At 45.1% G+C, this 1,153,433-nt stretch overlaps 8 protein-coding genes and 3 long non-coding RNA genes across 34 annotated transcripts in view; 5 read left to right on the forward strand and 6 right to left on the reverse strand.

The window, feature by feature from the left end:
- Positions 1–30,728: 30,728 nt before the first annotated feature.
- Positions 30,729–33,197, reverse strand: LOC310755754. Its single transcript, XR_014544512.1, has 2 exons — positions 33,052–33,197; positions 30,729–31,199 (listed from the first exon to the last, which is right to left on the reverse strand). It is a non-coding gene; the product is annotated as an uncharacterized lncRNA (long non-coding RNA).
- Positions 33,198–33,778: 581 nt separating this feature from the next.
- Positions 33,779–397,708, forward strand: SDK2 (sidekick cell adhesion molecule 2). Of its 11 annotated transcripts, none has more exons than XM_083598508.1 (46): positions 33,779–33,897; positions 241,074–241,233; positions 303,488–303,594; positions 310,719–310,866; positions 318,762–318,895; positions 324,735–324,846; positions 325,873–326,063; positions 327,552–327,635; positions 329,901–330,095; positions 330,841–330,963; positions 332,266–332,433; positions 333,610–333,712; positions 334,587–334,763; positions 336,123–336,259; positions 337,508–337,655; positions 338,819–338,959; positions 339,911–340,092; positions 341,070–341,185; positions 347,808–348,003; positions 348,385–348,483; positions 349,621–349,812; positions 352,369–352,490; positions 353,257–353,366; positions 354,199–354,349; positions 355,110–355,347; positions 355,523–355,638; positions 356,533–356,722; positions 357,604–357,702; positions 358,424–358,618; positions 361,154–361,355; positions 361,755–361,858; positions 366,720–366,790; positions 367,734–367,869; positions 368,645–368,701; positions 369,689–369,790; positions 371,185–371,300; positions 374,684–374,870; positions 381,454–381,591; positions 382,977–383,138; positions 383,530–383,655; positions 386,380–386,544; positions 386,682–386,822; positions 388,625–388,696; positions 389,120–389,258; positions 389,381–389,528; positions 395,246–397,708. In XM_083598508.1, the coding sequence occupies exons 1-46, from the start codon at positions 33,816–33,818 to the stop codon at positions 395,597–395,599; spliced, it is 6,636 nt and encodes a 2,211-aa protein (XP_083454634.1). In that variant the 5' UTR covers positions 33,779–33,815; the 3' UTR covers positions 395,600–397,708. The 11 variants fall into 11 exon arrangements, with proteins under 11 accessions (XP_083454634.1, XP_083454638.1, XP_083454637.1 ...); XM_083598512.1 differs by having other exon boundaries at positions 389,402–389,528; XM_083598511.1 differs by having other exon boundaries at positions 330,841–330,957.
- A 2,983-nt stretch (positions 397,709–400,691) lies between these two features.
- On the forward strand, positions 400,692–445,674 carry CDC42EP4 (CDC42 effector protein 4). Of its 6 annotated transcripts, XM_083598937.1 has the most exons (3): positions 400,692–401,080; positions 412,364–412,498; positions 442,824–445,674. In XM_083598937.1, the coding sequence occupies exon 3, from the start codon at positions 442,972–442,974 to the stop codon at positions 443,995–443,997; it is 1,026 nt and encodes a 341-aa protein (XP_083455063.1). In that variant the 5' UTR covers positions 400,692–401,080; positions 412,364–412,498; positions 442,824–442,971; the 3' UTR covers positions 443,998–445,674. The 6 variants fall into 6 exon arrangements, with proteins under 6 accessions (XP_083455063.1, XP_083455059.1, XP_083455061.1 ...); XM_083598933.1 differs by lacking the exons at positions 400,692–401,080; positions 412,364–412,498 and adding an exon at positions 417,582–417,748; XM_083598935.1 differs by lacking the exons at positions 400,692–401,080; positions 412,364–412,498 and adding an exon at positions 417,582–417,702.
- A 9,604-nt stretch (positions 445,675–455,278) lies between these two features.
- On the reverse strand, positions 455,279–464,690 carry MTNAP1 (mitochondrial nucleoid associated protein 1). The gene is given in 5 exon segments (XM_083599066.1): positions 455,279–456,408; positions 456,593–456,600; positions 456,602–456,698; positions 461,334–462,773; positions 464,025–464,690. Coding segments are annotated over 4 exon segments (1,680 nt in total). The 5' UTR covers positions 462,766–462,773; positions 464,025–464,690; the 3' UTR covers positions 455,279–456,265.
- Positions 464,691–466,016: 1,326 nt separating this feature from the next.
- VCF1 (VCP nuclear cofactor family member 1) lies at positions 466,017–473,596 on the forward strand. Its single transcript, XM_083599053.1, has 3 exons — positions 466,017–466,253; positions 468,927–469,023; positions 471,341–473,596. Exons 1-3 carry the CDS (start codon positions 466,207–466,209, stop codon positions 471,581–471,583), a joined length of 387 nt encoding a protein of 128 aa, XP_083455179.1. The 5' UTR covers positions 466,017–466,206; the 3' UTR covers positions 471,584–473,596.
- COG1 (component of oligomeric golgi complex 1) lies at positions 472,342–490,168 on the reverse strand. Of its 4 annotated transcripts, none has more exons than XM_083598619.1 (15): positions 489,254–490,168; positions 487,552–487,796; positions 485,272–485,453; positions 483,016–483,186; positions 482,760–482,916; positions 480,960–481,170; positions 479,503–480,291; positions 478,438–478,584; positions 477,577–477,738; positions 475,805–475,932; positions 474,807–474,915; positions 473,886–473,995; positions 473,717–473,795; positions 473,316–473,356; positions 472,342–472,503 (listed from the first exon to the last, which is right to left on the reverse strand). In XM_083598619.1, the coding sequence occupies exons 1-15, from the start codon at positions 489,599–489,601 to the stop codon at positions 472,482–472,484; spliced, it is 2,901 nt and encodes a 966-aa protein (XP_083454745.1). In that variant the 5' UTR covers positions 489,602–490,168; the 3' UTR covers positions 472,342–472,481. The 4 variants fall into 4 exon arrangements, with proteins under 4 accessions (XP_083454745.1, XP_083454747.1, XP_083454744.1 ...); XM_083598621.1 differs by having other exon boundaries at positions 489,152–489,307; XM_083598618.1 differs by lacking the exon at positions 473,316–473,356.
- A 4,363-nt stretch (positions 490,169–494,531) lies between these two features.
- SSTR2 (somatostatin receptor 2) lies at positions 494,532–531,114 on the reverse strand. The gene is made up of 5 exons (XM_083598897.1): positions 530,817–531,114; positions 528,383–528,538; positions 520,529–520,670; positions 499,489–509,121; positions 494,532–499,120 (listed from the first exon to the last, which is right to left on the reverse strand). Exon 4 carries the CDS (start codon positions 509,025–509,027, stop codon positions 507,909–507,911), a length of 1,119 nt encoding a protein of 372 aa, XP_083455023.1. The 5' UTR covers positions 509,028–509,121; positions 520,529–520,670; positions 528,383–528,538; positions 530,817–531,114; the 3' UTR covers positions 494,532–499,120; positions 499,489–507,908.
- Positions 531,115–546,312: 15,198 nt separating this feature from the next.
- SLC39A11 (solute carrier family 39 member 11) lies at positions 546,313–807,614 on the forward strand. Of its 4 annotated transcripts, none has more exons than XM_083598917.1 (10): positions 546,313–546,420; positions 549,449–549,581; positions 550,186–550,224; positions 568,418–568,576; positions 622,405–622,549; positions 692,555–692,725; positions 754,751–754,820; positions 802,867–802,965; positions 804,776–804,934; positions 805,605–807,614. In XM_083598917.1, exons 2-10 carry the CDS (start codon positions 549,474–549,476, stop codon positions 805,681–805,683), a joined length of 1,029 nt encoding a protein of 342 aa, XP_083455043.1. In that variant the 5' UTR covers positions 546,313–546,420; positions 549,449–549,473; the 3' UTR covers positions 805,684–807,614. The 4 variants fall into 4 exon arrangements, with proteins under 4 accessions (XP_083455043.1, XP_083455044.1, XP_083455046.1 ...); XM_083598918.1 differs by having other exon boundaries at positions 622,405–622,528; XM_083598920.1 differs by lacking the exon at positions 568,418–568,576.
- A 23,316-nt stretch (positions 807,615–830,930) lies between these two features.
- Positions 830,931–941,873, forward strand: LOC310755726. The gene is made up of 2 exons (XR_014544473.1): positions 830,931–831,718; positions 940,858–941,873. It is a non-coding gene; the product is annotated as an uncharacterized lncRNA (long non-coding RNA).
- A 163,009-nt stretch (positions 941,874–1,104,882) lies between these two features.
- SOX9 (SRY-box transcription factor 9) lies at positions 1,104,883–1,112,836 on the reverse strand. Its single transcript, XM_083598820.1, has 3 exons — positions 1,111,898–1,112,836; positions 1,109,019–1,109,272; positions 1,104,883–1,108,147 (listed from the first exon to the last, which is right to left on the reverse strand). The coding sequence occupies exons 1-3, from the start codon at positions 1,112,326–1,112,328 to the stop codon at positions 1,107,336–1,107,338; spliced, it is 1,497 nt and encodes a 498-aa protein (XP_083454946.1). The 5' UTR covers positions 1,112,329–1,112,836; the 3' UTR covers positions 1,104,883–1,107,335.
- Positions 1,112,837–1,136,369: 23,533 nt separating this feature from the next.
- Positions 1,136,370–1,153,433, reverse strand: part of LOC310755746 — a 19,556-nt gene continuing 2,492 nt past the window's right edge. The window contains exons 1-4 of one of the 3 annotated variants that reach the window (XR_014544501.1): positions 1,149,001–1,149,132; positions 1,138,048–1,138,194; positions 1,136,909–1,137,028; positions 1,136,370–1,136,682 (exon numbers count right to left, since the gene is read on the reverse strand). This is a non-coding gene — a long non-coding RNA (uncharacterized lncRNA). Of the gene's footprint in view, positions 1,136,765–1,136,908; positions 1,137,029–1,138,047; positions 1,138,195–1,149,000; positions 1,149,133–1,153,433 lie in introns of those variants that run through there. The other 2 variants (XR_014544502.1, XR_014544500.1) reach the window with 2 other exon arrangements.

Here is a 1,153,433-nt window from a genome sequence, read left to right on the forward strand (position 1 = left end):
CTTTCAACATTGCAATATATCACCAACTAAACATCGTGATATACCAATATATCACAATGTCTGAAATAAGGATGGAGCTATACAGAGGCGTTGGCTGGCTTCACAGTTTTTCCCACATTGTGATTTTTGCATAGCGCACACACACCATGATTCTTGATATTTTGTCAAAATTATGAAATCCATGATATGGACTTCAAACCAGTTTTAAATAATACATCACCCAGCCCTACTTACAAACCATCTACCCCCAATAAACAGCTGCCTTTAAAAAATAAGGTAGAACCAATCAAAAAATAAAATAAAAATACATTCATGTGTTGCCTAGGCTGGTGCTAAGTTTCTATATTGGGGCAGTGGGTACAACCGTTGAATCAGCTGAAACTGGCCAAAGTACAGCATGCCGTGTCAGCTGTTGAGGACCCCAGAAGCAAAGCTGGGTCTAAGAGTGCCCCCCAACAGCAAACTGTCTCTTTCGGGGCAAATGTAATCCTAACCCAAAAGGTTGGGATTCAATCAGTTTGCTGAGTCTGCCACCATTAGCTTATCCAACTTGTCTGAATTTTGATTAAAATTATTCAGATAGTTAGTTAGTTAGTTAGTTAATAAGAGAAAAATATGCTAATGCCAGGTAGTTAATGTTTAGTGCAGTGTTTCCCAAACTTGGGTCTCCAGCTGTTTTTGGACTATATTTCCCATCATCCCTGGTCACTGGTCCTGCTAACTAGGGATGATGGGAGTTGTAGTCCCAAAAAAGCTGGAGACCCAAGTTTGGGAAACCCTGCTCTAGTAGAATCGCATAGGCTGGAATGTAGCCTACTATACGAAGGAAGGCTACATCTATTGCTCTGGCCAGGTTATTATTATGATTAAAGAACAAAGTAAACAAGTAAAAATATCACAGAACACATACATCATATAAAAATCCCTCCCAAGATACTTATACTGTCCTCAGCAGTATATATGGTTGAATGTATTCCTGCTTCCTTTTTCACAAATAAATACCAAATAAACCCCATTTTTCACTATACAGCTTATTAAGTTGCCTCGTTCTCAATATATCAGCGAACTTGACCATGCATGCCAACTTCCCGGCCCTTAAAATGAAATCCTCTGAGGTACAGAGGCTCATTCCCACACACCCCTTGAGTTGTAGCCAATATTGGCTGTTTTCCCCCCTCGGCTCTGTCCACTTCGTTATTTATTTATTTGTTTGATTTCATCTTACTATGAAGACCTATAAGAATCCACCCTTCACTATACAGCCCCAGGGTGGGGTTCATACCAAATAATAATAATAATCAGTACAGTGGTACCTCAGGTTACATACGCTTCAGGTTACATACGCTTCAGGTTACAGACTCCGCTAACACAGAAATAGTGCTTCAGGTTAAGAACTTTGCTTCAGGATAAGAATAGAAATCGTGCTCCGGCTGCGCAGCGACAGCAGGAGGCCCCATTAACTAAAGTGGTGCTTCAGGTTAAGAAAAGTTTCAGGTTAAGAACAGACCTCCGGAACAAATTAAGTACTTAACCTGAGGTACCACTGTATAATAAATTAAAGCAGCATATAGCAATAACACTTCAATTAACTGTAAAACGGTAATGTAATATCTTAACGTATTTGAAGCTCACTGGGTGACCTTGGGCCAGTCACTGCCTCTCAGCTTAACCTGCCTCACAGGGCTGTTGTGGGAATTAGAGGAGGGTGGGGAGAACCACATACACAACCTTGAACTCCTTGGAGGAAAAGGTGGGGTATAAATGCAGCAAATGAATAAGTAAATAAATAAAATAAGAAATTTTCAGGCTCACTTTATGAAATAAATGGATTTTGTTGTGTTGCATCTTGGAACAACATACTGTACTTTCAAGATGCAACACTGCCATTTGTGTGTTATTTTCTTTATCATGAAATAGTGTGCGAATTTGTTTGTTGGTTTGTTTGTTTTTAATCTAATTTGGAGAAATTGTTTTTTTCATATTTGGGCAGGGTGGGTGCCTTGTTACTGCTGGATCGTTTAGCACTCTCAGTGTTTTGTAGAAATTATCTTGTTTTTTACATTTTCTAATTGCTGTTGTATGTTGTTGTTTTTTACCCTCAGAAAGGCAGCCTATATTTAAAATTAAAATTAATTAAGTTAAATTTAACTTTAAAAAAAACAGCACTACATTACGGGAGGTGAGACAATAATTTAATCTTTAACTTTCCACCCCCATAGTTTACATTTAAAATATTATAGGGGTGCAACTAAACATGTAATGGGAGAAGTTCTGTGACCCTTAAATTGTCTGACCTGTGAGAAATCCTTCTAAATCTGATTATTCTTTGTGCCTGGGATGATTCTTCTCACTGATTGCTAGCACACAGTCCTCAGTGTGTGTGTGTGTGTGCCTGTGCATGCGCATGCAACTCTCTGTCTCTGGGGACTGAGTGCTGAATGCGGCACAGGGAGTGTTTGTTGTGCTGCTAATACCCTTATTGTCTCCTGAATCCCCAGGGAAGAGATCACCATGCGACTTAATGCGTCTTCGCTCTCTCTTTCAATCAGCCGCTGCCTGAGCAATTTGCAGCCTGTTCTCCAGGAGTCTGGAACGCCATTTGCCTGTGTGTGGTCTGATTAAAGGTATTTCGCTTCTGGTGCATGGAGAATATCACCCATGTGAGGCATGATGTATATGCAGAGAGGATTAATTCCTGTCAAAACATTGGAATACATCCTAACATGGTAGTTCCCAGCACAGAATCTCCATCTCCTTTCTCCTCTAAGGCCTTGGCAAGAGAACACAGCCAGGCTATCCTGCCAGGAAGATTCCACTCAGGCAGACAGGATACCATTTTAGGGTCAAACTAGAAAAGGCACCAGGGATGCTAATGTTTTTATTATTATTCATTAGATATATAGACCGCCCTTCATCAGAAGATCACAGGGTGGTTCACAATATAAAAATACAAAAGAAAAACACAAATAAGTACAGTGGTACCTCGGGTTACATACGCTTCAGGTTACATACTCCGCTAACCTAGAAATAGTGCTTCAGGATAAGAACAGAAATTGGGCTCCGGCGGCGCGGCAGCAGCAGGAGGCCCCATTAGCTAAAGTGGTGCTTCAGGTTAAGAACAGTTTCAGGTTAAGAATGGACCTCCGGAACAAATTAAGTACTTAACCCGAGGTACGACTTGTAGTTAAAACAACAAAACAATACCAATCTGTATCACATACAGTGGTTACATACGTTTCAGGTTACAGACTCCAGAAATAGTGCTTCAGGTTAAGAACTTTGCTTCAGGATGAGAACAGAAATCGTGCTCCAGTGGCGCAGCAACAGCGGGAGGCCCCATTAGCTAAAGTGGTGCTTCAGGTTAAGAACAGTTTCAGGTTAAGAACGGACCTCCGGAACGAATTAAGTACTTAACCTGAGGTACCACTGTATATCTATATCTATATCTATATCTATATCTATATCTATATCTATATCTATATCTATATCTATATCTATATCTATATCTATCTATATCATCTATATCTATATCTATCTTGGTTCTCCATTTTTTTCTGTGCCAAAGGCAGCTGTATTTAGGAGCAGGGGTAGATCAGGACCTCAACACAGCGGAGTGAGACTTAACTCTTTCCCCCACGCTGCTTCTCTGATACAAATCCCACCAAGCTACTGTTTCAGCAGAAGGGAAAACAGACAATCACCCATAATGTCACTGTATGTTTCCGCCTTCACAGCTGATAGCAGCCTGAGGGGGGAAAATGATTGGGGTCACAGCATGACAGAATGGTTGCACCACCCCTTCTGGAATTGTGGCCCTAATTGAAGTTGCCTCTGCCAACCGCCATTAGTATACATATAAAAAAAGTCAAGAGACCTTTAAAGAAAGGTTGAAGGAGCTGAGTAGGCTGGAGAAGAGAGGATTAAGCCTCAATACGAGAAATGTCTTTAAATATCTGAAGGGCTGTCACACAGATGACGGAGCATATTTGGGTCCTGTTGCTGAGGAGAAGGACCCAGACCTGTGTGCTGAAATGAGAAGGGATTTTAGGCTAAACTCTAGTTTCGTTTTTAATGGAACAACTTCCTGTTGGTGCAACCTGTCTAGCAAAGCTGTATGACGCGTCTGAAATATGTGTTGGCTAAGTCTGGCTGGAGAATATGCACTATACACAGGGCTTTTTTCATGCGGAACTCACCGGAATTCAGTTCCGTCACCTCTCAGGTAGACGCCATCGCCATTATAAGAGAACAAGGGAGGTGTTCATAGTGAGCTCCAGCACCTCTTTTTCTAGAAAAACAGCGCTGCTCTAAAGCATTAAATCAATTAGCATTTTGAAACTTAAGTAATACAACTATGAGGTGAGAGAACCAAGAGTTTTATCATCTACACTGGGGGCGAATATCCAAAAAGGCGGCTGTTACTCTTGCAAAGACATGCCCAGGGATTGAAAGAAGAGCAGCAGTGATCTCTGGGGTATGAGGATTGCAGGCGCAAAAGCATATTACAGTGGTACCTCGGGTTAAGTACTTAATTCGTTCTGGAGGTCCGTTCTTAACCTGAAACTGTTCTTAACCTGAAGCACCGCTTTAGCTAATGGGGCTTCCTGCTGCTGCTGCATCGCCGGAGCCCGATTTCTGTTCTTATCCTGAAGCAAAGTTCTTAACCTGAAGCACTATTTCTGGGTTAGCGGAGTGTGTAACCTGAAGCGTATGTAACCTGAAGTGTATGTAACCCGAGGTACCACTGTACATATTACACCCCGAGCGAGGCAAATGCAATCTCCTACAACAGAGGCACAATCCTGAGGGAAAACATCTATGGCAGAACACAACAAACAGGTTGCAACTGAGGGGTTGTGGCGCAGAGAAACAAATAGTCTAGAAAGGCCCTAACTTCAAGCAGGAGGTCATTTTCCCCCCTCCGCTCCCCAATTCTTTCTAAATATACCCCGCCCTGCTTTTGGCTCATCCCCTGGCTATTTTTGGAGGAGGAAGCAGCAGTGAGGTCAGTAAGACATGCATTCCTGCAAATACGCTTGTCCTCTGAGAAGCCAATCAGGTTTCAGCAACAACACAGCCATCGATTTCCATTTTCAGCTCTTATCGAGATTTATTTATCATTCCCACAGGTAAAAATAGTGACCTTGGGCTAGCTTCATTTGATATTCACAGTGCGGGTCAGTGCATCTTCATACAGACCTCGGTGTTTGTCGATAACCAGCTTATTGTTGATCTCTCAAAGTCAATACAAGATCCTTCTGTGGTGGGGGAGGGGCCGGGGATGGAGAGAGATTGGAGGACGGAGGCCTATTTAGCTACACTAGATCTCCTTCTGCTGTGGAAAGAAAAGGCAATCCTTAACTCAAACAAAGCTTTAGCCTGAAAAATCACAGTTTAAAACCGACTAAGCTCCTGGCAAACAGAGAAAGATAACTGTATAACACAGCAAATTACACATAAAATGTAGCAGTTGGTTATTAAAGGGGGGGATTGTAATGGAAGTTGTTCACACACATACCTATGCTGAGCAAGTCTTTTAGAATATTTACTCTATAGCAGGTTGGCTTAGGTGCCTTTTTCAGAACTCGCCTAGTAGGACAGACATTTTGACATTTTTGTTATATATTGTGAGAGCTGGGTGGATCTACTTCACCACAGGCCCATGCCCTCCAACACTTTTCTGATGAAAATAAGGACACCCTCTTCCATACCTTCCAACATTTCTCCAATAAAAATAGGAATGTCCTAAGGAGAAGCGGGACTTTCCAGGAGCAAATCAGAAACCAGAACAGCTTCTGTAAATCCAGGAATGTCCCTGGAAGATGGGGACACTTGGAGGGTCTGTGGGCTTTGCCTGTGCCGCTCTAAGCAGGATTGGGTGCCTAGTTAGCCAGGGTCCTAAAAAGTGTTGCCGGGCAGCAAGTGTTATGGGAAAAGGCAGAGAAAATTGGGGGTATCAACAGAGGCTAGCAGAGAAAAAATTACACCAGGAAAGGCACTATGGTATGATGTAGGAGTCCACAACCATGAAAGACTCTGAACCTGCCTGTTACCCCAACCTGAAACATGGGGGCCAGTAATATTAATTCTTAATGCAAATGTCTGCCTGTTCCTCCTCTGTTTGTCTCAGTTCAATTTGTATAGAACCAGGATTAAGTTGTAGCATAGATGGACCCCCATACTCTTCCCTTGCCCTTCTCCCGCCATCTTTCTTACTCTATTTTTACTCTATGCAGTGCTACTGGGGATTGACATCAACGTGGATGGCTGCAAAATAGGATTCGACCCATTAATGGAGGGAAGGGCTTGCAATGTCTACTAGCCACAGTGGCTATGTGCTACCTTGAGTGCCGGAGACAGTATGCATCTGAATGTCAGTTGCTGGGACCCACAAGTGGATAGAGTGTCGTTTCACTTGCGTCCTGCTTTTGGGCTTTCCATAGGCATCTTGTTGGCAACTGTGAAAGCAGCATTCTGGATGAGATGGACCATTGGCGTGAACCACCAGGGCTCAACGCTGTTATGTCCGCATCTTAAAATCATAGGCGAATGCTTTGAGATAGGAACATTTGCACTAAACCTATGGGATATTTGGCTAGAAACATGGCGGTGCTTTGTCTCACCCAAGACCCTTCCCTTGCATACGTTGTTGTTTTGCGAGAGGAATGTTTGCACCAAATCTGTGGAATATTTGGCTAGAAATGTTGGTGGCACCTTCCCTTGTATACGTTGTGGAGGCCAGAAGCTTTCCACTCCAAGCCAGCTGTTACTCCTTGTTGTGATAAATGCATAGCCAGACAAAAATTGGCCAAGCAGCAAAAATCCCCACAAAAAGATGTCTGAAATGGAGACTGGCTTGATTGCTGCTTTACACTTGCTTTTCAACCATGATCAGAATGTTTTCTGGTCAAAAGGGTGGTGGTCTTTTGAAGCAGTCTGTCTCAGCTATGGCTTTGTTTCTTTATTCCAAAGAATCCTATGACATGGTGGATTTAACAACAGTGAGAGAGGCAAAGAACCATAAAGGGAGAATTAAGAATGCCAATAACTCTCCATATAAACTGTTCAGAAGAAGTCGTTATCTATAATGGCACAGCCAACCAAATTGGAAAAGGACCCATTCACATCCACAGATGAGCAAAATGCCTAGACGTCCCTACATCCAGGAAAAAAGCGCAAAGGAGATGGAGATTACGTTGATGGCCATTTATTTATTTATTTTAAGCTTCTGTATACTGTGCTCTTCAGCTGACAGAGGCACTTACGGAAGATCAATAAAAACAATAAGAATTCATGAAAGGGGCAAAAAAGTGTGTGTGGTGTTTTGAACAGCCTGTTCAAAAGGGGTAGAGACAATGACATTTCACTCCATGGGTGGTGGCTATTTCTCTACTTCACAAGGCCTAATCATCTCTGATTCTTCTAGCTTTTAGTGGGAATGGCTCATTCATCTATTTCATATTAGAACTTACTCATGAGCCAACAGCAGTTTCACTGGGGCAAGGATTGAGGTGGGGTGCGGGGAGAGAAGATTCATCATCCATTTCCCAAGTGTAACTTTAATCACACATTGTATGGTAAAATTTTATAGTGATGATTTGCAGGTCACCAAGCTGTTACAATAAAATACCAAAAGCATACCAAAAGCTATTTTAAAAATAAATAGCAGTATGCAATGATGATAGGACTGTGTATAAACGTCCTTGCTAATGTCACCCAAATTTTGAATGACTGGATGCTGCTCCTTGTGTTAAGTTATGCAAATTGTACAAGATGGCGTGCTTTCTCTTTCTTCCCTTATTCTCTTCTGATTCTGCAACTCAAGGAAAGAGGTGAAGCTGTACAAGGAACCTTCTAATCCCCCCAAAATCTTATTTGGCAATTGCTCTCTGTCTTCCAAGGTTCCCTCAGCCGCTCTTCACAGCCGTAAAGGTAGAAACCTTGCTATTTAAAATGGGAGCTGAGATTCAGGAGGCAGCAAATTCCGTGGACAGTGCCACATCCACAAAACTGTGTCCTACACCCCGATGCAGCCTTGTTATAACAGGGTGGCAAGATGCGACAGAGGACTAGACTTCTGACCAGATGTTTTCCCCACCCCTCATGTACAAGAAACTGTTTATACAGTGGTACCTCAGGTTACATACGCTTCAGGTTACATAAGCTTCAGGTTACGTACGCTTCAGGTTACAGACTCCGCTAACCCAGAAATATTACCTCGGGTTAAGAACTTTGCTTCAGGATGAGAACAGAAATCGTGCTCCGGCAGCGCGGCAGCAGCGGGAGGCCCCATTAGCTAAAGTGGTGCTTCTGGTTAAGAACAGTTTCAGGTTAAGAACAGACCTCCAGAACGAATTAAGTTCTTAACCCAAGGTACCACTGTATGTACAAATTACACTTTCGGAAACCCAGTCTTCTTCTGCAAAATCACTGGAGGTCTAGGACCCTCCCCTGTCCTCTTTGTCAAAGGCAGAATTGATGTCCGCGGGGGGAGTCAACCGGAAAATCCTGGTTTTTACTTTTTGAAATACGGCAACCCTACGCATGCTCCAAGATCCTACACTTCTTTAAAGCGACGGCAGCCACTGTTGCTTTCATCACATTTCCCCCACACAGTTAGGTGAGACATATTAAACAGCCATCTGCCAAGTGCAGTAGGTTGCAGACTGGCCTTATTTCAGGGTTGAAGAGTAAAGCTTAATTGGCATAGAAGCTAGCAGGGATGAAGAGCTCTGATCTGGGTGGCAAAGAAAAAAGGCAGCTTCCAAGTGCTCCTGTTTATTTCACATGTCTTTTCAAACATGCTGCTGCCGCTGCCTTTTTTGCCTTCCCCAACTCTCTCCACCCAACCCCCGCCTCCACCCCCATGGTCATATATTATTTTTTAAACGCCTTCAATTATTTAGCATAAGCGTCGGTTTTTGAAACAATTAGTTCAGCGGCTTGCCTTCAGGTGGAGTAAGGCTGCAGTCAAAGGCATTTCCTCATCTGATACAGCCATTTTCCCAGCTGGTTTTTGTTCTCAATATCACACAACCGCAATTGCACTCTGTCTCATTAGTTACATTATCTCATGAGGATTCTCATATCCTGGGTATGTGTCAGGCATTGGCTGGATGCAGAGGAGTTGTGTGAGGCCCCAGGTGGGGGACCCCCAAGCGAACTCCCGGGGGAAGAAGGCTCAGAGCCAGGGGATGGGTGGTGGACGACGATGAGTGGTCATAGGAAAAAGAGGGAACAGACTGGGAGTTGTCAGAAGCTGAAGAGGCAACAGGGTTTAGTGAGCAGGAAGAGGCTGTGGCAGAGAGCAGTCCAGGCTCAGAGACAGGAGTGGAGGGAGGACAGAAGACAGAGATGAGGCAGGCTGCTGAAGAATCCTGGGAGCCTCCCCCTCTTTCTGCAACCAGCTCCCCTCTCCGCTGGTCTCCCAGAACATGCAGAGAAATGAAGAGAGTGGAGAAACGAGAGACAAGATGGAGTCTTAGGCTGCTGGGGAAGGAGCTGGGGGAGCAGTGGGAAGGTAGGTACCTTCATTCTTTGCAACTGCTTCATTGAGCCATGACCTATGGAGAAGGGTTGCTGTGACCACTAGCACCGAGCCATTTTGTTTCTTTGAATAAAGACTTAGCTTCACAGACACCAGGTGCTTTATTGTTTAATTGCTGGCATAGGCCTGACCCCAGCTCCTGACGTGGTGAGAAGCCACACAAGATACAAATGTGAAGCAAAACAATGAAAGAGGCCTCTGTGAAGTGGCCTCAATGTGTTTATAAACTCTTCCTTTTCCACAAGCTTATGAGGAGACTGACCATAGCTCAGTGGTCAGCTTTAAGCCCCAGCATTTCCAGGCGGACGTGGGAGAGTCCTCTGGAGAGCTGCTGCCAGTCAATGTCAACAATAATAGGTTAGAATCAGGGGTCAGCAAACTTTTTCAGCAGGGGGCTGGTCTACTGTCCCTCAGACCTTGTGGGGGGCTGGACTATATTTTTTTTTGGGGGGGGGATGAACGAATTCCTATGCCCCACAAATAACCCAAGATGCATTTTAAATAAAAGCACACATTCTACTCATGTAAAAACACCAGGCAGGCCCCACAAATAACCCAGAGATGCATTTTAAATAAAAGCACACATTCTACTCATGTAAAAACATGCTGATTCCCAGACCGTCTGTGGGCCGGATTTAGAAGGCAATTGGGCCAGATGCGGTCCTGGGCCTTAGTTTGCCTATCCATGGGTTAGATCAGTGTTTCTCAACCTGTGGGTCTCCAAATGTTGTTGGATTACAACTCCCATCATTCCTAGCCAGCATGACCAGTGGTCAGGGATGATGGGAGTTGTAGTCCAACAACATCTGGGGACCCACAGGTTGAGAACCGCTGGTTTAGATAAAGCAGCTTCCGGTGTTTCTATGACTTACTTCCAGTGAAGTGTTGGGGTGGAGAGCCTGTGGTCCTCCAGAAGTTGCCAGGCACCAACTCTCACCATCTCTGGCCACTGGCCAGGCTGGCTGGGGCTGTTGGGAACTAGAGTCCAAACACCTCTTGGGGGCTGCCAATTCCCTATGCCTGTGGCCATCTTCTAAGATCTCATTTGTACCACTGCACCAGGTAGAGAGGCAGTGGTTCCTTATGATCTTGAGTCTCCTTTGGGAGCCATAAGTCATGCTGCGATCCACATGGCTTTGCTCCCAGCCTTGTTCGTTGGTGTGCCTTACCCTGTGCTCCAAATACAGAGAGAGGGCTGCCAGCTAAGCCATTTGCCTTTATTGCCAGGGAGGCCCTGATTTTGTTTTGTTTGATTTTACCTGGGAGTCTGGCTGGGAAGAAGCCTAAGCACCAACGTCTCAAAGCATTTAATTTATTGGAAGAGTAACTAAAAGAAGAGAAGACTTTATAACCTCCAATAACGTGGGTAATAATGCCTAATTATAGAAACGAATTATTAACTTTGAGTTAGAAATAACTCAAAGTAATGTGAAGTGAAGTGAAATTCTTTACAAAGAGAGAGTGGTGATGAACATCAACTTTTAAAGCAATATTTGAGTGGTATATTAATGAGATTAATACTCTCAAGACTAAATGCTAGCCTCCTTCTTATGTCAGTTGTCCCAGATTGGCTTAGGTTTGAAAAGGAGTGATTGTGTATATGCGCATGCGTGCGCGCCCATGTCCAAGGTGGGTCTAGAATCCTGGAGATATTATTATGCTTTTCTGGACCACGTATTGGTCCTCTCCAGTGCTATTTTTCTAGAAAAAGAGGTGCCGGAACTCACCATGAATGCTGCCCTTGTTGTCTTATAATGGAAATGGCACTCACCTGAGAAGTTCCGGAACTGAGTTCCGGTGAGTTGCGGCTGAAAAAAAGCCCTGGTCCTCTCCAACTGCAGGGACTATCTTACCCTGAATCTGAGGAACCAAACATCTCCTACATTGCCTCACCAGTTTGTGGAGCTATCCATGGTCCTGCAACTCCAGCCTTGCCACATGGGGTCCATCATCAGACCAGAACAGGACAGGGTGTTGCTTTTCCTCTGCCTCAAGCAGCAGCTTGTCTTGGGCTTGGTGCTGCTTCCTCAGCACAGCAAGAAGATGAGGATCACTTTGTCTCTAAGGGCCAAACACCAATACCAGGGACTAAAACCAGCTTGCTGAAGTCGTGGCCAATGAAAGAAGAGGGAAGCACCAAACAGAGTAGAGCGAAAAGGGAGAGAGGTGAACCTCAAAACGATGCTCAAATACATCATGTAAGAAAAAATGTTGCCTGAAGCATTTCAGTAGGCAACTTCCTCGGGGACAGAAGAATATAATTCCTTAGAATACTCTAGCAAGGCAACATATCTCAAGACATTCTGCCCAATAAAGTCAGACACAGTCCACAGCCATGCCATGTGGCTTTTCAAGTGCTTGGCAGCCCTCTGGTTTCTTCAGCAAGGACAAAAGCTTCGCCAAGTCCCCAGTAGCTTGCATCCATTCCTATCTGGTGGCACTGTGTTTGACTGAGCGAGTTGCGCAGATCCCTGGAAGTGAGGTCACCAGAGGTCCTAGTTATCGGCTTCCTTCTGCTACAGTTATAGATGGTGCTTGCGCTAGATATCACCCAAAGTAAGACAAGGGCACTGGTGGCATATGCTTGATTTATTCCATTGCTGCTTTTATTCTGATGTTGTGTTAACAGCTTTTGATTTTCGTATTCTATTTTTATGCTTTGTGCCACAAACAAATAAATAAAATCTGAGGGTTTTTTGAGACACTGGAATGTGTTAGTTGTCACCTTCTTTATATGGCCAGGGCTGCAATCCCCACACCGCAAAAACTCTTACACACACACACTGTTATTTTCTTGAACATACAGGAAGAGTTTTGTGAGCATCAAAGCTTGCATCCAGCATTTTAAAGATCAGTTGTTCTAAATAAAAGGTGTTCTCCCACTTGCTTTGTTTTGTTTTGTTACATTTTGCTCTGTTCTGTGGGACTTTGATGAGCTGTGTGAAGGCCAGTAGAATTCTGAGAGTGTTGACTTTCATATATAAAACAAGCTTCCATCTGTCATGACTACAAAGAAAAGCTTAAGATGTGAAGACGTTGGTTGTAAATAACAGAAGCCAGTGAAGATCTGAGTGAGGTTTACAATGTCCATGATAAGCCTTTTTCATTGTCTGTCAGGTTATTTGTCCATCCCTATGAATTTTAGCCACTGCTCCAGGGTCATTTGCCCAGGAATATTCCACGAGCATCATTCTTCCTGTACTTTTCCTTATTTTCCTCTTGAGAACTTTCTTGAAATTCTGAAGAACATGCTTAAAGTTTGTAACTCGACTAAAGTATTTAGAAAATGCATTTAAAGTGTGGACTTCATGGCTGTAGAATGTGTAGATTTTGTAGGACAGAAATCTAGAGCCCTTGGGTTGATACAAGACAAATGAATGCCTATCAGCTATGTGAGTGTTGACTGTGACCATTGCCCCTTTTTGCCTGGGGGTAGGTCATTGTAGTGACCCGCTATGCAAGCACAACAGTTGCTACCACGGTTAATAACTACTGTGGTAGCTGGTCATGTAAACACACCTGGCAGAAGTTAAGACCACAACTATTCTGGAAAAATGGGTGTGTACAGGGTGGGGAATGACTTTTGGCCAGAGGACCAGATCCAAAACAGGCCAATGCCCGCACAGGCCACATTTGACAAGGTCGTCTGCCTGTCAGTCATCTGAAAATGTATAATGTCAGATATGTCATATGATATCAGGCATTTCCCATCAGACATGGAAGAAGAAGAGTTTGGATTTGATATCCTGCCTTTCACTCCCCTTCAGGAGTCTCAAAGCGGCTAACATTCTCCTTTCCCTTCCTCCCCCACAACAAACACTCTGTGAGGTGAGTGGGGCTGAGAGACTTCAAAGCAGTGTGACTGGCCCAAGGTCACCCAGCAGCTGCATGTGGAGGAGCGGGGAAGTGAACCCAGTTCCCCAGATTACGAGACTACCGCTCTTAACCACTACACCACACTGGCTCCAACTTCAAGACATGGATGCACTGCAAAGTAAGACTTGGGAGCACATTCTATGCTATAGTATAGCTGTGGGAACCCTTGGCACTCCAGATGTTGCGGAACTACAATTCCTACCATCCTTAGCAATTGGCCAGGGTTGCAGGAGCTGATGGGAGTTGAAGTTCAGCAACATCTAGAGAGTCAAAGGTTCCCCACATCTGCTGTTTCATATACAAGGTCTCACACCTTCTTGTGAATATACTGTAAATAATCAGATTTCTCTGTGTGGCCAATTTTCCCCATATCAATCCCAGTTCAGCTTAGCAACCTCTCCTACTACATGCTATACCTCTTGGAGCTAGGAAAATGTCAATCTTCTGGTTGCCAAGATTAGAAGTGTGAGGAGGTCATTGAGGGCACCTGAACTACTTCCTTTTCTCTAAGTTGGGCTGGCTGGCATCTAAAAATTTGATCCTCCTAAAAAATTGATCCCTCAGAAAAAAATAAATATTTTTTTCCTCATTCCTGGCTCCAGCCTACCTATTTCAGGCTACTTATACCAGCCCCTTTAGTGTTAAAAAAACAAAAAAACAAAAAGGAAATGTAAAATGTCTTAGAACAAAGCCCAGACTTGTTACTGCAGAACCGTAGTCCCTGCTTTTGTCCCCTCATGATGCCAATATTAAGAGAGTGAATCAAAAAGTCTCCAATGTAACACAAATTCTCTCTCCCAAAGCAGTACTAACTGCACTGTGGCATGCTTACCTCTCTCTCTCTCTCTCTCTCTCTCTCTGTGTGTGTGTGTGTGTGTGTGACAAAGCCTCATTATTCCCCCACATCTCCCCAGCCATTTAATTTCATGCTGACTGCAAGAGAAGATTGAGCTCTGGAATGTTTTCTTTAAAAACAGAAAGAAAAAGTTGCACATGAGGGGGAAAAACAAAGTGAGGGGAGATGGGAGGGTTGTTTGTGGGTTGATATACCCAAGTCCCCTGCCAAACTCATTTTCACCCTGATTTAACAAGTTGGAGATGTATCAAGTGGAGCTGTACCACTTGCTATCTGTACCACACAGCTAGACAGGCTCACCAATTTTTATTTACAATTTCCTGGTGACTAGGTGGAGCCAAGGACAGGTCAAGGGCCGGGCTGCACAAGGATATGACTGTGAGAGCAATTGTCACAGCAGCCACAGCCACTATACCATGTTGCTCAGTTGTCACTCAACCACAAAGTTCAGTAGATGACCTTGGGACAGGCACTCCCTCATCCTTAAGTAGGGATGGGGGAGAAATTTGATTCAATTCGTATTTAAAGGCAAACCAACTAATCTTCACTTTGCAAAGCAATGCCCAAACAAGAACACAGCAATGCTTCAAAATTCGCACTACTCTGAATTTTGCAGTGCAGTTCTCCAGCCGAGCAAAAAAGTGTATATACTAGGTTAAAGTGTGCGTATAAATGCATATATTAGTAAAGTACAAAATTTGCATCATATTAAGGGAAATTGCTCTGCAAAATCTGTACATTAAACAAAACTGCATATTAAAATGTTTTGTCATACGAAACTGCTGACGAATTTTCACGAGGACTTTAAAATAAATAAATTGCATGCTTATGTAGGAAGGCAGAGGACTGGATTTAAGATTGGAGCAATGAGAAACTTGGGGAAACCAAAATGGACATTGCCCCCTAACTTTAAATTATGACAACAACCAGACAGAATTCCTGGCTTCTGAACAAATAAAAAAACTGGTAATTGCAGGCCCAGGTGGGGGGTGGGGAATAGCTAGGCCACATCCCCCCACCCTCATATTTGTTGGCAACCCAGACTTTCAAAAGCCAGATTTTTATATAACCAGGATTTACAGCCAGTATTCCTAATTTTTTTTTTACCCTGAAAATAGCATTCCTTGTATGTGAGAACAGCATATCTCAGTGGGTTTTAGCCATACCCTCTCACCAAGTCCCCTCAGGTTGCAAGCTTTGAGGGTCTGCTGTGTTGCTCATGTTGTAAATAAAGGAATGACACCAAGGGCTGGATTTAAAGTGACTAAAAAAAATTGCACTTGGCAAAATGCTTCAGGTGGCTTCTTTAAAAAAAATAAAATAGTATTTTAATTTTTTATATGTTGGAAGCTGCTCATAGTGGCTAGGGCAACCCAGATGAGTGGGGTATTTTTTATTATTGTTGTTGTTGTTGTTATTGGATAGGTCATTCCTATTTTAATCGGAGAAATGTTGGGGGGGTTGCAGAATGGTATACATATGCTAAATTTGTGTAAAATCTCTTGTACCAGATGAAAATCAATCATTATTGGCTGAAAATAAAACAGGGATGAAAATGGGTTCGAACAATAGAATAATGACAGATCTGGGTAAATTCCAGCTTTATAGGGCTATACAACCAGTTCTGAAAAAGTCAGTGCTGCTTTGATGGACTGAAAGAGTGTAGCTATGCCTTCTTTTCTATCCGTATGAACAGCAACTTCTATGGATGAAATCAGCAAAATCGGGCCAGAGAACTTTGTACTACCAAGTTTGAGACTGTTTGTCATAGTTTTTCATACTACTCATGGTCTCGCTGTTTCGTCTTCTTTAAAATATCTAATTTAGGCTCCAAATTCCCACCTGTTAGATGTCCATGCATGTGTCACTTTGCATTTAAAATAATTCTCAGCAAAAATCTGTAGAGTTGAATTAGATCAGTGAGACTTCTTTCCGAGTACATGTCTAGGATTAGGAGGTTGCAATCTGTAAAGCAGAGTGTTGGTTTATCAGGCGCTAGAGATCAAGAAAGAAAAAAAGAACAGTGTGCATTTTGTCCTATTACAATGTTTAAAATATTCTCACCTACTCTCAAGACTCTAGGGATAAAATGGGTTAATAACCTAAATAAATGCCTTTATTACAAAGGTGGTAAGATTTATGGGATAAGAAATTCAGGCTCACTCTTCCATTCCTTTATTTTAAAATGTGGATTGTTGGCTAAAGTAAATTGCTTGATAATTGCTGGATCTTACTCACTTCAATCCTTCACACTTATCTACAAGTCCCATTGTATTCTAAGGGATTTGATTTCTATGCATATTTTCTTTAAATGGGCTGCAGAAGTACATTTTGTCTTTAATGCTGTGGATGGTGGCCATGACACATGTCTTGTGAGTTGTCCAGTTGCTAAAGGGTGAGGGTGTGTCAGGAGTCTAGTCCCCAGCTTGATAACACAGTGAGTGCAGTTAATTAAAAAGGATGATTTGTTGTTAAAACAAACAGATAACTCCAGACGGCTTTAACACAGCCTCCGCCATGATCAATCAAGATGATCTTTCTGAAGCCTGCTTCCGGCGAGACCAGAAGCAACTGAACTTTCGCTTCATACGTCTTTTGTTTTGCTTCCTCTCTTGCAGCCCTCCCATTCGTCGAGACCTTGGAGTGAGTGGGTCAGCTCCCTCCTCTTCCCCATTCTCTGAGAGGCTGTCTCTTAACTCTTTCCCACCAGTGGGTGCTTATGGTGAGCTTTGACTGTGTTCTCGCTTGCTCTCCGCCATTCCCTTATCAGCCGGCATTCCAAGGGGTGGGGGAGTTGGCACTAGCTGATGTTCATCCTGCATGGCAGTTAACCCTCTCTGTTCCTGACTGCTTTCTTCATTTGGCAGCAACCCTTCCCTGGGAGCTGGCTGCAAACCTTCCCTGGGCACTGGCTCATTCATGACAGGGTGCAACTACTCTGGCTCCATCTATGGTTAGCTGCCTTGCCATCTGCTCCACCAGTTCCAATGGGCAACAGTCACCCATGGCGAACGGCCTCTCCCTCCCTAGTGAACCCCATCACTAACCTTGGCAGCCCCAACTGCAGGGGGTTATGACCCCAGACCAGAAGTCCAGTGATGATGGCACCTCTGAAAACGAGGTGGATCTGCTCCCTGGTACACTCCATATGGAGCTGCAAGCACCAGAGCTTGAATCTCCTCCACTGAACCCCAAGGAGATACCTCTGTCACTCCACTCCACAGATTCCTTGGAGAATTGGAGGAGCCACGGGGAGATATCGCCACAGCTTGAAAACCCGGGGCCTACAATGTGCCAAGATCTGCAGAAGAAGCACTGGCCTTTTGACTGGCCAGATGCAGCAACCAAAAGTTGGGACCTATAACAACTAACCTGGGCTACAAAGATCTGATCCAGGACACTACTGAAACAACTTCTGTGCTCTGTCTCAGCTGCAGGATCACTAACCATGGCCATGAAATCCATACCTCGATCCCTCTGCAAGGCACTGATCTTCCCTCACCTTCCTGTCTTCCAGAAACTGGATTTCCTCCTTGCTTGGGCCATCACCTCTCTAATGAAACAATGATGCTGAACTGGACTCGAAGTTTCTCTTGGGTGTCTGTGGAGAGATGCATTTAAGGTTTCTGAGCAGACAAGAGTTAATCATCCACCTTACTATCTTTTCTGTTCCCCTTGGCTATTTCTAGTATGTGTGAAGTGCTCCCTTTGTTCAAAGTGTCCTTGAGCTAAACTCCCCACTTGCATGTTCCTAGTTCTTTAGAAATGGAAGCAAAGTGACATTGCCCCTTGCTCTGCATCTTCATATACAGTAGTTGAGCTGCGTTTCCTTTGTGCTTAGATGATGATGATAATGATAATAATAATAATAATAATAATAATAATAATAATAATAATAATTTATTTATATCCCTCCCTCCTCAGCCAAAGCCGGGCTCAGAGCAGCTAACAACAGTAAAAATAGCACAGTTTACTGGTACATAAAATCACAGTCAATTAATTGAAATACATTCTAAAATCAGTTCAAAATCAAATTAATGGCAACCATTGGGCTAGAGTTCTACGAGGTTTACAGAAGGAGGGGGTCAGACTGCGCCTTGGCCAAAGGCCTCGTGGAACAGCTTTGTCTTGCAGGCCCTGTGGAAAGATGTCAAGTCCTGCAGGGCCCTAGTCTCTTGTGACAGAGCATTCCACCAGATTGGGGCCATGGCCGAACAGATATTGCTGGTGTTATGACAGGGTTGATCCCTTAATTGATATTTTATTCTCCCATGGGGACTGAGGTGGGGTGGAAGCAGATAACCTCTCCTTTAATCCAACTGAAGTGTATTTACTTACAACTGTTTTGTTGTTGCAGATGGGCCTTCTGGCAGTTCCCTCATTGTGAGAAGCAAAGCTACAGGGAACCAGGCAGAGGGCCTTCTCGGTAGTGGCGCCCGCCCTGTGGAACGCCCTCCCATCAGATGGCAAAGAGATAAACAACTACCTGACATTTAGGAGACATATGAAGGCAGCCCTGTTCAGGGAAGTTTTTAATGTGTGACATTTTAACGTATTTTTAATCTTTGTTGGAAGCCACCCAGATGGGCGGGGTACAAATAAATTATTATTATTATTATTATTATTATTATTATTATTATTATTATTATTATTATATCTGGTGGGAGATGTACCCCAGAGGAAGGGAAGATGTGCTAGCTCCTTCCCTGTTGCTCTCTCCAGTTCCAGCTCTCCCCTTCACAACTTTGTGCTTATGACAGCACAGTACTTACGCTAGGCGTGCAAAGCCTTTGATTCTTCCGTTGCTGTTGGGTCTCTAACACCCACCAGTCCCACCAGCATGACAAGTAGTCAGGGGTGATGGGAGTTGTAGCTCAACATGTTAAGAACCTACGCTAACTAGGTTCCAATGACAACAGTGTAACTTCATTGCACTGTCATAACTTGGGAGTTATGCTGGCATAGAAGATTGAGTCACAGTCTTGTCCTTGTCCAGCCAGTGTAAATAGAGGGTAGGTTAGCTTTGCGCAACTCATAATGACAATATAGCATGTTTGGGCTTTTTAAAAGAATATTTTGTTGCTGGGTTTTATTTATTTTTTGTTTGTTTTTCAAATTTTGCTGCTCCCCACTGCTTTTCCCTTTTCTTTTGGTCAAGAACTCAAATCTGATTTCTTTTTCTAATTGCCTGGTGGTTTTTTCCCCCATTTGTGTGTGTGTGTGTTTTAAGGCCTATGGTGAGAAGGAGCAAAGAAGTAAATTGTGATCTCCTTTGGTATTTGCTGCTTTGATCCACGAATGCTTTGTTGGAGTTGATAGTGAGTTTTCACAGAAACCTGACCATCGTTGGCTTTCTGGATTCTTATAGCTCTTGATCAGTGGAATGGGGGGCGGGGGTGGGAAGCAGAGGCTTCTGTTGCTATTAGGCAGCTGAAATACACCTAGGATGTATAGAGGAATGAGGCTGGTAGTTGGCTGTGAAGATCACTAAACTGAAGGAATCTTTGCAAAATTCAGAAGCAGGTGGCAGTCTTGGATATTAGAGAAGGGTTGCATTTGGGAGGTAAGAGTCACGGCACTAGTGAACATTCAAAGCCAGTGATTGTGCTGTAAAATATCCACTCTCTTTATGTTTCTAGGAAACATTATGTTCTACTAAGTGAATTTCCAAAACCGACTTCAAACATTATAAATATAATGTTATATTATGTCTGCATTTTCACACTCACTAAACACCATTAATATTGCAGGACTTGAAACAGAAGCTATTTTTATCACAGTAAAGTTGATAATGCCTGCAGAGGTCTCCACTCTTATTTTAGACTTGAGGCTCCAAAAATAATAATAAAAGATGTCACTGTATTATCCAACTTACTGTCTTCCAGAATTGCTGGACTAGAGTTCCCATCATTGTTTCATTTTTTAACTTACAAAGTATATACCACCGATTCACACAATATAACATGGCAGTACTGAATATTGGCCATGCTGGCTGGGGCTCGTGAAAGTTCAGGTTCAATAATAACACGTGAAGGGAACCAGGCTGGGGAAGGCTGAATTGTGCATACACAAGAAATATATGATTGGGTAACCTTGTTATTAAGGGATGCAGGTGGCGCTGTGGATTAAACCACAGAGCCTAGGACTTGCCGATCAGGTCGGTGGTTCGAATCCCGCAACGGGGTGAGCTCCTGTTGCTCGGTCCCTGTTCCTGCCAACCTAGCAGTTCGAAAGCATGTCAAAGTTCAAGTAGATAAATAGGGCGGGAAGGTAAACGGCGTTTCCGTGCGCTGCTCTGGTTCGCCAGAAGTGGCTTAGTCATGCTGGCCACATGACCCAGAAGCTGTATGCCGGCTCCCTCGGCCAATAAAGCGAGATGAGCGCCGCAACCCCAGAGTCGGTCACAACTGGACCTAATGGTCAGGGGTCCCTTTACCTTTATCTTTAACCTTGTTATTGATTGCGAGTGATGGTGGTGAAGTTCTCCTGAGCCAGGCTCAGAATCAAAACGTGGAGGTTTGTGAAGCCTAATTAAAGGAAAGGTATTAGAAGCCCCCAGATTTTATTCTGTATTGGTTAAAAATCAAAACAGGTATTATAGAGTTCTCCTGCAACCTGCTGCCATTTTAGGTGGGGCACTGAAGAAAGCCCCTCTACACACCACTTTTGCTCCTGCTGCTTGCAAGGGAAGAGTTTGGGAAAATGTCTGGGCTAGTGGGGATGGAGAGTAGGGTTGTTTCTTGAACCTCTATTTTGAAGTTCTTCTTGGTGGGTGGGTTTTTTTTTTTTAAAAAAATCCCTTTTCTGAAGCTCTTCGGTCAAGTCCAAATAAAAATTGGGAGTGCTCTGCAGAACTCATCCATGCCTACTTATTGCATGGGAGGCTTCTTGCATGGCCACAGGATTAGTGCAGGAGACCTTCCTTTACCACTTGTACATACAATGGTGCTTTTGCTCATCTAGGGTTGCCATGTGTCTTCTTTTTCTAGGACGCGTCCGCTTTTCCAGGGGTAAAACTTGAGACAAATTGCATTTATCTACTTTGAATGGCCGTCATAGCATCCTCTATTTTTGCTCTTCCAAATATGGCAACCCTAGCCTGAGACTCTGTTCTCCTGTCCCCTCATCAACTTAACAACTCTCTCTCTCTGCTTCTGCATGGATTAATCTTCCGTCATAAGTTGCTTCCATGAATAGAACCTTTGGGGAACTGGCTTGGCTGTGCTCCTGACAATGACAGCTTTGCTCCTGTTTTCGATACAAAGCTACAATTACTCCTGTTGAGCCTTCCTGGTTATTTTTGCCTGTTTCTTTCCCACTGTGCTTTCTATAAAAAAAACTTTCAGTGAGTTGAAAAAGAAGGAGAGGAGTAAACACACACATATATTTATACAAAGATATAACATAACCGGACTCACATTTTGGCATTCTATCTCTAGTACCCTTGGAGGGTCCAAAATAAAAGGGCACAGCATCTACTACAACAATAGAAAGTTCTTAATAACACTGCATTACACCACACTGCACCATCCCCGGAAAAAGGCTCTATAAACACGCATATAATTCATATACTTTATTAATAATGAGGTATCAATAAAATCCGTCTACAAACATTAAATCATTCCTGTATAGCTGGATGCATTTCAACTGCGCTGTCTTCCTCAGCAGTTTCTGCTCGCAAATAAATAATATGCCTGTATAACAACATTAAGAGTTTCATGGATCCTCTAGACAGTTTGATTAATCTTCAAACTGTGACCATTAAGGTCAAAACAGAAAATTGAAGATGATGATGATGGTGATGATGATGATATATTTATTTATACCCCAGCCACTCTGGGCGGCTCCCAACAGAATATTAAAAACATGATAAAACATCAAATATTAACAATTTCCCTAAACAGGGCTGCCTTCAGATGTCTTCTGAAAGTCAGATAGTTGTTTATTTCCTTGACATCTGATGGGAGGGCGTTCCACAGGGCAGGTGCCACTACCGAGAAGGCCCGCTGTCTGGTTCTTTGTAGCTTCACTTCTCGCAGTGAGGGAACTGCCAGAAGGCCCTCGGCACTGGACCTCAGTGTCCGGGCTGAATGATGCAGTTGGAGATGCTCCTTTGGGGCTTTAAAGGTCAGCACCAACACTTTGAATTGTGCTCAGAAACATACTGGAAGCCAATGTAGGTCTTTCAGGACCGGTGTTATATGGTCTCGGCGGCCGCTCCCAGTCACCAGTCCAGCTGCCACATTCAGGATTAGTTGTAGCTTCAGGGTCACCCTCAAAGCCCCACGTAGAGGTCTGGGGACAGAGCTCCAGAATCCCCTGCCACAGAGGGAAAATGCTGTATGTCTGGGGCTGGTGGTTCCACCTACAATAAGACACTAGAGCAGAAGTTCATGGCCCCCCCGAGCAACATGGCCACCAAACACAGTGCAGCTGGCTATTCATATTTTGAAATAAGTGAAGGAATACACATACCATCTGTTGGAGTACCAGATTGTAAATTTAAGTCAAGTTTAAAATTATCTAACTGCACCACATATCCTCCAACATTTCTATAAAAAATAATAATAGGGACATCCTATTCTATTATTATTATTATTATTATTATTATTATTATTATTATTATTATTATTCCGCCCTATACCACACGGTTGTTTACAGAATAAAATCAAAATATAAAACCACAAAATCCATCATCAAAATAAAAACAAGAACCCAATAACACCCCCCCAAAAAAAAACCTCTCACTTTTTTGCTATTTATACCCCACTCATCTGACTGCACTCTGGGCAGCTTCCAACACATATAAAAACATAATAAAAATTAAACATCCCTATACAGGGCTGCCTTCAGATGGCTTGGGGGTTGGATAACCCCATACCCTCCAACATTTCTCCAATGGAAATAGGGACATCCTGAGGAAAAGCTGGACATTCTTGGATCAAATCAGAATCCAGGATGGCTTCTGCACATCCGGGACTGTCCCTGGAAAATAGGGACACTTGGAGGGTCTTGCACCATGGCCTAAGGCAGGAACGGAAGATAATCGCCTCCCTGCACAATTAGGCCCAATTCCAGTATGATGCAACGGGTTAAATTAGATGGGTTTTTTTAAGCGCACAGCACAGATTCTCATTTTAAGCAGAGCTTCCTGTACATTCAGAGCATAGGGAGTCAGATGGGAAAGAAAAATGTTTGGACTGGAAAAGTCATACAGTGGACACAGTGGATGCTAGCCAGCAATGCTAGCACTACTTAATATCCAGCACTACTTAAACAAGGGAAAGGAACCTCTAATTCCTTAAGTCCAGGAAGGGACTTGACCAGCTTCCATGGCCAAATAATGGTTATTGGAAATCTGCATTTTCACAGTTCTTGCGTTATTTCTTGCAAGGAAAATAGGCGATCTGAGGGGAAAGAGAGGGGAGGATATTTATTTATTTATTCATTTCAACTCTGACTTTCCTTATTGCTAAGAGAAACAAATTATTAACAACATCAGAAGCAAAGTACGTCTCTGTCACAAGAGGGCATTACATCGGAGGACACTGATGAGTTTCACCAATAACTATTTCTGATCAGAATGACAGAAGTCGTTTTTCATCCCCACTCTCTCTTTAGCGCTGATTCTCCCAGGGGCTTCTTGGAACCTCCCAGGGTAATTAAATCAGATTCAACATGCAATTATCACTGGGGATGTGGCAGCTCCAGCTGCAATATGGTGGATGCTGGAAGGCGATTGCTAAAGCTGTTTCCTGAGCAAGGAGCTGGGGGGTTAATAGGGCAGCAGGAGGCTAGGGCTGGGAGGAGAAATCCTTGTTTGGAAATTCTCCTGCCTTCAAATACTCTCAAACTGCCAGGAGGACGAGTGTGCGGTTTTTGAGGAGAAGTGTCGCCTTTCCAAGTTAACTCTCTGTTCCCTTTCCTGTCCCTTGTATGTGGGTTTTGGGCAGAAATAAATGCAAACCCAAACCGAGTATTTTTGGGAGTAATTTGCAACACACCCTCAGAACAAAGATGTGAAATAACAGGCGAGGACATCTGCAAATAGCTCTGAATCAGCCCGTGCACCACATGAGACAGAAGAGGGCTGTGGGTCAACGAAAAACCGAACTCTCATTATGGGTTTTCATGCTTTTCTCGTCTCATCTTTTCAAACAATTCCGCTCGTTAACAGCTGGGTGCTAAAGAGAACTCTAACGAGGATCCAACTGAGCCACATGTGTATATGTTCTGGAGCTACAGGGAGATCCCTTTTATATCCTGCTAATGTCCATGTCCGAGGATCACTTCAAACGTGAGGCAAAGATGTTCCTGGCATCACAGGGATAAAGGGATCCCTGACCATTAGGTCCAGTCGTGACCGACTCTGGGGTTGCGGCGCTCATCTCGCTTTATTGGCCGAGGGAGCCGGCGTACAGCTTCTGGGTCATGTGGCCAGCGTGACTAAGCCGTTTCTGGCGAACCAGAGCAGCACATGGAACTGCCGTTTACCTTCCCGCCTGAGCGGTACCTATTTATCTACTTGCACTTTGACGTGCTTTCAAACTGCTAGGTTGGCAGGAGCAGGGACCGAGCAATGGGAGCTCACCCCGTCGCGGAGATTCGAACCGCCAACCTTCTGATCGGCAAGCCCTAGGCTCAGTGGTTTAACCCACAGCGCCACCTGCGTCCCTCATATCACCTGAAGCTTTTCCTTCTTCTTATCAGAGGGAGAAGAAGGAGGAAAAGCTTCAGGTTGCTTGTAAAGGGAGAGAAGCAAGGCTATTGCAGGGGTGGGGGGTAGATCCTGTCTCCTGATGTTTTCAGGTGAGGATTTAAAAGTGAAACTGATTCAGTTTAATTGATATTGAATAATTACTTTGCACCTGATCACTCATTTGCTCCTGCATAATGAGTGGACATACCTCTATTCCGCTATTGAACTGGCCTTCGTTGTGACATATCTCCACCTATCATTTGGCCATGTTCTCCTTCCTTTCCAAGGACTGAACAGTGTAAACTAGCAGGAATTTGCCAAACTTGTGAGTGACAAAATAATAATAATGATCAGGACCTGGAAAATGCACAATTTCAGGCTTACCCTACACACAAAATACCTTTCGGTTTAAATCATCTTTGAAAAGATGATTATCGACCCCCCACCCACCCACCCAGCGAGAAGGTGCATTTGTAGCTGTTCGTCCCATGTATATCCTTTTCCAAGTGATTAAAGCTCAATCTCATCTGCCATTCTTCTTCCTAGTAACCCAGGAGAGATCTTTCTAAAGCTTTCTATGGTATGCTCCAGATATCGTTGCCCTGAATGCTTCAATGCAGCAACGGTCCCTTGACCTGATCTTTTCACATGACATGGGTCCTTTTTAAAAGCTAAGTGCATTTTCTTACGCTGCGGCCACCAGACGGGAAGGCTGCTTGAAAAGCTGTTTCAAATTAAAACTCATTTCCTTTTGCTCTCCTGTGCAGCTGTGCTGAAGGCATGGGATGGGGGAATAGAAATGGCTCCTAGTAGGCAAGTACTGTCGGTTGCTCAGAGACTACAGTGGTACCTCGGGTTACATATGCTTCAGGTTACATACGCTTCAGGTTACAGAATCCACTAACCCAGAAATAGAGCTTCAGGTTAAGAACTTTGCTTCAGGATAAGAACAGAAATTGTGCTCCAGCGGCGCAGCAGCAGCAGGAGGCCCCATTAGCTAAAGTGGTGCTTCAGGTTAAGAACAGTTTCAGGTTAAGAACGGACCTCCGGAACGAATTAAGTACTTAACCCGAGGTACCACTGTATTTATGTTTCCAAGTGACCAATACATTGGAATAATACCAAGAAATAATAATGCCTGTGTCGTGCACGTCACTGAGATATTCACAAAAGCAGTGGTACCTCAGTTTACAGACGCTTCAGGTTACAGACGCTTCAAGTTACAGACTCCGCTAACCCAGAAATAGTACCTCGGGTTAAGAACTTTGCTTCAGGATGAGAACAGAAATTGTGTGATGGTGGCGTGGTGGCAGCAGAAGGCCCCATTAGCTAAAGTGGTGCTTCAGGTTAAGAAGTTTCAGATTAAGAACGGATCTCCGGAACGAATTAAGTTCTTAACCCGAGGTACCACTGTACTGAATAAGCTTGATCCAAATGCACTAGGATGCAGAAGGAGCCAAGTCTGAATTCAGCCTTTGAAACCAACTTGTTCTACCAAATGCATCCGTCCTCTTCTAAGGCACCCATTGTTGTCTCATAGCTTGATTCACAGAAGTGTCATGTTCGTTAACTGATTCTCGCAGCATGAAGTGATGAGCTGCAAGCTTGAGTGGATCATCGCAAATACAGAAGTTCCATCTCTGGCGCTTTTCAATAGACAGGTTATCGATTCAGCTGCCTATTCCCATCGCAAAGGTTCTCACTGTAAGGGTTGTAGGCGGATGTGTGAACGAGCCCTTTGAATAACTGCTATGCAGGCCCAACCCGATGAATATTGATTCAGAAGCTGAGTCCCAGTATGTGCAATGGAGTGGGGACCTTCATCGCAAGCGAGCTCGTATAGGATTGCAATGTACAAAGCCAGTGCTACGCATGTTTACTTGGAAGATTGTCCCGCCAAGTTCAATGGAACTTACACCCAAGTACAGTAATTGTGTACACAGGGTGCAGCCTCATGTGTCATCCGCATGACTTGGCATTGCCACCAGAAGAAGATACAGTGGTACCTTAATTCGTTCCGGAGGTCTGTTCTTAACCTGAAACTGTTCTTAACTTGAAGCACCACTTTAGCTAATGGGGCCTCCTGCTGCCGCTGCACTGCCGGAACACGATTTCTGTTCTCATCCTGAAGCAAAGTTCTTAACCTGAGGTACTATTTCTGGGTTAGCGGAGTCTGTAACCTAAAGCGTATGTAACCTGAAGCGTATGTAACCCAAGGTACCACTGCACATTCAAAGACACACATCTACAACACCTGTTCCTACTCAGATCCCTTTTTAGATCATGCATTACAATGCTGCACTGTGAAAACTGTTCCTTTTGTTCTCCCCCTTTTGTTTCCTACATTTTATCGCATAAAAAACAACAACACCAAACTGTTCTCTTATCCTGCGATTACCAAGCTTATGTAGGGGGCTTTGGATAGTTTTGAACATCCAAAATAAGTTTTGTCCATCAGGTCATTCCTATCCATGCTCTTCTTGCCATCTTCCAGGTTGCTGAGATATGTTTTGCTTTTACTTTTTACAGAAGTCACATGTTAACTTGGGGAGGGGGCATTCTCATTCCCTTGAGACGGGGGGGTGCTAACTCCCAGGCTAAAGGACTACAGCCTTGTTGTAGCCATTCTAGCTTTGGCTGTTGCTCAGAGAAAACCCTACCTGTCATTTCTACTCGCTTGAACACCCTATTATTCTGTTTGAATTGAGAGGAGGCCACCGGATATGAGAACAGCTTCCATCAAGTACAATTCTTCCATCAAGAAGAATTGGAACTGAGGAGGAAGCGCTGTTCCTCAATACTAAAAACACATTATCTGCATGCAGAAGGTCTTGGGTTCAATCCCCGTTTTCCATGCCTGAAACCTGGAGAGTTATTGTCAGTAAATAACAAGAAATAGCCTCACCTATTTTTGTGCCTTCAGTCTTGTGTAAAAAGAAGGAGCTGAAGCTTTTCACAGCAAGGAGGGAAATGTTGTCACCGGATAATCCTTGCACATCATCACTGCTGTTCAAGAAAACCCTTAATAAAATACAAAAACAAACGAGGGCATTTTTTCAGGCAGAACTCGCTGGAACTCAGTTCCAGCATTTCTCAAGAGGGCGCCATTGCCATTATAGGAGAAAAAGGGAGTTCCGGCACCTCTTTTTCTAGGAAAACAGCACTGGTTAAAACCCACAACTACTGTGGTTGGCTTAAAAGTTAGCAACCCTACAGAGGCTGGTTATTGCTTGGTTAATACAGAGATGTAAAGTGTAATGCAAGTCTTATGTGATAGATGGATAATGCTACCACCCAAAATTTAGGAAGTGAAGTGAACTTGAATGGCATACAGACCCAGTACCGGATTTACGTATAAGCTAAACAAGCTATAGCTTAGGCCCCCAAGAGAGTGGGGCCCAAAATATTTAACGGGAAAACTAGATATACATTTCCAAAATATAAGAGAAAAACAAATGAAACAAAGCCTACATACAGAAACAGTGTTTTGTGTTGTATAGGCTCCTATGATGCAAGTAAGGGGCCCTGCCTGCTCCCTTAAACATCACTGGTTTGCTCATTTCTATATATAGGGTGCCTACATAATGGTTGCACGGCAACAAGTGCAAATGGCTTTAAGTCCCTTTAAGTCCTATTAAGTCCATAAATTACCATATAGCATATATTCAACACAAAAAACAGCAACAATTTGTTGTTGACACAGGACAGCTGGACATATAAAGGGCCCCATTACCTTCAGTTGGGACACGGGTGGTGCTGTGGTCTAAACCACTGAGCCTAGGGCTTGCCAATCGGAAGGTCGTGGTTCAAATCCCTGCAACGGGGTGAGCTCCCGTTGCTCGGTCCCAGCTCCTGCCAACCTAGCAGTTCGAAAGTATGTCAAAGTGCAAGTAGATAAATAGGTACTGCTCTGGCGGGAAGGTAAACGATGTTTCTGTGTGCTGCTCTGGTTTCAGCAGAAGCAGCTTAGTCATGCTGGCCACATGACCTTGAAAAATTGTCTGCAGACAAACGTCGGCTCCCTCGGCCAGTAAAGGAAGATGAGCGCCGCAACCCCAGAGTCGTTCGCGACTGGACTTAATTGTCAGGGGTCCTTTACCTTTTAATGCTTGAGGAATTACTGTATTTTAATATTTTGTTGGAAGCTGCCCAGAGTGGCTGGGGAAGCCCAGCCAGATGGGCAGGGTAAAAATTATTATTATTATTATTATTATTATTATTATTATTAACCTTTACCTTTTACCTTCAGTAGCTTAGCGCCTCATCAAACCTAAATCCGGCCCTGCACAGACCTCTAGATTGCATAGGTGGAATAAAGTTTTATATTGGATGCTCTTTTCATGACTTTTTTGTGTTCCTTTAAAATGAGTGGGGAACCCATGGCCAGCCATGGCCTCCCATAAACATCAGCCCCAGCCAGCATGGCCAATGGTCAAGGGTGATGGGAGCTGCAGAAGGTACCAGGCTGGCTGTCCCAGCTTTAAAACTATATCAAATATGAAACAACAAATACAATGTTGATTTAAAATATCTTAGGAGTGCAAATAACATGGGATAATAATTCCCTGTTTCATTAGTCTTCCAATGGGTTGGAATTCGCAGTTAGGTTGCATCCCAATCTAGCGTGGGGTAGCACAAACACACTGCTATCTTTTCCTGTCTCTTAGGTAAACAGGAAGAAGAAAAGGAAGAGGAAGAGGAAGAAACAACCACTTGGGGCAGAGAAAGGAAGTGTAACCAGAAGTGTAAAAGAGGCCAGAGCTCTTTTATTTTTGATTATTGCATAATGGAAGAAACTGGTGGATCCATTTCTGCATCACAAAACACACCTGTCCAAACTCTCTCTCTTAGACCCGGCCCGCCTAAAAAGAGGAAAGAGTTGGAAACAACCAAAAGCAGGTCCCATATTGCGGTTTTCGGTTAAAGTTGGAGGGTGTTTGAAAAGATTTCTGGGTGTTTAAAAAAAGGAAGAAGAAAAGTGTTCGTAGACCTTACAGTCTTGTGGTATATGAGTAGATATGATTAACTTATAATATATAACTTTGCTGTTTCCTATTTGAGTAAAGAACTTTCAGGGGAATGTGCCATCTGGCCCTGGCGATTTCTTACGATTTAGCTTGCAGATTAGTTCTAAAAATACTTTGTCATTTTTCTTTGACGCTGTTCTGATTTATTGCCTTGGGAAAAAAAATAAGTTCAGGTGTAGATATCTCACCCAACATCTTCTGCAGTAAAGACAGATGTAAAGAATTCATTGACATGCCTTAGCAATTTCCCTGTCTTCCCTGAGTGCTCCTGTTACGTCTTTGTCATCTAGGAGCTCACTGCCTGTCTGGCTGGCTTCCTGCTCCTGATGTATTTAAAGAATTTTTGTATGATGAGGTGCAATACATATATATAGCAATTTGTTCTTCAAAAGCCTCCCTGATTGTAGCCTTGCATATAATTTATCCAAGTTTGCGCTATGCTCTTTACCTAGGCAAAACTTTCAGTTTTGAAAGGGATTCACTTTGACTTTATGACTCCCCCCCCCCATGTTGGCATTTTGGGGGCTATGCTTGTTGGGTTTTTGAGCAATGATAGAGACAGGGCTATTTTCCCCAGCCAGAACTCACTGGAACTCAGTTCCAGCACCTCTCAGGTGGGCGACATTGCTATTATAAGAGAACAAGGGAGGCGTTCACGGTGAGTTCTGGCACCTCTTTTCTCCAAAAAATAGAACTGGATAGAGAGATCGTGAAAAAATAGTCTATTTATACCATTATTTCTAATAACCTCCTTGCTGCCTTTAACTGTATTTTTCACTCTCAAGTAATTAAAAAAACACACATAAGGGATGAGTAGATTTTCCATGTTCTGATTTAAGTAGGTTGACTCTGCAAATAGCTTTCCTTTGCGCCAGGGAAGGGAAGCCTGTAGCCTTGGGCTATAGCATTTGCTTGCATGCAGAAGATCCCAGATTGAATCTGCAGTCTCTTCAGATGTCCCTGAAACCTAAGAGACCTACGGTTGGGATCTTGGTCTGACTTGGCATAAGGCTGGTTCCTATGCCCTTAAGGACAGTCTCACTATCATTCAATCTGAAGGAAGGGCTGTAGCTCAGTTGTCTGACTCAATAGAAGTGCCCCATGCTCCTTTGACTACAACTCCCAGGATGGACAGTGAGCAGGGAAGCCAGTAGCTGGAGTCCAAGATAACTGGAGGACCACAGGTTCCTCTCCCTGCTGTAAAAAGATATGCAGACAATGAGGTTTGCTTTGCCGTTTCTGCTTCTTTTGAGGCCAGGCCAAGGTCAGTTCCCTCAATTTCCTTCCAAGAGCATAGAAGCCAACTTCTAGGGGCTGAGGTCCCTTTAAAAAGGTAAAGGATCCCTGATTGTTAAGTCGAGTTGCAGATGACTCTGGGGTTGCGGCGCTCATCTCGCTTCAGGCCAAGGGAGCCGGCGTACAGCTTCCGGGTCATGTGGCCAGCATGACTAAGCCGCTTCTGGCGAAGCAGAGCAGCGCACTGAAACGGCGTTTACCTTCCCGCCGGAGCGGTACCTATTTACCTATTTGCACTTTGACGTGCTTTCGAACTGCTAGGTTGGCAGGAGCAGGGACCGAGCAACGGGAGCTCACCCCGTCGCGGGGATTCGAACCGCCGACCTTCTGATCGTCAAGCCGAAGAGGCTCAGTGGTTTAGAGCGCCACTCGCGTCCTTCACCCCCCCCAATGAAATATTTGATAAGGTTGCCCCCCTCGCCAGGTGATGGGCATTGCCATTCAAATGATGTGTGTGTACCACATCTTACTTGGGACCCCCTATTTGAAGTTGTCACCCCTGTCTCCAGTTATGAGGGCTTGCGATTCCAGTACAATGGTCCCTCAGGTTGAGAACTTAATTTGTTCTGGAGGTCTGTTCTTAACCTGAAACTGTTCTTAACCTGAAGCACCACTTTAGCTAATGGGGCCTCCCGCTGCCGCCGCGCTGCCACTGTGTGATTTCTGTTCTCATCCTGAAGCAAAGTTCTTGACCCGAGGTACTATTTCTGGGTTAGCGGAGTCTGTAACCTGAAGCATCTGTAACCTGAAGCGTATATAACCCGAAGTACCACTGTACTTAACTACATGCCCAAGGTCCATGTTGTAAAAGGCGTGTAAAACATTTGCAACAGCGTGTTCCCCTGAAAGAGTTTCTGGATCCATTTTGCGAAACTGGGGGAGGAGGGGGTGGGGCAGGGAGAGACACAGACAGGGGTGTCTACAAAAGACAGTAAATCCGGAATATTTTTTTGATCCGTGTTAAAACCAAACCAAAACAACACCTTAACCTACCCACCCCCGGAGGCAGGGATGCCGGCACAGCACATCTTCTGCGCGCATCCCTCTCAGGATCGCGCCCTTCCCGCGCACAGAAGTCGCGCCCGCGCCTGGGTCTTTTCAGAGGGGGCTTCTCATATCCCCGAAGGCGGAGGAAAGGAAGGCTGTGGCCTCCGGTTCGCGCAGAGCGGAGGCTTTTCGTGCCCAGCCTTCAACGCCGCCCTGTTGAGCTACGCTCAGCCAGCCGCCAGTCCTGCCTGGCGCGCACCGGGCGCTCTGGGAGCCGGCGTCGGTCACCAGGTGGCGCTGCCGGCCTCCCTCTTTCTCCGCCTACCCCGGGCTGAGGCTGCCGCCGCCGCCGCCGCTACTGCTGGCGGCTCTACTGCTGCCAGATCTTTGGCTCACTCCGCTGCTGCCGAGCCGAGGAGCGGGAGGGCGGCAGCAGCAGCAGCAGCAGAGCCGCTGGAGGAGCCGGCGTGCCCCCCGCAAGAGAGGCGCGTCGCGGCTGCCCTTGGAGACCCGTCGCCGCCAGCTCGCCTTCCGCCTTTCAGCCGGCGCTTGGGGTGGGTGGGGGTGCTGTGGGAGGCGGACACGTTCAGGAGAGAGAGAGACGCAAGCCGCTGCCTCCGGCCATGGAGAAGAAGACCGCTCGCCTGGCGAGCTGAGCGAGGGGGAAATCGGGGAGGAGAGAACCCCGGACCCCCACCCCAGTCCGCACCCTCCCCCTCCGCGAAACTTTTCCCCCCGTTTTGAAGCCCGCCGCAGTGCCTACCGAGAGAAAACTTCGCGCCGTCTGGGATTTGCGTGTCTGAGTCTGAGTCGATCCCTCCCCCTTTCTTCTCGTGACTCCACGAGTCGATCGTTGCCTTTGCAGGGATCGATCTCCGTAGCCTTGAAGTAATGTTTTGAGAAGCCCGGAGCTCGGAGCAGTTCCTGGAAACCTCCCCCCACCCCCATCTCTTCTCCCCCGTAAAGGTTTCCTCCTCCTCCCCCCCCCCACCCTGTTGAGCTTCCACGAGATCCAGGGAGCCGAGCACCGTCCGCTCCTTCCGCGTTGCTGCTGCTGCGACCCCGGCGGAGGAGGGCAAGAATTTGCAACAGCTCCGAACTCCGACGAGGCGCGCCAGTGGGCGCCTTGCCTGCCAAACTCTCTCTGTGCTTCCTCGCCCGCCGAACCCCCTGGAGGATGGAGGTGGTGGCTGCGTTGCAGCGGACTTCACAATTCCCCGTTCCCCCCTAGACTTTTTTTTTAAGAGTTGATCCTAGGGCGGGATGTTTCAATTGGATATAATTGCTGCCTCCCTGTTTGCTTTTTCAATGCGCCCTGGAGGACGAAGTGGCTTTCTCTAAGGTCTGGCCGAGAAGATCGTTATCAAAACGGAAGAAGAGCGGAGGGAATCCCCTCTCCCCTGCGCGGTTCTTCCTGGGATCCGGCAGCAGGCATAAGGGATATTAGATACAGTACAGAACAAAAAAAAAAAAAAAAAAACCCGCTCCAGCAGAAGTTCTCTTCCTTGCAAAGCTTCTCTGGTAACCATGGCTGGGATTGGCAAACGCTGGGAGATAATGTGCTGCGTGATCGTCGTGCTTCTGGGCAGCCCTGCAGCCACAGCCCAAGGTAAATCGAGGAGGGGGTTGCTTACGAAGCCCCCTGCACGCCTTCAATGGCTTGCATGTGTGGGGTGGGGGGGGGGCGCTGGACGGTGCAACGGAGATAAAGGGGCGCGCGGCAAAATCTGGATATTTAGCTCCTAGTAGCTGCTGGATAGCAAGACCCGCACTTCGCGTTGAGGGTTGTGCACGACTTTTTTCGGCTGATGGAAGTTGAACAACTCAGCCGTAGGCTAAGGAGAGTCTGTTAAATGAGAAGGGGCGGCGGGGGGTAAGAGATTGGCAGAGAGAAAGAGGGGGGAAATCCACGGCTTTTTTCTTCTTAGTTGGGCGATGGAGCCTTTTCTTCAATTCGGTCCGATTTGTGCTTTGGGTAGTCAGGAGGAGGTTGACGGCGGCGGGGAGGGGGGTTGTTTTGTTGTGGATGCCGGGAGACACGGCTTTGGAGAAGTTTACGTCTGGTCGGTTTGCGGGACTGAAATGCCTGTTCAAAAGTAATCAAGAGATCAAAGCGGAGTGGGAAGGAGGGAGTCGGAGACGAGGAGAGGCAGGCAGGCGCTGGAGATTTGAGGGAGATAAAAAGAAAGGCTTTAAAGAGGAGGGGGGAAAGGAGGAGGGCCTCCTGTTGAAGGGCACTTTCTGTATTCTCTGCTGGGGGCGGCGGCGGCAGAATTCACAGCGCGATCCTAACTCGATCCTGCTCATTTAAGAAGTGGGGCTCGATCCCTAGCAAGTGGGAGAGAAACGAGCTTTCAGCCCCAAGACAAGTCCGGTGGGGCTTGCCTTCGAGCGCAGCCGTTTCTTTTAAAAACGCAAAGGATCGGAATGCGCGCCCGTCTGGGTTGCGCGCCCAGGAAGAAGCCTGCGGGGCGAGGTTTCCCCAAAGCACCGCCGGCCTCTCTCCAAGCGCGGGCTGGCCGCCGGTGAATCCGGCTTCTCCTTCGCGCTGCCAAAAGGCTTGAATGTTCCTTGGAGAGGGCTGCGTGTGTCTCCCTTTCTGCGTGCGTTTTGCGTGTGTGTGTCGTGCACAGCCCAGTGCAAAGCAGGCTGCCTGGGATACCCAGAGAACTTCCGGGGGAGAAGAATGCAACACGTGGGGCAGACCTAAAAGAAAAGAAAGAGGAGAGAGAGAGCTCCCTCCTTCTCTCTCTGTCACCACAAAAGAAAATACTGCCTTGGGTGTTTTTTTTTCCAGAATAAACCTTCCCTCAAGCTGAGGGGGGAAATGAATTGTGCGGCGACTCTGAGGAAATAATAACAATACGGCGACTTCTCCAGGCTCCCTCTCGCGCGCCAGCCTTTTATTTTTTAAAGGCTAGATGGAGAGGGTGACCTCTTTTCTTGCACAGCCTGTTGTCTCGCGATAAGGGCTTCTCTCTCCAAAGCTGCTTACAGGTGGGCAGGCTTTTCAAAGCGCGCAGAGGCGAAGCGGGGACCGTAGGGCAGCCGTCAAGTGTCGTCGGCGTCGTCCCGGCGCCAAAGCGCCTCATTCTCTCCTCTCAGCTCCCCCCCCCCCCCCGCCATTTCACGTCCAGCCTCGTTTGATGTGTGTGACTTCATTGGCCAGAGCAGCCCGGCGTAGCGAAATTCCCGCGCGCCTGGCATTCCAACTGAGGCGGGGAGGGGCGCGGGGGGGGGGGAGAAGCGGGCAGAGTGAGGGACTGATTGAAGACAATGGCCGCCACATGCCATTCTTTTCCCATGCCTCCGGAAAGGGTTAATCCTCCTGCAACCCAGGAAAAGCTGGGTTGTCGTAGCAGCCGTTCTTCTCGTTCTGTGTTGTTATAAAAGCACCAATTTGTCCAAAAAACTAAAAAAATCCTTTAAACGCCCTGGTTCACAGATTGGGGGGCGTTGATGAAAGAAAGCAGACGGTTTTTGGACGATTTGCAAAGAAGAAAAAAGCGAATGATGGGAGACCAACAGCAACAAGGAAAAGTTGCTGAGAGGATTAAAAACTAGGGCTGTTTGGGGAGGTGTTTTGTTGTGGTCTGGAGAATTCAATCAGTTGCCCTAGAATAGTGTTCCTACTTGATCTACCTGTTGCCTGTAGCTGTTCGTTTTCTCTCCTTTCCTTCCTCCTCTTTTTTCTTTTTCTTTTACCACAGTCTCAGGACTCTTGAAAAAGTTTCAGAAGCTTCCCAAACTCCCCTTTCCCCTCCTCCATCCGTGGGCTGATCCAATATTTGGTTAGTTATCCAAACGGCAAATGACTGGCACAGGTTTTACAGCCCGCCTGTATAATATCTCACCAGGCACCTTCCTCTCGCCTCCTTTTCTATCTCTTGACCTGTCAAGATAACAATACCAGCCAGGAGAGATTTATGGTCAAGAGGCAGGATGCAATGGCCGGCTGAACCCATGGAGGCTGGCGATAGCTCCTTGGGGCTGCTGAGGGAAATGAAGTGGGGGCGAGATGGGCGGCAGTTCCAGGGTCCAACTTGATTTATTTTCTCCCGAGGCTGGCAGTCGGGTGATGGCAAAGCCTTGCTTATAATGGAGAGCATCCGCAGCAAAAGGATGTGTTGTGGAAGCTAATGCAAAGGGCACATAACTGCTACCCTGTACTTCTGCTCCCGAGCAAAAAACCCCCACACTTGGCTGTGTGGATGGGGGGGGGGGAGTGGCAGGACTCTAAATGTGTATAATGGGCTGGTGGGATTTGCAGCTTGGATGCTGCGTAATCATCTCTGGGTGGAAGAGGCAACCCCCCCACACACTGTATTTATTCCCTCAAACAGTACACTTAGATGTTTGCCCTCTTTGGGTTGAACTAGAGTATATCCTTCAGCTAAACACATTTTTGTCAGCTTCTGGGGCTTAGTTGGTTTGCTTCAGCCACCAGTTGCTAAAATCTTAACGTTCCCTCGCACCCAGTATTCTCAATTTCCTCCCGTCCAGTTTCCCCTCTCTGCAGAGCTGTTGGAACCTGGCTGTGTTAAACCCACTTAACGTGAATCAAATGAAAAGTTTGCCATTAGAAAAAAGGTCGTTGGCGAGTACCCTTTCATGACAGGCCATGGTCTGCGAGTGCCACAAGCCAGCGCCGGACCATGCGATAAGCTAATTGCCTCCGGGATGCTTATGTGCTGTGCAGACTATTTTCAGCCACTTCTGTTATCTGAACGTGATACATAAATAGATTCCCTCTTTAGGCAGAGAGCATTGATCTGGATGCACCAGCCAATGTAGGCTCTTGGAAACTCTAAACTACCTGAAAGAGCAAGAGGAGGGATGTGTGATGATGCCAAGGAAGAGGGGAAAAGTGCTTTCTTTTTATAGTAGACTTTGGGGATGCAAAAGGGTTTCTTAATACCGCACATTAGGCTTGTGGTATTGGCATCTTCCATGATTACTGTGGGCTGAATGCAATATTTTAAAAAAATTACCCAAATTTATTAAACCGCTACTTGATACATTGTGCAAGCACAAGTACGGTGGGCAGCTTCTATATCTTCTGCATTTCTTCGCCACCCCATTCCCCAGTGACCCCTAGGGATGAGGTGCATCTGTCAAAATGCATAGTGATGCTCGTCCAATCTTGCCTTTAAAAGTCTGGGGCACTTTGTGCCAAAGCAGGAACTAAAAGAATGTCAGTCTTAACAGCTAACTTCAATAGGTGGATAACGCCACTGAGGCTCTATAGGATAATGTTATGTGACAATAGGGTTGCCAGCGTGTATACGTATATGTATGTGTATATGTATATGTATATGTATATGTATATGTGTGTGTCCTACTCCTATGAGCTGCAGTCATTGGCAGGTTGCAATGCTTATGTCATGGGAAGCTTGACTTGCTGACACAACAGTCAGTCGACTTAAAGAAAAATCACAGGAGCACAACGTAAGTTTGCCCCATGTTTTTCTGGTCAGTTGGGAACACTAAATCTCCAGTTTGTAAAGGACCAGGAAGCAGATGATGGGAGAAGACCCTTTTCTGCCTGAGACCCTTTGGGAGCTGCTATCTGAGTAGACAGCATTGGGAAGATGGGAAATATAGTCTGACCTGATGTAAGGCAGCTTCTTATGTTCCCTGTTGCAAGGCCTAAACGAAATGCACATATGGGTGTGGTCATTTGCACTACATTGCTTTCCGTGAAGTGCACACTGGCCTACTGTCAGGACTGGTTGGACGTAGAGGAATGGTAGGAGGAAGGAGTTGGGGAACCACTAAGGGAAGAAGGCTCAGAGCCTGGGGAGTGGTGGCAGGACAACGGTGGGTGGTCAAGAGGGGGGAGAAGAAGAGAAAGAAGACCGGGAAGAGGATGTGTCAAAAGCTGAAGGGTCAACAGAGCTTAGTGAGCTGGGAAAGTGCTGTCAAGTGGGAGGAGGCAGAGATGAGTCAGGCTGATGAAGAGTCTTGGGTGTCTCTCCTTCCAGCTGCGACAAGCTCCCCTCCCCTCTTTCTCCCAGAATCAAGAGAGGCATGAAGAGAGGTTGGAGATGCCCAGACACAGTCTCCGATTGCTTGGGAAAAGCCCTGGAGGGGAGGGGACTTAGATGGCTGTGGGGAGGAAGGCAGAGACTTCCAATCCCACCAACTGGTTTTTCATGGAGCAAGACCACCAGGAATGAGCTGCTGTGCTCCTTAGGCTTGACTCTCTGCCAAGTATGTGGAGATCGTGCTTTTGCTAATAAAGAGTTAACTCCAAGTTTGAACTGTGTGATGACTGACCAGCAGGCTCTGTGACACCTACAGAGATGGATCGTAGGTTAGCGGTAGAGCATACTGTTTGCTTGCAAAAGGGGCTTGGGGACCAGGGCTGGGGAACTCAGTTTCTAGGTCTGAGGATGTGGGAGCCATGTGATGATTAGCAAATGTCTAGTCGTCGGCACACGTAGCACTGGTTTGGTAGAAAGCTTAACAAAATCTTCAGGAGGCACACCAAATCTTCAAGAGGAGGAAGTGTTCTTTGCCTAGTAGCTGTGTATGCTGCCCCCTCTAGGTTGCAGAGAAAGGAATATCTGTGTTCATAATGACAAGACTTACCGCCACATTTAGTGACGCTGATGTCGAGGTCAAAACCATTTTTGTCGCACATGTTGTTTGCTGCACAGATGCACAGAGTGAAAGGCAGCCTTGCTTTGAAAGGGCTTGACAGGCTAAATGTGAGAGAGAGACTAGCTAGAGGTGAAAATAAAACTGCATCCACAGTTCAGTGGCAAATGTGGGAATCTAGTCCTGTTCCAGCGACGTAGAATCGTAGAGGATCATCTAGTCAAGAATGCAGGAACATGCAGCTTGTCCCATGTGGGGATCGAACCTGCAACCTTGGCATTATCAGCACCGTGGCCAATGAGTACCTCATTATCGGTGCCAGAAACCCTCTTAGAACACTGGGGTGCCAGTGGGTCCATTCCAGGATGGGGAGTAAACCACCACCACCCCCCGGCACGGAGTAATGGTTCACATACAGTGGTACCTCGGGTTAAGAACTTAATTCGTTCTGTTCTTAACCTGAACTTTAGCTAATGGGGCCTCCCGTTGCCGCTGCGCCGCCACTGCATGATTTCTGTTCTCATCCTGAAGCAAAGTTCTTAACCCAAGGTAATATTTCTGGGTTAGCGGAGTCTGTAACCTGAAGCGTCTGTAACATGAGGTACCACTGTATTCCTGCATTCAAGTCAGGAAGCTTTCTAGCCTGACCCTTAACATCTGTCCCTTTGCTCCAGGGGTGGCACTATGTCTTTGGAAACATTGCCCAAGCAGTGAGGCAGCATTTGTGACTGTGGAGGAGCCTGCGACTCTTTCCTTCAGGTACCTAATATCCAAGGTGCATATCACAATGTATTCTCTCTCTCTCTCCTCTGAATTTATAGCCATTGTTTCCAGCAGCTGACGAAGCCAAAGCCTTCTCAGTGCCCCTGGCTCTTAATGCTGCCTCTTCTTTGCACCTAGCCTATAATTTCTCAGTAATTAAGTCCAGAACATAACAGATAAACTCGCAGTATATTATCCAGAAGGGCCCCTGTGTCAGAAACTGTGACGGTCTCTTTGATTGATTCACTTGCGCTCGCCGAGTTCCTCTTCTCCTTGTCTCCGAGTTTCTGTCTCCTGGGCTCCCTTGCATTGTGTTTGCTCTCAGGCATCAGAAGCTATTACGGCCTGCGTTATGAACTTTCCCCAATTTATTTCGTAAACTCCTGCCTCTCTTGTCTTTGTTTAAAAAACCGTAGTGTGTGTTTCACTGAAATACTGTGTGTGTGTGTGTGTGTGTGTGTGTGTGTGTCGGCCAAGGGAAGGAGAATTAGCACAAGGTTATCCACTTGAATTTCTTGTTGACTGTTGAATGAATCGGGTTTCGTAACTGTAATGCAGTACCATTTCATGGTATGTTTCCTGCAATTAAAAAACCCCACACACTTAAAATATGCAGAAGAGATGGGCAAAAAAGGAGGCAGCAGTAAGGATAACCTAGTAAAAAAAAGCTGTGGTCTAAAATATTGTACTTTTACTATTAGATTCTTGAATTATTTGGAGACTTATGGTGCAATCTTATACACCAGCGATAGCCAACTTGGTACTACTTTGCTCATCGGATATTACTGGCTGGTGCTGAAGGAAGTTTGATGTCCAGTAATATTTGGAGAGCACCACATTGGCTCACCCTGCTAGACACACTTACCTGGGAGAAAATTTCATTGAACTCATTGTACAGGATTGCAAACTAGACATTATGAGGCACCGCTGTCAACCTGTGTCTTTCCCCATGGCCCATGCATTTAGCGAAACAGGTGACATAATATCAATTGGTTGCTGTTTGCAAGGATAAAGGAAATACCGAACGCAAAGAGGTCATGCATTTCCTTTACTGGACCAGGGTTGTAAATAGCCAGTCGCCAGGGTAGTTTCTCTGAACCAGAATAGAACTAAATTATCTGCCACTGCCTTGAACTTTAGTATGCCATCAATTGTGGTTCAGAAGGAGCAGTAAAATGCTTTTGGTTGGTAGTCTTTGTGGACTTCCATGCAAGGCTGCACTTGGCTTTCTTACCAGAAAGCAAGAGGGAGATGCGAGCGGGCAGTAGCTAGGCATTTCTCATAATGTATTGTTAGGCCCTTACATTCTCAAAGCAGATGTAAAAATTAGTGCTTTGAAAGCAATATCCACTCCTTGTGTTACTATCAATGTCCACACATCAGCCCTTCTTCTGATATAAGGACGGCCATGCATTTCTGTAGTGCCCTCACTGGGGAGCTAGGACTGTAGCATCAAAAAAGCCATTCAAATCCAGCTAGTTAAGTTCTGCGCACTTACCCATTCATGGTTGAGGAGCTATATATGCATGCAGGTGTTTTGTTTGTGATTCCTGACTGAATCCAGCTGTATGGTTAGTCGGAAAACCTGCAACAGTGCTGATCAATTATTTCAGAGAGACTCTCCCCTCCCCAAACAGCTAATTTGTGCTATGTGTGCACAGCCAGATGGGGGTGATTAAATCTAGGATCATTTTGGAGTAAGTTGCTTGCTTCCCTGTTTCGTCTTCTTCCGGTTGCCACATGGAATTCTGCTAAACATTTTTGGATGGGCTGCAGGCAGAGGTGGTGACGCTGCTAGTCGTTTTATGTTTACATTTTGATTGTAACGAAGGAAGGTCATGTACTTTGTTCCTTGGGCAGAATAATTAAAGTCGATAACTTTTCCCGAAAACTTGGTTTTGTTTTGTTTTTGTACATCCTGTTCTTCAAGAACGCATTTCTCCCTAACTATAATCTCAGGGTTTCACTGTAACAATTCCATTCATTTATGTGAGTTTAGGATCCTAGCCCACTGGTGGCCATGGAGACAGCTGCTCTTTATAATAGCCTTGTATGTAGTTGAGAAATGTTGCTATGCTCCCTATCCATCATCCCAAAGCTGAACGTGATCATTTTGTTCACATCTTGCTCAAGCCTTGCTTTGGACATTTTTATCTCTTCCTCTTCTCCATAAACTTGTTAATTCATCCACTTCACCACTGCATTCTTGGCCATGTGTCTGCTAGGTCCGTCAGTTTCCCAGGAAATATAAATTAAGTGCCATGTTACACACTTGTGGGTGGGTGGGTGGTGGTGGCCTTTGACACGTGAGATATACATTTTCAAGACCCACACAAATTTTGCATGTGAGAGAGGTACTTAATTAATTAATAATGATAATACATGTGGATGCAACAGACACGTATTTCATGCAGTGACACTTAACAGGGAGCTGCAATTGGCCACAGTTCCTTGTGGAGTGTGCACTTCGTGACAAACCCACATTTGCCTGTGTGTGGTGTAATGTGTAAAATAGCCCTCTGATGAACAGTTGGTAATGCAGACTTAAACTGGCATTGATATTTAATATTGTGTCCCCCCCCCTCTTTTTTTTTTTTAAATAACCTGAGAAATAAGGCAAATCTCCTATCTCATGCCTGTAGTTCTGGGAACCTCAAATTATACTTGATAATTTGATTTGAGGGTAGCCGGTTCTTAAAACCACTTGTTTATCTAGCTAATGAAATGCCTAAGTTCAGAAGTTTGCATTTCTGAGTCAAACTCAGGCCACCTTTTAAACTCCCTGCACTTATCTCTTTCGTGTGGTCACCTCTGCAATTGGAAGTCCACAAATACGCTGACTAAGAGCTTGAGGAAAATACAGCCAACGATGTGATCCAACCCATGTCTCTTTTTGATGGTGTGTTTGGGGTGTGGAGGTAAGACGTTGGAAAGAATAGTCCATGGGTAGTCCAGTGCTTTATATAACCACTAATGTCGACTAAATGTAAGCATGTTGTATTACAGAGTTTCCCAAACTTGGGTCTCTAGCTGTTTTTGGACTACAACTCCCATCATCCCTAGCTAGCAGGATCAGTGGTCGGGGATGATGGGAACTGTAGTCCAAAAACAGCTGGAGACCCAAGTTTGGGAAGCTCTGTTGTATAAGAATGTACAGTGGTACCTTGGGTTAAGAACTTAATTCGTTCTGGAACCTGAAAATGTTCTTAACCTGAGGTACCACTTTAGCTAATGGGGCCTTGCGCTGCTGCCACACGATTTCTGTTCTCATCCTGAAGCAAAGTTCTTAACCTGAGGTACTATTTCTGGGTTAGTGGAGTCTGTAACCTGAAGCATATGTAACCTGAAGCATCTGTAACCTGAGGTACGACTGTATAAACAGAAGAAGAGGCTGCTGGATCAGTCCTGTCTTGTCCAGCATCCTTGACAAATCAGATGCCTACGAGAAGCTTGCATGTCGGGCATGAATTCAACATCACTTCACTAATATACACTGCTACTAATATATACTACTAATGTTGTAAAAGTATAGCTTTTCCTCATGATAAGAAATAGTCGCATCAAGTCAATACACCACACTATCCTGTATAGCTAGTTCCGCTGTTTTCCCTTTGTCTGATTTGTATTGGCAGGTTCCAGTTGGGGGAGCTCTCTTCAGAAGCTTATGGTCTGAGTTTTGGAAGCTGAGCGGGGGTACAATAGCTTGGCATCTTCCTACGAAGATCTGAGCTGACATCCGTCTTTTGTTGCATGATCGATTCAGCTAAAGAAAGGCTGGTCGATAAGAGCTTGAGAAGCAAAGGGGGGAGAAGAAGAATGAAAGAGAAACCAAACCAAAAAAATACTCAAAGCCAGAGAACCACTGTCCTAATGGCTCCGCCTGTGTAGAAGTAAAAAGAAAAAAAAAAAGTTTGATTACCCGCAGTTGTTATATACATGCCAGAATGCCAATCGGGGAAGGAACACCGAAAGTTTAATTATTGTCGAGGCAAGCCGCAGCACGTAATTATTAATTACCTAGGGCAAAAATAACTTATTGATTAAAGCCGATTGCTAATTATCCACAGTGGAATGCAATGTTTATCAGGAGGATAATATGTCACGGAGCTGATGGCATTGCGGCTCAGAGGTGGGTCTCAACTGGAGTGCCCTCAGTGGCTCAACCTCCAGCTGACAGGCAAGCTGGGCGATTAAAGGGCACATTGTGATAGACTCCTCTTTTATTTCCTTCCACCAAATAAGTATTTCAAAGTATGGGATGAGCACAAACAGAATTTCCTGTTTCCTCCTCCCCTGCTTAAAAAAAGTCCTTGCATAGAAATCTGTCAGGAGTGCATGCAGGAGCCAGGCCCTGTGACCGGTAGGGCTTCGCAGGATTGGGGCTTTCCTAAGTTTGCTCTGGAGAGGCAAGGCGCAGCGGCACAGGTGAGGCCGATTGGTAACTCACAGCACCTGGTAGCAAGAGCCGGGAAGGGATATAAGGTCAGCATTTCCCTTTGGCTCTTTGACACAGCAACACGCTTCTTGCCTTGCTGCGTTTGGCTTCTTGACTCCTTGTTTCCTGACCCTCGGACCCTTGGCTTCTTGACTCCCGGCTTCCAGACTCTCGTTCCTGCTCCCACCCCGCCATCTTGCCCCCGGTCCCGACATCCTCATCCAGGACTTCGACCGCCCGTAAACTGGACCATGACAGAAATTGCTCTTACCCCCTCATCTTCCATTTTCCCAACACCAGATCCAGGGCCCCAACCAAGGAAGGCCTGACTCAAGGAAGGAGCTGCTTAATGCAGTTTTGGCCCTAGGAATGGCCCACATCTCATTGGGCGTCCTTCCCCAGCCTGGTGCCATCCAGATGTTGTTGGACTCCAATACCCATCAGCCTCAGCCACCATGACCAGTGGTCATGGGAGATGGGAGCTGTAGTTCATCTCAATGGCACCAGGTTGGAATAGACTTCCCTTAGGGATGCTAACCTACTTTGAGGACTGTGGCTTCGAGACAACCCTAACGTGGAATAAAGCTTCCTTGTTCAGCAGATGTTTCTTCTCTGGTGAAGCTTGATCGCTAATAATGCCCCACCTTAAAAATATTGTGATAGACAGAACTGGAAAAGGTGCAACGGATTAGAGCCTCTTGCCTGTGAGGGAAGCCTCAAGTGTTCTCAGTTTAGAAGGGGGGGGGGAGACAACCCGAGTGTGGATATGATAAGAGTTCTATCAATTTATTTGTGGTGTTGAGAAAGTAGCTTTCATCTTTCCACTACATTAGAACTTGGAGTCATGCGATGACATTACTTGGCAACAGGATGACCAAAAGAAACAAATTCTTCACACAATTCACAGTTAACTTAATGGAATTTACTGTCACACCCTGTGTTAGAAACTCATATATATATATATATATATATATATACATATACATATACATATATATATATACACACCATATATATATATATATATATATATATATATATATATATATACACACCATATATATATATATATATATATATATATATATATATATATATACACACCATATATATATATATATATATACACACACACACACATATATATATATATATACACACACACACACACACCATATATATATATATATATATATATATATATATATATATGTATATATATATGTATATACCGTATATAATCTAATTGCCAAATGGCGCCTTAAGCCTGGCTTACAGCCACCACAGTGGAATGTCTAGGTGCCATTTTTGTTTGTTTGTTTATGTTTTGCAGTGGACTTTATCATCATCATCATCTTTATTTATTGTTGTCCATTTCATTTCTGTAGTGGTTTATAGTTTAAAGAACAAATCTCAACGTCATTTACAACACATAAAGCATCGAATAAAACAACTAATAATAATAATAATAATAATAATAATAATAATAATAATAAAAACAAGCTTCAATGACAATATTTCAGTTCCTTCTCTAAGTGACATTTTGCTTTCCCCAGTTGCCAGCCTAGCATACAGAGATCTCCATGTGGTCACAGTTGGACCGGTGCCAGTTGCGAAACACACCTGGCGCCTGGCTAATTTTGAACGCTGCACATGACATGGTGGTGATCTCAGGCCAGATCCTGGAGGAGGACTGGTCTTATCAATGGATCGGTCTGTTGACTATGATAGCTAAATGAAACTTCCATGTTCAGGGGCAGTGTATCTCTCGAGTTCCGGTTCCAGAGGTTGGGGAGAGAGACACGAACCCAATTAATTGGCCATCATACCCTGTTAGGCATTTCATTCTGTTTGGCAGTATGTGACCTCCGCAACTCCTCTTCTCCTTCCTGCATCTGGAGGTGAGGACTGCTCTGCTTCTTACTTAAGATTAGCCAGTGCATTAGTTACCAGCCTTATGTGAGCAGCTGAGGAAGGAGAGTAGTTTGCGGGTGAGCAGGTTGCTGAGGAGGAGGAGGAGGAGGGAAGAAGGAGATTAAAATTTGATGCTTCTTAGGAAGCCATTAGTGGCCTGGTGCGGCCCTGAAATTTTGATGATACGATAATCGTAAAGGAAGGAAATATTATTTGCCGTAATGCGGGCTGTTAATGACTCTGCCGGGGAGCTGAGACCCGGCAACGCAGCTGCCTCGGGGGCCGCTCATGTGTGTGGTAATGTACAACAATTGTCTGTGTAACCTTGAGAAGTAGCTCTGGGACCGGTGGCACTCTGATCTCTTTCGGTGTATTGGTTTGTGTTCTCCCAGCAGTAGCAGACAAAAAAAAAAAAAAAGAACATTAAACCTTTCCTTGGCTTGGAGCTGCTCTGAGTGGCAGCTCAGAGATTGCACTGGGCAAATAAGCAGACTTTGTTTACCCAAACCTACTTTTTACATCCAGGTCTTGAGAGGTAGGCAGAAGTCCGCAGGAAACCACCGAGAGCACTTGGCCTGAGCACCTAGGTCAGGGATGGGGACGTCTTTCCCAGCTCGAGGGCCACATTGGCTTCCAGGCAACTTCCCAAGGGCCACATACCAGTGCTGGACAGGGCCAGAGGCAAATGGGAAGCAACAATTTTGAACTTTGGCTTTGTACAGTACAGTGGTACCTCAGGTTACATACGCTTCAGGTTACAGACTCTGCTAACCCAGAAATAGTGCTTCAGGTTAAGAACTTTGCTTCAGGATGAGAACAGAAACCGTGGTCCGGCGGCGCGGCGGCAGCAGGAGGCCCCATTAGCTAAAGTGGTGCTTCAGGTTAAGAACAGTTTCAGGTTAAGAACGGACCTCCGGAACGAATTAAGTACTTAACCTGAGGTACCACTGTAGACTAGTTTCTGCACAGGCTCTCACATCTCTCTTTACCCTCTGTCCAGGCAAGCTAGAAACATTGTTCAAGGGCGCATTCCAAAGCAAAAACACTCCTGGAGGATGCAAAGGAAGCAGAGTCTGTCAGGGGTGTGGCCCAGAGGGAGCAGGTGTGACCTGGAGACAGTCCTGAGGGGCCAGACAGAGAGGTCCGGGTCCCCACATTTGGCCCCTGGGCCTGGGTGGAACAGCAAGGGATTCAAAACAAAAACAAAAACAAAGCCAGGTGAATATATCTGTTAAATTCCATTTTCACTGCTGGCAGGGGAGGCTATTCCTAGGTTCAGTGTTTCTTGATGGGGAGGTTGCTTTTAGCTTTGATCTGCGTGGGGTTTTTCCCTCTTCTTTCTTTTTTTTAATGGAAAGATGAAGGCGGCTGACACTGGAAACCCTTTGAAGAACTGAAGTGCCAGCTGAAAAGCGGAAAAAGTGCTTCTCGCTTTGCTTTTATTACTAGGATCCAACAGGAGAATCATGTCCTTTTCCAGAAGTCGTGCCGGCAAGCCGAGGGGTCGCCCGCTTCTTGCCGCCTCGCAAAGCATCACTCATTGCAGGCTCCAACGATCCACTGATGGGTTTTGACCCACCTTGTCAAAATGGCTTTCCCCTCTTTGTTTCTTTTTTGTTTTTTTTGCTGCCATATGAAATTTCGCTCCCCATTTCCCCCCCCTCTCTTGCATAATAAAAACGGAATAGAGAAGAGTGAAGGAGGAATGCCGAAGTGGGGGGGAAGAAGCCAGAGAAATGATGTTTGAAATATTGGGCCCCCTCCTATGGTTGCAATCCTAGCAACAACCTTCTCTTATGATAGATGGACTTTCCATACACTGTTTGTTCAAATGGGGACAACGCTTTGCCTTCCAATGTTGGAAGTGTATGTGCTTCTGTCGAAATCTGCGGCAACCTCAGCAAGTGACTGGTAGCAGGGTCAAAGCCAAACACTTCAAAATCTTTCACTTTGACTCTGCCTGCACTCCATCCCTTGCAGCATGTACAGTGGTACCTCGGGTTAAGAACTTAATTTGTTCCGGAGGTCCGTTCTTAACCTGAAACTGTTCTTAACCTGAGTGGTAACTTTAGCTAATGGGGCCTCCTGCTGCCACCGCGCTGCCGCCACACAATTTCTGTTCTTATCCTGAAGCAAAGTTCTTAACCCAAGGTACTGTTTCTGGGTTAGCGGAGTCTGTAACCTGAAGCGTCTGGAACCCGAGGTACCACTGTATATTGTCAGCTGAATCAAGTGGTAAAGCTTTTTCCTGGGCTGGCTTGTTTCATGTCCTATGATATATCTATCTCTATTCACTGCTAACCACTAATGATGTTTGGGGCTGGGGACCAATGTGCTATTTCACCATCATTTCTAGCATTGCTCCGACTTTGCAGTGGACTTGTTTGTTTATTATTTAAAAGCTATAACCCACTCTTCCTCTGCAAAGGGAGCCCAGGGAAACTCATAACAATAAGATTACATTAAAAAATTTCATATAAACATGGCAGCACTTGCGTGGCGAGATCCCGCCTCCCACCAGTAGAAATAAAGACACAGGACACAGTAATTTAGGTTAATGGGCTAAAATTAGGCCACAGCTTTATTGGTTACAGGTGATGAGCGGTATTGGCTTAGGCATTGGTCCTATCGACTATCCGGCTTCAGCCTGATTGCTTGAAGACCGGGAAGGGTTAACACCAGCAGGGGGAGCCCTGCTGATACCTCAACTAGGGACTCCCCCTGGGTCACCGCTCAGGGTGCGCTTTAGGTCCTGACCTCCATAATGGGCTTCGGACGAGGCAACGCCCCCTGGAATCCTTTACCGGACTACCCTTCAATATATTTGGGGGAGGTGATGGCGCTCCTCCCCCCAATACATCTACATAACAATACCCATACCAATGCCTAACTGCCAAAGCCGAGAAAGTTGTGACGATTTGCTACGAGGTAGGCAAAAAACCAAATGGCTGGTGCCAATTTGCCAAGTGGAAAAAAATCCTACCAGGCCCCTTAACGGCGACCAACCGAGGTCCATAGCAAGGTCAAAAAGAGGAACCTTGAAGGGCGGGTGGGTGGGAAACAAACGCAGCTGAGCGGCCAAAGAGGGAGATTCCTGGCCGCGCTTGCCTTAAATGAGGCAAGCCACACCCCCTGGGCCAGCCGATTGGCTGGCCCGGGGATGACGCGGCTGAGGATTTCCCAGATTGCGCGGGGCTGGGGACTTCCGGAGGCGGCGCGAAACCGTGATGGCGGACCTCTTCGAGCTCTGAAGAGGGGCACCGCAGAAAAGGGTTGTTCGCGACGGCGCAGCGGCAACCCATCAAGATAAACCACGGGCAGAGTGAGTCCGTGGCCGTGGGACCCGGCGGGCACCTGGAGCGACCCCGAAATCACAAAAGGAACCCCGTAAGGGGCTCCGGAGTGAAGGAGGGGGAGCGGTGCTGTGGGTTCATCGCTCTTTCTGCGGAGGCGAAGCCGCGCGGCTGTCACGGATGAGCGCTGACCTTTCTTCCAAGAAACATCGGGCTGAAACATCAAACCCGTGAGTAAGGACCCAAGATCCTACAAATTAATTTGGAAAATTTGGCTAAAAACGGGAGACGAGAAAGAGGAAGTCCGTCTTCCGGCACTGCTTTCAAGATCAAAGCAGACGGTCTAAAGAGCGGAAAGCGCTGTGAACAGGGAAGCTTTAAAGCTTTAAACTGGGACTTTCGTGCACACTTGAATTTTCCTTTTAAAGAATAAATACAGCATAAATTTGACCTGGAGCGGTCCCCCAAGGGGCAAGGGAAGATTCTAACCCCAAATTCCCGGGTGGCCGGGTAAAGTTGTTTAAACTGCGGAACGGTTGCAAACTTCCAGATACTTTTGTAACTGGAGAGTGTAATTTTGAGCTTACTTAGCTGAAGTGGATACAATTGCAGGCACCTTGCTGGAACTTTGTTACATGTTTAAAAGTGCCCTGCAGGACTTTTTTCTTAGTGTGCTGGAACTAATTTGCCTTTAAAATTGTTTTTAAAGTTGGAACAAAGGGACTTTAATGGCGGAAAAGTTATCTTCTTCTTACTAAAACTTTGGTGGCACTCCCCCTAGAGGACATTGGGAATATAGAGGCCTGGGAAAAGTTTTTCTGTTTATCTTCTCTCAATAGACTGTTTTTAATTTTGGGCTTGCCTTTCCCATGGGACTACAACATTTGACCTTGAACATTGACTGATGAGTGGCACAGGAAAGACAAGAGCAGCCAAAGCTAAAGAAGCTAAGGAGAAAGAGAAAGCAAAAAAGCAAGCACAGCTTTTGCAAACAACTTTAACTCAGGGACGTAGATTATCAGTTCCAGCTGTGCTTGCGACACAAAAAGTAGAAACCGAAAAGCCTGAAAGATCTGAAGAGGAAGATATGGCAGCAGGAGGAGCTGAGGGAATACTGAAACAAGTTTTGGAACAATTGTCAGCAATAAATCAAAAAATTGATAACCAATCAATAAAAATTGATCAAGCAACATCCTCGATCCAGAAATTGACAGATCAGGTTTCCCAACATAACCTAGCAATTGAAAAATTGCAAGGAGCAACAGAAGAGAATCGTAAACTGGCAGGGGAAGCCGCTCAAATTGCAACATCAGCTAAAAAAGAAGTCGAGGAAGTTAAAGCGGAAGTCAAGCCTCTCCATAAACAGATAGGGGACCAACAAACCTATCTCTCGTTGGTGGAATTGAAAAATCGCGAGACCTACCTCAGGCTAAGGGCAGTCCCAGAAATTGAACAAGAAGATCTGATTGGACTTTTGACAACAGAGTTTACAAAGTTCTGGGACTTAAAAGAAGAAAGTGATTTCAAAATTGTATCGGCTTTTCGGTTGGGAAGATTAGTAAGAAAAGACAGGTCCAGAGACTGCTTAATAGCTTTGAGATCAAGGGAAGAGAGAGACAAAATACTAGGCCTACATTTCAAAAACTCAATTGTGATACAAGAGAAAAGGGTGGAAATTTACCGAGATATTCCTAAACAGTTATTGGACTTGAGAGCCACCTATTCAGAATTGGCTAAGTTGCTGAGACTCAACACAATTCCTTATAGGTGGGAGTTCCCACAAGGGCTATCATTTACTTACAAACAGAAGAAGGTTAAAATAAGATCACCAGAGGACCTACAAAAGTTCCTGCACGACCACGGAGAAGATCTCCAAAAAGAAGCAGCAGCTAATTGGCCTATACTCAACCCAGGTGGAGCAACACCTGCACCTTCGGAACCAGAGGAGAAAGAAGACACACCGCTCTAGGTGTGGCAGAATAGTTCAGGATGTCTCTGCGGCTACTCAGTTGGAATATAAATGGCGGAAATTCCCCGGAGAAAAGAAGGAGGTTATTTCACATATTGAAGAAAGAACAATTGGACATTATTTGCTTACAAGAAACCCATGTGACCAGGCTCCACAGGAAGGTTTTGGTTAATAAAAGACTAGGCCAAGAATTTATTTCGTCTGACAAAGTAAAGAAAAGAGGAGTGGTGATTTATGCCAAGGAGAGCCTGACACCTAAATTTTTATTTAAGGATGAACAAGGAAGAATTTTGGCAATTGAAATTCAAACCCAAGGAGAAAAAATATTGATATTAGGAATTTATGCCCCAAATGACGGGAAATTAGAATTTTTCAAGAAGCTGCATGAGACGCTGCTGGACTATCTGGATTATGCTAACATCATAATGATGGGAGATATGAATGGAGTGGTGTCTACACATATGGATAAGTCTTACAACCAGAACTTAACATCAGACGGCAGACTGCCTAAAACTTTTTTCGAATTGGCTGACAATCTGGATTTGATCGACATATGGAGGACAAAGAACCCCCTAGGTAAAGAAGGAACTTTTTTCTCTGAGGCCCACCTGTCCTGGTCAAGGATCGACCAAATCTGGACTTCCAGGGGGCTGGCACCTAAGACTAAAAAGGTGGAAATCTGCCCAAAAACATGCTCCGACCACAACGCCTTGAAAATAGAACTTAGATTAACTCAACCCGGTTCCTTCAGATGGAGAATGAATGACACACTACTAAGAGATCAAGAGATTGTGAAAAAGGCCCAAAAAACATTAAAGGATTATTTTGAGATAAATCTGAATACTACAGTTGAAAAAAGAACGATTTGGGATGCAAGCAAAGCTGTTATGAGAGGGTTTCTGATACAACAGAATATAATTAAGAAAAAACTCTGGAAAGGAAAGAAGGACAAAATACTGGAGAAAATACACCAAGGAGAGAAAAAACTGAGAACCAAACCAAAGTCCAAGGAGGTGCTGAGAGAAATTAAATTCCACCAAGCAGAATACTCAAAATTGATCAATCAGGAGATTGAATGGAAAATAAAACAGATGAAGCAAAGATCCTTTGAATCAGCAAATAAATGTGGAAAGCTGCTAGCTTGGCAGCTGAAAAAAAGACAAAAGCTAAATACGATAACAAATCTAGAGATTGATGGAAGGATAGTACAGAAACCAGAAGAAATTAGGAAGTGTTTCCACAGATACTTCAAAGAACTGTATGCACAGGGGCCCCAGAAAGAATCAGAGATAGATCAATTTTTAAAGATAAATGGACTATCAAAAATAACTCAAGATAAAAGATCAATCTTGAACTCTACAATAACCTCACAGGAAATTGAAGGTGCCATTCAGAACATGCAACTAGGCAAATCTCCAGGCCCGGATGGGCTTACCTCCAAATATTATAAGGTTCTGAAGGATTATTTGATACAACCTTTGTTGGAGGTATGCAACCAGATCATGGATGGGAAGAGGGCACCAGAAACGTGGAAAGAAGCCTTCATCACATTGATACCTAAGTCAGAATCTGAAAAGACTCAGCTTAAAAACTACCGTCCTATCTCACTCCTAAATGTGGATTACAAAATATTTGCAGACATTTTGGCAAATAGACTTAAAAAAGTTTTAAATGAAGTAATTCATAAAGACCAAGCAGGCTTTCTCCCTGGTAGACATTTATATGAGAACACTAGAAACATCATTGACATTTTAGAACTTTTGCAGACTAACAGGAACACAAGGGCGGTGTTAATTTTTATTGATGCGGAGAAAGCTTTTGACAACATATCTTGGATGTTTATGAAGAAGAACTTGGAAGGGATGGGAGTAGGACGGGGGTTTGAGAATGGATTACATGCAATCTATTCAGAACAAAAAGCTAAATTAATAGTGAACAATGTGGTGACGGAGGAATTTAAAATTGAAAAAGGGACACGACAAGGGTGCCCTCTATCCCCTCTGTTATTTATTTCAGTCCTGGAGGTGCTACTGAATATGATTAGAGAGGACCGGTTGGTACAAGGGATAGAGGTCGGAGTGAAACAATATAAACTGAAAGCTTTTGCAGATGACCTAGTTTTGACACTGCAGGAGCCAGAATCCAGTACAAAAAAAGTTCTTGAACTTATATCTGAATTTGGTCGGGTGGCGGGATTTAGGTTGAATAAACAAAAAACTAAGGTTCTGACCAAAAATTTAACAATTACAGAAATAGAGGGGTTTCAGAGAGAAACAGAGCTGAATGTGGTTAAAAAAGTGAAATACCTTGGGATCTATTTGTCCTCCAAAAATTTGAATTTATTTAAGGATAATTATGAGAAATGTTGGTTGGAAGTTAAAAAGGATTTAGAAATTTGGTCAAGATTGAAACTTTCCTTGTTGGGAAGAATCGCAGCTATAAAAATGAATGTGTTGCCGAAAATGTTATTTTTGTTTCAAACCTTACAGATCGTGGACAGAGTGGATTGCTTTGGAAAATGGCAGAAGGATATATCTAGATTTATCTGGCAGGGCAAAAAGCCCCGAATAAAGTTCAAAATATTAACAGATTCAAAAGAAAGAGGGGGGTTTGCCCTGCCGGACCTGAGGTTGTACTATGAAGCTGCAGCCTTCTGCTGGTTGAAAGATTGGTTCTTGTTGGAAAACACTGATGTCCTAGATCTGGAAGGTTTTAATAATGCTTTTGGTTGGCACGCATACTTATGGTACGACAAGGTTAAAGCACATAAATTGTTTAAAAGCCACATTGTCAGAAAAGCAATTTTTGCAGTCTGGATGAAATATAAAGACTTACTAGAGAGTAAAACTCCGAGGTGGTTATCACCAGTGGAGGCCAAGGCCCGAAAAAGACCCAATATGGAGGCCTACTGGCCGAAATATTGGGAACTAACTGAAAAAATTGGAGACAATTGGAAGTTGCAGAGCCAGGATAAACTAAAAAATAAGGTGCGAGATTGGCTACATTATGCTCAAATTCAAGAGGTTTTCAAAATGGATAAAAAAGTTGGTTTCCAGGTGGAAAAGTCGAAACTAGAGACAGAATTGTTAGAACCAAAGACAAAGCTGTTATCTAGAATGTATAACTTGCTGCTTATGTGGAATTTACAGGATGAGACAGTTAAATCTGCTATGATTAAATGGGCACAGGATGTTGGACACAACATTATGTTTGAAGACTGGGAAAGGTTATGGAACACCGGAATGAAATTCACGGCAAGTACTGCCTTGAAGGAAAACATTATGAAAATGATATACCGGTGGTACATGACCCCAGTCAAGTTAGCTAAGATACATCACCTGTCTGACAATAAATGTTGGAAGTGTAAGGAAGCAGAGGGGACTTTCTTTCACCTCTGGTGGACATGCCCAAAGGTTAAGGCTTTCTGGGAAATGATTTATAATGAGTTGAAAAAGGTATTTAGGTATACCTTTCCCAAGAAACCAGAGGCCTTCCTGTTGGGCATGGTGGACCAGAAAGTGTTAAAGAAGGACAGAGCTTTGTTTATGTATGCTAGTACAGCAGCAAGAATACTCATTGCAAAGAACTGGAAGACACAAGATTTACCCACGCTGGAGGAATGGCAGACGCAGTTGATGGACTACATGGAGATAGCTGAACTGACCGGCAGAATCCGAGATTTGGATGTAGAAACAATTGAGGCGGACTGGAAAAAGTTTAAAGACTACTTGCAAAAGTATTATAAACTGTATGAATCTTAAGATTGTGCATGATTTGGAAAGGATACGCTTTAGCAATCATGATTAAGTAAATAGTAAATCAAGTGATAAAAGAGAAAAGGAGATAATATGAATTGAACATGTTACGTTTATTTTAAAGGTATAAAAATTGTGATATAATATATTGAATTTAGATACATAACATGTAAAAGTTACAATAAGGTAGGACATAAGGTAATAAATTGCTGACAAGGTTAATATAAAGAACGCAGAATCGGAAGGGGTGGGGAAGTCCAAGTTGGGATTTATTTTTGTTTTGATTTTTATTGGTTTGTTATAAAAAAAAAAAAAAAAAAAATGGTTTCTTGTAAACTCCTCATTTGCTTGCAATGTACAAAATTTGGAAAGAAACGCAATAAAAAATACTATTAAAAAAAAAAAAAAAAAAAAACAGATTGCGCGGGGCTGGGAGCCAGCCTCCGTGCGCGTGTTGGGGTGTGATGCCCGCACCACACCTCCTCCCAAGGTCGGAAGTGGCTTTGGAACTAGCATAAAACTACCATCCGAAAGTCTGGATTAGACCCACCTCAGCTGGAGAATGTGCAGGAGGCCCAGGTACTTGCGGTTCCCTGGGCTCCTTGCTTCTTTGAAGCTGAGCTGGGGAACATGTGGTCTTCTAGAGGCTGGGCAGCAGTTCCCATCAGCCCCAACCAACATGGCAAATGATATGGGGTGAGGGGAGTTGTAGCCCAATAACATCTGGGGATCACAAGTTCTCCATCCCTGCCCTGAAGGGTTGCCATTTGGAATGTACAGCTCAGCTAGGAAACAAGGCTGGTGCATGGTGTTCGAAATTCGCCAGGCACATTTTGCACATGGCTATTGCCCACTTGCGACCAAGTGAAGATGCCCGGGCACCAGGATGGCGCTTGACGTCTCCACCACCTGGAGGTGCACGCCTGGGGATTCTTGGATCTTGACTGTTTTCACACACTGGCAACACATCCGGTAGAATTCTGTCCGCCATTATTTTATCTGCAAAATCAGAGTTAATTCCAGGAACCAAAGTCGTATTGAAAAATATGATTTTCAAGCTGTCTGGCCCAAAAAAGGACAGTTAGGTACAGTGGTACCTCAGGTTAAGTACTTAATTCATTCCATTGGTCTATCGTTAACCTGAAACTGTTCTTAACCTGAAGCACCACTTTAGCTAATGGGGCCTCCTGCTGCTGCTGCGCTGCCGGAGCACAATTTCTGTTCTCATCCTGAAGCAAAGTTCTTAACCTGAAGCACTATTTTTGGGTTAGCGGAGTATGTAACCTGAAGCGTATGTAACCTGAAGTGTATGTAACCCGAGGTACCATTGTATTTTGTTTTGGTGACTGTAACCCTGGTTTAAGAAGCCATTTGGCGCCTAGCTTAGATATTTGAGTTCCTGACACTGTTGGTAAAGTATCTGTCCTAGTGCTTTTCTCCAAGTCGCACTGACATTTGGTCTCACTCTCATGCTCCCATCCAATTGTGAAGACAGTGGTTGTGAATCTTAAGCAGCTGGAATGGATAGCTCAGGAAGAATGCAGCTGTAGTCAGAAGTGGTTCCTTTCACAGGGTGCCCCGAGACACCATTTTAAAGGGCGAAAAACACCCTAAAAATCAATGCACATTGATTTTACCAGGGATGGGGTTCAAATTAGCTGCTGGGTTGGCTTGGTGGAAAAGAGACTTGTAGAACTTCCACTTACTGCAGCCCCAGCCATCACTAGCTGCATTGATTGCATTATTAGTTGCCCATTGATCCCCTGGGAGACAAGTTTAATCAGCTGGGTTTCCTGGGCAAACAAAATGGGACTTCATCAATGCCAGCTGTAGCTCTCGTGGGCTCAGCAACCCTGTAATTGATGTCCTGGCTATGACATGTGCCTGCCTGCTAATGCCATCTGATTTCACTGCCCCAGATCACCCCTGGCAGCAAATGGCTTCTCCCATTGTACACCAAGATTCTGTCTCATCTCAGCACAGCTGGAAAGGGCCTTTTAAAAGGGTCGGATATTTCCCCTTTAATTATAGGGATCAGGATGTTCTGGCAGCCTCTGCACAGCTGGAAGCAAGATGGTGCTGTTGTAGAAACTTGGCGGATTGGATACAGCAGAGGGACTACAAAGAGAAGGGTGCCCTTGCTTAGCAGATAGGCAGGAAAAGAGAGAGGTTTTTCAGTTCCTTTTGATCCTTAGAGGTGGAGAAAACTGAAAGCACCCTGTTCAAAATCGTAGAGGGAGTTTGGGAGAGAGGTGAGAACATAGCTCTCATCTGGGTACAAGCTGCAAGGTCTGAACCCAATCTGAGTTTCGGAAGGGATATTGAGAGATCAACCACTCAGCGAAGATGGCAATTTGATCCTATCAGCTGGGCTGGAGTCCCAGTAATTTTTAGGACTCAGTGAGAACAATTGATTTCGCTCGCTGCAGATCTCTCTGACATTTCTAGCTCATGTCCCACTTCGTATATGTCTCACTATGCGTTAGAAATCAACGGTGATTTGTTTTGTAGAAGGAAGTATGAAAAATATTTGCTCATGTTAACTGCTTCTATGAGAAGATACTGAAAGGCAAAAAAGGCATCGAGACCTTTTATGCCCATCCTACCAGAATGCACATTTGTGTCCCATTTTGCATTTTTAACCATTTATTTGATGTGTGTGTATCTTTCATCTGTCTGTCTGTCTGTTTGTCCATCCATCTACCGATCATAGTGACGAAAATCATGTCCGTCCGTCCACTTCTTCTTTTGCAATGTCTTACACCAGTCTTTGGATATATGCTTCTTCAAGTTCTCTGCAGCATTCTCTGTTGTTTGCTTCCTTCATCTACATAAGACCTGCTACTAGTTTTACATTAGTGGTTGTCCCATTAGTCTTTCGAAATTGTAGGGTCTCGATTTGAACACCGTTTCAATTCCATCAGCCTAAGTCGCCTCTTGCCCTACATACGTCCATTTTCACTTTGTGGCCTTTTCCACAACATCCACAACTTTTCATCTTTGTCATATAGAATTATTAGGGCTTTCGTTTTTAAAAATCTTTTAATGATATTCCTAGCATTGCACTTTTCATGGTATGTTGTGTTGTTTTTAAGCTGGTCCGACATAACCCCCCCCCCCAATGTTAGGGCTGAAACATTAGTTACAACCCATAAATACATTGATTGCAGATTGCATGTATGCATCTATCAGGATGCTGTCAGCAGCTCCTGGTTGGTTGCCCAGGAAAGTATAAAGACGAGGAAAAGTTTCTTACAGTCTTTTTTTATTTCAGTCTTTACAGAGAGAGGCTATAGAACCCAGCCTCTTGGGTAACGGCATTGTCCCAAGTGAATCTCCACCCTCGTCTCTCCCACTTCCTCATTCGTTGTCATCATCATCTCCTCTATGGGTGCTGCTACGTGCCCTCTGTCTTTGAGCTCTTTGCTCTCCTACTTTTAAGGCTTGCCGGGTTCTAGGAGATGGAGGGTCTGGAATGCTCTCTAATGACAACGTGTCAGCCGGGTGTTGTTCTGGTTCTCCCGTGATTTCCCCACTTTCTCCCTCATCTGCCTCTGAGCTTCTACCTCCCTCAACCACCTGTTGTAAATCTACACTGCCTTCCTCTTCCCCATCCCTGGAAGGGTCAGGATGGGGAGGCGGTCTCCACCAGTCCTCCTCTTCGCAGTCCCTGACAGCACCTCTGGGACAGCTTTAGTCATAATCTGATTAAAAGGAAGCATCTTGTTAATGGTCCACAGTAGTTCGAAAGCATGTCAAAGTGCAAGTAGATAAATAGGTACTGCTCTGGCGGGAAGGTAAACGGCGTTTCCGTGCGCTGCTCTGGTTCGCCAGAAGCGGCTTAGTCATGCTGGCCACATGACCTGGAAGCTGTACGCCGGCTCCCTTGGCCAATAAAGTGAGATGAGCGCCGCAACCCCAGAGTCAGCCATGACTGGACCTAATGGTCAGGGGTCCCTTTACCTTTATTCATACTTTGGCCGTGGTCCAGAGAGCTGTGTATGCATGTGACCGCACCCCCCCCCCCCCCGCTGATGGCTGTAGCTGATGGAGCTCTACAACAGCACTCTTTGCTCTTCCACAGCTAGCAATTGAGAAGCCTTGCTTTTGCAAAGGGGGCTGCATTGCAACCATGGCATTAAGAGAGCTTTCAGACAAATAAAAAGAAGTTGTTTCCCAGTGTTTAGAGAGAAAAGGCACCATTAACTTGGTCAAAGGGTCTTTATATCAACTGGAATTAAATGTTATAGAATCTATTTCCATCTACTAATTAGTTAATTAGACTAATAGATGGCAATTCAATTAGATCAAGAGGTTACCATTGAGACAGTCACATGACTAAATGGCTTTGGACTGGCTGTATGCCTCAAGTCCTGACATTTTCAGGTATGACTGAAGGCTTATCCACAATTCCTCTTATCCCCCAGGGAAAACTGCTCTTTAGCACTCGGTTGGAGCAAATGTTCTCTGGATCTGTGTTGGCTCTGATGTAGAGCTAAAGCAGGGGTTAGCAAAATTTCAGCAGGGGGCCGGTCCACTGTCCCTCAGACCTTGTGGGGGGGCCGGACTATATATTTTTTGGGGGGGGAAATGAACGAATTCCTATGCCCCACAACGCAGAGATGCATTTTAAATAAAAGGACACATTCTACTCATGGAAAAACACGCTGATTCACGGACCATCCGTGGGCCGGATTTAGAAGGCGATTGGGCCAGATCCGGCCCTTGGGCCTTAGTTTGCCTACCCATGAGCTAAAGGGAGGGTTTTCCTTGGGAAAGGAGCAGGGCAAATGGAAAAACCAAGTGGACCCATGCCCAGGAAGTATGGCTCAAGCAAAATGCAGCTCAGAGCTGTGTTTTCTATGCACGGGAAAAGCCTAAGTGTGGACGAGCCCTGACATAGTAACTTGGAGGAGGAGATTGCATGCTTATGTGCACATTTGTTTTTCTTGTTTTTACAGTGCAAGCAGGGCAAAAAAAGAAACCTGGTCTCGTTTTTCCAAGAATGTGTCTCGAAAACCCATTCCAGTTCAAGCAGCGGGGAGTGATGGCAGCACCATCAATGCTGGCGTGACCTCCTGAGTTAACATTTAATAGGGGGTGCTGAGGGTTCTTTGGAGTGGAATTGTGTGGCTTTCAGCCATTTCCGCCGCAGGCAGGGAGCCTTTTCAAGCTAAGTAGGGTCAGGCACAATCATGGCTTTTTGGACAGGGGACTTTTAAGGAAAACTCGGGAGTGCTGGAGGGGAAACAAGCGCCACTGACAGGCTGTGCTGTGTAGCTGGAGGGCAACGTCAGGCTTCAGATAAGAACGGAATCTAAGCCTGGCACTCCTTCTCTGGCCAGTGGTATGCTGGAGGTCAAACGAAACGTACGGTGCGTGTGATGTATTTAAAACTCCTTTGTCTTCCTTTGAAATGGTGCTTGCCATTCCGGCAGCAGGTGGCGGGAGACAGTGACAGAATTCTGGTGCATTACGCAGAAGCGGGAAGAATGGCTCGCAGGGCTGATGGGTCTATGTGTTACCAGCTTTCAATTACCCAATTAAAACAAGCGTGGCATTCGGGAGCTTGTTCCTTCAGCCAGCTTTGGATGCTGTCCCTCCCGTATCCCAGCCTCTTTTGATTCTGTGTCATTCGCTGCGCGAATGTTCTCTTTCTACCCATGTTTTGTGTCATGTTCACTTTTTGTTGGGCGCCGGCAAATGGCTCTCTGGAACTCACGCTAATGGAGAGAGCAAGCTCTCTGTGCGTCTTAGTGCGTGTGAGTACTTACTCCATCGCTAAAAGAAACTCCGTGTAGTTCCGAAAGCGCAAGGCACATGAGGTCTCATCTACGCGGTTTCCGTTTGACAGTAGTTATAAGGCTGGCCATAACTTATAATCAACCTTTTTATACCTACTGTCCACTAATGCATCTTCAAAGGTAAAGGGACCCCTGATCATTAGGTCCAGTTGCGGACGACTCTGGGGTTGCGGCGCTCATCTCGCTTTATTGGCCGAGGGAGCTGGCATACAGCTTCTGGGTCATGTGGCCAGCATGACTAAGCCGCTTCTGGCGAACCAGAGCAGCGCACGGAAACGCCGTTTACCTTCCTGCCGGAGCGGTACCTATTTATCTACTTGCACTTTGATGTGCTTTCGAACTGCTAGGTTGGCAGGAGCAGGGACCGAGCAACGAGAGCTCACCCACCCACCAGTGCTCGATGGAAGTAGGATTCAGCTTGTGCTGTAGAACCCCCTACCGCCCTCCTAGAATCCTGAAACGCCCTCTAGTGGGTAGTAGGGACCAGGTTAACAACCCCTGGTGTAGCTAGACACTGCAACAATGACTAACTTCTGGAGAGCACAGGACAGAATAGACGTGGCCAATGTAGGAGAATGCCACTGATGACCCTTTATTGTGTACAATGGGCCAGGGTTACATTTCATAGTAACCTTCCATCAGCTTCAGCCGGTGGCCCAACTGGTCCCCTAATGTCTGTTGTCTAAGCTCTGGTAACCTCTAAAATGGATTACAACTATGTGTTATACGTGGGGCTGCCTCTGGGGATGGTTTGGAAACTTCAGCTGGTGCAGAATTCAGCGGCCAGGTTGCTCACCGGGGCAAGACAGTTTGAGCGTGTAACACCAATCCTGGCCTGATCCCCTGGCTGCCAGTTGTTTTGTGGCATTCGGAAATGCCACATGGTCTGAAATCTGATTAATGTCCCAGATATAAGACCATGCTGTCTGAGCAAGAGTCAGAATTCCTGGGTCTTTGACAGGACCACCTTGGCTCACCTGCAAGAAGTGCCCACTGGATCTAGAAGTATTTGCTTTATTATTTTATTTATCTACCAAAATTTATATATCACTTGATTGTAAGAGAACCTAAGTGGTTTACATAAAGGAGTAGCCAGGGAAATTAGCCTTTCCTTTAACCACTTCCTCCTTCCCAACTTGTGTTTCCCCCCAGATCTGCTGAAATACAGAGTTTGTTTCAGTTTGCAATGGATTTTGCACGGCTGAAAGGGGAAAAAAAAAGCTTTAATACAGATTGCTCACTGGGGGCCTGTTTTTATATATATCCAGTGATGGGTAGGCGGTGACTGTTTATGATAGCACGAGGCACAGCATACACACTCCACAGATTGCGGAGCCAGAAATAATTGCAGAGAGCATGCAGTCTGACCTCCTGAATGCTGGAGGCCTGCATGCCCTCCTCATTATTGCAACGACAAGACCAATAGCTCGTATATAGCTGGCATTTCGTAAAACAGTTTTTTCCAGTAGTATTCATTGGAAAGAATTCTTTAACCTTTGCAAGTCCATACCCCCCTTTAATTCACACTTCGTTTTCTAAGGCTTTAAAAAGAAATTCCCCCTATTTGATGTTCTTTCCTGCAACCAAAAGTGCAAATCCTACTGCAGCGTTATCACGTTCCGCAACAAGGCAGTGCAAAACTACATATTCCTTAGATCCCCTGATTTGGGTTGGATAAACCTTCCTTTAACGCAAATGAACCTTGACCCGTGAAGCTCCCTCTACACTATCAAACAAGAGGCTGGTGCAAAACCCTCAGTAGGCGATAGTAAAAGTTTTCCTAGCTTCAGCCCGGAGGGTGTTTTCATCCCACCTGATCCTTTCAATCCGGTGGATACTTGTGTTCTGGTGCCAGCTTCTCATTCAGATAAGTGGCTTTGGGAATGGAAGAAGTAAAACCTGCCATTAAGGTTGAGTGAGCCCAGCCAAGTTTGTTAATCGTCATGTTTGCCCAGATGGAACACGGGAGGAGGGAGGAAATAATCCTTCCTGATCGTTTGCCTCTTTCTCCTTGCATGGCTCCCCCAGCCAGGGAACTGGGGCGCAGAGGCACCGGAATGCGCCGCAAGAATAATGCTTACCAAGTTGCACAATCCTGGGTGAAAAATGGCCAGCGTTCGGCGCAGCCACGAATATGCCGCTGTCAGTCTTGATGTGATTGCGCTAATGACCAGAAACGAACCGCAAAACCCAGGCTGCTGAGCTGGTGCAAGTGTATGCGCACTCTCCTCCAGCCTGCCTTCCCCCTGCTCCCCTCAAAAGTCACGTGAAGGGTGTGCAGCAAAAGCTGTGCTGGTGGTGATGGAGCAGAGCAAGAGGGCAGGGTGACAGAAGCCTGCACTTGACCCCCTGTGCTTTGTGCAGCTGATGCAGACTGAGCTGTTGCCGGTACCCTCCCTGCTCTGTCGAGCAAGCTGCTGGAAGTGGCCCTACGGGCAAACACAGCTCAGCGGTGGTGCACTGAGCCGGGGCTGCGTGCTCTGCCTCAGGCGGTAGGATGTGCTGATCTGAGAAGAGTTGTAGGCCAGGGCAGGAGGGGTCAGCGCTTGCTTTCGGATTTCCGATTTTTAACGTGGGTGAGGTGGAGGCAGCAGAGGAAGCTGCAGTTAACTTCAGCATGGGGTACTCCCCACCTCACTTCCCCCAGCAAAGAATTCCCACAAGGATAATTTGTCAGTAAAGTTGGGCTAAGACATTCTCTGCTGACATCCTTTGCCTCTCTGCTTCTGACCTGTGTCTGAAGGTTTGCTCTGTGTCCTGAACTGACCTTTTGACCTAAGTGAGTCTTTCTTCATCATTCATTACTACTTATGAGTAGTTCAAGGAGAATATTTTTTATTTTATTTTTTGCATTTTATTGAAAATGGTAGCAGAGTAGCAACCCTGGAGGTCACAGATTTGGCTGACACAAACACACACAATCTTAATGGTTGAAGCCATTGGCTTCACTTGGCTGTCCTCTGTTGAACCCAAAGACACCTCCTGAATTATATGTCTTTCTTGCAAGAATTTACAATTAGTTCCACCCACCCCTGCATCACATACAATGTACCTCATATATAAATAGATAACTCTCTCTCTTTAACTCTCTCTCTCAAACAATATATATACAATATAATTAGATCTATCTCTTTCTTAGTGTCCTTAGGCAACATTTTGGTTGGATCTGGATGATGACTTCAGTTTTCAACCCAGAACAAGAGTTTGGCACCGGGACAGCTCAGCCAAGCAGCAGTTGATGTCAGGAGCAAGTGTCAGGAATAAATAACACAGAGTAGGCGAAGTTAACATTTTATTAGAAGAAACAAAGTCTGCTCAGGAGTGCCAGGCTTAATAAGCATAGCAACTCTTCCCTATGAGGCAATGGTGCAGGCCTTTCCACAGCTGGCTAAATATTCTCTTTCCCCAGGTGCTTCCCAAGCAATCTGAGACTATGCCATGTGTAGTCCTGCTCCTCCCTCTTCATGCCTCTTCTGATCTTGGGAGACCTACAGGGAGGGGAGCTTGTCGCAGCATGAGTGGGAGACACCCTGGTTTCTTCACCAGCCTGCCTCATCTCTGCCTCTTGGTTCCCGTCCTTTCCAGCCTCTGCTTCTGCCTCTGATTCTGGACTGCTCTCTGCCACAGCCCCTTCCTGCTCACTAAACCCTGTTACCTCTTCAGCTTCCGAGACCTTCTGCTCCCAGTCTGCTCCTTCTTCTCCCTCTGACCACTCATCATCATCCCACCACCAATCCCCTGGCTCTGAGCCTTCTTCCCTTGGGGGTTCCCCAGTTGACGCTTCCCACCCTTCCTCTGTGTCTAGCCATTCCATGACATCTGAGTATCATGCATAGAGGATGTTAGATGAGGCTTACCAGTTTAATTTATATATTCTGCAACCTTTGGGCATCTCAGCTAAAGTTCGGTGGTTAGAGCCTGCTCTGCACTTGATGGTTGCAGAACTAAGGAAATAATTCAAAACTAAGACTACCTCTGGCCTTTTCTGTAAACTGAGACTGTTGCTTCCAATGCTGACAGTCAAATCCAGGCACAGTAAGCTGAAGAGTAGGATGGAATGTACTTTTTTTATTTGCAAAACAAAAGGAAAAGGGCTTTGACTTTCTATTATCTGGGGTGTTGATAATCCTCTGTACATCGAAGGAGAGGGATACTACTCCATCTGATATGTCCGTCTTTAGATAAGCAGTTTTAATCCAAACTTTAGCCAATATTGCTTTGGAAAACCAACCAACCAACCAAGGTAACAACCTGGGAACCCCATTCATGTAAAAACCAAAACTTGCAGGTAAAATTCTGAGCTCCCAACATAACTATAGTTTGCATGTCCAAAGTTAAAGAGCATTCGACTGCATAATAGAAGGTGGCAACACAAGCAAGCAGAGAGTGTTGGATTTAGCTTTTGAAATTCACCAGGCACATTTTGGACCTGGCTATTGTCCACTTGCGACCAAGTGAAGATGCCTGGGCGCCAGGATGGTGCCTGACGTCTCCACCATCTGGAGGTGCATGCCTGCGGATCCTCTGATCTTGCCTGTCTTCACACACTAACAACACATCCTGTAGAATCCTTACCTCTCATATTTTATCTGCACAATCAGAAGGAATTTCAGGAACCCAAAAGCTGTTTCTAACCATGTTTGGATCGTCCATGGAGATTTGTCATTTCAGTCGTGGGTTTACTGCAGATTATGTAAGCAAAGCGGGACATTGAAGGAAGCTGGTGGCCCTGTCTCATGGCTGTAGACCTCATTTGGATGGAAAAGAGCCTAGTACAGTCCATCATATCGGGACTCCTGATAGCAGAAGGGAAGTGAGGTGGGGAAGAGTTTGTCAGCTGGAGCCTGCCTTTCCAGGCAGAATGACTGATGACACCAGCGCACCTGCTTAGCTCCTGCTGACAGCCTGTCTGCAAAGGCCTCTAAGCAGGGAGGCGGTTTATTACTTAGCAGGTTTCTGTGAGCTGGTAATTAAGCTGCGCCCCCATGGAGCCTGCACGCTGCCCTTTTATAGCCTTGTCTTCCATCACTGGGCGGGCATAGGGCTTTCATCAGCTGACTTGGTTGGCTAATTGGTCTCATCCTGTGGCTGCTGTTAGCCAGATAATTGTCAGCACACACACGCACACACACACACACACTGCTTCTGGGTATTCAGCCCAGCCTGAACCGTGCCTTTCATTGGCCTCATCCTACCTTGGTGTTTGAAAGGCACAGCATCTTTCAGGACTGCCGGCGATGGCATCAGCCGAGAAAAGGCTTAGCCAGGAACTCGTGTTGATCTGCTACTGGCATGGGGATAGCAGAGCGTTCTGTGCTGCTTGGCCCCGTACTCTTTGGCAGAGATGGGTGTAATATTCTTGATTCTTTTAGCACTCTAGTTTTAAAGCAAATGAGAAAATCTTTTATGACGCAGCTTTACTGAGGCTCTCAAGGGCAGTCCAAGGACACAATTCATCCTGCTTTGTCAGGAAGACTGCATTGCCTCTCAGATGCTTGGGAAATGTTTCCTGATGTGCCCCCTTTAGCTCCTGCAGCTGCCAAAGGAATGCGGTTGAGGGAACATTCCCCCTCCTACAAGTTAAGCCAAGGCCTACTGGATTTTGCCCATTCCACCCCAGTGCCGTGTTGTTCCTGTGTCAGTGGAATGAAATTTTGTGATTTGATTGGGGGAGGGCATGTGAAATGGGATACCGAGGCAACTCGTGACATATTTATCTTCTAATGCTGGCTGAGATGCCTGGGAGAATTGCTTATCTTCTCGGGAAATACTTCTGCGGCTTGATAAGAAACTACAATGTTATAGCTTTCACTTTGTCTTGATTGTGGATCTGAGAATACAATAAAAATTGGTACCCCGTTGGTATCCCATAGTCGTGGTCTGTGCTTGTTTGTGATGGAGAAATGACTCACTTGAGATTTAGAGGAGGTCACTTAGTGTGGACAGATGGACATCCAGATCTCAGAGTTGGCCCCTGGTCCCAAGTTCCAGGATAATATAAAAGTATGTGGAGGTGAGCTGTGGTGCGTCTCCCCGCTCCCATTTGTCCAGAGATCTCCCCCTGTTCTCACTGCCACTTAACATATATAATATAGGCACTGGCTCATCCATGCATACACTAAAATATGCTATCCACCAAATGCCAGCACTCTCTGCCTGGCTTTCCCGCCTACCTCCCCACCCCTGGACCAGTGCAGACACATGAGACTTCTGCACTGCCCAGACAGCCCTTGGGAGGAGGACAGAGACCCTGTGTGGCCACCTCTCTAGTTTAGCTGCAGTCCACTTCAGCAGGCACCTTGGGAAACAGAAGAATGCATTGGACCAGAGAGAGATGCACTGTAGGCTCCTTTGGCCCTGCCCTGCTGCGGAATCATAGAATTGTAGAGTTGGAGGGCCTCCAGTATACCTGAAGGGCCCAGTATACCTGAAGGAGCGCCTCCACCCCCATTGTTCTGCCCGGACACTGAGGTCCAGCGCTGAGGGCCTTCTGGCAGTTCCCTCACTGCGAGAAGCCAAGTTACAGGGAACCAGGCAGAGGGCCTTCTCGGTAGTGGCACCCACCCTGTGGAATGCCCTCCCACCAGATGTCCAGGAAATAAACAGCTATCTGATTTTTAGAAGGCATCTGAAGGCAACCCTGTTTAGGGAAGTTTTTAATGTCTGATGTTTTATTGTATTTTTAATATTTTGTTGGAAGCCGCCCAGGGTGGCTGGGGAAACCCAGCCAGATGGGTGGGGAATGAATGAATGAATGAATAACAATAATTTAGTCCACCCCCCTACAATGCATTTGTCCCATACGGGGATTGAACCTTCAACTTTGGTATAAGCGAGACCAATTGAGCTTGCATGACTGGTTGTCTCATCAGCTAGGGCGGGGTGACTGGAGCATGCAGAGCCCCAGATCTTAAGGAAGGAAGGAGCAGCAGCAGCAGCTCACAGTGTTGGGTGGGATGGAAACAGACAGGCAGGGGATATAAGTGGTATCTAGGAAAACCCAACCTACTCACCCCTGCCATACTATTTCCAGCACAATCCAATAGCTGGCTCCTTTCCACCCTGTCAAATCCTTCTCCTGCCCTGCATTCCTTCCTGGGGTCTCTGTTTTCAGCCTCTGTTGTCTGCAACATCCTGACACAGCCCACCTGTTCGTCAGGAGGCGAGCGTTCAGCCCCTTCCCTCCACCTGTTCCCCCCAGGAATGCTTTTGCCTGCAGTTCGGTTGCCTGGGAACCCAGTAACCCGATGCTGAGAAGTGGGGTTTGCCTGTCAGGGAGGGGCCCATCTATGGTCACTGGTATGTTGCTGCCCTCCACAACTCTGCCTTTTGTCTCCCACAAGCAAATAAAATCAGCCACAGGAGGCAGATAGGCTGATTTCTGCTGACTTTGGGCACAATCCACAAGCTGCGTTATTAGGGCTGCTTTTCTTTTGTTCCAATATGGAGAAGGGGTGTGTGAGTTTAGGAGGAAGAGGGAGGGACTGAAATTGCACAGTAAATGTTCCTTGATAGACTGGGTCTTCTAATGGCTGGGATTTCTGTCAAGTTTATAGTGTGCTTCGAGGGAAGGAAACAGAAATATGCACAAACAAAACTTTGTGCATTCCACAGCACAGCATCCCTTCTCTGCCTTTGCAGCCCAGTGTTATACACTAAACCAGATGGCAGCCTGTCTTTGCTATATCAGGATCAGAGAGGCCTGGATTCAAATCTTCTCCACTTGTATTTTTAATCTTTGTTGGAAGCTGCCCAGAGTGGCTGGGGAAACCCAGCCAGGTGGGCGGGGTACAAATAATAAATGATGATGATGATTATTATTATTATTATCCCCGAAGCTTCTTGGGTGACTGTGGGCAATCACTTTCTTAGCCTAACCTCCCTCGCAGGATAAAATGGGCTCCGTGGGGGCAGCAGAGAGCTCTCTGGAGGAAGAATGGGATGAAATTGTAATGACTGAATGAATGCCAAATAAATACATGCAGAGGTCACTTCCGCAAATCTCAGCAAGGCTGGACATGTCTGTGTTCAGCTGCTGAACCCCTTTTGCCCCATCATAAACAGCCTTAGATTACCCCAACGCTGCCTCTTGGCAGTATCTTAATTTCCCCCCCCCCCCAACCTCCCTTGTACTTGTTGTTCCCCATCTGGATTTCCAGTTCCATCCATTCCATTCATATCCCTACTTCTGTGATGGAAAGAGAAACAGGAGGAGGAGGACTATGCGTGGACTCCAGCAGATGCTATAGCGGGCATGCCTCTTGGTACCTAATCCTCAAAATCAAAAGCTGATCAACTTTTAATATAGCCGGAAATCCGCCCCCCTCAAAAAGAAAAAAAAGAAAAAAGAAAAAGATAAGAAAAACCTTGTGTGCTATGTAAAAATAGACACATGCATCAATTTCCCCATAACTGAATCATTGACAAGTTGTGACATTTACTATTTGGAACAACTCTCTGTCCGTGAACAAACATTTCTCTGCTTCCTCCAGAACCAGCACTGAAAATAAATATTTGATCAGCATAAAACTATTTTCTTCCCACTTTTGAATGCATCTACTTGGTGGCAATTGTTGTGGATTTGAATGAAAGGTGCCCTTTAGATCTTGCGCTTTTACAGCAGCAGCAGTGTGGGAGCTGTTATTCCGGACCTTTCATCATGGGGCCCTGGCTACTCATGCCGTTCCTTGCCATGCAATTGTTGCCTGGCCGGGCTTTTAATGTTAACAGCATCACTGTGGGGGGAGGCCGTAGAAAAGCATCTCCAAGCCCCACAGCACTTTTGCAGCACCTGAAAGGCCCCTAAGTGCAACCCTGGATGCTTAAGAGCAGTTATTTGAATATACCGCATTTCACACAATAAAAAAAGACTTGTTATTTTGGCACTGATGACTGTGAACTTTAAATTGAAAGTTTGCAAGGGGATATTTGAATATTTGTACACCTGCGGCTGGTTGTCAGAGAGCTTGCTAAGCTAACTAAATCTGAACTTATTAAGCACCTGTGCTAGGTAGGACAAACTAAATCAAATAAGGATGGTTGAAAGCTTTGAATTTGACTAGCGGATTGGATAAACCTCATTCAGGTCAGCCTAAATTAAAAGTAAATGTAGTTAAACTTTATTCTGGTATCAGTCACCATGACTTCAGCAGGATTTTGACCATGCTTTAATTCCCATTGAATCATCAACAATCTACGGCCTATCCTGCACAATGACAGGTAGGGCTGTGTGATCATCTGGTTTTCAACATTGCGATATAATCACCAGCTAAACACAGCGACCTACAGTTATAGCATGATGTTTGAAGGAAGGATGGAGCTATGTAGAGGCATTAGCTGGCTTCATGTTTTCCCCCGTTTTGTGATTTTTGTATCTCCCTCTCTCTCTCACACACACACACACCACAATTTTGCCAGGCCAAAAATTATGAAGCCAATATCACGATATGGACTTCAGACCAGTTTTGGACGATATATCGCCCAGCCCTAAAGACAGGCCCATCTCACAGCAGCAACAGGACACCCGGCAGAGAGATATGCACTCAGGGGACCAGACTCAGGTGCTAACTATGTCCCCATGTCTTCCCTGGCAACCTCATTACAGGACCTAACAATTACATCCAGGATATCAAGGGTTTATTCGCTTCCTCCTCTTCCAGTGTCCTTTCCCCCACCAGCTGCCAGCAGTGCCCTTCTGCATTCTACACAGGACAAAACAAAGGCAGAAGGGTAAATTGACATAAATCTGAAATCAGAAATGGCAGCGCAGCGTAAGCCAGCGGGGGAACGCCACAACCTTCTAGGACACTGCAACTGACTTTAATGTGGCCATCCTGGAGCAAAGGGACTTTGAAGAGAGATGAACATGAAGCCACTGAATTTTGATGCTGTTGCTCTTGGATTGACCCAAGACCAAGGATATAATTTACACATCATATGTGTAAATTGACTTATACCATTGCAGGATAGTCTATGCCAGGCACGTCCAAAGTTTGTTTCGGGGGCAGTTTAGTTCCTGGGGTAAAATCCCAAGAAAACCTCAACAACTTCAATCCTAAAACTTTGGTTGGCCCTTTGGTCGGCCCTCACGGCCCTTTCCTTCATCAAATCTGGCCCTCTTTGAAAAAAGTTTGGGCAGCACTGCTATGCCATCAAGAACCGGTCTGTGAATTATTGGGCTAAGAACATCCTTATCACAGACTCTGCTTTTATTTCCCTTTGACCTTTTTACAACCCTCCCACTGCCCCCCCCACCCGCAGTTGTGTATAGATGTGCCTATAACTCAGGATAACACTTCAGGTGCCTGATGAAGTAGACTGTAGTCCACAAAAGCTTTATGACACAATAAATTTGTTAGTCTTTAAGGTATATCGAAGCTGTTGGTCTATCACGGCTACTCCTCTGGGAATTGTTTAGGTGTGATTGCTTTAACCTCAATTTTATACTCTGGAAAGGGGTTGTTTGTGAGGACGGCACTCTTGTGTGGCAGTGTGAGTTGTAATAGCAAGTTACACAGCTTTTCCGGAGACCCAAGAATCTCCTCTTTCAGGTTTCTAGTCCTTGTGACTGCGTAAGAAGAATGAAATTGAAAATTCCGCCACACAGTTTCTGTTCAAAGGTTAAACATCTGCTATGGACTGGAACGGTTTTGCAGTCAAGGAATAGGGTTGCTGTGCTCACTCTACCTGTTTACTCCCCATTTTCAAGGCGCCTAGATGATGTTGTCTTGATGCGATACTGTCTTCCTTTTTTTGTCATCTCAGTCCCTCTGCAAACCCCTCAGAATCCTGCACTTAGAACGAAGCACTGAAATTAAAACAAATCTATGCAAATGTCTCTGTAATTGTTCATTTAAATGTGCTTTAAGATCTTTGCCTCCTTCTGTGCAAACACTGAGAGACAGGCACTTACTACTTCTGTTTGATGGATGGAGCTACTGAAGCTGAAACACATTGACTTTACCAGTTCTACTCAGTGTGCCAGCATTTGAACCCGAGGTTCCCAGCGCCTTTCTATTCACAGAGGCAGATTTTGCAGAATTGATTCCTGCTTACACAAATCTCAGGCCTTTTAAATATGTGATACTTACAGCCATCACTTCCTTGACAATTAAGCGATATATTACTGAGAACTTTTTTTTTAAAGTCTTCTGATCTAACCAACCCTTTTGAACTAAAGAAGCATTAGTTGTGTCACATTGATATTTTATAAATGGCTTTTAATGTCGCCATTAGGGTGATCACTGCAGCCTATATTTAAGCTCCTAAAAACCGAGGTGGGTGGGGGGAGATTTAATTCTCCTCACACCTTCCTCAGGCGAAAAGGCTTGGCAAGGCAGAGGCATGAGGACATTCTCATAAACTGAATTATGCCTTAATAGCATCAATAGAGCTTTTAAAGCGCTCAACGGGGCCAAAACTGTAGAGCAGCCTTTTGGCAGCAAGGCAAGAGACAGCATCAAGCATAAAGCTTCGGCTGGCTGAAGCTGCGAGGGGAGTAGCCAGAACAGAAGTGGGATGCTGGGTGGATCCTAGCCAGCCAATCTCTTTAAGTGCAGAAATACAGAGACATTTTCACAAGGCCTAAGGAGGGTTCTGAAGCCTCTGTGATGCTGAAGGTAGCCATGGGTTGCTTTCAGGTCATCCTGTGGGTTGAATTCTCTCATTCAAATAGAGAGCAGCAAATAATAATAATAATAATAATAATAATAATAATAATAATAATATGCTATTGTTTATACCCTGCCCATCTGGCTGGGTTGCCCTAGCCACTCTGGGTGTCTTCTGACACATATGAAAGCATAATAAAATATCGAACGTTTAAAAACTTCCTGATACAAGGCTGCCTTCAGATGTCTTCCAAAAGTTGTATAGTTATTTATCTCCTTGACATCTGAAGGAGGCCCTCTTTCCTGGTTCTGTGTAACTTCAGTTCTCACAGTGAGGGACCTGCCAGAAGACCCTCGGAGCTGGACCTGAGTCTCTGGGCTGAACGACGGAGGTGGAGACGCTCCTTCAGGTATACTGGGCCGAGGCCGTTTAGAACTTTAAAAGTCAGCACCAACACTTTGAAATGTGCTCAGAAATGTACCGGGAGCCAGTGTAGATCCGTTAGGACCAGTGTTATATGGTCCTAGTGGCCACTCGCAGTCACCAGTCCAGCTGCCACATTTGGGATTAGTTGTTTCAGAGTCACCTTCAGAGGTAGCCCCACATAAGAAACATTGCAGTAGTCCAAGCGGGAGATAACCAGAGCACGTACCACTCTGGCAAGACAGTGATGTTTTGGTATCACTGTTGGATGATAGTCCCTCAGTCCCAGTTTACTTTCTCCCTCCCAGTCTGTCCACTGTTCACAGTATCCTTGGCACCCCCAGAACTTCAGCATTTAACTGTTTGGAGCGGTAAAATGTTGAGTCCAAATAAAGGAAGTTGTGTATCCTGAACCAAGTAATGTGCACCAGAAAGCTGAAGCCCTCCACCATTCTTCAGCAATGGCCCCTCACTTCAGGTCTCCAAACATTGAGGGGTGTGTAGTTGTATCCCCTTTATACTTTAAATCCCATACACAAAGCTGGGTGTTAATTTTAGCCGGTGCACTAGGTAACCAATTAGCGGTCGTATCCAACTTAAGTTTCAATCAGAGTAGACCCACCAAAATCAACAGAGCCAAATTAGTCATTAGTTTCAATTGGTTTACTTGGAGTATGATTCATTTTGGACCCTACCCAAAGTCAATGGACGCTAAATTGGATAGCTTTGCCCAGCAGCTGAGGGTCTGTTTCCCTCAGAGTATTAAGTGTCATCTTCTTCTTCTGGTTTAATGGCTCAGCAAGGGCAAGGAAAGGCCCTGCCGCCATCACCTACTGGCAACAGTATGCCAGGTGGTATAAGATCCCGCCCCCCCCTTAGGATTCAGCTGTTGAATTCTTAAATTTGGCATTATCCCAAACATGGAGGAAGTCCTTCCATCTTGCCGCGGTGACCAAATGCAGACTCTATGGCTCCACCAGAACTCCCCCTTCTCCTCACCAACACCTGATGAAGAGTTCTGGATAATTCAGCCCGGACATTGAGATCCAGTTCTGAGGGCTTTCTGAGAGAAGTGAGGTTACAGGGAACCAGGCAGAGGGCCTTCTTGGTAGTGGCACCCACCCTGTTTAATGCCTTCCCATTAGATGTCAAGGAAACAAACCAACTCTCTGACTTTTAGAAGATATCGAAGGCAGCCCCGTATAGGGAAGTATTTAATGTTTAATATGTTGGAAGCCGCCCAGAGTGGCTGGGACAACCCAGTCAGATTAGCTTCTTATTCTTATTCTTGATTATGATTATGATTCACAGCAACAATAATGTGAAAGTTGCCACATTGACATTTTGGTTAGTCCAGTAAAGGTATTGTCCTAATATGTTTCTACCCCTTATGGACCAAATGGCTGCTTTAGCTTTTTGTATGAATTATGAAGCAACTCTTCCCTCAAGCCTAGGCTATCCCTACACACTGGTGTGTATGTGTGTTCATACATATTTTGTTCATCTTACACTATCCCTCGAATGGAAGAGCCTGTGCCTGCCCTCAGAGCCCTGGCGTGAGATGTCACCTTCGTGCTGTTCACAGAAGTAATGGGGGCTGAACAACACCACTCTCTTCCCTCATGCTCTCCTTTGCGCTTGCTCTCTCTCTGTTCCACAGGCTATAAACAACCTTACCTCTGCCTGACCCCTTCCTGCTTTAGTCTCTGCTGTCCTCCTTTTATTTGCTAAACCTCACACATCTCTCATAATCTCTCGCAGTAGAACTTAAAGGAGATGTGACTTTCAACAGACCACCTTAACTGTCATGGAGGTGAAGGCTCCCTTGGCATCCCTCTTGAGCTGAAAAAGAGAGCTAGCTCCATCATTTCAGCTACTCAGCAAGGACCCCTTGGAGCTTACAGGCCCAGAAAACTGCTTTCATTGCCAAGACACAGCTCTGGAACGTAGGGAGCCACCCTAATGAGGTGGCCCCTGCAGACCGCCTTTACCTCACCACAGAGTAAACACAAGTTGGAAACAACTTGCTAAGAAAGCCTAATATGCAGCCTTCAAATGCACTGGCTGTTGGATGGATGCTATGCGGGTGCTTTGAGAAAACAACAGCAATATGGATCTATTGCCCTAGATTGATTAAGCGGCAGTTCTGTGCTTATCAGGGAGCTGCCTCTGAATGGCGGTGAGGCTACAGCCACTCACGGCAGGATGCTGGCTGATTTTGTCATGTGTAAAAACACCAGTCAACAGGCTTCTGAAAACGGGGCTGCCCAAATTCCCGACTCTCTATTCTGCCAGCTTCCTATCATCAGTTTGGTGTGCAGTGTTTGCTGACGGCAGACCTACTAGCTTTGTCTGTTTGGATGGCACCGCCCCCAAAAGAGCTAAAAATTAGTATGTGTGTACTCCTTCACTTTCCCAAACAATGGAAAGAAAAACGAAAGTGTTACAAAACTTAGGACGTGAATCAAAACACAACTTCAGCTTCCCTAGAGACCAAGATAAATAAATTATATTAGATTTGCACAATGTATCCGGGTTCTGTTAACAAATTTAACAAATTGTGGGTTGTTGTTGTTTAAGTGTTGCCTTGAACATGCAGTTAACAGCAGTCATTTCTATGGTATTAGAAGGGGACAAATTATTTTAGAAACCTTCTATATCATTTCAGCAATGAGAGGCCACTATTGTTCCCATTTTGCAGTTCGTGAAACCCCATCTGAGCTGCTCATTATGCACCAGTCATCAAGGTGGGACTGTAGCTCAACGGTAGAGCATTTCTGTGTGCTCTGGTCATATGACTCAGAAAAGCTGTCTGTGGACAAACGCCAGCTCCCTTGGCCTGAAAGCAGAGATGAGTGCCACATCCCATAGTCAAATTTGACTGAACTTAACCATGCAGGGGTCCTTTGCCTTTTACCTGGAGCACATGCTATATATACAGAAGATCTTGAGTTTGACCTCTGGTGTCCCCAGTTAAAAGGATCAAGTGGCAAAAGTTGTGTGTCCAAAACCCTGGAGAGCCAGTATGAGGCAGAGTTGGTAATGCTGGGCTTAGTGGACAACTTGGTATAAGGCATCTTCCTCCATTTGTAATAATAATAATAATAACAATAATAACAATAATAATAATAATAATAATAATAATAATAATAATAATAATACCTTGCCCATCTGGCTGGGTTTCCCCAGCTACACTGGGCGGCTCCCAAAAGAGTATTAAAAACACGATAAAACATCAAACATCAAAAACTTCCCTGAACAGGGTTGCCTTCAGATGTCTTCTAAAAGTCAGATAGTTGTGTATTTCCTTGACATCTGATGGGAAGGTGTTCCACAGGGCGAGCGCCACTACCGAGAAGGCCCTCTGCCTGGTTCCCTGCAGCCTCAGTTCTCACAGTGAGGGAACCGCCATAAGGCCCTCGGAGCTGGACCTCAGTATCTGGGCTGAAGATGCGGGTGGAGACGCTTCTTCAGATATATTGGGCCGATGCCGTTTAGGGTGGAAATGGGATTTGATTCCAGTTCTCCTGCCTCCACGCCCACCATTTCATCAATTACTGCGTATCGCAGCGGGAACTAGTTGATGTAATGTTATAGGCTTGACATTCAGCATAGGTCAGAGGGAGAGCCATAAAGGTACCACTGGGATTTCTAGAGCGTTGACTGGTACGAGACAATGTTCTGCTGTAATCACAATGCAGATGTTTATGCAGGGTCTTCCGTAAGAAATGCCAGCTGGTTTTCGGTCTATGCTCCCCATAGCTTATTCTGCCTGTGCATGACACTTTTTGCCTCATAAATCATTGCCAGGCCTCGTGTGCAAGAATGCCAAGGTCCTCGCGGGGGGGGGGGGAGGCGGCAGGGAAACGAAGCTGCGATGCTTTCGACCATTAACAGCAGGAAGTCATTGATCTAATTTTAGCTGCACTTGCTAATTGCCTTTTATGCAACCAGCTACCTGTAAAAACTCCCTCTGTCCTTTAACCTTGAATTCCTGCCTGGACTCGGGGGCTCAACACCCAAAAGTGGCCCAGGCAGTGATAGATTTTCATTATCAAAAAGTTTGCCGGTTTTCCCGCTCTCCGAGCCCGGGAGGCTCACGCGGAGAAAGGAGTTGAGTTGGTGACTGGAGATGAATGACTATTTCCTTCCCGTGGAGCAAAGGTGGCTAACATTGCAAATTGGTTCTGGAAAAAGCTTGGCTCTGGGATACACGGGAGGTCTTGGGGGGTTAAAAGCAAGCTGAGACAGCTGGCTGATGGTCCTTGCTGCAATTTGTTTACTCTGGATATTTGGCTACTTTCCTGAGTGTTTCCATCCAAATGTTGGGACAAAGCAGGAGGCATCTTATGCAGGCAGCATCCCTCCTGAAATTGCCTGACATTTTAAGTACTGTATAGTCATCATCATTTCTCCATTATCACTTGTATATCAAGCCACTTCAGCAAAGCAGGGTCAGCCTAAGACATTTAACTGCCCAAATGGTGTCTCCTCCCATTCCGTATGGTGACCCGCTTTGCCCACTGTGCTGAGTCAAACCAGCAGATCCCTAGATAGGAATGTGCCGTTCCCCAGAGAGAAGCTCTGGTCCTCTTCCTGCTGCTGCTGCAAGCTAAGCCATGGCTTAGTGCGCCATCAGAAAACAGGCTGATGGTTTATCTCACTCCAGGTATACCATGGTTGTAACCAAGGTTTGTTCTTGTGTTTGCTTCGATCAGCAAAGGCAAATGCCAAGCCTGGGTTCCAACAACATGCTAAGTCGAACTATGGCTTAGCTTCCAGTAGCAGCAGGACTGGAGAAGGAGCAATACGGCCACAATCTCTCCCATGGGAACATGCATGCTCACACTTTTGTTGTTGTTAAGCCATGGGTTGGTTCAGTGTTAAATGCAAACTTAGCCCTAGAGTCTGCACTTGACTAACCCTGGTTTAGCGAGGGCATCCTCCACTACACCTGGGGAAAGCCAGCTACGTTAGAGACACAGGACAAACCAGTTTAGGAGAATCAGGAGGAAGAGTGGGAAGCTCCTTTCAGCATCTTTTGCCTGACATGACTGCCTCGCTTTGCCTAATGGTAGGGCTGGCCGTGCAGGAAAGGACAGTATGCACACACACTTCTATAGAATGTTCACTTCCAGCCATATCAGCCTTAATGTAAACTGTTGGCATCTTCTGCTGCAGCGATAACCCAACCATTCTCCATTTTCAGTATTGTGACAATTCTACCAAAAAATGTTGAATAGACAGGCATCAGACTTGTGACCTCCTCTGCCCATGAGGAAACTATCTATCTATCTATCTATCTATCTATATCTATCTATCTATCTATCTATCTATCTATCTATCTATCTATCATCTATCATCTATCTATCTTCTATACCACTTTAGATTTTTAAGAAAAATCTCAAAGCGGTTTACAGCATATTAAATCAATAAAACATAAATAAAACAATCTGAAGAAAGTCAAATATAGAGTATACAGCCAAAGCAAATACTAAAATATTATCTTAAATATTTCAAAATAAAACATTACAAAGGAGGTCAACTACAGAATACATATTTGACATAGTAGGGCTGGGTGAGTTTGGGCCCCGCCCCCTAGGCCAGGTGGAAAGGGCCTTGCAGGGAGCAGCCTTCATATATAGATGTGCAATGTAATTTATATGTGTGTAATATAATGCCATTGGGTGACTGTGATCTAAATCACAGAGCCTAGGGCTTGCTGATCAGAAGGTCGACGGTTTGAATCCCCGTGACGGGGTGAGCTCCCATTGCTTGGTCCCTGCTCCTGCCAACCTAGCAGTTCAAAAGCACATCAAAGTACAAGTAGATAAATAGGTACCGCTTCGGTGGGAAGGCAAACAGCGTTTCTGTGTGCTGCTCTGGTTCTCCAGAAGTGGCTTAGTCATGCTGGCCACATGACCTGGAAGCTGTACGCTGGTTCCCTCGGCCAGTAAAGTGAGATGAGCGCCGCAACCCCAGAGTTGTCTGCGACTGGACCTAATGGTCAGGGGTCCCTTTACCTTTAATATAATGCTGCTTCTTCAGTACAGAAGGTTGTGGGTCCCTGCAGCCTGTTCTTTGTTAAGCAGTGAGGCAAACTGGTTGAGGAGCCTAGAGGACACCCCAGCACCATTGCTGTCTCTGCTCTTTGCAGGCTGGAAGCTGGTAGAGAGAGCTAGATTGCCGATGGTGCAAAGGCCTGGTTGCAAAACGTTGGCTCCCGTGTGTGCATCTATACATCTGACAGCTGCTGGTGCCGGTGTGGAGACATCCCATTTGACTGGCCAACTCGTTTGGCAAACGGCACACAAATATTATGAAGCCGCTGCCTTGTTGCGGCATTTTTCTGCCATAATCTTTTGAACGGGCCCGTAACAGCTTCAGCTACTATTTGCTCCGGCTTCCTGGCCCCAGCGGCTGCAGGTACTAATACCTGCAACACCAAGCCATACTTGAAGCACAGTTAAGAGATGTCACTGTGTGGTTAAGAGATGCCACGTGATGTGCAAAAGGTATTTGATTTGTGAAGAGCTGGTGTTGGGGCTTTATAAATCCTAAGGATCTAGCTTCTGTGTAGTGGCAGCTGCACCAAGCTGGTGACCTGCAAATGTTTTGGACTACCACTCCCATCAGCCCAAGCCAGTGCTGGAGGGCACCAGGTGCATGAAAGTGGCTGTATTGAATAATAAAATCATAGATTTGTAGAGTTGGAAAGGACCCTGAGGATTATCTATGATGCAGGAATACGCAATGCAGGAATATTGGGAATGCCCAATGCCCCATACGGGAATCAAACCTGCAACCTGGGCATTATCAGCACCAACTGAGCTATCAGGCCAGAGGCCTGTTAGAAATATGCCAAAGGTTGAATAAGGGATGCCTTTTTTGGATTACTTAAAGAAATTGTAGTATGATGAACTCGCCAGCGAGATTTGAGCTATGAGCAACAGAAGTAAGTAGATTGGGGTATAGCGGTTATGATTTAGCAGACAGAAGATAGGGTGCAGCAGAAGGGGAGAAACAACAACTCCATGGGAAAGGAGGTGGGAAGTCGACAAAATAAGAGAAGAAAATTCAAATGTGTATTGGATTGTATACGTTAAGAATGTTGAAACTCAATACAAATATAATTAAAAGAAAAAGAAATATGCCAGAGGCCAGGGCTAAAGTATTTAGACCTGTGCGTTGCTGGTTCCCGGAAATCAATGCAGAGTCTTGAAACATGGGAATTATACAGTGGTACCTCGGGTTACAGACGCTTCAGGTTACAGATTCCGCTAACCCAGAAATAGTGCCTCGGGTTAAGAACTTTGCTCAGGATGAGAACAGAAATCATGCAGCGACAGCGGGAGGCCCATTAGCTAAAGTGGTACCTCAGGTTAAGAACAGTTTCAGGTTAAGAATGCACCTCCAGAACGAATTAAGTTCTTAACCCGAGGTACCACTGTACTAGGTTAGAGTATCAGACTAGGAGGACAAGGAAGACCCAGATTCAGATTCCCATTCTGTCAAGCTCATTGGGTGAATTTGGCCCAGTTGCCACCATAGAGATGTTACAAGGGAAAACGAAAGGAGGAACAGGGCATGGCACCCTGAACATCTTGGTGCGATGAGCGAAATATTCCCAGCTCAAAGCCTTGATCCTGGCTTTCCCCACCAGATTATGAATATCTCTTTGAAAGCTGTATGTTGTTGCCTAGCCTATGCAGTGTGTGTGGATCTGTGCTAGGCTGCCAGCAATGAGAATGTTGGCCACTTTGCTTCTCTATCATTTCACAGGTATGTGGACTCCCACTGTAGAACCCACTTGCACCTTGCTGGCAGAAGTAGGAATGCGGTTATGCATTCCTCTCTTGTCTTTGGCCTGTCAGGCGCTTTGAGAAGTGGGACAGAAGAGGCAATCTTCTCTTTGTCCATACCAGAAGCAGAAGTGGTCTTCTTCACAGTGCAGTGAGTGATGCACAACAGACCATTCTAAACAACACCCACTGTTGTAGTAAAGAATGGGAAGTTGAAGGTCGATGTGCTGGGGAAACATGGAGATCTTGCTTTTGTTTTGGAACAGAAAAGTTTGGGAGCTACTGATGAAGAGAGCTACTGTTCTTATGTAATAATTTGCACCGTGCAGCACATCCCAAGCAGTGTTAGAAACTCAGATATATCAGCTAGGCACCAAATGGCTCCTCCAGTCGCCAAAACGGAATGCCATTTTGACAACTCAAAAGTCATATTTTTCAGTACGACGTTTTGGTTCCTGAATTTCATTCTGATTGTGCAGATAAAATATCACGGATGGAATTCTTCAGGGTGTGTTGCTGGTGTGAAAACAGTCAAGATCCAAGGATCCTCAGGCATGCATCTCCAGGTGGTGGGGATGTCAGGCCCCATCCTGCAGCCCAGGCATCTTCACATGGTCACAAGTGAAGTAAAATGCACCTTGTGCCTGGGGAATTTCAAATGCTGCTCCCAAGCCCAAGTTAACTGGCTGCAAGGCTGTCATCAGCCTGTTTGGATGGTGGCAGCAGCAGTACTTGGCAAGCTACATACCTCTGTTTGGGGACCATAGTCAACTACCCTCAGGGCAGTTTTGTTTGGCTGCAGGCTTTTTATCGAAATGAATGTTATTTTATGTCTGTGTACACCACGCTCCCACCCAAATTCTGCTGGAACAGTCTCAGCAACCTGAGATTGGGATGCACATGCTGGATATAGGGGCCCTTTTGCAGGGGAGTGTTGAATCAATTGACCCCCAACATTTGTCGGAAAGCCCTGAATGTCTCTGGAATACATGGATAAAATTGGGTGCTGCAAATGAAGTCCTTCGGTTGACATACACAACTCTCCTGAGAGCTCTGTGTTTGGGAGGAACAGCATCTTGAGACCAGATACGTACGTTGCTGTTAAATGGCAATTCCATGTTCAGAGGTAGTGCAAACATTGCTGGTTATCAGATTCTGGAGGTAAGCGTTTTTGTTGCATTGGGCTTCTTTTGCTAGCGGGCGCTGGACTCGGTCAGATTTCAATCTGATCCCATAAAGTACCGTATTTTTCGCTCCATAAGGCGCACCTAGTTTTTAGAGGAGGAAAGGGTGAAAGCCCCGTTTTCGGGGGGATCAGCTCACAGTTGTGCAGCTTCTTTTGCAAAGGGGAAGAGCCCCCTTTTTTGAGGATCAGCTCAAAGTTGTTGAGCTTACTTTGCAAAGGGAAAAAAATCCAGTTTTTATGGGGTTCAACTCACAGTTCTGCAGCTTCTTTAGGAAAGGAAAGGGAGCCATTTCTACAGTTTCCAGACAGATAATCTAATCAGCCAGCCACATGTCGCTGGAGAAACAAACATTCAACAATGGAGGCCTGGGCAAGGGGGCGGGGCCAGAAAGGGAGCCAGCGATTGACCACACATTCGCTCCATAAGACACACAGACATTTCCCCTTACTTTTTGGGAGGAAAAAAGTGCATCTTATGGAGCGAAAAATACGGTAGTTCTTATGTCTTTATAGGGGATGTGGCACATGATCGGGGAGCTTGCAACCTCTGGTGGGCCACCATAAGACAAAGGTGAAGGGAGAGAATAGCGCTTTTTTAAAAAAGTAGCAAGGAACATCAAGTCATGGCAGACAAGATAAGAAAAGTACAGCAGTATCTATCTGTTCAGGTGAAACTTGCAATGCCCTCTGGGGACTTCTCTCCCTCCCTCTGCCCTCTACCACTCTGTGTGTCCCACCTGCCCATTGTTGTGCAACATTAAATGTAAAGTGAGTCTTCGGAGATACCTCATTACTGTCAATAAGGGAGGCACGGAGTCGGAACTTGGGAATTGGAGAATGCGGGTGGTGATGGAATCTGCCTCGCCTGCTTTAGTTTGCTGTGTATTGCACCGCACACAAGAACATCTCCCATGCTAGCATAAGCTTTCCCTCCCAGCCTGGCTGAGGGCTTGAGGACAGAGAGGGCAGCTTCATGTAGACGAGCTATCCAGCCGTATTAGTTTATTCATGACTCATAATGAGTTGATGAAGTGCAGGGTTATTTTTAGAGCCTTTTAATTGATCACTTTTTTGTGCGCCTGTGTGTGCAAGTTTTCCTTCTAATGAGAGGGCATTTCCATGGGACGATTAGCTCGGGGGGGGGGGAGGAGAGAAACAGTTTTTAAAAAGACCAGGCACCGTTTTCTATGCTGCTCTCCCTAAATTTAGAAGCGGCTAATTGAGGCGCTTTGCAAAGCTGTTAGTCTTGTTTCCTCTTTCTTGGCTTCACAATTAGAAGCCCTGCTGTGAGCAAGATGGGTGAGAAAGGCTTTTTCCACAGGAAGAAATAAACTGCAGTAGCCCCACAAATGCAAGACTGGGGAACCTGTGGCCCCCCAGATGTTGTAGGACCACATCTTCCATCATCACTGACTACTGGCCTCTGTGGCTGGGGATCATGGGAATTGGAGTCCAGCAGCATCTCGGAGCATCAGTCTCTCATCCCTGCCATAGTGGAAGGTGTGTGGAGGAATAGTCATGCAGATGTTTGAAGCTTATTTTTTTTGTTCCCAGCAAGCATGCAAGTTAGTTAAAAATAAATCACGTGTATTTTCTTGAAATGGTAAAACACAGGAAGAATGATCTTCCCACTTATCTACTATGTTACTATTGTTTTGGATCTCGTGCTGGAAGAGGAGGTGCTGTAGCTGATTTTCATTGTGCCATGGCGACCTGATGAGTGAAACGTGATTGGACATTTATTTTTATTTTTTGTTTATGTTTTTATTTTTCTTAAATAGGAAAACGGCCTGCAGTTCCCATTTGACCAAGGATCAGAACTTGTGCTGCATTTAGAAGTTTGATCGTTTTGCATCCATGTATAATTTATTTTCTCCTGCCCACCTAGCAGTTCGAAAGCACTCCTAAGTGCAAGTAGATAAATAGGTACCGCTTTATAGCGGGAAGGTAAACGGCGTTTCCGTGTGCGGCGCTGGTGCTGGCTCGCCAGCTGCAGCTTCATCACGCTGGCCACGTGACCCGGAAGTGTCTTCGGACGGCGCCGGCTCCCGGCCTCTTGAGCAAGATGAGCGCGCAGCCCTAGAGTCGGTCACGACTGGCCCGTACGGGCAGGGGTACCTTTACCTTTACCTTATAATTTATTTTATTTTGTATAATTTTTATTAACTTTTAATTTTTCTACATATCGAATTAAACATTTTACAAACTTTGAAATATCTAATGACTTCCCTTCTTCTCCCTCCATGGTTCATATTGCACACCATCGTTTCCTGCATATTTTACTATAACCATTCAAATCAATTTTCCACTTTTACATCAATCAAATATTATTTACTTTGTTGAATTTACTTTAATGCTGCCAGCGTTTTCAGCTGTGTACAATTATTTTCTATATATTCGATAAATATTTTCTACTCTTCTGTAAATATACTTCTTGCTCTCTTATTCTGTGCATTAAACCCACAAGTTCTGCATATTCTAGCATCTTAAGTTGCCAGTCCTCTTTACATGGAACCTCACTCACTTTCCATTTTTGGGCAGCAAAACATGGGCTGCTGTTGTTGCATACATAAATAAACTTTTCTGGCACCTAGGAATTTCTGTCTGGGTTATTCCCAACAAAAAGGACTCTGGTTTTTTGGGGGGGAAGGTAAATTTAAACATTTTTTTCAGCTCCTTATAAATCATTTTCCAATATTTCTACTAATTTCTGCTTGTTCCTGGTCCAGTGGCAGGGTTACTCAACAGCAGGATCATCTATCTACCCCAGGGGTCAGCAAAAGTTTTCAGCAGGGGGCCAGTCCACTGTCCCTCAGACCTTGCGGGGGGCCAGACTATATTTGGGGGGGGTGAATGAATTCCTATGCCCCAGAAATAACCCAGAGATGCATTTTAAATAAAAGGACACATTCTTCTCATATAAAAACACACTGATTCCCGGACTGTCCGCGGGCCGGATTTAGAAGGCGATTGGGCCAGATCCGGTGCCTTAGTTTGCCTACCCATGATCTACCCCATCAATTACCTTTCTGTTGAATCAGACACAGTTTTGTCCTCAACTAATTTCTTTGAGGAATTTCTGTTCAGTCCAAAATGGTTGGTTTGAAGGAGTTTTGTAATCCGATGAAGAGCAGTTCTTTTTGTGTTGTTTGCGAGCTTGCATTCGCCTTTGACGGAGACTCAGATCCACGTCCTTTGAAAAGTTCGGTTTTGGATATCCTTTTCATTTACCTGAAAAGCCTTGCTATCACAAATCACTGCAATCTCCTTTCATAGGATAATAACCCTACACAACTAGTGCTTTGGACGAACCCAAAGCTTTGATGATCATTGCAAAGATGTGCAGGCAGATGACAGTAGACTGTGTTGCCCTCCTGTTAGACTGGGTGGGGGATAAGGGCGGGCTGCAACAAACGCTCTAGTTCTGCAGAAGACTTTTGAGTGGCGTCAAAGGGCTGAAAGGAGAGGAAGAATGGAGTTGCTGCAGTAAGGACTTGTGTGGTGCAGTAAACTTTTTTTTAAAACTGCAGGCGGCTGGGAGTCATATGACAGATGAATGTGTTGATATATATGTTTTAATTGCGTTTTGTTGCTCTATTGCAGGGATGTCCAACTCCCAAGAGACTGTGATCTACTCCCTGTATTAAAAAAACTGGCAGTGATCCACCCATTGTCATTGGAGGGCGGAGGAACATGTGTGGGGTGGGTGGATTGCCCAGAGTTGTGGAGCTTTTTTTAGGAGGGAAGTGCCCAGAGTTGTTGAGTTTTTGGGGGGACGATTGCACAGAGTTGTTAAGCTTTCCCCCCGTAACTTTTTGTACGTGATAAGGTTCCCGCAATTTACCAGGATCAGCTGGGGATCTACCGGTAGATCGCAATCTACTGGTTGGACATCCCTGCTCTATGGTACTTTATATTGTTGTGGCCTGGGATTGCTTGTGATGAGGAGCCAGGTATACAGTTAATACAGTGGTACCTCGGGTTAAGAACTTAATTCATTCTGGAGGTCCGTTCTTACCCTGAAGTAGAAGAGTTTGGATTTGATATTCCGCTTTATCAATACCCTGAGGAGTCTCAAAGCAGTTAGCAATCTCCTTTCCCTTCCTCCCCCACAACAAACACTCTGTGAGGTGAGTGGGGCTGAGAGACTTGAGAGAAGTGTGACTAGCCCAAGGTCACCCAGCAGCTGCATGTGGAGGAGTGGAGACGCGAACCCGGTTCCCCAGATTACGAGTCTATCGCTCTTAACCACTACATCAAAGTACCACTTTAGCTAATGGGGCCTCCTGCTGCCGCCGCCGCACAATTTCTGTTCTCATCCTGAAGCAAAGTTCTTAACCCGAGGTACTATTTCTGGGTTAGCGGATTCTGTAACCTGAAGCGTCTGTAACCTGAGGTACCACTGTAAATATTTAACCAAAAGCCCATTACTTTGCTACCTTTAGTTTTCTGTTTTGTGTTGGCAGTGGCCAGGGTGGTGGGGCACGGCATGGAGGTACCCTCCCTACAGCTTACCTGGTCGTGGGGGGAGGGACGACAAAGTGGTGGCAAGGCCAGGATAGTGCAGATGCACCGGGGGGAGCACTGGATTGGCTCTGCTGGGGCACCTTGACCTTGCTGTCAGCTTTCCTCGCCCCAAAGCATCCAGGTAAACACGAGCAACATCAATGTTGAGAGAGAAGGCAGCTCTGCAGCACCGTCCCCAACACATTGGCTGCTACTGCATGGCGATGAAATAAAACTGGGCCAGAACACCTGACCCCCCAAAGATGCTGAGTCTGTGTGTTCACACCCATCTAAAGGGTGACTCAGTAAATCAGGAATGAATAAAGTGGGTGGGGTAGGGTGGGAAAGTGGAATCTCTTAACTGCAGGCCATTGTCTGGCAGTTTTATTGTTGTATTTATTCAACATCTTCCAGGAATATATGCCTCATTGATGCATAAGAATCAGCCGTTTGGGCCATATAGGGAACTAACCCTTTTCCTAGCAACTTATCCATTAATCATGAACTTTTACGGCAAGAATGGCCTAAGCAGCTATCGGAGGAGAAAAGAAAAAAAGAAAAATCCTGAGACATTGATTTACTCCTTTATTAAGTCTGCCTGTAAGTTGTGAGTGTGCTGCATGAAATTCATTTTTAACTCTGAATGTTTCGCTTGATGGAGAGAGGGGAAATTAATATATTGGAATTCAAAATTTTAAAAATTGAACTGAAGCTGTGTCTCCTGCTTAGCAGTGAGAAGCAACTGAGTTTTTCTTCTCTGGAGTTTCAAAGAGGGCTGGAGTGTGTTACCTTAGTTGGACCAAGACTCTGGACCCAGAACACTGATGTTTTATGGAAGGGATGAGATTTGGAGACGAGCGTCCTGTCATCCCTGGAGCCAAAACACTAGATTTGTTGAACACACTTATCTGACCTAAACCAGCATCAGAAATTCTGCAAAACATCTCTGCAGGTCTACAGAATAATTCATATTCAGCAAGCAAAGCACCACAGTCCCTTGGGAACATTGTGCCTCCGCTGAAATGTCACAAGGTACCCGAAGTGACTGGTTATTTTATGCACCTTTTCTACGTTTAAGCCATACCTTATTCATCTGGGGCACATAAATAGTGAAGTATTACACAGGATCCATTTTGCTTTTTTTTCCACTTGCCACACCTGGTGGTAGTCAGGGTGCTTAGTATCATTTGTAGAAGCCGGGAGATGATAGATAGATAGATAGATAGATAGATAGATAGATAGATAGATAGATGCATTTTTGCACAGGGGTTCAAAAAATTGGACTGTCCTTTGTACCCAGACTCCACCAGAAGACACACTGCCTTGCTCAGGTTTCTGGGTGCTCTTCAGCCCATTGCAAAGAGAGAGGGCAGCTCTGGCTTTCCAGATGACTGTGAGAGAGCAAGGACCAGTTACTCCTTGCCAGGCTGGGAGATGGTTGCAAATGGCAAAAAAAGAGAGGAAAGATGTTCTTACTATTTTGGAGATGTGTTCACACAGCATGGTGGGATCATCTTCTGATGCGGTGCACAGGGATCATTCGCTTCCATCAGCCTGCGGGGGGAGTCACAGAACTGGCAGGAAGAAACATTCCCACCGCTTCTGAGTCATTAATGCCTGTCACGACTGTCTACCACCTCCTATACTTCTTAAACTAGAAACAATATACCGTACTTTTCTGTGTAGGTTTTTTTCTTTAAAAATCATGCTAAAAAATGGGGGTCGTCTTATACATGAGCGGTGCATAGGGTGGACGTTTGATTGGTTGCTGCCGCGCCTGTTAGCGGTTACTGCGTGTGTTATTGGTTGCTGCTCCAACGGGTGGTGTTGATTGGCTGACAGTGCGGCAATTGGGCAGGCGATTGGAAGCTTCTGCTGTCAAGGGGACAGACAATGTGTGTGGTTGAGCAATTTTTGGCAATCCCCCCTCAAAAAAGTTCAACAACCCTGGCTAATCCCCCCCAAAAGAAGCTCAACAACTCTGTGCCATCTCCCCCCATTTTTAAAAATTTGAGTCCCCCAAAATACGGGGCGTCTTATACGCAGAAAAATACACTATGCTGGCTCTCACAAACTCTATGCTCACCCTGCTGTTACTGTTCTGCGCATGGCCATCTCTACAACTTCCTATGGTATACTGTTTAGGAGGGTTGACATGAGCTACAATGTAAGCAAAAGGCTCAGTGGATAGGATTTTCTTTGATGTTCACGCCATATTGAGTGGAGGCGGTGAGTATTTCCAGGGTCCCTCCCTTCTGAATCTAGTGATCCAGAATTTTTGCTTGGCTTCGTCATGGCATGATCTGCCTGGCCATTCTTTACTAAATGTGTTCCTTGGTTGTTGTTGTTTTTAGCAAAGTGAACCGCACTGCCATGGATCCCTTGGTTCTGTCAGGATCCGGCATGGTTTGGCATCCCCAGACGAAAGAAGAAGAGGAGGAGGAGAGACAAAGAACAGGGGGAAGCTAGAAGGTTGGCACCCAGGAAAGGAGGACAAAGTTTCTCCTGTCGCAAATCTAGATGCTAAAGAATGGGAAGCAGATCTGCTGATTCTCCTCACCACCCTGCCTGTGGAGTGTAGAGCCTCCTTGAGGAGGTGGGAGGACCAGCCAGTGGGAGGAGTTGAGCAGGAGGAGATGACAGCCAAGGTGGAGTCGGAGAACAAAGCATGGCTTTGTTGAAAAGAACCAGGCCCTGACCCCGTTGGTGGAATCGGGTGCACCAGCCCAGACAGAGCCCATGTTTGCCTGAAGAGCTGTCTTGTTAAGTGTGAGAGTCTCACCAGTAGGTTCACCCCACCTCTTGGGACATCTTTGTTCTGCATCTTTGGGCTTGTTTGTGCGCCTTAGAATCATGACTTTTGGACCCTGCACTTTCTGCTGAGCCTGTACTGCCTGAATAAATATCTCTCCCTTACTCTCAGTTAAGACCTGCTGCTGTTGATTTTTGTGATGGGAGTGTGACACCTAGCTGTTTGGCCCTCGTGCTTGTGGCAGGCTCCGATAAGAGCTGACATGGACTTCTTGTTTGGGGTGGGGCATGTGTTTGCGGACAAAAGGCTAGATGTACTTTTCAGATCTGCCCAGCCCTTCTGTGATTTATTAGTTCAGAGCCTGCTCTGTGCTCCTAGTATCTCAAGGTGTCTCCTCCAGCTGGGCTTGGCAGGATTTTGGCTTCCAGACCATGCGGGAAGAATGCCATAGGGGAGGGCAGGGGGGCATGCTGTTAGAAAGGACCATTCCCTGCTGGCATTGATGAATAGCCCACGGAATGACAGGGAGCTTCTCTGGGTGTGGGAAACAATAGATCCAATTTCACTTGGCCCTCCCCATCTCATTGCTGCCCAAATGCCTGAAAACAGCTGACAACCGTGAAAGGGGATGAAGTGAGATTAGCCCATCCCGGATGAAAGAAAGAATAGATAGCAGTGCATTACATTGTATCTGCTCCCCCAGTGGTTTCATGCTTCATGCTGCCAGGGAGTGAGTCGGATCAGGATGTGCCCTGCTAGCGAGGGGGAAGGGTGCACATTATGGTCTACCCGAGAGACTCCTTAGTACAAACAGTTCCGTAACTCCAGAACCCAGAAAGGAATTCCCATGCCTCGTTCCCCAATGACTTAACACCCAGCAGAACGACACAAACTAACATTGAAATCCTAGAGGTACAGTGGTACCTCAGGTTAAGTACTTAATTCGTTCCGGAGGTCCGTTCTTAACCTGAAACTGTTCTTAACCTGAAGCACCACTTTAGCTAATGGGGCCTCCTGCTGCCGCCGTGCCGCCGGAGCACGATTTCTGTTCTCATCCTGAAGCAAAGTTCTTAACCCGAGGTACTATTTCTGGGTTAGCGGAGTCTGTAACCTGAAGCATCTGTAACCAGAGGTACCACTGTATTTACTTGGAAGTAAGTCCTACAGTGGATTAAATTCAACATAGCGTTAATTGTGGTATGTGTACATGGAAGAAGGACTTCTCCACCCCTCTCCCTGTCCCCTGAGCACCCCTAAACTTGTTCTGGATCTGTCCCCCCAGAGCAGACTTAAGAGGACATAAGGGCAGGAAAGCTGGAAAGTCCTGTTGCACAAGTGGACCTCATTCTGTGCACACAACTTGGTTGAATCTTGCCCTGTGTGCACCATGCAGTGTTCCAAATTAGCCAGGCACATTTTTCACCTGGCTATCGGCCACTGGCGACCAAGTAACGGCCATCTGGAGGTGCATGCCTAGGAATCATTGGATCGGCACTGTTTTCACACACTAATACCACATCCTGTAGAAATCTCTCTGTTATATTTTATCTGCACAATCAGCTTGAGCTGTGCAGCTTGAGCAGGATGAAGAATGTTAGAGTTAATTGTTGTAGCTTGTCTTCATTTACCCAGTCCCACTGCCCTGCCCACCGTTGCGAAGAATATTTCAACTTATGAATGGTCTGTGTCACAATTAAGAGAAAGAGGTAGGAATAGGCCAGTATCTATGTGGACTGTCATTGGATCAAGTGACTTTTCTTCTTTAAGTTCTCAAAGTTCTTAACCTAGCTCAAGGTTGTCATCTGAAGTAGCCAGATGCTTATCTGAGAATCAATCTCAGTTGTTCCTTCATTTGAAAAATAAGACTTGGGAGCCGTCTTGCCCCAAAATGGACACCAAACATTCAGTTTAACATTGGTTTAAGCAGCCATTTGGCACCTAGCTTATATATCTTGAGTTTCTAACACTTACCTCTGTACACTAAATACCAGAGGATTCTATGTACATTGCACATTATCCCCATCTAAGCATTCAAGAGGCATTTCACAGCTGGAGGACACATTCCAACCAAACAAAAGCATTCAAGGAAGGGGTGGAGCAGGGCTGGGGAGAGGCGTTGTGGGGGTTCAGGGAGGGTATGTGGCTCAGATGACTAGATGAGAGTTCCAGAGGAATGATTGGAGCCCCATGGGTGCATAGCCAGGATTTTTGCTGGGGCAGGACAGGCCTTTTGTCAAGGGGGAGGGCAGAACCTCAGTTTGCTATGTATTTTTATTAATTTTTATTGACTTGGGGGAGGGCAGGGAGGCTGCCTTCCCCCTTGGTTATGCCCATACCTAAGGTTCCCCATCCCTCATATAAAGGGGGGAGAGGACATGTACAGGGGGAGTACAGGATCAGGTTTAAGGTGCTGCCTTTAACCTTTAAAGCCCTATACAGCCTAGGACCTTTGTACCTACGCGACCGCCTCTCCTGGTATGTCCCACGGAGGACCTTATGGTCTTCAGCCAAAAACGTCTTGGAGATCCCAGGCCACAGGGAGCTTAGGCTGGCCTCAACCAGAACCAGGGCTTTTTGGGCTGTGGCCCCGATCTGTCACAAGAGACTAGGGCCCTGTGGGACTTGACATCTTTCCACAGGGCCTGCAAGACAGAGCTGTTCCACCAGGCCTTTGGCCAAGGCACAGTCTGACCCCCTCCTTTGGTAAACCTCACAGAACCCTAGCCCAATGGTTGCCATTAATTTGATTTTGAATTGATTTTAGAATGAATTGATTTTAGAATGCTTTGTTACTTTTATTGTCTGAGCCCGGCTTCAGCTGGGGAGAGCAGGATATGAATAAAAAATTATTATTATTATTATTATTATTATTGAAGCAATAATGCTTCTGAAAACCAGCCTCTGCAAACCACAGTAGAGGAGAGTGCTGCTGTGTTCAGGTCTGGATTCCTGGTTGCCCATAAGGCCACTTTGAGAGCAGGATGCTGAACTAGATTGGGACTACTGTCCTGGTCCACCAAGACTCTTTATTATGTTCTTATCAGAAGCTAGGCTAGATATCTCAGGAAGTTTGAAGCTGCCCGTTCCACTCCCCTTGTTTCCACCCCTATTTTCTTGCCCTGGCCAATGGAGATGAACCTGGGGCCAGTCAAGCTGGGAGAGCCTTTTCTGGGGCTTGATGGTGTGTCGAAGCCAGGAGTCCCAAGCATCCTTGAGCACTTGATTAATTCAACATAGGCCTTCTCCCCTGTGAGCAGCCGTTCTCTGCTTCAGAAAGCACCGTGTCTCCAAAGAGAGGAGAGGGGCGGAGCCTACCCTGCTGCTCCTTCAGGCCTCGGTTACTTTAGCAACACATTTGGCCAGCAGCTAAAATCCTCTGCGAAGAGAGGGCCGTGTTTTTGTCTCCTGTTGCCGCGTCACGCCTGACTCACTTTGCAGCTGTGATGCTGTTGGTATATCTGTGCCTGCCAGTGTGTGTGAGGGTGGGGGGGTGGGGGTGGGAGGGATCTTCAGCGGGCTAAGTGGATTGATGTTTATTTTGATAATGAGTTCTCGATGTGTTCACAAACTAATAAAATCAACTCATTAGGAGGAAGCATGTTTAATTCAGAACTTAGCTGCTAGGAGATTCCCCAGCAGTGGCTGATGGGTAATTTAAATTAGCACCCTCGCCAAAGAATATAGTGTCAATACAGACAGGCAGGCTGAGAATAATGGGGGCAGAAAATTCAATCTGAGCCCTTTGTCCGAATGCGAGAACTTCTGTCTCCAACGCTGGTCTCCTATGGGATAGTTCATGTGTGACAGAAGATGTCAGTGCCTTGCGTTTGCAACCTTTGTCTGACTTGCTTTATTGCAGGAGAGAATTCCAGACCAATTGAAGCTGAAATTGAGTGGTGAGACATTCATCCGAGCCTGATCTGGCCTGAAAGGGGGAAAAAATCATGTGGATGTTGTCAGCATTCAGGCATAACTTCTTTAACCCACTGTCTGGGATTCAAAGAAAAAGCAGAGACATCCCCACATTGGAGACTTCTCCCATTTGGAACTTAGCATAAAACTAGACCTACAGAAAATAGACTTCTAAAGAGAGGATATTGTCCAAAAGAGACAATTTGTCAGAGGATGTGAAGCCAAGACTAGGAGCTTTTTGCTGCAAGGTTGGGGCTTGGTCCAATCAACCATTGTTCGAAATTTCCATTGTTCCAGGCGCATTTTGCAACAGGGAACTTCATTCATGCAACAGGGAATTTCAACAAGCAGTTTTTGAGTTCTGGGTGTACTACTGCGCCCAAGATTTCAGATTAAAACTGCAGAGTGGAAGGAAAGGAGGACCTTTTTTCTGCATCCCCACTTCCGACTACTCTCTGAAGACCAGAGAAGAGACCCTCTTTAGAATATTAGGGGGGTGGGCAAGGGAAGGACTAGACCATTTGAAAAATGAACATAATATATTAGCTGCAGTTCATTCATTTTCAGCTTTGTATACTTGTTATTAAAAAAGTGCACCTAGACATTCTGTTGTTGCGCCCATGACCTGGGATTAAGGTGTGCCATTTGTGTGTTCAGACCCAGAAACCTCCCCCCTAAATAAATTCACACTTGACTCAAAATTTTGGTTTGGTTTTTGGCAGAATTTAGGCCACAACTTTACTGATTACAGAAAGTGACAGGTTGCACAGGCTCTGGTTCGACTAGCTCCCTGACATGCAAGTAGCGCTGACCCAGGGTTCCAGCATAGGTCAGCCAAGGGTGAACATCTGGACAAGCGGAAAGCCGGGAAAGGGCTAACTCCGCCACCCAAATGTCCCCCTGGACATTTCTCTCAGGGGTTGACCAAACCATCGAGTCCCTGGATTCCTTTAATGGAATACCCTTCACATAGGGATGGCGAGAGCGTTCTCCCATCCCTGTCACCTGAACCAGAGCGTGTCTGCAACCTTACAAGTTGTGACGATTTGCTACGTGGCAGGCGAAACCCAAATGGCAACAGCCAATCAACCAAGTGGGGGAAATTCCTGCTATCCCCCTGTCCCAACAACAGACGACACACAACGGCATAGCAAGGTCAAGCGCAAAACCCTAAAAGTAGGGAGAGGTGGGCGGGTGTTCCGAATGCACGCACTGAAAGAGGAAGCTCTGGGTCACGTGCATGGGTATAAATAGGTCTCTTGAACCGTTTGGACTGCGTCCCATTGGCCAGATTGCACCCAGCTTCAAGGGACCTACCAATTGGGTGTTGTGGCTGACCAATCGTACCCACCCACAACACAGGGTGTCGGTTTTCCAGGTCTCACCGCAATACGTACCCTCTTTAAGGGAGGACCCGATTTAGCTCCTAGCTTTCATATCTCAATTTCTAACACTGCAATCAACTATACAGATAGATTTTATTGTCACCGTTGCAAGGGTTTGGGTGCATTAATCTGTACCCCGGAAACCTCATCCCCAGTATGGACCTGGTCTTAGCAATATTTCAACAGTACTGTTACAATAAAGTCATCAGTAGTGGCTAATAAATACAGTTTTGTTAGCGCATATGTATAACTAGTACTAAAGATACTAATCCAAAAGAGTCTGTGTGCAAGGCAAATCTGGCATAATATGGTTTCGCTTACCTGGGGCCAATAATGTCAAGGCTAATTCACCTGTTTAAAATTTGGCATTAGCACAGATGTGTCATAAAAATCAAGGCAGGCTTTGAAGAGAGTTGTAAGAAAAGCCACCAAGCTGTTATAGGCTAAGCCATCATCTTGTGTTCACTCAGAGCATGCAGCAGTCCCAGAGGTTACATAAGAGAGTTGTGATATGTGGCTTTCATTCCCCAGCAAACCGAGCTAAAAGTACTTGTTCCGTCTTCAGTAAAGTCTCATCATCCTTTTCTTCTCTTTTTTTTGGGGGGGGGGGTGATGCGGTTATAAAATTTGACTTTCACGGTATCCCATGGCAACAAGTTCCAAAGAGCAATTGAGTGCCGTGCGAAACCGCCCCCCCAAAAAAACCTGCATTTTGTTTGTGCGGAACTCGCCACTTCTTAATTTCTTCTAGGTGTCTGTTAATATTTGTATTGTAGGAAACGTTTTATCTTTAATTCACTTTCCTTTGCTCCTTTTGTGATCTGAAAGCTTAATCAGCACAACTGCTACTTGGGGACGCGGAGGATAATAGCAGAAAGGGAAAAGACAGACATCTAGCGAAACAAAGATATTTCAAGGATGCAAATACTGAATATTGAATAATTGAGAAGGAAAGGGGATGTAGCTGCCATGTGTTATGCATTTGTTCGAAAGCCAAGTGGAAATTGCTAAGTTACTCAACAGCTTAAGAGCAGTATTAACTTTGTGTATGGCAAGTAAATAAACTGCACAGTTTCTGTCACTTGCCTTACAAATTTCTGTCACTTTGCTGAGAGGGGTGGGTGGGTGCATTCATGGTTGAAGGCTGATCTCCAGCAAGCTAATGGCATTTCAAAAGCCCAAGAACAGAAATCAAAAGTAAATTCCTACTCCTTTTGTTCCGATTGCAACTAAAAGGCTGAAGCATGTGGCAGTAATGCTGACTGAAGCCACTAGTCAGCAGAGTAGGATCTTGGAGATTCAGCAGATCTCTTTGACTCCTAGTTCCTGAGTCGAGTAGCACCTCTCTAATGCACCTCCTTGCCTTTTTTGTAGCTAGAATGCCCCATTGTTTGTCCAAATGATACAGAAAATCTGTGAAACCTCAAATACTGCATTAAATTGAAACAATGCAAGTTAACTAAACACACACATCTGCGTATTTACCAAACCCGTGTAATAATATCTTTTGAGTGCAATTTTGTGCGTTAACACACCAAAACCTAAGATCTGTCATAAGAGCAAAACAGTCGGGTTAGAATATCGAACACCCATTTTGTTGTTTTGATGCCCTCAGTAGACTATTTGGAAACCACTCATTTATTCATGGGGGTGGGAAAACCCTGCTATTGTTTAAGAGGTTAGACTAGAGGCTTAGCCACACTTGTCATGCTCCTTACCCCTGGGGAAAGCCACTCTTTAGTGCTCAATCGGAGCAAATGGCAGTTCAGGTTTGGTCCCTGGGAAAGCAGGGCGGCAAGGGGAAAACTGCTCAGTGGGGATAAGTATAAGGCTGGGTGAACCCTAAGATGCTCAGTGCACTCCAAATTGCAACCACTGTTAGACACATGTGAGCAGGATCATGTTTTGCAGTGTCATTTTAATGCATGCTTGAATATTGACTGTCACACTGCATTGTGGCTTTTTGTAGTCTTAAAGCTGCATAAACATTCAGTTTCACCTGTGCTTTTCTTTGAATGCCTGCTTAACTAACCTGTTTATAGCTAGTCCTAAAGAAGACACTTGAAACAGGAGATACAGTTGTGTGTGTGTGTGTGTGTGTGTGTGTGTGTGTGTGTATTAGACCTATATCTGTTTCAGATGCTGCTATGCTCTTCTACATCTAAAGGAAAAGGGTGACTGATTTGGGGAAGTCTCCTGTCTACTAAAAGCTGGGAAATGGTTTGGAATCCCCCCCCCCCCTCCCAGCAATTCTCCTGTGGCAGAGCAATGCGTTTCTTTATCTTCATGTGGTTAAATATGTGGCAAAGAGGTACTATTTTTAGATGACGTGAAAATGGGTGAGGCTAATCCCCTTCTGAGCTGTGTGAAACATTGTCTAAGTGAAAAGAGATTGACTGCATTTCTGTGGGCAGCCTACTCTGTGGAAATTGCTGTGTAGTTCAACGCTAAACTTGTTTGCTTGGATGTAAGGTTTTACTTCCATATTGCAGTCCTACAGGTTTACTCTTCCTTTGTCATTTCTAGCAAAAAAACTATTGCAAGATGTAGGAAAACTACATCTGAAGCTACAAGATGTAGTCAGACAACCAGTGACTAGCACTTCAGTGAAAGCAAATTATTGGTAGAAGATTGACAGTCGTCATCATCATCATATTTACAGCCTGCCCATCTGGCTGGGTTTCCCCACTCTGGACGGCTCACAACACATATAAAAACATAGTAAAACATCAAATATTAAAAACTTCTTGAAACAGGGATGCTTTCGGATATCTTCTAAAAGTTGTGTAGTTCTTTATCTCCTTGACATCTGATGGGAGGGTATTCCACAAGGAGGGTGCCACTGCCGAGAAGGCCCTCTCTGCCTGGTTCCCTGTAACTTCGCTTCTCGCAGTGAGGGAACTGCCAGAAGGCCTTTGAAGGCAGACCTCAGTGTCCGGACTGAGTGATGGGGGTGGAGACACTGTTTTGGGTATTCTGGGCTGAGGCCGTTTAGGGCTTTAAAGATCAGCACTAACAATCTGAATTGTATTGCCAAACTTACAGCTTTGGCATCATTCACATAGCAGCACATTTACCAACACCTTATCATCCGGGCAATTAATTGGACCCCTTGGTATCATATCCCATAGTTTGCAATCTGTGTCAGCGGGAACAAAGGAAGCAGAGAGTGAAATAAAGCTTGAACAGGAAGCCTTTGTGTCTCTCCATTATTTTGACTTTCATTATTTTGAAAGTCTCTGTTGCAACCAAACCACAACAGAACTGCAGGGTACTGGCTCCTTGTTGCTGCAGTAGTTTATGGTCAAACAAGTATTTTATTGATTTGATGATACACTTATTAGTCCCAACTAGAGTGAAGCCTTGAGGATATGAAACCAATATCACAGAAGACTTTACAGGTTTTGGTTCCTGCTTTTTGTACTCAACTGTCTTTGGGTGCTAGGGAGCAGAAAGTAAGGCAAAAATCGGAGACAGAACTGTTAGAACCCAGTACTAAGAATTTGTCCAAAATGTACAATTTGCTGCTGAAATGGAATACACAAGATGAAACGGTTAAATCGGTCATGATTAAATGGGCTCAGGACATTGGTCATAATATTTTGTTTGCTGATTGGGAAAAGTTGTGGACCACCGGGATAAAATTTACGGCATGTAATGCCTTAAGAGAAAACATTATGAAAATGATATATAGGTGGTACATAACCCCAGTCAAGCTTGCAAAGATTTACCATGTGCCTGACAACAAATGTTGGAAATGTAAAGAAACTGAAGGTACATTTTTTCATCTTTGGTGGACCTGCCCGAAGATTAAGGCATTCTGGGAAATGATCTATAATGAACTTAAAAAGGTATTTAAATATACTTTCCCCAAGAAATCAGAGGCCTTTCTCTTGGGTATTGTCGGCCAAGGGGTGTTAAAGACGGATATAACTTTCTTTATGTATGCTACAACAGCAGCTAGAATACTCATTGCGAAGTACTGGAAGACGCAAGAACTACCCACACTGGAAGAATGGCAGATGAAGGTGATAGACTATATGGGCTTGGCAGAAATGACGAGCAGAATCCGAAACCAGGGAAGAGAAGCAGCGCAAGAAGAATGGAAAAAATTCAAGGACTATTTAAAGAAATATCACAAAGTTAATGAAAGTTAGAATGATGTTGGACTGGAAAGTAAATGGTTACTATTAGCAATGGTTAAGACAAGGAAAATAAGGAAGAATAGTCTAAATTTAAATTAAAATAAGGGAAGATTTGCTGAACAATCGATAAGAATTTGGAATACAGAAAGGGGAGGCATGAGGAAGTCGGGGAAGATAGGATATGAAATTAGGATATGAAATGATACATGTTTTTTGTCTTGTTTTTGTTTTTGTATGTTTATGTTTGTTGTATTGTGTTTATATGGAAAAATAAAAATATTTAAAAAAAAAAAGAAGAAGAAAGTAAGGCAAAAATCTACTGTTTAGAAGCAGCACTGTAGAGCTCATTCTGGAGATTAACCGCCTGGTGGAGGAAAGAGAGGAGACCACAATCAATGTGTTTGTAGAATGACTGCCCCATGTTGTAGAATTCAGCCGGTCTTGACAACTGCGGTTGAAATCTTTTATTTCTAACCTTTTACTCGGGATTCAGCATGTACACAGCATGTTAAACATTGGTTCAGTTTTAATCAGGCACCGTGTTCCCAACCCTCCCTAAAGCATGTTTCTGAGGTCAGAAGTATTCTGCAAGTTGGTGCTCTCTGTCTTCTCCTCTGGTGCTTTGATTCCCTCGTCCCTTTCCTGGTTTGCAGCAACCATAGTTTGCTATGAGTCCCCAAACTGGCCAAGCTGTGATTACTGGCTGGGAAACCAAGTGTATAGAAGTGTATAGGTTGCAGTAACCAGAGTTTGCGTGAGTACACCACCGTGCTTTGCATCGGTGCATCAGCTGGCAATAGGAACAGCCAGGTAACATACGCAGCTTGTTTAAGGTGCAGTGTGGGCTTTCTCCTCCATGGCTGAGCAGAGGACAATTTGCATTGGAAAATTATGGCCTGTGAGGAGGAGGAGGAGGAGGAGGAGGAGAAGAAGAAGAGGAGGAGGAGGAGGAGGAGGAGGAGGAGGAGGAGGAGGAGGAGGAGTTTGGATTTGATATCCCACTTTATCATTACCCTAAGGAGTCTCAAAACGGCTAACATGCTCCTTTCCCTTCCTTCCCCACAACAAACACTCTTTGAGGTGAGTGAGGCTGAGAGACTTCAGAGAAGTGTGACTGGCCCAAGGTCACCCAGCAGCTGCATATGGAGGAGCAGGGAAGCGAACCCGGTTCACCAGATTACGAGTCCACTGCTCTTAACCACTACACCACACTGGCTTAAAATACGCCCCACCCCACCCCACGACACAGCCCTTACCCAATGTCCGCAGCTTATTCTTGGAGTGACGGGAGTTTCAGACATAGAATTCCCTTGTTACATCTAGTCTAGCATTGAGTAATGGGCAGGCTGCTTATGTGGCAGTTAGACCTGCAGAGTCCTAGTCAATGCAAAGGGCAGCTGCTCTGAAGCAGATAAATAGAATTGGAGAATCTGGTAAGCACGGGAGTGGATTGCTTCCAAGTAAGCATGGAAATGAATGTACTTTTATTTAAATTTTCAATGTCAAGTAATAAGCACAGACCAACATAATGTTTACTCTAATTTCCCCTTCTTCTATTTTCCGTGCATATGATGAGCTATTCCGTTTAATGTTTCCCATCTACTGTTAAGATATGGATACCAGATCCAACCATTAACCGTCTCGTCTTACATGCAATTCAGCAGTACTCCCTTCTTTCCCTGTGAACCAGAAGTGAACCTTCATTGTTCTAAACCAGGCTGAAATTGCAATAGCTACCGTTACAAGAGAAACAAAGCCAGAAAATGCAATGGGTTGCACCTTTCCATGCGAGATGCTGCGTTGCGATTTTTGCATAGGCCATAGAGTACACTTGAGCAGCAAGGAATGATATAGCCAGGTCCCTCTAAATTCAATTTAACTGAAATATTATTCAGTCCCATATTAGCCATGTTAATATGGATTAAGGAAAGGGTTGACCATTTCCTGCTCTGGTATCCTGCCACAGCCATTACCTCTGCCAGCATTGCTTACTTTGGACCATTGTGTTGTGTGTCTAGAAATAATAAAGTTTAAAAGCTTGTTATCTTGCCCTTCCTCTGTTGCCGCTGTCAATCCCTATATTGGACGAAGAGAGCTGTACATGCAACAAATTTTAAAATGGGGAAGAGCCATGGCAGACTCTTCCAAGTGTTGCTATTTTTCAGGGACAGTCCGGATTTACAGAAACCATCCTGCTTTCTGATTTGATCCTGGAATGTCCAGGACACCCCTATTTTAATCAGAGAAATGTTGGAGGCTATGGAGTTATCTGGCCCACAAAGCTAAGGAGATAAGTAACTAGACAACCTTTAGATGACATCTGAAGGCAGCCCTGTATAGGGAAGTTTTAAAATGTTTAATGTTTTGTTATGTTTCGATATACGTATGTTGGAAGCCCCCCAGAGGGGCTGGGGCAACCCAGTCAGATGAACAAGGTACAGTGGTACCTTGGTTCTCAAACACCTTGGTATTCAAACAACTTGGAACCCAAACACTGCAAACCTGGAAGTAAGTGTTCCAATTTGCGAACTTTTTTCAGAAGCTGAACGTGCTCCATTTTGCGTGTTACGCTTCCAATTTTAGTGCCACACTTCCGTTTTGATTGCCACGCTGAGCTCTGTCTGTTTTTGCTATTTCTTTTGCATTTTTGTTTTTGCGGCTTTTTTGTTTCGTTTTTGTGACTGTGTGGAACCCAGTTTGGCTACTGATTGATTGATTGATTGTGTGACTGTAGTACATTGATTATTGCTTTCATTTTCTGGATCAATGGTCTCGTTAGATAGTAAAATTCATGTTAAATTGCTGTTTTAGGGGTTGTTTTTAAAAGTCTGGAACGGATTAATCCATTTTGCATTACTTTCTATGGGAAAGTGTGCCTTGGTTTTGGAACGCTTTGGTTTTGGAACAGACTTCCAGAATGGATTAAGTTTGAGAACCAAGATACCACTGTATAAAGTTAATATTAATAATAGTAATGAAATAGGATGTCCCTATTTTTGTCAGAGAAATGTTGGAGGTTATACCATGGCTATGGCTCAGTGGCAGAACATTTGCTTTATGTGCAGGTTCATTCCTCAGCATCTCCAGGTAGAGCTTGGAGAGACCCCTGTCTGAAACCCTAGAGGACCACTGCTACTCAGGGAAGATGATACTGAGTTAGATGGACCAGTGATGTGATTCAATATAAGGCAATCTCCTATGTTCCTATTCCACTGCACTATGTGGCTTTCCTAAGCCGTTTTCCCTGCGCCCATTCTACCTTAAAAGGCAAGGGTCCTTTAAGATAAGAGACCAAGAGGCGGATGTGCAGCTCGCATGGAGGTGTGTTGTGTTTCCAGGTCTTTCCATCTTGGTTATCTGAGGACAAGGGGTGCTCACCACTGGCAATCAGGTAACTGGCAAATGTCAAGGCTTCCCTCCGCGCATTTCAGCACTGTCTTTCGTTTGACCTTCTGTTCATCGGGACATTTTGATTCTCCCCCAGGCTATTAGGAGGCCCGACTCCTATTATTTTTAAACATAAGGGCATAAATATGGGGATATGGAGTCTGAATAAGAAGAGGAGATGGAAGCCCTTCTGTGGTTTCTTTCTGGGAGAAAAATATGCCTTTGATTTACATGTCAGAATGGATTCGCTCAGCATGAAGCAACATTTTCTTGTAATTTGGCAGCCAGGCAGAAATCATTTTTAGCTATAAAACAAGCTAATGTGAAAATGACAACTGGGCTGTTTTCAGAGCAAAATTTCAGCAAGTGTGCGGCGGAGACGAGTGGGAATCCCCTGCTTTAGGGATGGCTTGGGATGAAACGAGGAATGCAAAGACACGTACGCTCACGCTTCCCGACCATATACATCCAAACTTTTACAGAGCTGAGTAAATAAGGGTCACCACCATCTTACCCTTTTAGCTGTAGACTGAATAGTCTGCCAGATATCTCACCACCTCTCTTGAGAGCGAGCAGTTAGGTAATTTTAGACCCTGGGCTTAATTGCCTTTGCCATACTACCCCACCCCTCTCTGAAGATGAACTTTAATGTGTCCCATCACTTCTTTCAGAATATGGTAAGGAGCCAGCCCTCCTGCTCATCCTGTGGAGCAAGACCCCAGACTTCTACCCCAAAGTCCTGCCTTGCTGGCATCATTGGCAAAGCCTTCCCTGGGCTCTGCACTGACCATCAGCGCAGTATGCCTCGGTTTCTCAAATGGTACAGTGAAGTGGCATATCAACTTCAGAATCCTATGCCCATCTATCTTGTCTGTCTTACCGCTATTGTTGTTTTTATATGTACAGTAGTACCTCGGGTTAAGTACTTAATTCATTCCGGAGGTCCGTTCTTAACCTGAAACTATTCTTAACCTGAAGCACCACTTTAGTTAATGGGGCCTCCTGCTGCCGCCGCCGCGCGATTTCTATTCTCATCCTGAAGCAAAGTTCTTAACCCGAGGTACTATTTCTGGGTTAGCGGAGTCTGTAACCTGAAGCGTATGTAACCTGAAGCGTATGTAACCCGAGGTACCACTGTATTTGTTAAATTTTGGCAGTTTTGGCAACTCTAATATTTCTTGTAAACTGCTTTTATTACAGTCAATGATGATGATGATGATTATGTAGTATTCCACCTTTCAACAAAAGGTGCTCAAAGCAGTAAAGTACAAAATGGAAAATGGAAAATAAGAACAGGCAGGAAAAATATTACTGGCGTAAGACAATTGTCATAAAAAGGGTCCCTGCTCCCCAGCAGTTTGCAATCTATGCACTGGTAACGTGGGGAGATAGCAGAAGGACAAGATGCATGGCCAAGAAAACAATTGAATGGAAGAGGCAAGACTAAAAATGTGTGGATGAGATTGAATGCAGTTATACACATGTAGACTTCGTTTCAGCCAAAGAGCTGGCCTGAAGCTTCATGATGGAGGCTTTGGGATGGAGGTGGGCTTTGAGAAGGGATCTGAATGATGATGGTGTAATCTCTAGGGCAACAGTCGCTGCCATAAACACCCACATCGCTGTTGAGAAAGATAATTCTATGACCCCTATGAATCATGATTTAGAGAAGGGGACTTCAGTCTGTTTAGGACTTCTGCAAGTTATAAGAAGCAGATCAGTGTATCAGAAGTTGCATGGTTAAACCCAGCCTACATTTGGGGCATCTCATCGAAGCATGAATGTCCGTGGGACAAAAGCTCTTGGCAGGATTTGAAGTCTACAAACGACTGAAAACAACCTAAATATCTTTGTGCTATCAGGTCAGCTTTTGCCAACCTGGTTTCCTCTTGGGGTGGGGTATGCTGCTGATGGGAATTGTAGTCCAAAACATTTAGATGGCAGCAGGTTAGTGAAGGCTGTGCTAAGTGAAGGGCATCGAAAGTTGCTCATGTTCTCGGCCACTTTGGTCATTCCTGAGAAAGCTTATAGCTGTCGACATGACCTATCCTCCATCATGGCTTTTAGCTCTCCGTCGCCTGACATTCCCTATCATCTTTAACAAGCATCACGTAGACTGTCACTCTTTTCTTACCCCTCTGGGCAGGCAACAGAGAACTCAGGCCAAGATAAATGGTAGTTCTTCTACTGAGGCCAAAAGCACCTTATCTCCGTTTGCCTGGATCTTTCCCAGGTGGGGCCTTGGGTATTTACACTTGTACTTTCTCTGTGGCATGGAGATGTGAGGAAGGGCCTAACCAACATACCACTCTCGAATGGGGATGTGTGATTCCCCCACAACCTGGTAAAGTTGTGTCAGGATGCTGCCAGCAGCTCCCGGCTGGTTGCCCAGGAAAGTATAAAGACAAGGAAAAGTTTCTTACAGTCCTTTTTTATTTCAATCTTTACAGAGACAGGCTATAGAACCCAGCCTCTTGGATAATGGCGTTGTCCTGAGTGAATCTCCATCCCCCATCTCTCCCACTTCCTCATTCATCATTTTCATTATCTCCTGTACGGGTCCTGCTACGTGGCCACTGTCTTTGAGCTCTTTGCTCTCCTACTTTTAAGGCTTGCCGGGTTCTGGGAGATGGAGGGTCTGGACTGCTTTCTAATGACAACGTGTCAGCCAGGTGTTGTTCTGGCTCTCCCATGACTTCCCAACTTTTCCCCTCATCTGCTTCTGAGCTGCTACCTCCCTCAATCTCCTGTTGGAAATCTATACTGTCTTCCTCTTCCTCCAACCTGGAAGGGTCAGGATGGGGAGGCTGTCTCCATCATTCCTCCTCTGCCCATTCCCAGACAATTTGCAACCTTGTAGCAGCTGCAGCATGATGAAGGAGAACAGGTGGGCAAACCAGAAATTGAGCAACATAGGGGCAAAACCTCCACTGGATGCTTATGAGGCTGTCTGTTAAAAATTGCAAAATGGGAGCTGATCCAGGTGAGCACTTTCCTGCCCACCCGACAATTCACAGCTAATAATAATAATAATAATAATAATAATAATAATAATAATAATAATATATTTATACCCCGCCCATCTGGCTGGGCTTCCCCAGCTACAGGAAGAAGGGCTTAGCCAGTTTTGAAAAGTTGTGTTCCCAAGTGCAGTGGGGGGAAGTTCATCAGCGATCTTTGTCTGTCTATCACATTTGTATCCCAACCTTCCTCCAAGTCTTTTAGGGTTGCACGTGTTTGGAGAGGGGTGGGATATCTTCATAGCAACTCTTGAGAGGTAGGTTTAAGCTTAAAGTGGCTGATCCAAGGTCATCCATTGGGCAGTGATTCTCACCCAAATTTCTCTGATCTTTCATACTATCCCCGCTGCATTCTTACCACCACATCGCACCTGCTGTTCCCATAATTCCTCTGTGCATCAGACGCGGAACATTGGTGCGGTATATGTTTTGCGACACACAAAAAATAGACTTCGTTATGAGCACATGGAAGCTAGGAATGCACAGTCCCTGTCTCTCTGCTACACTTGTTCATAATAATGCCTGATAGGAGCTTGACCTGTGCATCACACTTTGTATTTATATGAGTAGGTACCCAGAGAAATTAACATAGCAGAGATGATTTCAGGTGACAAGACTGTTAACTCTGATTTCATGCCGAAAGGTGGCTGATCCTACAAAATGCAAGCCTGAGGGCTCGTCCACTTCCACTAGAAAAGTGCAGCTAAGTGGTTTTCTGTTTGTCCAGTGCTTTCTAATCACAGGTCCAAACAGTTTTCCCTTTGCCACGGAAAACCCACTGTGTAGTGCTAAATTGGAGCAAATGTCAATATGGAGAAAATCCGACTGATGTTTCCTCTGATCCAGTGGTAAACAACAGGTTTCCCTGGGAGAAAGCAGCAGGGCAAGTCGACCTGCAGATGAGCCCTTAATGTTCTGGAAAGGAATATATAATTTTGCCGAGAATCAGCTGATTTGAGATTGTGGGAAAGGTAGGAACACACACACACACACACACACTTTTATAAATTACATGTGAGTGGAGCTTACAAGCAAGGGTGTTACCTCTGTTGTAGATCATGGGTAGGCAAACTAAGGCCCCAGGGCTGGATTCGGCCCAATTGCCTTCTAAATCCAGCCCACAGACAGTCCGGGAACCAGCGTGTTTTTACATGAGTAGAATGTGTGCTTTTATTTAAAATGCATCTCTGGGTTATTTGTGGGGCATAGGAATTCGTTCATATTTTTTTTCCAAAATATAGTCTGGCCCCCCACAAGTTCTGAGGGACAGTGGACCAGCCCCCTGCTGAAAAAGTTTGCTGACCACTGTTGTAGATCATCTACTTTAAAGGTAAAGGTGAAGGGACCCCTGACTGTTAGGTCCAGTCACAGACGACTCTGGGGTTGCGGTGCTCATCTCGCTTTATTGGCTGAGGGATCCGGTGTACAGCTTCCGGATCATGTGGCCAGCATGACTAAGCCGCGAACCAGAGCAGTGCACGGAAATACTGTTTACCTTCCTGCCGGAGCGGTTCCTTTTTATCTACTTGCACTTTGACATGCTTTTGAACTGCTAGGTTGGCAGGAGCAGGGACCGAGCAATGGGAGCTCACCCCGTCGCGGGGATTTGAACCACCGACCTTCTGATCGGCAAGTCCTAGTCTCTGTGGTTTAACCCACAGTGCCACCCGCATCCCCTATCATCTACTTTACAGATCCTCAATTCAGTCCCCACCATCTCCAGAATGAAATGTCCCTTCTAAAACCCTGGAGACCAGACATGGTCAACAATACTGGACTGGATGAACAAATAACCTGACTCAGTATATAGCAGCTTCTTCACCACTTCTTTTCCCAGTCTAATTCCTGTTTGCTCTCATATTTGTCCCCTGTTTTACTCTACACTACAGTAAAGCAAGACATGTTAAAAAAAAAAAAAGGAGAAGGGTTAGGAAGAGTAAGGAGACTTCAAGCCTCTCCCTGTCCCATGACTTCAGAGTCAGGGCTTCAAAGATAACCACTAGATATCACGAGGCAAGATTGCAGACCCTCTAAGTGTCCTAATTAGTCAGGCACAGTCCCGGATTTACAGAAGCCATCCCGGTTTCTGATTTGATCCCAGAATGTCCCTCTTTTCCTTAGGTCGGCCCTATTTTCATCGGATAAATGTTGGAGGGTCTGGAGACATGTGACCCACCGAGCCAAGGAGATAAGTAACTGTACAACCTTCAGAAGACATCTGAAGGCAGCCCTGTATAGGGAAGTTTTTAAGTGTTTAATGTTTTATTATGTTTCTATGTCTTTTGGAAGCCGCTGAGAGTGGCTGGGGCAACCCAGTCCAATCAGTGGGGTATAAATAATAAAATTATTATTATTATTATTATTATTATTATTATTATTATTATTATTATTATGAAATAGGACGTCCCTGTTTTCATCAGAGAAATATTTGGAGTGTATGAGATTATGTGCTCTGTTTCAGGCATGGAGGACTAGTCATAAGGGCTGTTTTGAGACTCACCTCTGGAATAGGAATAATAGCTATGAGAGAGTAGTTGAGACTACAGTGGTACCTCGGGTTACATACGCTTCAGGTTACAGACTCCGCTAACCCAGAAATAGTACCTCGGGTTAAGAACTTTGCTTCAGGATGAGAACAGAAATAGGATGGCAGTGGCGTGGCAGCAGCGGGAGGCCCCATTAGCTAAAGTGGTACCTCAGGTTAAGAACAGTTTCAGGTTTAGAACGGACCTCTGGAATGAATTAAGTACTTAACCCAAGGTACCACTGCATTTAGCAGCGATGGGGAACCTGTGGCTCTCCCAGTGCTGTTGGACTACATCTCCCATCTCCCCTGACTGTGGCTGATGGGAGTTAGACTCCAGGAATATCTGGAGGACCATAGATTCTTCACCCCAGGTGCAGAAGCAGTACCTGCTTCAGTACTGGAATGCTCAGAGCCATTCACTGCAACCCGTATATTTGGGGTTGGGGGGGCATGTCAAAGCCATATGTCTTGTTGACGCATGCTGGAGCCCAGGACTTCTCTTTTTTTAGAAATCCGCTACTGACTAGGCAGCATTTGGAAATGCAGCAGCTGCCTCTTTGGCTTCTGCAGACTTCACCTGTTTGTGTGCACCTGGATCTCACCTTGGTCTCTCTTCTTACCTTGCAAGTCACCACCTAAAGTGCAATTCCTTCCCTCGGGGTCCTTCCTTGCTGTTGGAACTGCTCCTGAAAGCTGTCTCCCTTCTGTCTGTTTCTCTCTCTCTCTGCTGGAGCGTTACTGACATTGAGTCACTCATCGGAGTGAGTCACAAGAGACCTAAGAGCGGCCCAGAGACCGAGGAGCCATAAGTATCTGTGTCTGGTCTGTCTGAGGGAATTTATAATCTTTTAAGAAGTTTAAGGCAGAAGGTGTCCAGGGCTGCTAGTTAGGACAATGTTATTGATTAATTGAGTGAGGTGTCCGTGTGCGTGCGAGCGTGCATGGAAAGAGGTCAAGGATTAAACAAGGCCTGCAAGGGAGCAAAGTTTCTGAACACATTTTGACTGGCCAGGCTACTAATAGGTAGCAAAGGGCATTCATTAGAGGATGCTGGAATAAGGTTGCAAGGCAGTGTTAATTGCCTAGCTTGTGTGTCTTTTGAATAGCCACTTCCTCCCTTCCCTGTGTTGTGGATATTTTATGTGGCAGCATGATTCTGTGCTGTCTGCATTTCCTCTGAGCGTTTCCTGTGGCTGCATTTAGGTGTGCAGAGTATATTTGTGTTTTATCAACAGCGTGTGTCATAATCTTGTGTGGGAGTCGGGGAATCATATGCCTTCTATTCTCAGTGTATCTTTGGCACTCTCTCTCTATGGCTCTGCCATGCAGCAGGGGCCAGCAGCTTCTTTAAAACTGCACCATTTATGGCTATCTTCTGAGTCCAGTGACAGAGGCAGTGTGTCTCTGAATACCAGTCCCAGGGCATCATAGGTGGGGAGAGCACTGATTTCTTGAGGGCTTCTGGTTGGCCACTGTGAGAACAGGATGTTGCTCAGGGGAACCCTTGGCTTGATCCAGAGGGTCTTTTCTTATGTTCTCTTCTGGAGGGAGCCAGGTATGTCTACCCTGAAGAAGAGAAGACCGAGAGGTGATATGATTGCCACCTTCAAATTTCTGAAGGGCTGTCACGTGCAAGATGGAGCATGCTTGTTTTCTGCTGCTCCGGAGGGTACGACCCAAATCAGTGGATTCAAATTAAAAGAAAGGAGATTCCTACTAAGCATTCGGGGGAAATTTTCTAATGGTAAGAGCTGTTGTGACAGTGGAATAGACTAGTTTAAGGATTTCTACTTGCACAATGGAACTTCTCCTCCTTCTCTCCTTACATGTCCTCTAAATCTGTTCTGGGGGTTCCCCTAACCATCCGGAGAAGATTTGGGGTAAAGGTAAGGTGAAGGCCCCCTGGATGGTTAAGTCCACTAGAAGGCGACTATGGGGTGCCTCGCTCATCTCGCTTTTCAGGCTGAGGGAGCTGGCATTTGTCCACAGACAGCTTTCTGGGTTATGTGGCCAGCATGACTAAAACTGTTTCTCACACAACGGGACACTGTGATGGAAGCCAGAGCACACGAGGGCATAGGAGCACATGGAGAGAGATGAGGAAGTAGAAGTTCTATTGCACAAGCAGAAATCCCTGCATTATTGAATCTGTTCAGCTGGATACCACCCTCCGTGCTATTACAAAGGACTCCAAGATGAGTGTTTACATTGCAAGCTATCTCCTGCTTATTGCTGTTGTTGGCTTGGCTGATGGCACTTCCTGCATAGAGCTGAGGTGCTCACTTTGTCTTTACTTTGCATGGGGAATAAATACCTGCCAAGCCAAGTGTAGCCCACCAGACAGCTGGGCATCACCTCAAATTTAGTTAGCTGCCCTACTTGAAGTGAGCATGTTCTCTGGAGCCTGGTGCAACAGTGCGGGATCGCTCTGGGGCTCAATCTCACTTTGTAGAGCTTTCCTCCCTCTGACCCTTAGGAACACATGAACAATTCTGCTGGATCAAGCCAAAATCCCATCTACTCCAGCATCCCTTTCCCAGGCTAACAACCAGATGCCTGTGGAAAACTCACCAACAGTACATAAGGCAATAGTCCTCTCCTGCACATGTCCCCCACTGTGTGGTATTCAGAGGTGTCTCTGATCCTAGATGTAATATATCTCCATCATGACAAGTAGACATGGATAGCCTTATCCTTCATGAATTTGTCTCGCCACCCTTTAAAGCCATCTCAGCTGGCAGTCATCGCAATTCAAACTAGTGCAACTAACGCAGAATGTGTGCATCCTTTTGACTTTCATCTTCCACCAGTCAATTTCAGCGGGTGATCCCAGGTTCTTACATTATGAAAAAAAGGAGAAATACGCCTCCCTATTTGCTTTCTCCACTTGCTCTTTTTTCTTCCATAACCCAGTTGCTTCTTATAAATGGGGGAGAGCGAGCATCTTAACAAGGAAAAAAACAAAACCATGAAGCAGGGCAGGGAGTCCGATGAATCCTTTTGAAGGGGGCGAGTTCAGCTCGCTTGCCAGTTGTTGTCAACATTGCACCTGGTACAAGAGCTGATTTGGGGCAGAGGGCAGCTGCCTGCTATCTTCTTTCCAAATAAATCCTCCCAGGGAGAATGTAAGGAGATAGCAGAACTCGGCCCGTGAGTAAGCCAAGTAACTTGCTGCTTTATCTTAAGACGCTGTGTTTGTGACACAGGGAACGATGCCAGGCAGCTGATGATGCTACCTCTTCTCTGAGTTTGTCAAGTCCTTCCCATAATTCAGCCCACTAGACTGTAACCTCCTGGAGCTCACTTTCCCATTATCCCTCCCACCCCCTGAAACCCAGTGGCAATTATAAATCTATTATTTATTGGCAGAGTCAGGCAGTAAGATATTTCCACTCTCGTTCCATTACTTCTTTCATTTCTGCGTTCGGTGGTGGTGGGGATTCCTGACATCCTGCTTGGGAGAGGAGACATTCCACCTGGGCTCCTGGGCTCACAGCAGAGGTGCCTTACCTTCTCTTTCAATGTGATTTGGCGGGGGGGGGGGGGAGATACAGACAGGTATGGGTAGGAATGGGAAGAGAAAATGTGAAGGTGTTGTTATTTTTGCTTCTGCTGAACTGGTCAGACCTGAGTGGGTTCACAGCCCTGAGTGTAAACTCCTTGTAGCCATCTGATTGTGCCTTTTAAATATGTGGAAATAGACTTTGCCGCACCTGGGGCCATGCAGGAGAGGCCTCCCGCAAACCTCCTGTTTTAAACTTTCATGATCCATCGGTTCTTCTGCTCCATCCTCCCCTCTCTCCCAGTCACCCCCAAGGTGCCTTATTAGCTCACTGAATATCTGAGATAACAACAGGTAAAGGGTGCTATTTTTAAACCATCATCTTCTGGCAGGTGCGTTCACCACCGACCCGCTAACCTGAGCTGTGAATGCGTAACTCCTGGCTCAGCAAATGTGGAGGGGCAGCTCTAGGGCATTCAAAAACACTCCCTGAAACAGATCCGCACACACGGAGAATCAAGGTTAGGCTCCGCACGTGGGTTGCACCAATCAACTGGCCAACCCACACCTCCGCCCCCCTCGCTACCCTCTGAGCTCATTAATTCCAACAGTCTGGGTGTGAGGAGAGCTCCCAGAGCTCTCTGCCATATTCTTGCAGCAGCTGGCTTTCTCTCCTTGTATCAGCCAGGTGAATTTTAAAATCTAACTTTGCAGTTCTTCTGCTTTGGAGAGCATGGACTGTTTATGTCTCCAGGCAGCAAACTGTGATGCTCTTCCTAGGACTCTTCCCCACCCGCCCCCAGCACCACCACCTCTCCTTGTGACAGGTTTGACCGAGGGGTAGGTGAAAGGAGGTGTCCGCCGTAAAACACGTCTGCCCCACGGAGCTGCGAACACACAAACAGCAGCCTTGTTGCTTGTCTTTCCAAAAATGAGAGTAAGTCCAGCAGCTGGCAGGGGGGCTGGTTCAATACCCTTCGCACAGAGCCGGGAGCGCAAATGTTGTTGCTTATTACGCCAGGTAAGAAATGGTGAGTTCCCTTGGCCATGCTCATTTAGAGTTGCCATGCATCCCAAATGGAATCAGGCCTTCCTTGAGCAGGCATGGCAGAGGGCATCATATAACCAAATTAGCATATGGTCGATAATGCACACATACACACCTTTCCAACAAAATAAACCCTGTAATGAAATTCAAAATGTGTCTTGAAAATGAGCATAATTTGCTCGTCTTGCCTCTTTTGTTCTTAAGAGTCCCCAGCTGCATGAGACAATGGCTTGGGCATGTAACATTGAGTTCCCCACGCCTATCTCTCTGTGCAAGCCAACATCTGGGTAGTGTCCAGACCTTTTGGCTATCACCCCTGCATCTCATCACCCTAGATTGTGTGTCCTGCTGTTTTTATGACTCCAAATTCATAGTCCCGAGAGGAATAATAATAATAATAATAATAATAATAATAATAATAATAATAATAATAATTTATTTATACCCCGGCCCCTGGCCCATCTGGCTGGGCTTCCCCAGCCACTCTGGGCAGCTTCCAACAAAATTAAAATACAGTATTATTCCAATATTAAAATACAGTAATGCATCAAGCATTAAAAGCGTCAGATGTCTTCGAAAAGTCTGGTAGTTGTTGTTCTCTTTGACATCTGGTGGGAGGGCGTTCCACAGGGCGGGTGCTACCACTGAGAAGGCCCTCTGCCTGGTTCCCTGTAACTTGGCTTCTTGCAGTGAGGGAACCGCCAGAAGGCCCTTGGCGCTGGACCTCAGGGTATGATGGGGTCTTTGGCAACCTCAGTGCACAGTACCACGAGTCAATGTATTATTTGTATTAGGTACTGATTTCAGTACCCAGAGTTTGTTTTGGTATTTTGTCCTCTAATGGACCCAAAGCCTCTACGTTGCTTTTTAGTGCCAGCCTTTCAAGGATTTTTGTTCTGGTGGGGCAGATCCATGGAGTGTCTCATTCACTCCCCCACTGGGCACCAGTTCTTCAGCACGCCTTACCACCAGCAAAGGGGCCACTCCTTTTTGGCAGCCCATGCTATGTGTTTCTTATAATCTCTTTTTCATGGCTACAGGGGGTGGGAGTGGGGAATACTTGAATTCAGAAAGTCTGCACTGTGCTGAGGCTCCTCCAAGGATCATTCTCCATCATCCACTGCCCACCAGTATCCCTCGCTTCTCCCAGTTTGGCTTCCACTCTGTCCTTTCATTTGCTTCAAGAGAACTATTAACTGGAGACAAATGAGTTTGGAAAGGCATTATCCAGTGTACAGGCCTCCTACGATGATTATTTGTTTTATTATTATTACGAGAAGAGGAAAAGGGGTCATCTGGGCATTGAGATTAAGCATTCTGTCCAATAGAAAGTGAAAGGTTCAGTGAAATTATACCCTGCTAAGTTCATGTTTCCCAAGAAGGGAAGGGATGGTCAGTCTTGTAAGAACAACCTCAAATAACTCTCTCGTTCTCAAATGGACCATCCTGTTTATTAGAGTGAATTCTCTAATTCAAAAGAGGAAAAGTGGTTTTGCTCAGTGATACACCACTACTCTGCAGGGAAACTGTTCCTTTGCTCCAGTATGCTCCCATGTATTCTCTGAGAGGTGTTTAGTGTCTGCTTGGGTCTCAGCTGCCTTGATTTCCTCCATGTGCAGCTGAGCATGAGACCCCTGTAGTTCTGGTTCCTATGGCTCTCCAATCCTTGCAGGAATACCTTTAACAAGCTCTTCTGGGAATCACCACCTGAAATGTTTTGTGGTGGACTTTGGGGGGAAAGGACTTGCGTCTGAAACCCTGGAGAGCTGCTGTCAGTCAGTACAGGGAATAATACTGAGCTAGATGGTCTGACTCTGTATAAAGCAACTTTTTGTGAGGTGCTGCCTGACACGATTGTAGGGTCTGACAAGTATTTGCAAGATCGTGATTGCTTGCACTCCATCCTATTTTGAAGGACAGTCCTAATGTGATTTTCAGAGTGCTGTTTCTCTCCCCCGCCCCACAAGACCTTTCTGTTTGGTATGATACATCATAGTGAGAGGTTGTTCCAATGTCAATATTTTTCTAACTGGGTGTGCACACCTTAAATCTCCTGGGTACGGAAGGACACAGATTTAACACAAATAAAAATAGAGAATTTAGTCCATCCATCTCCCCAGTTGTCTGCCTTTGTGTTTGATTGTACCACTCCACTGTCCATCACTGCATGATGCCTGTGTGTGTTCAGAAAAGACCAGGCACACCAAACTTGAACACTGTGAGTTTTGAGAGGTGCTGCCGCCCAACCTGCTAACCCCCTGTTTTCTGCAGTGACTGTGATGACAAAGTGACTCTCCCTCTTCCTCCTCCCACCTCCCAACCCCAGTCGCCTTGTCCTCTTGTTTCGCTTCCACCTAGCTGCTGTTGGGACTGATTGATTAGGAAGGACGTCTGGTCGTGCTGAGGAACAGGCCAGTCTCCGTCATCCGTGTGCACTGATGTGGCCTGACAAGTGGGTTTGTGCTGAAAATGTGGATTTATAACATTGGCGGCATGCTGGGAGGTGGGGGGGGGGGAGAGCACGGAGCGTTGGCGGGGGTGGCTGAGAAAAGACCACACGAGCTGACAAGCGGCAAATGAAGATGAAGCATCAGGCTGTGGCCTGCTGTCCCCTTGGGAACTTCTCATGTACACCTATCTACGGGGGGAAGCTACAAGGGAGCCAGCCCTCTTCAGACTAAGAGCTGGTACGTGCTCTGTAGTTTTGTTTTCCAAGGAAAGGTGGAAGAGGCACAACTTCCTATGTCAAGCAAGAAGAAGAAGATGAGCCATGCTCATCCATCCATGCAGCTGTGTTTCTCTCTGGCAAATGACCTCTTTGCTCTTGGCTGCAAAGGCCCCAGAAAGCAGCTGTCAGCAGCTTCCCTTTACCTGATGGTAGTTCAAGGTATGACGATCCAAACCTTAGCTACAGAATCAGTCTTGCAGTGGGAGAATGGATGAATCGCTTCAAAGGAATGTTGTTGATAGGTTTGCCCCTCACCGAACGATGTTGGTGAATGAGCATGGAAGGTGCATGTTCCTAAGTTTCAGTGCTTTCTGAAATTTCAACTTGAAATGTTGTTTCTCACTTGTTCATTTTAAAAGTGTGGCTTGTGAAGCAGCTACTTTTTTTGTTTCAGACACAGCTTCATTACTTGTACGTGCATCTTCATTTGTTACCTGCTTGCTTGCTTGCTCGCTTGTGATTGGGTGATTGGCGCCGCACGACGCAGAGCATAGGGTTTCATTCGTAGGCGCTATTAAGCGCTGTTGACATTTTGAATAGTTCAGATGTCACTGCACACTAATCAGACACAAGCTACATACTTAATAAATAATTACGTGCGGGTTTTATATTTTTTTAAAAGGTGACTTCAAGTAGCATTTAATCAAGCTGAGGTTGGTATGATTTCAAACAGCTGGATCAGATGTGAAAAGATGTTATTAATGGAAATAAATCTTCAATGCAGTGTGTAAATCTCATAAACCGGGCTCATTTCAAAATTACCAGGAAGTCTTTACTGAGGAGCCTTGTCTTAATCCTTGGTTTGGAGTTCTAGCTGCCAAAAGTTAGTGAAATAACTGTTGTGGCTCAGAGAAGCTAGGTAACTCTGAAGAGAGTGGCAAAACTGGAATAATATGATCTAAGGAATCGAAACTCTTCCCGCTCTGTTGGCACATGGTTATGTATGTGCATGAAGGTTTAGCTAGATGTGTTTGTGGATGTGGGCAGCACTAGTAGGGGTTGAATGAGCTGGCGGTGAAAGGACTGAAACTAGGAACATTATCCTCCTGTTCTTTTGGTATGTTTGTATTTAAATATGTTGATGGGGGAAAGGCTGAAAGTTTGTGATTCTTTTAAAAAATGCTTGGGTTGGCTCAAGACAATTTGCTGCCTTAGCCTAAGGACAACATGGCATCCCATCCCATTTCATATGCAGACTCCAACTGGACTGGCAGTCAAAGCTTACTTCAACACTAGCGATTTAGAAGGCGACTAGGCCGCATCCGGCCCCTGGGCCTTAGGTTGCCTACCCCTGATCTAGGATCATTATCTGTACTGGCTGTGGAAACAAAGGATCTATAAACTTCCCTTCTTATCATAATTTTAGGACTGTGTAGGCCAAGTTAACCTGGCAGCAGAGCAGCAGTGGAACAATGATTGATTAGCTTTGTTGCTTCTGTTGTTCCTGTGTGTATACATGCACATTTAGAAGTTCTGGACTCTCTAGCCACACACACAAAAAAAGTCACGAAGCTGATTTAATATTTATAAAACAAAACAAAAAAGACCTCCAGAGATATTCGAAGATAATCCGCATGAAGCTTATGAGGTGGTGAAAGCACGGGTTATTGCTATCCATAAGTATATGCAGGTAAAAAAAGGTAAAGGACCCCTGGACAGTTAAGTCCAGTCAAAGGAGACCCTGGGCAGCTAACAACAACAACAACAACACATCAAGCATTCATCAAATCAGAAACCAGGATGTCTTCTGTAAATCCAGGACTATCCCTGGAAAATAGGGATACTTGGAGGGTCTGCAATCTGGGCAAAGCAGCTAGGAAAATGCCTTCACTACAAAGACTTTTAAAGGTTTCCTTCTTTCTTCTTTAAAGCTTAAGTCACAGTGGCAAATCATTGATGTCCCAGGCATTCTCCTGGCAGAAGGATGCCTTTGGCCCTTTCTCAGAGCTCAGGTGCCAGAGGTGGTGGAGAAACCACCAGCGCTGCTGCTGCTATCTCAACAGCAAAGAAGGCCAGAGAGAGAGAGGGGGGGGGTGGAGGATTGTGAGGAAGGGAGGGGGGAGATGAGAATGTAGAAAAAGGTGTGGGTCCCAGTGGCAGTGGTGGAGCATGGTGAAGTTGGACGGCACTGTGCTAACATCCACAGAAGTCTGCTGCTGGTCCATTCATTGTTAAGAATTGGCAGGATGACGGGAAGAAGATACTGGCAAGGGGTGGAGCAGGGGACGGGGAAAGGAAGTACTCATAGGATGATATAGGATGGTGAGGGGTGGGAACCAGAGCAGCAGGACCAGAGCCAGAGGGGCCCCTGTCTCCATGGATGGGCTCTGAGGCGTAGGGAGCTGCGGGAGTGACGCTCTAGGAGGCTGAGACAGGCAAGGGCCCACAGCCCAGCTCCCTAGCTGGCCATGTGGGGCTCACTAGCTCTGGGAAGATATATAGTCATACTGTACCTCATGTTACGTCCGCTTCATGTTATGTCCTTTCAAGTTACGTCCCACAGCAACCCGGAAGTACCGGAAAGGGTTACTTCTGGGTTTCGCCACATGCGCAGATGTGCAAAATGACGTCACACGCAGAAGCGGCGAATTGCAACCCGTGCAGATGCACCGCTGCGGGTTGCGCTCCTTTCATGTTGCAAATGGGTCTCTGGAACGGATCCCGTTCGCAACCAGAGGTACCACTGTATGTGATTCCTCAGCTGGAGTCGGCTCAGAACAGGTGAGGGTCACCTGCCTCATCAAGCCCAGAGACTGCAATCAGCAAGCCAAGTACAAAGGAGAAGCAGAGCTGAGGTGTTGTGTCTGTTCAGCTGCCCGGGTTGATGGGCCTTGGGCTTGGAAGTTCCTGGACCTATATGGGCCTGTGCTTCGGGTTTGATTCTGGACTGTGTCTTGACTGCTGGACTTCAGTACTTGGGCTGACCCTGGACTGTTGTTTCCTGACCTTTGGCTGCATAGATTGATTGACTCCCCCCCCCCCCGAGTTTGAACTTTGGACTTGACATGCTGACTTGCCGCCAGGCAAGATGACGCGACCATTTCAGGAGACATGATCCACAGGGGCAACAGATCTGGCCTCCAAGGGGTGCATCGCCTGCTTGTCCAGTGGCAATGATGGCTGTGTGCTTGGAGGCTGGATATGCCTCCTCCTCGGCAGCACCCGCCCCATGCCGCCTCCACAGTGGCAAATAGGAGGCAATGCAGGTCTCCTCCAACCCCTAGAGAGGAAATAGTGGAGTGCCCTTTGGAGTCTCCTGAGCTGTGCACCTGCCTGACATGATTAAACGCAGGTCTCCCCCCCCCCTTGCATCCATCTTCGATTCTCGCTTCAACAGTCAGGTAAGGTCGAATTGGATTCCCGCCTTGTTCCTGAGGTAGAACTTCACTCTCTCTCCCTTGATCCCACTGTAGATCTTTGTCCCATCCTTGTTCCTGGTGTACATCTTCTCTCACTCCTCCTTCCCTGGAGGGGAGGGACGCCATTTTGTGGTCTGCCTCAGGTGTCAAAATGTCTTGGGCCGGCCCTGCATCCAGCCCTAGATAGATGAACACCAAAGAGGCCTGAATTCACCCCCTTGCTTAACCACAAAGCTTATTCATGTGACTTTGGGCCAGACACTTTTCTTTCAACCGAACTTCTCTCACACTGTTGTTGTATTGATATAGAGGGGAAACCCTGTAGGCTACCCCTGAGCCCCTCAGAAGTAATCCGATATTTTTATTTTATTTTTTAAATCCAGTGCATCAAAAGATCCATTTTTAACATACCAAGTTGTCTGCCCTATCTGTAGTGACAGTGACTAGAAAGATTTGAAATGGTAAGGGGAATAAAAAAAAGAGTGATTTTCTGAGGTGATTTTCTGAAGAGGAAACCTTTCCTCTGCTTCCCTCAGCGGCTGGCTGAGAAGAAATGTTCTCCTCTCAGAGGGACAAGTTTGGCCGTTGGAACAGAACAAAAGTGCTGTGTGTTGGGGGGCTTCTTGAAAGGGGAAATATTGGCTTTTCCAATGTGGTGGGCTGGGCAAGGCTGGCATTTCTCTAGCAGAGCGAGGAGCTGCCTCAATAGGCGCTTCTATGCTTTCCCCAGCTCCTACAGACAGTGGCTCTTTCTCAGCTTGTGTCAACATCCCCAAGCGAGTGAATGGAACTCTGTTAGCCAGCTGGGATTAAGGCTGCTCCAGCAGCTATGGAGAAGATTGATTTGGGGCCAGGCCCAGAGATGTGAATGAACAAAATATGCCCGGGGGCCAAAGCTTTTGCCGCCACAGAGGCTCCCTTTCCCTTTGACGTAGGAGGGCGGGGGGCAGGCGGAAGGAGATGGGAAGAGGCAGCTCTCAAGCTGGTGCTTGAAAGTCATCATCTGTTCTATGACCAACGTGGCTTCTGTATTCCTGCCAGTCTCAAAAGCCATTCTGTGGTGAATCCCCTCAAAAAGGATTATTTGCCTCATCCCCTTAGTCTCCCACAGAATGCTGTTGAAGGCCGGCAGAATTGCTGTCCTTCGAATGATTTTATTTTTATTTGTTTGGGGTTTTTTTGAGAAGGGAAAAGGTGGCGGCTGGGTCATTGCAGACACTGTGTCACAGAGGCTCTAAAGGAATTGCCAATTTATTGGTTTTTAACTGGGCTTATTGCTTGGTTTTTGTCTTGGTGGTTGTTGCACTGTGTTGTTGTTGTTGTACTGCTTCAGGGCTTCCCAGAGGCATCTGGTCAGCCATGGTGGGAAACAGTACATTCGGGGGAAATACCCCCAAGCAAAGATTGGCAAATTAAGTTAATGGAATATGCAGAAATGGCTAAACTAACAGAATTTAGAATTTAGAAACAGACTCAGAAATCAGGACAATAACAAATTTAAAAATGAATAGGAATTTTTTTTATTGCATATACCGGTATATCAAAGCATTGTATACAAGTTGATACATCAGCAGGATTCTAAAAAACATTTGCAGTATTATGATTACAGAATCAGATATGTATAGATATAGATGGAAAATAAGGTATGGACATGTATGCATGAATAATAAATATAATGGAACCATGGAGAGGGTAGAGGGAAGTCAAGAGATTGGAGAAATCCCACATTGTGATATTGTATTGATGTTTATTTTATATTGTTTGTTATGAATAAAACCAATATTTATTTATTTTAAAGGAAACAGTATATTGAACAAAGATGGGTCTTTGGTCTGATCTAGCCGGGCTCTTCTTATCTTAGCCTTCTTATGACATACCAAACAAGAGAGGTAGTGTGGTGTAGTGGTTAGAGTGCTGGACTAGGACCTAGGAGACCAGGGTTCAATCTCCACTTGAACCCCATTTGAGCCAGTCACCATCTCTCAGCTGAAACCTACCTCACAGGGCTGTTGTGAGGACAAAATGGGGAGTAAATGAAGTGCATACGGTACCTTGAACTCCTTGGAGGAAATGTGGGAGATAAATGTAATAAATAAAACAAACAACAGCAACCCCCACCAACCCTCTTAAGCAGGGGTCAGCAAACTTTTTCAGCAAGGGGCCGGTCCACTGTCCCTCAGACCTTGGGGGGGGGGCTGACTATATTTTTTTGGTGGGGAGGGGAATGAACAAATTCCTATCCCCCACAAATAACCCAGAGATGCATTTTAAATAAAAGGACACATTCTACTCATGTAAAAACATGCTGATTCCCGGACCATCTGCGGGCCGGATTGAGAAGGTGATTGGGCAGGATCTGGCCCCGGGCCTTAGTTTGCCTACCCATGCTCTTAAGTATTGGAATCTAAGATAAATACATGCATATATGTGAAATTGTGTAATGGCGGGGTTTCCTTTCCCATCTTGTGCATTAATGATGACCAGATCCAGAGTACCACATCCATGTAGCTAGTGCTGGAAGTGGAGAGGGCAACACACAGTTGGGTTCATTTAGAGCTCCTTCAGACATTCCATAGTAGCAGCGAAAGGGAAAACGCAGCTGACTCAGTGCTTCCTTTTCTCACGCTTCTGGTTTCATCTTTTGTGGGGAGATCGCGTTGCAAGAGCCCGGGGGTGCTGGGGTGGGGGCACGTCCGTTTTGGACCTGAAAGGGAGAAGAGAGGATGCACAAGTCACTCATGCTTTGCTTCTCCTGCAAGCTGACTGTCTGAAGTTGCTTTCTGATGAAGCTGCATTTCCATGTCAGAAAACATGTAGAAAATGTAAGGCCTTCCTTACAAGTAGGATATGGAATAGCTGAGAAGGTGCTAGAATTAGATTTGTGCATCAGCTGGCAGTAACCATCCTACACCTTTACTAGCAATAAACACTCCTGAGCCTCAGCTGTTAAGAGAGATTTCAGGATCAGATTCTCTCTCCTTTGAAAAGGTCTTCAGCTCCTTTTTTGCTTCTCCAAACCCATCATGATCTCAACACAGTGGAGTGGGCGAGAAAAATGAGGCAAAGCTCAAGTTGAATGAATAGAAGAGGTCTTAATGAATTGAGTACTGCATTGACTTTTTAAAGGATGTTAGAGACCGGGAAATAATGCACAGACAAGTGTAGTTCATGGGTGGAGTTTTGGCATCACTCTCCCCTTGGGACTTGGAAGGGAAGGACAAGGAAGAGCATGTCATTCAGACAACCTCTTTTGCATCTTCTGTTGGGTGTCCAAAGTGGCTTACCACCAAAACCATATATCCACCTTTCATTTACTCAAAGTGAAAAATTACCGTATTTTTCGCTCTATAAGACGCACCAGACCAAAAGACGCACCTACCGTATTTTCCGCCCCATAGGACGCACCGGCCCATAGGACGCACCAAGTTTTTTGGGGGGGAAATAAAGGGAAAAAAATTTATTCCCCCCCCCAGGCGCTTGCGGGGCAGGCAGCGTGGAGAAGCGCTCTTCTCCCCACCGCCCGCCTGCAGACCAGGTCCGGGGACAGCGGGAAGATGCGCTGCGCCTCCCAGCTGTCCCCGGGGCTTGTGGGGCAGGCAGCGGGGAGAAGCGCTCTTCTCCCCACCGCCCGCCTGCAGACCAGGTCCGGGGACAGCGGGAAGACGCGCTGCGCCTCCCAGCTGCCCCCGGAGCTTGTGGGGCAGGCAGCGGGGAGAAGCGCTCTTCTCCCCGCCACCCGCCTGCAGACCAGGTCCAGGGACAGCGGGAAGACGCGCTGCGCCTCCCAGCTGTCCCCGGAGCTTGTGGGGCAGGCAGCGGGGAGAAGCGCTCTTCTCCCCGCCGCCGGCCTGCAGACCAGGTCCGGGGACAGCGGGAAGATGCGCTGCGCCTCCCCGCTGTCCCTGGAGCTTGCAGGGCTGGCGGCGGGGAGAAGCACGCGTCTCCCCGCCGTCAGCCTCCAAACCACATCGGGAGACAGCGGGATGGCGGCTTTCCGCCTCCCCGCTGTCCCCCGACCTTGTGGGGCTGGCGCTGCGGCTCTCCAGGCTTCAGCGAAAGCCTGCATTCGCCCCATAGGACGCACACACATTTCCCCTTCATTTTTGGAGGGGAAAAAGTGCGTCTTATAGGGCGAAAAATACGGTAGTTTTTGGAGGAGGAAAACAAGAAAAAAATATTCTGAATCTCAGAAGCCAGAACAGCAAGAGGGATCGCTGCACAGTGAAAGCAGCAATCCCTCTTGCTGTTCTGGCTTCTGGAATAGCTGCGCAGCCTCCATTCGCTCCATAAGACGCACACACATTTCCCCTTACTTTTTAGGAGGGAAAAAGAGAGTCTTATAGAGCAAAAAATACGGTAAATCGCCTTACCTTGAGTTGCAGGCATTCTCCCATTTTCCTTGGGTTGCAATGCTAACAGATTTGCAGAACTTTCTTCCTTAAACTGGTTAAGGTATTTCAACACTGCGTTGATCAGGTCCAGCTCTAGTCTGGTCTTAATGGAAGGTGAAATGTCTAAACCTCTGTGAGGTGCATGCGGGAATAAGTGAAAATGCATGTGATAAACAAAACAAAATAAAAAACAGCAATACCCTAATGCACTTTCACACCAACAGGGACTGTGGATGTGTAACAGGTTGTTTTTACTTTTTGGGTTTTCTATGTTTTAAGGGAAATCCAAATTAAATGCCGAAAGAGCATGGGCTGGCCTTTTGGTGTTGATGGCAGTGTTTGTCAGCTACAATAAGCCATGTGTTTATGCATGCTACCAATAAAGTCCTGTCTAGAAGCACCCCATGTTACAGGTAGTAGGCAAAATCCCTCCCCCCAAGTCTCTCAGCAGTGATAAATACTCAGGGATTGGCTGCTTGGTGCTCCCCGCAGGCTCAGTACATGAGAGAGGAAATTCCCATCTGCTAAATGACCAGGACTGGCGCTGGTGCAGAACCATCCAAGCTCCTATCTCTCCTGGATCTTAGCCAGGCTCCACTCTTGTTTGGACATAAATTTCATGCACTGCATGTTTGAAGGTATCTTGATTCCCTTCTTTCCATTGTGCCTCCTCCGAGAGGTGGGCTGTACTGCAGCAGCTTGCTACGAAGGCATCCTGCTTTTAATTAACAAATTAAAATCCTCGTTAACAATCCAGCCCCAGGGCTGTTGGGAGGCCTGCAGTAGCTGAGCATTTGTTCTGGAAACAGACATTAATTAGGGAAAATGTAATAAAATGGGCCCACAGACGTGCACACGTATATGTATATGCATGGAGGACAAGGGAACGTGCCTGGCTCATCCAGCATCCCTTTGTAGCAAGCCAGGATTGAACCAGTGAGGAGAGTGAGGGCCATATCTCGCATGCTAGTAGGTGGGGACTTGGGGATGGTCAAGGCATCTAACCTCACATTGAGAATTTCCATAAATCAGGTATGGCAAACCCACAGCCCTCTTTAGTATTGCAGGACTTCAGCTCCCATCATCCCTAAAAATTGGCTGGGCTGGTGAAGTTGTGCAACATCTGGAGGGCTGCAGCCTCCCTATCCCTGACCCAAATCTCTTATTCAGACAGGTCATTGCGGGCTTTTCCCATTGTCTTACAAAGCAGTTAAGTGTTGACTAGTGGTTCCAAGGAGATGGGCTGCAGCAGGGATAGCCAACATGGTGTTCTCCAAATACTGTTGGACTCCAGATCCCATCAGCCCCAGCCAACATGGCCAGCAGGGACAGATGGTGGGAGTGGAGTCCACCAACGTCTGGAGGGAGCACCATGTTTGCTTCCCTTGAGCAATGCATTGTAACCCAAATTCTGAGTAGTGAATGCCCAAGCTGAGTCCGTGTGAGCCTCCAAGGTTACAAGCAAGAATCTGTTCTCTTTCCCCACCCCCTCTCCTGGTGTTAAGTCCTCTGCTTCAGCCTACTCCCGTCTAGTGCTTTTGGACTACAACACCCATAATCCCTGGCCATGCTGGTTGGAACTGATGGGAGTTGTAGTCCAAACCGATCTGGAGGGACACTCGATCAGGGAAGGCTGCTCTACCTGATAGCCTGTAGGTTGTGGAAGTGGCACATTCTACCTGGGTTTTCTAATCAATATGAGGGTGTTGTAAGCTTAGGTAGATCAGAAAACCCTGTTTGACCTGTCCCTAAAGAGTCACCTTGCTATGAGTTTGGCTGGGTTGGCCTTCATCACTTGCAACTGAAATTGGGGTGGTTGTACTTGTTGCTTCCTAATGCAAGCAGGATGTGCCTCAGATCACCCATGGGAGCTCTCTAGGAAGAAGAGCAAGGCAGTCAGGCTATGTTTTCCTTATCGTTATGGGTCCCTAACTCAGATCTAGATACCTATCTCATAGGAGATAGTTTGCTGTTTATAACCTGTCATTTACACAGTGGAGGCTGGTGTATCCGGGCAAATGGGGCACTGGCCCACCCACTTCAGCCTGCCTTCAACCAGCCTCCACCTGCCTGCCTTCGTAAATCCAAATGCAGCCCATCAGCTTCCTTATCCTTAGTTGCCCTTGTACAATGCTGCATGGAGGAGAATGGGAGCAAAAGGAGAATTAGTTGGCTCTGGCTTCACCTCCTGTTGGTCTCCCCACCTTCTGTCCTGCCAGTTTCAATTAGCTGCATTTTCGGGCTTCGGAATAAGGTGAGTTATTTATGTGCAAGGCTTCTCCAGGAAGATGACCCTCCCCCCAAAAAAATCATCCTCTTTGCAGAATGCACACCAGGCTTGTAATTGGCCGGCTGAAGAGCTGGAGAGCTCCTGGTGTTGTAAATGCCGCTGAGCCCCCATGGAACCTTGGGAAGGAGCAGAGGGAGCCAGCTTCACAATGGTATGGATTTTATCGGCTCATAAACAAGACCTGGGGATAAACAATTTAAAGCAGCTGACAAAGCATTGTGGGCCCTGGAGCTGGCAGAAGGGAGGCATTCCATTACTGGGCAAGCTCTGTGCTCAGTGGCGGTCTATTTAAGGGCAGGGGGTAAGCTGGGAAGCACTGGGAAACACCGTAGGGAGCCTTGTTGCACTAAAACATGGCATAGGCTTTGCAAATTTATTTGTGAAGCTGGATTTCTATTCCTGCCTTATCCTGGAGGCTCAGAGCAGGTTACAGGAACTCCAAGATAAATTTTTGTGCACAGATGTTTTCAGTGCTGAGATGTATGTCAGAGGCTAGTTAGTTATGGAGTCTGCTTTGGTTTATTGTTTGTTTGTCACTAAAAGCACTGTGCTAAGAGCAACATGTGTTTGTGCTAATAGCACCGTGTAGGTGTATCTATCCCGTTAAGTGTGGGTTTCACTGGCAGTTGCCCAGAGCTGACAGCAGAGTGTTTATTTAAGGAACATCGGAAGCAAATTAACAGTAAACAGAAGTCTGGGGTGAATGCAACTACTGGGATGATTAGAAACTGCTAATCTCCTAACCAGGGGTAGGGAATTCGTTGGTCGCCAGACGTGGCCTTCCTACCCAGCACGGCCAGGGATGGTCAAGGATGGGTGGAAGTTGTAGTCCAACAACATCTGGAGGGCCAGAGGTTAGCCACCACTCATCCCTACTCAGCCAATTTCTTCTACCTTCCACCTTCTTCCCTCTCTCAGCTGTCAACTGCTAAAATTCCCACAACTGTCAATCCATGCCCCTTTCAACTCCCACTTACTTTAATATTCCATACACCAAGTGATCACCTTCCTGTTACCCTCTGGAAGCAAATCCCAAACATGGATCCTTACATACTGTTCCATTTATCCCCCGTTCGTTATGCTTAGCGATACTTCCCTTGCTTGGTGGCTGGTGTTCATGCAGAGCAGCCTTCTCCACTGTTAGTTTTTCTTCTTGGGATATATGTTAACCTATCTGAAAAATTAGGAACAGCATAAGAACGTTAGAAGGCCTCTGCTAGAACAGACCAAAGACCCTTCTAGTCCAGCATCCTGTTCACCAGATGTTTATGGTGAAGCCCACAAGCAGGACATGAGTACAACTGCACTCTCCCCACTTGCGATTCATAGAATTGTACCTGGAAAGGACCCTGAGGATCATCTAGTCCAACCCCCTGCAATGCAGGAATGTGCCATTGCCCCATATGGGGATTGAACCTGCAACCTTGGCATTATGGGCACCCACGCTCCAACCAGCTGAGCTATTCCCAGCAACAGATATTCAGAGGCAGTAGGCCTCTGATCACACAGGATCATTGTGAATTTTCTTGCCACCTAGAGAGGCAAGGGAGAATAGACATAAGCTGCAAGAAGCAAGACTTTCACTACTCAGACTTCGTAGGGCTGAAGGGGCAACCTTGGCAGTGGAGCCACATGAACATGTGTCAAGAGCTACCCAAAATGGAAGTTGGGGTGGGGTGGGGTAGGCTAGTCAGACCTTCTGAGCATCCGAAGAAGTAGACCATAGTCCACAAAAGCTTGTGCTATAATAAATCCGTTTGTCTTTAAGGTCCTTCTTTGCTGCTTTTGCCGCAGCAGACTAACATGGCTGCACTTCTGGAAGACACTTGCATCCTTCTGATTCTGTTCAAGGCAAGAACTTGATGTGTGTGTGTGTGTGTGTTTACACAAGCACACACACTGTCTGCTCAGTAGATTGGACACCACCTCTGTACAATTCCAGCACCATCCCTTAAAACCAGTTGAGGTCAGTAGGACGAAAGTTGCCCGGGACCTTGTCAGTCTGCAGGTTGCTGAGTGCAAGGCAGTTGTAGAACCGTGGTGGGAAGAGGCGTCGGAACTTCTTGTCCTCCCTCCCGCACCCCCACCACCCCTCATCCTCCATGACAAGGCTGTGGCGCTCTTTCCAAGCTCAGGCTGTCTCTGGACACTGTCAGGGGGCTCGTCAGTGCTGTAAAGCTGTCAGCATGTCTCGTTCCTGTCGTAAGTGCATATGCGAAGGGAGCAGGCGGGCATTGCCCCCTCCCTCCATCACCGGCAGGGTCTTCTGGTGGCGGCGTGATCTTTGCACATAGTTATGCTGTGAGGGAGAGGCTGTCACGGTGCCAAATCTAACCAGTCGTGTGACTTGCCCAAACACTGAGGAGGTGCCGAGAGCAGAGTTATGTCAGCTTCATCTCAGCTGCCCGGTCCTGAGCTGCTCTTTCACCTCACAGCCCTATAGCTTACCCTTGTGGAGCTTCTATGCCACCCCTGCGAGGCAGCCCCCCCTTTTAAATGCCCTCTCTTCTCTGCTGTCTTCCACATTGGCATATTTGCCGTCCCGTTGCTAGATGTGACTCTCATTCTGAGAGACAATAGGTCTGTGACTACTAGGGCAGATGCAGCTTAGCTCAGAGCTAGAGTTAGCAACTTCTACCACATTTTCGTCTTGCTTGTTTCTGGGCTGGAGCTAACATGTTCCTTATTTCCAGTTTGTCACATTGCGAAGCCCAGGCTAGAAGAAGAAGAGTTTGGATTTGATATCCCGCTTTATCACTACCCGAAGGAGTCTCAAAGCGGCTAACAATCTCCTTTTCCCTTCCTCCCCCACAACAAACACTGTGTGAGGTGAATGGGGCTGAGAGACTTCAGAGAAGTGTGACAGGCCCAAGGTCACCCAGCAGCTGCAAGTGGAGGAGCGGGGACGCGAACCTGGCTCACCAGATTACGAGTCCACTGCTCTTAACCACTATACCACACTGGCTACTTGAGTATAGATTTACATAGATAATTATTCTTATCCCAAGAAGGGGGTAAAGTCCCAAATCTTTTGTGCTGGATCTCCTGTCCCTCCCTCCCTCCAATTATTATTATTATTATTATTATTATTATTATTACTACTACTACTTTCAGGGTGGCTGGGCATGCTGCAAAGCACTGTGCCAGTAACACCACAGATGCCTTCCGCCTTTTGTGTCATGGGCCCAAGCCCCAGAGTCCTCTTAAGTACCTAGCCGTACCCCTGGGATCATGAGCCCTGTTGCACTTTGAAGAAATGAAATGCGCTATAAGGGCAGACCATGCAGCTCCTGCGACGGTCACGTGCAGTGGGCTTTATTGTGTGCTGCTTAGCAGCTCCTCCCAAGCCTGCGCCTCTCTCACTTTGGAAACCTTCTGCCTAATCCAGTTACTGCCTTCGTGCAATCCGATTAGCCCATGTAAGAAATCCCAAATCTGATCAGGCACAGTCATATGAGTGCAAGCGAAGGGGTTTGTGGGTGGGAGGCATTTTGTGTAACCATATGTTCCTGCCAGGAGACCTGGCCACCATGTCTCGCTGGGACAGGCTGCGCTTTTAAGCACACACCTTTGTGCTTCTTCCCTCTCCCTCTTTTGTTTTCCTAGGGAGGTGAGAGGAGGTAAATTGGTCTAAGTCTAAGAGGCATAAAGCAGGGCCACATTCCTCCAAAGGTTTCCAGGGAATGCATCAAAGTAGAGAAGCAGAAATAAGGGACGTGGGTGGCGCTGTGGGTTAAACCACAGAGCCTAGGACTTGCCTATCAGAAGGTCAGTGGTTCAAATCCCCGCAACAGGGTGAGCTCCCGTTGCTCGGTCCCAGCTCCTGCCCACCTAGCAGTTCAAAAGCACGTCAACATGCAAGTAGATAAATAGGAACCACTCTGGCGGAAAGGTAAATGGCGTGCTCCGTGCTCTGGTTCGCCAGAAGCAGCTTAGTCATGCTGGCCACATGACCCAGAAGCTGTACGCCAGCTCCCTTGGCCAATAAAGCGAGATGAGCGCCGCAACCCCAGAGTTGGCCACGACTGGACCTAATGGTCAGGGGTCCCTTTACCCTTACCTTAGAGAAGCAAACAGGTAGGGGGAGAGAGACACTTCCCGGTGTAGAGAAGTGGCTAGAACAGGGGTCAGCAAACTTTTTCAGCAGGGGGCCAGTCTACTGTCAGACCTTGTGGATGGCCGGACTATAATTTTTTGGGGGGGGAGGAATGAATGAATGCCTGTGCCCCACAAATAACCCAGAGATGCATTTTAAACAAAAGCACACATCTCATGTAAAAACACGCTGATTCCAGGACCGTCTGCAGGCTGGATTTAGAAGGCGATTGGGCCAGATCCGGCCCCCAGGCCTTAGTTTGCCTACCCATGGGCTAGAGTGTCACTACATGCCCCTTAGGACAATTGCAGTCCTTGGGACGGATCCACCTCACAGGGCTGTTGTGAAGAAAAGGAGAGGGAGATGGAGTATGTGTGCCACCTTGAGCTCCTGAGAGGAATTGCAGGATTCAAAAAAGGACAAAACATGTCCCTGCAGACCAGGATACAGTACAGTACTACAGTGGTACCTCGGGTTACATACGCTTCAGGTTACAGATGCTTCTGTAAGGAGCGAGTCCAGGGATTTGCCTGACAAGGTGCTCTCTGCAGGTCACTGGACTACAACTCCAGTCATCTGGCCATGCTGTCTTGGGTTGATTCAGCAACATCTGGAGGGCACCATGTTGACTGCACCTGAGCTAGTGCAGGGACACGAATGCTCTGTTCAGAACATTACATATTGCTACTTATGCCTGTGGCCTCCACTCAAACAGAGATGTTGTTGTTGTTTAGTCGTTTAGTCGTGTCCGACTCTTCGTGACCCCATGGACCAGAGCACGCCAGGCACTCCTGTCTTCCACTGCCTCCCGCAGTTTGGTCAAACTTTGAGAACACTGTCCAACCATCTCGTCCTCTGAGATAGGCCTTGGCTTTTAACCACAGGTGCCAGAAACCCATGTATAGGTACCATGTACCAAAACCATCCATTTTTTACATGGTAGCCATCGTTTTCCCTTATGTGCTCCCACATGAGTAGGGAGTTTGGCGAACCCATGGAGGACCTATATCAACAGTTCTGATCCAAACAAACACCTAGCAATGGGGGATGGAAGGGGAAGCGAAGCTGGGTGTCCTTGCTGCCAAATGAAGGCCTCAGCACTCGTAACCTTGACAGTGCATTGGACTTCCATACTGCGCTCTCCATTCGCTGCCTGATGGCTCTCAGCGTGAGCCTGTCAGCTTCTAGACGGATCCATTTCGGCAAGCAAGGTGAGCATGTTGTGCGCTGGGCCTAGCAGATGGCTGCGCTGTGCATGGGGTCCTAGTGCCTAATGGCAGAATTTGCAGGAAGAAAATGCCGCACAGGTTAGTTTGACGAGCGATAGCTTTCCAGCCAGGCCCATCAATCACCTACGAATAGTATTTTGTGGAGGGATGGGTGACCTTGAGAGGAGGAGGATGCAGGAATGTCAAATAGAGATGTGGAATGCCATCTTAGCCGGTGTGTAAAATGTGATGCAAAGGCTGGGGACACTTCAGCCGCATAGCTACTTTGCTGGTGGCTGGACTACAACCTAAACTTTTGCCAACTTTTTACTCCTTCAGTTGTGTCCGTATGAGGTGGGGACGGGGGTGAACAGCACAGGAGGGTCTGCAGACCCTAGGGAGCTCAGCAAATGCAAAGATCTTTTTAAATGAACACATACATCAGATGGGTTTTCCAAAAATCATGGATGCGTTTGCTCATTTCATTTTTTTTCATTTGCATTTGAGTTAAAAAGTTTTGGATTTTCTTTGAGCCAAGTTTAAAGTTATTGATGTAATCATTGTAATGTTTTAATGTAATTTTCTCATGCCAATTAATATTACGTACAAAGATGGATCTATAATTTTTATACAGTCTGAAGGTTCTTCATGTTTAATTGAATAACTTTTCATAATAATATTTCATCGCCAGTCAGGAGGAATGTGATTGGAGACTTGGGTATAGCCAAACTAAATTGGGAGGGGGCACCCAATACCCTATTTTGCACAAGGGCCCACAACAAAGAACATCCACTATTGCATTCCTTGTATCTGATGCAAACATTAGACACAAACTTCCAGTGTACAGGGTGGTGAATTCAAACAGAGCCATCCCAGGCACAGGAAAGCAAGAACCATGCCCGCGCTTCTTCATTGCCATGCATTTTGCAAATTCCATTTTTTTTAAAAAAATATTTTGAAACTTCTTACTGAATTGCCAAGGTTTCAGCCATATGCCGCATGCTTCGGAGAGATTGAGCAAGAGCTTGGTTAGCTTCAATACCAAAATAACAGCTTGCAAATGGGCAAATTGCAAATCTATGAATTGCAAACAAAGCAAACCAGCTAACTGACTTTTGCCAATGTTCTGAAAAGGTGTGAAATCAAATTAAGAGGATAAGGAGACAAGACCATTCAACTGTGATTCAGGCACTAGAAACCTGTTTGTTGTCCTGGCGGTTTGCTGTTCTGGCAATTCTTTCAGCTCTGCTGCAGTCTGTCCAGTTACATTGCATCAGACCCCTAAGTGTCCTCTAAAATCCACCACCCACACTCCCCACTGCTCCTCTGTTTTGCATTGCTATATAGGTGTAGTGCAGGATTCCACCCCCCACCCCCTTGTTCAGCCCTTGAAACAGCAATTCTTTGCAGCTAGAATTTTCTTTTTTCTTCCTAAAACTTTTTTAAAAAAAATTACAGTACTGAATAATGTCTCTAATATAATAGCGATAACTGGCACAATTTTACTTTTCCCCTTCTCTATGCTCCATTTGTGGACTTCTTAATCTTTGGGGGGGGGGGATTTTAGCTGGAGCTCGGCATCTACCACGTGGAGCATTACAGCTTTTTAAATGGTCACGAGAGAGTGCTTTGTAGGCAACCCTGCTTGATATTAATAAGATTTACTTGGGACAAAGTCACGTTCATTTGAATGAGGACATACTTTCTTCAGTATGTTTGGAATTACAGCTACAGGAAGCAAGCCAAAGCTTGGTTCAGTTCATGTGGCAGAAGGGGTTCTGTCCAGGCTGTTTTTGCACTTCCTATTACCACATATTGCCCACCTAGCAGTTCGAAAGCACGTCAAAGTAGATAAATAGGTACCGCTCTGGCGGGAAGGTAAATGGCATTTCCATGCGCTGCTCTAGTTCGCCAGAAGCGGCTTAGTCATGCTGGCCACATGACCCGGAAGCTGTACGCCGGCTCCCTCGGCCAATAAAGCCAGATAAGTACCGCAACCCCAGAGTCGGCCACGACTGGACCTAATGGTCAGGGCTCCCTTTACCTTTTTATTACCACATATGAAGTGAGGGTGTGTCTGTTCAGCACACTTTTGTAGCTGTACAGACTTGGACATGGTCAGCAATGTTTTGTCCTTCAGAATAGCATGTCTGCCATTACTTTATTTCTGCATTGAGGGGCCCCTGATACAATCTCCCAGGTGACTCCAGCAATTGAAAGCCACAGCTTTATATTTATTGCTTTTGAAGGTACTCTAATTCTCAGCGCTATATGTTACTTTATAACTGCTTACCTTGGGGAACAGGTTGATAGCAGATGATGCCCTGAGAATCTATCTGAAGTTGATTGGAACTTGATTTCATGCCCACCTTTCCTTTGTGGTGGACTCGGAATGGTGATTTAATTTCTCATTCCCTTGTTTTCTCTTCTGCATAATGAGGCTCATATATTTCTTTCCCTGACTGTGGTATTTTCAATTAAGCTCTTCAGGGATGAAATGTATCCAAGTATAGGACACATTATGACCAGGCCCATTCCCATTTAAGGCAGTGCTTATTGAAGCAGCCCTGGTTTAAGTCAATGGATTTCAGCCAATAGCCATTGATAATAATAATGTTGATGCTGAGGAGTGAGAAAAATTATAATGCTTGAAGGAGCATCATCCACTCCAGTCCTGTGCGCGAGAAAAGAGATGTCAAACGGCCTGTGAGGTGTCAAAGTGTTTTGATAAATAATAGACATAATTTCATAGGGCTGGACTGAAAGGTAGTCAGAGCTTTGGAGTCAGTGAATTCATCTGTTATGAAGGATGCAGGGTTGCAGCTGAAAGTTGACAACCTGTATTGAATTCAATGCAACTTATTCTGTGCCTCAAATGTCATGACACTGTATGGGGTGGAACCCAACATAACACTAATGAGAATGTTTCATCAGTGCAAGAATTTCTGCTTATGCAACTGAACATTCTCCCCCCTCCTCCTCTGTGCACCCACCATATATGTTATAGGGGTTCCCCCAACCCTCCAGAGCAGATTTGGGGAGGGTGCAGGATTCAATAAGGGGGGAAAGTTCCATTGCACAAATGGAAATCCTTTTGCTGATGGGACTAATGAGTGGAATGCCAAGCAATGTGTGTGCCTCATCCCCATAGCAGCAGCAAGCCATGGTTTGTGTACAAAGCATCTACCACCATTGTATATGAATATCACTACATGTACTTCCTTCGTAGGCTAGAAAAATGCCAGAGCAGCAGGAGGATGGTTGTAGGAATCTGTATGAAAGGGAGCACTCTAAAATGCCAAGGTGACATGCTGTCTTTTGACAAGACATTGCTTGCCTAGGGAGTGACCACTATTGGACAAGGCTGATGGGAAAGATGGCTATTCCAGAATAAGACTGAAACTTAAGTGTTCTAGAAGGAAACTGAGCCTACATTGGCCAGAGGCGACAGAGCTCAGAAGAAACTTTCATGGAATGAGAGAGTGACAAAGATGGCCCAAGGCCACATGTGTGGTTTGTCTGAGAGTGAGTTTGTGCGCCTGCATATGCGTATGTAACAGAGGGATGCTAGTGTGCTCTGTCAAGTGGAGAGATTGCCACCTCTCCAGACTTCTGTGTAGCTTGATTTGTGATTGCACGCTTAGTGGCTTTTGATTGCTTGTGGCAATACCAAAGGACTGGAATTTGCAGATTACACCTGTCAGCTGTGATTTTTGCCCCCATCTTGTTCTGCCTGTGTTTCTCCTTTGTTATACTTCTCTTCAGTGGCTCCCATTTCCTTACCAGGAGAAAGAGAAATTTGAATTTGGTCTATAAAAGAGGATGAACGAGCTCTGCAAGGAAATGACTTGTAGGAAGCTCTTGAGACCAGGGGTAGGGAACCTTCTGCAGCCCAAGTGCCGCACCCCCTTCCATGGCCTCGTGATCTGGATAGCTCAGTTAGTTAGAGTGTGCTGCTGATAACACCAAGGTTGCAGGTTCAATCCCTGTATGGGACAACGGCATATTCCTGCACCACAGGGGTTGGACAAGATGATCCTCTGGGTCCCTTCCAATTCTGATTCTATGCCAGTGGTGGGTGGAGCCATGGATGCAACACCTACCTTTGTACAGTAGGCTGCATTCCAGCTGTGTGGAAGTCAGAGGTGCCTCCATCCAGGCAGACAAGAGTCACTGTTGCAGTTCAAGGGCACCTTCCAGCCAAGCAGAAACACTTGAGGGTGTGGAACAAGGCTGAGGAAGAATGTGGCTTGGGGAGAGGGGTGCATCGCCTAGGGCAGAGGTTTTCAACCTTTTTGAGTACACGGCTCCCTTGACCAACGACATTCTTTCTGTGGTTCCCCTGTGGAGAAACGCACTCCAAACCTCAGAAGGCCAGTTATGTCACGCCTTCAGAGCCGGCAGCCCCTCTCCTCTTTTTGAACCTTGTTTTGAACCTTTTTGAGCCTTGTGGAGTGTGCCCTCAGCCTCCTCTCCTCTCCCCTCTCCTTGGGAGTCCTCCAGGCAGCAGCTGCCACTGCCCCTGGTCTCTGAAGCACACACACCGCCACAAAGAGAGGTGCCTGCTCATGCCACCCTACAGGGGCCTGGTGGAAACTGGCGAACATGAGAGTCACCTTGGCCTACGTGGCAGAAAGGCTCCCCTTCAGCAGACTGGCTGGCTGGGCTCCCTCACCCACTTACTTGCTTTCTCCGAGGCCGCCTCAGTTCCTGGCAGCTAGCACCCCTGACCAGCCCCAGAGGCAACATTCACCTCAGGAGCTTGCAACAAACAGGTGCACAAGCTTTGGGAGGTGGAAACACGAGAGGGCATCAGAGGAGGGAGGGAAGGAAAGAAGGATGGGGGGCCATTATTGCCTGCAGCACCCCTGACCATTCAAGGCACCCCAGGGTGCCACGGCACACTGATTGAAAACCACTGGCCTAGGGAGATTTCGGAGTGGACTGAAGCCCCTGGAGTCAAGGCTACTTACCCTTGCTCTAAGGACACATGGTTGGTTTGGAAGGAACCGATTCTGCTCTAACAACTATCCCTGTCCTTTTGGGTGGCTGCTTGCTTTCTCTTTGCCCATCTTGCAAATTCATAAATAGACAGACTCGGCACCAACACAGTAAGTCTGCAGTGATTTCTGCAACAAGGGATGAACCTTACGAAAAGGGGTGCTCCTGTAACTTTTTTATCTCTCCAGGAAGCACATACGACAGTATATAGTATGTACAAATGTACATCACAAAGAGTAGGGCGCCTGTAGTGGTTCAGGCAGCTGTATGTTCAGTGGTTATCTGCTGTGTTCTCCTGACACTCGCATTTTCAGGGTTGTGTCTGTCCTATGCTGTCACACGCAGTCGCCTCTTGTCTGCTGCTGCTGCCACTTCACACCCACAGTTGTGGCAAAGCTTCTGTTGCTTGTCCCGACAGACAGCATGCAAGATGTGCTCTCACAATTATTATTGATTAGCCACTTTCCTGTCAGCGGGCAGCAGAGAGGCAGGCAGGCACAAATATTTAGTTCAGGGTCTCCTTGCTCATTCGTTTCCAAGCAGCCATCTGTACTGGGAGGGGATTGCAGAAGGAGATGGATGGTTTGGACCAGAATGAACTTGCTCACTTCCACAGCGAAGAGAAGAGGCAGGGGTTTTTCAGATGGGATGCAAATGCACATTTCCTCATGGCCAGCTCTTTCCCCATATGGCACATGTTCCTCCCCACACATTCTTCCCCCACCCCCCATTCTGCTGTGTTTGAACTCTCTTCCGCACGGGTCTTCAGCAACTCAGATTCTTTCTCCCTCGCCTACCCATTTTACTTTCTTGGCCCCTTTCCTTCCCTGTCTTTGCTTGTGTTGTCCTGCTTCCAAAGAACACATGGTGCAGGCATTCCACCACTCTTGTTTTCTGCTGGGCAAGTCTGTTTCACTACGTTTATTAAATCGCCTTCATCTCTCATTTCTCCACCTATCTTTTCATCCATGCCCCTCTTCTCATACCGTTCTTCAATTTATTTGCGGATAATGTTGCCGCTAATCATGCATGTTTCTTTAATTCTCTTCCTTCCTTTCCTACCTTGGATCACTTTCCTGTTTGCTATTCCCTCTCCCCTTTTCAGTTTTCTTCTCCATTACTATTTATTTTGAAGGCCTTTCTTTGTATTCTCCCGCCCTTCTAAAATGGGTGGAGAACAGGTTGGCAATACTCCAACTCCCATCGTCCCTGACCATTGGCCATGATGCCCAGGGCTGATGGGAGCTGCAGTCCAAGCACATCTGGGTATGGATGTGTCTCAGGTTTCCCACCTTTGTTCTAAACAAATGACTCATGCACTTGATCCTTTTCTATCTCCTCTATTAAAATCTCTTGTGCTCACTATTCTTCCTTTACTATAGTTGTTTCATTTTTTTAACTCTCTTGTGGCATTTGCCCATCTTTCACGCTTGTAGGGGGAGCTTCTCTTGATCCTTCCTCCTCCTCTAATTATCATACTCCTTCTCTTTTGCCAATCACCTTGACAATTCTTAAGTGCTGTCTTTCTCAACTTCACCTCCTCTGTTCTCTTCTTAATTTTGCTGTCCATCTCCCCTGCCCTGTATCTCATTGTACTTGTGTTTCTGCTTTGTTACTCTCCCTTCGCTGGATCCTGTTTCCGCGTATAATCCAATATTAAGTTACTGCTTTTTATTTTGGTTTTTCGAATCTGTTCGCTCTTATCTATCAGCTCGATCTCTCATCTCTGTTTGTGTGCTTGTCACCTCTGCTCTCCTGATACTCTTCTCTTGTCTAAAGCTTGGGATACTCTTTCTGCTTATGGTTTCACCCTTTCTCTCTTGCTTCACCCCCTTCTCTGAAAATCTCTGTGCACCTCGCCTCCTGGCAGGGATTGAAAGCTGAAACAGCATCTGAAAAATGTATTTCTTTGAGCACTCAATGAATATGCTGCTTTGCTCTTAGGGACACAGGAAGGGCCATGTAGGAACATTTGCATACAAAAGGTGCAAGCTCAATTCCCAGCATCCCCAGGTAATCCTCAGAGACCCCAGGCTGAAAACCTGGAGAGCTAGTGCCAGTTTGTGTAGAAATGTAGATAGTGTTGTGCTATGGACCAATGGGCTGGTTTTGCTATAGGGTAGATTCTTGCTTTGCTTTTCTGAGCCCTCACTGGAACTAAGGGGATTCTGTTTTCAAAGGGCAGCAACAAAATAATAATAATTATAGAAATGTTCCTCTTCAACCAGACCTTTGGCTGATTAATATTCTATCGCCTTTTGAATGTGTTTTTTGTTTAACTGTTTATTTTGTGTTTTCATCCTGTATTTTTATGCTGTGAACTGCCCTGAGATCTTCGGATGAAGGGCAGTATATAAATTTAATTACTACTACTACTACTACAGTGGTACCTCGGGTCACATACGCTTCAGGTTACAGACGCTTCAGGTTACAGACTCCGCTAACCCAGAAATAGTACCTTGGGTTAAGAACATTGCTTCAGGATGAGAACAGAAATCGTGCTCCGGCAGCGCGGCGGCAGCAGGAGGCCCCTTTAGCTAAAGTGGTGCTTCAGGTTAAGAACAGTTTCAGGTTAAGTACGGACCTCCGGAACGAATTAAGTACTTAATCCGAGGTACCACTGTATTACTACTAATAATAAATAAAATAATTGCCTTACAGTGTGCAAAGCATATCACATACGTTACCTTAATAACCCTTACAACAACCGTATGAACTAGATCAATGTTATTTTACCCACATAGCAGATAGAGACTTGAGGCTCATAGAACTGTAGAATTGGAAGGGACCCAAGAGTCATCTAGTCCAACCCCGGCAATGCAGGAATCTCAGCTAAAGCATCCATGACAGGTGGCCATCCAACCTCTGCTTAAAAACCTCCAAGGAAGGGAGAGTCCACAACCTCCCGAGGGAGAGCGTTCCACTGTCGAACAGCTCTTACTGTCAGAAAGTTTTCCCTTCATGTTTAGTCGGAATCTCATTTTTTGTAACTCGAAGCCATTGGTTCAAGGCCTGCCCTCCAGAGCAGGAGAAAACAAGCTCTTCCATGTAATAGCCCTTGAGATATTTGAAGATGGCATATCATAAGATGGATTAGACAGTGGCTTACCTGAGGCCACCTAATGATTTCAAACCAGAGGTGAGATTTATACCACAAGCTTTCTGGCTCACAGCTCGTGTCGTGGGTCTCTATGCTACCTGAGAAGCCAAATATGCTGTAGCAGATGGGGACATGCACACTGAGGCTTAGAGATAGTGGCTTATTTAAGGCTAGCTATTGATTTCAGGTTTGCTTTGCACCAGGAACTTGCTGGCTCATAACTTCTGCTATCCAAGAAGTCAAATATGCAAAGCAACAGAAGCCCACGGCAAGATCACAGTCGGGGTATGGGCAAATTGCCCTGTTTCCAGAGGTGAAGCCCATGGGTTTCTTGCTAGCGAGTGCATATGAACTCAGCATGCAGCAAGCACGGGTGATGTTAACATTCCCATCTGCCCACAGAAGCTTACAGACCCGGGGGGGGGGGGAGTGAAGTTCTTGTAACTTACTGAAATCCACACGCAGGTTGGGAAATATAAACCCACTTGCTCGTTCTGTACTCTTTAAATAATGCAAAAATGTTAGGGCCGTCTGCCGAAGCTGTGTCTAAACGAGGTAAATGGCTGAGAAATGGAACACGTCTTTGGGGAGATGATTCTGGTGCTGTGTTTTGATCTTCTTTTTCTTCTTTTTTCCAAGGCTTTTGTCTGTGTCAGTTGAGTTCACATGAAACATAAACACAGTTGTCCAGATATGGGTTGGGATGTTTATTTCCTTCCTTCCTATTATCTGACCCAAATTGTGAGGAATTGGGGTAGGGGAAATTAAATTTCATGCCCTGGTGGACCAAGATACCAAACTCCCGCACCGTGCGTTCGGAGGAGATAAGATTTGATTAAGAAAGGCCGCTATTAATTTGTGGCAAGTACACTTACTATAACAGAGAGCTTGCTTTTAATTAATAGCCAGAAGGAATTTTAAACTCCTGGTCTCAGCGGGGGGACAGATAGAAGAAGGGGAAGACAAATGTGATCGGAACAAAGTGAGTTACAAAGATTAATAGACGTGCCCACAATTATCCGCTATAAACAAAAAAAAAGGGAAGAGCACAAATTGGAACAGAAGGAGCAAGGGGGATGTTTGCCTATTGCTTTTTAATTGGCCTTTTTGTCCTGTTTTGCAGCGAGGTGGGGAGGATGAGTTGCTGATGGCAACTCCATCTGGGAGTGGATGTTGAGCCCATATGTTGCTGTGTCTTGGCCCATCCCTTTCCATGGGAAACTTCTGGTTGTGGGCATGTCCTAACATCTGTGTGCAATCCTTTTAAAACTGATGTTAGGCTGCTAAGTTTTCCAGGCAGCAGAGATCACCCAGGAGGGAAATGCTTTCAGTAAAGTTCTTCATTGCCTGTGCTAAATGTTAGGCTTCGGGGGCTCCTTTAGTTACCTGGTTGTTGCTAAATATGTTGATATATAAATCTTAAGGCTGGAAGAATGCCAAACACTGAGGAGGCTCCGGCAATCTACATGCCACCCTTCTGTCAATTTCTTCTTCTCCTTCCCTGCTCTTCGCAATTCCCAATTCTCTCTTTGGTCACCTCCTAGAAATCGTCCACAGCTACCATTCCAGCAGGCACATGTCCCAAGGTACTTCCTAGTCTTTAGGGAGGCTGTACCAGTTCTTCATAGCTAATCCTTTTTTTTAATATGGGAGGTGGGCAGGGGGGCTGTTGTTCCTTACCTGCTCTCCACCCGAAGTTGTTCTTTGTTCCTTTCTGCTGCCTTGCAATTTTATTTTATTTTATTTTTAGTTTAGTTTAGTTTAGTTTAGTTTAGTTTTGTTTTGTTTTGTTTTGTTTTGTTTTGTTTTGTTTTGTTTTGTTTTGCATATGTGTGTAGGAGAGGGGGAGAGAGTGTGCAAGTAAATAAAGTCCCCATTTTTAACTCTGCCTCTAGCTTTCACCAAACAATAAAATATGGCAGATGAACTGCCATCCTTCTCACAGGCTATCTGTGTCTCCTCTCCTTTCTGTATGAGGAAAGGCTTTTTTTAAAAAAACAAACAGGAAATTCAGGAGGAGATTCCTCTGTTATGAGTGTAGGGACAAGAACTACTAGCCAGTTCTCAGCTGGTGACTAAATAGCCGCTATGTGGCAATCGGAACAGAAAGGTTAATTCACCAGCAGGCCCCTGTCTTGTAAATGCTTCTTTCTCCATTAGAGTCTCCCTGTTTTCTGATTTGTAGGCTTAATGGGATCATGTAGCTTTGGGCACCCTGACTGAACTGTAGATCTCATGGATGTAGTACTCTTTCCTCCTCGTTATAAGCAGTAGAGGGCTTAAAGCTGCAGTCGTTGATATGATATGAGTGTTCATATCATATCTGCCCAGCTGGGATTGTTGTGTTGAATTTCCCCACACACAGACACACATATAACGAGGGAGAAGTTTTTATATCTCAGCAAGCACAGAACACGTGCTTTGTGTTAACCACTGCATTTCGTGATTTATAGCTAAGGCTATGCATGTTTACTTAAGCAAATCCAGCTGTTTTCAGCAGCACTTACTCTCAAGGAATCAGGCAGCACACAACTGCTTCCTCAGTCTATATTCTTATGTTCTTTGCTACTGAATACCAGCTGATAGGGGCCCAAAGAGCAGGAAAGTGCTATTGTGCTCATGCCCTACTTGTGGGTTTACAGAGGCATCTCACAGGCTACTAGGAGCAGGATGTTTGACTAGGTGGGCCTTTGATCAGGTTCAGCATGGATCCGTTTTTGTTTTGTTTTGTTCTAATTATGTATGAAAAACCAGCTTAAAATGGGCCAGCCTGGGAATCATGCCCTTAAGCTTTCCCCTTCTAATCCCAGGTTTGTGGGCAACAGATAAAGAATGCCATTAATGAAACACGCTCTGCACATTCTAAGTATTCTGTGATTTGTGTGTGTGTGTAGAGTGATGCCAGCACTTTAGAAGGCAGTTCTGGTTCTGCCTTGCCTGCTCCCCACACCCCAAAATGCTTCTTCCCTGTATTTTGCAACCCCTCCAAGTGCCCCTATTTTCCAGGGACAGTCCTGGATTTACAGAAGCCACCCCAGTTTCTGATTTGATTGCACAATGTCCTGCTTTTCCTTAGGATGCCCCTATTTTCATTGGAGAAATCTTGGCAGGTATGAATTTATGTGACACCCCCCCCAAGACAAGGAGATAAGTAACTATACAGCCTTTAGAAGACACCTGAAGGCAGCCCTGAATAGGGAAGTTTTTTTAATGTTTAATGTTTTATTATGTTTTTATACATGTTGGAAGCTGCTCAGAGTGGCTGGGGCAATCCAGTCAGATGGGTGGGGTATAAATAATACAATTAGTAGTAGTAGTAGCATTGAATAGAATGCCCCTGTTTTTGTTGGAGAAATGTTGGTGCTAATAGGTTAAACAGAACTTGTTTCTGTAGTAAAGTAGGGGGCAGAGAGGGTTTTGTCCTTGAATGCTAATGGGCATTTGGCTATGAGATATAGGTGATGATGATGCCAGTGTCCTTCTTTTCAGAAAAATAGTAAGCAAAATAAGGCCTTGGAAGCATTTTTTCAAAGCACAGCTAGGACCTTGTCCTCAAGCTGCCTCCTGCTACTACTGTCCAAGGTCAGTCATCTGTCTTCCCCTCCCTGCTAGTTATGGAGGTTTTTGGCACCTGCCTCCTAAGTCCTCCCAAGCCCTTGGAAGAGTGAGAGCCCATGGCCCCCTCCCAAAACTGCCTGTCATAAGTAGACCCTGACCTTTCTTCTGCCTTTCCCCCCCATCACTGCTAGTAATTAGAGAGCTTTGTTCCCCTTAGTGCTTCAGGGAAAGTGTGTCACCTGATGAAAAGTCAAAATCTGCATCTCAATAGAGATTGCTTCCGAAGTGTTTCTGATAGCCACAAGTCTGTCATTGATTCCTGTGAGGAGGTCTAGTCTGAGAATGCAGCCATATCACCTTACAGGGAAAGAAAGATTCTTCATTGCTGCTCCATCCTAGCATTGGAAGGGAGGAAAGTGAGGAAATGATACCAAGATCTGCCCACACAATTCACTTGACACAGTGCTGCTTCAAGGAAAACATAATTCCAAATATGAAAGGGTGTGTATTTGTGTGTTAACGGGTGAGGAAGGGGGAGCCTTTTTATTGTTGTGCCATCACTGTACCGGGTGCTTTATGGAATGGCATAATCAAAATGGAGGTGGGTGCAGGAGGGGTAGAAAGCCCCACTGAACTACCAGAATTCATTGTGCTGACTCTCAAGGGAGTTAGTTGAATCTGGCCCAGGTAACTGAGATCACTATTAGTATACTAAATCCAAGCTTTCTTTGCTGGGCCATTGAATTCTTCCCCTTCACTGAGAAAAAGATAAAACAGAGCTGCTCACGCCTTTGAACTCTTGTCCCAAGTTTTTTGAAGTTGACTTTAGGTAGCTCTCTCAGAGACTATCAGAAGGAATTAGCTGCTCCGCTGCATGGTAATCGTCACTTGGGTAACTTTTATTGGACAAGTTCATGAAGGTAAAGTCTATCAGCGGCTCCTAGTTGTAGGGAACCAAAGCCACCAATTTTCAGAGGCATCTGGTAGGCCACCGTCTGATTAGATGGTCTTGTTCAGCAATAATTCTACAGGTTACTGTTTCTTTTGCTAATATAAGCCAAGAGAATGGGCCCTCATTCTTGTGTATATGTTACAGCAATGCATTCCTATTGTCCATGCTGGAATTTCAGAAGCAGCTGAGGGAGGAAGGGAGGTCAATGACATGAAAGTAAAGCTGAGTTGGGGTGCAGGGTCTGCAAACATAAAGCATCTCCCATGCTTGTTACACCAGGGATGGGTTTTAGTAATATTTCATAATATGGCACCCTGTGTGAGCCCAAAATTGGGCGCCCCCCCCCAATGGATCGTCTCAATTATGAATCTTCTCAATTTTTCACCCCCTCGGCTTGGTGCCCTGTGCAGGAGAAGCGCCCGCACTTCCCTGACTCCTGCACTGGTTACACTCACCTCTTTTGTCCTCTCTCCCCATACCCTATTGCTCATACAGAAGAATGGAACTGGAATAAATTCAATAGGTTTTCATCCCAACCCCCCAACCTTGACAGGTGCTTGCATACCATCTCAGCCTTCTGTACATTTGACTGCATGGATTTATTGAACATGTTCATCTCCTAGATCAGAAGAGAGCTACTACAGTGCATGTCAACCTGTTCATTTCAGGATGATTTTTTCTTGCGTTGGTGACTTTCATCTTCATCTTTAGTGTATCTTCGACTCATGGCTCCCAATATATTTCAGGATTTAACTTCTTCACCCTTTCAGGCCCTATTCTTGTCCGGCACCAACCCAGACACTCAGTGATTCCCCCTCTCCCAACCAGCAGGAAAAGGTCAGAAGGGAAAATTAGTTTGATAGCTAAAGAACTTGAACTGTAAGTACAAAACTGGGGTGGGTGTGGGGTGGAGAGTGGGTGTGTAACGGATCGGGGCTCTGGAAAACCTCATTTATTTACCTGGATAATTGATGACCTCATAATTCAGGAGTGTTGGAGTGGAGCGGTGCCCTGAGCAAGCTTTGAAAGGTCATCAATAATGTTGCAGCGATAAACGATGTCAGCCCCGTTGTGCCTTCCATTCTACGTAAGAGAGCAGGGTGATAAATGAGCTTTGCTGGGGAGGACGGGGCCAAGCCGGCCAAGATCAAAGTGAAGGGGAACGTTCTCAACATGGCAGGCCTTAGTCTCTGTCTCCGGGGAAGGTCAGGGAACAGTTATTGGCTTGTAATACATGCTGCTTTGGGCAGGAAAAGATAGGAAAATGTGAGCCGCAAAAGCAGGAGGCAGGAAGGGAACAGGAAGAACCTCCAACCAAAAGATAGCTTTGATCTGACTTGGCCAAAGGAGGAGCAACAAGGTCAAAGGCAGTACGGATTATCATTTTCTGAGAGCAATGTGAGCAACTTTCTTCTTAAAGCTGCCATGCCGCTAGCCCTAATCTGCCACTACTAGCTTGATCAGCGTACAAATGTCATGGTGGTGGGCACAAAGGAAAGCTGTGGAGAGGAAAGCATGCTAATTCCTTTTCTCAGCCATTTGTTGTAGTCCCATAAAAGTACAGTGGTACCTTGGGTTACGTACGCTTCAGGTTACAGACTCCGCTAACCCAGAAATAGTGCTTCAGGTTAAGAACTTTGCTTCAGGATGAGAGCAGAAATCGTGCTCCGGCGGCGCAGCAGCAGCAGGAGGCCCCATTAGCTAAAGTGGTGCTTCAGGTTAAGAACAGTTTCAGGTTAAGTACGGACCTCCGGAACGAATTAAGTACTTAATCCGAGGTACCACTGTAACCTGAAATCGATTGTGCCAGAATGCAAGCTGGTGGGGGGGCTCAGTGGGAAGGAAGAATGACCCTGGCACACAACACATAGCTAAGCCATAGAATCCAATTCCCCAAGGCATGAAGAAAGCCACCATCTTAAATAATTTTAAAACGAGGATTATTAGACTACTTCATAGAGGATAAGCCCACCAATGGCTACTAGTCATGATGGCTGTATATTACCTCCAGGACCAGTATGTCTCTGAATAACAGTGGCTGGGGAACAAGTCTGGGCGTAGACTGTTGGCCACCTGCCCTGCTCATGGGCTACTACAGTGGACAATAGAATGCTGGACCAAATAGGCTTGGGTTTGATCCAGCAGAGCTCTTACGTTCTCATGCAATGACATTTTCTCCCCCCCCCCCTTTAAACAATCTCCTGTGGATAAATATTTGTTCTTTGTTTTTTTAAGCTTCAAAATTTCTCTCGGCATTGCATGTTAGCACACACATCACGCACAGTTGGAGATGTGGAAGCTCTCTATCTTGTTGGGCTATATAGCCTATAGCTGCCAATGACAGTCAAAATACAAACAAATCTCTTGCAGGCAATACTGCATGTTTGGTTTGGCTTTGCTCAGGTACTGCTTTACCTCCCCTCCCCAAGCAAACTGAAAAATAGGTTTGGGCAGAGACCATGGAAAGGACAGGCAAAAAGAAAGAGAGAAGGGAAAAATAATGTGTGTAAGGATCAGGCTGTAAGTGATGGTAAATACACTGGACTATATGGACAAATAGTCAAACATGATATAAGCAGTAGCAATGTGTAGCAGGATAGGCTATAACACTCCCAACAGCAGCTGTATCTGTAGGCCTCAGGAGTGAATTTGGTAGACCTTCTGAATGTTTCAAATCTGAGGTGGCAAGCATATGGCCTGCAGGCTAAATCCAGCCCACCAAGCAACAGGAAATGGCCCCTGCAATTTCATCTCACAATCTGATTGGGAGATAAAATCTATTGTGAAATGGGTGATTTTGTTTTTATCTCTCATCACAGCCCTAAAGCACCACAGCGCTGAGATTGGAGATAAGCCCTCTGCCTGCTGCTTTAATCTTAAAGAGCAGGTAGAGGGCTTATCAGAGGTAAAATATCCCCCTATCTGCTTTTTAAAGATGGACAGTAAGAGATGGATCATTTATCTCCAGTTTTTAGCACTGTAAGATTGAAGATAAAGCTGTTTGCTGCTCTTTAAGACAAAAAGGTAGCATTTCCACCCCCAGCTCAGTGTTGCCTTTTAGCTCTTACTCTGGTTTTAGTGCTGTGGTGCTTGTGCTAAGATTGGTGATGAAATTCCTTTGCCTGTTCTGCAGGGCTCTTCTCTAAAGAGGAGGCAGAGGGTTTGGGTTTTTTTTAAATCTTCAATCTCATTGCTGAGTTCCATGGGCCCACAGCACTACAATCAGAGAAACTGCCTGCAGTGCTGCCTTTTACTTTGCACAAAATATTTCCAGTTGTACCCCACTCCAGTACATGTTGGCGTATGTCCACATTTGCATGTGTGTTTGTGTGCAACAGTGTACGGAATACTGTTGACTGCATTCAAGTGTTTGTGACAAAAAGGAGCAAATCCCATACATCTGGGGAGTGGGTATGCTATATGTATAATGAGTCTATGTGCGTATCATCTCTAGGGGAGGTATGTGTGCATGTGTGTGCATGCCTTCATGCCTGCATACATTGGCCTCACCCATTGCTACACATGGCTCTTGGAGGAATGGCTATCAAGTGCAGCCCTCGGGGAGTGGCAAACATTAGCCACCCTTGATTTAAGGAGTCAGCGTTGCCCCACAGTTGCAGCAGTTTCCTCCCCTAAAGTTTCAAGTCTCACCTGAGGGAAGCTACTTCCCTGTTCGAAATAATCAGAATCAGCTTGCTTCTTATCTCTAGCCACCAGTGAAGCACTTGCATACAATTCTATATTTAACTCTCCGGCACTATCCAAGCCATCCCTTTCAGTTTGCCACCAGAACCATTTGATAACTCCAGAGCAGATTGGGGTGGGGGTGGGGGAGAGAGAAATATCTTCTGAAAATTAGGAAGGAGACCTTTCTACCCTCTGAAACTGCATGTGAAACTTCAACAGCTTCTTGCTATTTTTGATTTGCTTCTTTGGACTCCGAGAGGCTCAGAAAACCAGCAAAACGAGGCCTGGTTGGCATCTGACCTGCGCTCTTAGAGCTGTGCATGTGCGCCATAGAATCAGCATTGTTTCTGATGTGGCACCACATTCCACTGGCTGGTCGCTTTGAAAGACTTTCCCTCCATCTGTTCCTCAGATGGGAATAGAATGCCCTAGCATATGTTGAGGGGGCTGAGGGCTTGGCTGCCTCTCCCTGTTATGGTGGAGAGGGGGTTCCCCTGACACTCAGAGAAGCTTCTAGCATTTCACCTAGCAATTCAAACAGATCTGGGGTGAGACCTTGGCATCCTTGAGCAACTGCGAGACCCCAGAACCCTCCACCGTACTCAGCGATCCCTACACCAGGTGAAACTTAGGAAGCTGTCTTACATTGATTCAGACCATTGGCCAAGTTAACTCTGTATTGTCTATACCAGCCTTCACCAACCTGGTGCCCTCCAGATGCTTTAGATTGCAACTCCCATCATCCCTGCCAGGCTACTGGAGGTTCACCGTAGTTCTGCAGCCATCTCATGTCCTCCATGCTAGATGGACCAATGGGTCTGACTGCGTTTAAGACAAGCCTATGTTTGAGAAAGGGACGCAGGTGGCGCTGTGGGTTAAACCACAGAGCCTAGGGCTTGCCGATCAGAAGGTCAGCGGTTCGAATCCCCGCAACGAGGTGAGCTCCCGTTGCTCAGTCCCTGCTCTTGCCAACCTAGCAGTTCGAAAGCATGTCAAAGTGCAAGTAGATAAATAGGTACTGCTCTGGCGGGAAGGTAAATGGTGTTTACGTGCGCTGCTCTGGTTTGCCAGAAGCAGCTTAGTCATTCTGGCCACATGACCCGGAAGCTGTACGCCGGCTCCCTCGGCCAATAAAGCGAGATGAGCGCCGCAACCCCAGAGTCGGCCACGACTGGACCTAATGGTCAGGGGCCCCTTTACCTTTATGTTTGAGAAACTGGAGAAGAGGGGAGAGGCTGAACTTCCACATTCCTCATGTCTACTATGCATCGGTTCTCTTCAGATTCTTTTAAAACCAACTCTTCCTCCGCCGCCTCCCTCCCATATTCTGCAACATAAGTACATTTCTGGTTTTCTTTCTTTTTATGCCATGTAAACTTGGTTTCCTTTAAGCAAATTCAATCTCACTCTTTTTAATTATAATCCTGTGCCTTGGGGCTATTCACACTCTGCCCACCCACGATTGCTCTTGCTATGCGCTACCCAAGTTTGACTAGACATTTCAAACTCTTTTATTTGCATTCTTAGAGGAGGGTTTGACTCAAGCATCTCTGGAGTCTAGGGCAGCCAGAGCAGAGGCAGCTCTACTGAGGTTTTATAAGTTGCGGCATCTCTGATGAACTGGGGAGACAACAACTAGAAGAGTGAGTTGTGAGTTCAGAATTAATTCTGTGCCCCCGACATCAGTGCTTCACTTTATGGTTATACAAACCAAAACTTTTATGATACTTTAGTTGCTCCTAATAGAAGGTATTACACTACAGTGGTACCTTGGTACTCAAATGGCTTGGCTCCCGAACAAATCGGCTCCCGAATGCCACAAACCCAGAAGGAACTGTAAGTTTGTGAACGTTTTTTGGAAGCCGAATGCCTGATGCTTCCGATTGAGTGCAGAAAGTTCCTGTAGCCAATCGGAGGCCGCGCCTTGGTTTTTGAGCGGTTCCGGGAGTCGAACAGACTCTCAAAACAGATTACCGCAAGTTCGACAGCCAAGTTACCACTGTACTGTCTCTCTTTGGTTTGTAACAATTGTGTGGAGCCTTTGGCTCTCTAAATGTTGCTGAAATGCAGCTCCCATCAGCAAGCATGGGCAATGGCCAGGGATCATGAGAGCTGCTGTTCAGCAACATCTGGAGGGTTCCCCACACCCAGATTATATATAATGTGATGATCACATGAATGCAAAACAAGAGGGTTTTTGATGGCAGAATGTTATGCTTTTTAGGCCTGAGGTATTGATTCCTCTATCTATGACCCCACACCAATGCTAGAATCCTTCCATGCCTCTCTAGTGCTTTCCCCTTTTCCAGTTGGCAGCAACAGTCTTAAAAAAGCCTGCTTTCCATATCTGGCAACCTTTAGCCAGCAGAAAACAAATTTGCTTGATGAATATGAGTGGGGGACAAGAGATGAAGATGTGTCCTTCCTCCTTGATCAGCCCTTGTGCTTATATCCACTGAGTCACCTGTCATAGCATTCGGAGTCCATCCCCACTGCAAGCACCAGACTAAGGAGCTGGGCAAAGGGATGGAAGATAAGATGTTTTCTTCTTGCGAAAATTGCTCTCTGCAGCAGCTAGGCTCCCTGGTTCCAATGGGATCAATCAAGACAAAGTGAACTATGCTATGCAAATGCTTCCTGCGCGGTGTGATCTGAGCTGTAGGGAGCTGTGCACTTGCTAGGAAGTGCTAATAAAGTCCCCTGGTGATGATGCTGGCAAGTGGAGGAGTTGATTATCTCCCTTGGCAAAGAGGGAAAGCAGCCCAACCCAACCGGCGGGGGTGGTATTCCACCTCCTTTGGACATCCTCCTGGAGTGGAGATCACAGCGTTGCCAGCTACAACCAGCCAGGTTGGCGTTTATCCAGGAGGCGAGACCACTTCTATTAGGAGGCCTTTTCTGAGCAGTAGCTGCAGCGGCTGCTATTAAAGGTTTTATGGGCCACTTAAAATCTCCTCCCCAAACTGAGCTACGGTTTATGGGCTCTATGGATGACTTACTGGAACCACCCTCGCTGCAGAGAGAGAGAGAGAGGCCTTCTGAGGACTTTGTTTCCTGCTGGCAGCCTGATAGGTAAAGCATCATCTGCCATTGCAGAGAGCAGCCTACCTACTCAATTCAATTTCTGAAGAAATCAGAGTGCATTCCTTGTCCAGCCGGCTGTAGGTTTTACATATATATAGTTATGAGTGGCAGCAGAAGGGTGACGAAATATTTGGGACTGTAAGAAGTTAGGAACATAGGAAGCTGCTTTGACAAACCTAGGATTTCCCAATTTTGGGTCTCCAGTTGTTTTTGGACTATTGTTCCCGCCATCCCTGACCACTGGTGCTGCTAGCTAGGGATGATGGGAGTTGTAGTCCATAAACAGCTGGTCAAATCATTGGTCCCATCTTACTCAGTACTGCCTACAATGCCTTTCCTAGACAAACCTAGAGATACCTGAGATTGATCATGGGATTGTCTGCACTGCTCTGAGACATAGCCCTTCTTAAGTCTGGCAAGACTTGCAGCAAGTGTGCTGTGGTCATTTACGGATTTCTACATTTCAGGGCTCCTGGGCTGGAGAACACACATACGCTTCATGTCTGTGTCCAAGTGCAGATTCTCATAGTGTAAAATACTCGTTTCCATATTAGAGGTGGGCAGTATATTGATATATCATCCAAAACATGTTTGAAGTCTGTATGGTGATACCAGTTTCTTAGTTTTTGACCTGGCAATATATCATGAATCATGATGTGTGTTAGGGCTGGGCGATATATCATCCAAAACCAGTTTCAAGTCCATATCATGATATTGGTTTCATAATTTTTCTCCTGGCAATATATTGCGATTCATGTGTGTGTGTGCGCTATGCAAAAATCACGATGTGGGGGAAATCGTGAAGCCAGCCAATGCCTCCACAATGTTTAGCTGGTGATATATGTATCACGAAGATGAAATCCAGATATCGTTCAGCCCTATTCCACACGAGCTGCCCTCTGTATTTAGTTAGGCACAAATTCATCACCGGAACATGTAACTCTTTTCACTGGATGTCAAAATGACAAGTCATATAAAGCACATGTGTTCCACTGCCCACCCATCACTGCTTATAAAATGGAAATTCCCTTCACAGTTCTTGCACTCCGCACATTCCTGTTCCTGCCTGCCCGTAGTCTCTTGAGCCCAGCGTCTGCTGAAAAGGCAGAGGTGTATCACAGCCCTTCTGGGTGGCCTTGACTTAGTTGCTCTGATACCACCGAGCTTGGCAGCCTGGGGTTGTTTGGATTGCTCAGGTTGCATCACTGAAAGCCACTGTTGCATACAGTGTCAGGCTAGGACTTGGGAGACCAGGGTTCAAATCCTTAGTCAGCCATACAATAAAACTTATGTATTACACTGTATTACACTGACAACGGTGGCTTATTCTAGGGTTGTTCTGACTTGAGTGGCAATGAAACACAGCTAGGGTTGTGAGCATTCCTTGCTGATCTAAAACCTCCTGTTGGTCATTTAGTATAGTATTGGTGTATGTCCACATTTGCAGGCCAGGCCAGGCTACTTTGATCTTTGCCCATCAGCCCTAAGGCCAGTGATATTTTTCTAGGAAAACAGGTGCCAGAACTCACCATGAATGCCTCCCTTGTTCTCTTACAATGGCAATAGCGTCCACCTGAGAGGTGGCAGAACTGAGTTCCAGTGAGTTCCTCCTGAACAATGCCTTCGTTTGAACAGCAGTGTGATGTGCAGACATTACCAGGCAACAGCACTTTCCTCCCTGAGTGGTGTTCCCTTATAATGACAATGGCGCCCACCTGAGAGGTGCCAGAACTGAGTTTTCGGTTCTGGCTGGGAAAAAATGCCCTGCCTAAAGCCAATAGGAATGATGGGAATTGGATTCTGACTACATCCTGAGGACCACAGGGCCAGTAGGGATGATGGAAGTTGTGGTCCCCGTACGTGCACATAAGAGGGGCAGAGGAGCCTCTGTTACTTTGACATCCCCCATGCTAACAGACACAATCCCTGTGTCTACACAAGCAACATTGACTGTCATGTTCTGTGCCACTGAACTAGCTATGAGGGAAGAGCTTTTGATTCCTTCCAAAGTACAGTAGTACCTCGTGTTACATACGCTTCAGGTTACAGACTCCGCTAACCCAGAAATAGTGCTTCAGGTTAAGAACTTTGCTTCAGGATAAGAACAGAAATCGTGCTCCGGCGGTGCGGCAGCAGCGGGAGGTCCCATTAGCTAAAGTGGTGCTTCAGGTTAAGAACAGTTTCAGGTTAAGTACGGACCTCCAGAATGAATTAAGTACTTAACCTGAGGTACCACTATAAAAAGGGGGGGAAAGTGTTGCAAAGTACTTAAAAATACAAAGTGCTATGAGGGGGCCCAGCACTGCCACTTCTTGTGACATCATGCAGATCCCAGCAGCTCAGCTGGGTTGGGTTGCAGCAGTGCAGACGATACGCCTCATTGTACCCTGGTTGCATTCAGTGTGCGCTCCACACAGGTTGCTCTGTGCACTAAAACATTGATGATAAACCGTATTATTGTAATTCATAGAATTGTTTGGCAATCATAAATATATGAGTGAGGCTTTCGGAGACAATGAAACCAAACGGCAACCTTCCATAATCCACTCCAGTCTTCCGTGTAATGAAACCATTGTTGTAATAGAAAATAATTGAAGAAGATATTAATGCCTTAAACTGGGACTAATTAATTGTTTCCCTGGGTGGTAAAAAAACCACTCAGGTAAATACAACGCTGCTGGCACTGAGCAATGTTGATCGGCTCACTGTTTTTCTAGGATTGCAGTTGGGAGTGAATGGGGTGGGGAGAGAGATCACCCACTTTGCCTTTCCTCTCCCCTTTCTTTAAAGGGGGCACAGGAACAGAAAAGTGCCTTGTGTTTTGTTGTTTGTGCGCAAGTCAGAATGGCCTGCAAGTGCCTGTGGTCCCTTTAATTGGCTCTCCTAACAGCTCTGTGTGGAGCGATATCTGTGCTAATGGCCTTGCCAGAGAGCACCCGGGAGGCATGTGCAATGCTGCTCATCAGGTTGGAGTTTAAGGTCATGTGGAGGGTTTCTTAGCTCAACACTTAAAACCCAGTTCTGGGGAATCCTTCTCTATATAAGCCATTAAAACAGGGCAGCTTGCAGAGGCAGCCCCCACTGGGCTGGGCCAGGAGACATCTCCACCCAACCCAACCCCCGGGCCCAGCATAAAGAGGTTGGGATTGTGCCCTAAATTAAGAGGGGTGCGTGGGCAGTATTTCAGGATGACAAATTTCCAATACGGCTTCAGTGTCAGAACTATTTTTTTGTTTGGGAGAGGGAAGTAAGGTACAGTGGTACCTCAGGTTAAGTACTTAATTCGTTCCGGAGGTCCGTTCTTAACCTGAAGCTGTTCTTAATGTGAAGCACCACTTTAGCTAATGGGGCATCCTGCTGCCACTGCACTGCACGATTTCTGTTCTCATCCTGAAGCAAAGTTCTTAACCTGAGGTACTATTTCTGGGTTAGCGGAGTCTGTAACCTGAAGCGTCTATAACCTGAGGTACCACTGTATTGGAGACGCATTGACTTGCTCTAACCCAAACATATTTGGCTTACTGCCCCCTTTTGAGAAAACAACAACAACAACCCATTTCTCAGTGCCCCCTGGAAATCTACCTTCTTTAAGTGGACAAACAGAAAGATGCAGGCAAATGGCCAGGCAAGCCGCGATCCACTTCCCGGACCTGGGTGAAGCCAACAAGGGTTCACCTAAGCCCAGGAAAACCCCTCACGTCCAGGGGAGGCAGGATCGCCATCCCACAATGGTGCTGGTCTGGCCTTTGTTTTGAAGTGCCTTTTGCCAACTTTGACTTAGAAAGGCAGGTTTTGATTTTACTTTAGTTGCTTCTTTTATTGCTGCAAGCTGCTTCAAATATTTTAATGAGAAAAAAATCAAGGATGGTGGAAAAAAGCTGGCCCCAGCACCCATTCTGGAGAATGCACATCTTCCCTAGAAAACAGACGTGTGTGCCTCATTCTTCTTCGATTACTTTTACAGTGGTACCTCAGGTTACATACGCTTCAGGTTACAGACTCCGCTAACCCAGAAATAGTGCTTCAGGTTAAGAACTTTGCTTCAGGATGAGAGCAGAAACCGTGCTTCAGCGGTGCAGCAGCAGCAGCAGGAGGAGACCCTATTAGCTAAAGTGGTGCTTCAGGTTAAGAACAGTTTCAGGTTAAGAACGGACCTCCAGAACGAAATAAGTACTTAACCTGAGGTACCACTGTATGTGCATCATAAGATGTGCATTGTAAGTGCCTGCCACATGGCCTTCTGTGGCATGGCCAGCGGAGGTTTCCCCGCTTTTGTCACAGAGTTATGTAAACTATGTTTGGCCTTGATTTGAAAATTTAGTATAGAGTCTAAACCCGTTTCTGAGAAAGAAATATCTTTCAGAACTGGACCTGCCTTACCCGCCCCCCCCCCCCCCCCCGTATATTCATTCATTGATATCTCACAGGCATATATATGCCTTCAAAAAGGGCACTTAACTAGAGCTGAAAAGTAGTATTCAAAGTGAATAGGAAATGAAAGGAATTTTATAAATGCCAATTGGAAAGAAAAAGAAGAGGATGTGTACACCAGCTTTTGCTGTAAGATTGGCAGGCATGTGTGGCTGTTAGGGTTAGTGCCCCTTTCATTGCTTCCATGCATGTGTTTGTGACATAGTCATTTATCATTAACACATTGGCATTTCAATAGCAGAGATTTAATTTGAATATAGACAGGCAGGCAGGCGGGCAGGCAATGTAAATCCCTATCTGCTTTCACCCAGCCTGCTACAAATAGCTGGCCAGGCAAAGGGACTATAGGCTTAACCTAACTGGTATTCAATTGCTTTTTACAGGTTGAGTTGTTTTAAACTGTTTGGGTGGCTCTGATTTATGCAAGCTAGATGCATTAATTAAACAAGGATTGATTCTGTGCGGACAGTCCTTAGCAGTAAGAATTCAGAAGCTTGTGAGTGTTTATCTGCTTTTGATTCCTAAACGTTCATCGCATCAGAGCACACTGACAAGATTGACAGCTGTAATGACTCACCCATGGGGCTTTCCTTGAAGATAACTTGGGAGCATCAGCTGGTTAAAAATTCAGGAGAAGCCAGGCTGCCAAATGTCACAGGTTATGTGGATCGCATCTCAACGGTATTGAAACAGGTGCCTTTAACCTTGTAATGACTTAGGAACACAAGAAACTGCCTTATACGAAGTCGTTCCATTAGTCCATCTGGTTCAAGCAGGAGTCTTTCCCAGCCTTTGTCAGGAGATGCTAGGAATTGAACATAGGACCTTCCATGAAGTTCTGCATGGCAATAAAATGCTCAACCACTCAGCTACTACACTGCTTGGCCAAGACCCCAGGGTATTTGAAGGGCTACCTGCTCCAAATTGAAGCTTCCTCAGATCATCTAGTGAGGCTTAGGTTCCCCTGTCTATTCAGGTCAGGCAAATGGTGCCCCTTTTGCAGAATACCCTCCTTATTTCCACACCTCTGGTACCTAACCGTGCAACTTTTCAGCAGTGGGGAAATTATATTTTTTTATTAACCCAAGCACTTTAACACAGGATCTTGAGCTTTATCTGCTGCTGTTTTCAATGTTGTTTTGTTTTAGTTCTAATTTGTGAATCGTGTTAGTTTTGCATGGTGGTTTCTTCCTACTTGATGTTTGTTTGTTTGTTTGTTTGTTTGTTTGTTTGTTTGTTTTAACCGAAGAGGGCGAACAATCTGAAATGTAATTTGCACAATGCAGGGGTGCTGGACACGGGGGAAACAGCTGATATGGATCAAGGAAGTCAGCTGTTGCTGAATAGGATTGCAGTCTCCACCACCATAAGGACTGTGTTCATATATTGAGAGGCCTTCTGGAAGTTGCCGGGAGCGCCTTTTTCAATCTTCTTTCAGTATGGTAGCTGTGATCGAATCTAGGAAGAGCAGACCTAGTCAGTTTTGTATGTAACAATTACATCAAGAATAGATGAAATGTGTGCTCCTTGGGGCTGCATTTGAAGATGACTCAGAAACTTCAGCTGGTACAGAATGATATTTTTTGAGTCTTTGTTGGGGATAGATGGTTAGATCATATCCCATTGTACTTTTTGCCATTGTGTTTCTGGGTCCAATTCAAGGTGCCTGTTTTGACCTTTCAATGTAGCCCAGGTTCTCTGAAGGACCACCTGCACCGATATGAAGCTACCTTCAGAGATAGGGCCTCCCCTATCTTGTCCATTCTGAAGGCTATACAGACTTTTCTGCTTTCCCTGGCTTTTATTTGAAGGCTTATTACTTTACCACTAGAGTTTTTAATGGCATTTTAAAATGTATTATGCTCAATTTGGTTTCCTTTCATTTTCTTATTCCATTTTCTTATTCTGGCTGTATACCACCTTGATATCTTTTTATGAAGGTCCTTACCAAAATATTTTAAATAAATTTGTTTCAGCTTGTAAGTGACCTTGAACATTTGTAGAGAGGTGGAGGTAGATATTAAGTGTGTTAGGTTTTCTCCTCCCCTCATCTTGCCCCTGAGACAGCAGGGATATTGAACACATTTGGGGCGCATGCTGCCTTTCCTTGTGTGCTTTAAGCATAGGTGAAAAGCTCAGTTTTGCTGTTACCTTGACTCTCTTTCATGCAACTGAGCTTCACCAATGGCTGGGGAGGAAAGCTAGTGGCAGCCTTCCCTATTATACTTATCCCCCTGGATAGAGAGAGGCACGTCTGATCTCAGGGGTTCTTGATGTTCCAGCCGCAGGAAATTCATTCCCAATTTCCTTTTGCAAATACAGAGAGTTAAACATGGGGGGCTTCAGCTGCTGTCTTCTCTCTTCCCAATTACTGAGCTGTCAGTCCATCTCGGTGTGCGGAGTTGCTTAGAGATCTGAGCCTGGCTGGGCTGGGATGTAGAGGCAGCATTTGATTGGCAGTGAAGACACTGTCTGTGACAAATCCTCTTTAGCATGTGCATTGGCCAGAGTAGTGACTGCTAGCCTGGGACTGAGGGAGCCCTGTTTGCTTGCTTGTCACCCTTGCGCCACAAAAGTGAGTGGCAGCCTGTGACAAAGACTGGAAAACAGCTTCTTCACTCTGTAGAGGTCAAGACTCTGACTGGCACAAAGGAAGTCAAAGAAGCAAGTGGGTTGCAGCATGCAGGGAGTTCTGAGGGAAGTGGAGACTTGGACAGTTTACTCCGTTTTGGGAGGGGAGTTGGCGCGGCAGACTCAGTACTGCTTTTGTCTCCTACAAGAAATGGATATTGGAGAGGTCAGTGGCTGCATTGAACTCCCTTCCCTAAACTACGTGCTGGGGAAACCCGGCCAGATGGGTGGGGTATAAATAAATTATTATTATTATTATTATTTTATTTTATTTTAAGGGTGCTTTATACATTCACAGAATCAAAAGATCTACTGCTGTTGTCTCACATCTAGCTCTTCTTCAACAGGGTGAGGTTTGAGAAGCAAAAGCCTCTTAGCTCTTCCCTGCTATTGTAGCAGAAGAGAACCCTTTTCTCTGCTGTTTCCTTCCAACCAAGTTCTCAGTGGAAACCATCACGGGGCAAGGACATCAGTGGCAAATCACATGCTTAAGTTCCAGGTTCAGTCCCCAACATCTCTGTGCTCCTGGCATCTTATATTCTTAATGGTAACCATATGGCGGAGCCAGTAGACTTTTTGGGTCTTCCCCACAGATGTCCCCACATCATCACACCGGCTTTGCCTTAATGCTTGCACCCTAATCTATGCATTCACTGCTGTTCTGCACCAATCTAGACAGGATTCAAGCCCAATGCCAGGTTGAATTCTGCAGCGTTGCTCCTGGAAATTAAGGTGGAAATGCATTCAGGTTGCAGAATGCATGTGGAAGATTGGAGGTTCCTTGTTTGGAATCTAAGGGACGGATGAGAAGTGTTGTCTGTGAGAGGTGGGTTTGCTGTCTGCTGGGAAGATGAATAGTGAGGGGAACTGCATGATCCTGGGATTCAGAAGAACCATGCCCAACTCCATTGCATAGTCTTCTCTAGCAGAGCCATTTTGATTCCATAACATAAAATGGGGGTCAGAGACTTGTCTCCTGGGTTTCTGCACTGCTGTAGTTGTGTAGTGCGTGACAGAGACGTTCAGCCAGCATTGGCTTCTTCCTCTGGGCTGTGGCTGTAGGCCTGTGCTTTGGAAGTGCTGTCTGGTCCCTTGCCTCCTTCCCTTGCAAAGCGTATGCTCTTGTATTTAATTACGTTAGCATGTAGTTATTGTTCCTGGGTAATTGTTTCCAGGCTGCCTTGGGACGAGAGGATGAGCTGAGCGATTAAAGCACAGGTGCCTGCAAACAGGAGGGAGAGAGCACAGATTTTGGTGCCTCTGAGGAGGAGCACGGTAGCCTAGTTCTCAACATCTCAGCCTAGACACACACTCAATGTCTCCGTCCTCAAGCCCTTTACTCTGTGTGTGTGTGTGTGTGTGTGTGTGTGTGTGTGCTCCCTCCCTCTCTCTCTCTCTCTCTCTCTCTCTTGTTCACAGCTTGAATGGCACTCAGAATCCCAAATTGCCTCATCCAATAATGCCCCTTTTTAGCCACTCACAGGTCCGGCCTCTTGGTCCCTAACCATAGCTTACCTGCTGGACTGGGCATGTCTGGCTTTGCATGTGTCAACATATGTTTTCCATCCTGGGGCTTCCATGCCCCAACCCATAAAGGAAGCTGCAATCACAGGGAGGAGTGATGTGTTCAGTTCCTTCCCCAATAAGCCTCTGATGGAGAATTGCTTGCTTGAATTGCTTGCTTTGCTCATTTGCATGTCTGTGAAAATCAACACCTTGCTCAATGGTGCTTTATTACCAAGACCCTTCTACCAGTGTTAGAAACCAGATATATAAGCTAATTGCCAAATGGCTCCTTAAACCTAGGGTAGGGAATGTCCAGGCACCTCCAGCACCAAGGGCCTTCTGGCGGTTTCCTAATTGTGAGAAGCGAAGTTACAGGGAACCAAGCAGAGGGCCTTCTTGGTAGTGGCGCCTGCCCTGTGGAATGCCCTCCCACCAGATGTCAAAGAAATAAACAATTATCTGATGAATTATTATATTTTAATATTTTGCAGGAAGTCGCCCAGAGTGGCTGGGAAAACCCAGCCAGATGGGTGGGATAATAACAACAACAACAACAACAACAACAACAACAACAACAACAACAACCAAAATTGTTGTTGTTGTTTATTTCAATGTATACAGCTTTATATTTTAAAGAAAAAATATCAAAGCGGGTTTCAACGCATTAAAACATCAAATCAAACAGTCCAGAATACTAATTCAAGCATTTGTATACAGCTTTATATTTTAAAGAAAAAATATCAAAGCGGTTTTAAACTCATTAAAACATCAAACCAAACAGTCTAGAATAATACTAATTCAAGCTTCAAGGAAAATATTTCAGATCCTTTTCTAAGCGACATTTTGCTTTCCTCATACAGTGGTACCTCGCAAGACGAAATTAATTCGTTCTGCGAGTTTTTTCGTCTTGCGAGTTTTTCGTCTTGCGAAGCACGGATTCCCTGGGTATTAATGGTTTTAAGAAAAAGGAAACAAACTTGCAAGACGTTTTCGTCTTGCGAAGCAAGCCCATAGGGAAATTCGTCTTGCGAAGCAACTCAAAAAACGAAAAACTCTTTCGTCTTGCGAGTTTTTCGTCTTACGAGGCATTCGTCTTGCGAGGTACCACTGTATTTATTTACCTACTTAATTTATATAGGTGCCCCATAACAGAAGAACTCTAGGAAACCAGTGTAGTGTGGTGGGGTGAGTGTGTTGGACCAGGACCTGGGAGATCAGGGTTCAAATCTCCACTCAGTCATGAAGCTCACTGGGTGACCTTGGGCCAGTCATAGCCTCTTAACCTACCTCACAGCGTCATCGTAGGGATTAATTGAGAAGAGGGCTGTACTCCTTGGAGAAAAAGGTGGGATATAAATGCAGTGAATTAGGTCTTCTGCTTCCCTCCTTAAGAAAGCTGGAGGGGCCAACCAGATGGAGATGTCAGTCGCTAACCTGGCATCCAGAGATCTCCACTTGGTCGCAGTTGTACCCATGCCAGTCGCAAAATGTGCCTGGCACCTGGTTAATTTCTAACACTGCCTTCTACCTATGCAAGCTGGGGTCTTTCTATGAGAGGGAGCTGGGATTACTTTGCATGAACAAGGTACTTTGGAAGGGTCATTTTTACATACCTGCCAACTTAGCCTCTTTGGGTCATTGACTTAATAATAATAATAATAATAATAATAATAATAATAATAATAATAATGTGTTATTGTTTATCTTCCTTCTGCTGGTATTCCTCCTCTCAAGGTTCACTTATCTTGTTAATCTTTACAATACAGTGGTACCCCGGGTTAAGTACTTAATTCATTCCGGAGGTCCGTTCTTAACCTGAAACTGTTCTTAACCTGAAGCACCACTTTAGCTAATGGGGCCTCCTGCTGCCGCCGCACCTCCAGAGCACGATTTCTGTTCTCATCCTGAAGCAAAGTACTTAACCTGAAGCACTATTTCTGGGTTAACGGAGTCTGTAACCTGAAACGTATGTAACCTGAAGTGTATGTAACCCGAGGTACCACTGTACCACTAAGCATGTGTTCTTGTGCATTGAGCCTTCTAGTGTTATTTAACAACTAAGCTTCTCAAGGTCTGGAATTGCTCCCATCAAGGCGGAGAGTCCCGGTCCAAGCTAAGCTTTGCAAGACACCAGCTGCAGGTCAACATTTGCAATTGTAGGAGAATTGCAAGAAGGCCCTATAAAGTAACTTTAGTGTGACATACATGATGCAGGTGGATTAGTCACTACACTGAACATACTTTACTTCCTTAAAGAGCTCAGAACAGCTTACACACAGTTCTCAGGCAGCTTATTATACAGTCAGACTGCTTAGCTTCAGCAGCAAGAATTGCACCGCATTGCTTCAGGCAATTTCCTGGTGTTATCTGAGTGAATGCAAACATCAAGATACTGAGCCCAGTTTTATTCTGATTGCTTTTGAAACGGGCCGGGGGGGGGGGTGATGAACGTGGCAAGGCATGGTCAAGGCCTTGAGCCCAGATTGGGGCTCGTGGAGATTTTTTTCCCCAGATTCTACTAGATTACTGCAACCCTAGGATCACTAGAAACAGGAACAGCTCTCTTCTTTGAACAGTTGTTAGGGATGCTTGAACAATTCCGTCTCTTCCAATTCTGATATGAGCTGACCTAATAGCTGGGATAGCTCAGATGGCAGAGCATGAGACTCTTAATTTGTCTCTTTCTTGGACTAGCATATGGGTGGGAACTTCTTCTTCTTCTTCTTCTTATTATTATTATTATTATTATTATTATTATTAAATTTTATTTATACCCCGCCCTCCCCAGCCAAGACCGGGCTCAGGGCGGCTAACACAGGTATAAAAACAATTGATTGAAATACAACTTAAAAACAAGATTAAAATACAACATTAAAATGTAGCCTCATTTCAGTAGGAACTCAAATCAACTTAAATATCCTCACTTATCCAGATGTTGTAAAACAGTTCTTAAAAGTTTTAAACCAATGAAAATCCTTTAAATAAATGTGGTGAGAGAAATTTATTCAGTAATGCATTTAAACACATAATGCTGTGTGTGTGTGTGTGTGTGTGTGTGTGTGTGTGTTTTAAAAATGCAGTTTAATGCAGAGAGGTGTTCGGAATGGGCTTGCAAAAGTGAAAATGAGCAAATTTCCCACCCTTAGTAGTCTTCCTAGAGCTGGCCTTGGCAAGTGTCCCTTTACAAGTTCATCTGGGGCTATATCATGAGGGGAACAACAGTAACTAGGTAAGAGTGGAGCTTTTTCAACAATCTCAACTTTGAGCTGCCAGGGCCAGCAAACATTCTAGATGACATATATCACCCAGCCCGCCCTGTTTTTTGTTGTGTTTTTTACGGCTCTAAAGTCACTCTTTTGGATTCATAAGCTTGGGTGACATGTCAGCCATCAAAGTATGGAAATGTGGTGTTTTTCGGTAGCTGTTCCGCTGTGGATTTACAGCAGCCGTTGGGTGTGGAGCAAAAAAGCACTTTATTTGCTGGGTGAGTTGTGGCTTGTGGGTGGCTTAGAAGCCTGGCAGCTTGTTATTCCGAGAGAAACAGGGTTGCAAGTACTTCTCACAAGCAGCTTCCCAGGCCATGACATTTAGTCTGCATTAAGTGCTTGTCACATATATATACATGGCTCTGGCTGTCCCTCCAAGGGTCAGGGAGGGGTGTTGAAGTGGTTTGAGTTGTGCATTTTTGTAAGGCCACTTTTGCATTAATTTAACTTCAAGAGGGCCATACTGCTCACATTAACGGCGGGAAAGTATTTTTGCTGCATGCTTAATCCAGTGTTTTCTTTTTAACCTATGATCTGCTCACCTCGTCCCTTTCTCTAGGCCCCTCCAGGCTGGTTGTGGGGCATATTCAGCACAATGTTCTTGACATGATAGTAGTGTATTAGTGGTGGTTTTATTCTGCCTTTTCGGCTGTTCTGTGGTGCTTCCCCTGTTCAACCGCATTATTGCTGTCTGGAGGAGCTATAGTGCAATCAGAGCAGAACACACACACACGTATGAAAATTACAGGAGTTCAGCAGGAAATCATAGGATATGTACTGTTTGGAAATGAAGCAGTATGACCACTGCAAAACTCTTGCAGGTTCAAATAGCACCAAGTGCAGGATTGCACAACTACTGCAGTAGCATGGTGAGCATAAATTGCCATGAATACACAATAGAAAGGTAATCTGGAGAGGTCCTCTCTCAAGCACATACATGTCCTTTCTTTGCTCAGCACTGCCCAGGGCTTCCTGTATCACTCTTTTCTCACTGAAACCTTTAGCAAGCCTGTCAGGTGGTGAGGTGTTTGCTCACGAGTAACCAGGCAGGATTCCAGGCAGGACTGTCTTTTGCAGGTTTTTATTTGTGCAAACTATTTACAGTGCAGAACCATAAAGTTCATGTTCGTCTTAGTCACTTGCAGATTCCGGGAGTGGCCCCTTCGGGTTTCTCCCCCAGCATAAGAACTTAGACACCCCAAATCTCCTCCTCCCCTCCTTACGTTTCACCTCCCTGCGTAAACTGGGCGACGGAAATGGCGTGTCTGTCTCCTGGCCAGCCGGGCTAGATGAGGCGCTTGGGCTCTCAGTAGCATCTTCAAGCCCTCCCTTCGCCTGGCTACCCACTTCCTCCTCTGCTCCACTGGAGGCGATGGCAGTCCTCTGACAATGCCTCCCATCTCCCCATTGCAAATCTCTCTGCATCCTCATGTATATCATGTTGTTTTGCTCTGGTTTTCCCATCCCATGGTGTTGTCCCGCCCCCCCTTCCTGTGGTCACAGCACACAAGGCTTTCACTCTCCCAGCAATTCATGCATCAAGGAAATCTCAGAAGGAGGCAGAGGAAAAGAAGCCAGAGCAATGACTTCCACTCCACCTTTGCACCTCTGAAACCAGGAGAAGGACCGACCACAGTACCCCAATCCCAGCTGTTGAAAAGCACTTGGGGCTACATAGGTGCTCACAAAGAGGAGAAAATGGGCCATGTAACAGCCGGGCGAGAGGTTGGGATTTCCCCCCGGGCCACAAGTAGTCAGGACAATGGTGCAATTGGCTTATGGGCATAATACTGCATTGGCTTGAGCAGTGGGGTATCAGAGATGTCCCAAGCGTTATGCAGAATGAGGTAGTACACTGAGGTGGCAGAGTGGTGTGTGTGTGCGCGCGCACGCTCTCTCTCCCGATGTTCCCATCATCCCTGGGCATTTGCAGATTTTGGCTGGGACTGATGGGAGTTGGAGTACAACAGCATCTGGGGAGTCGCAGGCTTCTCCATCCTTGTGTCAGAATGCTAGACTCTACTATTGTTTTTGTCCCCCCCCCCTATGTTTAGACCAGCCCTGTGCTCCGCCCAATGTAAAAATATACAGTGGTACCTCTGGTTACGTACTTAATTCGTTTTGGAGGTCCATTCTTAACCTGAAACTGTTCTTAACCTGAAGCACCACTTTAGCTAACGGGGCCTCCCGCTGCCGCTGTGTGATTTCTGTTCCCATCCTGAAGCAAAGTTCTTAATCCGAGGTACTATTTCTGGGTTAGCGGAGTCTGTAACCTGAAGCGTATGTAACCTGAGGTACCACTGTACAGGGAGGTTTGTTTGTTTTAACAACAGCAGCAGCAGCAGCAACATTCAGTATTCATTCAAAATTATCACACCCCTGTGGTCCACAATTCTGCTGCCGTTGTCTACCTCTTCATCCTGCATAATGTGTCAAACAGCTCTTGGACAGCAAGTGGGTCTGGTGGAGTGAATCATCATCATCTCTGCCCTCTCTCCCTGAGTCCTCATGAATCATGAGATGAACAGCAGGAGGGGAATTTGAACCAGTGACCTTGAAGACAAAGGTTTCCTAATTCATCGCCAGCAGAATAATTGTGAAGTTCAAATGTTGGAGGCATGCTTCCCACCTCCCGAAATCAAGGTCGCTGTGCCACCTGGCTGTGTTCTGGTGTTCGGCTTTGAATGTCAATATCCTGGCTAGTGTTTAGCCTGGGAAACGTGCATACATTTGATTTCCTGACACCTGTACTATTCATTCTCTGTGGGTTGGGGAGAGGGGGGGGAATTAAAACACTCAGCATAGTCATTTATTTATTTTTTTTTAAATCCCTGGCACCTACCAAATCAATTGCCTCTTACCACCTCTCAGGGGCAGCCCATCCCATTTCACCACCTGAGATGAAACAGGAAGGTGCTAGCCTGCCAGTGAAGCCTCCCTTATTTGGGCTGTGCAGCAGTGCCTGCAAAATAGCAGTGGCAGGTTCCCACGAAGCCACTACTTCTCCACGAGCGGCAGAGGCGGGCAAGGTACCCGCAGGGGCAACTGCCTCTTAGGGTTCTCAGGCCCCTTCGCAGGCCAGACTGATGGACCGGGTGTTCTTAGAGAGCCACAGTTTGCCCAGCTTTCTGTGCTGTAGAGCTACTATGTTGGGTGTGCAGTAGGGGGAGATTTAACAGTAGAGGGGACATTTCTGGCTGTTTACCAGCTTTGGAGAGTGCTAATTGGGCCACAAGGGCTCTGATGTCCTCCTAACATAGACACCCCCTCAGGCTGTGAAATGAACTCAGGTGGCTGTTCGTTAGCTTGAGCAAGGGCTACCAGAACGCTAGCACTGCTGGAGATGGAGGAGGAGCGGAGCTGCCCATCTGGGTGACTTATCCAGGCAGGCAGTTCTTTAACCTTTGTGTAGGGCATGGGGAGGGAATAGCCTTGCAATTCCTGTTTCAAAGGCAGCTTTACAAAATACAATCCATACATAGATGGGGGAGGGGGATAGCCTGGATGCATGTGGAAGGGAGAGTTGTGCAGTTGCCCCCTCCCCTTAAAAAAAAAGTTCCCTGTCCACTTGAGTTTCTAAAAGGCAAAGTGCACAGCCTGAGAAAATTGCATGAGAATTGAAACAATTGTTTTTCAAAGGGGAACTAGATGTGAAGTGCACTGCTATCACTTGCATAAATAAATAGCACGTGCAAGGGACATGCACGTACACACACACACGTGCACACACACACGATTCTGATCAGGGTTACAGCAAGGTCATGGGTACCTCAGTTACAGCCATGATTGGAAGAGGAGGAGGATGGAGATGAAGTGGAAGTAGGGCTTGAAGAATGGAACCCAAGGATGTAGGATGACAGTTCTTCCATTGCAACTCCAGATGTCAGAGAAGGAGAGGCAGAGCCTCATTACAGTAGGGTAGGACTTTGACCAACTAGTGGAGGGAGGGACTGAGCAAGCAGAAGGTGCTGGAGCTGGAGTGAGAGGGGCAGGATGCAGTGTTGCCGAGAACCAGGTGCCACCTTCGTAGGTGGGACCAGATGTGCCAGGCACGATGCAGCACACATATGCACGCATGGCAATTTCCTAAGGTGAGGAAGTCTTGCAACTGAGACTAGGAGGTAAAATACTCCCTCTTCTTGCTCTTTTAGAGAACTTCACAAAAGAGTGGGGGGCTGGGTCTTCTGCTGCTGATAACAGTGCTAAGCACCACAGCACTGAGATGGGATATAAAGCTCTCTGCCTGCTCCTTAAGAGTAAAAAAGATAGCATTTCTCCCCACCCATGCTTCATGTGTGGTAAATGTATGTGTTTGTGGTCTGTGTGGATATACATGTGTGTGGAAAAATGCCACTCCCATTGCTGGCATGTGGTGGCTGACAGTGAAGCTCTTGATTCGATAAAGGTTAGCCACACCTGGATTAAGTGAAGCAACATCTTGGTTGCAGGCTTGCCAGGGGCAAGATGGGATGGATGAGAAGAGAGGTCAACCTGCTGGCTCTTCACTTATTGGAGGAGCTGCCAGAGAATACAGGACATGGGGCAGAGTTCAGCTAAGTTGTTGCATGCACAGAATGAGGCCTTCTTGGGCAATGGGGCTTCCCCCACCCCTATATGCTTCCCATGGCCCCTAAAACTGCTCTGGAGAGTTGAGGAGAAACTCAGAACAGGTCTAGGGGAGCATGGGGGAGGAGAAAAGGGGAAGTCATATTTGACAGTAGGTATTATTCTGTGCACACATAACCCACTTAGTGTTATGTTGAATTCTACCCACTGTGGGTGGGCCAAGGGGGTGATGCAGATGGTATAGAGACCTGAAAGGCCTGTGGTGGTGGTGGTGGTTGTTTAGCCGTGTCCGACTCTTCGTGACCCCATGGACCAGAGCACGCCAGACATTCCTGTCTTCCACTGCCTCCCGCAGTTTGGTCAAACTCATGCTGGTAGCTTCGAGAACCATCTCGTCCTCTGTTGTCCCCTTCTCCTTGTGCCCTCAATCTTTCCCAACATCAGGGTCTTTTCAAGGGTAGTGTAGCTATTTTGTCCTGTATCTGGACATCTGATGGGAAGCAGGGCTTGGTGTGAAAAGCATATCTTGCCCACAGAGTTTGGCCCAGGGGTTTGTGCAAGGCACACCAAAAGTTGCTGCATGCGGTACAGCTGCCACACGGAAGCTGCGCTGTTACAGCACTCCATGTGACAGCTGTCACCGTGCGCTAAGCCATTCATGTGAAGTAGCTCGCCACACCATTTGCCTGCTTTTCCTCCGCAGCATCGCAGGCTTCTTCTTTGCTCCATTTTGGGTGGCATCTGTCGAAATGGGAAGCTCTTTCATACAAAGAGATCAATCCGTGGCGGCAGCTGCCAGGTAGAAGTACTTAGAGTTGCAGTGCGTAGCTGAAGTAATAGGTTCAGCCAGCTCCGAGGGCCAGGTTAGTAGGAGAGATTCAGGCAAGCGCTCATTTCTGATCTGCCCTCTTTTGCTTCCGTCTCCCATGTCCACCTTAATGTCTTCTGCCATGGCACCTAGGCCATCTACCTGCCACCTACTTGCTCTCTCATTGTCAAGACACTTCCTTCATGCCCACTTCTTTAACAAATCATTTCATGGATCCTTTTAACCCATGCCTAACCAGCTGGCATCCATGCTCTCGTACTCTCCCTCTCTCTCGCGTGCACACTCGCATACCAGTTTATTTCCTTGACCCTACTTCGCTGCTTTGTCCGCCTGCAATGTATTAATGAGCCTTCCAGCCAGGAACTCTATTGTTTGTGCATTCCGTACAGCATCTCGAGCTCTGCAAATGTTCACTCATAACAGTGGGTTGGGGGCACACTAGAGTGACTGATGGTCAGGACTGGGATGTCTTGCTAACTCATTTGGGAAAACTTGCGCTGTGCCTCTTGCTTTAAATTCAACACGCACACCCATTTTTCTCTGTGATAAAATGGGACACACACACATGCACACGCTTAAAAAAAGAACCTTAAAGAAATTTGACTCTAAATAAAACCTTTCCCTGAAGCTGATCACCGGCTCTGGCTCTGTATGAAAAGCTCTTTCCCCAACGCCAACCGCTGCATCTGTGAGCCGCCCCACGCTTCTCCCTTTAATGTTCTCACTTTTTAACAAATGCATAAAAATTAAACAACTTACTCCCCTCCGGCTTCTTTTCCTGCTTTAGCAAATATTTACTGAGGTTAGATTTTGCCTGTGGCGTTTGTGTGAGTGAGGGAGATTAGAGCGGTGGAAAAGGAGTGCTCTCTTTTTTCCCACTTTTGCAATTTTTCCACTTTCCAACAAAGGAGCTGAGGGAAGGAACCCCCTTTGAAACGCTGAACCCCTCAGAAGCCTTTGTGTCCCTGCCAAGGCGGGCCTCTCCCACCACAGATGCGTGGCTGCACTTCAGCTTGAGTGCCTGGAATACCCTTTCCGCACAGGGGCAGGCTATACATTAGGCACAAATGCAATAACAAAGCATGTACAGCATTTTTTAAATGAAAGGCAGCCTTGCCCAGAGAGAGGCAGGGAAGAGGGGAGATGTGAAGGAAAGGGACTACTTAACTCTTTCCCCATTTCCACGCAAAATCTCTCCTCTGCGTGCTGCTTTCCTCCATGCAGAGTTCCATATCTTTGTTTACAATGCTAAACAGGGGTGTGTCAAAACACCCAACCTTGTTGCACCATCCTGTTCATGGGCTGCATGGTTGGCTTCCCCTTATAATGATTTTTTGAGGGGTGGGGGAGTGGGATGTCTGGATAGGGACAAAGTACATGTCCCACTTCTGGTGGCAATTGTCCTTCTGTGTTACCATTTCAGAGGAACCTAGGAAATTGCCTCATACCACGACAGACCAACAGTCCATTTAGCTCAGTATTGCCAACACTGACTGCAGCAGCTGTCCTGGTTTTCAGACTGGGAGTCTTTTCCAGCTGTATCTGAATACACCATGGATTGAATCTGCATGCAAAGCAGATGCTCTACCACTGAGGTGTTCCTTTCCCCTTCCCCAATATTGTTACTTAGCTGATTCTGAGGGTCTCACTGATTATGTGAGTTTGTTATGAAACACCATCGGAATGTATGGAGGGGTGTTGTGGTGTGTGTATGTGTGTGTGTGTGTGTGTGTGTGTGTGTGTGTGTGTGTGTGATTTGGCTTGGTGCTGATACCATGCAGGAAGTGCAGTTGGGCTACATGTTTCTTATCATTTATTAAATTTTTATACTGTATTTATGGCTGAAGTCAAATAAGCACAACTCTTTACAATGAGTTATCCCATGCCTTGTTTTATTTCCTTTACTTAGAAGTTTGGGTGCTTGCTCTAAGTTGCTTACAATAAATCCATAAGAAAGAATCGTACAAATACATTCATCTGTCAGAGAAGGGACTAGACCTAGCAGTCAAAAAACCCCAGTGGGAAATGGGTGCCATTTGTGTAATTTCTGGTGGGGCTTAGGGGACTTCCAGTCTCATTCACTTCCCAGCAGAGAAACATGCTTTGCTGAGGGCCCTGGACCACCTATCGCCATTGTCTGCTTCCTTCCCTTAACTCGATTAAAGTAACTGAGCCTTTGAGTCAAGGGGCTTGGAGCAGCAGTAACTGGTGTCATCACCCATGACCTCAGTACCCCAAGTTATAATCAGAAGAGCTTGAAGTGCTGGCTGCTTCATCCAGGCAAGAGCTTTCAGTGCCTTCTCTCATTTGCTCCCTGTCAGAGGATGTGGCCTTACCTACATCCTTGGATGCCACCTTCCCAACCTCACAGAAAGCAATGGGTGCAAAAACAGACAAAGGCTCTTTAAAAAAATACAACTAGGTCTTCCAGACAGGCAGGGCCAACTAGAGTGCATGCCTTATCGGCCTACAGAAGGCTTCAGCTTTCTGCTGAGACAACATACTTTGGTAGCTGCAATAGGAAGGAGAGCTCCAGCCTGCTGGTGCACTGGGAGCTGTCCATGGTTCTGACTTCCCTGATTAGCCAAGTCCAGAAGAAACTCTGCCTGACTGTGTCTACTTTCACTGTGAGGCTCAGTAGCCATTGGATGGGATTCCTGCATATTTATGATATATAGAAAGGTGCCCTCTTAAATATCCCACACAATGTAAGGCTTTAAGAGTTAAAACTGGGAACATTACAAACGTGTAGCTAGTTTGTATGATTCTATGTGAAAGCTGATAGAGAATGGAGAGTAGAGCATCAGAGAAGATATAGGCTGCCATGAAATGCCATGTCTATCTAGCTCAGCATTGTCTATGTACTCTATACAGATAGAAGCTTAGGCAGAGTTCTCTCTCAGCCTTACCTGGAGATGCTCCCACCACTAAGCCATGACCCTTCAAAACTCAGTCTCTTGGCCATTACACTCTGGTGGCTGTGATGCGGTGATGGGCTATCAGACCAGCCTCTGCAGTGACTACATGACAGTGGCTCCTGTAACATGGCTCCCTGGTCCCAGAAGTATTTAAAGAAGTGTACTATCTTCAAATTGAGAGTTGGGAACCTTATCTATAAGGCAGAATGGCAAAGTGTACCCTGATGATCCATGTGGTGCACTAGGGAGCAACCGAACATAGGAGATGCCGTTTTGAATGTTATTGGGGAATCAAAATTTAAGTAAAAGTTTGGAGGTACCTTTTTGCAAATGCCCTCATTTGGATATGAGGTTCCTTCAGGAAGCACGGTAATGAGGTTCCTCTAGGAAGCACGTTAACAAGCTCCTCCACAATTCACATCAGCTGCACAGGATTCCTTCATAGTCTGGGAAAGGCAATTTGTATTTGGTTCCTCGGGGCAAGGACCTGCTTTTGGTTTTGGTTTTCTGTTGTTGCTCTTGCTGCTCTTTAAATTGGCCTTGTACATTAGCAGAGCTGTATTTAATAATAAATTTAAATATTGTAGATGGTGGTGACTTGTAATGTGTATTTGAACTTCAGGATGTGGTGTATGCAAGTGAGCTGCACATGAACTTTTTACAGGACGAAGCCAGTTTCTGAACTTGAATGGCATGTTTGGGCAACCGTGCCTCAATTCTTAGACCAGCCTACCAGAGAGACTGTAGTTGCCCCTTCTTTTAATGTTGTATTTTAATCCTGTTTTTTAAGTTGTATTTCAATCAATTGTTTTATATCTAGTGTTAGCCGCCCTAAGCCTGGTCTTGGCTGGGGAGGGCGGGGTATAAATAAAATTTATTATTTATTTATTAATTATTATTCTCAAAATGGTGGAGCCACCCCACCATTGAAGGGAGTTTTCCATGGTAACAAGGAAACCATGGCCTGCAACTCCTCTCTACAAACAAGAACGATGGGATGCAATTTTGCTATTGCTTCTACCCATTCACATAAGTGCATGCACACAATGGTATTATCTTGCACAGTGTGGAGTGTTGCACACCAACTGCATATTCACTATCAAACACACACTCACCTGCGTAGCCTCTTCTGTTTACGAATGGTCATGCAAAACCAACCCTCCTGTGCATGCTGTTTTGCATCTTTCACGCACACAATCTCTGCCATTTAATCAGCACAACTACCTTCCCAACAGCTGATGAAACATTCATGTCTCCTAACCACATGCTGACATTTTACAAGCAGAAAATGTAGCGTACACAATACAAAGCTGCTCCAGCCCCAGAGTGAAGACAAGGCACAGCACGATCCCATCCTTGGCTTTTGTGTCCCGGCTTTGTCTCCTCACCTGGCTTTTCCTCTTGCAGAGCCTGAGCATCCACTTGTTAAAGAGGAACCGCGGCCTGGTGTGCCTTTGTATTGGAGCACTGATCGGCGTGCCATGGAACAGAGGGCTAGTTAGACAGCAGAAGGGGGCGGCAGCCAACAGTGACTGTTTGGTGCTTCAGGTCTTTAACCCTGAAGCTTGTGAGATGTAGAATGAGGTCTGGAACATCTGGGGCTTTAGAAAGTCCAGGATTCACAGCTCACCTTCAATCAAAGTCCTAGTTTGCTTCCTTTTATCCTTCCTTTTCGCCTCGTTATATTTTTCTCTTTTTTTCGCAGCTGTGTTGACTTCCAAAGTCATCCATTGTTATCCACAGTATTCTTTGACAGCGTGTTCCAAAATACAAAACTCTATTATTGATCAGAAGTTGCCCATAGCCAAGAGTGGGGCCAGTTCAGACACTTGAACATGGGGAAATCGTTCCCTCTCTCACTACATGCCAGAGATGCCGCTGAAGATTTCCTGATTAGTCTGGTCTTACTTGTTTTGCCACTTTTAGTCATTTGGACCCAAACTGATTCTTTTGGTATACATGTGCACACAATACTATATTTGTGCAAAGGAGGAAGTGGGAACCCCCTTTTTTGAATGGGTATGTGCATACGGGGATAAGAAATGAGCCTTGGGGTAGAAAGTAGGACCTTGTGCTTATGTGCCTTCTTATGCATATTTGTTTTAAACATTTCTATTCTGCATGTCTGTCTGAAATGGGAAACTTGGCAGCTTACATTGTGTCCAAACTCGTGATCGCCAGCATCTGGTATTCAGTGGCATGCCACCTTCGATGCTGGAGATATGGTAACCATCACAACTAGTAGCAATTAATACCTTAATCCTTATCCTCTGCGAGTGCATTGGATAGATTTTAAAGTTGCACAACGGGGCATGTTTATGCAGCCATGTGCTATCCACACTGATCTTCACCAGTACTGTTTCGGCAGTACAATCTGCCTCCCGGCCTCACATGTAGAATCATAGAATTGTAGAGTTGGAAGAAACCCTGAGGATCATTTATTCCAACCCCCTGCAATGCAGGAATATGTAGCTGTCCCATTCAAGGATCAAGCCTGCAACCTTGGCATGATGAGCACCATGCTTTAACCAGCTGAGCTATTCAGCTTGTCCACCTCCCCTCCCTGCAGCATTCTGTGATTCCTTCTCCAATGTTCAAAAAAGGACATGGCTTGGGCCTAGTTGATGAAAGCAGTGGGGAGGGTTTTTGGCAGCTTTGTGGGGGCCAGGGGTGTGTGTATAGCTGTAAAGCTGGGAGCCTGGCCAAAGGAGGTTGTGTCTGGGAAGCCGGGCTCACACTTGCTCCAGCCAAATGAGCTATATTTAGCAGAGGGAAAATCTTGCTTCATCAGGCGAGATGAACGGCAGGCCAAGGAAGCAAATTCTGCAAGGGCTTGACAGCAAAGGCAGGGCTTTTGTGTGGCTGTTTTGAATGGCTGCGATCAACCGATCAACTTCTCAGGTTGAAAAAAAAGTCTTTCAGAGAATAGGATTGCTTCAACCATCAGTGCTGCCATTTCTGACTGTTGAAAATCTGGATTTCCCTCCATCATTGTGGCTCAGGGCCAAGAGGGCAACAGGATTGTAGGTCTCAGAGTGATACTTGGTTGGAGGGTGGGGGGAACCTGTGAAGATTTAGGCAGCAAGGAATTTAAGCGGTTGGGATTATCCTGTAAAGTGATGGAATTTATGGTACGGAACACACACAGACCTCTTCGTTCGCTTTTCCTACCCCCTTCCCTGTCACAGAGTTTTTCAAGTAATATACATAATGATTATATTAGCAACCCAATGCTTACTAGCCACCTGAAGTCACTCTGCTGATCTCCACTACTCTGACCAGGAGAGAAAGGAGGGCCAGAATAGAGAATTCACTTCATGCCACCAAATGTCCCGGGTATAAGGAGCCATTTGGCACCTATCTTATATGTCTGAGTTTCTAACACTGTTTCCAGGAGCGCTTGCAGTCCTGGCAACTCGCTGTTTCTTCACACGCACAGACCACAGCTTGAAATATTTAACAACAACGCAAACCACCCAGAATCTAGGATCTGCATCTGAGGCCGTTGTCCGCTCTCTCTTGCTATCAGAAACCAGGAAGGGGGCAAATAGGAAGTGGGATCCTGGTATACGTTACCCTGGGCTGCAGAAGCGATGATTAGGTTGTGGGAGAAACAGGGGAGGAAGAGGCAGCTTCACCCCTTTCTCCCTCCTGCCTTTTATCCATTTCAGATCATCCACCTGCAAGCAGCTTTTAGCCTTGGGAGGCAAAGACATCACCTGGGTGTGTATGGGGGCGGGGGGGGGGGGAACAGGGAAGGATAAAATGAGTACAGAGAAAGGGTTAAGAGCTCCTCTCTGCCTGCCACTGTGCTCTAAATTCCTCCCCACCCCTCCCAATGTTAGTGTGAAGTGTCCACCAGGTCTGCTAAGAGCTGCAAGCTTGAAATAGACCTGCCTGGTTGGTCCAAGAACATGTGAAGCCTCCTTCCTTCCCTCCCTCCCTCCCTTTGCTAGCCTATGCCCATGTTTCATCTAGATTAGCTGAAAGGCAGCGTCTGTTATACAAAGAGTGTGAAGTACATGCATATGTTTTTTTCCAGGACCACATGATATTTTGGCATCCATGTACTGTACTCCTCTCTGCTCTGGTCTCCTCTGATGAATTTTAAGTACAGTGGTACCTTGGTTCCCGAATGGCTTGGCTCCGAAACAAATCGGCTCCTGAATGCTGCAAACCCGGAAGGAAGTGTTCTGGTTTGCAAACGTTTTTCAGAAGCCGAATGTCTGACGCGGCTTCTGCTTGAGTACAGGAAGTTCCTGCAGCCAATGCAAAGCTGCACCTTGTTTTTTGAACGGTTTTGGGAGTTGAATGGACTTCCAGAACGGATTAAGTTCGAGAACCAAGGTACCACTGTACCTATATTGAATCTGCATTTTATCCCATTGAACTATAAAAAAGAAGAAGTAAATAATAGCTTTAGGGGGATTTATACTGGGGAATGGCTTTAAGAAGCTTTCTGTTGTTACCGCTGTTCCAATCAAAATCAGAGGCCACAGGCAAGAAACAAAACAAAGTTTGGCATCTATTTGTTCCTCCCTGGTCAGGATCTGCCATGTCCACTTTTGGTGTGGTTCTGAGTGCCAAGTCACACCCACCGATGAGATAGGGCAAGTTGCCTGCCTTGAGTGGCAGAGCCAACAGAGAAGTCACACCTTTCAGCAGCACCTGTTTCTGGTGAGATCTCGCAAGGTTTCACTGAAATCTCATGAGATCTCATGGAGCGCACAAGATCTCACCAGAAGTTGACATTGCAGGTAGTGCTTTGCCAGCACCGCTGTGCAATTCAGGTGAGAGAGGCATGGTGGGGGCACAGCAATGCGGGGGGGAGAAGGCATATTTGTTTCATCTCGAGCAGTGAAATGAGCCGTGCTGCCCCTACTGAGTGCCCTGAAAGATGTAGCACTTGAAACATAGGCAATTCATTCAGCCCTTTGAAAGAAGTGAAGACCTACAAGGTGAAGATTCCCCACCAAAACTCCCAAGCTGCAGCAGCGCCTGGCTGTTTCCCCCTCTGATTTGCTGAAGTTTTCGCTCTCAACACTCTAGTGCTGCAGGACACACCTCCCTTGCTGAAAGAATTCAGAAAGAAACTAACCTGTGATGGGATGATGAGCTGCTTGTGCGTAAAATCCTGATCCCTCAGAGTTTGGCTAAGTTCCCAAACCTCTGTCTGTGATGGAGCTCCTTAAGCGTGGCTCCATCAATCGCTCGTTGAATCGGACAGTGGGCGTTTACGGAACTTCTTCCAGCATAAAAGCTCCTTAACGGAAACGCGTCTTCTGGACTCTCGGCGTGACAGTTTCCGCCGAGGAGTGGGTGTTCCTAGGGGAGGTCCTGAAACCCCCCCACTGTTCTCGCTAGAAGTATCTCTGAGCTCTCCCTCCGACTCACTTTCCCTTGGAACTCCACTTCTCCCCCTGCTGGTCCCCTCCTCCGCTGAGTGGTCTCTCTCACCCTCCATGAGCCCTTTCACCTCCTTCGTCTCAGATGACAGTTCCCTGACATCCACCTCGCCTCCAGGGCCCCCTTCACCCCCTTCCCTCCCCTCCTCTGCGGGAGGCGAGGGAGCAAAACCCCTGAAGGAACCTCCCTCATCTTCCGAAGTTTCGAACACTTCCCTCCACCTTTTGCTGTTCCCGGTTTCCAAGTACTCCTCCTCCTCGGAGTCGGTACCTCCTTCCAACTCCGATTCCCTGAATCCCTCCAGTTCCTCCTCATCGTCGGTGGTGCCAAAGTACTCCCTTCGGAACCTCGCTACTGGCTGAGGTTTCCTGGGGAACCTTTGGTGGAACGTTTCGATCAAGACCTCGTCATGGACCTCCTCTGCCTTCACCCAGGTGTTTTCTGACTCTGGTTCCCCTTCCCACGCGACCAAATACTCCACCTGATTCCCCTTCCACCTGGAGTCGATGATTTCCGCCACATAGTTGCGGCTTTCCCTTTCTTCTATGGCTGGCCCCCGTGTGGATACCCCTTCACCTTCCCCCCGGTATGGTGACAGTAATGACCTGTGGAATACTGGGTGCAGTTTCATATGGTTCGGTAACCGGAGTCTGAAAGCCACTGGGTTGATCTGTTGGATGACCTCAAATGGTCCCAATCTTTTGGGTCTCAATTTCTTGCAACCCCCCTTGTACGGCAACCCTTGGGTTGATAGCCAGACCCGACTCCCCACCCTAATTGTTTCACCTTCCCTTCTGCTCTTGTCTGCCTGCCTCTTATATTCTTCTTTGGCCCTTTCTAAGTGGTGTTGGAGTTGACGATGGATCGCTTCCATTTCTTCTACAAAAAGTTCAGCGGCCGGAACACTCCATCTCTCTCCTCCTTCCCCTGGAAACGCCCTGGGGTGGCACCCATAATTAGCCAAAAATGGGCTCATCCCGGTGGACACATTCTCTGCATTATTGTAAGCAAATTCCGCTAGTGCCAACTTTTCGACCCAATCGTTTTCTCTGTCATTGACATAGCACCTCAGGTATTGTTGAAGGATACCGTTTGCCCTCTCCGCCTGCCCATTGGTCTCAGGGTGCCTGGCAGTCGAAAAGTTGACCTCTACGTGCAACAAGCTCATAAGCTTCCTCCAGAATCTGGACGTGAACTGTTTCCCTCTGTCGGACACCAGCCTCAAGGGGGCGCCATGCAGCCTAAAAATATGTTCTACAAACAATTTCGCTGTCTCTTCCGCCGTGACTGCATGTGAGCAAGCTACAAAGTGACCCATCTTAGTTAACTGGTCTACTACGACTAGTATGGCGGTTTTCCCCTGGGATTTGGGCAGATCAGTCATAAAATCTATCGACACCGCCTCCCACGGTCTTTCTGGTGTGGGTAACGGTTCTAATAAACCCGCTGGTGCCCGCCTTTCTCCTTTGGCTCTCTGGCATTGGTCACACCTTCTCACATACTCCCGTACATCCTCCCTCACCTTGGGCCACCAAAACTCCCTGGTCACCAACCACATGGTCTTGTGTTGCCCAAAATGCCCCGCTGTGGGATTGTCGTGCAACTGTTTGGGTACTCTCCCCCTCAATTCCCCTTCGGGTATATATAGTGCCCCTTTGTAATACAATGCCCCGTTTCTTTCTTCAAAACCTCCTGGGTCTTCTCCCTCTCTCCTTAAACCTCTGAGCTTATCCTGGGCGTACTCATCATTGACCGTCCCCTCTACCAGTTCTCTTTGCCCCACCCAGGCCGCACCACACACCCAGTGGTCCTCTGGGATAATATGTCTCTCTTCTGGCGCTCCCTCCCCCTCCAAATATTCAGGTTTGCGAGAGAGAGCGTCCGCTCTGATGTTTTCTGGACCTGGCACGTAGCAGATTTCAAAATGGAATTTGGAGAACTCCTGGGCCCATCTCACTTGTCGTTGGTTGAGCACTCGTGCTGTTCTCCAATACTCCAAATTCTTGTGGTCCGTACACACTTGCACCTTATGCTGTGCGCCAATTAGTAAGTGTCTCCATCTCCGGAACGCTTCGTGAATGGCGAGTAGTTCTCGGTCATATACCGTGTAGTTCCTCTCGGATTTGTTCAGCTTACGCGAAAAGAAGGCACACGGTCTCCATTCCGACTTATTGCTCCCTGGCTGAAGCAGCACCGCCCCCACCGCGCGGTCTGAGGCATCAGTTTCCACTCTCATGGGTTTTTGTAAATCCACATGCAGGAGCTGTTCTTCCGAAGCGAATGCCTTTTTCAATTCCTCAAAAGCGTGCTCCGCCTCTGCCGTCCAAACGAATTTCTTCTTGCTGCTTAGACAGTCCGTGATGGGAGCCGTTAAGTGGGCAAAGTTCTTGATGAATTTACGGTAAAAGTTCCCAAACCCTAAGAACCTTTGCACATCTTTTTTGGTTTTCGGTGTCTTCCATTCCAGCACCGCCTGGACCTTGCCTGGATCCATGGCTAATCCCTTGTCTGATAAGCGGTACCCCAGGAATTCCACCTCCTTGGTGTGGAACTGACACTTCTCCAATTTCACCCACAACTGGTTTGCTTGCAGCTGGCTCAGCACTTCCCTGACATCCTTCACATGCTGCTCCTCATTCTCCGAATATATCAGCACGTCATCGAGGAATGCCACGCAATTCTTGTAGAGCAAAGGTCCCAGTACATGGTTCATGAGCGATTGAAAACAGGCGGAGCCTGATTGCAATCCGAATGGCATAACGCGATATTCGAAAGCCCCTAGGGGGGTGAACATCGTTGTCTTCCATTCATCCCCCTTCTTTATTCGTATCAGGTTGTACGCTCCTCTCAAGTCCAGTTTCGTGAATATCTTTCCCTTCCTCACCCTGGTCAAAATGTCATCAATCCTGGGCATGGGGAAAGTCACTGGTTCTGACACGGCATTCAGGGCCCGGTAGTCCACGACCAATCTCGGTTTATCCGTGTTTTTTTTGTCCACAAAAAACACTGGACTGCCCCCCACCGCTCTGGACTCTCTGATGAAACCTCTCTTCAGGTTTTTGTCAATAAACTCCCTCAACTCCTGCATTTCCCTGTCTGACATGGCGTACAGCTTGCCCATGGGTAGCTGGGCCCCAGGGACCAGGTTAATCTGGCAGTCAAAGTCTCTATGCGGTGGTAGTTTATCTGCTTCCCTTTCGCTGAAGACCTTGCTCAGGTCAGCGTATTGTTTGGGCACCTTCCCTTTGTTCGCCACTTCCGTCCCTGCTATGGAGGCTTTTGCCCCTTCTGGCACCTTTCCCTCTTTGCAGTGTTCCAGGCAATGTCCTGACCCAAAGGACACCACTCTCTGATGCCAGCCCACTAGCGGGTCATGCAACGCTAGCCAGCTCATTCCCAAAATGACTGGCGCCCCTCCCAGGGTGGCTACATTGAACGCTATCCTTTCGGTGTGCCTTGCCACCCTCATAACCATTGGGACGGTCTGTAGGCTAACTTCTCCCCCCAACAGCTCCCTCCCATCGATCGTGGTGACCTGCAGGGGGTTGCTTAAAGGGAGTGTCTGTATCTGGTGTTCCGCTGCAAACTCCTTGCTCATAAAATTACAGGAGCTGCCTGAGTCTAACAGCGCCTTGGTCTTTAGTGGGTATCCGTTTGCCAGCTCTAGCAACACCTCTATTACTAGGGCTGGTCTTGGAGGTTCCGGAGTGGGCACTTTTACTGCTCCTTGGCCTGTCTGCAGTGCCCTGACAGAGGCAGACAGGCGTTGGCTTTTACTGGCTCCTGGACTTCCTCCTCCTTCCCCCCAACAGCCCCTGCCATCCCTTGCCATTCCTTTCTTTGCGGGCAGACTCTGGCAAAGTGACCTGGCTGCTGGCAGAGGTAACATTTCTTGGCGCTCTTTCCCTCCTTCTTCCTCCCTTCACTGGGATTTGAAACTGCGCGCGCGCGCGCTGTTCCAACTTCCATCGGCTCTCCGGGCGGGAAACTTGGCTCTGGAATCTCTGGAATGCGGAAATCCCTCCAACGCTCTCCTTTCCCCTCCCGCTTCTCCAAGGCTCTTGCCTCCTGGCGCGCTCCAATGGTCAGCGCTGATTTGGTCAGCTGGTCCATAGACTCCGCCCTGGGCGCCCGGGAAAGTTCGTCTTTCACCGCCGAAGAAAGCCCCTCTTCAAATAGCATTTGAATGGGTTCCGCCAATAGGTCCCACCCCAATCTATGTATCAACATTGTAAACTCAGTCCAGTACTCACGAACCGATCGGCTCCCCTGTTTGCAAGCCATCAATTGTCTGCGTACCAGTCCCTGTTCAATCTCGCTGGAAAACATCAAATCCATGGCGCGAAAAAACTTCCTCGCGTCCTTCAGCATGTCACTATTCCCTGCCATCAGGGGCCTGACCCAGTCTCTCGCCCCTCCTTCGAGATGGCCAATCACAAACCCCACTCGCGACGCCTCATCGGGAAAGTCATTAAACTGCAGTTCAAGAGCATACTGCATCTCTGTCCTAAAGGCTTGGTAGTTCCTGGGGTCCCCCCCAAACTTCTGCACCATTCCTGGCATCTTTCTTGCTAGTGTAGCGCCTTTTGCCTTTTCTGCATCCTGCGCCCTCCTTTCTTCTAGCCTCGCCGTTTGCATTGCTAGCTGGAGTTCCAACATTCTGTACCTTTCTTCCAGAGTTGGACCTCCTCCAGCTCCTGCTGCTCCTCCGGCTCCGGCTGGGTCACTCATGATGCCTCTCTGCACAAGCTGCTTTCAGGGACTGTCCGATTGCTGTGATGGGATGATGAGCTGCTTGTGCGTAAAATCCTGATCCCTCAGAGTTTGGCTAAGTTCCCAAACCTCTGTCTGTGATGGAGCTCCTTAAGCGTGGCTCCATCAATCGCTCGTTGAATCGGACAGTGGGCGTTTACGGAACTTCTTCCAGCATAAAAGCTCCTTAACGGAAACGCGTCTTCTGGACTCTCGGCGTGACAGTTTCCGCCGAGGAGTGGGTGTTCCTAGGGGAGGTCCTGAAACCCCCCCACTGTTCTCGCTAGAAGTATCTCTGAGCTCTCCCTCCGACTCACTTTCCCTTGGAACTCCACTTCTCCCCCTGCTGGTCCCCTCCTCCGCTGAGTGGTCTCTCTCACCCTCCATGAGCCCTTTCACCTCCTTCGTCTCAGATGACAGTTCCCTGACATAACCCATTGCAGCACAACTCTCCCCCACTTCCATCAAGCTGTAGGGACGCAGGTGGCGCTGTGGTCTAAACCACTGAGGCTCTTGGGCTTGCCAATCACTAGGTCAGCAGTTTGAATCCCTGGGACTGAGTGAGCTGCTGTTGCTCTGTCCCAGCTCCTGCCAACCTAGCAGTTCGAAAGCATACCAGTGCAAGTAGATAAATTGGTATCACTGTGGTAGGAAGGTAAACAGTGTTTCTGTGCACTCTGGTTTCTGTCACAGTGTTCTGTTGCGCCAGAAGCGGTTTAATCGTGCTGGCCACGTGACCTGGAAAGCTGTCTGCGGACAAATGCCGGCTCCCTTGGCCTGAAAGCAGAGATGAACACTACACCCCATAGTCGAATTCAACTGGACTTAACCATCCAGAGGTCCTTTACCTTCACCTTACCAGCAAATTGTCCCCCCTCTTTCTAACACTTGCTTAAGACAGAATATGATTGGGATATGGCTGGTGCTAGTGGTGGTAGCTTTCTGTTTCCCAAAAGGCATCTGGTTGGCCCATGGGAGAACATGAGGACTAGATGGGTCACTGGCTAGCTCTAGTAGGCTCTTCCTTTGTTCTTTATACAACAGTATTACCCCCCAAGGCTTTTTTTCAGCCAGAACTTGCCAGAACTCAGTTCTAGAAAAATAGCACTGATTAGCCCCCCTGCCCAAAGATCCATAGTTTTGGGAACCACATTTATTTTTAAGTCATGTTCATATTACACCCTCCCACTCCCATGTTTCCCGCTATTGATTCCCGTAGCATAAATGGGAAAGTTCCTCTAATATACTTCCGTAATTATGTGAATTATAATCTGCAAAGAACTCTGCAGTCGTCACTTTTTGCGGGGGTGGGGAAATTGCAGGAGGGGAGGGGTGATAAGCTGTGCACATGCACACACAAAGCGCGAGAGGCAGTCCCAGCGTTCTCTTCCCAGGTCTTCACGCTCTTAACTTCAGGCTGGTCTTACTTTCAGCCTGGCAGTACAGTCCCGTAGCTACACAGATCCCAATGTGTGCCGCACAGGTCAGAGGTCCTTTCCGAATTGGCAGGACCTCATAGCAAGCAGTCTTTGAAGCTGGGCTGTAAAATTTTAGAAGCTCCGATATGCCCAACGGGTGTGAAACTCAGAAATTTGGGGGCTCAACACTCAAACACGTACGTCTCTCCCTCTCCCTCTCCCTCTCCCTCTCTCTCTCTCTACACACACACACACAGAGAGAGAGAGAGAGAGAGAGAGAGAGAGAGAGAGAGAGAGAGAGCCTGTTTACCCAGATGTACAACCTCTTCCCTTCAGGGCTGGAGAATTATGCCTCAAATATGTTGCACAAATGAATAATAAAAACAAAAGAAAATGACCCTCTTTATGGAAACTCATTTTATGAATAAAACAATTATTCTGGTAATTGAAAAAATGTGTCGTTAAATTAAATGCAGTGGTTCCTATTAAAATTTTAGTGGGTTTCTTTTCTTTCTTCCCCACCCACCCCTACTCTCTCTCTCCCCCCCCTTCCCTCCCTTTCCCCTCCCTGCCGCTGCTGGCGGTGAAGGGTTGGCAATTAGAGCGGAGGGTTTCGTTTTTCTCTTTATTGTTTTTTAATCTCGCTTCGTGCCGTGCAGCTCCAATGATATTTTGATGTCAATGAGATTTAGAACAATATCCCTGGTGTTGGGAGGGGGAAGAGGCAAAGATGGGGAGGGAATGAGAAGAAAAACAGCTGCTCTTTTCCTGGGCCTGAGCATGCAGGGGCAATGCGTGACCATTGCCTCTTCTGCTCCTGGGCAGTAAGGCAGCCATATTCACATGGTCTGAGCAAGCTCTGAGCCAAAGAAAACCCATCTTGATTCAGTGGGTGAAACGTATCACTCTGCCCCTTAGAAACCAAAGGGGCTCTGCAAAACGTCTACACTGCTGGCTGGAGAGTGTCCTTGGTTTCCCATTTCCGTTTCAAAACAGGAAGTGCAGGAAGGGGCAGCACGAGTCTGCAAGCCCGATGGCTTTGACGTGGCAGAGCTGCCCGCTGCCATAGGGTAGCTCTCACTTTCTGATGGAAACCATATCTGAGTAGATGCAATAACGGAGGAGGATGGGAGATGGAGAGGTATGTTTATGAGGAATCGCTGAGAGAAGAAGAAAGAATAGGGCAGACCCCTGTTTTGAGGGGCTGGCCATGCCAGACATTGGGAGGTTGGAAGAGTGGGAAGAACTGAGGTTAGAGGAACATAGGAAGCTGCCTTATACATTTGCCCATCTAGTTCAGTATTATGTATGTGTCAGGGAACTGTCATCTGAGACGAAGGAGGTGAAAGGGCTCATGGAGGGTGAGAGAGACCACTCAGCGGAGGAGGGGACCAGCAGGGGGAGAAGTGGAGTTACAAGGGAAAGTGAGTCGGAGGGAGAGCTCAGAGATACTTCAAGCGGGAACAGTGGAGAGGTTTCAGGACCTCCCGTAGGCACACCCACTCCTCGGCGGAAACTGTCACGCCGAGAGTCCAGAAGACGCGTTTCCGTCAAGGAGCTTTTATGCTGGAAGAAGTTCCGTAAACGCCCACTGTCCGATTCAACGAGCGATTGATGGAGCCATGCTTAAGGAGCTCCATCACAGACAGAGGTTTGGGAACTTAGCCAAGCTCTGAGGGATCAGGATTTTACGCACAAGCAGCTCACCATCCCATCACAGCAATCGGACAGTCCCTGAAAGCAGCTTGTGCAGACAGGCATCATGAGCAACCCAGCTGGAGCCGGAGGAGCAGCAGGAGCTGGAGAAGGTCCAACTCTGGAAGAAAGGTGCAGAGTTTTGGAACTCCAGCTAGCAATGCAAACGGCGAGGCTAGAAGAAAGGAGGGCGCAGGATGCAGAAAAGGCAAAAGGCGCTACACTAGCAAGAAAGATGCCAGGAATGGTGCAGAAGTTTGGGGGGGACCCCAGGAACTACCAAGCCTTTAGGACAGAGATGCAGTATGCTCTTGAACTGCAGTTTAACGACTTTCCCGATGAGGCATCGCGAGTGGCGTTTGTGATTGGCCATCTCGAAGGGGGGGCGAGAGACTGGGTCCGGCCCCTGATGGCAGGGAATAGTGACATGCTGAAGGACGCGAGGAAGTTTTTTCGCGCCATGGATTTGATGTTTTCCAGCGAGATTGAACAGGGACTGGTGCGCAGACAATTGATGGCTTGCAAACAGGGGAGCCGATCGGTTCGTGAGTACTGGACTGAGTTTACAATGTTGATACATAAATTGGGGTGGGACCTATCGGCGGAACCCATTCAAATGCTCTTTGAAGAGGGGCTTTCTTCGGCGGTGAAAGACGAACTTTCCCGGGCGCCCAGGGCGGAGTCTATGGACCAGCTGACCAAATCAGCGTTGACCATTGGAGCGCGCCAGGAGGCAAGAGCCTTGGAGAAGCGGGAGGGGAAAGGAGAGCGTTGGAGGGATTTCCGCATTCCAGAGATTCCAGAACCCAGTTTCCCGCCCGGAGAGCCGATGGAAGTTGGAACAGCGCGTGCGCGCGCAGTTTCAAATCCCAGTGAAGGGAGGAAGAAGGAGGGAAAGAGCGCCAAGAAATGTTACCTCTGCCAGCAGCCAGGTCACTTTGCCAGAGTCTGCCCACAAAGAAAGGAATGGCAAGGGATGGCGGGAGCTGTTGGGGGGAAGGAGGAGGAAGTCCAGGAGCCAGTAAAAGCCAGCGCCTGTCTGCCGCTGTCAGGGCACTGCAGACAGGCCAAGGAGCAGTAAAAGTGCCCACTCCGGAACCTCCAAGACCAGCTCTAGTAATAGAGGTGCTGCTAGAGCTGGCAAACGGATACCCACTAAAGACCAAGGCGTTGTTGGACTCAGGCAGCTCCTGTAATTTTATGAGCAAGGAGTTTGCAGCTGAACACCAGATACAGACACTCCCTTTAAGCAACCCCCTGCAGGTCACCACGATCGATGGGAGGGAGCTGTTGGGGGGAGAAGTTAGCCTACAGACCGTCCCAATGGTTATGAGGGTGGCAAGGCACACTGAAAGGATAGCATTCAATGTAGCCACCCTGGGAGGGGCGCCAGTCATTTTGGGAATGAGCTGGCTAGCGTTGCATGACCCGCTAGTGGGCTGGCATCAGAGAGTGGTCTCCTTTGGGTCAGCACATTGCCTGGAACACTGCAAAGAGGGAAAGGTGCCAGAAGGGGCAAAAGCCTCCCTAGCAGGGATGGAAGTGGCGGACAAAGGGAAGGTGCCCAAACAATACGCTGACCTGAGCAAGGTCTTCAGCGAAAGGGAAGCAGATAAACTACCACCGCATAGAGACTTTGACTGCCAAATTAACCTGGTCCCTGGGGCCCAGCTCCCCGTGGGCAAGCTGTACGCCATGTCAGACAGGGAAATGCAGGAGTTGAGGGAGTTTATTGACAAAAACCTGAAGAGAGGTTTCATCAGAGAGTCCAGAGCGGTGGGGGGCAGCCCAGTGTTTTTTGTGGACAAAAAAAACACGGATAAACCGAGATTGATCGTGGACTACCGGCGGCTGAATGCCGTGTCAGAACCAGTGACTTTCCCCATGCCCAGAATTGATGACATTTTGACCAGGGTGAGGAAGGGAAAGATATTCACGAAACTGGACCTGAGAGGAGCGTACAACCTGATACGAATAAAGAAGGGGGATGAATGGAAGACAACGATGTTCACCCCCCTAGGGGCTTTCGAATATCTCGTTATGCCCTTTGGATTACAAGCAGGCTCCGCCTGTTTTCAATCGCTCATGAACCATGTACTGGGACCTTTGCTCTACAAGAATTGCGTGGCCTTTCTCGATGACGTGCTGATATATTCAGAGAATGAGGAGCAGCATGTAAAGGATGTCAGGGAAGTGCTGAGCCAGCTGCTAGCAAACCAGTTGTGGGTGAAATTGGAGAAGTGTCAGTTCCACGCCAAGGAGGTGGAATTCCTGGGGTACCGCCTATCAGACAAGGGATTAGCCATGGATCCAAGCAAGGTACAGGCGGTGCTGGAATGGAAGACACCAAAAACGAAAAAAGATGTGCAAAGGTTCTTAGGGTTTGGGAACTTTTACCGTAAATTCATCAAGAACTTTGCCCACTTAACGGCTCCCATCACGGACTGTCTGAGCAGCAAGAAGAAATTCGTTTGGACGGCGGAGGCGGAGCACGCTTTTGAGGAATTGAAAAAGGCATTCGCTTCGGAAGAACAGCTCCTGCATGTGGATTTACAAAAACCCATGAGAGTGGAAACTGATGCCTCAGACCGCGCGGTGGGGGCGGTGCTGCTTCAGCCAGGGAGCAATAAGTCGGAATGGAGACCGTGTGCCTTCTTTTCGCGTAAGCTGAACAAATCCGAGAGGAACTACACGGTATATGACCGAGAACTACTCGCCATTCACGAAGCGTTCCGGAGATGGAGACACTTACTAATTGGTGCACAGCATAAGGTACAAGTATGTACGGACCACAAGAATTTGGAGTATTGGAGAACGGCACGAGTGCTCAACCAACGACAAGTGAGATGGGCCCAGGAGTTCTCCAAATTCCATTTTGAAATCTGCTATGTGCCAGGTCCAGAAAACATCAGAGCGGACGCTCTCTCTCGCAAACCTGAATATTTGGAGGGGGAGGGAGCGCCAGAAGAGAGACATATTATCCCAGAGGACCACTGGGTGTGTGGTGCGGCCTGGGTGGGGCAAAGAGAACTGGTAGAGGGAACGGTAAATGATGAGTACGCCCAGGATAAGCTCAGAGGTTTAAGGGGAGAGGGAGAAGACCCCGGAGGTTTTGAAGAAAGAAACGGGGCATTGTATTACAAAGGGGCGCTATATATACCTGAAGGGGAATTGAGGGGGAGAGTACTCAAACAGCTGCACGACAATCCCACAGCGGGGCATTTTGGGCAACACAAGACCATGTGGTTGGTGACCAGGGAGTTTTGGTGGCCCAAGGTGAGGGAGGATGTACGGGAGTATGTGAGAAGGTGTGACCAATGCCAGAGAGCCAAAGGAGAAAGGCGGGCGCCAGCGGGGTATTTAGAACCGTTACCCACACCAGAACGACCGTGGGAGGCGGTGTCAATAGATTTTATGACTGATCTGCCCAAATCCCAGGGGAAAACCGCCATACTAGTCGTAGTAGACCAGTTAACTAAGATGGGTCACTTTGTAGCTTGCTCACATGCAGTCACGGCGGAAGAGACAGCAAAATTGTTTGTAGAACATATTTTTAGGCTGCATGGCGCCCCCTTGAGGCTGGTTTCCGACAGAGGGAAACAGTTCACGTCCAGATTCTGGAGGAAGCTTATGAGCTTGTTGCACGTAGAGGTCAACTTTTCGACTGCCAGGCACCCTGAGACCAATGGGCAGGCGGAGAGGGCAAACGGTATCCTTCAACAATACCTGAGGTGTTATGTCAATGACAGAGAAAACGATTGGGTCGAAAAGTTGGCACTAGCGGAATTTGCTTACAATAATGCAGAGAATGTGTCCACCGGGATGAGCCCCTTTTTGGCTAATTATGGGTGCCACCCCAGGGCGTTTCCAGGGGAAGGAGGAGAGAGATGGAGTGTTCCGGCCGCTGAACTTTTTGTAGAAGAAATGGAAGCGATCCATCGTCAACTCCAACACAACTTAGAAAGGGCCAAAGAAGAATATAAGAGGCAGGCAGACAAGAGCAGAAGGGAAGGTGAAACAATTAGGGTGGGGAGTCGGGTCTGGCTATCAACCCAAGGGTTGCCGTTCAAGGGTAGTTGCAAGAAATTGAGACCCAAAAGATTGGGACCATTTGAGGTCATCCAACAGGTCAACCCAGTGGCTTTCAGACTCCGGTTACCGAACCACATGAAACTGCACCCAGTATTCCACAGGTCATTACTGTCACCATACAGGGGGGAAGGTGAAGGGGTATCCACACGGGGCCCAGCCATAGAAGAAAGGGAAAGCCGCAACTATGTGGCAGAAATCATCGACTCCAGGTGGAAGGGTAATCAGGTGGAGTATTTGGTCGCGTGGGAAGGGGAACCGGAGTCGGAAAACACCTGGGTGAAGGCAGAGGAGGTCCATGACGAGGTCTTGATCGAAACGTTCCACCAAAGGTTCCCCAGGAAACCTCAACCAGTAGCGAGGTTCCGGAGGGAGTACTTTGGCACCACCGACGATGAGGAGGAACTGGAGGGATTCAGGGAATCGGAGTTGGAAGAGGGTACAGACTCCGAGGAGGAGGAGTACTTGGAAACCGGGAACAGCAAAAGGTGGAGGGAAGTGTTCGAAACTTCGGAAGATGAGGGAGGTTCCTTCAGGGGTTTTGCTCCCTCGCCTCCCGCAGAGGAGGGGAGGGAAGGGGGTGAAGGGGGCCCTAGAGGGGAGGTGGATGTCAGGGAACTGTCATCTGAGACGAAGGAGGTGAAAGGGCTCATGGAGGGTGAGAGAGACCACTCAGCGGAGGAGGGGACCAGCAGGGGGAGAAGTGGAGTTACAAGGGAAAGTGAGTCGGAGGGAGAGCTCAGAGATACTTCAAGCGGGAACAGTGGAGAGGTTTCAGGACCTCCCATAGGCACACCCACTCCTCGGCGGAAACTGTCACGCCGAGAGTCCAGAAGACGCGTTTCCGTCAAGGAGCTTTTATGCTGGAAGAAGTTCCGTAAACGCCCACTGTCCGATTCAACGAGCGATTGATGGAGCCATGCTTAAGGAGCTCCATCACAGACAGAGGTTTGGGAACTTAGCCAAGCTCTGAGGGATCAGGATTTTACGCACAAGCAGCTCACCATCCCATCACAGTATGTACAGACTGGCAATGGCTCTCCAGGGTGTCTGACTGGTGACATTCCCAGGCTTTACCTGGAGATGCTGAGTATCCAACCTGCGACCTTCTGCATGCAAAGCAGATGCTTCACCACTGAGCCACAGCCCTTCCCCATGATAATGTGTTGGGACATAAGAACGTAAGAAGAGCTTGCTGGATCAGGCTAGTGGCCCACCAACATTTGGCTCTCACAGTGGCCAGCCAGATGTCTACAAGCAGGACCTGAGTGCTAAAGCACTCTCCCCTTCTGTGGTTTCAAGCAGCTTCTACACAGAAGCACTGCTGTCTCCCAACAGTCGAGGTAACCATCATAGCTAGTTGCCGCCTTATCCTCCAGTCCTCTTTTGAAGCCATCCAAGTTGGCAACCACCAGTGCTTCTTGTGAGTCTGAATTCCATAGTTTAACTATGAGCTATGTGAATACATACTTTTCTTTGCGGAGTTGAAAGAGACCCTTAGGACCATCTAGTCCAACTCCCTGAAATGCAGGAATATGCCGCTGTCCCAGATCCCAGCGTCCCTGGCGTCATCAGCACCACGCTCTAACCAACTGAGCTATATTCCAACTCTCAGCTTCAGTGGATGTCCCAAAGTTTGTACTGTTAGGACTGAGCCCCTAAATTCAGCCCACCCATAAAAAAATAAAAAAATCTGAAGCAGCCACTGCATTTCATCCCATCTGTGTAGCACACAAGATTCTGATCTTACTTCCTTGCATGTCGATGACAAGGATGGGCAGTGCAGGAGAAGGGAGTGTTGAGGATGGAAGACACATCAGTTGTATCCTCTCCTGCTGCTTCAGGAATTTTAAAGCAGGGGGAGTGGGGGCCTCCAGATGCTGTTGAGCTACAACTCCCATCATCCCCATCCAGCATAGCCAGTGGTTAAATATGCTATGAGTTCAGCAACATTGGGAGGGACAGAGGTTACTTGCCTGTGGTTTTTGTGCACGTTCACTAGACTGCATGTTTGCAAAGACCAAGGTGCCTCTCCCTTAACCCTGTCCATGAGTACAATGGGCAGTAACTCAGTGTAGCTTTTGCAAAAGCTTGTGAACATCTTATTCTGCCAAGGAAGAAAAAGAATGCATGGTTCTTTGGAAGACGATTCCATGTCTACATGAGCCTCCAGATTCCATGACTACACTAGTCTCACACAAGAACCAACACAATCATTTCTTTAGGAGCATCTTTCCCCACAAGGCTTGGACACATGCTTGACACTGGATATGTGTGGCTGCCGTGTCTTACATGTCAAGTTAAATGCTGGTGTTCCAGGGGCTGGAGTTGCAAATTGCTCAGGCACCTCAAAAAGCGCCAAGGCACTTTGCCAAGCATTCAGAGCTGTGCAGGAGGCATGAGCATCAGCAAAAGTGCTCAAGGATATGTACAGAGGAGGTACCCAGGGGCTCCAAATGAATGGATTTCCCTTCCTTGGCTCCTAAAGCAAATTACGTGGCCTCCTTCCACCCCCTATCGCACCCCTCACCATGTAGAATTGCAAACAAAATGTTCTGCTTAAGTGGGAGGCATCTCAGCTTTTAGCTGGTTCCTTGTGTGTGTGTTTAATGGTGTATAAATAGCACATAGGCTTTTAGGCAAGCACCAGGCCAGCTCTTCCTTTGGGGATCAACTTTTTAATCATAGCTGTTTGAGTTAGTTTTTTTCTTAATTCTTCTCCTCTCTCTCGATGCCCCTGGAATGCTCTCAGCTGATGGGAACAGGATTGACAGTCCACCTGGTTCAGCATTGCTGGTGCATTTTTATTACAAATACTCAGGGTTTATGGCATGTGGACTCAGTCCAAAGGCAGCTTTTGTGTTTAAAACCAACTGCTCTGTCCACATACAGAAGGGCGCTCCAATAAGGAACTGTTGAGCATCTTCTTCCTATTCTGCAGTATGTCTCAAATGCTCTGCAGTGTGACTGGTTGTTGTCTTCAATGGAAAGCCCATTTGCACCTGCCATGGGAAAATTCAGTGGCCCTCCTTTTCTGCTGAAATGTATGCACAGTCTAATCATCCTTGGAGCAGGAGTAGTCTACATCTTGGAGTCCTGGGGAGGAGTAGAGATACTGGGTCTCTTTGTGGAAGGAGCAATAGGATCTTCCCCTGGAAGCAATGGCCCAGTGAGAGGGGATCAAGAAACATTTTGCTCCGCCTAAAAAAAACCCCATTCACATCAGAAAAAAACACCCTCAAAAATACAGCATAGCATTAATAGTAGCCCTTGGATTGGTATTTCTGGGTTAGAAATTGTGAAAAATAATGAATGTGGAGATCTTCTAAGTTCATCCATGGGCTGTGGGGGGAAAGAGACGAATGTGGACATTTAGTCCTTCCCAAGTCATTGCTCTAGAGGAGGGTTGGGGAGCCCTTTGAAGTCCATGGACCAGATCCATATAAGAACCTAGCTTCACAAGTTGAGTTTGACAACAGGGTGGGGCCACCCACCTGTCAATCACCTGGCATCACAATGACATCAAGTTATTGAGTGCTTTGATGTCCCAAAGTTCCGACCTTGGCCTGTCAAAGCACCACCCAGGGCTTGCAAAGACTTCACTGCCCAGCAGCTGAGGGATGGGAGAGACAAGGCCTAATAATGAAAGGTGCAGGGTTTCTTTAACTCAGTCAGTAGGGCATGAGACTAAATCTCAGGGTTGTAGGTTCAAGTCCCATGTTGGGCAAAATATTCCTGCATTGCAGGGGGTTGGATTATATTGTTTTCACGGTCCCTTCCAACTCTACAATTTTGTGATGTCACACATGACATAAAGTGAGTGCAGTCTGGAGGAAGGAGCCTCATGGACCAAATTTGAATCCTAAGTGGGCTGAGATTGGCCCACAGGCTGGAGGTTTGCCTCCGCTGTTCTAGAATGTTAAAGCCGCGCATGAGAATTGCTGTACAGGGCCAGATCAGTAGTCAAACAAGCCAGTGTTCTGTCCTTTCTGATGGGCAACTGTGTACAATACAGGAGAAACCAACATACAAAATTGTGCAGTAATTTGATCATGCAGAGAGGCCCTGGATATACCTTTAAAATATTTATTTATTTTTTGATGCTTTGGATTTCCAAATGTTGGCAGGTGCATGTTCAGGAACATGCTGAAACACGTTGGTGAGATTACACCAATCTTTCTGAGGAACGGCTGCTCCCTGGCTCCCCTACATGTCTGCAGTTGAGCTCCCAGGAGGTCTGTGAATTAGGCACCACTGCAGCCTATTAATGTGTTTTTGGCGGGGAAGAGCTGGAGACTTTCCATGGGTCTTTAGCATCATTTTCCACTGTAATGTTTCCCAGCTGTTGCGTTGCACTCCTTGGTTAAAGAGGTTTCAGGCCCGTGGCTCCAGTGCGCGGGCGGATGTTTTACAAGCTTTGCGCCACGCTCACCGAGAGCTGCTGGTCTAGTTGGCTGGCTAGGGACTCCCATCCTTTCCCCCACACCATGTGCATGACGCACCAGCCCTTCTATGCACAGCATCTACTTGGATAGAGAGCTAATAGAGAAGGGAGCGAATCCAGGGCATCCCCCAGTTGGACCATTACTGGAAAGATGTCTGTTTAAAATAACCTAGTCTTGGCTGGCTGTGGGCCGGAACATAAATGAGAAATGCTGGAGGCAGCTTTGCAGGAAACAGAGTGTGTCTTGCATGCCTGCGGCTGTGTTGGAGACACGAGCTTGGCTACGCTGAGCCAGGACCTTGGCCTTTCCCCACTCTCATGGAACGGAACAGTCCCCTGCTGCTACAAGCCGTATGCCCTTGCCTTGTTCTCCAGCAGAAAGTCTCCTGGTTTGCACTTAACTCTGATGCACACACACACAAAACTTTCTTACCAAGACTCTGTGCAGACTGTAGAGTTCTGCTCTGCCTCTGGGTTTTGCTTAGTTTTTCTTTGCTGCAACTCATTCCAAAGCCGGGATTTAAACCCCTTTCAGACAACTCTTTTGCACCTGGCGCACTGGGGAGCTCCCGTGCATTGCAGATGCTCCTGGGGCACGTTTCTATGGTGCAAAGTGAGCAAGGGGCGCTGCCAGCCAGACCTGTCGGATCTCATTATTGCTCTGCGTGAGCAGAGACAGCGCTGTTGAACATGCGCAGCCAATTCTACCCCCATGGTTGTGCATCACAGGGGACAGTCGGATCAGGTTTTCAATATTTATTTTCTATGACTTTCAAGGCTAGAAACTTGCTTTTTTAAAAAAGGAACCAAATCCCATTGGGCACGGCACAGAGCCTTATTCATCTCTCTCACACTCCTACAGCTATGACCTGCCACTGTAACTTTGTTACTCTTTTGAAAGTGGTTTTTTAAGATCTTATTTTAGGACTTAAACAAGAAAAAACCTACAAGCTCTATTGGATTAAATCAATATCTCAAATATCTTAATGCACCTCTCTGAAGCATAGAGTGTCCACTGAGTTAGACAATGAAGCAGGGGAAGTCTCGACCACATTTTGCTTCTTTTTAAAGGTGGCGTCTTACTTGTTAGAAACAGAGTAGTGGCTCTGGGAAGTGCAGCTGTGTGTATTAGAGAAAGTTCAGAAGAAGTGATGTTCTGAGCCTGCATCCAGCGTTGATTAACTTTATACCAGTCTCAAGAAAGGCCCTTGTGGATAGCTTTCTCTTTTGCCACCCAGCATATAAGCAAATATGGAAAGCTCCCAAACCGAGTAGAAACCCAGAGTACATATATTCAGAGATGGGCAGTTCGAAAGCCTTTCCTGCCAGTAAGCCGTTTTTGGAAAGGACTGTGTGTGCCAGTTCTCCCCTGGTTTACCTGGAGAATGAAGGCAGATGGCCGCTCATCTTGCCAAATTAGCACCTGACCTTTAAACTGCTTACTCGCCATTTTCATTCATCGCTTGTGCACCTGTGCCAGAGGTGGAGAAACTGGATTCCAACCCCTGATGGTCAGGAATGATGCAAGTTGTAGTCCCAACATCGTCAAGAGGGCCACAGGTTCCCCATCCTTGGCCTCATTCCACACTGTTGCTCACCTGTACGGCTCAGCTATTCTCTCCCACAACTGAGGCAGATAACATTTCCTCCTGAATGAACAGTTTGCCAGACTCACTCTTGTGGCATATAGGTGCAGACTGGCAACTTCTCTGTGTGTGCTGGATGGGGGGTGGTAAAGTATTTTATTTTATTGTATTGTATTATTTATTTATTTGCTTATTTATTTATTTATTTGTAGATTATTATTTTTTGCACTTGTACATTTTCATCACAATCTTACAGATGTTTACTAAGAATCCAGTTCCGCTGTGTTCAGCGACATTTACTCTTTAGTAAGTGTGTCTCAGATTGCAGCCTGGATAGCTCACTAGGCTAGAGCTTGGTGCTGATAACTCCAAAGTTGCAGGTTCAATCCCCGTCTGGGACAGCTGCACATTCCTGCGTTGCAGGGGTTGGTCTAGATGATCCTCAGGGTCCCTTCCAGTTCTATGATTCTATGTAATCTGACTGTGTGCGTATGCCTAAAAGGATAGTTTACAAGGTAGGCTACAGGCAGCAGGTAACGTCACTGCCCTACTAATCTGCATTATGTCTGTATTTATTCATTTGTACTTCTGTTTGAAATATGTAGACCGTAACTTTCCACCCTATTTAAAGGGCCTTCATTGTGACTACCATGTAATAAAAATCACAATTTGAAGTAATCTAGTAATGAAAACAAAGCAGAAGTCATTGATTTTGATATTCCCATTCCGCTCCGCTTCGAAATAATGCAGGAAGCCACCGCAGCTTCTAGGTAAGTATACATAAAACTCTCTTTATACTGACGAGCATGTTTGCTGCAATCTCCAAGGTTATTGCTATTATTATATCATAATATCTTATTATATATTATTATATTTCCAAAAAAAGAGAGACTCAATGTGTTGACTGGCAGCAGCTCTCCAGGGTTACCGATGAAGAGTCTCTCTACCTGGAGATGTCAGGGAGTCAACCTGGAATCTGCAGTAAATCAGACAATTGTAGACTTGGAAGGGACCTTGAGGGTCATCTAGTCCAATCCGCTGCAATGCAGGGATGCATACAAGGCAGATACTGAGCTATGGCCCTTCCGCCCATTATACATAATACCCAGTAAGGTAGCAGAATGCTGGACTGCAGCACTTTAGAAGCTAAGTTACAGGGAACCAGGCAGAGGGCCTTCTCGGTAGTGGCACCCGCCCTGTGGAACACCCTCCCACCAGATGTCAAGGAGAAAAATAATTACCAAACTTGTAGAAGACATCTGAAGGCAGCCCTGTATCAGGAAGCTTTTAATGTTTAATACGTTATGGTATTTTAGTGTTTTGTTGGAAGCCGCCCAGAGTGGCTGGGAAAACTCAGCCAGATGGGCGGGGTAATAATGTAGCCGACCTTAAACCTTTCCCCTAGGTGTACTAGTTTACTCCATGCAGGCATCTTTTTACAGGTGGGTGATATCTTCTCCCTTATGACAACTAGAGTCCTCCTGCCTCCTTCTCAAAGCCTAGTTAGTGCTTGAGAAGAAGGTGGGAGAGCTCTAGGACCCTGCCAGAGCCTTGTGCCGCCTTCCCAAAGCCTGGAGCCTCACTTACCCGCCTTTGGGAATGCAGCGCAAGGGCTGGGGAGGGACGTCAAATTCTGGCCTCGCTCCCCACCCCACCCTGTGCATGACAAGGCTGTGTGCGGCCCCGGGTTCTGTGTCAAAGTAGCCTTCTGGCTCACTTGGCGTGAAAAGTTGAACCTCCCTGCTCTAGGGAATCGGATGACAAACTCTAAAACCTGTTAGCTGAAGGCAGACCATGCAGTTTGCCACCTGGATCTTTAGGCTTGTGATGGAGTAAAAGGTAAAGGGACCCCTGACCATTAGGTCCAGTTGTGGCCAACTCTGGGGTTGCAGTGCTCATCTCGCTTTACTGGCCAAGGGAGCCGGCGTACAGCTTCCGGGTCATGTGGCCAGCATGACTAAGCTGCTTCTGGCGAACCAGAGCAGCGCACGGAAATGCCGTTTACCTTCCCGCCGAAGCAGTACCTATTTATCTACTTGCACTTTGACGTGCTTTCGAACTGCTAGGTGGGCAGGAGTTGGGACCGAACAACGGGTGCTCAACCCCGTCACGGGGATTCGAACCACCGACCTTCTGATCGGCAAGTCCTAGGCTCTGTGGTTTAACCCACAGCGCCACCAGTGTCCTGTATGATGGAGACGCCATGCAAAAAAGGAGCAAACGAGAGCTGAACCATCAGCTCCTATGCACAATGTGGCCTGGACGCCCTTGGATAATAACAACTGCCGTGTGTGGAGTGCTGGGGGCGGGGAGTCCTGATTGTAAGGTCAGCTCTGCCAGAGATTAGATCTCAACTCTTCTTGCTGCTTTTATAGGTTCTCCCCAGCCACCCATAGGACTTAATCAGAGCAGAACCTTTTTGTAGGCAACCACCAGAGGGTGCCTCGTTACCTAGTCCATGCCCAGAGAGAGTTCTGTGCAAAGCTTAGGTTCCCCCTGGGGGTTCACGAGACACCTGCAGGGGATTCATAAATGCTGAGGCCTTGGGAGTGATTCAGTGTTTCTGGAAAACAAACAGCAGCTCCACCCTCTGCCTTTCCCAATTCACTGAAGGAGGGGGGTTCACATGTTACATATTACATTGAATGGCTTCAAAAGAGGATTAGACCAATTCATGGAGGATAAAGCTATCAGGGGCTACCCACTATCAGTAATTTCCAGAAACAAATGCAGACACTTTTCTTTTGTTCTGCTGGGTATTTCCAGCTGGATTAATGGGGTCTCTGCCAGAGTGCCCTATTTATTGATTTACTTAACATCCCACCTTTCTCCCGGTGCTGAGATACAACTAAAAACATACAAATAAAAATATCAAATATTTGTTTTGTTTTGTTTTTAAATGCCTCTGCTGGTTTTTGTGTTTTTTAACTGCTTTTGTTGTTGCTGTGTTTATTGTACATTGCCTTGAGGCAGTTGTATTGGAAGCAATTCATAAAACAACAACCACCACCACCACCACCACCACCACCACAACAATTTCTCCACTGTCAGAGGCAGTACAGTTGTACATTGGATCCCAAACGCCCTGGAACTCGGACGTTTTGGCTCCCGAACTCCACAAACCTGGAAGTGGTTGTTCCGGTTTCTGGATGTTCTTTTGGAACCCAAATGTCCAACAGTGCTTCCGCGGCTTCTGATTGGCTGCAGGCCAATCAGAAGCCACAATTTGGTTTTCGAATGTTTTGGAAGTCGAACGGACTTCCGGAATGGATTCAACTTCCAAGGTACGACTGTATACCAGTTGCTGGGGATCAGAACTGTTGCCCTGCAATGTTCAACGAGTGTGCAGTCCGCGTACACAATGGTTGAGCCGAATGGTTAAACGAGTGTATGCTCTTTTATACTAACACTTGGATATGTGCAGAGACAGCGTGCCCCTGTGCTTGGTTTAATGTGCGAACAAGCGACGAGTGGAAGCTCTTCGTGCAGCAGGCAGAGGGAAGAGTTTGGATCATGCCTGGGATAACTCATTGATGGGCTATTGGGTGGGGATGGGGGTGTTGCAAGGTGAGGATAAGTGAGTGGCATTCTTACTAAAGCAATCTTCAGTATTTTAATATTCTGTTGGAAGCTGCCCAGAGTGGCTGGTGAAACCCAGCCAGATGGGCGGGGTATAAATAATAAATTGTTACTATTATTATTATCATCTTTACAGTCTACCATTTCGTACCACAGGATGATGTGTGATGTAGGATACCAGATAGGTGCGGGTGAGGGCAAGGAACCTGAAGAGAGAGTAAAAACCCTTATAGTCCCTCTAAGCACTGTGAAGGTTTGTGTGAGCTCTTCTGCACCTGAGCAAACCTGCTTCTTGCACGCACATCCACGCAGAGACTCAAGCTAATGGATTCTGAACATATGAGAGCAGCTCTCCAGTTCCCTAGCACCAGCCCTGATTTAGTGTGGAAGCATGGCTTGTGTTTGCTCGGCAGCCCTGGGGTGGTCCCTTTGGCTGCCGGAGGATCCCTCAATTATCTCAAGCATATGGCACCCTAGTCCCTCAAATCTCCTCCAGCAAACAGTGCCTTGATGGATTTGCATTTGCAGCCAATGCACTCAGAGCAGCTTTAAATTCCCCTGCTCCCCCCCCACCCGGTCTCTGTCTTACCACGTGCCAGCTTGTGTTGAGTAGAGAGATTAATATTGAATGGGATGCGTGGCGGAAGAGAGGGGAAGCAGGGTTTGCTTGCTGCGTGAGGTCGAAGGGCACAGGCAGAGCTGTGAAAGCGGGGGAGGGGATATGTGAAACCAAAGGTAAAAGCCTGAAAATGCATCACAACTCCCAAGGCTGGGCTAATGGGAGGCTAATGGTGCAGAGAACTTCAGGGGCGCCTTCATACCTTTGGACAAAGAGGCCTGAGGCAGGGGCAGTGAGACTACGAGCAGGAGGAGAGCTGCTGGAAAGCAGAGACTGCAAGAGTGTTGTGGGGTGTAAGGACAGTTGGGGGGCACCAGGGCAGAGGAAACAGGGAAGCTGCAGTTGAAGCAAAGTAAACAGAGGCCAGAGGGACGTGGGTGGCGCTGTGGGTTAAACCACAGAGCCTGGGACTGCCGATTAGAAGGTCGGTGGTTCAAATCCCCGCGAAGGGGTGAGCTTCCGTTGCTCGGTCCCTGCTCCTGCCAACCTAGCAGTTTGAAAGCACGAAGTGCAAGTAGATAAATAGGAACTGCTCCGGCGGGAAGGTAAACGGCGTTTCCGTGCGCTGCTCTGGTTCGCCAGAAGTGGCTTAGTCATGCTGGCCACATGACCCGGAAGCTGTATGCCGGCTCCCTTGGCCAATAAAGCGAGATGAGCGCCGCAACCCCAGAGTCGGCCACGACTGGACCTAATGGTCAGGGGTCCCTTTACCTTAAACAGGGGCCAGGGCAGGAGTCCAGCCCCAGCTGCGTGCATTCAGGTATGCAGGCCTCAGTGTAAGTATTAGACACATATTTTCAAATTCACATTGAAATCAACCCCAATTTAATACTCACCAGGTTTGACCGAACTGAACTTCCTTGCCACATTCTTGTTCAACCTGCTTTCCACGATTTCTCGAGGCCCATCAAGTTGCAATCTGGATAGTTGTCAAAATGGGAATAAGGCCAGTGCTTGTGGGTGGCATAATGAATAAATCTTGGGTGTGTGGTAGGGGGCACTCAGTGTGAGGTCAATGTGCAAGTATTGGTTGAGTTGTCATCGCACCTTAAATCAACTTTCCCCAGCCTGGTGCAGTCCAGATGTTTCGTACTCCTGCTCCCCTTTTTCCTGACCACGCTGGCTAGGGATGATGGGAGTTGAGAGTCCAACTGCAACCTGGGATGGCTGATGTACACAACATTTCAGTGTACTGAGTTCTCAGTTTTGCATGCTGCTTTTTGACTTTCTCTCTGTGTATGCTCGTGTGTACACACACACACACACATGCATGCATTGCTGTCACAGGGCTTTGCCACTGTCTCTCACAAATTGTCCATTTGGCTCCCCATCTTTTGCCCACATTGTCCTATCACGTCCTTCTTTGGCCTTGCATCCATTCCTGATGTTGTTGGAGGTTTGCTCTCGGCAAGTTGCGGAAACTTTTCCCTTGGGTGTCTTGTCTTGCCTCTTTTGAAAGGTAGCTGAGCTATGAGGACCCTTGCCATTGCAACAGGGTTGGACTACGTCACCCTTGAGGTCCTCCATAGTTCTTATACTCTTGGCTTTCAGCCCAGTACAGGCAGCTCGTGATGTTTCCTAGCAGCTGCTGTGAGGTGCCACCAGCTCAGTCAGCCAGCGAGGGATTGCTGCACACAGCTGTCAGCCACTGGAGCTACCCAGCTAACTTTCTCACCCAACAGCTGTGATGGGATTAAACAAACCACAGAGATATTGATACGGATTTAGCATATGTGGCAAAGGGAAGGAGTCGGAAGGGAGGGGCAAGTGCGTTTATGAAAATGTAGGGAGGGGCTGACTTGAAGAACAGAGAAGCCAAACTTCCCAAGTCTCCTAAGTTTTAACCTTTTATTTCGTTTCATTTTTAATTTCTTACAATTGCACCCCACCTTTCCATTCTGAACATGGAGCTATTGAGAGGGCTAATAGCAGTCTAAAATAATAACCAAAACAGCAAAAGCAAGAAACAGAGGTAGAGCAGTTTGAACCACCACAACAGGAAAGCAGCAGCAATTTTTAATAAAATACTCCAGAGGGGATAAAAGTCAAGACAAGGTCTTTCGGAAACATCATCTGATACTGGAAGACCAGTAAACAATTGACAAGATGGAACTCCCAGGACCCAGGAATTCCACACCCTGTCTTCCCATTCCCACCACCAGCACTTAAGGGGGGGGGGATCAGAACACATGAAACAGCCTCTCCCACTGAGTGCAGTAGATGAGCAAAATTATTTGGGATGAGATGGTTCTGCAAACTCCGGGGCTTGAAGGCTTTAAATGTAATAACCAGTTCTTTGAGTTGTGCCTGGAAACAGAGTGACAGCCAGCGAAGCTGAGAGAAAACCTTTCTTTCCCCCCAGTTTGCCTATTATTTGGCTGTTTTGTTCGATACAGTGCTTTTCAAATATGCAACATTATTCACAGTTCTCACCTTGCTAATTTAATGTATATGACACCTTGGCAAACAAACATGACTGTCTGTAATTATTATACCCCGGGGAAATAATCAGCCCAGCGGTAGCAACGGGGCATTTCCCGAAATTCAGCTGCTTGGTTTTTTCGTTTGGTTTGGTTTGCAGGAAAGGACCATCTAAGTTAGCTTTTGTCAACCTGGTTCCCTCCAGACATTTCGGACTATAGCTCCCATCCATGTCAAGCAGAATCCTAACCCCAAATGACCTTGACCACTTATTTGCCATGCACTGAGCCCAGGCTTGTATTCCACACTGCCTCCCCGTCTTCCCTCTACCTCCTCACATTCTGGTACTTTCCGATCTGTAAGCAGGCACCAGAAATGCTGAATCAATTTACACCAGAATCCATACAGTGTCCTGCATGGCTTGCACAGACAGCTTGCCTGCTAATGGATCTTTCCCTTTCTCTCCCTCCCTCCCTCTGCCTGCCGCCTTCCAACACACAGGAGGCAGCTGGAAATTATCCACCACTAACAAATCACCCCAAGGGTGTCTTTTTAAGGGTACACACAGCCAGATCGATACTCTTTGACATAAGCAAGAAGGGTAGCGTGAAACTGCATCAGGGTACATTAGTTGTGATTCACAGCAGAGAGGCCAGACCTACTTGGATCAGGGCCAGTGATGGCTGCGGGATTGAATGGCGGAGGCACCGGTGTTGAGATAACACTTTAAAATGCACACATATGGAGCTCAGCGTAGTTCCAGCGCTGCCGTGCTGAAAATCACATCCGTCTGAAGAGGAGTAAATTGCCTCGCTTCCATCTTATCCCTCCACAAACATACGTGCAGATGAAAAAGAATTCGTGTAACATCACAGCTGTCATTTGTAGGCAGAGCCTGTCATGCCCTTCTCTTCCTTTTGACTTTCCCCAGCTCAAAGATGAGATGTTAGCTGCAGGGGTGGGTACTGGTGGTGGCCGTGATTACTTGCAAGCAGGTTCGGGAGGAGATAGGAATGAGTTGGGCGAAGCGATTCTGAAAACGAATCAGAAACAAAGTGTTGCTGATGGGAGACCAAACCACAGTGCCGTCTGTATCTAGGAGAAAGCAACCCAGGAAACTCCCAACGCGTGCAGCTTTTAGTACAGAAACACAGGAAGGATTGGGTGCAAATGGTGCCGTGAGTGATGCCAGCCCCCTCCCCATTCAGTAGAAACAAGGAAGCTGAACGGTGGACAGGTCAAAGAAAGTCTTCCTTCACACAGAAAGGATGCAAGCAATGGCCACCAGCCTCCATGGCTTTAAAAGAGGATTGGACAAATTCATGGAAGCAGAGGGCTATCGATGACTACTAGCCATGATGACTGTGCTCTGCTTCTACAGTTAGAGGCAATAATGCTTCCCGGTACCAGTTGCTGGAAACCACAGGAGGGGAGAGGGGTCTTGTGCTCAAATCCTGCTTAAGGGTATCCATCTGGCTGGCCACTGGGAGAACAGGGTGCTGAACCACATGGGCCATCGGCATGGTCCAGCAGTCTCTTCTTAGGTTCTTATGTAACACAGAGTGCAGAAATATCCCATGTGTCTGGAGCCCAGGTTCCCAGCTTGATAACACAGTAAGCATAGGTAATTAAAAAGGAGGATTTATTGCAAAAACAAACAGATAGCTCCGGACGGCTCTGACAAAGCCTCCGGCATCATTACTCAAGATGACCCTTCTGAAGACTTCTTCCAGCATCTCCAGAAGATACTGAACTTTCGCCCCTTACGTCTTGCTTCCTATCTAGCAACCCTCTCATTCGTCGACTCCTTGGACTGATTGGATTAGTTCCCGTCTCTTCTTGCTGTGACGAACTGTCTCCCTTCCTGTTCATGCCTGTCTGAACTTCCTGAGAGCTTTGGCTGGGTTCCAGCCCGCTCTCAGTCGTTTCCTCGGCAGCCAGCATTCCAAGGGGCGGGGGAGTTGCTCTGTGTACTGACTGCTGTTCCGCCTGTGTCAGATCTAACTCTCTCTGTTCCGCAGCAGGCTGTTGAGTTACAATACAATACACTAGGAGCAGGCTCATTCCTGACACCATGAGAGAGTTACCCATCTATTTGGTGTCCCCTTTTCTTAAGAGTTTCCTCCTCCTTCCAATCATTTCTTCCTGGAGATTCCATATAGGGGAAGGGTGGTAGATAATCTGGCTTTGTGCACAGAAACTCTGCTGCATCTCCAGACAGGACCTCCCTGTCCAAACTCAGGAAATCCCCTGCCGTCATTGTGGACAATGCTGAGCCTGTGGTGTGATTTGGTGTAAGGCAACCTCCTGTGTTCCTCTATATCTGGTGTTCTCCTCCCACCATCTTTCTCTTACCCATTGTCTCATTCCTTCCATGTCCAAACCGCTGCAAAACCCAAAGTTTCAGCAATTCTCATTGGCATCTCCTCCGTCCCATGAAAGAGGCACTGGCACGAATAGGGCCTAGCTTTAAATGTGACATCTTTCTAACATTGAGCCAGTTTTTTTGGGGGGGGAAGGTATGTGACTGATGGGTATGTTTGGTACACGGTGGAACGTACGGATTTCTAATCCCCTTTTGATGGACTCCTGCATTATCTGTCTTGTTAGCAGCCTTGTCCATTTGGCTGCCTGGCAGGGAATCCGCGTCAATTTTGCAGGCTTAGGAAAAACCACTGCCCCTCTGTACAAAGGGATTTATTGGGAGCAGTGGAGACAGTCGCTCATGCTCGCTCCCTCCCTCCCCTGACTCATTATAGGTGGCATTAGGTTCCATTTACCCATTATCAGAGTCATCCTTGGGCTATCCCAATGCTCTCCTGCCCTATATAATGATTCACCGCCTGCCCCCTTTCCCTAATGCATGGGGCTGCACACTGAATGTCCGTTATGTAAATAAAGTGGCAAAGAGTTTGATCCCATTAGGAGGGATTAGCCCCTTCTAGTATTAAAAGGCCAGCAGGGACAAGATAGGAGGGAGGTGATTATCTCAATTCTTCCTCCCCACCCACCACATTCTGTTTCCCCCACAATGCTCACCCACATCCAGTCCAAAATCCTCTTAGTAGCTTCATGTCTCAGACAGTTTGATCTGGAGACGGCCTTCAAGCAGGGGAGTCTCATCAAGGGTGGGGTTTTGTTTTGAACAGCATCCCCAGCAATGAACAAGCTGTTGGGGGGGGGACACAAGGGCAGAGAATGTTTTTCATACACCCGTCCTTTTGCAAACATGTGGACAGAGTTGAGACCAGAGTTTTGAAATGGGTGCACTCACCTTAAGTATTTCTAGCCTGCCCTCTTCTTGAAATCAGGGTGGTTTCCTGCAATTAAACAATAAGCATTTTTATTATGTTTTTTTTAAAAAATCATAATAAATGCTTGTAAACAGCCTCTTGCCTGACCCACACGAAGACACATCTTATAAATCGGAAGGGAGCTGGTTTGCTTTGTCTTGTGAGTCATCAATGTGCAAGACGTGTTTCAAGTGGGCAGGTAGGCTATTAAATGTTTTTCTAGACTAGTGATTCCCATGGGTTTATTTGCAGGGTTGACATCATAAATAAGCATAAGACCCAATAATAAATGGAATGTCATTCAGTCTTATTGAGGACAGGCGGTGGCTACATTCATAGTTGGCCAATCCTTCAGTGTTTGCTTGTGTGTGGCCAAAAGTGATTGTGGCTCATTCTTGCATGCATGCAAATGGGCAGAAATACCCACACTCATTCTTGCACGCATGCAAATGGGCAGAAAGACAAAGCCCCCACTCTTCCATGCAGATCTGCTGAAGATGGGCATTACTGACCCCTCTCCACTCAAATTATTGATACACTGCTGCCCACCCCAGCACTGTGGCTACTTAAAAAAAAAATCCAACTAATGTATCCCATCAGTATTGGACTTTCCATTTGTGCAGTGGGACTTCTCCTCCTCCCACTGTCCTCCCCAGATCTGCTCCAGAGGGTTGGGGGAACCCTAGAACAGATTCTGGGTGGGGGGCACAGTGGAAGGAAGTCCAGTTGCTCAAGCAGAAATCCTTGTGTTAATAAGATGGATTACTCAGCACTACTTTGGATACACCCCGATAGCTTTTTCTGCTGCTGTCAAAATTGGTGTGGTCCAAAAATGGTTATTTGTGTAAATGTGTGTTTATATGTATGTGTGTGTAAGTGGTTATATCTGCTACAGTTCTGGACATACAAAGGGACTTACCATGAATCTGAATTTTGTTGGGCCTCAGTGCCTTATTATAGTGGAAAAGTCAGCTTGGCTTTTCCACCACAAGAAGGTTTGCGAGGCACTTCAGGGGTTCTAGCTTGCCAAAGAAGATTTGGGCAGATTGAAGGATTGGGTTGAAGAGCCCAAGGTGTCTTGTTGGCAAAGAGCAGTCATCTTCCTGCAGTGTGTGAAGTTCCTGTATGAATCATAAAAAATAAGGGATCTGAATGGCAGCAGAAGGGTTGGGGAGTTTGGGTTGTATTTTATTGTTGTTAGCTGCCCTGAGCCTGGCTTCGGCTGGGGAGGGCGGGATATAAATAAAAATTTATTATTATTATTAATACCAGGAGGGCTGTTGGACACGAGGCTGAAAGGTGTCAAGGAAGCAACAGGACAGGCAGGATTTAGGTGAATTAATGCGGAGTGGAATTCAAACCCAAGGCAGTGCAATCAGGGGGTTGTGTAGTAGTTGTGATCTACATCACAATTGTAGGTGAGTTGGAGTAGGAGTGGGAGAGAAATACTGGCAAATTTACCTAATTCGCACTTCCTGAAACAATACATGCACCAAAATGCATTTATCCTTTGAAACTCACACTTCTCTGAATTTTTCAGTTAGTTCTCCACCAAGTAATGTGTACAGAAATGCCTATACGAGGCAAAGTGCACATAAAGATGCATTTATTAGATTAAATAGCATACGAAATATATGGGGGAATTCCTTGCAAAAATGTGTGTATTGGGCAGCATAACAAAAAGAAAAAGAAAGAAAAGAAATTCACACCACAACACTTGATGAATTTTCATGAGGGCCTCTTTCAAAAAACACACCAAAAAAAAACAGAATTGGTGAATGGATGTTGGAGAAATGAACTTCATATCTGGAAAGAGTAGAAACCAAAATCGAGATATTTGCCCATCCCTAGTGAAGAGTGCCCTTGAATGTTCGCTGCGCCTGGCCAAAAAAACTGGACACCGGCCTATCCTGGACACATTTGCTGGACCACCCTGGCTGTAAGCTGCAGAACAGATGTTGCTGGCATTGCCGCTGGCTTCTCCCCACCACTATGTGTGTTTGGAAAGTGATGAATTTCTGCACTCACTAATTAGTCTCTAATTAGCAAGCAGAGTGTAAACAGCCACAGCAGATGGGCAAAGAAAGGATTTAGAATGAGCAACCTTTGATGGTGGGGGCCAGTCTGAGCCACCACCAATTGGAAAGCATGGCAGAGATAGCGGGCTCCTGACACAGATGCATGCAGTGGTGAGAGCTGGGCTTCAGGCTTGGGTGTAGACCCATGTGGGCTGTGCTGGTGAGGGCAGGTGTATATTCCTGCTTGTGTTTGTGTTGTGCAAGGTAGAACACTTACTGAACTATGCTTGGATGCAGAGAGAATACTACAGAGGTGTGTATATCTGATTTTTTGTTGACTCTGTGCTCACTTACAAGGCATGCCTGGTAGATCAGCAAGCATTTCAGGCAAAGGCATGAACACTCGGATGTGCGTGTCTGCACACTTGCATGCATTTCTGTCTCTGTGAGTTCCCTATGCTTTTTTTCATACACCGCAGATTTTTTCTTCATTCTGGCATCTCGGTCCAACTTGGCACTGGCCATATACTTGGCATGAGCGGGTACAATCCTTGCACAATCTGCTCCCAAGAGCAGCAGCCAAAGCATATTCAGGTCCTGGGAGAATTTGGAAAGATGAGGCTGACACATTTGGGGCACAACAAAACAAGTGTTCACATTCTGCAATAGGAAGGCACAAGTCAAATACAGTGGTATCTCAGGTTAAGAACTTAATTTGTTCTGGAGGTCCATTCCTAACCTGAAACTCTTCTTAACCTGAGGTACCACTTTAGCTAGTGGGGCCTCCCACGCCGCCACTGCACGATTTCTGTTCTCGCCCTGAAGCAAAGTTTTTAACCCAAGGTACTATTTCTGGGTTAGCGGAGTCTGTAACTTGAAGCGTCTGTAACCCAAGGTACCACTGTACCAGGAATGTACGTGGACAATGAACACACAGTGTTGTTTTCAATGATCCATATAAAAGCAAGATCAGCCTCCCACAACATAAAGCAATCATCAGACAATCCTGACATTAAATGGCTTGCAGCTACTTCCTATACTAAAGAAAACCTTACTTTTGCTTCTGAGTCTGGGGAGTTCCTTTGGCGCATATGGAAAAGGTCTATGCCGAAGAAGAATAGCCAATGTAGTGTCCTCTTCCTACAGCTCCCACAACCCCATCCAGCAGGGCAAATGGTCAGGGATGATGTTCCATCAACATCCAAAGGGCACCACAATGGCCACCCTGGTCTAAGACTTAGGGTTGAAGTCCAGCCAGCTGCATTTAACAGTAACGAAAAGGGAAGTGTATCCCACCTATTGAGCAGAGAAGCAGGTGGTCAGTGGATTGTTTACTGCTCCATCACACCCTTCCTTACTGTAAACCACACATTGATGTGCCTTCACCTTGCTTTCAGCTTTGGCCAAGCTTCTGTTGATGTTTCAGCAACCAAGGAGTCCTTTCCTTTGTGAAAGGCATGGGATAGATAGCCTTTGCTGTTCATGCCGCCCTCCATTCTACGGTTTTGTGAATGGATTTGGAATGAGAAGGAGCAGTGGTTGGTGAGGTGGTGGCGGCGACAATGAATTGCAAAGTGGGAGGCCTGTGTGGCTGCTGCCACCCACAGGAAATGGAGGGATTGAACAGGCAGGTAGGTAGAGAAAAGCAGGAGATGTTGTGAAAACCTGGTGGCTAAATGGAATGATAGGTCAGGTTGTGAAGGGACAGGAGACTGGGGGTGGGAGAAGGAAGTTTCAAAAGGGAGTGGTGCTAGTTGAAGGGTAGGATGAGAGTTGGAGAGTAAAAGAAGAGAAGGAGAAAGGTTTGAAGGTTGGGCAAAATGCCATGGGAACGCCAAGAGATTGGTGCTAATATCACAAATGCATTTATTCCACTCCACAACAAATTCAGGTTAGCGTATGTGAGTTAACAGACACACTGTATTTTGTCCTCCATAACCACCTTGTAGTGACATGTGACTTGCCAGGGGCTATTCAGTGAGTTTTTTGGCTGAGCAGGGATTTGAATGTAGGTTCGCCATGTCCAAACCCAACACTTTGACCACAGCCTTAAACTGGTGGGGGACGTGTCCTGCAGCTTGACCCAAAGATCACTTCCTGTACCTCCAGTTTGATACTGAAGTGCATGACTGGGAAAGTAGGAAGCACCTTTTCACCTGGATGCCCCATGGCCGCAATAAGTAGTCAGTCGGGAGGACCATGAAGACCCTTCTGTGCCCATGACCGATCCCCATCACTTGCCAGACCAGGCTTGAAGCACTCCTCTGGTCTGAACAGAGTGTGGGTCTTCAGGAATTCTGTCTCCCCCAGTGAAAAGCATCTGAATGAGTTTTGGCTTGGACCTCAGGGCTGCCCTTTTGTGCCTGGACTTGAAGATGGAGTGTCTGTGCCTGGCATCCTAAGAGCATTTCCCCCAAAATGTGCTCTCAGGTGACTCCAATGCTCCAAGGGCCTATGGGAGCAACAGCATTCAGATCAACATCTCTCCCCTCTCCGATGTGTGAGCCAGGAATGATTTGTAGGCGACAGTGTCTGTGTCACTTGGATATTTTCTGATGCTGGAAGGGAAGCGGCAGATTGTTGGGGAGGGGAGGGGGGGTTAGAGGGGAATGAATTACTCTTCTCCTGGGCAGCCGTTGATTGCAAGAAGTGAATTGGAAATGGCCTGTTGATACACCCAGCCCATCAATCACGGCCGAGTCACCCAAGTTCCCTCCTGACAAAATGTCAATCATCCTCCATCCCTTGCTCCAACTGAATAATGACATCGTCAGTTACCATTAAGGCTGCCAGCGAGGTGGACCCCAATCTGTACTCCACATGCAGTATCGCTGACCACTCAGATGTCTGGAGGAGTTATTGGCTGGGGTGATAAGGGAGCAGACAGGTAAACTTAGCACCAAACGTGAGCCTCTTGTGGACCTAATGTCCAGAAGGAGTCCAGAGCCAGAAGAGCTGGATGGGGACAAATGTGGCTAATAAGGAAACTGATTATTTTCCTTACCCCGACTACTCCTCACTATTGTGTCTGCTTAGCACCGAGGATGGAGGAGCGCTTTTTATGTATGTAGCACTGTCAGTGAGAGGGAAAATGCGGGCTCTGCCCTGAAGGGAATGCAATCTGTAGGTTTTTGACAGAAGGGGGCAAAAGGAGAAGAGTTGGAAAGGCGATACAAGAAACTGATGTGCAACATGAGCATCCCTCTTAGCAGTGAGCACATGCCTGGGAGTGTGTGAGTTAGGCAACCTGTGCTTCAATAATAATAATAATAATAATAATAATAATAATAATAATAATAATAATTTATTATCTATACCCCCAGCCACTCTGGGCGGCTTCCAATCGAGTGTTAAAAACAATACAGCATTAAATATTAAAAACTTCCCTAAACAGGGCTGCCTTCAGATGTCTTTTAAAGATAAGATAGCTGCTTATTTCCTTCACATCTGAAGGGAGGGCGTTCCACAGGGCGGATGCCACTACCGAGAAGGCCCTCTGTCTGGTTCCCTGTAACCTCACTTCTTGCAATGAGGGAACTGCCACAAGGCCCTCTGCGCTGGATCTCAGTGTCTGGGCTGAACGATGGGGGTGGAGGCGCTCCTTCAGGTATACAGGACCGAGGCGGTTTAGGGCTTTAAAGGTCAGCACCAACACTTTGAATTGTGCTCGGAAACGTACTGGAAAGCATTCATTGTTTCACTTGTTTATTCAGCATGTCTCAGTCTGTTTCCCCTCTCTCAGGGCCATACTGCACTTTTATTCATGCTTTTTTAAAAAGTGTACTTAAATTATGGACAAGAAGCAGCTGTTAGTTCCCAATTTGGAAGACATACACACCTGGCTTCTGATCTGGATCAAGGACCCCTGTGCCCTTTTCCTGCTGGAAAACAAATTCCCCTCTCTGGCTGCTGTCTTGTTTCTCTGTTGCAAGCAGCATCTGTGGGGGCAAAAAGGAGGTGTGGGCAAGTGGTTTTTGGTAGAAAGCTACAGTGATTTTTAGTGGGCCCCAATCTGGATTGGGAGCACAATCCATCAGGCAGAATCCTTTAAATGCATGCAGGGGATTTCTGCAAGCAGAAAAATGGGGCGAGCATGGGCGTCTCCACTCCTCCACATGCAGCTGCTGGTTGACCTTGGGCTAGTCACACTTCTCTGAAGTCTCTCAGCCCCACTCACCTCACAGAGTGTTTGTTGTGGGGGAGGAAGGGAAAGGAGACTGTTAGCCGCTTTGAGACTCCTTCGGGTAGTGATAAAGCGGGATATCAAATCCAAAACTCTTCTTCTTGCTCCGCAGTCAGCATGGAAATGACCTATTGACAAATACAGTGGTACCTCGGGTTACATACGCTTCAGGTTACAGACGCTTCAGGTTACAGATTCAGCTAACCCAGAAATAGTACCTTGGGTTAAGAACTTTGCTTCAGGATAAGAACAGAAATCGTGCTCTGGCAGCGCGGCGGCAGCAGGAGGCCCCATTAGCTAAAGTGGTGCTTCAGGTTAAGAACAGTTTCAGGTTAAGAACAGACCTCCAGAACAAATTAAGTTCTTAAGCAGAGGTATCACTGCACCACATTAATAGGGCTTCCATTTCCATCTATCACTTCAATTCGTCTTACATAACTGTCATACCTTGCATGCAAGTTTCCTTCTCTCCCCAAATGCCCCTGTTTTAAAACCCTCTATACCTTCTTCTCTAGTTGCTTTCTTCCCTGCCACTGTAGCTTTTGCCCTTTAAGACTATGCTCTCCCCCCCAGCTGTAATGCAACCTGCCCAGGTTACATCTTCTACCTAGGAAACTCCCCCCTCCCACTCTCTCCTTAGCAGATTTTCTGGTTTGGTTTTCCCAAGCATGAGCAGAGTGGCTGCCTCCGGCAGCAGCCCTTGTTGTGCAAGTGAAGGGAACAGCTGTGAAGGGATAATGAGCCTTTACCGTTTAGCCTGGGTCTGTGCACTCAGCAGCGTGGCTGAAATGCAGCCAGTTCTGGGCTGGAGAGTGGCAGCTGACCATGCGAGGCATGCTGAGGTCACAGCTTCTGGCACCAACAAAGGTCGTCTGAATGATAGCCCGGCCTGTGCGTGTAGCAAAGGCCAGAACGCAGCTGGCCTTTCAAGAGTGTTTCCCAAAGGTAGCTGCCTGTCACTACCCAGTGAGCCCTCATGTGTAAATAAAAAACTGTCACCTTGGTTGCGTTGTTGCATCGTCAAGAGACTGTGGCTGTTGGGAATTGCTGGGTCTATGTGTGGCTGCCCTGTGTGGTGAATCACTGAACTGCAGGTGGCAGCTTCTCAGTGAAGTATCTTCAGGTCCTAGACTGACTCCACCAACCCATAATGGCTGTTGGATTCCTCTGGGCAGGCAGAAGTATAAGGGGCTCTCTGTTTCAAGATAACATGGGTTATCTTGCTCCTGCTTCCCAGCTTGCCTTTCAGTTGTGACTTCTGGCTTGCTCCTTGCCTGTGCTTTGGTCCTGATTCCATACCTTAATAATGATAAGAATAATTTTATTATTTGTATGTCGCCCATCTGACTGGGCAGCTCCTAACAGAATACAGTGGTACGTCAGGCTAAGTACTTAATTCGTTCCGGAGGTCCGTACTTAACCTGAAACTGTTCTTAACCTGAAGCACCACTTTAGCTAATGGGGCCTCCTCCTGCCGCCGGGCCGCCGGAGCACAATTTCTGTTCTCATCCTGAAGCAAAGCTCTTAACCTGAGGTAATATTTCTGGGTTAGCTGAGTCTGTAACCTGAAGCGTATGTAACCTGAAGCATATGTAACCTGAAGCATATGTAACCCGAGGTACCACTGTATTAGAAACATGATAAAACGTCAAACATTAAAAACTTCCCTAAACAGGGCTGCCTCCAGATGTCTTCCAAAAGTCAGATAGATGTTTATTTCCTTGACATCTGATGGAGGGTGTTCCACAGGGTGGGTACCACTACCGAGAAGACCTTTAAAGCACTATTACGTATACTCCTTTAACAGCAATGGCTTTCTTCAAAGAACCCTGGGAACTGTAATTTGTTAGGGGTGCTGAAAGTTAGGAGACCCCTATTCCCAGAATTCCCTGGGTTGACTGTAAAACCACTCTCAGAATCGTAGCTCTATAAGGCATATCTGGGGAACTTGTGGCCTTCCAGACGTTGTTGGACTACGACTCCCATCAGCCCCAGTCATCAGGGACAATAGTTAGGGATGATGGGAGTTGTAGTCCAGCAACAGCTGGAGAACCACCAGTTCACCACTGCTGTTGTGAGAAGAAGAAAGTCCCAGTCCGCAGGAGAGGTTTTCCAAACATTACAGCTCTCTGGCCGGAGGTTTGTTTTGTGGGATATAGCAGATGGCACTGAGGAGCAGGGAGCATTGAAACAGCTAACTCCAAAGGCTCTGCCGTGGCCTAACAACTGCATGATCAATAGAGAAATTAAGGAACACTTTTCTCCTGCATCTGTGCTTCTTCTCTACCTTGAACACAGAGCAGATGGCACTGGCACTTCACAGAGACCAGAATAACCTTAGCTGTTCTGAAATCAAATTAGAAGTTGCACAAACCGCATTACAAGCCATTTGGGAAGGTTCATATCATGCAGCTCCTTCCCACCCCAGCTGGATCTCTCCCCACCAGGGATCAGAGCTCACACTGATGGAGCACAACAGCACTAAATGCATCTGATGGGTCTTTCATCCTCTCAAGACGTTGGTGTATTCATGCGTTGTTTGTTCTGAACCAGTCCTAGCCACTGCTGATTGGAAAGCATCTTCATGAACTGATGCACCATGGAATTGTACCTATTATACCTTACCATCTGTGTGGGGTTTGATGGGGCAAACCAAATGTGTTCCTAGTCATTCAACAAAGTCCGTAATCGCAGCCCCAACTAACTGAAATGCCTTTATTCCTGCCTGCTGTGTCTTTTGAAGCATAACGTTGCCAGACTAGTATATAATTTGATCACTGAAGGGGAGCTACTTACTTATCCCAGTTAGTCACTTCTAAACCAAGAAGGAGAACCGTAGGCCAGTGGTTAGAACATCTGCTTTGTATCCAGAAGGTCCCAGGTTCAATGCCCAGCGGGGCTAGGAATCCTGAAACCCTGGCGAGTCATTATTCATCAGAGTAAATACAGTCATACCTCGGGTTGCGCGTTTTCGGGTTATGGACACGCCGAAACCCGGAAGTACCAGAATGGGTTACTTCTGGGTTTCGGCGCATGCGCAGAAGCATTAAATCGCACTTTGCGCATGCGCCAAAGCGCCAAATTGCAACCCGCATGTGCGCAAATGTGTCGCTGTAGATTGTGAGTGTGCCTCCGGCACAGATCATGTTCACAACCTGAGCGTCCCCTGTATTGTGCTAGATGGACCAATGGTCTAGCCCAGTTTGAGGCAGAATGGGGAACCTCTAATACCCTCCAACATTTCTCCAATGAAAATAGGGACGTCCTGTTCTATTATTAGTATCATCATCATCCTGCCCATCTGACTGGGTCGCCCCAGCCACTCTGGTCAGCTTCCAACATATATAAAAATGAAAATAAAGCATTAAAAAACTTCCTTATACAGGGCTGCCTTCAGATATCTTCTAAAAGTTGCATAGTTACATATCTCCTTGGCTCAGGGGGCACATAAGTGCATACCCTCCGATGAAAATAGGGACATCCTACCATACCCTCCAAAATCACTCTGATGAAAATAGGAACATTCTAATGAAAAATGGGACATTCTGGAAACAAATCAGAAAACTGGGGTGACTTCTGTAAATCTGGGACTGTCCCTGGGGACACTTGGAGAGTCTGGCCCTGGCCCTGCAAGACATCTGGATGGGAGACTGCCAGGAGACCAGTCTGGCCCACTTGAGAAGATCAGAGTATAAATGTAGTAACTAAGTAAAAGGTTCAGGTGGCAACCAGCGGGAGGGTTTGACATTGCCGTTCCATGTTTGTAAATGTGATGGTTTCTTGTCGGGCTGCTTACTTTCTGTTCGGACTTGTTGCTTTTCACCAGCCCAGATTCTAACATATTCGGTGGCACAACAGTTACAGGACCACTCTGTCCTGGGGACAATTTGAGCCAAAAATTACACCTGCCTGAATAGGAAAGAAGTAACCAGCCAGTCAGACATATGCGCAAGACCTACATGAAGCTGTCTTCCTGCTTTTTCACCATTTCCCTGTGCGGCTAACCCTGGTTGCTTATGTGTTTAAACATCTCCCACAACGTACCCAAGAAGTGACTCTATTTCATCACGTAGTGACTGTCTGGTACTCAAGTCAGTATTGCTATGTATGTGTGTCGGAGAGTAGGCCGTGCCTCACTGAGAAGTGGCTCCATTACAGTGCTGGCTGCACCGCTAATTGGTGCATGTTTTATTTGCTCCCTTAATTACAGTGGGTTACTGCTGACAGAAATGACAGAAATTGCAGACTTAGCCAAAGAGAAAATATTGGGTAGGGGGAGAAAACAGAAAGAGTTATACTCTATCCCTCCCTCTTCTCTTACTGTCTTCCTGTTTCCATTTTTCAGGAACCACACACACACACACGCCCCCCAAAATTGGCTTAGATACCCCTCCATCATTTGAGCCCTTGCCTTTCGGCTCCAGATGCACCGCATGCTCTTTCTAGCGAGGCACCGCATCGAGTCAGAAGCCATTTGCCCTCTCTGCGGCCTTCATTTCATCCCTGCCCGGGGTTAATTAAAGGACCATGAAATCTGACTTCTCCTTTGCCAATTTTTCTGGGAGAAGCTAATGGAATCACTCTGGTGTGTCATTTGCAGCAGCGAGGGCAGCAGCGTATGAGGGAGGAGGGGAGTGCTGGGTGGCACTGACAAACAGAGGCTGGAGCTCCCTGACAGGCTGAAGCGTAAGCCATGCCAGGCCTCAGAAACCCAGTGTGATGGCCTGGGAATTGGATACGGATGCTGAACCTGAGGAATCCCAGCCTGCACAGGATTCCCTGCCTCCAGAACCAGCTGAGCCGGGGCTGGGGCATGAGCCTGAAGGGTCCTCACCTGTGCTGGATCCTCAGGTGCAGGCACCAGCTGAGTCTGCTCTGGCTCCTGAGGTGATGGAGGACCCGTTGCCTGCAGGTGCTCCACTCTCAGCCCCGTCAGAGGAAGCTGAGGTTGCCTCTGGGTCCGGTAACCCTCCAGCCTTTCCTTTTTTTTAAAAAAAGATATTTATTGAAATTTTACAGACAAAAGAGAATTACAGGATAAGAAAAGAAAAAGAAAAAGAAAAAAGATACAAAAATGCAAAGAAAAATATAAAATACATGAAGAAATAAAAAACAATTAAAAACAGATCAATCTTTTCGTATCTTATATTTCAATTACTTGTTTCCTGACCTCCTCACACCTCCCTTTTTTGTATTCCAATTCACATAGTTAATTCAGCAAATCCTTTCCCTCTTTGTTTTTATCTTAATTCTATATCTTAACATATTATAACTTTATATTTTCATCTAATTATCAGTCCATTTTTACATATTCTTTTTAACCTTATTGCTAAAGCCACTTCATTTCAATCCAACATCATTTTAACATTCATTAATTTTACAATGTTTCTGCAAATAGCCTTTAAACTTCTTCCAATCTTCTTCCACCAACTCTTCTCCCTGGTCTCGGATTCTGCCAGTCATTTCCGCCAGTTCCATATAGTCTATCACTTTCATCTGCCATTCTTCCAAGGTGGGTAGATCTTGTGTCTTCCAATACTTTGCGATGAGAATTCTTGCTGCTGTTGTTGCATACATAAAGAAAGTTCTGTCCTTCTTTGGCACCAATTGGCCGACCATGCCCAGGAGAAAGGCCTCTGGTTTCTTCAGGAAGGTATATTTAAATACCTTTTTAATTTCATTATAGATCATCTCCCAGAAAGCCTTAATCCTTGGGCAGGTCCACCAAAGGTGAAAGAATGTACCTTCATTTTCTTTACATTTCCAACACTTATTATCAGGCAATTGATATATTTTTGCAAGCTTGACTGGTGTCATGTACCACCTGTATATCATTTTCATAATATTCTCTTTTAAGGCATTACATGCTGTGAATTTCATACCTGTGGTCCACAACTGTTCCCAGTCAGCAAACATTATGTTATGTCCAACATCTTGTGCCCATTTTATCATAGCAGATTTAACCGTTTCATCCTGAGTGTTCCATCTCAACAGCAAGTTATACATTCTTGATAATATCTTAGTTTTGGGATCTAACAGTTCTGTTTCCAATTTTGATTTTTCCACCTGGAAACCAGTTTTTTTGTCCAAGTTGTAAACCTCCCTTATTTGATAATAATGAAGCCAATCTCGCACTTTATCTTTTAGTTTCTCAAAACTCTGCAATTTCAGTTTGTCACCCTCCTGTTCCAAAATCTCCCAATATTTTGGCCATTTAGCCTCCATATTGAGCTTTTTCTGAGCCTTCACTTCCATCGGTGATAGCCACCTTGGGGTTTTATTTTCAAGTAAATCTTTATATCTTGTCCAGACATTAAACAATGCTCTTCTGACAATATGGTTTTTAAATGCTTTGTGTGCTTTAACCTTGTCATACCACAGATATGCATGCCACCCAAAAACGTTATTGAAACCTTCTAAATCCAAAATGTCTGTGTTCTCAAGAAGCAGCCATTCTTTCAACCAGCAAAATGCTGCTGATTCATAATAAAGTTTAAGGTCTGGCAGGGCAAATCCACCTCTATCCTTTGCATCAGTTAATATTTTAAATTTCATTCTGGGCTTCTTGCCCTGCCAGACAAATCTAGAAATATCTCTCTGCCACTTCTTGAAACAGTCCATTTTGTCCAAAATTTGCAATGATTGAAATAAAAATAACATTCTTGGCAATACATTCATCTTTATAACGGCAATTCGACCAAACAAGGAAAGCTTCAAATTTGACCATATTTCAAGATCCTTTTTCACTTCTGACCAACATTTCTCGTAGTTATCTTTAAATAAATTTAAGTTTTTAACGGTCATGTTAACCCCCAGGTATTTTACTTTCTTAACCAGTGTTAAACCCGTCTCCTTCTGAAACCTCTCTTTCTCAATCGGTGTTAAATTTTTCTCAAGAACCTTAGTCTTTAACTTGTTCAACTTAAATCCTGCCACTTGACCAAATTCCTGAATCAATTCTAATACTCTTTTAGTACCAGATTCTGGCTCCTGTAATGTCAATACTAAGTCATCTGCAAATGCTTTAAGTTTGTACTGTTTAGCTCCGACCTGAATACCTTTAATCAGATGGTCCCTTCTAATCATGTTTAGCAAAACCTCCAGGACCGAAATGAAAAGCAATGGGGAAATTGGGCAGCCTTGTCGTGTCCCTTTCTCCATCTTAAATTCTTCTGTCACCACGTTGTTAACTATCACTTTCGCCTTTTGTTCTGAATAAATTGCACCTATACCGTTTTCGAAACCTTGACCAACCCCCATCCCCTGAAGATTTTTCTTCATAAAACTCCAAGAAATATTATCAAAAGCTTTCTCCGCATCAACAAATATCAAAACTGCTTTAGTATTAATGTTCACTTGCAGTTTCTCTAAAATGTTAATTATGTTTCTCGTGTTATCAGACAAGTGTCTACCCGGGAGAAAGCCAGCTTGGTCTTTGTGTATCTCCTCAACTAATACTTTTTTCAATCTTTTAGCCAAAATATCTGCAAAAATTTTGTAATCCCCGTTGAGTAGGGATATGGGGCGGTAGTTCTTAAGTTGTGTTTTTTCAGACTCAGTTTTCGGTATAAGTGTAATACAAGCTTCCTTCCACGACTCTGGCGCTTTTTTCCCCTCCAAAATTTCATTACAAACCTCCTTTAGTGGTTGAATTAGCCAATCTTTCAGAGATTTATAATATTTTGAGGTTAAACCGTCCGGCCCTGGAGATTTGCCCAAATGCATATTCTGGATGGCACCTTCCACCTCCTGTTCTGTTATTTTATGATTAAGCATTAACTTATTTTCTTGAGAGATTTTTTGTAATCCATTTGTTCTTAAAAACTGATCTATGTCGATCTCTTTCTGTGGCCCTTGTGTATATAGTTGTTTGAAATATCTCTGGAAGCACTTTCTAATCTCCACTGGATTCTGTATATTCTTTCCTTCCACTTCCAAGTTTGTAATAGTATTAAGTTTTTGTCTTTTTTTCATCTGCCAAGCTAGCAGTTTCCCACATTTATTAGCCGATTCAAATGTCTTTTGTCTCATCTGCTTGATTTTCCATTCTATTTCCTGATTTACCATTTTCATATATTGTACTTGATACAACTTTATTTCTCTCAGAATCTCTTGCGACTTTGGTTTCGCTCTTAATTTCTTCTCTCCTTCTTTTATTTTCTCCAAAATTTTATCTTTTTTCTCATTTTGAGTTCTCTTCTTTATTGCATTCTGTTGAATCAGAAACCCTCTCATAACCGCTTTACTTGCGTCCCAGATTACTCTTTTTTCAACCGTAGTATTCAAGTTTATCTCAAAGTAGTCTTTCAAAGTTTTTTGGGCCTTCTTAGTAACTTCTGCGTCTCTAAACAGGGTGTCATTCATTCTCCATCTAAAGGAACCAATTGGTGTTAATTTCATCTCCATTCTCACTGCATTATGGTCGGAGCAAGTTTTAGGGCAAATTTCCGCTTTTCGAATTTTAGGAGCCAATCCTCTAGTTATCCAAATTTGGTCAATTCTTGTCCATGTCATTTTGGCTTCAGAGAAGAAAGTTCCCTCTCTACCCAAGGGGTTCTTAGTTCTCCAAGTATCAATTAAGTCCATGTTGTCAGTCATGTCAAAAAAAGTTTTTGGTAGTCTGCCATCTTTGGTAATTACCTGTCTTTGTGACTTATCCATATTTGTGGACACCACTCCGTTCATATCTCCCATCATGATGATGTTATACTCCATGTAGTCCAACAATGTCTCATGCAACTTCTTAAAAAATTCAGATTTCCCCTCATTTGGTGCATAAACTCCTACTATCAAGAATTTCTCTCCGTGAATTTGTATTTCAATTGCCACAAATCTTCCTTGGTCATCTTTAAAAATAAATTTCGGTGATAGGCTCCCTTTTGCATAGATTACAACTCCTCTCTTTTTAACTTTGTCTGACGAAATAAACTCTTGGCCCAATCTTTTATTAATCAGTACTTTCCTATGGAGCCCTATCACATGAATTTCCTGTAGGCAAATCAAGTCCAGTTGTTCCTTTTTCAAAAAGTGAAAAACCTTTTTCCTTTTCTCCGGGGAATTAAAACCGTGAATATTCCAACTTAGTAGTTGCAGAGACATGGTGTGGTTATTTTGCTTTTCCTCCAACTGCTCCAAGTAATTGTTCTTCTTCTGTCGGTGGTGTCTCTTTCTCTGGTTTATCCAATCCCAAAGGTAGTGATACTAAGTCTAGTAATCCTGGTTTTAATGCTCTTGGCTCTTCTTCTTCTTCAGCTTCTTTTTGTAGGTCTTCTTCGTGGTCTCTCAAAAATTTTTCTTTGTCTTCCACTGATCTTATTTTGGTTTTTTTCCTTTTATAGGTAAAAGAAAGGCCTTGGGGAAACTCCCACCTAAAAACAATTCTGTTTCTTCTCAGCAGGGCCACCAGATCTCCGTAGTTAGCCCTAAGATCCAATACATGTTTCGGAATATCCTTGAAGATCTCTACTCTTGATTCTTGTATCTCCAAAGTCTGCTGGAAATGCAGATTCAGTATTTTGTCTCTCTCTTCTTTCGTTCGGAGGGTAATCAAACAGTCTCTCACCCTGTTTTTTCTCCCTCCTCTTCCGAGTCTAAAGGCACTTACTATCTTAAAATCTTGCTTAGCATCCAGGTTCCAAAAGTCTGCAAATTCCTGCGTAAGAAAGTCACTTAAACTGTCTTTTTCAAGTTCAGGTACTGCCCTGATCCTCAAATTAATCTGTTTTTCCTTAAGCTCAATCATGGACAGAAGCGTCCGGTGGTCCTCAAGTTGTTTACATATCGGTGTAATCTTTTCCTCCACAGCCGAAGCTTTTTCCTGTGCTTCCTCAGCTGCCTTTTGGTTCAGAGTAGATTTTTGCAGCAGTCTTTCAATGGATTCTGTGTTTGAGTTCACCTTTTGCCCCAAACTATTAATGCTGGTAGTGTTTTGGTCGATTTTAGTTGTTTGTTCAGTAACTTGATTACTTAATTTTTCCAAGGTTTCATAAATTTTGCTTAATACTGAAGTAAAACTCTCTTCAGATGCCATTCCTTTAGGCCCAACTTGTACAGGATCCTTTCCTTGTGTTGCAGTTTGTGCTGCAGTTTGTGCAGGGTCTTCTCCTTGTGGTACAGGGGGGCCGGATGCGGATGCTCTGCGCTGCTGCGGTATGCTGGTCTGCGTCAGTCTAACCTTACCCGATCTTGTTGTCTTTTCCTGAGGCAAGTCTGCCATAACACTTTATCTGAGGATCAAGGTCAGTCCCACGGCTCGTAGCTGGTTTTGCAGTGGAAATTTCCCTGGCCAGTTAGCAATGGAAAATTCCCCAACTAGTTGTAACAATTTCAGTGTTCCTCTAGGGGGACACAGTAACAGTCAACGGTAACAATATAATGTCTTTCCCAATTTTCCAGAGTCCCCCTTCAACAAAATAAGCAACAGTTTCAAGTCCAAAGAAGCCCTTCAGAATAAGAGTATCTCATTTGCAGAGTTAACTGTCAATAAGTAACATTGTCCATAAACAGTGCGTCTCTCAATACTGCGGTTTTATTAATCCTGGCAGTCCGTTCCCAAGGATTAAGTGGTGGTCTTTATTCCCTTTACTCTCCTCTTTTTTTTGCAGGCAAAAAATACTTTCTCCTCTTCCCTCCCCTCTCCTGCAATTCAGAGGGGGAATTCTTTTAGTCTGATGTTAGGATTTAAGTCCTTTTAAACATGACTCTCCAGGTCTTAGCTTAAAGAGTCTTTGCTTTGATCTATATACAGAAAACGGAAGGCGGACTTCCTGTTTACGCCTTCCTGCTTCAGTGCCAAATTAATCCTTTTTTCCCTTATATTCCACAATCTTTAAACTTGACCTACTCACGGGTAGTTGTTTGTTAGCCGAATTGTCACAGGAAAAAGGTCGGCGCTCTCCGACAACAGCTGTGCGGCTTCACTCCACGGAAAAAGCAGTTGGCTCTCAGCACCGCGCCAGACTCCCCGTTACGCTCTGGAGCCCCTTGCGGGGTTCCCTCGCAAATAGGGGGGACGCTAAGGGTGCCCGCCGAGTCCCACGGTCACAGGCTTCTCCCGCCTGTGATTTTCAAGGGGGTCCCCGCTTCGCCGTAGCGGCAAGACCCAATTTCCGCGGAGTTGCTCCCTCGAAGTTAGAGGGAATCCGCCATTGCCGATGGCGCCGCCTCCAGCCTTTCCTGAGCCGCAGAGGCTCAGGGCAGAGAAGTGTAGGGAGCTAAGTTCCCGCAGGAGGAGTGCTCGCCTCCAGGCCAGGAGAAGCGAGTCACCTGAGGATCGGTGCTGCCCTATGCCTCGGGGGAGATAAAAGCCAGCCCTATGCCTCGGGGGATAAAAGCGAGCCCTATGCCTCGGGGGAGATAAAAGCCAGCCAGCCCCAGTCCCAAGTTGCGGGAGCAACACCGTTGGTTGTCACTTCCCGCCTGATCCCTGACCTGCTTCCCTGCTGGAGCTCCTGACCTCACCCGACGCCCTATCCTGCACCCAGCTTCAACTTCTATGGACTGCCTTCATATTGCACCTTCGACTTCGGACTAGACTCAGACCTCACCTCTTGGTTAGCCCCCGGGGCCAGCGCACCAAGGTGGAGGGGCAGCGGACGCAAGTCATATCAACCAATGGCTAGAAGCAGGGAGGGAGCAGTGAGTTTGAGGCTGGAAACCGAGGCACAGTGTAGACAGGGGGAGGGAGGTGTGGTCCACATTTATCATCTGTACCAAGAATGTGAAACGGGATAACAGTTAGAGCAGCCAAGGGAATAGTTCAGCGGTCCCAGGACTTTATTGAGAAATAGAATTTGAACTCCACCAGACAATTGCTCTCCTTGAAAAAAGTGGGAATCTCTGCTGAATCCGGGGTTGGAGACCCTCAAGCATGGGGGCTAAATGTCTAGTTAAAAAAGCAGAGACATCACCTTGCCAACAAAGGCCCATATAGTTAAAGCTATGGTTTTCCCAGTAGTGATGTATGGAAGTGAGAGCTGGACCATAAAGAAGGCTGATCGCCGAAGAATTGATGCATTTGAATTATGGTGCTGGAGGAGACTCTTGAGAGTCCCATGGGCTGCAAGAAGATCAAACTTATCCATTCCGAAGGAAATCAGCCCTGAGTGCTCACTGGAAGGACAGATCATGAAGCTGAGGCTCCAATACTTTGGCCACCTCATGAGAAGAGAAGACTCCCTGGAAAAGACCCTGATGTTGGGAAAGATGGAGGGCACAAGGAGAAGGGGGCGACAGAGGACGAGATGGTTGGACAGTGTTCTCGAGGCTACCAGCATGAGTTTGACCAAACTGCGGGAGGCAGTGGAAGACAGGAGTGCTTGGCGTGCTCTGGTCCAAGGGGTCACAAAGAGTCGGACATGACTAAACGACTAAACAACAAGAAGGGAGAGACGTATTTTGTTGCAGCTGGGGCAGATTAAGGTGTCTGGTTGTGCTGCTGCAGATGCACCATGGTGTTTCTTCTCTCTTTGCTCCTCCCAGTGTTCCTTCCTCCCACGGTCACTGCCATGGATGCATGACCTGACTGATTGTTGCCAAGCGCTGCGGTCGTCTGCAAGCATTCCCACATGGCACGGTTAACACTGCCACCCTACATGTCACATTTGCAGATGTCTTTGCAGCTTCTCTGTATAGAAACACTCCCTCCTTCTCTCTTTTTTTGGTCAGGAATTGATGAGTTTATTTGCTATTTTTTACCATCTCTGGGATAGCAGAGATCTGGGGGCAGCACCAACCTATGTTTGATCCTGTCTAGCTGACAAGTAGTTTTCCTCCCCAGTCCTGGTCCTAGGACTACTACATTCAGATTAGCATTAATACAGATAAATTGGCAAGCCGCTCCGCTGGGATGGGTAGCTCGTGCTGTTGCCACATGGCAATTGATCATAGCGTGCTTGCAGAATCGACCTTAAATGACGACACACAATCCCCCGAAGGTGAAGGCCAAAGAGGTAAAATGCTGGAGGAGCTGATGAATCTTTACTAGCATAATGAAACAACTTGTGTGCTTGTGTCCACCTGTAACAGCTGGGAAGAGTCGCCTGCCACATTACTGTGCGCAGGAGGAGGGAAGGGAGAACCGGGGCTGACATAAACCAGGACACAAGGAGGAATTCAGACATAAATTAGCAGGTCATCCTTGTGAGCACAACATAACCAGGGAAAGAGACGGGAGGATAAGCCAGGAAGGCCCAAGGCCAGTAAAGAATAATAATAATAAAAAAGGAAGTGTAACAATTGCTTTTGGGGTTTTTTTTAGTAAAGCTGGCCTGAATCACATTGCACCCTGTAGAAACTCCAGGAGCTGGCTCCAGGATTTATTTATTTTTAAGTACAGTGGTACCTTGGGTTACAGACGCTTCAGGTTACAGACTGCACTAACCCAGAAATAGTACCTTGGGTTAAGAACTTTGCTTCAGGATGAGAACAGAAATCGCACGGCAGCAGCGTAGCAGCAGCTGGAGGCCCCATTAGCTAAAGTGGTGCTTCAGGTTAAGAACAGTTTCAGGTTAAGAACGAACTTCCAAAACGAATGAAGTTCTTAACCCGAGGTACCACTGTATGAGGTTTCCTTAGATTTGGGAGAGTTGCTTGCTGAAGGCTTTCAACAGTAGTGCAGTTAAGTAGATGATCCTCAGGATTCCTTCTGACTTTGCGATTCTATGATCTTCTGTCCTGTGGACCAGCGGGGCTCTAAACCAAGAAGCAAGGCTTTACAGTTGGGGGTATAAACAATAAAGCATGCCAGGCAGTCTGAAGCAGGTCACCATGATAACAGAGGGTGTTCTGTTGTTGAACAAAGAAGCTGTTCACCCTGCTTGCATGGATTTTAGCTCTTTTAACCTTATTGGGACTGTCAGTTGTTCCAGGAGGGCAGAGAAGCCTTTTCTGCCGCCCACTAGCCATGGAGCTGCCAAAATAACCTGAACCTAAGAACTGCATTCTACTGCATTCTCAGTATTAATCTCATTCCACTCCAAATCTCTGTCGTCCAGGATTGGGAAACCTGTGGCTCTCCAGATGCGGTTGGACTACACCTCCCCTCATCCCTGACCATTGGCTGTGCTGGCTGAGGCTGATGGGAGTTGTAGTCCAACCAAGTGCCTGCTTCCCACCCAGGTCTCTCTTTCCCAGGGAATTCCTTTGTTCCCTCCTGTGCTCTTGGACTGTGGCTTTGCATGTTGACGCTCTGTGAACCAGGCATCTGTAGTTGCCACGCTTCTTTGCTTCCTCTACCCCACTTGCTACTACCTCTTCCTTCCGCTAGCACTCTTGGTTTTAGCTTTTGCCATTGATACAGAAATGAAAGTGATGAATGACATGGGTCGTTTTCTTTCAAACCGCCCTAAAGTTTCAAATTGTTTTTCAGCCATAGTTCAGCTACTCTTGCAGTTGAAACAAACAAAATCTCTGCATGGCATGTTCTCTCTGGTTCTCACACTGCCAAACAAGCAAGAACTAGAGGGGATGATCTGCTCCCTTTTCCCCATTAGTGAGAAAAGCAATCCAAATATGCAGCATACCCTCTTTAGGGAGACACCCCGCCCCCCCAAGCTTAAGAAGAAGAATTCTGACTTATGTCTAGTTCCGAGGCTTGAGATGCACTCTTGAGTCCTGAGAGCCTCTTACTGCATTTCGCAAGCAAGCAAACAAGGCAGCGAGGTTGTTTTATCCTGGGCAGCAGAGGTATAAAAACCCAGGAGCCTTTTGCCAGTGCAACTTTCCAAGGTGGAAAATTGAAGCTGGATGTGTTCCAGTCAGAAACGTTGAAGCAGGATGTTTACAACCATGGGACCTTGTCCAGACATTATGGATATTATGCGAACAAGTGTTGAGAGTAGTACACCAGTGGAAGTCTGAGGGGGGTGGGTTGGATTTCCAGTAATGTGCATTTTTCAGATAAAGGCATGGTTAGATCTTAAGGCTGCAAACACACCATACAATTTAAAGCACATGACTTCCCCCCAAGGAATCCTGGGAACTGTCATGACCTATAATTACTAGCACCCTTAACAAACAATAGTTTCCATGATTATTTGGGAGAAGTCATGTACTTTAAATGCATAATGTGTACACAGCCAACAAGTGTGATACAGGCATATTGTATTATTATTATTATTATTATTATTATTATTATTATTATTGCTTGTTAGCCACCCTGAGCCCGGTCTTGGCTGGGGAGGGCGGGGTATAAATAAAAATTATTATTATTATTATTATTATTATTATTATTATTATTATTATTATGTCCTCATCATGTGTGCGCACACTTCTTGTGTGTCACTGTCAAGATTTTTTGAGAAAATCCAAAAACCTGCAAAACCTTTTTTCATGAGACATATTAGTGGGATGAGAGTACACACCAGAGGCAATGATGCCTCTATTATCATATCACTTTCAACTGTCTCCTGTCTGAATTTCTAAAACGCATGCTTTAGGCAAATTAAGATGAGGTCGGCTACACACAATACCTGCAAAATAGGTTAGTGGTTTACAGGTATTGTGCGTAATGGACCTCATCTTAATTAACCTGAAGCATGCATTTTAGAAATTAAACGAGAGACAGTTGAAATTGGTATGATAATAGAGGCATCCATTGCCTCCGATGTCATTTGATGTGGTTCTTGGGTTGCGGGTACAATTCTAAAACTCAGATTTCTTTTTAAACATATGACAGTTTCTGGCCTTCATTGTCCGCGATACCTATATAAAAATGCAGAAAAAAATCTAAGTGAGCAGAAAGAGAGTAGTAAGTAAAAACAACAAAAGGTCGATTTTCCATTTCCCTCCCTTTCTTTCTCTTGCTCCCAACTCTCATCTTCTCCAACTCATTATATGCTAAGAATTGTTAAGAGCTGAACTGCATCCTTCACATCAGAATATTGTACAATAAACAGAAGACTGCAGTTTAGCATATGCTCCGTTCATCTAAATGCTATGCAAATTCCAGCTAATTACATGGCAGGAAAGATGTAAATTAACTGCCGCCTTAACACTTATTACATATTTGCATACTTTAATTTATTTAAATGTATACAAATTTCAGAAGTCTCATTACCTAACACTGAGGATGAGAATCGCACACACACAGGATGGGTGGGAGAGATCGTTTTAAAGCCAAGTATATGTAGTTCATGAAAAAACTTCCTATGGCCTTCCCACTCTGGGAAGGGATGGTCCCAGTGCTGTTGAATCAACTTTCAAATAGCTCCTTGAAGTTGCTCTTCACAGCCTTCCTGTTTGTACCCCATCCTTCCTCCTCTCTGCCACTAATTTTTAGCCAATCCATTTTCGCCTTGTTTATTTCCAGAGCCCGCTCCCTTTCTTCTCCCCCCCAAATAATCTGCTAAACAGGCTTTCCCCAGCTGAAGAGCTGTTCCAATCTTCCTCCCTCTGATCTCACAATTACCCGACAGTTGTGCCCGGGAGGCTGGCAGCCATGGCTTTCTTCACTAATGGGGCCTGTGAATTGGCTTTGATTATCTGCTCAAGCTGCATGGCATAGCACAAGAAACAACATGGACATTCCACTCACTCACGCTAACTGCTTTCTAAAACAGGAGAAATCCTAATTGGGTGCTACTAAGTTTAGAAAGAAAGAAAAAATAGTAGTAGAAGAAAGAAGCCCAGAGCTCCCCTCCCTAGAAATCATGTGCTTCTCACAATCTCTCTTACCCAGGGGTTCTCTTCCAGAGTTGCAAGAGAACACACTTGCAAATTCTGTTCCTTGAACAGTAATAATGAGCCTCATAGTGCGATCTTGCACATGTATATCTCAGAAATAAATTCCACTGTGGTCAATGGGCCCTGCTCCCTAGTAAGCACTTTAGCATTGCAGCCACAGAAATGCACCCAGCCACTGCTGTAGCTAATCTGAAACTAGACAGCAATAAACAATGGATGCAAAATTCTGGACCAAATGAGAGCCAAAGGCATCTCCTATGCCTTATCCTGAACATATACCTGGGTGGTGTTGCAACTTTTCTCCCAAAAGGGGGGGGGGACAACGAAAGAGCAGTTTTCAGGAAAAAGAGTGGAAATTTTAAAGTAGCGGATTAAAGAGAAGCAGGTCAATTTGAAACTATCCAGGTAGCAACTTTGTATGCATGCTTTGCACTTGAATTCCTTATTATGTCAACAGGGTATCATTGTGTATGTTTCCTGCAGTCACAAAATGAGCCCCCCACTCGGTACGTGGAGCTGTGGTGCACGTGATGTCTTAGAGCATTTCCTATTTATTGCAATTCAGTTAATCCTGGACATCTCTTCCATATGTATACTTTCCCCCATAATTGTCCTGAGACCCTCAAGCAGCTTCATCCTGTATACAAAGAGCCAATTCAATCCAATTACTTTATCTATATCAGCTTTGACACATATCCTTTCATAGGAATCAATAAAATATAAAACACAGCCCTGCTATGAATGGCAATGAATAAAATATTATTTTTTTTAAAAAAAGAACACTACAATGTGGTAGAAATGTCTAGAACATCCTTTTTTTTTTTAATGTCTTATACCGTAATTTCTGTTGGCAGGTAACATTAACTAAATGAGCATATGTAGCAAATGAACTAATCTTGTTTAAAAATCAGTAAAAAGGAAGCTTTTATGGCATGGATAAGTGATGAAAGCTTGGCTAAGAGCTGCTGAAAGGTGGGAGGGCTTGGGTGATTCTGCTCAAATGTTCATAGCACAGGCAACTCTCTTTGGCATGTCCCTAGCGATTCCTGTAAGGCAGCTCTCTGTGGAATGGAAGGAGTTGTTCTCATCACTAATTGCACCACAAACAATATTCAACAGGGACATCCGCACAACTGTTCCACATAGCACATGCATTGCTCTTGTGATTGCTGTCTCAGGAAAGTCAATTATTTCCCCCATCACTAAATGCTTGCATTGAAGTGCTTTGGAAACATGACATAGAAGTACCACCTTCAGAATGTTGTGCACAATAAATGAGACATTTTGATTGTGTGAGATGTGCAAAACGTCCTTCACATGCCCTAAACTTTCAGAATTGACAAATTGGGGGGGGGGGGAATTGGGAGTATATATTTGAAAACTTTGCCTTGAATTGCATGTTGTTGCGTTTGGTGAAACGATGATCTTGGGAAAGCTCTTAAAAGTGTTGCTTTAAGAAACCCAGGTTCTACCACACATCTGCATTTAGAGTTCATCCACACTTCTGTTTTTTCTGTACCTAGAAAGCACAGGTCCGAGCGGGTTTTCCATTTTCCTCGCCATTTCCCCCAGGAAAACCCACTCTTTAGTGCTGAATCGGAGCAAACGTCAATCCATGGAAAACCCAATGGACGTTTGCTCCGATTCAGCGGTAAAGATTGAGTTTTCCCAGGGGAAAGTGGCAGGTCAAATGGAAGTCTGGATAAGCTCTTAATATGGAGGGTGAACTTTCTTACCACTTGGCAGGGTGATGCAGATGATTGAGCTGTGCTGGGATGAGAAAGAGCTCTTGCCATGTTAGCTTGATGGTCTACATGGGTACAGAGTAGATGAAATGGCTGCCTTTAGAGCAACCTTCCCTAAGCTTGACTCGTCCTTTGTTGTTGGACTACAGCCTCCATTGTCTCCCCAGCCAGCCATCATAGCCAATGGTCAAGGATGATTGGGACTGTAGCCTAGCAATACCTGGAGACATAAATTTGGAGATGGATGCTTGAGACTGTGTGAAGTGAAAGTCAAGCTGAAAACCTTTCTAAGCAGGAGAACTATAACTGGAAATTACTAAGGAGCCCTTGAATCTTCAAGGAGGCCTTCCTGTTCTCTTTGCATTCCTCTCCCCAACAAAAAGTAACTAAATTTGGTGTTGATAATGGTTTTGCCTAGATTCCTTTCTCTTTCTTTCACTTTCTTCTCCTCCATCCCTGATTGGTATCCTGTGCCTCTTTCCAACAAGGAAGTGCCTGCAAGTGATGTCACTTCAACTTTACTGGTTTCTGTTTTGCTCCAAGACTGCTGTCACCTCCCAGCCAATTGCTGATAATGACAGTGATAGGCAGCTTGCCCTGCCACACAAGTCACAGCCCTGTCTATCCTGAAGGCTGCCTCTTCTTGCTTGTTCTGCCACGGCCCTTCAGATCAGCTGGAGATGCCCTCCTGGAGGAATCTTCTGTGTGCCAAAGTCAGAACATCAAGGGCAGGCAAGGAGGCAATCTCAGCTTATGGAACTCCATTCTCCTTGGAGGCTAGTTGGAGCTCCAGAATGTCAGAGGCAATGCAAGACCTTTTAATACAGACTTGATTTTTTAGCAGCCTGCGATATGGTGAAGGCTGATTTTGTTGCCTCTTTTTATTAGTTTTGGGAAGTTGTATACTGATTTTATTGTGATATTTTATGGTGGTGTCTGCATAGAGTGCTTCCCACCCCCACCTCCTTGTACACTGCTAAGTCATTGAACTGGTGGTATATAAAAAACAACAACGATCTCTCTGTAGTTGGTGTGTATGTGTAGCAGAATGAGGCAGAGAGAAATAAAGAGAAAAAAGATGAATCAAATTCTTTCTCAGTGCAGTATAAAGACTACGTACAGTGGAATAATGATGCAGATTTTCAGTTTTTGAATTGTGGGAGGATGAGTACTTAGTTACATATTTCGGTCTACCAAGTCGGTCACTGGTGTTTATAGACTGCAAAACCTTACTTACACACAGCCAAATTAATGTCACTTTCTCAATAAAGGAACTGATACGATCAAGCCTTGAAGTGCCTCCTGAACTGGCACTGTCCCTTACAATCGGTGGCAGCTTAAGATTCCTCCCAACTATGCCTTCCTCCTGAACGGGAGCAAGTGCCAGGTGTAATCCCAGGCCACCGCTGTTGCCATGCACAGGCTATGCTCCCTGCATGCGCTGACAGCGATTGCTGCTGCTACTCTCCCATGAACAGGCCAGTAGGTGGACTTCCTTCCTTACCCTCACTCTTCCAGAGGTGATAGTCTCAAAACTTAGATTAAGGTCTCAGCCACACTTAGTGCTCTTTCTAGTCGCAAGTCTGCACTTAAAAGCTCAGTGTCCGAGTGTGTTTTTGGCTTTGTACCAGAGCTTTCCCCGCAAAAACCCTCTCCTTGGCGCTCAGTTGGAACAAATGTTTTCTGCAGTTTGCCATTTGGTCTGATTGAGATTTAAAGAACAGGTTTGTGGACCATGACTGGGAAAATGTGTAGAAAGGGTCAGTGTGCATAAGCCCCAAGGAGAGAGAAGTCTGTTCCTTTTTCAGTTGCGCATCAGCTGCTTTGTTCACTCAACAACCTTCTCTTCCCCCATCTTCTTGTAGCTACCATTTTGGAAAAGGAACTAGAGCCTAGAGGCAGCTTGTGTATGTCTTGAGGAAAGAGGGAGCGATCCTTTTCTTGAGGCTTGCATTCACCAAAATGCCTCTGCAGAAAAGGGGCTAATTCATGGGCCAGGCTAGACTGGTGGCTGGTGGGAAATGACCTCTTTTCAGTTTTGACAGCATTATCATCATCCCGTGCTTCTCCAGCCAACGGAGCAATATGAACGAACAATAGGTCTCTCCATTATGTTCATTTCCACTGCAGGAATGCATCAAGATGGGGGCGGCTCACACAGAAGACCTTTGTCCTGATTGGCATCACTTGTCCTTTCTTCCGGCCTTCTTAAGACTTCAGAAGTTTTCTCAGTCTAAAGTGGCCGACTTTGTTCAGGGAACAAAGAGTTAAAGGGGGCAGCAGATATCCTCTCTTTGTCCCGTCCCCCTCCCAATCCGTCCATTAAAAATGGAGAAAGAAAAGGGAGAGGAGGAAATGCAGTTCAGCGCTGCCATCATGGGGACCATTTAGAGGCTGAATCTTTGGAGTCTGAAGCGGATAAAAGATGTGTTTAGTGGGTGAATTTCCAAGCCACAAGGGACGGCAGTCGGACAGAATGTGACAGAGATCAAAAGCTTGTGCTGCTGCATGAGTGACTGGAAAGAGTAAAAAAAATGCCTTTAATTATTTTCCTTGGTTCTTCTGTGGTTTTTCTGCTGTGATAAAACTAGAAAGTTTAAGGCAGGAAAAAACCTCTACTGTAGATCTTCCCCATATAGACTTCTCCCTTGCTGGGGCTCCTTTCTTTTCTAAAAAGCAGTCTATGGTATCTTTTTCCTGCAGTCCTTGCCTTCTGGCCTCTTTTAATCACCCTCCTGCCTGCAAGCCAGGGAGGGCAAAAAGGATGCGACTCCCCTGACTGGTCATTTACATTAGATTTATTTGTATCAGTGCAGCTCCATAGGCAATGAGGCTTAATTGGAATGTCTGCGAGAGCTTTGACTTCATTTAGTTGGCGAAGATCACAAATTTCAATATTATTCACAGGTTCAGTTAGGTTAACCTGCACAAACAATTTAATTGGCTTCTGTTTCATGTGGTGGTGGCTTGCAGCACTTTCCAGTACATTTGTGCTTGCTGATAATGCGCGTTGTGCTGTTCCCATAACAGAAGCTACATCTCATGTTCCTTTCAGCTGAGCTGGGCTGTGGCAACTGGGTTTCTTTCCTCCCGGACATCACGAATTTCCCAAGATTTGAACAAGAACTCTGGCAAGCTTAGGTGGAATTAGGCTAGCAAATAACCCTAATTTTGCATACACATCAATAGGGCCTTTGAAATATACTCGGAGTCCTGTAGTGATTTCATGCTCTTTATTGCAGCTTGTAAAACAGTGATTGAATTGCCCCGCAAACCTCAGGCTTTTATATACATTATTTACACATTGAGTCCCGTCTGATTGGCTGATTCTGCTTCCCTCCTGGAGCCTGATGGGTCTTTTCCTGCAGGCCAATTGGTTGTTGCATTCTACAATCCTACCAGCCTAATAGGCTGATTAACTTCCTCCTGGAGCCTGATTGGTCTTTTCTTGCAAGCCAAACAGTTGTTGCATTCTAGGACCCTACTTGCCTATTGTTCTAGGATCCAAGCTTAGTACGTAACAGCCTTAATTAGTGGTGAATGACCAGAAACGAGGTTGATGAAAATGTTGATCCAGTGAGCAATTCCACTTTGGGGGTTCTGAGGGAAAGGGGGGTCACTTTCTGGATTGCATGGAGAAGCTGTTTTCAATGGAGCCCAGAGACGGAAGCCTGCAGCTGTATTGAGGCAGCACTAGGTGTTGAAATTTTGCACCCCTAACAATTTTGAGCCTGGGGCAACCTGTGCCCCCCCCCAACTCTACACCACTGGTTAGGTCACCTGTGGGGGCCAGCTACCGCCAACAAAGAACACCTTGCTTGCAGGAGCTGCACTGACTGCCAATCTGATACAAGGCCAAGTTCAAGATGTTGGTACTAACAAACAAGGCCCTATGGAGCTCAGGGCCAGGTCACTTGAGAGACCTTCTTATCCCTTATAAACCCAGTAGATTCCTGTGGTTTGTGGGAAAGTTTCTTCTGCAAGTTCCAAAGGCTTAGAAGCCTGCTCCACAGTAATTCAGAGCAGGGCTTTTAGCGTGGCTGACTCTGCTCTGTGGCATGCCTGTGAAGATAAAACAGGAACCCATAATATGTTAAGATATAGAGTTAAGATAAATGAAAGAGGGTAAGGATTTGCTGATTTGATTATTTAAATGGGAATACAAAAAGGGGAGGTGTGAGGAGGTCAAGGAAACAAGCTAATGAGTTTAAAGTTACTAAAAACGGATTTGTTTTTAATTCTTTTTTATCCATTTGTTTTTTGTATTTTGTAATTTTATTCTTCTTTTTTCTTTTTTATGTATTTTTCTATGTTTTCTTTTTTGTATTTTTTTCTTTCTATGTGACTTTTTTCTATTTTGTAAACTTATGTTTTTGTAAAATCTCAATAAATATCTTTAAAAAAACAAAAACAGGAACCCACTACCAGCACTTTCTGGAAACAATAGAATACATTTTTTTGTTCTGACAGACTTTCTCAGCTGGATAAACGAGTCTTTGCCACGAGTGCCTGCTTGGTTAGGGTTTTCGTTTTGTTTTAAATGGATTTGCTGTTTTTGTTTTTAACCATTTTTAATAACCTTTTGTCTAAATTGCATGGAAACAGATGTTTAGAAGGTGACTACTTTATCAGCGATGACGAAATAAGTCACACAGAATTTTGTCTTTTATGTTTGCGACACAGCGTTTAGACAGGGCCTCTGACAGGGAGAGTTCTCACATGCATATGCCAGCTTCTGTGTTTTAAAATAATTTGATGACCATCAGCTGAACCTTTCCTCCTGGCACGGTGATGAAATTGTGGGAGCTTTGAATGCTGGTTTTCTGTGGGTCACATAAAGGAACAGGAAAATGGAAGAAGAAAAGCTCTATAGCCGTTAACAAAATGGTGGGTTGTAAGAACTTCATGGTTGTTAGCCCCATAACTTGCCAACACTATTAGGTGAGTTGACAAGGTGTGCCAAGGACAATTCAGCACAAAAGTCCAGCATTTATGTAGCCTCAATTCATATTGTGGTATGAAGTTATAAGAGACTTCTCTGTAAATTCTCCTTGTACTTCCCCTTAGAATACTGCCTTCTGCAGGAGCCTAGCAACGTATCGGCAAATGAAGATTACTCTGGCTCTATTTTATTTTCAGAAGATTGTCAGATCCCTAACCCTTGCATGAAACTGCGATACCTTTGGAGTAAAGTGTGCACTTCAAGCGTTTTACTGCCTTGAAGTTGACACTCTTTAGTTTGTTCAGCTCCCAAAAAGCCCCAGAGGACAAGAGAAGCAATAAAATATAAATGCATACCTCACAGCAGATTGCCCTGCGTGGGGGCCTGAAAAGCTTAAACCCTTTTAACATTGTGCTTTCTGCATGTGTGTGTGTGCTGTTTGTTGGTTGAAGTGGCTCTCCACCCCCCCCCCTCCATTTTTGAATTGGTCCCACATGAAAAGAGGAATTTAATCATACAGGTCCTGGAATGTTATTGTTTTATAACAAATTGATACCAGGAACTAAAGCTGAGGAGGGTGTTTGGATTTTTTTTCTCCCTTCTCTTTCTCTTTTCTTTTTTTGTATGTGAAAAAAATAAATGTGATTCAAAGTACACTTGAAAGCTGTTGGGAAATATGAATGTGCTTTTGAAGTAAAAAAGAATTCCATTTGTTAAACAGAAAATGAAGCTGTGCACTTCAGCTTTCAGTTTTACACTGCAAATAAAATGGCAGACTTTTGCTTTCTTGTTTCCCCTCTTCCTCAGACTCCCCCCAACCCCGTTCCGCCCTCTATCTTAAAAGCCCAGCATGGTGTTTAAAATGCTAAGAAGCCAGCTGGGAATAAAGGAAGCTAAAGCAGCTTAGAGAAATCCTAGATGGACTTTAAGCTCTTGTTGATATGGTTACTAAATGGCTCAGGTAGGAGCAGGGACGGCGGAGCGGTCAGAACTGTGTCACTGTGGACAATATGGCGCAGAATGCCAGGTGTGGAAAGGAGCAAGGCCGGGTCAGCCTGGGAAATGTGAATTCAGCTCCCTGGTTCATGGGTGTGCACTCTGCACAGCCTCGAAATAATCTCCATTCCCTTCATACATAAGGAATCCAAAGGGAATATAGCATGAGGAACAGGTCACACAGTCGCTGGCATGTTCTTTGGTCTTGGGGGGATTGGGGACAGGGTTTCAGTTTGCTTGCGGTAAACTGTTCTTGACTAATCTGAGGCTGTGCTACAGGTTGGGCCCACCTCTGAAGGGCTGGAGTGCAACTTCTTGACTTAATCTGAGTCCGTGATTAGGTGCCCTTGTGTTCTCTCCCCTCCCCCCATGAAATGAATGAGTAACTGTGGACTCATTCAGCCTTCCTTTTTCTGCTGTACCTTCCAAGCACAGGCCTGCACTTTAAACCTCTTTGTCCTAGAGAGGTTGTGGTGTTGGTGTTTGTTTTGTCCCCACCCCCCTAGGAAAACCCGCAATTTACTGGTTGAGCAGAGCGAATAGCAATTCACAGAAAACCTGATTGCCATTTACTCCGGTTCAGCAGCAAAACTCTGGTTTTCCTGGAGAAAGTGCTGGGCCAAAAAAAACCCACGCGGACATTAGGCTTTAAAGCCCAGACTTGTACCTAGAAATATGGCGCAAAAAGGCTGAGTGAGCCCTATGTTATTGGTGGCATTTTTGAAAGAAACAAACAAAAAAGTATTAATATACTCCTTGTTATCTGCATTGGACCTGACAATATTAACCTAGTTTGCTTATCAGGTTGTTGCAATGCATGTAAATACCAGTAAGTTCCTAAAAATATGTACAAATGTGACATTTTGTTATCTGCATGTGCAGAATCTTCAGTTTTCAACATGGAACCTGGCAAAGGAATTGGATATTTAGGTTTTCTTGGTTTAGCAAAAATCTTAGGAATATACAGTATTTGAAAACATGCATTCAAATGAATCTGTTAGGGGGCAGCAGAGCAGTGAGAGAAGAAGTTTCCGGGTGTAGATAGCAACGTGTCTGGTTGCCTGTCGTGAATAGAACCAGCTCTAGGTGATCAGGCAAGGGAAATGCATTGTGTGGAAGAGGATGAAAGTGGGTTACAAAGCCAACAGGTGGAGTTTTCAAAATATTGTGCACTGGTAGCTTTCAAGGACTTATTAATCGAGATTGGGGAAATATTTGTTGTTTAGTCGTTTAGTCGTGTCCGACTCTTTGTGACCCCACGAACCAGAGTACGCCAGGCACTCCTGTCTTCCACTGCCTCCCGCAGTGTGGTCAAACTCATGCTGGTAGTTTCGAGAACACTGTCCCACCATCTCGTCCTCTGTCGTCTCCTTCTCCTTGTGCCCTCCATCTTTCCCAACATCAGGGTCTTTTCCAGGGAGTCTTCTCTTCTCATGAGGTGGCCAAAGTATTGGAGCCTCAGCTTCAGGATCTGTCCTTCCAGTGAGCACTCAGGGCTGATTTCCTTAAGAATGGAGAGGTTTGATCTTCTTGCAGTCTATGGGACTCTCAAGAGTCTCCTCCAGCACCATAATTCAAAAGCATTGATTCTTCGGCGATCAGCCTTCTTTTCCATACATCACTACATCACTACTGGAAAAACCATAGCTTTACTCCTTGCCAAAATTTGGGGTGGCACATTCGTGTTCCTCCCCCTCCTGACATGTTTCACTTTGCTGCCATTGCTCTTTGGAACTGTGCCCCTTGCACTTTTGCAAAACATTGTGAAGCGTAACAGCTTGTGCAATAGGGGAAGGGTTGTAGCTCAGTGTTGGAGCACTGGCTTTGCATGCAAGAAGGTACCTGGTTCAATCCCCAGCCTCTCCAGGTAGAGCTGGGAGAGGTCCCTGCCTGAAACCATGGAGAGCAGCTGCCAGTCAGTGCAGACAGTTCTGAGCTAGATGGACCAACGGCGTGGCTCTGAATAAGGCTGCTTCATTCTCTGTTACTAATAGTTCTGTTTCTTGGCTGTCCATCTTGTATTCAGAGCTTCTTTGTCCACAGCTGCTTACATTCACGGGAATGGTTGGCTTGAAATTCCTTCCGAAAACCATCAGGGAGAGTCAGCTGCTTGCTAACTACTGTATTTAACGCAATATGGTTTGTGCAGCCGAGCCAACTATACAAAATAATAAAAGGCACCCAGCCCATTACTGCATCGCCCAGACCACAAACCAAGGAGTCGTCAGCTCACTTTCGCATTCCCAGGCCCTAAAATGTGTGCTAAAAATAGAGGACGGCTTTTCTGGTTAGGCTGCTCCTCCGGTCTCAGCTATTTTGGTGGAGAGAAGAATACAACGTGGTTGCCAGGGGGAGAGAGGAAAGCATTTCTGTGAAGCATTTATTGAGAGGAAATGTAGGTTTGGGGCAATGCCTGGTAGATTATGGGCACAAAGCTAATAATGGCAGAGGTGAATAACAGGAAGTGAGAAGGGGGATAAGAGAGGAAAGACTGCTTCCAGACAACAAGAAGACAGATAGGAAGTTGCTTTATACAGAGTCAGACCATTGCGCCATCTCATACCACTCAACTGTCCTGGGAAAACCAGGGCATCCTGTATTTTCGTGCGAGAGCACGGTGGCCGTTTTTGGGTCCCATGAATCTCGCACCACAATCTCACCCCGAAAAAAGCGCTTTTTGGAAGGCTTCAATCTCACACAGGTCACATGACTCACGCAGGAGTGTGACCCTGGAATATGGCGTCCCAGTTTTCCCCAGTATTATCTACACCAGAAGTAGCTAACCTTGTGCCAGCTGGACTACAATTCCCATCAGCCTCAGCCCGCTAATGGATGATGGGAATTGGAGTCCAGCAACTACTGGAGGGCCACCACTTTGGCTATTCCTGGTCTACATTGACTTGCAGCCATTTTCCAGGATTTCGGACTGGTCGTCTTTTCTCAGCCTTACCTGGAGATGTCGGGTTGAACCTGATGCCTTCTGCATACAACACTCGTGGTCTACCCCTGAGCTTCAACCCTCCCTTCCAATGGTTTCTCAGATACTTTAAAACCCTCCATACATTTGAATAAATGTCCCCTCCTCTTGGGCAAAAGTAACCATCCTACTTCCCGCAACCACCTCCCCAGCTGTCTTCCTGCCCTGATTCCTGGACTGGCTTTTCATTTCCCTCCACCAATCTTTTTCCTATCTGTATCTCTTCCCTGCTGCGTAGGTAAAGGGATGCGTTTTCCCTTCCTCCTACAGCTGGAGATTTGCCACCGCGGCCAGATAGTGGTTTTGGCATTCTACCTTTTATTCGATGCTAGTAAATACGGCTTTTAAAAGTCTGCATGCACACAAATGAATTAATGTATCTGAACTTTGCATCTGAACCCCCCCCCCCAAAGTGGCAGCACTTTTCATGGCAGGTTGGGGACAAAGTTATCGGTTGTCCTTGCTCCCTCTGCTGGCAGGAAGTGAAACTTGTGACAATCCGAATGGTGCTCTTTCTGTAGGTATTGTGTTAACAGAAACCCTAGTTTCGAGCTCTTGGGAGTCTGAAATCAGGGGCAAAAGCTAGTAAGAAATACAGTAGATGTATGTAGGAACAGAGGGGGCAGCTGGACTCAAATGAGGGAGGTATTCAGCACTGTTCAGTTACCCCAACCCCTCTCACTACCCAGTTGGTGTTTGCTTTGTTTGGTGTGGGGTTTTTTTGCAAGCATCTCCCGTTGCTCATCCCCAGTGTGGGCAAGAGACCTCTGGACCAACTGGCTATGGACTTTGAGGCTAAAGTTGTTTGATTTCGGGAAAGCTAAGAGTTTTGGAATGACACAGTTAAAAATGCCGTCGCCATTTTGGGAGGCATTGTTGGAGCTCTTGGGTCTGGGAGGAGAAAGAGAGAAATAGAGTTGTTTACATATCGTGGACCAACTTCTCGGTGGGACTTAAGAGCGACAAATGCCAAATTTATGATGGAAAGAGCGATGCTATCTACGAAGGAGATATATGGAAACCATCTGGACTTAGTGGAGGAACGGGAAATCCACACAGGATTATTATTTTGCTTATCGGCTTAAGGAGACTAACAGAAGAGATCGTAAAGGAAAAATAGAAATTATATGAACAAGATATGATGTGGAAACACCAAGATAAGACTGGATAGAATTATGAATTTTGTCTGGACTGATTGGGACTGATTTGGACATTAACGCAGTAATAAGAAGATGATCTGAATCCCCCTTTGGATCTTGAAGTATGGGTTCCCCCAACAAAATTTAAAAATTTGGCTTTGTAATTTGGAATTTATGTGATGTGGTTTAATTTGATGTGATTGGCCAGTTAATAAAAATTATTTAAAAATAAATAAATAAAGTTGTTTGATTTTGGAGTGATATTTTCTTAAAAAAAACACACAAAAAACTGATTTTATTAAAGCTTGAGAGAGAGAGAGAGAGAGAGAGAGAGAAACAATTTACAGGAGTCAACATCAAATATCAAGCATTTTTTTAAAAAGCAAGAAAACCAAAAGAGAGAAAATTTTTAAAAAAGGAAAGACTTCCAATTCTCCATCTATCAGCTGTAAAAACTTATGCAAAACTCTTACTCCATAACATCCCATTCTTCTGCTTTCCATAAGCTATCCATCTATGGCCTGTGAAAGTGTGAGGAGGTAGACTGTTATGATGATGATCATTTTGCTACAGTGGTACTTTGGTTTAAGAACAGCTTAGTTTATGAGCAACTTGGATTAAGAACGCTGCAAACCCGGAAGTAGGTGTTTTGGTTTGTGAACTTTGCCTTGGAATAAGAACATGTTTCTCTTCCTGTTGAGTGTGTTCCATTTGTAAATTGAGGCCCCCGCTGCTATGGGAAAGCACACCTTGGTTTAAGAATGCTTTGGTTTAAGAACGGACTTCTGCAACGGATTAAGTTCATAAACCAAGGTATCACTATATTAGGCTTCCTTCCATTATGTTTTTATCAATGATGTTCCACGATGTGTTTTTAATGTTGTGCACTGCCCTGGGATCTTCAGATAAAGGGCAGTATATAAATTGAAATAATACCAATACAGTACTACTAATAATAAGACAACCTTTTTTTCAGTCTTCAAACCTAGATATCAAGAGCTCATTTTTCTTTTCGTGCAATGTAGGGATATCGTGGAGTGGGGAGTGGGGTCCGGAGGGAGCACACTTCCCCACCAGCAGGCAGCCACGTCTGCCTGCACGCGTGACCTTGGGGTGCAGGGAAAACCCCCCCCCCAGACAAGCCACAGCTGTCTGATACATCGTTCCACCTCTGCATGACCTTTCGCGATCTCAGCAGTTTGCGGTGTCCTGTCTGTAACCCTTTTCCATGAGACTTTTGTCTCCTACGTCATACACTGTGCAAGGGGAAAATGACGCTGTGGAACAGGTGCCAAAATACCTTTGTACCACCCCACGATTTCGGGACGGAAGATGTGTAAAGGTCACAGCCCAAAAATGTATTTGCCTAGCTTGCATGTTTGTCTCAATAAAAGGAGGCTCCACAGGAATGGTGGTAGCTCGCTCGCTCGCTTCAGACCACCTGTGCGCAGCTCACATCATGATCAACCCCTGTCTTGGGCCTTCACTTCAGTGCAAAAAGTCCATAAGGGGTGGCTTTGGAGCAATCTTGACGCTGCACTGATTTCAGCTCCTCTTGTTTTTATGGTCTGACTCCACATTCCTCCCCAGCTACTGGCCTCAGTAAATCATGTTTATGAATGTCCAATGTGTCACCTAGTGTGGACCTACCCACATTAGGATTTTTTTAATATTGCATGCCATTCTGTATTCAGTTACAGATAGGTAGCCGTGTTGGTCTGCCATAGTCAAAACAAAAAACAAAAAAAAATTTTTTTCCTTCCAGTAGCACCTTAAAGACCAACTAAGTTAGTTCTTGGTATGAGCTTTCGTGTGCATGCACACTTCTTCAGATACACTGAAACAGAAGTTGTCAGATCCTTCTATATAGTGAGAAGGTGGGGAGGGGTATTACTCAGAAAGGTGCCATTTTTCACCTTCTCACCCCTTGCTTTTTCCTGTAAGACCTATTGCAGTCGTTAAGAGTCGTCAACAGGCTCATCACAGCTATCTGCCAATCACCCATTCCCACCACCCTTCTGAGTAATACCCCTCCCCACCTTCTCACTATATAGAAGGATCTGGCAACTTCTGTTTCAGTGTATCTGAAGAAGTGTGCATGCACACGAAAGCTCATACCAAGAACTAACTTAGTTGGTCTTTAAGGTGCTACTGGAAGGATTTTTTTTTTTTTATTCTGTATTCACTACATTTTACCCTGGAAATCTTATAGTATGTCTATGACCCAAGAGGGTCAGTGCCAGCAGCTACACTTAGGACTCAGTCACACATCTGTTTGTCCCCCGAGGCATGGGCCTGGGAGGATTTCCTTTTGTCCTGACACTTCCCCCGGGAAAACCCGCGGTTTACTGCTGAATTGAAACCAATGTCCATCGGGATTCAGCACTAAACCACGGGTTCTCCCAGGGGGGAGTGGTGTGACAAAAGGGAAAACCAAAACAAAAACTCTTGGACCCATGCCTAAAATCATGGTACAAGCAGAAGACATTGCAAGACACGTGGGTGGCGCTGTGGTCTAAACCACTGAGCCTCTTGGGCTTGCCGATCAGAAGGTCGGCGGTTCGAATCCCCGCAGCTGAGTGAGCTCCCATTGCTCTGTCCCAGCTCCTGCCAACCAAGCAGTTTGAAAGCACACCAATGCAAATAGATAAATAGGTACTGCTGTGGCGGGAAGGTAAACAGCGTTTCCTTGCGCTCTGGCTTCCGCCATGGTGTTCTGTTGCAGCAGAAGCGGTTTAGTCATGCTAGCCACATGACCCAGAAAGCTGTCTGTGGACAAACGCCGGCTCCCTCGGCCTGAAAAGCGAGATGACCGCCGCAACCCCACTGGATTTAACCATCCAGGGGTCCTGTACCTTTACCTTATTGCGAAACAAAGAGAAGGGTGGGTGAGCCCTTACAGAAAATTCTGTCTAAATACAGTCGGGGGGGGGATGGTGATGAAAAACTTACAGGGGTTCCGGTTAAGAGAACTGCACTGCCATGCTTAATTTATAACCTTTTTGCTTATTGGTTTTTGCTCACCCAGTCAGAGCAATAGAAACCATTTATATAGGATGATCCAGAGGCCTGGTATCAGGTTTGATATTTCTCTAAATTTCTGCCATGAAATAAGAGACAGGGAATGGTACAATAAAGGATAGGTGCACCCAGAATTGCCCTGTAGCAGCCTGCCCCCCCCCCCGATATTTTGTACCATGGAACCCATCATCCCTGGGTGACACAGTACATCCCTGAGATTTGCAGTACAAAACAACTTCCTGGAAAGCACCATGTTCCTTAAGGCTTCTCTACTGCTTTCCATTCATTTATGTAGCTCAGAAGGACCCAATATCACAGAGAAGATACTGGACGAACAAGCCCTTTGTCTGGCTCTTGTGCCCTTTAAATTTGGCAGGATGCTTAGAAAGAGCATACAGCTTGACCCTCTCTCCTTCCCCTCTTCTGTGTCCTTTGCAGATGACGTTTCTCCCTATTTCAAGACGGAGCCGGTGCGTACACAGGTTCACCTGGAGGGAAACCGCTTGGTCCTGACCTGCATGGCAGAAGGCAGCTGGCCTCTGGAGTTCAAATGGCTGCACGACAACAGGGAGCTGACCAAATTCTCTCTAGAATACAGGTACGTCGCAGGTGGCCTTTCGCTCTTCGGGGCTCTGTGAAGTGGCAGCGAGCATTCCTCCCCCCACCTGGAGCCTTGTCCCTGCAGGCTGCTTCCTGTCATTATCCCCATGGTAGCAAAAGCCCCTGGGGGCATGTGTCATCTGCAGCTCTCAGCTGGTGCACAGGAACCATTCCAGGTCTTTAATCAATTTATTTTCTTTTATAGCAGCTAAAAAAAAAAATAGTGGCTTTGGGGAGGGGGGTGGAGAGCGTTCAGTTGTTTGACGCATGCAAAAGGTCACACACGAAACGCTAGAAGTGTGAGATTTTCTATGAAGTCTGGGAAAGCTAGAAAGGTGGAGGGGGGGTGACAGTGCCCAGAGCAAACAGGAACGCCGTGAGGCAGGGCTTGTCCACACTTCCACTAGTGCTGTGCCTATAAAGTAGCCTTTCTCAACCTGTGGGTCCCCAGATGTTGTTGAACTACAACTCCCATCACCCCTAGCTAGCAAGGCCAGAGCTCAGGGATGATGAGAGTTGTAGTCCAACAACATCTGGGGACCCACAGGTTGAGAACCGCTGCAAGGATGGGTCCTAGTGGTTTTCTGCTTGACCCAGGCCTTTGCCCTCATCCTTTCCAAGGGAAAACCCGCTCTTTGCCAACAGATAGGAACAAATGGCTATCCAGGGGAAACCTGAACTGTTTGCTTTGGTTGAGTGCTAAAGAATTGTTTTCCCTGGGGGGAAAGTAGCTAAAGTGTGGACTTAAGCAGTCAGTTAACTCTAACCAGAGTGTGATGGATCCCCCAGCTCATGAATCCTTAAAGCCAAAAACGGAAGGAACGTTTTCAGGGAAACTATATTTCGTCCTTATCTAACATCTCCTTAAAAAGACAAAACTGAACAGAATTTGTCCACCAGTTGTCAGTCAAGCACCCCTCTCCCCACAGGGCTGGCCGTTCCCAAATAATTCGAAACAAGCCCCCTCGAAGATGCAAGCAGATGTAGCAGTTGCAACATCATGTTTATTGGGCCAGGTTTGCCCCACTGAAAAAAGTAGATTCCTTCTCTCTAGTGTCTCCTTTCTTATTACTGATTTGCAAACTAGCGCCCCAAATTCTGCCTCTGCCCAAGATGGAAACTTGCTGCTTAGATCAGGAGTAGGCACAGTACATATTTGCAGAATCTACTTTTGTTTGTACTAGAACTCCCAAGATCCGCCAACCAGAGCAAGTTTTTCTTGATTTTAATGTTCTATCTTTTTTGTGGACGCGGGTGGCGCTGTGGGTTAAACAACAGAGCCTAGGGCTTGCCGATCAGAAGGTTGGCTGTTCGAATCCCCGCGATAGGGTGAGCTCCCGTTGCTTGGTCCCTGCTCCTGCCAACCTAGCAGTTCGAAAACACGTCAAAGTGCAAGTAGATAAATAGGTACGGCTCCGGCGGGAAGGTAAATGGTGTTTCCGTGCTCTGCTCTGGTTCGCCAGAAGCAGCTTAGTCATGCTGGCCGCATGACCCGGAAGCTGTACGCCGGCTCCCTTGGCCAATAAAGCGAGATGAGCGCTGCAACCCCAGAGTCGGCCATGACTGGACGTAATGGCCAGGGGTCCCTTTACCTTTACTTTTTTAAAATAATAATAATAATAATAATAATAATAATAATAATAATAATAATAGCAGCAGTGTGATTTTTTAAATGAAATAAATAAATGGAGAGAGTTCAAAAGATGGGCTCCCTCTGCCCGAAACATCTGGCCCCTTGGTGAGCCAGTTCCAAACCCCCTTGAACTGGGTCAGATGTGAAAGGGGTTCCAACATACTACCCAGTTCACCCTGCTATTGCCCTGCCCCCATTCACCAGGGAAACAAAGAACATAAGAAGACCCTTATAAGATGAGACCAGGGGCCTATCAGTTCCAGCCTTCGCAGTGGCCAACAATGCCTCTGTGTAGCCCACAAGCAGGAGTGCAGCATCCCTCTCCTGCCCAAGCCTTGCCTTGGGAAAGCGGGAGGGTGCACCTATTGGGAGATGTTTGCAAGGAGGAAACTGGCAAGGAAGGCTGGAATGTTTCTTGCATTTGGGCATTTTGAGAGTTCCTACGGAACACTCCAAAGGGGAGGGGGTTGGTGCATCGCTGCAAACTACTAAGTGCCGATCAATGTAAAATTCGCTTCCCTAGAGTATGGCCTCGTTGGCCATATAACAAATTTCCTGGCTTTCATATCCCTCAGTTTCAGGAAGACCTATAAAAAAAAAAATCCTTGCTGACATGATGTCCTGCAAGCTTCAGATATGAGACTCGCCCTAGCCGAATTAATCCACCCCTAATAGGAAGACATCCTCTCTTGATTTAAAGACTTCAAGTGATTTGGGAGCTCTTCCCAGCCTCCTCTGGTGAGCAATTCCTGTGTTTTAATTACTGTCACAGCTAGGAAATGCACTTATTTTAAGCTTGTCCAATTACTTCTCCCAGGTACGGGAACATGTTAGCCCTCTGACTGCAAGATTGAACAGCGTGCTACGAAGCTGTGGCTTACCCGTGTTCAAATATTTATATACATTGATCACATCTCCCCTTCAGCCCTTCTCATGGTTAAGCCAGACAGATAAAGTTCTCAGTGAGAGAAAAATGGGGACGGGGTGTGTGCGCACCAGGCATTATTTGGAAGTGTTAGCCTTTCCACAATATATATATATATATATATATATATATATATATATATATATATATATTCATTCCCCCCTTTTCTTGTATACAATTCATGCTTGCATAAAACCAGATAACTTGCTAAGCTGTCAGATGGCAAAGGTGGTTGCTCACGAGTAACCAGGCAGGACTCTGACCTGTCCTTTTCAGGTTTTATTTAGGTGCAAAACTATTTACAGTGCAGAACCCCAAAATTCATGTCTGCCTCAATCGCTAGCAGAATCTGGGAGTGCTTGTTTCCTGGACCTCCCCCAGCATAAAAGTCTCGTTACGCCCAGCCTTTTCCTTCCTTCCCTCTTTGCGCTTTAGACTTTTGTGCAGGGTGGGCGACAGAATGGGTGTGTGTCCCTCCTGGCCAGCTTTGCCAGGAGCGGTGTTGAGGCTCCTACTAGCATCCTCTGGTCTTTTCACCTCTTCCCCACTGGAGGTGGGGTTTTCCTCATCACCGGAAGAAGAACTGCTTCGCAAGACTTTCGGAGGCTCCCTGTAACACAACTGCCCCTCTGTTTCCCGCCCCTGTTTTGATGGCAGTTCCCTGACATAAGCTCTTCACTTTTCTGAGTTCAGAGCCATCTATAGTACCTGACACACATTTGTTGACTACTGAAGAGCCCAGTAGAACAGACCTTTGCTTCTCATTGACTTCTGAGACTGTAACAGGGCAAATCTGTAGTCGGAGGTAAGTTCCATTGTGTCCAATGGGATTTTTCTCTCATCTAAGTGTGCATAGGGTTGCAGACTAATTCATGTTGCGGGTCCATGTTATATGCAGCTGCAGTGCTGCAGCTGCTGAGGCAGGGATGAGGAGGGGCAGTGGAGAGATTGGGGGAGCTTCATGTTGGTAATGGCAGCATCCTGCAGGGATGCAGGATGTTGAGGCCACCAACCCAAAGCTCCCCTTCCCGGTGCTTCCATTTTGAGTTACTCAACCTGAGCGCACATTGAACTGTTCATAGACTGAGTTGCACCTGATTATCTAGTGGCAGAAAAGCTCATGGGAAGAGGAGGAGGAGACAGCAAAAGTGAATTGTGATAGTCATTTCTGGCAGTGGTTGGTTCCTGGGCTTTAGACTTTAGCCGTCTTACGATAACCTTGCGTAATATAAATAGAATACACCAATGAGCATTGGGTGACAGGGCACTAATTCTAGATCACATCTTTTTATATATAAAAAAAGTTGAAAAGAAAAAAATATTACAAACTGAACCTTAAGGCATAGTTCTGATGTAAAAATAATAATAATAGTAAAGTTTACACAAGGACTGAAGTGGAGAGAGACTGCAAGTTGCTAGTATAAAAGTCTTTCATGGTTTTTTCCCTAGCCACACCGAATTTTTGCAATAGTTTCTCAGAAAGTGTGATGTCCCAGCCCAAATTGCCTTACACCGTTTCCCTACATTTCCTTCTTTCCAATTTCTAGCTGTCAATATTCCTGCTGCCATCACTTCTTAACATTGCCCCTTTGAATATCTATACTTCTGAGATTCTTACTTTATTTGCATTTTCAAACGGGAGACCTAAAACTGATAATAATGGCTGAGCTTTGTGTCCGAGCTAGCCTGTCTCTCAAGCAGATAGCACCTTGTGCATTGGCAAAATATACATCAGATTTACCAGGTGCCGAAGAACAATTGTCAATCTGGCTTTCGCTGCTTATTAATTTGTGTAATACTTGTCCTTCTCTGTTAATTTGTTGCCATTTTGTCTAAGCACACGGAAGATGAAAAGCACCTCTAGTTGCTTTTGACGCTTTTGTAGAGTTGTTCCTTCTTCAAATAGCTTGTTAATTACCCTCCATTCTGATTGCTATCGTTTATCTGCTGTTTGCTGGTAACTCTGTGCCTCCTGGTTTTCAGCAGTCTCTCTCCATCCTGCCTTAGAAAACTGACAAAAATAATAATAATAATGAAAAGCTTCCTTCCATCTCTTTTGCTCACACTTGGGCCCTGCCGGTAATTTGAAAAGAAAGCGAGTGTCATGGAGTCACAGCCACTTGAGGCTTGTCTTTAAATCAAGCCTATGCTTCTCTGCATCTCCTCTGTGTATGAATGTGTGTGTCATCCTCCCCATTTTAATCAATAATTCAGCCCGAGACAAGCTATTTCCCCATTTAAAGGCATCAAACTTGAAGGCATCTTGCTGCCATGGCAACACCTCCTCACTCTAGGACCCCAGGAAGAAAGGCAGTGTCGCCAAGTGTGCAGTCCCTTCACTGACAGATGCTCAAAAAAGCTGCCTTCGATGCCAGGCCTACATCACACGCTGTGGACAGCAGCTTCAAGTCTTACCTCAGAGGAACAGAGGAAAAACTTCCTTTTTCAATGCAGCATCACACAGCTATGTCTTAACTGAGCTGAGGATCTGAGTGTTTCTGTCATGCGGAACCCCTTTGAATTAGGTTGTGGGTAGGAAAGCCAGTATTTGTTGCCAAGGTGAGCAGCTCTTAGACCAGGGACTGTGTGCATACCAGCCCTGGTCAGCCACAGCCAGCATGGTGAAATGGGATGATGGGACTTGTAGTCAGTCATCACATTGGCACCACATTGACTATCCCGGCCTCACAATCTCAATAGCGTCCTGGTTGTTCCCCGCCTCACAAATAATTTGCATGGCTAACATATCATGATCTGCTGTTAACCATACAGCAGTACCTCGGGTTAAGTACTTAATTCGTTCCGCAGGTCTGTTCTTAACCTGAAACTGTTCTTAACCTGAAGCACCACTTTAGCTAGTGGGGCCTCCCGCTGCCGCCGCACCACCGGAGCACAATTTCTGTTCTCATCCTGAAGCAAAGTTCTTAACCCGAGGTACTATTTCTGGGTTAGCGGAGTCTGTAACCTGAAGCGTATGTAACCCGAGGTACCACTGTATTCCATTTGCATCAGGTCGTACACAGGAGCTGGTCACTCCAGAGTTAACTTCAGTCACTGTTTCATACTCAGAATTGCAAGCATAAATTAAGCTAATTGAAAGGTTTGTCCAGTGGCACAACTGTAGCTGCAGAAGTCGCTCCCTTGTGGTTCCGGGAACCACAGTTGTGGGGACATATTTATTCCAGTTCCTTTCAGTTGTATAAGGAAATGTTCACATTGCCGCCGCAGGTCTGGCGTAGGCACTTCTTCTGGGATCTAGCAAAGACACGCGGGGAAGTGGATTCAAACATTTCCGCAGCCTTGCAGAGCCACACTGCTGAGCAAAGGATTTGCCTCAGGCCTGCCTGTGTCTCACCCCACTAACAGACATGCCTGAAAGAACAGGGGAAAGCCACTCTTTAGCTCACCTCTTAACAGGTTTTGAGGGTGTCAGAGTTTGCTGCAGGTTGCTCAAGTGCTGACGGGGTCAAAGCCCCAGGGCTCCAGAGGGAGAAAGCCATCACCCAGAGGCAGCCAGAGTGGTGCAAGTCAGGAACCCAAAGTGGTGGCTTGGCCAGAGGCAGGTATCATATTTCCAAATCAGGTTCTCAGGGCAGCACCAACTGCAATGGAAACTGACCACCAGGAGGTCACCCTGCCAGCGCCTTCTCTGCAAGAGACAAGTTTGCTCAAACTTTGAGGCTTTATCAGTCCAAGTGGAGCTTCATTGGTCCCCTGGGTCATCTGACGAGGTGCCAAGTCAGCTGACGGGGCTTCTGATGCTGCCTAAGTGATGCTTCTGTTCCTTGGTAACACAGGTCAGCCTGCAATTCGGCAAGCAGCCATACTGCTTCAGTGGGGCAGTAGGTGACATACTGGAGCTTGGCTACCAGGAGCGCAGGTTGAGACTACTGGTTCATTGCATTAGACTGAATTAGGTGGAATATTTGAGGCCCTCAATATGCTTTTGGACTCCTCAGACCCAGCTGGCATGACTCCCTGTCAAGGATAGTGGGAATCCAGCATTATCTGGGGAGCCACAGCTAGTGTGGTATAGCAGTGAGAGCCGTGTTCCTCAAACATGGGTCCCCAGCTGTTGTTGGACTACACCTCCACACAGCCCTAGCTAGCAAGACCAGTGGTCAAAGATGATGGGAGTTGTAGTCCAACAGTAGCAAGTTCAAGTAACCCAAGTTCAAGAAACACTGAGTGTGTTGGACTAGGACCTGGGAGACCAGGGCTCAACCTCCCACTTGGCCAGGAAGCTCACTGAGTGACCTTGGGCCAGTCACTGCCTCTTAGCCTAACCTCCTTGAAAGGCTGTGGTGGTGGTGGTTCAGTGAGGAAGGGGAGAACCTCATAGGCCACTTTGAGGCCCCTGGAGAAGAAGGTGGGATATAATAAATTCTATAAATAAATAAGCCTGGATAGCTCAGTTGGACAGAGCATGGTGCTGATCATGCCAAGGTTGCAAGTTCAATCCCCGTATGGGACAGCTGCATATTCCTGCACTGCAGGGAGCTGGACGATATGATCCTCAGGGTCCCTTCCAACTCTACAGTTCTATAATTCTATGAAATACCTCAGTTAGGGCTAAACTACCCATGACGCTCAGGTTGGTTGGCTTCCACCCAAAGCAACTACAGTGAAAGCTGCCATTTCAAAAAGAAATTTGGTGCTTATTCCATTGCCGCTAAGCTTTCATGTCCAATTCTGCATTATACCAACCCTTGAAAACTATATATGAGCACAGGGAACATTATGCATTACAAGAGCCTAGAGATATGTTCTCCCAGCCCTCACCCCATTCAGCCTTTGATCATTCATCCCAGACAGTGATAATACATCAAAGTTGATTGTTTGCTGGTAGAAGAGAGGAGAATATTCCTTTTTACTTTATTTGTTTTTCATTTGTTGTGGCACAATATAATCATGTGCCACTACAAATGAAGTGCAGTGACCTTAATGTTAAATAGCAAATGGCTGTGTAAACCAGTTTTGCTCAGCAGATGTTCCTAGAGTATTTCTAACATGCACGGAGTGCCTGAAAAACAGCAGATGCATAAGACAAAATATTCAATCACTGTTGGGAGCTTCTGTGCTTTTTTCTTTTTTGCCATTGTTAAGATTAAAACCATTTTGTGCAATTTCACTAAGTGGTGTCATCATGGTGTTATAGGAATACACACAACCCACTTGACTTGTTGAATTTGCCATGCTGAAGTTATTTTTGACACTTTCCTTGACTGCAATTATGTATTAGAAAGTGGCAGACCGAATTTGGAAGTGTCCTTGGAAATTGTGGAAACCTGTGGCATTCCAGATGTTGGACTCACATTCCTATCAGCCCTAGCTAGCATGGTCAGTTATCACAGATGATGGGAGTTGTAGTTCAGTAACATCTGGAAGGCCACACTTTCCCTGTTCCTGTAGCAAACGTACGGAGGCACCAATATACTCCTTTCACATGTACCATCCAACAGGATAGGATGTTGCAAACTTTTGCGACACCAAAATTAAACTCTACGAGAACTGTTTCCTGCTCAAATCTTCATTGATGCCCGGTACCACTAGCAACAGTGACCAGTCTGGTTAATTGCCTTTGAAAACTTGAGCGAACCCTTAGATGTAAACCCAAACTTATTTGAAATGCACATTTAATTGAATCATTTCTCCCATAGCTATTCCTTGTTAAGTAGATTCAAATGCTGAACTCAGATCTGCACATGTGGCAAACCATGCCCAGCCCACCCCCCTTGGCCATCTATGTACAGTGGTACCTTGGGTTACATACGCTTCAGGTTACATATGCTTCAGGTTACAGACTCCGCTAACCCATAAATAGTACCTCGGGTTAAGAACTTTGCTTCAGGATGAGAACAGAAATTGTGCTCTTGCGGCGCGGCAGCAGCGGGAGGCCCCATTAGCTAAAGTGGTACCTCAGGTTAAGAACAGTTTCAGGTTAAGAACAGACCTCCAGAATGAATTAAGTACTTTACCCGAGGTACCACTGTATTTGTAGACTGGATGTTGTAAAACGGAACACCGGTCAGTGGTAGAATAACGAAGAGGGCGGCGATGTATTAGCAGTCCTTGAAAACCTCACCTAGCTGTTGAGAGTTAAGAGTCCAAGCCTCCATTTCAGACAGCTCTGCCCACTGTGAAAGTTACCAGGGTTACACCTGTGTTCCTCACAGCAATCCCATAACATACATGCAACTTTTGAGCACCAGTGAGCATGGGCTGCGCTGGGAAGGTAAGATACCTCTTTGTCTCGCCAGAGTGGTGCATGCTCTAGTTATCTCCTGCTTGGGCTACTGCAATGCACTCTACGTGGGGCTACCTTTGAAGGTGACCCAGAAACTACAACTAATCCAGAATGTAGCAGCTAGACTGGTGACTGGGAGCGGCCACCGAGACCACATAACACCGGTCTTGAAAGACCTACATTGGCTCCCGGTACGTTTCTGAGCACAATTCAAAGTGTTGGTGCTGACTTTTAAAGCTCTAAACAGCCTCGGTCCAGTATACCTGAAGGAGCGTCTCTTCCCCCACCATTCAGCCCAGACACTGAGATCCAGCGCTGAGGGCCTTCTGGTGGTTACCTCACTGCAAGAAGCCACGTTACAGGGAAGCAGGCAGAGGGCCTTCTCAGTAGTGGCACCCGCCCTGTGGAACGCCCTCCCACCAGATATCAAAGAGAAGAACAACGACCAGACTTTTAGAAGACATCTGAAGGCAGCCCTCTTTAGGGAAGCTTTTAATGCTTAACAGACTACTGTATTTTAATACTTTGTTGGAAGCCATCCAGAGTGGCTGGGGAAACCAGCGAGATGGGCGGGGTATAAATAATAAATTAGTAGTAGTAGTAGTAGTAGTAGTAGTAGTAGTAGTAGTAGTAGTATTGTGTCAGGTTCCCCAGTTACTTGTATATTAGTATTTAAAGATACAAATATAGGCATGTGTTATCTGCACATGTTGATGCTCTCGCTACAGCAATATGTAGAGCTGCCCTTTACAGCAGCAAAAGTGAGAATAAGTAAAACCTCTGTAGGGGAGACTGTCTAGAAATGGACCGGTCATCTCCACGAAGCTGATGAAGCCACAAGGACTCTGTGCAAACCACTCTCAAACCACCCATTTCTTCTCCTCCCGCTCAGCAGTGTCACCTGCTGCCGTCTCCTTCATTCAGCCCTGCAGATGAGAGAGATAGAGATCCTCTCTTTGGAGATTTAATGCAGTGAGACGAGGTTTTGGACATCTTGTCTGGCAATTGAAGGCTGCCGGTGAGGAAGCTAGGGCGGCAGAATTAGTTATGATGGGCATAAATTGAATTTTAATAGAGATGTAGATGGCACTCAGCCAGCTTGCTCAGGCGGTAATTAAAAGTTAACGGGTTTAGAAACATATTAATCCTTTGGGGAAAGAGAGGGCTGTCTTTGATCGCAGGGGAGGGCCCTTTTCTGCACGGGGCAACGTGTCCTGAATTTGCCACTCAGCTGGGCTATTTCAGGAACTATCTTGGTGATTGGGAGGCTGCTGCTAGGTTACTCAAATAAGGGATAGTGGACCAAGGATAATTCACAAGCGATTGTAAGAACACTTTTACTGCCTAATTCATGGCTTCTGAAACTTGCTAATATGATACAGAATACGAAAGAAACCATTTTTTCTGTAATTGCTCTAATGTGATAATCAACTTGGCTCTATTTTCACACAGGTTACAGATGCAGGAAATTCTAATACCATTCTAAGTCTGCATTCAAACATGGGGTTTCTTGGGGTAGCTTTCTTGGTTATAATGCTGGCGCTTCTGTCCCAGTTTCTAATGTTCCTTTTATCCTGCAATTCCTGCTCCATTATGGAACCGTGGCTTTTGGGTCAATATATTGACATGTCATGCTAAACTTTAAAAAGCAAGAAAGAACTGCATGCCAGGATACCGCCACAAATTCCATCCCGTGAAATTACAATGCAAAACTCCTAGAGTTGCAACAACTGGCATGGAACGATTGCTAAAGAAAAGGATGGAGAGGAAGCTGTAGAAGTAGAAGTTAGAAAAGAGGTAATACATTCTTGAGGTCTTCTAGGTATTTGCGAAGAAAGACACGGCTGATGCTTTTGCTTTATAATTTATTGTTAGCCAACCTCGGACATCTTTGGATGGAAAAGCAAGGTAGAAAATGCTAACTTAAAGAAAATAAATGCTAGCATTAAATAGCAGGAGTCTCCCTTCCTTCAGAAATACCCCACTTGCCAGGCCATTGGCTAGACAAGCTAGGGCCATATCCAAATCCTTGAGCACCTTGCAAGTATCTCCACCACCACCACCCCGCCCCACCCACCGCTCTCTGGGTGTGCAGTGCCTAATACTGTGCTGGGTGTGTGCAGGACTTGGTGTTGTACAAATTTGTGCTGCTTTGCAGCCCCGCATTCCCCAAAGGTCTCCTTGCAAGATGCAAGAACGTGACCTGAAATCCAACATGCCAGCCTCTCCTTTTCATCCGAGCCAAGGCAGGTCTTGCTGCTGACTCTCTGTTCCTAGCGTTTTGCAATTCTTGCATTTATGAGGCACTTTGTGCAAATAAAGACAATCACTTGGGGTTTGGTTTAGGAAAAAATGAAGGGGCGGGGAGCTGTAGGATTTTTTCCCCCACTTTTTTTTTAATAGTGAAAGAGGGAATAACTGCACAAGTCAAAAATGTTTAGTGCTCCCATTCTCCTGATTGTTCTGCACTCTGCAAAATTGCTCTGTAGTTGTCCCTTAGCAAAGGCACATTGCAATTAGCAGTGAATGGTGCTGCCGACGGCGAGATTCTTTTCACCTCGCACATGCGTCAGACAGATGTAATTGCATTATAGATTTTCTTGGGCTATGGGTAGGGATGGGGAGGGGGATTGCTGGTTGTAGGTGCTGGGGGCTGGTTGCTATCTGAGCAAGGTCTTCTCATCTCTTTGTCCCCATGAGGCTGTCCACCTGTTAAGGACCCATTTGCAGCCCAGGGTGATGGCAGTATCTAAGGTGTGAGGAACAAACTGCGGTAGACAAGACAAGGATCTGGGATAAAATTGGCCACCACTTTATTGATTACAGATGTAGGTGAAATTTGGCTCAGGGTTTGGGTGTATGTCCATCTCAGACTCAGTGGCACAGAGATGACTTGATAACAGGAATAGCTTTCCAGATGTTGTCCAGCTCCCATCAATCCCAGCAAACATGGTCAGTGGTGATGGGATAGCAATTGGAGGGCCACAGGTCCCCCACCCCTGTTAGGACTGATTATCAGTTGTCTGACCGACTGATAGAAACAGATCTAAGGATGGTATTGAGGCTAAATGATGACTCAGATCAAAGACGATCCACTAGGACATTCCCAAGCTAGGAAGATGTGATTAGTGTAGCCAAGGAATCTAAAGCAGTGTTGGAATTGGAAGAAACATTAATCTCTATGGCAAAAGGGCAAGAGAGCCAAGGTTTCCCACAGGCATCTGGTTGGCTTCTGTGACAACAGGATACTGGACTAGATGGGCCATTGGCCTGATCCAGCAGGCTCTTCTTATGTTCTAAACAGGCAGGAAAACACCAAAGCCCAGCAAGCAGTAAGTCACCAGAACGAAAACTTGGAGTGGGATTTCCTAGAGGTACTAATTTATATAGTTACCCTTAGCCAGTGAGGCATATAGACTGGAAACAAATCAGGATCCAAGGACTGCATGGTGAAAGGATGGAATATGGTGAGATATTATTTCTTCCCAGGCCTTACTGAGATGACTGAGAGATTGTGTAGTCTACACATTTGGTGGGGATGGGACGGAGGGGGTGATAATATGACTCTCCTGGAACTGTATTGCCATGGAACGCCAGCAATAATTTTGTGTCTAAATCCTGGCCCATATCAAAACCTCCCTGCTTTGCTATAACTCTTCTCCCTGAAATGCTAGCTTCCGCTAGGCAGTGAGATTTTGAAATCTCCCACCTGCATTTTGAAATGGTACAATCCCAGGATAGTTGTACCACATGCTTCCCCCCCCCCCCGCCCTGAATTTGTAGATCAGTCCTGATTCCTGAGTAGCAGAATTCCCCTGAGTAATAATAATAATAATAATAAATTTTATTTATACCCCACCCTGCCCAGCCAAGAACGGGCTCAGGGCAGCTAACACCCGATATAAAACAAATTGCTTGAAATGCAACTTAAAAAGAAGATTAAAATACAACATTAAAACATTAAAATACAGCCTCGTTTCAATGGAAACTCAAATCAAAAACTTTTGGGGGGATGAAAACGTCAAGTCTTCACCAAGGCTAACTTTCCAAACTGGTCTTACATGGGCCAGAAAAATGCCAGGGAAGTCGCCAATAGGAGTTCCATCACAGGAGGGGAAAGGAAAAAAGAAGAGGGGGAAGGAATCAAATTGATTCCAAGCCGAAGGCCAGGCGGAACAACTTGGGTTGTGTTAAAAGAGGAGTAGAAAAGATGATAAAGTTATTATTGGCTACCAGCCACAATGGCTATGTTCTGCCTCCACGGTCAGAGGCAGTATGCTTCTGAATACCAGTTGCTGGAACTGCAGGTGGAGAGAGTGATGTTCTGCTTAGGTCCCGCTCATGTGCTTCCCCTGGGCCAATGGGGAATGAGAAACAGTGTGGTGTAGTGGTTAAGAGCGGTAGTCTCATAATCTGGTGAACCGGGTTCGCGTCTCCGCTCCTCCACATGCAGCTGCTGGGTGACCTTGGGCTAGTCACACTTCTCTGAAGTCTCTCAGCCCCACTCACCCCACAGAGTGTTTGTTGTGGGGGAGGAAGGGAAAGGAGAATGTTAGCCGCTTTGAGACTCCTTCGGGTAGTAATAAAGCAGGATATCAAATCCAAACTCCCCTTCTTCTTCAATGGAGGCTGATCCATTTGTGCCAATGGGACACTGGCCCACCAACCTCAGCCTGTCCTCAGTCAGCCTCTACCTGCCTGCCTTCTGGACACCTCCAATCACCTTCCTCCTCCTTAGTCCTACCGTTGCCCTTATACAACTCCTTAGGGAAAGGATGGGAACAAGCTAGAATTTAGTTGGTTCTGCCTACCACTGACTGTAGCTCTGGTTCTGCCTGCTGGGGGCTCTGGTCCCACCTACTGATGGTCTCCCTGCTTCACACCCTGCCAGTCCTAGTGGACATCACTGCCCTGGGCACCTGGTTGCCACTCTGAGAACAGGATGCTGGACTAGAAGGGTCACTGGCAAGATCCAGCGAGACTCTTCTTATGTTCTTATGTAATGCTATGCATGAATTGTCTTATCCTGGCATGCAATTCAGGGAAGCTGCTTCAAAGAGAGAGCTCTTGCATCCTCCCATAAAGTTTGGGATGCTTTGTAATGCAGGTGAAAAACATTACAGTTTTCCAATTCCGCGTGGATCTAAATTGTGAAAAATAACTGTTCACATCAAGAGTGGAAGGCTTGGCGTGTGTGATTGCAGTGGCTTGCGTAGGCGTGCTTAACAAACAATTCCATGGAGTCTTGGGTTTGTTTTCTTTGCCCCCACAGTCGTTGGCCAAAACTCATTCAGCGCACTAATTATGGGCCTCAGGCAAACTCATAAACAGCTGTAACCTATGCCATTAATTCCAGCATAGTGCTGGATTCAGCACAAGGCTTCAGAAGGTGTGATTGTTTGAGTATTATGTCAGGATAGGGCAGTACACTCCCATCAGCTGTTTTTAGCTGTGGCAACCACAAATTGTTGGTTTGGAGTCGGTGCCCACTCTGGTCCCTCAACCCACCTTTTACTGGCGACCCTGTTCCTACCTAACCCAGTACCCACACACCTTCCCAAGAATGCTGTGTGACCTCAATGCTGTGTGTGAACGAGCACGTAACCTGCAACCAATTATGTCACCATAATGGCTTTCCAAGCTGCAACTGAGCAGTTTTCTTCACTTGGAGAATGTATGAGATGTATGGAAATTTTACTGGTAACTTTTTTCAGTGTAACTCTTTTCTTCCCTCCAAATTTGTCAGACATTTTACTCAAGCAGGAGTTTGTTTGTTTGTTTGTTTGTTTGTTTGTTTGTTTGTTTGTGTTATACCACCCTTCCTCTGCAGATCCCAGGGCAGTTAACAACATAAAATTGCAATATAAAAACCACAAAATACATAGTTAAAATAAGAACAACCAATAATCTCCCTGGCCCTTCCACATAACATTTAAAAGGACATCGGATGTCAATTAGCCCAAGGTTGAAGAGGAATGTTTTCCCCTGGCACCTAAAGGTGTATAATGAAGCTGCCAGCCAAACCTGGCTGGGGAAAGCATTCCACAAAAAGGGAGCGACTGCAGAAAAGGCCCATTCTCGTGTTGCCACCCTCTGGACCTTGTGGAGGAGGCACATGATCTCAGGGTGTAGGTGATTCATATGGACAGAGGCTGTCCTTGAGGTATTGTGGTCCTGAACCATGTAAGCCTTTATGGGCCAAAACCAGCACTTTAAATTAGGCCCAGAAACTAATTGGCAGCCAGTGTAGTCAGGCCAGGACTTGTGTAATAGGTTCAAACTGTTTTGCCCCACCTGGCTGCTGAATTCTACACCAGCTGAAGTTTCCAAATCATCTTCATAACATGTTGCAGTAGTTAACCAGAGAGCATGGAGAACAGTAGACTGTCCCTGTCCAGATAGGGGCACAGCTGGGCCACCAGCTGAACCTGATGGAAGGCACTCCATGCCACTGAGGCCTCCTGAGCCTCAAGTGACAGCAATGGATCCAGAAGTATCAAGAGCAGGCAACCTCCCAGCTACCCGGTCTAGGGAACAACGCACTAACAGTGCCTCGGGTCTTATCTGGACTAAGATTCAGTTTGTTGGCTCTGATTCAGTCCGTTACCAAGGCAAGACAACAGTTCAAGACTTCCACTGCTTCACCTGCAGATGTAAAGGAGAAGTAGAGCTGTGTGTCATCAGCATATTGTTGACAACATAACTCCATAGCTCCGGATAACTCCACAAGGTGGAGACGTGTAGATGAAATTCAGTGGTGATTCTCATCCAGATTGATTTAGGAGCGCAACACCACTATCTGCTGATGGATAGATAAATGGATGATAGAACCTACTACTAAGAATTATCTTCTTGCCTCACACACACCCTACCCAGACTCACCCTTAGCTAGGTAATGTGATATATATTGACTGAGCTGAAGTTTTATAATCCAAAGATTATTACTTCACACAAGGAAAGGCTGCATATATGAATAGCAATGACTGCCAATGGTTCCCATTATTCAGTTCCATGGATGACCAGCATGAGGAAAAGAGATGCATAGGGGATAAATGATGCAGTTGTATTACACTGAGGAAGGATTCCTTGGGGGTTGGGGGTTTCCAGGTCATTCTACCCCTTTGAGTAAGGAACCCCTCTGGGCAACACTTCCAGTTTCCACATGCCTCTGGCGGGTAGGCCCAGAGCCAAAATTTTGCTTTTGTACAATAGGACGTTTTCTGTCCTCCACCCAGGCAAGCAAGAACATACCCTCCCAACATTTCTCCAATGCAAATAGGGGCATCCTAAGGAAAACTGGGACTAAGGAAAGTGGGGTGGCTTCTGTAAATCTGGGGCTGTTCATAGAAAATAGGGACACTTGGAGGGTCTGCAAGAGGCATTGTCGGATTTTGGTGTGTAGAGCTTTTGGCAGCCCTGTGTTTGTTCCTCTTTTGCTGGCACCCCAAAAGTTGCATGATAGACCAGTGTAGGCATTAAAGGGTCCTGCTGGGAAACAGGAAGCAGATTTTTGGCATGGGCTACTCATGGGTCCTTGTTCTGCGACCTCTTGGTTTGTCCTGTCATGATAAAGAATTGTCTGCCAGCACACTTGTTCTGTGTCTGAATGAAACCCAGTTTGATGTCCCTGCTTTCAGTCGAAATCCTCGAATGAGTCCAGTTCTTGTTTTGATTCTTATCCTTTCTGCAGAAAGCTGTTCAAGATGGCGGTGGCGGCAGTGGTCAAGTTGTCCTGCCAAATGCAGGAAGTTAGAGGTTGTATGTATGTATATTATTAAATTTAGATCTCACCCACCCTCCCAAAGGAGCCCAGGGCAGCAAGCACACAACTCGTAAAACAATTAAAACATCTAAAAACAATTCCCATACAGTAATAGAATAGGAATAACTCCACTTTAAAGGTTTGTCAGAAGAGAGAGGTCTATAGTAGGCACTGAAAAAGCAACAGAGTCTGATATTTAACAGGAGAAAATTCAAAAGGGAATTTCACAACACCAAAGGCCCAGTTTCTATATTGTGTGGGACAGACCTCCTGATAAGATGGTATCTGCTGAAAGCCATCTCTTGCAGAGTATGTGGGGTGAGACCATCTTTTAGGTTTCATTTCAATTACACTGACCCTTGTGGGATGGAAAGTGGGGTGTCTCAGAAAGAGAGTGGCCTGTGTTTCTACCCAGCAGCCTACTAAATCCCACAGTGCATATATATCTGCTGCTGTCTCTTCAACCCAGATGAGACATTTGGCATCCCCTGTGTCAGAGCGGTATCTTCAATAATAAGGTATTTATTTGGATGCTGGTGGCAGTGCCAACCCCTAGATTGGCTAATAAAAATAAAATAAGGTTAGAAAGGAAGCCAGCCCCATTTGGAGCATGTTGCAACATGAACCCTGTTGTCCCCCTGGATGTGGTCCCACCAGCCATCCGCAGCGTTCACCATCCTTTGATTCCATCTCTCCTTCGGCATGGTGCTTTGGTTGCTGCTTGTTATTAAACAGCTGCCTCCTTTCACTCAACAGGTGGTTGCATCTCAGCGGTGGGAGCAGCTATTCTCATCCACCGTTTAATTCCGCAAAGCACGTAGGAACCCTTTGGGACAAAAGAGACGAGGCGAGATCTTTAACCCACGCTTTGCCGCGTAAACTCAGATCTTTCGCATGCTAGATGTGTGCATAGTCCTTAAACCGGGGGGGGGGGGGGTGAATACCACAGCTTCCATTCATTGATCTAATGCCAGGGTGATGCTGGATTGCTGCCAAATATAATCTGGGAAGGTCTCCCTTAATCCCACGTGTGCTCTGTTTTTCTCCCTTGCTGCTTCCTCTTTCATATGCTACCTCTCACCCCTGCAGGGAGGAGAGACAAAGGGAGGGAGGGCCAGGCAAAAAAGTCTCAGATTGTTGCATGGGAGGGAGACACACGGACAGATGAGGCCAGTAACACCCCTGCCATTCTTGTAACCAGTCAGGACACGATGGGGTGAGCTCCTGTTGCTCTGTCCCAGCTCCTGCCAACCTAGCAGTTCGAAAACATACCAGTGCAAGTAGATAAATAGGTACCACTGCGGCGGGAAGGTAAACAGCGTTTCCATGCGCTCTGGCTTCCGTCATGGTGTTCTGTTGTAGAAGAAGTGGTTTAGTCATGCTGGCCACATGGCCTGGAAATATGTCTGTGGACAAATGCCGGCTCACTCAGCCTGAAGCAAGGTGAGTGCCACACCCAACAGTCGCCTTTGACTGGACTGGACTTAACCACCTAAGGGTCCTTTACCTTTACCCTTTTTTACATGACAGGGACAAAACTGACCTTCCTTGCCCCCTTAATGCTTCAGAAGAGGATATTTAGTTTGTCCGAGACTTAAACATTGGACTGTGTTGAATGTAGAATAAGCTCTCACAATGATTAGCTGCTATCATGATTGGGTGGTCACTCATTCATCCAGGCACTGACCGGACTTAGCTTCAGCAAGGTGGTAGCCTCAGTGCGCCTTAATGCCGTACACTAGGATCCCTTGCACATGTAGCCAGGGCCCCCCTGCTCACTCCAGAGTCCCTCCGCTGCAATAACAACAAGAAACAGAAGAAAGAGTCTTCAAGGCAGTCCCCCCAGGACTGAAGGATTCATTGTTAAGTAAGATAGATCCACTGGTGCCATCCCCTCAAAACTATCGGGAAGTAAAGCTCATTTATTATTATTGGGGAAACTAAAACACCATAGGCCATTTTGTGATGAAACTCTGCTTCTGGCAGTCGCATCTGTATTTTCAAATTTATGGTATTGCTTTTATTATATTTCTGCAATATAATAAATATATCCCCATATTGTGCAAGGTGCCTTGAGTGTAAGCAGTAGGTGAGGGAGAGATTTATATATAAATAAAATGTTTATGGGAAGATTCTCGCACAGTTATATTAATCTGTTGTTTTGCTCCAGATTAGTAACCAGGGACATTCTCCTGTCACCAAAACAGATTATGCTTGGATCCTTTAAATGCGCTTTGGAAAAAGATGGGAAATATCCACAAGCATTCCCTACAGGGAATGGGGAGGTGATTAGAATATGCTTGCTCTGCTCCATCTTTCATCAATTCAGCCAGACATGTGTAATAAATAGCAGCCCTGACTAGGCATACACATCCTCATCCACATCAAAAGATGCATCCAGCCAGTTCAATGAGGCTTGAATGAGCACTGCAGCATGTAACATCTGCATCAGCTGCGGGTGCAGAAACCCTGCATACTTGGACTGGGGTGACTCTGAACCTTCCCATTCTTAAAAAGCATCTGAGGATGTGTGGAAACAGTCCAGTTTGTCCTTCCCAGCTGTGAGGCTGCAACTGTCCATGAAACAGACAAATGTTTTTCCAAAGCTGCCTCTTTATATGTACTGGATTTGGGGGGTGGGGTGGCAGGTTCTGTTATATCTAATGGGTTTTATGGTTGCTGCCCACCTTGAGGTTCATTAGAAGAAAGGCTACATAAAATAATTTCCCTGTTTCCAAATGTAATGTGTGGAGTATACACCTATTCGCGGGGCTGACCACATGACATTGTTAACCCAACAGTAACCTCCAATAATGCCACTTAGGTCCTCCAATTTAGTTTCATTTTGCCTGGCTGGTATTTGGCTCTCAGGAAAGAAATGTTTTGTCATTTTGCAAGACACACACACACACACACAGCATTGCATGGACAATCAATGGCCAGAAGCTTACTTGTCATACCATTCTATTCATCCGTGAGATGAGCCAGCTTCTGCATTCTGCTTGACTTCTGCTCTCCTGAACTGCAACGATGCCAAGGAGAAACCTGAATGGTTTGTGCCTGGGCTGGAGTTGGAGATTATGCTCACCCAACTCCCAGGCTCACTAGCAGATGGAAAGGGATTGGAGGAAGGGATCAACTGGACCAAATCTGGGTTTGTGACTGGTTTTAGGACCAAATCAGTTTTGGTCCACTAATGAATGGCCTGTCGGAATTCAAGCCTTAGTCAGAGGAATTGGCCACTCTCCAGGTGCCCGGCTTGGATTCCTTGTTGATCTCCCCCGTCTTGACTCCCGGCAAGACAAGGCGACATCTCTTATCGGCGATCCTCCTCAAATGTGAGAAGAACACACCACTCCCCCCTCCCCTGCCATTCCCAGGGAGGGGAGAGAGACAGACAGAAATGTATTTACATGCCTTTATTTCTGTCTTTCCAGCAGTACAGAGAAAACGTGTCTGCACTCTCTTAACATCAACAGCAGAGTGAGAATAACTCCTCCCATGTACTTCCAGTACAGGGTCATGTGACACTCTGAGCTAACATCCGGTGCTCAGTGCACAGAATAGACTGTCCCTTTGTTCCCACGGTACAGTCCCAAAACATCAACATCCTGTTTGGCTTTCCAGCCATCTGGAGCACTCAGCTGCAGCATTGCTCCTTTTTCGTAACATGGCCTTTATCAGGAGCAGGAGACAGGTGTGTGTGAGACCCTGGTGTTCCTCCACCTGGATCTCTTCATGGCTTTTGGTACCATCTACCACGGCATCTTGCTGGATTGGTTCCATGGGTTAGGAATGGGAAGCACAGTGATACATGGTTCTGCGCCGAATTGCAGGGCTGTTTCCAGAAGGTGGCATTGAGAGAACCGCACCTCAGTCCCTTGCCCATTCGTGCTGTGGATTCCACAGGGATCCATTGTGTACCAATAGTACCCCTGGGCTATTCAACAGCTGCATCAAGTCCCTGAGAGCGGTCATTAGGGGATTTGAAGCAAAGTGTCACCAGTATGCAGATGATATCCAGCTCTGCAGAACTCTGCAAATCCTGGATCAGGGTTTAGGTGCAGTGATAGTCTGAACAAGATCCAATACATTGAGACTGAATCCCAACAAGTGATGGCTTGTGAGTGGGTGGTTCCTAGGTTCAGGGATTAGACTGGTTACCTGTTCTCGAAGGCGTTGCACTCCTTTTGAAGGAACAAATATGTAGGGAGGGCACTTTAACTGGAGGCACAGATGGCCTCCATGACTAGGAGTACCTTTAGCTAGCTTTGACTGGTGTGCCAGCTATAGCTATTCCTGGGCAGGGATAGCCGGGACTCTGTGAACCAAGTGTTCATAATCTCAGAGTAGGATTGCTGTTGTGTGTTCTATGTGGGGCCATCCTTATCACTGGCTTAGAAGTTGCAGCTAGTGCAAAATGCTGCAGCCAGGTTGCTAAGTGGGGTATCCTGCCATGTTTACAAAACACCCTTTGTGAAAGGATTTTGTATGTGGATGTATTGCTGGGTGGCTGGAAAAAATTAAGCACATTTGATAAACAGGTTTTTCTGGCTTAGTGCATTGTTTCCACCATTGCTCCCTGTTCTTGGACCTCAACAAGGTTCTAGAAATTTGTATTTCTAGGGGCCTAGAAGAGACTTAAGGGCCTCGGACATAAGAACACCAGATTGATGGACTGGATGTAATGGACAGAAAGGACTGACATGACCCGAAACCAGGAAGAAGGGACGTTGGATAAAAATTAGAGACATCAAGGGAAATTCTTTTGTTAATTTTGGAATTAGTGCAACATTAATGAAATATTAGGGAATATGCTGGAAAGGAACTAAATTGGCTTTAGCAGAAATGATTTAAGGAGATATGTATCAATATGATGTAAACTTTGAAATTTTAAGATTCTTAATGATAAGATAAGGTTAAAGAGATTAAGGTAAATTGAATAACAGATTATATTAAAAGATGGAAAGGTTATGTTGAATTAATAAATAAGATAGATTGTGAAGACTAATCTTTTAAACTAAAATTGAGAAACATGGGAAGAATTTGCTGGAATAACAAATTAAACTAGAATACAAAAAGGGAGGCGTGAGGAGGTTCAAGAAATAAGCAAATGAAAAGTTGTAATCTGAGATTTGTATTTTTCTTCTTTCTTTTTTGGTTTCTTTCTTTTTGTTTTATTTTTTGCTGTATTTTTCTGTTTTTCTTGTTTCTTTTTTCGTGTTTATGTATTGATGAAATTTTGAATAAATATCATTTTTTAAAAAAATAAAATAGAAATTTGTATTTCAAGAGCTTGCAAAACGAGTGCAGCCCAATACTATGCGTATTTGTCTGAAAGCAAGTCTCACTTACAAGAAAGTGTACACTGAATTCCCTCAGTCAATTTTGTTTCTTTCTGAAACGTTTATAAAATATTGACAAAAGAAAGAAAGAAAGAAGAAAAGGAGAATGTTCTTGACCTGAGAGAGTGGCATGCAGCTTTCAAAGACTTAACATCTTTTTAGAAATTTGGTGGCAGGGGGTAGAATCTTGAAATTCCCTCAGACTATTTCATTTTTCTTTCTCAAGGCTATATGATAAAATTGTGGATGCACCCACACTCAAAACAAGTGGATATACAGTGGTACCTCAGGTTACATACGCTTCAGGTTACATACGCTTCAGGTTACAGACTCCGCTAACCCAGAAATAGTACTTCAGGTTAAGAACTTTGCTTCAGGATGAGAACAGAAATCATGCTCCAACGGCACGGCGGCAGCAGGAGGCCCCATTAGGTAAAGTGGTGCTTCAGGTTAAGAACAGTTTCAAGTTAAGTACGAACCTCCGGAACAAATTAAGTACTTAACCCAAGGTACCACTGTATGAACTTGTTTAGCTGTCCTTTAACGTGCACGCTCCCCCAAATAGACAAAACTTTTGAGAACTGGTCTAGGCAGTGGGAGAAATGTGAAATGTGACGCTTGGCGCCAACGATATCAAAGGCACTGTCCAATAGATATCAACGTCAATCACAAACCCACCTATATCAGAAGTTCTGGTGACACTGCCGGCAGCTGGTTTCAGCTCCCCACCCACCCCAATATTTCATTATTATTTCATTCCATTTAGCCATAGTCTCTGCCACAAACAGCACTCAGAGGAGATGTTACTACCAATATTGCTCAAAGTGCTTTGGAAACAGGACAGGCTTTGAAATTTGTCTTCTACCCAGGGTTGCAGCATCACCAGAAGAATCGCCATGTGATTGGCGGCTTCTTGTTTTTGAGTGTCAAGCCTTCGAAGTTTGCCATGCACCTCCTGCTTGCCAACATCCAATTTCCCCATGGCCACTTGTCCATGTTGTTCCTTTACATCAGTGTTTCCTAACTTTTGGGGGGGCACGGCCCCTTATTTCCATCAACTCATCCCCAATGCTCCCTATCCTATGAACAAGCATTATTCACAGTAGTGGTTTGTACAACTCTCTAAGGAATATAAGAACACCGTAAGATTCAAAATGCATTTGTTCAAAATGTAATTGAAACTATTTAGTTTTGATCAGTTCAGCAAAACTGATGAACTGTAATCTTCAAAGTCTGGTAGTCACTTAGACCTTCAGTCCCTCCTGCCCCCCACTTGCCTTAGAGCATCCCCCTAGGTAACCCTCTCTCTTGGGTGGTGCCACCCATTTTAGATACCACTGCTTGACAGCATTTCAGTAGCACCTTCAGTGAGTTCCAGGTGTTGTATAAGGACCGGCTGTGTGGGGGTTTTTTAACGGGCAGTGAAGTAAAGAGGGTGAAAAAAGCAGAGCATCTTTGTGAGTTGATTAGCACAGCGTGAAGTCCAGCAGCCTCTGTGCAGAGCCACACTTTACTCATTATGTCATCCAAAGGCTAATAAGTTGGTTTCATTCCCTTATTATTTCTTATTCTTCTTTTCTTTCAAGAAAGGAGCCCGTCTTCCAACATTTGCGTTGTTTCCATAGCAACTGCATCTTTCCTCTTCCTTTCATAACTTGTCTCCTGGACTACAAGAGAGGGGAGAGATGTGCTGAAAGCGGGGGGGGGGGGGAACGTGCGGGCCAGCGGTGCTGTTCTGAAGTGTGTGTTGACTGTGAGAATAGATTTTCGGGCAGCTAGGCATTCAGGGAAGGCTTTGTGTCTGTAGGGTTCCCCTCCTGCGGCCCACCTTCCCTTGCAAAGCAGCGCCTTTTGCCTTGTGGGAAAAGGAGACAAAAAAGGGAGCCTGGTGAGGTTCCCTGGCGATACAATACGTGGGATGCTGCCAGGCTCTGCTCCTCGCAGGGGTTCTAATAAGCAGACTTGCTGGGATTTGTCAAGGTTAGGGTCTAACAAGGAACACTTTGATCTAATTTCGTATCCCACCTGTTGTGTTTGGCTGAGCTGTCCTCTGCAACAACACCCCTTTCCCCGGCTTATTCTCCCTACCCCCTTGCCCAGTGCAGAGAGACTCATAGATTTCTGAGGTCAGAGACTGTTGAGATGATCCAAGCTAAGCCACGATGAGACAGATCGCTTTGCTACAGAGCGGGAGTTTCCTTCCCATCAAAGCCTGTGATGTTCCTCAAGGTCAGCAGAGTTTAAGCCCCTCCTTCCCTCTCCCTTCCCCTCCCTGTAGGGAGGCACTGCACTTTGCATCCTCATTTATGCTACCCACTTCTTTTCTTTTCTTCCAACATGCGCTTCGCCATCCCTAGGCTAATATAATTTCCAAGCTTTAATCTCTCCAGTGCATGGATCTCTTGTGGGTTTGGGGGGGTTCTTCTCTCCTGTGAGGAATCATGAGATGCAAATCAGGCCGTTTTTGATGTCTTTAATGAAATCCTCCCGATCCAGAGGAGATTCTCTAGCGATTTGAACATATTTACTTCTTGCACGAGGAATTTAACATGCAGATTGGTTAGGGCTGATAATTTATCACATGAGATTGTCCTATTAGGGCCCTGGCGCTTGAAATTACTGGAGGCGTGCATTACCGCAGCTTATGTGGGCTTAGGGCCTAGAGATGAATGGGGCAGGTAAAGCAGTATTTCAATGCACATCTGTCCCTTCCAGAATGTTCCCTCCCTGCCTCCACATTTTGGCTCCACATCGCATCTGGTTCGAGAATCCAGAAGTCACCTAAAGGATTTCCCGTTTCCCCCCAAGAGCCTCTGTCAGAGGCAAACTTAATTAGGTCTTTGACTCTCATATTAGCTCCAGCAGACACGCAGCTTACCCAGGAAAATAGAAATCCTTACATGAATAATTCTTCCCAAATGCTCTAGCTTGGGTTTCTAAAGATGCTGCTGCTGCTGCCACACCAGCCCAAAAGCCTCCTGCTTTTCTTAAAAAATAAAAATAAAATAAAGGAACTCTGCTTTCCATTACGATGTAGTGTTATTTCCACCCCACCCCTCTCACTTGCACAAGGCTTGGTGTGATTTTAGTGCTTTGAAAGGATGTTTTTAAAAGGGGTGGGGAGGAACAGTGCTTTTTTGAGCAGGGAATATGGCAAACTGACTCTTGTGGTGCGCTTATTTAGCGAAACCCTCACCCCCATCAGCGGTACACTCAGAGCACGCAATGCAAGCTATGCAACACTCACATTTGTTTTTCTGTGTATACTTGGAACGCTGAAGTCACGCCCATGTGTTGCTGGTTTGAATTTTACAAAATGTGTTGTTTATTTGCCATTTATTGAATTTATACCCCGCCCTTCCTCTCCAAGGAGCCTGCACACTGTGTTTTCTTTTCACCACACTTCAGTGACACATTTCACTTCGTCTTAATCGTGCCAGTCAGAAATACAGTTCTGACGCAGCAAATTTTATGTGGCTCTCACACTTCCCAGGGAAGGGAAATTGGAAGCCTATGCAAACACATTTGTTGAAGCATCTTTTTTTATTATCAATGAGGGAAGGAATAACTTTTCGACAATATATAATACCCCTACGAGGGTATGTCTGTCCTTGTACAGTAAGCTAACGCTGCTACCTATTCCCCCAGCGGAGTCTCTTACGGTTCCATTGTTGCCCAGGGGTTCCCATGAGACAACGTTCTCATGGTCTTCCTTGATGTTGCAGGGCAACCTGTCCCCCATTGCTGTCCTGTTCCATCTGTATCCACCACAGTCACTCCCAGAACTTGATCATAGTCTCCCCTTCCTTCTTCTCTCTCTCTCTGGCCTAACTACCCTAGTGGTCACTTGCCTCACTCTCCGAGTCCCTTGGGAACAGTTGCCAAGACAGCCCAGAACTGTCTCACCTGCCTCCCAACTCGTTATGATCTTATTTACCCCTCTTTTTATCAGGCAACCAGCTTTGTGAAATATACCAAAGCAGAAACATTAAACACACATTTCATCCCCTAAGCCCTGTGAATATACATACATCATCTGCCACATTGGATCACTGCCGGGTAGAGACCATATAAAATATTTTTTAAAAAAACAAAAACATACAACAGCGATAGCATTGACTTACTGCTCATACAGAGATGCCTGTATCCTGAATGTAGTGTATATATTTCCTTTTAAAAACTATGTGCGTATACCCAACCAGGAAGGATAGAGGCTACATGCAAATTTTCTCAGCCAATGCAAAATCAAAATGGAGACACATAATGATGTATAGAACATTCAAAAATCCCTCAGGAAAGCCATATTTTACGCATTGGCAAAGCGATGGCATCCTGGAGGCTATTTGTATCCTGAAAGTAATGTGTTTATTTACAAAACCAGTGTGGCAGAATTGTGGGAGTTGGCGGCTTTAATCTGATCTCCTTCAGCTCTATCACTTCCAAGACAGTCTTGCACAGCGTGGCCCATTTCTTTGTAGAGGTGGTTCCCCATCACTCCTGGTGCCTGGCTCACAGCCATAGCAGCATAGCAAGCATATGCAGAGAAAGGAAGTGGCTTCCTTTCCACGCATTGCTGCTACAGGAGCAACAAACAAGCTGCACAAGTGAATGGGAAGGACGTTTGGAAGTGGGCTGGAAGGTCAGGAGGAGAGCATGAATTCTACGGCTTAGATTTTAAGCCTAAGCTACAGAAGAACTTATGAAGGCCACGTCACATGGCTTGTATTTGAAGTTATAGATTCATATTTACAAATCAGGAAATAAGGAATTTTGTGACACCGACAAAGTTCTCGTTCTGATCGTAGTCATGATTCTGTCTGGTCAGAGCTCCCTCTCCCTATGCTTTCATAGGTTGCATCTGCTTAAAGCACATGCCCCCCCCCCGAATCTTGGGAACTGTAGTTTGTCAATGGTGCTGGGAGTTGTTGATGGGGGAGGGGCTAAACTACAGTGGTACCACGGGTTAAGAACTTAATGCATTCCGGAGGTCTGTTCTTAAGCTGAAACTGTTCTTAACCTGAGGTACCACTTTAGCTAATGGGGCCTCCCGCTGCCACTGCGCCGCTGCCACGCGATTTCTGTTCTCATCCTGAGGTAAAGTTCTTAACCCAAGGTACTATTTCTGGGTTAGCGGAGTCTGTAACTTGAAGCATTTGTAACCTGAAGCTTCTGTAACCGGAGGTACCACTGTATAGCTCCCAGGATTCCTTGGGTGGAAGCCATATGCTATATGGTGTGGATGTGGCCCATCCCATGATCCCCTCTGGCCTTTTCTTATTACAATGCTTCATTGCCAATCTGTCTGGTCTCCTGCAGTTCCCTCCTTTGGCCAAAACTGAATGGTTGTGAGCTGGAACTCACAGAAACTCAGTTCCGGCACCTCTCAGGTAGGCACCATTGCCATTATGAGAGATCAAGGAAGGTGTTCACTGTGAGTTTCTGGCATCTCCTTTTCTAGAAGAATATCACAGGTGGTGTATCAGCAGATCCCCACCTGACATCCCTCAGGTCCCAGGATCAGCTGCTGCCACAAGCTTAAGCTCTGACAGCTGGGCTGTGCATTTCACAGGGCCGTACAATCCCAGCCTCAAGAGATCTTGGCGATCAGACGCACATAAGACACTTTTAAATGGAGATTTGGTACAACAGAGCATCTGGCTGCCAAGTCGTGTTCACGGCAATTTTTCTTAACTGAGTAAAATAATGCTCAGTCGTCTGTGTGTAGGACCCTCGGCCAGTAACTCTTCAATCTGTTATGATTCAGAAAGTTTGCGGCAGCCCTTTGTTTCTTTCTGGGCTTCCATATAATTAAATCATGCCACACTTTCTTCTGCCATTGCATCATTAGCCCAGGAGCGGTAATATCCATGCAAGAGGCTTTGTGGTGTGCACAAAGGATGGGCCCTCAGCCACTTGACCTTGGCGGTGTTGTCTTTCAGCTCTGAAATGTGCGTCGCCGCTGCCTTGCCTTTGCCTCTCTCCTCCTCTTCCTGCTACTTCCCGCTTTCTGTTAATGTGCAAGCATAAATTATTAAATGACTTGTTGTAGCGGGGCCAGTTGAGCCAGCGATTTACAAGGGCCTGGGATTCTTCCGGCCGTTGCGGGAAGGAGGGGAAGGGGAAACGGTTTGATGGCAGCTCGGAGGCAGCAGCAACAGTTCTACCCGCATGTGTCAAAAAAAAAGGGAGGGCAGCCTCCTGGAATCAGGATTCAATAATACAGTTAGCATGCACTGATTAAATACCAGGGGGATTGTTAAAAACATATTGATTGAAATTCCTGCTGTTGCATGCCAAGGACAGCTCTCTGTGTTTGAAGGTGTTGTGTATGAGGCTCAGGGAGCTGTTTAAGAACATACTTAGCAAAGGCTTAGGACTCACTTGACATTTCATTATTCCACAATAACTATTCAAATGCATGCCCCCCCACTAGAATTAATTAGTCCTTCCGCAGCATGTTAATAAGAGGGGCTGTGCCCAGCATTCTTCAGCCAAACCTGCTCCAACTCCTCATTGGCTTCCGTAAAGACAGCTTGGCAATATTTTATTTGAAGCACTCGCATGTGTGCAAGGAAAAGGCTTTTTATTTGTCTCTCCCTTCCCTTGAAAATAACGAATGAAGGTTGGGGCAAGCTAGGCTTTTTTTATGGTTTGAAGGCTGAATTTCTATTAAAGGTTCAGTGTGGTGTAGTGGTTAAGAGCGGTAGTCTCGTAATCTGGTGTACCGGGTTTGCTTCCCCGCTCCTCCACATGCAGCTACTGGGTGACCGTGGGCCAGTCACACTTCTCTGAAGTCTCTAAGCCCCACTCACCTCACAGAGTGTTTCTTGTGGGGGAAGAAGGGAAAGGAGAATGTTAGTCGCTTTGAGACTCCTTCGGGTAGTGATAAAGCGGGATATCAAATCCAAACTCCTCTTCTCTTCTTCTTCTTCTTCTTCTTCTTCCATTGAGTGAAGCTTACAGTCTCTTGTATTGGAATTGTGTAGGGCATACCCCAAACCAGTCAGGTATTCTGATATGTAAATAAATGAGGGGGAATTAATAATAATAATAATAATAATAATAATAGAATAAAGTTGGTTCACAGAATAAAGTCATGATATCAAACCACAAAGTACATAATAAAAAAACAAGAACAACAACCCAAAAGCCCCCCAACAACCCAATTATGGTGGGAACAGGAAAAGCATTTGATGAGTTTGATTACCCTCCAGTTCAAAACACAATATGAGTTATATTTGCCCAAGACCAAACTTCCTGAATCCATTAGATTTTGTTCACCCAAATAATTTTACTTTAAACTACATGTAAAAAGAACAGGCCAGCCAATACCTGGCCAACAACAGAGATTCAAGGAATGTTAAAAAAATTGAGAAACATAAAGTCCTCAGAAATCAAGGCCACTGTTGCTAAAGTGGGTGGTGGTTATATTTAGACACCTCATGATTTCTGACCCTAGAACCAAAATCTGAAGGCGTGGATCATCATTTTGAATTTTGGGGCTCAACAGAAATAGACTTTTGGTCCACCTACCTCTTCTTTCCCTTAAGATTCCTGACAGCCCAGTTCTGTCCCCCTTTTCTGAAGTTATAACTTTTTAAAAAAAAAAAAGAAAGGAAATCCACTGTAGGGGAAAGCATCCCACTTCCATTTTATTAAGTCCCAAGAGTGGAAGGTCAAAGTTTGACAACTGGAGCTGGACTATGACGCTAATATTAGCTTCTCATATTCCCACCCAGCCTGCTCGTGCCAATTGTACATGCAATAACTTTGTAAAGTTATTTAGGAATTCTCTTTAGGAATTCTTCACTCGAGTTCGCAGCAGGATATCTTCTGGTCTTCCAGTGGAAAGGAAGTTGCAGCTCAGAACTTTGCAGGGGAGGTGACAATTACTTCCCCGACTTGATGCTGCCTTAGAATGGATGCAGGGACTTGCCTGTATCTCCTGACCCTCTTTTGAAGTGGTTGGCAGCTCAAGGGAAGACCCCTTTGCTTTAGCTTTCCTCCTTGCTCGCCTGGCTTGACGTTCTTCTCTCTGGCTTCAAAGGGAAGGCCCACCAGCCTGTGTCACTCCCGATTTACTGTTCAGCAAGTGAGATTTAAAACATGTCATTGAGCCCTAGGAACTAATGTGTCGTGGCAGTGCAGGGGGCTTCTAACGGCCCTGACCTTTTGGGCCGCTTAGTTTCCTCCCATGGGCCCAGGAGGGGAGCTTAATTAAGCTGTTACTCGTCAGGATGTCAATTAGCGTAGGGTTTTGCCCAGTCATATATAAACTACAGCAGAGGGCTCACTGAAACACTGAGAGGGGAAGGTGTCTCAAAGCACCTCTGTAGCAAAGGGGTTTCACCAAGATGTCACCGTCCTGCATCGCCACAGCTTGCCCATCTCCTCTCTGCCCCCTTTTCGAGAAACCCATTTTGTGGTGTGGCGGAAAGGTGACGGAACACACAGCTACTGTACTTCACACATAGAAATACAGTTCTTAACTTGTTTGTAGCTTCCCTCAAGCACTGTGCTTTCTTCTTCTTCTTTTTAATTGTCTCAGCCGCTGTATAGCCCAAACTGGAAGCAGAAAGTGGGGAGATATCTAGACTGTTGTGTCCTTTCTTTCTCCCACTAGCGTGAGCTTTTGACCCCTTTCTGCATAGTTATTGTCCTGTCACAGTACATCAGCAGAGCCCAATGTAATTGACATTTCAAAACTGGCCATCAGGCTGTAGGCCTGCGTGCAATATTAAATCACTCTTTGTTCAATTCCCCCCCCCTCCTGATCCTCTCACACAGGCATATCCCGTCCCTCAAGCATGGCATTTCTTTGCCTACATAGCCCCTATAAACTGTTCGTCTTTATTTCTCTATAAATGCCCTCGCACCTCCCACTCCATTGCTTTGTTGTAGAGTCATAAATTCATGTAAATACAAACCTAGGGCAACTATTCTACAAGAAAACATAGCTCTGGGTGCAACACCACAACCTTTGTTCAGAGATTCAGTAACATAATATGGGCCCAGAGTTTGATCTGGTGTGAATCAGACCCCTGTCCCTGCCACACTTTCCCGTGCTCTAGGTTACCTAGACCGTTCACAGTAGCAACTAGAGCCAACAAGAACCACAAACATGGAGATTCAAGCCCTCTCTCTGCCATCTGGAAGCAGCTGGGAAACCTGGGGACTCACAGCCCTCCTGAATATAATAGTTTGGTATTGTATATTAGGAAACACAAAGGCACATGCTGATATCCCCAGTATTTCTGATCTGGTCAGTGGCAGAGCCAAAAACAGAACACTCCATTGAAATGCAATTTCTTTCATGGGTGGAAAAGCATTGTATCAGGACTGTATGATATAATTGGCTTGTCCCAATAGTATTGGCATATATATACAGTTTGACTTCCAAAATGTTCGAAAACCAAGGCGCAATGGGTGGTTGACAAAATCCATTGAGAAAAAAGAAAAACATGCAGCAGAAGCCATTCGACTTTCGAGACACGTTTGAAAATGGAAGCAACTACTTCCGGGTTTTTGGCCTTCAGCTTCCAAAACGTTAGGCTTCCGAGACACTTGAAAACTGAGGTTCCACTGTGTGTGTGTGTGTGTGTGTGTGTGTGTGTGTGCACTTCTATATTTTGTTGAGGAAGAGCAGAGACCTGAAGTGCTTTGAGTGTCTTACAGATACGTACAATAGAAATACTAAAATTGCAACGCAGCAGTAAAATAAAACGAGCAGTGCAGCAGTGCAAAACAAAATCTTAAGAGTAGCCTCCCCAACTCACCCCAAATCTCAGTGAAATATTTCAGCTGAGCTGATATTCTGAGCAAGATTCCAGATATTTATTACAGCAATAGTTAAAACGTCAAGCACTTTGATTCCAAATAAACAAGTTTGCAAAAATTAAAATGAAATAAAGTGTGATTCCATTTCTTCGATCCTACATCAGGACTATGAATTAATACAACATGGGGAGGTTTATCACACTAGTTTGGCTTTTTTAAAGGGAAGTTAGCACTCGGTACTCAGGCCTAGTCACAGACATGCCCAAAAATGGGCTTGGTTTTATGTGAAAGAACGCCACACTTTCCCTGGATGTTCTGGGCATTTTCTGAGAGATTGGCTCTTTCATTATGAGAGTGACATGCTTAACCACTCCACTGTGCTTCCCTCTCAGGATTAGAACTTAGAACACGTAGAGACAAAAGTCTCGTGGGAAGGGCCACTTTTTATGCCCCAGAGTTCTCTAGAGGCATAGCAACATTGGTGCAATCAGTGGTGAGGAACCTGTGATTCTCCAGAGGTTGCTCCCATCAGCCCCCAAGCCAGCACTACCAATGGTCAGGAGCCACCGGAGTTTGGGGGCTCCTCTATGCATCCTTTTGCTCTGCGGGCACAGGTCTATCTGTCTGTCTGTCTCCACACAAATATATTGGCATAGTAACCTTTCGGGCCATGTCTCACATATTTCCATCCCCAATTAATTTCTCCCCATGCAGAAGGAGCTCTGGTGCAGCCTTTTGTCAGGAATCATTGAAAAGCCTTTCGCTGAGGAAGATCAGAGAGAAAACAGGATTATACTTAACTTGACAAAGGCTTGCACGTACAACAAAGTCTTCTCACTCTTTATTTTGTTAATGACAGAAAAGGTGCACAATGCTGGGTAATTTCTTTTCTAAAAGCTATTTTCATGTATTGAGGTGTGCAGAGATGAGGGGGAGAAAAACACCACCCCTCTTTAATGGTCTCTTAACTTCTGGTGGTGAAGTGAAGAAGTCCATTAATTGGGCCTGCTGGGGTGGTTCACATCACAGACCTGGTGGGTTTTTTTTTTGGGGGGGAGCCTCTTAATTCTCGCATCAGAGGCCAAGGGAGATTTCACAGTATTGTCTGAAGCACTCTAGAGAGGCGAAGAATGAAAAGAAAGGCCAGCAGCCGAAGAGACCAAACAGTTTGACAGAATGCATGGAAAAATCATTAGTGAAGAGTTGGATCCCACTGAATTTTGAGCCTTGTGCTGGCAGCAGTTCCAAGGGATCTAGAAATGTCTGAATTGAGCAAGGGTGTGTAAGAGACGAAAGGTGGGCCTCGATCAAATGCAACACAAACACCTATATACATTGATGTTCTAGGAAGATATCTATATGCATGTTGTCAGGGAACTGTCATCTGAGACGAAGGAGGTGAAAGGGCTCATGGAGGGTGAGAGAGACCACTCAGCGGAGGAGGGGACCAGCAGGGGGAGAAGTGGAGTTACAAGGGAAAGTGAGTCGGAGGGAGAGCTCAGAGATACTTCAAGCGGGAACAGTGGAGAGGTTTCAGGACCTCCCGTAGGCACACCCACTCCTCGGCGGAAACTGTCACGCCGAGAGTCCAGAAGACGCGTTTCCGTCAAGGAGCTTTTATGCTGGAAGAAGTTCCGTAAACGCCCACTGTCCGATTCAACGAGCGATTGATGGAGCCATGCTTAAGGAGCTCCATCACAGACAGAGGTTTGGGAACTTAGCCAAACTCTGAGGGATCAGGATTTTACGCACAAGCAGCTCACCATCCCATCACAGCAATCGGACAGTCCCTGAAAGCAGCTTGTGCAGAGAGGCATCATGAGCAACCCAGCTGGAGCCGGAGGAGCAGCAGGAGCTGGAGAAGGTCCAACTCTGGAAGAAAGGTACAGAGTTTTGGAACTCCAGCTAGCAATGCAAACGGCGAGGCTAGAAGAAAGGAGGGCGCAGGATGCAGAAAAGGCAAAAGGCGCTACACTAGCAAGAAAGATGCCAGGAATGGTGCAGAAGTTTGGGGGGGACCCCAGGAACTACCAAGCCTTTAGGACAGAGATGCAGTATGCTCTTGAACTGCAGTTTAACGACTTTCCCGATGAGGCATCGCGAGTGGCGTTTGTGATTGGCCATCTCGAAGGGGGGGCGAGAGACTGGGTCCGGCCCCTGATGGCAGGGAATAGTGACATGCTGAAGGACGCGAGGAAGTTTTTTCGCGCCATGGATTTGATGTTTTCCAGCGAGATTGAACAGGGACTGGTGCGCAGACAATTGATGGCTTGCAAACAGGGGAGCCGATCGGTTCGTGAGTACTGGACTGAGTTTACAATGTTGATACATAAATTGGGGTGGGACCTATCGGCGGAACCCATTCAAATGCTCTTTGAAGAGGGGCTTTCTTCGGCGGTGAAAGACGAACTTTCCCGGGCGCCCAGGGCGGAGTCTATGGACCAGCTGACCAAATCAGCGCTGACCATTGGAGCGCGCCAGGAGGCAAGAGCCTTGGAGAAGCGGGAGGGGAAAGGAGAGCGTTGGAGGGATTTCCGCATTCCAGAGATTCCAGAACCCAGTTTCCCGCCCGGAGAGCTGATGGAAGTTGGAACAGCGCGCGCGCGCGCAGTTTCAAATCCCAGTGAAGGGAGGAAGAAGGAGGGAAAGAGCGCCAAGAAATGTTACCTCTGCCAGCAGCCAGGTCACTTTGCCAGAGTCTGCCCACAAAGAAAGGAATGGCAAGGGATGGCGGGAGCTGTTGGGGGGAAGGAGGAGGAAGTCCAGGAGCCAGTAAAAGCCAACGCCTGTCTGCCGCTGTCAGGGCACTGCAGACAGGCCAAGGAGCAGTAAAAGTGCCCACTCCGGAACCTCCAAGACCAGCTCTAGTAATAGAGGTGCTGCTAGAGCTGGCAAACGGATACCCACTAAAGACCAAGGCGCTGTTGGACTCAGGCAGCTCCTGTAATTTTATGAGCAAGGAGTTTGCAGCTGAACACCAGATACAGACACTCCCTTTAAGCAACCCCCTGCAGGTCACCACGATCGATGGGAGGGAGCTGTTGGGGGGAGAAGTTAGCCTACAGACCGTCCCAATGGTTATGAGGGTGGCAAGGCACACTGAAAGGATAGCGTTCAATGTAGCCACCCTGGGAGGGGCGCCAGTCATTTTGGGAATGAGCTGGCTAGCGTTGCATGACCCGCTAGTGGGCTGGCATCAGAGAGTGGTCTCCTTTGGGTCAGCACATTGCCTGGAACACTGCAAAGAGGGAAAGGTGCCAGAAGGGGCAAAAGCCTCCCTAGCAGGGATGGAAGTGGCGGACAAAGGGAAGGTGCCCAAACAATACGCTGACCTGAGCAAGGTCTTCAGCGAAAGGGAAGCAGATAAACTACCACCGCATAGAGACTTTGACTGCCAAATTAACCTGGTCCCTGGGGCCCAGCTCCCCGTGGGCAAGCTGTACGCCATGTCAGACAGGGAAGTGCTGAGCCAGCTGCAAGCAAATCAGTTGTGGGTGAAATTGGAGAAGTGTCAGTTCCACGCCAAGGAGGTGGAATTCCTGGGGTACCGCCTATCAGACAAGGGATTAGCCATGGATCCAGGCAAGGTACAGGCGGTGCTGGAATGGAAGACACCGAAAACGAAAAAAGATGTGCAAAGGTTCTTAGGGTTTGGGAACTTTTACCGTAAATTCATCAAGAACTTTGCCCACTTAACGGCTCCCATCACGGACTGTCTGAGCAGCAAGAAGAAATTCGTTTGGACGGCGGAGGCGGAGCACGCTTTTGAGGAATTGAAAAAGGCATTCGCTTCGGAAGAACAGCTCCTGCATGTGGATTTACAAAAACCCATGAGAGTGGAAACTGATGCCTCAGACCGCGCGGTGGGGGCGGTGCTGCTTCAGCCAGGGAGCAATAAGTCGGAATGGAGACCGTGTGCCTTCTTTTCGCGTAAGCTGAACAAATCCGAGAGGAACTACACGGTATATGACCGAGAACTACTCGCCATTCACGAAGCGTTCCGGAGATGGAGACACTTACTAATTGGTGCACAGCATAAGGTACAAGTATGTACGGACCACAAGAATTTGGAGTATTGGAGAACGGCACGAGTGCTCAACCAACGACAAGTGAGATGGGCCCAGGAGTTCTCCAAATTCCATTTTGAAATCTGCTATGTGCCAGGTCCAGAAAACATCAGAGCGGACGCTCTCTCTCGCAAACCTGAATATTTGGAGGGGGAGGGAGCGCCAGAAGAGAGACATATTATCCCAGAGGACCACTGGGTGTGTGGTGCGGCCTGGGTGGGGCAAAGAGAACTGGTAGAGGGAACAGTAAATGATGAGTACGCCCAGGATAAGCTCAGAGGTTTAAGGGGAGAGGGAGAAGACCCCGGAGGTTTTGAAGAAAGAAACGGGGCATTGTATTACAAAGGGGCGCTATATATACCCGAAGGGGAATTGAGGGGGAGAGTACTCAAACAGCTGCACGACAATCCCACAGCGGGGCATTTTGGGCAACACAAGACCATGTGGTTGGTGACCAGGGAGTTTTGGTGGCCCAAGGTGAGGGAGGATGTACGGGAGTATGTGAGAAGGTGTGACCAATGCCAGAGAGCCAAAGGAGAAAGGCGGGCACCAGCGGGGTATTTAGAACCGTTACCCACACCAGAACGACCGTGGGAGGCGGTGTCGATAGATTTTATGACTGATCTGCCCAAATCCCAGGGGAAAACCGCCATACTAGTCGTAGTAGACCAGTTAACTAAGATGGGTCACTTTGTAGCTTGCTCACATGCAGTCACGGCGGAAGAGACAGCAAAATTGTTTGTAGAACATATTTTTAGGCTGCATGGCGCCCCCTTGAGGCTGGTTTCCGACAGAGGGAAACAGTTCACGTCCAGATTCTGGAGGAAGCTTATGAGCTTGTTGCACGTAGAGGTCAACTTTTCGACTGCCAGGCACCCTGAGACCAATGGGCAGGCGGAGAGGGCAAACGGTATCCTTCAACAATACCTGAGGTGTTATGTCAATGACAGAGAAAACGATTGGGTCGAAAAGTTGGCACTAGCGGAATTTGCTTACAATAATGCAGAGAATGTGTCCACCGGGATGAGCCCCTTTTTGGCTAATTATGGGTGCCACCCCAGGGCGTTTCCAGGGGAAGGAGGAGAGAGATGGAGTGTTCCGGCCGCTGAACTTTTTGTAGAAGAAATGGAAGCGATCCATCGTCAACTCCAACACAACTTAGAAAGGGCCAAAGAAGAATATAAGAGGCAGGCAGACAAGAGCAGAAGGGAAGGTGAAACAATTAGGGTGGGGAGTCGGGTCTGGCTATCAACCCAAGGGTTGCCGTTCAAGGGTAGTTGCAAGAAATTGAGACCCAAAAGATTGGGACCATTTGAGGTCATCCAACAGGTCAACCCAGTGGCTTTCAGACTCCGGTTACCGAACCACATGAAACTGCACCCAGTATTCCACAGGTCATTACTGTCACCATACAGGGGGGAAGGTGAAGGGGTATCCACACGGGGGCCAGCCATAGAAGAAAGGGAAAGCCGCAACTATGTGGCGGAAATCATCGACTCCAGGTGGAAGGGTAATCAGGTGGAGTATTTGGTCGCGTGGGAAGGGGAACCGGAGTCGGAAAACACCTGGGTGAAGGCAGAGGAGGTCCATGACGAGGTCTTGATCGAAACGTTCCACCAAAGGTTCCCCAGGAAACCTCAACCAGTAGCGAGGTTCCGGAGGGAGTACTTTGGCACCACCGACGATGAGGAGGAACTGGAGGGATTCAGGGAATCGGAGTTGGAAGAGGGTACAGACTCCGAGGAGGAGGAGTACTTGGAAACCGGGAACAGCAAAAGGTGGAGGGAAGTGTTCGAAACTTCGGAAGATGAGGGAGGTTCCTTCAGGGGTTTTGCTCCCTCGCCTCCCACAGAGGAGGGGAGGGAAGGGGGTGAAGAGGGCCCTAGAGGGGAGGTGGATGTCAGGGAACTGTCATCTGAGACGAAGGAGGTGAAAGGGCTCATGGAGGGTGAGAGAGACCACTCAGCGGAGGAGGGGACCAGCAGGGGGAGAAGTGGAGTTACAAGGGAAAGTGAGTCGGAGGGAGAGCTCAGAGATACTTCAAGCGGGAACAGTGGAGAGGTTTCAGGACCTCCCGTAGGCACACCCACTCCTCGGCGGAAACTGTCACGCCGAGAGTCCAGAAGACGCGTTTCCTTTTTTTTTTTTTTTTTTTTTAAATAATATTTATTGAAGTTTCCAAAATACAGAAAGAGAAGAAAAGAAATTATGAAGATACATTCAGAACCTTATTTTCAAACATCCACTTTCTGGGACTCCCCCCTTCCCCCACCCCTACCGTATTCCCCTTTCATATTGTTGTTTCCACAAGTTCTGTTTCTGATTTAAAGCACAATTTATATACCCCATTGTTCAAATTTAAATTTATACAAACCTTATACAACACCCTTGATAAAAAAAAAGCAAAAGATCTCTCCCCATAGCCCGCCCCCTTTTCTTTCCACAATGTCCCCCTTTTTTCCCATTAAAGTAAAAGCACACAGAATAAAAGTATAAAAAAATAAGAAATATATTAGAAAAAAGAAAACCAATTCAGAAAATAGTTGCAAGCCTTTGGATTCTAATTCTCCCTCCCCTTCCCCGGTTTAATTTCCCTTATCCTCCAATCTATGTTTCCAGCCTGGAAGTCTTAAGTCCATCAATCCCATTTTTCCCCCAACTCCTTGCAGAATTATTTCCCATTTTTAGGATTACTTTTTAAAAATTAATTCCTAAATCTTTAAAAATGTCAAATTATAAAATTCCCCCCATTGTTCTTTCAAGGTTATAGTCCAGCTTCCTCTTGTTCCGCTGCTAAAACTTTCTTATTCAGAAGTTTAGTAACTCTACATGGGTTGTTGTTATTCAGGAACAAAAACTTGCGTTCAGTCCCTTCCTTCTTCAGTAAAGTATTCTGTTGTCTCCTTTTAGTCTAAACACCCTGTAGACGAGATTCAGTTTCAGTTTTGCAGCTTTCCCAGGAGATAACCAGTTCTGTGAAATTCCGAAGTGTTGTATTTTTCCCGGCTTACGCCCATCTTTGTAATGTCCCGAAACTCCTCTAGGGGGGTTGTTGTAACTTTGTTTCCAAAAATCCGATTGTTCTCCGTATTTTCGCCATTTTGTATTCAAGTCTTAACAAATTATATCAAGTTGTAACAAATTTGACCAGCAAGGTCCTTGTAATAAAATCCTCTTTAAAATTCCGACTTTGACAGCTACTTTGACAGCTGTCAAAATCACCGGCTCTTTTCACCAGGCTCACTCCTCAATCGCCCCGGTTCCCAGGGAGGGGGGTGCATTTTCCTTCTCCTTCAATTCTTCCTCCAGCACAATTCTTGTACTTTCCCATCATGGAATTCTTGATTTTAGCAAAGATACCGTTCTTTTTGGGCCTTGGCTTCCCAATCCTTGTTTTAAAATGTCTACAATAGGGAGGGGGACTGACTTCCTTTTTAGATCCCCCCCCGCTCGTCTCAAATCCAAAAAATTTTTCTTCTTTTAAACCCGATTTCCAATTTACTCACGGGTTGTTGTTAAAAGTCCAAATTCTCAATGGAAGAAGTCAGCGCTCTCCGCCGGATGGCATGCGGCTTCGCTCGGCAGGGATGGCAGAGGACTCAAAGCACCACGCTTCTCCCCGGCACCCGATCCGTAGCCTTTAAAAAGGCTCCTTCACGAGTCGGGAGGGCGCTAGCGGTGCTAGCCGAGTCTCCAAGTCCACGGCCCCCGTGGCCGTGGTTTCTGAGGGTCCCCGCATCGCCGGTGCGGTAAAACCCAGCCCCTGCCGAGCCGGCTCCCTCCGGAGCTCGGAGGGAGTCCGCCATTCGGCGATGGCGCCAACCCGGAAGTCTCCAGAAGACGCGTTTCCGTCAAGGAGCTTTTATGCTGGAAGAAGTTCCGTAAACGCCCACTGTCCGATTCAACGAGCGATTGATGGAGCCATGCTTAAGGAGCTCCATCACAGACAGAGGTTTGGGAACTTAGCCAAACTCTGAGGGATCAGGATTTTACGCACAAGCAGCTCACCATCCCATCACACATGTGTTTGTGTGTGTGTTACTTCCTACATTGTCCAAATTCCCTCTCATTGATTCCAGCAGGAGGGAATTAACTATGCCAACTTCAGGGCTGATGTAGTTTAGATCCATTTAGCAACATGGTTAACATTGGGAATGGGTTTTTCTAATCTTGTTTTTCATTGTGGCATTATAGCACTATAGGGAACAGGTGGCACTGTGGTCTAAACCACTGAGCCTCTTCGGCTTGCCAATCAGAAGGTCGGCGGTTCGAATCCGCGGGACGGGGTGAGCTCCCGTTGCTCTGTCCCAGCTCCTGCCAGTCTAGCACACCAGTGCACACCAGTGAAAGCACACCAGTGCAAGTAGATAAATAGGTACCGCTCTGACGGGAAGGTAAATGGCGTTTCCGTGTGCTCTGGCTTCTGTCATGGTGTTTCTTTGTGCCAGAAGTGGTTTAGTGTCATGCTGGCCACATGACCCAGAAAGCTGTCTGTGGACAAACGTTGAAAGTGGAGATGAGCGCCACACCCCACAGTCGCCTTTGACTGGACTTAGCCGTCCAGGGGTCCTTTATCTTTTTCTTTTACCTTTACCTATAACACTATACTTCTATTTCAGATTGATGGTAGGTAGATACAGCCAAGAAAGTGTTTTAGTGATACAGTGGTACCTCGGTTTAAGAACTTAATTCGTTCTGGAGGTCCATTCTTAACCTGAAACTGTTCTTAACCTGAAGCACCACTTTAGCTAATGGGGCCCCCCGCTGTGCCGCCACCATGCCATTTCTGTTCTCATCCTGAAGCAAAGTTCTTAACCCGAGGCACTATTTCTGGGTTAGCGGAGTCTGTAACCTGAAGTGTCTGTAACCCGAGGTACCACTATTTAAAATATCATTATTATTTTTTAAGACAGCTCATAAAATGGCACACACCATAAAGGTTATAATGAACGTGTGCTGAGCTACGATAGTTCACTTAGCCAAAAGCTATGGAGAGGAGTACTGAAGGCATCTACATCTTTTTTGGGGGGGCAAAATCAGTATTTCTGTCCTCTGACCCTCTGGTGGAAGAACCACAGGGAAAACGCAGCATGACAATAGCTGGATGACAGCGTCATGTGGCATCCCTGTAAAAAGTGAGTGAATGAAGCATGGCAATTCTGCACTAAACACTTAGTGCGGAAGCACCTCTAGATTGAGTGTCCTTTGTAACCCTCATCCCCAAACCGGTTTTCTGTCATCCTTTTTGTGTGCAGCCGCCATGCTTATAAAGTCAGCCCAAGCTGACTCCTGTCTGCAAGAGCTACGCGCTCAGCTGTGCCTGTGAATGCTTGTGCTTTCTACAGGAGTGGACATTGGGGTCTTGGTGCACCATATCAAATACTCAAAAATCAGCATTGGCATACTGAAAACTGATTTGCACTGACTTCTGCATGGACCACCGGCATCCACGCGACGACAGTGCACAGCAGCTGTGGCAGCAAAGTCGCCACAGATTGCCTGGAAATAGAGCCTGCCGTAAACTGGGAGCGCTGTAGGAATAAGCCTATTCAAATAGCACTCATATTGATCCAGACTTCCTATTATACAAATGTTTTGAATGCGTACCGCCCTCCTTGCGCTATTCAAGAGGCATTACTGTCTTTGTCTGACATGTCTCTCTAGTTATTTGTCTATTGATTGTGTGTATTACTGGCTTATGGGGGGGGACACCATAAATAGTACCCAGAAGATGAACAAGGCACTATGACTCAGCACTTCTCATAATCCCAGAGCCGCCTAATTAAATTTGCAGGCTGAATCTTTTAAAAATAAAACAACAATAGATGACAATGAGAAATGGGTCTTGCCTTATTGCCCTTTGGAACTCCATGCTCCAAGACATTTGCATGGCCACTGCTGTTATAAATACAGTGGTACCTCTGGTTAAGAACTTAATTCATTCTGGAGGTCCATTCTTAACCTGAAACTGTTCTTACCCTGAGGCACAACTTTAGCTAATGGGGCCTCCCGCTGCCACCGCACGATTTCTGTTCTCATCCTGAAGCAAAGTTCTTAACCCGAGGTACTATTTCTGGGTTAGCAGAGTCTGTAACCTGAAGCGTCTGTAACCCGAGGTACCACTGTATTGGGTTCAAAGAGATCTACACTGCAAGAGCACTGCGCTTCCAGAGATGGCCGCCAGCCCAGGGATAAGAGTACATCTCTAGCTGTACACCCTGAAGGCTAATGGAACCTAGACCTGGCAGGGTCCCTAGGAGGTCATGTGGGTAATGCCTAGGTCTCCATCCTCCTCCCTTGAAAAGGAAACAGTGGGCACTTCAGCAGTACAGTTGTAGCAAGTACTTAGCCCCAAATGTGAGTTACCTTGCTTCAGAAAGTGTCCCTGCTGTCAATTACTTTTCTGCTGGGATGGGCCGTCCTTGGCCCCAGCCTCTTCTGTTCATCTCCCTATCCCCCTCCCTTGGAGAGCCAGTGTGGTGTAGTGGTTAAGAGCGGTAGACTCATAATCTGGTGAACCAGGTTCGCGTCTCCGCTCCTCCACATGCAGCTGCTGGGTGACCTTGGGCTAGTCGCACTTCTCTGAAGTCTCTCAGCCCCACTCACCTCACAGAGTGTTTGTTGTGGGGGAGGAAGAGAAAGGAGAATGTTAGCTGCTTTGAGACTCCTTAGGGTAATGATAAAGCGGGATATCAGAATCCAAACCCTTCTTCTTCTTGTGAAGAAATGGAGGAGACCATTAAGCGGTGCAGTAGGACAACTGCTTGCCATCGGAAGCGACTGAAAAGTGCCTTAACTTAGGTTCAGAAGGGATCCTTTTACTGTATTTTTGGTTTTTATGGAAGCCGCCCAGAGTGGCTGGGGAGGCCCAGCCAGATGGGCGGGGTATAAATAATAAATTATTATTATTATTATTATTATTATTATTATTATTATTATTATTATTATCCTGCTGCCACAGCTGCTCCTCTGCTGGAGGAAACAGTGTGTGGTCCTCCCCATCTCTCCTTACAGCCACTCCTTCCCTCACTTATTTGAAGCATTGGTTCAGAATGTATACAGGCGATCATACTTGGTTATTTATTTATTTATTTATCTATCTATCATATTTATATACTGATTAAGTGGTATATGAAATAACAGATGCAGCATATATAACAACTAAACTCAGAAACCACAATATGGGCTCCTTTGGGAGGAAGGGCAGGATATAAATCAACCAAATAATAACTATGCAATAAAATATTAAACAAAACTACACTAACACCACCCCCCAAAAAAACCCCATAGCATATTTAGAAAAAGTGTGTGGCCTCCATCACCTCCTACAGCAAATCCATCCTTCCATTTCTTCAGCTGCCTTCTCATGGTGTCATCTTTTATACAGTGGTACCTCGGTTTACGAACTTAATCCGTTCTTAAACCAAAACCATTGTTAAACTGAGGTGTGCTTTCCCTAATGAGGCCTCCCGCCGCTGGTGCCCTTCCACTGTTCGGATTCCGTTCTTAGACCAAGGTAAAGTTCAGAAACCGGGACACTACTTCCGGTTTTGTGGAGTTCGTAAACCGAATCGTTCGTAAACAGGACTGTTCTTAAACTGAAGTACCACTGTATAAAGTTTACACAATGCTCTTTCTGGGTCGCAAAAATAGTTCAGTGGTCTTTATGACTGAAGTCCGGTGTTTCATTGATCATTCATTTCTTAGTTGACAGCATTGCCAGAGACTTGAGTTTCTCATCTCAAAACATGAAAGTTTAAATCCTCTTCAGAGCTGAGAACGTTCTCTCTGCCTCTGCTATTGTCATAGGCGCAGTGACGAGGAGTCTGAGCAATTTCACCATTTTGCTCTAATTGTTCTCGGAGATTCTTTCTCCAAAAGAATCCTGGGAATTGTTGTTTGTTATCCGTGCTGGCTTAGAGGCGGATAGGGACTACCAGGCTCAGGGACCAAATTCAGCCCTCTCTGTTGGGGCTCAGGCCACCCCCTCTCCAGTCCTCTGAGTGTTTTTGACTAACTGAAAAAATGTCTTTGGATGGAAAGTAAGTAAGAGAGCTCTCATCTCACCAGCCTTTCCTTACCCCACCCAAAAAAACCCCACACCTCTTTCCATGTGGCCGATCTAGCTCTCTAGCAACTTTTCACTATGCCTTACTTGCTGGAGAGTTAAGATGCTCTCTTGCAAAGCTGGGTATTTCTTGTAAAGTGCGGTATTTGAGTGGGACTCTGTGGGCTAGTGGTTTGATAGAGGTAAGGGAAAGAAGAGCTTATCTACACTTAAATTTTCTCTGCTTTTTCCAGGCAAGGTCCATGCTTTAAAGCTCTGTGTTCAAACTCTTTTTTCTTTTTTTTCTTTTTTTGCCCCAGAGCTTTTCTCGCAAAAACCCGCTCTTTAAAGCTCAACCGGAGCAAACAGCAATTTGTGGAAAACCCATATTGACATTTGCTGTGACTGAGCAATAAGGAGCAGGTTTTCATGGGGAAGGGGTGGGAGCTATTATGCACAGACCTGTTCCTGGAGAGGTTGGGTCAAAAGTTAAGTGTGGGTAAGCTCTAAGGTGTTGTGAAATGGGGAGAAATGCTGTGGTGAAGCAAGGAGGGAGTGAAATGGAGAAGGAATATTATTATTATTATTATTATTATTATTATTATTATTATTATTAGATAAGAATTGGATGAAATTTTCATGCAAACTTACCTCTTCTGAGGACATGAGTCCTGCCAAGTTTGGGAAGGTGAGATGCAGTTGTTTTCATGCTAGGGCAGCCTTTACGGTTTTGAGGTGAGTAAAAAAAGGAATCGCTTAATCTTCCTTAGTGTTTTGTTGGCAATCGGTCTGAAAATTGGAAACTTGAGAAAGGTTACTGCGCTTAAGAAACCTGCCAAATTGCAAACAAATAGACTTTTGTGCCAGGCACTTTTAAAGGTGATTTTTTTTGGGGGGGGAGACAACGGAAAGGGATTTGCTTTCCAGGTTATAGTATTCTCTCTGACTGCACACTTCACCTGTCAGCCACAACACAGCTCTCCTTCTGCCCTCTCCCAACTCTGGTGTTTGCTTCTCTTCTCCCATCACCTCACCTCGGTGATGTCTTTTATAGGATCAGGTTACAGATGCTTTTACTTTTAGCAGACACTTATCTGCAGCATTTTTTTAGATGCCTGGCTCACTGAGGTGTCATGAACTGCTTCAGGGGTCCCTCACTTCAATTAATGGTGCCTCATACAGGTCCCACTTTGCTTCTGGCAAGCGCAAGATCCCTCCAAGGTACTGTGCCTGTGCTTGGGATCTTTTCAAATTAGATGCTCTCCTGACCATATGCTGTTAGAATCACAGACCAGTAGAGTTGGAAGTGACCACAAAGGCCATCTAGTTCAACCCCCTGCAATGCAGGAATTCTTCTGCCCAAGACTGAGATTTCTGGGGTGGCAACAATTAGCCCTAACAAACCAGTCACCACTGCATCTACCTGTAAAGGAATCTAGTCAGCCTGAACGCTGACTATGGGTATATAGAAGCTTATCTTGCACTCTGAGGTAAAAGTACAAATTGCATTCGATTTGCAACCCATCTGATTTTTTCGAGCTTTGCAAATTCATTCTAAGCCAGGCAAAACCATGAATTTCTGCAAAAACGTAAGCAAAGGCCTGTTTGTTCAGTAACGGCACCTCAGTCACAAGGATGCTGCTTACATATACATATGAGTAAGTTCACCTGTTTTTTGTGATGCCTGCTAGGGTGTCACAAAGCTTGCACAGGCTACAGAGAGTGGAGTGTTTTGCAGAATTCCACATTAAGCGCACTTACTTGCCTCTTTATGTGGAAAGGTCTTTACCTTCAAGCTGTACGTATCACAGATATTAGTCATCGGCACACAGAAGGGGAGATGACTCAGTCTGGAGAACAAAGGTGATGCACATAAGTTCTGATCAACCAGTTGCATGGCTTACATCAGCACAATAGTGATTTGCAGCGCAGGGTAGGGGTGCTCAGCTGTCCTCCTGTCACCCACATTTCTGCTGCTTACCAGGAGGTAGAGAGGGAGGTGGTAGCAGTACACATTCAGTTGCCCAATGGCGTATGCATCACCCAGCCACAGAGATAAGAAAAGAAGAGCCATTCCATTGTCTGGAGAGATCACTTCCTGGTTGGCATGGAGAATCTGTTTTCAGAGGAGCCCAGCGACGAAGCGCGCGGCTGAATTGAGGCAGCACCGGGTATTGAAATTTTGCGCCCCTAATCATTTTGCGCTTGGGGCAAGCGCCCCTGTGGCCCCCACCCATCATACTACGCCACTGAGCAATGGGAAAGCAGGTGAACCCACCACCGACTGTTTACTAGATCAGTTAGTAATTCTGACTCCCAATTGTTTAACAACGTCAGCAACAAAATGACAACCTTAAAAAAAAATGCATACTGCCGAAAAGAAGGAAGTTTTTTGGGGGGGCGGGGTAAAGATGAGGAGTTTCTGTGTGACAGGACTGTGAACTGAGTTCAGTTCTGGTACCCTGCACAAATTCCTGAGATCTTTTCTTCTACATGTATAGCATTTGCACTTGGCTCTGGTTGGTGGATCTCAGGGTAAGAATAATAGTAGTAGTAGTAATTTGATGGTAAATCCTACATGCGTCAATTCTTCCCACCCTTAGTTTAACAGACCCAAGCTCTACAATCGCTACATCAGCACCCCAACCTTGAAGTGCATTCCATGCATGCAGTCTCGTGCTTGCATGATCAGGGCAGAAGAATTTCTGCATCAGCAACCCAAAGAAGTAACATCTTGGAGAGCTGTGACCTAAGCCAAATTCACACACTGTATCTCAGCGCTCAAGGGCTGGCGGAGGCAGGCTCTATCAGCCAGCCTGGAATGGTTGCTGTGCCCCAGTGATCATTGCTTTCTGGCTGACGGCGGAGGAAGTTTCTGAATGGCTGATCAATCCCATATGGACAATGTTCACTCACAAAACAGAGCTCGATGGGGAGACGAGGGTGGGAGTCTGTGCGCAGTGGAAAGCACCATGCTTTGTTAGCTGCCGCTCAGGCATGGGGTGAACAGAAGCATAGATTCTGGGGGGGAATCCTTTGCATTATTTGAAATAAGGATTGCTGGGTGGCACAAACATGCGGTCCACTGTTTACACACAATTGTGAGTGCCTAGAAAGGATGCCGGATCAGGAGGTAGCAGGTGTGGTCCTATAAAGCTGTGCTCTGCTGGCAGTACATGTGATCTGCGCTTTGCTATGAATTGTATAGATTGGGGTGGGTCTGGAACTACTAGTTGCTGTTTGGCTTATTTGCAGTAGATCTTCCAGGATTTCCAACTCCCAGAATTTGAGCAATAGTAACTTACGCACTATGATAGAATACAAGTCTCTGGGATGGCTGACCTTTGGTTAATCACTTACTTCTCTGCCTCGGTGTTCCTCACCTGTAAAACAGGGGTGTTAATTGGGACGTTTGGACCCAGACTTGGAGCAGCTCTGCTGGTGATTTTGGGTTTGTTTTTTTTAGAGTTTTATGTTAGAATTCCTGATCCGTAATAACTCAAATGTAGATATGTACTTATCCCAATGTGTGGCTTAAGAAGTGCAGGAGGTAAGTGCCCCTTCCAACAGCATCGTTTACATCAGGATCCAACCCCGTGGCAACTGTTTTGTGCCTGGCAAATAAAGTAGAACTTAAACAAGTATGTGAAGTCTGACCAGATAGACTGATGATTCATCTTCAGTTGATATTTTTAATCCGAGCAGGAGAAGAATTTTGAAGTTTGTAAACCTTGCCTTTTCTTTCGATGAAAGGCCTTTACAATCCCCCAAAGCTCATATCCGAGCCTTAGCTTGGAGAGCTTCACTGGCATCTCTAGTAATTTTCTGAATTCTGAGAAATAACTCAGATACTATAAAAACCCCTGGGTTGTAAAAATAGCAGGGCTGTAATCCAATGTTTGATTTCTGTTCATAGCGCACAAGTGAGATGCTTTAAGACCTTTTCAAAATGAGGAGTTGGAAGGGAAACCTCCAGTATATGACTGGGTGAGCAGAGAGTGGTTGTTCTTCGCTGTTGAGGGCAGGCCCCTGAAACTGGCAGAGAGCCATTACAAATAATCTTCCCTCGGGACAAACTGCAGTTGTGACCTAGAAGCAGGGAGCTGGGAGTACGTCATATTTTATTGAAACCCAGACTTTGATTCTGACCTGGATTTACACATCTACTTTGCAACCAGAGTCCCTCTGCTCTCGATGTCCTCTCCGAATCCACACTTAGTCTCACACTTAGTCTCACTGCCCCAACCTCAGTGGGATAGCTGTGGAGGGGGAAGGTTGGGCCTAGCCCACATAGGCAGAAGTGGCCCAGGCCTTGTGCTTGACTGCTTTGACAAACAGTTGTTTCACGCCAGCATTTCCTGCAGTACAGTGGACGCTTGGGTTGCAAACGTGATCTGTGTGGGATGCACGTTCGCAACCCGCAGCGTTTGCAACCCGCATCTGCGCACGCGCAGGCTGCAATTTGGCGCTCATGCGCAAAGCACAATTTAGCGCTTCTGCGCATGCGCAACCGCCGAAACCCGGAAGTAGCCTGTTCCGGTACTTCTGGGTTTCTGCGGTCCTTAACCCGAAAAAACGCAACCTGAAGCGTCTGTAACCCGAGGTATGACTGTACTAATAAGCTGTGTTTTCATCTTGCTCTTAGAAATAGAAGGGAGATAGATGGTGGCATTCCTGCTGGAATAGGCAAGGGAGAGGTTAAGTGGGTGCCTCTGTTGTCACCCTTAGCTTGCCTAGGTATGTGGGAATGGTACCCTGTTCTTCGTCCTTGTTAGAGTCTAAAATTATGTTTCTAGGTCGGTGTGCATTTCAGGATTTGTGTTACTGTTTGCATCTCTGAATGGTTGGTGTGCCTGTTTGAGGGGGTGAGAGAGAGAGAAAGATTCTATCCCTGCCTTTGTCTGCGTTCGTGTTGTGGCTGATTTATTAACTAGGACAATACAAGGAGACTCTGCCCATTATTCCCAGTGTCCGCCTCAGCTCCTGACAGCTTGGTGGAATTGAAATATCTTATTTAAAGCAAGTGAGGATCATTTTGAATATCAGCAGTGACACTCAAGGACTCACAGCTGAAAGGGTGCAAAACAACAGCTGGGAGGGGGGTGTAGATGTTCCCACCACCTTTGCCACTGCTTTCCATTGGGCTGTTTTGCTCCCTTAATGCCTTTGCCTTTAGAATCCAGGCAGTCTGCCTCATCACTGCTCACATTTCTGTCAAGCCAGCTGCCAGAAATATTTTGCCCCGGTCCTTCAAGCAGGTGGCACAAGGAGTCTGACGTTGGTTATCTGAGACAGCACACAGTGTCAGGTATATGGGGAAGTGGCACATCTCGAAACTGAGACTCTGGTAGAAGGACCGTAGCTCAGAGCATCTGCTCTGCATGCAGAAGGTCCCAGGTTTGATCCCCAGTATCTCCAGGGACACGGGCAGAGACACCTGCCTGAGACCCTGGAGAGTCATTGGCAGCCAGAGTAGACAATACTAGACAAGATGGACCAATCGTCTCTTACCCAATGGTTCCTTCAGTCTCCATACTTTTGTACTAGGAGGGAGCTATTTGCTTGAGAGTTGCTCGCCTGCTTCCTGTCGGCCAACCCATTTGAGTTCTCAGGTGGCCCATCCTTTCAAATTCAGGCTCCTGCTTCCTTGCTTGCTTCCAGAGCCAGTGTGGTGTAGTGGTTAAGAGCCGTAGATTCATAATCTGGGGAACCGGGTTCGCGTCTCCGCTCCTCCACCTGCAGCTGCTGGGTGACCTTGGGCCAGTCACACTTCTCTGAAGTCTCTCAGCCCCACTCACCTCACAGAGTGTTTGTTGTGGGGGAGGAAGGGAAAGGAGAATGTTAGCCGCTTTGAGACTCCTGAAGGGGAGTGATAAAGCGGGATATCAAATCCAAACTCCTCCTCCTCCTCCTCCAGACTGCCAATGCTGGCATGTGTGCACACTGTTAGCCAGTGGATGCTAAACATTTGGATTCAGTTCAGAGGCAAATGGCGGGATCCTTGTGAGCTTTTGGCATTTTGTATTCAGGGGAAACACAGAGCTAACAGTTGAGGACGTAGTGAGGTTTGAGGTTGGGATGGTACTCACAGGTAGGTCTTGAGTGCAGCCTAGATATTTATTTAGATAATCAACCCACCATTTCTCACAGGTCCCAAGAACTCAAAGCAGCCACTGGAATCACACACACACACACACACACACACGTAGCTATTAAATCTAAAATGGTTGCCCCCACAGAGCCACATTTTCCAGAATTCCCTGGGAATTAGAATCAAATGTTAAATCACTGAGCATTGTAGATCTGAGGAATACATAAGGTTCTCCTAACAGCATCCGTAACAAACTGCAGTCCCCGGGTTTCTTTGGGAGACTGTTCAAAGTGCTATGATGATGCTTTCAATGTATAGTGCATGTGGGGCCGTAGTTGGAGGGCTGTGAAAGAGCCACTGGGAATACCTCTCGTTCTACTCTTATAATGTACACTTGTCATATGGCTGGTATTGTGCATGTAGAGAACCATCTTGGTTGATCTTCGAGAGCAGAAGTCTGTAAGATGCACCAAGGCTTTGTTTTAAGGGAGCAAGCCGTAGGTCGTCTTAGTGTGGTGTGAGTAGGTCATCACAGCTTGAAATTTGAGAGTCACCAATATAAAGCAAATCCTATCAATTTTAGTAGCTGAGCTTCTACCCACAGCTTCTTAGACAATATTTAGTGTTGAGCCAATATTCACTGCACCCCACATTTTGCTGTCCCTTTCTCTGTGGCAATTAGGTGTGTGTGTGTGTGTTTGGTGATTGAAGAATAATTTGGGGGTGGGGGAGCCCCAACCCATTGCTGCTGCTGTCATTCTCGGTCATCATCAGCTGGCGGCCACCCTTCTGCCACCAACCTACACCCCCTGGAGCAGTTATATGATGAGATGGTGCTGCTCTGATGAAGGTAATGACAATCTCTGCTTGTGGCTGACACATTTTACATCAGAGCAACCACTATATCATAATGTAATGTCAATCCAGGCAGCTTTTGGACCCCCCCCCCAAAAAAAGAAGGCTGGTAGTCACTGGGGGGGAGCTCTGATGGTAGCAAGGCCCCCCTGCCAATTTTAATCCATCCTTTGAATTTCCTGGATCTTGCCCCTGTTCCTTCTCCAACCATCGCCAAAAATCTGAGGAAGAACTTTTTTCTGACTACTGTATCCGACCTTGCATTTCCATATTTTAAAATGCATCCTGCAAGGAAGTGGAGGTTGTTGATTTTGCCATCTGTTAAAAGTACAGGATTTTGCTTTAATGACTAAGCTAACACACTTTATTTGATTCAGTGAAAGAAAGAAAAAGGACATGATACTTTGTAAAATGGATTAATTTTATTCAATACAGCAAAAAGGGGGATTTATTGTCAAATAAAGGTTATGAATTCACTTAGTTAATAGTAACTTAGATTTTAAAAAACAAAAACAACCAAGCTGATAGTTACATCTGGACATCACACAGAGAGACAGAATGCTATTAGTTATAAATGTGACACCCATTAGAGCACTTCTATAGAATTATAAATATTTATGCCCTTGTATTTTCATTCTATGTGCTGGTGCTTTGCGTTTTTGTTGAATGAGGTATTATATTCTACGACTGGTTGTACTGACAAAGTCCTGTTAGTCCAAGCACTTCCTCCTGTGCAGCACAACTTCCTCTCCCTTTCCTCTTACGTTCAGAAGGTCCCAGGAGAAACCCTGGAGAACCACCGACTAGCAGTATAGACAATACGGTGTTGATAAGGGAGTGCGTGGTGCTGTGGTCTAAACCACTGAGCCTCTTGGGCTTGCTGATCGGATGGTCAGCAGTTCAAATCTGTGCAACGGAGTGAGCTCCCGTTGCTCTGTCCCAGCTCCTGACAACCTAGCAGTTTGAAAGCACACCAGTGTAGGTAGATAAATAGGTACCACTGCGGCAGGAAGCTTAACAGCATTTCCATGCGCTCTGCCTTCCATCACGGTGTCCTGTTGCGCCAGAAGTGGTTAAGTTATGCTGGCCACATGACCTGGAAAGTTGTCTTTGGACAAACGCTGGCTCCCTCGGCCTGAAGCGAGATGAGCGCCGCACCCCTTAGTCGCCTTTGACTGGACTTAACCATCCAGGGGTCCTTTACCTTACCTTACCTTACCTTACCTTACCTTACCTTACCTTACCTTACTGTGTTGACAAACCAGTACAGTGTAGCTGAACCAATAGTTTGACTCTTTCTCTTGACTTAGTACTTCCTAGTGTGGTCCACTTCCTTCCTTGACCATTTGCCCACTTTCCTGTGTACAAACATGACTCTGGGACTAGTTCCTGCTTGCAGTGCAACAACATAGTCCCTTGTACCCTGGACTCTTGTTCCAGAGACAGCTCTGGCTTACACCATGCCTGTGTGGCAGTAGCAAACAGCAGGGTGGGACAGCAGGATTCACCTGATCTCCAGTCACCAGCGTGTCAAGGGTGCTCCCCAGCCAAAGCAATGCACACAGTAGATAGTTAACTCAGAGCTGACACTTACAGTAGTTTCCACAGCTCCGAATACCCACACACACAAGCCTAGCATATAGGCAGCTATTCCCAGGTCTGCGCTCTATGGAGCAGCTGCAGCGACAGGGGACCACACGCCCTCCTCCATCCTATGTATCTTCCCCCAATGGGCTGCACACATGCAGTCAGAGACTATGTCTACCTGGAAGCTGCCTCTGCTCGTCTCACTTCAGTTCTCTGCTGGTTCTGGGAGACAGTGGTGCAGGAGAGGGTGGGGAAGCACCCACCCTTCACTTGCCTGACCTGCCTCTTCTTCCTCTTCTTCACACCCAACTTTTGCTCTATTCTGCAGCTCTGAAGCTTCCCCTGTTTCTGGCGCTTGCCTTCTGGCTGTTACAGGTCCCCACAAACCACGAGAGTCAGATACTAGCCCCATCTTCCCCCGATGCACCCTTGTCCGTGTCCTGCCAGTCCCTGACACTGTGCCACTTCTGAATACCAGGACAGAAAAGGGGATGGGGGAGGTTGCTGTGGTGCAAAAGCACCAGCGGAGCCTATCTGGTGCCTCTGAACCACACTCACCTGCCGCTGCCTTGCCTTCCCCCCTCTCCCTCCCAGTATGCAGCAACAACACAGGTGACTTCAGATCAAGTGTTTTAATGACTGAGCTAACACTCTTTCTTAGATTCAAGGAAGGAAGACAAAGGCACAGTACTTGACGATAAGATAGATGAATGTCATTGAACACAGCAAAGAAAAAGGGGAGAGAGAAACCAGCCACTATCTGCAAGTGCTGTGTGGTCTTCTTTGTCTAGATTGCCTGCTGGCTTGGATTCAGGAGTGTTTAATGTGTCTTTCTGAATGGCTGAGTTCCAGCAGTTGTACCCAGCATGTAAAAATGTTTTCTCTATATATATCTTGCTAAAACGACAGCTTCAATTGCTTAACCTAAAAAGGTAGACTAGGTGATTGAAGCAGTTAAGAGCAGGGCAGGCGTCAGCACTCAGCATTCGTAGGCCCCAGAACGCTGGCAAAGCCCACCATTTAAATTTCCTACAATGCCCCCGATGATGTGTCACACTTGGGTATTGTGGGTTAAAATGGCAGCCCTGGAAAAGGATGAAGGATGAAGGAGGGGACCCACCAATGGAGGAAGGATTGCACCAGAGGGACTTTTCCCAGTGCTCTCTCAGATCTAGAGCCCTCCTGTGTAAGATGTCCTTGTAGACTCCTTGGGTGCAGAAGGGGACCATGTTTAGGGAAGTTTTTAATGTTTAATGCGGTATTGTGTTTTTAATATTCGATTGGGAGCTGCCCAGAGTGGCTGGGGAAATCCAGCCAGATGGGCGGGGTATAAATAAATCATCATCATTATTATTATTATTATTATTATTATTATTATTATTATTATTACTCCCAGTTCATGTAGTTAAAGCCTACAACAGGGCTAAAACATAGGAACCACTGCAGGGCAGGCAGCAGGGAGCACACATGGGGGCATTGTATAACAGTGATTTCTCTCTTATGGAGGCTACTTTGGATGAAGACAGAAAGAACATTTTTAAGAATGGCAGAGGAAGTCTGATAGTGCCTCCATTGATGTGTAGACAAATGTACTTTCTCTCCCAAAGAGAACTTGAGGGGGATGGGGATGGACTATTGCAGGCTTTCAGATTGGTTCAAATTGAATAGGATGCCGATTGGCTAGCACCTGTGACATCATTTGTGCATTCAGATTCATCTTAAAACATCAAGAAACATTTAAAAAGTAGTAATAAATACTCCAGGATTTGGGGAGTGTCTGCTTTTAGAACATTTCATTTAAAAAAATAAAAAGGGTATTAATGTCTATATGCCATTAAGTAAAGTAAAATGTTAAAAAGGCAGGAAATTCACCTGATGCACAAGAAGAGGAGAAAGACTGGTATACATTTTCGTAATGCAGTCTGTACAGCCAGTGAGCAAAGGGTCAATTCTGCCTGCCATTGAAATCTACATTTGTCTTTATCCAATGATGCCATGGAGCCTTGTTCATTTTATTTATCTATTTAACAACTTTTTTTACTTATCAAAACGTTTATACCTCTTGACAGCAGTTTACAAAACCTTTGCCTTTTGTTGCAAGGAAGATCCCCAATATTAAAATGTCACAGCAGTACCAAAGGACCCTAATGCAATATGCGCACCTCAATTCCTTCTGTCCATGCCTTTTATGGTTCATTTCAATCCTTCCTTTTCTTCCACTTTATTTGTGCTTGAGCCAAGAGATATGAGAGACAAGAGGGAGCACGCACTGAGAGGGAGCAGTAGCAACCAAGCTTGCAGGCTGTATTTTTAATTATTTCTCTTTTCCTTTTTTTTCATAGCCTAAGGAGTTCCCTAGGACAACATTTGGAGAGAAAAAAACCACTTTTCATAGAGGTTGCATTTCCCCTCATTAAAAGCCATCAAGCTCAGTCCCATTTCTAAGCATCACTAACACCTTTTGGGGAATCTGCCTGTTGACATAGTGCCCAAAGGTGACCCAAAGTGATGGTCCCTGCCAGTTTATATCCCAGCTCATTTCTGCTAATCACAGATGAATTCCACAATGTCCCCTGTTGGTGTAAAAGGAAGGATTGCTGATAGTATATGGCATGCCTTCCTCAAGCTCATCCAGTGCCCTTTCACTCCTCCAATAAGGCACCAACATCAAGGCCTTGAGAAAAGAGGTTGGGTAATGCAAACTCCCTATGAAAACTCCTATGGACATCAACCTCATTTAACCTGATTGGTGGTTTCCAAGTAGGGCATCCTATGCTGCCACCTACAGGCTCAATCGAGATATTCACCTTTTTAGTAGTATAGCCGAACTCTTGAGTCCCAGTACAGTGTGTTGAACTGGAGCAAACGCAATTCCCATTTGACCTGTCAGGCCCTTAATGCAAGAGAGAGTAAATATGAGGCGTTTGTGATGACCACAAAAACTGCTGTCTTCATGGCCTAATGAGTCTGTCCGCATTATACGCAGGATGCTGAAAGTTGCCCGTGGTACTTGCCCTTGGATAAAATGCAGGTTGGCATTCCAGCCAGTTGGCAAAGGACTTCATAGCTATAAGAAGCAAAGAGGCAGAGAGAGAGAGAGAGAGGACAGGAGCTGGCAAACAGCCCTGTCAAGCCCAGATAACCCTCAGGTCCTTGTTTACCCTGCCAACATCCCAGAGCTTTGGCATGGAGTTTTGTCCAAACATCACATGGAGTCTTTGGACAGCTGTGCTGGAATTTGTAGCCTTCCCTTACACGGAACGTGGGTTTGGAGCACCACCGCTAGGAATTAACAACTCCCTCCAATAGGCTGGCAGAATTAAGAAGTTTGGAGCTAGCCTGTCAAAAGGAGAGAAAGGTGGATTGAAGAATGAGTTGAGGATTATGGTCAGAGCTCTTGTGTGATAAGCTAAGTCAAGTCCTGAAACAGCAGAGATAGAGGCAGTTACTGCTGAAAGGTTGGTGAGCCATTGGAGAGGGGATTAAGACTGACGGAGCAATCCGCTGCGTGCTTACTTAGAAGTAAGCCCCGCTGTATAAAATGGATTTTACTCCCGTGCAAGTGTGGGGGGGGTTGCTGCCTAAGAACTGCTATGCAGGCCAACTGAGGCCAAAAGACTCATCAGCGGATTAAACCAGGCCTGTGTTTGCACCCCCAATAGCATCCTTTGCAAATCTTCCCCCTCAGCACAGCATTTTGCAGTGTTGAACACTTTTGGTGTAGGTGCGGGTTTTTTGTTTTTTTTTCCAGGACCACATTAATATAGGAATGAAAGAGGATGTGAAAATCGAAGGGCACATCACTATTGAAAGAAATGAAAAAACCAAGAAGAAGCCAGGCAATGCTCAAGGGTTCTCAGGAGCCTGTGTCAGCATGCAGACTGGTAATTAATTCGCAGCAGCCTGCTAGGATGAGGATCTTAACGTTCATTGGGGCATTTTATTATTTACTTATTTGTCTCACCAATTTGTATAATGCTTACTTAAATTTTGTCTCTAAGGGTTGTACAGGTAACTCAATACAACAAAGCTAAAAATCAGTTAAAACAATTAAATCAGAATTCATTTAAATGCCTGGTGGAATAGGAAGGGGGGGGAGCCTGCTCCAGAATTTCAGCAGAGAGAGGGGGGCTGTTTGCCCTTAACTGGAAGGGATTCCATAAAACTGAGTCCGCAATATTGAACACACTGCTGCTGGTGGATGAGAGTTCTGCATCTGAGCCTTGGGATATAATGACTCAAGCATTGCCTGAGTTATCCTGGACCCAAGTTGCTAAATATCTTGTAAATTAATACAGTGGTACCTCGGGTTAAGTACTTAATTTGTTCCAGAGGTCCGTTCTTAACCTGAAACTGTTCTTAACCTCAAGCACCACTTTAGCTAATGGGGCCTCCTGCTGCTGCCGCACCTCCAGAGCACGATTTCTGTTCTCATCCTGAAGCAAAGTTCTTAACCCGAGGTACTATTTCTGGGTTAGTGGAGTCTGTAACCTGAAGCATATGTAACCTGAAGTGTATGTAACCCAAGGTACCACTGTACAAGAACCTTTAACCTGGCCTGGTAGCATATGGGCAGCCAATGGAAGCTTTTGAACACAAGAGTGGTAGCAATAATCTGACCGCTATCAACAGTCTAGCCGGCATGTTTTGCACCAAGGGTAGCCACACAAAGAGCTTGCTGCAATAATTGAGGCTTGGCTCAGTGCAGCAGAACAACCGTGGAGAAGGAAGCGGGGCTGCAATCTCCTCTCCAAGAGCCCTGCACTTTGCTCATTGACATGCCAATCAGGACAGTGGATGAAGAATTGTGAAGGACTCTTGTGTTTATGCATATGGTAGGCCCGCTAGAATGGGGAACTTGCATGGAAGATAAGTTGCTTTTTCTGTTAAGTAATCTCCATATATCCCTGGACTGGCCATATCACAGTAAGGGTGATAGCAATGGTGATAAGGAGCCAGAGACTTTAAATGAACCATTGTCCTCTAATTCTAATGGACTCAGAGGCTTTCCCTGACATTTCAAGTATTCTGGAAAAGCACAGCAGCTGCCTATTCCTCCCATGCCCTATTGGCCTTAGCACTTATGTCACCTTGTTGTCTTGAAACATCCTCTGTACTTCAAAGCCTTCCGCCTTGTAACTACTACATGGGCAGCCACTGCGCCAACATCAGGAGGGCAGGCACTCAGCTCTCCTGCTCTGTCCGATGGGGGTCTCTTGCCCTCTTTATCCACAGGTAAAGATGAATTTTTCTGCACGCCGCAGGCAAACAGCAGTGTGTCTGCACTGGGGGAGAAGTGTCTCCAGACTTCAAGGCAACCATTAGATGATCACCTCTCATTATTAAAGTTTAATTTAAACTGCGTATCGAAAAGAAAAATACAAACAAACTCGTATCAAAGGAGCCTCCGGCACTTTTAGTACTTGATTAAATTTTAGGATGTGGGGGCTGGAAGCAGTCTGAATTCCTTCACTTATTTCCTTTGAGTTTCCATCCTCTGGTTTCTTTCATTGCTGCAGAGAAACTACATAAATGAATGCCTGAGATTAATTCACTCTTTCCAGGTTTTCTGCAGCCTAAAGGGAAAGCTTTTCCTGCTAGCCCCATAACATGTTCCTCTTCAGTTTTTCCATGATCTTTTCCTACTTCATTTCCCAGGCTTTCACACTCCCATGTCCTCAAACTCGTTTCACCATAGCATCCCCATCCAGCTGCCATGCTTAGAAAAACCCACATATTTCAGCAAGTCCCCCTAGTTTTCACAGTCTCTCGAAGTTACCACCAGTGGTAAGGATGCTTCAAACCTGTTTGAACATAGATCCATCCCCCCCCCCAATGACATGTAATTACAGCTGCCTTGATGACACATAGCAAAGTTCCATGCGCATTTTATGGGGTGGGGTGGGGTGGAGCAATGCTATACTGCACAGTGCTGACGAAATAATCTGCGTACATAAAAAAATAAGAAGAGCTTGTTGGATGAAACCAGTGTCCCATCTGGTCCAGCATTCTGTTCTCATGGCGGCCAAACAGATGCCTGTGGTTTCCAGCAACTGAGATTCAGAAGGATTACTGTTTCCAACTGTGAAAGCAGAGCATTGCCATCATGGCTAGAAACCATTGGTAGTCTTTATCCTCCATGAATTGGTCTAATCCTCTTTAAAGCCACCCAGTTTGCTGGCCACCACTGCCTCCTATGGGAAGAAGTGTCATAGTTTACATGCCCATAGTTTATCTGTCCCAAATCTTCCAACATTCAGCTTCATAGCTTCATCAGATGACTGGGAGTGGCCACCGAGAACATATAACACCAGTCCTGAAAGACCTACATTGGCTCCCATTACATTTCCAAGCACAATTCAAAGTGCTGGTACTGACCTTTGAAGCCCTAAATGGCCTCAGCCCAGTACAATGGTACCTCTGGTTGCGAACGGGATCGTTCCAGAGGCCCGTTCGCAACATGACAAGAGCGCAACCCGCAGAGGTGCGTCTGCGCACGCGCGGGTTGCGATTTGCCACTTCTGCGCATGTGCCTTGATGTCATTTTGCGCTTCTGTGCATGCGCGAGCGGCAAAACCCGGAAGTAACCCTTTCCGGTACTTCCGGGTCGCCACGGGACATAACCTGAAAGAACGTAACATGAAGCAAATGTAACATGAAGTATGACTGTATACCCGAAGGAGTGTCTCCACCCACATCGTTCAACCCGGACACTGAGGTCCAGCTCCGAAGGCCTTCTGGCGGTTCCCTCACTGAGAGAACTGAGGTTGCAGGGAACCAGGCAGAGGGCCTTCTCGGTAGTGGTGCCCGCCCTGTGGAACGCCTTCCCATCAGATGTCAAGGAAATAAAACAACTATCTGACTTTTAGAAGACATCTGAAAGGAACCCTGTTTAAGGAAGTTTTTAATGTTTGATGTTTTATCATGTTTTTAATATTCTGTTGGGAGCTGCCCAGAGTGGCTGGGGAAACCCGGCCTATTATTATCATCATCATCATCAGATGTCCATGAATTCTCGAGTTGTGGCAGAGGGAGAAAAACTTTTCTCCAGCCACCTTTCCTATGCCATGCATGAAGTTATATACTTCTGTCATGTCACCTCTTAGTCACCTTTTCTCTAAATGAAAAAAAAAGTCCCAAATGCTGCTACCTTTCCTCGCTTGATCATTTTGGTTTTGCCCTTTTCTGAACTTCTTCCAGCTCTACAATATCCACATTGGGGATTGCTGGAAATGGAGAGAGAATGGGTAGAAAAGATGATAACAGAGGCTTTCATTTTCACAAGCTATGGGGTAGCCCACATTCCCTTTTTCATTTAAAAAAAATAAAATTCTAAGCAGGACCAAGGAATACGAATACCTCTGAACCTGAAATAGTGGAAGCTCAAGAACTCTGGCCTTTTCTCTGATTTGCTTCATTTTCACGTTTTGTGATGTTCATTTGAAGCCCAGAGTCTGAAAGAAAAAGTCAGGAGTTCAGACGCCCAACAACTTTCAGAAAAATCACATGTTGGATACTACTTACTGTTCTTTTTTATAGGTCAGCTTTGTCCTTTATATAATTTCCCAATTTTTATTTCAATCTATCTGTTGTACTAGAAATACATAATCTTGCACCAATCAACAAGCAAGTTGAATCAAGCAAGCTTATCCAAACCTGTAGAAAGTTACATGTGTTTTGTCTCTTTTTAGCTACTGTTGGTTTTAAGCATCATTTGAATGCTCTTAAATACCTGTTTTAATTGTTTCTTATTGAGAATTTTAATGTTCTGTTTTTTGTAAATGGCTTAGAGGGTTGTTGTTTTTACAATCGGTTTATAAAGGTTAAGGGAAAAATAGAAGCAAATGCTGCCTGTGACACTGGCATTTTTAATAGTGTTCATATCCACCCAACATCCCTTCTTATCACATATGAGCCAGTGTGGCAGATATGGTGGTGGCTCCTGGCTACAGCCTCAGAGATACTAGATATCATTTTAAAGTTCTATGCTCTCTAATTTGGCTAAAGTACATGCAAGGCTCATAGTACACCCCTGTGCAAATTAATTGAAACAAACAATGTAGTTTATTGTACAAAACTCACATATACATGTACAAAACTCACATATACATACCATTAGTAACATTACCTCTGCTGTTTTTAAGTAACGTTTGAACACGGTTTGGCATGGAGTCTACTAGTTTCGAACAGTCACTGTTGATTTTCGGATCCCTTGAGTGAGCTTCTCCATAGTCGTACAGTCTATAGCACAGAGGCGACTTTTGCATATAGCCCACAAATTCTCAATGGAATTTACATCTGGGGAGTTCCCTGGCCAATCAAGTACCTGTATTTGCTGCTCTGTCATGAAGTTCTTCACCACTTTCAATGTGTGACAGGGGGCTAGGTCCTGCTGCAATATCCCAGTACCGTCAGGATACCTCTTTTCCAGCTCTGGAATAACTCTATTTATTAGAACCTCAATATATTGTGGCGAGCGCATCATTCCTTCTATTGGCTGCAGGCTTCCGACACCATAATGATTAACTGATTTTTCGTGTTTGTTTTGAGTACAGGATTACGAGTAAGATAGAAAACATGCCTTGTTTCAATTAATTTGCACAGGGATGTACCATAAGGGCACAGGGTGTACCAGCACTGACATACTTGATCTTTGCAGAGCAAGAGAGTGTGACCACACAATCAACTGGCCAAGGTGGTTATATGGCTTCTCAGATTCAGAGATGCAGCAGCATGCAAATTCCATGCTCATATTTTGCCATGAAACTACTTCTCCAAGATGCACCAGTGCATGTATGCTGTAAAAAGCAGTACGGCAATACCATGCAGAGTTCAAGGCAGCAACCAAAGGAGCACCATATTCCCAACAGGAAATTTTGCGGCTCCCATACTTGGTGGTCCTGATACCAAACCTGAATTTATGGCTCTCTAGCTCTGTGACGCGGGTGGCTCTGTGGTCTAAACCACTGAGCCTAGGGCTTGCCAATAGGAAGGTTGTCGGTTTGAATCCCCGCAATGGGGTGAGCTCCGGTTGTTCGGTCCCAGCTCCTGCCAACCTAGCAGTTTAAAAGCACGTCAAAGTGCAAGTAGATAAATAGGTACCACTCCAGCGGGAAGGTAAACAGCGTTTCCGTACGCTGCTCTAGTTCGCCAGAAGCGGCTTAGTCATGCTGGCCACATGACCCGGAAGCTGTATGCCGGCTCCCTCGGCCAGTAAAGCGAGATGAGCCCCGCAACCCCAGAGTCGTCCGCGACTGGACCTAATGGTCAGGGGTCCCTTTACCTTTACCTTTAGCTCTGCTTAGCCTGCTTAGTTTAGTCAGGCAGCCATCCTTGGGAGCAATGATTCTCAGCTTCCTTCCCTCCCCACCCAAATATGAGCACTGCACGTTCATTTAATCCAAAACAATGTGGTCAGTTTCTCTCCCATATAGGTTTAAAATATTTTTTAAAAAACACAAAATTGTAGGGCTAGAACAGAAGGGACATCTTCCGGTCCAAGCAGATACCTAACCAAACTGGAGTGTGCCTGTGGGAATGAATCCCGAATAAAAAATTCTTGTTTTCCCAAAGTTCAGCATCATGTAAGACCAGTTGCTTTCTTCAACCCTTCTCTCCTAGTTTTATTCCAACAACAGATTTAATAATTTTTTTGGCTTTTATTTACTTTTACTTTTTTTCATTTTTTTGTCCACGAAAATGGAGTGTAAAGGCCACCACATAATCAATCGGCAAGTAAATAATGAAAGTTTGTGTTGATATAGGCCGTGTCGCCACAGTGTACACAACAGTAATTCACTTTAGCCTATCAGGAGATGTATGGGATTACAGTTGCCCTTACTATCTACCTCATTGATTGTGTATTGCATTGATCTGTTTAGTCATCTCCCCCTCCTCTCTCTCTCTTTTTTTCAAGGTACATGATCACATCCCTGGACCGTACGCATGCTGGCTTCTACCGCTGCATTGTGCGCAATCGCATGGGAGCCCTTCTGCAAAGGCAGACTGAAGTGCAGGTGGCATGTAAGTGGTGGCGCATGTCATGCTCGAAAAGTTTATAAATATATATATATATATATATACAGGGAAATAATCCATGAAGTGAGCTACAGAGCAAGAGGGCAAAGGATGATGGCAAGAGAGGTTGACCATTCCCACCACCTCTGGAGTGCTGGGGAGGCCCCAAGACCCCATGAGATTCCAGGGCCACCTGGAGGAACAAGAGCAACAACCTGGGGAATAATTTCCTTGCGTAGGAGCTGTTCCCCTGCTCTGCCAGGGTGCCCCAGGGCATGCCCGTGCTACCTACCCCGAATGAAGGGACTTGCCCATTGGATGATAGGGCAAGTGACTGGAGGACCAATAAACTATTTGAGATTGTGTCCTTCCTGAACAAGGATAGGTCTACACTCTAAACCAATAGCAGTTTAATACCAGTTTTACTGTCATGGCTTTGCCCCAAAGAAACCTGGTGATGGTAGGTTGGCAAGGTTGACAGTCATGTCATATTCCTTCATTCAAATATTTTCACAATAACCTTCAAATCGAACACATTGTTTCATAAGTTGACTCAGACCTTTTCTATTGCATTATATCTTTAGCTATTACAAAAAGTTTGTCTATTACAAGTATTTTGTCATTTTTCTTTCGCTGCTTTTATCTCAAATCCTGCCCTGAATTTCGTTTGACTGTAGTATTGTTTTTTAATAGTCCACAAAAGGCCTCCATTCTTCTATGAAAAGTTTGTCATTTCGATATCTTAATTTCGCTGCCAGCTTTGCCATTTCTGCATAGTCGCCATTACTTTCAAAAGCTATTCCTCCCTCGTTGGAACCTTCTCTTCTTTTCATTTCTGTGTATATAATATTCTAGCTGCTGCTGTTGACACTTACATTAATAATTCGGTCATCATCTTTGGAACATCCGTCCCTATTATACCTATAAGAAAAGCTTCTGGTCTTTTGGGAATAGCCCATTTAAACATTTTCTTCATTTCATTATATATCATTTCCCAAAAACCTAAAATACAGTCTGAAAGAATTCATGGGAAGAATGCTAGTTCATTTCTAATGCTGATGTTCCCTTCGACTCCCCTTCGCGCTCTGAGCACCTCCTGAGCACTTTTCTAAACTTGTCTGACTTACCCCTTTCCCAGTCACAATCAGGAAATGCTCTTTTCAGAGGTTTGTTAGTTGTGGCCTTATTATCACGTGTGATTCCTCTTTCACACGCACAGAGAGAGAAACGTTTCAGTTGCAGCATATCTTTATGACAAGTAGTCAAGGTCATCAGGCAGCAAGATCTGGGCTGCTCTTGGTGAGCAAAATGTTAGGTGAGAAATTATTGGATGCTAAAGGGCTCTTCAGTTGAGCAGCGCAAAGTGGATCCAAATCAACAGCTGGAAGGTGGAGGTGGAGGAATGCAAATTGAAAGAAAGACACAGTCTCTTTACAGGGTGAGTGATGAACCGCAGGGACAGAACATCATCAAACCAGGGCCTCTTTCACCTTCTTCTGATCAAGATTAGAGGACTTTGTAAAGGACACCACTCAGACGGCTGCAGAATTTTTGATACAGCAATAATGAAAGGGTATTCGGCAGCCATGTCCTGTCCATGAGAGGTCACCTTCCAATTTTATCACACTTTATTAATCCTCTGACAACAATGAAGTGACCTTTTGTAGCAGTGCCAAATGACAGAACCTCCAAAGCGATGCCCCTTTCCTCCAAGCTGACAGATCTTAAAATGTCTCTTTTTTCTTTCTTTGTTGGTCTATTTGCTTTCTTTTTTAAAAGAAGGGGGGGACCTTTCCGATTTTTTCCCCCACTGTCATCCCTCTTTGCAAATCTCCTATGGCAAGCGGAGCTGAGAACTTGTGAAAGCTTTATCTTCAGTCCCTTGTAATGGAGCTGCAGGAAGAAAACAGAGCAGGACTGAGGGACATTGGGAGATTGGGAGGCAGGTTGCGAGGGGGTCGTGCGTGCCCCCCCCCCCAATGCTAACAGAGCCATGAGGAGACAGGAGAGTAGAAGTGGCAAATAAGCATGGAGGAACATTAACGGGACTGCATGTGAATCTCACCCCAAGGAAGAGGAGGAGGCTGTTTGCCTGAAGTGTTAAATCCCTAAGATGGCTTATAACAAAAGCAAGCAGTTCTTCTCGGCAGCACCCTCTGGAAGGCAGGGAAAGCAAACAATGTTTATAACAATTACAGCACCATTGCCTGACGCAGGGACAAGCCGCCCATATAAATCAGCCCTGGTCTCTCCGACGTGCGGGGAGGTGGGGTGGAAGAGGCCGGGGTGTAGATGACAAATCTTCTGCTGGCGGCTGAAGATTGTGGCTCAGTTGGCTGCCTCCTGCAGCACTTAGCTACAGAGTTTCATGCTTCAGCACAGCTGGTGGGCGGGTGGGTCTCTGGGACGGGGCTTTTCTGTGGGGATGAATCAGACTTTTTACAGTTAGGAAAGTGATGGGGAAATGCATTTGCAGTGGAGCCCTTTGATCAACTTTAACTGCACAAACTTAAATGGAATCAATGAACTACTAATGGGGAGGTGTATAAACATCCCACAAGCAAATCAGGATGATTGCAGGGCAAATGCACATTTTCATATAGCCACGCTGCAAACAACTGCATGATAAAGACCGAGTATAATCCGACCTCCGTAGAAGCTTTGTGAAACAAAATCTGGATGAATGCTCAGCCCTCAAGTCATCTGGAGCAGCTGGAAATGGCAAGCAGGCCTTGATTCTTCTCACTGTCTAATTTGTTTCTCTTCTGAGATTTGCTAGGTTCTTCCAGGTTAGCATCAGGCTGCACGGGCAGCAGATCCCAGACACCAAAAGGCTAGGTCTGACAACGGATTCTGCATGCCAGATCAGTGCATGCTGTGAGGACTTCAAAAGCCCGGAGAAGAAGAGAAATAACTTGCTGAGCCAAGAGCTGGAGAAGAAAGCAGAGAAAAGCACCGTGACCACCAACCAGAGGAAAGGAGCAGCGGGAGCGGTGTGTGTGTGTTAATTCAGGCCTCAGGCAAGGTTGACAAGGTGCCTGCAAGGCTTCATGTGCTGTCACTACACAGACTATAGAAGCACCGCCTGGGAAAGGGAGATGCCATTTAATTAATCCTAATAAAAGAGATGCTTTGGAGGAGCGTCGTCTACAAGCGTGGAGGGGTGGGTGGGTATCAGAAGCAAGAGAGCATCTCAGCTGGTGAAAGAACAACTCAGAAAGTCCCGGCATTGGTCTCAGCACTGGACCACAATAGCTGATTGCACTCTTCCAAGCCTTAATTCCCTCTTCTCTTCCTTTGATGTTGCTCTTCCGTATGCTTTGCCCACAACTGCGGGAGCCACCATTTTTAAAAATTCACAATCTGGAGTCAGGCTTCAAATAATGCACAAGCACCTTCAAAGATACTTTGAGGTTTCTGGGTTTGTTGGGTTGTGTGTTGTTGTTTTTTAATTAAGAAAAAAGAAATACATAGGGACACCCATTAAGCGGCTCCACTATCCAGAAGCTAAAGAACTAAAACCCACCCTTTTCTAATTGTGTATTCCTTCACCGCTGCGCATTGCTGCTACAAAGTTAATGCTGCAAAGACTGTGCCAGAACCAATTTCTATATTGTGGCAGTTACTCTCCGTTGTGCACTTAGCTATCTCCCCGCACTTAAGAGAACCAGGAATCGCTTGGAGAAAAACCGAAAACGTTCACGACTCTTGCAGCTTTCGTTTTTTTAAGGGATCTTCCTCCGCGGTTACAAGATTCATGATGAAATTACAGGTGCAGGAAGCCCTGAGGCCAACATCTCCAACGATGGGGGCTTAACCTCCCTCTGACGCTCCTTGTTAGAAGCACTTTCCATCAGGAATAATCTTAAGTGGACTTGGTGCCTCATCAGCATTCTCGGGAATGAAGATCTACGAGCCGAAGCAGGGAAAGAAAATTAAAATCCAGACAGCCACTCGAACGTCTTGGCGAGGGGTGGGGAGGGAAGGAGCACCTTGTTGCTTGCAGCCTAAAGGAGTGCTGTGGGGAGGGGACACCCCCCCCCCAAGATTTAGTACGCTGACTTTCACGACTCTCTGCCAGGAAGAAAAATAACCACTGAAAATTGGGGAAAGAAAATAATCACCATCAAAAATGGGGAGAAGGAGAGATCTGTGAACGTCTCCTATCTTTGAATTTGTAAATCATATTGCATCTACAGGATGAAAACCTCCTGGTCACAGCCATGCCATATATTTAAAGCACTCTTATTCCACTTTAAACATCGTGGCTCTCACTCCTGAAAGCTGTAGTTGGTTAAGGGTTTCCTAATGACTGTCAACAAAATACAGTTCCCAGGATTCTTTGGGGTGGCGGGGAGCCATGGCGGTTAGAATGGCATACTAGTTCTTTAAATAAGGTAAAGTAAAAGTAAAGGACCACTGGACAGTTAAGTCCAGTCAAAGGTGACTATGGGGTTGCAGTGCTCATCTCGCTTTCAGGCCGAGGGAGCCGGTGTTTGTCCACAGACAGCTTTCCGGGTCATGTGGCCAGCATGACTAAACTGCTTCTGGTGCAATGGGACACAGTGATGGAAGCCAGAGCGCAAGGAAACACTGTTTACCTTCCCACCGCAGCAGTACCTATTTATCTACTTGCACTGGTGTGCTTTCGAACTGCTGGGTTGGCAGGAGCTGGGACGGGACAGACCTTCTGATCGGCAAACCCAAGAGGCTCAGAGATTTAGACCACATCACCACCCACGCCCCTTTAAATGTATAGTGTGGATGAAAGAGAACTGGAAGGGGGTGTCTGCTTTCCCCCTTAGTAAGCAGGGCTCTCAGGGGCAGCTCTTTATTATTTATTATTTATTTATTTATTATTTATAATTATTTATTATTTATTTTTATTATTTATTTATTTATTTATTTATTATTTATTTATGTCAATATTTATATTGACATAGTAGAAGGGGAGGTTGGTGTACCTGTTGAAATGTGGAAAGTTGTGTAGCCTACAGCAGGAGAATAATGAGCGGACAGTGTTTTTAAAAAGAAAAACCACACACCCCTCCTCCTGGAAGCACCCAAAGACAGAGATGGGGTGCAACAGGTACTCCTGAAAGAAGCACGAAGCAGCTGCCCCAAACTCTGAGGGGTTTCAGCCCCCTGAAGCTGTGGCACATTCCAAATGCGACAGACACCGTCCACCGTTGTCAAATGGCGCTTCCTTGACGTGTGTGAGGCGCCTGGCCAGGTGTGCAGTTTACCTCAGCATTTAACCAATAAAAGGCCTACAGATCACACCTAAGAGATCTGAACACCCCTAATTCACTCCATCATCACCTTCTCCCCCCCACCTTCCCCAAAGCAGCCCCCCCTCCAAAGGTTGGTGGCAAATCAGGCAGCTAATGGGAAATTAATCAGGCAGCTGTGCTAACGCTAATGGCCAAGTCATTAAAAAGAGATTCTTTACACGTTTTTAATTACAGCAATTAAAGCAAGTCAATAAAATGTCTCCCCACGCCCCCCCCCCCAATTTTGTCATTAGTACTATTATTATTAAAGGTTCTATAAATTTTCAAGCACACAAGCAGCTGTGCTGCACGAAGAGGCACTGACCTCCATCCCAGCAGCATCAAGGTAACTGTTGATCAAATGGAGTGAGGAGGGGAAAGGGGAAAGGCACCTCTGAATGTAGATTATATGAGTGTTGGAGGGGGGGGAGGCCTGGGAACTGTAAGTGGAGGGTTGTGAGTGTGGGCGTTTGGGAGGGGAGGTGCACAGATGAACGTTCATAGGCAGAGTGTATAAGCAGAGGAGATTGCATCGAGCGTGGGAGAACAAGACATTTGCTTTTTAGCATGGGTCATTGCCAATTTAAAGCACATGAAACATTAATTTGTGCCGTCTATGTTCTAAAGAAACCCGCACAGTCTCAATAATGCCTCGCTGAAAAGCCATACCTGTTTGCAGAAGAGCCACGCTTCTCCGCTGCAACTTGTGCCCACTTCTGGTGATTTGCTTGCGCTCGGGGAACCGATTTGCAAGTACAAAATGCGTATCGTATCATGTCAGCCGAGAAGGGTGCTCACTCACACGATATAAATTGTCACCTTTCGAAGTGCACAAGGGAGGTGACTGAGAATGGGCCAGGTACTCTCTCCCATCTATTTTTCCAAGGAAAAACCTGCCGTTTATACATAAAAGTAGCAGCATTTCATGACTGGCATGATATAAGTGTGTGTTTTGCACTTAGCAATTCATGCCCAAAACAAAACTAGCACCGCATGAGAGCTGACTTGCTGCGGAGCCAAGTAAAGGTTGAGGAAATCTATCAAATTTCCAGGTGTCAAGATGACAGCTGCAAACCAACACAGGAATCCTGTAATGAAGTTAGATTATGGCATTTTGATGACACTGGGCTGGATTGCACTGCACTGCTGGCTTGTGCAACTGGGATCCATGGATACAAATGCAGCCCATGAGCACTACATTGTGGCATGCAGCATACTTGATAGCCATTGCCTCCACCACCACCACCGTGCGTTTATAGTTATAGGCAGAGGACAAGCACAGGAGGGTTATCAGTCCCATACCATTCATATCTGGCTGGCTGTGTTCAGATTGGTGGCCCACAAGTCGCATACATTTCAAGTGCCTTGGAATAAAAGAGTCATCCTGTTTTGTCTCACGAGATCTTGGCGGCCCTTATGTGTTCCACCATCTCGCACACTCTTGCCCTGAAAAAAAAAGTGTGTTTTCAGGGTGAGAGCGAGGCGTGAGTCACGTGACTTGCTCAGGAGTATGTCCTGGAAGACATATGTCCTGGTTTTGCATCAGAAAATGTTGGAAGGTATGAAGGAGCCTAGCTGCCTTTTCTAATAAACTCTGCCTTAGCATGTGGCATCTTAAGTTTTCACTGGGACTCCCCTACCACCCTGCTCTCATAATCTTCCTGATCCACTTGCATAGGACCTCCATGTATAAATTGCAGAATAGCAAAGCTTTGGGTTCTTGGGAACGTCTTTAAACGTAGTGGTAGCCTTACAACTTACCTGCTGTACAGCCAGGCTCTAAGAATGCCAGGTATTTGGTTTCTCTGCCCTTGCACCTAACCTGTTTGCTGCTCTTTCTTCCTTTCTCCTCCCTAGATATGGGAAGCTTTGAGGAGACTGAGAAGCAGCAGAGTGTGTCTCACGGGGAAGCCGCCGTCATCCGCGCTCCCCGCATTGCCAGCTTCCCTCGCCCGCAGGTCACATGGTTCCGTGACGGACGCAAGATCCCTCCCAGCAGCCGCATGTGAGTACAACTGGCCTTTAGAAGAACCACTGGAGTTTAAAAGAATGCTGGAAGGTGTTTGGGAAAAGCAGCACCCACACACTTTGGATAATGGAACCACACACCTTCTTATTATCCTCTTCAAAGGCCTGCTATTTCACCTGCATGCTTGGCTTGATAAACATAGAGGGGAGGAGTGCAAGTTCACATCTGGATGAGCTGGATAAGCACGAGGGACAAAAAGTACAATTACCGTATTTTTCGCTGTATGAGATGCACTTTTCCCCTCCTAAAAAGTAAGGGGAAATGTGTGTGCGTCTTATGGAGCGAATACAGGCTTCATGGCTTCGTATTGCTTTCACTGAAGCCAGGAGAACAAGAGGGGTCGGTGCGCACCGACCCCTCTTGCTCTCCTGGCTTTGCTTCACTGGAGAGGCGCTGCACAGCTTTCCCTCTCTGCGCAGCGCCCCTTCAGCGAAGTGGGAGGAGAAATGGAAGGGGCTCCATTTCTCCTGCCGCTTCGCTGAAGGGGCGCTGCGCAGAGAGGGAGAGAATTGTTTTCCCCTTGTTCTCCCCCTCTAAAACTAGGTGCATCTTATGGTCGGGTGTGTCTTACAGAGCGAAAAATATGGTAGGTTGTGCTCCCTCTCCTTCCCACCGTGATGGCGGCATCCAAAGCAGCCCACTCACAGATTAACTGGGGCACTCACCCCTAGAGCAGTGGTTTTCAACCAGTGTGCCATGACCACCCTGGGGTGCCTTGAATGATGGCAACACTGGCCTCTGTCCCTTTTTCCTTCCCTCCCTCATCTAATGCTCTTTCGTGTCTCTGCCTCCCAAGGGCTTGCCCAGTTGTTGCAGCAGCCCTGGCTCCAAGCTCCCCAGGCAAGTGGTGGCTCTGGGGCTGGCCAGGGGGTTGCCAGGAGCTGAGCCAGCCTTGGAGTAAGCAGGCAAGTCTGCCAGCCCTTGCTGTTGGGAATTAACAGGGAATGGCTGCTCAGAGGGCTCCCAAGGAGAGAGGAGAGGAGGCTGAGGGAACACTCCAGAAGGGAGGGTGTTCGAAAAAGGGTGAGGGGCTGCCAGCTCTGCAGGCAAGGGATGACACAACTGGGCTCCTGAGCCCCACAGGGGTGCCACAGAAAGATTGCAGTTGGTCAAGGGAGCCGTGGACTCAGAAAGGTTGAAAACCTCTGCCCTAGAGCAAAACCCACATTAGGTTCTTTACCATTACTCTCCGCAGACATAAAAGCACTATCAAAGCAGGGAGATTGTCCATGCATCCAGACACATAAACCTTTCCTCTGTTTTAAGCAAAAAAACATGACCAATAGTGGAAATTGCTTTCATTCTCTCAGAAATCCCTGCTTTGTCTCCCTGTTCATCTCAAGGGGTGTGTGCCAGCTTTTTTCAGCGTTCATGTGACATTGGCATCAAAATGCCAGTTCTTTTGCCCAACCCCAATTTAATCCTTTCCAGGGAAAATTTGATAAGTTTTTTAAAAAGCCCGTTGCCAGTTACTTGCTTGCAATACCTCAACAATCAATTTACAGTTTTAAAGCTGCCGCCCCCCCCCCTCATATTAGAAGCACCCAGAGAAGCTTTCCCGCTCCCCTGGTGGGAGGCATGCCATTCCCCTCTAAGGTGGCCAGCATTTCATCACACTTTGCCAGCTAAGTGTCCCCTCGGGAGCCACTTACGTAACGGCCCGTGTTCCCACCCTGCCTCAGAGACACCGCAGAGTAATGCTTGCATGCCAATTGCCTTCCATTCTGGCTCCATCAACCATATCACAGCAATTACAGCTGATTAATATTCATAAGAGAGTTCAAAGAGGTCCTTCCTTGAAAAGTAGATCCAGCAGTGGCATCTCGTGAGCGAAAAATCCCCAGCCGGTGAATGCTGTTGGCTTGGCAGACGGAGCTGTGGATTCCTGCTGTCTTCGAACAAACTGGATGCTCATCAAACATTTACCTTTGCTCCCATTTCTAGACACAGGTCCGGGCTTTCCAAGTCTGCGTCCAGGAAAGCGTGGCTTATCTGTGCCTAGAAAGCATGGGGCAAAAGGTCGGTTTGGATGAGCGCTCCTTAGTTTGTACTCCCTGTTTTTTGATGGCGGTAAGCAACAGTTCCTTTCTACACGTCCCATTGAGCTGAATTGTGGCCTGGAGCCAGGACTGTGTTATTCAGTTTGTTAATGGGCTCACTCTGCTTCATCATTAGCACTTGACTTCAGGTCCCGAGTTCCTGTTGCATCCATCCCTCCCCCCCCCCCAAAGAATAAACCGAATGAATCTTTACAGAGCGGCAAATGTGAACATGCACAGTTGCGTTAGAAAGAAAGAGCAGAGGTTCATAGACACACATACACACATTCTTTTTTTAACCTTAACTCAGACATCAATCGCCATATTATCTCCAGTACCCTTGCTGTGATGATCTGGGGGTGGGGTTTCGCTGTGTCTTTCCCTTCTCTCCTTGACGGCATTGCTCTCAGCTGTTGTCTTCTTCCAAGAGTCATCATGGATACTGAAGAGGCGTAACAACTTTCCCAACACCTACAGGGATGTGGGAATTGTTGCAGTCAGCTTGCTACATGGCATGCCAGGGTAGGCGTCTGAGTAGGTTGCCTATAGATAAAAATACGGTTTGGCAACACGCACAGCATTATGAATATTGATAGGCCAGGATGCTTTCTACTCTGAGAGAGGGAGAGATGCACCCTGGAAGAGGCACAAAGCACATCCTGCAAGAAAACCCGCCACAACCTCCTCTCCTCAACCTTCTCCCCCATTGGAAAGGCACGAGGCAGACACATTAGCCTGGCTGTTTGTCAGAGAGAACCCTGCCACGTTCCCCTCTTAATGGGAGAAAGTGTGAGGGAATGCGGCAGAATGTGTCCTTGTTAAACTAACATTAAGGATGTTTAACAGATGTCTCAGGCGCATCACATTAAAATCCGGAGATAGACTTGATAAACTAATGGCTTTGTTTATCATGGAGAAAATGAATTTGGGAGAGAAGGGGGGCGGAGAGGGAGAGAGACGTAAGGAAGGGCGTTCGCTCTTTCTTAAGGGTTGTAATACTCTGTTCAGGAAAGAGGGCGAAAAATTGCCATGTCTCCTCATACAGACAGACACATTCATAGTGCGATACAGCATTTCCCCTCTGGCAAAGGGTAATTTTTCACGAGCCGAAGCTTTCCTAGCAGCCAACTCTCTGCTTGTTTGCTCCCAGGCACAGCTCACTCAAAAGGGTACAAAGTTGGGGGCTGTGGAGCCCGGCGCACAGAATTAGCATATAGAAAGTGTGCGAAGTCTGACAAATGTTGCATACGTGTGTTCATGCGGCAGTGCATGTGGGGCCCACAATCCAATGAATGGGGCAGCTAGCCCCAGAGTCCCCATAAGGACTTTGCACTTATGCTCCTTAAGCAGCATTCTTCACTCTTCATCTCCTACTGTGTGTTCCTGAGTCTGCCTGTTAACTCTTGCTTCATTCATTTCTCCAGTGTGGTGTAGTGGTTAAGAGCGGTGGACTCGTAATCTGGTGAACTGGGTTCACTTCCCCGCTCCTCCACATGCAGCTGCTGGGTGACCTTGGGCTAGTCACACTTCTCTGAAGTCTCTCAGCCTCACTCACCTCACAGAGTGTTTGGTGTGGGGGAGGAAAGGAAAGGAGATTGTTAGCCGCTTTGAGATGCCTTAAAAAGGTAAAGGGACCCCTGACCATTAGGTCCAGTCGTGACCGACTCTGGGGTTGCGGCGCTCATCTTGCTTTATTGGCCGAGGGAGCCGGCATACAGCTTCCAAGTCATGTGGTCAGCATGACAAAGCCACTTCTGGCGAACCAGAGCAGTGCACGGAAACGCCGTTTACCTTCCCGCCAGAGCGGTACCTATTTATCTACTTGCACTTTGATGTGCTTTCGAACTGCTAGGTTGGCAGGAGCAGGGACCCAACAACGGGAGCTCACCCCGTAGCGGGGATTCGAACCACCGACCTTCTGATCGGCAAGTCCTAGGCTCTGTGGTTTAACCCACAGTGTCACCCGTGTCCCTTTTGAGACTCCTTAGGGTAGTGATAAAGCAGGATATCAAATCCAAACTCCTCCTCCTCCTCCTCTTCTTCTTCTTCTTTGCTGTTTCTGGCCTTGTTTTCTACTCCCAAGTTCCCTCCTTTGTGCTTATCCGTGTGCCTCTCTTCCGACCCATCCTGCTTCCCTTAGGCACAAGGCTATTAAAATGTAGCCTCCAAGTGCCTGATATAAGTAATGCCACTCCTGTTCTGCTTTCAGTTGTGTGCCCTCTGCTAACGGCAAGGGTAATAAGAGCTACTTAGGGGTTTATCCACACTAACGTTTCCTCTGCACTTTCCAGCACAAGTCCGTGTTTTAAAGCTCCTGTGTCTGAGCACTCTCTTTTTTGCACCCCAGAACTTTCCCTGTGTAAATTTGCAGGCCCTCCAAGTGCCCCTATTTTCAAGGGACAGTCCTGAATTTACAGAAGGCGTCCTGGTTTCTTATTTGATCTCAGAATGTCCTGCTTTCCCCTTGGACGTCCCTATTTTCATTGGAGAAATATTGGAGTGTATGAAAGCTGTTCTTTACTGGCAAACCAGAGCAAATGTTTGTTCTTCAGCTTTAAAGAGTGGGTTTTTGCAAGGAAGGCTTGGGGAGGGGGAGCGCTTGGACACAGCTTCAAAGCACAAACCTGTGCCTAGAAAGCATGGGGCCAAAGGTCAATGTGGATAAGCCCTAAGTTAGGTAATATAACTCAAATACTAGCACTAAAGCAATGGTGTACCAGCCTCAGAGGTTGGCCTACCAGGCTGTTTTGGGTGAACCACACCCACCTTTCCCCAGCCTGGTATCATAAATGACATCAAGCATGGGAAAGTTGGCACCACAACTTGGGAGTCCAAGGGCACCTCTATTCTTTCCTTCGCATTTCCGGTTTAAATTCATGCGCTCTTGATTCTTTCATTTGAAGCTGGGTCACCAAATGTCATGGTGATGCCTGGTGATTGACGGGGGGTGGCTCTGCCATTGAGATGCTGTTCCGCACCCCTATACCAAGAGATGTTATAAGGCTCTTCTACACCCCCATCACATGTTTAGACAGACTCCTGGAGATGACACAGCTCAGCTCAGTCCGCCGCATTAGCTAATGTCTAACGTCAATGCATAGATAACAGTGAACCGTGGTCAAACTAGACAAGGGAAATCTGTGCCTAGATGGAGATGACATCTGTCATTTTCTGGGCTGTGTGATCCTGTAACCTTTTCTCAGTCCCCTAACTCTGATTAAGGCTGATGTCTGCAAAGGCCTGTTGAGTTGACTACACAAAGCACCTTAACAGGGAAGCCAGCCAAGTTGTCCTCACCTTCCCGAATCAAGTCCACCTCTGATTTGGAATGCAGCCGAGGAGCCCAAATTTGATTGGAAAAACAGCCCAAAGGCTAGAGGAATCACCCACTGCTCTCACTTTCAATTTGCAGCACCGCCTCCCCAAAGGTGTTTCAGTGTGTGTGTGTGTGTGTGTGTATTCCAGGGGGGCTGATCATGCATCTCCCGAGTATCTCATCCAATTTGACCCCTCGAGACACATTTACCCCTTATTACGTGACGTTTTATTACACGCGCTGTGCACCCATATAACACACTTCTGCCAAAACCTCCTTCCATTAGTAAGCACAGCAAAAAAACACACACACAGGTTCTTTAAAGAATAAAAGTACACATGGCGTCCTAGATTCAACACCGAACGGCTAGGTTTCTCTCCCATATACAGACATTGTGGTGCAATTGAATATGTAACCTCCATTATGCGGGAAGTGAACTGGTTGCCTTTCCATTTGTGAAGGCGGTTTGAGAAGATAAAGCTCCTTTATCACGAATTTGATGGTAAAATATAGTTCCCCTCCCCCAGCCATTTTATGTCTCCAGCAGATTAGATCATTCTGTAAAAAGGAAAACTATTAATCTAGGAACATCCAACTTGTTCTCCCTCCTGAGCAATTCGTCACTGGGGTAATTTAAAGGCCGGCACCAGGAGATGGGGAAGAATTTTATTTTATTTTTTGCCTTTTGTTTGAGGTGAAAGTAGCTTCAGCATGTTTGGTTGAATATTGCAGCTGGCTTGTCGTCTGGAGTCACCTGCATGTATTACATGTGTATATGCAGAATTGCACACACTCCCAAATTTTCTAGACATACCTGGAATACTGCAGCCGAAAGCTGTCCAGATTTTCACTTTTTTAAATATAGCAACCCTAGTTTATGTACATTAATGCATATATAGATCTATGTGAAAAACACCATATACACAACTACCTAAACCTAACATGCACCCCCCCCCATTGCCACCAGTCAAGGAGCACACATGCAGGTACTGGTTGTGGTTCCATTTTTAAAGGAAAGCAGGTCAAGCCTTGGCCAGAACCTGGATAGAAAACTACCTGGAAATCCCATGTTGACCGCTTTGAGCTCCTTGAAGGAAAGGCAGTATGCTTGTTTAGCTGCCAAAAGAAAAGATACTTGCACACAAGGCATCCAGGAAATGAGAGGGTGGTAGGTTTGCATTTATGTGCTTTTACATGCATTCTGTGTTTAAATATACACTTGACAATTAGATTATGCGTGCTCAGTCTGCATACCTGCCTGTGCCCAATCCCAGGCATACACCAAATGAAATCATGACCACACTGATGGTCTTTTCCCAAAAAGGCAGCACTAAAAATACCTGAGTGGAAGCATGCACTTTCAGAGATTTATGCAAGTAGGTGTAGAGTGTGTTTATTATTTGACTGTATATATCTCTCTGTCCTGGGAGCTCAGGCCAAGCAGCAGTCCTGCGTGATAGAAAAAGACTTGCTGCTGTGCAAGTGGTGTGGCTTAGTTTCAGAAGTGCCCCCTTGTCCATTTTTTCAGGCAAGAACCCAACACACTCCCCTAAACATTGCTCTAATACATCTACAGTAACTGCAGACATGACAGGGCTCCTGAAGTGGGCCTTTCAGCAACAAGCTACACCTGCTGAAATTCCCGTTTCTACACAACTATTAAAGGTGCAAGAAAACCCACCCGTGTCCTCTTTTGCAGCTGGCCACCCTAAGTCTAAGGGACACGGGTGGCGCTGTGGGTTAAACCACACAGCCTAGGGCGTGCCGATCAGAAGGTCGGCGGTTCGAATCCCCACGATGGGGTGAGCTCCCGTTGCTTGGTCCCTGCTCCTGCCAACCTAGCAGTTTGAAAGCACGTCAGAGTGCAAGTAGATAAATAGGTACCACTCCGGTGGGAAGGCAAACGGCATTTCTGTGTGCTGATCTGGTTCGCCAGAAGCGGCTTAGTCATGCTGGCCACATGACCCGGAAGCTGTATGCCGGCTCCCTCGGCCAATAAAGCGAGATGAGCGCTGCAACCCCAGAGTCGTCCGCGACTGGACCTAATGGTCAGGGGTCCCTTTACCTTTACCTTTACCTTACCCTAAGTATGTGAAAAAAGAGAGAGGTAAAAAACATTCAGGTTTTTACAGCTCTGACCCAGACAATACTCTTCCTCTGCACTGTCAACCCAAAAAAGTTTTTGGCTGCCTATACTTGATTTGTCCCAGATGCCAGAGTTAAGGAATCATTTCCTGGGGGGAAATGGTGAAAGACTGTAGACATATAGCCCACATTGTGTATGTTTGAAGTGTGGATTGCCAAAAGCCTCCTTGGGGAACACAGTGTTCCATATTGGTCCCCAGAATGCAACACAGCTCATAATCCATGCTGGATTATTTGTGGCAAAGCTTGGCTGGAGTCAGTGGGCTAGCTAGCAAAACTTGTGCACCTCTCCTAGCAACCTCTTTTAAAGTGGGCACCCTGTGCACTTGAGACGCTCTCTGCTCTAAAGCCATTTCCTCCCTTTCCTTCAGAGCCATCACGCTGGAGAACACCCTGGTCATCCTATCGACAGTGGCACCTGATGCTGGAAGGTACTATGTGCAGGCCGTGAACGACAAGAATGGAGACAATAAAACCAGCCAGCCCATCACCCTCACCGTGGAGAGTAAGTGACCCTTGGGGACGAGGTGGGAGACCTCTGAGTGAGAGTTCACAGCTTTTCTAGCAAGGCGCCTATACCTTTAGCGGGGTAGGCAGAAATCCTGCAGGAACCAGGAGAAGGATGAAGCACCTGGTTCTGCTTGCCATTTCTTGCTCGCAACAGCAACGGGGTGGAGCGCTAGGAAACTAAGCTGCTTGTCAGGAACTTTTGGAAGTAACCATTGGATGGGATGTCCACATAGTTAGCACTGTGTGTGCATATGCATGCTTTTTATGTACACATGTGTACTCCCGTGCATGCTTCTCCGTTAAGAGTTACTGCCTGGACTTTTCATTGCTATGACTGCAATTCTAAAGACACTGACTTGGGAATAGCTCCAACTGAACTCAGTGGGATTTGCTTTTGAGTAAACCTGCATGCGCTGGGGGCTGCCTGTCACATTTCTTATCCTATTTATTATTGTCTAGGGGCTGACAAACCCGGCTTACTTTACTCATCAACCCCACTACACCCACCAACCTGCTCTCCTCTTCCCCTTACTCCCTCCTTGAGCCCCCCTCCCTTACTTCCTCTTCTCAGTGAGAACCTTGTCATTTCCAAAGCCAAGGGACAGCTAAGTGGGCAAGACCTGTGCTCATTCTAAAGTAAATTGGCTAACCTGTGGCACATTGGATGTTATTGAACTACAACTCCCATCATCCCCAACAATTGCCCATGCCAGCCATGCTGTTTGGGGAGTTGCAGCCCAACAACACCTAGAGAGCCACAGATCCCCTGCCTCCGTTCTAGATGGTTTGAACCACTGCCTGCTTGTATGACTTGGGCAAATCATTTGCAGCGTGTTGACCCACACACTCCATCGAGTGAGGCTTAGCCCCAAGTAAGCATGCATAGAATTGCAGGTGGGTCTTTCACTGGCTCACTGGCCCATTCTTGAGGGCAACAGCCTCATGTAGTCTGGTCGGTGAGGACTACGTGAATAAATAAGGCACAGGCCATAAGGTTCCGAAATGCTGACGTAATAAATAATGTTAGCCCAAAGAGCCACAACCAAGTGTGAGAGGGGCTGAGTATGTAGTTTATGTCTTGCCTGGTTCCCCCCCCCCCCCTGCAGACCAACAGGTCCCTAAAGCGCAGCCTGTCGCCTGCATCTCTTTGCATCTGGCTTCTCCGTCGCTTCTGCTGGCTTGGGCCCAAATTTAATTTGCAGTAAATCTCTGGCGAAGCTCCGGCTGGTGCTGACTAAACATTTCTGCCGGTTCCAAATTTATTTAGACACTTTGGGCCTCAGCTACAAGAGCTAGGAGGCTCTAATTACATCATGGGCTTAGGCCCCCCATCCCTGCTCCCTGCACCATCCAGACAATATCTCTGCTTTACCAAGATGCCTGTAGCACAGAGAACAGAAAGCTATATGGATGTCACATCAGTGATATGCTGTTCTTCACTCCAAGGCAGCCTTAGCCAACCTGGTGCCCTCCAGATGTTATGACACTCACCTTTGAGCCACAAGCCCCTGTTGTTGTTACCTATGTAACGGCCTCGGTCCAGTATACCTGAAGGAGCGTCTCCACCTCCATCGTTCTGCCTGGACACTGAGGTCCAGCGCCGAGGGCCTTCTGGTGGTTCGCCTGCTGCGAGAAGCAAAGCTACAGGGAACCAGGCAGAGGGCCTTCTCAGTAATGGCACCCGCCCTGTGGAACACCCTCCCACCAGATGTCAAAGAGAAAAATAACTACCAAACTTTTAGAAGACATCTGAAGGCAGCTCTGTTTAGGGAAGCTTTTAATGTTTGACACACTATTGTATTTTAATATTCTGTTGGAAGCCGCCTAGAGTGGCTGGGGAAATCCAGCCAGATGGGCGGGGTATCAATAATTTTTTATTATTATTATTATTATTATTATTATTATTACTACTACTACTACTACTAATACTAATACTACTACTACTACTATGTATTCTGCCTTTCCTCCAAGTAGCTCAAGATCCTGTGCAGGGTTGTTCCCTCTCCATTTTATCCTCAAAACAACCCTGTGAGGTAGGTTGTGCTGAAATGTGGACAGTGACTGCCTCAAGGTGACCCAGTGAGCTTCATAGCTGAGTGAGGATCTAATCATAGAATTAAGGAACAAAGCTGATACTGGGGATACCATAGAATCGTAGAGTTGGAAGGGACCCCGAGGATCATCTAGTCCAGCCTTTTTCAATCTGTGTGTCCCCAGATGTTGTTGAACTACAACTCCCATCACCCCTAGCTAGCAAGGCCAGAGCGCAGGGATGATGGGAGTTGTAGTCCAACAACATCTGGGGACCCACAGGTTGAGAACTGCTGATCTAGTCCAACTCCCTGCAATGCGGGGATCGAACCTGCAACCTTAGCGTAATCAGCACCACATTCTAACCAACGGAGCTATCCAGGCGCTAAGAAGGAACCTCCCCTCCCCACTTTAGCATTATCAAAGTCTATCAAGTACAACACATTCTCCTTCCCCCGTTCTTTGCTGCCCCCATATCTGTCACTCTCCCTGAATCCTGATGGGAAGCTGCATCTTGCAATAAACTCAACTTCACTCAACTTGCATCCTTTTCCCACACCTGTAATAGGATCGCCTCTCCCGCCCCCAAAGTTTTGTCGGTTCACCCGCAGAGAGGTAGACCTGAAGCACAAAATCCAATATGCCATCCTTCCTGGCAGTAAAAGATAATACAGTCATACCTCATGTTGCGTCCGCTTCAGGTTACATGTTTTCGTGTTGCGTCAGTTTGGCTTGCGTCAGTTCCATGTTACGGATGGGCCTCCAGAACGGATCCTGTCCATAACACGAGGTTCCACTGTAATAAACTAAATAATGGTTATCCCCAAAATCTGTGGCCTGAGGCATGCATCCTCACCCTCCCGAATGGCAGGCCCAGCCCTGATTCCAACACAATCTTAATCCCACAATCTTCCTCTCTGCCCCGGTTTGAGACTGATAAAAGACTTGTCCAAATCCCTCCATCTGGGCCCTGTAGCTGTTAACCTTTCTCTTTCATTAAGCATTGCCAACTTTGCTTTCCCCCATAACTCCCAGCACTTTGGGAATGGCCTTGATTTCTGCCTCCCGACAAAGCTGTGAAATCCACGTGAATCGGCCTTACGATTCCTCCATCCCTCCAGATGATGTTTACTTCGCAGCTGTTTTATGTCTCCCGGACTTGGCTTTATGTCCCCCCCCTCCCCTTCCTTTGCCTCATTAATCTGGAGTGCTGTACCTCAGTGTGTAATAAACACTATAGCACCCGCCTTTATGGATTCCGCTATATCAGCAACCTTGCGATCCCAACCAACACGTCAGGGGAAGGGGGGTTTATCACAGCCATTATTTTGCTTTATGCGCTTATCCTGTTGCTTGCTGCTGCTCCCGCTTTTCCTTTCCTCTCTGATGAGAAGGATCAGACTTAAAGCCCACCTGGTCCAGAATCCTTTCCCCCTCCAGTGGCCAACCTAGAGCCTTTGAAAAGCCCATATATGATCTTCAGCCCATGTCCCTCACCAACTGGTATTTGGAGGCCTACTGACTTCAACACTGGAGGGAATATAAAGCCACCGTTATTAGTAGCCTTTGATATGGCCTTATCTTCTAACGAATGCTGCCTGCTGCTACCCAGCTAGGGGCCAGGAGAGCACGGGGCAGAGCTCGGCGAAATCTAATGATTGAAGTGGATCTTAAACCTTAATAATAGTGATCTCGGTTCTCCAAATGCCAGTCCTTAGGCAATCAAACTGGCATCATCGAAACGTAAGCGGGAGGTATCAGAAGGTGCAGGGAGATTCCCAAGGCAAACTTAAATATCTATCATCTATCTATATATCTATCATCTATCTATATCTATCTATCTATCATCTATCTATATCTATCTATCTATCTAGGCAGGACTCTATGGCAGGGGAAATTCCCCAAACTGTCCAGTGGGGACTGAGGGTCCCTCTAGACTGAAGGGGTTTATTGCAAGTACAGTGGTACCTCGGGTTACAGACGCTTCAGGTTACAGACTCCACTAACCCAGAAACAGTACCTCAGGTTAAGAACTTTGCTTCAGGATGAGAACAGAAATCGTGCTCCGGCGGCAGCGGGAGGCCCCATTAGCTAAAGTGGTACCTCAGGTTAAGAAGAGTTTCAGGTTAAGAACGGACCTCCAGAACGAATTAAGTTCTTAACCCGAGGTACCACTGTATATTATTCTGCAACATGCCATAATAACAGAGTAGCACGCAACCCCCAAACATTTGACATCAATGGTAGGAAGGGCCCCTCTGGACATCTTTTCTGTTGTACATTCACAATCATTTGTGCTCGTGACAGTATCAGGGCAGTTAGTCGCGGTAATGCTTTCACTATATTTTGCACCTGAAGAAGTTTCGGGGCGGGGGAGGCAGGGGTAGGAAGCAGTGGTGTAGTGTGGGTTGCTGGAGGCCCGGGGCAAGCCCACCTCCTGACAGGCCCCTTGCCCGCTGCCTCCATCAACCTGCCCACTAGAGCAACCTGCCTGCTGCCACGCCTCAGCTGCCAGGGCTCTGTAAATGTATTGGGAGCACCTGATTGCACCCCCTCAAAAATGTGGTCCCATAGCCATGGCTCCCCTGCCCCCCCCCCAGCTACAACTCTGGAAGGGAGGATCTCCCAGGGTGGGAGACTGGGAGAATAAAGGGGAGCTCCCAGGTAAGAACTGGGAGGGTTCACCTCTTTCTGTGTGGGACAAGAGTTAAGATCGACCTGTGAGAGAGGACTTTGTATTCTTCTTTTTTCTTTCTTTTTAGATTTTTGCAGTGGCGTAGCGTGGGTTGTCAGCACCCGGGGCAAGGCAAGTAATTTGCGCCCCCTAACCCATGGATTTGCGCCCCCTAACCCGTGGATTTGCGCCCCCTAACCCGTGGATTTGCCCTAACCCCAGATGTTGCGCCCGGTGCGGCCGGCACCCCCTGCACCCCCCACGCTACGCCACTGGATTTTTGTTTAGATTAGTTTGTTTTTTATTGTAATGTATTATGAAAAAATCTAAATAAAACCTTATTTTAAAGAAGAAGTTGTTTCAGGGTGGACATACTGCTTCTAATCAGTGTGTGTCCCATAGCTTTCTGCTGAACTCCTGGAACTTTTCACGCCACAAATTTTCTAGAGGTTTTGTCTTGGTTTTCATTTCGCTTTGTTACAGGATTTCTGCAGGAAGCTACGGGACAAGGGAATTCATTAGATGTACTTATAGAGTTAAAAGAAATTGTTTGATCAGGGAGTGAAAGGCGTTTTTAATTTTCTAGTATCTGGGAAAAGGACTGATAAATAATTTGGGGGTTTTTTAAGCATCCGCTTACTATTTATTTATATGTGCATCATATGAATAATTATTTCTATATTTGCTTCATCAACATACGAAACTGTACCAGTTAGTCCTAAATGGTAATTTTGTATGCTATCTTTTTCAATTTTTATTATGATATATTTATAACTTGTAGGGTATTAATTTGCATGTTTGTTTGTTTTAAAAAAAGATGTTCAGGGATTTGTAAAACTTAATAACACCCTGGCACTGATTCTAGAAGGCTGTGGGAGGAGAGGTTTGATTCTGTGTGCTGGGACTGCTCAGGATAAATATTGAGACTTGGCAAAATATGCTTATTGAGCAGTCTGCTGCTTGCTCCAGGTGCCATCCCATTGTTAAGGGCAGCCTGTGGCTTCTTGATAGTCCTTTGCTTTCATTCTGAAAGGGCCAGTGCACTGTCTTTGTGCGTTAGAGCCTGTGAGTGCTTCTGTCTGGTGCATGAACCCGTGTTTGCTGTCAACACCACTTCATCCCTCCTCAGATGTAGGCGGCCCAGCTGACCCCATTGCACCAACCATCATAATTCCGCCACGCAACACCAGCGTCGTCTCTGGCACCTCAGAAGTGACCCTGGAGTGTGTGGCCAATGCCAGGTAAGTCTCCACCGGGCTGCCAGGCTCCGCAAACGGCGTCTTGTGCCTGTGAAGCATAGTTGTCCCAGTTGCTGGGACGTTGAAGGTGATGGTGTGCTCTGTTACGAGCCCTTCTTTCCCATGGAGTGTCAGACGCATGACACGTCCGGGCCTGACCCCCCTGGGACTCCCTGCAGAACGCAGCTGAAGTTCTGGTTCATAGGTGCAAAGCTGGGAAATGGCCTTTTTTTGTGTGTGTCCACCTGATGGTCTCTGCTGACAACTTGGCCCCTTCCTTCACCCAGTGCAATCTACCTGCGAAGCGGAAGCCCACCCACGTATGTGAGAAATACTTTTCGTCAGCAGAGCTCTTCTCCAGGAGCCCCTCGTGCCTGGCAGTTTGCATCCGTAAAAGCAGCCCAATCTCCCTGAACGCATGTTTACACTCATACCTGCAAACCTGAACCAGAATGCTAGGCAGGGCCGGATTTAGGTTTGATGAGGCCCTAAGCTACTGAAGGTAATGGGGCCCTTTATATGTCCAGCTGTCCCTTGTCAACAACAATTGTCGCTGTTTTTCGTGTTGAATATCTGCTATATGGTGATTTATGGACCTAATAGGTATCTAAAGCCGTTTGCACATAACAAAATATCCAGAATGTAGGCTATATATGGAAATGATCAAACCAGTGATATTTTAGGGAGCAGGCTAGCAGGCGGGGCCCATTACTTACATCATAGCAGCCTACACAACACAAAACACTGTTGTTGTATTTAGGTTTTATATTATTTGTTTTTTATCTTATATTTTGGAAATGTACATCCAGGTTTTTTTTCCTTTAATTTTTTGGGGGCCTCCAAAGAGAGTGGGCCCCTAAGCTATGGCTTGTTTAGCTTCTACATAAATCTGGCACTGACGCTATGTGTGCGTTTCCTTGGAGTGCAGAGACACTTGGGGTCCGGGGTTTGTTTGTTGGTTTGTTTTTAATCTGGTGACACTGGCCCCATTGGAAGGGGTCCCCCCTCACAGGCTTCTCTGCTAACCAGGCCACTCATCAAGCTGCACATCATCTGGAAGAAGGGCGGGGTGCCAGTGTCCGGCGGCATCAGCGACTATAACCGGCGCCTGACCATCCTCAACCCCTCACTGAGCGACAGCGGCTACTACGAGTGTGAAGCTGTTCTGCGAAGTAGCAGTGTACCCTCAGTGGTCCGGGGAGCCTATCTCTCTGTGCTGGGTAAGGATGGGTGCAGGAAAGTGGAGAGTGGATGGAAGCAGGGCTGCCAACAAGTCTGGGAATGTTAGCTCAAGTTCTGGGGGCTATTATATCCCTAGGAGCAAAGTTAGTTTTTAAACTTGAGAAGTATCAGCCAACTCCACATGTAAATAGGGATGCGGGTGGTGCTGTGGGTTAAACCACAGAGCCTAGGACTTGCCGATCAGAAGGTCGCGGTTCGAATCCCCGCAACAGGGTGAGCTCCCGTTGCTCAGTCCCTGCTCCTGCCAACCTAGCAGTTCAAAAGCACGTCAAAGTGCAAGTAGATAAATAGGTACCGCTCCGGCGGGAAGGGAAACGGTGTTTCCGTGCGCTGCTCTGGTTCGTCAGAAGCAGCTTAGTCATGCTGGCCACGTGACCCGGAAGCTGTATGCCAGCTCCCTCGGCCAGTAAAGCGAGATGAGTGCCGCAACCCCAGAGTCGGTCACGACTGGACCTAATGGTCAGGGGTCCCTTTACCTTTACACATGTAAATGTTTGGGGTTTTCTTTCTTTCTTTCTTTCTTTCTTAATATTTATACTCAGCCCTTCATCGTAAGACCTCAGGGCGGTTCACAGAGTAAAAATTCAGGATAAAATGAGGTTGGTGAATACAGCACAAGATATTATGGGCTGTCCCGTGATGAAATAGAGGAAGAACGTTGCCTCAGGAGAGTGAGAAAAATTCTCAGGGGTGATTCACACCCTGGCCGGCACTTTCTTGATCTCCTGCCCTCAGGCAGAAGATATAGAAGCATGATTAGTCACACCAACAGAGTAAAGAACAGCTTCTATCCATGGGCTGTTAGGCTACTGAATGAAAAGGTAACAACAGGGCAACTGACTTTTGGGTTTGGTGGGTGTGCATCAGTAAACAAGGGGAATTAAGACTAAGAGAGCTGAGTGGGGGGGCGCTTGTGTAATCTCACTGTATACAAGTTGTACAAGTGACAATAAAGTATTTCAATTTCAATAAAAACATGAAAATAGGTAAAACGAAACAGCAAAACAATAACCTCCCCCTTCCCACAGACACATTTAAAAGGCTGTGGAGTATTAATCAGCCCAAGGCCTGGTTGCAGAGGAACATTTTCTCCTGGTGCCTAAAAATGTATAAGGAAGTAGCCATGCGAATCTCCCTGGGGAGAGCATTCCACAAACAGGGAGCCACCACAGAGAAGGCCTGTTCTTGTGTTGCCACCCTCCGGACCTCAGGTAGAGGAGGCACGTGAGGAAGGGCCTCGGGTGATGAACGCAGAGTCCAGGACCATTTATATGGGGATGTTTAGTGCTGTCAGTAAAAACACTGAGCTGTGGTCCATCTAGCCCAGTATTGTCTACTGTGATAGACAGCAGGGGTAATTTCACAACGCCTGGCTGGACATGCCTAGGACCGAACCTTAAACATTGATCACCTTCCCATACAAGTGAGAATTCCGGCCAGTCCCATGTCCATGTTCTGTCTTGCAGAGCCACCTCAGTTCACCAAGGAACCAGAGAGGCACATCACAGCTGAGATGGAGAAGGTGGTTCAGATTCCATGCCAGGCCAAAGGTAATTTTCTTCTGGCTCTTTGGTATTCTTCCTAATTAGTTTGGAAGCTTTGGAACTTGGTTAGAAACTTGGGTATTCAAACAAGCCATCTCCCAGAAAGAACTAAATCTGGAAGATTTCCCACACGGAGGTGGGGGTTAGAGAGAGATTATAGAGCGCCCACCATTCTTATGCTGCTTTCCCTTCTTCTACATTTTTAAAACTTGCAAATAAAGAGAAGCACATTTTCTATGCATCGCGTCAAGCTGCAGGGATAACCTTGAAAAGACGATCTGAACAAAACAAGGGTGACACAATGACATCTGCCTGAGCCTTCAGACAGCCTAAGACAGGAACCCAGTGCTAGATGGCAACTTCATTCGCAGATGATATGATGTCAGTGTCTATGCTCTCTCCATGAAAGGAGCGGAGAGTATCTCAAGACAGTTCCAAAGACGGTGAAGAGGCAGCCACAAACTTAAATTGCAAGATGCACGCCTGAGCTTAAAACCTAGCAGACGTTGCCTAAGAATAGTCTGTCCAAGTTTGTTGAGTTCCCAGAGGATATAGCGGAGGCGCTGAATTTCCGTATTTATTTATTTATTTATTTATTTATTTATTTACATATACTGACCTTCAGTGGTTGTGATTTGCAGGGTGGTTCACAATAGAAAAAGATCATAAAAGTACAGTGGAAGAAGAACGGTTAATCAAAACAGCAGGGTAAAAGAAGCAATAAAAGAGATATTAAGAGAAAGCTCCCTAAATGTTAAAAGCCTGGGAAAATGAAAAGGTACTCCCCTAGCACCAAAGTGGCATAAAAATAAATGTTGAATGAGCTGCTTTGGGGTGGGATGGGGGACAGTTCCTTAAGCAGGGGCGGTTCAACAGAGAGGGACCTTTCCCCAGTTTGCCACTTGCCTAACCTCCAATAGCAGAGTCTTCTGGAGATGGGCCTCTGAAGATGATCTTATTAATGCATGGGCAAGTTCATTCAGAAACAGATGTTCAGTAATAGCAGTGCAATCCTATACATTTCTACTCAGAAAATGAAGTCTCTTTGAGTTCAGTGGGGCTTGCTCCCAAGGGTACAGTACAGCATAAGTGAGGAACCTGTGATCATCCAGACACTCTGCTGGACTACAAGTCCCATTGACCCTGACAGTTGGCCAAGTTGGCTGAAACTTATGGGAGTTTTAATCCAGCAACACCTGAAGAGTCACAGTTTCCCCACCCCTGGCTTAAGTGATCTTAAAAAATAGGATGCTAAACAGTTCTAAGGGGGTGGCTTTGGTGCAACTGTTCCTTTTATACTGGAACATAGGTCAGGGTATTCTGGTTTTACCATTGTTTCATTACAAGATTCTCATTTCACTTGGGGTGTCAAATAAAAGTTGTTGCGTCATTTGGAAGAAATATGAAATCTTCTTATAACATTAACCAGAGACTTAGAGGAGGAGGAAGCAGAGGATAATCTTCCACGTGGTTTGATCAACCACAGATACCCGTTGCCCCTTGGCTTTTCAGATGTTAGTGCCGTACCACTGGGGTTTGCAATAAATGCCAGGATATGTGTCTTCTGAGAGTTACTCTTGGTCTAAGAAATTGGGGGTGGAGGATAATAGGCTTGGAAGGGAAGCATTATGGGTTGGGAGTTAAGGAACTAAAGCCAATGTAAAAAGAAAAATCTACTAGGAAGATACATTGAGGAAGGAGGGCAATGGATGAAAAAGTTTGTTTTCATTTCCTCATCCCCATCTAAAGTAGAAAAAAAATTTTTTTTCCTTCCAGTAGCACCTTAAAGACCAACTAAGTTAGTTCTTGGTATGAGCTTTCGTGTGCATGCACACTTCTTCAGATACACTGAAGAATACTGAGTGTATCTGATACTGAGTGTATCTGAAGAAGTGTGCATGCACACGAAAGCTCATACCAAGAACTAACTTAGTTGGTCTTTAAGGTGCTACTGGAAGGAAAAAAAAAATTTTGTTTTGACTATGGCAGACCAACACGGCTACCTATCTGTAACTGTCTAAAGTAGAGTTTCCCAAACTTGGGTCTCCAGCTGTTTATGGACCACAACTCCCATCATCCCTAGCTAGCAGGAACAGTGGTCAGGGATGATGGGAACTGTAGTCCAAAAACAGCTAGAGACCCAAGTTTGGGAAACTGGTCTAATGGCACTGTCTGTGGCCAGGTTCTTCTCTTCTCTTTGAACTATTTGAAGAAATTCAAATCAATTCACACCCTGAAAAAATACCACCGTGGGCTTGTTTTGTTTTACAGGTGTGCCTACACCCAGTATGTTCTGGTACAAGGATGCCGTGCTGCTCGGAGTGGAGAAGCTTGCTCGTTTCCAGCTCCTCGCCAACGGGAGCCTGCAGATCAGCGGGCTGATGCCAGATGACACGGGCATGTTCCAGTGCTTTGCCCGCAATGCTGCTGGCGAGGTGCAGACCTCCACGTACCTGGCCGTCACCAGTAGGTGTCAGCAAGTGCTTTTCTTGCCGGTTGCTTCAAAGGTGCTTTTTGTGGGGCAGGGCTGAGAGAAGCAGGGCTTTTAGTAGCTCTGCTGCAGGAAGCACAGACAGGTTCATGGGGAGATGGGTAGTAGTGCAGAAATACAGGACGAGCTACCGCAAGGTCCTGTAGGAAGTGGGTGTTGTTTTGATAGAGGAACTCCAGAATAGGAAGAGGACCATGTCAATCTTTCGGGAGCACAGTAGGGAAAGCTGTCCCACCCATGAAATAGGGTGAAGCAGCCACCTCCAGTGACACCCCAGCCACCCTTTGCCAGCAGCGCAGAAGTGACACCAGCATCAATTCCGGTTGCCGGCAAGAATTCGCAAAACCTTGAGAGATCTCATGAGATTTTTGCAGGCTCTCATGGGAACTTGCTGCGAACCGGCGCCAATGCCAGCATTGCTTCTCCGCCAGTGACAGAGGTGCCGGTAGAGGTGGGTGTTGTGGCAGCAGGTCGAGCGTCACAGCAGACAGTTGGGGAAGGATAATAATAATAATAATAATAATAATAATAATAATAATAATAATGTTATTATTTGTATCCCTCCCATCTGACTGAGTTGCCACAGCCACTCTGACTGGCTTCCAATGTATATAAAGCATAATAAAACATTACACATTAAAGTAACATTGTATTTGTGCTGACAGCTTGGCAATCTGTAACCCTTCCCATCTTCCTCCCCGTCCTCCATCTTCACCTCAGGCATTGCTCCCAACATAACCAAAGGGCCCCTGGACAGCACAGTAATTGATGGGATGGCTGTGGTACTCAGTTGCGAGACTTCAGGGGCTCCCAGGCCAGCCATCACGTGGCAGAAAGGTAATGGTGAGTTGAGAAACTTTTCACTTCTTTTACAAAACTGTTCATTGGATCCAGGCATGGAAGTGAAATATCTTCAAAGAGGGGGGCATAGCTCAGAGGTGGGACACATGCTTTGCTTCCAGAAGGCCCAAGGTTCTACTCCCAGCATCTCCTGGATTTTTGAGGTGGGTTTTTTTTTTTTTTTAAGAAAATGGCTCAGGTGGCAGCTGGTGGGAAAGAAAATTGCCCTGCCAGACAGAGTAGTCAGTAGTGGACTGGAAGGACCAATTTCATATGCTTCCTTGTACCTTTGAAGCTGTGGATTTGAGCCACTTACTATGGAACTCATATTAATATGCTTAATCAGGCACACTATGGACAAGCCCAGTGCTTGGAATGAACTAGTTCAGCTTAATGAATTAGTTCAAAAATATCTGAAATGAAGCTGAAAGCAGTTCCCCTAACTGCCGGGTGAGCGAATAAATTAAACAATTCATATTCCGCTATGTTTGTGTTTTGATGTTTTCAAAAGTATATTTGACACAGCAGCTTGTGACATTTTGAAGGCTAGAAGAAGAAAAAATCCAAGGATAATTTGGGTGAACTTGAATTGAACTGTGACGTGAACATGGGCTCTCTAAATCCCTAAAAATCATGGTCCACAGCTGCATTCACAAACAAGTCATCTAAAGAAAGAAGCTTTTCTTACGCCTGCAGTTCCTTTCTCTTTTTGACTGGGAAAAGCTGAGGCAAAGCCATTGGAAGCAAGTAATCAGGGGTGGAGTTTGGTACTATGGCACCCTAAGCTAGGCCAGAATTTGGCACACACACCCCAACCAGGCCTTGCAGGTCCTGGGCTGTGGGAAGGAGGCATGAAGGCTCTGGTGGGGTCCTAGAGCCTTCCCATCTCCTCCCCCAAACTGGGCAGGTGCTAAATAGGCTTTAGGAAGGAGGTGGGAGGACTCTAAGACCCTGTCAGAGCCCTAACACCTCCTACCCTGTAACTGGGCAAGTGCTTACTGTGTGCCTTGTCCTCTTGGTGCTCAGTGCCCTAAACCACCTCTGCAAGTAATTGTAAGACGTACTCAAAGTATGGTGGCCAAACCACTTTATTTAGAACAAACGCATGCATTCGGTATTAGAAAAGCCCACCAGAAATCTTATCTCTTCAGCAGCCTCAGGTTATATTATCTCTGGATTTCCTGAACTGGAACTGCTCCAGAATCCAATGAATTGGATCTCATAACACATGGACGGGATTATCTTAACATTATGGTTAACCTGCTGTTGTGGACCAGACAACAAACTCCGCTCTTTCCCATGCAGGCGAACGAATCCTGGCCAGCGGCTCCGTGCAACTTCCTCGTTTCACTCTGCTGGAGTCAGGAAGCCTCTTGATCAGTCCTACGCGGATCTCAGATGCTGGGAGCTACATTTGCCTGGCTACCAACTCCCGGGGAGTCGATGAGGCATCAGCTGAGCTCGTCGTCTGGGGTAAGGTGCCCGCTGCCTCAGTTAGCCTCCTGGCACGGGACCAGTTCATGATCTTCCACGTTGTGTGCAATTTAAATCTTGGTCGCATGTATTCGGGGTCTGTTAGTGCAATCAGATAAGTGTTTCATTTTGTTAAGAAATGAAAAGGGGGGGGCGAAGTTTCATCTCACAATCCGAGGCACATGGACATGCATGGAAAACATACAGACTTTATTTTCCAGGGCAGTCTGCAGTGCAGCCAGGCAAGAGACTGGTGCAGTCTAAAATCAGTGGCATATGTGGCCTGTGGGCGTCAAATTGGTTTTGAGCACATATCCATCCCCCTTTAAAGCAGCTCTAACTTTGTGGAATAGAGAGATAGAAATAACGTCCACCGTGCTCCAGGTTGAAGTGAATCAGCGCCCCCTGCTGGCCCTATAGTAAATAATACCCTGTCAGCGTCCGAACGCGCACGCTCTGGGAATCTTTGAGTGGGTATATTTATCTATGTGTATGTGTGAGTGTGAGTGGGTGTTTATTTTTATCCTGCCTCCTGACCTAAAAATAGACCTTTATATGAAAGACGGTTTTACCTAGGCTGGTTCTCATGGTGATTGTCACATGAATTCTGCCATATATTAGCCTCTCCCCACTTCCTCTTTGCAGGTTCCCTAAATGTACACAGATAGTGAGGTATGTAGCTTGTGTCTGATGAAAAGGCCCTCTCTGTGGTAACTGACTAGCAATGGAGGTTTCGGACTGACCCTGGACGTGGGAGGGAATATGCATGGGAACCAGCAATCTCTCCAGCGTGGGAGTGGGAGGAGGGGAACACTTGAATTTGGAGCTGCAAAACACCGCTTCTTCTAGTTTTACTCACCATAGTCTGGTCTGTACCACATGATTTATGAGGAGCAGGATGTGGGGTCTCCTGCCATACAGCAAAGGGATTGAACTAGATGGCATTTAGCCCCCTTTCAAATCAGTCATGTTTTGAGTTCATTATTAGATGATCTCACACTTATGATAATTGCAGTTGACGCGCGTGATTCTGTGGCTTCCTGCTGGTCTCATGCACAAGGAAGCTTTTATCTGTTGAAGTTAGCAGGCCCAAGTGTTGACCTCTGGCGCTGCACAGCAATGGCTGGTTCGGTTTCTGATTATGTCTGAGTGCCTCCTGTCTCTCTGCATCTACAGCCCGGACTCGCATCACCAGTCCTCCTCAGGATCAAAGTGTCATCAAAGGCACCAAGGCTTCCATGACTTGTGGAGTGACCCATGACCCCAGAGTGGTAGTCAGGTATGTGGCGGTACCTATCCAATCTAGGGTGAAACAAATGGGAGAGCTAACCGTCTTTGGAGTACAACTTGGGGAAGTAGAGCTGGAGAGGGAAAGGCAAGGCAGTCCGGTTAGAGATGGGTCGCATGGACTAAAAATGCCTTTGTTGGAGTATTTCCTGCTAGAGAGGAATAATCTCCTGGCCTCTGCGAAGCATGGATTTGCACAAGTTTCAGCCGCTTTGTATGTTTTAAACTCTTAGGAAGTGGCCAGCATCATTGTAACCTGAGAGCACCCAGGTTTTCATTCAACTAAAAAGCATGTCTGAAATGCACGCTCGAGTATGACAGTGTTGCAAAGCCAGCAGTCTTCCAGCCACTTCCGTCTATGTGTCTCAAAAACACTTACAGGGAAAGGTAATGCAAGGAGAACCTGTGCAAAATCGTGGGCCCACATTGCCACCTGGTGCCTGGCTTAGTGACGGTGCTGAGATTAAAACTGCTGTGATCCCTCTTTGGCGTGAAGGAAGACAGCCATGGCAAACATTTGTCTTGGACTCCAACTGTGTTATAATGGCAGCGGTGTCGGTGCTGAAAAGGCCAGGTGTCCGTAAGGCAGGACCTTGTGTGTGCCCTGCATCATTAAAAAGTAATAGCCATTCTGTACTGAGGAAAACTGAATTCTGCAACCAGTATCCATGATGCACATATATGCTTTAGAAGCAAGAAAGAACTGTTTCAGTTGCAGTCAGCTCTGAAACAGGAGTGGCTTATAGTCCTGCGGTGTGTGGCTTCGGTGAGCTGAAACTCATGGGTACTAATACCAGGCTTGGGTATTGGTTTTTGGTGAGAGGTAGAATAACCTGGGTCACCTTGGCCCTGCCTTTTCTCCCTAGATACATGTGGGAAAAGGATGGTGCAGCACTGAACGTGGAGAACGTAGCACGCATGAGGCTGGACAGCACGGGCACCCTCCATATTGCCCAGACCTGGTCAGGTGACATTGGCACCTACACTTGCCGTGTGGTTTCTGCTGGGGGCAACGATTCTCGGAGCGCTCACCTGCGAGTCCGGTAAGGATCAACCATTGAAGGCAGGCATTGGGAACTACTTAAGACCAGGGAGGACGGACCGTATAGCATGGTGCATGAATAAGAAGGACGGTGTGAAGTTGGGTGCAACAGGTGACAACAGGTTCTCACAAGACCACAGTGAATGATGCACTCGTAGTGATCTAAATGTTACAGGAATCCTCCATCCACAAACTGAGCACAGGTGAACTGTTCTCCCAACTTCTTGGGCTCTCCAGAAGGTCTCTTTTACTCTCTCTCTTGCTTAGGATCCACTCTATTAAACCCCAGATAAACCCAAACTCCAAGTTCCTCCCATGCCCTGCAAACCATTTGTACATTCAAGTATCCCTCACTTGAATGCCCAGCAACACAGGAGTAGCTTTAGTGTAGCGTAGTTCCTTTACCACAGGCATGCATGTGCAAATAACTTGATTGTGCAAATCTTTACAGCCACGGGGCCACCTATTCCCATGCACCCTTGAAGTGTGGGATCACACACCACATTGAAGCAGATCCCACATGACTTGGTGTGCATGTGTGTATCAAAGAGGAAGTGAATGTGTGAGTGTGACCTGGAAACTGGGATATTATTCTTACTCCCCCCCCCCCCGCAGGTGCTATTATGGAAAAAACATGGCACTATGGCTGAAATTCCCATCTTACTTCCCACAATGCCACTTTGAACCACTGGATTATTTTGTGTGTGTGTCTGCTGTCCATCCACACCATAGCAAGATGCCTGCAACCGGCTCCTAGGGAGTCCTGAGCTGCTGCCTGCAATATGCAGAAATTAGTCACAGGGCCCAGCACGGTTAATGCACAAAGCGGCTTGGTGTCCCTGGGACGACGTGGTGCACCACCATGCCATCTTCTTGGCTGCAGCAGCCCTGCTGCTTGCCAGAATGAGGTGTTGCCGTGAGGCATGCTTATGGCCATCATCAACGCAGTGCCAACTAAGGGCTCATCCACAGTATGGGTCCAAGAGCTTTTCCACATGCCCTGTGCTTTCTCGGCACGGATCCAAGTGAATTTTTGTTTCTCCCGCCGCTTTCCCCAGGAAAACTTGCTGTTTATCTGCGGAAAAGCCAACTGGCGTTTATTCCGATTCAGCTGTAAACAGCAGGCTTTCCCAGGGGAAAGCGGCAGGATGAGCCACCGCTGTTTCTCTTGCCCATCCTAGCGAGCAGCAGTTGCCACCACAACCAGGAGGGTGGCAGGGGACAGCCCACGCCATACCCTGTGACTGCCTGAGACTCTCTCCAAACAGCTTCTCTTTCTGAAGGGGTGACATTCTGTCCTTGGGTCTCTCCGGATGTGACAGCATCTAAAATAGGCTTCTTCTGTCATTATCCTCATCAGACAGCTCCCGCACGCACCAGAAAACCCCATTGCCATGCTGAGCACTGCAGAGAAGCGAGCGATCAACCTGACATGGACCAAACCCTTTGATGGGAACAGCCCGCTGCTTCGTTACATTCTCGAGGTCTCCGAGAACAGTAAGGCACTGCATATTCCTAACTATATTGAGATCTTGGGGGCAGCCAGAGAAGCCAGCCCCATGGCCTTGGGGCTGAGGCTGATGTAAATTCACAAAAAGGGATGCGGGTGGCGCTGTGGTCTAAACCAGTGTTTCCCAACCTTGGGCCTCCAGCTGTTTTTGGACTACAACTCCCATCATCCCTAGCTAGCAAGACCAGTGGTAAGGGATGATGGGAATTGTAGTTCAAAAACAGCTGGAGGCCCAAGGTTGGGAAACACTGGTCTAAACCACTAAGCCTCTTGGGCTTGCCAATCAGAAGTTCAGTGGTTCGAATCCCCACGACGGGGTGAGCTCCCATTGCTCTGTCCCAGCTCCTGCCAACCTAGCAGTTCGAAAGCACACCAGTGCAAGTAGATAAACAGGTACTTCTGCGGTGGGAAGGTAAACTGCGTTTCCGTGTGCTCTGGTTTCTGTCACGGTGTTCCGTTGCGCCAGAAGCGGTTTAGTCATGCTGGCCACGTGACCTGGAAAGTCCTCTGTGGACAAACACCGTCTCCTTCTGCCTGAAAGCGAGATGGGCGCCGCACCCCATAGTTACCTTTGTCTGGACTTAATCGGCCAGGGGTCCTTTACCTGAACCTTTTTTACATTCACAATGTGGTCTGAGGGAGACTGGGTGGAGTGGGAGGCAAATGCAGTAGGAGATGCAGAGCATCGGAGTTCTGTGGTGGCTCTTATGAAGACTTAATTCCAAGGACTTTCCCACAATGCAATTTATCACACCTCATCTATTTGTGGCTTTACGTTGTCAAGGCTTATATACCGCATTTGCTTCAGATTGCTGCTGAATTGCAAGTGAGCTTGTGTATCCTCAGCAGTAGGGGGTGATCCAGTGCCTTTCCTTCATCCTGCCCCATTGCTGCCAAACTCTGACAATGCCATTTCATTCCTCGACAAACCAAAACTGCCTAGTTTTGTAAATCATTTTGAGGTTGTTGGGTGGTGGGTTGTTGCAGCAATGTCCTTTGGGTGCAGCTGGAAGCAGAATAGGCTCCTGGCTTCCGATTTAGTGGGACATCAGGTTTGGGGTCTTCCTTATTCTGTGTTGTTCTGGGCAAAACCCAGGCCATGAGACTCCTTCCTGCACAGAGAAACTTACATAGAGACCAGGAAGTGAATAGTAAGAATAGGTGGACTCCAACCCTCATCACTTTCTCCCGTATTGCTCCTTTACCTCCCCGCTGCTTTCCTCTGTGCCTGGCAGATGCTCCCTGGACAGTGCTCATGGCCAGCGTGGACCCTGAAGTGACCTCAGTGCTGGTGAGAGGGTTGGTCCCTGCCCGCTCATACCAATTCCGGCTATGCGCTGTCAATGATGTGGGCAAAGGCCAGTTCAGCAAGGACACCGAGAGGTGAGGTGGGCACATCTTAGATGGGGGACGGACCGACCAGGGTTTGGTTTAATTGCAGGGGTTGGGTGATGGTGGGGTTGGGAATGGGAATGGAGCTGAAGATGATCTGGTGTGTCTGTGCTGTGCCTTAGTTTTTGGAGAGAACCAAACATAATTTGGGTAGGTGGGCATTGGGGGGTAGTGTCCTGTTTCCCACCACCACAAACCTGGGTCTATCATCTTGGGGTCAAGTGGTCACCACCATTCCTCCTCATTTAGCCAGTCCTTGACAGGTGGGGAGAGAGATTATTGGGTCGTAATTTTTTTTTATTAAGCATTTTGAGTTTTATTGTGCATTTTGAGTTTTATTATATTGTGATATTATGTTGTCAACCACCCTGAGATCTCCAGGTATAGGGTGGTATAATAATCATAATAATCATAATAATACGTTTCAGCTGTGGGTTAAACCACAGAACCTAGGGCTTGCCGATCAGAAGGTCGGCGGTTCGAATCCCTGCAACGGGGTGAGCTCCGGTTGCTCGGTCCCAGCTCCTGCCAACCTAGCAGTTCGAAAGCACGTCAAAGTGTAAATAGATAAATAGGTACCGCTCCGGCGGGAAGGTTAACGGCGTTTCCGTGCTCTGCTCTGGTTTGCCAGAAGCGGCTTAGTCATGCTGGCCACATGACCCGGAAGCTGTACGCCGGCTCCCTCGGCCAATAAAGCGAGATGAGCGCCGCAACCCCAGAGTCGGCCACGACTGGACCTAATGGTCAGGGGTCCCTTTACCTTTACCTTATGTAGCGAATGGGTAAATGTGGCTGGAAAAGGGACCATCTGAGTAAAGTATGGCCTCAGAGCTTGGTGGTTTGTGCACAAAGGAGTGTTCTGGCAAGATGATGTAACTTAGCTTGTAATCATCTATTCATCCAGTATACAAAGAGCTTAGCATGACCGATTATCTGCTTTCTTCAGTGTTTAAAAGAGGGTTTGATGCAAACCAATGTGCACATAGTGAGAAGTGGCTATTTGAGAAGCGGCACCAGGCATTGTCTTGGCACATGCCGTGGCATGGCTGGGTTGGGCATTGTTTGGCAAGGACAAGCTGACATAGCTTTGAGAGTATAGCCTACCTTCCAACCATCCCTGAAACATGCCTCCGTTGTTACCTTCGCTTTGCCAGGGTTTCCCTCCCAGAGGAACCGCCCACCGCTCCCCCTCAGAACGTCATTGCCAGTGGCCGAACCAACCAGTCCATCATGATCCAGTGGCAGCCGCCGCCTGAAAACCACCAAAATGGCATTCTCAAGGGCTACATCATCAGGTGGGTGAGCGCAGCATCCAGGTTTCCACCCCACATCTCTAGGTGGATAGACCTCTGTCTCGGACAATGGAATTGCTGGTGATCCTATTGGAATGTGTCAGACTTCAGGGAACTGGCTTCCTCCCCCTCTGGCAGTAGATAAACAGAACAAAGGAAAAGGAGTCTTCTTACCAGTTAGAAACTTTAATAATCACAGCGAGAGAACAAAAAACCCATCTCCTAGAAATGGCAGTGCTCCCAGTTAAGAATCCCACCCCCTTACGTCCCTATTAATCCACGTGACTTCTACCTCTTGTAATCTGAGCTTGTTCCCTCTGTGCTTTGTGTGCTTTCTGTTCTGCCACTTTCTCAGCTCTTCTTGACCTTGGGCTGAGTAGATGAATTCTTTCGAGACAGTGAATCTGTTAACCCTCTCTTTCCCAGTGTTTCTTCTCCTAGTTGTTCCCCATCCAGTATTTCCCAGCTTCTGCCTTCTGAACTATGTCCCTCTGCAAACCACTGTTCCAAATCTATACTGTCCTCCTGCTCCTGGGAAGATGCAGGAGCAGGAGGAGGGGGAGGTTTCCACCATTCCTCCTCAGGAATGGTTTTAAACACAGTGTAAGGTTTTAAACACAGTGTAAGGAGTCTCTGTGGGAGTTTATTGTATTTAAAAATGGGGTATCAGAGTTTTTAGGGGGCTAACCAGGTTGGGATAGCTGGGATAGCAGGCTTGTTGGGTTTTGAATGTTTTATGTAGATTTTTCAATTTCATTGTTCTGTATGGGACAATGACAATAAAGATTATCGTATCATATCGTCAGTTCAGCCCTCCTCAGCACAGTCCCCGACAGAATGCTTCACTGCCAGGTCTGATACTGGAAAAGCAGGAAGTTTTTGCCATATGGTTTGAAAGATCTCTGATGATGATGACGTTGTTGGTTCTGACCTGACCTCTTGTCCCTTCCTCAGATTTTGCCTGGCTGGCCTGCCCGTCGGCTATCAGTTCAGAAACATCACCAACGCTGACGTCAACAACCTGCTGCTTGAGGACCTGATCATTTGGACCAACTATGAGATTGAGGTGGCTGCATACAACAGCGCTGGGCTGGGTGTCTACAGTGCCAAAGTCACCGAGTGGACCCTCCAGGGTGGTAAGTTGCAGTACTAGGAAATGGGAGGCGGGGCAGGGAAGATGAGAACACAGATTAATGTGGCCCCAGAGTGGCTCCATAGACCCAAGATGATTAGAAAGGGAGGTATACTGGACCTAAATATATATATACTCCCATTGTAGGGGCTGAATCTTAGTATGTTTTTAAGAGTTCAGGACACCGCTGGTAGCAGGTTATTTTTATTTATTGACTCTGGGTGGGATTCACCTTATAAGCTTGTGCAATAGGGTTCCCCCCTCTCTTCTTACCCCATACCTCCCCAAATTGGCTCTGGGGGTGGCCAGGAGAACCCACAGAAGAACGTGGAGAGGGAGGGGTGAAAAATTCCATCTGGCAAGCTGATATCCTTGCACAGACGGAAAGCTTGTCGTAGAATGACATTGAATTCCACCATATATTTTATCCTGTTTTTCCCCAACTCTTGTCTCCCCAAAAGGATCACATCAGTCAGAGAGGGGGTGGGGAGACAGAGTCCTTGCCATCAAATTGGAAAGACAAGATGCAGAAAGGAAGGGGAGTAGACAAGGAAGGGTTGGGGGGGGATCAGTTCTCTTAAAGCCAGGGGAAATTTGCTGAGAAGCAACCAATTTTTTTTTTAATTATTATTATTATTATTAGTTTATACCCCACCTTTTTCCCTGATGGGACCCAAGGCAGCTTACAGATTTTTTTAAAAAATCACTAAAAACACAAAAACAATCTTTTTATTATTATTATTAAACATGGATGGGTTTAAAACCTATATAAAATCTACTGAAACCACACAAATAATTACAATAAAACTACCAGGGCACCCTTCCTTTGGCCAACGGATGGGGCCAGAGCATCCCTTCCCCTTCCTTCTCCATTAGATTAGCATCACAGGTAGAACGAGGGCAGGTGGTGTCAGCAGCAGCGCTTTCCATGCTTCCACCTGTTCATACTGAGGCACCTCCTTTAAACTTGCCCTCCCACAGTGCCCACCGTATCCCCGGGCAACGTGCAGGCCGAGGCCACCAATTCCACCACCATCCGCTTCACCTGGAACCCACCCAGTCCCCAGTTCGTCAACGGCATCAACCAAGGCTACAAGGTAAGAAGGGTTGGGAGGAGTAGGAGAAGCCGCTTCTCCTCTAAGCCTAGGGCTGTAGCAAGCTACCCAAATGCTCCTTGGGTACTTAGGAAGCAGAGGCGTGGCTGTTTTATCCGTAGGTCCTTTGATTAAGCAATGTACGGAGGTAAGTGGCGATGTGGACGAGCTGTGTGCCCTTTCCAACATCAGCAAGCAGGTAGTTCTTTTGTCTCAGCGAGGCTAAATAGGTCCAAATTGGTGTGAGACGTTACAGGCATCACCATCGCGGGCCCCATGTGGCTCTCTTCCCTCCACAAGCAGCATTTAAACAAGAAAGGAATCTGTACTCCTCATTCCCTCTTTGCCTTGAAGCTCTGTAGTTCCACGGCCTCCCATCAGGAAGGGCTGAGTGCTCCCGCTGTTTCCTGTCTGCACTTCGCTCTGCCTCTTTTCATTACCTAGTTTGGGGCCGTTAATCATTGCACGGGGTTGTTCCTGGGCCAGCCAATTACTGTGGCCATGTCCATAAATCTCCCATGCAGAGGCCTTCCGAGGCTTTCCTACCTTGCTTGTCATGGCGCAGATTAACAGGGGATACGGGACTTGGCTAACACAAAGTATGAAATCACGTAGCCCCTCCTCTCCCTAAACAACCATATCTGTATCAGGTCCAGTCCCCCGCAAGCAGCCAGGAAGCAGGCCTGCAAAAAACGTATAGTTGCTCCCACTCTGTTTTCTGTCATCGCTTAGCTGGCTGTAAAACACCAATTAAATGATGTAATTCCATAGTTAGCAGCTATAATAAACTGGTATCCTTTATATGAACCAATTATCTGTGGGGCCGCCGTTTCGGCGTTATGCATTGCAGGAAGCTACTGCACCCAAGTGCTCCGAACTGAAATGGCAACTTGATTTGCAAAGCAAGAGAGTTTATGCCACTGCTTTCCTTGATGAAGCATCGCTGTATTTGATTTGATCAGTGCAGTCAATGGTATTTAAGCCCCCAGTTCCATATTTCCATGCATTTTGGATGATCCTCTTAGCTCACTGTTATTTCATAATCAGTCCATTTAAAACAAGATTCTACTTAATTCTTTTTCTATTAGAATGGTTATTATCATTGCTTCAAGCTTGTCTATTAAAATATATTTACTAAGATATTATACTTATAAGGGAGCCTCGCCTTGTTCGCTCAGTTCCGAATTGTAATTAATTCAAATTTGCATTAATTAAATTGAATTAAAACTTGTTTCTTAATCTACTCCAAAGAAGTTCGGGAATTTAATTGCTGCCAAACGAGATAACCAACGTTAAGAAGGATACTTAACATACTTATTAAATGCCACTTAGTATTTTTGATTAGTATTTTTGGAGGCCTAATTAGTATCTAATTAACTTGCTATAGGCTATCTCGCACTGTGCCAATTAAACACCCAAACATCCTTGAATGTAACACCACGACAAAGTAGCTGATTATGCATTGTTATCAGTGTCAGTTAATCAGCCAGCTTGTGTTGAATATTGTTTTGGATGCATAAGTACATACACTTATTAAAACTCAGCTATTCCTTTCTCCTCCTCCCCACCCCCCCCCCCCATTAACTGATACTTAATCAACACCAAATAAAAGAGAGGATATGAATGGAGCAATTTAAGTACTAGCTGTTACACCTAAACGCTCTCAGATTTATTTATTTTTCACAAATTGGTCTTACCTTTAACCCTTTATAGAGTAGCCCTCTTATCAGCCCTGTGCTTGATAGTCTTTATGTCATCCATCTGAGACAAAGGCCGCTGTTTTCATTTTAAAAATTAGCAACCACTTCTGGGCTGTGTAATAAGGTTACCAGATTTTTTCCAATTTATCCGGGGACACTTCAACTTCCTACTAAACAGGGGACTTATTTGTAAATCCGGGGGCTGTCCCCAGGAAACGGGGACGTCTGGTAACCTTACTGTGTAGGGCTCCCTTTAACGTCAAAGGAGAACACTCTAATTTCTTGATGGTCAAGGAGCTATAGGACCCAAGCTGCTCTTGCTGGACAGGGCGAAAGGTAGGGATGCAAATCTCAGCCCTGCCTTCAGAATGCCCCATTTCTTGACATCCCACAAGCTGCCACATCCTTCAGGCTGCAGTTTGACTTGGCCACTGTTTTGACAGGTGAAACAGGCAGGGCTGGCTGAAGACATTTTGGCAGCTGAGGTGAACCACAAAATGGTGCCAACTCCTTTAAGGGAAGAAGGAGTGACTGAAGATCTACATCAGGAGCAGGGAGAATAAAGATCTACATTGGGATCTTTTCACCCCATGGATTGTGCCACCCTCCTGGGTGGGCTGGCCCGGGAACAGCGAGTGTTGCACTAGCAGACTGACTCCTCACAGGCAGACAGGTGCAGGGACACCTCCACCCAGTGCAACCCTCCCTCCCGCAGCAAAGTGTAAAAGGGGTTCAGATTGCAGCCTCAGCTTTACAAAGAGTGGCTGCATTTTCCTGAGAAAGGGAAGGTAAAGCACACGCCTCAGTATCGGTTTATTCTTTGAGTATTTGTTTTGTTGTCCTGAGCAATTTGGAGGAAGATGGATATATGCAATGGAAAAAAAGGGCGGCACATGGTTTTTCTCTCACAGCCTCTCACTTTTGTGAGAGAGAAAACAGGTTCTGCTTCCAAACACCAAAAGTGAAAAATGACTGCTGGCAGAACCGGACAGCGTTTAAGCTGCTTTTTTAAAAATCCTGGCTCCTTCCTCTTCTCCTTTAATTGGTTACCCACGTAGGCCAGCCTTTCAAATTCAGTCCCTTCCAGGTCTCCGAGGAAAGAAATCGCTCTCTGTGCATGGCCGACCCCCTAACCCTTCAGCACACACCTGTGCTTCAGAGAAACAATCAGCCGCCTTTAATCCCAGCAAGTTTCCCCCTTGATGTCTTTGAAGCGGCGCAGCCGAAGGGAAAAAAAAAGATCAGAGGAGCTGAAAGCCATAGAAGAGGATGGTTAAAACCCCATGTGGCTCCCATGCTGCCCTTTTGAGTAATAGCACAGTAGGGATTAAGGTCAGGATTGTTAAACATGCTTAGACAAGTCTAGGTCCAGCCAAAGCCACATGGGCACTACATGTATGTTCTTACGTCACCTGCCAGGGTGCTAATGTCTGTCAGGGATGAAGGGAGATGTCTTGGCCTCAAGAACCAAGTGCTTTCAGCCTACAAATACTCCATTTACAATATGGTGGAATGGAGCTAATCAGACCTTGGTCAGCTATAAGGCCATACATTTACAGGTGCCCATACATTTTCACCTGTCTCACTGTTTCAGCTTCAGTCAGGATCACCCCAAGATGCTACTTAGAAGAACCTACTTTTTTGGCAGCGCCTACTCTGCCCGGTGAACAACAGAGGAGTGAAGGGAGGCAGACAGGTCTGGTATGCCCTGCCTGCTGCAGCTGGGCACCCTCTCTGGTGGGTGCCATTACAGGCTGGCATTACCAAGACGTGGGAAGTCCCGGGGACTGTTTCCCAGGCAGAAAAGGAAGCCTCTGGGCGGAGCTTGCTGCCTGGGCAATTGATCCCACCCACTCGCCTCATCAGCGAATCACAAGTGGACATGGGCTCCCCACGCCTCCAGTATAGGCACTGTGGCTTGCTCTGCAAACACTTTTTGTTGGATCTTTGCCTTTTGCTTTGGAGCATGTGGCTCACCATGTAACCAAGCCCAGAATACTTGCTGTAGGGGGAAAGTCGGGAGGCAGAGCAAGGCCATCCATGCCTCGGAGGTGCAAATAGGTCCCTTAAGTTATACAGTGGCACCTCGGGTTACAGACACTTCAGGTTACAGACTCCGCTAACCCAGAAACAGTACCTCGGGTTAAGAACTTTGCTGCAGGATGAGAACAGAAATCATGCTCTGGCGGCACGGCAGCAGCGGGAGGCCCCATTAGCTAAAGTGGTACCTCAGGTTAAGAACAGTTTCAGGTTAAGAACGGACCTCCGGAACGAATTACGTTCTTAACCCGAGGTACCACTGTATTAAGAATGGTGTGTCCTCAAAATCCTTACTCTGCACTGCATCCCACAAAAAAATAAAAATGAAAAGCATGGCATAGCAGGTGACTGGAAGGACTTTAGTTGTTTAAAATATCTGTTCAGGACTAGAGACTAACATGGTTTTAGCGCTCGTTTTGCTGTTGGGCTATGCCATACTGCTGGCACTAGACAACAAAATTATTGTCGGCAAATGAAAAGCAGCAGCTATTATGTACACAATTTATTAAACGCCTCGACAATGACACTGATTGTTGAGATGAATGCACCAACACTTGTGTTTACACCTTAGGGCTGCAGCACTAAGAATAGCAACTTGGATTACTGAACACAAAACGTCTATAAGAATCAATTGCTTCCTTCTTTCTTACTTGCACCCGCACCCCCAACCTATAATTTTATTTTATTTTGGTTTTTTATCCCTGAACTTGGGTAAAAAGAATGAGTGGGTCAGTTTCCCTTGGCAATTTCTTCCAGGCATTTGCTGTAATGACTATGTTGCTGGGGACATTTCAAAAACAAAGGATATAATAGCTCATTGTCTTTCTTCCTTCAAGGGGAAAAAAGGAACCAACCAAAAGAAGGAAAAAACCACCTTGCAGAAATAATATTTCTGTTTACAGAACTTGCAATTTCATCCACATACCCTGTAGTTTTGCCTACCAGATACTAACCAGGGCAGAGCAATTCTGTACCCCGGTTGTGCAGGGGACGAGAATATGCCACTCGGGGGGAAATCCCAAAATGGTGGAAAAGAGCAAATACATCTCCCACCTAGAAGGGGTGTGTGTGTGTCAGTGATGACACCCACACACAGATGGTGCAAGTGAACACAGAGCACCCAAATGTCTCTGTATCACCACATGCACAAAACAATCCTGACCCCAGAGGCACAGGCAGCAACAATTCCACTACTCTGGGCAATCCACCACACCGTTCCTTTCTGCCCAGTTTGCAAAAGGGAAGAAGCAGAGTCTCTGCAACACAGCAGCACTATGGCTTCCCATGCAGAATATTTGCAGGCAGCACACAGAGTCCTCTGCAGTTATGGGTCCTTCCAGACTGTCACTGTTTTGGGATGGGAGTCAGTCTCATCACGGCAAATTCTAGCTACATGGTTAAAGGATGTGAGATGATGGTGAATTGGCTCTCCTCTTGGGGAGGAAGGAAAGGTGGTTTCACCAGTATAATTGAGACGGTTTTCACATAAAGCAGTGGGAGAGGGAATATGAGAGACGGCTGCAGCAGTTGCACCTTGTAGCATGGTTAGGGTTGCCACATTTTGAAGAGCAAAAAAGAGGACACATTTTCAGACTTCTACTTTTAACTGTGGATCGCTATGGCGACACTCATTTTACATACCCGTGAAAAAGAGGACCTGTTCGGGTAAAAGAGGACATATGGCAACCCTAGATTGGCCTCTTTTCTTGCTTTCCTGTTTGAGATGCTCTGTCCAGAATGGAGTGGGGTTGGGGGAGTCCTGTATGTTTATGTCTGGAGTCCTGAAGCCGGAGTACCCCTTAGGGTTCTAGAAAGAGAAGTGTTGGCAGTGTGCCCAAGTTCTGCCCTGTTTGTGCAAAGCGCCCTTTCTCCCCCTCCCCATTGACCAGAGCTCCCCTTGTTTTTGAGCACCCATCCATCCTAATTTGATTGCACAAAATTTGCACGGAAATTACTCACTTTTTATCAAGCACCCCCTTTGATTGGTTTGCGTAGATTTTACACAGCACCTCCCAATGTTGCTATTACTCCACACTTTCCAGTGCATTTTCTCGATACTTTTCTTAACTCAAAAATTCCTCCCCTCCCCCCCCCCCACTTTCTCCACCCCTCTCACCCATTTTTTGGAAGCAGGTTTGTTGTACAAGAGAGTGCCAAATTGTGGCGATCGCACAGGGTCCCCGGACGTTTAACGGTCTATTGATCCCTGTGCCACCACTGTGCTCACTTCCCTGCTGCCACTAACCCGTTACTCTTGGGTAAAACACTGAGTCCAGACAGCTGTTAAAAGTGAACCAAAAAAAAGGTTTATTTTACAAACATTAACAAGTTTATGGTTTCTCAGATAATATTCCTGTCAGTATCTTAACTTTAGTTTCTTTACCAGCCTATACCTTCCTAATACCTTCTGACTGATTATCTCAACTGTTTGACTGACTCCTCTTAACAAATTATCTCACTCTCTCATACCAGACTAGCCCAACCCACAGATTTATCTTCTCTTTCTCTTCTAACTCCAGACTGTCTTCTCAACCACCCTAACTCTAACTCTCTCAAAAAAAAAAATCTCTGTGCTTAATCCTTATACACAGTTAACTCTGCCCCTTGGGTTCCCATTGGTTAGTAATTTTACAATTAGTTAACCCTTTTCTTATGAACCCAGTATGATGTCACACACCTAGGAGGGCAAACGCCACACAAATCTACTTTTAATTGTGCAACATAAATTTGCTGTTGCCCAAGTGAATCACACCAGCAAAAGAGTGCTAATCTGGAGCTGGCCCCTGTGCACAATATGGGGCCAGAAAGATAAAGCCCCATGCCATGTGGTCTGCCTTCATTTCCTCCTTTCTGAGCAACCATGATGTCGTTCATTTATTCCTCAGCTGATTGCCTGGGAACCAGGGCAGGAAGAAGATATGACTGTAGTGACAGTGCGCCCTAACTTCCAAGACAATATCCATGTGGGATATATCCCAGGCCTCAAGAAGTTTACAGAGTATTTCACCTCGGTGCTGTGTTTCACCACACCAGGCGACGGACCCCGCAGCCCCCCGCAGCTGCTGCGCACCCATGAGGACGGTACGGCCTTTCCCTTTGGAGCTGGGCACAGGCACAGCTCTTGGGTTCCTGTATGCCCATGACTATGGGTCCACACACCCCTAACCTTCCGGTCAACATGAGTTTAGAACGTCACCTTCCACTGTGGAAGTCTTGAGTCTGACACTGCCCTCAGTTGTAGAGCCCGACACGTCGTTGCTGAGACTGCAGTGACGCCCTTGAAGGCCCCGGGCTCCATCTTGACTGTGTCCACTGCAGTTATCCTTTCACCCAAACCCCAGAGTGCCCTGGGAAGAGTCAAGTGACCAGCAGCTTCCCTTTTTTGATTTCCTTGAGGAATTCCTATATGAAGCGTTTGTCCTGTTGTAACTTTCTGGGTGGTGGGGTTGTTTGTTTGGCTAGTTCCGGGTCCAGTGGGACACCTCAGCTTCAACGAGATCCTCGACACATCCCTGAAGGTCAGCTGGCAAGAGCCCCTGGAAAAGAATGGCATTCTGACAGGTAATAAATCTCTCCAGGTGGGGAGGAGATGGCTGGGGGGGAAAGGGTGATTAACTGGACCAGGAAATCGGGAGCCCATTTCTTCCTTGGTGCCAATGGAAAGAACTCAGGGCTTATACAAAATTCCTCTTGTCCCACGGCTTTGCCCTGGGGGCAATTCAGGTTTTCTCTGGAATGACGTTTGATCCAGTTTAGAGCTATAGAGTGAGTTTTCCCTGGGAAGGAGTGGGGCAAGGGGGGAAACCACTCCATATCTCTAAACTGGAGCAAACATCAATCCGGAGAAAACCCGAATTGCCTAGAAATTGTGGATCAAGTGGAAAACCACTCAGACCCATTCTTTCTACTACCTAAGAAAGCTTCTGTAGAGGAGATATGTATCTTGATAGTCCGTGCTATCATATCCGCTAGCCCTGTGAACTAACAGCCTGGAGGCCATCTTGATTTCAGCACGAGGAATAGTTTGGGAATTGGAACCAAGCATCACATCTGTTTGCTTCAGGCCCCATGGAGCTTCCCTGGTGATAGATTTCAAAAAGATTTTGAAGGATCCAACTCCATGTTAAGCATAAGACATAGGGAGCAGGTTATCCTGATAACAGTGCATTGGGAATTTAGGTTCATCTCTTCCCTTTCCAAACATGATCGGGATGGAAATCACATCCTGATCGCTCTCCTCTTCCCACCCACCCCCCACACCCAAATGTGCCCATGAAGCTTAGGTAAACCTCATTTTAGCATTAGTGAGAACTTTTGCTTTTTACTGAGCCCTGTTGCCACATGGGCATGTATGTATGATTTCAACCTTGACTGGCTGGGGAGAGAAGGCATCGTGCTCTCTTATGCTGTGATCAGAACAACAGTTCCCTCTCCACCTGATGCCTCTAATTAAGAAAGAAGAGAAGACATAATAGCATGCTATGCGTTAGCCATAATGTGTCATTCAGCCTCAGGAAGCTTAATGAACTAGTGGAAGCACTAAAGCAATATAAATTAGACTCCCCAAAGAACTGTTGGTGAGGCCTAAGTCTCCGGCTTAAGGCCACCAGATTTATTGGACATGTTCTGTTTGTGCCTTGGGTTTTAAATGAACGTTGTGCAGTTCTACACACCTGTATATGTTTTGGGCTCCTTCAGGCTACCGGATCTCCTGGGAAGAATACAACCGCACCAACACCCGTGTAACGCACTACCTGCCCAACGTCACACTGGAATACCGCGTCACTGGCCTCACAGCCCTCACGACATACACCATTGAAGTGGCAGCCATGACCTCGAAAGGCCAGGGGCAAGTTTCCTCCTCCACCATCTCCTCAGGAGTTCCTCCAGGTAAGTTTGACTCACGGACCCTGCCTTCAGCAGAGCACAAGGGTGGCAAGGACCACCACAGCCTCGGTCCCTGCAGAATGCTTCAGTTAGTAGTGGAAGTCCCAGATACAGATGATTTTTCTTTCTTTTTTTACATCAGATGTACTGATACCCAGCTGAACCCTCTTTGAGACATTGATAAAGTGAAAATAGGTTATGTGGGCAGAGACCGCTATATAGTTGGACGTATGCATGATCATATTGCAATCCCACTAATAATAAGAGCAGACAGGAATCTCTTGAATAACCCAGTGTCTTCCCAGCTTTAGAAACACTACATCAAAGGGCAACTGGATTCACATAATAATGTTTCATATTCAGAAATGCAGTGGCACACACTTCCCTGTGATTATGTGAATATTTGTGGGGAAGAGAGGTTGATTTATTGATCTGTTGTTGTTGTTGTTGTTGTTGTTGTTTTCTCAGCATGAATGCCTCCCTTGTTCTGTTATAATGGCAATGGTGCCCACCTGAGAGGTGCCAGAATGCTTGAACTGAGTTCCGGCAAGTTCCAGCTGAAAAAATGCCCTGCAAGGTTATTCTTGTGCTTTCCATAAACTGCGGCTGGAATGTACTTCTTGTGCAGAAAGACTTGTCCTAAATCAGTACTCCTGTCTTTGCTTTGTTTACCTGTGCTGCGAACCCCGGCATCTCACAGCCACATTTCATGTTTCATTGGCTAGCAGCACCTGCTATGCGGGGGGCGGGAAGTCTCTCTGAGATTTTGGCACCTTGCAAGGCCAATTTGCCCCTTAAACATGGAATCAGACTTGAAGGATGAAGCAACAGAAGGAGCTGTTGACTTGGGATAAGTGACCATTATTCCTGTTTTCATGAAGAATTTCCATCTATACCCCATGTAAACTCTTAGCTCGGCCTTTGAGGGACTTCAGGTTGAGACACTGAGCAACAGACCTTTCTCTGCGGTGATCCTTCAAGACTGAGGATGTAACTACAGTCACCAGCCCAAACCTTATAATTCTGTCTCTGTATATTTCTGCCACTTTCCTAACCTTCAGGCAGCAAGCCATATCTAAGGTATTAGGAGCATTAATAGAGAGGGACTGCCTTTACTAAGGATGAATCTACATCTCGTTGTTTCAAGCCCTCATGAGCAGAATTTTAAAAACGCGCTTTCGTGGAGAGATAAGTTGTCCGTATTTGATTTAATTCAGTTTGTCTGTGCGAACTTTGACTTTGCCAATCCCAATTAGCTTCAATATTTGTTCTTTTGAGTAATTCAATTAATTCAAGTGTGGGCCTCCTTCATGCGGGCAGATAGCATGGCCCCCACAATCTGACAACAACCAACCACTCACAAGCTTCAGCGTTATTAAATTAACAAACATCGGAGTAATGAATATGAAATTACAGAAAGCGCTGACAGCTCCCCTTGTGACCTTCATGAGATGGGAGTTTTAAATTTGATGAATATTTGAATCACTTCAAATATTTGTTTGAGGCCTGCACTTTTGTCAGACCTAATCCAAGGATGCCACAGTCTTATAATGCATCATAATAAGGCACCATGTTGGCCACCGATAATCCTCTTGTTCTTCAGTTCCTTTTCTTTAATGTGAATTTTGGGTGGGCATGGCATTATTTATTTTATCTCGTGTAACAATGTACCTTTGTACCTTTAGAAGCACACAGTGTAACAAATCCACAATGGTTGCTTCTGCCAATGCAAAGCATTTTCAGCAAGATTCTTAGCCTTGACCTTCCCCTCTCCTCCTGGTTGGATTGCCACACTTGACGTTGTTAAGGGTAAACGCTCCTGGGGGGACGGCAGACCCCCAGTACCTCTGAGCGTCTCCCAGTAGGCACGTCTCTGGAATGGCATGTCCCTTCACTCCAGAGTGCCCCTCTGCGACACTTCTTGTATGAAAAGTGGACACAAGTCTTCTGGCATCACACAGCAAGAAGACAGAAACATCCGTAGATCTAAACTACGTTTTATTCACAATATATACAGAGAATCCATAATCACGTCTGTGCCCTCCAAACTCTGGCAGGAAAAAAAGCATACAGCAAAAGTGAAAGTACAGTCCAATAACACTCTCAGACAGAAGAGATAAGACAGTCTTCCGTTCCCACACTCTTCGCAGACATCTCATGTGACTTATACTAATAACACTAGCCAGCATTGGCTTACGTAAAATCCTAACAGACGTTGATGGATATTTGCCCTTCAACTATAGTGTTTGGCACATGTAGCTTCTTTAATCTGTATTGGCTGCCTTTTTTCCATCCTAAAGACCTTTTTGGTTCACTGCATCTCAGTCCCCATCACCACTGCCACCAGCAGCTCATAGCATACTACAGTTTCGACTTTGCATAATCAAGTGGTGCTTTCTCCTGCTCTGGCTTGTTAGATGGAGAGTTCTTCTTCAGTGCAGGATTTGGCCACTGTGTGCTGCCGTCATCCTGAGAAGGACAAAGAATGGCTGAGCCAATGCCTCTAATCCATGGGCTGTAGATATTCAAGTTCCATCTTTGCTTTCTCTTTGCCTGCAGAGCTCCCTGGAGCCCCATCGAACCTGGGCATCTCCAACATTGGTCCCCGCTCAGTCACACTTCAGTTCCGTCCTGGTTACGATGGCAAGACATCCATTTCCAGGTGGCAAGTGGAGGCTCAGGTAAGCCATTGGAAAGGGACACATCTGACGGTAGGAGAAGCCAGCAGCAGAGGAAGCTCTCTCATTCCTTTTCTTCTTCTTTTTAGCCCTTAGGATAGCAACTGTCGTATTAAAGTTAAAGAAGCATCTCTGCCATCAGGAGACACGTAAACTCAGTGGCAGGGCGCCAACATCCTCCACTGAGAATACGATTAAAATTTTAATTTTGCATGCATTGACTTTGCTTAATTTCAGGCATCTGTGGGGTGGGGGGGTGGAATTGCAGTAGCAGAAGGCAAGGGAGGAGCCTGGCAGTTTGGATACAGAGAGAACAGTGTGTCGAATAACAGGAAATATGAGCTATAAGCAGGACTGCGTATTGTGCGTAATCCACAATCTTATTTGAGAAGCACATCATTTGATACTTAAATATATTTGATATCCTGAAAATTTCTCCTATTTTCTTAAAATAGTTTCTAATCCTTGCTGCAAAAAGAGCTTTGCAGTAAGTATATGAGCAATGTCTAGTGAAATCTCACAAACTAAGAGAAGGCGGAGGTTCAGGGCTGGTCCATCCATGAGGTAGACTGTGGAGGTTATTTTTACTGATGGTGTAAACACATCAGGCAAAAAGTGTCCTGCTCTTCAGTCTCTGACAACACACACCAAACTCTACAGCTTTAGCTAATACATTTTACACTGTCAGGGAGCAGAGAAATTGGCCGTACTATATGCAACAATGATGCTTGCCCAGTCCTGCTCATTATCTTGTTTGCCCTTTCCCTAGGTGGGTCAGATTGGTGAGAGCGAGGAGTGGACCCTCATCCACCAGCTGTCTAATGAGCCAGATGCCCGCTCCATGGAGGTGCCCAACCTCAATCCCTACACATACTACAGGTGAGTGCTGCTTTTGGGGAAGATTGAAAGGATGGTGTTGGGTTGAGCATGCATAAAAACATAAGGGCCCTGCTGGATCAGAGTAAAGATCCATCTAGTTCGGCATCCTCCTTTCCATAATGTCCAACCAGGTGCTTCCAGGAAGCCCAGAAAAAGGTCTGAAGGCAACAACCTCTTACTATTTCTCTGTAGCAACTCAGATTCAGAGGCATCCTGCTGTCAGGGATTGGTTGGACACAGAGGAATGGTGGGAGGAACCAGCTGGAGAACTCGCAGAGCCTGGGGGTTGGTGGTGGGATGACAATGAGTGGTTAGAGAGAGAAGAGGCAGATGACTAGGAGGAGGTGTCGGAAGTTGAAGAGGTAAAAGGCATCATGAGAAGGAGCTCAAAAGACAGGAAAGCAAAGGGGAACCCGGCCCCAAATCTCTTGTGACACTCTCATCTGCTAGTATTAGAAAGCTACAACCAGGAGGGTTGTGGTCTGGCTAAAACTGGGGAATGAGAAGGGATGAGGCTTGTGGGTGTCATTAAGGACCTTCTACCGTTTCCCTCAAAATTAATGCATTAGCTAATAGGATAAAGGAATGGCGTGTAATGCCAGCCTAATTAAGCCATGTTTGTATGTCAACAGAGATTGTGACAACACACCCAGTAGCTCTCCTGCTGGCAGTGCACGGAAGGGAAAGGAGCCAATGCAGGCCTCTCAGGGCATGCAAGTGGGGGTGTTCAAAGTCCTATTTGTGTTTGTGTGTGTGTTTTAGGCAGGGTGGGCTATTCCTATGCCACCTTGCAGTTCCTTCCAACACTAATCCATTTCCTCTCTCCTCCCAGCTTCCGCATGCGACAAGTGAACATAGTTGGCACCAGCCCACCCAGCCTGCCTTCCCGCAGGATCCAGACATTGCAAGCCCCACCTGATGTATCTCCTGCCAATATTACACTGCGGACAGCCAGCGAAACCAGTCTCTGGCTGAGATGGATGGTGAGCAGTAGCTCAGAAAGGCACTAGGCCTCATCATTGTTTCTGGAGGTGGGGGAGAAACAGAGTTAATGAACCTGGGGCTGCTCATTGGTTACTAGGCAAGCCAAAATTCTGTAGGATAGATCTGAAATTAACAGGAAGATAGATGGGGTGAATAGCTCCAGTTGAGGCTAGATTTGATGGTGGCAGGTATAAAACAACTAGGGCAGGGATGTACCTATCCATCTTTAACGATATAGACCTACAGGTCAATTCTACCGCTAACTGCCCTACTGGAAATAGGAAGACCTATGTAACACCAATTGTCTCATGGTGGGCACCATTTTGAATCAATACAGTCTACTCAGTTCTTGTTTCCTTAACGCAAATGACAACTGTCTTTCGCCCAGCAGCAACAGGAGAATCCCTAAGTACTTGTCCCAGATAGAGATGCCACCAAATTCTGTGCTAAGCCAAACTTTAGTGGTGGAATTCTGCTCCAATCTGTGGTGCAATCACCTCAAATCAGAACTGAAGTTTGCTTTAAAAGAGTTTTCAGGAGTTCTAGCCCATGCCTTTTAGATGCATGTTATTTGTGCACAGAGGGCAAGGAGATAGGAATTGGGTGTTGGGAGGGTACCACAAGGTCCAGTATGGTCTCTGTCCCATATCCATTGAGGCAAAGAAATTCACTCAAACAGTATGGGATTTGTTTTTTTCATGCGAGGATTCTGGAAAGGACTCAGCTGCAGGCCAACAACGAGGCTCCCTTTCTTTCCAGCCTCTGCCAGAGACGGAGTACAACGGCAGCCCTGAGTCAGTGGGCTACCGGTTGCGCTACTCACGCCTAGACGGGCGTGGCCGCACATTGGCCAACACCATCCATGACCGTGTAGAGCGTGAGTTCACCATTGAAGACCTGGAAGAATGGACGGAGTACCGTGTGCAGGTGCAGGCTTTCAATGCCATCGGGCCCGGGCCGTGGAGCCAGACCGTGGTGGGGAGAACCCGAGAGTCAGGTACCTTCTCCACCAGGCCCTTGAGACAGTCTGTGCAGGCCTCCCATGGTTGGTCTGGAACTCTGAACATGGGGCTCAGGGCTCTGCTGTGGTGACCTGCTTCCCGCAGAGCCATCGCAGAGAAGCTCATTGGTGAAGCACTGACTCCCCTTGGTTCTTCTCTTTGTGCGTGCAGTGCCTTCGTCTGGACCCACCAACATATCAGCTTTGGCAACCACCTCTACCTCTATGCTGGTGCGATGGAATGACATCCCAGAGGCTGACCGAAACGGGCTGGTTCTGGGCTACAAGGTGGGTGTGGGGAATGCAGTGAAATACTGACTTTTCTTTTGCCCCACCTTCCCGCTCCCTAAAATCTGCCGGTCCCTCATCAGCCCCAGCTTGAAGCCCCCTTATCATTCCAGAGCTAGTCTCCTTTTCTTCCTCAGCGGCCTGGCCCATTGGTCTCTACCTGCAGGCCCCCACTGTCACAGGCCTCAGCTAGGCCCTTCTGTCCCAGCCCACAGCTTACTATGATCCTGTGAACCTGTTCACCAACTGCCTCTGCCATTGTAACTCATTCTCTCGACTGGTGTTGGGCTGAGGTATTTGGCCCAGATTTTCTCAACCTTTTTGAGGGCGGGGCAAGCTTCTTTGCGGAGGGAGCTACCTGCGTTAACTGCCATGCCAAGCAATATCTGGTACTTCTAATATAGGTAAAGGGACCCCTAACCATTAGGTCCAGTCACGGACGACTCTGGGGTTGCGGTGCTCATCTTGCTTTATTGGCCGAGGGAGCCGGCGTACAGCTTCCGGGTCATGTGGCCAGCATGACTAAGCCGCTTCTGGCGAACCAGAGCAGCGCACGGAAACGCCGTTTACCTTCCTGCTGGAGCAGTACTTATTTATCTATTTGCACTTTGACGTGCATTTGACGTGCTAGGTTGGCAGGAGCAGGGACCGAGCAACAGGAGCTCACCCCGTCGCGGGGATTCGAATCGCTGACCTTCTGATTGGCAAGCCCTAGACTCTGTGGCTTCTAATATACAGCAGCCCAATGCTGGTCATCCAAGCTACGTGCTCTGTGTATATATGTCTGCAACATGGCAGCACAATGCAGCTTTTTTCCGCTTGTTGAAGGCCGCAGTGTTAATTTGAGCCACTGTCTCTTCCTTCCCTCCACGGTTTGTCCCTGTTCTCTTCTAGGTCATGTATAAAGAGAAGGACTCGGACACACGGGCTCAGTTCTGGTTGGTGGAGGGCAACGCTTCACGGAGTGCCCAGCTCACAGCTTTGGGCAAGTATGTTCTGTATGAGATCCGAGTGCTGGCTTTCACCCGCATCGGCGATGGTGTGCCCAGCAATCCGCCCATCCTGGAACGGACACTCGATGACGGTAGGTGTCCCAACAGCAACCCATATGGTGGAAGGAAAGCTTAACTCTGGGAGAGAAGGGATGGGGAAAACAGGGTGGTCTGTGAGATATTGAAAGTCTTTGGAAAGCAAATGAAAAAGAAAGGCTAAGCCTTATAGCACATACTATTTGAGGACAAACTCAGTCCTGTACAACATGAAAAGCCAGTGGCACAATGGGTCAGTGCGTCTGGCTGTTAACCAGAACGTTGGTGGTTCGAGCCCACCCAGGGATGGCTGTGGGCAGAATTCCTGCATTGGTGGGGGGTTGGTCTAGTTGACCCTCAGGGTCCCTTCCAGCTGTATGATTCTATGATTGTATGGAGTTCTAATAGCATTTGCTGAAATAATAATAATACTTGGCATTTGTAGACTGCTTTCAGGTGCTTAGAGTACGTCGTGTACTTAATTTTGTTTCAGTCCTTACAACGAACTTGTACATTAGATTAGTATTACTGCCCTCATATTGCAGGGAGGGTGTTGAGGCTTCATGGAAAAGGCAAGATTTGAACCAACGACTTCCTCGATCGGTAGTGCTATGCTTTAGCCACGATGCTAGATGGGTACACCGCAGTGGTGATTGCTTTAGAGTCATGACACTGCAAGATTAACAGCTCCATGTCCCTAAACACGTCCCAGTCTTCAAATAATAGACTAGGGAGTGTCACCTTAAGCGCAGCATATGTTTATCTCTCTCTCTCTCTGTGTGTGTGTGTGTGTGTGTGTGTGTGTGTGTGTGTGTGTGCACCCTGTGGCTATGTATGTATTTGCATTAAAAGTCTGTTCTCTGGCTAGGTGCACAGAAATGTATGTGTTCCTTCTAAACTTCATCTGTGCACCCCTCCCTGTCTTCCTGTGTTCCAGTACCTGGGCCCCCAGTGGGCATTCTCTTCCCTGAAGTAAGAACAACTTCTGTACGGCTAATCTGGCAGCCACCTGCTGCTCCCAATGGCATCATTCTGGGTAAGCAGGCAACCCCTACGTACCATGGAGATTGTAGACCAGAGTGGCTCCCCACCCAACTTTTGTCTACAATTCTCAATGTCAGTTCAGTGCCACAAGAGCAAGCATGGCCAAACTTGGCCCTCCAGATGTTTTGGGACTACAACTCCCATCATCCCTAGCTAAAAGGACCAGTGGTCAGGGATGATGGAAATTGTAGTCCCAAAACATCTGGAAGGCCAAGTTTGGCCATGCCTGCACTAGAGGAATTATGGGAGGCAGAGCCGGTCCACCCATTAGGCGGGATGAAGCAGCTGCCTCAGCTGACAGAAACACAGGAGAGAGGCCCTTAAGCAGAAGCCCTTGCAAAGCCTCGCCGCTGAGTGGGAAGGGACATTTGGCAAGAGGAGAGGCCCTTGCCAAATCTCCCACAGATAACCAGCAGGGTGGTGAGGCTTTGCAAGGCTTTTCCTTGGAGGGAAGCCCTTGCAGAGCCTAACCCCCCCCCCCCATTATGGGGGCAACCGCAGGACCTTTTTGCCTCCAGTGCTTGAAACATCTTGGGCCAACCTTGAATGGAGAGGATAAAGGAAACCAGCCCACTGCGCCAGCCATGCGTAACCTCTCCTAAAACCATTTCCATGGTTCTGATCTACTTCCTCCTGGACTAAAGTCGGGATATGGGGATTGTGTCCTCTCCCCAATCATTTCCTGTTTGGGTTTGTCTTCCTCTTGCATGCAGCCTACCAGATCACTCACCGCCTCAACACCACCACCGCCAATTCTGCCAGCGTGGAAGTTCTCAACCCCAGCGCGAGGCAGTTTACTGCTACTGGTCTCAGACCCGAGTCGACCTACCTTTTCCGTATCACAGCACAGACCCGGAAGGGCTGGGGTGAGGCAGCAGAAGCGTTGGTGGTGACTACAGAGAAGAGAGGTAATTTTTTCCCAGGAAGGGACAACATGCCTGGAATTGGGAGGAAAGCTCTAAAATGCATGCAATGCATCAAGGCCAGTGTGGTTGAGCACCTACAAAATTGCAGACACCGAATGCCGATAGAGAAAGTAGAATTCTGGACTCTTCCACTTCACATGTTAGGTGGCGGTGCCATATTTTTAGTACTTATCCATATGATTTTTAAAGAAAGCTTCCTGCACACCACCTAGCACACCACGCTGATGCACTAGTTTTCTAGATGCAGAGCAGTTCTTTTATGATGGAGCATAAAAAATATGGCATGCGCACTCATAGTATGAAGTAGTTCTGTCAGAATTGTACCCCCTCAGGCCTTTACTGCTTGTGATATGCAGTCATGTGTGTCTTTCTTCTAGTTGGTTTTTTGGGGGGGAGAGGGAGGTCTTAATCTTTTGGTGCTGCCAGTTTTGAGTAGAGGAATGACAGATATCACCTCCTTTCGGCCATTTTCCACTCAAAATTGCTCTGCCCCCACCCCACAGCTCCTTTTCTTCCTGAGATAAAGCTACATTCACCCCCCCCCCCCGGCACCTAAGTGAGTGGGAAAATAAGTTGGGGAGGGAGGGAGGGATTTTGTATGAAAGAACAGCTGGACAAAAATGGTTAAGCATACAGCTCTTCATCTGCTTCGACTTGCAGACTTCCAAAACTGCTTTCAGATCAAATAAGTCCCATGCCACACCTGGTTTGGGCCTCAGGCTTCTAACTCATTCGCCAAAATATGCTGACCTTAAGCTAATGCACTTTCCTGATATAAAGAGGAGGTTGGTCTGTAATGAATCTACATGGATTTTAGATTCTCAAGCTACAGCTGGATGGGAAAGCCTTTTTGTTTTCTCCAGACCTGGATTTCACAAAACTGGAAAAGCAATGTTCTGTAGGCTCACCAGAGATCCACAATGCACATCATCTGGTGTTTGTTTGTTTGTTTTTAATTGGAAGTGTCATTTGTGTATAAATAATTGAATGGTTCATTAGGGCATTCCTGACAATTTTGTATAATATAGAGAAACTAGGGAGGCTCCTCCCAGAGGCGCCAACTTGCGCCAAAGATTGGGGTGGGGTGTATCGTGTTTCAGGAGGAGGAAGAGGGTGGAGCCAAATACAGTGGCCGGTGGCTCCTCCTCTCTTGTGCTCGGCCCCCTTCCATGGCAGCAGGAGGAGAAACAGGCCACTGAAGCAGTTCTCAGCTCTGCACTCTGCCTCCTCCGTCCCCTGATGATAAGGAACATTGGGGAGCCAAAAGAGCTTGGCCCTCTGGAGTTAGTGCCCATAACTCCCCCTTTGCACTCATCTAGTATGATTATGAGTGCTGCATAGAATGCGATGGTTCATGTGTCTAAAAGGCACCCATTGGCTAGAGTCCATAATACAACCCTCCACCAACCCCATGCTGTTTTGTGATTTTTTTAAAAAGTTTTTTTATTTTATACACCTCTGCTTTTTACTACTTGAGTCACTATATCTCTCAGGCACAAGATTTTAAGGCCTCTGTTAAAAACACCATAAAAAGGTAAAGGTACCCATGACCGTTAGGTCCAGTCATGGACAACTCTGGGGTTACGCACTCATATCGCTCTATACGCCGAGGGAGCTGGCGTTTGTCTGCAGACAGCTTCCGGGTCATGTGGCCAGCATGACTAAGCCGCTTCTGGCAAACCAGAGCAGCGCATGGAAACGCCATTTACCTTCCCGCCGGAGTGGTACCTATTTATTTGCTTGCACTTTGACGTGCTTTTGAACTGCTAGGTGGGCAGGAGCTGGGACCGAACAACGCACACTCACCCCGTCGCGGGAATTCAAACTGCCGACCTTCCAATCGGCAAGCCCTAGGCTCTGTGGTTTAGACCACAGCACCACCCACAAAAACACTGTACCAAATACCAAAAAGAGGTCTCTCATCATCAGCCCATGAATGAACTCCACACACACACACACAATCTTATGCTTCTATGGGGCTATTTGAAGCTTATGTACTTCTCCAGGAGCAAATCCCCCCCCCACTGCCTCCCAAAGAATCAGAAAACAAGCCAAAAGATAGTCAGGACTCAGGAGTGGTTATGTAGCCCTGTCGCTTTCATTGAATTGAAATATCACATTATTTTTCTGTTTAAAGAAGCCCATGAGAGCATCACATTAAAATACAGATGGTTTCTCCTTTTTGATCATGGGGGTCGGGGGGAAGCACTTTTAAAAAGGAGAAGAGAATATGATTCTTGGGAACCCAATGAACACTCTGGGTCTCATGCTGGAGCTCAGCTTCTCTGGTTTGTAAACTAACAAGTATTGTGTTCACTCGATCTAGGTTAGAGTCAGATAGGGAAGGTATTGCCTAGATCTGATGTGCAAATCAGGTTTCTTTCAAGCTGATACTAAACTCTCTTCAAGGTGATGGATGGGTTCTCATATTTGTCCTTAAACCTATACTATCACTGCCATGTCTATTTTCACCCCATGTTTCCAGCCTTCAGTGATCTGTACCCCTCTTGCCCCCAGACCGTCCCCAACCTCCCAGCAAGCCAGTTGTGTTGCAGGAAGATGTCAAGTCAAGAAGTGTACTATTGTCCTGGGAGCCGGGCAGTGATGGGCTCTCACCTGTCCGGTATTACACTGTACAAACACGGGAACTTCCTGATGGGAAATGGGTGCTGCATTCTGCCTCTGTGAACCACAACACCACATCCTTCATAGTCAACAGGTGAGAAATCAATGGGTGGAATGAAAGGAGACGTTTATTTGGAAAAGAAGGTGGCATTGACAAGGACGACTGTTATGTGAGTGGATCTGGAGCAAATCTTCCAGTCACAGAGCTGTCCTCAGATTCCCACCGGTCCAAACTGAAATTTCCTGCCTGAGTGGTATTGAGTCTGGAATCAAGGCTAGCCATTAGAATCAAGGCTAGCCATTGAGTCTGGAATCAAGGCTAGCCATTAGTATTAAGATAGCTTTTCTGGGAATGAGCTTGTTAGTCTCAAGGTAGAACGTGTTAAAAATCAGTGGCTTGGCAGGTGGCAGAATACAGCAAGACCTGTACATCTGTTTGCATCTTGTGGTTTTCTTCCAAAAACAAGCCAAGTACCATGTGCTCCCTTTGCAGGCTGAAACCCTTCACTACCTACAAATTCCGGGTCAAGGCAACCAATGATATTGGTGACAGCGAATACAGTGAAGAGTCAGAGTCACTCACCACACTACAGGCTGGTATGTGAATGCATTAAATCATGAGTTACTTTAGAACAAGACACTTTCCTCTTCCAGTTATAGGAGCAGAAGTTCTCGTGCAAGTGAAACCATTGCAGTGTACATGGTTAGAGTGGTTACCTCTTCCAGTCTACCTGGAGCAGTGCTGTTTCAGCCATTCACTCCTGCATCCAGATCACAAAAACAGAACCAGGAAAGAGTTTGAACCTAGTCAAACCTCTGCAGTCACCTGTCTTCATCCTCAACCACCTCCCTCCCTCTTCCACATCTAGCTTTGCATATCCTTTCGTTATGGGCCAATCTCTTCCATGCATTGCACGTTGCCTGAAGTGGCCCTGATGCTGTTAGAACAGAGGAGGAGAGTAGGGGCTGCAGCTGAGGCTGGCTGCTGTGGACTGCAAAACCAGTGTTGCGATGGACACCTTGGGGTTGAGGAAACTGGTAGATGGGAAAGGTTGGGGGTAATTTTGAAGAGCCGTAATAGGGACATGAAAGCATCATAGAGCGTTATCTGTAGAGAAATTGGGAGTCGGTGAAAGAGTACAGTGTTACCTTGGTAGTCGAATGGCTTGGCTCCCGAACACCGCGAACCCAGAATTGAGTGTTCCGGTTTGCAAACATTTTTCGGAAGCCGAACATCCAATGCAGCTTACGCAGCCTCCGATTGAGTGCAGGAAGCTCCTGCAGCCAATTGGAAGCTGCACCTTGGTTTTTGAATGGTTTCGGGAGTCAAACAGACTCCTGGAACAGATTAAGTTTGAGAACCAAGGTACCACTGTAATTCGAGGAAACAAATGGTTCTAAAGGGGATAGGGAAGGGGCAATGATGGGCACAGCAGATTGTACAGAGGGCAAAGGACACCCAATACCAACTGGACCCAAGATATTCCACATCATGGAAATGTTCTGTCATCAAAAACCATTGTCTCCCTGCTTCGGAATTGCAAAATCCACCAATAATCTGTAAAATGGTAACCAGTTTGGGCCTTTACCACCAATGGCAAGTTGTCAGCTGAGTGTAACAAGTAGCCTGCCATTTCTCAGGGCTCTGTGCCTCATGAAGACAAGCAAGAACAGCTTGGATCTTCTTGCATTTGATTCATATCAAATCCCCTGAGTGAGTGCTTGAGGGCCCTGCTCCTTCCTGCCACTTACCGTCTGGCCTGGGGCGGGGCCTGAAGCCTCACAAGGACTGCTTGCTGCTTGCTGCCGCTGCCCAGGAGGACTCCCCTGAGTGAGTGCCTGAGGGCCCTGCTCTTGCCACTTACCACCTGGCCTGGGGCGGGGCCTGAAGCCTCACAAGGACTGCTTGCTGCCGCTGCCCAGGAGGACTCCCCTGAGTGAGTGCCTGAGGGCCCTGCTCTTACCACTTACCACCTGGCCCAGGGCGGGGCCTGACAGGCCTCACTAGGACAGTTGTTACTGCCGGAGGGGCACAGAGTGTTTTTTAAATGTTTTTTTTAAAAAAATTCTTTTGGATTTTTTGTATGTGGGGGTGGGGGTGGGATGGATGTTTGGTTGGGTTTGGGGAATTATTTTTTATTTTGATGTTTTTGTAATTTTTACATTTTTTTGTTTGTATTGTTTATTGGTTTTATTTGTTTGTTTAAGGTGTTATTTTGTTGTTAGGGGGAGGGGTCAGGGCTGCCGGGGAGTGGGCCCCAGCCCACAAAATGGCTGGGGCATGTCCCACAGGGGGGGATGCACTGGGGCAACCGATCTCAGTGATCACGGGTAGGAGGAGGAGTTACGCTAAGACTAGACCATGTCATTACAGAGGGGGCAGGTTTAGTCGTTGTCTGAGGACTATTCCTGCCTCCGGGTCTGGTCTTGACCGGATGGATACTAGAATCAGCAAGGGATACCCACATGACCTGAAGGTGCTGCTGTGCAATGCCAGGTCAATGATTCATAAGACCACTGCCATCCATGACTTGATCATGGATGGAGGACTTGACCTGGCATGTGTAACAGAGACTTGGTTGGATGAAGCAGATGGGCCTGTCCTTGCCGCTGCCTGTCCACCAGGTTTCTCTTACGCACAGCAGCCCAGGTCATGTGGGCGGGGAGGGGGGGTTGCAGTGATTTTTAGGAAGTCATTAGTTTGCACCAGGCGTCCTATTGGGAAGACCCAGTTTTCCGAGTGCATGCTCTGGAAGTTGGGCAATAGGGGCAGTACAGGATTCCTTTTGGTGTACCGACCTCCCCGCTGCACCAAGGATTCCCTGCCCGAGCTGCTTCAGGTCGTGGCGGATGTTCTCCTGGAGACACCTAGCTTGGTCGTCCTAGGGGATTTTAACATCCATGCCGACACGACCTTACAAGGGGCCGCTCGGGACTTCGTGGAAAGCATGGCCTCCATGGGGCTGTCCCTGAATAAGTCTGGCCCAACCCATAGCCGCGGACATGCCTTGGACCTGGTGTTTACCTCTATGGATGTTGGTGATCTGACACTAAGTAAAAGCGAAACGAAAGAAGTGCCATGGTCAGATCACTTCCTGGTGCAACTGGACTTCTCTGTGACCCATCCCCTCTGCAGGGAGGTGGGACCAATTCTGATGGTCCGCCCCCGCCACTTAATGGATCCAAATGGTTTCCAGAGAGTGGTAGGGGATACTTTATCCCATGTTGATGGCCTTTCAGCTGATTCCCTGGTGGCCCGCTGGAATGTGGAGTTAACCAGGGCTATTGACTGTTTGGCTCCGAAGCGCCCTCTCTGATTGCATGGAGCCCGGACAGCCCCGTGGTTTTCCACGGATCTGAGGGCAATGAAACAATCGTTGAGACGGCTAGAGCGCCGGTGGCGGATAACTCATTCCGAATCTGACCGGACACAGGTTAGAGCTCAACGTCAAGCCTACCAAGTGGCGATAGTGACGGCGAAGAAGAATTTCTTCGCCGCCTCTATTGCATCTGCAGAAAACAGCAGCAGGAGACTTTTTCAGGTGGTTCACAATTTAGCGGAACCACCTGCAACATCGGGGCCCAGTATGGGCCACATGTTCTCCTGCAATGATTTTGCAAAGTTTTTTGCAGATAAAATCGCTCAGATTCGGGAAGAAGTAGACTCCACCGTGGGAGCAGGGCCGGGGCGGGAGAGTGCTAGAGTTCTGTCTAGTCAAGTTGAGTGGGATCAATTCCAATCTGTTACCTCCGAGGATGTGGACAGGCTGCTTGGACGAGTGAAACCAACCACCTGTCTCCTGGATCCTTGCCCATCCTGGCTTATAAAAGCTAGCCGGGAAGGACTGGGCGATGGGCTTCGTGGGGTGGTGAATGCTTCTCTCCATGAGGGAGCCTTCCCAGACCCGCTGAAAGAGGTGGTTATTAAAGCGCTTCTTAAAAAACCATCTTTAGATGCGGCCACGATGGCCAACTATCGCCCAGTATCAAATCTTCCATTCTTGGGCAAGGTGATTGAGCGAGCGGTTGCCGAACAACTCCAGGCACGCCTGGAAGAAGCGGACCATTTGGATCCCTTCCAGTCGGGATTCAGGCCTCATCATGGGACTGAAACTGCCTTGGTCGCACTGGTTGATGATCTCCGGCGGGCTAGGGACAAAGGTGAGAGCTGTTTCCTAGTTCTGCTGGATCTCTCAGCGGCGTTTGATACCATCGACCATAACATCCTTCTGGACCGTCTTCAGGGGCTGGGAGCTGGAGGCACTGTCATACAGTGGTTCCGCTCCTTCCTCCTGGGCCGTGTTCAGAAAGTGGTGGTGGGGGATGAGTGTTCAGACCCCTGGGCTCTCACTTGTGGGGTGCCTCAGGGTTCTGTCCTCTCCCCCATGCTTTTCAACATTTACATGCAGCCGCTGGGAGAGATCATCAGGAGGTTTGGGCTGGGTGTTCATCAGTATGCGGATGATACCCAGCTCTACCTCTCTTTTAAATCAGAACCAGTGAGGGCGGTGAAGGTCCTGTGTGAGTGTCTGGAAGCGGTTGGAGGATGGATGGCGGCTAACAGATTGAGGTTGAATCCTGACAAGACAGAAGTACTGCTTTTGGGGGACAGGAGGCAGGCAGGTGTGGAGGATTCCCTGGTCCTGAATGGGGTAACTGTGCCCCTGAAGGACCAGGTGCGCAGCCTGGGAGTCATTTTGGACTCACAGCTGTCCATGGAGGCACAGGTCAAATCTGTGTCCAGGGCAGCTGTTTACCAGCTCCATCTGGTACGTAGGCTGAGACCCTATCTGCCTGCAGACTGTCTCGCCAGAGTGGTGCATGCTCTGGTTATCTCCCGCTTGGACTACTGCAATGCACTCTACGTGGGGCTACCTTTGAAGGTGACTCGGAAACTACAACTAATCCAGAATGCGGCAGCTAGACTCACTGGGGGCGGCCGCCGAGACCATATAACACCGGTCTTGAAAGACCTACATTGGCTCCCAGTACGTTTCCGAGCACAATTCAAAGTGTTGGTGCTGACCTTTAAAGCCCTAAACGGCCTCGGTCCAGTGTACCTGAAGGAGCGTCTCCACCCCCATCATTCTGCCCGGACGCTGAGGTCCAGCGCCGAGGGCCTTCTGGCGGTTCCCTCCTTGCGAGAAGCAAAGCTACAGGGAACCAGGCAGAGGGCCTTCTCGGTAGTGGCGCCCACCCTGTGGAACGCCCTTCCAGCAGATGTCAAAGCGATAAACAACTACCTGACATTCAGAAGACATCTTAAGGCAGCCCTGTTCAGGGAAGTTTTTAACGTGTGATATTTTACTGTATTTTTGGTTTTTATGGAAGCCGCCCAGAGTGGCTGGGGAGGCCCAGCCAGATGGGCGGGGTATAAATAATAAATTATTATTATTATTATTATTATTATTATTATTATTATTATTATTATCATATATATTTTTTCCTCTTCCCTCAGCCCCAGAGGAAGCTCCCACTATCTTGTCAGTGACCCCACACACCACCACATCTGTACTGATCCGCTGGCAGGTAGGGAGATGTACCTTTTCTTTCTCCCCCGTTGGAACTTGATCAGTAGGAGAACTGGAATGTTCAGGAGTTCTCGCTGTCTTGGGGAAAAGCTTCCGACCAATGAAACATGACTGTGCTGCGCAGTGGTTCTGGGTGGCATTCTAAGCTTCTTTCTGATGGCCAGCAAATCTGGTAGTGTCTCTGTCTTGAGCAGGCATAGACAAACTCGGCCCTCCAGATGTTTTGGGACTAAAACTCCCATTATCCCTGACCACTGGTCCTGTTAGCTAGGGATGATGGGAGTTGTAGTCCCAAACCATCTGGAAGGGAGAGTTTGCCTATACCTGGTCTTGAGCATGGTCTTAGAAAGTTGAGTTTGAAAACGGTCATAAGATTTGCAACCATGTCTATTATGCACAGATATATACCTAGTTTCCACACTTTAACCCCAGCTCAGCATTCTTTATTCCACCCACAAAAGAAGGTTTTGCTGTCAAAATGGGGCAGGTGACTTTGGCGATGAAACTGTGGACTCTGTTGAGTTTGCTTGTGTGTTGCAGCAAGGGGGTGGTGGAAGGCTATGGAGGATCTGGAAAGTGGGAAACAGAAATGTTTAACCAAACCAGTGTGAAATATTGGCTTGAGGTAGGCATAAGTAGTTTGGCTAGTACACCCAACCCATCCATTCCTCAAGGCAAAGAGCATATAAAGATCCTGAGGCACCTTTTGCCGGTCTCCAGTGATGCTTCCCTGCTGGCAGTGACAGGGAAGGGAAACCCTGGCATTTTAGCACCACTTCCAGCTTTTGACTGGGCAATGGGAGGTGACGGTTTTAGAAAGCAGGTGTAATATGGGACAGAATCCTTTTGTTGAAAGCTGGTCTCGCAAGTGTCAGCTGTGCAAGGGGAAGCAAATATAGTTTGTGAGTCCCTCATTGATTTATCTGTTTCTCCTTCCGTAGGCTCCATCTGAGGACAGAATCAATGGCATCTTACTAGGTTTTCGCATCCGCTACCGGGAGCTGGCATACGAAGGGGCGCGAGGATTCACTGCACGCAGTATCGGCAATCCCAGTGCAAAATGGGCAGAACTCACCTGTGAGTATGCTTGTGAGCAGCAAGGGTTCTGGGAAGTGGAGAAAGTGAGAATTTAGCCAACGTCTGCCCCTGCCCACTGCCTTCAACTTACACTGCAGCAAAAAAACAAAAACAAAACACCAAGCCAACAAACACTAGCATGGGAACCATCATTCCAGAGCAAGCCACCCATAACAAACACTGGTCCTAAGTACTGCCCAAGATTTAGCACCAGTGTACTCAGTGCTTTCTCCAGTAAAAAAAGTGACTTGACAAGCATTTTCCCTTGCAGTCATAAGTCAGCGCTGCAAGCATTCAGAAGCTGCCCTAGAATAATACATTGTTGTTCCCAGTGCGTTTGAAATGGAAAACATTGATCTTAGCAAGTGGTTGGTATATTCAGCCCTATCAGCTCGACCTTTTTTAGTGCCAAGGTGTCTCTCTCTGAGAGAGACTTTTCCTTTTTGTGGAATTGCTGGATCCAGTGATAATGGGCTCTTCAGTCATTTGGGAAGATCTATCACCCAGGCTATCCTGATGCCCATAAACTCTTTCTGGTCAGGTTTGTCCATCTTTGGTAGCTACAACCCCTCTCTGGGATATTTCCCTCCTTTCCCAATACTTCGTTGGAGACTTCTCAGTGTTCTTTGATGTGGCTGTGAGTTTCTCTCCTAGCTGCTTCTCCCTCACTCCCAATTGATGTCTGTTAGTCCTGCTTGCATTGTCAAGATGTTTATTTACATGTGGCTAACCTGCATTGACTGCTTCTCCCTTCTGACCACCTGCCACCCCACAGCAACGTATGCCATGCGGAACCTGACTGAGGCCTCCCTCACACAATACGAGCTGGACAGTAAGTGGGTGCTTCTTCTCTTGTCTGTGCAATCGTTTCTGCTTGTGTTTCTGGTCTCTCTTGAATCTGGTTCCTATCTAGATTTTAGCACCGTCACCTACGGAAGGTGACTGGCAGCAGGGAGAACAGCAGCTCTTTCCCTGTTTTCGTTGTTGTTGTTAGCTCATCACTTTCTAGAACCCAGGATGTCACCTTTGCCCAAGGATAGCTTCTTTCGCTTCCAATTAAAACCCCTAATCTGGCAAAAAAGAAAGTGCAAGTTCCCCATGAGTAGATTTCCCAGTTTTAACACACAGGCAGTCCACATTTGCTTTTTATGGTGTTTCCCCTGTTAATTTGGGTACTTTCCTATCTTCTAGAGTGGAATAATAGAGAGCAAATTTGTGATAAATTTAGGGGCTTTATGTAGGGGCAGGGAAGTAAGGACCGAGATTCATGAAGAAGAATTTTGCTTACATGAAATATCTCCCTTTCAATACTGTAAGGCCTGTTAAGGCTGTGTACGCACTATATGTTTTTAAAACACATTTGAAGCACATTCTTTCCCTCAAATAATTCTGGGCACTATCACATGCCTGGGTTGCTGGGAAGCAGTAGTAGTAAATTACAGTGCCTGAAATATTTGAGGGAAAGAATGCATTTTGAACATGGTATAAACGTATAGCGTGTATGCAGCCTAAGACTCGTTTTACAACAAAGTTTACTTCAGCTTGCTTAGCTTTGGTTAGAACCACGAAGGCTCTGTCCTCTTACCTTCTGGAGAAATATCCTGGCACCATTTGCCAGCTTTGCAAAGGGCTGTGAAGGAATTAGTACTGTTGTGGGAGTGGTGTCATGTAGGAGCACACAAAAAGGAGGGAAATGTGAGACCAGATCATAGCCAGGAATATATACGCCACTACTTTTAAAGGCAACGCCAGAATTAAGAAACAAACTCTGCCTCTGCCTCCATGTATGACAATCTCCTTTCCAATCTCACCTCTGCAGACCTGAACAAGCACCGCCGCTATGAGATCCGAATGAGTGTCTACAATGCTGTGGGTGAGGGCCCCACCAGCTCACCACAGGAGGTCTTTGTGGGCGAGGCTGGTAAGCCAGGCGTCCTTTTTTTTTTTTTCCCTCTAGGAGCCGTTTTCTCTCTCAAGTCTCCCTATATCCTTGTGCTTCCTGAGAGCTTAGAGCATAAGCCTGAGGAGGGAGCAGGCCAGCAGGCTAAAACAGCAACCAATTGTATTGCCTGCAGCTCTAGTGCAAGCCTACAAGTAAGGGCCATAGTTCAGTGGTACAGCATCTGCGTTGCATGCAGAAGGTCCCAGGTGCAAATCTCATCATCTCCAGGTAGGGCTGGGAAGGACTCCCTGGACTGAAACCCCGAGGAGCTGTTGCCTGTCAGTGCAGACAGTACTGAGCTGGATGGACCCAGTGGCCTGATTCCATGTAAGGCAGCTGCCTATGTCTCATGCCCCTTAGCTTCCAATCCCACACAACAAGCCAGCAGATCCATTCCTTAATCAATACAGAGGCAGCTGCCAACAAGAGGTCATTAGGGGTGGATCCCAAGAGCATACAGGTCTGTGGCCAAGCCCGGAAGCTCATGTAGGGTAAACAAACATCCATTCCAAACCAAAAAAACCAGTCTCTGCTTCTCCGTGGACTTGTCAGAGCATCAATTAACTCAGGCACCACACCTACTCGGCCCCAGACACACTGACCCGATGCTTGGAGGCTGTGGCTGGATAGTTTCCTGGGAGCCGATTGAAACGAAATCCTTCAAAGACAGAGGTCCTCTGGCTGGGTCGGGATGGCATGGGGATGAGGGACCAACTCCCTTCTCTTGCGGGGGCCCAATTAGTGCCAGTGCCTTCCGTTAAGAGTTTGGGTGTAATCCTTGACGCCTCCGTTTCCATGGAGGCGCAGGTTACAGCAACAGCTAAGGCAACATTTTTCCATCTTCGCCTCAGTAAGCAGTTGGTCCCTTACCTTTCCCGCCCCAATCTGGCCACAGTGATCCATGCGACGGTCACCTCCAGGCTTGACTACTGTAATTCACTCTACGCAGGGCTGCCCTTGAAACTGTCCCACAAACTCCAGCGGGTGCAGAATGCTGCAGCGAGGCTCCTCATGGGGTCCCTGCCATGGGAGCATATTCACCCAGTTGCACTGGCTCCCAGTGGAGTATACGGTCAGGTTCAAGGTGCTGGTCTTGACCTTTAAAGCCCTTTGTGGCTTAGGGCCCTCGTATCTACGGGACCACCTCTCCTAATGGATTTTTGAATTTTGAATTTTATTGTTATTCATGTATTTTATGCTGCTTTTATAATTAAGTGTTTTAAAGTGTTTTGAATTTGTTGTTAGCCGCCCTGAGCCTGGTTTTTGAACCGGGAAGGGCGGGGTATAAATAAACATTTATTATTATTATTATTATTATTATTATTATTATTATTATTATTATTCTCGCTGACATCCGGTTCTGCTCTCTTCAGTCCCTGCAGCTGCACCACAGAATGTGGCCATCCAAAGTGCCACAGCCACCCAGCTCGACATCACATGGGAGCCACCACCCCCCGAGGCACAGAATGGAGACATCCAAGGCTACAAGGTACCAGGCCATAGGAGGGAAGGATCTGGGCTACAGGTGAAGAAGGCTGGTGCACTTGTCACCCTGGGGGACGTTTGTGGATAGGAGGCGAAACCTTTTGCACTGCAGAGTTTGTAAGGGGAGTTGCCGTTGTTGCTGTTGCTGCTGCCACATAAACATATCGCGGCGTCTTCTTGCATATTCCTCTACAGCCTAATATGTTAGAAACTCTTGCAGTAATGGGGAATGGCGTTCCAGTGCATGATGTCAGGCTAGATTGGGGTAGCCCATGTGATTCCCTTCTGATGTTGTAAGCCTCCCACTCATATCAGCCCCAGCCAGCATGAGTAGCAGTCAGGGATTGTGGGAGTTGTAGTCCATATCATCAGGAGGGTACCACGTTGGCCTACGAGTGCCTTGCAGCAGTTCGGAATCTACTTTAAAGCCAGCAGATATTCTGGCTGGATCCATTCATAGGGTGGGACTGTGACTGCAGCAGCCCTATGTCTGTTGGAAAATGGAAATGAAACAAGGAAGAATTTTTCTTGGGAGGGGGGATGTGTTTCTACATTTCCCCTGCAAGTGATGCTGTTGAGCTTCAAATAAAACACTGGAGTTTCACATGCTGTGCCTTCTCAGGATTGCTTTTGTCCCTAGGGAACTAAGGGCTGCTCTGCGCCTTACGTTTTTTATGGGTGCGTTCAAAATGCACGAGCGCGGCACCTTTTAAAACTGTAAAGTGTGCCTGTGTCAGGTGCAAATTTACAACAGATGCATTCCTCCAGGAGACTGAGATTTGCCATTACAATATACGCTTGAGATAATAATAATAAATTTTATTTATACCCCACCCTCCCCAGCCAAGACCAGGCTCAGGGCGGCTAACACCAAATATAAAAACGATTGAAATACAACTTAAAAAACAAGACTAAAATACAACACAAAACATTAAAATGCAGCCTCATTTCATTGGAAACTCAAATCAAAAACTTTTTTGGGGATGAAAATGTCAAGTCTTCACCAAGGCTAACTATCTAGATGGCAAATGTTTGTGGCATGTGAAATGACCTTAGTTCTGGGCTGTTCGTGTGATTTGTTCAAGCCTAGCATAGACTCTCTTTTTTTGCAAAGTGCTTAGAAGCCTGTCCCCTGGATTGTGGCAGATGACAGAGCACCCAGCCACCATATTGTAGAACTGGAACTAGTCTCTTGCCAATCCCTGCGCAGCCATTCCTCATCCTGTCTTCAAGCATCCCATCCGTGATCTAGCAGGGCATTTTACAAGCCAGTAGAACTGCGGTTTTGGAAAGTTGCTTGCTTGTTTCCTAAGAAACCTCCATGGGTGCCGGGAAGTGTTGCCATGGAGCCTGCTTGCTGCCGTCTCTCCGGCGCCTTGACTTCATGGCTTGGTGGGATGGTCCGGCTTCTCTGTGGAAGTCTGGATATCACCCAAGAGTGACTTCAGAGGTACAATGTTAACTACCCCATTCTTAATCCATCCCCATGAGCCAAGGCTGCAAAATGGATTGCCTGTGCTGTCTTGCCTAGTTCAGGGGCCAACGTGTCCTAATTGTTATGTGCCCATTTAACAGAAGAAGCTCACCTTCCCCGTTGAGAATCCTCAGGGGAAAATCTTTTGAGGTGCTTAATTCATTTCATAGCCTTTGGAAACGTGTTTTCACAGGCCAGCTTAAAAGTTTCTGGAACATAGTGGCATGAGCTAGGTATAAGAAAATTTCTCTCTGTGTGTAATAAGGAGATTTAGGTCCTGTGCTTTGAATAAATGAAAGAAACTTTTGCACACACATTTATTGGGCATTAGGACTTGTATCCTGAAAATTTTTATTTATGTATGCCATTACGGTGGCCCGTGTTTTGTTAGTCCCAAAATGGAAAACAAACGAGGTCCCAACTAAAGAAGAATGGCAACTTAAACTGATGGAGTATGCGCAGCTTGCGGATCTAACTTACAGAATAAGAGAACAAGAAGAACATTTGTTTAAAGAAGATTGGGAAATGTTTATTGAATATATGGGGAGGGAATTGTATACACTTGAAAATGTTGGCAGCATTAGGAAAAATTCAACAGTGTAAATAAGTTTTGATGAAAGTAGTAATGAAATGCTGAATGGTGTAGTTTGTATCAAATATGCAGGGATTTATGTTATGCAAAATGAACCATGGAAAGAGCAGAAGGGAAGTCATTGATATTTTAAGGTTGTTTAAATGAATATTCTAAATTGGAAAACAGATAATTTAATTTTATATATATATAAGGACTTGTATCCAACTAACTGAATCTCAAAGGAGTTCCATTGGGATTAATTTAAGTTAGCCGAGCATATTGATTTCATTGGGCCTCTTCTAAATTTGAGTTATTTGAGTAAATTTGAGTTTATGCACACTTACCTTTTTTTCCTTCTCTTTCCAGGCAGAGCTCTACACTTTAATGCCCAATAAAAATAAATAAATAAATAAATAAATAAATAAATAAATAAATAAATAAATAATTGCCCCCAAGCTTTCCCTTCTGAAACGCCACTCTTTAAAGCTGAACTGGAGCAAACATCAATGCGAGGTTTCCCACGGATTGACGTTTGCTCCAATTGAGTTGTAAAGAGCAGGTTTTCACTGGGAAAGATCCGGAGCCCAAAAAGGGCTCTTGGGCATGGAACTTTAAATTGTGGACCCTGCCTGGAAAGAGCGGAGAAAAGGTAAAGTGTGGATAAGCCCTGAGTTGGAAAGAACACAGTGTTTTTTGCTTTAGCTGCATCTGAACTTATGGCAAAGAACTGGGGTAGCAGAGAGCAACAAAGGACAGAGAGATGTTAAAATAATGGACGGTGGCCAGAGAGCCAAGAGTAAAATCTATTTTAGCATTGTACCTGGGCATCTGCTGTTACCCAGGATAATAAGGCACAGTCATAGTTATGCCATCATGCCAATGGACTCCCTCTCTCCACCTGCCCCTCCCTCCATCTCTAGATTTCCTTTTTAAATCTCCCTCCCTCTGCAGCCCTACTCGCTGTGGCAAACTTGCTATATGCCTCCATCATCCGGTTCTCACCAGGTGACCATCCCTTATCCACGCCGGCTGGGGCTGATGGCAGCTGGAATGCAGCCACATCTCCAAGGCCACAAGCTCCCTTTCCTCTGTTCTAGATGGTTGAGCTACTGCCTGACTTGTATGACTTGAGGAAATTATTATGCTGATAAAGGCGGTAGCGATTCCAAGGAACGAACAATGTTAATTAACTATATACATATATATGACACTCTACATTTCGGAGTGGAAGAGCAGCATTGTTGGAAACGCACTGGTGACCACAAAGAGAAAAATGGGTGCTACTCCTCCCCCCTCCCACAATTTTCCTCACTACGCCCCACTTCCTTCTTCCCTACAGATCTATTTCTGGGAGGCCCAGCGGCAGAACGAAACCGAACGGGTGAAAACGCTCTTCCTGCCGGAGAATGGCGTCAAACTCAAGAATCTGACCGGCTACACCGCCTACCTTGTCACCATCCTGGCCTTCAATGCTGCAGGCGATGGGCCCCGCAGCGCCCCCATCAAGGGCAGGACGCAGCAAGCAGGTGGGATAGGAGGGAGGAGAGGCAGCAGCGACTTGGCTGTGAATAGCAGTTTGCAGGTCCTGTGCTGATGCGCTGAGTTGGGCCGGGGATGGGAAGGCATGAGCACGACCATGATGGGAAGTGTTCGTTCTCATTCAGTCTCACAGATGAGGTTGTTTTTTTAATGCGTGTGGCCAAAAGACCTCTCTGTATAAGCAGCAAATCTTTTTTGGTCCAACTACAGTGGTACCTTGGTTTAAGAACACCCTAGTTTATGAACAACTTGGATTAAGAACGCTGCAAACCCGGAAGTAGGTGTTTTGGTTTGTGAACTTTGCCTTGGAATAAGAACATGTTTCTCTTCCTATTGAGTGTGTTCCATTTGTAAATTGAGTCCCCCGCTGCTATGGGAAAGCTCACCTTGGTTTAAGAACACTTTGGTTTAAGTACGGAATTCCGGAACGGATTAAGTTCGTAAACCAAGGTACCACTGTATACTAATAGGTCATCACCTTCCTTTTGCATCCTCTTAACTGCGGTCTTAAGCTCCCATCCGCATTCTCCTTTTCCTCTTATTTTTTTAAAATAATTTTTATTAAGGTTTATAGAGAAAAATGCAAAGCTTAATACCTTTCGCCCACCCCGCTTCTTCTTAACCAAACCAAGACTTTTATTTTGATACAATAAAAACACAAAAAGGGGAGGGGGGATAATAGTGAAAGAAAAAAGAAAGAAAGAATAGAAAAGACGTTAAAAGAGATAGCTAGAAAAATAAGATCCAGAGAGTGAAGAACTTCTGATTCTTCATTTGTCCACTATATAAAACATTCACTTCGTCCAGTCCTCTTAATTTTGCATGAGCATCCCACAGCATCCCAGCATGTCTCTGCCGCCACCAGCTGAATCATTGGCTTGCAGGTCCTGAGCCCCCAGCTCCCCAAGCTCCTGCTTCTCCTGAATGTTCAAGCCCCTCTCTGACTAGGAGTTTGACTCTTGAGCTGGGACGTTGCTGCTCTGTGTGCACTGCTGTGCACCAGGCTGAGATTCAGCAGAACCATTGAACTGTTGACCTTGGGCTGCATTTGATGCCCAACAAAAGACACATGCGCCTCTGTAGCCTGAACCCTTGTGCTCCATCCTCAACAGGCACCTGCTTTGTTCCTTTGCGTCACCTGCTCCCCTCCTCTTCCTTCCAGCTATGAGCTTCAAAACATCCTCAGGTTACAAGTTTGGAGATCAAAGCCAACAAGAAAGGAAAGAAGGAGAGGCTTATGGGCCATATCCACCGCCAGCAGCTTTGGCTGGTGAAACCTTCTTTAAGCCAAGGGCACTGCTGAGTGAGGATCTGGGCTTGTATCTGTATTTCCCGCTATGCAGAGAGGAAGTTGGGGCTGTCTCGGACTGCGCTTCGCTGGCTTCCCATTCCTTGGATCTTCGGGGTTGTTGTTGGCACAGCATAAAGGAGCTTGAAAAGAATTGCAGCGATGACTTTGGCCAGAGCAGTTTAGGACAGCTTCTCCCGTTTCCCCTCTTTGCAGGCCCCCTGCTCGGCTCTAAAAATGACTGCGCCAAAGGTTCAAGTCGCTGACTTTGAATGGACTCGGCTAAAATACAAAACAAAACAAAACAAAACAAAACAAAAAAACTGCATTCTGCCTAATGCCCTGAGACAATGGTCTCTCTGTTAGAAGTTCCCAGTGCCTTGGTGAGAAAAGAGGTTTAAGATACTGTGCATCTGCAAACAGTTTTTATTCCAGGAGATGCTACTTTAGGAGTTTCTGGTTTTAGGAATCCTAATCTGTCGCCAGTGCTTTGCAGAGTATGAGAGATAGCAAGTAAATAAAGCTAGATTTAGCTTTTCATTAAAGGCGGGGGGGGGTCTTCATTTTGAGAATGTTTTTGGGCTGGATGTTTGTGGTTTATTTTTACTAGCTTTTAATCATTTAATAAGTTTATTCTAAATGTCCATCTCCTTGTAGCCCTCTCTCCCTTAAAGGCAGTATAAATTTTAAAACTTTATAAAATTTAAAATGAATAAAAATAAGGGCCTAACTAGATGAGCTGCTATTTGCTCCAGGAAGGGAAATATACAGATATCTTAGAGTAGTCTTCCCCAACCAGGGGCCCTCCAGGGCTTGATCTAGACACATCAAAGAAGCATTTCAGTTAAACGCGTTATAAACTTTGTATGAGAAATCAGGTTGGCAAAAACCGAACTCCACAGCGCCATCTGGTGTCACAGTGTTGTAATGCATATACAATGCATCTAAAGTGCTTTTTCTTTGCCAATGTAGCTGAGTCCCAGAAGTTGTGGGATTACAACTCCCCTTTTCCCAGACCATTGACTATGCTACCTGGGGCTGATGTGAATTAAAGTCTAAAACTTCTGCTGAGGAAAAGGTTGAGGAAGACTGCTTTACAAGTCTAGGTAGATTTCCCCCCAGGAATAAATAATAGCTTGGGGTGTGTGATCTTAAGAAAAGGAAGAAGTTAGAATATACAGTTGGGAATCATTTTGTTTAGGTCTAATAATATATTTGAGAAGATATGGAGGATACAGACCAGGATGTCTGTTTTGCTAGAAGACCTAGTTGGCCCCAATAACAACGGGATGCTGGACAAGAAGATTCCTTTACCATCCCTAGGTCCAGCCACGCTTCCAATGAAAACCGTGGCTTGGCTTACTTGCTTAATCCACCTGGATCATTTAACCCAGCTTTATTTTTTTCACGGTTTTTATAAAACTCCTCCTTCTTCTTCTTGACAAGGTTGTTGTCAGTTCCAGCTAAAATACAGAAAACTGAAAATGAAGAGCAGTTGCTTGTTCAGTACAAAGGAGTAAACTGCTGTTAAGCAGTCTAGGGAATCCCACAAGCATAATAATAGCATTAACTATATATATATTAAACCCTTTTTAAAAATAATTTGATTTTCTGAGGATCTGGCTCATGAGCTGCTCTCTAAACTAGCATTATGAGATGTTTTCTTATTTATTTATTTCATTCATGCTTTCACACTAGTGCCACAGTGTTACTGCCAAAGTAGTAACCATTTCCCAAAATAATCCAGACATGTGAAATGCCTTGGTTGTCAAGGAAACAAGCAGCAGAGCATGGGGTCGGGAAACAATAGCCCTAGCCCAATTCCACCTGCATAGGTTTGTTATCTTTATTTCTTTCTACAAACCTTTATTAGATATAGACCATCTTAAAACATCCATATTCCACTCCCCCCAAAAATCAAAATACCGTATTTTTCGCACCATAGGACGCACTTTTTCCCCTCCAAAAATGAAGGGGAAATGTGTGTGCGTCCTATGGTGCCAATGCAGGCTTTCGCTGAAGCCTGGAGAGTGAGAGAGGTCGGTGCGCACCGACCCCTCACGCTCTCCAGGCTTCGCACACCTCTCTGCAAGCAGCGGGAGCCCAGCGCTGGGCTCCCGCTGCTTGCGGAGACTTGCCTGCATGCTGAAGCCTGCGCGCGCTGAACTCAGCGCGTCCAGGCTTCGCGGACCTCTCCGCAAACAGCGGGAGCGCTCCCGCTGCTTGCGGAGAGTTGCCAGCAAGCCGAAGCCTGCGCGCGCTGAGATCAGCGCGCCCAGGCTTCGCGGACCTCTCCACAAACAGCGGGAGCACTCCCGCTGCTTGCGGAGAGTTGCCAGCATGCCGAAGCCTGCGCGCGCTGAGATCAGCGCGCCCAGGCTTCGGGGACCTCTCCGCAAACAGCGGGAGCGCTCCCGCTGCTTGCGGAGAGTTGCCAGCATGCCGAAGCCTGCGCGCGCTGAGATCAGCGCGCCCAGGCTTCGCGGACCTCTCCGCAAACAGCGGGAGCGCTCCCGCTGCTTGCGGAGAGTTGCCAGCAAGCCGAAGCCTGCGCGCGCTGAGATCAGCGCGCCCAGGCTTCGCGGACCTCTCCGCAAACAGCGGGAGCGGTCCCGCTTCTTGCGGAGAGTTGCCAGCATGCCGAAGCCTGCGCGCGCTGAGATCAGCGCGCCCAGGCTTCGCGGACCTCTCCGCAAACAGCGGGAGCGCTCCCGCTGCTTGCGGAGAGTTGCCAGCATGCCGAAGCCTGCGCGCGCTGAGATCAGCGCGCCCAGGCTTCGCGGACCTCTCCGCAAACAGCGGGAGCGCTCCCGCTGCTTGCGGAGAGTTGCCAGCAAGCCGAAGCCTGCGCGCGCTGAGATCAGCGCGCCCAGGCTTCGCGGACCTCTCCGCAAACAGCGGGAGCGGTCCCGCTGCTTGCAGAGAGTTGCCAGCATGCCGAAGCCTGCACGCGCTGAGATCAGCGCGCCCAGGCTTCGCGGACCTCTCCGCAAACAGCGGGAGCGGTCCCGCTTCTTGCAGAGAGTTGCCAGCATGCCGAAGCCTGCGCGCGCTGAGATCAGCGCGCCCAGGCTTCGCGGACCTCTCCGCAAACAGCGGGAGCGGTCCCGCTTCTTGCAGAGAGTTGCCAGCATGCCGAAGCCTGCGCGCGCTGAGATCAGCGCGCCCAGGCTTCGCGGACCTCTCCGCAAACAGCGGGAGCGGTCCCGCTGCTTGCAGAGAGTTGCCAGCATGCCGAAGCCTGCGCGCGCTGAGATCAGCGCGCCCAGGCTTCGCGGACCTCTCCGCAAGCAGTGGGAGCGCTCCCACGGCTTGCAGAGAGCTGCCTGTTTGGGGGCTGGGGTCGGGGGAAGCTCGAGCTTCCCCCGCCCCAGCCCCGCGCCTGGGGGGGAAATAATTTTTCCCCTTTATTTCCCCCCAAAAAAACTGGGTGCGCCCTATGGTCCGGTGCGCCCTATGGTGCGAAAAATACGGTATATACAAAGAAACAGCCATCTAAGATGTATAGCAACATAAATTTTCATTGGGAGTGTCTTCCCGCAATATTATGTGATGTTGTGGAAGAAGCTTTATTATCAAACAATTTAGACGTGCTATAGAGTCGGCTTGTGGGAATTGTTCGGCCCTGGACAGATTAAAACCGTGAGCACAGTTTCAAAAGTAGTTAACAACTTCCTAGAAAATTAGAAATCTGAGGAGATCAGCTTCCTTCCCGGGATTTCTTGGTTTTCTGCCTGCTTGCTTCCTTCTGTGACTTACGGCTATGGAAAACTCTATTAATAGGCTTGCTGGGGGAGTTTTGTGGAGTCTCACTGCTGCTAGAGCTGGCCTTGAAGGCAGCCCCTTGCTGCTTTGTAAGGCAATGCACATGCAATTTCTACACATGTAGGCTTCCCCTTCTCATGTGTTCCCAACCTGTGGTGGTGAGGTGAACGCTGTGATTTCAGGAGTGGGTCCAGCAAGGTGGCGCCATGATCCCTTTAGTTTTTTGAAACTTTGGCCTAGTTAAACATTATTTCAGCCTTCTTCACTTTCCTTTGCCCACCTTTGGTTTCCCAATCCACAGTCTCCTCCGTTTTCAGTCTGCCTCAGGCTCCACTTTTCCCTTTTTTGGCCTCCACAGCTCCCTTAATCACATCGTCCATTTCCCCCTCTTACATTCCATACTTTGCCACCTCAAACCTAAATCTTAACCATTCTATGGGGTGGCCTGTCCGTAGGTTGCATTCTCATCACCACCATGAACCTGAAAGAGAGATTCTGCCCTGATGTGGTTGCCTTTTAAAGCTATGAGATATCCAGAGGTTGAGCTGCTTTTCCTCCCTAGTATTCACAAAGGGGAGACAGCATTTGGCTGGGAGTCTCCTGATTGGCCATTGTGAGGGCAGGATACTGCACTATAGATGGGCCTTTGGTCTGAGCCATCAAGAGTCTTCTTGTGTTCTTGAGGGATAGTTGGGTATACATTCCTTTTTAATCTGTTCTATAAACAGTGGGTGTGCAAAGTGTTTTGCAATCATTGGCATCATTGCTAAATTCTAGTGTGCAAAGTTCTCCCCAGTCCTTCCTCCCCAGTCCGTTTTCACAATAGTTACACACACACACGAGCGATTCTAACTTCTGCTATTGAAGCCTGGCTGGAGGAAGTTAAAATCAGCTAGTGGATAGTATTTGTAAGGGAGAATCTGTGGGTAGGAAAGGCTTAAGCACCCGAGACCTGAGAGTATAGGGTGGTATACAATTTTAAATTATTATTATTATTATTATTATTATTATTATTATTATTATTATTATTGGTTCTCCCTAGTAAATGTCCCATCCCCGGCCCATGTATTGCCATTGTGAGGGAAACACAATGTTGGGCTCTCCGTGTTTCCCTTTCAACATCTGTTTTGGCCCTGGTTTATTCCCGTTTGACAGATGTGATGAAGAGCCACCATCACTGGCCCATGACCCTCCAGTAAATTCTCAGTTGAGTGGGGGTTACCGTCTCCTCTTCTGGGTTTTTAAGTACTTAACCCATGTTGTCCCCTTCCCCAGCTGCTCTTAGACCAGATATCTCTGCTTCCCATCCTGCCATTGTTCTGTCTTGTTTTCCTTCACTGGCTGTGCAAAAGGTCACCCGTATTCAAGGACTGATAGAATTTCTTTCAATGGATTGTCCTTCCTTTTGGAGATTAGTGGTGGGTAGTTAGACCACCTCCATCCACGAGGCCATGTTGTTGACAGGAAAGCCTAACGTCGCCCATAACTTCTAACTCCTTCCTTTTCTTTCCTCGCAGCCCCCAGCTCACCAGGCTCCATCAAATTTAGTGAGCTCACCACCACCTCCGTGAATGTCTCCTGGGAGCCACCAATTTTCCCTAATGGAATCCTGGAGGGCTACCGACTCATCTATGAACCTTGCATGCCTGTGGATGGTGAGGGGCTTTGAGAACAGGGCGGTGTGTGTGTGCATGTGAAGGTTTATGAATGTGCATGAATTAGTGAGTCAGTTGTGTGTTTGAAGTAGTGAATCAATTAAAACAAGCAAGACTGATAAAAACAAGTCTGTCTCATGTTTCGAATCATGTGACAGTTTTTATCTGGGAATATGTGAGAAGTCCAGTGTCTCAAGGTATTTGAATTTAATAGCAATCTTCTTGCGAACCCTTTTCCCAATACAATGCAACTCATATGCCATTTATTCTAGGGCTTTTGTTGGCATTGCTTCAAACGGAGCAGGTAGTGGCATGTAGCCATAGAATAAATAAAAAACTGCCGTGTTTAGCCTAGACATCTATTCACAGCTCAATACCATTTTTATTTTTGGGTTGCCACAGCAGTATAGGGGGAAAGTGTTTTTTTTTTATTTTGTGAACAGACAGTACAACGAATCGTGACCATTAGAACTTAATTTCCAAAAACTAACTGTAACCCCACACCTGTTTTATCTTCAAATTCTGTTTCCTAATCTGAGACGTGTAGGTCAGCTGTGCATACTCAGTAGTAATGGAAAGGCATTCTGCACATGCTCAAATGCCTTTTTTTGATTCTTGGATTGCCAGTGCTAAAAAAACGGTTTCCGGAATGTGTGTTTATCAAGCACTGTGTATTCAATATTCCAGTGTGAAATTCAGTGATAATATTCAAGCATATGTTCTATTCCCCTCTTGCTTAAAAATGAGCTTTCTGGTATCACCATTTTTCTACTACTTCCCTTTCCTGAAAAAAAAAGTATTATTTAAAATAATAATAATTAGAAAAATAGGTCCCAGGCTCAAATGGCCATCCTGTCTTGTACTGCCCCATAAGGTCATATGCTGTTCCATATATATAATTTTCTGATCAACAAAAACAAATGAATAACTAGGCCACAAGTTTTCGCAAAGAATATCCAACTAATATAAAGGAATGGTTGGTTTCACAATCCCACACACTACTAATGTCAGAACATAATCACAGTTAATGCTGAAACATTATTAACTGACCAAATTCCACATCCAACCATGCATCTGAAGTGCCTCTAACATAAGGATCTAGTATTAATAAATGCAATGAAACCATTCCATGGTATTAGGTGCCATTCCTTATCCTGTAAAAACAGCAACATAGACCCATATAAAATACCCAGCATATTAAGGTATTTATCTGTGCTGGAAGGAATAAGCAATAATGTAAACTGTAAGAAACTAGGAACTAAGCCTAAGAGAGTTTGGATTTGATAAATTGCAGCAACTTAGCTGCAGGGAAAGTTCTGTGGCTGCAGGTGGCCATTGATGGGGTTGCGTGCCTAATCCCTAAATTCTGCCTCTCTCCCCTGCAGGTGTGAGCAAGATTGTAACAGTGGATGTGAAGGGAAACAGTCCCCTATGGTTGAAAGTCAAAGATCTAGCAGAAGGAGTCACTTACCGGTTCCGAATCCGAGCCAAGACTTTTACCTACGGACCGGAAGTAGAAGCCAACATCACCACTGGGCCAGGAGAAGGTACACTAAGAGCGGGGTGGGGGGGCCAGGAAAAACCTTCTTTATCTGCCACTTCATATACTTATATATAGATCTTGCACAGTATTGTGAATTGAACTCTTGAGTTTCTCTAGGGAGCAACTGTCCTGGTTGATGGGTGACGTACTAATGATGTACCCCCAAAAAAGTGATGTACTATTTAAAGCCACATGGAATCAACAAACTGGACCTCTGTTGAAAGCATCTACAAACCCACCCTTTGAGGAATAGACATGGTTAGATGTGATTAGCAGTTTTTCTTGCCTAGGGCTTGTATTTAGCAGGAAAAAAGGAAAGAAATGATTCCTTGGTTACTTGCTCCACAGTCTCGCAGCCCATTTTGTGTACTGAAAATGTCTTTCTTGGTTCCCAGGTGCTCCAGGTCCTCCAGGTGAGCCCTTCATCTCCAGGTACGGCTCGGCTATCACAATCCACTGGTCAAGCGGTGACCCTGGGAAAGGTCCTATCACCAGATACGTGATTGAGGCGCGTCCTTCAGGTACCAGCTCTGCGCTCAGTCCACATCCCCCTTGGCTGACTCAGCCATTAGCAGTCCTAAAGTTGCTTCTGTCCTGTGGGCCTTTTGGGATCATGATCCCAAAAGACGAGGCTTAGTTTCCAAACCAAGATGTGCCCAAAGCATCAGCCTGCCCGAAAGTCAGCGCTTCTGTTATGCAAGTTCTCTCTCCTGGTCCCAGATAACCAAGAGGTTGTGCTTACCCACTGGTAACTGCGCTCTGCAAATGTTCAGAGGCATCAGGTGGTATCCAACTAAGTCTTATTCAGTGCAGACCCATTGAAACTAATGACCATGACTAAGTTAGGTCCATTGATTTCACTGGGTCTTCTCTGAGTAAGCTTTAGTTGAATGCCACCCATTTTCTCTTTATTATTCTGGCATATATTGTAGGCTGATCCCATAGCTGTCAACTTTTCCCTTTTCTTGCAAGGAATCCTATTAGGAATAAGGGAATTTCCCTTTAAAAAAGGGAAACATTGACAGCTATGGCTGATCCAGTTGTAGCTTGGAAAGGGAAGGGAGGTGCCGTGGTGCAGAGGGGAAAGTGTTGCACTGGGGCATTGTGAGAGTAAGAACTGCCTGCCTTCAGAGACCATAACTGGTGTTTCCTGCATGAGTACAGCCAAGAAATGCAGGGCACCTGCCTGCCAGTTGATTTAGCACCCATAAGACATTCACCTGTCCTGGCCGCATCTGACGGTGCCTGGAATGGATGTCACCTAGCGAGGTAGAACTCAAAGAGCACTGCAGGGTAGGAGCACGAGTCTTTCAGCACGAGCCTTCGTGGCAATTAACAGGCCCCGTGCCACGCCATCTGCTCTTCCCTGTCCTCTCTCGCTTTTACTCACAGCAGCCTCATTAAAAAGCAAGCCAGAGTCCATTTCAAAGCACTGGAGTGATTTATCCCCTTGCATCTGCCCTGCTCTTGGGCTGCAGGTCCATCAATCATCCTCTCCATTCCCCAGAGGGAGACGGGAGCAGGCAGAATGTTTCATGAGCCACAAGCTTCCTCTTGGGGATGGAGACTCTCCCCCTTGAGTCAATCCCTAAAGGAGCTTACACGTTAGAAGCAAGCAATCTGCCTGCATTGAGCGAAGCAGGTTGTAATCCGCTCTTGGACAAGCGAGGAAATGGACACATACAGTTGGGAGACCCGACTCACCTGAGGTTTGCACACTGGGATGTGAGAGCTTGGCTATCCAGTCCCTTGTAGCTATTAGGCTACATCCAACGGTGTTAGGACCCAGAGACGTCCTAATTAAGTAATTGCCAAACTGCATGCTGAGTACAGTATGCTAATGTGGTACAAAAGAGCTGTTAAATGTGCCATGAGAAATAAATGTTCTGCGAACCCAAAGTACCCACCCACTGAGGAGGCCGCCCATTATCTCTTTGGATGAATTACCAACCTGACCTAGTCTCCTCCAAGTCACCCTCTGCCTTTAGGAAAGACCATTCTGCACCAGCGAATGTTAACAGGGTCAATCAAGCTACTCCTGGTTCAGACAGTGCAGGAGCAGAATCTCCTGCCTTGAGGAGGGAGGCAGTGACTCACAATGGCATTTCCGGGGCGGGGATGGTGGGTCAGATTGAGAGTGTCTGTAGTAATTCAGATCAACCCAAGGAGCCCACAGTCGTGTGAAGCAAGTAAGGACATTTTATTTGGCCACAGTGTGCACAGAAAAACCTCATAACCCCTCTGTTAGCCTTCCTGTGGGCTTCTCCCATTGTTCTTCTAAGAGTCATGGGGCATGTAGAGATTGCTCTGTCTTCACCTGTCCTTTGCCAGCTTGGACGCCGACAATATAGCCTTGGTCTACGTGTGATTTTGATGCTGAAAGGGGGCTGCCTATTTCTGCCAAATTACCATGGTGTGCCACAAATGCAAGGTATTTTGTGACACACCCCTAAATTAAAGGTTCCAAAAATATTTTCGCTCATTCAATGATGTTAATGCTATTACTGACAAGGCTGGTCTTTCCTTTAGGACTACACGGGCTTCAGGTCTACCCAAGAGTCCTCCACCACTGTGACCTGCTGCTGTCTTGAGCATACTGTTCAGCAATATGTCTTTGCCACTCCTCTCTGAATCAGAGAGCCTTAGGGATTATAATGTCTCAAGAGTCAATTTAGCCCACCTTCTGGGTTGGCTCCATCATCAGATATGTAGAACTAATTAAAGCCGAAGCTTCCTGGACAGTTATGTACCCGGCATACCTTTTAAAGAACAAGGACATTTTCAGAACCCCTTCTTCCGTCAGTCAGTCTCTTCAGAGCTGGAGTTTCTTCTGCGTTACTTAATAACCTTATACATGCAGTCAAATGTCTGCAAATACATTTTGTATGAGCAGCTTGAGCTTCATTTGACCATTCTTTATTCAAACGTATAAAAAATTAAGGATCACTGGCATGTACATCATGCTAACATAGCAAATAATTATGTGAACTTTGCAAATGTCTGGAAATAGGTTGTATCAATTATTGTCATTTTTAGGGAGAGGAAACAAGGGTTTTCGGTATATATTCAGCATTATAGGTCCCCTCATTCACTTCCCAGGGCAGTGGTTATGAATTATTTCCCCATGCTTGCATTGTGTGTGTGTGTGTGTGTGTGTGTGTTTGCAATGAGTTTATAGGTGCATAGACACACACATGCATTTCCTGTTGCAAATTCACTTGGTTTTTTTTCTCTCTCTCTTCTAGATGAGGGGCTCTGGGACATTCTCATCAAAGACATTCCCAAGGAAGTGACCTCATACACCTTCAGCATGGACATATTGAAGCAAGGTGTCAGCTACGACTTCAGGGTCATTGCTGTCAATGACTACGGCTATGGGACACCCAGCTCTCCCTCCCCATCGGTTTCAGGTAACAAAGGTGAAAGTCGAACACTCCCTCAGGTCAGGGTCACTAAGCCCTGAGCAGAGGCTATAGGAAACAATGTGGGTGGGTGGCCTTTCAGGGAAAGGGTGTCTGATTGCTCCGTGCTGCCTGCTGTCTTGCAGCCCAGAAAGCCAATCCTTTCTATGAGGAGTGGTGGTTCCTGGTGGTCATTGCTCTGGTGGGACTCATCTTCATCCTCCTGCTGGTCTTTGTCCTCATCATCCGAGGGCAGAGCAAGAAGTATGCCAAGAAGTCAGACTCAGGTGGGTGCTGACAACTTCGTATTGAGGCGTCCTTTCCCTCTAATTAAGGCTCCTTCCTTTGAGAGTATTGAATACAAACACGGTGGAGAGATTTCAATAGCTGTATCCCATGTGGAGCACAATAGTGAATAGGTGGCAGGAAGCGACACTGTACATTCTACTGGTCCAACATCCTTAGATTTGCTCCTTGCTGCCTTCTTAGCTCCAACCAGGAGATGATACTCCTGCCTGCAGCATCCTAGCTACAAACCTCTTCCCCAAGCCAATGGCCCACCCATGAGAATTTCCACCACCTCTTATTGGATGTTATATTCTTTTGTTCTCCTTCCATGACCTGGTCACTAACCCAGCTGGCATGACCAAAGCCCAGGGATTATGAGAACTAGAGTCCAACAACATCTGGAGGGCATCACATCACCAACTACCCCAATCTAAGCTAAGACTCCTGAATTCCCATTACCCAATTAAAATTGTACCAGCTCCCTCCATCACTTGAGCAGGGTGAGGGAATCTTAAATGCAAAACCTAGCTTTAAGGGTTCTTCAGCTGACTGGGATTTACCCTAAGAATCCCCTCTCTAGTGCCTGCATGTGGTATGTTGGGGGTGGGGTGGGGTGTGGAGTCAGTGACCTTGTTGACGCCACTCCAAGCTGACACTTAAAATAAATGGTTTCGTGTCCCAGCCACCGCCACAGGCAACTGCAGAGGTCACCAGGGCAAGGGAACGCGACTGTGTTTGCTTTGCTCTAATTGTGAGGAAAATCTGAGCTTTCCTCTTAAATAAGCGAAATGGATGGGAGAAGTGAGTTTGTGTGGGGTGGCATCTTTGGGAACAATGGCTTGCAACGATTGTTTGCAAGTCACTTTCCTTGTATGGGTGCACACAGCTGCAGGGAAAGAAGCTTCTGTGTCATCACGCGTGTAGCAGTTTTCAAACACATCTGCATGTGGCAAAAACCATTTTCATGCAATATGGTGCTCACAAGGGGTCCCCTGCTCCCCCCCCACACACAACCTTGAAGCACTATGTAGAAAAACTGATGTTTTGAATTGGCCCTTAATCTACAGCCTTAGAGATATACAAAGTCATTTTTTAACACACTGGACCATGTGTCCAAAATATCATCTACTCTTGACTGGCAGGGGCTCTCTGAGGTCTCAGGCTGGAGCTTTTGTTGTCAGGAGTTGCCAGGACTTGAATCTGGGAACTTATGCATGCAAAGCATAAGCTTTTCCACTGAGCTATGATCTCTCCCCACCTATGGTCCCACCCCAGAGGCCTTCAGAGAGGACAGGGAGGGTGTGCGGCAAAGGCATAAAATGACTTTTACTTGGGTGGGAAGAATGCATTTATTTCTTTATTTTAACCCTGCTCTTCAGCTGAAAAATTCTGTCACATCAGCTTACAGTAAGATGCTCCCTGCACTCAAGCTCAGGAAAGGAAAGGCGATTGAGGAGGGAGGAGGGGTAAAACAAACACAGGCACAAGTTCTTGGCTACAAAGTTCTTATATGTGTTCATTCTGGCAGGGAGGGATGTAGCAAGCTCTTGCTAGAGGCTCCTTCTCTGGCTGGTGGATGGAGCCATGGATTCCTGTTTCCATGATGTTCTTCCAGGGAGGCAGGAAGGGAAGCCACCCAGCAGCCCTTGGTCTCCTGGCCAAAGGCCAAGGCCCAGAGGGTGCTTCCCCTCTGCTCTGCAGCCTCTCTGCAACTAACTTCTTAGAAAGCTCTTCTCAGTGCTTGAAACCAAGAGCATATGAACTGCTTCTTCAGTTCAAGCAAATTCTTAACTCACTTTAGCTCCTGTACTGTTCCCACGGAAGATCTCAAAGAGGAAGATAGTCAAGGAACAGTATGTGGATTTTCCCAGAGGTACAGTACAAGATGTGCTTAAAGTGTGTGTGTGTGTGTGTGTGTGTGTGTGTGTGTGTGTGTACACAATGTGGGAGAGTAAGCTTTGCTCCCCTAAAATTACCCTTACAGGAACACCTAATGATCTGTCCCTTTGATGTACTTGGCATAGCCTCAAAAGGCTGTACCTAGCAGTTTATAGAGGTGGAAGCTGGGCACTCCACACCACTTATTCACCCAAAGGATTTTTGTGCCCCCTTTTTGTTTCCACGCCATCATTTTTAAATCCTCGGATGGCACCCCTTAAATAAAGTCAGGAAGGCTTGAAACAAGCCATTGAGCTTTGTTCTCATTGGGGCAAGAATTTGGCCGCTGTCTCTTAGCCGCTAAGGAATCCTAAGATGATGACGTCTTCTGTCCCCTTGGCTTCCCCCTCACCCCTAGGGAGCAACTCCAAGTCAAATGCCCTTGGCCACGGTGAGATGGTTAGCCTGGACGAGAGCAGCTTTCCTGCTCTGGAGCTGAACAACCGGCGACTGTCCGTGAAAAATTCCTTCTGCAGGAAGAACGGAATCTACACAAGGTACCAGAGGCTGTGCCCGTATAGTCGCAGAAAGGATTTGGTGCGGGGAGAGGGACCGAATTTGGGAAGGGCAGTTCTGCTCTCCTGCACTAAACACTTTCCCTTTCTGAACGGAATCTCAGAGCTTCCATGTCTCTCCCGAGGTCCCCGCCAAGACCCAGCCCCGGCTCCCTGCACTACTCGGATGAGGACGTCACCAAATACAACGACCTCATCCCAGCGGAGAGCAGCAGCCTCACGGAGAAGCCCTCGGAAATCTCTGACTCGCAGGTGAGCCAAATGGAAAGGCTGGCAGTGGAGACATTTTTGGTTGAACTAGATTGAGGAGTACTAAGTTTGTTGAGGGATTGCAGCTGCAGAGATAATAATAATAATAATAATAATAATAATAATAATAATAATAATAATTTATTTATACCCCACCCATCTGGCTGGGTTTCCCCAGCACTCTGGGCGTCTTCCAACCGAATATTAAAAACAATACAGTGTCAGACAGGTATGGAGCCCCTCCAGCATAGACCAAGACTTCTTGGAATGGTGAGAGGTTTAGAAGGGCTCCAACTTCCTGTATGCGTATGTCATACATTTAAAGCACATGGCTTACCCCAAAGAATCCTACGAAACTGTAGTTAACCCCCTCAGAGATCTACAGTTCCCCAGCCTCCTTAACAAACTACTGCTCCCAGGATTATTTGGGGAAATTGTATGCTTAGAATGCACTTTAAATATATGGTGAACACAGAGCCAGAATCACTGAGAAAACATGGGCTTTGCAAGAAGTGTGCATAGCACAAGAGATGCTGCCATGTGACAAAACGACATTGTCGGGTCACTTTGTCCATAGGAGGCCTCTGTACAAGATCTTTCACTTCACGGAGCTGTCAGAAATTACAAGATTCTGATTACGTTTGCTGCTAGAAGTACCAGGGGTTCCAGGATCAGAAACAGCTTATCAGAAAAATGGGGGTAAAGAGGCCGGGGGTGGGGGAGAAATGAGTTCTCAGAAAGCTAGGTGGCAGAAGGTGGTGGATATCTATCTAAAATGAAAGAACACAGAAAATTTGCTAGAGTGGGGCCTGTGCACACTAGGATCTACAATGGACCAACAAAAACCAGCCTTTTCTTTTTCTGGAGCCAGTCATCAGAAAAACAAGTGGCAAGGGTGGTTTTCTTCTCCTTCCTTGTTTTTGCAAACTTGATAGCTGTTGGGCTGGGATCCACCACAGTTATTTCCCAACCACAGGGCTCCACCCCAGGCCTTGTACAGATATTAGAGTTTCCCATTTCAAGAGCTGGCAGCTGCCACACTTGTGTGTGTGGTGGTGATACCAAATCCAAATTAAAAGATGCCATTTATTTCTCTATGACAGTGACGGAGGTGGGTGGGAAAGGGACATGGGGGGGCAGAGAGGGCTGTTAAAAGAATTTATGGGCCACAAACAAATGCAAGTCAGGCTCCTATCTTGAGATTTAAATGGGGGGGTTGTTGTCCTGTCAGTGGGGTGAAGTAGGAGCACCCTATTAAAAAGGTTTTGCTTGTTTTTTAAAGCCTGCTGTTTCCACATTGCCTAGGCCTTTACCAATGTGCTCTGCTTACCCTCTTCTCTTCAAGTTTGTGACTGTGAGTAATGGAGGAGTTTTGCAAAGCAGGAAGGAAAATACAGTGGTACCTCGGGTTACATACGCTTCAGGTTACATACGCTTCAGGTTACAGACTCCGCTAACCCAGAAATACAGTGGTACCTCGGGTTAAGTACTTAATTCGTTCCGGAGGTCCATACTTAACCTGAAACTGTTCTTAACCTGAAGCACCACTTTAGCTAATGGGGCCTCCTGCTGCTGCCGTGCTGCCGGAGCACAATTTCTGTTCTCATCCTGAAGCAAAGTTCTTAACCTGAGGTAATATTTCTGGGTTAGCGGAGTCTGTAACCTGAAGCGTCTGTAACCTGAAGCGTATGTAACCCGAGGTACCACTGTAGTACCTCGGGTTAAGAACTTTGCTTCAGGATGAGAACAGAAATTGTGCTCAGGCGGCGCGGCGGCAGCAGGAGGTCCCATTATCTAATGTGGTGCTTCAGTTTAAGAACAGTTTCAGGTTAAGAACGGACCTCCGGAATGAATTAAGTACTTAACCCGAGGTACCACTGTACGTCCCCCCTTGACAAATTGCAGAGTGAATTCTCTGAGCAAAGAAACTACCCATGTCCTCAGTCCTGGTTGATTCAACTTACTACACAGCCAACCCGCCTGAGGCAAATCTGGTGTCTGATCCCTCTACCTCCTTCTGGAGAATGAGGTGGTGATCAGAGGCACCAGCCGGGTGCTAGTAAGGGAGAAGCAGGCAGACATCTGCCCCCCAAAAGTCAGGACTGGGACACATTCAGCTTGTTGCAGCCAGGCCTTTCTTCCCCTTGCCCTGTTGCCAATAGCAACAGGCACTAGCAGTTCTGAGGCTGACAGGAGTTGGCAACCCTGCCAGGCTATAACAAAATGGCTCCTTTGTCCTCTCCTTAGAAACAGAAGCCTGGCCAAGTGGCCGGGGCACCCTTGGTGCAATTAGGCAGGCGGAGGAATTGCTGCCATGGCGATGTGTCCATGTCGCTAATACAGCTAGGTGCAAATTTCTCCAGGACTGATCATAGGCCCCTGACATAAGAGGGCATGAGGCATGGTTTGTACCCAGCCAGCGCCCAACAGAAGGCTGCAGAACAGCTGGGTGTTCTGTAGCTCTGTCAGCAGCCACTGCAAACGGTTGCTCCTCAGAGCTGTCATGCCGGGCACTCGGATTTCCACAATGCTGCCATGTACCATATGTCCAGCCCAGCAAAGGATTTCATTAATATCTGAGATTTGTAGCTGGACTCGCAGGCAGCTCTTCCAGCAGTCGTAACGAAAGATTCAGGGGGGCCTGGAGGAGCTGCTTTAAAATCGGGCTGTTTCCCAAAAAACAAGAGTCGCCTTTTAATCCAGAGTTGATGTGAATGAAGATCCTGGCATTCTGTGGTATTGCAAATGCTGCATGGTGTTGGAGGGGGTAGTCAATGAGGCCCTGGGATATCTGGGTTTCCCAGAGCATCCCACTGTATCACAGGTGGCAAACCTTCCAGATGTTGGTACTCTACCTCCCATCTGCCTCAGCCGGCATGCGAATAATGAGATTATGGGAGTTGTAGGCCAGGAACATCTGGAGTTCACCATCCCTGCCTGATATACAAGGTGACTGTGAATTGGAATTCACCTATTTTGTCCAAGTGTGATCCTAAAGTTAAGCATATATGAAACTTGGGTTTCCAGAACATGTAAAAGAGTAGAGAGGTGGGGCATCTGAGGCCTAGATATGCTCAGAGACCTAGTTTTCATCCTTTCTGTGTATGCATCTGGCCTTGCTGCTTTATATTGTACCCTTCCTGTCTCTGAAACAATGACCCATCATACTTCTTCTGCCGTCCCCCCACTTTGGAGATGTGTAGCACACAGCTTTCGTTTCCCTCACATGGGCCTAGTGGAGCCCCCTTCTTTCTCTCAGCAACTTCCTCCACCTCGTGGGTCCCCCCTTCCTCCACCACCACCCCTTGAACCGGTGGAATGAGTACTTCTGAGGAACGGCTAAGAGCTGAACTGAGCTGAAAGGTGCCACTTGATCTCTTCCCTGGCTTGGCTGTGGATTCTCATGAATGGTCTCTATTGTGCTTCTGCAAATGGAGAAGCTGAATTCAATTAGGGAGAGCAGAGGGAAAGTTGAAGGGAGGAAAATGAGCCAAGTCTGCCCTGTCCTGGCCAGTCCCCGCCCCACCTCCTTCCCTCTACAATTTTTTTTTAACCAGATGTTCCCATAGATGGAATACTTGGTTACTGGCCGATTACTTTTGGAAGTAGAAAAAGAACGTGTTGCTATAGTGGCTTGAGTTGCTGCACTAGGGATTTTAAAGCCCACCATAATTTCAGGAATTCCTGAAATCTTAAATTGTCAAGCAAAGGGCATGTAAACCTCTCATTTATTTATTTTTAATGATGAAACTTTCCCATTATATTGAGTGATGTGAGCTGTAAATGCTGTGTAAAGGAAGTCTTAAAAGTGGAGCATGAGGATGAAGAGAGAACCAAGAAACTAACTGCAGGTTATCCTCGTGATTTGGCTCATTTCAGCCTCTAAGACTGGCAGTAGAGTTACCGTATGTATCACAGGTGGCAAACCTTCCAGATGTTGGCATCCCCAAACTCGGCCCTCCAGCTGTTTTGGAACTACAACTCCCATCATCCCTAGTTAACAGGACCAGTGGTCAGGGATGATGGGAATTGTAGTCCCAAAGGGCTGAGTTTGGGGGTGCCTGCTGTAAAGAATACGGCTGCCATGATGCTCTCCTAAATTGATTTGCATCATTACTTATCTCCTGTTAAAAGAAATAAGCTAGAGATTGCCCTTTTTGCTGGGCCAGTTCTTCCTTACTGTTCCTGCTTCTCTCATCTCTTCCACTCCTCCCCACTTTTTCCGCTGTCCTCACATTGATCCACAGCCTGTTTATATTGCAGATAATCCCAAAACATGGAACAATGATTATATCCCCCTCATTTCTGGGAAAGAGAATGCAGAAAGCAAAAAAAGCAGTTTCCTCTTAGTACTGTAACCAAATGACAGAACGCAATGTGTTCATTTAGGATAGTCAGCTTAATCAAAACTGTTTGCAAATTAATCGCACGCAGCCCTATAATCAGTTAAAACAAGATGAATTTCATCTTTCCTAAATTTAATTGTCAATAACTTTTAGATATGTTGAGGGAAGTATACTGGCAATCTAATTTAAAAGGAGCTGCCCCTCATTAGAAGGAAAGTCTGTCTCTCATATTTCCCTTTTCATTCCCCATTAAGGTAATGTTGCGGCTAATATAACAAAAAAGGAAACAACTGTGCCTTTCATGCACAGCACCGGGTATAGGGCGGCATACTGCTACTAATGATAATAATATTAGTAATAATCATAGTGTTGATGAATCCCTGCTGTTTGAGACCAAAAAAATGCTGAGGAGAGAGAGTGGATTGCATCAGGTAACCATCTTCTCTGGCTGTGTTTGCTTATGGAACTAGAAATCTTCCATATATATCATAATCCACTAAAATACTGTGAGGCTTCCCACTGGGAAAACAAGTTGCTAGTCTATGTAGATGGGCCCTTGGGTAGGGTTACCAGATGTTCCCGGATTTGCAAATCTGTCCCCAGACAAATTCCGTCTCCAGAATGTCCCCAGATTTGCAAATCTGTCCCCTGGAAACATGGCAACGGCAGCCTCAGCAGCCCGGAGCCAGCCTGGTACTGCAGTTGGCTCTGGCTGGCTTCAGGAGCTGCTCGCTGCTGTGGCATCCGCCATTTTTCCTCACTGGAAGTCCCCATATGATGTGGTTTGTTCCACTGCCAAAGGGGAACTGGGGACGTCTGGCACTACAGATCTCCTGCCCCCTTCCCCCTTTGTTTTGACTGATTGAGCGAGGCTCGGGAGTTGAGGGCGGCCGGCCGTTGCCCAGTTTTTAAAAAACTCGGCGCATTTATGTTTCACAAGAAAGAAGGGTTTTGCACCTTGCCTGGCAGAGAAAGGGCGCGCCTTGCGTCCCTCATGGGCAACGGCCACCCACGGCTCCCAAGCCTCCCCCAGTCTGTCAAAACAAAAGGGAAAGGGGGCAGGAGATCAGGGAAGGATTGGGAGTCATGGGTGGGCGGTGCACCATTGCCCAGATTTTTTAAAACTCTGCACATTTATGTTTCACAGGGTGTGAAAGAAGGGCTTTGCACCTTTATACAATATGCATGTGTGCTTGGGCCCAGGGTCTTTTGCCTCACCATCCCCACTACTGACTCCCTGTTGCTACCCAGCTTCAAAAAATAAATAAAAAAGTGTCCCCGGTTTCATTGAAAAAAATCTGGTAACCATTCCCTTGGGTCTAATCCGGCGGATCTCTTCTAATGCTCCTCTTCTCTTTCCCTTTCCCTCCACAGGGAAGTGACAGTGAGTACGAAGTGGATCAGAACCAACAGAAAGCCCATTCTTTTGTCAACCATTATATCAGCGACCCAACTTATTACAACTCATGGAGGCGCCAGCAAAAGGGCATCTCCCGGGCTCAGGCCTACAGTTATACAGAGAGTGACTCCGGAGACCCTGACCACTGCCCAATGTCCAACAGCACCAGCACCCAACAGGGCAGCCTCTTCCGACCCAAACCCAGTAGGACTCCAACCCCACAAACCCCAGTCAACCCTCCCAGCCAGCAGAGCACCCTTTACCGACCCCCCAGTAGCCTTGCCCCAGGGTCCAGAGCCCCTATTGCTGGGTTTTCTTCTTTTGTTTGACATTTCTAAAAGAGAGAAGAAAAAAGAGAAGAAAATATGGATAAAGAAGAACAAAATAATGGATATAATAATAATAATAATAACAATAATGAAGAACATTTCGGGTCCAGAATTATTATTATTTTCAGAGGCAATGAGAAGATCATGTGGGAGACAATCAGTCATAGTTGAGTTTGGAATCATTGACTGCTGCTGCTTCTAGTATTGCACAGTGCTCTTCAAAGGAACTACCTGTTTGCAAACATACACCTGGAGCAGGACAGGAGATGTGCCTGCTTTCAGGCCTAGAGTTGAAGGAAGAAAGGCAACAGGGTAAAAGATTGGGAGCCCCAAAGCTAAGACAATGTTTGGTGTTGCAGACCACCTTCTTGCAGATCAACGTTCTAGGCAGGCAAAGAAGTAGGGAATTGATGTTTTTCAGAATAGTCTCTCTGGGTTTGATTTTGATTTTTGATTTTTGTTCACCAACCAAAGCTCGGAGGGGAACGGGTTAGGGCTCCACAAGCTGTAAATATGAGCCACTTGGACTGCTGCAGCCAGTGCTCCAAGGAGCTCAGTGGCAGCACCTAGTAGCGTGCTGTCCATAGGAACATGTTCTCAGTAACTAGCAACTGGCCAATGAGAGAGAGGCAGACTCAAGAAGACCCACCCACTGCGATGTCATGATGGTTCTTTGGGGGAGCGGCAACAAATGCCGAAGAGGAATCCCAGTTTCTGAAGCTATCTTGAATGGACTATAGAGGATTAGGCTGGGCGACCACCACCTATGTTCAGACCAGCTTTGCCTCCACTTTGCTGTTCCACTCACCTCTGGAACAGAAGTTAGCCGAGCTGAAAAGCGCTGACCAGAGACAGTGTGGTTTCTTTTTATGCATTTTGGTTTGAGGATAGGAGAGTACGTTTGAGAATCCTTGGGTGGAAGCTGTAGAATTCAAAGGAATCAATGCATTGTCACTTGGCAGGAAAGAGATGCTGTCCGTATCAGCTCGGTGGAAAGCGCTCTCCCCCTGGCTTTGTCGGAGAGCTGAGCACCTGCAGCCAAACCAAGCCACGAGGCAGAATCCATCCCACATGGTTGGATAGTCTCTCAGCGCCCTGATTTCTTCTCAGTTCCCCTTTTTCCCCATTCACTTCATTGGACAGGGAGAGGGCAAGGGGGAAGCCCCCATCCAATCTAAGTGCAATTCGAGGGGGCGTTCAGGGAAAAGGAGATAAACTTGATATAATATAAATGCTGCACAGCCCCTTGGTTCTGGCTTTAGAATGGACAACCTCAAGAGGCTGAACTGATGCCTCATTGCAGCGTTTTCTCTCCTCCTCCTGGTATCAAAACTAAACTTTCTCCTTAGTTCCATAGAAAAGGAAAGTTTGTCCCCAATTCCCCTTTTATATAGGTTTTTTTTTATTATTATTATTCACAGCACACAAACATTTAAGGTGGGGAGAGGGAATGGGAACAGAGTGGGGAGTGTTGAGGAAGTGATGCATTGAAAGTGATTGTCTATCCCTCTCCCTGTCTCTCTTTGTTTTGCTATCTTTTTGAATTCTATTTTAGCACAAGGGTTATGGGGGAGGCAGGTGGGAAATTATGTTTGTTTCTTTTTGGCCTAGCAGAATTCACACATGCACACACACACATACACACACACAGAGTGCCTACTGAGCCCCAAGATCTGCGGTGGCCATCTCCCCCAACCACCACAACCGAGTTGTGGGCTAGAGCAGGGCTGGGGGTCCTGTTGCCCTCCCAATGTTGTTGGTCTACAGCTCCCCTTCGGCCTCAGGCAGTATGGCCCAGTGATCGGGGATGATGGGAGTTCGAGTACTCCAGTAACACTGGAGTGCTACAGGTTCCCACTCGCCAGAATAGAGCAGACAGCAAGCTCAGGAACAGTGGCTGAGCAGGTGGGGGAGAGAGGAAAAAAGAAAATATGAGCATTATGCTCTAGCTGGGTTACCTTCTTTCCTGGAAGTACTAGGGATATAGCTATTTCCATTATAACCCCTTCACCCCATGCCTTTATTTGCACATTGTTTTCAAAGCCTGGTTTACAAAGAATTGAGCCTGGCACATAGGGTCCTTTTAATAAAGAATCAAAATGCAAATCATACAGTTTGTGGGGTTGTTTTGTTTGCTCGTTGTTTCTACTCTCCTTCTTACAAGAGTGATCTTGTCGTGATTTAACAGTTGATTTGTGGAGTACACTCTCTTCAACAGGAATGGTTGCAAACCGTTGGAGCTGTCAGCCCAAAGGAGCAAGCCATGAAGTTGTTTGATGATTACGGTAGAAGCATCTTTGGGCTGTCGTTTGATGCCATATGAGTCGGCAGCCTAACTTAATTCAAAAGAAGGTCAAACAAGCTCATGACAGTATACTTATACCACTAATAGTATTAATGACAGGCAGATCAGCCATTCCCTCAACTCATGTCTGTCCACCCCTGAACCTCTCTATGCTTTCTCAAAGCTTTGATTGAACAGAGCTGTACCACTTGCCATGTCCTTCCTTAGCACATCTACCAGAGACATTGGGCTAGATGAATTTAATTTTGAACTAATTTCAATACTTGCACAGTCTCTTTCAGGACTGTGGAAAAACTAATAAAAATACAGCCTTGAGTTTTAAGCAAACCAAGGCAGTTGTCTGCTGAGAATATGAAGCAATAGCTTGGAGAGTTCTGGGATATGCATGGCTTGCAACAAGCCATATATCCATATTGATCATTACTTAATTCCCCATGACAGCTAGCAGAACAGGACCTTAAATCTGTTCTGTTTTCTGCAAGCAAATGTGTGCTTTGTTTTCATGGACTGGTATATTTAGAGAAGGCACCAGAACCAACATATCTCAATTCCCTGCACAATTAAAAATCTAAAAGAGCTGAGAAATGACAACACCCACCAACTTTATTATCACTCATGCTTAGTACCTTGATGTTTTAATGAGATAATTTCCAGGTGGATTTCCAATATACCATAAAGAGTGTAAAGTTATTGCATTGAATCAAAGGTATCTTTCCTCAAGGTTACAACTTCTGTTGTGGAGAAATTTCAACAAACGCATTCACCATCTGTATTTTTTCATGGATGGTTTCCTAGTACCACTCTTCTGTTATCAGTCCTGTGAATATCCATTTCCCTCACAGTTAAAAGAGGTGGAGAGCATTTGTCAAGTACCAAAGGGAAGTAGCAATGCTGATGGGGCAAGGACCCATGCCATTCTGGTGACCCAACATGGTCACATAAGGATCAAGGCTAATGGAATTCAAAATCAAGAGAACAAGGTCAAAATATTTTAGCATGGCTCACTGCATATGTAGCTCAGCAGTGGGGAATCTTCAGTCTGTGGGCCCAATTCGGCCATGCCCACTTCCCCTACACTTGACATCATACATAATGTCAGGTGTGGGGCCGGTAAAGACTTAGCTTGACCAAAATAGCTCAGGCGGTAGAGCAGCAAACTCTTGATCTCAGTGTTGCGGGTTCAAGCCCCACATTGGGCAAAAGATTCCTGCATTGTGGGGGGGTCTAGATGACCCTTCTACGAAAAGGGGCATTACAAGTGTGATAGTACAGTGGTTCCCTGCTCCAATATGTTCCTGTGAAGACAGGAACGTATTGACCAAACAATGTACAAAACTCCTTATCAAAGTGTGTGAGAGCATCCTTCAGTCAATGCACCTTAGGCACAAAATGTGCATACCACTGAGAGTCTTCTTTTAGAGATTGGTGGTTAACTACAGGGCCGGATGAGTACATCCATTTGGTCCACTGCCAAAGAGAAGTGAGCTGGAGTTGTTGCTGAGAGTACTCTATAACTACTAAGCAACTGTAACTGTATGTCAGTATCAGCTTGTAGTGCAGAATCACTCGAGCGTGGGAAAACTTTATTTTTAATGTCTTTGTAGTTAAGTTTTTAGTGGCTGGAGATAAAGGAAAAATGATGTCAGCCAACTTCTGAAGGGTCAAATGCCTCCAGTTCAAGCCTGAGATCTTGACAGCTGTGAAATCAGAGAGTAACTACACTGACAGTCATGACTGTGGCCAAGCAGGCCATTATATTTTGGGGAAAGATGGAGGAGAAGTCAGAGAGAGCAGGGATGAGGTACCTGTGGCCCTCTGGATGCCATTGGATTTAAACTCCCATCACAATAAGAACGCAAGTAGAGACATGCTGGATGAGACTAAAGGCCTATCTTGCTAAGTATCCTGTTCTCACAGTGGCAGTAGTCAACCAGGGGCCACATTGGCTTGGGCTGATGAGAGCTGGAAACCAATGGCATCTGGAGTGTGGCAAGTCCCCCCTCCTCTGCCACAGATGCTGCACTTCTGCGTGTGAGAACAGACACAAGTGTGCATGGGTGTAACCGCTGCCCCACCGTTAAGTAAGTAAATAAAAATACTTAACTAAAAGTAGAAATATTCAGAATATTTGAAATTCAAATGCTCAATGAGGTCACTTGTACCGTGGAGCAGTCATTCAGTACCTAAGGCAATGGTGGCCAAACTCGTCCCTCTGATGTTTTTGGACTACAACTCCCATCATCCCTAGCTAACAGGACCAGTGGTCAAGGATGATGGGAATTGTAGTCCCAAAACAGCTGGAGGGCCAAGTTTGGCCACCACTGCCTAGAAACTTGCTATAACATAAGTTTGAGAACCAAAGTACCACTGTATATAAAAATGAGCAAACCAGTGATATTTTAGGGAGCAGGCTAGCAGGCGGGGCCCATGTCTTACGTCATAGGAGCCTACACAACACAAAACACTGTTGCTGTAGGTAGGTTTTATTTTATTTGTTTTTAATCTTATATTTTGGAAATGTACAGACAGGGTTTTTCCCCCTTTAAATTCTTTGGGGGGCCCCAAGAGAGTGGGGCCCTAAGCTATAGCTTGTTTAGCTTATACGTAAATCCGGCACTGCGAGTCATGGCTTGATCTCTACAGCAGAGGTTCCCCAATTCCTTGGACCACCGGTGGTCGTCCACGAGCTTTCTGCTGCTGTTGGTCCTCCAAAGAGCAGCAGCAACAGCTCCCTCCTAAGAAGCCTGGGCTTCGTTGAGGCGGGAGAGGGGAGCTCCTCGTCCGGCCTCCCTCCTCAGCTGCTACTAGTGTAACCCCCCTTGGCTCCTTCGGGGCCTTTCAGCTGCAATAGCCACAAGAGGCAGGGAGCTGGCGAGCTCGTCGAGAAGGACGCTACTTTCCGGCAGCCTTTCCCGCGCTTTCTCCTCCATGTTTGCGTCTGCGTGCTAAGGGTCTTTTCCAGTCACGGCGCGCCAGGCGAGCGCTTGCTTGGTCCAGGCTGCTTTTCCTTTCCCACCCTCCCTCAACTGCTGCCGAGCCCCTCTTAATGCCTTCCAAGTTTCCTTTGCCCCTCACCCCTCCATTTAAATACTTCCGCGCCCTCCCCGTTTGAAGCAGAAGTCTCTTGTTTTCCTTCAACAGCCATCCTGGACGGCTGGCATCGTCGAGGCCACCAGGTAAGGTCAAAGCCAGGCTGCGGATCCGCGAGGTTTGCTTGCAAGAAGCTGCCGAGCCGAGGCTGCAACTTTCTGCACTTCTACCATTGGTTTTGGCGGGGGTGGGGGGGATTGCTTGTGAGTAAATAGGCAGGGTGAGGTTTGGGGAGAAAGGGTAAAGGGGCAGAACAGGAAATGAGGGATTTGGGTCGATAAAGGAGATCGCGGCATCTGTGGAAAGCTTTGAGCCCAAGCCTTGTCAGCCTATTCCCTCCCAACCCTCCCTTAAACAGATGACTTGCCTTTTGCAACCAATCCTACCTACACACACAAATCCCTCAGTAAATTCCCTCAATTTCTTGTTCCATGCATCCAGTGCCAGATTTATGTATAAGCTAAACAAGCTATAGCTTAGGGCCCCACTCTCTTGGGCCCCCCAAAAAAATGTAAAGGGAAAAAATATATAAGATAAAAAACAAATAAAATAAAACCTACATACAGCAACAGTGTTTTGTGTTGTGTAGGCTCCTATGATGTAAGTAATGGGCCCCGCCTGCTAGCCTGCTCCCTAAAATATTCAACACAAAAAACAGCAACAATTTGTTATCGACAAAGGACAGCTGGACATATAAAGGGCCCCATTATCTTCAGTAGCTTAGGGCCTCATCAAACCTAAATCCAGCCCTGCATGTATCCATTGCATTATATATATGTGTGTGTATCTTGTTGCATCTTTTATTTTTTATCCATTGTATTACAATTTGAATTCAAAATTGTAATGTAATAAAATTCAATTGAAAAATCATACAGCATCTAGCACAGTGCACTGAAATTTTCTACAAAAGGCAGAAGAACCATTAAGTGGTCCCTCCAGAGTCCCAGCAATTTTCAAGTGATCCATTAGGTGATTGTGTGGAGTAGTTTAGGAACCCCTGTTCTAGAAGGTTAATGGATGGCTTTCATGTGTGAACAAGCCGTCAAATACTGAACAGGTAGAACATTCGTGTTTCCTTAGACACATGGGGTTTCAATGGAATCAATCCATACATTCATACACAGAAATCATGTGCATGTGTGAACCAGCCCATATATGAGTTTTCTCTGACATAGTATTGCTTGGTTATACTTTGTGAGCAGCAGAAGTTGCCCTCTTGATAACTCCACACACACATACACACACACACTTCAGATGGGAAACTCAGGAAATAAATTCCCAGAAACAGAAGTTAAAACTCATCTGCTTACTCAAGCAATGGGTGGAGAAAGCCCAATTCAGCTGGCTGTCTTGTATTTTCACTTGTGTAGCCCTCCATCTTCTTCCTACTGGTGTAAAAAAGGTCTATATTAATAAAGCTAATTCCATACATTATAGGGCACAGCCCTCTATTCTAATATCTGCCCCATCATTAAGCACCAGCATTATTAGCAAGAGGTTATTGAGAGGGGAAAGTGGCCAGCTGGCACCCTGCAGACTAGGATTTAATTAACCATTTATGTGAGGATGGGGCCTCTTGCTTGGATAATGTGGCTGCTCACTTGAAAGGGATTAACTCAGAGCCAGGGAATAGGTAATAAAGGCTTCTCTTGAGCAGCTGCCTTGGTGACTGGTAATTTAATTGGCGAGACTGAAACCCATTAAAGAGAGGAGCATTGAAAAGCAGGGCGGAAGGGTCAGGGACACCCCGTCCTTGGGAAAGGGTCAAAGCCAAGGGAAGACCTTGACCTGCTCTAAGGGAGGAAGTTCCCAGAGCTAGAAATGTAGATTTAAGAAGGGTGTGTGTGACTGTAGGTGAAGAAACAGCATGGAAGTTGTCGGCAGTGGGGTCAAGAAGATGCTTGCAGGCAGTGGTAACTGGTGCCTATTGGGACTTGTAGGGTGAAAGCTGGAGATGTCCACAGTAGGTAGAGCCAGAGCCAAAAACAGGCACAGCCAACTAATTCTATTTTTGCCCCCACCACCCTCCTTACTGAGTTCTACAGCAGCAACATTGAGACTGAGAAGCAAAAAGTGCCGGCTAGTGCCACCCCCAGACTGCTTGTAGCGCCTAGTTTAGGCAATCCTATCCAGCTGTGTTGATGTGTTTCAACCTTAGCGTTTTTTATATTTATTGTAAACTGCTTAGAAGTTTTACTACCATCGAGCAGTATGTAAATTGTGCTACGTAAGCAAGTAATTTTTGCCTTAATAGAGACCAGCCTCCCCTGCTTTTGCAGGTACTGCAGGTTTTGGTGGAAGGGCCTTAGCCTTCCTCTACTTAACCCCACCCACTTAACATCATTCCTCTCCCACCTGTGGCTCGGCTCCTGTGTTAAAGTGGCCCCTTTCTTTCCTGGTTGCCTTAGTTAAGCCCTGTTACATGGAAGCCAAAGCAGATGCAAAACACAAGTGAGCAGCTGCGGTTCTTAATAAAGGGAGAGTGCTGGTTGAGCATCTGTTGATGTTCACAGTGGGGAGCAGAGATTTCTCAAAGCCTTTTCGCCTGTGTCTTGGCCATACTGGGCATTATAGCAGAAGTGGAGAACACTCTTCCCTCCAGATTTTGTTGGATTCGACCTTCCATCAGCCCCAGCTCCAATGGTCAGGGTCAGCATGATGGAGAAATATAGTGCAAAAACTTATAGAGGGCCACAGGTTCCCCAGCCCTGTGGGTGTTGTCAATTCTCTTCCTCCCTCAAGGATTATTCTTACAATGTTTCTCCAGTGTTTCTTCTTATTGCTTTTAAACTGCTTGAAACCATTTTCCTGCCAGCTGCCATTTTATTACCTTTTTAGTATTGTGTTGTAGCATTTTAAATAGAAGTTCAGTATGCCCAAAGACTTTAGTGTATATTGGGGGGGGAGACTATGTAAAATATGTGAACATGTGCAAAACAGTAGTTCAGCTATAATTTCTGGTGTATTAATACCATATGGCGCGCACACACCCACACACATACACACGGCTTGCTTGTGAAGGAGTGGCCCTTTTGCGTTTCAAAACCCCACAGACATTTGCATGGTGGATAAACATGCACATCTACCCCAGTTTGCATTTCACAGAATCACAGAGTCGGAAGGGAAACTGAGGATCATCTAGTCCAGGGGTAGTCAACCTACTGCCCGCTAATGCCTCTTTCTTGATGGTAAAATTTCCTTACCACCCACCAGTGCTCAATGGAAGGAAGGTTCAGTTTGTGCCGTAGAACCCCCTACCGCCCACCTAGAATCCTAAAACGCCCACTAGTGGGCGGTAGGGACCAGGTTGACAGCCCCATATCTATTCCTACCCCCTGCAATGCAGGAATAGGCAGCTGTCCCAAATGGGGATTGAACCTGCAACCTTGGCATTATTAGCACCACGCTCTAACCAACTGAGCTATCCACATGTCCCACTTCATTTCTAGACCGCTATAAGGGAATTGTACTCTTAAGTGGTTTCCCCCTCCCCAATGTAGGAGGTACCTGTGAGAATGAAACGGAGACCAGCTTTTGAAACAAAAGAGTCATACATGTACCACAGACCATGCCTTACTGTGGCTGGGAAGCAGGGCTGTGGAGGAATGTTAATGCCCACAGCTCTCTGATTCATGCCATAAATAGTAAATGTGTCAGACAGAGTCATAGGTATTGATGCTTCAGTTTTTCTTGTGTTACGGAGCTTAGCAAATGGAATTAGATTGCGGGGCCTTTCTTCCTGATCCTGCTAGGAGGCACACACACACACAGAGACACACACACACAAACCCTTTCCTTCAACATACACACATCCCAGATGCTGGGTGGAAGATTTTGTTGCCTGCTGCTGCTGCTCCAACCCCAAGGATTAACCTCCATAGGAAGAGCTTGGAATGGGGGAGGGGGAAAGGATGGAGGAGGAAAGGCAATTCTGAGCCCACCAGGAGGCCATGCAAAGCCTTCCCCCCCCCCCCACAGCGGCAGTGCTAAGCATCTTCTGTCTCCATGGCAACATATCTGTGGCTAGCTGCCCATTAGGTTACTTGGCTGTGGGCTTATTTTGCAATATTTTTTTTTTTATCCCTCCTCCATTTGCTTGGAGATTTATGCTCTTTCCCAGCTTTTAGAAACAGGATTTCAGTTCTCCCCTCTCCACCCCCCTTTTTTTTAGCCCACATTTTTTGTACTGACACATATGGAGAGCACATGTTTTCCCAAAGCCACAGCTCTCTGTTTGAGATGGGAAGGCGGATAGAACAAACCTCCCAGCCTTCATGAGGAAAAGTTGCTGATGCGGTGGCAAATGTTTGAGAGTCAGCTCTCTCTCTCTCTCACACACACACACACACACACCCATGCTGTTGGGAATATGGCATTCAAAATGGAGGCCACAAGAATGTGAGGAAGAGCTCAAGGGGTAACGTGCTAAATTAGAGAGATGAAGCAACAGAGAAATTGAAAACTGGTGGAGAAAGGCAAGGCAAGCTTGAGTACATCAGCAGAGGGGGCAAGAGCACATTTCTACAAGGCATGCTAAATGACCACTGCTTTAATTGATTCACAGCCATGAACCACCAAGGTCTCCTTCAGTGTCTTTTTTCTCTCGATGACTTGTATTCATGAAAGCATTGGTTTGCTTATATGCAATGCCAATTGCAGTCCAAAACGGTCTGTGCCTGCAACTGTTTTGGGACAGACATTCTGCTATGTTTCAAAGCAGTGCATGGCCCATAAAGGTAAAGGTAAAGGACCCCTGACAGTTAAGTCCAGTCGTGAATGACTCTGGGGTTGCAGCGCTCATCTCACTTTACTGGCCGAGGGAGCCAGCGTTTGTCCGCAGACAGGTTTTCCGGGTCATGTGGCCAGCATGACTAAGCCGCTTCTGGTGAAACCAGAGCAGCGCACGGAAACACTGGGAGCCAGTGTGGTGTAGTGGTTGATTCGTAATCTGGTGAACCGGGTTCGCATCCCCACTCCTCCACATGCAGCTGCTGGGTGACCTTGGGCTAGTCACACTTCTCTGAAGTCTCTCAGCCTCACTCACCTCACAGAGTGTTTGTTGTGGGGGAGGAAGGAAAAGGAGAATGTTAGCCGCTTTGAGACTCCTTAGGGTAGTGATAAAGTGGGATATCAAATCCAAACTCTTCTTCCACCTTCCCGCCGGAGTGGTACCTATTTATCTACTTGCACTTTGACATGCTTTCAAACTGCTAGGTTGGCAGGAGGCATGGCTCATAGCTTCCTACTTAAACCCTGTAGTTTTTCATACCACAAATGTTCTGCGGGGGGTGGGGGGCTGTCCCGCTTTTGTTGCCCTATATAGCACAAGAATGTCCCTTCAGATGGCGATAATGCCGAGCGTTGCCGAACAACTAAAAAGAAGCAGAAAGATGTGCGGGCAGTCCAGTACAACTAAATAATTATCATTATTATTGTGTTAATAACTTGTTGCTGAATACACCCATAAAAAAAGTCCTAAGGGGCCCTGATAAAGTTGTGAAAATAAACAGAAGGCAATCACATTTTCAAAGCCTCTGCACTTTACAGATTACACCACTTCCCCTACACAGCAATTGAGTTCCATTTAGCAATGTTATAACGTGTCCCTTAGCTCTGCTTGGCAGAATACATTTCTCCAAGTTAAGCATAAGAGTGGAAATGGGATGGGATCCCAGAATGCAACGGACACATTTTTTGTATCGCTTTAGAGAGGACAAGCAAGGACACACTCAGAGGGGAAGCCATAGACCTATGGAATAATTAATAAGCACGTTTTGGCTCTGTGCATATGCTTGTTATTATGAGAGGTGGAATGTTTTCCAAGCATGATTGTGAGCAACTGCAGCGAAGAAGCAATTACATTACATGTTCCATGGACTCTCCAACAAAGCCCTGCACTCTAGCCTCTTCACTATGATGAAGCAGCATCAAATTCATCAGACATGTCACATACTTTCCATTGTCACCAGCTAGAGGAAACTGGTCTGCACCTAGGGCTGTTGAGAAACATCAAGCCCAAGCTTAGACAGTGAACAGGTATAGCCAGTGGGCTACATGTGAATGGGCCTCTCTTTTTCTTAGTGGGAATGTGGTGGTGAACAGGGAAATAAATCCCTTTGAGTTACAATGTGGCCTGTTTCAACAATCAATGATTACATTAGGTTATGCATTTCATAGTGCTGTAAGTAGAAACCCAAATTCCTTGGTTGTATCACACATGCCACGCAGACACGGCTCTTTGCCACCATTTTCTGTCATAACAGCATTCCTGAAGGACTTGTTCCAGAGCAAAGAGCATCCTTACTTCTCAATTCCATTCCATGTATAAGGTAAAGGTAAAGGGACCCCTGACCGTTAGGGTCCAGTCGTGGCCGACTCTGGGGTTGCGGCGCTCATCTCGCTTTATTGGCCAAGGGAGCCGGCATACAGCTTCCAGGTCATGTGGCCAGCATGACTAAGCTGCTTCTGGCGAACCAGAGCAGTGCACGGAAACGCCGTTTACCTTCCCGCTGGAGCGATACCTATTTATCTACTTGCACTTTGACGTGCTTTCAAACTGGTAGGTTGGCAGGAGCAGGGACCGAGCAATGGGAGCTCACCCCGTCGCGGGGATTCGAACTGCCAACCTTCTGATCAGCAAGTCCTAGGCTCTGTGGTTTAATTCACAGCACCACCCACGTCCCTATTCCATGTATACTTAGAAGTAATTCCCACCATGTTCAATGAGGCTTGCTCCCAGGAGTGTGTGCTTGCATTGCAGTCTTAGTGACACTCGTGGAAAAATAGCTGAAGTCATGCAGACACATTTTCTCATATGCAGAGGAAGCTGCCATTAGTCCATCTAGCTCATTCCTCTTCTCCAAGTGGCAGGGACCCTCCAAACGTTTCAGGCAGAGAGGCCTCCCCGCCTTGCTATCTGTGATCCTTTTAATTAGTGATGCAATGGACTGAATCTGGAGCCATCTGCATCTATGCCTGCCCCTATCAGCATGGCAAAGCCTTCCAAGTTATAAAGGTAGAAATTAAAGGGTATTTGAGGTGAGTCAGGGTGTTGTGAAATCAGAATATTACTGTCCTTCATACCCATGAAAAGCTAATGTCCAGTTACCAAATTAGAATTGCAAATCGAACTTCCACAGAATTTAGCGCTTGCTTTCTTAATTTATGCTGTGCTTTTTCTCTTGCTGGGGGGGAAAGTGGTATGTAAGGAGAAGAGATGGTTGGCATCTCAGCTTCACGGAGCTAACTTGTCAATGGCTTTAGCAGGCACCCAGCTGCCGATGCTTACAAGGGGAATGGGATGAGCTAGTTGTCTTTGAGGATCAGACTGCTGGGAGTCAATCAGCCTTGACAGCGCTGCTGAGTTTTGCACTGTGATGGCTTGAGCATCTCCCAAGGGCAAAAGGCAGCCACTTATCAGCACTTTGCCAAGCATGGAAGGAGGCAGCAAATAGCTCACAAATAGCAGGGGGAGAAAAAGCCCCGTGATCAAAGCTATGGGGAGTGCAAATCTGCTTCCTTAACCCCTCCCACCGTTGCCCATCACTGTTTGTTCTCATAAGTACATTTAGTTGCCGGTTTAATAATGGGAAATGATAAGTGAAGCCTAAGGAGCTAAGGATTTAGGATATTGTGCACTGGAGCAAATGTACAGGTTGGACTTACACTGGATGCATGCTAGCAATGCACAGTAATGTGTGACCCACATTCTGGAAATTCATGAGCTGTCTGCCTCCTCCTATCTCTTTCTCTAAGCAAAGCTCCTGCATCCCAAGAGAAAGTGGCAATAGCCAGAGGACCACAGGCAATTATGGTGACCACCATTCACCAATCCCCTAAATGCCCAGCACAAAGTGATAAATGTTCTCCCTTCTCTAAGTTCTCTACGCATTGCAGAGAATTCACTGCGGTGCAATCCTACACATAGGGTGGTATCCAATTTGCTCACTGTATTAGCACATGGGTTTCCCTTTGCACAATGGAACTTCTCCTTCTTCTCTTCCCATGTGTCCTTGCTGCACCCTCCCCAAATTGGCTGCAGGGGTTTGAAGGAACCACCAGAATAGATTTAGGGGCAAGCAGTGAAAGGAAGGTGAGATGAAGCTCTGTTGCGCAGCCCAAAGTTCTTCTGCTAACAGAACTGCTTTGTTGGCCACCACCCCCAGTTTCCTGGGAGTAAGCTCCAGATGAACTCATTGATGCTTACATCCAGACTGCTTAGGTTCAAAACACATTGAGATTTAGCAAAAGATCCACATCCACATGAATTCCAGCCTTCAGCTTTTAATAAGAAATGCAAACAAAGATCTTGCAAACAAGGGTTACGGTTTAAACTGTTAGTGTGAAGTAGGAACCCCATTAAAGAAAAGGAAATATGCATTAGCCTCTGCTTGATTATTTCCCTCCATCTGTTCCTCTATGCTAATCTGCCACAAACAACCCCGAAAGCCTTATTCACTTGCCAGAGCAAGTGAATTTACTGTGGCAGACGATGATGTCCTGCTTGGCGAAAAAAGTCCTGAAGTTTCACTCGCCTGCATTCTCTTTCCGCTACACAACTGACTTGAAGTATGAGGCAACTTTTGCTTCACACGGGACCTTCCCGCAGAACTTGAACTAAGTGACCCTTTTACTTTGCACCCTGTGTGGAGAGATTATTAGAAGCAGAGCTAGCGAGGGGGAATTGTGTTGCTTCTGACTAGTCCAAAGCCCAGATCAAAGTGAGAGATAAGATACAGTGCTGCCTGTTGCTCTGCAGAGTAGAAGGCACGGAGACCAAAAGGAGGTGGAACCAGAGCCAATAGGAGGCAGAGTCAACTCACTCTAATTTTGCCCCTAAATGCCACCCTGCTAAATTCTACAACACTGAGATTAAGGGAAAGGAAGCAGACAGGCAGTGCCCTCTGCCTGGACTGGTTGCAAGTAAGAAGGCAACAATGCCATACTTGAAAAATCCACCCTGAACCAAGTGGGGAGTGCAAGTAGGTGGAGTTTGGAGCACTCCCACTTTTAGAGGGGAATACAGTGGTAGCAGAGACATCACCTTGCCAACAAAGGTCCGTATAGTTAAAGCCATGGTTTTCCCAGCAGTGATGTATGGAAGTGAGAGCTGGACCATAAAGAAGGCTGATCGCCGAAGAATTGATGCTTTTGAATTATGGTGCTGGAGGAGACTCTTGAGAGTCCCATGGACTGCGAGAAGATCAAACGTATCCATTCTTAAGGAAATCAGCCCTGAGTACTCACTGGAAGGACAGATCGTGAAGCTGAGGCTCCAATACTTTGGCCACCTCATGAGAAGAGAAGACTCCCTGGAAAAGACCCTGATGTTGAGAAAGACTGAGGGCACAAGGAGAAGGGGACGACAGAGGACGAGATGGTTGGACAATGTTCTCAGAGCTACCAGCATGAGTTTGACCAAACTGCGGGAGGCAGTGGAAGACAGGAGTGCCTGGCGTGCTCTGGTCCATGGGGTCACAAAGAGTCGGACACGACTAAACGACTAAACAACAACAACACAGTAGTACCTCAGTTTACGAACTTAATCCGTTCCGGAAGTCCGTTCTTAAACCGAAACCATTCTTAAACCAAGGCACGCTTTCCCTAATGAGGTCCATTCTTAGACAGAGGTAAAGTTCGCAAACCGAAACACTACTTCCAGTTTTGCAGAGTTCGTAAGCCAAATAGTTCGTAAACTGGGCTGTTCTTAAACCAAGGTACCACTGTAACCACTTTTTTAAAATTCCACTATTTAAAAAAAATAATGCTCTAATTCTTTAAATGGGAGCTGTCACAGCTTAAATACACTTTAAAAAAATTATTAGGTGGGGCAATGCAGTTCCTAGCTGCAGTCCTTTGAAGGCGAGACTCTGCTGTTATACCGAGCCCAAACCAGATAAAGAGTGGGTACAGAGGGGGTTCATTTGTTCATCTGTTGTCGTCTTTCCTCCAGAGCAACATTCTATCTTCACAACAACAACAACCGTGGGAGGTAAAACGGGCTGAGAGATAGCAATTGACCAAAGTCGCCCGGTGAGATTCACAGCTGAATGGGGATTAGAACCTGGATTTCCAATTGAAGAAAAAGAAATAAGGTCATTCACACACACACACACACACACACACACATATATATATATAATGTTCATAAATGTACCAAGCAAACACGTACATAAATATAAACCACATGTCTGAAGCAGCACAGGAAAACAGCCATGAAACCATTTTGAGTCCCAAACTGACCAAATGTTTTCTCTGGAAAAGCCTCCCCATTGTCTTTTCCTTCACAAATCCTGTCTTAAGGGTATGTCTGTGTATGAATAGGGTGAGCCTCTGACCTGGCTCAGGAACTAAGTATTTATCATTACAAAAGACTGGCCAGGCTCCCCAGGGTATCCAATCAAGTAAGCATTAACAGGTAACCTGCCAGACAGGAGGTAAACAACGCACTCAGATTTCTGTTGTAGACCACCCCTTTCTGTGACGTAGGTATGATGTGTCTGGGGGTTGGTCTTGAGTACACCCCTTCTGTGATGTATGTACAATAGTACGTTGGGTTACATACGCTTCAGGTTACATACACTTCAGGTTACAGACTCCGCTAACCCAGAAATATTACCTCGGGTTAAGAACTTTGCTTCAGGATGAGAACAGAAATTTTGCGGCGGTGGTGCGGCAGCAGCAGGAGGCCCCATTAGCTAAAGTGGTGCTTCAGGTTAAGAACAGTTTCAGGTTAAAAACAGACCTCCAGAACGAATTAAGTTCTTAATCCGAGGTACCACTGTATGATGTTTCTGGGGGTGCTCTTGGACTCCAGGGCGGGCAATTTAAAGTGTCTATATAAGGCGCTGGCACGCCTTTGTTCGGGGTCCTCCCCCTTCTGTGAACCTACAAAGGACTCTATAAGGGCTCTTGTGTCCGCCATAAGGGAATAAGGGCAGATTTTCGTTTATTACAGAAGCATTTCAATACCAGCTTTCAAAAGGAAGATGCAACCTCCCCTCAGTTGCAGAATGAGGAAGGGATGTCTGGGCTTTGGGAGAGGGGCAGTAGGTGGGCAACTGAAGGGTCTGGGGGTGTAAACCGGTGTGGTGTAGTGGCTGGAGTATTGGATCAGGACACAAGAAACCTAGTTGCTGAATACAGATATGGATTCAATTAAAGCAACCTTGGCCAACCACTGTCTTCTTTGCCTAACCTACTTCATAGGGCTGTTGTATGCTGCAATAAGTTCCTTGGAGGAAGGGTTGGATACAAATACGATAAGCTGGGTAGGGGTCCTTCAGAACTTTGCAGTGTATGCAGATTCACGTGTGAGATAAAGGCACTCTTGCAATCCTAATTACCATTCCCAGTCCTCTCCTCCGCAGGAAAGTTGGATTTACGTGACAGGACATTCTCCAAGCAGGAGGAGGCTGACAGTGAGGCAAAGCCATCTTGTTTGTCCATTGTAAACCAGCAGAGAACCCATGAGCATGGTTGGGATTTAGACTGCTGCTAATGAGGTAGGAAAAACAGATTTTTCTAACGGTCCTCACATTTTGTTAGGGTGTGTGTGGAAACAGCCGGCAGTCCTCTCACAGCATAATCAGGGTTTTCCTTGGGCAGTAGTGACCAAGCCATGGTTGGCAACAGAAATAGCTGTTCCTTTCAGTCCCTTGAAGCATCACATCACATATCCTCAGATGGAATCTGATCTGACCAGCCAGAGAGCTCCCTTCACCTGCACCAGAGTCCTTCTCATCAAGATGCCACAACAACCTTTATACCCTGACAAGACTCTCTAGTAAACCTGGAAGATAATTAAATGAGTCTCTGGGACCGCTGCTCTTACCGGAGGCGATGGTTGGAATTTTGAGACATCATCAATTTCCAAAGAAAGAAGAGGCACTGAGGTGTGTGTGTGGTTTTTTTTTAGTGCATCTGAATAATTAAAATGCCTTGAGCCATCAAAATACAATTGGGAGCTGCCCAGAAGGCTCACCTCAAATCACCTACACAGAAGAGCAAGGTGAATGATTCAAGAACCTGACTGCCTTGGGCTTGCATATAAGCTGGAGATAAGTGAAAGCATAGTTTAATCATTAAGATAATTCCTCTGTAGGCCAGGGCTTCTCACCAATCAGTTACAAGGAGCAATCCGGTGTGGTGCATTTGCTAGAACTGTTTCTTGGTCTAAAAAAAGGTAAAGGGACCCCTGACCATTAGGTCCAGTTGTGGCCGACTCGGGGGTTGCGGCGCTCATCTCGCTTTATTGGCCGAGGGAGCCGGCGTACAGCTTCCGGGTCATGTGGCTAGCATGACTAAGCCGCTTCTGGCAAACCAGAGCAGCGTACCGAAATGCCGTTTACCTTCCCGCCAGAGCGGTACCTATTTATCTACTTGCACTTTGACGTGCTTTCGAACTGCTAGGTTGGCAGGAGCAGGGACCGAGCAACAGGAGCTCACCCCGTCGTGGGGATTCGAACTGCTGACCTTCTGATCGGCAAGTCCTAGGCTCTGTGGTTTAACCCACAGCACCACCTGCATCCCGTTTTGGTCTAGGTACCTTAAAAAACCCTCTTTTGCTGAAAATCACAGGAACTGATACATTATCACATGACAGGGGAACAGCAGCCATCCTCTCCAGTGTGGAGAAATTAAAAATGCCTGTAACTAGATAAGTGGTCATGATCTGCAGATGGTGACAGATGTCACAGGATAGGCTGTAACAGTGGGGTGATTTCTGCAATTGTGTGCAGTCACATTCTGCCAAACAAAAGTGGCTTCTGAGATGCTTAGGGCCCCGAAATGGGGTGGGGGGCACACACAAGCTTGGAAATGTTAGGAATCAGCTCCCATCACATGCAAAAGAGAGCAGGTATTTACCAAGTCCTTTATCTTTCTCTCACTAATCTAAAACTTCAGATTATTTGAATCCAACATAAATTCTTCACATGCAGAGTCTCTGTAAATAACAGCTCCTTGTTGTATTTGCTCAAACTGTTTCAAGCCTCTCTCTCTCTCGGCACTTAGTTAAATGAATAATGTTAAAATGTACCAGTTCGAAATTTAGTAACACATTCATTAGAGGAACAATAAAACAGAGGGCAACTAGCACTGCTTCTTTCACTCTTTGATACATTTTGGAAGATAATGGAGCCAGGAGAGAGAACCTACCTTTATTAGGTTGTGTCATTCCAAAAAGGGTTCCCCTGGCTACCAGTGCATTTAATTAGATAAGGCCATTGTGCAATTGTTTCACGGGTCTAATTACTGTTCAGAGGAATCCAGAGGTCTGGCTTGTTTTATCTGCTTAGAAAAAGAAGAAAATAGCATCAATCAATGGTTTCACTCCCCAGTTCTTTTCCACTGTGTCCTTTGGAGTGGCTAAAATAAAATACCTAATCTGAGCAAAAGGATGTCAAATGGGTTTTTCAAAGCTCTTCTCTTGAAGGAGCAGCTGAGAGGTTGGCAGCAGCCAAGCATCTCCCTTGGGATGGGATCCTAAAATGGGATCCTAAAATGGTTCCATGCCCTCAGGCCTCTGTGCCAACCACTGCCAAGCCCAAGTGGCTGAGTATCAAGACTGGCTGCTGCCCAATGGGCAGCTTTTCAACTCCACCACATGCTTGTTCTGCCAAGTTCCCTTTAGGTATCTAAACATCCAGCATTTCCAGACCAGCTCAGGAGATTGATTTTAATCTCTCCTGACTGCCTTGTCTCATACAGACATGCAGTACACCAGCACTGACTGGGGTACTCTCCAAACTGTGTGCACTTTTGGTTAAAATTAGCTGGAGTTACAAATCAATAAATGTTACTCTCCAGAGAGAAAGAAGAGTGGTGTGTTGGACAGCAGATTGGGAGAACTGTGCCTGTTTCCTGCTCCAGCAGAACACCTGGGGGAACTCGTGGTTCGTGCCTCAGATTTCTCATGATTAAAAATGTGGATCATAAACCACTCACCGTCACCGGTTCCACCTATGGAGGTTGTGATATTCAACAGAGTATTGGAAACTATTCAGATGGAAACACAAGGGCTTACTTAGCATGAAATATATGAACCTAGACAGCCCATCTGACAAGAAGTGGCGCTCCTACATCAGAACTATAATGGACATAAGAACAAGGTGCTTGAAAAGGACCAGGGCATGACGTGTCAGTGGAGCTATAAATACAACTCTGTTCTTTGCCATTTAATCTGGTTAAAGGGGGAAAAAATTGCCTGCTCGAAAGCTAGTCCTATTTATTTACATTTTAAAAAAATGCTTAATTGCTTTCAGGCAATGTACAAAATGAGTCCTATAAATGTCAACGGAACCAGTCTCCAAGTTACAGTATTAATGCATACAGGACTGCAATCTATATCACAGGGCTAACCTTGACCATTTTCTTCAAGCAACATGAAAAATTAATGGTATTGACTATGAAGAGATCCACTCCCTGAGACCTCTTTAGAAAGGATTAGGCCAGGGCTGGTATAATCTGTGTTTCTCCAGATGTTGTTGGACCCAAATTCCCATCAGCCCCTGTCAGCATAACCAATGCTCAGGGAAGATGGGAGTTGTAGTCCAGGAGCATATGGGGAGCAATAGCCCACTCCACTCCTGGAACAGGCAAATCCATGGTGGCTCTCTCAACAGCCATGACAGTTACCTGGAATTTCCAGGTTTATATGCTAATAACAAACAACAAGTAAAGGCCAACAGCTTCACTTCCCTTCTTCAGAGTTCCTCAGAGGCATCTGTCAATCTGCGGTTGGAAATAAAATACTGGACTAAGTGGATCTTGTTCCAATTCACTATACCATTATTTTACTTTCTTTCTGTCTCAGCTTTCGATACCCTGCCCAACTGACTCCGTGTAGTTCTGCACTGCAAACCTCAAGTCAGGTATGTTTTCTGTGGGCCAACAGAACTGTTATCTGCAAACATATCATTTGCGTGAGACATCCCTCCAGAATCAATGTTGGTGTTAAAATTGCAGGCGGCTCAATTTCTTTCTACTGGAAGTACATATGGGAGCAATAAAAGCTGTCTCCATCAGATGACACATCAGATTGGGATTCCCTTTTAACCATCACCAGTGGGCTGCTGTCCAAGTGGAGATGGAAGAACAGGGAGCAGTTTTGGCAAAATGCCACAAGGCTAGCGCTAAAGCACAGAGGAAGTGTTGGATGAGTAGTAAGCAGGAGCTCCTCCTGTCTGTATCATGCTTTGCCAGTGGCTTGTTCCATAAACCGGCAGCGTAGCAAATGTTAATCTCCACAGTGAAGAAATAATTGACCCAATCTTGTACTCAGTACATCCTGTTGTGTGGCTATAGAGTAGTAGTGAGGAACCAGTGGCCCTCCTGACATTATTGGACTACAACTTCCATTATCCCAGGGCCATTGGCCATGATAGGAGTCTGGAATTTTAAAGACCTGTCATTTACTGTACATTGCTTGCTAATAAATTGTAGTGAAAAGGAAATCCACATATCTCGCTACCATTTATATGGATAACATTTCCCATGCTCATTTGTCTATATCTATTTTGCTTATATCTATTTTTGAATTTGATATTTTCCTGGTCTCTTTTAAATTGTTAATTACCTTGGCCCTGATTCATTGAAAGGTGAGATATTTATTGTGAATACATAAAACTTAATAGTTATGAATAAATTCCCATGAGACATCCCAAAGCAATGTATAATTGTAAATTATAATTCTTAAAGGGTAAAAGAAAGAAATGGGCTTTGTCTTAGCCTTCTAATGCAGAATCTTGGATTCTGGTCACATACAGTGGTACCTCGGGTTAAGTACTTAATTCGTTCTGGAGATCTGTTCTTAACCTGAAACTGTTCTTAACCTGAAGCACCACTTTAGCTAATGGGGCTTCCTGCTGCCTCTGTGCCGTCGGAGCACGATTTCTGTTCTCATCCTGAAGCAAAGTTCTTAACCCGAGGTACTATTTCTGGGTTAGCGGAGTCTGTAACCTGAAGCGTATGTAACCCGAGGTACCACTGTACTTCTAGACCTCTTGTTTCATTTTTTAAAAAGCGGCTGGCTAGCTCTTACAGTTAAAAGAGTAGAGTAGGGGGTGGGCAGGCTATAATTACCTGACTGCCAAAAATCGAGAAAGGTAGACTGGAAATCAGTGCTTTGAAACAGCGCACAGATGAGCATCTGCCCTGCCCCCGCCTGATTTCGTTGCTGGCCTTTTTGTTCAGGGACTCCCTATGCCGGGGTTAAAAATAAAGATAATAAGTATGCCTTTCGCTGAGACAATGGCCAGCTAATTCCAACGCCGCCGTGTTTGCAGCGGGCTTCGGGTAACGTGGGCTCGCCTGCTTGACAACACAAATCCCACAAAAGCCTTGAACTTTCAGGAAACCCCATTAGCGAGGTTGAGCGATGTGTCAATCCCTTTCTGGCTCTCCCCCCACCCTTGCCCGGCCTTCCTCCTCCACCTCTACAAGGCACCGGGAAGAGCCGGAGCGAGGCATTCAGATTTTGAATGGAGGAAACCCGGACTAGCCTGATGACGTCGCCTTCGCCTATTGGCCTTTGGGTGGCGCGACGTCACAGACGGGTCGGTGACTTGGACGGCGGGGCGGGGAAGCGGGGAGGAGGGAGGGAGCTTGAGCAGTCTGAAGCCGGAGAGGAACGCGCCGGCGGGGAGCCCTGGGCAGGCGCGGGCATGGGGTGGAAATGCGGGGACGGAGCAACGAAGCAGCTGAGCCGGTAACATATAGCAAGCCCTCCCGTCGAGCCAAGGGGTCCCGAGTAGGTACGGGTGAGAAGGGGCGGGGTGCCTGGCTTGCTGGCCTCGGGGGGGGGACGGGGACGCGCCAAGGGAGGCGCCAGGTGTCCTCCGAGGGTTTGGTGGGTGTGTACGGGAAAGGGACGGCGTGGGGTAAAGGGTGCCCGTCGGAAGAAGGGGAAACCCTGCCTTGCCAGGAGGATCTTTGTCTACTTAACCTTGCTGCCGCTGCTTTCTCAACTTCCCTTTGCAGGGAAATTTTGCGGGAAGGGAGTGCCTTGCCCTTTTCTTCTCGGGAAGAAAGCGCCTCCCTTTCATCTGCCTTTCCCTGGCTAGCTCAGAGATTCTTGTTTGCTTTTGCAACCCCTTTCCGTTGTTGCTTCCTTGCTATTTTCAGGTGACGTTCTGGAGGTTTGTTTTTTTAAAGAAAGGCAATAAAAAAGGTGCGTGTGGAGAATTCTCTGTAAATTAAGAACAAGGGGGTTTCTTATCAAGAGCTCCTCCCTCGGACAAAATCCCCTCGCAGAGCGCAGCGTTGCAGAACTGGACTTTCTAAAATAAGGAGCGGCTTTTTGCAGAACTGCGAATGTTTGTAGGGCTGGGAGGCAACGAGCCGCCGTTGTTTTCTGGGCTAATGCATCTGCAACCCATTGATTGGCCGCCGCCCCCCCTTCCTCCCATCTCTCCCCTTTCCCATCAATGCCTTTTCCCAAGGGAGGAAAAAGGGAGCGAGGGCGGGGAGGGAGAGCATGGGAAAGAATCGACTGGAATCGCTATTTGGTTTTGATCATCCTAGCTGGGCAAAGAGGAGGCTAATTGGGTTGGCATTTGGAGAGTGCGTACACTCGCCGAGGTGATGCAGTTAGCTAGCATCTTGTTTTATTCTTGTCGGAGGGAGGCTTTCCCATTGTCTCGACAAAAAGCGAGCGTGTCTCTTTAAAATTCCGTGAATGAACGCTACGGCTCGGGGATGAGTACTGCAGCTCGGTGTGTGTGTGTTGTGTGTTTGTGCGCAGAGACCAAAGCGCGAGCCAGTGAGAAGGGAGAGTTGCGGGAAGCCGCACACAATCCTGGAGTTTGCTTAGGTATAAACGCGCTTGGAAGGGAGCGAGTAGCAGTTCTGGCAAGTGCTAAATCCTAAAGCAAAGGGGAAGCCCAAACAAACCAGTTCTCCTCTGGCCTCTGCGTGGGAAATTCTTCCCCAAAGGGGTAGTCGACAACTTCTGCTGGCAGGCGCGCTTGCAAGGCTTTGAAGCATTTGTTTTAGCTTGTGCGGATCCAAAGGGAGGGAGGTCACTTCGGAAAGGAGGCGTTTGAAAAGGAGAAGGTAGCCCTGTAGGGTGTCTCTGCTTTTGCAGGAAGGAGGTTTGTGAGTGTGGCTCTGAAATCTTCTGTGCTTTTCTGTCTCCACTGAAGAGAGTCGTGGGTGACTTGGAATATTAGATTTCTGCACCCGCTCAAAAAGTTAAAAGTTCCTTTGATGTATGAAGGCAGTGGCTGTGTATTTATGTACTACCCCCACAAAAAAGCCCACTTTGTAACCAGTCTGTTATCCCAAAGCGACAGCTGCAGAGTATGCTTTCTTGCCTATCGATCATTTCCAGCCTTAGAAGATTCTCTCACCTCCCCTTTTTTGAGGGGGGGTATTCCTTTTCCCTTTTACCATGGGAGGATGATGTGCTCTGCAGTCCCTTGTGACTGTTTCAAGGGTGAGAGAGAGGGTTGCTGCCTCCCACCCAATGGGACTGATTGAAATTCAGCTTCACAAAGAGCTCTGAACTAGAGTTCCAGACAAAGGAAACTGCTAGGGTTACGCTTCTCTTCCCTCTGCTTGCTTGAATTTCATGCTGCCTTGCCAAGTTCTCTATAAGCGGCTCTCTTGTGCCGCTTCTCGTTCCCCTCCTGCAATAGACAAGGATAAACTTGTCCTATTAACTGTAGTTTTAACTTCTTTTTTTTCTGGGCTGATTCCAAGGTGGCCTTCTTCACGCTTACTTGAATAAGCCTGTGTGCCTGACTTGTGAGCCTGAACAGAGATGCTCCTTTCTATGCTTGTGGCAAGATGTTAGCAAATGTTTAGGCCAGCAGTCCCCAGATGTTATGAATTATTTAGCAAACACACATGCATAGCCATCTTTTGTGTGTGCAAGTAGGGAGCAATAAACAATATAAACCTTGGTGATTTCTGTTGGTTGACCTTTTCAGTGACACAGTGATGCCTTAACTCCCTCAAGGTCTCTGTGATTTTGACCTATTTTTTTTGGGGGGGGGAGGTCGGGGTGGCTGTTGAATTCTACAATCCATAGTATACCAGATAATTTAAACTGAGGTTTGGCCCACGATGTTTTGCTGCCTGAGGCAAAGAAGTTTGCCCTCCCCATAAGGTAACTGAACTGAACAGGCAGTTTTGAATTAGCACTGATTTGACAGTTTGGGTGGGACATGCTATGCCATGTAATATTCACAACTCTCCAAGAGAGGGAATGGGGGCTTAGGAGGAATAGCATAGGAGCTGCTATAGCATCTGCTTGAGGCAAGTTGCCTTACTTTTCCTAATGATAAGGCGGTCCCTGCTTAAGTTTCCCAAAGTGATTTTGCTCTGCAACCTGGTTGTAGAAGTGTTTTAAAGTTTCATTGAGTTCAGTGGGAAAGTGTTCGATGAGCATGCCATCTTAGTGATAGCTTTGGCTATGGTTGGAGAGTCTTGAATTCTGCATTCCATCCAGCACTTTAAGGATCAGAAGAAAAGTTAAAGCATCTAGCAAGGCATCAGTTTTTTATATATAAAAAACCATAGTACTGTATAGTTATATCTTACTTGCAATCTAGAACAACCATTTACGTCATAACATTTACTGGGCTAACCCTGGCCTGACCCTCATTCCAGTAGTGGTACAGCTATGTGAAGCAGTTGGGAGTGGACACTTCCAGGATACAGACAGCAGAAGAAATGGGTCCTTCAACTTTGTAATGCATGCTTGTGAAGTCTCTTCTGCCTGGTGGTGTGTGATGCTGGAAAGTGTAAATGGTTGGAGGCAAGTTCCAAGCCTGAAAGAGCATAGCCTCTAGTGTCTAGATGTTAAATAGCAAATGGGCTTGACCTGCTTGTGGCTTGACCTTTCCATTCTTGGTAAGAAGTAGAAACACCTGGTTGACAAGAAGTTTGGAAGTTGGTTAAGAGAATAAATCAATCTTGAGTGCAACACTATGACATAATAGTGCAGAGATCCAGCTAGCCATGGTGTGCGGTGCTCCATAAGAAACCCTGTGATACATACAATACACCCCTTTATTGTAGCCTTGAAATGCCGCTTGCAAAGAGTGTGTAGTAGCTGTTGAGCAGTGCTGTTTGTGAACTTTCTCAGTGGTCCTCTTTGCATAGGTTGCTGAAGAGAGCTGCACAAGCTGGGGTGGAACAGGTGCTGACATCTTTGCTTCCACCTTTCCAAAATGCTTGTGGCCTTATCAGCAATGGGTGTGTTTCCCCTCTCTGTTAAGAAAATAGTAGTGGTTTTGAGCATAACTGCTTCTTAAATTGACCAGAGTCTCAGCTGGACTGCCAATCTGTGTTCTACCGCAGGGGTAGTCAATGTTGGATCCTCCAGATATTGTTGAATTGCAACTCCCATCAGCTCCAGCCAGCATGCTCAGCTCAAGGAGGATGGGAGTTGCGATCCAGAACATCTGGAAGGTTTCATGTTTGCCACCAAATCAACCCAGCTGCAATGTGTGAACGATACAGATATCTGTATGTCTGTTGTGTTAGTGAGTAGTCAACACTGCTGCTACACAGACCATTGTTACAAGTTTGCTCATGGTTGATGTAGACCAGAAATGTGTAGACTTCCTTTGGGATAGCTGAGTAACTGGGAGTCTCATTCTGTCTAGTACAAAGATTTGGATGCTGATAAAACTTAAGTTAGGAATATGGATGGTTTTTGCTTCAGGTCATATGATGCAGCAAGTAGGTTTCTTGAGTATCTCAAATCCATGCTTATGTTAAATACATCTTGCACCACTACTGTGCCACTGTTCAGCAATGGCTTCTCCCCCTTCTTCATCTAATTCCTTATGGAAATGTGTTCACTGCTGTTTGCATACATGCCAGTGGCTGGATCAGGCCAATATAATAACACATCCTGAAATAACTTCATTTGGTTTGGAACCAGAAAACCCCAATCTCTGCCTTCATTGGAAAAAATATCATCAAAAAAATCAAGGAGTAATGATTTGCCTTAATTGGCTGGCTGCATTGTCTGCTGATTGAGCAAGCCATTCTGCAGCTGAGCTGCCTGGAGAGTGATTGACTAATTGTTAGTTGTTGGTCAGTTCTTCAAATCAATGCATGTTTCAAACCCAAAATACCCCATGTGAGTGAACAGTGGCCAGGTTTAATCTCTAGAAGAGGTAGTAAATCCTAGGCTGTACATTGTGACCAGAGTAGAGAGTGTTGCTGCATTGATTTTCCTGCCTGTTCCGACCACAGGTTATTATGCCTTGGGGGGATGGTCACTTAAAATGGTTCCGGCTCTGCTGACACGATTGGGCTTCTGCTGAGCAGTGCATTCTGAGGATCATTGTCTGGTATGCTTGTTCAGAGCCGAAACAGTAATAAACAACGTCCTGAGCTGCTTGCTATCTTAAGCAGATTGCCTGCTATCTACAGGCAGTAGACTGTGGCTTCACCTGGATTTGAGAAGCTTGATTGTAGCTCTCGTGGGCTTAACCAGGTCAGGTGGAGCAAAGCTAGACTGGGGGCAAAAGATGCTTGGATATTTCAGAACAAACAAACACAGATGCCTTTCATAGTTGTATGTGGAGGTTGTTGTAAAATCTGCCATGTGACCAGAGAGTTTGCTAGGATTCATTAACATCTTATAGTAGTGAATTCTAAGGATGCACATTTAATAGTTTCACTGCATTTATTGCAAGAGAGTTACCGTATTTTTTGCTCTATAAGACTCACTTTTCCCCTCCTAAACAGTAAGGGGAAATGTGTGTGCGTCTTATGGAGCGAAAGCAGGCTGCGCAGCTATCCCAGAAGCCAGAACAGCAAGAGGGATTGCTGCTTTCACTGTGCAGTGATCCCCCTTGCTGTTCTGGCTTCTGAGATTCAGAATATTTTTTTTCTTGTTTTCCTCCTCCAAAAACTAGGTGCGTCTTGTGGTCTGGTGCGTCTTATAAAGCGAAAAAAACGGTAATTAAAAATTGCTCCCTGATTATTTGGCGAGGTTAACAAGATTTAGTGACTATGGACTCGACCACCTTTGTGCTGAAAGAATAATTCATTTCTGTGTTAGATTGTTTTTATAAAGTCAGTGCAACTTGCCTCTCTTTCCTTTGTCTAGTTTTTAATTGACAAATTAATTGTTTTGATCTAATCAGTGTGTGGCTTTGACCTTCAGAGCCTTGGTCTTGCAACAAGTGCCTCGCAGGCAGACTTCAGGTGAGCTACAATAGCAGTCCTGCCACCTTACAAATAAACAAGTAAATAAATTGGTCCCCAAATGAATGTAGTGCTAAAGGCAGGTTCTAAGGTCTGAAAAGGTGTAAACTCCTGGGTAGCTTGGCTCCCAGTTATTTGAAGAGAAGAAAGAAAGAAAAACAATTTGGAGAGCATCTAAGTGCAATACTTCATGGCAGTGCAGAGACCCATTTGCTCAGTATAGGGTTTCATGCTTCAGCAGTAGTGATCCTATATGAAGTATAATATAAAGTCTCCCTAATGTAAGATCGATAAGCTTTTTCCTTGTGTTTGTGTTGTGGCAGCATTTTAACAAGAACCTGCAGGCCACTGAAATGGACAGTTTGTGTTTTGAAATTGATGTTGGTACACCTTTTAAACCTGCATCTCTAGCAAAACTAGTGGGTCTTGGTTTTCGTTTTTTTAAAAAAATGCTTTGGATCTGCTATATTTTAACTGGCATATTTAAAAACTGGACAAGAGAGCAAATGAAGAACTACCTTCTTTCTTTTTTAGGAAAAGTGCAAGGTTTTCTCGTATGCCAACACATTTACTCGAAGGTGTGGTGGTTTTTTAAATAAAAAAACCAAAAACCTGGGAGTTGTAATTAAGCCTTCTGTAATCAATTCGTTAGGTTCTAGTTCATTTTAGGATCACCAGTCATTCTTTTTCTTACTGCGTGGGAAAACCTTCTGGAAAGGGCCGGTTTACTTTCACTGCTGGTCAGTTGATTCACCTCCTCTGCAGAGTGGCAGTTTCTTCTGATCAATAATCTGAAGTGTTTGTTTGCATAGCTTTTGTCTGTTTGAAATGGAAACCTCCAATGCCTCTCTCTGTAGCAATCGTTGCCCAACCCACAACAGCCTGCCAGGGCAACTTTTTTCACACCCATTCTGCCCTTTGGTCTCTTTTGCCATATGTGGATCCCTGTCTGCAGGTCAGAATTGAGGTCAGGCCGGTTAAAATCCCAGTGCAGGATTGGAAACTCAAGGTAATTGTTTCACTCTTTTTGCTAGCAAAAGGCCTTGATAAAAAGGCATTGATAATGCAGTTTAAATTTGGTGGGGTGGCAGCAGCTGGGATTATGAGTGTAGCAGAACCAGCCCCCAACCCCAAACCAAATCTTTCAAGGAGCCATTAAAACAGAACCAGTCTTCAAAAGCTGGATAGTGTTGTTATGAGTGCTGTGACTTACCTAAAAGGTAGCCTGTACCTGACTTTCCTGGTTGTAGGCATTTGTGGGAGGAGGGAGGTCTCCTGCGCTGCCAGCAAAGGTTATTTTAAAGACAACAATATAAAACCAAGTAAATAAAGAGGACTTTGTTTGCTTACCCTGCCCCCCTCCCTTCTCTCGTGTTAGATGAAACTCTTAATCTATCTGAAGGGTTGTGGGCAGTAGTGAAGGTTCTGTCTTTTGCTCTGGTGACTCTGATCAAAGCTCAGCTCCTGTGACCTTTTCCTCCCACAAAGTGCTGCCTTGTGAACCAAAATGTACTGTAGGGCCTTAATTCCAGGCCTAGCCAGGCGTTCAGTTGCTGACGAGGGAAAGTTCAGGATGTTGTTCTGAGGCAAGTGCAGAACGGGGCCTGTTTTTGACTGGGAAAGTCTGGCGTGAAAGAGAGGTAGACCCTTTCTGGGATTATGTACCTGAGCACAGTGGAACAGATGTGTGTCCTTACTTGCGACCAGGAGGGGGCAAGTACCGTATTTTTCCGTGTATAAGATGTCCCCATGTATGATGACCCCTGTTTTTTTGAACCTCAAATTAAGAAGTCAGTACAGTGGTACCTCAGGTTACATACACTTCAGGTTACAGACTCCGCTAACCCAGAAATATTACCTCGGGTTAAGAACTTTGCTTCAGGATGAGAACAGAAATCGTGCTCCGGCGGCGCAGTGGCAGCAGGAGGCCCCATTAGCTAAAGTGGTGCTTCAGGTTAAGAACAGACCTCCAGAATGAATTAAGTTCTTAACCCGAGGTACCACTGTATTTTAAAATAGTTAGGGTTGCCATATTTCAAGAGCCTGAGCCCAAACCCGACCTTGGCCGTCCTCGCCGGAGCTGTTGCTACGAACCACTTACCTTTCTTGTTGGGCCTACTCTGTATCTCCTCCCAGAAAGGTAGGAGAAGAGGTATGTTTATATATTATATGTATATATACCTTTCCTCTCACCAGCTCAAGGTAATGTGCAATGTTCCCTCTCCACCTGTTCATTTTATCATCACATTATGAGGCTGAGAGTTGGGTCACCCAGTGCGGATTTGAACCTGGACCTCCTTGGTTCTCGTCCATCCCTCTGACCACTACACTACACTGTCTCATTACAGTTGCTGCTCTTACTGCTCACTAGACAAGGGCAGGTGAACAAGCAGCACCAGTCAGGAGGATTCAGGGATTGGCAGTTGGCCCCTCGTGGGGCATGGTCCTCAGCGGATACCTGGCAGTGCCAACCCCCTGGGTGCTTGTCCTAGTGCAAGTACATTTTGTGTTTCGCTTCTAAGTAGGCCTCTCTGTAGCAAGAACAAACACAGGGCATGTTAATACAAATGGTTTAGTCTGTTGAACAAACTTTGCTCTGACGGAGGAGTTTAAAGTGAGGAAAGAATAAGCATATGGCCTTCTCATTAAAGAAGAGTTTGTGTACCCTTAACTTTGCAAATTATGTAATGGGGCCCACTTTTCCCTTTGCAGCGGATGCCTTTGTCACCCGCAGTTTGTGATTGTCACTTGTCTTCCAGAATTCTAGAACATTGTCATATGATTTTACTGAGTCTGATGGAGATTTAAATGTGTGTGTAACCAGAGCACAATGCAAGATACACCCTCCTGAATATGAAAACCACAAATGCAATACAAATATAGGAGGCAGTTTTCTGTTGAATCAGACAAGTCCATCTCACCATATTTACTTGCACTGGCAGTGTAAATCCTAGACTTGGGGAAAGACCTCTGCTTAGCTCCTGAGGTGCCTTAACCGGAGATGCATTCAAGACTGGTGCTCTGCCCTTGAGCTTCAGGTTCTTCAGGTGGGATTCACCTGTGTGCATGTAATACAGGAATGCTGGCCTTCTGGGTGTTGCCAGGCATTCCTTGGGTTAAGAGGCACCCCTGAATTCAGGGATAATAACCAGTGTGCTGCCCTTGAAGATGCTGTGGGACTAAAACCCTCATCAGCCCCATCCAGCATTGTCAATGATTAGGGTTGTTGGGAGTTGTGATCTAACAGCATGTGATAGGCACCACATTGGCTACCTCCGATTCATCTCCATGGAGCGGGCAAGTAGCTTTGGCTATAAATGGCTATAAATTTGTGGCCATCTAGACTATTAGATCTCAGAATACAGAAAAGTGCAATGTCTTCCCGAACTCCTGATTCCTTGGGATATCCCTTTTGCCTGCAGGCTCCTGCTCTTCCTTTTTTGTTGCACCTGGCTCAACATATCTGATCCTTGCAAGGAAAACACTGGGGCAGCAGCAAGCTAGCACAGGTAATCCACACAGTGGCAAGCCAGCAAGATTGGGAGTGTATGCTGTATAAACCCCCATGCAAATTGGTACCTATTTTCAGGTGCCACTTTTCAGCTCTGAAGTGCTGTTCTGGCAGCATGGGAAGATGCTTTTGTGCATCTCTTAATTGCCCCAGGGAAATCTCCCCATTAAGAACTACATTATCGTCATGAAACCCTTTCAAAAGCAATTGGTAGAGAGCAGATCTTGGGTGCAGTCCTGCTTTTGACAAGGGACATAGCAGGCCAAATGGTTCCAACCCTCTCTTTCACACACCTTTTATGATATTTGCCTTGTGTTCCTTCTGTTGATAGCACTGCTACAAATCACTCTCCCCATGGTAAACTATCTCTATCCTGCCAGTTGCATTTGCAAGTCCTAGCCATGTGGCTCTCTCTCATTCACATCTAGTTTTCCCTGTCCAGGTCCTTAGAAACTACTGTGGGGAGCATGGAGAATGGCTGTATACCGTATTGGTCCAAATATAAGCCACACCCACAAATAAGCCACACCCTAAAAATTGAGGGGGGGGGGAGAAAAAATACCAGGCCTGCTTCCAGAGGGAGCCACACCACTTTGCCAGTGGCACTGTTGCCTCACGCTTCCGGCTGCTCTCTGGGGGCCGTCCAAACAAGGGGGGGGAGCCACTAGCAAAGCGGTATGACTCCCCCCTCCCCTTTGTTCTGATGGCTCAAGGGAGGATTTGGAGCGGCGGGTGGCCACACTCCTGAGTTGCTTGGGGGGGGGGAGCCGCCCCGCTTTGCCAGCGGCGTAAGGTCCCAGATATAAGCCGCGCTTTAACTTTTCACGATCGGAATTGGGGCGGGGGGGGAGTGTGGCTTATATTTGGGCCAATGCAGTAATCGGGAGCAAACTGCACGGAGAGTCCTTGCAAATTCAGGATGGGAATCACTGGATATGGAGAGTCCATTTTCAGAGACCTCCCACATGGTGACATGCTCAGTCCTCTGACTCTAAAGCAGGTCTGCACAGTCCATCACCTGTGGCATGTGGCTTGCTTGAAAACCCTCCTCTTTCTGTTTTTGCAGTCCCAGGTAGGCACAGCAACAGCAAATACTTGATATTTACTGAATCCTCGAGAGCTTCTGTACATGGTTGGCAGGTTGCATTCAGCTTGGTACATCACAAGTTATATGTGTGCCTGCTCTAAGAGTCAGCTGAGCTGCTACACTTGCCATGGGGGCCAACATCCTTGTAGGCATGTAGCTATTTCATGTAGTGGAACACGTCATGTGACTCAAGCCATTGTCATGGATGTACGGGGGAAACCTGTACATGTAGGATGTCATGTGCAACATTCATGTGTTCAGTTCCACTAAATTCACCCTGGGAATTGGTAGTGGGGCTGTCTAGATGGGCCCAATACCAAGAATAGTAGAGCATTCCCCTAATGCCAGGCTTAAAGTATTAGTACAGTATTGCGATCTGTCATATCTTCTTAGGACAACTGAACTGCCATCTTGTGTAGAATAACTAAGATTGTTCCTTTTAGTCAATTTAACCAATTCAACTTTTTTAAAATTTTATTTATTTATTTATGTTGCACTACATATATGAAATATTTACATAGTGTTATATATACATTATATTTGTAAATTCACATTTTCACATTTCATTATGTACCAACATTTAGTAATTTCTTATTTGCTTCTTATTTCTTGCCTTATGTTTTCCTTCCACCCGTGCGCGACTTCCTTGCTTTTATTTTATAACTTTTATTGTGATTGTATTTTTGTATCTTACATACATTCTTGTATATCTGTTTCACTTAACTTTGTCACCAATCACCAATTCAGCTTTTTTTTACACCAACAAATGTTGTGTTCTGAGAGCAGTGTCCCCATGCTATCCTTTTTAAATTCAAAGCATAATCTGGTGCTTCTCCCCTCCTCTCCCTCTTTTCCTGTATCTGAGCCATGTTTGTGGCTTTCTAATGGCTGGTCCAGCCAGAAGAACGCAATGCCTGACTGGATATAGTGAAGTGCTGCTTATATGAGATGTGTTCCTAGAAAGAAAGGGAAGCAGCTGAGTTGTGAAATGATGTCTGTAGGATTCCCAGATCCTACTTCCCCTAACTCTTCAGTCAGCTCCTCTAACCTTCAGTGGACTTTGGGAGCAAAGTTTGCTCTACATACATTACACGAGCAGGTCCAGGAGTCCATTGTTAATATCTTGAGTGGGGTGGGGGCGAGCAGGCTGCTGCTCTAGTAGGGTGAAGAGACACTGAGATGGTGAAAAGGGGAAAGAGTTGTCCTGGCTCTGTGATGACTGCCTGACTACTCTTGAAGGGTCTTCAGTGAAGAAGATCCAAAACACCACGAGGAGACTTGAGGGGGGAGCAGACAGACTTAATGACAGTGCTGATAATAAGGGATGCCTCTTGCATTCTATGGGATGCTTATATTCTGCTTTAAGCAAATTTTGTCAGTCCTTTGGGGGCCACATACTTACAGTGTCTTTACTGGCCAATGTGGCTTCCATGTGTCTCCCTCCCTCCCACTGACTAGATCAAGCTTTCCAAACACAATACATTGGGTTAACACAATATTATAGACTGTCTGACCTCGAAACTGGCCACCAGCCGGGCTGCCTATTTAAATTTTTTCATAATGTCTTGGCGTTCAATGGAGCTTTTCTTGGCAGATTCTAATATTAGTGGATGGTTTGTTAAGCTTCACTTACCCTCTAGCTTTCTCCAAGTAACAGCGTGATTGTCACAGGATCCTGTCTCAGTTGTTGCTCAACTGCAGATGGAGACAAGAGGCTCCATTCTTTTCTCCGTCACCCGCCCCAAATAAAGAGGTAGAAGAGGGGAGTTGCCCTTCTCTTGCTTTACTTCTAGATCATGAGACTGGGCGGTAAAGGAAGTGTGCAACACAACAACCTCCAGGTATGTCTCGTTCTTTGGATCATTGTGGAACGTTAAACTCCAGCTAAGGAGAATAACATCTTTCACAGTTGAATTTTCTGCGAGAGAGAGGTCTCATACAAAAGGCAAAGGCTGCTGTGGTTGAGTAGGAAACTTCTTCATCCATCAGGGGAAGGAGGCTTTGGTGCAAGACTGTTGAGCTGTCCCCTAGCCATAAGTGCACAGGGCAATGAGTCCAGAATGCTTTCACATTATCCCTAATGGTATTACAGTATAATACTCTCTTAGAATAAAGTCTTTATTAGATGGCTCTGGAACGTGAGATCTGTGGTTTCATTATGGATGATTCGACTTTCCTCTTCAGATAAGTGTGAGCATATATGTTAGAATTGGACTAAATGTGGCTAGAAATGCCCACACTTCATTAGATTTATTACCTGCCCATCGCCACAAGTTTCCAGAGTTGGGCTTGCAGCAGTGCCAAAGGTTTGATTATTGTATTCATTTAAAATGATAGCTTCAAACAGCTTTGCAAACATTGTGTCTTGCAGGCTCTCGGTGCTATAAGCAAGGTAAATGTTGAAGAACCGGTGTTGAGACCTAGAACTCAAAAGAAAGTCATGATCTGCATTGTTCTGTAACCTTGCACTGTGTGTACCAGTCTTGTTGAGAAGTGCTGTGATGCATCAGAACCCTTTCGCTTTCTCTTTCCACTTTCTGCCCTTCCCTAGCACAAACAATGAGTGATAGGTGAGCAGGGAGACCCCTGGGGGAAAGAGGAGAAGGCAATGGGATGCAGCTCCGCAAAACAGGCTGAGCATAGAGGGGGAGGAACAATCAGGCAGCTGGAAGAAGACTATGGGAGAAATCCCTGTGGCTCTGCTACTGTAGAGTGGAGAATGTCAGTTCTCATTTGCCCACATCTGAAATCCTCCCCTGTCTTGATGGCAGATGAAAGGGTATGAGAGTGGACCATTACAGACAAGTAACTCTTTCTGCTTCATGGAGTTGAGCACTAATTTGATTCACTTGCTGTAACTCAGATTGCCATAAAGGTGACAGATTTGCATGGCATGCAGACCTGAGTTCAAATCCTATAGCCTTGCCTTGTGCCATTTTTCTGTGAAATGGGGCCACTAAGGCCTAGCTCAGTAGCTTTTTAAGATAAATGTAGGCAACAATTGTTAAAGTAAAAATGTATGCAAATAATAAATTTTTGCTTCTTCTACTAGACAGGTTTTTCTTGAGATATATATATAGCCAAAAAACAAATACAGAATTGTAAACAAACATGACATGCAGTGTATCCCACTCCCCATCCCTCTTATAACATATCAGTTGTTGTTGTTTAGTCGTTTAGTCATGTCCAACTCTTTGTGACCCCATGGACCAGAGCACGCCAGGCACTCCTGTCTTCCACTGTCTCCCGCAGTTTGGTCAAACTAATGTTGGTAGCTTCGAGAACACTGTCCAACCATCTCGTCCTCTGTCGTCCCCTTCTCTTTGTGCCCTCAATCTTTCCCAACATCAGGGTCTTTTCCGGGGAGTCTTCTCTTCTCATGCGGTGGCCAAAGTACTGGAGCCTCAGCTTCAGGATCTGTCCTTCCAGTGGTGCAGGTTATTAATATGTTTCTACTTCCCCTTACAATATTCCTCAAGACTTAATTTGATCTAGTCCATTTCTGCTTTTGAAGAAGGCAAAACTGTTTGGTCTCTTCATTGGAAGCTTCTGTGAAATCAACCAACTTGCTTCATATGATCTGCTGGGCAATGACTGCATTGTAGATGCATTATATTGAAAAGGAGCCTTGAAGCAAATGTCTGGCTCCAAATCCCTCTCAATGTTGACTCTTCATACTTAACCATAAACACTGACACCCCCTGAGTCACAATGCTTGCAGGGCCATTTCTAAGGTTATCACTGGGCCAGATTTTTTCTGTTTACCTAGCCTAACTGGTTCTTCCCCTCCACCTGGTAACCCATTATGTATCTGGCGATGGGTGTTCTGTTTTGTTTCTGTAGTTCTGCAGTAGACAGATGGAGTTGTGACTCTTTCCTGTTTGGGAGAGACTGCAATGCTAGACTCCCTAGTTTTCATAATTTTTTGCTCTGAGTAACTAATTATTTTGTCCGTACTTGCTTATAATGGGTTATGTCACTAGGAGAGGCTCCCCTTGAGGAGTTTTTTTCAAGGAAGTTGCATGCACTTGTTGAAACTCTAGGGGGGGATATTTAATAGTAAGTATAGGAGGTGTCTTTGAAAAGATGGGGGTTCCTTTCCCACCTGATGAACACTCCAATGGTTACAATACAAAAATAGATGTGTAGCCTACGTGGATTGCTGTGGTTATGCACTCTTTCTCCTGTTAGCTGGCTGGACTGCAAAGGAGCTGGCCTTTGCTGACGCCTCCTATGTGTGTCACCTGCAAGAGCTGAGTGTGCGCTATTGAGTGCATGGACTCCTTGAAACAGCCTAAGTCCAGGCATGCCATTGCACCAAGAGTTATTCGAACTTTCTGGCCCATGAGCACAAGCAGGATTTTGAGAGTGTTGTGGGAGCCATCGCAAAATAGCTGGGATGGGGGAGGCGTGCCCATTTATAAAATGGTGACTGCGGTGTGCATGGCCAGCCACACAATGCTTGTTTCAGGGAAAGCACATTGGCAAGGCAAAATACAGTGGTGCCTCAGGTTACATATGCTTCAGGTTACAGACGCTTCAGGTTACAGACTCCACTAACCCAGAAATAGTACCTCGGGTTAAGAACTTTGCTTCAGGATGAGAACAGAAATCATGCTTTGGCGGTGCAGTGGCAGCAGGAGGCCCCATTAGCTAAAGTGGTGCTTCAGGTTAAGAACAGACCTCCGGAACGAATTAAGTACTTAACCTGAGGTACCACTGTACAAGGAACTGAGCACAAGGTGGGGGTGTGCGGTCTTGAGCCTCAAAATGCAAAACCACTCCAGTGCTCATTTTATAAAACACTTTAAAAAAAAAAGGTCTGTCAGGCAAACCACACATTCCACAGAATGCAAACTTACTTCCTTTCTTACACACACACACACACACACACACACACAATCTGTTTTTCTCCTCTCTCTCTCTCTCTCTCTCTCACACACACACACACACACACACACACACACACCGGGACACCTTTTCTCCTAAACACCCATGGCCTACTCCATTTTTCTTCCTTCATCCATTAACACTGTGAGGGTTTGGGGAAGGGGGGCAGGGCTTGCAGTCAGGCATAGATGCTCACTTGAAATCTCAGACTGGACATGCCTCTTGGCAGCATCCCATTATAACTGTTCCCTCTGCCGGCGGTGTCCAATTAGAAATGTTCTTCTGCTGGCAGCTGGGTGACGAGAACACGGCTCTAATTGGACACCATCAACAGAGAGAACCGATGGTTCTCTACCCCCTCATTTCCATGCCTGCTGGCCAATCGAAATGGAAGGAGTATCGTAAGCAGCCGACACTGGGATGAGTGAAAAGAAACTCAGGGTTGTTGACCATTGTAGCTCATGATAGAGGAGGTTCAAGAGCCTGGTAGGTCTCTGTGGGTACCCATGGGCACCATGTTGCTGTCCAGGATAATAATAATAAGAAGAAGAAGAATAGTCACCTGCCATTCACCAGCAGATCTCTGCCAGGTTAAAATTAAAAACAGTTAAAACAAGCAGAGCAATAGGATGGGTCCTGGAAACAAACATCTTGGTAAAGAGGTTTGTGTTCAGCATTCACTGAAATGCAGGTTGTCCCTGGCTTGTGTATTAAATAGGTAATTCATTCATTAACAAATCTTTATACAGAGCCCAGATTATGCTGAACTGCCACCTTAAGGGTTAAGGTAGAGGGACCCCTGACCATTAGGTCCAGTCATGGCTGACACTGGGGTTGCAGCGCTCATCTCACTTTATTGACCGAGGGAGCTTCCGGGTACAGCTTCCGGGTCATGTGGCCAGCATGACTAAGCCGCTTCTGGCAAACCAGAGCAGCGCACAGGAACGCCATTTACCTTCCTGCCGGAGTGGTACCTATTTATCTACTTGCACTTTGATGTGCTTCCGAACTGCTAGGTTGGCAGGAGCAGGGACCGAACAACGGGAGCTCACCCCGTTGCAGGGATTCGAACCACTGACCTTCTGTTCGGCAAGTCCTGGGCTGTGTGCACCACCCATGTCCCTTGACCTTAAGCGTAGAGGATTGGAATTAGCTAGTCGCAATTGTCTGTATTTTTATTGTCTTTAAGGCGATTATTTGGGGTTTAATTCCTAGCAGAGATGTGTAGAAAGCGGAGGGGTGGGGGAGCTATGCCCCTACAGTGGTAGCCTGGGTGCCACCACCTGCACCTGCGCGGACGCATGAGGTGGCTGCTGATTAGAGAGCAGCTGCCTGTTTCAGATCTCATGCCACCCTGTTTGGAACCCTGTGCATATAACCTGGGGCTGTGGAACACAGAATTAGGCTACTATTCAGATTAAGCTACAAGGAGAACTCTGTGTGCCTTGAAGCACTTCTTGGAATCATCAGAAGCCTCTGCTATTCATTGGTAATCAAGATTATCACGGAAGGAGAAGCCTGCGTATTCTGTGATGTGGGTCTTCCAAAGCCCACTGTAGTCTCTTGAGGACAGAGTTTTCCAAATTGTGTTGCACAAATGCTCCCCGCACTCCTTCTGGGGCTGGTAAGGGGTTAGTTTAACCTCCAGTTTGCTACGAAACTGAATTACTGTGCTGCGAAACGATGCGTGTCTAAACGGTTCGCCCGCTGCCTCCCCCCCCCCCAGCTTAGGGTGGCTGAGTGGGAGGAGGCAGGTAGACTCCAGGGGCCCCGTGGTGTGCCCCTGGGTGCACTGCCCCAGGCGCCCGAGGGGCTTCCTTCACCGCTGAGCTCAGTTGGTTAGTGTGTGGTGCTGATAACATCAAGGTTGCAGGTTCTATCCCCATATGGGGCAGCTCCCTATTCCTGCATTGCTGGGGGTTGAACTACACAGGATCCTCTGCGTCCCTTCCAACTCTACAATTCTATGATTCTATGAATCATTTCCCCTGCTTTACTCTCCCCACCTCTGATCAGTGTGGTGTAGTGGTTAAGAGCTGTGGACTCGTAATCTGGGGAACCGGGTTCGCGTCTCCGCTCCTCCACCTGCAGCTGCAGGGTGACCTTGGGCTAGTCACACTTCTCTGTAGTCTCTCAGCCCCACTCACCTCACAGAGTGTTTGTTGTGGGGGAGGAAGGGAAAGGAGAATGTTAGCCGCTTTGAGACTCCTTAGGGTAGTGATAAAGCGGGATATCAAATCCAAATTCCTCCACCCAACCACTATATAATGTCCCTAGTGAACCAGCTCTTAGTGAAAAATGCATCTAGGGGAAGCATAAGCTGGTTTGTTACGCTGCTCTTTTTCTAGAGTTTTGCCCAGGGGCAACTTTGTTCCTGGAGATCACATCAGTTCAAATAGGAAAAAGGTGTTGCGTCAGCAAAAAGCCCAGTTCAGCCATGATTTTTGTTTAATTTTGCCCCTGCTGCCAGCAGTCAGCTATTTAGTCCTCTCTCGGTCTCTCGCTATAACAATATAAAAATACAAGATTAAAAATCATTGGTGACATCATATATGCCTTTTAAATCTGACACAAAAGGCACCCAAGGACCCCCCCCCCACTGCTTTAAGAGGCTTTATTTTAAAAGAAGCTTCAAGCGGGCAAGGCAGGAAGAGAATGATGCATGGAAGAAAACACAACCATTCCAGTTGATCCAGGTAGGTTGCTGACCTGCCCATGTGTAGCATAGCAGCGCTGTAGGTCAGCTGGCTCAGGTGCATAGCTGTCAACTTTTCCCTTTTTTTAAGGGAGAATCCTATTCGGAATAATGGAATTTCCCTTAAAAAAAGGGAAATGTTGACAGCTATGCTCAGGTGGTCTCTGATTGACAGAAGGGCACTTGCCACATTGGGGACATGAACCATCGCAGTGCTATTAACAAAAATATCCCACCCTCTTTTCTGCTAGACGGAAATATTTTCTTGTGTACCGATGGGAAGACATTACCTCTCTGCTTTGATGTTATGGCGGGCAGGCTGGCTGGTGTAGGACACGACTTTGTGGTACCCAAATCCTTCAAAAACAGGAGCTTAGTGGGGACATCTGCTAGGAAGAAAGCAGGGCCTCTTCGTTCTCCGGCCCTCTGGCCAGCTACTCCAATACGGTACGCAGGTTGAGTGGCAGAGTTTGAGCTGTGTTCTCAAAAGCCTGTGTTAAAAGTCTCTATTAAAAATAGATTTATTTATTTTTATTTGTAACCATAGGTAAAGGAAAAGGGACCCCTGACCATTAGGTGCAGTCATGACCGACTCTGGGGTTGCGGCGCTCATCTCGCTTTACTGGCCGAGGGAGGGTACAGCTTCCGGGTCTTGTGGCCAGCGTGACTAAGCTGCTTCTGGCGAACCAGAGCAGCGCACGGAAACGCCGTTTACCTTCCCACCAGAGCGGCACCTGTTTATCTACTTGCACTTTGACGTGCTTTCGAACTGCTAGGTTGGCAAGAGCAGGGACCAAGCAACGGGAGCTCACCCCATCGTGGGGATTCGAACCGCCAACCTTCTGTTTGGCAAGTCCTAGACTCTGTGGTTTAACCCACAACGCCACCCGCTGTAACCATAGGAAACCATGAAATGTTTGCCAAGATACCATAAGCAGAAAATTCAGTACCTCTATCCTAGTTAATCTGCAGGAAATTTTCATAAGTTTCAGGTAGGACCTGTGCCTAGCTTTCTAATCAGGCTCAGTGTAGTTCTACCCTGATTATAATACATAAGCCTCATGAAAATGATTAAGGCTGCCATCAACATTGTTTTAAACTACAGTGGTACCTTGGGTTAAGAACTTAATTTGTTCTGGAGGTCCGTTCTTAACCTGAAACTGTTCTTAACCTGAGGTACCACTTTAGCTAATGGGGCCTGCTGCTCCGCCACCGCGTGATTTCTGTTCTCATCCTGAAGCAAAGTTCTTAACCCGAGGTACTATTTCTGCGTTAGAGGAGTCTGTAACCTGAAGCGTATGTAACCCGAGGTACCACTGTATAGTGGTAAAACTAACTTTGTATATACTCTCAAGGGATTTTTGTGGGTAGGGGGCATGTAATGAGAGCTGAGATCCTCAAAAAGCTCAACTGCCAGTATCCATTTTGTATTTTTGTGTCTACTTGCACAGAATAACCCTCCCAGCCCCCCAAAAAGCTTTGCCAGTTGCCTACATGTAGCTCATGCTGCAGAGGTTTTGCAGCCTGATCTAGATTGTTGCAGTGGGACTTCTTGGCTTTCTCAGCTGGGAATGGGAGCTACAGCTGAAGCGAGCCCTTTTGAGGCTGGCAGAGTCAGCCTCCCGTATTTGTTTTCATGCATCCTCTGATCTGAACTTCTCTTCCGCCTCCTGAAAGCGTCGGTTTCAGCTGGCTTTTGTAACTTCAGTTGAAATGAAAGTGTGCTTTGATTTGCACCTACCCACTGCTGGAGTTTGCAGACCACAAATTGCTTACCCCCCGAATTGTAAAATGCAGAACTTGCGGGTTTTGAAATTGGCACATTTCACACGGGGGCTTGACAGCGTGGTTGAATGGAGAGTGGTGATCCTCAGCCACATTCTTTCCTATAAGCAGACTCTTTTACTCTCAACCATTGCCAGCATCATTGCTTTTCTGTGAGAATTTGGCAAAACTACAGCTGCATCAAATCTTCTCTCTCTCTCAGGCTTTCTTCTCCCCCGATGACATCACAAAGGACAAATTAAGCCAATAGTAATACAGTGGTACCTCGGGTTAAGTACTTAATTCGTTCCAGAGGTCCGTTCTTAACCTGAAACTGTTCTTAACCTGAAGCACCACTTTAGCTAATGGGGCCTCCCCCTGCTGCCGGAGCACGATTTCTGTTCTCATCCTGAAGCAAAGTTCTTAACCCGAGGTACTATTTCTGGGTTAGTGGAGTCTGTAACTTGAAGCGTCTGTAACCTGAAGCATCTGTAACCCGAGGTACCACTGTATGTTAAATAGTATATGAGGCAGAATTGAATCTACTGCTATCTCACAACACATCTGTCACGAGACCTAAAAGTGTCTCCTGGTGCTACTTTCTGGACTGACCCTGCAGGTAGGAGCAGAACCACTACAATACTGTACCTCCAAATCCTATCCTGCTGAACTAGTCTGTAACCTGAAGCGTATGTAACTCGAGGTACCACTGTAATAATTAATTTTATTTAAACCCTGCCTATCCGGCTGGGTTTACCCCAGCCGATGGTTTGCCCTCTGTTTAAATGGAGGGGGGAGTGAGTACTCCCACTGCTGATGTTGTGTGCTTGCTTTGACCATGAAGATGCACAGAACCACAGCTGCAAGCTCAGGGGTACAGCATTTGCCTTGGATGCAGGAGGTCTCAAGTCCCTGTCTCCTCAGCATCTCCAGGGTAGGCCCACCTGGGAAAGAAACCAGGAGAGCTGCTTTGCTGGTCCATGTAAACGAGACTGAGCAAGATAAAGGGAAGTTCTGACTCAATATAAAGCAGCTTCCCTACGCTGCTTTGGTTTCAGTGGAGTTGGCAAAACGACGATAAGTGGAGAAAGTCTGAGCGTACTCCCCCATTTTGTGAGTGGCAAGCTCTTTGTCCTCCGGTATCAACGATGCAAGCATGTGTTCTTTTAAAAGTTTGTGTGTCCGCTGTTGGCTTGTTCCGGATCTGGCTGGCTTCGCTCTCTCTCTTTTGTAGTCCCCTTTCATAGCCTGCTCTGATGTCTGTTTTCAATTCCTTCAGCATCTGTGTGTCTGCTTTCTATTCTCTTCAAAATCCCAAGAGTCTTCACTCCCCTTCCCCCATGTAGCTTAAAAAAAACCACAGACACACAAACTTGAGGATGCCTTAGCCAGCCTTGTGAACTGCGCTTTTAAAAAAAGAAAATGCAGAAATATGTGAGTCACAGCTTAAAATCTTATACCTTTTTTGGCAGTACTCTTGTGTTCTTTTTGGATGTCTCCCCCCCTTAACTTTAGTCTTCTTCAAAGCCTCTGGTGAACTGTTAGTTCAAAATGACAAGAGTATTTCTTTGTTCTGGTATTCTGGAATATGTTATAGTTCTCCTGTGCACTGTCAAACTATTCAGCTCATGGTAGGGCAGCTGTTTGTAGCGGAATGAGACTTGCTACACCACCTTTTCCCCCCCTTTTTCTTTTTTTGTTCCAGGTTGGGTACACTCACTGCAATTCTGGGTATTTGCTTCTAATCTTCATGACTTAAGGGTAACTGTGAAGGCATGTTAATAATTGATACAACTCTGTCAATAGTGCAGAAGCTTGCTTTGGATCTGCAGCAGCACAATTATGCTTTAAAAAACCAGGGGGTGGGGACTTTTCTGATATCTACTGTTGTTGTGCCTAGGACTTGCCTATCAGAAGATCGGTGTTTCGAATCCCCATGACGGCGTGAGCTTCCGTTGCTCGGTCCCTGCTCCTGCCAACCTAGCAGTTCGAAAGCACGTCAAAGTGCAAGTAGATAAATAAGTACCGCTCTGGCGGGAAGGTAAACGGCGTTTCCGTGCTCTGCTCTGGTTCGCCAGAAGCAGCTTAGTCATGCTGGCCACATGACCCGGAAGCTGTACGCCGGCTCCCTCGGCCAGTAAAGCGAGATGAGCGCCGCAACCCCAGAGTCGGCCACGACTGGACCTAATGGTCAGGGGTCCCTTTACCTTACTGTTGTTGTGTTAACTCTTAGAGAGGTCAGAAATGGTTGGACCATGTGCAGAGGCCCCATAGAATTAACTTTTAACCCAGGGAAGAGTTTTAATTTGACAGTGACTGAGAACCGTGGCTTGTGGTGCAATCCTGTACCCATTTACCTGAGAGTAAATGCCATTGAAATCAGTAGGACTTCCTCTGACTGGATATGTATAGGATTGCTATCATTGTAGCACAGTGGAAGGAAATTAGCCGTGGGCCAGTCATTGGACAAGTTGCCTAATGGAGCTGCTTCTTGGCTAATGATTATCCAGCTTATTTCATAATTTGTCTTGTATAACTAGATCAGGTCTTAGTATCTCAGCTTCAGAATGTTGCGCTAGCTTGTGAAATGAGGAAGCCGGGCTGATTTGGGTGGTGTGATCTCTTGTTCATATATCCATACAGGTTGCTGATTTACTTTTGTTTTCCTCTATGTACGTACACACTTAAAAAAAAAAGTATTCAGATTATTTTTGGGTCTAAAAACTTTGATACTAACAAGTTCAGCATTATCAGGCTATTTTTCTTTTCTTTTACGATCTGAATGTGTACCCCGCCACCTTTTGAAAACGTGGCTGTTTTAATATGCTGGCTTTTCATTGATACCTGCAGCTGCATGTAGATCACTTTTGTTGAACAAGTGGGGCGATTTCTTGCTAGTGGGGTACCAACGCTTCTCCAGTATCAGTAGCATGCTGTCAATACATTGAACTGGCGTGGGGGACACCTGCAAGGAGAAAAGCCTTTCTTAATTATAGCTGCTTTCCCTGCAAGCCAAAGGATCCATATAATCAGTGCTAGAATTTCCCTTCTAGTCTGTTTCATTGCCAAAGGAAACTTTCTACCACCTTATAAACACACACACACCTCCCCCCTCGCCCCAAGAAGGAAGAGAATATTTGAGTTTCGGGAGTGCACACGTTTCAAAGAAATTGAATTTTAAAAATTAATCAAACAATAAATCGTCCTTCAATTGGTGAAGTAACTCTATGTGGCAATAGGAGGCCAGTGTGGATTTGCTTTCCTTTGACGACTGCACACAAAAAGTGAATAGTTCTACATTCATATGGCACACTCATATAACCTTTTTTAAAAAACAACAACACCCCACAACAAACCCTTCTATTGCTCTAGGCATGGTGCACGGAGAACATTTTACTATGTACTAGGCATTGGCACTGACCAGTAGGTGCCCAGAGCAACCAGCTGATCGGCAGCGATTGCGGCAGTGTTGGTTGTGTTGCTGGCAACCATTTCAGCTCTCTCCCCTCCTCCCCGGGCACTGCTTAAAGGTAACCTGTAGAAACCAGTTTGACCACAGAGCAGGACAGAAACAAAACATGGGGAGGAATGTGTGTATTTGTAGGAAGTGTGTATTGTGGGCAACAATAGTTCTGCTTTGCTCAAGGTCCCCAAGAAGTTAGCATCTATACCATGGGTAGGCAAACTAAGGCCCAGAGGCCAGATCAGGCTCAATCGCCTCCTAAATCCGGCCCGTAGACGGTCTAGGGAATCAGCATGTTTTTACATGAGTAGAATGTGTCCTTTTATTTAAAATGCATCTCTGGGTTATTTGTGGGGCCTGCCTGGTGTTTTTACATGAGTAGAACGTGTGCTTTTATTTAAAATGCATCTCTGGGTTATTTGTGGGGCATAGGAATTTGTTCATTTCCCCCAAAATATAGTCCGGCCCCCCACAAGGTCTAAGGGACAGTGGACCGGCCCCCTGCTGAAAAAGTCTGCTGACCCCTGATCTGTACTAATGCCAAATCATATGATGTGAGGAACACTCTAAGGGGTCACTGACCTCTGTTTCAGATATATATCTGCCAGGAGGCTCTGCAGTCAAATGAGCAGGGCTTTATCTGGAGTGGGAACGGGTGAAGATGGGTGAAGAACAGCACTCCACCTTGTGTAAGCTATGCTTCTGAGAGAGGAGGGGTTGGGGGTGCCTGTCTCAAATATTCCTTACTTTATTGCAAACATGCGCCTCAGCTATGTTCTTTAGGAGCAGACAGGCATTCATTACTGCCTCATTCCTTTTCCTGCCTATGATGGCTGCTCCACTGAGCATGCAAAACTGCCTCGGAGCAGTAAATCAAAGGTGAAGGGAGAAAATTTCTGCAAGCATGGGGGGAAGGGGAGAGTCATCTTCTGATGCCCCTGTTTTGAACCATGCTTTCCTACCCCACTGAGCTATTTTCACATAACTCCCTCCCCTAGAGCTTCCAGCACAACTGCCCTTTTCTGGTTTGCACCAGCGGAGCAGCCCTCAGTGCGGCTGCTTTTTTTGTGTGAAATTAGAAGTGCTCATCTCATGGTTGTCCCCCCTGAATAAAGCGACCACGCAGGGCAGTGAATAGTCTTGTAGAAGCAATTACCCTGTGCCTCCCATACGACAGGGAGCACAGCAGCACGTAGCACTGTACTTGAACATTTAACCCCTGGTGTATGTTGAAGGGGAAGGCGGAGCTGGGGATCATTTTTCAAGGGCCACATTCCCTTGTGAGTAACCTCTCAGGGCTACATGCCAGGGGTGGTCAGGGTTATAGGCAAAGGTGGGTGGAGCAACAGAGGTGGTTCTTACCTTCAGCGTTTGAAATTAGCCAGGCGCATTATGCACCTGGCTATCAGCCACTTGCGACCGAGTGAATATTCCTGCGTGCCAGGATGGCTGGCGCAAGACATCTTCACCATCTGGAGGTGCATGCCTGGGGATCATTGGATCATGACTAATAACACACCCTGTCATTCTATCAGTTATGTCTTATCTGCACAATCAGATTTAATTTCAGGAACCAAAATGCTTTGTCTGTGTAGCCTGAGCAGGAGCAGTATACAATGTTATAGTTAATTGTTGTAGCTTGTCTTCCCACTGCCCTGCTTATAGTTGTGAAGAATATACATAATGTTATGAATGGTCCATGCCACCATTAAGAAAAAGAGGTCGGAATGGGCCAATATATATGTGGGCTGTCCCTGGATCAAATGACTTTCCTTCTTTTACGTTCTCAGAGTTCTTAATCTATCTCCAGGTTGACCTCTGAATGAGCCAGATATTCAGCTGAGAATCAAATCACAGTCAGTCCATCATTTGAAAAATAAAGACTTGAGAACCTCTTGCCCCAAAACGGCAACCAGACATTCCATTTTGGCAACTGTAACTTTGGTTTAAGGAGCCATTTGGCACCTAACACTGCTTACCTTTGTGCAGTACATTACATTCCAGCCACCCCAAAGTCAGAGGTTTCTATACAAACACACCAACTAGGTAAAAGTACTTGAGGAGGGAACAGAACAGGGTTGGAGAGGGGTTTAGGCATTACCTGAGGGAGAGTTTCGCAGGTTGGATGGAGAGCCCCACCGTAGATGGTGCCCTCTCATGCCCCCATTAAAGGAACAGAGCAAACAGCACCTCTGTTGTCTTGAGGAGACCTAACCCTCTCTTCCTTTCTTATGTCTGCGTTTTAGGCCTGGACTGTTTGAAGGCCATCAAGAGGCTTGAGGCCTACCTGTGAGACTGCTGGAGTACAACCTGCTCCACCCACAACTGAACCTGACCTCTCCAGTTCCACCACCCTGACTCCTGTGCAAAAGAGCTCTCACACTTGTTGCCAAAATGCCTATTTTGAAGCAGCTGGTGACAAATTCCGCCAACTCCAAACGCCGCTCTCGGGCCGACCTGACGGCAGAGATGATCAGCGCTCCCCTTGGTGATTTCCGCCACACCATGCACGTGGGACGGGCTGGTGATGCATTTGGGGACACCTCCTTCCTCAACAGCAAGGCTGGGGAGGGGGAACAGGAAGCCGCTGAGGAGACAAGTTCCTCATCCAAACCAGGCCTGCTGTCACGCAAGTTCCGCAGCAGCAAGCGGTCTCAGTCCGTCACCCGGGGCGACCGGCGGGATATGCTGGGCTCTCTGAGGGACTCTGCCATTTTTGTGAAGAATGCCGTCTCCCTCCCTCAGCTTACTGAGAAGGAGACGGACAGGAGTGGTGGGAAGCAACTGCCCAAGAGCCTTTCCTCCAGCCCTGTCAAGAAAGCCCCTGAGGAGAAGACCCCTGAAGAGAAGCACATGAACGGTGCGGCAGCCGCTCTTAGCTCTGGGCCCCACAGTCCTGGCTTGGAAGAGCGGGCCTTTGGTGACATAACGGACCTGCCCTTGGTAGTGCCCAAGGGCAGCTACGGCATGAAGCACGCAGAGTCCATCATGTCTTTCCATATTGACCTGGGGCCCTCCATGTTGGGGGATGTCTTGAGCATCATGGATAAGGACCCATGGGAGCAAGAGGATTCTGGTTATCATGGTGCAGAAGACCCCCAGAGGGAGGCAGGCCCTGCGGAGGCATTGACAGGCCACTGGCTTGGCCAGGAAAGCAAGCTCCCCCAGGATTCCTTGGTTCAGTCGGATGACAACAGAGCAGCAACCTACAGCCCTGGATCTGCCCGCAGCATTACCAGTCGCCTGACAATGGACAGCAGCTCCATCTCGAGTGGCACCTCTGTGGGAGAGGAACAGCGTACTTTAGTCTCCAGGGGACAGAACCAGGGCGTTCCAGAGCATACGAGGCAGGACGCTGCTAAACAGCCGGAAAAGGAATTCTCCTTCATGGATGAGGAAGACGACGAGATAAGAGTATAAGAAAGGTGACTGGAGCCTTTACACTTGGCTTGGCTCAAGAAGGAAAAATTTTCAACAGATTCTGGAATAAATTGTGGTGCGGAAAAAGTTGAATGCTCTTGACCCCCTTTCTCAATCTTCAGTTTTCAACACCATCATTCCGTTAAACAGACTGTTGAAGAAAGATGGTGTTTTCTTTTGTTTAGTTTTCCCTGTTTTTGGGGGGGTCTGAGACAAGGAGCAGGTGGGGGGGATTCACATTTAAATGGCCTCTTTAAAATATTTTGGGTGATTCCAGAGTCAAAGGAATAAAAGACAACACTTGAGCATATTTGAAGAAACATTGTTCGCAGGAGAGAACTCGGAGTGTAATGAAACAGGTTAAACAAAAACAAAAGCAGGCCAAGAGTTATTTACTGGCTGTTCAAAGCAATATAGAGCTGAATACTAGAGCAAAGCTCAAAAGAACTAGTTTCCCTATTAATATATATATTTTTCCTTTACATTTTTACTAGTACTTATTATTATTATTTTCTAATTGCCCAGGAGAATACCATTCTGGACCTATCACAACATTGAAGGATGCAATATATTTGTAGACAGCAAAAAAAGATGGAAGCTTGAAATAACCAGAGCCTCCAAATCTTACATGTTTCGGAAGCTAAGCGTTCTCTCCCTGTGGGCAGGCCTCTGGGAAGATCTACAAACATTGGAATTTACGCTAGAGATTTCATTCTTGTTTTTTTCAGATCAGAGCTAGAGGAACTCTTTGGGAATACAGATTGTGAGGGTGTGGTGATGGGAGAAGCACAGCTATTTTACCTTTTGCCTTTGCGTTGGGTCCTTCTTTTGGTCTTGTTTTGGGCACACAAGTTGATGCTAGCAATTCTTGGAAGAGCATGACTTAAACCCTCCCTGCCCCTGAATGTTGCCACCTTTGATGGTGGTTATGTGAAACTCTCCCTGTAGTGAAATGTTTTCATTTAGCTCCCAAGGACTGTTTAGAATTCCCCAGTGCGAGGTGAATTTCAAGAGTGGTGGTCAGTCTAGCTGTCCCATTGATTAAGAGAAATATTTCTCTCCCCCCCCTTCTGTTTCCAGGCTCTTCCTCCTTTTGTAACACAGACAAGATGTTTGTGTTGCTAAGGAAACTAATGGGGGAATGTGGCTTACCTGCACGCCTACAGGTGTAAACGGAAAGTCCCACAAGCAGCCTAACCTAATACAACTTCATCCTTTCTTAGTTGAGACTCTAGAATATCACCAAGGCTGACCGGAGAACAATGATCTTGGCACTCCCCATTCCAGGAACAATGGAGACTCTGCCCTGCTCAGTTCCTCCCCATTGAAATGGCTTTTAGGGCCCTCCCTCCCAGGTTATTTGGGAGCTGCTGCTGACATTCCTGCCTCCTAGAGTTTCAATTTTTCTTTTTTCTTTTTTCTTTTTTTGCCTTCATTTTGCAGGGCATTAAACACTTAACTCCTGCCTTAATTTTTATTTTTTAACTTTTTGTTCATACTGTATATTAGATTTGCCCATCCCTTTGGGAGTAGGTTTATCTCCCTTCTTCGGATTGTGAATTTGTTGCTTGTGTACAGGTGTTTCGTTGGTGCGTTGGATGGAGGACTTTTTAACATGGAAGTATGTTTTTGTTTTAAAATTCAAAGAAATTAAACTATAGTGAAAAACAAACAAAACCACAGACCTTAAATCTATTGGGAATGTTTTCTTTTACTTGTGGGAAGGCTGAATGCAAAAAAGGAAGAACTGGTTAGATAGTTGAACTCACGTTACTAAATCAGGAAGATTTACAAACCAACGAATGGCAGAGATACCACTCTAATCTTAGGCCTCATTTAAGTGTGGTGCATTTTCTGACACTGTGTCCATTAGGCCAACACAGAAACCACACTTGTAATCTTTCTCTTTCCTTGAATTACACTCCTCCCCGCCCCCCAAAAAAGTCTATGCGGTGAGCTTTAACTTTTCTTTTGAGTGTTTTTGTGTGTAGAATTGTCTCTTCCCTCCTTCACTTTTTCCCTGTTCCGATCAAATTGGCAGATTTCTCCCCCTTTAACCTGAACAATGATTTCTACTATGGCCAAGGGGGCGGGGGGCATGTGGTAAATAATTTTTATGTTGTAGTCCCAGTCAAAAGTGTTTTGTTTGTTTACTAAATTATTTGTAGGCTGTCTTTTGGGGCATAGCCCACCCAAGCCTGCTCTCAACCTCTTGAAAGCACAATAAATAACCAAAGGGAAATCACTGGGGTTTTTTTAAAAACAACAACAACAAAACAGTTAAAACTGTTACAAAGCCTAACAAAACAGCTAAACATACTTCTTTAGAAAAAAGAGGCAGTTTGGAAAATATGTTCTGTTTTAACAACCTGCAGGGTACAGGCCGTGCATAACCTTCAAAATGATGTGTAAACAGCACAAAGAGGTTGTGGGGACACATGGATTTAACCCCTCCATTCTCAACTATAAAGTGTTGTGAAGGTCTGAAGGCCAATTCAAATGTGTACAGCTGAATGCACTTAGAAACCCCCTTTCAAATCCTCCTGTTCAAAAGGGGGAAGGTTAAGAGTGGCCACTGATACTGGGCACTGGACTGCCACATATCCCCCCACTCTATATAGTTTATGACCCCATGCACTGTTGTGAATGACTGATAAGGGCTTACGGTCCATGCTAAATTGGGACTTGTCTCCTGCCTTAGTGTATATAGGCTCAGGTTTCACTTGTCACAGGAGGAGGGCGAGAAAGATCAGCAGCATCACGCAGCGTAAGGTTGCTATGTTGGCTGGAACTTTAGGGACACCTTGACCCACATACATGCTGTTAGCCCCACACCAAAGAGTAGACTCCAGGCTTGCACCATTGACCTACCAAAGCAAACACAAGTGACTTAACCTTGTAGCAAGGCTTTCCAGGAGGAGTCCCCACCTCCACCACCGTGTTCACAGTCAAAAACAGATTTATTGAGCCTGGGGAGGGGGGCACCCTATATAGGTTGTGGGTCATGTGTTATGCAGAGCTGGTGTAATCTAATGATGTCACAACAAAATGAAACTTGGGACAGCAGCATTCTTTTCAGAGATGTAGAAATACTTGTTGCCTGGAAACCCTTTTATGATGCCCAGGAGCTGAGTTTGAGCTGTACTTCCTCTTCCTTTTAAAAGAGTTTCTCAAAAGCACTGCACCTCTCCAGTCATAAGCTTGCATCTCCTTGGGGTGGGAGAATCCAGCTCCTTTCTAGCACCGCATTTAGCCGTCTCACTTGTGAGCTGCATCCATCCGTCTGAAGAGTGCTGCGTCCCAGCCACGCGCAGCTGCTTTCGCTCAAGGCGTGACCTTATCTGCCTCACCCACAAGCCCCCAGTTCCCACACAGCCTGCTTGCCTCCTTCCATAAAGAGCCTTTTCAGCAATGCCCCAGGCACTGCACTGTACAACACACAGTGTGCGGAACCTACGCATTGCTGGTTTCATAACTTTCTGTCGCCCTGGGAATATTTATCGGATCATTGTGTCCCCCTCTCAGCACTTAACGGCCTACTGTCAAACCAACAATAGTGCAAGTTTGTTTTCAGCAGATGGGTCTCGCAGGGAGTTGGCTTGCCTCAGGTTCCCCTTGTGCTATGGCATCCTGCTTACAGGTCTAGCTTCCTCAGCTCACTGCAGCCTCAAGCGTTTGTAAGAACAGGCTCTGGAGAATGCCCAAGCAAGGGGATATTTCGAATGCAAGCAGCTAGCAGCCATAGCGTTACTGTAAGAGGAAAGTGGGGCGGCGTGGAACGATTAGCACAGAGCAATGGCAATGGATATCGGTGCCCTACATCCACTTTTCCAGCATGTTACGAGAGTCAAGTCCCTGTTTTGCAGGCAAATGCAAGAGCAGACAATGCAGGATCTATCTGAAACCCAGCACTCAATACAATGGAAATGCTAGCCTGGGACACTGATCCATTGTTCTGTGAAAGAAACAACAACAGCGGCAGCTGGTTGGGGGAGGCCCTTGTGCTCAGCTGAATTGGGGCAGGTTCAGCCTTCTGTTTACTAAACAGCCAATGCAGTGGTTTGGGGGAGCATGGTCAGATAAAGGGGAAAGTCCTCTGGTCTACGTGACAGGCTTTCCAGAGAAGAGGCAATGCAGGGTTGGAAGTACGGTTTGGAGATGTGAAACAAACACGTGCACTGGAAGTTTTAGATTTGATGCCATGACGCAGGCCCCTCTAACTCCAGGGGACAACAGATTGTGCCCCCCCGTTTAGGATAAATTAATGCAGATTATGCTCTGTTCAGCTTTGACTCTGTACAGCCAGTTTGCAGGAAGTCAGTATACTCCCTCAACGGCATTAATTTTGTGGTTAGGAGAGAAGTCGAGCTTATTTCCAAGTTACAAGGGATGTGAGCAGGCAGTACCTTGCCAGCAGATGTTTTCATACGTTCTTTCAAATAATGTAGGAGCAAGATCCTTCCATCTTCTTCATGCAAATTATTTTAAAGGTTGGCACAAAGGTTACAGGTGGAAAACTGTGTGGAAAAGGCTCTCTGCATACCCACCCACGTTCATCTGTTGCCAACTTGGGAATACAATTGCAGAGTGAAGGAAAACAAATCATCGTCTTCCATTGACTTAGTGATCCGGTCCTTGATTATGGAGCTGTCACCCAGGGTAGTGGCGAAGTATACCTGTGCATACGAAGACAGCACAGAGTCCTTCAAAAATGCAAGCTCTGTGAGTTACCAAATTATATCCCCCCCCCCAAACCAACGTTCCTGCAATGAAGGTACTTGAAAACTTTGCCGAGGACCTAAATTAAACCTCTTTCCACTACTGCAATTTTTTCTCTTAGTTTGGAAGATGAGCCCTTTTCTATTTTTTGTCTCCCAGCCAGACAGCTGTGGAAACTAGGTTGTTGTTTTTTTCAGAGCCAAAATAACCAAAGGAGATGCTGAAGTTGAAACCTTGGTTGTTTTGGGTAGGGGGGTTGGCTTTGGGAGCAAAGTAGTGTCATAGTTCGAAGTGGTTTGTTTTTTCTTGCTCAGCTGTGTGTTTGGGTTAAAATATTTTTACAAATGCAGAGACTGAGGCTGCAAGACTTGAAATTTTGACCATGCCACTTTCTCCCAGAGGCTCAATTGATACCTTAGAGGCATCTTCAAGTCAGAAGGCTATGCCCATAATCCCTTGGGTGCTGTGTTGGGTGGAGCATGTACAACTAATGGCCTACTTTGGGGACTGAGAGTTCACTTGGAAGTGGAGCCTCTTGACCACATGTGAGCATCTAGCTACCTACCTTTAAGAGGCATGAGGCTAGGCCCTCAATGAGCCCTGGTTTGCGATACAGTGGTAAAGGTAAAGGGACCCCTGCCCATTAGGACCAGTCGTGGCCGACTCTGGGGTTGCGGCACTCATCTTGCTTTATTGGCCGAGGGAGCCGGCGTACAGCTTCCGGGTCATGTGGCCAGCATGACTAAGCCGCTTCTGGTGAACCAGAGCAGCGCACGGAAACACCGTTTACCTTCCCACCGGAGTGGTACCTATTTATTTACTTGCACTTTGATGTGCTTTCAAACTGCTAGGTTGGCAGGAGCAGGGACCAAACAACGGGAGCTCACCCCGTTGCGGGGATTCGAACCACGGACCTTCTGATCAGCAAGTCCTAGGCTCTGTGGTTTAACGCACAGCGCCACCCGCGTCCCTAATACAGTGGTACCTCAGGTTAAGAACTTAATTCATTCTGGAGGTCCGTTCTTAACCTGAAACTGTTCTTAACCTGAAGCACCACTTTAGCTAATGGGGCCTCCCACTGCTGCCACGCTACAGCTGTGCGATTTCTGTTCTTATCTTGAAGCAAAGTTCTTAACCCGAGGTACTATTTCTGGGTTAGCGGAGTCTGTAACCTGAAGCGTCCGTAACCCGAGGTACCACTGTAGATGAAAAGTAGAGCTCAGGACTCCCAGCTTCCCCACTTCTCTGTTCTCTGCTACATCCACAGTGTTTTGGCCTTTCCAGGGAGGGTGGACTGGAGAGCCCTACAAAGAAATGGGAGCAGGGGGGAGGGGGAGTACAAACATCGTCCATTGTCTTCAGCATTTGCTTTGCAGCAGAAGCATCAATGAATAAGACGAGCAATGCCCCATGTATTCTCCAGCATCAGAGGCAGAATGCCATTGAATACCAGGTGCAGGGGGTGGAATGCTTGCATCTTGCTTACGAGTTTCCCATAGGCACCTGTGAAAACAATGCTGGACTAGCCTGATCCCACAAGTTCGCTCTTAGGTTCTTGCGACAGCAGCATCACTGAACAAGAAACTTGGGACTCTGGGCTCAGAACTCCCCGGAGTAGCCATGTTTTATTTGAGCAGTCACGTAGACATACCTGGAAAGGTGGAGCATGGGCAATAGTAGCGAGAGCGGATTGTCAGAGAAGGGAATCACCGCCATCATCATTGAAAACCCTATCTTCTGAGACACCTGTCGTCTTTAAGACTCTCATTTGGCAGCACGAGCTTGCTGCAGGCTGACAGAGCAGAAAGCTTGCCATGGGTTGCTGAGCAGGCAGTTTACGAGAGCACTGCTGCGCTCTCATCTAAACAGGAAGGGAGGGGGTGACAGCTATACCCCAAAAGGCTACAGGCAACCACCAGCGCTGAATGCCTGGTAATTAAGTGACATCCTTTTTGGAAAACTAGGAATGCCACATCAACTTTACAGTAACACTTTCCTCTTGGGAACCCTTGTTACCTTTTGCGCAAGCCCCACAACTGCAACACATTTCTTGTCTTAAGCCCCCTAACTGTTACAGTCTCAGTCCTGCCAAAGTTAAGCATTGCTAAGTCGCACTGGTTTCAAAAGGGAGATTTTGGCCCATCTTAATATCTATCCCATTGAGATCAGTTGCACTTTGCTGCCAATAAATATAGACAGCGGACACAATTGAATAGCTTTTCTCTTTTTGTTCTCAGCCCTACTGTAACAATGTTGAATCCAGCAACGCTCATGTCCCTGATGTCTTTTGCAAGGACTGGGACTTCCAGAGCTGGAAGCAGATGCGAGCTTACTGCCTGAAGCTCTAGCCAAGCTCCGCTTTCGACACAAGACATAGATGCAATGCATATTAATATTTCCACACTTTTCAAGGGAACAGGTTGCAGTAGGAAGGTTGACCCTCCAGCTGTTACTTCCGTGACAGAGAACTGCCCTGAAAACAGCTCATCAATAACGTTTGATCTTGTGTTCCTGACATAGCCTCTACCTTTTTAGCACCCAATTAGCCAGTGACCTATATTTTCTGATGCCTATTGAGTCCAAGCGAAAATGCAAAAGCCGTGTCATTTGTTGTCTATGTCATGAGCCGCAGAGACCATTCCCTGGGTTGATGGTTTCAGAGAAGCCAATTCTGTCAAAGAAAATGACCTCATTCTGCAGGGTTATAAAATCTCTCTGCCAAATCAGTTCTTTCCTTTCTGCATCCTGTGATGGAGAACTCAATACTATGCAAAGCAGCAAAACTGGTCACTTATCTGGAAAACACTTTTTTTTTTTAATAGGCCACCATTTGCCTCTTATCAAATTCTGGACTAGTTATGAATGATCTATTACACAGTGTGCGTCCCGGAGGCGGCAGATGGAAATCCAACTGGGAATTTAATTTACTTTGTATAACTTGTTTTGGGGCAGACACAGAAGACGCTACCTTTAATCAGAGTTGGATTTTGCTGAAGAATTGGTTTGCATTTGAGCATCACTGAGCCTTTCCTGCAGTATGAAAAATGTTGTAAGGTGATTTAGGGATGCAATTTCCACTTACAGTGGGGCTTCCAAGTAAACATGTACAGGGATACATTGTCAGTTAAACTAAAATATCCCAGGCATAGTAGCCAAGAGTTGCTTGGAAATACAGCCCTCATAAATCCTCAGGCGGGGAACTGTAATAACACTGTTTTCATTATATATTTTTAAAGTACACATGGAGGCCACTTGGTTTTTCCAAAAATCTTCAGTATCAGCAATACATAGTCTCAGATATCCATTTTAAAAATCAAATTAAAACCTCCCCAGCTGTTTGTCACAGTGCAGCAGTTGTGATCCAAGAATTTACACCTGGAACAGTGATACTTTACTTATTTCATAAAAGGATCTGGAGTCCAGAGAGTACCACTTAATGGAGAAGTCAAGATCATGGGTAGGCAAACTCAGGCCTGGGGGCCGGATCCGGCCCAATCGCCTTCTAAATCGTGTTTTTACATGAGTAGAATGTGTCCTTTTATTTAAAATGCATCTCTGGGAAATTTGTGGGGCATAGGAATTCATTCATATTTTTTTTCCAAAATATAGTCCGGCCCCCCACAAGGTCTGAGGGGCAGTGGACCAGCCCCCTGCTGAAAAAGTTTGCTGACCCCTGGTCAAGATGCAGACATCATCATATGGATAATGGGAATGTCCCACCAAACCATGCAAGTTCCCACAAAGGGTCTTGTCTTCAAGTTTGTGGTGACTAGGCAACAGTGAGAATAGCAGATGAGAGACAATGTGCATGCCTTCTAGAGCTCCACTGTGGACTGAAGGAAATGAAACACACCAGGCCTGGTTTCCATGATGTAAGAACCATGTTTAGTCGCCCATTTGCACGTCCCCAGCAGCAACCTGTGACTGTGTGTGTATCTAGAAAGCTTGAGCAAGCTGCACAGGAATAAGAACGTAAAAGCAGTCAGCCCTTCTCGGCATGTTTGCAGTAGAGCAACCCGGCATGCCACAGAAGTCCCAAACCCACTTCCCTCATCCTCTGCGGCCCCTAAAAGATGGGTGGAATCACTGTACTGGGAGCCCAACAGACAGGATAGAGGGGTGTGCAGGCAGGACTTGGGAGGGCCCAAGAACATTTGCAGGATGCATACTGAGAGCAGCAGCAACCCTGTAGCTCAGGATGGTGGAAGGCGTAGACCTCTGAATAGGTTTTGATTGCATGAACAGAGTTCACAACCGCACCAAAACCTTGGGGACTGCAGTTTGTTAAGGATGCTGGGGATTGTCACTCTGCGAGGGGGTCTCCTAACATGATGAGATTGTGGGGTTTATCTGGGCCCCAGTTTCTGAAAGACAAGCTTTGCAAAAACATTTGGGAACCTCAGGCACAGTAAATCAACAGCAAGCAGCCACACGAGGATGTTACTGGGAAAGACGGAGAAACCTTCCTAGCAGCTAGGATGTTCTCCCCATAAATTCCCTTCTTGCCGTGATAGACAAGTCCAGGTGGCACATACCTGTCAAGCAAAGCATCTCATCAATACTTACATGTCATCACCATGCACACACTTGTCTTCTATCCTGGCCCTCGATCACCATCTGCAGGCTATTGTAACTTACTGCAAGAGGCACGTTCATTCCCACAAAACATTCAGGTTCTGAACTAGAATCTTTCCCCTGGCTTGTGTTATATCCCCACATGGTACAGAAACTATTTCAAAGATTAAGATGGCACCTCAACAATGGCAGTTAGGATTTACCAAGCACCTGTTCCCTTCCCTTTTCCAGCCGAGAGAGCTACAAATCATTTAAAAGCAACAGTTGGCAAAGGTGTACTGCACATCTAGCAGCAAAAAAAAAAAGGACAACCAGTTGTGTTCTTATAAAAGAAATGCAGCCCCAAGCCAAAAAGCTAGGAAAATCTTCAGGATTTATATTGCAAGCAGTCAAATTAAGTTTCACAGGAACGTGTAAAATTTGGCAATAATATACTTCCTGCTGTTCATCAAGTGCTGGAAGTGAAATGTTTGCAATAAAGACCCAGCAATTAATTGCAGGTGTGGGGTTTCCACAACTACAGAATTATAAATCCATTGTGACTTGAGTACAAAAGAGTCAGCCCTGATTTAAATCGGCGTCTCGCTTTTGTCTGGCGAGCTTCTACTCAAAAGGGCATCTTAGCTAGTTATTGGTATGGATTTCTTCCTCCAGAAATGGAACAGTACATTATTGATGTTACTCCTGCTCAGCTTTAGTACGCTCTAAAATCCATTATTACTGTAGCACTATTGGCTGCTTTGGGACACTTTGTCAACGTGGAGTAGTTGAAACCATTCCATCTTCACTGGTGCTAGAATGCTCTTAAGCCCGAGACTGTATACACATGATTCACTGAAAGCACTTTCTCCTACACAAATAATCCTGTCCTCAGGTTCTGCTTATGAGCTTCCCATGGCCATCTGGTAGACCATCGTGAGAACAGGGTCCTCCAGCAGTGCTCTTCTTATGTTCTTCCATTTGAACAGTCACCCAGAGACACAAATGGCATAGCAGGCTGGAAGTAGATCCAAGTATGTCAATGGAAAGCTGTTGCACAAGTGGAAATGGATGAGGCTTGTTAGGTGAAACCCACCCACAATCTAGGATGGTGCTAGCCTTCATCCTGCAATATAATTATGGAAGGGGCCCGTTTACTCTTACAAATAAGCCACTAGATCTTCATGGCCCGTCGAAGGAAAATGGATAAATAAGAAATAATAATGCAAGACACTCAGGGCTGATCAGCTCTGAGTGCTCACTGGAAGGACAGATCCTGAAGCTGAGGCTCCAATACTTTGGCCACCTCATGAGAAGAGAAGACTCCCTGGAAAAGACCCTGATGTTGGGAAAGATGGAGGGCACAAGGAGAAGGGGACGACAGAGGACGAGATGGTTGGACAGTGTTCTCGAAGCTACCAGCATGAGTTTGACCAAACTGCGGGAGGCAGTGGAAGACAGGAGTGCCTGGTGTGCTCTGGTCCATGGGGTCACGAAGGGTCGGACACAACTAAGTGACTAAACAACAACAATGCAAGACAGGCTATTGTTATGAAGAAGCAGCCTTGCACTGATGTTCTTTTCAAAGGTTTACGTGAGTGTTATAAAGTGGAGAAGTTTTAGCCCTTGACTAAACTAAATATATTTTTTTAAACTCCAGTGAAGACAGCTCAAGTGTGCAGGCACAGGAAATACGTTTCATCATTAGCAATGTCATGAGTCTGTGTCTAATAACAACCTAAAATAAAGAATGCATTCACCTGCCACAGTACCAAAGGCTGTGTGTATGCAAAATACATTTTAATACCCAGGATAAAAGCATATTAAAACTGGGCTTGGCTAGACCAGATCCACAGTTCTTCTCAAAAAATGGGGTATGAAAGGTCCGATCACCCCTAAAGAAAAACAGCTGCATTTTAATTCCACTCAGATTCCCACATGAGACTAATACCATCTTCTTTTATGCAACCTGAGCAGACTTCATATATTCAGAAAAGTAGAAGATAAATAGTTATTTGCTTGTTTAATAGTAGTCAACAACTGTGAGTTCATACTGCTGCTGGCTCTTGTCAACAATCACAAGACATTGCAGTTGTTGCTAGTCTGTCTAGAACAGGGATGGGGAATCTGCAGCTCTCCAGATGTTTTTGGATCACAGCTTCCTTCATGTCTGACAGGAGCTACTTAACTTCTGGAGGACACCACACTGAGGAAGGCTGCTCTAGGCCAAGACTGATGACTATCTCTCAAGGGCCTCCAGATGGAAGTCCTTATGTAGATGTTGCTCCTAAGTAACAAAGACAAAAGTACTTCTAGCGTCTTCTGCATAGATTTTCAGCTTGTCTTTTTCCTCCCGGAACAAACCTGTGGAACAGGGTCCAAACTCTGTTTGCATGCCGACTCCTTCCACCACATCCTCTCGCATCTTCGCCAGCAGTATTTCTGTCAGCGGTATTTCTGTTCTATCGTTGGGAGAGAACAAAACCCCAAAATTAAAACTATAAAAACGTGGAGGTTTATACTTCTGCTGCCATTTCATCAATATGTATAATCGAAAACAACGGGACTTATTTTCAAATAAGCTTCTATACGATTGTGCAGTGAGAGAGCCTTTCGTAAAACAGCAGCAACATATTTCTCAGCTATGCTCCACAGACGTCTTGTAAGAACTTTCCCTTTGGATTGGGTGCAAAGAGCAGAGACTAAACATCAGTTGCCAACTCAGGGATGGAAAGCACCCCTGGTCTACCACCCTCCATCCACTCCTCAAAGTAGTCTTCTTGTACAAATAGTTACTGATTAGGGGTATAGCTGCTTTCTGATTAAAGGGCATTCTTGGAACAGTTTTTGAACCTTCAGTCACTTAAGCATAGTGGGGGAAAAGTTATCAAGTCTTTAATCCAAAGGCATTGTACATGAGTTTGCATGGTTGCTTTCTTGAACAGCAGGAATCCCACATACCAAAGATCAAGAAATCAAGCAACAGTGACCTTGTCTACGATAAATGCAGATAAAAGGCCTTACTAATGTGTGGATAGCTCCAAGCATAGCTGAGGACACAGCCCAGAAGCAGGATGGAGATACCAGCCACTCCGTTCTTTTTCACGTTGATGTATCTGTTGTAGTATCCATTCCAGGCTGTTTAGGAAGAAAGACAGGAGGAGTTTGATTGTTCTTGTCAGTAGTTTTAAGGGTACAGATCAAGTCTTTCCTTTTTCATGCATAATAACAAGGGCTGTGCAGCCATCCTCAACTCCCCTGCCAGCCAACTGACTATTCCAAAGCAGCAGAGAAAGACACAGTGCATGATTTGCTCTCGCACCTCTGTGTTGCTCCAAGCATCCCCTGCAGAGACAAGTCACGGGTGGCTAGCCAAGCAGGCAAATCTTGGAATTTTACATCCATCAGACGCCTTTCTGCCAGTGGAACTAGGAAAGAAAACAGCTAGATCCTTTCCCCCGCCTCCCCGGCAATAATAAACTCCTCTCTTTCCAAGTTTCCACCAGAGTCCCATCCCCGCACACCCTGGATTAAGTATTTAGACTAGCCAGTAAAGCTCATACTGGTTGAATCACTGACCAGTGAGGTTTGTAGGTCAGTGTATTCAGAGTAACTTTGCTTCCCTGTGATGTTCTGCATGATGGCCCAAGACATTGTGAGACATGTTAGACGTGAATCTGGAAAGAGCTCTAGTTCCAAAACAGCAGGCTGAAACCTCTACTTGCCCTTTTGTACCACAGTAAATCAATTGGCTAACTCACAAGCAAGCTGCAAGCATGGGTGCTTCTTCACAAGTAGAGCTACTGGCAGTAGAAAGGGCTCCAGGATGCCTATGGAAACTGAGCCAATCCGATTGCTGGGAAAGGCTTCATTTCTAGTGATAGGGTATGGCTTGTTCAGTAAGTGATCTATTCACAATGAAGTACCCTGCCTGCCAAATGATACAGCAGGCAGAGTGCTTATCATGATGAGTTTTACTGCTGCAGGGCAAACAACATAACAAAACATTCTGAGCAGGGAAAAGAATGGCTTCTCTCTTGTTCCCTGGTAAAGGGTAAAGGGGACCCCTGACCATCAGGTCCAGTTGTGGCCGACTCTGGGGTTGCGGCGCTCATCTCGTTTTACTGGCCAAGGGAGCCGGCGTACAGCTTCCGGGTCATGTGGCCATCATGACTAAGCCGCTTCTGGCGAACCAGAGCAGTGCACGGAAACACCGTTTACCTTCCCGCCAGAGCGGTACCTATTTATCTACTTGCACTTTGACGTGCTTTCGAACTGCTAGGTTGGCAGGAGCAGGGACCGAGCAATGGGAGCTCACCCCATCGCGGGGATTTGAACCGCCAACCTTCTGATCGGCAAGTCCTAGGCTCTGTGGTTTAACCCACAGTGCCACCTGCATCCGTGTTCCCTGGAGAAGGATGGATTTATGCAAACCAGCTTCATGGTAAAATCTAAGGTGTTCTGGTTCCCAGCTTAGCCTATAGAGCCTGAACTTGAATGTGTACTCAGTCTATAGTAACATTCAGGGCTTATTTTCAGCTGGAACTTCTCACATGGGCACCATTGCCATTATAAGAGGACAAGGGAGGAGTTTGTGGTGAGTTCCGGTACCTCTTTTTCTAGAAAATAACACTGGTAACAATATCTAGAAGTGTAGCCATGTTAGTCTATATTGTTACCCTACCTATAGATTACTTGAGGAATTACTTCCCTATTATATTACACTTCTGAAACCGAAACCAAAAAACACCCATTGAAATAATAAACAGACAGAAGAAGTTGATTCCCTGGAATAAATTTTTAGCTCTTCGTTGCAGGTTTCTTGCACCAGGGAACCAAGATACATTCTCAATACTAAGGTCACGTTGTTCACACAGCTCCCCGCAGCCCATCCCAAACTACCACCACCTTTTCTAAACATCTGAAATGATTTTTAGAACCTTTGGAATAAAAAAAAGTCAGCATGACCACATACCCAAAGCAACCTGAGAATATGCTAGGACCCTCATTCATCCTGCTATAAATTAACTGGAGGACATGTGTGAGGGCAAAACTACAGCTTGCAAGACACAACCTTCTACATTATATAAAAATTGGCTTAATAGCCATTTCCTTTCTGCAGGGGGTCCCAGAAGCCATAGCTCTCTGAAAGGGTGTAGGAACATCTAACATTCTCAGAAGAACCCTCAGGAAACCACAGCTCCCAGGTATTTTTCGGGGAAGGTGTAACTGTTAAACCTGTATGAAACTGATATAGGGTACTTCTGTACAGTGATACCTCAGGTTAAGAACTTAATTTGTTCTGGAGGTCCGTTCTTAACCTGAAACTGTTCTTAACCTGAAGCACCACTTTAGCTAATGGGGCCTCCCGCTGCCGCCGCGCGATTTCTCTTCTCATCCTGAAGCAAAGTTCTTACATAAAGACCAAGCTGGCTTTCTCCCGGGCAGACACTTGTCTGACAACACGAGAAATATAATTAATATTTTGGAAAAACTGCAAGTGAATATTAATACTAAAGCAGTCTTAATATTTGTAGATGCGGAGAAAGCTTTCGACAATATCTCTTGGAGTTTCATGAAGAAAAATCTTCAGGGGATGGGGGTTGGTCAAGGTTTTGAAAACGGTATAGGTGCAATTTACTCAGAACAAAAGGCCAAACTAATTGTTAACAATGTGGTGAAAGAGGAATTTAAGATGGAGAAAGGGACACGACAAGGCTGCCCAATTTCCCCATAGCTCTTTATTTCGGTCCTGGAGGTTTTGCTAAATATGATCAGAAGGGACCGTTTGATTAAAGGTATACAGGTTGGAGCCAAACAGTACAAATTGAAAGCTTTTGCAGATGACTTAGTACTGACGTTACAGGAGCCAGAATCTAGTGCTAAAAGAGTATTAGAACTGATTCAAGAATTTGGTCATGTGGCAGGATTTAAGTTGAACAAGTTAAAAACTAAGGTTCTTGAGAAAAACTTAACACCGATTGAGAAAGAGAGGTTTCAGAAGGAGACAGGTTTAACATTGGTTAAGAAAGTAAAATACCTGGGGGTTAATATGACCGCTAAGAACTTAAATTTATTTAAAGATAATTATGAGAAATGTTGGTCAGAAGTGAAAAAGGATCTAGAAATATGGTCAAATCTGAAGCTTTCCTTGCTAGGTCGAATTGCTGTTATAAAGATGAATGTATTGCCAAGAATATTATTTTTGTTTCAGCCATTGCAAATTTTGGACAAAATGGACTGTTTTAAGAAGTGGCAGAGAGACATTTCTAGATTTGTCTGGCAGGGCAAGAAGCCCAGAATAAAATTTAAAATACTAACCGATGTAAAGGAAAGAGGTGGATTTGCCCTGCCAGACCTTAAACTCTATTATGAATCAGCAGCATTTTGCTGGCTGAAAGAATGGCTGCTTCTTGAGAACACAGAAATTTTGGATTTAGAAGGCTGTAATAATGTTTTTGGGTGGCATGCATATTTGTGGTATGACAAGGTTAAAGCACACAAAGCATTTAAAAACCATATTGTCAGGAAAGCTTTGTTTAATGTCTGGATAAGATATAAGGACCTACTTGAAAATAAAACCCCAAGGTGGTTGTCACCGATGGAAGCGAAGGCCCAGAAAAAGTTCAATATGGAGGCCAAATGGCCGAAATATTGGGAAATTCTGGAACAAGAAGGAGATAAATTGAAATTGCAGAGTTTTGAGAAAATAAAAGATAAAGTGCGAGACTGGCTTCATTATTATCAAATAAGGGAGGCTTACAATTTGGACAAAAAAATTGGCTTCCAGGTGGAAAAATCAAAATTGGAAACAGAACTATTAGACCCCAAAACTAAGATACTATCAAGAATGTATAACTTGCTGTTGAAATGGAATACCCAGAATGAAACGGTTAAATCTGCTATGATTAAATGGGCACAAGATGTTGGACATAACATTATGTTTGCTGACTGGGAACAGTTATGGACCACAGGTATGAAATTCACGGCATGTAATGCCTTAAGAGAGAATATTATGAAAATGATATACAGGTGGTACATGACACCAGGCAAGCTTGCAAAAATCTATTATTTGCCCGATAATAAATGTTGGAAATGTAAGATAGTGAAGGTACATTTTTTCACCTTTGGTGGGCCTGCCCAAGGATTAAGGCTTTCTGGGAGATGATCTATAATGAAATGAAAAAGGTATTTAAATATACCTTCTTGAAGAAACCAGAGGCCTTTCTCTTGGGCATGGTCGGCTAATTGGTGTTAAAGAAGGATAGAACTTTCTTTATGTATGCTACAACAGCAGCAAGAATACTCATTGCAAAGTACTGGAAGACATAAGATCTACCCACCCTGGAAGAATGGCAGATGAAAGTGATTGACTATATGGAATTGGCAGAAATGACTGGCAGAATCCGAGACCAGGGAGAAGAGTCGGTGGAAGAAGACTGGAAGAAATTTAAAGACTATCTACAGAAACATTGTAAAATTAATGAATGTTAAAATGATGTCGGAATGAAATGAAGCGGTTTTAGCAACAATGTTAAAAAGGAATATGTAAAAAAAGGATTGTTAATAGATGAAAATATAAAGTTATAATATGTTAAGATAAAGAATTAAGATAAAAACAAAGAGGGAAAGGATTTGCTGAATTAACCATTCGAAATGGAATACAAAAAAGGGAGGTGTGAGGAGGTCAGCGGAACAAGTAAATGAAAGGCAAGACATTGAAAGATGGATTTATTTTTAATTGTTTCTTTTTTCTTTCCTATTCTGTATTTTGTATTTTTTGTTTTTTTTCTACTTTCTTATCATCTTTGTAACTTCTTTTGAAACTTTAATAAAATATCATTTAAAAAAAAAAAGTTCTTAACCCGAGGTACTATTTCTGGGTTAGCGGAGTCTGTAACCTGAAGCGTCTGTAACCTGAAGCATCTGTAACCCGAGGTACCACTGTAGTGTATACAGCCTGAGAGTAGCCTGCAGACAGTGACTCAATCACCACTTCAACAAACCAGCCCACTCGGGTAGCAGCGTGAACTGTTCTCTCTTAGAAATAAATAGTGAAATACCTTGCTGGCCTTCCCAAGGGAGACTGAGTACGTTAGCTTCCGGGATGACTGTAGCCCACTGAGATGGCCTCTTTGAAAATAAACCTAGCCCACGATAATTAGGATACAGTTCTGGAAACCACTCCAGTCCCAAAGGACTTGGGCGTATGCTTCTATCAGGGGGTGTGGGCCAATAGGCAGTAGGCATTTCTAACGTTTGGAGTGATGATTGATTGACATACATCCCTGTGCCTTTATCTCCTATAGTCACAACAGAACGCAAAGCAATCTCTTTTCCCAGACTAGTTAAGTAGTAGTTAGAGGTTTCATTATATCTTTCTCTGAGGGCTTCTGTTAATGAGGGGTAGATCTTTGAGTTGAAACTGATGTAAACTGGAGATTCTTTCCAATAGCCCTTCCCTTTGAAACATACAGGATTTTCTTCAATCGTGCTTTTTATTCCTGCAGCCAGCTGAACAGGACTGTTGGAGACTTGTCTGCAGTTGTCCATAAAACGGCCATCGGAAGTGTGTGCTTTAATTGTAGTCACATTCTTTTTTGTCTCTCCACTCCCAATATTCCCTGAAAGTTCAAGACCTGAAGCGCTCTTTCTACCCACAGGTTCTGTAATACTTTGCTGCACATCAGCCAAGGCAATCTCTGCATCTCCAGATGGTGGTTTCGCAGGACAGCACCCTGCCTTCTGGTTGCCCACAACACCTTTATTTAAAGGGATATTCTGAACAGATGATTCACACTTGTTCCTCAATATCCTCACACGATGGTTTTCTATCACTAGTTCTACCGTATCAATAAATCTCTGAGGAATAGGTTGTAAATTATCAGTGAAAGAATCTGGCTTTGCAGATGCTTCTTTCCTTTGCCTTTGTTTCGTAGAAGGATTAGTTGTCTGGCTAGCTCCACTAGGAGATTCTGAAGTTGATTTTCCATTCTGATTCAGTGGCTTTAAAGTGAGACTGGATGCAGATTCCTCCTCGTTAGGGGTAGGCTTACTTCTGTTTTTCTGTTCTGTGGGTGACTTTTTTGCAAGCTTCGTTGCTGAAAACACCTTTTCAGCTGATTGTGTTCGGACATCTTCTGAGGCTCCTTGATTTGTGCCTTCAGTTTTGTGTGCTTTTTCAGTAGCACACTTGATTTGCTTTTGTGCATCCTCAACTGAATGCTGATGGCTGCATCTTGCTGATCCAGCTATTTCCTGTGGTTGCAAGGAATGTGTTGTTGCTTTTGCTTTGTTTTTCTTATTTTCTTTTTTGGAGGTATTTTCTGTGCTTTTGATCTGCTCTTTCTTTTTCCCAGCTTTCTTGCTGGGAGGCAAAACATTCCTTGAGTCTACATCTCCCGCCATCTTACAGTGAGGCAGGTGAGACTTGAGCCGTTTAAATGGCTTTTTGCAAAAGGGGCAAGTTTCTACTCCTGAAGTGATACCTGCCATTTTTCTGCCTGCAGAGGAAAATAAGACAGCATGGATTGGTAACCTTTCCTACATCCCTTCATGAGGAAAGCAGTGAGTGTAGGAACAATTCTAATGGAACTTATACCAGGTGCATAGTAAAGTGATGCCTGTATTTTGTGTGTCCCATCTGCTACCAGTTTCATTTCTGTATTTTTAATAGATCTTCTTATATTGTTTTAATTCAATTAGGGTTTAATTACTTTTTAATGACTATGTTTTTGGTTTTTCTATTTTATCTGTAAGTCACCTTGAGTCCTGATCTGGGAAAATTGTGAGTTGTAATTATTATTATTATTTCCATTTTACATTCCATTAAAAAATACTACAAGGAACACAATTCTTCCTATTACAGTGGTACAGTGGTTGCGGATGGGATCCAGTCCGGAGCTCCAGTCGGATCCCGAGGTTTTCGCAACCGGAGGGACCGCTTCTGCGCATGCGCGTGGCATGGTAGAGTGCTTCTGCACATGCGGAGAAACACTTATGGGTTTGCCGCTTTTGCAACCCGAAGTTTATGTTACCCGAGGGTAACATAAGCTGAGGTTCTACAGTACTAGTGAAAAGGCATGTGCACTCCAACTACAGTTTAGCAAAGCCAGTCTCCTGGGGGCGTGGGGCGTGTCCTGGGGGCGCGGCGCCCAGCACGGGCAGCGAAACACCCGCGATGGCACCCCGCCAGGACTGCGCTGCCAGGGGCGATGCGCTTCTCCCACACACCTCTTCCTCCACCAGTGAACAAAGCCAGGGTTTAATCAATCGGTACAATAGGGCTGAAACAGGGGTGTTGTTTTCATGAACAGAGAGTTGTACTTCCATTTAAATTAATGGATTGGAGTGAGTTGATTATCTAACTGTAAAACATAGAAAAATCCAGCTTTTCCTGGTAGGGAGATGTAGTGGAAGGGAAGCTTCCTTTGTTCAATACCGTCATTGTCTCCTTTCATATAAAAGTAGTATTATTCCTAGACTTAAATGATGGGAATTTTAAGCTTCTAGCAAGAAGGAGCAGTTCTTTCGACTTGCAAAGCGGAAACAAAACACCCCACGCCCCGGAATCACGAAACGAAAGTTTGCGACGCTTTCATTCATTTGCCAGTGGCGAAAAGGAAAGCAAGTTTAGCTTCTTAATTCCCAGGTTGCCTTATAGCCGAGATCAGAGACAGAACTGCTTAGTTTAAATCTGTTTAAATCAGATCTCACTACATCAGGGCTTGTGTAAACTCCACTCCCCCCCGTACCTCGATCAATGAAGGTCTAATCCTGCAGCTCCACAAACCGGTGACGAGCTGTGTCAAATGTTCTCGGCATCGCTCTTCCCAGATGCCGCTAGCAGACTTTCCGTAGAAACCATTGAAACTGAAAGTGGGGTTAAATAAAGCTGCCCTTGTTGAAACAGCTGCTCATTGGCCTGGCCATTAGTCACATGAGTCGCATCATGCCGTGATAAGAGATCGCAAGGCAGCAAAGTGCTTCTTAAAATGGCAAGGGAAATGCTTATGCAAAACCGGATTTTCTTTACCTTAGTTTGATATCAGGAGCTTTATTTTGCAGCAGACTATAAATGTGTATTTTTCTATTTCCAGCCAAACCAAAATTCAAGCTAAAAGAATAAAACCACGAAATAATAAAACGATAATAAGCTTGGAATAGAATGAGTGACGTAAAATATATTCCATAGGTGCATATTTGTACCAAACATAGCAAGTAATCATGAAAGTTGCTATATAAACTCATACTTAATGGGGATTTGCTTTTGTTTCTGCATGGGGGCGCTGTTTGTGATGTATATGATCGCACAATCTCATGATTGGCACATTCCCAGAAAGTGTGTATTTTAAAGTAAATACGGCGTTATAAAGCTACACACTGACTGTGGTTCATGACAACAATGCAATGTAGTCTGGCGTAATATTTTTTTGGAAGCCGCCCAGAGTGGCTGGTGAAGCCCAGCCAGATGGACGGGGTATAAATAATAAATTATTATTATTATTATTATTATTATTATTATTATTATTATTATCCCACATTGCAGCGGGATAGAGTGCATTTGTAAGACCCTAGGATGTAATGTAGCCTGTTGTTAACATCTCCACCTTGCAGCCTTTAGTGGAGTTTATAACCATCTCCGCTCGATCACGTTTCAAATGGAGGTTCAGGCTGAGAGTGACATACACCAACTCTAATTAAGTGTCACCAACCCAAGTCTTTATTAGCAAAACACGACGTCGAAAATCTCCGCGGCAAACCTGCCACAGCCACTATCCAAATTTCAGGAACGAAGGCTCTCCAGCTGTTTGGGGTTTTTTTGGACTACAACTCCCATCATCCCTAGCTAATAGGATGGACGATGGGGGGAGGCGATGGGAATTGTAGTCCAAAAACAGCTGGAGACCCCCCGAGTTTGGGAAGCACTGACCAGTCTGTGACATGTACCGCATTTCAAACGGACTTCGTTCGTTAACAGAACCTGTGAATGGGTGTAGCTGAAACTACAGCAAAATGAGAATCCGCACAGAAATACCACGGGAGTGAGGCGAAGTTAAATTGTTTCCTAGCCCAAAGCTCCATCAAAAGCAGACATGTTGGCCCAAGTAAAAAAGGTGTATATGTGCGTATGTGTATGTGTGTGTGTGTGTGTGTGTATATATATATATATATATGCGTGTGTGTGTGTGTGCGTGTGTAGGAAATGTTGCTGAATTATATTTTGTGGCTTTAAAACACTGCCGTGGCTCCATCCCGTGTTTCCTGCCTCCTCGGTCTTATTCCACATGAAAACGCATCTGCAGTGGAATCCCATACATGTCTACTCAGAGGTAAATCCCATTTTGCTTAGTGGGTCCTTACTCCCAGGTAAGCAGGCACTGGATCGAAGCCCCGCGGTCAAATCCTACGCCATTTCCCCTTAGAAGCAGGATCCACTGAGCTCAGGGGCATTTACACCTAAGCGGGCAAGTACAACGCTGAGCTCTATGATTATGAGGAAGGCTATTTATTACTGCGACGTATCCCTCTGACGGAACTGAAACGCTTGACCTCCGCACATGCGCAGGACGAGAGGGCGGGGGAAAGAAAAGAGTTTTGTGAAAGCGCATGCGCCCGCCGCATACTGTGCAATCACACTAGGCGCATGCGGGGACGGCCTCGGCGTCGCCAGCCAATCCGGTTACGGGGCTGAGGAGTCTCGGAGGCTGGGGAGGGTGGGGGTAAGGGAGCGCTCTCCCTGTGCTGCCAGTGCGCTTGCGCGGGAGGCGTGCACACCGGAAGCGGCGGCTTGTGGTGGAGGAGGAGAAGAAGAAGGAGGCGGAGGGCGGAGAGCCGAGGGAGGGAGCTGCTGAGGAGAGATTGTTTGGGAGCGTCACAGCGGGGCCTGCTGGCCTTTTCGGCTTTCGGCTCTGCGAGAAGCGGCTCGGCCCGGCCATGAGCTGCCGGGGGGCGCTGCCAAGCGAGCGGGGAGCTCGGCAGAGGTGAGGGAGGCCGCGGGAGAGAGAAAGAAATGGGCGGCGGTGGGGGTGGGGGGAGGCCCTCGGCTTAAGGGGGGGGGACAAGAACGTACGGTGGCCGGAGGGGGGAAAACTTCGAACGGCAGGGTGGGGGGAGGGGCGGCGGCGTCTGCAGCTGAGGGAGGGAAGGCTCCGTTGGCTGAGGCGCAGAGGCGGGGGGAGGCTTCCCGTCGGGGAATTGATGGACGGCGACTACGGGAAGGGCGACTTTGGCGGGTGGGGTGGGGGATGGGAGGACCCAAGAAACCACCTGGCAACGTTAATTGTGATCATGGCTGGTCTCGAAAGCGTCCCTCTGCGAAGGAAGGGGGTTCTGGGTCACTTGAAGGAGAGCCGCCTTCGGTCTCGACGCGAAGCAGGCCCGGCAGTGGCCATTTTAAGCGAAGCTTTTTGACAGGGCAAAAGAAAATAAACAAATGGGCATCTTTATCCTACCCCACCCCTACGCATACACGATTTCCCCTTACATGTACACGCGCCCCCTCCCCCCGCTGCCGAAATTTAGGTTGCTGACCCTGCAATCCTGATCACCTTTACTCAAAAATATGTCAGTGTGGGGAGGAGGGGGGTATTAGTCGCTTCCGAATTCTTTTTGGAAGGGTCGCAGGATAGATTCCGTGCGTTAGAATGGCTCCTACGTTTATAGCCCACCCTTCATCAGCAGGGGTGGCAAACGTGGATAAAATATTGGGGAGGAGAGGTAAGCCCCGCCCCACATAACTGATCACAAGATGTGGCATATGCACACTATTTAAATGGAAATACTGTACCCATAAAATATTTTTTTTGGGGGGGTCAAAGGGACCTCAGCCCCTAGGAATTGGCTGCTATGTTCCTCAGTCTTGCTTAGGATGGGATATGTCGTTTTCCTGCCCCAACCCTCTTTTTACATTTGCAACAACCTTGCGAGGTGGGTTAAGGCTGAGAGAAACACAACTGGCACAAAGTGGCCCAGTGAGCTGAGTGGGGGATTTTTAATCTGCATTTCCTTAAGACTAGTTGTATGCTTCTTCAACCATGTAAAGCAGATTTTGTATTAGCCCTGTATTGCAAATGAGGGGCTGAGATTAAAAGGCTAGTGTTAGCCAAAGGCCACCTAAGTAAGTTCATGGCTGAGGTGAGATTTAAACAGGGCACATGATTTACACTTGTGCAATGCAATCCTGATTGTGTTTAGCCACTTTGCTACTCAAACTTTATGTTCCAGGGTTAGTTAGGGTTTGAATTCTGTAACTGTACACCGTACACAGTTGTCAGCACAGTTCTGTTATATAGAGTGTTAGGCTTCTCATAAAAAATGCAGAAGTCTATTTCCAACTGCCATGTATTTTTGTGCCTTGCCATCCTGCATAGATGCTATTAGCAGTTAGGAAAAACAGCTGCCTGAGGTCTTGTGTCATCACTGGTGTGTGGTTAGAAAATTCAGTGGGATAAAAAGAATGAGGACTTGAGTCTAATCAATATATTAGTTTTGTGATAGTGTCAATAATAGGTAAAGGTTTGTAAATTGTTAATATGCTTTCCCTCTATTTAGCAAATTGGTACCATGTAATGCTATAACCTAATCTCATGGGATAATGCCATAAGAGCATGGATAAATAATATCCAAAACTGAATGGCTAGCCAGATGGAATGTATGCTTAATGATCCTTGGACATTTCTACCCATCAAGGTACCCACATTGACTTTTGAACCATTTGCTTTACATTTCGTCAAAGAGCGTAAAGCTACAGTTTGGGCCCAAAATGTCACTGTACTCTGGATTCCACAAAATGGACAAAACAGGGCTTTTGTTGACGATTTAGTCAAGCCCTTCAGGCAAAGTGAACATACCCATGAATGAATGAATGAATGAAGATGCTTCCTTTTAGTCTTATTACAATGTTTCCTACAACCTGACTTGATTTTAACTGCCAACATAGATATATATATATACTGATGTCTAGTTGAAGGCCATAAACCTGAAGAACATAACCGTTCTTTAACATAGCCAGATGTCATTCAGAATATTCCATGGCTAATTTTAGAAATGGCTGTTGCGTGGAAAAATCTTGAATATTGTACAGTCATACCTCGGGTTACAGATGCTTCAGATTGTCTGTTTTCAGGTTGTGCACCGCGCAGACCCTGGAAGTACCGGAATGAGTTACTTCCGGGTTTTGGCGCTTTGCACATGTGCAGAAGCGCCAAATTGCGACCCATGCGTGCACAGACACAGCACTGCGGGTTGCGAACGCTGCGGGTTCCGAACGTGCCTCCTGCACGGATCACGTTCGCAACCCGAGCGTCCACTGTACTGAGATCCTCAGTCTGGGAAGGACCAGGATGGTAATTTCAAGAGGTGATTAATTGTTAAAGGTATTTCCTTCCAAGGTTTCACAGAGTAGTAAGGTGAGTGGTGAAAAAACATTCTTCAATTAATTCAGGTTGAACTACATCCTTTGATACTGATCTCTTCTGGGTTTAATGTCTGACTTCTTACTAAAATGGGCAGCTGAGGAAAAATGTAAACACTGCAAAGCAGTTAAACTAGTTGTTGGTAATTAGTGCAGGAGCTGTAACATTGTTTTTTATTAAAGTGTGCTAGGTACAAGGAATGAAACTTAATCTCTGCTGTTCTTGCATTGTTTGTTTCAGGAAGAGGAGACGAAATGGCATAGAGGAGGATGTCCACATCCCACAAACAAAACGCAGTAGCCAAAATGCTGTTTTTCATGACTCCTGGGATACAGAGGTAAGATGTGCTCCACTTCATTGCTGAGCTGGTATTGCTTTGGGAATTTGTGTCTAATCAACTGATGGGGAGTGTTTAAGCAATAGATACATGTCCAGATGATCAGTTCTGATTTGGTTACTGTGAGGAAGACCTTGATCCTGCCTTTGAAGTTGGTTCAGAAACCATGAGTGTTTAAATAAGAGATGTGAGCTATATATTCATTAATTGATTTAGAATACTTACATCCTGCTTTCAAGCTCTAAGAAGCTCTCAAAGTGACTTATAAAAGATTCTTACAATGTGATCACATTCAAGTGTAGCATCAGGAACAGAAATAACATGATGTCTATATAGTGCCAAGATTGTTCAAAACATTTCTGATTTTGTCCTTGGTCTTCTTTGGTTTCACCCTTTAGCTATTTCCTACTAGGCAGTAGAATTCAATGAGATAATCCTGAAGTGAGGGTAGAGCAGCTTAAACATTCAACTTACGATGGAACCAGGGGTTCCCCTTGCTGGCAGTTACATATATGCAGAACTAGTACTTCATATTTTAAATATAATTAACACAATTCAGAAATCTGTAATTCGCAGTGCAGCTGGTAATGTTATCATTTTCCAAATGCTGCTCATTTTTGTACGGCACCACTAGTTTTTGTGTTCAGCTACGCTCCTGAATTCAATGTAAAAATCTTGTGGTTGATGTATTCAGGGCTTCTATTCAGAAATAACACTATGAGACAAGCTTATACCAAGTTATCATAATGACTCAGGGTTTAATATGCTGGAACTTACCTTCTGATCCCAGGCCCGTAGAGCCCAAATTAAGCAGGTTTTGTGTATTTATGTTTGGGTGTGTGTAATTCTTCAATCACTTGAAATGTGTGTGCCTTGTTTGGTAGAATTGGCCATGGAGCTATATGATGTAGAAACATTGGTCTGCTTTTAGATACAGGTGCACGTGCACATCATTTGCATTGTATTATACAGAACTGTACACTGCTATAAATGAACTTATAAGTTGCCTAGCAATTGCTTTTCTACTGTACAGTATGCCTGCAACTTATGCGGGAGTTATGTTCTGGGGGTTGCACCTAAAGCCAAAATCGTGTATAGTCAAAACCCAATGGGTTCAATGGCAGGTAGGATTGCCAAAGTCATTGTTCCCAGAACTCTGTCCACTTTTTAATTTTCTGTTGTTGTTTTTTGCCACATGTGAAAGCTGAATGTGCACAATTTAAATGCATGTAAGTTGCAGGCTTACCATTCAGTACTTGGTTCAGCTGTTCAGTACTTGTTTCAAAGGTACTGTAAAAACACTGAGATTGGCAATTAGTTGTCTAGTGTAGGAAGCATAGAAGTATGATACTGCAGAAATAAATAGGGCAATTGAATTATTGAGGAGCTGCAGTAGGCCAGAATTTGCTAAACTTGGTGCATGAAGTAGGCCGAAAAGATAATAGGTGTGTGTATACACCAGCAGTGGGGAAGCTCTGATCTACCAGGCTTCCTTATTTAGTGCATGAAGCCTCTGTATATGAGGTTGGGGGCAGCTAAAAATGCAGCTAAGCCAAAAGGAGTTCTGTGGGCACCACTGTGCACAGGGCTTTGCAGGCACTGATGGTCAACTGATTGGCCGATTTCAGACAGTGTAGCAGGAAGAACAGGTCACCTGACATCAGGTGGGTAGCTCTGCTGGGGTAGGGGGAAGAAAATGATCTGGCTAGTTGGCCAGATCCAATTTCTCACCCTGGTATGGACTCAGTGTCTGTCCATGTTATGCACGACTAACTTGTAGTGAAATGGGCATTTCCTTCCTCCAACATCAAGCCTTGCTTATACAAGAAACATAACGCAGATTGATTTGTGCATAAAGTGATGTAAAGGTCTGAACACTACTTAGGAGACTTGAGGCTACATTGTGGGTTTTTTGAATTTCCTGTAGAATGGGTTAATGCACAAATTCAAGCAAGATGGTTATTTCAGACAATTGCACATGGTTGTAACGTGTGAGCAAAATTGAAATGCCTATAAATGATCTTTGGAACAGGCAATAGGGTAATATTTGGGGTATGTGAAGATGCAGCCTTTTGTGCCCTTTTTAGTGAATAGGGGAATTCGCAAAGGAATGCTAGATTATTTAAATGTGTTTATGGCTATTAGCACAGCTGAATATGCAATTTGTCAGCTACGGAGTTCACTGAGAACAGGATGATCAGGTTACTCAGCTAACAGAAGGGAGCGCTATCCAGAAAAAATACCTATTTGAGATGTGTAAATAACAATGGCTTAAAAATAAGATGACTTTCATTCTTGTCAATCTTCTGTTCCATAGTCCTCCAGCAGCGAGAGCGGGAGCACCAGTAGTTGCAGCAGTAGCAGCATCAGCAGCCCTGACAGAGCTAGTGGGCCGGAAAGCAGCCTACACCACATAATGCCAGGATCAAGTCCTGTGACCCCTCCTCAGTCTTTCCATGAGCAGTCTGCACTATGCCAAGGTCCTTACTTCCACATCAACCAGATCCTGAAGGAGGCGCACTTCCATAGCTTACACAGCAGGGGCCGTCCTCCCACATGATGAGCCTAGCAGTTCCCTGCCTTCTGTGAAGGGGGACGGCACTGTGTGATGGGGATATTTCAACTTAAAAGTTTGTTAAAATTGCACAAAATGCCTGTTGCCTTTTCAGTCTGTATTTGGAATAACAGGTTAACAGGCAATTGTTTACTTGTGGTTTGCTGCACTATTGCAATGCAAAAGGGGCTTTGGAGCAATTTTTATAGGATTCTTTTGGGGGAGGGATGGAGGGTGGATATCTTTTGACATGTTATGATGGGTCTGAGAATCCACTTCTGTATAATAGGAGTGCATAATAAGTCCAGTCTGACTTCTTAATCTGTTCATTAGTAACTGATGCTTTATGTAAAATCCTTTCAAACATTTGCGTTCAGTTTTATAAGTCTTTTTTTAATTTCAATAAATAGTGAATATGTTTTTATGGTAAATTAATATTTCCTAAGGTTGAATGTTCATGTGCATTAAGGTTATTTGAAAATACTGCTAGTAAGGTTTCTCAGTGTAAATGTACTAAGTGGAAGACTGCTTTACTCAAGTACAAACAGGAGTGTGAACTTTTGTTTTCTTACTGTACTCAAAACCAATAGTAACCATTTCATTGCTTATGTTTCTTAATACCTAACAGCTATAAAATAGATGTTTTCTGTTAATAGCTTCAAGTTACCTAAGCAAGGGTCCAGTCTCTTTGGCAGCAAGTACCAAAACTTAAATTCCACTCCCTTACGTTATGCTGAAGTAGATGCTTTTTACAATGCCAAAAGTACAATCATTCACATTTTATTGAATCATTTGGTCATGCTAGAGAGCCAGCCAAGTTTAAATAAAGATGGTGCTGCTGTGTCCTCCTCCTCAGCTGCAAGCTGCCTGAACAGGGAGCCAGGGCGGAACGTCTCTTCTGCTCTTAGAAGGGCAGCAGCTGGGATCTGTTAAATTAGCAAAAGAAAGTCAGTAACCTCCTAGGCTTTCTTCTTTTTAAGCTGGCTTGCATTCAGAGCAGGCTCATTAGTAGCTACATAAAACCAGACCGGGGTGGGGGTGGGGGTTAATATGTGCAGTTCTCTGTGTAGCAGAGAGAACTGTAGAAACAATCATCCTTGCCTTGAAGCCTTTTGGCGTGTTCAGGAAATTTCACACTTCCCTTGTAGGCTTTTGAGACACAGAAACACAGTCTGCTGCTCAAAGTGCCTCCTACTCCCAGCTCCACTTATGGCAACCATCAATAACTTCCTAGGTAAGCGGGCAGACATGTTAAGTCCATTTTCTTACCTACAGTAGTAGCTTTCCCTTATTTTGAAAGGCTTACTCTATTACTACAGGGAAGGAGCATCATAATGGCAAGCAGAAAGGGAGGCAGTTTTGCTTATGTAGTAGTGTCTTACATTACCAGTCGGTTCATTTTAGTCTAAAATTAGGTTCATTAAAATGTATGCGCAACATATGTCCAAACATAACCCTGCCATAGCAACAGATGCTTCTGATATTTAACATGTGAATTTCTTTACATACTGAGAACTTTAGACCTCTTTGTCCACCCTTCCCTGCAGCACCTTCTAGGGTGTAGTTGCATGGCAATACAGAAGGAAACCCATGCCAGCTGCTAGTATGCATTCAATTTCTCATATGTAAACTTGGTAAGTTTGACAGCAGCTATCAAGTTCTATGGCTACATAAGCAAGCCTTAGCACAGAAGCCTACAAAGGAGAGGAAGCCACTCAATTCACACATGCATTAATACCCCAGCAAGATTTCTTCAGGGGTTACTTGGTCAGCATCATACTAGAATGAAGGGTACAAGACAGTTAGATTAATCACTCCTTTAACATACCTTATTATTATTATTAGAGATAAGCTGTCAATGTGCAAGTCTGTACTAACAATATACGCTAATGTTGCTATCGACTCCTATACACAATTTGACAAACTATTTAACTAATTCATCTTCAAACCTAGAAAAGTATATGCTACTCCTGAAGTGTCCGAAGGAAATTGTGGCATGAGTTTCTGATTTATTTATTTTTTAAAAACCCAACAACAGCACCCTGGGTTCCCTAGGAAAATATTAGCATTAACATTACCAGTGCAACTAAACAGTTGGCAAGAGTGGAGAAAACCATAAGCTAGAATAAATGAACAAACCTGAGCCTTCTGTTCAGTGTTTCTCATAGCTGATTTAGTCTTGCGTGAGCTTGACATGCTGAGTGGCAAAAGCCCAAATCTGAAAAAAAGAAAAAAGTGGTAAGATATTTTGCACCCCCACGTGCTTTGTTTCACGGACTTCCTATTGCCTATAGCGTGAGTCACTTACCTGATTTGACTAGATGCTAGAGGTAGGATGTTATGTAATTCTTGAGAAGTTAAATTACTGCTTCGGCTGGTGTACTGATTCTCTGCCCCTGTTAATAAGCCAAACAGGACCTAGAGGAGCACAGAAAAAGGTAATTGCTTGGTTGTGGCGGCAGTACAGTGGTACCTTGGGTTACAGACACTTCAGGTTACAGACTCTGCTAACCCAGAAATAGTACCTCGGGTTAAGAACTTTGCTTCAGGATGCGAACAGAAATCATGTGGCGGCGGCAGCGGGAGGCCCCATTAGCTAAAGTGGTGTCTCAGGTTAAGAACGGATCTCTGGAACAAATTAAGTTCTTAATCCGAGGTACCACTGTAGATGCAACTGCCAAGTGCTCAATGAACCAGAAATAGGATTTATTAGATTGGAAAGCAGCAAAGGAAGTACCCTTAAACAAACACAAGGCAAACTCTTAACGGTCAACCTGGCCATGTGTGTTTAAAACAAACATTTCCCTCCCCCCCCCCCCCCAGGATTTCAGGTTCACTTTTATATCACTTGGTGTTAGGTGTTTGTCTACTATGAGGCATGAACTTCCAAGGATAAAATCCATACAATCTCATGGGATGCTTTAGGTTTTGGCTATTCAGGAGACAAACGATGCTTTGATTCTGAATGCTGCAAATAATTGAGAACTATTGGACTGCATGATCAAAGTGTACCCTAAAATGTGCTTACATGCTTATACCACTATCCAACTGTATGCATACACAACCCTTTCCCCCTTGGTTTTCATTATTGTACTGGTTCTATTGTTGCTAAGGAACAAAGTGCAAAAGACCATTTCTATGTGTATAATTTTACCAAGTAAAGCACCCTATCTTTAAGTACAGTAGCCAAACAAAATTGCAACAGTTATGTTCTTTTGCCTGAACTTACAGAGGTCCGCTGCACCAGACGATTAAGGTTGCTGTTTAAGTGTGGTGTAAAGACATCCAAGTCGAAGGGATCTATATAACTTTCCAGAAAGTCTATCTCTTTCTCAATCCTGAAACAGAGGGAGTAAAGCTGATATCGGACAGAGATACATTTTTGACAGTCAACAAGAAAAGACTGATGTGAAAACAAAAAAAGCAGGCATTCAATCACTTTCCAACCATAGTAATGGAATGATTAACAGGATCCTGTGCTGAGCTATTTAAAAGTCCCTTAATTCAGTGAGAACAGAGTTTAACATTTTTAAAGCTACATTCTGGTTTCCAGTTACAGTTGAACTGATGCCTTACAAGCCAGAGGAATAACTTAAAACGTTCCAAATACATTTTATATAGCAAGATGCCCTGTTTCTAACAAGATCTGTGTGTACAGATCTGCAAGATTTCTGACAAGGATTTCTGTTAAATGGCTCCTTATTTAAGAATTGTTCTGTTACAAAACTTTATGCACAGATTACAGATTTTGGGGAGCATCTTGCTACTCATGATTGCTGTTGTGGGCCCTCTTCTAGTGCTCCTTCTTTCTGCAAATGGAAAGAGTGAGATACAGGTTTGCTTGGTTTTTCTCCAGCCAGCCTCATCTGCTTGTATCCGTGCCCTAAGCTATGGACTGATCTGCATCCAAGTGTATACTCTACCCGCTTCAGCGTAATTTATTATCAATCAATGAACAGCACTGACTTTTAGTAAGTAGTGGTTACAATCAGAGCTGGTAGGAAAATATTATATTACCTAGATTCAGCTCTGCAAAGGTGAGAGAAAATAGCTGAGATATCTAGGCAAGCAAGTCTGAGCCTACTAGCCCTGCATATCACATACACACCAATATATCAGCGCAATGTGCCTAGAGCACAAAGGGTGCAGTAACATTTTGAGGTTTGCAAAGGAAATAAAAAATAAACCCACTGTTGAAAACACTCAGCTCTCGACAGAACACTGTACCTGGGATCCTGCTTGCTTCTGCTGCCTTTCATATCTTCGCTCTTAGTTGTCAGGACTATATTCAGATACCGAAGATCATACAAGAGTTGCAACGCCCTGTTCTGAGTGATGGGTATCTTCCCTTCTTTCTAGAAACAGGTAGGGGAAGGAAAAATAAGGTTGATTCTTAAGCAAATGCCTAGGCCATCAGTCCTCACATATATTTAAAGTTTCATCAACAATCACTTTAAGCATCTAGATTATGTGGTCCTGTGCCCAAAATACTAAAAGTAGTCCCCTGATAATCACACTAGTCTATGAAAATGTTCATTAGGCCCCTGTGAACCTGGATTTTTTTTATTTAAAAAATATCATAGCAGAGATAGCCAAAGAATCGCAGCGCTTACATACAGAAGGTAGAGCACGGACAGTTGTGGAACATCTCAATTTATTCAGTGTCCTGTATTTTAGAGTTACCTGTAACTGCTTGTGTGCGAGCATGCAAAGTGATCTCACACTGTTACAAACATACAGGTTTTCCCCAAGGAATCATACCCTCCCCCATTAAGAACGTCAACTCTATAAGAAAGACCCGCGTAATCTGACCTGCTCCTGTGGTTGCATCATTCAGATGCTTCCCCGTACCATGTCTGATCATTGCATGGAGAAGGGTCTCCACTCAGGGTGCAATTCAACATGTTATTCTTCCAGTCATTCCCTCTGTGCTAGTATTTCAGCTTGCCAGACAGAACACTACCCCACCCCTCTCCCTGTTTGCTGCTTTGAAGGTTCTTCCACCCCAAGCCAATTGCAGGTGGCAGGGGAGCCCTGTTATATAGGGCTTCTGCTGACAGGACTAGTTAGGTGAGTAATAATAGTAATAATAATTTATTTATACCCCACCCATCTGGTTGAGTCTCCCCAGCCACTCTGGGCAGCTCCCAATCAAATGTTAAAAACAGTACAGCATTAAATACTAAAAACTTCCCTAAACAGGACTGTCTTCAGATGTTTTTTAAAGATAGGATAGTTGCTATAGAATGCTGCCCTATGTTAACCGAGCTGCTCTGAGATTGGCTATCTTCTAGAGAAGAGGTGAAAGCAAGATTAATGCCACAGTCAAACACATACGTACTTGTAAGTAGCACCAATTTCAATCAGATTTATTCATGGGCAAAGATACTGTCAGGCTTCTAGTATACTTTTTTAGTACTGACCTGGGCGTTCAAGTGCTGCTATGAAAATGTGCAAGGACTAATGGTTTGCTGTAAGCCAACATTACTGATTCTCAGAGTAGGTCCACTGAAATTAACGGACATGACCAATTTAGGCCCATAATTTTTTATTATTTACTTGAACTTAATAGTTTATTGCTACACAAAGAGCTCTCCAAGCAACTTAACAAAACTTTCAGTGGTCTGTTCTGAGTACAACTTGGTTAGTGACAAAACAGTGCAATTAAAGTCCCAAAAGATACACCCTTCGCTTTTCCAACTAGCGAGATGGTCTGAAGGGACAGAATGTGTCACCCTCCAAATGTTGTTGAACAACCACTGGCTACACTGACCGGGGCTGATGGGCACTGAGCTCAGCAACATCTGTGGGCACCACATTGGCTGCTCCTGCGTTAGAACTTTCCCCATGAGCGAGCCTTGCAAAGCGGGAGCTGATCAATAGTTTTGCTCTTGACAATTCACATTTTTCATTTCCTGGGTTTCCGAATACACACTTGGAGCAGGATTATCAATCTAGTCAAACACTGTGCAGTGGTCCACAGACCCCCAACAATGCACCTTTTCCTGGCTCGTTCCTGACAGTTTTTCATAGCCAGCTAATACTTCAGTCATACAAGTCTTCAGTAGTTCCTGCAAGGTGACCTTGGGAAGGGTATGGCCTCCAACTCGATTGACTTCTTGGCACAAACTGAAGAGGAGGGACTGGACGCACCATGATGGCTGTGAAGAATACCAGTGGTAAAAACATTATGTTTTCTTGAAAGGACAAGTGTTTGTTTTTTACTTTGGCAGCTCCACACTCCTTTTGACAGTGACACTTATCCTGAACTGCATAAAGTGGCATTACAAATCAAGGGTGGCAACTTGTGGCCCTCCAGATGTTGGACTTCAAATCCCATCAGCCCTTGCCAGCACGCTCAGTAGTTAGGGAAGACGGCAGCTATAGTCTAACAACTTCTGGAAGACCACAGGTTAGCCACTCTTGCTATAAATCAACCCCCCATCAGGTTAAGTCTACATACAAACCTTCTAAACTGTGTCATCAAAATCTATACATTTCTAAGACTCAGCAACACAAGCTGGTACTAAATGTGCCTTCTTAGTATGAATAAATATTACTTAGACAGGGACAAGAAACTGGAAACTTGAAACTGGAGGCAGGTGCTGGATCCTAATGACTGTCATTCCTCTTCTCTAGAGGTATGATCAGGGAACAAAGAAAATCAAACCAAGTGGCTATCACCCCACTGCACTTTTGTAACATTCCACAATCTCAGAAAAGGCACTGAGGAGATTTGGGCTTCAGTCTCAGCTCTGCTGCTGGGTTATTGGGCACATTTGAGAATCAGTTCCCCGTATGTAAACTGAGAACACTGTACAGACTAACCGTTGGTGTGTATCTTACTGCTTTTCACCCACCTGCACAGGGAGCCGTATCTTGGACTTTACACTGCTTCCAGTCTCAGTCTCTTCTTCAATTTCAATCTCTTCCCAGTTGGTGGCTGTTGCCAGAATGGATCCAGCTTGACCCTTTAACAACGACTGTGTGAACCCCTGAACCAGGACCTAGTGTAAAATACAAACAACAGCAGCAGGAGAGCATCAGAACCAATCTTTTTATGCCCAAGTGAGATTTGGAGCCCATAGGTTGTCAGCATGCAACTATCACAGCATCATTTTTCACATACGAAATTTCTGAAAACTGCCATTTGGCATTCTGGCACCATAAGTGTCCTACCAAATTCCATTCCTTCATTTCAAATCCTTTATTTTATTTTAGTACTATTTCTAACAAAAATTAATCTGTGAAGCAATTTGTTTGGCCTTAGCATGTTGAGAGGCAGACATGGATATGGAGGGAAGCATGGGAAAAACAGGCATAATCAGCCTTTATTTTAGCCAAATTCTGCTTTGCTATCTGAGCTAAATGTCATGTCACAGCTCTGGTGAGGAAACATGGAAAAGTCAAGGTTCTTCATTGCATCTAGTAGGATTCAAGACATTTCTGCACACAAGAGAATACTGCTCAGACATTTCCCTGCCTTTTTACAATCTGTTGCAGATTTCAAACATCTAGTAACAGGGTCCCCACAAACCAAGGGGTGGCAAGGTTTACCTTGCCTGGACCTGATCGGTCCCACAGAGATCCGTCTGTGGGCCGGATCGCACGCACTCCTGCGATTTCTGGCATCTGTGCATGCGCAGACATGATTTCCAGCACCGCTGAAGTGAGTCGCTGTGCCAGTTTAGTGCAGTGCGCCAGGACTCGCTGAGCAGGTGGCTCGGTTCTGCGGCAGCTCGTGGGCCAGTTAAATGGCCTCCATGGACCGCTTCCGGCCCAGGGGCCGCACGTTGCTGACCCCTGCCACAAACAAAGAAAGCATTTGTTCTTGTGCTAAGGTGGGAGGCATTCGATGCAGTAAAAAAACAAACCAAAGCACAAGAGGAAAGGAATATTCCACCACCTTCAAGACAGACACTCACTTTAGCAACAGCTGTGCTCCAAATCCGATAGGCAGACAGGCTATCCTGCAGCAACCGTTCTTTTAATTCTTGCCATTTAGCCTTTATGGGATTCACCTCTTGAGTTTTCCCTTTCCCAACCTTTTTCAAAGGCCAAGGCTCCCTCAGAACACTGTCTGTGTAACCTGATTTACCGAGAATGCACTGCTTCAAATGCGGGCATAACTCCCCCAATGATCGGCAGAGCCGTGCCATGAAGAGAACGGTGTTGATTTTGGGGTTGTGCAAAGCGTCTGCGCATCCTTGAAGTACATCCTGAGCCTGATGCAGCTCTTCCCTAACACAACCCAGCACATAATCCACACAGCCGATGCAGTGGCTGCGCAACAGTTCTTCTACTGTGCCTGCATCAGCAAACCTGTCAAAGGCAGAGTTCCTGGGTTGAACACGCAGAGCATCCTTAGGCAGAGAGGAGTCAGAGGGCAAGTAGGACAGAAGGTCCTCCAACTTGGCCTTCAGCTTGGAATCCAGAGCGCTGCAGAAGCTTTGAACTCGTGGGCTGTGGGCCTGGGCCTTCATGGATAACCCACTCTTGGTGAACTGACTGCGGTTCGCCACACTGATCCAGGCTGCATCGGGTGGCAAGTCATTTGGATTCTCTGACCATAAGAAGGAGGCCATGTTATGTTCAAATAGCATATGTTTGTTGTGGGCAGATGCATCAACCTTGGCTTCAAGTTCCTGTACAGACGCAACAAGGAGCTCCTTGGAGCTGCTGGAGATGTCATCAAATCCTTCCTTTGTCAGCGTCTGGAAAAGAAAAACTCATTACACCGAGACAAAAGCTGGTGCATCACCACAGACCCAACCAGAAGCATGGGAATGCTTTTAAGACATAGCAGGAAATAGCCGGGTGTATACATAAACTCCAACATTCAGGTTTTGAGGAATGTCCTTGAGATCTGCCCCCCCCTTTAATCCCCAAGGTTCTTCCCAAAGTTCCACTCAAAATTGATGTCAAAGGAACCAATACACAGTTAGACCAAGTTGGAAAAGTGGTAAGCATAAAAAGTATATTGCTACCAAATATGCAGTCAAATGGGTTTCCGCTCTCTAGAAAGTAAACAGAAAGATGTATCCAGGTATAAAGAATACATATACAATATTATAATTATATATAATTATTATAAGAATAATTCATCCAGCGTGGGTTAGGAGGAAACAAGAGCTTGTGAATACTTCAATATTTTGCTACAAATGATAAGAATCAGGTGATAGTTCTACTCTGAACAAAGTTCCCTTTACACATAAAGAGAACCAGAGTGGAAATTTCCTAATACATCACAAACATCTCTAAACTAGTCCTACACAGGAGTAGCTATTGTCCAAAACCAAAAAGCTCAATTTCCATGGCAAATAATATTTTGGCTTAGTTTGTTAACCTTTAAGCTACCTACCCAACTGTGACAATATATTACCTGTAATCTGTCCAAGAAAAGCTGTTGTAACAAATCTTCCCAAAAGAAGATGGGTTTGTCAAGGAGCCGGTGACATACTGTCTCCCAGTTCTGACTCATGGACTCACTGGTGAGCAGTTCCCACACAGCATCACGAATTCCAGCCAGACCTTTAAGGCTCTTCACATAAACCAGCAAGCTTGTGATCCCAGATCTGATGTCATCATTGCACCTGAAAGAAATGCTAGGAGATGAGTCGCTGCTTGAAGGACTCCCTTGGGAGTTAACTTTTCCCTGCACAATAATTGCAGAGCCACTACTTCTTCCTGCATAGTAATTAAAAGCTGCATTGAAAAATACTCATCTGCTTACGTGAATTGTGGCCTTTACTGAATCAAGTACAACAAGGGCCAAACAAGTGCAGCTAGGAGTCAATGTGATGGCAAAGGGTAAAGATAAACTCACACTCTCCCTGAACAAAGGATGATGGGTAGGTGAAGTGTCACAATCTTGTAAATACAGATGAAATTATGAAGAACTCAAAATAGGCACTTATCTTTCACTAGTGTTTTAACACAGCAGTGTTCTCAGGAAGAGAGTTCAAATATATTGAGCCTCCACTTGTGCGGTGACTGGAGCATAAGAGGAAGGGTACCATTTTAAATTGATCATGACAAAGAGAATAAATAAGCGTTCAAATGTCCACCTTGCAGTGACAGAAAAACTAAAGCACAGTATTTGGGTGGTAGGGTGGAGCAACTAAAATGACTTTCCATTGCTGCACCTTACCCAGAGTTGAAACGGGGTAGGACAAAGACAAGGTTGGGACTGTGCAGATGCCGGATTGGCTTCACCTATAAACCTGTGGAAAGGGACGCGGGTGGCGCTGTGGGTAAAACCTCAGCACCTAGGACTTGCCGATTGCATGGTCGGCGGTTCGAATCCCCGCGGCGGGGTGAGCTCCCGTCGTTCGGTCCCAGCTCCTGCCCACCTAGCAGTTCGAAAGCACTCTTAAGTGCAAGTAGATAAATAGGGACCGCTTTATAGCGGGAAGGTAAACGGCGTTTCCATGTGCTGCGCTGGTGCTGGCTCGCCAGAGCAGCTTCGTCACGCTGGCCACGTGACCCGGAAGTCTCTTCGGACGGCACCAGCTTCCGGCCTCTAGAGTGAGATGAGCGCACAACCCTAGAGTCTGTCAAGACTGGCCCGTACGGGCAGGGGTACCTTTACCTTTATAAACCTGTGGACCCCAATCCAACCAAGGTAAGGTACAATGATGCTGAGAAGGCAGCACTACCTGGTTAGTTAGGGCTGCCAGATGGACGGTAATTATCCCAGAGAACCCAGAGGCAGCAGGAAGCAAATGAGACCAACAGAAGGCCATATTCCACAATAGTTAGAGTGCTACGAAATATCTAGGTACACTTTTGAAAGCTGCATCATTTTCTTAATTTGTTCAATCTATGGAATTCAGGTAATCAGTACCAACCACCAGTACTTTTTTTCTGGGGGTACGCAGGGGTACGCATACCCCTAAACATTTTGTGAATCTAACGGGAGAAGAAAGTAAAATTTTTATTTTTTTTAGTTTCTTCTCTAGCACGGTGAATCATCAGTTCCGTTGCTACCCCCGATGGCGACCTGCCACAGTGTTTCCTGAGTCTCAGATGGAATGAGAGTACCCCTAAACATTTTTAAGGAAAAAAGCACTGCCAACCACAATGATTTTCACACAACCAGAGTTTTACCCAAGTCTACAATGGACCAGGCAATGTGCTTTTCAATTGGATCACGATGGCAAAGCTAGTTCCTCAGACTCACATATTGATCCATTTCTGAAGTGTATCTCTAAGGTAATCCTGGCTAATAGGATGTGCCAGAGTTCTGAGCGTTGGCTGGAATTCTGCGATGGAAGATGGCAAATATTTGAATGAGCTGCTCAGCTTGGTTTCTTCCTTCAAAGCTGTGATGCCCTTACCTAGGGGAGAAGAGAGGTCAGGCTACTGAGGATTAAACTAGGCCCTGACCAATGATAACGCGCTAATTTTGCATAGACCCTACCAGTTTTGCTGCTCACCTGCTGGATGCTGGCTTGTGATGGTCTCCAGGGTTGAGAAGAGCAAGCCACAGGGAAGAGATGGGTCTGAAGGCATTCCCTCTGGCAGGGAATAGAAGAGGGCATGTGCTTGATACAGGGTTGTGGCTAGCAGCTCCACCAAGGAGCAAACTTGCGCTTTAATGCCAGCATCTGGTTAAAAAAAAAAAAGCCAGTGAATAATAGCAGTCATTTTGCAGGGTAGAAGTATTGTGCTCATAGACAGACTTTCTTCTGCACTGCAACTGCTGCCCTGGGTTGCAAAGAAAAAAAATATCATTTGATGGTTAACATATTTCCATATCCTCAAAATTCAACTGGGGGGGGGGGGGAGAAACAGCCGTATTAAAATGTTATCCAAACAACAACCGCAATTTAAGAAGGATGTTGACAAGCTGGAACATGTGCAGAAGAGGGCAACCAAGATGATCAAGAGTCTGGAAACTAATCCATATGAGGAGCACTTAAAGCAGCTGGGTATGTTTAGCCTGGAAAAGAGGAGACTGAGAGGAGATATGATAGCCATTTTCAAATATCTTAAGGACTGCGACATGGAAGAGGGAGCATGCTTGTTTTCTCCTGGTGGGTAGGACTTGAGGCAATGGCTTCAAGTTACAAGAAAGTAGATTCAGACTAAACAAGTGGAAAAACCTTCTGAAAGTAAGAGCTGTTCGGCAGTGGAGCAGACTCCCACGAGAGGTAGTCAACTCTCCTTCCTTGGAGGTTTTTTTAGCAGTGATTGGATGGCTATCTGTCATGGATGCTTTAGCTGAGATTCCTGAATTGCAGTCGATTGGACTAGATGACTCTTGGGTCCCTTCCAACTCTTAATATTCTAAGATTCTAACTTTAACAATTCTTCCCCCAAAACTCAATTTATTTCTAATGTAAACTTAGGTGTTCCTGCAGGCAATAGAATTAAGCGGACACCAGTACTCAATCTAGCACTGACTCACCTTCATGCAGATGACTTAAGGACTATTCATACTGTTATTATCTCAGCTACCTCTGCTGCTGAAGCTATGAATTTATTTAAGATTTTGACTGACAAGTTGCAAGACCACTTGAGAACTGAGATCAAGAACAGTGGTTCAAGAAGATCAATGGGATCTTCCAGCTGGTTTGACAAAGAGTGCAAGCAGGCTAAAAGCCAGCTGAAGAGAGTTTACCATAAATATAGGAACTCTAATTTACCCCTCTTAATTAATGAATATGTCTCCCTCAGACAGAAGTATAAACTGCTGCTAAGATGGAAAAAATCAGGAAGCAGAAAAACACGCTTGGCATATCTTAATAAAGGCCCCTCACGATAAGGACATCTGCCTCTTCTGGCATACAATATCAGGCCTGCTGGAGAATACTTGTAATGTTCCAGTGTGTACTATCAGATGCAATATTATCACTCTATCATGGGCAGGATGATGAGGCCAACCAAAAACCAGAATCTTTGGAAAACTTACCAGACTGGCCTCCAGTATCTATAACTGAGGCCAAGAACCTTAATTTCACAGTTTAAAAATAATAAAGCACCAGGCATAGACTATTTGCCCCCAGAACTGCTGAAATCTAACATCGACTGGTGGGCCTCCCTGCTGGCAGTAATATTTTCACTTATTGATTCATCTGGGTTATTTCCTGAAGTTTGGGCCACAGTGGTAGTCATCCCTATATTCAAAAAAGGCCTTACATCCGATCCGGCTAGTTAATAGACCCTTCTAGTTATTACTTCTTCTTTAGGATTAGAAACATACATGAATATTGCTGTGAAATAATCCCAAAACTACAGTAGTCTCACGTGAGCTACTGTTAGTGACTTCTCCAAAGACAAGGCAGATATATAGCCATTACTTTATTAATGGGGTGGGGGAAACACTGACATCTCTGAAACCAATAAATTGCTACTGACATTTATTCAGTGTAGGAATAAGTCTGCTTAGTGTCCATCTGATGGAAGAAACAAAGGTTCAGACCAGGGAAGTGGCCTGAGATGGTACAGTGGTACCTCTGGACACGATTTTAATTCGTTCTGGGGGTCCGTGCGCACCCCAAAACATTCGTAACCAGAGGTGCCTGTTCTCCACAGGTGCACGTGGCAGTAGCCTGCTTCTGCACAGGCGTCAAAAGCCTTCCAGTTGCTTTGGGTTTGAGCGTGCGTATCCTGTAGGATATGCAACAAGGGCAGTACGTAACCCGAGGTTACTGTTCACTGATTTAGATGAAAATTTCGCTTGCACTCACCATGATGGGGCTGATCCAGAAGCTGCTGAATTGCAGATTTCCTGGCCAGCAGGAAGTCAGCAAGAGCCTGGCGTGGAGAACTGCCCTCAAGAAGCATGGCTGAACACAATGCCTCTGCTACGGCTTGGTCCAAAACGGTCTGGCATTTCAGTAGCAACTTGCTCTCATGCAGGATTGTTGACCTAATTGGTAGACAAAGGAGGCACCGTCAAGAGGTGTGCTGTGCAACACTCAATGAAGAAATGTAAAGTTCAAAACAAGAATCAGTGGTGGGAAACGATAGCTTAGAGCTGCATAACATCATAAAGAAAGTGGTAGCTATTTTACTTCTCTTGCCTAACTGAAGGGAGCTTTGGGTGAATAATAACTCGGATCTATGTTAATAGACTAAAAAGCAATATTAAAGCTATTATGCTGTGGATGCAAACCCCTTCCATCAGCGTGGCTAGGACCAATTCCAGTTTGCTCCTCTCTTCCTAGAATTGCCTTCAGCAGCAGCCATTCCAATTGGCCACATATTAGAAAAGGGCAAGTTAGTAAAAGCGTCATACACCATCAGCTCAGCTGGTCCCTCTTCCCAAAACTGTTTCCTGCAGTGACCATGCTGCCTGGTAATTATGTAACTCCATTATGTACAGTATGAAAGAGATGGCACTCAACTGCGCAATCCTGTTCAGAAGTAAGTCCCACTTAATTCTTGGAGCTTACTCAAAGGCAAATGGGTACAGAACTGCAGCTGGTATATGCTTATCTTCCTTTTCACTCTATTTTTTATTTTATTTTTTAAAATATGTCTGTCAGATTTTTTTAAACCATCACTATATCCAACATTTTTAGTGCATTGGCAGGAAAGTGACATATGTGGAGTACGCATTTCATAAAGCCAACAGCAACAAGGGTCAGAGATAGACCTAAATAGAATGTATAGTCCCAAAGGTTCCTGATCTTCTTCCTTCTCCCAAAAGTATTGGATAAAAAAAAAAAACCTAAACAAAGAACACCAATCTAGATGGACAACCAAATCTAACACAGCATACTAATTTTAGGCTTATCATCAATCCTCCGAGGGAACGCATTACAACCAGCAGAATGACCTGAAGCAAGTGTCTAGAGTGGATGCAATCCAAGGCTAAAAACCAGTCAGTTTCCTTTCTCTTCCAATGCCATTTACAAGATTGTGTGTGTATGTGTACATGTTTAGTGTGTGTGTGTGTGTGTGTGTGTGTGTGTGTGTGTGTATAAAGTAAGCAATCAATATTCATGTGAAATATCCAACTCAAACATCAGGGAAGTTTTAATAAATGGCTCTGGTGCAACCAAAACAACCTTATCCCAGATTCTATAGTAATTTGCATGCATAACATAATCCAAAAGCTAGGGCTAAGCAATACATAGCTCCAAATAGTCTCTGCAATGGAGTCAACCATATTTTCGCCTTAGCCATAAGGCAGGGGAGCTGTTGCAGAAACTGACTGGAGCTGCAGCTTCTAAACCGGAAATGTGTATGCACCCATTTAATCACACACCTGCTTCTGTTGCAATGTCAGAACTTTTGGCAGCCCTCAAGAGCCTATCCAATCACCAACACACACTTGGCTCAGTTTTCCACAAGGAAAGCAAGAGATAGAACTGAACACATCCAAGAGACTAATTTTTCAGGGGCAACTCGGGAAACAATTTGAATATTGTTTGTGTAATTTTTTGAACTCTCTACTTCCTTGTAGAGGTTCAACAGCCAAGCTATGCAGCTTAAGCATCACCTTAAGCATACATTCATCGCCGCTGGGTTTTAAAGTTTTAAGAGCTGCACCCATTTATTGCTTGTAATAAATCCTTCACAACAATGGGTGGCAGAAATCGGATAGCAGAGATTCTCAGAATATTATGGAAACTGACAGATTTGCAGTTAAAATACCTTATTCTGTGCTTAGTGACAAAACTGCAGGACTATAGTTCTCTAAGCTACTTAGCAGCATCTTTTGTGTCTCTGATACCATTTCTAAGTCCAAGTTCTTGGGAGAGGAAGGCCTACTGTTCAAAATAAGCCTTTTTAAATTAATATTAACATTTTTATCTCACTTTCCACAAAGGCACGCAAAGCAGCTAACAAACCCCAACAGCATTTGCGGTAACGTTTCACAGCAACTAAAACATTCTAGTTGTTTTCGAGGGCAGCCCTATAGTTAAGTGTGTTACTGTAATCCAATCATGATGCAGCTAATGCATCACAGCAACAAGATGAGCAAAGCTAGAAGAAGAAGAAATTGGCTGGCTACTTACCGGAAATGGCTAGCTGCAGCTACTTGTCGTGCAAGGATAGGAAAACGTGCCAGAATTGGGCTGTAGCTGGTGCCAGAAGAATCCAGCTGCAGGAGGCGCTGGAGGTGGCAGCATAGCAGGTACAACTGGGTGGCATATAAGTACTGAGAGGATTCCATAGCACTCCAGATTTTCTCAGGAATCTGCAGTAGTAGTTGGATCTGTGCTGCCAAACAGTAGAACTTCTCCTGTGACTGGCGTACTGCCTAGGTAGGGAAAAATACGTGCACCCTATGAAATAAATTGATGCACATACAGAAACTACTGGAGCATGGATTGAAAGCGTTTTGAAAAAGAGATGTTGCTAGCATATATTCAGAATTATAGTTCATATAACTATATGCCACAGGGTTTGTTATATTAAGTGCACAGTTTACCCATCTTTACTAACTCAAAAAGGACAAAAGATTCCCGCAGGAGCTGTACTAGTAGATAAGCAACATGGGTAGCTAGCTACTTATAAGAAAGTTTATAATACGATCATGGAGGTTAAGGTATAAGTTAACATAACACATATCAGTTCTCTTTGCTACAGGGGCAAAAGTAGGCTTTATTTCACCGGGAACAAAGACCCAGTTTGGCACACAAACGCCACATATTTGCAAATGCACAAACACAGGCTGGAAGCCTCAATGGTGCCCTTCTGGAGGCTTCACCTAGGGCAAAAAAACCAGCTAGTTCCCACCTCTGTTTTGCTTTATTGGCTCTGCTTTGCTTTATTAATCTTTTACTTTGGAACGCTTACCCAGGAGCTCACCCATCAAAACACTGATCAGACTAACTCACTTTTCAAGTTTTAAATGATGTAACAGCTTCGCATTACCCAGATCATTTTCTGAATGATTCCAGTGCTATTTTCCTAGAAAAAAGGTGCCAGAACTCACCATGAACACCTCCCTTGTTCTCTTAAGAAAGGCAATGGCGCCCACCTGAGAGGTGACAGAACTGAGTTCCGGCAGACACAAGTTTGGGAAACACTGCTTTAAACAACGTAACAGCTTCACATTGCCCCAGATAATTTCCTGAACCGCCTGCAATGCACTTACACCTTCTCCTGCTTCCTCAATAGGGTAGGAAGCTTCTAATGAACAAAGGCGATTGTTAATTAATTGGGGGAACCCCCCCCCCCAGCGGGTAGTCTAGTGCTTCTCAAACCTGAGTCCCCAGCAGTTGTTGAGACTGCAACTCCCATCCTCCCTAACCAGCAGGTCAGGAGTTGTAGTCCAAAAACAGCAGGGTGTAGCCATGTCCTCCTTGTGGGGTGTGTATGTGTGTATATATGCATATATGTGTGTGTGCGCGCGTGTATACACACACGCACACACACATACATATAAACAGACACACACACGTGTTTTATATATATATATATATAACCGTGACACCCCCATTCAACAACTTTGGTGTATCCCCTTTATAAAAACAAAAAGGCTCAGCAACTTTGCCTGCAAACCCCCACCACCACCCAGAACCAAAAAATAAATAAATCCATGAGATTGGGAAGCAGTGTAATGGCTTCCCAATCACCTCAGACCATTTCCTGAACCTGTGATGCACTCACGGGAGTTGTAGTCCACCCACAGCAGCTGGCGGGAGCCAGGTTTAAGACACACACACCCCCACACACGCCCTCCCCCCACCGCGACCCTCAGCAAGTCCCCACCTCAACCGCCGGCCTCCGCGCGGCGAGCTGGCCGTTATGAGGGGCGCCGCCCCCTCCGGCGCGTCCCTTGGCCCTCCGCTGCTGCAGCCCCCGCACGGCCTCCACGAGGTGCTCGGCGCTGAGCCGCATCTCGGCAATGGTGTCGGCCGCCTCGATGAGGTCCCGGTAGCGCTCGCCGACCATCTGCCGGAGCTCCTCCCGTTTGCCCTCGATGCCCGCGCGGACCTGCCGCTCCACGGCCCTCAGCTCCGCCACCGCGTGCGCCTCGAAGAGCGACTCGGCCGCCCCCGGGCCGCCCCGCTTCAGGGCGTCCAGCGCCGCCGCCTCGGCAGACGCCGCCGCCGCCATCGTCGTCGTCCCGCCGCCGCCTTTCCCTCAACCGGAACGGGCCGCGTCGCCTCCCGCCTCCCACCTCTGACGTGTCAACGTTCGCCATATTTGACAGGGGCAAGGGCGCTTCTCGGCCCGGAAGGGCAGGCGAGATTTCCACGAGTTCAGCCTCGCGGGCGCCATCTTTGTGTAGGGCAGAGTCGTTGCCTCTCGGCTCTTAAAGGGAACCGAGCGTCTTCCGAACTCAATATTATTTCGTCTGTAGATGAAACTGTAGACGAGGCACAGATAAAAATCTGCAAAACAAGATATATATATTTTAAACAAATAAAATTTTATTTCATAAATGTTAAAAAAAATCCTAGAATTTATGCACCACTTAAAAGGACCCAAAAGCGGTTTACAGAAAAGATAAAGCAGTGAAATCAAGAAAGAGTCACAACCATGCTTTAAAACATACAATAAGGTAAAATACTAAAACAAATCGAGTCACCTTTCTAAGCATCTAGGTAAGGCCTGTCTAAACAGGAATGTTTTAGTAGTGTTTAGCTTTGTCTTGTATCTGAAGACAATAAACACTTTGTTACTTAGAACTGTGTGGGAGAGGTTTGCCTTAACTGGAGAAGAAACTTTTTCTGCTGGGAGCAGGAAACCTCTGAAGACTTTTCCAGGGCTCTTTATACTCTGCTGATGCATCAATGCACTACCTGAGGTGACTTATGGACTCACTGTTAAGTTAGTGTTCATGGAAGACAATCTTACTCCTATACAAGCAATTGCCAAAGAAGAAGAGAAAAATGAACTTACCAACTGACTTTTACAAGCACCCAGTGGTGTCTGAGCATGCAGAGAGGCCATTAAATACTGACAAGGTGCAATGGTAGCAGGGTTGCTGGAACCCTGAACACAAGCATTCCATGCTGCAACCTTTTGTTGCAGTTTCCACTTGTAACCTAAATTGACCAGACCAGATGTCGGCATCCTAAGGCCCATGGGCCGCTTCCGGCTCATGAGCTTCCTGAAACCAGCCCACAGCCGTTCCGTGGATCGGCATAGGGATTCCGTGCTTTCCCCCCCACAGTGCCAATTTTTGCTTGCCACAGGGACCGACTTCCGGGTAGGAAGAGGGCCAATGGAGGAGCACCGTGTGTATGCGCACATGCTATTTTCTGCGCTCTTCTGACCCGGAAGAGCGCTGGAAATAGCTTGAGCGCATGCACGGGCATGTAAGCTCCGGCCCACTGAGAGGTCTGCCAGGGAGTGGACCAGACCAGCCTCAAAAAACGTTGATGACCCCTGGACCAGACTCTGCTATTAAAAGCTGCTCTCTTTATAGAGTGAAAAGTAAAGAAAGGTTATGAGTGAGCATATACCGTAGGACTTACCACGGTCATACAACCTCTAGCACAGGCCAAAGAACCATTAACACAACAGCATCCTGCTTCCCTCAGTTGCTAAGCAGATCCCATCAAGAAGCCCACAAGCAATGCTTAAAGTTCATAGCACTTTCCACAGCTGAACCCAAGCAACTCAATATTCAGAGGCAAAATGCCTCCCAATAAGCTGATAGCTATTGATAGTCCCCACCCCACCCCACCCCACCCCACCCCCAGTATGGATCTGGCTGGTCTCCTTTTACAGCTGATGGTCCACAGCACTTCTTGTGACAGTGAATTCCACAAACTACATTGTGTGCAGAAAAGCATTGCTTCCAACTGAAGCAACATGCAATACTTGGCTAAGCCATTAGATGGAGATATGTTCACAGGCGTTTAACCAGCCTGCAAAATGCATCATGTATTTTAAATTGGTTTATTTTATTTTTTTATTTTATTTTTAATTGTAATTTTACTGGTGTTAGCCGCCCTGAGCCCGGCTCTGGCCGGGGAGGGCGGGGTATAAATTAAAAAAAAATATTATTATTATTATTATTATTACTATTATTTATCATGTCCTCCAAAAAGTACTAAAAAAAAAAGAAAGAAAAATATTTAGCTCTCTCCTCCTCCTCCTCCTCCTCCTCCACCACCACCACCCAATCAATTGGCAGATAATGTAATAGCTTTGCTTTCCCCTAAGATGTTATGTTGTATACCGAAACAATGCTGTTGAATGTATAAAAGTTTCACGACAGTATCAAAAGGCAGAGGAAATTTTACAGACGGCTGAAACAAAGGCGGGTAAGGAAGAGGTTAGGAAATTTAAACGAGATTAAAAGCATATATACGAAACTGTTCAAGCAACTTTTTATTGAGTGACATGCATGAACACAGTAAAATGTAAGTAGCGTTGTATGCTCAAAACAATCTGGACCGAAAGCTGCAGGACTTAAAATGTGGAGGCATCCCCTTCAGTTTGCACAAACACATTTCTGAGTATGAACGAAAGGTCAATGCTCACCCGCCTTCAAAAGAAGGCATCTCACAGGGCTATTGTTAAGGCAACTGCTTTGCACCAATCTCTCGCTGTTAGGTTATTTAGAATCACATTGTGAAAGCAAAAAAGCATTTCTACATCCTCTCCCATGGCTTGCAAAGAACAAGCATCCATTATGCTTAATGAATCTCACCCATGAAGGGGGTATGCATTAATAGACTGAAAGCTATTCTGCTTTCTGCAAACAGCGGAGCAACTAGCAGTGTCAGGGTGTGTTTTTGGAGCCCTTGCTGTATTCTGCACAGGCAGCTGCAGAGGGGCGGTGAGGATGAGCAAGCACCCCTCTCCCAGACCAGTAGCTTGCCCTCAGTCATCTCTCCCAGTTCTTGGACCCTTATAGTTCCTCGAAGAAAATACCCTTTTACGTACTAGAAACGCTTTTCTTTATTGGGTCAAGGACCTGTAGCCCCCTAGACATTGCTGGACTCCAGATCCCAGCAGCCTCAGCCAACATGGCCTATGGTCAGTGATGATGAGAGCTGAAGTCCAACAACTGATGGAGGGCAACAGGTTCCACAACCTTGATCCATTCATGCAAACAGAGATCCTCTGGAACTTATTTCCTGGTCACATCCACACCACTAGGGGGGAAATGCACTTTGAATTGTGCTTGGAAACGTACTGGGAGCCAGTGACGATCCTTTAGGACCAGTGTTGTACGGTCCTGGCAGTTGCCCCCCGTCACCAATCTAGCAGCTGGCTTCTGGATTAATTGCAGTTTTCGAGTCACCTTCAAAGGTAGCCCCACGTAGAATGTGCTGCAGTAGTCCAAGCAGGAGAAAACCAGAGCATGTACCACCCTGGTGAGACAGTGGGCAGGAAGGCAGGGTCTCCTGGCTTCTTCTCACTCCAAGCCTGTATTCCTGGCCTCCTTTGCAAGAAGTAGTTGTGTTTTCTAAAGAAATACATCCATGCTGTGTCTGCTTAATTTGAGCCTCAAGGAGATGATTGTTTATGGGGTCTCTTTTGTCTGAAAGGCCTTTTCCTTATTGTGATTTCAATCTGGGTGGTTAATATTTAAAACATAAAAAGTATATCATCGGCCTATGTCAATTAGACTTATTTCAGGGGGAAAGGTGCATAAGATAAGAGTATTAATGTTAAATAATACCTCTTTCAGAAGTCAAACATGCGAGACACAACCCACCCACCAAGAAATGTTCTTTACTTTTCCTGGATCTCCCTTTTCTCTCTCTCTGTTGCCATCATGAGCATTATATGAAGGGTTAAAATGCATTGATTCAGCAAAGAAGTGCCTCTCCTGTCAGGTTTTATTTTCATCCATGAGATTTCCTGGAAGGAACCTCTTGAATTAGGGCACAGATGTTCTAGTTAGACACTTGTGTTAATGCAATGATTGATCCTGCCTCAGACAGCGAGAGAGAGAGAGAGCGAGAGCGAGCAATGTAACAAGTGTTCAGTGAATTTCCCCAATGTGTGGCTTAACAAGTTCCTGCTTCTGGTTATATGATGCCTGAAAGAGACTGGAAGTTTTCGTATCCCCCCCCCCCCAAACACAAAGATTCCAATACAAATGTCTCATTTTATCAGCAGAAAGAATATTATCCTTAGCTTGCTTTGGGGTCTGGTACCCTTGCAGAAGCTTTAAAGATTGCCACTGGGGAGGATTTCCACACCCCACCCCTAAAAAAAATTGTCCAGAGGGAATGTCTCAGGATTTCAGGTGTGAGGTCACATTGGAAACTCAATTTACCTAAATCACATTTACTTGGTCGTCTTACTGTGTTCAATGGGGTTTAGGTTTAGGCTGCAAAACTCTCAAGGATTGGAGGGTGGGGGGGGGAGAGCAGAGTGCTATGGCTGTTCAAAGACTGACTAGCATACTGCAATATAAGTGCACAGACTTAGGGTACATCAGGTGGATGAGACACACTACAAAATAGGCTGCTACCTACGAACATTTCTACAGCAATTACCAGTTAAACTCTAATGTACCAGTCATTTGGGGTATTACAGACTTTGCATGACGAGCAATCTTCTAAACATTTCTTCATACCAAAAGGATTAAACCATGCTAGGGGAGAATATATTTTTCTGAGAATGTCTGCAACTTACCACAATGTTTTTGGGTGCTTCCAGACAAGTATTTAGTGTGGGATATGTGCTCCTCACGGATGCAATTTTTTTCACAAGTGCGCACATGGTGGTGTTGGCATTAACAGTCCCCCCCCCCATTTAATCCAGATTGATCCTTTCCAAGGGAAACCCAGCATGTTTATGGGGGGGGGGGGAAACAACAACAACCCAACCTGCTGCTAGTTACCTATTTGCAACATCTAAATGACCTGCACTATTAAGCCCTCACCTAGGATGCACAGTGGTTGCTGTGGTCCCAAGTAACTTTCTTTTCACTGGATGTAATCAAGTCCATAGGATTTTGAAAGAAAATTCAGGCATTCTTGTTAAAGATCCTTAAAATGGAGGGAAATGACTCTGATTCACACCACTTTATTGGGGAAAAAAACCACAGGATCTTTTTGTAAAACAGACGTAGATCATTCACAATTTTATTTCCGGCCAGCTTTGATCTTCCATTGTCTACAGAAAAGTTTACATAAAGGAGGGCCCCCTTGCAGAAGCGAGGTTTCACCCCCCAGGACATCTTATAAAAGTACATATCCAAAGAGAACAAATTGAAATCAAGCAGGTGTAGGAAAGTCATTTGTAACTCTGGTGTCACAGTTTTAGAGGTTATAGCATATAATACAGCAAGCACACATACAATACACATGAGAAACATAAATATTTATACATGTCGTGTAGGTTACATGACTGGGTACAACTTCAATACTGAGTGAATCAGTGTTCAGTATGCATCAGAGGCTAGTACCTTAATCCTAAATATATAATCCCATTTCTCTCAGCGGTGCTTCATTCCAAGAAACACGTGTTTTGGGGGCCAGAGTGAAAGTGTACTCTTAGACATCATTAATCCAGTCCTTGTGTTAGCCTGAAACACTATATTACAAAAAGGTAGATTCTGCATAATGGTTAAGGGAAACTGCAAGCCGTTCAGCTATGGCAGGCGTTCCCAAACTGTGGTCTGTGGACCATCTCTGGTCTGTGAGCTTCACTCATGTGGTCCAAAGCATATCTGTGGATTTGTGGTTGAAGGCAGGAGACAGCGCATCCATCGCATTTTATGTACTGATTTTTGATTGTATTTGTATTGTTTCGTTCCTATATTGCATTTCATTCCATGGAATGCAAATTGTCATGAAATAAAAAATTGGTAAGAAATAAAGGAAGCAATAAAAATACAATTAAAAATCACACAGCATCTAGTAGAGCTCATTACAAGTGCTACAACAAGTCGAAAGATTACCAAGTGGCTCACCAAGACTCTTCGTGATTTCAAAGTGGTGCTTGGAGTGGGAAAAAATGGGGGAACCACTGAGCTATGCTATAAGGTAAGGGTAAGTCCAGTCAAAGGTGAGCATGAGAGATGTGGCACTCATCTTGTTTTGCTATGGAATAAATGCCAGCAAGGTGTGATGAAATTATGTCTGATCACATTGTGTTTGGATGCTTTAAACTGATAGCGTGGAAGGGAGAAGTTGACTCTGTGTTTTCTTTCAAGCATGTTTCTTACTTGCTTAAGGTGCATGTCAAAAACCATGACCAAGACCCATTAAGATGCATCAGAAAATTACTCCAGCTCCCTTCATAAGGCCTTCTCAGCATTAAGATTTCAAACGATGCCCATTCAGTTTGCCAAGAGGGGCTGCTGCCGCCAGCCACCGTAAGGTTCCATCACATCAGCAATTATGCATATATGAATCACAGACCTCAGAAAATTATGCTATTCAATTACATTGCTCCACCAGTGCTGTGCTTGGAAGGAAATTTATATCTGAACTGTTGATCTGTATGCCGATTTTTTGTGTGTGATCCATCTAGAGCAGAACCACTATTTCACAACCAAGAGAAATGGAGAGTTTAAAAAATAATAATGCAGCACTAAAGCAAAAAGGAGAAAGCCTGAAGGAACAAACGCCACGAATTGACAAGAAATCCATTTGTATTAATATGTATTGCTAAAGCCCCCCTGAAGGAAATTACTTGAGTTTTATTGTTGTTTTGTGACTTTGTAATGGCTTGTTGATTAAACAATCAATCATCTGATGGCAATGATAAAGAAGCTGTTTGCTGTTCTATAGTCTGGGAGTTATATATAACCTTTGGACTAACGTCTTGATTCATGTATGCAAGTCCTGATGAACCAAATAGCTGCGTGTCTCTGTGGAAGTTTGGTTCTGAATGAGGACCAAAGCCAGCACACAGTATTATGGATCTCAACATATCTCTTAAACTGTCCATTTCCAAGGCAGGGCTGGACTTGTACCCTACCTTGAGGTCAAAATAAATTATCTCCAGATTATTTGTATGTCCCCCTACATGACAACCAAAACAACAGAAAGCCTGATCTAAAGTTGCACTGCACATTTAATCACCTCTCATTTTGGGCTACTGTACAGCCAATCGCAGCATGACATGGGGAGATCATCATGTTTCTCCTTCCAGAGTGAGGAGGTGGGCTTAATGAACAGGAATGGAACAACCCCAACTATTCTGGGATTCTCAGTGGGGTGTAAGTTGTTTTCCCTGTCTCTTCATGCTTTGCAAGCTATTACTGTGCAGGTGGCATTTCATATGGCGGCATATCATAGATCCGTACAAAAAGCTTCCCCTCTGAAGTGGCCAGAACTGCTGGAAATGATCAGACAGAGGCTTAAGACTATAACCCAACAGGCCTCTTTTATGAGCAGTTCACATTATAATAGGAAGGAACTGAGACAGCCAGACCAAGTTACCCAGAGGACAGCTACGGCCTGTTGTCCATTGATTATCCAGTTCCTAAAACCAGTTTGCCCTAATGCCAAAGGCTTAAGTGGAGGAGTGCAATGTATTATGGCAGGAGCCTTGCTTACGATCACTTCTATCCAAAGTGCACTTACAGGGTCTTTCCTACTACAACTCCTGCTCTGTGGAACCAGAGTCCCACTGGGCCAGCATTCATACCAGTTCACTTGCACTGACCCTTGCTAAGACATGTGAATGTGTTGCTTAAAGTCCATTGTTGTTGACATCCATCTGTCTCAAGAAACAATGGAGTGCACCTCCAGGGGTGAAGTCAAACTGCTGCATTAGCAGCACTCAGCTGACCTCCTTGGGGTGCAAGCCTGGGGCAGTGTGTATGGAAGTCCTGGGCTGCCCAGATGACAAGACCCTCTTCTCAGCCATGCTGATGTGGTCCAAAGGAAAGCTGAGCAATATGTTTGGCACCAACGTGGCTGCAGGAGTTGCTGGAAGGAAACGTACAAGGCGCCATCCAGCTGTCTTAGGGACTCTACTCTGGATTTGTGTAGGGTTTGCTTCTTAGCCTTCTTCTACTGAGGGCCCTATATTGGGTGGGGAGGAGAGAATACAGCTATGAATAGAGATAGATGGATCTGTCAATTTTGGTTTCTCTCAGTTTCATGTATTATTTTCCTAATCTTAAGTTCAGTTCTCCATGTTTCCACATCAGTTTGTGATTATTATTTTTTAGCCTTCATAAAAACTCACCAGCATTTTAGTGTCAATTTCTCCTAATATACTCAATCAAGTTTGCTTAATGGGCACACTTTTGCAAAGCATTCTCCCTAATACAGTGCAATTTCATACGCTGTGTTCACTGATATACAATTTTTTTATTTATACAGTAGTATGTGCATTTATCTAATTTTTAAAATCAGATTAGTTGGCTGGAGAACTGCAGACAAGTGTGAATTTCAAAGGCTGGCTGGCTGTGCTTTGGTTCACACATTGCTTCAGAAAGTGTGAATTAGAAGGTTCATCCTTGAACTGAATCGAGCTTCCCTCCCATCCCTAGCTACTTCCACTACTAATTGACAATCATAGATATGCTGCCAACAGTGTGTTTGTTAGGTGTTGCACTGACATGGGACCAGCCAGAGGCTTACAGCAGGGGTCAGCAAACTTTTTCAGCAGGGGGCTGGTCCACTGTGCCTCAGACTTTGTGGGGGGCTGGACTATATTTTGAAGGGGGGAAAATGAATGAATTCCTATGCCCCACAAATAACCCAGAAATGCATTTTAATAAAAGGAGACATTCTACCAATGTAAAAACACACTGATTCCCGGACCGTCCGCAGGCTGGATTTAGAAGGCGATTGGGCCGGATCCAGCCCCCGGGCCTTAGCTTACCTACCCATGGCTTACAGTCTGAGCTATGCAGGTGAGACAGGAGAGGTCAGGGGCCGAAAAGGAAGCTGTGGGGTGGGTTACAAATCAGATAACAGCGAAGAAGAAGAAAGCAGGGTTCAGAAGCATGAAATGGCAGGTGGCAGCGTTTGAACATCCCTACAGGAGCAGAGAATAAAACTATTCACTGAGGAGCAGAAAGAGACCAGATGTTACCTATCTTGCCCCTTTGCCCTGCAATGTGCCTGGAGCCAGATGCAGATCACAAAAGCAAAGGAACTGGTTCCCCACCCCCCCAGTGAAATGTGTATGCATCTTTAGGTAATACATGGTGTTGCCATGGATACACATTCCTCTGATCAGACCATATAGTTACGCACCCCCTTTACATGCAGCATGTGACGAGAAGCACAATATAAAAAGCACAGGTCTAACAATGCTGGTTGAGACTACAGATCTGCAATCTAAAAAAATAAATAAATAAAACAAAATAATATCTGTGGTGGCATGCCGAGTCTTGAGGCTCTTTCTGCAGCACTTTGAAATAGACAGTCATTTCGTTCTGCCCAAGCACAGAACCCATACTTTAGCTACAGCAAAGTGGTAGATCATCTGCTTTTGTTTGCAGGAGGTCAAAGGTTCAACTCCTGGCATGGCATCTCCAGATAAGAGATGGGAGACAGCCCTGCCTGAAACCTTGGGAGAGCCATTGCTGGAGAAAGGATGGATAATACTGAGCCAGATGCACCATTGGTCTGACTCTGCGTAAGGCATTTCTGTACCCCAATGTATAAGCCTACGCTTTCCAGGAGACAAGTCTACAATGAAGAGAAGAAGAAGAGTTTGGATTTGATATCCCGCTTTATCGCTACCCTAAGGAGTCTCAAAGGGACGTGGGTGGCGCTGTGGGTTAAACCACAGAGACTAGGACTTGCTGATCAGAAGGTTGACAGTTCGAATCCCCATGACGGGGTGAGCTCCCATTGTTCGATCCCTGCTCCTGCCAACCTAGCTGTTCAAAAGCACGTCAAAGTGCAAGTAGATAAATAGGCACCACTCCGGCGGGAAGGTAAACGGCGTTTCCATGCGCTGCTCTGGTTCGCTAGAAGCGGCTTAGTCATGCTGGCCACATGACCCGGAAGCTGTACGCCGGCTCCCTCAGCCAATAAAGCGAGATGAGTGCCACAACCCCAGAGTCCGCCACGACTGGACCTAATGGTCAGGGGTCCCTTTACCTTTACCTTTAAGGAGTCTCAAAGTAGCTAACAATCTCCTTTCCCTTCCTCCCCCACAACAAATACTCTGTGAGGTGAGTCAGGATAAGAGACTTCAGAGAAGTGTGACCAGCCCAAGGTCACCCAGCAGCTGCATGTGGAGGAGCGGGGAAGCGAACCCGGTTCACCAGATTACGAGTCTACCGCTCTTAACCACTACACCACACTGGCTCAAGAAAAGAGGTGCACTGGCTCAAGGTGAGAAGAGGCAACCGAGAAAGCCAAGCAAAAACTCAGAACAGGTATGGTTAGTCAGCAAGAAAGAGGACTGCTGTCGTGAGATGATCAACGTTTTAGCTTGTGCAACATATTAAGGTGAAAGCTGCAGGGCAGCCTGGGCATCTTTCACTGGGAGGGGCCATATACAGTAGCTCAGTAGTAGAGAACATGCAGAATGGCCCAGGTTCAAACCTTTCCATCTCTCCTTGTGTGGGGTTTTTTAACAGATCAGGCAAACAGGTGGCATGAGAGCCCTGGCTCTGAGATCTTCTACCACTCAGAATAGACCATCCTGGACCAGATGGTCAAATAGTCCAGACTGGCACAGCTTCCTATGCTCAGCTGGCGTGCCCTGGGAAAACAGGAAGAAACCCATTCATTGCCATCTTTTCCTCCCACCTCCCTCTCCCTCCAGATCACAGAAAAGTTTGCAAAAGCTTTCCAGGGAGAAGGGAGGGGTTTTTAAACTAATGCCATGGCCAAAGATAGGCAGTGTGTTGCTGCACTAAAACTCTCATCAGCTTCCTTCAGCATGGCCAATGATGGAAATTATATTCCAATGACATCTAGAGGGGGCCACGTCGCCTACCTTTGTAACAGCCAATAAGAGCCAGTCACAGCTTCCCCCCACTAAAGCTATTCTGAAAGCCTGCTGAACTTTTGGGTTTTTGCCACAGCTTACTACAACAGAGCATAATGTGCACTTGTTTACGGTGCACCAGAGGCATTGTCAAACTGTCTCTGCTGCACTTAACTTCACCCTGATAGCTCTGCAGAAGAGGGCTTTGGCTGGCAGCTGGGAGAAATGATGCAGCTAAGGTTAATCACTCTTAAATCCTATTGGTTTTAGTTGAAGAGAGGTAAACTTGCACTTAGCACTGAAATCACTTTGTTTTAAAGCAGTCATTTGCGAATGAATAAACTGAAATTATTATCTGAGGACATCTAAGTAGCCAGGTGTCTAGCTGGACACTGGGAGGTGTCACACAAATCAGATTGTTCTTCTTTCAGTTTTGAACTTTGAAAGAGGAAAAGAGAGAAAAGTAAGCTGGAACCAAGCAAATGTTTTATTCCAATGTGTCTCTTTCAGGCTTATCTGGATGCATTGACCGCTAAGTTATCTTTCTAGTCTAGAAAACAAATTCGGTGAGAACAAGCTAAAATCAGCTAGCAGTTTTCAGATGTTTAAAAGGATCTTAGAAAAGGAGATGGAAATCAGCTGCTCACTTATCCACCAAGGATAGGACTAGAACCATTGGTTTTCAACTACAAGAAAAGAGATTCAAACCCAACAACTGAGGTTCCATTAGATCCAGGAATGCTGAACTTCTTCCAAGGTACCCTAGTAAAAGCTGCAGGATTCCTTTCTTTCAGGTTTCCAAGAAAAAGTTGGCCAAGAATCTGATAGAGACGCTTTATAAATATATTCTTAAATAGACTATAAATATATAGAATAAATATATTTCCCTTAAATACATTCTATGCAGAATATAAATATGTAAAACAAATATATCCATGTCCTGTTTGAACAACATATTGGATGAGAAGATCCATGGGGTCTGTTAACACTCTATAATCTGAAAATTATATAAAGGTTTAGTTTAAACTTTAACAGGTGGGCCAGGTGCAATTTAGAGGACTGGGTTCCTGTACCAGTGGAACTGATGGGGACATCAGGGCAGCTTCTGCAGCCTGTTGCATCTCTCTGGTCCAAAACTGAGAAAAGATGCACCTGCCAATTTCCCCCTCTTATATATGGAACGATTGGCTAAAGATGCAGGAGCCTTGCTGTTTAGGGCGCATGTCACCCTTTCAGTCCTAAATCAAAGACGTGCATACCTTTCATCATTCCCACCATATAAGAACAAGAGACCCTACATCAACAAACTTGAAACAAAACCCAGTGAGATGCAACCCGATATTGCACAATGAAGGGGAAGATGGCTTGTCCACCACTCCCTATCTTCTAGAGCAGCAAGCCCACTATTACTGATCTTCTAATTCAGCAACCTGCAGAAAATCCCAGAGTTCCCTTCAATACCATTTGGAAAACACTGCCCTAAAGGAATCATAGATAGGACTAATACATCGCTAAGGACTCTTCTTTCTCGTTTAGATCCTTTAAATTCTCAAAGGAGAATGGATGGCGGGGGGGGGGGGGAGAGGCAGGGCAGTGAATATTTCGTTAAGTGACCACCTAAATAAACACTTAAAGCTGGCCTCCTTTTCCTGATACTTCTCAAAAGATGTGAACACATATGCTTCCCTCTTTGGATGTTTCCTGACGGTTGCTATTTTGGGGTGGGGTTCAATCACATATGGGCAAATTCAGGTTGCACCATTAAAGCTGACTTGCAATGGTTGTGCAAGAAACCCACTCCCCCCCCCCCCGCCCGAAGAACAGCCTTATTTGCAATAAGGAAAGGGTAGGATATTACATATTATTCTTTTGATGCAACTGCATCTATGCCCTCCCTGCAAATAAGTCGGAAAGAATGCTCAATAAAACAGCCATCATTATCTGATCTCCTTGCAAACAAATCTCAGTTAGGGTTAGGGTTACCTGGAATGGCCCTTATATTGAAAAACAGTGGAGTGGCAAGGTGAAGATGCTATTAAAGGAAACAAGGATGCTATTCTCTCCACACAGCTAGAGGATGCTAGAGATCTAAAAGTACTGAATGTTCTTTGGACAAACTTTTCTTGGCCGTTACCGGTATATGTTTCTGAGAGGGAGGACTCTATTGGGAGCAATTCAGCTGTGAGGTCCAAGTGAAATAAGTTGTGATATATAAAAGTGATAGCCACTAAGGAATCCCTCACAGCAGGAAATGGGTGGGCTGTGAAACCACTATCTCTAATTCCCCAAGCAATTAAAAATGCCACCAGCACAAAAGAGCTTTGTGGGCATTTTGGGAATATTTGGCAGATAAACTCTATATGGGTATGCCATGAACACTGATTGTTAGTACTTGATCTCTCCAGATTGGAGATCAAAATAATATTATCGTTAAGATTGCCATAAGGAAATTGCGTGGGAGAAGCAGCTCCTGGGTTCCCACTATTTCAACTGCCAGAGATTAACAACAGATTAAAATGCTTTGAACCTGGTTGACTTGAAAACTTTCAATGGAAGTCTTCTGAGTACAGAATCACAGAAATGACCGCAGTCTAGTGAGATCCCCCCAAATCAGGTGTGGTTTACAGAACAGACAAACATCACTGGTATTACTGTGTTGCACAACAAGAACCTACAAGGATGCATGAAGTGAAATGTGCCCAGACTGGCCAACTGAACAATCCACATAGAGCTCACCGTTTTTTCAAAAGGGCTATACAGAGTTGTATAGAAGATCAGCATTTACCATGCATAAGCACCTGATTAAAATATTAGCAGGTTCTTTCGGTGAATGATTAAACTGGCATCCTTTTCTGACCTCCGAGCCTAACAACTCTTCCATCCATTCTGGCTTGCCAGAGCCTCTTTCCCCTTCTGACCGAGAAACAAGCCAGCTGTACTTGCAAGGTTCTATCACTCCCAGCTCTGCTGTGCGCCTGTCACCGAATTCCGCCTTCCCCTTGGACAGGGGTCATCTAAGCTGTTGCTTATTCATCCCTGAACCAACACCCCATCTTTCTGTTGCTGCCAGTATACTCCACATACTACAACACGAGGTCTTCCATCTTTCTCACCTTCTGGGTAGCTGAACCAGGCCATTTGATTGTTGTATGCAACATAAAACGATTATGTGCAAATTTCTGAGTAGGAGAGCATAGCTGTATTTTAGTAGTCAGGCCAATGGTGGAGTAAAACTCTTCATCTTTCTCTGCAAATACGCTCCTGTGTTACCCACTTCATACTAAAGTACTAAAGCCACTCTGACGCAATGTTGTGGCCACAACATTAAGCCATCATCTAATAAAAAGAAAGCACCTTTATCAGCACCTAGCAGCCACAAGGCGATTTTTTCATCTTAATGTAATGTGCTGAGCTCCCATTTAATCCTCACTGGCATATTCTACACAGTCGCCACAAAGCCTCAGTTAATATTTACTTCCCTTAATAAAGAAGATCTAAGAATGCACATCCTCCGAGACCAAAAGAGATAATAAAATAATTCCGCCGCATGAGGCACCAAATGTGGTAAGACATTGTGCGCTGGATGGAGGCGAAACCCCTCTGCTTTGCCTGTTTGCAAGAGGAAGCTGCAGTGATAGCATTGTAACTGTAAGGAATACTCCTGCAGCCTCGCTTAAGAATTCCAACACCAAGCTAAGCCAAGCCCCTTAGGAGTAACAAGAGACAACCTGGACATGAGGTGTGGGTGGAGAAGGAGGAGTGATGGCTGGGGCAACTGGGCTTGTTGGAAGGTTGGCTTGGGGCTGAAGGACAGAGCTCTGGTGGGGAACCTGGTGCTCTCCAGATGTGGCAGCACTACAATTCCCATCACCCTGTCTGGCTGCAGTTGATGCCCAACAGCACCAGGTTTCTTACCCCTGTGGCAGGACAACACTTTCTGCCAAAGGAGTTTAATCAAACCACATTGTTTCTTAGGCTCCAAAGTGTCATTTACATTTTCAACAAGAACAGGGAGAGTTTTACAGGTAAGGCTAAAGTCACAACCCAGCCTTTCTTAAGCTGCTTATCTATATCTTGCTATCCACCCAGAAGAGAAAATGGTGGGGAGGAATTTGTAATGCAAACAAGTGCCTGAATGAAGACATTTGTGGGGTTTTCCATTTCTGCTAGGGCACGCAGGATCTGACTTCAAAAGGTTTCTGTTTGTTTGGTTTTTTAAAATGGGATATGATTATTTATTATTTCTCATGTTATATTTAAGAAACAATACATGCCTGGGAAAGTCAAAACTTTCCCATATGTCATATTGGGGGTGAAAATAAATACCAAAACAAGGCTTACATTGGTGTCTGTGGCTGATGCAAACTTGCTGGGGTACGCATTTGATTTTAAATGTCTCTCTTCTCCTGTTTACCCCGCTTGCATTAACTACAGTCAACAGGTGCCCAAATAATAGCGCGAGAGCTTCAAGGGCATTTTCAGAGCAATTCCTCCTGTGCACATCTACTCAGGAGTAAGTACCACTGAGTTCAATGGGGTTTGCTCCCAGGGATGTGCAGCCTAAAATGCAGGCGTGAACAGGAGCAGAAGCTTCTTCGCTTGAAGGATCCATTAATCATGAGCCTACTTACATTTACTCAAAAGCAAGTACCACTGTGTTTGGTGGGAGGAGGGGCTACTTTCCAAGTAAGTATGAACAGCATCGCAGCTGAAGAGCTGGACACATCAATCTCAACCCCAGCTGCTGTTTGGGGTGTCTTCGAGGAGTGGAGCGACGGAGCCACATCAACAGCCCAAGCAAGCATGCTGGCTGAGGCTGAAAGTGGTTGAAATCTTTCCGCTGGCTGCCACCAGTAGAGTACCCATCAGTGGCAGTTCAGCAGGCAAAAGGGAGAGCTCTGCGCCAGCAGACTGGTGCTGGCATGGCTCTGCAGGCAGAGGGTGGCAGGGCTGTGTAAAAAAGCCATCTCTGCCCAATCCAAACCTCCTCATCTCAGCCGGGTGCAAGAGGCATTTGGACTGCTCTGTAAACAACTGAGAAATTGTTGCAAGAATGTATTTTAGAGTTGATGGCTTCCTTTTGGTTGCCTTTCTCCAGTGCGTCTGCCAATGCATTTTTAAAACCCTGATTTTCCAGGGGTCTCAAATGCAATGGGAACAACCGCTGCTGATGCAAAAGGTTTTCCATTGCAGAAGTTCACCTTCCACAAGTTTCAAGATGATGAGAACTGAAAACGAGACTAGGGTGGCAGAGCCAGGATGCTCCTCCTGTTGTTCTAATAGCCTGATGGTGTGGGCTCTTCCTTCTGTTTCTTTTTAATCAATCAGAGATTTGTGATAAATGAAACAATTTACTGTAAAGCAGGGAATTCTCAGCTCCTGCCAACTCCTTCATCAGTCTCCTCTACTTGCCTATGCTCAATAGTAAAAATCACAGCCCAAGACAGAAGTTGTGGGAGTCGCTTGCCACCCGGAACCCTTCCCTGGGCAGAGCTCTTTAAACCTCCCAGGTCATAAAACTTAATAGTCTACACTCAAAACTCCCCGAAACATACTGACAACAGTGCAAATAGCTCCTGCTGAGGACAGGTAGCGGGAGAACCAGAACTACTCTTCATCAAACAAGTCAGCTTCTGCAGCCAGGAAACCTTGAACTAGGAGAACAGAAACTCTATAGAAACTGGACATTTATGCACATGTGGGCTCAATTTGCATACTTTGCTCTGCATGTAAACCTTGGTGAAATTGTGTGGGGATGTGGGATTCATGGATCAAGCATTTGAATGGAGGAGCAAAAGGAGGCATCATAGAATCATAGGCCAGGGCACTGTGGAAACGGGACAATGAGAGGGAAATCAACAGGATGATGAAATTGGCTCCTGGTTGCTTACTGAAGCAATCCACCCAACTCTTCTCTTTCTCCACCCCCACCACCATCTCAAGCTTTTATTAAATGTGACCACTCTGTTTTTAAGTAGGCTTAAAGGCTCATTCTTTCTTCTCTCAGCAAGTGCAAGTTAAGCTCTCGAGCAATCTCCATGAGGTTATAGATTCTGAAATGGAAGCCATGCTCAGGCTTTTCCCACCCCCAGTGTCCTTAGTACATTAAAGTCCTCTGTCAGTGGCAAACTCAAGACACCTTCTTGGTATGTAGGGGGCAGGGAGGACTTATAAAGGCTCCTTCCTTAAGTGACCTGAAGTTGCAACCTAGCTGGTTGCTTGGTTGGTTTTGGAGAGTTGTTGTTTTGTTTTCAGTGTCCAGGCCAGTTTTTATTTTATTTTTTACTGGTTAAAGTAAAGGTGGCAAGCAGAAATTATGTTAAAGCCCTGCCTCTGTTGTTTGATCTGTGATGGCTATTTCACTTATGCAAGACCAACGAGGTATGCATTCTCACCCGTCTCTGATCATGGTTTTGACAAAAATTGTACACAGCCATGTTGATGCATTGGGGGGAGGGGAATCCAAAATCCACAACACATTAATACCTCTATTAGGACCAACCAAAATGTCACAAAACTGTGAGCAAGATCCAGTCTGATGAAGAGTTCTGGTGAACTCAAAAGCTCGTTGATGACTTCGTGACGTTTGGGTGGCAAAGTTAACACATTGTGGCTTTTGGACTCAGATGCTGGCGATCTGCTCTCAGACTCTGATAACATCATTCCTATCCACAAAAGATTGTTCATTGGGGAAACCATTATGTAGGAGGCAAAGGGATGGAGGGATGACAATATATTTGCCATCTCTTTGAAGTCATGGAAATGGGCTCTCGTTACAGTTAGAGACAAGTCTCTCTGTCATCCTATTAGCATGCTTTATACTTATTTATTCAGGCTATGAAGATTTCTGATCCCATCTCTGAAGACCTCATTTCATTAGCTGTTCCATAAACAAGAGCAATATAATGCAATTACTTATTTACCACTGCACCCTCCCTCCCTCCCAATATCTCATGACAGTTTTTGATTTTATATAAAACATATGAGCTTAATGTTTTGCCTACTTGAAAAGCACATAGAGCTAAACTTTCAAAGTACCTATCATTTACAAGGGGTGGTGATGGCTGCAAAGAGGCTAGCTTGATAAAAAATATATATAATTCAGTATGTGAACTTGTGGAATACTTATCACCTTCATCCTTATTCCAGTGTCTATGTGTGTCAGCCAAGTTCTTCTTTTAATAATTTAATTTAACTCAAATATTGGAGATGGAGCTTTTGAAATTCTAGACCCTGTGTGGAAAATCTGAACTGTGAAGGGTTGTTTTTTTTTAAAAAGTTCAAATTAACTCAGATGGATTTAGCACAGGGGTACAACCAATGCTGCATCATCCCTTGTATTCAAACATGCATGTACAAGTGTGTACACATTTATGACTATTTCTAGTCAATCACTCCCACAATATACTTCTCCTTTCAATTAATATCCTTAAAACCAGCCTGCTGTTGGCCGAGAAACAAGTCTGTCCCCTGAACCAATCCTTCGCATGCATTACCATTCCCTTGAAAGAAGGACCAACGGCCGTTATGCTGACTTGCTGTGGGCTTCTGTGAAGAAGCAGGAAGGAGATGAGTGGGCAGAGATCTTTCAGATGCTTGTCTGAAGGTCACCATTGAGCAATGTCCTCTGGGTTTCTGTGGCCTCGTTTAGCCTGGACTTGTCCTGCTTGCTGTCACTCCTGTCGGCTTCATCCATGCCACTGACTTTCATAAGGCAGAGGACATTTTGGAAGCTCTTCTTGAAGTTGTCGGACAAGAAGGCATAGAGGATGGGGTTGGCACAGCTGTTGGCATAGGTGAGGACCACTACAAAATCAAACATGCCCTTGAGGACAGGTGTTGGCTCAATCAAAACAGAGACCGATGAGACGTTGAAGATATAGAAGGGAAGCCAGCAAAAGATGAAGACGGCAACGACAATGGAGACCATCCTGGTGACCTTCTTCTCTGACTTTTTCCTCTTGGAGGAGCCCACCCTGATGCCAGAGGACTTGACCTTGATGATGATAAACAGGTAGCAAAGGCAGATGATGGTGAGGGGCACCAAGAAGCCCAAGATGAAGGTATAGATGATGAAGCCAACATACCAAGCAACAGACTCATCTGGCCAGATCATGGTACAGCTACTACTCCCATGGTTATTGCTCACTCCAGCATATATCATGATGGGTAGTATGACCAGAAGGGAGATGCCCCAGACAGCTACATTGACCATCTTTGCTGTTCTTGGCCTCCTCCACTTGGCAGATTTTATAGGATGGACCACAGCAAGGTACCTATCAATGCTCATGACTGTGAGGCAGAAGATGCTGGTGAACTGATTGATCCCGTCTACTGTCATGACAACCCGGCAGATGGCTTTCCCAAAGGGCCAGTGAACCAGAGCTACCTGCATAGCCAGGAAAGGTAACCCCAACATGAACAGTTCATCTGCTATAGCCAAGTTGAGTATGTAGATGTTGGTGATCGTCTTCATTTTGGCGTAACGGAGGATGACATAGATGACCAGAGTGTTGCCACAGAGGCCCACAATGCACACCACAAAGTAGATGAAGGTGAGGATGGCATTGCTAGTCAAGTCATAGTGGGGGCTTGTGATGTTGATGGAGGTGTTGGCGGCAGGAGTCTCTGGGGGAAAGCTGTCAAACTGAGATGGCGAGGGGAACCAGAAGGCTGTGGTGTTGGGCAAATCATTCTCAAGGCCCATGGTGCAGCTGTTGTCACGGGCAAAGAGTACTCTTCAGGCAAGAAACCCTCTCATGTCGATTGGGTCAGGGTGGTCCAAGGCAATGTGGGAGGATCTGGAACCCAAAGAAGGAAGAAACGCTGTTATACCAACTTCATATGGCTTACTGCATCAGACCAATTTTCTGTTATCAGAGACAGAGCAAACTCATCGGCTGCTACCTTTCCCAAAGGCTCTTGGGCTTTCTTTTGAACAGAACTGCCACTGTGGGTGGGGTGCAGTGTTAGAAAATTCAGATATATAAGCTAGGTGCCAAATGACACCTTAAACCACCAAAACAGAATGTCTAGTTGCCATTTGGGGACCAAAAGTCACATTTTTCAATACGACTTTTTGTTCCGATTGCACAGATAAAGTATCACGGGTAGAATTCTGCAGGATGTGTTGTTAGAGTTTAAAAACAGACAAGATCCAACAATCCCCAGACAGGCACCTCAAGATGGTGGAGATATTAGGTACCTAGGCATCTGCACTTGATCAGATATGGCCAGGTGCAAAATGCGCCTGGTGCCTGGCAAATTTCAAATGCTGGTGGGGTGTTAACGATCCATCTCTTCCAATGTACACTGACTGGGAGAGAATGAAAGTGTCAGGGGTACAGGAGATGTCACAGGGCAATACATGGGTTGCTCTTTCCCTGTGTTAATCACTCTTGTCTTAATGACTAGCCAAGAGACTAATAGCTGTGTCCTGTGACTGCTCATGCAGACTGAAAAACAATACCTAGCTTAGGTTCAAGTAGATAATGTGGCCCACTGAGTTGGCCTTAAGAGACTCCGGCCTGAAACTCTGGAGAGCTGCTTGCTGTTAGTGTGGACAACACCGAGGTAGCTGGATCAATGATCTGACACAATATCCAAGCTTCCTATGTTCCTATGACTCAGCCAAGGGGCCCCAGTCCTCTATAGTCTTTAACCACACCATCACTTAACATCTCCTATAGTGCTTTATGTGTATTCCAAACATTTCACACACAGTATCCCAGTAAATTTTGCAGCAGTCCTGTAAGGTTAGGTAAAGGTAAAGGGACCCCTGACTGTTAGGTACAGTCGCGGACGACTCTGGGGTTGCGGCGCTCATCTCGCTTTACAGGCCGAGGGAGCCGGCATACAGCTTCTGGATCATGTGGCCAGCATGACTAAGCCACTTCTAACGAACCAGAGCAGCACACAGAAATGCCGTTTACCTTCCTGCCGGAGCGGTACCTATTTATCTACTTGCGTGCTTTTGAACTGCAAGGTTGGCAACCCGAAAGCACTCAACCTGAAGCACATTCAACCCGAGGTATGACTGTATTATTATTAATCACATTTATAGCGAGCTCTTCCTGCAGGAACTGTGTGCTCGATGTGGTATATGTGGAGTTATTCTGCTTGGCTTTTCTTTTTCTAAATTGTCGTAACAATCCCTTGGGGTAGCTTAGGTTGAAAGTGACTGGCCAAAGACCACTCAGTGATATTCCTGGCTCAGTGGGTCTCCCCAATCCAAGCCTCACTCTCTCGCTAATACAACTTATCGACTCTCGGATACTTTCCATTTGGTAGATCGTGGGGCTGTTGGGAGATGCTAAGCGACTGCAGCATGTGCAAGGCCACTAAGTAAATATATAGCTTAGGTGGAATTTGAACCTAGACCTCCCCGACACACACTGCCAGCATTGCAACATTGCAACAAAGGTGTGCAAGGTTGAGAGCACCACTCTGATCAATACGGGGAGGGGAAGAGCATTCCTGTCCCCTCCTGCCCTCTTGCATGGCATGGTATAGAAATTATGCTGAGGCAGAACTGCCCAAAGAAGGGAAAGGAAGGGGAGGTGGTAATATTCAGCTACACTAACGAAACTTTACCGGAGCCACTACTTCCAACTCTACGTTCCTCAGCCGAGCCAAGGGATCTGACTATTGCCCTTTCTCCCACAAACTCTTCTCCACTGCGTTTAAAAACTAAAATAAAAATGCACATCCTCACATTTTATTCCTCAAAGTTGTGTGTGATTTTATGTGCACCTGTACTGTATATGCATGCAAGTGGCCATTCGCTGGAGCAGACCACAGATGGTGACTAAAACATGATGCAGGTTGCAACTGTGCACCCACTGAACTCAGTGTTATTTATTTCTGATTAGACATGCTTAGGATTGCACTGTCAAACGTAGTTCTTCTCCCATCCGTGTCATAGTTACACTGGACTAGCGGTTTACAGTTACAGTGGACTAAAGGGGATTAAGCTAGTCCCCTAAATGTTCCCGGTAAAATAGAGAATTGAAGTATTAAAGGCTGGCGCCTCCTTCCCAAAGCCCAGTAGATTCTGTGCAGCTTAGGGAGGGCCGATGATGGCAACTACCTCCACATCCTCATCCCCCTTCCAGAGAAGAGGAAGACAGCATAGATTTACAACAGGGGTTTGCAGAAGGTCATAACTCATGGCCCAGAGATAGAAGAGGGGCAAAGCTGGGAAATCATGGGGGAAGAGGAGGAGGGAGAAGCAGGCTGCAACATTATCACTAGAAAACATTCCAGACCCCCCTTCTCCCAGAACCCGGCGAGGAGTGAAAGTAGTAGAGCAGAGAGCGAAGAGGCAAATGGCCTTAAGCAGCCACCGTAAGGTGGGTGGTGCTGTTGGCGACTGAGAAGAGGAGAAGGGGTGGAGATTACTCAGAGCAACGGCATTACCGTACTCCAAGGGGCAGTATTTCTCTGTGAATATTGAATAAAAGACTTGGTAAGAGCTTTTCTTGTCTATCTATCCCTGGCAGCCTGCCGTGGGAGGGGGGAATCAGATTCCCTGACGCCTGACTTATGGGGTCAAAGAGCCCTTCCTCCACCTTCCCAATTCCTGCCCAGCTTTGGGAAGAAGACAGGAGGGCTCCAGCATCTTGTCAGAGGCTTGATACCTCCTTCCCAAAGCTCAGGAAGCTTTTGCCTGGCTTAGGGAGGGAAGCATGACACTCATGGGTGAGACGTCACAACATTGCCACCCCACCACCACCACCCATTGCCCTCACAAGCCGGTGCCTCTGGCCCTAACTGCTCCCCTACAAAAAAATTTCACTGAGTGCCACCACACTGGACAACATTACTGTAGTTCAAATCTTTGTGTTCTATAGTTGAGGAGCAGATATCACCTTTTGCTGCCCCTGTTTTATACAGAAAGTACTAACCCGTTTAGGATGCAATCCCACACATTAAAAAAGAAAACCACACACACCTGGGGTATAAGCCCACTGAACTCAATGGGGCTTACTTCTGAGCAGACATGTTTTCAATTGCCCAGTTTAATCCTTTTAATTAAAGGGAGCATTTTAGAAACTCTCAGCACTTCTAATTATCCTAGATGATTTTGAGGAGGGATGACCAGAGCACTCATCTGCATAAAGGAATAAATGTCAGCAGGTGTAGGAAATTCCATCTTCTACAAAACTATTGAAAGGGATGGAAGCAATTTGGGGGGAGGATCTGACTACCCTAATTTTCCAGTTATCCCACACACTCCATTGTTGTGGTTTAAAAAATATACAGCCGTTATATATAAATATTTAACTGTGCAGTCTTCAGAGATCTGGACCATCTCTTTATTGGAGCTCAGAATATAACTGGATATGCTGAAGTCAATTGTTTCCTCTTTGATTTGTTTCTTTCCACCCCCTTTCGGCTCATCAATGAACAGCCAGTCCCTTAGGGACTGAATCCAATGGACTTAAACATATTGAAGCTCACTGAAATAAACAGCCCCAAGTGTGATGAACTCAGTGTTACAGCATAACCTAAAGCTTTTAGGTCCCAGCTCAGACATACTCCTGGTGGATGATGGTCAAACAATCATATCTGAATCTGTGCCTTTTGCTTGTTGAGTACAGTTGTTTGCCCTTACACATAAACCACAAGCTATTGCGGTCTGCCCCAGATTGCAGGAAATGTCATTCCAAACCACACAGTGTTAAGTCTGGGAAGTGGGGTGTGGGTGTGTGTAAGAGAGAGAGAGAGAGAGAGAGAGAGAGAGAGAGAGAGAACCTCAACAACAAATCGGTTTCCTTTTATTTCTTTCCACCTTCATTAGACCGACATTCCCCCTCCTGCAACTTCAACAGTTCCTCTGAACTGCCATGTCTCACGCCAGATTTCCTTAAGCCTGCATACACTATTGAAACCCCAGCATCTTATTCATCCCTCTCTTTCCTTTGTGTTTACTGTGAGCTCCATGGCTGAGCTGCTGTTACTGGTTGGAGTTTGAGGTCTTAATTAGAGGAGAAGCTACCAGTCCAAACCAGCCCTCCTGGTGTGGAAGCCCCCAATTTTCCCCTCTCATTTCTTTGGTGGACCTCATCAAATTAAATGTTGAAAGAGGAAAATAAAATAATGGTGCAGGCAGGAGGATGCTGAGGTGGGGAGGGTAAGCGTGGGAGGGTCACTTGGTCTTTTGCAGGAATGAGGCTGTTCTCTGCCTCCAGTTACACACATAATTCCTCCTGTTGTTCTCAACAGAGTCAGAAGGCAGTTCCGGGTGCTGGCAGAAGAGAGACAACCAAGGAATGGATGAATAGCTCAGTTGGTTGGAGAGCGGCGCTTCTAATACCAAAGTCGCAGGTTCAATCCCTGTATGGGATGACTGCAATCACTTGGGTTATTGAAGTGAAGATTATGGATTAATATTAAGGATGGCGCTGTGGGTTAAACCACAGAGCCTAGGGCTTGCCGATCAGAAGGTTGGTAGTTCGAATCCCTGCGACGGGGGTAAGCTACTGTTGCTCGGTCCCTGCTCCTGCCAACCTAGCAGTTCGAAAGCACGTCAAAGTGCAAATAGATAAATAGGTACCGCTCCGGCGGGAAGGTAAACGGCGTTTTCGTGTGCTGCTCTGGTTCGCCAGAAGCGGCTTAGTCATGCTGGCCACATGACCCGGAAGCTGTACGCCGGCTCCCTCGGCCAGTAAAGCAAGCTGTGCGCCACAACCCCAGAGTTGTCCGCGACTGGACCTAATGGTCAGGGGTCCCTTTACCTTTACCTTACTCGTAACAGACCTATTGAAGTTAATGGACATGGCTAACTAACATCTGTTCATTTCAATGGTTCTGTTCTGAGTAGGACCAGCATTGGAGACAACTCTTAAACATTATTTTTCTTAATGGTTAAATCTATATATCAGTTTTCCTTCAAGAAGCCTATGGGGATGTACTTGCTACCCATCCCCTGCCATGCCAATTTATCATCACAACAGCCCTGTGAGGTAGGCTAGGCTGAAACCTAGTGACTGGCAGAAGGTGCAATCCTGACTCCATTTAACCTGGGAGTAAACCCTACTGAATTCAGAAGGAGCTGCTTCTGAGTAGACAGGGTCACACACTCTGTCCTAGTTTGACACTCTAACCACTATGCTAGCTGTCCCTGTGACACTCACACCCTCTTTGTGGAGCTAATACAATGCAGGGAGAGAATTATGGACCCCGGAGACATTCAGGATGTTCAGAATGCTCTACATAATATTACACCAATACAACAACCCTGCAAGATTGCTCCATATCCCCTCCACTGCACATGAGAGAGTAAGGCAGAGATCCAGCGAGCTTAACCTCTGACCACTCAGATGCAGAATTTGAACTAGGGGTTTTCTGGCTCGCTGCACAACCTCGCTGCAGGGGGTGAAACTGGGAAAGATGGAAGTGGGTTGGGAAGCAGATGGAGAAGACAACGTGCTGAAGGAGGAGGTAGTGGGTGACACAATCCTAGAAATAAAATTTAGATTTGAAAGAGGCGCTTTCATTGTTCCAGAGATCAAGTGTCAGAAATGCCGATTTAGGTACCACAGCAAAATCTCCACGGACTTTTAAGGCAGATGTTCGCAGGGAAGGGATTTCCTTCCTCTGTGGAGTCTTCAGAAAACAGACAGACAGACAGCAGGAGCCCACCCCAAGGTTGCTGCTGAGGATTCTGCACTGGATTCTCAGGCAGAGAGAAAGAAGCACGCAAGTGAATCCTGTACCTATTTACCGGGTTTGCTTGCTCCCGAGCAGAAGGCGCCTACCATCGCAAGCCTGACCCAGAAACTATGCCCACGGAGTTCGAGGAAATGGATGCCCCTCGGGGTTCGCCCACGTCTGCAGCCCAAGGTCCCCAAGCAAAGCCAGCTGCCACCTCAAATCCCACTGAGGAGGAGGAGGAGGAGGAGACGAGCAACATCAGGATCTCCAAGCGCTGTCCCCCCCCCCCAGCTGCAGCCTGCAAGTTGTCCGGGAGCTCCCTTGACAGCTTATCCGGACAGCCTTCGAGGGTTTCCCCTTCCACCCAAGTTTCCACCTGTAGCCGTTCCTCCGAAGACTTCTTCCCCCGGCCGCGCACCGGCAATCCCCACCCCCTCCACCGCTTTCCCAAAGCGAAGCACTCACAATTTCGGCGTCTTTCTGCGAATTCTTCCCTCGCCCTCGACACACGCTCCCGCTTGCTTGCATGTGTGTGCATGTATAATAGATATATATATATATATATATGCAGATCGCCGGTAAAAAACAGGAAAGCCAACGACTTCTTGCAAGCAGAGCGGAGATCGGCTCCGAGTGCAGGGGGCGCCAGACCTGCGCTTGGCGGCGGCGGCTGGCTGGCGGCTGCTTCGGGACTAGCCCCTCGTCGAGGGAAACGCGAGTGCCAAGGAAGCGCCGGCGGCGGCAGCAGCAGCAGCAGCTCGCAAGCTGGCGCGCAGATGCAGCTCACGCGGCGCAGGAAGGCTGCCGGCTGCACCTCCGACGTGCCAAGTGGCCAGCCGAGCCGGGGAGGCGCTCTCGTCGTCGCCCACCCGCGGCCACTCCCCCCAAGCCCGGGCAATCAATGGGACCCGCTCGGCGCAAAGGCGCGCCACCTCCGACGCGCAACGGTGGAGAGCCGGAGTCCACCTTTGGGGGCTTTGCCGGAGGCGAGGAGGCGTCAGGCTTTCGTTGGAGATGGGTAGTGGGCGGGGAGGTGAAGCTCCCCGTAAACGAGGGGCAGGATTTCAGCTCCTAAGACGCTTCCCAACCCCTTCCTAAAAAGATATACACTGGCAGCGACTGAGACCCCCGTTGCCATTTCCTGCAATAAAAGGAGTGCGCTTGGTTTGTAGGTGCAGCGTGTGGCTTTCAAAACGCGTTCACACGGCCCTGATCCAGGGGTCTCCCTAGGGAAGAAGAGACTCGGAGGAAGGGCGTGCTCAGGAACTAGAGGTAGCGCCACCCCACCCCCTGGGCTCGGTCAACTTCCTTCCAGTAGACCAGTGTTTCTCAACCAGGGGGCCATATGGTCCCCTGCCCCCCCCCCGGAGGGCTAAAGGTGAAATTATATCATTTATATGATTATAAAAATTATAAATGAAACATGTCCTATTTACAAACAAAATAGCTACCGGTTTGAGAAACAATGCAGTAGGATACCCATCTTCCCCAGGCGTGCCAACTTGAATAAAATACTGGGGGGGGGGGCAGGCAAGCCCCACCCGGCATAATCAATCACATGATATGGTGCGCGCACACCATTTGAATGGCAATGCCCATCAACTTTGGAGGAGCCCTCCCCCATTTTTTATTGGGGGGAAGGTCAAAGGGACCTCAGCCTGCAGGAGTTGGCTCCTATGGTCTCCACCACCGCTCCCAAAACAAGAGTGAAAGAGGAATTGGTAGTTGTCTTATATGGAGACTGCCGCTGTAACAGCAGTGGCCATCATGGAGGTGCCAGTGGTCTGGTGGGGGGGAGTTGCTTATTCTGTTTCCAATAAGGTGGTCCTCTAGCAAGACTAGCTGGCCGACTGAAAGGCAAAGGCAACAACTCAGCTTTGTAGGAGGAAGAGAGAACCACACTTTAATTGGTATCCTTAGAAGCCTGCCTTGATCTCCTTACATATCCCAGGAAGGTGGGAAATAAGACATTCCCAGCATGCACACCATACATTTCAAGCACATGGTTTCCTCCCCGAGAATCCCGGGAGCTGTAATTTACCCTCACATCAATGGAATGGTAAACTTACCCATCACAGCGCTACAGTTCCCAGCAGCCTTAACAAACTACGGTCCCCAGGATTCTTTATGCAATGTACAAAGCTATGGCTTCAAGTCGCAGACCACAACCGGTTTCCCTTTAGGGAAAACAGTTTTCTCTGAAGAGGCAGGCTGCCAAGTGGATTCCTGACCTAGAACCCATTCTAGGTTCTAGAGACTTCCTCTCTTGTATCTTGAACCCTCTGCAGTCAGCTTGGTGGATTAGCCCACACTCCCAGAATTCCCCTTAAAATGTTTTCTCCTGTCAAAGATGTTAATCACACCATTTATCAGCTGAAAAGGCAGAGGAAACAATGAGCAACCAGAGTTGCTTTATTACCTTAATCTTAGGATTATAGAGTTGGAAGGGACTATGAAGTCCAAGCCCCCTCCAATGCAGGAAATCTTGCAATGCATTAATTAATTTTTTGCCCAATGTGGGGCTCAAGTCCACGGCCCTAAGATTAAAAGTCCCGTGCTCTACCAACTGAGCTATAGAGACTACCTGTGCAGGGTAAATATTTTGCTCTAAACAAGAAGCCAAGCCAGGAAACTGGGTTGGCCATTTTGCTTTTGCACAAGAGCAATACCAGAAAAGTGGCAGGCATTATAAAGCCTCTTCACCAACAGTATGGCAGAAGTTGGCACAGAGATCAATAGATCAATGGGGGGGAATGTGGGCACAGCAAGGAGATGGTTAAGGACAACCTTTAAGGTTGGCACAGTAGTTTTTCAGCAAGACGCCTGTGAATTTCAAAATTGCAACCATTAAACAGATAGAGATGGAGAGATATTTGGCTTGCCTGTCCCGCAGCTGTGGCAAAACACCACAGAAATAAGGTGGCAGCCCTAATAATTGATTAGTGAGTTGAGCAGAGTGTGTCTCTGGTTGTGACGGGGGGGGGGGCAGAAGTGGGATGATTACCCGGTATGTATAGGCACCGAACTGTGTTCCTGTCAGCAGGATCGTGCTGAACCTTGACTTTAAAGTACATTTATCATGTTGGCAGCTGCAGCTTCCTCCAACACATGTTTAATACAAGCATGCTCATATTGCATCAGTTCCAACTGTGCCAGCCGTTTTGGAATGGGAGACAGAGGTGCAGAGTTGGGCAGAACTTCCCTTCAATACCTACGCAAGTTTGCTGCCGGAGCCCTTGGAGAATCCTTCAGGTCTAAAGGCAAAAGCCTCAGCCAGCCATTCTCTTGATTTTCAGCAACCTGTTTGCCCCCGACATCAATTGACTGGGAGCCCTATAAAACCTGCTCCAGCTCACATCTAATCTTCTCTAATTTGCAAATGCCTATGGCTACAAGCAATAAATATTTATTGGACCGGAGGAGTTGCTCTCTAGGTGGCCTGCTTGCCAAGGAGTCAGGGTCCCTTTTATGTTGGTCTGTGTTTGTCTGGCCCTGCTGATCTGGCCTTTTGCGACATATTTGCCTTCTTTCTCTCTGCCAAAGACTACAGCTTCATTGCTAAACACAGCAATTGCTAAACCTCAGAAATGGTACGCTTGGCTTTGTGACCGAGATCCCCATTTCGAACATGTTTCCAAAGTGACTGACAGGGAAAATGGAATAAAATGAAAGCACGTTGAAAATAGCAAATAAAAAACGAGAAGCGATAAAAATTAATTATATAATAAAGAGCAGCAGCATTAAACCAGCAGATTGGAAATTAATTATAAATAAAATACAAAGCACAGCAGCATTAAACCAGCGAACTCATTATCCAAGTGCAAATCCTTATGAGGCCAAAGTGGTGCCATACATATATATGAAGGAGGTATCGGCAGGCTTGGGATAAACCCCCAAAAGTAGAATAAATATTTAGCAGACACAAACCTCAGGAAGGAGGAAACTTCAAGAGAAGCCAATGAAGATTGAGCGTGCTCATGGAATGCTGTTTGTTTGGGGTGGATATCCTCCATGAATACCCTAGAAGGAGGTATGGCTGGCTGGCTGACCCTCTGCACTACACCAGGGCAGGCAGCCCCACCAATCTGTCTGCTCTCAGACAGCTCCCATCTTTCTCACAATACATCCAGTCCAGGGGGTAGGTAAAAAGGTAAAGGACCCCTGGACGGTTAAGTCCAGTCAAACCTGACTATGGGGTGCAGCGCTCATCTCGCTTTTCAGGCCAAGGGAGCCAGTGTTTGTCCACAGACAGCTTTCCGGGTCACGTGGCCACTACTGGCACATGGAAGACCAGAGCGCACGGAAACACCTTTACCTTCCTGCCGCAGCGGTACCTATTTATCTAATAATAATAATAAATTTTTATTTATATCCCGCCCTCCCCAGCCGAAGCCAGGCTCAGAGCAGCTAACAACAATAAAAGTAACACAGCATTCTAAAATCAATTCATTCTAAAACCAATTCAAAATCAAATCAATGGCAACCATTGGTTCTATGAGGATTACCAAAGGAGGGGGTTAGACTGTGCCTTGGCCAAAGGCCTGGTGGAACAGCTCTGTCTTGCAGGCCCTGTGGAAAGATGTCAGGTCCCACAGGGCCCTAGTCTCTTGTGACAGAGTGTTCCACCAGATCGGGGCCACAGCCGAAAAAGCCCTGGCTCTGGTTGAGGCCAGCCTAACCTCCCTGTGGCCCGTGACCTCCAAGATGCTTTTGTTTTAAGACCGTAAGGTCCTCCGTGGGACATACCAGGAGAGGCGGTTCCGTAGGTATGAGGGTCCTAGGCCGTCTATTTGCACTGATGTACTTTCGAACTGCTAGGTTGGCAGGAGCTGGGACAAAGCAATGGGAGCTCACCCCGTCGTGCGGATTCGAACTGCCGACCTTCTGATGGGCAAGCCCAAGAGGCTCAGCGGTTTAGACCATAGCGCTACCTATGTCCCTGAATGTCAGCTTCCGCCTCCTCCTTAGCCTCAGTGTCACCCTTGTAGAACTCAGCAAGGAGAAAGATGGAGACAAACCTAGACTTGTGCTTGGGGCAAGGATTAGCTGAGCAATGCTTCTACCAGTCCCATAACTGATGTCACAAATGGCAGCCATCAGGCAAGTGGGCATCGCTTGGGGAAAAAGTAATTGCAGGCCAAATTGGGACCCATTTTGGGCTGAAGGTTCCCCAGCCCTGCTGCCATGCAAATGGGAGAATGGATCACCAAATATAGGCACACATTGCAGGGAACCTCAGAGGGATCTCCACAGCTCCCTACCAAGTATGGGTATTTAACAGAAGTTTTAAACCGTGTTTTTAGAAAGCTCATTATATTTGTAGCATATACACTTTACGAATTTGGGGCACTTCCAAGTCCTGCTTCACCCCATCGGAATTGTGATTTGAGGGTCCGTCCTTGTGAAACAAGTCCTTGTCACCATGAAATGTACAGAAACACACCTTAATTGAGGCTAAGGCTTTAAAATTTAATGCACACTATAAAAATCCATCCACAGCCTTAACTATCGCAAAGTAGTAACCAAGACTGCAGTCCTCTGCATATTTACCTGTTGGTAGCAAGTCATCCTGACCTCAGTTTGATGGATTTCCAAGTAGACAGGCATAAAACCAGGCTGTAGATTAGGAAAGGACTTCGTATCAGTGGTTTTACAGTGCAATCAAATGCTCGTCTAATCAGAAGCAAGTCCCCTTGAGATAAATGAGACATCGCCGGGTAAGTGTATAACAGGATTGCAACCTTTGCTAATATTGGTGTCCAGAGCCAATATACAGTGGTACCTCGGGTAAAGAACTTAATTCATTCTGGAGGTCTCTTCTTAACCTGAAACTGTTCTTAACCTGAAGCACCACTTTAGCTAATGGGGCCTCCTGTTGCCGCTGCGCCGCCGCTGCATGATTTCTGTTCTCATCCTGAAGCAAAGTTCTTAACCCAAGCTAATATTTCTGGGTTAGCAGAGTCTGTAACCTGAAGCGTATGTAACCCAAGGTACCACTGTACATACAATGAACAACACAGGCATTAACTGGCAGGTAAGTCCCCAGAGCAGCAGGCTGGATAGAAAGACTCTAACACAGTGTGTCCCAAACTTAGGTCTCCAGCTGTTTTTGGACTACAATTTCTATCATCCCTGACCACTGGTTCTGCTAGCTAAGGATGATGGGAGTTGTAGTCCAAAAACGGCTGGAAACCCAAGTTTGGGAAACACTGCTCTAAAATAATTCAGCAGAAGTCAGCTTACTCAGCGAGGAAGTGCAAAGAAGGGGGAAAGAGCCTCACTTTCCTCAATAAAGCCCAGCTGAGCAATTGGCTTCTCCCAGGCTATGACTTTAAGAAGAAGCAGAAGCAACAGCTAGGAAGGGAAAATAGGAGTTTAGGGTTTTTTGTTTTGTTTTTTAATTTTTTTTTTATAAATTGTGTGTCTTTGTTTCTCAGTTTGATCTTTTTACATGGTTTTGTATGTATTGTGGTATTTTATGCATTGCGCCTTGCAGTTACTTTTATTGATCATAAAGGTAAAGGGACCCCTGACCATTAGGTCCAGTCGTGACCGACTCTGGGGTTGCGGCGCTCATCTCGCTTTACTGGCCGAGGGAGCCGGTGTACAGCTTCCGGGTCATGTGGCCAGCATGACTAAGCCGCTTCTGGCGAACCAGAGCAGTGCATGGAAATGCTGTTTACCTTCCGACCGAAGCGGTACCGATTTATCTACTTGCACTTTGACGTGCTTTCAAACTGCTAGGTTGGCAGGAGCAGGGACCGAGCAACGGGAGCTCACCCCGTCAAGGGATTCAAGCCGCCGACCTTCTGATCGGCAAGTCCTAAGCTCAGCGCCACGTGCGTCCCTTATTGATCATAGTTTGGTAATTATTCATTGTAATTGTTAAGAGTGAATTTCTGTTTAATTATTGTTTGCTGGTGTTTTGAGAATTAATTTTATTGTGTGCTATTATATTCTAGTAGATTACTGAATATTACTTTTTTGATAACACGTTTCATTTTAAAGTTACGTTTTCTTATTGGATCAGATTATTTATTATAAGGTGTGCGTTCTTTGTTGTGTATTTTGTTGCTGTAAACTGCCTTGTGTACAGAAAAATGGAAAGACAGCATACAAATTAAAAGTGAAATGAAATGAACTGTAATGTTTTTAAGTGCTCCCCCCCCCCATTTGCTCCACCTCTATCTGATATGTGTGGAATATCACAGCACAAGGAGCTGGTTCTTGGAGAAGCAGCCTTCGACTCTTGCAAGGAAGACAGAAGAAGCAGGAACCGGATGCAACGCTTTCGCTGCATGAGATAACTGTGTCAAGAGTTAACACTGCCTACACACCCTGTCTATCAAGCAAGAGTCAGTTAACAAGCAGCAGTTCAGACAGGATGGGTGGTTTAGGTTAGAAAGGTAGACTCTTCACTGGATTCCCGTGAGATTTCAGGTGGCAGTTCAGTTCTAGCTTTCCTTTTCCACCTCCCTCACCACCTATCAAAGAGGCAAAATCATGCTGGGAATTAAGGGAATTAAGATGAAAGGCTGCGTATTGATACCCAGGAGAAAAGGATAAGGTTCAATTTGCATCCTACAAATCCATACGATATTAAGAGAGCAGGATTTCAGGAGCTCAGGGGAATAATCACTAGCATAATAAATAACCCATAAGGCAGGGAAATGACCTTTCCCAAAGAAACAGATGAGAAATAAATATCCAAATAAGCTTCATTTTTTCAATAAAAAGAAAGCCCATGGTATCAGCACGACAGAAGAGCAGATGGTATCGCCACGAGTGTCCTAGTGAATGGGATACATGTACCTCACTGGATTTGCAGAGGTGGATGTTACAGATCTTAAAACGTTCTCCTTGGATGCAAACAACGCCTCTGTGGAAAAGCCAAGGCCAATCTCCAGTTAAAATGCAAAGGTTTATAATTACTCACCAACACCTTTGTCACACAGACTTCATTTGAAATGGATTCTAGCCCTAGAAGACACTGGATTAAATGTCATGAACAGGAAGAATCATGAGGCTTAGAAGCTGAGATATACGGTATATGCACATTTTAGCCCACCAAAGTAGCAGAAATATAAAGATCACAATATAATGGCAAGTAAAAAATATGGATATGTTTGTGTGTGTTTAAAACTATCCCCTTCAATGCAAATAATTTTAATGTGCATACATTAAAATTCTTTTCGTACTAATAATTTGTGGGGTTTTTCCATGAAGTAAGTTACATTTGCTGCTCAACAGTTATATTCCAAGCAGGCTGAGGGAGCCAGCATTTGTCCACAGACAGCTTTCCAGGTCATGGTTAAACCGCTTCTGGCACAATGGAACCCTATGATGGAAACCAGAGCGCACAGAAACGCCGTTTCCTTTCCCGCCACAGTGGTACCTATTTATCTACTTGCACTGGTGTGCTTTTGAACTGCTAGGTTGGCAGGAGCTGGGACATAGCAATGGGAGATCACCCATCGTGGGGATTCGAACTGCCAACCTTCTGATCAGCAAGCCCAAGAGGCTCAGTGGTTTACAGTACCACCCACATCCCTTAGGTGGCTGTCAGAGGCAGTGCCCACAGAGAAAGGAGTTGGTAAAAGGGACCTGCTCTTGCTCCTTCCACATTAAGCCCCAATATGGGTGTTAAAGGTTTATTGATTTCTTCTTCTTCTTCTTCTTCTTCTTCTTCTTCTTCTTCTTCTTCTTCTTCTTCTTCTTCTTTTACAAACACGAAGACTAGAAATTGTGCCTCTCTTTTAAAATTTGAAACTAAGCCTTGATAAATTCATCAGTTTTCTTTTTTAAGCTTGGAAGCGTGCTAATAATAAGCACAGATCTGTCAAGCGCAAGTGAATTGCAATAGCAACAGTTGTATGTATGACTGGTCATATGGTTTCTGTAAACCAATTTGAGGGTTTTTGGTTTTGGGGTTAGTTTTTTTTTACAATCACATAGTGTATAAATTTTATGAAATAAACAAATATCAACCAACTTTGGCAGAAGTCCTTCTCTGAAATGGATGGTAAAACTTAGAAGATTTGTGTTAAGCTGTGGGTGAACATATCAGATGACACAGCGATTCTTCAATCAGCTCTTGTTTATTCACAGGCCAGAACAGAACTGAAGTGAAGGGTTCAGCCAGCCTGCTTATATAGAGCTCCACTAGAATGCAACAGTAACCATTTTCTGTAACTATCCAATCACTGAATGTCACTTTCGATCCCTTATTTGCATATGTGGACCTGAACTATCTACAGTATCCCCCTGCTGGCCCAGGGGTGAGAACTTCAGTACATAACAATTTGGATGATGTGGGATGTTATATCTACAGAGTTTGTGGCAAACCTCCGTGTGCTGCCCATTGTTTTTTACGCTTGCTAGCATGGTGTGGCTCCTTTCGGTGCTGCAAACACATCAAAAAACAACACGGGAGGCAGCAGTTACAAGTTTTAAGCTCAACTTGATCGGCATAAGGTATGAGTGCTATGGGTTACCTCTGTAGCTGAATACATAACACTAACTTTTCTCAGGCTGCTGAAATGAGGAGAGCTAACCAGGTGTGGATGTTCATGTTATTTAAAAGGATGGTGAGTTCAGCTCAGTTGTGGTACCGAAAACAAATTATTAAGGCTCAGAATGTCCTCTAATTATAAATCTCTTAAGTCATTTTCACCTGATTCTGGTTGGTAGATCTTGCAGGTTCTAGTATGAAACAGAGTAGATTAGACAAACTTGAAGTCCGCCCACCTCTGGTCTGACAGATGCTAGGAATATATTGTTGTCATATGTGTGCATACAAGACATCTGATGCATGATTAAACCAAATCAATCAACAGCTTATCTGGTGATGTTGGTGTTGATTTAAACCGTGTTCGTTGGGACTCTGTGAATAAGGCCCATTGTATCGGGTTTATCGACTTGAGTTCGGAAACAACATTCAAACATGGCAGAGTTTGGCCTTGCTCCTGGTATCTCCTTTAGAGGCAGGTATGCAATCAGCCTGGAGAAGAATGGCTAGGTCAAAACTGGAAGACTAAAACACAGGTAACTATGCTGTTGTGAAGTACCCTGTAGAACTGAAGTATCCCAAAAAAGCGGGGAAGAGTAAGAGACGGGCTATGGAAAAGCAGGAGTTCAAATCCTAGTTCACCCATGGTTGAATATCTCCCAGCAATAGCGAGATCCTGTGGAAAGCTGAATACACCTTTCGGTAGCTTTTGATTGCAGATTAGTGCCTATGATCTGCCCAGTGGTGTGCAGTTAAATTTTTTTGTAGGGGAGCAGTTAGGGGCAGAGGCACCAGCTTGCGAGGGCGATTGGGGAGTCCCAGTGTTGCTCTTGTGAGACCATACCTCCCTCCTTAAGCCGGGCAGAAGTTTCCTAGGGTTTGGGAAGGAGGTGCCAGACCTTTGACAGGATGCTGGAACCCTGCTCTCTCCTTCCGAAGGCAGGCCGGGCTTTGGGAAGGTGGAAGAAGGGCTCTTGGACCCTGTTGGAGCATCAGGCCTCCCTTCCTAAGCCAGGCAGAAGCTTCCCAGGCTTTAGGAAGGAGGCACCAGGGTTTAATATAACAACAACAACAACAAATTTATTACTTATACCCCTGCCCATCTAGCTGGGCCTCCCCAGCCACTCTAGGCAGCTTCCAACAGGATATTAAAAACAATAAAATATCAAACATAAAAAACTTCCCTAAACAGGGCTGCTTTCAGATGTCTTCTAAAAGTCAGATATTTATTTATTTCCTTGACATCTGGTGGGAGAGCGTTCCACAGGCTGGGCACCACTGCCAAGAAGACCCTCTGCCTGGTTCCCTGTAACCTCACTTCTTGCAGTGAGGGACCCACCAGAAGGCCCTCAGAGCTGGACCTCAGTGTCCGGGCTGAATGATGGGGGTGGAGACGCTCCTTCAGGTATACTGGGCCGAGGCCGTTTAGGGCTTTAAAGGTCAACACCAACACTTTGAATTGTGCTCGGAAATGTACTGGGAGCCAATGCAGGTCTTTCAGGACCAGTGTTATATGGTCTAATTTACCAGGAACATTTAGGGAATGAGCCTAGTCCCCCTCGTCCATTGACCACATGCCACTGGATCTGGTTGCCTTTCTGCTAGCGCTCTGCTGTCTTTGATCCTAGAACTGGGGTGAGGAAACTTCATCAGCCTGAGGGCCAAATTGTCTTCTGGGTAGTGTTCTGAGGGCCACATGCCAGTGGTGGGCAACGCCACAGGGAAAAGTGGGTGGAGCAACAAATGTAAATTGTACCTTTGGAAAGTGCGCCATTTTCTACACACGTTCACACATCCTTCTCTATCCTCCAACCAGACAAGCGAGAGGCATTATCGGAGATCAAGGACATATTGCAGATGGGCAAAAACACTCGAGTGCGAAGCCTGGGGAGAGTACCCACTACACCAGCGTGGTATAACGGATAGTGTCTCAGAGTAGGACCTGGGAGTAAAGGTAAAGGTAAAGGGACCCCTGACCATTAGGTCCAGTTGTGACCGACTCTGGGGTTGCGGTGCTCATCTTGCTTTACTGACCAAGGGAGCCGGCATACAGCTTCCGGGTCATGTGGTCAGCATGACTAAGCCGCTTCTGGCAAACCAGAGCAGCACACGGAAATGGCATTTACCTTCCTGCCAGAGAGGTACCTATTTATCTACTTGCACTTTGACGTACTTTTGAACTGCTAGGTTGGCAGGAGCAGGGACCAAGCAACGGGAGCTCACCCCGTCGCAGGAATTCAAACCGCCGACCTTCTGATCGGCAAGCCCTAGGCTCAGTGGTTTAACCCACAGCGCCACCCGCATCCCTAGGACCTGGGAGACCTGGGTTCAAATCCCCATTCGGCCATGACCTATGGCCAGTCACCTGTTTTTGCAGCATAAAAAACTTCACAGGGTTTTGGTGGAGATTAAATGGCAGGGGTGTGGGTGGGGGAGGAGAAGCAGGTACAATACTTGAGCTCCTTAGAGAGAAGGCGGGATAGAAATACTTACATACTATGGAACTAACAGAAGCCTTAATATACATCTTACCATGTAAATTGTGTCAGTCATACATAAGTGCCCCAATCTCACTTGAGTCATACTTTTAAAAGTGTATGATTTGTTCAACCAGAATGGGGATACACAGGCTAACTGGCAAGCCACAGCTTTTTGCACATTTTACACTCACAGTTGCTGTTCCAGTGAGTGATACATCCGGAAAAGTCTGTCTAGGTGTGCAGCCGAGGTGAGCGTGGTAAGAACTGAAACAAAGCTCCCCCGCCATAAATCATTCATCTGTTGCTACTGCCTGTTTATAAGCTGTGGAATGATGAAGAAGAAGAGTTCTGGGAACATGGCAAGTCGCTTTATTTATCATGTGGCGGAAACACTTCTGTGCTTTGCCTGTTCCTTGACATCTAGAATAAGATAGATATATGAGCCCGCATTTGATGGGCTTATGTAAGAGTATTACAATTCCAAGCTGGGGATGAATGGCTCATCATCTGTTATTTCACTTTTTTCCTCCACCCCCGGTCACTGTTTATTGTTGCCTTTTCTTTTAAAAATATATCTAGAACTGTGGACCAAGCTGATGTGGAAATGTGTCTGTTACAAAGCAAAAAGAATACATTCACAGGAAAATTCTCTTAAGATTTTAACAATGGCAGCAAATTTTTTCATAGGGGGACAGTTAAGGCCAGAGGCACCAGCTCATGAGGGGAATCGGCGGGTGCTTACATTGTGACGTCCTGCATTTGAGCATTGCACTCCCGCTTCCTGAGCCGGGCGGAAGCTTTCCGGGCTTTGGGAAGGAGGCTTTAATGTTTTAATACTCTAATTTATCAGGAACAAGCCTAGTCCCCCTCATCCACTCGCCACACACCACTGAACCTTAATGTCTGTTATGCCTTCACCACCTCATGACTAAGGCAGCAGTAGCCTTGTGGCAAAACGGAAAGATCCCAGAGAGCCCTGTTTCTTTCTCCACAATTCCAAATGCAGATCAGAATCACAACTTAACCTATAAGCATCCACATTTAGTTTCTGAGAGCATGTGCAAAGAGCCAGACTTCTTGTACGTGCCTGAACTTTCCAGTATATTCTCACAGGAAAAAACTATATTCTCACAGGAAAAAACTGCTGCGTTCTGCTTCTTATATTATAACTGGATGCAACTTGGCATACACGGCCAGGTCTTCCAGACATAAGGAACGCCTGAGGTTCAGCTTTATACTAGATACCGCTTTTATTCATGTGCCTGGCCCAATAAGCATCCAGGCTCTTAAGACCGTCTGTTGCAATGTGTATTTTCAGTTTCCCTCACAGCGAGTGCCGAGCTAGGCAAGCATCCCTGATGCCTCGGGCAAAAGCAAACATTGTTCCCTGAGCAAACCGAAAAGAAATTCACTTACCAAGTGGAAGCAGAAAACGTTTCCTTTTATCAACACTATTAGTGCTTTGGATAAACTGCTGCCAAACTGTATCTTTTGCTCATTCTCTGGCACACACAGGGAGATGGAGAGGCCATTGGAACACCTTGTTTTCTGACAGAGGCATGTTGTCAACAGCTGAAAGGGTGACAAGCAAAGAGTATGTCGAAACCTACTCGTGAAAGGACTCTGGGTCGGCTGCTCCAAATCTGCCCTTGACCTAGGCTTTCTGGCCCTGTTCCCGAGCAAGTGTTTCCCCTTATCTCCGTCTGTGGTGCTCTGTAGAAGAACAGCTCAGTGGGGACAAAATCCGAAACAATTACCAGACTAGGCCTGATTCATTTAAAACCAGCTGGATGGTAGCCACTGGAAAACCACTTCCTCACAGTTTACCCTCACATCACCTCAGGACCTTGTGCAGATTTTATCCCGTGGCCACACACTGCTCATGTTGTTCCCCCGGCAATGCGTCCTTTCCATTACAGCCATTGTTGATGGTTTGGGGAAAAAGTACCATGATTTGCACAGCCTCACATCATCAACTGCTATGGAAGCAATGTGGGACCAAAGCATGGGGAAGCGGGTTATATGACTGAATATATGAATTGTGCCTTTGTTTATAGCAGTAAAAAAAAGGGGGGGGAGTGAGTTGACACTCTTTATGGGGCCAACTGGTTTGATGCAGTATAAGGCCTTGTAGGTCACACCCCCCCTTCAAGGACATTAGCCATTATGTTCAAATCCCCATATCGCAATTAACCTATTAGGGCCTTTCTGCATGATTTAACTGAAGTTGTTGCAGCACCTTCACCGGACTGAAGCAAACCCAGCAAAGCATTATTGCTGAGGGAGAAAAGCTGTTTACCACCAACTCAGATCACCGAATGAAGTTGCTGGTAGATTAGAGGGAACTGTTGGACCCAGAAAGCACCGTTTTCATGAACGTTTTTCCTTGCAATAGTGACACGGGCACTTACTGGATATTGCCCATGACAGAACTGCCAAGTATCTTTGCCTTCTTGTAACAATTGGAGCCCCTGGTTCTTGTTTTTTGTTTTTGTTTAATATAGTTTTGTCCCCTTTTGGAAGTTGAGAACCCTGATCAGTTCTCAAGTGTACATAAAAGGCGGCAGGGAGAACTATCCCACACCACAGTACAGTGGTACCTCGGGTCAAGAACTTAATTCGTTCTGGTGGCCTGTTCTTAACCTGAAACTGTTCTTAACCTGAGGTACCACTTTAGCTAATGGGGCCTCCTGCTGCCGCACGATTTCTGTTCTCATCCTGAAGCAAAGTTCTTAACCTGAGGTACTATTTCTGGGTAAGCAGAGTCTGTAACCTGAAGCGTCTGTAACCTGAAGCATCTGTAACCTGAGGTACCACTGTAATGCTAGACTTCTCCATTCCAGTTTTCTGTTGTTTGTTAGCACGGCAATTTCGCTTAATTTGGCTAGTGCAAGGAAAGTGCTAACAACCAGAACACTGTTATCTCCAGTATTCTTATTCTTATTCTTATTACTATTATTATTATTATTATTTATTATTATTATTATTTGTATACTATTCTTTACCAGCAGGTCACAGGGCAGTTCACAGCATAAAATCACAATATAAAAACTCAAAATACATAATAAGAACAAGAACAAGAACAACGCAATAATCCCTCCTTCCACAGCACATTTTAAAAGGTCACTGGATGTCAATCAGCCAAAGGCCTGGTTAAAGAGGAACATTTTTGCCAGGAGCCTAACGGTGTATAATGAAGGGTTTCATCTGAAAAGACCTTTGTCTTTTAGGATGCCACACCATTTTCTCTTGCTTTCACAAATCCACAGGTAGCCACAGCTACCCTGAGAGGATCCCAATGCAATTAACCTGTAAGGTAAAGGTACCCCTGCCCGTATGGGCCAGTCTTGCCAGACTCTAGGGTTGTGCGCTCATCTCACTCTAGAGGCCGGGAGCCAGCGCTGTCCGCAGACACTTCCGGGTCACGTGGCCAGCGTGACAAGCTGCATCTGGCGAGCCAGCGCAGCACACGGAACGCCGTTTACCTTCCCGCTGGTAAGCGGTCCCTATTTATCTACTTGCACCCGAAGGTGCTTTCGAACTGCTAGGTTGGCAGGCGCTGGGACCAAACGACGGGAGCGCACCCTGCCGCGGGGATTCGAACCGCCGACCTTTCGATCGGCAAGTCCTAGGCGCTGAGGCTTTAACCCACAGCGCCACCCGCGTCCCACAGCGCCACCCGCGTGGGACCCTGAGAGGATCCCAATGCAATTAACCTGTACTAAATGCTTAACACAAACGTGTTCCCTCTGATGTGACCACTCAGGCCACTATTGTTCTTTTAAAACATGATAAGAAAGGAGAGTAGGTGCGGAAGTGGAAATCTAAACCTAGAAAGAGAGGGGCTTACCTGGGGGGCACTTGCATCCTTAAACGACAAGATTCCAGCCCTTTTTCTGACGCCAGTGGTCTCCTGATACCCAGAGAGTGTGCCCTCTGTCCAGCTCAGTCCATTCTGTCAATCCGTACCCTTTTAGTCTTGTTAATTATTTACAGCAGAATTTCCCATGGCAGCTTGTTGATCCTGAACTGCTACGATTTTGAGGCTCTGTATAGTTTTAATGGCAGAACGTACCATGCTGAGTTAACCCATGCCCCAAACAAGGATCCATCTGCGGTGTGAGGAATGCTTTTAAGTCTTGGAGAAGGTGCTCTGAGAGCAAGTGAGATTAATAGCGTGCCACAGCGCAAGTTGCGTTTCTTGTTGAGTGATCAGGTGGTGAGGCAGTTTGCTAAAGTCCACCCCCCAAAAAAAAGGAGGGGGCAGGAAATTCTCCAACCACCAACATTGGGACCCTATTTACACCATATCGTGGAGATAACAAAAAGCGATATCTGATCGGCGCAGAAGTCCTTATACATGCAGTGCTCATTAAATGACCCACGAAGGTAATTTAATCCAAAGTAGGAATCTTTTGCCTAACATAGGGCTCAAACCTATGACCCTGAGATTGAGCGCCTCATGCTCTACAGACTGAGCTATCCCAGATAATATTTGAACAACTGACTGCCACTCTGTTAATGCTTATAATAATCTGGGCAGAAACCCATCTCCATTTGTTCGGACTCCCCAACCTGCCTGGTAGGATGCACTGTGGATTATTTTACACCGGGGCAGCCAACATAGTGTTCCCCAGATATTGTGTACTACAACTACAAAAAATGCCGTCCATTAGCCATGTTTGCTGGCACTCATGGGAGTTGTAGTCTGAAATATACTCAGAGTCGCAAAGTGATTTCATGCTCTTTATTCAGCTCATAGTGGTGAGGAGGAATGAATGAAAGTCCCCTCAAGGTATCTGCTTTATATACATTATTTACACAATGGGCTGCACATGATTGGCTAATTCCGGAATTCTACTGTAAGCCAATCAGGTTGTGGATTCACTTCTATCTGGAGCATGATTGGGTGGTTCCTGCCAACCAATCATATTGCTGCATTGTTCTAGGACCAATCAGACTGCTGCATTCTGAATCCTATTGTTCTAGGACCAATCAGACTGCTGCCTTTTGGATCCTATTGTTCTAGGACCAATCAGACTGCTGCAGTTTGGATCCTATTCAACTCAGTACATAACACCCCTCCCCTCTAAGTTCCAGTCCTGCCCGGGAGGTCGCATTCATAGTCCTCGAGGTACGCCGGTGGCCTACGTGTGCGTTGCGGCCTGGGGTGTTCCCTGGTCCGGGGTTCAGGTTCTGGCTCATGTTCCAAGGATGCTGGCTGTGATGGGCCTGTTTGGTCTGGTGCAACCGGCTCGCTCAGTCGTGGTTCTGGTTCCGGTGTCCTTTCGGCCTCGCGGGTCCTCTCTGTATTTACTGATTCTGCCTCTCCTGCTTGCCCCTGCTGCTCTATGGGCCTCACTGCCCCTCTGTTCCCTTGGGACTCCTCTGACCTGTCCTCCTCCTGGTTTTCTCCCGGGAATCGTCGCCGTATCTGGTCACAGTGGCGGCGCCAGCATTGCCCCCCATCCGTTAGCACCTCGTACGACACGGGACCAGTGACCCTGGTGACTGTGGCGGGTACCCATGCTGGGCCTGCCCCAAAATTCTTTGCGTACACTGGGTCCTGGGCCTCGAAGGTCCGGGGGTTCCTGCCTTCCCCCACCACTACCTCATCCTGAGCTCTATCGGGGTGAAGGCGGTCCAATCTGATTGCAAGGCGCCGACCCATTAGTAGTTCAGCGGGGCTCCGGCCAGTCGTTGAGCTGGGGGTGCTGTGTTGTGCTAGGAGGAATGTGGCAAGGCGGTACTCCCAATCCCCTTGCGTCATGCGGCGAAGGGTGTCCTTGGTGGTCCGCACCATGCGTTCTGCTTGGCCATTGGTGGCAGGGTGGAATGGCGCCGAACGGATGTGGCGGATGGCGTTCTGCGCTGTGAAGGTTTGGAATTCTCCTGACGTAAATGCAGTCCCGTTGTCTGAGACGAGAGTGTCAGGGAGCCCGTGGGTTGCAAACAGCCTGCGTAGTACCCGGATGGCTGCGGACGTAGAAGTGGACGGTACCAGTGCGACTTCCAGCCATTTGGTGTAGGAGTCCACCACTATGAAGAATGTTTTCCCCTGAAAGGGGCCAGCGAAGTCCACATGCAGGCGTGACCATGGTGCTTGGGCGGACTCCCAGGACTGGACTGGGGCCCTTGGGGGATCTGGGCGGGATTCTTGGCAGGCCTGGCAGTGTTTGACCCAGGCCTCTATCTCTCCGTCGATCCCCGGCCACCACACATAACTCCTGGCAAGGGCCTTCATTCTTACTACCCCTGGGTGTGTCTCGTGTAGGGCTGTGAGGACCCTTTTGCGGAGGGGCTGGGGAACAACGACCCTGCTTCCCCATAACAGGCACCCCTTGTGGGCCGACAGTTCATGTTTGCGGGTTGTGTAGCCGGCGAATTCTGGCCCGGGGCTGCTGCTGGGCCATCCCCTCCACACCCAGTCCAGGACCCGGGAGATGACCCTATCTTTCTTGGAATGGTGTGCAACTTCTTGTGCCTGAATGGGGCGGTCGGGAAGCAGCTCCAGGCTCATAACCTCTTGTGCAGGTGCTGGGTCGGGGCCTGTTTCCGGTAGTGGTAGCCTGCTGAGGGCGTCCGCATGGCCCATCGCCTTCCCAGGGCGGTGAATCAGTGCATACTGGTAGCTGGCAAGGAAAATTGACCACCTGAGTACACGAGGAGACAGCACTTGGGGGGTCTGCTTTTCGGGGGCAAACAAGCCAAGCAAGGGCTTGTGGTCAGTCACCACGGTGAAGGGCCGCCCGTACAAGAAATCATGGAATTTTTTTACTCCCTTCACGATTGCCAGACCCTCCTTGTCGATTTGCGAGTAGTTCCGCTCGGTTGCGTTGAGTGTCTGGGAAAAGTATGCCACCGGTACCTCTCTTCCATCCGGGAGTTGGTGTCCCAGGACAGCGCCAATGCCATAGGGTGAGGCGTCGCATGCTAGCACCACCGGCAGCCTCTCGTCGAAGTGTGCCAAGACCGAGTTTGAGACAAGCAAGTCCTTGACTGCCTGGAATGCGGCCTCCTGGCGCTGGCCCCACACCCAAGGGGCCCGCTTGTCCAGGAGTCTGTGTAGGGGCTCCGCTACCGCCGCCTTGTGGGGAAGGAAGGAATGGTAAAAGTTCAATAGTCCCAAGAAGGCCTGAAGTTCAGTCTTGTTCTTGGGCGCTGGGGCATCACAAATGGCCCGTACCTTGTCCCCAGTCGGGTGGACCCCTTCTGCGTCCACCATAAATCCCAGAAAGTCCACCTGAGGCACTCCTAGTAGACATTTTTCCCGCTTCACCTTGAGACCCGCCGTCTGGAAACGGTGCAGAACGGTGCGGAGGCGGTCCTCAAACTCCTCTGGTGTGGGCCCGGCAATCAACACATCATCGAAGAAGGGGGTGACGCCAGGAATCCCTTTAAGGAGAGAGTCCATTAGATTCTGGAATATGCCTGGTGCCACGCTGACACCGAATTGCAGCCGCTTTACCCTGAACGCTCCTCTGTGCGTCACAATCGTCTGTGCCTCTGCTGTGGCCTCATCTACTGGCAGTTGTTGATATGCTTGGGCCAAGTCCAGCTTGCCAAAAATTTTCGACCCAGCCAGGGTGGCAAGGACATGGCTGACCACTGGCACTGGGTATGCATGGGCCGTGAGGGCCTTGTTTATGGTACATTTGTAGTCTGCGCAGATGCGGACCGAACCATTCGGCTTGACGGGTGTGACGATTGGGGTTTCCCAGGGGGCATTAGGCACCGGCTCCAGCACTCCTTGCTCCACGAGTCGGTCTAATTCCTCGTCTATACGGGGTTTCAGGGCGAACGGGACCCGGCGGGCCTTGAGCCTGACTGGTCGTACTGCGGGGTCAAGCTGTAGAGCAATGGGGGGGCCCGTATACTGTCCCAATTTCCCATCAAAAACCCCCGGAAATTCCTTGCATATGGCGTCCACGTCCACTTGTAAGGTAGTGTGGTTCACCCCGGTGATGGCTAGCCCCAGTGGTCCAAACCATGCCAATCCCAGTAAGCTAATGTAGGGGCCCTTGACCACAAGCAAGTCCAGTTGCCGCGTCCGCCCTCGGTATTGCACCCTGAAGGTCCCCACCCCCATTGTGGGGACCTTACGTTTCTGAAAGTCCCGGAGGGTGAATGGGGCCGGCCTGAGTTTGGGACCCCCAGTAGGACACAGTTTCCTTAAGGTCCTTGCCGAGATTATGGATAGAGTTGAACCCGTGTCAAGCTCCATGCGGCATGGGGCCCCCTCTATCTGTACCTCTACATAAATTTTCTCTACGTTGGGGTGGGGCAACTGGTATACCTGGAAGTCCGTGAGCTCCGTCGAGTTGCCTTGGTGTGTTGGGCCCCGGGACCTGGGGCTCTTGGATTGGTCATCTGATGCCTGGCGTCGGGTGGGCCGAGCTCGACACACCCGGGCGATGTGTCCCAATTTTCTGCACTGCCTGCACTCTGCGTTGCGGAAACGGCAGGTCCTCCTCTCGTGACTATCTCCACAGCTTGCGCAGTTCCCTGCTTCTCGTCGAGGCAGCTGTGGTATGTGGGCTGCTTGAGTGCGCTGCTGTACTCGGTGCACCTCCTCCCTGTTGGATCCTGAGTCGTCGGTGAGGTCTTCGTGGTGGACCCTCGGTTGGGACGGCTGGCTCGGCCGTGCCTCTTGCGTCGACCTCTCGGCAGCTTCCGTTGCCAGGGCCTCCTCCAGAGCGACCTGGAACGTTAGGTCCTTCTTAGCGTAGAGGCGTCGTTGCAGCTTCTCATCCTTCAGGCCACCGACGAGGCGGTCACGAAGCATGTTCTCCAGCTCTGAGAAGTTGCAGAACCGGGCAGCTTGGCGGAGAGAGGTCACAAACCCAGTTATGGTTTCCCCAGGGGCTTGCCGCTTTGCATAGAAGGCATTTCGGCGAGCCACCACAGAGGGCTGTGGCGAAAGTGCCCCTTCAGCTGTTCCATTATTGTTTTGTATGGAACAGTAGCGACGTCTTCGTGTGCAAGGAGAGCCCGGGCGATTTCAAACGTCTCCTCTCCGCAGATGCTGAAGAATATTGCCCTCTTCTTGGCGTCTTCTTCATCGGTGACCCCTTTGGCTTCTAGGAGGAAGGTGAAACGGGAGGCGTACGCTTCCCAGTCTCCAGATGCTGGGTTGAACGGCGAGAAGCTGCTGTCGGTTGCCATTCTGAGTTCCTTGTGTCCCGGAGCTGAAGCCTGGATACACGGTGCGAGGCAGCGGTGCGGCAGGTGGCGGTGCTGCGGTGCTGTGTGTGGCAGTCAGCTCAGCGGGATCCCACCTTCGTCGCCAGTGAAATATACTCAGAGTCGCAAAGTGATTTCATGCTCTTTATTCAGCTCATAGTGGTGAGGAGGAATGAATGAAAGTCCCCTCAAGGTATCTGCTTTATATACATTATTTACACAATGGGCTGCACATGATTGGCTAATTCCGGAATTCTACTGTAAGCCAATCAGGTTGTGGATTCACTTCTATCTGGAGCATGATTGGGTGGTTCCTGCCAACCAATCATATTGCTGCATTGTTCTAGGACCAATCAGACTGCTGCATTCTGAATCCTATTGTTCTAGGACCAATCAGACTGCTGCCTTTTGGATCCTATTGTTCTAGGACCAATCAGACTGCTGCAGTTTGGATCCTATTCAACTCAGTACATAACATAGTCCAAACGGGGATGGCACCAGATTGGCTTTCCCTGTTTTGCACACAGACTATTGAGTCTTTGACAGGTTAGCTCACATCATCTAGTAGTTACTAGATTCAAGGAGACTGTAGCATGCCAGAAGCAGATATGAGGAGTCAGCAATGTGTAAGATGCAACAAAATCTTCTGGAGAACGATCCAGACTGCAAACAAACAAAATCCTTTTATGATCAAGGAAGGGCAAGGAGGACAGATAATTAAAGTATAATTTATCTGACTAGCTTCATCATCTTTGCTTGTCTTGCCCCAGGAGAATACTGAGTAGGCTTTTCCACTGAGGATTTCCCAGGAGTGTGAAAACCAACAGGCTTTCAATGGGCCAGAAGTCATTTTAGCATGTAAATTACTTAACTGGTGCCAAATGTGAGGGGGGGGGTGTTGTTTTTTGCTTTCATTAATTGCAGTGTGGAGCAATTTTTGATTTTCATCAGAACTGCAGCTGGGGAGGAGAAAATTACACTACCCCTCCTCACCCAATGCAGTCCCAAATGAAGCCCCCCCCCCCACTTTCAGCCTTAGAAGGCAACAAACTCACTGGGAAAAGAAATGCATTTTCTGGGAAACATATGCATTGTGGCTTGAGTACAGTGGTACATCAGGTTACATATGCTTCAGGTTACAGACGCTTCAGGTTACAGACTCCGCTAACCCAGAAATAGTGGTTCAGGTTAAGAACTTTGCTTCAGGATGAGAACAGAAATCGCATGGTGGCGGCAGCAGGAGGCCCCATTAGCTAAAGTGGTGCTTCAGGTTAAGAGCAGTTTCAGGTTAAGAACGGACCTCCAGAACGATTAAGTACTTAACCTGAGGTACCACTGCACTGGGCAAATGCAACAGAACTGCATATTCCTTCCTTTATAAACCTACATCCTGAAAAAGCCTGCAGTGCACAGTGCCCTGAATGCCACTTCTCTGCCGCCCTTCTATTTCCAAAAATAAGCCTGTTTTCCAAGTGCTAGGGAGCAATAGTATTTAATTACATGATTGGAAAGAGTTAGAAACTTTGCATTAACTCATTTTCTTAATGGGTTGCAGCTCTGAATCACCACCAGACCCCCCTGGACACAAACAGAGTTAATCTCTTTCCTGGAGCCTATCAAGCCAAGAATTACGTGAGCATTTAATTACTACTCAGAAGCGATTTCCTATTAGGGGCCTATAATGCACATTGCCGTGGCTTGCATAAATGTGTAGGACCCACATCAGCCACAAAGCGCTTAACTTAAGGTCGTCTCGGTGCACGCAGAGCCTCAGAATTCAACATGCTATTTTGATAACAAAATGTCAGCCAGCTCCACGAAATGCAAGGTAAAGAAAGGAAGTGCTCAAAAACTGTCGCAGAACAGAAAAGCACCTTTGGCGCCAACAACTCCTGTAGCTGCTTATCATTAAGCAAGCTGACCAGATACCAGAGTGGCCTGTCCTTTAACAGAAGCTTGAGCTGCATAAATCAGGTGCCGCTTATCACAGCACAGAGAGAAACATTATCACCTACTAATATCTGCACATCCTGCTACTATAGCTCAGGGGCAGATAAACCATGTGCTCAGCATGCAGAAGGTCTTAGGTGCAGCTGGGAATCCTACGCAGGGGATCTCTGGATAGTAGCTCTTGCCCACTGCTGCTGTTACTCCTGGGTGCCTAAAGTTTCAATATATGACTGGAGTGCAGAGGTACAGTACAAGGGACTCTCTAGGCTTCTTTGGGACCTTTCTTCATCTTGTCTGCAGTGTCTCAGGAGTAACATGTAGACTAGTCCTGATACAGGCAGCTGCTTATGCCAGACAAAAATTGGCAAGGAGTAGCACAGAAGTCAATGATTAACAGCATGGCACTTATTATAACTAAGAACCACCATACTCTTGCAGCAGATTTTTTAAAAAGGCTGTGTTGCTCTTTGTGTGCGTTTCTCACCATTTGGCACCCTGATAGTTATTGGATTTCCCTGGAGACAGAGTCATCTCACATACCCTCCAACATTTCTCCGATGAAAATAGGGATGCCATGAGTTTGACCAAACTGCGGGAGGCAGTGGAAGACAGGAGTGCCTGGCGTGCTCTGGTCCATGGGGTCACGAAGAATCGGACACGACTAAACGACTAAACAACAGCAGCTAATAATAATAATAATAATAATAATAATAATAATAAGAAGAAGAAGAAGAAGAAGAAGAAGAAGAAGTTGCTATTTATATCCCATGTATCTGATTGTGTTGCCCCAGCCACTTTGGGCAGTTTCCAACATATATAAAAACATAATAAAACATTAAGCATTTAAAAACTTGCCTATACAGGGCTGCCTTCAGATGTCTTCTAAAGGTTGTATAGTTACTTATCTCCTTGGCTCAGGGGTCGGACAACTCCATGCCCTCCAACATTTCTCCGATGAAAATACGGACGTCCTAAGGAAAACAGGCCATTCCAGGATCAAATTGGAAACCGGAACGGCTTTTGTAAATCCAGGACTGTCCCTGGAAAATAAGGACACTTGGAGAGTCTGATCTCATGCCAGGGATCAGCACCTAGAAGCTCCTGGACCAAATCCGGACCCTTAAAGGCCACTGCCTGACTCTGCAATGGCAGGCTCAGAGGCACAGGGAAGTGGCAGCTCTAGCTTCTGGTAAACAATTTGCTGGCTAGGGTCTGAAGCTCTGGGGAGCCCATGGCATTGCTGGTTCTATGGTTGTGTGAGTCCTTGGTCAAGATGCTCTCAGTAGGCCTCTTGGTTCATTCCTGTGCCTCTTTCTCTCACTCATGCCAATCAGGAGCATCCCTTGCTCTTCTACCTGCTTACTCACCTGGAAAGGGCAGATAACAGGTAGTAGTAGCAGCAGCAGCAGCTACAGCAGAGAGCAGCAGACACAGGAACTGATAGTGGAACTTGACAGTTGCCTAATGAGGCTGACCTCCAGAGATGGCCTTGCCCATGGACACAGGAGAGATGGAAAGCCCTACCACACAGAGACCCATATAGTGCGGGGTGGGGGGTGGGGAAGAATACTCAAGGGGGAGCTTTAGTTAGCATTACAACACACAAATCTGTGTTGTCAAGAAATAGCAGCTTGCATTATTTACGTTTTTGTAAGACCCTAATTTGTTTTGCTGACAATAATCTCCCCCCTCGCCTCTTATAGATTTAAGCACAATAAAATTGCAAATCAGACTGCAAGATTCAATTTCTTGTCACACATTCATCAAGGAAAGAATTTAATTTAGATTTGCAGCATGCCATTTTTCAGCCAGCTTCGAATTAGTTTAATGTGACAACGCCAAGACACTAGAGGCAAAGGGTGTGGGGGGAGAGGAGTCAGGTTTTTTAACAGCAGAAAGGGTGCATGGGTGAAGCCTGCAGGAACCTCCCCACCCCAAATTGATCTCCTCACAGAGCCAAACTTTCAACCAAGCAGGCTTCTATTGTATATGAGCTCAGTGGGGAAGAAAAGCCCCTCAGATTGCGTAAGAGGTAGACTCTGGGTGCATATCCACACCCAACACCTCTCTTTCTACATGATGGGAGCAGATCTATGAACATAAAGATCAGCCGCCACCATAACTTGCTTGACCCACAATTTCCAAGTAAATCTGTTGAGGATTCAAATGCCAGTTTACCACTGCCACGAGCCACCATTGTAATGGCCCTTAGAACTGCTGAAACGCCTACATTTCAACACCCAGCTGACTATATTTATTCAATATTCAATTGATATTACTAATCACTCAGTCCAAAGGGTTGTGAGCTATGTGCTGTTGCTGTTTTTGTCAAGCTCAGCACTCCCTTTCACCAACCGCGTGGAGCGTGTGTGCGGCGCTTGCAGGCTTTTCCCTCTGTCCCTTCCCCCACCTCGCACAAAAGCCCGCAAAAGCCGTGCTCCCTTTAAAGAGCGCACAGAGCATGTGTGCGGCTCTTGGGAGCCTTTCCCCGAGGAGGGAGAAGGTCTCCCAAAGTTGATAGGCATCACCATTCAAATGATGTGTTTGTGTTGCATCTTGCGATTGATTATGTGTGGTGAGGCTTACCTGCCCTCCCCATATTATATTCAAGTTGGCACCCCTGCCCCTTATATTGTCAAATATAAGTGGCATTAGTTTGCTGAGAGATGCTGGAAAGGTTATGCAGAGAAGAGTTCCTGTATCTACGGGTGGTGGCTGTGTTTATCCTGTCACAACATTTAGGAACACAGTATTTGCTGAGATTTCAAGAAGGAGTATTCAGGGTGGCTTGTCTTAGTGGACTCCAGGCTCACATTGTTCAACATATTTGTGGGAACTAATATCAGTTTATATATATATATATATATATATATACACACACACACACACACGCACACACACACACACACCTGATAATTTAAATGTTAGCAGCAGCAGCTCTCTTGGTGTTATCTTAAACTGTGAAAATCTGCCAGCGAACTCTTGTGACAAGATTGCACAGATCTAACTCTTCATTCTCTAAGCGGAAACTCTTCTCCATGAGAGAGAAGTGAGAAAAGCAACACACTACACAAGACAAGCTGTGGTGCTAAAAACCATAGCTCTGGGAAAGTACTGCAAAACCTCAGTTACTAGGTTCTAAGCATGCGTCTATGAAAGTGTGCAGCCTATGGACAAACCATGTCCCCATTACCACCCTTTGATTGGATATAACAACAACAACAAAACAACAACAAAACAACAACAACAACAATAACAATAATAATTTATTAGCCATACCCCTCCCATCTGGCTGGGTTTCCCCAGCCACTCTGGGTGGCTCCCAACAGAATTAAAAGCACCATAAAACACCCATCATTAAAAACTTCCTTAAACAGGGCTGCCTTCTTATGTCTTCTAAAAGTCAGACAGTTGTTTATTTCCTTGACATCTAATGGGGGGGGGGCATTCCACAAGGAGGGCACCACTACCGAAAAGGCCCTCTGCCTGGCTCCTTGTAACCTCACTTCTCATAGGGAGGGAACCACTAGAAGGCCCTCAGAGCAAAACGATGGGGGTGGAATCCGCCATTGCTGATTTCCTGGAACACAACATAAAATGGGGTAGCCAACTTGTCCTTTGCCCGAAGGACTCCGCTTGTTCACTTCAACCTCCTTACTGGTCCCATGCATGTAGAAAATTTGTATTATTTTGTTTGATTGAAATTGAAATAACACATTTTGTTGGCTTTGACTCTGGTGAATCAATTTACATACCCTCGCAACATTTCTCTGGTGAAAATAGGGACGTCCTATTCAATAATAATAATAATAGTAATAATTGTATTATTTATTCCCCGCTCATCTGACTGGGTTGCCTCAGCCATTCTGGGCAGCGTCCAACATATGTAAAAACATAATGAAACATTACAAAACTTCCCTATACAGGGCTGCCTTCAGATGTCTTCTAAAGATTGTATAGTTACTCATCTCCTTGGCTCGGGGGGGTTGCATACCTCCATACCCTCCAACATTTCTCCAATGAAAATAGGGACATCCTAAGGAAAAGCGGGACATTCTGGGATCAAATCAGAAACCGGAACAGCTCCTGAAATGCAGATAAATTGTGCAAAAAGCTTTTCCTGCTAAATTTGTGTGTGCCAGACTGTCACTGAAGGCAAAGGAGCAGAATGGTACCATGCTCACCCCTCAAGCCAGTCAAGCCAAATGTTTATGCAGCAACTCTGTTAGCACTGAATATTACAACAAACTTTTTTTTTTAGTTTGCTGTAACAAAAGGTCTACATAGTTCTCCTCTGGAAACTTCATAACAATTGCCTAAATAAACTGTTTAAAGCAATAGAATGTAGCAAAAGACCTGGTTAGGTGCTTGATGATGTCGTTCCCTTCAGTTTTGTAGCCACAGGGCCAAATTAGGAATCATGTGCCTCTTTGCATTTAATGTGCAGGCATTTCCTGGGGGACTGGAGAGGACTGATTACCAGCACCACAGCAGCTGCTTGCAACTTAACCCTTTCCTCCCTTGCTGTGGTTCTAAGGTAATTCTTTCTGAAGTTCCCCCGTGCACATCTGAGGATGTGTGGGAAGTTCATTCCAACTCAGATAGTACTTTGAGAGAAAGGATTTCAGCAGGGGGAAGGAAACAGTTAAACCCCACCTCAATTACGCACACCCTTGCCACAATTCCAAACATTATCAGCTTCAACCAGGCAGCAAAACTAGTTTTTAATCAAATGGCTGATGAGCCACCATACGTTCATGGAAGGCTTTTCTTTTCGTCTTGGTGAATTGCAAGTTGTACAAGTCCTAACAGTTGTTTATTAAAATGTTTAATAAATGTTTACTAACTGCAATTGCTGATTCCCCTTGAGTGAGGTCAAGGCCATTTGAAATATCCCTAACTGATTATTGGATCCATGTCTACTCTTAATTGCCTCCATCCTTCATCAGCTCTGTTAACATGTGAGCTGCAGAGGCAGTGTTAAAGCTACAAGGGGACTGATTGCACAAGCAAGAAGGCTTAAAATCTCACAACCCTTGCCATCTTTAATTCAGTCCAGTGGTGGCCAACAATCCTCCAGTTGTTATTAGACTCCAAATAATCTCATCCCTGACCATTAGCCTTGCTGTCTGGGGCTGATGGAGTCTAATAACATCCAGAGAGCACAATGTTGACTATCCCTTAAGTCCCTTAAAAACCTCTCAAATGAATTATTTATTATTATTATTATTATTATTATTATTATTATTATCATCATCATCATCATCATCATCACCCAGCCACTCTGGGCGGCTTCCAAAACATATAAAACATAATAAAATGTCAAACATTAAAAACTTCCTGAGACAGGGCTGCCTTCAGGTGTCTTCTAAAAGTTGTATAGTTATTTATCTCCTTGACATCTGATGGGAGGGCATTCCACAGGGCGGGCACCAATACTGAGAAGGCCCTTTGCCTGGTTCCCTGTAACTTCATTTCTCTCTGTGAGGGAACTGCCAGAAGGCCCTCGGAACTGGACCTCAATGTCTGGGCTGAACGCTGGGGGTGGAGGCGTTCCTTCAGGTATACTGGACCGAGGCTGCTACCTGCATTCTGTTCACAAACTAATCCAGCAAATAGAAATAGCTGCTTGCGATGTGAACTTAGATTTCCAACGGGCATGTGCTTCAGTTCTTGTTGCCATTTCAGCCTCTCCTTTTATGTTTGGAGCTGGAACAACATGGGTATACAAGAAATCTGTGCTTCTGTTTGCTCCTGAAGGGGCATTGAGTTTGTTTAGGTTAGAGCTGACAGCCGGATCCCATGAGTTGCAGGCAAAAGGGATGTTACGGTTACCACCACAAATATCCAATTATCAAGCTGTGCTATTGACTCTCTAGACCAATTGGCTCTCCAGGGCTAGCTATTCCACCTTCCACTTAATGGTGAACAAATGGGCAATCGATAAGTCTGCTAAGTGACAGCCCATTAATGCTGCCTGCTAACAGAACCAGGTAATGCTGTGAAACATGCACACGCCAAGACAATTATGGTAGGAAGATGAAGTACCTTTGCCACTGAGTCTTGGGAAAAACCAAAGGCGATTCTAAACCATTGCTGATTTTTTTATTTTTTATTTACCTTAACAGAATAGCACAGTTAATTCTCTGCGCCACCCTCCACCCTTCCTTGTCCGATTTGGACTGGCCTTTCTGATGAATGTTTATAAGTGAGAATCCCACAGAGTTTTGGACCTGCTTCCAGATTAAGTATGCTCAGGAATGCAGTTTTTAAAGATTGTTGCTTATTCTGGGAGGTCCATGGCTCTTTTTCAAATAAACAGCCGCAGTCCCACAGAGCTCTTTGTGTACAGCAAAAATTATAGCAAGGTGAGTCAAGTTCACGAGGGTCAGAAAACCTGCTGTTTTCTTTGTGATAGCAGCCAAAAGAGATCCAGGGAAGACTGTTACTTTTCCTCCCCTCTTGATATCTGCTTTCAAAAATCAGCGCAGCGTGAATAAATTTAACTAGTTTGGTGATGTAGTGCTGAACAAAGCCACACCTACTGAGTTTGTCCCATTTGGCGTTCCTCTTGTTGGAATTGGAATTGTTTCAATGTGCTGTTGTTGTTTCAAACTGTTTATACATTTATAGTTTTTAAAATGTAATTGCTTTTATAAATGCAATTGCTTTAGCTGTTTTTGCATATGCTACTGTTTTATGTACGTTACATTGTAAATTGTTTTGGGATGCCTCATGAAAGGCAATTCATAAATAAAATAAATAAGTAAGATAATGTCAAAAGCATGGATGTTTCATAACAATTGCCTAAATAAACTGTTTAAAGCAATAGAATGTTAAGATTCTTTGATTTTGGAGGAGACCGGCCACATGAGAAGGTCCCATTTTCAGAAGCAAAAAGGCAACTCTTATGGTACCTTAAAGCAGTCTAATGAACTGTAGTCAGTTTCATCAAACTGCATGACATGGTTTACTGAGCTGGAATGTGTCTGTAAGCATAAATATATGTACGAACACACACATTACATATGGATACATAGAGAAACCATTGTTGCAAGTATTGAGGTCAGGTGGCCATGAAACACAACTGTTTGCTAACAACAGTATGTAAAGCTTACAGCAATAATAGTGGATATTGTACTTATTCCTATAGGTTTAGTGAAGGAGAACCCCACTGCCTTGATTCAAGTGTAAAAATAACAATCAAACTTTTTGACAAGTTCTTGATTCAAATGGCTCCTGGGACTTGGGTCGTGGGCACCAAAACAATATCTAGTCGCCATTTTTGGGGGGCGTCAGCAACACTTTTTTATTATTTTGATAAGCATGAACTAATGCGCAATTCATGTAAGTGACACATTGTTAATATCACATTTTTAACAGAGATTATTAATACATGTTTCATTTGGTGTTTACATAAAAATATTGTTACCAAACTTCAATTTTCGAAACACCCTACTCTTTATTGTTAAACTCCTTAACATATGTATTATCTATCCTAAACATATACTTTGAGGCTTCAAAGCACATACATTTCAATAATCCTTGAGTGCCAGTCAGGTGCAAAATAATAATAATGAAAAAATGGCACTCAGACTTTGGGAGGCACTTGCAAATGGAGAATATTTAGGCACAAAATGCGCCTGGCGCCCTGCTAATTTCGAACCCTGTCTGTCATGGATGCTTTAGCTGAGATTCCTGCATTGCAGGGGATTGGACTAGATGAGTCAACTCTACAATTCTATTATTATTATTATATCTTTATTTATACCCTACCTTTCCCCCCATGGGACTCAAGGAGGCTTACAGATAAAAATATGAACTTCAAAAAAGAAAAGAAAAAAAATCATTTAAAACAATTAAACATGGATAGAATTAAAACTATTCTATAGATGTATCTTCTATTAAAACTATCATATACATATACGTGTGTGTGTGTATGTGCGCGCACGCCAACACACACACAACATACAAATAATTACAATAAAAACATATGCCCTTGGAAAGCAAACAAGCTCTCCCTGTGTAAGCAAGCTGGTAGTCGGCGGGAACTTCACAGCCCTATCGCGATCCTCGACCGCAGCAAAAACTCACAGAAGCTTGGCCGCCCGCTCCACTTTTTCCAAAGCTAAGAGACGTGCACCGCAGAATCCACGCTGCACCTCCGCGCCGCGTTGCTAGTGGCTGAAGGGGGGGATAGTGGGCGGAGCCACGCCTGTTTGAGAGACACGTGTACAGAGGAACTCGGAAGTGGCTGCCGGAATTGAAGCGCCTGCGATAACTTGCAACTCCTGCGCGGTCCTAGAAGTGGTTCATGTGCAGTGAGTTGATTCTCGTTACATATATTTTTCTAAATAACGGAGTGGTCTTTAAAGCAGCTTACTGGTAAAACCCAGGAAGTTAAACCAGGAAATGTTTTTTTAGTTAAATACGAATGTCGAACGGATTAAACTGTGTTATGGATCAGATCCCTTGGTGTGCATATTAGAACAATTCGTGATTGTGCAAAAAATAAAAATAAAAAATCTAATGAAAAGAGTCTCCCCCTCCCTTTTGGGGGTGGGGGTTTTGTATTTTGCAAGGTGGCAAGCAGACTCATTCATTCATTCAGGCGCAGTTCGCACTCTGGGTAGGTTATGTCAGTAGGTCTGTGCTTGCACAACTGAAAGGAGACTGTGCAGAACAGGACTTACAGCTCCAGTGTGGTTGCAAGTTTCGCAAGTCTTCCTCGTAGTTGCTAGTTTTATGACGTTAAGTTGCCCGCTGGATCAGGGAAAGAGGAACTTCATAAGTGGGTCCATGGGCGTAGCCAAGAGGGGAGGGCAGGGAGGGGAAGTCCCTCCTCCTCCCCCAAATCAATAAAAATCAATAAAAATACATAGCTAACTGAGGTTCCCCCCCAAAGGCTTGCGCCCCCCTCAACAAAAATCCTGGCTACACCCATAAAGGTAAAGGTAATGGGTCCCCTGACCATTAGGTCCAGTCGTGACCGACTCTGGGGTTGCGGCGCTCATCTCGCTTTATTGGCCGAGGGAGCCGGTGTATAGCTTCCGGGTCATGTGGCCAGCATGGCTAAGCCGCTTCTGGCAAACCAGAGCAGCACACGGAAACGCCGTTTACCTTCCCGCCGGAGCAGTACCTATTTATCTACTTGCACTTTGACGTGCTTTCGAACTGCTAGGTTGGCAGGAGCAGGGACCGAGCAACGGGAGCTCACCCCATCGCGGGGATTTGAACTGCCGACCTTCTGATCGGCAAGTCCTAGGCTCTGTGATTTAACCCACAGCGCCACCCGCGTCCCATGGCTACGCCCATACCTGTGCCCAAACTCTGAACACATGTTTTGGATGAGCACTTAGCTGCTCTCTTCCCACCCAACTGTCCCTGGTCTAGTGGTATGATATGTGTGTGTGTGTACATTAGCTACAAACTTGTTGCAGGAACACAAATGGTTGTTGGGTGCTACACCACTCAGTCTTTTTTATTTTGTTTTATCAGGAAGCTTTGTGGCATGTTCCACATCATACTTTGTTCTTAGTAAACTAGGGAGCCGAGTAATTGGGCCAGTCACTCTTAACCTACCTGACAGTGTCATTGTGGGGATTAATTGAGGAGCCTAGTGAGCTATCCTTGAAGAAAAAAGGATGAACATGCAATAAAAAAGCTCTTCTTCTTCCCTTCTTAAGAAAGCTGGAGGGACCTGCCAAATGGAGATGTTAATTGCGAATCTGACATCCAGAGATCTCCATGTGATCGCAACTGGACCCGCGCCGGTCACAAGACGTGCCGGGTCCCCGCCGGCTAATTTACAACACTGTATATGTGGTGTGTGTGTGTGTGTATGTTTATCTCCATCCAACCCTTTCCCCATGGGGTTGTTAAAGTGCATTTGAGTGAAAGACTCTGGTTCACCTCCATGAATCTGAATTACGTTCTGCAAGGCCTGGTGCTCAGCAACTGCACTGGATGGAGCGGAACGCTTTGCCAACAAATCACTCTTTGCGTGTGGGATGAGGGCCTCCCCTGTGTGAAAAAGGCTGTGTCTCGCTTTAGGCATGAGAAGGTTCGAGCAATCCTGAATTTGAGTTCTGCCGACTGAAGGGACTTTCTCAGCAATAAATAAATAAATACCTGGATACACTGGGGGGGGGGGGGATACCAGCGAAATGGCCAAAGTCAGCCTCATTCTGAGGCAGCAAAGGCAAGGGACTCGCATCAGGACACATGCTGATGATGACACAGATGGACTCCAGCCATGGGCCTGGTACAAGTCATTTCTCTCCCATTGACTTTAATGCAGTGTTGGCCAAACTTGGCCCTCCAGCTGTTTTTGGACTACAATTCTCATCATCCCTAGCTAACAGGACCAGTGGTCAGGGATGATGGGAATTGTAGTCCCAAAAATAGCTGGAGGGCCACGTTTGGCCACCACTGCTTTAATGGGAGGGGGGATTTAAAAGAGCCACATCCTCCCGAAGTCAACACCCACCCCAGGTGTGTCAATATTACAAAGCATGCCACCTCCAGTATATAAACTCCACACAGGGAGGCCATAAGTAGAGTGCAAGGGTGTGAGGCTGCATCTTTTCGCTCCTATTCCAGTTCCTCTTCCGGAGTTTTCATTTTTGTGGCATTTGATCAGAAATATTGCAGAGTCAGCATAAGGCGCAGTTTACCATTCCCTTGAGTTTCTGTGGATTATGTACAAGATATGCTGAGTACCTCTGGTTTTGGCTGTTCATAATTAATAGCTGTGTTGGATATGTATAAATTTGTCCACCTCTGGGGACAGACTCTGTAAATGGAAGAATATCACATCAGCGTAGATGCTTTGTTCATTCTGAATGAAATTAAGGCTTCATACGCGCTTGAAAGCAATGGGACTTGTTTTTGAACAGGACTGCACTAGAAATGATTTGTTCTGTAATCTTCCTTAAGTTCACAATAATCCTTTCAAGATGGTCAGTACAATCCTAAGGACTTTTGCTTCATTGTTGTTGTGTGCAGGGTTGCAAACATATTGCAGTTTTACAAGGGGGAACTGATGCTTGGAAGAAAGCTTTGCCTGAGTTCTGCCCCAAACTGGTTGTGGGAGGGAAGTGGCACTTGAAATTGCACCTCCCTTATTCAGATCCACTGGAAAATACCTTTAGAATGCAATGCAAATCTGATTAAGAAAATTATATCATCTATCTGTCCATCTATCCATCCATCCATCTGTCTCTGGTAATAAGAGCAATAGGTGTGTGTGGAACCTCTGAAAATCTGATTGGAAAGAATTTTTTTTAAATGGTGAAGCTTCAGTGTCGAAAGTATCCTGCCTTTACGTTGGCTTTACATCTGTCCTAGGTCATCAAATCCAGGAGCACTCAGTATGTTACTGGGTTACAGTCCAGTGTCACAGGCATTGCTAGGAACGTTCTTCACCTGGGGATTGACAGCTGCTGGCTCAGCACTTGTGTTTATCTTCTCCAGCGGGCAGGTGAGTCTTGTACTTCAGTTCGTTTCTCAGGGTGCAGCTTTCTGCTTGCCAGATGGAAGAATGTCCTCTCTGCTCCCCCTGCACGCTGTTCTGAGGGATCTTCTGACCCCACATCCAAACCAGTGGGGGAGCAGGAGGAAGGCCTCCTTGTGCTAACAGTACTGGCTCCTGCTAGCACAACCATTTAATTGAATTTTGCTCAATGTGAACATTAATTGGATGATGCAGTCCAATTAACACTGTTACTGTATGTTCCTGACTTAAACCTTTCTGCTATTTCTGCCATTGTTCTTTTTTTGTTTGAATATACAGGTGTATTTAGAGCATAAGGCCTGGGGCCTGGGCTAATAACCTGTTGAGTTATGGACCTGCTGAGTAAACACACAAGTTGCTGTTAGTTTAAGTTTCTCACTTGTCAGGTGGAAATATGGCGAGCTGCCTCACAGGGATGTTGCAAGTTGGGTGGAAGTTTGTGTCCATTAGCCAAAGTTCTTTGCTGAACTGTGGCTAGGTCTCCAACTCTGTATTTCGTCTTGCTCTTACACAACAAGCTGCCATACCTTGCCTCTTGTAGTGATCTAAGTTCTTTTGTTTTAATTTGCAGAGACGGATCCTGGATGGCAGCCTGGGTTTTGCTGCAGGGGTAAGTGTAGCACACCCTGGTTTCTTTTAATTTGCTCTGTATGCTGTCCTGATCTTGTCTCTTTGGCTACCGACGGTGCTTCGTTTGCCTGCCTTTTTGCATTAGTGTTTCTTGCATAACTGCTTGAGGGCTAATTATATCTGTGTGAGATATCAGAAGAATTTGAGCAGCATTTATCATGCCCTGTCTTGAGTTGGTACTTCTGAGGGGAGAGCAGGTGTAATGTTGTCTCTGATGCCAGGTAATGCATTTATCCTGTACTGAATTTTATTCCAAAGTTAAGGGGGTTATAGCCAACAAAGTTGTCCCATTAGTGCTGTAGCTTCCGTCTGTGTGATGGGACTTCCTGTGTGTCTTGCCTTCCCCTCCCCATCACCCTCATATCTGGCCCAGGGGTTCCCCTAGTCCTCTGGAGCAGATTTCAGGGGGTGAATTGGGAGAGGAGAGGTCTCGTGGCACAGGTGGAAGTCCTTGCCCCAATAGGTCTCTGTGAGTGGTTTGGGAGCTGCACGGTCAGTGAAAAAAACAATGTTGTTCAGGGTTATAAAGACTGCAGAGAGAATAATTGGGTGCACTCTCCCTACCTTGAATCAAATCTATGCTTCCAGGTACCATAAGAAAGCTGCAGAGATAGTGCAGGATAGTGCGCACCCCGGAAATTATCTCTCTCAGCTTCTGCCTTCTGGAAGAAGGTACAGGGTTATAAAGACTAGGACTAGCTGCCTGAGAAACAGTTTCTATTCAAATGCAATTTTGGTTTTAAACACAGCATAAGGTAGTCTCTATGGGAGTATTGTATGTAATTATGGGGTATCAGAGTTTTTAGGGGGCTAACCAGGCTGGGATAGCTGGGATAGCAGGCTTGTTGATTTCTGAATGTCTGATGTAGATTTTCGTTGTTCTGTATGAGACAATGACAATAAAGATTATCATATCGTATCGTATCACATCGTATCAATGACTTAATTGGGTACAACTCAAGGGAGACTGCTTTAGCTGCAGTTGTGGTTTTTATTTGGGTCTCTTGGGTCCCCCCTCTCCTTGTAGAAACATTCGTGAGGGGAAATTGAATTTTCAGTTTGTAAAAAAACAAGGTGGATGTGGTGTCAGAGCCACCACTTAACGTTCCATGGCTATGGGTGTAAAATTTATGGAAATGTTGAAACCTGATTTAAAAAATGACAAAAACCAAATACATGCGTTCCATTTTCACCTTGAAAAATAAACAAATAAAGAGTTTTGGAGACATAACAAGGAGGCAAACATAAACATTTTCTATTACTCTGAGAACATGAAATCTCTTACATATAACTTAGTTGGAATGTAAAATTGTTCGTTATGCCATAATTTTTTCCAGATGATAATTGCAAATATAGCCAGCTCTGGAGATGGAGCTGCAAGCTGCTGCATCTAAAATTTTGTTAAGTGGAAAATCTAGGAACAAAATAATTACTTTGAAAAGACAGCACAGTAAAAAATAAAATAAAATCACAGATCCAGTGCTTGCCAGCAATGCAGAAAGTTTTATCCAACTCACAGATCCTCATGGAACTTCATAAGATGACAACAAAACCACCAACAAATTATATATATATATTTAATTTTTTTAAATTCAAAATTATAACAAGACATATTATCCAAAAACATATCATCCTTGTTTCCCCCCCCCCATTTTTCCTCCCTCCCTCTCCCTCCCCCCACAGAACCCACCCACCCCCCGACTTCCCTCAGTTCCAGTCTTTGGTTTCTCTAAGAATGCTGTTTTCTGTATGTTACAAAAACCACCAACAAATTATATAATACATCTGTAGACACAGCTGACCTATGATTTGCTGGTGATTTTGAGGAGACCCCTTGTCAAAATCTAGAAGATCCAAAAGGGGCCATATCTGAGCCTTGAGAAGCCCACAGAGCTGAATCGCTTCCTTTTTCTTACCTGTGTATGCTTTTCAGGCTTAGAGCTTCTGGGTACCACTGCCAAGAAGTCTTTGTATCTAGTCAACATTCACACATATCTCAGATAGCTGGGGCATCCAAAGTAGAGCACTTCCTGCAAATGTTAATCCAGAGTAAGGGTGTGGGTGTGTGGGTGTGTAGAACAACCTTCCACAGCCTTACTGGCTTGAGCAGATGGGGATGGTAGTTCAAAACATGTGAAAGTCACCAGGTTGGGCAAAGCTGGGCTAGGAGGACCTACTTGAAGGATCTCCTCCTCCAATGTGGTCCATATGGTTTCCAGGATTGGCCATCCTCATTGTATGCAGTTCCATTGCTATTGCTGGCCTCGTTTCTGCCTTTGTGTTCCTTGATGAGACAGCAGATGCTCTTCAGTCCCATCATTCTTCCACCCTGAATCTGAGATGACATCTCAGGATGCCTCCCAGAAAGGAGCAGCAGCAAGAAATCTGTGCAGGAGGTCTCTGCTGAGCCCGATTTCCTGGCAGAATTGTGGTTTGTTGTTGGCCTCTTTATCATTTTCCTTGTAACAGATGCTGCCTCAGGGCATCTTCTCAAGCTCCCATTCAAGTCCTGGCACGCTGTTAATGGACAAGCAAGTCTTTGTCAGGTAGCAGAGAGTCCATATGAATATAAACTATGGAGCAACTTGGTGTGTGTAAATTGCTCAAGCTACACCCATTTAATCCTGAGCACAGCGTCTCTTGTTTTTCTGTGTGGGCCTGTGAAGGAATCCAAGCTAGTATCTGTTGCGCTGAAAAAATGAAGCTTTTTTTAAAAATAAAAAAATCAAAGCAAGATTGATTTCCATTAAGGGACAATTAAGTAATGGTAGGAAGGTTTGTCGAATGGATAAGGGAGAAGATTTTGCAAGGGAGATTTTGCAAGGGAGAAGATTTTGCAAGATTTTTCTTTCAAATCTGGATGACGATGCACTCAGTCATTTCTTTATTGGAACTTGTTGTTTAATGGAAGCCACTATTGTTCTGTTTCCACTGAGGAAACAACTTTGAACCGAGATACTCCCAATTTACAGGCTGTTGTGAGCATACCACAGAGTGACAAATGTATGCAGTCTTAAGCTTAGGGAAGTGTAGGGTAAAAATATAATAGACAGCTTTTAGTATCCATAGCTTTCTCTCCCCCCCCTTTAAATTCTTTTTTTAAAAAACTATCTAACAATATTTGCCTGGTGAATTGATCAAGCATATATGTCAATGTGATGGGATGATGAGCTGCTTGTGTGTGAAATCCCTAGTCCCTCAGAGTTTGGCTATGTACGCAAACCTCTGTCTGTAACGGAGCTCCTAAGCATGGCTCCGTCAGTCGCTGGTAGAATCCGACAGTGGGCGTTTACGGAATTTCTTCCAGCATAAAAGCTCCTTAACGGAAACCCGCCTTCTGGACTCTCGGCGTGACAGTTTCCGGCGAGGAGTGGGTGTCCCTATAGGAGGTCCTGAAACCTCCCCACTGTTTTCGCTGGAAGTGTCTCTGAGCCATTTCCCCGACTCACTTTCCCTAGGAGCTCCTTCCCTCCCCCTGCTGGTTCCTTCCTCAGCTGATAAGTCTCTCTCAACCTCTGGGAGTCCCTTCACCTCCTGTTCTCCCGATGGCAGTTCCCTGACAGTCAAGGAAATAGAAGAAGATGAAGAGTTTGGATTTTATATCCTGCTTTATCACTACCTGAAGGAGTCTCAAAGTGGCTAGCAATCTTCTTTCCCTTCCTCCCCCACAACAGACACCCTGTGAGATGAGTGGGGCTGAGAGACTTCAAAGAAGTGTGACTAGCCCAAGGTCACCCAGCAGCTGCATGTGGAGGTGCGGAGACGCGAACCCGGTTCACCAGATTATGAGACTACCGCTCTTAACCACTACACCTATCTGACTTTTAGAAGCCATCTGAAGGCAGCCCTGTTTAGGGAAGTTTTTAATGTTTGATGATCTATTGTGCTTTTAATTCTGTCGGGAACCGCCCAGAGTGTCTGGGGAAACCCAGCCAGATAGGCAGGCTATCAACAACAACAACAACCACCAACACAACAAATTATATAAGTTCTTGTTGTATGGCTCACTCTTAGTCTCAAGTCAAGTCCAGGATGCTTTTTAGATGGTATATATCTTGCCACAAGTTTGTGGTGGGTTGCTGGGGGTTCCTTTACTGTTTTGTTTCTCCAGCTTTGAGGTGGGTGGGGGAAGAACTTACAGTGATTTAGAACCATAATAAAAGTGCTATTTTTTTTTAGTGGCTAGTCATTCTTTCAGGAGAAATTCAGCACACTCCAGCAGTTAAGCAATCATGCATGAAATGAATTTTTATATTCCGTTCTGTTGATTATTCCATTGAGTTCTGACACTGTTTAAGAGCTTTAGGTATTTGATACATTTTCCTCCTTTGTTTTGCAAAGTTCTCTGAAACAAATATCGCTTTTCCCATTCCAGAATCGAAAACAATGATGTTTGCTGGTTTTTGACAAGCAGCCAGCGTGACAGCCCCTTTTAAGAACGCTTTTCATGTTTTAATTTTGTTTTGGCAACTTGTGGGTAACACTGAAGCTGGCGACACTGATTCCGTTGTGTGACAATCAGCCAATTGAAAAGGCGCTGAGAATTTAATTCTAAATTAGGAATTCACTCCTGTGTGCTTTGTTCTCTGGCTTCATGGTGGCATGTTTCTGGTCCTAGCATCACTGCATATAGGATTTTTCTGAGAGATTATCAGGTTAGATTCCCACCTTCCTAGTCTACCTGCGTGGAGAGATTGAGGAATTAACAGATGGTTATATTATTATGAAAGGGTGTCCCCTCACCTGCCAGCTCTGTCTACTACCAACTAATAATAATAATTAATAATAATTTATTTATACCCCGCCCATCTGGCTGGGTTTCCTCAGCCACTCTGGGCGGCTTCCAGCAGAATATTAAAATACAATAATTCATCCAGTATTAAAAGCTTCCCTAAACGGGGCTGCCTTCAGATGTCTTTTAAAAGTCTGATAGTTGTTTATTTCTTTGACATCTGATGGGAGGGCGTTCCACAGGGTGGGTGCCACTACTGAGAAGGCCCTCTGCCTGGTTCCCTGTAACTTCGCTTCTCACAGTGAGGGAACCGCCCGAAGGCCCCCGGAAATGTTCCTTTTCGTAGTGAAGTCTTCATCTTTGCAAATGAGCAGATCCAGGCTTGTTCACATATCACAGCAAACCACAGTTTACCATGAAATTCACTCTTGGCTCCTTTGATCTTCCCTGCTATCATGTGGGAGAAACAAACCATGGATCTTTGGCTTTGCAGCCCCTCTGAACAGAGGATGGTGGTTTGTTTTGTTCTAAGCAAACCATAATCTGTAACCAAAGATTCTTCTTGGTTTACAGTGGTACCTCAGGTTAAGAACTTAATTCACTCTGGAGGTCCGTTCTTAACCTAAGGTACCACTTTAGCTAATGGGGCCTCCTGCTGCCACCACGCTGCCGCCGCACGATTTCTGTTCTCATCCTGAAGCAAAGTTCTTAACCCGAGGTAATATTTCTGGGTTAGCGGAGTCTGTAACCTGAAGCGTCTGTAACCTGAGGTACCACTGTATTGATTATGATTTGTTTGGATGAAACAAACCACAATTTCTGGCTGTGACAAAACGCTTAAGTCAGAAATTCACGATTTGCTTCTCCCACATAATAGCAGGAAAGGGCAACTGGCACGTTCGTGGTATACAGGGACATGGAAATCGAGCCTTTAAAAAAGAAAAAAGAAAAGAAAAAAAGAAAGTTGACATGTGCTGGCGCTAGCTTTACTTTCTCCTTCCTTCCCCTCCTCAAGGTGTTATCTTAATTATTTAATTATTTCTCTTAATTATTTCCCATCTCACTCCTGGCCTGGGACTTCCCCTTGAAAGATAGCCCTGGAAGTTCCTTGGAGCCTGAGGGATTGTGTTAGAACTTTGCTTAGGCATCTTTGGCATGCAGTTAGCAGTTCATTACAGTAATTCTCTGTGAACTGTTTTGGGTATTATTCTATATCTGTAAAGGTGATACATTTTTGTTTCCCAAATCCAGTGCTCTCTCTCCCCCCCCCCGCCCCGGGGTACGCATACACCTAAACATTTTGTGACTCTTTGTACTTTTGTCCATTTACTGTATTTATTTCCCCCGATTTGAACTATAAAATGGTGGAGTCAAAATGAGAGTGCCCCTAAACATTTTTTAAAATAGAAAAAAGCACTGCCCAAATCACTGGAGAAAAATGATAATCTGCCTATGATTCCCCCACCCCCAATCTCTCTAGGCGTGTTTTAAGCCAATAATAAATAATTTTGTGTATGTGTGCGTGTGTTTAAAGTGGCAGTTCAGAATGCTGCAGAATGCTTAGATATATTTTGCATCAGAGCATTGCATCACATTAAAAGCAGCTTCATGTCCCCTTGCTCTGCTTTGCATGTGGTTACCGCCCCCCCATGAGAGCTCCCCAACAGGACCACCTTGATCCAGTTTTGATAAAAAGAGTTTGTTCTTGGTGCCCAGTTGCTACGTATAGGAAGTAACCTCTTGTATATTCCACATGCAGGAACTGGGTACATGTTTGCACACAGGGTTGGACAGCATAAAACAGTGACGTGTCTTGGACTCCCTTTCTTCTCCCCGCAGTTAAATCGGCCTGCCCTTCCAAGAATGGATCATTTTAGACTGCTGTAATTTCTCATTGAAATCTGGTGTAGAGAGTTTATGTAAGAAAAGAGTCTTTCGAAAATTGGCACCCAACCAATCTAGATGAAACTTTGATTTGGTATCAGCTGAATCTCCACAACTTTTTTCATTCATTTTAAGATTTTATAAGACCCTCAGTTCTGTGTGGAGTAGCAGGAGGGCCATTCAGGGGTTTGCTCTGCGAACAACATTACAAATACAATGCTGCTTGCAGCAGAAGAACGTATTACAGGGCAAGGAACCATTGTTCACAACTTCCTTCTGCACAAAATAATCTAAATCAGGCATAGGCAAACTCTGGCCCTCCAGATGTTTGGGACTACAATTCCCATCATCCCTGACCACTGGTCCTGTTAGCTAGGGATGATGGGAATTGTAGTCCTAAACATCTGGGGGCGGCGGCGGAGTTTGCCTATGCCCGATCTAAATTAAAGTTCAGGTCCCAGAAGCAATGGAGAACCAGAACTCAATAGTCATTCTTGTGGCTCCAGATCTAGCCATATTGTCTTCTGATAGGCTCTCTCTTTATCCTTTGGCTACCCAGCAAGAGATTTCATTTCTGTTGGAAAGAGAGAGCCTTGCCTCCTTATTTTCTAGCTAGCTTATGCAACGTTTTCTTAGCACAGAAGCACTCTCCAGCAAACCTGTCTTTTCAGTCTTTGCTATCGTGGTAACATTTAGAATCTTTTGATAGGAGCACCATCTTCTCTTATCATTTTCACAAATTCCTCATGGCTGTTTTCAACTCCAGTGCTGAAATGTCAAGTCACTGAAATGATCAGTCATGCTGACCAATCCATATTGGATTATCTGCAATTTTTAGGGGGCCGGGGGGGGGGGAAAGAAACATGTCTGCTAAATCATAGCTCAAAAGCTGAACCCTTAACGTCAGCGCAGCAATTTTTGCCTATAAATTAACCCCTTTATTGCCTTGGAAGAAAAGAATTTTGCCTCAGATTATAGACCCTTTTTTTTTTACGGGACGCAGGTGGCGCTGTGGGTTAAACCACTGAGCCTCTTGGGCTTGCCGATCAGAAGGTTGGCAGTTCGAATCCCCACGACGGGGTGAGCTCCCGTTGCTCGGTCCCTGCTCCTGCCAACCTAGCAGTTTGAAAGCATGTCAAAGTGCAAGTAGATAAATAGGTACTGCTCCGGTGGGAAGGTAAACGGTATTTCCGTGCGCTGCTCTGGTTCGCCAGAAGTGGCTTAGTCATGCTGGCCACATGAGCCGGAAGTTGTACGCCAGCTCCCTTGGTCAGTAAAGCGAGATGAGCGCTGCAACCCCAGAGTTGGCCACAACTAATGGTCAGGGGCCCCTTTACCTTTACTTTTATAGACCCTTTACCTGATAAGCTGAAAGAAGCTTCTGTAACTGTTCGGTTCTGTATAATACTCAAACCAAATGGGAAATGTAGACAGACCTCACTTGAAGCAACCCTCTAGCCCTCTTCTGATTATTTTTTGGTTCTATGTCAACATGTGAGGGTGACTGCAGGGTTGAGTGTTCTAGCACTACATCCCCACCATTCCCACAGGTTGGAGAGAGAATGTCTGACATGGAGAGCTCCCACATGGCTTGCAACAGGAGGCTCCTTGGAGCTTGTGGAGCGCAGCCGGAATGGCAATATGGGGTGGTGGTGAAGCTAGCAGACGTGTCTCCACAGCCCCCTTTGTGTGTTTCCTTAACATGAACAATAACACTTGAAGAGGGCTAGTCTTTGTGACTTCAGTGCCATTGACCTTCTGCTGGTTAAAGCAGTTATGCTAGCCTGGAAAATAAGATACATGCCGGACTGTGTGAAAGGTATTCGTGATCCTTATTACCATTTTACAGCATGGAGCGTTCTTCACGATTCATTTATTTGTTTTTGGCGAGAGTCTTTTGGCAGAGTTCAAGATGGCAGATGATGCCTTGAGCTGGGGCGTTCAACAGGCATTGTGACCAAGAGTCTAATGAGATTACAGAAGAGACGTAGATCTTTTGCTGCTTCCATCTTTTCTCAGTAGCATCTGGATTTGTGCCACACACAATGCGGTGCCTTTCACACTGTCTGTTCCCCCGCCTTGGATTGTTGGCTGTTGGGTTTAGGAAATGCAGAGTGCGACACTGTCACATCAGCTGAATGGCAAACTCATGAACTCCACTGTAAGGCCGCAGAATGAAGAACATGCAGCCTCATTCTGGCTGCTTTTGACCAGGGCTCAGCAAACTTTTTCAGCAGGGGGCCGGTCCGCTATTACTCAGACCTTGGGGGGGGGGCCGGGCCGGACTATATTTTGGAAAAAATAATAATGAACAAATTCCTATGCCCCACAAATAACCCAGAGATGCATTTTAAATAAAAGCACGCATTCTACTCATGTAAAAACACGCTGATTCCCAGACCGTCTGCGGGCCGGATTGAGAAGGCGATTGGGCCTGATCCGCCCCCCCGGGCCTTAGTTTGCCTACCCACGACTTAGATATTCAAAACGGACACTTGAGAGTCCTTTTTGTGCTTTGCAGAGCTGAGATAACTTTCTTGAGAGTAAGCCTGTTCTTTGAGGTATGCCTTAATGAGCGGCAACTCCTTTTAAAAAACAAAACAAAAACCCAAGGAAGGTTTCCCCCCCCTTGGTTTCTCTTTTTCTTCTGAAAATGCACTCTTTTAATTTGAAGCATTTGCTGCCAACACTCTCTCCCTGCGTTCCTCAGTGCCTTAGGAGTTTTGCTATTCCATGTATTGGAATAAAAAACTCATCTCATTTTAGTTGGTGGATGAAATGAAAGGTGACACAGAAAATGGCTTTTGGTCTGGAGAGGATATGCATGCCATTGGTGGGGTATGTAGGGTTTTAATTGGAGCAGGTATAAGAACATGGGAGCCAGAGACATTGCTAATGTATTTATAACATTGGGGCTCTTAGATGCAACTTTGCATAAATGTTGCATAAGCTGATTTATATGCATCGATGCAAGCTTAGAATTTAAATGTCACACAGAATGCAACCCATCTAATTTCCCATCCAATGTGCCCCACGTAAATTAATTTGCACCCTACCTCAGTTCCTCTTCAATACATTTAATCCCCAGTTAATTTTCCAACAGATCCTGCTCCAAATCAATTCATTCCTCCCTCAAATCCTTTCTAGACAGACACCCCAAATGAATCTTATTTCCTCCGGTTAGTATCTTACCATGCAGCCCAGATCATGCACCCGCTTTCAGTTTCTCCCCAGATTCATTACCATTCAGAAACGCTTGGGGCACTTAGAAAAATAATTCACGCCAGTGCCGTGTGGGCCCTTCGCTGGGAATGCCACTGCTGGGGCACTCTTAGATCTGCCCTAGTTTATGGAGAAGCAGCATGAGGCTATTGCTAGGTGCATTCCAGCCTCCAAGTTACTAAGCGGCAACAGTAGGAGGTTGTGGTGGCTTCCTATCCAGTTTATAGGCTTCCTGGAAGCATTTGTTTTGTGTGTGTATGTGTGTGTGTAATCATCATCCGGTTGGTCACTGTCAGAAGCAAGATGCAGGACTCCAGCCAATCCAAATTGAGATGGCAGTGGGCGGGGATCTCAAAAAAATACCGTATTTTTCCGTCTATAAGATGCCCCCATGTATAAGATGCCCCCTATATTTGCGGCAACAACCAATCGCCAGTCCACCCTTGGCACTATCCGTGTATAAGACGCCCCCTAATTTTCGACATTATTTTTTAGGGATAAAACCTAGTCTTATACACGGGAAAATACAGTACTTTCTAAACTTCAGAACCTTTTCCCAGAAGTGACTAAGAAAGCATCAGTGTCAGTCTGAACAGGCTGTAAAAACGTCCTTGCTTTGCCAGAGCTTTAAGCAAGGATTAAAATTTTAAACGGCTGCTTCATCTTATATTTGATTTCATTTTGGTTTCGTAATTATTTTAGTGTGTGGGAGAGAGAGATAAAGAAGGAAGCGATTTGAGATTTTCTGGGGAAAGAAATGTTTTCATAAATGAGCCAGCAGAGAGAAGAGTACAAGAAGTAGCGATAGATCTGATGGAAATCGGCAGCGTCCATGTTTTTCGTTTAGCCAACACAAGCCTAGCTGAAAGCATTTGGGTGGGATAGGCACACACAACAGGGAGGTGAAGGCAGGAGACACAATGATTTGGATCCAGAAAATGATGGGGTTCCTTCAGCTAACACAACAGTTCTCCCTCCCCAGCTTCTGTCATTCATCAGTAGCCAGCTGAACAGCCCCCTAATAGTAAGGCAGCCCTCCAGAGCAGGACTCCGGTGGTACAGATGGCAGGCACTGGAAGGCAAAACCAATCACCCAACCAATGTATACGGAAGCAATTTGTGTGTGTGCACAACGACTTTTCTGGGTCCTTGCCGCTGACTGGAATTTGGAGACCAAATCAGGCATGTCTAATTTTTGCTGAAATCAATGGCTCTTCTTCTCACTAATGGTAATGGAGGTTAGGCACCCTTGACTTGCACATCCTAGGTAAGTTGGATCATTCTTTTTTAAATAAAAAAGGTAAAATAGATTGCAGCATTTTTCAGCACTACAGGATTCCCTTTCATGCAGAAGAAGTGAAATGCAGAATGAGAAGATGCAGTGAACTGAAGGAACTGAAATTAATTAAACTCAACCCACCTCCTCATTCTTTCTGGGACTCGAAAACTTTTTTCTTTAAACAGTTCATTTCACCAACAGAGATTGCCTCCAGTGAACGATGTTGCTTGCCTACAGTTTTGGGCTAGATGCAAATAACTTGTTTGGCATGTTCTTAACAGTTCTGATGGAAGCTGATGCTGTGTGAATTCAGAAATATAGATATGAAATTGAAAGATTGAAACCCTGTAGCTAACTCCTAAAATTGAGAGGGTGGGAGGATGCACTCACACTTTATTCAAGAGATTCATAAGGGTTTCTGGAATATAACTGTTTCAGTGCAGAGGTGTCACTCCCTTCTAATTATGATTACAATCCACTTATGATGGCTGTTTTGAAGACCCCGTTTCCTTGCACTCCTGTGGGAAAGACAATTGTAATTAAACCAAGAACGTTGTGCTCAGTTTCTTTCCATCAGGGCTGACTGACTGGCTCGGAGACAAGGAATTTGAAGAATAATCTGGCATTGTTGCTTTTGAATGAGAGCACTACCAAATGTCATCCTTCCTAGCTCTAGTTAGAGAACTCTGTGTCCTAGAGAGAGAGAGGAGGGTGCTTTCTTGTGTATCAATATGCTGTTCAAAGGTTCCTTTTCTTTTTTATGAGAAATAATCAGATGAGAAAGATGAGTCGCTACACCTCTGCCAAAAAGAGAGAGGAAAAAGTTCCTTCTGAACAAACAGCAGCACCGTAAATAAATGGTGGGTTTTGTGGGGTCGGGGGCCTCTCAGTCCAGTTCCTGAGCAGTAGCGAAACAGAGCTGAATCAGAGCTGTGTACCATTCAGTTGGGCTGCTGCTACTTGGACTGCATTGTTGTCAAAGCAGAACAGGACTCTCTGTTCAGAATACCAAAGTTTTTCTCCTAAGGTCAGCCACTGTGTTTCCTTGTACCAGCAGTCCTGCATGCAACTGGAAACCTGCAGAGCCAGGAGTAGGGAACCTTTTCGCAGCCTGAGGGCTGCATTCATCAAGGGGGGCATTCTGGAGGCTGCGTACCAATGATCTAAAAGTGGGAGGAGCAATGGATGTGGCTCTTTACCTTAGAATCATAGAACTGCAGGAATGGAAGGGACCTCGATGGTCAACTAGTCCAGCCCCCCGCAATGCAGGACAATTTTGCCCAACCTGGGGCTTGAACCCACGGCCTTGAGATTAAGAGTCCCATGCTCTACAGACTGAGGTATCCCTTGGTATCGTAGGCTGCATTCCATCCACACAAAACCACTGGTTTTGCTAGCTAGGGATGATGGGAGTTGTAGTCCCAAAAAACAGCTGGAGAACCAAGTTTGAGAAACAATGATATAGAGAAATAGGACTGCAATGAGACCTTACTGAATTTCAGAAACCACTGTTTACTGCATTTATCTATCACCTATCTGTTTGTATTTGTCGGATGTTGTAAGAAAAAACTGCTTCTTTTCCCTTATGGGGTACTCAAGAGCCTGTTAAGATTCCTGCTCCGTGATTGCAGTCATGGGATTGTTGTCTATCACATGATGGTGTATGTTTTCATTCCACAGAGTGGGAAGTGACGGAGACAGGATATTTGTATTACTGTTCTCCATGAAGTGGGACTATTGTCCTTTGTCCTTTCTCTTTGCTGTCTGATGAGAAAGAGGAAGGAGCTAAGTCAGAATGCTCCATGTGTGTTTATATGTAAATAAAGTAGATTAGCCAAAATGCTGAGCTACTGAGTTCTGTCACGCGAACTGCGAAGGCTCTGCGGATGCCTAAGTGTGCCGATGTCTGTTGGCATTGGTCGCTGTGATGTTTAGGCAGAAGAAAGCTTTTGAAGCTACCGAATGATCGACCAGGAGGCAAAGAATATGCCAGTCGGACATGTGTCTCTACCAGGCTCCTACTCAAGACTAGGACAGGCTCCTGACAGAGCCCATATAGAGTCCTTTTGAAGGTTCTCTATCGATAGGAGAAAATAACAGAGGCCAACCAGAGACTATTGAGAAGCAAAGCAGCTAGTAAGCCTGATCTTTATTAACTGTTGTAACAGGGTGCTCACAACCACACGCAGGAGGCAGGAGGGACCCCGAACAATGGTGCGCAAGCCCTTATATAGACATTTGAAATTGCCCACCCTGGAGCACAAGACCCCCCCCCAATACATCATACATACATCACAGAAGGGGTGGTCTACAACAGAATCCTGGCCGGCAGGAAACCTGTTGATGGGTTTACCTGGCTGTTAATGGGTTTACCTGGACAGCCTGGCTATTCTTTTGTGATGATAAATACTTAATTCTTGAGTCTTGAGTCCAGGTCAGAGGCTCACCCTATTCATATCTTAAATGTGCCCTTAAGGCAGGATTTGTGAGCAAAGAGACAATGGGGAGGTTTTCCCCATTTCCTCCCTCCCTGCAGAGAAACATTTTTGGTCAATTTGGGAGAGACAAAATGGTTTCAGGACTTTTCCCTGTACTGTTTCAGACATGTGGTTTATATATTTATGTATGTGTTTGCTTGGTACATTGATTTTATATCTTAGACCTTATAATTCTCATAACAGGCACTTCGTAAAGCGAGTTCTCCAGGCACTGTACAAAATCACTTAAGAACCAAGGTCCGTATACAGCACCCTTGTTCCGTTTGCACAAGGATTTACACTTGCACAACGAAACTCCTCTCCCCACCCTTTCCAGATCTATTTTATAGGGTTGGGAAACCCCTGAGCAGACTGAGTGGGTGGAGAGGAGAGGGGAAGAAGTTCAATTGTGCAAGGGTATATATCCTTGCACGAGTGGAATTGAGAGACTTGGCATAACTTTCAACGCAAGCCATAGTAATAATGAAATCCTCAAATGCGTGACACAGGAGTGTCACCAAACGTAATTGTTATATAATGAAGACAAAAGAAGGTTCACCTGTGATTAATTACAGTTGCATAGCCTTCCTGGGGAGGGGCCGTATGTACTTCTGCATTGTGAGCGCGCAAACGATAAAATCGTTACAGTTGTTCTAATTTGTGGAAGGCAGTCTGTGACAGTGTACTAGTCGATCTTTCTCCTGCAGCTGTGTTGCTCCTTGGCAGTTGCGTAATTGCTTTCGCTGATGAGGTAAAGGAAAGGATGTGTGTGCAGACTTCAAAATGCTGAAATCTGAGGAAAATGCTGAGGAAAGCTCAGCATTTATTATTGGGCTGTGTCTTAGGGGGCCTTATTTGATGAGGTCCCTCCCCATCCGGCACCAAATACAGTGGTACCTCGGGTTAAGAACTTAATTCGTTCTGGAGGTCCGTTCTTAACCTGAAACTGTTCTTAACCTGAGGTACCACTTCAGCTAATGGGGCCTCCCGCTTGAGCTAATGGGGCCTCCTGCTGCCGCCGCGCTGTCGTCGTGCGATTTCTTTTCTCATCCTGAGGTAAAGTTCTTAACCCGAGGTACTATTTCTGGGTTAGCGGAGTCTGTAACCTGAAGCGTCTGTAACCCGAGATACCACTGTATTGTAGTAATCCAGTGGTTTTACAAGGCGTGAACTATAAGTCTCTAAATTTCCGAGTGGAAGGATTACTAGACTTATGTGTGGGAGGATCTAAAAATCTTTCCCTCAAGTAGCAATTTGGTTGCTGCCTGTTAAATACGGAACAGAAAGCTGCTGGCTTTCTAAAGCCCACAGCACCCCTTCCCATTATCCCTACTTGCATTGTACAGTGGTACCTCGGGTTACATACACTTCAGGTTACAGACGCTTCGGGATACAGACTCCGTTAACCCAGAAATAGTACCTCGGGTTAAGAACTTTGCTTCAGGATGAGAATCGTGCTCCAGCTGTGCAGCGGGAGGCCCCATTAGCTAAAGTGGTACCTCAGGTTAAGAACAGTTTCAGGTTAAGAACGGACCTCCGGAACAAATTAAGTACTTAACCTGAGGTACCACTGTAGAGTTGAAAGGTACCACTAGGGTCTTGTAGTCCAACCCCCTGCAATGCGGGTACTTTTGGTGCCGTCAAAGCCACATTGATGATCAGAAACAGAAATGAAGAAGAAGAAAAACCCCTCTCAGATTCTGGAGCAGCTTTCCGTTCCGTTCCGTTCTTGCATGGTGGAAAAAGTGAACTAGTGGCCTTCGCCATATTCAGTCCTTTAGCCTCAACCTGCAACATGGGACTTAAATTTACTTAAGTCCCCCCCCTTGTTTTGGGCCCCCCCCCCATTCTCTCTCCCCCCCCCGCTTCCTTTCATATTCCATCTTCTTCACTAGTAGACTTAAAAAATACCTCAGAGAAAGAGTTGCTGGGTGCTGCTGATGCAGCCCTGTTGTGCACCAAAGGTCCCTAGTTCCAAGACCAGTCGGCTGGACAAAGGGCCAAATAAAGAACATGTATCAGTATGGCAATACCGTGCTGTTCATGTTTTGCTGCTGGCTTCACAGTGTGGGAGTTTAAGTGGGGAAGGTGCTTTGCAGCTGTTTAAGGAGAAATTGGAGCAGTTTGAAACTAGCATATGTGGGGAGGAAAGGCCATAAACAAGCGATTATTTACTTTTTAAAAAAATAAATAAAAACAAAACAGTCTTTAAGAGAGCACAGTGGCTACTTCCCTTTGACAGCGCAGTCCATTTTTAAGAAGCAGCGGTCTTAAAATTGCCTATTTGCTTAGTCTCTAGCCTCCCGTTTGGAAAGGTTATTTTGACATCATTGCTTCTCAGTGGAATAAGCACGCTGTATTTTGTATGTGCTTATTGCTGCTTTGACTCTGCTTTGGCGGAGTCAAGATTTGTCTTTTCGTTGTTCTTAAATTGCTCTTGACAGAAACATGTAAAGGATGAAACATGTAAAGGATGAGAAATGTTATTCAGCATCATATTTCAAATCCATGTTGAAATTCTTTGAGAAAAAAGTTTGTATGCTTAGACCTCGGGAAAGTCTAGCATGGTGGCTACTGAGAACAGGAATACTGCTATTTTGCTCCTCTGTATGTGTTCAGGTTTGTATTATACTTGCATTATGCGCAAACGATACACTTAAAGGAGTTCCTTTTGTGGCAGTGACCCAAAGGACCACAATAAATGTGATAATGTGTACCCCTGTAAATCCTTGAGTGTGCTTCTAATAGAGAAGTTATGGTAGCCTGTTACTTTATGAAACTGAAGATTTTGCAATTTGCCGTCTGCATTGGGGCAGAAATACAGCTAATACGTGAATCACAAAGATACAGCTCAAAGCTAGAACATAAGTTGCTACATGGTGCAAATGGCACCATGTGTGAAACACGTGCACACGTTCCCAACATGCACACGTTCCCAACATGCACACTAACACAGTGTAACAGAACATAGTGGGAATCAGAACTTAATCAGCAGAAATTGCCAGTGTTTATTGTGCATGTGTATTAAACATGAAATGAGGTAATGATGTATATGATTGCTGAAAACTGAAATGCTTTGTTTGAAATTTTATAAATACAACTGCCTGGACCACTGGGTGGGGTTGCAGTTTTGCGGAACAATCCGACTGTACCCTATTGCTTTGCAATAAACAACTTTGGACTCCTACTCCTCACGTTTCTGAGTTTTATTGGCGTAAACTCAGGAGATAAGCTATTTTCTGGCTTGCAACACTTTGAAGGGTGGACAGAAATGTATCTTTTTTTTATTTTAAAATAATATTTATTACTTTTAAACCTTACAAAAAGGAGAAAAAGAAAAGAAAAAAGAAAAAGCAAAAGAAAGAAAAAACAATACAATACAGTATATAAACAGTACACAACATTAACACATTAAACAAACAAACAAAAAAAAGCACACATCATACCATCTCAATACCCTCTCTTTCATTCCCTTGTTTCATCGACCTCCTCTCACCTCCCTTTTTGTATTCCATTTCTATTAATTATTTCAGCAAATCCTTTCCATCTTTCTCCATTTTCTGTCATATGGTTATCTTAACATATTTTAACCTTATTTTCCATTAATACTATAGTACTTATTTATACTTAATTCATTATAACATTTCTGCTAAAGCCATATAATTCCATTCCATCATTTTTCTAACACTCATTAATATTACATTATTTCTATATATAAACTTTAAACTTTTTCCAATATTCTTCCACCATCTAGAAATGTATCATCTTCAGCTTCTTCCCACCAAATTTCAGCATATGGAGCTGGTTCATGCATAACACTAAGTGCAAACACAGAAGCCTGAGTGTTCCCAGAGAGATTATCACAGCTGCTACACTCCTCTCTCAGTCCTCTGGCTGCTGTAAGCATTAAGTCATGGTTTGACTTAATGTGTTGTCTGAACCTGATCTTGTGGTTTATCTCCCTCAGACAAACCATGAGCTGTAAACTAGGAAAGGAACATGGTTGCAGCTCATGGTTTGTCTGTAGTGAAACATTTCACAACCTGTTATGAAGCTCCTCAAATCTCCTGGATAGTTCTGTTGTTCCAAGTCATGCTAGCCACATAATAGGACAGGAATTGCTTCTCAATATCGTTGGACGTTTTACCTTGGTTTTTGTGTTTTTTTAAAGTGGGAGTTATATTAAAAAGAAAAAAATCAATTCAGCTCCTAAATTCATGGTTTACAGTCCAGGCATCTGGATTTGGAAGAAAATAAAATAAATATAAGGGAGATTTTACCCTGTAGAGTTACTGGATTCGGGTGTCTCACATTATTGAACAAAGGACAGGTAGAAATTTCATTATCTTGGTTCATTGCTATAGAAATGCAACATACTTCCTGTGAATCTTATTGTAGCAGTGAAATAAGTATTGATCGGAGGCTGGAAATCTGCATCTCCACTTCTGGTGCTGGAGCCTTTATTGAAAATGCCATGTTGTATCCAACGCTGCCATAATTCTCCAGAATGACCGAAGAATGACCGAAGAGGGCTACATTATTGCATCCTTAATTTGCATTAACTCTCCTATCGTTTTAGGTTATGCTGGCTGCTTCTTACTGGTCTCTCCTTGCACCTGCCATTGAACTGGCGGAGGACTCTGGAAAGTTTGGGGCCTTTGCCTTCTTCCCCGTAGCTGTTGGTTTCACTCTGGGTGCTGCGTTTGTGTACTTTGCTGACCTCATTCTCCCTTGGCTGGTGAGTAGCCCTTCCAATGGTCTCTATAATTTGGTGGCAGCCAGGAAAGTCAATCTTAGGTTCATCTTACATGTGCTGGAAGCTGGTCTTGTTTTATTATATTATTGGGTTTATTAAGTAATGATCCATAGACCATTTGCATCTTTACAAGTGTGGCTGTGCCCCAGTCCTCATGAATTTAAGATAAATGGGGCACCGTGGCAGGACTTTGCTGCTGCTGCTACTCTTAGTCTAGTTAGTATATGTGTTGCTAGTAACATACTGGTTTAAAACAGAGATTGAGGGGGTGGGATGTGGTCTTCCAGATATTGTCTGTCTCCAGCCCCCATCAGCTCCAGGCCAGCATGTTCAGTGGCCAGAAATGTTGTATTGCAGCCACATCTGGAAGGACACTGATTCCCCATCCCTTGTTTAAAAGTTTCCGTGCTCTGTGGGATATAGACGGAAACAAATACCTTTGCAACCTGGGACTGATGGAGATTTGGGGAATTGCTGCTATAGCAAATCCCTGCACCAAATCCTAATATTCTGTGTGCTTTGGTGGGTGAAATGAAGCTGCCGGAGAAGCTGTTTCTTCCACCGGGTTCTGCTTGAGCAGAAGCAAGATACCTTATCATTTTCTACTGGTGATCTGGTGAAGATATATATATTTCTGAGGATATATTTAACAGGGCAGCCTGCATATTTGCATTGCTCTTTCTCTTGGGGTTATGTGAATGAGAAATTATGACACGCTTTTTCATTTCTTGTTTGGTAGGTCTTGTTCTCTCTTCCCTCCCTCAACCCCTTCTGTTTTATTTTTTCGTTCAAATCCAAGAGGAGATTTTAGTTGGCTCAGGTAGCATTCTTCCCCTCCTTCAATTTGAAGATCCTGAATTGCTTTTTTGAACAACATGACTTGCTTCAGTCTCTTCTTAAGAGCCTAGACACAGTAATAGCCTCTGCTACTTGTAGGAGGAAAATACCATTGGATCTCTCCCTGAAGGGACTGCCTCATGAGGCAGCTGTGCTTGGGGGCAATTATTTCTGATGGTGGTGGTTTAGTATTTTAGCAACTACTCATTTAAAGCAGTGCTATAAAAGGGGGTTGTTGTTTCTTTGCAGCAAACAAAAAAAATCAATAAATTTCCTTAGGGTTTTTTGGCCAAGCGTCTGGGCCAAAATAGCTGTACTCTAAAGATATTAATGCATAGCTGCCAACCGTCCCTTATTTGGCAGGAAAGTTCCTTATCCCAGCGCCGTGTCCTGCTGCTGTCCCTTATTGATGATGTCCCTTAAATTTCCCGGATTTCAAAGGAAGCAGCTCCTCTCCCTCCCTCCCTGCCGGCCAGGGAGGAGGGAGGCTCCAGCTGTGTTGTTTGGCTGCGTTGCTCACCCAATAAGGAGTCTAAGAACGACTGGGGGGTGGAGCTTGCATGCCTTGTGCCTATCAAATTGGCTGCGTTGCCTGGGGACTCGCCTTTGCTCAGCGCTTCCCAGCGGAGAGGTGACTTTGGTTTTTCTTGCTGCATCCCCTTTGCCGGGTTGCTGCGCTGTGGGAACCACCACTTGAGGCTTCGTTTGGCTGCTGGCTGGGCTTTCTGCCTTTGGCTCGGAGGGGCTCAGAAGTCGAACATAAGCTGTGCTCTGAAAATCCCTTATTTTGGCTGCTGATCCCTTATTTTCAAGGCTGCTGGTCCCTTATTTTCAAATCTGTAAGTTGACAGCTATGTATTAATGAGTACCTCAGTCCCCCCCCCCCGCATAAGATGGAATGTGAAATTTCCTGATCACAGCAGGGAGCTCTTTTTGTCTGCTCTTTTTGTCTACTACCTCCCCATCATAGGGAAGATGTTTTCTCTTAAATTTAATAAAATGCAGTAAAATGGCTACATATAAATTCAATAAATCAGAGAACGCAGCGCAAAGCAATACATAGTGTAAGAACAGCAGTTCCAAAGCAGCTCAACAAAAAAACCAGCCATATTGTGTTGATTGAAACCTGAGAAAATAACATAGTTTTTTAGCCACCTGCCTGAAGCAGGTGCCATGCAAACATCATTCTACACGGTCTTAAAACATTGGCAGTCCATATTGGTTCTTCACAGGCATGTTTGTGAGGCTGGTGGGAGAGCTTTGCTTTCTTCTTCATAGGGAAGATGGTTTAATAGAAAATCTAGTGTTTCCATCTCTGTTGACCTCTCTCTCTCTCCCCTCCCCAGCTCTTTTAAAAGGGATCTGGTTATAGCAGCCAGCTAAGACAGCTGTTTCTATTATCCAGGGTTGTAACGAGGGGGAAACCCTTCTCAGATTACAAGGCAACATCAAATCAGTCATGTTTTTGTATTGTATCTGACAAAGTTTTCAGCTCTGAAGCCAAGGAGCAACTTGAGGACATCTTGTTGGATACTTATTTCACTGTTCTAGCTGCTGTTTTATGTTTTTTGTTTTGCTTTGCTCTTCTGAGCGCCCCAGTAGATTTTTGGAAAGCTATGCTGGTTTATGGTCAATTAAGTTGGAATATGAAGATGTACTTGTTTCAGAAATTCCAGCAGTAAGTTCCAACAAAGAGTGTTCAGGTTATTTACTTTGGGTAATTACGTTCTCTTTATCTGCACACAGTACTAGTTAATGACTGGTAAAGGACATTGTAAGAGCCCTGGTGAAGCTGGCCAAAGAGCCATCTTGTTTTCACAGTGGCCAACTGGCATTGAGAGGCATAAACCATCAAAATAGCATCTCCTGTCTTTGCTCTGAAATGTGTGGTTGAGGCTCCCTCAGAATAAAAGGATTCTTTAAAGATGACCCTGAGCTATTTTTATTGTTTCATCCTGGCTACACTCCGTATCTCTGCTCTGCACAGTAGCTGTGGGGGAATTTTAGCATACTTAATGTAAAGAAAAGCCTATTTCTGCACTGAATTCTGGCTAAACTCTTTAGACATGTGCATTGATCTTAAGGGTCAACTCTTAAATACAGTGGTACCTTGGGTTAAGAACTTAATTTGTTCTGGAGGTCCGTTCTTAACCTGAAACTGTTCTTAACCTGAAGCACCACTTTAGCTAATGGGGCCTCCCACTGTCGCTGCACCGCCAGAGCATGATTACTGTTCTCATTCTGAAGCAAAGTTCTTAACCCAAGGTACTATTTCTGGGTTAGCGGAGTCTGTAACCTGAAGGTACCACTGTATATTGATCTTGAGGATCACCTCTTGCACTATCTCAACTTGGTTTCCTGCTTTTCCTGTTTGCTCTAGGAGTTTGTGTGTTAGCTGCTGATGGAGAAAAATGGCAAGTGCAAGATAGTTTGGAAATGGGTATTGCTATTACACACATAAAACTCAGTGATGCCTGAACCAGTCTCTGATGGAGTGCAGGTTGCTGTGATTTGAAATGCTACTGCCCTTTGATGCCCTCCTGAACTACAACTCCCATCAGCCCTACCCAGCATGGCCAGTGGTCAAGGATGATGGGAATTTTAGTCCAACAGAGTCTGGAGGCTGTCATGTTGGCTGCCCTTGCCTTAGTGCATGTCATAAATAATAATAATGCAAACACACATGTGTTGAGACTCTTTGGATTGCAGTAGGAGACTTGGCTTTGGCACCTTCTTCCTTGGCTTAATAGGATGCTGAGACAAAGTGCTACCAAGTAGAAAGGAGTGGTGGTAGAAACATAGTTTTGAGCAAGCTGGAGGCGGGATGCTGAGCTAAGTTGACCATTTCCTGTGGATGTTGTTGGAGTTGACTCTGAAGAGAATCTTTGACAGGAGTGTTTTGCCTAGTGAAGATGTTACATAAGGGGCACGAGAGAGAATGCGTTCCTTCTCCTACTAATGATTTTAAAAACAAACCCAGCTGCATCTTTTAAACAACCATCTTGCATAACTTACTTGGTGCTGTCACTCTTATTATTTATCTCCAAGAGTATTTTCAAACTTCCAACTAAAAAAAAAGAAAAAAAAAAAGATAGTATCATGGCACTGTACAATCAAGTCATTAAAACACCATAAAACACAGAACAAATGACAAACATTGAATCAAATTAATTGTCTAAAAGTGCTTGGTGAAACAGAAACATTTTCAGCAGGAGAAGAAATATCAGAATATCTAAATTGTAGATGCCTGGCTTATTTCAATAGGAAATCTGGGACAGTCAGGAGAGCTTCTCCAGATGGTCACAGTGATTTGGCTGGTGTATAAGCGACAAGGTGGTCTTTCAGGTAACCTCATCATTGTAGTAGAATGGCTTCAACACATCAGGTGTAATAATAAGCACAGTAAGATCATCAGTAGGGACGCGGGTGGCGCTGTGGGTTAAACCACAGAGCCTAGGACTTGCCGATCAGAAGGTCGGCGGTTCAAATCCCCGCGACAGGGTGAGCTCCCGTTGTTCGGTCCCTGCTCCTGCCAACCTAGCAGTTCGAAAGCACGTCAAAAGAGCAAGTAGATAAATAGGTACCGCTTCGGTGGGAAGGTAAACGGCATTTCCGTGCTCTGCTCTGGTTCACCAGAAGCGGCTCAGTCATGCTGGTCACATGACCCGGAAGCTGTACGCCGGCTCCCTCGGCCAATAAAGCGAGATGAGCACCGCAACCCCAGAGTCAGTCACGACTGGACCTAATGGTCAGGGGTCCCTTTACCTTTACCTTTAAGATCACCAGTACAGTTGCTAAGAATTAGCACAACTCTGTGAAGAGGAAAATGTTTTGACGCACATATGTTGCACTGTAAAATGTGGCGCTGCTTCCAGAGTCAGAAGAAGTGTCTACTTCCCTGATGCAATGGAAAGAATCGTGGGGAACCCATCTAGATATAGCTCTGCATTTTTCCAAGGATATTGCCAGAGGTGGAGTGGGGTTCCTCTATTAGTATTCCAAGCACAGCAGTTTGGCAAGGAGGGAAAACACATTCTCTGTGCTAGATAAACACCCAAGCAAGCAGGAAGCTTGTCTTTTGAGGACAGTCAACTTCAACTAAGCAAACAACCCCTCTGTTTAGTGAGTAGACATCTAAGTACATTTCTTCCATGAAGCAGAACAATCAAAGCAGCTGCCTTGCATTTTTCTTCCTCCTTGTAGCATGTTCCCAGTAAATTAATTCTGCCTTGCCATGGGATTCTACTGCTGGTATTCCTTTCCTTCAAAGAAACAATGCACTCCGCTGTGAAGCAGAACAGTCAAGGCCGCTGTCCTATGTTGATCCTTCCTACGTTTTGCAACATTTTCCTACTAAATTAATTAACCAATGTCATGGGACTCCATTGTTAGATTTCTTTTTAAAGGACTGGGACATTTTACTTATCTCTTCCCCACCCCCCTGTGTGCTGCATGCAGTATTCTATCAAATAGCAAATGGACTGCATCACCGAAACGATTAAGGTTGTCCCATCCCAAGCCCATAGGAATGTCCCTCAGCGATATTCTAGGTGTCGTGCTCCAGGGAGTGCTAATGTCTCAGTGCAAAGAGTTAAAAGCCTTTCCTCCAAAACTCTAGCCCAATGGAAACAGATAAAGCATTAGCATGATAACTAGTCTCTAAATGTCGACCCCTCTGTTTGAGACCGTTCAATTGGCGTAAGGATTTTATGAGCAGTCAGGATGGGACCAGTTGCAAGGTACCCACCACCTTCACCTACCCAATGACTCAGATCTTTCTTAGGCCAGGAATAGGCTGATGATGACATTGGGTGCTCCCAGGTCCTTGAGAAGCCCCCCACCCCATGTTTTAGTCCAGATAAGGTCAAAAATTATGAAACCAGTATCACGCTATGGACTTCAAATTGGTTTTGAACAATATATCGCCCAGCCCTAACACATAACATGATTCGTGATATATTGCCAGGTCAAACGTTATGAAACAGATATCACAATATGGACTTCAAACCAGTTTTGAATGATATATCTATATATTGCCCAGCCCTAATCCGGACTCTAGTGGGAAAGTTATGTTTTCCTGTGACTCTTCTAGAGGAGACGTTCCCCAGCAAACATTAAATAAAGGAGTTGCCTAGTTTCTGAATCAGAAGTGATTTAGTTTTGTCTGACGTGGATCTGTTAGCGAAAGAAAAATATGCTTGTTTGAATATTGAGGGTGCTTAGCTACTAATACAGCAAAATACAAGATTAATAACTATTAAAGGTATCGTTTCAAGTGATAAACTGTTAATGTTTAGAAGCCGTATTATCAGGAGGCTTTCCTTGCCTCCCTGATAATGGCTGGGATTGTTCAGTCTCATTAGACATTTCGTCTTTGAGGATTTAATATAAAGTCCAGAGTTTAAAACAGCCCCCAGATTCTTAAAGGTTATGTATCATTAAAAAAACAAATGCACCAGTTATTTTCAAGCTGCCTGAAAGCAAAAAAGGATAGTAATTTTTCCCTGTTTCTAAGCACCAAGAGCAAATGAATTAACAAAGCTCACAAGCAAAACCAGTTGCAAATCCAAAAAATCATTATAAACTTTTGCTATTAACACGTTTCAAAGTCGTCGCCATGCACATCAAAGAAAATGTCCCTAATGTATGAACGTCCTTCTAAAAAGTTTGTCATTAACTTCTACGCTCATTAACAACAGCGTATCATGATATTATTCTGAATTCCCTTGCTAGCATCAAACCCATTAGCATAGCTGCTTTAGGACAGTAAAACTTTATTCTTGTATTTCCATCCCCCCTCCCTTTCCCCTCAAACTTATTCTGAGAAAAGATTTGGTGTCCTCTGAAGAACACATCAAAACATCCCTTACCTTCAACTATCTGTTGGAACAGTTAATAAAAAAGCATTTTGCGTGAGTTGGATCATTGCATAAAATGGAGCAATGTGTTATGGATTGTAGCATGAAATGGGGTGAAAGCCGCTTTAATGAAAGATGGATAATACCAAATGGCTTAGCTTAGAGTCTGGGAGGGCAAGAGTTAACATCCCCCTGCCCTTAAGGAGACAGTCCATATGCACATGTTAAACAGTTTAATAAATTGTTCTGTGCCCACTTACGTTCACAAAGATGTGAACATGAGCCCAAATACTTTCATGTGGCAAGCGAGGGAGCAATATATTATTATTATTATTATTATTATTATTATTATTATTATTATTATTATTATTATATTTATTTATTTATTTTGTTGTTGAAAGTTAAGAACATTGCTACTAGCAATATATCTCAGATTCTATAGCCTACGTATAGTAGGGGTATTTAAAATGAGAGTCGTCAAAGCGATCTATAGTTAAAAGTAAAGGTTGGCAAATGTGACCTCTTTTTTTTGCTCTTCAAAATATGGCAACCCTAAACTACTACTTTATTTTTGAGTGGCCTTCATTTTCTGCCAAACATAATAGGATGCAGGTTTGTTCAACTGGGGTACCAAAAAGGATGCTTCTGATGTGCCACTGGAGATGAGTTCTTGGCGTGAAAGATTCAAGCTGTTCTGTAACAATAGAACTGTTCTAAGGCAAGAAAGATTGCAAATAGATCTGTAGCTGGCCTATTAGGGCGAACTATTTATTTATTATAGTCTTATTTATCGTATATTCAGATAAAATGTTTTGCAATGGTTTCAGTCGAAGTAAAATACGTAAAGCAGGTGCCACAGATTCTCTCGAGGGACCGTACAGTTCTTTGTCGTACAGCCAGATGTTTGAATTAGGTGATGGTCTTATAGCTTTGCCAATGTTCAGGGAGAGAGCCCTGCCTTCAAGAGAGACTAATGGAGCCTGCTGCAGGTCGATACTGCCTTGGGCAATAATTCAATACTCTGTAATCATACACAAACTCTGATAACAGGAGTTAAAAGGGTGCTTATTACTAAAGTGCACAGCTCAACAGAAACAAATGGTTGAATAGTAATGTGGGCTGGATTCTGGCCTGATAAATGTCAGTAGCATGGAAAATGAGGTAATGTGCATTTAATTCCTGGGTTCCTAAAAGAACATTTGTCATTGGCTATGGATTAAGATTAGGAAAGCTCACGATACCGAGATCTAGGAAAAGAGCCACTCTCTTCAGTCAAAGATGGTAACGATGAAAAGGGGGGGGGGGGAATCCACTTTGGTTTTGCTCTTTGTTTTCCTCCAAGCTATTAAATTGATAATCTGACACTGTGTTTGCATATGTAGAATACAAAGCATCCTATTAAATGTCATGCTTTTTGCACAACCTGGCAGTGATACACTGTTCCTCTCCTTATCAGCAGACAGTTGAATTTAGCATGATAGCGAGATGAGACTAAATGTGCAACCTTTCTCTGCCTTGGGGATGTGCTGCAAATCTTCCTTGCCCTTGTTTAAAATGAAGCATGGCCTGAACTCTCTGAATAGCAGAGGAGCCTTTGCCAGTGTGTAATGTAAACCATTGGCTGCTGTTGTCCAACCCTCCCCCCCCCCGCAAATGTGGTTGAATTGCAACTCCCATCTACCCCATCCAGCACGGGGAGTTGTTGTTCAACAGCACCAAGGAAGGCATTTGACTTAGCCATCTCTGTTGTAATGGCTTGAATCTTACGTTACTTTAATCCATAATGGATTGTACACCTTGCTGTGTGTGTGTGTGTGTGTGTGTGTGTGTGTGTGTATTCCACTGCTGCCATTTACAAGGGAACATGTAACCAATTGGTAAGCTGGTCACCTGTATTACCCTGCCAGAAAATGAGGATAAATACCGCATTTTTTTGTGTATAACACCCCCCCCATGTATAAGACGACCCCTGTTTTTGGAGACTCCAAGTTAAGGAAATGGGGGGAGATTGCCCAGAGTTGTTGAGCCTCAACGAAGCCACCAGTCGTCTGCCCACTTGCCACCAGCAGCCACCAGTCGCCCGCCCAATTGCCGTTGACAATATCCTGCTCGTGGCTGCCACCAATCGTCCGTCCCCTCTCTGTACTACCCATGTATAAGACAACACCAAATTTTTACGATTTTTTAATAATAAAAAAAGTTTTGTCTTACACGGGGGGGGGGGGGGGAAACGGTACACTAAAATCAGGTTGAAAATTTTCTTCCCCATTGGCACCATGCTAAATATGTCTGTCTGTACATGGAGAATAACCATGGTTATTCAACCACAGTGTGGCTGTGTCTGCATGTCACAATAGGCCAGCAGCACTTTGCCCCCTCCTGTTGTGTGAGAGAGAAACCCACCAGGAATCTGCAGCTCAGCTTAGCTTGTCTATACCAGGGATTGTCATTTCTTGCTCCCTGACAAGCTAGGGTCTCTAATCCACTTCAAGCCCTAGTTTGCTGTAGGCTTACGAATCTGGTTCAGACCCCACAAGAAGCCAAGCTTGATGGCAGCTTTCTGGCTGGTTCCTTCTGCTTGTGTTGAGAAGAGAGCAAAAAGGGAGTGCTAGGCCATTGTGTATGACAAACCAGAATAAGCCAGCAGTCCTGTATTATCATGAGCCACCAAATGTGGCTCGAAAAGGATTTGGATTCCCTTTTAAAATATTGGGTGTCAAGATCTGGCATTTTTAGAGTCAATTCTTAATGTTCCATGCGGTGTAGATGGAGAACGGGTGAGTGGAGGAGCCCAAACTTTTGAAGAAAACAAATACCGTATTTTTCGCTCCGTAAGATGCACCTGACCACAAGACACGCCTAGTTTTTAGAGGGGGAATGCAAGAAAAAAATATTCTTTAAAGGGAGCGCTGAGCAGAGCCTGTATGCATCCGAGGAGCTCAGCGCTCCTTTTGATGAGCCACGTGGAGCGTGTGTGTGGTGCTTGCAGGCTTTTCTCCCTCCTCGGGGAAAAGCCCCCAAGAGCCGCACACACGCTCCGCGCGGCTCGTGAAAGGGAGCGCGGCTCTTGGGGGCTTTTCCGGGAGGTGGGGGAAGGGACTGAGGGGCTGCCCATTGTCATTGATGGGCTGCCCTTCTCCCTCCTCGGGGAAAAGCCCGCAAGAGCCGCGCTCCCTTTAAAGAGTGCGCGGAGCGTGTGTGCGGCTCTTGGGGGCTTATCCTGCCTGCATTCGCTCCATAAGACGCACACACATTCCCCTTACTTTTTAGGAGGGAAAAGTGCGTCTTATGGAGCGAAAAATACGGTAGCTGTGTTTCCTCCCCCCCCCCTGTAGTTGTAGCACATCCCTTCTTTGTTCCATCTGAAGCACTAAGAAATCTTACTAATTCAGCACCGGAGCTTCTGGAATATTTGTGTGCTCTCAGCGCTATTGTCCTCATGTTCCGGTGAGAACTGAAGCACCTGGGGAAGGCAGAGAGAAAGAGAGAGAGAGAGAGAGAGAGAGAGAGAGATTGAGAGAGAGAGAGAAGCCCAAGGTCACTCTGATAGTGGGAAATGGCTCTTCTTTACCTCCTGTTGCTATAGCAGCTTGTACATGGATGCATTTCTCTTCATAAGCTATTTGTGAAATAGAGCAAGGTTTTCGTCTTGGAGAGGGAGGCACGACACTCAGCCTACAGATACTGTCTCCTTATTCCAGACAAAAACAAGCACGAGTTATGTGGTCCACGTGGCCAGCTTTCTGTACTGAGCGGTTATATGGGATTCGGCATCAGCCAGAAATTGAAAATTCAAACAGTTAGGACCACTGGAGATCCTATAAGCATCACTTCCTGTGTTTTTCCAGACCACTGTCCAGTTTCCCCTCCCTGTGGTCGCAATGACTAGAAACATGATTTTCTTTCCCCTGAAAGAAAAATGTATGGATTCTGCATTTGAATTGGTGTTCCATCTATAAAATACAGTGGTACCTCAGGTTAAGTACTTAATTCGTTCCGGAGGTCCGTTCTTAACCTGAAACTGTTCTTAACCTGAAGCACCACTTTAGCTAATAGGGCCTCCTACTGCTGCCGCGCCGCCGGAGCACGATTTCTGTTCTCATCCTGAAGCAAAGTTCTTAACCTGAAGCGTATCTAACCCGAGGTACCACTGTACCTCGTTTGCAGAACAATGCTGGCCATAAGATTTTTAACCTGCCCATTTTATGTACCAGGAAAGGCCTAGGGAGTGCTTTTGAGGGGGGGGGGGGTTAGATACATTTTGAGTGACAATTGCAGTAGAAAATCCAAAGTGTGCATGGTTTTTTACTTTCCTACACAGGAGATTCTGCATCAGAATGAGCTGGACCTGGATTGTGATATAAGTACAGGTGTTCAGGCCAAAGTTTACAAGGCAAATGTGGAACACTTGAGCATCAAAAGTGCTACCCTGTGGACTTGGAAACAGCTGGCGTTTGTTAAGCTTCAAACACGATACACCTTTTTTTTTAAAAAAAGTTTAAATCCATTGGAAAGGAGGCAGAGGAAAGACGAAGGCATGTTCCCAAACTGGTCTCATCACCATGCATGCAAAATAGCATTTCTGTGCCCTGTAAGGTTGATCTCTGAGGGAGAACAGAGCTATTTCCAATCTGTGTCTCTCCCGCCCCCCCAGAATTGACAACTGCATTTAAAGCAGCCACTCCAACTGCTGCTTTCAGGTGAAGGCAGTTGGGGAGGGGAGAAGGAGGAGGAAGACAATGTGAGGTGAAAGGAAAAATGAACTGAAGGGATTCAATTTGCATTTTTATTTGTGTGAGTCAGCGCTCAGTTTCTCTCTGGTCTCTTATTTCCTCAGATTTGTTTCCTCCCCTGGCACAATAATAAAGTATCACTTTCAATGAATTCTTCAGAGGCTCCTTGGCATTTTGCCCAGGGTTTGGGAAGAATGAATTTTACTCCCAGTAGTAACAGAGCAAATCTTTCCAGGGTTGATCACACTTTTGTAATACAAAGTTTAGCGCTCCTGATGCTTTGAGAAGCTGTTGTTGTTGTTTTGCAGTAGGGAAAGTGATGGGAAAATACGATGGAAAGTGTGGAATAACGCTTGCTTGATGCAATTTCATCTAACACCCCTGCAAGCAAATTGGGATGAATGCTCATTCATTCTGGAAGGGACCTTAGATGTTTTTTGTACCTTGGAGAATAAAGACAGCTTTCTTTCCAACTGATTTTGTTCATGATACACAAAAATAGAAGCAGGGAAATGGTGTTCTTTGGAAATTTGCTGAAAGTGAATGCTTTGAGGTTGCTTCATAGAATCACTGAGCCTAGAAAAAAGCCTGTTTTTTAAAAAATAAAATAAAAAATGCATTGTAATCTGGTTGGTTTTCATATTTGAAAGAGAGCACTCATAAAAACCAAGTACAAATGATGCTCTATGTGTCAAAGCCACAGTTCCACTTATTAATAGTTATTGAGCTATATTAAAAATGCCTGCAAGAACATGTCTAAAGACACAACTACACACTAGGCTGTCGCAATTTGTTGACTCATCAAACCAAAGGCAGTCCACGAACTAAGTTGGGGGTGGCTCCAAGTTCAATAAATCTGTTTCTGCTTCTTCTCTGTGTGCAAAACAGGATTGTGTGTGTGCATACCTGTGTGCCTGCAGGCCACAAAAATACATGGGCTGCCCTACCATGGTGGGTCTCAAGTTGTGTGAGTCTCCTGCAAAAAATGATTGGACCCATCTATGTGAGTTGAGGGCGATTATCTTTTATAGGAGTAGGCTGGGATTTGGGTTCTAGCCTATATTGCTCATTGACAGGCAGCTTGTATCCTTGCTCTTACTTTACTTTTATAGATAGGGAAATTGTAAAGAGGTTGAACTTCATTCCAAAGTGCTCTCAGAATTGTAGAATAAATAGTGGCTCTTAGAGTAATTTGTGGGACAATGGCCTCTCCCCCCTTTCATACTGATTCCTGCTTATTAAAAAAAAATTCCTTTTCCTGACCTCATTGTGTTTCTTACCCCTCAAAGTCTTGCAACAGTGTGTGAAGCAAGAGCACACAAGGAAGGGTAGCAGCATATGTACTGACTATCAATAGGCTGCCATGTGGAAGACAAAATTGGCGTATCTTTCAGATTAGTCGTATGGGATTTTAGTTTTGGTGCCATTGTTTGCCTTGAGCCGTCTGCAGGAGGTAAGACATAAACCCAAACAAATAAGCAATCGAAGCAGAAAGATCTCAGATTCCAAGGCTGGATCTTTGGTGCTTTGTGTGTGCATGTGCTTCGTTCCATGTGGCCGAGATGATAAAACTGTCAGGTGGAATCAGAGCTAGTTGGAGAGTGATTGCCAGTGGTTCTTCCTCATACTGGAAGGAGGCTTCAAGTGGTGGGTTGCTGCATGGGTCTGCCCCAGGTGCCATAGTCTTCAACATTTTAATGGGCAACTTGGATGAAGGAGAAAGAGGGAATCCTTTCAAAGCTTTACACTGAAGGAGAGAGGAATAGAAATTGACCTGGAGAGAATGGAAAACCAGGCTTAAACGAACAAATGAAAAATCCTGCATTTAGGCAAAAAGCAAGAACCCCATTACAAAAGGATAGGATGTGAAAAATTTGGTTTGGTGGTAGGACATGTGAAAGGACATGGGGATTGCTGTAGTTCTGAATATGAGATAGCAGTGTGGTAAAAGGTAAAGGGACCCCTGACCATTAGGTCCAGTCGTGGCCGACTCTGGGGTTGCGGCGCTCATCTCGCTTTATTGGTCGAGGGAGCCGGTGTACAGCTTCCGGGTCATGTGGCCAGCATGACTAAGCCGCTTCTGGCGAACCAGAGCACCACACGGAAACGACATTTACCTTCCCACCGGAGCAGTACCATTTATCTACTTGCACTTTGACGTGCTTTCAAACTGGTAGGTTGGCAGGAGCAGGGACCGAGCAACGGGATCTCACCCCATCGCAGGGATTCGAACCGCCGACCTTCTGATCGGCAAGTCCTAGGCTCTGTGGTTTAACCCACAGCGCCACCCGTGTCCCTATAGCAGTGTGGAGTGGATGCCAAAAAGGGGGATTGGGATGGGGCGGGCAAAGCTTGTTTTTGCCTGCAGCTTGTGGTTAAGGAGAAAAGAACCCATGAACCTTGGTTTAGACAACACACTAAACCTTGGCTTAGCAGCTAAGTTGAGCTAAAGGACCAAGGAGGAGCAAAGCAGGTGCAAGATGCTGTTGGGAGCATTTGCATAGCCATAATGCAGCTCACCATGTTGTGCAAAGCAGGCCTCTGTGTAAGTCAGCTTCAGGTGTATGATTACGGTGATAATACTGAAGGCAAAATGCTGCACAGCCTTGAACTGGTGTTACGAGCTAATTGCTGGAAATGTGACTTTGTTGTTGTTTAGTCGTGTCTGACTCTTCGTGACCCCATGGACCAAAGCACACCAGGCACTCCTGTCTTCCACTTCCTGGCGCAGTTTGGTCAAACTTATGCTAGTAGCTTCGAGAACACTGTCCAACCATCTCGTCCTCTGTCGTCCCCTTCTCCTTGTGCCCTCCATCTTGCCCAACATCAGGGTATTTTCCTGGGAGTCTTCTCTTCTCATGAGGTGGCCAAAGTATTGGAGCTTCAGCTTCACTATCTGTCCTTCCAGTGAGCACCCAGGGCTGATTTCCTTCAGAATGGATAGGTTTGATCTTCTTGCCGTCCATGGGACTCTCAAGAGTCTCCTCCAGCACCATAATTCAAAAGCATCAATTCTTCGGCGATCAGCCTTCTTTATGGTCCAGTTCTTACTTCCATACATCACTACTGGGAAAACCATAGCTTTAACTATACGGACATTTGTTGGCAGGGTGATGTCTCTGCTTTTTAAGATGCTGTCTAGGTTTGTCATTGCTTTTCTCCCGAGAAGCAGGCGTCTTTTAATTTTGTGGCTGCTGTCACCATCTGCAGTGATCATGGAGCCCAAGAAAGTAAAATCTCTCACTGCCTCCATTTCTTCCCCTTCTAAGTGTGGCTTAGTGGACCTAAATTTAAATGGGGAGCTCTGAAACCATAGTGTGTAGCTCCTGGCTATCCTGCTGGATTGTAATCAATGACAGGGTGAAATGCTTGCTCATAATTTCCACTGGAAAGAGCATTTTTCTTTTAAGGCTGTAAAAAGTCCACATTTTAATACTGATTCTCTTTAAGTGTATCGTGTACGTAATGTTCCAGCAATGTCCGAGCACACTGAAGCTCTTTCTACTGGTTGACAGCAGCCTAATAACAATAAAATCGAGCTGTTTTTCAGTGGGGTGAACTTGCAAAACCAAATTGACTTGCAGCCCGTGACCACTGTTTGCAGGAGCAAAAAAAGGGACCATTAAGAATATTGAAATTGGCTAAGTGTTTTAAAATTAGAATCTTCCTTAGCTGCATATCTATCTATCTATCATCTATCCATCACCTCCACAAAATCCATTTATGAGGATTTTTTTTTTTTTAGTGTTCTAGCCCATTGCCACGGTCCTTGGTGCAGGCGTTTTAAATAAACAGTGTCAGAAATGTTATAGCAGCAGATAACACAGAGTGCAGCCTTGCATATGCTGTGCAAAATCCCCATAATATTTTAGGACTAATTTAAAGCACAGTAAATTCAGGGATGATCTTTTCCCGGTTGCTTGAGTATGCACTGGATAAGGTTTTAAACCAGAGCCATATATTCTCCGGATTTTATGGCTCTACCTCATATTTCCAAGTACAGCTTCCCCCAGTGTGGTCTCCAGGGCTAAGTATCCCATCTTACCAGACCATTGACCATGCTGGCTGGCGCAGATGGGAACTGTAGTCCAAGAACGTAGGGAGGGCACCAGGTTGGGAAAAGCTTTCCTAGTGCTTTCACATAGAGGGCTTAACCCTTTTGACTGCATCGCAAGGCTTTTCTTTTTCTGTTCCTGCACTTTGAGACGTAAAAAAAAGAGAAAAAAAATCCCCAAGACTTCATTTGATCCTGCATTCAAAGCCAAACAGTAGGCACAAATTAATCCGTATGCCTTAGATATGTAAACCTACAATTAAATTGACAGTGAGAGAAGCAAGCATGATTGCAAGCAGAAGGGCGTTGGATGTGTCAGAAACGGGAGAATTTGCTTTGATGCAGCAGATTGAAATATATGTAAGGTAGCATAGTGACAGCTTATTATTGAAAGAAACCCTGAATCACATAAAGGAAGGGGGGGTGCTCCTTTGACACACTGCCTGTTTCTGTGATGTATTATGAAGAGGTGGCATTCAGGGAAAATGCCATTTGCATTGTGAGATCTTAGCACTCTGCATAGGAGAAGACATCCCTCCAAATGTGTTTGCAGGAGAACCATGGGAGTAAAGTCCATGTGCAATTTTATTTATTTGTTTTCATTTATAACAAATAAACATTTCAAACAGTCAAAATGTCATTGTTACATGCTAAACCTCGACTCCCTTCCCCTTCTTTCTGCGGTTCCTTAAATTTACTCTCTTTTTTCCATGGCATTTCCCAGTTAAACCTATTTATACTTTCCCTCATCTATTTCATATATGTTTTAGCAACGGCACGTTTTTACAATAATCCTGCTAATGTCTTGATTTGTTTACAGCTTGTTTTTGTAAATATTCAATACAAGATTTCCGCCCATGCAAGATTTTGGCTGTTTGCGTAGCACTGGCAGAGGAAAGGGGTGTGTGGGAGCAATGGGCCATGTATTAGTTAAAATAAAGGGCATAATTATCCTTTTCCCTTTCCTCTTTTCTTTTCATATGTTATTTCTTAAGGAAATGGAGGTTAGGAAATATGTACAGTATTCAGATGGAAAAACTTTCTGCTTCAGTTCAGCAGGGCACCGGTAGAAAACTCTTGTTTATAAATATGAATGGATTATGAAGTAAACAGCCTTCATGCAGAAATTATCACCACAAGTGTTGATTGGCTGCATGTGGAGCTCTCAGAAATTTTAACATCTTCCTCATCACTCAGTGAACCAACTCAGATGCGACAGGAAATCATGGCTTCCTGCTATGTGAATGAGCTCCTCCCTCCCCTTCTGCTCTGTAGCAATGAGGAAAGAGCTCGAAAGCACCCCTGTCTGCCTTTTAAGCAAACCACAGTTCCCATTGCATTTGAACTGGGGGAACCGGTAGTTTGCTAAAACAACCCACTATCAAAATGTGCCCTCCCACCTTGCCTTGTTCTGAAACCACGCTTCAAACACACTGGAGGGATTATTAATCTTTGCACCGTGTGCTAATTGCTTCACTAATTTATTTCCAAATTCAAAGTACTTCTGCTTTGTAAATGCTAATGATCTTTCTATTTCAGACAGTTCTAGCAGCTGCGATTGTTCTCTAGATCAGCTAAAATGTGCTTTCCTTGCTCCTCTGTATGCTTGATTTTCCGGATACTTATTTCTCACCATCCCCCAGCTCCTGGAACTATCTGTCCTTAATTTTTATTGATTTATTTGTTAAATTTGTTTACCGCCCTTCATCCGCAGATCTCAGGGTGGTTCGCAACATAAAAATACAACATAAAAGCACGAAATACATGATAAAATGAAAACAAACAAACAAAAACAAACCAATAACTTCCTTTTTAACTCCTCCCACAAACACATTTAAAAGGGGCATCATGTGTCAATCAGCCAAAGGCCTGGTTGAAGAGGAATGTTTTTGCCTGGCACCTAAAGGAAGGCACCAGCCGAACCTCCCTGGGGAAGGGCATTCCACAGACAGGGAGCCACTGCAGAAAAGCCACTGTCCAGATAAGGGCCCAGCTGGGCCACCAGCTGAAGCTGACGGGAGGCACTCCGAGCCACCAAGGCCACTTGAACCTCACACGATAGCAAAGGATCCAGAAATATCCCCAAGGTACATACCAGCTCCTTCAGAGGGAGTATAACCCCACCAGCTCACAGTTTTATCATGGGATTAAGCATTACAGTACACTCTGGCAGTGACCTTCAAGAAAGCTGTAGATACCTCCTGCTGAGCGTTAAGGCAGCCTCACCAGATAAGCCTCCTGCAGTGGTCAGCCAGTGAATTCTACTCAAGAGCACTTTGGCATTCCATGAACATAGGTGCCAACTCCCTGGGGCTCTGGGTGCCTGAGCACCCACAAAATTCCCCATGAAGGGGCCGGGCACCCATAAATTTTGGTGCCAGGGACATGTACACTGCATGGCACCCACGGCGCCGGGCACCCATGGTCGCGGGGCCAAGCTGGTACTCCTGTCCATGAATATAGTCTGGCAACTTTACCTCTGTTTTCCCTGCTGCCAGTCTGCAGACAGAAAGAAACTTCTGTTCTTCCTTTCTGGGACTGTCCTACCTCCCCAGGGACTGAGGCCCAGGAGTCCACTGTATGAGGTCTGTGTCTGTGCTTACTCCTTCCAGGAGCTCAGCAGTACTTTATTCTTCAGGCAGAGGAGCCTGCAGCTCACAAGGCCCCCATGTTCCTTCAGCCTTCTTCCAGTCCATGTCCTGGCCTGGGAAGTAGCCAAGCATAGTGTGCAATCGTATACCTCTCCCTATTGCCTGCCTGCCATTCCAGACTCCCTCTTTGCTTGGTTATTTGCCCTGCCGGAACTCCAGCCAGCCACTTCCCTTCCTCCTAAGTTATAAGGAGTTCTGAAACCTCAAGGCCGACATCTGTGTCCCGTCCTGGCTGTTTCTTATCTACCTTGTCAGGCCACTCTATGGCGAAGGAAAAGCTGCCTGTGGACTGGCGCCCCGATTCTGTCTCTAAGCAGGTGAGAGGCAAGGATGCAGTGAGGCAGCCCCTCGCAGTCCTTCACAGGCTGTCCTTTTTTGTTTGCTCGATCTGTCTATATAGGTGGATTAATGGCACTGTTAAACTCTTTCCTTGTGTTGCCACGTTTTCAACTACTCGCTCTAGGTATACAACCTCTTAAGGAAATGAGATGGCCTTGCATTAGGCACATAAATATTTCCCAATAACCATTCTTTATCTGCAGCTTTCCCCTTTTTAACCATCACATGTGTCCATCAAGATACTTCTTTCCACTATAAATTCCACCCTCCTAGAAATAAGAATAGCAACACAATGATCCGTCCTGGTCGGTGCCTCTGGCACTCATGTAAATGGTTTGGCAGAACGTTGTGGTTCATGTTGACTACATTGCTAGGATCAGATAACCTGGGACATTACATTATAGAGGCTTTATAAGGGAATGAGTAATTCAGGTACAATGTGGTGGCAAGTTTTCCCGCCGTGCAGCAGTTTGGGAAATGAAACTCTTGCCATCTTTCCAGCACTGCATTATTGCATTTCTGTGACCCTGTTGCCCACTTCAATCTCCTTGTCCTAGTTGGTGTGTTTTATGGGAAGGGTGAGCAGGTCTTTGCTATTCCACCACCTTGGTTTTCCTATGGTGCCAAGCAGTGTAGATCCAAAAACACTTAACATGGTTAGAAGTCCTGTATATTCTAGGGCATCTGCTGCACACTTAACAGTTTTTAAACGTGATTTGGAAGGATTAGGCCAGATTCTGCAGAACATAATACAGTGGTACCTCGGGTTACAGACACTTCAGGTTACAGACTCCGCTAACCCAGAAATAGTACCTCGGGTTAAGAACTTTACCTCAGGATGAGAACAGAAATTGTGTGGCGGTGGCGGCAGCAGCGGGAGGCCCCATTAGCTAAAGTGGTACCTCAGGTTTCAGGTTAAGAACGGACCTCCGGAACGAATTAAGTTCTTAACCTGAGGTACCACTGTAAATCCATAAGGCACACCAATGGCTGCCTTTGTGTTTGTGAGCCTGCCGTGACAGATGTCCCATAGATTACAGTGGCATGCTGATTTAACATATATATTTTTCCTTCCTCATTTTCCTATTTTGCCTGCAATGTAACGTCCCAGAGATTACAGTGGCATGCTGATTTAACATATATAGTTTTCCTTCCACATTTTCCTATTTTGCCTGCAAAGTAATTATTTGTTGATAGTGTTTTCTTTTCTTCAGCTCTCATTTTGTAGGGTAACATCTAAAGGCTGAGCTTGGCATGGTGCCATCCTTCAGTGGAAGTATGCATGCTTTGAATGCAGAAGGTCATGGGTTCAATTCTCCCCCTGCATCTGTGCATAAAAAGGCATCAGGCAGCAGCCCATCTCTGCCTGAGACCTGATGAGATGCTGCCAGTTCTTCATAGTAGACAATACCGAGTTAGGTGGACCAGTTGCCTAACGTGGTTTCAGACAGCTTCTTGTATCCGGCATTTTAAGGAGAGCTGTAGACCTTGAAACAAAAGCATGTTTTCAGTATCTGTTATTACTGGCAAAAACCACAATTGCCAAATACCAGGCAGTTAAGAGGCCCTTTTCAGTATTAGAATGGATAATAAGAAGCTCTGAATAAAGCTGGAATGGGACAAGTTGCTGTGCTTGACATAGAGTAGAAAGGAAAGGTTATGTCAGTATTTGAATGTTTATTGTAAAAGCGCTGTCATAGGAATGGATATTTTCTCTGCTTGGTAACCGTCCGTGATTTGTGTAAGTTGGGAAAGAAGTTGTTTGCTAAGAGGTTGTTGCAGCACCTGAGAATTGCATGAGTGCTGTGGCTCCCCCCACCCCAGACTGTAGATGGCTTTAAAAGCGGATTAGAGAAATTCATGGAGGACCCAGGCTATCGGTGGCTAGAAGCCACCATGACTAAGGTCTGCCTCCACTGACAGAATGGCAGTATGCCTTGAACAGCAGCTGTTGCACTCACGTCCGGATTGCTGCTGCACTCATGTTCAGCCCAGAGGCTTCCCACTGTGAGACCAGGATGCTGAACTAGATGTGCCATTGGCCTGACCCAGCAGGGCTGTCTTGTTTTGTTTGCTCAGACGACAAGTATGGGCAGGCAGAGGAGAAATGACAAGAAGCAGAGTTTTTAAGTGATATTGTCTGGAGCGGGGGAGAAGTGTTTGGCTTAAGGTCAAACTTAGGTAAAGGTAAAGGGACCCCTGACCATTAGGTCCAGTTGCGGACGACTCTGGGGTTGTGGCACTCATCTTGCTTTAGTGGCTGAGGGAGCTGGTGTACAGCTTCCGGGTCATGTGGCCAGCATGGCTAAGTCGCTTCTGGCAAAACCAGAGCACCACACGGAAACGCCGTTTACCTTCCCGCTGGAGCGGTACCTATTTATCTACTTGTACTTTGACGTGCTTTCAAACTGCTAGGTTGGTAGGAGCTGGGACCGAACAACGGGAGCTCACCCCATTGTGGGGATTCAAACCACCAACCTTCTGATCAGCAAGCCCTAGTCTCTGTGGTTTAACCCACAGCGCCACTTACTGTTATTACTTACTATTAGCTATTGCTTTAGATAAATCCCTACCTCTGGAGGAATTCAACCAACTGGGAGACCTTGCAGGAACACCAAGGAACCTAGTTCTCTCTCAAATAAGACTGGGACAGGCAAATCTGGTTTCTTTCAGTATCTCATTTTTCCAGCCTTAAGTTCAGTTTTCCACATTTCCACATCACTTTGTGCCTTTAAAAAAAGAAAAGAAAGAAATGAAAAAAGTCTGCATGAAAACTTAGCAGCATTTTAGTGCAAATTACTTGTACAGTCATACCTTGGAAGTCAAATGGAATCCATTCCAGAAGTCCATTTGACTTCCAAAACGTTTTGAAACCAAAGCGCGGCTTCTGATTGGCTGCAGGAAGCTCCTACAGCCAATCGGAAGCTGTGGAAGCCCTGTCAGACATTCGGTTTCCAAAACAACATTCAAAAAACTGGAACTCTCACTTCCGGGTTTCGATCGTTCGGGAGCTGATTTGTTCAGGAGCCAAGGCCAAGTTTGAGGTCCAAGGTATGACTGTATGTGATTTTGCCTAATACACAGTTTTGCAAAGTGATCCTCCCTAATATAATATATTTCGTTATGTTATTTTCACTAATGCCTTTCCATGCACACTTTACGCTATCGTATGTCTTTCTGTGGCTGGAAACCTATGATGCAACCTTTGGAGAAGTGTGAATCTTGAAGGATGGCTGTGGTTCGATCCCTGTATTGCTTTGGAAAATGCGAATTAGTTAGATTCACCTTTAAATGCGAACTGAATCTAATTAATCTCCCATCCCTACCTTCCTCTCAATATTGGCAAACTGTGCACCTGTAACATGGAAATGCTTCTTCTTTTTTTGACTTGCTGCAGCAAACAGGATATATATGTGTGTGATAAACTGAGGAAGTATTCTTAAGATGATTGCCACCCTGCTTTTCATGGGGCATTACAGGACAAAAAACAATTGGGCCAGAGTTAAAAATAATGAGAGAGAGAGAGAGAGAGAGAGAGAGAGAGAGAGAGAGAGGGAGAGATTCTAACCCATTGTGAGGTTTTCCCTGTACGTGCCTCTTTCAATATTCAGGGCAGGTTTCCTTGCGAAATGGCTGTCACTGTTTATAGATACCAACTGTGCCTTCAACTTAGTGCGTCCCTTGGGCATTGTTGCTTTTTAGGTTATTGTTTCGGGGTATACACGAAGCATCTGGGAGTCTGGTAGAGGAATAAAAGGCAGCCAGGAATAACTTTGATGTTTAGCTTTGTTCCTTGAAGGCCCAGCTGCTGCCTTCAGCCTCTGACATTTCTCATTGTGGCTTCACGGAATCTGATGGGAGGAAGATGGTGATGGATGTCAAAGGAGCACAGCGGTTTTCATGGCCTTCCCATCTGTCTGCCAAAAAGGCCAGAGCAAGCACTTGCACACTCTGAAATTCTGGAGGGAGGCAGTATTTTAAGGAAACTAGATGATATGCAAGTGGCTCGAATCCCGTCATTCGTATGGTTCATCAATAGGAAATTAACAAGCCTTTGCATTTGTTGGCTGCTTTACAGAAGCATGGTTTCCTGGCTTGGAAAACTAGGAAGTTCATTGCTGAGGTGAGATTTGATAGACCATTGGCCTGAGACAGAATGGTAGTCTCCTTCTTGGCTAAATACTTTGCTATTCAGATCGTTTCAACCTTACTTAATGTGCTAGTAAATGGTAATGCCATTTGCTGCCTTTGTGCATCTTTTCCATAGCAAGTAAAACAATACAATTCAAAACTCTCCTATACTTATGTATAAAGACAACAGGGTGTTTTTTTCTGAACATTGTGGCAACTTCGTATCGCAGACATAGAATAACACAGTGAATTGTTCTGCAGAACCTATTTGTTTATACACAGATTATTAAAGCAATAAAACTTGTTACACATCAATTCATCTTGTTAATGTGCGGAACAGTATTCTAAAAACTTATGTATTGCAGCATTCATAAAAAAACAGGCTATGCAATAGCGGATTGCCTTTTTGACAATTTGATTTTTATCCGTAAATTATATTAATCTAATTACTTTCAGTATATAAAGTGTTCATACCTGCATTAATTTGAGGTTGCAATTGAAAGGCTGTTTGGTCCAGAATGCAACAGCCAGGTTCTTAATTTGGACTAGCCTAAAAGGCAATATTGATATGGTACCTTAAGTGGTTTATGGTCATTGTGCAAAGAGCTTTTTGTGAAATTTCAGTCCTGCATCACCTAGGCACTCGTTCACCAAAGTAATGCTTTTCTTTCTTTTGTCATATGCTATACTTTAAAGTTAATCCCAAGAGGCCCTGCTGAGGGTGCTGCCATAATCAGAAGTCCCATTTGGTGGCCACTTACGCACCCTTTTTCAGGAAACTGGTTAAAATTACCCTCTTTAGGACATTCATCTGAAAGCCCCCAGAGCAGGAAAATGTGCAGTGCAATTTTGTGTTTCCTAGGTAACACCAGAAACATGAAATCTCATAGCGGGAGTCCGGACTGGGACTCCTTCCCATGCCAGTGTTGTTAAGTTTCCCACGAGGAATAACTTTATGCTTTACAGAATGTAGCAATAATCTATACTTCAGTGCCTACTGCAGAGATTTCCTAACTTTTCATCTTGGTGACACATTCTTTAGACGTGCATCATTTTGTGATACAGTGGTACCTCAGGTTACAGATGCTTCAGGTTACAGATGCTTCAGGTTACAGACTCCGCTAACCCATAAATAGTACCTTGGGTTAAGAACTTTGCTTCAGGATGAGAACAGAAATCAAGCTCCGGCGGCGCGGCGGCAGTGGGAAGCCCCATTAGCTAAAGTGGTACCTCAGGTTAAGAACAGTTTCAGGTTAAGAACGGACCTCCGGAACGAATTAAGTACTTAACCTGAGGTACCATTGTATAGTAATTCAGTTTTACTAGCAAACGGGAGGTTAAACTAACCCCTGACCAGCCATGGGAGGAGTGCGGGGAGTGTTTGCATGACATACCTACACACTGCAGCCAAGACATGAATGTGTCATGACACACAGTTTGGAAAACTCTGGCTTTGAACATTAATGTGGACATGGTTCTTTCTGCTCCTACCTTTTAGAAGTTTGTAGATGAAGGTAAAATCCCACAGTGTGAGCAGATCTTGTTGCTTCCAATGAGTGAGTGTTTGATTCCACCCACGTAGAAAACTATTTCCTGAAATTCTTTGCAAAAACTCATACTCTTCCAAAAAGAGATGAACGTACAAATAAGATGAACTATGTATTGTGTAGCAGAGTGGTAGACTGCACATCAAATAAACCTTCCTACCTTTTTTAGAATTCTTATTTAGGAGAGATTACCTGGGATATCATTTTCCCCTTACCAATTTCTTCTAAAACCATTTGTCTTTGACTGGGAAGAATGGAACTTGCTGTGGCACTGTGCTGCAGATGGATGCGTTCACAAATCCAGGGCCTCAAACAGTAATTTGCAATGTTTGGAGTAATTATTCATTGGAGGCTTTGTTTGTTTAAATGTATAACTTGACACTTGCTAAAGCAGCTTTTGCTAAGATTTTAAATTATAAAGCAGAATGATCCATTCTGGAAGAGGAAAAAAATAGCAATATAATAAATGATTTCAACTGTTTCTTGTTATTCCCCTCCCACCCCACTGGATACTTCATAAAATGACATGATCCTCATGTATTTTGGTATTTCGACAAGATGATCAATGATGAAATATTTTCACTGAAACCTATCAACTCTTACAACACAGTTATTTATTACTCAAAAGTAAGCGTCACTGAGTTATATTGAACTTACTCCCTAGTAAGTGTGCTTCAGCCCTGTATACCTGAAGGAACATCTCCACCCCCATTGTTCAGCCCGGACACCAAGGTCCAGTTCCGAGGGCCTTCTGGCAGTTCCCTCACTGCGAGAAATACAGGGAACCAGGCAGAGGGCCTTCTTGGTAGTTGTGCCCGCCATGTGGAATGCTGTCCTATCAGATGTCAAGGAAATAAACAACTATCTGATTTTTAGAAGACATGTGAAGGCAACCCTGTATAGGGAAGCTTTTAATGTTTGATGTTTTACTGTGCTAATGTTTTTAATTTGTTGGAAACTGCCCAGAGTGGCTGGGAGAACCCAGTCAGATAGATGGCATGATGATGATGATGATGATGATGATGATGAAGAAGAAGAAGACAATACTTTTATTCGGAAAAGGAAGGGTTTAAGCTGATTCCTATGGAGAGAGAGAGACCACAGAGAAGGAAATTGCTAGAGTAGGGTTGGAGGACCTCGGGTGAAGAACCTCAGCTGCCATAGGCCAAATGGGGTCTTCCAAGTTTCTCTATGGGGCCCTCAGGAATTTCCACAGGATAATTATCCACTCTAGTCTTCACCCCTCAGTGGTTTCCTTCCACATTGACCTTTGGCCATACTTCGAATCTGCCACTGAGCTGTGAGAATGCCTCATGCTTGCCTGGCTTGAGGGATGTGTGTGAGAGAGAACATGTAGAAACCTCTGGCTTCTGCTTAGGTGGACTGTAGCATATGATACAAAGGCAAGGGTACGAGTATTTTAAATAAATAAATGGCCATAATACAAGTGTGGCAAGCCATTTACAGTTGCAGAAATTGTGAAGCCATTCTACTGAGCATAACTGTTGACGTTTCCCTTTTTTAAAAGGGAAATTCCCATATTCCGAATAGGATTCCTTGCAAGAAAAGGGAAAAGTTGACAGCTATGCCACTGAGTCTTAAAAAGTTGGATCTTCTGAGCTCTGGGGAAAAACAAAAACATTCAAAAGGTGACTGGGGGGGGAGGTGAGGGAAATGTTTTGTTCATGAAGTCATACCCCATAAAAGGTGAGTGAGCAAAGTGTGGCTGTTTTGCAGTAAATCTCTTGTGTAAAAGCAGCCATAATCTTTGGTATGTTGCATTCATTGCTTCTAGGCCTCGCTGAGTAGATAAGATGGGAGATGAGAGAACAGCTGGAGGCCTGGTAGTTATTGGCACATAAATGTTTTATAATGCTGCCTTGTTCCTGTTTCTTGTTTGTAGAAAACTGTAATTTCTTCCCCTTTACCTTTTAGCAATGAAGGAACAACCCCTTCCTTTCTCATCTACGTGGCTGGGGAGTAAAGCAATTTCTCACCTTGTATAAACTCTTCCTATAATGGCAATGCCACAGAGTGCTTAACAAATAAAAATCTTGGGTACTCCAGAGACACGCAAAATCCTTTCACATAAAAGAACTCCAGTGTTTAGGGGAAGCCAACATTATTAGCAGCCAGAGAAAACATAAGGCCCTTGGTGGTTGGACTAGATGACTCTCTGGGTCCCTTCCAGCAGTATAATTCCCTGATTAATGAAAAGGTAAGAGGATTTACTTAAAGGTTATCAGGGTTCACACAAAAACCCATTCAAACAGTGGGAAAGCTATAGGAAGTATGGCTCCCTACACTAACAGGAGGTATGGCTGATGTGATTCTTCCTATTTGACTATTGTATCATGGATACAATAATGGATGGGCAAGAACACACAATAAGTGTGCTGTGCTTAGAAGCAATCCCAAGAATTGTGGGTTTCAAAATAATTGCCAGACACCCTTTTGTTTGCTTTATATCTATCTGTCTGTCTGTCGATCGATCGCTCGATCTATCGATCTATATCATCTATCATCTATCATCATCTACCTTCTTGCCTCACAATTCATCTTCCAGTTATCTTGATGGCAACTAACCTTTGAGGTGGAAATCTCTTGTGGACTAGACGTCTCTATCTTACAGGAAACTGGTTTGGCACTATTTTGTACCCTCTATTAAGGTATTAAGTGAATTCTAGCTTTAAAAACTCATACGTTCACTACCCAACTGTTCCCTTCTTAATATTGACGGATCCTAAATTATATCGGCCGTTCCTGAAGTTGATGGAACCTGTGTTCCCACAAGGCTAAGTGCTTCTTTCCTTGGCATCTACTTTGACAAGGGTTGCTGAAATCTTCAGGATTGGGATGAGGGATTTGGATCTGGCCATGGTCATGAAGGGTGGTGCTTTGAATCAAAACTGGATTCCCTCTGAGCTCTTAGGTCATTTAGCACCAGACTCTTCCAAAATAGATTTTCGACCTTGGAAGCCTTTCTGAATTGACTGTGGCAGTTCGTTCAACACCAAAGCTAGCTAGGCTCTCACCACAGTAGTGTTTGTATACATTACAGCAATGGCAGTAACCATTTGTATTTGCTTCGCGGACCATTTCTTTACCTTTAATTTCTGAAATAACCTGACGTCTGAGACAAACATGTGTATGATCCCAGAATTCTGGAGTCTCTTCCCTTGCCTCTGAGAGAGAGATCATTTTCACATTAGTTTTTCATGAATCTTTAAATTGGTGTGTGAGTTGGGATTATTCCCACATTTCAGAAAACAAGGTTCTAGCTGCATTTTCTCAAGGCAGCTTATGTTAAAAAATAGAAATACACAAATTTCTGATAATCCGGTGGACAATATGCAAGCACCTTCAACTTGTTTTTTATTTGGCTTAGGATGTGAATAATTTCCCAGGGCCCTTCCTAAAACTAATTAATGGGGAAAGAAGTGATTTACTAAAGTTTCTGTTTTGCAGTTTGCAAGAATTACGACTTGGCAAAGTGGTTTGTAATTAGTAGTGAATGAAATGTTCTCAGGATAATATTGCATTAGCGATATATATAACCTGGCACCAGGCTTAAAAAAAATATCCTCTTCGGCTCCCTTGTTTCCAGTTATTGGGCGAGGACTTTGGACATTTTGCTTATGATTAAGTAATGTCTCTGGCAATAACAACTTTGGGACTTGCTTTTATGAGGTCAGATGTTGTTGATGCTGCTTCCAAAGCTGTAGTGTAGTGAGTGTAGTGCTGTGGATAGGCGGACAGTTGCTTTTACTTAGAAGATTGCAATTGAATTCCTTTCATTTAGACATTCTCAAAACTTAGGTGCAGCTTCTAGTGAATTTTTAATTTGACTATGGCTTATCTGCTATGTTAAAGAACCTCTTAATGAGGGTGAAAGAGGAGAGCGCAAAATATGGTCTGAAGCTCAACATCAAAAAAACTAAGATCATGGCCACTGGGCCCATCACCTCCTGGCAAATAGAAGCGGAAGAAATGGGGGCAGTGAGAGATTTTACTTTCTTGGGCTCCATGATCACTGCAGATGGTGACAGCAGTCATGAAATTAAAAGACGCCTGCTTCTTGGGAGAAAACCAATGACAAACCTAGACAGCATCTTAAAAAGCAGAGACATCACCTTGCCGGCAAAGGTCCATATAGTTAAAGCTATGGTTTTCGCAGTAGTGATGTATGGAAGTGAGAGCTGGACCATAAAGAAGGCTGATCACCAAAGAATTGATGCTTTTGAATTATGCTGCTGGAGGAGACTCTTGAGACTGCAAGAAGATCAAACCTATCCATTCTGAAGGAAATCAGCCCTGAGTGCTCACTGGAAGGACAGATCCTGAAGCTGAGGCTCCAATACTTTGGGCACCTCATGAGAAGAGAAGACTCCCTGGAAAAGACCCTGATGTTGGGAAAGATGGAGGGCACAAGGAGAAGGGGACGACAGAGGACGAGATGGTTGGACAGTGTTCTCAAAGCTACTAGCATGAGTTTGACCAAACTGTGGGAGGCAGTGGAAGATAGTAGTGCCTGGCATGCTCTGGTCCATGGGGTCACGAAGAGTCGGACACGACTAAACGACTAAACAACAACAGCTATGCTACAGACTAAAGTAAATAATATATTTCATTCTGTGATGAAAGAATGCCACAATCAAAATAGTTTATGTAGATTTGAGAAACTTGCATAGAATTAACTAATACAGAATCTGGGTTCATTAAAAAAATTAATACCCACCCCCGCCCATGATTGATTGAAGTTTTAAGATAGTGATTGGCATGGGAAGGATGGGAGGTGATAGGTGAATATTGTGTGGGTACAGAAAGTTTGTTTGGAAGAGGAGGGGAGCGACAATGATTGGGTTGTTTCCATTTGAGATCTCAAGAAAAAACAATGTACCATATTTTTCCGTGTATAACAAGCCCCCGTGTATTTTTGGGGACTCCAAATTGAGAAAATGGGGGGAGATTGTATCCGTGTATAAGACAACCCACAATTTTGAACACAATTTTTAAATAAAAAAACCTAGTTTTATACATGGAAAAGTATTTTTTATATAATTTAGTTTTTAGACCCTGATAACATTACATTTTCACTGAGGAAGCCCGGTCTGCATAACAGCAGCTATGTGGGGTTCTAAAAGCCTTTGATTATATAGTGTGAAGCAGAAGCAGAAGCACATTTAATGATCCAAAGAAGCTGCTGTAAGAGTCAGTTTCTCAGCTGTGGAAAATGTAGTGTTGTGTGCAGTATATGTTTTCGGTACTTGAAAAAGCTCTTAAATTTCCTCCAGGCTTTCTTTGCTTGTTATTACTGTTGGTAGTTATGCTATTTATGCTGGGTGTTTCCACATCCTTTCTGTGTAATAACTTTTCAGTTCAGGCACAGAGGTATTGGAGATCCTTTGTGTTGTGTGTGTGCACGCACACGCGTGTGCTTTTATTTTGTTGTGTTTCATCCATATGTGCGATATACTGTGTAAACTGTGTTCATAGAAAGTCTTATATAGCAGATTATGCTCAAGCACAATTGCTTTCTGTCACTTTTAATGATTTATATTTGATACCCAGGACCGAAGAATATATTTCAAGTTACACTTAAGGGACTCCAGGTGTTTGAAACTTGAATTCCGGGCAAAGTGGCTCCTTAGGATCCTTCTTCCAATAATTTCAAAGACAACCTTTGCTTGCTCGACTTCTTGCCATGAGCAAACTGAGTTTGTTGAATGGATTTCTCTTTCTTGAATAATAGCACTGTGTGTTTGTTGTGACTCATGCTTCCCCCTGCCCTTGTCACATAAAAAAGAGCCACAGTCCCCTGTTTGTTAACAAACACGAGCAGTGAAAGCACAACCGTCTCAGTTGTTTGTTAATGGGGCATGATGGGACATGAAACAATTTATAATGCTGTTTGTATTATGCACAATAGGAGTAAGCAAGAAGAAAACAAGTTTTACTTCTGATGATTGGGTTCCCTGTTTTCTTTGTGCATCCATTTCTCTTTCTCTTGACCAGGGTGATGTAACTGCGCTCTGTGAGGTAATGAAGTCAAACTTGGAAATGTCGCTTGATGAAATTGTAAGAGTAACAGTGAACTGTATTTGTGTGGATGCCAGTGCAATAGGTGGTTTTATCGTCACCCATCTGACTCTCGATTTAATTGTTATCCTTTAAAAGAATTAAATGATTGTAAAGCACTGATAGCCAGAAGATACACTTCTATATCCACGGACTACCTGACATCTTAACTTTAGTGTGAAGTTTACATCCTTTAGTCCTTTTGCAACATTGCTTTCAGATAGGAGTTTAATAGCTCACTCTTAGAGCTTCTCAAAATTAGTCTGGGACGCTCTGACCATTGGCAGCACAACTGTGTTGCCTTGCATACTGCTCTCTGAATACTTCTAAGTGAGGCGTGTACGTTGGTACATTACATTTTGAGTCCAGATTGTCCTCCTTTTTTTTTGCTTTCATGTTGGGTGCTGGACTGCTTAAAAAGGACAAATCTAATTGTGATTATGGGATACCTTCTTAAAAACACAATAGGTTGCTTATTCACCTTGCTTGTACTTTCACATTTCTTGGAATTTTACTCTCATCTGTGTGCTAGTGGTACCTTCCCAACAGGCTGATGATTCCCAGTTTCTGATCTGCCATGGTTTCCGGCCCAACAACAGCCCAGTTTGTCCTCTGACACAGAATGCCAGAGGTAAACATACCTTGATATCTGATGACTGCTTCTCATTTTCATTTTTTGTTTTAAAGGAATGTGTGGAAAACCTTTTCAAGTACATCTGACTGTAATGTGTGTCTATGGTAAACACATCTCCAGCTAAGCGGATCTTATAGGTACATGTGCTGGGGAACCAAGTTTCCTTACAGGTCTCTGTACCACATACCTGCCGTAGTAAGCTTGGGTCTGCTATTGCATAACATGCAGGGTGACTCTGGCTGCTTACAGTAACAAGGTTAGCAGAGACACGAGCAGGTTAAGAAATGGGTCTGAAATCTCCCAAGCAGGTCTGTGGTAGAAAAGGGAGCACATAGTTCTGTTGCTTATATTGCAAGCTTGCTGCTTACTTTTCTCTTTTGGAAATACTGTGTTTGGCTCTGTTCCTGTTTAACTTCTCTTGTGCCTCTGTAAAATGTGTGAGTTTATTGCAAATCCTGCAGGGAGAAGCTGAGTTTCAAAAAGGCAATCTACTTTCATACCGAAGCATAATCAAACAAATGAATGTGTGTATAAATATTTTGTGCAGCCTTTGCAAAAATTAAAGCATTTATATATTTTTTTAAAAAACTGAACTTGAACTTTAGGGCAGGTTTAACTTCTCCGGATATTGAACTGAATCAAATATAAACAAAAGCACAGGAGCAGTGGGAGGGAAGCTGAACTGAAGGTCTCGTTTTCTAATGACTCACTTATGCATTTGTAAGCTTTTGTTGGTTTGCAAGGAAGCCATGTTGTAAGAGGCATAAATAATCTGTATGCTCTGAAAAGGCCAGTAAGCGAAAGATGGGATTCTTAAATTTACAGCCCCCCCCCCAAAGCGGATAAAAGTATGGGCTAAATATTCATAAAGCTCAATGTGTTCATAGTCATTTTAAAAGGCATTTCACTTCCGTTCCGAGAGGCATATATTTCAGGGTTTCCCAGGTGATCCTAAGCTATAAAGTTACACAGAGTACGCAGAACCTAGTAACTGAAAACTGATTATTAAAATTCTTTGAGGTAGTTTCCATGCAGTGAGATCAGTGGCCCAGCACATGTGAACCCTCAACCTGGGTCTTTGCCACAGAGCAGACTGGTAATATTTCATTGACCGGGGGTGTGGTGGGGCTTGCTGTGAGTCCATTGCCATGGCTACACCATTCCCTGGTGAGGTTGGGACAAGATGTAGGTGCTCCACTATGAATCTCATAGAGTTGGTCCACCCCCAGAGGCAGATGGAGTCTGATGGATTCCTGAATACTCTGGGGGAAGACTTTTTAAGGATGGAGAGGAAGCAGCATTCCTGAAACTGGAAGAAAAGGCATCAGAGAAAGGAAGAGAATAGTAATGTATAAAATGAACAGGTGGTCACAGAAAGTCTATGACAACTTTGAAGGAACTCCATCAATGAACAAAGACCTAATAAGTTTGGAGAATAGTCAATATCTCTTGGGAGAAAAGTGAAGATTATGGTGGGACCAATGAGTTAGTTTGTATAGGATTCACTGCTGCTTCCATTCCTGTTTTAATTTGGTCTTGCATTAAACGCGGCATGCTAGGGACTGAGTTTGATGGCACCGGGGACTCAGAGAGAGAAAAGCTTTTGGCAAGTCATGGTTGACTTTCTGCTTAAAATTCCTTGTTGCAGTTGCTTAGCAAGCCCAAGCGGCTTAAGTGTTTCAAGTGACTGAGTGGCCCACATCTACAATCAATTTGACACCGTATGTGTGCCAACCTGTAGCTAAATTGTTTAGTTTGCACTACGCCACATGCCCAGTGTGAAGTCCCCAAACTACCATGCTCTTGATTGCCACAGCATTAACAGCGAAGTACATTATTATACAGCTTCTGCACTTTTAATTGAAAATTGGATTGAAGATCACTTCGTACTGCCTATTGAAGAATGAATAATGTACACCAGAAGACGTAAATTGTTGAACTGTAACTCAGTTTGGCAACCTTTTCTAGAAATTTATCTAATTGAATGTAAATCTTTTGTGGGTGCCTCAGCTATGTGGAAAACTGTATTTTCACTCTTTTCAGTCTTCAGGTTTTTCTTACTGAGCCAAAAGCTTGCTTGAGCTTTTCTGAAGCTGATTATATTCTACCAAGGGATAGTGATTTTGATTAGAAGTGAAGGGATTTGATTTTGACAATGCGGATGAAATAAAATTTGTATTTTTCCCCTCCCGATTTGCACAATGGTTTTGTTTGTTAATTTCTTTTAAATGAAATATTAGTAGATAAACACAGCGAACCATTAAAGTTCAGGGATCTGTATTCTGCAATAGAGCTGTCATACCCATAGCGGCTAGTGGTGCGAGGCACCCGGGTGCCGGGCTCTCAGGGCACCAGGGCCGAGATTTGAAGTCTGGAGATTGGGAAGAGCCGCTGCTAAGTGGAGCAGAGCCCATTGGAGTGCCGCAGCTCTTCTGCTGCGGGCGAGCGAGGCGCTGAGGCAGCTGGCCGGCTCCGCCCTCCTGCGTGCCTGGGATTGGCGGACCGTCGAGAGGCCCGCCCAGCGCATGCTGCTTACAAGAGGCGCCCGGCTTCACTCAGTTGCCGCCGCTGCCTCAGGAGCGACTGTTGTTGCGCTGGGCTCTGCTTGCCCACCTCCCCCGGCGCCGCATATGTTTAAGACGGCCCTGCTCTGCAGCCCCTCACAACATCATCACTGCACAAATATATCCAAGGTGATGTTGGTATTGGGTTCTGTGCCATTTCTTCTTGGTATTAGAGGTACCCTATTAAACACCCTTTCTAGCTGCCCTGCTGGATATATTATCAGGAGCTGGAGCTGCAGATTAGGCCCCCAGGACCCTAACAGCTAACTTTGCATTCCAGAGGGTTATTTGAGGAGCAACAAGAGCCCTTGGCAGGCATGCTGCTTGGAAAATAAAGGTTGAGCAGCAAGCTTTAATTGCTCATATTCTTTGCCAAGTTGTTCCCTCCTTGAATCAATGTGTTCTTGATCACGCCAATGCCCTACCTGAAGTGTCATTTATCACAAGTGATTACCGGTCCTTTTGCTCTCTTGATGAAATGCTTGATGGCAATCTAGACTTCAGTGTCTGGAAGACTAACCTTGGACAGAGCTAAATTTGAGCATTAGAAGCTGCTTGAAGATTTGACACCAGCTTTTCTTAGAGGCTCTGGGACTTAATGAGTTCTTTTCCTCCTGGTCATTACTGTTGTTGCTGCCTATATACAGGACTGTGTGCATTTGATTCAGCGACTGCACTAAACCATAGCATTTCTAGCTCTTGAAGTTATTAATATAGTGTTTAAAGAGTATACATAACATCTCAGGTGAGTGGTTCTTAATGATCCAGGATTTCCAATCATCTGCTGGGGCTTCAGTGCTGGGCTTGGCTCCTTGTTCTTCAGCTTGGTCTGCTGTAGCAGCATAAATGATGCAAAAAAGGGAAAATATATAAGTGCACTGTTTTTCAGCATCGTCTGAGACGAGTGAGGCTGCTCAGGTCCTAGACTGCTGCTTGGGTGCAGTGGTGGTCTGGTAAACTGCGGCTTAACCCTCTATGTGGGTAGTTTGCTCCCAGGGCCAGGAATTTTTCTCAGTCCTACCTGGAGATGCCAGGGATGAAATATAGGACCTTCTGCTTGCAATATTCTAGTTTAGCAGATAGTGCCAAACCCCAAAATATAGGCTACCGGCGAAGTGGATGCCTACAAAATCCACTTACATTTTAAAGATTAATATAATGCAACTTCAGCTGTGCAGAATCTATACAGTAAAGGCCATGCTGGTGTTGCATTTTCTGTGACCCTAGGTATGGATTGGCAGGGACAGCTGTCCCACCAGTGGAGGATGGAAGCACAAATGCTTATGTACTGCAAATAGTGTTCTTAAGTTCAAAACAGTTTGTTGAGGACCTCAGCCAGATCTCAAGGATAGTGTTAGATGTGATCCCTGTTGGCCTGAAAAGATTTGTTGATCTAGAGAAGCACTTTGATTGTCTTTTGAAAAATGTGTGAAAGGAGCCAGTATCTCCAGGTGCTTTTCTCAGCTTTGTTTTTTTTCACTTGTTGGAAGACGTGCCTCCTCCTTCTTTTCAAGGCTTAAAAATCCTTTTATGAGTATCAGGCGTTGAAATAAAATGAAAGATAGAAAAAATAAATGTTTCAGATATTGCTCGTTTGTTACCTTGCCTTGGATTTTGTGGCTTTGGTTAAATCTCAAAGTACACAGAACAGTAAAACCATGCTAGATTAAACTAAGTATCGATTGCAACCTTTGTCTCTCGTCGGCAAAACGAGTCATTGGACAACTTGGTTGGTTAATTGTGTGAGATGGAGCCTTTTTAATATTTTGGGAGCTTCATAAGAATTTGTGATTCATAGTGCTAAACTTGGGAACAAAGTGTATTTAAAAAAAACAACCATATGCCAGGGATTTGGAAATTAAGCACTGTTCCAGAGAAGAAAACTGGGCAGGTTGCAAAAATGGAAAAAAACAACTGACATATATTAATTAGATGGGTTTGGGGAAGTGAAGGAGATGTATCGTTCAGTAGAGTTTACAGAAGATTGACCAACAATTGTAACTTACTGCCATAAAAAAGAGAGAGAAAGAACTTACTGAACTTGTTGCTTGATATATGTGTAATGTTTTGCATGTCATCTTCAAGTTTTGAATCAGTACCAATATGATTCTACCTGAACCTGAATATAATCTCTGAGTTCCTACTCAGGGTTGCCCTGCCAAGAGAGGCTTGGAGGGTGGCAACAAGGAGAATTTGGGCGCTTGGCTCCCCTGCCTGTGGAATGTTCTTTATAGCCAGGCCTGCCTGGCACTGATACAGACATCTTTTCAATATTCTATTAAAATTTTTGTACATGTAAAACTTGACCATAAGTTGCCTAGAAGCTGCTGGTGTCAGGTGTATAAAAAGGAATCGGTTAATTAAAAAACCTTACACCCTGCTTTTTCACATGCGTCTCAAAGCAGCTTACAAAATGGCATGGACATATGTACAGTGGTACCTCAGGTTAAGTACTTAATTCGTTCCGGAGGTCCGTTCTTAACCTGAAACTGTTCTTAACCTGAAGCACCACTTTAGTTTATGGGGCCTCCTGCTGCCTCCGCACCACCGGAGCACGATTTCTGATCTCATCCTGAAGCAAAGTTCTTAACCCGAGGTACTATTTCTGGGTTAGCGGAGTCTGTAACCTGAAGCGTATGTAACACGAGGTACCACTGTATCCTGCTTCATCTAACATCCTCACTGGATTATTTATTTTAAAAGAACAACAGTGGTGTTTACCTTCCTTTACAAAGTGATTTGGATGGAGGGAAAACAAGAGTTACTTAAAAGTAAAGCAGTAGCCTTCATAGCTGGCTTTCTTTACCGCAATCCCTTTTCTGAGGGTGGACAGAAAGATTTATTATAATCCTTTGTCCTGTGGTAAAAAGCATTAGTTTAGCAGTGTTGGTTTGTGTAGCAAGAGGCATCTCTGGCTTGGCTCAGCTTTATCCATTGATTTCTTCCCATTGTAGGCTGTATATGATTAATTTATATCATGCCTGGAGATGTTCACTCAGAAAGTAGACCTTCTATTGCAGATCTTGTTCAATACATTGCTTTTCCCCTCAGTACACTTTCTCAATGAGTTATTCATATTATTTTCCAGTCTCTAAACGATTACTGCCTTTCTGCCTTTTAATAAGCATGAAATGAGAAAGCCTCTGGGACCTATCGAGTTATGACTTATTATTGCTTCCAAGTGTTAGCCACTTGGAAGTATTATGAACATTGCAGATTGGGGTGGGTGGGTTGGGAATCAGAGAAGCTACATTTACGGCCTGTGCTTTTTCCCATTAGTGCTTGCTCATATATTTTATAGTGTGTTATGACAATGGAGTTTATTCCCTTCTATTTTCTCCTAGGAAAAAGTAAAAAGTGATTTTGATTCTTTATGCCTCGTAATAACAAATAGCAGAGATGCAGATAGCGGAGATCTCCATGAAAGTTTTATTTTAATTACACCAGCTGGAGGTCTGTCGTCTCACTTTTGTGTTTGAGAGCATTTGTAAGTTTCTGTTTCCAAAGTTGTTTAGCGGAAGGTCTATGCAGGCAACCAACTTCTTCTGAGATTACCGTACCATGGTTCTCAGTTATAGGGGATTGCAAGGCTTATCAAAGCTCCCCTTAGAGGGCTACGCATAACTTTCCCATGTGCCTAGAACTTCTGGTCTTCAAACTCAGAACTTAGAAATAGGCCTTTGTCCAGTTGAAAAATTGGGTGGATTGTTCCTTCTTGCTGCTTTTGTCCAATTCTGCAAATTAAAGGGCAAGGAAGTCTACTGTAGATATTGCAGACTGTTCGAATTTCCTGTGTTGTCTCCTTTCCACTTTCTTCCAGAGGTTACTTGGGGAAGGGCTATAGGTCACTGATAGAACATCTGTCATGCATGCAGAAGGTCCCGACTTCAACCTCTGGCATTTATTGGTAGGGTTGTGTTGTGAATGCCAGTGTGGTTGCTCGAGAGCGAACAGGCAAGACTCCCCCTGGTCTTTTCAAGGCTTTATTATCTGTCCAAAACATTCACAATGCAGATCGTCTCAATTCCATGTCTGCTCAGTCGCTAGCAGAATCTGGGAGTGGGTGGTCCTTAAACTTTCCCCAGCAGAGCAGTCTTTTGACCCCCATCCTATGCCTCCCCTCTCTGTGTGTAAGCCTAGAGGGCGTGGGCAAAGGGGGACCTGCCTCCCCCCCGCTTTGCTCAGGTTCGGTGTTGCTGCTCTCCCTTGCATCTTCCGAGCCCTGCATCCCTTCCCCACTGGAGGCGTGGCTTCCCTCCTCCCCGGAGGACGAGCTGCTTCTCACGATCTTCGGCAGCTCCCTGTAACCCAATTGCCCTTCCACCTCCTGCCTCTGAGCTGATGGCAGTTCCCTGACAGGTTGGGAAACATTCCTGCCTGAAACTTTGGGGAACCACTGCCAATCCATGTAGATGATATTGAGCTAGATGGATCAGTGGTCTGACTCAATATAAGACAGCTTCCTATGTATGTACTATTCTTTGGTAAAGAGGGCATGATCTATATTTTGGGATTGCACATCTGATTAGGATTAGACAAGGCTGACTGCTCTACTGGGAAGGAGCTCAGAACCTCCTTCTTAGGAAGGGCTTGGAGAAATCTTTTTTCCCTTCCTGGGTTTCTCAAGGGTGAGATGGGGAGATTTTTTTTTAGCAGGCTCCCGTCCCCGAACAATCCCTTCCCTCTTGGGGTTTTTGGCTAAGGGGGAGACAGCAGAGGAGTCTTTGTCAGCAACAACTAGGCAACCAACTGTGGACTCATTCTCATAGAGACTTAAAGACTAGAAGAAAGCTCTACCAGCTGTTATGTAAGCACTGGCACAGGACAGTGTGAGGGTTTGCCAGTGTTCTACAGAACGTATAAGCAGAAGCAGGAATCCAGAGACACAAGGATATGGTGCAATTCAAAGCAAAACAGATGCCTAGGAGGCATCCCTACAATGGATCAAAGATGGCTCCTTGCGACTGAGATTACACTGTCAGCACGACCAATAATGGCAGAAAATCATGCAATCTGTTGTGCAGGGAGGAGCTAGTCAAAGCCACATCTTCAGCTGACCCAACTAAATCTAATTGTGACAAAAGTTCTCACATACTTTCTATTTTTGCTCTCCCACTTAGACTAGATTCTTTCTCCATTCCCTGTGCTTGTAAAAGTTGACTGATGACTTCATGGTAGCCCTTTAGTTATTATAATGTTTTAGCTGCTGCCTACACAATGTGATAGCTGCGTCAAAAGTCTCTGTAAGCAGCAAGATGAAAGCCATGTTCTTTTCCTGTTTTTCTAAAATACCTAACTAGCCAGCTTGAATATCCCGTTAGTCTCTTGGCCTTTCCTCTACATGCACAGCACTTCCTCTCTGGTCCCTTGCAAATTCTGCCAACTCCGCAAGGCTTTCTATAATTTAGTGCAAATTCTGACTTGTCAGCATCCGTCCCAGCAATGATTTGCATATTCTACCAGTGTCTATATTTCTGCTAATTGCAAGCATAAGCATAAACTTCACACAGATTCAGAGCAAATGAGCTTTTCTCATCTCAGGCCACCTTGACTAGGTCTGTCTCTGGATCATGTGCTGGGCCAAGAGAAACAGAAGGGGTGTGTGTGTGTGAGAGAGAGGGGGAGGAGACCATGGTCTACTGGGAAAGGTGGATAAGAAGACAAGGGAGATAAGACAGGTTTTTTTGGGGGGGTTAGGAATGTACATGTGTCAGTCAATCTTAAGCCAACTGATTCTTCTCTTTTCTCATGCCATTTTTTAAAACAATGCAGGGGAGAAATCTGTCAGGCCGCTGCTATTCTGTTGTGTTTTGCACCTGGTTATTGCAGAAGTGGGAATCAGTTGGGGATACTATTCATGTTCATATATTTAGTTCAGAATAATACTTGTTTTTGTGTGGTAGTAGCCTTGAAAAATGATCTCATCTCTTCCATTCACATTGATGGCCTTTTGTACAGTGACTTAGCGCTTCAGCCTCTCCTTCCCTCCTCCATCACATACACGGAGGAGAGCCCTTTGTCACCTTAGTAACCAAAGAAAACATCACTCACGCTGATCTTTGACATCATTATGGAGCCATGAATAAGGTAGTACTGGAGTAGAAAGTTTTAACATGAGTTCTCTTGCTGGAAGCAACAGTAAAAGTGATAGAAAAGGACCCCCCTCAATTTCTCATTGAAAACCCTCTTATTGATTTTGTTTATTTAACTTGAAAAGATTTGTTCCACCCTTCATGCATAAATACATATGGCCCTTGAACTGGAAGAATAAGATACCTCTTGGCACCTCCAGCTACATTGTTCTGTACGTTCTAGATCAGGTTTCCTCAAACTCGGCCCTCCAGATGTTTTTGGCCTTCAACTCCCATGATCCTTAGCTAGCAGGACCAGTGGTCAGGGATGATGGGAATTGTAGTCTCAAAAACATCTGGAGGGCTGAGTTTGAGAAAGCCTGTTCTAGATGATACAAGCTCAGTTTGGATAGCTCAGTCAGTTAAAGCATGGTGTTGATGACACCAAGGTTGCAGGTTTGATCCCCGTATGGGACGGCTGCATGTTCCTGCATTGCAGGGGGGTTGGACTAGATGATCCTTGGGGTCTCTTCCAGCTCTATGATTCTATGAAAATTTCCATTACCTTTTCAATTTTGCTTGATTCCTGGGGGCTCGTTGGGTGTCTTTGCTTGTTTTGGCAAAGACCTTTTAGACAGCGTTAACATTAATCAGGGCATTTTAATACTGTCTTCTGTTTCATTGAATTCAGTTAGGGAACTTGTAGAGACACGTCTGTGGGAGGAAGAAAATTGCTTGGCTAATTAAAAAAACAAGAGCGCCGCTCTGACAGATTGGTCTGAGGGATGTGGCACTTCACACAGCTTTGTAGCTTGCTCTACTTCCTTGTTCTTCGTTAAGTAAGCTTGTAAGTGCCCATTTAAAACAATAAGTCCCAAGTATATCACTGGACAGGAAGGAAGGAAGGGAGCAAGGAGGGAAGGAAGAGTTCAGGCAGATGCATCTGGGTCAGTCTAAATCAGGCAAGATCAATAACTTATAATAAGTGATTGTTTCAAATATCTTGCCTTACTCATATGTTGTGGTTTGTGGTGTTAAGGTTAAGTGCAGCTGTCACAAGTAGGGTTGACTAATGTCCTCTCTTCTAATGGAGGAACGTAATTTCAAAAGCCCATATCTCAGAACATAGGAATTGGCTTGCTGGTTTGATGATTGATTTATGGATTCATTCAGTTTTATATTCTACTCCATTGTAAGGCTCAGAGCAGCTTGTATAGATCATTCATATTTCATGCTTAGAACAGAAAATTGTGTTTTTCTAAATTGCAGTCTGATGGCAGAGACTCTGGTAGCAGCTAAGAACTGGGGATGATGATGGTGATTTACTAAATGGGAAAAGGGGAAAACAAATCAAAACCATCACCTGACATTCACAATTCAATAAGCATCAGCACACCCATCTTAATTTATACATGCAGATCAATATATGCCAACCAAATGTCCAAATACGTATCCAAACTAAGTTGGTGCTTAGAGAAAGTACATTGAAATGTAGGAAGGACATGAAGGTCTTTTAGACCATTGGATAATAGATGATGAACATTGATCCTTCCAGACTCAAAATATAAGTCTCCTAGTGACCATAAGGGCTTCTAAAGTCCATTTTTATTGTCCTGCTGTTCATCCCAACACTACAGGGATAGAAATTAAAAGTACACAAACACCTGCAAATATCAAGGATCTTGCTAATGCAAGATGAACACCACCAGCAGCTTCAGACCAGAAAGGAAAGGTCACTTGACAAGCCCACATCATATGCCTGAATGAGGCATTTCCAGCTTCGCATTATCAGCATCCGGATGAGTTAGAGAACACCTTTGTGAAAAGATACTGTGTTTTGCAAAAAGGGATGGCTTCTCTCTCCCCTCCCCCCTCCCCCCATACTCTTTGTTGTAGACACAGTGAGTACTCTGAATGAAAAACTGGGTGAGAATTATTGTGGTATCCGTATGTTCTTGACCCAAACTACTCATGCGCCACACATCTTGGCTGAGGTAATTTTTTAAAATAACTTGGCACTAAGTTTCATGAGGCATCCATACCATGCTGTTTTGGGGGAATGCAGATACTGTAAGAAAAACACTGGGGCTTAATTTGATTAGGAGTCGAATGTCTGGCATCTGGTGGGCAGGGTTTTTGTGTTGTGTTCTTGCCTCAGGAAGCTCTTTTACTTTCTCTCAGGCAGTCTGTTATTACAGCGGTACCTTGGTTCTCAAACTTAATCCGTTCCGGGAGTCCGTTCGACTCCCGAAACTGTTAGAAAACCAAGGCGCAGCTTCCAATTGGCTGCAGGAGCTTCCTGCACTCAAGCGGAAGCTGCATCGGACGCTCGGCTTCCGAAAAATGTTCGCAAACCGAAACACTTACTTCCGGGTTTGCGGCGTTCAGGAGCCAATTTGTTCGACAACTAAGCCATTTGGGAACCAAGGTACCACTGTATTGCATTACAATTTCCTTTATTTTTGAAGCTTGGTTTGGCATGTACATGAGCCGCTTACTTTGCTGAAAGAAAAGAAACTCTGCTGAAGAATGGTGAAGTATCCTAAACTTGGGTGAGTGATGGGATAGTCCCAGTCTGGCGGGAGGATTGTTGTTGTTTTTAATCGCCCCACCCCCCACAACAGATACCTGGTCCATTCTCCATGGCTATAGAAAGAAAAACAAAACTTCACGATCTTGGGATAGCTAAGGAGAAATGATGAGCCATGGAAAAGTGAAAGAATTTTTTGCCATTTGGCCTCTGCAGTTGCTTTCAAATGTGGGAGGAAAAGCAGGTGGTGGTGATCTTTGAGAAACCTGTTCCAATAAGCAATGGTAGAGGTTCCTTAATGTGGCTTTGTGGAGGCAATTGAAACTCTATTAGGGAGAGATGCCAGGTCTCCATTCCTGGCGGAGACCCAAATCTGCAAGCTGGAGTTGCATGAGATACCGAGAGCCCTATCCATGGATCACCATTAGCGCTGATATAACCTTCGATTTATTTTGGCAAGCAGTAATTTAAAGTCCCGAAATTGCAAGAGACTTCTTGAAAGCAACCTGAAATAGGTGATTTCAGCACAGAAGCCCCTGAAATAGATTGCATGGGTTAGGCGCTGGGTTATGGTGTAGAATATTAGAATGCCCTCCCTTTGAAATACAGTGCTATCGCTGTTTCCTTCCCTTTCTCGCAGCAGAGTAATTGTTCATAATGAGCTCATTATACTGATGATGAGAACTTATTTTAATCTTACTGCTAGGTTCTATTCTGCCTGAAGTGGTACCAAATGGAAAGGAATTGATTAGAATTTGCCCTCAATAAAGGTCAATTGAGACTGATTTAGTTGTGCACCTTGCATCTCCCCCCCTTGCCACTATGTCCCTGGGAATCTAAGAACCATCAACGGTCTATCTAATTCAGCGTCCTGTTTCCAATGGTGGTCAGCCACTGCCTTTGGAAAACCTAGAAAGCCAAATATAAAGACTGCAGTCTTTCCCAGTTGTTGTTTCCCAGCAACTAACATTCAGATACCATATGCTTGTCAGTCCTTGAATTTACATGGAGGAGGCTGACTGCCTCTATGCACCAATTAACAGATGAGGAGCTGCTGTGATTAGGCATAGCTTATTAATATATCGTGATCTAGTTCAGGTTCCTGCATTGCGGGGGGTTGGAATAGAGGACCCTTGAGGTATCTTTCTGCTCTACAGCTCTGATTCTATGGTGTAAAATGATATCAGAACCTTGTCAAATAAGAAGAATGCCTTTACTGAAACATTGAAAAAGAAATGAGACTATCCCAAGTTTTCCATGCTCAGTTTTTGAAACCCCTCCTTTGCAGCAGACTTGTCCCACCCCCATCCTTTGCTTCGCAACATAAATACCCATTGCCAGTCTTAAAACCTATCCTCTCCTCTGAATTTCCTCCTTAGTATTTGCGTTTGTGCTTCTCACTTGGCAGCCTCTCATGTGCTTAAACTTCTATCTCAGAGGGGCAGCATGTGAGTCTGCTGTGGTCTCTTAACAGATCTACGGGGTGAGCTCCCATTGCTCGGTCCCAACTCCTGCCAACCTAGCAGTTCGAAAGCACGTCAGAGTGCAAGTAGATAAATAGGTAACACTCTGGCGGGAAGGTAAACGGTGTTTCTGTGTGCTGCTCTGGTTCGTTAGAAGCGGCTTAGTCATGCTGGCCACATGACCCGGAAGCTGTACGCCGGCTCCCTCGGCCAATAAAGCGAGATGAGCGCTGCAACCCCAGAGTCGGTCACGACTGGACCTAATGGTCAGGGGTCCCTTTACCCTTACCTTTAAGCTTTCACAGATCATGACCCAATAAATCTGCTAGCCTTTAAGGTGCCACAGGAATGTTTCTTATTTTCATCCATCTATGTTGCCCCCAAATCTTTTTGTAAACTTCTCCATCCCATATAGGTCATTGTGTTTTCAGTCTGCTTCCGATGACTATTTCTGCCCAGCATAGTAAGTTGTGTTCTTTTGCACCTCAGGCTCTTCTGAACTTTATTTTAGGATTTATTTATTCTAGAAACGTTATGTGTTGCTTCAAAGGTGTAGCTCAAGAAGAATACTTGAGTGGCGTATCCAGTTCTCCTGTCATTTGGGTTTCTGCCTCCACACTGATCCAGGAAGGTATGGCATCTCAGAGAGTAGCAAATCAGAATGACATCTGGGAGCCCTGGAGAACAAGAATTCACTGTGAGAATCTCCTTTTATTTGCTGCACTGGCTTCCAGTCTGTTTAAGGGTTCAATTTCAGATGCTTGTTTTAACATAAAAAGCCCTAATTGGCTTGGGACCTGAGTAACTGAAATACTGCCTTCTCCCATATAAACTACCTGAATCTTGAGATGTTCCTCAGAGCCTTGCAAGTGAAGTGAGGTGGATGACTTCTACAGTGGTACCTCGGGTTATAGACGTTTCAGGTTACAGACTGCTCTAACCCAGAAATAGTACCTCAGGTTAAGAACTTTGCTTCAGGATGAGAACAGAAATCGTGCTCTGGCAGCGCGGTGGCAGCGGGAGGCCCCATTAGCTAAAGTGGTACCTCAGGTTAAGAACAGTTTCAGGTTAAGAACAGACCTCCAGAACGAATTAAGTTCTTAATCCGAGGTACCACTGTAATGAGAAGGCCTTCTGTGTGGTGGCACCCCACTATGGAATAGCCTCCCCTGACAGGCTCACCTGGTGGTGCCTTTGTGTTTTTTTCAGAACCAGGTGAGGGCCCTTTTATTCAACAAATAACTTGTGCTTGAATTGTGATTTATTGTTTGCTTTACCTACCCCCATTTGCAGGAAAGGAACATCTTTTTATGCTTCACTTTTTTTGTCTATTTTCATGTTTGTTTCTGTGAGCTGCCCAAGGAATGCATGTTGTGGGGAAGTCATACAAATCTAGTAAATAAAATACAATTAAAGTATGTGGGTTCTTAATCATTGGACTGTGCTCAATGCCATAAACAAAATAAGTTACCTTTTTTTTTTGTCTCTAAAAAAGAAAAGAAAAAAGCCTTGATTATCTGAGGTTATTCTTACAATCAGATTTTGTGCTTAGGTGTTGAAAACCTTTGGGATAAATTATTCCAGTTGCCTCTATTTTGTTGCTGGAAGCCCACATATTTGGATGCTGTCATGGCTGAGAAAACTCGGATATAACTCGGAGATCTGCAAGATTTCCACTCCAGAGATGCATCAGCGGAGATCGATGATGGCATTTTATTACCCAGAAAGTCTGGGAAGCATAATCTCTTTTGACTAGGGGACTATTTCAGCTGGTGCTTTTGCAGCCAGTAAAGAGAAGAGAAGTATGCTTGAGACAGATTGAAATAACTTTTGTCGAATATTTCCATCTATTCTGTCTCATAACTTTGACTTACTTCAGCAGTATTTGGAATAACCACCCAATCTAGCCATTTTAGACTTTTGGTTTAGTAGCACACTTGTGTTTCTCTAAAAAAAAGAGAGCCAGTATTACATGTGAAAGGGATCTAGGGGTCTTAGTAGATCACCAGCTTAACATGAGTCAACGGTGTGATGCAGCCACAATAAAAAACTAATGCTATTCTAGGCTGCATCAATGGAAGTATACTATCCAGATCAAGGGAAGTAATGATACCACGCTATTCTGCCTTGATCAGACAGCTCCTGGGATATTGTGTTCAGTTCTGGGCGCCACAATTTAAGAAGGATATTGACAAACTGGACATGTGCAAAAGAGGGCAACTAATATGACAAAGGGTCTGGAAACCAAGCCTTATGAGGAGTGGCTGAGGGAGTTGGGTATGTTTAGCCTGAAAAAGAGGAGAGGAGACATGATAGCCATCTTCAAATATCTAAAGGATTGCCACATGGAAGATGGAGCAAGCTTGTTTTCTTCTGTTCTGGAGGGTAGGACCCAAGCCAATGGCTTGAAATTGCAGGGAAGGATATTCTGATAAAACACCAGGAAGAATTTTCTCATGTAAGAACTGTTAGACAGTGGATCAGACTCTCTAGGGCGGTGGTGGACTCTCTTTACTTGGAGGTTGGATGTCCATCTGCCATGGATGCCTTAGTTGAGATTCCTGCATTGCAGGGCCCTTCCAGCTCGCCAATTCACTGATTCTATGAAAAGAAACACTGTTCAAGGGATAATTATAATTCTTTAAAGTAGATTGACGGCACAACTGAACATGCCAGTTCAAATTTCTCTTCTGGAGTCACCATCTTGTCCATGTAGCTGCTGATCTGTGGAAACAAGTGTTATTGTTTTCCACATAAAACTCACTGAGATACCATCAAAAAAATACATCAACCAAGGAAGAGAGCCGCACTCTTTTGAAGTAAAGAAATTGGGACAGCAATGATACCATTGAATAAAAGTGATCTTCCATGCATCACCACGTCTTCCAGATTTATGTATTGTCAGTGTTACATGACGTAGTAGGATCTCAACATGAGGAGGCAGCCTCTTTTCCCACCCAACCCTCACCCTTCTTGTCTTACCTAGGAAGAACGTCCTCATGCATGAGAAGTGTGGGTGGCAGTGGTCGAGAAGAGGAACACAAATAGTCACTGATTATATTGTGTAAAAGCAGTGCAAAAGTAATGGTCTTAAACTGGGCTATTCTAAAATCTCTGCAGGTCTTTATTTTGCAGGGGGAAGGGAATCAGAAAAACCAAACTTGGGAGAAGATGACTTCACCAGCCCTGGCCTTTCAAGGCTTCTTAAAGCTCCTGTAAGCCATTCCCTTCCCCTTGTAAATCTCTGATCTCTCTTTCCTTCTCTCCGACGTCTTGTCTAATGGATATTGTTACTCAACTTGGAAAGGGGGCTGTGTCGTGTCTGCATTCCAAATAATGCCTCTAGCACTCTATTGGGATGATATAAGTGCTATATATTATTGATACTAGAAACTACCAGACATGTGAAATGGGAATATGCTCCTTTCTGCTATGCTCGTCTAGAGAATTGACAACTTGCCTCTCACCTGAATTACTTTCAAACTTGTTAAGCATGATTTGGGGCTGCAAAGCGGCTGGCAAGAGGCAACAAGGGAGCTATACACTTACATTTTGTTTTAGCAGCACACCTTAGACACTGATTTTAGTATTATGGGAAGTCTTTCAAAGAACTAGAAGTCTTTTGGACGACTAGAGGGGAGTTCCTTCCCTTTTCACTTCTGTGGGGAAGATGAGAAAACATTCGGTTTAGAAACCTTTGCATCTAGATGGTCTGTGGAATATTTTTTTGCTGGCTGAAATTGTGGAGACAGAATCTCATTTAAAACATGTCTTAGAGGCTCGGACTATGATTCTCATAAGGATGATCTCTAGGGCTGAATTCAGAATCTGTGTTCATGTGAGGGAGCATAAAGATTTGTATGAAGGGTGTACACTTGGCATAGCAAGGGCCCCATTCCTACACTACAGAAGCAAAGGAGAGATAAGTGAAATGGAATTGGAAAGTTAAAAGGAAGGCAAAGTTGATTTCCCCACTCAGCTCAGCCTTTTATGTTATGATTTTTTACTTTAGTGAAACCCCCCCCCCCCAAAAACCTTGTGCTCTGGTCTGAATTTGTTACTAAGTGAGGATGATGGTGCCATCCTGCTCTTCCCAATTATTCTTTTTGACATGTGAACAGGCAACCCTGTTTTAATTGTTATGACCCTTCTGTTTTAACAAAATCTCGATGGCAGTTGGTGGGTAAATGTACCCAAGCTGAATGCATCCAACCAAGTGTACGCATATCTTTAAAATAAATTATTTACTGGGAAATATGCCCGTAATTTTGTTTCTTCGATGCTGAATAATTGTAGATTGGATTTATGATTCTATTTTGGAAAGATATATTATTGCTAATAAAAGTAAAATCTGTTGGTATGAGCATGGCTGCTTTGGGCAGGAGATGCAGCATTTTTAAATAGCACCAGCAAACACACGAGGAGCTGTTGCGGAGACCGTCATAAACCATCTCGCTGCCCACACAGAGTTGGAGTGATTGAATGCCTGCCCCCTCTGCAAACATTGTACTCCAGGCATTTCCAAAAACCCCAGTTGTTCCCATTAATTCCACATATTCAAGTAAACCATTGGCACCTGAGAAAAATCCTGGAAAGTGAAGGTTGTGTGTAATTGTCTTGTGCACATTCCTCCAGGTAAGTAAGATGGTTTATACAACCATCATGTGTGAATATTGCACCAGTACAATTTGCTGACTGCCGTTACTCATTTGGAAGCCATGTTGTGTGAACGGGACCCTCCCGATCCCTTAGTGACCACTTCAGAATGGTGACCAGTAAGTGTGCAAACCAGGGGTGGTTCTACTATGAAACGAATGAAGCTTCATCTTCAGCACCCCTGATCCTGGAGGGGCCCCAGGAGCGACTTCAGTCCACTTTGTTTAAAAGGTTTGGGCCTAGTAGACCCAATCTGAGTCACACAACTCAAGTTGATTTTGTTGTTGTTGTTTATAGTGCAACAATCTCAGAGTTTGAGAGTCAGTAGCACAGAAGTTGAAAAGGTGTGGTGATCTGCCATGGAACAACTCCACTGAAGAAGGTAACAGTGGTTACCCAGACCTCGTTGCTGATTGCGAAGGGGCCCCCATAACAATTCAGACTTCAGGGCCCCAAAAATGTAGGCCCGCCATTGGTGTACACACACTTTTCTACTCTGCCTCCCCACTCCTGCCCACCCATTTGCCATATAGTAGCAGAAGGGACCAAAAATATATTTAGAAAATGGCTTCTGGTGGTCTGTTCAAATCCTTTGAGGCATAGCTTTGCTTTTGAGGTATGGCCATGCTCTTTGGGTTCCAGCAGTATCATGGTAAAGGGTATCCATCCCTCTAATTTTGGAGCCCAGAGTGTCTAATAAGAAAACTAGATAAAAGTAAAAGGTAAAGGTAAAGGGACCCCTGACCATTAGGTCCAGACATGACCAACTCTGGGGTCGCTTTATTGGCTGAGGGAGCCGGTGTACAACTTCCGGGTCATGTGGCCAGCATGACTAACCCACTTCTGGCGAATCCGAGCAGCACACGGAAACGCCGTTTACCTTTCCGCTGGAGCGGTACCTATTTATCTACTTGCACTTTGACGTGCTTTTGAACTGCTAGGTTGGCAGGAGCTGGGACTGAGCAACGGTAGCTCATTCCGTTGCAGGGATTCGAACCGCTGACCTTCTGATTGGCAAGTCCTAGGCTCTGTGGTTTAACCCACAGCGCCACCTGTGTCCCAGATAAAAGTAGCCATACTAATTAAAGCCGACTAACACAACCATGGTAAAAGTACAGTAAGAATAGGAGCCATCAGTTCAACCGAGTAATGTTTTCCTCATGATCCGAAAAACCTGGACAAATAAAAAAACCCTTAAGCCTCCTGTTCAACATCTGTCACTTGGAAGGGAGTTCCACAGACAAGCTACTACTTTCTAGTGACTCCACCCTCCTAGCATATGTTAACGGTCTGCAGGAGAGCAGAATCTCTCCTGCGGATACTAAAGCACAGGTTGGTTGGTAACAGGGGAGGTCTTCCCTCAGGTACTTGGGGCCCAAGTCATTTAAAGCTTTATATTCTAACAGCCAGATCTATTGGACAAACCTATCCAGTTTGAGGTTTAAATTTGGAGGTGACTTTCCTAGCAGGGGTACAAGAGGTCAGCAATTGCATAGCCTGTCCAGCTATATTAGATTTTCGTCAAAAAGAAACCTGTTTGAACTTGTTCCATGCTTTTTCCCTTTTGTGATCTGTGTCAGAGTTGAAAAATATGGATCAGTGTAATCATGGCGAATGAAACTGCTTAAAATGTGACGACTGCATATTTTTTTATTGAGGAAGTATTGTTTTTATTTCTAGCCCTGTATAATGGTGTGCTCCTATTATTAGCAAGTTTTGCTGCAGTAATAACACTAAAAATGCAAGCAGCATCTGTTAGCATCAGCACAGCCATTTTATGAGGGCAGGAGGGATTGTATATGCACCCTGGTGGTGACACAACATGAAACAAGCTTGCTGGGACCATCTTGTGCCATATAAAGCATCTGCACCCAGCTGCGGAGATATTTTCTCTCAAAGACTATTGTTTTCCAAGCATTCACAAATGTACCAACTCCCCGTGGTTATTTCTGCTAACTCTAATTAGCCAGATATGCCAATTTAATGTGAGTAACTTTATTCTCCCCTTTTGTAATGCCTGTTTTAACCCTGTAATGCCTGTTTTAACGACACATCCTAATTTTAGGCTCTACATAGGGAGCGGCGTCTGAATGATTCAGAGCTATCGCAGCTGGATTAAATGGAATGCCATGCTGGAGGTCATAGAGTCTTTCAGATTTGCTGAAGTTCCTTGTGCTTCTTTCTCAGTCAGGTCAGGATTTCTCCCTGTTGCCAGTAAGCAACTGGAAATAGGTTTGTAACTCTTTATTACTTCTATTTCTGTACTAATCAGATTGGGGTTCAGCCCCAAAAGCCTGGACCTCTGTGTAGGTGACACCGGAAGCCACAGAGGGGGAAGATTTAAGTGTCACCTTACTTTGAATGTAATGTTAAAAGTGTGCATGTACTGTACTTTTCCGTGTATAAGACTAGATTTTTTTTTTACTCTAAAATAATGTTTAGAAACGGGGATTGTCTTATACATGGATAGTCATCTCCCCCCATTTTCTTAAATCTGAGTCCCCCAAAATAGGGGGCGTCTTATACATGGAAAAATATGGTATATTGTAAGTGTATTCTTCATTTTTGCAAGAGTTGGATGCAAAAATACCTGAGAAAGAGAGAGACCGAGAGATCAGAAAAGCAGCAGCAGGTCATGCCCCTTAGTCCACCTCATTGTCCACAGGCTGGGAACTACCTGCCTCTTCAGGTGTGAGTACCCCTGGAGGTAGGGGATGCCCCATCAATCAGGCTTTGCAGTGTAATCTCATCCTCCCATCTCCATCCTCAAGGGCTTCTGAGTCCTGAATCAGAGGGGACCATGAAACTGGGATGTTTTTGCAGAAAGGGGAAGGTGTCCCTTTCTGCCCTTCATGAAACTCCTCTTCCCACCTGGGAGACCTGAATTGCACTAGAAGTCTTCCATCCTCATCTGTCTGGAGCACAGGACAGGACACACTCTTAGAGGTTGGGGATGCACTGCAAGGTGGTTTTTGTTTTGTTTCAGGCCCCATGGATGTTGCCATGGACTTGGCCCCAGTTACCCCGTCTTCCTGTGGCTGCTTCTTACTAGTAAATTCGTGCATTTGGGATAGGTTCCCTGCTTTATGGGATAGGGGATTGAAATTATACAGGTGCTGCTGAAGGTCTATTTGGTGTCAGACGAGGATGTTTTTGGTGACGAAGAACGCAAGGACAGGGTATTCTTGGCTAAAAATAAAAAGAAGCCATTTGATGATAAATATCTGCTCTCTCCAGTTCGGTTTTCTAATTGCTGGCTTAATAGAAGCAGAGACAGCATCCTGATTAGACAGTGTTTAAAAAGGGCTAGCAAATATGTGATTAGCATGAATACCATCAGTCAGAGTACATTATGCAGATGAAGAGAGTAGAATGTTGCTCTTCATCGCTAACCTTTTAGGTTGTGTTTTTTTTTAAAACCCAACACAAACAAACAAACCCAAAGTGACCTTAGCAAGCATCTCTGTTTCTAATAGTTCAGCGTATATTTGCTTTGTTCTTTTTCTCTCCAGTGGACATGATGTGCACAGTTGTTTGAGGATGACCTGTCTTAAATTACTGTTTTGCCTTTAGCCTATGCTTCCATGTGAGTAATAGATAGATGTCCTACTGGTCTACCCAAAGGGGATGGGCAGGGAGACAGGTTATTTTGCCCCCGTCTGGCTCTAGGAGTGACAACCCCAAGGATGATCCATTGTCTCAGAGATGCTACATTTATATCATCCTGCCGGAAAGACTTCCTTTCCCACTAAATGCTGAGCATGAGGCACATATTTAGTGTTAAAGGGCAGCTTAGTTTGTACTTTGCTACGGCTTACTAGTTCTTTTGTTGGATTATCTCAAAGATTATGTCCTGAGGGAGCAGCAGGAGTTGACTGTATATTTATTATTGATATCAGCCAAAACTGACATAACTTAGTACTGGAAGAGTAACAAGACTTAGATGTAATCAGTATTTAAGTGTTTTGGCTGTTGCAGAAGTGGTGAAATTGGCTAATGGAAGGGTATGGGAAAGTCTCCAAGTTGGATAAATGCCAGGTCAGATGATGAACATTTATTAGATAATGGGACTCTAGAGACAGCACAGATGCCACCAGTTATATAGCTGATGTTATGATTTCTTGACCTTTTATATTTCATATTTATTTTCCCTTTACTGAATGTTTATCAGAAGTGTTTGACAAAATTCATAATGCTGTGATCATTGCAAACATTTCTTTTTAAAAAAGAGAGCAGTAAAGATATGGAGGCGAATGTCAATTTGTGGTTGAGTTCACTCCCGGTTTTTTCCAGAGAGAACAGTGACTAATCTTTTGCCCCAGTCTCATGCCATTGAGAAACTTGGTCCCCTGGTTTCTTAAACTAGTAAACAAGCCTAATCTGAAATCATTTTTTTTTTGCTTATAAAATGTTTTAAAATGTGTGTTTTGAAACATACAAACGTCACATAAATGGGCTGAATAAAATGGTGAGCTTATTTGGTTTATCAGCTTACAAACTTTTTTTTTAAAAAAAAACAACAACTATGGCTTGACATTACATGCAAACCCAGCACACTTAGCCATAGTTTGTTTTGCCGCCCCACCTCAGGTGCTAACTACAAAGGCACAAGGCACATCTGGAAAATGACCCAAACTTTGGAGATGCAGTGGAACCTCTGTTTGCGATCATAATCTGTTCTAGAGGTCTGTCCGGAGGTCGAAACGGGTTGCTGGGAGAGGTGTTGTTGTGCGCAGGCACGGGCAGCAATTGCCTGCTTCTGTACATGTGTGAACGGTGATCACCACTCCTGCGCATGCGCAAACGGTGGCAAATCTGCTGGTTACTTCCGGGTTTGCCATGGTTGTGACTTGGAATGACCGTAATAAGAGGCGATTGTAAGTAGAGGTTCGACTGTGCAACACATGGTTTGCTTGATCGTCTGTATAACAACTTGTGGTTAGCTTGTGATGTGTTAAACTGTAGTTTGCCATAATGTGTGGACCAGGCATGTGTCCATATCCAAGGGGATACTGACAGGCTCTTAAACAAAGGTATTTTTTAAAATCCACACTGCAGAGCAACCAGCTGAAACTTGTAACACAGATAAATTAATAAACATTGTATTGGGGTCTGTTCCACCCCAATAGTCAAATTACAGTGCTACCTCGGGTTACATACACTTCAGGTTACATACGCTTCAGGTTACAGACTCCGCTAACCCAGAAATAGTACCTCAGGTTAAGAACTTTGCTTCAGGATGAGAACAGAAATCAGAACAGAAGTTATGCTCCAGTGGCGCAAGTGGTGCTTCAGGTTAAGAACAGTTTCAGGTTAAGAACCGACCTCCGGAATGAATTAAGTACTTAACCTGAGGTACCACTGTATTATTCTATACAAAACCGCATAGAATTGGTCCATAATACGTTAATAATAATAATAATAATAATAATAATAATAATAATAATAATGGCAATACAGATGGATGAGAAATCATAGAATTGTAGAGTTGGAAGGGACCCTGAGGATCATGTAATCCAAAACCCTGCAGTGCAGGAATTCACGGATACCCATACGGGGATCGAACCTGCAAACTTGGCGTTATCAGCACCATGCTGAAACCAACTGAGCTATCCAGGCTGATATATGATTAAATGATTAATCGTTTGTTTTTCTGTCTTGCAGGGTATCACTGAGCCTCCTCACACAGCACTGGCTTTGAGCTACGATTCAAGAGCGGCGAAAGAGAAGTATGAGCAGCAGCCCCCACATCGTCGGCAGCATGACAACGAGCTGTCCATCCGGATAGGTAGAACGGCTCTACATTCAGGCAAGCATCCTGTCATATACCATCCACAGCTAATTCTGAGATATTTACTACAAAGGATGTAACCAATATGTAAAAATGAATACATGCATGCACACACTCACCTTCGATACGTGTGTGTATGCATGTACACAGTTAGCAAACTGGTTTCAGATACAATTTTCTTCCATTGTGAAACTAGCCGGAAGCAGGGCTCCTTCTTACTTCTTCTGTGTTTCTCCAAACTACTTCCGTGGGTCTTAATATCTGCATCTCATATTGCTGTAGTTTATCTTCCTTATACAGCGGTACCTTGGTTTACAACCAGAGGTCCGTTTGTAAACCAAAACAGGTTGCAACCCAAGGCGCGCTTTCGCCAATGGGGCCTCCCAAAATTTTTTTGTTCGTAATCCAAAAAAAGGTTGCAAACCAGAACACGCACTTCCGGGTTTGATGTATTTGTAATCTGAAATGTATGCAAACCAAGACGTATGCAAACCAAGGTACCACTGTACCAGACAGTGGCTAAGTTAAAGCTCTTCATAATAGGATGTCCTGTTTTTTTTCTTTTTATTAGCTGCGTCAGTGTGGGTATTACTTAATTTCATTTATTAATTGCTTTCTATGAAACATCTCAAAGCAATTTCATGGTACAATAAAACAAACAGGAAACAATATTAGTTGTTGTTTAGTCACGTAGTCGTGTCCAACTCTTCGTGACCTCATGGACCAGAGCACGCCAGGTGGTTGCTGTTGTTGTTATTATTATTATTATTATTAAAAATGTTTTCAGATCCAGCACAGGCACTGAATGAGATAAAAATCTCTACTTGGAAAGCTTGTTGAAAGAGGAAAGTCTTCAACAGCTGATGACAACAGGTCAGTGGAGGCAGTGCTGGTCTGATGTGTTAAATATGTCTGAGTTTTTAAAAAAGATGCATTTTAAAATCCCCTGCAATACTGTGACAAAGGTATACCTGCTACAATTCCTGTACTAACCCACCTGTCACAGGTGCTTTAGTGTGATACTCAAATAGGTCTTTTCAGATTGTTAGTAGCTCTTGGCATTTGTGGCAAGAGAGAATGGCATTTCAGGAAAAACCAAACTAATACTGTATTAGTTTTTGCAAATACTGTCGATATCCCCAGTATTCGCATTGTCTTGATCTCACCTCCGATTGGCTAAGTCAGATGGTATTGCTATTCACATATTTTATCCTGTTGCTCCTGGCAGCGGTAAACCTCTATATTTCCACCTCACATGAAACCTGTACATATAATTTAGCTTGTAATATTTTCATAACTAGCCAGATTTCCTTACTCCTAGAAGTTTTCCAACACTTTAAAGGTAAAGGTACCCCTGCCCGTACGGGTCAGTCGTGTCCGACTCTAGGGTTGTGCGCCCATCTCACTTAAGAGGAGTCACGTGGCCAGCGTGACGAAGCTGCTCTGGTGAGCCAGCACCAGCACAGCACACGGAAACGCCGTTTACCTTCCCGCTATAAAGCGGTACCTATTTATCTACTTGCACTTAAGGGTGCTTTCGAACTGCTAGGTGGGCAGGAGCTGGGACCGAAAGACGGGAGCTCACCCCGCCGTGGGGATTCGAACCGCCGACCATGCGATTGGCAAGCCCTAGGCACTGAGGTTTTACCCACAGCGCCACCCGCGTCCCTTTTCCAACACTTTAGGGTCAAGTTAAACTCAGAACAGAGCAGTTCCTCCAGAGTTGCTTACAGACAATCAAAACAAGACAGTTCCTAACCTCAAGCTCATAATCTAAAAAAACAACAACAAAACGAAACACAACACTAAAGGGTTGGGGAGGGAAGAGGAAAAGGTGGCTGATAATTGAGTGCCCTTGTTCTGCAATCTCCCATGAGTTTACTGGAACCATAGAACATTTCTTTTACAAGAATGGTAACCTTGAATCTAAACTGCATTTGAATTGGGAGAACACATTTCCTTTCTCCTCAAAAGAACTTGTTTGCATTTTTATGTGTAGTGATAACATAATAATATAATTTGAAAGCAATTATCATGGAAGTGGTTTGGAGAAAATACTTGTTGTTATGGACTCTGGTTTTTCTTCTTGGCTAGAGAAAAGGGTTTTCTTCTTCTTCTTTTCTTCCCTCTCCTTCTGCTTTTGTATTTTATTTTATTTTTAAAAAGATGCATGCCTGGGAACCAGTGCTCTTTATTTCTTCAGTGACATTTCTGTTCCTTGCTTTTTGGCCTATTGGGATGAAATCTTTCTTTCTTCTTCACAAAATGAATCGTGACTGCCAAGAAGTGCGAGGACAAATAAAATACTAACAGCGAACTTTATTAATTTGCTACTTTACATGAACTTTCCAGCTATTTCCTTGCGAAGACTTTTGGGGCCATCTAATACAGACGTCTCATATTATAATGGATACTACCTGCTAATGTGGATATTGACATTTAAGCATTGTTGGATCATTACTTCTATTTTAAAGTTTAAACACAAGAAGTTATGGCATTACTCTTGCAGTTAATTCAGAGCCAGGCAGTACAATCGGGAGGAAAATGGTCTAGGGGCAGGAAGCCTCTCTCTCTGGCCTGAATTTCATCATGCGATAAAAACGTAAATAAGCCCCAAGATGCAGAGTGATGGTTGTAGTGATAGTGGAAAGCGTAGAATGCTTGACTTTATCCCTATGTCTTAGAAAGACGATCTTCTAATAACTAGGCAGTGCCCTTGACACAACCTCTCCTAATTATTGATTGGTCATAATTCTGACAGGGTGAGTTGACAAAAATATCTGGGGAACATGGCAGAAGTATTAAAGTGAACCTGCAGGAAATGGGGTAGTAGGACTGGCACATTCCGGGCATAAAAAAGCTGACCTTCTAGGAAAAAGATTGCACATGTTTCTTTTCCCTTCTCCTATGCCATATATACATTTAACATGTTGGCGCATTGCTTGAATTGAAACTGCTTTCAAGCATGTGTTGCGTGTACATGTGAGCTATGTTCACAGTTTAGAAGAGCTGTTTTTACATAGCTTGCATAACTCTGGCAACATTTCCTTTTTGTGAAGAGCTAGCATCCAGAGAGGATGATGAAAGACTTCTGGGTTGAAATTCTATCTTGTCCCTTATAACTTGGCCCAAGTCTCTGTTGTTGGAAAAAGAAGGCAGCATCTGGTTGTGAGTGCATCTCCCAACATGCATAGTGTTGGTTTTGCAGTGTGCCACCCAGGATATTATAAGCACAAAGGAAGAAAGTGCCATATCCCTGCCCCAAGGAATTTAAAACCCTGAAGTATGAATTGGGGAGAGAAGAAAAGGAAGGGCAGCTGCTCATATTTAGACTTGGTTGTGGGTGTTCTTGATTCTTCAGTGCAGCATCAAGCCTGGCCCATTAAGAAGAGGGGGTTTGTTGGCTGTTGGGGCCAAATTTCCACCTTCTGATGCAGCGGCAGAGGAAGGGGTGTGTGGAGTGTATGGCCCGCCCTGGGTGTCGTCACTGTGTGACAAAATGAGTTTAAAATAAAAATTTGGGCTCACGAAACTTTTTCGGAGTGATGTGGTGGCTTAGGCGCCTGCAGGTTCCGTGCTGCCTGAAACGGCAGCGTGGGACTTGCGCCTGCCTACTGCCTCTCCCTCAGCCGCCCTACAGCTGAGGGGGAGGCAGTGGAGAGGCTCCAAGCAGCTTGCCCCGCCCCCACGGGTAGATCTCCCCGCCCCCAGCTGCAGGAGGTGACCCCGCAACCAGGCACCCGAGTGGCTAGCTCTGATGGGTTCCTCTTTTGTTCTTATGACAGGTTAGCAGGTGAACATTTCCTGGTGTTCGAGCATAAAAAGCAATTGGGGAAATGCATTTCACAGTTTGAAATGTAGTTCAATCCCCAACAATTTTCAGATGCAGAGTGATCGGTTTAATTCTAAATTGGATTGCAGACAGTGCAAAGGGAGTGCAAGCGTACCTTGGGGGGGGGGGAATATCCCTCTGGTGTCTTTTCTCCTCTTTTTTTAATTCTAACAATTTTTCTTAAGTGTGCCTTTTCACTATGCTAATCCCCCCTTTCCCTGGTTTCTTGACTGCCGCAGCACTGATGTGGGAAAAGTATGCTGCTTCACAATCCCCCACGTTCCTCCCATAAATGTCAAACGTAATTTCAATACCAAATGTGCAGACAGTATTTCCCAGCCTTAGAGGGAAGCCAGTGACTTGAGCCAGGCAAAATCATCAAGGTGTTAGCTGTGCATTTTGCTTCATCATAAAAAAGTACTTTAGCTGGTAATTGGTTTATAGTTGCATGAGCTGTTATAGACAGCCTTATTCTTGGATGGCGGCTAACAGATTGAGGCTGAATCCCGACAAGATAGAAGTACTGTTTTGGGGGGACAGGAGGCGGGCGGGTGTGGAGGACTCCCTGGTCCTGAAAGGGGTAACTGTGTCCCTGAAGGGCCAGGTGCGCAGCCTGGGATTCATTTCCATGGAGGCGCAGGTCAATTCTGTGTCCAGGGCAGCTGTTTACCAGCTCCATCTGGTACGCAGGCTGAGACCCTACCTGTCCGTGGACTGTCTCGCCAGAGTGGTGCATGTTCTAGTTATCTCTCGCTTGGATTACTGCAATGCGCTCTATGTGGGACTACCTTTGAAGGTGACCCGGAAACTACAACTAATCCAGAGTGCAGCAGTTAGACTGGTGACTGGGAGCGGCTGCCGAGACCACATAACACCGGTCTTGAAAGGCCTACACTGGCTCCCAGTACGTTTCCGGGCACAATTCAAAGTGTTGGTCTGACATTTAAAGCCCTAAATGGCCTCAGTCCAGTATACCTGAAGGAGCGTCTCCACCCCCATCGTTCCGCCTGGACACTGAGGTCCAGCGCCGAGGGCCTTCTGGCAGTTTCCTCGCTACGAGAAGCCAAGTTACAGGGAACCAGGCAGAGGGCCTTCTTGGTAGTGGCACCCGCCCTGTGGAATGCCCTCCCACCAGATGTCAAAGAGAAAAACAACTACCAGACTTTTGGAAAACATCTTAAGACAGCCCTTTTTAGGGAAGTTTTTAATGTTTGATGCACTATTGTATTTTAATATTTTGTTGGAAGCCGCCCAGAGTGGCTGGGGAAACTTAGCCAGGTCGGAGAGGTATAAATAATAAATTATTATTATTATTATTATTAGTTTTTATAAGATGTATGAAGAGGTGATTGGTGTGTGTGTATCCGTGCGCGCGTGCGTGCGCGCGCGCACACACACACACACAGTGTCGTTCACATACTCAATCTAATATTGTCAAAATAAAAGGATTAAGAGATTCATTTGAGTGCCGGTGCCTGAGATACAAATTAATATGGTCAGGTGGATCAACAGACAGGGCATTCTACCTTCCAGACAGACATCTAATTGTTTGATATAAGAGGCAGTACTTTATGAGAGCTGCTCCTGGTAACATCCAACATTTATCCGTCAAGCGACTACCAAAATTGTTGGAATTAGAGTTGCACTTAGCGATGAAGGTGAAGGGCTGTTCATATAGACAGGGATGACCATGTTAAACTTAACTTTCCATGTGCCTGCCATGAGGAAGCTCATGTAAGATCCCAGTTCCTCTGGATTTTTTAGGCTTTGGGTCATCCAGATAGTTGATTTCAGTTTTGACTCTTAAAAACACTGGAACAAAAAGTGCATCTTGCTCATCCTTGTAAGCATCTGCTGCTGTCCTTGAGCCGTGCATATTGCATATCCATAATTACCGAACTTAATGAAGTGTTGTATCTGCAGTTATGCTGCTGTTTCAATGCTAGATACATCTACCCAGGTAAAGTCATTTTCTTAGCTATCGTAACTCTGTTAAGTGGATGAGGTAGGCTTCCTTTTATGTCAGGCACAATACTGATGTGCTTTGAATTTTAAAAAACTTCAACACTTCTAGGGTAATATGTCGGGCACACTTATTCAGTGAATGTATTGGGAATACTGTTCTGTGGGCAGCTGTGTAATGCTTTCCTCTGCAGTAGAAGTTTTGTGATGATAAAATGTACACTTGCATATCTTTTTTTCCCATTTTGGGCTTTGGAGTGGTTAACAGCACAGATTTCACTCTGGAGCATATCTGTTGTGTGTTGGGTCTCTCTGAGTAGAAAATTAATAATCAAATAGGAGTTCAACTGAATGAATTAACTGTTGGCATTTCTTCTCTGCGGTTTCTGTTGCCAATACATCTTTGCCTCTTGGTGATGTAAGTGTGTGTACAAACTGCAGGGATGTGTAAATGAGCATCCTGAAATCTCATGCAAGTGAATTCGTTTGCTTGTGGCTAAGGCACGATGATTAGGCCATGGCTGCTATAGGGCGGCAAGTAGTTAAAAGAGGCATGTGGGAAATAACTACTGAAGGAAACTTTGGGAAGGGAATTTCATTCTCAAGGTTATTAAATGGGGCTTGAGGGCTTCCTAATGCCATCTATTACAAATTAAAACTCTGTAATTTACAAAATGCAAGATGATTAATAAAGTAAACGCCACGCTTTAACCAGAATCTTTCATCCTGGAAGCTGTAGGCCTTTGCATGTAGGATTAAATTTGCTCTCTCGGAGTTGCTCAGGTACTTGGGGATTAAATTGGAGGATTTTATAACTTGTGCTTGAATTTTTATGCACTGAAGGATGGCCTAGTGGATAACAAATTGCACTTGAATTTATTACCATTCCCAGACCCTGTCCTTCATTATTGTAGAGGCTTTGGTCTTCTTTTCACAATCCATGGATGCTGAGGCTATTATTTGGTATTAAGAGTTTTGCTTGCAGTTTGCTTTACACGTTAAGTAAAGCTGGGGTTGCAAGCTCATTAATCGCCTTGCCCTTGCTCCTGTCAGCTCTTAGTATTTGTTCCACCCATCTGAGGTTCCGACCACGTTGTTCTAGTAGCGTGAGAATGAAGGCTTCAAAGACTCCTTGCTTAATCTGTGTCTCTGTTTCACAATTGTCATTAATCTCAACCTTGAACCTGCCCTTCAACTGTATGCAACAAATCTGGGATGGAAATTTAAATAATTACTGATAATGTAAACAAAATATGTTGCTGGGACTCTGAGTTGTTAGTTCTGGGGTCTTTTGATTTGCTGGAATGCTTCTGAAATTAATGATTTAGGAACACCTTTATTCTGCCATATCTAAATGTCATCATGCAATAAATATTTTTCTGTCAGTAGATTGGGAGCGTTGGGTGAGGGGTAGTAACTTTGGTGGGGGATACGTCGTGCTCCTTGTGGGGTAGTTTGTTCACCTTTGGTCCCCACCCTGCATTCAGCTCTCATCTGTGGCTCCTAGAAATTGTCAGCATGTGACAGTGGCCACACCCTGGGAAATGGCTTCGACTGACTGGCTAAACCAGGGGAGGGTAGTCAATGAGTCTCAAAGAGCCAGCGTGGTGTAGTGGTTAAGAGTAATCTGGGGAACCAGGTTCGCGTCTCTGCTCCTCCACATGCAGCTGCTGGGTGACCTTGGGCCAGTCGCACTTCTTTGAAGTCTCTCAGCCCCACTCACCTCACAGAGTGTTTGTTGGGGGGGAGGAAGGGAAAGGAGAATGTTAGCCGCTTTGAGACTCCCTAGGGTAGTGATAAAGCGGGATATCAAATCCAAACTCTTCTTCTTCTTCTTCAAAGCCTTGTTGAGTTAGGAACTTCCCCCACATGTGAAGACAGGTTCCAACAGATTGAGCGGACAAGGCCAATAGTGGGTGCTGGAATGCTGGAGCCCTGGTGCTTCCTTCCGAAAGCTGGGAGGGCTTTAGGAAGGTGGTGGGAGGGCTGTTGGACCCCATTGAAGCATTGCACCTCCCTCCCTAAGCAAGGCAGAAGCTTCCTGGGCTTTGGGAAGTAGGTAGCAGGCTTTAATATTTTAATATTCTGACTTACTGGGAACATTTAGGGGACTAACCTAGTCCCCCTAGTCCACTGACCGCACACCACTGCTAGTCTTGATTGTTCTGGTTATGATTTCCAGTTTAATTTCTGCTTCTCCAGCCTTGGGCTCCTGCCCTAGGCATATGTCTGTGTACATTTTGTTTCGCTTGCCTCCTTTTGTCTACTGGAAACGCTTCTATGAGATAACAGACACTGGCATGCCAAGTGCCTCCCCGCCCTTTGGATGTGCAGCTTTGATGCCAGGTGGAACTTGCCAACCTGGCTGCGCTTCCAGCCTCAGGCCCACAACCAAGTGGACTTCTGGCTATCGGCCAAGCTTCTGACAAGGGCTTGTTACCAGTAGTGCTGCTTGCTTTTAACAAGAGTCATTTTCTTTCCACAATCTGCCAAATCGATTCTCCCCTCTTATTCCTTCTGGTAAGCCAAATATAGCTCCCCTCTGCCAGGCTAATGATCATCTGGAAAGCAAGAAGAGCCTTGATTCTCCTCATTTCTAAGTAACTCTTCAAGTGGAGCTGGATGGAATGTAAGGTACTTAGGAGCTGTGAAACTGACGCAGATCAGAAATAGACTGGTGCAGCCACTCTCCTGCTTCTCCTGTTTTCATATATGAGAGATGTATTCCACTGCCTTTATTTGCTTAACATTTTGCATGGAAATTAGACACCTCATACTTGGCAGAACAAGGGACGCGGGTGGCGCTGTGGGTTAAACCACAGAGCCTAGGACTTGCCGATCAGAAGGTCGGCGGTTCGAATCCCGCAACGGGGTGAGCTCCCGTTGCTCGGTCCCTGCTCCTGCCAACCTAGCAGTTCAAAAGCACATAAAAGTGCAAGTAGATAAATAGGTACCACTCCAGTGGGAAGGTAAACGGCGTTTCCGTGCGCTGCTCTGATTCACCAGAAGCAGCTTAGTCATGCTGGCCACATGACCCGGAAGCTGTACGCCGGCTCCCTCGGCCAATAAAGTGAGATGAGCGCCGCAACCCCAGAGTTGGCCGCGACTGGACCTAATGGTCAGGGGTCCCTTTACCTTTACTTGGCAGAACATGGGTTTTATTTAGTTTTTATGTTGAACCCTGTCTCCCTGATTAAATGGACAAAAGGGGAAGCCAAACTTTTGGTGTCACTTGGACCAAAGGATGGTGAGAAGCAGTGGGCAGTTTTAAAAACATAGGGCTGAATGCCTGAGGAGGTATCCCACTTTCCTCTCGGAAAGGTGGGTTTTCAGTGCAAAACCTCCTTTTAATCTCCGTATTAATTTGAATTCATTGATTTGCATTTTTTTGGAAACCGTTTTGACATTCCGCTGTATGATCTTCTCTTTTGTCTCCTGCTGTGCTGTTGTTTGTAACAAGACGGAAAGATTAAAATCAAGATAGAGGCAGACTGCTGTAGATTAGCACACAATGACTGAGTAGTGGGAGGAGTGGCTGAGCTACATTTTGCAGCCATAAAACCACATTTGATTCATTGGAATAGTTTTTGAGAAACTAGCATACATATTTGAAATTTCAATCTGGGATGGGTTATCGAATAAATGGTTTATGCAAAGTGCAACATTTGCTTTGTTTTCAGTGTTACATTTGTATGATAATGAAGTTAGTATGTTCAGTTGATATTCTACATTCTTAGGCAACATTTGCTTTGTTTTCAGTGTTACATTTGTATGATAATGAAGTTAGTATGTTCAGTTGATATTCTACATTCTTAGGCACTTGGGAAAGAAGCCAAGGGGGGGGGGGAGAGAGAGAGAGAGAGAGAGAGAGAGAGAGAGAGAGAGAACGAACCAATTTCTCTTCATGTCTTCATCTATCAAAATCACTGATGCTGCTTACTTGAAAAGTTCATAATATTCACCAAGGGTGGGCATGTAATTAATCTAGAAAAATAGCTTATTTCCAGATATGCATCTAGCTGCTTATTGCTTTATAAATCAGGTGGAATTTGACTCTGATGCCAAAGTAATTCAGTGGAGGGGGCCCTTATTTTTAAAGTATGTTGTTCAAAATTCCTACTGGTTTGTTTAGAATATTTTTAATTGCTTTTCTTTTCCCAATTCCAAAGAACGTTTTCAATGAAAGAATAAAACCAAATTATGGTGATAAATCTAATCTTAGGAACCATTTACGAAGTAAATGTGTGTTATAGACGTCAAAGCTAAAATAACAGCAGTAAGGATAACGGAGTATGGTGCTGATGATGCCAAGGTTGCAGGTTTGATCCTCTTATGTGACAGCTGCATATTTCTGCATTGCAGGGGGTGGAACTAGATGATCCTTGGGGTCCCTTCCAACTCTGCAATTCGATGATTCTATGACCATCAGTTGTTATATATTTTTAAAAAAGGAAATAGGGAAGTTTTCACCTATCACTGAAAGCAATATAGGGGAGGAAGCGGTCTTGCACATCTATCTAAGTAGAGAATTTGATAGAGGGGGGCTTCACAATGAAAAGGGTGCTGCCGTTGCAGAATAAGAATAAGATATAAAAAGAGTGCAGAATAGAACCCTTGAATAATAAAGTATTGCAAGCAGTATTTTGGGCCATACAAAGTGGAGCCATACAACTTTGCTCCCATATACAGTGGTACCTCGGGTTAAGAACTTTGCTTCAGGTTGAGAACAGAAATCGTGCTCCGGCGGCGCGGCAGCAGTGGGAGGCCCCATTAGCTAAAGTGGTGCTTCAGGTTAAGAACAATTTCAGGTTAAGAACGGACCTCTGGAACGCATTAAGTACGTAACCAGAGGTGCCACTGTAATGGTTCTCTCAAGTACAGTGGAATCTCAGGTCACGTTACCCTCGGGTAATGTAAACTTCGGGTTGCAAAAGTGGCAAACCTGAAGTGTTTCACCGCTCGTGCATGTGCAGAAGCGGTCTCTCCGTTTGCGAAAACTTCGGGATACAGCCGGACCTCCGGAATGGATCCCGTTCACAACCGGAGGTACCACTGTATGCAGATGCAAGAAACCTGCCATTAAGTTGGACTTAAGGATTTCTTAAGCACATCATGATTTATTTAATTTTAAGTGCACCCCTTTGGTACTAATGATTGTAGGCCTTTTTGTCTGTGTTGAAAAACTTCATATGTTGCAGCATTTTGCCACACGATCGGAGCATAACTTTGCTGCAGAACTTGCAAGTCTGTTTGCGCTGACGGTTGACTTTCTTCGACAGCTCCGGAGATGTAGCTCAATAAAATCACAGCAGCTGCTGAACAGTGCAGAGAAAAGTTAGGTGAGACTGATGGGGAGAAGGGCTGGCAAGGCAGCAGTAATATTTAATGCTAGGCTGAATGCTTAAGTTGAAAAGTGAGCTTTCAGAGGGAACAGTGTCTCCCCATAGCACTCTGAGTTAGTGTTCTTTTCACATTATTTTTGCATTATTTGGTCCTAGTCCAAATAGAGTGCCTGCTCTGCTCCATTATTGCTGTGTTGCTTCCCCCTAACAAGTCTGTAATGCCAGCCGTTGCCAATCAGGAATCACACTGCAAATATGAGGATGTTGTGGTGCTACAAAGCCAATCAGATAGCCAAAGGGAGATGATTTTAATGAGGGGCAAAAAGGCCTCACCTTCTTGTCTATTGGGTCAGTTAATATCCTTGTGTTCAGCTGAGTACTTGGAAAATACAGTGGTACCTCGGGTTACATACGCTTCAGGTTACATATGCTTCAGGTTACAGACTCTGCTAGCCCAGAAATATTACCTCGGGTTAAGAACTTTGCTGCAGGATGAGAACAGAAATTGTGCTCTGGCGGTGCAGCGGCAGCAGAAGGCCCCATTAGCTAAAGTGGTGCTTCAGGTTAAGAACAGTTTCAGGCTAAGAACAGACCTCCAGAACGAATTAAGTTCTTAACCCGAGGTACCACTGTATTCCAGAATGGTTGATTGATGTTTCCTCCAGCTAATGACTGAAGTTGTTTACCTGCGAGAGCAGGGTCTGAGACCAGTGCTCTATATAGGGGTGTGTGTATGTGTGTGTGGGAAAAGAAAGGAGTTGACGTTTTGAATTTGGAGACAGGTAATTGGACAGGGTTCAGTTGGACTGATATCCTGGAAAGTCCAAACAGTTGTTCTCTTTGGGAATCCGATGCAGAAGTTGGCAACTTCGTTGCCTCTTGTTGGAATTCATTGTTTGCAATATGTTCAGCTCTATCTGCATCTTTCAAACCTAATTCAGAATTTAGCGACCAGGTTGCTCACCCGAGCAACACGGTTTGAGCATATTACAGTGGTACCTCGCAAGACGAATGCCTCGCAAGACGAAAAACGTGCAAGATGAAAGAGTTTTCCGTTTTTTGAGTCGTTCCGCAAGATGAATTTCCCTATGGGCTTGCTTCGCAAGATGAAACGTCTTGCGAGTTCTTGCGAGTTTGTTTCCCTTTTCTTAAAGCCGCTAAGCCGTTAAAAGCCGCTAAGCCGCTAATAGCTGCTAAGCCGCTAAGCCGCTTAATAGCCGTGCTTCGCAAGACGAAGAGACTCGCGGAACGGATTAATTTCGTCTTGCGAGGCACCACTGTACACTGATCCTTGATTGCACTGGCTACCAGTTAGTTTCTGGGCCCAATTCAGAGTGCTGGTTTTGACCTATAGAGTCTTCAATGGCTCAGGACTGCAATACCGCAAGGACCCCCTCTTTCCACATGAACCTACCCAGACCCTGAGATCATCTCCCGAGGCCCTTCTTCGTGTGCCTCCTCCTCAAGAGGTCCAGAGGGTGGCAACATAAGACCAGGCCTTCTCTGCAGTGGCTCCCCATCTATGGAATGCTCTCCCCAGGGAAGTTCGCCAGGTGCCTTCATTATTCACCTTTAGGTGCCAGGCAAAAAAGTGTTCCTTTTAAAGCAGGTCTTTGGTTGATCTGATTGATATCTTATTCCCTTTTTAAATGTGGTGGGGTTTTTTTTTTGCCGGGAGTGGTGGTTATTGGGTTGTTGTTTTTATTTTGATTATGTATTTTGTGGTTTTATAGTTTGGTTTTATTCTGTTTATCGCTCTGAGACCTCTGGGTGCATAAATTCTAAATAATATAATAATAAAATAAAATAAACACTGCATTCAAAGGGGGGGGGAATAAATAATTGTAAGCGCTGCAAATAAGCATTTGGAAAAGAGGGAGAGAGATGTTTTAATCTGCCCTTGGGGCTATGGCACTGAGATGATGTAGTCCATTCATTCACAGCCTCAGAGGCAGAAAAGGCCTGCAAAATCAAGATTAAAACAATTCTGGGAAAATTAACTGCCCCTCTCCCAGCAATGCTTAAAGTAATGAAATATCATCAAATTCTGTTTTCCAATGCTTGAATAGCTGTATCTTTGGGGTGTGGTGCATTTTCTTTTCTCCTTTGGAAGCTTTGCATACTTGGCTTTTAAAAAAAGAAAGAATCATATTTCTTAATGGTACTAAATTGCCTCTCTTGCTCTCATGTTTATTGGTGTTCCTCTCTTTTACTTGCTTGGCATCTCCTAGTATTTGTTGATCTTTTCCTTTGACACATTTTAATTCGGCTCCTTCTAAATTGAGACAGGAAGACAGTTTTAGATCAAGGTTTTCTTTCATGTGGTATATGGCACAGGATGATGAACTCTTGCCTTTTGACTAAAAATAAAAATCAATATTTTATTATTTCACCCCCTTTGTTCCCTTTTAAAGGAAGCATTAACAAATACAGATATTGACTGTGCTGACCAGAGTCATGTTCGCACCATAATTGCTCACTGAATCATTCGCCTATGGCTGCTTTGTCATAAAAACCTAAGAAAGCTGATTGCGAGAGCTTAGCAGGAGAGCAAATCTTTGAAGGATTTAATTTGGCAAAACAGCAGCTTCCTGTCCTGCCAAAGTAATTTTTTTAAAGGAACTGTCATTTGTATAAGTATATCATATTTTTAATGCTCGGTGATCAATTAATTGCTTTTCAAGGTCTTCCTCCCGTGGCATTTATAATGGACACTCACCTGACTGCTGTATTGTGAGTGTATATTGTCCACAATTCTACTCTTTGGAACAAGCATTTTCCCACAGTTGTAGTGAATTTGGGACATTATCTTGAACTCTTCCACAAAATGGTGTCTGGTTTGTTTGTTTTTTGTCTGCCTGCGTCTTTGATTACAGGTAAGTAATATTATGTGTACAAATGTAGAGATCCTTCCCACTTTTTTGGTATATTAATTAGCATTTCCAACAGTGCTCCAGCAATCTTTGACTTTGTTTTATTGTCAAACCTTTTTACTGGCTTTCTGTGTTCTCAGCCTGGGTCACAGAATGGCTGGCTTCCTATCCAAGTCCACCTCCCCATGCTGCCTTTGATCTCTCTTCTCTGCCAGTATTTGCTGGTCTGTGTACAATAGTCACCCCATGACTTGCCAAGCTGCCATGCCTGTGTGTGCTAATGCAGTCCAGGCATCACTGCCAGCGAATGATGTACAACAGCGACAACAAAAATCTTTAAAAGCAGCTGTATCTTGGCAATCATCTAGCGCCACTGGATAACAGGTGGGGGATTTCTGTCTCCTGCCAGTTGCCAATAGAGGCCTTGCTGCTCTTGCCAACCACCCCTGGTGTGGTTTTACCTTGCAGAGAATTGCACTGTTACTTGCATCTCTCTTCTGCACAGTGATAGGTTTATACTGCTATTGCATTGGGCCGGCTTAGGTTGACAGCTGTGCAGATAGCTCAGTCCTGAACACTGATCAAGTTTCACACATAGCCTTAATGTTGTATCCACTTCCTGAAGGTGATATGTAACAGGAGCGCGAATGAACTGTCTCACAACAGCTGCTTACAAATATGTATGCTTTTAATTTTCTGTGTCGTTCCTTATCAGGAAAATGGCTAGCACTCACCTCTTGAATCTGCCCAATTGCACTCCCAGGTAAACGTAAAGGTAAAGGGACCCCTGACCATTAAGTCCAGTCGCGGACTCTATTACTCGCTTTACTGGCTGAGGGAGCCGGCATTTGTCCGCAGACAGTTTTTCCAGGTCATGTGGCCAGCATGACTAAGCTGCTTCTGGTGAACCAGAGCCGCGCAAGGAAACGCCGTTTAACTTCTCGCTGTAACGGTACCTATTTATCTACTTGCACTTGACGTGCTTTCGAATTGCTAGGTGGGCAGGAGCTGGGACTAAGCAATGGGAGCTCACCCCATCACGGGGATTCGAACCTCCGACCTTCTGATTAGCAAGCCCTAGGTTCTGTGGTTTAACCCACAGTGCCACCCGCGTCCCATGCACTCCCAGTTATGTGTAATCAGTACTCTGGTACCTCATTTTTTGAACAAGAGGGAGGATGTGGGGGAGAGATAATGAAAAGGTTTTATTGTGTGTCATCTTTGGAAAAACTGACGTGGAAATAGAAGGTTGCAGGAGGCCAGGAGAAATATGATAACTTTTACGTAGTCCCAAACACTCCAACCTTTCTTCGCAGGTGGAGCTGCTCCTTCCTTTTGATAATTATAGTTTCCCTTTTCTGAACCTTTAGCGGTCCATACATGTAATGCTTAAAAGGAAGAGTTCACACTTCTAAATGTTTGTTTCGTGGGTAAGGAAATATAGAGGAAGCAGCAAGAGGTAGGCATTTATCATTTTGAGATGGGATCTGGAATGGCACCTCTGAAATCACTCTCCAGTTGTCAATGTTACTCTGCTTTATTTTTATTTTAAAGGGTACAAAGTAATTGAATGAGGAGGGTTATCTTATATTCAAATGTTTTAAACATTGACACTGAAGATAATTCTGTTTGGAAAGTGTTTGGGCAGTGCATTGTTCTTTTAAAGCACAGAGAGGCCATAAAACAGGTGTAATTGGCCGATAAGGACCATATCAGTCAGAGTCACTCTGCCATGTCCTCCTGTCTGCTCTTGTGAAGGGCATGTTTGGCTTGCTCAAGCCAAAATGTTTACTTCTAATGGTGACCAGGACTCATCTTATAAGAAGATGCATTTTACCACTAATGCTTTCTTCATCATGAATCGTCTATTTTAGATTCCCTGGTGTCATGTAGTGTAGGTATCCGATATCTGATGTTGCTTTCTTCTGCTGTGACTTCCTTTGTGTGCTTTTTCCAGTCTAGCACTAGAACTTCAGGAGGCTCTCTGAACATTGCTATTTCTGGGAGGACGCATGTGAAAAATCCCTACCTTACATACATTCCTATGCATTTATTTTATATGTTCCTCCTCCAATTTGTTGTTGCTTGGGAGCATTTATTTTTAATCTGAAAGGGTATTTTCACTGCATGATGAAATCTCGTAGGGCCTATGTGATAAACACATTGGCCTGGTTCACATATAATGCTAAACCATGGCTCAGTGTTACATGCAAATCCAGCCCAGCAGCTTGAACCGCCCTGAGACCTATGAGTATAGGGCAGAATACAAACAACAACAACAACAACAACAATGGTTTATCAACTGTGGTTAAAGGTTGCTCATTAACTAATGTTTGCAATTGGTTTAATTAGTTAACCTTAGTTAAGTAACCTTCGTTAAGATTAACCATAGCTTGGCATTATGTACAAACCTAGACCCCCCCTCCTTAACTACAGTTAAGGAGCCATCGCCTCCCCAAAGCTGTGGAGTCACAAGTGAACAGTATAAAAAGTTCACACTGCTCCCAAGGCTTGGCTGCTCTCACCGGTGCTTTTAACTGTTCTGTGACATACTGCAATTACCTATATACAGAATGTAGGAGTGATCTGATTATTGATGATAGTAAGGAACACCCACGCCAAGTTTTGAGTAGTATTTGTGCATCTTCAGAAAAGACACTTTCATTTCATTCTTCCCTTTCCTGTCTTACATCTCTGCTCTCGTCTCTTGCTCTTTTTGTCTCCAGTCTCTGCTTATTTCTTTCTAAGCAGCTATCTTTTCCTCCGCAGAGAGGCTTGCTTCATATTTTTTAGAGCCCTGACAAACCAAATGATGGAATTTCCTTCTTGTACTGCTGTCCCCGTGTATTAGCAATGCTCAGTCAAGGGAGGCTGGAGGTGGGGGCGCTAAGAATAAAGCTCTGAGGGGTGGGATGAATCACAAGACAGCACAACAATTGAAGGTTGCCCTGGGTAGTGTGAGATAAATTTTATAATTAGACTGAATTTCATGGTGACTTGGCCTGGGTGTGCTATAGGATATTGATATGCTCATGTCTGTCTTGGACCGATTTGCTTCCTTCCATGTCATTAGAGCCAGTTGCTACATGAAGTGCTGCTTCGTTCCAGATTGCTGCTCCATTCACAATTCACCTCCTGCAAAAATGCCCCATAGCAATACTTGCTCAAAGGCATGACTAGAGGGCATATAGAAAGAGGATCAGACCTTTTACCGCCCGAAGCCTGTGCTGTAGACATTTCTGTGAGTAGCCTGTGGAAAGGAAGGAGGCCCTCAAGGAGATACATCATCACGAATTTTATCTGCCCTATCCTTCATTCTTGTATTAGGTTTTTCTCTCAAAAGGGTTCTTTTCAGTGGCGTAGCGTGGGTTGTCAGCACCCGGGGCAAGGCAAGTAATTTGCTCCCCCTAACCCGTGGATTTGCGCCCCCTAACCCGTGGATTTGCGCCCCCTAACCCTAACCCCCAGATGTTGCGCCCGGTGCGGCCGGCCCCCCCTGCACCCCCCACACTACGCCACTGGTTCTTTTCAATGTGCATCCTTGTCTAATCTCCTTTCCTCTGCTAGGAATTATTGATACAGATGTCTCTTTGCCAGATTAAAATTCCACTGTGTTCCCCTCAGTCCTTTCCAGTGCTTTCCCTTGTACTTGGGAGACCCGGAGAGTTCTGTGAGCGAATAGGCTGCAAAGGATGCTGGGATGTGAAGGTAGAGCTTGGACGCAAAATGGAGGATCAGAACATTTTCTCTGATTCTTCAGGGACTTCTGAGCATCCTCTTCAACTTTATTTAGGACATTTTACATATGTCTCAATTTGTGGCATTTCTAAGTGGGGTACATAAATATAGTCCTCAGGAAATGGGACAATAAAACAATAACATTTATCAGAAAACAGAACACTATTTTAAAATACCTGCTGGAATAAGAAAGCCCTAGTCATACTCCTGTAGCTCGCCAAGGAGGATGCCTGTCTAATCTCAGGTGGGAGGGAGTTCCATAGGCTTGGGTTCACTACCCTGAATGCATAGATTGCACTCCACTTGCTGCAGTGGTTGAGCTGCAATAATGCAGGAGATCCTGTGATTGCTGCAGGCTAGCTCCCTTGACTTGTGGAGATCTTCAGAATGTACCTCCGTTACAGAATGTACTCCGTTTTCACCTCCTCTAAGACATTTGCGGGTTAAACCACAGAGCCTAGGACTTGCCGATTGGAAGGTCGGCGGTTCAAATCCCCGCGATGGGGTGAGCTCCTGTTGCTCGGTCCCTGCTCCTGCCAACCTAGCAGTTTGAAAGCATGTCAAAGTGCAAGTAGATAAATAGGTACCACTCTGGCGGGAAGGTAAACAGCGTTTCTGTGCGCTGCTCTGGTTCGCCAGAAGCGGCTTAGTCATGCTGGCCACATGACCCGGAAGCTGTACGCCGGCTCCCTTGGCTAATAAAGCGAGATGAGTGCCGCAACCCCAGAGTCGGCCATGACTGGACCTAATGGTCAGGGGTCCCTTTACCTTTAAGACATTTGCTGTGTCACATGTCTCTCACTAGTAGGTCATCTGCACCTGCTTTTTTATGGCTAGCCCTTCCCTGAGTCCTTCGGCTGGTGCTCTCCTATGTCACAAGCCAAGGCTCATTCCTGCTCTTCCCTCCATTTTCAATTGGAGCCTGAGGCTAGGACACAATCTGGTCCAGCCCTTTATAACTTTCTTGTCCGGCCTTTGTGTCTGTCTAGAAGTGATTCATCTCCTGCAGACAGAGAGGGGAGGGGGGAAGAAAGAGAGAGCACAGCAAGTTCTGATTTTCACATTTGTTTGTTTCTACGCACCCCAAAAAGCTTTTCTGAAGTAGAGGGAGAAAGAAACACTCAGCATAGTTGACCTTAGTTCTATTTCATGTTTCAGGTAACCTGAATCAACAACAAAAAAATCTACTCAGGATGTTTTTTAAAGTCTTCATGCTTTCACATGATTCATTGTGCTTTGGTTATTTTCACCGGAATCTATAAGCTGGAAGCAAGAAGCAATTACATCCTTGAAACGGCACTCCAGCAAAAAGCATCCCAGGGGGCCGGCGGGAAATGGGATCAATAAAAACAGTTCCATGCAGTTGGGCTCAGGTCATAGAAATCAAACTAAGTATTGAGAAGCAACTTTTCTAGCTGGCTTGAAAGATACTTGAATTATTTAAATAGTTTATGCTGTACAAATTTGGTTCTGCTTCCGATGAGTGGAATCATTTTCTTCTCCAGTTTTAGATAAAGGAAAGAATAGTAGACAGATATGTATCATATAAAGCTTGACCTTTTGGTAGTTTTGTCAAGTTCAAATGAAGTACACTCTCCATTTCCTGTTGGAGTTATTCCCATTCTTAAGAGCAGTAGCTGCGAGTGATGCAAACTTTGCATCTCCTAAGATGTTTATTTGTCATTTTGGAACGGACTGTGAACTACCTGTGGAGATCACTCTCCTTTGTGCATTGTTTGCTAGGGCTGTATAGTATAAATTTGTCCTATATGCCTTTACAGTGTTACCTCTAGTTATAAACTTAATTCGTTCCGGAGGTCCGTTCTTAACCTGAAACTGTTCTTAACTAGAGGCGTGCTTTTGCTAATGGGGGTCTCTTGCTGCCACAGCGCCGACGGCACACAATTACCGTCCTCATCCTGGGGCAAAGTTCTTAGCTCGAGGTAATTCTTCCGGGTTAGCAGAGTTTGTAACCTGAAGCGTTTGTAACCTGAAGCGTTTGTAACTTGAGTATATACTATATAACCCTAGAGAACAATGCAGAAAGGGCTAATTGGTATGAAAATCAAATAGCTGAAAATATTGCAAACCAGGTTGACTTGTAGACATGGATTAAATCATCAACTCTTCTCCTATTGGTGAAGACATTTGTCCTCGTTGTTACAGTAGGCCATGAATATACTGTAATTAAAAAATTGTGCTACTCTGAAGAAGGCCACCTTTTCCTTCTTCCAGTTTCCAGACTAAACTTCTCTAGTGTATCCTCAAGGATCTGCATCCCATGCTGGAAAATATTACTGCTTCTAACAAGGTGGCACTCCATCCATTCAGAAGAATGCATCATATGGGCAATGGGGCCATAACTTCCACCATGCCTGAGGACAGCAGGCTACTTTATATGATGCAGGGCAGCTCATGTGACACACACAGCTCTGGCCTCCTCATTGCTGCTCTCTGGCACCTGGGATCTGCCACCTGGGGTGCCCACCTAGCTCTGCTAACCTTCATGTGCACACTTCTCTCCTGTGACCTGAAGTGGTACAGCGCACTTTACCACCCTAAGTTTCTAGCACCTCCTTATATAGTACCCCAGGCTGAAGTCTTAGAACCTGGATATGCCTGGCTGACTATCTCAGGATTGGAAGCAAATCCTGGCTCCTTCCAGCCTCTGCAGCTGTCATGTGTAGCCAGACTTTCAGCTACTGATTAGAGATTAATGATCCATAAATGTCACCAATCACTAATCAAGCTGGCGCTGCTGATTTTGCATGTGGATGGGAAATGACAATGGCTCATTTCCCACTATTCATTGAAATATCAGCTTATTTCAGAGATGCCCAAATGCCTTGCGTTGAGTCAGGGTTAAGAATGCTTTCCCCTCTTTCTTGTGCGCTCATGCGCATATATGTGTGCATGCATCTGAGTAAAAAGTCTGTCTGCTACAGCCCTTTTGTGAAAGCAGGTGCTATGCCACTCAATGCCTTCCCAGGGCACTGGAGGGGGGGAAAATCCCTTGTCGGTTGCCATCCCTCAAATTCATGAAACTCCCATTACACATGCCATGCTGCCACCCAAACTCATCACTCAGTTTTGTCATGCGCATGTTGCTGTACCCTGGCACATTGAATTCTTGGTGTGAACTTCTACATCCCATGTTTCTTCCTGCTAATGTGTCTTCTTTGGGTAAGACCCCCCCTTTCTAATTTTTCCACCCACACACCAGATTTTATGTTTTGATCAAAATCTCTGAACTTCTTCCCGTTTCTAAATGTGAAGGCTTCTTCTACGCTGCCTTAAAATCTATGGTTAAGGGCTCAGGCTGCAATCCTGTCTCCCTCCCTCAGAATGAGTTTTACAGAATGACAGAACTACTCCTGCACCAGCTATCCTGCTCCCATGGCAGCCAAGGTAGAAGGTAGAAAGTGGTAGTCAGTGTGAGAGAGCCAGTGTGGTGTAGTGGTTAAGAGCGGTGGACTCGTAATCTGGTGAACTGGGTTCGTGTCTCCGCTCCTCTGCATGCAGCTGCTGGGTGACCTTGGGCTAGTCGCACTTCTCTGAAGTCTCTCAGCCCCACTCACCTCACAGAGTGTTTGTTGTGGGGGAGGAAGAGAAAGGAGAATGTTAGCCGCTTTCAGACTCCTTCGGGTAGTGATAAAGCGGGATATCAAATCCAAACTCTTCTAGTGGGAAACAGATAGCTGTCTTAGCCTGGTGTCAGGGAACTGCCATCGGAACTAGAGGAGGAGGAGGCGAGGCTCCACAGCGATGCTGGAGAGGGGCCAAGCAGGGAGAGAGGCAGGTCTCCTGTTGGGGAAGAAAATCAGCGCAACACCAGGGATAGAGGGGGGCCAATGGGGGAAGCAGAGAGCAGGCTCCGGGACTCTTCACTGGACACTAGCGGGGAGAGCACAGGTCCTCCGCTACCCACGCCCTCCCTGCGCAGAAGACTTCCGCGCAGGGAGAGTAGGAGGAGACTGGGCGTCAAACAACTTTTATGTTGGAAAAGGTTTAAGAAACGCCCACTGACGGATTCTGCCTGCGACTGAACAGCCACGGAGTGGATGGCTGTCCAGCAAGAAATGGTTTAACCAGCCAACCTAGCCCAGAGCGGCGGCTATTTACGCACAAGCAACCCCTAAAGCCATTACACCTGGCTCGCACAGCAGCAGGGCCGGCTTGAGATTCCATAGAACCTGGTTCAGCTTAGCCCTATTCCTTCTTGCCCTGGCAGGCTGCTGGCAGAAATCCTGCTAGAGGCACCTTGTGCCTTCATTGTTAGGAAGGTGGAAGGAGGAGCTCCTTGGCACTGATTTGTCTCTGCAGCTGGCAGCCAGTTGGAGGCTGAAAAATCCAGTAGAATTGGTGCAAAAAGGGTTTGGTTTGCTGCGTCAAGTCCTGGCAGTTTACCCTGCCCCCAAGAAAGCCTTGTGTTGGTTTCCATTGGAAGGTTCCATTGGCCAAGGCTGACCTACAGCCAAAGCAGTGTGTGCTGATTGGTTTATATGACTGTGTCTGGCATGCAACGAGTTGTGTTTGGGTTGGCTTTTAGCTTGCCATTCACTGGGGATGCAATTGGGATTCATTTATTTATTTTTACAGTGGCATGGTGTCAGCCAATTGTTGCAGGGTGTAGGGCATGCTGGCCTCAACCACGTGGTCATCCTCTGTGCTGCTGGGCCTGGAACTTAGTACAGACAGAGTAGTTTTCAGTGGCAGCTCCATTGAGGATGTCCGACGTTGTTAATTCAGTCTTCAGAACCTGAATTGGTAGCTTTCCTCCCAAGTGTCATTGTGGCTTTGTCTTGTAGGGCAACAGCTAAAAGTGCACAACTGCATATGTCAGTGTGTGTGTGTGATGCAGTTCAGGATAGCACCTATGAGGAAGAGGTGACGGTCCCGCATTGAAACGATGATGTGATGTTGATTTTTTTCAGTTCCCCACTTTTCTCTAAAGAACTGTTTTGAATGTATGATTTCCTTTTAAGGGACTTCGTTCAGTAGTAAGTGTTAAAACTCAAATATATTCATCACCATCTGCCTCTCTGTCAAGAGTTCTTGCTGTCATACTTGAAGCTGTGATTCCCTCCCTCCTGCCGCTGCCAGAGCGAAAGAATGAATTTATTCTCTGAGTCAGGTGTTACTATGTGATAACACAATACGCATGGCCTTCTAGGCACAGTAAGAAGCTGAGCGAGGCTCAGCTCTTCCTTCAAAGACCAAACGTGTAATAGCACAAGCTGCGGATTTGTCTTTTTAAGTCGGTAAAGCATAGCCCTACATTTACAACAGTATGTAATTGGTTTGATGTTTGCCTTTGCCTTTATTTATATTTATTTTGTTTGTTTGTTTGTGTGTGCACATTTCACTGTCTTGTCATAGAGACTTTTTCTGTAGGAGTGTGGAGCTTTATAAGTGAACATCTCCCAAGTAAATTACATCTCCCAAGTAAATTAAAAACCTCAGGTTACAGACGCTTCAGGTTACAGACTCTGCCAACCCAGAAATAGTACCTCGGGTGAAGAACTTTGCTTCAGGATGAGAATCGTGCTCCAGCGGTGCAGCGGGAGGCCCCATTAGCTAAAGTGGTACCTCAGGCTAAGAACAGTTTCAGGCTAAGAACGGACCTCCAGAACGAATTAAGTTCTTAACCCGAGGTAACACTGTACTTGCAGGCAAGTAGTGCTTTGTGATTCATGTTCCTACGTGAAATCCCAACGCAGAAGTAGGAGTCCGTTTACCTTTTAATTTGTAGACCGCCTTTCAATGTTGCTGCACACGAGGCGGCCTACGGCAATGAAATATACAAGGCCATTGGAATGTTGGACACCGTTTTCCCAAAGTGAGGTGAAGAACTGGGAACTGTTTTCCAAAGCTGCTTTCTCTGCCTCTGTGCCTGCCTTAGTAGCCAGACCTCTAGCCATCTGGCAGGTGCAGGGACACGAACAAGTCCCTGCCACCCATCTCCAACTCAGGGCTGACAAGAGGTGATGAAGGCTTAGAGAGGCTTGTCTCTGGCGGTTCCCTCGCTGTGAGAAGTGAGGTTACAGGGAACCAGGCAGAAGGCCTTTTCGGTAGTGGCGCCTGCTCTGTGGAACGCCCTCCCAGCAGATGTCAAGGCAATAAACAACTATTTTACTTTTAAAAGACAACTGAAGGCGGTCCTGTTTAGCGAAGTTTCTAATGTCTGATGCTGTATTGTTTTTAATATTCGGTTGGAAGCCGCCCACAGTGGCTGGGGAAACCCAGCCAGATGGGCAGGGTATGAATAAATAAATTATTATTATTATTATTATTATTATTATTATTATTATTATTATTATTATTATCTGCTGGGTGGTTGAAATGCCAGCCATCCATAGTCAGAGGAAGCCATCACACATAACTTTTGTCTCTGACTTCAGACTTCTAAAGTGCAGCATAAGGTCAGGGATGAGACCCTGTGCCTTAGGGGTCGGGGCATGTTCTGGTGAGAGAGGAGAGGTGGCGAAGAGAGGGAGAAAAGAGGATAAGAGAGAAAAAGGCAGCACAATGCTGGAAATACAGAGCAGATTGTAACTGAGGTTATCCCATTGAGGGGCAAGCGAGGAGGATGCAACACCATTGTGCCTGAGTGCTATAAGAAAGCAATCTTTGCTTTTGAAGGCTTTTCATTTATTTAAATTACCTGCCTGAAAACCTGCCTAAAATTTTACCCATGAGTTTTAAATGATGCAAACTGATTATATTTGAGACCTGCCTGTGGAGTCTCGCTCCGCTGGCTAGCTAGCTGGGTTACGTTCTTCCCTGCTGTTTGGGGACCCCGCTGTTGTGTCTTGATAGCAGCAGATGGGAATTTGCACTCTGCTTTGCTTTCCGATTTATTTATTTTTTAAATCCAAACATGGTGCCACTCCTCATTCTCTCCCCCCCCTTTCATAATGTTAAAACATTTCAGGCAATAGAATTGGGTTTTTAAAAGCACCATGTGCAGGCATGAAAGGCACCTCTAGCTTTGTAGGCACATTACTCTACTAATATTTAAGACTATTGCTCACATATGCTAAGTTATATTGTTCCCTGGCGTGCAGTTCCTATTAAAGTTTTAAAGCCTCCTACTACATGATCATTTTGTGCAAATTTATTCCATTACTAAGACCGGGCTCTGTCAAGAGTGTAACTCTGTGTTAATGCTATTGATTTTACTAGTGTCATCTAGAGTACACAGTGGTGCCACCCAGGAAGGAATTGGCTCATCATCCTGTGTCACCTATACAGTGGTACCTTTGTTTAAAACCATAATCTGTTCTGGAGGTCCGGTTGTAAACCAAAACAGGTTATAACCCAAGGCACGCTTTCGCCAATGGGGCCTCCCCAAAAAAAGTGGTGGTGGTGGTGGGGGGGTTTGTCATAAAAAAAATGAGTTGGAAGTGAGAACTGGACCATAAAGAAGGCTGATCGCTGAAGAATCGATGCTTTTGAATTATGGTGCTGGAGGAGACTCTTGAGAGTCCCATGGACTGCAAGAAGATCAAACCTCTCCATTCTGAAGGAAATCAGCCCTGAGTGCTCACTGGAAGGACAGATCCTGAAGCTGAGGCTCCAATACTTTGGCCACCTCATGAGAAGAGAAGACTCCCTGGAAAAGACCCTGATGTTGGGAAAGATGGAGGGCACAAGGAGAAGGGGATGACAGAGGACGAGATGGTTGGACAGTGTTCTCGAAGCTACCAGCATGAGTTTGACCAAACTGCGGGAGGCAGTGGAAGACAGGAGTGCCTGGCGTGCTCTGGTCCACGAGGTCACGAAGAGTCGGACACGACTAAATGACTAAACAACAACAATAATACAAAAAAAGGGACACGCACTTCTGGGTTTGATGTGGTTGTAATCCAAAACGGTTGCAAACCAAGGTACCACTGTATTCTTCCTATTCAATAGAAGGTACAGGGCTCCGTTCACCTTTAACAAACAGTTGTTCTGGTAGGGAATATTAATAATTTGTTGCTTTGATGTTGCCCTACTCTTTCTGCTTGAAGGGTGTGTTTTTTAAAAAACAGCAACACACAAATGTAGTAGTTTTTCATTTATTTCCTTTTTAAAAAAAACAACGACCCTTTAGTGTTTCAAGGAAATCAAGTCGCTGATTTCTGATTTCTCTGCTGCCTCTCAGCTGACTTCATGTAGGGCTGCGTGGGATGGAGCTCTAATGCCATTTTGCAGGATGAGTCATCCTCCTCCGGCTGAGGGGGAGAAAAGAAATGATAGATTTTGTTTGTTTTGGTGTGTTTTTTTAAAAAATAAAATCAGATTTTTCTTCCAGCAGGTGATTCTATTCCCCCCCTCCCATTGCCCCTTTCCGTCTTGTCACTTGCAAAAAATAAAATGGTTAGAACTCCATCTCAATAGCCTGCATATTAGATCTACAAATATTATAGCTGCCTTTAATAACATTTGCCAAAGTGCTGCTTCATGTTAGGAAAGAGACTGTGTTGCATCCAGGGAATGCTCTCACTTAATGCCACCCTGTGCATCAATTTCAGACTCCTTAAAAATACTATTAAGAGGCCCATAGGCAGAATTTTCATTTGAGACCCCCGCTCCTTCCTTTTTGCTACACCATCAATTTCAGCCCCTCACCTGGCAAAGGACTGGATATGCATATATATTTTCTAAAGTAAACAAGCAAACAAATCTATATTTGACATCAGAAGCAATTTTTGATTATTTTTTAGGTCCCTAAATGCAAAGACAAAAATTATATTAGATTCATTTAAAATGTACTCATGGGTGGCCAAATTGGAACAAAGGAGCCTTGCAAACGAGGCTGCAGCATGAAACTGCTGGTTTGCAATTCATGCAAGAGGTCCATGGCCATCACTTGAGGTTGATGTAGGACAATGGATTTTTATTGTGCTACCTGTTAATTGGTTTATCAAGTGCTAGGATGTCTGTGTTACCAACAACTGTCTTGTGAATCGCCCCTGTTAATTACGTAATTATATCCATGTCTGGACTTTCTGCATTTCATTTCCCCCTGACATTATTGTTTACAATGCTTCCCTGTTGGGTTGAAATAAACGACAGACGAGTGACAAGTGTCATATGGGAGGCATCTACCGAGCATGTCTCGGGGAGTCCCTTTTATTGAATATTACAGCATTGCCACATATGTGCTTGTTGCTGATTGGTTAACACAAATACAATGCAAGGGTTGCATATAGGCATTAATCACCAATAGATTAAAGGTTGGGAAAGGGAACACAGAACTGGACAGGCATGAAAACCTCCTTGTTAAACTATTACTAGTGATTGATATAGCAAGACTTAAACTATTACTAGTGATTGATATAGCAAGGCTTAAAAGAACATAACAATCACGTTCCGTAGATGTGGTCAATCATGCATTAAGAACAGGTCAGGGTACAATGTTTTCATGAACTCAATGTGAACTGAACATTCTAGGGTGAGGAAGGAATGCTTCAGTTTAGAACGGTTTGCATGTGCAGAAGCAAAACTTCCTATCACTCCCCCCCCCGCCTGCCCCAAACGTGTTTCATTTATACCTGCATGTCAGGGTGGTTGTCAGAAGCAAGTCAGCAATAACTCACACAGCGAGAGCCAGTGTGGTGTAATGGTTAAGAGCGGTAGACTCGTAATCTAGTGAACCGGGTTCGCGTCTCTGCTCCTCCACATGCAACTGCTGGGTGACCTTGGGCTAGTCACACTTCTTTGAAGTCTCTCAGCCCCACTCACCTCACAGAGTGTTTGTTGTGGGGGAGGAAGGGAAAGGAGCATGTTAGCCGCTTTGAGACTCCTTCGGGTAGTGATAAAGCGGGATATCAAATCCAAACTATTCTTCTTCTTCAGTGTAAGTGAAGTTAACTCTCTTTATTCACAGAAACAAAACAGTTCAGGCGGCCAGGCCTAGTGAGCACAACAGTTCTTCTCGGTAGATTCTTGACCCAATGAGGCAGTTGTGAAGACTGATGGTCCCAACCTTTGTTCAGCTCGTGGGGGTTTCCTCCCCCCCCCAGGTCCTTCCCAAGCAATCTGAGACTGCTGCTTATCTGTTTTTGCTCCACCCTCTTCATACCTCTTCTGACTCTGGGAGACCAGGAGGGAGAGGAGCTGGTCACAGGAGGTGGAGACCCCCTGGCTTCGTCAGTAACCTGCCTCATCTCTGGTGCCTCCTACCACTCCTTTGCTTCTAGCCAGTCCATTACACTGCATCTCACAATACCAACACTGCATGCATCTGATGAAGTGCATCGTAGTTCATGAAATCTTATGCCATAATATATTAAGTCTTTAAGGTGCCAGAATACTGATACTGTTTTTGCTGGAGCAGACTAACATGACTTGGCCTCAATAATAAATTATAATATGTCCCTGTGCTAGTGGTGTCTAATTTTGTTCTTTCCTTTTTCCTGAATCTGCTGGCCAGTAAGAATCCAGCAATGAGGAGAAGGGCACAGAGAACTTGCAGGGCACCCTGATAAGTCTGAATATGATTGGGTTGAGCTGCTGCTCTATCTTCTTCATCAGGTTTACGAAGCTCAAGTTAGTAGGATTTGGTGAGTGGGGGGAAGTTGGCAACAATACATTCATGCCAATGCTGATGTGGCTCTCCAATGTTTGATGCCCAGGGCAATTGGCCCCAGTGTTCCCACCTTAAAAATGGCCATACAATTCTCTTTAGCTGTGAACGGTCTTTTAGCTTCTTTTTAAGCTCTGGAAGAAAGAAATATCAAGATCTTAGGATTCTGATTCTCCATTCCCATGTCAGATGTGAAGGACTCCTTCATATGAAAAGCCACTCTGCTACTGTGTCTAAACAATGGACCTGGTGAACCTGGCAGACATCAACTTATCCTTGAGCCAGCTGAGAACAGTGCTGTGCATTCATTCCACGGCAAAACTGTCTTGTGATGTACTAATGTTGATACATAGTTCATCATGCCAGCTGCCCAAAACTTCTGGTTGAGAGGTGGAGTGGCTTCCCCGTCAAGAAGGTTTCTGCCCACACGTAGGTTTCAAGTAATGCTGATGTGATTTGTCTTTGTCTTGTGGAGTTCCTTGGTGGTTGAGAAGGGCTTGGATGCAGCTGTGCGTTTTGGCAGCTAATACACTTTCCCCACATTTCACCTGGTGAATCAGAAATGAGGTTTGTGCTTGAGGGGTGCAATCACAAATTCCTTTCTGTCCAGGTAATTGTGCCATTGTTGACCATATGGTTTCGGGGAATGCAGCAAATATGTGCCAGTGTTCATGGAGGGAAATATTGTAGTGTAAAATAGCAGCAAAACATGACTAATGTGAGATGTCTCATTTACCCATTATAATTCAGTGAGAGTCTGAGCAAACCGTCTTTACCCATTGGAGCATTTGCCTGTGAGCAGTAACTGTCCACCTAGCACAGGGTTCCCCCAAACCTGGGTCTCCAGCTGTTTTTGGATGACAACTCCCACCATCCCCAGCTACCAGGATGAGTGGTCAGGGATGAGGGGAACTGTAGCCCCAAAACTGCTGGAGCCACAAGTTTGGGGAACACCAACCTAGCAGCTCTAGAGGGAGTGACCTGGCAAGCTATTCAACTGTTCTCATTCAAGCACTCTGGAATATATGTGAGTGCTAAAACCAATGTGAAGTTGAGATCCAAAGCCAATCAGGGTTGCCTAGTGTTGGCTTTTGATTTTATCTTGCATGAAGGCAACACCATCACCATTAAGGAGGCTTGTCAGTGTCATGTTTGACGTTATTCCAGAGCAGTGGTAAGCTTACTTTGCAATTACACTAGTGTTGCCCCTATCAGGGCTGTCTTAAGCATATGTGACACCGGGGTGCAAAGATCCACCCGGTGCCCCCCCCCAGTTGCACAGTCCCAGTCGCACAGGAGGGCGGAGTCTGCCGGCTGCCTCAGCATCTTACTGGCTCGGTTGGCCCCGCGGTGCAGAGCTGCCTGCAGCAGAAGAGTCCACCACTGCGCTCCGACCAATGGGCGGGCTCTTCCCCGGACTCAACTCTTGGGCCCTGGACTCTCAGCTGGTGCCCCTGAGAACCCGGCGCCCAGGTGCCCCGCACCCCTAGTGCCTATGGGTAAGAAGTCCCTGGCCCCTATAGTTTTTGCTACTGTTTGGACATCAGTGAAGTTCTCTACCAGTATTTCCAAAGTGGTTTACTGTATAGCAAGGGGAAAAGTTATAAGACTAAATGCATTTTGAGAAGGCCAAAGCAAGCCCCCAAACAGAAAGAGTGGTGAAATTGTGATGGTGTCACAGGAGAAAACCAGCTTTGCCTGGGGCATGTGCCAGAAACATATTTTAAATGTGATGTTTTAATCCCCCCTTAATGGCCCTTGTCTCCTGCCAGATTTTCTGTGCCAAATATACTTTGAAGAATCGGGTAGGTGGCATTTCATATTTTAATACCTCCATCAGTGGTGCACAATAGCAGTGAACAACACTGTTGCCTGTTTTACGGCAACTTCCGAAGATCAAAAGCCTCTGAGCAGATGCTCACGCCTTTCCCTGAGCCAGCAGCCCACCCACCCGATTACAGACTCCATCAACCCGAAGTCATCACGCTTGATAGCAAGAGTGCTTCTGCTAACTTTGTTCCAGGTTTGGGCATAATTCATCCTGGCAGAAATAAATGTTAGGTGGAGAACCGCAGTAGATGGTGTGATATCTGAGGAGTGACAAATAAATCCTCAAAAATAAGTGATAGCAGAATAATAGTAATAAAGAGGTTCCTAACAACAAATACCAGGATTACTTCGATGTTTTATTTTATATTCTAGCAGGTGATTCTGTTCTCCCCATTGCCATTTCGTTGCCATATATTTAGTGGAAATGAGATTCCAGTACAGATTTTCTTTCCCATCCTTAGTCCTAACTATAGCCCCGTTTTCCTCCCTCCCTGGGTACGGTTTTAGAGCCAAAAGTGTTTCAAGTAATAAAAGGAGAGAAAGAAATAGTAGCTATCCTTCAAAAATATGGAACCACTGATATCCATTGAAGGCATAAGTAAAATGGATGAGACTTTGGTGGCTGATAGCAGTCATCTCTGTTTTTCACACTAGACAATGATTGCCCCTGAGTGTTATGGTTATGGGCTATCTTATTGCTGCACTAATGGTTTGCAATACGACATCCCATTACCTCAGAGCAAAGGACTGATCTATATATTACCACTGCCAACAGCTTGTGAGCATCAGGGGCCAACAGAACTGGCACGAGTGTCTTGTTCCGAGTGCCTGTCTCAGCAGTTCTGACCTGAGGTAAGAGTTCAGGTTTGGGCAAACAGAACAAGCTGAGGTGAAATAGGACAAGGTCTAGTTGAGGTGAGGCCCCCTAGATAGGTCTGTCCAAGGATGAGGCCTGAGACTCCATAAGGGCAGAGATCAGGTGTTGCTTCAGCAGCAGTGAACATCAGGAGGTCTGGCTCTTTTTGTGTAAGCTAGCTTATGCATTTGTGTGAGGAGTCTCCATTTAAAGGGACCCAGCCTGCTTCAGCAGTTGTTGACATTGACAGATTAAGGAGGCAGTGAGCCTTAGAGTTTTTGTGCAGGTGTCCTCAGATTCAAGGAGGGGACCACATGACCACTTTAGGAAGAATAGGCTCCTGTTGGGCAAGTGTTATGGAGTTCGTAGAGACATCTTGGACTGACCTTGAATATAATTCCTTTTTCTAGTATGCATACCTGGTCGTTCATCCCAGACACTGAGATCCAGTTCCGAGGGCCTTCTGGCAGTTCCCTCATTGCGGGAAGTGAGGTTACAGGGAACCAGGCAGAGGGCCTTCTCAGTAGCCATGCCCACCCCATGGAATGCTCACTTGTCAGATGTCAAGGAAATAAACAACTGTCTAACTTTTAGAAGACATCTGAAGGCAGCTCCATATACAGAAGCTTTTAATGTTTGATGTTTTACAGCGCTTAATGTTTTAATTTGTTGGAAGCCGCACAGAGTGGCTGGGGCAACCCAGTCAGATGGGCAACAGATAGATCGATCGATTGATAGACAGACAGACAGACAGACAGATAGACGATAGATAGATAGATAGATGATAGATAGATAGATAATAGGCCTCACCCCTGAAGATAGATGGTGTGAACCCAGGATCTTGACAATGGAGATGTATCCAGCAAAGTATCTCTGCCTTCATTCCTTTGCTCACTTCTTCCCCCAAATGTAACTGGAACAATATAGGAACAGCTTGCTTGCACTGATTCCCATTTCACTGTTGTAATATACGCGGTACTTTAGCACAGACAACCTCCCAACATGTCGTATAATTCGGTGTTGCTACATCTTGCAAACATATGATCCACATGCCACTTAAAAGGACAGAGTCAATTATTAATGTACTGGCTGTTGCTGTCTCAAATGATCACACAGACAAAATTATGTCAAGTAATGAAGTGGCATAATAGCATCCTTGCTGTGGAATGTTGTAGCATCGCAGTCCTGCAGTTTGCTTGTTCGTTGCTGAGGTACCCACCTATTTGTTCTAGTGCACCTTCCCAAATCATGAATCTATATGTGTGCCAAGCTGATCATAGTGGTGCAAAATATTTAGTATCAGGGTGCCCATGGGTGGGTATGAGTATATTATTATACATATACAGTGGTACTTTGGGTTAAGTGGTTAATTCGTTCCGGAGGCCCGTTCTTAACCTGAAACTGTTCCTAACCTGAAGCACCACTTTAGCTAATGGGGCCTCCTGCTGCTGCCGCGCCGCCGGAGCACGATTTCTGTTCTCATCCTGAAGCAAATTTCTTAACCCGAGGTACTATTTCTGGGTTAGCGGAGTCTGTAACCTGAAGCATATGTAACCCAAGGTACCACTGTATTTGGTTGAAATGTCGAGACATTGTCTCATTGAGTATAATACTACCAAAAGGCAGAGCGGAAGATTGAATGCAGAGATGCTCCAGGCATGCTTGATTTTGCAGCTGTTATTTGTTTAGCTGGCAAGAGAGAAGGAATGTTATTTGATACAGATGCTGAAAAATCACGGGCAAGAGTTTTAATGTTAGATAAACAGCAGTTTAGGATGCCAGCAGCTTCACTTACCCTGTAGCCTTCAGTTTGCACCAAACAGGGGGGAAAAGCTGCTTATTTTCAGTTTTTGACAGATTCCCCCACCCACCATGACTGAATGAATGCCTCGGTGGAAAAATCATGATATGGTATAGCTTTATTCAGCTTCCCCTTCAACCAACAGACCTTTGTGATTATCTGAAGTGTTTTGCATGTTTGTCTTAAGGGCCAAAGTAGTTGAGATTCTGTTCACATCTGTACAAAGGTTAATAATACTAATAATTAGCGCATGCAGCCTTATTGAGTGGTATGGAGGCTTTCATCCTTCTACGCTCATCATAGTACTTAATTTGCCTTCCCCCATGGCTGCTACTGCATCTGGAGAGAATGGGCAGTAATGGTATCCACATCTCAGTTCCCTCTGTGGTCAGGAGTTATTTTAGTATCCTGTAGACCAAGGGGGATGCTTTGTGAAATCTGTACATTTAACATGTGCACTTTATTGCAGAATTGACATCCCAAACAAACTAGTTAGAAACAAGGAATGTTATACAGACCTATGGTGTATTGTGCTGGTCTTAGTGGAGCTGATGCATTTTGAATGGAGAGAAGGGAGTTTCCTGTAGCAGTCTGCTGGCACTAAATAACTGCATACTAATATATCTTCACTGGGTTGGGTTGAGTTGGAAGCAAATGTTATGCAGGATTTGGTACATAATTCGGTTTTACATGTCTGAGATTTACTGCTTTCTAGGGCTGCCTGTGCATAGTATTTCATTAGCAGTGCATAGTAGGTTCAGCCAGCATGCCCTGCTTGTCCCGGCCCTCACTGCCAGATGGAGAATTTGAACTCCCAGCTCTGTTCCTGCCAAAGCCTTTAACACACAAATCAGATCAGTACCTGTGCAAGGCACTGGTTACAAGGTATGGCAGCTGCAAGAAAGGGTGAGTTGCATGGTTTAGTGTGGGCTGAGACATAGATCCAGCAAGTGACATGAACCCTCCATCTTCTTTTTGAGAAGCAGGGCAGGCACAGCTCTTAGTGTGGCAAGCAGCTGGAGTCATGGGAATAAACAACTAAATGAGCACTCTTTGGAGTGGATTCAGCCTGGAATGTTTGTTCGTGACAGCTGTTGTGTACGTGGAGATGGAGTTCGCACTGGCTCAGCATCCTACTTACTCTCAAATCACCTCCCCAGAAGAATGAGTCTCTTTGCTAATAGGAAGGCAGCTCCACAATAGGAGCTGCCTGGCCAGAGGTTTCCAATATTACAGTGTGGAACACTTCTTTGTCAAGCCACTCTCTAGATAGCCAATCCTTGGGTTCTGAGCCTGAATTCACCTCTCTCAACTTGCTGCCACTGGCTGGGTCATCAAGCTGCATCTTCTCAAGTTCTTACCATTCTTCTCCTGAATTGGACCATTCCCTCCATGGCATCTCCATGGGACTCATGATACTGTCTAAGACCAAAATCATATCAGCAGTTATACCCTCTTTTTAGTCTTAACTGTGTAAGGGAACCGTTTACTTTTTCCAACCTTCATGAATTAGCAGAGGTCTTTAAACAGTAAGAATCTTTATATTTGTGTAGATCAGGCATAGGCAAACTCAGCCCTCCAGATATTTTGGGACTACAACTCCCATCATCCCTAGCTAACAAGACCAGTGGTCAGGGATGATGGGAGTTGTAGTCCCAAAACATCTGGAGGGCAGAGTTTGCCTATGCCTGGTGTAGATAGAGTAGGACTTGGCTTGCTGGGCTGACGTAGGTGTTTCGTTGTGGGAGGCAATAAAAGTTCCTTAGCAGGCCATGGTGTAAGTGTTCAGGGAACCCAGGAAAGTCAGTTTAGTGAATGTGACCCTGCTAGGGGGATTGTTGGTTGTGTAATATAACACCTCTATAGTGATGCCTTCTAAAATTCTTCTGCTCTCTCCTACATTGTGCTGTTGAAGGCAAGCACATTAAGGTATTTGGCTGAAAGCAATCTAATTCTGCCCAGGCAGCAGTAGACAAGGAAATAATGAAGTTGTCTCTTCAAGGGGAACTTTGATTGATTTTCACAAGTCCCAGAGCTGTATTGCCAGAGACATCGCATTTTTATTTGCTGGAATAAAACAACAACAGTGTAGCTTTGTCTTTCATGTATTTGTCTATGCATTTCTTTTTCCTTTCACTTCTGGCACAACCTGTGAGCTGTCGAAAAGTGCTCATATTGCTATATGTTGGTGGGTGCAAGACACCCTAAATGCCTGGAACCAATAGTGTTACAATTGAATTAAGGCTTGGGGTATTAAAACCGGGAAATAGACTCATGTGTATTTAGGGTAGATCTGTGTATGTATTTGAGCTATGTACTAGATGCTTCTAATACTTTAATTAGCATGTGTGAAATCCTAATTAAGTTAGGCAAACTTCCTAAACTGACATTCAACTTCTGAGGTACCACTGTATAGGTAAAAAAAAAAGGTAAAGGACCCCTGGACGGTTAAGTCCAGTCAAAGGCAACTGTGGGGTTGTGGCGCTCATCTCGCTTTCAGGTTGAAGGAGCCAGTGTTTGTCCACAGACAGCTTTCCAGGTCATGTGGCCAGCATGACTAAACCGCTTCTGGTGAACTAGAACACCATGACAGAAACCAGAGCACATGGAAACATCTTTTACCTTCCTGCCACAGCAGTACCTATTTATCTACTTGCACTGGGGTGGGTGTGTGGGCATGCGCGCGCTTGCGCTTAATGGTAAACCATTATATTATTGTAGCAATTTCCAGTTTGTATTTTTGCATTTCTTGAACCAAATTATCTGTGCAATTTTATATGGATTTGTATTTAGTCTTCAATATGAAATTAACAAAGGTGTCCCCCCCCTTATCCGGTGGATATAGTTGCATGTATTTATAAAAGATAAATGTGCCCATTGAACCAATTTCTTAGCAAGTGAAGTTTTGCCACATAATTGTGGTGGCGGTAGCTAGCAGATGCGTGAAGTGTGTCGTCAGTTGGCAGATTTATATAATTATGATGAAAGATATAATCATTGTAATTATAACCCATATAGCATCATCTGTGGCACTTTGTAAAGAGTGAGAGTACATGTCCCTGTCCCAAGGCACTTACAATCTAGAAATAGAAACAGAGGAAAGGGTGTGAAATGGAGGCAAGGGTAAATGGTAGAAGAATATCCAATTGATTCAGTTGGTTACACTTGGGTATTAGCTCAAGGTTGACCTGGCCCAATACATTTGGGTCTACCCCAAAATGGTGCCCCCTCCTTACCAATGAAGAAGGGCTGAGGGGAAATCTACATCAGGAACAAAGGGTGAAGAAAGATCTACATTGGGATCTGCTGCCCTGGTGGACCCTGCAGTCTGAGGCAGTCGTCTCACCTTGCCTCAAGCATGGGCCAGCCCTGGCTCAAGAGTTAAAAAGCCTTCACAGAAGAAGAGAGAATATGGTTTTATGCTGTGATTGGTTTTGTTCTGTAACTTCTCTTAATGTATCGTCTTGTGTTTGAATTGCCTGCTTCCTGGAGCATAGGATAAAGTTCTGCTGTAGGATAAAATGGACTATACATGTCGAAATAACACCTTTGTCTTTCAGGCTTTTTTTAAACGTACAGGTCTATGCTTGGAATTGCATCTTTGGCCATTCTGTCTTTGAACACAGCCACCCCACTCCTTTAGCACAATAACAGAAATAGAGGCAATGGACATGCAAGTCCTTCAGAGAACAATGAGATCACTTGTTCTTCCCTTTGCATTTTCCCAGAAAGAAATATAAACTCTGGGTTTCTTTTTAGTGTCATTGCACTGCCACCCTAGGTTTCTGTGACATTGAATCTATCCCTGCATGAGCAGCTGCATGCAAAGAGGATGACAAAAGCTATTAAAAATCATATTAGCGTGAATGCAAAGCTCATAATGAGATAATGGAGTATGTGGAAGTTTCTTTGAGCATAACATTAAGTCCAGGAGAGAAACTGCAGTGGGTTAGTTGCCTGCATGGTGCAGCTTGTGAGCTGGGTTTTAACTGAACAAAGAAGTCATTGTGCTATATGTGGGGAAGGGGAAGTTTGCCAGTTGGTTGTGAGTCCAGTTGCAGAAAGGCTGGATATACAGCAGGGTCTCTTGCTTTTTAGGAAAAACACACACCTTGCAATTGACTGTTCCAAGCATGTAAAGATAAGGCAAAGTGTCAGATTAAAATCAGGACTTCAGAATGCACCAGATACCCCTACAGATGCCAGAGGCTTGCCTTCCAGCTTGTGGATGGTGACAAAAACAGCTGCCCATCCTTTCAGTGTTGTAATTTTCCCATTTTGGTAATGCTTGTAGAGGACATGTGCTTGGTAAATAGGGAGAGAATTTGCAGGTGGGGTGATGGTGAATTAAACAGCCAAGGGACAGCTAGGCCAAATATATAGGAGCAGGGGCTCTTTTGTTCATATTGCTTTGTGTTGCCAAAGCTTTGGGCTGCAGGAATCGACTGCGTAATTATTAAGGTAGCAATGACAGAAGATATGGGTTAGAAACTACTGTAAGAAAAGCAAATTGCTTAGCTCTCTAGCATTGTTGAGGGACTGATGGCCTCACATGCTGTGAGCTCCTGTGAGGCCTCAGGTAACCAAATCTTATGCACAATGGAGTTAAGTTCTAGGTAGGAAGGACTCAGTAACTCATTTCCCCAGGGCTTGCCAGAAACAAAGAAGTTGAATCATGTGATGTCACCATCATAATCCCCTTTGGTAGAAAAGGCTGTTTTTAAAGCAGGTGGGATTACTACAGGGGCAAAGCCATCCAAACTCCTTGCAGCTTGCAGCAGGCACGCCACAGATCTACTACTGCATCCGAAACTCTACTACTTGTGCCACCCAAGGTGGAAGGAGGGTGGGTTTTGTACACTTTTTGCTGTACCAACTCCAGGCTGGCGGAGTTGAAGTCTCAGAAGATCAGGCCTCTTGAGAGATCCATGGGTCTTTGGATCCTGTGAATATAAACCCCTCTGGTACCCCATCCTGAGGTGCACAGTTTTTATTGGAGTTTGGGGGCTCCAGACCTGGTGGTAGAGAGTGGCCGACACCTTATTCTTACTTTCCCCAGTCAATAAGCATGGGGTGGTGATGAATAGGATTGCACCCTAATTGTGAATTGTTTCTTTCCAAGCAATTCTGTAATTGGCAAAACAACTGAATTATAATTTTAGGCATGCGAGAGAAACATTAGTGAATTTGCAAGAATCTCCGTCTCCTCGCAGCCAAAGATTGAAGTGCCTTTCCCGCTTCGAAATGGCAGCTTTTGAAAGCTATAGTTGGCATTTTAATAGCAGTATGCTGACTATTATGTTCCTCACTAAAACAGAAAAGGGACATCAGTAATGAATCTGGCTTGTTTGCAAAGCACCATGTCTATAAAACAGCAAATTGCTATAAATGCATTCTTCCTTAATCTGATGTATTGGGACTCTTTGTTGTCGTAATGGCTAAAAAGAGAAAAACTGATATTTTTTTTGCTTTGATTTTGAAGACTGTGCCTTTGTTAGGAAAGCTTCTGTCCTTGCTCCCATATCCATTATATCTGTATTTGTTCATTTCAGACGAGCAAGCATAGAAATAGCAACAATTTTAAAAGCCGTAGCTGGTACATATTCTCTGCAGATGTCACTATTTGCATTTGAATTTTAATGATAAGAATAATAAAGATCTTTTGTGTTTATAATGAAACCCAGACTTAATGACAAAATGCAGCCAAGCCAAATGGCCTGAACTGTAACATAATAAAGCGGTGCAAACTGCAGGTATCTCCAAAAACATATTTGGGGAACTAAGAGCAGGAAAATTGCCATTGGCAATGTGTGTTTGAAATGTCTTGAGGTCAAGCAGAGGAACCAAATAGGAGGTGCACATTAAGTTTATCATATGCTATTTTCTGCATCTAATCATCCGATTTCCGGTGCCCTGCAAATACCACTTCTAAGAACGTGTTTGAATCCGGAGAAAGCTATTTGAACACACTGAAACCCACATGGGGGGGGAATCTGTTTCGTTTAGTGCAGTGTGAAATGACAAGGATTAGATAACGCAACAGTGCTGCATCAATGGCTAGTAGCCACAGTGGCTATACTGTGCCTCCATGGTTGAAGGCAGCAATGCTTCTGAATGCCAGTTGCTGGAAAACCACAGGAACAGAGAGTGTTGTTGAGCTCAGATCCAGGTTCCAGGCTTCCCATGGGTATCTCGTTGGCCACTGAGAGAACAGGATGCTGTTCTAGATGGGCCACTGGCGTGATCCCTTGTTCTCATGGTACTTCTGGTTGGAGGAAAAACCCAAGAGGCCTCATTTGCACATCACATGAAGCCAAAGCATGGCTTTGTGTAACTGCAGGTTCCCAGTGAGGAGCTGAGAACTGCATTGCTCGCCCCTGGTTCTTTTCACTGCTACTCTCCTGGCAGAATAAGGCCTGTGCTTTGGAAGATGCTGCTGGAATCAGCCTTACAGCTGGATGCCCAGGTGGACACCAGGAATGTCTTTGCTCAGAAAATTACATAGTACTTGGCTCCTTGGAATATCACTGGCTCACCTTAATGTATCTTCTGGATGTGGTGATACCTTCTGAGTTCAGCACACTCTGTGTGTTATGAAGCTATTATTGTCACTGAAAAGAAGCCAAGCCATTTCTGCAGGGGTGTGTGTGCTTGCTTGCTTGCCTGTGTGAACAAAGGTTTCAGAAAGTAACTCTTGGATCTCTACATAAGGGGCAGGCTAACAGATAATGAATGTGTGATGTCTTCCACCGCCTGAGGTTGACCACAGATACAAAGTCCATCTGTGTATGGGACCTTGTTGTAGCAGCTATCCAAGACTGCAGTGGGCATCCGAGAGCAGCACAGCTCAGTACAGGCGTTTCTTAAGGAAACTGTTGAGAGTTTGGCCAGATAGCTAGCTGTAAAATGCTCTGCTGTCATGAATGGATTCCAAGGGGAAAAATTGGTGTTTCTGATTAGTTGTAGGTCCCTTGTGGATTCTACCCAGAAGAAGCAATCCCTTAGGTGGCACTTATTCAAGGTCAAAGCAGAGCTCAGTTCTGGAAAACAATAACAGTCAAAAACATATCAACAAGCTGTTTTCCGTAGTTGGTTATCACCCAATTCCATGTAGCACAGCACAGGAAAATGCTTAATAGGCATAGTATCAATTAAATAAATATATATTTACTTTAAATGAGTGCAGTCCACTCTTGCCTTAATTGTTGGCCACCTGCTGCTGCTATTCCTGATGGTAGAGAGTATAGCTTCAGTGTGTGTGTGTGTGTGTGTGTGTGTGTGTGTGTGATCTGCATAGTTTCCAAAACTTTAATGGAGTTCAAATCAGAGCTGCAGATTTCAAAACCATATAGAGCATTTGAGTAAGCACTTTCCTAGCAAATGGAACTTCATCAATGCCCCAATGGTTTCCTGTGTTTTGACTTTCACTGCCTTCGTGTGGCATTTCCAAGAGAGGGTTTCACTAAAGACTACACCCAGGTATCCAAATGAGTGGGTTTCTTCTATAGCTTGCTGATCTAAGCACTATTTATATACCTAGGACTGTGTTTGTCAAAAATCAAAACGACACGGTTGTTGTGTCTTGACCCTCTCAACACATTTACCTGTTCTTCAGTATTAAACTTCTGTTAGGTGTCATTGAATCATTCAGTCACCCACAATGCAGAACTACCTCCCCTTAGACAAAAGCTGCTTGTTCCTTCTCTGCAGTGAGTCACCTTGCTTACTTCCAATCAATCGGCTTCTGCTGCCGGCAAGTAATAAAATGCAGGTGCAGAGCAAAGCATTAATCTGATATTAAAACAAGATACAAAAGCCTTGCCTGAAGAGAGAGAGAGAGAGAGAGAGAGAGAGAGAGAGAGAGAGGTGGGTGGGAAGACAGACAGACAGAAAGAAAGTTCTTGGCAACTCCTCCAGTGTCCTGGATATGTTGTTCCAACAAACTTGTTAAATGATTCCAGACCTTCTGGGCTACCACCGAAAGACAATTTGGTGGCTGTCATTAGCCTGATAGACTGTCAAAAGGTTTTGGGGTCCCCCCCCATCCCTAAGTCTCGGGGATTATTTTTCCTGAATGCTGCTCCAGAGACTTAGTGCTGATTTCTTGGTTGCTTTGTTCTTGTGGTGCTTCTTTGTGGTGTCATTTACAGAGTATGACTTGGACAGGGGGGACTCTATAGAATTGCCACAAATAAAATGGCCGACTCCTTGGAGACTCAGTATAGCAGAAGTAGCTGCTGGCTCTTATTTCCCCAACTTTCCATTCTGTCTTTTCCATGTAGCTCCCCCAGTACTTTTTATTTTATTTTAGGGGAGGGATAGGTGAAGCTGGAGATTCATTTAATATCTAATTATCCTCCTCCCTAGGCCCTGGAGCTAACCCACCCAAGGAAATGCACAAATTAAGGTGATTTCTCCTACTATCTACACAACAACCTTTGTAGACGAAAGCTCCTCTTCCCCCCTTTCCCTCCCCTTATTCTAGAGCTGTAGCCTGGTAATGTTCAGGACTGATAGCGTTCCACTGTAGTTTTCCCCCATCCTACAGAATGACTGTGTAACTGATGGGAAAGAGTTGTAAAGCATGCAATACACTTGCCGCTTTGGTCAAGGAATCAACAATAATTCTGATGAGTGAGTGCGGTTGCCAGTGATGATAAATGAAGTGACCTTTTCAGGGAGTCCATGGTTGTGACTGGAAGAACAAAGGAAACTACATAATGATGAGGTGCGGTGCTCCACGAACTTATCTTTCCAGCTGCCACTGTCTATCCAGCCTTGACTTTATACAAATGCTGTTGGGGAGAAAGGCACAGTTTCTATGGGCCAAAGGTATGCAGGCCAGGTGAGAGAATTCCATAATTTAGGTGCCACCACAGAAATGGCCTTCTCACCAGTAGCCGCCCACCTGATCCCCAAAGGCACACAGAAGAGGGCATTTGAAAATGATCTTGGTTGACATGCAAGTTCTTTCATTTCATTCACTGAATTTATCTACTGCCCTTCTTCCCAAAGGAACCTAGGGAAGTGTCTTCTTAAGAGAGAAGGGTCGTATTAAAAAGCTGGTCTTACAGACAGCACAGGTAGTTTGTTGGCAACAGCCTCTGTGTGGAAGGTTCTGGACTTGGGAGTTGTTGCATAAAGGTGGTCTCTTTCTATCATTTCAGTCTCTCCCCTCCCCACCCCGCAAAAAAGTCCCATCTATTGCTAAAGCTTGTCAGTCTGCCAAAAAGGCTTTTTATTCCCCCCACCATTTTACTGCCTTTGGCCAATTAATAACGCTGTTTTATGCTCTTTTGAAAATATTTAACGAGTCAAGAAATGATTTGCCATCATTCTCTTCAACACTGGATACGCTTTGCACAGAGACTGTGTCTTGCTTGAACCCCAATTGAAAATACCGATTTTCACCTGCAATTAATTAATCAAACTATCACACCGATTAACTGATTATATCCTCTAAGTCTTATTGACCGCAAAATATTTCATCCACTTAATCATGTTCTGGTTGAATGAGGTAAGAATTGCACATCATTGTGCACAGAGCTCCTACCTGCTACAGTTGGAAATTAAGCAATAAAACTTCAGCAGCGTCTGTGTTATATTGGAATTAAGTGCAACCACTGCAAGACAGTTGTCACCAATATTCAGGGTTAATGAAGCATTAAAATAAAGGAAAAGAGGGGGTGACGGCAAACACAGAACAACAAGGAATTTTAATGGCATTACAATTGCAACAGAGATCACAGCATTTCCAGAGTGTTCTCTAATTGACTAATGGCCCATTGGGAATTAGATTCTTGTGAATTATATTGATTCATACCCATCATTACAAGGAAGGATTTATCAGTAGAATGATTTTAATGTTAGGGAAGGGGGCTTTTGAACTGAGGGAAACAATACTGTTTTGGGGGTTTGTTTCCCTTCCTTACTTTAGGATAATTTAGGACTGGTTATCGAAGCTGCTATCAGTGGTAGTGCTAATTTATAGAAGAATATCTTATTATGTCTCACTTAAATTTCTTCTTAAAACAACCAGCCTTCACCCCACCCCCCATTACAAATGAACTAATAGCTCATAGTCCGCCTTATCAGGAAGGTCTTATCTCCTGAGGATGAAATACATAGAGGTGACTTTAAAAACTTGCAGATGATCTATCTGGGTTATCATACATTGGTGAGAATGGTTTGGGAATCATTAAAAAAAAGTTGTTGACTTTTGTCCTGGAGTGAGCTTCCGATTACTGGGCCCAAAGTCAGAGAGGCTAATCCTTTTCATCATTTAGTTTATCCAATGGATTAAAGCTTATGGGGTCAAACGCATGGTTGACATAGCTAAATAGATGTCAGATATCAATCTAAATATTTATCTGCTTCATATATAATTTGTAGGGCCCTGGGCTTAAGCCATGTCCTGTTTGCTATTGTTGTGGCCTCTAGTTGCCCATACAAATGGCAGGTGTGTGTGTGGAGAGCTCATGAAGTGGTTTTTGTATGGACTTGACATGAAGTGGCATTCCATGGGGTAGGCTTTGAAGCCCCTAGCTCTTTTCTCGAAGTAATCTTCTAACAGCAAGAGAGCATGTGATCAAAATCTGCATGTTGGGTCCATTGAACATACTCCTTTTAAATTCACCTTTCCCTCCAAAGCTTCCTAGATGCACTAGTGCTGAATGATCTTGCATGAATAATTGGAAGATGCCATTAAGGAGAATTTACAGCAACCTTTCTCTTCACAAAAGGAATTGCCCATTTTATCATAGGTTATGGCCCATGGAGGCTAGTCCACTGGGGCGACTGAAAATATCAAGCAATTTTTTTTAAAAAAAAAATCCTTCTCAAAATTGTAAAGCTACACACTTTTTCCTGTCCCCCACACAAAAACTTGCAGAGGCATTTTTGTCAATCTTCTGTTTTCTGCCCAATCAGCTCTTTGCACCACTTGACCAATCCTAATCCAAAAGGTTAACTATGGCAAAAAAAACAAAAAACTTTGCTTAATGTATGTAGGGTTTGGTGTCAGCGTTACTTGTGCTGTTCACTTGTGTTCCTTTGGTGGGGAGAGAGGTTGTGGTTGTTTGTTTGTCATTGGCTGCGGTGATCTTTGTTTTCGTGCGTGAGTAGGGTGTGTGTGTGTTTTGGATCAGGTTTTCCAGTTAGTTTCTTTCTGCGTTTCCTCCTCAAGTGTTGGGAAGGTCAGTCAATATAAGCTTTTTAAAAAAACAAACATACAAAAAACGTATGGCAATGAGGTCGCTCCCATGTATCTCTAAGCAGAAAAACCAAGCTCCTACTCTTTCCTCTTGTTATAAAGCCTGTCCAGCATAGCCACTGTGGCAAATATGGAAGGAGTCCAGACGGCTTCAAAAACAGCCCTATCAGAATCATACACTGGTTCTGAGCATTGTCAGAGCTGTTTCCCTGAAGGCTAGAGTAGCAACAGGAAGTGTTTCCTACTTTGCTTTCTTTACGTTCACTCATTAAAAGCTGCTGCAGCAGCTGAGAATGGCAGAGCAAGCAAGGTACATCTGGGCAATGTGCAGTTCTAGAGTATTTTCAGGAAAAGTATGTGGATCTGCTTCCATCAATCCCTTCCACTAGCAGGGTATATATCTAGAATGTTCTGGAATGGACAAAAAAGCAGTTACTATTACAGTGGTACCTCTGGTTACGTACTTAATTCGTTCTGGAGGTCTGTTCTTAACCTGAAACGGTTCTTAACCTGAGGTACCACTTTAGCTAATGGGGCCTCCCGACCCCTAATGTAAACAGTACATGCATTCAAAAACTTACATATGTTATGGCTTTATTTCTAAATAAGAGGTATGGAATCAATCTTGTCTGAAAATCTTTTTAGAATGGAGCTCTTTCCCTGTCTGTAGATGTGCAGAGAAGAATTGTTTGTTTCTTTTTTAACGAGGAAACAATGGCACTCTGCATGTGTATAATGACACACTTTCCTGAATAAGTGTCGCACCATTCCCAGTCCTATTGTGACCAAACTGCAGGAGGCAGCGGAAGATAGGAGTGCCTGGCGTGCTCTGGTCCATGGGGTCACGAAGAGTCGGAAACAACAACAACAACATTGTGATTTAAACAGCGAGGTTAAAAATTTCAGCCTATACCAAGTCAAATACTTAACATTTGCCACTAGTTGTTTCTGCGGAGCTTGTTTACTGCTTTCAGATCTAATTGGGAAGAATAAGCTTTCTGGAGTCACCAGAGGATTCCATGGTATAATCATATTTGACCTATCTAACTGGTGCCTTTGACACGACAGTCAGTAACACGAATACTATTAGGGGAAAACCAGGATCTTGTTGGTCTGGAAAGAGAGGAATGTACCGTATGTGGAAGAATCTCAATCTCGTCATTAATTTCTCTGTCTCTGTCTTCAGCCCGAGAGCAGCCAGGCTTGGTTTTCCATTTCAAGTGTGATAATATGAAAGCTCATTAAGAGCATTTGTCTCTCCCACTCCCCCCCCCCCCCCCCAGTTCTCGATCTTCAGTGTGCATCTGTCTGGTAGCTGCTGGATAAGGAAATGCATTACAATGTCAATACCCTTTTGCAGGCATAATTTTGAAAGAACAAGATGGAATGGAAAGAAACCATTCTCTCTTTTTTTCTTTTCATCTTTCTTCCAAAAGCAATAAAAGAGTCATGCGGCCCATAAAGACTTGACAAATTGATTGCGGCATAACCTTACATGGACTACTAGTCCATTATCCCAAAATACCCCACAAGGTTGGACTAAAAGCCGCCAGGAATATCATACCTGATGAAGTTATAGCACACCTGGTTACAGAACTCTGCTACTTTGTAAAAAAGGTACAGGTAAAGGATCCATGGCCGGTTAAGTCCAGTCAAAGGCAACTATGGGGTTGCGGCGCTCCTCTCACTTTCAGGCTGAGGGAGCTGGCGTTTGTCCACAGACAGCATGACTAAACCGCTTCTGGCACAACAGAGCACCGTGACAGAAGCCAGAGCGCATGGAAACTCAGTTTACCCTCCTGCCACAGCGGTAGCTATTTATCTACATGCACTGGTATGCTTTTGAGCTGCTAGGTTGGCAGGAGCTGGGACCGAGCAACGGGAGCTCACTCCAACGCAGGGATTCAAACCGCCGACCTTCTGATTGGCAAGCTCAAGAGGCTCAATGCTTTAGACCACAGCGCCACCCGTGTCCCTGCTACTTTGTAGTTATACATAGTGACTTCAGCTTAGGGAGAACTTGTATCTTCAGATCAGTGGCAAAGCTGTGAGCACTCACGTGTCTCTACAGTAGGACAGCGTTTTCATAGTTGACTTGGAATGATGCTTTCTTAGCACCATTCTCCACAAAGCCTCTCCTCGGGTGGACCTGAGATACGTTGCTGATATCTTCATTATATGGATTCATTGACAGTAGGCATTAGTACAGTTCTGCTAGGATTTCAGTAACTTTCACTCCACTATCAACCTGAGCCTGGATTGGTTCATGTCCAAAAATTTACTTTCTGGACACAACTGTGTGACTACATAATGAGCACAAGCACCAGGGCTTTTCTTTCTAGAAATAGAGGTGGTGGAACTTGCTGAGCTTCTTTTATGGGAACACCCACCCAAATTTTTTTTGGGGGGGGGGGGTTAGCAGCCAAAGTTCTGCGATACTGACAACCCTCCATTGCGATGATCTTTAGCCAATTATGGAGAATGACACATGCTTCTCAAGGGCCTTCAATGGTAGGTCTGTGCTTGCTAACAGAAAGTCCTTGAACCACGGAACAGCTACTCACAAGCAACAGCAGACCACATAACCGGGATACAGAACCTGTGGCAGATGCAGGTACCACTGTCTCCAAATCTTTTTGCATCCAAACAAACCCCTGTGTTGCAAAGAGAACGTCAACAATGTCTAGCCAACACGATGACCATATACATAAGTAATAGACAATCTTTATAGACAAACTTTGTACGATGGAAGACAAGCTGTGAAGCTTTGTGTATTCAACAATGATGTCCAACACTGAACATAACAATGCAGTGACTACATTATTACATGACCACTGTTCCACAGCATTAGATATTTTCATTTATATACATTCATTTGAAATAAGATGGGTTTATGAAGCGTTCTATATCCACCCACCACGCTGATGAAGAATTCTACGAAACAATAGTCAATATCTGGAGTTACTGTTCAGTGTTGGACATCATTGTTGAATACACAAAGCTTCACAGCTTGTCTTCCATCGTGCAAAGTTTGCTACCTTGCTTTATTTAAAGATTTTTAGAGACTTTGAGACTAAAGATTTCATTTTGAACTTTTTATGATTTGAAGGAATTCTATAAAGATTGTCTATTACGTATGTATATGTCCAAATCTTTTTGGGCAGCACAATTATGGGGTGCTTTATGTCATCCATGACGTTAAGAATTCATTCACTTGCTCATCTTTGGGTGTACTGTATGCCATCAACTGCCGGCAATGTCCATTTGCATTCTGCCGGTCATTCTCTATGCGAAAGAATAAATGGACACAAACCTGACATTGGAAATGGCAATATAGAAAAACCAGTGGGGGGACCTTTTCAGTCTTCTAGACTAGAGCACTCTGTTAAGGAATTTACGGAGGCCATCCTTGAAGAGAATCTCAAAGGGCAACTGCAAAGTGAAACCACTGAAGTTAAAATGCACCCAGAAGTTAAATACCATCACTTGCACATTAAATCAGCACAATGGATTTTTATCACACCGCTTGTGTTAATTGGCTTACCAATCCCCAAATATATGTGTTATCAGCTGCAGTTTTTCTTGTGAATGGCCATTGTTAATAAGGTAAATGTCATTGGCTTTGTTTCCGCATTTCCTTTCCTTCTGATCTTTTACAGTTACTTTTTACAATACATATCTGCTACACACATCTGCCCGAGTGAACTGCAGTCAATACAACCTTATGCAATAATAAATTTTGGTTTTAGTGTGGCAATACCCTTCATTGTTTTTGCTGAGAGGGATGGTTGAGGCTACCCCTCTAGAACATCTTTCTTCCCATTTATAGTCCTACTTGTCCTACCTCCAAGAGCCAAAAAAGAGCAGCAAAGCTTTCTGTGCCAGTGTCTTCAACCAGGACACTGTGATGCTCCTTGAAAGTTTGGAGGTTGGAATATTGTTTTAAGAGGCCAGAAGTCAGATTCTGGAAATGCAACCAAACGAGGGAGAATTCAGAAAGCCAATGCCAAGCCAAGGGTCCAACCCAGCATAGCAGCCCCCCAAATTTGTGATGAACGTGGGGCAAGCAGGAACACATAGCATGAACACCTGCAGCAATTGACTTCCAGCAGTCCCTCCTATTTCCTCATGTACTGGAGACTTCAACCCAGTTTAAGAAGGTACAGGTAGGCCTGGTTGCCATGTCACCCTTCTCAACACAGACGTGTAAATAGGGATGGGAGCAATAGACTCTCTCATGGTAAAGACTTCCAAGTGTCATTCCATTACTGTTCTGTCTGGTCAGAAGCACATATTTAAGTCAGAGGGGAAGCAAAAGGTACAGACATTCCAACAGCAATCAATCTAATGGTTGATGTACATTTCAATTTTTGAGCAGGAAGGCAGCTCTGCTGCAGGAAGGCATGAGGCGGGGGCACTGTGTCTATTGATTGCTCCACGGGCAGCTTCTGAGCAAAATGATGCTGAGATCACTGCCAGTACTTGGAAATTTCATTAAGAAATGATCCAAAATAAAAAGACCATTTCATAACAGCTATTGGTTTTTTTTAGTTGCCTGCAGCTTGAGCCATTCTTCTTCTTCCAGACTTGATTGTGTGTGAAGGTTGTGAAAAATTCAGCAAGTTGCAAAGCAATGTCTAAACTTCTGTTCATATGCAAACGATAAGAACTTCACTATAAAGGTGGCCTTGTTGTTGTTACAATTATTATTATTATTACTTGTATTGTTCTTAATGGCTATGACATTTCTGAGTTTTTATTCTATTTCTGAAAAATACTGTTTTCCCCTTTCTTAGCTGAAGGAAAAAATTTATGTGTCTGCTTTTTTATCAGGATCTCCTGATTTTGATAGAAAATCAGTGAAGTCAACCCAAAGCTTCTCTTTTTTATTTGCTTCCTAAGTAATCTTACTGCAGTACTTTCTTCATTCCAACAATAACTGGCTGTCATCTCTCCCCATGCTGGATTCTTCAGCAGCCCACCTCATCTCTGTCACCTGGCCCCACTCTTCTCCTGCCTCTGAATCTGAACTGCTCTCTGCCCCAGTCTCTTCCTGCTCACTAAACCCTGTTGCCTCTTCAGTTTCTGACATCTCTTCCTCCCAGTCTGTTCCCTATTCTCTCTCTGACCATGCATTATTGTCTCACTACCAACCCCCTGGCTCTGAGCCTTCTTCCCCTATTCCCCTAGGGCTTCCCTTGGGGGTCCCCCAGCTGGTGTCTCCCACCATTCCTCGGCATTCAGCAAGTCCAGGAAAAAAGAACCCCGCTGGATCAGGCCCCATATCTAGTACAGTGGTACCTTGGGTTAAGAACTTAATTTGTTCTGGAGGTCCGTTCTTAACCTGAAACTGTTCTTAACCTGAAGCACCACTTTAGCTAATGGGGCCTCCCGCTGCTGCTGCGCCACCACAACGCAATTTCTGTTCTCATCCTGAAGCAAAGTTCTTAACCTGAGATACTATTTCTGGGTTAGCGGAGTCTGTAACCTGAAGCGTCTGTAACCTGAAGCGTCTGTAACCCGAGGTACCACTGTACAGTTGTACTTTGGAAGTCAAACGGATTCCGTTCCAGAAGTCCGTTCGACTTCTAAAACATTTAGACACCAAAGCACAGCTTCTGGTTGGCTGCAGGAAACAGCAGCAAAAAATAACAAACCGAACACCACTCCCCACCCCTCCCCCTGGGTGATGTTGGTGCTATGATTGAAGTGAGTTTAGAACACCTGTGCTCAGAGTTATAATTAAAAGTGATAAGAATTTGAAAAGTCAGTAATGTGTCTTGCATTGCATGGGGTTGGACCAGAAGACCCTCAGAGCGTCTTCCACCTCTACAGTTCTATGATTCTTTGCTCCACAACATAAGAAGATCCTGCTGGATCAGGCCAATGGCCCATCTAGTCCAGCATCTTGTTCTCAATGAGAAGCAGGCAATCAGGATTTGAGCACTCTCCCCTCCTGTGGTTTCCACCCAGAGTTCGTGCATTAAATTTGTTTAATGAATAAATATCTAAAATATATTACATAATTGTGTATTTAATTATATATATTGAATTAAACATTTTAATTGTGTGTATTAAATAATATTAACTATTTTGCAAACACTTTAATTTACGATAGGGACATTTAATCCATTGTGTGGGCTGCGGGTTCTGTGTCGTAAGTATTCTTGCAGCCCACTTGGCCTGAGAGGTTGTACCTCCCTGCTCCAGGCAATCATCAGCATTGGTTAGAGAGAGTCCAATGCCATACACTTTAAGAAATTAAGTAAATATTAGAAAGGAGTAAGGCATCAGGTTCTAAGGAAAGCTGTGATTATTTCCCTGACACGAGAGCTCTTATAGGGATTAGTTTTGCTTTGTTAATTAAGTTAATTTAAGCAATGGACTAAATAATCTGCTGATGCAGTGCTTTGATGCGGTGTATTTTGTGACTAAACTTGCTTCATATTTTTTTTTTTGGAACTATGTGAATACATATGTATGTATTGAAAAGAAGGGAATATTTGAAGCTAAACTTAGAAAGCTCCAGTTTAATTAGTTGCACTTAGAAGCTTGTTCACCAGCAGACATCAGTGTAGCACGGGTGTGGTTGTGTTTGTACCTAATGCTGGACCATGATTTATTAAACCATGGTTTGGTGTTCACGTATGAAGGCTGCCCAGCAGCTTAAGTATTATTTGTTTGACTACCCTATTCCAGAAGCTCACAAAATAGGAAAGAGTAGCAAGGGGGGGGGCAGACTTTGGAGAAAAAGGCATAGTTTGATTGTCTGTGAGATAACTCATAGCTAACTTGTGGCTTGTTGAGCAAACCACATCTTAAACAAACCATGGCTTAGCATTATGTGTGAACCAGGCCTCTGTGCATGGGGAGAGGAAGGAGACTTTTCTGTTAATACACAATGATTTGTATCCTGAGTGTCACTTCCTTTTACAGAAGGACTGAGAACCGAGTTGAATCTCCCACTGGAGGAAGTAGGTTTTTCTTTCTTTCCTGATTTCTCCTGCAGACACCTCATACTGTTCCAGAGCATTCTCCAGCCCTCTGGAGTAGTTTTCCAGGGAACTGCAATAGGAATGAGGTGTTGGCAAAACCTATTCCCCACCTTCTTCCAGCAAGAGCAAATTATTAGTGAAGAGATCTTCACTAATGGAAGCACAACATATGCCCTATAATTTAATTCATTTGAATTTTACTGAAGCTAATGATTGTCAAAACTATAGCAACAGCATGCTACCTAAACACAATAATTGTTTTGTTACATACAGGGGTACCTCAGGTTACAGACGCTTCAGGTTACAGATGCTTCAGGTTATAGACTCCACTAACCCAGAAATAGTACCTCAGGTTAAGAACTTTGCTTCAGGATGAGAACAGAAATTGTGTGGCAACACCGCAGCAGCAGCGGGAGGCCCCATTAGCTAAAGTGGTACCTCAGGTTAAGAACAGTTTCAGGTTAAGAACGGACCTCCAGAATGAATTAAGTTCTTAACCCGAGGTACCACTGTATTTTTATGAGGCAAATCGTTCTTATAGTTCGAATGTCAAAACTGGGCAAGGAAGTAGTCACTTGAAGAAGAGAACGAAAGAAATGAAAGATTCATAGCTAACATTTACACAGGCATTGGCTCTTAGGTTTTGTTGGCATGTAAGAGTTCAATTACTATTTGAAAGAGTCATGTCTCCCTTCTTTTCCATAGAAATCTATGGTGTTTAAAAAAGAGAAGGCAAGTTAGTTTAGTTTTGCCACCGATTTTAGCAGATTCCCTTGAGATAAATTTGCAGCTGATCAAATATTTATTAGACCGCTGGTGTGTCCACTTTCAGCAATATCAAACAAGCTGTTTTTACACTTCCCCTTTAATATAGCACTTTTCTTTAAACTGTACCCATGCAATTGGGCAGAGTTGCCATCTTAGCGGGTGGGATGCTAATGGGCAGCAGGTGGGCTGATCCAGGCAGCCATGTTCATTAGCAGGGTTTGTAAAACCAATTTTTGACCGAAACTGTGCATGGGCAGAGTGGTGCCAAATTGCAGTGCTAATTGTTTCCATAATGAGATCAGAGACAGCTTTTATCTAAGATGTGTGAGATGCTAGTAACGTATTAGCAAGAGTGGATCTTCAGCATGGCTCTTCACATACACGCAGTGCAAGGAATGTTCATTTTGCCCTGTTTTAAAGACGTTGCAGGGACACAACCTATTTTCTCACTTTGTTTTTGAGAAACTCATTATTTTTGTTGTATAGGTGCGTATCTGGCTAAATCCAAAGGGTGCCCCACTTTTTTTGCTCCAATTGGCTCCAGGGGGCTGCATGCCAAAGTGGGTGGGGCCAACATTTTTTTAACAAACATAATGAATTTTTAAAGTTGTGTTTTGCAAACTTTTAATAGCATTTTTAATGAACTGAATGGATTACAAACATTAATAATTACTGAAAAACCAATTGACATTTGTTCAGTTCAATTCTTAATTGATAATTAATACGATGCACAGCAGAGGAAAATGGGAGCTTTTTTCCTGATGCGAATTGCATTTTGAGGAGGGGCTGATTTTCATCATAATCACGTGACGGAATGACTTAAACATCCCCTCCCTGTGCAACTTGATCCCAATGAAAATCACCCCCTCCAATAAACCATGCACAATTTAAGCAACGTCTCGTTTGGCCATAATGATAATAATGATGATGATGATAATAATAATAGTAGATTTTATTTATACCTCGCCCTTCCCAACCAGAGCCGGGCTCAGGGAGGCTAACACCAGTAAAATTACAATAAAAACACCATATAAAAAAACCCCAATTTAAAATACATGTTAAAATGCAATTTAAAATGCAGCCTCGTTTTGAAATAGCCCATAGATCAAAACCGTAAGGGGAGGGAAACATAAGGGTCAGACAGAGTCCAAACCAAAGGCCAGACGGAACAGCTCTGTCTTGCAGGCCCTGCGGAAAGATGTCAAGTCCCGCATGGCCCTAGGCTCTTGTGGCAGAGTGTTCCACCAAGTCGGGGCCAGTACTGAAAAGGCCCTGGCCCTAGTTGAGACCAATCTAACCACCTTGTGGCTTGGGACCTCCAAAGTGTTGTTGTTTGTGGACCTTAAGGTCCTCCGCGGGGCATACCAGGAGAATGTGCATCATTGTTTTATCAAAGCCATATATGTGAAAAGACATACTTTGTGTTTAAAAAAATGAAGGTGAGAGCATCGGGTTCTTCTAACTGCAGAACTATTAGGCTGCTTAGTAATCAAATCTTAAAAACAGTCTGGACAGAACGTGTTTTTAGGATTCAGGCCTAAATTCTGAGTGCCAGCTGCACTTACCTGAAATGGTGTTGAGAGCAGTTTTAGAAATCCTTGTCAAGCATTTTTCACTGGAGGATTGTCTTCGTAAACCCTGTTCATAAGCCCTATTCATGCCTTCACTTGCGTGTAGGGCACTCATGTAGCAAGAGGAGGAGGGCTGCACTTCGTGTGAGCAATGCTTTTGCAGAGGTTGTGCATGTGAGTCGCATGCCTTGGCTGTATGGGTGTCTAGCTTGCATGGGCTCCCTCTGTGCAAGCAATTGCTTTGTGTGAAGGGCTCCTTTCTCAGACCTCTGCACCGAACCCGTGGACGTCAGGGTAGTGCAGTAGGGTGCAACGTCAAGGACCCAGCCGAATGCGTGGCCCTGCTCTAAAGGCTTGCATTTGATTAAACACTGTGCTATCCAGTTCAAAAGTGGAAGTGAGACATCTCGATTGAAGGGGAGAAGGAATTGACAGCTCTCAGATCTTTCAAAACACCATATGCATTTTAATTTTAAGAACCTGCTAGCCTAAGTATAGTTATTGCAAACATCCTTTTAATTATGAACTTCCCTTCTTTAATTTCTGGCTTGGATTTGTAATTTTTAAAAAGAAAACATCCCCACCCCTCAGAGTTGCACCTGTTGATTCCTGCACAAGTCTTTTTTTTTACGGTAAAGGCCATCAGATATGCCTGTCAGAGTGCCAGTGAATTAAGTTGTTATTTTATTGGATATTGCACAGAATTGTGAGATGAGAGGGAGCTTGGATCTTTTCTTTCTTTCAGTAACGTGGGCAGGCATTCACCCAGCCAACTGGCAGCGTTCAGCTCTTTCCAGATGGCTGCCATATTTAAGAGGACAGAATCCTTACAGATTTTTTTCCTAGTCTTTTAAACATGCAATACAAGTGCCTGTTGCCTTAGCATGAGGGGAAAGTTAATCAGAATATCACATATAGGCCTTGCCTTACCAGCTGAATTTTAGGCAGCTTGCTCGCCGTGTAGACAGCTGGCGGGTCATGGTGTCTCATGGAAAATTGGGCAGGAAGTGAGAGCATGAAAAGAGTCTTTGAAATAATCAGAGGTTAAACACTGTCACAGTTGGATGCTTGGAATACTCCTAGAGGTAATGGAACTTGCCAGTTCATTTACCCCCTCAAAGTTGGGATCAGACAAAAGAAAGTAGTCTGGTGTGGCAGCACCTTGCTATATTGTTTTAGAAACCTGCCAAAAACTCATTTATTTCAGCAAGCCTATCCAGTCTTATAATTTAGCTACCTAGATTTATTTTAACTGTTTCATTGGTTTTATGATAATTATTTTGAGTCAATATTTTTAATAGTTTTGTGAACTTCACCTGCGTTTCATCTACAATGTTATTTGTGGTTTTTTAAAATAAAAAAATCATTTTTATTTGTACACTTACCTCTTTAATTAAGCAGATTATAAATAAATAAATTTGTCTCACTAAGGCTGAACTCCTTAGGTACACTTATTTGGGAGTGAAACTGGGAGTTACTTCTGAGTAACAATGCCCAGGATTGCTCTGTGAGTGTAAGGGGAGGAATTGAGTGTTGTCCTAAGATGACGGTTCCACGAGGGCAGTAGCAGACTTTGGACTCTCAGATTTCAGCAGCACCCTGTTCCATGCTAAAATTGGGTGCCCCCCGCCTCTCATGGCCCGTTCTAAAGCATTTATTTTTTTTGCACCTCTTGCAACATAGCACCCAGCAGACTCTTGTTAAGTTCTTACAGAGCCCACTGCTAAGCACTTTGGCATTGGTACTGTGGAGTTGCTCAGGATATCTGTCGCTAATGTTCTTTAACACCTATATGAAGCTGTTCGGAGCTTGTATTGACTTCTCTTTTCATCTCCTAATTCAGTTGCCGCGAGACCTCTTTAAGTGCACATATGTATATGTGTATAAAGGTAAAGGTAAAGGGACCCCTGGCCATTAGGTTCGGTTGTGGCCGACTCTGGGGTTGCGGCGCTTATCTCGCTTTACTGGCTGAGGGAGCCAGCGTACAGCTTCCGGGTCATGTGGCCAGCATGACTAAGCCGCTTCTGGCGAACCAGAGCAGCACACAGAACCACCGTTTACCTTCCGGCCAGAGCGGTACCTATTTATCTACTTGCACTTTGACGTGCTTTCGAACTGCTAGGTTGGCAGGAGCAGGGACCAAGAAACGGGAGCTCATCCCATCGCCGGGATTCAAATCGCCGACCTTCTGATCGGCAAGCCCTAGGCTCTGTGGTTTAACCCACAGCGCCACCTGCGTCCCATATATATGTGTATAGCATGAGGGAAATGTGACAGAACTGTTAAGAAATTACCTTGCTTCAAAGCAGAACAAATAAAGCTTACGGATGCTTAGTTGAGATTCCTTCATTGCAGGAGGTTGAACTGGGTGAATCTTAGGGTCCCTTCCAACTCTACAATTCTATGATGAATGGCTGACAGCCATTGTTATTTAAGATGTGCCAGCATTTGGTTTGGATAGCTGGGTTGAGTGATGATAACTCAAGAGGAGATGGAAGGATGTGCTTTTGCTAATATTAGAAAATGGTGTATCTTTTCTCAATCTCCCAAGTGTTAACATCCAGTGCTGGCATTTCTGAAAACAATGAGGAATATGCAAGGAGGTAGGGGGTAACAATATGAGATTTCCAGCCCTCCTGTGCGGAAGAAACGACAGGTCCTTTCCAAAACAAAGGATGGGCTACAGAGCTTAAATACAGTCTGTCTGTTTGTTTTATGCTGGAAATTATGCTGGCAATTTTCAACTCTTCCCTTCCCACTCCCCCATATAACTCCCTTCCAGCTTTCACATCTCAGTGTGTGAATATTTCAAAAATACAGAATATGTTTGTTGGATGCAGTTCCACTTCCAGTGTTGCAACAATTGTTTTTAATTTTACAAAGTTGCTTTTCTAGATCGATGCTTCAGTTTCCTCGGATTCTAAATAATTAAAAACTATTTCTGTTTATTAACTTGAAAGAGGCATACAAGTCTTTCTCTGATCCTATTTCCTAAGTTCTCTCTTAGCATTATGTAGAGACAAACTATTCTTGGGTATTTTAGTCCTGGACCTTGTGTTCAGGGGTGTCTTCCGGGATGTCTTTATACCTGCTTCCTTTCTCTTCCCACCTTTAAAGCAGTGTGCTGATTAGAACTAAGTGGCAACAAGAAACTATTTCTTAGACTTTGGCACTGGAAGGAGGTTTTCAATTTCTACCTCATTTCTTAGCAGCAGGATGTTTGAGCACTTTGAGAGATGACATAACAGATTCCATCTGTATTTTATAAATCTTGGTTCCAAAAAGAAACAGGGATCCCACTCTGTAGGAAGGATATTCTATACATTTGCTCATGCTAGAGCCAGATATTGAACACGTGTGTGCATATGTCTCCTTTTTCTGTAAAGTACATAGTAGTCCTTGGAGGTGCTAAATATGTATACAAGCAGCTAATTTTAGCCTACTTGGGAAGTAACAGCTGCAATTGCCTGGTGTGATGTTATATTCAGAAATCCCATTTCTTCTCCCTACAGAGAAGAAGAGGCCCTTTGGCATGATAAGCATTTGCTGATTGAATGGGTGATTCCCCCCTCCCCATTTTTTCCCTACTGGCGTAAGCACTTAGTTATCAAGGAAGACATTAAGCAGAATCTTCTTCAAAATATTTCTCAATCTCTTTCTTGTGCTGATGGATGGAGGAGGAAGAGGCAAGATAGTATTGACACAGTGTCTAGTACTGACACTGATTAGAGTACTTACTGCAGAGAACCATACTGGTGACGTACAGATGCATTTTTTACTTGTGTGCAGTTTTAATACAACGAAACCAAAGCACCAAACTGGCTTGCAAATATAAAGGACAATTTTACTTAGTTCAGCAAATTAAAGTGCAACGTCCATATCAAAGCCTGGAGATACTTATAGACTTACAGTCAACTAGTGGCACAACTTTGCCAATAATGTATATAGTAATAGTGTCATAGTAAAGGTAAAGGTAAAGGTACCCCTGCCCGTACGGGCCAGTCGTGTCCGACTCTAGGGTTGTGCGCCCATCTCACTTAAGAGGCCGGGGGCCAGCGCTGTCCGGAGACACTTCCGGGTCACGTGGCCAGCGTGACGAAGCTGCTCTGGCGAGCCGGCACCAGCGCAGCACACGGAAACGCCGTTACCTTCCCGCTATAAAGCGGTACCTATTTATCTACTTGCACTGGCATGCTTTCGAACTGCTAGGTGGGCAGGAGCTGGGACCGAACGATGGGAGCTCACCCCGCCGCAGGGATTCGAACCGCCGACCATGCGATTGGCAACCCCTAGGCGCTGAGGTTTTACCCACAGCGCCACCCGCGTCCCAATAGTGTCATAGCACAGCTGAAACAACCAAATCGTTCTGATACTGGTAAGAAGTGACCTTTCTTGACCAAACTTTCCTGCCTGATGGGTTTGGATATGATCTGTGTTGTTTATCTTCATATATTGAATGTATATGTGTTTGTAAACTCAAAAATGCATGGGTTTTTTTGGGGGGGGGCTCTTTGCTTCCCAATAGCCCTACCCTCTTCTGCAGAAACTTTTATTTTACTGCTTTGCGAGTCTTTGACATTTTATTCCTTTAAAAAATTCAGTAGTGACTATAATTAAACTAGGTACCACCTGTACGCTTCCATTTCTTATTATGATGAAGTGCCATTGGCCATAACAAAGCTACAACATACATATCCATGAAAAAAAAGGTCATATTAAAATAAAAGTAATGGCTTCAGTAAATGCACATTCCGATCCCTGATTCAGATCGGCACCAGAACAGAGCATACAAATTCAGTGACATAGGTAACGATACCTTATAATATGAATATAAAACAAAGATCTGGTCACTGTGTTGCTAATTTCCAAATAATATCATCCACTTTTTACATCACAACATTATATAATTATTGGTTTTCTGCTGATTGGTCCAAATGTTTATTGGGGTGGAGAGATTTGTTCTGCACATTTGTTAAGATAAAACAGATGAATAAATAATGACCTAGTTTACACAACTTGTTAATTCCACATAGAGGGGTTTTTGGGTTTTTTAAGAAAACAGTTGGATATCACCCTATAAATAATAGTCAGAGTATACTCATTGTAATCAGTAAACTTAAGCCATCAATAGGTTAACTCTGATTATGAGAAATGTTGGCTATCACTCAACAGGTTATTTGCCTATTTGGTTATGTAGTAAGATACTATGTTTATATTCTTCTATCCCACTTCCTGGGTACATTTTTGTCTTCCATTTACAGTGGCCCTCCCACCCCGCCACCACAAAATATCATTTCAAAATATGGTGTGCCTTTATTAAACCCCTTTTCTAGTACCCAGAATTCTTCTTCTCTTCACACCCACCCACCACCCTGCCCTGTACTCATTTGGTGTACCTAATATTGATTTCAAAATTTTGTCCCGAAAGGTTTGCAGGCCACGTGCTATCCCAGCTGAATGAAGAGTGCTTGTTTATGTGCAGATAATTTATGGAGCGTAGTGGAGCAGGTGGCTCTTTAACTGTGATATTTCTCTTTGACTGCCAGTGATAATGTTGGCTGTGTTGTGTGAATTGAATGGGAAGGACCCAAGTGGGATGCTTGCTGGTTTTGGGTGCATTATATTTGAGTAGGTGATCTTGGTAGGCAACTGTCCATGTCTGGAGACAATGGAGGAATGCGCCTTTGGGGATGAAGTCAAACCACTGGAGAGTTACAGTGCCTGCTGTGGCCGTAGAGACTGATACAGGAGAGACATGTTTCACTGGAGCTGGGACAGGTGAAAGTGTCCAGTTGTGCTTTTGCAGATGCACCATGGCGTTTCTTCTCTCTGCGCTCGTCCCATCGGTCATTCCTCCTCTGGTCACTGCTGAGGATGGATAACCTGACTGCATGTTTCCAGGCACTGTGGTCATCTGCTAGGGATTCCCACATGATGCTGGTTGATGCTGCCAGCCTTCATGTCTCATTTGCAGACATCTTTGTCATGCAGAGTTTGTCTGACAATGGTCCTGGTGCCTGAAGCCAGCTCCCCATAGAGCATGTCCTTGGAGATGCATCACATCCTCCCATCCCCTTTTAGGGAAGTGAGCCATTGCTGTAGTTGCGTTGCCGATACGCTTGTCCAGCTGGTCAATTGAGAAGTTGCTGGTTATGGTGAAGCCCAGATAGACAAAATCGTCTACCAACTCTTGGTAGTACTAAACTATAACTGTGAGTTGTCATGCTGGAGGACAGGGTTGGCCACCAGGTACTTTTAATATAAATACAGATATAGAACATAAATTTAGATGACTTCTGTATTCTAGTAAGACACTTTGCTTCTCTAAGGGACAGTTTCATAAACTGTGGCATGGTGAGGTTCATTTCTTCAATCAAACAGTGCTTGAACCTCTCTGCAGGTCAGAGAAAGCAAAATATATAGCTTATTTGGTGGGATGAACTCTTTTCTTGAACCCAGAGAAATGCAGATCAGTAGAGCATCATATTAATCTACCTGGAGATACACCGAGGAAGCACACAGTTTTGCTTTGTTCTTACAGTACTTCTGAAGGATTATAGAATGAAGCTGTGTGTTGAATGGTGCTCATTGAGGAGATGTCAGTGCACCTCTGATGTTATTTTAGAGATAGCTTTGAATCCCTGCTGACAAATGTTCATGTTGCATCTGCTTTTTGTCATATTTTCCTTCTGTCACAAGACACGCCCTGACCCAGCTAAAATGCCCACATTCCTGCCGCTCAGATTTGCGACAGATGAATGCAGCCAAGAACACCACATAATCTGTGTCTGTATAAGACCGTAATCTTTTCAGGGAGTTCGTCACTGCTTGTCACCACTTCTTCTTTTAATAAGCAGGCTGTCAAGTGACCTGCCGACCAAACCAGGATATTGATTCTCTCTGAGAAGCCTTGAAATTTTCCCTCCCTGCCATTAGAGCAAGGTCCTCATGTTTTGCCTGTCTGTAAATTACTGCTGTGTAGTAAATGAATCAGTCAGGACTTCACAAACAAGGCAGAACTCTCAAATTTGACATTGTCTGTAAACGAAGCTTTCAAATGCTTCCTTGTTAGGCAAGAGAAATAGAGACTACAATAGATCATAAGGGTTTGCTGTGGTGCTTTCACTACTGAATACAAACTGAGTCCTTTCTGGGCAGACGCAGCAGCCAGCATGGTGTTGATGGTTGTCCAGAGGGTGACTTAGCAGTGGTCTTGATCTTACATTTGTATATCACTGAAAGTCAATACGTTATGCATGGAGCTCTATAATTCCCATAGAACAGGGATGGGGAACTTGCAGCTCTTGAGATGTTGCCACACTGAAAACAAAACAAAACCCCAAGATGCTTATCACCGATGGAAGCGAAGGCTCAGAAAAAGCTCAACATGGAGGCCAAATGGCCGAAATATTGGGAGATCTTGGAACAAGAAGGAGATAAATTGAAATTGCAGAGTTTTGAGAAACTAAAAGATAAAGTGCGAGACTGGCTTCATTACTATCAAATAAGGGAGGCTTACAATCTGGACAAAAAAATTGGCTTCCAGGGGGAAAAATCAAAATTGGAAACAGAACTGTTAGACCCCAAAACTAAGATACTATCAAGAATGTATAACTTGCTGTTGAAATGGAATACCCAGGATGAAACGGTTAAATCAGCTATGATTAAATGGGCACAAGATGTTGGACATAACATTATGTTTGCTGACTGGGAACAGTTGTGGACCACAGGTATGAAATTTACGGCATGTAATGCCTTAAGAGAGAATATTATGAAAATGATATACAGGTGGTACATGACACCAGTCAAGCTTGCAAAAATCTACCATTTGCCCGATAATAAATGTTGGAAATGTAAAGAAAATGAAGGTACATGCTTTCACCTTTGGTGGACGTGCCCAAGGATTAAGGCTTCCTGGGAGATGATATATAATGAAATGAAAAAGGTATTTAAATATACCTTCCTGAAGCAACCAGAGGCCTTTCTCCTGGGCATAGTCGGCCAATTGGTGTTAAAGAAGGATAGAACTTTCTTTATGTATGCTACAACAGCAGCAAGAATACTCATTGCAAAGTATTGGAAGACACAAGATCTACCCACCCTGGAAGAATGGCAGATGAAGGTGATAGACTATATGGAATTGGCGGAAATGACTGGCAGAATCCGAGACCAGGGAGAAGAGTCGGTGGAAGAAGATTGGAAGAAATTTAAAGATTATTTACAGAAACATTGTAAAATTAAAGAATGTTAAAATGATGTCGGAATGAAATTAAGTGGTTTTAGCAGCAATGTTAAAAAAGAGTATGTAAAAATGGATGATTAACAGGTGAAAATGTAAAGTTATAATATATTAAGATAAAGAATTAAGATAAAAACAAAGAGGGAAAGGATTTGCTGAAGTAAACATTTGAACTGGAACACAAAAAAGGGAGGTGTGAGGAGGTCAGGGAAATAAGTGAATGAAAGGCAAGATATTGAAAGATGGATTTACTTTTAACTGTTTTTATTTCTTTTTCTGTATTTTGTATCTTTTGTTTCGTTTTTCTATTTTTATCTTTTTTATTTCTGTAATCTTTTTTGAAATTCTAATAAATATCATTTAAAAAAAAAAAGGAGAGATGTTGCCACACTACAGCTCCCATAGACCCTGCCCACTGGCCATGATGGCTAGGGCTGGCAGGACTCGTTAGATGAATCCCACCAGGAATACATCTTGAGGACCTTTAGTTAGTAGACAGGGTGCTTGATGTTTTAAGTGCTGCATGCTTGTGGCACAGATCTTTTAGATTGTATGTCTGCCAAGTAAAATTCTACTGTTGCAACTTGCAAAGAGTGTTATCACAGTTCAGTCTCATAAAATGAACATCCCAGCACACAGGAAGAGGTACAAATAATCACTACTTGGACTGATGCTAATATATTTTCCCTCTTAAGAGTTTTGTCTTATCTTAATTACATATTACTGTGACTCAGACTTTTTTACTGGCCCAGGGTGATAGTTTATTTATTTGTTTTTTAAAGGTAACCCAGCTATATTAAGTACTGCTTAAAAATAACCTGGTTTCAAAGTGACACCTGAAATTATTAATTTAAAGTATTTGTTCCTTGCTACCTTCAATGTCTCCAACGAAACATGCCTGTCAGGGAACTGCCATCAGCTCAGAGGTGAGAGGTGGAAGGGCAGCTGGGTTACAGGGAGCCTCCGAAGATTGTGAGAAGCAGCTCTTCTTCCTGTCAGCATCGCCCTTGAGCCAGTGCCACCAACTGGACTCACACACTTCAGGACTGGGCCAGGCGAGCTGGGTAGCACTTCCGGAGACCACCTTCTGCACAGGAACTGGTCAAAGTGCTGTGGACTCACAGCTTAGAGTTGTGAGCACCGGATTCACTCCAACAAGAAGACAGTCGTCGCACAGCAGAGTACAGCAGAGTATAGCAGAGCATAAACGACTCGGAGAGCAGCTCTGTAGAATATCTTCTTTATTCTATCTACAACTATAATACACAACTATGTACAGAGCTAAATGAGGTCTAAACGAAAAATGCTGAACTGCACTGAGTGTCTGCAGCTGCTCTTAGCAGCAACCTTATCTATACACACGATCTCTCTCTAACACTCAGTCTCTCTCTCTCTTTGATGTGAGGCTGGAGCGAAAATAAGTAGAGAGCAGAAACCGCCCCCTCCTCTCTGCAGAATCAGCAGAGAACATCAGCAGATTCTTGGATATGGGAGGGGTGAAATCTCCTCACTTCCGGGGAGGAGGGAAGCCACGCCTCCAGCGAGGAAGGGATGCAGGGCTTGGAGGATGCAAGGGAGAACTGCAACACCGAACCTGAGCAAAGGGGGGGGAGGCAGGTCCCCCTTTGCCCACGCCCTCTCTGCGCAGTTGGTTTACACGCAGAGGAGAGGCGTAGGATGGGGGTCAAAAGACTGCTGTGCTGGGGAAAGTTTAAGGACCGCCCACTCCCAGATTCTGCTAGCGACTGAGCAGACATGGAATTGAGACGTTCTGCACTGTGAATGTTTTGCACAGATAATAAAGCCTTGAAAAGACCAGTGGGGGTCTTGCCTATTCTCTCTCGAGCAACCATGCCGGCACACATAACAATGCCTTTTTTCACTGCCAATGCTATACCAATGTATGAGCTAGGTTCATCTTGCCTATACTACATAAATTTCCAGGTCACACAAAACAACTTTATACCTCCCTGCTACTTGAAGATGAAAACCCAGACGTTACATACTCAGTTGCTAGATTTTGCGCTGCCGTGATGGATATCCTTCAAAGGATGGTGTGTGCCACAAACTAGGCCCAAAATGCAAGACCTGTGCTTCTTCACGCTTCCTCCCTTATAGTCGCTTTTAACTGTTTGTCCTTGTTTCTGTCTTTTCAAGTTATGTATGATATAATCACCTTTTAACTATTAGTTTTTAATCCCTTACCTGTTTTAAGTCTTATGTGTTCAGTTTATATGTATGTTGGTCTGTGACTGAAATAAAGCTTGATATTGATACTGATACTGATATAAAACACCAACATTTCCATACATTGTGCAACACTCCCACCCCCCAGTAACAGCAGCAGGAAGTTGGGGTAGCACACTTAACTATCAGCTCAGTTCATCAAAGACCCAGAACAGGGAGTAAGTCCTTACCGGGCTCTGAAAAAATGTCAGTGAAGGTTCTAGGTGGACTTCCCTGGAGAAAGAATTCCATAGCTATGGAGCTACAAAAGTAAAGGCCCCCAAGCCCTGAGCCTCCCTCAGTGGAAGGGATGTGGAGCAGGGCCTCAGATGAAGATCTAATGGTCATGTTTATCACCCTAGTGATATTTATAAGTGAATGAGTCATCCTAGATCATATGCATTAAAGCATGATTTTACATGTAAAAATTACCAAGGAGCAAAAAGTGATCAAGCATTAGGAATATTACCCAAATAGGTCATAAATTGTGTTCTTTATTATGCAGATTGTTGACCATATTGTGACAGAATTCTCTTGATGCTTCTGTGCTTGATTGCCATCTGTATTAATCTTGGATTTTATCTTGTTGCTTTTTAAATTCTGTTTCGCTCCTGCTTAATTCATGAACCAGCAGTGTGGTTGAACATAAAATATTTTTTGCTTGCTTATTGATTTGGTTGTGGCTGCTGGCTTTTTGCCTTTTTCTGTAATTAATTTGAACATCGTTGTGGCTTATGGATGAAACAAGTAAAGCAAACTGAAGCTATTATACAGATTATGAATATTTAGCTCGTCAACAAAACAATGTGGATCTTCCTATGTCATGGAGAAATGGTTTCCTGCCTAGCAACTACTAAACCCTTGTGACTTGAAAGTTCTGGGAACTGAGTCTGAATGTCCAAACAGAAGCCAAAGAGAAACAATTATTTTCACAATTTGTTCCCCAAGTGGGTATAAATTCTATAGCAGAAAGGGCAGATGGGTTGCATGAACAGACATTTTAGTTTATGCTGCTGCATAATAAAATGGTTCCATTTTGTGGCAAGCAGATACGCATTACAGCATTCAGTTAGTATGAATACTTTTTCAGAAAAGAAACTAATTTGAAAGCTGAATGCTTGATTTAAATCTACCTTCCTTGGTGATCTAAATGGATAATTTATGCCCATCCGTCCTGATAACAGCTCTTAGGTTGCTGTCATGAGTTGGTGGTCTGTTGGCCAGAAGTTAATGCCATTGTTGTAGAGATCAGCTAGAGACATAGTCAAAAGCTACATAAGAGAGGTAAATAAAATAATAGGTAAATTACCCCTGGACAGTTAAGTCCAGTCAACGGCGACTATGGGGTGCTGCGTTTGTCCACAGACAGCTTTCCAGGTCATGTGGCCAGCATGACTAAACCTCTTCTGGTGCAACAGAACACCATGATAGAAGCCAGAGCACACAGAAGCCAGAGCACACGTTTACCTTCTCACCACAGCAGTACCAATTTATCTACTTGCACTGATATGCTTCCGAACTGCTAGGTTGGCAGAAGCTGGGACAGAGCAACGGGAGCTCACCCCATCGTGGGGATTCAAACTGCCAACGACAAGCCTAAGAGGCTCAGTGGTTTAGATCACAGAGCCACCCACATCCAGTAATTATCCCTGGTCTAATACTGTAGCCATGAAGGCGTGATCTGTGCTTAAGAGGCAGTAAGAATTGAGCAGGTGAAGCTGACCTGACAAAAGACCCCCATTGCGCTGATGGGACTCCTTTTGCTAGCTTCCACAAGTGTGCTAGGTTAGTTGAATAAGGGCCTAAATAAAGACTACGTATTGTGGAGAGGGAGAGCGAGGGAGGGATGGAGAATCTTGGTCCATCAGAGCCTACCTGGCCAAGCTCGGAACTGTCCAATGTCCTGTTGGATTTCTGTGGTGCTGGACAGCTCCCTGTGAAGCAGAAGGCTCTTTCCATAGCCCTGGAGTCTATCTGTCTTTAGCACTTTCCATGCCAGGGATAGTCAATATGCTGCCCTCCAGATACTGTTGGACTACAACTCCCAGGAACCACAGCCAACATATCTGGGGATCATGGATGATGGGAGTTTGTAGTCCAGCAATATCTGGAGGGTACCACTTTTGGTACCCTGCTCCATGCTATTTGAGAGGATGACAGGCTGTTAGGCTGCTTCTCTACAGATACTTCTGCTTGGCTTTGTTCTTGTGCTGCCTTTCCACATTCCTTGCATCGAGCACACTTATTATTCAGTCTCCTGTCTGCAGACGTTTATTCCCACATGTCCTAATGATGCTCTGAATTATTTCCTGGCTGCTGTGAATATATTTGACAACCATGGGCTATGCTTCCTCCTGTGGAGAAAAGATTGAGATATAAAGGGTCACAGTGACAAACAGAATACTTAGACAACTGGAGGTGTGACAGCTCTATTAGGCTGCAGGGAGGCCCTCTCTTGGGATGTAGGGAGTACCTTGCTTTGCGGCAAGCGCATAGGCAGACATGCTATGCAGAACAATCTGTCAGTGAAAGGCAGATCTACTTCAACTACTCTGCTTCTGTAGGTGGATGACAAGGGTCATGCTTTGCAGATGATGTTAATACTGGATGAGAGCACTGAGTATAAGTCTTACAACTGTTCTTGGGAATGCTGTGGTGGTGGCTTCCTACAGTGTCACCAAAACATTTCCTTTCATTTAGCATTCACTCCTCTTGATTTTGTGGGACACAGGTGGCGCTGTGGGTTAAACCACAGAGCCTAGGACTTGCCGATCAGAAGGTCAGCGGTTCGAATCCCCGCGACAGGGTGAGCTCCCGTTGCTCGGTCCCTGCTCCTGCCAACCTAGCAGTTCGAAAGCACTTCAAAGTGCAAGTAGATAAATAGGTACCACTCCGGCGGGAAGGTAAACGGCGTTTCCATGCGCTGCTCTGGTTCGCCAGAAGCGGCTTAGTCATGCTGGCCACATGACACGGAAGCTGTATGCCGGCTCCCTCGGCCAATAAAGCAAGATGAGCGCCGCAACCCCAGAGTCAGCCACGACTGGACCTAATGGTCAGGGGTTCCTTTACCTTTACCTCTTGATTTTGTGGGGCTTCTCACATGCTTCATGGGATAGCCTTTGCTACAATATTGGTGTCATCACATGGTCCAGGACATTGCTGTTGAGTAGCTCGCCTCTTCCCCTCAAAAAAGAAGAAGAGAGAAATGTCTGAGACTAGATTACAATAAGTTTATCTTTCCTGGAGAGGGAAATGGATCCCACTACCACTAAAGTGGCCTGTGATCATGCTCTGGTAAACTTAATAGCACAACCATGAGCGGTTTTATTCAGAAGTAAGTCACACTGAGTTGGATGTGACTGTGTCTGGCAAACTTCAGTTGCAACTGACTGTGTGCCCTGTTTATTTGGATGTGTGGTTTATTCTGTGATCACATGAGCTTAGATTATGCTGCTTCAAATAGGACACCCCCTGCACTCTCCTCTTCAAAGTCTACTCCAGAGGGCTGGGGGACTCACTAGAACAGATTTTTTAAAAAACAATATTTTGGCAGAGGGAGTGGGAGGAAGGAGAAAGTCCTATTACATGGGAAGAACTCTGCAGATTGTTGGATGCAATACATAGTCATTAATTAATACGGTTGAAAAGTGACACGGTCACAGCTGAAAATCAAGGCGGTCACTATGTATCACCATATGCTTAATTGGCACTTTGCAGCACTGATAGTCTAAAGCAGAACTTTCCAAACTTTTCATGTTGGTGACACACTTTTTAGACGTGAATCATTCCGTGACACAGTAATTCAGTTTTGGGGGATTACACTCACCCCTTTACAGCCTGGGAGGAGAATGGGGAGCGTACTGTGTCATTCCGTGACACAGTAATTCAGTTTTTGGGGATTACACTCACCCCTTTACAGCCTGGGAGGAGAATGGGGAGCGTTTTTGCGACACACCTACACACTGCAGGCGGCCCAACAACATGTCGCGACACACAGTTTGGAAAGCTCTGGTCTAAAGCATGATGGACTAACTTGCACTGAACCCTTCACAAGGCCATATTCCCCTTCACAAGGCCATGTTCCTTTTCTTGCACCGATGAATCCTTTTAAGCTGTTCCCACTTCTCCCTCAGTGCTATCATTCTGAATGGCAGGTTTAAAAGAGACCTTGCCTTTTCTCTATTGGCGTCACGTGCTCGTTTGCAGAAGCATTTTTAATATGCTACACTTTCTTAATGGCCACCAAGTTAAGTGCAACATGACAGTTTAGCATTAAGCTGCATGGGAAGCAATTGACATTAATTCAGAACCTCCTTCAAATGCCTTTTGGCACTTGCTGGTCTGCTAGGAAATTAAGCTGGGTGGAGGGAAAAAGAGTGTAAAATGCATCTAAAATGTCAAATCTTCATTGCGGTCTGAGCACAGCTGTTGCCTATGTAAAGTTCAGGAACAGCTACCTCCATCATTTTATTTCTCGGCTTTCCCTAACATTTAGTGGGTAAATGGAAAGAATTTCTTTATCGCAATTCAGAATGCTGCATGTTTTGCCCTTTTTATTGTCCTAATTTACATTTGCGTTACTTCTGCTGGCTGGTAAATCAGAGGGACCTTTTCAACAAGCGCTGTGCCTGAGAGGAAAAAGTTGGGCAGGAAGAGTCCTAGCAAAATATCAGAAAAATGTTAGCAAACGGTCGTTCCATCCCCTTGTTGCAACAAAGGTTAACTACCTCTCAGTTGCGTTCTCCTCTGTTCCCTTTCCATTATCCCACTTTTAGATTGTAAGGTCCTTGGGGCAGGGCCTGTTTCTTATGGGCATGCTGCAAAATGCCATGCATGCTGATATTTATTCCTATAAAGCGACCCACATCATCCCAAAGTAATGCCTCATTTATCATGTCCCGGGTAGGCTTCCATGTATGGTTGGTGAATTCCTCTTGCTGGGTTACAGGCCTTCCCTTGGGTAGAATCTATAAGAAAATAAATCTGTGTTAATCTGCAGGCACACACACACACACACACACACACACACACACACACACACAGAGTGTATGGGTGAAGATCTGCTTGGGAGATGATTTAAGTTCCATGCACCTTCACCTTCTGTCTTATAATCCATAATAACCCTCCCATTTATCCTGTAGTAGCGTTATGCTGGCAGCAGTAGGTCGACCTGAAAGAAGTTGCTGTTCATTTAATAGCTTCATGGCAAAGAACTATTCAGAAGGAGCTGCGTGCTTCATTACAGTATGGTGACAGTTCAGCCCAACCTCTTTGCCTTCCAGCTTTGTTCTACAGCTCATGCTGCTCCCAGAAGCAGGTGAAAAGAATGGATCTCCAGACCCCTGCAGCACAGCGATGGAAGAAGCTGAACCTGCCCAATTTCTCCCTGCTACAAGCTGTATAAATACCGTATTTTTCACACTATAAGACACACTTTTTCCCTCCTAAAAAGTAAGGGAAAATGTGTGTGCGTCTTATGGAGCGAATGCAGGCTCCATGGCTTCAGCGAAAGCAACGCAAAGCCTCTGGAGCACAGCGGGAGCGCTCCCACTGCGCTCCGAAGGCTTCAGGCGGCTATCCCTGAAGCCAGGAGAGCAAGAGGGGTCGGTGCGCACCGACCTCTCTTGCTCTCCTGGCTTTGCTTCGCTGGAGAGGCGCTGCGCAGCGAAGCGGGAGGAGAAACAGAAGGGGCTCCGCTTCTCCTGCCGCTTCGCTGAAGGGGCGCTGCACAGAGAGGGAGAGAATATTTTTTTCCCTTGTTCTCCCCCTCTAAAACTAGGTGCGTCTTATAGAGCGAAAAATATGGTACATGATGGTTCTTATGCATCAGGAGTTTTCTACCCTAAGGTAGAAGGGACACAGTTGTTGTGTGCGTGGAATTTGATTCTGTTACATGTTGTGCCACAGACTCTTCTGTGACTTCACGCTACTCCCAGTTCCTTAGCCTTTACAATCCTGCTTTACTTCAGTTTGACTGTCTAGTTAGATTTTTGAGGGGTGCTAAGTATTCAGGCTGTGGCCTGTGAGCCCCAAGTTTTATCCTCTCAGAACCTGTAATAGAGGCATATTATTATTATTATTATTATTATTATTATTATTAGCCATTTCCCTCTATTGCTTTGTTTTTAAACTTATCTAAGACTGAACCCTAGCCTTTTTCATTTTTTAAAAAGTCACTTTGTTTCTCTTCTTCTTGCTCTAGATAAAGGTGAAAATGGGGAACCTTATCAGAGGAAGAAAGGTGCTGGAGCTCCTCAGCCAGATGTTCCTGCTCCATCCCAAAATCTCAGAGACAGCATTTCAGCGCCAGCAAGCAATAGCTGGAGGCGGATCCTGCTGCTCATCTTAGCAATAACAATACACAATATTCCAGGTGAGCACCAAACTCTTTCTTAGTGCCAGTGTCTCACTCTTGAAGACCCTAGTTGTTCAGGAGGTGGAGCTAATCTGAGTTGCTAAGTGCAATCCATAGAGTTTTCAGAGTGACATGCATTCTTTTTATTTCTATTTCACTGTTTAAACACACTGTTTTGTGTTGTCCTTCCAAGAACCGGACAGCCTGGAGAAAATGACTTCACAATTTAGGAACCTTCTTTTCTTTTCACAATTTTCCCTATGCATACCCTCAACTGAACTCACAATCCTTTGAAATAATACAGCTTTTGTTATCTGCTTCAGTGGCATCAGAGTGAAATTTTAAGTGCCTTTTTGGATTTGTTCAACAATTAGCAAATGTGTGCATCCCCACCACATCCCCACTTGGAAGCAAACAAACATATTATTGCTACTAAATCTACCTAAATCTTTAGGAAACGACAAAACTTGCAATTTATTTCAGCAGGTTTTATGTTTAATATTTCTAATTTTATTTTAAATCCTGTATCTTGAGTATTGAAGAGTTCAAAAGAAAATTACGAAGAGTACACACCCCAAGTGCAATTGTCCCATATTCTTAGTTGTTTTGGGAATTTTTGGAGGAATAAATGCTTTAAGTCTGACTTCATGCAACCCAAGATAATATGGGAATGGGCAACACATCTCTTTTAAGAATAGCCTATAACACTTTACCTTTTATATTCCATTTGAATAGATGGAGATATTTTAGATGTTAAAGTTTTCCCTCTCCAAAATGACACATGGGAAGCAGAATTTTTGGATCGGCAGAGTCTAAAGCAGTGTTTCCCAAATTTGGGTCTCCATCTGTTTTTGGACTATCATCCCATCATCCCTGACCACTTGTCCTGCTAGCTAGGGATGATGGGAGTTGTAGTCCAGCTGGAGACCCAGGATTGGGAAACATTGGTGTAAAGCATTGTGCTGCTGCTGTTCATTGGAGAGACAGACAGAGAAACAGAAGCTTGAGCTAAGGAATGAAGAGCAGGTTGTGCTGAGATGCTCTGTGAATTTTTCGTAGCTGCGTTGGAAATATAGAATGGAGCGCTGGAATGGTGAATGAAGATTTTTGGGCTCAGTCAATTTCCACCTCCTTGCTGAAGTTTTTGGCAGTGCACTGAATCCTTTGAGATCAGGTCTTTTTAACTTGTGGAAATGTCTTCAAGCAGAAGGATGTTGGTGCATGGTGGCTGAAGCTATAATTTATTTTTTAATTTTCAGATCCTGGTAACAACTAACCTACTGCTATGCTTGTTAAATTATGTCAAGCACAGCATGCCAAAAGAAATACCAGACACAGGTGTTGCATATACTTACTTTTGTGTGGATAATATATGCTAGACACGGGAAGAAGAAGTAGGGATGCAGGTGGCGCTGTGGTCTAAACCACTGAGCCTCTTGGGCTTGCCGATCAGAAGGTCAGCGGTTTGAATCCCCATGATGGGATGAGCTCCCGTTGCTCTGTCCCAGCTCCTGCCCACCTAGCAGTTCGAAAGCACGTCAAAGTGCAAGTAGATAAATAGCGGGATGGTAAATGGTGTTTCTGTGCGCTGCTCTGGTTTCGCCCGAAGCGGCTTAGTCATGCTGGCCACATGACCTGGAAGCTGTACACCGGCTCCCTCAGCCAATAAAGTGAGATGAGCGCCGCAACCCCAGAGTCGGCCACGACTGGACCTAACGGTCAGGGGTCCTTTACCTTTTTACTGGAAGAAGTGTAAAAATTTTTTTAAATTAAAATAGAACGAGTAAGGAAATTATGGGAACACTTGCTGGTAATTAAATTAAGAGCAAAGTTATAAGGACATGCTGAGTATAAAGAATTGGGCCAAATTCAGTAAGTGAAGCTAGGAATGGTTTGGATTTGCATAGATTTTATACTCTTGCAATTGGTATAAATTATATGATGTAGGTGGGATATGATAAAGTAGGAACTATATCAGTTTGGTTGCCAGTGAAAGCAATAGATTCACTAAGCATAGTAATAATATATTGCACTTAGTATTTATGAAGGATAATGACACCCCTGATTAAGTCATTTTAGGATTCTCTTTTTTTGTATCATTTTCTCTTGTACTCTTCTTTACACCTTGATAATAATAAGAATCTTTTTAAATATTCTTTCGTATTCTTGGGTAACAAAAGCCAATTAAAAGGAAAAGGAAAAAAAAATTTTTTAGCCCTGTGGAAGACAATCTGGACACAGTACTTCCCGGGGCATCATTTGCAAAGTGAAGACAGCAGGACAACCTTCTGAGAGCCCAAAGACAAGAAAGACAGAGCAGTTCTGCCACCAGACAAACACCAGGAGAGTGTCAGTAATCTGCTTGGCAAGTCCTTGGTTCTTAGATTCCAGAAAGCCCATTAATATTATTAAGCTGTTCTGTGAGCCAGCAAGCAGAAGACTGCTTTCTCCAGCTTTCTGCCTGAGGCCAGCAAAGACTTGATAGCAAAGTTCAAGCACCTGCCTGATGTTGCCAATTCCGACATATAAACCTAGGTGAGCCTAAAGAACGGAGGGCTCACATTCTCACTGGGGGGCATTTTCCACAGACTTTCCAAATCCTTTCAAATGATTATGGCCAGGTTGCAATTTCTCATCTTTTTTACTTATGTGTGCACAGGACACACTGCGTTGTAGCTACGAACCTTGATGGCTAAGGTGCAGATCAGCTGCGACAGCTCAGTTGGTAGAGCATGAGACTTTCAATCTCAGGATCATGGGTTTGAGCCCCATGTTGGGCAAAAGATTCCTGCACTGCTCCAGGGGGTTGGACTAGATGACCCTTGTGGTCCCTTCAAACTCCATGATTCTGTGAACGCCAGCTACTGGGAATCACAAATGGGGACATTGCTGTTGCGTTCAGGGTCCTGCCGGCAAGCCTCTTATGGGCATCTAGTGGACCACTGTGAGAACAGGAGGCTGTACAGTGGTACCTCAGGTTAAGTACTTAATTCGTTCCGGAGGTCCGTTCTTAGCCTGAAACTGTTCTTAACCTGAAGCACCACTTTAGCTAATGGGGCCTCCTGCTGCCGCTGTGCTGCCGGAGCACGATTTCTGTTCTCATCCTGAAGCAAAGTTCTTAACCCGAGGTAATATTTCTGAGTTAGCAGAGTCTGTACCCTGAAGTGTTTGTAACCTGACGCGTATGTAACCCGAGGTACCACTGTACTAGAAGGGCTATTGTCCTGATCCAGCAGGACTCTTCTCATGCTCCTCTTATACAGCCTACATGAGAGGTAGATTTTCACGTAATGTAGCTTTCTTAGCCTAGAACTGGGGAGAAGACGTTCTTGCTGAATTTATGCCTTGTAACACTGCGGCAACACTACTCACTGGAAGGACAGATTGTGAAGCTGACGCTCCAATACTTTGGCCACCTCATGAGAAGAGAAGACTCCCTGGGAAAGACCCTGATGTTGGGAAAGATGGAGGGCACAAGGAGAAGCGGACGACAGAGGACGAGATAGTTGGACAGTGTTCTCGAAGCTACAAACATGAGTTTGACCAAACTGCGGGAGGCAGTGGAAGACAGGAGTGCCTGGCATGCTCTGGTACATGGGGTCACGAAGAGTTGGACACGACTAAATGACTAAACAACAACAACGCTGCGGCAAAGGGCAGAAAGTGTTAATCCTTACTGATGATTAAAAGGATTGTTTGTGCAGTCTTCTATTGTGGAAGCATCATTTGCTGTGTGAAGCTCAGGAACAGCATGAGTGCTGAAATCAGGGAGCAGCTAGATCTAAAAGGTGCAGCTTGGCTTCCAACTGTGAAAGGTCAAGCGCTGGGAGCTGGATTTCACCCCTCCTTCATAACTGTCAAGAATCATGGCTTCAAATGGTGATTGAGGCAGGGAGTAGATATACCTTAGTGACTTGGTGTCCTGCTGCTCTGTCAGCTGGGCAGCAGTGAATTATTTTTATTGTCTCTCAATTCAAAGCAAAAAAAAAGGAAAGACCTTTTGTAAAAGACAGAAACAAAGTGCTTCTTCCCCACTTCTCCTGGCAGTAGGTTAATGACAATAGTCTCACTGTTGCTGGAGAGAAATCTTGAAAGAACCTGCCTAACCTTTTTATGTTCCTATACAGCACAAAGCTGCCTTCAGGCAATTATAGAGGCCCTGGAAATGATCTCCTGCTCCTTAAAGGTCATGGCATTAATGTGTTTCTTCTTCTCTGTAATGTTGCTAGCGGTGTGAGAGAGCAGCGTTGTCAGAATTTATATTTCAGGTCAGCTAGTGGACGGTGTGTTTGTCTTGCAACCCACAGTCCACAGAGTAAACGGTTTCATTCTCTGCTTCCCCTTCCAGTAAGCTAGAAGGCTTAGCACTCTTTAAGATAGGCAGGTGGCCTTTACTAATCAAGCTTGGACGTCATCAAAAAGGCCACAAAGTCCCACACCTTTGCACAAAAGAGAGAGGAGAAGCTTGAACCTTCAACACGTCGATAGAGTTGGAGCCACGGAACTAGTCTGCGGTGCAAACAGTTGCAAGAGCTCAGATGCAACCAAGCCGAACCAAAAACTGCAAGCCCCTAAAGAGTTGCTATGCAAAAATTATAGATTTAGTGATAGGGCTGTCTTGATTGTAGAACTTTGTGCCTTGTGTTGCAGGGTAAGGGCAGACAAAAATGGCATGGTTGATTGCAAGCTATGTACTGTGGGGAGTCTGGAGATGACTGCTTAAGTGGGGTGGTGGGTAGGGAACACTATCGTGTGAACAAGCCACAGTGCGCTGCACACTAGTTTTTTTCTGACTTGCTGGGAGGTAATGTAGATAAGGAAGGAGAAAGGAAACATTTTGGATATCTTATCGGAAAGCAGGCTTCTATATAACAAAGCTCTCTCCCTGTCCCCAAATATATTGTATTTATCCTAGAAGATTGGAACTTGTGATCTCCACCATGGAGGTTACACCAACATATATTCTCTGAGGTGCAACATATACCACCAAGTGCCTTGCCTATCAACCTGATCCCTCTGCCATCCCACAGCTAATTTCCTTGCAAATGTAGGCAGCCGTTCTGGGGTGCTGCAACTTCTTATTAGTGCCAGGTCTGAAAGGCTTGTAATAAATTGGAAATGGCATGCAGTTTCTGTTAGTCGAGCACCAGGTGAGTTCCAGCGACAGGCAACTGGCCAAGGCTGCTTCTTGGATAACGAACCCAAGTTCATTCAGATGCATCGAGCCTCTCTTTGCCAGGCTTCTGCTCTTGTAGGTGTGCTCTTGAGGCTTTTGACGCTTTTAATAACCCTGCGCCAATTGTTTCAGGAGCAAAAGGGAATGTTTGTGTTGGATGTTATTCTTCTAGTGCTTTCGAAAAGTCTAAAATCAGCTCCAATTGGCTTAAACTTGCAGTAAACCTGGCTCTGCTTTGACTTATCTTTGTGCTTCAGGAATATATTTGTCCCTTGATAGATACACAAAGAGGTGCTTGGCTGTTGTTGGGCACTACCACCGGATCAGTGGTTAAGAACTAGTTAGGCACCTGATCTGTGGTTTTTCAAGGGGCTAATGCTTTCAAAGGCATTGAAGCCAAATCAGTGCCATGCTTATTGTTAGACCCTCATTTGTGCCCTTCTTTCTCTCCCGTTCCACCCCTGCCGAAGCAGCCTGTTCTCCCTAGTCCCTGTACATTTTTGTAATTAAGTCAAAGTACAGTGGTACCTCGGGTTACATATGCTTCAGGTTACAAAGCTTCAGGTTACAGACTCCGCTAACCCAGAAATAGTGCTTCAGGCTAAGAACTTTGCTTCAGGATGAGAACAGAAATCGTGCTCTGGCGGTGCAGCAGCAGCAGGAGGCCCCATTAGCTAAAGTGGTGCTTCAGGTTAGGAACAGTTTCAGGTTAAGAACGGATCTCCAGAACGAATTAAGTACTTAACCTGAGGTACCACTGTATGTCCTTGAAGTGGTCACATCTTCTTCCCTTGCCTACCCATACCTCCATTTCTTCCCTTCCTCAGTTGTTTCCCTCTTTTAGATGGTGAGCCCCTTGGAGCAGGGAGCTGGCATATATATATCAGGGGTAGGAAAAGCTTTGGCCCTCCAGGTGTCGCTGAACTACAACTCCCATAAATCCTAGGAAGCATGGCCAGTAGACAGGGCTGATGGGAGCTGGAGGTCAGCAACATCCAAAGGGTCAAAGCTTCCTCACTTCTGCTATATTAAAATGCTGTTATATTAGGCAAGCAAGCAAACAAGTAAATAATACATTATCCGTCCGCTTCTCATTTCATGTTGATAAAAGAACTTCTTCTAGGCCAGTAGTATTCAACCTTTTCCGATGACCAACCTCTAATCCAAACATGCATGTGTGGACCCATTTCTTCATTTATTTTTAACCATATATTGGTAAGGTGCTGCTGCTGCTGCAACCCATCTTAGATCAGGCTGTGACCTGATAGTGGCTCATGATGTACCAGTTGAAGACCAGTGTTCTAGACCAGCATTCTTTTTGCTAAGCTAGTTATCTACTTATAAGGAATTTTTTTTTTTTAATGAAGTACCTTTAAAAAGAATAAGACCAAAGTGGCACCGTCCTTTCTTGTCACCTCACTACCTTGCAGTCCCATTTCCAACATACACTGTTACATGTGTGGACCACACCTTATGCCACAATACAAACTTGGAACCAGTGTGATGTAGTGGTTAAGAGCTGTAGATTCGTAATCTGGGGAACCAGGTTCGCTTTCCCGCTCCTTCACATGCAGCTGCTGGGTGACCTTGGGCCAGTCACACTTCTCTGAAGTCTCTCAGCCCCACTCACCTCACAGAGTGTTTGTTGTGGGGGAGGAAGGGAAAGGAGAATGTTAGCTGCTTTGAAACTCCTTCAGGTAGTGATAAAGCGGGATATCAAATCCAAACTCTTCTTCTTCATCTCTCTCTCTCTCTCTCTCTCTCTCTCTCTCTCTCTCACACACACACACACACACACACACACACACTCACAACATACAAATGGCTTTCCTGTGATGTGATCTGAAATCTCTGCACTGCACATGTAAGCAGTGAACTCTTACAGCAATTGTGGCACTTTCACATACAAATATCATAGGAATTACAAGAAATGTAGTTTCTAATACATTAATGTTTCCATGGAAATATGTTAAAACACTTATTATTTTTTTGTAAAATAGGATAAGATGGAGGGAGCTTTAGTAGACTGTAAGCTTTTGAGAACACAGGGAATCCTTATTTTTTAAACTGGTATAAGATGCAAAACAACGCTTATACAAATGGGAGCATTGGTGATTCCATCCTTCCTTCCACAGTTTAATGCCTGAGGCATAGGTACTTTCTGCTTCATGTTGTTTTGTAACTTCTGGCAAAGAATGCTCTTTTCATTTCTGATAACACCGCTTGTAGCTAGATAACATGTGGGAAAGATAATGGAGCAGGGCACAATCCACTTTACATGCCTGCTTCATGTTTACTGCCTTCAGGAGTCGGAGCAAAAGCCTGTTCGTTTGCTCTGAGCCAGGAACTAATGAAGGGAATAAATTGATATAGACAGGAGCTGCCAAATGGCGGAGTAGGACTTGCTAATTCATATTCTTAGATGCCATTTTTTTTCACGGAACATTAATTATGCATTTAATCAGAGCCTGTTTATTCTGGTCCATCTTTGCTTGTTGGGTGGTTGTGGTGGCGAGAAATTGAAATGAATTAAAATGTTACGGATCTACTGCAAACAACAATTAGCAAGGTGTAAAAGAAAAGTCTAAATACCATTCTGCTCTTCTTTTAAAAATCTGACTTAAAGATAGGAAGAGGGAATTTGCACACTCGAAGTCGTCGTCCCCCCATAGCTTTTTGGCTTCTCTTAGCAATATGCTGCCTTGTAGTGTCAGTAAATAAGATCAGCTGCACATGTATGACTGGTATGCGTGGAAGGATCAACAACTGTAGAAACTGGAAAAAGAAGGAGCAGAGTAACAAAATGAATGGTTTTTTTAAAAAAACTCTGGGCTGCATTGAGAAATAATGTGACTGGAATGCAATGCATCGATTGCTACACCTACCTAACATTAAATGTTAAATCAACTGGGATTCTGATGCTGTTGCAGTGGTGTTGCAGGCAAATGAACCTGTTAGAACAGCCTTTCTTAACCTTGGCGACACAGATGTTGGTGGATGACAATTCCCACCATCCCTGACCGCCGGTACTGCTAGCTAGGGATGATGAGAGTTGTAGTCCAACAACATCTGGGGATCCAAGGCTGAGAAAGGGTGCAATAGAACATTTAGGGTCCGGATGTTAAGGTACCGTATATACTCAAGTATAAGCCAACCTGAATATAAGCCATAATTTTAGTGCAAAAAACTGGGAAAACTTATTGACTCGAGTATAAGCCGGTTCACCACACCACAAACCTGGTGGCGGCGGCAGCAGCAGCGGAGGAAGAACAAGCAGCCAAAAAGGGCTCCTTTCGGGCCGCTCGTCCCTCCGCCGCCACTGCCTGCCTAACTCGAGTATAAGCCGAGGGGGGCTTTTTCAGCATAAAAAATGTGCTGAAAAAGTTGGCTTATACTCGAGTATATATGGTACTTAATTTGCAGCATAGCTTTTCACCAATGGAGTACATTCCAAAGCCTTGCTCAGAACACTGGCAGGGCTCTTTTATTGGCCAGTGGTGGGTCATTCGATATCACACATCTGAGTGCCTTGCATTACACTTGCACACACCTTGCGCCACCAAAGGTGCAAGCTGATTTGCCATGTTGTCGTCTTTTTCTCTTTATACCCATAACCCGCAAGACGTTAATCAGTGCCTAGTCCTAAGCAAATGGATAGTTGTGTGAATCCCTCCACTCTTTATTGTTGGCTGCTGTTCTGAGTGGCTGCAGTTATAGGCTGTAGCATCAACAAGCCACAGGTATGAGCACTTTAGGCCATGAAAACAGTATATCATAATAGACTGGAGCAATAGAACAAGATACTCATTTCTCACAAACTTGAGTTGTGCAATTGTTTTTTCTTTTTGTATTGAGTTTCCGAAGGTAAAATTCTCTTAAGTGCTAAAGTGGCTACATGTGGAATTTCTGTAACATTGAGTGCAAAATAGCAGACAGTTAACCTTGATGAAAAATTGTGTTGGTTTTCAAGTTGGATGCAAGGAACGGTCAAACAAACAAACACATTTCAGTTTGCTTGGTTTCTTAGTTTTCCAGTCTGAAATTTAGGTCTCCACATTTCTGCAGCAATTTGCAACTCTCCCCCCCCCAAAAAAAAACCCCTCATAAAAATTCCTCAGCATTTTAGTGCAAATTTCTCCCAATAAACATATTTTTGAATGCAATTGACTAATGTACACTTTTTTTGGCAAGTATATTCTCCTAATACAATGCTTTTCTAATGTTATACCAGCATACTCATTTTTATACACATTTCCCCTAGAATATTCATTTTTGTGAACATTGGTTGGTGTTGGAATTGCTAAATTTGGGTAAGTGTGAATTTTTGGAGGGTGGCTGTGTTTCGGTTCCCATTTTGCTTCAGAAAGTGTGAATTTGATAGATTTGGCTTTTAGTGCAAACTTAGTTGAATCTCTCTCCATTTGTACTTTCTAGTGAGTTCGTTTTGTTGAATCATACTGTAGCCTGATTTCTTGTTGTTAATAGTATTGACAGCAAACTTGATTGGTTGATTTTATGTTGTGAAGGAAGGAGATAATAGAATCACAGAATTGTAGAGTTGAGGTGGGGACCTTGAGGGTCATTTTGTCCAACTCCCTCAGTGCAGGAATCTCAGCTAAATCATTATCACTGGCATGGAAGAGAAATGTGTTTTTGAGAGACTTGTGATATACAGGGTTGAAATATGGCACATCTTTGGAAAGTTATTTGGATTTGAAGTTAACATTTGTTGAACAGATTTTCAGACTGAATACATTAGAATCTTCTGGTTTCATTAGGCTAATTTAGTTCAATTTATAACAAAACGGCAAGATTGTCTTCAGTTATTTTGGGCTTCTGTATCTGTTAATGACAAAGTCTCTCTCTCACCCCCCCCCCCGGCTTGCTTCTTTGCCTTTAAGCATTTACTGGTATCACATTAGTAAATGCCTGTCTGGGCTCTTCACAGCTGAGCATTAGAATGTTGAGACACTTGTCCATATTCACAACTTATTTCACATCAACACCTCAGCAGTAGAAAATTCTAGGAATGAAAACATTAGGGATGAACACTTCATTGTCTTGTCCTCCCAAAGGTCTCGCAGGGATAGGCTGCTGGTAGCTTGAGGACTCAATCTGACCTCACAAGGAGTAGCTTAAATTGGCAGATATGCCAAGAGTCAGACATAGGAGCAAAACTTGTGAGTCCAGGTGTAATTCCAGACCACAAAACAGATCCATAAAGCAGGAGTGTGGCCCCATCAAGAGGAGGCATTGACTGAGCATCTCACCATCTTCATCGCTACAAAGATTGAGCTTCAATATGTTTGCCTTTGTCAAATCCATATCTAGGCAGTCTAAGAGATCACACATCACCTGGCACTGATGAAAACAAGAATTAACACTGATAGTCAGCATACTGATTGCAACCTATTCCAACTCTCTAGATCAGTGTTTCCCAAATTTGGGTCCCTAGCTGTTTTTGGACTACAACTCCCATCATCTCTAGCTAGCAAGACTAGTGGTCAGGGATGATGAGAATTGTAGTCCAGAAACAGCTGGAGACTCAAGTTTGGGAAACACTGATGTGGATGATTTTAAACCTGTGGTTTCATGTGGGTTTTTTAAAACATGGAATATGATATTGAATCCTAAGGAAACCCAGGGAATAATTCCCACAGGGTGTAAGAAATAGTTTCTCTTAGCATCAGAGCCCAGCATCTTAAAAAGCAGAGACATCACCTTGCCAACAAAGATCCGTATAGTTAAATCTATTCTTTTCCCAGTAGTGATGTATGGAAGTGAGAGCTGGACCATAAAGAAGGCTGATCACCGAAGAATCGATGCTTTTGAATTATGGTGCTGGAGGAGACTCTTGAGAGTCCACTGGACTGTAAGAAGATCAAACCTATCCATTCTTAAGGAAATCAGCCCTGAGTGCTCACTGGAAGGACAGATCCTGAAGCTGAGACTCCAATACTTTGGCCACCAAATGAGAAGAGAAGACTCCCTGGAAAAGACCCTGATGTTGGGAAAGATTGAGGGCACAAGGGGACGACAGAGGACAAGATGGTTGGACAGTGTTCTCGAAGCTACAAACATGAGTTTGACCAAACTGCGGGAGGCAGTGGAAGACAGGAGTGCCTGGTGTCCTCTGGTCCATGGGGTCACGAAGAGTCAGACATGACTAAACGACTAAACAATAACAAAGCATCAGAGCCACTGTAAAGTGGAACTCCCAGCTCCCAACCTATGCAGTTAATATCAAAATTGCTGCTGCCTCTGTTTCCTGTTCTAGAAGCATTGGCTGTGATAGTGTAGGGAGTAACAGAACAATCTTTCTTATTTTCTACATGTGTGCCGGAGATAGAATGTATGCCATATATTCTTGAGTGGCATAGGAGATAATTCAGGGAGAACAACTTACAGATAAAGGACCCAGCTGGACAAACTCAGTCTTGAAAAATAGAGATTCCTTTCTTGACCGATGTAGCCTTAGTAATTTAAACAGCAGATACCTTCCCCATTGCTGTTTTGCCTAGTAAAGAGCAATCCTATGTAAGTATTCCCAACTAAGTGGGAATTGCAACCTGGGTGTGTGGTCTGAAAGCGAACATCATTGTAAAGCTAGAGTCAAAATGCTTGAAGTATCCCCAGTTTGAAGATACTGAGTAGTTGGTAGGGTTTGTGCAGACCAAGTGAGAGCCATTGATCTAACCTTGAAACATGACCCCCTAAGGTGTTGATTACTCTTGGAAAAGAAACAGTTCTGGGAGGCTGCTCAATAACTGTTGTGAAGCCCATTGGAAACCATTGGAAATGATGATGTCCTCAGATAGATGGTTCATGATATCAAAGGCCTGCAGAGTATTAGTATCCAAGTGTCATCAGTTTAAGAGGAGAAGGTCAGTCGCTTCCATAATTTCTTTCTCATTTGTTTAGCAGAGATGTGATTTGCTGAGGAAAGAGATTTTACAATTGACTTAATTGGGTCTGGGGGGAACTTGTGGTATTCTAGAGTCTTCTTTCTTATCAAAGGGAAGCTGAATTTAAGTGGCTATTAAATTCCGGTCAAGGTTGAGGTTTTGTTGTTTTTTTTACAAAAGCTTCTACAGGAAATAGCAAGTTGTTTGATGGGGAGGGGAAAGTATCACACTTTTTCATTATTTAAAGACTTTTCATTAAAGTAGCATGCCTGAGGATTTATAAGTGCAACCTTGTGTGCCAAGAAGATTTTCATCTCTCGTGTACTTTGTCGTCATTCAGTGCTGAGTAAAGAGAACGCTGTCATTATCTTTCTGAGCAAAAAAGACTCCTAGGTCATGTTCTGATGTATTCTGGGCAGGAGAGATTATTCCACTATGTAGGCTGAGTTCTATGTAGGAGGAAGGTGTATTTGAGAACATAAAGTGAGCTCAGATTGGCCACACCTCAAGGATCAGTAAGCCTGGGAGGGAAAGCAACCTGGTAAAGTTAATGGGGAAAATGTAGAGCTGTTTCCAACTTATTCAAATGACTCAAGCAAAACACAGAGGGAAGTTCTGAAAGTTCTCCACAGCAGCTGATGGTTTCTGTAGCCAGCTAATTGGACTAACTGAGTTTAAAGAACAGGGCTAGGCTGGCAGCCTGATTAGGCTTGCCTCTGAAGCAAATATGCAATTGGGATTTGAAACGGAATCTTTGGCAGTGGGTCTCAAGAAAATGGAAGAAAGAATCTAAGAACTGTTGGGTTTAAAAATGTAATCAGCACAGACCAAAGTATTAAGAGTGGCAAACACCTTTTCATCTTGCATGTCAGGAGCACAGACCCAACTTGAGACAGAGTGCTCCTGGGCTAAAAAATCTCACTGTAGGAAGCAGCCACCATCCAAATACATCCTTCACTTTAATTTCCAGAAAAGGTCACGGCTCCATGCACTACTCCAGGTCTATGTGCCTTGTTCTTGGGTACCTTTTTTGTTCTTGGTTAAAGCAGTGGATTCAGCCTGCCAGCAACTTGGGAGAATGCCCTGTTGCTTAGATACAGGAGGTACTTTGCAAAGAAGATAGTGTTGCCAGGGAAACCAAGGCCTGCATTTCCCTTTTTATTTTATTTATTTTATTGTTTTTTGCTTGGAGGTTTGAACACTGGGCAAGGGATCTTTTCGGTGACAGCTGTGGGAACAGAGTAGCTTTGGAGCAGAACCTGTACCAAAGCTAAGCAGCAGAGAGTGAAAACAGCCTTCACCCAGGTGTTGAGCTGCAAAGGTGCAGTCGGAGTGAGAGAACTGCCCACTGGTGATTTGAAGTGTTGCTCTAGCAGGAGATGACATGCTGTCCCAAACGTTTTGATGTTTCAGCAGCAGTCATGCAATCTGCCATAAACATTTTGATTCTTCAAACTGGTCTCTGACTGTAATAAATTTCATGTTCCTGTTCATTTTGATTCTTCTCATTGTTGCAACAGAAATTTCTCTCCCCCGCCAGCTCAGTGCCTCTCTCTCAAGCAAATCAGACATGGCAATCAGAGGTAGAAAAAGGAGATTGGATTCATTAGTTTGTTACCTGGGAGATCTGTTTTTAGTTTCTTGCTCTTTCACAGACTGCCTCTGCATTGTGAAATTTAAGAAGACAACTGTGATCTGGTTGGGTTCAGAGATTATGCATTGATTGGGTTGTTGCAGCAAGCTGGGGGCAGGATAGAGGATAAAAGGCCGAGCTGTAAAGGGACAGACCAGGGAAGTTCAACAGGGAGTGCTTGGAAGTGCTTTATGTACCTGAGAGTATCTGTCAAAAGATCAGGTGTTTAATTGGCTCTGTGTTTTAAGACATTTATAAAACCTTTAAATGAGGGAGTGAACTGAGTTGATAGTTAGCTGTGAGGACTTTTGGAGAGAGGGAAAAGTTGAGTACTTTGTGATGACTGACAAAGAAACCAATTAAGATGTGATAAAATATAAATAACAACAACAACAAAAAGCAGAGGGAGTGTGGAGATAGTGGTTTTCCAGCCATAACTCTTTGTACCGTCTCAGGCTAGTAACATCAGCACTGAGCTACCTTGTAGAGATGAAGCGTCGCACGAGTCTTGTTCATATATTTTAAATGGCTTTAACACTTCCTGGACTCGGATGTTGCTAGTTATTTGTATTTATAGTACGTAGAAGGAATGCTGTGATATGATTGGCAGGAATAGGAGCTTCTTTTTCATTGTGAATGACAAGTCTGAGGGGTCCCAAGTCCCTTCCCCTTGACCTCAGCTCACCCCTGGCTGCTATTTATTTGGGGCAGGGGGGATCCAACCATTCAAGGGTCGAACAATACAAATACAGTGGTACCTCGGGTTAAGAACTTAATTCGTTCTGGAGGTCTGTTCTTAACCTGAAACTGTTCTTAACCTAAAGCACCACTTAAGCGCCGCCGCTTAAGTGTATGTAAGTGTACAGAAGTGTACAGAAATCGTGCTCTGGCAGTGCTGTGGCAGCGGGAGGCCCCATTAGCTAAAGTGGTGCTTCAGGTTAAGAACAGTTTCAGGTTAAGAACGGACCTCCGGAACAAATTAAGTACTTAACCTGAGTACCACTGTATATACACACACACACACACACACATATACATTTGCCCCCGTCCCTAATAATTGTAGTAGTATTGTCTACTTTACTGTATTTTAAACATATTATAAGCTGCCTTGAGAGCTGCAAGTAGTACTGTACTCAAGATATAAATACTTATAAACAAGTAAACAAAAATAATGGGTGTTTGAGTTCATCTGGAGGGCTCCCCTGGACTATGTCTTCTAAAAATAATGTACTACAGAGCTGAATGCAGCAAGAGGCTGCTTATTTACTCTGTTAATCAAGGCTTTATTGCCTTTTTGCAAGGTCTAGTCACATACTGGTTATTTTGTCATTAGGAAAAACAGTCTGGATTCATTCTCCCCCTCCCCCAAATAAGGCTTCTTAAAGTGTTGATTCCAAAGATTTACGTTTCCAGTGTTGTGGATGAATCTACAGGGGAATGGGGGAGTTGGGATGAAGGGAAAGATTTTGCATTGTCTGTTTCCAAAAGAAATAAAACAGTCATTGTATCCGACTGTCAGTCCATTAGCACGGAGAATTTGCCCCTGTCGCATTTAATATGCATTGTGGGGCATTTTATTGTCTTCTGATTATGAGTGTGAAAACACGAGCCCTTTAACATTGGTGACTTTGGTGCTCTGTGTAAGTAAACAAAACCTTTCTCTTTTTTTAAAATTTATCCTAAAATTCAGTCCTCTGCAGAAATTCTCGATGTGCTTTTTAAAACATGTCCCGTTTCTGCTTCCAGAAAGCTTAGTGGGTTTTTTGTTTTGCTAATGAATATTGCAAGGAAAGCTGAATTTAAGGGGAGCTGAAATCTTTTTGAAGAGCCAAGGAGAGGAGGGATAAGTGGAATTAAGACAGCCAATCAGACCAGATATTTTATATTGGATCTTGCTATTCACTTTGTTTGCATAGCAGTTCCCTTGATCATTACACGATCTGAGATTTCCGCGGCTGAAGCGCTGTTCTTCACATGCGGTTGAAGATGAATGTTTAACAATCACAGTGATGAATTTTTCATAGGCTATTATCCTCCTCTGAGGACGATGCAGCAGACTCGAAACACTGGTCTTGGAGAGCAAAGCCTGTTATTTCCCAAATTTTAATTTCCATCAGAATGACTGGCAGGCACAGAGATACCCGCACTAGTGAAATATGTGCATGGATATGCTGCATAACTCAGGTGCCTGTTCTACATAAAAAGCCACATATACCCATCATTAATGTTCTCCTATAATGCGGTGACAGATGGCTCTCCAGATAACTGTGCTCTCTCTTCTTTGTTAATCGCCACAAGTTTCCTTGAAAATAGTATAGAAGGCCACTGGAAAAAAACAACCAGAGCTGATGAAAGCATTTTCCTTTTAAAAAAAGTAGTTTCGATCTCTTAGAATATGGAGACAGGGACTCCTTTTTTTAAATAAAAAAATCCCAACTTATGTTATACTTACGTTTTGTAAATAGGTACCTAAGCCAAACCTGAGGTCTGATGGGAATGTGCTGTGAAGCAGCTGGTTCATTTGCAACAGAAGGCATAGGGCAAACACAGAGAATGAATTGTGTGAAGAGGTCCCTAAGTATCAACCCTACCGTCCCTCTGAACCCAGTTTGAACAATAAATCTTTGCTAACACATTCCTAATGCATTCCCCCTCTTGCCAAAATCTGTAACAGCTGGAAGGAAGGATGGAGAACGCAGACCCACAATTTTAGGTGGAGTGAGGGGGCTCCGTCCAGTTACTTGCACTATGCGTTGATTGCGATTCAGAACTTTCTGTATCTTTGACCCTTTGAATCTGACTTTGTGCCCCCTGCATGTTTTTTACGCAGCGTTAATGCTCTTGCATGTCTGCGACAGGTAGAGTTACTGACAACATGACAGCGTACACGGTGTGGCTGCTTGAGAAATCAGCATGAGCTTGTCCTTCTTGTCAGCTCACCTTTGGCTAAATCGAGTTCCCTACCTGGAAAGGAGATAGCTGGAACTGTTACAGGCTCCAAAACAGACAGCTAATTAGCTGCCAGTTATCTGCTACCCTCTTCTGTAAGCCTAAAAGGAAAGTGACAATGCACCTAACATTGATGGTGCTGGAAATTGGTAGGCCAGCCAATTATCAGCTTTCTGAAAGCTCTTTCCTTTTTGTAGGATCCACCTCAATCTCTCCCCCCCCCCATACACACACACACACACACACACACACACGGTTTTCAAACAGAGGTTGGATGGCCATCTTCAATTCTATGATCCCCACCCCTTCTATACACACTCTCTCTCACACACACTCATATATGAATTTGCAGCCCAAATTTGTTTCCTTCATAAGCATGTGATAACTATAATATCCCCCAGGCACCTGGACCCTTTCCATATTGTTTATAACACACAGTTGTTTTAATGACTCCCCCCCCCCATAGCCCCAGCTACAGTGGTACCTCAGGTTACAGACACTTCAGGTTACAGACTGCGCTAACCCAGAAATAGTACCTCAGGTTAAGAACTTTGCTTCAGGATGAGAACAGAAATCGTGCAGCGGCAGCGGGAGGCCCTATTAGCTAAAGTGGTACCTCAGGTTAAGAACAGTTTCAGGTTAAGAACGGACCTCCAGAACAAATTAAGTTCTTAACCCGAGGTACCACTGTATTTGTATTTCCCAGCACTGAACCCACGGTATTTTGTTGGCAGGAAGAATAAATTCCCATCCTCTCCCCATTCCTAGGTTAAGTGTGCCTGTTCGCAGATCCAAGGGTGGTATTCAACCAAGTGTTACTCAAAAGTAGACCCACTGAAATTGATGACTATGACTGAGCTAGGTCCATTGCTTTCAGTAGGTTTACTCTTGAGTGAAACTGAGTTGAATCCCAGCCTAAATTGCCTCTTGAGGGTTTGTAGCTTAGTGGTAGAGCACAGCTTTGCACAGAAGGTCCCAAATTCAATCTTCCCCATTTGCAGCTAAACAATTCCAGGCAGCAACACTGGGGGAGATAACTGCCTGAGACAGAGCCACTGGTAGCTAGAAAATTGCAGGACTGGGCTCGATGGATTAATGGACTTGCTGTGACACTGGAACCAGCATTCTCCTCTTCAAGGGACAGGGCCAGGAATTCAGAGCAGTCTAGATGACCCTCATGGTCCTTTCCAACTCTATGACCTTATGATTTCTTCATATTGATGTCTAAACCATGACTCTGATTTTATGCAATGAAAGCAAATGTGGAAACACAGTGCAAAATATTTCTTCTATCTGAAATGTACTATAATGATTAAAAAAAACAAAAACACCTCTCTCATTTTCAAAATGGCCTTTAGGTTGTCATGCTGAAATCAAGCACTGAAACTGCAAATGGACATTTGCAGCCCTGATAAATTATTGCAAAAACTGTTCCATCAGAGGCTCCTGTTGAGTTGCTGCTACTTCTCTCGGGCTCTGCCTTTTCTGTGAATACGTTGAAGGTTTCATTTCCCGGGGCTCAGTTAATACCTTTTTATCAAGCACTAAATTAACTTTAAATGATTTTTTTTTTGAAAAAAAACTATCGATAGCTCCATTTCATGGCCTAGAGCTTCCCCATTTCCTTTTCTGCTGCATCAAGGATGGTAAAGCTGCATCTGGGTTCTTCTGATAGGGTGATGGTCTGAAGCTTTTAGCTTTAATAATCCCCAACTATCTCTTTCATCTCTGCTTATGAATGCTGAAAGAGAGTTCCTTCTCTCGTGAGCTGCTTTTGCTTGCCTCCAGCTTAACACTCAACGCTAGAAGAGAAAAGGTGATTAGAGGGCGAGGTATCTCCATTTAACCAGTAAATGTGCAGGCTCCAGTGAACCAGCAGAGTCACTGGGGAGATATTTTTTTAGGGGAAGCCATTTCTAACTGGCGTACAATCATTGGATTGGTTTATAGATGGCTTGCACTCCTAGGTTCTGTATGGTGCGACATGATACGGGAGCCAGTAATCCGTTTTAAACATGAAAGCTCCATTTCTCATTAAAAGATTATATGCAAAGCAGGGCAGTGGGGTTGGAGCCTAGTTTCCATGCCTCAGTGCATGGATAGCAATAGCCGCTCAGTGCATGAGCTAGCACTGGTCCTCAACCAGGAGGCTGAGAATTGATATTATCAGTGCCGTTGGATGCTGCCATCCAGTGCATTTCTCTCTCTCTTCTCTCTCTCTCTCTCTCTCTCTCTCTCTCTCTCTCTCTCTCTCTCTCTCTCTCCCTCCCTCCCTCCCTCCCTCCCTCCCTCTCCCTCTCCCTTCCCCTCTCTCTATATAGAAGGGACATGGGTGGCACTGTGGTCTAAACCACTGAGCCTCTTGAGCTTGCCGATTGGAAGGTTGGCGGTTCGAATCCCCACGATGGGATGAGCTCCCATTGCTCTGTCCCAGCTCCTGCCAACCTAGCAGTTTGAAAGCATACCAGCGCGAGTAGATAAGTAGGTACCGCTGTGATGGGAAGGTAAACGGCGTTTATATGCGCTCTGGTTTCTGTCACAGTGTTCCATTGCTCCAGAAGCGGTTTAGTCATACTGGCCACATGACCCGGAAAGCTATCTGGGGACTAATGCCAGCTCCCTCAGCTTGAAAGCGAGATGAGCACCACAACCCCATAGTTGCCTTTGAGTTGTCCTTTAGTGTCTCTCTCTGTGTGTGTGTGTGTGTATAAAGAACCCCTTTATATATATAGAGAGAGAGTTTTTGTTTATTTTCATGGTACAGAAGATAAATTTTGAGAAAACAGTTGTTACAACAGTAAACAACAAATAACTTCTTGTGATAAAATTGCACACTTTTATCATGCCATGTGTTTCATTTGATTACTCTAAGAGATCACCCCACATTTTCCCATGAGTGCTGGAGGGATTCCTGCCACAGAACAATTCATGTATTTAATAAACATTCACCATATATTATAAAAGGAATATGGATTGTGTTTGCCCTTTGCTGCTCTCACCTGTTAGTTTCTCAACCAAAGGTACGTATTTCCATCCAGTGCATTTCTGACTCGAGCTTTGCTCGTTTCGCCCTTCACCTTTAACCATTTCCACACAAACTCTGGATATGTTCTCTTCCTTAGCGATGAATCTCTAGGCAGGCATCAATGAGCAGTTGAGCACAGACAGAATCACTGTGCGAGAATAATGGCCCATGTGCTCATCTTTAAATGGCCATTCATGTAGTACATGGGCATGCTTTGTCAGTTTTCATATAAATTGTACCAGGCTATCATAACCGGCCATTGGGAGTGCTGCTAAGGAAACATACAGTAATGATGTATTGCGGCATGCTGAAAATTGGAATGTTAAGGAACTGGAGGGGGATTGTCTATTCCTTTTAATGATCTGTTGACAGCGGATCTTATTTCGAGAGTGCGTTCGCCAGCAAAAACGATTTGTCCGTATAATTGTCTCAGGGCTCCTATGCACTGCTCATAAGGAGAGAGACCTTCATTTTGTAAACAGCACAGCCGCTAAGGAAACAATAAATGTCAATTAAAAGGTAGCATTTTCCTTCGCTGGAATGGATGTCCATTGAAATACGGTTTCAGGGGTCCCAGGGCACATGCTCTCTCGCTGCCTTGATTGCATTAAACATCTGCGCACAATGGCGTGGGGATAATTCAGTTGCTGGCAAATGAGCCATTAAATACCTTTGACGGTTCTGGTTTGGGGAGTGAAGGAAGCCCCCTGTGTTTTCTTCTGCTACATCAGGCAGAGAGCGGTGTTCGGGCAAGCTGTGGGAATAAGCAGCTTGGCCAGCCTGGTTCTTGGGTTTTTACTCAGGGAGCTGTTTGTGTTGTGTGACCACTGCTCTGTTCCAGTTAGGGACAGTTTTCCACGGGGTGACTTCATGTGGTAAAATAGTCTTCCGAGGCATTTTGAAAATCCCACACCTTGGAGGATAAGCTGGCTTATCAGCATTAGCATTTTCCTTCCTTCCTTCCTTCCTTCCTTCCTTCCTTCCTTCCTTCCTTCCTTCCTTCCTTCCTTTCTTTCTTTCTTTCTTTCTTTCTTTCTTTCTTTCTTTCTATATTATACATTTATTTACATTTAAAATTAAAAAGAATGTCTATAAATGTTAGGGTTAGGGTTAGGGTTAATTTTAATTTTTTTTGGACAAAGTAATAATAATAAATAAACAAGAATAAAAATGTGTACCCCACCATCGAGGCCATTCCATTATAACTATCCAACCTCCCAAAATTTCAACACCTCTTGCGATGGTTTTGACCCCTTTCCATTTTAACACTACAAATTCTACAAACACCTTCCATATCTCCTCAAAATCATTTCTCCTGCATATTCCCTGTCTTACCGTAAGGTAAAGGGACCCCTGACCATTTGGTCCAGTCGTGGCCGACTCTGGGGTTGCGGCGCTCATCTTGCTTTATTGGCCGAGGGAGCCGGCGTACAGCTTCCGGGTCATGTGGCCACATGGCGAACCAGAGCAGCGCACAGAAACGCCGTTTACCTTCCCGCTGGAGCGGTACCTATTTATCTACTTGCACTTTGACGTGCTTTCGAACTGCTAGGTTGGCAGGAGCAGGGAACAAGCAACGGGATCTCACCCCGTCACGGGGATTCGAACCGCTGACCTTGTCTTACCTTAATGGCACATGTTAATTTATCATTAATAGCTATACCCCACACCTCTTTATACCATTCTTCCATTTTATATTCCGCTTGCCCCTTCCACTTCCTAGCTATAACAGTTCGTGCAGCTGTCAATAAATTTGTGAGCAAGTTCTTCATAGCCTGTGAAACTTTCACCCCATTGTAAATTGATAATAATGCTACATCTGGACTGTCAGTCAGCTTCAACCTAGTGATTTCTGTTATCTCCTTCAACTCCCTTTACCAGAAACAATTGTACATATTTACACCCCTACCACTTTAGCTAATGGGGCCTCCTGCTGCCGCCATGCTGCTGCCGCACAATTTCTGTTCTCATTCTGAAGCAAAGTTCTTAACCCGAGCTACTATTGAAGTGTCTGTAATCCGAGGTGCCACTGTACTAAGATGAGAACAGAAACTGCAGCATGTAGGAAACAATGGGAATGGGGAACCCTGTGGTTCCAAGCAGGGACAACTATTAAAGGAGCTTTTCTATAGGATGAATAGTTTACTGCCTTGTAGAATACTCTTTGGAAGCTGCCTTAAGTGGAGTCAGATCATTGGCCCATCTAGCTCCATTCTGTCTATTCTGGTTGGCTGTGGCTCCCCAGGGTCCCAGACAGGGTTGTTCCTATGGCCTGTTACCTATGTTTGAAAAGCGTAAAAAGGCAGCCACAAAAAGAGTTAGCATATCCCCCCTGCAGATCCGTAAAAATGTGCTCTTGTGATGTGCAAATCCATTTTGACCTGATGTGAGGCAGTGTAAGAAGACACGAAACGTAGCGAGCAAACAAATTCTAGGTGGTAGAACTTCATTCTGCAGCATTTAGATATGGAGCAGCAATGGGGCTGCAGGTTTTGTTAAGCAGAGAGAAGCAATTTTAATGCTGACACAAGATGCAATTTTCAAACTGTCAAATTCAGATTGCATTGTGGGGCATGTGAATTGTTTATTATTGTTTTGTTTTTCATCTTCCATAGGGAAAGCTGAAAGATCTCCCAAGATCATTACACTTTCATTAGCCAACCTGATTATAGCTTATTTCTTCGACACCGGAAAAAGCTGTCAAAAGAGCAAGACTGGGGTAGAGTTGTAGCTAGTAGCTTGCTCAGAAAATGTAAATGAGTTTCTCAGGACTGTCGGATGACTCAGTGTAGCTTACATCATTACTTCTTTTTTTCTTAAAAAAAAGAAGTAAAGCTGATCAAAAGCCTGAACAGAGTCTATAATTACCGTATGTGGCAAATGATGAATAGTGTCTTCACTGAGCTGTCACTCACACAGGGGGAGATGCTAATCTGGATTTGGTCTGATAAAGAACAAGGATGTAGTAGAGACAGTAGTCGACATAGCCTTTGCCCTTTTCGTACCCTTGTTCATTTGTATGAGATTTATTTCAATGGAAGGAACAGTCACTACAATTTCAGCGAAAGGAAGTTTGACAGCCTGTTTTGTGCAACTAAAGCTGTTAGTTAATGGAGTAAATTAAGAAGGAAAATCTTTGCTCAGCTGCAGAGAAGGGTATTTGAGCTGAAAGACCAAGCAAAGGTATGGATTGGCACTTGGAAGCTATGTTTTAAATTAGCACAATATGTGAAGACTGTGGAATATGTTTATAGCCTAGATAAGTGGTTCCCAAAATGGGTGGTACCACCCCCTGGGTGGGGCAGTGGGAATACCTAGTTGGGGTATTAAGAGGCAAGGGATAGCAGAGCTGTAAATGACTATGAGACTGTGAAAAGCTGGTATCACTGGATCAAGTACATCAATTGATTAAATAGCTTTAGTTGGATTTTGAATAAATGTGCAATTAATTCTTTAGTGGGTTGTGCAAATTGCCATTCTGAATATTTTTTTTATAGGGTAGGCCACTGGGGATGGGTTTATGGAACCAAGAGGGCAGTGGCCTGAAAAAGTTTGGGAACCAGTGGCCTGACTCAAAAATTATATATATATATATATATATATATATATATATATATATATATTTGAAAGACAGAGGGGCAGGATGTGAGCATGTGCACCATAGAAAGATGGTGAAGGGGGCTGAGAAATGGTGAGGTTTGTTGCACATTTTAACATGGTTTGAAGAAAGCCTCTTAAAACCTCCTAGAATACTCTGATTCCAGCCACTCTAATAAGAACAGCAAGAGCAACAACAGGGGAAAAAACAGTGCTTGGATTTTATTTACACTGAAAATTTAAGTAAAGAAAGTTAGACGCACATTCTACAAATGAAATTCCCTTCTTTGGGTCTGAAAGGCAGGGACAAATTGATTTGAGCTGACCCAAAGGAGATAATTCAGCTGTCAGATGTCTTTGAAGTTGGGGTAGTTTGTTCTTTTGCACGTTAAACATGTTGCAGCACTTTTGTGAGCCACCTATGTGTCTGAATCATAACTGAAATGTGAGAATTGCTGTGCGCAAGAGATGACGATGAAATCTGTAGCCATTCCCAGTGTCTTGTTATATGCATCTTGCAAAGACAGGGACATAGTAGGGGATGATTCATCCAAGGCCGAGCAGTTCCCTTTCCCTTGATTTTGCTGGAAAAGTTGAATGGCTGTTCAGCTCTGGAACTCAGCGAGTGCTTCACTTTGACTGGATCTCTGCCTATCCATTTCATCTTATGAAGTTACATGTGAAGAATGTAACGAGTGTACCAGCGGGATAAATGGCAAAGTTGCAAATGAAAACTTGGGAAACATTTAGGGAGTAGTCCATGCAGTTTTGTATAATTTGGAACAAATATAACATCCTCTCCGACGCAGGTGGCGCTGTGGGTGGCGCTTTGGGTTAAACCACAGAGCCTAGGACTTGCTGATCAGAAGGTTGGCAGTTTGAATCCCCAGGACTGGGTGAGCTCCCGTTGCTCGGTCCCAGCTCCTGCCCACCTAGCAGTTCAAAAGCACGTCAAAGTGCAAGTAGATAAATAGGTACCGTTCTGGCGGGAAGGTAAATGGCGTTTCCGTGAGCTGCTTTGGTTCGCCAGAAGCAGCTCAGTCATGCTGGCCACATGACCCGGAAGCTGTACGCCGGCTCCCTTGGCCAATAAAGCGAGATGAGTACCGCAACCCCAGAGTCGGTCACGACTGGACCTAATGGTCAGGGGTCCCTTTACCTTTACCTTTATAACATCCTCTCCACCGGGGTGGGGGGAAATCTCAGAATTCTGTTTTAAACAAGGAATCTTTGGAACACCATGTTACTTAACTCTCAGTTTTGAAACAGCCCATTTCCTGCATATATATACACACACTGAGCTGAGGCTGCATCATTGGGACTGTTGGCATTTGTTGATGTGCTGTTCTTGCAACCCATTTCTCAAGCTGATTGTTGCTTTTTTGGTGTTCACCACTTAATAAATCTGTGATCCTTTTCTGTCCCCTCTCATTTCCCCCAAGGTTAGAGTAGCATTTCCTTGCCTATTCAAGTGCTGGGAAATTCTTCACCATTACTAGACATGACTGGTCCTGGTAGCTATTTCTACTGCTCAAGACTCTCTTCATGAGTTTTCTGTTTGTCTGTTTTCTCTGTGACATTACAATAGAGGATAAGGCAAAGCCAATATTTATTTATTTTTCTGCTCATCTGTGTTTTTGGTGTGGTGCGACTAGAATTCTCATGCTACAAAACTGAGTCATAAACTACTGATTCCTTTAACCCACTCCTTTTAAATGCATCTGGGAATTGCAACATCCCCTGTGCTATCATTCCTCGTTGCCAACAAAGTGAAACCAGTGAATTCATCCTTCAGAGGTGTGTTAGTTTGTGATACCGAGGGCTGTAACACTGTGAGGTCTGTTTAAGTGGTTTCCAGTGATGCTATTGGGGGCAGTATATATTTTTGACAGCTTGACTATAGCTCAATTGTGTTTACCATCATTTGGGTGCATCCTTAATACAGTTTGTGCTGTTTAAGACATAAGAATTGCCTTGCTACATCAGAACAATTTCACACACCTGCTATCAGAAGCTCCCAAATGCCCTGACTATTTCTGCTAATCATTGGTACATCTGCAGATGCATCACCTAAGTGATCACTTAGTCCTAGCATATATACTATTGCTCAGTATAATCCTAAATTCAGTAGCTGCATACCATCTATATGTGTGTTACCATTGCTGTATCAAAATGCAGCTGAGCTGGAGGTTTTTATCACCTCGGATCAAAGCTGGTTTAGGGGGAAATGCATTATTTCACAAGAAACCACAGGGTAGTCATGGATTGTGGCTAATGTAATGTCTCTCACTACTTTCCACACCAGTGATGGGAGTGCACTGAATGCAGAGCAAATGGGTATGTGTACACAGCCTGTGCCTGGGAGACACACAAGGCAGATACCATCTTGCATTCATTATTTCCAACAGAGCTTCTCATTTTCGGACTTTCACATGCCAGCTCCTTCTCTGGATGTCTGCTGCTTTGTCCCTGATGCTATTTATGCTCTGCTCCAACACTGGTGCTTTGCAAACTACACTTGTGCATGTTGTATGTTCGCTAGGTTTCCAGTAGTCTTGTCATAGAATCATAGACTTGTTGAGTTTCCCAAACTTGAGTCTCCAGCTGTTTTTGGACTACAACTCCCATCATCCTCTACCAGTGGTCAAGCATGATGGGGATTGTAGTCCCCAAACAACTGGAGCCGCAAGTTTGGGAAACCCTGGACTAGTCCAACCCCCTGCAATGCAGGAATATGCAGCTATCCCATGTAGGGATCAAACCTGCAAACCTGGCGTTAGCAACACCACGCTTTAACCAACTCAGCTATTGTCCTATGGTAGTGTATTGCTGGAAGCTTTGCTTTGTCAGAAACCTTGAATTCCTTCTGTATCTGTTCTATACTAGCAGTGATAAATGTGCCATTCCCACGGGGAAGCTGAAAAAACTGTGCCATAACCAGATTTGCAGACCATGTTTACTCAGAGTTAAATATGGACCACGATCCATGTTTACTCAGAGTTAAGTCCTAATGTGTGTAGCATTTAACCCTTAGTTTTGTGCCTTTATAACTAATGAGGGACAAAATTAGAAATAAAAACCTTCAATAATTTCAAGAGTTCCAGTTAGCAGCACAATCCTATCAATGTTTACTCAGAAGTAAATCTGGCCATGTTCAATAGATCTTTGGCTATGTTCAGTAGCTAAGAGGTTTTTCCTGCGGTAAAGGAGAATGCTGAAAATTCCTCGCCAGATTTTGAATCTTTAATAATTAGCAGAAGTAGTACTAAAAGGTTTATTGTCTGAAACATCATCTCTTATTGGCGACTCAGCAGGAAGCACCCAAGATTGTCTGAAAAAGAATGACAGGGTCTCTAATATACAGAAAACAGCTGGTCTGAATTAATTTTTTTTACTGCATCATTTACCTGTGTTAATAGGAAGGTAAATCAATACAAAATAGTTTTGAAGATAATGTTTGCATCTGTTAAATAACATCTGTAAAAATAATCAGAAGTAATGTTGCACATGAACTTGTGATAAAGCAGATTTCCCCTCACATTTGGCAGGGCTTTTTTTTTTTTTTTAAAGCAAGCAAAGCCCAAGATATTTAGGGAAAGGTTGCTAGTGAAATTGAAAGGATAATTAAAAATAATTTCCCACCTGACTCTATACAAGTGTTGGCTAATTAAGTGGCAGAGGGTTTTTTTTAATTTTTGTTTCATTTGGCAAAAACAAATTAGTTGATTTGAAATTTACCAACTTCGGCCACAATACAAATTGCCAATTAGTGGAGCAAGGGTGGGGAAATCCTTCCTAATTTGCTCTTCCCAGTGCTGCTATGGAAACTGGAGCACAGCAGTCTTTCAAAATTTGCACTTCTCTGAATTTTGCAATGTAGTTGGTTATTTATTTTATTTACTAAATTCATATATTGCCCTTTATCTGAGGATTACAGAGCAGTTTACAGTATTAAAATACAAAACAACAACAACACCACACACACACACACACACAGTTCTCCAACAACAACAACAAATTTATGAAAAAACATATATTAGTGTACAGAAAAGTACTGATACTGATTAAGAAAATAAACAAAAATTGTGGTATTAGGGGAAATTTCTTGCAAAAGAAAAGAAACTTACAGAAAGCCTATCATAAATTTCTGTTGCTTGCTTCCACTTCTCTAAATTTGATGCCAGGTTTCTGATATACTGATAATTTTACTAAATTATGTTGCTCCAAGGTTTTACTAATCCAGTACTATTACGTAAGTCTTAGCTGTATTTCCCAATACTTTGCAAAAACTATTACAGCAATATCAGGTTCTTCTATATTTGCAATAATTATGTTTTAACACAGTTAAGAAGGCATCATATAATATAGAGGACCTGGGCTCTTTAAGCATGCACATTGTAAGACCCTCCAAATGTCCCTATTTTCCAGCCATGGATTTAGAGAAGCCATCCCAGTTTCTGATTTGATCCTAAAACGTCCCTGTTTTCCTTAGGACGTTAGTCCACTGAGCCTCTTGGGGTTGCTGATCAGAAGGTCAGCGGTTCGAATCCCTGCTACAGGGTGAGCTCCTGTTGCTCAGTCCCAGCTCCTGCCAACTTAGTAGTTCGAAAGCACACCAAAAATTGCAAGTAGATAAATAGGTACCGCTCCGGCGTGAAGGTAAACGGCGTTTCCATGCGCTGCTCTGGTTTCACCAGAAGCGGCATAGTCATGCTGGCCACATGACCTGGAAAAACTGTCTGTGGACAAATGCCGGCTCCCTCGGCCAGTAAAGTGAGATGAGCGCCACAATCCCAGAGTTGTTTGCGACTGGACTTAACTGTCAGGGGTCCTTTACCTTTACCTTTTTATGTTTTTATATTTCTTGGAAGCCTTCCAGAGTGGCTGGAGCAACCCAGTCAGATGGGTGGGGTACAAATAAGAAAATTAATATTATGGTATAGGCCGTCCCTATTCCAGCCAGGCTGCAATGTTGGCCCCCTTAGTTTTGCTCCTGCGTAACGTGTTGAAACAGCCCTCCATTCTGCTTCGATATGTGGAGTTGATCAGCAAACTTACGTGCTTTATAAACAAACCCTAAAAGTTACTCAGCCAAGGTTGTCTCTGAAAGCAGAGGAAACATCCCAGTAAGGACACTGGTGTATGTGAAGTCCTTGAAGCTTAAACTCTGGCCATTAAACAAATCTCTGCTGAACAGTCTGTCATAGCTTAATGTATCATCATAATTCATGAGTCTGTGAGCCTTGAGGACTCCTACGCATTCACTACATTCGCATTGCAATCTGTTGCCAGTCACCTAATCGCCTTGATTTACACAAAGTACAGGATCTTGTGCATAATTATGTTCCTGTATCCCTTGGAATTAAATTCTGCTAACATTGATCAGGCTGTCACACAGCATTTGCACGTTGCAGGCAGAATTCGAAATTAAACCCGTTACTTTTATTGTTGTTGTTGCTTTAATTTTTTTTACAAAGTTGGACTGTTCAAAATGCTTTGGCATGTTTAAGCTTGCTTTATTTTAATTAACAAGCAGTCCAAAGGGATCCTAACAGCAAACTCAACCTTTGATCTTGACATGGAATATGCAGGAATTTGTTTATAGTATTTACTCTGTTTGCAATTTTTTTTGGTAAGAGGGGGAGAATGTATTTTATCACCAGTTTGTTGAGATGGGATGGATGTAGCATCAAAGGAGATAAGGTTGTGTCTAAAAGTCAGGAACACCCAGGAGTCACTGCCTGCATATGACATCGGTGGCTCAATAAGGTCTAGGACAGAAAAATATGGGGTGGTACACTGAATCATTGACTTGAACAGTAATTCCAATCTGCCTGGCTGAGTATTGGCGTGTTGTCTGAAAACCCCTTTGTCTTTCCTATTTTTCTGTCCACTTGCCAACACAACTTGTGGCCAATTTGTTTCTGGATCATTGAGGCCCCATGTAAACAATTTATGTGAGTTGAAGCAAGGGAACCTGTTTTGGATCAGCTTTAGTGGAAACGTTATACAAGGTTCATCCATAGACTGTTTGGATGAACCTGGCTGCTTTGCTGATAACACTAACATGTTACGATCAGTCTGGTCCTTGCAACTGCTGTGACTTGTTCGCTGAATGTTTTATGAACTGCAGAGGGGCATGGTTTGCATCATGGAAACCTACAGCTACAGTGTGATGCCTGAGACAGGCCGTTTAATATTAAAATACTCTGCCCCATCAGTCTGTGTCAGCTATGTTTACATTTTTTAAATCTTCTTTTGGCATTATACAGGCAATTTAAAGGCTGCTGCTTAGGAGGATTATTGTGACACCATATTCCTCAGAACTTTCTCTGGGCTTTAGCTGGGCATCTTTTAAATATTGATGGACTAGTTGAAGGTTTTTTGCAAAGTAGGAGCTTGATTCTGTATCCATTTTGTTGTTCTTGTTTAATAATTTCATCACCTATTACGTCCCCGTCCCTTCCCACCAAAATACAGTTCCAGTTTTTCTGAAGTGTAGGATGGCTGAGCTGTTTTGCACTCTTTTATCCAAAGTGAAAAGATGGTAATAGATAATAATAATAATAATAATAATAATAATAATAATAATAATAATAATTTATTTATACCCTGCCCATCTGGCTGGTTTCTCCAGCCACTCTGGGCGACTTCCAACAAAATATTAAAATACAATTTAATATATATATATATTAAGATATAATGCAGTAGAAAATGTTTGATTAGACAGCCGCATGGATGTTACTAGCCCAGAGATGGAAAGAATACAATGCCCCTACAAGAGAGGAATGCCAACTAAGTTGTAGGAGTATGCCGAAATGGCAAAACTGACCGGAAAGCTCAGGAACCAAGAAGACTTTAAACGTTAACAAAGAATGGGGGGAAATTATAATTTACCTGGGAGACAACTGTAAACAGATGAAAACATTAGCAGGATTGTAATAACACTTGTAATGCAGCAAATATTATGGACAAAATGGAGAGACATAAAATTTGGATTATTGAATAAGATGCAGTTGAAAAGGTTGACAATAGGACCAATGGAGGGGAAGGTGGTAAGTCCAGAGATTCGGAGAAGTCTCTAAATATGGATACGTATTTTGTATTGTTATAATTCTATACCTGTGAAATCCAATAAAAATTATTTCAAAAAAGAAAAAGTTTGAGTAAAAACACTGTGGAGGTGGGGGTGGGAAATCAATTTATGAAACAATGCAATTATTTGGTATGAAGGTTATTGTGAAAATGCTTGAAAATAATAATAAAAAATGATACTGAAAAAAACCACACACCTCAAAGTGGGTGTTTGCTTTGCCCCAGCAAAAGGACACAAGAGAAAGCAACAGGTCTTGAACTCTCTGGCCTGTTGTTGAAATGCTGCTTTTGTATGTGCGTGTTTGTGTATAATATCAAGAATCTCATGATTTACAGATATAGCTGCTGGATGTTTCCTGCCCAGGCAACCCTGTTGCTTTGTGAGCTCTTGAAGCATTTCTACATTTTTAAAGAAGCCCATGGGTTAGATCCAGACTTGCTATTGCCCTCGTGGAAGAACTTCTTTCATTTGTGCTGGCAGCCAGGATCCCACAGAGTCTGAAGGAAGAGTGAGGGATGTTGATTTTTGTGAGTTCCCCAGTCCTTAGCCCATGACCCCTGCACCTCCCAGACTGCTCTGGGTGTGGGCGGGAGTCCCCCCAAGCAGCTTTTGTGTGGACAGGCAGAGTCCCCCAAACCCTGGGCAGCCCCCGTGTGGAATAACGACTCAAGACAACGTGCTATGGGATTAAAATTGGCCACAACTTTATTATGTTTCAGATGTGGGTAGACCTCGGCTCAGGCATTGGGCATTTATCCCTTCCAGTCCCCCGCTGGGGATCTGGGGAACATCAGGGTTATCCAGTGTGTGGGGGGGGATGGGCTGGCTGGCTCTGGAGAACATATGTGTGGGCAGGTAGTCCCTCCCCCTACCTGGCCTGTTCACCTTGGCAACGCCTCCCCAGGCGGGATTGGGCAGCTGGCTGAGGTAGGTGGAGACCTCCAGATATCCCACCTGGGGAAGGTGAAGCCAAGCCTGTGCTAATGGTGCCACATAGGGTCCAGGGGGCTGCGTGTGACCACGCAAAGGGCGCCCCCATTTAATGTGGGGAGCAGTCATTAAGAGAGCAGCACTTGTTGCATGCAGAAGAGGGACTGAGCAGAAATAATTGCCATCCTCTTTCTCCGTTGCCAGCAGACCACTGCTGAGCACAACTCAGCATCCAACACAATCTGTTTTATTTAAAAGTGAGGAGTGGCTCCAAAATTATCAGTCTGAGCAGAATGCAGTTGAGAATTTTGCAGCCATGTGACCAATTCTTTTCAAACGGTGAAATCCTTGCTTTCCTCAATAAATCATGTTTCAGAATTTGTTGTTCCCTGACACCAAATAATGCCAGTAAATAAAAGACGTTTAGCATTGTTTCTGACTCTCAACAATGAGATTTTTCTAAGAATATGGCACGCGTGATTTTTTTTTTTACATTTCAGAGTAATGACATCTGCATAAGAGTCTTATTCTAAGAACCTCTAAACATTCTTAGACATTACTCTGAGCGTCACATTGAAAATAGGTCATGAGATAGTAGGCAGCAGCCAGTTTGCTCATTTTAGTTACATGTAGCTGTGCATCATGTGATATTTCGCACAATATTCTTATGAACTTGGCAGAAGTCAAGTTTTAATTAGGGGATTTGTTCCACTGATTCTGTAATATCCTTATATGGAACTTGTTAAACCTTCACATGGGGGGGGGGGATGTTAGGCTTTTAAAATTTTTAATGGATTCTCAGAACTGGATACACACACACACACACACACACACACACACAACCAGTTAACATTAATAATTTTGGATATTAAAATCTGGCCCACATTCTGATGTTCATGGCACATTCAACAGTAGCTGCTACAGCTGCTTTAATTTTCCACTAAAAGAATCGCACCGTTTAATGTGCAAATGGCATTGCTTTGGCCAAGATCCACTCTCATGTTGACCTTGAAGCTGAATCAGTGGCGAACGCTGCACGCATTGGAACAAATGGATGCAGCTGAGAGGCATCTGGCATCACTTTAAAGGTTCCTGAAATGTCTAAAAGCTTATGTTATTGATTACCCTTCTTTTAGTTATGTCCTTTCACTGTTTAGAGATTGGCTGTGTCTGGAGAATCGTACAGTGATGAGTAGTTTGTGTTCCACAAAATTTCCCAGGAATGTAAAAAACACCAGCCTAAAAAAACAACATTTTTGTAGGTCACCAACATGGCGTCTCCAGGGGCCAGTGTGCTCACCATTACCTCCTATGGCACCCACATAAGTTCCCGGTAAACATCTTCTCAAAAGTCCACAATGCCTAAGAGACTGTTCTTCCTGCTCAGTTTCTCTTTGGGACTCTTGGTTCCTCATCAGAGGAACACAATTACTGGACAGGGGCACATGAAGCAAGCAGTCTCTCCGGTAACCCAAGTTGCACAGGGCTTTAAGTACTAAAAGCAAAAGCTTGATCTGAGCCCAGTGGCATATTGGCAGCCAGTGTAGTTATCTTAACAGGGGTCCGTATAGTTAAAGCTATGGTTTTCCCAGTAGTGATGTATGAAAGTGAGAGCTGGACCATAAAGAAGGCTGATCGCCGAAGATTTGATGCTTTTGAATTATAGTGCTGGAGGAGACTCTTGAGAGTCCCATGGACTGCAAGAAGATCAAACCTATCCATTCTTAAGGAAATCAGCCCTGAGTGCTCACTGGAAGGACAGATCGTGAAGCTGAGGCTCCAGTACTTTGGCCACCTCATGAGAAGAGACCCTGATGTTGGGAAAGATGGAGGGCACAAGGAGAAGGGGACGACAGAGGACGAGATGGTTGGATAGTGTTCTCGAAGCTACCAGCATGAATTTGACCAAACTGCGGGAGGCAGTGGAAGACAGGAGTGCCTGGCGTGCTCTGGTCCATGAGGTCACGAAGAGTCGGACACGATTAAATGACTAAACAACAACAACAACAACAACAACAAAACATGCTGTCTGGAGGATGTCTCAGTCAACAGCCTGGATGCTGTGTTCTGCACTAGCTGCAGCTTTCAGAATATGCCCAAGGGAAGGCCCACATAGTAATCCTATTTTGAGGTTACTGATTCCTGAACCACAGCGACCAGCTTGCTCTGGTCCAGGAATGGCTGCAGTTGTCTTACCTGTTGGAGTTGGTAAAAGGCACTCCTAGCCATTGAGGAGATGGATCCAAGAGTACCTGTCTACCTGTTTCTTCTGAGGGAGTGCAACCCCATCCAGATTAGGCAATTTACCTGTGTATCAGGCACACGAACTACTCGCTCACAGGGCTTCTGTCTTGGTACACTTTGTACTGTGGCTTGTGATTGTGACTGCTTTCATATTGTTTGCATAAACATTGTTTAGGAAACCTGTCTAAGCAGCCTGTCTCATTTCAGGTGTCCACTCATTCTATGATGCATAGAAAAGGGAGTTGTGATCTACATAGGCATAGAAACTCAACATTACTTCTCTTTCCTGTGATACCTATATAGCTTCCAGCTGCTACCCAGCCATTCATTCCTCATATGGCTCCTTGTTTTCATCATAGCACTCAGATATTCTGAGTGCTGCCGTGTTTGTTTGTTTGTTTAAAAATAATTTTTATTAGGTTTTACATATTTTTACCACCTTTACATCATTCACATAACAGAAAATAAAAATAATATTATCCTCATAATCCCCCCCAATCAACTTCCCCCAACTTCCTCTTCTGGTTTTTCACTAAAAGGTTTCTTCTGTATATTTTATTATTCTTAAATTGGCATCTAATATATTTATTATTGTTTACTTATTGTTTGAAATTCAATGTTGTATTTTTATTTTTGTTTTGATAATGGTAAATGTTTAATCAAAACCTGCCAATGAGGCCATCTTTCTACATTGTTTCTGTAAGTATACCGTGGTACCTTGGGTTACAGATGCTTCAGGTTACAGATGCTTCAGGTTACAGACTCCGCTAACCCAGAAATAATACCTCGGGTTAAGAACTTTGCTTCAGGATGAGAACAGAAATTGTGCTCCGGCGGCGCGGCAGCAGCAGGAGGCCCCATTAGCTAAAGTGGTGCTTCAGGTTAATAACAGTTTCGGGTTAAGAACGGACCTCCAGAACGAATTAAGTTCTTAACCCGAGGTACCACTGTACCATAAATGGTTGCCAATCTTTCTTAAAGTCTCTGTTGTCCTTAACTCGTAGTCTTCCAGTTAATTTTGCCATCAATTTTTTTTGCCATTCTTCTTTTGTTGGTATTTCTTCACTTTTCCATCTTTGGGCTTGCAGCACCCTAGCCGCCATTGTTGCATACATAAAAAAGTTTTTTCTTCTCTTTTGGCAACTCTTGACCTGAAATGCCATGTTTGAAAGGGAGGCTCACATCTAGAAGCTGGTCCTTCCCTTTATCCAAGTAGCAGGCATGACTTGGGCATGGAAGGGGAGGAGTCAGTTGAGTCCAGCTTGTACACGTCCCCTGCAGAGGAAGTAAGTTCCAATATGTGGAAGCTGAGGGCCTGGAATCAGAGATCCCTGAACTCCCATAGGCATCTCCTCCTAAGTACAATGCCTCTCTGCTCTCACCGCTGAGGAATCAAGTCCTAGCTCATCCATCTCCTGCTCCCCCATGCCTGCTTATTGGTTCAGCAGCGGTGGGTGGGGGAGGTTAGAGGCTGGGAAGGACAGCCAGATCTTGAAAGGATGAAGCTGGTTGAAGCTTCATTTGGAGCTTGAGTTCCTTTGGAAGCAAGTTCTTCATAACCAATGATCTGTCCATGGTCTTGAAAGCCTTCTATCTGACCCTCTTGCTTCTCCTGAACCCTGGACCTATCGGCTGCCTGCAAATAACATCCTGGACTTCTCCTCCTCCTTGAGCCTTGTTGTCACCATCATCTCTGGCTGCCAGCTGGACCGCATGCCTCCTGAGCCATCTGTGGCCACTGCCACTGCCATATCAGACCAGGACTGTTTTAGGCGTCTCCTGGTGGGCTGTGGCATGCCCGCTCTGTGCATTCAGATAAGCATTTTCCTTCCAGGTGTCACTGAGCTTTTTAGAATATTCTAAAAAGATCCCCCCCCCCAATTTTTTTTTGCAAAACAGCACATATGATGTGAAATTGTATAATAGAGAGCAAACAAAATTGGAATCGCTGTGCTTAAGACTGGATGACATCGCCTGACATTGTTAAGAGCCACATTGTTCAGGTAATCAAAGCTTCCCTTTAACTTTGATGTGGCTTGGTAACTAACAATGGATGCTGATGAGGAAAGCAGATTACCGTGGTCATTTTGGATGGGTCCTTCCACTGAGAATGAGGAGCTTGAAAAACTGGTTTGCCCAGTAACTGTGAGATATATAGTCAAGGAAGGCTGAAAGCAAGTGTTTTTGAGTTAGGGTCTGGATGGCAGAATTTCAGAAGAAACATTGCTGGAGAAAGCCCGTTTTGAGTCCCATAGATTTGGCTTTAAATCTAGTCTGTCTGCGTGCACTTGTTTTTGTGCCACCCTAGTACCCGCTTAACCTGTGAATTTATAGACTATTGCAAAAGCACCATGAGTCATCGGGGCTGCAAAAGGAAAATTACTCTGTGAAAGGCTGTCCTTAATGTTGCTCAGCTCAGAAAAGAGAAAGCATGAATCAATAAATATGCACATTTTGCTACCACCTAGAGAGCAATTTCCCGATATTTAGATGTTAAATTGTTATTGTCACACAACTATTCATTCCCCCCCCCCAAAAAAAAACCTGCAGTATTCAGAATTATATATATGCTAGGAAAAAATGTAAGTTACCCTATGCAAACCAAAATAAGTAATGTAATTGTAATTTAAGGAAGGGGTACAAGCTGTGTCCAAATTGGATTTAGCTTCCTGCTCTTGGAATGTGTATGCGTTAAAACTCTGAGTTAATACAGTTATAGTGTTAAAATTATTTATGAGAAGTACTGAAGCTTGGAAAAGATAGATGCTCTGTATGATTGGAACAACCCTGATCTTTGGCTGCATAGATCAATGGAGTCTTTCCCTTTTGAAGGCTAGACAGTGGCCATGAAATAATACATGCGAGTTCATGTACTTTCCTACTAAGGAGAGTGATATTTATGGGCAGATGTTCAGTGAATAATGGATTTTGCCGTGAGGCAGAGCAGATGAAATGGGCCTAGTGAAATATGACAAAAGTCACCTGCAGAATCTTTCTTTTCTGCTTGCTGGAGGGAAGTCTGTACATTTGCTATATGGGAATTGAAGTTGAACGGATGTATGATGATGGAATTAAAAAGGAACCTGAATCACTTCAAACCATAAGTCTCAGTTATATGGCTCTGCTGGCACCATCATCAGATTGGCAGCAAAAACTTTTACCTTAAAAGTTGAGAAGGCAGCTTGTTCAGTTCTTGAACTAGAGGAACTTAAGGCCAAACTAGTTGTTGGCCTCTGGTTGTCTCAGGAGACAATGGAGGGGTTCACCTTTGGGGGTGAAGCCAAACTGTTGGAAGGTTGCAACGCCTGCTGTGGTTGTAGAAACCAATATGGGTGAGACATGCTTTGTTGCAGTTGGGGCAGATGAAAGTGTCTGGTTGTGCTGCTGCAGAAGCACCATGGCATTTTCTCTCTCTGCACTCCTCCCAGTTATCATTGCTCCTCTGGTCATTGCTGTGAATACCTGATTGATTGTCTCAAGGCACTGTGGTTATCTGCAAGGCATTCCCACATGACGGTTCATGCTGCCAGCCTTCATGACACCTTTGCAGACATCTTTGTAATGCAGAGATGGTCTGCCAAAAGGGTTTGGTGCCTGGAGCCAGTAACATGTGGAGCACTTTCTTGGGGATCCTGCCATCTTTTCCTTCCTGTGGACATGGCCAAGTCGCTGTTGAGCCAGAACCTGTTGAATATAGCAGAACATATGCAGACTGTCCAGGCAGGATGAAGCAGGAACAAGATGCTGCTACCAGTAACTTGGTTACTTATAGGTTTATTATTTACAGCAGACTCACAAGTTACTATATACAGGATATAGACACGGATCTTAACTCTTTCACTGAACAAACTCCAACAAACTCTGAGACCACATACTGACCAACCAACTATCCAACAAGGAAGGTCATGAGTCATCATGCCTATGTGGAGACCTCAACCAATAGCAGACTTGTATCTAAGGTCCCATATCTCTAGGCAGAATAACTCCCTCTGCTCAGTCTTCTTGGCCTTCGGCCAACTCCTTAATTGCTTCTGTGGGAAGCTGCATCAGATAGCATGTAGTCAAAAATCCCAACAGTCGCTGAGGCAGGAGTGCAAATGTGCTGGGAATGTGGGCTTGGGAGAGCACATCTTGGTTTGAAACTCTGTCCTGCCATGTGATCATCAAAATCCTTCTGATGCAGCGCAAATGGAAGACGTTGAAGCGTTGTTCCTGGCAGCTGTAAGTTGCCCACTAGACCAAACTAGAAATTGTGGCAGATGTGTGACTTTGTTTGTTCTCATTCTCCAGTGTCAGGTGTATCTAAGGACAAATATTACCATTCTCTCAGTAGAAACTTAATTTTTTTCCCCAGTGCAAAATTACAACAAAAATTACAAACATAAAGTCCAAAAAAGAACAAAAAACAAACCTACAAAGAAAACCATACCATCTTAACAAACTTTATGTACATATACACATACACATACACATTGACTTCTTTCCTCTGTTTTGAGACCTCAAAATTTTTAATCTTTCTGAATTGTTGTGTCTAATATAAATTACCTCTATCTTTATACCTTTTGCACCATTTTTTTCAATTTCTTTAACCCTACAAAGTTTCATTCATTAAATACCAATATACTTACTCCAGAACAATGTTTTTTCATGTACTCAGTCCCATTCTTTTGCTAATTTTGGGTCCAATTGTCCCCTTAAGAATGCTGTAAATCTTGCCAAATTTATATATTCACAAAGTTTAATTTTCCATTCTTTTATTGATGGGATTCCCACCCTCTTTCCAGTTTTTTGCTATGAGCATCCTGGCAGCTGTTGTCACATAGAGGAATACTTTCCTTTGATTGCCTGGAATATTGTTTGTAATTATACCCAAAAGGAATGCCTCCAGTTTTTTACTAAGATATTTTAAACGTCTTTTTGATTTCTTCATATATTTCATTCTATAATTGTTTAATAGGTTGGCATTCCCACCACATGTGAAACATTGTTCCTATTTTTTTCTTGCATCTCCAACAGGTGTCTGGTTTTAATTTATAATTTTTTGCCAATTTTACCAGAGTTAAGTACCATTGGTACATCATTTTCATCAAATTATCTCTGATTGTATAACTTGCTGTGAATTTAATGTCGCATTTCCATAATTTTTCCCATTGGTCTAGCCGGATTGTGTAACCTATATCTCTCAGTAGAAAGTTTAGCACTTGCCAGCAATGCTTGTATAGTCATATGGTGTCATTTGGTAAATGGGAGCTCTTATACCAGGTGACTTTAGAATGGGGTTGGCCAACATGATGCCTTCATATGTTGTTGAACTTTAACTTCCATTGGCCCCAACCTGCAATGGTCATGGATGAAGGGAGTTAAAGGATAAGAACATATGAAGGACGCCACTTGGACTGCCCCTGGATTAGAAGCTAAAGGAATCTATTTGGGAGGAAAGGGTATAACTTTTCAGTTAATGAGTTGAAGTTAACAAGATTCAACCATTAGCCATAAAGGCGACATCAGATACCAATAACCTCAGGCACACCCAAACTTGGCATTGTATTGAATGTGCATAACTTCACATGTGAGGTATTTGTTGATTTTTGTAACACCCAGTCCCAATTTCTGTGACTGCCGCTTCGTCAACCCTTCCTTCTGTAATGAACAAAAACCCAGACTGACAAGGTTCAGAGACATGAATGGTGTGTAAAACACAAATGTCCATTTTTTAGTCAGATCTAGAAGAAACAGTGGAGCATAGTCAGACAACTAATGCATTGCATAATTGTCTTAACAGGCTGGTGCAATTATATATTTGTTGCAGGTCATGTGGGTGACATATCTGTCTAGGGCCAGCAGCAGAAAAGAAGGCATAGCATGATCTGAAGCCACTGAGATAATGAATCTTTAGTGTATTTTCTAATTCAGTTGGCTGGTTTTGGAAATTTGCACCTTGCTCTTTGTCCATTAGCCAACTTTAAAAGACTCCAAGCTGCCTGACCTCAGCCACTTTGTTATCACAAAAGTAAGTAAATGTGCCAAAGACCGTATATTGTGAGGTGGATTTGTCCTGGAAATACATTTCCATTTGAATTGGAGAGAGATATATATTAATGAATTGACAAAAGGTTAGACTCCGTAATAATTTCCAGAATAATGTGTGATCATTTACTCATGCAGTGCTAAACAACTTTAAGAAATCCTTCTGGGAAGGGTGATTAATGTAATTTACAGTTCTCTTAACGTTACTGCCTGCTTTTGAGTGCTAAAAAGGCAGGTAATGATTTTAAGCTTAAAAAAAAATAGAAATCAAAGTAATTGCCAAGATAACTCTTCATGGGGTGTGACAAACATTGCTTGATTCCAGTGTACATATGTGCAGTTCTATTTACAGTCTATTTAATGATTTGTGGGAGGGAGGACTGTAATTTTTTTAGTCTGATACAGTTTTCTTGACTTAAGCAAGCATTGTAATGGATGAGTTATTTATTGGTACAAGGGGTACCAACATCTTTACCCAGGGCTTCCCCCCCCCCCCAAGCTGGAACTCACTAGAACTCAATTCTAGCACCTCTCAGATGGGCACCATTGCCACTATAAGAGAACAAGGGAGGTGTTCGTGGTGCGTTCTGGCACCTCTTTTTCTAGAAAAATAGCACTGTCTTTACCCAAGATAGTGGTTCTGTTGCTGGGATATCATGTTTCCCCTATGCTGAAAACATCAGCTTATTTCCTTGAGTACTGCCCCATGGAAAAAAGTGCATTTGGGATGTGTACTAAATAATTGTCTATATAAAACCTTAAAAATAACATTTACATTCCATTTAAATTAGCTATCCTGAGATTTGGAGAATAAAAAAAGAGCAATCGTACTGAAATAAATCTCTTTGGAAAGGGCTTGTTTATCATTGTGGCTTAGAAGGTGTCAGCTTTGCACTAATGCAACACAAGGGGGGTCAGGTAGAGTGTTTGGTGTATTATTAGATTCCTGCTGCCCAAAATAAGTGCTACTACTCCTTTGCCTTCAAATGAAGGACATACGTATTGCGGAATGGAACTTTAACATTTCTCATTTAAGCCTCCAGCAAGATGCATACCCTGTGGAGTGTCCCAGGCTTACTCACAGTGGCTTGGGGTCTTCACCTCTGATTTAAATAAATTCCGTCTTTGACCTCAGTTAGTTTTTCTTGTCGTTTATCTCCTGATGGTCTCTCTCTCTCTAAGGTTCAGTGAGCTTTAGCACCACAGTGGAACCTCTACTTACGGACATAATCCATTCTGGAGGTCCGTCCGTTGGTTGAAATGGGATGCTAGAAGAGGCGTCTTGTGCGCATTCGGCGGATGGCAGAAGCTGCTTTCGCGCGAATCGCGGCAAACCCGGTGTTTACTTCTGGGTTTGCCATGGACGCAACTTGGAACGTCTGCGAGACGAGGCATATGTAAGTTGAGGTTCCACTGTATATAAATAATAGAATACAGTGGTACTTCAGGTTACAGACGCTTCAGGTTACAGACACTTCAGGTTACAGACTCCGCTAACCCAGAAATAGTACCTTGGGTTAAGAACTTTGCTTCAGGATGAGAACAGAAATCGTGGTGGCAGTGGGAGGCCCCATTAGCTAAAGTGGTACCTCAGGTTAAGAACAGATTTAGGTTAAGAACAGACCTCTAGATCAAATTAAGTTCTTAACCCAAGGTACCACTGTAAATGTTTGTTTTCTGGAATGAGTTGAAAGATCCATCTAGTACAGCAGTTTGTCTTCAGCAGCAGCCAGGCAAGTCTACCCCCCCCCCCCCCGGGGAAGTTCACACCTGAGCATAACAGAGAGAGCCCATCCCTGCTTGTTCATTCCAGCACCTGGCACTCAGAGGTCTGTTGCCTTAAATGCAAAAGTTTCCGAATCCTTCTTTGTTCCTGCCAGTTTCAATTTGAATAACTTAGTTGCTTCTTTGTGGGGCCTCCTTGGGGTGGACAGAAGCCATGGGTCAGAGGACAAGCATAACTTGCATTTTCAGCACCTGGCAGTGAGCATCTTCTCACACCGCAGGAGGCGTGAAATGAATTAGCAGTTAAGAAAGGGCGCCTAGAAATAAGGAATAAGGAAAAACAAAAAAGAAGTAACAGCAAAGGGAAATAAAAGCCACGAACTTCTAGAGGCTTTGAAGGAGGAAAATGAAGCAGATCCCTCTGTCCCCACCATAGCTGTCAATGTTTCCCTTTTTTAAAAAAGGGAATTCCCTTATTTTGAATAGGATTCCTCACAAGAAAAGGGAAGCATTGACAGCTGTAGTCCCCACCCCTCCACTATCTTGTAAGCTTGGTGATTTTCATTTGAGCCATTATATCAGGGGCTCACATGAGCCTTGCATGTTGAAACCACATGTGGGGGGTTTCTTTGACTAGCCCCACCTGCTGAAATGTACACCAGTCACATGCCATGTTGGCTGTACATTCAGCAGTGGTGTCATAGAATAATAGAAATGTAGAGCTTAGGAAGGGACCCCAAAGGACATCTTGTCCAGCCCCCTGCAATGCAGGAATCTCAATTAAAGCATCCATGTAGGGCCCTTTCCCACTCCACCGAATGTGTGGCTAGTGAAGGGCCTGGCCAGTGTCGGCAGGAACGAGGTTGGTTGGCATGATCCCCTGACCTACATGCTTTCAGTGTGTTATTTGCTTCAGGAGATCCAGACATCATGATGCAAGGCAGAAACGTTATACATAAATAAATGTCTGTTCCTCCCATTGCATCAGACTTTTGTTTTTCTCCCGTTCTTCTCTCTTCCCCTGCAGTGCCAAACCCATTCCGTATTGTGCGCTCGTTATAAATTTACAAGCGGTCTGCGGTCATGTCCTTTGTGCCAACATTTAAGCTTCCTTTATTCTTTGTGTTGCGCTCGAAGTATTGTTTTAAATTGGTTTGGTTTTGTGAATATTCACATCGTTTGGTGGTTTGTTGCTCACAAGGCAGTGTTTTTGTGTTCCCACCGGCAGGATTTGTGTGATTTACTCTTTGCAAAGGTCACATTTACATGATGCATGCCCTGCCCCTCGGGTGTATGTGAGCAGCTCATGGTGTTCCGTAAATTACATATCTCTTTTCAAAAAGTTCAAGTCAGTTTTAGCAATGAGAAAAAATGTGACAAGCCGCCGCCAAAACAGCACCTGCCTTTTTGAGCGTGTTATGTACTGAGTTGAATAGGATCCAAACTGCAGCAGTCTGATTGGTCCTAGAACAATAGGATCCAAGAGGCAGCAGTCTGATTGGTCCTAGAACAATAGGATTCAGAATGCAGCTGTCTGATTGGTCCTAGAACAAGGCAGCAGTATGATTGGTTGGCAGGAACCACCCAATCATGCTCCAGATAGAAGTGAATCCACAACCTGATTGGCTTACAGTAGAATTCCGGAATTAGCCAATCATGTGCAGCCCATTGTGTAAATAATGTATATAAAGCAGATACTTTGAGGGGACTTTCATTCATTCCTCCTCACCACTATGAGCTGAATAAAGAGCATGAAATCACTTTGCGACTCTGAGTATATTTCAGAGCACCTCTGATTGCACAGGTGCAAAGTGTGCACAACACCATCTCGTAACAGACTCAGTTTAAACTACAAGCAGAAGATCTTTTTCAAGGACAGATGAACCCACCTTAAAATACTTTGGCATATTCCAAGCTTGATACATACGCATTGCAAGTCAACCCTTGATGGTATCCTAGCTCTGGATTTGAATCTTCTTTACGTACCTACACGATTAGGTCATGATGTCAGATGTCATGATAACCATGGTTTATTGCGACGGGAAAGAGCCACACTCTCCTCTCTCCCTTTGTGGCACAGCCTCAAGGAAATAAGCTGATGCTTCTGTTTTTCATTAGCCACAGTTTAACACTGCATCTAAAATCTAAACAATGGTTATTCTTAATGATGGTTAGTGAAAACAAGACAGCTTCATAGATTGTGGCTTTAATTTGGCTTTATTTAGAATAAACCATAGTTTTCATTAACCCACCGCATGTTGTATTCAGACAGTACAGCAAGCTGTGGTTAATCTCTTCTGCACAGCCACACCAGAGGCAGAGGGTGCCCACGGCAATTTGGTCCCGTCTTGCTCCATCACGGTTTATCATGATGTCTGAACAAGCTCTTAGATGCTCTCCTGAGCTGTATGTTATGGATGAAATACATTTCATATAAAAAACTGAGCTAGCACCAAATACAGTGGTACCTCAGGTTACATACGCTTCAGGTTACATACGCTTCAGGTTACACACTCCGCTAACCCAGAAATAATGCTTCAGGTTAAGAACTTTGCTTCAGGATAAGAACAGAAATCGGGCTCCTGCAGCGCGGCAGCCGCAGGAGGCCCCATTAGCTAAAATGGTGCTTCGGGTTAAGAACAGTTTCAGGTTAATGAATTAAGTACTTAACCCGAGGTAGCACTGTAACTGGAGTGCAGGAAGAAGAAAAAAAACATGTCTCATTCGATATTGATTAAGTTGTTGTTTGAGAGTGCAAGTCTAGAGAAGAACCATACCTCAGTGGTAAGTATCTGGTTTTCATGCAGATAATCCCAGGTTCAGTCGCCAGCATCTCCAGGTAGGACTGGGAATATCCCAGTCTGAAATCCCCGGAGAGCTGCTGCCAGTCAGTCTAGACAATGCTGCACTAGATGAGCCAATGGTCTGACTCTGTATCAGGCCCCTTCCTGTGTTCCCATGAGGCTGGCAATGCCCCCTTCCTTGGCTCAGCTGCTATCTTCTCCCTTGGCTTCACTCGTACCTCCTTTTTGAATTAGCAGCCAGTTGTGCCTTTTGACCAGACAATGCAAGGATAATAGTACAAACCTGAATCAATGGTCCTGCAAATAGTATAACTTAATCAGATGCAGAATGATGAATGAGGTTGAAGAAGCCATGATAAATAAGAAATCAATACGTAATAGGACTACAGTGATCTCACAAAGCATTCGGAAATTGAATTGATCTCGACTGAGATGTACTGTACATGCGAAGGAACAGTGTTAAGGAACCAAGGCGCACATGTTTAACAAGTGTGGCATTGGCAGAATCTGTGAATATATTTAGTTTGTTCTTAGCTTTCTCTGGCAGCTCAGTTTTCAAGCCTCAACTCCTTTTCGGTCATTTACTTAGCAATATGGATCTCTGATGAGAATTCCATACATTGAACTGCTGCTCGGCCATTGAATAGCTGTTGGGCTCGTGCTGGCCGCTAGCTTTCTCCCCAACCTTCTGCTTTTAGTGTTGCAATAACAAAGCACACCGTAGGGATTTGTGTTAGTTGACGTATGGTGCTGAATCTTTTACTGCCGTGGGGCTCTCACATAAACGAAGGGGGAAAGGAATGAAAATTTGACATCCTCCCCATTCCATTCCACACGTAATAGCAATCAGTTTCCCCTGACTAGGCTTTTATAACCTTGTGGCTATTTCCATCTGTTCAGCTAAAAACTGCTGAAATTGATATTGAGGCAGTACTAAAGCAAGTCCTTTTAGAGATTTGACACGTTTCCTGCTGATGTTTGACTTCATATTGATGGACAGAGAAGAGTATAGGCGGGGGGGGGGAGTTGTGTGTGTGTGTGTGTTTTAAAGGTGAACTTTCTTCCTCTTGCTAGAAATGGCACTGTTCTATATTTCAGAATATTTTTTTTAATATAAATTTTTATTAGTTTTTTAACATACCATTTTCAACACTAATTAAACATACTTTTACATCTTATTCAATTTTTTTGACTTCCATCAGTCCTGTCTGAAAATTTTCCAATCTAATCTCATAGTATGCATTTCTTATTTTCCCTATTACATTTCAAACTCATAACCAATATCTCTATCTTTTTCTATTTTGTAACACTTCGTATATTTCTCCTTACAAAACTTCTTGTAGTCCTACTAGCGTAATTTGTTGATTACAGTTGCTCTTCAAATAATTCATATACTTCTTCCAATCTTCTGTAAATCTCTGGTCCCGCAGGTTTCGAATCTTTCCTGTCATTTTGTCCAATTCTGCATAGTCCATTAATTTTGTCTGCCATTCTTCTTTCATCAGAATTTCTTCTTGCTTCCATTTCTGGGCTAACAGTACTCTTGCCACTGTTGTTGCATATAAAAACAATTCAACATCTTGCCTATTAATGTCTTGACCTATAATACTAAGTAAAAATGCTTCTGGTTTTTTTTAAGAATGTATATTTCAATATACATTCTTATATATATCATTTATATATCATTTCCCAGAATATATATATCATCTTATATATCATTTCCCAGAAATTCTTTACTTTCTTACATTCCCACCACCTATGATAAAATGTTCCTTCTTTTCCTGTACATTTCCAACATTTATTATTTGTCTTATCATCTATATTTCGGAATTTTTGCCACCAGGTAAGGCTGATTTGATTCAGCTTCCCCTTGTTCCTGATGTATCTCTTCACTCACTCCTTCTTCTCTAGTGATGGTGGGTGGGACATCTTGTGGTTCACCTCAGGCGCCAAAATGGCTTGGGCCGCCCCTGCTGATGGGCACCATGGTGGCTACCCTTGTAGTAGAGTAAGGAACCTATCAACCTAAATTGGGCTAATAAACTAAATGACCATTCCGTAGCACGGAAAGTGGGGAAGTAACATTGTGTAGTTGTTGTGCATGGCGATGGACCTGTTGGTGCTTTCAAGCCAGAGGTGGGGAACCTAAGGCTTAGGGGCTGAATTTGACCCTCCGGGTCTATTCATCTGACTCTTAGGGATCTTCGCAACCCCTCTTTCACACCAGCTTTCTTCTAGAATATATCCTTGAACTATGATAGTGCTACTTTCTTGACAGTAAGAGCGGCTTGACAGTGCAACAGTTTTCTGCGATGGGTGGTGGACTCTCCTTCCTTGGAGGTTTTTAAGCAGAGGTTGGATGGCCATCTGCCATGTATGATTTAGCTGAGATTCCTGCATTGCAGGGGGTTGGACTAGATGACCTTCGGGGTCTCTTCCAACTCTACAATTCTATTATTCTACTTGCTTGCCTTTATGGATGATGGAGGTGCCAAAACCTTTGACATCAGTGGCAGGGAAAGAGTTTACTGTTCAAAGGTTGCACCATGTGTGTTTTTTGCCTCAAACTCCACTCCCCACTGGTGTGTGGCCCCTGGAAGGTTGTGCATGAAACAATGTGGTTGGAAAAACTTCCCTATCCTAGCTTTGCTGTTTATAGTTGCTTCTGCTGTAGGTTTCTTTTTTTCCCCACTTGCATGATAAGGAGTCAGTCTCCCTAGTGATGTTATTAATTCTCAATTCTGTTGGATTGCAAATACGATATATCATCTCTGGATGCAAATGAAAGGGAAACAGAAACATCTCCACCTCACTCTCTTCAGTGTGGAAGGAAAGGAAGACGCTTAAGTATGGGCTACTCTTTCCACCTTTCCTGTCATTTGGCTAGGTTGCTATGGCAGCAGTGTTTGCTGGAATCTATCGTATTTATTTGTAGTTCCATTCCTTTTATGTGATTTATGTAACTGTCTGGTGTAGAGGCCTGTTGTCCTGCATACAATCAGCAACATGGCCCCTCTGATTGTATGAGGGAAATTTAGCATGAACCATGTAGAACTTGAGTCGTTCAGTAGTGATTTTGCAAACTGGTCGGCGTTCTCCCCGCCCCACCCCCATGATCGTAATAATTATGCTGGCTGAAACTGTGTTCCAGACTAGTTTGCACTTACATGTTCCCATGCAATCACAGGTGGTCACAGGTGGTCTGGGTGGGATGGAGAACCGCTGTTGGTATATATGGAAAGTGATCTTTGTTCCCCTCTCAATTTGCTGCAAAGAAAATTAGCAGCTGCCAGACCCACCCCCCTTTAAGGAAAACCTCACATACAGCATATTGCAGTACTCTAAATGTAACCATGCTACCTGCATCAAGGTAAAGTTGCTACTGATATACAGTGGTACCTCGGGTTACAGATGCTTCAGGCTACAGATGCTTCAGGTTACAGACTCCGATAACCCAGAAATAGTACCTTAGGTTAAGAACTTTGCTTCAGGATACGAACACAAATTGCGCGGCAGTGGGAGGCCCCATTAGCTAAAGTGGTACCTCAGGTTAAGAACAGTTTCAGGTTAAGAACAGACCTCCAGAACGAATTAAGTACAGTGGTACCTCGGGTTAAGTACTTAATTCGTTCCAGAGGTCTGTTCTTAACCTGAAACTGTTCTTAACCTGAAGCACCACTTTAGCACCATTTCTGTTCTCATGCTGAAGCAAAGTTCTTAACCTGAGGTACTATTTCTGGGTTAGTGGAGTCTGAAGCATATGTAACCTGAGGTACCACTGTACATGACCAGAGGTATCACTGTATAAGCTGAAGACTGATAAAAGCACTTTGTTAGAATATATTTTTTGCATAATTCTGTGGCAGGATGACAATTTGCTCTTCTTCTTCACCACTTGCTGATGTTAGTATTTGCTCTGGTTAGAGTCTCCTCCCGAAAAAGTCTTTTAAAAAGAGGGAGAGGTGACCTTTCCCATTTCTTCTGAATGCCTACAGATCTCCAGTTAGAGTCTTTCAATCTACGTTGCCACCTCAATTTATTTTTTCAGACGTAATTCTTTATTGCTTTGGTAAAAATGGCTTTCTGTCGTTATCTGTTCCTGTTGCTCCTCTGACTTTTTAAAAAAGAGATATCTCTCCCATGAATCTCTCATTGATTTCCCCTCCCTCCTGTGTGCTTTGTTCTTCTGTAAGTCTTTTGTGTCCTGACAGCTAAGCCTTCTGAAGTCAAGGAAGAGTTTATCGGTAACCTCTGTGATAGCTTGCATTTCTCTGTAGGTGAAGACAGCTATAAAATTTTGTAAGTGTAGAGAAAGAAGAAGAAGAAGAAGAGTTTGGATTTGATATCCCGCCTTTCACTCCCTTTAAAGAGTCTCAAAGCGGCTAACATTCTCCTTTCCTTTCCTCCCCCACAACAAACACTCTGTGAGGTGAGTGGGGCTGAGAGACTTCAGAGAAGTGTGACTAGCCCAGAGAAGTGTGACCAGCAGCTGCATGTGGAGGAGCAGGGAATCGAACCCGGTTCCCCAGATTATGAGACTACCTCTCTTAACCACTACACCACACTGGCACTTTACAGCATTCCAGCACATTTGTTTTCAGGGCAGCAAACCACACTTAAAATGTGCTAGTGTGGACTACTCACTGGGCTTATTCTCTACCCAGGTCATATGTCTTTAATACTGATTATAGTTACTGAAACTTTTGCTTCAGTTTCAACTTCCAGTGCTTCTCTAACTGAAAAACGGTTCCAGTCACCTGATGAGATTATATCATAGAATCACAGGATCGTGGAGTTGGAAAGGGACCCTGAGGATCATCTAGTCTATGGGTAGGCAAACTGAGGATCAGGGGCGGGCTCCGGCCCAATCGCCTTCTAAATCCGGCCCACGGATGGTCCGGGAATCAGTGTGTTAGAATGTGTCCTTTTATTTAAAATGCATCTCTGGGTTATTTGTGGGGCCTGCCTGGTGTTTTTACATGAGTAGAATGTGTGCTTTTATTTAAAATGCATCTCTGGGTTATTTGTGGGGCATAGGAATTTGTTTATTATGATTTTTTTCCAAAATCTAGTCCGCCCCCCCCCCACAAGGGCCCCCTGCTGAAAAAGTTTGATGGCCCCTGATCTACCTGAAGGAGCGTCTCCACCCCCATTGTTCTGCCCGGACACTGAGGTCCAGTGCTGAGGGTCTTCTGGCGGTTCCCTTGCTGCAAGAAGCCAAGTTACAGGGAACCAGGCAGAGGGCCTTCTCGGTGGTGGCACCCACCCTGTGGAATGCCCTCCCACCAGATGTCAAAGAGGAAAACAACTACCAGACTTTTAGAAGACATCTGAAGGCGGCCCTGTTTAGGGAAGATTTTAATGTTTAATAGATTATTGTATTTTAATAGTCTGTTGGAAGCCGCCCAGAGTGGCTGGGGAAACCCAGCCAGATGGGCAGGGTATAAATAAATGGTGGCCGGGGAAAGAAAATGTCAAAATATTTTCCTTGAAGCTTGAATATGTTCTATTCTGGATTGTTTTATTTGAAGTTTTACTGTGTTGTAAACCAATTTGAGATTTGTACTTTAAAAAACAAAAAGGAAATGAATTATTATTATTATTATTATGATTATCTAGTCCAACTCCATGCAATGTAGGAATATGCAGGTGTCCCTTATGGAGATTGAACCTGCAACCTTGGCTATATCAGCACCGCACACTAACCAGCTGGGCTATCCTGCCATGTTCTTGAGGAATTCATCCTGGAGGCTGTGGTGTAGCTGAGGGGGGACGAAGCACATGCATCTGTTCTTTCCAGGGGAGTACAGCCTCTGTTTGGTCATAATTCATCCTTCATGCACTCCATAACTGGTCTAGCACAGCAATGCCTAACCAGTCCAACTACCACCAGCCCCATACTTCATGGTCAGTGGTCTGGGATGATGGGAGTTGCCCAAAACATCTGGAGGGTACCAGATTGGGAAAGGCTCACCCAGTGCCTGCACAGCTTCACCTGAGTCAGATGATATAGATTTATCAGTATGCTGATAACATCTCACCCCCTCCAATGGCTTTACCTAGCTGCTGTTAAAAAGCATGTGAGGGGCACCACGGAGACCAGCAAAATAGAGAGCAGCTCCCACTCCATCTTCTCTGTGACCTAGGAGAGATTTGGAGCACACTCTGGAATGTTACCTAGTAGTTTTGAAATGTCCAAAAATGCCATTCTCCGCCAAGATGGAGAAAATCTCCTAACAGCTACTGTAAATAAGTGGATGTTGTTGATGAAATGTGAGATGCCCTTTTGCCACAGGGTGCACACAAACAACTGCTGAGAAAATCTGTAATGCTTTATGTATTAGATCCTGGCTCCTCTCCAATGAGTAGCAATAATTCTAACTAATATGAAAGGCATTAGAGTATTGTTGTTGTTTTAACGCCAGTTGCTTTTTTTTTTTTTTTACACATTCGTGAAAGGGGGAAATGGCATTTCCCTCCCCTTGAGAAGGCAAATGTAAGAATGGATTTTATAATGCTTTTGTAACTTGCTTCACTTGCCTTGGGTGAAAGTTACGGACAAAAGAACTGAGTCGCCTTGATTACTTCGTTACTTGCAGGCTCCTGACTACTGATTCACTAGAGCAGGTCAGGAAGGGTGCAGCAACGTTAGCAACCAGCAGATGTCTTCATTTTCTTGCTCGGGTGACAGTAATTGCTAGGTAGAACACATGCTTTCAGATAAGCTCTTTCTTCCCTTCAAAACATGGTGCCTGCACAGCGTGAAGAACGGAGATGTTGAAAGTGCACCTAGAAGGTTCATTTCAGTACTTCGCGAGCTAATAATGAGTGTGTGTTGCTCTGAAGTTAATGAAATGGGAAAGATCAAGAACAGTATTTGCAGCTCTAAAGAGCCCTAGTTGGGTTGGCAATGAAACGGAAGCTCCTCTCCAGTGTGAACTCTCTGAGAGCTCGCGACAGCAACCATTACACTTAACATTCTCAAGGTCTGTGTTGCATTGTGTCAGCTGTCATTACATTGGCTGCCTTAATGCATGCGCAAGAAGCTGCGCCCCTGCTCACTCCACTCACCACCACCCTTGCCACCCCCCATTTGAAATCCAGGATTGTAATGACTACAAATCCTCCAATGGGAGCTACGTGACGACAGCCTTACATATATCTATCTATATAAAGATATATTAGAATCACAATGACAGCTGCATACTAATAGGGATACTCATGGCAGAAGGGACAACAGAATTTGTACAGGATGTGGCCATGCAGCCTTTCATGGGAAAAGAGCACGAGTAGAAGAGATAATTCACTAGAAGAATCGGTCACTAGTAGGCGCATGAGTGGTCATTTCTTGTGCAGTTTCCTTCCTGTGAAGCAGAGAACTGCATTCAGTCATCATACAGTAGGTGCTTAGGAAAGAGGAGAGAGGGGTTGCAATGTCCTCACTCTCACCCCAACCCAGGCTTTAAGAGGTGCAGCTACTCCTTAAATAGAGATGTGATAATAGGGAAAACGTCGCCTGTTTCATTAATGCTTGCTGTGAAGTTGTTACGGGAGCCCTCCTGATAGAGTGTCCAGCCTTAATGGGAGCAGAGTTGGCCAAAGGAGTGAGGCCAATAATGAAAAATAGCCGAAGACTAGAAGTTATGTGGCATCTTCATTAACCCCAAAGAAAACTGTTGTGAGCCTAAAGGGTATCTCGTTATAACCAAAGGATTCACCGATCTAGAGTAGAGAGTTGTGGTTTTTTAAAATATGTATTTATTGCATCCACATTTGCTAGCCTGCTGGGGTATTAAATGCATGGCAGCCCACTAACAGGCAGATTTCTGTATTACCCATGCAGGAGATGAATATTTCCTACATTAAAAGCCTCCAGGCTGGTTGTGAAGCAGCTCCAAGCTGTTATATTTTTACACACAGACGTGGGAGCGTGTATGTGTTTTGAGTAGTCTCTGCTTAAAGAGCATTTGTAGTCAATCGCTCTTTGTGTTCCCAGTTAAGGGAATAAAAGCAGCAGGATGTGCTACAGCTGGTGGGAAGCTGCACTCAAAGCAGTCCAGAGAAGAGAATATGTGTGAGATCACAGGGTGTTGGGTTGTGAAGGTGCGGTGGGTGTTGTTTCCCCCCTCTTTCCTTTTTTCGTGCATTTTGCTTTTTCTCCACCACCCCGAAATTATCTTAATTCAATTTCATGCTTCTGCTAATTGTGAAATAACGTAGTGTGTGGGTAGGGAAGGAAATGGTCCTCTTAATTAAGGGTTTGATCTCTGTCTCTGGTTTACTTGGAACCTTATCAGCTTCCACATTTCCCTGACCTGCTCTCACTACTTGATCGTGCTGCATTAGCCTCTTGTGTATAAATGTTAATCGTCATGTGTTATGTGGGGGGCATTATCCCCATGGCTACTTAACCACAAGGGCTGTGCTCTGCCTCCACATTTGTAGGCAAATTCATGACACTACCAAGCCCTTTGTCACGTAAATACAAAACTGATAACAACATAAGAGAAGAAGAAGAAGAAGAAGAAGAAGAAGAAGAAGAAGAAGGGGAGTTTGGATTTGATATCCCACTTTATCACTACCCGAAGGAGTCTCAAAGCGGCTAACATTCTCCTTTCCCTTCCTCCCCCACAACAAGCACTCTGTGAGGTGAGTGGGGCTGAGAGACTTCAAAGAAGTGTGACTGGCCCAAGGTCACCCAGCAGCTGCATGTGGAGGAGCGGAGACGCGAACCCGGTTCCCCAGATACGAGTCCACCACTCTTAACCACTACACCACCACACTGGCTCACAAACAACGTAACAGGCTGTATGTAACTATATAAATTCTTTTTTAATGCGATTCAACATATCATATCAAAATATATGGTTCTATAGACCAGCTTATTATATAAACGAAACATATTGTGAGAAATTAAAGTCAACATTAGCAATATCCACAGTGTGGAATTCTTATATCAATTGTGTAGTGTTCCACGTGAAGATGCTTTTAAGAATTCTAGCATTCCTTGTATGCAGGTATCAGACGAAAAACTTGGAAGAATGGCACATGCAGAAAATAAGCTCTGGAATTCCACACCTTGGATATTGCCAATATAAGAACTGAATAGATTGTATTTCCTGATCTATCTCAATTCAAATATCCTTTATTATGCATAGCAAACCACACATTATCAAACAGACACCGTATACAAATTGTGCAAAATACGAGCTCAGCATAACAAGGTTTGTCCCAGTCAGATCTTTAACTCCAGAGGAAATCAATTTGTACAAATAATACAATAGAACACTGCCACATCACCGATCCTGATCTATCTGCTGGACTTCAATTTCTCATAGTATGTTTCGTTTATATGATAAGCTGGTCTATAGAACCATATATTTTGATATGGTATGTTGAATCACATTTAAAAATAATTTATATAGTTACATACAGCCTGTTATGTTGTTTGTGTTGTTATCCACATTTGTAGGCAGATATGCTTCTGAATAGGGACGCGGGTGGCGTTGTGGGTTAAACCACAGAGCCTAGGACTTGCTGATCAGAAGGTCGGCGGTTTGAATCCCCGCAACGGGGTCAGCTCCCGTTGCTCGGTCCCTGCTCCTGCCAACCTAGCAGTTTGAAAGCGCGTCAAAGTGCAAGTAGATAAATAGGTACCGCTCCGGCGGGAAGGTAAACGGCGTTTCTGTGCACTGCTCTGGTTCGCCAGAAGTGGGTTAGTCATGCTGGCCACATGACCCGGAAGCTGTACGCCAGCTCCCTCGGCCAATAAAGCAAGATGAGCGCTGCAACACCAGAGTCGGCCACGACTGGACCTAATGGTCAGGGGGGGCTGAATACCAGTTGCTGGAAAACCGCAAGAGGGGAAGAATGTTCTTGGGTTTCAGTCATGCTTGCAGGTTTCCCACAGGCATCTGGGCAGCCTCTGTGTGAACAGGATGCTGGACTAGATATTCATTGGCCTGATCCAGCAGGCTCTTCATATGTCCCCTTTTACGTTTGGGGAATGTGACGCAAGGATATTTCTGGGGCAATGAAAATCCAGTTGTTGCTGTGCTCTGAAAACCACGACCACCACTCCCAGCTGGTTTTTCTCCCTGCAGGGGAAAAAAATATAATGGGAATCTTTATCTCCCCCCCACCCCACAGTGTGTTAAAACAGTCAGGGAGGGGAGAATTATGAGAGCCTGGAAATGGTTTAACACCATTTTCTTTTTCTTTTTTTAAAATGTATTTTTATTAAAGATTTTCTTGGTTTACAAAAGTATGTGCAATGTCTCTCTCTCTCTCTTTTTTCAAGTGACATTTTTTACAGATCCGTTTCATTTGTTGAGACATTAGGAAGAAACCTACACACTATTCCTCTTCTCCTGATTGCAGCCTTTTGTGGCTGCTTTTCAGTAATTGTGTGTGTGTTTGTGTGTTTGTGTGTGTGTGTATTCACACATCTCATGGAAGGAAAGTTACATAGAACTCCACATAACATGTCCTTTGTCCCGAATATGTCATTTTACAAAGATTTGTGTGTGCGCCCCAGGTTTTAAAACTGCTGCGTGTGAATGACTTACGTGAATTTCAGTATGAGTGGTGAGAGTCGGCCAAGATTATATATTTTCTGCCACTTAACAATCCCTCTCTCTCTGGTGGAGTAATGTTCTTTCCAAAGGATTCAATTATTTGAATACGGCCGCAGGATAAATTATGTGGGTGTATTCACCTCAACCAAATACCTTTGAAGGTGAAATGAGGAAAGATAAACTTTCTTTATGCCTTCTTTCACTACCATTTAAGTGCATGTTTCATCTGGAGATGTTGCTCAGTTTTCTCTACCTGGGGCCAGTCCCAGACCATCTGCTCACAGCCATCGAGCTTCAAAGGAACCGCATGCTACTCTTAGGAGGCTGCATACATTGGCAACACAGCACCATTGCCTCTTGTCTTGGTTGTTCTTCTCTGCAGGGAGAGGAGAGCCTGCGAAATTGATTCCTGCCAAGCTCTTTTCTCAGCTCTCTTGGCGAATTATATCCCAATTCCACTGCAGCCCCAGGTCCTATGGGATACAGGATACAGATGATGCTTGTGTACCACCCTAGTCCTGTCCTAGATATCTTAGCAGCATTGTCAAGAACTGGCCCCATTTTCTAATTAGATGAACAGTTACATCATACTTCTAATTGGGAGTGGATAACTGTTTTGAAGTCTTCTCAACTAACCCTGTTGTGAGTCCAGAGGAGGCTGGCCAGGATGGTGAGCAGGCTGTAAACCAAATCCAATGAGGACCAGGTGTGTTCAGCATGGAGAAGAGAAGATGGACTGGGGAGAATGTGAAAGTGACCTCCGTATATCTGAAAGAAGATGTAGTAGAGTCATTCTCTGTTGCTTCGGAGGGCAAGGTGAGAACCAATGGATAGATATTGCAGAGAAAAGGGATTCTGGCACCCAGTGGTAAGAGGTGTTGAACGGTACAAAGGTTTCCTCAGGAGGTGATCAGATCCCTTTCCATGGAGGCATTTAAGTGGAGTCTGAACAACCAACCCCCAGGGATGCTAGCAGTTGAGTGCCACATTGCAGACCCTGTACTCATCAGACTTTTTGGTCTACATGGTCTTCAAGGTTCTTTCCAAGCCTATGATTATGTAGACCCCTCTTTTTCTGGAGAGGCTGTTCATGCAGCATCATGCAGGCTCACCAGTCTCATTTCTTCCAATCTCTGCCTTTCTTTCCCCATGTGTCTGGGGAATCTCCCTCTGCAGCAGTAATTGGTGGAACCTGTCTTTCCAGAGCCTCACTTTGCACATTCATGAGTGAAATTAGTATGCTGTCGCAGCCCATTTCTGCTCTCAATTACCACCCTAATTTGCTCTTTGGTAGCACACCTGGTACACGTCATGGCTTCCATTTCCACTCGGCAGCTCTTGCCCAGCACACAGTTATCCCATCCTGCATCATCTGCTGAGCTCAGTTTTCCCCTTTTTACATATCTTATGTAGCTGTAGCTTGCATTTGATTTCATTAATGCTAGCTACCTGGGTTCACTGGAAATTCCAACTGGATAATCACCATTTCTCACCCTAAGCTCTCTTCTTCATTTGTCCCTATGTTCACCTTTAGGGCAACTGAAGCTGCATGCGATCATATTAGCAAATGGGCCCATTTGACATGGGATGAACTTGGCTTCCCCCCGACCGCCATTGTTCTTCAAGTGTCACTTCTTCACACAGTGCACTGGGGAAGTCGCTCCTACAGGGGAGACCGTGATGGCCACCAATTTGGATGGCTTTAAAAGAGGATTAGAATCAAAGAGTTGTGGAGTTGGAAGGGATCTTGAGGATCATCTAGTCCAACCCCCTTCATTGCAGGAATATGCAGCTGTCCCTTATGGGGATCGAACCTGCAACCTTGGCATTATTGGCACCACGCTCTAACCAACTGAGCTATCCAGGCTCTAGGTTGGAGGATAAGGCTATCGGCATGTACTAGCCTGTGATGGATACCTTGTCCCTCCACTGCTGGAGGCACTATACCTCCATCAACCAGTTGCTAGGAATTTCAAGTGGGAAGAGTGCTGTTGTGCTCACGTCCTGCTTGTGGGCTTCTCATAGACATCTTGTTGGCTACTGTGAGAACAGAATGCTATACTAGATGAGCCTTTGCCCTGAGTGAGTAGGGCTCTTCAGGTTATTGGAGGGGTGTTCAGATAGACATCTCCTACTCATTGGTGGCAGGGGGAACAGGACTGAGGCCAGAGACCCCTGCCCCTGCTGGGAATACACCGCTTCCTCTTGGCAGAGGTGGGCTGCCTGCTTCTTTTCTTTCTCCTCGCAGGCACCTTGCAGATTTATCTGATCATATGTTCGCTTGCTGTCTTTATTCAAATTTAAAACAGCGTTTTTAACACTGGCCTCAAGATTAATGTCTGTTACTTTAATCGCAAGGGGCAATAGCTATTTTACTTTGTTAACCGTGCCATGTCGCAAGATTCCTTTCTGACAGATGCTCAAGAGAGCACTTAGCCATTGGAATTGCTGCTATTGGTTGAGGCAGTTGTGTATGTTTCCCTTCAATTCCATTTTGTTCAGATTTCCAGAGTCTCAAGAAGAACCCCCTTTGGGAGTCATCTCTTAAGGACAGACGAATAAACTTAAGAACATTTAGCTGGATTGAGCCAGTGCCCCGTCTAGTCCAGATGCCTGTGGGAAACCAGCAAGCAAAATCCAAACACAAGAGCACTCTCCCCTTTGGGGGCTTCCAGCAACTGGTATTCAGAAGCATTGCTGTCTCCAGCTGTGCCTCCCATCAATTGTCACCCCATATTGGAGCACCAGACCTAGCCAGTAGCATTTTCATCATGAGAAGGGAGAAGCTGCAGTCAGCACCATTTTATTGCAAGAGAAGTCACTGCGACTGCTAGTTCTACAATTGTGTTAACTCTGCAATTAACACACTTCAAAACTTAGAGAAGGACTTGAAGGCAGGGTAGCAGCTAAGGTGTGATGGTGGGTGAAAGATAGAACTGGGCTGGAGTGAAGAGGCTGCAGAGCCCATTCTGTATTTTAGACATTAAAGTATCTGGAACTCCTGTCATGGCTAAAATGGCCACTGTTTCTTTAATGCTTAAAAAGCCGGGTCAGTGTGAGTCAGTGGCCTGCACCGGGTTGTATATATATTGAGTGAGAAATGTTAGGTTGGATTGGGTTGGTTGGTTATTGAAAGCTGGTAGTGTTGATTTGTGTACAGTTGGTCAGTCGCTTTTGCAGAAAGTCTTTTAAGAATAAAAGCAGAAAGTGCTCTGCAAGGATACTTTTCTCGTGGACTCTTTTATGCCGACAAGGGTCCAAGGACCAGGCTGAGGCGACAAAGGTTCAAATAAAATTTTATTAAACGGTCACAGACCAGATTAACTCGTACAGCTAGTCAGCAAAGCATAACACCGGAAAAAACAAAGGACAATTTCAATACAGATTAGGCCATAACAGCAATTTAAAATTAGACAGCATAAATAAAATTAAGTATTTGCCTTCGCCTGCATATTGGCATTGGAAAGCTCTTGTTTCCTGCGCCTAATAGCGGCTACACAGAATTTGGCAACATTGATCGTAATTTCAGGAACCTTATCTTCTACCAAGGCTCTCATACGTTGGAGTTCTGGTTCATTTTTAAGCTTTTGTAGAACTGGGGCAATAAAGGTCAGGCGTAGATCCTCGTAGTAACTACAGTGCAGCAATACATGCAGACTTGTTTCCACTTCCGATGAGCCACATGGGCAAACACGTGACTCATATGGTTTGCCCTCATATCTGCCTAACAGCAGGGCAGAGGGCAGAACGTTAAATCTGGCCAGGGTAAAGGAGTGTCTGTACTTAGGTATTTGTAAATCAGCCAGATAATTTGCGGGTGAGAACCCTCTCCCAAAGTCTCTAATTGTGGCATGTTTATCCATTTTGCCCATATGACATTGCAGCTCTAAGGCGACAAAGGGAGGTCAGAACCTTTTTTTATTTACAAACACTGATAACTCCTAATGCTAATTCAATGCTGTGCATATCCTTGAGTCCAGCAGTTACAAAGAGACATTTGCAAGAGTCTCTTTTCCATTTCCTGCTGACATTTACAATAGGAATAGTCCACCATTTCCAATTTAAAAGTGTAAATTAATATACACAGTTCTATATGTCCAAATAGGTATCTAAACAAGACTGACAGTGATAAGCCATGCATTCAAATGCAGAAAGGGCAGTGAGATCTTCAGACTGTAGAACAGTGGGTGGCGTGTTCGCCCTTCCAGTCTTGTAATATCTTTGCCACCAAAAGCTGAAGTCTAGAGCCTTTTTGAAAAGATGCATTGGTCTGCTGTCTTATTGGCCATTGCCTCTGTCTCAATGGAGCCTCTTTTTTCATGCCATCATCAAGAGGTTCTCAGTGCTACAGTTATCATTCATTCATTCATTCTCTCTCCTTCTCCCATGTGGTGCTGGAGGCAGAATGATAACAACACAAACACTTCTTTTTAAAAACAACAACTGATATTTGTAGAAAAGGTTGCGTCACTAGGAATTATTTCTCTGAACGGCCGCTGTTTGAAAGATGTGAAGATGCTTCAAGTAGTTTAAGGGACGGATGGTTTGAGGAGGAAACAGAAGCATCTGGAAGTGGGATGAACCAAGGAGAGAATTGAGTCAATTGCCTAGGAGTGGCTTCAAGACTCACCTCTGGGGACAAAGCCCAAAGCACATAATGAAGTCAGTTGTCAGATTTCCTGCACCTGTTTGAGGGCTAAATGCTTCCTTCTCCCCATTAGCAGCTACAGCAATTGTAATTAAGGCAGTTCTGATTTATGCCCTGCGGAGATGTAAATGCACCTGCTAGTGAAGCTTCTATTAGAACATGCTGAGCTCTGAACGCTACAATAATTAAAACATCCACAAAGCTGGCACATGGCAAAAATTAGTCTCATATGTGTTAGTTAACATGGCCTAACACTTTAGTGTGGATTCCTGTTTCCCATGTCTCTGAGGCTGGTAACCTAAGACTAGTTTTGGATGGCTGTATTAACAAAAACCAAGGAGGTTCAGGCAAACTATATCCACAGCATATAGCAGGACATGCTATTTTACTCATATTTTTTCATATAATGGGAGAGGATGGGGAGCCTTATTTATTTTCTGTTGACGTTTGGGATGTGACATAATGATCTTAAAATTGATGCTGTGGTTGGGCTTGCTAGTCCTAGACGACTAGGCAGTGTAAATTACATACATTTAGAGTGCATGACTTCCCTCAAAGAATTGTGGGAAATACAGTTTGGTAAGAGTGCTAGGGGTTGTAGGAGATGGGTAAACTATAGTTCCCAGGATTCTTTGAGAAGTAGCAATGCACTTTGAAATTTGATATAGATGTATACTGTGTACACAGCCATAGCCAGTGTAGCTAGAGACTCACACAAATATGGCTCCATAGATATGTAACCTAATAGCTCATATTCTCCTTTGCCTGCCATTGGATTCTCCTGGTGGGCAGAATGCCAATGAAGATGGCACATGAATAGTTTCCACTCTGCCCTGCCCAGACTCGACATGCTTCTTTTCCACCATATTAGTGCTACATCATTGATTTCTATGCTACTGTGATGCTTTGAATATCATGGAATTGTAGAATCAATGGAAAGTTGGAAAGGACCCCAAAGGTCATCCAGTTCCCTACAGGAATCTTTTGCCCAATGTGGGACTCAAACTCACAACCCTGAGATTAAGAGTCTCATGCTCTACCAACTGAGCTATCCAGTACCCCCCCAAAAGGAAAGTTATTTGGCCCAGTGAAAGGAATTGCCTTGCACAGTATTTCTTTCTCCGTGGGATCAGTGTCCTTGCTAAGACTATCTTGTATTGAGTGATGTTTCACTGAAAGAGCCTAAATATTTGTGCTTGTTTGCTAGTGTGGAAGCTGATAAAATTGAGTCATTAGAGTAAAGGCAGCAACTGACTGCACTCTTAGAAGGTTAATTATAGAAGTGTAACCACGCTGTTAGCGAAAACAACAAACAGTCTTGAGGCATTGTAAAAAAAGCCAACAGAATCTTCTAAGGTTCCAAAATGCTCACTGCTTTTTGTCTTGTTTTCTGCCCCCACCCCCTTTTAAGTCTTTCATTCTCAGGCCATGGTCCAGTTCAAGTTAGCTGCATTTAAGTCTCATGGAAATCGGTAGAACGAGTATAGTTGCAATCAAATTTAGAATAACTTGATTTAAATATGTCTAACTTCCTGCGGATTGTGGTGTTATTTCTTTGCAATACTTCAGGGGAAGAGCTAGTGATTTTAAGATTGCCATGCCATTTTCTTTTAAGCAAAACAAAGGGATGTTGATATATTTAGATAGTTAATCAAATGACAGCAAACTAACTAGTGGAATTCTAAGAAACCAAAACAATTCAGTGCTGTTTTGAAATAGCGGTTATCAATTTGATCCTTTTACATAGCTTTGTATGTATTGTGGTCAGTGCTTTTTTCTGGGGGGATGCAGGGGTACACATACCCCTAAACATTTTGTGAATCTAAGTTTGGCCTCATTGAGGGGCAGTATTTCAATATGAGTAGGAAAATGAGAGTACCCCTAAACATTTTTTTAAGAAAAAAAAGAGCACTGATTGTGGTATTTGATGCATTGTGATTTGCAGTTATTTTTTATAGATCATAGTTTAGTAATTATTTATTGTGATTGTTAAGAGTAAATTTCTGTTTAATTATTATTTGCTGACATTTTGAGAGTTAATTTTATTGTTTACTATTATATTCTGAAAGATTGTTGACTATTTATTTGATACAAGTCATTCCATTTTAAAGTTATCTTTTATTACAATATTTTTTTGTATTGGATCAGATTATAATAAGGTGTGTGTTCTTTGTTGTATATTTTGTTCCTGTAAACTGCCTTGTGTATAGTAATATAGAAATGCAGCATACAAATGAAAAGTGAAATGAAAATCAGTGGCGTTTTGACAGGTTCAGTCTGCCATCTTGATTCAAAATGGTGTCCAACTGTATCCATACATGGACAAAAACCTGTTCCTCATATCAGGAAGCACCTTGCAATATCAGTTTACAATATCTTAAGAGGTGTCGAAATGCATAGAAAACAGACAGAGGCCAACAACTTTCCAAAATATATAGGAGATGAGAGACAGTAAACAACAGCAAATGGATCTTGTGTTACTCAGTATCCTTCGTTTTCCTAAACCCACAAGTTCAAAATCAAGCTCAACAAGTCATATCCTCATACAGGACACATAAAGTATAAAAATGGGGTGGGGAGCCTTTTTCAGCTCAAAGACTACGTGGCCGAATCCTAAAGTGGGCGAGAATGAATTATGCAGGGTGTCCATCTATAAGCCAAGCCACCTGCTAGGTTACTACATTACCATGTTCTTTCTCTGTTTCAGAGGGCTTGGCTGTTGGCGTTGGATTTGGTGCTGTTGGAAAGTCAGCATCTGCAACCTTTGAAAGTGCCAGGTAAGTTCACTATGCATAGGTGACATCTTCTTTGTGGTGTTTTGAAGAGCTTGGAGTGATGCTTCCTCAAATTCCTTGGGGAAGAAAATGCAAGAGGCAGTAGTGTTTTTCCAGCTGCTCTCCAAGAAACACTGACCCCACCCCCAACGTCACTCTGCAAGTTGCTACGAACAGCTTTCATGTTGTGGCCCACCTCAGGTCCTCTTGGGGATCAGTAACTGCTTAAGGAACAAGAAACAGAAAATAGGAATAAATAGACAGGAGGGATGTAGAAAATGTAGGCCTCCCTCCATAAGATTTTCCATAAGTAACAAGAGTACATTCAGTGTCTCTATTTTCAAATCGTAGAGTCTTTCTTACAGCTCAACTACAGTCCATTCGAGACATTTTTGTTGTAGTCAGTGTGGGGTTGTGAGGGTAAGAAAAGTGGGGGGAAAGAGAGAGGAGAAAATAGAGAAGGGGAAGAAGAAGAAGAAGAAGAAGAAGAAGAAGAAGAAGAAGAAGAGTTTGGATTTGATATCCCGCCTTTCACTCCCTTTAAGGAGTCTCAAAGCGGCTAACATTCTCCTTTCCCCTCCTCCCCCACAACAAACACTCTGTGAGGTGAGTGGGGCTGAGAGACTTCAGAGAAGTGCGACTAGCCTAAGGTCACCCAGCAGCTGCATGTGGAGGAGCGGAGACGCGAACCCGGTTCCCCAGATTACGTGACTACCGCTCTTAACCACTACACCACACTGGCTCTCACCCACACTGGAAGGGGTTGAGGGAGACTGTAAACCAGGCATGTCCAAAGTCCGTTTTGGGGGCCTAATCCGGTTTAATCCGGCCCCTGTGGCAGTTTATTTCCTGGGGTAAAATCCTAAAAAAACCCTCAATGACCTCAACCCTAAAAAGCTCAACAACTTCAGTCCTAAAAATAGTTCAACAACTTTGGGGTAAAATCCTGAAAAAAGGTCAACAACTGTGGTCAGCCCTTTGGTTGGCCCTCACGGCCCTTCACTTCATCAAATCTGGCCCTCTTTGAAAAAAGTTTGGACACCACTGCTGTAAACTTTCCTTCTTTACAGAGTATATGGGTGGTGCTTTTTTGTCGCATGGATAGGTGTCTTATTTTTGCTGGCAGAGCAAGAGATCAAAGAGCCCAGAGCATGGTTGGTTGCAGTGTGTTTTGATTGTGTGAAAGGGAAGTGTCGCTGGGTTGTTCGCCATATTGATTTGTAGCCAGGGGATAGTTCATTGTCTTGTTGGCCTGTGTATGTGACAAAGGGGAGCCATGCAGGAGTGAAGGTGTCTTGCTGTGTTTGTTCCCATGGTTTCCCATACAGTTTCCCATACAGTGGTTTCCCATACAGTTTGGTACCAGGGGTCTATGGATCCTCCTGATAGGGACCTGTGCTTTTTGTTCATAAATGGTTTAGGTCAGTGTCTTCCAACCTTGGGTCTCCAGCTGTTTTCAAACTACAATTTCCACCATCCCTGACCACTGGTCTTGCTAGCTAGGGATGATGGGAGTTGTAGTCCAAAAACAGCTGGAGGCCCAAGGCTGGGAAACTGGTTTAGGGTTAGGATTGACCGGTGAGGTAGTCTAGTTTGCTGGTTATATACCAAATTGTTCAAGGTGATTTTTAACGTAAAGGGAATGCAAGGATACTCAAAAGAATATCTGCAAACAAGGTGAGCTGTGACAGTCAACAGGCAAATGTGATGCAGTGTAAACAAGTGCCAAGTGCAAAATAAAAATAAAAATCCTAATTTCACATAAGCGCTAATATCATAACACTGTTATGTGATGCTATGAATATATGAATATTGTGTGCAGTTCTGTTGACATCACCTCAGAAAGGATGTTGCAGAGCAGGAAAAGGTAATCCCTTGTTATCCCAAGGAAGCAGAATTCTTATGGCTGTGAGTCTCTTGTCTGTGTCTGCTGGGTATAACGGTCTTTGGGTAATAAGCATATCTTGAAATGCACTTTCTTTCTCACACAATGCTGGGCTTTAAGCAATCAATAAAAGGAAAACAACAGAGCATAGTCAAGTATGCCAGGTGTTGTCAAGGTAATATTGCTTCAGCCTTGTTTATGTCTAACTGTAATGGCTTTAGGGGTTGCTTGTGCGTAAATAGCTGCCGCTCTGGGCTAGGTTGGCTGGTTAAACCATTTCTCGCTGGACAGCCATCCACTCCGTGGCTGTTCAGTCGCTGGCAGAATCCGTCAGTGGGCGTTTCTTAAACCTTTTCCAACATAAAAGTTGTTTGACGCCCAGTCTCCTCCTACTCTCCCTGCGCGGAAGTCTTCTGCGCAGGGAGGGCGTGGGTAGCGGAGGACCTGTGCTCTCCCCGCTGGTGTCCAGTGAAGAGTCCCAGAGCCTGCTCTCTGCTTCCCCCATTGGCCCCCCTCTATCCCTGGTGTAGCGCTGATTTTCTTCCCCTACAGGAGACTTGCCTCTCTCCCTGCTTGGCCCCTCTCCAGCATCGTTGTGGGGCCTCGCCTCCTCCTCTAGTTCCGATGGCAGTTCCCTGACACTAACCTTAAAAACGATCCACACTCTAATTTGCCTATTGAAATGAGAGAATTCTCAGAAATCTGTACTGCTGGCATCTTAAGATCAATTGTCATAAATGGAGGGGCTTTCACTATACTTTTTGGACGGATTCTTTTTTTTTAATGTTTTGTGTATAAAGGAATGTTACATGAAGTACTAAAAGTGCCACTTTTTAAAAATGTTGTTTTAAAGCATCCGTTGGAGGGAAAGTGGGTGAGAAAGGATTTTCTTCGAACAAAACTGATTTTTTCCCCTCCCCAGAATTCTTTGTTGTATCAAAATAACTACAGTTGTTGAACATGGTGCATATAAATGAAGAGTTTGCCCAAACAATTCATGTTGAACGTCGTAGCTCCTGACATGGATATTTTTATTAGTTATTGGTTGACCTGTGTTCTCACTTCCAGTGTATTTTGTCCTCTGCAAAACTGACTACAGGGACAAGATGTCTTGGAACTGGGTGTGACAGATGTTAGAGCTGTGTGATGCTGGCGCAGGATGTTGTGTTGATTGATGAGATGAGCATGTGAGATGTTACAGTTTCAGATAGCAGAGGTGGGGCCTCATAGAGGGCAGTATTGGTAGAGCTAGTGCCTGATATTTGTTTGATATCTTCTCACAGATAGATAGCGGCTTTTCAGCTGCAATTTTCATCATCCTTGTTCCTTTGCATAACTTCTCACAGTTGTTAAGTTATTAACACATGTGTGCGTGTGTGTGTGCGTGTGTGTGTGTGTGTGCGCGCGTGCGCGCGTGCACAGGCACTCAAAACTTGCTCTTGCTAACCTGTTCCTTCAGCTCCAGAAATATGTTACCCCTCCCTACTGCTGTGTTTGTGACCATTGGTTCCTTGTTGGGTTGTTGTTGTTGTTTAGTCATTTAGTCGTGTCCGACTCTTCGTGACCCCATGGACCAGAGCATGCCAGGCACTCCTGTCTTCCACTGCCTCCCGCAGTTTGGTCAACCTCTTGCTGGTAGCTTCGAGAACACTGTCCAACCATCTCATCCTCTGTCACCCCCTTCTCCTTGTGCCCTCCATCTTTCCCAACATCAGGGTCTTTTCCAGGGAGTCTTCTCATAAGGTGGCCAAAGTATTGCAGCCTCAGCTTCACGCTTCACGATCTATCCTTCCACCTTGTTGGGTTATTTGATTCCAATTACCTATTGAAAGCCTTTTGGTATGCAGTGTAATGCAGCATTTGGCAAGTGAATCTTGGCTAGGGAGCAGATATTTACGCGATGCTTGTAGGTAAGAAAAATATTGCTCTGAGTTAAAAATAAAAAGGTAGCATTGCATCTCTTGGGCCATATATACATGAAAATTGAGTTGGAACTTCTAGGAGGACATCCTGGTTTCCTTGTCAGTGGCCCACAAGGGAGATTTGCTGTTACATTTTGAGAATCCAGGCTCTGTGTTACCACTTTTTTTATTATTGGTCTTCACAACTTTTTCTCTTTCTTTCTCTAACCATCTTTTGGAGCCATAGAGACAGGTTGTTTTCTCCTCAGGAGAACTTTTAAAACAGCAAACAAGGATCTCTCCAGCTTTCAATAATTACTTTAGGCAAGGTAGACTTCAAAGGAGCCATTACATCGAAAGCCGTTCCACACTTTCGTTCCTGCTTCATTGCTCATTTTGCTGCCATCAAGGCTGTGAGATTGTTCTGGTGATACTTAGAATGAAAAATTAACATGACTTTTACTATCTGTTCTTAATTGGCATCTGTTATCCCGAGGCACAAACATTTCCTTCGCTGTTCATATCTGCTGATTAGGTTAATTTGTGAATGAGCAAGAGAGCAAAATGCGGGGACGTAATTTGTTCCTTGTTGATTAATTTGTTTCAGAAATGTAAATGCAGCCTCTTCTATCATCTGAAGTAGCTCATAAAAAGTCATAGCAACAAACCCACTAAATTTCCAATCCAACTGCAAGAGTTTCACAAAACAATGCATTACGAACAGCAGACTCACATTCAGCTCCTCAGTTTTGCTCATAAAGTGTCTCTATGTATGAATGAGCCTTACACTTTTTCTGGAAACTCATCAAAAAGGGACACAATCAGACTTCCTCTGGGAAGTCATACCAAAGCCTTGAGGACACTAGTTAAAGCTCTCAAGTCAAACACTTAATCTCACATACTCAAACTTGCAAACATATTGAGAAAGAGATTTGGTCACTGGGCAATGAGAAATAGCTTTGGAATCTGCAGGTTTCTGGGGTGTTAGGTAACTTTTTGGTTGTTTTTAGGGCTCTTGTGCCCTTAACAGCTACACAATGACCAAAAAACCAGCACCTGAAGGAATTTTTTTCACACAATCTTCCCCTGCCAAGAACGGTTTTACCTGCCAAGCAGAACTCCAGGAAGCGATTTGTGAATCCAGCTTCTGTTGCCAATCAAAACTGGGTGTCCCTGAGCTCAGTCCAGGGGTAAGAGATCATGCATGTGCTAAAATTCAATATTTCAGTGTGCCTTTTTTGGTGCAATTGTCCTGCTTCAGGTGACAGGCAGGCAGAACAGGGGACAGTACCAGAATCACAGTCTGACATCCTAACACAGGGGCAGCATGAGAAGCAAGGTCTAAAGCAGGCATAGGCAAACTCCAGCCCTCCAGATGTTTGGGACTACAATTCCCATCATCCCTGACCACTGGTCCTGTTAGCTAGGGATGGTGGGAGTCGTAGTCCCAAACATCTGGAGGGCAGGAGTTTGCCTATGCCTGGTCTAAAGGCAGTCCAAACTTAGGGGGCTTCAGTGACTGGGCAGGAGTGCACAGATCAGGAATTTGCTGCCAAGAGGTTATTCCAACTCTCTGTGCCTGGAACATACTTGATCTACTTCCTTATGAGTATCATCTTAAAAAGCAGAGACATCACCTTGCCGACAAAGGTCCGTATAGTTAAAGCTATGGTTTTCCCAGTAGTGATGTATGGAAGCGAGAGCTGGACCATAAAGAAGGCTAATTGCCAGAGAATTGATGCTTTTGAATTATGGTGGTGGAGGAGGCTCTTGAGAGTCCCATGGACTGTGAGAAGATCAAACCTATCCATTCTGAAGGGAATCAGCCCTGAGTGCTCAATGGAAGGACAGATCCTGAAGCTGAGGCTCCAATACTTTGGCCACCTCATGAGAAGAGAAGACTCCCTGGAAAAGACCCTGATGTTGGGAAAGATGGAGGGCACAAGGAGAAGGGGACGACAGAGGGCGAGATGGTTGGACAGTGTTCTCGAAGCTACCAGCATGAGTTTGACCAAACTACGGGAGGCAGTGGAAGACAGTAGGCATGCTCTTGTCCATGGGGTCACGAAGAGTCAGACACGACTAAACGACTAAACGACTAAATGACAACAACAATTATATTTCTCCTGAGCAGTCATTGTTTCTCTGGTGAGCAGTTTGGTAGCCAACTGAAACTGCACCTTAAAGCAGGCATGGCCAAACTTGGCCCTCCAGCTGTTTTGGGACTACAGTTCCCATCATCCCTGACCACTGTTCCTGTTAGCTAGGGATGGTGGGAATTGTAGTCCCAAAACAACTGGAGGGTCAAGTTTGGCCATGCCTGCCTTAAAGCATCTGTGCTTCCTAAGACTTGGAAACTATTCAGCATCCACCTCCAATTCCATGAAGGGGCTACCCATGTCTTGAGGTGGAGGTTGGTTTGCCATGTCCTCTGAGGGCCACAGATCCCTCAGATCTGCCTCATGGCTCCTCAACACTGGCTGCTGGTTCGGGGAGCTCCAGGTCACCCTCCGAAGATGATTCCTTCAGCAGGTGAAGACAGTGATAGAACTCTGGGGACCAGCATTTTTATATCCATCCGTTTTTCATGGAATGACAGCCTCGAGACCAGTTTTGCAGGTGACTCAAAAGAAACTCTGGTTAATTTTGCTGGAAGCCCACTTCCACATGCTCCGCTTCTCAGTCTTCTAGTGCTCAATATTTTAGTGCCAATGATTTGCTGCGAAAGAGTCCTGTTCGGAGAGGAGGAGGGCTATCTCCTGGGACTGAAGAGGGTTCATGTACCATTTCTTTCCTAGTACAAGCTCCACAGAGCTGCCTCCCCAAGGATTGAAACCTCCAAAGCAGATGCCTCTGATGCTTAAAAAATAAATAAAAATAAACCTGCCCCTTGACTTTGAGAACTAGAGTATGTGCAACTTCCCAACCCAGTCTGAGTGCTCCACTGAGTCAGAATAGCAAGGCAAGTGATTTGCCCAGTGGTTTCCTCCCCCCCCCCCCGGGTGTGTGTGCAAGGCTATGCAGTATCAGCACAATTCCCCCCCATTCCCCCCCCCAAATGTGGCATTTGCTGCAACAACTTCATGGTGAGTACCAGAACTCTTTTTCCTTATAAAATAAAAACATTGGATTTGCCCGCGATCCTTCAATAGATGGGAGGATAAAGTAGAGCTTGGAAACAGGAGACAAGCAGCCTGCCAACTTGGAGTCAAATGTCTTTCTGGGTTAGCATATAGGGAAATGTCGTATGCCTTAAAGATGTATTGATTTATTACAATTCTCAGCATACTGCAGTGCAGGAAAGGAAGGCGAGAGGATTCACCATTTCTCCATACACCCCTATGAAAAATCACTCCAAGCTACTTAGAGTCTTGCCCACTGTGGGGCTGTTGTTATACCTTTATTGGATAAGATAGAACAAGATAGGATGGAAGCAGCCGTCCAGTTTAAAGGGCAAGTGAAGTTACTAGCCGAATATCCAATTCATTGGGGATTTTTAAGCAGAGGTTGGATAACCATCTGTCATGGATGCCTTCGTTGAGATTTCTGCATTGCAAGGAGTTGGAATAAATGACCCATTGGGGCTTCTTCCAACTCTACAATTCAACTAATCATTTGTGTGTTTGTGTCCGTGCATGCCTGCACACACAAACTGAAAGCCAGTGTTGGACCTGGAAGACAAGAGTTCAAATTCCCACTTTACCATTACACTCTCTGGGCTAGTCACTGCCTCTTAGCCTAACCTACCTTACTGGGCTATTCTGGGGATTAAATGAGGAGGAGAGCCATACTGTATATGCTCCTGGGGGGGATATCAGTGTCAGGAGCTCGTCTTACTCTCGAGTAGGACCCTGGCAGAGACACATGCCCAACTGGCATGTTCCCACCCTCCTGGTCGATCGTTCGGAAGCTTCAAAAGCTTTCTTCTGCCCGAACATCACAGCGACCGATGCCAACCGACATCGGCACACTTACGGATTCGCGGAGTCTTCACAGCTTGCATAACCGACCTCAGCAACTCAGCATTTTGGCTAATCTACTTTATTTACATATAAACACAAACGGAGCACTGCAACATGGCTCCCTCTCTCTCTAGCATCAGACAGCAAAGAGAAAGAACAAAGGACAATAGTCCCACTTCACAGAACACAGTAACACAAACCTCCTGTCTCCGTCACTTCCCACTCTGTGGAGTCAAAACATACGCCGTCATGTGATAGACAACAATCCCATGACTGCAATCATGGAGCAGGAATTCTAACAATTAATGCAATGCATCGCATGAATGTATAGCATTTATTTGCAAAATTTCTTCACGGACGTCACAGCTAAAAGCCTGCCACTATAACAATTTATTAACAGATCTTATCAGTTCCTTGCCTAACATCAGTGGAAGCATCAAGGATTAGCCTTAATTTCAGAGAGGATGCTAGTTGAGGTTTTGTCACTTGGGGGTTGGCTTAAATAGATTGGGGGGGGAGTGGGGGGATGCTGTCAGACTGTCACTAATACATGGTGTGGGCAGGGCTTTTCTGCTAAGCCCCCAATATGATAATGACCTCAACCAGCTCTGTGATTCATGGCTGGCTTCACGAGCCCAGTCAAGAGCAGGTCCAACTGATGGCAAGCATTGAAGTACATTATCTGTAGGGCTGGTATTTGTTCATTTTAAAGCCAAATTGGGTGGGTGGAATAAAATACATATCAATCTTCTTCTTTTTCTCTTCTTCAGCTGCATTTGCATTTGAATACAAGAAAAGCACTCACCCCTCCACCGCGTAAGCTGCGCTTAAACTTTTCCCCCTCCTAGTGTGATACTTTATCTTAATCTAACATTCATTGGTTCTGAAATGAGTTGAGATAGGGAGAATGGAAGAACCTGGTTTTCTAATAAAAAACAATTTAAGGGGAGCTTGGTTAATAAATATGTACCCTGGAAAGCTGACTTTTGCTTTAATAGCTCCTGGGGTCTGGTTTCTGGAAGCATTTTTCAAAAGAGGAGCCTGTAAGGTGCATTTATGGCATTGATCCGAAAAGCAGAAAAAATGGGTTTCTCTGGGACAGCAGCATATAATGCTGGAAATGGAGGGGAAGCCCTATTTGATTGTCCATGCAAAGTGCTGAACAGTCTGCAGGATATTCATACCTTGTTATCAACCTTTTTTGTATTAATATTTTTTTATTGAAAGGGGTTTCAGTTGCAAAGAAATAAAGTGGTGTAAAGAAAAAGAGAAAAAGAAAAGAGAAAGGCACAAAAAAGTGTAAGGTAAGGGTAAAGGGATCATTAGGTCCAGTCATGGCCGACTCTGGGGTTGCAGCGCTCATCTTGCTTTATTGGCCGAGGGAGCCGGCGTTTGTCCGCAGACAACTTCCGGATTGTGGCGACCATGACTAAGCCGCTTCTGGCAAACCAGAGCAGCGCACTTAAACGCCATTTACCTTCCCGCTGGAGCAGTACCTATTTATCTACTTGCACTTTGACGTGCTTTCGAACTGCTAGGTGGGCAGGAGCTGGGACCGAACAACAGGAGCTCACCCCGTCGTGGGGATTCGAACCACCGACCTTCTGATCGGCAAGTCCTAGGCTCTGTGGTTTAACCCACCCGTGTCTGAAGAAACAATATATGAATATGTACAATATACGAAAAATACCCTAAAGCAGGCATAGGCAAACTCCAGGTGTTTTGGGACTACAATTCCCATCATCAATGACCACTGGTCCTGCTAGCTAGAGATCATGGGAGTTGTAGGCCAAAAACATCTGGAGGGCCACACAGGTTCCCCATAAGTGCTTTGGGAACATCAGGGCTGGAAGACATTGCTGTTCTGGTCAGCATTCACTCGCCTTTCCTTTGCAGGTTCTGCTGTCCCTACCCTTTTCTGCTAGTGAGCTTCCTTATGCAGTGAGATCAAGGAAAGAGTAGACCCCAGCATTCATTCATTCATTCATTCATTCATTCATTGCATGGCATCAGAACAAGAGAAAAGGCTGGGGGGAAACAGCTGGGGAGAAACAGCAGCGTTCTTTAAGGTTTCCCAAATGCAAATCGGTCATTGCACAAAAGAGTGAATGGCAAGTGTTCAGCATATAGCTCTTCTCACCTCCTAGTTTCTCAGGGCAACTCCAGTTCTCTTGTGCATTTCATTTCATTATTGTTGTGTCCCTTGCTGTCGCAGTGTGAATCTTTACACATTTCCTATATGCAGACTCATGTGGATAGCACAGTTGGTTAGTGTGTGGTGTTGATAATGCCAAGGTTGCAGGTTCGATCCCTGTGTGGGACAGCTGCTTATTCCTGCATTGCATACGATTATATGATCTTAATGTTGCTTGTCTGAAGGGGCAAGGCATTGTGGATGTCGGAAACTGGGAACAGACATCTACACAACTTCGCTTCCCCAGGCCCAGAACCATTCATAGCCACAGTTCTGGGATTCAGGCTTGCTTGTGACACATGAGAGTCTATGTGCAAAGGCTTCTCCACACTAACAAAAAGAGGCGAGGGCCTAGGGGCCACTTTGCCTCTTCATGCGATCAACACACGAAGGGAGCTTAATAAAGTTATGCTGAATATGTGAAATCGTACCCATATGCACCTCAGCAGATCTGAGTATTGGCTGGAGGGGGGTGGGAATGAACTTGACATCAGAATTAACAACTGTTAGAATGAGAGAAAGGGAGAAACCATCTTGGCTGTGAGTCTTGGAAGACCTGCACCCTTTCTTGGAGGCCATTTTCCACTTGGTCTGACTGACTCCAGCTACAATAGCTGAGGCTGCTGAACAGGCTTTTGGACTGGGGTGTTGCTTGAGGTTTTTTATTTTTGTGGGTGGGTGTTATGGCTTTCTTTGTATCTTGTATTTTGTATCTTGCTGCGATTTATGTGGAAATTGTTCTGTTTGGTTGTGCATTTTTAATGTTTTATTTATTGTTTATGGCTGCCTTTGTTATGCTGCAGTTACACATTTTTTTCATGTTGAGCATGGTTTGAACTGTGGAAAGGCAGCATACAAAAAAATTATGTATGTATGTATGGCTCAGTCAGTCCTGGAAATATTTGTACCTGCATGTGGTTATAACAAAAGCCAAGCATTCACATTTAAGTGCATTTTTGACTTGCTTGTGGGAGGTGATATGGGCTGCATCATGTTACCTTCTAGTAGCAAATAGCATGCCGGACTGCCTCTATGTACTCTTGCTTTAGATGTAGAGGAGAGGTAAAACCAAGGGAGTGAAGTATTCCCGTCACCTCACCTAGGAAGTATCCTTTGAAGTCTAGAAATGATGGAGCTGCCCCCTTGTGGTTTACTTTAGGGAAACAGTAATAAGGTTTCATTCGATCTAGTTTTGTTCCTGCTCTGTTTTAGCAAGATTTCCACTTGCTGCTTGGTCGTGTGGTCAAGCAGGAGGAAGTGCAAAACTCTCCAGGCTCATTCTTCCATACAGGCATGAAGGACACCTGTCTTACTATTATTTCCTTCAAATTCTGAAAAGGCTGCTAGACAAGAAGCTGCAGCTTTGCCTAGGCAGTAGGGAAATGCCGACCAGTTTAAATTGTTAAGAGAGGAGGAGAGTGGGGCAGGAGGGAGAGAAGCACTAAATATTAGGAGTGGGGAAATTAGGAGTCAGAGAGTTATCTGGGCCCACGCTTTTGACGCATGCACTCTCTTTCGTTCTAGCTCAGAGAATTGACAGGATTCACAAGGTCAGAACTCCTAGATCTCATGTCCCAGTAGTCAGATGTGGCTTTAGAATCTTATAATTTCTCTTTCTGTTTTCAAATGCTGCATTTCCTTTATGTTATAGTCTTGGTAGATCAAGAAGTGGTATTCCACTAACTTCACCAAGGGGCATTGTGGGGCAGGGAGGTTCAGAGACTCCTTTGCCTCCAATTTAAAGTTGTTGTTTTGTTTTGTTTTGTTTTGTTTTGTTTTGTTTTGTTTTGCTTTGCTTTGCTTTGCTTTGCTTTGCTTTGCTTTGCTTTGCTTTGCTTTGCTTTGCTTTGCTTTGCTTTGCTTTGCTTACAGGGTGGCTGAGACCCCAACCACTCATCATCTTAATTTATCCAGAGGCACCCATACATGGAAATCAGTGCATACAAGTTTCTGTCATGGGCCTGTGTTCCAGATCCTTTAAGTACCTCACAGAGCCCTGGACTCTGACCTCACCAATTTATTTGTAGTGGTTGCTCGGATGTAATTCCTTTACCACCTGGGTAGCTTGCATCTGAAGGCAGTTCCTGCGCAGGAGAGGAAATCGGAAGTATTAGCTAGGGATGAACATCCCAGCAGCTGTTACTGTGGACAACTGAAAGCAGAAAACAGCACTGCAGCCTCTGATCTTTTATGCCTCCATGTGAAAGCACGGCAGCACTTTATATTTGTCACTCAAGGGTAGTTGGCAGCACAATGAGGCAAAAATATCTGAAAGCATCTTATGCATAATGGAACTTTCTGCTGCCTAGGAAACGCTATGTGAGTAATGCTGCCTGCTTGCCACCTCAGGTTTCATTGTTGCGATTTGTATATAACATTGATCCATCTGAATAAATAAACACCAATAAATAATCACTGACTTCTGGCTGGGATCATCTGGGCATCTGGGGCAGTCAAGATATTTAATTCCCAGAGGTTTAGGTGTGTTAGTCTTTTGTAGAAGAAAGAAACAGCAAAGAGCCTTGTGGCCCCTTAAATACTAACAATTTTTTTGGGGGGGGAGATACCCTTTGAAGACCTTGAAGAGCAGTTCCTTGCTCACAGTTTTGCCTTATCCAATTGTTGAAGAGCATGAATCCTTTCTGTAAACCATGAGATTGCCTTCGAATCTGGAAGACTTCAAATGTATTGCTTGAAACCCAAAGTGTACAAATAGTGTACTTGTATTCATCTTCTAATTTACAGAGATCTTGAATGAACCAGCTGCAAAACTATGCAGAGGTAAAATGCACTTCTTGAATACTAAAAGCTGATATTTTCATAGAGTAGCACTTTGGGGAGTGTCTGTACATTTCCTATCCTGCTCACACATTCTAATTTCCGGTCAGCCCTTCTCTCGTTCATTTGCTTTGAGCAAAACTCTGTTCTGTCATTCTTACCTATCCAGGGCACTGCTAGGTGTCTGAGGTTCTTTGTCCTCCTGTTCCTCACTCTGCTGCTGGGCCCCAGCAGTGGTTTCACACCTCTTGGTTTTGCCAGATGTTTCTGATGGGTACAGTGAGGGAGCTTCTTGCTAGCTCACCTGCCTTCGTCCCCCCCCCCCCCCCACTGCGGAAGAAGAAAGCTGCTTGTGGCTTGTGTTGACATTAGCATTTCTGCAGCTGGTTCCATTAGCACAGGGCAGTTCCAGGCTGCAGACTAGGCACCTTGGAGCAGCTTCGTGAGCAGTGCTGTAAAGGATTCTGGTCCACTAGCTCTTTAATTCGCAGTTCAGTGTCCACAACCAACTGGAGAAGGGCAGATGCAGATAGTGAAAGACAGCTGCTGATCCTGAGAGACTGAGCTGCCTAGGAGTAGTAGCAAAAGCAAGCTGTTAACTAATAGGAACCTAGGAAGAACCCAGCTGGATCAAACCAAAGACCTACCTAGACTAGCATTCTGTTCTAAAAGGGACCAACTCTCACAGGGAGCCCAGAGACAAGACATGAGCCTGATTACTTTCTTCTACCTATGTTTCCCAGTGACTGATGTTCAGCAGCTGGCATTCAGCCTTCCTCTGATCCTGGATGTAATATTCAGGATCCCAAAGAACACTGCTGCCAGAGTTCTCAGCTCACCTGTAGTATTTTCAGTGTGTTCTTTTAAGACTCGCTCATAAAAAGCTTACAAGGACCAACTCTGTTTGAGATTGTTGTTTTAGAACTTGTGGGATTTTGGTCCTGGTTTGAGTGTTGTTTCTCTATGAAGGTTTTGGTGTTTGACACTTTTATCCGCAGTTGGGCAACACCTTTACTGGAACAATAAAAAAGGAGTAGCAAGCTTTAGATCTTCATCTGACAAGAGGTTACACAAAGCAGCGAGTGAGAGGGGAGAAATTATAAAAATTAGTCCTACCTTGTAGCCACTAGGTCAGTTTGTAGACTCAGTTCTGAGATGGAAATTAGAGGCTGAAAAGTTACAGAAACCTCTATTTTGGCAGTTCCTTTTTAAGTGTTTTCTTGTCCTTGCTCTTTGTGTCAGATCTTGCCTGATGAAGATTGTTGAAGTAGCAAGCTTTTCACATTTTAGGGACATGGGGGTTTGTCGCAAGAAATGTATTGCTGAATTGTGGATTTTGCAGGGTCTCCCCTCCCACTCCTTTATGGACCAAAAAGGCTGCTTTTGACATCTTGTATTTCTTTGATGTTTCTTTGCTGCCACCAAGTGTTCACATTTTTCCACTGCGTTATTTCTGTGTTGAATTTCTCCTTCGCTGTCCCCAGACTAGCTTGATCATTCCTTGTCCTGCTAAGAGGATCACATGCCATTTCATTAGATAATTTTATTCAAAGCTGCTTTTCTTATGCTCGCAAATGGGGTTTTGATTTTTTCTCATACTTCTTAGTTTCCTATTATAAAGGAAGACGAACAAATAACATTAGGGATAGGAAGTGCTGTCAAAGTCTCTCTAGAAATAATCCAGAGTACAGTGGTACCTCGGGTTACAGACACTTCAGGTTACAGACTCTGCTAACCCAGAAATAGTACCTCAGGTTAAGAACTTAGCTTCAGGATGAGAACAGAAATCGTGTGATGGTGGCGTGGCGGCAGTGGGAGGTTCTGTTAGCTAAAGTGGTACCTCAGGTTAAGAACAGTTTCAGGTTAAGAACAGACCTCCAGAACGAATTAAGTTCTTAACCCGAGGTATCACTGTAATTGAACTGATCTGTTAGACCCCCGCTGTATATCAGGAAATTTGATCCGGATTCTGAGTAGCAAACCAACATTAGAAAAGAAATTCAGTCAATGACAAGCATCAGGCCAGAACGAATGAGTGATTAGCAGGCAGGGGCCGTTCTTGCCGCCACAAAATCCCCTAGTGCATTACAGTGTTGAATTGTACAAAGTTGTATGAAACTGAAAAGCAGTGCTCATGTTCTCATTGTCCTTGAGGGGCTGCTCATAGGAACTGGAAGGAATGGTTGTGCGGCGCTCGAGTAGCCCAAAAGATCTGGTCCCCTCTTCTCTTGGCTGCTCTTCAGGCTCTGGCATTCGGCTTCACGTGCGAAGTCGGGAGTGTGCAATCACAAGTGAAGGAAAGAAACGGCACTCGCGCCGAGCGGCTGCCCCTGAATGGCCCAATTGAGCACTTTTAACCTGTGGAATGCAGGCAGAGTTCTCTCTCCAGATGTGAACAGGGGAATGAGTCGGCCACTGGCTGCCTTCCAGAAAGGAAGGTAAAGAGAAGGACAAGCCATGTCTGTAAATGAGCTGATTTACCCTTCTTGAAATGCCTCTGCCTCGTGGGACTGATTAAAAGGAACCATATGATGGCGGAGCGCTTTACATCAAACCCCAGCTTGAATTCCTGAATTCTACAACAGCCCACACGGAGGAAGTGGAAGGGCTGCTTTGATAGGGAGCCCCCCTCTCCCCCCTCATACACACACCTTACCCCACAGATTGGCAGTAAAAACTCAAGAAGTACAATCAGCCCTGGATCGAGCAAGAGAGCTGTATAGTGCTCGGGTAGAGCTGTAAAACACAGGTGCAGAAGAAGCGAACTTCCCTACAGAGAAAACGCCTTTGTTGGCGGGGAAAGGGAGCCTCATGGAAAGCAAAAAAGCTCAAGGCACGCACACATTTTAACTGTTTCCCCAGGTTTCTTAAATTTCTTAAGGCGCCTTTGTTGTAAAAAGGGTGAGGGGCTCAGCAGACGAAAATGCACAAAAGTTTAAAATAAAAAGAATGCAACAGCAATAGCCGTGATATGCTAAAACCACACTACCCTCTGCCCAAGAAGGCATCTTCAGAAATTAGCATGATGCCAGCCTTCTGAAATTTGCCAATCACATCCCATGGTATGTCTGAGAGTCTAGGTACATCTTAAACTGGTGTCAAAAGGACTGTGATGTTGGCCTCACTGGGAGGAGATGTGGGGGGTGGGGGGTAGGGCATGTCATCTTAGGGAGTTAATTTTTGCAAATTTCTTCGGTGAGGGGTCTTAAGAATATGTTGTTGGGTGTGAGGAATTCAAATCTGCTGTTTTTGTGATTGGGCAACATTTAGCTTGGTAAGTATACGTTTGATGAAGAAGCTCATAAACTGCTTTCGGAAAACCAGGAAGTTTTAATTTTGCCTTCTGACAATGTCAAGTAATGCTATAACAACAACAGCAACTGCAAGTACTTGGCAATCATTTTTCATGATTTCTGTGCAATCTTACACACATTTTTACTTACTAAGCACAACTCAATGATTTTAATTTAACCAAAATATTTTTTGAATCCCCAAGTCATGTTACAGCTTTTTAGCACCCCTCATTTTTGGAATTTGAAAGTTGAAAAAATCAGTGTGCCCCAAATGGGGTGGTGGTGGTGTACAAGTGAAATGGCCTTTTCCCTTGTCCCCACCTTCTGAGCCGGGGGAAGTATTTGAAGGAGAGCCTAAGATGTTGAACTTAGGTATGTGCCAGCAGAAGCATTCTGTCAAGTGTTTTCCAGCCGTGCAAGGCTTTGTACATTTAAACTAACACTTTGAATTGGACTGGGAAATGTATGGGAAGCCTGTGCAGTCGGGCCAAAGTGGCTGCTATATGGTTAGACCTTCTGGATTTCCATCATCAGTGTGGCTGTTGCGTTATGCACTAGTTGAGACCACCTTTAAAGGCAAACTCGTGTATAGTGTCCCACTATCACAAATGGCTTCTCCAATGCTGGCTTCACCCAAGGAACAGCTGTTCAACTTGTTTATTTACATATAAAAAAGTATTTCTGTACTGCTATTTCGTGAAAAAACACACAAAGCTGATTACAATAATAATACGTAAAATCATGCAATAAAAAAAACATACAAAAAGTTACAATCAGACATCAGTTAACTGTTGTGAAAAGATGAAATCTTAATTGCCTGCATGGGCCTGGCAGAATAGAAGAGTCTTCAGCAGGTGTTCAAAAGTTGAAACAGAAGGTACCTGCAAAGATCTTTGCAAAGTAGACTGGATTGTATACCTGTGGAGCATCTCCACCTGTATCATTCAGCCCAGACACTGAGGTGCAGCTCCAAGGGCCGTCTGGTGGTTCCCTCACTGTAAGAAATGAGGTTACAGGGAACCAGGCAGAGGGCCTTCTTGGTAGTGGTGCCCGCCCTGTGGAACGCCCTCCCATCAGATGTCAAAGAGATAAACAACTATCTGACTTCTGGAAGACATCTGAAGACAGCCCTGTTCAGGAAAGTTTTTAATGTTTAATGTTTTATTCTGTTTTTAATATTGTGTTGGAAGCCGCTCAGAGTGGCTGGGGCAACCCAGTCAGATGGGCAGCATATAGATAATAAGTTCAAAAGCATGGCAGTGCAAGTAGATAAATAGGTACCACTGCAGCGGGAAGGTAAACAGTGTTTCCGTGCCCTTGGTTTCCGTCACAATGTTCTGTTGCACCAGAAGCTGTTTAGTCATGCTGGCCACATGACCTGGAAAGCTGTCTGTGGACAAACGCCGGCTCCCTCGGCCTGAAGGTGAGATGAGCACCACACCCCATAATCGCCTTTGACTGGGCTTAACCATCCAGGGGTCCCTTACCTTTGTTAATGTTGTTGTTGTTGTTGTTGTTGTTGTTGTTGTTGTTGTTGTTGTTGTTGTTGTATCTAGGTCCTCAGTACTTATGAGGGCTCATAAAGACATGGAGGCTTTTTGGACAAGTGTTCTCTCCACTTCAAGGCAGTTTTTCAGTCACCCTCTTAGATTGGAACAGGGGTCAGACATGTTACATGGAATACGTTCTTTGGTGGAACATGCATTTCTTTTGACAAGTTTTTGGAAGAGAACCAAAGCCATAGCAAAATGTTGGAGTGGAGCCACAAAGGTAGAGAAGGTTACTGGGAAGAAGTTGGATGCTAACGGTTTTGATGATGGATAGCCTGCTAAAAACCAATATCCAGCTCTTAGGTTTGGATTCTGCTTGCATACTTCCAGGGTCTCTTACACTTCATCATAAAATACCAGGTTCTGATCATTATCAGGGATCAGACAGGTGATGGACTCATCAATTAGCATACCTTCTGCAATGCTTTAAATAGAAACAGAAGACTTCACACAACTTTACTGTTGCCACGGTTTTGAAAGGTTTTATTAAAGCTGCTGTTTCCTCTTTGGGGGGGGGGTCATATGTGGGTAAGTGAAAGCAAAACTTTAATTTCCTGAAAACAAAGTATTGTGCTGTGGTTCCAGCACCACAAACGCAAACTTGTGTTATAATAATATAGGTATGTATTTCTCTCATTAACAAAGCTTAGTCACAGTGCAGCAGAAAAAAGCGCTCTGTCGTTATTTAAACGGGCCTTTCTAACTACTGTATCTAGCAAAAAACTGAGTCCATTCCTAACCCAAACCCCTATGGCAGTTGTGTGGCTATTAAACTGCATTAAGAAAGAACTCTTTGTCATAGTGCAGGACTAAATCCAGTCACAAGTGACCCCTTTTGCCAGAAAGCACGTGCGCGCGCACACACACAATTTCCATCACAGCAGCATTCTTGTGCTCATGGTAAAAGGCGGGACTTTTAAAGAATAAAATAATATGAATTCTGTGGAACAGATTGTTCTTAGTTTAATTCCAATCTGACCCAAGGGCCCTCACTTAGCCATATAGACTGGGCATTAACCCAGCCACCCTACCCTTTCCTCCCTTTCCTTGTTTTATGACTTCATGCCTTCCTATTCTCTTGGCAGTCTTGGGTTTTACTTTCCCTTTTTAACATTTCCTCACAGCTGAAGAAAGATGGTTTACCAATCCAAGTGCCATAATTTAACAAGCAGGTTGGAAAAGAACAGATACGATGGATGTGCTGAGCTTTGCCATTTTCTGTTTCCAGTCGATTTGCAAGTGAGATATTTGACAGGGAGGGTGTCTGTGGGGGAATAAGTGAGGAGGCTTATTGGGAAGAGCAGAGCTCCGATCCATGGGGTCACGAAGAGTCGGACATGACTAAACGACTAAACAACAACAACAACAACAACAACATTGGGAAGAGCTTAATATGCTTGGAACCTGCCTGATGATCACATGGGGGAAGAGGTGTGTGTGTTAGGCAGCCCCTAGATCAAATTACCTGTTCATCCTTGAGGGAACTTGCGCCTACGTCTTTAACAAGAGGATACCACAGCAAAATCCCAAAGAAAGCCTCGGTGGTATTTATGTATGTGACTACAGTGGGAAGGATTCTCTTCGCTCAGAGATGGAAGGAGGAGAGAAGACCGTTAAAGGAAGAATGTTTGGTGGAAATCTTGGAATACGCATTGATGGCAAAACTGATGGCACTGATAAAAGATACAAATTTGGAATATTTTAAAGGAGACTGCAAACCATTTCTAGTGTATATAAAATATTAAGAAACATGCTGGGATGAAATTAGATAAGGCAGAACCTTAAAATGCAAGTGTATGTAATTTGGGTTATAAACATCAACGTTGGGTGATCGGGAAGTCACTAGTTTTGTTGGATTGGGATAGAATTGTTGAGTGAGTTTCTATAAGGAAAAAGGAATAAAATAATACTATTTTTAAAAGAGAGAGGGAGAGAGGAGGAGGAGGAGGAGGAGGATATCACAACTTGCTCCCCTAAGCCTTCTGCATACACTTTTGTTAGTAAGTGTTGTAAAACAGACAGGAAGGTCCAGTTAAGGGCATAGAGAGTGAGATGGGTTTGGTAACTGGGCAGTAACTTTCATTGCTGGCAAAATACGTGAGCAATCTCAACGGTCATAAATTAGTCCCACTGGTTTCACCACAACATATTTTCACACCGTTTAGGGTGCATTAAAAGTAGTAAAACATGGAATCCATCTGGTGCAATGAAACATTGGTTCAAGGGGGCTCGCCAGTTCAAAATGGGTGCCATGACATGTGGCATAACACAGAATGGCAGCCTCATGCCAAAGATGCAGAGAAAGAGATGTGCGGGGAGGGCAGCTACATTTATTTGTTTGTTTTATTTCATAAAATTCATATACTGCAGAAGCAGCCTCAAAGTGGTTTGCATCAGCCACCACTGGACACACTGATAGAAGCCACTTGTGGCTTTCTCCTTTGCTCAGAATGGATGGGAGAGTGGATCTGGCAGACAATGAAATGCAGACATGTTTAAGAAGGTGTGTTCAACCTAGGAGAGGCCATGTCGGTGCAAATGGGACCTTGACGAAAAGATCATTCTCTCTTGCATCATGAGTTTTGAAGGGATACTTTCTGAGGCATTCCACAGGCATCATAGGAGTGGCTGGCAAGCATATTGGCACTAAATCTTCTAACCTAACACAGCACAGAATTGTGAGGGTAGAAAATTGAATCCTAGAATGCTCTATATACTGGCAAAATGTTCAGAAGCAGGGTCCTCCCCTGCTTAAGATAAAGATGTAAACACATGCATACCTATCACACAGAGGTTTCCCTTCAGATAACTGCAATGCATCCAACAGAACGGGATAATTTAACTTGATACATCGATCAGAAGTTCAGTTCATTCCAACATTGTCTCACAGTCACTTTGGAATTCTGCTATGTGCATGGCATGCATTAAGAACTTCCCCATTCTTTGCAGTAGAGAGGGGCACTTTGTGTGAATCCCAGCTATCGACATCTCTGACAATTCCTGCTTGTTTGTTACATGTGTATTCCTCCTTTTTCTCCAGGGACCTCTCCTATTTTGGTAACGGCTTCTCCCAAGAATGCCTTCCTATCCCTTGCTTTGAGACTTTCCTCTGTTCTGGCTGTGTTGCTCTCTCCCACCCCCACCCCCTTTTAAAGTAAACCAAAATCATAGCAGACCATTATCCATATTTATCTTATCAGGATAATGCTGAGCAAGGCTCTCTTTGAACAAGAGATTTATAGTCCTTTGCAGCCATTATGGCCTGTTTTCACCCCTCTCCCCTCCTCAGCAACGAGGTTTTAAAAATAAACCTTCAGAGGAGGAGAGGGAATTTGAATGAACGCATTGTTACTGTACACGATGCTATAATGGGGCCTTTTATAGCTACATCTGTTAGTAAATTGTCTAGGTCCAGGTCTTTAGAGGTTGCATAACTTTGGCCGGCCTAAGCATTTCTCCTGTTTTGCCACTGGCAGACAATCGGGCACATTCTTGGGGATGGAAGAATATATTGTTTCATTTCCCTTCCCTCTCCCTTAGCTCTGCCTTGTGTTGCTGCTTCAGTCTTCAGAATCCATAAATTTAGGAGAAAGCAAGGATTTTTAGACGTAACTAGAGGTTATAAGAGAATTTTTAATAAACCAGAGAACCTTTTGACCCCTGGCCGATGAGGGTATGTCAGCAGTGGAGCTAACCGGTCTCTTATTCCTGTAGAAGTTTGAATTACTACTCATCATTAAGGTTGCAAATCTGATGGTTACTTACCATTCTAGAGACTAGCACTCTTATCCTGCTTTAACAGTCATCATCATCATCACCATCATCATCATCATCATATATTTATACCCCGCCCATCTGGCTGGGTTTCCCCAGCCACTCTGGGCGGCTTCAAACAGATTATTAAAATACAATAATCTATTAAACATTAAAAGCTTCCCTAAATAGGGCTGCCTTCAGATGTCTTCTAAAAGTCTGGTAGTTATTTTTATCTTTGACATCTGGTGGGAGGGCATTCCACAGGGCGGGTGTCACTACCGAGAAGGCCTTCTGCCTGGTTCCCTGTAACCTCACTTCTCGCAGAGAGGGAACCGCCAGAAGGCCCTCAACGCTGGACCTCAGTGTCCGGGCAGAATGATGGAGGTGGAGACACTCCTTCAGGTATACTGGACCAAGGCCGTTTAGGGCTTTAAAGGTCAGCACCAACACTTTGAATTGTGCTCGGAAATGTACTGGGAGTCAATGTAGGTCTTTCAAGACCAGTGTTATGTGGTCTTGGCGGCTGCTCCCAGTCACCAGTCTAGCTGCCGCACGCTGGATTAGTTGGAGTTTCCGGGTCACCTTCAAAGGTAGCCCCACATACACCGCATTGCAGTAGTCCAAGCGAGAGATAACTAGAACATGCACCACTCTGGGGAGACAGTCTGCGGGCAGGTAGAGTCTCAGCCTGCGTACCAAATGGAGCTGATAAACAGCTGCCCAGGACACAGAATTGACCTCCGCCTCCATGGACAGCTGTGAGTCCAGAATGACTCCTCGGCTGTGCACCTGGTCCTTCAGGGGCACAGTTACTCCATTCAGCAGTGGAGCTAACCCGGTCTCTTATTCCTGTAAAAGTTTGAATTACTACTCATCCCAAGGGATGAGGGTAGGGAGAGCAAGGATTACACACCTCCGTCATTGGTGCTGTGCAATGCCAGGTCCATAGGCAACAAAACCGCCACCATGCGTGACTTTTTTGTCTCGCAGGGGATTGACCTGGCTTGCGTGACGGAGACCTGGGTACGGGAAGGCGAAGTAGTCTCCCTACATGAGATAACACCCCCAGGTTTCTCTGTCCTCCATCAATCGCGGACTGTGGGTCGGGTGGGAGGAGTAGCGTTGTTATTCCGGGAGGATTGCTCTTTCAGAGCTCTGCCATCACCGGCGATCTCCGGCATTGAATGTGTTGGTCTTGTGTGGGGCACCAAGGAGAGCTTGGCTGTCTGGCTGGTGTACCGACCACCCAGCACACCTGCAGCCACCCTGTCAGACCTGCTGGAGGTGGTGGCGGGCTGGGCCTTGGAGTTCCCAAACCTACTGGTTTTGGGAGACTTCAATGTCCATGCCGATGCTGCTCCCTCCTCACAGGCTCTGGACCTAGTGACTTCCATGGCAACACTAGGGCTCTCCCAGTTTGTTTTGGGCCCCACTCATCAAGCAGGCCACACGCTGGATCTGATCTTTGGGGCTGGCATAGATGTGATCATGCTCCCTGCTGTGGAAGTGCCATGGTCTGATCACTATGCTCTGAAAGCCAAGATTGACTTCCCGCTCCTCCCCGGCTCGGGTGGCGAACCTATTTGGGCTCGTCCGCGAAAACTGATGGATCCTGATAGATTCTGACAAGCCTTGCGGAACCCTGCTCCTCCTGGCGACTCATTAGATGACCTTGTTGAGGACTGGAATAACCGGCTCTTGGCAGCCATTGATGAGATCGTGCCTAAGCGCCCTCTGCGACCCCGTCGAAACCGGGCACCTTGGTTTACTGAGGAGCTCCGGAAAATGAAGCGGGATCTCAGACAGCTAGAGCGAGTATGGCGACGGACTCGTGACGGAGCCTCAAGAACATCTTATAGGACGCTTATGAAAGCCTATGAGATGGCTATGAAAGCTGCTAAGAAATCTTACTTTGCAGCTTCCATTGCATCCGCTAGCTCTCGCCCGGCACAACTTTTTAGAATAATTAGGTCAATAACGTCCTTAGGAGGACAACCAAATTTAAGCACAAATTCGACCCACACCTGTGAGGCATTCACGAGCTTTTTTGCGGAGAAAGTCCTGTTGCTCCACCGTGACCTCCCTGCCAATTTAGATACAGTGACTGAACTGGAGGCCCCTCGACTGACTTCAGGTCCAGTGTTGGACCATTTCGATCGGATACTCCCTACTGATGTGGATAGATTCCTCCAAGTTGGTAGACCCACCACCTGCCTCCTAGATCCGTGCCCGTCTTGGCTGATTAGGGAGTGTCCAGATGTTGCGCAGACCGCCCTGGTTGAAATTATCAATTTGTCCCTTGACACGGGGACATTCCCAGGGGAACTGAAGGAAGCAGTGGTGTGTCCACTCTTAAATAAAACTTCATTAGATCCCTTAGACCTATCCAATTACCGCCCAGTTTCAAATCTTCCATACCTGGGTAAGGTAATTGAGAGAGCGGTTGCTGAACAGCTTGGTAGGTTTCTGGAGGAAACATCAGCATTAGATCCATTTCAGTCCGGTTTCCGTCCTGGTTTTGGGACGGAGACGGCTCTGGTTGCCTTAACAGATGACCTCCGTAGACAACTGGATCGAGACGGGTCAGGACTGCTGATCCTTTTAGATTTGTCAGCAGCCTTTGTCATGGTTGATCATGATCTTCTGGACCACCACCTCGCAGACGTGGGGATACAGGGCATAGCCCGTAACTGACTGTGCTCTTTTATCTCTGGTCGGGGACAGAGGGTGGCATTAGGGAGGGAAATGTTGTCGCGCCACTCCTTGGTGTGTGGAGTGCCGCAGGGCACAATTCTCTCCCCGATGCTTTTTAACATCTTTATGCGCCCCCTTGCCCAGATTATCCGGAGCTTTGGGCTGGGCTGTCACCAATATGCTGATGATACTCAGCTCTATCTGCTGATGGATGGCCACACCGACCCGGCCCCGAACACACTGACCAGATGCTTGGAAGCTGTGGCTGGATGGTTTCGTGGGAGCCGATTGAAACTAAATCCTTCGAAGACAGAGGTCCTATGGCTAGGTCGGGATGGCATGGGGATGAGGGACCAACTCCCTTCTCTTGCGGGGGCCCAATTAGTGCCATTGCCTTCCGTTAAGAGTTTGGGTGTAATCCTCCCTTTCCATGGAGGCGCAAGTTACAGCAACAGCCAAGGCGACATTTTTCCACCTTTGCCGCATCAAGCAGTTGGTCCCTTACCTTTCCCGCCCCGACCTGGCCACAGTGATCCATGCGACGGTCATCTCCAGGCTTGACTACTGTAATTCGCTCTACGCGGGGCTGCCCTTGAAGCTGTCCCAGAAACTCCAGCGGGTACAGAATGCTGCAGCGAGGCTCCTCACGGGGTCTCTGCCATGGGAGCATATTCACCCAGTGCTTTTCAAGCTGCACTGGCTCCCGGTGGAGTACAGGGTCAGATTTAAGGTGCTGCTTTTGACCTTTAAAGCCCTTCACGGCCTAGGACCCTCGTACCTATGGGACCGCCTCTCCTGGTATGCCCCACGGAGAGCCTCAAGGTCCATAAATAACAACACCCTAGTGGTCCCAGGCCCTAAGGAAGTTAGATTGGCCTCAACCAGAGCCAGGGCCTTTTCAACTCTGGCTCCGGCTTGGTGGAACGCTCTGCCTCATGAGACCAGGGCCCTGCAGGATCTGATTTCTTTCTGCAGGGCCTGTAAGACAGAGTTGTTCCGCCTGGCCTTTGGCTTGGAGCCAATTTGATTCCCTCCCTCCCTCTCTTTCTTTTTTCTTTTCCTTCTCCTCCTGCGATGAGGCTACATTTTAATGTTTTAATGTTCCATTATTTTAATGTTGTATTTTATTTTTGCTTTTAAGTTGTAATCATTCATCTTGTTTTTATTATTGCTTGTAAGCCGCTCTGAGCCCAGCCTTGGCTGGGGAGGGCGAGGTATAAATAAAAAATTATTATTATTATTATTATTATTATTATTATTATTAAGGTTGCAAATCTGCTGGTTACTTACCATTCTAGAGACTAGCACTCTTACCCTGCTTTAACAGTAATGGTTCCCCCCTAAGATTTCTGAATACTGTGTGTGGACACACAGTTTAAAAGACCACAATTAGCCAAATGCCTGAGAGAAGAGAAATGTTTTCACCTGGCGCCTAAAGATATGTAATGAAGCCTCCAGGTGACCCTTCTGGGGGAGAACATTCTACGTGGAGAGCCATGACAGAAAAGGCCTGTTATTGTCCTCCGGACCTCTTGGGGAGGAGGCACACGAAAAAGGGCATCTGATTATGATTCCAGGGTCCAGGTTGGTTCATATGGAGAGAGGCGGTCCTTGTGGTATTGCAGTCTTGAGCCATTTAAGGCTTTAGAGGTAAAAGCTAGCATTTTGAATTGGGCCACGAAACAATTGGCAGCTAATGCAGTCCAGCCAGGATTGTCATTATATGTTCAAATACTCTTGTGCCACTGAGCAGCCTGGCCATGGAAATATAAACCAGCTGAAGTTTCCAAACCATCTTCAGAGGCAGCCCCACATATAAAGTGTTGCAGTAATCTGACCTAGATTGATAAATTATTTTATTTCTATACCACTTAATATATTTTTAAAATATCTCTAAGCGGTGTACAAAACACTGAAGAGCACCAACAGACAACTTAAACAAAATATTACAAAAATATTACAGTTAGATATAAAAATGTTACATTAATAGCAAGTTACTAATTTTAGTAACTTGGTACTAATGTAACATTTTTATATCTAACTGTCTTTTTGTAGCGTTTTGTTCCTTCATTACAGGGGTTGGACTAGATGACGCTTGGGGTCCCTTCCAAATCTAAAATTCTATGATTCTATGGTATTAAAAGGTAAAGGGACCCCTGACCATTAGGTCCAGTCAAGGACGACTCGGGGGCTGCGGCGCTCATCTCGCTTTATTGGCCGAGGGAGCTGGCATACAGCTTCCGGGTCATGTGGCCAGCATGACTAAGCCGCTTCTGGCGAACCAGAGCAGCGCACAGAAATGCCGTTTACCTTCCCGCCGGAGCGTTACCTATTTATCTACTTGCACTTTTGACGTGCTTTTGAACTGCTAGGTTGGCAGGAGCAGGGACCGAGCAATGGGAGCTCACTCCGTCGTGGGGATTCGAACCACCGACCTTCTGATCGGCAAGTCCTAGGCTCTGTGGTTTAACCCACAGCGCCACCCGCATCTATGGTATTAGAGTGCTTTAGATATATGGTGTGGGTGTGATCTGAATGCTAAGAACTAACCTGTTCATTGCATAAGACACCTCTTATACCAAAGGACTGGGTGGCTGTAGAAAATCGTCCTAAGTGCACTATGGCCTTGAAGGTTGTCTATCGATGGTGTTTTCCACCAGCTGTCATTCCACCCACCCCAAAGTTGCTTCGCTAGAGTTTTCTTTGCTTTGACAAGCAGAAGAGACGGCCGCTTTAAAATGAATGTTGAGCCATGCATTGATCTTCTCCAGTAACTAAGAGAGTGGGTTTTAGCAATGTTCAAATTTGCATTGTTTGGGGGAACACACTAATACAGAAACTGTAGTGGCTCTTTCCTCTGCTCCTTCCCTACTGCAATTGGTTGTTGACCTATCCTGTCCCTGTATAAACTGTCTTTTCCTGGCCCCTCTGTATGTGTGAAAAAACACAAAACACCTGCTTTGCGCAGCTCACAGGCTTCTGTCCCCTACACATTTAGTTTTTCCCCCCAGTCCTACTACCTGTTCCTCACTCTCCATGTGTGCCCAGACTGTCTTTTAAGAATATGACAATCTGATTTGCAATGTTGTGGCAACAGCAGTAGCAGAAATACCACCAGGCTGCATAAAGGCTTGGTGTCCAGTTGCTCCATAATGCACTCAACATAGCAAAATCCAATAGCTAAAGCTAGACATATTCAGGTGGAAAACTGCTGCATTAGAGATCACTGTCTTTGTCCCACAGGCATTTATGTTTCCCAGTGACCAGTGCCAAAACAAATGAGCTGGGTCAAATCTGGCAAATTTGTGTAGAAAGGAGTTGTAAATTCTTCTGTAAGGATGATTAATCACTCCTTAAAAGGGGGAGGGGATATCCTGTCTGCTACATAATTTGGACTCTTTTTTAAAAAAGGCAGAATAGCAAGTTCAAGCTTTCCGAAAGCTTCCCTCAGATGTGTTGCCCAAAGATGTGTACAGGGTGCAGTAATATTTCTGAGCTGCTGTGTTTCTTGGATTTCTTTGTGGCTTAGCTAAAGCTTCCTTGCTGTTTCTGTGATTTAGAAAAGCCACTTCTAACTTTTGCTGAGGCTCCTGCAGAATTTAAAGAAGGAAGATGCTGCTAAGAAGAAATCTAAGGAAGGGCTGGGGGCCGTTCAGAGACAAGTGCACTGAATGATTTTGTACGGTCAGACATATCAAGAACTACACAAAAAAGTGTGCACTATATCATTTCAGACCCTGCATAGGAGTGTCCACATTCAATGAGTGTATAATCTGGGCAAGGAGTTTGGCTACACACCATGCATAACACCAGTCTTGAAAGACCTACATTGGCTCCCGGTATGTTTCCGAGCACAATTCAAAGTGTTGGTGTTGACCTTTAAAGCCCTAAAAGGCCTCAGTCCAGCATACCTGAAGGAGTGTCTCTACCCCCATTGTTCAGCCCGGACACTGAGGTCCAGCACCGAGGGCCTTCTGGCAGTTCCCTAACTGTGAGAAGCCAAGTTACAGGGAACCAGACAGAGGGCCTTCTCGGTAGTGACACCTGCCCTGCGGAACGCCCTCCCACCAGATGTCAAAGAGAACCACAACTACCAGACTTTTAGACGACATCTGAAGGCAGCCTTGTTTAGGGAAGCTTTTAATGTTTGATACATTATTGTATTTTAATATTGTGTTGGAAGCCGCCCAGAGTGGCTGGGGAAACCTAGCCAGATGGGCGGGGTATAAATAATAAATTATTGTTGTTGTTGTTGTTATGCAGAACCAGCCTGTGGCAAGCAAAGAGGCGGGACATCTGCTCCTTTGCTTGGCTTCTTTTACAATGGCGGGTCCAAATTTTGCATTATGGAAGTTCCTCCTCCAGCTTCATGCTGCCTTTTGAGCAACTTGTCTTCATTGTTTGCTGTGCTTTCAAGAGCACTATACCGTGATGTTTCCTACACCTGCATGTTATACCAGCTTATACCGAGAAACATGGAGAAGGCAGGATTAATACAGTCATTGCAAATAAAAAGTTAACAGGAGCAGCAGCAGCAGCAACAACAACAACAACAACAAATTTTTTATTTATACCCCTTCCATTTGGCTGGTTTTCCCCAGCCCCTCTGGGTGGCTTACAACATAATCTAAAAACATAATAAAAGCATCAATCCTTAAAAACTTCCCTAAACAGGGCTTCCTTCAGATGTCTTCTGAAAGTCAGGTAGTTGTTTATTCCCTTGATATCTGACATAAGTTGTTTGCCCACCCACACCTATCTATCATAGTTAAAAGTAGGATATTTTTTGGTCAAGCTTTCATTCCTGATTGGCTGGAGGGAATTCTTCTTTGCCACAGGTGGCAAGGTCAGTGGCTGTTTGCAAGCCAGAATTATTCTGTCCACTGCGGTGGCAGGAGGAAGCCAATAACCAAAAAAGAAAAAAAGGCTGATTGGTTTCTGTTAGTTCAGCTGACTATACCACTGATTTGTTTTGTCTTAAAGGTATTCATTCATATGGCCAACAGCTTAACACAAATAAAAATATTATTTCAGATGGAGGACTGCATTTTGCAGATTTATTCTTTCTTCCTTTCTAAGCTATTTTAATCTACTCATTTGGAGAAGGGTAATGCTGTAGGAATTGAAGTTCAACTTGCTTTATAATGCTTTCTTTTAAAAATAGAGTATTGCTTAAGTGATGTTGGGATTGACTTTAGGCAGTAAATCAGACCCCTTTTAGTAAGTTAAACTTTTTTAAAAAAATTTGAAAAAGTGGGGAGTTTTGCTTAAAAAAATGGGTGAAAGTTCTACAAATATTTAAAATACTTACTGGAGTCCACATTAGTTTAAGAGGGTTAAGAAAGATAACTGGATTATCATCTTTAAGGCGTCTTGTTTGGTTTTGCATTTGAATTTTGAATCCCTGTGGGTATGTATTGGTGTATTTGTTTTTAAATTTTAAATCAATTAACAATCTGCATCTAAGTTGGTACATGTTTCTTCAGAGCACAGTTATGCTTCAGGGTGATGCAGTTCTGAGCTAACTAAATATTATCTTATTTATCTTTATAGTTCAAGGCATATTCCTTGCAAAAGAGATTAATGTATTGCCCTGGGTGGCATGTTAGCACTTAAAACTGGGAACTGCGATCCGGTTGTGCCATGAATTTTACTATGTCAATGTTTAAGTTACAACTGAATCCCTAGAGCATCTTTCTGTGGAAATTTATAGGTGGAATTTCAGTTCAGTATTGAAGTAATGGGTGCAACCACCATATCATTCCCCCTCTGCCTGATTCCTTTGCTGAAGATGCACAGGTGTTCTGTGTATAGCCTTGACATACAGCACAAAGTCCTAGGCTTTCCTCAGATTCTGGGTATTTCTCCCAGATCCTGAAACAAGTACAGTCGTACCTTGGCTCCCGAACGCCGCAAACCCGGAAGTGAGTGTTCCGGTTTGCGAACGTTCTTTGGAACCTGAACGTCCGATGGGGCTTCCGTGGCTTCTGATTGGCTGCAGGAGCTTACTGCAGCCAATCAGAACCACACTTTGGTTTCTGAATGTTTTGGAAGTTGTACGGACTTCCGGAACAGATTCCGTTTGCCTTCCAAGGTACGACTGTAGTAGTCAAGATGGGAGGGGGGCAGAGTTGTAAGACTGCCCTTCCTGTCACTGGTGTCACTGTGGCTTATCTGCTTGGGGCAGGGCAGTGTGACAAGGGGGGTGGGCACGCTCTGTGCAGTTGATAATGGACAAGGCTACAAACATACATTCATCAGCATTTCAGAGAATCGTTCTAGATGGGCAAGAGGCCTGAAAGTTTTCCTTTCAGACCACCCAGTTTTAATGTACATGTGTGCTTTTCCCCCCCCCTATTGAAAAAATAATAATGTTTTAATAACCTTTATAACGAGGCTTTAAAGCTCTCTCCAACTCTAGAATTTCTTGGGATCAGTGCCGCCGCATCGTTAAATTGTACTTTGTGTGCAGCCTTGCCAGTGTTAACGTGCAATTTTTTATTTCTCCTCCCCAAAATAAAGTTTTGGTCGGCATTTCTATGGAGGGCGTGCTGCTTTAACATGAAGCTGGCGGGATCTCAAAGGAAGGCCCTCTTAAATCATTTCCAAAAATAGTACAAGCTAAACATTTGACCCCATTTTGTCTGCGTGGCCTAGCTACATTAAATATCTTTAGAACAAAAAACCATACCAGGAAGGGCAGAAGGGCTTTCAACCAAAACCCAGACTATTTGTGTTTGGGGCAACAGAAGAAATAGCTTTAATAATATGTTTTCCTGTTCTCTGAAATCATGGACACTCTGGGGTGTTGCAGCTTGTGGTACTTTTTTTGTACCGAAGTCCAGTTCATGGGTGGCCAACATGTGGCAATTGATGCAGGCAATGGAGGTTTGTGGTACTGGAATGCCTGTGGGTCTGCATAGGATGCATTTCCTGGTCTGTATGCTTGGCTACTCCAACATCATTCTGCACTGTGCTACTGCCTCTTCCCTTGTTTTTTATTATTATTATTTATTAAACTTGTATACCCGCAGGTCTCAGGGCGGTTCGAAAACATAAAACCACACTGTCATACCCTCCAACATTTCTTCAACATTTCTCCTATTCAATAATAATAATAATAATAATTTTATAATTTATACCCCTCTCATCTGACTGAGTTGCCCAAGCCACTCTGAGCGGCTTCCAACGTTTATAAAAGTATGATAAAACGTTAAACATTAAAAACTTCCCTATACAGGGCTGCCTTCAGTTATCTTTTAAAAGTTGTATAGCTACTTATCTCCTGGGCTCGGAGCTGTGTGTGTGTCACATAACTCCATACCCTCCAACATTTTTCCAATGAAAACAGGGGTATCCTAACTATACCCTCCAACATTTGTCTGATGAAAATAGGGACATCCTAAGGAAAAGCGGGACATTCCAGGATCAAATCGGAAACTGAGATGGCTTCTGTAAATCCGGGACCGGTCCCTGGAAAATAGGGACATTTTGAGGGTCTGTAATGTAAAAACACCCAAGTACATAATAAAAATCAAAACAATAACAATCCACCCCAACAATCCCTCCACAACACACTGGGTGTTGACCAGCCAAAGGCCTGGTTAAAGAGGGCCTTTTTCAGTATGCCCTGAATCTTAAAAGAGAGGGAGCCCAACCACTTCTCTTCAGAAACCCTTAAAATCTCTTCTATGTGCATTTGGATACTACAAAAACGAGCTGTTGGAAAGCTCAGTGAGATTTCATATTCCTTAATAAATAATAATAATTTGTTATTTATACCCCGCCCATCTGGCTGGGTTTCCCCAGCCACTCAAAGAACAAAGAAGACAGTCTTGACTTCCACAGCATGTGAAATATTGTTCCGTGCTTCTAAAAGGGCTGCCTCCCCCCCCCCCATCCCATAAAGCTGGCCACAAAAGCATAGAAAACTAAGTAAGGCTGATAGATTTGGCAATGCGTACAACTTGACTCCTCAAAAACACATGAGCGATTACTTAGGTGTTTGAGCTCTATTTTTGGAATCGCTTTGTTCTGGTGCCAGCTGAAGACATGAGCCTATATTGGCTTGAGGCGTGTGCTGTTCCTTCCCCCCACCCCAGTATCTTTGTCTCAACAAATGCCTCAATACATCACATACCTCTCTTTTTTCCCTCTCTCTTGGTGTACTAGAAGAAGAAGAAATCTCCTATTGTTAACCCATAAAGTTGTTTCATGCCTGGACTGGGCATCTCATAATATTGCTGCTGCATATAGAGGAGACTTTTGCACAATAATTAATCAGCAACCACGGCTGCTTTCTATATTTTATTTTTTTGTTGGCACCATTTCTCTTAATTATCAAGATCTGTTACTGCCATCACAAAAAAAATTAAACATGCTAAGTTCTTTTATATACAGTGGTACCTCGGGTTAAGTACTTAATTCGTTCCGGAGGTCCGTACTTAACCTGAAACTCTTCTTAACCTGAAGCACCACTTTAGCTAATGGGGCCTCGTGCTGCCGGAGCACAATTTCTGTTCTCATCCTGAAGCAAAGTTCTTAACCTGAGGTACTATTTCTGGGTTAGTGGAGTCTGTAACCTGAAGCGTATGTAACCTGAAGCGTATGTAACCCGAGGTACCACTGTACTGCAATATTTCCTTTAAAAGGTGGGATGAGGCTTGCGTTAATCATTCTTTAGCAGCATGCAAAGCACAACTTGACATGTTATGAGATGCTTTGTTGCACAAATTGACTGAGAATTCCTGTTTTATGGGGCTAATATCATTAAATGTGGTTGATTGTGCCAGTAGTCATTAAAAGCAGTACACATGCGAGAGAGACCAAATGGGGCTAAGTAGCAAGGACTGATTTACCGTATTTTTTGCTCTATAAGACGCACCAGACCACAAGACGCACCTAGATTTTGGAGGAGGAAAACAAGAAAATAAATATTCTGAATCTCAGAAGCCAGAACAGCAAGAGGGATCGCTGTGCAGTGAAAGCAGCAATCCCTCTTGCTGTTCTGGCTTCTGGGATAGCTGCGCAAGCTACATTTGCTCCATAAGATGCACACACATTTCCCCTTACTTTTTAGGAGGGAAAAAGTGAGTCTTATAGAGCAAAAATACGGTAACTTAAAGCCAAGGAGGTTTTGTTTGTTGTGGCTACCATTGCACCAGTGTTGTTACCGGTTGGTTTGGCTTGTGCCATCCGGTGGTGAAAGATATTTAGCAGTGCCTCATTTTTTCAGTGGCACCAGATAAAAATGGGTGAATTGGCACCCCCTGATCAAGCCCATCCCCTTCTTTTTTTGTATTTTTCACTGCAGCGGGGTGGGGGGCAGGGAGAAGGAATTTCGCCCTGAGCACAGTCATAAAGATTTCTTGAGGATGTGTCTACAAAACTGAGCAAACATATTGTTCGCCAAAGAACCCACAGGCACACTCAGGGCCTTGGATTCCGCCACTAGCAGCCTGCAGGGCTAGGATACAATTTCTCTCTTTGTCTAGGGTGAAGAGTGTTTGGTAAACTTATCTTGGTGTTTTCACTGGGAAAAGCCCTGTGAGACAAGTGCTTTCCCCCTCCTTTTCTTTCCTGAATGAATACATTGTGTTGAACTCAACCACATACCCAGCCTTTTTCCTGCTGGAGACTTTCTCCCCAGATGCCTCTTTCTTCCTTCTGCTCCCAGGCACTTCTAAATATAAATGCATAATATTTTACACATGTAATCTAGGACAGTTCCTTCTTGGTTTGGGGCAATTTACTGTGCACTATCCCTTATCAAAAGATATGAGCCACCATGTGGACACTCTTGAGTGGGTGCCATCCTTGAAGCGTGTTTCAAAATGGCGGTTAATACAGAATCCAGGAGCAGGGCCATATTAAAGTAGGGTTACATATTTCAAAAAAAACCTTGATTTGTTGAGCTTTTCTTTGGGGGGTGGCAGCGAAATTGTTGATCTTTTTTTGCAGTACAGTCGTACCTCTGGTTACGAACTTCATTCGTTCCAGAGGTCCGTTTTTAACCTGAAACTGTTCTTAACCTGAGGTACCACTTTAGCCAATGGGGCCTCCTGCTGCCGCCGCGCCACCACCGCATGATTTCTGTTCCCATCCTGAGGAAAAGTTCTTAACCCGAGCTACTACTTCTGGGTTAGCGGAGTCTGTAACCCGAAGTGTTTGTAACCCCGAGGTGTTTGTAACCCAAGGTACCACTGTATTGCATCATTGCAATCGTTGCAATGCATTGGCTGGTTTTGACCTGTGAAGCTCACTCGGCGATCTTCGACCCGTCTCCTTCTCCTAGCCTTGTCCTGGGCTTCTTCTTTTTAGATGTTAACAGGAGGCCTTCTGCTTGAAAAGCAGTGTTTTAATTTCTTTGTTTATTGGTTGTTTACCCACCCTGCTCTTCTTCCAACCAGGGAACAGGGTGGCTGACAGCATAAATAAAATAATACAAAGGAATACCACAAAGTCACAGAAAAACACTTTCATAGCGATTAGCAGTGGAAGCTATCTATAGTGCCACCCACTAAAAGCCAGTGTCATCTGTAATACATATAGTCTGGACAAATGAAATGTCTTTCGCTTTCGCTTGAATGTTTCTATGGGGGACGATGATGACACAGGATTCCCCCAGGGAGAGAGTTCCATTAGTGTGGTGCTGCCACTGAAAATTCCCAAGAATACGACAAGGGATGGGTATGTGTACCCTTCTCAAGTGTGGCATATTGACTGCCTAGCATCCTCCTGCAGTCAGGGTATTAGGATTCACAGTGAGGAGCATTTCAGAAAGGGTCTGGGGTGTCAACTGCATTTGTTCTCCACTCGCTATACAGAACTGCCCTCCTGTACTATATATGCTTTCATGGCCTTATTGCATGGGTAGGCAAACTAAGGCCTGGGGGGACGGATCCGGCCCAATCGCCTTCTAAATCTGGCCCGCGGACAGTCTGGGAATCAGCATGGAGTAGAATGTGTGATTTTATTTAAAATGCATCTCTGGGTTATTTGTGGAGCATAGGAATTTGTTCATTTCCCCCCAAAAAATATAGTCCGACTCCCCACAAGGTCTGAGGGACGGTGGACTGGCCCCCCTGCTGAAAAAGTTTGCTGACCCCTGCCTTATTGTAAGAACAGTTAAAAGGTCCTTGAGTTTCCTGAAGAGATTCTCCTCAGAGAACAGATACCTGAGCTCAGACACAGATATAAATGTTTCTACGCTGCTCATAAATGGCCTTACTTCCCCTTTAACAGCACAAAACAAAAAAAAAATTCCTTCCAGTAGCACCTTAAAGACCAACTAAGTTAGTTCTTAACCAACTTAGTTGGTCTTTAAGGTGCTACTGGAAGGAATTTTTTTTTTTTTTGTTTTGACTATGGCAGACCAACACGGCTACCTATCTGTAACTTTAACAGCACAATTGGGGTGGTTTTTTCCTGCTATCACCCTGTTAATTGGCATTCTATATGCAATCTGGAGGGAAAGAATTGGCATCCATTGACTGGCAATAAGACCCAATTGATTCCTTCCCAGTATGAGGGCTGGAATTGTGAGGTGGAGCCATTTTCTTCTAGCCAATTAAGCCTCCAAAACAATATATAGCTTGTTCTTTTCGGTTTTTTGGTCCTCGCCAATGGCTGCTGGGGTTTGGGAAAGCTCAAAGACCACCAGAGATGCAGTGGAAAGTAGGCTCCTTTTTAAAAAGTAAAAATAGAAGAAAATGAAGACTACTTAACATTCACTTGTAGCTAAAAAGGCAAGAGATTGATGCAAACCAAAAAGTGTAAGTAGTAAGGAAGTAAAAGCCTCTGTTTGTTGTCACTCAGAGACACAATGTAAAAATAATCACTGCTCACCGTTGTGTTGGTATGTTAGATGTGAAATAAAAGGTTATCTAAACAGCCCTTCTAAATTCTTAGTGACTGTTCCTAATTTTTGTTTTCTCTGACAACAATAATAAATAAGGTATACAAGGCATATTAAAGAAGCAGTTGAGCATCATGCTTTGCAGCTGCTCTACTAGGTGGTAATGAGAATAACATTCAGCACTTACAAAGAACTTTAAACTGTTCTAAACACAGGATTCTGTTGCAAACCTCACAAGGGTCCTCTCTCAGGCAGGTGCATATTTCCCCAATAATTCAGATGGTGAGCTGAGGCTGTGAGAAAAGTAGAGTGAGTTCATAGTGATGGGGCAACTTAAAAGCATGTTGGGGTCCTTTATTAATTGGTGGAGTAGCATCTTACCAGCTGTGCTAGACCAGTGTATGCTCTCTTACATGAGGCTTTTCCTCTGTAGTCCCTTGCAATTTCAGAATAAATCGTGGAACAGAAACCTACCTGTATGTCACCAGGAGAGGCAAAGCAAGTAGTTGTGAAGTTCATAGGTAGGCAGAGCTCAAACACAAAATGGCAGCCTATGGGCAGAGGTATAAAGGACAAGGTATTACAGAGAGGAGGCAGATATAGACAGGCAAGAAAATGCCATAGTGTTTCCCCCAAGCAGCAGTTGTAAGCCCTGATGATTGTACAGGGGTACCTCAGGTTACAGATGCTTCAGGTTATAGGCGCTTCAGGTTACAGACTCCGCTAACCCAGAAATAGTACCTCGGGTTAAGAACTTTGCTTCAGGATGAGAACAGAAATCGCGCAGTGGCAGCAGTGGGAGGCCTCATTAGCTAAAGTGGTACCTCAGGTTAAGAACAGTTTCAGGTTAAGAACAGCCCTCCAGAACAAATTAAGTTCATAACCTGAGGTACCACTGTATAGGACAGATTAACCTTTCCTTCCCCCGCCAACTGCAGACTACATTCACCCTTGGCCAGCTCTCCAGAGTTCAAATTCCAGCAGTGTGTGTGACCATGGGCATAGCCGGGGGGGGGGAGCAGCTCCCCCCCCCCGCCGCCAATCAAGTAAATAAATAAAAATATTTAACTAAAAGTAGAAACTGTAGAAAGATTTTGACAGGTTCTTCTGAGCACTGCCTGTCTCCTGAGAGCCAGAATCTAAACTCAATAGTTTTATTTCCCGTATCTTCCATCTCCAATTCATTTTCTTTGCCTGCTCTACGTGAGCGTTCACAAGAAAAGGAAGGGAGGGGGGAGAAGAGAGCCTTTGCGTGCTAAGGCAGCTGTGTTTAACAGGTAGGGCAAGTATGGGGAAGTGCTCAAGGCTTACCGCAGGACTCCTTCCCACCTGCGAGCTCCGATCAAACACCTTGACAGGCAACCAGAGTGGGAAGCCATGATGTAATCGTAGGAACCCAAAACAATCGGCCCTTTCATGGCAAGGCGATAACAATCAAAACAGTATGTTAAGGGCCCTGCCATGCAGGAATACACATGCATATTATACACTGTGGGGAATTGAAAGCCGGAGTGAAAAGGGGCTTGTTAAGAATATGTAGCCTACTTTCATAATCGCTCTGTAAAATAATAGTCCCTTCAAAACAAGGTTTTAGGCTTATAGAAGGGTTTCTGTGTCTTGACCTTGCAAAAATGCAGAGATGCCAATTTCTTTACTTTTTTTATATTAAAAAAAAGTTAATGAGAGAGTTCCAAAGTGATGCCATGCCAGTTCACAGGCATACGGTGTATAAGGTCCGTTGCATAAGTTTCCATTTAGGGCAGGATAATTTTAATAGGACAGAGGGGAAAGAAGACTTCATAGGTTGGGAGCAAGGTCTATGAGCCTGCACCTTCCTGATAATACCTCACCACTGGGACTGCACAGCCACTTTGCTCCTTCCTGGTCATTTTTGCTCCTGCAACACACTGAGTTAACCTGAGGTTTGGCTTGTTGCCCAAAACCCAGGTTCCTGGTTAAGCTCTCTTTTCACTAACCACAAGCTATCACCAAGAACAAACATACTGTTGCAATGTAACTGACTATGTACCGTTGCACGTCAGCTGTTGAATTCTGGAAAAAAAAATTCAGTTGTCAGATATATATCATTAAGTGTTGAATGTAGATAGCCATTATTCAAAGAATATAATGGCATTCAGAAAATACTTGGAAATGACTCAGCGTCAAAATTTGCAAAGGAAAGGTTGAAGGCAATCTTGAGGGCCAAATTTATTTAAGCTCCCAGTCTGTGATGTCATAGTAGTTGCAGTTGTGATGTACCTTGTTCCTGCTCCTGGAATAACTACAAAATGGCCCCGTCTGTCTGAATGTTACTTGTTGATTCCTGGTTCTGTTTCTGTTCTGTTCTGTTTTCACAGTCTGCTTCTGTTTCTTGATATTTGTTCTGTTTGCCTCCATAATTCACAATTTAACAATTTTGCTTTTCAAGGCAATGTTCACTGCCCTGGAAGGGTGAGCAAGGCCTTTGCCCAGTTCTTCGCAGTCCCACCATACAGATTCTACTCTTAAATACTCCACTGCTGCTCACATCATAGTATTGGGCTGTATGGGGGGGGGCAACTGAAGCACTCCTGCTGAGCTCTGCCACCTGCCTCGGTAGTGTACATTTCCTAACGACACCAAGAGTTTCTTCATAAGGCATCTTTTCTTTTCCAGATCACAGTGAAGTTTTATTGGGGTTATAATCTTTCCCAGTAAACTTGGGAGAAACCACGAACAGATGGGTCTCATATAGAGGAGCAATCACGTCAAATTTCTTCTCCAGAAATTGTAACAAAAGAGATACTTTCTTTACTGTAATGCCCACCCATCACAGAAGATACCCTTTCCACCTTTGAACTGGAGGAGTCATTCTTAGGACTTGCAAGATGCCTGTTTTGCCTATTACAACATTTCCTAAAAGCATTAGCTAATTAGATCTGACCACAGTCTGGCTACTTCTACCACAGTTCCTTGCACAAAGGCTGCGCAGAATCAAATCCCAACCCGCGGCAGGAACCCACAGTCACTTGGTTGGTGTTAAGAACCGTTATGTATCAGTGTTGGAATTGTGTAAAACACTGTCATCTGGCTTCCCTGTGTGTAATGCAAAGCAAATAAGCTTCCTGAAAGTTTTGATAGTCATCAGGGTTCCACTTCCACCCCTCTCCTTGAGGGAACTTAGAGGCAATGTTGATGTAAAAATCTGTGATTCCACCTCATTAAGCTCTTCCTGCTACCCTGGATTCAAACAAAACTGTTTGTTGTGTGTATTTGCTTACTGAAGGAGACTGAGTTTATGAATAAGACAAGACATTCTGTTCTTGTTTGTGACCCTTCATCTTCTGGGGCGGGGGAGAAGTTCTGTGGAAGGCCCATGCCATGGTTGTTTGAGTGTGACCTGAGGTTGGCTAGCTTGGAAACTGAGACCCCAAAAGAGAATGTTCAAGTTTACGGAATGCTTGGCTGCAAGGGGTGGTATCCAGTTAGCATTCTTTTCTGATTGAAGGCAGTTTTTGGTGATTTCCTCTCCCCTTGGAGCAGATGGGGAGGGCACTTCCAGAGGGGAAGGGGTTGCCTTCTCTTTCTCTGACAGATGTCTTCTGTCCATAGAAAGACATCAACCAGATGCCACTCAAGGAGAAAAGTTTTTTGTATATATTGTTAAGCACAAACCATTGTTGATAGCTCAGTCGGTAGAGCACGAGACTCTTAATCTCCGGATCATGGGTTTGAGCTCCATATTGGGCAAAAGATTCCTGCATTGCATGGGGTTGGACTAGATCAGGGGTCCCCAAACTAAGGCCTACAGGCCGGATAAGGCCTGAGGGACTCGTTTATCCGGCCCACGGTAATGCCCGCTGCCACCGCCCGCTCTTACCAGCACTGCACTGCGCTGCACGGCTGCCCACTTCCAGGTCAGAGGAGCACCGGAAATAGCTTGTGCGCATGCGCAAGCGTTATTTGTGCATGTGAAAACGTTATTTACGGTGCACATCCAGGTCGGAGGAGGCCCATGCACATGTGCACAAGCTATTTCCAGTGCTCCTCCGACCTGGAAGTGCACCGGAAATAGAGTGTGCGCACACGTATGGGCACACACTCCCCTGCCCTCCGTGCAATTGGCACTGGAGACACTGGCCCGAGGTGCGGTAAGTTTGCTGACCCCTGGACTAGATGATCCTCGTGGTCCCTTCCAACTCTATGAGTCAGTGATTTATTATCTTTACAGAGGGATTCAGTTGTACCCAAATCTCTGTGTTGTAAATCTGTAAGGTTTTAATCCCATGTACACTTACTTGGGAGTAAGTCCCACTGAACTCAGTAGGATTTACTTCTGGGCTATTAATTGCACTCACAAAATCTCAAGAATGATCATGCAATTGTGCACTTTCACTTCCTGTGGCTTTGAAAGCATGCCACGGAAAATAAGAGCAGGCGTAATAGTCCAGGTTCCACACATAGTGTTAAGATTCCTAAGGGGTATCGTGTGTTCTAGATTTTCTGCAATTGCTTTTCTTTTCCTCTTTCTCCAGCCTGCACCTGACCACCCACCCTTTCCCTACAAAGCAAAGAAACAACAACAAAAACACCTCACCTAATTGCCTTTAAGGCAGGCAAAGTAGAGCAAGGTCAGAATAGGTTTTGGCTCCTTGCAGGGGGAAGGCTCAGTGGCAATTTTGTGGTTTCTTTTTGCACAGACCCCTTCATTCACACTTTCCTCTCCCACCCATTAATTTGCTGTGGTAATAGCTGCTTTGTGCTAAGGAGAGGCAAGGGGGGGGGCTGCCCGAGGGGGGGGGGAGGAAGCGTGTAGACAGCAGCTCTACTGTTTTCTAGAAGAGATGTTTTCCCCATACTCTTCCCCCCACCCCACCTCTCTCTCTCTCTCTCTCTCTCTCTCTCTCTCTCTCTCTCTCTCTCCTTCTTCCCTTTATTGAAATAAGTCTGTCCTGGGTAAGCAAATTCGCAGCGGCTCCTTCTCCATTCTCAACCGTCTTCTTGTTGTTGTTAATATATATATATATATAAGTTTAAACAACTCTGAGTGGTTTTTTCTTCTTCTTCCCTACCACCAAGACTGGTCTTATTTTGCTAAGAGGAAACAAGTGTTTAATGTATCAGGAAAAAAGATCTTTCTTGCAGCTGCTGAGGTTTCTCAGAAGCTGAGAATGAAGCCAGTCTTTGTGCGGTGATTTGAGCCTCCTTTTTAAGGAGCGAGGACCTGGGGGGACAGAATGAGGTCCTGCTTTCTCGGCTCTGTGTTTCAAGGGCAAAAGCACTCGTGTTTAGGTGGGTGCTGAGCAACCTTTGCTGGAAAAGTGGGGAAATCTTGTCCCAGCCCTACTTGGATTTGTTTGGCTTCACAGCAGTGGCTCCAAAGCTTTGCTGCAAGTGCTCCCATTTGAGCTAGGTGCTGTAAACGGTAAAGGTAAAGGGACCTCTGACCACTAAGTCCAGTCGCGGACAACTCTGGGGTCGCGGCGCTCATCTCGCTTTACTGGCCGAGGGAGCCAGCGTTTGTCCGCAGACAGTTTGTCTGGGTCATGTGGCCAGCATGACTAAGCCACTTCTGGCGAAACCAGAGCAGCACACGGAAACACCGTTTACCTTCCCGCCGGAGTGGTACCTATTTATCTACTTGCGCTGGTATGCTTTCAGACTGCTAGGTTGGCAGGAACTGGGACAGAGCAACAGGAGCTCTCCCTGTTGCGGGGATTCGAACCGCCAACCCTCCGATCGGCAAGCCCAAGAGGCTCAGTGGTTTAGACCACAGTGCCACCCGTGTCCCAACCACTACTATTCAGCCAAGAGTTGGGGTGAACCCCAACTCCTGAAACTGTCTGCCTAGATACAGATTTTAAAAGGCTACCGGGAGGAGGGCCATGATTAGGCTAAAACTGGGGGTAAGTCAAGGTGTGGTGAGGCTTCTGAACTTCAAGAACGGTCACTCTTTTCTTTCTCCCGTAATTCATGCACCACCAAGCAGAACATTTCCATTTTGCCAATACTGAGCTGCCAGTGCTCGGCTGAGAATGCAGAGCTCTTGCTTGTGTTGATTTTCTTACTCACTTTAATGTGAGGGGGCGTTTCCCTTCTAGTGTGCAAGGCTGCATTTCAGTGAAGTGAATGGGAAAAGACACATGTGCGCAGGTTGCATGTCTGTGGAGCTCCTACACACAAGGAAGCACTGGTGTGGTGATTTAGTGCTCACAGAAGCATAGAATTGTAGAGTTGGAAGAGACCCCCAAAGGTGATCTTGTCCAGCCCCTTGAGGTTCCGGGGTCCGCAGAGTCCTTGCGAGACCCCTAAAAACCCCTACGCTGCTCGGAATTCCCTGAGGGGCTATTCTGCGCTTCCTTTCCAATGGCCGCGGCAAACCGGAAGTCCCTCAATGCCAGGAATCTCAACTAAAGCATCCATGACAGATGGCCATCCCACCTCTGCTTTAAAACCTCCAAGGAAGGAGAGTCCACAACCTCCCGAGGGTGTCCACTCCACTGTCTCCACTGTAACAGCTCTTACTGTCAGAAAGTTTTTCCTGATGTTTAGTTGGAATCTCCTTTCTTGTAACTTGAAGTCATATTACGCAATGGGAGGATGAAGGGTTTTTTTTTTTTTTTTTTAAAAAGAAATAAAAAATCACGTAGCCCCATTATGCTGAACTTTGAAATCCCGCAGCATCATTGATTCAAACTGCATTCATTTTGAGAGTTGCAGCTGCCAGGGTTGTGCTATACGTTGGACGATTGCGCTGGGATTGCAGGTGAAATTTTAGATTTTATACCTCAAGTGTGTAGGTGGCAGAGGAAAGAGGGTTACTACAGGGCATGGCTGGGACTTGTTGGCAGAGCTTTGGAGGCAACATAAAGGTTTGTGCTGCTTTTGTCCGGACTGTGCCCTCTGGTGTTGTTAATCCTTCATGTTTGTGAGCAGTAAATTCTGTCATCAAACAGAGAAATGCAATAAGGGAAGCTTTTGTTTCCTTTTCAATTCCATTTTGGGAGAAGCTCACATGAGAGAATGAATCCCTCATTTTCAAGTTTGTGCAGATGTAGATCCTGCAGATAGTCTAATATACACCAGGTGAGTCCTGAGTTTTGAAACCAACACCTCAGCAGCACCCATGCCAAGAATTTTATGTAACCTTCAGTCTCTCTGCCTCACATGCCTTGTATGTTGAGATGGACTGAAACTCAGGTTTGCAAACCACAGTTCATTCATCCTTCCATTCATAAGAACAATCAAGCTGATTCATTCAACTGTTTTTGTATCCTTTTAGTATTTAGCCACCCCATGACCATTTATGGGAAACTAAGAGCCTTATCAGTCAACTGGGTGGAGCAGAAGTCCTTCCTTCCTTCCTTCCTTCCTTCCTTCCTTCCTTCCTTCTTTCCTTCCTTCCTTGCTTGTGTTTTCAAATACAGATGTTATCTTTCTATAGACTTCTGTACATACATACAACGCATGCATAGTTTGGCTCAAAATGGTTTAGAATTACTTAGAAAATCCTCAGAAAGAACTTTAGCTGCTTTGCCAGGTACCAGATAGTATTGTGCTGCAGTACTACAATATTGTAAGAAAGTGCGTGTATTGGTGGCACTCAGATGACTGGGCAGGCCACCTCAACCCCCCAGATTCCTGTCCTCTCTAGTTGTAACCCTTCATGTTCATATGCTGCTACCAGTGACCATTGGTGGACCAGTCTTGGCTGCCATTTTTCTTAGTACATAGTGTGCTTGCACACATGCATGGTATTGTAAGCAAACATGGCAGTCAAGGCAAATAATCCTAGTGAACACTAGAAGCAGCAAGAAAAGTACAGGATGGGGAAAGGACAATGCATCTTACAGTAGTCTTTGCCAGATGTTTTTGACTACAGCTCTCATCTATCCCGGCATGATGACCATGATGAAAGTTTTCATCCCAGGAATCAGGCGGGCACCAAGTTGCCGAAAGCTGCTTTACAGTGTATAAATTGCTTTGAAATTCTCTGTTCATTTATCCTCCCGATAACTCTGCTACCTACATTAAACTAAAATATTGTTGACTTGCCCAAGCCCACCCAGCGAGCTCGTGGTTTAACAGAAATTTCAATCTCGATTTCTCACTTTAAAGCTCAATATTGTACCTCCCTAACCACATTTCCCTGTGTCTGCCTCTGCAGGTAAAATCTACCCGCTGTTTAAATGCAAGACAGGAACTCTGTGACCTTTGTTTCTATTTTAAGGACAATAAAATGTCAGTGTGGTTTGACACTCCCTTAGCACGATTGTGTTCCCTCTCAACCAGCTATTGAGGGCTGAATAGATGGAGTGTTAGACATTCACATCTGTTTAACACCAAGGACCTGTATTTTTTTTCTCTTAAGAATTGAGCACCTCATCAGTATTGACAAAACTAGACAGCATATTGGCAGTGCTAAGCAGATGATTCGCTGCCCCAACCAAGCAACAGGGTTCCTTACCCGTTTGGAAATATTTGAGCCAGACAGTAAATTGGCCCTCATTTTATATGTCTGAGTAATCGGCATACTTGGCCTCTTAAAACCCTCACCAAGTAAACAAATGCTTTATCTTCAGTTGACAAAGACACTTTAATATGTTCCATTTTCAACCAACTTATAGCTGAGCCTTCAATTGTGAAACTTCCCATGCTTGTTGTGCAGTCCATGCTTTTGGGTGGCGCTGTGGGTTAAACCACAGAGCCTAGGACTTGCCAATCAGAAGGTCAGCGGTTCGGATCCCCATGACGGGGTGAGCTCCTGTTGCTAGGTCCCTGCTCCTGCCAACCTAGCAGTTTGAAAGCATGTCCAAGTGCAAGTAGATAAATAGGTACCGCTCCGGCGGTAAGGTAAACAGCGTTTCCGTGCGCTGCTCTGGTTCGCCAGAAGTGGCTTAGTCATGCTGGCCACATGACCCAGATGTTGTACGCCGGCTCCATCGGCCAATAAAGCGAGATGAGCGCCGCAACCCCAGAGTCGTCCACGACTGGACCTAATGGTCAGGGGTCCCTTTACCTTTACACCCTGCTTTAGACCACGGATAATACTGAAACATCAGTGAAGCACTCTTTTGTTTTTTGGGATTAGTGCTGTCCAGAAATGCAAACCTATATTGGACTTTAAAAAATGGCTGTTCACCATCAGGTGGAATGCACACCCCCAAACACCCAACTTGAACAGTGATGTTGTGGAAATAATACCTTTGCCACTAACACAAGATGCTGGTGGGAATGGAGGGAGCTGGAGCTTGACTCCCAGGCTCCAAATTGCCATTGCTTGAACTGTATGTAGCATGTCCTCCACCTAGTGACATGAATGATGTGAGGCATCCATGCATCACTATTCAGCACTGGCCAAAACAGGGACGTTACCGTATTTTTCGCTCTATAAGATGCACTTTTTCCCTCCTAAAAAGTAAGGGGAAATGTGTGTGCATCTTATGGAGCAAATGCAGGTTGCGCAGCTATCCCAGAAGCCAGAACAGCAAGAGGGATCGCTGTGCAGCACTCCCTCTCGCTGTTCTAGCTTCTGGCTTAGCCACGCGCAGCCTCTTCAGGGCAGCGAGGAGCCTTCATTCCGCTGCCCTGAAGAGGCTGTGCAGCTATCCCAGAAGCCCGAAGAGCAAGAGGGATCATTGTGCACCGATCCCTCTTGCTCTTCTTGCTTCAGGGATAGCCACGCAAAGCCTCTTGAGCACAGTGGGATTGCTCCTGCCTCTTTGCTCAAGAGGCTTTGCATTGCTTTCTTGTTTCTTGTTTTCCTCCTCTAAAAACTAGGTGCGTCTTATGGAGTGAAAAATACAGTATGTGTCAGGCAAGGAATGCCCAGAGTGAGGAGTTGTCAAAAGTGCATTTACAAGTTAGGAAAATGCATGTCTTATCAGCCCTGCGTCTCTCAGCTGCTCCTAGGTATGCACCCAATGAGGCAGTTGCCACAACAAATAGGCCATGCCCCCAACCTCAGCTTATGTATCTCCCACAAGCAGGCACAGACTCCATCTGTGTGTAACTTGCTTCTGCTCCTCCTCCTCCAATCCTCACTTGGTCCTGGGAGGCAATGGATCAGGAGAGGTGGGGGCAGGAGGAGGAGGCATGGAAGTTTTTGACTTTCCACCAGCCTGACCTATCGCTCCATCCTCCTGCACCTGTTCTTCGCTCTCCAATCCTGCAGTTTCTCCTGCCTCTGCCTCCCATCTCCTGGCTGTTACAGGATCCCTCAGATCACTGTTTCCTTCTTCCAAGTCAGTCTCCAGTCCTGCTAGGGTCTGGTATAATGACATTTGTTTCTGCAGCAATTAGAATTAAAACCACAGACGAGAGTGTCTCAGTGCAAGAGAGATCTATATATAACATGTTCTTTAGAAATCTTTTCTGTAACAAGCAACCTATATGGAATAACCTTTGCCTCTTCTCTGGCAAGCAGTTGGGAAGTGGGGAATGTAAGGTATGGTGCTCCCGGTTCTTTTAGGAATATAAGAAACTATAAAGGGCATGGACCTGGGTCATAGCTGGTTTATCCATTTCCCAGTGGGGGAATCAGCTGTTATATGTGTATTTTCTTCAGTTTGCCTTCACACAATCTGAAATCTCAGTAGCACCTATCAACCCCCCATTTGATGTCTGCTACCTCGTCCCACTGTCCCATCTAATGACTCACAGCAGACACAAATACAAATGTCTACAGTGCCTGCCAATTCCCCACCCCCACCCCAAATCATTTACCATCTAGCCTGATTAAGAGCTCTGGTGAACTCGAAAGCTTGCATGTTATGTTGTGACATTTTGTTGGGCCTAATAAAGATAAAAGGTAAAGGTAAAGGATAATAAAAATACTGCACTAACAACGGATTTTGGTTTGAATGAGTTGGCTTTTCTCATGGGGCAGCCATGGGTACTTTTGCTTTTTGAAGGAACTCAGTGTTCCTAGTTGCTCCTGCAGAATTCAAGACCTGGGTCTTCATGAACATGTGTTCCTCCAAGCCTCTGTTCATGTCTATTCCAGAGTTCAGAGTAGTGCTTGATTTTGTTCTTTGCATCAAGTCAGAATGCACTTTGAAGGAGGGAGAGTTGGTTGATGGGAAAGTGTCAGCATCTTAGCATCTTCTTCGATTTGGGAAATCTGTAATCAGGGTGAGAGGCTCTAGCTTAGCATACTCCCTGATGTGTAAGCTTCCCACATGAAAAGAGCTGTGTACTGCTTAACTGTGGCATCTCATGCCCAATGCCAACTCACAATCCTTTCTACGACACATTTTTGCCCTGTGCCTGCAACCCCCCTTTCAGCTCAGGATGTGTAGAAGTTACCAAAGCCTTTAAAATACTACTATTATGACTACTGGGACGCGGGTGGTGCTGTGGATTAAACCACAGAGCCTAGGGCTTGCCGATCAGAAGGTCAGCGGTTTGAATCCCCGTGACAGGGTGAGCTCCCATTGCTCGGTCCCTGCTCCTGCCAACCTAGCAGTTCGAAAGCACGTCAAAGTGCAAGTAGATAGATAGGTACTGCTCCGGCGGGAAGGTAAACGGCGTTTCCGTGTGCTGCCCTAGTTCTCCAGAAGCGGCTTAATCATGCTAGCCACATGACCCGGAAGCTGTACGCCGGCTCCCTTGGCCAGTAAAGTGAGATGAGCGCCGCAACCCCAGAGTTGCCCGCAACTGGACCTAACAGTCAGGGGTCCCTTTACCTTTACCTTTATTATGACTACTACAGACAAGCAAGCAAGCAAACAAACAAACAAACAGAAGCAGGCTGAAATAATAATGTGTAAAGCAATGCCCCTCCCCTACTTTTTTGTGTGTTTTTTTTAAAAAACCACCTTTCTGCCTCTGGTGTCTGTTTCAGCAATTTGGAGTTCCGCATAGACAGCTATTTTAAACTTGCTATCTGCCTCCTTTTGACAAGTCTTTTCCCCCACCCACCTCTGTTCCTCCCTGCCTCCCAGGGGCATTGTTAAGTTGAGTAACTTATGTAGAACACTTTGAAGATGAGAATCCTGAGTTGGATGCCAAGCATTAGCATGATTGCCTTAGGCCCCAAGGGCTGAAAATACTGACATTAAAGAGACATGTTTAATAACAAGGAATATTTCGCCAACAAAAGGACTATCTCAGCCTAATGTCTTTTATTTGCTCCACCCATGCACAGCCATCATTTCTGTTATATAATACCTATGATCTATTTCATTTTATTCGCACAGGAATTTAGCCATTGGGATTGGAATCCAGAACTTTCCAGAAGGACTAGCTGTCAGCCTTCCCTTGCGTGGAGCTGGGTTTTCGACGTGGAGAGCATTCTGGTAAGGTTCAAAACCTGTTTCTCACCTTTCTTTTGAATTTCCTGATGCAACTTTGGAACTGGAAATGTGTTCAAGTGGCCCTGAGTCACACTTTCTCTCGCACACTGGGAGAGGCTGCTGCTATTTATGTCAGTGGTTCTCAATCCTTTTCCTAACTGGGCCTACCTACTCTATGGTTGCTAAAGGTCCTCCTATCTAATCCAACTATCAGTTAGAAATGCAAATCCCTTTACTCCTTCTCATGTAGGTCTCATCTGAACTACACAGTTAAAGCAGTATTATACCACTTTAAACAAGCATAGCTTCAACCAAAGAATCCTGGGAGCTTTAGTTTGTTAAGGGTGCTGAAGGTTGTTAGGAGACCCACTTGAAATTCCCCTCACACAGCTACACTTCCCAGAGTTCACTGGGAACAGGAATTGATTAGTAAACCATTATAAGAATTGGCCAAAGCAAGGCAAAGCGACCTTGAGAGGAGGATAGACAAAGGTTGGAATTGATGTCTGAATGGGAGACCAAACAGGGGCACCATTTGGGCTCTGCTTCTGGGAGAGGTGCTGTTTGAGTTCCACCTCTGGCAGTAAAAAGGTAAATGTAAAGGATCCCTGGATGGTTAAGTCCAGTCAAAGGGGTTGCAGCACTCATCTCGCTTTCAGGCCAAGGGAGCCGGTGTTTGTCCAAAGACAGCTTTCCGGGTCATGTGGTCAGCATGACTAAACCGCTTCTGGCACAACGGAACACCATGACAGAAACCAGAGCGCACAGAAACGCCGTTTACCTTTCTGCCACCGCAGTACTTATTTATCTACTTGCACTGGTGTGCTTTCGAACTGGTGTGCTTTCGAACTTTTTGAACTCCTAGGTTGGCAGAAGCTGGGACAGAGCAACGGGAGCTCACTCAGTAGCGGGGATTCGAACCACAGACCTTCTGATTAGCAAGCCCAAGAGGATCAGTGGTTTAGACCACAGTAGAATGTCTTGGGGTAGCCCTGAAAGGAAAACTGATAGCACTACACTGAAAACATGTAGCAACTCCCCCCCAACCCCCCCAAAAGATAAAGTCATACCTCGGGTTAAATGTGCTTCAGGTTGAGCGTTTTCAGGTTATGCTCCGCGGCGACCCGGAAGTAACGGAGTGCATTACTTCCGGGTTTCACCACTTGCACATGCGCAGATGCTCAAAATGACGTCATGCGCGGAAGCGGGGAATTGCGACCCACGCATGCACAGACGCAGGTTGCGTTTGCTTCAGGATGCAAACGGGGCTCCGGAACGGATCCTGTTCGCATCCAGAGGTACCACTGTATTGCAAATTGCAATCCCAATAAGACTTTTTTAACTTCTCTGTTTTTGTCCCAAAACAAAACTTGACTATCAGACTAAAAAACAGAAGTAGATTTTTTATTTATTTTTATTTTTTGGAGGGAATTGATTGACAAAAGATCTTGACTGCAAAAGGTCCCTGTGGAGTAGAGAAAGGCATGGGGAGGAGAAATTCACTGTTATAGCCAGATGTTCTCTTTTGTCGGTAGCCATTTGCCACCTTTCAGATTAAAGGAAGGGAATTGTCTTCTGCAGTATTTGCTCCTGAATGGTTTCAGAGGAGATGATGATGATGATGATGATTGGCAATAATTATCCCTGTTGTCCTGGCCTCAAATGGGAAGTTGTCAAGGAGAAGGGGAAGAACTGATTTGTGTTGACTTCGCAAACTGTGGCAGCTTGAAAGGGACAAACAACACAATGCACAGGACAGGACAGAACAGCATTCTGCCTTATCTAGTGACATGTTGTTTGGGCTGTTTTACAGGTATGGGCAATTAAGCGGCATGGTGGAACCACTAGCTGGCATCTTTGGGGCCTTTGCCATAGTGTTAGCAGAGCCTCTTCTGCCCTACGCCTTGGCCTTTGCTGCTGGGGCAATGGTATATGTGGTGATGGACGACATCATCCCAGAGGCACAGATCAGGTGAGCAACTCCTTATTCAGCCACATCCATTCTGTTTCTTTCATGCTGTTTTTAACACCAAATGTCTCTCAGGTAGAGAAGCCTCTGCAAACCAAATCAAGGGGAGATTAAAACCAAAGCATGACTGTGAGGTCCACTGTAGCTTTGTTTCAGGTTAACTGTTCTGTAGAGAAGAAAAGATTGGAAAACCCACTTCAGGCAGCAACAGCAGCAACGCTACCTAAATTAAGCTCCTCTCAATCAGATTTTGGTTCCCAGGACATCAGACTTTCACAACCTCCTGAAACTACTCAGACCAATGTCGTAGAATCCAATCTTAAGAGTTGGTTGGAGTAGCAGACTCCTTGTCATGAAACCCTGCAAGTCAAAAGCACCTCATCTTCATCCCAATTCTCCCCTTCTAGAGGGGAATTGTTGGTGTGTTAGCTGCCACTGTTTTCAGTATCTTCTGCCTACACAAGCACTTCCCCTCATTGGTCAGTATCCCTCAAATCATGACCATCCCAACCGAACAGCATAAAACAGGGCATTAAATGCACTGTTTGCTTCTCCAAAGGGGGAAGAAGAAACATTTTTGTGTCAGATAAGGAAACAAACAAAACAACAACAGCAAATACCATTTGGAATGCAGACCTTAATTTCTCTTCCCCTACTTCCCCTCTCTTCGCAGTGGCAATGGGAAGCTGGCTTCCTGGACATCGATCTTAGGATTTGTGGTCATGATGTCCCTGGATGTTGGACTTGGATAACAGGCGATGCCAACTTTCCCCATCTTTGACCTTCAGAATATGTCATTCTGGACAAAATGCACAGCAGAAGCTGGAATGGGAACAATGCATTTTTACGTAATAATAATACTGATCTGGGTTAATGTTGATTTGACTTAAATTATACAGACTTAAAATTTGCCATAATGTTAATGTGGATGGTTCTGGAAAGCGCGGGAAAGTCATTCTTGTGGTTTTTTTCCCCTCCTGCCACTCCATTACTCCTTTTCCAGCGGGGTTGTTGGTATGAAGTCAGGTCTAATCTGTGGTGATTGTCTTTGCTGTGTCTTCACAAATCTTGTTGTGTGTTATAAACTGAGTGGTGCAAGGCAACATCAAAGAGCTGAAATGGCCTACAAGAGTGACCTACGAGAGAAGGCCATACAGTGCTTTGTTTTTAGCTGTGGAAATATTCGGCTTCACTACTTGTCGAAATGGATAGATCATTTCTTTTAATCAATAATGGGACCTTAGGGGCTGTGTTTAGAGGTGGGGAGCAAAAGCTTTCCTATCCACATATAGTGTTGGAGGTTTACCTGGAAAGCAAGGGAAGATTGCAAAGTGTTTGTGGCAAATCTTAAGTGAAGGCTGCACTTCTTCTGTCAAGTGTCTGGGCTTCTATAGTGCTGTTCCCGTAGGTGCACTCATTTCCTAATATCCCTTGTCTGGTAGGAAATAATCACCCTTCAGTTTTAGGGTTATGGAGGGTTACTACTTCTGGACTTACTGCTGTAGGATTTCTGGAGGTTGAGCCTCTGTGAATCGTTAATCTAAGCTCTTAACTCAGTTGACATGCCAATATGGCGTTTTCTACCATCTCAAGCAAGCAGAGTTCAGCACTGAAAGCGGATCTGAGCCTCCGAGTGTCAACACTAGGAGGCCTATTGCCCTAGCACCTACTTCCACCCCTCACTCCCTACCTGCGTTTTCTAATATCTTTATTTGCTATGATAGCAAGAGGGCTTTCTTGGGGAATTGTTCCCACCCGCTTCCTTGTGATGAATGCAAGAGAATAGAGTGGGACAGAGTAAACTGATGGGGCGAGTTGGCAACTTGTGTTCATCCAGCATATAAGTACCACTTCATTGGCAGATCAGCTATAAGGGTTGAGATCCCTGAGTAAAAAGACACACCCATTGTGCTCAACGGCGGAAACAGAAGTAAGAGAGCTTGCATTGGTACATCATATACTTTTGACAGCTAAGGGCTTCTTGCTTTTTGTCTGTAGCATTTGTGCTTGCAGGTTAAACCTCAAGAATTGTGTGTGTGTCACTGGAATCTGTCTTCCTATATGTCACCTCAGGGCTCTGCAAAAGAGGCCTCTGGATAACCAGTGCCACACACATCCCCACCAGGGCTTTTCTCCCAGTTCACAAAGCAGGATTTACTTTGGTTGCTTTGTGATATCTATTTTCTCCAGGGGGGACAGAGCATAAGGAGTATGTGTGTGCCGGAGGCTTCCCAGGGGTCATGTGGTTACCATCAGCCAGTTGGTGCTCTTGGACTAAATTACCGTATTTTTCGCTCTATAAGACGCACCAGACCATAAGACGCACCTAGTTTTTGGAGGAGGAAAACAAGAAAAAAAATATTCTGAATCTCAGAAGCCAGAGCAGCAAGAGGGATCGCTGCGCAGTGAAAGCAGCGATCCCTCTTGCTGTTCTGGCTTCTGGGATAGCTGCGCAGCCTGCATTCGCTCCATAAGACGCACACACATTTCCCCTTACTTTTTAGGAGGGAAAAAGTGAGTCTTATACAGCAAAAAATACGGTAATTGAAAGCCCATGGGCTTGTTTCTTCAGTGTGTGTGGTTTTGTTTGTATGCACAAAGACCAGTACATAACGATGATTAGTAATTGATCTGACTTTTTAACTGTGGTGAGTCTGAATAAAAGAGGAGATTTTAAAAATTGTGTTTGAGTCATTGGACTAATTTCTTTCTCCTGCCATCTCTCTCCCATTTATTTTTTTTAATTGTTCGTTCTAACCCGCTTGTCCGTAAGTACAACTATTCGGGCTCAAACGTAGTTGAGTTTGCTTCATCGGATCCTTGGTCCGTTCACACTGTTGCTTCTGGTAACCATTCAAAGCCCCTTGCTGTACTGCAATAATAATGAGCCAATGTCTGGTTAGACAGTGCGCCTTCCTTCCTCAATTGATGGTGAATGCGAGCCAGTCTGTATTCCTGGAAGTGACCTGGAGGAGCAAATGTCAAAAGAATTGCCCAGGACACAGCTGAACCTCTCCTTCCATATTACAAGTTAAATGCATTGGAGTACCTTGAACCACAAAGGATAATGGTTTAATTTCCATTATGGAAATGGGAATGTTTACTTATGTTAAATTACTGTGCATTTTTAACATGGGGTTTTTCCTTTGGCAGTAGTTCTCATGTAATTGGCTGACTGTGAGTCACATGAGAGAGGCATTCCATTCTATTGTGACTGTTATTCAAGTAACTGTCGTTTTTAACGTTTTCTGCTTCTTTCTCTCTCTGTGTGTGTATGTGTGTGAGAGAGAGGGGCAGAGAGAGAGAGCCGCTGAGAGAGGCTTATTTGGAGTATGTGTCAATGTGATTTGTCTGAAGTGAAACAGACAAGAGGAAGATCCCTAAACGTTAATGGGAGGAAACCTTTGCAGGAGCTCTCTATAAGGAACAAAGTGAATAAGCATGAGATTGACTATTAATGGGGAAATCAACAAATGGCTGTAATGCATTTATTTCTTGGCAGAACTGAAGGAACTAGTATTTTGTGGGCAAGCAGTTTGCTGGCTGGCACAGACAGAAATGTGCTACAAAAACCTGGGGGCAAGAGGGCTAATAGTTGGGTCACTGGTATCTGTTTTTGTTTCCTTTTAGTCACCAAAAATTATCTGAAAGATTTTCATTTGCATCTGGGTGTGATATATGGGACAGGTTTCACAGCCACTCTCCAGACGTTTTTGACTATGTTTAGTTAGAGAGGCGTTTTGTTTTTGCAGATAGAAGGGCTTGATGCTTCTTCTTAAAATGCTGAGGGCTTCAAAGGGATGGGCATTGCTTTTTTGTGCTCAAAAGGCAAATTTTCATGTTGTCCAGGGCACCCCCACTTGTTCAGGCTTCTGCACTCCTCCTCCTGCCCACAAATAAGGTTCATAATTGATCTAGAATTGCAGTCCCTAACACACCCTTGCCATCTTTCAGCTGATCTTAACAGACGGAAGGGCTCATACATGCTCCCAGAAGTATGCTGAGCCCATGCCACCAAAACCAATCCGTAATTTGGATTATGTTCTCTTCTGCTTGGCTCACATCATGGAAAAACAAGGGTGGATGCGACGCTGTGCCACCTCTTCGCACTGATAGAAAGCATAGCTGTCAACTTTTCCCTTTTCTTGCAAGGAATCCTGAAATATACTTGGAGTCGAGAGTGGATTTCATGCTCTTTATTCAGCTCATAGTGGTGAGGAGGAATGGAAGTTACCCCAGAATGTCTGCTTTATATACATTATTTACACTATGGGCCCCACATGATTGGCTAATTCCTGGATTCTCCTGTAGGCCAATCAGGTTGCGGATTCACTTCTACCTGGAGCTGGATTGGGTGGCTCCTGTGGACCAATCAGACTGCTGCATTCTGAATCCTATTGTTCTAGGACCAATCAGACTGCTGCATTTTGGATCCTATTCAACTCGGTACATAACAAATCCTGTTCGGAATAAGGGAATTTCCCTTTTAAAAAAGGGAAACATTGACAGCTATGATAGAAAGGGCCCCATTTGAGATAGAAGCCAACATTAGAGTTAAGTCCCAGCTCTGTATTCCAAGAGACTTCCAGCCCATGTTGTGCAGTGAGGAAGGAAGCAGTGAGGACAGCAAAGAGGAGAGTGCAGCAGACGAGACAGACTAAGGCCGACCAGGTGAACTGTCACCCTCGCTAGGTAGCGTGAGCGAGCTCACGTCCTCATTTGCCTCTGAGTCAGAGATGAGGAATGCTGGAGCCAGTGTTATCTCTCAGTGCCTGTGTGGCTAACCGAGGCTGACGAGGACCCTTCCTTCCTGCAGGGATTGCACTACTCAACGTTTACCTGTGAGCAAGCAGAGTCCCGGGGGGGGGGGCAGAGTTTAGCAGGGAAGGTGCAGCTCGCATGGTTGCGGTTTCAAGGGAGGAGGCCGCAACAGGAATCCCTGAGCGAGAGCTTTGCACGCAACCAAACAATCGTCTTATTATTACAAGTGATGCCATAAAGCCCGGCGCAGCACAAAAGCCCTCTCTCAACGCCGAAGCTAGAATAGACAGCAGCACCTGAGTCACTGCTCATAAAGGCATGCTGATTTCATCTGCTAACCCCCACTCTGTGTTTGGGGGAGGCAGGGAGAGAGAAGCTAAGAACAAAATGCCATCTATCTCATGCTTATATATATATATATCTTTGTTGTACTTGGCAACACGATAGCAATTAAAACGGAGACACACAGAGGCTTCTGTCTCTCCTAAGTAGAGGGCAAAGGTACTTCTTCACTGCTTGATTGCAGAGTTCTTTTGTGACTGTCTTCTCTGTGTGGTAGTAAATAATGGCACACCCCCTTGCATTTCTGTATGGGCGCTTTGGAAACCATGCTTTATTTATTGCAGTTTCATTCCACCTTTCCTAAAGGTGGCACACACAGTTCTCTTCCTTCCCATTTTATCCTCAAAACAACCCTGTGAGGTAGGTGAGGCTGGGAGGCAGTGACTGGCCCGAGATTACCCAGTGAGCTTCATGGCTGAGTGGGGATTTGAACTCGGGTCTCCCAGGTTCTAGTCCAGCACTCTAGCCATTACACCGCACTGGCTTTCATGTTGGAGGCAGACAACTGCAGCAATCCAGTTATCACACTGTTAAGCTATAGGAAAAGAAGGGGAGAGTTTCATAGCTCAGTCAGTAGAGCATGAGACTCTTAATCTCAAGGTCATGGGTTCGATTCCCATGTTGGGCAAGAGATTCCTACATCGCAGGGGGTTGGACTGGATGACCCTCGTGGTTCCTTCCAGCTCCACAACTCTGTGATTCTATAATTTGGGAGGAAGCTGGAATGAAAAAAAAAACAAAACGCATTCCTACAGCTATAACACTATTTTGGGTTTTCAGCCAGAATATACCCTGACCTGCCATTTGTCCACAGGAACAGCTTTGGGTCCTAAATTAGGCTCATGCTAACGAAGGGCAGAGGGACGTGGGTGGCGCTGTGGGTTAAACCACAGAGCCTAGGACTTGCCAATCAGAAGGTCAGCGGTTCGAATCCCCGTGACGGGGTGAGCTCCCATTTTTCGGTCCCTGCTCCTGCCAACCTAGCAGTTTGAAAGCACATCAAAGTGCAAGTAGATAAATAGGTACTGCTCCAGCGGGAAGGTAAACGGTGTTTCCGTGTGCTGCTCTGGTTCACCAGAAGCGGCTTAGTCATGCTGGCCACATGACCCGGAAGCTGTATGCCGGCTCTCTTGGCCAATAAAGCACGATGAGCGCTGCAACCCCAGAGTTGTCCGCAACTGGACCTAACGGTCAGGGGTCCCTTTACCTTTTATGAAGGGCAGAAGCTCAAGGGATTCCCCCCTTCTTCAACATCTTCTTCTTGTGCTTCTGATGCCCGCATGCCATATCACAAGCAAGCTGTGTTTGAAACGTCTCTCCCCCCCTCATTTCCAACTTCCATTGCCTTGACTTTCAAAAGCAGTTGACCACATGGCAAGGGGAACAGGTATTTGAGAAATGCAAGTCCAAATAATTTTTAGGCATGCAGAACTAGCGTCCCAGTTCTCTCTTTGGATCTGGGTTACAATATTCTCTGTCCCATGTAGTGCGCTGTAAAATGCCCAATTGTCTACAAAGTTAGGAGCAAATGTTTGCCTCATTGCCAGGGAGCAGGGGGCAGAATGGGGTAGGGAACATGGCTAGATTCTTGGCCTACCTAGATAGATTACCAGGCCCAGACCAAGGGCTTCCAGACTGTCAGTTTTTTACAGTGGAATTCAGTGTGACATACCAGTAAATTCAGTTTGTGCAGTTAAAGCGGATTTGCTGGTCTTGTGCAAGAAGTTTGCTGTCCCCACCCCCCACCCCAAATTTCTTAGCAGTAAGGAAAGTGGAGCTGAGACTCCAATATTTTGGCCACCTCATGAGAAGAGAAGACTCCCTGGAAAAGACCCTGATGTTGGGAAAGATTGAGGGCACAAGGAGAAGGGGACGACAGAGGATGAGATGGTTGGACAGTGAATTATGGTGCTGGAGGAGACTCATGAGAGTCCCATGGACTGCAAGATCAAACCTCTCCATTCCTAAGGAAATCAGCCCTGAGTGCTCACTGGAAGGACAGATCGTGAAGCTGAGGCTCCAATACCTTGGCCACCTCATGAGAAGAGAAGACTCCCTGGAAAAGACCCTGATGTTGGGAAAGATTGAGGGCACAAGGAGAAGGGGACGACAGAGGATGAGATGGTTGGACAGTGTTCTCGAAGCTACCAACATGAGTTTGACCAAACTGCGGGAGGCAGTGGAAGACAGGAGTGCCTGGCGTGCTCTGGTCCATGGGGTCACGAAGAGTCGGACACGACTAAACGACTAAACAACAACAACAAGGAAAGTGACAGGAAAGTGCATGGGATCGCATTTGTTTAACATGGCATCATATAACTTCCCTGCAAACAAGTGAAAATGAATGTTTAGCAAGCCCCTGGCACCATGTATATGACCTCATTGCAAACATTGTGCAAACAAATCAGAATGAATGTTCAATAAACCGGTTATCTGGACACAACCCAAAACAGAGCACCAAGTGCTGAGCATTCTGTGTTGGTTAGCTGCTTGTAGGAAGCCACAATTAGATTTTTTTTCTTCCCCTTTTAAGTAGGCTTCCTCTGGTACACGCTAATAAACCGCTCCAGAGGTTCATTGCTGTTGCATAATCTTACAAAACCACCAATGGTAGCTGGAATGGGCTTGTGCTTTATGCCTCAGGGTTGTGTCGGTTTTGGTACTTGTGGAATATTGTGTGCTCTTGAAACAGATTCAAAACCTGCAAAGCAGTTATGGAATATGCAGAACTGGCAAAACTAACAGAAAAATTACATGAAAAGGACAACAAAGACTTTAAAAGAGAATGGGAACTATTTACAACATATATGAAGAGGCAACATAAAGAAATGGACTCATTGGCAGGGTTTGAGTAAACTCACAACTGTATACAACAAAAAATAAGGCTATATGTATTGAGAAAATTTGTGGGAAACAATACACAGGGTGAACAATATGGAAATAAAACAAAACGGGAGTATGGGGGAAGTCCAGGGGAGGAGGGTCGAAATATGAAAAATTGTTAAAGATATATTGTTAGAAGAAGTATACATGGAAAAATCAGTAAAAAATATTTAAAAAAACAAAACCAAAACAAATCCTGCAAAGCAGTGAAACCATCTGCAGAAGTCCTTGACTGATCCACTCATTCGGGCGGTATGTAAGAAGGAGAGATTACCGTATTTTTTGCTCTATAAGACGCACCAGACCACAAGACGCACCTAGTTTTTGGAGGAGGAAAACAAGAAAAAAAATATTCTGAATCTCAGAAGCCAGAACAACAAGAGGGATCGCTATGCAGTGAAAGCAGCAATCCCTCTTGCTGTTCTGGCTTCTGTGATAGCTGTGCAGCCTGCTTTCGCTCCATAAGACGCACACACATTTCCCCTTACTTTTTAGGAGGGAAAAGGTGAGTCTTATAGAGCAAAAAATACGGTAATCCTCAAGAGGCACTGAGAGATCAGGTTGCAGAGAAGAAGCAAAGGGTTCTCTGGAGGAAAAAATGTCATTTTAAACAATTGGCAAGGTATCAGTTCTGAAGATGTGGCTTTTGGGAACATCCTCCTGAAATGTAACTTTCCATTACTACAGGTGTAATATATGTCAAGGCAGAGTATCATTGGCTCCCGGCTCCACCGACTGCTTGGCCATGGCAGTAAAATGGCGGCAGCCGTGGGTCAGCTGGCGGGTGGGTGTCTCCTGTGGGCCTGCCCGGGCCTCCTCCTTTCGCAGAGCTCAGCCTTAGGAAAATGGTCTGTACATCTTGGGAGAAGCAGATTCAGAGCTACCAAGGCAGTATCCCAAATTGCCCTAAATGTTCCTGAGACAAAGGTATCTTTTCTAGATAACTGCTTGAGGGTAGCGTCTGAAGATTCTGGGATTTCAACATGCACAGTGGGACTTTGGATTGACACTGGAAGCAGATACCAAAATGAGAAAAACAATGGAACAGCTCATTTCCTGGAGCATACAGCTTCTAAGGGGACAAAAAAAGAGAGGCCCCAGTTGGATCTAGAACTGGAAATTGAAAACATGGGAGCTCACCTTAATGCTTATACATCAAGAGAACCAACTGTATATTATGCAAAGGCTCATCCTCTGAGTGTTTTGGGAAACAAAGCGGAAATGGTTTCATAGGGCTATTCTTTCCCCCATTGCCCAGCCCCTCTCACTTTCGAATTGCCCTGCAGAAGCATCATGCAGATTGTGTGGTTTTGCATTCAGCTCCATCAATTCCGTGCCACAATTTTAAATCGCTGGGATGGATGCAGGTGAGATGCTCACCTATAAAATGCTGGGCGTTATACATGTTGCTGCATATCAGAAAGATTTGGAAATGCATAAGCCGCTCCAAGGTATATGCATATATTTTTAAATACCCGCTATTTTAAATCATGCATTGGCAAACCTGATGCATTTTGTCTAGTGAAATAGCAGGTATGTGCACCAGTCTGTTTCCTATAAAAATATGCCAAAGCATTCTTCCAGTAATAATAATAATAATAATAATAATAATAATAATAATAATAATAATTTATTTATACCCTGCTACCCTGCCCATCTGGCTGAGTTTCCCCAGCCACTCTGGGCGGCTCCCAATTGAATGTTAGAAACAATACAGCATTAAATATTAAGAACTTCCCTAAACAAGGTTGCCTTCAGATGTCTTTTAAAGATAAGATAGCTGCTTATTTCCTTGACATCTGATGGGAGGGCGTTCCATAGGGCAGGTGCCACTGGTTCCCTGTAACCTCACTTCTTGCAATGAGGGACCCGCCAGAAGGCCCTTGGTGCTGGATCTCAGTGTTCGGGCTGAACGATGGGGGTGGAGACACTCCTTCAGGTATACAGGGATGTTATCCCCACCTGCTTCTACTCCCCATTCAAGGCGACTCTATTTTGCGCAGCTTTGACTAAGCATTCCATCCTCAGGTTTCAAATACAAACACATTTGCTCACTGTTGTCTGTGCTGAGGGTTCTCCCTTCCCCCTGTTTGTCTCCCAAATTCGGCAAAATTCAGATTGCAAGCAAGCTACTCTAGCAGCAGGGACGTGTTTTGGTGTGGGTGCGTTAACCCATAAAGCAGGGTGGTCAGTATAATACCCTGAAACTTACCTTGGACTTCCAATAGCCCCAGCCAGCAAAGGATTGTGGGAAGTAACAGTTTAACACCTAGAAGACACCGTGTTGACTATAACAGCTGTTTGGTGTGTATACATAGAGGCGAGGAAGAGATTATGATTATATTATTGTGTTTTTATTTTCGCTTTCACCCTGCTGTCCTTCACATCCCACCTGCATTGTCTCGGCTCTGCACGTGTCTGTTAAAACGCTTCTGTGAAGCATGGAAACTCTAGCCAGACAATGACCTCAAGGGTTCCCCTAGGGGCCTCCTGAATCATTAAGCAAATTAAGTTGTTAGGAAAGGCGGGGGCTGCCCCTGTAATTGGGTGTGAGTGCCCCAGGGGAGTCTGCAATTGTTACAAAAAGAGAGAGTGTTAGTGAGTGGAGAAGAGAGAGTGCCATCTTCCCCTATCCTTCCACCCACCCCTTAACTCCCTCTCCCTTAAAGTTCAGGCTTGCCAAGAAAGATGATTCCAGCCAGCCCGTTTGACTTCTCACCCAATTTGCTCTCCATTGCCCGTTCAAGAAATTAATTTCCTTCCCCTCCCCTTCCTCCAGATAGAATGATCTAATTATGATTGTGCAAGCCAACTCTCCGAAAACTCCTCTTGGGTCAGAATAGCTACAAATAGCAGCAGATGCATATCAGCCTTTGCAGGCTTAGGAACATGAAAAAGCAAATGTCTCGTCTGGGTCTGTTCTTTGGTGTCCCTCGGTCACACAGTGTGTCGTTTCTGGGGTTCCAAAGGTTCCCCCCACCCATAAATAGATTTTAAGCATTCAGCACATGCATCAGTGATAAATACTGAACAGTAAAATGGACAGTGAACCACAGACTGAGTCTTTCCTAATTAGATGCAAGTAACCTTGCACCACTGTTGACACATTTCTGACACTGCTGCTCGCTATACCTCAAAGCCTGCCGTGTTCATGGAGACAGGGGCTCCTCTGATATTGGGTCCTGCTGCTCTGGTTCCTGTGCATCGACCCCCATCCCCTCACCATTCTCTCTCGTCACCCTGTGAGTACTTCCTTCCCCGTCCCCATTGTCCTGCCGGTTCATGACCCCGGGAAAGGTCAAGGAGCAAACCCTACACAAATCCAGAGTGGAGTTCCTCAGATGGTTGGATGGCGCCATGTATGCCTCCTTCCGGCAACTCCCACAGCCAAGCTGGTGCCAAAAACATATTGCTCTGCATTCTTTTGGTCCACATCTGCATATCTCTCCCCGCCCCCGTATAAAGATCATATGTTCATAAATTGTTATGAATAAAGTGCCCCTAGCATCAAGTCCATACCTGTGTCTCATCTCTTTCTTCCAGTCTCTGCACCTGAGTGTAGTTTTTGGGATCTTGATGACGCTCAGCCATCAGTCTTGTGTGATTTCTGTTTTCCAGCTTCATTGTCAGGATTACAAGGGCAAGTGTGTGTGTGTGTGTGTGTGTGTGTGTGTGTAAGATACGAGACTATGCCTTTCAATTGATTTATGTATGGAAGCCCAGTAGGGCCCTATCCAGGATACAGCCTTTCCCTTGACTCACAATTTATTACTCGTCTCCTTGCAAGGTGTGTTAATTTTAAAAGTTTCCTGCTTGGCTCTGAGACCATGTGGTTCCTTTTTCCCTTTTGAAAAAAAGAAAAAAGAATATTTGTAGTGCTTTAAAAAAACATGACTTCTAAATGCCTCCTTAAATATTGCCCCTTTTCTTCTGACTGGCTGTTAAGCTTGCCAATAATCCCTCCTTGTCATTTCTTGTTGCTCTGATAGACAACACTGTGTGTCAAAGTGCCGATCAGAAGGGCCCCGAGGTCCCGTGGTTCATATTATGCCCGTGTGAATTAACTGGGGCTGTGTATATTATAGGCTCTGACAAATGCTGATGGATTGTGCTTCCCAGTCAATAGGAACTACTGTGGGAGCTGCCAGTACAATGGCAGTCATTGTTTGGCAGGGCAAGCCTCTGCCTGTTACCTAAAAGACTTGAGACAGGTGTATCGTGCTGTGGTCACGCTATGGAGCAGAGCGGCAGCCAAGATTTCCCCTCGCTCGGTTATGTCTCTCTCTTTTAAGGTTCTTAAGTTATGTCAGTCGTAACTTCATCTGGAGCCGAGTTAACAGCAGCCACCCTGCTCAGCTCCCCCTCATTACCAGGCCGCACTTGACATTCTGCTCTGGAGAACCAGAGCTTTAGGCACTGGAATGACAAATGGCAGGCCTCCAAAACTGGGTGGATTTCCTCTCCTTTTCACAAACCTCCTGCTTTTGGCAAAGGGAGCAAAGGTGCAAGGTGCACGCTTCATTTCCAAGCTAAAGAAGTGTGTGGATGTGTCTCCTTCGAAAAGCATGCAGGCTCTTTCGCTACGCTTTTCCATATTTGCCACTGAAGCATTGCGAGGCAGGAACCTATTATCTTCATCTTGAAGACGGAGCATGGAGGGCTGCTTCCGGCGTCATTTTTCTTTACTTCAGACCTCCATGGTTTGTGGCCCACCAAGTCAGGCTTGGCTAACCCAGGCCCTCCCAAGTGTCCCTGACAGTCCCGTATTTACAGAAGCCATCCCAGTTTCTGATTTGATAACGGAATGTCCCGCTTTTCCTTAGGAAGTCCCAATTTTCACTGGATAAATGTTGGAGCGTATGGAGTGGGCCGAGCCTGTCTGCCATTGAGCTTCAACCTCTTCCCCTGTGAGTTCATCCTGCCTATGTCTGCAATGACCAGGGGTCAGCAAACCTTTTCAGCAGGGGGCTGGTCCACTGTCCCTCAGACCTTGTGGGGGGCCGGACTATATTTTTGGGGGAGGAAATGAACAAATTCCTATGCCCCAAATAACCCAGAGATGCATTTTAAATAAAAGCACACATTCTATTCATGTAAAAACATGCTGATTCCCGGACCGTCCATGGGCCAGATTTAGAAGGCGATTGGGCTGGATCCTGCCCCCAGGCCTTAGTTTGCCTACCCATGGCATTGAGCATCATTTGATAGTGAAACTGAAACAGATTGCAGTGGAGAATGTTTCCATTCTGATTTGCCAAAAGAGGAAGGGGAGTGAAATAGCAATATGGGTACCCCTTGCCTCTGGAGCTCTTCTTTGCAGCAGGCCTGTCCCTCATCCATTCTAAGGGGAAAGGTGTTTTGCATGCTATGTTCACATTACTGGCTTAAAATGCCATGAATTCGCGCCCCCCCCCCCCGCTGCATTTCAAGCCACATTTGCACAGTTTTGGTCACATCAGCAAGCGGGCAGGGATATCTTTACCTGACATGCATGCCCTTTTCGGTTTCCTCGCCCTCGCAACTCCCCTGGAACAAAGCACTCACCTGTGCATGCATGCTTACCTGTGCATGTGTCATGGCTGTCTCAATGCACACATCATTCTTAAAAATGTACCGAATGCAGCTTATGTTTTCTAGTCAGGCTGAAAGGGGAGAGAATCACTGAACAGCAGCATCTGTCAACATCAATATGGATTGTGGCTAACATTGTGTAAATGCAGCTTCCAAAACTTGCAGCGGGAGCACACCAGATGCGGCGTATAAGCAGTAATGTGAGTGTACCCCAAATTTTCTTCCCTTCCATGGTTTGGAAAGACCTTTCCCCCACTTTCAGATCCATTATTTTTTGCTTTCTGCTGTTTGGGAAGGGGAATGGGGTGGGGTGGGGGAGCTGGCCTCAACAGCTTATTTTGCGTTGCCTCCTAAAAGTCATCTGCTGAAGCTGAACTATGGAAAATATTTGTGAAAGTTCTCAGAGGTCTGAAATTTGCTATGGCAAGGGTGTTGTGTTTCTCCTTTTCATGCCATTGCTCTCCTTTAAAAAAAAACCACACACACACACACACACACCCCTCCCACTTGAAACTCTCAGCAACAAGTGCTGTTTTATTGCAGATAACTTACCAGTAGCATAAAGGCTGCTTTGTAATGCTGGGCTCCAGATGTTTAGCATTTTCAAGCAAATCTAATCATAAGGTACCTGTCTCATGAAAACACCAGCTGGGGAGGAGGAAAACCATAGATTTTCAAACTTCTTTGCAAAAGAGGGAGGGAGGGAGGGAGGGAGGGAGAAAAAGAAAGAAAGTGAATTTTTGCACTGCTCATGCAGCTGGTGTAAGTTCTGGGTTTGGGAAGCAGGAGAAAGCCTCCCTGTCACTGTGGGTGACCTGGTGATGCCCTGTTTCAATAAGGCTCAAGCCAATTGTGACTGAATGCCAATGGGGGAGTATGGCCTAGCAGTGAGAGTGCAGCTCAGAGGCATAGCAGAACCAGTTATCTCACCTGGGGAAAATAATCAATTTTGGAATGCTTTGTGTATTGCTCTGCATGCGTGTGTCTTATTCTGCTCCCCACCAAAACGTGCCATACAGCACATAACTATTCAACTTCCTTTAGAAGTGGCTCTTTTTTGGCCTTTTGACAATCACATCGGCATTGCTTCACGTAGGTCGACAGATCCTTGGGCTTTTGGATTGTTCACGCATTACACCAAATGCAGGTAAAAGCTGTCTCTGCACATAGAATCATAGAATTGTAGGAATGTGCAGCTGTCCGAGTCGGGAACTGAACCTGCAACCTTGGTGTTATCAGCATCCCGCTGTAACCATATACAAATATTTGTGTGAAAGGCTGTACGTGTGTTGAGTTGTGCAGCTCACCTGTTGTGTACGCAGACTGCCCATGCATTGAATAATAGAATCATGGGATTGTAGAGTTGTAAGGGATCCTGAGGGTCATCTAGTCCAACCCCCTGAAATATAGGAATATCAATGAAAGCATCCATGACAGATCCATCCTCTGCTTAAAAACCTCCAAGGGAGGGGAGTCCACCACCTCCCGAGGGAGAGCATTCCACTGTCAAATAGCTCTTACTGTCAGAAAGTTCTTCCAAGTGTTTAGTCAGAATCTCCTATCTTGTAACTTGAAGCCATTGGTTTGAGCAAGAGAAAACAAACTTGCTCCATCTTCCATATGACAGCCCTTTAGATGTTTGAAGATGTCTCCTCTTTACCAGGCTAAACATACCCAACTCCTTCAACCATTCCTCACAAGGCTTGGTTTCCAGACACTTGACCATCTTGGTTGCTCTCCTCTGCACAGGTTTCAGCTTGTCAACATCTTTCTTAAATTGTGGTGCCCAGAACTGGACATGGTGTTCTGTGTGTCTGCTCAAAGCAGAAAAGTGTTACATGTGAATAGCTGTATGAGTGTACAGTTCAAACATTTGTGTACACTTGTTGAATGTAGTGTGTGAATACCCCTCCTCTTTACTTGCTCTTTACTTGATTTCTGGTCGTACGGTAAGTGGAGTTAAGAGATGTGTTTACTTCTAGAATGTGTTCATGTAATTCTAGTTTTCTCAGTGTAATTATCAGGGGGACTTTAGGGCTGACAGTGCAATCCCATGCCTGTTTACTCAACATTAAGTTTTGCCGAGCTCATCTGACTCCCAGGGAAGTGTGTATGGGATTGCAGCTCAATGTGCCTTCTTTTATTTGTTTAGAGAATTGATTGGCTGCTCTTCAGCAAAAGGAGGTATACGTTTTAAAAAGAGGAACAGAAGTACAATCAAGTAGCTCGATGATAGAATGCATACCTTAGATGGCAAACATCTCAGGGTCAATCTCTGGCATATCCACTAAAAGGGATCAGGTAATGGGGGAAATCCCTGGGATCTCAGAGATATGCTGTTAATCAGAGTAGACGGTAATGGACTAGTTTGAAAATAGTTGGAACTGGTAAAAGGCAGCTTCCAATGTGCCTGGTCAGCAAAAAACAAATAAAAAAACCACAGAGACAATTTCAGGGTGGAGAAGGGATTCCAAAGGTAGGGTGCCTTACCTCACATGGTAGGGAGGCTTGGAGAAGGGCCTCAGAGGATGGTCTTAATAGCTGGGCAGGTTTGCTGAGATGTTACATCCCACCCATGTTAGTGGGGCATAATTATAGCGGAGAGATAATTGCAGAGGTTGTGTGAATGCCAGTGAAAAACTGCACTTGCTTCCTGCTCACTAGCACCTCATAACTGTCAGGAGTTCAGCCTACACTCGAGTAGGACCCTGGCAGAGACACATGCCCGACTGGTATGTAACATCCCTCAGTCCCCACACCCTGCTTTCTGGTAGCTCCTGGGACTTGGCTGCATAGTTTAAAGTTCATAAGGACTGTTGTTGTTGTTTAGTTGTGTCCGACTCTCCGTGACCCCATGGACCAGAGCACGCCAGGCACTCCTGTCTTCCACTGCCTCCCGCAGTTTGGTCAAACTCATGTTTGTATCTTCGAGAACACTGTCCAACCATCTCATCCTCTGTCGTCCCCTTCTCCTTGTGCCCTCAATCTTTCCCAACATCAGGGTCTTTTCCAGGGAGTCTTCTCTTCTCATGAGGTGGCCAAGGTATTGGAGCCTCAGCTTCACGATCTGTCCTTCCAGTGAGCACTCAGGGCTGATTTCCTTAGGAATGGAGAGGTTTGATCTTGCAGTCCATGGGACTCTCATGAGTCTCCTCCAGCACCATAATTCAAAAGCCTTGTTTTAGAAACAAGCTTTTAGGTTGTCCCTAGTCCTTATGTACCTGCATTATTTTTGCCATTGGCACGTCCTCACCACTGCCACCCCGCTTTTTACAGTGTTTGGGCACAGGACCCTGACTTAGCAAATGCTGAATTGACATGGGCTCTCCTCAGAATTGGCTCTCATTTAGTGTTGCCTTTGGAGCCTTGTGCAAACAGCCCTAATTGTGCTCATTTATCATGGACCAAAAGAGCAAGGGAGTTGTTTGAGGATACTGCCCTTTCTAGATGAATTGTCTAGTGTGTGATATTGCACAGATGCTGTCTGAGAACCATAATTATTACTTCGAATAATGCACAGAATGTAGCTTATATCAGCAATAATAAATCAGACCTTAATGCCAATGAAAACTGGGCTCCAAAAACATCCCACAGCTGCATCCCTCACAGAATTAACTCTTTCCTCCCTGTGGTTTTAACTCTTTACTCCCTGTGGTTTTCTCTTCTTGAGTGCAGAGAGGTGACTGCTTCTCCATGGGCATCAGTGCTGTCTGTCCCTTGAGTTTAAAAAGGCAAATTGCAGCCAACTAACCCAATAGAAATGTTAGTAGGTAACACAATTATTTATCAATCCACATCATAATTTTTTTTTCAGTCAAGACAACAGGGGACAATCGGATGTGAGAATCAACTTATTAGTTCTTAGTTTTAAAACTGATGCAGGGGGGATATTATTTCAGATCTTCTCTCTCCCCCACCCCTTATTTTCATAGAAAATAATATATATTTTAAATAAAGTTCAGTTTAAAGAAGAAATTTGTTTCTTTCTGGCACGACTGTGCATCAGAAAATATAGCCCAGGGAATGGCTTTAAGTCTTGTCAGGGGTTTCTATATCACAGATGCAATTCTGAACACACCTGAAGGAACTCAGACACGATATAGAAACCCCTGACAAGAAACTCTTTTGTGATTGGGGTGGAAGTCTCTTTAATAAAGAGGGGGGTGGGGAAAGTTGCACCAGTAGGAGTTAATACGAAGCAGAAAAGAGGTAAATGCTAGTTGTACGATTTGCTTAGTTTACTGTACAGTACAATTTAATGATGCTATTATTATTTGGAGGGGAAATAACTGTCAAGTGCTTACAGGTCCAACCAGTGATTATGCACTCTTCGGACATAACAATGGAAATTGGGCTTAGTTTTAAGTGAACAGCTCTCACATCTCCATAAATTAAGGCTAGACACTTTTTTTTTAAGTGTCAGATTAGAGATAGGGAAGATTAGAGATAAGGAATCCATGTTTAGCCACAAAACTCACTGAGCCGCTTTGAGCAAGTCACTGTCTCCCTGAGGGTTGTCGTGAGGATAAACTTTTCAGCAGGGGGCCGGTCCACTGTCCCTCAGACTATTTTTTTTGGGGGGGAGGAAATGAATTCCTATGCCCCACAAATAACCCAGAGATGCATTTTAAATAAAAGCACACATTCTACTCATGTAAAAACACGCTGATTCTCGGACCGTCTGTGGCCCGGATTGAGAAGGATATTGGGCCAAATCCGGCCACCAGGCCTTAGTTTGCCTACCCATGGGACAAACCATTGTGAGGATAACACGGAGAAGGGGGAAGAACCACTGACGTCACCTTGAGCTCCTGGGAGGAAAGCCAGAATATGTAACTGCAATATGTAAGCAAATATTTGGGGTGGGTAAAATATGGGGTGGGTGGAGAGAACCTGAATTTCTAGATGACCATTGGGTTCCCTGTCCAACTCTGCAATTCTGTGTTTTGTTTTTTAGGACACCCCAGCTGCTCTCTTGACTGCTGTTATTATTTATTGATATACCCCTTGATGCTAAAAAATAAAATAAAATAGCTGTTTGCAGAGTATGAACCCCCCCGAAATGGTTTGTTTATTTACTTATTAAATCCACATGCCGCCCTTCGAGAATCACACGGCAGTTTTTAAAGTATAGAACAACCCATTGCAGCATAGGAGGTCCCTTCAGCCCCCCCAATAAAATATTTGAGGGGACTGCCCCCCCAAGTTGATGCACATTGCCATTCAAACAGTGTGCATGCACCACATCTTGTAATCAATTATGTGGGGCATGGCTTAGCTGCCCCCCCTCAATATTTTATTCAATTTGGCTACTCTGCATTGGAACAACCGGTTCCCACGACTTGGTTCCTTAGTTAAACCCAGATGCTGGTTCTCCCCTCATTCTGATAAAGGGGGAGAAGAGTCTCTAATGATGAGGGGGGGGCTGCCAAATTCCAGCAGAGGAAGAGAGAGAGAGAGAGAGAGAGAGAGAGAGAGAGAGAGAGAGAGAGACGCCTTCATCCCATCCTGAGCTCATCAAGCGGGACGGAACACAAGCGGTCCTCTGTCCGGCCTTCCTCTCTTAATAATCGGATGCCTTTTGTGTCTCCCTCTCCCTGAACACTCCCAGCAATGTTATCATTCCCTCTGCCTTCTGGAGCTGCCAGGCAGGCGCCTAGGAGAAAGAGAGAGATCAGAGACACCCCTTTTTTCCTTGCACATTATTTCATTGTCCAAAGAGGCCACCTGCTCTCCACACTTTTATTTCCCAGGACACCTGATTTATTTTTTATTTTGTGTTTGTGTGGAGGGGAGGGGGAGTAGCTTATTGAGGGTAGGTTTCGACTTCTTTCTCCTCCTCTCCTTGCCCCCCCCCCTCCAGCGCCTTAGGAGACCTGGTTAATGAGTAACTATAGCGTGCTTGGAGGCAGCTGTTTCAGACAAACCAAAGAGAAGATTTTTTTTTCTTTCTTTCTCTCTCTCCCTCTGAGCTTCATAAGGGAGCGTTTGTTCTGTGGCTTCTCAATAGATCCTTGTGCAGGAGGCAAAAGAGTGGAGGGAGGCAGAGAAACGAGACACTAAATCACTGGACTCCCTGAAAAGCACCCCTCTTTTTTTTTTTGCTTAAAAATCTCCCTTTTATAATAGCCCTAGCCTTTCAAGTCCAAGCTCCTCATTTAGGGTTGAGGAGTAGGTCTTTAAAAATCCATCTCAGCTCTGAAGGTTGCTTCAAATAATATAAAGCAAAAGAAGAAGAAAGCAGAATTTATAGAGATACCAATAGCAGAGGCTGGAATCACCCATCCCTATCCCAGTACGGTAAGCCTTATGCAGGCATTATGTTTTGGGGTCGTGCCTAAAGCCAAAATTATGTATAGTCAAAACCAACTGGGTTCAATGGCGGGTGGGATTGCCAAAGTCATTTTCTCCTGGAACCCCACCCCCTTTCCGCCTATTTTATTTTATTTTAGTCATGCACGTAAAGTTGAATGTGCACAAGCTAAAAGTTTTTAAGTTGCAGGCTTACAGTATATAAAGGAAGAGACTGGGTGATAGCCAGCTAAGGAAACAATCCCCAAGGGAACTAACCACTGCCCAGTCCACCAGGGGGCACAACACTTACCTCACCCAGGCGCCAGCAACCCACACTACGCCCGACCAAAAGCGAACCGTTTAGCCTCACAGGTGCCCAAGGTAATTAGTTCTCTTTCTTCCCTATGGTCAAGCTATTTTCTCCCCCAGGCAGGGAGAGCAGCCTGGAAAAGAAAGTAAGGACACCTTTGTCAGGGCCATCTTTGGCAGATGCAGCGCCGGGGTGCAAATATCTGCCCAGCGCCCCCAAATTACCAAGGATAGTGTTGGAGTGATCCCCACAGAGGCTTGGGAGTGAAGTTTTGCCTCTCCCAAGCCTTCGCGGGAGGAGAGTGCAGCTTCCCTAATAATAATAATAATAATAATAATAATAATAATAATAATAATAATAATAATAATTTATTAGTTATACCCCGCCCATCTGGCTGGGTCTCCCCAGCCACCCTGGGCGGCTTCCAACAAAGTATTAAAATACAGTGGTCTATTAAACATTAAAAGCTTCCCTAAACAGGGCTGCCTTCAGATATCTTCTAAAAGTCTGGTTGTTGTTCTCTTTGACATCTGGTGGGAGGGTTTCCACAGGGCGGGCGCCACTACTGAGAAGGCCCTCTGCCTGGTTCCCTGTAACTTGGCTTCTCGCAGTGAGGGAACCGCCAGAAGGCCCTTGGCGCTGGACCTCAGTGTCCGGGCAGAATGATGGGGGTGGAGACACACCTTCAGGAATACTGGACAAAGGCCATTTAGGGCTTTAAAGGTCAACACCAGCACTTTGAATTGTGCTCAGAAACGTACTGGGAGCCAATGTAGATCTTTCAAGACTGGTGTTTTGTGGTCTCTGCAACCTCGCAGAGGCTTGGGAGTGAAGTTGCACCCCTCCCAAGCCTCCGTGGGAAAGCTGTGCAGCTCCCCCAATTGCTGGGGCGCCCCTGAGAGGCCAGTGCCCTGGCGCAACACACCACTAAGCCCTATGGGAAAGACGGTTCTGACCTCTGTATCCCACTATGGAGGATGCTGACAATTACTCTTGGCTTGTTGACCACTGTTGACCAGTGATGTGATCACATCCTTCCCTTTTGCTATAAGTCAGGTGTGGGGAAGTTTTTTGGCTCCACAGGCCTGGGATTGATGGGAGTTTGAGTCCAACAATCAATGAAGGGCATCATATTAGCTGTTCCTGCTCTATGACTCTAATAGTGTCGTTGGCATTGAGCACTTTGTGAATGGAACAGCTCTGATGAAAACTAGGATGAGTGTGTTAACTATACAGAGTAATGAATGCTTTCAACCCAGTGACATGTTGTCCGAAGAGAGAGAATCCTTGTTATTGTTATTGTTATATAAACATAACAACCTGTCCAATCCAGCAGAGATGTGATTGTCAGACTGGGAGGCCCCAGGTTTGAATCCTCACTTACCTGTGAAGCTCATTAAGTGAGCTTGATTCTGCCATTCTCTCTCTCAACTACTTTGCAGGGTTGTTGTGAAGAGAAAGCGGGAGCAGCATGTATGCTGTCCTGAACTCCTTGGAGGATGGGTGGGGTATTGGGAAGGGGAGGTAGCTCAGTCATAGAGCACATGATTTTCATGCAAAAGGTCACAGGTTCAAACCCTGACGTCTCCAGGTAGGGCTGGGGGGAAAGGCCAGTCTAAAAGGCCAGTCTAAAACTGTGGAGTGCTGCTTCTGGCCAATGCGGACAGAACTTAGCTAAAATGGACCACTGGTCTGGAATAAGGCAGTTTCCTATGTTCCTGTACTCATAACAAAGAAATTAATAAATGGGTGCTGATAGTTACATGCACATCAGATTTGTTTCAGTTGGAGGTGCGAATTAACTGGCTATGTCAGAGGTGAAGAACCTGTTTCTCATCAGATGTTGCTGGACTGCAGATCCCATGATCCTTCACCATTGGCCATGTTGGCAGGAGCAGATGGGATTCAGCGTCAAACAACAGGTTCCTCACCACTGGGTCAAGCCAAAAGTTTCCAATTTCAAGGAGCAATTTGAAGGAAGTGTTCTGTGAAGGAGTTCAAGGCAGATGGAGAAGCATGGGAAGAAGAAGGAGCTATGCTGATGAGATTGAGCAAGTTGGGGAAGCGAAGTTCACAGTAAGGGTATCATGAGAAATAAGGGGAGGGAATATGGGGTGAGGTCATGCCACAGAAAGCTTCACAGGTGAGGGCAAGGGCTTTGTGCTGGATGGAAAGTCAGGCTCTGATGCCACATGTTCTGGGAACAGCTTTTGCACCGGTGGTTTGGACAGAGACGAAAGGTCTGGCTGAGAAGAGACTGCCAGAAGGAAAGTTGGAAGAGCCAAAGGCAGCCAGGAGCTGACCAAAGCAAGCTGTACAAAACCCGAGAGGTTGTTGTTTTTTGCAGTGTTGTATAGGGAGAAGCTATATCTGTAGGGATTTGAATTGTGCACTAAACATTGTGTCCGTTGTGCCATTTCCAGAGAGCTGGATGCTTTCAATATGTACAGAGAGCTGAAAAAGGCTTTCAGAAGTTTGTTTATACTACACACACACACACACAGAGAGAGAGAGAGAGAGAGAGAGAGAGAGAGAGAGAGAGAGAGAGAGAGAGCGCCTTGCGTGACTACAGCTTTGGCTGGAAACATAAAGTCATTGTTTTAAAGTGATAGTCTCCTCCCTTTCTCCAACCTCCTTGTAAGAGGACAGCATTCCTCCTTCGCATTCCTTAACCACTGCTGAGATGGGGAGGGAAAGCTGGGGAGGGAGCGAAAGAGAGGGCTGGAGGAAGCAAATGTTTTAATTACTAAAATGGGCTGGAAAGGAGTGAAGGCACCCACTGAAAAAGCAAGATAAAGGATGTACGAAACAGGTAAATTAAGCATGATTGCCAAGAAAAGAAAAAAGCAAGCCCGCAGGCTGAATAATATGTCAACCAGATGTTGCTAAGATACAAAGAATTAGTGGCGTTTTCCCCACAGGCTCACATGAGCAATTCAAAGCATCCTTTATTCTATTTAACCTGGAGGTCTCCTTGGTGGGGGGGGGGGAATGAGAGCCTTGTGTAGTGCCCATCCTGTGTGAGCCACAGGTAATCGTAGGTCTCAAGAGAGCAGTAGAAAGATGTTTTTGACAGACTGGCTGATAAGCAGGCAGAGGCCTCAACTGGCAGAGGATTGTGGACTTGCAAAGAAAACTAGGGATTTACCAAGCAGGTCATGATGTGCCAAAAAACACCAGGGCATAAGGTACCGAAGGGCATTGTTCCAGAACTAGCAGAATTCTCACTCACTTTCATCCTGGTCCATAACACGTTTTATTGGACGCATAGAACATCCTTCCAAGTATGGTGCTTTGGGATCGGAGTCCTAAACACTGCAGGTGAATATCTTTCTGTAGCTGCCAGGGATAAGGAGCCTATGGCCCTCCAAGCTGCAGCTCCCGTCAGCCCTGACCATTGGGCATGCTGGCTGGAGCTGATTGGGAGCCCAACAATATCTTGAGGGCCACATCCCTGCCTTAGGCAGCGGGAAGTAGACATTGAGATAGTGATCATTCAGCTTTTAAAAGTTGTGTGCAGTTTGGCTTTCTGCCAAATCTGCCATGCTTTGGGGGGTGGGGACGACCGGGCACATGCTCACTTCTGAGACTACAGAGGCTGATATTACAGTGCAGAATGCAAATCAGTTGGTCAGGGAAAGAAAGATGCTCACAGGAAGTGTTTCAAAAGATGGAGGGACTCTGGTCCACTGCTGATGGGTATTCCAGGTGGGGTTAGGCGAGTACGGTTATCTGAGAACTGTTTGAACCCTAGCATTGCAATGGGCACCCCAAACCTGTTCTTCCTTTGTGACAAATCACCCAGCTCTTTCTGCCTGCTGCTGCTGGGTTCAAGAACCTGGAGCCTAGCAAGTAAGCTGGACCCATTTCCCCCTTTTGACCCCTCATCTCTGAAAACTATGCCATGGATGTGTGTTTTGTCTGCAGCCATCGCAGCCATTCTTTCCCTAGTTTCTGAATTCATCCAATAACCAACCATGTGTGCATAGCCGGCCTTTAAGTTCACTAAGGACTACAAACTTTCCTGGAGCGGTTTTACAGTAAGATATGGGGGGTGGGGTGGGGGAGAGATCTGGTTCCATTTTCATCTTGGAAGTGTATCTGAGAAGTCTGGAAACGATTTAAATGCTTAGCAGGTGAGTGACAGGAATTCTCATCTAAGCATTACCTAACACCTTGCAGGAGGACTATAAATATCAAATTATCATCTGTCACCTCTCTAGCTGATGCCATTATTTCTCCTTGCTAACTGGTCACTGCAAAGGTTTCTTGCCTTATTGGTAGTGTGTGTTTTAAATAGCTGTTCTTATCTACAGTGCTGCTTGCTGCCACATTTTTTGAAGCTAAACCATTTTTGGTGTAAAACATGGAGAGGCAAACTAAGGTCCGGGTGCCGGATCTGGCCCAATCGCCGTCTAAATCTGGCCCACGGACTTTCCAGGAATCAGCGTGTTTTTACATGAGTAGAATGTGCCCTTTTATTTAAAATGCATCCCCACAAGGTCTGAGGGACCCTGGGTGTAAAATGATCCCTAAAACAAAAGGCTGCAGAGTGCCAAATTGGAAACTGTATGGATGAGAGGAAATTTTGGGGAAAGCTTTGTGTCCCCCCCACTCCAAGAAAACTCAGAGAGATGCTAGTGTTTTGCTCATTCTTTAATTGTAAGAGTTTGAAGATAATAGCATCCATCCCTTTATTTCTCTGTCAGAACACGAATGGGGGGAGGGATTCTTAAATATAATGGTCAAGAAGTTAAAATAAGAGAGAGGCTAAAATATTTTTGTTTATTTTTGTTTTATTTATTTTATCTTATCTCCAAAACCCTGCCCTTCAACGTGAAATTACTCAGGGTGGATCACAGCAGACAGCACCACACAAAACAATCATTAAAAAAAAATAGTATATGAGGATTGCCTTAAAGTTCTATTCAGTTGATCCATTGAAATCAATTGACCTAAGTTAGTCATGTCCATTAATTTCAATAGGTTTACTGTGAACCCAGAAAACATTGAATAAAACAGAATCTGTAATTCAACATATTTATGTAATGTACTTTTTTTTTAAAGCCAATTTCTAACTTGTACAAATAAAGTAAGTACTCCTTGCATTCTGCACTATTTTAGATTCGTGTAGTCCCCAAAAGACTAAAGAAATTCATCCAATTCCTATGAATTCCTATTATAGGAATAAGACCAACAGGAAATGGGACCAGCAGTCCCCGCTCTAAATGACTTTGCTGTGCCCCGCACATGAATGGGGTACAAAAACGGCGCTAGTACTGCTGCGTAAAGGACATAGCGTGACGTCAGAATTGCGGTAGCTTTTTTTCGTGTGCCCGGTGCATGAATTCGCTTAGCCGCACAGCCCAGGTGCATGCTTAGCATGAATTCGCTTAGCCGCACAGCCCAGGTGCATGCTTAGCATGAATTCGCTTAGCCGCACAGCCCAGGTGCATGCTTACTCACAAGTAAGCCCCGTTGTGGTTATGAAAATTTATTATTGCATTTCATTATCTATCTATCTATCTATCTATCTATCTATCTATCTATCATCATCTATCTATCTATCATCTATCTATCTATCTATCTATCTATCTATATCTATCTATCTATCTATCTATCTATCTATCTATCTATCTATCTATCTATCTATCTATCTATCTATCATCTATCATCTATCTATCTATCATCATCACGTTTAAACTGGAAAGTGGCGAGAGAGGGAGGGACGGAGGGAGAGGAAAAACTACGACTCCCGTGATGCTCTCTGCCTCGGCTTGCCGCAGTCGAGCGAGCCTGCGGCTGCGGAGTATATAAAAGCAGGCATGGCTCGAGCCCGGGCAGTGGGAGGGAGGTGGGCAGGGCGCGCGTTTGCCTGGTTCGCGGCGAGAGCGCGTCTCCTCCGGAGCTGCTGCTTGGGCGACGCTCGGCCGGCGGTGTCCGGCAGGAGGGGCTTAGCTAAGTCGCGGTTGGTGGAGGGGACCTCTCGGCGCCTCCTCGATGCGAGGCGAGCCGCTCCGGGATCCCGCGAGCTGGCTACTTCTTCCAGTCTCTTTCTCTCCCGGGTGCCTGGATGCGCTGGGAGCTGCTCTGGCTCTTTTGGGGCTGGCCCGGAGAGAGACAGAGAGCGCGCGCCTCGCCGGGCACAAATCGCGGGGGATCGTGCGCATTTCTCGGCTGGCTGCTGCAGGTCGGCAGAACCCCTAGACCCCGAGTTTCTCCAAAGGGTGGGATACGGGTTATTATGGCTCCCACGACCTGGAAGCATCTTCCCCGTTGGACAAGGAAGGACCCCGCTGCGTTGGATTTATGCCTCCGGGATGTTCAAGCATCGCCCTTCCGGGAAGAGGGCATCTGCTGGAGAGGAGGGAAGATGCTGGCAAGAACACCTGGGAGAACCTGGCCCCTTGGTCTCCCTCGGGCCTGGATTATTGTGGTACCTCTGCCTCGCAACGATGGTTTTTGCGCACCCCGGTTAGGCTTGGACACCTTTGCCTGACGCAAAATCCGGTGCGTTTTGGAGCTGATCTGCTTGGTGCCCTCTCCGTCCCCGCCTTCATATTTGGAATATAATTCTTGCTGCGCTTTTCGCAGCAGCCTCTCTCCACATGGGGGATGCCCTCCAGGTAAGTTTCCTGCTTGCCCTCGATTGCTTTGGATTCTCTGGGAAGCGATGGCTTGAGGATCAGGGGCAGCTGGTGCTCTTCGTCTTGGCATCTCGGCTCCAACGTGGATGATGGAGCGCTTTCTGTTATTACTGGTTTTTAAACAGTTCTGCCAGTGAATGTTTTACACGAACCACCAATGTGTATGGATGTACGTGATGCTCTTAAGGGGACATCGCCAAACGGAGAATAATAAGCGGGCGAATCCCCAGCACTATGAGGGTGAGCGTAAAAATCATTCCCCTTTCTCTCCCTATCGCGTTCCGGGAAGTTTCGCCTTATTATCGCTTTGCATTCAGGGCCCGTTACTTGAAGGCTTGTATTAGCGAGGGAACAGCGCCTACCCACCGCAGGGAAGCTCCAGGCAGCCCGCAATCCGGTGAGATGGAGCCGCGAATGGATACAGACGAGCCTTGCGCGCGGCGCGCTGCCTGGTGCAATTCTGGGGTGTTTTGCTTGGGGGTGTCGAGAAAAAGCGGCGAGGCGAGCGAGTCATGTAGGATATGGCATCTGGGGAGAGGAAGTGCATTATGTGCCTGGCGGTGGGTGTGAGGATGAAACGCACCTGTCCTTTGGGGAAAAGTCCTGTGCAATGTGTGTGGCTTATCCGTGCACATAATTCAAAAGTGTTCATCTTTTTTGGGGGGGGGGAGAACCTTGCATAATATTTCCTCCTTCCCTTCTTCCTTATTTTTCAAAAATGAGATCTAATAAAAAGCATGCATGTACTGGAGTTGTTGGAACGGTCGTGTCCTGCTCTGCAGGCGAGCGAGCCCAGTGGCTTGATCACAAAGCCTTGCAGTTCTTCCGTAGATGCACACATGCAATGTTTTGTCTGCTTGTTCCCCCAACACAAATTTTGGTTGTGCCTCCTTTTCCAACACGGGTTGTTTTTTTCCAGTCTCCTGTGCCTCCTTATTTTGTCCCTGGGGGCACAGGTGCTGTTAACCTTGCTCTGTAACTTAACACCGAGTCCTTCATCTGTGTAAATGGGCTCTAATGGTTTGCTTTAGGCTGCTCTCTTCTATATAATCAGCCTTTGTTTTCATTAGGGTAGCCAATATGCTCCTTGTTTTTCTTCCTTCCTGGGTGCCTCTCTGATCTCGGGAATTTCTTCCCACTAGGACATATTTCATGCACCCTCTAGCCAGGGTGTGCAAAGCTAGAATTCCCTCCTCAGCCTTCCTCTGTGTTTCAGTGACTCACCTGCCCAAGAGGCAGAGGCAGTTTATCTTGTTCCCTGACAGCACTACTAGCTCCACGGTGAGGTTTGCCGACCCCTGCGCTTGTACTGGGATGCTACACACTGCCTCGCCACCGCAGCCTTTTTATAGAGCTCTTGTGGGAACTGGTGCAATCTTGTTGCCCATGAATCTTATTTATGGCAAGAATGCCTTAAACCACATTTCTTAGCTTGACAAGGATCTTGGATCGAATGTCTCTTTTGCACTGCTTCCCTTCCTTTCACCATCACTTGTGCCTGTTCTTGCTTCTGGGAGCACATTAGCGAAACCTGATTTGAATGATCTTATAGGAGCCATTTGCTCCCAAGGCAGCGCCAAATGTCCATTAGATATGCATAAACATGTTTTAGTCTCTTGCAGTGGCGTGAATGCATTTCCATCCTCTCAGTTTTTTTACATTTGTCATCCCCCAAGACAAGAGCATTTGTGTTTTCAGTGGTGGTGGTGAAGTCAGTAGAGCTGACTGGCAAGAAGGTCATAGGAGGTTAGATACAAGGAAGAACATCCGAATCATTCAAGGTAGATAGATTAGTGCATGGTTTTCTTTGAATGTCAGACAGCTCATCCAACTCCCAAAGCTCACATGTCTGAGATTTCAGCCTCTGCAGGAATGCACTCATTTGGGAAGTGTGTAGAACACCTTGAAGGAAAGGTGGTGTAGAAATGTAGTAAAAAATACATGATACTTTCCTTTCCATCACTCTACTAATTTTTTGAAGGACTGGAACATCATTTCTTGTATTTCAACTGCAACCTTATAGTGAAAATGAATGAGGCTCACGTTCCCACACAAGTACATGAGCAATGGAAATCAATGTTAAAGAAACTGTAGGATCATCTCTGTGTGTTTCAGCAGGAGGGAGATGAAATTTCTGGCAGAGCTATGATGGTCTTTGCCTTGGCATAGGGATTTGGGCAAGCTAACATCATTAAAAAAAACACAACAGGATCCAGTGGTGACACTGGAAGTTGCACTTTGTTGCAGTTTGTGTGATGTGACCATTAGCTTGTTGTGTTAAACACAACAACAAAATTCTATGTTTGAGCAGAAGCATACAGCAGAATGTCTAACTCCGAATATACATTCATTCAGAAACATATTCTACTAAATATGCATTCATTCAGATGTATATTGCAGTAAAGGTTTATCATCCATACATGGTTCTGTAGCAGCAATATCACACACACACACGGGTTTATAGATGCAATCTTTCTCATGGGAATTTGAGTGGTGCTATCAGTTTTATTTCCTCCTTGTCTGTGAATTGCATTCATTCTGACATTGTAGAAGCCTTTCTGCATGTGTGTGCATGCTCATAACCTCACGTCAACTCTCAGCGAAATATATTATCTCCTTTCTTATTTTGCTTCTGTAAATAAAGGCTACACCCCTCTGGTCCTGTGTTGGACAATTACAAAGGGATCGGAACAAATCCTTTTCTAAAACAGCTAGCATAAAATATGTTCTGGAAATGACGCATGAGATAACTCCGCAAGAAGCGAATCTTCTGGACTTTAGCCTGGGTGCTGTGTTTAATCTCTCCCCTTTTCAAATGGGTGTATCATACAAACTATGGTGTTATGCTTTAGCAACCATCACTTGGGTTCAGCAACATTTCTGGACAGTAATATCTTGCTATCCCACCAGCCTGGGGTAGTTTTAAGAAAGGTAATCAACAGCCCTGTAAGCACTTGGGAGAATATACCCCAAAGCAGTGCTATTTTTCTAGAAAAAGAGGTGCTGGCACTCACAATGAACATCTTCCTTGTAGGGCAATGACGCCTACCTGAGAGGTGCCCAAACTGAGTTCAGGTGAGTTCCGGCTGAAAAAAAGCCCTGCCCCCCCAAATGAATATTCAGGTAACTTGAGAAAATAAAGAAAGCCAAACAAACAAACAAACAAACAAACCCCAAAACACTTTCTCTCCGTTTATTTTTGTTGCTATTGCTCATTTTCTTCCCTAATGTAGCCCTCACAATGCAAGCTTTGTTCTAGTTCCATTCATCTCCTCGCCACCCCAATTCAGCCTACAAATGTGTGTGACTAGAAGGACACCCTTCCATAACTGCCCCATGTCTCACATCTTTGACAAACTGCCTGTTAGCCTGCAAATAGCCTATGCTATTTGCGTGCCAGCACGTTGAGGGTGTAGTGCCGAGAGGTGAGTGAGGCAAACCATCCACACCACTGCTGATGCAATATGCAGTGCTGTTGGTCATAGAATCGTAGAGTTGGTGAGGAATGTTGGAAATGTAAAGAAAAGGAAGGGAATTTTTATCACATGTGGTGGAAGTGGAGTAAGGTAAAAGCTTACTGGGACAGTGGTACCTCGGGTTACAGACGCTTCAGGTTACAGACTACGCTAACCCAGAAATCGTACCTCGGGTTAAGAACTTTGCTTCAGGATGAGAGCAGAAATTGTGTGGCGGTGACACAGCGGCAGCGGGAGGCCCCATTAGCTAAAGTGGTACCTCAGGTTAAGAACAGTTTCAGGTTAAGAACGGACCTCCAGAACGAATTAAGTTCTTAACCCGAGGTACCACTGTATAATGAGTTAAAGATAATGTACAAAAGTACATTTGTTAAAAAACCAGAAGCATTTTTATTGGGGATAATAGGTGAGGAAATCCTGAAGAAAGACCATAGGCTGTTCAGGTATGCAACAACGGCAGCAAGGACTTTATTAGCTCAAAAATGGAAGCAACAGGAGTTCCCAGCGATTCAAGAGTGGCAAATGAAGATGATTGAATATGCAGAGTTGGCAAAGTTGACCTGGAAAATCTGAAACCAGCGGGTTCAAATGTTCCAAAAAGACTGGAGTAAATTTAAATGACATTTGAAGGATAATTGTAAACGTTCAACAACACCAGCAGGACTGACTTAAGAAACTTGTAATGTTGAGGTTATGTACTTTTTGACATATTTATTTAAAATTTGATAATTGAGATGGATATAATGTAAACAGGAAAAAATAGAAATGCTGTGAAATAGAAATAATTTGGGTAACCATGAGGTGGGAGGGAGGGAAGTCGATAGCTCTTTTGAGCAAATAACAAGGTGAAAAATATAAAAGTACTGTAATAATAGATAATGAAGAATTCAATAAATATAATGGGGGGAATAGAACTGTAGAGTTGGAAGGGACCACGGGGGTCATCTAGTCCATCACCCCTGCAGTGCAGGAATCTTTTTGCCCAGTGGAGACCTTGAACCCGCAACCCTGAGATTAAGAGTGTCATGCTCTACCTATTAAGCTATCCCAGAAGAAGAAGATGAAGAAGAAGAAGAGGAGGAGGAGGAGGAGTTTGGATTTGATATCCCACTTTATCACTACCCTAAGACATCTCAAAGCAGCTAACATTCTCCTTTCCCTTCCTCCCCCACAACAAACACTCTGTGAGGTGAGTGGGGCTGAGAGACTTCAGAGAAGTGTGACTGGCCCAAGGTCACCCAGCAGCTGCATGTGGAGGAGCGGAGACGCGAACACGGTTCACCAGATTACGAGTCTACAGCTCTTTACCACTAGACCACACTGGCTCAGAAGAAGAGGGATTAATGTCCTTAACTCATGTCATGTGTACAAAGCCTCTGTCCGTTTGGGACAAGACCTGACTAACATTCTATGCTCTTCTTGAGCCAGAAATGGCTGTTCCAGAGCCTTGCCCTAACCTGCTTCTTAAAATATATCCCCTTAACAATATTTGCATAAATGGAAATGAGCAATTTCAGCATTTGGTTAAGTATATCTTGTGCAAATCGCACATGAAGCTGCAAATGGTTCATTAGCATTTCATAGATCTGTATGGTTTTCAAATCTATGTAAGCAAACCCCAAACAGATGTTGACATTGTCATGGGAAAGTTGTACAGCCTTTCTTAACTCTGTTTAGGAAAACTTGTTATGGGTGAAGCAGCTGAAGAGATAAAAAGTAAGCAAAGCAATGTTTGTTAAGCAAACTTTCATACAAAGAGGGAGCTTCTGAGTTATGTGGTGCTTTTAATCGCAAAACTCATCAGATATCCTTGGTTGATTTTGGATGTCTCTTTGATGCATAACGCAGTGTAACGTAGTAAAATTCTTAGCCCTTGTTTCCTGTTGTGAAGAAATTGACTTTTTAATGTGTCCAGTTGTGTTGAGTTAAAGGAAATACAAAAAAGCTATTGGGAGGATCTTTTTTGTATCTGTGAAAGTTTTGGGTCTTTGGAGCTACTTCAAACACTGTTTCCTATACAAAAGGCACTTTTGATAATCACATTCACACAACAAAACAGAGCTGTGTCCGGATTGTGGGAAAGCTGCAGATGTTCTCTAGATAGGAAGCTAGGCCTATCTAAAACTTGTTCCAAAGTACAAGCATTCTAGGGTGTTGCCTCTTCATCCATGGGCATCTAGAAGAAATCTCTGCAAAGGGATTCCTAACAGTGTAAGTGACACACTGCAGTACAAGGAGAAATGTTAGACCTGCAGTGTGAATTATATAGATAAACGAAGTCAAGGAGTACCATCATGTATAGCTGCTCAGTGGAGTTGTGGAAGAGTGGACAATCCTTGTGTCCTTCTCCCAATTTGCCTTTTGGGATTCTAGAACAGGGATGATCAAAGTTGTGCAATTTTATTTTATTTTACTAGATCCGTGAGATTCATAAGGCAGGTTTCTGTTCTGAATTTAAGGATCCTGAGCCCAGGGATTTGCTCTGAGCACTAGAACTTGATTTGAACTCACTGGCCTTCCACACAAAATTTTGTTGCTGTCATTGATAAACAAGTAATAATAATAATTTATTATTTATACCCCACCCATTCTTGGGCGGCTTCCAACAAAAGATTAAAAATACATTAAACGTAAGACATTAAGTGGGAGCCAAACCCTTGCCCATCTTCTTCAGATCATCCAGAGACCTTCTGCCCATCCAATCTTGAACACCACAGTATAGCTGCCGTTCTTGACTTTTATCCATAGTGCTGATGGGGGGGGGGGGAGAGGGCTTCATGAGGAGTTGGCTTCTGATTCCATATGTCTGGGATGGGGAACCTGTAGCCATCCAGATGTTGCTGGACTACAGATCCCAGCATCCTTTGTCATGGGTTTCCCATGCTGCACGCCTGTAGTGCATTGGTTAGGCTAGTGCTGTCATTGCCACTATCTGTCACAGGCACATGATGTTGGAGTGAAGCATTTTAGCCAAGCAGTGCTGAAAACGAATGCTGTGTTTTGAACAACACCCACAACTTGGCTCTGCTGATTCTTGCTCCTTTCTCTTTCTTTTAAACCCTGTTTGCACTATACATTTAAAGCAGTATCATACTTTGGGGTTTCCCCCTGATAATCCTGTGGACTGTAGTTTGTTAAGGATGCTGAGAGCTGTTTGGAGACCCCCATTCCCCTCACAGAGCTACAGTACCAGGTTTAATAGTCAACTCCTCTCCCAGGGAACTATGGAAATTGTAGCTCTGTGAGCACAAGAGGGCTCTTCTTGTTAGCATCTAGAGGTCATCCTTGGTCTAGAGTAGACCATCCTAACCAGGTGCCTTAGAAATTACTTCCCTGGCCTGGCTGTGGATCGGAAAGAAGGGAGTTGATTGGCAGGGAAAGTTGCTTTCTGGCAGGTTCCAGGCCTAATACACATGGATGCCAACATCATCTCCTTTTCTGTATGTCTCTTGTAAAGACATGAACACCTTTGCAAGGGTGTGAAGACATCTCCTTCCCATCAATGCCCCCTGTTGTGTACAGAAGCAGAAAGCAGACTGATGTGAACAGCTGGGGAGGAAGAGATATGAAATTCAGGTGGGGGAAACAACTTCATTGTGCTGTGATGTGAACACGTCCTTTTCTCTTGCCGTAAAAGGTGCTTGCTGTGGATTGCGACCTGTATTCCATACTGCCTCCCTGGTGCTCTGGCCATAATATCGTACTGGTAATCCCACACAGGGGATGAGAAGGGGAAAACGAGTCCCTGACTTTGAGTTTGTGCATCGCTGCCAGTTTGCTCCATTCTCCAAATCCACTTCTCAATCACGTAAATTAATTAATTTTAGCATAAGACATTAGACATTAAGGGAGTTGCTTGTACTGGGTTTCACTCATAGAAGACCCATTGACATTAATTTGAATCATTAACATTAAAACTTAGCTGAATGCCACCCATTTCCCCCTTGTATTTTGAAAGAAACAGCCAAAGGGGGGGGGGAGGCCTGTGCACTTTGTGTGTGGTCTAAATTTTAGAAAAGAAATGAAACTTTCAGAATAATTTGGTGAGAGTTTCATCCATGTATGGAAGCAGGTGTGTTGTGATCTACTTTAGGACCTTGCTTGAATTGTCTGGATGCTGCTGCTTATGCCTCTGGGGTTGTAGGATTCTTAGCAGCTTTTAGCCAAAGCATCAATTGACTAAAATCAGATGACTACTGTAATTCAATTTGTAAGTTAATAAAGTCATGGATCCAAAGGGGCAGGGGACAAATTGTATAACATAGTAAGAGGAATGGGCAACTAGAGGAAGTGGAGAAACAGACAATCACAGCACACTGGTTCTGTTCCAGTATCCAGCCGTCGGATTCCAAGGAAATGCATAGCTTGTTCACAGTAATTCCTCCATCACTGAATGTGTTCTGACAATAGACAGAATTAGCTGGAATACAGACTGTTTTTTCCCTTTCCCCCAGTGGTTAAATTTGCCAGCTGTGACAGCTGGTATATTTTGTGCCACAATAAAGGTTTTATCATCCAGCTTTGGCAATATCTCTTAGACCTGAACTTCACATTCCGTTGCAATGTTTTCACTGTGCTTTCAGATGTACACATAGAAGCTTTAAATATTCAGCTTTCAATATGTTTCTTTAGAAAAGCATTGTTGTCCTTGTTTGGTTTCTTTCTTAAGTCTGAGACAAGCAAAGGTACCTTTTAATTGTGAAGGAACAGTGATGTTCATGGGAAGTATTCACAATAACCCTCTTTCTCATTCTTGCTTGACTTAAATCTGGTATGAGAATTTGTACCTACATCTCCATGGTCCAAGTCGGACACTTTGTTCATTGCACTACACCAGTTATTACATTACAATAATATATATATTTATTTATTGCATTTATTATGCATGGTTTTTTCAAGCTGATCCATGGGGGTATTCATGATTCTTTTTTCCAAGGAGCCTTTGAGATAAACATTGAATCTGTAACCTATCTTAGAGTCACCCTGGTTGAGTGGAGATTTCAACCTGTTTGGTCCTAGCCCAAGGATAGGGAATCTGCAACCCTCCAGATGTGGGGTGCAGTGTCCATCATCCCTGATCTGTGGGCATGCTGGTTGAAGCTGATGGGAGTTGGACTCCAACAACATCTGGAGGGGAACCCTGCATTACACCGTCCCTCAATGTACACTCATCTTTCTGGCAGGTTAATTTTTAATTGTCAAGCTTTCATAGCACATTTATGAATGTACTATAACAGGACCTAAAATAGTTGGCCATGCATTCTGTAACTTCTAAACAAAGTTGATCAACTTCCCTAGTAGCTGGAAGCAAGGGATGACCTCTTGACTGCCTCCTGGCATGTCCTGAACTGTGCATCTTTTGAGTACACTATTCAAGATACCTGATGATGGCTTATTCCTGAAAAGTATAATCTCTCCAGTTATCTTTTGAGTTACCTTTACTCACCTGTTAGGGTTACTTCAGATCACACACCTATAAGCATTTTATTCAAGGTTTGCTTGGGTAGCCTTTGACATCGATAGTCAGTACTATCTGGTAAGAACTGTCTCTCATATTTGTGATTAAGTGCATGTAATTCACAGAATCATATAATTGTAGAGTTGGAAGGGACCCTGAGGATCATCTAGTCCAACCCCTTGCAATGCAGGAATATGCATCCTCATATGGGGATTGAACCCGCAGCCTTGGCATTATCAACACCATGCTCTAATCAACAACTGAGCTATCCAGTCGGCTATTATTATTGAATATTTCTGAACAATGTGTGTTGGCCTTCCAAAGTAAAAATATGTGGACTATGATACATCTAATATAGGAAGGCAGAAACCTGTTGCCCTCCAGATGTTGCTGGACTACAACTCCCATCATCCCTGACCATCAGGTCATGCTGGCTGAGGCTTATGGGAGTTGTAGTCCAATAGCAACTGAAGGGGCACACCGATTCACCATCCTTGCTGTAACCTAGTGTTTCCCAAACTTGGGTCTCCAGCTGTTTTTGGACTACAGTTCCCATCATCCCTGACCACTGGCCCTGCTAGCTAGGGATGATGGGAGTTGTAGTTCAAAAACAGCTGGGGACCCAAGTTTGGGAAATCGTTCTCTAACCTGTTGGACAACTAGTTTATCTAGGCTGCTACTTCATAAAAGTGAGCGCAAGTATTTAGAGGAGGTAGAGCTGGAATTTATAGTCAAATCTCAGTTTAAGTTTAGGTGCAGATCATGGTTCAAAGGGGCTTAGACAGTGTACTCCTAAATCTCAATCCTTGCCATGACCTAGTCAGTTTCCAGTGGCATTCACTGTGCCAATCACCAGTATACTGCCACAGGACAGAATGTATTCAGTAATGGTTGGGTTTTTGTTTTGTTTTTTACCAAAAAAGTACTGTACTGGCCCAAGAAATGTTGTTGCTTTAAGTGGAGTTCAAATGTCAACACTCTGAAACATCACCCTGTACCATTCAAGCAGCAGTTCTTGCCTTCATCTATTCTCCCCTCTCACATTCTACCTGGGAGTAGAACTTATTTTTTGAGCAGATCAGCACAGGATTTTGCTATATATTTGTTCACGCCCACGCTCCTGTTCCATCTCTATCCCTGAAAATTGCCAAAGTCCCTTGCCAGATGTCGGCGGGACTCTTGCTCTCATCAGCCCCCACCCAACGTGGCCAAAGGTCAGGGATGATGAGGGCTGGAGTCTAGCAACATGTGGAGGCCCGAAGGTTAGACACCCCTGATTTCAGAGGGAACTTTGCTACACAATAGACCTATTCTGGCATTACACTAATGGATGAAACCAATGGAGGAGGGGAGCTGTGCCAGCTAGCTCCACCTTGGTGCTGTGTAGACAATGCAAAAACCTGCAGGGAGTGAGAGGGAGCTTCATGCATACAGTTCTCCAGGTTTGTGTGTGTCTGAATAGCTTCAGTGTGATCTGGAACCTGAATGTACCTGAATGTGGTACTAAGTCAATGTGTGCACCATTATGGGAACAGCTCCACCTTACCTGTGTTGATATACCATTATTTATTTATTTATTTATTTATTAAAATTGATATACAGTGGTACCTCGGGTTAAGAACTTACTTCATTCTGGAGGTCCGTTCTTAATCTGAAACTGTTCTTAACCTGAAGCACCAATTTAGCTAATGGAGCCTCCCGCTGCTGCCGCTGTGCAATTTCTGTTCTCATCCTGAAGCAAAGTTCTTAACCCGAGGTACTATTTCTGGGTTAGTGGAGTCTGTAACCTGAAGTGTCTGTAACCTGAAGCATCTGTAACCCGAGGTACCACTGTACTGCCCTTCATCCAAAGATCTCAGGGCGGTTCACAACATTAAAAAACAGGGGGGAAGCACACAAAAAATTTAAACAAAAGGAAAACACATTCAAAAGGCCATATAATATTCATCAACCAAAGGCCTGGTTGAAAAGGGACATTTCTATAATAATAATTATTTTCTTGCTGCCCTTTGAAGCAGAGAATCCCCTTAGTTCCAGTGAGGGCTCAGAAAAGCAAAGCAGGAACATGCCCTATACCAAAATCAGTCCATTGGTCAGTTATTGAACTAGATGGACCAATGGACACTGGCGGAGGAATGGGGGGAGCGCACTGCCCCGGCACCATCGGGGAGGGGGTACCATCGCGGCTGCCCCCCTGACACGCGCCACGCACCCCCAAACCGTGCCGGAGCCACGCCTCCAAGGCTGGTGTGCCATGCCTCTGGGATGCGGGCCACGCCCCCAATTGTGCTCCACGCCCCCATGGGTGGCATGCCACGCCCCCTGGGATGCGCACCAGCCATGCCCCCACCTGCTCTGCCATGCCAATGGATGAACTAACTGGCATCAATCTCCAGGCTAGGAGGATAGGGCTCATATGTCCCATTTACCCTTTGTGGAAACATTTGGGTGGGATGTAGGAGAAGCTGCAACATCAGTCAGTAGAGCATGAGACTCTCAATCTCATGTTGGGCAAAAGATTGCTGCATTGCGGGAGGTTGGACTTGATGACCCCAAGTGGTCCGTTGCAGCTCTATAATTCTGTGATTCCTATCATTGTACAGTGGTACCTCGGGTTACAGACGTGTCAGGTTACAGACTCCGCTAACCTGGAAGTAGTACCTCACGTTAAGAACTTTGCTTCAGGATGAGAACAGAAATTGCACAGCAGTAGCGGGAGGACCCATTAGCTAAAGTGGTGCTTCAGGTTAAGAACAGTTTCAGGTTAAGAATGGACCTCCAGAACGAATTAAGTTCTTAACCCAAGGTACGACTGTAATGCTGTGTTTGTGTGTGAAAAAGAGAGAGAGTGATGGTAACAGATTTAGCTGTTGGGAACTAGATATGCTAGGTTAAGCTTTTTTCTCTGTGGAAGCAGGGACCATCTCAAACTGGAGAAACTTCTACCTCCAACTGGGAGTCCAAGCCATCTCCTCTTCAAATTCGTACGTAATCTAGGGAAACTAAGTGCCTTCTTCAGCTGAAAGGGTTGTGGGGTCCACCTGTCTTGTTTTAGCATTGGAGGACAATATTTGATTAGCCCACAGCTGGAAGTGGGATTATTTCTCTCTTAACATTTTCCCAGAGCCCTCTCAGCCAGCTTCTTATAGATTTCAAGTAGGCTCGGTTTTTAAAGAAAGTAGTTTTTTCTGGACACACAAACAGAGGGGCTGGGTGGGTGGGTGGGGAGGTAGAAAACCCTCTGCTTAGAGTCATGAATGAAACTCTTTCTTTTCCACCTACTCCCTCCCCCCCCCCCCGCCACTGGCCACCCGAACCTCATTTAATGCTTCCTAAAAATGTATGGTGAGGGGAGGCCCCTTTTATAACTTATTCAATTGTTCCTTAAAGAAAAGGAGGAGAAATCCTTCTAAAAGGAGGGGAATGTGTTCCCCCACTCCCAGTCAGCATTTGGTGTCTTTAAGGCCTTGCTCTATTGTAAGTCCAGGACAGAGACCCTTCTGTGAGGGCTGGTTGGGATCTCTTCACCAGATTCCCCCCTCCTGCCTCATCTCAACAAGCCCCCATTCTCTTCTGAAGAGGGTCCCTCTGTCTAACGCCAAGTAACTCTTAGGGGAGCATTTATCCTCGGGCACTTTCCTCACAAAGCTCACTGGAGTGTCAAATAAACTCGTTCAGACCTGCAAAAGAGAGGACAGAGGGTGCCGGTGGCTGGGGGTGGGGGGGCGGGGGGGGGGAGGAAGAGAGGGGAAGGGAGAGAAACACACACAAAACCCCCTTTATTTTCACCCCTGCAGGGAAACAAATACAGACATTGTGCTGGAGAGTAGCAATCTTCACAAAACAGAGTAGTGTGTGTACTAGTATCCCAATAATGGAATGGTTGGTTACGCTCCCCTGTACGATAGCAGTGGATAAATTTGTCGGACAAGCCATAAATCAAGACTTCTTTCTTTGTGTAACTTGTTGGCAAGGCTGAGCAAAGATTGCGGCTGCCACCACAGAGGTGGCTTGTGTGTTATGTGAATTGAGTGTTATCTGTTTTATTTGGGGAAGAGGGAGCTGGAAAATGACTTGTAGCTTTAGCGTGTCTTTTCTTTCCCTCCTAGCCCCCGGCAACCCCACCCAAAACCTGATGGAGAGAAGGACTTTGGAGTCAAATTTCGCCGTCTACCTTTTTACACTGAAGTATGCTATATGGTGTGGGACGCGGGTGGCGCTGTGGGTTAAACCACAGAGCCTAGGACTTGCCGATGAGAAGGTCGGCGGTTCGAATCCCCGTGACAGGGTGAGCTCCCGTTGCTCGGTCCCTGCTCCTGCCAACCTAGCAGTTCGAAAGTACATCAAAGTGCAAGTAGATAAGTAGGTACCGCTCCGGCGGGAAGGTAAACGGCGTTTCCGTGTGCTGCTCTGGTTCTCCAGAAGCGGCTTAGTCATGCTGGCTACATGACCCGGAAGCTGTACGCCGGCTCCCTCGGCCAATAAAGTGAGATGAGCGCTGCAACCCCAGAGTCGGCCACGACTGGACCAAATGGTCAGGGGTCCCTTTACCTTTATGCTATGTGGTGAGTGATAGCAATTCAGTGGTACCTCAGGTTAAGTACTTAATTTGTTCCAGAGGTCCGTACTTAACCTGAAACTGTTCTTAACCTGAAGCACCACTTTAGCTAATGGGGCCTCCTGCTGCTGCCGTGCCGCCAGAGCCCGATTTCTGTTCTCATCCTGAAGCAAAGTTCTTAACCTGAAGCACTATTTCTGGGATAGCAGAGTCTGTAACCTGAAGCATATGTAACCTGAAGCGTATGTAACCTGAGGTACCACTGTACTTCCTTGGGTTGCTTTATTTCTTCTTCCAGTATGGGTGATCTCTTAGTTTTTAGTGGGGGAAAGGTGTTTGTGCGTACCATAAACTGGGCTAATATCACCGGTGTGTGTATTTGTGCTGTGTATTTGGGCACTCTGAGAAAGGAGGAGGCTTTGTTTTTTATATTAGTTCCTCACTTCTCACAAGAAGAAGCTGCCTCGAAGTGACTTTACAAACCCGTAAAGTACAAATCCGGCAAGTCGGTAATTTGAAATCCAGATATCTGGGGAAATGCTATCTAAACGGAACAAAATTCCCATAAGTGCTCATCCGATAATAACTATAAAGAGGGCACTTCTTACCTCACCCTGCTACCCGCTACCCAGCAAGGCCTGTGTGAAATGAAAGAATCAGGTTTGCATCCACTCTATGGCCCACTGCATGTAGCAGGTAGGGTTGGATAGGAGAATAACTGATCCTCTCTGCATGCTTTGTGTTCGTTTCCTGCGTCCTCTGTTTGTGAGTCCCTTCCCTGCTTCCCTGTGACATTGGGCTGAGAGTGGGGATGATGACAGCTTTGTTGTGGGGCACTATCCCTCACCAGATGAGGGGTCAGGGTGGCAGCAACCAGTTGGTGATGGTAGGAAGTGGTTGTATTTATGAGAGAGTCCCTGGCCAGGAAGAAGGCAAAGAGGTTGCTCCAAAACTTCGCTGGGTCATGAAATAGTAAGTATTGTACAGATAGACTAGGAAGGATTGGCTTAGTGTTCTGAAGCTCGACTCCGGCTCCTTTAGCCTGCGCTTTTCTTCAAGTAGCTCTGTTGAAGCCTGATGACTGATTATTTAATTTCTGTACCAGTTAATATGTTAAAAATATATCGAAGCGGTCTGCAGAAAAGTAACAACCACAAAAAAAAAATATTACAAAAATACAGTATAAAATGTTACATTAATACCAAGTTACTAATATACAGTGGTACCTCGGTTTACAGATGCTTCAGGTTACAGACTCTGCTAACCTGGAAGTAGTACCTCGGGTTAAGAACTTTGCTTCTGGATGAGAACAGAAATCGCGTGGCAGGAGCGGGAGGCCCCATTAGCTGAAGTGGTACCTCAGGTTAAGAACAGTTTCAGGTTAAGAATGGACCTCCGGAACAAATTAAGTTCTTAACCCGAGGTACCACTGTATATCAAGCAATATCAATTCATTTTCCTTCTGGCACACTCTCAGCCTTCGGGTTCTCATCCACAGAACCATAGAATCATAGAGTTGGAAGGGACCCTGAGGATCATCTATTCCAACCCCCTGCAATGCAGGAATGTGGAGCTGTCCCAAACAGGGATTGAACCTGCAACCTGCCATTATCAGCACCATCCTCTAACCAACTGAGCTATCCAGGCATTCATCTCTTTGCACCCAGGCTCCAAAGGAACTCTCAGTTCACCTACAAAAGTCTCACAGCGACCCTAGTCTCTCACTCTAGACCGCTCAGTTGCTCCATTGCTCCCCCTCTCTTTATAAAAAAAAAAACTAGGACTCCTTAGGGTGCCTTTCAAGGCCCCAGTCCCCCTTTGGTGTCCCGCCCCGGTTTCTTAAGTTATTTGTTTGCCCCTTTCCTACTTCTTACATGTGATCCAGCGAAGTGGTGGCAGCAGCAGCAACCGTTTTGATCTGGTAGCAATACGCAGAGCAGTAGCATGCTAGATTGTGGTTGTCTGTTTGTAAGGGCATGTTTATCGCTTGATAGCAGCACTGAGTGGTAAGGTGCATGTGTGAATGAATCGTCCCGCATCCAATACCACATGCATGCATTGATTCTTCTCAGCAGAGCCGTCCATGAACACAGTGCTGCCACACACCCAGAGTTCCATTGTTAAGTGAACTGACCTACCTCAGATTGCCAGATTACCTCAGAAGACGGTGGACTCTCCTTCCTTGGATGTTTTTAAATGGAGACCGGGTGGTCACCTGCAAGGGATTCTTTAGCTGTGATTCCTGCATTGCAGGGCGTTGGTCTAGATGACCCTTGGGATCCCTCCAAGTCTGTAATTCTGTGGTACTGTGACCTAGGGTCAATCTCCTTTGGAAAGACTAGGGATGAGGAAGGAAAGGGATTCTTCATGGTAGAGAAACTTGTCCAATGAGCCCAGTAAAAAGGTAAACGTAAACTTAAAGGACCCCTGGATGGTTAAGTCCAGTCAAAGGCAACTACAGTGGTACCTTGGGTTACAGACGCTTCAGGTTACAGACTCCGCTAACCGAGAAATAGTACCTCAGTTTAAGAACTTTGCTTCAGGATGAGAACAGAAATTGCGCGGTGGCAGCGGGAGGCCCCATTAGCTAAAGTGGTACCTCAGGTTAAGAACAGACCTCCAGAACGAATTAAGTTCTTAACCTGAGGTACCACTGTATGGGGTGTAGCGCTCCTCTCGCTTTTCAGGCTGAGGGAGCCAGCGTTTGTCCACAGACAGCTTTCCGGGTCATGACTAAACCGCTTCTGGCGCAATGGAACCCAGTGACGTAAACCAGAGTGCACGGAAATGCCGTTTACCTTCCCACCGCAGCAATACCTATTTATCTACTTGCACTGGCGTGCTTTTGAACTGCTAGGTTGGCAGGAGCTGGGACGCCAACCTTCCGATTGGCAAGCCCAAGAGGCTCAGTAGTTTAGACCACAGCACCACCTACATCCAGTAACACTCATTGAAGCACACTCAAGTCAGGCCTGTCTTTAGGCCTCAAATCCTCAAGTCACCCCTCATTTCTCACGGCCCCAAGAGAGCTACCTGAGGTGGGCAGCAGGTGGATGAGCTCCAGTGTAAGCCAGATGGAAAAACTGAGTGCTGGGAGCTTTTACAAAGCCTGGCTGAGATGATCTGAGGCTGTTTCCTGCTGTGCCTGCTGTTCCCAAAGCAGAAACATCTGCCCCAGCCAATGCTGGCATGTTTTACTTGCGCAATGGGAGGAGTGGCTGCTGCCTTCTTCTTTTTTTAAGTCTGCTGGGGAAGAATGACAGAAACTCTCACTGGAGAAAAGCAAACGTCCCTTCTTCCCTTGTTTCTCCAGGGCTTTGATTTCTGAAATGTGGTACCTTTCCCAAAGGCAGTGGCTATTCCCAAGATTCTTCAAGCGAGGGCTGAATTGTGCCAGACGGTGCTGCAAATCATTTCGTTCCTTTCCATGAGAGAACCGGTGGCACGAAATGACTTGCGCTGAGCTTGCAGTGGTCTGGATGTAACACGCCATGTTCTCCAACTCTGCAACGCATGGGTCTTGTGTTGGTTAAACTGCATTGGCTGAGAGCTGCACTGCACTGCAGAAGGCAGTACCTGATACACTTGTTTGACTTCGTGCTCTGTGAAATAGCCAAGTCTAGAGGTATATTTGCCAAAACCAGGTAGGCATCCAATAATAATAATAATAATAATAATAATAATAATAATAATAATAATAATAATTTATTATTTATACCCTGCCCATCTGGCTGGGTTTCCCTAGCCACTCTGGGCGGCTCCCAGCAGAATATTAAAAACACAATACAGCATTAAACATTAAAAACTTCCCTAAACAGGGCTGCCTTCAGATGTCTTCTAAAAGTAAGAGAGTTGCTTATTGCCTTGACATCTGATGGGAGGGCGTTCCATAGGGTGGGCGCCACCACTGAGAAGGCCCTCTGCCTGGTTCCCTGTAACTTCACTTCTTGCAGTGAGGGAACTACCAGAAGGCCCTCAGTGCTGGACCTCAGTGTCTGGGCTGAACGATGGGGATTCTTTTGATTCATGATGTCATAACCTGAAGCCACCAGAAACCTTGACTAGTAAGGTACTTGCTGCTGTTGTTGCAGTACACCATTTTCACATGAATGGAGGGAGCATGTACGACTTGCCATATGGTCTTATGCTTGCCCAACATGGTTGTTCACTCCTATCATGGATAGTTGGCAGTTGAAGATTTATCTGTTTCTTCCCATGTACATGACTGGTGTCATGTGATCTCTACTCTCTTCTTTTTCTGCATCTCAATGTAGAGGGATGAACCGAACACAATGTCAGTGGGAATGACTGGGTGCTAGGGAGATGTTGCTGGAATTGCACCCCCCTCCATGGTGGGAAATAATAATAATAATAATAATAATAATAATAATAATAATAATAGATTTAATTTAAATTAATTTCCTCTTTGTATTTTAAAGTATGAATCTCAAACTGGTTTACAACACATTAAAACATCAAATAAAACAATCCAGAATAGAACATATTCAAGCTTCAAAGAAAATATTTTGACATTTTGCTTTACCCGGCCACCAGCCTGGCATGCAGAGACCTGCATGTGGTAGCAATTGGACCTGTGCCATTCACAAAATGCACCTGGCGTCTGGCTAATTTCTAACACTGCCTAGCAATAGGGAATTAGGGAGGGTTGTAGGTCAGGAACTAATGGAAGTGGTGCAGAAGCCTCACTATAGCCACACACCCATGGATGTTGTCAAAACAACTGCAGGCAGCTTGAATCTCCACCCACCCATGAGCCACAGTACTTCATACCCAGTTAATAGGGTCAGCTTGATGGTCATAGATTAGTGAGCTGACATGAGTGGCTTAGTGGTTAGCATGATGGACTATGAGTGGCAGCCTCTGGGTTCACACCTGCCTTTATTTTTAAATTTAGAAATGCAAACTGTCTTGCAACGTACTGGGCACTGTCTAAACTGCTAGGGACTTTTTTCAAAGAAAAAAATAAAGAAGTATCTCGTCACTGCTTGGCGATTTCCACAATTCCTGTGTTCTAATGCATCGCAAGCAATGGTGCAACTTGAAAGGCTCATTCACACTCCAGCCCAATTGGAAAATCCTTAAGCTGCGCTCCTTGCTGTTCCCCCTTCCATGATTCCACTGTTTACCTGCAAGCTTCTGACTTGCCTCACATCCCATCTTTTGGATTCCTGAGCCCCAACAGCTCTTCTCAGGAGTGAGAGGCAGCAGACTTGGGAGTTGTGAACATGCCAGAGGAGAGAGCCTGCTAGCCTGTGGCCAAAATGTAGCCAAAATGTATCCAGAAGCCAAAATAGTCACTATATGTGAGATAACACAGAACATCAGTTTCTATAAAGTCGCCGTACAAATGGATTTTGTTATTTGTGCAAAAAATGTTTATTTCTATTTTATTTATATACCACTGTATCATAAAATATATATCGCTCTACAGCAATATAAAGACATAAAACCAAACAATAAAACAGAAAAAAGAGTTTTCAGCAGGCATTTGAAAGTTGGCATAGAAGGTGTCCGCTGAATCTCTTTTGGCAGCTTGTTTCCAAAGGACTGGGCTGTTGTCATACAAACCTCACCAGCTCAGGGAATGACCATCGACACTTCTGCAAATGACCTCACTGTGATCGAGCTAGGATATAAGGCTCCAGACAATCCCTGAGGTACCATGAATCTGAGGTTGTTCAAAAATTCAAATATTCACAGGGAGACACAGCATATTTCAGCCCTTGTTTGTTATTGGATTTCTCCTGATAATTTAGCACAAGTTTTTGATATTGTGTGATTGCTTTTTGGTTTTGAATTTTAATAATTTTACTTCATATTATCCCACCTTTCTTCTAAGAAGTTCAGTGTGTAACTGGGCCAAGGTCTCCTAGACCTAGTCATGCACTTTAATTCAGGGGTAGCTAGCCTATCTTTGGTTGAATTCCCTGAGGGCTGAATTCCGGCAGTGGATCTGCCCAATTCAAGTACGTGCACTTACTTGCTCCTTCTTGAGCCCAACCACCCCACATGATGTTCTTCTGATGAACAGCAGAGGAGTTGGAGACACTTTCCTCCCCTTCACAGTGCTGGGCTAGGAGAAAGAAAAAAACACAGTTGCCTGCCTTAATTGTGTGTATGAGAGAAAGCAAGCAAGTGCTGTCAATAGGCTACATTTGATTCTCAGAGAGGTTCCTGATAGGGCTGGGTGATACCTGGTTTTCAACATCGTGATATATCAACAGCTAAACATCGTGATATACTGATGTATCATGATGTCTGAAATAAGGATGGAGCTATGTATAGAGGCATTGGCTGGCTTCACAGTTTTTCCCACCTTGAGATTTTTGCACAGCACACACACATCATGATTCATGATATATATTGCCAGGTCAAAGATTATGAAACCGACATCATGATATGGACTTCAAACCAGCTTCAGGCGATATATAGATATATCACTCACCTCTAGTTCCTGAGTGCCAGTGTAGCCATTGGGCAAAAATATGGTTGGCACCTCTAGTGGTGAAAGACCACTCCAGGCGTTACCCTTTAATAGCACTGCAGGTAATTTCCTAATCCAGCACTGCAAATTTTATGACCCACCAACTCAGCCCACCAGTCATGCTTTGTAGCCTTCCGTGTGCTTATCAGTAATAATCCTCCACCGCCACTTTTTTGCAGTTCTGAGCTAACAGCCATAGCAGGTTTATTGAGGCCCATCTTGCATAACTAACAGGAAACATTTAATGGCTTTGTGGCTCACAAATTGTGGAGGCGCCATCTAAGACAAGCAGGCTGCATTGATCCACTCTTGACAGAGACCCCCTCTCTGCCTGGTCGACCCGCAGTTCCAATCAACACCTTTACATGTGCGCTTTGACGGAATCACTCCTAATATTTTGTTCACGCAGAAGTCTCTTGAGAAGGTTTCTCAATGCAAGATATAAAAACCAAGGGTGTTCAAACTGTTCTTGTTAACATTACTGCCATCGTCTGGTGGAAGAAAGAGAAGCTTTTCCCGTCAGCGATAGTCAGGAGGAAAGGTCCCGTCTGGTTGGCTGTGCAAAGTGGATCTGTTCCAGCAGTGCTTTCTTAAATAGCCGAAGGCAAGCTTGGCATTGCTTAAACAAAATGCTTAAGCCATAATAGGTGAGAGCCACTGCGTCTTGGCAAAGTGGGGTTTCTGTCATCTGATACTAGTGTCCAGCTCTCTTGCAAGGAGAAGTTGTGTCACGGTTTGCGCTAACAAGTGAAAATAAGTGGTTGCTCTGCCTGTACATGTAGCACTTTAGAGACCTCTGCTGGAAAACCCCTGCCAATGCCTTGGCCACATGTTGAATGATTGGAGCTGCTTGGAAGAGGTATAGTACAAATACTGATTTTCAATTAATGGAAGAGACTAAATTTCTGAGGCAAGAGCTGATGACGTACGACCCAATTCTGGTCATTTTTAATTTTTTAAAAATAAGATTTTATTAAGACTTTTCATAATACATTACAAAAGCCAAACTTATCTGAACAAAGAATAAAAACAGTGAAGGAAAGGAAAAGAAGAATACAAAGTCCTGTTCCTAAGTGAGCCCCACTGTTATGGTTGGGGTTCTTCCCAGGTCACTGTCCACAGGGATTGCAGCCTTAGTGGTGATCTGAGAATGGATGGCATGCAAAAAAGAGCACTCTAACCAAACTGAGACCTGACTTTGTGAGAAAAAGCAAGGATCGGAAGGCAGTGATGCTGAGAAGGATAGGGATACTGAAAAGAACTGCAGATCGAGGCGTAAAATATGGCATCCCTGCTTCCCTTTTTACTACACATACAATTTCACTGCTGTGAAGGCCAGTGGCTTGGTCTGCATGACTCCTGGTGGCAATACAACTCTACAAAGCTTGTTTGGTATCTTTGTGTGTAAGGCATCAGCTACATTGGCTCCCACTACGTTTCCGAGCACAATTCAAAGTGTTGGTGCTGACCTTTAAAGCCCTAAACGGCCTCAGCCCAGTATACCTGAAGGAGCGTCTCCACCCCCACCGTTCAGCCCAGACACTGAGGTCCAGCTCCGAGGGCCTTCTGGCAGTTCCCTCACTGCGAGAAGCCAAGTTACATGGAACCAGGCAGAGGGCTTTTTCGGTAGTGGCACCCGCCCTGTGGAACGCCCTTCCACCAGATGTCAAAGAGAACAACAACTACCAGACTTAGAAGACATCTGAAGGCAGCCCTGTTTAGGGAAGCTTTTAATGTTTGATGCATTACTGTATTTTAATATTTTATTGGAAGCCGCCCAGAGTGGCTGGGGAAGCCCAGCCAGATGGGCGGGGTATAAATAATAAATTATTATTATTGTTATTGTTCTGTGGATGGTTCAGTCAGTAGAGCACGAGACTCTTGATCTTTGCTTTCGCCCAGCCAGGCAGGCTGCCTTTTTCCTCCTGGAACAACTGACTGCCCCGGGGGGGGGGGGGGGAGGGATGCAGCCCACCTGCTATGGTGAAGGTACGAGCCGGAGAGTGACCGGATCTCACTCAGCTAAGCAGTTTAATGAAGCCCCTATGCTCCTCTAGCTCATGTGAGCCAGAGAGGGATCAGGATTTGCTCATGGGGCTGTGTGGGAAGGAAGAAGCAGCTGAGATACATTCCAGACATTGTGATATATCAGACCCTCCAAGTGTCCTTATTTTCTAGGGACCGTTCCAGATTTACAGAAGCCATACCAGTTTCTGATTTGATCCCGGAATGCCTCGCTTTTCCTTAGGACGTCCATATTTTCATTGGAGAAATGTTGGAGGGTATGATGTATCAGCATATCATGGCATTAGCTGCTGATATATCATGATGTTGAAAACCAGATATTGCCCAGATCTCTGTGTAGTACATTCTAAAAACCATAAATGAATGAGTATATCAAGAAGGGTCTGTTTGTTGGACTGTGTGTATACAGTCTACCCACTTCTTCAGGTACAGTTCTTTAATGTTCATGTGTATAACCTCCATTTTATGTGGAGCAAATAATTCCTGGAAGTGGGAAGGAAGGGAATAATATGCTGCCCCTTCTGGATTGCCTTTCCCCACCTTATTCTAGCTTGCCAACTTTTACGATCGCCTTTAGAGAGTTGTCTACATTTTTTTTTTTATAGCTGCCTACAATTTGACTGGAATATTACTACGCACTTGCCCTGCAGCAGATTATGGTCTCTGCTGACACCTAGTGACTCTTGATAGACTAAATAGGAATATCATGCCCTCTAGTGCTCCCATGATTCAAAAGCAACTTCCTCCGCTCTTGAAATCTCTTGCTAAGGGATGTATAGATTGTAACAAACACCTTATAGGAAGAACAGGAGAGTCTCATCTGGAAAAAAGAGAGCCTTGCTGAAACTGCTTTAGCAAAGCATCCAGTAGGACAGAGTCGGGAACTTGAGGGTTGAATACTGTGTGTATGATCTAGTTTGTGCTAGTCCTATCCACATGGATGATCCCTGACCGATGGATACGGGCAGCCTAAATCAGGCAGAATATACACACTGGGCTGGAATGAACAGTTTCCCAGACACAGTGTACTGGCTTAGGAAGGCAGAGAGCCTGCAGTCCCTGGAGCCCAGGTCAAGTGGTTTGCTGAAGCCTTCTTCAAGAAAGGCTCTTGGCTGAAGAACTGCATGTGACGCAACAATTGTTGCCTCTTGTAAGGAATATGGATTAAGTTTGTTTTACTTCTGCTGTGCCATAGGGGTCACTTTAAGAAAGAAATTTTGTATCTGTTGATTGCCAACACCTGTTACTCGAATCAATATTGTGCTTGTCCATATAACACTACTCTGTAAAAGTTGCCGCTTACAGCAACTATAAGTTCCACTGTCCTGTGATATCATATATGGTGTGTACAGTTGTTGACGGTTTTTATATTATTTTTGCTGTAAAAATGTGTGAGATTACATTATTGTATTTATTTGCATTACCGAGAGTTTGTACTACTGATGAAGCCCAGGACGGTGAAACAAGGCTAATATTCCGGAAATCCTTGTCTTAGACTCTGTGAAAGGATTCTGTGGAACTGTAACAACCTTTCGTGTGGTTTGTTGGACTTTATGAACAGACAGGTGGAATAGACACTTTCACATATATGGACCTTATGCATAAATCGATTAGAGAATGAACTGATCCACTGGGTCTTCTACTTTTTTCGTTGAACTACTTCTGTTGAAATCTACAGTTCAATACAATGAATAGTATATCTTGTTTTTTCAAACGTACAGCCGGTTACGTCTTGTGTGTTTATTGAATATGTTTCACGTAACCAGAGGTTTGTTGTTGTTTTGTATGTAATAAGCAGCACTCCGAGCTGCAAACCCGGCTTCAAGTAGGATAAAGCGCAGACCAGTCCGTACACCATTTTTGCCATAGCCATCATTTCCTGCAGAGACCCTAAAAATTCTCCCTGAGTTGCCTGACCCTGTGTTGCCCCATTTAAACTGGACACATTTCACATAAAACACACTTTAAAAATGCAAAATGTGTGTTTTCGGTGCATTTCCCCATAAAATGTTGTGTGTATTTTGAAAACGTAATGTAGTATTTTTGTGTGTGTGTGTGTGTGTGTGTGTGTGTGTGTTACGCTTCTTGCAGAATGAAAAAGCATCACAAAGTCCAGAGCAGTCTGTAATCTGACTGGGAGTGCAAGTGCTCCGCAGGTACAGTGGTACCTCAGGTTAAGCACTTAATTCGTTCCAGAGGTCTGTTCTTAACCTGAAACTGTTCTTAACCTGAAGCACCACTTTAGCTAATGGGGCCTCCTGCTGCTGCCGCACCGCCAGAGCATGATTTCTGTTCTCATCCTGAAGCAAAGTTCTTAACCTGAGGTACTATTTCTGGTTAGCGGAGTCTGTAACCTGAAGCGTATGTAACCCGAGGTACCACTGTATGTGTATTAACTTTAGAGAGCAAGGGTTCTTTACTGCTGAGGCATGACTAACTTGTGTGAAGTGACGTGGAGTCTGCCGCAGAAAGGAAGGGCAAGGTTTTTCATTGTTCTACCCTTGAGCTCGGTGGTTTCTGCCATCACTTGCCAGTCAGGGAAGGGCCAAGCCAGACCCCTAGTGGGTGATTGCGAGAATACAGAATCACAGAATCACAGAATCGCCGAGTGAGGACCATCATTCCTGCAATGCAGGAATAGGCAGCTGTCGCATACAGGGATCAAACCTGCAACCTTGGTTTTATCAGCACCATGCTCTGACCAACAGAGCTATCCCTGAGACAAGAGAGAGGGGTGTGTGTGTCATTTTTTAAAAGTGGGGTTTAACACTTTGACTCCTGCTGTAGTCCCAGTATAGATCAGGACTCACACCCCTTTAATTTACACCACAAAAAAGAAAGAGAGAGAGAGAGAGAAGGCCCTGTTCATTTCAAGGGGACGTTTTCTTTCCAATGCAAGTTACAGGTATGGACCACCCTGAATGGGACTTGGGAGCACGGCAAGGGTTAACAGCCATTGTATGCCCATGCTAGCCTCTGGATTGGGTCCTCTGTTCTGACAATTCATGGAGGTGGGGGGAAATCCTTGCACTTAAACAACAACAACAACAACAACAACAACAACAACAACAACAACAACAACAACATATTCATACCCCGCCCATCTGGCTGGGTTTCCCCAGCCACTCTGGGCAGCTTCCAGCAAAATAGTAAAATACAATAAATTCATCAAACATTAAAAACTTCCCTAAACAGGGCAGATAGTTGTTTGTTGCCTTGACATCTGATGGGAGGGTGTTCCCAGGGTGGAATACTCCACAAGTGTCCCGAAAAAAACGGGAGATCCCAGTTTTTATCATGAGACCACGGCGGCCATTTTGATTGCTGTGATCTCACATGAGTTTGCGGCACAACTCCCCCCCAGCACATTTTCAGGGCCGTGTTCTCGTGCAGCACCCCAAAATGTGTGTTTGGGGCACTGCACCCCCAAAACCCACTTTTTGGGGGGAACGTGGTGCAAAATTGCGCAAGATCACAGCAACTGAAATGGCAGCCCTGCTCATGGCACCCATGAGTTTGACTTCAAAGTATTGGAGGGTATGACTGTAGGAATGCAAAGAATCCTTATTCTAGCATTCTTTACAGGAATTCCAGTGGGCTTTAAGGTAAAGGACCCCTGACAGTTAAGTCCAGTCGCGAACGACTCTGGAATTGCGACACTCATCTTGCTTTACTGGCAGAGGGAGCCAGCGTTTGCCCGCAGATAGCTTCTGGGTCATGTGGCCAGCATGACTAAGCCGCTTCTTTACTGGCCGAGGGAGCCGGCGTACAGCTTCCCGGTCATGTGGCCAGCATGACTAAGCCGCTTCTGGCGAACCAGAGCAGCGCACGGAAACGCTGTTTACCTTCCTGCCAGAGTGGTACCTATTTATCTACTTGCACTTTGACATTCTTTCGAACTGCTAAGTTGGCAGGAGCTGGGACCGAACAACCAGAGCTCACTCCGTTGTGGCGATTCAAACTGATGACCTTCCAATCAGCAAGCACAGGCTCAGTGGTTTAGACCACAGCAGTAGCTTGCCCAAAATTGGCTAGTGGTCTTCCAGAGCCCTCCTGGATCATGCCTTGGTCACCCCTTGAACTGGCTTTCAGAAGCACATCTCTGATACTTTAGGTAGCACTACCATGGTTCATAGCCATTGACAGCGCCTAAACCTATTTTTATCTAAAAGGGACGCAGGTGGCACTGTGGGTTAAACCACAGAGCCTAGAACTTGCCAATCAGAAGGTTGGCGGTTCGAATCCCTGCAACGGGGTGAGCTCCCATTGCTCAGTCCCTGCTCCTGGCAACCTAGCAGTTTGAAAGCACGTCAAAGTGCAAGTAGATAAATAGGTACCACTCTGGTGGGAAGGTAAACGGCGTTTCTGTGTGCTGCTCTGGTTCGCCAGAAGCGGCTTAGTCATGCTGGCCACATGACCCGGAAGCTGTACGCCGGCTCCCTCGGCCAGTAAAGCGAGATGAGCGGCGCAACCCCAGAGTCGGTCACGACTGGACCTAATGGTCAGGGGTCCCTTTACCTTACCTTTATTTTTATCTAAACACATCTATCATGGTTTCCTCCTTACTTTTTTTTCTAAACTGAAAAAAGCCCCAAATGTTGTTTCTTTTCTTCCTAGAGGAGTTATCCCACTCTTTGTTCATATTGCTTTTCCTTCTGGTTCTACTTTTCTGAACTTTTTCCAGCTTTAAAATATCCATCTTGAGGTCCGGTGATGCCGAACTGCATCTAGTTTACTAAGTATGCTCACACTTTAAATTTGTATAACGGCATTAGATATTTATTTATTATCCCTAATGTGGCATTTGCCTCTTTCCAAAGCTGCCACAATCAAGGTTGCATGATTTTTAATTTTTATGTATGTTACATCTTAATTAAGCAACATGTACCATATTGGCCTGAATATAAGCGTCACTCCCCCCCCCCCCCCCATTTCGACTGTGAAAAGTTAAAGTGACGCTTAAATTTGCAACCGTACAAAAACGGGCTTATATGACATCGCTGCTGAAACAGACATATGGTAAAATGGAACAGGTGTGAGTGCCTGCGGAATTTTAAAAGTGCAGCTTATATTCGGGCCCATACGGTACATAGCTTAAATCAGGGATCAGCAAACTTTTTCAGCAGGGGGTCTCACATCTTGTGGGGGGTCTGGACTATAATTTTTTTTTTGGTGGGGATGAACGAATTCCTATGCCCCACAAATAACCCAGAGATGCATTTTAAATGAAAGGACAAATTCTATTCATGTAAAAACACCAGGCAGGCCCCACAAATAACCCAGAGGTGCATTTTAAATAAAAGGATATATTCTACTCATGTGAAAACATGCTGATTCCTGGACTGTCTACGGGCTGGATTGAGAAGGCAATTGGACCAGATCTGGTCCCCAGGCCTTAGTTTGCCTACCCATGGCTTAAATAAACACATAATTGTTTGTTGAACTATCTGCCATAACCCAAAGATCTGTTTAACATTTAAGTAGCATTGTTAGCATTTATTTACCCCATGGAGCATCACTTTACACTGAGCCACTTTTTCCTCTCTAATGCTGATTCCCCCATTTTGGGGAAATCCTTTTGCAGCTCCTTGCAATCCATTTTTGCTACCCCCTGCAGGAAGCAGGGGAGATCTGAGGTGGCAGAGTTAACAGAGGCTGCAGGAATCGAGAGAAACACTGGCTGGCTTCATGGTTTTCCCCACATTGTGTTTTTTGCTTAGCGCACGTGCACACACACATCATGGTTTGCGATGTAATGCCAGGTCAAAAATTATAAAAACCAATATCACAATATGGACTTCAAACCGGCTTTGGATGATATATTGCCAGCTCAACTGTCCATTTCTTCCTACCCTCTTCTTCATGTTCTGGTTATTCCAAGATAAAGGAAATGAATGGAAATGGTGTAATGCTAAGCAGAGCTCGGTGTGTTTAACCTCATTTATTTCAATGGGCTTTGGTGTGTTTAATTCTGTGTATAAGTTCGTGCTGCAAGATAACTCGGTGCTGTTTTCTCGGGTGTTTTGTACAGACTCTTGAGCCAAATTGGACTCTCAGGCTAGGGTGAATCTGTAGCATTCCAGAAGACTGCATGGTGAATCAGTCATCTGATTACTCTTTGTTACACAGCCAAGATTCGCTTTCATTACATAACGGAGAAAAGCCGAAAGAGATCCTCATGCCAAAACTCAACCAGGCATTTTGAGGGATCGACTGATTCTACCATGCAGCTAGTGGTAACATGCACGAGATTTGCCACACACAAAAGACCAATTTTGGATGTGTGAATTGGTCTTAACATGGAAAGTCTCTTGTCTTCCAGGCCCTCAGCAGTCGTGGGAATTTAATACTGTCTTGTCTGGCCGATTTTTGGTACAGATTACTGAGATTGGCACATGCTTACTAGCGCTATAGGTGTAATTTGTTTTGGAGATAGCAGTCTTCAAGGCCTCTTAAAGACAAAAAATTTTTTTTATTATTGCGTAAGTTATTAGGGGGGACGCGGGTGGCGCTGTGGGTTAAACCACAGAGCCTAAGACTTGCTGATCAGAAGGTCGGCGGTTTGAATCCCTGTGACGGGGTGAGCTCCCGTTGCTCGGTCCCTGCTCCTGCCAACCTAGCAGTTCAAAAGCATGTCCAAGTGCAAGTAGATAAATAGGTACCGCTCCGGCGGGAAGGTAAACGGCGTTTCCGTGTGCTTCTCTGGTTCGCCAGAAGCGGCTTAGTCATGCTGGCCACATGACCCGGAAGCTGTACGCCGGCTTCCTTGGCCAATAAAGCAAGATGAGCGCCACAATCCCAGAGTCAGCCACGACTGGACCTAATGGTCAGGGGTCCCTTTACCTTTAAGTTATTAGGGAGTAGAGTCTGTTTCAACAGATGAAGCTCATAGACTCATAGAGTTGGAAGGGACTCTGAGAATCAGCTAGTCCTACCCCAGGAATATGCAGCCGCCCCATACAGGGATCGAACCTGCAACCTTGCCATTATCAGCACCACACCCTAACCAACTGAGCCACCGAGGCAGATGTGCTTGTTACGTGGTTACAGAGAGGGAAATGGGGTAGGAGGGTCACATGGCAAAAAGTAAAACCTCTGACGGTACATTTAAATTCAAGCTTAAATGCATGCAAAATAAGGACAGTGGCGATTTTTTTAAAAAAATATTTTATTAAGGGTTTTCTTGTTTTACAGTGTAAGTGTAATTCCTCGTATTTTTTCTTCCATGTAACATTTTTACAAATCCGTTTCATTTGATGAGGCATTAGCATGGCTGGGAATTTCGGGGTTGTCGCTCTGCAAGCAATAACTAGCCGTTGTCACTTGGTGGCAGTATTGCTCCACCGCTGGAGCAGCTGTTTTTGGACTTGACTGTGTTGCTTGGGCACTCGTCTATGCAGTCCCATGGTATCTAGGGCACTCATTCATTGTTCTTCTTGTGCAATTGGCAGAACATTCTTCGGCTGAAATAAGCAAGCTTTTGGTAAGACTGCAGCTTCTTCGTTTTCTTTTTTGAAGCGCTCAGCTGGGAACTTCCAATACTATTTTATGTAGGTTGGCCTATTCCCAGCATTCAGAACAGATTATGTGCATTGTAAAAAAAGAGAGAGAAAAAGGAGGGGTGGGAGAAGATTGTGAGTCTTTTAGGGCTAGGCACCCATTCTAGTTTTGTGCCTGGCTGAGGACATGCTGCAGGAAAATCTCCCCCATTCCCTAATTCTTTGTTTTCCAATAAAGGCAGCCGTACACACATAGACATTATGTTCCCTCTTTGGACTATGTGATTCTAACATATCCTGAATCTACTCCTTTCTAACCCCAATCTTCAACTTTACACCCATCCGCAGACTATTACAGGACTGATAAGGCAAGCAAATAAACATGGACCCCCCACAAACAAAGTTGCCAGCCACTGACTGCAAAAAGGTGCTGCCTTGTTCCACTTACCTAATGAAATAAACCCTAAACATGCTTGTCAGTGGGCCATCCTGCTATGAAATCTTGATGGTGAGAACTGAGTGGTGGGAAGCAGGGAATGAATCAGGCCTGGGGAGTCTTTTCCAAAGCAAATGCAGACTTTTAAGTCCTGCAGAATCTGATGCAGCCTGGACCATAGCTGTCAACGTTTCCCTTTTTAAAAGGGAAATTCCCTTATTCCGAATAGGATTCCTTGCAAGAAAAGGGAAAAGTTGACAGCTATGGCCTGGACTAATCGGCAGAGAATGTGGTGGCAGTATTGGAACTGGAGCTTTGCAGACTCCAGAATGCCAGAAATGTCGCCTTCCGCAAGCTCAATAAGGATCGACACAGAAAGGGGTTGAGGAGGTTGGCTGTCACCTTGATTAGAAAGGAGTGAATTGGAGGCTTTTTTTCTGGAAAAATAGGTGCAGAAAAGAGTGAATTGGAGGCTTTTTTCCTGGAAAAATAGGTGCTGGTACTCACCATGAAGTTGTTGCAGTAAGTGTCACACTTTTTAAGCAAAATAAGAGGTGCCGGTACTGCGTAGCCTTGAGTAAGCCCTAAAAAAAAAAAAAGAAAGAAAGAAAAGAAAAGAAAAGAAAAAAAGCACTGGGAAAACTTGCATTTCCCCCTCTTTCTCCAGTTTTCTTGAAAAGGGGCTTGTTGTTGAACTAAGGCTGGGAAGCCACTTTTCCTAGAGAGATCATTTGTGTTGTTTAAAGATATAAACTGCATAAATCTATGCAAGTTAAGACACAAGTCTGCCTACTGCTTTGTAAAACAGCCTAATTATTATATATGGTGCGCTCTGGCCTGTAGCATGACCATGCCATAAAAGGTAGAATTGTCATGGGGGTCTGCCCATCCTTTTGAAATAGGTAAACAGGTAAGGTAAAGGACCCCTGGACAGTTAAGTCCAGCCAAAGGTGACTATGGGGTTGCGGCGCTCATCTCGCTTTCAGGTCGAGGGAGCCGGCGTTTGTCTGCAGACAGCTTTCTGGGTCATGTGGCCAGCAGGACTAAACTGCCAGAGCACACGGAAATGCCGTTTACCATCCCGCTGCAGCAGTACCTATTTATCTACTTGCACTGGCGTGCTTTTGAACTCCTAGCTTGGCAGGAGCTGGGACAGAGCAACGGGAGCTCATTCCCTCACAGGGATTCGAACCGTTGACCTTCCGATCAGCAAGCCCAAGAGGCTCAGTGGTTTAGACCACAGCGCCACCCACGTCCAAAGTCATTTAGCCATCCATTATGTCCAAGTAGAGATATTGCATCTTTCCAGTCGAGGAAGCCAGTGAAAACTTGCCTTGTGTGCGAGTTTACCTCTAGCGACAATATGAGTTTCCATAATAAAAACGTCTGCTTTACCTGCTTTCCTATGGCATTGTTTGTTAAGTACATTGCATTCATATCTTACCTGCTTTCCATCATGGAAACCGAGGCAGCTTAAATGGGGTTTCCAGGTAGTCTCCTGCCAGGCATTGATCAGACCCAGACCTGCTTAATTTCAAGTAAGGTCCCTGCATCATGTCACCTCCGAGCCAGGCCATGCCCCGTGGCCTTTTGGGAAGCCTGACATCTTTACTTCTGTGCTTAAGCAAGCCTACCTTGACAAGATGAGAATGTATGGTGTCTGCATTTTGGAAGAATGTTTCCCTCCCAAATCTTTCAAACCATCTTCCTAGACCCTGTGGCAGTAGCTCCCAGTGCCTGGATCAGTGCTAGTACATACTAGTGCACCATGACAAAATTGCAAGTGTGCTGAAAGGAGGAAGCTTCTTCTGAGCCAAAAGTCCTCTTACCTGTCGCATCTTGGCTCTGGCCTTGCATACTTCCTAGGGGCTGAGCTGATGTTTTCTCCTAAAGCTTTGCTGTTCCATTAACAGGCAATGGGTGGCTTTGGGGCAATTGGAGAGGGTGAAATGGGAGTTTGAGTGAGCACAGCATTCCTTTTAGCAACTGGCGACCACCATCTTTCCCAGGCAATATTTACTACTGGGTTGCAATTTAAATCTATTATGGCTATCAATACTAAAACCACCATCACCACAAATACGAATAAATTCATAATAATAACAATAATAATAATAATAATAATAATAATAATAATAATAATAATAATAATTTATACCCCGGCCTCCCCAGCCAAGACTGGGCTCAGGGCGGCTAACACTAGATATAAAAACAATTGATTAAAATACAACTTAAAAACAACATTAAAATACAACATTAAAATGCAGCCTCATTTCAGTAGAAACTCAAATCAAAAACTTTTGGGGGATGAAAATGTCAAATCTTCACCAAGGCCAACTATCCAGACTGGTCCTGCGTGGGCCAGAAAAAAGCCAGGGAAGTCCCCAAATAGGAGTTCCATCACAGAAGGAGAAAGGAAAAAGGAAAGAGGGGAAGGGAATCAAGTTGATTCCAGGACAAAGGCCAGGCGGAACAACTCTGTCTTATAGGCCCTGCGGCAAGAAATCAGATCCTGCAGGGCCCTGGTCTCATGAGACAGAGCATTCCACCAGGCTGGAGCCAGTGTTGAAAAGGCCCTGGCTCTGGTTGAGGCTAATCTGACTTAGGGCCTGGGACCTCTAGGGTGTTGCTATTTATGGACCTTAAGGTCCTCCGCGGGGCATACCGGGAGAGGCAGTCCCATGTTAGCAGTGTAAGAAACTCAGATATATAAGCTAGTCACCAAATGGCTCCTTAAACCAGGTTTACAGTCGCGAAAACGGAATATCTGGTTGCCATTTTGGGGTCAGGCAGCTCGAGAGTTGTATTTCTCAATTCAGCTTTTTAGTTCCTGAAATTTGTTCTGGTTGTGCAAGTAAAATATCACAAATAGAACTCTACAATTTGTGTTGTTAGTGTGTGAAAGCAGGCAAGAGCCAAGGATCCCCAGGCATGCAGCTCCAGATGGTGGAGACGTCAGGCACCATCCTGGCCCCCGGCCATCTTCACTTGGTCGCACATGGCTGATGGACAGGTGCAAAATGCACCTGCCGAATTTTGAATGCTGATTGTTAGTGGTTCTTCCTCCACTGTCAGAGGCACTATGCCTCTGAATGCCAGTTTCTGGGAATTGCAGATGGGCCGACTTCTCCCATGCTCATGTCCTGAGCCCATAGGTAGCCTGATGGCTACGTTTTTCATCATGTAGCAACATCCCGAGGGCAATTGTAGGTGACAGAAGATGGTGGCCCCCAGCCCCCAGTCAGAGAGCCATTGTTTCTGCTGTGCTGGGAGAAGTGCGATATCAGCAAAACAAGCAGCAATAAATTAAAACTGCACTGTAAAGCAAATGCTAGTACTTTCGTAACAGAGAGTCAAAATACATGTACAGTGGTACCTTGGGTTACATACGCTTCAGGTTACAGACTCCGCTAACCTGGAAGTAGTACCTCAGGTTAAGAACTTTGCTTCAGGATGAGAACAGAAATCACGCGGCGGCAGCGGGAGGCCCCATTAGCTAAAGTGGTACCTCAGGTTAAGAACAGTTTCAGGTTAAGAACGGACCTCCGGAACGTTCTTAACCCGAGGTACCACTGTAATGTATTATCAACTCTGGCCTCACTCAAAGGTACTTTGCCTTAGACGTATACCCAGTTTTCTTCCTTTCATTATTCCTTTCAGCTATTTCCCCCCCTCCTTCTCCCTTAATTTTTTTTTTAATCAGCTGAAGTGTCCACAAACAAAAGAGGAAGCCAGGTCTGGTGCAATCTAAGGCAAAATATCCAGGGTGTTTCTAATCAAAAGAGATTTTCTTCTCCTCCTTTTAAAAAAACAACCACCCCCAGCAACTTTCTCTAGAAGAACAAACAGGAGCCGTTACCACTTCCTCTCAAGTCGTAAACAAAACCAGAAGAAACCTTGCCAAGAGACTTTCCCTTCTGATTGTTTGAGCTTTCAGGCTCTGATTGGTATTTTGCAAGCAGCCAGGGCTCAGGCTGTTGAGTTTCGGGAACAAGTTGTAATTCTTACAGCTCGCGCAAAACTTCTTCTCTGCACTTCTTTATCTTCGCTTAAAAAAATAAGAAAAGCAGAAGGCTTGAATCTTAACTCCTTGGGGATGTGTGTGCATGTGTGTGTTTAGCATCTGGATTTCCAGTAATTTACTTCATGCCTGAACGTCTTATCTTCCATCTTTGCTCTCAGAGTTTCAGTTAAAAGTCTCTGTGCTTGAATGATGATCTGTGCTGTGCTTTCGCCTCAGACTCTTTCTGCCAAAGCATCCTGACCCCGGCCTTCCCCAGCTCTGAAATCCTGTCACGCCTTCCTGCCATTCTTTGAACGGGTCTCCGTCATAATTCTAAATAAATTGATTGACACCCCAGTGCACGCTCTTCAGACTGTTTGCAGCAGCAAAGGCCCACACCAGCAGCCCACCGACTTATAAACAAGGCCTGGGACCCATTCAGGAGACAGATATAACTTTTTCTGGGGTGTTTGTGTGTGACCACTGTTTTCAGGAAAGAGCTTGTTGCTGGATTGTTCTGTGACCTATGCGTTCTGAACTTTAATAATGCAAGTTTGCTTTCTTCCCTGGCTGTTGATTTTGAACTTCACCAGCTGAAACAGTACAGGTAGAATATTTCCTGTCAAATATTTGCGCATTTAGGTTAGTGTCCAGAAACAGTTGATCCACTTTCTGCTGAATATCAGCCCCAAACATTTGCTGACTGTCTGCAGACTCCTTTTGAGGGGTATGTCTTCACGTAGTTCAAATGCTATTCTGAGAATGGGAAACACAGAGTAGGAACAGCATTTGAAATTCGCCAGGCGCATTTTGCACCTGTCCATCGGCCATTTGCGACCAAGTGAAGATGCCTGGGCGCCAGGATGGTGCCTGACGTCTCCACCATCTGGAGGTACATGCCTGGGGATCCTTGGATCTTGACTGCTTTCGCACACTAACAACACTGTAGAGTTCTATTTCCAGAACTGTAGAGTTCTATTTGTGATCTTTTACTTGCACAACCAGAACAAATCTCAGGATCCAAAAAGCTGAATTGAGAAATACAACTTCCGAGCCGTCTGACTCCAAAATGGCAACTAGATATTCCATTTTGGCGACTGTAAAACCTGGTTTAAGGAGCCATTTGGTGACTAGCTGATATATCTGAGTTTCTAAAACTGAGTAGGACATAGGGCTGTGCAATAAGTCGCCATACCACTGAATACCGGTATTGAAATAACATTGTGATAAGTGTTTCAACAAGGCAATATACCGGTGAACAAAAGGTGGACACTTAACAGCTTGGGGTAGGAGGTAGTTCAGCTAAACTGATACGTTACAGATGCTTTGCAGATAATTTGCTGGCATGGTGTCTCCATCTTTGTTTGCTCTCTTCCTCCTCCCTACTAACAGATAAGAAATGACATAAGCTGGCAAACTCTTTCATCTTCACCGGTATCTTTCCACTTAGAGCTCAGCTAATTATGCAGAGCCTTCTAGCAATCCAGGAGGAACACCCCATCAAAGACAATCAAAAGTCCAGCGGCAAAGTAAAGAAAGAAGGTAAACTAAGAACTGGAAAGCACTTCTTTCTTTTAGGAAAAAAGAGAGGGAAGAGTTTTTATTTTTTATTTTCTGGTGGTGTTCCTGTTGTTGGTTCCCCCTAAATAGCTTTCCTCCATATTTAAAAGGGGGTTTTCTTATTTAAAGGAGATTATCTTTGTTTGCTTGCCCTCCCTCCCTTTGATAAAAAGGGAGAGATTGGTGGGATGAGGGCTTTTTTGGGGGGGGTGGCTTTTGTGTGTGTGTGTGGGGGGGGGTGAATAGAGGGGAGAAGATTTAGCAGGCTGCCTTATGCAAAAATGGGAGGTTGGGTACTATGTGAGAATGATGGGGAGAGTGTTTTTTGGTAAGCAGTGCAAGCATATGCATGTCTACTCACAAGCAAGCCCTACTGAATTCAATGTGGCATACTCCCAGGAAAGTAGAAGTAAATTTAGTTGAACTAAGTGAGGCTTATGCATGCACAGATTCCACTTAGACCTTTGAGTGGGGAAGCAGATGGAACTTGACTAGTAAATCACTTAAACTACTCTTAAATTAGTTGAAAATATATTAGATGTATTATATGGAAGTTAATTTAATACAGTGGTAGGTAAAGGTAAAGGGACCCCTGACCATTAGGTCCAGTCGTGGCTGACTCTGGGGTTGCAGCGCTCATCTCGCTTCTGGAGAACCAGAGCAGCGCACGGAAACGCTGTTTAACTTCCCGCTAGAGTGGTACCTATTTATCTACTTGCACTTTGATGTGCTTTCGAACTGCTAGGTTGGCAGGAGCAGGCACCGAGTAACGGGAGCTCACCCCGTCGTGGGGATTTGAACTACCAACCTTCTGATCGGCAAGTCCTAGGCTCTGTCGTTTAACCCACAGCGCCACCCGTGTCCCATAATACAGTGGTACCTCGGGTTAAGAACTTAATTTGTTCTGGAGGTCTGTTAACCTGAAACCGTTCTTAACTTGAGGTACCACTTTAGCTAATGGGGCCTCCTGCTGCCGCAGTGCGATTTCTGTTCTCATCCTGAAGCAAAGTTCTTAACCCGAGGTACTATTTCTGGGTTAGCGGAGTCTTTAACCTGAAGCGTCTGTAACCTGAAGCATCTGTAACCTGAGGTACCACTGTATTTTTATTAAATCTACTACTTCTTTACATTTTAAGGCACTCCAGTGCCACAGGGAGCCTTGCCAAGGCCCTCAGCTGCTGTGAGGAAGTATGGCGCATCCTCCGCCGCCATGGGGAGGTATGGCGGGACTCTCTGCCGCCACGGAGGCCCTCTTTTGCTCCCCACCGTGGGGAGGAGAAAGAAGTTCAAGCCTCCACATGCTGGACATACCTATTGGTACATGTAAAGTAGGCTGCTGAGTATTGAGTAGCCAAACCCAGTTAGTTCACTGCACCTGTGTCACTCTGTGCCATCTTTGGTGATGGCTGAAGCTGATCACCTCCTTAAAGTGGAGAACTGACAGGCCATAGGCAGTAGCTCTGGCTGTTTTGGGTCCGTGTATCTTAGGCTTGTGGAACCTCTGTCCATATGGATGTTGAACTGCAACTCCCAGCATCCCCAGCAAGAGTGGCCAATGGTGAGGGAGGATGAGAATTGTGGTTCAGCACCATCTGGATGGCTATCTACACCTGCTGTAAATAGGATATAGGGATATATGTGTTTGAATGCCTCCTGGCACACACATTGAAACCCACCCCAGCATGCACTAAACTTGAACGTCAGGGAGTTGGCCTGTAGCTCAGCCTTCTCTCTGATACCTTTGCATGTTCAAGGAGGCTTTTCACATAAGTGGATTCGAATGCAAAACTCCTCACATTTTTGAAGTCCCATGTACAGTGAGTACCATGCACAGTGGTTTCGGTATATGCTTTACAGCAGCATTTAAATATGCCACACAGAGACCAAAGAACGATTGATGTCAACTACCAACACATTGGTGTCTTGTGCTTCCCCCTACAGTGGTACCTCGTGTTACAGACGCTTCAGGTTACATACGCTTCAGGTTACAGACTCCGCTAACCCAGAAACAGTACCTCGGGTTAAGAACTTTGCTTCAGGATGAGAACGGAAATCATGCTCCGGCGGTGTGGTGGCAGCGGGAGGCCCCATTAGCTAAAGTGGTGATTCAGGTTAAGAACAGTTTCAAGTTAAGAACAGGCCTCCGGAATGAATTAAGTACCACTGTACTTTTGTTCCATACAATTTCCTGCACTCATGGTTCCAACCACTTGGGAATAATTCCTTTCTACAACGAGTCTTATGGCCACTGCTAGTGGGCTGGGAGGGAAAAACTGGTGCGGGGGGGGACATTTTTTTTTTTTTGCATTGGACACTTATAATTGCAGATGCTGCTGCTATCTCCTCTTATCCCCTGATCAGATCCTGAACCGAGAAACCAAGCCAGAGAGTGTGGGCTTTAATTAACTAGTTCGTTGCTACGTCCGCGAGTCAGTTCCGATTCTTCTTGTTATTTCAGCTGAAGTTCGAGGGGCGTTTCTTGGGGGAGCAGAGCAATCCCTGCGCCACATGTGCATAGATTGTTGAGGAAGGAAAAGGAAAAAGGTGCATGTTCCCACATCACTTCTGGGCCTGGGATTTTCATTTTGTTTTTTAAATGTGCAACCTTGTTGTTTCTGTTCTTACATCATGTACCAAAGATTATGAAATCGCCCAACGATAACAAATAATCGCAGGGCAGTGAGTAGGCGGCAGCGGCTGAGAGGGAAGGGAAGGGAAGGGAAGGGAAAACTCACGTCGGCTCCAAGGAACTTGGCTTGATCTGCAAGCCCTTGCCCCTTGTCGGCTGTTGTTGTTCAACTGGGCGAAGGGGAGAGCTGGCACAATCACATGCTCAAACAAAAACCCACTCTGGAGCATTCAGGTCATAGCTACAAGCTGCTGTAGGCCTGCCATGGCTTGGATGTTAGGCTTGAGAATCTGAAAGTGTTCCTGGTTAAGGAGGCTGCAATTCGAAGGCGATGCCTAGCCAGCTTTAAATAAATCAGGCTCTCTGCCCGCCCTTGCCCCCAATACAGTGGTACCTCGGGTTACATACGCTTCAGGTTACAGACGCTTCAGGTTACAGACTCTGCTAACCCAGAAATAGTACCTTGGGTTAAGAACTTTGCTTCAGGTCAGGATGAGAACAGAAATTGCACGGTGGCAGCGGGAGGCCCCATTAGCTAAAGTGGTACCTCAGGTTAAGAACAGTTTCAGGTTAAGAACGGACCTCCGGAACAAATTAAGTTCTTAACCCGAGGTACAACTGTATCAACCTCGATGCAAGCAAATGGGCACCTTAGTGCACTGGGATGGATGTCAGTGTTGATGAACGCCTGCATAAAAGCAACTGCCCAAAGTCACGTCCCTTTAATTTTGATTGAATTAGTCCGGAATGAACTGTTTACGACTATGGAAAGCAGTGTTTTTAAACCCCCTTTTAATGAAAAGCCTCGATATCTTTCCTGCTCTTCCCAGGGCAGTTGTGACTCTGTTGCCCAGTGTCCTGTATTGATGACCCATGGGCTGAATTGCTGCCTTACATTGTGCAAGAATATATTTGTGAGTGACTCTGCTTTTGACTCTCAGAATGGGATGTGGGATGTTAGTCAAGCAGTTTGCAGTCAGTAGTTTTATATTGCTTATCTGAAGGAGTGTCTCCACCCCCATCATTTTGCCCAGACACTGAGGTCCAGTGCTGAGGGCCTTCTGGCGGTTCCCTCACTGCGAGAAGCCAAGTTACAGGGAACCAGGCAGAGGGCCGTCTCAGTAGAGGCGCCCGCCCTGTGGAACGCCCTCCCACCAGATTTCAAAGAGAACAACAACTACCAGACTTTTAAAAGACATCTGAAGACACCCCTGTTTAGGGAAGCTTTTAATGTTTGATGCATTACTGTATTTTAATATTAGGTTGGAAGCAGCCCAGAGTGGGCAGGGTATAAATAATAAATTATTATTATTATTATTATTATTATTATTATTATTATTATTATTATTAGCCAATGGTCACCTTTTCCTCTTTTGTAATACAGCTGGATTCATTGTAACAGCACCCATTCTTGGTGCAACCATCGAAAGAACACCTTGATAACAAAATGCTCTGTTTTGCATCTCCCCCCTCCCCCCCCGTTGGAAAATCCATATCTGTTCATGGGCATCATTCTGCCTAAGCCTATATCTGCAATTATGAAGCCAACATCTTTTGAATATCGGTTGTGGGAAACCACAGGAGGGGGAGATAGTGATATGTTTATACCCCAGCTGTTTTTAAACTACTCCAGGGAGCTCGAAATTCAGAGAACATAGGAAACTGCTTTATCCAAAGTAAAATATTGGTTCATCTATTGGATCAATAAATAGCTATTTATTGTCTGCACTGGCTGGCAGTGGCTCTCCAGGGTGTCAGACAGGAGCCTTTCCTAGCTGTACCTGGAAATGCCAGTGACTGAAACGGGCTTTCTGAATGCATGGCACCTGCTCTACTGGAAGATCAATAATGGCGGGCAGCTCTCCTGGCAAGACAGCTTGCCTCCCACAGCAGTCCTTCTCCTGCCATATGTAGCTGTGAGAAAGCATTTGACCTATTGACTCTTAGTTCTTATTTCATTTTATTTCAGTCCGACATGCAGAGAGCAAATAGCCCACAGGTGGGATGCATACTCAAGTTGTGTACACACGGTACCGTTCGAAACACGTTCATTCCCTCAAAGATTTCTGGGCACTGTGGTTTACCCTTCGCAGAGTTACAAGTCCCAGCGACCCTTAACAAACGACAGTGCGTCTTCTATTTGTCCCCGTGTCAGTTTCAGTTTATTGGTTAGTTTTTCTAATAAGGCTGTTTCCCATTTTCCCATACTGTTTGATACCATTAGTCCATGCTTACTCCTGACAGGTCTCTCCAGCGTCTGGCTATGATGCTTCTGGCTGCTGAGAGGAGGTGTGTTATGAGCTCTTTATGATGTCTGGCTAACCTGATTCAAAAATACACACTCACACAAAAACAATTCCCACTACAGCTAACCAGAGACAACCAACCACACCCTAAGCCACACCTCTCTCACCACCAAGAAAATACAACAAGTGAATACAGTGGTACCTTGGGTTAAGTACTTAATTCGTTCTGGAGGTCTGTTCTTAACCTGAAACTGTTCTTAACCTGAAGCACCGCTTTAGCTAATGGGGCCTCCCGCTGCCACCGTGCCGCCGGAGCACGATTTCTGTTCTTATCCTGAAGCAAAGTTCTTAACCTGAAGCACTATTTCTGGGTTAGCAGAGTCTGTAACCTGAAGCGTACCCGAGGTACCACTGTAGTAAGAGAACCCATACAAGTAACGCTGACCCACACTGTAGAATAACCCCCTCACACACACTAAGTAGAATAATAGAAATATAACCACCCCACTCCACCCCATTTCCCCCTCTCCCCCTCCCTCTTTCTTTCTCTTCTTCTTCTTCTTCTTCTTCTTCTTCTTCTTCTATTGTTTAAACCAATTCATAAACCAAGAACTCATACATTGACCACTAATAATGAAATATATGTTGTAGATATTTTCCCAAATATATTATGCTATTTTTGTGATATACAAACGGGATGAGAAAACTGTAAACAGTGGCACTTTGGGTTACATACGCTTCAGGTTACAGACTCCGCTAACCCAGAAATAGCACCTCAGGTTAAGAACTTTGCTTCAGGATGAGAACAGAAATCGTGCTCTGGCGGTGCGGCAGCAGCAGGAGGCCCCATTAGCTAAAGTGGTGCTTCAGGTTAAGAACAGTTTCAGGTTAAGAACAGACCTCCGGAACGAATTAAGTACTTAACCTGAGGTATCACTGTACTTATTTGTATAACCTTATTCTTGTTTATAAAACCCAATAACCTCCCCCCAAACGACAGTGCGCAGAATTTTATTTTTTTGGCGGGAAAGAAATGTGCCTCAAATGTGCTTTAAAGATATAGTGTGTGTACAGCCTTAAACTGCTTGCCCAGCCTTGTTGAAGGCAAAGCCTTCTCCGTAGGTGGGTGCCTGGGCATCACACTGTAGTTGAGTATTCTCAGCCTCCTTTTACAGAGAGCAATCCCTCCTTCTCAAAGATGGTTTTCTGGCAAGCCCGCCTTATCCTGAGGGGTTTAAAAAAGAATCTTTTCCTGCTGCAAAATGATTAAATCTGACAAGCTATAAATCCTGCCTTCAATTGAGAGGCTGGAGGAAGGAGGAAAATGAAGCCCAACAACTGTTTGAAAACAAAGTTTGAGGTGAATTTATGGCCAAGTTAAAAAGCAAGGCTACCTTCCACCCCTTATCTATAGTAAAACATGTCTTTTCAAAGTGAACTATGCAGAGGAGAGCTTGTAAAGCAAAAGGGTGGCTTTTGAAAGGGGAGGGAGGGTGAATGTGAGAATGTCACTCATGAGGTAAAAAGAGGTTGAGAATACTTAACTACAGTGTGATGCCCGTTGAAAATAGGGACGTCCTAAGGAAAGGGGTCCCTTTACCTCTACCTTTAAGGAAAAGCAAGGGACACGGGTTGCGCTGTGGTCTAAACCACTGAGCTTAGGGCTTGCCGATCAGAAGGTTGGTGGTTTGAATCCCCGTGACGGAGTGAACGCCCGTTGCTCGGTCCCTGCTCCTGCCAACCTAGCAGTTTGAAAGCATGTCAAAGTGCAAGTAGATAAATAGGTACTGCTCCGGCGGGAAGGTAAACGGCATTTCCGTGCGCTGCTTAGTCATGCTGGCCACATGACCCGGAAGCTGTACGCCAGCTCCCTCGGCCAGTAAAGCGAGATGAGCGCTGCAACCCCAGAGTCGTCCGTGACAGTACCTAATGGTCAGGGGTCCCTTTACCTTTACAGAAAAGCAAATGTCTGTATAGTTAATGCTATGGTTTCCCAGTAGTGATGTATGAAAGTGAGAGCTGGACCATAAAGAAGGCTGATCGCTGAGGAATTGATGCTTTTGAATTATGGTGCTGGAGGAGACTCTTGAGAGTCCCATGGACTGCAAGAATATAAAACCTATCCATTCTGAAGGAAATCAGCCCTGAGTGCTCACTGGAAGGGTAGATCCTGAATCTGAGGCTCCAATACTTTGGCTACCTCATGAGAAGAGAAGACTCCCTGGAAAAGACCCTGAGGTTGGGAAAGATGGAGGGCACAAGGAGAAGCGGATGACAGAGGACAAGATGGTTGGACAGTGTTCTCGAAGCTACTAACATGAGTTTGACCAAACTGTGGGAGGCAGTGGAAGACAGGAGTGCCTGACGTGCTCTGGTCCATGGGGTCACGAAGAGTCAGACACGACTAAACGACCAAATAACAACAACAAAAGGAAAAGCAGGACATTGTGGGATCAAATCAGAAACCGGGACAGCTTCTGTAAATCTGAGACTGTCCCTGGAAAATAGGGACACGTGGAGCGCTTGAAATATTAGTAATTTCTGTATTGTGGTTGTTTGAGAGAGGTTTAGGAAAGGAAGAGTCTCACTTTATTTTATAAAATGGTGGGGATGCTGGGGCACTTCAGATATTGTTGGGCACTAATACTCATCACCCTTGACCACTGGCCATGCTATCTGGGACCGATGAGAGTTGGAGTCAAACAACATCTGGAGAACCACCTGGTTCCCCACTGTTTGTGAACCAATAATCACAGATATGTGCCTTGAACCGCTTCATCTCAGCCGATAAAATCTCAGCTGGACCCTTCGGGTGCTCTTATCTCTTATCTTTTTCGGGAGTGCAGCAAAAGAGCAATTAAACCGGGGAGAGGCCAGAAGCACCTGCACAAATCTCTTACAGAACTCCTTTAGAATAAGGTGAATTATCCTGCACTTAACAGACAAGCAAGAGATGGGGCTTTTCAGGGCTGTTAACACACTGCATTTGTTTCTGCCGGTTTGCCTTTGTCACTGACCACCTAGTGTTAAAACTTCTGCTGAATTAGTTCTATGCAGACTTTGTGTTTACACAACACTGGGCTGTCCAGCACCGAAAGGACTATTGGCAAAGGTTGACAGCATCCTCTACTCTTCTCTACCCCCGCTCCCGGCCGTTCCGTTGGTGAGGAGGCTGCCACCCACACAGATCAGCTCCGATGGAGCATTGTGCAAAAACTTAGGGAGAAATGGCCAATCTGCAACCTCGGTTGAATGTGCAGTGAGCATCACATGCACACAATCACTTTTCTGGACCAGGCAAGTGAATCAAAGGCACTCGGGAAGGGGCAAAGCCAGACAAATCTTCACATCTTCTTGCGTCACCTCTTACGCTCAGGACCTCTTGCGCTGTAGAAATCATCATCACCATCATTTTATTTGTATGCCGCCTTCCCACAATTACAACAGTGCTCGAGGCGGCTTACTGTATGAAAATATTTACATAGTTACAGACATCATCATCATCATTTTTATTTGTATGCCACCTTTCCTGAAAGATCTTCATTGGCTCCCAGTACGTTTTCGAGCACAATTCAAAGTGTTGGTGCTGACCTTTAAAGCCCTAAACGGCCTCAGTCCTGTATACCTGAAGGAGCGTCTCCACCCCCATCGTTCTACCCGGACACTGAGGTCCAGCACCGAGGGCCTTCTGGCAGTTCCCTCACTGCGAGAAGCCCAGTTACAGGGAACCAGGCAAAGGGCCTTCTCAGTAGTGGCACCCACCCTGTGGAACGCCCTTCCACCAGATGTCAAAGAGAACAACAACTACCAGACTTTTAGAAGACATCTGAAGGCAGCCCTGTTTAGGGAAGCTTTTAATGTTTAATAGGTTATTGTATTTTAATATTCTGTTGGAAGCCGCCCAAAGTGGCTGGAGAGACCCAGCCAGATGGGCGGGGTATAACTAATATATTATTATTATTATTATTATTATTATTATTATTATTATTATTACTACAACTATTATTATTATTATTATTTCCACAGTTAAAAAACAATACTCAAGGCGGCTTACAACATAACAAGATTTACATAATTACAAAAGTCAAAAACAATAAATAAACCACATCAAAAAATACACAACCAAATAGGAAACAATTTCCACATAAATCAAAATCTTAAACTAGGAATACATAGCAAAGTAGTCATATAAAATGAATAAAACACATCAAAACTACATAACCGAACTGAACAATTATCCACATGAAAATAAAGATACAAAAAATTAATTTCAATAACAGCAAAAACTCCCAACGAAACTTTTCCCCAGTCCTTGCTGGGCAATCTGTAGCAGCAGTTCTTATGGAGCCTGTCAGGCCCTGCCCTAGGCCAGGTGGAGAGAGGCAGGATCAGGGCCCTCAGGCTCCCAGCAGGTCAGACTTCTCTGGGCAGCATCATCAGCAGTTCCTTCTGGGCTTAGCAGTAGTTCTTCTAAATAACTGGAGGGTTTTTAAAGGCTCGATTATTCAGTTATGGGCATAGCGTAGCTGGTCTTCCTCTGTATCGTTCTGCATCCCTGTGCTACTCTGGTCGCCACCGAATTTTCAGACGACATGAAGAAAGTCACATTAGCCTCGTGACTGAGCGGGAGGGAGAGGGTTAGCCTGATTCAGTGGCTGAAAATAAGAAAGAAAGAAAGAAAGAAAGAAAGAAAGAAAGAAAGAAAGAAAGAAAGAAAGAAAACTAAGTGAACTGGGCTCTTCTCCCCTGTCCCCATTGTAGCCAGGCAACTAAGTCTTTCCCCTCTACTATTCGGTTTCTGTCGGCCTTTGCCAACCTGTGCTTTCAGCTGTTTTGGAGTGCAACCCACGGCAGCCCAAGGGATGATGGGAGCTGTAGTCTAGCAACATGTGGCAGGCATCAGGCTCCTCACCCCTGGGTTAAACTCCCCTGCCTGTGCACTGTGATTCTTCCATAGGATTGCCTGGTCAGGAGCACCCAGACTCCAAGATTCTGACACCCAAATCTGAGACCTAGAGGCAACTCCTGGTGATGCCCAGGGGAAGGTGGTGGTGTCATGGTGGCAAGCCCTGGAGACGGAGGTAAATTGGAAGAGGCGAGCAGAGACGGTCAGGGCACGCTCCCGTGTCTGTGCCATAATTTGCAATGAGTTCCTGCCTGCCTGAAGCTTGTAAGCTGCGTGCACAGTCCTTTTTTCTTTCCCTTTTCTTGGATTATTTTTAATTAAATATTTTCTTTTGCTACAAAACAAACAAACAATGAAAAGTACGCACAGCGCCTCCACTTTCACTTCACGGAGTCTTTTTCACAGTTTGTTTACATTCGGTATGAGACGCTGTTGTCATAGGCATTGTGCGATTGGGGAAAATGAGAGGGGAGGGAGGGAGAGAAATAGGGGGATAACCATCTTTTGTTCTGTTACGTACTATTTGTGCAGAGTTTTTGTGTCAGCAACACCGACATGGGTAGGTTCTAAATCAGCGGTTCTCAACCTGTGGGTCCCCAGATGTTGTTGGACTACAACTCCCATCATCCCTGAGCTCTGGCCTTGCTAGCTAGGGGTGATGGGAGTTGTAGTTCAACAACATCTGGGGTCCCACAGGTTGAGAAAGGCTGTCATAGATAGATAGATAGATAGATAGATAGATAGATAGATAGGCGCTGTGAGAGATTGGAGGGTCCAGAGCTTGGTTGGTTGCAGTACGGTTGGTTTGTATCTGTGAGGTGGCTTGTTGGGTCAGATTAGCCATATTGATTCATATGGTGTTGGGAGGGGGTGGATAGGTCCTTGTCGTGGAGATGCACAGCTGCTGCTGCTGCTGCTGTTGTTAAAGCTACCTGGAGGTTCAAGCCCTCCACTTCCTACCTGGAGAGGGCCAGGCAAACATGGAGATATGGCAACCCTATTCTTCCGCCCTGCTGTTTTAAAAGTAGAAATGACCACATGATTCCAACCTACACATTTTTAATATAATTTCACATATCTCTAAACAGTGTTAAGATGACAGCTCCACTTTTTTGTCTCTTTTTTTATATATAAAAAAGCGGCATTAGTGACATTACAAATGACATGCACAGTTTGGCTGGATTTACAGAAAGGCAGCTCTTGAGTACAGAAATTCTCTTCTTGCTTGTGTACAAAATTAACCAGAATAAATCCTGCAAGGGGGACTTGCCAAAAGTAGATTTATGGTGGAGCCTGCCTGTAAGGCTCAGTGAAAGCAGTGTTTCCTTCTTATTCGCCCTGGCAGAAACTCCCCTTGAGGCAGGCCTCTCTTATCCCTTTTTTGTAACTGAGGTTGAAGGAATTTGTCCAAAGCTGAATGGTGAGTTGGGATTTTGCATCTGGGTCAATCCAAAATCTTTCCCACCGAGCGAAACTGAAGCCAAATGTCCTGATGATGACAGATAACCAAAGAAGGTCATGCTGCCATGTGCAACATTTGGCATTCAAAGCTGAGGGGTGGGTGTTGTGGGTGAGCCCCTGGCCACCATTGTGGAGCTGGAGAAGGAAGGGCGCCTGAATGAAGGTGCAAAATTCCATGGCATCTGAGCAGAGGCTTCTGGAACAAACATATTCAGTGACCATCGCCATGTGCAGACACCTGGAGGCTTCTCCTTAGCTGTATGAGTTGGCTGTACCTGCATTGCCCTGGCTTCACCTGCCGCCCGCTTTGTAGTGGTAGCAGACGGAAACACTCTCTACCTTGACAATCCCCCAATAATGGCAGCAGGGCCGTCTTTAGCAGATGCGGCGCTGGGGTGCAAATATCTGCCCAGTGCCCCCAAATTACCACGGATGGGGGAGTCATGCAAAGCTGCACACTGGCAGCCATGTGGGGGGCGCAACTCTTCCCCATGCCACTGCATGAGAGTAATCCCCGCAGAGGCTTGGGGGGGAAGCTGCGCCCAGGCCAGCCATATGGTTAGGCGGGGCGCAGCTTCCATCCTAAGCCTCTGCAGGGATCGCTCTCCTCCCGTGGAGGCTTGGGAAGGAAGCTGCATGCCTGCCAGCCATACAGTTGGTGGGGCGCAGCTGGCGGGCTTGCAGGGAAAGGGGAGGCCGCTGGCAAAGCCGTGCAGCTCCCCCACTCGCTGGGTGCCCCTGAGAGGCCGGTGCCCTGGCACAACAAACTACTAAGCCTTACGGGAAAGACGGCGCTGGATGGCAGCCAAGTATTGTAGCAGGCTTTGGGCTCTCTCAGGAACCCTCCCATTTTTCCAGTAGTGTAGCATCGTATGGGCAGGGGCGCGGTGCGGAGTGTGAATGGAGCCCGCTATGCCAGCCCAGCCCTCATCACCAGAGCCAAGTGGGGCCGCACTGCGCTGCCTGCCCACTCGTTCATGGCGGAGCCCGGCTAGTCAATGTGGACCTTGGCAGGTGAATGCTCCCAATGCCTGTGGAGAGGTGTGCCGGGCTGGGCCAACCTGGGATTGCTCCTTGCTTGCCTCCCTCCATCGTCCGTCTGTTCACCATGTGTGTTTGTGGAATTTAGTCTCAGTGGACCAGAGTGGGATTGCTGAAATTCAGGGAAGAGCCAGCCAAATGGGCAGTATGACAACCCAAAGCACATAGACCATTGCTCTAATAGTAGGAGACTTTTTGGTGTGTGTGACCTGTGTTGGGGAAAATGTTATGTGCGAGTCCAGAGTGTGAGGCTTGCTTTACATCAACAGAACGGTCAGGGGGGCTCTCAGAAGATGCTCAAGGTATCTTTCTCAGGTTCTATCTCATTCACTGCTCTGTGCTAGGATGTTGTTTGAAGGCATCATCATAGTTAGCTGCGTATCAGATCTTGACTGCTGAATAACTGTGATGCATTTTTTTTTCTGCTGGACAAATGCATGCCGGCGCATGCCCTTTCTCATGGGCATGCGCACAGTTCCTTGGCATGAAAGAGGTCTTTGAAAGGTGTGGGCATGATGAATCCAAAAGATGGGATGCCTTCCTTCACCCTGGACCCTTCCTTCCTCCTCCTCCCCCCAATTTGGGGAGCCTCAAGAGATAACAACCCCATGATTCGCTGCATTGCATTTTGCTAACAGCACTTCGTTCATACAGCTCCTGTTCCTGGCAAGATTAATGCCTTGAGTAAATGAGAGTGACAGGTTTCAAGATGCTGGGGGAGGATGGAAACAGCCCATTCCTTCAACAAACACTTCCTTGCCTCCTGTATCCCTAAGCAGCTAGGTTTTCAGGGGCTTCTGGCTGGCTGCCAAGGGGCGGGAGGGGAAGCGATGCTATCAGTTGGAAAGATCTGGTTGCCTTGTTTTGGGGTGGGGTGGGGTGGCAAGCAGCTCACCCTCCGCTTTGGGCACCATAACATGAACTCTTCCTATGCGCTTAGGTGAAAACCCTCGGCTGCCTAAGCATTAGATCCTTTTTGTCTTTCCTTCCTGTGGCTCTTGTTACCTCCTGAGCCTGCTGAAAGGGTCTCTTTCAGGGAGTCTCCATCAACACTGCGGAGGCTGGAGCAAAGGAAATGAGAGGGGTTATGCTTTGTACCCCTGAAAGTAAATGGGCACTAGTGTTGTGAAAGACTCCAGAGTCTTCTTTTTGCTGTGACCTGTGTCGTGAAAGAATACTGCATCATACAGCGGGGGAGGGGGGAGATTTTTTGTTTTGTTTTGATTTGTTTTAATCCCCAATGCTTGCTTACCTCCAGAATCCAGAGAGCCCTAATGCTACTTCCTTTTTAAGGCAGTAAAAGTCTAGAGAATTTTGCAGGGAGTTCTAAGAGCCAGTGTGGTGTTGTGGTTAAGAGCGGTAGTCTCGTAATCTGGGGAACCGGGTTCGCGTCTCTGCTCCTCCACATGCAGCTGCTGGGTGACCTTGGGCTAGTCACACTTCTTTGAAGTCTCTCAGCCCCACTCACCTCACAGAGTGTTTGTTGTGGGGGAGGAAGGGAAAGGAGAATGTTAGCCGCTTTGAGACTCCTTAAAGGGAGTGAAAGGCGGGATATCAAATCCAAACTCTTCTTCTTCTTCTTCTTCGGCAGTTCCTGTATCTGTTTGGGGGAAGAATCTTGGAACACTGAATAATTTGGAGGTAGCTCAAAATCCAGAGCCCTTGTCTCAATGTGGTCTCCCTGTAGAGTCTGATATACAATAGTCGCTGCTCTTCTTTTTCAGGGATCAAAGTTTTCCTTGCCACTATGGCGAAGCTTCCATTGCCGTCTCACGAGAGAGATGAGCAGAACCCCAGTTGCCTCGTCCAGGTTGGAGCTGGAGCGTGGAATTGAATAGAAATTGGTATGTACTGCTGAGAAGACTCAGCAGTAATCTGGAGAAGAAACTTTGGGCTTGCTGTTTTGGCCCTGTGTGGCAGAGGTCACGTGATGTCAAAGAATCCTGCTTTTAAAGTGTTGCCGATTATAAGGATCTGTCATCTTATCACATGACTGCCAAGTCATCCTTGCAGCCTTTGGCGATTCGGCTTGGGTACACACCCATACATTGAAAGCTCCTGATTTCCCCCCAATAATTGTGAGAACAGTTGTTTGTTAAGGGTGCTGGGAATTGCAGCTCTGTGAGGGATAAACTACAGTTCTCCAGGGGAAGTCATGTGCTTTAAAGCTGCTTTATATGTATGGTGTGTGTACAGCCTTTGTCATTAGTTGTAAGTTCAGATATAAAATATCTATCTCATCAACATACAGTGGTACCTCGGGTTAAGAACTTAATTCGTTCTGGAGGTCCGCTCTTAACCTGAAACTGTTCTTAACCTGAGATACCACTTTAGCTAATGGGGCCTCCTGCTGCCACCGTGCTGCTGCCGCATGATTTCTGTTCTCATCCTGAAGCAAAGTTCTTAACCTGAGGTACTATTTCTGGGTTAGCGGAGTCTGTAACCTGAAGCATCTGTAACCTGAAACGTCTGTAACCCGAGGTACCACTGTAGTTTGGAAAGCTTCAAATAATTGAAAAATGTTGATAAAATAAGATTTTTGAATAAGTCATTAGTTGTCTTTCTGCGGGAAAGCTTCTTATTTTTTAAAAAATGTTTCAAGCTTTAATCACACTGTCCAGTGGTTTCAATTTGCTTCCAGTTCACTAATACCAATAGGTGAGTCCACGTTATTTCCTCACTGGCTAATGGCATCCTGAATTAGCTTGTTCTTCAGCATTCTTTCTCTCTCCCCTCCCCCGACTGTTGGCACAGGAACTGATTAAATAAGTTTTTGTCATAATATATCCAGGGGGTTGGCATGGTTGTCTGCCATTTTGAAAGTGATACGCTGCTAGTTAGATTTATGTAAGCAGGTCTCTCGGTTTTATATAAATGACAAACTGGCAGTGTGCTGTTTGTTCATTTGCTCGTTTGTCTGTCAATGTGTTGTTTCTTTGGAGCAATTTACAATATAATAAACACACACACACACACACACACACACACACAGATATATGATGATAGATAGATAGATGATAGAGATATGAGAGTGTCTCTGTTTACAAAACCCACCAATTACGTATATACAAGTAATTCAGAACAGTACGTACTAGGGGAGTTCATAAAAAACTTTTTTTTTATATATGCTTGCTCCAAAGGTCTTATCTTACTACACTAGGGAATATATTGTTATATCTGAAATTTCATGTATATCAGTTAATATCTTGACCCTGCTCCACTGAATAGAAATTTCAGCCTTCACGGCACAGGAAAATGGCCAAGTAAAGAGCTATTTTCGTGGAGGAGGGTCAAGATATTAACTGATATGCATGAAATTTCAGATATAGCTATATAATCCCTATTGTAGTAAGATAAGACCTTTGGAGCAGGCATTTTCAAAAATATTTTTTAATGAATTGCCCTAAAAGGTAAAGGACCCCTGACAATTAAGTCCATTTGCGAACGACTCTGGGGTTGCGGCACTTCTCTTGCTTTACTGGCCAAGGGAGCCGACGTTTGTCCAAAGACAGTTTTTCTGGGTCATGTGGCCAGCATGACTAAGCTGCTTCTGGCAAAACCAGAGCAGCGCACGGAAACGCCGCTTACCTTCCCGCCGGAGCGGTACCTATTTATCTACTTGCACTTTGATGTGCTTTTGAACTGCTAGGTTGGCAGGAGCTGGGATCGAGCAACGGGAGCTCACCCCTTCGTGGGGATTCGAACCACCGACCTTCCAATCAGCAAGCCCAAGGCGCAGTGGTTTAGAACACAGCACCACCCGCGTCCCTATGAACCGCCCTAGTATGTACATAAAAACAGTTCACATCCAATACAGATGCCACTACACTAAAGGCAAAATTCTTACATCATGCAGAATGGACCTCCTGATTGGATGTTATCCATAGGATGGCCTTTCCTGCAGAGCACAGTGATTGGTTGGGTGTTTGAAGGGGGTGAGACAGTCGTTTAGATAGCCTGTGTACGTGTATGGGTCCTTGCTGTCCTTGTTTCCTGGGGGTACTAAAGGGTACGCAGTACCGGCACCCCAGAAGAAAAGCACTGGCTAAAAGTGTGTCACTTATTATAACAACTTCATGGTGAAAAGAATATGAAATAGGGTGGTGATTATAGTTCCACTTGACAGTGTTACCAAATGCACTCCCATCTTGGAAGCTGACAATTCTTGCCCTGGAAGGGGGAAGCCCATATATACCAAGAGTGTCTAGTAGGTAAGATGAGATATAAACGTTTCAGGATAAATATGGACTGTTTGGTGACTGAGCAGCAGCAATACACTCTCCCCACAAAAAACACCACCTCCTAACTTTGGCTACATTTGCCTATCTCAGTAAACCATGGTTTATAGTTTACCAGAAGTAATCATTCCCACTTTGCTCTTCCCTACTAGTGAGTGGGAGCAATAAACCACAATCCGTTGTTTATAGTCTTTACAGCTGAACCAGGGATTGTGGTTTGTTTCACTCCAAGGTAACCACAAGCTGAAGCCAACACTTGTTCTTGGCTTGCCAGTCGTGGCGTGTTGTCCCTGTTCACCAGCAGGAAGAAGTGAAGTAAGTTTCCTGCTTGGCAGGGGGTTGGACTCGATGGCCCTTGGGGTCTCTTCCAACTCTATGATTCTATGATTCTATGATTCTATGATTCTAAGAGCGAGTCACACATTCACGGTAAACCATGGCTTACTGTAATGTGCAAGTGCAGTCTTTGAATCCTTTGCATCCTTCTGCTTTAATGTGCATGTGCTAAAAGAGAGGTGGGAAGCAAATATCTCAATGTGCCCTTTGAAACTGGAATACCAGAGCATTGTGCTGCTAATTTCACATCTTGTCCTGTTGCTCTAACAACTGATTTCCCCGTAACATGAATTTATATGATGGGCTCCTGTACAACCCCCACCCCAAAGCCCCTGGCTGTTGTAGTATGATATGGGATACGTGGGGATACAGAAGGAGCCCATGTTGTAGAGCCTGCACAAGGAGGGCAGGGAGGACTTGCCACCACCTCCAGGGTGGTGGAAAACAGGATGGGAAGCAAGGCAGTGGTAGTGGCAGCCAGGGAATAGATTACTTTGTTTCTAGTATGTTTAAGAGCAGGAACCATGAAAAGGCTGTGTAAATAAGGGTGAAGAAATCTTGCTAGAGGCATGTTGTGGGACAATCCGATTGGCTGTTTGGTTCAGAGCACTGCCAAGTTTTTCGGCTACTGGCAATCATAAACGCATTGGGCTGGTGCTTGGCTTTATAGCTGCGCTTTTGATCTTCCTTCCTTGATTTACCTTTCTGTTGTCTTCCCTATGTGCATAAAAGACAGAGGAGCGGCAATATCTTCCTGTCGCTCTGCAGGTGCTTTCCACTCCCCTCCTCTCTGCTTCTTAACCTTGGTCAGCTGCCCATAAACCTCTTCCTAGTGTTTATAATATGTACAACCTTCCAGCCTTCCTGTATTAGCACTCACCCACTATCTTCCTGGTGCAGCAGTGTGAGATTGGGGGCGGGGAGGGGGAGGTAATGATAATGTATGCTATCTTGTTTGCATAAAGGTAAAGGAAAGGGGACCCCTGACCATTAGGTCCAGTTGTGGCTGACTCTGGGGTTGTGGTGCTCATCTCACTTTATTGGCTGAGGGAGCCGGCGTACAGCTTCCGGGTCATGTGGCCAGCATGACTAAGCCGCTTCTGGCAAACCAAAGCAGCGTACGGAAATGCCATTTACCTTCCCGCCGGAGCGGTACCTATTTATCTACTTGCACTTTGACGTGCTTTCGAACTGCTAGGGTGGAAGGAGCAGGGACCGAGCAACGGGAGCTCACCCCGTCACAGGGATCTGAACCGCTGACCTTCTGATCAGCAAGTCCTAGGTTCTGTGGTTTAACCCACAGCGCCACCCGCGTCCCTGTTTGTTTGCATAGGAACAGAGAATTGTAGCAATGGAAGGAGCTCCATCTCATCCAACCCCCCCTGCAATGCAGGAACATGCAGCTGTCCCATACGGGGATCGAACCTGCAACCTTGGCGTTATCAACACCACACTCTAACCAGCTGAGCTATCCACTTGTTGGCATGTTGCATCCTGATTTTTCTTCCTGGTCTAGTGCGGCCGTGAGCTTCAGCTTGTGGAGGTTGATGAGGCTCATGTCAGTGGAGTGAAGTAACAGGAAGAAATGTTAGATTGGAGTCTGGAGATTTTTCTACCGCTCTTTCAAAACAGCCACCGGAGAGATAGACACACGTTCATCTCTCTCTCTCTCTCTCTCTCTCTCTCTCTCTCTCTCTCTCTCTCTCTCTCACACACACACACACACACACACGCAAACACCCCTTGTCGGGAGTAAAAGATTCTACACAACCAACTACAGTGGTACCTCGGGTTAAGTACTTAATTCATTCTGGAGGTCCGTTCTTAACCTGAAACTGTTCTTAACCTGAAGCACCACTTTAGCTAATGGGGCCTCCCACTGCCGCCATGCTGCCCCCATGTGATTTCTCTTCTCATCCTGAAGCAAAGTTCTTAACCTGAGGTACTATTTCTGTGTTAGCGGAGTCTGTAACCTGAAGCGTATGTAACCTGAAGCGTCTGTAACCCAAGGTACCACTGTACTTCTAAAACAGGTCTGCTAAAGTCCCTTCCTTCATTGATAAGTATCACACCTTTCCGATGGAAGTTGGGAAAGAGAAGAGTGAGCTCACCTCTCAGTAGAGGAGAATGAGATACAACAACCCCTGCCAACTCCCCATATTTTGGACCAGCTCCATTTCACCCATGTTTTCCTGCTCAGTATTTTCTGGGAGACCATCCTCTTTCTTGGTCTTTGTGTGTGAGCCTGGCCCACCACCAAAGGGATGAGAGGGGCTTTGATCTATTGTGGGTGATTAAACTCCTATCATCCAGACTGACAGCTTAATATACCTCAGCGAGGCCTCACTAAATTAGTTGTGTCTGTCTTGCCAAAGCTGCTGCGGCAGAAATGCCTTCCGACAGTTATTGGCACTTGGTACCCCTTCCCCTTCTTTTAATATACAGCAAGGGCTGCCATTCTCCTAGATTCCAGGGCGTCTGTCCTCATGTTTCATATAAACTGATCTAGCACTGCTGGAGTTACTCTCTCTCTCTTGTCTTTGTTGAGTGGAAACAGCTGCCTTTTGTCCCGCTCCCAAGAATCTGCCAGTGTGTATAGCCTGCTTTGGTCTTTGCTTCTCCATCTTCATACGTTCAGATGCCTCTGTGAGTTATTAACATAGACACGGATTTTCCATTTAATTTCAGCAATGTAGTTGAATTTTAGTGTTTACGAAAGCAGTGGCCTTATTGAAAACCTCTAGCAATAACTTCGGGAGAGCCTTTCAAAATATCAGCCACGAGACCTTGTCTCCTGAGAGCTGCCAAGTATTCCTGTTCTCTTGGATTTGTTGCTGACAAAAAAAGTGCTGTGCTGTGTTTTCCACGACTAGAAAACCAACCAGGTTTGTGTAGGGTGAAGGAAGTTGTATGGGACCTTGAGTGTAAACTATTCTACGCTTGCTGCATCAGGGATTGAAAGTAAAATAAAAATGACCCTGAGCCAATGATCTAAGTGAATTCAACACACACACCCATTTCTTGAAGTTTGGGGTTTAATCCAGTGTGATGGAGTCAATTTCATTAGGGTCTGACCACCATTATATTTCTTTTACTTTTAGTTCAGCTACCAATTTATAGCTAGATAAAATTCAGGCAGAAGATTCTCAGTTTGAGACTTGAGCCTACAACCGGCAGAATTGTATGTGAGTGCCCTGACACCTGGACGCCACACTCTGAACTGAAGACAGAAAGTCTTATTCTTAAAACATCACTGCCAACTTCCTTTTTAAAATTCTAAGATGATGGAGATTCAGCAAGTTCTTTAGGCAATGAGCACAATGAGCTTATACCAGTGGTAATAATTTTAGCCCTCTATTGGTGCATCTGTTGTTGGCATATTGTCAACCGAAACACCCTTAATTTGGGAATTGGATATTGTCCCGTTAACCCCGAACTGAGGCCAGAGTAAAAAAATAAAAATAAAACTCATGGGTTTCATTATCTAATAAGCTATTTAAAACAAACAAATAATAATCAGGTTTCTGTTTTGTTAATAAATCTTTCTCTATGCATATATTAGGAAACTGTTTCTTGGTGGGGTGACAGGTGAGACGTCACACCGAGGGGGAAACGATTCCCAATGCGACAAGAATGAAGATGTCCATTATTGTGAAATCCAAAGAACAGTCTAGCTTCGAGCACAACTTCTCCAGCCAATTTCTTCTTTTTTTTGCCAGGAGCTTGGGGAAAAATAACTTCATAATTACCACTTTTTAAAAGGAAGGAATCTTGCATTAAAAACAAATCTCCTGCAAGGATTATCAAAGCATGTGGCATCTTGTCAAATGTGAAAACACAGTCTGGGCCTTCTCATTTTTTTGGGAGATGAGAGATGTTGATATCAGCGTATATCTCGGGTGCAGACGTGCCAAATGATGGGCCTTAGTGACCGTGGGACCCCTGATTCTGGGGGAAAAACTTGTCCAATCTATTCCATTCAAGGCTGCAGCTGTGCTTTACAGCTTGAAAATTCTAATCATATGTGGCACTCACTGTGAGATGTCGTCCAGCCCAGACACCGAGATCTAGCTCTGAGGGCCTTCTGGTGGCTCCCTCATTGAGAGAAACAAGGTTACAGGGAACCAGGCATAAGGCCTTCTTGGTAGTGGCGCCCGCCCTGTGGAATGTCCTTCCATTAGATGTCAATGAGATAAGTAACAACACGACCTTTAGAAGTTTTTGATGTTTGATGTTCTATTTTGTTTTTGTATATGCTAGGAGCTGCCCAGAGTGGCTGGGGCAACCCAGTCAGATTGGCGGAGTACAAGTAATAAAATTGTGATGCTCTTAAACTGGAAAGCCTAATTCTTTGCAAATGCTTGGGCTTTTGTAACTATTAATTTTGGTCAGAAACTACCTAGCTAACTAAACACCTCCCCCCCAGGGCCTCCCCTCACCCCTGTGCTCATTGACATTGACATTTGAGCTCTCATTTTAGTTAATGTCTTAGAGAAAGTTGTTTATTGGAGTGAATGTGCTCATATTTAGCAGGAGGGTACATCAGTTCCCTCTACTCCTGTACCAGAATCTCATCCCTTCTGTATGTAGCTGTGATGTTATGGGACAGGGGTAGGCAACCTAAGGCCCAGGGGCCGGATCCGGCCCAATCACCTTCTCAATCTGGCCTACGGATGGTCCGGGAATCAGTGTGTTTTTATATGAGTGGAATGTGTCCTTTTATTTAAAATGCATCTCTGGGTTATTTGTGGGGCCTGCCTGGTGTTTTTACATGAGTAGAATGTGTGATTTTATTTAAAATGCATCTCTGGGTTATTTGTGGGGCAAGGAATTTGTTCATCCCCCCCCCAAAAAAAATATAGTCTGCTCCACCACATGGTCTGAAGGACAGTGGACCAGCCCACGGCTGAAAAAGGTTGCTGACCCCTGTTCTGGGACAACTGGGTTGCCCCCGAGAAAGTGAGGTTGGAATTTCTAGTTCACCCCACCATGCATAAAGCATGTGAGTTGTGAATGGCATGTTGGAGCCTTTGTTGGCAAAATACAAAGAGGGGCAAGGATCAAGACCCTTCCTTTTGCCTCTTTAAGCATGCAGTATGCATAATGTTTGCACATGTGCACCATTGACGGGCGATGCTGTTTGAGGGCATTTTGCATGGAAAGCAAGGTTGCAAGAGAAGGAGCAGGGAGTGCAAAGCAGAACTGGGAGCAACTTTCTCACCTTGTCAAATCCAAGCCAAAAGTAGGAGAAACAGCTGGTAGGAAGGTGGTGTGAGCGTGCTCTGTGCCTGCAAGAGGTTAAAACTTTTGCCCCAGTGTTTACTTTAGTTGGCTGCCACACTGCATAATAATCTGTCAGCACTTCAGGTGGGGATTTATTTATGCATTAAAAATGGCCTGGGGCGGGCAGATGCAGACACTCTGCAGCATGCTGGAAAATGTGCCTTTAGCATTAAAAAGAAAGAAAGAAAGAAAAAGCCAGCCTCTCCAAATATTTCACTCTTTTAATAAGTGCATTTAATTAAAGTCATATAACTTTTTTTATTATTCTTATTTTTTTATTAAGGAGGGGGAAATTTGTGGCTGAGAGCAAGGGCTGGATTACATTGGTGGTGGGTGGGGGGTTAAATTCTCATTCTTAATGGAAAACTCATCAACAGCATGTTGTGCTCTTTTTCCCTTTCACGCTGCTTTGATTCTGGATATAAAGTAAAAGGGAATTTTGGTTGTTGTTATTATTATTATTATTATTTCCCCCCCCGCCCGCCCGCAACACGAAGTCCTCCCCTCTCAGAACTGTGTCTGTTTTCTATGTATGTTGCAGAATTATTAAATTTTCCAAATAAAAACCAACAGATTTTTCTTGTTGTTGGATGGTCCTTTTGGTTTTTTTCTTCCCCCACTCCCTCCTTTTTCTGAAACTTCTCAGTTCTTTTCAGGCTGCTGCAAAGAGCCATTTTGGGGAGAAACAGCAAGCTTTCCGCAAGAAGGTTTGATTTTGTACGGCAGAAGTATAGCAAAGTTGCTGTGATGGGGGCACCTGCCTTGGCCAGGAGGGCACAATGTACATGAAAGAGAGTGTGGTATATTGGCAGAAGGCAGTAAAATTTATGCAGGTCCACAAAATACATTTAAAGCATGTGCAACCCACATGTGGTGTGGATCTGCCTTTATTTTCAGTTGTGCAATGTTTTCTACAACGCAACGTTTGCTTTTAACATAGTAAAATAAAAACACAAGCTTTTTATGGTGGGGAGGGCCATTGAGATTGGGGAGAAGCACATTAGACATTGTCATGAATGTAACTTCTTTTTTTTTCTTTCCAAAATTTTTTGTTCATTTTATAACACAAATAAAAAACACAAACAGAAAAGACAAACAATACGAACAAATTCTTGTCATATCCTTATTTTTCTAAACATTGTTAAGTGGGCTTCCCCAAGTCTCACCTATCTGATTTTCATTTTACTTCATCTTTAGCAGTTTACATATATCATAATTTCTAACCACCTTTTTTTTTTAATCACACTTAAAGTAACTTCACATTTTATCCCTTACAAATAATACTATTTTAAAATACCCTATCTTCTACTTCCAACCCTGCAGCCTGTATATCCACTTCCAAAGCTGTTCTAAGGTTTAAATATTAACATATTTTTTCAAATATTCCTTAAGCTTATTCCAGTCTTCTTCCACCGTCTCTTCTTTCTGGTCTTGGAGTCTCCCGGTCAGTTCGGCAAGTTTCATATAGTCCATCAACTTCATCTGCCATTCTTCAATAGTTGGTAAATCTTGTTTCTTCCAATTCTTCGCTAACAATATTCTCGCAGCTGTTGTGGCATACAGAAAAAAAGTAACATCCTTTTTGGGGATTTCACCCCATGAATGTAACTTTTCATTGGAGCTCCACTTGCACTCGAGTGTGGTACAGTGCCATCAGCATTGAGTATTGCCAATCTTCTAGAGCGACGAAATTTGAGATATGCAACGATGAACAGTAAAAGCTAACAGATCCTACCCCCTATTTTCTTTCACATATCAGCTTCATGCAGAAGCAGTTTTGCAGGAATACTTTTCAGAGCCTCCACCACCACTCATAACTCACTGTGGGGTTAATCCCCTTGGGGGAAGACCATAAAATTGGGATCCTGCCCTAGGAACTGAAGTTATAGGGCTGTTTCTTTGCGGCAGACCTCAGGAGATCACCACAACAACAACAACAACAAAACTTTATTAGCAAAGCCAACAGGCCACAGCTGTACAAGAGTTAAAAGTAAAAAATAGAGATAAAAGGAAGAAAAGAACAGGCAAAAGGTGGTCCGTCGGATGAACAAGTCTGTCACTCAGATGGTGGCCCTCAATTTCGCAGCTCTCTCGATGTACCTCGCGACCTTCTCTGTTATCTGACTTTCCGTATCAGATAATAGAAAATACAGTGTAATGTCTGATGAACGGCCGGGGTTGGAGAGAATGAGTGGAGTAATAATCTCATTCCTTAGGTCTTTGTAGAGGGGGCAAGAAAGAAGGACGTGAGACACTGTTTCCGTGTTACCATCTCCACATGGGCAGAGTCGTTTTTCAAATGGAGTCTTTTGGTAACGACCTTCGAGTACAGCAGAGGGGAAAACATCCCATCTAGCCAATGTAAAGGCACGTCTGTATTTCGGGATGGTTAGTTTAGACAAGTATGAAGCTGGAGAGTCAAAATGAGAAGGGGGAAAGTAGGTATACCATGGGCACAGTTTCTTTAAGATGGTCAGGTTGTTTTGTCGTTCGATGTCTTTCAGGCGCTGGCCTATTAGACTCTTTGCTTTGATGAGGCCCATTGATAATAGGGACTGTGAGTGCAGACCGCATGTAAGGAGTTTTTGATGCACGGTTTTGAACCACTTGCTTTTGTGAGAGTCTTGCATTACTAAAGGCAGTAGACCAGGTGGATTCAGATTAAGACGAAGCCAATAGTTGAGTGTTCTCTGCCAAGTCCGAGTTTCCACAGATGGAAGGCAGGCCTCGAGTCTTAATGCTGCATTTGGAACACAGGAGGGGACACCGAAAATCTGCCTTAGAAATTTAGACTGGACAGATTCAAGACTGGAGCAGTGGTTCCCCGTCCAGATTTGCGCCCCATACAGTAACTGCGCCAGAGGTTTTGCTTGATAAACTTCAAGGGCTGCTGGGATGTATCTGCCCCCCTTCGTGTAGAAGAAGCGGGACAGCATCTTGATACTTTGAGCTGCTTTTTCTTTGGCACATTTTTGATGGACATCCCAGGACCCAGTCGACTGGAAAACGATACCCAGATATTTGAAGGCTTTGACTTGTTCAATTGTCTGGTTATCCATCCTCCAGCTATACTGTCTGTGTTTCCTTGCAAAAACCATAGTTTTGGTTTTCTGATAGTTTATTGCAAGTTGCTCTCTCCTACAGTATGCTGAGAATTCACCTATGAGCCTATTTAAGCCTATTCTTGTTCGGGATAGGAGTATCGCATCGTCGGCGTACAAAAGCACTGATATTGCTTTGTCAGCCAGTTTGGGGGCGTGGAAGTCCGGAGATGACAAACAGTTAACCATATCGTTGATGTAGATGTTGAATAGAACTGGGGCCAGGATGCAACCTTGCTTGACCCCCTTACTGACAGGAACTGGTCCTATAAGATGGCCATTTAACGAAGTTCTTACATGCAGCACCGTGTCTTTATACAAACAGCTCATCAGAAATAATAGTCTTTTGTCTATACTTGATGTGCTCAATTTATCCCAGAGTCTTACACGTGGAATTGAATCGAAAGCAGCCTTTAGATCAATAAAGGCTGCATATAACACCCCACGGGATTTTTTGGCATATTTGTCAATTAAATAGGCTAAGATGAAGCAATGGTCTATGGTGGATCTGCCTTGCCTGAAACCCGCTTGCTCTTCCGCTAGAATGGCTTCAGTTTCCAGCCAGCTAGTTAGCTTGGTATAAAGATGTTTGGCATATAGTTTGCTGGGTATAGGCAGAAGGCTGATTGGTCTATAACTCGCCGGGTCTGTCATGGGTCCTTTTTTGTAGATTGGGATAATTATTGCCTCAGTCCAACCATCTGGGAGTAAACCCGTTGAGTCGATCCAAGAAAATAAAGACGCCAGCAGGGGGGCCCACCAGCCAATGTTGGACTTCAGAAGTTCGGCAGGGATGTAATCATTCCCTGGGGCCTTGTTGTTCTTTAGTTGTGCGATTAAATTCTCAACTTCCTTCGCAGTTACTGGTGGCCAATGAGGTAGGTCCTCCGATTGGATGCATAGTTTGTAATGTTGGGCTTCCTGGTCATAGAACAACGATTGAAAATGGCGCAACCACTCCATTGGTTCCACTGTACAGATGGAATTAGTACGCTCCTGGTCCAGTAGACCAGATATGGTTCGCCAAAAACAAGTAGTATCTTTCTCGTGCGATGCCTTAACCAAACTGTGCCAAGCGGCTCTTTCAGCTTCCAATTTCTTTCTCCTTAGTAATTGTTTGTAAGACCGTCTCAGATAAATATAAGCGTTAAGTAGGAGGGCAGTCCCTGATTTCCTGTATCTCCGGTAGGCTGTTCTCGTTTGTCTCCTTGTTTGCCTGCACTCCAGGTCAAACCAGCTAGCTCCGTCCTTTGCCCTCTTTGTAGCGGAGCAATGTATCACTGTTGTTAAATGGGGTTTCAATCTTTCCAAAAGTAATTTAAAGCGTTCCATGATCGCAGCTACTGAATTGCCTGATACGATAGCGGAGCGAATACGCTTTAACTCTACTGACTGAAGAAGGAGGGTTAGGTTTTCATTCAGTATTGGGGACCATTTGAGTCTTTTGGGGGCAGGTATAACCAAATTTGCAGAAGGTATATATTGTGGCTCGGCAATAGAATAGTCAAAAGGCCGACCTGCAAGCTCTAAAATTAGAGGCAGGTGATCACTCAGAGTATTGTGGCCCACTTGGAACTTCCTTACAAAGCTGTGAGCAAATCTTGAGATTAAGATATAATCTATAACGCTTCCCCCAGCCTTGGAGAAATGGGTATATTCCCCGGGGCGGTCCCCCTCTATATTGCCGTTTAATATCAGCAGTTCCCTCCGTCTGGCAGCCTGCACTAAGCAGAGACCTGAGAAATTACTTCTGCTGTCTTTGGACAGTCGTGTCGCGCCAATATCCGTCTGTTCTTCGGGGTCCATAAATTGGTTGAAATGAGTGTATAGACTGTTGTCATCTGTTCCTATGCGAGCGTTGAAGTCTCCGCACACAATGGTTAGGGCAGACGGGTAAGTAGATTCGAGAGGCTCTAAGAACGCCTCTAGCTCAGCCCATGTAGCCTTGACAACGGGGTTTTTTTGGCCTGGGGGAATATAGACATTGACCAGCAAGAGAGTAGTTCTCTTGAAGCTAAGAAGAGCGGCTGTTGCTACAGAATTGCAGTTAGGTAGGGCTGTTAGAGAATGCGCCAGCTCCGTGGAAATGAAGCAAGCTAAGCCACCACTAGATCTGCCGCCCCTCAGAGATGGAGAGGCAGGCAGGTAGTGGCAGTTATACCCATTAAGAAATATAGGGTCATGAGATCACCACAGAATTGTGTGTTCTTCAGTGGCTATGTCTCTATCCTTGGGTGGTGTAAAAAAAACCAACTTCTTGCCAACCCTAATATGCCTGCTCCTGTTTGCCCTCGATAGGCTTGCACTTTCTGTTCCTTCTCTGCTCCCCATCCTGCTCTTTCCCCCCCATAACTCTGTGACTCACTTTAGGTTCTGAAGGAAAGCTAGGCTCACTGGCCAACGCATAAGTTATGGCAATGGTTCAGTGAGTTGCCCAAATACAGTGGCAACGAGGTAGAAGAAGCAGAATGCTACTGCCTTGGTTGTTTGAGGGCTTTGGTTTTCTCTCTCTCGCTGCAGGCACCAATTAGCAGTTTTTAAATTAGCGGTTTAAAAATAGAGCATGGTTGCTCGTGTGGCGGGGGACGAGCAATTAAAATGGTGGGGAATGTGGGAGTTGAATGGTTTCCCTTGCCCTGACAGGGCCCTGTGGTGGCCCTGTGTGGTGGTGGAGCTAGTGAGCATAAACGGTGACATGCCACATGCAGGAAGGCCAGCACCTCTAGTAATTACATGCCCCTCCAGAGCTTTCACCATGGCCCGTTTTCAAACCATTCCTACGGCCTATTTGTCAGGCAGATATGCAAAAATCCCAGTAGAGCAGCGTATATGTCCTTGTCATATGAGAACCAAAGAGGATCTCACACATTACATGTTGTATTGTCCCATCTATTCGGCCTTCAGGGATGCGATGTTACAAACTATTCCCAAATCAATAGCTAACTCTGAGGACCAAGTAAAGTTTTTACTGGTGGACGCTGATCCACGGATTTCTCACGTGATAGCGGTCTTTGTGGTGAAGGCTATGAAAACTAGGGTATGGTTCCTGGAGGAAATGGTGAGGTTCCTCCCATTGCTCTCCTAACCTGTTGCTGTATCTTCTTTCCTGAATGGCGAGGTTTTTTGGGTAGTTTCCTTGCTGGGACAGCATGGCATGAATTTTAGCTTATTTTTATAATTTTATTGTTCATCTTTTAATAATGTTTTATGGTATTTTGTGTAAAGGCATGGACCTCACAAATCTAATAATAAACTTTGACTTTGACATGCCCCTCCAAGGGATCACTCTTAGCTCTCCAGACAAGTAAGAAAAGGCAGCATGCGAGGGCCTGTAAAATGGCCGCCTGTTCTGGTGATGCAGATGGTTGTCTATCATTGGCTGCGAGGGAAACATTCCAGATGGCTTTCCAGTGAATTTCCCCTGCCTTCTCCTCCTCGTTTTCATTCCTCTTGTCTTAAGAGTAGCATGAGGAGATATTGCCTATGCCTCTTCAGAAAGAAAGGCACTACCAGTCAGTCTTTTAAGCTATACTGTCTTTTCATCCTCAGAGACTGTTGCCTTGATTGTCGTTTGAATCTAGGTAGGAAAAGGTTGAGGTGGGGGGGAACTGGCCAGGCCTTTTGGCTGAGGGATTTCTGCTGCATATATTATCCAGGCATGTCAGTGGGATAGGAGCTCGCCCAGAGTTCTGGCACTTACAGCCTCCTCTTGTATTGACAAATGTATAAAGGAAGGCTGCTCCAGCAGTAAGGGTGTTGCATTTTGGCCAAGTTAAACTCCCGACACAGAGACTCTCTGTGTGACCTTGAGCGAGTTGCAGGCGGCTTCAAACCTCAGCATCGTGTAACTCTGTTCTATTTCTCACTTTTATTGGAGCGCCAACTCAGGGAGCTCTTCAGCCCATGTAGGCTCCAGGTTAGAAGTAAGCAGAGACGGGGGTTTCCCCCCCCCCATTTTGGTTTTCGTTTGTTGTTGAAAGAAAATGCGTTTCTGCTTTCCAGTGTGCTGTCATCTGCCTGCCTTGAAATGTCATGCATTTTCCCCAAACTCATCGTTCCACTCCAAGAGGCTCATTGCATCTGGCGACTGATAAATATAACAAAATATTGCAATTTGCATTTAGCAAATGTTCCCCTGCCAGCCTGCAGCCCTGATGGGGAAGACTTTTGCAGTATCACAAGCTGCGAGGGGCTTCCCATGAGAGTGCAGCCGTGGCCTGGGAATGGTAGCTTTCCCTACAGCAAACTTCCAGCTTCTTCCACTAGCAACAATGCTTTTTAGCTATGGACTCTTTGGCAAGAACATTTTGGCAGAGCCTGGTGAGATGAGTGATCACTCAACCATTCTGTAAGACAGGAAGGTTCTCCAAAAGGAGATTTGTTCTCATGAGCTTTGAGAGGTGGAACAAGTTGTTTCTTAAGTGGTGTGTGGGTAGCCCTCCAAATTTCCTTGTTTCTGTCCAGTGTGGCTTCTGGTTGCAATTGATATGCTCAGTCATGTCAAGGTGGAGAAGGGTCCGTTTTCAAAATCTCCATGTGGTTCAGGCCCACGTGATAAAATTCCATATTTTAAAATGTGTTGAGGGATGACTTATTTTTAACCTTAATAGACAAAGCCCCTTTCATGCTAGCACATGCTGCATTGCTGTGAGATGTGTTTTCCATGAATTGGTATCCTTGGGTGCTTTGTCATTTCTCTCTTTTTTTGCACCTGCACCCACATAGGTAGTGATTTTGAAAGTGCCATGTGCGCATAAATATTACATATCCATATATACGTACATAGGTTAAGGAGGTCATGTTTCTTATTTTATTTTACTCTGATGCCGCAGTTGCAGATGCCTTTTAGATAGGTTATTGGAATTCCCCCCCCCCCATAAAACTAAAACTGTTACAGACTAGTTGCTGCCCAAGAACATTATTGCTATCATAAATTGTTGCCGTTTAAAGTTATTGCTAGGGAACATGCTGTAATAAATGAAGCCAATGCTGAATGCCCAAACCACCCCCTGGCCTAGCCTCAGGCAATACAGTTGCTAAAGGACAAGAATGGTGGAAATGCCCATCCAAAATGAGAACATTAGGGGTGTGCATTTTGGTTCCTGTGAACCATGGTTTGCAAGCCTAAATATGATATGAAGCGAAGTCGGTGTTCTCCAAAAGTTGCCCAGACCAAATGAGGCTTTTCCAATTTGGAGCGTGCAATGTGCATGTGAAAACTAGAACCCCTCTCCCCCAATTCTCCCTATAAAGCAAGTGTCAGGCAGGGAGGAGAGAGAAGGGAGAGGGTTTAGTTTTGTGGCTCATATCTCTAGGTCCCAACCAAGGAATAAGTTTAAGTTTGCTTCCAATCACAGTGCTTGTGAGAGGCATATAGAAGAAACTTACAGACTGCTGTCAAGTTGATTAGGACAAAAAAAGAGAGCCTCAAACTGTTTCTTTATTCGTCGTAACCCCGTATCTATCCATCTGAATTTTTGCATGTTTCCGATACACACGAAAGTAGCTGGTTTGTAACAGATTTTTGTAAATAGATTTAAGGAACAACTCTGAGCGAGTTGCAACAAGTAGAAAATGCATGAAACCATTTAATGTAATAAACATTTTAAAACTACAAATAGGTAGCAATAAAAATTCAGTTAATAACAAAATGCAGGGCCCAACATGGGCAGTGAGTGGGAGAAACCCAGGCCTGAGGATTCAGGGAGAGCTGGGCTGCAATCCAGTTGCCATGAGGGAAAACAATGGAGCTAAACTGTACATCATCCTTTTGGATATTTATGCAAACTTATTTCTCTGCATCTATTGGGGAGTGACTGAGCTCTGAACCTATTTGTAGGGCTTCATCCCTCGGACAAGTCAGCAACACATCGCCATGGATGCCTATGAGTTGGGTTGGGTTGGCCAAGAGCAACCCATGACTTGTCAGCATCAGGCAGAAAAGAGAAGTTGGCAGAGTGCAGAAAGACCTACCTGACCCAGGAGAAGGTTGACTCAATGCTGCAGCTCTGATGGCCTGCCCTACAGGATCCACGCCTCCAATCAAAAGCAGCACTGTGCAACCGTTAAGTGGGATAATCCAATCCTGCACTCGGCTGGCCACAACTCCTTCTTGAGTAGCTGCCTTTGCATGCAGGGAAGATGGTCGCAAAGGACTTGACATCATGCAATATCAGATTCTCCCGCTTAGCAGCTGTTAAGCAGGAGGATCTGATTCTGCATGGTGCCATGCTCCCTGACCTTTGAAAAAGAGTTTTAAGGATGCAAAACTCCTGAGCTCCACCCCCAGATTGATCTGGGGTGCGGTTGGTGCTTCCCACCCAAGCAGCACCTCACTGCATTTTAAGCTGCTAATGTATCCATAGCCTTAGGCCACTCTCTTGCTGAGTTGTGATTCAAATCGAGGTTTCCCACACTTGCTTCTTCTCACTCTCTGGGATACAGTGAAGTTCAATTAGCTTTAGGCTAGGTTTCCCTTCAATAGTTGCCTCTAGCAGCCAGGGAACCCCACAAAGTCCCTGTAATATGTTGGCAGAAACCAAGCCACAGCTTCGGTCACAGCAAGTGAATACCGTTTCTTGCCTCTGGGCACTCCAGGCTGTTGCAAGATGGGGATCTTAAATAAGCCAGATGCTCATTCTTCCACCTCTATCTGATGTCTGAAACTCACTGTGTGTGATATCAGATGTTGATTAGGAAGCAGGTGCTCTAACTGACTAATGCAGCCTTAAAACAGGGGGAAATTTAGTCAGGCTGGATTTTGCCAATGCCAGAATATATATATATATATATATATATATATATATATATATATATATGCACGCCTGAGGGTTTGTGAGAGGTGTCAACCCATCAATCTATGTGTTTAACTTATACGGAAATCTGTTTTGTTTTGAAGTTAGAGGAGATCTCCAGCCTTGTTACCATAGGTAGAACATGCACTTTGGAAATCAAGTTTTTAGCCTTCTTTTTTTCCACCAGTATCTACTTACGCTTTGGTGCTGTGGATCAGGATTATAAGTAGAAATGCCAAATGTTCACAGTGTAGTCTTCAGCGCTTAAGAGAAACTGGCATCCTCTGGTGAACATACAAATCCTCAATCCAAAATTGTCAAATGAATGAGCCGCTTTTATGAGGTCAGGTTACCTAACCTGCTAAAGAGCTGTGTCAATCTTCACTGTAAAAAAACACACCATTTCCTCTTCCCTACAAACAAGAAGGCAAAACTGGTGTTGCAAAACATTTTATTCCTGAAACACTGTTGCTGGTTTTTTTAAGGACATTATGCCTGGTACAATAGTTGAAATCTTTTCCCCAAGTGAAACGAGCAGTATTATGCCCACCAGACAATAACAGTGAAAAAGGGAAACTCCTACACTGACCCACAAGCTCGGATTCCAGTCACAAAATTGGCACTCCTGGAAAGCATAAAATAAAAAGAAGCCTTCTGGCTCGTAATTCCACAACAGGGATGTCTGGAAGTGGCAAAGTTGCCATTGTGAACGCAGCATGGCACCACGACTCTGTGCAAACTCCTCCATGCAGGTTTCGTATGGCGATTTTAATGCAGAAGCTGTGTACCGAATATAGGCTGAAACACAGCTTGGGTTATGCTGTGAAAAGATGGTTGGATTACTTCAGACATTGCCTTTCCTAGTTGCAGGTTTCCATTCAGAGCTTCTGCCAAATAAATGGTGGGAGGAATTGTAAACCAAGGGTTGCCACTGTGGTGCCCTCGAGATGTTGTTGGACTACAGATCTCATCATCTGCAGCCAGAATGGCCAGTGGTCAAGGATGATGGGAATTGTAGTCCAACAGCATCTGAAGGGCCATAAATTCTCCACTGCTTTTCTCTGCAGAGCCCTGGGCTATCTATATATGCGGAGGAGTTGTCTGTCAGTGTTAGGATTTCTCCAGTCTGCACCCCACAATATGATGTCTTTTAAACTGATGCCACATACTTCTTAACATGAGAAGTATGAGGGGTTTCTGCCTGTCCCCAAAACTTGCTTGATGGAAACCCACCCTGCAGGTTTGTGGGTGGGTGAAGGTAGGATAACTGCAGCTAGTGGGTGGCCCTCGTAGAGATATTCACATGTTCCAGTGCAGAATCATTTCAGAAGCGTATCATTTCACCTCTGGCCCAGGCAACTCAAACTAAGGCAGACTTAAGGGGAAGACCATAGTGTGCACTGGCTCCTGGTGGAGTACAGGATCAGGTTTAAGGTGCTGGTTTTAACCTTTAAAGCCCTATACTGCCTAGGACCCTCGTACTTATGGGACCGCCTCTCCTGGTATGTCCCACAGAGGACCTTACGGTCTTCAAACAAAAACACCTTGGAGGTCCCGGGCCACAGAGAGGTTAGGCTGTCCTCAACCAGAGCCAGGGCTTTTTTGGCTGTGGCTCCAATCTGGTGGAACGCTCTGTCACAAGAGACTAGGGCCCTGCAGGACTTGACATCTTTCTGCAGGGCCTGCAAGACAGAGCTGTTCCAGCAGGCCTTTGGCCAAGGCACAGCCTGACCCCCTCCTTTGGTAATCCTCACAGAACTCTAGCCCAGTGGTTGCCATTTATTTGATTTTGAATTGATTTTAAAATGAATTGATTTTAGAATGCTGTTTTACTTTTATAGTTGTTAGCTACTCTAAGCCTGGCTTCGGCTTGGGAGGGCGGGATATAAATAAATTATTATTATTATTATTATTATTATTATTATTATTATTATTATTATTATTATTGTAGTATTATAAGCGTGTGCCATACAGAGGTGGATTTTGGTTAATGTGGAAATTAACAGGATGGTAAAATGCAGTGTAGTTATGTTGCTTTTAAACACAAGAAGAGCCTGCTGGATCATACCCAAAAGCCCATATAGTCTGTCACCCTTTTTCCAACACTGGCCAAGCAGGTGTCTCTTGGGAAGTCCAAGAGACATGATGGCAATAGCAGCTTCCCACTTTTGTTCCCCAGCAGGTGGTACTCAGAGGCATTCAAGCACAACTGAAGCCATAGGTTTTTGTAAGCATTAGGGGACCTTTTCAACAGGAGTATAGCTACTCTGTGCTGGTCCAGACAAACTAGGCTGCACCTTGGTATGTAATGTGGAAGCCCTTCTGATGGCCAATTCTGCGACAGTAGCTGAAACTGCGTCCCCACACCCTTGTCCCAGATTATCTTGACCCAACTCTCATGGATCCTTGTTTCACCTTCCACTTACAGTGCCCGGATGTTGCCTCCATTCATTTTGTTTCCAGTGAATGAGCATACTAAAAAGGAGAGCCACATTCCACAGCATAATCTTAGGCAAACAGGGCATGGCTTCTCCATTAATCAAGGTTTCTCTCATCTCGTTTTATTTCCCCTGGCATCTTAATCAGCAGCCTTGGCTCTTTCCCAACTTCTCTGATGTCTGCACAGTTGAACTAACACCTGTCCAGGTAAATAAATGGTGAGTCTGGTCTGCTGTGTACTTTGGATTTGATTACTTGGTCCATCCAGGGAAGTGGAACAGTGGCAGAACATTATAAAACTACACACACACACACACACACACACACACACACACAGCCAAATAAATTAGCTGTACTGTTTGTCATACGAAAACCTTCTACCCCAGTGGTATATTTTCTAGTATCATGGGAATCATACGTGATCCTTTAGGCCGCAGTGGGGGGCGGGATGCTGCCTTCTGCCTGCATAACAACCCTACAGCCAATTCATTCTTCCTTGCAGATGACCATAGCAGCAGTGCTGTGTCTGATATAACAAAGTCTTGTATATTGAGCTGTTTTCAACGCCAGGCCACTGCTCACATTACTGAGGAGAGGGACAGAGGGGTCTCCTTATGTTTCTGAAAGCCTACTTCACTACTGGTCTAGAGGGAGATGATTCGGTTCAAAATGAGGAGAGTTTGAGGTGGGGCTTTTGGATTTCACTGAGGGCTCACCACCTCCCAGCACAAGTTCATGCATTGGGCCAAAGTAGATTTTGCTCACGTGAATATAATGTTATCATGAAGTTATTTTTTAAAGTCAAAAGCCCACTCTGGAGGCTGCAATTGGGTGTGGTTTTTGCTCAACTGTTTCTGGTAGAATGGTTGTTTCTGTTGCGTCTTCTGCTGCAGGGGATGGGGAACCTGTGGCACGCCAAATATTGCTTGACTACAACGCCCCTCATCCATGACTGTTGGCCATGTTGGTTGGGGCTGATGGGAGTTGGAGTCCAGCAGCATCTGGCAGGCCACAGCTTCCCCACCGTTGGTCTCCTCGGAGTACTTATAGTTGTAGCACAGGAATGCAGTGATCATTATTATACTGGAACAGATAAGCATATATCTAACACAGGATTTTGTTCAGGCTCATGACATACAATGCCTCTATTGAGGGACATGTTCTTCACATGGAATGACTGAGTGGGAATCATTCACTCCCACAACTGTTTTAAGTAATACAGCTTCAAATAGTCATGTTGTCTTATCTACAGGGTGGTCCAAAATCCATGTCCTGTGAGTGAATTACCATAGAACATTTGAATCATTGGCCATCAAGGCATTGTCTCATTTGTTCTGTGTTGTAGCTCTCTGTAACCAGCATAACTGATCAGAGTCTGACCTCCTCCTCTCTTTTGAATGTAATAACCTTCCTGTTGGTTTTGCTCAATGAGAAATCAAAGTGTCAATGTTCGGAACAGCACTTTTCAACCTTTAAGGGAATCGTTTTAAGGTGTAATGTTTTATTATGTTTTTATATATGTTGGAAGCCACCCAGAGAGGCTGGGGCAACCCAGTCAGATGGGCAGGGTACAAATAGTAACACCATCACCATCATCTCTTCTTCTTCTTCTTCTTCTTCTTCTTCTTCTTCTTCTTCTTCTTCTTCTTCTTCTTCTTCTTCTTTTTCTTCTTCGTCTTCTTCTTCTTCTTCTTCTTCTTCTTCTTCTTCTTCTTCTTCTTCTTCTTCCTCCTCCTCCTCCTCCTCCTCCTCCTCCTCCTCCTCCTATCATTCTTGCAACCTGCCATTTAAGCCATCACAGCATGAAGTTTGTTCAAGTTACTGGAGAGGAAACACAGAGGAAACCCATATCCCAAACTATATTGCAAAAGAGAACTTTGAAGAGGCTCTCTCCATGTTCTCTGAGGGGACCAGTATGCCTTGGTCAATACTTTCCAAGGCCAGAGTGCTTACTAATTAACTTGTGAAACTTGGTTACCAGAGAGTAGTTTTCAGTGTTCTGGAAGGAATGGTGTGAAGAGCTGTTTGGGGACGAGGAGGGAGTTCCTTTTCTCCTTTGTTACGTCCAAAGTATATAATTATATTGGAAGTGGATGAAATTAATGAATTCCATTCAGCTCCATCATCTCTTTCTGTGTCCTTCCGTCTCCCACCTCCTGGTTTAGGCATCTGAGACATACAGAGTGAACTTTTGAAACACATTAGAGGGAAGAAAGGGTGGAATCTATTTAGATGCTTGGTGAAAAATGTCACTGAACAGGTAGGACCTACGAGGGTGGTCATGGTGGTGGATGTCAACTCTTCCTGGCTTTGGAACTCCCTCCATCACAGCTGCCTGGTCTGTAAAGCTTTTGGGCTTAACCCTTTGTTCTCATCACCAGCTAAAATCAAGTGTGCATATAAAAAGTGCATTTGTTGTTCTGCCTGGCCTTTGGCTTGGAATCAACTTGATCCCCTCTCCCTCTTTCCTTTTTCCTTTCTACTTCTGTGATGGAACTCCTATTTAGGGACTTCCCTGGCTATTTTCTGGCCCACGTAGGACCAGTCTGGATAGTTGGCCTTGGTGAAGATTTGACGTTTTCATCCCCCAAAAAGTTTTTGATTTGAGTTTCTACTGAAATGAGGCTTCATTTTGATGTGTTTTAATCTTGTTTTTAAGTTGTATTTTAATCAATTGTTTTTATACCTGGTGTTGGCTGCCCTGAGCCCAGTCTTGGGGTATAAATAAAAATTATTATTATTATTATTATTATTATTATTATTATTATTATTATTTGCTCATATTCATAAATTACTCTCCTTCTATCTACCTGCCTTGGTTTGTTTCCTTCCTTTCCATTCATTCATTGTCTCTCTCTCTCTCCACACACACACAAACACATAAAGCCCCCGCCCCTGCCGGTTTGTGTGTTGTTTCTTGGGCAAGGAGGGGAGGACATTCAATAGATCATAGGGTTGCAACAGACCCCCAGAGTCATGTACTCCAAACTTGTGCAATGCACGAACCACAGATAAATAATCTGACAGAGATGACCATCCAACCTCTGCTTATAAATCTCCAAGGAAAGAGAGTCCACCACCTTCTCATGTGGTCTGTCCCACTGTTGAACAGCTCTTAGGAACAGAAAGTTATATTATTTTTATTAATATTATTTATTAAATTTGTATGCCACCCTATACCCGCAGGTCTCCGGGCGGTTACAACATAAAATCTCAATAAAAAAAACAAGGAATACATAATAGAAACAAAAACAGCCCAATAACCTCTCCCCCCCCCCCCCCCCGGTCAGGGTTTATGGTTCCCTTTAAACTGGGAGAAGGATACTGAATTTACAGTCTTTCCAGCAAGCCTTACCAATAGAGGCTTCAGTAATAGTCAGCATCTTTGCCATTTCCTAGCTAATGCTCCCCCAGGGAAAATAAATAACCCTTCTGGCACATTCTTTGTAGTTGAGTAAAGTAGACATAAGAGGTTTGTGTTCCATCTTTGGGGGTGGGAGAGTGGGGGGGGGGGAACAAACACCGAAATACTATAGTCTTCCAAGAAGCTTGAATTGACAAATTATTCCTTTCTGCTTTGGCTATTATTTATTGGGGGATTGAATTTGCAGCGAGTGGGGACATTTCACCTGACAAACTTCCGCTATCGAGATGAAAATATGTAGTTTGGCCTTAAGGACCTTCTGTGAAAGATCTGTCATTGGGCCTGGGATAGCTCAGTCGGTAGAGCATGATAACACTTATAACTCTATAATTCTATGCTTCTATGGGCTTTCCATGATCTGTAAAAGCTTGCTTTGTATCCTTGCTCAGGGGCTGGCAGTTGTCGCCAGCTGGCACACTAAAACAATAAGTGACATCACACAAAGAATCCATTTGTCCAGTGGTCCTGTGTGGTGTGCATTAGCCAGTAACGAACCTTGCTGCATGTCAAAGCACAAGCCTCTTGCATTTCTCTCTTTGGGATATAGGTTCAAGGAGTAGTGGTATCGCCTACCCAAATCACGTCCTGTTCAGTGTTAAAAGCACAGGATTTGCTCACCCTTGCAAGTGGCCATCATTTCGTTCAGAGGAAATCCCATCCGCCGAACATATTAAGTCAGTAATGGCGGCGAACTGTGCTTCTGCCTTTCCCTTCAGCACTGACAAACATTAGAGGATAAGAGGAGCCCGAAGAACCAGGCCAATGGCCTTTAAAATTCAGCATCCTGTTCTCACAACCAGATGCATGTACAGTGGTACCTCGGGTTAAGTACTTAATTCGTTCCGGAGGTCCCTTCTTAATCTGAAACTGTTCTTAACCTGAAGCACCACTTTAGCTAATGGGGCCTCCTGCTGTTCTCATCCTGAAGCAAAGTTCTTAACCCAAGGTACTATTTCTGGGTTAGCGGAGTCTGTAACCTGAAGCGTATGTAACCTGAGGTACCACTGTATGTATCACCTGGAACCGATGCTCAGCAAGCACCTCTTATAATACATCAGTTCTTATCTAGTAGTATGATTTGGTCTGGATGGTGGAAGTTGCTCTGTGGGGTGGATTGTCCAGACAGACAGCAGAGGGCTAAATTAGATTGGCTTTCCACATTATGAGAGTATTTCACTTTCTTTGTCTGCAGATCTTGCTGTGTTCCACACACATCAAAGCAGGTAAAATAGGTGCTGCAGGTGAGACACTTTGAAGTTCAGCATGCATGGCATCTACTGTAACCTGAGTCGTAGGAGCTATTTTATAAGTCCATTTTTTCTTGTTTTCATTAGGGTTTATACTTTTCTAGTTATCAATGTACATCTGTGAAGGAGAGGTACAGTGGTACCTCAGGTTAAGAACTTAATTTGTTCTGGAGGTCTATTCTTTACCTGAAACTGTAACCTGAAGTGTCTGTAACCCGAGGCACCACTGTATAGCACAACAACGTTATTTTATAACATTGATCTTTTTAAAAGAAATAATTATATAGCCACACACAAATACCCTTTCCAGTGACTATTTTAATGGCAATGACTGGAAAAGGTTTGTGTTTTTAAGAATTTCTTAAAGAGATTAACAATATGGCATTATTGTGCTATAGTGCTGTTAGGGACACGGGTGGCGCTGTGGTCTAAACCACTGAGCCTCTTGGACTTGCTGATCAGAAGGTTGGTGGTTCGAATCCCCAAGACGGAGTGAGCTCCTGTTGCTTTGTCCCAGCTTCTGCCAACATAGCAGTTCGAAAGCATGCAAGTGCAAGTAGATAAATAGGTATCACTGTGGCAAGAAGGTAAACGGCGTTTCCGTGCTCTCTGGTTTCCATCACAGTGTTCCATTGTGCCAGAAGTGGTTTAGTCATGCTGGGCACATGACCCGGAAAGCTGTCTGTGGACAAATGCCAGCTCCCTCGGCCTGAAAGCGAGATGAGTGCTGCAACTCCATAGTCGCCTTTCACTGGACTTAACCATCCAGGGGTTCTTTACCTTTTACCTTTTATACTGCTATTCCTCTCCTTTATTGAATAAAAAAATGTGTCTGGAAACACATTATAGTGTTCATTATAATTTTTTTTTTAAAAAAAGAAGCATGCCATGATATGTCACCCACCAAGAAAGGTCATAATGATTATGTGCTGAAGGGTGATAGGTTCCTTTTCCTGATAAGTCACTGCTCCTGTCAAAACCTTGCCCTTTTCGAAAGATGGGAGAGTGTATCTAAAGGTTTCTGCACCTGTGGAGGCTGCACTACTTGTCTATTCTTTTGGGAGAGCGGGGGAAGTCTAATTTTCAGCAGTGTGAGATGATGAGAGCATCATATGGATGTCCTGTAAACAATGAGCGAAGCACAGCAATTCCACCTAGTGTGTAACCACCGTGAATCTCTTTGTGGCCCCATCATATTACAACTTGGAAACGTTTATAATGCAGCCCCGGCAATTCTCCACTGTGACATAGAATAGACTTCTGGTCTGAAACAGTAAAGCTGCGGTTCCTTGAAAGCTTCTTAAAAGACATTTGCAAAAGTGGTTGAATAATTATTCTGTTTTTCAGGATTCTTCTCGTTATTAGTTCAGGATACGTTGGCAACACTTGATGCTTGCCATTTCATCACATTAGGAAGAAGTGTTGCCACCTCTTTTTTTTCTGGCAGGATTCCTCGGCCTTTGATAGATATATGTCTGTTGTCTGGCAGATAAAAACAGCAGTAGAGAAACTGTCTCTCACTGAGTTTCTGCTTGCCATTCTGGCTGCTAAAAGCACAGAAACACTGCCAGAATGGGGGGTGGAGAAGAGCTGCTCAAGTTCTGGGACACTTAGCATATTCTGCATAAGTTCTTTTCCACTGCAGACAATCAACATATGGCCCAGTGAAGGATCCAGTGTGGTGCCTGGGTTGTAAGCTATGGACCTAACCTGCTCTATTAAACTGGTTCAAATACTGATACATGCAAGTCTGGATTCATTTCCAGGAACTGCCTGGAAGCACTGGTGAGTCTTGTTTGGCTTTAGGCCTGGCACATTGCTGCGTTAAGGATTTCACAATTTCCTCTGTGGCCTCCTGGATTTCATGAGAATTGCATTCTCAACCTACCTCCTAAGTGCCGGGTCCTTCATCTGATCAATTGACTACCCTTGGATATTTGTTTAAGGTTATCTCGCCTCCCCCCACCCCCTGCCCCCTTCCTCTGCTGGTGCCCTTTGGTTGTTTTCAGTTTAAACCCACCCCACCCTTCTTCCAGTTCCTTCCTTTGATGGAGAGAGTAAGTCCAGGTCTGTCTAATGGGATCTGTGGTTCAATCTGTGATGTGGTTCGTTATCGCGAAGCTGTTAATAAAATCTGTGTGTTTCCCCAAGCTGTCACTCGGTCGAGATGGGAAATATTCCCTGAGCTCAGGCAATGTTTTATCATAACAGCAGCATGCACAGACTTGATGAGCGCCAAAAGTCTTTTGTTTGGCTGGGTTTCTCCTCTCTCCAATGGATCAAGTGCAGTTTGGGCTGCTGTAAAACTGTGTAAGGAGCTGCAGTGGAAGCTGTCCTTCAGCATGGCCTAGTGGTGATGTTTAACCACCTTCCCAGTGTCTGCCGGCTCCCCACCCTCCCAGCTCATGGTAGGAATGTGATGGGTTATTTTGTCAGCAGTCGCAGGGGGAGGTTAGGGTTAAGAGGTGAGCGCTCCAGGTGCGGCTGAGCATGAGGGTTTTATACATTTCGTTGGTGAGAAGGGAATGCATCCTTCGTTTCTAATGACAGGGCACTGCAGGTAGGGACATGATGCTCCTTGTCTCGCAGATGTGTGGTTAAGCAAAAGACAATTGCAGATGTTCCTGGAATTCCCAAACCGGATACAAAATTGCTAAGAGGATACATAGATGGGGGAGCGTTGCCAAGAGCTTTTACATAATGAGAGGATCATGTTATGCTTCTCTCGCTTCAGGGCTCGGTTGAGCTCCTCAGCTCTTCTCTGAAGTTGGAGGTAGAACACACAGAGTTCTCTCTTGTTAAGAGAGGTGTGTGTTTTTGCATACATGCATGCACACTTGTACGTGTGTGTGTATGTTTAAGCCCGGAACACCCCACAGCCTTGACACTGTATATATCGGATGAAAGATTAAAGTTGTCTTTTTAAAGGTGTGCTAAAGTTTCCATTGCAAACAAACATCTCTGTGTGGAAATCTGTCTTCAATTTAGAAGGAACATAGGAAGTTGCCATACTGAGTCGGACCTTTGATTCATCTAGATCAGTACTTTCTTCACTGGCTGGCAACAGCTCTCCGGGGGTTCAGGGAAGGATCTCCCAGTCCTGTCTGGAGATTCTCCACCTCTGGGCTCCAACTTCAGTCCACTTCCTCAGGTTTTCTCCAGTCCACCCTACCCTTCCCTTCCCTTCCCTTCCTTTGGTGTTAAAAAGTGGATTAAAGGGGGGAACAAACGCCCCCCCTTAGGTCAATATTTGCAAAGCAGGTGGAGAGATAGCTTCACACTTTCTCCAGGAGGGGAATGGGAAGCATTGCCACTTAGAAAACTGGTCAAGTGTGTAGGAATTCCTTTCAAACTATACAAGTGAAAATGGATCAGCCTGGGTTCCCTGTTTCTCTCACTTTTCAGGTGGAACTAAGCACCTGTGTCTCATGGGAGAGGGGAAGTGCTCCTGTTCCTATAAGACTGCTGCCAAACTCTGTGAGGGCTCAGTTCTGCAGAGCATTGGGTTGTTGTTTTTGTTTTTGCCAGGACAGAAATTAGAATTTGTTGAGGCATCAATCCGATTTCAATAACTGTCCTGTGAAGCTGAACCATCGAGAGCCTTGTGACCCTCGACAGCCTCACTCCTGTCCCTTTTAAATTTACCCCACTGATTTGAAATGTAATGCCAGTAAAGGTATTTGTATTGTGTTGCCCTCCTCAAAGGTGGGATCAGAAATCGGAACCATGATTTGATACGCTTCCTAAAATGTTTATAGAGTACCACTGGCTGTGGCTTTGTGGGTGGTGCAGGGAGAAGCAAGGAAGATTATAGCCCAGGGAATAGTGAATTGTTTACTGAACCATTGTGTGTGGGTGTGTGTGGGGGAAAATACGTCTGGTCATTGACGGGGAAAGGATGATGGACTCAGCTGCTCTTTTGCCATCACTGAGAGCCAAACTGTACTGGTCCCAATGGGGGACAGCAGCTTCAGTGGAAAGATTTTCCTTGGGACTGCAGTAGGAAAGGGTTAAACTCCCCATCCTCACTTGCTTTGAACTTGTAAATTAATAGTGCTGCCCCCCCCCGGCAGATGCTATTTGCTATTTGCCCTTGAACATCGATCTGAACTCTCCTGTTGCTAGTATAAAGTTAAATGCTCTTTTCAACTTGCTTATTTCTGTTGTGCAGATGAGCAGTCAAACAAGTGGAATTTGGGTGTCCATTATGGCATTCCCAACTTTCATCAGCCCCATCCAGCAGAGTTCAGGGATGAAGGGTGCTGGAATCCAGCAGTATCTGGAGGCACCACATTGACCACCCATGATCTGAAGAACCATCTTCTTCACTTCCCAAACCATCAGTGCTTGGCCACCCCTACTTCTGATATTGTTCTTCCACTTCCAACAAAAGGAGAAGCAAGGCTGAGAACCAAAGGAGAATTTCTGAAGATGCACAGTGCCGTTTTTCAGAGGGCAGATGGACACCACTAACTCCCCTGTTGTGAGCTTGGCTTGAGCATGTACTCAAGAGATGTTTATTTGTTGCCTCGGGAGCATGCGCAAACTCCTTGCCAAGAATCCAACATCTGCACAATTGATACTTGGCAAGAAATCCCTGTTTGGTCCCTGAAGGTAATGAATGAAAGAGGCTGGGTGTGCATCCCACTATTTCAGTCTTTGGCTCCGCTGTGCCAATGGCCCTGACCTGATAGAGACCATCCCATGTCCACCATCACTATAATGAGGCAAGTCTGTGTATGTGAGTGTATGAGACAGCATTATAAATTGTCAATGGAACTATACCAGGAAATAGACTAGGTATTCAGCTGCCTGGGCAACTAGGAGTTTTTGAAATCTCCCTCAAAGCATACAAACCTAGAATACTACATTTGGGAGTTAAAAACCCCTGGGAATGAAGATCCCTCCCCTTGCTGCAACTCTGAGAATTTCCTCTGTGGCTTTGACTCTGACAGTTTTCATAAAGTAGTACATACTTCAAAGCACTAAGCAACCATAATAAAGGTTTTATTTGCGAAAGAGCTCTGCTCCCATTTATCCTGCATGCTGAGCTTTTGTGACTGACCAAATCTTCCCCCTCACGGAATGAGAACTGCTAAAACGCGCGCACACACACGCACACACACACACACACACACACACACACACACACACACACCACTTGTGCAAAGCAAAAGCCGTGTTGTTTTGCTTAAGAGAGAGGTGAAGAGGAAAAATAAACTTGGCCCTGATTCTGGGGCCTGAATATTTTCCCCCCCCAATCAGCTCCATTATCCTCAACACTCAAGATTGAAAATAAATTCCCCTACATTGTGTGAGGCTCCCCCTACCCCCAGCTTTCCAAAGCAACTGTATTTTGCTTTCTTTGATGACACTGGGGCTCCAGGAGAATCGCCGCCCTCCCCACCCGCTTTTATGACACACTGTAAGGGATTTAGGCTTGAGTGCAGGTGGGTTTTCTCCCCCCTTGCTGTCACCTGGACATTGCCATGGAGATAATCCTCAGTGAAACAAAAATAAGAGTAGAACCGGTTGGACAGAAAGTGCAAGGCTGAGAGCTTGTAGCTGGAGGAGGGGAGGGATAAGTGGCGTAAGGCCAAGGCGAGGGCAGCGGAGGCTCGGTGGGGAGCCTGCCTTGGCTCTAGAACTTGCTTGAATCCAGCGATTTGGGGGGGAGCATTGCAGCACTTAATCAACAATAGGCAAGTCCTCTCCCGTTGAGTTTAGATGGGATTATTTGTGTCCTCGGACAGGATTCTGCCGATTTCCAGTCAGCACAGTAAAGCAGGTCAGCGAGGCCGGTGTCTCACCAAATGTAACGAACACGAGAGTCCCCTTGAGCAAACATTTGTGCATGTTGCTTGCCTAGGCATCTTCCTGGCTGACCAGTTTTTAGTGCTAGATGGAATTCTGCAGTGTAAGCAAAGACCACATGGGAGGATTTCGAGCCATGGCGGTGCATTCGCTACCTAGCTGCTTGGTAACTGTGTATTCCTGACATAAGCCTTTTGTGTTGGAAGGATTGTTTGGCTTTGCTTTTTAGCTAATCTTCCCATCATCCTGTTGAAAGATGCCATGTGTGTAGCAGTCTGTATATTCTGTAGTACCGCTTAGCACCATAATATGTTGTTGGCCTAGTCTTGCATTTCTTGATGCAACAGAGGAAAGCCCCAGTGTCATTGCCTATGTTTTCATTGCAAGTTCATGCTGTAACCTATATCCAGCCACGTCTTTGTATTTGACTTGTTGTCAGATTAGAGCTGCACTTTTCTTTTCTTTTTTCTTTCTCTTTTTAATCTCACTTCTGCATGACACAGACCTGAAGCTCTGTAGACACCTACAGAACTAAGGCCTATCAAATCAACTGATGCCAAGATCTGAGCAAGACATTGCAACAGAGTCTTGTGAAAACATCAGTTAATAATAATATTATAATAATTTATTATTTATACCCCGCCCATCTGGCTGGGTTTCTCCAGCCACTCTGGGCAGCTTCCAACAGAATATTAAAATATTAATATACATTAATATAGATAATATATGTTAAAATACAATAACCTGTTAAACATTAAAAGCTTCCCTAAACAGGGCTGCCTTCAGATGTCTTCTAAAAGTCTGGTAATTGTTTTTCTCTTTGACATCTGGTGGGAGGGCATTCCACAGGGTGATTTACTTGCATTCAGATGACTGGAATTTGACCGGGAATCCAGAATTAGATAGGGAAGTGGGGAAGGAACTGGCCATGTTGTGCTTGCATGCATCATCTCTGAAAATTTGTTTCATTCACTCAATGGTTTCTACATCTGTGTGGCTTGTACTACCATGTTTTCATGGGTCCTGTGACCTTTCTGGAATTGGGTTCATCCCTGAAGACCTTTCAATATCTGGTGGGGTTTCAAACAATGGCTGGTGGCTCCTCCTCTGCCTCCTTCTGGTGCAGCCAACGGAGCGGGACTGCTTTGACCTGCTTTCCCCTCTACGGCAGCAGCAGGAGAAGGAGCTTCCATGCTTTGGGGACATGGGAGGGGCTGGCCCTGACCCCCAAAATATTGAGGGGACCCCAAAAGGTCTCGGCTTCCAGGAGCTGGTGCCCCTGCACCTTCATTGTCACCTCACATTCCTGCCTAGACAACAACGGGGAGGGGGACACAAGAAGCCTGAGGATGAGGTTGTAGCTTTTGATTCCAAGGTTCTTTCAGTATTGCTGGGCTTGTGTATGCTTCCCAGAATAGCAGATTGTAAATTTCTTCTTCCTTTTCAATCTTGGTTGGCTCCCCACCACCATCGAGCCTTGAATAGAGTATATTTTGGGGTTGAGTGCCAAGAACATAGAATTTACTCTGTGGAATAGCTCTCTAGGGGGAATTCGGCAGCAGAAGGGGGCAGTTGATGGAGGAGGACTGTGGGCCCCTTGTTCGCAGGCCTCGATTGAAGGTTTCTGTGGTCTGCCCTGGGGCCAGCCACCGGGGTGTGAGGAAGTTTGGCATGAGATTATTACCTAGGGCCACCAGCAAACTCTGGAGTAGAGCGAAAGATCAGCCAGCAGCCTCGTATTTTTTTGGACGTAGCCTAGGCAAATATTGAGATACTTTCTTTTTAACATGGAGGCTGGGCAGGAAGTAAGGTTCTTTGGCGCCCATTTGATTGCTAATGGTAGCAGAGATGGAAAACTTAATCTATGTGGCATGCGTAAGAAGCCAGTAGCTCATTAGGTTGCTGGGGAGTGCGCAGGATGGCTTTTAGAGGCCACCGAAAGACGTTCTGAGGTTTCAGACTCCCCACAAAAGTATGGCTGTGCCTTCTGCTTTAAATACCTCTCTGGTACTAAAAACGGCATTACTTTTAGTGGTGACGTTAAACAGAATGTAAGGTTTTAATTGCATAATCTGTTCACTTCTTTAAAATGTCACTTGGAATTTCATCTTTCCCCTCCATGGGCTCCGCGTGTTCATTCCACAGGCCGTATGTGCCACTTTTGCCTGTCTGCATAAAAGGAGATACACAATGCTGTTTCTAAGCCAGGGATAGTAAATCTGTAGCCACCCCAGACATTATTGGACTACACCTCCATTATCCATTATCTTGAAAGACCTACACTGGCTCCTAGTACATTTCCGAGCACAATTCAAAGTTTTGGTGCTGACCTTTAAAGCCCTAAACGGCCTCGGTCCAGTATACCTGAAGGAGCATCTCCACTCCCATCATTTTGCCCAGACACTGAGGTCCAGTGCTGAGGGCCTTCTGGCGGTTCCCTCACTGCGAGAAGCCAAGTTACAGGGAACCAGGCAGAGGGCCTACTTGGTAGTGGCACCCACCCTGTGGAATGCCCTCCCACCAGATATCAAAGAGAAAAACAACTACCAGACTTTTAGAAGACATCTGAGGGCAGCCCTGTTTAGGGAAGCTTTTAATGTTCAATTGGTCATTGTATTTTAATATTCTGTTGGAAGCCGCCCAGAGTGGCTGGGGAAACCCAGCCAGATGGGCGGGGTATAAATAATAAATTATTATCATCATCATCATCCATAACTATTTATCTTGGGATAGCTCAGTTGGTTTTAGAGTGTGGTGCTGATAATGCCAAGGTTGCAGGTTCGATCCCCACCATATGGGACAGCTGCACATTCCTGCATTGCAGGCGTTTGGACTAGATGGTCCTCAGGGTCCCTTCCAACTCTACAATTCTATGGGTTTATGGTTCTCTTGGCCATATTGGCTAGAGCTGTTGAAGTCGGGGTCTGGCAAGAACTGGAAGACCATAGGTTCTCCACCCCTGTCCTGAGCAAAATGCCCTTCTCCCATTCCTATGGCAGGCACTTGCTAGCTTTTTATGGAGAGATGGAAAGGCATAAAAAGAGGGGGTGGGGGTGGGGCAGAAAATGGAGACCAAATGTTCTTCTGGACCTGGAGTTATCCATGAATGGATGGTGGAAAAAACATAAATTTTATTGCTGGTTTGTCAAATGCAAAGCAACCTTGAAGAGGGATGGCCTGTTCCTCTACAAGAGACAGCCTTTGAAGATACTGGTCTTTATTACTTTGGAGGTTGCTTTTGTTTTTGTTTTGCAAAATTTAAAAATTATTGCAAAGGATTCATATGACCAAAAGCAGAGAACCCTGGTCTCTCTGCCACATATGCCCCTCTGGCATAGATGTATCAATTCACAGCCACCAGGGCCACATGTTCTTTTAAAGGAGTGTGTTTGCCCACCAAGCTGTTCCCACTGCGAATGTATGCAAGGCTGAAAATGCATCATCTGCTGTCGGGTGCAGCTGCTATCCTGCTGTCTTTTGGGTACCTGCTGCCCAGCATGGCATGGGAAAGTATGAGCTTTTTCTCCATCTGTACTGCCCAGCCCTCTGGGCTATCCAGTTTTCTTAGACAGCCTGAGACGCAGTGGCTTTTTTGCTGCCTGTTTGCTTTACTCCCAGCCTTGCCAGTGAGCCATACTTCACCATTATTATTATTTTGCAGCCTTGATGACAGTTTGCTGAACTCATGCATGTATTTTTTAATTTTTTTTTTTAGGATATAAAATTGAAAGCAGGGTAAAGTGCCAGGAACACAAACCCCACCAGGCAGCCGTGCTGTTTTATAACAGCTGTGTGGGTCTGCCTGCTGAAGGAGGAGGCCCGCTTTGTGGTATGTTTGCCTTAGGAATTTTAACCAGGTGGGCTTTGTATGTTTTAAGGTGTATGCTTGAAGGCATCTACTTTTAACCCATTAGGGACATGGATTTTGGGAGGCAGGCCGGGTCTAGAAGAGCTTGAGCTGATAAAATGGCATGATAATTGGGCATGAAAGGAGAGAGGAGCAGGTCAGATGGTTCAAGGATAGTCGGGAGCCTAGGCTAGACTCTGCTTCTTTTCTTCCACCTGCCTCTACTTCCTTTCACTGCCTTCCACCTAGGACAACACACAAATGTTACATATTGATTCGTACAGGGGGAGAGACAAGCATGAACTGCTTCACAAGTTTTCCTGCATGCATAAAAGGTGAGGGGGAGAAGTAAAGGGACCCCTGACCATTAGGTCCAGTTGTGGCTGACTATGGGGTTGCGGCGCTCATCTCGCTTTATTGGCTGGTCAATAACGGTTTTTGCCTTGGGTAGACCCATTTTCTGGAGATGCTGTGCTTGGAGGCCACATGTAAGTAGTTTTTGATGCACTACTTTGGACCACCGACTTCTATGAGCATCTCGTGCTACTAGAGGTAGTAGTCCAGATGGCACCCAGATAATCAGATGCCCTGATTATGGAGATTTGGGGTTGGGATCCACTGCATGTCCTAGATGCAATGCTGTTGTCTTACCCTGCTGTGATATGTGTATAGCCACCCCCTGGTGTTTTTGTTAATCTCGTAGGAAATGCCAAACATGTGGCCGGGGCAGGGGTATGCATACAAACTCTGCCCTAGAGTCCTTGTGTGTTTCGTGCATCCTTGACCCTGCTTGGCCCCCACACTCAAAGGAGACCCCCTTGAAATCAATGGTCTTAAGTTAAGATGGATATCACACTTATATTTTATGTGCACTGCCATTTGAGGGCAGTCATGTCACTGTACAGTGGTACCTCAGGTTAAGTACTTAATTCGTTCCGGAGGTCCGTTCTTAACCTGAAACTGTTCTTAACCTGAAGACCACTTTAGCTAATGGAGCCTCCTGCTGCTGCCGTGCCACTGGAGCACGATTTCTGTTCTTATCCCGAAGCAAAGTTCTTAACCTGAAGCACTATTTCTGGGTTAGCGGAGTCTGTAACCTGAAGCGTATGCAACCTGAAGCGTATGTAACCCGGGGTACCACTGTATGTCTAATTAGAGTATTCCTCAGCACTTGAGGAAGATGCTGTCTTCCTGGCTCTGTGTTTTTTGTCCCTTCAGAACCAAAACTGCTGCTGAAATTACGCTCTGGTTAGTGAATCACTAGCTGTAGTCAGATGATCGTTTCAGGACCTGTGTCTCAAAATCATACTTCATTTATCTCTAGGGCATGAGAGTTTTCCAGAGCACTTCACATCAATCATTGGAGTTTTTCTTCCAGCAACCCTTCAGTATTATTCCCTCTCCGTTGTTGGCCTGTGGAGGTGTGGGCATGCTGTGAATAGTGAAGCCATGGGCGAAGTGAGACCTGAACTGGTGGGTTTTTGGCTCCTTGGCCAATCTGCTGCACTACCTCAGTGAAAACACCCACTCTAGTGGGCATGGAGTGTATTTCATCATTCTGAAAGTGGGAGAGCGTGCAGACAGCCAGAGGGCATGTCTGTGTCCAATCATGAATAAAGGAGGGAATCCCCATAGATAGGAATCTTGATTGAATCCAATGCCTTGAGGAAAAAGGATTTGGAAAGGGAGATGCACTGACAGTTGCACCGAAACTCATGCCAAGTATCCTAAATAATGCCAGTTGTTTTGTCTGTTGTAACTCTAGAAGCTAGGCAAGCTCTGAGCTGGTGCAAGGGTGGAGTTCAGCCCATGGATTATGAAGAATTAGTCCCCATGGTCATCTTGGCAGTGCCTAGTCCTGAGTGAAATCTAATTGTGGTATTTCTTAACAAGAGAGAGAAGGGGGGGAGAGAGAGCGCATCTGGTGTCCCCTTGAGAATAGCCTGAATTGCCTTGTATAAGTCATGCTGGAGGATTTTAAAAATTTGATCCTAGGTGAGGGGATTGGTGGAGTACCTCCAATTTCAATTGGGTCTGCAGCATGCAGGGATGTGAGTCTTAACCATTCTTTTCCCAGCTGGGGTCCCGATGGATTTAGTGCACACCTGCACCCATGCTGCAGTTAGAAACACAGAAAAACCTCCCATTGGCACTAGTTGGCTGTTCTTCAGAAGGTACTGAAAGGAAACAGGAAGGAGGACTTCAATGGGGGTGCCCCTTTTTGGCTTAGTGGAGGTGTAGAAGTCAGATCCTTCTGCTGACCCGACCCTACCTAACCGGTACCCGTCTTGCAGTCGTTGAATGCAGACCGAGGTGGTGCTTGAGAATGATTGATTGATTCTTTGCCTAGTCCACAGAATGCAAGGTTTGGGAGCGACTGCTTTGCAACATGTCCCAATGCACTAGGCTGCTTGGCCGGTCCTGCCTGCTTTTGTCTCCTATAGTGTGGTTTTTGTGGTTGAAACCACACCAAGCTTGTAGAGGAGGAAACCCATTAAGGATTAAGAGGTCAGTCTGCATTCTGCATAGTTTCTGTATGTGTCTGAATGCAAGTCTCAGAGCCACTTGCTTCTATCAGCGTCACCAGCAACCCCTGCAGGGCACATGTGGAACGTGACTCTCCCAAGCAAGAGGCAGTTCCCACAGACCGTCTTCTCCTGCCTGAGATGGAAGGAGGATTTATGAACCTAGCCTCTTGCCCAAAGGCCTTCTCAGAGGTCTAGAGCGACCCAGGCCATTTCCAGCTTCTGAGCAACCTAGCCATGATAAAAAATAAAAAATAAAAAATCATGACACACAAAAACCTATTTAAGACACCCAGAAAAGAGCCAGTGGCTTGTTTATAGAATCAGCTGATCTGAGAGGGAACGTTCTTCATGGTCTAATCTTGTTCCATCAGAACCGATACTTTCTTAATCATTTTTGTGAATATTTTTAGCTCTTTAATATGACAAAATCTATTACCAGTTAACACAAAAAATATGTCTTTTACCAGATCACCTCTCCTATTTGCTTAAATCTGCACTTCTAAGCTGAGAGTGTGTGTCACATTTTGGTCCAATGTGCATACAAACAAGTTGCAAAAATTATCAAATAGTTTTTAAAAAACCTCAAGTGTCAAAATCAGAGACTCGTTTTGAGCTTAATGCCCTAGGTCTAATGGCTATCCTGCCCAACATCCATTGTTTGGCCCTGTTTGTCTATAACCGTGAAAGTGTAAATGTGTGTGTATGTGTGTGCAGATCCCAGATTAAAAGAATCAAGGAGCAGCACCTGATATGAAAAACCCTTTGTCTGAAACCCCTGGAGAACCACTACCAGTCAGATGTTACTGGTCCAGATAGACAAATGGCATGAAGCTTGGTCTGTAGCTTGGTGATGCTTATGTATATGGCACTTCTGGTTCGCCAGATGTGCCCCTTCCTGGAAAAGTTAACATTCCACAGTCATCCCTGCCCTAGTTAGCACCAGGTTGGACTACTGCAATGTACTGTACATGGGGCTAGCTTTGAAGACCAACTGGAAATTTGACTTTGTGTAGAAAGCAACAACCAGCATTTTGTCTGGGGCTAGCTAGTTGTTGAGATCATATTTACGCCACTCATGTACCAGATTTATTGGCTACTAATTAATTTCTGTGTCCAATTCAAGGTGCAGTTTCTGACCTAAACAATTTGGAACTGAACTAGGCTGTTTCCTCTTGCCTGTGGCCTTTTCAACTATGGCACCTTAATTTTGGAAAGATATACCTGCCCTCATCACTGTCTGCTCTCAGGAAAGCTCAAAATCCATTGGGCATTTAGAATTCCTTAAAATGATTGTCTCTGTGAAGCGTTGAGGTTTTCATCCTTCCACTTTTCTTGGTGGGGGGCTGGGGTTGTGTATGCATCATAGTCATATTTTATTCACTGTAAGTTTCCTTTAAGGCATATTATAAAGGTAAAGGGACCCCTGACCATTAGGTCCAGTCATGACCGACTCTGGGGTTGCGGCACTCATCTTGCTTTATTGGCCGATGGAGCCGGCGTACAGCTTCCGGGTCATGTGGCCAGCAGGACTAAGCTGCTTCTGGCAAACCAGAGCAGTGCACGGAAACGCCGTTTATCTTCCTGCCGGAGCGGTACCTATTTATCTACTTGTACTTTGACATGCTTTCGAACTGCTAGGTGGGCAGGAGCAGGGACCGAGCAATGGGAGCTCACCCCATCGCAGGGATTCAAACCACCGACCTTCTGATCGGCAAGTCCTAGGCTCTGTGGTTTAACCCACAGAGCCACCCACATCCCACATATTATACAGAAGTGCAATTAATTTCTGGTCTTCTCGGTGTGGAATTCATGATACAGTTGGAGGGACCGCAGAAGGAGCTCCCAGTGGAGGCAGTGATGGCTAACAACGTGAATGGCTTTACAAGAGGGTTAGACAATTTAATGGAGGATAAGTCTGTCCATGGCAACTAGCCATAACAGCTGTGTTCCACTGCCACTGTTAGAGACAGTGTGCCTCTGAAAACTGGTTCCTGGGTATCACAGGTGGGGAGAGTGCTGTTACACCCAGATCTTGCTTGTAGCAGCCCCACACTGTTGCTTGCAGCAGTGCCAACCACCACTAGGTACTGCGAGAACAAGGTGGTGGACTAGGTGGGCCTTTGGCCTGGTCCAGCAGGGCACTTCTTATAGTCTTTCCCCCAGAAATGCCTGGAATGCCAATGAAATAACAGGAAGGCCAACTGCAGAAGCCACTCTGGTCTCAAGATGGTTCTGGTTGGAACACGGGTTTAAACACCACTGAGCCAGAGCAGAACACAAATTCCATGTAAATCTTGATGCCAAATGAACTTCTCATCCTTCTTGAAGGCTGGGAGTCAGGCTTGTTTGTGCATGGGTGAGCATGATACTTGGTTGCTTCTATTATCTTGCAACAGACACTTTCAGAAGGAATTGTTCTCCCTACTTGGCTGATTGACACAGGAATGTTCTGAGATTGCCACACACACTTCCATCTTCCCAAGGAGTTTGAAGGATGTGTGATTCCCAGCGTGAACTTGAAAGGGGACAGAAGTAGTTATTCTAGATTTCAATACATTGCAGGAAATCTATGCAAACAGAGTATGCAAAGTTGGCAAAGTCATTAAAGGAACTCTCCTGTAAAAAAAAAGAAAGAAAGATTAAATTAATGTTCTTCCCTGCTTTCCCAGAAATGATGCCTACTTTCATTGCCACATGACACTGGCTGTTCTGATTTGAAGTTCAGCATTGGTCACATTGGCTCAAGAGCAGAATCACTGTTCATGAGCACAAGAGGAAAAGGCCATTCAGCACCTCGGCTCCAAGAGAAGATGTAGAGCTGGGTGATCTTCTGGGTGATGCTGGACTCCATCTCCCATCAGTCCCAGCCAGCATGGCCAATGGTCGGAGATAATGGAAGTTTGAGTCCTATAGTATCTGGAGGAAGGCAAGTTCTCCATCCCATTTCTACAACTGGCTAATTTGCCAAACCAAAATATTGACAAAATGTTCACTTTAGAAAGTATGGTTTTATTTTATTTTATTGGTTCCCACTAGCCTTGAGACTGCAAAGGTGTTTTCTTTTTCAAACAGGAAAACAAACTTAATGAGCCTGGTCTGGGGCCCCCCAAGTGCAGATTGCCTCACTTGGCTCCCCTCCCCTGAGTCTTTAGAGGTGAGAGCAGAGGCCCCTCGGGAATACCGTTGACTTGAGACTGAGTGAGAGAACCTATTAAATGGGAATTGGCCAAATCAATAAATCAAGGCACCTGAAAGCTGAAACTAAGGTCTAAGGTGGTTATGCTGCTAGCATTCCGCGCTCCTCTCGTCAGTTAAAACAAACACAACTAAGATGGCAAACATGTCATTCTGCCACATTATGTTAAATGGAAAAGCATTTGTTCAGTTGGACACAGGTAGATGTGCATGCAACTGTAATGCTTTAAGGATTGGTCACCTTTTAAAAATGGAAAACACAAGTCAGTGCTGTGGAAGTGTGACCATTCCAACTACAGTGGTACCTCGGGTTAAGAACTTAATTCGTTCCGGGGGTCCATTCTTAACCTGAAACTGTTCTTAACCTGAGGTACCACTTTAGCTAATGGGGTCTCCCGCCGCCCCCACACAATTTCTCTTCTCATCCTGAGGTAAAGTTCTTAATCCGAGGTACTATTTCTGGGTTAGAGGAGTCTGTAACCTGAAGCATCTGTAACCTGAAGCGTCTGTAACCCGAGGTACTACTGTACTGTGTTCTGTCTAGAGCAGGGCTTCCCAAACTTGGGTCTCCAGCTGTTTTTGGACTACAGCTCCCATCATCCCTAGCTAGCAGGACCAGTGGTCAGGGATGATGGGAACTGTAGTCCTGAAACAGCCGGAGACATGAATTTGGGAAACCCTGGTCTAGAGCAGCAGTCTTAATGATTATAGAAAGGGTAGCCAAGGTGGTACCATCTCAATGTTGTGGCAATTTTAGGTACAGGTTTTAATTTGGGTTGCTCCCCCCCCCGGCATACTTAATATATTTTGTAATATTTCTGTAGTGCTTAGCAGCAGCAGCAGTTCTTTTCTGGTCTACAGAGTGGGGTACAAATAGAAACAATAGCATTCCACATGTGGACTGGGGCCAGTATGAAAGTAGATCACATACCTCTCCCAGCAGCTGCCAGGAATGTGGAGCTGAAGCACCACGTGGTGACCCAGAGCCATGTGTTGAATGTTCCCATGTGTTGAATGGAGAAGGTGGTGCATCTCAGCGGTAGAGCATCTGCTTTGCGTGCGAAAGGTCCCACGCTCAACACCCAGCATCTCCAGGTAGGGCTGAGAGAGATCCCTGCCTGAATCCCTGGAAGGATGCTGCCAGTCCATGAGTAGACAATACTGAGCTAAATGGACCAATGGTCAGACTCAGATTAGGCAGCTTTCTATTTTCCTAAAGATAAAGGTAAAGGGACCCCTGACCATTAGGTCCAGTCGTGACCAACTCTGGGGCTCATCTTGCTTTATTGGCCGAGGGAGCCAGCGTCCAGCTTCCGGGTCATGTGGCCAGCATGACTAAGCTGCTTCTGGCAAACCAGAGCAGCACACGGAAACACCGTTTACCTTCCCGCCAGAGCGGTACCTATTTATCTACTTGCACTTTGACGTGCTTTTGAACTGCTAGGTTGGCAGGAGCAGGCACCGAGCAACGGAAGCTCACCCCGTCGCGGGGATTCGAACCACTGACCTTCTGATCGGCAAGTCCTAGGCTCTGTGGTTTAACCCACAGCACCACCCGTGTCCCTTATTTTCCTATGTCCTTGCAAAACAATGTATGATTAGACAAAACTGCATGCAAAAAAGAAAAGAAAAAAGAAGTGATTATTATGAGAAAGTTAAACTAAAATGCTGATTACAGGTAGGTAACCGTGTTAGTCTGCCATAGTCGAAACAAAATTATAATAATAATAAAATTCCTTCCAGTAGCACTTTAGAGACCAACTAAGTTTGTTATTGTTATTAAGTTTGTGCATCTGAAGAAGTGTGCATGCACATGAAATCTCATACCAATAACAAACTTAGTTGGTTTCTAAGGTGCTACTGGAAGGATTATTATTATTATTATTATTATTATTATTATTATTATTATTAAGATGCTGATGAATTTCTATGAGGCTTGGTTAAAAAAATAATCATCATAAATTGCTGCAGAAATGCGGAGAAATGAATTTAATGTAGGGAAGAAATAAAATCAAAAGATCCTTCCATCCCTTCTTGTAACCGTTCCCCCCGATTTTTCAGAAGGGAATACAACATGTGAATGGCCTTTGCTTAATGCTGATACGCTGTCCATTCTATCCCTCCATCAAGAAAAGGCTGTACACAGAATGAAGCGGTTCTAGCACACAGCTATCGAACGTAGACTAGTAATGGCAATACTGCAGATAATCTGTTCTTGAGTAGGAACTTGTTTGATGTGGTTGGTGGATGCAGATGAGATATTTGTAGCTGCTTTTAACATTTTAAAATCAAAGGAGCCAGTTAGCTTCCAGGCGAAGAGTTCTGTTCTTTTTTTAGTACATGTTATGTTGCATATTGAGAGGGCAATGGGAGAGCTCAGGTTTGCCTCTATCCAAAGGCCAAATTCAGGGTGGGGATGGTTTTGTGAAATTTCTTCTCCACCCTGCCTCCATAGTTGGCTCTAATCCTTACCTACGGGCCTGTCTCATGGAGGATGCGAATTAATTTCCCCTCCTGATCCACTCTGGGGAGTCCATTGTGTGCATTAGACAGGCTTTTGTGGTGCTAATTTACCGGATCAGATTGGGCAATTAGCTGTTTATAGGACTGGGTGTGATGCGTAATTTTCCTGTTACACTGCAAAAGGTGCAAATGTGTGTCTATGCAATCAAAATTTATCCCCTCCCTCTCCCAAGCTCATTTCCCTTGGGCTCACTTGAAAGTCACCAGTATGAAGTCAGTGAAGTGCAGGGGGGAAAAATCTCTCACTTCTTGTGGTTTTGGTGAGACTTTCATGGTGCCCCATCCAACCTGAGTCTTCTTGTGTAGTAAGGGGTAGTAGCCTGTATTCAGATCCTTGTTGAATCAGTCTGAGCTGGATTACTAATTCCTCTTGTTAATAGGCCAATTGCTAACTAAAGTCTGTTCTGTCTATGACTCCACTCAGCTCCCCACCACCACCACTGATGCAGCTGATGCGATTAAGGTTTGTCTTCTAACTGTTGAGGTGGAGGGGAGAGGGTCAACTGCAGATTGTTGACTTAAGTACAGCTGCTATAAAGAAAGTTGGCAATTCCTTTCCTGTGGACAACTATGGGACTGGAGGACTTGCATGTTGGCACAAACATGTGTGGGGATATTTGAATTATACTAATTATTTGATGTAATTTGATGTTAATTTGTTAATTTTTTTGAAAAGCAATAAGATTAGTTGGCAAAAATAAATAAATGTGCAGGTAGATTTGCCTCCATTCCTCTTCTTTCTAAGGTTGTGTGCCCATTCAAAGCACACAGTCTCCTAAGAATTCTGGGCAGTTTACAACTCACAGAGTTAAAATTCCCAAGCGACAGTCCTGGGGCGGGCGGGCAGTATTCTGTGGCTCTGTCCAGTATTGCCACGGGTGCAACCCTGATAGCTCTGTTGTGCCCACAGATCTTACAGAAAACCCATAATCATGCCTTCACCCTCCCCTTGCCTGCCCAAAAGGGAATTTTTAAAATCTTAATAGCCTACCCATGTGGCAGCTGTGGCAGTACCCTCAGCAGCAGCATGAGTGTGCATTCGGCCAAACCACTTGCCCATTGCGCAGCCGGGCTTTGATGAAAACTGCTTGCAAGGGTGAGGTCCAAATTGCTGCAGTTTGAAACAAGCAGCAGGATGCTGGCTCTTGCAATGCTACCATATACAGTCGTACCTTGGTTCTCAAATGCCTTGGCACTCGTATGCTTTGGCTCCCGGACGCCGAAAACCCAGAAGTAAGTCTTCCGGTTTTTGAATGTTTTTGGGAAGCCGAACGTCTGACGCAGCTTCCACTTGAGTGCAGAGAGCTCCTGCAGCCAATCGGAAGCTGTGCCTTGGTTTTTGAATGGTTTTGGGAGTTGAACACACTTCCGGAATGGATTACGTTCAAGAACCAAGATACAACTGTATACAGTGGTACCTCTGGTTAAGAACGTAATTTGTTCTGGAGGTCCATTCTTAACCTGAAACTGTTCTTAACCTGAGGTACCACTTTAGCTAATGGGGCCTCCCACTGCTGCCGCCGCAGCACAATTTCTGTTCTCATTCTGAAGTAAAGTTCTTAACCCAAGGTACTACTTCCAGGTTAGCGGAGTCTGTAACCTGAAGTATTTGTAACCCAAAGCATTTGTAACCTGAGGTACCACTGTATGTATATATAGAACAGGGGAATCCCCACATGCACACATCCTGTAATGCAGTGTTTCTCAACCTGTGGGTCCCCAGATGTTGTTGGACTACAACTCCCATCATTCCTAGCCAGCATGATCAGAGGTCAGGGATGATGGGAGTTGTAGTCCAACAACATCTGGGGACCCACAGGTTGAGAACTCCTGCTGTAATGGAACCCCAGTGTCAGTGGCTCCCACAGGGGAGCCACAGAAAGAATGTGGTTGGTCAAGGGCGCCGTGGATTCAAAAAGGTTGAAAACCACTGCGCCCAGAATATCTAGGTAGGAATATTCCCTGCCTAAAACCCTGGAGAGCTGCTGCCAGTCAGTGTCAAGAATACTGAGCCAGATGGACCAGTGGCCTGTCATGCTATAAGGCCGCTTCCTCTATTCCTGTGACAAAGTCTGTGATTCATATGAACCTGTTAGACTAGACGAGTTCATTAGGAACCGTCTGTATAATGCACAGCCCCAGGATAGCGGAGGATGCCAGACATCCTTTCCCCCTCATATTTGAGGAGTGAAACAGTTCGGTTTAGATTGTGAAACTGTCCGGGATGATGCCTGCCTCCTGGGGATTTTCCAGCTGGCAGTGTGGGAGCAAACGGGCTTTGATGGAGTGCCTTCAGGAAGAATTCCAGACAGAACTCCGAGAACAACACAACAGGTTTCATTAGTTCTGGCTCTGATATGATTTACCTCCCAGCTGATACCTCCCATCCCAATCCATCACCACTGTGCCCACAAAAATCTCCCTGATCATTTAGTGAAGAGAAGCCTTACCTTAATGGCCATGGCGTGTTTGAAATGCAGGTGGTATAAAAGCTTAACGTCCTATTATTTTTTTGCATCAATTAGCCTCACCGAAACAGCATCCTTGGCACCTGATCCAGACCTCTGCAACAGAAGGAGGTTTTCATTCATAAAACTGGAAGGAGTACTCTTCGGCTGAGAGTAGAAAAGAGCTAAAAAAGAAGTTGAGAGTCAAAGGAGCTTAATCCCAAAAAGCCTGGAAGAAATATTGTATAACTTCTAATGGGCTGCTTTGGTAGCTGCCAAACCGTGAAACTGATTTATGCTGTTTATGGTTAGAGTGTGTTCCCTCTTTCTGCTCTCACCTGTGTTATTCTGCCTGGCCAGGAAACAAATCCTGGATTGCTTTTGCAGCCAAGGCACTTCTGGGTCTTCAAGCCAGTCAACCAGCCTAAGTTGCCTGAGATTCCTGGTAGTCATGAGCGTATCAGGTGGCTTGGTCTGCCAGAGAAAGAAACTACAGGTGTGGCCACATCATGGCTTGCTGAAATGAAATCCTTTTCAAGATCAGTTCCCCTGAGCTCCTGCTCAAAGAAAACCCCTGTCTGGATGGAATGTGTCCTTGAATAATAAAAGGGACTCTTGCTTGCCTGGATGAAGGATAAGGAGAAGTGTGTGTTTGTAGGAAGCAGCCTATTTTACATAGATGAAATTGGTATTCATTTCTCTGCCACCTTTGCCTCTGACCCCTCTCACTCCTGGCATGTGACCTCTGGAAGCTAGCCTATAAGTGAATGTGGCCTTCAGAGCTAAAAATGTTTCCCACTCCTGATGTCCTGGGTAAAGGACCCCTGGACGGTTAAGTCCAGTCAAAGGCGACTATGGGGTTGTGGCGCTCATCTCGCTTCCAGGCTGAGGGAGCCGGCGTTTGTCCACAGACTTCTTTCCGGGTCATGTGGCCAACATCACTAAACCAATTCTGGCTCAGCGGAACACCATGACGGAAACCGGAGCGCACGGAAATGCCGTTTACCTTTCTGTCGCAGTGGTTTATCTACTTGCGCTGGCGTGCTTTTGAACTGCTAGGTTGGCAGGAGCTGGGACAGAGCAACGGGAGCTGCTGATGTCCTGGGATAGATGTCTAGCTGGCGTCATGGCAGTAGAACCAGCAGTTCCTGGTTTTTAGGCCAATGCTTTCATCTGACAAGCTGCTGAGCCCTGGAAGACGCTGCTTGGGAAAAGATGGGTACATGCTGAGACTATGGGGCCAGAGAAATGGAGCTGCTGCTGCTGTTGCTGCCACTGCCGCCCCTTGCAGCTTCTTTCAGGAAATCCGGGTGACAAAATGTGAACGAAGCACAGAAGCAACCTGAAACTGACTTACTAAGGCCCTTTTCCTTAAAATGTGGAGAGCTGCAAGAACATGTGGTTGGATTGTGCAAGCCTCCTCTGTTCAGGCGACGTCTATAGGCAGAGGGAGAATCTTGTTGGTACCGGGTCAGGATTGAAGAAGGCAGGGGCTGACAGCTGACGGCTGGAAAAAGGTAATTTTAACTTACCACACCTGTCAAGTTAGCAGTCACAGAATCCCCCTCATTCCTTGGAGCTGGGGAAGGGGGCTTAATGGAGAAGCCCCAAGGTTATCTTTCAGGTGCTCAGGTTGAATGAGCTGTCTCCAGACCTATTGTGGTTTAGACAGTGCTAACATCACTTTGGTGTTTATCATCTTGTTTTAGAAACCAAGGAGAAGGGGATTTTCTTCATTCTTTCATCAGCTTGTCAGTTCAGATATGACACATACAGTATGTGCTATTTAAAGGAGCAGCAGCCTTCTTAGCAATGATGCAAGGCGAAGAAGCTATTTGTTACAACAAAAGTAATGATCTTTCTCAGCGCTAGCCAAACACTCTAAATGCTACACTATACCAGTCATCTACCTTCTCAAGTCTACTGTATTTACTCGAGTCTAATGCACCATTGAATCTAATGTACACCCCAGTTATCAGAACCTCAAAACCAAAAATAGTATTTGCTGGCGAATGTAAATGTGTCGTCGAATCTAATGCGCACCTTAATTATCGCAACGTCATTTGGAAAAAAAAGAGGTCAGCATTAGATTCAAGTAAATACGGTATTAAGATTCCATAATGGTATAAAGGTAAAGGGTAAAGGGACCCCTGACCGTTAGGTCCAGTCGTGGCCAACTCTGGAGTTGCGGCGCTCATCTCACTTTATTGGAAGGTACAGCTTCCAGGTCATGTGGCCAGCATGACTAAGCCGCTTCTGGCGAACCAGTGCATGGAAACGCCATTTACCTTCCTGCCGGAGCAGTACCTATTTATCTACTTGCACTTTGATGTGCTTTCAAACTGCTAGATTGGCAGGAGAAGGGACCGAGCAATGGGAGATCACCATCGTGGGGATTCGAACCATCGACCTTCTGATTGGCAAGCCCTAGGCTCTGTGGTTTAACCCACAGCACCACCTGCGTCCGCATAATGGTATACGTGTTGGTAAAATAGGAATGAAGTTCCAAGCTCACATCTATCGTGCATGTGTATCAGTGGAAAAGGCTGGGTATGCCTACAGTCAAAAAAAGACAAATGCAAAGGGTTATAATAAATGGCTATACGGCAACGAAGCCTGCTGTTCTTCCTGTCTTTGAATATGAGAGTAAAGGAACATTCACTATGGGGAATGGGTAAAAATGGAAGCTGGCTAAATAAAACGTCTTCTCCACCAAAGGTTATCAACTTTCCAATGTTCGTTACACATTATTGATTGATTGATTGATTTGATTTGAATACCGCCCTATACCCGCAGGTCTCAGGGCAGGTCACAGGATAAAATTCAGTGAATGTGTGCAACATGACAGGATTGCAACAGTAAAGTCCCCAGCCAGGACCATCCATGCAATCCCTACATGCTTACTTTGCACACAGTATGGCATGTCAAGGAACCCTGTTAAGAAACACAGCCCTGGCTATGCATGCAGTTTGTATGTAGGTAGGGACTACGCAGAGAGTCTTATGAACATGTCTACGCTAGAAAGAGGACCAGGGCTTGCCACCGTAATCCTGCTTCTCCACCGAGTAAGGTGTTCATTTGAAAAATGTGCAGAGTAGTCTCTGAAACAGAGTCTGATGGCAATTTTAGTCATGCACATAAACATGCTAGAGAGCATTAGGGGTTTCCAGAGATGGTTGCAGCGTACATCTCAGGTTAATAACAGAATTGCTCAGGCTCTTCCTCCACCATATATGGGGGGAAACAAAAATGGACAGCTTGACTGGCATTCCTTGCTCCTGCTCTTACATGGCGGCTGGGGAAGGGGCACAGATCCAAGCAAAGAGTTTGAGAGGTTAAAAACCTGTGGGAAGTAGAGGGCTGCCCGAATGATGGCTCATCATCACATCCAGGAATAGCAAGGTGTTGGTGCTGCCTTGATTTGAAGCTACTGGCAGGAGACGGGCACTTTGGTGGGGAGTTGTGAAGGGGAATTCGTCATATCTTCAGCACAAGTTAGCTAAATCTTTTGGGACACCATTTTGTATGACAAGATAATCATGGTGGTAGGTGCAGACCCCTATGCTTTTACAGTACTGGGACGGTGTTGTTTGTGGGTGGGAAGTCTGCTCACATGGTAATGAAACCATGGTGCTGTTCATGAGAGGCTGATATAGGGATGCCTACATCAGAGCTAAATTCTTGCTCAGATATGGTCAGGTCTTTCATGGATCCTCCATCTCTGCCTATTGCATGGGGTATATGCAACAGATCAGTGACTGTATAGTTGACTCTGTGAAGGTCCAAGCAAATCACAAAGCAATGGTGGCATATGTAGGGTCTGTGAAAACGTCACAAATGTGCACACAACCCGGTTCCTATTTGTTGGGTTAATAAAGGACATCCAAAAACATGAACTGGAGATTGGGTTCTGATCCAACTGGATGTTTCCTTTCATCCTTCCTTATGGAGCCAAGCTCTATTGTAAAATTTAATTCCCATTCATCACCCACTGTGAAATTTGTATGCGAAAGTATTAGATGAGTGTGTAAAAAGTTACTGCTGCCTTCTTAAAAGGATCTGTCTTTTCCATGACACATAATTCATTTACCAACATAAAAGGGAAATGACTCACCTTTCATCCAAACAAGAACTCCTAAAGCTTAGCCGACAGCACCTGTCTGGGACTTGGTTACTTATTAACTAATTGCTAGCCAAAGGTGTCCTGGGAAATAAAGAGTTTGCTTAAGTTTCTTCCAGCCTGGCGTTTGAATGACCTCTCCTTGCTCGTCAAATAGGATTTGTACACTGAGCAATGTATATAATATGATCTTGCACTTAGCCAGTGGTCAGTGAGTGCCCAACAATCGATTTCTGGATAAGGTTTTAAAATAGCTGCCAAAAACTACATCTGCTAAGAGGCAACTACCCAACTCTAGAGATCAAAATTCTGATTTTGTTGCCTAAAAAGCAAACATAGGCACTACAAACATTTTTATCACCTAATAAAAATATGGCCGGATACCTTTAGCTGAAGAAATTCACACTGACATGTGGGTTTCCGTATCTTTCTCCTCTACTTCCTTCCCTTCAGTGCCCTTCTTGCGATTGACAGGAGAAATGCCGCAGTAATGCTGTAGCAGCTGGCAGAATTCTCCCTTCAGTGCTGCTCTTAGACACAGGATTCCATCTTAGGAGTCTCCAGACCAATGGTGAGGAAACTGTGGCCCTCCAGATGTTGTCGAATCACAACTCCTGTCATCCCTGACATTAGCAGGCTGGGGCTAATGGGAGTTGTCATCCTACAACATCTGGAGTGCCACGGGTTCTGCATCTTTGGGGTAGACGTGCCAAAATTATATCTCCTTGGCTCCTTAGCTTGCAATCCCCAAACCAGTTCCCCAGGCTCCTGTCTCCTCCGCTTACCCTTCCCTCAGGTCTATGAACATCAGTGCACTGATTGCTCTATCCCGTTCCTTCAGCTCACCTTTTTCTTCTTCCTGACTTCTTTAGCCACTTTCTGGTCAGTCAACTTTCCAATAATAGCCTATGTGAGATTTAAATCCCAGTCAAGCAGAGAACTATCCATTTTCATAGACTCCTGACTAGGGATGGAAGGGTCTGTCAATTTTGGATCTCTCTATTTCTCAATTTTCCCATCTTAAATTCAGTCCTGCAGCAAATTACTAGCATTTTAGTGTGCATTCCTCCTAATAAACACATTTTCATATGCAATTTTGAATAATGTCCACATATTATACCACCTACTATAATTCATTATTGTATGCTATTTTCACTGATATATGCAATTTTAATGCTCTGACAGTTAAGTCCAGTCGCAAACGACTCTGGGGTTATGGCACTTGTCTCGTTTATTGGCTGAGGGAGCCGACGTTTGTCCGCAGACAGTTTTTCCGGGTCATGTGGCATGACTAAGCCGCTTCTGGTAAAACCAGAGCAGCGCATGGAAATGCCGTTTACCTTCCCGCTGGAGTGGTACCTATTTATCTACTTGCACTTTGACGTGCTTTCAAACTGCTAGGTTGGCAGGAGCTGGGACCGAACAATGGGAGCTCACCCCGTCGCGGGGATTCAAACTACCAACCTTCTGATCGGCAAGCCCAAGGCTCAGTGGTTTACACTACAGCGCCACCTGCGTCCCATCACTTTCCCCTAATGTATGTTTGGGTTTGTTTTGAAAACTTTGGTTGATTGAAAAATTCAAAGGATGACTCAGTTTAGGTTCTCATATTGTTTCAGAAATGGCAAAGTTCGTAGATAGCTGTGAACTGAGTTGAATTTCACCTCTATTCCTAACCCTTACTGTGAACTTTTTGATGTGGATGCTTGAACTGCTCCATGACTTCACAGTGCTTAAGCCAGGTGATGCATTACCTTGAGTTCTACATATTTTTGGATTCCCTTGGATAGGGGTGCATGAGGATCAAACTTTTCACACACCACAAGATATTGAACTTGACATGAACTTTCCTTCCAACATCTCCAGCCATGAAGAAGATATTCTATTGTAGTGTGCTGTGCTGTGCTGTGTTGTGCTGTGCTGTGTTGTGTTGCTGGACCTTTCTAAAATGGCACTGGAGTTCTGTTTTTCCACTCCACCCCCTTTAAAAGCAGGTGAATTCAGAACCAAGCTGGAATTATGTTGTGTGTGTGTGAGCGTGTGTGTGTGAGAGAGAGAGAGAGAGAGAGAAATTTCGTTCTGCTGGCTTCACATTAATCCACTGCAAACTTGCAAACAGAATGCCAGGGAAGCGAGTTAACCCAAAGGTTTAATCTCCCTAAAGCTGCCCTGAGATATGGTGGAAAGTAAGCTTTGACTTACTAATAGACTCTAAATCTTGCATTGCTACTTTGTGGAGGTAGCTTTGTTCTGTAGCTTGCTTGCTTCCTGCTTGTTCTGTCACCAAAAGGGAGGGAAATAGTTCTGCCGCACTCAGAACCAAGATTAAGGGGTGCCTTTTTAAAATAAAGCAGCTAAGGGGAGGGGGGCTTTTCAGTTTTAATTGCTGCCAGGGGGATGTTGTACGGTGAAAACTGCCAGAATCGTTTCCTTTCCTGTTTTGTTTTTCTGCCCACACAGTTTTGCAGTTGCCGATAAACAAAATTCCAAGTCCCAGCAAGAGGATTTTCCCCTCCTCCTGAATCAGAAAAAAACACCCTGTGCTGAAGAGCGAGCGCATGCTTTGCTGAACTAATAGAAGGATGTGGAGGAACAGGAGAACTTTGTGACAAGCAGATAGATCTAGATCCATATTATTATTGTTTTTATTCTTGGTCCTTCTGCTGTTTTCTCTGGATACGGATGTCTTCCTGTCCCGCTGCTTGAGGTGGAATTTGCACATTTACAGCTTGTGCCCTTGTACGGAGGCCAGCTCCAACTCTAGCAGTTTATGCCGCCTCCTCTTATGGCCTGAGGGAATCTCTGTGACTTGGGGGTTAGAGAAGAAGAGCGTGGGGGTTGGAGGCCAGGACTCTTTGACCCTGGAGACCTTGTTGCCTCGCTGCATGTGTGGGCCATTGGCTGAATCATTTAGCCTCACTGTGTGTTTCTGGGAGTTTTCAACTGCTGGGTAACCAAGCTTCCCTCCTTGCCAGAAAGCAGTAACTTGAGGTTTATAAGCCTGATTTCCCCCGATAAAGGATGCTATGTGCTTCTCGGCTCTCTCTCTTCTTTACTCAGCTCAATCCAGATGTAGGTGTGTAAATGTACAAGCACATTCAGCTTGCTGTTTGAAATGGGACGGAGGAAGGTTTGGTCTATAAATCCAATAAAATAATTGTGCGTGGTACCCTTTCATATTGGCCAGGGATGTGGAACCTGTCACCCAGTTCCCCCGGAGAAGGGTTCACATGGAAACACTACTGCTACTGATATTTTTCTAGAAAAAGAGGTGTCGGGACTCACCATGAATGCCTCCCTTGTTCTCCCTCGGGTTACAGACGCTTCAGGTTACAGACGCTTCAGGTTACAGACTCTACTAACCCAGAATTAATACCTCAGGTTAAGAACTTTGCTTCAGGATGAGAACAGAAATTGTGCGGTGGCGACGCAGCAGCAGCAGCGGGAGGCCCCATTAGCTAAAGTGGTGCTTCAGGTTAAGAACAGTTTCAGGTTAAGAACGGACCTCCAGAACGAATTAAGTTCTTAACCCGAGGTACCACTGTAATGGCAATGGCGCCCACCTGAGAGGATTGCCGGAACTGAGCTCACTGGGTGATGTTGTGCCTGCTGCTCCATCTCAGCCTGACCTACCTCACATGGTTGTTGTGTGGATATAAATGGGGAGAACCATGTACACCTCCTTGGAGGAGAATGTGGTATACAAACGTCAGAAACAAAGCAAACAAATAATTTAGCTGGCTTCAGTTTAGTGCTGCACTAATGTTCGTTGCTACTTGCGTCTCCCTAAGCGGTTCCCAGAAAGATTCAGAATCTTATGGGCAGCAGCAAGTGGCTCTTGAGAAGACTTCCAAGTTTTCTTAACTTACAGTAGGGACAAGGAACCATTTCCCTTTCCTTGCTGCAGTATATTGTGCGCTCTTTTCATGGGAAGGGAAGCAGCAGCTACTGCTGTCTCCAAGGCTGGGATACTGGCGATAACAACTCCAAATGGGAGACAGTTGGGGTGAAAAGTTGCCGCAAACAACCTTTCATTTTTTGCAGCAGCGGTAGTGACGGTGGTATGCAGACATTTCCACCCTGGATCTTGGCATCTGCTCACATTTTTTGCTATGACTGTACTTCGTTCCGAGGCAGAAAACGCTTGACTTGTAAAAAACTGGCTAAAGATTTATTACTGCCATCTCTGGAGCAAGGATTTGAAATCCTGACTTCCACAGCGGCATTCCTGTGTCCCTGTTGGAAGGCTGCTTGGCACCTACGTCTGAGCCTTGGGTGGGGCATTTCGGGAAAGAGCTTTGATCTCTCCTGGCAACACACTTTCAAACAAGCCGCAGAAGGAGCAACATTACCTGAGAGGGTGAGATAACAGGTAACAGCTTTCTGCGCAGGGCCTGTGATAATTCTGCTCTTTATGGGGCTTTGATTGCAGCAGGATACTTAGGAGCCCACGGAAACTTCAAAAGCAGCGCACACTGCCATTGCACCACCTTGTGCAAAGAACCATAAGAGGGGCGGGCATGTGTATAGAGGCATGTTTATTACTCTCATTGAGAAATATTTGCACTAGCTCAAATACTAAAGCAGGAAGTAACAGAGTGTTGTTTTCCAGCTTGCACAGTTAGAAAACAAAAGAAAAGAACGGCTGTGCCAAGGTTGGCTTTAAATTTCTCAGCTTCTGCCATTCTTAGGGAAACATGGAGTAAAACAGGCTTATCACTGAATTTGCCATATGAGAATGGAGATAGATACGGGTTCAGCCTTTCTATGCCCAATTAGATATGTAAGGTAAAGGTAAAGGGACCCCCGACCATTAGGTCCAGTTGTGACTGACTCTGGGGTTGCGGCGCTCATCTCGCTTTATTGGCCGAGGGAGCTGGTGTACAGCTTCCGGGTCATGTGGCCAGCATGACTAAGCCACTTCTGGCAAACCAGAGCAGTGCATGGAAATGCCGTTTACCTTCCCGCTGGAGCGGTACCTATTTATCTACTTGCACTTTGACGTGCTTTCGAACTGCTAGGTTGGCAGAAGCTGGGACCGAGCAACGGGAGCTCACCCCGTCACGGGGATTCGAACTGCTGACCTTCTGGTCGGCAAGTCCTAGGCTCTGTGGTTTAACCCACAGCGCCACCCATGTCCCAATTAGATATGTACTTAATATGGAATAGGCAGATCCGTATCTTGTTTTTCCTTAGCCAATTAAAGGTGCAGGAGAGCCCAGTTCTCACTGTGAAGGCAGTAAATGCTGGTGGGGAGACTGATCTTTTCATCACTCCTGCACCTCGGTTGGCATAGACGCTCCCTGCCGCAGCTGTGGAGCTAGGAGCCATGGAGGGAAAGATCACCACTGGCACTATTTGGAAATGCTTGTGTAAAGTGACATTAAAAAGCTCAATGAATAAAGCAGTGGTGATAATCCCAGGATGTATCGCTACCCCTCATAGTTATAGGACAGACGTAATTCACTGTTAATAGTTGGGCAGGTTGCTTTGAGCCGCTTCTTCACTGAGACAATTTCATCCTGTCATAACCAGGGGGAGTCCTTCCTCAGGATGAAACATTTTTTGGTGAGGTGGTCAGGAATAATGTCTGCACCACTGCCATTTTTCCCACAGTAGCTAGGAATTCCTTTTTAAAAAAAAAAATCAGCAAAATAAAATCAAAACTGCTAAAGTGACTTTTGAGTCCAGCTGCAATTTAAACGATAATTTCTAGAGCACGGGCACTGAGGAAGGATCCATTTTCCTCAGAGTGAGGCAGAGAGGTGGGTGGGGAGTAGAGAGAGCAAAACTCTCTACCAGTAAGTGACAAGGAAAGTGAAAGGGAGATAGCCCCTTGTCTTGGACAACCTAAGTCAGATCACCAACCAAATGGCAAAAGCAGTGCCGATTTAAAACTAGGACCCAAATAATTTTTCAGCATCTTAAATCCTACCACTGAGGCGTACAACAAGAAACCAGGTATACTTATAGGCAGACACAACTGTGTCCAAGAGTTAAAGTTTCTGGCCTCTGGCTTCACGCTGGTCAAACATTGCCCAGATGCTGGAAGGTATGTCTTGTTAGCCCCTAAAAGCATAACAGAGCCCGCTTGTTTCGCCTGCGAGGGAGTGTGCGCGACGGTTATTTGTCCAAGCTAATTTCCTTTTTCACCACCACCCATTCCTAATTCAGCTTTCCCTCCCAGAATTAGTTCTACTGAGCACAGTGGCAAAGCAGAACCTCTTCCCTCTGGCCTTCTGTTTATCATCTTCTGTCAAGCGCATGCTGTTTCCAGGCAACGGAAAGGAAGTGCCAACTAGGGCCACGTGGTTGTGGCCAGTCATTTCGTGTTAGCATCCTGGGGCAAAGTCTCATTTATTTCTAATCTAATGTTTCTAGGGGAACGACACAGTCAGCGTGTCCCGTACTCCGTGCCAGTTTAGACAAAACTGCCTCTCTTGGTTTCTACTTTCCTTGGAACTAGTTCTCATAAGGATTGTGTTTACAGTTTCTGGCTGAATATTTATTAAGTTTCGTAATTTTTTATTTATTTTCTTAAAAAAAAATAATACACAGCTTAGTCCGAGATAAACTTTGTTCTTTTCATTTCGTTCTACTGATAAAACGTGCCACTCCAAAACTGCATAACACATTTGGAATATAGTTTGATACAGATTTAGCCCAACATGTTTCAAGTAGCCTTTTGTTTGGATATGGTGTTTTAAATGGTGGTGGTGGTGGTGGTGGGGAGAGGATAGATTCTCGCCCCCCACCCCGCCCACTTCCTCCAGTCCGGCATTTCTCAAGCCACATTTATGGACTCATTCTCACAATCCTGCTACTCTGTGTATCTCCCCCCCCCCGCCCCCACCCAATGAATGAATAGAGCTTCAGTGTTGCAGCACTGGAGTGCTTTTAATAATGCTATTTTCGAGGATGTAAGAAAATGAAAAGAATGGAAATGGAAGAATAGTTGTTAAGCACATTAGGATGTAAATAAGTTAGCATTAAAATTAATTCTGGATGATTCATGTATCTGTAAGAGGACAGGGGAGATACAGTGGTACCTCAGGTTAAGTACTTAATTCGTTCCGGAGGCCTGTACTTAACCTGAAACTGTTCTTAACCTGAAGCACCACTTTAGCTAATGGGGCCTCCTGCTGCTGCTGCGCCGCCGCTGCACGATTTCTGGTCTCATCCTGAAGCAAAGTTCTTAACCCAAGGAAAAATTTCTGGGTTAGCGGAGTCTGTAACCTGAAGCGTATGTAACCCAAGGTACCACTGTATAAGGTCACATTTACACCAGTGATTTTTCAGAGGTAAAATGGAGAATTCAGGAGCCTTGACCTGCTTCTTCATTAGGATGTTATCAATAGGCATCTGTATCTGGGTTTAACAACTAAGTATTTTTTAAAGGGGACGTGGGTGGCGCTGTGGGTAAAACCTCAGCGCCTAGGACTTGCCGATCGCATGGTCGGCGGTTCGAATCCCTGCAGCGGGGTGCGCTCCCGTCGTTTGGTCCCAGCGCCTGCCAACCTAGCAGTTCGAAAGCACCCCCGGGTGCAAGTAGATAAATAGGGACCGCTTACCAGCGGGAAGGTAAACGGCGTTTCCGTGTGCTGCGCTGGCTCGCCAGATGCAGCTTGTCACGCTGGCCACGTGACCCGGAAGTGTCTGCGGACAGCGCTGGCTCCCGGCCTCTAGAGTGAGATGAGCGCACAACCCTAGAGTCTGTCAAGACTGGCCCGTACGGGCAGGGGTACCTTTACCTTTACCTTTACTATTTTTTTAAAGAAACTGACTGCTTTTTAATTTGCTCTTATATTTCCTTCCCTCATGAGCAGTGTTAGAAACTCAGACATATAAGCTAGGTGCCAAATGGCTTCTTAAACCAGGGTTACAGTTGCCAAAACAGAATGCCTTGTTGCCATTTGCGGGGCCAGGCAAATCGAAAGTTGTATTTTCCGATATGACTTTTTGGTTCCTGAAATTCATTCTGATTGTGCAGATAAAATATAACGGATAGAATTCTACAGCATGTGTTGCTCGTGTATGAAAACAGGCCAGATTCAAGGATCCTCAGGCATGACCCTCCAGATGGTGGAGACATCAGGTGCCATCCTGGTGCCCAGGCATCTTCACTTGGTCACAAGTGGCTGATAGCCAGGTGCAAAATGCGCCTGGTGCCTGGCCAATTTCAAACACTGCTCATGAATCCAATTCGGTCAAGGAATCACTCCCTCTTGTGAAAATTCTGCCTTTTGTGAGTTAGACGAGGATTGCTCAGAATGAGACTTCTACTGCTTACAAGCTTGTCTGCCATTATCATACATGATAAGTATTTTGGCATAACGGATGCTCCTATATAATATGTGCTGCTCTGCTTCTCCTATTTAATTAGTCCCAGCTCACTGTGAAATCTAGTTAAAATGTGCTCTATGGATACACTTGCATCTCCCCATTTTCATAAGGGCGTTTCAGTCTCCCTCTACACACTGGCCATGATTTGGATGCTACTTGTGCTTTAGATCCTGGTTTATATTCCTAGTTCCTTAAACCATATTCAGCTTGAGTTTCCCAGTTCAGACCTAACTTAATTCAAGCCAGGATCTCAGCACTCAAGCCAGCATGCAATGCCAAGGAGAAGGCCAAGGGTAGAGCTTGTAGCTGTGGTGCTAATCTATGGTAATACCTGGTTCCAAAAGCTATGAACCCAACCACTATAGGGACATTACCCATCTGTTTGAATTCAGATTCCTGTAAATTGAAGGTGGTGATTTAAAGGGCGAAAGAAAGTGATGGGAGATTTTCTCTTTCCATGTCCCCTCACTTTGAAGTTGCATCTTCCCTTCCAGAATTGGAGCCAGACCAGGGCTGGTAGCTCCAAGGAGGAAAATCACAACTGGGCAAAGGGTTATGCAAGCTCCCCCTGCCTGCTCTTTAAAGTACAGAGTTTATAGGAATTAAGAAGCATCTTGCTTCCAACACACCAATTTTGCCACTTTCACGTCTAGTTCACTGCATAGTCTAGGTCGCAGGTGGGCTCCCTGCAACCCTAGGGCTACGTGGGACCTTCTGCCTAATTTTATCTGGTCCTCAGCCTAATTTCAAAAGCCCTCTGCAAGTGATCAGGCCTTTTGGTAAGGAAGAAGTAGAAGAAGACAGATGGATAGCTAGATACATAGAAACATGCAGAGATACATAGATTGATACATTGATACATAGATATATGGATACATAAATCAACACAGATGATACAGATACATAGATGGATACATGGTAACATAGACACGTAGGTGCATTGATGGATACAATTTTAGAATACAGTGGTACCTCGGTTTACGAACTTAGTCCGTTCCTGAAGTCCGTTCTTAAACTAAATCCATTCTTAAACCGAGGTGTGCTTTCCCTAATGAGGCTTCCTGCCGCCGGTGCCCTTCCATCGTTTAGCTTCCGTTCATAGACCGAGGTAAAGTTTGCAAACTGGGACACTAATTCCGGTTTTACGGCGTTCGTAAACCGAATAGTTCGTAAAGAGGGCTGTTCGTAAACCGAGGTACCACTGTCTAAGGTAGCAGAAGGAGGGAGGAAAACAGGGATGAAAGAAAGAGAAAGGGCTCTGACCTGCCAGTCACTGGCATTGGCCCTGCTCATAGCCAGAATGCTTCCTCTGACAGATTTTCTCCAACAGATCCCCCTGGATAGAAAATACAGCTGTCCATCCCCGATTTCCACAACCATATGTTTGGTGGCTGTTCAATATCAAGCTGAGGTCAGAGTTAGCCCTCCAGAGTCTTGCTATTGAAGTGGATTGTTCTGCTGAAGCAAGATCCATGCATGTCAAAATGAAACACATACATAATTTATTTCATCTGTCAAATGTTAAGTGCCTTTGTCAATGGGAGAAAGAATGTATAGTTCCGCTTTTTGTTTTTTTTTAATGGCACAATGGTTTCCATAGCAAACTGACCATTGCTTCGTTTTTCTTTTCCTGTAGGATCACATGTCAAAATAAGAAGGTAATCAGTGCACAGAGGATGCTGACAGAAAGGCCAAGATGCAGAAGACCCAACTGCTTGTGCAGAAAGGACCTCACCTGATGGAGGAAACCTCTTTGGAAATGTCAGGAAGGCTTATGCTTGTGACTTGTAGTCCACCAGCTGCTAAGATCTGAAACAGATGTCTGGTGAAGAGAGGAGCTCTCATCTCATGATCAGCAGAAGTGGAGTATGGGATCTTCAGCTAGCAGAATGCTACGTCAAGCTACCTCACCAGTATCTATACATAATGAAGCAAGTTAACTTTGGTTTGTTTCCCCTAGTTTTACAGTTTCCAGATGTTCCCTCCTTCTCCGCTGTGCCTGTATAGTCACCTCCACCAGAGACCTGAAAACCACTTGGGGAAAGGGAACAGCCATTTGGTCCAAACAGGAGTATATGCCACACCCACCCACCCACCCTTTGTTGTTGAAAGATTCAAATATGGCAATGGAAATAGCTGTAAATTTTCCCAATGTCCTCTGCATCTCTTGTGCCTCTTCTTTCATTGCTGATTTAATGATTCAGTGGAAGTTCAGGATGCCCAGATGATCAACGGGAAGATTGGAACAAGAAGATTGTTTTGTTGTTGTTGTCCTGATGTATCAATAAAATCATAATTTTTTTAAAAAAAGAAAATTCGACTATATATACCCAGTGTCGGGGGCCCACAGAATTTAAATCTGTTCCCAGGGAATTAATGGTCAGTTTTACAAATTTTACTGTGAGTTGTCACATGGAAACCCAGGAAATACAAATTGTCATTCTTCTGTCAAAAGGAAATTATAATGTCACATATACTTATACCGAAGAGTCCATCTGACATACAAAAGACAGCCTCAAATGAGCATGGATAAGCATGGGAAGTTTTATTGTTTCATGTTTTAATTATGTTGTTGGGAGCTGCCCAGAGTGGCTGGGGCATACTAGTTGGATGGGCATCATATAAATAAAATTATTATTATTATTATTATTATTATTATTATTATTATTATTATTATTATTTTACTGGAAGAAGGTGAGAATGCATTAGAACTGTACCTTTTCTAAGTGAGGTTTTAAGAGAGATGAAAGTAAATTTCAGCTTGTAAAGTAGCTGAAAGCAGCCTTCTGCAACCCCCATCACCCTCAGGCATTCTGGACAGCTGTCAGGCATGAGGGCAGAGGCATTTTTAGGGTAGTTGCACTGGACACCAGCACCACAGGGGGCGCTTCAACAGTGATGTTGAACGGAACACAAAAAGGCTCCATTTGGGAGACCAAAATCTGCCACTGATGAAGGGAGTCTATTTGGGTTTTTTATTCAAAGTGTTGATCCTGACCTTTAAAGCCCTAAACGGCTTCGGTCCAGTATACCTGAAGGAGTGTCTCCACCTCCATCATTCTGCCCGGACACTGAGGTCCAGCGCCGAGGGCCTTCTGGTGGTTCCCTCACTACGAGAAGTGAAGTTACAGGGAACCAGGCAGAGGACCTTCTCGGTAGTGGCACCCACCCTGTGGAATGCCCTCCCATCAGATGTCAAAGAAATAAACAACTGTCGGACTTTTAGAAGACATCTGAAGGCAGCCCTGTTTAGGGAAGCTTTTAATGTATGATGCATTACTGTATTTTAATATTCTGCTGGAAGCTGCCCAGAGTGGCTAGGGAAACCCCGCCAGATGGGTGGGGTATAAATAATAAATTATTATTATTATTATTATTATTATTATTATTATTATTCATTTAACAAAATGCATATTGTAGGAAAAACTCTGAGCGGTTTAAATAAAAGATTTAAATTATCAATGTAAAAGCAGGTATTTTAAAATCAGCAGTAGCTAAAAAAAGAACTAAAACACCAACCAGCTCAGTTGGTGAGAGCCTGATCGCATCGAGGTTGCAAGAATTTAAAACAACTGGTCAGCAACAACAAAAATACTACAAAGTAAATAAGAGAAAGAGGGGGGAGTGATTTCAAAATAAAAATACCATAAAATGCAAAATACAGACTCGTACCAATGTTAGTCATACCCATAATGACTAGGTCCATTAATATCAGAGGGTCTGCTGTGAATAGTCATTGGAGAAAGCCCACAGACACATCTGTGTGTCAGGGCAGAGCCCAAAATATCTGTTGAAATTGGTAACTGAGTTATAAAAGGGCGTGAACGCAAAATAATCTCTTGGCTTTATACAGGTTTTCTGACAGATCTCTTGGCTGCTCTCCTGGGTACATGGAAGAGTTTCATTTCTGGTGGAATTATATGTTTCCCCATCAAGTGAGTTGACCTAAGCGTTTCATGATTACCAAAAGTTCTGTTGTGGCTTGCTGGGGATTCTGTTAAGGGATCATATAGCTGTTTAGAAAGAGGAATGATTATGGGAAGCAAAAGTATGTGTTTTATCGTGCATTTGACAGTGGCATATTCAAGGGCAAGGTGGGCAACAAGCTATTAGAAATACTGTGCTATCTCTCCTATGATGCCCTTCTGTGGAAAAGGATATGAAGTTCCTGGTTGGTGAGCATACACTTTCAAATGCAGAAGGTCCAGTGATGAAAATGTTCCCTTGCAAATGTGTGTTTTCTGTACTACCGAACAGCAAAATACACCAAATCCACACATCTCAAAAGAATGTGGGGTAGTTAATGTGCTCAAAATTGAGTCACTTCTTTATTCATGATACATTCCTTTAAAAAAGCCAAAACCAGGGCTCCATGCAGATGGTTGCTTTTCAAAAACTTGTAGAGGCCTCACGGTCTGCAGTCCACATGCTTACTTTTCATGGGTCCAGCCGTGATATCTGGTTGTCATGAACTGGCAGGATGACAGGCAAGGCAGAAGAGGATCCCGACGAGGGGTGTAGCTGGGACTGGGACACACCGGGTGGGCAAGCGAGGGATGGGGAAGGAAGTACTCACAGGATGGCAGAGGGTGGTGAGGGATGGGCATCAGTGCACAGGAACCAGAGCAGCAGGACCAATCACTAGAGCCACAAATATGGCAGGCTCTGAGGCGTAAGGAGCTGTGGGAATGATGCTCTAGGAGGCTGAGACAGGCAAGGGCCCCCATGTGGGGCTCGCTAGCTTTGGGAAGAGGTATGTGATTCCTCTCCTGCCAACCTAGCAGTTCGAAAGCACGTCAAGTGCAAGTAGATAAATAGGTACTGCTCCGGCGGGAAGGTAAACGGCGTTTCTGTGCGCTGCTCTGGTTCGCCAGAAGCAGCTTAGTCATGCTGGCCACATGACCTGGAAGCTGTACACCGGCTCCCTCGGCCAGTAAAGCGAGATGAGCACCACAACCCCAGAGTCGGCTACAACTGGACCTAATGGTCAGGGGTCCCTTTACCTTTACCTTTTATGTGATTCCTCAGCTGTAGTTGACTCAGAACAGGTGAGGGTCATCTGCCTCATCAAGCCCAGAGGCTGCAGTCAGACCAAGTATAGAAGGGAAGCAGAGCTGAGGGACTGTGTCTGCTCAAATGCCCAGGTTGATGGACCTTGGTGTGGATGTTTCTGGACCTCTACAGGACTGTTCTCTGGGTTTAACTCTGGACTGTATCCTGACTTCTGGACTTCAGACTTGGCTACTTGGATTGACCTTGGACTGCCTGTGGCTTGACCCCTGAACTTTGGACTTGACATACTGACTTGCTGCCAGGTAGGCCAGGGGTTTAGGATGCTGCTCAAAGCAGTTTTAACATACCTCGTATAGAGCTTTGAACTCAACTGTGGAAATGCCAATCCCAGAAGTATGATCAGCACTTCAGCACATACATGCCACGTTTTGCCTAAATTGTTGCTGGTTACTGCTAGATAGGGGACGTGGGTGGCGTTGTGGGTTAAACCACAGAGCCTAGGACTTGCCGATCAGAAGGTCAGCGGTTCGAATCCCCACGACGGGGTGAGCTCCCGTTGCTCGGTCCCTGCTCCTGCCAACCTAGCAGTTCAAAAGCACATCAAAGTACAAGTAGATAAATAGGTAAACAGCATTTCCGTGCGCTGCTCTGGTTCGCCAGAAGCGGCTTAGTCATGCTGGCCACATGACCCGGAAGCTGTACGCCGGCTCCCTTGGCCAATAAAGCAAGATGAGCGCTGCAACCCCAGAGTCGGCCACGACTGGACCTAATGGTCAGGGGTCCCTTTACCTTTACCTTTTTACTGCTAGATAGTACCCATGGTGATCAATTTGTTTCAATATTCAATTTTTGGTTTCAACTATTGCTTACCAAGGTTTAACATGGAAATTAAATGTCAGATTAGAGACATATTCCCAGCAGATTCCCAGCAATATTTGGAGCATTGTTTTTGCATTCCTTGAAAGAGACTCTTGATAGTCAAGTCTGCTCTTCCCTTTAGGCTGTGAATTTTCCTTAGACTTTCCTCTCTCCTGACACATCGTCTTAGCTGGACAAAGTCTTTCCTGACCTTTTAATGTATTCTCCTGCTGTGATAGTCCTCTTATGGGTTGTAATCCCCTTGTGAATTCCACTATGATCCACTATAGGCAGGGCTAGCAAAAAGTGGAGTAAAAACACTATATTGGAAGTAAACACAGAGCAACCTCCACTCACTGTATGCACTACATCTGAGTGAAGCTACATGATGCAACCAAGGAGTTCTGGCTCCAAACAGTACTTGGGGATAGAAACTGCCTGTGTGTGATGCCTTGAGTTCCAACATGGAAGAAAGGCGATTAGAAATGTAATGGTTCTGACCAGATGGAGATAAAGATTTGTGGTTGCCATTCTGATCTGCTATTGATGATTGGTACATACAGCAGTGTTACCAGTTCTGCATTACATTATCATGATGTTTTAAGTGATTTTTCCTTTTATGAAGTATTGTGCAATTCATTCTGAGAGTTCCTGCCAGAACGATGGTTCTTTCAATCGGAAGATCGGAAGAGTGTCGATTTCAGAGTTCTTTGAGGCATGCAATATGCTTTTTGATGGACACTTGATCCTTGGTGCACAAAACTCAAGTTTCTGGTACTGCCTGCCATGTTTGCATCCCTGCGGTTAAATTTGAACTAACACGACTTCGAGCAGTGCTGATAACCAGCACTACGTGCATCTTTGATTTGAGATGAGAGATCGCCAATTGTTACAGTGACTCTGGAAGTCTGAGATCCTTTTTCAAAGCCCTTCTTTGCTGTGAGCCTGCTGGCATGCACACACAAGCTGTACCTGTGTAGACTTGTCCAATATAGCTGGTGTTTTTATGCAGCATCATACCCAACTGAAACGGAGGAAGATTCCTTCAGGGACAGCACTGTATGGTTTGATTTCTTTCCTCCCCTCTTCAATGTCAAGGCCTGCCAACACCCATCGTTCATTGAAGAAGACTGCATCCCTTCCTGTACAGCATGGTAATGAACAATTTCTACAAAGGGAAAGGCTGTTTGCAGAGCGTATCAGCTGCACAATCTCAGCTATTTCAGGCTGCCTGCTCCTCCAGGTTCATATGCTTGGCAGGACTGCAGGGACTGTAATGGCAGCAGTACAAATAAATATATATATCTCTCAGAGGCATCAGCTGCATAGCAAACACATGCAAGGCAGAAGTTTCTGGTTTTTTAATAATGATTTTTATTAAACCTTCCAAATTATTACACAATTCCACAATCATATATATCTTTTTTTTTGTTATACATTTTCTTCCTGACTTCCTGTCCCTCCTTCCCTGATGTTTATTTTTATCCCCCCTTAATTAGCTGTATTAAAGCACATTTTCTACCCCCCAGTCCATTCTCTATGTTCCTCTATTGCTCATATCTCCAATCCTGCATATGTTTTCATATAAGAATGATAATTTGATAGGTAGTCCACCAATGGTCTCCATTCTTCTATTAAAAGATCAGTTTGCCCTCTTATTTTAGCACCCAGTTTCGCCATTTCTGCATAGTCCGTCGGTTTCATAAGCCGTTCTTCCTTAGTTGGAAGTCTCTTCGTCTTCCCATTCCTGAGCATCTAAAGTTCTAGCTGCAGTTGTTGCATACAAAGAAAAAGGCTACACAGCTTTTTGGGAACCTCCATTCCTATTATCCCTCCCCCAAGGCTTCAGGTTTTGGGGAATGATCAGTTTAAACATCTTTTTCAATTCATTGTATATCATTTCCCATAAACCCTTGGCCTTGCCACAGCTCCCCCACATATGCACTGTTCTGACTCTGGCCCCCACCTCCTTTTCCCAGTGCATAGCAAACAGCTTGGCATGCGAGTACAGTGGTACCTCGGGTTACAGACGCTTCAGGTTACATACACTTCAGGTTACAGACTCCGCTAACCCAGAAATAGTACCTCGGGTTAAGAACTTTGCTTCAGGATAATAATAATAATAATTTATTATTTATACCCCGCCCATCTGGCTGGGTTTCCCCAGCCACTCTGGGCGGCTTCCAACTGAATATTAAAATACAGTAATGCATCAGACATTAAAAACTTCCCTAAAGAGGGCTGCCTTCAGTTGTCTTTTAAAAGTAAAATAGTTGTTTATTGCTTTGACATCTGCTGGGAATCGTGCTCTGGTGGCGCGGTGGCAGCAGGAGGCCTCATTAGCTAAAGTGGTGCTTCAGGTTAAGAACAGTTTCATGTTAAGAATGGACCTCCGGGATGAATTAAGTACTTAACCCGAGGTACCACTGTACTGCAACAAAAATCAGTTGGAGGTGGCAGGCAGGTTAGCACCAGTGAAAGCAATAGGCAGCGGGCAATAGCATTGCCACCATACCAATGGCAACCGGAGGCTAAAGCATGCCCTCTGCCATGCTGAGGGTTGGGCAGGAGCCCTGCTGTCCATTTTTAGCAGCATCACCACTCAGCTTACGTGGAGATGGACAGAACTGGCAAACTCAAGCCATCAAGGATGGATGAGGAAAGAAGAGGACGTGGGAGCTGCACAGCCATTTATCTGTGTCACTTGGAGGAAAAGCAGCTGAATATTCTTGTTAATGAGCAAACAAACCTTGGAAGTGCAGATAAACCCAGTGGGATTTATAAGTTTGCTTTTGTGGAAGGCAAATATTAACCTGCAGTTAGAGTCTGTCCCCATAGCTACCTTCTTGTCTGCTTAAGGACTTGGGCTGTCTGGTGGCCCTTGCCTCCAGCAAGGGCATGTCTGTGTGGAACTTTTTCAAGGACTGACTCTCTTGACAGCTGAGAGGACAGCCAAGCTGCAGAGGCTTCCTGTCCTCTGAACTGATCCCTCAATGTGGCATCCCTGTGGGATGTTAAGCAGGTGATTCCGATCCAGAAGACAGGGATGGGGAACCTCAGGCCTGGGAAACAAATGTGGCCCCCCAGGCCTCTCAATCAGGCCCTTGGGACCCTCCTAAGCCACATATCTCGCTGCCCTTCCTTTGCACACTCCGGAGGATTCCAAATGACTTTCTCTGGTTCAAATGTTTTCTTGAACTTTGATACATGCTTTGGATGGCATGTGGCCTCCAGAATAAGGTTACCAGACGTCCCCATTTCCCGGGGACAGTCCCCGGATTTACAAATCAGTCCCCATAGAAAATCCATTGAAGTTGAAAAGTGTCTCCGGATTCATTGAAAAAAATCTGGTAACCTTACTCCAGAAGGTTTTCCAGAAGTAAATGTAGCCCTTGGGCAGCAAAGGGTTCTCCATCCCTTTAATAAGGCTATGAAGTCTCACCTAGCTCTGCCCAACCAGCTATGGGGAATTCGTCATAGAGCTTGCCTGTTACTTCTGTGATTTCCTAGTATTCTGCCTCTGAACATATAGCTATCATAGCTAACAACCACTGATACACCCCTGTCATTTAGCCTCCCAGTGGACCCTCTGCAACCATTCCTGATGGGAGTCCATATTTCTCACATACTTGTCTCAGGCCGGCAAGGAGTAGGGCTGGACTCATATGGGAAGCTGTGTTGTTGCTCTCGCCTTTCCCATTGTAAAACGCCTTCCTTGGCTGCATCTCCTCCTAGCTTTGGGGTTGGGCTTTCTACTAAGAGCAAACTGCCTAGGGCCCTATGAGGTACTGGGAAGAATTGGTGGCATGGATGCCCTGCCCTCCAGGGGTTCTCCACCTAAATTCTTTTTTATGAAGGATATGGCACATTGGGGAGGCCTCAGAGGAATGGCACAGCCAAGAGGGTGGCATGCATTTTAAGATATAACCTCGAGGGACCCGAGCACCCATTTCCCTGTGAAACAGTTTGTGCCCATATCTCTATTTAATTATGTGGAACAACAGTAGCAGGTTTTATTGTTCTGCAGAAAGCAGAGCGTGGTGTAATGGTTAAAAAGTGTTGGGCTAGGACTGGGGGAGACCTGGGTTCAAATCCCCACTGAGGAAATAGACTCCGGATTGGAAATGGGGACTTTTTTATGCTCTTAATCACAGATTCCCACTTTTAATCTGGTTTAGACTTTCTAGAAAACACATCAACTCGTATTCGAAAATGTAAACCTCTAAATCAGAAGAAGGAGAAGAATAGTTTGGATTTGATATCCCGCTTTATCACTGCCTGAAGGAGTCTCAAAGCGGCTAACATTCTCCTTTCCCTTCCTCCCCCACAACAAACACTCTGTGAGGTGAGTGAGGCTGAGAGACTTCCAAGGTCACCCGGCAGCTGCATGTGGAGGAGCGGGGAAGTGAACCCGGTTCACCAGATTACGAGTCCACCGCTCTTAACCACTACACCACACTGACTGTATTAAATGATGCCATCTTGGATGGCTTGAGTGCTGCCCTAGTGAAAGGAAATCAGAGCACATTAACACTCTGCATGGTCTTAACTTCTTTTATAAAAAAAAGAATAATGGAGTGTTGAGGATGTGTTGAGGTAGCAGAGAGGGAAAGAGGCTGAAATTGGGTAGGGGGTTAAAACCATATCCTGTTATCAACCTTAGACATACCAAATAGCATTGCAAGGGGTTTAACTACATGACCCTTGGGGTCCTTTCCATCTCTACAATTCCATGATTCTATGTACTGCTCTGCTCCTCAGTCCCTATTCTTTTCTTCTCATTCTCGGTAGTGGCGCCCACCCTGTGGAACACCCTCCCTTCAGATGTGAAGGAAATAAGCAGCTTTCCTATCTTTAAAAGACATCTGAAGGCAGCCCTGTTCAGGGAAGTTTTTAATATTTAATGCTGTACTGTTTTTAACACTTGATTGGGAGCTGCCCAGAGTGGCTGGGGAGACTCAGCCAGATGGGTGGGGTATAAATAAATAAATAATAATAATAATAATTATTCCCGTCCCCCTTAGACTTCTCCCGATTCCACTACTATTGAAAGTGGAGCAAAACCTGTTTCCCAACCTTTTCTAACCAGGTCTTTCCCTTGACATAGGTTGAAGCTTTTTATGTGAATTGGGTCAGGTTAAAAGAGTCTCTAGTAAAGGCTGGATGATAATAATAATAATAATAATAATAATAATAATAATAATAATAATAATGGTGATGATGATGTTGCAGGGCTCAGCTCCCTCCTTGCTCCCCTTTGCTGTGTGTGTGTGTGTGTGTGTGTAAGAGAACTGCTCTTATTTCTCTGATCCCTGAAATCGGCTTGTTGCGGAAATATCTTGACCCAAATATGCGGAATTAAACTACTGGTTTCAGCATTACATACCACAACAGAGAAACAAAGAGTATTGCTATCTGTGCCATGTTTCTAGCCCGTGACAAGAGCTCTCCAGAAGCCAAAGCGAAGGAAGAGTTCACTCTGAGTTCACAAGAGGAAGGGTAACTCAAGTTTCCTGCCCAACCTCATTTAAGACAATGCCAGGTATGGTTACAAGGCTATTAGTAACAGTAAATAGTTACCTTTTCCAGGTAGCCTAGTTGCTTGAAGTGGACATGTCCATCACTGATGCCAAATGCTGTGAACAGATTTCTTTTCCTCTGTGCCTCATGCTCAGAAATTGTACACATTGCAGGTTCCTACATCTCTTATTTTAATACATCACAAATGTCATTTTCCTGTGGTTGGATTGCATGCCAGCCCCAGTAAACACTGAAGGGTAGTTTTGTACAGGAGCACATGACTGCTGCTTGCTTGTGCCAGTGGTGTGTGTGTTTGCATGCTGTATTGATGGCCATCTCCCCTCTACACAATGGTCTCACTCAGGTGAGGTGTATTGTCTTATCTGACCCAAACACAGACATCCCTATGCTCAAGAGGCTTGTTCTAGACTCCTGTAGTTGCACCAGACTAAAGATGGTGATGTGCAAATTGATGTGCCTTCAAATGTGAAGCTAACAGAAAACAAATATATTTTTGGGGAAAGATGTGTGTCCTCATCCAGACATAGGTCCAATTTCTGCCCATGGTTCTCAACTCAAAAAAACTATTAAGCAGGTATCCTTATCTAGATCAGGGCAAATGTTTCTGAAACTCAAGGGTGTTTCCAAAGTAGTTCATGATATGTCAAAGAACATTGCGATTCTGGTGGTAGTGGGGATATTCTGTGGGATCTAACAATTCCACTCTCCTAAAGTTTTCCTCTGGACTGTGGCCACAGAAAAGACAGAACTAGTTTATAAACTCCAAATGCCAAAAAACTGACAGTCTTGGAACTAGTAAATGACAAGGAAAGGACAAAAGTCAGATGAATGAATTTGCAATGCTGGCTGTTCACACAAAGCATATTTCCCCCACTGGTTATGTTGCAGTGTTTCACCCCCGAGCTTTCTTCCTCCAGCTATTTTCTGTTCTTTCCAGCATCATCTGGCGTGTATGTTTACCAGGGACTTGTAGATGCTCTTCTACTTATTTCCCCTCTGGGGCTCATAAAGTCCATCTGCTGGAGGAGCTGCTGGTCGGCTCCGGGGGAATTCCCAGCCCTTGGTGTGGTCCCTTGTACTGATGATTTGCAGATTCCGATGCAGCATGTGTTCTGCTACACTGTTTGTTTTGACAGCTTAACAATGCCTGGTTCAGCAGCTGCAGGTGTGCGCAGAGATGCCTCTGCATGGGCTCAAAAGGAAGTGTGTGTAAAAGCTGAAAAAAAGGCCACAGCCAATATCCTCAGAAAACGTTTCAGTGTAGGCCTTAGTGATACTTTCCCAAAATGTGCATTCATTTAACGATGCTTCATAGCAGTGATGTGCTTTACATCCTGGTTTAGACCACAGTGCCACCCGCTCCCTGAGCCTCTTGGGCTTGCTGATCAAAAGGTCAGCGGTTCAAATCCCCACAACGGGGTGAGCTCCTGTTGCTCTGCCCCAGCTCCTGCCAACTTAGCAGTTCGAAAACACGTCAAAGTGCATGTAGATAAATATGTACCGCTGCGGCGGGAAGGTAAATGGTATTTCTATGTGCTCTGGCTTCCGTTAGGTTTCCATTGCACCAGAAGTGGTTTAGTCATGCTGGTCACATGACATGGAAAGCTGTCTGTGGACAAATGCCAGTTCCCTCAGCCTGAAGCGAGATGAGCACCACTCCCCATAGTCACCTTTGACTGGACTTAACTGTCCAGGGAGAAGGGGACGACAGAGGACGAGATGGTTGGATAGTGTTCTCAAAGCTACCAGCATTCTCAAAGCTACCAGCTACCAGCTTCCTAAACGGGAAGCGTCTCCACCCCCATCATTCTATGTGCAGAACACATTTCAAAGTAGGGCTGTGGCACTGACATCATCAACCTAAGCCTTAATCATAGAATTGTAGTGTTGGAAGGGATCCCATCTAGTCCAAACCTCCCGCAATGGACTCTCAACGTGGAGTTCCCCATCCAATCTGAAACCATACCAGACCCTGCTTAGCTTTGCCAATGTGCTAGCAGTTTTATTGCTGTGCCACCAAGGTGCACCATAGATATGGCAGCCACCAGGAGCAGCTAGGACCACACAATAACTGAGCCACACAAGGATGGTAGCCAAATCTTGAAAAATTATTTATGCACTTCCATTCTTATTTCAAAGAACTCATGGTATTGCACGCGTTTCTGTCTCTGACCCCTTTCACATTTTGAGCTCACAACAATCTTAGGAGGGAGGGAGGTCAGGCTGAGAGATATTGAGCTCTGTGGCTCATTGGGGATTTGAACAAGGCTCTCCCCAGCAGCCAAACCACCACATCATGCTTGGTTGCCAAGGTTGCCTTCTCTGCCCCCCTGATTGTTACCCCATTGTTTCCCATCTTACCACGGACTCTCCTTTGTGGTTTCTGTATCCTGTTACAGTGTTTACATACAGGCTGCAAGTTACGACATCTAATAGAGCTCTTTTTAAGTGCATGGGGCACTTTGCAATCATTAGCTCATCCATCACAGTCACAGGCAGCCCTGGGAGGGAGAGAGGTCGCCTTTTATTAGTCTCACTTGAGGTAAGGGGGAAATGAGACTGTAAAGGTGTTTTCGCACATCACAAAACCAGCACTCCTTAGCGACCGCTTGGCTAAATTGCTAAGTTGCCCAAGGCAAATCTTCTAATGTTCAACATGAAGCTCCATCCCCAGATTGGCCCTACCTGGGCAGTTTGCTCTACATTTTTCCAGGAGAGCCGTTTGAGTGGCTGATCCGTGCCAGTTGAAGAGGCATTCAACCTTCACAATGGCAACCCAGACAGTTGTTTGCCTTAAAGCTGAGCTCCGTAAATAATCAAGGCTGCAGGATTTGGATTTGCTTTAATTGGCAAGCAGTCTTAGACTAGACATATTTAGGGTTGCCATATGTCCTCTTTTTCCCCAGGATATGTCCTCTTTTTCCATGGCTATATAAAATGAGAGTTGTCATAGTGATTCATAGTTAAAAGCAGAAGTCGGCAAATGTGTCCTCTTTTTTGCTCTTCGAAATATGTCAACCCTACAATACATTGGCAAATGCCACTGTCTATAAGTCTCTAGAGATGCGTGGGAGATTCATTACAGCTCCTGCCCATATGTGACTCTTACATGAACATGTGAAGCTGCCTTCTATTGAGTTGATTGCTGATACCAGAGATTCCCTGTAACCTAATGTTGCTTCCTCTGGCTAGGCAGTGAACACCCCAGGATCTCACACAGCAAGATTACACAACAGGGTGCCCTCTGGATGTTGTTTGGACAGTAACGTGTTGCCTGGGGCTGATGATTGGCCATGCTGGATTCAGATAACGGGAGCTAGAGGCCAATCATATCCAGAAGTCCACATGTTCCTCATCACTGGTTTAGCAGATTTGCAAAAGTGGTGAAGTGTGTTTCTGTGTGTGAATGCATGTGTGTGTCAGCGGGCAATCCCTAAACTTTGGCTGTTTTGTTTCAGCAATCTTGGAACTTTGCCTATAAGATATGAAAAGGAAATTCTAATTTCTTTTATAATATGATTCATGTCTGAAAAGCACTCTTACTTCCTGGCTGTGTGCTAAGCCACCTTTCTCAGACAAGTGCCAAGCAAACAGAGTGTGACTTGAATTTCCCTTATCAGTTTGTAAACAACCTGTGCCTCATAGTGTCAAGCTTCTGACCTTTTCAAGGAGTTACACCTGGAAACACTGAATTGGCTGCAGTGCAGAAGGGGGATGGTGCTTGTTTTGTTCACGTTTCTTCCCCCTTTTCCTATTCATTGATAGGTATTAATGGAAAACAGGTCAGTGTTTCTTAATTTTTCCAACACAAGATTAGCAATCCTCATGATCTGGTCACAGAGCTTTTGAGTGTGGCAGTTAAAATCTTGAAATCACAAGGGTTTTGATTAAGCTACAAAGATTTTAGCATCCCCTCTGTTGAAAGCAATTCTCACTGAGCCACCCTCTTCAGGCCTTTACCTCAGTAAGCTAAAAACACTTAACATGAGTCTATATATATTCAAACATTGGAAAATCTAGATGCCCTCTCATCTCTTGCCGACAGCTTTGTTGGCCTGATCAAGTAGAAGCAATCCATTCAGGGGACATACAGGTTAATGCATATTCAGCTGGAACAAAACCCTCCATATCTATCTCCTGAGTATTATACATGTGCATGGGTGTATATTAACTAAGCATGGATAGCTCAGTGCTAATAACACCAAGGTTGCAGGTTCGATCCCCATATGGGACAGCTGCATATTCCTGTATTGCAGGAGGTTGGACTAGATGATCCTCAGGGTCCCTTCCAACTCTACAGTTCTATGGTTCTATATCACCTCAACTCTGCATCTAGAATGCCGTACAACCCTAGATTTTGCTGCTGCTCACTGTTCCTTTTTATTTTATTTTTAATCCAGCTATGCAAATGAAAAAGGCTCCCCATGCTCACAAATTTATTGACAGCTGCATGAATTATTATAGCTAGGAAGTGAAAGGGGCAAGCAGAGTATAAAATGGAAGAATGGTATAAAGAGGCATGGGATATAGCTATTAATGATAAATTAACATGTGCTATTAAGGTAAGACGGGGAATATGCAGGAGAAATTATTTAGAAGCGATATGGAGGGCGTTTGTAGAATTTGTTAAAACAGAAAAGGGTCAAAACCATCGCAAGAGGTTTTATTGGGAGTTACAATGGAATGGTCTCGGCGGAGGGGTGCACATTTTTATTTTTATTTATTTATGATTATTACTTTGTATAGTGATGTATGGAAGTGAGAGCTGGACCATAAAGAAGGCTGATCACCGAAGAATTGATGCTTTTGAATTATGGTGCTGGAGGAGACTCTTGAGAGTCCCATGGACTGCAAGAAGATCAAACCTATTCCATTCTTAAGGAAATCAGCCCTGAGTGCTCACTGGAAGGACAGATCCTGAAGCTGAGACTCCAATACTTTGGCCACCTCATGAGAAGAGAAGACTCCCTGGAAAAGACCCTGATGTTGGGAAAGATTGAGGGCACAAGGAGAAGGGGACAACAGAGGACAAGATGGTTGGACAGTGTTCTCGAAGCTACTAACATGCGTTTGACCAAACTGTGGGAGGCAGTGGAAAACAGGAGTGCCTGGCATGCTCTGGTCCATGGGGTCACGAAAAGTCGGACACGACTAAATGACTAAACAGCAACAACAATTACTTTGTAAAAAGAAAAATAAAGGGAAAAAAAGAAAGGCTCCCAGAGTAGCTTACAAATATCAGTGACAAGACATTCCCTGCCCTCAGACTCACAAACTACAAGAGATGTTAGGAAAGTTAGTAAGGGGAAGTGAAATGTTGCACATCACAGCTAACATGTTGTATGTTACATGTCTACCCTGCCCTTCCAACAAACACCTCAAGGGTGGCGATTTTTATTTTTATTTTTGCCTCACCACAACATTGCTAGGTTTAACTTTTGCACTGCTCCTATATAGCGGGTGTTTGGATCTGGTACCCAAGCAGAGGTTAAACTTGACACTCTACCAGCCAAATAGCTACAATGCCAAATGACACATTTCAGAAGGGGAAATATTTTTGGTCCAGCTGGGAGACATGGAAAGCAAGTTGGGTCCTGAACTATTGAACCTATTGTGGGGTAAAAAAGCTAAATGGGAAAGTGGCAAAACAGCATCCCTTACTTGAGAATCTCACATTGATAGTAGAGCAGAAATTGCTGAAGATGCAGTGACCATCTGGCAGCCCACGAAGAGTTAACCAGGAAGTGCTGATATCCCACATCCTTAACTGTATTTGCAAGATATTCCCCTCCCCTTCAAACACATCCCAATTCCCGCATCATTCCAGCTGAAAATAATAACAGTGTATAAACCAGCTGCTTCATACAGCTCTCATTTATTCTAATCCTAATATGCTTAACGAGGGAGACGCTCCCCAGTAATGTTTTTAATTGTAATAACTACTGGGTTTTAAAAAGCACTAACTACCATGTGTGAAGAGCCAGGTTGGCTAAGCTCCATACCCCAAGCTGCCCTGCTCATTGGCGCCAGGCGTATCCTGCTCGGCTTATTCCGCAGGGTTGGGCCCCGTTTGCAGACAAACCAAAGGAGCATCAATGGGCCCAAAAACCACAACCAAGGTGAAATAAGGTAAAGGATTAATATTCAAAGGGGCATCTAATTACATGCCAAGTGGGAGCTGTGCAAATTGCGCATTGATTGGCAGTAGATCAGTGGCACCAGCCCCTCTGAAGAACATAGGAATCTTCTGGGTTCTAGCTTCTCAATGACAAATGGGCTTCGAGATTGATATATATATATTAAAAGCCAACATGGTGTCCTCCAGTTGTGGAACTCTGGTGGGTCACCTGTGGCTGAATTCCAGATGTTGCTGAACTAAAACTCCCATCATCCCTGGCCACTGGCCATGCTGGCTGGAGTTGATGGGATCTGGAGTTCAACAACACCTATAGGGCCATAGGTTAGTCACCCTAGGAATACATTTGTTATCAGCCCTAGTGGTCAGGGATGGTAGGACTTGTAGTCCAATAACTTCTGGAGGGCACCACATTGGAGACCGATCTGTTAAATGAAGGTTTAGAAGTGAATACCTACTGATATTTGCATTGTCTCTTAAGTTACCACTAAATGGGCCGATCTGCCTTCAGAACACATCCAGAAAACATCCACCTCTAGGGTCTAATATTTAACAACCGCAAAATAAACTCACCACAATGACAGAAGTCTTGTCAATGGGAGGGGTTTTTTATTTTTATTATTAAACATGTTCATCTCTTTCTAGAGAAAAGTCTCAAAGCAACTTACAAATTAAGAATATAAGAGTACCACAAAATGTTTGAAAGCAGTAAAACCATGCATAGTACTAATAACATTCATCCACCAGCAATCAGTAAGAAGGAAAATATGCTTCTCTACCTGGCTAAAAGATGAATGCTGACAGCAGGCCAAAAATCAAAATCTTTGTTTGGATCTACTCTGCTACATCTCAATAGCATCGAGCAAACTGAACTCTCCCATTGTGTTTTTGGGATCATAGAATTGTATCTTCACCTTACGGATGCCAAAGACAAGGTAGTGCAGAGCAGGGCAGGGCATGATGAGAATGATGTCATAACTCTGGTATACTTCTGCTGTCCCTGTTATAAGTTGTTTCTCCCTTGTTTTGCTTGGGTTCCTTCCTCCCTGCTTTGAGCCCTCCCCTGTATGAAATGTATCTTGCAGTTATGAAGAGAGGAAAACAAAATCAATTCCTTTTCCACAACGCACATTACGCACCAGGAATCCTTAAGACATCGGAAGGACTTCCCCCCCGTTCACTGCTTATATAAATAAATCTCTCTTAAATGCTACACTACCCTGGGATTCCTGGAAAAGATTTGCACAGCGGAAAACAAAGGATTAGTACCTTAATGAACAAGCAAGAGCCCCAGATTTACTCAGCTGTGTTATCTGAATGGCAAATTATAATAAGCTATTTTGTTTTTAGGTTCAAAAGGTTTTATAGGTGGTGTACACTGTCAAAATCATATTCAGTGCTGTGATTTCCTTACCTTATCTAAGGCCAAGTACAGGCAATAACTTGAGTTTTTATTGCTGAGTAGAGGTGATACATTTTCAGAGTGGTATTGGAAGCAGTATTTTTAAGCTGTCACTCATAGTAAAGGTAAAGGGACCCCTGACCATTAAGTCCAGTCGTCGACTCTGGGGTTGCGGCGCTCATCTCGCTTTACTGGCTGAGGGAGCCAGCGTTTGTCCGCTTCCGCAGGCAGTTTTTCCAGGTCATGTGGCCAGCATGACTAAGCCGCTTCTGGTGAAACCAGAGCAGCGCACGGAAACGACGTTTACCTTCCTGCCGGAGTGGTACCTGTTTATCTGCTTGCACTTTGATGTACTTTCGAACTGCTAGGTTGGCAGGAGCTGGGACCGAACAATGGGAGCTCACCCCATCGTGGTTACGTGCAGTCTAAACCGAAACTCAGTTGGAATCTCTGCAAATCTAGGTATAGAATTTAATCACACCACTATGAAAATGGAGGGGTGGTTGTGGTGACCTAGAGCCAGTGATGGCCTAGAGCCAGTTCTCTAGATCGGATGACCCTAAAAAGACAGGGCTGTTCTTTCTGAAGCAGCTGGGTCACTGTGTCATGGATATGAGAGAAAAACAGATTGGTGTTGAGACCTCCACACTAGCACCTAATTCATCCTTTCACTTAGTTCCAAAGCAACAGATCCGGTGCTATATTTCCAGAAAGAGAGGCGCTGGAATTTGCCATGAACTCATCTCTTGTTCTCTTATAATGGCAATGGCACACCGCACCCTAGGCCAACCACAATTTCTCTCACCACCAAAGGAACACAAGTGAATAGCAAAGAGAACCTGCACAAACGACGCTGACACAAAAACCCACACATACTTTAAGCAAAATAGAAATATCTCCTCCTGACCCCACCCTCACCCACCATGGCCCCCTCCACCTCTTCTCCCCTTTTTTCTTCCTAACGTAACCCTAATGTCTCAACAAATGAAACTGACCTATGGAAAATGTAACTTGAAAAAAGAGACATTGCACATACTTTTGTAAACCATGAAAACTTTAATACCATAATAAAAAAAAGCAGCCTCAGCTGTTACAGAATACTGCAATAATAATAATAATAATAATAATAATAATAATAATAATAATAATGTCAGAGTAAGACTAGGTTTTCTGACAGAAAGGATTTGGAGGGCACCATGTTGGCTACCCTGACCTAGAGACCATGAGGGCACAGGTGGCTGCTTGTGATTTATTTCTAGTATAAATAAATCTATTTTTCTCTTGCGCTCACTATTCACTGCTTCACAGCTCTCACTATTCACAGCTGGCACTATGGGGTGAGGTTAAGAGATGTCAGGGCTGGTGGGGTCCCTCTCTCCTTTTGACCATTCTCTACTGGGGAGCCGGGAAATAGAGGAGATGCTGTTATTAACTATGTACTATTTGATGGGCTACACTTCCTTCAACATAAAAGCAGCAATATTAAGCACAGATACCACCCCCACCCCCCCAAAGAAAGCATGTTCAATGTCACATGTAGTTAGGTCCACAATGGAGTGCTTGGCTGTCATCAAACTGTAGTCCAGGAGCCCAAATTCCTGCCATGAGGGGTGCTAGGATGTGTGTGGCCTGCCCTGGTTCTGTGCTTTCTCATCTTGGACCTGTACGAAATAAGATGGACACCAACAACAGCAAACCATTTCTATAATGTGCCCTTCCCACCCCCCGCCCCCAACCTCCTGCAAACTCTGCTTCTCTAATTTAATGTGCCAGACATCTCTTGGGCTAATGAAAACCAGCAAGGAGGTCTAGACTATTGAAGGTTGTAAAATTGTAGGACAGGTTTATGCAAAGCAATTAAAAAGAAGTTTAAAAACTGTTAAAAAATTAAACACTATTCCCCCCCCCTTTTGGAGAAATACCACCTTTGGCAGTAGTGCACTATGTGTGAAATAAAACTAGGGGTCAAAGGGAGGAGGGTGCCTGTTTCTAAGCTGTCATATGCCATGTTCAGTAAATCCCACTTCGCCATTTTCTGTGGGACTCATCTGCTATCAATTAGCCTAAATCAGGCTTTTCAAATTAAATGGACTTAGAGACTATGTTGCCAGGGTCTGGTAGCAAGTGAAAGGAGGGGGACGGGAGGGGAGGAGAAAGTCAGATTGCTAACCACAAAGTGGAAATATCTTTTTAAGAGGTGTTAGCCCATTTTTAGTGTTTTGCGTATTACATCGTCAGCACCATGGGGAGCAGTAAGAGAAGTAAACTAAATCCAGGAAGACAGGTAAAAAGAGGGGAGGACATTTTTTTCTGCACTCGTATGAAGTCCTTCTGCCTATAGGAACTGTGCTTGCTCCTTAGCTGTGTTTACTCAATGGATGTATAGGAGGCTACATTCCAGCCATATAAAAGTCAGTGGCTTACACACACACACACACACACACACACACACACACACACACCCATACACCCATCCATCTATCCTCAATCCCAGCAAGCATTATCACCATTCAAGGACACACACCAGCCAGGCAAAGTCACTGAATAGGAGAGTGGAGCAGGGATGTTGAGGGGTTATGGCTAGGACAGTAGACCCATCATGGTGCCACATCCCCAATTCTATATGGCTATGTTTAGTAACATAATGGAGAGCACATGAGCTTGTACTGATCTCACAGGCATGGGAGAGGCACCCTTTGTTGCCAAGGCAACCAGGCAATGGCCTATACCATCCCATGCTGTGCTGCTAAGGGCAATGAAACATCCTTAACAAACTGAAGAGATGAGCATATCTGAATTATTTACCTGCATGTACATTATGACCCTGTTCCTGTGAGAAAATCCATCAGGTGGAGACACTCAAGCAATTGTATGGACAACTAAATGTACGTGCAATGGGTTTGTGCTGTGGGGGGGGGATTGCCATGTCGAGCCCCAGCCCTGTGGCACACACACTCATTTGCAGATTTGTGATCGGACTACATGTGTGGACTCATATGCAGCAGTGGAGACTGTCCTCACATCCACACCATACATGGCTTCCGTCCAAATGATCTTTGCAACTGTAGCTTATCCCTCACAGAACTACAATTCCCAGCACCCTTAACAAACTACAATTCCCAGAGTTGTTTGGGAGAAGCCATGTGATTTAAATGTATGGCATAGGTGTGACTTGTGGTTTGTTTCGCAAATTCCCTGATGGCACAAGGGTCTCTTTGTGGACACAGTTTGTATATACCTAGGTATACTGCAAGTGCAAATGAACGTGCATATAGTATACACACAGCTGGTGGTCTGAAGAGTCTTGCAGAAGCAATGCATACATTGCAACATGAGAAACAACTTCCAGGCAGTTTCCTGGTGGTTACTGGGATGACTGGTGCTGCAATTTGCTTCCAGTGAAGCTTCCTACCTTCTCAGGAGAGATGACACAAAATAAGAGGAACAGAATTTGTTTTGTTAAAATATACAGCTAGGCCAGAATGCCATTAGTAGTACAACCCAAGCAACCATCTTAACAGAACAATTGCTGATCCTCCTTCCTCCTCCAGCATTACTGTTAAATACCCCCAACTTTCCTTCAATTGGCTGCCATGCTCTGTGTAGTACTTAATTGTCACTGGGCAGCCGAAATATTACTGCTACATAAGAGCACTTTTTTTGGGTTAGTGGGCACATTTGGAATTTTGAAGGAGTGCCATGGGTGTCAGTCACAAAATGGCTAAACCTAGCATGACATAAAATGGCTGCCACATCTAGAAAAAGAGATGGAAACACAGAATGGTGTGACCACTTCTCCCTGCCAATGGAAAGATAGATACCTACACCAGCAACCACTGTATTCATTCACAGAGAGGGGGAAAACTCTTCTCTCTTCAAGAACATAAGGAAAGGTGTGTGTACAGTCCTGGCATCCAATGAAATGTGAGCGTGTTTAAGGGTGAGTGGTCAATGTAGAAGAGGCCAAGCCAGTAAGCAGGAAGAGTAAACAGTCTCTCATACCATGTGGATTTCTGAGAGGATATCTTATTATTACTGATAATCCTCTATACAATCATCTCATGTTAATGTACAATAAAAACTGCAAACGAATCAAAACACCAGTTTAAAAACTGCTAAAAACACACAACCACAAAAGCCCAGATACATACATAACAAAACTAAAACCATACAGAACAGACACTAATGGCAAAGACCCATTTATCCAACTAGGAAAGCCTGTCAGAAGAAAAATGTCTTCAACTGTTTGTCGAAACTGCAGTTAATGGGTGCCTATTGTATCTCAACAGGGATTGTGTTCTACAGAACAGGGGCACCCACACTAAAAACCCTGCTCTGACTTACTGTGGAGTGAGCTTCTGAGATCTTTTGAACTCTCCTGTAGTCCACAGATTGCAGCAATGGGTATATATTTACAGAGACCTTTCGCAGGCACCATAGGAAGTACACTGGTACCCTTGGCCAACAGGCTGGCAGCCCTATCTGTACAATACCTAGAAGTAATTTGGAGCTAAAAATGCACTGATTACTCATCTCCAAAATCTGCAACCCTTTGATTCCACCCCCAAACTCGGAAGCAGAACTGGGTTTGCATAGTAAGCAGCTAAGTGCAAAGAGGCCTGAGTTGGCGTGATTTGCCTATTCAGGTTACAGGAATCGCATTTCCTCATTCCAGAGGTTTGATAGGAGGAGGTTTTGTGTACACTCAGTATTCTGGACTACATGAATGCAGTTGGAAAGCCAAGTTCTGGAATACTTGGAAAGTAAGAGAAGGGACTCCTATGTTGCCTTGTCTTCTGCTGTCTGTGTTTTAACACACTATGAGCTGAGTTAATGGTAAATTAAGTTGTACTCTTGACCATGACCGGGAGCCTGCTAGAAGGTTCACTTGTCCAAGCAGGCCAAACATCTGAGTTAGCACTCCAGGAACTGGCTTCCTGGGTCATAGCTGTTTTTCTTAAAGGGGCCACATGCCAGATTTTTAATAGATAATACTTCTATTACAGTTACATACCCCCCAACATTTCTCCAAGGAAAATAGTCCTAAGGAAACTTAGGATCAAATCAGAAACTGGGATGGCTTCTGTACATCCAGGACAGTCCCTGGAAAATAGGCACACTTGAAGGGTCTGCAGTTAAACTTATTTTGAGAAGATATTCCCAGACAGAGAGAAGCAGGAGGAAAGTGGAGGAAGAGCTACTACAGAGGAGGAGTCAATATGATGCCAGTGGACTAAAAATCCCATCATCACAACTTCTGGAGGTCACCATGTTGGCTACCCCATACAGAAACTGACGGTGGAGTCTTTTAAATGTTTATGCAGAATAAGCCCCAATGCATTTAACGGATTGCTGCCTAAACTTGAAACAGATTCTGTTTCGGGAGGGAGGTGCAGGAAAAACCGAACTGAGGAAAGTAGTGTATGTGTGGCCTACTGATGACTGTTTTGGCTTAGTTGAGAAAAGCCCTCATTCTCCACCCTTACAGGCTGTTGCTGCATCATCTCTGTTTACAGGTAACTTCTCGAGACAAACTCCAGCCTGTTCTGAAGTGTGTGCTGCTTAAAAGGAGCTTAGGAGCAGTGTGTGCAGAGCACCATCAGCCAAGAGAGAAGGATGCTACCAGCACAGTCAAACCAAGCTTTTATTAAGGACTCTCTGGAACAAATAAGAAGCCTGTAAAGACTTGGGACTTATTCAGTTGCTTACTGCAACTTTGCAAGGCTTTAGAGAGGTGTTGGTTATTTAATTTCCTTGATGCTATAAACTTCAGTGTGTGACTGCTTCTTGGTTGGTTGAAACCAGCCAAGTTGCTGTTATTTCACAAGTCTCACTTTTCGCCCATGTGCATGAAAATGACTAAGCTTTTTGCAAGCAAGATCCAATTTCTCCTTCCCAGGGAGTGGCTTTGGCTGCCGACAGCTTTTGTGGTAAAACAGAAAGTGGAATCCCTTCTGCCTTTTGCTTTCAAGTTGATTTGCTAACATGGGGAGGTGTCTAAGCTGACTCCACATGTAGACAAGCATAAGCCCCCATTTCAAATGTTACTGGAAAAGCACAAATCCAGAATGAGTGAGATGCTCACCACCACGTTCAGAGTTGCCATGAGTTGCTGTTTTACAGAGGTGATCTTGTACCATAAGTTACGCTTTCCATGTTTGCATTTGAGCTGCAGATGTACTTGATGGTTACTTTGGGCAGTCGAAGTACTTGCTGCAAGCAAGATTCTGTGGATGGGATTTGGCTGGTATCCTCTTCCGATGCTCTGAGTACTCTCTGACCAAGTTGCAGAGGTCAAAGAGTTGTCATCTCTCCTGCCTTTTGACCTCGCAGATTCATGAGGACAGCAGCTGCCTCCTAGTGTTGACATGAATCCATGCAATGATTTGCATGACTAGATGGTGCGACATGCTTAATGCCTTGTGAACCAAGTTCCAGACTGGGGATTGGAGCTCTTTCAGTGGGCTGTATGTGTGTGTCTACTATCTTCGGTTCTGTAGGGTTGCCATATTTCAAAAAGTGAAAATCCGAGCTTTATGTTTTTGGCAGCGTTGTTGAGTTGGCTAATTTACTAAAAACAACAACAATAACAGCACTTCCTACATGGGTTGCCATATGCCTGGTTTTCCCCGGACATTGTTACTGATTTTCAGAAATTCCGCCTGGATGCAATTTTTGATGGACGAATCCATCTAGGAATGTCCAGGAAATTCCGGACGTCTGTCAGCCCTCGGTTCTGTGACTCTTTCAGCTGTTTGAATAACCTCTCTGCACATCTTGCAAAATAGTGCCTTTTTCTGTAATGAGCTTAACAGGAACATGAATAGCATTCATGGAAGGCTGCATGTAATTTTTTTCTTCAAGATCACTTAACATCTCGGGTCAGCTACATACCTGGAAATAGTTATAAACAATTAAATGGGTTGGTGTGATAGTTCTGCACGCCAAAGAAACAAATGCTTCTCCCCACCACAGCAAGTGCACTTAACATGCAATGCTGTTTGCTTTTGCTTTGCAGTTTTATCTTGACACTGATAATGGTCACGTGCACACCATACGTTTAAAACACATGCATACCACTTTTCCAGCTACAATTCCCAGGACACTTAACAAACTACAGTTCCTAGGATTCTTTTTTTTTGGGGGGGGGAACACTATGACTTTTGAAATGGTCTAAGAGTGCTTTAAATGTATGCAGTGGATGTGACCTACTTCAACGGGGACTTTGAACCTGCCTAAGAACCTTATCCCCATAATCTGAAATGGTGTTCCTGAAAGGCAGTCGGAATACTTCAGTTTCTTGGTTTATGCTTCTTATTCTTCAACCGTAAAGGCTGCCAGCCCCAGCCCCCACCCCTGTGTCTCTCTCAGCTTCCCAAACAGCAGATATTTGGCAGGTGATGCTTTTCCTGGCAGGAAGGAGACCTGAATGCTGGGTGATTGACAGGAGTTTGTTAAGGGTGCTGAGAATTGTTGTTGTCGTTGAGTCATTTAGTCGTGTCCGACTCTTCGTGACTCCATGGATCAGAGCACTCCAGGCATTCCTGTCTTCCACTGCCTCCCGAAGTTTGGTCAAACTCATGCTGGTAGCTTCGAGAACACTGTCCAACCATCTCGTCCTCTGCCGTCCCCTTCTCCATGTGCCCTCAATCTTTCCCAACCTCAGGGTCTTTTCCAGGGAGCCTTCTCTTCTCATGAGGTGGCCAAAGCATTGGAGCCTCAGCTTCACGATCTGTCCTTCCAGTGAGCACTCAGGGCTGATTTCCTTCAGAATGGATAGGCTTGATCTTCTTGCAGTCCATGGGACTCTCAAGAGTCTCTTCCAGCACCATAATTCAAAAGTTGTTAATATCCTGTTATGTACTGAGTTGAATAGGATCCAAACTGCAGCAGTCTGATTGATCCTAGAACAATAGGATTCAGAATGCAGCAGTCTGATTGGTCCTAGAACAATGCAGCAGTATGATTGGTTGGCAGGAACTACCCAATCATGCTCCAGATAGAAGTGAATCCACAACCTGATTGGCTTACAGTAGAATTCCGGAATTAGCCAATCATGTGCAGCCCATTGTGTAAATAATGTATATAAAGCAGATACTTTGAGGGGACTTTCATTCATTCCTCCTCACCACTATGAGCTGAATAAAGAGCATGAAATCACTTTGCGACTCTGAGTATATTTCATATCCCTACCCCCCCCCCCATGATTCCCATAATGGTTTAAAAATAAACTCCTTTTAACAGGGCGGTCTGAGAACGGTAGAGCTTTGAGGGGAATAAGGGTCTCCTAACCACTCCCATTATCCTTAATAAACCACAGCTCCCAAAATTATTTGCAGGAATCCATGGCGGTTTAAAGTCGTATCATTGTGCTTTAGATGTGTGGTGTGTCTCTTAGGTAGACATTGATGCTGTTCTTCCCGCCTCCAACATAAGCTACCTTCTCCCTTTTCTATGGGTCCTTAGTTTCTGTCTGGAAAGGAAAAGGGTTGGGGGGTGGGGAACACCTTCTCGGAAAAGCCTGATTTAATTGGAACACCGCGACCTGCAAAGACCTGGCAGTTGTGCGGCTTTAATCTGATTTGGAGAGTGGAGGGTGGTGTGGTTGCTGCTGCCACTGGCCTCAAGGCGTTCTGAACGTGATAGGCTTAGGAGCGAGCCAGGCACAGGCTGCCGCAGCATGCTTCACTAGGGTGGGGAGACTTGGGGCCTAGAGACCTGCCTTTCAGTGTGCCTGAGTTGAAATGTGAGTGGCAGTTCTTGGCGGTGTTAGAACAACAGGAATGGGTGCCTTTGCTCTATTTGGCACTGGCTGGTGTCTCCCCTTCCTCCTCGAATGGGCTTCCCAGTGTTTCTGCTCCTCAGACTGAAGGGCTGCTCATTTAAGTTGCTGTTCTATCATTGGTGAACGTGGGTTTTTATTTGAATTCTTAGATTAGCTTCATCTCTAATGATCAGAGTGGATTGCACACACATACTCCCTCTTTCACATACAAACACATTGTCGTGTCACTTAAAATCAAGTTAAGCAAAATATTGCTCTGTACACATATTCCCATTTAAAAGTCAATCCAAATAGAGCTATGGGTCCTAAATCGTTGAAGATGGGGCTTTACTTTCTGAGGACCATTCCCTTCAAATATTAAGTAACCCTACCCAGCTTGTCTTCTGTTAACTTTTTGCCTAGTGCACCACACGAATTTAATTCCCTTCTTTGCCAGTATAAGGGCTGCTCAGTTTCTCTTGATTCCCATCTTCCACCTATCAAGGAAGGTCTGTGGTTTGCCTAAGGATGGAGACAAACTTGGGTAACAGCCTGTTCTTGCATTCTCAGAGAAGGGGAGTCAGCCATTGCTATGACTCTTCTACCCAGCCAGCCTGGGTGCAACCTGATACCTGCATAGCATCTAACAAAGCCTCATTTGAATGTCTCCTTCCTCATCCCACTGTCTGCTTCAAGACTATGACCAAATGGAGACTCCATGACTTCAACACCAGCCAATATATGGTTTCCTCCCACCTACTCCTGTCTTAATTGCTCAGTTTACCACCTAACCTTAAGTAGAGTTCTGGAGAACCCAAAAGCTTGCACACTATTTTGTGTTTTGTGTTGGCTTAATAAAGGCATTGCCTCAATATGCATTTTGGAAACCCAGTAGAATCCCTCAAGGCAGTTTCACACTTCTGGGGTGGAGAAAGCATGAGGTACAGCCCTCACAGGACCGTGCCATTCTGGAATCCTTGAATGTGAAAATGTTACACGTCAGAAAGGTAGTCTAGCCTTCCTGAAGGGAACTTTTGATTTGGGGAAACCCTCAAACACCCAAAGACACAACCTCCATCTGCTTTGTAAAATTACTACCTGGGTATTATGTATGTTTAGCTGGGTGGAGAGCTTCACTTAGGTCCGGTGAAAAGTTAAGCTGATAGTTTCAATGTTGATGGCTTGGTTGAATTCCAGTTCTTACTGGGATATGGAATGTATGTTAAATTCCTTGGTTTCTACCCAATGGTTCAGGGGTGGCGGCGGCAGCATTTCTCTCCCCACTAGAACCACCACAATCTGTTTGGCAGCGGATCATACTCATTTTTATTTTATGTATATATATATTTAATGGCTTCATGTTGCCACGAAAGCTCCTAACCTTCAACCCCTTTGACAAAAGCCATCTTGTGCAGCCCATGTCTCCCAGCATGCAATTCTTTAATTTTCAACTTGCAACACTCAATGTGTAATCCTGAGGAGGGGAGCGGCAGCCTTCAGAGAACTCTCACTCTATAACTCAGACTTGCCTACAGCACTAGTGAGGTATTTTACGCTTGGACAAGGTGGATAATTAATCTTCCTTCTTTTTTTTTTTAAGAATGAGAGAACATTTCTTTCTCTCCCCTCCTTGTCCTTTTACAACAGGGACTTTCCAAAGCACCCTTCCTGTTCCCCACTTGATGACTTGGCGATGTCTGTTGTTACGAATGAAAAACCTTTATGGTATGAACAGGGTGGAAGAGGGGTCACTAGTTCCCCCTCAGAGAATTTGCAAGCACATGTAGTAAGGAAGGAGCTGGTCTCCTTAAGGCAGAGGAGCCCAGCCTGGGGCCTGGGTGGGAATCTGTATTCCCTCTCCATGGTGCCAAACCTGACTTAGAAGAAGAAGAGGAGGAGGAGGAGGAGGAGGAGGAGGAGTTTGGATTTGATATCCCACTTCATCACTACTCGAAGGAGTCTCAAAGTGGCTAACAATCTCCTTTCCCTTCCTCCCCCACACCAAACACTCTGTGAGGTGAGGCTGAGAGACTTCAGAGAAGTGTGACTGGCCCAAGGTCACCCAGCAGCTGCCTGTGGAGGAGCGGAGACACGAACCCAGCTCACCAGATTACGAATCCACTGCTCTTAACCACTGCACCACACTGGCTCTATATAATATAATATAAGCATCTCTCTTTTCATTTTCCGCCTCAAACACATCAAGGTTTACTCAGAAGCATGATGTTAGGACACTTCCTTTTGTCCAATGCATGGAAACACGCAGAAATATATTGCTTGGGGATTTTAAAATTGGGAGGGGGAATCAACAGCTCACTGCCATTCCTAAGCAACTTTTGAGCAGAAGCCTTCTTTTGTAAATGTGCCTCCTGGATGTTTGTGCTCTGTATGCCTAAATGATGAAAAGGCACACCCTTCTTCCCACAGTGCATAGTGAGACTATGGAACTCGCTCCCGCAGGATCAGTAATGGCCACAAACCTGGATGGCTTTAGAAGCGGATTAGACAAATTCACAGAGAATAAGGCTATCAGTGACTACTAGTCATGGTGGCTATACTCTGCCTCTACAGTTAGGGTAAGGATGCTCCTGAATACCAGCTGTAGGAAACTGCAGGCAAGGAGAGTGCTCTTGTGCTCAGGTCCTGCTTCGGGGCTTACCAGACAGTGGTGTAGCATGGGTTGCCAGTGCCTGGGGCTGTGCAGAGGGAGAGAAACGGACGGAGTACACATGCAACTCCAATGGTGTTCGTGTCACCCAGGAAATTGCAGACGCAGAGATAAGACAAGAGTCGTTCCATTGTTTGGAGAGGTCGCTTCCTGCTTTGCATTGAGAAGCTGTTTTCAGTGGAGCCCAGTGATGGAAGGGCACAGCTGTATCGAGGCAGCACCAAATGTTGAAATTTTGTGCCCCTAACAATTTTGCTTCTACTGCAACTGCCCTGTGGTGTTGTCCCCCCATGCTATGCTATTGCTCCCAGAGGCATCTGGTTGGACATTGTGTAGACAGGAGTAGATATCCCATTGGCCTCACCAAGCAGGCTGCCCTTATGTTCCTGCTATCATATGAAGGTAGGTGCTGATGTGGCCGTGGCACCTCAAGATATCCCTTGCCACTGTAGTCCACAAAACCAAATGACTATTGGGATTTGTCAGAGAGTTGTTTTGGACTGAATTCTTCAGGTATTTCTGTCAAAGTAAGGAAGGGAGGGTGTGACCAGGCTTTTCAGCTTAATGGCCCTTCAAGTTTGCCAACTGGCAGACAATATGCCACCTCTTTTACTGCCTTTCTCTGGTCTGGGCCATAGCTCAGCATCAGAGCATCTGTTTGCAGGCAGAAGGATCCAAGTTCTGTCTACAGCATCTCTTGGTAGAGCTGAGAATGTCTCTTGCCTGAAAATCTAGAGAGACACTGCCAGTCATTACACATAATAGGGAGCCAAATGGGACCAATTGTCTGACTCAGTATATGGCAGCTTCCCGTGTTCTTAACTCCAGACCACAAAGCTGGGGGAAAGCACTTTCTTTCTGAGTTGCCCTTTGCTTGGCAAATCTTATCGCAGACCCTGAGCCCAAGTACCTGTTTGCTACCAGTGTTTACCAAGTCCTATCTCACTTTCCCTGCCCACATGTTTACACGACAGCTTTCGGGGGCAATCAATTTAGTGCTGAAGTGCAAAGACGAAAGCAGCTAAAGACCCAGCCAAGAAAAAGTAAGCACGATGTTTTGGAACAAAATTGTAACAAGCCTCCTTGCTAATCTGCTTATTCTGCACGTGTTATCCGATGCACGGGATTAGGGTTTTCTAGTTGCAGAGAAATGTTTATAAAGTGTGGAACAAATAGGACCTGCCACAAAATGTTGCAACGTGGAGTGACCCTGTTCTTTGTTCAATGAGAGGCTGCTGAGGAGGCAGCAGATCTCCAGTGAGCTCTCTGCAGCTGCTGCTGGCACTACGGCTCTGGCAGTGGGTGTTGTGTTCCTCAGAGACCAGATCTTCCACTTTTGTGGACCCTGCCACTTGAAACAATAGCCTCATCTTACACATGGGCCAGCTTGTCACCTGTGTTGAAGAGTCAACTGCTTGCTTGGTCGGCTTCTGAATGTAAAATACAGTGGGCTTGAGAGGGGTGCCATGTTCACCTCGGGCAACACTTTGTCTTGGGCCACTTAATAATAATCTTTCCTTTCAGCAAGGGCTGAGACTTTTCCTGTTCTCCCAGGTATTTTAGAGCCTCGCCTTCTGGTCTCTGGTGTGGTTGGTGGTTTTTAGCTCCTGTACGTGATGTGGTGGTGATCGTAGCTTCTGTGCTTTTTAAATGTATTTTCTATTTGGCTTTTGTGCCTTATTTTTTAAAGCTTATTGTGGATTTTTATTGTACCATGGTTTTATTGTTATGTTTTATTCTTCTGTATGACACCTGGAGAACTTTTTACAAGGTATCATAAATTCAGGGAACAAAATAAACAGTCCCCTGGTTGGAATGGCCAGAGGGAGAACAGTGATTTAGTCACATCCACACACAATTGCGCCACTTTAACAGCCATGTAGAATTCTGGGGACTGTAGTTTGTTATAGAGTCATAGAATGGGAGAGTTGGAAGGGACGCCAAGAAGCATCTAGTCCAACCCCCTGCAATGCAGGAATTATGGGTAATGACCTCACAGAGCTGGTCGTGATGGCTATGCTCTGCCTCCTCAGTTGGAGACAGGATGCCTCTCAATGTCAGGTGCTGGAAACCATAGACCAGGAGAGTTATATTGTGCTCAGGTCCTGCTTTAGGGTTGCTGGACTAGGTGAGCCATTGGCCTGATCCAGCAGGCTCTTATGTTCCATTTCATTGGTTTGAAGACAGGCACTCTTCAAATGATGTGCAATAAATAATAATTATCATGATTAAATTTCTATACTGGCATTCATTCGAAGATCACACAGGGCAGATTACAATACAAAAACACATACCACAAAAACAAACAAAAACAATGTACCTCACACAGTTTTAAAGGCCATAGACCTGGGAGAAGAGGAATGTTTTTGCCTGACACCTGAAGATATGTTACAACGGTGTCAGGCGAGCCTCTCCGGGGAGAGCTTTCCACAACTAGGGAGCCCCAGCAGAAAAGGCTCGTTCTCATGCTGCAGTCCTCTGGACATCCCACACCATGTCTTTCCCTACCCTGAACCACTGTGATTAGGTATCCCCCCTGCTATCCCTCCCGTCCCTCAATAAAACCAACCGCCCACATATCTTTTAAACACTTAAAACAGGGGTAGACAAACTAAGGTCCGGGGGCAGGATCCAGCCCAATCGCCTTCTAAATCTGACCAATGGATGGTCCGGGAATCAGCATGTTTTTACATGAGTAGAATGTGTCCTTTTATTTAAAATGCATCTCTGGGTTATTTGTGGGGCATAGGAATTCGTTCATTTCCCCCTCAAAAAATATAGTCCGGCCCCCACAAGGTCTGAGAGATGGTGGTCTGGCCCCCTGCTGAAAAAGGTTGCTGACCCCTGACTTAAAACATTAAAAAATGTAACAGCAGGCCTTTCTCTGCTTGGTAGTTGCTGCAGCCAAGAGATGTAGATTGGATGCAGATGCAGAACATACCCTTCAAAATCAGAAACTGGGATGGCTTCTGTAAATCTGGGACTGTCCCTGGAAAATAGGGACACTTGGAGGGTCTGGCAGAGGTCACAAGACTGCTCTCAGCTGCTGGAGGTGACTTGCCTGATGGTAAGAGGCTCAGCAGGTGCAAGGCTAGATGGAGGGTGTGGGTAGCTGTAGGCAATGGTAGTATTGCAGTGTCTCCTCTCACCTTCTCTCTCTCTCTTTCCTTTTCGCCTCGCCACAAGCAGCAGTCCCTTGATTCTGGGACCCAAACTGCGCTGGACCTGTTTTTGCTTATTTCCAAAATCTGCAACCCTAAGACAACTCAAAGTCCAGCCCCATCCCAAGTTCTAAGATGGGATAGCCCTGACGCAAGCATGGTGTTTGTGCACAGACTTCACGTGCAAGTAATTCAAAAATTGTCTGTAGGTTTTGAAAGGTCTTTAGATAAAGCCTCATGTCAAGCGCTGCCTTAAAAACGTCCCCACACCTCAAACGTGACCTCTAAAGGCCCCAATGTTCTGGTCCAACATCACCCACACATAGTACTCTTACAGCAACCCAGCCCTGACATGTAGAAATTCTCAGCGGTCCAGACAAGGGATGCCCACAAACCTGTCGGTGTACTTGAGTCATCCTGCTTTTCCAGTATCCGGTCTTTGCTACATCAAGCCTTTTACTGATTTTCCAAAACTTGCTCTCCAGTCACTTCGGTACAACAGTGATCTATACGTTGCTTCAGGTAATGATTACAAGCATTAAGAAACTCCCTTTTGTTTTCAAAGCCTGAACATGTGGTACAGAAATGAATCAGAGGAGTGCACTCAAAATAATTAATGTTCTAAGCAAGGGAGTTTTGAAACAAGCAGATCCCTGTTGGGCTTCCCACCCCGCAGCTCTTGGCTAGAGGAGGGAGCCTGTCATGGGGATGCAACCAGGCGCCCCCTAAAAAAATGTTCTTGGGGCAACGCCCCCCCATGCTACACTTCTGCAGCTATGTATCCTTCCTTATCCTGTAGTGGATATTCAAACGGGGTTCATAACCAAATTGTAAGGATCATTTGCATGCAATGTGGTTGAGGTAAAGAATTTAGAAAGACTCACAAAGAGAGATTTCTAGGTGCCATTGACGTGAACAAAGGGAAATAAACCCTATTCATAAAGGAGGTCAGGTTTTGAAGATAAAATCCAAAGTTTGCAAATTTAAAAAGAGCTTCTGAAATTCCATTGCATCAGTGCTTCAAGACAGTGTGGCAATCACAGAGGTCTTTAAGAAAAATCAATGAGACTAGAAGGGCAACGTGAAGTGTCTCACTTATGATGTGAAGGCAGCTACTACTAAGGAAGATCAGACCCTCCAAGTGTCCATATTTTCCAGGGACAGTCCTGGATTTACAGAAGCCTTCCTGGTTTCTGATTTGATCCCAGAATGTTCTGCTTTTCCTGGGGACAACCCTATTTTCATTGGAGGGTATGGCGTTATCTGACCCTCTGAGCCATCTGAAGGTAGCCCTATATAAGGATTTTTAAAAATGTTTAATGTTTTCATATATGTTAGAAGCTGCCCAGAGTGGCAGGGGCAACCAAGTCAGATAGTGAATAGTAAAATGGTGATGATGAAGAAGAAGAAGAATAGATAATAACAATAGTAATGATGATGATGGAATAGGACATCCCTATTTTCATCAGAGAAATATTGGCGGATATGACAGCTGATGGTGACATAGAGTATCATTTTCAATGGACGTGTTCTCTTGACTCTGAACTGTCAAAAACCTGAAGAAATAAATCAAGTCACATTGTCAGTCAGTAGTTTTCTGCACTTGAGCATAGAAAATAAAATAAACTGCAAAAGGAACCCAAGAAGCACCTGTTGAAAGCTAGTCCAATATCAGAGAAAAATGGGCTTTGCTCAGATATTCTCTAGGCATGGATGTAAATAAAAAATATGGCTGCAACAGTGATGAGAAAGCCTCTGGACCCCTCCAGATGACTTATTTATTGGGCATTCACCCTGATTCGCTTGCACAAAGCTTATGCAGTGGTTCGGTAGTTTATCCATTCTTTATCACACATTCATTCTGCTTTGTTTACAAGGTGGTTATATGACAATGACCATTCCTCCTGCTTACCGGTTATTTACACATTTTCCCATTAATCTTTCATTCATTCCACACTTTCCTATTCATTCACTTCCCAAACTCCCAAAAATCCAGTTCATTTTTTTAAAAGACGCTTTCTAGCGCCAGGGTGACAAAGCGCTTTTAATCCACTTCAATTGCATAGCCTCAATTTCCTGGTATGTGCTGGGAGAGTGACAGCCTGGAGGTGCCCTCTGACTGTGTTTGGCAGAATCCTGCCACACAAGTTGTCCGGTGACTGATTTTCCCACTGTTGAGTCGAATATACCTCCAAATAAACATTAGGCTCCAATATATTAGGCTGCTAATATATATGACATTTACCTTCTACTTGTTTTGAGCTTTGGCTGTTTTCTTGACTCAAGAATCTCAATAAGGCAATTCAACTGAATGTGCAGGGGTAGGCAACCTAAGGCCCGGGGGCCGGATGCGGCCCAAATCGCCTTCTCAATCTGACCCACAAGTGGTCCAGGAATCAGCATGTTTTTACATGAGTAGAATGTGTCATTTTATTTAAAATGCATCTCTGGGTTATTTGTGGGGCCTGCCTGGTGTTTTTACATGAGTAGAAGGTGTAATAAAAGGTAAAGGTAAAGGGACCCCTGACCATTAGGTCCAGTCGTGACCGACTCTGGGGTTGTGGTGCTCATCTCGCTTTATTGGCCGAGGGAACCGGTGTACAGCTTCTGGGTCATGTGGCCAGCATAACTAAGCCACTTCTGGCGAACCAGAGCAGCGTATGGAAACATTGTTTACCTTCCCGCCAGAGCGGTACCTATTTATCTACTTGTACTTTGACGTGCTTTTGAACTGCTAGGTTGGCAGGAGCAGGGACCAAGCAATGGAAGCTCACCCCATCGCGGGGATTCGCAGAAGGATTCGACCTTCTGATCGGCAAGTCCTAGGCTCTGTGATTTAACCCACAGCGCCACCCACGTCCGTTTGAGCAGAAGGTGTACTTTTATTTAAAATGCATCTCTGGGTTATATGTGGGGCATAGGAATACGTTCATTCCCCCCCCCCCCAAAAAAAATATAGTCCGGCCCACCACGTGGTCTGAGGGACAGTGGACCGGCCCATGGCTGAAAAAGGTTGCTGACCCCTGGTCTAGTGTCTATTTGGGGAGGGGGCTGGGTTTTCATTCCCAGCACTGCTGGAAACCGGGTTCCTAATATGTGAATCCCCTCTTAAGTGAACTATGCGTGACCCCTTTAGGAGTAAGTGGGCTAATCAAAGCTCTACTCTTCCCCACAGTTCAGTGGCTAAAACTCTTGCATTTCCTCCTGATGGTTGCGCCTGATAAGGAAGAATTGGATTTATGAAAGAGATGAAGATGTTTGGATAAGCAGCGGTACCAAAGCAAGCCTGCCTGACAAGTTAGGGCCTGAAAGGGGAAGCCAAGAAAGCCAGAAAACGTCTCAGTTGAGAGAAGGGGCATGGGAAATAAACCACCAGGAACCAGTTGAACGTGCTACATTGCAGGTGGAGTCCCAAGATTGCACACCTTGGGTAGATCTTGTTGAAATGATCCGGAAATTGGCTCTCGTCTCGCTTTGCATAATGCGGCGGGGCACAGCTGGGCCATCCAGCACTTAAGGAGCCAAGCATCTGCTCAGGTTCCCCTTTCTGGCTGCAGTCCTTTGGCGTGTGTGTGTTTGTGTTCAATAAGCAATGCACACCTGTGACTGTCAGCTCTGTGACCATCACAGCTGAACTCTACAAGGTAGAGGTGCTGAGGGAGGCTGTGAATGGACTGCAGGCCTTATCCACTGGGTGGGTAGCCATGGCACAGACCCTCCAAGTGTCCCTATTTTCCAGGGACATCCCTGATTTAGAGAAGCCGTCCCAGTTTCTGATTTGATCCCTGAATGTCCCGCTTTTTCTTGGGACGTCCCTATTTTCATAGCCACTGATTTAGTAATTAATAGAAAGCGGCAATGCCAGAATATAGGGCAACAGATTACAACATAGCCTGTAACCAAGAACATATCGAATATACATCACTTCATTGTGTAAATTGGACACAAGCTAGTCAGTAGGCTTCTGCTGCTGTGAAAACCACGAAGGAATCTTAGATTGATTCCATGCAAGCCTTTTCTTTGAAATCAACACGCATCTACATTCTTTTTTTATACCGGAAATGTCATTGCTAAACCATTGCATTCGGGTGGTTTTAAGACATAATTTCTGGTTTTTTAAAATGTAAATTAAATTCAAAATGCAATTTCAATATGTCTCTCCACCTGGATGGGAAACTATTATTTGTTTATTTTCTGCAGTGTTCATAGCAGCAGCTCCTAGAACTGAGCAACCCATTAGCCATGTTCTTAAGCGTGCATGTGTTGTTTATAAAACGGAGCTTACTTTAGTTCCCCTGCCTTTTCCCCTTAACATAAATACGTGTTTCATGTTGATCAGAGATGTGTGAGATTAGCCCCAAGAGAAATTTTGCTCACTTTGTAGGAATTCTGTTGGCTTCCGAACCCTCCAAATTCGCGTTGACATTTGCTTTAGGCGAAACATCAGTGGCAAGGCTCGTTTGCACTGAATATTTGATCTCCTCAAACCCAAGCCGAAGGAGGAACACTGTGTTGCTAGTGCTATACAGACAGTGGCGTAGCATGGGTTGTCAGCACCCGGGGCAAGGCAAGTAATTTGCGCCCCCCTAACCCGTGGATTTGCGCCCCCTAACCCGTGGATTTGTGCCCCCTAACCCTAACCCCCAGATGTTGCGCCCGGTGCGGCCGGCCCCCCCTGCACCCCCCACGCTACGCCACTGTATACAGAGCAGTAATGTGCAAAATTTGGCTGGCATGGGGAGGAGTACTGCAGTCCCGAGAGAACTGTGTTGTGTAGGCAGTAGGCAATATGTCGAATACCACTGGTCTAGTCATCATCATTTTATTTCCTAGAGAAGGAAAAGCAGCTTCAGCTGATATTTATTTTGGACTGGAGTTGCACTGAATGAGTTGTTTTGTGTTCTGAAGGGGAATGCCCAAAGGCCAATATAACTTGACATTTATAGAAAGCATAAGAGTTTACCCATATATAAAATGCAGGAACAATGTGTTGTTTTTCACTGCTTGGCTAATATTCACGTTATTGTAGATAACACGGATAATTTCCGGACATGCCTCAGTATGCCTGCGGTTTGGGGGAAAGAAGGGGGGTGGGTGGGTTGCATTGTTATAGTAATGAAATAGAGCCAGGAGAGCAAACCTGCTTGGCAGGAATAGCGCTAAGAAGCTCTTTTCCACAGTCTCCTATTTATTTTCTGAATGGAATTCTGAGGTAATAATCCACGGGGTGTGACCTCTTTGATTGACATTAAGGATTTACATGGTCAGGCTGAAAGCAGTTTTGACTTGCCAGTGAAGTTACACATGAAAAGAAGTTTAAAGTGTAGCAAGATTGTGAGTAGATGCTTATAAATTTCAGTCAGTGCATTGTGCTTGCAGCCAGTGGTGTAGCGTGGGTTGTCAGCACCCGGGGCAAGGCAAGTAATTTGCGCCCCCTAACCCGTGGATTTGCGCCCCCTAACCCATGGATTTGCGCCCCCTAACCCATGGATTTGCCCTAACCCCAGATGTTGCGCCCGGTGCGGCCGGCCCCCCCTGCACCCCCCACGCTACGCCACTGCTTGCAGCACCAGTGTGGTACAGTGGTACCTCGGGTTACAAACACCTCAGGATATAAACACTTCGGATATAAACAGACTCCGCTAACCGGGAAGTAGTACCTCGGGTTAAGAATTTTACCTCAGGATGAGAACAGAAATTGCGTGCTGGTGGCAGTGGGAGGCCCCATTAGCTAAAGCGGTACCTCAGGTTAAGAACTGTTTCAGGTTAAGAACGGACCTCCAGAATGAATTAAGTACATAACTAGAGGTACCACTGTATATCGAAACTGGTGTGGTAGTTAACATAGCAGACAGCAGCTGTGTACACACCATACATTTAAAGAACATCTTAGAATTGTAGCATTGGAAGGGACCACAAGGGTCATCCAGTCCAACCCCCTGCAGTCCAGGAATCCTTCGCCCAACGTAGGTCTCGAACCCACAACCCTGAAATCAAGAGTCTCATGCTCTACCGAATGAGTTAGCGTGTGTCTCTCCCCCCCCTGCAAAGAATCCTGGGACTTGTAGCTGACCCCCTCACAGAGCTACAACTCCCAGTGCCCTTTGAGGGGAAGCCATGTGATTTAAATGTTTGGTGTGCATGAATGATGGGGAGGTCTTCAACTCAATAAATCTGCAAGTGGAACCGGCATCCACTTGTGCAACACAACATCCCTCCTGCCCCTTGCATGCACCTCTCCACTATCACCAAATCTGCTCCAGAGCTTTGGGGGAATTCCCAGAACAGATTGTGGGAGGGCACAGAGGGAAGAGAGGGTGGGAAGTCCCATGGTGCAAGTGGAAGTTGTCCACTTGCACCAAGAAGTGCTACCTATTGCTACATTAAGCAAATCCCAGGATGCAAATCCCCACTCAGTCTCAAAGCTCAAACGACAGTCACTTATCTCAGCCTAACTTACTTTATAGGCTTTTTGTACGTATACAGTGGTACCTTGGGTTACAGACATTTCAGGTTACAGACTCTTCAGGTTACAGACTCTGCTAACCCAGAAATAGTACCTTGGATTAAGAACTTTGCTTTGAGATGAGAACAGAAATCGTGTGGCGGCAGGGTGGCGGCAGCGGGAGGCCCCATTAGCTAAAGTGGTACCTCATTTTAAGAACAGTTTCAGGTTAAGAATGGACCTCCAGAACGAATTAAGTTCTTAACCCAAGGTACCACCGTATTTATAATATAATATATATTAATATAATATAAATATATATTAAGCCTTTTGAAGGAGGTGCCGCATCAACCAATCCATAGGTCTTCAAGCCTCAAGTAGCAAATGATGCATTGAGCCCTCTTTCCAGGAAGCAAAGTGGCCCCAAAGCTATCACTGAAGCCAAGCCAATGGCTTTCCCTTACAGTTCTGAATTTGTAGATGGTGCTTAACATGTCTTCTCAGAAGAGCAAGTGCGACGGGAAACAGCCTTGGCAGTAGTCAGTTTTCAGATATAAAGAGATACGTCAGGGCTCTGCACTTCATAATGTTTTGGACTAATCCTTTGCGACAGAGGTGATGCAGAGACACCTGGTTTAAGGTGGGACTGGGGTCCCCCCCGTGGTTCACTGAACACCTATTTTGTGTTTGGTTATCCTTGAACTTCTTCCTGCCCCTCTCCCATCATGGCAATTCATCATCATCAAACCTTTTATTGGCATCACACCCAAACATCCAAAACAAATCAATACAGAATTACCACTTCCCCAGTGGCACAAAACATTTGCTAAAAGAAAGGAGGCAGAGTAGTCTATCGTCACATCTCTTGGTCTCCAGGGAGATCAGATGTCTGCAGTGTATTTTGACGACAAAAAACCAAATAGAGATATTTAGCCACTAACTTGGTGAGCTCCTGTTCATGCCCCAGTAATAGAAAATGTACGACCTCCAACTCTGGTTTCCATTTGGGGATACAGAGTTGATCTAGAAATTGCTGGCGGAGATCAGCATATAGTTTACAATGAAGAACCATATGTGTAAGGGTTTCCACCAGGTGGTCTTCACACGGGCAAGTTCTTTCTCCTTCCCCAAAGGAGGTTTCATCAGGGCAGTTTTGTCAGGCTGGGTTTTGCCCTGCTTAACAACGAGATGGTGGAGCAAGGGGAAAACATGCTCTCCTGACACTGCCGCTTGTGTGGAAATGCAGCATGGTCTAAATGAGTAAAAAACAAACCGAAAACCCCTAATTCTCAAGGAACTAATAATTTGTTCTGCTGCTGCTGTTAGGAATACAGACTTCTTCTTTCTTTGGAAGGCACAAAACTGACTTTCCTCGTGGTTTCTTAATGCAGCATGTCTGTGGAAGCCCAGAATACAGTTCTGGTGAACTGAGAGTTCTCTGTGAGATATGTTTAACCCAAGACATGTTTTTAGTGCTGAATCTTAGGAACATAGGAAGCGGTCTTATACTGAATCAGACCAATGGTCCCTCTACCTCAGTATTGTCTATACCAAGTGGCAGCGACTCTCCAAGGTTTCAGACCAGGAGTCTTTCTCCAGCCCTATCTGGGACCTTCTGTATCCACAGCAGATGCTGTACCACTGAGCTATGGCCCTTCTTGAGCGTATTCCATCCCTTGCTGTTGCTTTATCACACCCTTTATTTTGAGAATGTGTAAGCCACTTTTCCACTAGTGCACAAAGCAGCGCACTATAAAACAGTTAAAAACAATAGCACTCCCAAGAAAATCATTGCCTCCTGTAACAGCAAACTCAAGTAGGTTTTGGTTTTCTTTTTTTAACAAAGGGAAAATATCGTCATCTTATGTTAATATTCGGGACGTGGGTGGCGCTGTGGGTTAAACCACAGAGCCTAGAGCTTGCCAATCAGAAGGTCGGTGGTTTGAATCCCCGCGGCGGGGTGAGCACCTGTTGCTCGGTTCCTGCTCCTGCCAACCTAGCAGTTTGAAAGCACGTCAAAGTGCAAGTAGATAAATAGGTACCACTCCGGCGGGAAGGTAAAGGTGTTTCCGTGCGCTGCTCTGGTTTGCCAGAAAGCAGCTTAGTCATGCTGGCCACATGACCTGGAAGCTGTATGCTGGCTCCCTCGGCCAATAAAGCGAGATGAGCGCCGCAACCCCAGAGTCGTCCGCAACTGGACCTAATGGTCAGGGGTCCCTTTACATTTACTTTATGTTAATATTACATTTATCTGATCGTGTGGTATCACGATGTGAAGCAAATATTCTGCATTAGAGTTTTGTTAATTGTTGTCAAAGAAATAATAAGCAATTCAAAGCTGCTGCTGCAACAACAATTGCATGAAACAACCAGCAAGGGTTGAAACTGAAAAAAGCAGTGCTGCTTACGTGGTTTTGCCCCCTCTCTATTCTCTGCTTACTTTTCTGACTAGCTTCCTGGGTGCTTTTTCCGTTCCCAAATCCCTCTGTTGCTGTCCCATTAACCTTTCTGCTGGAAAAGCTCTTTCTTCCAGGAAAGTGACCTAAACGAGGTTCCACAATCTATAGAAAAGGCCTGTTTGCTGGGAATGCCCAGGGAGGACAGCCAAGTCATTTTCCTGTGTTTGGTCATTTTGTCATTTATTGGGGTATTTATTTCCACCACACCATTATTGTTGGAACAAGTGGGGCCATTTGGATGCTGCAATTCCTTTCTACCAGGAATTGTAAAGGTAGGTTAGGCTCATTTATTTATTTTTAAGCCACATCCCTTTCCCTATTTTTCCAGGCAAACTGTGCAAGAAGCTGGTGGAACTCCTTGTTGTCTCTTTCCCCTCAGAAGAAAAGAGGGTTTCTTTTTGTCGTCCACAACGTTTAGGCAACAGCATTGTCCCACTTCACAGAAAACATGCTCCGAGCGAGGGGAGGGGATTGTCTGTGCTCCAGAAAGCAAACAAGGGCAAACGAAAAGGGAAAAAAAGGATGTGAGGCCCTACTTCTTTTTTCCATTTTTCTCCCACTTTGCCTTTACTGTCTTGTTTGATTCTTTGGGAGGTACCTTTCTGACACTTCATTCACAAGGACTCCCCCCCTCCTGTAGATGGGGAGGAAAGAAACGGATGTAAATCTCTCCCCCCTACTTCCACCCCAATGTCCCTTCCTCCCCAGATACACACATTGTGCTCTAAACACGAAGAGCCAAAGTTGATGACATCTTTATGAGGCTGCTGGTCAAGACTATTAGCATCTATTCAGTTGGTTGGAAGGGATTCCCCCCCCCTTCCTTCTTCTCCTCTTCCCTCCCCCTCCCATCCTTGTTTTCCCCTTGTTTGTCGCTCACTCCCATATCCCTCTCCTGCTTCATCTTTCTCTTTTGGCATAGGCTGGGAGAGTGTGACCTTGCTACTGCTTCATTTAATTCACCACACTTCTGTAGTTTTGAATGGAATGGCCCAGAAGAAAGAGAGGGGAGGGGGCGGGAGAGAGAGGAATGACCTCATATTTGCTGCAGCTGATTGGCTGCTCCGCTCCCCTTGGGGTGACATCACCCCTTCTTTGTTTTTCCCACTCCCATCTCCCCATCTCTCCCTGCTTCCCTGTGGGATGCTGTTGCCAAGGTGACAGCAAGTCTTGTAGCTTGTCCAAAGGAAAGGCAGTTCATTATATGCCTGACACAAGCAGCGTGAGGGTGAGAGGGAACAACATACAGTTAACAACAATAACAGTAAATTCCCCGTTGTCTTTATGTTTTGCAAAATCCTGTCAAATAAATATGACTGGGAGGGGTGCTAATGAACTATGTGTTCCAGGGTTGGGAAGAGAAATTAATAGAATTACTACTCATTCCCACTACAGCAAATTGAGAAGCTCTCCAGCTCTTTTCAAGTGACACAAGTCACTCCTGCTCCCTGAACAATTTTTGTTCTAATGGCAAATATATTGACGCTTCAAAAAAATCAAGATCTAATGCACGCAGGTGAAAGTTTAAGCTACATGCCCACATCTCAGAAGTTTGGGATATGTTTGAAGTGTACATTAACTGGCTGTTTTTAAGGGAATCTAGCTGGGTTGGGGCAGAGGGACCTAGAGCTAAACTGCATCATACTTTTCCAACTTTGACAGTAAAATTTGATACTTCACTTCCTTTGACAAATATTCACCAATAGAATAGAACTCTGAGTTCTGTTAACATTCCTTTCATCTATTTGGGTATTAAATAAGTAATATGTAGCAAAACTTTAGAAACCTTGTTGCTTTAAATGTCTACTTTTCAGATAAGAGATTTCGCAACACATTCTGATTATAGCCAGTGTGTTCTCAAACACTATTCTCAAATCTTCACATCGATTTTTGAATTTGCATGGGTTTTAAGTCACCACTCTGAATACAAATGATCAGTTTGGTTACTTTTCTATGTGACTGGGTTTTTATTCTCTGTTGTTGCTTGGAAACTTTAGAAACAAACAAAGGCCCTCATTTATTTTGTAGCATGTTTAGATGTGCATGCTAGGCAAACAAAGCTTGCAAGTACAGAAAGATTCAGGGGGGAAAGCACACGATAAATACAAAATATGAGCAATTGCTGTACGGAATGTTGCAATGGAGGGACACAGTTTCTCTGTTCACCCCCAAACTCTAAATCTCCCACCACCACCCCAGATTATTTTGGCAAGTCCTCTGTAGTACCAGCTGCTCCAGTGGCAGTAGTTTAATGTGAACAAAAATAAAAAAACCCTTAACAAATAGGTGTGACTCTTGTTTAAGAAGCCAGGACTTTAATGGAGAGCAGGCAGTATAGAGCAGTTTGTTCTCACCTCTTGAGCTGTGGTTTCTGGCTGAGCTCCCAACAAAGCTGAAGCATTTCTCATTTGTTATATAATGGGCGAGCATGACTAACAAATAATTAGTCTGGATGTTTGTGTGAACCTTTCCATAAAAGCTCCTCTGAGCTGCCTGAAGAGGATGATAATGTATCTAAATGATTTCCTGTCTCTCGGGTTGCCAAACCCTGGCTGAGCTGACTTAGCCAAGAAAAAAAAAAAGTTAGGGCAATGCATTTGCTCAGCAGCTGTGAGCTACTTGGGACCCAAACATAATGGTTTTAAAGAATTCAGCCACTTAAACTAAGCCTTGACATTATCAACTGCACTGATCAATATTTTTAGACTCCCAGACGAAACCAGTAAAAAAAGGAAGAAGAAAAAAAGCAATCTTCCATGATGCACCTCATTAAGATGTCCCTCAGTTACAGTGGAGACTGTAGCCTCGCTCATTCTCTGAATACATTCAAGGGAGTCCAGTTCTATTGTGGTAACTCAAAAGCAAGGCAGCACACTGCAGGGCCCACATTTACACTTGTTGCAAAGGAATTTTCACATCTTCACCAAAACCACCATCAAATATTTTGCTTCATTTATTTACACTTGTTGCAAAGGAATTTTCACATCTTCACCAAAATCGCCTTCAAATATATTGCTTCATTTATTTATAAACAGCCTCCCAATGGACGTTTTTGAAGCAGGTATATAAGAAAAATACCTACATTGCCTATATCAGTCTACAAAAACACCCCAGATCTCAAAAACATTCTAATCACAAGATTTCATATACTGTACAGTATTAAAGAGCTAAGCTCTTAAGGAAAAGCTCTCTTTTTTTAAAAAAGAGATGTTTTCAATTGAATAATAATAATAATAATAATAATAATAATAATAATAATAATAATGTTTATACCCCGCCCATCTGGCTGGGTTTCTCCAGCCACTCTGGGCGGCTTCCAACAGAATATTAAAATACAAGAACCTATTAAACATTAAAAGCTTCCCTAAACAATTGCAGCCTAAAAGCAAAATAGCACTTGACAAAGTTCACTTGAAGCTGATCCTCATAGATCTAGAGCTCCAACACTGATTTCTAACTGAGGTCAGGCTTCTGGTTTCTAATTGGGGCTGCTTTCTAACTGATGCCAGGCATACCTCTGGGGCATGAGGACCTCTTAACAATGCCCTGTATGAAGAGTGCTACGGGCAGGGTTATATGGGGCAAGGCAGTCCCTTGGATAACCTGGCCCCAATTTGTATTGGGACTTCAAACACTAAAAACAAAACCTTGAACTGAGCCTTGAAGCATAGTGGCAGCCACACTCTCATGTGCCCATAACATGGGCACACACATAGAGGCACTTCTCATCAACTGATCTGCACAAATTGGCTGAGAAGGGGAGTTATTGATCACTCTGTATACAGTGGTACCTCGGGTTACAGACGCTTCAGCTTACAGACTTCGCTAACCCAGAAATAGTACCTCGGGTTAAGAACTTTGCTTCAGGATAAGAACAGAAATCATGCGGCGGCGGCACGGCAGCAGCGGGAGGCCCCATTGGCTAAAGTGGTACCTCAGGTTAAGAACAGTTTCAGGTTAAGAACGGACCTCCAGAACAAATTAAGATCTTAACCCGAGGTACCACTGTACAGCAAACGAGTATTCTGATAAGCGGGGGAGAGCCAATTTTGCATCCCTATTAGGATGCTGGGTTTTGCTCGTCCCAGCACTATGTCACACACACACACACACACACACACACACACACACACACACACACACTCTTCTTTTTGCTTCTGCCACCAAAATAAATTGGGACAGAAAAATGTGTTGGGGAGCAGTCAGATCCATCAGCAAAAACTGGGAGTTGACCAGCCCTGATTTAAACAAGAAACCACAACTCCCAGCTTCATTGAAAGAAGTTAATTTTAAATTTAGTTTGCTTGTTATTTACCAGTAGTTTACTGCTAGAACTGCCACAAGATTGACCTAGTCACTAGAGCTGGGGTCAGCAAAACTTTTTCAGCAGGGGGCCGGTCCACTGTCCCTCAGACCTTGGGGGGGCGGACTATATTTTTTTTTGGGGGGGAGAACAAATTCCTACCCCCACAAATAACCCAGAGATGCATTTTAAATAAAAGGACACATTCTACTCTTGTAAAAACACGCTGATTCCCGGACTGTCCACGGGCCGAATTTAGAAGGCGATTGGGCTGGATCTGGCCCCCGGGCTTTAGTTTGCCTACCCGTGCACTAGAGTGTTCTGCTCATGCTCAGACTAATTTTTATGTGCGTTTAGGGAGGTTATTTGTGACAGGCGGTAGGAACTGTGTTTTAAACCACAGTCACCTCTATATTATCACATCTTAGTGGGTTTTAATCTCTCTCTTGAAAAAATAAAAATGAGGTGCACAGGAAGTTGGCCTTACACCAGGTCTATTTAGCCTTATATTGCGTTTTCTGGGATTTCTGGCAGGAGTCTTTTCCACCATCTCTTAGCTGGCCATTTAAACCAGAGATTCTAGGGTCTTTTTCATGCACAATTGCAAAATAAAGTTAGTTTAACTGCTGAAGCCCTTGCTCAAAAAAGGGGGGGGGGATGGAGGGGAAGATTCACAACCAGCTGTTAATTATTATGCCTGGATCCAAGGCAGGCTTTTTAATTCATGACCCCCTCCTTTAAGGTAGCTGGGATCTCCTCCTCTCCTAGCCAAGTATGATTACTTCTTGAATCCAGCTAGCCATCTCCTTTGATATGTTATCAATGAAAAAGGGCAAGGGTTCAGGGGACACATGATTGGCTGCCCACCACCACATGCCTTGTCCACGTCCTTGGGCCACAATTACAGGAACTCATCCAAGCAACCGGAAACAGATGGCACTCCTGCTATTTGTACTGTGTGGGTTTTGTGAAGACCCCTTTTCACTACATTTTTTGCTGCATGACAAAACATGTTTATGTGGGGGCAGCATTCTAAAATGTGCCCCACACCCTGCCTTCAGAATGAAATGGTATGCTCCAGAATTCTTCCGCCTCAGTCTATCATTCCTGTGTAACTGTGGAGACTGGATCTCCGGCAGAAGGAAGTGAGAACAATGCAGAAGTGTTTCCAAGATGGCAGATTGGACTGCGCTAATTTTGCAATGGAGGGGGAGAGTTAACATTTTTGGAATACTGTGCTCATTTGTGCAAACAAAAACAAAACCTCTCCGAAAGTACTAAGCTAATATGTCAAGGAGAAAGCCGAGTGACAATCTTTATCCACAAGGCATTGGTTTTTGTTTTATTTGTAGGAAGTTTATATGTGGTGGTAAAAAATTGCTTTTGTTTTAAATGGCACCCCACACTTGTAGTCTGAAATAGTATAGCTCACTCTACCACGTCAAGATTTTATTGCCTCATTCTGCTGTATGTGAAGGCATTATTATTATTATTATTATTATTATTATTATTATTTGTTATTATTATTAGAATTTATATACTGCCCTATACCAGGAGGTCTCGGGGCAGTTTCCAGAACAAAATCAAAATATAAAACCACAGAATATATAATCAAAATTAAAAAACAACAACCCAATAACCTCCCCCACTGAAAAAAAACACCACATTTCAAAAGGGCATAGGATGCCAATCAAATCAACCAAAGGGTTAAAAAGGAACATTTTTGTGTGGTGCCTAAAGGTGTATAATGAAGGCGCCAGGTGAACTTCCCTGGGGAGAGCATTCCACAGATGGGGAGTAACTGCAGAGAAGGCCCGTTCTCATGTTGCCACCCTTTGGACCTCTCGGGTAGGAGGCACACAAATAAGGGCATCACTACTTCAACCGTACACTAATAGAGAAAAAAGGTACAGTCCCTTCTCTCATCCTGTAACGTCATTCTGGTCCATGTGTCAACCCAACCTGAGGGGTGCAGGTGATTTCATACTCAGAACTGGGAAGGGAGGACTGCTAGTTTGAACCAGTCTGTAATACAAAGGTGTCAATCTTTAATATACACACCCCAAGTGGGAAAGAACTGTAACTCTGTGGTAGGTCACAGGGGCAGAAGGTGCCATGCTCAATCCCTGGTGTCTCCATGCACATTGGGGGAAATCTCCCACCTGAAACTGTGGCGAGTGGCTGCCGGTCTGAGTAGTCAGCATGGAGCTAGATGGACTAAAGGTCTGACTCTGTATCCTAGTTCAATAGTGATACTTGTTGTTGTTGTTTAGTCGTTCAGTTGTGTCCAACTCTTCGTGTTCCCATGGACCAGAGCACGCCAGGCACTCCTGTCTTCCACTGCTCTCCCGCAGTTTGGTCAAACTCATGTCCGTAGCTTCAAGAACACTGTCCAACCATCTCGTCCTCTGTCGTCCCCTTCTCCTTGTGCCCTCCATCTTTCCCAACACCAGAGTCTTTTCCAGGGAGTCTTTTCTTCTCATGAGGTGGCCAAAGTATTGGAGCCTCAGCTTCAGGATCTGTCCTTCCAGTGAGCACTCAGGACTGATTTCCTTCAGAATGGATAGGCTTGACCTTCTTGCAGTCCATGGGACTCTCAAGAGTTGTTTATTCCAGAACTCTATATAATTACAGCAGACAGCTGAAGACAGTGAGAGAGAGGTGTGTGTGTGTGTGTGTGTGTGTAAATGCTTAGTTTGGCAACCAATACCGTAACTGAAGGATGAAATGGGAACATCCTAATAAGAGGGGATGGACTGAGGTGGTAGTGCAGGAGGAATTATTCACCTGCATTTTATACACTTTTCTTGAGCTAAGGGGCTGTTGCAAACTTCCTCTCTGTCTCTTTCTCGCCTCAGAGATTTGGTGCTAGCGGTTAATCCTCACTCAACCTCCCCCCCCTGTTAGAACAAAGTGGAAAGGGGGTGGGTGGGTAGAGAGGGCAGGCTGACAAGCATGGGAATCTGGAAATCTATTCAGCAGTAATTATTGGCCTCAATATGGAGCAAAGCTGGGGGCCGGGAGAGAGGGGAAAGCCCATGTGGATAGATGGCTGTGGCAGATCCAGTGGAAGAACAGAGCTCCCCCCCTCCCTCAAATCGCTGAAGATGACAAACAACCCAAGATGAGGACTTGCCCATTGTGAAGCAAAGGGATGAAGTGATGTTCAAGCAAGGTAGAGCCAGTTGGAAGTCTGCTACTGAGCTCCACAGCCCTTCCCCACTGATGGAAGCAGTGAAGAAGAAGAAGAAGAAGAAGAAGAAGAAGAAGAAGAAGAAGAAGGGAGTTTGGATTTGATATCCTGCTTTATCCCAAAGGACCCGAAGGAGTCTCAAAGCGGCTAACATTCTCCTTTCCCTTCCTCCCCCACAACAAACACTCTGTGAGGTGAGTGGGGCTGAGAGACTTCAGAGAAGTGTGACTAGCCCAAGGTCACCCAGCAGCTGCCTGTGGAGGAGCAGGGAAGCGAACCCGGTTCACTAGATTACGAGTCTACCGCTCTTAACCACTACACGACATGGGCTCTGAACAAAGTGAACAAAGAGGAGAGATGCCTAGACAGCTCTTCCTCATGGAGTCTTCCTTGTGTGATTCAGCCAGAAAGGAAGGCTAGTCTGATTATAGGAATAATAGGATACAGCTTTTGGAAGAGACTTCTCACACTCGGATCATTGCTCACCCAGTTGCATCCGGACTGTGGAGCAGAATATTGCAAAGCTGGTAGCTCAGAAGAAGCACTCCCTGTGCCTTTCTGACCTCTGCCATGTGTGAAGCAAGAGGGAGGCCTCGCAGGTGGGATTAGTCCCTTCTGTTTCCCATGGATGGTTGCCTGGTATATTCATTTCCCAGTACTGCTTGTACCTGTCCTATGGAATGAAGCTTTTGCCCAGCGGGGACTTACTGTGAAAATTGCAGCTTTGAGTCACAATCCCTTACGCGATGGGCTTATACAATATATAATTAACAGCATAAAAAGGGGGGGGGAGGGTGTGCTCAGACTCTTGCCAGGCATCTCTGTGTCCTCCGGATTGACGAAGGCAGAGGGAGGGATGGAATTAAGTGATTGACAGTTTCCTGATGGAGAAAGATAAGGGTTTGTCGCAAAGACTGCATTTCTAAATACTGGATGACTGAAATCGCCAATCTGCTGTGTAATAGTCTACACAAGGCCTTGTGCAAGCGGGATGGAGGGACAGGCTCCAATCTAAGGCTCAAATCCCAAGGTGGTGGTTGTTGGTGGGAGGAACCAAAGAGTGTTGAATTGCTGGTTCTTGACAGTGGGGCAGAAGTGACGTTACAGGAGTACAGGACGTTACAGGAGCCGCCCAGAGTGGCTGGGAAAGCCCAGCCAGATGGGCAGGGTATAAATAAATTATTATTATTATTATTATTATTATTATTATTATTATTATTACTCCTACAATCTTCTTTCATATTGCATCCACACACCCCTTAAAACTTATCCCCTCATGCCTGTCTGTTTTTGGAGCATGGGGTTGGATCCTTTGGAAGCAAGCAGATTCCCAGTCTTGGCACGCCCCCGAACTGCTCCTGAGGCAGCCCCATTGGCTCTACTGATGTTCATTGGATCAGGATGTTTGAAATTTCCACAGATGCGAGCAGTGGGGGATCTGATGCTGGATTTGCTCTCCAACATCTGAGCTCATTCTCTGACATTGGAATGGACGCTCCATTATATCTTCTGACCCCTGAAATGTTCTCCCATGGTCACCAAAGTCTGCTTAGGTTGCAGCCCAAGTGCACTTCTACTTATCTGTATATAAATGACTGGAAACTCTCTCTCTCTCTCTCTCTCTCTCTCTCTCTCTCTCTCTCTGTGTGTGTGTGTGTGTGTGTATAAGTAAAGGTAAAAGGTAAAGGGACCCCTGACCATTAGGTCCAGTTGTGACCGACTCTGGGGTTGCGGCGCTCATCTCACTTTATTGGCTGAGGGAGCCGGCATACAGCTTCCAGGTCATGTGGCCAGCATGACTAAGCCACTTCTGGCAAACCAGAGCAGTGCATGTAAATGCCGTTTACCTTCCTGCTGGAGTGGTACCTATTTATCTACTTGCACTTGACCTGCTTTTGAACTGCTAGGTGGGCAGGAGCTTGGACCGAGCAACGGGAGCTCACCCCGTCACGAGGATTCGAACCGCCGACCTTCTGATCGGCAAGTCCTAGGTTCTGTGGTTTAACCCACAGCACCACCCATGTCCCCTGTGTGTGTGTACCAGCTGTCAAAGAGGTATGCCTTCAGCTTATGACTGAAACTGCATAATTAGGATGCTAGACACAACCCTGTGTGGAGGAAACCCCACAACTAAAGAGCTGCCACACAGAATGCTCTATCCCAGGCCACCTGCTTTACTGGTTTCCTCTGCTGATCTTGACACCCAAGTGGGTCTGTAAGGAAGGATATTTGGGGCCCATGTTCTTCAGGTCTTCAAGGAGAGCATGATGGAGAGGTATGAGAGAGCTGGATGAAATGGAATACCTGTATTAGAACAGCCCATTGGGGTAGGTTCCAGCTCAAAGAGGACAGAAGAGGAGTTTCCTTGTTGCACAGTGAGGTTGGAATATTTTCAGAGCTGGGCTTGGCACACCTGAAATAACACAGAAAAGGGGGCTTTCCCACACCCCAATCCCAGGACTGGTGCATTGAAACCCAAATTGCTTGAAAGGCAGGCAGGCAGGCACACCTCACATTCCAAGGTGTGCCCCAAGACAGGGCCCAAAATTACTGGTGCACATATTTGAAAAGTGTGCCAGTCTGCTTGCTGCTTCCTCCCTGTCTGCATCCTTTTCCTCACAATGGGACTCTGGTTATGGGTGCACCATGCAGTTATATGCATGTGCTTTTTTAAAATACACAAATTAAAATTAAGAGGAGGAAACCCCGGCTGTAAAATGCATCTGTAGCTGGTGATTAAGTTAATTTTTTGAGAAAATTGATTTTGGAAAGCTGTTAAAATAATATACACTGAAATTTCTTTTTAAAATTTTTTTAATTAATTTTTTATTGTTAAAATAGTTCATCATTTATACACATATATTACAGATATACAAGCATACAAACATACATTTCATACAGTCCTTAAAAGTGTTCAAACATACTTACACTCTATCCCACAAATAATTCCTTTTCCCATCACCATCCACCATCCACCACCCCTCACCCCACCTTTGTGTTAGACTTCCAATCTACTCAATTGCAATTTCTTTCCACTTCTATTACTTTCTTTCACACACCTTTAGCCTAATTTCATACTTCTTTTTCTATTACACATTGTTATCCATCTTATTCAGTATTTCAGTGTTTGAAACGGAACTTGTTTATCCTAATAGGAGTTCTGATTTTTCGATATGGTTTTGCAAGTATCTTTTAAACACCTTCCAGTCCCTATCTATCTTCTCTTTTGAGATCTTTCCAATTTCTCCCATTGTTTTGGATATATTGTAGTACTCCAATAATTTGGCAAGCCACTCTATTTTTGTCGGTACAATACCACTTTTCCAGTTTTTCGCAATCAATAGCCTTGCAGCTACTGTTGCGTATAAATATAAGGTCTTGTCTTCTTCCTTTCAACCAGGGGGATTTGAGGAAGTCACTTAACAATGTTATTAAGATAGGTTTAATTATGGCTAGGATTTTTGTTTGTTTGTTTGTTTGTCTGTTTTAAAAACTTTTGGAAACTCAATTAGAAAAAATTGGGAAAAAATGCATCTGTAGCTGGAGGTTATCTTAGGTTCATTGGGACTGTTGGTGGGTTGAGGAGGCTATAATCCTAAAGGGAGCAAAACCCACTGAACTGGGACTTCTATCTAAATACATATTGAAATGTGTTTCTTGTTGTAGGGGATTCCACTGCCTTCTAATGATGACTTGGAAGTAGAATCTGCTGGAGCTGTTCAAAGTCCTGACCTTCACATATTGTGGATGAGGCAGTCAAATCCGGAGAGGACTGTACCACCTCAGACTACAGATGGGGATCTGATTTTTGGAATGCTGGCTCATTCACAAACCCTTTCTGCAATCTTAGTAGGCATGACCTGACTTTTTTTTTTTTAACTTTAAGACCCTGAAGCAGACAGAAACACCAGGCTAGGCATGTACAGCATTCTCTCTCTGCATCTCATCTTGTCCCTGCCGCTTGCCCTGGGTACCTGGTAAGCTTGCCAGCGTAGGGGATCTACTAAGCCAGTGCTCTGGGGAATGTACCCAAGTAACATTTTGGGGGTCCCAGAGGGCACTTTGCCTGCATCCCGCTGAAAAATCAGGGATCAGTCCTATCACTGTATAGTTTTACATTCATATATACGTAATATGGTGTGCAGATGGACAATTAACTCCTTCACCATTGGGGATGTAAGAGTGAAGGCTGGATACAGATTTGGAGTGTCATGGCATCACTGGGAGGCACTTTCAAACGACTTTTTTTCCTGGCATTTCATCCTGATTCGTTTGCAGGGAAAGCAGAGAACCTTGGCTAATGAATGAGCATTCACTCTGATTTGTCTGCGGAAGGCTAGGCCACATGGTGTCTAAGTGTTACCCCACACTTCCCTATCTCTTCCCTCATTGCCAAAAAAATAAATAAAAATAATCAGATATTTTGGAGAAGTGGGTTTGCTATACAAGAACTTCAAATCATCTGTAACTGCATACCCTCCAAGTGTCCCTGTTTTCCAGGGACAGTCCTGGATTTACAGAAGTTGTTTGAGTTTCTGATTTGATCCCAGAATGTCCCGCTTTTCCTTAGGACAGGGGTCATCAACCTTTTTCAGCCGTGGTCCGGTCCACCATCCCTCAGAGAATGTGGTGGGCCGGACAATTTTTTTTTTTGGGGGGGGGGAATGAATGAATTCCTATGCCCCACAAATAACCCAGAGATGCATTTTAAATAAAAGGACACATTCTACTCATGTAAAAACACGCTGATTCCCAGACCATCCGCGGGCCGGATTGAGAAGGCGATGGGGCCGCATCTGGCCCCCGGGCCTTAGGTTGCCTACCCCTGCCTTAGGATATTTCTATTTTCACTGGAGAAATGTCGGAGGGTATGGAGTTATGCCATCCCCGAGCCAAGGAGATAAGTAACTATACAACCTTTAGAAGACATCTGAAGGCAGCCCTGTATAGGGAAATATGTTAATGTTGAATGTTTTATTCTGTTTTTATATATGTTGGAAGCTGCCCAGAGTGGCTGGGGCAACCCAGTCAGATGGGCAGGGTAGAAATAATAAAATCATTACTATTATTATTATGGAATAGGGCGTCCCCATTTTCAATGGAGGGTATGTAAACTGCACAAGCTGAATTTGCTGGCATGTGAGTGAATCTCACCTGAAAATACTCCGGAAGCCTTCTGGGTTTTGTCTTGGCATCATTTTTGTCACTCCAAGCAGATTGCAGCTATTTTTCCTTGCAGGTTGGCAGCACTTGGTTGAGTTAGGCCACATTTCTCTCTGCCTTGGTGATGTAACATGTTTGCCAGCCACTATCCTGACCAGCTGAGGCCCTTCCACCTTCCTGCTCGTCTCTTTGCCTTATCAGCGCACAAACATGGGGAGTTTACTGGGCACATAGCGTTCCACGCTGTCATCTCAAGCTATGCAGCCTTCTGTTCCCCTCCTTCCTTTTCTTCACCGCTACAATGATTAGGATAATGAAAATCTCTGAGGTTCCTCCTTGCTTCTGAATGGGACCTTTGTCTTTGTCAAGAAATGATCTGAAACTTATCTGGAGGAAGGTGATTGTTATCTAAAGGCTTCTGAACTGTTTGGATCCCGACTTGGTTAACAGAGAGCTTGTAATTTAAACTTCAATCTGCTTATTAGAAATTTGAGATAATGGTTGAAGAAAATAGCCATAAGAATAGGAATAAATGCTGTTTCCCTTTCAGTTTTCTCATTTCTCTTTTCAAGCAGCTTGGGCAGTAATCATTCAGTGCTTGGTTTCCCCCTTGTGAAAATGGAATTTCATTTATGATTATGGCAGCTATTTAGAAACATCAAACACAGCCATTTTGTCTAAGCCAGTGATTCTAAATAGTTGCCATGCCATCATCGTAAGGGAAGCTGCATTTTTGGAAGAGTAAAATAAGGCCTGACAAATATCTTGAACTGGGGGCCAGAATTTTCATTCTTTGAGATCAAATGGCAGGATTTCAACATGCTTGTAATTTCTTTGAGTTGGCTGAGGCATTTTTATCTTGTATTTTTATGCTGTGAACCGCCCTGAGTTAGATGAAGCGTGGTAGACTCCTACCACTAATAATACCGTAATAATAATATTAATAATAAAACATGGAGGGGAAAAAACAGTTGTGTGCATAGGGGCAGCAGCTTCTTTCCTGTGGTAACTTGTTTGAGTCTAGAGTACATAGTAAAAGGTAAAGGGACCCCTGACCATTAGGTCCAGTCGTGACCAACTCTGGGGTTGCGGCGCTCATCTTGCTTTATTGGCCAAGGGAGCTGGCGGACAGGCTCCGGGTCATGTGGCCAGCATGACTAAGCCACTTCTGGTGAACCAGAGCAGCGCATGGAAACACCGTTTACTTTCCTGCCGGAGCAGTACTTATTTATCTACTTGCACTTTGTGCTTTTGAACTGCTAGGTTGGCAGGTGCAGGAACTCACCCTGTCGCAGGGATTCGAACCGACAACCTTCTCAACCCTAGGCTCTGTGGTTTAACCCACAGCACCACCCGCGTCCTTAGAGTACATGGTAGCTATACACATGTGACCAAGGGCTGCTTCCTCTATTTAGTGCCTCGCCCCCTGCATTTTGGGTTGCTTATGGGACAAATTTTTGACATGTGAACGTCATCAGCTTCGAAACTTACTTTCAAATGCCACTGGAAATGGCAACTGTTTTGGAATAAGTATACACATTCAGCAGGTGCAGAGAGCCGCTGACTCTCCAGATGTTGCCACACTACAACTCCCATCAGTCAACTTAACTTGGCTGAATATGCACGACTTGCAGACTTAACATATAGAATAAGGGAACAAGGAGAATATATGTTTAAAGAAGATTGGAAAGCGTTTATTGAATATATGGGAAATAATGGTGTACAGCTGAAAACGCTGGAAGCAATAAGATAAATTCAACAGAGTAAATAGGTTTTGATGGATGTAATAATGGAAAACCGATTGGTATCGTTTTTGTAAAATATGCAGGGATATAAGATATGTAAAATGAACCATGGAAAGAGAAGAAGGGAAGTCACTGATATCTTAAGGATGTAAAATGTTTATTTGAAATTGTAAAACAGAAAATTTAATAAAAATCATATTAAAAACAAACTACAACTCCCATCAGCCCCAGCAAGCATGACTGAGGCACAGCAATGGTGGGAGTTGTAGTTCAGCAACATGTGGAGGGCAAAAGCTTCCCCAGACCGGCTGTATAGGGTTCCTGTTTTATTATAACACATAATATGCACCTCAAATCAACCTGTCCCCTGTGTTCCACGCAAACCTATGCATGTTTGTTAAGCCACACTTTGCAACTCATTTCTCTTTTCAAGCAGCTTGGGCAGTAATCATTCAGTGCTTGGTTTCCCCCTTGTGAAAATGGAATTTCATTTATGATTATGGCAGCTATTTAGAAACATCAAACACAGCCATTTTGTCTAAGCCAGTGATTCCCTTCCTAATTTCCTAGCTGAATGAGCGAAGTCCTCCAGGCAAAAGCAAAACCAGAGTGAAAACACTGACAGGGCGCACATTATGGCTGTGGAATTGCCCAAAGGTGAATTCCCATTATTTTAAGATGGCGCAAAAGTGGGGCTATTAGGAGTCAGGGGGAATGGGACATTGCTACTGTGATAAACGGGGAAGGGCTGCATAGCTCAGTGATTGTGCGCTGTCTTTGTACACAGAAAACCTGCTCCAGTTTCTCTTCATTAAAATCACCTAAGTATCAGGGATGCAGTGCCAAAGATCTCTGTCCAAGACTTTGGGCACTTGGTTGCATCCATCTGTCTTGGGAGACAATGGAAGAGTGTGCCTTTGGGGCTGAATCATTAGAAAGTTACAGTGTCTGCTGTGGCTGTAGAGGCTGATATGGGAGAATCGTGTTCCGTTGCAGCTGCGGCAGATGAATATGTCTGGTTGTACTGATGTAGGTATATCATGGTGCTTCTTCTTTCTGTGCTGCTCCTAGCAGTCATTCCTCTTCTGGCCACTGCTGTGACAGATGACTACAAACTAAATAATTCTGTATGTGGTTTTAATTTAACAGTAATGTACCAAAATTCGACACCTTATGATACTTAAGGTCTTAAATGATCATTACAATGCCTAAATAATAAGGGCATATGCAACTTAATATCTCAAAGCCAAACAGTCCACATATTCCTGCAATAAGTTCAAGAGAACAACTTTCTATATGTGTATACTTGTTTCTTGTGTGATTCTGACAGAACTCTGGCAATGAGATAACCAGTGCTCTTTTTGTCCTGGGGGGACGCAGGGGTACGCATACCCCTAAACATTTTGTAAATCTAAGTTTGGCCTCATTGAGGGGCAGTATTTCAATATGAGCAGGAAGAAAAAAGATAACTGGATTTCAGTCTCTTGTAAATCTTCTTCTGGTTGGTTCAAAAAGGAACTATGCAATGGCAATTCAATGCTCAACCAAATAGGTGAGTTCCAACCTTGAAAAGGCACTTTGTTCTTTTTGGAAAGGCTTCTACCCAGTTTTTCCTTGCAATAACTCTGTATGGTAAGGTAGATCTGCTGCAGCTAAACATATGGCCCTCCAGATGTTACTGAACTCCCATCATCCCTGGTCGTTAGCCATGCTTATGGGGGCCAATGGGTGTTGTTCATCAACATCTGGATGGCCAAAGGTTCTACACAGCTGGGTTAGATAGAGAGGCAGTGATTGGCCCAATGGCACCCAATGAGCTCCATGGCTGAGTGGGGATTTGCATCCCGTCGCTAGTCCAACACTCTAACCACTGAACCACTGGCTCGAGGAGCTGCAGTGAAGCTTTATGACTGTGAGCTTTGTGGATTTCAGTTCTGATCTTGTTTCAACACTGTGAAGAAGAAGAAGAAGAAGAAGAAGAAGAAGAAGAAGAAGAAGAAGAAGAAGAAGAAGAGTAGTTTGGATTTGAAATCCCGCTTTATCACTACCTGAAGGAGTCTCAAAGCGGCTAACATTCTCCTTTCCCTTCCTCCCCCACAACAAACACTCTGTGAGGTGAGGGGGGCTGAGAGACTTCAAAGAAGTGTGACTGGCCCAAGGTCACCCAGCAGCTGCATGTGGAGGAGCAGGGAAGCGAACCACTCTTAACCACCACACCACACTGGTTGATTTGCTACATATGTCCAAAACGACATTTGGCAACCTGAAAAAGCAATGCATGGAAGGGCAGGGCTTATGGTATTGCAGTACTGATGTTTTCAGGAAAGTTTTGTGGGGAAGCTACTTTAGGACCTCCTCAACCCTCCCCAATCCCTCTTCCTCTAAAGATCAAAGCAAAACCTCAGGCATCTAAACCCCCTTGTGAAGGTTCACCTAGGCACAGAGCTGCACCAGCCGCCTTTGACATTCTTCAAAAGCTCAGACATTTTAAAGCTCAGGCACCTGTCTAATCAGAAAGCAGCAACCTCCAAAAGCTGCCTTCTACCATCCTGCCCAGCGCTCCTCCTCTGCTCTAATTCAGCAGGCTGCCTCAACAGGTTGTTTTTGTTTCTTTTCTGGGTAGTGGGTGGGTTTTGTCGACAGCTCCCTGCTTTTGTCTGGCCCATGCTGTCTGCCTTGCATCTCGCATGTCAGTTTGCTAGCAGAGCGAGATCCGATTAGGCATGGAGTGGAGGACACGGTGGCTGGGGTGGGTGGGTGGCGGGTAAGACTGAGCAGGGTCGCCTACCGGGAAGCACTCTTTGTCCATGGCACATCTTCTGCATTTCCCCGTCGCTTGAGACACTGCATGTTTTGCAGAATGGAACAAACTGCATTTTATGGAACGGAGCAGTTGCGATGTCATTTTCGAGGGATCCTGGAGGGCCGAACGCAGCCTCTCTCAGGCTTGCTTCGCTAATAAGCGCTCGCGTTGTCGTGACACCACAACACTCCTCACTTTTCCTTTGTGTACAGCTGCTGAAAGACCTTTGGAAGGGCACAGCAACGAGCTAAGCCTGTGATGGGTCCCTCTTAATTAAATTTGAAAACTGGCTGGATAAGAGGGCTTTCCGAGCCAGTCAGGCGATGGACTGTGGGCCTGAACAACTGCCACAGGCTAGCACTACCACCCACAGCCCTGATCCCCATGACATGTGTACAGATTAGGGAGAAATCCCTCAACCATGAGCTTGCGTTAACCCCTTAGTACTCCTAAGGTTTCGAAAGGCTTTCAGGAGGCTGGCTTCTTTCAACCGGAAAAGAGGAGTATGGAATGGAGAGGTGGTTTTATTTACAACAGTAAAACTAATTCAGCAGCAATAATACCAGAAAAGGAGGATTTTGTTCTCGAAAGGCGTCATTTATTAAATAAATATACAAGATAAATAAATTTTGCCAGCAGAAGGTTCTGGATACTCTTCAAGGAGAGCCACAAGTCGAGCACTTTACAGCAATCTAATTTTTAAGTTGCCCAAGCTGTTAATTGGAGGGAAGATCTGATTTCTTTGGAAAATGTTGCAATCGGCAGGCACATCAGATAAAGTGGAACAAAAGCATGCCTGGCCAAAGCTACCACTTGTCCACCCAGCTCACTCCAGGAGGAATCCCAGACTGAATACTTCTTCCTTCAGGAGGTTTGCAACCCTATCCAGAACTCCTCTTCTGTACCTTCCTTTCCTCCTGCTATCAGTGCTTCCATCTTGGCTTCTCCTTCCAGTTTTCTATAATGAATTCAAACCAATTTAGACAAGCAGAATGTTCATTTAAAGTGATTTTAATGCACTGGTCAGTGTATGGTTTTATTTTTCCTGATAGTGGGCCTGCCCTGAAGGCATTCTACCTAGTATATGTTTGCTAGCCTTGGTTAGCAACAAAAGTTGTGACATTACAGTAAAAGGTTGCTTTGGATGATCATTTCCAGATTTTCCCAACTGATAAGTTGACTTTCCATTGCAGAATTTACACAGAAGTAGACCTATAACATAGTCCTTCTCCACCAGGGATGGGAACCTGTAGCCCTCCACATGTTGTTGAACTTGAGCTTCCATTTGCCCAGTATATTCAATGGTCATTGGTAAACAAATGGGAGGAATTCAATGTAGTGCTAAGGAAATGGCTTCATGGGCACAAGATGGAACATTCTCCTCTCTCCATCCCCCTGTTCTGGGGGTTCTCCTGACATTTGAGAGTGGTTTTGAGGGAGGGGAAGGAAAAGGGGGGGAAAGCCCCATTGTGCTAGCAGGAATCCTTGCACTGGCTTCCACCAGGTTACCCGAATTTGGGCTTTTGCCCCCAGATTTCAGCCATTTACCATTTACAGTTTTCTTTCTGGGACAAAACATATCCCAAGAAATGTACTGATTTTTGCAGCCAATGTGCTTTTCTGTTAATATAATGTGTTGAGGCATTCCCATCGCCAGACAGCTCCCCCCCCCCCCAAATAGGCTGGTGCATATAGAGATTTCTCACTGAAAACTGAAAATATATGAATGTAAGAAATAAATTTGTTCATATTTCATTTTTAAATTATCTCCGAAAGACAAAAATGGGGTACTGATTTAGCATAGACAAGTGTCAGAAAACAGGTAAAGGGATATTTAAGAGGTGGAGAGCCAGCGCTGCTTTTTTTTTTTATCTCTTCCATCAGTGGGAACAGAAGAGATCAAATAATATTAGCAGAGATTATTAAACTGAAGAAATTGTTCATGCAAACACAACCTTAGCTTTTTTATTTTTTTTAAGTGAGGCAACAATATATTTTAAATCACTGTGTGAATGCATAAAGGAATGTAGGATGTTGTGGTAAACACGGTGTCAGAGGCATACAAATCGTCTGGAGACTATATGTGAAAATGCCATCTGCAGACTCTTTTGTGTGCTTCTATAAAAGCAGACAGAGCAATAAAACAGTCTTTGAAAGATGAGCCAAGTTTTTTTTAAAAAATATATAATTCTTTTTCTTTTTTAAGCAAACACACATACACACACAAAAACCAAAAACCCAGCCTAATCCGGGTGCCTATTGTCTTTCAGGGTTGGTTAGTTGGTTGCTTCCTTTCTCGATTTCTTTTCTGGGACAGGTTGTAAACTTTAAACGGTGTTTGACTTGTCAGTGTGCCATTTTCTGTACGATGCCTGGAAGATGTTATGTGGCAGTGACCAGCGTTGCCACTTCTTGTGGCATGTTGGGATATGCAAAACAGAACATTTTCTGCATGCTTCCCTTTTGGGGGGAAATCCAGTTGAAAAAATAACCAGCTTGCCTGACTCACTTTGTCTGCTTCTACCCTCTGCTGTGTTAATTAGCAGTGTTGGAATAGGAATTTGCAATGCTATCCTGAGTCTGCTTGCAAAAAAAAAAAGAAGTGAGGGTGAGACTTTCAAAAACTGGCATTTCATAGATGGTCAGTAATTTCCCCTGGAGGCGAAAAAAGATGTGATGTTTGTCACGTAGTTTGTCCTTTGCATAGCTGATGGGAGGGGAGTTGGAATGGAACTGTTCCATGGGGAGTGGGGGGCTGTTGTTGCTGTTGTCGTTTTTGTATCCTACCCATCTGACTGGGTTGCCCCAGTCACTCTGGGAAGCTACCAGCATATACAAAAACATATCAAAACATTAAACATTAAAAACATCCCTATACAGAGCTGCCTTCAGATGTCTTCTAAAGGTTGTACAGTTACTTATCTCTCCTTGATGGGACAGTGTTCCATGGGGCAGGTGCCACTACCGAGAAGGCCCTCTGCCTGGTTCCCTGTAACCTCACTTCTCACAGTGAGCGAACTGCCAGAAGGCCCTCGGAGGTGGACCTCAGTGTCTGGGATGAACGTCAGGGATTGAGATGCTCCTTCAGGTGTACCCCTCTTCCCACTATGGTCCTGATTGGAAGCAGGGACCCCTATGATACTTTATGCATAGATGAATTGTATGCATGCAGGGAACATTACAAAAAAAATGAACCAGTGTGGTACAGTGTTTAGAGTGTCAGACTAGGGCCTGGCAGATCAGGGTTCAAATCCCCATTCAGCCATGAAGCTCACTGGATGACGTTGGACTGAACTTCCTCTCAGCCTAAGCTACCTCACAGGGTTGTTGTGGGTAATTAAATGAGGAGGGGGAGAGCCATGTACGCCACCTTGAGATCCTTGTAGGAAAAGGTGGGATATAAATTCCTACTCATGAGGGCAACACTACTAATGTACAGTTTGTATGCGCATAGGGTCTGTACAGACAGCACACTGAACCCAGGGGCATTGTTCCTTCCAGGACATGTTCACTGTAAAGAGTGCAAGGTCTGCATGGGGCTTTGGAGAAGGTTATCGAAGACATCTTCCGGTGAGCTATGGACTGGATCTCAGGTAGACCCCTAGTTTTGCTTGCATGCTTTTACAGCACAGTCATAACCATGAGTACTCAGAAGTGCTTCAATGGGGCTCATTTTCAGGTATGTTTAGGCCAGACTTCCATTTCTTTCTACAGTGGTACCTCAGGTTATGAACTTAATTCGTTCTGGAGGTCCGTTCTTAACCTGAAACTGTTCTTAACCGGAGGTACCATTTTAGCTAATGGGGCCCCCTGCTGCCGCCGCGCCGCCAACACACTATTTCCGTTCTCATCCTGAGGTAAAGTTCTTAACCCGAGGTCCTATTTCTGGGTTAGTGGAGTCTGTAATCTGAAGCGTCTGTACGGGAAGCATCTGTAACCCGAGGTACCACTGTACTTCAATTTTTCTGGCATCTGCTCTTTGTTAGTGCTCATTGGCAGTTTAAATATTTCCCGTTCCCTTGCTTAAATTCTGAAATCAACACCTGGGTCCAGTAGTGATCTCTCACACCATTTAGTATTTAGTACCAAAAATTCAAATAAAAGCAGCTAAGTGAAGGGGACCCCATTGCCTTCCTTGAATCTCCAGTGCTTCCTATTTTCTTCCTGAGATACTGTAAGTCAGACATGGGTTTTCTAGTACTGTGACATCCTCTCTTGCCCCCCCCTTTGTCTCCACATTTTGGAAGAACAATACAAATTCTTCACAAGGGAACATTACCATGTGGTCAGAACTTGCTAAATGCCACAATTAAAATCTTTCTCTTATTAAGTTTGAGATACCATTTCTCCTTAAATTATACCTTGCATTTTTGCTAATTAAAATGCCAGTTTCAACAAAACTTCATTCAGAACCTCTGTGAATGCAGTGTAGATCTTGTGTGGCAACTGCTTTGGCTGTTTCTCAAAAACAGGCTAATGTTCTTCATAGGGAAAAAACAGCAACCAGAAAAATGTGCAAAAAACCCCAGAAGAAAAATATATACCGGTAGTTAAACATTTTTTAAAAAAGAAAAAAAATACTTCATTAAAAAATAAATCTGTATGTGGTGTAGAAAAATATAAATTTCATTTGAAGTGCAGAAGATATTCCAAATAATATTAGCTGTACACAATTCCACTGCCATATGTACTTTTGATTTGATGGAACATAACACTCTAATCTTAAAATGAAAAAGATGGAGCGTCTTGTCTGTTGGCCAAATTTATTTTTTCCTCTTTAAGTAGCACCTTTGGAGTTGTGTGTGTGACCAGGACTGCAACAAAGTTGTTTTTCTTTTTTAAACCCCGTATGCCTGCTTAAAGGTAAAGGTAAAGGTACCCCTGCCCGTACGGGCCAGTCGTGACCGACTCTAGGGTTGCGCGCTCATCTCGCTCAAGAGGCCGGGAGCCGGCGCCATCTTAAGACACTTCCGGGTCACGTGGCCAGCATGACGAAGCTGCAACTGGCGAGCCAGCACCAGTGCCGCACACGGAAACGCCGTTTACCTTCCCGCTATAAAGCGGTACCTATTTATCTACTTGCACTTAGGGGTGCTTTCAAATTGCTAGGTGGGCAGGAGCTGGGACCGAACGATGGGAGCTCACCCTGCCGCAGGGATTCGAACCGCCGACCTTACGATCAGCAAGTCCTAGGCACTGAGGTTTTACCCACAGCGCCACCTGCGTCCCGTATGCCTGCTTAGGAATCCTATAAAAAGTCTTACCACCCCACCCATCCACAAAGCTGTTCTTTGCTTCCCTCCCAACACAAACAGCAACTTGTTGGAATTGCAGCAATAGGTAAGGGGTGGGTAAGAACCCTCACTGGTTTGAATTGGGTCCCCTGTGGGCTCCTATCTGAAACTGAAAAATTAAACACCATCTCTCCATGGTATGAGGCACAGTGGTCTATATGGCGACTCCTTAAGGACTCACTGACCAGTACAGAGGTACCTTGGTTTAAGAACAGCTTAGTTTATGAACAACTTGGATTAAGAACGCTGCAAACCCGGAAGTAGGTATTTTGGTTTGTGAACTTTGCCTTGGAATAAGAACATGTTTCGCTTCTTGTTGAGTGTGTTCCATTTGTAAACTGAGTCCCCCGCTGCTATGGGAAAGCACACCTTGGTTTAAGAATGCTTTGGTTTAAGAACGGACTTCCGGAACGGATTAAGTTCGTAAACCACTATACAGCAAAAATTATGGTTGTCACTTCCTTAGACTGCTCAATGAGACATGAGGCTGCCATTGAAAACAGCCGTGTATTTCTTTCTGCTCCTCTCCCACATAATGGCCTCATTCAGGCATAACGTTAAATTATGGCTTAGCATTATGCAGTGGCGTAGCGTGGGGGGTGCAGGGGGCCCGGCCGCACCAGGCGCAACATGGGGGGGGGCGCTCGCACTCGCAGCTCTCTGCCCCCTGCTAAAATCCACGGGTTAGGGGGAGCAAATTACTTGCCTTGCCCCGGGTGCTGACAACCCACGCTACGCCACTGGCATTATGTGAATGAATGGGCCTCAGGCTTGAGGACTCTCCTCTCCCAGCCTGATCATGAGATAGGAAGCTTTTGCTTTCATTCTTTAAATCTGTGTGGTTTGTATCCAAAGACAGACTGTGGTGAGTCATAATTGTAACTATGATTTTTATAGAAACCTCAAAGTCCAGCTTTGGTTTCTGAAGCTGGCTTATCACTCGGGCCTAAATTATACTTAAGAATGACCACAGTTTGGGGTTCAGATGCAATGCTTACCTGCGGTTAATTGAAAATGGAGGCTTCCAATCTCTTCACGGCCCCATTAGAAGGGGGAGCCCAATACTAAACCACCTGAAACCCCCAAATAGGCCAATGTTTATGGTATTTATAGCATTTGTACCCCACTCTTCAAGGGACGTGGGTGGTGCTGTGGGTTAAACCACAGAGCCCTAGGACTTGCCGATCAGAAGGTCGGCGGCTCGAATCCCCGCGACGAGGTGAGCTCCCATTGCTCGGTCCCTGCTTCTGCCAACCTAGCAGTTCAAAAGCATGTCAAAGTGCAAGTAGATAAATAGGTACCGCTCCGGCGGGAAGGAAAACGGCGTTTCCATGCACTGCTCTGGTTCGCCAGAAGTGGCTTAGTCATGCTGGCCATATGATCCGGAAGCTGTACGCCGGCTCCCTTGGCCAATAAAGCGAGATGAGCTCTGCAACCCCAGAGTCGGTCACAACTGGACCTAATGGTCAGGGGTCCCTTTACCTTACATTTACCCCACTCTTCAGCCATAAAGGCTCCCATAAAATCAAAACAAGACATTCCCTACCCCCAGGCTTGCAATCTAACACCTCCCCCCAACACACAAGGGAAAGGCAGACCCCCCCCCAAGTGTCTCTGTTTTCCAGGGACAGTCCTGGATTTACAGAAGCTGTCCCAGTTTCTGATTTGACCCTGGAATGTCCCTATTTTCATCGGAGGAAGGTTGGAAGGTATGGAGTTATGCGACCCCGAAGCCAAGGAGATAAGTAGCTATCCAACCTTTAGAAGACATCTGAAGTCAGCCCTGTATAGGGATGTTATTTTAATCTTTGATGTTTTCATATATCAATATAAAAATGAATCCAGTGGCCAATGCCTTAATATGTTTTAAATTAGTGATTAAGGTTTTCACTTACATATTTTAGCTGTTTTGTATCTGAATTTTAATCTGTTTATGTCTGTATGCACTCTGTTGTTGTACCGGTATATGTTGTACTCTGGTCAGTGACCGGAATTAATTGATTCATTCATATGTTGGAAGCTGCTCAGAATGGCTGGAGCAACCCAGTTAGATGGGTGGTTGGTTGTTATTATTATTATTATTATTATTATTATTATTATTATTATTATTATTAAATAGGGCATCCCTATTTTCACCAGAGAAATGGTGGAGGGTATGGAAAGGGGATAAGGAGGGAAGAGGAAAATCAAAATCAAAACACAGGCACCAGTTTCTCAACAGTCCTTCTTATACTGAGTGAGCAAAAATACGTGATTGTGACATTAAAAAGGTAAAGGGACCCCTGACCATTTGGTCCAGTCGTGGCCGACTCTGGGGTTGCAGCGCTCATCTCGCTTTATTGGCCGAGGGAGCCGGTGTACAGCTTCCAGGTCATGTGGCCAGCATGACTAAGCCGCTTCTGGCGAACCAGAGCAGTGCATGGAAACGCCGTTTACCTTCCCGCTGGAGCAGTACCTATTTATCTACTTGCACTTTGACGTGCTTTCGAACTGTTAGGTGGGCAGGAGCAGGGACCGAGCAACGGGAGCTCACCCCGTTGCAGGGATTCGAACCGCCGACCTTCTGATCGGCAAGCCCTAGGCTCTTTCCCTGCCTTTGCTCTACTTCATTGCCTGTTGTCTGCAGGGCAAGAAAATTCAAAGTGTGATGACATCCCATGACATAGTTTTTACTGCAAATGTTGCAGTGGTGAGTGAGAGAAAAAGATATGGAACTGCAGCAACTGGACTACTCCTCTTCTTGTAACATCTAGCTCCAATGCTCCATGATTTCACAGTTATGGTTAATTATACTTTTTTTTAGAGAACAAAAATTGAACAGTACTTATTGTTCTCCCATCCCCTTGTCGTTTATTTTCTCTCTTTGCATCTTTTATTTTCTTTTGTTTTGCACCCTGATCAGAAGCATATTTTTCCTGAAAGCACTCATCATGTAGAGAATCATATTTGGATATGTGGTGACTTTACTGATAGCACAGGAAGGCAATGTTAAGAAGTAAAGTGAACTTTTTTTTACAAAGTGTGTAGAAACATGTTCATTCCCCCCCCCCCAGCATTGCTTAAACGTTCAGGAAAAATGGTGAGTAGTTTTACCTCAGCTCTAGTTAAACCCCCACTGCTTGTTCCAGCAATCATGAAAGACAATGTAGTTGTCCCATCACTTGGTAGGTTTCCCTGATTGTGATGATGATGATGATTTAATAAAACTGACTGTTCGATAGATTCAGTGTTTGTCCTTATTCCTGTGAAACCTTCCTCGTTTCCCTAGATGAGGTGAAGCTCATGTTATTGCTTTTCTTGGACTGGCTGGGGGATTAGTAATTGCCCCTTAATTATTCACCTTCTATTTCCCACAAAAGTGAAGGGCTAATTACTGATTTGCTTTAATTTCCTTGTCTTTTGCAGTGAAATAACCCAATTTTGCTGTAAAAGAAAAAGCAGCAATAATGAAAGAAAATTAATAATTAAATAGACACCAATTCTTCGTGACTCCACCAGCTATGCTGATCAGAGAGCACTGAAATAAGTTCACCTGCAACAGGAAGCTTTTGATTAAAGGCACAGAAGCCCTTCGAAGTTTCAACAGCACTTGCATTTTATTGCCCCCTAAAATTGACAGAGATCAGGCCGGTGGTAAAAGTAAGAAAAAGAAAATGATTATTTTTATGGTTGGGGGAAAATGTAAACAAAAAAGAAGCTTGTAAATTTATTAATTTTATTTCGACATTGACACCCCATCCTTTCTCCAAGGAGCTCAAGGTGGCATGCATTGTCCAGTGTCCATCCCATTCTGTCATCTTAACAAACCTGTGAGGTAGACTTGGCTAAGAGTAAGTGACTGGCCAGAGGTCACCTTCACACAACAATACTTCGGAATTTGTTCATATGCTCTTCCTTCTCATTGTTTTCACCGTGAGCTTGGAGGATTGATGTATAACCAGGAGGGCTCTGTTGCTGCCCCCCTCCAGGCTTTCCCCCTCTCTGTGGTTTTCCAGTATTTCTTTGTTGTGTGGGTGGGTGGGGTAGGGGAGAGGATGGCATGTAAGAAATACTCCAGAGAAAGTGAGCCATCTCAGATTTCAGCCTAAAACAACGCAGGCCCTTGTGTGAATCCGTGATGATTACCTGTCCTTGGATCCAAAATGAGTGTTCTTTGTCAAGTCAGGTATCGTAGTTCAGAGTGAGGACAGACTTATATATACATTGTCATGGAGACGTTTAGGTAAAAGGAGAGCAGCAGCAGCAGCAGCAGCTGCAGCAGCAGCAGTGGAAAGCTGAAGAGTTGCATATTATCGGCTGTTTGTCTTTTCTTTCTTTCTTTGCTGACACTCGCCTAAGGTGATGGGAACACCTGAGCTAGTTTAATTGGCTTCTTGTGAATGTGTTTTGAAAATCTCCTTCTTGCCTAAGTGTTGTGTCTTACCTTCTCACTGTGTCTATAGGTTTGCTTCCAAACAAACTTTAGAACCTCAGCCAACAACCCAATTTGGTTGGATGGAATTGCAGTGCTCTGCTCTGCACAGACTTATGTTTGGCATTGCCTCCTCCTCCTCCTCCTTATTATTCTTTCTTATTATTATTTATTAAGTTGTTTAATAATTTTCATCTGAAGATTGCAGGGTGGTTTACAATATAAAAGCACAAAAATACACACCACAAACAATAACCCCTCTGGTGAACTCTGCACCTTCACAATTCTGTGTAGCAACACATCCAATGGGTGAACTTACTTTGCCCCATGGCAGAACTCAAGAGGCATGCAGTATACCTTGGTAGGTCACCAGCTATATATCTTCCCTATTTTTAACCTGTTCTAATTCTACACAATTCTCCAGGATAGAGCCTTGCACTGAGGAGTCCTGGACATATACTGCAGGGATATACTCCTCCAAATCAGTTTTTCCCAAAGTGGGTGATACCGCTCCCTGGGCGGCTCTGGAATGATCTGGGGGGCAGTAGCAGCCTTGGGTGCAATTGGGTGGTGTTGAATAAAAATAAGGGGGCAGTGGAAGCAGAAAGAAAGAAGAGAAGAAAATTTTGAAAACCGTTCGTACATGTTTATGGCGACAACACCTCCCTTGGATCCAGCAGTCATGCGGGAACTGAGAGGTTTCCTCTGGCTTGAGTGAACCCTTTTCAGCTTCATCCAGGCCCAGGAAGTGGATTGCAGTTTACCTGTCTATTTGGCCAATGGCAGGCGGGCCACAGCCCTAGCTTTGTCCTGCTCCTGGGGCAGATTGGACTGAGCCCAGGGGGGCATTGAGTGATTTTTTTTTCTGAAAAGGGGAGGAGGTAGGCCAAATAAGTTTAGGAACCTCTGCTCCAGCTGATGATGTTGTACTGCAACTCCCATCAACCCTGACCATTGGCCCAGCTGTCTGGGGCTGATAGGAGTTGGAGACCAACAATACCTTGAGGACCCCCAACTCTGTTTTACAATAGTGCAGGTGCAGGGACTCTGAACTTAGTAATTCCCCTTGCAGCCACCTCACTTCAGAATGAGCTCTCTCATGGGTATGGCAACCCATGTCGGAAGTGTAGATTTTGACAATTTTCCTAAAAGAAAGCTCCAAAAGTCAACAACTTTTCTGTTCGGATTTTCATGTTTTGAAATATGGCAACCCTATGAAATGATGCTCAAAGAAAACATCAAGGAGGATGGAACAGCAATTTAGCTAATTAATCTGTCAGAGTAATAACATAAAACATCTTAATTGACTAAAAAGGCATTCTCTATTAAATAGGCAGCAATTTTTTTGATTTTTTTTTTTAAGAAAACACTTTTTGTCTTTCCTACAAACCTACAAGTGCCATCTTAGAAGAGGTGGTCCCTCCTGTGTGAGACAAGTGGTGGGAAAGTTTCTTTTCAGATGATGGTTACGTGCCATGATACTTGCTCCCCGATTTTAGAATTATTGATTTTCTCATGTTCAGATGTATGCAGATTAAGACCAGTCTTGTACATACGTGAGATTAAGTCTCATTGAATTCAGTGGTTCATATTTCCAAGGAAACGTTATAGCATTGTGCTATTAATTAATTAATTAGTTGGTGAAGGAATGAATGAAAAGGTGAAAAGAAAAGAAAAAAGAAAAAAAGAATGAACTATGTGTTTGTGTGTTTTAATCAGGCAACAGTTTGCAGCTAAGGAAGGAGGGTGAATATTTATGGATGGTAGTCCTAGAATTAAGATACTAGAGGTACTTGATTCTTTAACTTGATGAAAAGCAGTAGTTGAAAAAGTAGTATTTTTTGCTCTATAAGACTCACTTTTTCCCTTCTAAAAAGTAAGGGAGAATGTGTGTGTGTCTTATGAAGTGAATGCAGGCTGCGCAGCTATCACAGAAGCCAGAACAGCAGGAGGGATTGCTGCTTTCACTGCGCAGCGATCTCTCTTGCTGTTCTGGCTTCTGAGATTCAGAATATTTTTTTTCTTGTTTTCCTCCTCCGAAAACTAGGTGCGTCTTGTGGTCTGGTGCGTCTTATAGAGCGAAAAATACGGTACCTTGGAGAATGTTGATGTAGGGAATGTCTGGTGCTTCTTAACTGCATCAAGCTTGTTCTAAAGCCTCCCGGACATTTTCTCCTGAAGATTTTGGCTAAGGGATTCAACCCACAGACACACCCTAAGACAGAAATTTCTCCCACTGATGGTACATGGGTTGCACAACAATAATTTGATGGCACCCAGACTAAGCATGGATATTAGGGAGGTTATCTGATGTTACATACATACAACCCCCACCCACAAACTTATAGCAATACATCAAAACATGAGAGGCCCACTTTTTACTAAAGCACATGACTTTCATTAATAAAATTTACGAGATGAAAGACTAAAGAAATCTCTCTTAGCAAGCTCCATACCAGGTAATTAGAAATCCATCACTCAGAATTAATTACATAGAGGTAGAAACATTATAATGTATATTTCAAGTTAAAAATAAAAATAATAATCCCTGTCACGTGAGTTCTCTTTTGTCCTTCAGCCCACAACAGCTGAATGTTTTCCTAGAGGAGTCAGAGGGTGTGAATTCACATTTCCAAGGGCAAAGGCTGTTGCGTAAAACTGCCTTGTGCGAAGAAGGGAGATGCTGGCTTAGGTTAGCTAAACCCACCTTCCCAGATAGACAAGAAAATATATCTTAACTAGGAGGCAAAGGTAAACCAGGAGTAAGACTCCATTGTCTTTCCCTCTACTTTCCCCTCGATTAATAAATATTATTTTAAGTTAGCAACGAATCTTATGCGTGCCTGAGTGCAAGTAATAAGAAGGGAGTACCTTTAGCTGCAGGTGTGTCTGTATTTTGTGAGTAGCTATTTCTTGCTCCTGATAATAATAATAATAATAATAATAATAATAATAATAATATATTTATACCCTGCCCATCTGGCTGGGTTTCTCCAGCCACTCTGGGTGGCTTCCAGCAAAAGGTTAAAAATTCATTAAAACATCAGTCATTAAAAACTTCCCTAAGCAGGGCTGCCTTCAGATGTCTTCTAAATGTGAGATAGTTGTTTATTTCTTTGACATCTGATGGGAGGTCATTCCACAGGGTGAGCACCACTACCGAGGAGGCCCTCTGCCTGGTTCCCTGTAACTTCGCTTCCTGCAGTGAGGGAACTGCCAGAAGGCCCTCAGTGCTGGGCCTCAGTGTCCGGGTTGAACGATGGGGATGGAGACACTCCTTCAGTAGCAATAGTTTGGACAGCAGAATAAAACTATTAGTAGTTAACTTTTTTTCTGGATGTGAAAAGAGACTTCTAGTTCTCTCTCCATATAATTATAATATATATTGGTTTATGTATTCATTTGTTGAGGTCTAGGTAAAGAAAACACGTCTGCCATGCATGGTAATGTCCCTACCATTAACTGCAGTGGTTCTTGTCAGAGGCAGATTTAGGGCAGCACGACCAGTTCCACACATTGGGCGCCAAGCTGGCGGGGTCGCCGCAGGGCACCACAACTTTGTTGCTGTGCACATGCAGAACAGAAGGCAAGAGAAGGTTGGTGTGCTAAAGTTTTGCCTTGCACAGGGCACTGCTGAAATTTGAAGACCCAAGTCCTTCCCGTTCTTGTCCATATACAACCTGCTCATAATAACTGCTCACCCATCTGATAGTGGGTGCCATTTGCGGACCGGCACGCAGCACCCCCGATCTCCCTTGAGACACACTGGGTTGGCCGGAGCTGGCACCGTGAATCGTTGGGGTTCCCGCCAAACCCCTATTCAAATGAGCCAATCTGTGGCATCTCTGAGAGCATTGGTGGGGCAGAGCCAGTGCTGGGTGCGCAGTCCATGTACAACCTGCTGATAATCAAAGGCACAGCAAACTTTGTCAACAGAAATGGCCCGTATTAGGTGTCTTTTTAGGCAGCACTTTTTGCCTCCATCAGGCAGAGTCATTGCAGCATGCTAGGACAAAGAGGGTGGAAACTATGGTGGTGAGGTCAGTGTGGTGCAAACTTGCTGGCAGGACCACTGAATTGGCTGCACCTACACCCTTGTGCAAATTAATTCAAACAAACAATGTACTTTGTACAAAACTCACATATACATGTGCAAAACTCACATATACGTACATTAGTAAAGGATACAGCTTCCGCTATTCTTAAGCAGCATTTGAACACAGTTTGGCATGGAGTCTACTAGTTTTGAACAGTCACTGACTGGTGAGTGGCACAACTCCATCTTCTGGGTAAGGTCAATGAAGTGGGAAAAGGTGGTTTGTAGAGTCACTACAAATTGAAGTGACAATTTCAGTTTGTTGTAGTGGTTAGACTCTCAGTGCTCCCCAAACCTGGGTCTCCAATGTTTTTTCAACTGCAACTCCCATCATCCCTAGCTAGCAGGACCAGTGGTCAGGGATGATTGGAATTGTAGTCCCCAAAACAGCTGGACACAAGTTTGGGAAACCCTGGATTAGAGTGGTGGCCTAGGGCAGGCTTCCTCAAATTCAGCCCTCCAGATGTTTTTGGCCTACAACTCCCATGATCCCTAGCTAGCAGGACCAGTGGTCAGGGATGATGGGAATTGTAGTCTCAAAACATCTGGAGGGCCAAGTTTGAGGAAGCCTGACTTAAGGCCTGGGACACTAGAGTTCAAATCCCCACTCAGCCAGGAAGCTTTCTAGGTGTCCTTGGGGTAGTAGTCACTGTTTCTTAGCCTAATTCACCCCACAGAGGGCAAATTTACACAGTACTTTTAAAGTACACCCAATGCTCATTTAAAAGTCAAGCGACAAAAGCTTTTCATCAAGGTCCATCATATTATATGTGAGAAGTGATATGATGGACCTTGGGCTTTCAGACATACTCTCTATTGTATCTACACAGCTCAGAGCACTATGTCTCCCCAGAAGTAAGTGTTTCCCCCTTTGTCTTTCAACAGAGACTCTTTTCAATCCCCGGAGCAGAAACATCACGGAGGAGAATTTGTCACACAGTGGATGAGAGACAAAATAACTTGTTTCACCTGCAGCGCTGAGTATGAGAGCATTTCAACAAGCTGCACTCCGATGGCATCAAAGATACCATGGTTTAATCTGGAAAATAAACAATAATGTCATCAACTCAAAGTTCTCTGAGCAAACTCCTGGTAAAGGCTAGGTCTTGGAGGGAAACAGCTGTGAAGGTTTTAAATAGATATTTTTTTAAAAATGGTAGTTTTGATGGGGTTATGACCTCATGGGCTTGTATCTGAAGAGAAACCATTTTTCATACAGCTGATTGCTGCTGCGTAGCTCTAGTTTTTGGTGTGTTTGCGTTAGTGTTCTCCTCAAAAAAGTCCTTCAATTTCTCAAAAGCTTCCTTTTCCTGTGAAATAGGCTTCTGCTTTTCTCTCTTATTCTCAGGCATGTCTACATAATTTAGGTGATGGCTTGACTGAATTTACCTTATTGTTGGTAGGTGACTATAGCACTCAACAGTCTTCCTGCCTCCCCACACTCCCCACGAAGGGGGTTGTAAAATGTTGTCTTCTCTGGGAGGCTAGCTATCAAGTTATAAGGACTAGCTTGGGTGGAAACAGCCTCCTCACAGTTTAAAAAAACAGGCCTCTGGGGCTGGGGGGAGAGGGTAAAGTGTGGTGACTCAACCTCTCTGGAAGTGATTGTGATGCAGCGAGAAGCTGTTGACCTTCCATGGTGAGGCTCCAGCCTACTGGAGCCTAGCTGGAATTTTCCCGTTTCTTTACATTCCCCTGGAGACTTAGAGGGGTCCCGTTGATATCATTACCCCCAAAGCAGATCTTCCTGCTCTTCCTTACATGGCAGTACAGATGATGATGATGATGATGATGATGAAGAAGAAGAAGAGGAGGAGTTTGGATTTGATATCCTACTTTATCACTACCCAAAGGAGTCTCAAAGTGGCTAACATTCTCCTTTCCCTTCCTCCCCCACAACAAACACTCTGTGAGGTGTGTGGGGCTGACAGACTTCAGAGAACTGTGACTAGCCCAAGGTCACCCAGCAGCTGCATGTGGAGGAGCAGAGACATGAATCCTGTGTGATATCTCCTTGTAGCCTGTGGCTTCTGAAAGTTGGTAACAATGCAGCAATAGCAATGTTGGTTGACATGTGTGAGGTCCGGGGCAAAAAAAAAAAAAAAAAAAAAAGCAGCCTGTGGGATGCTAGTCTCACATACATCATTCCCTTTTCTGTGCATTGGTCATGTGCATGGATAGAACCTCACTGCATGACCCATATGATCATTGCTACTAGTTTCACATTGCCAGTTATGGGGTTCTTCGACAATGGCTTTGCCACATTTAATAAGACATTTGCACAAATATTTCACATTTGGCTAAAACACCCAACAGAAGCCGATTAGCTGGAGGATTTTTATGCTCTGATCCTTGTCAAAGCATAAAATAAGAAATAATTTTCAAAGACATATGATGGAATAGCAGACTCCCATTAATTCCAAACCTACATTGTAGGAAACTGCTTGCAAAGTGGCACCCACATATCAAAAGAAAACGCCACAGTATTTAAAATACAACATGAAAAACTGTTTTAAAAGCTTGCAAATACATTCATGCACACACACACACAAACAGGAAGCACTCTCATTTGTCCAAATTTCTGATCATCCTAATTTTCTTGGCTGTTTCCTAGGCCACTCGAACAGATAAGGTTGTACTGAATATATTAAGCGTCAGTATTTATCTACCCAAGCGAAGTATGAAACAGAAAGTTTTTGGATGAGCTAAGTGGCTTATCAGCTCCTAGGATCTAGGGCTGGGCTGATTTAAGCCTCTTGCCTCCAAGCACTTGACAATTGGTGTTATATGATGAAATGTACTCAGAGCAACTGCTTGCCTGGAAACAATTCTGGCGGCGCTCATTAATTCCACCAGCTGCCATACAGAAGTGCCACCCACAAGCATGTTGCTCGTGGGGAAAGACGGAAAGAGAGGAGGAGAAGGAGGGAGTGCAGAAGTCGGGTTTGGAATGTTTCATCCTTCTAGTTTGCAGTGGTATTAAAAAGCTGCTTCTCCTTTTTTTTTTTTTTACAGCTTTGTCCCATAATCCCCATGTGCAACAGAGTGTATGGGATAAATGCTTCTATGGTGGGGTAGGAGACAGCATACACTGTTTCTGTCTCAGTCCTTGCCTGATTAGGCTGCCAATCCCTATACCGTATTTTTTGCTGTATAAGACTCACTTTTTCCCTCCTAAAAAGTAAGGGGAAATGTGTGTGTGTCTTATGGAGCAAATGCAGGCTGCGCAGCTATCCCAGATGCCAGAACAGCAAGAGGGATTGCTGCTTTCACTGCGCAGCGATCCCTCTTGCTGTTCTGGCTTCTAAGATTCAGAAAAAAAATTTCTTGTTTTCCTCCTCCAAAAACTAGGTGCGTCTTGTGGTCTGGTGCGTCTTATAGAGTGAAAAATATGGTATTCCCAATGCCACCAAAGAGTGGACAATTAGCTGGCGAACCCACGTTTGGGATGAGCAACTGAACTCTGAACCTAGGTAAGAGCAGGCGTGCCTTTTTAGCGAGCAAGTATGTGAACATCGAGCTTTCGGAAGGTTAGAGGGTGTCTTTTTAAAAAAATCTCACGCACCCAAGGCAATAATAATGCGGAGCATTTAAATGGTATGTTTTGCTTGGGTGCCAAATTCTTGGGAAGCTTTTCTTTCCCAACCTGTAGGCAAAAGTGGATTGTGAGGTCAAGCGTCACTCAAACTTGTTATGAATGCCTGTCTCCTGTGCAACTGTAAATCGAAACTTGAGTCATGGGGCCGGGGATTAGAATAAAAGAATTGTAGAGTTGGAAGGGACCTCCAAGGGTTATCTAGTCCCACCCCCTGCGATGCTGGAATATCAACTAAATCATACATGACAGATGGCCATCCACCCTCTGCTTATAAATCTCCAAGGAAGGAAGTCTGATACTTAATGCTAACTATACTGTATTCCTTCTGTATTGTGGCAATGGAAATATATGTGTCATGTTCAGGGTCACATGAACGGACTCGATGGCTCGGGGCAGTATTTGATTCTCCCCATATTTCCGTCACAAACTTTAAACCACTCTTTAGGTAAAACACCAGGCTGGATTAGCTAAGAGTGATGGCTCTAGAAGAACGTAGAGTTGATTGCACAGCTAAGAAATGTGATCTGATTTCTCCAACAGAATCAGCTCCATAGGACCTGCCTTTTAAGATGTTGCTTCAGCTGTAACTATCTATGCAAAAGAGTTTTTCTCCAAGATTTCACTGTTGTGAATGAATTGCCTGGTTTTTGAAGTAGTAAGGCCAATACTTTGAAAGAGCAAAGGACTCAATACATCTTTACCATCTACTCCCAGAACAGAAATGCATTTCCAGTCGGTCTGCTCAGTCAAATAGTGAGACTTCTTTTCGGCTTTGAACATTGATTCTCCCCACCTGGAAGTACTCTAGAACCTCTGTAACATGAGCGTTATGCCAAATGAGAGTCTTCCCTTCTGCTTTTGATCTTATCTCCTTGAGCAGCTCCTTCCAATCCATCAATGTCCCTTCAGGCAGCTTAGCACATCCTGTCCCTTCCTACAGTTTCCCTGCACAGCCCTTCTTGCCCAGGATCCAAGTTGTACAGTTGAAGAATGTGCCTTCAATATTTCCAGGGTAAAATACAATCAGAGATAAAAAATCATTTTTCGGGGTCAAACAAAACAGCAATAACAATTCCTTCTATTCGTTTGAGTCCGAATTTTTATTTGCTATGGCATGTTTATTTGCATCTACCTGTTGGACAGGCATGTCCAACAGGTAGATCAGGAGTCAGCAACCTTTTTCAGCTGTGGGCCGGTCCACCGTCCCTCAGACCTTGTGGTGGGCCGGACTATATTTTGGGCGGAGGAAATGAATGAATTCCTATCCCCCACAAATAACCCAGAGATGCATTTTAAACAAAAGCACACATTCTACTCATGTAGAAATACCAGGCAGGCCCCACAAATAACCCAGAGATGCATTTTAAATAAAAGGGCACATTCTACTCATGTAAAAACACGTTGATTCCCAGACCATCCGCGGGCTGGATTGAGAAGGCAATTGGGCCAGATCTGGCTCCCAGGCCTTAGCTTGCCCACCCATGGCTTAGCTTCTATATATTACCAGAGAGAGAAGGATGAGGAAATGTGGAGCTCCTAGTTGAGGTGGCAACTTTGATGCCTCTCCATAACATCATGTTTCAGTTAGAAGAGAGAAACTAATCATAGAATCGTAGAGTTGGAAGGTACCCTGAGGATCATCTAGTCCAACCCCCTGCAATGCAGGAATATGCAACTGTCCCTTATGGGGATCGAACCTGCAACCTTGGCATTATCAGCACCACGCTCTAACCAACGGAACTGACTGTTAAGCAATTATGTTCTCTGATGTAGCCACCTCAGCAAGGCCTGTCTTTATCCAAGTTCCATCTTTTAATACTTGCTTTTCCTCTTCCCCATTACATTTAGAAATCAGGGCCAACTTTGCTTGAGAACAGAAATGCTTCTGAAAATGCCCTTCCATCTCCAACTCTACTGATTAACCATTTTACCAACGAAACCATAACCTGGCTGATCTACCAATTAAAATTTGGCAGCCTCAGGTTGCCTACCCCTGAGGTAGATCAACAAGTTTTGCTCTCTTAAAAAAGCTCAGCATCTCAGCCCTGCAACCCCCCCAAAAAGCTCAACAACTTTGACCTGAACCCCCCAAAAGGGGGTAGATCACTGCCAGTTTTTAACTGTGTGAGTATATTGCAGTCCCTTGGGAGTTGGCCACCCCGATATAGTACAATTTACTCCTCTGTGTATTATGCAGTAGTTCATAGAACTGTAGAGTTGTAAGGGACCCTGAGGGTCATCTGGTACATGGCAGGAATCCCAACTAGATCATCCATGACAGGTAGCCATCCAACCTCTGCTGAAAAACCCTCCAAGTAGGAAAGTCCACAACCTGTTGTGGAAGTCTGTTCCACTGTCAAACAGCTCTTACTGTCAGATTCTTCTTTTTGATGTTTTGTCAGAATCTCATTTCCTGTAACTTTAAACCATTGGTCTGGGTTCTAGCCTTCAGAGCAGGAGAAAACAAGCTCGCTCCACCAGCACCCTCCATGTGACAGCCCTTGAGATATTTGAAGATGGCTATCATATCTCCTCTCAGTCTCCTCTTTACCAGGCTAAACATACCCAGATCCCTCTACCGTTCCTCACACGGCTGAGTTTCCAGACCCTTGATCTTGGTTGACCTCTTTTATGAACATGTTTCCTACAGGCTTATGTGATAATAGCCACACAAACATAAGGAATAACTGGATTAATTGTGCATGGTGTCATAGTATGACCCGTTGCAGATGCAGCAGTCTTGGGTATAGTAAAAGTGCATGTTTCTCTCATGGGGGACGTCTAACACAGTGCCAGGATTAAATTAAAATACAGTTGAAATTTCCATGTTGGGACTTGCAACTCTCAGGGTTATGTTCCAGAAATATAAATTGTTAATACCTTGGTGTTCCAGCTTGCTTAAATGCTGAAATAGTCTAGTGCCTGTAGCTTATCTGCTTTAGTTTGTTCATCATGGGATGAGATGTGTAATGATGTTGTTTGGGCTCTCTTAAACATTTTTAAATGGACACTGAGGGAGGTTACTTTATTATATTTTTGCAAAAATGTTTATCCCATCAACATAAAGTGGGGAAGGGATATCAAAGTGATGAACAGCATAAAATCCAAATTAAATTAGTCCAACCAGTTTGGGTTTTATTTTGGATTTACTGTATACTTTTTGTTCTCAGTATGTATTGCTATAAATTTTGTTTCAGTAAGAAACAACAAGCCATTGCAATAAGTATGTTTGTATATTTATATAAGTATTTTGTTGCATACTTATCCAGTATAAGACTATGAAAATGCATTATTCTTTACCATCCCATTTCATGAGCACATATGTTTTGTGTATTTATAGTGCCTCCAAGGAAAGATTATTCCAAAATGCATTGGACCTGAAATAAATCTTCTTTCAAGAACCTGGAATTTCTTTCTGTCCCCAACCCCCATAATCATATACACAATCGCCAGCAAGTAAGTCCCAGTGAGCTTACAGAAACTCACCTGTGAGTAGACATGCTCAGCTCTAGCGGGCATTGAGGTTTCAATAAATTTGGATCAACATCAAGATATTCTAGTGACTGACAGTTATTAGTCATGTTGTTGCAGTGCCTCTGTTTAGATGGTAATATTCCATTAACTACAGTTTCCCAATTTATCCAAACCAGGAAACCATGGTTAAGAACTTTGAAACAAGCCAGGATATTCATATGATTGAGGCTGTTTAATATCCTGACTTGTAACAAAGCTGTTAACCACAGTTCCCTATTTTTGATGAAATGATGAAGCTATACGGAATGGAAGACTTCCTGGTGAAGGGGCTACATGTGCAATCAAATGGCTTGTTCATATATCAGGCACTTAAGCTTATATATGGTTGCCTGAATTCACCTAGTTTAGTCACTGGTCACTTTGTCCAGTACAATACCAATAATAATAGCAATGTATCTGTGTACCAGATACCAGAGCTTAGGAGTATTGAAAAGGAACGTCTATCTTTAAAAATACTGAGGAGGAATGATTGCATACATAGAACATAAAGTTTGGGGATACATTAGCAGGGTTGCTGGGGGGACGCAGGTGGTGCTGTGGTCTAAACCACTGAGCCTCTTGGGCTTGCCGATTGGAAGGTTGGCGGTTCGAATCTATGTGATGGAATGAGCTCCCGTTGCTCTGTCCCAGCTTCTGCCAACCTAGCAGTTCAAAAGCACACCAGTGGAAGTAGATAAATAGGTACCACTGTGGCGGAAAGGTAAACAGCTTTTCTGTGCACTCTGGCACTCATCATGGTCCTCCATGAGCCAGTAGTGGTTTAGTCATACTGGCTGCATGACTCGGAAAGCTGTCTATGGGCAAACACCGGCTCCCTTGGCCTGAAGCGAGATGAGCGCTGCACCTCATAGTCGCCTTTGACTGAACTTAACCATCCAGGGTCTTTTACCTTTACCTTTACCTTTACCTTTACCTTTACCTTAGTAAGGTTGCCATATTTCAAACAGTGAAAATCCAGACAGAAAAGTTGTTGAGATGAGATTTTTTTTTTGGCAAAGTTGTTGCCATACATCTGGATTTTCCTGGACGTGTTTTGGGGGGATTTCTGCCAAGACACTGTTTCTGACTGCAGTATTCGGGATATGTCCGGAAAATTCCAGACGTATGACAACCCTATAATGGACCTGATCCTAGACAGATTTGGGCATATTAATGCCTGAGCCAGTAGGGAGGAAAAAATAAGCCTCAGCTATCTGGGAAATTATGTTCTAAACACTCATCAAGCAAAAACGAAGCTGTTTTAAGACCCATTTATTTTAATCAGGGGGAAATTAAGCACCTACATAAAGAATAGAATTTAAGTAAATGGATTTTAATGTATATGTAACTTAGGCAGGATTATGGCCTGGATTTTTTTCTCTCCTCCTTTTCTTTCTCCACCCATGCCTTTGTGCCAGCTCTCCACTTTATCTGCTTAAAAAAAAAAGTTTATAAAAGTAGAAAATGTCTGTAATCCAATTCCACAGTGACCTGTCTAATCCTGTTCTCTGCTACAGTATGAGCTGAAATACCTGTACAACAAAACAATGGCTGAAAAACAGACAAAGCCGTGAGATGAGGATCTAGTCTTCTTTGTGTCTTCTTTGTGTCTCTTTCCTCCTTGCCCTTTGCACTCTTTCTGGCAAAGACCCACAATCCTTTTGAAGGGTTTCATGGGTGAAAGAGGCCTCCAGGACGTGTTATAATTGATGAGCGCTGATGTGAGACATTCTTGTCAATACGAAAAATTCCTAATTTTCATAGTACTGGTTTTTTTCTTTTTCTTCCTGAGACTGGAGAGTGCAGAATTGTGGTTCTGAAGCAGAGGGACACTGCCTTTGTAAGAAGGAATGATGGGCTACTAAGAAAACAAATCAGTGTAGGGCAAGACTGTAAAGATTGTAAAAATGTGTGCAGGTGAAGTAGGTTGCTACCAAAGAAAGTTGTATTTTGGTCCATATCCTCTACTTTAAGTGTTTTCTACTTTTGTGAACCATAGAATTGTAGAGTTGGAAGGGACCTTGAGGATCATCTAATTCAACCCCCTGCAATGCAGGAATATGCACTTGTCCCATACAGGGATTGAACCTGTGACCTTGGCATTATTAGCACTGTGCTCTAACCAACTGAGCCAGGAGCTCACATATCTCAGCTGTGTTGATGCCTTTTAACCTCTCAAACTCCATGTAGTACAATCACTGTAATTGTATGAGTATGCATACAAGTAGGCATTCCAAGTGGGTCTCACTGTGTTGTCCCCCCCCCCCACTTTTACAGCTGAAGGCCAACATCTCATCATCATAGCAATGCATTTGATAGGTATACAGTGGTACCTTGGGTTAAGAACTTAATTCGTTCTGGAGGTCCGTTCTTAACCTGAAACTGTTCTTAACCTGAAGCACCACTTTAGCTAATGGGGCCTCCTGCTGCTGCTGCATCGCTGCTGCGCAATTTCTGTTCTCATCCTGAAGCAAAGTTCTTAATCCGAGGTACTATTTCTGGGTTAGCGGGGTGTGTAACCTGAAGCGTATGTAACCTGAAATGTCTGTAACCCTATGTACCACTGTAGTGGTCAGTGACTGAAACATGAATTCAATAGTCTGGTGTTTATGTGTTTTTGCCCTAACCTAGCCTTCAGGTATGCTTGTCTGCCTTTTATTTATTTTTATTTTTAAAGGAAAGTGTAAAAGCTGTGCATATAGTTTGCCATTTAAATTACAGTTGTCCCATCACATGAAAAAGGAAGACAGAAAAGAAAGCATAATGTTTTTTTTTTTTTAAAAAAAACCCCAATGAAAAACTGCTTTAGAGGGGAGGGGTTAGTGATGTTGTTGGTTTGCTACCAATCAGTGCTATGCACAGCTTACTATAAACTGTGACCACAGATAACTTGTTTTCCTTGAATTCAGTCTGGACGACAAGACTGTACTTCTAAACCAGGGGTCTGCAACCTTTAAGACAAAAAGAGCCACTTGGACCCGTTTCCGAAGAAAAGAAAAACTGGGAGCCACAAAACTCGTCGTTATAAAAATAACTTTTTTGTCACTTTTTTATTATTTCTTTGTTTGACCCCTCAGAATTACTCCTCCTCATAGAAATAAACGTTAAATTAACAAGTTACCTTTTTTTTGTGTGTGTGTTCTTCACTCCCCTTCAAAACAGTGACCAGCGTACATGCCCCCTTTCAATGCAGTGACCAGCGTACATGCCCCCTTTCAATGCAGTGACCAGCGTACATGCCCCTTACAATGTAGCGGGCGGGCGGGCGGGCGGGAAGGTGATGTCGGGACGGTGCGTGACTAACGCACGCACCACCCCCATGCGACGTCACAGCCAGTACAGCGCCCGTCACAGTGGGGAGTGTCGGGGCGCACAATGCGCCTCCTCCCCTCACTAGTATCCGCCCCGGAGCCACGGCAAAGGTATAAAAGAGCCACATGCGGCTCCGGAGCCGCGGGTTGCAGACCCCTGTTCTAAACAAAACATAGTGAGCCCATTTTCACAGCTGCCAGTCTGTGCAGATAGCTAATACTGAGCTAGATGAGCCAGCATTCAGACAACTATAAGGCAGCTTCCTTTATAATGACCATTGATGATACATCTTACCATTAACAGTCATGCAATCCTATATCCGGGAGAAAGTCCCAATGAGGTTAATGGGGTTTATTTCTGCATAGACAAGTACAGGATTGTATTGTAAGCCTCTTTATAAATTATTTGTTTGGATGAAGACTGTCTCAACTCCTCCTTGCGTTCATATATACAGTGGTACTTCTGGTTACATACTTAATTCGTTCCGGAGGTCTCTTCTTAACCTAAAACTGTTCTTAACCTGAGGTACCACTTTAGCTAATGGGGCCTCCTGCTGCTGCCGCGCCACCACCGCCCAATTTCTGTTCTCATCCTGAAGCAAAGTTCTTAACCCGAGGTACTATTTCTGGGTTAGCAGAGTCTGTAACCTGAAGCGTATGTAACCCGAGGTACCACTGTACCATGCACCCAGAACTTTGTAGTCAAGTGCCAAGTTTCATTGCGCAGAGAAGATTTCTCATAGAGTTCGTGCAAACAAGAGTCAGTAATGGAAACCCTGCCCCGCCTTTAATGCTATGATATTAGTCATGAACACCTCAGTGGTAATTACCATAGCTAAGTAGCAACTTCAGTTAACTTTGGCTGCAACCTAAAGAGGCTACACTATCTGAGAGATGCCTCAGAGGCCGGATGTATTGGTTCCCAATGAGAGGTATAAAAAGGTCAGCCTGTGTTGGCACTCTGGGAACCTGCAAAGGTCTTACAACATTTCCTATAATCTTCACTCGGTGTCACGTACTCCCTCCTGCGCAACTAGTTATTAATTCTTATTTGCCGTCAGTACGTAACGCAAAAAGCATGTCTTGTCAGGTGATGCAGAACAGAACACAGTAATCACAGAAGTGTGGCATAAGTGGCTTGGAGATCACACGGCTGGTATGCAGAGTTTAGAGGTGAATAGTCACTGAATGACAACGATGCTTCAAACTCGATCAATACATTGCAATGCAACTTGTATTTGAGGATATGTGCATAGGAATGAGTTGCTGGACCCTACGGTTCATCATGCCAGAGAACTCTGCAATTTGATCTTTGCAATTTGTTGGGGTTTGGATGTGATGATGATGATTATTAAAATCTGTATACTCAGGGCTTTTCCCCAGGGGGTACTCAATGGTACCCAGTACCGTCACTTCTTTTTTGTTGTTAAAAAGTGTGACACATGCTGTAACAACTTCACGGTGAGTACCGACACTTATTTTTCTAGAAAAAAAGCACTGTGTATACTGCTCTTCTACCATAGATCAGACAGTCATATCCTGTCCCAAACATATTTTCAGTTTTAGGGAAGTTTGTGAGATGTCCCATGGGAGTCTGTTGTTCCCAGAAACATGTCAAAACCCCCAAAATTCTGCTTGTGCATGGAAATTAACTTCTTTTGGAAGTTTGGACCCCATGTGAGAGGCAGCTAAGGGGAGATCTCACAGGGTGAGGGGTTATGAGAAGAGAGGAATGAGCCCAGGTGAGAGTTGGGAGAGTCACACCTTCCTCTGTTGGGGATGAAAGTTAAGATATAGTGACGAGGGTGGATCTTGTAGTTTCTTTTTCTCTTCATTCTTTCTTTAGTCTTTTCTTTTCTCTATTTCCTGTAGATTAGTGTTTTTCTTTTCTTTTCTTATGTTGTGAATGCTCCATAAAAAAAAAAAATCCAGGAAGGAAGGAAGGAAGGAAGGAAGGAAGGAAGGAAGGAAGGAAGGAAGGAAGACTTCTTGGATGTGGCCAAAAGTTTTGAAACTTTGGAGGAAGTTTCACTTATTACCTTTGGAAACAGCCCTGTGGAAAATGTTGTTGTTTTCCCATTGGGACTCCTGGACAGATTGACTTTTAATATATATGGCAAAAATAACATTTTTTAAAATCATGATGTTCACTGTAAGGATAAGACCATTTGAACATCATTTTCAAAAGCCTTCCTGAGGCTATGGTCTTATACATGAGCTTGAGCCTCAGTCTCATTGAAATCATTGAGACCTGCAGAGCAGTCTATGCATGGCTATCCAATTGTAAGCTTCTCACAATTCAGCATGTTCCTCAAGATTCATGCCTATAAAGTTATGAAAGGGACTTTGCCAAATGCCTGGTGCTTGTCTTCACCATGAGAAACGGACTGAATAATAATAATAATAATCCTTTGTCTTACAGACGCAACAGCAAGGAATAAGTCTGCCCCAGAGGGCTGTTGTTTAAAGGAACAATTGCAGAATGAAGAACAGGCTGCAGTTATAATGAAAATCAGAGCCCAAGGAATGTTACATCCTGAGGACAACTTCCATAGAGGTTATCCCAAGACAGCCTTGCTTTGCAGGTTTCAGAATCTGTGTTCTGAACAGAGACCAAGGTCTCATTACCTTCCGCCCCGAAAGACACACTCTTCAGGTGCTCTTGAAAGGTTGACTTTCCTCTCTTAGTGGGAGGTTTCCCTGCAGCTTAGCAGCTTCTAGGGAGATGTGTCAAGAGTGACATGGCAGCATCTCTTTTCACAAACAGAGCAGACTGCACTTAATACCCAGAGGAGAGGAGGAAGTAACCAGCCCCTTTGAGGCAAGTCTTCACCAGCAAGCAAATGACAACTTGATGGGTTGCTTTGGGATAAACCTGTAGCTTGCTACACCAAAGTGTTCACCGGCGATGGGGTAATTTGGGGAGGGCTGTCTGCCTGCCTCATTTATGGTGCCTTTGGTTGCAGACATGACACACATATTGCAGCTGGATCTCACTTACTGAACCTCCAGAAGCCTCAAATAAGACTGCTCTAGTAATATAAGCCCTAGTAATGTGAGCCTTGTAAGTTTATATACATGTCTGCTCAAAAGTAAAAGCCCATTGAATTCAATGGGGCTTACTGCTGGGGGACTGGGGTATAGCCTAACTAGACATGTAGCTTTGACATGTACTGTATTTTAATATGCAGTTTTACTTTATCGCCTATATTTTTGAAGCTGCTGACTTTATTTGTATTTTATTCTGTTCTGTAGCTTGGTGTGTTTGTAACATTTTCAGAAATTTCAATGTCTGTTTTAAGCAAACCGACTAGAGGTTTTGATGCTTAAGTAGTTTAAAAATTCTGTGAAATGAAATAAAATAAAGTATCTACTCAGAAATAAGCCTCAGTGAGTTTAATGAAATGTACTGCCGGGTAAATATATAGAATTGCAGCTTGAACCTCTTGCTTCTCATTCACTACTGTTTGCACTCATCTCCCATCCCTGCAGATATCATGAAACAATGTATTATTATTATTATTATTATTATTATTATTATTATTAATAATTTTTATTTATACCCCGCCCTCCCCAGCCAAGGCTGGGCTCAGGGCGGCTAACAAGCAATAATAAAAACAAGTTGAATGAATACAAGTTAAAAACAAAATTAAAATACAACATTAAAATATTGAAACATTAAAATATTAAAATGTAGCCTCATCGCAGCAGGAGAAAGGAAAAGAAAAAAGAAAGAGGGAGAGGGAATCAAATTGGCTCCAAGCCAAAGGCCAGGCGGAACAACTCTGTCTTACAGGCCCTGCGGAGAGAAATCAGATCCTGCAGGGCCCTGGTCTCATGAGGCAGAGTGTTCCACCAGGCCGGAGCCAGTGTTGAAAAGGCCCTGGCTCTGGTTGAAGCTAATCTAACTTCCTTAGGGCCCGGGACCTCTAGGGTGTTGCTGTTTATGGACCTTGAGGCTCTCTGTGGGGCATACCGGGAGAGGCGGTCCCGTAGGTACAAGGGTCCTAGGCTGTGAAGAGCTTTAAAGGTCAAAACCAGCACCTTAAATCTGACCCTGTACTCCACCGGGTGCCAATGCAGCTGGAAAAGCACTGGGTGAATATGCTCCCATGGCAGAGACCCCGTGAGGAGCCTCGCTGCTGCATTCTGCACCCGCTGGAGTTTCTCTATAGTTTTCAGGTGGCACCATTTGAGGAGCTCAGCTGGGGTTGTGTGTCAGGCCAATTTCCACAGTGTAGGGACCACTTCACATAAGAATGTGCTGAAATTAAAATGAAAGCCCTAGGTAGATTTTAATGTGTGGTAGTATTGAATTGGTAGTTCATGGTCCATACAGCATATCCTTAGGGTGGAATTGTGAGGTTATCTTCCAATAGCTTGCCAGGTGGAACGATTCTCCCTCTCCTTCTTCTGTGTGCTGTTCTGGGGGGGGGGGTCTCCCGACCCCCTCCCCCAGAGCCAGTTGTGGGGTCATGGAAGGAGGGAGCCCCATCATGCAAGTGGAAGCCCTTTCACAAGCCTACTGCTGATGGGGCTGGTTAGGTTGATCTGCCCCCTAATCAAATCAGCAGTAATAACAGATTGGTGTGAAAATCCCATTGCCATTTAGCTGTATGTTGACAGAGGAAATATAGGAAGAGCCAGTGTGGTGTAGTGGTTAAGAGCGGTGGACTCGTAATCTGGTGAACCGGGTTCGCGTCTCTGCTCCTCCACATGCAGCTGCTGGGTGACCTTGGGCTAGTCACACTTCTTTGAAGTCTCTCAGCCCCACTCACCTCACAGAGTGTTTGTTGTGGGGGAGGAAGGGAAAGGAGAATGTCAGCCACTTTGAGACTCCTTCGGGTAGTGATAAAGCGGGATATCAAATCCCACTCTTCTTCTTCTACTATTTATTTAGAAAACTTATACCTCACTTTCCAACTGAATGATACTCAAGGTTGCAGGGGCGGAGGAAGGGGGGGTGCGGTGGAGGTGTGTCACCCCGGGTGTCACCACTGAGGGGGTGACAGTATGGCACTCACCGTGGGGCCTGCAGCATGCCTGAGCCACACGTCTCTCCTGGGAGTGACGCGGTGGCTTGGGTGTCCGCAGGCTCCGTGCTGCCCCAAACGGTCTGCCGGCCGCCTCCCCCTCAGCTTTAGGGTGGCTGAGTGGGAGGAGGCAGGCAGACTCCTTGGGGGCCCCGCAGAGCGTCCTGCCCCAACTGGCCCTGCCCCCACAGGCGGCTGGCCCCGTCCCCAGGTGCAGGGCACACGTGCCACCCCAGGCACCCAATTGGCTTGCTCCGCAGCTGCAGGGTGTATTGTACTACCACACACATTCAAACCCCAAACTAACAAAACCCTGTAGCCCTTAGTTCTCTGGTCAGTAACAGTGACCAGTTTGGGATTGTGCAGGTGCGTGGCAGAGCCAATCCGATGCTCCCATTGCTGCACCCTTGACCTCACCTGCCCCAGGACCATCCAGATAAGCTGCAGTGACACTGCTCCAACCACGAGGACTGCTGGGTCCAAGTGGGTTTCCTTTGGGTTCTGCAATCCCTGGGACATTGGTGAGTGCAAATTCTAAAATGAAATTGAGCTGGCTGTGTGCACGGTGCCGAAGTGAAATATTTTGCTGTTGAGTGTGGGAGTAAACTACAGCTGGATGACACCGTAGGCAAATTTTTACCTTTCTAATTTACCATGCTTACCTCAACCATCACAGCAAAAAGCTGAAGACAGGCTCTGCATCACATCTACTTCAAGGTGCACCTGATCTTTGTGGTCTATATGTTCAGATCAATCCCCCACTGTAGCTAGAGGTTCGTGTGAGAACTGGAGTTTGCACCAATCTAATAACAGCATTGACACAAAGGGCTCCTCAACAACACACCCATTTCCTTCTCAAATAAAAATTATGTTTTCATTTTCCTGCTTTGTTCCCATTGGGATCATGAGATATCAGGAATTCCAGCTGAGATCACAGGAGGTCAGTAACTCAATCAGTGAAAATATGCCCCTGTTCACTGTGTGTGTGTTTTATTATTTTTTTATCTCTGTTTATCTCTGTGTTTATCTCTGTGTGTGTTTTATTAAAGAACTAAATATGGAGCCGAAAAAAAGCTGCAATACACTATTGCAATGCCTTTACATATGAAATATGGACAAGCAAAGAAGATAATAAGAATCTAGCCGGCCAAACCCTCTGCTCTCAAATTGCAGATGTTACATTTCATAATCTCACATGCAGGCAAGTGTGTAACACCCATCATCGTTAAAGCTGCAATAAAAATCAGGTTGTAGGGAAGGTTGGTTAATTTATTTTTAAGTAGATAATTGGTCTTCACGTTGGGTAATGGTTTACATTAATTTCATGGTTATGAAGTGTAAGTTGTGGCACAGCTTGGCTCATTCAGTTCTTAAAGAATTCTAGCTTTGTAGCTCCCGGTGTTTCTCATCTGAGATAAATGGGGTTATTGGTTTTGTGTACTATAATTGAAACAAATGGATTCAATTGTATTTCTCTGACATCAGAGCACCTTTTGTAGCCGAATTATCTAGATTTAAAGAAGCTGACATTTGACTGCATTATTTGGATCACCTAAATGCTTCTTAGCTTTAATTCAATTGCATCTTCATTACCAATTCCTTCTGAAATGATCCAAAACCACAAAATTCAGTTGGTGTTCAATAAAAATATTGTCAAAGACTATTATTAAATAATAATAGGGACATTTATAGGTGGCACTGTGGTCTAAACCACTGAGCCTAGGGCTTGCTGATCGGAAGGTCGGCGGTTCGAATCCCTGTGATGGGGTAAGCTCCTGTTGTTCGGTCCCAGCTCCTGCCAACCTAGCAGTTTGAAAGCACAACATGCTGGTCACATGACCCAGAAAAACTGTCTGTGGACAAACGCCGGCTCCCTCGGCCAGTAAAGCAAGATGAGGGCTGCAACCCCAGAGTTGTTTGCGACTGGACTTAACTGTCAGGGGTCCTTTACCTTTACCTTTATTATTAAATAATGTCTGCTGACAAATGAAGAAATTTGTGTAACTTGCATATATTTGCAGTAAGAAAAATTGATCTAATAAACATTTCACCTTATACATTCTGCGTCCTTTATCTTCTGTTGACAACATAATATTTATTTTTTTCTCAAGCCACCAAAGAATGGTAATCTCACAGGACTGAGAATACTCCTTTTTACAAAGCCCAGTACAACTGACACTCTAGTTTGGCAAGGGACATGTATGGGAAAGGAGGACTGGTCTTGCCTTGACAATCAGTTGTCATCTCAAAGGGTATCTGAATTGTGCCTGCTTCAGATTTTGATCAGCAAATCCTTGCTTTCCTTGCCTTTGACTCAACATCTCAGTATCTGTGATAGTTTCCGCTCAATGCCATTTCCCAGCAGCGGATGCAATGGGTAACCGAGAAAAGAATGGGGCTTCGTCCCACATTTAGAAAGAGCAGACTCAGCTGATTTATTTATATAGCAAAGTGTTATTCTTATATTATTATTCCCCAGCTGCAGAGCCATCTCAGTAGGTAGCCCTTCTCCTTTAATAAAGGCTCTACCTTCTAGATGACTTCATTAAGGTAACCCTCCAAAGAGGGGGACACGGCTGTCAGATCAGGTTTATCAGGACACGGAGAGAGATTGCCTGGAGGAGATTTGGGAATTAGGGGAGATGCAGAGGGCATCCTAGCAAAGCCACAGATCATTCCCCCCCTGCTGACCTTTCGCTGAAATGCCGAGTCATGGATAGCATTGGAAATGTCTCTTTTCCAAAAAAAAAAAAAAAAAAAACACCAACCCCTTTCATGTACTGTTTTAAAATTTGCTTTCAGCCATGATGCTGAAGATGTGATAGATATGCATTAGACTCTACTGAGCAGAGAGCCTTCTGTTGTTATCTTTTTACTCATCTGAAAATACCTTGCTATTGGAGTGCCTTCCCCTCTCTTCTGAACAGCCTTACATGATGATGATGATGATGATGATGTATTAATGCACCATACTTTTCCGTGTATAAGACGCCCCCATGTATAAGACGCTCCCTATTTTGGGGGACTCAAATTTAAGAAAATGAGAGGAGATGGCTCACAGTTGTTGAGCTTTTTGGGAGGAGCTTTTTTAGGGGGATTGCCGAAAATCGCTCCCCCACACGTGGTGCAAAATCTGCCTCTTGTCTGTCCCCTTGCCGGCAGAAGCTGCCAATTGCCCACCAAATTGCCATGGTGTCACCCAATCAACACCAGCCCTTGAGCCCTTGACACAGCGACCAATAACACGCCCAATAGCCACTGACAGCCGCACGCACTGTCCATGTATAAGACGACCCCCACTTTTTAGCATAATTTTTAATGGAAAAAACCTAGTCTTATACACAGAAAAGTACAGTATATACCGCTCATATGCCCAAATGGTCTCTAAGTGGTTTACAACCATAAAATCAAAACGTAATTAAAATACACAACAACATTAAAAGACTTCCATTAAAATGTGCTTTTTCATTGTTTGATCACATAACAGTTATAACAATAAACTTTCAATTGCTACAATTATGTCAGCGCATTGCAGCAGGGAGGTTGGCTGTACGTTCCATGAAAGGAAATGGAACAAGGGAATTGCTGGTTCTGAGTGCCAATGGCAAAAAATAGCATGGACCCCCCCAAAAAAAAATATTTACTGGGCACGCATTGCATAATATTAAAATAAATCATAATTCATCCTTAAAAAAAAGTCAGAGTTGATATTTCTTCCTTGACAGTTACACCCTTATGGTTTTCTTCCTCTGTTTCCCAGATGTTTTTGCCTCCTCCGTTGCCATCTGATTTGAGTCACCTTCTCATCTTTTTGTCAAGAAATTGAATAATGGCGTCTCTCCTTCAGAGGGAAAGCACAACATATGAGATTGATGACAGCAAAGGGCTTGTTAATATTTTGCTTCCCCGGTGAAAACCTGTTTGTTCAGCATAATGTTATGAAGCAACCAAGCATCTATCTTGCAGGAGTCGTAATCTAAATGTGCGTAGGTTTGTTGCCCGGGTTAGTACCATTTCCTAGTAAAATATACATTTTGTGCCCTTGGAAAAGCCACACGTATTTCCTTTCCGGTATTGTTAATGGTCAGTCAGAGACAAAAGGAGAGAGATCCCCCAAATTGTGTGTAAGTTGTGATGCTAATATGGCAAGAAGACCAGTTACAAAAACCATTGTGGTCACAATCACACCACGTTTCCATTCAAAGCACTATTTTGCCACTTTGACTGTCATGGCTCCCTCCCCCAAAGAATCCTGGGAACTCATTCACTACAATGGTCCTCCTTGGGTCTGTCCATGTGACTCTTCCTAGGAAGCAGAAGAGTCACATAAAAATGGCACTGAAGCAGCAGCAGAATGAGGAGACGCTGGAAGCGAACAGGTTTTTAAAATAAAATCAACAGCGTTAAGCTTCTTTGTCAGGAAATATTTCTGGTCCTGTCCCAAATAGGAGGCAAATAATTGGCACAGCCTGACTGATTGGTTCAGTGAAGATGCTGATGTGTCGAGCTCTTGCCGGGGCCCAGGGAGTGATGTGCCCACATCTTTTTGATGATAGCATGGATTTAGGAATTCAAATGAATATGCATGTGTGAATCAGTCTTAAATTGGATTGTCTAATGACTTCCACCACTCGATGGTCACCTCATCAAGCAGTGGCTTTCATGTTTGAATGAACTAACACAGAACTTTCTAATTCTCTGGACTGCAATACTTTGCAACAGTCAGTTCCCACAGATTAGCTATTAAGTTTATGTAGGTTGGTGGAGACAAGGGATATGGCCCCTGTATTTTTGGAACTCCCTGCCCAAGGAAGTATGTTCAGCACCCTCCCTGCATGCTTCTAAACAGGTTCTAAATTCATATTTATTTATTTCTGAAACAATGAATTGAATTTTTAAACAGTCATTGCTTTGCTTTTACCAGTTTAGAATTTTTTTATGCTGCTGCTTTAAGTTAATAAATATTGCTTTTAAGTGTGCTGCTTTTAAATCCCCTTTTTTAAATGATCTCTTCCTAGAACCTTTTACTTTCTGGTATTTTATGGTTGTCTTTGTTATGTGACATGTCCTTAACTCCTTTTTCTAATTGTTTTGCATGGGGGGGGGTGTTTTCGTTTTCTTGTTGTTGTTTTCTTCTATTGAGTGCTTTAAAAACTTGGTAAGTAGATGCTTTTAAGATATTAACCCAAAGCTGCCTTGAGAAAGCTTTCGTCTTGCAAGACAGCTTATAATTTTGTCGTTATCACTGTCATCGCCATCATGCTGTTGGAACAAAGTTGTGCAATTCTCAAGCAGAATGGCCCGTTTGCACACAGGGCTTTTGGCTTTGGCCTGTGAAAAGAAGGGGGATGGGAAATCTTTTTTTTTTTTTTTTAAATGCTTAAAACCTCATCACTCCAATTCTTCCTCCAAATAATTTCTCTGGCTGGAGGCGGAGAGAGCTGAATGCGGTGGCTGAACTCCAGCCCTGTTTCCCTTCAGCCTCAGCCTCACCCACCACCTCTTTTTCTCCCGGGGCCCTGCCTTGCCCTTTTGTGGAGATTTATAGAGCAGAGTTTGGGCTGAGAACAAATGAGCAGACATTAAGGGGATATGTGTTCTGCATACTAATGACAAGACACTGCTTCTGTACCTCAGGGCAATGCAGGGTCAGGCCAGTTTAGCCATAAACTTTATTTATGTGCTTTATTACACTGCAGCTGCAGATGCCCAGCCTGAGCTATGAAGTTAAAAGATGTGTCCAACAATAAATTAATCTATTTCTTTTTTTTAAAAAATGCAAGGGGTCAGGAAGGGAGATATTAAGATCTGTAACCCAATCCTAAACCCAGAAGTGAGTCACACTGAATTCCGCTTATTCGTAGCTATGTACACTTTCTTGGAAGTAAAGCCCACTGAACACATTTGGTTCATTTCCGAATAAATATGCAAAGGATTGGGTTGTTAATTACTGACGTGCTGAAGCAACAGGAAACCGGGAGCGGAAAATGATAAGGTGCTTTTGAAGGGACAAAAAATGCAATTCTTTTATACCAGTAAGAAGGGGAGGGGAATTGGTTACATATTCCAATGACATTGCAGTGTTGGATTGTGGTTCTCTTGGGATCCTGACTTCCATTTATTCTAAACCCTGTCTCATAGCATTAGGTAGCTTTACCCTTGCTGTTGTTAAAAAATTCTTAATATTTTCTTGAAAGGTTTTCAATGGCTTTAGAACATGCAAAACATTCCCTCCCTCTCCCCCACAATAAAATTAAATAAATTCCCAGCACTGTAGTACTGAACAGGCATATTTAAGGGCAAGTAACAAAAGCAGGTAAGCTGCAGAAAACATATCTTAACACAAGATGCATTGGAAAAAATATTGTATATTAATGATCTGCTTGATGTGAATGGTCCAGACAGAATAGACAGGCTGATTGCCAAGTTGGTACAACATCAGAGCCACACTATACAAAGAAAGTGCACTCAATACACATTTAAAACACATGGCTTCCCCAAGAGAATTCTGGGAACTGTAGTTTGTTTAAGCTGGGAAATGTAGCACTGCAAGGGGATACTACAGTTCCCAGCATTCTTTGAGGAAACCATGAGCCTTGGATGTGCTTTAAATGTATGGTGTGGAGCTGTTCAATAAGACGGCTTCATACATTCAAACACAGCTCTTTTGGGTGCCAATTTAATGCATTGGAACATTCAGATCAGCATCCCTATAGTTTTCGGTGGACTGTGGAAATGGGACAGACGTACTCAAAGAAAGCCACAGGAGGAGAAGGAAAACTTGTGGTGGATAAAGGGGAAGGAGACTGAGTAGAAGGAAATGAATATAGAATAAGCAACACATTGCATCTAGACCTGACTGCCCACCCTGTAAGGCACTCAGATCTAAAGAGTGTTTGGAGTGCAGAGCAGCAGTGGTGCCTGTGCTACAGAATTCAGTGGAACTGATGGGTTTGTTCTCAAAAGGAGGGGAAATCCAGTTATGCTCTGCAGATTTCAAGAGTGCAGAGTTCCTGGACAAGGTTACAAATAGAACCACTACCCAGAACTGGATTTGTTTCATGTTCCACCCCCTCACTGTTTCGGCAGAGAAACATAGGTTAATAGTCCTTCTCTTCCTTGTGTGTTGATTGCAGTAAATCTTCACTATGTTCCCAGAAAACAGCAACAAGAAAACCGTTTGCAGATCGCAAGAAGCAAAGTTTCTCTGTCCCACCTCTCATTTCCTCATCCTACAGTTAAACATAAGTCCATTGCCACCCACAGCTCTTGAATCACCACCACCACCATCAATATTATTATTTATAAAACTTATTAGTTGCTTGTTGCCTTATAACATGTAAAACTGCAAGACAGAAAAACAGCCCCCTCTCATAACTGTGATAGAAAACCTTGGCAACCATTAGTCATAATTAGGAAAAATTGTGATAATCACATATAAAAGAAACAGTACACAAGAAGTAAATAAGGAGGCCATTTACAGGATAAAGGAAGTCTTTTATTTTTATGTCATGCTTTCTTTGTGTAAGGGGATAGGAGTTTAATTTTGAAAATTAAATTGTCAGTGGTGATGGGTTTGTTTGTATGTATGAGTTGTTGTGGACTATGTTGTAAAGAAAGTATATAATAATAATAATAATAATAATAATAATAATAATAATATTTTATTTATATCCTGCCCTCCCCAGCTGAAGCCGGGCTCAGAGAGGCTAACAACAGTAAAATAATACAGCATTCTAAAATCAGTTCATTATAAAATCAGTTCAAATCAAATTAATGGCAACCATTGGGCTAGAGTTCTCTGAAGAATTGCCAAAGGAGGGGGTCAGGCTGTGCCTTGGCCAAAGGCCTGGTGGAACAGCTCTGTCTTGCAGGCCCTGTGGAAAGATGTCAGGTCCCGCAGGGCCCTAGTCTCTTGTGACAAAGCGTTCCACCAGATCGGGGCCACGGCCGAAAAAGCCCTGGCTCTGGTTGAGGCCAGCCTAATATCCCTGTGGCCCGGGACCTCCAAGATGTTTTTGTTTGAAGACCGTAAGGTCCTCCGTGGGATGTACCAGGAGAGGTGGTCCCGTAGGTACGAGGGTCCTAGGCCGTATAGGGCTTTAAAAGTTAAAACCAGCACCTTAAACCTGATCCTGTACTCCACAGGGAGCCAGTGCAGCTTTTTTAAAGAAAAAAAGAAAAAAGAAAACCTTGGCAATGTGTAGGGGCAGAGGAAGGGGGGTGCGGTGAGGGCGGGCCGCCCCGGGTGTCACCACTGAGGGGGTTGACAAAATGCCGGGCGGCACTCACTGCGGGGCCTGCAGCACACCCGAGCCATGCGTCTCTCCTGGGAGTGAGGTGGTGGCTTGGGCGCCCACTGCCTCCTCACCGCCTCCCCCTCAGTTGTAGGGCAGCTGAGTGGTAGGAGGCCCTGCGGAGTGTCCTGCCCCAGCTGGCCCTGCCCCATGAGTGGCTGGGCCCACCCCTGGGTGCAGGGCATGCGCGCCACCCCAGGTGCCCGATCAACTTGCTCCGCCGCTGCTAATACGCTAACAATAAAACGACACTCCTGTTCACTAACCGGCAGATAAAACACACAACGTTCTCTAACTCACAAGTCAGCTATGTCAACTGTGCAATTTTGGGTTGCCTTCTTTCTCTGTTTTATCTCCTTGCCCCACCCATCCAGGCCATCTGCTACAGTTCACCCAGGGATAATCCAGCAGCAATTCTCTCCTTGCAGGGAAACCAGCACCAAGTGCCTGGGAATATTTCTTCCATTGCTGACCCCAGTGAGGAATGATACTGCCGTGGGAAGAGATTGCTTAGTGATACTTCCCAACTTTCTTTCCATCTCAGTCTCCGCAGTGATCTTTCCCAATATCATAATCTGCAAATGGGTGCATCAAAGCACCTGCTATTGATTGGCAAAGGACCAAACTAGATGAGAGGGCAAGAGATAAATTTTATTAATTTTTTAAAAAGCAAGAGGAGCCTGCGGGTGAGTGAGGGCTGTATTGTATTTGCACATTTTCCGCTGGTGGGGAAACAAGCAGGCCTTGGGCTCATTAAACAATTTATGGCTTTTAAAAGCTGTGTTTGTTGGGGCTGGGTATCGTTTTTGTTTGTTACTATGGTATGTATTTTTTTGCTTTTACAGTGGTACCTCGGGTTAAGAACTTAATTCGTTCTGGAGGTCCATTCTTAATCTGAAACTGTTCTTAACCTGACGTGCCACTTTAGCTAATGGGGCCTCCCACTGCTGCTGGAGCATGATTTCTGTTCTCATCCTGAAGCAAAGTTCTTAACCTGAGGTACTATTTCTGGGATAGCGGAGTCTGTAACCTGAAGCATCTGTAACCTGAAGCGTCTGTAACCCGAGGCACCACTGTATATTGTAAACTGCCCTGTGATCTTCAGATGAAGGGTGGTATAGAAATTTAATGAAAGCTAATAATTATAACAATCCTGGACAGAGAGCCCTCCAATCTCTGCTTAAAACCCTCCAAGAAAGGAGAGTCCACCATCTTCTAAGGGGCTCCATCCCAATGTCAAATGACTCTTGCTGCATCGCAGGGAAAAAGTTTGTGCCATGGCAGGATCAACTTAGTATGTGAATAACTTCCTGAAAGTTGCTTCCCCCCTCTTTTTTGGGGGGGCGGGGGCGGGGAAGAGGTTCATCATTATAGAAGTTTTCCTCTTTGAGAGCTCGACTTCTCCTTCAATCTGCGCTGGCACCATTTGCAAGCCAAAACAACTGCCCACTTGTCAACAGAAACCTCCCGAGTTTCTCTCTGCTTTAATCATCAACCATCCTGCGCACTCAGAGTTAATGTTTTGCCAGGATCCTGTTGAGTAATCATTGTCATTTCTCTGCACTGCTCTTCCCACCGCCCCTGAACATCCATGGGCTGCTTAAAATTGAGAAGGTCAGCTACTAGATCAGGCAAAGGTGGCTTTTAAAACCATGGGAGATGGAAGGACAAAACAAACCTACCAAGGCAGAAGCCTCCCATCTCTCAACTGTGTTTGGCCTAGACACAGACTATGCTTACCCTGACTTACCTGTGAACAGCAGTGGGCCCCTTCGTGAATGGACTGCCCACTGGGGTTAACTTCATTCACAGGCTGCCAGATCTCAACCTGAAGGTATTGTATGTCTCTCTCAATCCTCTGTAGCAATGAGATGGGATTCAGCCACTGTACCTAAGAATATAGGACAATCCCTCCTGGTTCAGACCAAAGGTCCATCTAATCTAGAATCAGGTTTTTGCAGTGGCTTACCCTTCAACATTTCTCTGATGAAAAGAGGGACATCCTATTCCACAACAACAACAACAACAAGAATTTTACTATTTATATACCCTGCCCATCTGACTGCCCATCTTTCCCAGCCATTCTGGGTGGCTTCCAACGTATAAAAAAACATGATAAAACATTGAACATTAAAAAACTTCGCTACACAGGGCTGCCTTCAGATGTCTTCTAAAAGTTGTATAGTTAGTTATTTCCTCGGCTTGAGGGTTGCATAACTCCCTTCCCTCCAACATTTCTCTGATGAAAATATTCATTTATATAATCTATATGCCGACCCACACCTGAAGGTCTCAGGGCAGTTCACAGAATAAAATCAAAATATAAAACCACAAAGTACATAATCAAAATAAAAACAACAACCCAATAACACCCGCCCCCCAAAAAAACTCCACATTTTAAAAGGGCATAGGATGTCAATCAAATCAACCAAATGACTGGTTAAAAAGGAACGTTTTCCCCTGGTGCCTAAATGTGTATAATGACGGCGCCAGGCGAACTTCCCTGGGGCGAGCATTCCACAAACGGGGAGCCACTGCAGAGAAGGCCCTTTCTCATGTTGCCACCCTCCGGACCTCTCATGGAGGAGGCACACAAAGAAGGGCCCCAGAAGATGATTGCAGGGTCCGGGTAGGTTCATATGGAAAGAGGCGGTCCTGGAGGTATTGTGGCCCTGAGCCGCATAGCGACATTCCAGGATCAAATCAGAAACTGGGATGGCTTCTGTAAATCCAGGACTGTCCCTGGAAAACAGGGACACTTGGAGGGTCTGCAGTGGCCAACTGGATGCCTATGTAAAGCCCACAAGCAGCACCTGGGTTCTTCCCATTTGTGATTCCTAGCAACTGCCATATGCTTCCTCTCATACTGGAAGGAGAACACAGCCACAGAGAACATACCCTCCTGTTATCTCTGCTCCAATTGTCTTTACACTTGCTGTAGAATAAGAACGTAAGGAGAGCCCTGGTGGATAAGGCCAAAGGTCTCTCCAATCTAGCAGCCTGTTCTCACAAGTGGGCAACCAGGTCCCTTTGTAAACACACAAACAGGACCTGAGCACTGTTAGAATTCCTGCTCCGTGATTGCAGTCATGGGATTGTTGTCTATCACATGATGGTATATGTTTTGACTCCACAGAGTGGGAAGTGACGGAAACAGGATGTTTGTGTCACTGTGTTCCGTGAAGTGGGATTATTGTCCTTTGTTCTTTCTCTCTTTGCTGTCTGGTGTTAGAGAGAGAGAGAGAGAGAGAGCCATGTTGCAGTGCTCCTTGTGTGTTTATACGTCAATAAAGTAGATTAGCCAAAATGCTGAGTTGCTGAGGTCTGTTATGCATGATGCGCAAACTCTGCAGATCCCTAAGTGTGCCGGTGTCTGTTGGCATCGGTCGCTGTGATGTTCAGGCTGAAGAAAGCTTTGAAGCTCCCGAACGATCAACCGGGAGGGAGAGAACGTGCCAGTCGGGCATGTGTCTCTGCCAGGGTCCTACTCGAGTGTAGGCTGAGCTCCTGACAAGCACCACAGCACTCTGCCCAGCTGCAGTTCCCAGCAACTACTATTCAGAGCCATGTCTCCTGAAGAAAGAGAATAACTATCATGACTAGTAGCCATGGATAGCTTTCTGTCCTCCATAAATCTGTCCAATCTTCATTGAAAGCCATCCAAGTTGGTGGCCATCACATCTATTTATTGATTTATTATTTTATTTATTAGATTGATATATACCACCCTTCATCTTAAGATCTCAGGGCGGTTCACAGAATAAAATGCAGAATGTTTTTATCTTTTGAACCACCCTGAGGGCGGTATATAATGGAGCCAATAAAAATGGGCCAGGGCAGTGATGCCCCTGAGATTCATTTAAATAACCTTAAACCAGTGACTTCCCTTTTTCTCTTTCCATGGTTCGTTTTGCATTCCATCCCTGCACATTTTACATGAACTAAACCATTCAGTATTCCATTGTTACATCCATCAAAACTTATTTACACTATTGAATTTATCTTAATGCTACCAGCGTTTTTACATGTGCACAATTTTCACCCATATATTCAGTAAAGATTTTCCAGTCTTCTTTAAATGTATGTTCTTCTTGTTCTATATGTTACCATAAATCTGCAAGCTGCGTGTATTCCTCCTCCTCCTCCTCCTTGTCTGGATAGGTCTTTCCCCTATAGGAGAAAGAGTATTCATGTGGCCAATCAGATTGGGCTAGAATCCGAGATGCTGTTTGTAAGGCCAAACACAGCTAAATCAGAGTGAGCGTGGTGTTTCCTTCCTGCATTAGTCACACTTCATATGAGTAAGCTACTATTAAAAAATACCTATGCAGTTTGTTTTCTCTGTGGGCCATTTTGGACTTTCAGATGACATATTTTGATCATGAAAATGGCAGGGAAGAAAAGATTAACCTCTTAGCAATGAGGTCCTCATCGGATTCCCAACCCCTGCGCTGACTATTCTTTTCTAATTGCTGGAAATCCTGATCATAGATCTCCCACATTGCATCTGGTCTGACCCTAAGTGAGAACATTCTTGGAGCAGTTTTCTAGAGTTGCTCTAAACTATCTTCCCAACAGTCCTGTCAACCTAGCAGTTCGAAAGCACGTCAAAGTGCAAGTAGATAAATACCATATTTTTTGCTCTATAAGACTCACTTTTTCCCTCCTAAAAAGTAAGGGAAAATGTGTGTGCGTCTTATGGAGCGAATGCAGGCTGTGCTGCTATCCCAGAAGCCAGAACAGCAAGAGGGATTGTTGCTTTCACTGCACAGCGATCCCTCTTGCTGTTCTGGCTTCTGAGATTCAGAATATTTTTTTTCTTGTTTTCCTCCTCCAAAAACTAGGTGTGTCTTGTAGTCTGGTGCGTCTTATAGAGCGAAAAATACGGTAGGTACCGCTCTGGTGGGAAGGTAAACAGCGTTTCTGTGTGCTGCTCTGGTTCGCCAGAAGCTGCTTAGTCATGCTGGCCACATGACCTGGAAGCTGTACGTTGGCTCCCTCGGCCAGTAAAGCGAGATGAGCGCCGCAACCTCAGAGTCGGCCACGACTGGACCTAATGGTCAGGGGTCCCTTTACCTATCTTCCCAACAGAGGTTCTGAAGGAAAGGGCCTCAAGCACTGGGAACCCTAAGGGCACTCCTAAACCTAATGTTCAAACACCACTTTAATTTTAGGTCTGAGAACAGGGAAAGTGTCAATGAACACAAGAGTTAATATTTTTTCAACTCAGGAAATCCCCTTTCTTGCTGTTGGACACAGCCTCCCAGCTCTACCAGAGGGAGTGATTAATATGCAAACACACTTTAACTCTTGTGTTGTTGTTTTTTAATGTTTTACTTCTTGTAATTACCGAAACCGTTTGTAATTTTTGGATTTGCCTGACTTTCAGAAAACAGTTTCTCTTCTAAAGCAGCTGTCACTCTTCATATGTGTGGGCATGTGTGCATTTTAACAGTCACTGAAATGTAGATCTCTAGGAGATGGGAGATTAATCTGTTCACAGGGCAATCCTATGCACACATGCCTGCGGGTAAGGAAGGCTTACACAACAAGGCTTTCTTCCTATGGAATATGCATAGGATTGCACAGGGGGAAAACCACCAACCCCACTACTGCTTAATTACAACTTAACAGACAGACAGATAAATTCTCTATCTGCAACCAAAGTGTTTGGAAGCTTTCTTGGTTGCAATTCTAAACACACTTACCTCAGAGTTAGTTCCATTGAACTTCCATGTAAAATCACACAGGATTGCACTGAAAAGGTGATTATTTATTAATACTACTTATTTCATTTCTATACCGCTTTATATTTTTAAGAAAAATCTCAAAGAGGTGTACAGAATATTAAAACACCAATAAAACACCAATAAACCAAAAAAAAAAATCCCCACCCACTAGCATTGAGAAGTGCTTCATTACAATTTCATTATACCAGAGAAGTTCATTTAACATATTGCACATCGACCCCACCAGACGTCTGGAAGCTCCTTTACGCTAATCACTTTAAAAGGTGGTTTTGTTTAGATTTAATCTGTTTTGTGCAGGACCAAATGAATGGGATGGTTATCAAGGAAAACACCCTGTCCATTCCATGCGTGTTCATGCATTAGAAGTTGACGCAAAATTGTAATATTTGCGTGGAATCCAACACAAAGCTGGGATAGCTCAGTTGGTTAGAGCATGGTGCTGTTAACGCCAAGGTTGCAGGTTCGATGTCCATAAGAAGCAGCTGCCTATTTCTGCATTGCAGGGGGTTGGACCAGATGATCCTCAGGGTACCTTCCAGCTCTATGATTCTGCGACATTTGTTCTGTCAGCACAAGGATGCCCAGTTGTGCAACAGAACCTTCCTCCTTTTACAAGAAAGGAGATTCCGACTAAACTTCAGGAAGAACTTTCTGACAGTAAGAGCTGTTCAACAGTGGAATCATTTCCCTCATGAGATTGTGGACTCTCCTTCCTTGGAGGTTTTTAAGCAGAGGTTGGATGGCCATTTGTTGCGGATGCTTTAGCAGAGATGCCTGTACAGTGGTACCCCGGGTTACAGATGCTTCAGGTTTCAGACTCCGCTAACCCAGAAATAGTACCTCGGGTTAAGAACTTTGCTTCAGGATGAGAACAGAAATCGCGCGGCGGTCATAGCTGTCAACTTTTCCCTTTTCTTGCGAGGAAACCTATTCAGAATAAGGGAATTTCGCTTTAAAAAACGGGAACGTTGACAGCTATGGTGGCAGCGGCAGCGGGAGGCCTCATTAGCTAAAGTGGTACCTCAGGTTAAGAACAGTTTCAGGTTAAGAACAGACCTCTGGAACAAATTAAGTTTTTAACCTGAGGTACCACTGTATTGCAGGGGGTTGGACTAGATGAGCCCTGGGATCCCTTCTGACTCTATGATTCCTCCTTTCCTCCTAAATCTGGACTGAGTTTTCCCACCAACCCTCCAGAGCAAATCTGGGAAGGATGAGAAGAGTGGGAGTTCTGCTAGGCACATGAAAATCCTTGCACTGACAGTGGAATATTGCCCTCAGTTTAGTTTATTATTTCATTAATTATCAAACTCTGTCTGTCTGTCTGTCTGTCTGTCTGTCGCATTTACATCCCACAACTCTGTGAGGTAGGTGAGCCTGAGAGGCAGTGACTGGCTCAAGTTCACCCAGTCAGCTTCTCATGGCCGAGTGGAGATTTGAACTTTGGTCTCGAAGGTCCTAGTCCGACATTCTAACCACTACATACCCCTGGCCCAAGGTGTCTCACAAAACATACCATAAAAACAAATGAAATTAAAGTTTTAAATACAGTATCCAAGACAATAATTTCAAGGTAGGTTTGAAAACAGGACAAAACTGTGGCGGGGAGAAAAGACGAATTAATCAGGATCAGCAACATGCAGTCAGAGTTGAAGCTCTGTCACGGAAAACGGATGGACTATGTACAGACATTTGCTAAAATGAATGTAACCCTGGAAAGAAGGCCGTGTTCTGTAGCTGGCAGAGCGTCTGTGCTCTAAAGAGGCGAGTGTCCAAAGTCTGTGGCATGCCGACTGGATTAAGCTCGCGTCCCAGACCCAGAAACCCTGATCCAAATCTCTTTGTTTCCCTTGCTGTATGGAACAGCAGTGTTGCCTATCACATGAGCAGGATAAAAGGACAGAAAGAATAGCCCCCAGCTCTTGCAGAGGGCATTTGGGATGAGTCAGCAAATGATTAAAGCAGTGACCGGGTGTTATAGCAAAAGTCATAGAGAGAAACTCTTTGCAAAGAGCCAAGCACATAATGTGTGGGCAGCCCCGTCATGTGAGCGGTGAGTCAAATCTGCGGGTCACATTTCCCCTTCTTGTTTGGTCTCCAGCACCCAGTTCGACAGATTAAAAGGGACAACAGATGGAGAAATACTCATGATGTCACCTAGCTTGTTATCAGCAAATATCCAGCTCCTGCAAAACTGTCCAATGTAATTAATACATTGCTCAAGTATGCGAGGATTCTTAGGGACAGAAGAAAAAAATATGCTTTTACTAGTATCCTTTTCTTTATGTTAGAGCAATCATTTACCATAATACATTTTGCAGCTCCAAGAGCCAGTGAGATATTGTTGCTGGCGTAGTGGGCTTGTTCATGGTAACCCTTTGATCAAATTTTCTCTCAGTCAGTGAGCTAACAGTATTGCTATTGGTATATTCTCGGTTTCATCTACCTCGCCGGGTTGTTGTACCTATAAAGTGCTCCTATAGCAGTTTAGGGCAATTTTCCAGCAATCGCCCAATGCCCTATCTCTCGTTGCTCAAAAAGGTTCCCTGGAGATGCTTTTAGGGTAGAGAGCAGCCTTTCTCAACCTGTGGGTCCCCAGATGTTGTTGAACTACAACTCCCATCACCTCTAGCTAGCAAGGCCAGAGCTCAGGGATGATGGGAGTTGTAGTCCAACAACATCTGGGGACTCATAGGTTGAGAACCGCTGGTAGGGAGGATGTGTGTGTCCACAGTAGGCAGAAGGATATGGGAAGCTTTCTTTTTGTGAAATTATTCAAGTTAACTTTGAATCATACAATCTTAGAGTTGGAAGCGACCCAAGGGTCATTTAGTCCAACCCCCTGCAATGCAGGAATCTCAGCTAAAGCATCCATGACAGATGGCCATCTAACCTCTGCTTAAAAACATCCAAGGAAGAAGAGTTGACTACTTCTTGTTGGAATCTGCTCCACTGCCAAACAGCTCTTACTGTCAGAAAGTTTTCCCTAATGTTTAGTTGGAATCTCCTTTCCTGTAACTTGAAGCCATTGCCTCGAGTCCTACCTTCCAGATCAGGAGAAAACAAGCTTGCTCCACCCTCCATGTGTCAGCCCTTAAGATACATGAAGATGGCTATCATATCTCCTCTCAGTCTCCTCTTTTCCAGGGTAAACATACCCAGCTCCTTCAACCACTTCTCATAAGGCTTAGTTTCCAGACCCTTGAACATTTTGGTTGCCCTCTTCTGCACACGTTCCAGCTTGTCAACATCCTTCTTAAATTGTGGTGCCCAGAATTGGACACAGTATTCCAGGTGTGGTCTGACCAAGTACTATTACTTCCATCAATCTGGACACTATGCTTCTGTTAATGCAGCGTAGCTTTTTTTTGTTGCTGCATCACACTGTTGACTCACGTTAAGCTTGTGGTCCACCAAGCAAACTTAACACCAAGCATTAACTTACCATGTTGATGCACCAAATTCTGCTACCCAGTTTACTGGACGCACCTTTTTAGTGTTTAACATTTTAAAAAATCAATTTGTCCAACCAATCTATTGACTACATGTGAAATAATAACAATAACAACAATAACGATACTACTACTACTACTACTAATTTTATTTATACCGCAACCACTTGGGTGGCTTGCAGCACAGTATATAACAAATCACAGTGTGGGAGAAGATGTTAAGCTTAGGATAAGATGTTGAAGCATAACGTGGAATTTTGATGCAACACCTCTAAGGTTTTTTCAAAATCACCTGGGGTATGTGAGTGCTCAGAAAAGCAATCACATCTCTGCTGTAGCTCACAATCAAAGGAAGACCAATTATAATCCACTTTCTTTCAGCCTGCTGCCGGGTTTGTGCAAAGCTGCCCATCAGTTAATCAAAGTTAGAATCATAAATGGGTCCCCTGTATTGTAAACATAACATCAGTGAGTACCTTCCTGGTACTAATTAGCAATGACGATTTACCTCCTAGTTAACAGGCTTCTCCATTTGCAGCTGTTATTATGAATCAACAGCCTGGCTGGAAGCAGGGAGGTATTTTGACTTCAAGATTGTATTTCCATGATCTCCTAGCTTAAACTCTGGTCTGCTTTAAGAAACAGTAGAGCATGCATCTAGTCCACAAGAAATAACCAGGGCTTTATTTCAGCTGGAATGAGGGGTGCCAACTATAGGGGGTTCTGGGTGTCCAAGCACCCACATTTTTTTTTTGTAGGTGCTCAGCACCATTCTGCAGGGCCCCCAGCACAACTTCCGGTGCCTCAAGAAGCACCAGAACTCATGTCCAAGGCTTCGCAAGACCTCAGAGATGCTGTCCAAGGCCTTCTGAGACCTCGGAACCTGACTTCCGGTGGCACCAGAAGTCAGGTTCCGAGGCCAGGGCGTGTGTGCGACGTCATGACACCACGTCGCAATGTGACGTCATGACGTCACGGACACAGGACACCCATAAACTGGGCCCCAAGTCAGCTCCCCTGGCTGGAACTTGCTAGAACTCGGTTCCGGCACCTCTCAGGTGGGCGCCATTGCCATGATAAGAGAACAAGGGAGGCATTCACTGTGAGTTCCGGCACCTCTTTTTCTAGAAAATAACAAAACTGAATGGTTGGAAATTACTGACCATTACTAACCAGAGGAGCAGTTGCGTTAAGTCTGCGTGGCATTAAAAAGAACAAAAGAACTGGGATTCCTTAGAAACTAATTGTGTTTGCTGTGGCATGTTTTCATGGTCAGTTGCTTTGAAATGGCAACAGTAGCAGTTGTTTCAACAACACGGCCTTCTTTCTCTCCGCTTACGGCAACATCTGATGTAGCCCTTCGTTTAGCAAGGAAATCAAAGAGTTGAAAAGATGGTTTAAGCAACGTCCTGTCCAGCAGCAGCAGCAGCAGCAGCAGAACCACCTGCCTTAGCACTGCTAATGGACATAGCCTCTTCTGATGGGTGTGCCTTGCAGTCCCATCCAACTGGCTGCTTTGGACATAGGAGCCATAGTTCCATTAACTTAGCATCCAGTGTGCTGCTTCTTCCCAGCAGAAGCAGATTTAGGGTATAGCGTGACGGGTTTGGCCTCACCAGGTGCCCTGTTACAGGGGGCACCACAACAACGCTGTAGAATCGAGCGTGAGAGGCGGTGTGTGTGCCAAATTCTAGCGTCACACAGGGTGCCACTGGAATTCTTTTTTAAATTAATTAATTAAATGGCTACATACAAATTCAATAAAACCGAGCATAAAAACAAAAAGCAATGAACAACAGCAGTTCCAGAGCCACGGAGAACCTAAAAGGACTGCCAATGTTTTAAGACCACGTAAAATGACATTTGCCTGGCAGCTGCTTCATATGGTACAGCTAGGGACACGGGTGGTGCTGTGGTCTAAACTGCTGAGCCTCTTGGGCTTGCTGATCAGAAGGTCGGCGGTTCGAATCCCCACAACGGGGTGAGCTCCCATTGCTCTGTCCCAGCTCCTGCCAACCTAGCAGTTTGAAAGCACACCAGTGCAAGTAGATAAATAGGTACCGCTGTGGCGGGAAGGTAAACGGCATTGCCGAGTGCTCTGGCATCCATCACGGTGTTCTGTTGCACCAGAAGTGGTTTAGTCATGCTGGCCTCATGACTTGGAATGCTGTCTGTGGATAAATGCCAGCTCCCTCGGCCTGAAAGCGAGATGAGAGCTGCAACCACATAGTCGCCTTTGACTGGACTTAACTGTCCAGGGGTCCTTTACCTTTTTACCTGTACAGGTGCAGACAAGGATAGCTTGATCAACAACTTCACCCCTTCTCTGTGTTTTCACTGTTTACCTTGATCAAGAATTCTGGGGAACTGGAAAGCCTGCACACTACTTTGTGGCCTTTTCTTTGAGCTAATAATGTATTTTGGAATTTGCCTTAGAAGAGCATTCCCTCCTCCCCCCAACAGCCCTTATTGAAACGGCTTAGTCTTCTTTTTTCTGGCCTCAGTGATGTCCTCACATAGGCCAGTCTCATTGGATATGTAATGTTGTGACATCATCTCATTCACTGTGCGATGCCTGGATAGATGAAATCACTGTGTCTGATCCCAGAAGAACGAAGCAGGGTAAGGAGTAGGACAGGCAGTTTGTGTGTTTGTGCTTGTGTGTGTATGTCTATGTGTGTAATGGCTCTGAAGCAGTAACTGTAGCAGCCAAGGGAATAATAACAATAACCTTGAAACGCTTCGGTACTCACTGTCTGTTGTGGTTTTTTAAGAAAGTTTTCTATCCTAGCAGCTTTTCTTTCTTTCTTTCTTTCTTTCTTTCTTTCTTTCTTTCTTTCTTTCTTTCTTTCTTTCTGGTTTTCACTTCAAAACAAAAGCTGAAAAATATTTGGCACACTGCTCCTTTCAATCATTGGTGTGGTAGCTGTTAACATGTCAAAATCTTGCCTTCTGTGAGTCTCTGGTGTTTTTCTTCACATGACTGCATACTTACTCCCATCCATGTGGTGCGATTTGAGACTGTTTCGGATGTGACAACACCCATTTTAAGATGTTCATTTGAATAGGAAGCATACATTTTGTATAGTAGGCTTCCCAGCGCATGGATGCAAGCCCTGCTGAGTTCAGTGGGACTCATTCCCAGGTAAATGTTATAGGATTGCCACATTAATCATTGTTGAAGAATGGATGCATCTCAATTCCCTTTTTCTTCTTTCTGCATTTGCAACTTACAGACAGCTGATGCAACCCTAACTTCAGCACTAATTCACCCCAAATACAAGCAGTAGCATAAGGACTAAGAGAGATGCTTCAGAGCTCATTTCCGCCATGAATTCTCTAGGCAGCCTTTGAAAAGTCACTATTTTTTTGTTTTGTTCAGCCTTCCCCTGGCCCCATGCGATGTACTGATAACAACAATATAGGACTACAGTTTTACCTCGGGTTACAGACGCTTCAGGTTACAGACTCCGCTAACCCAGAAATAGTACCTCGGGTTAAGAACTTTGCTTCAGGATGAGAACAGAAATCGTGCTCCAGTGGCGCGGCAGCAGCAGGAGGCCCCATTAACTAAAGTGGTACCTCAGGTTAAGAACAGTTTCCGGTTAAGAACGGACCTCCAGAACGAATTAAGTTCTTAACCCGAGGTACCACTGTCTTGTAAAGATTAACAAGATAAAGCATCAGTATTAGTAGGTTAAATTGCTCTGAGCGTCGTCTTCAAAAGGCAGAATCTCAAAACCTATACAGTACAGTTTAGTTACAGCTCTTTTTTAAAAAAGCAAAAATCAATTACTCTCTCTGCTAAATGATTGGGTGCTCACTTTTCCTTTTTCTTTTAAAGGGAACCCACCAATAGAATTGCACCTTTGTTCCAAGGCCCTCTGCACTTTTCAACCCCTAGTGTACATCCTGACAAGCACTGGTCCCTCTCCTTTTCCCTCTATGAGTCTCAAAGGAAATCTTTGATTCGGATTTCCCTGAACTGGTTTAAAGGGGGCAGAGATTCCCCCTTGGGCCTACTCTCCTTTCGCCTGGTTCTTGCACCGTCAGGGGTCCTCACTCTCACCATCCACACATTCAGGTGGAATTGACCACACACGCCCGCGAGGCACAATGCTCCTTCTGTGGCCTGCCTTGCTCTCCCCCCCTCCCCCCTGCCACCGCCTTGACCAAGCCCACCCCAACAATTTTAACTTGTTTCCTTCCCTTCAGAGGAAACATGACTTCCCCATTGATGGAATTCAGCAGCCAACAATGCGGAGGAATGACACAATTTCCCCCCTCCAAACAGGCCTCAGCCCCGCTGGACCTGGGGAGAAGTCCTTTGCTTGGCCATCTGCATGACAATGTTGCCTTGGGGGCTGCCCTTTCGCTATTAGCACCTAATGAAAATGTAACCATATTTAACCCCCCACGGTCCTAGATTAGTGAGAAAGAGGGGCCTAAGTGGGTTTAATTCTTTTGTATGGTAAGCACCCAGCTCTTCATCCACCCCACCCCCTCCTCCTCCTTCACCCTGCCCCCACATTGCTCCACAGGGGTGGGGTGGGGGACGGAGGAGGGGAGAGGGAGGGAGGGAGAGAGAGAGAGTCGGTAATGCTAGCTTGTGTATGGCTAACTCTATCCTCTCAGCTGTCTACCACACAATGGGCAAAGTTATCCTTTGTGGCATTAACGGCTTTGGTGGAAGGGGGGCACTGGAAAGGGGGGAGAACAATATGTGAGAAGCTGAGGCTGCCGGTTTCCCACACGGCCCAATATGTCTCTCCGTGCCCCCCTCTGGGACAAGCAGATCCACAGCGAGCCAGCCTACAGCTGATCCTGGGCTGATTGGCTCCCCGCCCCCCTCCACCTTTCTCCCCTCTCCCCTCTTGGCATTGTGCTCTCAAGGGGGTGAAAATCCCTTAGTGGCATGAAAGAAGAGGCGTGCCTGAAATCCTCTTCTTCTGATTGATTGGCCATGTCATATGATGGCCAAATCTCCCAGGATTAATGTGTGTTTGTTAGGGGTGCGAGGGTGGGGTCTGCCGCCTCCCAATACACTTTCTGTATTGATTTGTGTGTGTGTGTGTGTGTGTGTGCACCTAGTATATGTTTATTCATAAAGCCTGCTAGTTGGCTGGGTTGTGTTGCTTTTTTTTGGGGGGGGGGGCTGTTTCCTGAGGTCTTTTTCTAGTTTCTGTGCATGGCAATTGAGGCTAAAGGAAGAGGAGGAGGCCACCCTCTTGAAAATGCCCCCCCCAATCTTTCTTGTGGTTGCGCCCAAAAGAGTGGCCGATGTCTGGGACATAAATAGCAGAGAGGATTTCTCACAGGTCAGCAAATGTTTTGTTAATCAATGTTAGCCTAGAAACGGGCTGGGCGCTTAGAAATTGCTTTCCTCTGGTTTTTGAGCAAGCGTAACAAGGATATCTTGCCATCCTGTTCAGCAGGGACAGAGTGTTCTATGACAGGTTCCAGGAAATGCATTTTTACTGGACCAGTCAGGCTTGGAGTAGGCCACCTGTTGCCTGTCAGGCGTTCCTGGACTACAAAATGTAGTACAAAATGGCCTCGGTCCTGTATACCTGAAGGAGTGTCTCCACCCCCATCGTTCAGCCCAGACACTGAGATCCAGTGCTGAGGGCCTTCTGGTGGTTCCCTCAGTGCGAGAAGTGAGGTTACAGGGAACCAGACAGAGGGCCTTCTTGGTAGTGGCGGTCGCCCTGTGGAACGCCTTCCCTTCAGATGTGAAGGAAATAAGTAGCTACCTTATCTTTAAAAGACATCTGAAGGCAGACCTGTTTAGGGAAGTTTTTAATATTTAATGCTGTATTGTTTTTAACACTCGATTGGAAGCCGCCCAGAGTGGCTGGGGAAACTCAGCCAGATGGGCGGGGTATAAATTATTATTATTATTATTATTAAAATCCCATCATTTCTGTCCATTGGCTCTAGGGCAGTGTCTCCCAAACTTAGGTTGGTTGTTTTGGACTACAAGTTCCATCATCCCTAGCTAGCAGGACCAGTGGTCAGGTGATGGGAATTGCAGTCCAAAAACAGCTGGAGACCCAAGTCTGGGAAACACAGCTCATGGGGCTATGGCTGGAAGGAGATGGAATCCAGCAACATCTGGAACGACACAGTTTCCTCATCACTGATGTAGTTTTTTTGAAAGGGTTGGGGGTTTCACAGATGTGTTGGTCAGTTCTTCAGCTGCCTGATGAAGAGTTCTGTGAAACTTGGAAGCTTAGATACTCCACCGATGGCACAGTAACAATGTCTGCCTCTTACATTTCCATATAACTGATGCCTTTGAGTGTGAAATTTAGTGGGATAGGAGCAAAAAAACCATCATCACCTTTATTTCCTTGCTGGTTTCATTCTCAGTCCTGTTGACTGATTGGGCCTTGTTCTTAACTGTATTTCCTTTCAGCCAATACTATGGCAGAGTCCTGCCAATTGCCCTCTGCTAAGGAAGCAGTTTGAAAGCATGTCAAAGTGCAAGTAGATAAATAGGTACCACTCCGGCGGGAAGGTAAACAGCGTTTCTGTGTGCTGCTCTGGTTCGCTAGAAGCGGCTTAGTCATGCTGGCCACATGACCCGGAAGCTGTACTCCGGCTCCCTCGGCCAGTAAAGCGAGATGAGTGCTGCAACCCCAGAGTCGGACCTAATGGTCAGGGGTCCCTTTACCTTTACCTTTAAGGCAACGTTACCCTTCATATAGAACCATAAAAGCGTAGAGTTGGAAAGGGACCATAAGGGTCATCTGTTCCAACCCCCTGCAATGAAGGAATCTTTTGCGCCACATGGGGTTTGAACCCACAACCCTGAGATTAAGAGTCTCATGCTCTACCAATTGAGCTATGGAATGTGGGTCTACTTGATAGTGGTGTCTCTAAAGACATTGCAGTCAGTATTAGAATTTTGTGATGATATGCTGGGGGGAAAACTCTATTTGTATTTTTTCTCAGCTCGCAGACACAAAGTGTGGTTACACTCTTTGGGCTTTGTTGTTTTCCATAATTAACTGCGAAGACTATATATAAGGAGGTGTGGCTTTAAAAGCTGCTGGTTTGATCACACCCTTTAAATAGACATTGTTCTCATTGGGGGTGGATTGGTTAGTCTGGCTGTAAGGAGGACCAGAAACTGAATTTGCAAAGAAGTTCAAACTTCGTTCTTGAGAGTCTTTCGGAGACCTATGTGTTATGAAGAAACAACCGTGCAGGGATGTTGTGTGTATTAAATGAGGCAGGAGATATTTTAAACAACTATATACACAAGGGCCACAGAAAGAGACTGATTTAGACCAATTTTTAAGAACAAATGGATTACAAAAAATCTCTCAAGAAAATAAGATAATGTTGAATCACAAAATTACAGAACAGGAGGTTGAAGGTGCCATTCAGAACATGCAGTTGGGTAAATCTCCAGGGCCGGATGGTCTAACCTCCAAATACTATAGATCTTTGAAAGACTGGTTAATTCAGCCACTAAAGGAGGTCTGTAATGAAATTTTGGAGGGGGAAAAGGCGCCAGAGTCATGGAAGGAAGCTTACATTACACTTATACCGAAAACTGAGTCTGAAAAGACACTACTTAAGAACTACCGCCCCATATCCCTGCTTAATGTGGATTACAAAATTTTTGCTGATATCTTGGCTAATAGATTAAAAAAGGTACTAGATGAAGAGATACATAAAGATCAAGCCAGCTTTCTCCCAGGTAGACATCTATCTGACAATACGAGGAATATAATTAACATTTTGGAGAAGCTGCAAGTGAACATCAATACCAAAGCAGTTTTAATTTTTATAGATGCGGAAAAAGCTTTTGATAATATTTCTTGGAATTTTATGAAGAAAAATCTTCAGGGAATGGGGGTGGGCCAAGGGTTTGAAAATGGTATAAGTGCAATTTACTCAGAACAAAAGGCTAAGTTAATAGTTAATAATGTGATGACAGAGGAATTTAAGATAGAGAAAGGGACACGACAAGGCTGCCCAATTTCCCCATTGCTTTTTATTTCGGTTCTGGAGGTTTTGCTGAATATGATTAGAAGGGACCGTCTAATTAAAGGTATTCAGGTCGGAGCCAAACAATATAAATTGAAAGCTTTTGCAGATGACCTAGTTTTGATGTTACAGGAGCCAGAATCTAGTACGAAAAGAGTATTAGAATTGATTCAAGAATTTGGACATGTGGCAGGATTTAAGTTGAACAAGTCAAAAACTAAAGTGCTTGAGAAAATTTTTACACCAATTGAGAAAGAGAGGTTTCAGAAGGAGACAGGTTTAACATTAGTTAAGAAAGTAAAATATTTGGGGGTTAATATGACTGCTAAGAATTTAAATTTATTTAAAGATAACTATGAGAAATGTTGGATAGAAGTGAAAAAAGATTTGGAAATATGGTCAAATTTGAAGCTTTCCCTGTTGGGTCGAATTGCAGCTATAAAGATGAATGTATTGCCAAAAAGGTTATTTCTGTTTCAATCATTGCAAATTTTGGACAAGATGGACTGTTTCAAGAAGTGGCAGAGAGACATTTCCAGATTTGTCTGGCAGGGCAAGAAGCCTAGAATAAAATTTAAAATATTAACTGACGCAAAGGAAAGAGGTGGATTTGCCCTGCCAGACCTTAAACTTTACTATGAATCAGCAGCATTCTGCTGGTTGAAAGACTGGCTGCTTCTTGAGAACACGGACATTTTGGACCTAGAAGATTTTAACAACGTTTTTGGATGGCATGCATATTTGTGGTACGACAAGGTTAAAGCACATAAAGCATTTAAAAACCATATTGTCAGGAAAGCATTGTTCAATGTCTGGATAAGATACAAAGATTTACTGGAAAATAAAACCCCAAGGTGGTTGTCACCAATGGAAGTGAAGGCTCAGAAAAAGCTCAATATGGAGGCCAAATGGCCGAAATATTGGGAAATATTGGAACAAGAAGGAGACAAATTGAAATTGCAGAGTTTTGAGAAATTAAAAGATAAAGTGCGAGACTGGCTTCATTATTATCAAATAAGAGAGGCCTATAATTTGGATAAAAAAATTGGCTTCCAGGTGGAAAAATCAAAATTGGAAACAGAACTGTTAGATCCCAAAACTAAGATACTTTCAAGAATGTATAACTTGCTGTTAAAATGGAATACGCAGGATGAAACAGTTAAATCTGCTATGATCAAATGGGCACAAGATATTGGTCACAACATTATGTTTGCTGACTGGGAACAGTTGTGGACCACGGGTATGAAATTTATGGCATGTAATGCCTTAAGAGAGAATATTATGAAAATGATTTACAGGTGGTACATGACACCAGTCAAGCTTGCAAAAATATATCATTTGCCCGATAATAAATGTTGGAAATGTAAAGAAAATGAAGGTACATTCTTTCACCTTTGGTGGACGTGCCCAAAGATTAAGGCTTTCTGGGAGATGATATATAATGAAATGAAAAAAGGTATTTAAATATACCTTCCTGAAGAAACCAGAGGCCTTTCTCCTGGGCATAGTCGGTCAATTGGTGCCAAAGAAGGATTGAACTTTCTTTATGTATGCAACAACAGCAGCAAGAATACTTATTGCAAAGTATTGGAAGACACAAGAGTTACCCACCCTGGAAGAGCGGCAGATGAAGGTGATGGAGTATATGGAATTGGCGGAAATGACTGGCAGAATCCGAGACCTGGGAGAAGAGTTGGTGGAAGAAGACTGGAAGAAATTTAAAGACTATCTTCAGAAACACTGTAAAATTAATGAATGTTAAAATGATGTTGGATTGAAAATAAGTGGCATTAGCAACAAAGTTAATAAGAATATGCAAAAATGAATTGATAAATGGATGAAAATATAGAGTTATAATATGTTAAGATATAGAGTCAAGATAAACGAAAGAGGGTAAGGATTTGCCGATTTGATTATTTAAATGGGAATACAAAAAGGGGAGGTGTGAGGAGGCCAAGGAAACAAGCTAATGAGTTTAAAGTTACTAAAAACGGATTTGTTTTTAATTCTTTTTTATTTATTTGTTTTTTGTATTTTGTATTTTTATTCTTCTTTTTCTCTTTTATGTATTTTTCTATGTCTTCTTTTTTGTATCTTTTTCTTTCTATGTGACTTTTTTCTATTTTGTAAACTTATGTTTTTGTAAAATCTCAATAAATATCTTTTTAAAAAAATAAAATAAATGAGGCAGGAGAGAATTGTGTGTGCTAGCTTTAGCTGCTCTGAGGAAATGTGGGATGTAATTAATACAAAAATATATATATAAAGAAATATATAAAGAAATAAAAAAATAAAAATAAAAATAAGTAGTGCGCTTGAAATGCTCTGATCCTATCCATTTCCTAAAACATAATCACAAATATGAGTAGGAATTGCCAAAGAGTTGGGGGTAGGGAGGGGGTCTTTGGAGACTTGCTTTGAAAGGAAAGTCCTAAGGAGCAAGCTCAGATCTTCCAAGTGTCCCTATTTTTCAGGGACAGTCCTGGATTTACAGAAACTCTCCTGGTTTCTGATTTGACCCTGGAATGTCCCGCTCTCCCTTAAAGGTAAAGGGACCCCTGACCATTAGGTCCATTCGTGACCGACTCTGGGGTTGCGGCGCTCATCTTGCTTTATTGGCCGAGGGAGCCGGCGTACAGCTTCTGGGTCATGTGGCCAGCATGACTAAGATACTTCTGGCGAACCAGAGCAGCACACAGAAATGTCGTTTACCTTCCCGCTGGAGCGGTACCTATTTATCTACTTGCACTTTGACGTGCTTTCGAACTGCTAGGTTGGCAGGAGCAGGGACCGAGCAACGGGAGCTCACCCCGTTGCTGGGATTCGAACCGCCAACCTTCTGATTGGCAAGCCCTAGGCTCTGTGGTTTAACCCACAGTACCACCCTGCGCTTTCCCTTAGGATGTCTCTATTTTCATCAGAGAAAGTTCAGAGTTATGAGACCCCTGTGCCAAGGAGATAACTAACTATACAACCTTTGGATGACATCTGAAGGCAGCCCTGTACAGGGAAGTTTTTTTTACCATTTAATGTTCTATTATGTTTTTATATACATTGGAAGCCACCCAGGGTGCCTGGAGCAAGTCAGTCAGATGGGCAGGGTATAAATAATAAAATTATTATTATTTATTATGGAAAAGGATGCCCCTATTTTCATTGGAGAAATGTTGGAGGGTACCCAAGCTGACCTCTTAAGCAGCAGCACAATCTTTGGTCCTTCTTGAGCCTTGGGAGAGCAGTTCTCTTCGAGCCCATGATGGGTGGAGGTGCTGGAGGGGAGGGGAAGGGGTTTGCTGATTGTGTGAATGTAGCCAGCTTTTTGTTCTCCCCTGCAGCTTTTATTCTCTCTGGGTCTTGATGGGGCTGATTTAGAAATCCTAATCAGGGAGCAGTCTCAGCGCCTTCCCTTCCTTGAGTGAGCCACAACTTGAGCTGCTCCCGGGGCTGCTTTTGTTCTCTAATGACAGCTGACTTCATGCAGCAGTAGGAACAGTTTGAGCATCACTCCACACAGGCCCGGAGCTGGCAGCTGCAGACTTAACTCTTCCTTGTCCACCGGCATAGACTGCGGGGGGGGGGGTGGCTGGTTGTTGCACTGAAGAATTAAGACCAATTAAAATAAAAACAGGCAGGGAAGGAGTGAAAGATGCTCAGATGCTTCAGTGGGAGGATTAGCCCCCACCCCCCAGATGAATAAATGGTAAGTTGGGATGCAAAGAAAGAGAGAAGAGGGCAAAGAAGGATTTGCTGGGAACTGGGCAAGTGTGGTAAATGCAACTGAAGGAGCTAATATTTGCTGCTGGAATCCTACAGGGTGGAGATAGAATTAGGTGATGTTATTAACTGCCCCCTCCTCCTCACTTTGTATTCACAAATTCAAAATACAGAGTCCTATACAGTGGTACCTCAGGTTACATACACTTCAGGTTACATACGCTTCAGGTTTCAGACTCCGCTAACCCAGAAATAGTACCTCGGGTTAAGAACTTCGCTTCAGGATGAGAACAGAAATCGTGTTCCGGCGGTGCGGCAGCAGCAGGAGGCCCCATTAGCTAAAGTGGTACCTCAGGTTAAGAACAGTTTCAGGTTAAGAATGGACCTCCGGAGGTACCACTGTATTTCTTTGGTATTCTAATTTTTATTTGGGGTATGTATGTGCGTAAGTGTGTGTGTGTGTGTGTGAGAGAGAGAGAGAGAGAGAGAGAGAGAAAGAGAGAGAGAAGGGGCAAAGAGGGAGAGGTAGAAAAAGGACACAGAGGACAAAATCCAGCCTCCGGAAATCAAAATGGACAATTCGGAGTTTTCCTGTAGTAGATTAGATCTAGTTCTTCACACATTAAAGGTAAAGGGACCCTGACCATTAGGTCCAGTCGTGACCGACTCTGGGGTTGCACGCTCATCTCGCTCTATAAGCCGAGGGAGCAGGCATACAGCTTCTGGGTCATGTGGACAGCATGACTAAGGTGCTTCTGGCGAACCAGAGCAGCGCACGGAAACGCCATTTACCTTCCCGCCGGAGCGGTACCTATTTATCTACTTGCACTTGCTTTCGAACTGCTAGGTTGGCAGGAGCAGGGACTGAGCAATGGGAGCTCACCCCATCGCAGGAATTTGAACTGCCAACCTTCTGATCGGCAAGTCCTAGGCTCTGTGGTTTAACCCACAGCACCACCTGCGTCCCTTTCTTCACACATTACCCAGCAACAAATTCCAAAAGGGGAAAAAAAGAAAAGAAAGAAAAAGAAGAACTATGAATAATATCCCTTTTGCAGCTTGGGGCTGCTTCGCATTTCCACATATAGAAAAGTGACATGCAATGTAAGGATGATGATGATAAAGCAGCCTGCAGATGTAGCATCGAATTCAGATTTCGCTCAAGGCAAGTGTGCATAATCAGTTTAGCTAATTGTCTACTGGCCCAGTGCCCTTATAGCTGCTTTTGAGCTTTGAAATAGCTTTGTGGGCTCTTGGTGCCTTCCTATCTCCTCCCAGGCCATCTCGTCACCATTTCCCTGCCAGATCTTGCCCCTGAAGGCAGAGTCAAGAAGATCTCGTTGGAAATGTTCCTTTCACTGCCACCGCAGGCCACACTGCATGGGCCCCCCTTGTGGAGGTTGCTGAAAAATGGTGGTGGGCATTATACTCAGAAGGCTCTCAGCCCATGTGCATGTGGGCATGATGCCACTGGAACCACGCATCCACCTGCTGTGGCATAGGATTGTCAAGTTGGAAGGGATCCCAAGAGCCATCTAGTCCAACAGTGTGTGATGCAGGAATCACAGCTGATTGGGCTGCAAGTAGATGCTCACCTAGATCTGTTTGGTTTATAAGTCACCAGTGAAGACCACCACTGCAGATGGTGACAGCAGTCACAAAATTAAAAGATGCCTGCTTCTTGGGAGAAAAGCAATGACAAACCTAGACAGCATCTTAAAAAGCAGAGACATCACCTTGCCATCAAAGGTCCGTATAGTTAAAGCTATGGTTTTCCCAGTAGTGATGTATGGAAGTGAGCCTGGACCATAAAGAAGGTGATTGCTGAAGAATTGATGCTTTTGAATTATGGTGCTGGAGGAGACTCTTGAGAGTCCCATGGACTGCAAGAAGATCAAACCTATCCATTCTTAGGGAAATCAGCCCTGAGTGCTCACTGGAAGGACAGAGCCTGAAGTTGAGGCTCAAATACTTCGGCCACCTCATGAGAAGAGAAGACTCCCTGGAAAAGACCCTGATGTTGGGAAAGATGGAGGCCACAAGGAGAAGGGGACGACAGAGGACGAGATGGCTGGACAGTGTTCTCAAAGCTACAAACATGAGTTTGGCCAACTGTGGGAGGCAGTGGAAGACAGGAGTGCCTGGCGTGATCTGGTCCATGGGGTCACAAAGAGTTGGACATGACTAAACGACAGGGAAGACCGCAGGAAAAGGTGAAATGCGTTTATTTTGCATTTGTTTAACAAAAGTTACATACTGCTTGATGGTAAGAAGCCTCTAAAAGCTTTAACAAGAATAGAAAAGGAAACATGGAAGTTATTCATGAAAAAACAGTTAAAATCAGGTATGTACAAATCGTCAAAAGATTATTGAAACCAACAATAGCTAAAAAGAAAAGAAAAAAGACAAGTCTGTATAGGGGTGCCTAAACAGAAAACGTTTTAAGCAGGTGTTGAAAAGAGTACAGAGAAGGCTGGTGTCAGTATGCATGGATTGCCAAAGTATAGGTGCTACCACATGAAAATATTGATTTCTTCCTGGTGCAGGAAAGGTGTCATGCGATGGTGTCAGTTCTGTGGGTCAAAGCAGTTGAGTAAGGTGTTTCTGCAAGTAAACTGGTTCCAAGCTGTTCAGGGCTTTATATGCTAATATGAATACCCAGTAGCAAATGGGCAGGTGTTCCAACTCTGTGGGGCTAAGGCTGGAATGGGGCTCAGACCCTCAGCCCCCCCAATCTTGAGGGGGCAGAGGAGAAGATGCCTATCTCCTCCCAGACATCTGGAGAGAGGAGGGGATGTTTTGGTGTGCAGGAGAAATGGACAGGTGTGCTGAATCACCTAGGGTGACAAAACAAGGTGGGCTGCCCCTGGCCAGGGGTGAAGTGGACCCCTCCAACTTTCTTTCTGCTTTGTTTTTATGTGATTTATGTGAACAAACAATCTCATGGTTGGCACTTTCCCATATTTCCCACTAAATATGAGTTTATTTGGCAGCGTTCATGATTATTTGACTCTTGTATTTCACTATGGAATAGATTTATTTTTAAGCTGTCTATGATTACCATGATTATTTTATTATCTTTAGTAAAAGGTGAAAGATTTATACAATCTCAAGAGAAATCAGAGTATATTATCTTGTAATTTTATTCTCCCTTCTCTTATGACTGTTCTTATTATTTCTTTCAGCTTGATGTTTTGTTTGTTGAATATGTGTGTGTGTGTGTGTGTGTGTGTGTGTGTGTTTGTTTGTTTGTTTGTGTGTGTGTGTGTGTTAACTACATGTCGTCCCCCACCCCAGGTATATCTGTAAAGCTGATCTGAATTACAAACAGAGTGAATTCAATGTTATGAAAAAACGTTTTATAATTTTAATAATTGTAGTCTCTTCACTTCTCAGTCTTGCCTTGCAGGGCAAAAAAAAAAGTTGTTTTCCCCTCCCCTTCCATCAATTATTTGGGCTGGTCTAATTAGCAAATCGATCCATATTGATTTATTTTGGCACCTGTGTCCCTTGTACCATTTCCTATTGACATTTCCTAGTTGCCCTCCCATGCTTGGCTGACATCTCCATGGTAATGGAAACAGAGGATGCTACACAGTCCATTTGTCACCAATTGTCACTGTTTTGTTCTCCTTGTATAAGAACTTGATTGTGTCACAGGAGAGGCAAAGAGGAGCCACCGGCCCTGTCTCTACCATATCCTTGGGCCTCCTGTTGGTAGGAAAATCTGGTCAATCAGCTTTTAGCCAGGAGAAAAAGCAGGACTGGGAGAGTGGAATCAGCCATTGTGACTGTGGGGCTGCTTCTTAGAATGGTTAAATGAATCCAAAAGCAGAAATTATAAACACTTGTTCATACACATTGTGAGTTTTGCCAGTACGTGATCTGGACTTTACTTGTACTTTGAATGGAAAATCTCTGAAAACGGCATGCCCTGTTCGAGTGTGTGCCATGCACTTGGGTGTTTGCACCTGAATTAAAAAGTATTGGCGGAAACAGCCCTCAGATTGTTCAACTTAGCACCCTAAAGTCCGGAGTATTGAGAGTATGCCAATTGCAAGAAATAGCTACCATGATGGAGCATATTGGCTGAAATAAGATTGAAGGGCTCAACATACACATTCTGGTGTGTCTCTCTGTGTGAAACAGTCCTCCCTGTGTGAGACATTGGGGGGCTACAGGAGGAAGGGAGGGGACATGGGTGGTGCTGTGGTCTAAACCACTGAGCCTCTTGGGCTTGCCGATCAGAAGGTTGGTGGTTCGAATCCCTGCAACAGGGTGAGCTCCCATTGCTTGGTCCCAGCTCCTGTCAACCTAGCAGTTCGAAAGCACACCAAAAAGTGCAAGTAAATAAATAGGTACCGCCCCGTCAGGAAGGTACACGGCGCTGTGCGCTGCTCTGGTTTGGTGTTCCGTTGTACCAGAAGTGGCTTAGTCATGCTGGCCACATGACCCGGAAAAACTATCTGCGGACAAACGCTGACTCCCTCAGCCTGAAAACAAGATGACCGCTGCAACCCCAGAGTCATCTGTGACTGGACTTAATTGTCAGGGGTCCTTTACCTTTACCTTTTTACAGGAGGAAGGAGGTCAAGTCACCTTGAGGAACCTTGTGCAGTAGCAGTGGTGTAGCATGGGGAGGGACATAGGGTTGGTTGCCCTGGGCACAAAATTGTTAGGGGCACAAAGTTTCAACACCCAGTGCTTCCAGCGCTGTGCTCCATTGGAAACAACTTCTCCATACGAATCAGGAAGAGACCTTTCCAGACAACGAGACAACTTTTTTTTTCTTATCTCCGCAGCTGCAATCTCCTGGGTAATGTGGATGCCATCAGGCAGTTGAATCCATCTGCTTTCCTCCCTCCCAGTGGTGTAGCGTGGGGGGTGCAGGGGGGGGGGCCGGCCGCACTGGGCGCAACATCTGGGGGTTAGGGGCGCAAATCCATGGGTTAGGGGGCGCAAATTACTTGCCTTGCCCCGGGTGCTGACAACCCACACTACGCCACTGCTTCCTCCCACCCCCTCTGTACTGCCCCGGGCACTAATAACCCACGCTACACTACTGTGCAGCAAGAATGCTTTAGGTTGGAGTGAGCAACTAGATGGGAATTGTTGCTGTTTCCCCTCACTCAGCATAAGCAGCATCACTGTTGGCCTGGCCACAAAACCAGAACGCAGAAGCACAAGATGGAGCTGGAGGAGGTGCTGATGGGACTGAGATGGGTGTGGTTCCCTGTGGGTCATTTGTCCATGATGTTTGACTGGTGTGCTGCAGGACAAACCTGACTAAACCAGCCAACAGCTGGTAGCTGAGGTCAGTAGAAGGTTTTGGGAGGGAGGACTAATGAGATTCCCCCCCACTTGACTACGTCATCACTCACCAGAGCTAAAGCTCTGACTGATGGCTAGGGCAGAGGAATGCCTTTCTTGCTCAGTCACAGCCAGAGGGGATTAACCCTTCAGCTGCCAGGCACTGAGGGGAGGAGAAGGGTCAAGAAACTCTGGCACAAAGCAGGCAGTCGCTCCTGTTAGTACTCTGACACAGCAGACATGACCTCATCAAAAGCAATGCAACTTGGAAGGGCCTGCATGTTGGCAGAAAGGGTTTATTGCTACATGTGACAGACCTTAAAATCAAGAGAGATGCACGTTGCAGTGAAAATAGCCCATCTAGAATAAATTAGCTTTCTCTCCCCATGAAGGAATCCCCCTCGGGGCAATCATGCTAGGAATATATGTTTGTGTGTGTGTGTTTGTGTGTGTGTGTTTGTGCACAGGCATATATATGGAACAGTATTACAGAAGAAAGGAAAACAATAAAGGGTCTTGGGGCACTGTAGAGATATACACGTTTATTATGGCATTATGCAAAAATACACTGTCACAATTAGGTTAAAGCTTGAATCTGTGCCATGTAAGCATGGTGATAATTCACAAATGAGGAAGGGGAATAATAATAATAATAATAATAATAATAATAATAATAATAATAATAATAAATGTGGTATTTTGGGATGTAACTAGAGTTCAGAAATAAGGAAATGCAACTTGATATAAAATAAATAACGGGAATTCAGACCACATGAAAACGATCCATTTGAACAACCTTGGATGAGACTTATCCTAATCAGCTTTGCCCTTCCGGGCTTGTATTTTACAAAACTGGGCATAGTGAGAAAGTTTCCTTCCAACTAGCACCAGCCATTCAGAACTTATTTTTAATTTCCCTTGGCTTCTGTTGCAGCCTAGATGCCTAATAGTGTTAGTTTTGATTTTGAAGGTGTCAGGGAGCGGGAGTCAGACTTATGGCCATGTCTACTCAGTGACCTGATGCTGCACTGATTTGGCACATCCTGCCATCACAAGGTGTACCCATGCCATTGCCCAGTAGTCTTGAGTACCAGGCTTTGAGAAGTGCTATTTCAAAATAATTATCTTGACAGCAGGCATTACACAGGAGCCATGAAAGAAATGTTGATCTCTCCAGATAGCTAGAAAGGACTTTGTGGCTTTCATAGCACTTCAGTTATATCTTCCACTAAGCACGTTATGAGATCTCTAGTGATGCTGCTGGAAGGAGATGGTGGCTTGATGGACTTCAGCTGCTGTTGCTGTGGTTGTGCTGAACAAACCTATTTTAAAAAGCATTACAAATCCTGCAGAAAGCACCAAAGACACAGTCAACGCAACCTCCCTTTTGCATATTTTCTTTTGGCCCGTAACTATTCAGTGGCAGAGTCAGTGCTGTCTTAAGCATATGTGGCACCAGGGTGCAAAGATCTGCCCTGTGCCCACCACGGTTGCCCGGTTCCAAGTGTGCAGGAGGGCAGAGCAGGTTGGCCACCTCAGCTTCTCTCTGGCTTGGTTGCCCCCAAACTCGCGGCACAGCAGAAAAGCCCGTCATGGCGCTCCAACCGATGGGCGGGCTCTTCCCCAGACTCAACTCTCAAGCCTGGCACCCCTGAGAGCTCGGCGCCCAGGTGCCCTGCACCCCTAGTGCCTATGGGTAAGACGGCCCTGGGCAGAGTGGCATATTTTGTGTCAGCTCGCTGTGTTCTGTTTCTCGGCTGTTATCCCAGGTTGCTGGAAATGGACCATCGGATCACAGATTAACTTTGAGATTTCCAAAAGCCAGTGCAATACAGCAGCTGGATCATGTGCTCAATCCAAGGTTCTGTTTGGTTAGGAAGCTGACCGAGCAGTTTGGGGACAAATCACTCCATGCTTGCCAGGCTTGTTATTAAGCTTAAGAACTGGTGGGCGAATAGTGCCTTGGAGTCAAGGGGGAATAGAAGTGTTATAAATGAAATAAATAATAAACTCCAGCTGCCCAACTGTCAGTGTTTGGGGCTTGAACTGGGAATCCTGAGGGGCAGCATTCAACTAAGTTGTTGCATATGTGGAATGAGGGACGTTCCCTTCTCTCCTTCCCTTGTGCCCCTTAAATCTGCTTTGGAGGGCTGGAGCACCCCACCAGGTGAAGGAAGGAATCACAGCCCCTGCCAATGGTGGACTGTGTCAAACCCCAGCGTTGGCAAGGCTATAGAAAGACCAAGAACCTGCCTTTCTGCCCTTGTCTGCCTAACAAAACAAGATCTTTGGCTTCTCATATACCACCTGGTTGTAGGCCTTCTTCATACCATCCATACCTGAATTTTACTATAGCCACTGGCCTTTATGTGATGGCTCCTTTCCACTTTCCCAAAGGTTGAGAGCAGAGTAGGGAGGACAGAGGAGAAGGAATTACACTTTCATTGTGGATAGATAAGAACCCGTCATGGTGGTTCTACAAGAAACAGTTGTTTGCAAACCGGCTTTTTTTTCCAGCCGTGGAGAAAGGGCTCCCTTGCCTTGAAATGCAGCCCGTTTAACAGCTCCCAGTCCAGGGCAGAATTTTAGGACAGGAAATGAAGGAGCTGGTGAAAGCCGTGGGTAATTGAAACTGTATGAAATGCTGGGGGAGGCACTTAGCTCATTAGCAAGGGCACAGAAAGCTAAGCCTATGTTTGCAGAGAGTGCCTCAAGGCTAGGTAAGGGTAATCTCCTTGAGGTTGGGCAAACACCTGTCTGGGATGGGTTGACCGAGGGTTATTTCATCCCTGTGTCAAGGTAGGGTTCTGGAGTAGATGAACTCCTGGGTGTCTTTTACAACAGCTGTTTTGTAATTAGAGGCAGGAGCAAAGGCAGCAGAGATTCACGGCTCTCTCCCTTGCTGGGTCAGCCAGAGGCTTTACCTTTTAGGAAAACATGATGATCGCTGCTGCAGAAAGTTTTATGCTTGCATAAACGGGGGGAAAGGAAGGCAAAGAAGAGCAATTTGGCTAGATGCAACTGCCTGTTTTGTTGTTTTAAGAGATGGTTTTGGAGATCTAGGGTTAATCATGGTTGCAACAGGAGCCCTGGGATAGTAGAGAAGGGACCGGACTGCTGTGTTGTTGCCCATGTGAAACATAATATTCTTTACAAAATAAAATAAAATAAATCCTTCCAGTAGCACCTTAGAGACCAACTAAGTTTGTTATTGGTATGAGCTTTCGTGTGCATGCACACTTCTTCAGATAGGTGAAGTGTGCATGCACACAAAAGCTCATACCAATAACAAGCTTAGTTGCTCTCTAAGGTGCTACTACTAGGGACGCGGGTGGTGCTGTGGGTTAAACCACAGAGCCTAGGACTTGCCGATCAAAAGGTCAGCGGTTCAAATCCCCATGATGGGGTGAGCTCCCGTTGCTCGGTCCCTGCTCCTGCCAACCTAGCAGTTCGAAAGCACGTCAAAGTGCAAGTAGATAAATAGGTACCGCTCCAGCGGGAAGGTAAATGGCGTTTCCGTGCGCTGCTCTGGTTCGCCAGTAGCAGCTTAGTCATGCTGGCCACATGACCCGGAAGCTATACACTGGCTCCCTCGGCCAATAAAGTGAGATGAGCGCCGCAACCCCAGAGTCGGTCACGACTGGACCTAATGGTCAGGGGTCCCTTTACCCTTTACCTTTAAGGTGCTACTGAAAGGATTATTTTTATTTTGTTTTGACTACGGCAGACCCACACGGCTACCTACCTGTAACTATAATATTCTTTAAGCATTATGACTGCCAAGCAAACCAGGCAGCAGCTTAACCAATGATAAGAGCTGAAATTAAGATGGCTTGGCCATCTTGTGCCAGACATACGCATGGAGCTGTTGTTTTAAAGAAAAGTATGGATGGAAATCCTTGTTCCTGGTTTGCAATGACCTTAAAAAAAAAATAAAAGTATGCTGTGAAGAAAATGGTGACAGCCCCCGCCTCAGTCTTCACACCATTAAAGGCATGCACTGCATGTTGCCTTCAAAATAAAAATAAAAAATAAGAGCATAGGTCCAGATATGTCAGTTGCCTTTAAAGTAAGGAAGCTCCCAGCTGGGACAATATCCTCCTTCCACTGAGTAGCTGGAGTGGCTTCCCACCAGTATTTGTGACAGCAGCAAATCCCCTGCCTTTGGTTTAGGAAGGAAGTTGGGTGGGGGGTGGAGAATGGGGTTTGAAAGCCATGATGACCTTCCGATGATTCTCCCTGGGCACCTTCGTCCCTTTCCCTCGATATCTGATCTCTGGAGGAGCCAGGAGGCTTGGAGACGAAGGAGTTAAATGCATCTTCAGCAAGTGTTCTGAGGAGGGAAATGTGTTTTACATATATTTGGTCAGATTACAAGAACAGCAGGATACAATTAATGGCTGTGACCAGAAGATTGCTACAATATGAGGCTAGCACTGCCCTTGTTTATCCATGCACTTGTTTATCCATGCTAAAGCCTGGATTCGCAGAAGTGTTCCTGTTGATCTTGAAGTTAAAGCTATTAAGACATGATTCCTGGTTTGGCACTGGGTAATAATAATAATAATAATAATAATAATAATAATAATAATAATAGTGCACACAAATACTTCTACTTCCAGAAACAGAAAAGGAAAGCTGGGGAGGGAGAGAGGGATTAACAGTGAGGAATTTATCTAAAATCAGTAGGCATCTTCAGGCACCCCTTTTCATGAGCTGGAAGGGACAATTTCCTCACAATTCCCCTAACATTTTCCACACCTGGCATTCTATGTGACACCAGGTATGTGATATACAAGGACATGGCTCCAAAGGAACAACCGGAAGCCTAAAACGACCTCCTAATTGTTCTATTGCAAACAGACAACCCCGACCAGCTGATTGGCACTAACAGCAAGTTCCACTGAGATCGACTGCATTAGGGCATTCCCCTTCAGGGAATATCTATATAAGACTTTGCAGACACACTTGGCACAAAGACATGAGCTACTGTAAGGATGTCTGGCAGGGTTAAAACCAAGGTCAGCTAGTCATATCAACATATGCTTTGAAGGTAGGCAGGCAGCTTAGAAATCTCTGTGCAACAAAGATTAGTCAGTTGAAGGCAGGTTCACTGCGCCCCTCCGGAAACAAAGAGTGAAGATTGGGGTCTGGGTAAAACAAAATTCAGATATAGACTTGAAGATATTTTTGAAACTCTACAATTCAGTCTGCTCCTTCACTAACCATTCATAGCATCGCTTGCTTCCCTTGGCCTTAGATGAGCCAGGATCAATTCATGGTTCTGGTGTGTTTGGTTGAGTTTATTTATTAGCTCCATTTATATCCCGTCTTTCTTCCATCATGGGATTCCATCTTGAGAGGGTTCTTTCAGCAAGTATGTAAAGACCAGTGATAAATGTTGGTGATTTCCCGTCGCCTTGGAACTCCTCAATAATGTTGTTGTTGTTGTTTTACTACTTCATATTTGACTGTTCCTGTCCACTCAGGGCCGGATTTAGGTTTGATGAGGCCCTAAGCTACTGAAGGAAATGGGGTCCTTTATATGTCCAGCTGTCCTTTGTCAACCACAAATCGTCGCTGTTTTTTGTGTTGAATATATGCTATATGGTAATTTATGGACCTAATAGGTATCTAAAGCCATTTGCACATGCAAAACATAGGCACCCTATATATAGAAATGAGCAAACCAGTGATATTTTAGGGAGCAGACTAGCAGGTGGGGCCCATTACTTACATCATAGGAGCCTACACAACACAAAACACTGTTGCTGTATGTAGGTTTTATTTTATTTATTTATTATCTTATATTTTGGAAATGTACATTTGGTCCCCCCCCCTTGAATTATTTGGGGCCCCCCAAGAGAGTGGGGCTCAAAGCTATAGCTTGTTTAGCTTATATGTAAATCTGGCACTGTCTCCACTGTCACCTATTTGGTTTTCAAAGCAGGCAGTGGGGCAAATTTTGATTTCCCCCTCCCTTCCAGGAAGAGATAACTTGGAGCTTTATTCCAACCCTTTAAGAAACAATGATGCAATGCAACTCCTGTTAGCAGTCCCTGTTTGAGTGCTGAGAAATCCTGGTCTAGTGTTGTACAGAAGATTTATTTTATCTTTGTGATATATTTTATTCCCATCCTGTCTTTTGTTTGCAGATCTAAAGAGCAGAGCATGATGGCAGCACATAGACTCCTACAACAGGCAGGCAGCAAAACTACTATTCCTGCATCAGATTACCAAAGCAGCAGTTTGTATGCTTGCAGCTCACTCCATCCAAAAGTTCACAACTCTCCCTCCTGAGTCAAAACTGCCAAATCACTTTTATTTTCTCTCTCTGTCCCGCCCTCAGCTTATGATGAGTGTCACATTTCTGAGGCTAGTGAGGGATTCCAGGACACCAAGGACTATTAAAACCCTTTTTGTTATAATCTTGATCTCCCATCAACATTGGGAAGCAAATTCCATAGGATCAGTCTGTTCATGGTAATCGAGACAGCCAAACTCATAACAGCATAATAGCACATGAGTTATGCATCTCCCCCATTCCGTTTGCATTGCCCTTTAAAGGTCATTGAATAGATAATGCGAAACAAAGACTCACTATTTACCTGAGCTGAAAGAAATCAGGCTTATTTCAATCATATTACCTAGTAATGTTAAGAAAGAACAGCAAGGAAGAACAGAGAGTGCACCTGCATAAGTGCCGGACAGGATCCTGGAACAGGAGGTCCTAAAGGAAGAACAGGCTACATCAAGGTTGACCATACTTCTGAGCCAACTTCAAGGCCCTCATATTAATTTACAAAGCCCTGAGCAACTTAGGTCCAGGGTACTACAGGGATCTCCCGAACTCTTAGATCCCAGCTCGATCACTAAGATCATCTGTAGGAGCATTATCGGTCCTGCCCCCCGTCGAGTTGGCGAGGCTCACTTGATAACAGAGCCTGTAGCGTCATCAGTCCAGAATTGTGGAAAACTCTGCCAGTAGAGATTCAGCAGGCACCTTCTGTGCCGACTTAACAATGGCTGCTGAAAATGTTTCTGTTCTTCCATGCCTCTGAAGGCAACTAAGAATACATCATTCCACAATGGTCAATTGATGTCTGTTTTCAACTTTTGAAATAGGTTTTTACTGTTGTTTTTTTAAAATTGTTAACTGTTTTGATTTTTTTTTTTAATGAAAGAGCGGCCTATCAATATTTTTATGAATAAATAGATAAAATAGTGAAAGTGCTATATGGTAGTTCAGAGTTAGCAAATGTATTTCCCTCCAGATGTTGTGGGTTGCAACTCGCATCAGCCCCAAGGAGCATGGTAAATGGTCAGGAATAATGGAGCAGAAGTCTACACAGGATCTGGAAGGTACCACCTTGGTCACCTTTGTGGTAGATTATATGGACTCCCCTCAGATCGCAGCAAACCTATATGTATTTTTTGGGAGTTTTTTACATCTTAATTTTGGTATGCCAACAATGATAAAGAACACAACAGACGTTGCATTTCTGTAAATGAAATAAGCAGGTGAAATGTTGGCTTTAGCTTCTAGGACAAGGTGGGGAGTGCACAACATCCGGAGGGCGTTAGGTTGGCTATCCCTGTTTTTGTTGTTTTTCCTTTTTGAAAGTCCTGTTCCCATCCCTCTTCCTTTTCTCAGGTCCACTTGACTATGTGCTATAGAGGAAAAGCTAAATTTTAAAAGAAAAACAGTGAAAGGGGGGTAGAGAATGAACTTGCTTTAAAATTCAATCTGTAGTAAAAAGCAAATCAGGCTCTATAGTTGCAGTTTGGGAGCTGCAAATGAACTTCAGGATTAATGAATGGTGGAAAGTTCTTCTTCTTCTTCTTCTTCTTCTTCTTCTTCTTCTTCTTCTTCTTCTTCTTCTTCTTCTTCTTCTTCTTCTTCTTCTTCTTCTTCTTCCCCAAACCTGTTTTCCTTCCTGTAAAGAAGACACATGTAGGTCTGCATGAGTGGGTTGGTTTTTTTATGTGATAGTGGCTGTCCTGTCTGAGAGAATATATCAAGCGTGTGAAGGAACAACTTTATAGCAGCAAGATTTCATTACTGCAAATCCTCTCTTGGCTGAAGTGTTTCCTCTTGGGTAAGAACAGGAGTGGGCACCTAGTAATAAAGCCAAATGCATGACGGAAGCTCTCCCTTCCTTCCCCCTCCACCCCACTCTTCTGCTTCCCCCCAAAAGGGGGGCAGGGGAAAGAGACTTGTATTATCCTAGTCACTGGGTGTGAGAGTGGGCTGCATTTCTTTGTCTTTGTATGTGCGTCTTGCTGTTTGTGCCACCTGCAATGAGCTAATCAAGTGCCTGTCCTAGAATTCTGGTCGGGTTGGCACGCATTCAACACAGCTGTCTGGGACTGTATGTGTTCTGTCCATTAACATACAGTTTCAGGAAAGACATGCAGTGGAGTGGGGGTGGGGGGTAGAAGTTTTCATTTGGAAAGGGTTGCAGGGAGTGGGGTGGGGTGGGGTGGAAGTCTGGCTGGAGGAAGAAGGCCCTGAAATCTTTGCAGGCCACAGGCAAGGTTGAAAAGTTCTCATATTGCTAAGCCATCTCTTTTAGAGTTGAATTGAACTACAGAGCCTCAAAGTAGTTGGGCTGTTTTTGAAATGCACAGACGTGAGGGTACAGTGGTACCTCGGGCTTAGAACTTAATTCGTTCTGGAGGTCTGTTCTTAACCTGAAACCGTTCTTAACCTGAGGTACCACTTTAGCTAATGGGGCCTCCCTCTATGCAGTGTTGCATACCCTTTGTCCGTTCGTGCCCACAAGACCACTAAACATGAAAGACGCTCTTCATTTTGCAACACCTTTTTAAACCTCACCCCTCCCCATTTTAAAGACATGTTCTACCTCTAATGGTATGTGGTCATATCTGCATGATATATTGGGTTGAATGAATGAAATCTTTATTGCTAAAAGCTATAAACCGTCACAATTGGTCACAATGCGTAAAATACAAATAATTAATTTAAAACCGAATAGCAACAACAGCAATGCAAACATACAAAAATGCAAAAATCATACCTGCATAAGTTAAGCACTCCATATATTGGGTTTATTGCTGCCCACAATGCTATTGCATTAAATTCCCCGTCAGTTCTGGTGCTTATACTTCCGTCTCGTTTTTTGTTGGAAGAGCAAAATGTGAGCAGCTGGAGCTTAGGGTGTCTGAATCAGGCCAATGCTAAGAGGAGAAACTGTCTGAAAGGCAGGATAGGAAGAAAGAACTAGATGGCTCACCAAGGAGGTCATTTTCCACCTAGAATGTTGCACTTTTTTTCTTTAAGATCTCTGTCTTCCCACACCCTAAAAAGAACAATTTCTGCCTGATGTAAATACAGATCTGAAGCTTGGGGCACAGCCCTACCAATGACAAGGGGGACATTTGGTGAAGCCCATCAGGGCAGTTTAGATTTGAAGAGCACAGGAAAATGTGCTACAATTGGAGGGAGAAGACTTGAACCCAGGGTTTTAATATTGCCCAGACCCAAAGGAAAAGAGGGTATTTATGGCACGGCAGTGCCTACTTTCTCATGTGACATTTCCAGGGCACAGAGCAGAGAAGCTGTTGTGCATGTATAGTCAAGAAAGCTTTTTGCCTTTGCAGTCAACCTGTAAAGACACGTGCGTCTCCTGTTTACCAGGGTGATATTTAACAGATTAGTTTCCCAAAGGATGTTGAGACTCCCAGGGCTATGTGTCTGCATGTTTATGAGGCTCAGAATTGCACACAGTCTCTCCCTCCCTCCCTCCCTCCCTCCCTCCCTCTCTCTCTCTTTTTCTCCCTCTCTCCACAAGCATACGAACACACACTTGGCACAACCTTCAGTGAAGTTGGTGACAAGGAGAAGCAAATGTCAGGAGGGGGTGGGGAAGTGGAACAAAACTGTCACCTGTTAACAGCCCTGAGAATAAGGGGCAGGGTAGGAAATAGATGCTAGCCACAGGAACTTCCTTGTTAATGACAGAGCTTGACACATCACTTAAGTTTAAAAGCAGTCAGGTGAAGTTTGGCTTTTTTCTTTTCACATGCTCCACCCAGAGAGGTCACCCAGGGTTTCTAGCGCTGAGAGGCTATAGCGAGAGGTTGAAAAAGCCTCTGCCTTTTTAGAAGGGCAGGGCTGGCAGGGCAAGGGATATTGGGGCTCAGGTCAGATTGGAAATTAGTTCCGAGGTGGAGAAAGGATTTTACATTGTTTTAAGCAAGACCTCGGGAAATGTACCTTATAACTTTAATATTAGAAATTCCTGCACTTGGGTGGCAGGCTAGAGAACAGCTGCAGGTAGCTGATTCATTGCCCAAATCCCCGCAAAAAGAAAAAGAAAGCAGCAGGGCCCCCTGCCAAAAATGAGCAATGGTTTTTCAAGCTGGAAAAGGCCTCGGAATAAGACGGATGAAGGAGTAGGGGGGTGAGAGCGGGGAAGCTCAGTTATGGAAGCTGGTGCATATTTAATAGGATTAGAGCACATGGGTCTCAAGCCGAGATTCCTCAGACAGGACTTGTTAAACAGTTGATGTGTGCTCTGTGCCTGCTCCCGAAGCAAGGACGAGGAGGTGTGAAGCGGAGAAGAAACAGATCTTGCTCAGAAAGTGATTGTTGTAAGCACAAGGAAGGCGAGTTTTTGCTCCTGTCCCTCCATTTGAAAAACCTGAATGTTTTGGCTCTTCCTCATATAGCCAAGAGTCTGGGCCAGATTCAACTAAGGTCAGAGGCAGCAGGTTGCCCCCAAGATTTGTGGGGAGGCTGGTGATGTGTTGTAAGCATGTGATGTCACACATGTTTCCCAGTGCCATGCAGGCTAGTGCAGCCTTCTGCTAGGCCACACAGCTGGGTGAGACCAACTCCACCCATGGGCGTAGACAGGATTTTTGTTACAGGGGGCAGGACTTGGGGGGGCAGAACTGATGTGATTGGTCAGTTAGTTAACTATTTCTATTGTTTTAGTTGAGCGGTGGGGGGGGGGGGCAGCTGCCCCCAGTGCCGGATTTACGTATAAGCTAAACAAGCTATAGCTTAAGGCCCCACTCTTGGGAAAAAACAACTGGATGTACATTTCCAAAATATAAGATAAAAAGCAAATAAAAGAAAACCTACATACAGCAACAGTGTTTTGTGTAGTGTAGGTTCCTATGATGTAAGTAATGGGCCCCGCCTGCTAGCCTGCTCATTTCTATATATAGGGTGCCTACATTCTGCATGGACTGGTTGCACGGCAACAAGTGTAAATGGCTTTAGATACCTATTAGGTCCATAAATTGCCATATAGCATATATTCAACACAAAAAACCCAGTGGCAATTTGTTGTTGACAAAGGACAGCTGGACATATAAAGGGCCCCATTACCTTCAGTAGCTTAGGGCCTCATCAAACCTAAATCCGGCCCTGGTTGCCCCCCTTGGCCACGCCCATGACACTCCCTGCCCCCTGCTCACACACCTGGCTCTGTACTTCAGTGGAGGAAGCAAGCCAAGGAACAAACCAGACTGGCCATTATGTGAAAACGCTAGCTTGTGTGGTCACGTACTTTGTTTCTCACCAACCAAGCCACTAGTGCAAATCAAGGTTTGTTCTTAGCTTACCGCTTGCGGTTTGGAGGGGTGGGGGGAACATGAGTCTGGGTCTGCATATAAAGCTCAGCCTGTCTCTGGCTTGGTTCTTGCTCGTTTCCTCCCCTGCATGGCACAGTCAGAACCAGGGAAGTGGGGAAGAAATGTCGCCTAGAATATGCACCGAACCAAGGGCCACTTGACACTCAAATCTTCATTTATGCTTTTGTGACAAATTACAATTCCCATCATTCTTCCCATTTGCAGGCATACAGCTCTACAATTACAATTTATTTAAAGTTTGACATTTAAGCTTATGGGGGGAATGCTCTATCATCTCCCCCCCCATTTCATATCACCATTAAATGCTGGAGCTGAATCATATCACTGAATGCTGGAGCTAAATCTCATCTTACAGTGAACTTTGCAGGTTATACCATACCCTCCAACATTCCTCCAATGAAAATAGGGACATCCCATTCCATAATGATAACTTTACTATTTACACATCTTACTGGGTTGCCCCAGTCACTCTGGGCAGCTTCCAACATATATAAAAAACATAATAATACATTAAACTTTTTTTAAAAAATACCTTCCCTATTCAGGAATGCTTTCAGATGGCTCGGGGTCGGATAACTCTATACCATCCAACATTTCTCCCATGAAAATAGGGACATCCTAAGGAAAAGCAGGACATTCTGGGATCAAATCATAAACTGGGACAGCTTCTCTAAATCAGGGATGTCCCTGGAAAATAGGGGCACTTGGAGGGTCTGTTATACTGAACAGGCTGCTTGTCATTTGCATTCAGCTATCATATTAGTTCAACTTGATGCTTGCATAAGGATTTCTAAATTAGCAGCGCTTTTCAAGCTGGAAGGGCCACAACAGAGTTTGCAAGCCATAAAAATGCTTCTTATCAAAGCTTATTTCCTCAGACCTACCTTTCATCTTTTATAATATTTGCTTTGCAAATCCTTGAACTTAAAAGGATTAAACAGGTTAAGAGAGAGAGAGAGAACGCACACAGGAGAAAGACAGCTAGGATGCATTGAATTTAGATTATCACTGACCTGTAAAACATTGTAGATAAAGCATAAAGCGATTCAGAGTCCCTGTGCTCACAGAATCACTCAAAGCTTGTAGCAAGTAAAAACTGTCCCTCTATTACAATGTTAAAAAATAGAGTCTACTCTTGCACTAAAGCTAATGAAGGGTAATTTGCTTGGCTATAAGGAAGGAGGGGCTATAATTCAGTGGCTGAGCAGATACATTGCATGCAAATAGCTCCCAGTTCAATTCCCTGCCCTCTCCAAGTAGGGCTGTGAAACATGTCTGTCTGTGGCCCTAGAAAGTCACTAGCAGCCAGTGTATTGCTGCTGGTATCCGTCTATCTCAGGAGGCAGTTGAGGAACGCACCTCTAGAGGTGAGGTCAAGCTGAGTTGGGTGGACCAATGGTCTGAATTGGTATAAGGCAAATTATCTGGGATGGATTCAACTTACTGGTCCTGCAAATAGAAGCCTGTGCAAAGAATTTTGCTGGTCCAATGGGGGCCTTTTCCCTCTCCCCTCCCCTGATTGGCTCTGGGGACTAGTGCTGACAGAAAGCCTGTAGCAGCATGACATCAAATCCCTCTCCTTATGTTCCCATGACCCCACTTACTCAGCCATTAGTAGTCATTTACTGTGGCTGTGGTTTGTCTCTATTACTGTTGACTTCAAACCCTGGCCAACAGGCCAGGTTCGCAGACTGCTTTCTGAGCAACTATCTTAATGACTTCTAACTCATTGTCAATGGGGATGCCCAGCTTCTTGCTAAAATATGCTGGATCAGGTGACTCATAGCAGTGTTCCAGTTGGCTCCCGGATGCAACACCCATTTGTCTGAGCAGCTGCCTCTCAGTTCAGTCATTCTGATATTTTGGTGCTTTTTTTAAAAAAATATTTATTAAAGTTTCAAAAAAAATTACAAAAATAAGGAAAAAGAAAAAACAAAAAATACAAAATACAGAAAAAGTAAAAACAGTTAAAAAGAAATCCATCTTTCCATAACTTATCTTTCATTTACTTATTTCCTTGACCTCCTCGCACCTCCCTTTTTTGTATTCTAGTTAAATTGATTGTTTCAGCAAGTCCTTTCCATTCTTGTATTTATCTTATTAATTTATCTTAGTATATTGTAACTTTACATTCTGACCTGTTAACAATCCATTCTTCCTTAACCCTATATAACATTACTGCAAAAGCCACATTACTTCATTCCAACATCCTTTTAACATTCCTTAATTTTACAATGTTTCTGTAGATAGTCTTTAAATTTCTTCCAATCTTCTTCTACCGACTCTTCTCCCTGGTCTCAGATTCTGCCAGTCATTTCCGCCAGTTCCATATAGTCCATCACTTTCATCTGCCATTCTTTCCGGGTGGGTAGATCTTGTGTCTTCCAATACTTCGCTATAAGTATTCTTGCTGCTGTTGTTCATTCTGATATTTTGAAGTAGACAATACACTAATTTACCTGCTTTGTCATGTCTTAGTACCCATCAGTAACCAGTCTTCTTATGGTTGTTTTTTTTGCAGGCTACTTCCCTTGTTTTTACCCACTGAAGTTGAGCCTGTTAATATTTGCCGGTCTTTCATTTGGACCCTTGGTTCATATAGGCTGCTTTACTAATATTCTGTCTTTGACAACTATGTGCATGGCAAGTGTACCGTATTCACCTGCTGATTCAGGTATCAGTGTTTGGTTCTTCTTGTATAGACCTAGCTTCTTTGGGCCATATTGACTGCCCCATGAACTCCCATTGCTCTGTCCCAGCTCCTGCCAACCTAGCAGTTCAAAAGCACGCCAGTGCAAGTAGATAAATAGGTACCGTTGTGGCAGGAGGATAAATGGTGTTTCTGTGAGCTTTGGCTTCCATCATGGTGTCCTGTTGCACCAGAAGCAGTTTAGTCATGCTGGCCACATGACCCAGAAAGCTGTCTGTGGACAAACGCCGGCTTCCTCAGCCTGTAAAGTGAGATGAGCGCTGCAACCCCATAGGCGCCTTTGACTGGACTTAACTGTCCAGAGGTCCTGTACCTTTTACGTTTTACCATATTATTTTCCTCTGATTTATTTAAAAACTCCCATCTTTAATCCTACCAGAGTGTTCCTTGTTGTTGTTGTTGTTGTTTTAAAAAAGAAAGGTTAGGATTACAGATGTTAGAAATGATTAATTCATTGCCTATTGATGGCTGCTCAAATATCAATTGCCCAAAATTCAAGAAAGGAGGAAGCTCCCCAAAATAATATACTGGGAGATTAAATGTTAGGCATTGATCTGAATTTACTAAATTAATGAAGATTTTAAAAAGGCAATGAAGGAGAGTTAGACTTGGGAAATGTTTTCGATGTTACAAGAGGAATTCAGTTTTAACAGAAATAAATTGGATTGCATTTATGGAATATTTGAAATTATTATTTATAAATTATATTGTATATATGAAAGGTTGTATAAAGCTGTTGTATATTAATATGTTTCCGTGCGCTCTGGAATTCGTCATGGTGTCCCGTTGTGCCAGAAGTGGTTTAGTCATGCTGACCAGATGACATAGAAAGCTGTCTGTGGACAAACGCTGGCTTTCTTGCCCTGAAGAGAGATGAGTGCCGCACCCCATAGTCAAGTTTGACTGGACTTAACCATCCAGGGGTCCTTTACCTTTTACCTATATTAATATGTTTCTGGGTTTTTTTTACCATGTTCTTATAATAAAAATTAAAACAAACAAACAGAAAACTGGTATACAGTGCTATGAATGAAGTCGTGCATCCCAGATGCTAAGAAACATTTTGTGTGTGTTGTATTCTACAGCGGATCCAAACCTGCCCTCTTAATTTCCACTTAGTCGAAATATTCAGTGTCTTAATATGCAACAGGCAGAACCTTAGCACTTCAGGTCTTGACTCAGTGCAGGTTTGAAAGATGCACCCCCTTGTGAAATCTCTCTGCTCCTATTCCTCTTTCCTGGGTAAGAAACACCTTATAACCTGCCATTTCAGAAGCTCACCAAATCCTTTCCACCTCATAACCCTTTCATTGCTGAGCGTAATGTTCTTGGCAACTGTCTTTCAACAAACTGCAGAGTTATTATGCAAGCAAAACTACTTGTGTATGATGTGCACCGATTTGCAGAGGCTCAAATGAAATGCAGGAAATGACTGGCAGAATCCGAGACCAGGGAGAAGAGTCAGTAGAAGAAGATTGGAAGAAATTTAAAGACTATCTACTGAAACACTGTAAAATTAAGGAATGTTAGAAGGATGCTGGAATGAAGTTATGTGGTTTTAGCAGTAATGCTATAAAGGGGTATGTAAAAATGGATTGTTAACAGGTGAGAATGTAAAGTTACAATATATTAAGATAAATTATTAAGATAAAAGCAAAAATGGTAAGGATTTGCTGAAACAACTATTGAACTAGAATACAAAAAAGGGAGGTGTGAGGAGGTCAGGGAAACAAGTAAATGAAAGACAAGACATGGAAAGACTGATTTGTTTTTAATTGTTTCTATTTTTCTGTATTTTGTATTTTTTGTTTCTTTCTTTTTTCTTTTCTCATTTTTTCATTTTTGTAACTTTTTTGAAACTTTTATAAATATTATTTTAAAATAACAACAACAAATGAAATGCAGAAAAAAAATGCCCATACACCTCTTACCCTTTTCAAAAGAATACTCTTTATTAATTTGTATCATTTTAATAAATGTAAGATGCATGGGTGAGCCTTATTTTGCACCACTGAAGAACTTAAGGAGACGCTGTGGCTTAGAAGATCCTGAGATAACTTAAGCAATTTCACCCACTCTTTCCTACTGCAGTCCTTGGAAAGCTTTTCCCGAGTGTCAGATAGTCCTGAAGAATATGAGGTGGAGCACTGGCAGAGGGGCTGCTGTGGGGAGGACAAAACAGAAAACTTTCCTTCCACATAGAGAGCCAGTGTGGTGTAGTGGTTAAGAGCGGTAGTCTCATAATCTGGGGAACCGGGTTCGCGTCTCCGCTCCTCCACATGCAGCTGCTGGGTGACCTTGGGCCAGTCACACTTCTCTGGAGTCTCTCAGCCTCACTCACCTCACAGAGTGTTTGTTGTGGGGGAGGAAGGGAAAGGAGAATGTTAGCCGCTTTGAGACACCTGAAGGGGAGTGAAAGGCGGGATATCAAATCCAAACTCTTCTTTTTCTTCTCTTTCAGTCACACTTCTCTGAAGTCTCTCAGCCCCACTCACCTCGCAGAGTGTTTGTTGTGGGGGAGGAAGGGAAAGGAGAATGTTAGCCGCTTTGAGACTCCTTAAAGGGAGTGAAAGGCGGGATATCAAATCCAAACTCTTCTTTTTCTTCTCTTCCAGTCACACTTCTCTGAAGTCTCTCAGCCCCACTCACCTCACAGAGTGTTTGTTGTGGGGGAGGAAGGGAAAGGAGAATGTTAGCCGCTTTGAGACTCCTTAGGGTAGTGATACAGCGGGATATCAAATCCAAACTCCTCCTCTTCTTCTTCCTTAGCAGTGCAATGCTATGGCTGCCTACTCAGACTGGCTTTATTGCAGGTAAATGTGTATTCTAACTTGCCTTAGGATCCAAGCCCTAAGCTTTATTGAAATTTGGTTTTTTAGCTTTAATTTAACATATTAATCTGAGAAGTCTTCCACCAGCCTCACTGCAGCGACAGGTGCGACAGCACAGTGGTATTTGTTTATAGACAAGGACGGGAAATGTAATTCTCGGGAACTTTTAAGGGAGCTTTGCAAGGTGCTCTGGATTAATCATTAATCACCAAACTCCCTTCTTCAGTTTCTCTCTGTGGATTTACCCTCTCCTTAAAGAATATTTTGAAGTGGCCACATTTACAGAGACAGTTGCAATGTGGGCGAGGAACAGACAAGGGGACAGTTACACGGCAACAGTACGGTGGGTTGTTCACTGTTACTAAACACCGAGGTTACTCATGTAGTTACACGATCACATAGACATGAGCAGAAGTTGTTTCATTGATTGGAAAACAAAGTGGGTGAGTTGGGAGCAAGCAATCCACAAAAATGTGCTGTTTGGTCTTGCAGGTGAAGATAAGAACATCTGTTGCTTCCCAAAACCACAGGGACAGCTTCCCTAGCTAATCTCAATGGATGGGCAAGGTCATATGGGAGGAGACCCTGTAGGCTGAAAAACTGAATCAAGGGTTAATAGGTAAAGGAAGAGACATGCTCTCAGACATGTCATGATGGATAGGACACTACAAACCAGAACATAAGGATGGTCACTGAAAAGTACTTGGAATGCACATTAAAGATATATAACACAGCAAAACACTTCAACAAGTAGGAAGTAACAAGTCTGTGTAAACTAGTGGCCAAAATTGTGGAAGCCTCTTGGGAAAAGTGTATTTCTGAGGTATGATGGCTCATAACACCTGATTGGCTCTCTAAACACTCATGCTCATTGGCAACATTCAAATGAAGAAAAGCTACTGCATATCAACCTAAGCAAGTTGTGCTTCTTTTTTCTGGTTATTTGGCTATAACTTTTGATAGAATACAGATAATTGAATAAATGTTAATGCGTCACATTCTTCATTAAATTATCTTTCCATTGATATATAATTTTATGGTATTACTCCCCCCAAAAAAGTGGTGTTATGAGCCATCAGACCTCAAAAATACACTTTCCCCAAAAGGTTTCCACAATTTTAACCACTAATGTACTTCCACTCTTTAACAAAGGACAGGGGACATTTTCTTTAAAATAAAGATGCTCCCTCTGTAAAGCTCAGGCCTTCTGGCACTCTGGAGTGGAAGGCCAAAGGTGAAATTAATGAACATTTTTTGTAAAATAGGGGGAACGGCATATTCTCCTTCCTGGCACTCCTATTGCAGAAAACAAAGAAACTGAGCATCCATTTGGTAGAAGCTGCTAACCTTAGAATGCCAGGGGACGATCGGTCGCATAGTAAAGGTAAAGGTACCCCTGACCATTAGGTCCAGTCGTGAATGACTCTGGGGTTGCGGCACTCATCTCACTTTACTGGCTGAGGGAGCTGGCATACAGCTTCCAGGTCATGTGGCCAGCATGACTAAGCTGCTTCTGGCGAACCACAGCAGCACATGGAAACACCAGAGCGGTACCTATTTATCTACTTGCACTTGATGTGCTTTCAAATTGCTAGGTGGGCAGGAGCTGGGACTGAACAACAAAAGCTTACCCCATCGTGGGGATTCAAACCGCTGACCTTCTGATCGGCAAGCCCTAGGCTCTGTGGTTTATAAATAAATATAAATAGTGAAAACTTACAGCGTCATGGTTAGATCGCTTCCAATTTTAAAAGGATTAAATCATTCTGTGTCACTGACCCATCATGGTCATTCTTGCATCCTCCTGGAGGAACAGGAGTCAACTGAGGTGTGGTTTTGACGAAGATCACAGAGGAGAGTCAGTGGCAGAAGCAGGTGTGGAAATTGGTGCTTCCAGTTTCCTAAGCAAAAGCTGATTGCCAGGGCACACTTTATGAGCAGGGTGGTCATTTGAATGGATTAAAGACCTTAAGGAGGTCTCAGTGCTTTAATGCTGATTGATTGGTCAATTGATTGGCTGACGGAGGAAACAGATCCATCAGTTCGTGTGTTAGTTACGGTTACTAAAAATAGCCGCTCAGTAGCTGTTCAGCTGCAACAATGACAAATGACGGGCTCTGCTTTGAAGCAAACCGACTCTCTCCTCAACCCCTGCTGACTTGCAACTTTTTAATTTCTTTTTTTTAAAAAAAACATCTCTGTCCATATAGGTCACTGTTTCCCAGGTCCCCATGGCCTCTCTTCCACTAGCTCTTCCCTGCCATCTCTCAAGGCAAAACACAGGAAGTTGTGATCACCATGGACATTGAGGGCCCACGGGGGTTGAAAAGTGATTCTGATTGGAGTTTCCCGGTGTGTTTGCTTTGCCTTGCCCTGCAGACCTTCTGACAGAGAGAGAGAGAGTCAGAGACTGACCCTTCTGGTGACCCATAACTGGGCCATCCAAGCTCCTGATTGCAACCTTCTGGGTGACGTGAGCTACTTTAATAGAATCCTCTTGTGCATTCTACAAATGGCACCTTTAGCAGGCCTCATCTTTGCAAAAGAGCTTCACTCTTTACTTGGATTTTAATTTTTAAAAAGAGTAGTAGGAAGGGGAAGGGTATTACATCAAGAAACGAGGTTCCTTAGCTGTTATCCCATGCCATATTCCAAGATCCTTTTCCTTAGGACTGAAGGCGGTATGATTTGCAATCTGTATTGTACACTATGTATTTCAGTGCTTAAATTTTCCTTAAGGATAACCTTACACTTGCAAACTTTGCACACCAGTCAAGAGTTAAGCAGTTTCAGTTCCTGCTGATTTCAGTGGGAGAGTGTCCATCTGTTTAATTCTTTCACTGATGTTGATGGCTCTAAAACATACTTTAATGTCATTTTATTTGGACACTGTCTTAAAGTGGCCAACATGGTTATTGATACATTTGAGAATCAGTTGGTATTTTCTTAAAGATCCTTTAGAAACTTTTTTAAAAATAACGATGACCGTGAATTATTCTTTCCCAATTCAAACTGCTGCCCAGTTATGTTTGAGAGGCGCAATGGAAAATATTACCCATATTAAATTCTAGGAATATAGGAGCCAACTCTTAGGGGCTGAGGTCCCTTTGCCCCCTGCCCAATAAAATATTTGAGGGGGGCATGCCCCCCAAGGTTGATGAGCATTGCCATTCAAATGGTGTGTGTGTGTGTGTGTGTGTGTGTGTGTGTGTGTGTGTGTGATGTCTTGTGACCGATTATGTGGAGCAGGGCTTACCTGGGGGTCCCCAATATTTTATTCAAGTTGGCACCCCGTAAACTGACAACGACTAAACAGCTGATTCTTCTATGTGGCCTCCCCTTCTTGAAAAGACCCAAGAGTGATGCATGGAGTGAATCCTATCCATATGGTATCTTTTTCTAGGTTAGGGGGCATGTGTACAACAGCTACCAGCTGACCTGATCTCCCCATTCAGTTTCTTTTACACACACTTTTTCAACAGCAGATGTCTGCTGAATTAGTGGAAAGGGGAAAAGGAGGAGTATGCGTCTGTTACCTGATACAAAGAGACCTAAAGAGAAGCAGACATTGCCTGTTCCTTTGCTTAACATGGTGACATACAGCAGGGTTTATGATCGGAATGGCATTTGTGGTCCCATACTGCAGTCTCAAGAAGACTAGGTGAGAGTACCAGAGTCTATTGGCTTGAACACAATGTTGCTCCATGCTGTGCTGATTGGCAGGTGTTGCAATACAGGCTGTGCCCCTGGGGGAGAATCAAAGTTGGGAATTCTCCTTAAGGGTCACCATCAAAGCTTTCTTTCCTCCCTGCGCTAGCCACTGATGTCCCCTTTCTGTTCAGCAGGATGGATTACTGGAGAGAGGAAGAAAGAAGATTTCATGTTGTGCTGTCTTCCTGATTTGCAGCACTAGTTGAACACACCTGTTTATGGAGTCATCTCAGCTCAGTTTTCATAGCTGGTGGCCCATATTCCTGGGAGCTTTCTGTGAGTGTGATACTAATGGGCAACTCTCATTACTTTAGTGGCCAGCTGTCTGATGGGACAACTGAGGAAGCAGGTCCATTTGTATAGTTCTCATAAAGGCATATAAATTATACCAGCCTATCACTATTGTTGTTGTTGCTGTTGTTTTATTTGTACCCCATACATCTGACTGGGTTACCCCAGCCTCTCTGGGCAGCTCCCAAGAGAATATTAAAAACACAATAAAACAACAGAAATAAAAAACTTCCCGATACAGGGCTGTCTTCAGATGTCTTCTAAAAGTTGTATAGTTATTTATCTCCTTGGCATCTGATGGGAGGGCTTTCCACAGGGTGGACACCACTGCTGAGAAGGCCCTCTGCTTGGTTCCCTGTAACGTTACTTGTTGCAGTGAGGGAACCACCAGAAGGCCCTCAGAGCTGGGATGAACAATGGGATAGAGATGCTTCTTCAGGTATACAGAGCTGAGACCATTTGGGGCTTTAAGGTCAGCACCAACACTTTGAATTGTGCTTGGAAACATACTGGGAGCCTTTAGGACCAGTGCTATATGGTCCCAGCAGCTGCTCCCAGTCACCAGTCTAGCTGCCACATTCTGGATTAATTCTAGTTTCTGAATCACCTTCAGAGGCAGCCCGACACAGAGTGCATCACAGTAGTCCACACATGAACACACACCTTCAAGAGGAGGATGTGGGTGGCGCTGTGGTCTAAATCACTGAGCCTAGGACTTGTCGATCAGAAGGTCGGCGGTTTGAATCCCCGCGACTGGGTGAGCTTCTGTTTCTCTGTCCCAGATCCTGCCCACCTAGCAGTTCAAAAGCGTATCAAAGTGCAAGTAGATAAATAGGTACCGCTCCGGCGGGAAGGTAAACAGCATTTCCATGCACTGCTCTGGTTATGCCAGAAGTGGCTTAGTCATGCTGGCCACATGACCCGGAAGCTGTATGCCAGTTCACTCGACCAGTAAAGCAAGATGAGCGCCGCAACTCCAGAGTTGCTTGTGACCAGTGGCGTAGCGTGGGGGGTGCAGGGGGGGCCGGCCGCACCGGGCGCAACATCTGGGGGTTAGGGTTAGGGGGCGCAAATCCACGGGTTAGGGGGCGCAAATCCACAGGTTAGGGGGAGCAAATTACTTGCCTTGCCCCGGGTGCTGACAACCCACGCTATGCCACTGCTTGTGACTGGACCTAACAGTCAGGGGTTCCTTTACCTTTACCTTTTCTGGTGTTCTAAAAGTCATTGATTTAAGGGCCTGGTTCTTTTGCGGAAGGCGAAGGTGTGAACGACAGAATACATAGGAACAGGATGCAGCAGCAGTAACAGAAACATCAGCTCTTCAATATTATTACCTATATATACTAATTTTGGTAGCATGCAATTGTACAAGACATCTGAAAGCAGCCCTGTTTAGGGAAGTTTTTAATGTTTGATCTTTTATCGTGTTTTTATTGTTCTGTTGGGAGCCACCCAGAGTGGCTGGGGAAACCCAGCCAGATGGGCGGGGTATAAATAATAAATTATTATTATTATTACAAAGTGCTCTACAAATCTCATTTCCTTTTGAAATGCAGAGATAGAATCCTCCACCTCCCCACTTGTTCTCAGTCCCCACAATCCAGATTGCAGTGTCCCACATATGGAGAACTGAAGGACAAGAGGTTATTCTAGCGGACAAATGTTGCAATGAAGGGAAATCACCAAAGAGAACTACCGGTAGTTAACATGTAGTGTTGCTGAAAGTGAGGTAAGGTAAAGGTAGAGGACACCTGGATGGTTAAGTCCAGTCAAAGGCGACTATGGAGTTGTGACGCTCATCTCGCTTTCAGGCTGAGGGAGCCGGCATTTGTCCGCAGACATGTGTCATGTGGCCACATGACCAAACCGCTTCTGGCACACAGAACGGCATGGCGAGTGCCAGAGCTCACGGAAACACCATTTACCTGCCCGCCACAGCTGTACCTATTTATCTACTCACACTGGTATGCTTTCGAACTGCTAGGTTGGAAGAGGCTGGGAGAAAGCAATGGGAGCTCACCCCATCACACAGATTCGAAATGCCGACCTTACGATTGGCAAGCCCAAGAGGCTCAGTGGTTTAGACCACAGCGCCACCCACATCATCTGCTGCTGAAGAACTGCATTCTGTGTGTGGCGAGTAGAGATGAAATATCACCGATGCACAACTACCAAGTTACCACAAATACAATTTGATTTGGTACAACTTCAGGCTGGTTTGCACATGTGTGCTCATGACTTGACAAGAGATTACTTGCTAGTGCAAAGGGGCCAGCCCAGAGATAGAGCTTTAATAATCCAGTGTGGCTGGGAGCGAACTGCTGTTCATCCAGCTAGTTCATATGCAAACATGAATGATCTCGTTGTGCATTAACATGCACATCACAGTTCTCATCCAGCCTCTGTTGAAGTGGCTAAATGATACAGCTTTTGATGTGGAGGGGAATGCAAACCCATTAGTTGTTGCATGTGTCCAGGGCTGGATCAGGGCCAGGGGTTTTCTTATTCTGAAGCTGTGGCTAACTTGTATCCCAAACCATTGCATACTCTCTCTGGAGGCTGTGTTCTCAGTCGTCGTCATGCCTTTTGAAGTGCCACCAGTGTATTTGACCATGGATTTGAGTGCTTCAGAGGGCAAAGGCATGATTGGAGCCAAGAAATTGCTGTCTCAAGTGTTTGCCCTTCCTCTGAGCACAAAATTGAAATTTGAGATTGGGGACTAGGTGACTGCCAAGCAGCTCTTTTTAACACGAAGGTCAGTAGCGACTGAGTTTCAGCCAGATGTCATTCAACTCAGCTTAGCTCCATTTTAGAATCACAGCTATTTGCACTGTACTGGAACTGAAGGAAATCCTAGAATTCTCCCTATGATTCATCATCTGTAAGAAGCTACCAATTATAGGTTTCTGAGGTAAATCTCTCTTACCCCTGTGGTTTTGGCAACTGGCACGAGGAAATCGTGATAGCTATTCAATATTGCAACAAGTCCATTATATGTTTTCTTCAGAATATATTTGGCAGAATACGTATCTCTCTCTCTCTGTATATGTGTGTTTAAATAAACTACAATTCTCTCTCTCTCTCTCTCTCTCTCTCTCTCTCTCTCTCTCTCTCTAGCTCTCTCTCTCTCTCTTGTTAACCACATTATGGAACACTTGTTGGAAGAACTGGCTGTTTCTAACAATTTGCAGTGGTGGTCCCCAATGCGTTTGTTGGCCAATGAATTCAAGTGACAAAATGTGAAGCCATTTCCTCTCTGAGCCTGTGACTTCCTGATCTGTCAGACTCCACTCAGTTGCCTTGTGACTGTGGTGGTGAGCGTGAGGGTGGTCTTTCCTTAAAAAAATAAAATGAAATAATAAAAATTGCCTTGCCAAGGCTGCCTTTCCTGTGCCAACTGTCCATTTTCATTGCAGATGGAGCCACCATGTCTTAACAGGTAGGGTAGTCAACCTCTTGGTCCATCTAGCTAAGTATTGTCAGTAATGACAGGTAGCGACTCACTGGGGTTTCAGGCAGAGGTCTCCTCCAACCCCACCTGAAGATGCCAAAGATTGAAACTGCAACCTTCTAGATCAAACTGAGCTATGGCCCAGGAAGACTCATTGTGTCCTTCTGTGTGGGACCAGACCTGAGGCCAAGAGTTTGGCTTATAACAAACGTGTAATATCATTAAATGGCTCAGGACAACAATACCTCAAGGACCGGCTCTTTCTGTATGAACCTTCCCAGACCCTGAGATCATCTTCTGAGGCCCTTCTTTGTGTTCCTCCTCCTCGAGAGGTCCAGAGGGTGGAAACATGAGAACAGGCCTTCTCTGCAGTGGCTCCCCATCTGTGGAATGCTCTCCCTAAGGAAGTTTGCCTGGCTCCTTCATTATACAACTTTAGGTGCCAGGCAAAACATTTGTTTTTAATGAGGCGTGTGGTTGATCTGCTTTTCATCCTATGCCCTTTTAAAATGTGTTTTTTTGTTGTTGGGGGGGGGGTATTGGGTTGTTGTTATTTTTAATTTTGTGGTTTTATATCTTGATTTTATTCCGTGAACCGCCCTGAAACACCCGGGTATAGGGCGGTATATAAATTCAACAAATAAATATATAAATAATATCCTCATAATGGCAGACTGGGGTGGTGGCTATAACTTATATTAGGATCTCTATATTTCAGATGGGAGATTTGCTAGAAAGTGGCTTGCAGTTCTGTTATAAGAACTGTCACTTCCTCAGCCTTTATTGGTGAAATACAATACGTTCTCCATGGTGAAAAATAACATTAATAATAATAATAATAATAATAATAATAATAATAATAATACCCCACCAATTTGGCTGGGTTGCCCCAGTCACTCTGGGCAGCTTCCACTACCTATAAAAACATAATAAAATGTCAAACTTCCCAATACAGGGCTTCCTTCGGATGTCTTCTGAAAGTTGTGTAGTTCTTTATCTCCTTGACATCTGAAGGGAGGGCATTCCATAGGGAAGGCGCCACTACTGAGAAGGCCCTCTGCCTGGTTCCCTGTAATTTCACTTCTTGCAGTGAGGGAATAGCCAAAAGGTCCTCAGAGCTGGACCTCAGTGTCCAGGCTGAGTGATAGGGGTGGAGATGCTCCTTCCTGCCAGCAATGTTGTGAATTGGAGCCCCAGTCACATCTCTGGCTGGATTGTGTGTTCTGCCAGGGTTCACCTGTTACCACCTCTGTTACCACTATCACAGGTGGAAAGGGACAAGGGGTGGCATAGATGGTGGAAGTGGCTGAAGCAAGTGCTCCACCAGCACCCTTGAATACTTGTGAAAGCCTTGAGCTTTGTGAGTGGTTGATTCAGATATGCACAGAAACACGACCCTTTCCAGGTTCAACTTCAGGTTGTTGAAGTATACCTACTAAGACAACCAGTCTGACTGGTACGGATCAGCTTCTTATGCTCTTTGTTTTGACTGGCAGGGAAAAGAAGCATGTTTGCTCCCATTTTACTTAGGAGATAACAAGAAAAATAAAAACAAAAGCACTGTTTTTCAAAGTTTCTCTCTCTCTCACACACACACACACACACATTGAACTGCAAAGAGACCCCCTCTTATGCAGCTGGGATCGGAAGCATGCCACGAGTGGGTGCAAGCGTCCCCAACCGTCCCCAATTAATTAATTTCGAAACTATGCAGAGGGCCAGTTTGCATTGGCTAAAACTGTGTGAGAAAGTGTCTTGCAGCATTTCTGTGTTGTCCAGGATGCAGTTTTGTCATCTGAGACTGCTTTGCATAACAATGCACTGAGCTCTAATTATGCACAAGGGATGCTAATGGGCCCTGGGCATGTTGTATCGCCCTGGGAAAAGTATCTCTCCAGAAGGGGAAAAAAAGGGGAGAAAGAAAGAAAGAAAGAAAGAAAGTAAGAAAGAGAGAGAGAAGGGGGGGGGGAATCTACTCATTGAGACTGAACCACATTTTAGAGTAGGAGTTGGATGGAGAAAGGAATATTACATGCTACAAACACAACAATATAACAATGCATTTATTTGCTATCAACAACTAAATGGTGTTCTTTTTGCAAAAGCCAGGACTCTGCCTCAAGGAGATTACAAAATACATTTTGACAGAGCAGGAGACAACAGATGGTCAGGAAGGAAAGTGCAAAAGGGAGGCCGGAGCGAGATTATCATGGAGGATATGGGTCTGCTATCAAAAACAGCAACCTTGAATTTTCTCTCTCTCTCTCTCTGCTGGGACATACAAAATGTGTGGCGTGACATCAATATGTTATGAGTTTCCCTTACAAGCAACAGCCAGTTGTGGCACAGAGCTGGGGAAGTCAGAGTAAAATACGGTATGTCATGCCGGGCATTAAAAATAAATAAATAAATTGCTATGTAATAGAATCTTAGAGTTGGAAGGGACCTTGAGGGCCATCTAGTCCAACCCCCTGCAATGCAGGAATCTCAACTCAAGCATCCGTGACAGGTGGCCGTCCAACCTCTGCTTAAAAACCTCCAAGGAAGGCGAGTCCACAATCTCCGAAGGGAGACTGTTCCACTGTTGAACAGCTCTTACTGTCACAAGGTTTTTTCCATATGTTTAGTCGGAAACTCCTTTCTTGTAACTTAAAGCCATTGGTTTGAGTCCTACCTTCCAGAGCAGGAGAAAACAAGCTTGCTTCATCTTCCATGTGACAGCCCTTAAGATATTTGAAGATGGCTATCATATCTCCTCTCAGTCTCCTCTTTTCCAGGCTAAACATACCCAGCTCCTTCAACCATCCCTCATAAGGCTTAGCTCAGAGGTCAGCAAACCTTTTCAATGGGGGGCCAGTCCACTGTCCCTCAGACCTTGTGGGGGGCCAGATTATATTTTTTTGGGGGGGAATGAACGAATTCCTATGCCCCACAAATAACTCAGAGATGCATTTTAAAGAAAAGGACACATTCTACTCATGTAAAAACATGCTGATTCCCGGACAGTCCGCGGGCCAGATTTAGAAGGTGATTGGGCCGGATCCGGCCCCAGGCCTTAGTTTGCCTACCCATGGCTTAGCTTCTACAGTGGTACCTCTGGATGTGAACAGGATCTGTTCCAGAGCCCCGTTCGCATCCTGAAGTGAATGCAACCCGTGTCTGCACGTATGTGCGTGTGCAGGTTGCGATTTGCCGCTTCAGCGCATGCCATCATTTTGAGTGTCTGCACATGCATGAGCTGTGAAACCCAGAAGTAGCGCGCTCCGTTACTTCTGGGTCGCCGTGGAGCGCAACCCGAAAAGGCTGAACCTGAAGCGACTTTAACCTGAGTTATGACTGTATATATTACCAGAGAGAGAAGGATGAGGAGATGTGGAGGTGCTAGCTGAGGTGTCAACTTTGATGCCTCTCCATAACATCATGTTTCAGCTAGAAGAGAGAAACTAATCATAGAATCATAGAGTTGGAAGGGACCCTGAGGATCATCTAGTCCAACCCCCTGCAATGCAGGAATATGCAACTGTCCCTTATGGGGATCGAACCTGCAACCTTGGCATTATCAGCACCACGCTCTAACCAACGGAACTGACTGTTAAGCAATTATGTTCTCTGATGTAGCCACCTCAATAAGGCCTGTCTTTATCCAAGTTCCATCTTTTAATACTTGCTTTTCCTCTTCCCCATTACATTTAGAAATCAGGGCCAACTTTGCTTGAGAAGAGAAATGCTTCTGAAAATGCCCTTCCATCTCCAACTCTACTGATTAACCATTTTACCAACGAAACCATTACCTGGCTGATCTACCAATTAAAATTTGGCAGCATTTCACCATCTTTGAGTACTTTGTGGTGCTGTTTTGTTTTTCCTGTGCTGAGTAGCCGCTGCAGAATCAGGGACAAAGAAACTAGGAGGGCTGTGAAACTTGAAAACAGGAATGGTGGAGGGCGGGGGGGGGGGGGAGAGAGAAGAAAGCTGGAATTTGAGAAACCATCATATTTGAATGTGGTGACTTTGGGCTTTTCTCTGAGAAAAACAACAACACCACTGGCTGCCTCTGACAGGCCAAGTTAGAAGGCGCCCAGCCCCCTACTGTGCTAAGAGATGGTTTATTGTTTGATTCGGCTGTGAGGCAGATTAGAGGCCCCAGGTGGAAAGTCATCATAATCTGCATTTAAATGGGTGAGTTATAAAAGGTAGGGAGCCCAGGAGCCCATGGTATTATGCTGCCTTCTCTAGGCTCAGTAATCGCTCTTTATTTTCCCTGTAGTCTGACCTGGGGGCACAGTTTCTAATTGCCAGGTCACTCCCGCTAATATTGTCATTTCCAGCCAGGGAGTGTGAAACCATGGCAATGCCACATTTTGTTCCAAGTATCCAGAAGAATGAAAATTTCCCTTCTCATGACATAAAATGGCTGGGCTGTGGAGTTTTTGTCCCGTCCCCCCCCCCCCACTTTGGTATTGCTCCCATCCTCCCTCAGAGACCCCGATCCATTCTTTCATCCCTCGGTTTTGTCTCTTGCTAAACTTGCCATGATCAGTTTGTAGGGCCTTGTTGCAAGGTAACCAGCCCCTGCTCCCTTGCTCTTTAATATGATTTTTTGGGGGGAAGTGGTCAGAGTGACTGTATACCGAGGCAAAACATCAGTAAATGCTTTAATTTCCAATTAACAAACAAATGTGCAAGCGAGTAAACAAAAACAACCACAAGCACCCAGTGCTGCTTTATTAGGTATTTTTTCAATATTTACAGAGAGAAGCTATAGAACCTAGCCTCTTGTATAATGGCGTTGTCCTGAGTGAATCTCCACCCTCGTCTCTCCCACTTCCTCATTCGTCATTTTCATCATCTCCTCTACGGGTGCTGCTACGTGCCCTCTGTCTTTGAGCTCTTTGCTCTCCTACTTTTAAGGCTCGCCAGGTTCTGGGAGATGGTGGGTCTGGAATGCTTTCTAATGACAACATGTCAGCCGGGTGTTGTTCTGGCTCTCCCATGACTTCCCAGCTTCCCCCCTCATCTGCCTCTGAGCTTCTACCTCCCTCAAACTCCAGTTGTAAATCTATACTGCCTTCCTCTTTCTCCTCCTTGGAAGGGTGATGATGGGGAGGCGGTCTCCACCATTCCTCCTCTGCCCAGTCCCTGACAGTACCTTGGTAAGTGGTACCCAAGTTCTCACTGACACTCCTACTGGGAAGGGGGGGGGGATATCTAGTTTTCAGCATCACAATGTATCTCCAGCTAGACACCGTGATATATTGATAAGGTTGGAGCTACGTACAGGCAATTGGCTGGCTTCATGGTTTTTCCTGTATTGTCATTTTTGTATAGCGTGCACACACACTTCATGATTCACAATGTATTGCCCAGTCAAAAATTACAAAACTGTTGCGTGTTCAGACTCAGAAACCTCCCCCCTAAATAAATTCACACTTGACTCAAATTTTGGTTTTGGTTTTTGGCCACAACTTTATTGATTACAGAATGTGACTGGTTGCATAGGCTCTGGTTCGACTAGCTCCCTGCCATGCAGGTAGCGCTGACCCAGGGTTCCAGCATAGGTCAGCCAAGGGTGAACACCTGGATAAGTGGAAAGCCGGGAACAGGCTATCTCCGCCACCCAAATGTCCCCCTGGACTCAGGCACAGGCACAACCCCCTCACAGGGGTTGACCAAACCATCAAGTCCCTGGATTCCTTTAATGGAATACCCTTCTCATACGGATGGCAAGAGCTTTCTCCCATCCCTATCACCTGAACCAGAGCTTATCCGCAACCTTACAAGTTGTGACGATTTGCTATGCGGCAGGCGAAACCCAAATGGCAACAGCCAATCAGCCAAGTGGGGAAAATTCCTGCCGTGCCCCTGTCCCAACGACATACAATGGCATAGCAAGGTCAAGCGCAAAACCCTAAAAGTAGGGAGAGGTGGGCAGGTGTTCCGAATGCACGCGCCGAAAGAGGAAGCTCTGGGTCATGTGCATGGGTATAAATAGGTCCCTCAAACAGTTTGGACTGTGTCCCATTGGCTAGATTGTACCCAGTTTTGAGGGACCTACCAATTGGGTGTTGTGGCTGTCCAATCGTACCCACCCGCAACACAGGGTGTTGGTTATCCGGGTCTCACTGCAACACATGCCCTCTTTAAGGGAGGACCCGATATATCACAATATAGACTTCAAACCAGTTTTGGATGATGTATCAATATATTGCTCAGCCCTACCAGCCAAGGGAAGACTTGCCTCCACATCATGGGCTGAGTGAGTTCCTCAGGGGTCCTCAATGGAAACTGATGCCTGGCAACTGCCAATAAGGCAAGAGTTACCTCCTTCACAGGCCCTGCAAGCTAGTTCCAGCTGCTCATACCTTCTCCCTTGTCTCAGAGGTCCTCTTCTGCTTTAGTAGGCAGAGGCCAAAGGCAACACCAGAGGAAGGCTGAGGATGAAGGCAGGAAATGCCGCCTGGATTATCCTGGCGCCGTGAGGACACCATGTTATTTCTGTTGCCAATATCAGGCTTGAATGAGATTTTCGTTTTGAGAATCTTTTGCACGCTACTTTGAAAGCCTCTCAGGGCTATAAAGTAGGATATAAATATTCTGAATAATAACAGTTTTAACTTGTTTGAACACAGGATGTTGTATTTTATTGTTTTAACGTAATTGTTGTAAGCTGTTCTTGTATCTTAACTCATGAAGGGCAGTTTAGAAAGTGACAAAAAAATTACTACTACCATATCATTCATGACCCATCTCCATTCCATTTTCCCAGTCTAAGGCTACAATTTGATATACACTGAATGGGACTTTCTGAAAATACATATACTGTACAGAATTGCACTCTTAAGGACTTCCCTCCCAACCGACTATTTGTCCCATGCTGGGGTCAGGGGTACAGATACAAGATACACAGGCTTGTATTTTCCCCCATTTAGCAAATAATACCTAGAGGGAGCAATATAGATCAGGGAATTGGAACATAAGGAAGAGTCAACTCTGCTATGCAGTTTTTCTGATTGAATTAACAGTTCTTTGCCCCTATGGCTGCATTAAAAAACAGACAAACTGAGGGATTAATATCTCAGCAAAACATGCAGTTTGGCCATTTCGTCTTAGGCTCTTTCACTCAACATCTGTTTCTTTTGGAGTTTTGCAATTGAGCTCATGGTTATGGTCTCTTTTTTTGGCATTTTCAAATATGTAATTTACTCCATTTCAAAGAGATCACTAGACTCAGAGTGATTTAAGAAGCAAAACTGGGATCACATTCGTTGATTTTCCAGCTGACAGGAGTAAGTTAATTTTAAACTGCCCAATGAAGCTTTAAAACTCCTGTCCAGCCTTATTATTAGCAGCTTAAAATTTATAGAGTGAGACTCTACTTGGTGATAGCTGTTTGGTGGTCAAGAAACTTGGAATAATGAGGTCCCACGCCAAGCAAAGAAAACCCAGTTTAACACTTGCAGTACCCATTTCAAAGCAGATTCTATTGTGCCCAAGACACACACAAATCTAGGTCTGTGGATTTTTGTTTATTTACTGCACCATCAATGTGTATGACACTTTACAAAGTACAGAAGCAAGAGGTCCCTGCCGCAAGGGGCTTACAATCTCCAATAGACAGCAGAAGATACAGCAGAGGAAGGGGGAAATAAAAAGATGGGTAGGCAGGGGAAGAATGCGTGATTATGTCAGTTAAACTTTGGCTTAATTACAAACTGGTACAGGGACTAGGGTGATGATTGGGAAATTCATAGAGAACTGGTGAAGAGAATGGGGTGTGGAGAAAGAGAGAAAAGGAATGTCATTAGGAGAAAGTGGGCAGGTGGATGCCATAATATTTGAAACAGGTGTTTCAGGAAGAAATGGTTGCTCAAGCGATCAGGTGGACCCATGCTGGCTTTTCAGGGACCTTTACTGAAATATCAAGGAGGCTAAATTGTGTGGTGTGATAGACTTGTGGAGGGAAACTTGAATTCAAATTTGTGTTCTGAAGCAAACTGGGTTTCACTGAAGATATAAGAGACTCTTGAATTTATAGGTGATGATAGATGATGATAGATGATAGATAGATAGATAGATGATAGATAGATAGATAGATAGATAGATAGATAGATAGATAGATATAGATAGATATAGGTGTGTGTGTGTGTGTGTGTCTTGTTCAGTCATTTAGTCATGTCTGACTCTTCATGACCCCATGGACCAGAGCACGCCAGGCACTCCTGTCTTCCACTGCCTCCTGCAGCTTGGTCAAACTCATGTTAGTAGCTTCAAGAACACTGTCCAACCATCTCGTCCCCTTCTCCTTGTGCCCTCAACTTTCCCAACATCGGGGTCTTTTCCAGGGAGTCTTCTCTTCTTCCAGGTGGCCAAATATTGGAGCCTCAGCTTCAGGATCTGTCCTTCCAGTGAGCACTCAGGGCTGATTTCCTTCAGAATGGATAGGTTTGATCTTCTTGCAGTCCATGGGACTCTCAAGAGTCTCCTCTAGCACCATAATTCGAAAGCATCAATTCTTTGGTGATCAGCCTTCTTTATGGTCCAGCTCTCACTTCCATACATCACTACTGGGAAAACCATAGCTTTAACTATATGGGCCTTTGTTGGCAAGGTGATGTCTCTGCTTTTTAAGATGCTGTCTAGGTTTGTCATTGCTTTTCTCACAAGAAGCAGGTGTCTTTTAATCTTGTGACTGCTGTCACCATCTGCCAAGAAAACCCAAGAAAAGCGGCTGTGGGGGGCTGCAGGCAGAGAAGCAGGGCAACAGATAAGAAGGACAAATGCATTAGACTTTGCAGGTGACTGACTGATGGCTCCCATTGCTCCTCTGAATTTTGCCCTGTGCACAAACAGAGGGGGCTGGCTGAAAGTGTCCACTGTGCAGTGCAGTCAAGGATGGAAGATTGTTTTGGGTTCTGCTGGCGTGAGAATGGAGGATGCAGGAAGGAGAGAGAGAGAGAGAGAGAGAGAGAGAGAGAGAGAGAGAGAGAGAGAGAATCTGTGATCTGAAGTTACACATTGGCATTTCATCCTAGGTTTACTCAAGTGCCTTTCAGCTGTAGCCCTGCGGGAGCCACATTTCTGTAAAGGAGGAAACCCCATATGGACAGTGGCTACACAAACCCCTGACTGCACAACGGGTTCCGCTCATGTGGCTGTGTCCCTCTCATATCTCTGGCATCCATATGATGATGAGGAACTTGCAGGAATAAAAATTCTCTGCTACCTGCTTCCTTTTCTTTGTTTCATTCTTCCAGTGCAAGCAGCAGCAGCAGTAGCTTTTCAGAAAGAAGAAATGGGCCAGGGTATCCTCAACAGTGGGAGGATGTGCAAAGAAAAGGCACTGATGCAATTTGGCAAAAGCTGGGAGTTGCGCACCTTGCTCCCACACCTCTGTCTCGCCTGTGTGCAGCCCCTCTGCTTTCTAGCCAGCAGCACTCGCAACCTGTTCTCAAACTTGTCCTGCCACATTGCCAGAGCTCCCTTGCTTTTGAGTTGTCTGTGCACCCAAATTTATTTCCTCCTTGGCCAAACCTGCCTTACAAACTTCCTTGTGCTTCATAGGCCGGTCTCTGCCCGCCCCCTCACTTTGTTCTGCCCAGACCAAGCACAAAAGATGACGCAATTCACTTCATTTCCAGTTCTCCACTTGGTTCAACTCAGCCACTGCCCATCTCTGCGCCCAGAAATATTCCAGGCAAAGATATTGTTGCGCATGCAACACACACGCACACACACAGAGTCTTGCGGCGCATTAAAGATTTACTGTGGCATAAGCTTTTGTAAACATAAGCCCACCACATCAGATGCTCAAAGATAAATCATATGCCACAGTCTTCCTTCCTGGCTGCATCATTTCTTGCCACAGGTGAAAGCTCTCATTTCTGAATGTTCCTCCATGTCAAAAACTCGCTACTCAAACCACTGTGGCTACTAATGTCTCCTACAGCAGCCACAGAAGGTCTCAGTAAACATCACCTCAAAAATCTACAACACATGGGAGGCCGTCTAGCCTAGGGTTGCCATACGTCTGACATTTCCCAGCCATAGCTGGGATTCGGCCGTCAGAAACTGTGTTTGTGCCTGGACTTCCACTTTTTGAAATATGACAACCCTAGTCTAGCCTTCAGTTTGACATGCTGGTATACCATGCACAATGTGGGGTGCTTTTCACTTGGGACAATATTCTGGCCTGATCTTGCTGTGCAGCATGCAAAAGAGTGTGATTCAGATAGCACTATGTAGGAAGTGGAATACATGAAGGCAGGAACTGGGGTCTGAGTGGTACAGCCAGGCTTTTCATACTGTTGGCTTTAGTAGGGCAGAAGACACCGTAGTAAAGCTATCATAATTTAGACCCAACTATTAACTGGTCTACTTGCATGTAAGGGTGCTAAACTCTATTCCACTTTCCACTGGTGGCATGAATTCAACCTTGGTCATGTGAATTGGTTTCCGTCTGTTCGTTGGTGATGCTGTGCGAGGTTTACAGCTGTAGACTGATTGCTTTTCTCGGCCACCTTCCCAGCCATATACGGTAATATTTTTACAAAAGTTGGGTGCCACCCCCCACACTCTGCAAGACTCCAGGGGATTTCAGACACTCACCCAGGGTCAGTACTCATTTGGAGAATTAAAACATGGCGAAGACTGTTGTAGCTTTAAGAAAAATGGCTTATTTACCTGTATACACCTTCAGTCTCCATGGAAGAAGTCCAGATCTTACAGCATGGTCGTTTCAAGAGGGGCTTGTCTCCCAAAGCACTGTAGCCCTGGAGTTCACATATCTCTCCTAGCCAGCCTTCCCAAGATGGATCCCACTCTTTCTTCTTCCTTCTTCTTCCCAGAACACTCTGCTAAAAGCTTTCTTTTCCAGTCACCTCACACTCAGCTACCCTGGCAACCTTCCAAAGCCCCAGTTTCTGTTCACACCTCAGGGCAAGGGGGTGGGGACAGTTTTCTTGCATTGCCAATGCTCTCAAGGGCCCTGTATTGTTTCTTAATTGCCCTAGCTTGGCCAGGTCATTTTTTGTATAAGCTAGCCCAGGAATTCTTCTGCAGCTCGTCTTTCTCCCTTCACACCCCAAATCATCAAAATCCTACCATTTCTCAATTTCTAGGGTGAATGGGGTCCCCTCCCCCCCAAAATACAACAATATTTAGACTGGGGCCAGCTTAGCCTAGCGGTTACTTCGACTCTACATTTGCAGAATCACTAATTGCTTAATGGCAGTTCAATACTCCACGGGTGCTGTCTGGCTACTTTAAAAAGAAACACACACACACAAAAACAACATTTAGACTGATCTTCACTAAAAGCCTTTGCAGCCCATGTAAGCAGCAGCTATTTTTCCTTAACCATGCATCTTCGGGAGAAACATTGGCCCTCACAGGACAAACAGCTGGCACAGGAGTCAGACAAGTATGTAGCTGAAAGACACTGCAGAACAGGTGTTTGCTTCAAACTTTAGTAGGCTTGGAACGTGAGTCTCTCCACAGCCTGGAACTTCTTTTGTGTTTTCCCAAAGTCGCTCAAAACAGGGGAAGTTATTGTGCCGATATGCTGATGTGTCTCAGCTAGTCACGAAACGTCAGTCCCAAATGTCATTTCGAAAGGAGTGGAGTTAATGGGAAAGGCTTTCACCTTTGTGTTGAAATGTGGCTCTAGTCCTTAATGTACATTTCTCAAGAGAAGGCATCTGTCAGTGTCACAAGCCCCAAGAGAAAGGCAGTTTGAAAATTCTTGGCTCAGCGTAGTGCCGGCATGAGAAGAGTGACAGGTGTTTGAACTTTTAGGTTTAGGAGTGAAAGCTTTGTTCACATGCTATAGGAGAGACATCGGAGTCACTTATGCCAAAGCCCATCTGAAACCGCTGCTATGTTTGTTGAACTAGAACAGTGTTTCCCAAAGTGGGAGATACATAGGGGTGGAGGAGGGGGGTGCAGTGGAGGCGGGCCACCCTGGGTGTCACCACTGAGGGGGGTGGCAAAATGCCAGGCAGCACTCACCACGGGGCCTGCAGCATGCCCGAGCCACGCATCTCTCCTGGGAGTGACGTGGTGGTTTGGATGCCCGCAGGCTCCGTGCTGCCCCAAACAGTCAGTCCACTGCCTCCCCCTCAGCTGTAGGGCAGCTGAGTGGGAGGAGGCAGGAAGACTCCTCGGAGGCCCCGTGAAGCATCCTAGGTACAGGTCATGCAATGCCCCAGACGCCCGATCGGCTTGCTCTGCCACCACCCCCTGGGAACACTGGAATGATCCAGGGGGCGGTAGTAGCCTCGGGTGCAGATGGGGGGGTGCTGAATAAAAACAAGGGGTAGTGGAAGCATAAAGAAAGAAGAAAAGTTTGAAAAATCATTCATACATGTTTCATCTGTTGTGTAACGATGCTTACCGCTGTAACATTGCGTTAAAGCCGTAGTGATTATTTTCCAAACAAACACACAAAATGCAAGATATAGGACGTAGGTAAAAATATAGATACAGTCATACCTCATGTTATGGCCGCTTCAGGTTACGTGTTTTCGGGTTGTGGACCGCGGGAAACCCGGAAGTATCGGAACGGGTTACTTCTGGGTTTTGCTGCTCACGCCTGCGCAGAAACGCCAAATTGCGCCAATGCCTTCGCAGACGTGGCGCTTCAGGATGCCAAGGCTGTGGGTTGCGGACGTGCCTCCGTCACGGATTACATCTGCAACCCGAGGTTCCACTGTACATGAAAGAACACAAATTTGCCTCTGCATCTTTCTGCTTGTTTGCTTAAAGAAGGTAGATTTCCAGGGGGCCGCTGAGCTTTTTCTTTTTTTTTCCCTGAAAAGGGGCGGTAGGCCCAATAAATTTTGGGCCCCCTGGACTAGAGGGTATATTTTCAGAGCTACAGAAGCAGGCTGCTTGTGACCGTCTGCTTGTGATGTGGAGATTGCCATGGGTTCATAGAGGGACGGACTGTAACTCAGGGGCAAAACATCTGTTTTCCATGCAGAATGTCCCAGTTTCGGTCCCTGGCATCTGAAGAAGGGGGTGGGGATTACTTCTACCTTAAACACTGGAGAACATCTGCTCAAGAGGGTTGAGGGAACCTAGAACAGATTTAGCAGGTATTTATATCATGATAAAAGTGCCATGAGTGATAGCACATAATGGCTGCTATGGGCAGCAAAAGAAAGGGGTGTCATGCCACAAAAAAACCCACAATATATAGTTCAGGTGAACTGGCCCACCCACAGCAGCTATGTCATAGTCACCACAGACCCTCCAATTGTCTCTTGGACAGTCCCAGATTTACAGAAGCCATCCTGGTTTCTGATTTGATCCTGGAATGTCACTCTTTTCCTTAGAAGGTTTTCATTACAGAACTGTTGGATGGTATGGAGTTAGGTGACTATCCCCTCCCCAAGCCAAGGAGATAAGAAACTATACAACCTTTAGAAGACTTCTAAAGGCAGCGCTGTTTTTAAATGTTGAATGTTTTAAATGTTAAATGTTTTATTATATTTTTATATATGTTGGAAGCTGCTCAGTGTGGCTGGGGCAACCCAGTCAGATGAGTAGGAGAGAAGAAGGAGGAGGAGGAGGAGGAGGAGGAGGAGGAGGAGGAGGGAATAGGACATCCCTATTTTCATTGGAGAAATGTTGATGGGTATGCCACTAGTGTGGAAGGAGCATAGTGGGATGTACCGGTACATACAGAAAAAAGTGATATTCCTGATAGTATGGAAAACCAACTCCAATGCCACATGTAGTTTACAGAGGAAGAAGAGGAGCCATGGAATCTTAGGCGACCCCCAACCAGACTATTCTTGTTTTGCCACGTCCAGAGCTGCACTGATTCTCTCATTTTCATTTGCTTATTTATAGGTTCTGGTATACCGTATATTTATTTCTATTTAGCATCTTTACATCTCTTCATAATTCACTCTCAATATATTTGCATTCCTGTTCTTATTTACTGAAGCATCTAGTGTAGACCTAGAATTTTTTACTCTGAATGTATTGTGTCTTCCAACTTCTTGGGATATTAAGTAACGTCCAGCTGAAAATATTTTCCTTCGGTCTTGCCTGTCGAGTGGAACTGAACCTAAAATGGAAGAGAGTGACAGATTTCTACCCCAGATCCATGATACAATTTCGCAGATGGTGAGATGCGCAACCTGAGCGCATCCCCACAGGCAGTAAGTCAACATGCGCCTCCTAATGGTCATATGGACTGACCCTAAAGGGCAATAGAGGAAGAAGCTAGATTGGACTGCAGGGACTGTGAGAGCAGGAAGAGGGGAGATAATTCCCGAGGCCCTCTTCTACATGGGACTGAATTCACATTCCTTGGCGGGGGAGGGGAGCTTTTGCATTCTTTCCCAATCTGTGTGGTTTCTCCAACCCCAAATTCCTCTTTGATTTGAAACTCATCTGTCTCCCACCTTTAAAATGAAACCATATTGTGAGGCAGCTCACAACGAGAAACCTGGAAAATATATAGGACAGTCAATGAGAACCACAACTAAACCAAACGCGAAGATACTAAACAGAAGCAATCAAATCTAGGTCACTGGCTGCCTACCTGAATAATAATAATAAAAGATTTCACTTTTCTTTTGGTTTTCTCAACTGCTCTGGCTGGAAATACTCTGTCCTGTGCCCAGATGGTTCGTGGATGGAATCTGCAGCAGGGGCCACATGCTGGTTTGTATGAGGGTCCCAGGTTTCCCAGATGTATACATACCATACAACAAAAATGTGTGTGGGCAGAAATCCCACAAAAAGGACACCAATAGCCTTCAGGGCAAGGAAGAGCAGCAAAGCTAGGGGTTTAGAAGAACAGAGAGGTCCAGGGAGTGATTTCATCTGTTTCTTTTGCTGGAGAAAACCTGAGAGTCAATATGATCTTAAAAACTCCCTGAGTGATTCATGCCAAAGCAAACAGTCTACCTCGCATCCTTCCTCCATCGTGCTTAAAACCGTGTATGCCACGTTTGCACGTGACTTGTCCAATTTTCTTTTGCAGCCCCAGCACAAAATTGCATATGCTCCAACATTTCTCCAGTGAAAATAGGAAGGTCCCATTCCATAATCATAATTTTTAATTTTTACTATGTATACCCCACACATCTTACTGGGTTGCCCCAGGCACCCTGGGTGGCTTCCAACATATATAAAAACATAATAAAACAATAAACATTTTTTTAAAAAGCTTCCCTATACAGTCATACCTCAGGTTACAGAAGCTTCCTGATTTCGGGTTGCGTGATTTCGGGTTGCACACTGCGCCAAACTCAGAAGTACCAGAACGGATTACTTCTGGGTTTCGGTGCTTGTGCATGCACAGAAGTTCTAAATCGTGCTTTGCGCATGCGCAGAAGCACCGAATCACAACCCACGCATGCGCAGACGCGGTGCTGCGGGTTGCGAACGTACTTCCCGCACGGATCACATTCGCAACCCAAGCTTCCACTGTACAGGATTGTCTTCAGACGGCTCGGGGGTCGGATAATTCCATATCCTTAAACATTTGTCCGATGAAAATCAGGATGTCGTAAGGAAAAGTGTGACATTCTGGTATCAAATCAGAAACGGGGGTGGCTTCCCCAAATCAGGGATGTCCCTGGAAAATAGGGACACTTGGAGGGACTGCAGTAAGCTATGCATAAACCATTTAAATCAATGGACAGAGGCTGTCTTAAATTATAGTTTCAATGTCTGAAGGAAACTTCCTTCCATGTCTCATTTTTACAGATGTGATCAGAGGCTGCCAGACTATGATCTGCCTAAAAGCACAAAATGGTTTCTTCATGGAGCTTTAAGTGGAATCTAGGACCATCCCCCCCCCAAGCCCCAAGTCTATCCATAGGACCACTGTGGTGGTGGCCTGTCATAATGTCTGATTCTATATTTTTAGTGTACTAGTTGTATTTTGATTCTAACCTTGGGGAGCTGTCCCCCCTTTCCTTCTATTCTTAATCTGTGGTAGGAAGGTTACATCTGAAGTTGTGTATGCAAAGGCTACCTTTAAATGAAATGCATATGTGTGCAAAAATATCCCTACAGCTTTTTTAAAAAAAGTTTTTAGATGTTCTTAATTGCTTTTTTTTAAAAAAATCAATGTATTGTTTTATTGCTTTTTTGTAGACTGTCTTAGGCATTTTGGGGGAAGAAAAGGCAGGATGTACATTTAACGGGGAGGAGAGAAAAGAGTGAGACATGTCAGGAAAGGTTTGGAGTGCATTTCATTTTGTGCACTGTACCCCATTCTGTTATGATGAAGGGCTGGATGGAAATATCCTAAATGAGTAAAACAAGCCCTCACCCCAATTGCTGCTTTCCCCATTCAAATTCTCCGTTTACCCAAAGGTGCTTTTCCCTAAGGGCATGTGTGAATGGTGCACAATTTCTTTCATGGGTTATCTACAAATGGTGCAGCTATGTTTGAAATTTCAAGGTGGTACCTTTGGAGAGGGTCTGGCATTTGCATACATTGTGTGACCAGGGTGGGGTGCGGGGGGGACGACACACAAAGCCAGTCCATTCACCCTCCGTCGGTCCTTTGACTTGTGCTGGGAATCAGTCTGATATAGGCAATGGCAGTCAGAGATGACTTGTTGTTCCTATGGTCTGAAAAGCCCGTTTCCATTTCAGGGTCTGGAAACTCCTCCACTAAGGAATAATCTCAGAAGCAGCCCAAGTATCAGTGGAGATTCTGGAAATGTGAAGTCGTGAAAATTCTTGGGTGGGTTGGTAACTATGAAATGGTGCCTCTCTTCCTTAATCTGTTTGCAGAGCTGTACGCAAGACTTCTTTTCAGTAGGAGTGCAGTTCTGGCACCTTTTGGGTCGGCACCATTGCAGGTCCCACAGCGGAGAGGATGGTGAATTCTGGCACCTTCTTTCTAGAAAAAATAGCCCTGGGCACATATACCAACATTACCTCTATGGGAGACATGGATTAATCTATCCAATTTAAGAATATTCTGAGTGGGCCACAAGAACTGGTTATAGTTTGAGAACTGGGGAGGGCAGATCCATTGGATCAGTGACAGGTATGTATTGATCTAATAGTTAAAGCTATGGTTTTCCCAATAGTGATGTATGGAAGTGAGAACTGGACCATAAAGAAGGCTGTTCGCTGACAAATTGATGCTTTTGAATTATGGTGCTGGAGGAGACACTTGAGAGTCCCATGGACTGCAAGAAGATCAAACCAATCCATTCTGAAGGAAATCAGCTCTGAGTGCTCACTGGAAGGACAGATCCTGAAGCTGAGGCTCCAATACTTTGGCCACCTCATGAGAAGAGAAGACTCCCTGGAAAAGACCCTGATGTTGAGGGCACAAGGAGAAGACAGAGGATAAGGTGGTTGGAGAGTGTTAAGGGGACGACAGAGGACAAGATGGTTGGACAGTGTTCTCGAAGCTACAAACATGAGTCTGACCAGACTGCGTGAGGCAGTGGAAGACAGGAGTGCCTGGCATGCTCTGGTCCATGAGGTCATGAAGATTCGGACATAACTAAATGACTAAAGAACAACAACAAAAATTCATTGGTCATTTTTATATTAAAAAAGGAGGTAACATTGCTTCAGTTATGGATACGGCAGTTAAACAAGCTCCACTTCATTTAAAGTTTAATAAAACGTATATTTATTGCAAACAATAATATACAAAAAGGTAAGTTGTACAGAGAACCAAAAGGGATTTGCAAACAAAACGGAAACAAAACGGAAACCCAACCTTACCTAAAACTGATTTTTTTAAAAAAGGAAAGATTGTTTTTAAGTTACAGAAATACTTTAGAAATATCTGCTTTTTTAATATAGAAGTAGAAAAGATACCATATTATAAGAGTGCTTTAAGATTTTCTTCTACTGTATTCCCTACAAAACATTAACAAATATAACTTTTTTTAAAATAAAAAAGTTGGCTATCTTTTTTTAAAAAAAGCAATCCTTAACTGTTCAGCCACCACTTCACCAAAGGTCAGTTCCTTGCCCTAAATATCCTCCCAAATCACACAGTGTGAAGAGGTGGAAGATGAGCTGCACACTTTGGCAGCTACCAGTCCAGAACCGCTGCTCCGCAACTGTCGTTCATTTCCATCGAGCTTTGAAGGGGCAAATATGAGCCCCATGGAAATGTGCAAGCCCCATGGAAATGAAGCAGGCTTCCAAAGCAGCAGGGATTGGTGGCTGCACCCACTGTCGCTTTGCTTCTCTTGAACAGACCAAGGCCTGCCCTACAACACCCATAGAAGGTGGTGGAATCTGGAGGTAGTAGAGTGGATTGTACCACTTTGGTTTGCAAGTTGGGGGGTATCGTTTCTTTCGAATGCTTCCCCTCACCCCCTGTAAAAGAACTCCCTGCAATTATAAACAACAACAATGGAGGGTTTAAATATAAAAATCCCATGGGGGAAGCATTAAAAATGGCAGCCCCAACAGTAGCATCAAAGCTTAAGTGGTACACTCCATTCTACTACCTTAACTCTGCTGGCCTGTGTACTCCCAGGCGCAATATGTAAATCTGGAAGAGCTGAGGCAGAAAATAAGGCAAATGACTCAGTGATACACTACATTTGCAATCTTTTGTGTCTACAATGAAAAACAACAACATATTTTTTTCCAGTTTATCCTCAAACAGGAGGGAAAAGAAGAAGAAAGGGAGAACAGAAGAGAAGCAGACATACTTGTACAAACCTAAGACACATTCTGAAGGAATAATAATAATAAAAAGTACCAAAAAAATGGGAATGAGAGGGATAAATAAAATAAAGGGGTTATTGATTTAGACCATAATTTAACGATTAGGCACCATATACCGACTCTGGAATTTCTGTTTACATTACAAGAACTTCTAATGCGGAAGGGGGTAATGGAGGAAAATCTCTTGATTAAAAAACTCTCCCCAACCCCGCCACAAAATAAATATATATACTTTTTTAAAAAAGAAAAGAAAAGAAAGAAAAACACACACACCAGTGCTGTCATCCATGACCTTTGTTAAAGTCGATATCCCTGCCCTGCCCTGAAAATTGGGTTCATAATGGATTTTGCAGGGGGGCTGTTTTCTATGGACTGGTCAGCATCTGTTTCGCACATGGGGAGGGGGCAGTGCCAGAAGCTGAAGAAGGCAAGTCATGGTAGGATCTGTGGCATTATAATCTGGTGCTGCTGGTTGCATTAAAAAGAGAGAGAGAGAGCTTCAGACCTTAAAAAACTGAACTGTCTTCCTCTGAAGCCTCGTATTTCCCCTTGGCAGTGAGAGAAAGAATTACGCAAGCTCTCTTGGAAGATATTGCAGGGTTGCTGTTAAGGCTTTTCAATAGTGTTTCTTTAAGGCTTAAGGTGTAGATCTTCTTTTTCTTTCAAACCTCCCTCCTCCCCGCAAAAAACCCTTTTACTTCCCAGCTGGAAAAATAAAGTCTCTTTCCAAATCCACAACATCCCATTGAGTAACTGATCACTGGTTTGCTTTTCCTTTATCCACATTTTTTTTTTTGCTGCCTACAAGCAGAAGACCATTAACTATACAAAAATACCTCTGGCTAAGGCATGCCATTTTGCTAAGTGTTGTTTAGCTGTCGAAATAAGGAGCATTAAAAAAAAAAAAAGTTTCTCTAAAAACAAGAAGTACAATTAACATATAAAATCCCCTCAAATTGGTAACGAATCATACACAGTACATACTAAACGAAACGAAACAAAATACTTAGAATAGAGCATATTCCTCACAGAGGAATACTTTTGAGTTTTGTAATAATAAAAAAATTATTCGCTTTTCATTTTTAGTTATTGTTAAAAAATAATCACCAAGTCCATACCTAGGCGAATTAAGCTGGCTGTTTTGGGAATGAAAATCGCCTCCAAAGCAAAGGTTCTAAGTCCACCATGGAATGTTTGTTTATGGAGCAGGATTCTCCAGCTGATTTCGGAAGGATGCTGTAGTACACAAAGCATTCTGGGATTTTCCTTTCTCTTACTTGTTTAGCTTGCTGCTGCTTCTTTCTTTTTCTTTTTTTAAAAAAGAAACTTTCACCAAAGTCTGAAGACGCTTTTTGCTGTCCATCAAAAACCTTACGGCCTGGTGAGCTGTGTGTAGACAGGCTGCTCCCAGTGTTGCGGGCTGTGGGTCTGAGGAATGGAAGGCACCCCGGCAGTGTCTGCAATGGGCGTGTACATCGGCCTCTGGGCAGGGTTCATGTACGTGAAGGTAGAGTAGAGGCTGGAGCTCTGGCCGGCAGCGTGGCTGTAGTACGAGTTGGAGCTCTGGTGGTCTGTGTAGTCATACTGCGAGCGGGTGATGGTGGGGTAGGAGGAGCTGTAGTGCTGCAGGTTGAAGGAGCTGTAGCTGATCTGCTGGGGCGAGTGCTGCTGTTGCTCGCTGTAATGGCTGGGGCTCAGCTGCTCCGTCTTGATGTGTGTCCTCTGCTGGGCCTGCCCTGGCTCACTGCTCAGCGTGGTCAAGGTGTGCTGGGGTTGCTGCGGAGCCTGCTGCGGCGCTTGGGACGGCTGCGGCTGAGACGGCGGCTGCGGCTGCTGCGGCTGCTTGGACATCCAGACATGCCCTGTGCCGGCTGGAGCAGCTGCTGTGCTGCTGATTCCGTAGCTGCCGGTATAGGTGACTTGGCCGGGCTGGCCATGGGTGGCCGGGACCCCGGGGTGGCCGTTGGGTGGGAGATACTGGTCAAACTCATTGACGTCAAAGGTCTCAATGTTGGAGATGACGTCGCTGCTGAGCTCACCAATGTCCACGTCTCGGAAGTCGATGTGGGGCGGCTGCCTTCCTCCTTCCTGCTGGGGGCGCCCTTCCCGTTTCAGGTCCTGCTTCCCGGGCTGCACATCTGTTTTAGGGGTAGTGGGAGGGGTCGGTGGCCCTTGAGACTGTCCTGCAGGAAACACAAGAGAAACGGCATCTGTCAGAGTCAGCATGCTACTTTCCCCTCCACCCCCCTTTGAAGTCAAAACTGCAGGCAGGCCACACCTGGGCCTATCTTCCTACTGATAAGGGGTCCAGACAGAGTGCCATAAAGCGCTGGAAATCTAACAGCAGCCATTTTTTTATATATATAAGCAGGAGGTGTTGTATTACGATGATAATTCCATTAATGGTTAACTCTGTCTGGAGGTGAGTGAAACGAGAGGGTGGTGGTAGGGTGACCAGTAATAAGGAATTGCCACTGAAGATAGCTGCATGGCTCCTTAGATCAGTTGTTTTGTACAGCCAAAGAAATTTGTACCTGTGAGACTGTGCTCTGCTGAAAAAGAGGACAGTTTATAGAGCTGGTTTGCAAAGGTGCGAACTGGATTGGGACGTTTTGCTGGCAGAAGCAATTGCCTTATGCAAAGAGAAAGCCCTTTTGAATGTGTGCAAATGATGCTGTGTGCTGTCGTCCGTGAGACGTACTTACTGACAGTGGTGGCCAATGACCTGTCACCTAAAGAGGACACACACATCTGCACGTGCTTTGCCCCTATCGCACCTGTTATCCTGTTCTATAGAGATGCTTCAGGATGCATAAGGGCAATAGATCGCTAAGTGCGCTCTTTTTCTGCATCCACCTGAATGGGAGCAGCCTAATTCATTAAAAGAATAATAGACAACTCAGTGTGGTGCTGGTAATGCCAAGGTTTCAGGTTCAATCCCCATACGGGACAACGGCATATTCCTGCCTTGCAGGGGGTTGGACTAGATGACCCCCAACAACTCTACAATTCTATTATTTCTACGAGCAGAACCACAGCACACGGCACACTTACCAGAATGTTCTCCAGGGGAATGCACTTCACTCATGCTGGATGAAGACTGGGGAGAATCTGCCTGCAGGGCCTTGAAGATGGCATTCGGGGAGATGTGAGTTTGCTCAGATCCTTCCTCTTGCTCAGCCTGCCCATTCTTGACCGACTTTCTCCTTCGCGGCTGGTACTTATAGTCTGGATGGTCTTTTTTATGCTGCACCCTCAGCCTTTCCGCCTCCTCCACAAATGGGCGCTTCTCACTCTCGTTCAATAACCTGGGCGAGACAGAAAGGGCCTTGTGGTTACTTACAATGGTGTCAACTGCAGAGATTTCCAGAATGTAGCACTTAGGTCATATTTCATTTTGCAAAAAATTAAATAAATATCACCCTGTCTGCAAGAGCACTGTCCCAGGCAGCTGTTGAAGGCTGCAAAGTTGTGCAAAATGGGCTTCTGGTCATACCAAGGTCACGATCCAGATATATGTGAACATAGGACATTATGCCAAAATGTCCTAGCGGCATAGCAAAGCTGGCAAGGAAGGCAGTTTTTAGACATCCTGCTATCTGAGCATTCTCTCTCTCTCTCTCTCTCTCTCTCTCTCTCTCTCTCTCTCTCTCTCTCCCTCTCCCTCTCCCTCTCCCCCCCCCTCTCTCTCTCTCTCTCTCTCTCTCTCTCTCTCTCCCCCTTTTAGGAGCAGACTAGAAACTTTCTCTGGGACCTCTGAGCACTGTCAGGAAAAGGACTTGGTTGTCCAGTACTGCTAAGTTTGCCTCTGCCTGTTCCTTTTCTACATCATCTTAGGGTCCCTTTTGAGAACTCTGCTCCTCTTGCAAGAAATTAGCAGAGTGTTTTGGCTACTTTCAAAAAAGACATAACAAAAATCGAGCCACTACAGGGACTCTGCTCTGGCCCCTTACTTGGAATTTGGTTGGAGCCATCACTCAATTCCCACCCACCCCCACCAACTAACCCAGGACACACTCACACAAATACAGATTAGGAGCCAACACTTAGGGTGCCTCCAGGCACCAGCACAAACTGCCCACCATTTTTTTTATAGCTAAACTCAACAACAACAACATAAACCTTTCATTCGCAAATACCATTGATCTCTCTCTCTCTCTCTTTCTTGTGGAAAGTCACAAGCTTATGTTTCAATCAGTTGACTCACTTTCTCTTAACTCCCTGCTCCCTCCCTCTCCCCCTCCCTCCTGTTGCAAGTCATCTTTCCGACTCAACCTCCTATTGGTCCACACTTGCCAACTTACACCAACAATCATCACATACCCAAACGTGTGCCATTCATGTTTTGTCTTGAGAACAGGGCTTGAGTTGTCAGAGCTCAACCTTGTAATGTGTTTGTTTTTTAATGGGCAGGTGTGTACAAAATAAATTATTCCTGGGCATGTGCAGAGTGCCTTTCAGAGTAACCACAGCATATTTTTTTTTTAATGGGACAGCTCTCTCCTAGGCATAATCTCAAGGCCACTTTAAAAATAAGGGGTTTAGCACTGCCTCATCATTTAGTTGCTGTTATAGTGCAATCCTATGCAGGTCTACTTTGCTGTGAGCCCCTTTGAGTTTATTAGGACTTCCTCCTGGGGAAGTACACATTACAGCCTTATTTTCTGGTGTTGGCATCTCATTGAACACAGCAATGCTGCCGAACCAGAGCATGGCCTTCCCTTCCCTAAGCTAAAACAGGACCTCAAATATGGACACATACAGTGGTGCCAACTTGAATAAAATATTGGGGGGGGGCAGGTAAGCCCTGCCCTGCATAATTGATCACATGACACGGCACGCACGCACTATTTGAATGGCAGTGCCCATTAACTTTTTGGGGGGTCCTGGCCCCCTCAAATATTTTAATGGAGGGAGGATGAAGGGCCCTCTAGGAGTTAGCTCCTATGAACATATATGCCCACAAACCAAGGTACAAACGACATTTTGATCCAGAACTTCTCTTGCAGAACCCGATCGGATTGCACTCAGAAGTAGCTCCCACCCAGTCCGGTTTGCCACCTGCATGTGAAGTTCAATGGACACACTCTCCAAGAGCTGCGCGTTAGTTGGTCTCTCTCCACGCTACCTCTGCGGAGGAGGAGGAGGAGGAGCCCAGCATGGGATCTCCAAGCCCCCGATTCCCACCAACCACCCCTTTGGAAACGTCTGTCCCTGTTAACATACATTCTCTCTCTCTCTCTCTCTCTCTCTCTCTCTCTCTCTCTCTCTCTCTCTCTCTCTCGTGCGCGCACCCAACCCACGCGTGCAATTTCTCCCTTCTGGCCCTGCTCCTGCAGAGCAGGGAGGCAAACTTGAATAAAATATTTTGTGTGTGTGTGTGTGTGTGTGTGTGTGTGTGTGTGTGGTTTCCAGATAAGCCCCACCCCACATTATCGATCTCAAGACGTGGCACACAAACACCATTTCAATGGCAATGGCCATTAACTGGGGGGTGGGGGGTGGGCGCAACTTTGGGACCTCGGCCCCTGGGACTGGCTCCTATGCTGCACAGACAGACCCCGAGTGGCGGAAAGTAGTCTTTGCCAAGGCGTGGTGATGCAAAACGAAGCACAGGAGCCAACTTCTAGGGGCTGAGGTTCCTTCGCACCCCTCATAAAATATTTGAGGGGGCCGACCCCCCCAAAAAAAGTTGACGGGCATTGCCATTTAAATTATGTGCGTACACCATGTCTTTTGATCTGTTAAGTTATTTATTGAATATTTTATTCAAGTTGGCACCCCTGAAGCTAAACAATCAAACCATGGAGACCCTCCCCGTCCCTCTAACTATGGGCTGCGATCCTCTGCACGCTTCCTCCGGAGCAAGCGTGCCAGCGCCCCTTTGGCAACCCGCTTCCTTCCCCCCCGTTGCGCCCATCCCCAGCGCTTACCTCCAGAGTTTGCCCAGCGTCTTGCTCAGCTCGGCATTGTGCAGGTGCGGATACTGGTCTGCGAGCTTCCTGCGCGCGGCCTGCGCCCACACCATGAAGGCGTTCATGGGGCGCTTGACGTGGGGCTTGTTCTTGCTGGATCCGTTCACGCGCACGGGCATGGGCACGAGCGTCCAGTCGTAGCCCTTCAAGACCTGGCTGACGGCTTCTCGGATGCACACGGGGAACTTGTCCTCGTCGCTCTCTTTCTTCAGGTCCGGGTCGCTTTTGGGGAAGGTGTTCTCTTGGGGACGCGTGTTCTCGGTGTCTGATCCGGAGCCCGACGGGCAAGGGGAGCCGGCCGAATCGTCCGACATGGTGGGGCTGGGGGCGCCGGACAGGCATTTCTCCTGCTCCTCGGTCATCTTCAGGAAAGGGTCGAGGAGATTCATGCGAGAAAGCGACCCGGGGGAGGATATCGGTGGAAATGAAAAAAGCGAGCAAGAGGGGGTGGGAAGAGGGGGTGGGTGGGGGGAGGAAGAGGAGGGTGGGGAGGGGTGAAAAAGCGAAAGTGGCAGGGTCTCTTAAAACTGCATGAAAAGAGGCGAGCCCAGCGGCAACGACAAGGAAAAGTTCGCAAGGGGCACCAAAAATGTCCCGCCTGGGTTGCAGAAACTGGAAAGAAGACCTCGGATCTCGGACGCTTTTGCAAAATCGCTGCTGCTGCTGCTGCTGCTGCTGCTGCAGATATTTGCTCTCAAGCAACGGACATGTGGGCAGCTTTTTCGTGGATAGTCAATGAGGGGCTGTCGGAAGAATATATATTAAAATATATATTCCACCCCTTTCAAAAAAGAAGGAGAAAAAGTTCCTCGGAGTTTGGAAGGTAGAGAAGGAGAAAAAAGGATATATATATATATATAGGCTCCCAAAATCACCTAGTCGGCTTCAAGCTCAGCTCTACTAACTTTCTCTCTGGGTCTCTTTAATAAATACTCTCCTCTGCTATTTCACCTTAGAAACTTTCAGCCAATGGCAGGCCTGCCCCTGGAGGGCTGGCACACAGCTGATTGGCTGAAAAGTTTTTTCTCTCTCCCCCTCCTTCCTCACCGCTCTCTGAAGGGAGGGGAGAAATGAGCACAGAGGAAAATAGGGGGGGGGGGGAGAGGGAGGGAGGAGGGAAAGAGAAAGTTTGTCGCGCGCTGCAGTTGAGCCTTTGTACTTCCCAACTCTTGCGCTATATATTCCTCCGAGTAAACTCTTCTCCTTTCTTTTTCTACTTCTTGATCTGGGCAGATTTCTGCTGAAGAAAAGGCACGAAATCTTCCCTAGCAGATACGTCATCGCTCGGGTAAAACTGCAGAACAAATGCTTGCTCGCTCTCTCTCTCTCTCTCACTCGGAAAGAGCTTAGAGATCCTCTGTATGACTCTCTGTCTGTCTGTCTGTCTGTCTCCCCCCTAGCTTTGAATCCAGTGATTTTTCTTACTCACCTCTCCTATGGGAGGGTTTGTTGTTTTTTGTTTGCTCATCCTAATGCTTTATCCATACTTAAAAGTTTCTGGAAGAGAAGGCGAGGGTGACTTCCTCAGCGCTGCACTGCAATTCACGGCGTGAGAATCTGACCCAGAGGTTTAGTTTTAAATACCACCACCCGTTCTACGCTATATACTTAGGCTAGGACGACTCCTTTTAAAAATGGTTATCTTTAATATCCCTAACTCTGGTCTTACACTGTGCAAAGTAGGGTTAGTGGTGTGTGTGTGTGTGTGTGTGTGTGTATGTGTGTGAATGACAGTAACACCCTCCTCCAAAATATCACGCTGAGAGTGATCTGCTGTGTAGGAACATAACATGACCAAATTTCTATTTCAAGCAGATAAGACTTTCCACCGTAAAAGTCAACAGGTACAAGCTACTATCCAACCCAGGGGCTTAACTAGGGAGTAAGCGCCACGGAAAGCAGCGAGACTTACTTTCAAGTAAACCTGCACATGGGCTACGCATCTTTTTTAGAAAGGGTTGATCTAATGGGAATGATCATCAGCTACACATCCTGCCGGGAGGGATCTAATATATTTTAAATCCCTATAATTCAGGATTTTCTTCCTCAAGCGTGATCCTTCATCGTAAAGACAGTACTTGGATTTACTTGTTAGGCTCGCTGACATCCTCTCTTCCAAGGCCAGACGCAAAGCAGGCGCAAGGGGATGCATTATGCCTCGAAATTTATCCCCATCGCTCCCCGCCCCGCTGCTCAAACCACGGAGAAAGAGAAAGAAGTTTTCTTCTTCGTTTCATATATATATTCAGATGGATCTCGTTTCAGAGACGTCTGTTGTGAAATGTTTTTGATTTTTTTTTGAATCAGATGCTATGCCTACTAACCTCAGGTCTTCTCTATATATACACACGCACATACATATAAATACCTATTGGCTTTGCAATGTTTCCACAATATTTCCTTAAAAGTAGGTGACACAGCAGGAGGAAAAAGTTTTCCGACGGATATAAAGAATGCACAGCACGGGGATGCGCTCTGGCACAGCCGAAAAGCTTGGCTGCGTCAGAGAAACGGCTAAGGAGAGAAAGTGGGCGCAGTTTGCGATTGATTCGCCTTTTGATAATCCATCTATCGAGACGTCATGTGCGCATCCCACTGTCTCGCTTAGCAATTCGACAGCCCGTCAGTTGTGGGCGCTTCCCGCATTGCAAACTCTTTAAATCATTAGCTGTCATGTTGCCTTCCCTAGGACAGGCGCCATTCCATTGCCTTTTTGCTTTGCTTTCCGTGCACTTTTTCCACTCTCCTTTCAAACTTTTCTTGGAACTTTTACAGTGACTTACATATATAAACAAATCACCTTTGCAGCAGATCAAGTGTCCTTCTCCTTTCCATCCAGAGGGGGCACCATAGGCTCAGAAAAGTAACCTCCGACGTTTTCAAGGCTGCTAGACGCTCCTTCAAGGTGGCACACGCGCGCGCGCACACACACACACACACACACACACACAGAGCACCGCACCTCCTGAAGAGCACGCGCACACACTCGCACAGATTAGTCTCTGGCGATTTGATATATCAGGGCTCGACTCCCCCTTGCCACCCTTACACCATCCAATTGTAAATATGTAGCCAGCCTCTCCGGGTGAAACGGCTTCGGAGTCAAGGAAACTGATAAAGATATCAAAAGTTTCAGAGACAGTTCATTTTAAAACAAGCAAACTGCTTGGGATAACGGGGGTGGGTGAGCGCAGATCGTCACCTTACACGTCTCTTCTCTATCTCCGCACCCGCAAAATTTCCCCATGACAATCCCTTTCTTTGCCTATTGCATTTGTGCCCCCCCTTCAAAAACTACTGATTGCTCTCGAAGACCCCTGACGAAATCGACTTTTCCTGTCCTCTCCAACCTAGAAAAACTAAGTCATAAAGGGGAGGGGGATTAAAAGATGCAACCCTGTGTACAATTTCCAATTTCGAACGTATGTGTAATAAACCCCTATTGCTCCAAGCACAATAAACCCCATTACGCACAAGTCAACTTCTAAGCCAGCATGTCTAGGATCTACTGCAGCGATTCACACGTACAAGACGTGTTCCACTATGGCTGAAACTTATCTCAGTGTGTCTTACCTCCCAGTTTAAGTGATACCAAGGGAAGGGAAAAGGGAGCCACCCTCCAGTTGCTGCCTCTTCTCCTTGTTGGATTCAAGCGATAACTTAAATATTTTTTCCCACATCCTAGTTTCCCCTCATGTGTTTCCACTCTCAGGATACATGGATAGGATCGGGCTGCAGATATGTGTTTTGAGGTCCGGGCTGAAAGGACTCTATGCATCCCCCTCCCCAAGAGAGGACTTGATCGAGGGGCAATTGCATTGCTGCCTCGAGGCAAGGTGGGCGCATGTGTTTGCACTTAGTTGCACACGGAGAAGAGGGCTGAGCCCCTAGGCAACCTAGGCAGGGCTTCTTTTAAGCGCGCGGGGGGGGGGAGTCGCACGGGGGGGTGCCCTAGATGGTCGAAAGAACTGTCGTGGAAAGGATCAGGCGGAGAGTTTCCCGACGTCGCTTGCCAGCCACTGCGCCCCCGCCGTCAGTATGGGAGGACGCGTCTTTTCCAGATTAAAGAAGGTGCATTATTATTATTTTTGTAAGCAAACAAACCCGAAACACGCAACGGCTTTCTGCCTCGGCTGCTTTTGGACTTGTGTCCTGCGGTCAGGGACGGGTAAAATCCTGCGAGGACTCGAGGAGTCAATCTAGCTTGGATCCCACTTAAGGGACCCAAATCTTCTTTTCCTTCCACCACCGAGGCAGACACCTTCCTGCCGTTGTCAAGGGCCTGGTGGCGAGGAAGCCACATGCTGCCCCTTCCTGAATGGCATTTTTTCCTAGTGGAAAACCCTCGTTTCTTCCCTTCCCTTCCCTTCCCTTCCCTTCCCTTCCCTTCCCGCTCCCCCTCACCCCTCGCCCACGGCTCTTGTGCTGCCCAGCTATTCTGCCAGGGCACCCCTGGTCTGCGAGAATCTGCGCCTTTTATCTTGTAGAGTATGTCTTTAATACGGCATTAGGACGATGCAGAAACAGAAGAAAATTAAGCGTATAATTGTGAGATCCATTTCCCTTTTGCTGTCTTCCCAATAAAACTGTTATCTCCCCCAAAACAGTGTAGTTAACACTGGAAGAGTTGAAAGATAAATGGGCTTTGAAAACATGGTTTGGAAGGGGGGAGACCTTTGACAAAAATAACTCGAAGGGGGAGAGCTCACGTTTTCCAGAGTACAATGTAATATTCTTATCCCTTGCAACGCTTAGAGTAACTTTTCACTCCCCTGGAGAGAGAAACAAATTATTTCGTTTTGCACAATATGTACCATGAGTTTTTCCTTTCCTTTCCCCCCTTTTAAACCTAGATTCAAATTTTGAGCAGCAACCGGAAAAGGCTATTTATTTATTTATTTATTTATTTCAAAATATATACATGACTTTGGGACAAGGTCTTTTTCTTTCGTCGAGAAGGTGGCTTTGTTGCATTGATTTTCTGTGCTAAAAAGCAGAATATTCCAGCAAAATCGCAGCGAAAGATTACTATTCACCCGGCCCCCCTTGCTCGAAAAGAAAAGAAATATACGGACTCGGTTGAAAACTGAGTAGACATACGGTCGGTCTGGTGATGCTTGATGGGCGATTGGCAGAACTAAACCAAAAGAACAATAGTTTTGTTCGGTTGAAAAAAATAATCATGAAAACTACAGCCTATTTAAACAAGTTTTCATTCAAGAATAGAAGCTCTTCAATATTCTTCCCTCGATATTTTTTTTCAAGGAAGCGAAATATTCTAAGATAAATACATTAGCATAATAACCATGATACAAATTAATGATAATCCGAGATCCAGAGATCCGTCTTAAACTCGCTGGTCATCGATTCTTCCTATCCATACACAGACAGGAATCTCAACCACCTTCCTCGTTTCACGTTAGAGACCTCCCCTCTTTTCAAAACCCAAAACCTAAAAACACCCCAGCAGACCTTGAAACGATGTACTAATAAGAGTCGCTTTTAAGAGGCGTTTTATTTTTCAAAAGGAGCGTGCTTTTTCCTCCAAAAGGGGGCCAGACAGCGTTTATAGCGTTAATTTCGAGGGCTTCCCTGTTGTGCTAATTCAGGTCAATGTGGGATTCTCGTGTGTGTGTGTGTGTGTGTGTGTGTGTGTGTGGTGGGGTGCAATCTCTGTTTTTCAACCCACTGAGCGAGGAAATGAATTCCAGAGAGATGGCTGTCTCGCAAAACAACGGCAACCTTCGAGCGGTCCGCTTTCCTCCGGGCGCTCCAGCGGCTCGACTTTTGCGCTCTAGGCGCATCTCTGCGAGGGGCAGAATCTCGCAACCTAAAGGCGCGCGCAAAATATCTCCTCCTCCGCCTCCTCTTCCCCTCCCCTCCCCTCTTTTCCCCCTGCAAACTTTAGGGATTTCTAAAGCCCCTTTGTAACGGATCCTCCTTTTCCTCCCCTCAGCCCGCAGGAGCATTCAACGCGCTGAAATCTCAGGCACCAGAGCCGCAGTTGGCAAAGTGTGATGTCACCCACAGATGCTGGTGACGGAAGCTTTGAGCAGACGAAAGTGGGTGGCGGCGGCAGCGGCGCCGGGGCGGGAGAAAGCCGGTGTGTGTGGGGAGATGCAGACTGTTTTGTATCTGCAGGGATGAGGGGAGAGGGGGAAAGGAAGGGTAGGCAGCCGAGATGATGCTCTCCCGGCCCGAAACTGCCTAAGAATGGACACTTATTTGGAGGAATAAAACGCAGCAGAGTTGGCGACGGTGCGCCAACACACCCCGCTATGTTCTGGAAGCGCACGAGAAGTTGTTTTTTAAACACATGCACGCACAGAACCAGAGGCTAATGGAAAAAAAGGACCCTGGGTTTTGCTTTATGCAAATTGCTCTTAAACTAATGCATTCCACAAACGCAGAGTTCACCGATAAGATTAGATGCCGTTTTATACACCCCGCTCCCCAGTATTTCCTAGGCATGCAAATATCCAAAGTTAAATAAAGTATATTTTAGGGACCTTTCCTTTTTAAAAAAGTTCCCATTGAAGCCTTTTTCTTGCTTTTTAAGAAGCGTTACTCATCTCATATCTCTGAATAATATTTTATATCTTCCTAACGCCCCCCCCCCCCACGTTCCAGGGGAGGAGCTGGAATAAAATATCCTAGATATATATCCAAATAGCATTCATTTAGTTTTTAGAATTAAACAAAAATGATTTCATGTAGGATATAATATTTCTGTTTTGGTTGTTCTAATTCTGATAAACTGATGTGTTGGATGCTGTATATTTCGACGGTACTTAACCTGCCCTCTCACTTAACTAATAGAAATGAAAAGTGATAGATTTCATCTGACCATCTCTGAAAGGTGGCTTGCAACCCCTTCTCTGAAAGTGAAAAGTAAAGTCAGATTTTTAAAATATATATATCTGTAAAGGCTGAAGACTATCAGTGTGGCTGTCCTGTAGTAGGAGAGATACTATATAATATGTATTATACTATATACTTTACTGTACTAAATAAAGCATTATTATAGTGTGGCAGCTTTAGTGACTAAAGGTTGTAGCTGCAGAAGTGTTTCTCTTTATGAAAGACTGGTAATGTCTTGTTAAGGGGAGCAAAGCTTAGCCACTCAATAAGTCTAAATTCTACCAGTCTGGTTGTGGATTTGCTTTGCAAGTGCTTGAAAGTCTCCTTATCCCCTTTGTTTCACCTCCACCAAGAATACAGCAAGGGGTGTAGATGAGGAGGGTTAATTTACATTTTGGTGCTAATGTGTGGATGGATATGATGCCTTGTTTTTGTTTTTGCTTTGCATGTATTAAAGAATTAAAGGATACTATCTCAAAGCTGCCTTGAAAGTTTTCTAAAGATGCAACGTACAATTATAAAATAAGTAAATAACATAACCTAGAACTCTGGTGCAAGAAGGGTCCTCTTAAATCAAGTCATTCTCCAATATATACTATTTGTCAAAAGAAAACTTTAAAAGTCCATTAGTCTAAATTGCCTCCTACATGTAATGACCCAATTCAGCTGAAATGAAGGTCTTTTTAAAATCCTGCTGGTTTCAGTCGGAGATAATTTAGCAAGTGCTTAAACACTTTTCTCCTGCAAGCAATGGGATCTAAAAGTGTTGTAACTCTTGAGGAAGTAGAGGATGGCGAAAACAACAACAACAGCATTCCTGCTTTTATGTTTAAATTAAAGTTCAAATGCTGTAATTGGTTATATATGTTACACTTAGTAATTTAGTCAAACAATATGCTTTCCCTCCATTCCCAACTTCACAATCAGAGTGTCAGGGTTCATTCTTGTATCCAGAAAAGGATCATATTGATACATTTAAAGAAAATAAAACTTCTTTTAAAAAGTCACACTGCTTATTAGAAAGTAGGAGAAACTGTTGCATTCAAAGCAACACATCTAGGGAGAGGGCAAGTCTGCAGCCCTGTACTTACCTACCTGGGAGTAAGCCACTTTGAAGTAAACAGGGACTTGTTTCCGAGTAGACATGTGTCTTGCATTATGAATCATGCTATTAATTTGTAATTGGGGAGGTCAGTTTGATGCATGCATGCTCTGCAGAACAGTAAAAGGAGAGCAAGCGAGGGATTATTCACTTCCCTACTTCAAAGTAGATCAGAAATCCCACAACACCAAGATGTTAACTCAAAGTCATAACATCAGATTGATTGTATCATGTCACTTGTTTCCACAAGGCGCTCCAAATTCAGAACTTTGGAATAGCTATTTTGCCTTGCTGTCAAATTCTAGAAGGGGTTTTGGTTATCTGAATGGCTTAGTCAATGTCTAAAGCAGTAAAATAATCAGAAGTTCAGATAAGAGTATGTTTTTCATAGAGTTTTTGTTTTTCCATGTGGCAGAGAGGCACACACGGAATCAAATAATTTTGAATAATTATGATATAAAGCTTCAGGTTAAATTTTCATAACTCTGGCTATTGGTTTATCTGATTTTCTGCTTCTTTCATGCTTACAAAAACCTGTCAGCCATTTACAATTTGTGTTTTTTGTGTGTATAGTTTTTATATATAAACAACAATGGCAAAGTGGTTTGGGTTTTTTGGGGGGGTGGAAGCTAATGGAAACAGTCCCAGCATGGGCTAGCAGAGCCTGTGACATAAAGCACTTAAATGACTAAATGGAATAAATATAATCAGTTCTTTGATCAGAATTGCTTTCTGAATCAATAAAATTGCATTGTTTAGCATAACAGATTCCTCTCAGATGTAATATTTATTTCTCCCTGTGTATTCATATTCCAAGAGTTGCTCAAAGAAAGCTTAAGTTGAAAAACTGGACTGTTTCCCCAAATGAGAACTTTTGCAGATTTATCCATAAAAGTGCCCATTTTCTCCTTTGAAACCCTGCTGAAATATCAGACCCACTTGATCCTGCTGATATGGACAGCTGGATCCTTCTCCTCCTTCAACCCACTAGAGGAGATCTCGACCAAGTTTTAAAATTTAAAACAAACCCCACCCTGAGACTGCTTTTTGCTGTCCATAAAGGGATTCTGAAAGAGGCACGGATCTAATAATATCTGCTCATTATCCATCTCACATGATTTCTGTTGTTGGAACAGAGTTTTGCTAGAGAGGAAATAATCTCCCGGGATCACTTACGAAAGAGCATTGATCTGCCTTTCTTAAGAGAGGCATCATTTGTATCTGTACTTGTATGTTTGTATAATTTAATGCCGACTAGCTTTTGTACTATGCTTTTGATTTGCTTTTAATGGTGTGCCTTTGTTGTTGCTTGCCTTGGGGCTGTCAAGAGAGGCAGGGCTGGGGCATCACCATCACCATTAAAAATGTAAAGGATCAGCCTGGATAGATCAGTTGGTTAGAGCATGGTGTTGATAATGTCAAGGTTGCAGGTTTGATCCCTGCGTGGGACAGCTGCCTATTCCTGCACTGAAGGGGATTCGACTAGATGATTCTCAGGGTCTCTTCCAATTCTACGATTCCATGATCATGCTTTTAATCACACAGCCAATCAAAACAACCTTTTACAATATCTAAATATACACAATATTCAAATAATTCCGATGACAGATTCTGGATTCATCGCACCCAAGATGGTAGCTAACAAAATAGGAGACTCTCTTTGACAAACAAACATATGGCTGTTTCTATTGAGAACCAGCCAGCCATTATTAGACACATTTTGTTCCCATGTATTTTAATGAGGTCTGCAGAATGCAAAACCGCTCAGATGTGGTTAGATTTTGCCTACCAATACTACTACAATAGCATTAGAAGGCCTGCCGTGTGACAAACTAGTGTTTGTTTGTTTGCTTTTTTGCACATGAGGCTATATGCACACATGAAGACCCCAAATTGTTTCAGAGGGGTCCTCATTCACAAGGTGTGCAAACCTGGTTGCTCTACTTCAGAAAACACAGAATCTTGCTCCCATGGGAGCTTCCTACAATTTCTGGAAGATCTGATACACTCTGGTTTGAGAGCACCAAAGACATTGGAGTACTTCCTCTTTTTGGGTGTTTTCCAGGACCCCTGCCTGAATAAAAAGATATAAATCACTGATAGCTAAGCTATCAGTTGGATTGACTCTTCCCAGACATGCAGTCCGCTAAATATTAGCATTTATTTCATTCTGAATGTTTATAGTCTAAGGCTGCACAGTTAGGCTATTTAAATCTTTTTGGCCTTGATCCATCCCAAGGAAGTTTAATCATGCCTTAAGTTCTGTTGCAGTCAGTAGGAGCAAGCTAGCTGTAACAACCTTAATGCCACAAATTTCAATGTGCTGTAGGTACTACTAACTTTTGTTGGTTTCGGGTCATTGACTCCAGTGATATTTAATCATTCTAACTGTATGCAGGATTGCAGCCTAAACCATTAATGCTTTCAGCCAATATAAAGTCATTAGTATTTTTTAGTAAATTAGTCACATACAGCAAGGACATAATGGTAACATTGAAGCTATAATTCCTGTTCCCTAATTCTTTAAGTTTTCTGTTGCTTTAACTTTTTTACTAGTCCAATTCACTTTACAGTTTTAGGATAAGCCCCTTTATTGGCTTTTAGCATGTGTTCCTTTGTGAATGTACTGTACAGATCGCAGTATTTTTCAGCGACATTCATGCATGAAAACATACATACAATGATCTGAGTCTCTCAATACAATACAATTTTATACAGGACAAGAACTTGCTAGCTTTAAAAATGTTAAATTGTGTCAGAATGTTGTAAACAATTTGATTTTACTTATCTCCATATTCATAATCTATTCTTTTTATTTTCATTATTATTGCTGCTCCTGTTGGATATTTCTCATTTAAAAATCCGTATTTTGGCAAGCGGCTATTTAATTATGACATGTACGTCAAAGCTAACATGCTGTGAAAAATATACACGATGTTTCATACAGATAAATAAATGACAGTAAGTTAAAGCTAGCCGTATTCTATTTAGGAACCAGGCTAGTTTTAAATTACTGCCAATGAATAGTTCAAATTACATGGCCAAGCGACGGCTTACGAGAAATCCATCAGAATTGGAGGAGAGAATAGAACAACCATTCTCTCTACCTGTTTGTGTAGCTCCTTGCTAATGCAGGACAAGCCAGATTGTTTATTTGGAGAAGTAAAGTTGTGGAAATATACTTGCAGGGTGTAATGTGGACAGCACGTGTTCCTATGAGCTACCTGAAGTCTGTGTCCTAATAGTTTGCAGATGTCCTTGGGTCATTGATTTCCTATGGGCCAAAGAGCACAGCCCCTCGTTTCCCTCCCCTCCCAGCTCTTCAAATTAAAAAAGAGAGAGAGAGAGGAGAGGGAAGGGGGATCAGGGAAGTATTCACTTCTGGAACTTGTAAAATTGTTTGTTTGAGTTGTTTCCAACACTGCCCCAAATATTGAATCATTTGGAAATTCTAACTGCCAGGTCCATGCTCATTTAAAGCAATGATTTATTTGAAAAATAGAGAAATCTGCTCTGCGATTGCTTGAAGTTTGCTCAAGGTGGGGAGTTTATTTACACTGGGGGAATTTATTTTAAAAATCTCAGTTTTGCTCTACTGCATAATAAACAGGGATTCTCAAGCATGTGGCTATATATGTGCATGCACACACAGACGGGGATCTGTGCTTAGGAGTGTGTGTTGCACACACATTTCGTGCACACACATTTATTTAGATGTAATAACGGTCTGTATACCCATTGGGTGACCTCCACCACTGCACAAAGATTAGGGTATTTTGTGTGCATATGCGCAGACATGTATAAAGATTGTTGGGCTTCCCTTAATGAATGAGTGACTTATAGGAGGAAGAAAAGTGAAGTAGACAAAGTAAAGTTGGTACGCATGTTGTCCAAGACACTGATTCCTGGAGGTGTCAATAAACGAGATGCTTATAGGTCTCTTATCCAAAACAACACCAGCTTCAACATATTGTACTCCAGTCAGCAACAAGTTGGCTTACATGAAAGTGATTGGTTTTTTTTTTATATATCTCAGCAATTATTCCTACATTGCCTCTTAATCCCATTCTTCCACCAAGGAGTTCAGAGGAGCATGCTTGGTTTTCCCCCAACCCCATCCACTTTGTTCTTATAACTAAAGATGGACAAACACGACAATTTCAACTTCTTTCAGTTTCTCATTTTCCAATCTTAACTTCAGTTTTCCACATCAGCTTGTGATTTTATTTTTGTGAGAAAAAATTCACCAGCACCTTAGTGCAAATTTCTTCCAATAGATGCAGTTTTGCATGCAGTTTCCCCAAAGGATTAGATTTTTTTTTAACAAAGCAGTTTCCCACAATATAATGCATTTCTGTATGTTATTCTCACCAATGTATGCATTTATACCCAAGCTTTACCCACATATATGCTGTTTTTTTTTTGTACACATTGCTTGGCTAGACAACTTTATTGCAAAATTCAGAGAAGTGCAAATTTCAAATGACAGATGTGTCTTGGTTTGGATATTGTTTTGCAAAGAGGGAACTTGGTAACTTTGCCTTTAAACACAAACAGAATTGAATTTCTACCCCATCCCTACTTACAGCAAATCTGAGCAGCTGAAGCAGCTGAAGGATGAGAGGGTGACGGACCGAGGTTCACCTGCTGAGTGATGATTTGAACTTAGGCCTTGCTGATCGTAGTTTGACACCCTAAATACTGCACCACACTGATAATTCTTGGATCAGGTATGTGGAGTTTCCAGTGACCACCAGAAACTTACCTATACTTGGAAAATACAGGAACTAGCATTTACTTGCTAATGTGAAATGGATGTCTTTGTGCGTACTCTGTAACACTCCAGGCTCAATCCAGTCCTGCTATGTGGGCAGAATTCACATATACTGCGGGATTCCCAAATAACATAATAGCGACTTGTTGTCCCTCATGCTTCTTGTGGCTCATGCAAATGGTCACTGTCCTAGGTTGTTGTGGCAATACGGTAAGGGCCCATAGGTCTCCCTCCTCCAAAATGGTTTGGTATGGTAAAGGTAAAGGGACCCCTGACATTTAAGTCCAGTCATGAACGACTCTGGGATTTGTGGGGCTCATCTCACTTTACAGGCCGAGGGAGCTGGCGTTTGTCCACTTCCACAGACAGTTTTTCCAGGTCATGTGGCCAGCATGACTAAGCCGCTTCTGGCAAAGTCAGAGCAGCGCATGGAAATGCCGTTTACCTTCCCACCAGAGTGGTACCTATTTATCTACTTGCACTACATGCTTTCAAATTGCTAGGTTGGCAGGAGCTGGGACCAAGCAATGGGAGCTCACCCCGTCCGATCAGCAAGCCCAAGCATCACAGTGATTTAAACCACAGTGCCACCCGCGTCCCTGGTTTGGTATGGTACCCACCCAGAGACGCAAGCTAATTAGGGGAGAAGAAGGACACAGGAACATAAGAAGCTGCTTTATGGATCCTTGGTCCATCTAGGTCAGTATTGTGCGTACTAACTGGCAGCGCTCTTCAGGATTGCAGACCAAGGACATTCCCAGCCCTACCTGGAGATTCCATGGATTTAACCTGTGAATAGCAGATGTTCTGCCACTAAACTGTGACCCTTCCCCAAATACAGAACTGCATACTCAGTATTTTAGAAGAAACAAAGGCAAACCCATGCCACTGATCCGAAAACCTGAAAGAAGTATCCACTGGAAATACCATTCTAAGCCAAAAATCACTTTAAGTCTGAATTATGGTGTTTTCTAACCTTCTCTCCACTTTGGCAGCCTTTACAATTACAGTTGCAGAGACCCATAGAGACGTACTTAGGAGTAGGAGCACAATTGTATCTATACACGAGTATAATTAGATAATTGCATTTGTACACGAGTGTGTGTGAATGGAAAGTGTATGAGTACATGCTTGTGTCTGCTCATGTCTCCCCCTCCAGCTGTTTTGCATTTTGCTAGGGAGAGGACTTTCTCTCAAAGAAAACATTTGAAACAGCAGCAGCAGCAACAACTACCAATCCAAACAGTACATCAAAGGATTTCATTGCATCTTGTATTGAAAGAACTTTGATTTTTACAAATCCTTTGCAGGAGAGTACACAGTTATCCAAATGGCTTGGGAGTCATCCAGAACACTAGGATCACTGGGCATTGGCAACATGGGATTATATTAACGCGAGTCTGCGTAGTGAAGTTTAAATAAACAGTAATTTGACAAGAATGAAATTGGGATCATGGAGGATTATTGCTCATTATTACGTATGTGTATCATGTACACTTACCCTTAAAAAAAAATCATTCCTCACTACAATATTATTACAATATGAAAGCAGTATTAACACAGCCATGGAAGTTGCTACATGCTCCCATACCAGATGAACCACAATGATGGTGATAATTATGTTTATATAGTGCATTACTACAAACATTTACTTGGAAGCAAATAAGTCCAGTGAGGTTTACTTCCAGGTAAATGGGAATAGTATTGCAGCATTGGAACATTCAAAACAGTTTACACACCTTATCTCAGTAATCTGTACAACAACTTTATATGGTAAGCCACTATTTTTATGTCTCTGTTACAGGTGGGTGGCTGAAGAACATAGAATAGCTGTTTGCTCAGGGCCATCTAGTGAACTTGTGGCTCTGAATCAGATCTTCACAGTTCACAGCGGAATACTTTTATCTCAGACGTGACACCGGCCCAAGTTCACTGCACATTTTCTCTAGCTGAAAAGTGCCATGGTAGGACTGTTCCATTTCCCAAACATGTGCTGAAAAGCCCTTTAAAACTTCCCCATAGATATGGACTAAAGGAAAAGAAAAACCCTCCACCACCATAAATAGCATTTCTCTGAAATGATGTATGAAACAAAAGCGGAAAATTTACCTGGGAAAGGTGGAAACATACCTTGATGGAGGAGGGCTTTCGGCTTTTCTCTTGCTATTTGGAAAAGGGTTTCTGCCTTTCCCCCTTTTTGCAAAGGATTGTTTGACAGGAAGACTGTGGTGGAAGAGTTCTTAAATGCAGTGTTTCAAAACATGCTTCAAAACTAGCTGCGATTATCCCCTCTCAAAGCTGTCCCCAGGTAGTTAACATTCACCAAAATATTGATGGCAGTCACCTTTCCTGCCAGAGCTTATCTGAGAGGGCTTGAGAAGGAGTTTGGCACAGCCTGAAAGGACCTATTGTATTACCTTGATTTTTCAGAAGAGAGAGATGGGTGAGGGGAGGGGAGGAAGCCTGGAGCACAGGTTAGCAACAAAGGAAGAATTTGGATACTTTCTCCCTATGACAGGCTTGTGATGACATTCCTTGACAATGGCTTATCCTCAGAGATTGCCTGGCAGTGTCCAATGTTGCTCTGACAGGGCCTGAAAAACAGCATCTTTGATCATGGCTCCAGCAACTGGTGGTTCTATAGTTAGGAGCAAAAGGCCCATCCTTACAATCGAGGACTGCCGAGAGGAAAGTTGCCTGGACAGTGGAGAGAGTTCCAGGAGGTGAATTGTGTAACTTGTTCCTGAATCTGTATCAATCCTGTGTCAGAGGTTGGATTCAGGTTTTACAATCCCTCAAACAGAAATACAGTGGTATCTTAGAAGTCAAACAGAATCTGTTCCGGAAGTCCGTTCGACTTCCAAAACATTTGGAAACCAGGGTGTGGCTTCTGACTGGCTGCAGGAAGCTCCTGCATCCAATCAAAGCTGTGGAACCCACGCCAGATGTTCGGGTTCCAAAGAACGTTCACAAACCGGAACACTCAATTCTGGGGTTGCAGCGTTTGGGAGCCAAAACATTTGACTCGGAAGGCGTTCAGGATCCAAGATATGCATATGCTTCATCAGAAGTAGTTACACAAATATGCCATGTGTTTGACTGTGTGTGTATGTGTGTGAAGGGAAGGGGTTCAAGTGCACATGTGCTTGCTCATGTCTCCACCTCTTGCAAGGGTGCCAATTCCATGGAGTTGATACCTCGACAGTCCCCCAATGTCTGCTGGGGTGGGGCTCAGCCCCCACATATTGAGGGCGCTAAGGAGGCCTGGCTCAGGGGTCTCATAACTCCATACCCTCCAACATTTCTCTGGTGAAAATAGGAATGTCCTTAGGAAAAGCGGGACATTCCAGGATCAAATCAGAAACCAAGATGGCTTCTGTAAATCCAGGGCTGTCCCTGGAAAATAGGGACACTTGGAGGGTCTGCATTTTAAGAAGAGGAGCCCAAGAGGGTACAAAAGCACAAAGTCTTGTTTCAATGAAGAGGAGCTGGCCTTATCTAGTGCCCAACCAGATTCTTCACTGTCTGTCCCCAGATGCTGGTTAATTTCAGGCATCTTGTGCCTGACTTAGTGATCTAAGATCATTGACTCAGAAAACAGGAAAGGTCAGGTTGACTAACATCCAGCCCAGAGGCATTAGGCCTCACAGCCAAAATAAACAGACGTTGCAGAGGATGCAACCTCCCGGAATATGATTCTTATGTCGCAAGAGAGAAAGAGGCAGATTCGGAGGGAGAGAGGGAGAGAGGGAGAGAGGGAGAGAGGGAGAGAGGAGAGAGAGAGAGAGAGAGAGAGAGAGAGAGAGAGAGAGAGAGCAGACAAGCAAGAGGATATGATGTGATTTGTCAAGCACGTTCCTGCCATCAATGAAGGGAAAAATGAAGTTATCCATCTTGAGTGACTTCTCTGGGAAACAGATGGTGGTGGTAGCTGGGTGGATCAAATTGGGAGCTGGAAGAAGACAGGGCTGAACAGAAAATTAAGAGGATATGGCACAGGGATTGCTTTGTTAATTAAGAGAAAAACACACAGTAATCCTTAAGAGATCCAAGACAAATAAAGCATCTTTGTTTGGGGCAAAAGACGTTGGCTTTTAATCCTCATTGAGCAACCTGGGCCAACACCCTCCTCCTCTCGTGCTTCTGAAGGAATGTTGGCCATCCCAGCAGAGCAGGTGGGAGGCACCCCAGACAGATCTGCAGAGAGGAACAATTCCCAGGGCTTTTAGAGCATGACTATCATGTTCTGTTTGTGCAGACAAAAGGGAATGCAGGTGTTTTCCTAAGTGGAAATGCTGCTTCTGAGTCATTAGCTGCCTGGTAGAGAGAAAAGAGGTGCTGGAGTTCCGGTAGAATCTGGTCATCATCTCGGGCAAAACAATGTGGATCATCATTTTCAGATGCACAATTGTAACACACTTGTTGAGTATTTTACAACCCTGATCTCATTTGTCAACATATCTCTTCAGTGAAGTAGTTTATATTTTTTTAGAGATGGAGCACAGAGGCAGAATGATCATGGCTTGCCGCAGGCAACTTGAAGAGTTGGAACAGCAACCCTGGCTTCAGTTTCACAGAACCCACCCTTAATCTTTCTGAAAGCACCTGGGCTGTTTTGTGGGTCCGCCTCTCCCCATATGAACAGATTCAGACCCTTCTTCGTGTGCCTCCTTTGTGAGAGGTCCAGAGGGCAGCAATGTGAAAGCAGCCCTTTTCTGCTGTCGGTTCCCCACTTATGAAATGCTCTCCCTCAGGAATGCTTGCCTGGCGACTTCATTACATATCTTTAGGTGCCAAGCAAAAACATTCCTTTCCCCCTAAAGGTAAAGGGACCCCTGACCATTAGGTCCAGTTGTGACCGACTCTGGGGTTGCGGCGCTCATCTCGCTTTATTGGCCGAGGGAGCCGGCATACAGCTTCTGGGTCATGTGGCCAGCATGACTAAGCCGCTTCTGGCGAACCAGAGCAGCACACGGAAACACCGTTTACCTTCCCGCTGGAGCGGTACCTATTTATCTACTTGCACTTTGATGTGCTTTCGAACTGCTAGGTTGGCAGGAGCAGGGACAGAGCAACCGGAGCTCACCCCGTCGCGGGGATTCGAACCTTCGACCTTCTGATCGGCAAGTCCTAGGCTCTGTGGTTTAACGCACAGCGCCACCCGTGTCCCTTCCTTTTCCCCTAGGTCTAATTTAATTGACTAATTAAATGATCTGTGGCCTTTTAAACTGGGAAGGGGGTGATTTTGTTTTTGTTTCTTACTATGTCACATTGGCACCATCTCTTGGGGCTCCTGGATGCCAAGGTGTCCACAACATTTTCACTGGGGTTGCCTGGCCGGGTGAAGCAACGCGTCACACGTGTGACATCAAACGATGCACTAAGGTCCAACAAGGCTTGTCGCAGCTGCAGAAGGGTCTGACAGGGCTCATTGCACCCTTCAGAAGGTGTGCAGGGCCCCGTGGGGCCCTGTTGTGCCTTGTGACATGATGCGTGCGCTGCATCGGGAACATTTCTAAGGCTTTGATAGGAACACAAGGCTATGGCCATCCGAGTGCAGTCATCACCCGAAGCATCAGAAATAGCAAGGCAAGAGCCACAGTCAGGTGAAGAGCAAGGTGGGGTGGTGGGGGTGGACTTCCCTGGGTGTAATCACCGAGGGGGATGACATTCGGTGCACTGCCCACCGGTGGCTCCCGCCTACCCCGAGCTGTTGGGGGAAGGCGGGGTAGTTGACTGCTTTTTGCCGCTTTGTTTTGACAGCCCTGCGCTCATGGGCTGGTGGAGGAGGCATGCAGGCAGGCAGGGAGAGGATGGGAAGAAGAAGAAGAAGAAGAAGAAGAAGAAGAAGAAGAAGAAGAGGAGAAGGAGGAGGAGAAGGAGGAGTTTGGATTTGATATCCCGCTTTATCAATACCCGAAGGAGTCTCAAAGTGGCTAACATTCTCCTTTCCCTTCCTCCCCCACAACAAACACTCTGTGAGGTGAGTGGGGCTGAGAGACTTCAAAGAAGTGTGACTGGCCCAAGGTCACCCAGCAGCTGCATGTGGAGGAGCGGAGAGACGAACCCGGTTCACCGGATTACGAGTCTACTGCTCTGGAAGGAGGCAGGCGATCAAATAAGCGGAGGGTGGTGGGAAGGAGAGAAGCAGAAGCTCTCTTAACTCAGGACCCTAACCCTGCAACCCCCCAAAAAGCTCAACAACTTTGGTCAATCCTTCCCTAAATCCTTCCCTCAACAACTCCTGGCAATGACAATGGGTAGAACACAGCCAGTCTTTTTATACTGTGAGTAGATCACAGTCTCTTGGGAGTCCAACTAGATTTCAATGTGTGTGTGGGGTGTGTGTGACAAGAAATTTTCCACACCGGGTACCACCTAACCTTGCTACGCCACTGGCCACAGTAAGGTCCTTGCAGCAGTAGTTTGATGCTCTGCCCCCTCTTAGCATGCAGCCATAGCTCAGCAGTTGACTTGACTTAAGCATTTATTTCCTTTCACAGCAAGGATTGGCCAAAGGTCTCGCTACCAGAGAGCTATGCTCAGGCTCCATCCGACTGTTTAATTCCAAATTAATTTATCCGAAATCATTACTCATCTTCAACTCTCCTGTGGCAGATTGGAATCGCTTTCCCACACAAATGGGCATCGGAAGGAAATCCATGACGCTGTATCATTCTTTGATCATGAGCACGAATCGGGGTGGGTGTGAGCAGGGCTGCAAGATAACTAATGAACAGCCTGGGTTCTTGATTAACCATCATTAGCAACCTGGATGTCTCTAGGCATTCATAGCTGTGAGGTGATTCCGACATTACCTGTGGGAACTGCTGCAACTGCGGCTGCTTCCCACGTTGCTCTGGCAACAGTCATAAGGAGCAGCCGTGTGGGTCAGGCAGATAATGTGGCTATTTCACTTTGAGTCATCAATGCTTCTCAGTGGCTGGGAAGTTGCATAGCCCCGCACAACTGTTTATTGCAGATTCTGTTGCCAGCAGTGTAAGAAGAAGCAGTTTCAACAACGTAACTCCCTTGAAGATTGGGTTTGACATATGTACAGTCATACCTCGAGTTGAATGCGCTTCGGGTTGAGCGTGTTCGAGTTACGCTCTGCGGCAACCTGGAAGTAACAGAGCGCGTTACTTCCAGGTTTCGCCACTCGTGCGTGCGCAGATGCTCAAAATGACGTCACGCGCATGCACGGAAGTGGCAAAATGTGACCCGCGCACGCGCAGATGCACCGTCGCCTCTTGCGTTCCATTCAGGATGCAAGCGGGGCTCCGGAACGGATCCTGTTCGCATCCTGAGGTACCACTGTATTGACCTCTTTTCCCCCAATCACAAAATTGCTAACTGTACTACCTAGGCAGCCCCTTTTTGAATGCACCCATGGCGAACACATTTTTTTTTATTATAATTGTCACCAGATTAAAGCAACCCTCCCATCAATTAATTATAATTTTTAAATCATTTAATTAGATCATAACTTAAATTATTAAAATATTACAATTCATGGGCAGGTTTCACCTAACAAACTTAGCCAATGGAAGCCCTGCACAACAGGGTTTCCCTCCCCCTCTGGAATTGACACAAGTGGGGGGTGTTGAGAGAACCCCTAGAACAGCACAAAGCTGGGGAGGAAATCATTCTGTCTGAAAAACTGATATGCTTGCACAGAGAAAATGTTTGTCTTAGTGTGACATTGAATTCTCCCCATGATTATTAATTTTAGTCCATTAACTGATTGATCAATAAATTACTTCTGAAGGGGAAAAAAAATCTACACATACCTTGTTTCTAGATGATACACACGTGTGTCACCAACTTAGAAGTGGCATTTCCTTATGTTGGTGAGACAAAGGTGACCTGCCTCTTTCAAGGACTAAACTAGATGTTACTTTCATAACATAGCAAGCAGCTATGTCGGTGGCTTTTCATTATTCTGCTGCAAGTGCAGGGCACTCTGATTTCTACCTGGGCCACAGTTTGCAGAGTGTAAGCCAGGATCCCAGTGCAAATTCCTCCTCCACATGGCTAGCATGCTTGGGGAGGGAAACTCCCATTGGTGTTAATGGGAGCCCCTCCCCACTCTGTGTGTGTGTGTGTGTGTGTGTGTGTGTGTGTAGCCAAACATGGACAATTTTTGTGGGGATTGCAGCTCTGGTAGAGAGAGTTATACATGCTCTCTCTGCATGCTATGGTCCCAGTAAAAACTGACAGCCTCCGTAAACAGTGTTTCCATGTTCTCTGGCTTCTGTCACAGTGTCCCGTCTGTTGCACCAGAAGTGGTTTAGTCGTGCTGGCCTCATAACCTGGAAATCTGTCTGTGGACAAATGCCGGCTCCCTCGGCCTGAAAAACGAGATGAGTGCCACACCCCATAGTCGCCTTCGACTGGACTTAACCATCCAGGGGTCCTTTACCTAAAGATGCTTCTATGTGATGTGTCCCCCATTCTTCTGAGCCTTGTGGATTGTGTTGCAAACAGCTCCAGAAAACTACCCTAAATCTTCTGATTCCCCCACTTCTATATGCGCAATGAGACCTTCTGATGATAGACCTATGTTGGTAGTGAAATGAATAATATCCAGCACAGAATGGTTCGCAATGATTGGCATGGGCTTTCTAGGGTTTTAGACGTGGCCCATTCTCATTCCTACATGGAGATCCCGGGGATTGAACCTTGAACCTTGTGCAAATGCTATACCACTGAGCCATGGCCGTTCCCTTCCTGGAGGACCTTCTGAAGCTGGCAGCCTACACACTATGACATACCCTCCAGCATTTTTCCAATGAAAATAGGGATGCCCTATTCCATAATAATAATAATAATAATAATAATAATAATAATAATTTTATTATTTATATCCCACCCATCTGACTGGGTGGCGTCCAACATATACAAAAACATAATAAAACTTTAAACATTAAAACAAACCTTCCCTATACAGATATCTTCTAAAGGTTGTATAGTTACTTATCTCCTTGGCTTGGTGGTAGCATAACTCCATACCCTCCAACACTTCTCCAATGAAAATAGGGCTGTCCTAAGCTAAGGAAAAACAGGACATTTTGGGATCAAATCAGAAACCAGGAAAGCTTCTGTAAATCCAGGACTTTCCCTGGAAAATAGGGACACTCTGAGCTGGCTGTTCCTTTCCCTTCTTAAGGCATTGGTGTTGTTTGGTTTGCCTTCATTGCCAAAGTAATGTGGTTCCAATGGCTAGAACAGCTTCATAGTTCCTGACATGGTGTTAGTCTCAGGCTCTCGTTGGCTTTCTGAAATGCCATTTTGTTTGCCTCTGTTCTTGGCAGTGTCAAGCCAGCTCTCAAGGAAAAGCTTGTCATAGCTTGAGAACGTGGTCTAATGAATAATGAGGAGACCAGCTTGCTGGCATAATTGCTCCATGTTTATATTTGAAATGGGATAGCATGCTTCTACTACAATCCCACCATCCCAGACCCTTTCTCTACCTCCCCACAGAGATTAGATTTCTAAATAATCTAGGACATTAGAGAGAAATCAGTAGCTGATTAGCCATCCCACTTGGCTGCAATCACACCTTTCAATATTAATTATCCATTCCTTGAGTCTGATGACATTGAACATTGGCGGCAAGGACCACTCAGTGTTTTGCATCATCAGTCTAAGACAATGATTTAAAGAGACAAAATAACCTGGCAAGCAGGAAATGAGAGCTCATTTGCAAATGTGATTGGAGAATCCAATCAGAATCTCCAGTATGTACATATATAGCCTGTGGTGGGTAACCCAATTCACTAACACCACTTTGTATATGAAACACAGCAGGAGCTATTGCATAGTAGACTTTGTAAATGTTTCTGGACACATCCTGCTTAGACAGACCAAGTCCAGCTAATGTCAGTGCCATTTTGCACTATTGGAAAACCTATAGGAGCCAACTCCTAAAGGCAATGGTCCCTTCAGCCACCCTAGTACATTTCCGAGCACAATTCAAAGTGTTGGTGCTGACCTTTAAAGCCCTAAACAGCCTCGGCCCTGTATACCTGAAGGAGTGTCTCCATCCCATCGTTCAGCCCGGATGCTGAGGTCCAGATCCGAGGGCCTTCTGGCGGTTCCCTCACTGCAAGAAGTGAAGTTACAGGGAACCAGGCAGAGAGCCTACTTGGTAGTGGCACCCACCCTGTGGAACGCCCTCCCATCAGATGTCAAGGCAATAAACAACTATCTGACTTTTAGAAGGCGTTTGAAAGCAGCCCTGTTTAGGGAAGTTTTTAATGTTTGATGTTTTATTGTGTTTTTAATATTATGTCGGGAGTCACCCAGAGTGACTATGGAAACCCAGCCAGATGGGTGGGGTATAAATATTAAATTATTATTATTATTTAAGCCCTCCCCCAAGTTGATTTGCATTGCCATTCAAATAGTTGTGTGCACCACATCATGTGATCGATTATGCAGGGTGGAGCTTACTCCCCCCCCCCCATTTTATTCAAGTTGGCACCTCTGGGAGAACCTGATGCTCTTCTCTAATTGTGGGAAAAAGGGAAATTCACACAAGGGAGCACAACATATACCTACAATACACAATGATGCGATGATGCAAAAGAAGCCAGCTTATAACACGTTTTGTGTGGGTGCATGAGAACTCAATTAAAATATGGCTAGAGATGCTTAAGTGTGACCAACAGCTGGGTTGAAAGCCATTAAAATCTCAATTTGTGCTAGAACTAAAAACACTGTGCTTTATAGGCTCATTAGGAAAAGGGACTGGCCACTCCAAATCCAGTCTCGGCTATCATGCTGTACCAATTTTCCATGCACTTCCTTATTATATCAAACCCAAGGAGAAATGTTAGGAGGAGAATCTTGGCTTGTTGAGACTTCTTCTCAACCGGCTTTTGCTTTTACACAGTGCAATCCTATGTATGTTTACTCAGAAGTAAGTCCTACTTTGTGGCAATTGGACAGTAGGATTTACCATACTTTAGTAACAAGAAACAGTTCACAATTATGGATCAGTAGAAATAGTGCTTTTTTTTTTTTTAGATGCACTCTGCTCAAGTGCTTTTGCTTGGCTGGAATGTGTCCTTGAATTCTGATCATGCTTTTTGCTTATCTGGATGGATGATAGAGGATGCATGAGATTGCGTAGTGACAAATGGATTGAACAAAGGTAAAATGAGCATCTGTGTAGCCCTGGAAGGTTGTCCAGCAGGGAATGCAGCCCTTGGGATGAAAAATGTCTCCTACCTCTGCATTCGTGTGTTTGTGGTTTCAACATCCATGGCTGAGTGGCTGTTCTCTTGCTTTTTGTTTCCTTTCCTCCTCCTTCATTTCATTACTCTTGCTTTAGATGCTATTTTCCGTGGTGCTATTTCTTCCTTTTTTATATTATATTTTGGAAATGTACATCCAGGTTTTTTTCCTTTACCTTTTTTTGGGGCCCCCAAGAGAGTGGGGCCCCAAGTCATAGCTTGTTTAGCTTATACGTAAATCCGGCACTGACTATGTGTGACTGGCTCAAGGTCATTCATTCAGATTTCTGGCTGAGTGAGGATTTGAACTTGTGTATTCCAAGCCCTGATCTAACACTCGAATCGCTATGCCACACTGGCTTCTAAATAGTGTATGTACACCTGTGCCAAGAATAGTCGGGAAAAGGATTGCCATTGTCTTTTAAATAGGAATAATTCAGCTTGCTATTATCCTTGAAATGCAAACATGGATTTATTACAAAGTGCTTTGAATTGGCACCACAGGTCTATATAGTACTAGCTGTTTATTGAAGCAATTCATTTCATTGTTTGGAATCAAAACAACTTCAATGTCTGGTATTAGAAGGGCTAAAAGCAACTTAAAGCACTGCATGAACTGTCTAGCGTTGATTCTTCCAGGATAGGATATGCGATCAGGAGGTGAATTCCAAACACACAGAAAAATAGCTTGATATGTTCCATGCCGTCACTGTTCACTTGACTTAGGAGAGGCCTGTGTTGAAGTGTTGCCACTTGAGGATTTTGCCTGGAAATGTTCAGAACCTTTTATTTCACCCTGTACATTGTTTTTTTCTTGAGGAAGAGTTCAATCTGAGTCTTTGTGACAGCTGCAGTTAGGTTTTTAGAAAAAATGTTGGCCAAGATTTTCAGCGATCTGCAGTAAACTGACATCCCACCCCCAAACACGAAGGGGTCTTGGCCTAAATTCTAGAACAGCTCCATCCCTTCTGCTCTGTTTGTAATATACACACCTTGGTGAATTGCAGCTGAGTCAGGGCTCACCCACACTTAACTTTTGCCCCACAATTTCTAGGCACAGATCCATGCTGTGCCTTGTGTGCGTTCCTTTCCTTTTTATCCTGGTGCTTTCCCTGTGAAAATTCAAAGCAAAATCAGAATACAGTCGTACCTCGGAAGTCGAACGGAATCCGTTCCGGAAGTCTGTTCAACTCCCAAAATGTTCGGAAACCAAAGCACAGCTTCCGATTGGCTGCAGGAACTTCCTGCAGCCAATTAAAAGCTGAGGAAGCCACGCTGGACATTCGGGTTCCAAAGAACATTCGCAAACCAGAACACTCACTTCCGGGTTTGCGGCGTTCAGGAGTCAAACTGTTCAACTTCTAAGGCATTCGGCTTCCAAGATATGACTGTATACAGTGGTACCTCGGGTTACATACACTTTAGGTTACATATGCTTCAGGTTACAGACTTCGCTGACCCAGAAATATTACCTCAGGTTAAGAACTTTGCTTCAGGATGAGAACAGAAATCGTGCAGCGGCGGCGCAGCAGCAGCAGGAGGCCCCATTAGCTAAAGTGGTGCTTCAGGTTAAGAACAGTTTCAGGTTAAGAACGGACCTCCAGAACGAATTAAGTACGTAACCAGAGGTACCACTGTACAGGAATTTGAGTTCCCCATGGATTGCTGTTTGCTCCAGTTCAGTGGAGCAAAGGGGGGAAAGTGCTGTCGGGGGGGGGGGGAGTGGCTGGAGTTGGACACGACAAACGTGAACCTGTGCCTAGAAGCGAGGCACAAAAGGAAGCCTGGATAAGACCTCCGTTACACTTAGCAGCTTTGCCCATAAATGCAAAGGGATGAGGAAGATCAGGGAGTCGAAACACTATTCTATGATACAGTTCCTTGTATCTTAAGGGGAGGTAGATACCAGGGTTGGCATCTGCGTGACAGACCTCAACACTTGGAGAAGGGCATGGGAGACTTCTCAACTTGATTTCTAGCTGCGCCGTAAAAAATTGGGACAAACATTGGAGGTAAACTGACAAAACAGTTTAACCCCATGCTCTGGAGCCCAGATTCCATTCCCAGCTGCTTGAGCAGGACATCTAGAGACGGGATGATGATAACTTCAATCTGTTTCATTCATCCTTACCTTTGCATATTCTGTGTTGCCAACCACAGAAGGAAGGAGTCATTGTTACTGACAAATGTGCTGTTAAGTGAAGAGGCCTTGCCTCAGCGGTGGCTGCCGGTACAGAGACTGGCTATGTAAGCTAACATTTGCACAGGAACCTTTTTCCTATAAGGGAGAGAAATAGGTTTATTGGCATTGGAAAAGACCCAATTCTGGTCCCTTCATTCCCTTCCTTTGCTTCCTTCTCTTGGTCCATTTTATAAACAGCGTCCTAATAATTTTAAAGGACTCCAATGGAGAAATAAATAAACCGCTTCAACCTTCACTGAAAATAATTCTGCTTGAATGAACTAAGAGCCTGCTGATTAGTATTTTAAAGGTTTTAGTAATAAGGGGTGTATTCTCTCCTGCCAAATGTTACTTAGCCATTTCGCTATTCAAGTCACGAAAGCATGCTTTGGAAGCAACTACCACCCGATTTACTGACCCTGTTCGCACATAATGCTAAGCCAAAATATGGCTTAGCGTGAATGAGAATGTGTGGGGCCCCAGAGCAAAGATCACAACTGCTGTGTTTCTCCTGCTCCCCCCGTGCACTCCTTCCAAACCTCCATCCATTTTTTTGCTGTCTCCTGTTCCCCCTCCATCTCTCCCTCCAGGCCCCCCCCTACACATGTGAAATTAATCCGGGTTACATACGCTTCAGGTTACAGACTGCACTAACCCAGAAATATTACCTCAGGTTAAGACTTTGCTTCAGGATGAGAACAGAAATAGTGCTCCGGCGGCACAGCGGCAGCAGGAGGCCCCATTAGCTAAAGTGGTGCTTCAGGTTAAGAACAGTTTCAGGTTAAGAAGGGACCTCCGGAATGAATTAAGTACTTAACTTGAGGTACCACTGTACTACGAGTGGTATGGCCAACAAAGGGCACCCACGCATTTGGGAGTTACTGATGACATATTTAATGGGAAATGCTATGTCTCTTATCCGCCCCCCACCCCAAAGTACAATTGTAAAAAAATAGCATATGGATGATATAAATCTGCATTAGAACTGTATGCACCAAGAAATTCCACCAATGTGAAACTCTTGGGGTTCCCCTTAAAAATCCCCAGAGGTTCTGCTTGAGAGGAGACCCTTGAAGATGGTGTAAACTTTGCTTCAGCCAAAATTTCAGTGACAACTCTCCATCAATGAATAGGTTGCTTTTAAAGTATGGACACCTTCAGATTTTTCTTTCTCTTTTTGGGGAGTGTTTTTTTGCAACACATCATTTGCAGCACACCATTGACACAATAACAGTGTATTAATGGTGGATTTATACTAGATGGTCCAAATATGCTGATGGGAATAAGATGTAACTTCCTTGCCTGTTCCCACTCCTTGCAGAGAAAAACTCTGCCTAAATTATGTAAGATTTATGTGTTTTCTTTTACATTCCAGCAAGCAAGAAGGATAAGTATTATCCTTAGGCTGCAGATAAGGAACAGTGAAAGATCTGTCAAGAGATTCAGAACACTCTGTGCAATATTACCAGCCCAATTAATTAAGTCCTTAAGCCCTGATACTGTCAGGACTTCCACTCTTCTGAGATGCTGCCGGCCTTGTGCTCCTATATCTGTCAATGGGGAAGCTGTTCAAGCTTGAATTTCCTGTGTAATCAGTTGCAAAATAAAGAAAGTGAAAGGATGTCTTCTTGAAAGACAAGTCACGGTTAGGGACTTGGCGTTCTAGTAGATAATCTGTTGCACTTGGACATCCAGGGAACAAATTGACCAAAAGCTCATCACAAGAATGTGAATAGAACCTGGCATTATCAATTCAAAGGCCCTGGTTCAGCATACCGTTCTCACACCGTCCAATTAGATGTCTATGGGAAGCCTGCAAGCAGGTTCTGGGTCTGCATCAGAGATGCAAGGAGTCAGGAATGGCTCCTCTGCCACCCTCCCTCCCTTGTTGGTTTGAAACACTTGATCTCCTACTCCTTCAGTGTCACAACTTCCAGGATGGCTTATGATTAACAGCAGAGCAGGACACACACACACACATGGGCTGGGGCGATATCTGGTTTTCAACATCGTGATATCTCACCAGCTAAACATCACAATATATATATCACCAATATATCACCAATATGTCTGAAATAAGGATGGAGCTATGTAGAAGCATTGACTGGCTTCACGGTTTCCCTGCATTGTGATATTTTCTGGCACTTGCTCTTGCGATTCACTGCTCCCTGAATGAGAAAGGGAACTGCTGAGCCAGCAGAGTTAACAGAGGCTGCAGGAATCAAGGGAAGCATCGGCTGGCTTCACGGTTTTTCCCACATTGTGATTTTTGCATGGCACATACACACATCATGATTCACGATAATTGCCAGGTCAAAATTATGAGACTGTTATCATGATATGGACTTCAAACTGGCTTTGGACGATATATTGATATACTGCCCAGCCCTAACACACACAGAGAGAGTGCTGGATCACCCAGACAGGACTAACTCATGGCACATACAGGTTGGTTGCAGAGATCAGACACACTTATATATACTACATTCCAGCCTTAGAAAAAATGCCCCATGTTGGTGTGGTTTCATATGAAGTGACCCCATTCACCTTTAGCACGTTGGTGAAGATAATTCACTTTTAGGAGGATTGGAGGGGTGGCACATTTCTCCAAACTCCTGTTTGCAATGCAGGAGGAAGAGAGTTTTACAAAGCAAATTTTTTTTTAAAACATAGCTTCAGATGAGAAAGGAAAACATCACTTTCATTCTCAGTAAAGAGGATGTAATAGGTCATCTTCTCCTATCAAGATCAGATTCCTCTCTAGTGTGTCAAACCTGGAGATTGTTGTTTGCTTTTCGAAGCTGCTACATTTGGGATTGATGTGGCAAAGGGCATGTTTTCTGAGTAAAGAAGAGTGTAAGCCTCAGCCAACGTTTCCGTGGAAAAGAGGCAACAAAGATCAGGGTTGCACCAAACTCTTGAGCGTCTGAATGATACTGAAGTGAGACGGTAGCAAAGTGGGCTGTTGCCTAATATTTAGGCATTATGTACCAAAAAAGCCCTGTAAGGTAAGGAGACATTATTATCCCCCATATTGCAGATCAGGGTTGAGAGACTGTAATTTGTCTAGTGAGTTCATAGCCGAGATGAAATTTGAATCAGGGACTTCCTTACTCATAGCTCAGCCCTTTAACCTTCAGGCTGCAAGGCTAAGCACCAATCTGGACTGTCACAGTGTTAAGAAAAGGATCTTAACAGCAAACAGCAAGTAAGATTTCCCCTGGATTGTCATTTGTTCTGGTCTATCGATAAAGAGTGGGGTTTCCCTGGGAAAGGAGTGGGGCAAAGAGAATACCACTCAGTCTAGAAAGTGAGGGTCGAGCGGAAAACTTCTTGGCCCCGTGCTTTTTAGGTATGGCACCAGTGGAAGTGTGGATGAGCTCATAGACTTCAAAAGGTGTTTGAGGGCCTCTTGGATATAAGGCAGGACCAGTCCATGGCAGGACAGGACCAGTGGCCCAGCCATTAGGCAGAGTAAGCCATCTGACTTGGTTGGCAGATGCTAGGAGGTGATAGTGAGGTGCCCACTAGTTTCTGTACATAAAAAGTAAGTGGGTGGGTGCCCCTTTGTCCTTCTCTCATGACAGTAAAATGTTTGGGGCTGGGCCTGAGATCAGATCATCACCAACTCTCAAACCGATCAACACTGACAATCTTGTGTCCTAACAATGGTTTGGTAGAACATGTGGGAATGTTCAGGGAGGCAGGAGAGGATATATTGTTTATTAATATCCTTCCTAACTTGTGCTAGCAAGTTCCTTTACTTAGCAGAGTTTCACATTCCCCCTTTGAATGCACAGCAGATAGCTGGTTGCAGGCTTGTTTAAGCCTCTCAATATTAGGTTCCTGGTAAGCTCCCTTATATCCCTCTTAAAAGAATAAACACGCCACAATCTTGTGTAAAGTACAGTGGTACCTCGGGTTACATATGCTTCAGGTTACAGACGCTTCAGGTTACAGACTCCGCTAACCCAGAAATAGGTTAGCTAACCCTCGGGTTAGGAACTTTGCTTCAGGATGAGAACAGAAATCGTGCTCTGGCAGCGTGGCGGCAGAGGGAGGCCCCATAAGCTAAAGTGGTGCTTCAGGTTAAGAACAGTTTCAGGTTAAGAATGGACCTCTGGAACGAATTAAGTTCTTAACCCGAGGTACCACTGTATATAAAAAAAGTTTACTCACATCATCAGTTCACAGTTGGATCCCTGAAGGCAGACTTAGTTACAAAGTATATACATGTGGATCTATCCCATATGGAGATAGTCCCAGTGTCCTCTTTTGGCTGGAAGCCAACAGAGCATCTCTAGCTAAAAGTTGCTGCTCTAAAGATGGAGGAAATCAAAGAGAGGAGGTGTGCTGCTTGACTTGCCCTTCTGTTATCTGGACAGATAAGGTCACGCCCACCTCTAGTCTAGTCACATGCAAAAGAAAGTATGTCCCAGCCAGGAGGAAACAGGAAGTTTTCAACTGGCTGGACCAAACATTCCCCCGCATGTCCTCTCTAGGAAAACATGGAATTTTGTACTTGACTGCTACTTATGTATCACATCCCACAAAACATAGTACAACTTTCAGTTTGTTTGTTTTTTTACAATAAAACATTCATGCACCCTGTTTCTCATGCAAACTCCTTTTCCCACCTCAGAAATGGCCAATCATTCACTCCAGAGTGTGGCTGATGTCATGCTAATCTTCCTTGCCTTTCAACCTTTCCCCACAACACTGACTTTAGCATTGCTTTGTATATACAATTTGGAGACGTCAGCTCAAAAAAACAATCTCCACAGCATTTCGCTCCCCTGCCTTTTCCAGAGAATGTGCTCACACATTTTTGAGTTATGAGATGAGATCTATCACCAGGAAACTCCTGTGCAACTCCCCCTTCACAGAGATGGCTCATCTCTCAACCCTTACCTCTGACAAGCTGTCTTCTCAGACTGAGCTCACTTCCTTCCTATCCAGTCTTACCCCTGATTGCTATTGGTTTTGGCACTACCACTTAGGGGCAGGCAGGCAGGTTTCTGGAGCAGGTGCATCAGGATTGATTTCCTTGCTTGCCAGGTAGAATAATCTGAAGCAGTTTCAGCAGCTGCCATAGGTATGCGGATCTACAAGGGATATATTCATACTCCCCACCCCTGTGAGCAGATTTACCACCTTTAAAACTGCTTCTCAGGCGCAGGAGGCTGAACCCTGTGAAAGTGTCAGTGTCAGAGCATATTGGGTCAGAAAGCCACCTTTGGCACCATCCGAAAGTCCTTGACATGTTGGGTTACAACACAGATAAAAACGGATAGCAGAAAGTGTGGGAAAGTCTGCCAGATTGATTAGGCCTGGCCTCTCTCCTCTGCCTCCCTGCGCATGGTCTCCCAGGAATGCTTGCCTCGTTGTTTGCACTGAGTGGTTAAAGTCCTTGTGAAGAATGAGCAGCATTCCTCAGGGACCTCACAGAGGTGATTTATGAGTGCAGTGTGTAGGAGCTTTAAGGTGGATGAGGTTTGACAAGATGGCTGCTTTTTCTATTTGATATTTTTCAGCTGTCCCCATTGGCAAGTGAGCAAGTAAAGGAAATTGGCAAGTAAAGGAAATAACTTGAAGTTACTTGGCAAGTAAAGGAAATAACTTGAAGAGAGTATCTATGGTCTGTGAGGTGCGCAGCCCTTTAAAATCTTTTGGTACTGAGTCTAATGTTTCCTTTTGTGTTTGTTTTCTTGAATGGTGAAGAGCACCTCCCATTTTGAATGGATTGGATGCTAAGAATGAATGTCATCCCATTGCCCTGTGTTCTTCCCCTGAATTTGGCTCCAGGGCACCATTTTCTTTCTCTGCTCTTAGCCACACTTGCCCTGACAGAGTGATAAGAGTGCTGATGACATCACAACACTACATCTGATCTGATAACATTATGAACATCTGTGAACAATGCCACATGCCATCACAGGCAATCAGATTAAATGGTGCTTCGAACAAGGTCAAGGACATTGCGAAAGGAGAAAGAAAACGGCACTAATAAAAAACAGTGGAAAATATTTGGTGCACCCTAATTCCTAAAGATAGGGACGTGGGTGGCACTGTGGGTTAAACCACAGAGCCTAGGGCTTGCTGATCAGAGGGTCAGCGGTTCGAATCCCTGCAACGGGGTGAGCTCCGGTTGCTCGGTCCCTGCTCCTGCCAACCAAGCAGTTCGAAAGCACGTGAAAATGCAAGTAGATAAATAGGTATCGCTCCAGCGGGAAGGTAAACGGCGTTTCCGTGCGCTGCTCTGGTTCGCCAGAAGTGGCTTAGTCATGCTGCCACATGACCCGGAAGCTGTATGCCGGCTCCCTTGGCCCATAAAGCGAGATGAGCACCACAACCCCAGAGTCATCTGCAACTGGACCTAATGGTCAGGGGTCCCTTTACCTTTACCTTTAATTCCTAAAGGCATTATTGCTGTGCTAGTCCCAAGTCTACCTAGGTATGACAGAACTATGTTAATACTTCTAACACACAAAAATGAAAGTCTGAAAGCCTGTATTTCAGTATATAAAGATTTACTGGCTTCTTAAAAACAGCAACCCTGCTGTGTGTTCATAAATATTACCTTTGCACGTGAAAGGCAGAACACTATCAGTCTGCTCTGCCATATGTTCTCATTAGAAAGTTCATTGCACAGTTTATCTTAGGATTATTTGGTATTGATTAATAAAAGACACTGTGAACTTCAAATGCATGTATATTTAATGTGGGGGAGGGGGAGATGATGATGATGATTTTTTAAAAAAATCTGGCAGATGGTGTTTTTCAACCTTTCTTGAGATCATTCCAAATCATCTGGGTTTGTGTGCTGACAGGATTCTTATGTGAACTAATTCTAGGGTGATGCGTTTGGATCTAAGGGACTCTGGAATTAACGGACAGACGCCTAATGAACACTCAGCTGTTTAAAGCAGACAAAACCCACTAACTGTTTTTTATAGTTGAAAAAAGGGACCTATTTACACATGGGCTCCCAGCCTGAGGTGGGCTGATGGTGTGTTCTAATTTTGGGCTCAAGATTCAGTACGTTGGAAGCTGAATCCTGCCTGTGGCAGTGCTGGCTGAGAGCCGCTCAGATCAACATGGGCATTCAACTTCCCAAGTGACCAGCAGTGGCTGCCATTGCAGGTTGTAAGCTTACACATTGAATTGGCATCAGTCTCAATAGTAGTGCGAAACATAAGTTGTGTTTTTTTAAAACAACAACAACAAAATAATCATAAAACAAATGTGCCTATCTGTTTTTCTCTGTCTAGGGAACCCTGGAAACAAATCCCAGCTTTTCTGTTTCAGATATTTAGGATGCAGCTGCCTAGCACTTAAACAAGAGTTGGGATGACCATGCAGTGGATGAGATTCTCCCACTTCACTTGCTGCAGGAACTTTAGAGGACAAATATAAGTGCACTGTATCCACACTCAGGGCCATCTTTACCAAGGGATGCAAGGGGTGCGGGGCACCCGGTCACTGAATTCTGGGGGGGCGCCAGGCGCCTGCCACTAAAACCGCCCAATCTTGCGCCACCTGCCTGGTAATGCCGCTGCAGGGAGAGCTCTCTGGAAAGTCTCGCTCACCAAAGCTGGGAGGAGTGGGAGTGACAGGAAAGAGGGAGAGACAGACAGAAAGAGAATGCGCCTATTTAGCGACGGGAGTGCGCATAGGTGCCAGAACTCGTATATGTGCGCTCACCAGGGCCCTCCCAGCTCCTTAAGAAATAAGGTTGCTTCCGCAATGAAAGGCTGCCTGAGATGGCTCTCCCATTTATGCGCACAATGTCCGCCCGTCTCATCTTTCAGACACCTCCCTATGACCGTAAGCGCATGTATGGAGTCTTTACACTGACTCCCAATGTGTTCTTTATCATCTTTAGAAAAGCTGGTTTAAAACAAAACACACACAAAAAGACTCCTTTTGGAGCTGTGCAGGTGTGAGCATTATTTATCAAATGATAATAGTGACATAAGGCATAATAAAAGTTAATGTGGGGGCTAAACTGGGTGGATCTTTGCACCCCAGTAGCACATATGCTAAAGACAGCCCTGTCCACACTACAGCTGAAATACGTTTGATGCACATAACTTGATGCACATAACTTACGTTAAGCACATAACTTGCAAGCAATGCTTTGGAGGTCGGCCTACTAGAGTGAATGGGGCATTGACCCACCAACCTCGTTCCGCTTTGCCTGCCTTCCTCTTTGCAGTCATCCTAGCTGCATGGTACTGACTGTCAGCTTCCTCCTTCCTAGGGTTCACCCACACTGGCCTTTTGTCCCCGTGCTTTCCCAGTCAGTGTGCCCTTTTCTTCTTCTTTTGACCTGCCATATTCAGAGTTATCCGACCCCCGAGCTGTCTGAAGGCAATTGGAAGCTGCCCAGAGTGGCTGGGACAACCCTGTAAGATGTGTGGGGTATAAACAGTAAAATTATCATTATGGAATGGGACGTCCCTATTTTCATCGGAGAAATGTTGGAGGGTATACAATTTGGGTTTTCCAATTTTAGTATATGTGCTGCCGAAGCACAATTTGGGTTTTCCATGCATTGTCATTTGCTCTGATTCAGTGGTAAAGAGCAGGGTTATTTTGTGTGGAAAGTGCTGTGGCAAAAATAAAATAAAATAAAATAAAATAAAATAATAAAATAAAATAAAATAAAATAAAATAATAAAATAAAATAAAATAAAATAAAATAAAATAAAATAAAATAAAATAAAATAAAATAAAATAAAATAAAATAATAAAATAAAATAAAATAAAATAAAATAAAATAAAATAAAATAAAATAACACAAATGCTGTCAGACATGGATCTGGAAAGCCCAGACCTGTGCCTAGAAATGCAAAGCAAGGTTAAGTGTGGGTGAGGCCTTAGTCTTATTGATGACACCTGCAATGTCAGGGTACAATTCAGTAGAGGAGAGGATGGAGGCAAAGTTAGAATTTTAGTTGGATCTGACTGTCACTGGCCCTAGCTCCACCTACTGGTAAGGCAAGGTAAAGGTGAAGGACCCCGGGACAGTTAAGTCCAGTCAAAGGCGACCATGGGGTTGCGGTGCTTATCTTGCTTTCAGGCTGTGACGGAAGCTAGAGCGCATGGAAACGCCGTTTACCTTCCCGCCACAGCGGTACCTGTTTATCTACTTGCACTGGTGTGCTTTCGAACTGCTAGGTTGGCAGGAGCTGGGACAGAGCAGCGGGAGCTCACCCCGTTGTGGGGATTTGAACCACTGACCTTCTAATTGGCAAGCCCAAGAGGATCAGCACTTTAGACCACAGCACCACCCGCGTCCACCTACTGGTAGCCACCTCACCTTCTGCCCTAGTAGTCCCAACGGGCAGAAGCCCATTGCTTCTGTTATGGGGTGGGGGAATGCCGTGCCATAGAATTGGCAAATTTGGTAGCGTTTTGAAAGATTCTGAATGGATTATAAGCACTCAAGAAACCACTGAATGGGGATGCTTTAGGTATAAAATACCTGTCTCAGGTAGCTGGAGGTGAATTATTCAAAGGCGCCCAGACAGCATGGGAACTAGAGAGTTAAAGCATTCCCATCTCCTTTGCACCACAGCTTTGATGTCCTCTCTTGATTAGATGTTTGCCTACTCCTGTGCGGAGAGTTTGGGCATGAGCTACTGTTGACACTTGATGTTTAGCTATGGGTAAAGTTTAAACAGCACTTATCACAATTGTGACACCTCTGGAAGGCTACACTAGTTTAGCAGAATGTTTCATACCACCACCTGCTTTGAATTTTGTTCCTGTCCACCTAGCTCTTAAAGATGCAGGGACAGAACTGGGAACTGCACTGGGGTTCCTATTACTATAGGGCCAGGGCCATTCCCTATCTGTCTCGCTGGCTGATGCCCATTAAGTTTCCCATAGGAAGCAGCTGTATACCATATCAGTTCGCAGACCCTCCAAGTGGCCCTATTTTCCAGGGACAGTCCTGGATTTACAGAAGCTATCCCAGTTTCTGATTTGATCCCAGAATGTCCGCTTTTCCTAAGGACGCCCCTATTTTCACTGGAGAAATGTTGGAGCTCTGTACAGTGACACCTTGTGTTATGTACCACCCCCTTACAAATGCTTCGGGTTACGTGCTCCGCTAACCCGGAAGTAGATATCCCTTGTTGCGAACTTTGCCCCAGGATGCGAGCGGAAGTCAAGCTCTGGCGGTGCGGCAGCAGCAGGGGGTACCATTAGTGAAAGCACGCCTCATGTTACGAGCGGTTTCCGGTTACGAACGGACCTCCAGAACAGATTAAGTTCGTAACTGGAGGTACCACCGTATAGGGAAGGGTTTTTTTTTTTAAAAAAAGAATGTTTATTTTTTTATTATGTTTTTAATATGTTGAAAACTACCCAGAGTGGCTGGGGCAGGGTGTAAATAATAAAATTATTATTATTATTATTATTATTATTATTATTATTATTATTATGGAATAAAGGTAAAGGGAACCCTGACCGTTAGGTCCAGTCGCGGACGACTCTGGAGTTGTGGCGCTCATCTCGCTTTATTGGCCGAGGGAGCCGGCATACAGCTTCCAGGTCATGTGGCCAGAATGACTAAGCCGCTTCTGGCGAACCAGAGCAGTGCATGGAAACGCCGTTTACCTTCCCGCCAGAGCAGTACCTATTTATCTACTTGCACTTTGATGTGCTTTCGAATTGCTAGGTTGGCAGGAGCAGGGACTGAAAAACGGGAGCTCACCCCATCGCGGGGATTTGAACCGCCAACCTTCTGATCGGCAAGCCCTTAGACCACAGCGCCACCTGCGTCCCATTCCATTATTATGGAATAGGATGTCCCTATTTTCATCAGAGAAACATTGGAGGTTACGGCTTAGTACTGTGGCAGTGGCTCTCCAAGGTTTCTCCCAGTCTTACCTGGAGGTGCTGGAGAATGAACCTGCTAAGGATGCGCTCTGCTGCCAAACCATAACCCTTCATCTGCAGGCCAAGTTGGCTTGAGCTCCCTTGTACTGAGACTGCAGCTGTTATCTGTTTTGCTCTATGAGAAACTAATGCCCAGAGAGAGAGAGAGAGACATTATGAGGAAGATCAACAAATTCAATAAAGAAATAATAAATGAAATGAAATGAAAAGCATGATAAAATCACATGATTTTAGGGAACAATCCAAAGCCCAGCTCCACTGGGATGGGTGGAATTTGGAACAGGAAGATCTCTGGCTCAGCCTGCTGAAGTCTCTCACCCCAGCTCAGCCAGAGATGCACTGGCAGAAGTAGTTGGTTCTGGCTCAGCCAAAACTGGCTGAGCTGGGTCAGGATTAGTCCCCCAAAGGGGCATGACAGGGGCGTGGTGGTGGGGAGGAGACTTACCCCTGTGCCGGATTTACGTACAACCTAAACAAGCAATAGCTTAGGGCCCCACTCTCTTGAGGCCCCAATTTTTTTTTAAAGGAAAAATAACACCCGGATGTACATTTCCAAAATACAGTGGTACCTCAGGTTACATACGCTTCAGGTTACATACGCTTCAGGTTACATGTGCTTCAGGTTACAGACTCCACTAACCCAGAAATAGTGCTTCAGGTTAAGAACTTTGCTTCAGGATGAGAACAGAAATCGTGCTCCAGCGGCGCGGCAGCAGCAGGAGGCCCCATTAGCTAAAGCGGTGCTTCAGGTTAAGAACAGTTTCAGGTTAAGTACGGAGCTCTGGAACGAATTAAGTACTTAACCCGAGGTACCACTGCATAAGATCAAAAACAAATAAAATAAAACCTATATACAGCAACAATGTTTTGGTTTGTGTAGGCTCCTATTTGTTATGTGCAAATGGGTTTAGATACCTGTTAGGTCCATAAATCACCATAAAGCATGTATTCAACACAAAAAAAACTGCACACAAAACTTTGTTGTTGACAAAGGACAGCTGGACATATAAAGGGCCCCATTACCTTCAGTAGCTTAGGGCCTCATCAAACCTAAAACCAGCCCTGCTTACCCCGTTCCAAACTCTGTTCAGTTTGATCACGTTCTCTAACAACCCAGCTGAAGTTAACACTGACAAAAAGGAGGGTGTAAGTGAAACTCTATTTTAAAGGCTTGTTTTCCCTCTGCCAGGCTCAGAGTGGCTAAGCTGGCAGTAGCCCCTCTCCTGAACCAAGTGTGGAAGAGGGTGTGAATTACCTTGGTATAATTTACTCTGGAGTTATTTACACTGACAACTTATAGTTTTGATTGCTGTGTTAGAGGCTTGCGTGTTAATTTATGGATGATATACACGATAGATGCAGCATCAGTGTATCCCCCCCCCTTTTAAACTCACATCGAATAGCATTGAACTAATTGAATTTTATGCACCAGCTAGTAGGAATAACAATTAAAAAGGCAACGGAACATAATTGCATCACCTTGAAAGCTGGTGTTATATTGGGCCAAAAAATGAAATGAGCTTTAGATATGACAGTCCTTTTATCTGTCATCTGATAGCAGAGCTATTCACGGTATTAAAAGTTTGCTGAAGGAACTCTGCTGAAAATTAATCCACGTTTGTCATCGGAGAGAATAATATCCTGGCTTTATTGCTTGGAATAAACAGAGTACCTGGAGTTTATGCTTTTGGTTTAAATGAGGTTAATCAAGAGTAGAGAGCAATGTATTTGAACAGCAACCCAGGAAAAAAAAATACTGAGAAGAGGTGAGACAGGAATGGAAAGTGGTCAAACTGTAATTGCTTAACAGCACTGGCTTATCTTACTGCATATAATTGTGAAACTACAAAGGCAGCAACTTATTTTTTTTAGATATTACCTTGAAAAGATACCAATGGGGGAAGGGGGTTGGAACAGAATTTTAAAGCAACTTCACACTCAACCGTTGCTCTTTTTGTTTTAATTATTGACATTTCTTGCAACTGAAGCGTTTAAGGAAACATTTAAGAGTTTAATGAAATGGAGTAAACCCATGCCAGAAGTAGCTGCTTGAGGTGTGGCATCAGTTAGAAGGTTTTTTGAAAAAAAAAAATCTTCCAATGGGCAGCTGGGGTCACATAGTTCATCAATGCTTACAGCATAATAAATTAGTTAGTCTCTAAAGTTCCAATCTTTCCTGTTTTAGCCCTTTAAAAGTTCAATGGAACATACCCCCCAGGTAAGTAGGTGCAGAATTGCAATCAAGTACAGGGACGCGGGTGGCGCTGTGGGTAAAACCTCAGTGCCTAGGACTTGCTGATCGTAAGGTCGGCGGTTCGAATCCCCGTGGCGGGGTGAGCTCCCGTCGTTTGGTCCCAGCTCCTGCCCACCTAGCAGTTCGAAAGCACCCTTAAGTGCAAGTAGATAAATAGGTACCGCTTTATAGCGGGAAGGTAAATGGCGTTTCCGTGTGTGGCACTGGTGCTGGCTCGCCAGTTGCAGCTTCGTCACGCTGGCCACATGACCCGGAAGTGTCTTCGGACGGCGCCGGCTCCCCTTGAGCGAGATGAGCGCGCAACCCTAGAGTCGGTCACGACTGGCCCGTACGGGCAGGGGGTACCTTTACCTTTACAGTGGTACCTCAGGTTACAGACACTTCAGGTTACAGACACTTCAGGTTACAGACTCCACTAACCCTGAAGTAGTACCTTGGGTTAAGAACTTTGCTTCAGGATGAGAACAGAAACCGCGCTGCAGTGGTGTGGTGACAGTGGGAAGCCCCATTAGCTAAAGTGGTACCTCAGGTTAAGAACAGTTTCAGGTTAAGAACTAACCTCCAGAATGAATTAAGTTCTTAACCTGAGGTACCACTGTAGCGTATTAATTAATTTTTTAAAAAAACAGTCTAAGCCACGAATTCTTTCATAGGGAGTTTTGTTAACAAATAACGTTCTCGGAGATCAAGATGATCAAGGGTCTGGAAAACCAAGCCTTATGAAGAATGGTTGAGGAAGATTGGTATGTTTTGTGTGGTAAAGACGAGACTGAGAGGAGATAGGACTCAAACCAATGGCTTCAAGTTACAAGAAAGGAGATTCCAACGAAACATCAGGAAGAACCTTCTGATGGTAAGAGTTGTTTGACAATGGAATGAACTCCCTTGGGAGGCTGTGGACACTCCTTCCTGGAGGTTTTTTAAAGCAACGGTTGGATGGCCATCTGTCATGGATGCTTTAGTTGGCTTCGTTGGATTAGATTAGTGTTTTCCCAACCTTTTTCGGACTGTGGCCCCCTCCATGGGCATAGCTGCCCACCAGATAAGTAAAAATCAATACAAATCTGAGGATCTGCCCCCCACCTCCCAAATGTCTGCCCTCCTAACAAAAATCCTGGCTATGCCCCCACCGTCCTACTAGTAGAAAGCTAGCTATTTAAATGTTTTGTTTGTAAATAGAACATGTGTTATTTATAATTTTTATTTATTTATACAAAATACAATTACATAAAATGAAAGGAATATAATGAAATTTTGTTGAAGCAGAAAAACATAGAATCATCTTTCTAGTGCAACCCCTTGCAATGTCGGAAACTCAGCTAAAGCATCCATGACAGGTGGCCATCCAGCTTCTGCTTAGAAACTTCCAAGGAAGGAGAGTCCAGCACCTCCTGAGGGAGATCCATCTTCCATGTGTTATAAAAAGAAAACAACGCTTATTTGACCCCAATTATTTGACGCAGAGGGCGAAACCTACAGGGAGTCCAAAAGGTGCAAAGGGAGTTCTGTATATATGGGACAATTCTAAAAAGCGAGCGGTCCTCACTGACCTGGTGCAAAAAGATCTTGTCGTCTGGAGGAGCCCTGGCTGCCTAGATAAAACACTATAGCCCCACACACCCTTACCTGGGAGTAAAGCTTCTGCTTAGAAACTTCCAAGGAAGGAGAGTCCAGCACCTCCTGAGGGAGATCCATCTTCCATGTGTTATAAAAAGAAAACAACGCTTATTTGACCCCAATTATTTGACGCAGAGGGCGAAACCTACAGGGAGTCCAAAAGGTGCAAAGGGAGTTCTGTATATATGGGACAATTCTAAAAAGCGAGCGGTCCTCACTGACCTGGTGCAAAAAGATCTTGTCATCTGGAGGAGCCCTGGCTGCCTAGATAAAACACTATAGCCCCACACACCCTTACCTGGGAGTAAAGCCCACTGGACTCAGTGTGGCTTTCTTCTGAGTAGACAGTTATTTACTAGATGCAAGTCAGCAGCACCAGATGACTCCGGAGGTGGATTTCACCTTGCAGAGCCAGGCTGCCACTGCCAATGAGCCCTGCTCCCCTCAGCAACATCTGAAGGCCCCAATCCTCTAGGTGCTGGCGTGGATTGCACCCTGCACCTTGAGGAGTCAGGCCCAGGCTGCCAACGAGCCCAGCACTGGCAGCAGCAAC

Source organism: Podarcis filfolensis (assembly GCF_964270895.1).
Source record: "Podarcis filfolensis genome assembly, chromosome: 2".
NCBI classification, from domain to species: domain Eukaryota; kingdom Metazoa; phylum Chordata; class Lepidosauria; order Squamata; family Lacertidae; genus Podarcis; species Podarcis filfolensis.

Coding starts and splice junctions, on each gene's coding strand:
- SOX9 (XM_083598820.1), bottom strand. CDS start 1,112,328: ATGAATCTCCTCGACCCTTTCCTGAAGATGACCGAGGAGCAGGAGAAA. Junction 1,109,273..1,111,897: donor ACGCTGGGCAAACTCTGGAG/GTAAGCGCTGGG, acceptor TGTCTCGCCCAG/GTTATTGAACGAGAGTGAGA. Junction 1,108,148..1,109,018: donor TTCCCCTGGAGAACATTCTG/GTAAGTGTGCCG, acceptor TGTTTCCTGCAG/GACAGTCTCAAGGGCCACCG.
- CDC42EP4 (XM_083598937.1), top strand. CDS start 442,972: ATGCCTATTTTGAAGCAGCTGGTGACAAATTCCGCCAACTCCAAACGC.
- SLC39A11 (XM_083598917.1), top strand. CDS start 549,474: ATGTTACTGGGTTACAGTCCAGTGTCACAGGCATTGCTAGGAACGTTC. Junction 550,225..568,417: donor GCCTGGGTTTTGCTGCAGGG/GTAAGTGTAGCA, acceptor CTATCGTTTTAG/GTTATGCTGGCTGCTTCTTA. Junction 568,577..622,404: donor ACCTCATTCTCCCTTGGCTG/GTGAGTAGCCCT, acceptor TCTGTCTTGCAG/GGTATCACTGAGCCTCCTCA.
- COG1 (XM_083598618.1), bottom strand. CDS start 489,601: ATGGCGGCGGCGGCGTCTGCCGAGGCGGCGGCGCTGGACGCCCTGAAG. Junction 487,797..489,253: donor CGCGGAGGCCGGCGGTTGAG/GTGGGGACTTGC, acceptor TTCCCTACCTAG/GCAGTACGCCAGTCACAGGA. Junction 478,585..479,502: donor GGAGCACAGCTGTTGCTAAA/GTGAGTGTCTGT, acceptor ATTTTACACTAG/GTCCTGGTTCAGGGGTTCAC.
- SSTR2 (XM_083598897.1), bottom strand. CDS start 509,027: ATGGGCCTTGAGAATGATTTGCCCAACACCACAGCCTTCTGGTTCCCC.
- SDK2 (XM_083598508.1), top strand. CDS start 33,816: ATGGCTGGGATTGGCAAACGCTGGGAGATAATGTGCTGCGTGATCGTC. Junction 374,871..381,453: donor GGGCAGGACGCAGCAAGCAG/GTGGGATAGGAG, acceptor CTTTCCTCGCAG/CCCCCAGCTCACCAGGCTCC. Junction 388,697..389,119: donor GTATGTGGATTTTCCCAGAG/GTACAGTACAAG, acceptor CCTCACCCCTAG/GGAGCAACTCCAAGTCAAAT.
- VCF1 (XM_083599053.1), top strand. CDS start 466,207: ATGAGCTGCCGGGGGGCGCTGCCAAGCGAGCGGGGAGCTCGGCAGAG. Junction 466,254..468,926: donor GAGCGGGGAGCTCGGCAGAG/GTGAGGGAGGCC, acceptor TGTTTGTTTCAG/GAAGAGGAGACGAAATGGCA. Junction 469,024..471,340: donor ATGACTCCTGGGATACAGAG/GTAAGATGTGCT, acceptor TCTGTTCCATAG/TCCTCCAGCAGCGAGAGCGG.